Here is a 1144307-nt window from a genome sequence, read left to right on the forward strand (position 1 = left end):
ATTTGAAAGCTGTAGGATAGTTGCACTGCTGTTCAGCCCTATGTCTAGGTATTACAGTTGAAATTACTATGCTTTTAAAAGGGACTAGGCACAGGGGGTAGAAGTTTCCAACCAAATGTTAGAAAATTGGGATTACTGTGAGGGAAAATCTGCAAGTTCTCAGAAACACTGTGTGCAGAGAAGCTTCTAGGGCAGGATGGAGAAGGCAGAAGGCATGTTTCATATGCTTAGACACAAATGCTCACATATATGCCAAAGATGATTCCTGCACACTTTAGACAGCACATGCATATCAAGGTTGGCTTTGCAGCACCCACATAAATGTTTACACACATGTGTTAGCTCTACCCTTTGCTCAGATGTGGAACAGCTGTATGGGTAGGCATAGAGCAAATTCTAATCCCATGCCAAAGTCCTTGTCCCAGCATCACCCCTGCTATTGTTATTCTCCCCATCTGGATCAAAGCTGAAGTGGGAATGTCTACTCAGCTGCCATCTAGTTGCTTTTCCACACTTTACATTAGTTCAGATTTCCCCAGACTTGGACAGGAAGCTGAGCAATAATCATGCCTCTTCAGAAACACCACCCCACACAGCAGAAAGTGATCTCAATTAGCAAGATAATTGAAAAAATTAGAGTAGTTTCATCACTGTGGCAATGCACAGGTTTGCCAGCATCAGCAAACAGACAAATGTGCCTCTTCCATAGGATACAGAACAGCATTTGCCACTCTGGCCACAGAAGCTTAAACTGAATTAGCACCAAGCAGATCAGCTGATGCATCCAAGATACAGGTCTTTCTCTAAGTTCACAGATACGAATCTGAAAACATTGATAGTGACTGAAAACCCTTTTTTCTCAAGTAACTATTTGGATACATGTTTTGAAGAAGTTGCTAGTGCTAATGAATCACAGATACTGTTAACTAATGAAAATTATTAAAAAAAAATCTAATCACAGAGGTTGTATCCCTCATCCAGGCTCTGTTTGCTACAGCAGGGTAGAAAACAGAAGCTTGGGCTGGCCAAGTCTATGCTGTGCTTATACCTACATGAAGAACATCAGTCTTAAGCACTTGTTAAGGTGGAACATTTTATTCTAAGTTTTCTGCAAACATTTAATCCTGATTCTGCAATTTTGCCAGATTCTTAGCAATGCTGAGCAGTACTTACTTACCACAAGCTCCTAAACTACATACAACCTTGCAGACAAGTTCTGCCCAGTGCAGAGTTACAGAACCAGACCAGAAAAAAGGAAGTATTGTTTTGGTTAAGAATGCAGATGTACATAGTAGCTATTCAGAAAACTAATTTTAAGATGAAGCATGCATTAAAAATAAACAGTGACTACTACTTTATTACCCCAAGCATTCATTTCAGTGCTCTTCTAGGTTACTAATTTCACACACAGTTGGACATAAATGCTAACCTGTTTTCCGTTTCACCAGTATGAATTAGTGAGAAGTATTTCACCAGTATGAATTAGTGAGAAGTATTTCACCAGTATGAATTAGTGAGAAGCATTTTACCAGTGTGAATTAGAAAGAAGTGTATTCCTGGGATAAAAGAAAAGTAGCAATGTTGTACGCAAAAACAAGAGCAATGTGAGCTCAGGTGGCTTAATAGGGTTTGGTTAGTTGGTTGGTTGATTTTTTGTTTAATAAAAAGTCAGAAAACTAAATGATTGGGTCTCTAAATTTGTTAAAGTGTTTTTTGGATTCTCCTAATCTTAGTAAACCCAAAATTAATCAGCTAACACATTAAAAGAATACTTAGGACATCAAATGATTACTGTATTCTGATTGAATCAGGTGGTGTCATCTTTGACAACCTTTTAAAATCCCCCAGACCTCCCTACTACTCTATACAGTTCTCATAAAACCTGCCAGCAGTCTTTAGAGACCCTGTACCTGGCACCTGTTTACCCTGCTTAGTGCTTTACAGTATCTGTAACACTGAAAATGTACATTGTGATGTTCACACCAGACTCCACCCAGTAACTGGAATGCCTTCCCAAATTACCCAGATGAGTAAGGTTGAACAAATAAATTTTGTTTTGTTTTTAAGTGAACATCACAGTATCACTCATGTAAGAAATTTGGATAAGCTTACCTGCAGAGCCTCACATGAGGAAGTGGCACAAGATGCCCCTCAGTTGTGTTTTTGTGGCATTTGCATCTTGTACTTTTTTGAAAATAGAATTACTGCTGCTGAAGGCAGCAATCAGCAATCTCCTGAGGCCAAAGCTGGTGCCACCAGGGTCATTCAGTGACTTAAGAGTTTTCACTTGCACCCCTGCAACCACACACAGCTGTTTCTTCCACTAGATCATAGGGGCAGTCATAACTCTTCCTGACACCAGGAGCAGGGGTGGGTCAGTCAGCATCTCCCTGCTTTCCTGTAACTACTTCTCTCCAGAGGGCTTTAAGAGTCTTGCTGAGCAGATAGAGTCTTCTGCCATCTTCCCCAAATATCTTTTCAGCCTGGCTTACAGCTACGGCTGGAGAGTTTCCAGAGATTCTTCTTCATTTATTGTCCTTTCGGCTTTCTCTTTTCCATCTAATAGGTTCACAAGAACAGGGAGTAGCTCCAGCTTCTTTAGGGGGGGACTTTGCTTGCTAAAGGCAGGTGTGAAGGAGTGAAGGTACTGGGATACTGGGAGTATAAGAGAAGCACGTGGGACTGCAACCAAATACTAGTAACTAGACAAGGAGGAAGATGTGTTCAGGCAGTAACACCCTTGTGCTTCCTGCCCCCCTGGGCTGAAGGGCAGCCCACCACCCCACTCCACAACAGTTACAGGCCTAGTGCTTAGCTGCCTCTAGTGGTACTTTATATCTTGCACAGCTCAAAGCCCAGCTTAGCTCTGAACTTTAAAAGTAGGTCTCTACTGCCACCACACCTTGCTCGAAGTATCTTACACTTTCCATGCATGGTCCACAAGGAGACTTAGATAGGGATGATAATGAGCATATGATACACTGGAGATTCCTGATGAGGTTTGTGCCAGCTCCGATGACTGCAGATACGAGTATTTTTGACTCTGCCAGAGATGCTTTAGTGGCAGAACATTGAAGGAAGAACCTCAGTACCACAGAGAGGCCCAAAAGCCTCCATATAATTTTGGTTTTCAGTAAAAATTGCTACTTTGATATTTGTATTTTTAGTTTCAGTGCTGATGGGACCAAGATTCATGCAGATGTGCAGATCTGATGTGTCAGAGCTTAGAAAGAGATAAAATTAGGAACCAGATGGGATGATACTGTTCTGCAGAAGGGGAAAAACAGTGTCTGAAGATACTATTTTCAAAACAATATTGTTCCAGTGTGATACTTGCTCTGAGATGGAGGTTATTTAAATGACTCAGGTAAGGCTGACATATTTGATGCAGTAGAAGGGCTGTCTTTGAGGTAGGTATTTCTACAGCCCTATCTGTCAGTCTGATAGAGACTAGTGTCAAAATTGCCATTCAGAGAAGTTGTGCTATAAATTCTTAAGGACCACACATGAGTCTGAGGATCTTTGAAAACATAATGCCTCACAGCTGCTGGAGCTCCATTGCTTCAAAGTGCGAACATTCAGTGGTAATCTGGATTTATTTAGAAACACTGATATCTGCTAAAAGCAAGCTCTCTGTATCCTTGTGTCTGATACAATAATCTAGAAACTGTACACAAGTACTGACCATCTTCCTTTATTTCACTATGCCATTTCAGCCATCCTCTATACTCTGGTGAACATCTGGAAGAGACCAAACCCATGCTCTGTTATGTTAGCACACTTTATTTCATAGACAGCACTACACAGCTCATGCTCCAGAACTGTGAGAAGTCTGAGCCACAGGTTCTGGCTATCAAGATCCAGCATCTTTGGACCAAGCCTCTTTGGTCCTGGTAGAACAGGGGGGTTTACCAGCAGCCCTGCATGTAACACAGACAGAAGTCTACAAAGGCATTCATACAGTAGTTAGTGATTAGAGAAAGCATAACTCATTTCATCAGTACTTCATTTCTTTGGTACAGCTCTTTGGGGCAGCAACAGGGAGCTCAGGATACCAAACAAATACCCAGAAAAAGAAGGCTAGGCAACATTTTTTCTTTTAGTGCAAGGCAGAGCTGGGATAATACCAGTTTTTAACAGCTAATAAATTTTCTGTAACACACAGCTCTGTTAAAACTGACTGAAACAATTCTGCTAAAAATAGCAAGAAAGAATTCAGAATGTTTTTCTTTCAAAATTTGCCATTTTGACTCTTAGATTCTGAAAATATTTGTTTGGTTTTTTTTTTTTTTTGTTTCAAAGACTTTTGTTTAAAATGGTTGGTGCTTAAAGACAAGCCAAGTATCCTGAAAGTGAAACAAATACATAGTGTCAGTGCACCTTCAAGCAGTTATGGCTACTGGAAAAACTCTGAAGCTATGTATATGTAGTGCATGCTCAGCAATACTCAGTGTGGTAAGTAGCCAAAATAAAAATACTTTTATTCCAGAACAGCAAATATATATTAGGTGGAAACAAATATTGGGAGTAAGGATTCCTAGATTCAAATCCAATGTTTCTTTGTTCTGTGAACTGTGACGTTCCAGAGACCGATTATAACTCTAAATAATAATTAACCTATCTGCAACAGGACTATAGGGTATTCTTATCTTCGGGGAAAGGCTAAATTCATTATGGTTCAGTGAAATATTCATAGATCTACAGCTGATTGACACACTACTTCAGGGTGAATTTTACTCCTATGAGAAGTCTTGGTGGATCCTTTGAACAGAGATGAATTCCACGTTCCCCTTTACAGTGGGTGGTATAGAGCTACAGAAGGATATTCTGGTACCCAAAAGACACACATTCCCCTCCCAGCTTCTGTTTACTCCTCCCAGCCGGCACTGCAGGCACAGTCTGGGCCAGAACTGCATTGGTCCCCATTTGCTCACAAGAGCAACCAAAACATACCCACCCCCACTCCAAGTCTGATGTTCTGAAAGCACTAAATAATATCTGACTGGAAATTCTGCCAGGGAAGCTTTTATCTCAAAGATAAGTCTCTTTATCAGTTATAAAATGGAACAGCACAACATGACAAATGAATTTAAGATTCAAATGTCAATACTGTAAACATATGCAGCTTTCCTAGGCAACAGAAGTAAACACTGCAGTCATTATTATCATTCACACAGTCAAATATAATTTGAAATCCATGAATTCATATTTGTTTATATGTAATGGCATTTTATTCATTTAATTTTAATCTCTTGCCAAGGCCATCTTTCCTGTTCCCTTTATATACATGTTACATATGTTATATAATATGTATATTTGGGTCTATTCTCCCCCACCAATGATAAAGAGTTTCACACACATTTCTTTTTATATGTATATATATTTTAAAGAAGTGTGGGGAACCAATTAAAAACCAAATTTGCAATGAAGAGAAAAATTCTCTACTAAATGTTTTTCTTTATTTACCAATGGCTATTATCTAACTTTTTAGACTATAAAGGTTTTCTATGCCTTGTATGTGCAACACTGGCACAACAGCATTTAATTGTAGTCAGTAGTGTACATAAAAGTTATAAATATGCTATTGAATTCAACTATGGAACTGGCGTAAAATCTCAGGCCCATTGAAATGAAAAGCAAAAGTCCCTCTAACTTCAAGGAGACCAGATTTTATCCAAATGCTTTTCAGTCTGATCAGCATAAGATGTTTTTATTGCTGAAAATCCCAGGTTCAAATACCATTCATTATCAACACAGCTCATTATCCATTTAGGTGATGAAACTGGAACTAATCTTAGGAAGTTTAGTCAGGATCAATTTTTCTTACTTGAATTAAATTCAACATTTGTTTCATTCTCTATGTTTTCAGTTAAATGGTATTGTTCAGAAAATTATCCTTCCACCCTGTACTAATGTGCTCCGGGATCTCCTCCACTACTTTCTTCTGCATCAGTTATCAGACCCTGCACTACTCACAATAACACCAAATTCTTTCACTTGAGAAGTTGCAGCTAATTCAGAATTCATTAGTGCACATGAGCACTTAAATTATTTCCCTCAATGCATTATCATGTGTTTATCTTCACTGAATTTTATTTGCTACCATATTGCCCAATCATCCAGTTTTATTAAACCCTTCTGGACATCCTTCCAGTACTCCATACTTTCTTGCTTATTTTCACCACCTCATAAAATCATAGGATCATAGAAGGGTTAGGGTTGGAAAGGACCTTAAGATCATCAAGTTCCAACCCCCCTGCCATGGGCAGGGACACCTCACTCTAAACCATATCACCCAAGGCCTCGTCCAACCTGGCCTTGAACACTGCCAGGGATGGAGCATTCACAACCTCCTTGGGCAACCTATTCCACTGCCTCACCACCCTAACAGGAAAGAATTTCCTCCTTATATCCAATCTAAACTTCCCCTGTTTAAGTTTGAACCCATTACCCCTTGTACTGTCACTACAGTCCCTAATGAAGAGTCCATCCCCAGCATCCCTATATGCCCCCTTCAGATACTGGAAGGCTATTCAATTAATCTTCTAGATCATTATGAATTGCATTGAAAAGTATATTTGTTACACTACAAAGTGATTATTCTTAAGATTGAATTGGATTTTGTTGTGATACATTTAGCACAACCATGAAAGCATTAGAAAAATACTCCAACATATGTCCCAAAAGAAAATGAAAGCGAGATGGAATTCCCATCCTCACCAGGGGTGCAGTGGTTTGTTATTCCAGTCCCAATAATATTTCATGTGGTTTATAGCACGCTAGCAAACAGTACACACTTAAAATAGAGCTTGATGCATCCAAACACTCCCATGCAAAGTAGTTGAGTATCACTGCTGCATCAGTGGTGCCTGCATTTGCCTTAGTATTCCTTGTACCTAGGAAGAGCACTGTAAGCCTGACACTGCTTGATGACATGTTCTCCTTCCTCCAAGGAGCTCTTGCCACCTTTCTTCTGCAGACCCAGGTGGGGAGAGAGATAAGTGAGAAGGAAAAGAGGAGGGAAGGAAAGCATCACCACTATAGGATTATGCCAACAGCCTGGCAGACTTAGGCACTCCACTCCCATTACAGTTATGTAGAAGTTAAGTGCCAAAGACCATAAAAATAATTCTAAAAATCCCTAGAGAAATGACTGTATCTGCCACACTTTGCCAAGGCGTGGAGCTGCCTTCTTGCTATGTTATACTTTTGTCCATAACAGTGTGGGTGGACATTTTTAGACACTAACATCAGGCAGAGGAGCTACTGACTCAGAATCTGCTGTGAACTTCCAACTAACAGGAGTCAACTCCAAAGTCTCCCTCTGGAAAAGAGGTTTCCGTGGCCTCTGAGAAACTGATCCGTGAAAATATTTGAGAAACCTCCTGTTGAACCTATACAACAGACCTCACCTTCTGTCCACCCCCTAGTCAAAGACACACACTTCTCCAGAGCTGAGTATAATTTTCATAGAAGTCAACAGAAAGACAGTTCAAGCTCTGGAGCTGTCACTTCCTTATTAATTTTGGAAATACTCTCAGTTAAGACAAAATTGCCATTGGCCTTCTTCCAGATTTCAAACAGAGAAGAACTGCAGGGTTTGACCATTATTTGTAGTTTCTGATTCGTTAGGGCAATGCTTTCTCTTTCCCTGCAACTGGCAGTTTTCTACCCATGTTTTTAGAAATCTTATTTTCCTGTCTTCTTTTCTATTATCTTACTGATAGACAAAGTATCTAAACAAAAAATGGAATTGGGCATGATCAGTAAAACTCAACAACTGTGCACTTTCTCTGCCTTCCAGTTACACTGACCAAAGGGGAGAAACAAAGTAGGTGTGGGCAGGAGGAACTCACTGAACATGAGCACAAAGATTTGGATTTTTTTTTTTTTTTTTTTTTTTTTTGCCTTAAAGGTATTCTGCTATTTGTAAGATTTAAAATATTACCTTATTTTCCCACATAAAGCCTCTGGGTGACTTGCATGTGTATAAGTGACTGCGTGTGTGTGCACACACACAGATTCTTATACATGCACAGGAATCTGCATCTTGTAACAATCCCATGATGGATTTGCAAAATGACCTCAAGCAATTCACAGTTCTATGCCTCTTTTTTATACTTCTGTAAAATGGCTATAGTGATACTTGCTTGCCTAACTAGAGTGTCAAGGAGCCCACATTCCAGTTTATAGTGTTCCAAGATGCTCAAGGAGTGCTAAAGAAAAGTGGAGAGTTAATTGGTTCATAAATTGTCAACCTTGTGGTCATCCTCTAGGTTAAAAATAGCTTTAAATAAGTCAGTTCTTTTTGAGTTAACACAGAAAAAGGCAATTACTTCTGACAAGGTAGGAAGGTTTTTGTTGGTGGTTTTGGGTTTTTTTTGTTTTGTTTTATTTTCAGAAATATACCCAAACACTAATTAGTGTGTAAATATTTATTACAAACTACCCCTCTTTGGAGGCCTGCAAACAAACTTCATACAGTCCTAACAAATGCTACAGCACAGACTACTATGCACACATCATGTATACTTTTTGTAACATATTATGGTAATACTAATTGCTTCAAGACATTATGATGTAATTATAACACAGTTATGGAGACAAAACAATGTTTCCATGGTTCTAACAAGATGTTATGGTACCAGAATGAAACAATGTCAGTACGCACATATGGAGGCAATGCTGGACTGTCAAAGTGAAAGGACAATGCTGTGAATCATTGATAAGCAAACTTTAACAAGAAAATGGAAGTCCCAACAACACAATTCTGCAAAGATGTCCAAATTCAAAAAATATCAGAGACATTCCATTTAATCCATGTTATGAACGAAAGCCATTTATGCATTTGTGATTTGACTTTTTCAATGAGTCAGTTACAATAAGGAACGGTACGGCCCAGCACAAGCAATCCAGGAGGTTCCTCAGTTGTGCGGAAGACAACTTCTGTCTGCAAGTAATAGAGGAGCCGACAAGGAGAGGTGCCATGCCTGACCTCGTGCTCACCAACAAGGAAGGGCTCGTTCGAAATGTGACACTCCAGGGCAGCCTGGGTTGCAGCGACCACGAGATGGTCGAATTTGAGATCCTCAGGACAGTGAGAAGAGCATGAAGCAAGCTCAGTGCTCTGGATTTCAAGAGAACAGAATTTGGCCTCTTCAGGAACCTGCTTAGCAAGGTTCCATGGGATATAGCCCTAGAAGGCAGGGGGCCCCAAGACTCTTGGTTGGTCTTCAAGGATCAACTGCTACAAGCTCAGGAGTGTTGCATGCCAACTAGAAGGAAGTGCAGCAGGAGGGCCAGGAGACTTCCTTGGATGGATAAGGAGCTGCTGAGGAAACTTAGAGGGGAAAAAAGAGGCTTATAAAAGGTGGGAGCAAGGACAGGTAGCCTGGGAAGAATACAGGGATGTTGTCCGGGAAGCTAGGGACCAGGTTAGGAAAGCTAAGGCCCAGTTAGAATTAAACTTGGCTAGGGATGTGAAAGAGAATAGGAAGGGATTCTATAGGTACACTGCAAATAAAAGACAGACTAGGGACACTGTGGGCCCTCTCTGGAAGCTATCGGGAGATCTAGCTACCCTGGATTTGGAGAAGGCTGAGGTTCTTAATGACTTCTTTGCCTCGGTCTTCTCTAGCAAAGGCTCTGACCGCACCACCCAAGTCTTGGAAGGCAGACGCAGGGACTGTGAGAATGAAGACCTTGGGCCCACTGTAGGAGAGGATCTGGTTCAAGACCATCTTAAAAACCTGAATGTGCACAAGTCCATGGGACCTGATGAAATCCATCTGCGGGTCCTGAAGGAGCTGGCAAATGATGTTGCTAAGCCACTGTCCATCATATTTGAGAAATCATGGCAGTCAGGTGAAGTTCCCGACGACTGGAAAAAGGGAAATATAACCCCCATTTTCAAGAAGGGGAAAATGGATGACCCAGGCAATTACAGAGCAGTCAGTCTCACCTCTGTGCCTGGCAAAATCTTGGAGCAGATTCTCCTGGAACGCATGCTAAGGCACATGAAAAACAACAAGGTGCTTGGTGACAGCCAGCATGGCTTCACTAAGGGGAAATCCTGCCTGACCAATTTGGTGGCCTTCTATGATGGGGCTATGGAACTGATGGACAGGGATAGAGCAGCTGATGTCATCTACCTGGACTGTGAAAAGCGTTCAACACTGCCCCACACGACATCCTTGTCTCTAAATTGGAGAGACATCAGTTTGATGAATGGACCACTCGGTGGATAAAGAACTGGCTGGATGGCCGCACACAAAGAGTTGTGGTCAATGACTCAATGTCCAGCTGGAGACCAGTAACGAGTGGTGTCCCTCAGGGATCGGTGTTGGGACCGGTCTTGTTCAACATCTTTGTCGCTGACATGGACAGTGGGATTGAGTGCGCCCTCAGCAAGTTTGCCGATGACACCAAGCTGTGTGGTTCGGTTGATACGCTGGAGGGAAGGAATGCCATCCAGAGGGACCTTGACACGCTTGTGAGGTGGGCTGATGCCAACCTCATGAAGTTTAACCATGCCAAGTGCAAGGTTCTGCACCTGGGTCAGAGAAATCCCAGGCACAGTTACAGGTCTGGAAGACATTCAGAGCAGCCCTGCGGAGAAGGACTTGGGGGTGTTGGTCGATGAGAAAATGAACATGAGCCAGCTTCAGTGTGCGCTCGCAGCCCAGAAAGCCAACCGTATCCTGGGCTGCATCAAAAGGAGCGTGACCAGCAGGTCGAAGGAGGTGATCCTGCCCCTCTACTCTGCTCTTGTGAGACCTCACTTGGAGTACTGTGTACAGTTCTGGTGTCCTCAACATAAAAAGGACATGGAACTGTTGGAACAAGTCCAGAGGAGGGCAACGAGGATGATCAGGGGACTGGAGCACCTCCCATATGAAGATAGGCTGAGAAAGTTGGGGCTGTTCAGCCTGGAGAAGAGAAGGCTGCATGGAGACCTCATAGCAGCCTTCCAGTATCTGAAGGGGGCCTATAGGGATGCTGGGGAGGGACTCTTCATTAGGGACTGTAGTGATAGGACAAGGGGTAATGGGTTAAAACTTAAACAGGGGAAGTTTAGATTGGATATACAGAATAAGTTCTTTACTGTAAGGGTGGTGAGGCACTGGAATGGGTTGCCCAGGGAAGCTGTGAATGCTCCATCACTGGCAGTGTTCAAGGCCAGGTTGGACAGAGCCTTGGGTGAGATGGTTTAGTGTGAGGTGTCCCTGCCCATGGCAGGGGGGTTGGAACTCGATCATCTTAAGGTCCTTTCCAACCCTAACTATTCTATGATTCTATAAATGACAAGGTTGTGACAGTTCATGTTGAATGGCAAGAGGATCATCTGAACCATGAGCTTTTTTGTGTGTTTGTTTCCTCCAATCAAATTCCAATTTCCTGTAAGAAGAGTGGTTTCATAAAGACAGCACTCTGGAGATCTATATTTATTCATTATAAGTGACCACCAGAGAAAAACTCTATGCCTACATTTTTTTGGCTATAATGTCTCATTTTCACTGCAATATCTAGAGACTGTGCTAAGATCAGTGTTGTATCTTGCCATGTACTATCTTGACTGTATGTCCAGACAGTTCTTGCTTTAGAATAGTGTGCAGCTTGAAGAGCAGAACTCACAGGGAAGTTTCAGTCTAATATTACATTTTAAGGAAAAACAGTCTTCCAAAATTCAAAATTTCCCCATAGGAAAATTCTGGATTTGATGACTTTCTTTTCTTTTTTTTTTCTTTCATTGTATGAAAAATATAATTTTGTTTCTTTTTTTCTTTCAGGTCAAATTCCTTACTGCTTCATTTTCACCTAAGATTAATCCTCTGGCCCGAACTTCTTCCCATTATGTGTCACACCTCTTCCCTAAATAAGCCATCATATGTTGCAGGAGCCAATCTGTTCAGAAATCCCAGTCCATATAAAAGAAACATCTTTCCTGTAATTGCATTGAAGTGAAGATGCTGCAGAAGCTGCAATTCAAACCAGCATTTAGGCGCATTTCTGTTCTCAGCTGTATTGTCCAGACCTGTTCATCTGGAGAGGCACCAGCTTGAATCTTACGCTGGTGTTCAGCCAGTGCAGCCTCTCACAAAAACTTCAGCTGACAGTGCCAAAACCATCTTCCTCTTCCTTTTTAAGAGGCTCTTCCACATAAGGAAATATAATGTACTATACAGAAATCTGTCTCAAGTGACCACCCAAAGGATTAGTGAAATGGGTTGGCCAGTAATGGCATTGATTTTTATTTGACCTGCAGTTAAAATCCAATCTGGGAAGGCTGATGTATATATTACAAATAGCCTGTAAGGCACATTGCACTGAATAGAAGTCTTAAGACACATCCTGTGTTAAGATGCCTTTTCCCATATAATTTCCTATTTTTTCTGACTGCCTCCTGCTTAAAGGACATGTGGTTGAACAAAGAGATGCTGAACCACCATCACCTCTCCCAGTCCCATTGAGCATGCAGAGGATCCAGTGTGTGCATACTGTAACCTCACAATTTCCATAGCAACACCACAAGGGTCTTGTTAACCACAGGTAGCACAACAGTCACAAGGGTTTTAAACCATTCTGCAAGCCCCAAAAGGAAGGTGCCAAATACACTGATCATAATTTAAAATTTATGATAAGAGCATAATTTTAAGGTAGCAATTGAAAAAGGAAATCTCTCTCAGGTGGAAACAGTATTGCTGTTCAGCTCACCCAGCTGCATTACAATACAACTCCCTAAGCAAAATTTTCTGTTTTTTTTATAAAATAGTCTTTCAATAATTACTATGAATCATGAGGGAAGCTTCACCACAGAAAATGCCACATCATTTCATCTAGATAATTGTTGTTTTTCTGTATATCTGCTGTATAAAGCTATAACACAACTGATAGATAGCCAAAGAGAAATAGAGCAGTAATGGTGCTATTGCTCCCTCTACTGTAAACATTTATCTTTTGTTATTACAGGTGAAACAATACAAGTCATTTAAAATGATTCAACTAATCAAAAAACAGCAACACAGCAACAAAAAAAAAAAATCATGTTTTCAGAATGGCATAACCAAATTATTAAATTCCCTAGTAATACAGTTGAATATTCAGTGAAATAAGATGCCTTTTTTAAATTTATAAAACCCTGACAAGGTATCCATTGATTTAATTCTAGCTGTAGTCATAGGTAAACATTAAATAGATAGTTGAATCCATCACCTTAATAAAATAAACACATGAGCAAACCTCTGCTGCTGATGACGCTCTTGCTTGCTAGAGGCAAAGGAAAAACAGAAATAATAAGGGCCTAGTGAGAGGTATTTTGACCTTCTGAACAGCCTCCCATTACAAACATCGGCACTGAGGAATTCACAGAATTAATCAGGGAGAGTGGAAATAAACAAGAAGGTGATTCATGAGGAGATTTACAGGGCTGAACTCTATGCACATGGGAAAGCAGATTATTGAAGAACACACAGCCTTTCGTTACCAGAACTGTCTGATTTCTCAGTTCAGCAACCAAATGCGCTCATTGCTGAGGTGCCGGGCTTACACAGGAAGTCTTAGAACAAGCTCTGATCCTCTGTCAAAGACCAAAGAGGAATGTAATTTTATCCAAACCACCTAAAATTAAATCGCTATTGAGCAGAGGACAGAATGAAGTTGCCTCAGCACCAAATTGCTCTCTTCAGGGGCTTTATTCCATTACAACTACAGATTTGTAATTTAAAAGCCTCTTCCATCTTTACTGCAATATTACAGTAATAGAGAATGACAATGTAGCTGCTAGATTTTTGTACAAAATTCCTGCTGGGAGGCAATTTAAAACTGTCTTCCCTCTTTTGTGGTCCCTGCTATGGTTCAAGGCAATAAGCAGCAAGGGTAGTCCAGAGAAGGAGGGGCCAAGGGCTGGCATGCGCATGAACATCATCCCTGGACCTGGCTGGCATTTGCACAGGCAGCACCCTCTTTGACAGAGATCTCCAAGAGCCACAGAACAGAGAAGATTCATACACCTCTAAATTTCCCAGCTATTTAAAGAGTAATTTGAAAGTTAATCGCCCTTTTACCCTTTCTCTAAAATATTTCTTTACAGGAAGGAATGAGATAACTTTCATTTTCTACCGATTTTAATTTTGCAGGATAAGGCTCCTCAGCCAATTTGTTTTAACACATTCTCTACTCTTCGGTTTGGACAAAGCTCCTCTTCTTTTACCACCAATTGAAATAAACAGAAAAATCCTTACTAATTTAACTGAGCTATAGATCAGATCTTTGCACTCTGCAGCCTTTAAGGATCTGAAATAGCAACTGTTTATTTTAACATACAGATTTCTTTTCCTTTGTGCAAGAAAGCATGTATCAGGCACTTCAGGGGGTGTGTTTCAAGCATCTCATTCAGCCCGTGCTCTGCTGCTTGAGGAAGCATATGGCTCCTTGTGTTTGAAGTCCCATAAATCTGCATTAGTTTAAAATATATGAATGTGAATCATTAGCCTAAGCTTTCAGAGATAGTAAAAGAGAACACAAGTTCAATATCAGTTTTAAGCATTACTGAATTTGACAGTATCATGACTGAGAATAGGAAACACCATAACTGTATATTTAAAGTGTGTCACCATCCACTCTTAGGACAGCTTTTCCTAGGGATAGAAACCTCTTTCAAAGTTAAAAAACTTTTTTTTTTTCTTTTGAAACTGCACAAATAGCTTGTGAAAATTACATACCCAAAATAGCAGCACCATCACTTGAATATAATCAAAACCATTTGTTAGAAAGGTATTTTAAAACTCAATGAGACCTGTACAGCCAGCTTTGACTTCAAACTACAATTATCCTGCCCTGTGTATAATTAGAATCACAGGGATTAATGAGCACATGCAATTACTCATGCTTTTTCTCCACCCAGGTTTTTAATTTTACAGGGGGAAGGAAATAAATCATTGAGGAAGAAAGTAAAAAATAAAATAAAAGGAAAAATCATGTATTTCAAACCACACTAAAATGAAAAGCATCCGCAGAGACCAATGAGGATTTTGGTGTGAAAGTAAGACTAGGCAATGTTTGGAATTATTTCCAGAACTTTTACTTCTAAACTGTATTTGTGACATGGCCAGAAAGATTTGGAATTCAGGTGTGCTTCTCTTCAGACACAAGGATTATTGTCTAAAATTAGCCTCGAAAGTTTTAGTTATTTAACCACTGAAAGCCATTTATTTCAAGTAAAGAGAAAATACTTATTAAAATACAGAGAGGCAATATAAAATTCCTTCTTTACATGCACATCCTTTCCACTTTCTTTCCAAGAAAAAACGAAAGTGAGATGCAATGCCAAAGTGGCTTTTACTACCTTAAAGCTTCTCTTGCTTTAGGCTTTTACCAAAACCTCACAACTATTCCAGCCCTTGCTCTATGTTGTGTCACAAGGGACAGAACAGCTAGAAAACAGTGAGCTTCCACTGAATATTTTTCATTCGTTCAGCAGATATAATTGGGAAAAACCAGGTATGCTTTTGGGTGCAGAAGTCTTTCTTCAGGCTTTTGCAATACTTTTCCCTAAAAAGAGGTTTATGCAGTAATGCCATCTGTTTTGATAAAATGTAGCACTTTTTTGCTATACCATTTGCCTTGTTTATGCATTTAGGTTGGATCATCACAGCTACAACACTGTAATGCCATGGAAGATTGAATTCCTTATTTGTTCTTTGCTTAGCAAGAGGTTATGCGGGCAATGGCATTCTTTCATCACTCAGAAATAGTTATCAAGTAATGATCTTAAAAGATTTCCAGACACAAAGAAGCTTGGTGGTTATAAGGAAAGAAGCCTCCTTGCCAGGTGTACGTCCAAAGCTCAGGACTCTGATTTAGTTGTTATGACTGCTGTTCTAATTCAGAGGTGCTATGACTTATCAAGGTGATGCCTTTTCATGGCTTCATATACCTTCTCTTAACCTGATCCAAAGCTTGCCTTTTCATATGCTTGTCAGGGGCTCTGACAGCATTCTAGTTGGGCACAACTAAATTAATTAATCTGATTCAGTCAATAAAGAATTTTGCTTTCATTGGCATCACACAACTAGCATCATTTGCTTTTCTCTGAGGAGATGGCTTCTTTAAAGTCTTGATGAGGACTGAATTCACAGTACATAAAGCATTTCCTTATGTACATAAATGCAGATTCCTTATGCTTCCATAGCTTTCCCCCAGATATATAATAGATGGTGCTTGCAAGGTGTGGGCAGAGCTATGCTTCTAAAAACTTGTCTTTACAACAAATGCCTATATTTGCTGTAAGAAGTCCAAGCTATTTTTGAAAAGGAAAAGGTGGAAAAAACAGACTTTGGCTGAATGTAGGCTAAATACTCCGAAGAACAGTGTCATTTTGGGGTTTTTTTTTAGTTCAGTTAAGGGTAGTTTCCTTCCAATTTTAACTGCCAGGTCATTTCATGCTGTGGTCATTATCCTATTTGTACAGCAACAGCTGCTTTACAGGAGAAGTAGAAGACACTTCTCTTTCCACCAGTGTCAACAGACAATGGGAGGACCACATCTCAGACCTGTGAGGATGGACTCACATGAAGGGGCTTTCCAGTGCCAGAAAAGAAATCAGGCTCTCATTTTCAAATGAACCAAAAGAGAAAAGTGATAGATAAAATCAGCAGACAAAACAAGGGCTGAGATCTGTAATGACATGATTACATGATTCTCTAGTTTCACTGTATGTTCAAATACATCAGCTCTTTTTCTAAATTAAAGCCTTACTGACTAGCAAACAATTTCTGTACGGAAAGATTTGTCTGTTATTTACCCATATTAAACTCTATCCTTTTCTCTTGTTAGCAATTGAAGGCAATAGCTAAAATTTCTGGGTCCTTGCTTTTAAGCAGAAGTTGTTTTTGTAATGCTTCTCTACCAGTAGGCATCACCCAAGGCAGGACTGCAGCTGTGCCCTTTTGACAACTTCATCTTTGAAGTGAAGGACGTGCCCCAGTGGGGTGGTCTTTCTCTCCCCTGCCACATGGCTCTGTACCAAGGCATCTCAGGGTTTCTCTCTCAGTGCTCCCCCCACCTCCCGCTGGCCCTGCAGCAACCTGCTGCACCCTAGGCACCACCTTGGTCTGCTTCTAGCTCTGTGCCCCATATCAAAACCTAATTTTTATTCAAGGGAATTGTAATTTAGGTTTAATGCAAAATTTTAAAAAGAGCCTTATTTGATTTCATCTTGTTTAGGCAAAGGTAGGAGACAAGCAGTCTGGATTTATAGGATTTATTATGGTAAGTACCTGAGTTGGTAAGGAATTTCATTGCAATACTCTTCAAGGGCATGAAGAGGCAAGGTTTTATTTTGTGTTCACTAAAAGTTTGCAGTCATCTTGCATTTCTTCTTGCTTATCAAAGAGAAGCTCCAGGGTCTTTCTGAACCTTAATTACATTAAAATAACATGGTAAAAATGAAGCAATTCTAATTTGATCATTTAAAATGCCATTTACTGAAATGAGTCCTGTGCCTAATTTGTGAAATAAACAAAGCAGCCCTTTACCCTCAGTCGTATTCTCTACTGTCCCAGAACATCTTTCCTCCCCCATCATGGCACAGCAAGAAACTCCTGTCTTGGCTGCATAGCCCTAAGAGTTTTGAAACTGGGCAACAAAGAGTCATACTGGGCAAAATGTAGGACAGTAGGGACACCTGAACTTCATAAAAACATGTTGTAGAGCAGGGAGTTGAAAACACAATATCCTACTTACAGGTTGTCATGAACAGGTTACAAAACCCGTGGGTAAGGTCCCAAGTTTAAGCCCTGATCACAAGAAGATGGCAGCAACAAAGGGGTCATTGATGCCTACAGCAGCAGGATTGAACCCCAGATCACTCTTACAGAGCACTTCCATTTGGGAAGCCCTTGCTAAAACTCTCCAGCTGCTGCTTCCTCTTGAGCAGAAGGTGGCTGGAAGCCTTGGGTTTTTCATTCTCAGCCTCAGTTGCCACATGCCCATCTCAGCATGTTAATAGGAACTTGCTACAGCATGCAATAGCTCACTAGGACATGTGACAGGTTTCTGTGTACTTTTTCTTAATGCTGTTTAAGCAGGACCTATTTAAGAGTTCTTGTATATTCATGCATCTGCACAGGAGACCTCATGATCCGGGACAGGCTCACAACAACTGGAGGTGAACACAAAAAGGGGTCAAAAGGAGAAAATTAGCAGGCTCTTTCCAAGGCAATGGTCTTTTCTTTTTCAGCCTGCCACTGAATATCCATTAAATATTTTGTCTACTTATTTTTTTTGTGACAGCAAATAACCAGTTCTGATATTGAGTTTTGTGAAATTGTTCCTTTTTGTTATATGCACACATGTCCTCTACAAATTCCCAGGATGTCCACCAGGTAAATAAGGGAATAACACCTCCTGTACATGCACATAAATTTCTCAATTTTATTGCCCATATTTACCATCAGAATAGTATGAAGGTTTTTAGAAGCACAAGGACTAAGAATATTATTTCTATCTCATTTTTAGGATGCATGATTCTCCACCAGTTTTTTTTCTGCTTCAAGCAATTTTCTTTTAAGTATCTGAAGCAACAAAGTTTTCCCACAAAGTGCACTCTGCTGACATTTCACTACTTTGGATTATGTTCAAAACTGAGTCACACCCTTACAAGAAAGTCCTGTGGAGATGCTAAAGGATCTAGTTCAGAATTGAACAATACTACTGACTTTTTTTACTACCTCTGAGGCCTTCCTGCAGCCTGCATGACAGATAATTTATTCCATCAAATTTTCACTATTTTGTGACTGAGGCTGATTATTGTATTTCTCTGCTGATGTATCAACCCTTACATATTTCCCTTGCCAGAGGACAAAACACTGTGAGGAGGGAGTGTGAACTGGAGGTCTTCAGCCATTTACAGTAGTAGCACTAAAACTGCAAATACTAATATTGTTATTCAGTTCACTGAAAACAGGCTGGAATCTCATCAGTAATTACCATATAGTGAACAGAGCCTATTTTAAAACCGTATATTTTTCTCTCTTGTCATCCTCTTTCCTTTCTCCAGAGAAAACACCATGTCTATGCCTAATTTTTCTGGAATTTTTTCTTACTTTCATCATAGAAATTAGAGGGAGGACAACCCTATTTTGCTCTGCCATGTTCTTACTTTAGAATAAATCTAGAATAGATGCTAAATATCTTGATCATTAGTTGAAACAATATGGGGAGAAAACCCTCATGAAAGATTGTCACATAGTAGAGAATAAAGAAGTAACTGCAAAATACAGTAGGAAAAAATACTTGTAAGCAAAAGAAAACTTATGCATAGAAAGTGGATTTGCTTCTCACTTTCAGCTTAATTATGCAAGGAATCTAAGGACATTATGGATTCTGCTACAGGATCCCATCCTAAGGAGCCCAAATCTCTCTAATACCTACAGAAAAAGACTGCAACAAAACCTGATAGAGAAAAGACTGCAACAAGACCTGATACAGAAAAGGACTGCAATAAAACCTGATACAGAAAAAGCCAGAGTCAGAAAACGAGAAAAGTCACACTGACTCTCTCCCATTCCCACTGATGACCTTCCTGAAGATCAACAGGTTCTCACCTGAAGATCATAATTCAGCCCTTGCCACCAACCTCAACTCTGCTTAAAAGGAGGGTCATATTTACCAGGAGTTTCTCATTAATTTCCCAATTTATAACTTAATGGCTTGAAAGAAATATTTGTAAATATCATATGTTAGGCAAAAATAGGTCCAGCAGACCAGTATTCAAAGGATAAACTGATCAGCTGTGCTAATTGTTCCCACCAGTTTGCTGAAGACGCTCAGCTGAACATAATATCGATAGTATATTTTAATTTTCACCGCTGCAACAGGATCCCCAACACCTCTCACAGAACAGCTGAAGTCAAAGCTATGACTATTTTTATACCACCATCCCTCGATACAAATGACAGCATGCCTCCTCATTTAGCAACCACTTTTCTCTCCTCCTCTCTGCTGTTTCTTGAAGAAGTTCTGTTTTACCATCATTTTTTGATTTAGTACCTTTCAGTTTCCTTTTCCAACTGTGCACCATAAAGGCTGCTCTATTCAAGTCTTCTCCCCAGCTGCTCAAAACTATAATTGCTCCTTCTTCATTCTTGGTTTCCTACCCTTTGATTCTTTTTTTTTGCCTTCCGAGTAAACCACCTGACCTTTTCATACTTTCTCCATCTCTTTTTCTTTCATTCACCTCCTCCTCTCTTTCTCAACTGCTTTAATCTTTCTTCATCTTTGTGCTCTGACTTCCCAGTTTCTCTTCAGCTGAAAATGTAAATTTTTTCCTGAGCCTGATAAATCTCAGAACTCAAAAATATCATCTTTAATCTTATTTTCCAGTTTTCGGTACGGATTCTATTGAAATGCAGTTGGGGTTTTCCACTTCACTGTATACTGATGCAGCAATATCAAAGCTCGAGTTACATGGTAAAGGATTGAAGGAATTGAAAGGAATTAAAAGCCAGAGCAAGTTTAAATCCTTTATAAATTTTGCAAATTTGATATTGTCCTGGGTTCAGCAGTAGCAGTCAATTTTTCTCCATCTCAGTAGCTGGTGCAGCACTCTGTTTTGACTCTCAGCCTAGGAACAGTGCTGATAACATCGATGTTTTTAGTTGTTGCTCAGTAATGTCTACTCTGACCAAAGACTTTGTGAGTCTCATGCTCTGCCAGGGAGGAGGGGAAGCCGGGAGGAACCAAAGACAGGACACCTGGCCCAAGCTAGTCAAGGAGGTATTCCATACCACAGCATGTCATGCCTGGGGAGGGTAACTGGGAGTTACCCGGAAGGACACAGGGGTCTTCTGGGTCGGATTCGTTTCGGCGGGTGGTATCATGTTCTTTTCCCTTGTTATTTTCTCTTATCGTTGTTGTCGTTGATGGTAGCAGTGGTGATTTGTGTTGTACATTGGTTGCTGGACTGTTCTTGTCTCAACCCGTGGGAGTTGCATTCTTTTGATTCTCCTCCCCATCCCTCCGGGAGCAGGGGGGAGGAAAGAAAGAGGGAGGAAAAGGAGGGAAGTGAGTGAACGAGCTGGCTGGCTGGGTTTAAACCACGACAGTTATTTTTAGCTAAAATTATGTATAGATGTAGATGTACACAAGGGTGCACACAGATACATAATCTGCCATTATGTACTGTTCTTTGTAACTCTCTGGTTTCTTTATATTAGTGACCAGGAGATGGTTATCCAAACTGGCAGATCTCTGTTGGTGGGCAGTGGACTGACCAATCTGCACAATGGGAGAATAAGTGTCACGAATGTAACATTTGCCAATGGCCTTTATCACACAACACAGGAGGGGCAGATGCTGCATTTAGCTCAGAGGTTCAGCAGTGTGGGCCGTCCAAACCACTCAGTGCAATCCCTCAGAGGATCTACATCTACAAAGGCAGAAGAGGAATTTACCTCATCCTCATGTTTCATTCAAGTTTGAGTAGAGTAAGTAAAAAAATAGCTGAAAGCTTTTCCTACTAAAGAAGGAAAGCAGACTGAGTTCTCCTACTGGTAACAAAGCACTAACAAAACTATCCTGTTAGTCTTAAAGATTCCACCAGCCAGCAAGTTCCAGTTAAAACTCAAGAAATCATGGTTAGAACAGGTAAATTAGCTTTACCAAAGCCACAGCAAGGGAGAAAAAAGAACTCTAAAACTTTTGGCAAAGAAAATGTAGCTGTGCTCCCATCCTCCCTGCCTTGTTTTTACCCCTGTTTAACCTCCTTTTGCTGACTTCAGTTGCATGAAGACATCTGCCTGTGTGCGATTCCTGGCACAGCACAAGTACTTTGCTGGGCCAGTTTCAGGGTGCACTTTGCAGTGAGGTCTCTGCAAAAGCCAGTGCTCAGATATGCCTCATCACAAGCCAAGGTCCAACCCAATGTCAGGGCATCAGCTGCATGCTTGGGCCTTACAAGGCTTACACAAAGGCTTAGATACATGTGAAAAACATTTTTAGGTTTCCAAAAAGCAGAAAGCCCTCTAAGGTAATTGTAGCAGCAAGCCTAAGCTGGTGGAGATGTTTCATAGAAGCTCTGTTGCTGAACTGAGTCAAGGCACAGCCTCAATGAATTCACATGCTCCCCATTCCTTGCTGTTTGAGCTAGTCTCTGAGCACAGGTTTTCTGGCTCATACTGTGTGTCTAAGTCAAGATACCAGTCTCAGAAAGGTTATGTGCTCAGCAACACTTAAAACAGCCTCTTCTTCTTTTTTGTAATGGAGTGGCAGTTCTGCTGGCAGTTTCTTTTTGTTATTAGATTACTGACCATGGATACGACTGGTTGCTCTAAAACCTACTGTCAACACCACCTGGAAATACATCACCATCTGCCTTAAGATTTGTGACCAAATTGCTCTGGTTTAGTAAGTTGTAGCACAACAACCACACCAAAGCCATTCTTCCTGTTTGCACATAACCTGTGAAAAACGTGAGAGAAATCATGTTAGCTTAAACCTCTGTGAAGGGAAAACACAGATGGATATCTGAGTTCTACTTAAAATATTGAGGCCTCGTGTTGTACTTGCTGAATTTCTGACACCACAGAATCAACAATTCCTTGGCACTACTGTAATGATGTCAGTAAATAATCTTTTAATGTGAGCTGTGATGAGGGAAGAGGAATGGGGCGGGGGGGGGGGTGGGGAGGGCCCTGAACAAATGCATCCAGACTGATACCACATGGGCACACAGCTGATTTTTGAAAGCCAATCTGTTTTCACCTGCTGTAGCTCAAGGCATGGCAGTACTCTTACCAGTCATATCAGTAGATACAGAGGCTTCACTGTGCTCTGGTTTGGGCTCTTCCACCTCCTGATCATGTGCCAAGTAGCCCAAGAAGAAATTATAGCAGAGACCTTGGTGGCAAAGTCTCTGTGGATTCTTTGATGGGGTGATATATGGTCCACAGATGTCTTCAAAGTAAATCTCCTCCCAGGAATGTACTCTCCCAGGCTGCCGTATAACCTTGTAACTGTGCAATCACCATCAACATCACACACAGACCCTTCTGTGGAAAAATTTTCCAGTGGGCTGTTTTGCTTTTTCTTATGCCCAGGAACACCTGGGCAGGTGCAGTAAGACATTGCAGTCTCCACCTTGAAAAAGAGAGGTACAGATAAGGGGAGGGAAGACTCCACAGTGGGGAGGAGAGACTGAAATGCAGGGAGCAGTTGTGAGTGTGAAGTGGGCACACAGAACTTGTGTGAAGATCCCAAATGCCATCTTTTATCCACAGTTTATCCACTGAATCTCCTTCCTCCATCTCGTGTTGACCTCCATTCTTTGGTTTCCAACTTTTGAAGCCAAGGCCAGAAAGGAAATGTGTCTGCACACCAGCATGTCAGAGGTGCTGTGCCTTCACCTTGCTGTTGACTTGTAGTTCCTGTGGTGCTGATTTGACTTAAAAAAAAATGATTATGTGATGAGGAGTTGAAAATATGGAAACTTTCAATAGGATCAGTCATTATCACTGTAGCTGGCAACTTGTCACAAAATACCTCTTCTGCCTACTCCCCAGCTAAGCTGGGAAGTAGCTGTAGGGTATACCTGAGGATGTCAGAGCCAACATCCCTTCCCTTCTGCAGGTAAATAGCAACTTCTCTACTGAATGCTGCCTGGGTCATGGACAGGGATGAGAGGAAGCTACTTATTCTGTCTGCTTTATTACCTGTTTCTCTTTGAAGCATGGAGTTTTCAGGAGGGTGGGAAGGACTAACAGGATCCAAATGAACTGTAATAGTCTCCCTCCTGCCACCCAGGTAAGCCTAGGGGCCATGAAATAAGAAAACCTAGCAACCAGGCCATAACTGTAATTTTTTAGTTTTCCTGCCAAGTGTCAGAGCAGCCAGTGTTGCAGTAGGTGGCTACAAAGGCTCAGGGGTCATTCAGGTGGAGTGAGAGCACTCTTGGGTCTATCCATGGCCATGTGCCATCCCTGTGTCATCCCACCTGCACCAGAGAATTAGGGAATGAAAAATGCACAGCCTGAGGGAGATGCCCTAGTGAATTGTGCTGTGCTTGGGTTGTCAGATTGGATGGCAAAAAAACAAGATCAAGGAGGGAACTTATAGTAAATAATTGATTTAGATCTCACAGGCTTGCTGAAAGATATATCCTCAGGGTGAAAATGGTAATATCTGAGTTTCAAAAATGTATTCAGTATTCAAACCCCTCCACCTACATACATACTGCACCCTGATAAGGTCCAACAGCAGACAATATATGCAAGGCTGTATCTGCAAGACTGTTGTTTCCTTTGGCTATGGCCAAATAATAATAATCATTCAAGTCTCATCTCTCTATTTTAAGGATATAGTGATACAAAACCAGCAAGCTCCTCTGCATTGTCTTTCTCCTGTATTTCTGACAGACTGTTTGTTCTATCTGAAAGACAGGATACCAGCACAGTATGCCTCCACTGCCCACGCAGTTTGCTTTTGTTTTGTTTCAGTCAAATGATCCCAGTGTTCCAAACCATGAAGTGATTAGCCTCTCTCCTCTGCTCACTTTCTTACCAAAACATGCATTAAAGAAGGGTGAACCATGAGGAAAAAACTGGGGGGAGGAAGAAGCATCAGCAGAGTTTTCTTAATGCTAGCAGCATGTACGTCCCTCGCAACTTCCTGCTGACTTACTTACCTCCATTAGTGGTAATGTGGTTACTTCACAGCAGCTGAGAGACACTTCCTTTGCACACCTTGATCCACTCACCATTATTAAGATTTTTGTAATCATATTACTGTGCTACGCTAAATCAAGATACAATTTGTTTCTCTGTAAATACATTCCTATTAAATAAGGTTTATTAACTGTTCTGCATAGTAAGAAATGATGGCAAAGAATAATAAAGATAAGAATCATAACAAATATCACATGGATTATTTAATCAAACCCCAAGAAAAGTTGTTGTTCTGGGGTTTTTTTTCAAGAAATAAGTATCGATATTTGCAGTTTCTCAGACTGATTTAATTCATTATTGGCAAGTTTCTGCTCTTACCAGCTCACAGAAAAAAAGTTACTGTGCCTATGTTCTAGCAGTTTTACCCTCTCATCAGTAATATAAATGCTGTTAAGCTTTAAACTCCTCAACAGTATGTCCAATACTTACAGATTATTGCTGTATTTTTTGTCAACCCTGGGGTTATGCTGTATCACAAAATGTCTTAAAGGGAAAACAGAATGAAATGTCTTTGTCATTAAATTCTGCTTTATTACAGCACACAAAACATGATTTAAAATCACCTGCCTGTTAAAGCTAGCTTAAATAACAGTAAATTTAAAAATAAGTATGTATACCTAGATTAAAATAAGTATGTACAGGCAGTCAGGGTGAGTATTTTCAGACGACTCAAATGGTTTCTGAGAATCCTGAAGGTGTGGAAGCCCAGAGACAGCTGTTCATTTCCCAGGTGCTATGGGGAGTCTACAAAGAAGATAAAACCAGTCTTCTCGTTTTAATTTCTACCAAGGTCCTATGACCTTTTATTTAAGCAGCACTTCACCAACCTGAAGACAATGAAGTCCAACTGCTGCTGAGGCCTGTGTCACTTGCAGACTTGTTTACAATTGTTAGAGATGGGGGTCCCAGCACCTCCTGTGCAGGGGGAAGAAGAAGCTGGCCTTCTACTATTCCTTTTATGATCAAGGAATCTCACTCACTTTTGTATTCCTCCCACAGTTTCCTTCAAGGCAGCAAGATCCAGCCCTCAGTAATTAAGATGCCTATCCCCTTCCCACGACATTTGAGTACAAAAGCCTACTTTGACATCAATAGGAAAGAGAAAGTAATATTATTGGTGCTAACTGGTTAGCAGCATATCTCTTTGGGACATGTAAAACCTATTCAGAAGTTGAAACAGTTACACAGGGGAACATATACCTGAGCATAAGAACTCCATCAAGTATCCTCACTGAGCCGGCAACTAGTTCAGCACAGACTTCAGCCAGCTAAACCCAGCAGTACGCTTCAGTGAATGACAATTTAGCAATGTTATTTAGCTTCTTATATCTGTGAAAAAAAAAAACCCAACCCTGCTTGAAAGAAGAGTTGTACATTCACATTGTTTCACTTCCATAAGCAGCAGGCTATCTCCCCTGAACTTCCTGACCTTCAAAGATATGCCAAGATGTAATTTTAGACAAAAGCACCAGGAAGGGAGAAAAAACCTTGGATATAGAAATAAAATGACCATTTCTATTTCATTTTCAGACTAAAACCACATAAAGAAGTATTACCAAGTTCCACTGGAAGTTATTTAGGATTCACCTCTGGATCAGTCTCATTCTAGCCTATGTGCCTCACAGCTCCTCTCATCTGAACACAGGCTCCAGCCTTCCATAAACTTGAAGGAAGACTGCAGGAATGATAATATTCTGATAGAAAAGCCTTCTAGTTTTTCTACTGCAATAATTACAAAAATGTACAATTTCTGAATTTTTTTACGTTTCAGAGGTCAGATGACCTCCTGGAGTTACTGCTTTTAGGCTGTCTGCCTAAAATCATTCCACTTGAATCATGATTTTAAACAGGGGATTTGGGGGATACACAAACACTGGGAATATATATATCCTAACATAAACCAGGCCCTAATTTAAATACACAATTCTAAAAGCTGACAACCCAGTTAGACATTTGAATCATGTTGTGCTGCTGTCCCCTCAGAAAGTCACACATAGGTTCATACCTTTGTGGAGAAATACATCTGCAGTCTGTTCTCACTTTTTTTCCCACCCCACTTGGTCCCAATGGAGCTCTGGTCTCCTGGGCACAGAGCTCCATGAACCACAAGCCACTCTATTTGCATGAATGTGTTTCTAAGTTCCCTGCAAAACTGTACATGGTGTCCCCGGCACCCCACTACTTTTACACACCTCATGTACTTGTAGGCATTCTGCAGTGAAGACTACGTATAACCAGCACCTTGTCTATCCCCGGAGTCACAATATTTCGAGGTGACCAACCTTAGGCATTCAAATACTCTCTTCTCTGCTGATGCCTAGCATGATTACAAACAGCTTCCTTCTGGAGCCCCAGTGACCTATCCAAGATCCCCAGCTTCATCTTTCCTTGGGCAACACACAGCTGATGGGATCAGGGTGTTTGTGATTCACACAGGGATGCAGGGAAAGAGAAGCCTCAGTCCTGCCAGTAGACTACAGCACAGAGATGCTTCTAGAACCAGGTTCGATGTAATTTTTCAAGTGCAAAAATATATATGTTCAAGGCCTGGAGGAGCTCAAGCTTTTGGGATATCATCTTTTGTAATTTTTGAGTGTGGCTTACAAATCGTCATGAAGTTAATACCATTTTCTTAGCATGATTTCTTGATCCACCAGTTTCATTAGCATTCTGCAAAGCAGGAATTCAACTTCAGAAGTGGTTTTTTTCACAGAATGGCTAGGGTTGGAAGAATCACGGAATCATTAGTGTTGGAAGGGACCTCTGGGCATCATGCAGTCCAGCCTCCCTGTCAAGGCAGGGCCACCTAGAGCAGATTATACAGGAACGCATACAGGCAGGTTTTGAATGCCTCCAGAGAGGGAGAATCCACAACCTCCCTGGGCAGCTTGTTCCAGTGCTCTGTCACCCTCAACATAAATAAGCTCTTGCTCACATTGAGGCAAAACTTCTCGTGTTTCAGTTTATGGCCATCGCTCCTCATCCTTTCATTTTTGAGCTAACACTTTCCACGTCCAATTTTGTCTGTTAGTAACCAGTTGGGAGAGTATCATAACATTTTCTTTTTCATTCATTTCACTTTTTATCACATTCAACAGCAAAAGTAGATGAGGATGTTCCAAGACTATAAACAGTTGTTTTCAGTTTCATCCTCTGGTTGTCATGCAGAAATATAATCCATATGCTAGATCAAGTATCTAAAATAGTTCTACCTTCTTGACTTTGTTCTTAAGGAAAATGTATCTTTAATATCAGGCTCTGGAAATCCTACCTTTTGAGCCTAAGGTAATGAATATGAATTGAGGCGCATTAAGAAGCCAGATTTTTTTAAAGGTCTATCCCTATACATACTGCACTGCTCACTAAGTGTACAGCATGACAGTGTAGGTCGCACTCATCTCCGGAGGAGAACAAATGGGTCAGGAAGCAAGAAGACAGCCTTGTAAAGCCAAGACAGCCTTTGTAAAGCCAAGACAGCCTTTGTAAAGCCAGGACAGCCTTGAACCTTGTAAAGGTAGGTTCACCATAACAAAAGGGCTGACACTTTTAGTGCAAGAAAAAGGAAACAAAAAAAACAAACAAACCAAGAAATAAACTGAGGTGACAACTTCTGAATTCAGACTGGGCTTAGCATTGTGAGTGAAAATGAGGGATTCACCAGGAGACCCTGAGCACAGAAACAGCTTATTTTAGGTCAGCAAGCATCTTTCATGTGTCCTGACACAGGTGATCAGACTGAGGCCACCACTTCCATCTCTAAGAATGAAACTGCAAATGGAATTCAATAAAAAGAGAAGGAAAGGATAAAATCAACATCTTTACAGAAGCCACTAGGGCTAACACAAAAAAATGCAGTAGATTTTACTCAAACTCCAGTCATCCTGTGTCTGACCAAGATAGCAGGTCATCTTTGCCTAATAAAAAAGGAAACCCTTGTTCCCCTGAGGCAGGACTGACAGAGCTCATAACACAGCCAGTTCTATGATATAACAAGTGTTACAGCATATCTGAGTTTAAAGTTGATATTGGCAATTAAACTGTTGCAGAAGGAATAAGGATGTGTTAGAGAAATTCTTCTATATAGCTCCTTTATGGGTCTTCATATGGAGAAGCACCGACACCAAGAGTTCAATCTTCCCTGGCCTAAGCCAGGCGATGTCGCTCAGCAGAAATATGACATGACTTATATTAGTAAACGAAAAATCTGTTCTCAAGTCTTTGTATTTTCAGCCTTCTCTACTGTGGGAGTCATAAATTATACTAACATATTCACTAGAAAGCAGAGTGAGATCACTAAATTCATTTCTCATAAGACAACAAATAATAAAATAGTCATGAAATAGGAAAAGATCTCTAATCACTATTGTTATCATGCTGGGCAAAACTGAACGTAGTGATTTTTAGGTGATTTGCTTGGGTTTTTTTTTCATACAGATACAATACAGATCCTCAGAAAGGTTTTGTTAAGTATTTGCCCAAATTTCTAAACAGGATAATGAGGAGGATGTCACTGAAGGATTTATATGCTCCATAAGTGTAAGCAAAAATGACTGCTTGAGAACTTTAGCTGAGAAATATTGAAATTAAATGGAAGATCAAAGCAGACTTTACAAGTAAAGACTGTGTTGGAGCTAGATGAGACAAAGTGAAGCATATTTACCATTCTATAAAACAGGTTAGGAAAACCCTGTTTTAGACAATAGATACTTTTCTGTGACTAAGGTCTACTTTACATCCATTTTTTTAATATTTTTTTTTCAGGTAAGATAATTAAGGCCATGATGACAATATTGATGATTTAATGCTCTTTACTTCTACTGAATAATTCGAGATGACATTTTACCTTAAAGCTGTTACTTACATTCTTTGATGTATTCCCTGCCTGAAGTGACAGATCTAGACACACTTATTTTCAGTCATTTTCTGTATTCAAGAAGCAGATAATGATACATTTTCAACACTATTATTTGTTTTTTAAAGGGAATCATCCCAAGCCTGCTATTAAATAAATAACAAGTTTCCTAATTATTTCAAATGCTGTAGGTTAAGGTCTAAAAACAGCAAAAAATACTTAGACCTCTGATAAAATCAGATTCAGAAGGTTCCCAGTGGCTACACAGAGAACACTGGGCAGCGTCCTCGCTAGGCTAAATGGATTTGTACTGATACACATCAATCGTGTATCTGGCTGAGCTGAGATACCATTTTAAATGGACTGAAGCATCAGGCCCATGTTTACCTGATTAATCAGAAAGATAACAAAGCTCATCATTTTCACAGGCAGAAGACTGGCATTTTTTACAATATCAGTTAATTCCACAAATTGACAAAAATAATATTCGATAATAATATACGTAAAAGTTACAGAACACGGTATGTATGAGGTTTGTTGTGAACCTGTTTCTCCATTACTCCACTGCCAAGTTCTGAAGCCAATCCACTGCAGCAGCAACCCTAAACTGAACAGTCAAAGAGGAGACCAGATGATGCAAGACCCTGAAGTTTCATGACAAAGTCTTCTGACAAAATTTATTCATCATACTATGCTGTTAACATTGAATCAAAATGATAATTGAATTCATGTGTTATTAATTATTTCACTGAGAGGAAGGGGAAATATTTGATACAAGAAGTGTGGAGAGGCAGGTACATATGGGTAGAGTAAAGGGAGCAGACTGTATTCTCAAGGATGTAGAGGATGGAATCTAGATTAAAAACTCCTTTAACATATTTTAACAAATTAGAGAAATCTTGTGCCAAACAGATAGCTGCCCATTTCAGGGGGGTTGGAACTAGATGATCTTAAGGTCCTTTCCAACCCTAACTATTCTGTGATTCAGTAAGAAAATATGCAAAATTCTACAGTAAATCACGACTCAGCAACAATATACACAACATATGGAATAACTGGATACCTCATACTGTTGCAGAAAGTTTTGAGAACTATTGTGAAATTCAAGTTCAACATCAGTTAACAATACTGTGGTCCTTCAAAAGAGAAAAATATTGTACTGAGAAATATAAACAGGGTATAATTTATAGACAGATGATGTAATCCTTCTGTTATTCTTAGCACTGGTAGAATCTCAGCTGGAGTGTTTTGTCCAGCTTTGGGCATCATATTTCAAGAAAGATGTGTATCAGCTGAAGACTCCAGATGAGAGTAAATAAAATTTTATGAAACAAAATACGCAGGCAGGATTGAGCAATTTCAAGTTGTTTACCATAGGAAACAATATCAAAGGTGACATAGTAATTGTCTTCAAATCTTTAAAACACTGCTGCAAAGTAAGGGAAGTGAAGCTCCCACAAGTTCAAGAACACAAAATATAGGAGTAGGTTAAAATACAGCAGGGATGATTTAATCTGTGAGTAAGACACTGTTTTTTTGCAGTGAGGTACTGCAACAGACTGTTCAGAGGGATGGCAGCTCTGAGTGCAGTGGGGGCCAGCTGCTCCCTCAGGGGTGGGAATCCAGGATCCAAGTGCAATGCACACAGCCCTGCCAGCCAGGGCCTGTCCCACTGGAAAGGCTGAAGTCTTCAAAAGCAGGCTAGATAAATTCCTTGCAGGATGGACACAGACATCTCTGATCCATCCTTGGGGCAGAAGGAAAGACCAGATGACCTCTGACCTCTAAGCTTGGCTTCTTTAGACATCTTAGTTTGATGCCATAGATCTGTGCATCTTATTGTACATCTGCTGTGATGATGTTCCCCCAGACATCAGGAAAGGTGCCTAGGACAGAATGGAGAGGTATCACACCAGAGCTCTTAAAGGTCCTGAATCAAAGAGCAAGAAATATCTTCCCTGCTTCTGGACAGATATATAAAATATTGATAAAATATTGACATTCATAGCTTTTTTATTATATCATCTATTATTCAATAATAGTGTTACACTGACTGTATTTTCAGTTTGGATATCCTGCTTTCACCCCTAAGTCCATAAATATTCTATATGGTTAATATGAATACACTGGATGGAGAATACTAATATATTAGCTGTTTCTATATAGCAGAAAGTACATTATTTCTTTGGCTGTGCTTCCTTTGGCCCTAAAGGTTTATGGTTTTCATACTCAGATCACTTGCTCACCCAAGTCATACCACTGTTGCCAAAGAAAGAATATTGTAGTCAGGTTACACTTTTGTAAAATTAACATCCTTCCAGATGTTACAGAAGTAATTCTTTCCTGTAGTCACACTGTTAATTTTACCTGTATTTTTGTAACTTGTAATTATTATGTGCTTCCACTTTCTCCTTCCATTTTACTTATTAAGTGTTTTTGCTATAATCTTTCTTAACTGCATCCACAAAACTTGTGCTTCAGGCATCCAGTTAGTCTCTAGTAACACTGATGCTCTCTATTTGTCTAGCCCCCCATCACCACAGCATACTTCAAAAAGAAAAGCCTAGATCAAGCCCAATTCAAGTGTTTTGGGTGTGATACTGGGTTACAGAAACCTTTGTCTTTCTCTGAATGAAAGCAAAATAGTATGCACTGTTCTGTGATGCTTTTTTAATGTGCTTGTCTCCGAGTGGAAGGAGAACTATAATGCATGTAAGTGGACTGGCTCACATATGGGAGGCACTGAATCTCCCACAAAACTTATTTGCAAGTGTAATGAATGTTGGACGTTTTACTGAAGAAATTGAGTGGCTGAAGTTTTTAGCTCTGGCATGTGAAATGATTGGAGTTGTAAGTTTATTCATAGTTTCATGTTGTCCTGGACAAATATGCTGTATATTCTGATTTTGAGTTAATGTTTATGTTGAAAAAGCAGACCAAGTAATCACGTTTTAGCCAGCTAACCACTAATCCAGCTGTTGTTTTTCAAGTCAGGAGGAAATCTTTCTTAGGAATAAGGGAATTACTTTATTCTTTCAGGGATCAATGGAGCAAGAATATTTGCAGTAGGCTCTTTTCCAGCTTCTTCCTTTCCACACAATTCACAACATATAAAGTGCTGGGACAGACAGCTGGAAAGACAGGGACAAAGGAATGTTGTAAAATTAATCTAACAATTTGCTAAAGCGGTTTCTACAGTGCTATGCTGTAGCTGTGAGGATAAGCCCTGAAAAGTTCCTTTGTTTCCAGCATCACTCAGCAGATACAACTGATTAAAAGTATCCTGGTTCTGTCTTGCTATTCCTCACTTATGCTGATTTTGTACAGTTAATGTAGAAGACTGGATCAAACTTCTTGTGTCAGAGGAAACAGATCAGCATCTTTTCACACTACATAATATTCAGACAATCTCTGTAAAGAAACCCAAGAACATGAGGGAAACCTTGTACCATAACATGTTTTTTCAGTTACAAAGCAAACCAAATGGCAGGTAGTGGTTTTGGACCTAATGGCAACTGATAGATTGCAGTCTTCTCACATAACCTCAAGAAACTGGAACGTAAAAGCCCGTCAGTTAATGCTGAGAACACAGCAAATAAAGTCACAGATTTCACTATGGATTCATAAAATTACCTACATACTTCTCACAGCACTTAAATGTGTTGTTTCTTCAATTCTTTTAGCCATTTAATACAGAAAGGAAAATGGATTTGTGATTTTCTATTGTCAGTGGATGACAACCAGGTTACTGAGCTGATGTGACTAGTTAGATGAATAGGTATGATTGCTTCGCTTGCAGATCTTAGGAGAGGACTTCTTTCTCTCATCCTAAATACCAGTGCTGGGCAAATGTTTACATACTGAAGACTGTATAGTTCCACAATTCATATGTGGGGCCGTCTGGAGGGTTACCAGAGCATTGGCAGGTTATAACACTGTTATTGTATTGGTGTAATCAACTATTTTCTAGCTGAAAGCTTTGATGCAGATGTGATTACGCCCTGAATGTGAGTGAGGCAATAGATTACACTGGGGTAATCAAGAATGGACTTGAAGAAAAAAGAAGTAAAAAAAAAAAGTTCCAAATCACAATCACATAATTGCTTAGCTTTATTAAAGGGACCTTCTGGAATCATCTGATCTGGCACAGCTCAAATGAAACTTCAAACTTCAAGCAGAAATTTGTGGATAAAGCTCTACTGGCTGTTTGCAGATGTTATATCTTGCTTATCTATGAATCTACTCCTAAAACAACAAGAGATACATGATTTAACCTTGGTGGGACAAACTTCGTTGAACCCTTGTCCTTCAATACCCTCACTGCTAGTACTAATTGCAAAACCTACCTCATGAGAAATCTGGACAAACACTCTAATTAGAGACAATTATCTTAAATATGTTATTTTCTGTTATTCTCATGATTAATTTACTTTTCTAACTTAGAATAAAAATGAGAAATGTTTTGAGAAATTCATCTGTTGTTAGAGTTTGCTCTTCCCCTAAAGCCATCAGATTCTAGATCTACTATTAAGCTTGCATACTGTGAAAATAGTATTTGTGTTTTTAAAGTTCATTTTAATATTACAGTAGAGTTTATACTTACTAGAGCAATAAACAGTGTCATGAAGATTTAGCAAAAAAAATCTATTTTCACACACTTTCACCAATAAAACATTAATTGCATCAGTAGGATTGCTTGAAAGACGTTTTGTCAAAGATTCTATGAAATAGCAACGGTATTATCCTAATGTTACTTAAGCAAATATACTCATCCATTTACCTTACGGAAATAACGAGTCACTTTTTTTTTTTTTAAGGTTTTATTATTTTACGTTCATGTGGCGCCATCTTGTGGGAGTCAAGGCTCAGGCGCAAGTACGTTGCGCAGCGTAACGTCACCAGCTTTCTGAAAACTCCGGATTGCTATTTAAACTGCCATCAGTTCAGAAAGGTCAAAACAACTTGAATCTTAGTGATGTTTCCTACAAGGCATAATTCAATACCCTCACAGTCTCGTCCTTGTGAGAGCTTCTCAAGGTAAAGAGCATTTAATGTGCTCTGCATAAATTCTCCACTTAAATGTGGACAGACAAAACATAGCTGTGGTTTTGAATTTTTGATTATATTTATGTATTAGGAATAAGAAATTAATGACTTATACACCTATACATTCTGAATACATCAAAAAATCAAAATTTGATGGCAAGCCGCCTGAACCACACAGAACACAGGTCTTCCATGCAGCGTAGTCCTGCTGTAGCTTTCAATACATATGAACCTTTATAAAGCCTATCTATGACTGAGACATTGAAAATCTAGTAGAACACCGTGTACATTCTTTTCAAATACATTTTATAAGTGCATCAGAGTTCTAGGGCCCATAGTATCCAGTTTAATCTCCTCATTATATCTTTGCTTATCCAACTGAAAAGTTCTCTACTAAATTTCTGCTTCCTCTAATAGTATTTTTACTGTGATCAAGACATCCCTTAAGCCTGTCTTTGACAAATGAAGTATGTGGTTTCTGTAGGTTGTATTCTTAAGTACATCATCAGTGCTATTCATCTCCCCTTTCTGTTTGTTATACATAGACTGAAGGATAGGTAGGTAGATTAAAAAGCTGTTCATTCCCTTTCCATCAGCTAAGTTGTAGCTTTTTTCCTTAACTATACATTTATGGGGGTCTGGGCATCTACCAAAAGAGTCAATTATCATTGATATTCTTGGCCTACTTGTCTCACAAAAAGAGCCTTATTTTGTGAAATACTCCCTTGTTAAGAGAACACAAATTTTTGCTTATAACTCATTCAGAGGAAAGCTTAATATTATTTTGTGCTAGTGCTTGATCATGCTTAGTACTTACTTAAAACAGTAGACCTTTTAGTACTGGTAGCAGAAGACTTTCAGAACTTACACTGAATGAGAACATGACTTGATTTTCCTAAGTAGGCACTGAAAAAGCCCCATTTTCTGATGAAACTGGATTGTTTGGCAAATGTCTTCTCTTGCTTTTATTAGTCTCCTTTTGTTTGTTTTCTTTCCTTCCTGAAAAAAAAGACCTTTTTTTACTTCAACTGAGAATCATCCCCACAGAAATCTTTGGTCCTCAAAAGCTATGTTCCAAGTATATTTATTCCTTTGTCATTATTAAGCATATCAGCCTTGTATAAAGTTTTCTGTATCACCCTGGTATTTTAATTTAAACTGGAAATTACCAAGGGTAAGAATAAGCTTTTTGTTATTTTCAGTGACACTTCATGCAACACAGACAGATCCTCAAGCCCTAAGACTGCTAATACAACTACATACATGTTTTAATTATTCATCATTCAGGCAGTTTTTTCCTGGTTATTGATTTGAGCCTTTTCCTCCACGTGTTTTTTTGTCCTGCATTGCACTGGTCCTGTCTTTATTGTCTAAATTATGTCCAATTTTTTAACCACTTTCTGGTAGGGAGAGCATGTTCTGTCACAGTTAATATTCAGTTAGCTTGTAATATGCTCTTTCTGCATAGCTGGTCCAATGCATGATGACTTGTGTTAAGGTATCATATCCCACTTCACACTTTGTTATGTTCCACTACTTGGACATCATTGTACAGTAGTTGTAAAAATAACTTATTATTCTTCATCCCTAACAGCAGTGTAATGCTTATTTCTTTACATAAACCAATTCTTTAGATATAGCACAACATCAAATTTGACATAAATCATGGAAATACAATAACTTCCCTTCATATATTCAGTACAATTTGCTTATTACGAAACTTCTACTTATGTTCCATTTGCCAGCCTTTTTGGTTGGTTGGTTGGCTTGTTTTGGGTTTCTTTTGCCTTTAGCATTATTTCTACACCAAATAATGTTGGAACCCACAGTTTGCTTTCCCAAAGGCAGAGCAAACCTGGCCTCAGACACATCCAAAACCATGTCCCTGGAAATATTTGGGGAATGTTAGTTGTCTGTCAAACAGAAAGAAAAGATGAAAATATTTTAACAAAATGGAATGAAATTAAATGGAATTTAATTTTCCCTCTGAAACAAGCTTGATCATGAATATGAATAACAATGTAATAATATGTATGAATACAGCACATGGCATTGAAGCATTTCAGTTTGTAAGACAAAGAATAAGCTTTTTTTAATCACAATTTTACCATAACAACCAGACAGTTCCAGAGATAATCAGTAACTTCCCACACTGTTTCAATGAAGAATGCCAGCGTCAGAAAAAATACCTAGCTCTCTGATAGCTGTTTTATCTCTTGACAGCTTGTACTTTTCTTGAAAGACTGACCATTTGAAGGTCAGTGACCTCATGAGAATTTCAATTATTTATGCATTTTTTTGTCTTTAAAGTTGCATTTTCTTGATTTATTTATAAGGCAATCTTGCTCTTTCACTTATAATTTCAATATGGTACAGTTGACAAGAATGGAACTTGATGGCTTTCTCTATTTTCCTTTTGATGAAAAAATGAAGTGTTGCTCTACTGTGTCCTCAAATATGTTAAATGAAAGGATGGGATTGTGTTTTGGGAGGGACTGTATTTTTTATATTTGCCACTTGTTGCTAAACAACTTGGCATAATTCTTCCTTAACTATTTAAATTACTGCACTTACATCTGTTGCACTTACATCTATGAGTTCAATTTACCCATAAACTTCCATAAACCCCCTTCAGGAAAAAGTCTATCAATGGTTCTGACACTGGTTTGATAGTTGCCACATATCTTTCTGAGCTCTTTTCATCTTGTTCCATTTTTCTAGTTTATATTCCAGCCTTCCGGAAGGGTTCAAACTTAAACATGGCAGATTTAGGTTAGATATAAAGAAGAGGCTCTTTACTGTGAAAGTGGTGAGACACTGGAACAGGTTGCCCACAGAATCTGTGAATGCACCATCCCTGGCACTGTTCAAGGCCAGGCTAGACAAGGCCTGAGCAATCTGGTCTAGTGGAAGGTGTCCCTGCTCATGACAGAGGTGTTGGAAGTAGATGATCTTTAAGATCATTCTAAAGAACTAGATGTTCTTCAAGGAACAGAATTCAGCTGTTCCTCTACTATAGTGATCTTATTTAAAATTTTTCAAAGAGAAAAAATGAAGCAGTCTCCAAATTCTTGCCAGAAAACCCTTCTGTTGTTTGAGGCTTTTTTTTTTGTTGTTGTTGTTGATTTGGTTTGGTGGCTTTTTTCCCAAACCAGTATCTTCATAATATAATTTAAATTCAAGTTGAGCATAGTTTTAATGCAAATGTTAACACAGCAATACCTAATAACAATACAATTTACACACTGGGAGAGCACAGATGTTGAATATTTATAGGCACTTCTGCTATAGCACTCTTAATAACATAGTAATGTAACCACAATTTCAGCCTGAGTAAATGTAATTGCTTTCAGTGATATGTTTTCAGAAGGTCTGTTTATTCAGCTAATAAAAATTAAGGTACACAGAATACTAATATGCCACTCTGTGTGTGTGTGAAACCTGAGGCACCATCCTTTATGATCCATGTACAATGGTGTTTTGAGGGATTGCCAGAGAACATTTAACAGTAGCTGAAAGCCAGAGTGGAGAATAAAGGGCTGCCAGGTTTAGCCGATACACAAAGTCATCAAGTTCCCTTTGACTTGCTACCAGCCTGCTTTTAGCTTTTGTGTCCCTGAGGACTTGCATGACATGGACTGTACAAGCAAGCAGAGTCCCTGAGGTAGTTTTATCAGCCGTATCCCTTGTGATGCCCTACTTTCTTTCAGGGCAGCCACCCATCTGCACGTCCCACTTTTCCATGTATTTTATTTTATGAGTGCACAGAACCTCTGCCCCACAGGCCCTGTTGCTCACAAGAGCCATAATGCACCAGACAGTATGCCTTGGGAGGACAGCATTGGAAGGGGAAGACCCAGCAATGGGAGGTGACTTTTTCCCTTATGGAGGGGCAGGTGAGGGGCTGCTCAGCGAGGACAAGGCAGGAAAGCCAAGTCCTGAATCCCACTGTAGCTGGCACTTGTGGGGCTATACTTAGAATCCTGCATTCAGTTCTGGGCCTCTCACTACAAGAGATACACTGAGGTGCTGGAGCAGGTCCAGAAAAGGTCAATAAAACTGGTGAAGGGTCTGGAGAGTAAGTCTTATGAGGGACAGCTGAGGGACTTTGGGGTGTTCAGTCTGGAAAAGAGAAGGCTCAGGGGGTACCTTATTGCTCTCTACAGCTACCTCAAGGGAGGATGTAGTGAGGTGGGGTTGGTCTCTTCTCCCAAGTATCAAATCATAGGTGTGGGGGTTGGAATGTATCGAAACTGTCAAGAGACTGTGGGAAGGAAGAACCAGAGCAGGCAATTAAGAGTGACCCGTCCCTGACTGGTACTTGGAAGATGTTGGAACTGGCAAGGAACAAGGACGTCGGAACTGGGAAGATGTCGGTAAGAAAATCTGATAGACCTTTCACCTGATGTAACCACAAAGCAAACACAGATGTGCTTGGCTAATTGCTTGGAAGCATATAAATATCGTGTGATCTTTGCAATAAATGATCCAGCTTTCAGTCTACCTCTGGGTCCGTGCCTTCATCCTCACACATAGGACAAGAGGTAATGGCCTCAATCTGCACCAGGGGAGGTTTAGATTGGATATTAGGAAATATTTCTTCAAAGAAAGCATAATCAGGTATTGGAACAGGCTGCCCAGAACAGTGGCAGAATCACCATCCCTGAAAGTGTTCAGACACCGTGTAGATGAGGCCCTCAGTGGTATGGTTTAGTGATCTTCAATGTCTTTTCCAACCTAGGCGTTTCTCTGATTCTGCGAGACAAACCGGCCGCCCGAAACACACCACAGGCCACAATGGCTGACGTCCACACAGCGAGCCTTACCCCCGCCCACTCCTTATTCTCTCCTCCGATTGGCTCCTCGAAGCTCACTCTTCACCAATCCCCGACCGCTCTCCTTACCGGCGCTCCATCCCCTTCCCGCGCCAGGGGCCGCCGGCGCGCAGGGAGGAGCCGCTGAGCGCGACAGGCCAGGGAGGTGATAGCCCCGCCCCTCTGTAACGGCCGTCACGTCCGTCAGCCAGGCAGGCTCGGGATTGGCCGGCGTGGACGGGGCAGAGCGCGGCGGTGAGTGGTCCCGCCCCTGCATCGGTCGGTGCTGAGATTATGGCGAGCGAGTTGAGGTCTTGTAAGGTGTGTGCGTGTGGCTGGGTTGGGGTCAGCCTGCGAGCGCGGTCTGCTTGTACTCCTGGTTCGCTCGGAGCAGGGAGAGACGTGTCCCCGCCGACTGCGGGGCTCGCAGTGAGCTTAAAGACTGCTGAGGGGGCAGTGGGGCCTCCGGCACTGGCTTTGCTTTCCTGGGCTGAACCCAACAGCCTTTCCTCAGAGCTCAGTGGGTTTGTGTGCGTCGCAGCGAGCTCACCGCTCTGGGGTTCTTCGGACTTGGGTGTGCCCGAGGTTTGTGCTGGGACCGTAGTTCATGCTTAAATTCCCCAGAGTTCATAGGTATATTTATCGAGCTCAGTTTCAGTCCGGAATGGAATGTATGTTTGTATGCCAGCCCTCAGCCTTGTAGTTAAGTGATTAGCGTGTCTGTAGAATGCTGTGGTAATTATTAAATCTTCATGCTGTAAATGTATGTTTTGTGAAAAGAAAACTACAAGATTCAGTCTGTAACTCCATCAGCGGGCTCCCTCCTTGGTCTGAGAGGATTAAGTTGTGTTTATCTGTTCTGCCTCGGTAAAAATTCTTGGGAGTTGGTGGGTAGTGGTAGTCTTCAGTTATTCTGTGAAAGTGCCTTATGAAAATCAGAGTATGTTTCTATAATCAACAGGTACTGTCTTCTGGAAGGCTAACAGGAGCAGCTAAATTAGCAAATGGAAGAAAACAGTAAGAACTTAATCATGAATGCTAAGACAGCGTACGTTTGGGTGTTTGGGAACCTTACAGCTCACAACTAGCCAGAAATTCTTTGTATATGTCAGAATATGTTTTCAGTGGCAAGGCAGTACGGCCGGCTTCTAAGCAGCTCATGAGAAGAGAAACTGAGTAGAGATTTTGTCTATAGAAACACAGGGTTGACTTTCTCTGCATGTTTTATTTATAAAACTGAATATTTATACTTATGTGTGTTAGACTGTTAGTAAAGGCTGAATTCCCATTTGACATAAGCTGTTAATATCTGCTAAATGTTTTTTTCAGCAATGCAGAGTGTTCAGAGAGAGAAAGCTTTGTTTTTAGATAAAATTAATTTACTTTAGCTTTTATTATTGAATAAAGTAATTTTTTTTTACTTTGCTGCATATCAGGGAGGTGATATAAACAGTGAATTTGACTTTTTCAGGTGTGGCTTAAGAAAAGGAAGTTATTCTCATGTGGATTCTGGATACTCTCTCTATTCCACTGACTTTGGCAATCAGGTAATTAGATGACTTTTTAATACAGTCATCTCTGTTATTCAAAGAGAAGAGAAATCAGAATATTTTGAACAACAGAAAATGGGTTAATTTAGATACTAGTGCATCTGTACTAGAAATAGTTCCTGCAGATACAAGCAAGTTAGCTTTGTGTGCAGTGAGTTTGGCTCTGACAAATCTCATTAAGGCACAGGATATATTTTGCAAACACACTGTTTACAGGCAAGGGCTGGCCCTGGCAGAAATATAACCATATTTCTTAGGTTTTGTGCTGAAAAGAGTGAGTTGTATGGAGTAAGTGCTGCAGTACTGTTTTTTGTGTGGTGTTAAGTCAGTTATCTCCCAGATAGAAAGAGGCTGTAGATAATAGCTTAACTGTACATGGAAATTAGAATAAAACCATATACAATCAATTACCAAAGCATGAAATCCAGCAAATAGTCATGTGTGCAGCAACGCAATTCAGTTATTTTCAAAATTTGCATGTTCGTAAACTTGCTTGTAATTAAAAAATAACCCATGGAACATGACACATTTTTGCTGGTTATCGGTTGTTCTTTTTCAGGTGGCAGTGTGGGGAGCACTCCTCTCTAAAATAGTATCTTAGTTTACTGATAGAAAACAGTGGTACTTCTTTTCTGACTGCAGTATTGTTTGTGCAGGTTGATACTATTCATAATGGACTGGATCATTGTGCAGCCTTACTGAAGAATATCTTACAAAACGAGGCTACAGGTTGTACCTATTGAAAATTTGTTATGTTTTTATTTTTTATAAGACTGTTTTGATTTGCTGACTAGTTTTCTTTAATACTAGGAACGGAGACTATGCATAAACAAGCTGGGAAAAGAACTTCCATGAAAATTACTTCCAAGCCTTTGCTAACTAAAGGAAATACTTCCAAGAAGAAAGGGTTGAAAAAACCCATTACTTCTGCACACATCCGAAAAGACATTGGTAAGTGGGCTTTCTTGGGCTTGCTTTTTTCTCAAACAACATTGAGAGACTTCTCAACTTACATGTCAAGACTAAGGCTTCAGGTGATTGTAATTTGTTATAGGATGATCCATGGCTGAACCTACAAAAGGATGTAATATTACTCATTGCCTTTTAGAAACCTTAAATGTTTACTAAATAGTTACTGAAATTCACAAATGTTTGATCTTCATGTACAGGGAAGAAAATTGAGTGTGTTTACAAACACCAGCATCATCAAGTTTAGCTGTTAGAAGTGTAGAGGAGAATGATAATACCCACGTCCTTTTTCTTTTGGACAGTGAAGCGTTAAAGTGCTTAGTCTCTGTTTGGGATACACAGCTATAAACTGTCCTGGAGTTAGGTGTCCAGCAGGCTTTTCTCAAAGATCAGTTTCTGGAAGCAGGGAAGTGTTACAATAAGCAGTAAGAACTCAAATGGTTTAGTGGCCAGAGTATTTAAATAGAAAGGTAGATGGAGTGCTGCAGGTCAAGTTGCTCTCAGTTGAAATATTTCAGTTTTTCTTAGCATTTTGCTCTCTCTCCACCCCATTTGTTTTGTGTAATTTCTATTCCTGTAGACAGGAGGGGTGTGTAGACTACATGTGTAGCAGAATGTCCATTTTGTGAATTGTGGAAGGTGAGTGTGTGGCTGGTATCTTTCCAGCACTAAAAATAGTTTTAATTATACCCAACATTAAAAAAAAAATACTTTTGGAAAGTGCTTTGGCATGGGCTGTTCCCAATTGTTGAAAAGCTAGGATGCAGCTAAGCAGAGTTTTTTAAAATTGCGTTTTAGAACCAACCTTTTTTGTAGGATTAAGTCTCTGTGCTTCCTTCAAAGACAGCTGTTTGTCCAGCTGGTTTAGGTTGTTCTGTCTGAAAATAAGAAATGATGGGTTAATTTGCTGGTGAGTAAAAATCTGACTGGAATCTTAGGCTGTAGAATCTTCTGGTTTACTTTTTCAAAGGAACCTGCCAGAGTCTGCCTGCCAACACAGTGGTTTTATATAGATCAAGAAGATGGCCAGCTTCAGCTGGGTTTTTTGTTCTTTCTTTTTCTATAGTGCCAATATCAAATAGAAAACTTGCCTCATCCACCACACCTTCTACTGAGAGTGAACTTCCCAGTGCAGCAAAGAACCAGGTGATTCAACCAGTTCACTCACCTTGCAGTCAGTACTCTCCTGTGTTGCATCAGAAACTGTGTGAGCATGTGCAAACTCAGATGTCTCTGATAACTGGCCAACCACCACACAACAGTAACAAAACTCCTCCTGTAACTCCTTTTCCTACCTCAAATCACGGTTAGTAGAAGTATGAATGTAGAACCCTCTGTTTTACTGTATAAATTTTGCCCAAAATTGCCCTGATAGATGAGTGTCATTTTCTTTTAGGATGTCAAAATGCAACAGCTTTTAATTATCAATTACCTACTTGCACATCAGCTCTGACCCTTCAGCATTCAGCTCATCCCTTATCTACTCAGTCAGTAAGTAAAAGCTTGATTCTGACTATTAATAAGCATTTAAAATTAGCAGTGCGTATTGATTTATGCATGCAGTGAAGTGCATGGGTTTTCTTGGGTGTATGTAATAATTTTCCTTAAAGAAAATATTTGCGTATTTCAACCTCTAGTGATGAACTGAATAAATAATGAGAGAAAATACTGCTATTTAAAATCATTTTATATAGACACCAAAAAATGAAAGTAGGGGCATTTCAAGTGGCTGATTGTTTCTTCGTGGTGAATTCTGTAATGGACAGCAAATATGGAAGATGCAGGCAATAATTCATTACTGTTAATAATTCTCAGTAATGCACGTTTAGTAGTATTAACCAAATCCTGATAAAAGAAATCATGTTTCATGTGTAGCTTTTCCCTGCCAGTAATCAAGTTGATTATTTCTTCAGACACTGTACTATCTTGGAGTATCATTTTAAAATACTTGTACCTTTCATGGTGTAGCATAGAACTAATGGAGAGTACCAGCTACCACCTTGGGAAATGTGGTAAAGGGCTTGCACTTTGAAACTGTAAGACTGTAGACTTCCCTTCCATCTGCAGGCAGTCCATGTATAGCTAGCGCTGTTCTTGACTTTTAAGAAGTTCATCTAATTAAAATATTGAAAGGTAACAGTGTTGTCTTTTATTTCTTCTGTGTTTTGCTTTGATTCAAGAAATCAGTGTCCATAATGAAAAAAAAATCAACAAAGCACTGCTGAGGCTTTGTCTTTACAGAACAGCTGTAAAAGAGTTGTGCTTTAATGTTGCCAATAATATTTAAGATAAAGGTTATTAAACTAGATTTGCAATTTAATTACTCAATATACTGGGAAATTATGCAATGAATGAGTTGTAGTTGCTTTTATAATTTGCAGAGAATTGATCCAAGGCTATGTAGAGTCAAAGGTAGTGTTTTGTTTGGTTTTTATTTTTAAGTTTTGAAAAAGAATCATGTTAATTTTTTTAATAGAAATGTTCTTTATGTATGTAGGATGTTCCTATAGACAGTGGCAATGAATGTATTCCAAAGATGGGAAGACCTGTGGTTTGCCCAGTAGTTTCTGCTGCTTCTACTACTGCTGTGCAAATACAGTCTGCTACTGCTCATCCTAGTGTGATCCCTTGTATAGCATCAGGTGTATCAAGTAACTCTACAGTGCCAGCACTGATCCCATCATCTTCTGATGGAGAGATGATCCCAAACCACAAACAACACATAAAAGAAGTAGATTTGATCCGATGCATACAAGCTCACCTGGCCCTTTTACAATCACATGAAGCGAGGAACGGCAGGACTGAACAGAAGTGCCATTGTCATTGTCCAGCAAAACATAATGCTTCAAGTAACGAGGAGGAGGATACTTCTGAAGAACACAGTGAGGATATGGTCAACAAAGAAGATGAGTTGAATGTACTTGATGTAGCCCCAGTGAGAGATGCAAGCTGCAAGACAAGTTCTGTGAATGAAGTTCCAAAATGTAGAGAAGAAAGTCCAGAAGAAACAGCCCATCAAGTTAAGACTGTAAAATATCTCCTGGGAGAGCTTAGAGCACTGATAACAGATCAAGGTGAGGACACTGTCATGTAGTAGATTGATTACATACAAATAACACAAGAGCTGTGTTGAATGAGCCCGTCAGTTTTTGGAAATGGTACGTGTCTGAATGTGACATCTTACAGTGGTTTTCCACAACTGCTATAGCTTTGTATTTCACTCTGGATAAGTATGAAATTATTTTTGGAGTATTTTAACATTTTCATAACATCTAGAGTAAAAAACGTTTTCACTTCGTATACACTGTTTTTCCCTGAGAAAGGGAGCAATGTAGATTGCAACAGCTGTCCCACCAAGTTGGTCAGAGAGATGGTGGGCTGTGATTTATCCGGAACTTAAAGCATAGTTTTCGTAGTCAGGCTTAACCATTCTACATAAACAAATATAGTTAAAATAAAGAGGAGGTATTCATGGAAAAAAGTTGATACTGCTATATCACTTTGTAAACTGCTTAGTCTTATATAAAATATTACTGTCATATTACAGGTTTGTCTTTTGTTTCCCCTCACGTCTTGCAGATGATTTGGAAATGTTAAGGTTGATGAGTGAAATTGAGGACTCTGTATCATTGCTCCCAGCTGTAGTGGGAAGTACAAATGTGCAAGCTGAAATAGCACTAACTTTACAGCCTCTCAGGAGTGAAAATGCACAGCTGCGTAGGTTAGTAACTTGTCAAGGATTCTGTATTCACTGCAAATGCACCTTAAGTGTCTCGCTGCTATTCTAAATTGAGTATTTTATTGTGTGTGTTAACAGCGCTTTCATTCTTGTCTGTGCAGTATTTATATATTAGAAAGTGTGTTGATAAGGTTGTATTGTTTAAATAATTCACACATATCAAGACTTTGGTTAATACTGATGTTTTAGTAGCATCAGTTACATTGTTATTGGGCCTTTGTCTGGGTGGGATCAATGTATCATTCTCTCTGAAAACTGCAGTAGCAAGATAGTTAGCCTGCTTATATTCTTTTTGTAGTGGATTCTCAAAGGCAAAAATGTCTGTCAGAGGAGCTCTCAAATACATAATTGGGTAGCATTTTGTTTAAGAACAGAAAGACATTTACCAGAACTTTTAAAGGATTTTTTTTGTTGAAGAAATATAGGAATGTAAGAAAAATGGACTTTTTTCTCAATCTCAATAGCAACTTCTTACCAAACTGATTTAAAATGCAGCAGTTCTGAACTTATTCTGAACTCTCTAAATTTGTGCTTTTTCACAATTCATATATAGGAGACTCAGAATATTAAACCAGCAACTTCGGGAACAAGAAAGAAGTGAGAAGACATCTGGACAGAGCTGCAACTATGAATGTAAGGTACTAATAGAAGATGATGCTTGTTGGGGCATTTTTGTTAAAGTTTTGTTTATATATATGTATATAACATAAGGATATATATATATATATATAAATAAAAAAATAACAGTATGTATTGTGCCCTTTAGTGGTAACCGAACTAAGCGTTCTGGTTCTAATCAGGTGACTGCACTTGCATGTATTGTTGTACCTCTTTAGACTCCACATAGTGAGACTCAGCTCTGCAGCTGCTGAGCAGAGTATCTTTCCTTTTGTTCCTCTTAAAATCAATATGACAGATAATTAAGAAGAAAGCTTTACTTTTATCCTGCTGCCTCAAAACCCCCTTCTATCTATAAGCAAAATTCATATTACCAAAATTATTTTAAAACTCGGATTTAGAAATTCAAACTGTACTGCACAAAACAAACTTTGTTTTATTTTTGGTAGTAGTTTCTTTGCAGTCCTTGAATATGATGCTCCAGAGTCAATTGAAAGAATCACTGAAAGGCCTTGAGTCACTGCAAGCTAAAAATGAAGAACTATTTAAAATAATAGAAAGTCAGAAAGAGGAAAACAAACGTCTTGCAAAAAATATTCAAGATAAAGAAGTAGAGTTGCTTGAAAATAAACAGCATTATGACATTCATTCTACCAGGCTCAAGATTGGTACGTGTTTTGAATTTGTTTATTCTTCATTTAGTGTTTTAAAACTTAACTAATATGGAAAATTTTCCTTGGTATTTTAGAACTGGAAGAGGCACTAGCAAATGTGAAGAGCTTTCAGTTTAAGCTAGAAGCTTCAGAGAAAGAAAATAAGATTTTGGGTATAACATTACGTCAGCGTGATGCAGAAGTTGACAGACTGCGTGAATTAACCAGGTATTGACATCTCATGTGTTTTGTTTCCCTTTCTTCCCCCGCCCGCCCCCCACATCATGTTTGGACCTGATGTGCACAGGAAGTGAAACTGGTTCTCTGTCTTTTTTTGTTGTTGGTGCTGATTGGAATGGCAGAATATTTTTTAATCAACACGAAATCCTGTAGAACTTCAGACACATCACACACTTCTGTGGTTACTACACTGACCACCAGATGGTAGCATAGCGATGTCTTAATATGTGTATATGTATATACTATATACATAAGCATTTAAGCATTCATTTCTTTTGATGTACGAAGCAGAAAATTAGAAGAATTTATTTATTAATTTAGGTGTAGTGGGAAGAATAATTCAGAAAAACATTCTTACTGATTTTGATAACTGTTTGTATGTGCTCTGTAACAGTTTATTGACACCAGTTTGTTTCATTTTGTAGTACCAAGAGCATCATTGGGTTGTGCTGGTTTAGGTTACTTTATAGGCACATTGAGCTGAGCTGCAGAAAAAAAATGAAGAAACTTTAAATTTGGTCACGCACTGCATTTATGCTACTTTTTATAATGTGTAGCAACAGAATTTTAGCTTTGCTGCAGTCTCATAAATCTAAACTTCTGGTGTTGTATAAAAGCTTTTAAATTTATTAATTTTTTTCTTTTAGTGACTATCTTTAAATTTGATTAATTGATCTTAACAGAACCTTGCAGGGCAGTATGGCCAAACTTCTCTCTGACCTTACAGCAGACAACACTAGACCCAAACCTGAAAAAGGTCTCTCACAGTCCCTTTTGGAAGAGTATGAAAAGCAGGCGCAACCTGATCAATTTCCTGGGAGTACTTCAGTAATCACTTACCTTAAGAAACTAGAAAAGGATCATATTTTGACAGATACAGAACCTCAATTGTCAAATAAAATTGGAGAATTAGAAATGCAAAATCTAGCCTGTGAAAAGTTTGCTGTGGAAGGAAGTAAAATAAACAGTGCATTCTCAGAAGAAGGAGCATCAGCTCCCAGAATACAACAAACCTCACTGAAGCAAGATGCAGAAACAGCCAGTGATTCTGGGACTTTACTAGATGACCAGAACAAGTTGGATGAGACTGTTTATATTGCACTGACTAGCAGTGCCTTTAAAAAACAGCAGCCAACCTCTGAAAGAACTGGTGTGCAACCTCGGAGTAGAGGGTCTTCTAAGATGTTGGACTACCACTGTGAGGTTTCTAACTCTGCGCCGCAGAATGGATGTGAGATCTCAAAGGATCTAACTGTTCTGCATAAATTAAGTGCTGGGTATAACGTGAAAAAGACTATGGAAAACTCGTTTGAAGTTACTGGGGATAAAGGGAAGCCAGAAGGAGAAAAAGTCCAGATGAGGCCAGCAGGCATTCCAAATGGAGCTATGAAGAACTTCACAGATAAACCAGACCAACCTCAGCCTGGTAGATACCCTTGCATGCCAATGCTATTTCCAAAAGAAATTTCTCAGAAAAAAGGCAGTGAAATACCTGATTTCAGTTCCATTTCATTTGATGATATATCTGGGAAGTCAGAGTGGAGTGCATCTTCTTACTCAACTTTTACTTCTCGAGATGAAGAGGACTTTAAGAACAGCTTAGCAGCTTTGGATGCCAACATAGCTAAGTTACAAAGAACTCTTCAAAATAGCATGATTGGGCAATGAGTCTGAGCAAACAAAATGGGGTGCACTTGATTGGATTATTTAGGTTTTTCTGAAGTGTATTAATAAGCATGGTACTGCTACAAGTATTTGTATTTTTGATATTAAATGACTGGCTCCTAGTTGTTTAAATTATGGATGGGATTTGTTCCCCATTAAGGTGTGGTGCTGCTTCTTTTGATGTGTACATCGTGAGATAACTAGATATAATTAAATTATGACTTGGTTTTATACTCTTTCATTGCAAAATTAATTCTTAGACCTACACTCTGGCTTGAGTGTGTAGAAAAATGCCTTTTCATAAATGATGACTTAGGTTTGTACTCCTTAATTGCAAAATTCATTCTTAGAATAACACTTTATAGCTGTTTAGGAAACCAGTGTACTGTTGGCAGTACAGTTGTTCTATGAAATGATAAAGTACACTTGCATGCTTTTTCCATGTGCTTTTTCAAAGTAATAAGAACAGCATTAGGAGAGATTTGAAGTTAGTTGTGATAAAGAGAAATCTTAATTTCATTATCATTTGACTATTACAAAGTTGGAAACATGCTTATTTTCCATGGCTGTGACTGTGTGTTTCAAGAAACTAGCTCCTTCCTCTGGTTCACAATGAACAGTAGTGTCTGCATCAAAGAAACAGGTGAACATGACTGTTTTATTCAGCTGCCAAATTGGGTTTTATCACAAAAAAATATTTTTGACGCAAAATTGAGCGGCTTAGGATCGCTCGAAGAAACACTGTCAAAGGTGAATGATTTTACAGTAGTTATAATATGAATAGAGTAGTTTTAATATGAATTTATAAAAGCATGACTTGATGTTTGATGGCAAGGTTCACTCTGTTACTTACTGCATGGATGAAACATACAAAGGAAAATGGAAGTAAAATCAAGCTAAAACAATTCATACAGAAACCAAAGGCACAAAAGGGTAAGGGAGACCCGCCCATTGGGTCATGCGTTTTGGAGTAGATCCCCTAAATTTCTAAGCTCCTGAATGGAGCCTGGGTTCTGCTGGGTCTAGTCTTGGTCTCAGACTTGAACATACATGTGAAGGGTTGCAGGAGTACCGGTCTAGTACAGACAGGATTTTTACAGTTTTCACCTTGCAGCAGTCTGTTGTTTTAGGGTAGATCAGTGTGAGTCAATGTCTTGAATGTTAAGTGTCCTGCCTTGACAAGATAGGTCTCTCAAGAGTTGTTTGGTTTTTCTTTTTGAAGAGGAAGGTGGGTGCAGAATGTTAAATTGAATGTCCGTAGTTACTGGTTTAGTTCCTTATTTTTTTTCTCTTTTCCCCAAAGAACAATTTGAACATACCATACATGGGCAAGAGGTTCCACAGGTGGGGGTCAGGGAAGAGCTAGCTACAGAGTAGCTCTGCAGGAACATTGAGAGCTCCAGGTGCTAAGTCAAGACCATGCTGTTCCACCAGAAAAATGCAGCCACCATACAGGGTTTGCAGTATATGGTAGATCCCATAACATACACGAAGTAATCCTTTTTCACTTAACCCTGGTGAAACTTAAGTTTCAGTTTCGAGCATTGTTCTTGAAGAAAGAAGTTGATTAAATGGAGAGTCCAGATGAGGGCAAGGAAGAAACAATCAATGATCTGTTCCTTTCTACAATTCTGGTTTAGGTCATAGATTTTACAAATGTTTGATTTTATCTGAATTAAGAGAACATGGTGCCCGTGGATGAGCACAGAACAGACTGATGCTGAGCAACAGAAGCAGTAACAGGCTTCAGCTGACACAAAAGAGACAAATTAGGCATTAGTGAAAGCTGGCAAACCAGTACATTTAGCAGTGTTAGAATATACAGTGTGAGGAAGCCATGGAAATTCCACAGTTGTTGAGGTGTCAGACATTTGTTAGGCATAAATACAGAAAGTCTGGACTGAGCCACTCAAACTGGCTCCTGCAGAAACAGGAGGTGAGGGGGGAATTAATGCAGTCTGTTGTTCGTGTCAGGGCTTTCCTTATCTTGATGTCAAGAATATGTGTCTTGCAAGCTTTTAAGTTAGAGGTGTGGGAAGGTGGTGTTATTGCTATCATTCTTTCCTCTTGCACCCTTGCATCACTTAAAAGCTGGTTTTTGTGTCTCATGTTTTTTCAGGGTAAACATCAGTATAAGGACCTGAATTTAAGACTGCTTTTTCTGTGGTGTTGCTTATTTGTTTTCCTAGAAAACAGTGTGCTTCCTGGTGCTGGCCTTTTATGTTTCCATGCAAGACAAAAGTTTTACTACTTCGAAGAATTTTATTTTCTTCCATGGTTACTTGCTTGAATTAACACATTTTAAAGATAGGGCACTGTCTATGCATTGTGCTGTGAAGCAGTTCTGTGATTATTTTAGTTACTGGTAACTGAGCAATAAAAAGGTATGAAGACAACACATATTGCAAAAGATGCCAACTGGCACTCCTGCTTCGAAAAAGGAAAGTTAGACTAAATACTGACTTCAGTGATTTAGAATGCTTTTAGGCTTGGCCTGGATTTCTTCGTACTCTTCCACTACTCATGCTCAAATTCAAAAGAAGGTTGATGGTGTGAAAGTGAACAGGTTTTAATTACTTACAATCAGTTTCAGTGTAGAAGAATTCATGATTCTGGTATGGGTTAAAGATAAGCTACAATAAATCCTAGGATTTAAAACTCACAAGAAGGCTGAGGAAAGATTGGAAGGATAGTCAGTAGTAGATACACTAATTCAGTTTTCTTCTTGCAGATAGGACTTATTCCATTTGAATGAAGGTATTTGTGATAGCCAAAGCTAGTTGCAATCTGTTCAAAGCAGCTGTGGTGTCAAGATGTCCAAGCATATTCTCAGTGAGAGCGTTTGCATTCACTTTTATCTCAATGTGGGAAGATGTTACACCATCTTACTTGTGTCCTATTCACCACTGCAAAGTTCAAAGAGTGAGATGACTACTGGAAAACCTTTTTGGGATAATGGGATAGGAAGAGGTTTGTAATATTTAGCCTTCTCTTGGAGAAGTAAAAAAGGAAACAGGAAAAGGGAGTCTTTAATATGGTTCTGTTGTAAGTAATTATAAGTTACAGTGTATTTTCAGTATTTACAGTTGAACTTGATGAGGCCAAGCTGAGGAAGCACAACTAGTTGGGCTGTGGAGTCCGTATTACGGGAAGCTAATTGCTCGTACAGACAAACAAGTGTTCAGAAGAACTTTCCAGCTTGGCCAGCAAAGCTGGTGTAAGGTTCTGTTCTTCTCTGTATTAGTCTCCAAATATGAGGGCTATAGGAAATTTGTATATTGAATATAAAATCATGGTTCTATGCTCCGTAATAGCTGCTGTGAAACCTGTCTCCTGTTCCAAGGATTAACTCACAAGGAACAGCCCAGCTGCTGTAACTTGAATTCTCATGTAGTCTTTTCTAGGTTTTTCTTTTAGCCACAAAGAGAGAAGATACAGGAGTTTCATTTTTGCAAAGCATATTCTGTGAAGCTGACATGTGCACTTTCCAGTGATATGGAAGGGAACTCTTAAAACACATCTCTTCAAGCTCTTAACAGTAATTTTCCTTTTATGAACCCTTTTCCTTATGGAATAGGGAAAAGTTTGGCACTACTCCAGAATCCAGGGTACCTGAGTTTAACCCGTGTAATTCCTTGCTCTGACTTCTTGAGCAATGATTGTCTGTAGTCAAGTGTCTCGTTCAAATATTGGGGAGTATTTATATGAAGGATTGCTGCCTTACAGCTGTGTCCCAAGTTGATCAAAGACATCATAAGGAGCAAAGAAGCCTTATTTGCTGAAGTGAAGCCAGTGCTGCATCTGTGTGTGTAAATCAGCTACCTGGGACACCTTATGTTGACAAATGGCAACATTTATCTCTGTATAGAAGGAAGGTTTGACAGCTCTTGCTGCATTTTACAAAATAACAGTAATTGCTACTGGTGCCTCAAGTTGGAGCAGGTCCAGAGAAGGGCAACAGAGCTGGTGAAGGGTCTGGAGCACAAGTTTTATGGGAATGGCTGAGGGAACTGGGGTTGTTTAGACTGGAGAAGAAAAGGCCCAAGGGGGGACCTTATTGCTCTCTACAGCTGTCTGAAAGGAGGATGGAGAGAGGAGGTGACCAGTCTCTTCTCCCAAGTAACGAGTGATAGGACAAGAGGTAAGAGCCTCAGGCTGTACCAGGGGAGGTTTAGGCTGAATACTGGGAAAAACATCTTCACTGAGAGGATGATCGGTCATCGGAACACGCTGCTCAGGGCAATGGTGGAATTGCCATCCTTGGAAGTGTTCAGAAACTATAGATGAAGCCCTTAGTGACATGGTTTAGTGGTGGACTTGGCAGTCCTGGGGTGATGGTTGGACTTGATGATCTTAAGGGTCTTTTCCAACTAAATGAATCTATGATTCTATGCAGTTTGAAGACCAAACACCAAACTGAGTGGAAAACCAAATACTTCTGCAAATGTATTCTGTTTATCAGGACACAGAGTGGAGAGAATATTCCGTTAAGTTCTCCAGTTGTACTCTTAAATGTCCTGGCCACACACAAGACTTGTCGTGGTGCACAGCCATGGAATAACCCCCAGTCATGAAGTGACACCAATAGTATTGCAAGTTCACCAGCAATGACGCTGAAAGTCTCCTTTTGCATGCATGTGAGCAACCATTACTGAAGTTCTTACACTCTCCTCCAAAGACAGTGTTAAAACATTGCTTTACTGACTGGAAAAAGAGCAGCTTAAACTAGTTAAACTGTAGTGACCATCTGTGCTACAGTTGATATTATGTGGTTTATAGGCTCTTTAAGCATCTGCATGTCTAAAGACTACTTAGAAGTATTGCTTCTTTTAAGACTCCTGATTTTGTCCAAGCCCGTGATGAATTCTGGCTACTTGTCTGCTGCAATCAAACAGCCAAAACATATATTTTCTTACTGTCTCCTCCCAGATTCTGTTCTGTATTTAGAAACTTGTAGTGATGGTTTTGGACTTGCAATTACATTATTAAGCGAAGTGTAAAATATTTTTCTTGGCATAATCTAGAATATAAATAGCTTTATCATCAGTTTCAGGTTCTCTGTTCCTCTAGGGAATGCCAGTTCTCTTTCATAGTTAGAACTAAGATCATCCCAACATCACCCTTGTCCTAATGCCCCCTTTCCAAGAAACACAAGCAAAGGAGGGCCAAGAACCCTGCTCTGCCCCCCCCAAGACTTCACACAGACAACACAGAATTATTGCTCTGTGTAGATGTTCCCATACATTTCTTCAACCTTCATCCCCTTTCCCTCCCAATCTGCAGGATGCAACAGTTCACCATGATGTTGAGCTCTCTCTAGCACCAGCGTTGTCTTCAACCAAAGTTTGCATTTCTGTTCAAGGAATTTTCCACCATGGCATTTTTATCTCCCACACTGGTCCCTGGGCCAGGGCTTGAAATTTAAAAGCTACTAATTTTCACCTTCCCTCTGTAACACAAAGCACATAGGAATGTTCCCAGTCCAGCTTTCAGACCATGACCTGTGTGTGAGAGCCATGGAGTCTCCCTGTAGGTAATTAAGCTAGAGTCTAAGTGATTACTTTCATAGCAGCCATTGACTAAGGAATGACAAGCTCATATCAGATTTTGAAGTGAGTTCTTTCAAAAGCACTATTTTTTAAAAAAACCTGTTCATCAACAATCCCGTTTGCCCAGTGTAACATATATTGAGCAAATGTAGGCATTTGCCTGTTCAAGCTCCTTAGTTCTTCCCAGGAGATTCCTGAACAGGGTCCTGCAACAACTGCTGTGCTGTTGAGAAGCCTCTGAGATGTCCCACTTGAAGGAGTCACAGATACCTACCTTCCCTCTGCAAGCATAGCCAGCAATGCCAACAGCAATGCCAGCCAAAACAATAGCCAGCAGCATGTTTAGTCGATGAGGAATGGGTTAGAGACCAGTTGAGCACATCTGGACATCCATAAATCCATGGGTCCAGATGGGATGCACCCGCGGGTGCTGAGGGAACTGGCGGAGGTCATTGCTAGACCACTCTCCATCATCTTTACCAAGTCTTGGGAAATGGGAGAGGTGCCTGAGGACTGGAGGAAAGCAAATGTCACTCCTGTCTTCAAAAAGGGCAAGAAGGAGGACCCAGGTAACTACAGACCAGTCAGCCTCACCTCCATTCCTGGGAAAGTTATGGAACACCTTATCCTTGGTGCCATCTTAAGGCATATCAAGGATAAGAGGGTTATGAGGGGCAGTCAACATGGCTTCACCAAGGGGAAGTCATGCTTGCCCAATCTCATAGCCTTTTATGAGGAAATAACACGGTGGATGGATGATGGCAGAGCGGTGGATGTGGTCTACCTTGACTTCAGCAAAGCATTTGACACAGTCTCCCACACCATCTTCACAGCTAAATTGAGGAAGTGTGGTCTGGATGATCGGGTAGTGAGGTGGACTGTGAACTGGCTGAAGGAGAGAAGCCAGAGAGTTGTAGTCTATGGGGCGGAGTCTAGTTGGAGGCCTGTATCTAGTGGAGTGCCTCAAGGGTCGGTACTGGGACCAGTATTATTTAATATATTCATCAATGATTTAGATGAGGGAATTGAGTGTACTGTCAGCAAGTTTGCTGATGACACTAAGCTGGGAGGAGTGGCCGACACGCCAGAAGGCTGTGCTGCCATCCAGAGAGACCTGGACAGGCTGGAGAGTTGGGCGGGGAATAACTTGATGAAATATAACAAGGGAAAGTGTAGAGTCCTGCATCTGGGCAGGAACAACCCCAGGTTCCAGTATAGGCTGGGGAACGACCTGTTAGAGAGCAGTGTAGGGGAGAGGGACCTGGGGGTCCTAGTGGACGACAGGATGACCATGAGCCGACACTGTGCCCTTGTGGCCAAGAAGGCCAATGGCATCCTGGGGTGTATTAGAAGGGGGGTGGTTAGTAGGTCGAGAGAGGTCCTCCTTCCCCTCTACTCTGCCCTGGTGAGACCTCATCTGGAATATTGTGTCCAGTTCTGGGCCCCTCAGTTCAAGAAGGACAGGGACCTGCTGGAGAGAGTCCAGCGCAGGGCAACTAAGATGATTAAGGGAGTGGAGCATCTCCCTTATGAGGAAAGACTGAGGGAGCTGGGTCTCTATAGTTTGGAGGAGACTGAGGGGTGACCTTATTAGTGTATATAAATATATAAAGGGGGAGTGTTACGAGGATGGAGCCAGGCTCTTCTCAGTGGCAAACAATGAAAGGACAAGGGGCAAGGGGTACAAACTGGAACACAAGAGATTCCACTTAAACTTGAGAAGAAACTTCTTCTCAGTGAGGGTGACGGAACACTGGAACAGGCTGCCCAGGGAGGTTGTGGAGTCTCCTTCTCTGGAGACATTTAAAACCCGCCTGGACACGTTCCTGTGTAACCTTATCTAGGTGTTCCTGCTCCGGCAGGGGGATTGCTCTAGATGACCTTTTGAGGCCCCTTCCAATCTCTAGCATACTGTGATGTGTATGGACTGAGGAATGGCCCAGCTCCATTAATTTACTGTGTTTGACGAATGCATGGAGAACACCCCCTTGCAGTCTAGCACTGTCTTCACTTCTGTCCCTGCCATCTCATAACGCACCCCAACACCAAAGGGTTAAGATCATCCCCTGAGAAAGCATCACTTCAAGCACCAGGCTCACAGCACATTTGCTACAGCAGAGCCTCTCTCCTAGCAGCTGGCTATGGAAATGAGCAGGAATCATCACCACAAACCCACGGACACCATTCATGCAGACTGTCTCAGGCCTTGTATGGAAGAGCTGCTATTGTTAGTGCCACTCAGGAAATATTCTGGGGAGTGTGTAATTGTTTACGCTCAGCTTCTTTTATCAACGCTTAATTAATTGCAGTTACACCACATGTTCACCATTAATATTTCAAATTACTGAGATGTTTGTTAAGTCTATTCTGTTGGTCTTCTCAGCAACTTCCACCAAAGGTTCCAAAAGTGACAGGACATAGTCCTTGCAGTACTAGCCCCTTCCTGCTTAAGGGTGTTCAATTATGATCTTGCATGACTTCTACATTTTGTGACAATACAAAACGAACCATTTCTAAAAGTTATCTGATGCTGATTTAATTTTATTCCTTTGTAAACAGCTCTGGGCATTTCTAAACACTGTTTTGCCCAGCTACAACAAAAGCTGTTGTTATCCAGCCATGCTGCAGAAAATGGTTACTTTGGATTTGGCCACATCTTCCAAATACACTGTTTCATCAGTCATTTCATCCCACAGAAGCCACAATGAGAAACATTTTGCTTCTAAAATCCAGAGACCACTTCTAAAAGTCTGGAAATCTTCCCCCATTTGGCTTCTTTGGCTGATCTTCTCTGCTGAAGTAACTAAGCAGCAGCTTCTTTACCTTTTAAATAGGAACATACCTAGCCTAAATTTACTGAAAGACTGGTTTTCCTTGTACAGAGACCTGGGAGGACAGCAAATGGAAGTCATTTTACAGTGCCTGGGTTTTGTTCAAAAATCAGTCAGGGTTCCAAAAAACAGAAAAAACCCCACCCTTTTCTTTTTGAAGATTACTTTACAGGCTTGCAAGAAGATTCATTACTTGGGTCACAAGGCTTGAAGTTGATCATTCTCAGCCTATGCGCTAGACAGTCTGGCTGTGTAGTATGCCTAGTCATTAAAGATTTAATGACTGTGGTTTTGCAGGATTTTAAAGAAGTTATTCTGACAGTTTAAGGGGACATTAACTAGTCTTGTTCCCATCCACCTCTTGCAAATACTGACAATTAAATCAAGATTACAGTTAGTACACTCCTTCTATGCATTATTGCAGTTACGTTTGATGATACCAGCAGACATCATTCTGTTAACACTGAGAAGACTGCATGGTTTTTTTCTGGAACAGTTGTGCATTTCTTGATCTAATCTTTGTGGCTTTATGCTTATATATTAAAGCCTCTCCCTTTCCTTCCTGCTGAACTTCTTCCTTTGAAAATACCATGTTGTACATGGTTCTGCTCCCACCTTTCTTCCAATGAAACCCTTACTGGGATAAAAGTCTTCCTCAGTTATGCATCAGAGGAAACAAACTCTTACTATAATGGCATCTGAATGTCTGTGGGTAGTTCATTATAAATCACATTTCTAACTTCCAGGGTCACTCTTATTTCCAAGCCAAGTTCCCCAAAGAATGCTCATAGAGGTTTCTGTGCTTTAAATCAGTGTGTGTCCTGGTTCCAAGCATGCAAAGGCAACTCTGCATCTCAGTTTTAGCATCAGGACCTGTATTTATTAGGTTATTCAGTGCTTACGCTATTTAATAGAGAAACTAATAGCTCAAGGGATGCTTTAACTAAATTTGCAGTTACTCTGTTCTTCCTACTCCGCCCATAATTGATACATTGCAATATTTTCATGCTTCAGCCCCAATGTGTTCAGTGAAGGCTTCCATTAATCTAGATAGTATTGGGACTATGACTAGAGGGGTAACCAGATTTTACTGAAAAGTGGTGTTTTTTTTCCAGAGGCATGGGGACTTAAAAGGGTCCTCCCAAAATAGATAAGGAGAAAGATTTAACTTCGTAGTCCTTAGCTTCCTTTGCTGAGAGCAGCAGGTATTTTATCTACAGATAGAGCACAACTAGCAATAATCACCACACTGAAATCTGTGCAGCCATTAGATGTGTGACCTGTGTGTTAATTCAGAATCACTGTGTTATTATTTTATCATCATATTCTTTCCTCCGAGGGATCAGTACCAGGATGATGTCTCCTGGTCCATTTCTTACAAGAGAGAGCTTTCCTATGTACAGAAAAGGTTAACAGAAATGAACAAAGGTTTGAGACTTTGTGATAAATGCAGGTTTGTGTGTAGTGCTCCTGGAACAAAGAAAGCAGTTTGCCAGTCAGACACATACTCAGATCAGTCATTTATTGTAACACTGAAGGGCTGCCTTTGCACAAATATTCTGAATCTGCATCCAGTCAGATCAAGGACTGATACTTCCTAGTGAAGCTACTCGCAATCCAAAAAGATATGAAACTGAGGCATGATTTTTAAATTTAAGAAACCCCAACCCGTTCTCCCCCTTTTCAGTTATGCACCAGCTGCAACCTGTGTCCAGTAACAGGAAATCAGTTTTAGAGAAATGCTGTAAAAATCATCCCAGCAATGTGGCATCAATACTATGAGCTATAAAATTTGCTTTGGATTATTTGAAGATGAAAGCTTTGCTTTCCTAGCCACTTTTTCTGTCACTACGTAAAGACAAACACAAATCACTAGCTTAGCCCTGATCACAGACATAAGCTCTATATAAAGCTGAATATACTTAACAGTGAGAGCAAAATGAACAGTTTCCTCTTATGCATTTCAAAATGAAGCCATTGCAATTTATCACTATACCTCTAAAAAGGCTTCATATATAATGTAAGAAAATAAACAACTTTTCACTGGAGTTATCATTACATTATATATTTTCAATGAAGTAAAGGCTTTGGAGATTAGACAAAGACCTAAGGAATACAGAACAGTAATTGAAAGAATTCTAAAATTCTACCCATAAAACAAGTCAGAAAATCATAAGCAAGCTTTAACTGTAGCAACCACTTTCTGGACACTGTACCTTCATCTTTTTGCTAACCATTAAACCACACCTACAAACTAATACATAAAACAAAGCTTAGGTTTGTTTGTTGATACAGGTATAAATCAAAACACTTTCACTCCACCACATTCTATTTTGACTGGCAGATGGCAATACAGCTATAGGGTCCCAGGAGTTAGCATTCAGGAACAGCTCCTGGTAGCTTTAGATTACTTGTTCCAAGGAGTTCCTTGAACACTCTCCTTTTTTCTAATTAGGCTGAGCAAGGAATTATGGTTAAACATCCTGCTAAACTCGTTTTCAGCAGTAATTTTAATAAGCATTTTTCCTTATGTGATTGTATTGTTTGTCCAATAGTGGGACTCTGGCAGCAGTCTTTTACCTGAGCATTGGATGTACCAAACGTATTTTTAGGAAATCATGCTTTTGTCCTATTTATTGTCTTTAACACTAATAAATATTTTTTGGAGAAAGATAAGCTTAAAAAGATGCTCTAGACTTCTGGAGAATGTGCGAGTTGATGACTGTGATGGTCCTGGTCTCTCAAGAGAAATTCCTATGTAGAGCTGAAGCTGCCTGGGAAAGGTCTTCCTCCTGCAGTGCTGAGCTCTGATGCTGGACCTGTTGCCTGCATCATTTCATCTGATATGCAATTTTCCTGAAAAGCTCAAAACAAAGTGAAGATGGTATGTTTTATAAGACATACATACAGTAAAACCTTGCTACGTGATGTGACTTTACATGCTTTGACTATTTTTTTCTAGGACTTTTGAAGCTTTGTTGCTTTCCTGGTATCATTCTGATCATCTGAAAACTCATATAAGCATGAATGAATGCTCTAAAGATTGCAAGGTAAGATAGTACTGCCTGTTTTATTAGAAAGATATGTATCTAGGAATACCATCTCTTCCCTCATGGCTCAAGGAAAGGGCATGGGCCCAACTTATTACAGTCACAGTGAATGGAAGTGAAAGTCAGGCTGGGATTAGAAACAGATAAAAGAGAATGAGAGGTGAGATAGAGAGAAAATTTCATTCTTAGATAAAGGAGGAAAAAGCATTCTGCACAACCCACAGCAGCAAACAAGTGACTGGTTAGATTGTCTGTCTTTCCATTTCCAGGATGTTTGAGTCACTGAAACACCTGAGGGACAACTTCACAGTTAGGTGTCATCACAATTTATATGCTATTACTTTTAGGCTTCTCATTGGCAGTTACATTTTCAAAGAACTGTTGCTAGAATGCCTTTTTTTTGTTTGTTTGTTTAAGCATGCCTGGCCCTATGAAGGATTCCAGTTAGCTTTAGCAGGCAAGAGGTATGCTGTTTCTTTGGAAATGTCAAATCTAATTAAAACAGTAGTGCAGATATAATGCCCTTGGGTACCTGCAGTCTAAGGCATATGTGGGATGCTAGGAGATGGGATAATTTCTCATCAATCTGTGAAGGTCACTTTGGGGACTAGTGGCATCACCTTCCAAGACACAGAGAAGCCAGGTGTTAATAATGCCCTCAGGCAAGGGTCAGAAAGTGAAAAGAGAACCAGTGACATGAGGAAGCCCTAGGCTGTCATCCTCTAACACTATTTAAATGTTGCTAGTGACTGACTGCTCCAGTAGGCATCATTTACCCAGACTGTTGAGTAACTTACTACCTTTGCTCATGAGTCAGTTTCCAGCCCCTACACAATCTTCTCTGATACACTTTCAAGATTTCAGCTCTGTAGCAGTGATCAAAGTGCCCAGACCTGAATGCAGAACTCCAGAGACAGCCATCCCCAAGGCATCTAGGGAACCAGCCCTCCCTTGGCAGTGACACTACCCACATGTGCTAGTTTTGGCTGGGTTAATTTCCTTCATAGCAGCTAGTAGAGGGCTGTGTTTTGGATTTGTGCTGCAAACAGTGCTGATAATACAGGGATGTTTTTGTTATTGCTGAGCAGTGCTTACAGAGAGCCAGGGCCTTTTCTGCTCCTCACCCAACCAGCGATAGGTTGGGGGATGTACAAGGAGTTGGGAGGGGACACATCCAGGACAGCTGACCAAAGGGATACCCCATACTATATAATGACATGCTCAGCATATAAAGCTGGGGGAAGAAGAAGGAAGGGGGAACATTTCGAGTGATGGTGCTTTGTCTTCCCAAGTCACTGTTATATGTGATGGAGCCCTGCTTTCCTGGAGATGGCTGATTACCTGCCGGATGAAGAAAGAAGCAGTGGATGAATGCCTTGTTTTCTTTGCTTGTGTGCCTTGCTTTACCTGTTAAACTGTCTTTATCTCAGCTCACAGTTCTCTCCCCCATCCTTTCCAGACTACTCATTTTATTTTGCATTTTATTTTCTCATATTTATTTAAGTTTAACAAAACTTTTAAGTTTGATTTGTTATTTTTTTTTTACTAGGGAAGCTTCCCAAGGTCCTTCCTACCTCTTGACAACATTATTTTCTCTTAGATCTATCAATTTATATCTTCCAAAACTACATTTTCCTTCTTTCATTGTTTTTAGGCCTGCTTGTAGTTGCTTTGCAACAATTCCCTATGTACCATCAATGTAAGCTTAATTATTTTTCTGTTTTCTCTCCCTCTATATATTTTTTTAAAGTTGAGCTTGGCTCTGCATCACAGCATCTTTGTTTCCTGACTTTTAAAGAAATTTCAGCCTGACTATAGTGCTCCTATGCAATTAGTGGGAAATCCTGAGCTGTGCGTTTATATCCTGTGAGCACTCACACACTATCTGTAACAAAACTAAAGAAATTCTTAACACCCAAACAGGTGGTGGGGGAGGGTGTTATACTTTTAGCCTTTTGGCTTCAATGAAATGAGACAGAACACTTTGGAAGCTATTTGTATTCTGACATAATAAGTGGTATCTTGTTGAGCTGTAAATATATTGCCTTGAACTTTCAGTTGATATTCCATAGTCCTTTATTGGTAGGCAAGATAATGGGAGAGCTTGACATGCTTTCTTTAGTACCATATGCAATTTCACGGTTCTACTGTCCCTTCTTAATGATCTTAGACTGCACACATGCATAGCCACATTAAATGCAGATTATGTTACTTGCATAAAAATACTAAAATTTGTTATTCAGCTTTATTGAAGCCAAATGAGCTCTGGACAAAGTTTATGCCTGGGGTAAAGATTGTGTGTAAAGAGGAAATAGGCTTTTCAACAGCTGCTTTAGAGCCTAAAGCTTCAGGTAAAGGTGTATTAACAACAGTCAATCTGTTAGTACTTAGGTGCTTTTCAATATATAATGAGAGCATGTAGTTTTTTTGCTTAGCATGTGGTTTTGGATCTATTTGACTACTTTCTGCTTTCAGCCTATCGTTACATTTGCCTTAATGCGATTAACTTATTAAAAGCCATAGTTCCATGCACAAAGTCACTCAAATGCTCAGTTCTTTAGATATATAATAAATTACCTTGAAATGTTCTCGAAGAAAAAAAATCTATTGCACAAGAGGAATGGTTAAAGCTTTAAAGAAAAGATTTGTTACAAATCTTTTAGCACTTGAATGCCTCTACTGATGAATAGGAGTCCAGTGTGAGTGTGGTCAACATAATTACATGTATTGTTATGAGGCTGAAAGACTGCAAACTAGATTCTTTGATTTAGATGATGAGGGATATGAGTAGAGGAAAAGACAGTGTAAATCTTGTAATCCTGAAAATCTAGTACAAATGGGCAAACAACATATGTAATTAATATTAGAACCTCCACTTGAAAGCAGGGAAGCTGAGATATAGAAAGCAGCCCAAATCAAATTATATTGTAAGTCTGCAGTAAAAAAATTTAAGTGTTTCTTGAGTTGCATAGATGTGGTCAAAACATTTTACTTTGATGTGACTAGGCTACCTCTAATTTCCAATTTTTCAGCTAACATGAGAGACACATTTATGTCACTAATAAACTCGTACTCCAGGATAAAACAATATGTGCAACAGATAAACATGTCAAACAGTTCCAGTTGAAAAATGAAACTCTGGCAGCAAAACATATATGCCAAGAGGTTTTTTTCAGCAGTTTTTTTTGGGGGGTTGATTTTGGAGTCTTTTTTTGGATTGTTTCTAAGATCAGCCTTTTGGATGCTTCAGAATGAAACGAATGCAGTGTGTCAACTGAAGAGAGCACGTTTTCTGGTTTATCTGTATTCAGAGAAAGACAGCTGGTAGAAAACCTCTTTTATTAAGAGGTAAAATTACAATTGGTTTTGTTTAATGTCTATGAAAGGATTGGGAATTGGCAAACCTGAAGCCCAACGCTTTCTGTTGATGTATGGAAATGTTCGTTCTTTTTCCATGCTTCTCACCCCTACCTAGAAACTATAGTAATTTGGCAAGGTTGTTCCCTCTATTGACACACTCATCATTTCTGAGAAGGCGGACCATGAGGTTGCTAAACCAGTACTACCAATGAGATTAGTAGTCTGAGCAATAATCTGCTTTAGGAATTATTAGCATGTACCAGAAATACTTCTAGATCTTAAAAAAAACCCCACCCTACTTCATAAAACTATCAAGGTATCTTTAATGGCACACTTTCTGTGTAGAAGTAAGTTTCTGAGTGTGGGAAAAAACACTGAATCTCACTTGCTTGAGCAAGCATACTGATAAACAGCCATAGATTGCCGTAATTCACCTTTACTATTGTCTTTTTGGGGGACTGTTTTTATTTCTTTATCTTTATGGTAGACATTTTGAAACACTCCAGTAGAAACAGCCATCCTGATGAAATGACACCAGAGGTCTGGGCTGTAAGTAAGCTGTGGTTAGTGCATATCTGAAAATTTGCAAAAAGCTTGAAAATAGAAGAATTTGCTGGTTCTGATATTTCTGCTCCACTCTTTTATTTCTGTAGTTCACCAAAAACATATTTAGCCCTTTGAGCTGTCCCAGTCATCAATCTTCAAATACTTCAAGCTCATTCAAAGGAATTGGTTTTGAAAATAATAATCATAGTTGACATCTGCATTGCAGTGACATTTTAGTCTGTTTTGGAGGTCAGAGAGGCAAACTAGCAGTCTTTTTCCAGATTAAGGCTTGAAAAGATCTCAGCCTTCTGCTTAACAACTAAATACCACCTTAGTGCTAAATACGACCACAAAGAAAAACATATGTATATTTACATGCACATCTTAAGGCAAAAAAAAAAAATAATCCTACAGCCACAACATTGTTTTTAAAAGACTAACACTTTGGTCATCCTGATAGTGGAATAATAGTTTTTTTATCAGAAGCACTTCCAGAAACAAAAAACACAGAGTACATACTTTTACCAGAGTTGAATTCTGGCTTCTCCAGCTGGGATATCTACTAAATGTCTTAATGAATGCCAGGTACAAAATACCTATCCACAGCTGCGTTTCTTCCCCAGCTAACAACTTCTGTTGGAGCAGCATCAAAGCTCACTACAGGCATAGCAAATGTATGCACCTGCATAGAGTAATGACCGAAGCTAATGCCAGTATATATTAGCTTCAGTGCTCTTGTGAAAAAGGTATGGATTAACTCACAGCATTCAGCTTGTTATAGCTGTCTCACTGCACATCCATTTTTTATGAGCACTTATAAAGCAATATCCATCCATGTTCCTTTTTGATTTCTGTTGATTGCATCCTTCAGCTGTGACACTGGAGAGTACTTCAAAGCTACTCCTTTGCCTGCATTTCTCCCACTTCTCCCCTTCCCCCCATTTCAAACTTAGTTTACAGGTTGCTGCTCGTGTCCTCCTGCCACCACGCATACCCCTATATGCTGATTTGCAACTTTTATATAATATTTACTTTTTAATGTCTTAATACAGGTTTCTTCCTCATCACCTGTACCCATTGGGAAGGTTGGTTAGCCCCAAAAGACAATTTAGAGATAGCTTCTAAGAATCAGAATGGCTTTGCAGTGTTGTCTGCAGTGGGAATCCATCCAATGAGACCTACATTTAGACACTCCTGGCTTTTTATCAGTATTGTCCTATGCTGGAATAAATCTGGAAACACAGAAATGAAAAGCTGCTACTTCTGTAACTGTTCTATTCAGCTGTCTCCAAAACCATTTAAAGTTATTTTTATTGTGAAGTTACAATTTCTCTTCTGTGAAAATGGAGTAAAGATAAAAATAAATTTCAGCTCTAATACACTGCTTGCTTTGTGGATGCCTGTTTTGTCTAGACTGCGAGCAATGAGAACCAGACACCATCTGAAATGTTAATTTAGTTTACTAAGGAAATGAGGCTTAGATGATCCCGGTATCTGTCTGTGTCCCCTTAATGACTTTTGAACTTGTTGTCTGATTTCAAGCTAATGTGACAGAAGTGGGAGAACAACAGGATCACTAAGTTACTACAAGTTTTGTGAAAATTAGGAGTTGGATGGGAGAGATGCCCTGAAAGCCTGATGATTAGTCTGAGATTAAAGAATCCATACAGTAAAGATCCCTTAAAAATTTGCTCTCTGCCGGAAACAGACCAAAGCAAAACAACCAAACCCTAGAACCTGAAATTGCGTTTGGTCAAGAAATAAAGATAGACAGCAAACTAAACATTATTAATCTAATGCCCAGGGAATTAATCTGCTTATCTGCTGAAAATCAGCAGTGCATCCTGCGATGCACAGGTGGGACACCACAGTGTGACAGGGATCAGATTGTCCTGATGCTGGGCTGGCGCTCAGCCCCAGCAGTTGGGGTTGGCAGCCTGCAGAGCTGGCACAGCTTGGAACAGACAGCAAGCTGCAGAAATGGTATGTGAAAACAGTGTTCACTAGAAGTGTACTCACTTGGATTTGGCTGCCAAAAATTTAGGAACTGCAAGGGCATAAAGCAGCTCATGACAGAAGTAGTTCTTTTGATCAGAGGTGACTTGAATACCCAATGTTTCACTGCAGGCTGCAGAGAAAAGAGATGCCAACTTTGATGTCTGCAGCAGATTCTCTACTGCAAGGAAGACAGTTAAGATATTTTTAAAAGACTTTTCCTAGCATGGGTGAAAGGAAAAGCATAACTGGTATCAAGAAGCTGCCCCTGGAACTGTAATTTACAGTGACACTGTACTAGAAGAGCAGTGCTGAGAGCGAGTGCAAGCAGAAATGGTGTATTTTGTCAAAGCATGTGGGATGGGACCAGGAAGATGAATGAAGAAAGATCTTAGACAAAAGTAGTTGTATTTCTTTTTGCTACTAGGAATACCTCTGGGCTGTTACTCATTTTGTGCTCAGTCTCTCCCCATTTTCAGCCCCAAATTCTGAGACACTCTTGAAGTCATTCTGCAGTTAGCTTAAGGGTGAACACGTGGCAGAGTTAGCTGCTTTTCATCTTTCCTTCTCCTTGGAGAGCCCTGTTCCAATTCTAGTGGAAAAGGGAGCCCTTCCTCTGAAGATGGGGAGAAGATCTAACTCTAGGAATGAAAATTCAGCTGTGCATATGCCGACAGTAGTGTGTCAGACTTGCAGACTTGCAGGCATGCAAAGTAGATCATTAACCCCGAAAATGTTTCCTAGTTGTCTCATTAAAAATGCAACTGTCCTTTACAGCTGGTAACAGTATAATAAAAACTGTCATGTAGCGAGCAGTGATCATTGTTATTTTCTGGTAGATGGAACGCACTGATATATTCTGTCAGCCAGTTGCTGCTTTGGAAGTTGTCTAAACAGGGAATGACTTTATTTATAGTGTAGTTAATTCATTTTCTACCGATAATGAAAAATAGCTCACCTGTCCCTGTCCTACATCTTCTCTGCCGACGCAGCACACCGCATCTCACAGACCACCGGGTTTGTAACTGGGCTTTTTGTTCCGTCAGTCACGAGAGGGCACTGTTAAACATGGTCTGTCTCTACACGAGGAGCTGTAGTATCTTAATGACTTGGAGCTATGGCAAACTTACATTTTGAAGTTATCCTTTAGACCTGCCTTCGTTGGCAATGTAAGATGCAGATAGCAGAAGGATGCATTAATCGTGTATTTACTAATAAGGAACATGATGACTGTAATTTACTCATTGCTTTGCCCTGACAAAAAAAGGAGTCAGAACTTGACTCTGGTAGTTCTCAGCCCTGCACCCAGATTGCAGGCATCCCTTACCTTCCCTGGGGAAGGGATGCAAGAAAAAGGTAAGTGGTTTTGTAAGGAACAAAGTTTAAGCTAGTATAATTTGCTCTTCTGTTTCTTTTTCTTATAAGCTGTATTAGACAGGCAGTAGCCAATATTTATTTAAAATACATTTTCTCAGCACAAGGCTAGATTATGGAACTCCCTGCCATGGGACAAGTTGGGATCAAAGAATTAGCATGACTTGAAAGAATCTGAATGTCCATGGGAAGTACCAGATAGGCAGCACATTGCTGTGCTAACATGGCTGTACCATCATCAGTGCTTATCTCCACTGGCAGTCTCTCTATCCAGCTCTTTCTTCACAGTGCGGCATAGGCAAACCCTATAATAGCTCTCTGTCAAAGCTTGTACCTGGACCATTACCCCAAAGGCTGTGAGGGTATCAAACACTGATTTGGCACCCCCAGGTATCTAAGAGGTAATAGATATATTTCCTAATTGATAAGATTTCCCTTGGGCTGACTAAGCTTCTTGTTACGCAATGTAAGATCAAGTGAGTTCTAGATTTCAAGGAAAAAGAAGCAGGGACCAGAATGTTCTCTGTTGCTTTTACTTCTTTTTATTACTGTTCCTCTTTTTGAGCACCTGAAATGCCATTTATATCACTGCTCATGTGTCAAAGGTCTTAAATAGCTGCTTCTTTGTCTTGTGAGTAAATGGAAGCCTTCACACTCAGTTCTCCAAGTACTTTCTCCTCCCTCATTCCCAGTAGGTTAAGATGTGTATGAATAAAATACAGAAATATGTAACACAAAAATGCTTTGGAGAAGGTTGTGTTTAGTAAGACAAATGGCTTGACTTTGGGCAATCACTTATCTGTACTGTGAATCCCCACTGGGTGTGGTATTTTCATAGGTCTATAAAATAAAAGACTGCTTTGGCAGAAGATGGGGAACACCTTCTGTCCTTGTTATAGCCTAGAAATGGAGTTTGACTGTGAATTGCCTCTTTTATCTGAAGTCAATGAACTCAAATAAGTGGCCAGACTGTAATTTTCCCCAAACTTTCCTGTAGTTATTTCCTTACTTAATTTCTCCAAATACTATATTGACACAAATATGATTAATTCCTGGCTTCTGCTGGTTGCTGGTAGAGGTGAGAATTGTATATACCACCTTTAGGTCGCCTTTAGGTGATGATCTTACTGTTTCTATGAACAATACTGTTATAGTGTTAGGACAGGTGAGTGCCCTTCCCTGTATAAGGAACGGTACAGTAAGAATACAGTAAGAAGGTAGATCTTGGTTTAAAATAAAGGAAGCTTCATCTTCTAGCTATAGAAAGAAAAGCTGAAAATGTTTTTAAAGGTCTTTTAAAGAAAAACTTGCTCCTTCAAAAGGAAGCTGGAGTCCAAAATAGAAAGGCATTGGGAATTTTGCAGGGAGGTGAGTCTCCCTGTGGACTCCAGGAAAGTTCCAACCTGCTTTCTGGGCTTGAGAACTTACTATGTCTATGGTACGTATTTGATCACTGACTACAAGGTTTTAAATGCTGTGGTGGGAGAAGTGGATTTGAAGCAAACATGTGAAATGTTCATGGTCTTGTGTAATTCTTGGTATGTTGACAGAGCAGTAATGAAAGGCTGTTTCAGCTGACCAGTTGGAATATAGATAGAGAATGTGCATGTGGTAAGGAGATCTGCATTCAATTACTATCCTACCACAGACTGGCTGCAGACAGGACAATTATTCTGTGCCTCAGTTCCCTAATTCTAAAATAATGATATTCCTTTGTCTGGCTTTTCTACTTAGATGTCTCTGCAAATGCTTTTTGTTTTACCAGTTAACACAAAGCAGCTCTGAGTGCTACTGGAATTCTATTGCTCCTAATCAGAAGAAGTGGTTAATTAGTCATTTGTTATCACTGAGTTTCAGTTTTGTTTTCCTTACCTAATCTTGGCAAAAATGCTTTATTCTTGGATAACAAAATTGCATGGTACTTTTGGAAAAATGTCTCACATGATGTCTTTACTTCTCTTTAATCCCATGCCATCAAAATTTAAGAATGTCAGCAATGGTAGTCCAAATTCCCATACTAGACCATGCAGACACATTTTTTTCATAGAATAACAAGTTTTGTTAAAAACAAACACATATGATTACTATTGCAGACCTGTCTCATTGCCAGTTAGCCCGCTGTGCATAAAGATAGGTTGATGTTTTCAGATTTAATCTGAGATGCCAAAATGTCACTAACCTAGGTGAATTTTAATGCAGTCTTTTGTGCATGTGTGTTATTCACATTAAAAATATCACTTTGGCACAGAAGCAGCTTGGGCTGACTTAAAAATATTTGACCAGATAACCAGGAGACGTAACAGTCACTGGAAGGATTTCCAACTTGGGATGTTTAATTAGACCTTATGACTGAAAATTCTTCTGATCATCAGTAGAGCAACATTCCAACATACTCCTGGTTATGTTTATTAAATATTCCCTTTTTTGGTTGTAAGTGTGAATGTTTGGAAAAATGTTAAGTTAATGCAACCCACTTGACTTCACTGGCACATTTTACAAAAGTAGGAGGAAAAAATGTAGAAGCCACTGAAAACTGAAGGGTTCTTGCTTTGGAGAAAAACAAAGTTCAAGCCAATGCTACAGACTGGCTGGAAGCCTTCCACAGTTTTATAAGGAAAAGACCCTATTCAAGACTCTTTTCACAAAACTCCTTTTCTTACATTGAATAAAAGAGGAACCAAGCACATGTAACACTGTGTAAAACACATTTCTTTCAGAGAAGCCAGCTTTACCTTCAAGTTCCAGCTAGTTAATCTGTTCAAACTCATTTTTAACTTAAACTCTTAGAAATTTGACACACCTCGGGGACTTAAAGTTTTTAGTCTAGCTGGAATTTGCTGACAATACTCTCAACTAGGGCACAGCTATAGCAGGATTAGTTTCTCTTATTACGTTTGGTAAGAAAAACTATTTCTATCTCTGAGGAAAAAAAAAAAAGGAAGGGGACAAACAAAGAACTCATTTTTTCTCTCCCAAGATCTGTAAACTGTGCCAGCTACATCTATATGGTATCTTCAAACATTGTGCTGTGTATGAATGATGTGCAAATACAGTTATTTTGGAACTATTTGGGACTACTGTGTAAAGCTTTCCCCCTCCACAAGTTGCATGTTTTCACCTTCTCTGCAACAGAGGTCTGGCTCTAAAACCAGAAGCCTATATATATGTATCTACAGTGTAATTTGGGTTAGCTTCTAAAATATAGATGGTGAACTATTTGTGTGGAACTCCTGCTGTGGGTGGCTGAAAATCCCAAATGTATACTGGAGCATGATCAGGCATGTGTTGCATTTCCAGGTAACTATAATATCTACTTACTTTTCCACTGTTTGAGTACTATTTGATAATTGCAACAGAATTTCCTGGCAAAAACATTTACTTACAAGTGCTATGTTACTCTTTATAACTGTTGAATTTACATAATGTGACCTTCATCTAATGACAACTTTATTGCCATGAATATACCTTCTCAATTTATCATGTTCGCTTCTTCAGGGTAACAAATCTGTATTATATAAGACTTACAGAAATTGTTTCCATCACACTGCTCTTACCTTTCATTCACAAGGGTTAGACTATTTGCATGGCATTCTAAGGCTTTGGGGTTTTTGGTTGGTTGTTTTTTGGTGTTTTTTTTTAAGGAAAAAAGAAAAAAGAAAGGGAAAAAAAGCAACCATATTGTGTGTCTCTGTAATCATGCTGTAGCCATATAGCCATTACCAGTACTTCTTTCTTTAGGCTAAAAATTGAGATTAGAGACTGAAGGTTGTAAAAAAAAAGTAAATTATACTCTGTAGCTTACTTGGCTGGTGTTTGGACAGAACAGGAACAGGCACTAACAGCATATATAATGGAAGCTCTCTAGTTCTCAACTATTATTTGAGCAGATCATAGCTATGATTTGGTAGAAATGGTTAATAAGCATATTTGCTGAAATTTTCCAGGCTCTGATTCATCTTACCCTCCATCCCCTCCCCACATCAACTGGGACTTAGTTCTGCTGAAGTGAGACATTAGGACAAAAAGCTATGTCTTCCCCATGTGTGCAGGCACTATCTGTTTCCATTTCATGAAGAAAAAGATAAAGCTAACTATGTGATACAGGGGACAATATTGTATTTGTCTTTATAGTGACCCACTCATTTGTAGGCTCAATCCTGCCATAGTAGGCACCTGTTTCTCAATGCCTTTTTGCATAATTTCAAGTAACCACTCCCTTTATCCATCACTTGCATGAAAACCAATAGTATTCTGCTGATTACTTTCATTCAACAAAGATACAAATAATTAATGTTTTTAATGTCTGAATGTATGAAAACGGAGGTTCTCTGCCATTGCCAGTGGCTCTAGAAGCATGACGATGCAGAATTTTTGCAGTCCAACCAAATATTTGATCTGCTAATCTGAACAGTTTGTCTGTTTGAAACAAAAGCTGTCCATTTTTAGCTGGTATCAGCAACTGCTAGCTTTTTCTTGGTTTTGCCACTAGCTTATACATTATTCCAACCTCTAAATACAAGAGGATAAAACAGCTGAGTTTCCAAAGCCGTTATTTCCCCACCAACCAAATGCTTATAGCCCCGCTCCCCTTTTCCAATAAACCTCAAAGTGTAAAGACTCAGATACCTGCACGTGTTACCAGATATGCATAGACTGCATATGTGGTCTTTTGCAGACACACCTAATTCATTTTTCTTGCTTCTGAGCTGAGTGAACCAGTGGTGTCAACATTAGTACCACACAGTGTCTGACCTCTTGGCTCCCTCCCTCCTCAAGTACTTAATCTCTATTTCCAGTATGAAACTCACAGGCTTCTCAATGCTATGTTCATGGGTAGCAAAGACTCAAGCAGGATTGAGGATGATAATTTAGCCTGCCTGCAGATTTGGGAAGATATTACAGTGGCTCACTTTTAGAAGATTATCTCCTAATCTTAAGAGGCTAGAAACTGCTTTGCTTTTTAAAATGAATGCTTATATTCTGCAGAAACAGGCACTAGCATGCCAGAAAAATAAAGCTTTGGCAAACAGATGAATGTGTCCCTTGCCAACAAATTTACTTCCTAAGCATCTGATTCTACCAGTTTCCCCACTTAATAAGGGGTCATAATAGGGAACAAACCCTATACTTAAGCAATTTCTGGAGCAGAAGTTTAAGTGAGAAGGAAACACATATAAAAATGCAATTGTGGTTAGGCAGCTTCTGAACTTTATCCTGAAAGGATCCTAAAAGATTTTACAGAATATTTCCAGTGAGAGAATGAATCAGAAAGAAAGAACAAGGCAAAAGGAGAGGTTATCTTTACACCATTTATACGAATCTGCTTCTTTTGTTCCTAATAACCTGATAATCATCTGAACCCTATAGTTTAACTTCAGTAACTCACATTTCCAGACACTTCAGCTGGGTAACTTTATCCTGCATTTGTTTCCTGTGCCTTGCTGTACAGAAGCTATATAAACTCTCTGAGGGTTTTGCTGGTTACAGTCCACAGCTTGTAAGCTACAAAACTCTAAATGTAGGTCAAGATGAGTTGAAATCTTTTAAACACAGCCAGCCGCTGTTTCCTAAACATACTGCTGGAGCAGCTGCATGAAGGATGTTTACAATTAAAAATCCCCTTCAAGCAGCCGGTTAAGAATATACAGAATTATTCTAGCCAACAGCATTCATTAAATGTCATATCTCATATCTGAAAATTTGTTATCTTGAGCTTGATCTGATTTAGAATGAGCATCTAAAGAAGAGGCACTATTGACTTCCTGCACCCTAGAGCGCTATCAGGATAAAAGCTCAACTAGAAGATAAACAGTCTTAGCAAGGATTCTGGGGAGAAACTGTGACTGGACACGGAGTGTTATGTCACACTGGCTTCTACTGAGATAGGATGGGAGAGCCCTCACCTTTTTTCTTTTTTTTCTCCCTTCTTGATCTGACTTTTGCAACCAAAAAATAAAATAAATAAAAAAAGAACAAAACACCAACCCAAAAACACAGGAAAAGAGAAATATGTGAGCTCTGCTGAGAATGAGCCAATCTCTTGAAGCCCAGCAGGGGCACCGTCTGCTCTCCTCATGGAGCTCAGTGGCTTTCAGCCCAATTCAAGTGTCTCCTACTCCTCCCTCTCAGCTGAAGGCAGATGTGGGTTCACTGGCAACACTGGGCCTTGTTCTTTGTGAGTGTTCAAGGCCTGAGCAATCATTTTAAATTGAAAGCAGAGGCAGTGATGCTATTAGAAGATTGTCTAGAGCAGCAATCCCCAGCTGGTAAGACATGAGAGCATTTACAAGAAAGGAGTTTTGTGAAGTCGAGGCTAGAAATTAGCAAAGAAAAGCACAAGTGTGATGCAAAGCAGCATCTTGGAATGAATGCTTGCAAATGTTGAGAAGAAAACTTTCCAAAATGGTATTGCCATTACAAGACTTCAGTCAGCTCTGGCATGGAGAAAGTCAAAGCAACCTTGTGCTGGGCTCTGTGTGGCTATCTTAAGATTTCATTTTCTCTCTGTATTCTAATGCCAAATAAAGTTTATCTCAGAAAGAAAATGTTCATATAACAAGCACCTTTCTTTTAACAGCTCATGTGCCATGTGTTGTAGTAACAACCCAGCTGTGTGTAATGAGCATAGCATGTATGTACAGTTGATTGCTAATGCTATGAATTACCAGATTACCTGTGAAGTATACTACGTAATAGCTGTCTTGAAAATGTATTTGTACTAACTCATAGGTTTACTTTATTTTACAGATATTCTTAAAATGTCCTTGAAATTCCACTGTGATTTCACAGAAAAGAAAACCTGCAGAGAGATGTCCAATAGAGTCAGTGAGAACTGAGGTATTCAAACCTCTGAAAATAAAGTAACTTTTCTTTAGGACTCCCATTTAAATGATTCAGTCTTAAATATATACATAAAGTCTCTATTTATCTTTTCTTTCAAAGTCACTGACCCTTTTAAAACAGGAAAAGTGTCTTGTGCTCCTAGCAGATAGTCTATATAAGGGAATTAGAAGTATGTAAAGTATCATTGCCAGCAGACAACTTCCCCTTGAAGAAGTAGCAGCAATTCCTCCTATTTCACTCACTTTGTACGGCACCCGGAAGAGAAAGAGAGAGAACGGATGGCTATAACTTTTCATGAACCCCTACTGGTAACTGCTCCCACCCTTTGCAGAGGCTTGTGCTCAGTTAAGACAAATGATGTATCAGGAAAAGGCAGCATCTTGCACTGCCTCCTCGCAAAGCCTCCTCAGGTTGCAGGACACATTCTCTGTCAAATGGCTGAAAAATTCACCTCAGAACCAAACTGAAGAACATTGAGGTCTCTGCAAATATAAAACTCCTGACATTATTGCAGCAAAGTACAGCTTTGCTGTGACTTAGCTTATCTTGGCCACTTTTGTCTGAGTTGACTGCTGTTGAGTGGAAACAGAGTGAGGGAGAGAAAGAATTAGAGCCCAGACTGTGGTTTGCTCCATCACCCGTAGAAGCATTTTAGAGCCTGTTGAGGAGGCAAGTTCTCAAGTTCTCTGCAGCTTTCACTTTTTGGTACCCTTTTCAGACTCACTTTTTGAGATACCTAGCAGTAATTTGATCACAGCACAGACAAAGCAAGATGACAGAAAGGAAAGGCTTTATTCATAGAACCTGGGTTTTTGGGGCATCTGTTCCTGTGTATGCTATAAATCTATTAAGATAAAAAGGCTGTTGTGTTGGGGGTTTTTTGTTGCTTGTTTTCAAATGTGCAAATAAAAGCTTTTTAAAGTACTAGAATAAAAAAGCTCTAAGTCTACAATTTACCAGGATTTCCCTAGCCTTCCCCTTCAGGGTCTCTAGTTCTATATTATAAAATAGCAGTTCAAAGGTTACAGTATTGAAGAGGATCCAGTTTGTCCCCATCTATCTTTTGCTCTTCCTTTTACACTACTTTAGCGCTTAACACAATTAGCTGTAAAGGGTTTATTAAACTAAATCCCTTGCCCCAGATTTGGTCTCCCTGGGCAGATGCACCACAGCACCAGACATAGGCAGGTTCAAGGGTGCTGGGGGAGACAAAGGGCTGTCCTGAGCTCCCATGTGTCCCAGAGAGTGCCCTGAAATCGAGGAAGTGTGCAGCAGACCTGCAACTCCATACAGACTCCTACACACTCCATACATACTCCTATGCAAACCCCTGTAAATACCCCCCCATAATCATCCTATCCAAGTCCCATACAAACCTTTACATTCATCCTCTATGCACTCCCCCTATATGCAAACCATACACTGAGCCCAGAAAACTATATGTACATCCCACACACATTTCATGGACACCCCATGCAAACCTATAAACACACCCCTGCTATGCTTCCCCACTCATGCACCCCATATAGTCTCTACACACACTGTCTACACCCCAAACACACCTTACACAGCCACCACATCCCTATACACTCTTCTGTACACATTTCTATCATAGAATCACAGCATAGTTTGGGTTGGAAGGGACCTTTAAAATCAAGCAGTTCCAACCCCCTGCCATGGGCAGGGACACCTTCCACTAGACCAGGTTTCTCAAAGCTCCATCCAGCCTGGCTCCCAATAGCACCGATGTGCGCACCTATGCAGTCCTTCCGCCCATTCTGTACACGGGTGTATACCGCTCATGCAGGTCCCCATAGCAGCGGCCCCACCTGTGCGAGCCGCACTCCACAGATGCTAGCCCCGCCGCTCTCAGTGGCTAATCCGAGGCTCCCCCAGCCCCGCAGCAGCTGCCGAATAAGGCTCCGAGGCAGCCGGCAGCCCGCGCTGGCGGGGCAGGGAAGGAGTTAAAGGGAGCCGCGCTGGCCGCAGCACGTATCGCTGCCGGGCACCACTTCCCCCGCGTCCCCGGCTCCCGGAGCAGCGGCTACGAGCCGAGCCGAGCCGAGCGGCAGGTGGGCTGAGGCCGGGGGAGCTGCGGCAGCACTGCCCACCCCTGCGGGGCTCTCTGTGCCGGATACGCTCCGGGACTCGGCGGGAAGCCTGGGGGCGGGCACGGGGGCATCCTCTGCACGGGGAGGTGGAGGTGGAGTAGGCGGGGAAGGAGGAGGGAAACCTGCTCCTCCGGAGGGACGAGACAGCCGCCTGCAGTGGGCCAGCCCAGCCCAGCCCAGCGGAGCGGGCTGCGGGCATATGCCGGGTTTGGAGCATCGGAGCCGCGGGTTCCCAGAGGGTGTCTCAGCCCAGCTCTCACCCAGTCCCCGGCAAAGAGCGGCTGCTGGGTTTCTTCTAGGAGAAGAGCTCATCTCCTGCTTCCCTCCCAGAGCGCGTCAGCCCGAGAGCAAGTAAACCTCGTAGTAAGTATTTGTCATCTTTTATGTGTAATTTGTTAGAGTCTTACTGTTCTCTGTTGGCAGGTAGCTCATGTTAGTTAAGAACAAACACTTATAAGTTAGACTGAAATGATTGTCTCTTTAGCTTTCCCTTGGATTTTCAAACATAAGGTTGTGTATGTGGAGGCACATGTAGAAATGTTATAGCGCTGCATGTCTACATCTCTCATGTTTCAGACAAAATGTAGGAAAATGTAGGTGTTGTTTGTTGGTTTGAGGGTTTTGTTTGGGTTTTGGTGTTTTTTTTGTTTTTTTTTTTTTTTGTTGTTGTGTTGTTGGGGGGGTTGTTTTTTTTTAACTTCTGCAGTTCTTAAAGTAATTTGTACTGCGTTGCACAATGTGTTTAGGGTCTCAAAGGATAAATCCTGGTGACACCACTTCAACATCCTACATAAGGATGGAGAAAGGAGGTGACTGCTTAAAATCATTAACTTGTGGGAGTGGGAGAGGAAGTGAAATCACTCCTCTGCATGCTGTTTTCAGGCTATGGAGCAATATGCTTTTGGGGATTCTTTGCCATATAATCCTCTTTCCTATATGTGCACATCTGGAACTCTGGCCTGGCACCACTCCCTGCCCTCAAGCTGGAAGGAGTGGCATAGCAGATGAGCAGGGACTGGAGACCAGGAATGAGAAGTGATGGAAAAGATTCTTTGTCTTACAGCTTATAGATACTTTGTATCCCCACTCTTTTTTTCTGCAGAGTAAATCCATAGGGATACTTCATCCCGAGTCAGAAATAAAATTTAAAGAGTTTAGAAGCTTGATTATGCTCTCTACAAAGGGAACAGCTGAGAGGATAAATGCAAATATGACTTCCACACATCCTGCTTCTGAGGGTTTCTGAGCCCTGAACTCTATGAAGGGTGAGCATGGATTTACAAGGTGTGCTCCTCCCTAAGACTATCCAAAATGATGCCACCTCTTAGTGGAGTGCTGGAAATGCCATTTCTGTCAGTGAAGCTGTACGGGGAGGAGTAATTCCTCTCACATTTCAAATCCCAAACAGAATGACTGTCTCCCTCCCCCTATTTCCTACATGTCTTTATTTTTTTTTCCTAATGACTTGCATTATTACCTGCCAAATATGGGATGTGTCTTCCTGTGCGACTTTACATTTGCTGAGATGTTCCTGGAACTAGGCTATAAGAGCACATTTTAGGAGCCTTCTGTTTTTAAACCAGAATTAAATTTACTAATAATAACTGTCAGATAGCACAAATAGTTAATTTTCATCTGGCACATACCCACAATATTTTCTGTTTCCTCAAATGATAGTGCTCATCTGTAGCTAATCACTATATGGTGTAGTTCCTAGCATAGTGCTCATATAAAACATTTCCATGATACACTTCTCCTTAGCATTTTGCATTCTAACACTACAAGAAAAGTGTTCTAACTTCAGCAGGAACTGGACTTTGTTGGTTGTAGTAGATGAATACTTGCTACCAGAGGACCATCCATTAGAAGTGGAGGCAGCAGGTCCTAGGCTGGTGTGTGTTATATTAATGGTGTTTAACCTTTTTAGAGAGACATAAGCAGAAAGAAAATGCCTGGTTTAACACGTATCACAGCTAGGATTTTGTATAAATGTGGGAGCCTCACAGTTGTTAACATCACTGACCCAATTTTTATTGGTCTTGTAGGGAAATATTACAAGGTCTGCTGCAAAGAAAGTTAGAAATCTGATACTTCAGTGTTGCAAGCATCTCTTCATAGCTCTAGTTTGCTTTGCTACATGGTGCAAAGGAGGATGAAGGAAATAAATCAGTGAAGTTCTGTTGGTTCACTTGTATAATGCTGAAAGGGAATTTATAAAGTCTGAAATAAGCAGTGATTACATATTGTTATTGGCTGAAGTTAAATCTAACAGATGCATGATTTTTCACCAGTTTTTTGTCTGGTTTGAGTTCTCCCTGACTCCTCCTTTAAGATCATTAGGACTTCCTCTGGGCGATGATCCGATTTTTACAGTCAATCAAAATCCATACCAATATCCTTACGCAGGCCAAACACACCGTATTAGAAAAGCTATAAACCAACAGCTACAAATTGTTTTCAGAGCACTCCTAAAACAAAATGCAGATGTAAATAGAGTTCAGAACTGCTCCAAATGCTGGGTCTTAAAATTGTGGATGTCTAAATCCAGAAAGTGTGCTCAGAATCTTTGTTTGAGAGCCATGTAGGGGGAGGTTTAATGGTTTTGGTTAGACTCTGGAGAACTGGGAACCACAGTCTATGGTTGTTGGACTCTTCTAGGTAGTTTGGGTTCAGGCCTGAGGATGGGCTGGAAGGGATCCTGGACTGCTTCATCCTGTGTTTGCAGAAAGGCTCATCTCCTCTCCTTCATAAACTTGTCAAACATACTGCAGTTGTTTGCTTTTGCTGTGTTTAGAACTGTGCTCAAAAGCTTTTCCAAACTTTATTCCACAGGTATGAGTTAGGGGGTAACAAAGGTAGTTTCTGGTTGTTTTTTTTTTGTTTGCTTATTTGTTTTTGTTTGTTTGTTTGTTTGTTTGTTTGTTTTTCCTTGACTGGTTAATACCCTCTTTTATGTGAAATTGATTATTTTTAACCCTCCATTGGAAGGTTGGATATCCTTTCTCTCGTTGCTCTCAAAACATGTTGCTTATCTGTTGCAATGGACTTTTAAAACTTTTTCTGATCCTGAATGACGACAGTGGCTTCCACTGTTCCAGAAAGCATCTTAGCAAGTCTTGTACAGCTGCCTTCATTCCCTTAACTGATGGAAATGCTTCCACGATGTATATTAGGATTACATATGCTGTTTGGATTTCAGCACTGCACACAGAGAAGATATGATTAATCTATAATGTTGGAAAGAATTCATTAGTAAAGCCAGATGGTTCCATGTAGGATCTGGACTTCTTAAAAATTTATCACAGCTTTAAATATCACCTATGTTGTCTGTGGTTATCGTATTGGTTTTGCTAAAATCTGGGTCTTTGCTGAGCAATTGTAAAAGGTCTGTTGAATGTGCTTCAGTAAGGTCTGTCTCTAATAATGTCTTCATTAAGCCTCACTGCAAACAGAAGAGTATGCTAATTGCCAGACTAACAGGTCATTTGCCTCTGTGAACAAGCTACTGAACACTAACTTATGAATGAAAACTTTAAAGGCTCATTTGCAACCTGCTCCATGAAAGAAATACCAAAATGAAATGAAAATACTTTTGTACCTCTGTTGTTGCCATTGCTATTAAAGGAATACAGAATTTCAGTTTAATTTTCCTGTGATCTTGACCAATTTCATAAACTTTTTTCATCTCTGAATTTTCAGCAGCTGCTCCCTACATAAAAGCTAGAAATGACTGGTTCTCCTTTAGCAGGAATGAAAGGAGAATTGAGCTTTATAGAAATGAGGAGATTAGAGCTCCATGAGGCATATACCTATTTAATGCTTCTGGAAACCAAACCTGCTAAAATAATCTTAACTCTCACTTCTGGTGAAGAGAAATTCTAGGGGGGGTGGGAGAAATCTCTTAGTGACTTATTAACAAAGGCTTTTTAGATTTACTGGGATTTATCATGTGAGCCTAATCTACCTTTTGTTCATCCAGTTGGCAGGCTTTAAGATTTAAAAGGGTCTGCAGAAAACTCCTCCCCCAAACTCCTTATTTAATTAAAGAGGCTTGGTGCATTATTTACCTTTGAATTTTCCATTTATGTGGGAACAATGGGTTGGGATTAACATATTGTAAAATATTTGGGAATGTTGCATTATAAGCAGACAGAGAAAAGAAGCAAACTCTGGACGTACCTTCAAATTTATACTGGTCTATAGGGACTCACTCAATGTAGGAGGCCACTCCTACATAAATACTGAAGTATAAATACAGGTGTGTAATTCAACAACAAATTTCCCTGCCTCTGTAGGTGCTTAAAGAACCTGGATGTGAGTCAGTCTCCGTTTGCTTCTATGGGAGTTTTCCAGAGCCATCAGATGTGTAGATCAAGCGTTGCACGTACCAATACTTTATATATCAGACAGACTGATAACTTTAGTTCTCTCACTGGTTCCCCCAGTTTCTTTTCCTCCCCCACTCCATTCATTGCTGTAGCTCTGAGCATCAAGTTGCAGATAAAATTACTTTTATTGAGAAGGCAATGGGATGTAGCACTTGCCAAAGGCAATTAAGTTCTTAGGATTACAGTTCTTTACAAAGTGTGTTCTTGTTGAATCCCTTTCCTCTTCTACTTGCTGGTGCAAAGCAGTTTTTTGGCACTTACCTCTGTTATAACAAGTCTGAGCATTGCAAACTTCACTATGGTGTCTCAACTCTCCAAATAAGTCTAGCAAGCTGCAATGTCTTATGTTTTGAGGAGATTCTTGCTGATGACTCTTCAGTAAGAGTCAGCTTGACTTCATCACCTCTGCTATAATTGGATTAAATTAGTTCGCATGGCCAGCTGATGGCATATTAAATAGTCAGACTGAAGGACTGTTTTGTACGCACAGGATTCTTGGTACCAAAAGCATTTTTAGGGCTTGCGATACAGCAGATGTGCCATAAAATACGGAATTGTCACCAAGGGTTGTTTTCAGTTGTTTTCTTCATCAAGAAAGGCTTAAAGCACACTGCACATTCTGTTTGAAAGTAGAAGATACAATATGTGGGAGAAGGAAGAGATGGTCTAGTTGCCAGACGTGCATCACTTGCTGCTTCTCCTTGAGAAATGTGATAATTGCTGAGAGTCCACAGGTGGTTTTAAGCTGCAGACTTCCTGGCTGAGGAAAGTGAGTGATGGCATGTGCCATTTTACATGCCTACTGCAGTTTATTTTTAATTGCTGTACAGCAGGTTAATACTATTTTTCTGAGTTGCCTTGTACTGCTGCTTCTGCTATTTTTCAGCTGTCTTGTGATCTGGGGTATTTGCAGAATGGCAGGACAATGTCTGTACAGAAAGATGTGCCTAAAATGACACTGGAACTGTGTAGTGAAGGATAATCTGACTGCCAAGCCTGTAGTTCCATTCCAAGACCTTTTATAAACTATTTAAACCAGTGTAATCCAGCTTTCAGTGGGAAATGCTACTAAGTAACAAAAAAATCACTATCCTGATTGTTAAACTCCGTAAAATATCAAGGGGCGAGTGGGTAATGGGGAGACCAAGGACTGAGTTGCAAATATTCTTACAAAGAGGATCAGGATTTGAATGGCTGGAGGGACACAGTGGTGCCTGCTCTGGCATGAACATGCTCTGAGCTGTTCCAATAATGAAAGGATCCCTGGTTTTGTGAGTTAGCTGTTCTTATCTGCCTGGAAGTATGGCAAGTTTCCTGTTTGTTTTATGGCTTTTGAGAGTTGTGTTTTGCAGGCAGTATGAGTTAAAGGAACTATAGCTAGCAGATTTTAGTTCTGCTTAGGATGTTGCACTTGGTTTCAAGCTGGCGTGGTTTTCATATGTGCTATAAACTTATAAATATTCATGGTGTAAAACAGTAGATAAACAAGGTAAGATGGGGACGTGAGATTTTTCCACATCTACTTAGTGACAGTCACATTTCATTTACTACGTAAATGTGCAGTGCAAATAATAAGGATGCCTGCTTTAATACTCCATTATAAAATGTACATGGCTATGTAATCATAGTTTCTGCATTAACTCTTACGAAGATGTCTCTTAACAGAATAAATATATCATTCTATTATTTCCTTATGGTGCAGGCAGTTTGTTAAAACTTAAAGGATTTTTCATTCACATCTCCTATCTTATGCCATATATTTGGAAGCAGTGTTATTTAAAAACAATAAAAGAAATCACTGATGATGCTTCCTGAACAAGGTTTAACAGTCTGACAGGATAAAAAAAGTGTGAGGGCATGTTCTAAGTCAGGAAACAGCTATCTGTATAACCTTATAGTGTTGCTTATATCAAAAGGAAAGTTACAAAACAGAAGCAATAAGCAGGCTGCATTTAAAATACACTGGAAAGATAAATTGATTAAAAATGGCCTGATTTACTCAGGTTATTTACCTTAGATCTTTTATGATCATAAGCATCCCTTTCCTTTTGTGGAAGAAGAGGAAGGTATTAAGTCAACTCTTCATGTCTGAAACTGTTACTAGCACTCTGAACCACTCATTCAAGCCCAGCCTAGTTTTGGAGGCAATAAACCTTTACTGTTTTGTGCAGTGCAAGTTTCTTCTAGTGCTGTTGTGGGTTAGATTGGTGGGATCTGCCTGTACACATGCTGCTGTTGTTTAAGCACTGAGATTCAGGCATTGGTGGCCTCAGGGGGTGCATTTCAGGCAGAGCCTGTGAGACCGTGGCAGAGGGAGACCTGGCTTTGAAATGTAACAGCTGGTGCATGGGTGTCTCACCCCCAGCATCAGAGCAGTGCAATTCCTCTGACCTCAAGAGTTGCAGCATTTGTGGTTTTCAGTAATGTGGGAGCGAAACTGGGCCTATATTCTTTTAACTGGTCTATTTAGCAGCTCTTTTCCATATGCAGTATCCATGCCAGTGACAGGAGCTTCCTGCAACTGACAGGAGACACAAAAGACCCTCTTCTCTAAATCACTGGACCTTAAGAATATTGAAAGGATGTTACAACAAGCCTCATAATACACCATTGTCAGGCTCTCTCTGAAGATGCCTGCGGTGGTATCACACCTCTAAGCTTTCCAGAGGGGGTGTGATGACCCCACATGGAAGAAAATAGAAGAGTAATGGTTTGGGTGGCTGTGAGGAATGTTATGGTACTGCTTCCCCTGGCTGTAACTTGAAACCATCTGGAGGTATTTCACACTGACTGAACTCCTATCGGTAAGAGGCAAGCAAATATCTGAGCACGTATTTGCAGGTTTTTTTAGGAAGAGATCCCGGCTGTGTGTCTATGCATGTTTGGATGCATCTTTCTCACAGAGAGGGGAGTGGTGAAAGAGCATTTGTTTCATTTTCTTATTTCCCTTTCTTCTTCCTACTCACTTTCCTGTTCTTTGCAGTATAGCAGTTTTTCATGTTGCTGTGAAAATGTCTGTGCTTGTGAGTGGAGTGAGCATATTTGAATGGAAGAGGCTGTCTGGTTTTTAAGTCTGAATTAAGTCAGCATTCCCACGGGAGTTGCAGAGTTTGCATTCTGTGCTTCCTTCAGCCCTTCTCAGGGATGTGCCTTAACAGCATGCAGTACTGGTGCAGGAAGGCTTGTGGCAAGCTACCTCTGTGTTGCTGGCAAAACAGGCTTGAATCAGATAATTTAATTTTTTATTCTTGGCAATCAGTACAGACTTTTGATCACTAACTCAGATACTGAGGAACAAGACCACCAGAAGCGATTAGCGAAGTAACTTACATAAATACTTATTCATCCTTTTCCCTCATCATCAACACTGCAGGATATAGAATAGCAGTGCTAAGACAGACTGTCCCTTGGGGGTGTCCCTGCCCCTTTGCCATGGAGGACCCCACAGAGTGTCTCCACCCCTCAGCAGCACCATATTCTTGTATCCAGGCACTTCTCTGGCTGACTGATGTTTTGGTGCCATGACCAGGCCCTAGTGTGTGGGGCCCCCCTCAGTGCCAGAGCCGGTGGGAACCAGATGAGACCAGCTTGGGGTGGCTCATGGCCTCCTGACAGGCTGCGCCACTGTGCAACCCGTGGCTCACACCAGTTACAGCGTCGTTTTGTGGGTTGTGAATAAAGGTGTGGCTGTGGGATGGTAGTGAGTATCCGTGTGGGAATCCCCTTATATTGAGGTGCAGGTAAGAGGCAGGAGGTCTGCTGTGACTGCAGGCATGGCTGGCCTGAATGCCTCCAAGGCAGGCTCAACAGCACTCCCTCCATTTTTGCCTCAGCCCTGACCTGTGGGACTGAAGCATTATTGTAACGGATGGGGCGTTTTGCTCACATTACATGTTTAAGTCAAGCTGAACATAGGTACTGGGCTACTTACTGATCAATTAAGGACATCTCAAAAAGAGTAAAAGTCACTGTGGCTGTTTAAAAGGCTGTTTTATATTGGTGTTCTTGAAATGCTTCTTAACTTAGCAGAAGTATTGCTCCTTCCTTTTACCTGAAATTGTGCCATTATCTAGTTTGTCTGAGGTGGCTAAGTATTTAGTTCTCATTCAGTCTATTTAGCTTTATCTGATAGGAAACTCAAAGTTATATTCAAGCTATATTTGAAGTTATATTCCTTCCCCAAGCTATTTCCATTCTGTAGCTCTGAATGTTGAGGTATGGAGGCTAAATTGGTAGTTCTGGTTAGCATGAACAGAAATAGGGTTTCGGTTCCTGACTGGCCTGTGATGACACCCAGAAAATGAGGTTGCAAAGGTTTCAAACTCACATGGCGTCTCAACAGCAAGGACTAAGTCAGAGATGTTCAAATCATTTTCCAGGTAAAATAGTGTGGACCTTACTCCTTTCTCCACCTGCATGCTCTTGACCTTAGACTTACTGTAGTATCCTGTAACTGCAAACTCTACCACTTTATCCTTTTTGCTTTGTCTAAGATGGCAAAAGTAAACATAAATGTGTAAATACATTTTAGTACTTGATGTCATATTGTTTGGGGGGGGGGTTCTTAGATAATTTGTACTTTGTCTGACAACTAACGTAGCCTGCTTTTAACTTGTTGTGACTGCTCCTCAGTGTGTGAGCACCGTGCAGCGTCCTGTATGTGTGACAGATACCTGTATACTATTTTAGTGCAATGTATGGTTATTAGTAGTGCAGTATAGAGCTGTAGTAACACAGCCTGCTTTTCACCAAATTAAGGAGAAAAATGTGTGGTATTTTGTGTCTGTTCATGCCTGTTATCTGTTCTGTGGTGAACAGAATTCATTATATAGCTTTCCAGTGCTAGTTCCTTTCTAGCTTGTTTTATTACAAGCGTAGCTTATGAGACAGGCTATCAAAAGCAGTCATGAGAGTTAACTTTGCTGAACTTTGTTAGTTTTTATTCTGTGTAACAGAATTATTTTTTTCCCCAGGAACCAAACAAAAGTATTTTCTTTAAAGCTGTAAGAGTTATAAGGTAATGAATGAAATTGAGCCTCCAAACAAAGGATTAATTGTCTGGAAGACAAACTCACTACATTTCTTGTGAGTTTTTTCTTAATTCTGTCTGAGTTTACGTTTCACTTACAAGACAGGAAATACAGCATTGCTGATTAAATTTTTTTGAGGTATGAACAACTTACTGTCTTCAAAGATGGTGTTATAAAATGAAGGTTTGTGATGAATTAAAAACTAAATTAAAATCTTGGTTTACCTGGATTGATAAAATAATTACTTATGGATGTCCATACCATACCTAGAGACATAAAAGGTGCTTTCAGGGGAAGAAGTGTAAAAAGAGCTCTGACATCTGTAACTAAATTGGTTTATATCCTTTTCTTTGCTGTTCATATATGTTCCTGTCCCACTCCCACCACTGCTATGAGAGATAATGAATGTTTGTTTTCTATCAGCTTGCTCCTTTGCTGGTGTTAGAATAGAGAAATAAAAAAGTTAATCCAGAAGCTGTGTAGGAGAAAGAATACCAGCCATATGTATATTTTATTTTATTGCATTGTTTATAGAATCATAGAATAGTTAGGGTTGGAAAGGACCTTAAGATCATCTACTTCCAACCCCCCTGCCATGGGCAGGGACACTGCACCAAACCATATCACCCAAGGCTTTGTCCAACCTGGCCTTGAACACTGCCAGGGATGGAGCATTCACAACCTTCCTGGGCAACCCATTCCAGTGCCTCACCACCCTAACAGGAAAGAATTTCTTCCTTATATTCAATTTAAACTTCCCCTGTTTAAGTTTTAACCCATTACCCTTTGTCCTGTCACTACAGTCCCTAATGAGGAGTCCATCCCCAGCATCCCTATAGGCCCCCTTCAGATACTGGAAGGCTGCTATGAGGTCTCCATGCAGCCTTCTCTTCTCCAGGCTGAACAGCCCCAACTTTCTCAGCCTATCTTCATACGGGAGGTGCTCCAGTCCCCTGATCATCCTTGTGGCCCTCCTCTGGACTTGTTCCAACAGTTTTGTGTCCTTTTTATGTTGAGGACACCAGAACTGCACACAGTACACCAAGTGAGGTCTCACGAGAGCAGACTAGAGGGGCAGGATCACCTCTTTCGACCTGCTGGTCACGCTCCTTTTGATGCAGCCCAGGATACGGCTGGCTTTCTGGGCTGCGAGCGCACACTGAAGCTGGCTCATGTTCATTTTCTCATCGATTAACACCCCAAGTCCTTCTCCACAGGACGGCTCTGAATCTCTTCTCTGCCCAGCTTGTAGCTGTGTCTGGGATTGCTCCAACCCAGGTGTAGGACATTGCACTTGTCATGGTTAAACTTAATGAGCTTGGCATCATCCCACCTCATAAGCATGTCTAGGTCCCTCTGGATGGCATTCCTTCCCTCCAGCATATCAACTGAACCACACAGCTTGGTATTGTCATTCAGTACTAAGAGACAGTGGTCAGCATACTGGGAGAAAGCAGATCTCTAAGACAATATTCCTGTATAAAAACATGCAATGGATTCTAGACTGGTTGTCACAGTGGCAGGAGGTCCTTTTCTGAAGGAGTGATGGATCTTGGTCATTGCTTATCCTCAGGAAGTGGTGCAGCTTGTGGGAATGCTGAGTCTATCTAAAAAATGAATAGCATCCAAACTGCCTCACTGTTTCAGTTAGCCCAGCATTGTGTCTGACAAGTTAACAGTTATAATAATAACTTATAATAACTGGTATAATAAGTTAACAGGAGATTTTTCAACAGCTGGTTTTGAGATCTACTTCCCTCCCTACCTCTCCAGTTTCCACAGCCCTTTGTTAAGAATATTAAACAGGTATGTGTTTAGTCCTTTAAGTGTCTATTTATGGACCTGTTGTCCAGGAGTTTAATACTGTGTTGAACCTATGGAAACCCTTTGTCTTTACAGTCTTGTGTGACATCAAGTTCCAGAAGCTTGGAACCTGCTGGGTAAACAATTTTTTTCTATTTAAACGGCTTTATTGCTCGTTTCAGCAAGTACTGCCTTGCTCTAAGTGTTGTAGAATTCGGCAATAGCAGTTCTGCATTGAGTAGTTGGTAGGTTTTGTGTTATACCTGGCCATATGCACCCTCAGCTGCCTTCTCTTCAAGCTGAGGTGTCCCAGCCTTTTTAGTCTCTCTGTGTAAAGTATCTGTTCCATTTCCATTTTGTTGCCTGTTTCTGCATCCCTCTACCATTACTATGTCTTTCTTGGTATGTAGAAAGCAGATCACAGCACTCAAGTTGTGGCGGAAATGACCTGTCTTTCTTTCTTTCTGATGATGCACCATATTTTGCTGACTTTTTTGACTGCTGTTGAACACTGAACCGGTGACTTCAGAGAACTGTCAAGGATGGCTCCATCTTCTGAGTAGGAATGGTTAGAGCTGGTATTGCTTGGATGAATTACTTGTAATTTATCTACGCTAAAGCCTACCTGCCAACTTTTTTCCCAGTTAGTGTTGTAATTAATGAGCATGCTGTATAACACCAGTCCCAGCACTAATCCCCAAGTACTGAACTGCTGATTCCTCTTCATCTTAAAAAGTGTCTGTTAATCTCTATCCTTTTTCTTATTTTTTCTAATGTGCTCACTCTTTCTGGGAGTCAAGTCAGACTTGCCATAATGTGGTCACCAGGTCCCCCTGTACAGCCCTTTCTGTAGCTGAGAGTTACTCAAGCAGGATCTGTGAGTCCTTCAGTACAGAGGCTCTCTCACACCTTGCTTAGTGTTCCTTCAAATTCATGTTTTGAGTTTCTTCAGAACTTGTGTGAACATTGTTCTCCCCAGTGATTTATTAACATCTAACTTCCTTGTTTGGTCTAGTATTTCCTGAATTTACTTCAGATTGACCTGGCTTCTCTGCCAGATTTGCAAGAGAATGCAATAGATGTGGAAATCTCACTAAAGATTTCAGCAGTAAAGTCTGATGTAAAGAATTCACTGAGCTTCTCTACAGCTCAGTGCCCATCTGTCCCTTTTACACCTTTGACATGCAGCAGTTTGACTGCTTTCCTAACTGGCTTCCTGTTATTGATGTATTTAAAAAGCTGTTTACTAGCACAGTGATCTTCATTTACAGGCACTTTTTGAATTGTCTCTTAGCCCTCTGAATTTCCTGCTTACATTTGACTTGCCATGTCTTATGGGTGTCCTGGGTTAAACAGTAGCAGTCATTTTTCTCCTTCTTAGTAGCTGGTGCAGTGCTGTGTTTTTTGACTTTCGGCCTGAGAACAACGCTGATAACATCAATGTTTTTAGTTGCTGCTCAGTAATGTTTACTCTGACCGAGGACTGAGTCTCCCTGCTCTGCCAGGGAGGAAGGGAAGCCGTGAGGAAGCAGAGACAGGACACCTGACCCAAACTAGACAAATAGGAATTCCATACCACAGGATGCCATGCCCATTATATAAACTGGAGGTAGTTACCCGGAAGGGCTAGATCACAGCTTGGTTCAGGCTGGGTATCAGTTGGCAGGTGATGAGCAGTTATATTCTCTTCCCTTGTTATTTCCCTTATCATTATTATTATTGGTGGTAGCAGCAGTGGTTTGTGTTATACCTTAGTTACTGGACTGCTCTTATCTCAACCCATGGGAGTTACATTCTTTTGATTCTCCTTCCCACCCCTCTGGGCGTGGGGGGGGGGGTGGGGGGGAGGGGGGAGAGTGAGAGAGAGTCTGCGTGGTTCTGAGTTGCGGCTGGGCTTAAACCATGACAATAGACTTGCCTTGTCTTTCCTTAAGCAATCCATTTTTGAAGAGCTGACCTCTGCCCTGCAGTACTCTCTTAACTCTCCCTAAGGCTTCTTGCTTTTTTAACTGCTCCTTTTTAGTATCCTCTTTTGTTTCTTGCCATATCCTTGTATAAGTCCCTTTCTTAAAACTGAATATCTCTACAGTTGGTGGCCCTTAGTGTCAGTACCATTCTTTGTGTTACCTTTATAGATTTCTCAGTTTTGGATTGTGCTCTATACTTAGAAGTCTCGTTTCCACTGGAGAACTGTGTACAGATCTAAAATAATGACTGACACTGTACTGTGCCTTTCTTTCCGCATGGGCAAATTCTGAGTATTTCTGAATGTCCTTGTGTGTTGTTGATACATGGCAGCTATTAATGTTGTAATACTCTGGAAGCCATTTGATAAAATTGAGAAGCACAAGCTGGATGTGAAACTGTTCTGGATTCTAATGGAGCTACGTGTATTACCTTTTGCATACATACAGTATATGCAGTGATGATTAAAACTTTGCACTTACACATATTTAACTTCATAAAATTCAAAATCTCTGCACTTAAAGCACCCAGGAGGAAGATGGCCTCACTTTTCCAGTTTTGCAGACATGGAAAAAACTGAAGAATACTCTGCGGTTGTATGAGAGGTCCCTGTGGACATGTTTACAAGAGCTGAAGCATATTTATATTAATTTCTGTGAAGTTACTGGAAGATTGTCCTTCTTCCATAAAGCATGTGCATGCATTTGAAGGAGCAGTACAGAATTTTATTCTCTGGAAATGCACTTTGAAGGGCTGCTTTCATAGGTGCAATCCAGCATTGAAACTAGATATACAAAGAAGTCATTGTTGATTAATATTGCTTAGTTAGTCAAAGCTTATATTAACCAACAACACTTAGATAGCTGCATAAATCTAGTACTGTTCTCTTTGCACAGTATCAGTAAAGTCACATGTATTCTTTTTATTAGGAGCACAGGACTGGAGTATTTGGTTTGTTTTGTGTTTTGTTTGCTTTTTTTCTGGACCACATCAAATCCCCTGTAATAGAAGTCACACTGCACTCTATAAATAGAAACACCTAAATATGCAGAGTTTTTCTGTTTGAGCCTTTACTCACCCTGCAAGTGCTAGACCAATCTTGCTTCAAATCTAGCTATGTGTGTATGCTTTGTTGTTGAAGGTCTTGGATTCAAGCCTTCTACATACCTGTCTGGACCAGAAAGCTGTCAGAAATGTATATGCTGTCTCTGTGTGATGACTTTGTTGAACATTTGCAGGAGCTCCCAATCACATGAGGAGCTAAATAATGAACTAAAGTTGTATGCTTTAATAGTAACTAAAAAAAAAAAAGCTAAATTATCCAGAGCAATTTCTTCATCGAAGATGACAGGGCTAACATCTGTGCTGAAAACCCACACACTTTGTTATAATATGTGCAAGGGAAACTATGTTAAGTGGAACAGTTGTGTGCCATAAAGAGGAACTGAACTTCATGGTACAGAAAACTTCTTTCAGTCCTGTGTCCAACTAATCAATTCTCTTGAGTGATTGCTTATCATTTGAAACTTCAGTGGATGTCAGGATTTTTTGTAATCATTGGCTTCTGTGGAGGTATGTAACTGCAGAATTGTTCTCAGTGACAGGTTTCAGAAGGATTTTGCTCATTATATCTAGATATAATTTTCTACTTTACAGTTGGACTGCTGGGTTCTGTAACTACTCCAGCCAGGCTTCACTTGTTTGATATTTAGGTATCAATAATTTCAACAGCATATTAATTTTTCTCTAACTGTAAAATACATGCATTAATATGAATAATTTTCAGGATTTCTAATAGAATGTTCATTTTTCAAATGGTATGGCCAAATATGTAATTCTTACTACTTTCATCACTGCGTTTCAAAACACTTTATAAAGAAATATCAAAGGGAAAAGCAATTGAAAGGACTTCTCTAAATCCTGAAAAGAAGCAAGCAAGATGAATCTTCTGATTCTATGTCTGAATGCAAAGTTGTCTTATCCTAACTAAAATCAGTTTAGGAGTTCACAGAATAAAGCTTTTGTGTATACACTTGCATTACCTATACTGTAGGCTTAGTCTTGATTTTGCTTAATGTGCTGGGAAAAAATAAAAGGCAAACAGGAAAGTCACTTATAAATGCAAGTGAACCTAGAAGAGTTTCTAGGTGTTATCAAATGTTTAAGTTGTCAGCTTTAAATTGCATGCTTTATATGCAGAATTACTGGATCTCATTGGAGAATTATTTTTAGGTGAATTGTCTTAGTCCAGTTCTCTGGGAGGCTTGTATAAGATTTTTGCCCTGTACTTGCATTAATATTAGATCTGATGACTCAGATGCATTAATTACCTCAACTTATTTAATTAATTTAGTAGCAAGCCAAAAATATTAATTTCTTGCACCATGAGAGAACTGTCAAGTTTTCAGAGGTTAATTCTGACTTCTTATTCTCCATAGCTATTCCACCCTATCTGCAGACAAAGAAGACTTCTAAATGCTTATAAACTGGACATGAAGCTATTAACTGCTTCCTTTTGGAAATATGTAGTCTAAAAAATAAGATTTTTAATCACCCTTAAACTTATTCCAGGGATCACCAGTACTTTCCCCATTCCAGATCATAAAGTTATTCACTTACTCTCCCTCATTTTTTTTTTTTTTACTTTTTCCTCCAGAAAAATAAAAAGCTTTGGACTGCTTGACAGATACAGAGTCTCAACTACTGAAAACAAAACCTGAGTTTAAGTTTGGTATCAGGACTTGATGCTGATATTTAGAACAGTTCTTGTTATCTCAAATTCAAAACGAGCTGATTGTTCCCTTTAGTATTATACAGTTACGTGGTACAACAATTAACTTGGAGTTGTGTTATGCCAGCTGCTGTGCAAACACTTGTCACTGCCCCCAAAGGGTTTGTCCAAGGTAATGAACAGCTGCTTCCAGTGCAGTGATTTATATACTTTTTCTTTTCTGGAGAGCTTTATTGAACTGATAGAACTGAATAGGTTTGGTTTGTTTCTTTAGTCTTGGGGGATTTGCTGTGCTTCTGCTTTTACCCCCTGCTTTTCCAGAAGTGTGTGTCCTTCATTGATCTTACGGTTTAACAACACAAGTTATTGAGTATATGTCCTAGAAAACCACCTGTTTTATCACTTGAGAAAAAGATGGGAGGCCAAAATCTTCTTCCTGGTTTGCTACCTTTTCTCATGCTTTAGAAGAAATGCACTCTCAAATTTAGATTTCAGCAGCTTCAGCTTCCAGCCACTGGGTTTTGGTATGTCTTTCTCTGAGATAAAACCTGCTCTGCATGCTAAGAAACATTGTAACCAGGTTTAACTGAACTTTGTACTTTTTTTTTTTTTTTTTTGCTGCAATTAACATATATGTCTATATATTTAATATATTTATATATATGTTAACATATTTTTCTCATTCTCCAAATCATTGTCAGCCCCATTTTATTCTCTCTAGAATTATTCAATGCCCTTTTAAGTGTTTATATTAATATCTATGCTGTCAAGGCAGAAGCCTGTGACTCTTTCTGGCTTGTGTATTAGAAGACTTGCATTTGATTTGGTGAGGCGGTAAACATTTTTCATTTTGTGTGAGTATGTGTGTCAAACTGAGAGGCCTTGCTTACACTTCGAAGTTCTCTGAAATAGTAAATCCAAATCCAAACAATGTTGGGGAGAAAAATGCTAATGGTGTATGCCCTTTAAAGAAAACAGGAGAAAAACAACAAAGGAGAAGAAGAACTAGCTAGGCCCTGGGGAATGATCTTGACTGTGCCTTATTACTACAGCTTTATCCTTTCTAGTTCTTAAAGATGCTGTCAGTTATTGAACTCTGACCTGATTAATCTATTGGAGGGATGCCTATAGATTGTGGTCTTGGTATTGTTTCCAGATGGTTTCCTGGCAGGCCAATTGGGTACAAGATGTCATCTTTGAGGGGAAATAGTGTGGACTTCACCCCATACCCCCCCTCCCCCTTTTTTTTTTTTTTTTTTAACAGAGCTTGTCTCAGCAAATAAATACCAGTCACTGGGTCAGTCGCTCTGAAAAACAGTAATCTTCTGGTAAACTGCATTCTGTAGGTTTATTGGCATCTATAGAGCAATACAGTAAAAGGGTATGATATCTATATTGCTTGCAGCAATATAGAAGCCCTGTAATACCTGCTCCTCCTTCAGCCAGGAGGGAGCTGTCTTTTGAAGATGCATGTATCCTGTGCATGTGGAATCCATGGGATAATCTCAGACATGTTTCTTGGGACAAATACTGTATTTTACAGGGCATAATTCAGAGACTTAAGTTTAGTCAATGCAGCAGGCAGCAGCTGTTAGAAGTTCTTGAGATACCACTGTTTAAGAATTGTCTTCCTGTTTTAGTTTGATGTATCCCTCTGCCCATGGCAAGGGGGTTGGAACTAGATGATCTTGGGTTCCTTTCCAACCCTAACTATTCTATGATTCAATTTTGTGCTTTACCCAGGTAGTCTTGATATGGGTGTGAAGGGGTTAAACTGAATTGCTGACAGTATCCTGTGGGTCAGAATTAATGACTGAACTGTCTCTTCTAATATTCTTCCCTGCCCTTTTGTGACAACACTGTAGTGTCCTATCCACTTTTCTGTGCTGCCAAGAAATAGCTCTTTTTAATTGACACACTGTTTTGTTTTCATAATGGCCATATGTACAGCTGGTTCCATTTAACCCATGAGACTGAAATGGTTTTTGAAGTGGCTTCTTATTTTTATTGTTAAAGCAAAGATTAATCTCTAACCTCTTTTTCTTTACAAGGGGATTTCTTCAGTATATTTCTTCAATATATGAAGTAAAGACTTTTAGGGCAAAAGAATCATCTGCAGTTCTTCTTTTGGATCTGTTTTTTTGCTCCTAGGAAAATGTTTCTTTTCTCTGAAGGGAAAGGGTCTGGATTCAGTGGGAAGTCCCTATCCTAATAAACTGAAAAGTAGCTCACTTTCTTGGCAGAATTTGCAACCTATGCTGTTCCACTGTCACTAACTCATTTTAAAACCAGTTCAACTGTATCTAGATGAGCTGTTATCTGTGCAAACAGTAGTGTAAAAATGTTTTGTGCATCATAACTTAGAAGGTATGAGATGGAAAATTGCCTGGATTTCTTCCACCTTTGCTGTGTTGCTATTTCATACCACACCCACACAGATGTGTTATTCTACCTACGGATATGCTTTTCTTATCTCTTGATCTCTTTTAATGTCAGAAGATACCAAGATGGAACGAGGTGATGTGTTTTGCTGACCTTGGGACTTCACATGCCCCCAGTGGCCTGTGCAGAAAGTACTTTATTGGAAGGTGGATGCACACATTTTAACCTATAACTCAGGGATACCATTGTACTGTTGGACTTTTGGCACTAGAAGAGAAGGATATAATAAACTGCTATAGGAATAAAAGTCCCAGACAGAATTTCAAACTTTAATAGCAGCTTTTGTTGTGAGGAAGCTCTGAAATTGCAGTGGTTCTGAGCCAGGCCATGCTATAAATCTGAGACGTTACAGACAACTTGCTAGTAATGTTCTCTGAGATTTCTTACAGAAAATGTGGTTTTTATTGCAGTATGCCTCCTCATTCCAAGAGGACTGGCAGCTGATTCTGCTACTGTTTATGCCAACAAGGCCGTAATTCTGTTTTTTCTCTTAATCCCCAAATTAATTTTCTTCTAGAACATGAAACAGTGGCTTCCTTTTAGATACAAGTTTCAGGTGGGTTTAAACTTGCTATGACCTCTAGTTTGGTAGTGTGCGGTATAGCAGAGCAAGGCTCATGTTTTTGGCAAAGCTCTGCTTATCTCCCTCACTTAAATTCAGTTTGTAGCCTGTCCTCTATTAGCTTCAGTACTGAGTCCTCTCTGTTTCTGTCTACAGCCAGGCCAGTAAAAATGCCATAGGGATTTGAAATGATGCATGCAACAAATAGTGGGAGAAAGCCAACTTCTGCCATAGTTCTAAACCAAATAAATCCCAAATGCATAATTTGTCTTGTCTATATCTGGCCAAATGTTCCCATGCAGTAATTAATGGCAACTGTCTGGTGAGCAATCTCTAATGCAAGGATCACTAAAGCTTTCTGTGAGAAAACTTTTGAGGAAAACCAGTGCTCCAAAATCATTTCACCACTTTTGTTGTCTTCTGAGGACCCACAGCAGCCTGAAGAATACAGAAACAACCAAAGTCTTTTGCTAGTTTTACAAAATTAAACAAAAACATTTACAAAATTTGCTAGTATTACAAAATTAAACTAATGTGAAGAGAAAATACATATCAATGTCATTGACTAGCGTCTTTCATAGAAGAAGAAATTACCAAAATGGGTTCATTGCTATAGATGTTTGACTGGGGCAGGGATTATCTTGACTTTGTCTAAACTGAAGAAATATGGCACAGAGGTTTATGTTCCCAGCTTAATTCTTTAAATTGTGGGCAGGGAGGGAGGAAGGGAGGTGTATTCAGTGGAATGAGGCTAGAGGCAAATTGCCCAGATCTGCCCTCAGAATTGTAAGCACAACTTAATTTCAGAAGGAGCTGCACGAAATAATGAAAGGATATTGTGGTACACAGAAGAATCCAGCACCAGTACTGTCCTTGCAGGAAATGAGTCACAGTGGTCCAAGTGGGCTTGTCCAGCCTTATATGGAGTAGCTCTGCCATACAACTTCTTTCATACTCTGACCTTTAAGTGGAATTAGGCTTGCTTCTTTAGTTAGTGGGAAGCTGCTCCTCTGCCATATTGGAAGCTTTTTCTGATTTCTAATTTAAATATATTTGCTGTTCATTTTTCACCCCTGACTTCTATATCTCTGGTTATTCCAGCCCCTTGTGAGTCAGAATTGTTTTATTTAAGTATTTTTCTGTTTGATTTTGTTAGCTTATCTGTTAGCAGTATGCTATTGAGTGGGGATAAAACCCAGCAGATGGATGTTTATAGTGAGCAAATGAGCCAAGAAGGTATGTAGACATGGAAGTTAACCCAATTATGTTGCAAAACTCTAGCTTTGCGTGTAGAGTTGTTGCCCTCCAAAGGTGCAGCTGACCTCTTGCTATGCTCCTTTGCCATCTGTTGCAAGAGGAGGTTGGAGGGCACTGATGGTCTTATGCTCACAGTCCCTAGAAATGCCCTCATATTACATAGAGAAAGGTGGCAAGAAATTGGCATGGTACTTCCCAGTTCCTCATTTTATATCATGACTTAAGTCACTGAAAATCAGCAGTGTGTTTAGTCTTTCAATGGCAAGATAAGGTGGTGCAGAGTATTAGCTGCCTCACTTTGATGAGCAAACACCGCCCATCACACTTACCAAGTTTGATCAGTCTGAGAATATGAGGGGTAACACAAAATAACACTTCATTTTGTGCTAATTCTAGTAGTTCCTAAAAATAAATAAAAAAAGATGTTTTGTTTTTATTTTTCCATTAGTGCACTAGGGATGAAGCTGGAATGGGTGTTATTTGTTCTCTAACTTCTTTGCTTTCTGTTGGTAGCATTTTTCAGAAGTATCTATGTTCCATTGAACATCAGTAGAATTTAGCACAGGGTATCTGAGTAACCCTCTAAAAAATAAGCTCTCTATGAGCTAAGTTGCTTCTGTCACAACTCTAGGGAGGCAACACCAATAAGTTTGGAGCAGGGACATTACCTGCTTTGCCATGATTCTCTTGGGTATGGGCTGAAATAGAATGGCAAGTTCCCGATCTGTGTGGAAATATGAAACAAGGTGGTTGTTCCATGGTTAGATGCATAGAAAAAATGTGAGTGGTTAGCTTTTTTGGGTTGAAGGACTTAACACAAAGCTTGTTTAAGTATTCAGGTCCTCTACCTGGCTATCTCCTTTGCCTGTCTCAAACTTGTTCCTCAGTAAACGAAAATAAGATGTGCAAGGATCAGGGGAAATATAACTTGAAACATGGTACATTTTACTGATGGAGTTTACATGTCAGGAAAAGCTGGTAGGTTGTATATTATGACAGGAGTAAAGAAAATAAAAATTTGCAGTAGCAGCAACATGAAAAACTGGTTTGCGGTGAGGTTCCTAAGAGTCCTTATTTTTATTTGGAATAGTAGGTGAACCCCAGAGAGTACTGCTTGCAGATTGCATTGCTCCTGCCTCTATCTGACCACTTGCTTGATAAAAGCCTTGAAATAGTGCAGTTAAATGTATAAAGTTTGAGTTGTATAAAGGTTTGAGAGGAATGTTTTGAGTTGTAGGCTTTCTTCCAATTTCACCTTTGCTTAAAGCATTAACATGCATATAGTTGCTTTGTCCCAGTGAAAGTCATAAGGAGGTTTTGATATAGCTCTACATCGTAAAGCACATTTGAATAGTTAATTGCAATTTATATCAGTCCAGCTTGGGAACTCAGAGCAACAGCCTGTCTTAGGCTACTGTGTTGCCATATCTTCTACTTCTTCAGCTGACCCATAGTATTGAAGGTAGTAGGCAAATACAATAAAATTGTTTTATAACTCGCATCCTCCTCTTCACAAAGCTCTCTTGTGAACTGGTAAGACTCCACCTCCCCCCACACTGGATAGTACCAGAAAATTCCCTTAAAGATGTCTCTTGTAGCCTTGTTTTAAATTACAGTTATGGCATTACTACAAAAAACTCAAAGGTTAAAGAATGTTTGGCTTGTATCTACTTAGATGGAGGACTATAATGTGTATTTCACTTACTACTGTAGAGTCTGTAGCATTTGCAAACCCAGATTTGCCCTCTTTCATTTGCATAAAACAATGTTGAAGCTACCCAGCTCCCCTCCTGTTCTGTGTTCCCCAAAAGTATTCTAATATTTGGAATTTGTAAACACAGGATTTGGGATTCCATGTGCATCTGGAACTGATAAACCATTGGTATTACAAAGATGTAACCCTTTACACCTCTAACCTAGGAATTCTCTAGTGAAAACTTACAGGCATGTCTGATGTAGATGCAGGCAGATTCTTAGCAGCTAAAACCAAAATGAAAAAGTTGCTGTTGAATGAGTGGAATTTTCATTGAAAACTATGTCACTTGGGGAGGGGTGTATAAAGACTATAGAATCTCTTTGGCAACAAATACAGCCATAATATTTTGAGCTAGGGACCGAGGAGATGCAAATCAAACAAAACTTGTCAGATTGTATTAGTGGGGGAAAGAACCTTCTGGAAGAGACAGGGTAATGAAAGAAAAAAACCCAAACCCACAACCAAATGTAAACCTCACCCCTGACAGAATCTTGCATTAGTTGAGGTTCAGTGAATGGCTTTGTTGAAAACACAAGAAAAGGATTTAAATAGAGAAGGGCTGATAAGGTGCAGGGCATCACCGATCTGTTTCCATAGTGATATTGCTCAAATAGAGGCTTAAAGGAACATGAATACCATTGCAGCTGAACTCTATAGAAGATACCAGTCTTCCAGTGGTGATACTGGCTTTTTATTGTTTGATGTTTTTGCCTATTAGTTGGATTTGGGAAATTGGTGGCAAGGAGAAAAACAAGGGTTTGCACAAATAATTGGCTTGACAGACTTCTGCTTCCTTCCAGCTCCTGCTTTCTGGGTTTTACATGCCCTCTCCACTCATTTTCACTTTGACAGTCACAGTTGTTAAAAACCGCATTCAGGTGTTCTTAGAAAAAGAAATAGGCACCCCTTGCTTGTCTATATTGAAGCAAACACAGCTTTATACCAGTGTGGGATTTAAGTATGCGTGTTTTCATTGTCTATGCAACTGAACCATTTACTTGAAAGTGAGCTCAGTGTAAGTGTAGCATCATACATTAGGTATTTCATGTTGCCCACTGTCCTAATCATCCTATATCCATTGAGAAATTCACTAAGCATCACCTTTTTCATAACTGATGCTTTTCCCTTTGAAAAGCAGGGTCAAGCCCTGGTTAGAAAAAAGCCTGTCTCATGTTACAAATACTGTGGTGTTGGAGTTCTTCCATTTTTCTTTTCAAAATTGCCATTCTGCAGATTTTTCTTAGCTAAGTGTACTCTGAAAATAAGAAGCCCCTTAAGTTATAGCTGTAAAGAACATATTCTAAGATGAAAAGCATACCAGTCATGTGTCTGCCTAAATTATGGTAAATCTTCTTTTTTAAAAAAGTAATCTTTATTTAAATAAAACTGCAGCAGTTCTTGAACCTGAATTTTTTCAATACAAGCGAATAAGCAACCTAGTAATAAAAAATTACACAGAAAGACAGTAGAAAAGTTCTTTGTGCTTCTTTAGCAGCTTAAGTTCAATACATAGAAGACTGAGGCAGTATGGAAATACTGATTTCTCTGAGAATGGCCATTTTTAGACAACTCTCAGACATGACCATTTTCATGTTATAGATGGATTAGCTGGCACTTACCATTACCATGACTATTCTTCTCAAGATGTTTGAGACCATATAGAGTCTTTGGAATTGCACCCAGTCTGGATCTGATCATTAGCCTGTTACCCTTTAAGAACACAAGTGGTTTGAACTGAAATATTATGTAAGCATTGAATCCATTGACCTTTGGCGTTAGGGAGAATTGCCTAGGGAAGAATTTTGGCTTCAGTACGGTAAATGGATTGTTTTTTTCCCCTAAATTGATTAGTTGGCCCGAATTTTACCTTTAAAGTAATTTAAAGTAATTTGAATGCATAGGGCAAAATATTAATTTTCTGTGTGTTGATTCAATAGCTGTTTTATGAAGACATGTCCCAAAGGTGCTCAGAAGCAGAGGGGGAAAAAAGGCAAATAACTGTGAAAGTGCAATGTCTTGGCATGACCCCGCTAACTTTTAACATACTATTCTAGTTAGAATGTGTGTTTGTTTTCGTTAAGGAAACAGGCTGCTACAAATGTCCTGTAATAGCATAAATTTGGGTATCTAACTTAGACCATGATGATTGCAACAAACTTGGAAGGGAATACATTTTAAAATGGATGTTTCTGCAGCAACTGTATTTTGTGTTTAAATCAGTTTTTACATATCCCATGGCTTTGGGGTTTTTTTGTTTTTTTCTCTTTTTTTTTTTGTTTGTTTGTTTGTTTGGTTTTTTTGTTGTTGTTTTGGTTTTGGTTTTTTTTCCCCTCTCGGTCTGAACCCTTCTGAGTGCCAACATAGCAGATAATACTCATTAAATTCTTCCCCTTTCCCACCCCTATCTTAAGGACAAAAATAAGTTTACATTGAAATTTCTTATGTTACTTCTTGGGACAAGTTGGAACGATCCAGGAATCGCAGATGCTACGGCAAAAGGTTTCTCTCTAAGTAGGATGGAAGAAAAATGTGACTTCTAACTAAACTCTGCTTTTAATGAAAGATGCTGTTCTCTACTGTACTATTGTATTTTATATTAAATTCTGTAAATTAGTGGGACACTGAAGATCCAGTCTCACTTTCTGTTCCAAAGAGATTTCTCTGGAGTCTCCTACTCCAGTGGGAGATTTTTCAGAGATTTCATATATAGTCTTGCTACTGAGCTGTCAATCAAATATCAACCTACAGTTAAGTGAAGGGAGTTACAAAGATGAAACAGACTAGCTTTTCTTAATAGTGGCAGGTGGAAAAATGAAGGGTGGTGTCCACAACTTGTAACTTGAGTGGTTCACATGGAATCTTAGGATGGTAATGTAGTACTTGGGTTGGTTACTCCGAAATATTGTGACACCTCTGTTTATGGAGGTGTTTAAGGCTTGTCTGAACAAAACCACAGCTGATTTGATTGGTGTTTGACAGCAGTTCTGCTTCAAGTGGGATATTGGGTTACTGATATGGAAAGATCCTTTCCAGCTAACATTTCTGGGACTCTGCCACAATGCTATCAGTTTATTAGCTTTCAGTCTTTCACCCTCATCCCTTAGTAAAATGAAGACCTCACAGCCTCTCCCAAAACTGGTGACCTCTCAGTCTGCCTGTGGTACTGGTTCACAGCTTATACATTTGGATGTTGCATTCAAACTTAAAGTTTACGAAGCTGTCTCTGTCATCCTGATTCTGAACTTCCCAAGTTCTCAGCAAGCAATGCTACATTTTTATCACATTTTCATTTGTGTGTGTGACTTTTTTCTGGTGTGAAAATCTCTGTTTGTTGATCTTTCCTGGAATTCAAAATGTCCTACATCTCTGCTATATTCTGTGAGCCTAAAGATGCATGTTCTGAAAACTCCACATGGTATCTATAGAGTATTTGCCTAATTGTTTGGAGTATAAAAGACCAGTGTTCCCAACTTTAAAGACTGTGAAATCATGTACTTTTAAAAGTAGTAATATCATTCAATGTTGTGTTCCTCATTGTGGCATATCTTTTTTCTTGAAAGTCCTATAGTAGCAGGAATATAGTTGCATTTGAAATTTCTGCATGCCTTGTACAGCTTCTGCAACAGTTTGCGTCTATAATATCCGGGTAATTTCTGTTTGAATATGAAAGGAGCATTACATGTTTGGCTGGAGTCAAAAGTAGTATAAGCCTAGTTTTTGCTCTGGAGCTTGCCTTTGTGTTTTGTTTATGTCAGTTTGGCTCTCTGCACCCAAATGCTTGCCTATGAAGAAAATACATATTAAATCATCTAATTACACCTATAGTCTATGAAAGTCTGTTACAAAATGGGTAATGACAGAAATAATCCACATGCTGGTTTGGGTTAGCTTCCTGTAGAGTTAGAATCTCAGAATTTCCTAGTCTGAGCAGACTTACTGTCACAATCTCTATAGCTGGGCTTTGTTGTCCTCCACACCAGGAAAGCTCTTTGACATGACCCTTGTTTTGATACTTTACTTAGGTATGTGTGGACATCTCCATTATCAGTGCAATTCACTAAAGGTGTCTCTTGTATCTTTTGGATATTAGATAAATGTATTATAAAGCTGGATGACAAGTGCATTGTCATGCTCATGCTTGTTTTAAGGCCGATTGCTGCTTCCATAAGAATGGGGTGCCTTTTACCTTTAATCTTTGCTACTTTAAATTCAGTTTCAGTGAATACAAATATTGTTTTTTAAAACCCATAATAGGTAATACTATTAGAAAGATTTTTATAAAGACATGGGTGAAAAAGCTGAGAAAAATCATACTTACCTGTCAGATAAAATTTTCTCTAACAAACAGGAAATGAATGTTACACTCTTATTCTGACAATCCAGTTGTCTAACGTATATCAATGCAGAAGGAACTTGGTTTGTTGTAGCTTGTGAGTTTTATCTGTCATGTCGGGGATTTCTTTGAGAATGGAAGGTTGCCTGACAGTCCAGAAGGAGGTAATGTTGTCTCCCCTTTCCGGTACATGGGCATTTTCTACCTCTTTGTACATCCCGTTGTCACTTTGGTAGACAAGGTGCAGCCATCTAAATTTTACCATTCTTTGACCAAATTATTACCGCATTGTGTGTTAGGATGTTCTATCTATCCTGATATTGCAGAAAACATCATTCATACTAGCGCATTAACTGACTGCTGAACTGCACACAAAGATAGGTTTGGCTTAGTCAGTGAAGCATGCTACCAGCTTTTAGTTGAGATTAGCCATTAATTTGGCATAGTGGACCCATTTCCACACTGTCCACACTGTCATCTTCTTAAATAATGAAGGAATATGGTGATGTTAACCTAGAATGTATACCTCAATAAGGAGGGACCTTCGAAATGTTGCATCTTGGAATAGAATCAGATACTCAAACTGCAAATTCTGGTCCTTTTCAGTGTAATGTGATTTTTATTTCCAGTCCTGATCCAGTTCCCACCGTGCTTGGGTGAATGCTAGAGTTAGAAAGGGAAGGGTAAGAATATGAGAACAGGGAGTAGGGGAATGGGAAGGAGGAGGTGAATGTGGTTGTTTGGTAGGAGTTGATACTTCAAGTGCTGGTCCAACTTCTCTCTAGACTGAAGATTAGAAACCTTTTCATGTTGCTGTACAAGCAGTAACAGACACAGCTCCTGGGCTAAGGAGTTTCCACTAAAAAATGCAAAGGTGCCATCCTTACACAAGCAACTCTGTCCTGGAAAGATGAAGTACCTTGACAAAGGTCATTGTAGTTACACCTTCCCACAGAAACAGATAGTGGCTCACTAATGCCTTCTGAGTTCAGGGCATTACTGCCAAGCCAAGCTTTTCTTTCCCTAATGTTTTCTAGCAGTCTAGTCAACAAAACAGTCAGTTACCAAGGAGCTGGCAGAGACCTTAGCTGGGCTGTGGAAGGAGTATATGTGCATATTCTATGCCCAGGATAAAACTACAGTTCTGCCTTCCAAAGGCTTTTGGTAATAATTTTCTCTCACTTGCAGGCAAGCAGTAGTCTACCTGTGGATTTGGTATCTTAGAAGTGTTCTGAGCCAGTTGTGGTTTTGGAAGCCAGTGTTGCATGCACAGAACCTGGAAGCTCTCAGTGGGTGAGAAAAAAACGGTCTTTTCCAAGTATCTTTTGAGGTATATACTGAATGATTATTTGTTTCTTAAGAGTTTATTAATACTGGTCAATCTTTGTCTTGGTTAACTTTAAAGAACTAGTGAATTAGGAGCTTTCTTCTACTTCCAAAGGAATCTGTATTAGTTTTTCTTGTTCTGGTTGTTCAAAATGAGAAAATGACTTAGTCATATTGCAAGGGGAAAAAAATCATTAAAGACAATGAGCAATCTTTCAAAGGAAGTGCCCCACTGTGAAACCTGACACCAGTGGTTTGGGGTTTTTCTCCTTTTTTTGTGGGGGTTATATTTATGTTTGTCCCTCCCATCCTTAGTCACCCCTCTTCTTCTGAGTGATGTGGAAAATGTGGGTGCCAAAAAATAGCTAGATGAAATATTGATAAATGTGGGAATCCCTTTCTTAAAACAGAGGCAAATTAGAAGGCAGCTGGTTTTCATCTTTTCTGTTAACTTGGGAGGGGGGTGTGTGAAGAATTGAGGCCACTGATTTATGTACCCATATCATGCTCTTGGAAGAGGGGAGAAAGCAAGAGTGCTGAGGGTGAGAATCAAGCACACAGTATTTCTTCAGGCTTCTATTCATTATAAGTTGACTTTCAAGAAATTGAGTGAATGTTTTGGGGTTTTTGTTTTTGGGTTTTTTTTAAATCTTTTTGTCTCTGCTCTTTGTCAAGTGTTGTAAGTGCTAGGGATGACATGAGACTAAATCATAGTATATTTTATTCCCAAAACAACTTTCTACTTGAAAACTTTATTGAAGTGGAATGAGCATTTTCCTATGTTTACAGCATTAGGGAGAGGTTGTGGTGTGAAGCATGGCGTCTGTGTAAATTCTAGATTGACTCAGAAATGTATTGTGTTAATAAATACAACTGAGGATTTGAGAATCCCCATGCAGTATATTAATGGAGAATGTAATTTAAATTCTTATGTAGAACAAGTGGCTTTGGCATTACTATGGATAGTAATTCTTTCAAGTTGTAGTTCTGGGGTAGGCAAATAACAAAGGATTTATAATACAAGAATAAACCAGAAACATTTATTCTAGCATTTTCAGACATTGCACCTACAGCTCTGAGTGTAACTTGGAAAGGGTCGATAGAACTGAGAAGGTTTCAGAGATAAGCAGAAAGATCAGAGGTAGAGAATGATATCCACAGATCCAGAGAATAAAGTAAGGCTCTTCAGCTCAGAAGAAATCTTGGTTGATGGCTGAGGGTGTTGTAAAACTAAAAACGGTGTGGAGAAGGTATCAAAGAATAATTGGTCACAGCTTCCTTTGCATAAAGGGAGAACTCAGTAAAACTCAGACAAAAAGCTTAAAACAATTCTTAATTTTCTGTTTGTTTCAGTATGAGACATGTGCTGTTGATTGTGGAACTCACTGCGATAAAGTGTCACAAAGGCCAAAATGGGTTCAGGAAGAGGTTAAATTCATAGAGATTAAACTTGAGGAGTATGAAACACCAGTGGTCTGGCTTCTTAAGTCCTTAAACTACTGATTGCCAGAAGTCAGGATGGTGTATCTGGGAAAGAATTGCTGTAAGCTTACCCTGGCTTTGTTTTATTTCTCAAGGCGAGTGCTACTGATGGTCACTGGAGATAGGATATGCATGAGAATGAGACAGTGGGGCGTTTTTATGGCTTGCTTTCCAACATCTCTGGCTGCCTGACTCCATTTACAGACATGATACTTTGATAATGTTCCACTTAATGATCAGACTACAATCTTATATTTATTGTGTACTCCTGTCTTCATACATAAAGGTATACAGTATCTCTGCCAGAGCAACATCCAGGAACTTCTCTGTGTTACCTATTCATTGTGGTTCCATGAATTTTGTGAGTTACTGCTTTGTGAGGTCCTGGTTCTAATTCTGTACTGTATCGCTTGCAGCATCTATTACACTCCAGCTTCACTTGCTGTCACTTTAATCATCTTGGAAGGTTTTTCCACTTCTACTTATTGAAGTTATTTACTGTTGTTTTCTAGGTGATGTAGCTATTGCTTTCTTAGTTAGGACCCATGCTTCTTTCCAGCCACTAGCCTGTTTGTCCACTTAAAGTTTTAAGTATTCCTACCTTGAAATAATGTGGGGGGGGAATTTCCTGCTTTTGTCATGGAAAGGGTAGAAGTGTGGAGCTCTGGTTCATGTTTGTGAATTTGAAGGAAGCAATACTGTAAACTTTTAGTGCTGTAAGGCTCCTTTGACAAGTGACAGACAATTGCATTTCACATGGGCAAAAGGGAAGTGAGAATTTGTTGTTCTAGATTTTGGTTGTTGAATCCTGTAACTGCCATGAGTGAATTCCAGGTCAATGCCAGTGTCACATTCACTGTTAGCCAGTGCAGTGAAGCTGCAGGGGTGCACTGGTTTGTTGGCCTCTGTAGTGGTATGCTCAGAAAGTGTGTGTATTTTTGGTGTTGTCCTAGAGACTGGGAGTAGGAACTTGGAAATTTCCCACTACAATCAATAGGAAATCACAAAGTTCTTACCAGAAAGAGTTCTCATTCCTTTCTGGCTCACTGCATATTGTTGTGGTCTCTGTAATATTCCAGCTTTCACACTCCTCTGGGGTGCAGAGGTAACTGCTTTCTTCCCTGGCCATGCATATTAAAATACAGCCTGCATGCAATGTGAATGTATGCAACTCTAGGCAAGCCATCTTCAGGGAGCTGAGGAAATTGTTGTGCCTTCCAAAGAAGGATGTCACACTGAAAAATGTTGTCCTCAGAAAATGAAAGAACTGTGGATTAAACACAGGACTTCTAAGCCAGTGAGCCAGGATTTCTTAAAAAGGACTAGCTAAAGTCTGGGGGCTAGACAGGTACCATTTATATTCTACTATTATGAAGTTTTCAAGCTAACTTTCTAGGTTTTGTAGTTGTGAAGAAACTGTTCAAAGACAGCAGTACCTGGTGCAGCAATAGTCACCTGAGTTGGCTGGCAGCCTGAAACAATAAGCCTTGAGGTCCAAATTCCTCTCATGCATTCAATGGATGGCTAATTCTAGTGGCATTGATACAGCTTTAAAGGTGAACATTAACTGTTTCATTGTGCATCAAAGCAGCAGGGAAAACGGGAGGGGATGTAATGAAGGTGAGTAGTATTGTCTTGGGCAGTCTTAGCACAAGGTGAGCTAAACACTTGGCTTCTGAGTACCTGTGCAGCCCAAATCTGCTAAATTAAAGAAATATTAGCTATAGCTGAGCAGCAGTAAACAATGGAAAGTATGAAGTAAATAAAGAGAAAGGGAAAATGGACCTTTGGCATAACATTTCAACTGGAGTTAGTCATGTATTTGCCTGCTGACAATCTCATGCTCACTGAATTCTTTGACACTCTTGACATGTAAAAAGGTTTGCTTACTTGCTGGATTTGGTTTGTTACCTATGTAGCCTGAAGGAGGAAAGGCTAAGTATGCTTCCTAACTGATAAGTAGAAGGTTATGAGATATGGAATTTCATGCTGTGTTTTGTTGCTGACAAAAGAATAATTTCTACTTTTCATTTAGAACAAAATGGTTTGTTTGAGAGGGGAGAGTACTGGTGCTATGTAGTCTGGCTCAGGAGGAATTGGTGTGCCATTTAAAAGTGGGCTTGTGCTCATCTGAGTTAGAGATCATGGAAGAAATTTCCTGTATGGGCTTTTATTTTAAGGCAGTTCCAGCTGCTAAAAAAACCATTCTAAAAGGCATCTAAAAATCTCCTTTCTCTGTATCACACTCATTGACATAATTGCTTTAATTACAGGTAGTTTTTGATATTTTTCAAATTTCTCTTACGCTAAAAGAATTTGGTATCATGATTTGGGGAAAAGACTGCTAGCTGGAATGAGTTCAAAGTCTGGAATGAAGTCAAGTGGTATGAAAGTAAGAAAAGGAAAGTAGTAAAGCTTTCCAAGATTTTCTGCATGGATACATTATCCAGTAAGAAGAACTCTTAGATTCACATGGAAGTCAATTCTCCAAAAGTCGAAAGCAGATAGACATTGGAAACTATACATAATACAGGAATATTAATATGAATATTTATAATTAGTTATAGCAAAATCTTCTTAGACTGTTCTCTCCCTTTGCAGATTCTCCTTGTCCAAATCCATATGGACATTAATGCTGTTGCAGTGTTTTGCTGATAGGCCTGGAAGGTCAAAGAGCAGATTTAGTCCAGAATATGTTTCTGGACAAAATTGTCTTAGCTCTATTCATTACACCTTGAACAGGAAGTTCCCCAGGAAGTATGAATCATTTTTGGGTTTGAGTTGCTCTCGGTGCCCATTGCCAAGCACAGGCCTTCAAAAATGGTGCTATAGGTTTTTCCATTCCAGATCCATGGGTCTCTTAACACATACCCTACCTTTTGTTTAGATATTCAAAACCACAGTGAAGTGGGCAGTAGGGCTTTCATGTGTGCATGCAAAACTATGTCAGGGCCCACTTTAAATCTGTTTAGTTTAACACTGCCTTGAGTTATTACTTTCCCTGATGCATCACCTACTTTCCTAAAGAAGGGGCCAAATGGCTGTGAAACTTTTTGGAAAGGTTTAAAATCTTGACTTGTTCTCTGTTCCACTTGTCCTGTTTTTCTCAAACTCTTCACAATTGGTAACTCCACTGTCTGTCCCATGTTATTCTAATTATAGAATCAACTAGGTTGGAAAAGACCCATAAGATCATCAGGTCCAACCTTTATCCCAGGACTGCCAAGTTCACCACTAAACCATGCCCTAACACTAAGCCCTGAGGGGCACCACTAGGGACCTATCACCAACTACACGTGACACCATTTACCACCACTCTTTGGGTTCTGCCATCCAGTCAGTTTTTTACCCACTGTAGACCTATCCAGGCCATGAGCAGGTCATTTCTCCCTCCTAGATATTTTTCCATTTTTCTGATCTTGTTGCCATAAACTCCTAAACTGGCTCATTTTCATGACTTGTAACTGTTACAAAAATTTTTAAGGGTGGCCAGTATCTCCCAACTCTCCATTCATTTTCCAGTGTCTGAATCTGACAAGTCTCTCAGTCTTTTTAAGCTGATGCTGCTACTGCCCTAACTGATCTTGCTGACCTTCTGACCTTTCACAGCATATAAAACTCTAATACCTGGAAAGCAGTTGACATGAATGTGTCAGATATTAATGTTAGTGTTCCTGGAAGCCTTGCTGTTTCCCCAGTAAAACAGGACCAGAGATTGTCTTTGTTTCCCTGGGACTGAATTCAGCCAAGATCCATTCCTACCCAACTTCTTAAGTGACTTGAAAACACTGAAATGAATTGCCTTAAACCCTAATAAGTAATTTCTATTACTGAGAAGGATGTATTCACTGCCAGCATGGTACTGGTGCTGAAAGTGGATTACATTAGCCTTTTGTTTGAAATCAATTGAGTTTACAATTCCACTTCAAAGTCTTTAGAGCTTTAAAATAGATCCAGCAGAAACTGTTTAACAAGTCAATGCTGTCCTGGGATTTGTATTGTTCTATCTTCAGTTGTGAGGAGGAAAGACTTCATTTTTCTGTACTTTCACTTCACCAAAGGGTAGTAGTGTAGAACAATAAGCAGCCTATTCAGTTTTGCCTTACCACTGGTTTGCTAGGTTTTACCTAGGTGCAGATGCCTCCCTACATAATGAATTGCAATTCCTTCACAGTTTGAGTGCTCCCCTTTTAAAGCTGGATTTATTGTTACATCGCAATGTCCTTTTAGATTGTTTCAATTTTCAGAAGTTCAGTTGTGACAATGAACCCCTTAAAAAGATTTTATGGAAGCTTGGAGCCTTTTAGCCTTCACATGTTAATTTCTTATTCCTGCTGTACAAAGGACAGCACATTGTTTCAGTGACCCAAGCAAAACGAAGCATTGGTTTAAGGCATGGATGATACCCTACCATGTCAAATTCATAGATTTCTCATCCACTGTATGTATTCTAGTGAAACTAACAAACCAGGAAGCCTTAGTTTAAACACCAACTGCTGCTTCTGAGCTGCAGAAGCATTTTCCATAAAATAAAGGGCTTTCTTTAACCCCCACACAATGAATAGACTATTTTCTGCATAAGTATGCAGAAGGGGAAGCAGAGAGTGAGTGGGTGAGTACCATTGTTTCACCAAACATTTGTCTTGGCTCTCTCATTTGTGGCTGAAGCAGCAAGGAAGCTGACGCAAGCAACAAGGTGTGCTTTACCTTTGTGAAAGGCTGCATCTTGTCCCACTTTTCAAACCTTCTCACTCAGGAGCTTTCAAACCAACTCAGGAGTAAAACTTCCATATTTTCAAGGGCCACTGATTTGGAAGATGAAATGAATCATAAACTGTCAATAAGGTATCAACTCTCAATAAAAGTTATAGCTGTTTCCTTTTAAGAAGTAATTTAATCTCTACTTGGAGGAGAAAGTGTAGGGACTGAGTTATTCACAGGGTCTGTCAAAAATGAAATAGGTAGTGAAGAGCAGTGTGCACTCAAATCAAGCCTGACTCCTAGTGTGTTGAGCATGCAGATTTTTCTGTGGTTCTGCACAGAAGGAACCCCAGATAGCTCTGGATCTCCCCTATCTCTATTACTCTTAAGGACAGGAGAAAGACTCATTACAGTCTTACAATTTAAAGACTTTTTAAATGCATTGAGACACTTCCCATGCACTTCTCATACATTAAGTCATGTTGAAGACATGAAGTTCACAGCTAGTGTGTGATTCTGGCAGTGTCTGAAGCAGAGTTTCCCACAGGCTTTGAATACCTGGGGACACCTGGGTCCTGATTCCTTCGGAGTAAATTACATCTGGTTTTGCACTTTTTTTTCTTTGAGAAATTACTTCCTTCGGACTAGCTTTTATCTTTTCATGAAATGCTTTAGCTGTGACCAAGGTACCATTTTCTTAAATAGTTTTGCCAGAAAAGTCCTTGTTCATCCTACCGCAGCCCCTTAATGGCCTGTCTATTTCAGAGGAACTTAAAGAGAATTCTGTTGTCCGGTTCTTACATGTGGCATTTCTGACACCTAACACAAGGCTCTGCCTTGTTGCACAAATAGAAGCAAAGTTAGAGTAGTCTAGCAGCATGAAGTGCTAAAGTTTTGGACTGTCCATAGCATATGCTGTTCAGAGTTTCCTTGTTCATGTAGCAAATGCACAAAATACTAGCACTGGAACCAAACAGATCTTGGTGTGATAATGAATTGATAAAGCAGCATGATTGCCTCTGTAGCTGTTGTTTTATAAAGCATGACTATAGATTTGTTTTGCAGTACTAGCAAAGACAAAGAGATTTAAGTATCAAGTGAGCAAAGCTTGAACTGGATTTTACACTTTGAACTTTTATCTCACAATGTTTACTATCTCTGCATTCTAGGGTACATAAAACTGATGATAAGACTGGAGATTTTGAGCAAAGGAGACTTATTTTTGCCTTTTCCCAAAGGCTTGTGCTAGGGATAAGGGAGAATGTAGTAAATCCAGACCTTGTGTTTAGATCTTGGAAAAACATGCCAATATCACAAAAAGGCTTTGAATGAACAATAACTGATATTTATAAATAGTTTCCTCTGTTTGGGTGCAATCTGCATCCTAGCACAAGCTCTTCATTATAGGCACTGGTTTCCCTGTGCTGGTACAGGCGACACATCAGTGCCTCATGCTACCCAGCACTGTGGTTTCTCAGAAGGAAGAAAAAGGCTTAATGTTATTTGTTCAACCCAGCCAGTGATCTACTGTTTATAATCTGAAATATCATAAAATGTGTTTTCAATTACCTTGTGCATATTTTTAAAGAATTAAATTTCCATCAAAGGATTTTGCGAGCTGTTTGATCTCCCTGTGTCTAAAGAGCCCAATCTGACTGGAGATAGTTTTGTCTGAACGCACAGAGCACAGTTGTAACAAATGTGCCCTTTGAGTGTGTGTGACTTTAAGGGAAATCAGTCAACTTAATCATGAGAGAAGAGATGGTGGGGGGCTAATTTCCAGTGTTAGCTGTGAAATGATTAGCTAAAGGCTGGATGTGTGAAGACACTATGGCTCTTTTGTGCTATATGGCTGACTTAAGCTTTTGTTTTCTTCTCCGTTAATCTGGATATAGTATTTAATTTTCCAGACATCTTTACGTGTGAGGCACAGCCCTACCCCACTGTGAGAACCTGGAAACAAAAGATGTAGTATTTTTTTGTTGCACTGAAAAAGACTGCTTGTGATGCTATTGTGCGGGGCTCTGTACAAGCACACAGATTCTTTGCACTGAATTTCAATACATAAGCCAAAGATAAAAAGAAGAAAATAGTAAAGAAAAACAAAATGGTTTTATACAGATATAGTGTCAGATGTTTGAATTCCTACTACTTGATTGTTCTGCCTGCTAGGCCATATTGTCGTTCCAGTGTCAGGCTCTAAACAGTATAATGATGGAATTCAGATTCCTGCCGCTCCTGTATAGAAACTGCATTTCCCAACCTAGAAAAGTAAGGGGGGGGGGAAGTCCACAGTTTTGCTTTCTGTCCTGATACATCTTATACAAGAAACACCTGAAAAAATTGGCTTAGGTCTCAAGAGTGATAATTAGTTCAGTGGATTAGCATGTTTGTGCTGCTATTTTAGCTTTGGAACTGGCCTGGATATGTCTGTAGAATACTGTACTGCCCTGATTAAGCTTACCTGAGATGTAAGAACACTTTTCCTGTTCTGTTAAAGTAGCTGTTACGTTTCCTTTGTCAGCACAGCTATTTAGAAATAATTCTCTTACTGCAGTCAAGCACATATGATGGCTTTTGATTTCTTTTCCTGTCATCTATTTCTGGGGAATCCTAACATGCAAGCAGAGGGGTTTTTTTATTCATCTTGCTTCTTCCCGAACTTTACAGCTCATCTTAAATCCAGGTCTTGTTTTGGTTTAATTGAAAGTTGGGTAGCTATTGATATTGCTTGTAATACATATTAATTTTGAGTCCTCTTCTAGAAAGCCAGACGTATCTGCATTTAACCATAATGGAAATATATGCTATACCAAGTTAAACTGAAATTAAGTCAGGAACACTTAATTACATGTATCTGTATAGTGGCATTTGATCCATCCTTTGCAGACATTATAATCATTATTTAGAAAATGCCTATGATACCACAAATAGATGTCAGGTAGGAAATAAGCAGCAGTAGGTAAAGCCTTAAAAAGACAGAGCCTTTCTATGCAGATGTCATCCGTCTTAAGAAAGAAGGAAAGAGAAAGCTAGACACACTGTACAGCAACAGCATGGCTGTATCTAAACAGAAAAGGGCCTGTTTTCTCCAGAGTTTCCAGTTAGTGATAGTAGAGGCAGTAATGAGATACAGAGCTGGTTTCCATCCTACTCTGCCAATTCAGCTCCGACAAAGGTGCCAAATAATTTTCCATTTATGAGCTTTTCAGTAGAAAACAGCTTTAGCAAAATCCCTCCTCTTTTTCTCTGCTGAAATTTTCTTTCCCAGTTTGTGATATTTGCTACCTGTCTGACTGTCATTAGGATGGAGCAATAGAAGATTTGTATAAATTATGTGTTTGGAAAATCCCTTAATCATTCACTAGCTGTTTCTTAGGATTTCTGGAAGGGAAAGTAGTGACATCTCTAGGGATGGTTTTTATATCAGCTAGGCCTGATGTGTTTAGCAGGCTAAATGCTCCAAATAAATCCATCACTGGCATCAACTGCATCAGAGCTGAATTTTCTTCATTTATTAATACATCAGTAAAAACACAGCATCCATTTCCAAGAGTCAGTGGAAATGGATCAAAATCAGTATTTATTTTTATCCACACTGTGTTTCAAATCAGTGTTTCTATACAGCATGTACAAATCCATTAATGTCTCCTGACCTTTGCTTCTACTAAAATCTGAGGGGAAACTGCCTTATATCAAAAGTACCCTGACTGCAGTACACGATGCTCTGCTTCTACGTGAATGGTTAAGTCTAAGTATTTATTTACACCATGCAAGACATAGTGAGCCATACCATGTAGGTTGGTTGGTTGGTTGGTTTTTCCTTGTTTGGTTTTGTATTTGTTTTTTTAACCAATACTGTAAGGAGGACATATTACATGTGCTAATTTGGATCTTATTGCAAGGCAAACTCATGTTTAACAGTCATGTGTTAGATCATGTGTATGGGAGCAGAATGCGAGTCACAGAAAATGGGATGCTGCATCTGAGAAAGCAGCTTTGGAAACATTTTGGGCTAGTACTAGAAAAGCAAGGAAATCAGGACTGTCATTGGGATGTTGTAGGCTAGAGATGTGATTAAGCCCTTACTGAGACACAGAGAAGGTAAAGAAGCATCAGGGGGGAGAGAGGTGGGGATGTTGCTTCGTGGTAACACTGCAGAAACAGTTACACACCACATCCAATTCTAGTAGCCACACTTTATGAAAGAGGCTGAAATCAGAAAAGATTCAGCAAAGACATGAGTGATCAGTTGTCTGTAAAAATGCCTTGAAGACAAAGATTAAAAAATCTGTCTGTTAAAAATGTGACTCTGATCATAATTGTACCTACCTGGACGGGAGGTTACTGATGGTATAAATAGACCCAAAGGTTGGAATCTGAAGGAGAGTTTTATTCTCACTAGAACCGAGATGCCAAAATATTTAATGATCTGAAAAACAAAAAAATAAATATGGCTTTAGAGACATTTTAGGGTGTCTGATGTCTTCTCTAAAGGATCTTAAATAAGTGGAGGAATTCTCGCGTGATTTCTTTGGGCTGTGTCCCACCAAACTCAGACCAAATGATTGGAATAATCTCTTCTAACTCTGAACTTGGTACAAGTTCTCAGTTCCTAGTTTGAATTAATTTCAAACTTCCAGTTCATGGTCCTGTTATAGTCTATTTGAAGACCTATGAAGAAGCTAATAAGTGTAGTCTGATTTTTGGAGGACAGATATGTTATAAAGCATCCTTCTAACTGGTGCCAAGGCAAAACCTCATTAAGAGCCTGTGTGACTTTGATAGTTAACTTCTCTATTGTTACCATATTGCTTTAATTCTGGAGTTAAAGCAGGCTGTCTTCCTGTAAATCATATTGAAAGAGTCATGGACCAAATGAAGACTAGAATCCCTGTACTGTAGCGCAAGTAACCCAGGAGAAAATGGGAGTGTAAAGCCAGCCTTAGAGCACAGGGCAGAGACAAACTTTTGAGCTTTAATCCCACTTCAGCAGTATTTGAGAACTGACTTTGGTCAAAAATATTAACAGTAAGCAAGCAGAAGCGTGTCTGCCTAGAATGAATATGCTGAAGTATGAGATTTGTGTAGAAGCAGCAAGGGACACTTCTGTTAGTTTGGTTTTTTTTTTGAGTGAAACAGAGAAACTTAGGGAAAACTGAAGCTTAATGAGGGTGACTTGGTGTTTTGTTTTGTTTGGGTTTTTTTTTTTTTTGTCCATTGTAGCCACGACCTTTAAAAAGAATAATAGTAATTTGACTGAAGAGAGCCACAAAGAGCAGCTGGGTAGTATTACTGTTAGGTGTGTCAGCCACAGGAAGGCCTGCTGTCTCTTTCTGTCAGGGCTCTGGGAAAACTGGTGGTGTTTTAAAATGCCTCACTCCTCAGCTCATACTCAAATTGAAACACAGAAGAAGAATAAGCTCTCTTTATCCTCAGTCTGTTTCAGGAGTCAGCTACTGATAATGAAAACATGTATGGTATTGTGCAAAAAGGACTTATTTTAGGAGTAATTTTCAGTCTTTTAAAGGCAGTTGCCCCTATATCAGCTGCAGGTAAGCCTATATAACATCTAGTTAAGAACATATTAATCCAAGCTTGAAGGGGAAAAAGGCTGAAAAGCAATCAGGCTTTATTATGCAAAATTTTCAAGAGTAACAGTACGGTATTTCCACCATTGAATGAAAACTTGGCCTGTGTAGTGCTCTTCATGTAAACACATTCTTTTTTTTCAAGTAACCATATTTCAGAAGACTGTGTTTATTTCAAACTATGCAAATCATCCTGAGTGAAAGCTATGAACTTTACCTTATTTGCTTTGTTTGCAAATGGCCTTGGTCTCTCTCAGACCCATAGGAATTGAATAGTATGACTGCCACAGTGGAGAAGAATTTAGGCTTATAAATTGCAGTTAGCAATATATGTAGAAGGCTTCTTGCTTTCTTGGGCATTCTAAGGAGCAAATAATCTTCAGGAAGGTGGCAAATTCTTTTCTATGTATGCTGTCAGTCTCTATACCTCTTCTTTCAGACTTTTAGTATGTCTCTTGGAAATATCCAGAGAGAAGGGGGATGGTCAACATGTTTTCAAACAGTTTTTGGCTTCATCTGTGTTCACAAAGCTCAGGCATACAAGCAGTAACCCTGAAAATTTTGTTGAGTTCCAATTTAAGAGATGGGTACCCATAATTAAAATTCTGTGCTCAATGCATCTTAGGGTGAATTGTAATCATTATTAGAGGGCATCATAAACCGAACACCACCAAGCTTGACTGAAACAGTGACTAATCTGTAGGGATTTCTTTACATGTGAATCTGCTGTCTAACATTCCTACCTTCTCTATTTGCAGATTCCTTGGTAATACATACAGAATAATCTGCTTCTGGCCAAGGTGCTTACTTTTTTACCAAGCATGTTGTCTCATGACACTTTCTGTATATTTTCTTAAGTTCTATGTGTAGCAGCCACTTCTGCATCTTAACCTGTGTTAGCTCTTACAAAGGAAAAGAGGAAGCTGGATTGTACCTTTTTTTCCGTACCTGTTAGCTCTGAATGGCACATGATACTGCACTAGACTAATCACAAGTCTCAACTCATTAGCAAGGCACCAAACCAAGTCTAGGTCTGAGCTAGAGCTAAAGAGAATGGCTAAAGAACTAAGATAAAGCAGTGGCACATTATCTGTGGATATGAAAATGCACTGTATACTTGCATGTCTGGGAATTTTGAGACAATGGGGAGGGAGGAAAGGCTCTCCTGTGGGCAGGCTTGCTGTTAGAAGTGGGAAACAATTTTTCTCACTGTTCTTCAGGGAAGAAATAAAACAGTTGTTTGGGGAACTCACTGTAAAAGGCAATATTTTTCTAGTTATTAAAAATCTCATAGGGCCAAGCAGTGGTTCAGATTTGTTTCTATACAGGGAGTGACATATATTTTTACCAGACATGGCTCAGCTCTGATTAATTTAAATCCTGATTAAAGGAAAGTGCTATGTTTTGTGATTTGACTTCCCTTCCCTGTGCCCTCCCTACAGAGCAATAAAAAGAATACAGGCTTCCTTTAAGAGGCTATATTAAAGGAATTGTACCTCTTCAAAAAACTGATGCAAATCATAGTAATCCTTCCAGTCCCCCCTCGTGAATAGCTGCTGTTCAAATGGATTCAGAAATCCCCAAAGACCAGTAGATGAACAGTATTATTTTATGTAGTCAATAAAAGGAAAAGCAGTGAATTACTATGAGCAATAAACATGAAAATTCTAGATTAAAACATTTTTGCAAATTATGGTCTTATCAGTTTTCAAACTACTAAAAGATCTGATGTTCTTTTTCTTCCTTTTAAGGTTCAAACTTTAATATGGTATAGCCTTCTTCTGGTTAAGGGGATGCAAATGATTATGTTTTCAGTTACTGTGTTTTCTGCTGTTCATGTGTGTCTGGACCTGTAAATAATGTGTATAAAACTCATGAAGATACCAGCCCCATTCCTGTAAATTTATTAATTCAGTGCAGTTTCGATAATGTGTCCTTTAAAGGACTGTGAATTAAGCTTGCAATGAATTTCCATTTTCCCTGTTACTGGGTGATGTCATTGCAGGCATAAAGAAAGAATATGAATACAGAGAGAACAGCCAAAATTCACAAGAGCAGAAAAAGGATTTTTGCTGTTTTTTTTTTTTTTTGTATTAGAGGTTCATTCCAGAGAAGTAAGTACATTTTTCCAACATCTGAAGCCACTGAGGTTTTCTTTAGTATTGTCTTTTTCCAAGTTATGACATTAAAGCATTTGCTTTCCTCAACATTTACTTAATTCGGATGCAACAATATTGCAAAGGATTTGTTTCATAGAATCATAGATTAGTTAGGGTTGGAAAGGACCTGAAGATCATCTAGTTCCAACCCCCCTGCCATGGGCGGGGACACCTCACACTAAACCATGTCACCCAAGGCTCTCTGCAGCCTGGCCTTGAACACTGCCAGGGATGGAGCATTCGCAGCCTTCCTGGACAACCCATTCCAGTGCCTCACCACCCTAACAGGAAAGAATTTCTTCCTTATATCCAATCTAAACTTCCCCTGTTTAAGTTGAACCCATTACCCCTTGTCCTATCACTACAGTCCCTAATGAGTAGTCCATCCCTAACGAAGAGTCCATCCCCAGCATCCCTATAGGCCCCCTTTAGATACTGGAAGGCTGCTATGAGGTCTCCATGCAGCCTTCTCTTCTCCAGGCTGAACAGCCCCAACTTTCTCAGCCTATCTTCATACGGGAGGTGCTCCAGTCCCCTGATCATCCTTGTCTCCCTCTTCTGGACTTGTTCCAACAGTTCCATGTCCTTTTTATGTTGAGGACACTAGAACTGCACCCAGTACACCAAGTGAGGTCTCATGAGAGCAGAAGGGCAGGATCACCTCCTTCAACCTGCTGGTCACACTCCTTTTGATGCAGCCCAGGATATGGTTGGCTTTCTGGGCTGCGAGCGCACACTGAAGCCGGCTCATGTTCGTTTTCTCATTGATCAAAACTCCCAAGTCCTTCTCCTCAGGGCTGCTCTGAATCTCTTCTCTGCCCAACCTGTAGCTGTGCCTGGGATTGCTCCAATCCAGGTGTAGGACCTTGCACCTGTCATGGTTAAACTTCATGAAGTTGGCATCATCCCACCTCACAAGCGTGTCAAGGTCCCTCTGGATGGCATTCCTTCCCTCCAGCATATTGACCGAACCACACAGCTTGGTGTCATCGGGAAACTTGCTGAGGGTGCACTCAATCCCACTGTCCATGTCAGCCACAAAGATGTGAACAAGACCGGTCCCATCACCGATCCCTGAGGGACACCACTCGTTACTGGTCTCCAGGCAGTCAGGTGCAAATAACAGTGTATCTGAAGACTTCACAGGACCATGTTTCTTCTGACTTAAAGCTGTACTATGATTTTGTATCCTTGTTCCATGGCTGTTGCTCGATTTTTGTTTCCGTCTAAGTGTGCATAATTAATATTACTTATCTAATTGCACTCAGCAAATTCATACAGAGCTTTATGAATAAGCAAGTCTGTGCAGCAAGCAACAAAGCTTGCAACAAAGTCCTTAAGGAGACACTAGCATTAACTAGGATTCACACTTATGGAAAAGTGGCTGGTTATTTTCAGACTAGAAGGCATAGTGGTATGCTTTATGTGCTTTGCATTTACCTGTTCCATTTATTTAACAATAAAAATCTCCAACTGATTTTTTCCATGATTTAAAATTATTTAAAAAAAACCTACCATAGATTACACTTCAAAATCAGCTTGGTGGTCTCCAAAGAATGGGAATAAAAGTAACTTTTTAACAGCACAGACATCTTGAAGAGGTTGGAGACGTCCAAGTAGTCATGTTTCTTTTTTTTTTTTTTAGCATTCACCTATTTTCTTGAAGCTACCTGTCTTTGAGGAGCTTGTTGTTAGTTTATTTTGCACAATTAAAATCCTTATATTGGTGGAACAGTAAGTATATCTAACAGTTATTTAAATGACATGTAAGTGTTTTGCCTCTAACAGCATTTTGGGCTCTGGTGATCCCAACCCTCCGTGCAGAAGATACAGCAGCTCTGCATAAGAGGGGTTAAAACATAGGCAGCAATTCAGTCTAAAGAAAGTAGCAGTTAAAATACACATAGCATGGAGAAATCTGGCTAAAAGAAAGCCCACAAAAATAAGGTACCGCAGGGCCTTCCCAAAGTAAATTTAAAATATTTAAAAAATGCAGCAAGACATCAGAAAAGTTATCAGTACCACTTTTTGAAAACTTAGGGCATAAAGGCAAAGAATTTAAACATTTAAAACCAACAAAACCTAAATCCTGTAGTCCTCCAAAACAATTGCTACTTTAAAACAAAATGAACAGTTCTGGGAGGAGTGTTGCATTAAATACTCTTCCAACAAGCTCCAGTTACTGCAAGAATACTTTCTGCTTCTCTGGGTGGATGTCTTGCGCACAAAAATCTGAGAGAGTGTAGCTGATGAAGTTTGCCAAAAGGCATGATCAAAAGTCTGTTAAGTTAGGGGAACCTTGCCATTCAGTTTAAGACTTGAATGCAAGTTATTATCCCAATTTTAAATTGAGGCAGGTTAAATGCTAAAGCTAAGTATGAAGTTATTCATTACATGGCCAGTTTTGACTATTAGTGTTGAACTTGCAGCACATAATGATATTAGGTCTATTCCTTGACAGAATTAAGGCCTGGCATATAATTATTAAAATAGTAATATCCCAGCCTTCAGCTGGTCTGTCTTTTTACAAGAATGTAGAGAACAATTTAGGCCCTGTGTGAAAACCTACTTTCATGATTAGCTTGATTCAGAAGTGCAATCATATTGAACTTGGCTAAAACTTTTCCTGTGTAAGCTTTGTTCTTGTTTACTGTTATTCATAATGATGTACAGGAAAATTTCCAACAAATCCTAGCAACCTGAGCACATCATGATCAGGACTGGCAGAGAAGTGGCCTGTGGATGAAATTTTTACTTTGATTCCTTCTATCTATGAAGAAATTTGCTTCCTCCTCAAATATAAGAATATTTGTTTGCCTTTTGACCTTTAAGGAACCACCATCGTGCAGCTCTGCTCTGTCAGGAAGCTGGTCAGCCCTTTGGAAGAGATGTTTAGAGGTCCAAAATCTCTACTTTAGGTTTGTTGTCTGTCTTGCCCAACTATATCATATTCCTACATGAAGCCATCAGCACTTAAATCCCTGCAGCAAGTAGAAAACACTGAAGCATACAGAATCATAAAATTAGATATGTTGGAAAAGGCCTGTAAGATCACCAAGTCCATGTGTTACCCCAGGACTGCCAAGTCCACCGCTAAGCATGTCACTAAGAGTCTCATCTACACGGTTTTTGAACATTTCCAGGGACATCAATTCCACCACTACCCTGGGAAGCCTTTTCCAGTGCCTGGCTAGCCTTTTGGTGAAGACTATCTCCTGCAAGACAGCTACTATAGAACCCTCATATTTTATACAACTGTATAGAAAACCTGTATTCTCTAATTCTGAGGAGCAAGCACCCCAAGATACTTGTCAGTGAGTCCATGTGTGAGATCTTACATTATGTCGGTGGCAAGCAAAGCAAGGAATAAAATCTGTGACACTCTTCAATCGTTTGCCAGCAAGTCACTTCAAGACTAGCAGTCTCAGCTTCTACTTTGTATAAAAATAAATAAAATGGGCAATTATGTCTGTCCTAAATCCTCTTAGTCTTCCAATTGTGTAGTCACTTACCTGTCTTAATTTAATCCCTGTAGGTAGCACCTTCTATTTACAAGGGATTTATGTTCTTTCCTAGAATGTTTTCCTGTGATCTTCCTACCCCCCACATACATAGCAGAAATATAGGTCAGGAAGAAAGCAATAACACACGTATAAACCTGATTAGTTATGATTTGGTTATAGTGTTACAGATCTAGATTAATTCTATCAATACCAATGGAGTTACTTCACTTTCTCTTGGGGAAAACAGCTAGCAGAGTAACATGCAATAAGAATAACTGAAGATTTCTTGTGTGCTAGTGGAGGAACTTTCTGGAAAAAGTTCGTCTAAATCTTTGTATTTTTATCATTATTGGTAGTTTGTTTAAATCAGCTAGTATTTCTTGTTTAGGTTATTATTGTTTCTGGATAATATGAAATACATATACTGGATCTGGGAAAGCTTTTTTTAAACAGCTTAAAGATTTGCTGTCCTGTGGCAAAGTGTTTTTTCTCAAATAAGCTCTTGCTTACTCAACAAGTTTGTTTCTGATCTCTTCAAAGGCTTGTCTGGTAATTTTTGGTCACTACCATGGTGTTTTCATGTTCTTTCATTTCTTCAAAGTCATGTTAAAAGGAATTAGCCATCACTAGTAGTGCTTTATATAGAAAGCTTCTAAGTTTATAAAGCAGAAGGGTAGAAGAGCAATTGCCACCTTTTCATAACAGCATCTTGAAGGTTTGAGGTTGTTGGATGAAAATCCAGTGTGACTATAGTTCCTGTCTCCTTTCAATCTTAAGAGGAGATAGCCCTGCTGCTCTCCTGACATCTGTTACTGTACTGTGCTGCCCTGAGGCAGCAGAATATTGCTGGGTGTTGATATTTCCATTATTCCCTTCTTGCTTCTAAATCCCTTTGATCATTGGATCCACATGGTTGAATGCAAGTGGAATTAATATCACTTTAAGCCTGCAGGCTCATTCAATTTAGCATGTCTCTTCCTTCATATGTATTCAATATTAGAACCTCCTATTGAACTGAAAACAAATACATTGTAGTTGTCTGCTTAATTCATTTTACAAGCTTCTAAGATTCTGTGCTGCTGTGTCCTTGCTAACATACATTAAAAAAAAACTAACAGAAGGCAAACTTCACTTTTCTGTGGCTATGTGTGGTGCAGGAGCAAAACAATCACTTGCTGAACTGGACCAGTAGTTTTCCAGCTGAAAAATTATTATTGTGACTAAAGCAGCAAGAAACTCTGCAGCTTTATCCGTACGGACTCAGCATGGATCTGTTTTGTCCCATTTCTGCTTGATGTGGGTTTGCATTAAGCTTGGGTTTCAAATTCAGAGAAAAGCCAATAGTGGAAGGAAAAACTTGCGTGATTAGGGATGGCAATGATAACCTAATGTTTGCCAATCTCAGATAATTGGCCTAACTTTACACATAGAAGAAACCATTTCAAATTGGGCAATTTTCTTCTTTATTCAAGTTTTGTTCTAAGGATTTCCAACTGTGATATCCAAAACATGTAAAAATTGGTTTACTTCATGTTTTCTCCCAGATCTCTCTTCATGCATAGCACCAATATATGCAGAGAGAGTCTGTCTTTTCCAGCACAGAACTACCTCCTTGTAGTAAGCTGTTAAAAATTGTTTCAGCTATCTCATGGGCTTAGATAGTTGTGCTGGGAAAAGTTTCTCTTGTCAGTTAAACCAATAAATCAATTCTTATTTGGAATTCCGCTGCATCCTTTTATTTGTCCTTGCTGTTATTCTACATCAGAAATGTAAAAATAGGAAATAGGGCAGTAAAAATAGGAAATAGGGCAGTAGCAAGTCTACTGCCTGACTATATCTGCCAAGCTGCAGGAATCATGTGTTTGTCCTGATTGTAGGAACTGCCCTTACTTTTCTTTCTTTCTTTTTTTAACTCCTAAAGAAGAGGAGTATTTTTCCTCTTTGTGTTTCTGACTCTGTGTGTTAGAAATAATGATGCTTTGCTGAGCATACTGTGTAATATCATCATCTACAACCCTAGAAAAGCTGTTTTCTTTGTCACTTACTGGATGAATCATTCAGCTGTATGTTGCAGAACCACACATGAGCAGCACTGCTGCCTCTGATTGCTTGGACTGAAATGTCCTTACAACAAAGCTGCTTCTGGCCATGCACTTTAAAGTGGATGTGGTGTCTGCTTTAATGACCAAGCTTCAGTAGACACCGTATGACAACTTGTGTAGTTTCTATTATCAATTTTACAGCAAATCAAATGCTTAAACAGCTGCTTCCTAAGGGCTTTTTATGTAGAAATTGTTTGGTTGTTATTAGTGCTCACGCAAAGTTGACATGAATGGAACTTACTGTGCAAATAGTAAAGATCGTTAAAACCCAGAGACTCAGGCCCTACCTATTTCTTGCAGCAGGGTTTTCATCCAGAGTTGTCACATGGTCTTTTTAAAAAAAACAATTCTTATCCTTTTCTGAGATGAATAGCATTCTTGTACCAACTAGGAGATGTACTGAGGGAATGGAGGCAGCGAAAGATCACGAACTGAGAGGGAATCGAGATCAGAAACAGCATCTGGAATCTGGGTTCCCTGTCATCTCTTTAAATTACTAGGTCTTATGTGGAATTTGCCTGGATTACTCTGCTAAAGATTCTTTATTAAAGCAATGAAAAAGATGCTTTGAAATATCTCCACTATTCGAAAACAGGAACATGCTATTTAATTAAAGAAGAAAACTCTTGCTAGCTGCACTACCTCTGGTTTCAGATAACCTATTCATTCTAAATATGAGGTTGTTGTCTCAGCGGCAGAAACCATCTATTGTCCTGTACCTCACCAGGCAGATTCCTGGAGTTTAGTTTTTCCTGCAGATAAGAAATAGCATAAATAAGGCAGGGTCACAGTGATTACAGATCTCAAAGAGCTGTAGCACTGTAGTTCATGATTAATGGCTTTACATTGAGCTGCCAAAACATTTACAAAAAGATGTGCTAGCAGATTTCTAGCCAGTCAGTGTAAACTGGCTCACTTTTCTGACCCTGTGAAAATAGACTGATTTATACCAACTTAAAAGTTAGCTTCTTTACCGTAAGACATTCCTCTGAAAACATGATAATAGTAATCACAACAGTATTATTTACCTGCGCTTGTCTGGCCTCTAGGCTTTACCTTTGATTTTTAAGTAGTCTAGGGCATCAAAATCCATCATATTTATTGTTTCAGTCATCATTATTAGTGTTCACAGAGTACATCACTGTATTTCCAAGCAGCTAAAATGCACCCAATAGTGATGTAATTGGAACACTGTGTCACTGATGTGGTAGGACAAAGGGGGCATGAAGAAGTAGTAAACAATCTCAGCAGTGATGTGGGAGATCAAGGAAGTATTGAGCATATTAAAAAAATCGAGGGACCCCAACATAAGAAAGATGTGGACCTGTTGGAGCAAGTCCAGAGGAGGGTCATGAAGATGATGAGGACTGGAGCTCCTCTCCTATGGAGACTGGGTCAGAAAGTTGGGGTTGTTTAGGCTAGAGAAGAGAAGGCTCTGAAGATACCTTATAGTGGCCTTCCAGTATCTACAGGGCCCTGCAAGAAAGCTGGAGAGGGACTTCCTAGAAGGACATGTACTGACAGGACAAGGGAGAATGGGTTTAAACTGACATAAAGGAGATTCAGAATAGATATAAGGAAGAAGTTATTTAATGCAAGAGTGATGAGGAACTGGCAGAGGTCACCTCAAGAATTTGTGGCTGCCCCATCCCTGGAAATGTTCAAGGCCAGGTTGGATGGGGCTTTGAGCAACCTGGTCTAGTAGAAGGTGTCCCTGCCCATGGCAGAGGGGCTTGAACTAGATAATCTTTATGTCCTTTCCAACCCAAACCGTTCTATAACTATGAAAAAATCTTCTAAGCTGAAAATGAATATTTGCACCCTCAAAAAAACCCATAAGCAAACCAAACCAGAGCCTCAGGAAGCAGGAAATGAGCCTTTCAACAGAGTCCAATAGATTGAATACTGCCATGAAGATGCACTGTGAAAGAAGATAATAAACATGGAGACTCGGAACTTCCCAAATCACTTCACAATCTGCTGCTTAAGAACTGAGGAAGGACATCATTTCACAGAGACCAAGAACAGCAATAGTACTGGGTCCTGCTTCTTACATGGAGTTGCTGTATGTCTTCACTAAAGTCATTCAGAGCTCAGGTTTGAAGCTGGCTTGGTAAAGATGCATGGGAGAGATTTAGCTGATGAAATAAACAAACTACAAAAAAAAAACCCCACAACCCGCACAAAATCCCAAAACAAACTGTGGCTTTAACAGAACTGTGGCTTCATTATAGTAGCCAGCAGCATAATACTGTGAAAAACTGGCTAAGCAGCAGCACATGGGCATGTGTGATTCAATTAAGAAGTAAATATTTTGCAGCACTTGTTTTAGCTGGGGAATGTGGAGACATGTTCACAGAGAAGGGATACATGGTCAGTGGAAATAGTAGCGAAATGACTGTGGTTACTTGAAAAGTAGGAATGGTATTTGAGAAGTAGGGGAAGTCTTTCAGTGTTGTAACCTCTAACATGTAACATCCTTATGCTATTATGCTGTTGTACGGCACTGCTGGGTCTGGGTGATATGAACTCTGATGCTGTGGCACAGTAGGAGTTCCACTACAGAGCTCTCACTTGCTAAGCTTGCTAAGGTCTTTGTGCTTTTACTGCTATCTTAGCTTCCTGTGCTATTGATCCTAGAGGTAGTTACTGAGGGGTTAGGATTTGCAGATACTTGTCAAAATATTGCTATGTTGATTTGGAGCTGTTTAGCAATACACACATCTAGTCTATACTATATGTTCATATGGTCTTATTTTTTTTTTAAGTTACATAATTTTTATTCCTCCATCTTCACAACTAGATTCCTTAGAAACTATAACTGATGTTAAAAGAAACCGTAACAAATCCTCATTCGGATGCCTTGAGATGTCATTTTGTTCTTGTTGAAATAGTTGGGTATGTACCTGCTTGGTTTCTCTTCATGAGTGTTTATGCTCAAAAAACTTTTTCAATGATCAATTATTTTGCATGTGATTTTTGAGGCGTCTTTTAAAATTGAAGCCTAAGCATTTCATGATCAGCAGACCTGGATATGTATCACATGAGGTGCAAATATTCCAGGAATTTCCTCAGGAAGACTGATGAACTTGTTTGTGTGTACCTTTTCAATTTTCAGTGCAATGATTTCTATTCCCCATTTATTGGTTGTGGATATAGGTTATTCTTATAATTGTCTTTTACTGTAAAAACACCATTTTAATAATCTCCATGAGAAAATAAAATCTTATGCAAGTGGCCAAATTGCCCTTTGCTAGAGCTGTGTTTATGCTACATCAGTTGGTCCCCTGGGAAAAGCAGTTCTCTATCCTTCTCTCTTACCCCCTCAGCGCTGGCTTCTAACTTCATGATGTGGAGATATTTTGTCTAGAAGGAGATTTTTGTGGTTTGCAGAACTCTCGTTCCAATTTGACACTTCCTCTGATGATTTCATATGGTAACTTTCTGGTTACTCCTTGTACAGGAAAAAGGACTCTGCTTAAGTGGAAAATGGTATGGATTTTATTGGTATTTTACCAAACCCCTTCCCTAAGCTTTATGCAAGTCTTTGAACTTTTTAATCTCATTTATACTAATCAAATATCAGGTTTCCCATTTCTCTTGTTATTTCCAAGTTAATTATGAACCTTTGATTCATGGACACCTCCTAGGACTGAGGCATATTGTTGCTTTTTTAATTTACAGGTAACATCCCAAGGCACATTTGGTTTAGAGCTTCTCCACAGTTTAAAAGTGCACCCAGTTCTAAACTGGTTTTCATAGCCTTCAGAGCTCTATATTGACTACACAGAAGCCTCCTGGCAATTGCTTGTAAATGAAGAGCTTGCCTTGAACCTGGTTTGCCATTCAGGTCTCACTAAACAGACTGGCAGTCTTCCTACTACTTCAGCAAAATTGAAGTGAGGCAACATTATTTTATGTCGCCCACCTCAGAGATACTGCTTGTGGAATGGAATGTGTGACTGGAAACAAACCACAGAAAGTGTCTGGATTCTGCCTTCTGTCCTCCATGGCTGAAATCGCTTGTCAGAATAAATTTGACAAAGAAATCGAATTTTAATCTCAATCATGATTTTGATATGCTGGCCCCTAAGGTGTATATGTATCTTTGTGGTAGTGGGAGCTATTTTAAGGGGAGGAGAAGGATCATTTGTTTAATCTATCATTAAAGAAGAAATCTGTTAGGAACTGCATGCAAAAGGAACTGAAAAGAGAATAGAGACAGCATGAACAATTTTTGTATATTCTAGAGATATAAAAGTAGAGGTAATGGGATGTGAAATGTGAGCAGCATTTGTAGAAGTAGCTTTTATCTTATGTTTTTTTAAATCTTCAATGCTTTATCTTAAAGTGGTGGGAAGAAAAAAAGGCAGAGAATGCGTGTCTCTGTTTCTAATATCAGCGTCACACATTTTTATTCACATCTGTGTAAACACTTAAATAACTGGCTTCTTTCTGACCTACTCACTTTCAGTATTGGCATACAGAGCAGTTGCTGGGATCCCATATAAAGAAGAATTGCCCTACACTGGCAACTAGACAGGTTGAGGCACTTGTGTGGGGAAAAATATAAAACACTTTTCAAACAAAGCTTAAAAAATGGAAACGGCACTGCTGGGAGGAATGAGTCTTCAACATTCAACTTTGCGGGTGCAAGTCAGTTGAAAGTAGTCAGCTATTCTTGCATTATTTGTCTGTTCTTATATGAGGTGGAGGAGGTAGGGTGTCAAAGAAAATATCCTGAAGTTCATTCAATTAAAGCTGTAAAATTCTATGATGAAGCCATCATGATTCTCAACCATACTACCAGTACAGCTGAATATTGGTTGGCCTTTGACAGCCTTCATCATATGATGACCATTATATTCTCTATGCCTGTGTGACCATACTCTTGTTTCTCAGTGCCTTCCTGCACTTCAGAGTTGTCTTTTTATTCTCCTGGTGGTTCTCTTTCCTTCTTATTCTTTTTTATTAATTTTTAATCTCAATTCATTTTTTTTTTCCTCTGTTCTTCCATTGTCAGGGATCATCTCTGCCTAGAAGTGGCATGAAATGGTATTCACCTTCCATCTTTCACTGCCTGTGAGTAACCCTAGGCCAGTTGCTCTCATTGTGATAGACAAGTTGATGTGACGGACAGGATCAATCCCTTAGAGAACATCTTCACAAGGTGCCTTGCTATGCCTTGCACAATTCCGGCTTTTTAGAAGGGGATAGGAAAACTTTTGCTTTGTGGACATGGTGGCAAGATTTTATTATTCCTACCACTTTTTCCCTCCTGATAAAGTAAATACTGATATGTTCATTGAACATATATACTGTGAAAATAGGGGATGAGGATTAGATGAGGCCCAAATTTCATGAGAAGAGCCAGTCTAACAAATTTCCATGTAGAAGTAAAATGGGTCCTTCTTGGGTTTGTCTCCCAGCTGGAAACAGGGCAGTCAGGACAGACTTGGATCTCAGACTGAGTCCAACTATTCTTCTGTTCATGCTAGCCCCACTGGAATGGGAAGAGGCTCCAAAACATAGTTTCATATTTGAATCTTTTTACACGCAATTCAAGGCTTGGAGAATGTGCATTGTGTGCTTGTGTAGAACATATCTGAACAAATGTGATGTGACCCAAGTAACTTACTGCAACTCAAATTTACAAACCCAGTAAAAAGTATGTACAAACTTTTTTATGCAGTAAGGTGTTTGAATGTAACAGGCCAATTTATGTTTGAAAATGAAAATGTCTTTAAAGGTATTGATTTCTTTGCCTGTATGACCTACTGTCTACAGTCTCAAGTTATCAGAAATGGACATTTGGCTGAGATTTGCAAACTGGTGCTTAAGTAAGATTAAACCAGATTCCTTCTGTCTGCTGCCTCCTCAGTAAGCTCTGTAACATTAATGATTTATATATCAATATTGTTGTCATTTTCATAGGCTGATGTTTTTTGCCTTGTAACAGTTGTTTCTTTTCAGATTTTAGTGCTCTCTACAGAGTAAGAGTTGCCTTGCTGGCCCATATCCAGCATGTGAAAGTCCTATATTGAGGTCCAAATTTGACATCAATTGTCAGATGAATCATGCAGCCTTGTTTTGGAAGAGACTTCAAAAGGCAATTCAGTCTTTCCCATGTCCAAGGCTAAATCAACTGTAGATGTCATTCCTGACATACATTTGTATGGCTTCCAGCACTCAAGATTGCACAAACTTGGGGCAATCTCTTCCAGGACTATTTCAATTCTTATTTATGAAACTTCTCCTCTAATGTCTAAATTGTCCATGGTACAATTAAAGGCTTATACCTTCACATCTCATTTTCCGTGTACATTGAAAAAAAATTTGTCATCACTTTCTTTGCAAGATAAGTGTTTGAATATAGTTACCACCTTAACTTCTCCACCTAATGGGGCCCATTTGGGGAATTATTCAGTTCAAGAATTTATAAAAATGCTACCACTTTTTGTTTGCTTATTTCCAAAGTCTACAGCTGGTTCAGGCTTGGAGTGCAGCATACAGCACTGGTTGTGAAACCTTGCTAGCTGTGAGAGAAGTAGACAGATGGCTTCAGTGTTAGTTGATCTTGTTTGGTTACATCATTGCCAAAACCTATGCAGTAGGGGTAAAGTAGAAAAGATATCTCCAGCTCAAAGGATGCATGTAGGGGTTCACATTTCATCATGTGAAGGCTACTTTAACTTCTTGAAGATCTCTGGTACAGTTCTTCTGGATGGATGACACTGTTAAAACTTCCACTTCTTTCTTTCTATACATAAAGACAGGAAGAAGGTCACAGGAAGCTGCCCTGTGTTAGCAGATAATGTGGTGTTGAGGGTGCTGTGGACCAACCATAAGCTCATTCTCTCTAGTAGACCCTTGCTTTATCCTGAAGTTTTGAGAGCTGTAGAAAAATTTCTTCTGCAATCTAATTGTAGATGTTCTTGTCAATGCTGTAACTGCCTCACTGGAGCATCTTGCAGCAGTAAGTTTTACATGTAATCTAGTGCTCTTATGAAAAACAACAAACTCCTTGTTAATGAAGAAAAAAGGTACTGTCGTTGTATTTCCTCATATTGGATCTAGGTTATAACTTTCTCAGCAAGGTAGTGTTTGTTTGCTTTACAGTGCCAAATACAGTGTTAAGGCCTGATGTATAATCAATGACTCTTGGAGTTTGCTGGCTTGCATACATGAACAGACTGCTGTTTCCAGAAAAAATAAACTTGTAGGAGAACTTATGGGCTATGTTTTCTGCTGACAGTTAATGGGACCTTTTAGAATGGAAGGCAGCGCAGAATTTGGCCATGTGCAGAGTACCTCAGCAAGAAGAATCAGTGGCTCTTTCAAACAAATAACCTAATTCCTTTAGTATTAAGTATTTGCAGTATAATTTGAAACTTAGTGATATTTATCCATGGCCCAGTCTATCTCTGGCTGAAGTCAATAGGTCTCTTTCCAACCTTACCCCAGGGTTCATACACCTCAGCCAGCAGAGTGCATGTGTTCATTTTCCCAAATGGCATAGAACTTGGCAGACTTGGGTCTGTCTTTGTTTTTTGAATTCTGGCTGTATTTGAAACTAAAGCACAAAGCAAAATTTAGAGGCTAAAGATTCTGTGGTTTATGAACCACAAATCTTCCATGAGTCACCTTTCATGCAATTTTATGGCCCTACTGGCTTGGAAATGGGCAATATCAATTGGCCACCTGCAACATCAAGAAAAGTTAATGTTGTAGTTAGTCTCTGAAATGTGGAACCCAAAAAGAAGAGGAAAAAAAACAACCCCAAAACAACCAAAGCCCCACCAGACAACTTCACTATAAACTGCTGATTTAGCATAATGTTCTACCGCCACTGAGACATAGTAAAAATAGGATTTTTCCATAAAAGTTTTTACTCAAATCAAAAGGTAGCAGGCAAACTGTTCAAAACTTGCCCTATGCTATCTTTCTGCAGAAGTAAACTTGTTAGCTCTGCTAGAAACCTTGCTGAAACCTGTACTCAGATAAAAGGAATTCCCTTACAAAAAAAAATACAAAATAAGATTTTTTTTTAACTTTTTTGTCTGTTATTGGATCTCTGACATCTTGATTTTACTTTTTGTTGTTGTTTTTTTTTTTAATTGTCTCCGAGCTCTATACTTATACTAAATCACTGAAGCACTGAATCTTTCTTCTTCCTCAATAGTGGGAGAGTAAATACATACAAATAACCTTTGAGGTGCTTGGATGGAAGATAGTGTGTAAGTGTTAAGTGTGGCTGTTATCAAAGCATTATTATTGGGTTCGTGTATGTTGAGTATTAAGGTCTGAAGCCAAAGCTGCAGCTGCAAAGGTGTGCTTGAATACCTGAAACTTCATGCTATTCTCAGCTTATACTGACATGCTTCACCTCCACATGATTGCCACTGGCACTGAAAGTTATTCTAGAGTTGCAAGTTACGTTTCAAGAAAATTTCAAGAGTCTATTCCAAATGTTTCACCCAGGTTCTCTAAGATCTATGGTGTCGTGATTTAAACCCTGTTGGCAAGTCAGCCACGCAGTCTCTCTCTCACCCCGTCCCTTCTTCTCCTCCCCCTGCTCCCAGAGGGATGGGGAGGAGAATCAAAAGAATGCAACTCCCCCGGGTTGAGATAAGAACAGTTTGGTAACTAAGGTATAACACAAATCACTGCTGCTACCACCAATAATAATAATGACAAATGAAATAACAAGGGAAGAGAATACAATACCTCACCACCCGCCAACTGATAACTCACCCCCCCAGCCCGACCAAGCACCAACTGATATCTAGTCCAACCCCACAGTGCATTAGCCCTTCCGGGTAACTCTCCGTTATATCCTGGGCATGACGTGCTGTGGTACGGAATACCTCTTTGGTCAGTTTGGATCAAGTCTCTGCTTCCTCCCTGCTCTCCCTCCTCCCTGGCAGAGCATGAGACTCAGAAAGTCCTTGCTCAGAGTAAACATTTGAGCAGTAACTAAAAACATTGGTGTTACCAGAACTGTTCCCAGGCTGAAAGTCAAAAACACAGTGCTGCACCAGCTGCTAAGAAGGAGAAAAAATGACTGCTACAGCCGAACCTAGGACACATAGTCAGCTGGTATTCCCAGTTAAACCTCAGGTATTCTATGGTGTTCAGTTACTGATGCCACATGCTTATGAGTTGGAGGGAGGAAATAGGGTGGAAATTCTCATCTGCTGTGTGAAGATGACCTGAAACAAATGCCTTCCCACAGATTTTTCCGCTATTGGCATCAGTATATGTCCTGCAAGCAGCACACCACTGGGAAAATCACTTTCCTTCCTGTAAAAATAGGAGCCCAGGTCCTGCTGTTCAGCAATAAAGGTCATCCCACACCCGGAAATCTCCCTAAATTTGGATGAACTTTGACACGTGCATGTTTATTATAAACAGCAACTTCTACCAGTTATTTCCTATACTTGTAAAGCATAAGATATAAGGTGTAAATTAAGTGCACGTGTTTTTTGGCAAGTGGGATGTCTCTTCAGATAGTATAAGAACATGGTCTACATGTCCTGAAAATCCTTCTTTAAGGACTAGAAAATGTATCATTAGAAGTTTGCTCTTTTATGAGGCCAGCTATCAAAGATGAAATTCAGATTGGGATTTTAGTCAAAATCTTCCCAAGAATAGGTGTTTGGATTTTGGTTTATATTGAGCACTAGAAATGGTCCTTTAAAGAAAAGTCAGTAGAATTTTATTGCTAGGACCTGCTGCTTTGTGCACTGAGAGGCTTTCTGTAGATCTTAGGGGTTTGTTTGGTTTGGTTTGGTTGTTTTTTTTTGTTTGGTGGTTTGGGGTGGTTTTTTTTGTTTGTTTTTTTTTTGTTGTTATTTTCGTTTGGGTTCTTTGTGGGGGTGGGGGTGTAATGTTGCTTGTAAACTAGAATTGTAACAGGTTTTGAAGTCAGATTGAATTACCCTCCCCAGCGTGCTTCTATAAGGAAGCCACTTTGGAATCAGCAGGAACAACTCCAGCTTGCATCCTATTTGCCATCTGGGTTTCCCTCTGGTTTCAATTCGCTGCTATAACATAATTCTTAGGTATAGAGGCTGTACTGAACCTGCCCAATGCATGTCACATTTAGTTACTCATATTTCTTCTAAGATAACAGCTGCAAAGAAGCTGTGTTTCTTGTGGTCTCTTCTGGTTTATTGCTGCTTAATCTGATGTTTCAAATTAAACATGCATGGTTTTGAGCCTTAAAATGTCATTGCATTCTTTTAAGATATATGCCCTGGTGCTTTGTAATGGGCTTGCTTTTTCTCAAAGTTTAACACTCAGTGATTATGTAATAATTGAACAATGTAGCATGTCTGCTTATAATGAAGATGAGTATATGTTATAAGGTATACATCCAGTTCTCTCTTTTTATATGTTTTTCTACATTCTTTCTTGTAACTGATATACCTTTTTCAGCTAATTTAATGTACCAATAAACCTTGAAGGTGCAACTGTGCAAGGACACATATCAGGACTCATGCTACAGGTGTTCTGTTGCAGCAAAATGACTACTGAGAGTAGGTGAAGTTAAGGCATCCATACGAATCAAATAGGCCTGGTATCTTCAGTACCCTAAACAGCGCTATTAAACCTAAGTAAATTAGAGGATGTTTACAACTGTCTGTATCTGCAAGAAAGTCACATCCTTGCTAGTGAATTATTTGGTAGGCAGCACAGAGGGCTAGGGACGGCATATTTTTCTTTTTCCTTCATAAGAACATTTGGGTTTTTTTTTTTTGTCTTATGTAATTTATAAAAATAAAGGGCTTTCTTCTTTATCAGAGCCCACTATCTTCAAATGTAGGTCACTTAACATCATCTTGAGTTATTCTTTTGTAGAAGATCAGGATGAAAATCCTTACCCAGTTATGTGATTGTACAAAGGAAACAATTTCAGGTTAAAGCCCATGCTGCATTAGTTAAGCAAATATAATAAAAGCACCAAATGTATTGATTGAACAAATAGATTGCCTTCTTACCTCTCTCTGACATGCTAAAAAGAATTAAGGTGTTTATCACACAAGCTGTATGATAATATCTTTTTGTCTTTTTTTGTCAGCTGAATATTAATTGTAAAGTTTGTTCTTAGTCACATTAGATTAGCCACTTCTACTTATGAACAGTAGCCACCGTCATGATTTGCATATTCAGCACATATGAACTCAGCATCACAGAATCCCTGAGAGAATATGTAGAAAGTGGCCTTTTTCTTGCAAGGATGCTAAAGGAAATCTGCCACAAAACACTTCCATTCTCCTCTTATCTCAAACAATGTAACCCGGACTCACTGAAGATATTGCACAGTGCTACATGAGAAAATTACCTAGCTTCATTTCAGAAATCTTCTCTTGCATAATAACTCCAACTCAGTATCACAGTCTTGCGTGTATCTCCTTAGGAGTTTGATGCTATTTCAGTTTTGAAAACAGCCTGAAGAACATAATTGTATCAGATTAAAACTTAGAGGCTGCAATGGTATTTTGTTAAAATCATAGAATTATAGAATAGTTAGGGTTGGAAAGGACCTTAAGATAATCAAGTTCCAACTCCCCTGCCATGGGCAGGGACACCTTGCACTAAACCATATCACCCAAGGCCTCGTCCAACCTGGCCTTGAACACTGCCAGGGATGGAGCATTCACAAAATGAGCACCTTGAGAGAGTTTGAACCTGTTCTTTCCTTTTTCTGTGTACAAGCAAGATTCCTGCTAATGCAAAGCCTTGTGTTTGCCTTGCTGAGTGTAAAATCAAAGCACTGAAACTATGGGATTTGAAGAACTTGCTTACTTCTGGGAAAATCTCTGATGTGATGGTCCCAGACGAAATTGTAATTTAGTTTGGAACGTGTTTTGCTGTCACTTTAATGATCCTAAGCTTTAGCACAAATTGCAAGTTGACCTGTAATTCCCATCTGTGTGGGACAGTTCTGCAAATACATATTGTGGGAACTTACCCAGGGATTTTACATGCATGGTATTGCCAAAACTTAAGCTTGCAAAATTTCTGGATCATGGACTTGTGTGTGAAGATTTGGCATCTGATCCTGTTCCTACTGCCATGTGTAATAGTCACTAGCAAATTTTACTGGGAATTGGACATTTAGGGGTCTGGAGTGAAAATGTCTTGAAAACTCTTATAATGAAAGGGCTTTTCTAGAAACAAGGTATGCAGAGAACAAGTGAGAGGATGATGGTCATGATGTCAGAGGAAGAAACCCTAGTTGAGTCAGGACTGATACAAAATCTCACTTTGTCCCCTAGTGTCAGGACACATTTGGGGACTCTGCTTGACCACAACACTTAGCAAGACCTACATATAGCAGAGTACAGGCACAAGATCGGTACATCATGAAAAAATGATTTGTGGACAGTATCGTATTGTTTCATTAGAAAAATTAAAGAGCTATTTCCCTTGTATTAATAGCCTGTCCAGTTCAAATTTGTCCTACTTGCAACAGTATAATCTTGTTTCTATTCTTTTACCAGAGGCCAATATCTGTTATAATTTCTGAGTCTGAAGGGTAAGCTACCTGGAATAATGTGACTATGATTGGTGGGGTTACAAGTCCCTCGCTTCCTGTTCTCATCTGCTAAATCTACAGATGACTTCATCACCTCTGCTGATCCTTTACTGTTCTCCCCACATAGCGCTTCTTGGATACCAGTAGCTGACAGGAGGCAGGATACTTCCTTGTGTGGTCTTGTAGGGCAAGATTTAAAAGGTAGCCACAAGACATTAGGGCTGCAAAAATCCATTTCTGTAGCTCTGTGGAGAATGTGTTCATCTACAGATTTGTATAGAAGGATGTTAACTGTTTGCGAGTGCTTGTGGTAAAGAAAGAAGCTGTAGGAAAGAAAATAAGGCATGTGAAAAAGGGAAGCTGTCAAGCAGGTTTAGAAATCAAAGAAACTTTTTAAGTACTGAAGGTTTTGAAGCAAAATGGATAGTATTTAGTGCCTAGGGAAACTGTGCTGAATTCAGGGATCTCTGTAACAGAATAAATTGTACCTAGTGCTTTAAAATGTGTGCTGTTTGAAAACACCCCTTTCTCCCTCCCCCCCCCGATGTTTTATTAAAAATGAAAGCTATAATGAGATACAGCTTCCTGTAAGCTCATGATGATTTTGTGCTTTTTGTTAGTTATTCTGTTTGTGTGGTCCTATTACTGTAGCCTGACTCCCACCATCTAATATAGTTATCTTCACTACACTTCTTTGTGGTAAGGAAGAACAATAATCCCCATTTTACAAATGGGGAGCCATGGCAAAGAGAGGCTTAGTACCTTGCCTGAAGTCATGCAGGCAGCCCAGTTAAGGAGCAGGGAATTCAACCAGGACTCTAAACAGCAGGCAAATGCTCCAGCCCCTGGGCTGTCTGTCCTTTTTTCTCCTACATTTAAAAGAGCTCAAAAGGTTCTATCCAGACTCCAGAGATGGTTCAGAGGTTATTGAAAGCAGTCTGGTTAAAATGACAGAATAGCTGGACTAGGTAAAAATGTGCCACTTAGGTGCAGAGTTGCAGTATTACTGAGTCAAATAAAGGTTTTTTTAGCTGACAGCTCTGGTTTCCTCTCAGTTGTGTGAGCTTGCTCTCTCATATGGGCACACATGCTCTCTCTGCAACTCGTCTTAATTCTGCCTCGGAGGAAGGACTTGGTAATAGGAAATTAGTATAATTAAATGGTTATGTAGGAAGCTGGTGGTAAGTATTTATATAAAATAAGTGGAGGAGAAAAAACTGTGAGGTGGATTTCTTAGTGTTTGCTTTTTGGGTTTATTTTTGTGAGGAGAGTATTGAGTGACAGAGATTTGTTCTCAGTAGAAAATGCTTGAGAAGCATTACTCTGCTTTGGTATCAGAAGGATTAGAGGGCACACTGTGAGAATTTGTAAGGATTTATGTGCTTTCTAGAAAGGATTAAGAATAAAAAAAGTCCAGATTAGAAATGCTGTCTAACCACATCACTACCCTGCATGCCAACATTTGGACGGGGGTTTGCTTTTATGTTTAATACCACAATGTTTGTATTGCAACTTCAGTTACGGTTGGCTTTGTTTAAGGACCATGGGTTTAGGTGCACACAGCGTGTGAAATTGAATGGTATGAGTTCAGGTAGCATTCTTGAAATCTTACTCAGCAGCAAGTCTGATATACCTAAGAAAAAGATTTTAAGGATAGGCCCATTCAAAAAAGTTGCTTAAATAAAAAAAACAACAAACCAATTCAGATACATTCCATTACTTCTAAGTGTCTGCTTTCTCCTTTTTTACCAGATTTTAAGCTTGGACAAGATTTGTTCTCTGAGACAAATATTTCTTTAAAATATTTGGATGTGGAGCTTCCAGAGTAACCTCAGACTGCACAACATGGAATTATTTATTTGTTTAGGAACATAATTGCTAAACATCCTCTAGGCTGAAAAATATACTTCCTAATTATTTACTAGAAACATCTTCAGCACACATAGCTAATTAAAGTAAGATTACTAAATGGGGGAGATTAGAGGCTTGTGTTGCTAGAAAACTGCTTGTGCTGATTTGAACTAATATTCATTTGTAAATTCAATCCCATTTAGACATAGAATCATAGAATGGTTAGGGTTGGAAAGGACCTTGAGATCATCAAGTTTCAACCCCTCTGCCATGGGCAGGGACACCTTGCTCTAAACCATATCACCCAAGGCCTCGTCCAACCTGGCCTTGAACACTGCCAGGGATGGAGCATTCGCAGCCTTCCTGGGCAACCTATTCCACTGCCTCACCACCCTAACAGGAAAGAATTTCTTCCTTATATCCAATCTAAACTTCCCCTGTTTAAGTTTTAACCCATTACCCTTTGTCCTGTCACTACAGCCCCTAATGAAGAGTCCATCCCCAGCATCCCTATATGCCCCCTTCAGATACTGGAAGGCTGCTATGAGGTCTCCACGCAGCCTTTTCTTCTCCAGGCTGAACAGCCCCAACTTTCTCAGCCGATCTTCATATGGGAGGTGCTTCAGTCCCCTTTTCATTCTCGTGGCCCTCCTCTGGACTTGTTCCAACACTTCCATGTCCTTCTTATGATGAGGACACCAGAACTGTACACAGTACTCCAAGTGAGGTCTCACAAGAGCAGAGTAGAGGGGCAGGATCACCTCCTTTGACCTGCTGGTCACACTCCTTTTGATGCAGCCCAGGATATGGTTGGCTTTCTGGGCTGCAAGAGCACAATGCCGGCTCATGTTCATTTTCTCATCCACCAGCACCCCCAAGTCCTTCTCCGCAGGGCTGCTCTGAATCTCTTCTCTGCCCATCCTGTAGCTGTGCCTGAGATTGCCCCAACCCAGGTGTAGGACCTTGCCCTTGACATGGTTAAACTTCATGAGGTTTACATCAGCCCACCTCACAAGCATGTCAAGGTCCCTCTGGATGGCATTCCTTCCCTCCAGCATATCAACTGAACCACAGAGCTTGGTGTCATCGGCAAACTTGCTGAGGGCGCACTCAATCCCGCTGTCAGCGACGAAGATGTTAAACAAGACCGGTCCCAACACCGATCCCTGAGGGACACCACTCGTTACTGGTCTCCAGCCAGACATTGAGCCATTGACCACAACTTTTTGCATGTGGCCATCAAGCCAGTTTTTTTTCCAGTGAGTGGTCCATTCATCAAATTGATGTCTCTCCAATTTAGAGACAAGGATGTCGTGTGGAACAGTGTCAAACACTTTACAAAAATCCAGGTAGATGACATCAACTGCTCTACCGCTGTCACAGAATCACAGAATCCCAAGGGTTGGAAGGGACCTCAAGAGATCATCTGGTCCAACCCCCCTGCAAGAGCAGGGTAACCTAGAGTACATCACACAGGAACTTGCCCAGGTGGGCCTTGAATATCTCCAATGTGGGAGACTCCACAACCCCCCTGGGCAACCTGTTCCAGTGCTCTGTCACTCTCACAGTAAAGAAGTTCTTCCTGATGTTAACGTGGAACTTTCTATGCTCCAGTTTACACCCATTGCCCCTTGTCCTATCACTGGATATCACTGAAAAAAGCCTAGCTCCATCATCCTGACACCCACCCATTACATATTTGTAAACACTGATGAGGTCACCCCTCAGTCTCCTCCAAGCTGAAGAGACCCAGCTCCTTCAGCCTCTCCTCATAAGGGAGGTGTTCCACTCCCTTAATCATCTTTGTGGCTCTGCGCTGGACTCTTTCAAGCAGTTCCCTGTCCTTCTTGAACTGAGGGGCCCAGAACTGGATGCAATATTCCAGATGCGGCCTAACCAAGGCAGAATAGAGGGGGAGGAGAACCTCTCTTGACCTACTAACCACACCCTTTCTAATGCACCCAGGATGCCATTTGCCTTCTTGGCCACAAGGGCACATTGCTGGCTCATGTTCATCCTCCTATCCACCAGGACCCCCAGGGCCCTTTCCCCTTTGCTACTTTCCAGCAGGTCAGTCCCCAACCTGTACTGGTACATGGGGTTGTTCTCCCGCAGATGCAAGATTCTACACTTGCCCTTGTTGAATTTCATCAAATTTCTCCCCACCCAACTCTCCAACCTGTCCAGGTCTTGCTAAATGGCAACACAGCCTTTTGGTATGTCAGCCATTCCTCCCAGTTTAGTGTCCATCAGTTCTGTAGCCCCATCATAAAAGGCCGTCAAATTGGTCAGGCAGGATTTCCCCTTAGTGAAGCCATGCTAGCTGTCACCAAGCACCTTATTGTTTTTCATGTGCCTTAGCATGCCTTCCAGGATTCTATTTAGAAAAACAAACCTGTGAAAGATGTACCTATGGAACAGACTAGCTATTTGTTTTCTACTTTACAGTCTCAGTGGCATCAATTTGTTGACAGGTTCTGGCATCTTACCAACATGAAGCAGAATTGGAACCTGACCTGAAAGAGGGGCTTGGTCATTATGAATATGTTTTTTCTTTCTATCCCCGCATTCTTTTTTTCTTTTTTTTTAATTTTTACAAAATTTATATTATTTTTTCTTTTTTCCTCTTATTCTTCCTCCTCCCCAATCTTTTTCTTGTTTTTTTTTTTGTTTCCTGTTTCCCATTTTTCTTTTTCCCCCTTTTTTCCTTTAATCCTTTCTTTTCTTTTTTCCTCCTTTTTCTCTTTTTCATTTATCTTTCTTCCCCCTTCTCCCTCCTCTCATTTGTCTTTCTTCTCCCCTACCATTTCCCCTCTTCCCTCCACAGCCACAGGACTTTTCATTCAATGCTCTCTAGATATACCTGAGCCTAGTGATTCTTGGAGGATGAGTGTATGTTGAACAGTGTCTCTTCTAGGGATGTGCCGGTGGCTTTGTTTCATGTAATTGGTGAATGTGGTCTTGTAGCGTCCTCAGTGTGGAGATTTCTGTGGGTAAGCAGCTGTTATGCCAAGTATGTTCCTTAAAGCCACCGTGGAGAAGCAGTGCATTGTCCCTAAGCACAGATGCCTGAGGATTTTGTCCCTACAGAATATTCCTGTGAGCATCTGTAGAGTTATATTTAATTTTCTCTTGTTGTTTCAGGCATTGTAAAAGCAGTGACCAAAACTGAGTTCCATTTGCATCGGTGAATATCAAATTTGAATTGGATTCTGGATGTTGATTGTTTTGTTTATAATTTTACTACTCTTACAGTATCGTTTTTAAAACGAAATTTAGGTGGTATGTACTTTTTTTGATGTTGTTTTGGTTTTGTACATTCTTTGTAAAGTTGATACTGATGTATGTGGAAGGACAGGTTTTGTCACTGGCTTCTCACAGAATCAAATGCATTGCAGTGTCTTCAGACTAAAGATGATTTTCTTAGCACCTGTATTTATACCTGGCATGTTATTGTCACTACTGTTTGTCTGAAGAATTTATTGTTGGCTTGTATTGGCAGACTGACTTGTTAGTTAAAAGTTTCATAGCTAGAGAGACATCGCAGATTTTGGCATTTATAGGCTATGGAAGCGTGTACTTTAGTAGAGGAGAACATTTTGTGGGAAATCTGTCATTATCTCAACCCTTCATGCCCCACATTGGGTGCCAAAAAGAGCTGTCATGGTTTAAGCCCAGCCAGCAACCCAGAACCACACAGCTGCTCGCTCACTCCCCCCTACCTCCCTCCCCCTGCTCCCAGAGGAGTGGGGAAGAGAATCAAAAGAGTGTAACTCCCATGGGTTGAGATAAGAGCAGTCCAGTAACTAAGGTATAACACAAACCACTGCTGCCACCACCAATAATAATAATTATAAGGGAAATAACAAGGGAAGAGAATACAACTGCTCACCACTTGCAGACTGATACCCAGCCTGACCCAAGCTGTGATCTAGCCCTTCCGGGTGACTGCCCCCAGTTTATATAGTGAACATGATGTCTTGTGGTATGGAATACCTCTTTGTCTAGTTTGGGTCAGGTGTCTTTGCTTCCTCCCAACTTCCCCTCCTCCCTGGCAGAGCATGAGACTCAGAAAGTCCTTGGTCAGAGTAAACATTATTGAGCAGCAACTAAAAACGTTGATGTTATCAGCACTGTTCCCAGGCTGAAAGTCAAAAACACAGCGCTGCACCAGCTAATAAGGAGAAAATGACTGCTACTGCTGAACCCAGGACAGAAATAAAACTGACGATTGAGCAGCTAGTTGAGCATGTCAAAAAGTGAAGATGATCTGTGAAAAAGAAAAATTCAAGGAAGCACTTTAAGAATTAGGACAGAAATTCCTTAATGAGCAAACACTTAATTGATAGAATGATTCTCTCACTTTTTCAGGCAAATGGTTGCTATTTGCAGTGACGATAGCTGTGTGCATCCAGAATGTAACTGATATCTTGGAAGGATTTGCCTTCTAAATCATAGTTTAATTGAGTTTTTTTCTTGTGCAAATTGAAGTTTCACTGTTTACTCAAGTATTATTTATTTTAACCAGATGAATAAATACAGAGTCTATCATGGATTTGGTGTGTATGGCAGAGGTTTCAGACTGAAAACTCAGTGTTCTTCATTGGTACAACATGACCCAGTGATGGGTGAAGCCATTTCTTAGGTTCTTTTCTTTGTCAGACTTGTCTATTAAATAGACATTTTACAGTGGGTCTTCTAATGTTTGTAGATGATTTAAGGAATTAGTGTTAGGGTCAGCTACTACTTTCTTCACTGGAAAACCTGAAATTTTGCTTTTTGAAAATACAATAATGTTTTCCTGGGGAAACATAAAACATGTAGCGAAAGAATCACCTCTGAAGGGGAGATATCCGTAATTAGGTCTCTGTGCTATTTTACAGGTCTATGTGCTGTAAAAGGATTTGCAGTAGAGACTTGAAATTTCTGCAGAAGTATTTGTTATGTACTAGAAGTGCTTTGGAGTGAGAGATCCAGATATTTCTTAAGATCTCGAAAGCATGGCATGAAAAATCAGATTTTCCACATTCCCGCTTGCAACTTAAATCCAGTGCAAACAGAGGCCTCTTTATTTCATAAGTACTTGTGTAATGCTGGCTCTGCTTTTGTGACTTACTGATTTTGGTGTATTTGAAGCCAGGAAAATCGAAGTCACATTGTGAAAATATCCTCCTGAAATATGTTATTACCTTTCAATACAATTGTAAAGGATGCCTTTATGGTTAAGGCTCTGGTCTGGGACTTGAAAGTTCAAACTGAGTTCAGCTGAAGGTTGTGACCCTGATGGCAACTGCAGGCACACCAGACATTCTCCCTTGGTCTTAGTTCTCCACCCAGAAGATAGCACTTGTCACCTTATGCCAAAGGCTCATATTATGTGTACAAATATAGTGAACGTATAGAACAGTCTGCTCCTGATCTGTTTCTTAGCTGTTACTGTAATGTACATAACTATTCTTCATAACTTCTATATTACCACTGCCTTCTCTTTTACAGTCCACATGATGGGGGATGTGAAACTGGTGACATCTACTAGAGTCTCCAAAACCTCTCTGACACTCAGTCCCCCTGTTCCTGTTGAAGCACCCGCATTTACTCTTCCTCCTCGAAATATCCGAGTGCAGCCGGGAGCCACTGCAAGATTTGAGGGGAAGGTAAGAAACACAGATGATGGAGCACTTCTCCATTTATTTTTGCTCGCTCTTAAAGGTGCCTAGTAGGCTGCAAAGTTAATGAAGTTGCCTCTATGATACAGGACCTTTATTCAAGCAGAATACACCCATCATTACCCTTCTGAGGAGGCAGGAGGATTACAGGTCTGTTTCTGAGAGAAGAGTGCTGCAAAACCTGAGCACGTGCTAAGTGTAACCTAGTTGAGTATGCCAGGCACTGAGCTTAGTATCAGTGAAAAACTGCTTCAAGAGCTATCTCTAATCAGAGAGTACCTGTTCTACCTGGTCATGAATCTTCCTGTGTAACACAAATCTAACCCAGCTATGGCATGTTCATCCTTGTAGTCAAGCTAGGAATCTGTAGAGAATTTTCAGAGGAAAGATTGATCTGTTCAAGGAAACTTGTTAACCCAAAGGGTTTTAAAGGGTATGTAGTATAGTGTATTGTGGATTCCAGGTTCTCCCCTTCCAATCATACTTGAGACATTGAACTGTGTTTACTGGCATCCATATTTCTTTCATGCTTCAATTATGGTATGATCCCTTCCTTGTTCTAGCTATCTTCCTTTCTCCACCCTTGACACAAGTCTTTTTCCTGGAGTTGCCAGTTTTCCTTCTGAGCCCCTTCAGCTTCTCTCTGTCCATGTAATGCTCTTGCTGTATGCTGACAGTTATATCACCAATCTTTTCAACTGATGGGACTTGTTTGACAGAGGCAGGAAGCTGCAAATTTACTGTAACAAAAGTAAGGGCTATAAGAATTTGGGAAATTCATAACTTCTGAAACTCAAACAGGGGGTTGGTAGAGGGCATCTGATATTTATATTATTTGTTTACACAAGAGCAGGCCAGGAACTGGGCAGACAACCAATTTTTAGAGTATATAAATTTTTAAGTGTAAACTCGGAAGTAGTTCCTGGATTTGACTTTTTTTGAAGAAAAGTTGGCATTTTTCATAAATAGCAGTTAAAATCATAGAATCGTAGAATAGTTAGGGTTGGAAAGGACCTTAAGATCATCTAGTTCCAACCCCCCTGCCATGGGCAGGGATGTCTCGCACTTGACCATGTCGCCCAAGACTCTGTCCAACCTGGGCTTGAACACTGCCAGCGATGGAGCATTTACAGCTTCCTTGGGCAACCTGTTCCAGTGCCTCACCACCCTCACAGTAAAGAACTTCTTCCTTATATATAACCTGGACTTCCTCTATTCAAGTTTTATCCCATTACTCCATGTCCTATTGCTACAGTCCCTGATGAAGAGTCCCTCTCCAGCATCCTTGTAGGCACCCTTCAGATACCAGATGTCAGATTACCATGCAGCCTTTTTTTTCTCCAGGCTGAACAACCCCAACTTTCTCAGCCTGTCTTCATATGGGAGGTGCTCCAGTCCCCTGATCGTCCTTCTCTCCCTCCTCTGGACTTGTTCCAACAGTTCTATGTCCTTTTTATGTTGAGGACACCAGAACTGCACACAATACTCCAAGTGAGGTCTCACGAGAGCAGAATAAAGAGGCAGGATCACCTCCTTCAACCTGATGGTCACAATCCTTTTGATGCAGCCCAGGATACAGTTGGCTTTCTGGGCTATGAGTGCACACTGAAGCTGGCTCATGTTCATTTTCTCATCCAGCAACACCTCCAAGTCCTTCTCTGCAGGGCTGCTCTGAATCCCAGCTGTGCCTGGGATTGCCCTGACCCAGGTATAGGATCTTGCACTTGGCTTGGTTGAACTTCATGGGGCTGGCATTGGCCCATCTCTCAAGCATGTCTAGGTCCCTCTGGATGGCATTCCTTCCCTCCAGCATTATCAACCAAATCACAGCCTAGTGTGATTTTAAGGCACCAGCCTGAAACCCTCTGTCTGTATGACACTGGCCAGGCGCAGTGAGCATTCCCTCTCATACTGTTTTTATCCTTTCCCTCCATCTCTTTATTTCACCCTGCTTTTTTTCAGACACAGCGGAAAATGTCAGCGTGTTGCTGCTTGAGGCATGTGACACCTATGTACAATATTGTCCTAAGGAACTCTGGTTCCTCCAGACACCACTGCAACTGGCAGTAAAAATACAGCGAGATCAAAGTTGAAGCATGTGATGTTGCTGTGATTTGGTTTTGCATTTCTCATGTTTCCTAATTCAAAACTCAAGTGGTGTATTTCCCATTTTAAGTGCCTTCTGCAGACTTTCAATTATTAGTCAAATGGAAGCAATTGTAATGACCAACAAGCTAGAGTGCCATCAGTGCTTTGCATTTTTTTCAGATTTGGTTTTAATTTTTCAGGGATACCTATCCCCTTTTTATAGTTGGTTTGGAAGCTGCAAGGGTAAAGTCTGAGGTTTGTGGTCTTTTTAGTAGCTTGGAAAAAATAAGCAAATTCAATACTAAATAAACTGACAGGCTGAAGTTCATTGAAGGAGCAAAGCTTTGATTGAAGTCCTGGATTGAACCTACTTGATGAAAATCTAAATCCTAGTTCTGATATATGAGCATGGCTGAAGTATTTAATTTTCCATCTTAAAATGGGGATGATAATATACTAGTTGCACGCATGTCATATATCTGAATTAAACTTTTAATGCTCAAAGTGCTTTTGCAAATGCCAAATATTAGAGCACAATGCTGAAATACATGTGAGATATGCAATTACTTTGTAGCAAGTAGCCTGCCTTAATGGTTTGGCAAACCAAGATGATGCAATTGCAGCCGTTGGCTTTGGCACTTCAGCCTCTTGCTATGCATGGAGCATTGCCTGTGTTTTGCTCAGTCCAGTTTGCTGCCCTGGAAGAGTTTTGTTTTACCTCTCTCAGGTAACAGGGGTGTGAAGAAACATGTAACACAGCCGAAGAGATAAACAGACAGTCTTCATTGTTGTGAATTGGTTCAAAGTTCCTGGAATTCATCCTAGCTGGAGGCCCAGATAAAAACTTGCCATTATTTTAAGGGTTTTTTTTGAGAGGGAACAAGCTACATTGAAATAATTGGACATAGAGAGTAATGGAGCACATCATGTTCTCATTGTCTTATGCAGGAAAAAATAGGTTAGTAATTACAATCCCAACTATTAAAATTGAGGGTATGATCTGCTCTAATGTAAGACGGTGGGTGAGATCGTGTTTGGTTCTGTTGTTTATAACTGGTAGGTTCAAATTAGTATCTTGTTTGTGCTCTTAGTCTAACAGCGTGGGCAGGGTGGGGGGGAGCACAACACTACAATTTGCAACGATACCGTCACTTAAAGCTGCAGCAGCCTGCACAGCTCATGTCATCTGGGTCTATCTTCAGCTGGTTAGTGCAATGTCGCTTCTTGTGTTGCTTTAATGTTCCAGAGGCCCAGAAGGATAATATATCTGTTCAGAAGGACAATCTTAACGAAAAAAAAAACACATTAAGACTTAGTAATAGAAGTAGCTGCTGAACATACTTGGGATTTTCTATCCTGGAAAAGAGGCTACAGATGTTATGATTGGTTGTTGCTGATACTCTGCTTCATCACATAGCACAAATATTAAACTAGACTCGAGCTAAAGAAAAGTAAAAAGTTTTTAAAATGGCTAGACAGGAGATTTTCTTCAAAGAGTTCCTCTGCAGTGGGATTTATCTTATCAGAAAGAACAAGCACTTTGAGAAACTAAGACAGGATATAAAGCTGATATTTTGATGATCCTGTACACTCATTAAGCGACCAAGGAAGAGAGGGCCCCAGAGTCAAACTTGTGGCTTTTCTTTCCAGTGGCACATAACTTGTGTGAAATAGCAGTTCAAGATTCAGGAGAGTGCAGAAATTGAGAAATAGCCCATAAACATTAAAAATTAGAGAAAGAAAGGAACTGGCGTTGCCATTAAAAAGAGTGAGTTTATTTTTTTCTGTTGCTCCTACTGCCACCCTGGTTTTCTTACTGAAATCTCAGCAAGTTTACCTATATCTGACTGCAGATTCAGTTTCCCAATGTGAACTCAGAATAAAAGGTTAGCTCATTGGCCTGGACCACTGACTGAGGGGTGGAACCACTTAGTAAGGCAAAGGCTAGGTTACCTTCCCTGCACGTTCCCCAAACATCTCCTGAGTGGACGTGTGAGTTGTTCAGCAACCAGTTGCTGATGTGATTCTTCAGGAAACCATCCCAGATTTTTATGAAATTGCATTGCAAGTTCCCAGCTTGTAGGACTTGACTGATAAGCTGTTCTTCAATTTCACATCAAGTGTGAGGTGAGCAGCTCAGGGTAATAATCTGCTTCCTTGTGCTAAGGCATTGTAGCTTGTCCATCACAGCCTTTAACATACTCTTGGAAAACAAGAGCAAGCCAAAATATTACCAGGCTTCGTTTTAAGCCATTTCTTTCTGTTGTATTAATCACTGGAATATTTATCAGGGCTTTGCAACATGAAATTGTGTTTTCATATCGTCATCTTTCTAACTCATCTGAACATCACTGGGTGTTATAATGCTGAATGACATGCTAATCAAGGAGATATCTTTCTTTGTAGCAAATATCATGGGGATTTCTGTGGCAAGTGTCACGTGAGAGGACAGGGAAATTCTTTTCAGCTCTAGCACCTGAATAAGCATTTGTAAGTTATCAGGCAGGTGGTATTTTGTTGCTGATAACATTTGATCAATTCATAAGCCAAGAATAGTATCCTATCAAATATTTTCAGACTTTGGCTATTCCTAAATTTTACTTTCTGAAACTGCAGTATACTTTAATTACAACATGGAGCATATTGCATACTGACCAATAAGTACAAGATCATTAGCCATACATCTAGTTTAAAATGTAAATTTTTTCAGTCTCACTAACTCTCCAAAACTCAGCCCTAGAAGTTCACAACATTATGGTAGGCAAGTACGAATGCAAATAACATGATTTTCCATACAAGCAAATGAAATAAAGCTTTTCAACATTTCCAATAATTTTGCTAGCTTGATTTTTCAGCGGAATTTGCAAATCTGTACAAGTTTTCTTTTCTTGTGATGGGCAGAGGGTGGCTACAGATTTCAACAACTTTGAGTGGTTTTGTGCCTATCTGGTTTTTAAGTATCCTGCTTACTGGTCTTTCAGAGACTACAGGCTCAGTGAATTAAGACTGAAGCCTGTATTTGTCTCAAACTCCATTGTTTTTGAGAAGACCTCCTCCTTTGCATTTAGAAATTTGACAAGTTTATCCAGGTCTGAGTTTCTACTTCAGCTGTCTCAAGGGGAAGGCAGGTCTCCACTGTAGAACCTAGCAGTAATTTTAACATTTAAATTTAACATTTTAGATGTTGACCTGACTCCATTTCACAGCTACCTATACCCACAGCTTAGTATTGTGCTCAGCCTGAATTGCCCCATCCGACTGTTAAGGCCCAGGCTCAGCTTTTGCTTGGGTTTGTGATCATTGCCATGTGTGTATTAGGATGGCAAGCTAACCCTCTGGTTTCCTTTTTGTGTTTAGAAGCACTGAAAAGGTTTCATGACTGTTTGAGGAAGTTTTAGAAAGGAGATTAGTTTTCTGTGGCAGAAAAAAAATAATACCAGGATGCTGGTGGTGTGTGCTGGTGAATAGAGCAGCAGGATGGACTGACCCTGTCAGAGCTCTGTGCTGTGACTGTCCACATAAGGAGTCAGTGAATGTCAGTGTTGTCACTCAGGTTTCCCTAGTCCATGTTAACTTCTGTACTTCAAGGCATGGAGAGGTTTAGTTAAATTTCTGCAGCAAACTGATGGTGAAGCTTAGAACAAAAAATTAAAGATTTTACTGTTCTATAACCATTGAACTGCATTCTCTTGATCTTTCCCTCCCTGTTTTAAGCTTTGGGTTCTGAGACCAATATAATAGTCTTCAGCAGGGTTGTTGCTTATAAAAAATAAAAAAAAAAAGCCCCAAACAAGCATTTTTAACTGATAATTATGTGATTAGCTGCCCACACATGATTTTGTTGAACTTAAATAACAATAGATTCATTACATCAAAAATATAACATGAACACTTGTGGTTCTTTATTGTAATGTCACTGATTGTCAAGCAGTAAAAAATGTCAAGTTAAAGAATTACCAGTTTCCAACAAACCCTTCCCTGTCCAGAGTGATATTAACCTCTGCATTTTATTGTGGCAATCAGTTAAGTCAGCTTGCTTTGGCAGCACATACATAATTTTTAAGAGTAGTATTGACAGTCATTAATTTTATGAACCTAAAGAATACTTGTGCTATAGCTCTGTTTGAAAGGAACAGCCAAATTTCATATTACAGACCACAGACTGATTGCCTAAGGGTCAGGAAAGAATTTTTCTCCTTGGATAAGGCTTTTGCACAGTTGGCAACAGTGCAGTATGGGTTGTTTTTCTGCTTCATGTGAACCATCATATATGGTCCATTGCCAGAACCAACATATCAAACTATTAAATCTAGCCTGGTATTCTAATCCCAGGGAGATAGAGTTCAGGTACTGGCATGTAGTTCATAGTTTCAGTAGATGTTGGGGTACTTAGTTCAGTCTGCTGCCTATTACGTAGTTACTGTTCTGCTCTTCACTTTCCATCTCCCTCTAGGTAAGGGATATGGATGGTAAATTTTAAGGCAAGCTAGGTCAATGTCAAATCCTGCCCCTTTTTAATGTGCTTTCTGGTTGTCTTTCTACCATCTTGTTATTGTAATACCATATCTGTATGTGTTCAAATCAGTTAAGTCCAACGATGTGCATTCGTTTGCCAACTTCATGGCCACTTTTCTGCTGCTGGTTGCACAGGTACCGTTTGAAACATTGTGCCTGAGAAAATAAACTGAGATCAGGCAATGAGAAACAAGAGGCAATGGGAAGATTGATGGTGATTCTGCCATCTGTTCTGAAACGGGGGAGACCCATTTATGTAATATGTTAAGAGATAGGGAAGTATTAAAAGAAGCATTGGAGGGAAACACTCCTACAGCATTTGTAAATCCTTTCAACTACCTATTAATGAAAAAAACTGAGATCTAACCAATTTGTCTTAGTGTGGCTGCTGCACCAGCTTTGCATAGCAACATCCTTGTTATCTTCCCTTTGGTTTGGACTTGAAGCAGCCACTTCCAAGCCTTAGTCAGCAGGCATGCCCCAAGTATGCCTTAACTGTATTGTATGTCTAGGTTTAAAATGGCAGGATATGAAATAAGAGAAGCTCATATAATGACAGAGGATGATGACATGGGACAAAATCCTTTGTTACTGGTATGAGATGTTTGCTGCTACAGTGGCTCAAAAGAGATTCAGTTTTAGACAAGGGCAACATGGGAGTGGCTGCTCTGCTGGGAAGTGACTAAGGTGGGATTCGGTCAAAATTGCTTCCCCACACAGTGTCATCTACACCCAGAATTATTCAAAGACACTTCCCTTCATTAACTGCTACAGTGTGTTGACACCCATTTACCCTGTCTTGCATATGATATGTCTTTTAGGAAAAACAGCCAGGGTGCAAGTAGATGCTCAAGAAATTTGTAGGTTTTAGACAGGAGTAGTGGTCTGTGAGCTCCTGTCTGGGTATTTTTAATTCATACATTCACTTTGTATCTGTCTCTTTCACCTATGCCCATCATAGGTGTACTTGTGACTTTCCAGGTAGACATATTTAAGTGTTCCTTGTGTAGCCTGTGTGCAGTGTGTGTAATGATTCTCAAAACTGCTGGACTTAGAACACTGTCACATGCAACTGATCTGTGCATCCGTGGAGGCAACAGCCAATATTTTTGAATGTTTGGCAGCAAAGTTCAGTCCGACCTTTTGCAGAGTTGCTCCAATCTGCCAGACACTCAGAAATCTAGACAAGGCTAAATATCCTTAAATTCCACCCAGACAAAATTTCTAAGCAGGAAAGAGGCCATGACTGGGGAAGACTGGACATACAGTATCTCTATTCCCAGTTCCCATTTAACAATGTTGATTTTTTTTGTAAAATTGAGCCTGTTTTCAGTAACCCACCTACCCCCAAACTGTGGAAGAAATGCGCTATTTGCTACTGTCACATTTAATATTATGTTTGCTTTCTATCTCCTTTCCTATCTTAATGGCTTATCTATAGCCAGTTGGGGACAGGAGTTCTCTGCTCCTCTGTACAATGGCAGAAAGACTGGCTCCCTATAGAATAGGTTTCATGCTAACTACTGCAATAAAATGAAAACCTCAAACCTTTTTTTTTTTAATAATCATAGAATCATAGAAAAGTTAGGGTTGGGAAGGACCTTAAGATCATCAAGTTTCAAACCCCCTGCTATGGGCAGGGACACCTTGCTCTAAACCATATCACCCAAGGCCTCGTCCAACCTGGCCTCGAACACTGCAAGGGATGGAGCATTCACAACGTCCTTGGGCAACCTATTCCAGTGCCTCACCACCCAAACAGGAGCTAATTTCCTCCTTATATCTAATCTAAACTTCCCCTGTTTAAGTTTGAAGCCATTACCCCTTGTCCTACCACTACAGTCCCTAATGAAGAGTCCATCCCCAGCATCCCTCTATGCCCCCTTCAGATACTGGAAGGCTGCTATGAGGTCTCCATGCAGCCTTCTCTTCTCCAAGCTGAACAGTCCCAACTTTCTCAGATGGGTGATAATGGTGGTAATATGGTAATGGTGGTAATAATGATAGACAGTTTTTAGAACACTTCAGCTAACGTACATACTGAGCTAAAGACTATCTTGTATTATTGTGTGTATAGTATATACCCAAACCAGCATTGTTGTAGCTGGAGCCAGGCCATGACTTTGTGCTGATTTTGGTCACCATTTTTATTTTTTACTTTACTTTTTCTTCAGCATGTTTCCAGTTATTTTGGATTTTGAGATGGAAACAATTAAAATCACATGAGGAACCTGACCATAAAATTGTATGATTTAATTGCATCTACCTGCTCCTAGGTTGAGTTAGGGAAGCCAAGAAACTGTTGACTCTGAAAAGTTTACTGTAGTTATCTGTTTGTAATCATCCGTTGCTGTGATTTATCACTATAAAGCGTGGCTTTGTGTTAGCTAAAGGAGTCAAGTGTGTTTGTTTAAGGATTTGTCCATAGGGGTTGATTTCAAAGAAAATTTATCTCATAAGTAGTTCTGGGCTCGTTATTTTTCTATAGTCCTTATAGAAAACAGAGAAAAAAAATTCTTACATTATGTGTTGACAAATTTGCAGAAGAAAAGGAGATATAAAATACATTGTGGTGTAAAGGAGAGTCAGTCTTTCACTAAAGTAATAATAGAATAAATTCCATGACTAATCATAAAGTCCACCATTTAGGGATGATAAGATAAAAATGTCTGGAAAAGGAATAAAAGAAAATCTAGCTATTTCCCAAGAGAAAACCAGCTATTGTTGAGTTGTGTAACTCAGGATTGAAGTGGTCAGTCTAATTCAGTTTTTTTTGTTTGGTTTTTTGTTTGTTTGGTTTTGTCCCATGATGGTTAATAATGAATCTCTCAAATTTCAACAAAGTCTTATTAGATTCTTCAGTTCTGCTTTTAATTTGAAAAATATCATCATCCTTTCCAGGCTAATCTCCTTTGCTCTCTGGGCCAGTGCGTAAGTCTTTGTTGTGGTCAGTTCAACTGGCAATAAAACTCAATGTGTAGCATTATTTATTATTTAAACAAATGTTCCTATTACTACATGAAACATGACTCCAATTTATCATTATGATGTTCTAAATTTGCTTTTTTGGGAAATTGTGCTTTTGGCTCCCTTCACAGTCGTAACAGGTTTAGAAGTTAAAGAAGACCTAGTAACTGCAACCGTGTGTGAAATTAACTTTCTTTTCCTTGTGCTGCAATAGTCTATAGTGGTGTGAGAGGGATGAAAAGGGGAAGAATCTATTTGTTATTTATTGGTTTGAGTTGTGGATTGGTTTTATTTTCAGAAGTATGTCCCTAACTGAAAAAAAATTCAAATTTCCTTTTTCTAGCTGAATCAAAAGGTAGGATAGAATACTTAGACATCAGACATGCATTTAGGTAACTGGTAATAATATAATTGCCTTTTTCCATCATAAACAAGGCTTAAACTTTACTTCAGCACTGTGCCTTCATCTAGCTGATGAAATCACAAAGGTTAGGGAGGGGTTCAGTGCCAGATGTAAGTATGAAAGCATGTAAGATAGTGAAGTATGCATTTGACTGTTTATATAACCTTGAGTGTTTGACCTAAATTACACTAAATGACACCAAATCATACTTTTTGGTATAATTCTGCTTTTCTCTTGTAGGAAAAGAAAGTACTCATTAGCAGACAGCGAGCATGATGCATTCAGAAAGCCACATGCAGAGAAGGTTTATAATCAAAATACATCATTACTCATTGAGGTTTTACTCAGTCCACACTCACCGTAGCACCTAAAGTCCAAAGCTAAAAATTTCTGCTTTTGACATGTTACTTGATTCTGTTCAATCATGGATATGTTATGAAGTTCGGAAACCTACTGGGCAAAACCAGGCAACATATTTTTTTTTGCATATGTAACATCTGGACTCCCTAGCATATACATGCATGCTGAACAGAAAATAACATTGCTGTGAATCATATACAATTCAACCCACTCACAAAGGAGAGAAACCAGTCTGTCTGATGGGGAGCAGCAAGGGCTGGCTGCTCCTCAATGGAAGGCAAGCCAGGAGCTGGGTGTGAGCCATGCATGGGTTGTGCCATCACCAGTGGGCTGCAGTCCCATGAGCTCTTAACACAGCAGGCAGTGCTATGTGTTCTAACAGGGTCTATTGATGGTTGCAGACATGGCATGCAATAAACCAGGTTATAGATCCAACCAGAAGGTACAGCCAGGAGCAAAAGCAGGCAAGGGCAGATTGTTCTTCCGTAAGTTCATCTTTTAATGCTCAGTCTATAAGACATTATCACTAAGTTACTTGTGGTTACTGAATCACTAGCGGGTGCCTGAAACAGTATGTATTTCTGTGCCTAAGCTGACAGAGTTCAGTTTAGTATTTGGGAATAAATCTGCCTTTGTCGTGATTTTAAAGCCAAGTCACCCAAGTTTGTAGTTCAGCATCACATGTGAATACACCTCTCTTATGTGGGGGAAATAACCTTTGGAAGAGGAGAGACATTGGTGTGTTGAGGTAGTGCTTGATGAGGGAGACACTGCTACTCCTATTTCTGTCTCAAAGCCCTCTGCACTAGCAGGAGCCAGAAAATCAAGGCACCCACTAACTGGTCGCTCCTGATATAACTAGTCCAGTATAAAGGCCTTGAATTCCCTACCTAAATATGTTGAATTTATTCTTCTAGGAAACTTAACAATCAGGCTATTGGTTGAGAAACAAATCCTGTTTGTTGACTCACAAGTTAGTAACCTAACATCTGGACTAATCTTCCCACATTAAAATATTTTGTAGTGAGATTCTGAAGATAAATTAAGCTCTGATGGCTTTCTTCTTCAGATTAGTTTTAGGAATATGCACCATCCTGCATGAGAGAATTAAAACCTTCATATTTTGGATGGAAACGTTACATGTTTCCATCCAAATGGAAATGTTACATTAAAAAATCAGTGCATTGCTGTAACCTGCAACCAGCCAGAACAAAGCAATTCTTGTCTTCAGAAAATACCGTGGCTAAAACTGGTACAAATCCTGAGTCAATTTTGCATGTTCTTGTTGCTTACATACCTTTGTATTTCATATGCAGAATGAGGTAAAAAAGAGAAAGAAATTATTTCCTTTCTAAATTTTCCTTGCTTTTCTGCACCTTTTCAAAATACTAAAGTAAATGTTAGTCTATGGAATATACTGGTTTTTTTTATAAATGCAACAGGTGATCTTACTAAAATACTTATTAAAAGTCATATAGTATGCCAATGTGTCATGTACACAAGAACTCTTCATTTAAATACGACAGCAATCTGATCATGTACCCCAAAGAAAATGCAGAAGCAGAGACTGACAAATGAGATAATTCTGTTCATGGTTAATTCGCCTTTGGCGACAGACTATGGAGCTTATTTCATCCATCCCTGTACTTGAGTCATGTTGAATCAGAATGGTAATTTTCCTCTAGCTGCACAGTAGAATCGAATTGTAGCTGTGTGGCTTGAGAGATTGCCATTCTTTCCATGTGCCTCATAATAAATAAGCAAGCCTATAGTTATGGTGCATGTATTACTTACATTGTTTTTGCAAAGCTTGACATATTAGTGTAATTCACACTATTTTATAAAAGCACCCACACACACGGTAGTGTCTAGTATCTCATAGCTGAAATCTAGCTCATTTAGGTCACATTTCCATACTCATCAAAGAATTTTTCTGTTCTGTGAACACCCTGGAGCTAGAGTTCAATATATGTCAGCTTGATTCTTTTGCCTATATAAATTATTTATAAAAGAATAACTCAGAAGTTCATCTCTACAGAGAGGCAAATAAATACATTTCAAAATGAAGTTATGTTAAAAGCCAGGGCACTAGTAGAAAAATTATGATAAAATCTTGCAAAAACAGATGGAAGAGCTATGGTAAGTGGTATTGCTTTTTGCTTATTTCATGGTGCCCCTTAAACAGCCTAATTCAACTGAAGTCCTAGTGTATGTTTGCTGGTAGTATTTAACATATTCACAGGCTGGACAAGAGTTGATCCTTCTCTAATAACATTCCTAGCTAAAACAACAGAGGAAATAGCCATTGTGACACCCCTCGACATTCATGTGGAGTAGTGAGACACAATGAGATTTATTGGTTTGTACAAGATCGCACAGAAATATGTCTGGTTTCAGAACTGAACTGTTGTCTTCCACAAGTTCAATTCTCATCCAGCACCTTAGACATGAACCTCTCCTTATTGGAGATATATAGCTTTGAATTTTGGAAGGGAAAATTAATATTTGCAATGGGTTCAAATACCACCAAAATCTAGGTGGTTGCTGTTGGATTAAGAGCATCACTCACTAAAAACACAATGCCAGAATTAGTTCCTCAATGCCTTGATGCAACTGCTCGTTCGTTGGCCTGTTTGGATATGCTAATGGACAGAAGTGTAGACAAAGATTTTTTTCTGCTCAAGAGACTATTACTTGCTTATGGGTTTAATGGAAAACATTATGTTGGATTTGTTCAGATCTTCCTATAGGAATGCCTGCAGCTACAGCTAAGTGGAGCTCTATTGAAAGCATATGCAGAATAAGCACTTTTTCCACAATCTAAACAAATGTAGCTACTTTTGAGGGTGCATGTGTGTTGCTTTTACCAAGATCACAGCAATTTCAGTTTTGAGAGAAAGCATTAGAAAGAAGAGGTGAGCCCACAAAATCTCTCTTGAACTCAGCATGTCTATAAATATTTATTCTGAACTGTTGAACTAGAAATTTATGACCACATGAATTTATACTTAATATTTCAGTTAGTGTTTTGAGGGCTTTTTCTTTTAAACAGTTGTTGCTCAGCCCTTGATTTTTATTTTTATTTTAAAAACAACAGTTTTCATATTGTACTATATGAATTATCTCTGTTCAGCTGTCATTAAAAAGTATATGTGTGAAGCCTGGAAAGTTGATAGGTTTTAAAGATTATTACATGATACAAGCATCACTGACAGCTGCTAGTGAACACTTGAAGCTTGCAGTAGCCTTATGTATGGAAGTCTTCATTTAATGCATAGAAGCAAGTTGCAAACAGCAGAATAAACAATGGAATGAGAAAAGCTAGATGTTTAGGCCTTTTAATGTATTCATATCTTCTATATCAACCCACCTTTACATTTTATACCTCTTTGTAATCACATCAGTTCTACTATTTAACAAAATGTAGAACATTGAATTTCATGCCCAGTGTGCTTGCTAGCCCTACCAAGTCGCATTAACAAGGAAGTGATACACATAGCTGAGAATTCTTATAACCAATGCAGAGCACTGCCTTTGCCAGCAGCATTCTTCACTATCAGCAGTCTTTAAATGAACATACAATTGTGCAGTCAGCTCAGCAACAAATTCCAGTTTTACCATATTCTGTGGTCACTGCCAGACTCCTAAATTGCAGGAAATAAATCTTGTCTGGCTGGAAACTGATAAAGTACAGGCATGTTCATCCAGAGCAGTGTTTTTCGTTACCACCTTACATTCCAGATGTGGATTGTTGCCCTTAATTATGAATTTCATAGCTCCAAACCTATTTTCCAGTAGCTATGTGTTTTGGGCACAAAGTATGTATTTTCTTTTTTTATTAATTTTTCACAGTAGGTCATCCATACTCTCTACTCATGTAAACTTTTAGAGATTCCTTACCTGTTGATAGCATGCATAGATATTGAAGTCCTAGAAACAGCATCCCCAAGCTTGGAAACTATAAAGCTCTTGGTCAGTGGCACAAATCCTGCAAGAAGATAAGGCCACTAGTATTTAATGACATTTAAAATAAATTCACAACCTATTAAGACAGAAGCTTCGCATCAGTAAGGAAAAACACCCAACAAACCAACTTTCAGTCATCCAGGAACAATATGCAATGGAGAAATCAGTTTTTGCAAGTGTTACTACAGTGAATGATTATCATTTTCTTGAGAAAGGAAAGAAACAGAGTGTACTGTCATCTTTAAAAAGTGACTGCCAATTCAAACCCTAAATATTATTGTTATGAAGAGATTGTTGCTCTGAAAATAATGGGTGCTGTGCATTTTTTCTTTTCTTTAATGGTATCAGCAGAGGGTTTTGGCCTGATGCTGTCACAGTCTCAAGCTGTGGCTTAGAGTGTCTGGATTCTATGATCAGTTCTGTGAGACAGCTAAATGTTTACTTTTTTCCTTCTAAATGGATATATATACACATTTTGCTAATGGCAGAGCAAAATGTTGGTCTTAATTTCATCCCGTACTTGCCAGGGGGCTTCCTAGTGCTTGTGCTTGCTCTAAACAATCTTTATCCACCTTTCTGAATTGTTACTGAATGAAGGATTCACATCTGAAAGTAAAAATCTTTGTCAAGTGTTAAAAACTAAGCCTTTTGTGGTGTGAAGAGAGGTGACTGTTTCCCAACAATTTATTTTGATTGCATTAAACTTTCAAGTTTCAGCCTTTCTTCCACTGCTGCCAAATATAATTTATGAAAAAAGTAGCATCAAACACAGTAAATGTTCCTGTTCTGACAGATCTCAAAACACAGTAAAAGCCTGGTCTGATTTTTCAAAATCTTGTTTTCTGTAGCAAAGATTACTGCTGCTCTGAGCACTGGTCCTATCAGGAAACTTCTAACATGCTCCTAAACTCATTGCTACTGACTTAAAACAGTTGCTTCGTTTAGTAACGTTTGATAGACATTGATTCAGAATCATCAAAGATTGGGAGGAAGAGAAGGATAGGGAAAGAGCACATTTTAGGGGCTTGTGGGCTATGTGAAACAATTAGCAAGAGCCTTATTTCTGTTCAGCAGCCACAGTTTTTTCCATTTGAACTCATTTACATTCTTACTATATAATCTTAAATGACCCATAACCACGCACATAAATCATCTTGTTTTTGCAATTTTTTCTTCTATTTTAAGCTATTTATAGCACATCTTAAAAGGCCTTAACATCAGTTGGTCCAAGGGAAGAAAGCCTTTTCCTTGCTGTTTGCTATTTTCTTTTTCTTTAAGGAGAGACTCAGAAGCTGAGAAAATTCTCATTAAAATTGATGAGAGTTTCACCCAAGAGAGGGCTAAAAAAGTTTATCTTCCCTTTTTTGTTGAGAGCTCTTGTGGTTGTCCTTGCCTTTGAAATCTTTTTGGCCCCTTCCTCAAACTCTTCTATTCTGAGAGCAGTATAGTCTGAAGTTACAGAGAGCTGACAGAGTTGTATTTTATTATGTTGCTTACATTCTCCTATGATGGTGAGTTAACATCTTCTTATTTGTAACACTGATTTACATGCTTCTCATTTTTGCTGCCAAGTCTCTGGACCCATTCTGTCTGGACTCTCTTTACTGCTACTTGATAATGTGCCCTTTGATACCTGTATACAAACAGGCTGATGGTTTCAGTCATTATTCAGGGTAAGAAAACCAGCTGCCCTCCCATGCTGCAGCTTCATTTCAGTCTTTGCATGGATTGCTGCAATAGCGAATTTATTGGCAAGGATGAAATGCAGTCAGATTATTTGATCTAACATTCCTAAATAAGGAAAGCTAATTTCCTTTTAGTGTGAGTTTGGCAAAGTCTCTGGGTGTCTCCACATCTCAGTTCCTCAGCTATGAGGACAGAGTGACACTTTCCCACATGAGAGCTACCTATTTTAAAACTGAAATTGTCCTCAGTTTTGTACATACCTCAACATCCTGCCCACTCCTCTTTTGACAAAGTGTCATAATTTCTTCAGTATGGGAAAGACCTTGTCAACTTTATGTGCCAGAGCATCTCATAAAAATGTGTCAGAACTTCAAAGGAGTAGGAGGGAAGATAGGATGGCATCTGTGTGGCAATGGGGGAAATAGCTTTGGCATTCTCCTAGACTTTATCCAAAGCTTATGACTTTTGAACCATCAGCCCAGAAAAACTTCTTTAAAAAGGGGAAAAATCAGACAATGACTAAGTATAAATATAGATGTAAAGATAGACAGAGATTCCCTTAGTATATAACCCCATTTTCAATTCAGAAAACCTGCATTCACAAAAAAAAAAAAAAAAAAAGGTCCAGGTGAGCTATATGGGTGGTTTAAATAAAACTTCCTCATGCATTTAATGGCTACAGGTCAGCTGGCTGCAATGTGGGGAAAGTAAAAAGGCAGATGTTGCTGTTACTAGACTGATTTATTAGGTTTCATCAAAAGGACGCTGCCACTCTGAGACTCCAACACCTGTGTGAAAATGCCCTCATTAGTGTAAAAGATGTTTGCAATCTCAGATTTACTTGCTGATTGACATTATAGCTGCACAGAAAACTGTTTCTTTATACAGTGTGTTCCCCTCATGTCTGCTACACTGGGAAGAGTAGAGTTCACCTTGGCAGTAGTCTGTATTTCATCTGAGTTATGTTTTAGGTTATTTTGGGGATGTCTGAGAACTACTATAACAATATTTCTTTAAATACAATAAATTTAAACTTTAAATAAAATAAAATCTAATTTAAGAAAAGCACCTATGCATATGATCAATTCCAAAAGGTGTTAAGTAGGACTTAAGCATTCTCTGAAGAGCTGCATTAGTTGAGGCTAGTGTTTGAGCTTAGAAATGAAATAAACTCAAAGCAGCTTGACACCCAGTGCTGCTCTAAACTTTTTCTTGAGTCCTTCAGGAATAATTTAGAACAAACAGATTTGTAGATGTTATGGTACCTGGGAAAGCAATACTTCATTCAAACAGCTATACCCTGATAACTGAGCACAAAGCCAATACTCCATGCACCTCTGGGAGCTCTTCACACCAAGTTTTACAAAAAGATATGATTAAATGTAGAAGACTGAAGAAGAAATGATCTGCAGCTGCTGTCTGCTTTTCAGTTAGCAGACCATATCTTTCATGGGTAGGTCATAAATTCTTCCCTGCTGGGAGTGCCATAAATGCTGATACCCCTGAAGAACTGTGGTAGTATGTGTAGTGTTCAGCACCTTTGCAATCTGCAAAAAGGGATTGACTAGTGAGATAACAAAATTTTGCAGATAATGCAGAACTACTTTAAAGAATCAAAACTAAAACTGGTGGGGTGCCATCTGCAAAAGGTTCTCATTCTGTTTAGTGCCTGGACTATAAAACATCAAATGCCATTTGGCATTGACAAGTACAAAGTTGAAACATAAAAAATACTTAGTTCAATTTTTATTAGCTACTATTATTCAAGAGAGAGATCATGCCCAGAACAGCTCTCTGGTTAATCAGCTGAAGGTGGGAAAAATAGCAAAAAGTGTTACAAAACATTTGGGACAAAAAAAAACCCCAAAAAAACAACACAACCAAAAAAAAACCCCAAAACTAAAACAAAAAAATAATAATTAAAATAAACCAAAACAAACACCCCCCCCCCCCCCAACAAAGCAAAACAAAAAATGAGTCTGTTGTCTTGATCTAGAAATCTGTGGGTTCCCACGTTTTGGATGCTACATGCAGTTCTGCTCTGTCTTTATCTCGGACTAGAAAAGAGACAGAAAATTTGACAAGGATCATTGGAGGTATTTATTTCCTGGCTCCTGGTACAAGCACAGATTAAAAAACAATAGCTCTTCAGTTTGAAGCATACAAGCAGGCAAGGATTTGAAATAGGTTTATACAGTCACGGATAACATAAGTGAATAAAGACTGTTTATTCGCTCTTTTCCAAAATACAAAAAAGTAGGAAAGCACAGTAAAATGTCAAACAGCAGAGTTAAAACAGTGCCTTGCTTGCAGTCTGGGAGGCCTTCCTAAAGCTGCCTTAAGGTTGTATTAAGATACCACACTTGCTAAGGCTTGTATGCTTGAGTGTGACTCCTGGCGGTTCCCTGAATTTCCACTATGCGCATGAAGTAAATCTGGTTTTGTGACCATCTTGGAACTTCACATTTTCAGATGGAGTGCACAAACCAGATTTATTTGTATCATTCCTGTAAAGCTTCAAACAAATGTAGGCTTCAAAGTAATTTTACAAAGAAGCTTGCTGTTTTTCATGAATCCTCCAGTACATTACCATTTTGGGCACCTTTCCTTTCTTGTAATATCTTTTGCTCATGACCACTGTAAGGACTGTGTTTATGTGTGCATTTTCTCTGTGTGTTTCTTTATGCAATTTTAAGATGGAAGTTTTGTCCTTGGGTACCTGAATCCTTACTTAGACAATTAAAATTGTTAAGTGCACTAGTAGTTCACTGGACCCAGTTATGTATGTTTCTTCTAGATTATCTAAGTAGTGTGCATATAATGCCAGTATTGGTTTATCATCTTAGGAACTGAAAGCATGCTTCCAGCCAAATGGAAGGTTGTAGAGTTAATGAAGCAAGATCCAATGGGTTTTAATCAGAGTCAAAACATTTTTTATAAGATAAACTTGCACCTTTTTGCTGCAGAATTCTAGATTGTCAGTACTGGTGTCAGGAACGGAATAAGCACAGAAGCATGGCAGAAATTTATTCTTCCATGTGATCAAATAATTCCACACTTTCTAGCATAAATGGACTTTTTGCCAATCTCCTACAGAAACCCTTGTATATTTCCAGACAGCAAAGTGAGACTTTATGAAAAGGGTCCCCCATGTGAAAATTTTGAGAACTCTTTAACTCTTTACTTTTCCCTAGCTTCTGCTCACCCGAATTCTGTAATTTTAATCTACAGATTAGATCCAGGATGCATAATGTGAACTCAATCCATGTAGGTTTATGATATTGTGGGGGGTTTAGTAGACTTCTAAAAATAAACTGAATTAAACATTCATATCCTGCTAGTTGGGTACAGCAGGGAAAGTGAGCCAGAAGTGTGCTGCACTGTTATACTTTAAGTTGGTGAAAACTACACGTTACTCAACATCTTCTGAAATTACGTCATAGGATTTTCTATGGGACTAGGAAGAGGTAAACCTTGTATGCCACATTAAGAGTTTCATTGAAACAGTAATTTTAAAGGAATGGCTTTTAGTAAGTAAAAAGTGATAGGTCATTTTAGCTTCTGGGTCTCCTTACACTTGCACTGAGTTCTGTTAATTGCACCTCAGGGTAATTCTTCCATCTCTCTCATCAGGGTAAACAGGACAATGAAAAATCTTTCAGCCATTCCGTGTTGGTGCCGTGGCATATCATCTTTCTACTTGAGACTAAAAGAATAAGAGATTTCCATCACTCACAATGTTAACATTAGCTATATCAAGAAGTTTAATTTAGAAATTTTTTCTTTTCAATGCCACATATGAGAATCAAGCAAAATGTGTTTGGTTTGAAATGTTTATAGGTGAAAACTTGAGAAGACACTCAGCGTAATTATGCATGGTTTGAGGTTGCCTAAGAACAGAATGCAGTGATTTCCATGGTTGGGTGCCTAAAGGATGAGTTGTAGTATTTGGTGGTGCTTTGCAGATGTTTGATTCTACTTTCTGCTTTCGATTCTGCTTTTTATTGGTTTTGGTTGGAGTCTTTTTGGTTTTGTTTTCGGTTGTTTTTTGTGTTTGCTTTTTTGTTGTTGTTTGTTTTTGTAAGACGATGGTCTGTTCGAAGGCCTGTGTTGACATTTTTTTTCTCCCTTCTTCCTACCATTTGGGAGAAGAAATAGATAATTGCACACACCAGTTGTGAAGACTTATGTCTTCAGAGTTGAGTTCCAGTTATGGTTATGCCCAAAGAACTAATTTATGAGGACTGTGTGCCTGTGGAACAAGAAACCTAAACACCAGATGTAGTGTACCAGAGTTCAGCACTTAAACAAAGACAATAAAGCCCAAGGTTTACAGAAAGACTATTATTTGGTCTTGTAAGTGCAATAGGTAATGCTTTGAAGTGAGCTATGTTCAGTCCTAGTATGTATTTTGCTTTTGTTTTAAATGAGGTAACTGTAGATTCTAGACTGCTCTATGGAAGAGGCAGGTTATTTACTTTGTTTGCAAAGTCATAGCTCAGTCTCCAAATATTTAACATTTCCATGTTTAACCTTGCCATCCACATTCTCTGTTTTAGGAGCAAAGTTTTAAAATGGATAAACTATTCTTGAGATGTGGTTTGTATGTCTTTAAAGTCTCAGAAGGATTTTAACAATGTATCATGTCCACTTTCCTTTATCAAGGACATCTGCTGTTCATTTATTAAAGCAAACTGCAGCTTGATCCCAACAGAAGCTTTGTTGCAAGACTTATGAAAGAGCTGTACTGCCCAGAGCCATGTTTCCTACCTGCACTAACAAAAAAAAAGTAAATTAAACTAAAATAGAAATATCCCACCTACTAAGTGGGGCTGCATTCATGATGTTCATGTTGTAGTCTCCACATTTTTGTTTTTCCTCAGACTGACATTAAGATTTCACATCAGTATGAACTATTACAAGAGGAAGTAGGGTTTTTTTTCTGGTTAGCAAAGCTCCATCCACATAGACAGAGACATAGACAAATCTCCATCCACATAGACATCCACATATTACGGTGTATCTGGTTCTTAGCATCCTTTGCTAATGTTGCTCTCAGGTATTTCATTCTTCTCACCAGTCCAGATTCAAAAACTATTGGCTCTTGATTCAAGGAAGACAGAGGACACTGACTAGAGTCTGATGGCTATGGGAGACACCCCTTTTTTTGCAGGACCTAAGATGACCCAAACCCACAGCTGTTACTGTTTGAATTGAATCTCTTGGGGCTGCATGAAAGCCTTCAACTCTGCGACCTGCAGATAAGGCCATCTAACACATAACTTGCAATAAAGTAGTATTCCATTTTTGCTGATACCTAGATATAAAAAAAAGAGGTACGCTATGAAGTCTCTACCACATTTCAAGTGTAAGTGCAATATGCTGTTCTTTTCTGAGCCTTAACTTCAAGTAGAATTACGCTTGCAAAATGTCATGCTGCGTAATTGTATTTCTGCTGCTGCTTTCGTGATACAACCTGATGGATCAATACTCCATGTTTTGCAAAAGGTGCAAGCAGTTTACACCATGCTAATAATGAGCATTTGATAGGCCACGTCCTTTGTTTTTCTCTGTCAGGGTTTTGTTTGCAGGCATGAGAATAAAGCTCAAAGTTTATCAGATATTCTGACTGGTTTTCCACATCCCCTTGGTGTCTCCTGTTGGTGCAACTTCTAACGATCTGCCCAAAGCATGCACTTGAGAGCTTAATGATAACACCTGGCAAATATAACTGAATCTATCCTCTTTTTATCCCTTTGCAACAACTTCTAATCTCTGTGGCCTATTCTGAGATGTAGTTCCAGAAATGACCAGTTTCTAGATGAAGGTGAGCATGGAACAGAGAAGAGGCTACAAACCCTTCTCAGAAAGTTACCTTGCTCTCTGGCATCCCTTAATGTTAAGATAGGCAGGCAGTAAAACAAGCAAAACACCCACTGTTCTTCTAAAGGAAGTCACTGCCATAAGACATCATCTACAAAGCCACTGGCCAATTTCTTTTACAAGCGCATTTCTTGTCTTATCCACTGTGGGTGTTGGAGTTTATTCTTTTCTGCTTTGCAGGTACCTTTATGCATTTGGAAACATTTCCTGGTACTGCCATTCAGCTCACCCTAATTTTGTTTTCAAGTTGTTGTAATGCTTCCAGACACTACAGTCTGGAAATAGGCTAGCTACACTACTAACCAATGCATTGTTTCTCTGTGTTGCAGTGAATGAGATACAGGCTAAAAGCATCACTTTTAATAGGGCCACATATCCCTAAGAGTCTCAGGACAAGTGGAAAAGTCTATTTTTACATAACCCTTTATTAGTATACATGTTAATTAAAGCAAAAAAATTCCATACATTTTCTCTAATAAGTATATTTTTCTGTATTTTTCCATCTCAAACATAAATGGCCGGTTATGATATGAAGTTCCCACTGAGAATCAGGTGTCAAAAGGCATTGTCACTTCACTGCAGGACCAGCAAACCATCTTATTTTAGTGTGTTAAATGCTACCTGCTATACCCTGTTATTCTTTAGCATCCTACAAAGAGAAAAAACTTCCCCAAAAGCAGCAAGGTATGTGCAAATTGGGTTGAAAGGTGCATTTTAAATAGCATGTGAAGTATAAAAATTTGAATAGGGAATATTTCTGTCTTTCAAAAGTAAATTCAAAATCTAAGTTTTCTTTAAATGAATTGAGCCACCCAAATACATCTGATTAATCTATTCAATGGTTGTATACTTTACATAGATGGGTCTTAATAGATATGTCTGAATTCTGGCTTTAGTGGAAGGAAAGCAGTCTACAGAAATAGCTGCACAATTGAGCACACTATGTGCTGACAGAATCTGGATGTTTTAAAATTCTGACTTCATGGGGGAAGGATTGTCTTTTGAGAAAAGTCTTAGTCATTAGTGGCATTCATATTGCAGCACATAAAATCATCTCTGTGAGAGAGCTGTTTTGAACAGCAGCTTCATAATAGTTGTATCATTGCCAGCCTTAGGATAACTTTTGATGTGCCTGTCTATGTATGTTGGAAATGGGGGGGATTGTGCAAACCAAGAGACCCTTTCGGTAGCTCTTTTCTTCCTGGTCTCATTGCTTGTGTGGTGATGTTACCTTAAGTGGCAACATGGGACGCTTATCTAGTCCTTAACGTCAAGCGCTGAACACCTCAGCCAGCATAATGAAGGTAACGCTAGACTATGTAATGTTTGCCATCATTTACAATGGTCTTAAGGTGTTACTGAGTAACACTCAGAACACACCCTATCAGTGTTTTACAGTTGCTTACCCTTTGGTTTATTGTTGCTTCTGGCTGACTCTTTTTGAGTGCTGTGGGTTTGCATTCATTGTTAACCTCACTGGAGCCGGGAATAGTTATTACAAAGCAGGATATGACTTTGAAGTTGAAAGCATGAACCAAAACAGTGCATCTAATTGCCCTAAACTGCTACTGCAACTCTGATGCATATAAGTAGGAAAAAGAGGTTTGTTGGTTGGTTGGTTGCTTTTTTCTTTGTGGTTTGTTGGGGTTTTTTTGGTTTTTTTTTTTTTTTTTTTTTTAAATTGGTGTATGTCTTGATTTAGGCTGGGATAGAGCTAATTTTCATTCCATGCTGCTGTGCTGTATTTTGGCTTTAGTCTGAGAATAATGCTGATACCACACTGATGTTTTGGTTGCTGCTCAGTACTGCTTACACTGATCAAGAACTTTTCAGTCTCTCGTGCTCTGCCAGTGAGGAGGAGTACAAGAAGCCAGAAGGAAGCAGAGACAGGACACCTGATGCAAACTAGGTGAGGGGATGCCTGGTATATAAACTAGGTGGAGTTGGCTGGGAGGTGCCTATCGCTGCTCAAAGACAGGTGGGCATTGGTCAGCAGGTGGTGAACAATTGTATTGTGCCGCATTTGTCTCTCTTGGGTTTTATGTCTTTGCCTCTCACACACTTTCTTCTCATATTATTATAATATTTTATGTTGTTGTTATTATTTCTTAATTTTAATTGTTAAAACATTCTTATCTCAGCCTATAAGTTTTACCTTTTTCTGATTGTCCTCATCTCACGTGAGTGGGGAGGAAAGAGGGGAGTGAGCAGCTGTGTAGTACTTAGCTGCCTGCTGGGGCATATATGGCAGTACGTAAATAGCACCTTCACAGAGCACAGGTATATGCCAACTTTTAGAAAGTCTTTCCTGTGCTTTTGAACAAAAAAAGGGGGTCACAGAATATACTTGGCATTGGTGGTCACTGAATGCCTTTTGGTTTGTGACAATAGTTTGTAGCAGCACATTTTTTAATAAGAATGTGCTTTATTGTACAGTTTCAATAAATTTGGGCAATAGATTTTGTTTTGGGTGGGGATTTTTGTTTTGGTTTGGTATTTTGTTTGGTTTTTTTGCTGGTGGGAAGGAAGTAAATACTATGGGAAAGTGCATAGTCCTTTTCCATAGCACTGAAGGGGGCCTATAGGGATGCTGGAGAGGGACTCTTCATTAGGGACTGTAGTGACAGTACAAGGGGTAATGGGTTCAAACTTAAACAGGGGAAGTTTAGATTGGATATAAGGAAGAAATTCCTTCCTGTTAGGGTGGTGAGGCACTGGAATAGGTTGCCCAGGGAGTTTGTGAATGCTCCATCCCTGGCGGTGTTCAAGGCCAGGTTGGACAGAGCCTTGGGTGATATGGTTTAGAGCGAGGTGTCCCTGCCCATGGCAGGGGGGTTAAAACTTGATGATCTTAAGGTCCTTTCCAACCCTAACTATTCTATGATTCTATGATTCATATAGACATAGATGCAGAACTGAATCCTAACTCTGGCATTTTCACAGGCAACAGGTTTTCTCTTAGCTCTTTCCACTTGTTCTGTTCATGCATGGAACTGAAAGGCTGTTTTACTTTAGCAGACTTTTCCAGGAACTCTCTAAGCACTTGACAAGTCCAGACAAAAACTCAGAAGTCATGTTTGTGGTAATGCAATGGTTATTTGCTGCTTGCTGTCAATTTTCCACTTGTTAGTGTTGTAGAGCAAGTAAAGAAAAGCTGTAGCCTCACTGGGACTGGCAATACTCACACAGGCCAAGCTGTAAATAAAGGTTATAGCGTTATGCTGCTGGGCATTAAATAAGCAGATAAATTCCCTTTTGCTGTGGATTTATTCAAGGCAGATGTTTTTAAGTGAGCTCTGGGAAGGTTAGGGAGGAATATAAAACCTGCTGCAGTTCTGGAATTGATCCATCAGGATCAAAACCTACTAACCAGTGATTCGTTTAAGGGTCCCTGACACTTTTATGGCAAGCCTAAGTATTTCAGACAGGGCTGGCTCTGTTTGAAACACATTCCAAACCTAAACCTGAAATTAATCCTTGCAACAGACCAATTCTGTAAACTTCTGCTTTCTCATCATATAATTTTTGACACAAAATTAAAGAAAAATATATGGACTTTAGGAAGGAAACAACACAACCTTTTGAAAAGAAATGGCATGCTGATCACCTGTATTTGTAGTTTTCTGTGTGGCATTTCCTCGGTATAGAGGTGTGGATGAACAAAACAGTACAGACATAGCAAACATAAAATAAACACACATGGAAGAAATGGGGAAATGTAGGCTCAGCATGTGGTACTGGAAGGGCATGTATAATGGTCTACCAGAGCTTAAAAGGTTGAACAAAAATGGCCTTGCGTGGTCCAAGAGGGACATAAGAATATGATAAAATGAAAAGTGGGAGAAAGGTGTTTCCCACTGCTTCAACCTTAATCATTCCCTGGGATAAACGATGGAAGGTTTATGTTTGGGAGCTTTGAAGCTGGATTGAGCAATACATAGAAGTAAACACCAGAAGGAATGATTGTGAGCTGGAAAAAATAGTAAAAACATTAGGTGACGTTTGATTGATTACTTGAATTCACGGGCCAGAATTTAAACAGCTGTAAACAGATATAGCCAGACTAATGATAGTAAAAAGGTTGTGATGTAATGCACTGAAAAGGTGGTTCTTTCTTCCCGCCAATTCTGCTACTCTGTCATTTTAGTGTATTTTATTACTTGAAATACTAATTTCAAAGCCATTTTGCCTCAAATATTTCAAATTCAAGGAAATCTTAATATCCAGTGAAGTAAATGAGAGGTAGAAACTCCATTCAAATATAGTCTCTGGCTTCGGGTAAGTCATTTAATCTTTCCATTGATTTCTTAATCTAAAATGAAAGGATAGGTAGGAGGGCATTGACAAATTAATAGTACAAAAAAGGTTCTTTGGTACAAGTCACTTTCTGTACCAGTGAGCACATCACCAATTAACCAGTTACACTACCATAAAAATCTCATACACAATCCCTTTTTCTGAATATGAGATGTGCTCAGAGAGATATTCCTGGGCACCTGACCTCTGAGTAAGAATTAGACCAATATGCTGGAATAATCTTAGGGGGCATGATGGAGTGAGAGCTGCAGTTGTTCACAAAGCACAGGAAAGAAAAGGTATGGCTACCAAGCGCTTTAGAAAGATGCTGTGGTCTTTTAAAATAGCAGTTGACTCCCCATTGTATGAGATCCCACAATGTATTCTTCATAGAACGTGGCTCTTACTTATGTAAAGATAGACTCAGAAAGAACTTGCAAAGTTTGTACCAGGAAGGGGAAGTTTCTCCAGCTTATTCAGCATATTAATGCTCTTGGCAAACATTAATGTCCTCTCTCTATATATATTGAGTAAGTAGTGCCAGGAAGAAGGGGTAGCCACATCACTGATGAAATTAATTTGTCTGGACTGATACCCAAGGAATTAAAAGAAAGAGAAAAATATCTGACAGCTGTAGGTTAAGTTTTAACAAACAGATGAGAAACCCAGCTGGAGTGAGGTGGGGTTGGATTAAAAATGAAAGGATTTGAAATAAGAGAACCTAAGAATGGGTAAGGTTGTTTGGCTTAAAGACTGTAATTTGGAAAGTAAGTGCTGTGCAGTCAGGAGAAAGCAGAGCTGAAATGTGGATTGGAAACTGAGAGGAAAATGGTGGGAGGAATTTGCACAAGCTACAACCAAGCTTGCCTCAAATCAGGACAGATCATCAATATTCTGCCCACCTGGAGGTTGAAGGGACTTCCTGTTTTGATAATGTAGTTCAAAATGCAACATTGCTCCTTTCCCACTGAGCAAACACAGCCACAACTATTACTCATCCTAGCTCATCTTGATCCACTCAGTTACTTCATGATGTGTAGGCAAAGGATAAAAGAGTCAGAAGATGGAAAGCTAACGTATCAGAGGGAGAGAACAGAAATAAAGGGGGAAGCACTGTAACCAGGAGTTTTTATGACTGGGGAAGTGTGATAACAGTTAACACATACTAAAGTGATCCTCAAAAAGGATGGCATCTCATCTCATAAAACAGAGGAAGAATCTGTGTCTGAGGAGTTGTTTCTTTGGTGGAACTGGTGTAAGTTTTCCCCATTTTTTTATGAAAGAAACGCACATATCCTCATCAGGTTTCAACAGCTCCTCTGAAATACCAACTGAGAACCCGCACACAAATCTAAAGGTATCATTAATGCCATAGCAAGCAAGGATGTATTAATATGATTGCTATTTAATGAGCACAGGACTGGTTCGTTTTGTTGAAGACTCTTCTTTGGGCTACCAGTAGACCACAAAACTCTTTCAGGAGTGTGTTTGTGTGACTACATCGAGGTCTTTATAGTCCCCCTACCACTGTAACATGAGAATGACCACTAATGACACTTTCTCAAATTGCAAATCCTTGTCTTCTGCTTTTAAAACTCAAGACAGATTTTGGTATGTGTCTGCAGTTCTTACCTGTATATTGTCAGGAGCTACTGTATCTCAGCACATCTGAAAACTAGATGGCTCCATACAAATTTACAATATAAGCCTAGTCTTTGGCAACAGTGCTTGAAATTTTTGGTCTAGACACCTTGCAATCTTGCACACTTTGCGGTACAGTAGCACTACCACCCTTGAGTTGCAGAACAACGGGGATGAGGTGTCAGCATTCTTCATTGGCACTGTCACAGTGCTTCTGCAGATAAACCGTTCTAGTGGGAAACCTTTCTGTGTAGGTATCTATCTGCCTGATAGATAATAATAATCATAAGACTGTCCCTAGTCTTATGATTTTAACAAGAGTTTATGATTTATCCAAGAGTTTTTTCATTTCATTATGTTTTGCCATTTGGCTTGCAGAGCATATGTGTTTAACAGCTCCTGTGTCAAGAACTTTCCACTGCCTTGCTAAATGTCCAACATTTCTTCTTAGTATCATCATCTGTTATATCTTTCTTCTTTCTCCACTCTCTCTCACATCTTTCCAGGTCAGAGGCTACCCTGAGCCTCGGATCACGTGGTACAGAAATGGGCATCCTGTCACAGAGGGAGACCATTACGTTGTGGACCACAGCATTCGGGGGATATTCAGCTTGGTAATCGAAGGTGTACAGGAAGGTGATGGTGGTAAATACACCTGTGAGGCTGCAAATGATGGTGGGGTTCGTCAGGTAACTGTGGAACTGACAGTGGAAGGTAAGAGGATACTTACACTGTAGTTGGGATGATTATAGAGTTCAATTAATGAACAAGCAGTGTTAAAGTGTCTGGTTAAAATCACAACTGTACACACAGGCTTTCTCACTAGTACAAGAGTAAGATTCATTAGTTGCATTTCACTGTTTAAGGAACTGTGCAGGGAACTGCATGTCCCCTACATACATACAGGTAGTATAGATACTACATATCTGTAGCTAGATAAGGTGTGTGTTAGGTTTCAGATGTGTATATTGATGGCCAGGTAACAAAAGAGGTAGTTTTAAAGACTGCTACAAACCTTGTAATTTTCATGAAAGCCACCACTAAGGACAGAAATAAAAGCCTGGAAAGTTAGAATTTTCTCTCATGCTTTAAAACCTGTGGTGATCTTGGTTGTTTCACAGCCTATCAGATAAGCACACTGAGGCAATAGGTTTTTGGAGTTCTCCACGCATACTTGTATTTGCTAAGCTGAAAGCCTGGTTGTAATTGCATGCTTAATGTCACACAGGAAACAGCCAAGATCAAACCCAGGAATTTTTAAGAGAACATCTGCATATTAGATAGTTGCAGACTGCCAAATCTGAAATTTACCGAGTGACACAAAGGCAGAGATGGATGGAAATAAGTTGTACATCTTCTCCCTATGCAATTTGGTCATGTCGGAGGTCTGCTGAATATCAAAGCTCCTCAAGTCACAACGTTGTGTTGAATTTTTGAAGCAAAGTAAAAATCTACAGTGGTCTTGAAACAATCAGCATTTAGATTTGTTCAGAGTCAAAATCTCTAACAGATACCCTTGAAGTACATACTGAAATATGCAATAGATCTGGCATGATTGTTACTGTCTTCTGTTCTAAAAATTATGCAAAATCTTTTCCCCCCCCCCTCATTTTAAGTTGTGATAACATTTATGAGTGACAACTTGCATGGAGGTGTCAGATTTTTTAAAGCTGTTTTTATACCAGTTTTTCTAACCTGGGCTTTGCTGCAGTTTAAAAGCAATTTCATGGCAATAACCAATGACCAAATTTCTCAGAGTTTAAGAATTACATGGCCTTTATTCTAAAAGTCCCGTTATGTCTCAAAATAGTAAAGCACGGATTTTTTCTGTTCTCAGCAAAGCGATCTATGTGGGGCTGACTGCTACTGGAAAAAATGAGTGATGGAAACACAATATAATCTTTCCATCCTGCATGGCTGTCCTAGCTGACAGTAATGCAGATTTTTATAAGGCTCTCAAACAGGGCTTTTTCTTTTCACAGCTCAGAGCTGGTTGTTCCATACTGCCACTCTGCCATCTCTCCCGGGTCACAACCCGTTTTTAATGTACCGAAGCTATTATGAATTCTGTGTGCAGTAGATGGCGCTGGGCCTACACGACTTGGTAAACATCAACTTGTTGCTCACATCAGCAAGCATGATGAACTGCTGCGCTTCAAAAAGAATGATTTTACAGAAAAGGTGGTCTAGGCTAGCACAGGACTCTAAAACAAATAAAGGAAGAGCTCTTTCAAAGCCCAAAACCTTTTTCTTTTTTTTTATTTTTGCCATCTTAATCTGACTTAGTGCTGCACTGTACAAACCAGACACTGTTTCACTTGTTTAAAAATGCTTTCGCATGACTAATCTGCAGTGTTGTTACTGCTGAGGCCAAGGGTTAGATGGTAAATCTGCTAAAACTTGTTTTTGGAGAGCCTAATTTTGGATTACAGATGACATAACCTGATACTGCAGGTGTTGCATTCCTTCTTTACGTTTAAAACTTGGAGAAAAGCATATTTTACATAGTTTTTAGTATCTGTAATTCCCAGTGGTCTTGAGAAGATTTCTGACTTCCTTGTCTTTTTGTCCTGTGTTTACAGGAAATTCCATGAAGAAATACAGCCTGCCATCCAGTGCCAAAACCCCAGGGTAAGAAGTCCACTGTTTTTTGATACTGTTTAACAGACACCTAAATATTTTTTGGTAGGAAAACAAGTGAAATGACTCTTTATAGAGAAGAACCACTTTTCCCCATTTTAAGTGCCTCTTGCATTTGCCTTTAGCTCTCATTGAATTTGAAGGCCTCTCAAAAAGGGTTGAATTCTTGTCCAGTTCTCAGTAATTCCTCACTGGAAACGTATCCCCAAGGCTCCCTTACCTATGCAAAAATCTGAGGCAATGGAGGAAAGCAAAGCCTAGTGGTTGATGACTCAGTTCTGCACAGCATTGCATTGAAATAGAGTAACTGCTTGGAGTGATTTCTCACACGTGTGAAATGGGGATAGCAAGTATGGGTGGCCTCTCAGAGGCATGGCAGTTCCAGCTACAGCACCGTCAGAAAACAAATATTTTGATATTTGTGAACTCAAATGCTTTCCAACTTCCCATTTATCCCAAGAAGATTAGCTACTATGAGAGCTACTGAAGTAAAATGGAGCAGTTCGGTACAGCTATTGCTCCCTCATACTGACAGGAGTTAATCTGGCTGAAAACAGAACATTCTGCCGATAACTTCAGTGTTACACCCTCCCCTGCTGCAACATTGCAACTGCTTTTCTCTGCTTCTTGATATTCAGAAATGCTTCTGCACATCTTCCATGACCCGACAGTCTCCTTACAAAGCCAGAGCAAATACTGTTTCAAACGTCATCAGTAAGAAATAAAAACAACTGAAATTAGCATTCTCTCACACATAGCTGAAGTATTTCTGGCAATACAGTGGGTAAACTGCAATCTGGAAGAAAGAATTGTTCCATTTTGGAGTAACTGTTAGCAAGAATGAGTTGATGGGGAGCTCTGCGTTGGCACACAGAACCTTCTTGCTGCATTCTGCACTTCAGTAAGCATTTACAATTAAGTAAATGGCACTGTTTTAAAAGCCCCAGGCCTAATTCTTCCAACAGCTGAATTCATTTCTTTATAAGTAGCTTGAATTTAAGCAGAATTATTTCTGATTTATATCCCTGGAACTGAGTTACCGTGGATATAGACAAAAATACATGTTTCTGATTATGTCAGTGATAGCATGTAGATAGTTAAAACTCAAGATTTTGTCATTGATACGGATATTGTTTATGTATGGTTTGAATTTTAAAATTAATTGAGATTAAAGCAGTGAAAACAGTAAGTGAAATGGATTCATCAGGAAGGCTTTTACGTGATAGTCTGTATTGCAAATGTGCTACAGAAACACACACATGCTAAATAATCAAAGCAAGAAAGGACAGTTGAGGTTGCTGTTAGGTTTTGTTACACCATCAAACTTTTTGAAGCACTATCCTAATCAATTGCTTTGCATGAATTTAGAGGGATTGTCCTCATTTTTCATTCTCATGCAGCTTACTCCTATTCAGTATTAATAATATCATGGCATGGAAGTTTATGACTTACCTAAACAGGGAGGAGGAAAAAGAAAAATAAAAAATACACATTTAATTTTTTGTGTTTCTAGGAAACAGCCATAAAGCTGCAGGATAGCTAGTAGTAGATGTTCTTTTAATGTGTTAGTATATGCGTATAGAATCATAGAAACACCACCTAAAGATGGTCACTAAAAGACTTCTTTAATACACATTTATGCTCTTCTTTAATGTTAACATGAGGAATATGACATTAAAAACTATCAGGTATTTAATTGTATTATGAAGTATTTTCCATTTTAGTGTATTTCAGTCATCCTTCCTTCCCAAGACTTTCTGCTGGTCCTCTTGTCCATGTAAATGCTTTCATTATGGTATCATCTCTTACTTAGAAACCTCGAGCTGCCTCTATGGCAACCATTGGTTCTTGGCAGCACCTTGGACTATGGCGAGGCGGTCTGTTAGTGTCTGACACCTGGTAGAAATGGTGAGGTATTGGCACATCTTACTTGCATGTGGTAAAAGGCCATCTGGAAAAGAAGGTCTTGAAAATGGTTCAGTTTGCTTGAAATTAAAAGTGAAAAAAAAAAATAAAATAAAGAAATCACCATCTGCCATCTGCTAATGTGTGTCTGTTGTTGTAGTAGGGCTTCAGAGCAAAGAGCATTTCCTTTGACATTACATACCTGAAGTTGCACCTCTTTTTTTTCTTCTTATAATGCTGCTTGATGTTATATGTTTTATGGCTTTTTAACTGAGAGGTTTGGACTGCAGTCACCGATGTCACTCTGGTTTCATTCCCCATGTCGGTTCTCAGCTGTGCCATCCATGTAAGTAGAGCTGGGCATTTACACTTAACAGACATTCACCTAGGATGGGTGTACTTTGGTCCTGTGCTTTTTTCATATTTGCTGTGAAAAGAGCGCAGTGAATGAGACTCCAAACAGAAGCCTCCTCCAAACTAAAAATCTTTACCAGAACATGTCAGAAATGTTGCAAAAGCAAGTTGCTGATTCATAAATCAGAAATTAAGGTGTCATTGCACCCTAGGTCAAAAGAAATTACATGACAAAGAACAGTCAACAGTGAACAAATATGCACAAATAATCTAGTAGGAGGTAACTAAGAAACAGGAAAAAAAACCCAGAAATGCACTGCTTCAGTGTTTCCTATCATTTGGTTTCCCCAGCTCTGCTTATAAGCAGCTGAAAGTGTCCCCAAGATTGTTATGTGAGTCATGTGTATGCTGGATGAGGGTGCATGAGGAATCAAGATCAGTCATCACCAGCATTTCCATTTCTTCCAGTGGCCAAAAAACATACTGTATAACCACAATCTTGATTACCACCAATTATATACCCTTATTGGCAGACTGACTGGTCTGAAATGCTTCTTGAATTGTGCTCTAACCACAACAGCTTCCAATTCTTCTGTAAAACCAGGATGTCAATTGCCTTTCTAGGGGAAGACTTACTGTTCCATCTGTGGAGCATAGGCCAAGCATCTGGGGAGAGAGTCCACCCAAGTTTGCTACAAAACCCAATAGAGTTGTTGTGCGCGAAGGCCAAACAGGCAAATTCTCATGTAAAATAACAGGACGACCTCAACCTCAAGTAACTTGGTTTAAGGTATGATTTCCCCCCAAAGTAGTGTTTTCTTTCTCATTTGAAACGTTGTGACTTGAAAGGATCAAATGCACTTGCCACTGCAACTTATCATGGTGAGAATTTGTATGCAAGGAGAGCCATATTCTTCCTAACTTTTATGCTGAATGAACACATAAAAGTAATAGTGTTCCTTTTCAGTATAAACTTCACCCTTGTCTGTGTCACTGCTGAACATATTTGTACCAAAAAAAAAAAAAAAAAAAAAAAAAATCATCTGAAAGCATCAAACAAGATCGAGGTTCCATTATAAGAAATAGCAGGTATGGCACATACCTGCCCAAAGATCTTACTAACTAGATAAGAGGAATAGGCAAAGGATGGGAAATGTGAATATTATCATCCTCTCTGTTTTATGGAGGTCTGTGGGAATTTAATGCTTTGACTGTGGTTACAGAGGGGTATCTGACAGCTGTGAAAGTTACAGCTGTATTTCCCAAGATCCATGTCAGTGTCCCATCATAAAATGCTTTTTCTGTATCATTCACAATGTGTTTTACCTCTACATTAGAATGAAGATGATGTTTGTGAAGAAGTTAAATTTAAATAAAAGAAAATCATTAAAAATTAACAGATTTTGACATGCATTTTTTTTCAAAGTAAAAAAAGCAAACAATGAAACAACAAAAAGCAAATTTTAGTCAACTTTTCAACTACTTTAGTCTGACCTCTGCTAAAACAGTGAGAGTAGGAAAGCATTTGGCATAAAATAAAGGAGATCTGAGCTGTCAGCTTCAGATCTGCATTAAAATTGGGAATTGTGAGCATCTCTCATTTACAAAAAGACTTTATAATAAGCAATATTTATTATTCATTAGGCTATTGAAAAACCCCTAGTAGCCCCTTTGGGCATACACAAGATCTCCAACCACGTTTTTTTGTTGTTGTTAGTAAGGAGTTTTCAGGTGATAATTAAATATTACACTGATTAGGCCATTTTTACTGAAATTATTAGTGCTTTAGAGAATTACAATTGCTTCCTTTAATTTGGAAGAGTAAATACATGATTGCTCTGTTGGCATCATGCTCCCTTTCAGCCTTCAACAGACAGTAGCTTTATGGACAGTTAAAAAAATAAAGCTTCTCAGAGCTTTTATTTTCCTCTGGTGCCTCCAGTTTTTACGAGGGCAGGGGGTAAGAAATAATAATAACAATAATAAACAAACAAACAAAAACCCCACCAACCTACGCCCCCAAAACCAAACCAAACCAAAAAAACCCTTTAAAACTGCTCCTAGAGCAGAGAAAAGTTTTCAAGTCGTTGTCTGGTTTATTTGAGACTTACCCTTGTTGTCTGTAATACAAAAATGCCAGGGTACATCTCAGGAAACAAGCAGCTGCTTGATGTGTAAGCACTTACTACACATATCCTGCAGTTGGCGGCTCTACCTAGAGTCTGCTTCTCCCTCCCTTCATCAACCTGGACTGCAGCTGCTCCCCAAGGGCAGACTTCTAGTCCCACTAGACAGGCTGAGGTTTTCCAGCCATGCAACTCGGTGCAAAATAAGTTTTATCAATCGGTTCTCTTTGAGCAGGGCTGTGCTGTAGACAGCAAGTAGCAGCTAGCAACCTATCAGCTTGGATCTACACTTTGATAATACACCTACATTTGATAATTTTTCATACATGTTTTTGCAGTTTGTTAAAGGTTATGTTGTATATGTTGCTATCGATTGTCAGCTTCTATATGATGTCAGTCTATAATCAGTCAATCTATAATCACTGTCAAACTATAATCGCTGTCTGATCAAATGAATGAATTATGCAAAGTTCTTGTTATCAGGAGCTCCTTGAGTTCTCTTCATGTTTATGTCCTTAAAGACCGTATTTCAACACTTTCAGGTCTGCATTTTTATTCTGTAAAATACCACAGGTGTGTTGTTCAGAGGTTCAGTAGTTGATTGCTGGCCTGCAGGCACCCAGTCTGCACTCTTCAACCTATCCTCAATCCATCACTTTTGGTTAAATTGGTCTTCTCTAGCCTTTTACAATATTATTTTAGCATGTATTTTGAGGACCATGAAGCTGTCTTTCCATAATTCACATGCTCTGTAAAGTGCAATACTGTTGCTGTTTATGCTCTTTATCAGAGTTTTATTGGCAGGCTGTTGTGAAGCATGTGTTTGCATCCCAGTTTGTAAGGCAGTGATTAACAGGTAATCATGCATGTGCTTTGGCTAGCTGCAAACAAGGTGGGGCCCACAATGCTTCTGGCCATGTCAGGATGGCACTGCAGGGTGGTGAGTATTTCAGCTCTGCCCCAGCACTGTGGAAATGAACTTACATGGCTGCTGGACCACATCTGGCTAGTGCCAACACATGACCACCTTCCATACAGCATGGAAGCTTTATAAACAGTTAAGTTTGCACTTTTCAGAACTAATCGATAAGCTTTTGTGTAAATGTCTTACTCTGATTCTTGTTTTCTTTCCCTTTAGGTTAAGTTGAAAAGGACAGAAAAAAAAAAAAAAAAAACAAAAACCCTGATATGAACTAGCTTTTTAAATTCAAGTAGGACTTCTAGCACCCTAATAGCAATAAGCTGATAGACTTCAGGAGTTATAGTCTCTGAAAACACTGCCATGTTTCCCAAATGTTTACTAACCAAATCTCAACAAATCATAGATTTGTATGCTTTCCCTTCCTAAATTTAGGATAAAAGCTGTGGTGTCTGATAGCAAGAAAATCCTCCTTAGTGGCTGGTGCTGAAGCAGAATCACTGATTTGCTCACAAATGAGGCCCTGGTCAATTCTTTTGTAGAATTTAAAGGCAAAAATTGTTGTTCTGATCGTCTAATCTATGTAGCAGAGAGCATAGAACTATCATAGAATCATAGAATAGTTAGGGTTGGAAAGTGTCTTAAGATCATCTAATTCTAACTGCTATGAGCAGGGACACTTCGCACTAAACCGTGTCACCCAAGGCTTTATCCAACCTGGCCTTCAACACTGCCAGGGATGGAGCATTCACAACTTCCTTGGGCAACCCATTCCAGTGCCTCACCACCCTTACATTAAGGAACTTCTTCCTTATATCTAATCTAAACTTCCCCTGTTTAAGTTTTAACCCATTACTCCCTGTCCTACCACTACAGTCCCTAATGAAGAGTCCCTCCCCAGCATCCCTATAACCCCCCTTCAGATACTGGAAGGCTGCTATGAGGTCTCCATGCAGCCTTCTCTTCTCCAGGCTGAACAGCCCCAACTTTCTCAGCCTATCTTCATACAGGAGGTGCTCCAGTCCCCTGATCATCCTCGTGGCCCTCCTCTGGACTTGTTCCAACAGTTCCATGTCCTTTTTATGTTGAGGACACCAAAACTGCACACAATACTCCAAGTGAGGTCTCATGAGAGGAGAGTAGAAGGGCAGGATCACCTCCTTTGACCACGCTCCTTTTGATGCAGCCCAGGATATGGTTGGCTTTCTGGGCTACAAGCGCACACTATAAGCATTTCTTTCTGCTTCAAAGCCATACCTTTTGGTTTAACCCCTGTGTGGCAATGCAAAAGAACAGCGATGCCTCTCTATGCCTAGTGCCTTCTGCCACCCTCACCTGGCCACTGAAGAGGGCCTTTATGCAGAATTCTGATGCAGAATTCTGTTGAGTTTCTGAAGTGATATAGCATAAAGGAGCTATAGAGGGATAGAGAATTATTCCCCAGCTTGGGAGTTTTTGCTTAAAAGTGTGGTTTGATTTCCTGGAGCAAACATGAAAAACTGGTTTGAGCCCATATATGGTGAAAAGATTTTTTTCTAGGAATATAGATATAGAAGATAATGAAAAGCCAAAATGAAACTGAAATCATTGGGTGGCAAAATGCATGAGAAAATAACCTTCTACAGATACGAATGACAGAAATTTTGGACTCAAGTTTTTTTGTTTGCACCATCTGAGTATTATTCATACAAGGGATTTGGCTAAAAGATAGAAGAAAGGCATTTTGACCTAATGTTTTACCAAAAAAATTTCTTGCTCCCTTTCTCTTACAATAGCTAGCTGTCTCATGGTGTCTTGTGACATTTGCAGGGTGATCTTCAGTTGCAGCAAAATGAGCGTTTCAACATGTTTGAGAAAACAGGCATCCAGATCCTGGAAATTCAAAATGCTCAGCTTACTGATTCAGGAATTTACACGTGCACAGTGGTAAACAGTGCTGGGAAGGCATCTGTGTCTGCAGAGCTCACCGTTCAAGGTACAGCAAAGAGTTTATGGGAAAGAAAACAAGTAAACCACAGGCATTCCTTCAAAATCTCTCTGGCTGTGTTCTCTATAAGCTTTCACTTTTTCCTGTTATCTCTGTCTCCATTAAATGATACTGTAACAGCTGCTGAAAACATTATGTTGGTTCAGTGGGGAATATGCTGCCCAAATGCTTTGGAACAACTCTCTTTAAAATCAGCTTTTCTCTTTTACTGTGATTTTGACCTTAATATGCTTTTAACATAGATTTTAATTTCAGTGCATGGAAACCTTGCACTTGTCATTATAATCAGTAACTAATTTTGTATTTGCTGAGTACGAACACCAGGTGCACATTTATACCAGCTCCCTTTTGGGCAACAAAATTGTATCTTTGTAGAACCAGTAAAGGAAAAGAACATAATTCTAAACTGTAAGAAAGGAAAAACAGCCTAATAAGATTAAAATTCAGGCTTCTCAACTCCCAACCCTGCCTATTTCACTGCTCTTAAAGGAAATAAATGTCTGCATAAATAATTTAGGGTGTTCTATTCCATATACGCATTACCATATACAGTTCATTTTGCAGTTTGGTGCTTCTTAGGGTGACCTTTGCATCAGCCTCAAAACCACACAGCCTTCAGCAACCACCCTAAAAAGGAATTTCATCAGTCAGTGGGTAAGCAGTCACTGGACCCAATTAAATGATTAAACCAACAGCTGCTGGCTTCAGCTGCAGTCATAAGATTAGGGGTTTACATGGGCACCCAGCAGAGAATTTTCTGATGCAAGATTTCTAGGTTTGCATCAGTGTTGTCACTGTAAGATACCAAGAATATAAATAAAAAGAGAATTTACATCTGGGATCTTCGGAACCGCAACTAGCCTTTATCACTTAAAGCTGTACTTCTTATTTGTAAATGAAAATTGTAATGAAAACAAATGAAGCCATTTTAGAAGGAGCTTCTACAGGTTGCTTGTTCAACTCATGTTTCATAGAAAGGGCCATTTTGTTCAGTAAGCTTTTTTTTTTACATGAAACTTGATCCTTACTTGCTCTCTCTGAAGTGGTGAGCTTTCTGTTGTGCAATGGGTACATCTGCCTCGAGAGATGGTGCAGAACTGGGGTCACAAAGTCAGTTGAGGTATATGTTTGCTTCAGATGATGACCACATCCCTGAATAATGTGGGCATTCTTTCTTAGATTAGTACAGGTCAGTAAAAAGGGCACTCTTTTGCAATGTACTTGACTAATCGGATGATTCCACTTCCCTAGCCACAGTGTATAATACCTAATTCTTTCATTATCAATTAATCAGATCATAGGAGTTGCTGCAAGATGCTAGCAGACAATCAAGTGGCTCAGAATTACTGCCTTTTGTTAAAAACCATGCAGTCTCATATATAGGTACTTGTGTTTCAAAAGCTACATTTTTTTACCCAAGTTCCTGTAGTGGAAAGTGGAAAGGGAGGAGGAAACTATTCTTTTAATTGATAAGGTAGCATAATGTCTTGTCTGCAACCAGTAGTTATTAAGTTTCCTCTTTTTGCATTTATTCAGTCTCTTCTCAGCTTTATTTTTTACATAAAGAATTTCTGTTACTCTTTATTGACAAGTTTATTGAAGTCGGGTCAGTGGGTCATTTCCTTCTCTCACAGTAACTTTTGTGTGTGTATAAATAGATTCTTTTGGTCACTCTGGATGGCGTGGCAAGTCCAAGCATTTAGATGTGGATTTTTGCTTGCAAAACACAGTGGAAATCAGGGTATCATCCATCACGTTTTTGTCTTTTCCTGGAGGCAAAGACCATGAAAGCATTTTTATGGAGTATTTCTTGATGACTTGCAAGATTCCTTATCTTGCAAATTCATTATTACATGTCTTTCTACTGCAGTTTCTAGTCTCACAGTTGACAACAGTTTAGATGTAACTTTGATCTGACCAGGAGGAAACAAGATGCATTCTGTAGTGTTAACTAGGGAAAAATGGAGAGATGCAGTTGATACTTGATCTGGAGTGGCATTTTTCTCCTCCCAACTATTTGTTTCATGCTGTCCCCAAGAGAAACAAATACTGTCAAACTTTCGGAGAATGCATAGAGAATTACATACATATGAACTAAATGACTGACTGCGGGCAAATATGTGCTGAGTTATGTTGATGCAGCTGATGATGTACTTTGGCAAATCAGTACAGCTGAGCCATCTTCCCAGATTTCCTAGTGGTGTTGCAAAGTAAAGAAATATGATACATTAGCTTTTGTGTTATTCATGTTAAAGATGACAGTACTTTCTATGCAGCAGATGAATTGGTAAGAGTTTGAAGGTGAGCTCTGGTTTTGGGAAATTTTACTGCTGTTAATTTGATTTTGTATTTTAGCCAGAGGACAGCTGCTGTTTCACTGTGGGCATGCTCAGGTGTAGTACTAATGGTTTGTTTTTCTTCACTTCTACAAGCTCTGTGGAGTTCTCATAAGATTTGATGAGCTGCCTCCAAGTTGGAAACTCTTCCTTACTTCTCTTCCCCAACAAATAGCCTTTGAGGCTCACAGAACCTTTAGCTCTCGAAGGACTTGTGAACTCAACTCAGCAAAGTCTCAGAATGGACCAAGACCTCTTTGGGCTTCAACTGAGCAGCTTGCTGTTGTCCATACCAAATTTCAGATGTGATAGTCAATTGCAAATTCAGTGTATTGAAAATATGAAGAGTGAACGTTCTTAAGTGTATTCTTTGCTTAAAATCTTTCAGATTTGTGGAATTCTGTACAGTATTGTAGATATAAGTTACCTGGTTTTGTTTCTTTTTTTTATTTCAGGTCCAGATAAGACTGGCACATATGCTCAGGCACCATGGTATGTTTTAACAGGAATACGTTCTCAGAATATTTAATTGCAGTGCAATAATTTTGACATCTACTGCATGAGTCTTCCTCACAGTGATAAATATTTTGGGGTCAGTCTGTATTTGGAAGTTATAAAATGTTTACTTGGAATGAGACTCTTTCTTACTGCCAAATCCAGCTATCCTGATAGAGTCCTATGAAATTAGCTGGTAGAACTGGTGGCAACACAGAATTCTGCTCTGGTTCAGGAAAGCAAAATTTAGATGGCTTATGTTCACTGTTCCCATGTAGCCAAACAGTTAGACAGTCTGAATGAAAACTGCGTGAGGAAAAATCATATTCTGCACAAATTGGTCAAAGTTCATTTTTTGGAGTAAAAAAATGGCAAGCACTTTGTCAGTAGTGAGCTGATTGTTCTTTGCTATCTTAAGCAACATGTGGCATGGCCATGGTCTTTGCTAGTGTATGAATATGCAAACAAAATTTATAAAAAAATGATGTATTTTGTAAAATGTAAAAATCTTACAGTTGTAGCTGCAAATCCCACAGGCATTATTTCTCTAGTGCATTTAACTGGGGCTGAAAAAAGTACCACAACAAATGCCCCAAATGTCCTGAGAGAATAAGTTGATGGGACTAAATATTGCGAAACAGAGCTGGGCTAGAAACTACTTCCCATTTTTCAAATATGTTCCAGTTCTGCCTTGCAGTAATGCTTTGGAAATGTGAGACAGACACAGTGCTCTATGGGTAATAGCTTAATGGTCAGGGTAGTCAACTTCAATGAGGGAAACTTAGATTAAAATCCACAATTAATCAGTTATTCCTGTTCGCCTAAAATACAGAGCAGCAGATCCATCATAATTCCAAGAAACTCTTCCTAATAAAACCATAGTTGATGTTATGTCCAGTGAATTGAATTTTTCTTTTTTTTGACAACACACCCTCTTCCTTCTCTGGTTTTCAGTCAAGTTTCCTGATCAGCCCTCTTCTGAAATCACCTAAATTACAAGACATCATAATTAAAAAGAGTAAATTCACTGATGTCATGGTTTAGCTGCTGTACTTGTCACTGGGGTTGGTGTAGCTGCTGTACTTCAAGTTGGAGTAGCTGCACTGTCGGTTGCTTTGACATCAGATCCAGAGACATCTTTTTTCCCTTTGAAGGTGCTGGATGATGTTGAAGAGGTCTCTGTAAGCATAGGCCAAGCCCCAGCACATTGCCATGATTTGTCCATCTCTGGTATGGCCAGAATGACCACACACCTCATTTAAGTGTTTTACTAATTTTTCTGGATTTTGCACTTGCTCAGTGGTGAAGTTCCAAAGCACTGGAGGGGCCCACTGGCCTAGATACTTGCCCATACTATCCCACACACCCTGCCACTCATGACTATCCAGCCTCAGGGAAAATCTCTTAGTCCTCCTGTATCATCGTCTAACCCTTGACAAGACCCAAACCCGACTCTTTCGAGATCAGACAAAATGATCATGGGTAAAACACACTCTGTATGTGTGCCAGCATGGTGATCCCCATCACAATCAGCAGGCAGGTCTCAAGGGTATTCAAAGGCCATTCAAAACCTTCAGAACTCTGAAATGTTGCTGCAAATAGTCTGGTGGGGGGGCTGGGAAGGTAAGTGAATGTCTTCATCATAGGTTGACCACCCCAGGAGGGAAAAAAAGAGGTTTAATTGTTAAACACTTCTATTATATACCTCCCAAAGTATATAGGTGATAACCACGCTGGAAACACAAGCCAGGCCAGTTTCACGATCAATGAGTCTATTGTATTACAAGTAATTACCATAAAGTACAGTGAAACAAGAACCTTAGCTCAGGCCCTCCAGCTAATAAACACTAAAACAGCAAATACCAGATGTAAGTAAGGTACAGCATGCTGAAACTCTGAGATCAAGAGCAACAACTTTGAAAGCCAATAAATCAGCATTGTGATGAGTAACTATTAATCTGAAATAATGAATGCTTGTGACAAATCTGATTAGACACACTCCAGTCAGATCTGTCATTATCTCAATCCTCCATGCCCCACACTGGGCACCACAAAGAACTGTCATGGTTTAAGCCCAGACAGTAACTCGGAGACACACAGCACTTGCTCACTCCCCCCCACCTTCTTCCCCCTCCTCCCAGAGGGATGGGGAGGAGAATCGAAAGAATGTAACTCCCATGGGTTGAGATAAGAACAGTTTGGTAACTAAGGTATAACATAAACCACTGCTGATACCACCAAAAATAATAATGATACAGGAAATAACAAGGGAAGAGAATACAACTGCTCACCACCTGTCGATCAATACCCAGCCTGACCTGAGCAGCGATCTAGCCCTTCTGGGTAGCTCCCCACAGTTTATATAGTGGGCATGACGTGCTGTGGTATGGAATACCTCTTTTGCTAGTTTGGATTGGGTGTCCTGTCTCTGCTTCTTCCCGACTTTCCCTCCTCCCTGGCAGAGCATGAGACTCACAAAGTCTTTGGTCAGCGTAAACATTACTGAGCAACAACTAAAAACATTGGTGTTACCAGCACTGTTCCCAGGCTGAAAGTCAAAATCACAGCACTGCACCAGCTACTAAGAAGGAGAAAAATGACTCCTACTGCTGAACCCAGGACAACTGCACAATTTACATTTTACTTTCCCTGTAGGGAGCTTTTTTATGTGGCATTTTGAGCTATAATTATACATGGCCTCAATTTATTAAAGCATGAAGTAGTGTTACATCATAGTTATTCCAGGGTCTCAATTTGTTACTACCTATCTAAAGCAGTGTACGCAAGGTTAGCATCTGACTCATAAAAAATGTTCAAACCTGAGCAGTGGATTTATATCCAGAAACTCCTCAGCTGAGACAGTATCTAAGTGCTGATCACATTTTATGAAGCTTTTCACTTCACCTCTTTTACCCGTGTTCTTAATCTCTGCAAAGGAAACTAAAGACTAATTAGTTCACCTTCTTACTAAGGGCTTGTGCATTTATGTCATTGCTGATATTTTAATTAGTCTTTATACAGTGTTATATCTGTAAACTTATCATATTGCTGATAATAATAATTAGTCTTTATATAGTGTCATATCCATAAACTTATTATTTTCCTCCAGGATGCCATCAAAACCAGCAACACTTGCTGTTAAAGCTGTTGAAAATTCAGAATTCAAACAGGCAACTAGCAATGGGATTGCTAAAGAGCTGAAATCCAGCAGCGCTGAACTCATGGTTGAAACCAAAGACAGGGTGGCAGCGAAGAAAGAGCCCTTTTACGTTGCTAGAGAAGCCAAAGACAGTAGGCAGGGACAGCACCAAGAAGCCAATGCAGTATCTTCTCAAGAAACTAAAGAACGAAGAAATGGATCTCAGGTCTTGCAGAAAACTTCAAGCACCATCACACTACAGGCTGTCAAACTGCAACCAGAACCAAAGGCAGAACCCCAGGCCACTTTCATCAGACAGGGTGAAGAAAGGAAAAGGGCTATGCAGCCCCTGATGTCAGCTCAACAAACTCCGTCTCTGATGGGGCAAGTCAGTCCAAGGAGTAGAGAAACAGAAAACAGACCTGGAGCATGGAAAGCTGTAATGGAGGAGAAAAGGGAGCCTCTGGGAATGCCCCCTCAGTTTGTGAGCCATCCACAAAGCCTGGAAGCATCAGAAGGCCAGGAGATTAAATTCAAGAGCAGAGGTAAAGGGGTGAAAGTTATCAGAGCTGTGGGGTTAGTCAGGTTCCTATTCTCTATGTGGAGGTGGGGAAGCAATTCCTCCCTAATTGCGAGTTCTCCTCGTAAAGCATTTTGGAAATAAAATCAGAGCCTCATGCTAATTCCACAATACTCTTCTCAGTGAAATTTTCAAATTGTTCCATGCCATAGTGTCCATCCCTTCTTTCATCTGTCACTTCCCCAGATGTAATCAATGCCACTCTTTCCAGGAGGTAGTTTTAGGGCAACATCACCTAAAGTAGGTTTATGTCAAGGTGGTTTTTGATATCTCAAGGGAGGGAGACTCCACAGCCTCTGTGGGCAGGCTGTGCCACTGATTAATAACCTTCACAGAAAAAAGTGTTTATGTTTAGACCAAATCTCCTGTCTTCAGTTTGTATTCAGTGCCTATAGTTCTATTAGTGGACACCACTGAAAAGAGCCTGGCTTCATCTTCTTTACACCCTGCCTTCCTATATTTATATAAACTAATGAGATCCCCCTTCAGCTTTCTCTTCTCCAGGCTGAACAGTCACAGAATAAACAGCCTCAGTGGCAGGTACGATGGATTGTAAAGTTCTGCTGGGTGGTCAGAGAAACTGGTTTAGCAGGGTAGGAAGGAATGGGGACAAATTTCTTTCTGCTCTAATATTTCATCACATCTATTTGTCTGTGACTTTCAGAGGAACTACTTTTAGATAGAAGTGCTTGGGTTTTTTCAAGTTATCAATTACTTGTTATTTTAAAAGATGGACCGGCCTAGAGGTTTTGGAAAATTGGAAATATCAAACCATTTTTTTAAAGAAAGTTCTGTGTATCATTTGCTCATTAAGGTTATATAATTATATATGTGTAAATCATACCTAATTTATACTAAAGCAAACAATGGAATTACACTAAGGGGAATACCTGTTCCTAAAAATTCAAATACCTGATTGCCTAGTTTCAGGGAAACCAAAACCGGATGTGGAGTGGTTCAAAGAGGGTGAAACTATTAAAGCTGGACAAAATGTCCAAATATATGAAGAAGATGGAATTCATTGCCTATGGCTAAAGAAAGCCTGTTTGGGGGACAGTGGATCATACAGTTGTACAGCTTTCAGCCCCAAAGGCCAGACTTCCACCAGCTGGTTGTTAACTGTCAGAAGTAAGTAAACTCTCTGTAAGCCCATCTGCACTTTGAAAACCGTGGCTGGGCTTTTCTAAGCTGTCAGGAGGTGGTGACTACATAATTTCTATTACAACTTCTCAATGCAGGTTAATTCTGATTCTTAGCTCTATGAATAATGTGGGATGTAATAGCTGGCAAGACATTTTCTACATCAGTTTCCCTTCTGACCTTTTGGTTTTGTTGGTTTTATAGATAAAACCACCTCATGGAATACTTTGTACACAGGGAGGCCTGTTCTCCACTGAGGTTTTCTATTAATGCTTGTATTTAATAGAGGTTGCCAAAGTTTTGATTGTTAATTTTCTGTATTTAGTTCTTTTGGAGTTGCTTAGCATTTCTATAGGATACTGTGTATCTGAAGTGTTTTGTAAGCACAAACCAATCCTTGCAGTAAAGTGGGAAAGAAGAAAAGTGAAGGAATGAGAATTGCATTCTGCCAAATTTAACACACCTCCCAGAGACAAATTATTTTGAGCTTGAAGTCACTGTCTTACTGGTCTGGCTAAAGAATTTGTTTGCCTCATAGCAAATCTTGGCTTCAATTCTAATCTTTACACCTGGCTTTAGGTTTTGTCCTGGAGCTATGATCATGTTTTTGCGGTGTTTTTCTATATGCTGTGCCTGAGGTTAAACCAGAATACCCAAGATACTTCCTGTGTCTCATGAGAGACCTGTAAACTGCATCCTTAAGCCACCCTATTTCACTGCCAGCCAAGGGAATTTTGGGAGAGGGACTGTGAGAAGACAGACAAGAGGAGAGAGGAATTATCCTTTCTGTTCTTTGCACTTGAGCTCTCTGGTAATATGTTGCATGCACTTCTAGTGATTGGCTGCAAATGGTGGATTCTGGTGTAGAAAATGACTGCTTAAGATAGATGCTGATGGCTGTCAGCGCCTTCCTTGTAGTTTATAGAAGAACCCCTTCCATTGCTTAGAAAGATTTCTAATTTGCTTACCCAGTCTATTGCTTAGAATTTCTATTCCCCAACAAAGCACTTCACCATGGTTAGCCCAGTCAAGTCACCTAAGCATACCTAGAAATAGTCACTAGGTGGAAAAGATGATTTTGTCAATTTGGGTTAAAGGAACTGTTTTCATTTTGGTTTTAAAGGTCCTAAAGTTCAAGAGTTTGCTCCATGCTTTTCCAGTGTCTTGAAAGGATGCACTGTGAGTGAAGGGCAAGACTTTGTGCTGCAGTGCTGTGTAGGAGGTGTACCTGTGCCTCAGATCACATGGCTTCTCAATGGTAAGGAATCCCCTGGTCTGCAATACTTGCATGCACGCCCTTAACTTACACCCGGAGTCTGAAATGTCACGCTCGTCGACATATAGCAAGGCTGTGGATACTGCAGAAAAAGCACTCTAAATCACCGTAGTATAATGCACGAGAATATTGGAAGAAACTCAGTTTATATGCAAATAATATGAACGAAAAGTGGTTTTCTTGAGCAGTTTCCTGTCTTGTTGCAATTTTCCAGGAGGTCCAGCAGGGGACTCTGGTGACGAGATTGTACGAGGCTGGGTCTCCCGGGTTTTATTAAATGCAGCTCTCTCCACGCCGCTGCAGCAAAGCCTGTGCTGCTACTGTATGCTGAATCCTGTGCTACCCCCACTCCTTTGGCACTAGGTTCGGCTTTAAGAGTAACGGGTCGGCATCATGATCCTGTAGGGGTAAAAAGTTCTAAGCAAAATAAGTGCGGTATATCACTCTCTATGGCAGGAAGGAAATTCACACCCAATTCCATCCTTCCATTAGCTGGGCAGGTCATTGGTATTAGCAGCTATGTCCCGAAGATCTTAAAATCACAGCTTTTCTGGTTGCTTATCTACTAGAAATATGTTTCTTAAGATTCTAAAACTTGATCAAAGCTTACAAAAAGAAAAGAAAAAGTAAAATATGTTTTACTTTTATCAAGCTGCATAATGTCCTACCCTGGCCTGTTTTACACAACTGAACATGCAGGTTTCCTTAACAGTCCCCCATCAGTATCAGAGCTGGGCCAATTATCAGCATTCTGCTAAGATTTCAAGCATCAGCATTCTGCTTAGATTCCAAATTATTTCAGAGATCCATGGACTACATGCTTTGACTGAGGACTTTTTTCTATTTAAAGCCATATATCTTAAACACTAGACAGATTTATTCAGCTTAACCTGTGATCACCTCTGCTACTCCTGAAGTGCAATTAATTTTTTCATGGACTCTCCCAGGCTATCTGTCTGTGTGTCTGTATGATTTGAAGACAAAGAATAGCATGCTTTGCCATAAAGATATTTCTTCCAGGGTTGCTTTGAAATTAAGTATTTGTACATGATCTCAGATTTTCTTTAGCTACTCAGAGTAAATGAAGTAATTGAAAAACGTGCCAGGGTAAATGAACTGTAACCTTGAGATCGGTATGTTCCCACAGGCTGCTCTGTTCCCCTTCCCAATAGTCCCATGTCTAGAATAGAAAGGCCACTGATTTATTTACAACATGAAACGTGAGTAAAGGCTCTGACACTCTCCCATTGGAAGTAATTTGGTTTTCTCTCTGAAGGCTAGTCTGCAGTTTCTCCTTTGCAGACATGAGTAGAATCACTGTTTTGCTATGCAAGAATTGTGTCTTGCTGCCCAGAAGGAGCCAATCTGACCCATAGGGTCAGTCATTTTATCTGCATGTTCCAAGGGTATCCCCTGCTCACAGAGGATACCCTGGAAGAGGGTTCCCTTATTGAATGATGTAGTTATACTCAGTTGTCTGTCTCAAATGACTATATTACAGTTCATCAGGCATAGACACAGTGTCACCTTACAGATCAATAAGCAGCATGTAGGCCTCAAGTAAGCACTGTGCTCCCTACCTTTTTCCAGCATGGTAGTTCTGTATTGACCTTTCTTTTCATTAGTCTCAAATAAGTCTGCCCCTATTCAGGTATAGCCATGTTTATACTGTATCTATCTAAGCTTCTAACTGTAGTTGGATCAATATCACAAGGAGGTAAAAGCAGGTGGTTTGTTTGTTGGGTTGGTTTTGGTTGGGTTTTTTGTTGTTTTTTTTTTGTGTTGGGTTTTTTTTTCAGATAAGCTGGATTTCCAACCATTAGGGTTCTGTATGTGAAAGGCAGTGCATTAACTCTGCTCTGAAATCAAAAGGCAGTCATGAGTTTAACAGAAGCGTAAGAAACTATAATAAAGATCAGGGACATCATATACTACTCTAAGGAAATAAACACACTGCTTTTATTTCAGACTCCTAAAACATACCACTTTAATTTAATGCTTTTCTGTCTTGCATCTGATTGTGATACATAACCGTTTATATACCATTTTGATACAAACTTGAATGGATTATAAACAGTTATTTAATGCTGATAATTCCAAGTACACTCCTAGGGTTATTATTTTACCTAAGGATCAAACTGGCTATTGTAATATTCTTTTGAATGCAAACATTTCCTTCCTGTCTACCAGCTAGCTAGATACTACAAACTTCTCATATTTATATCCCGTGCCAAATAAAAGAGAAAGCTGTGTTTCTGGTCCTGAAATATTACTTCAACTAGACATAACAATGCTGTTGGCAAAATTACATGATTGAGTGAGTCTTTCATCAACTGGCCATATGAAGAAAGCAGTATATTCACAGTATATAATTTTAGGCAGGCAGAGAGATTTTGTTTTAAAAAGGTGTGTCACAATCTGCAGTCCATGTTTGGAACACAAAGCTTTTTATGTTCACAACTGATAAGCTACAGCATAGAAAAAAACAATTTGCTGAGAGCAATCATACTACTGTTCAAAGTATAGCAGTTTTGTAAAACTCCACAGAAATAAAAATCATATTGGACCAGATATGTAAAGTTCAAAAGAGAATGTCAAATGTAAATTGTCTTCCAAGCACGACAATGATAACAAGTTAGAATCCATTTTTTTTTAAGGAATAATGAGAAAAGTATCTATTTCCCAGTGAAATAACAAATGTCAAGACCAAGTTATCAAATCATATGAAACATGAACAGAAGGCTGTTTTGAGAAACAAAAAAAAAAAAAAAACAGAAAAAAAGCAGATCAGTCCCACTCCTTGGCTACCCAGCACTTGCTACCGAACAGTATATTGTCCAGTCTGCTTTCCCACAGTCTCCAAGGATCCACACTGTCTGAAAACTAAAAGAGTTGCAGTAACTTTTTCTACAATGTTACAAACAAGTACTACTTTAAATGCCGAGCATTTTTACTAGCTATGACTGCATGTAAATTTAAAACATCTTCCAAGCCATTATATAGATTGACCTCTCTTTCAGGTCAACCAAGACAGAAAACAGCATCCATGGTTTTATACATATTCAAAGACACTGCACAAATAAGAGCTACCTAACTGAACTATGAATTTTAGTTGAACTCTTGCTGTTCTTTGGAGCTCTACCATCTTCAGTTTCTTTCTTATACTTTTTGTCTATTTTAACGATTTAAAGCTTTTTCCCAACTTTTCCAAGATGGTTTGTTTGTCCTGTTGCTCTCAATCAGCCTTTTATTTTAACTTTCTTTCTGAATTTTCACTGATTTACCATCAAATTCCTTGAAAGTAAACTTCTTCTATTTTAGTTGTGGCCTCACCAAAGCCTTATCAAAAAGTTATACATGCTCTCTGTGGCAATACTTCAACATTTAACTTCAACTTACTTTAGCTTCTTTAATTGCCTTTTTGGTAACTTCTTTTTAAATTGCAGGAAAAAGGCCTATATGACTTTACTTTAAATATCTTTCTTTTCATATTGCTTTCTTTGTGTTTTCTTCGTTGTTTTGTTTTGTTTTGTTTTGTTTTTTCCCTGAGTTGAATTGAACCTCTTTCTGCTGAGTTTAAAAAGGGTATGACTGTGACTTTAACATAACAATTCTCTGAATTGTGTTTGGTTTTAGGATAGCTTTCTGATCTGCCCAGAGAGCTTTTAATAAATGGGCCAGGGGAAAGTTTTTTTTCTTCTGGTATACTGTAGCAGCAGAAAGGTAGTTTTTGTTATTGTTCCTGCTGCCAAGCTGTCATGGGCATTTGACTGTTCTGCTTCTGGAGAAGGGAACATTTCACTACTGTGAGGGTTGTTTCTATTAGATCAAAATAAACGTATAATGGGCATAACTTAGAATCTTGCTGCAGGTTATTCCTCAGGGCTGATATATTTGTTTTCTGAGGTCTCATGAAATGGCTATTCTGTGAATTCACTATCTGTTAGTAGTGCTAAAAAAATAGTCACCGTTTTATTTGGAGCTGGAGGGAAAAATAGGATGCCCTGACAAAATTTGCAGGCACAGTGAAGGAGATCACATTTCCTTTTCCCACACAGAACACTTAGACTATTCATTTTCTCATTTAAAACAGAAATAAAAAGGCATCATTCTGGTTTTGATGATACGGCTTTTATTCTGAGTGTATTTCTGATATGGTTATCATCACAGCATCATTAGGCACCATCAGTAATTTCAATGTCAGAATCCCAGACAGGATCCCTCTCAGGTTCTATACAGTCAGACCAGGAAAGCAGTCCATTGCCTGATGTCCTCTTACAGAAAGCTTTGTCTGCTTTAGCTCTACATGTATATATTTGAGTGTAATGTAATTCACACAACTAAAAAATATGTGATTAGACCTAATAGTTACAACAGTCTGTGTGTAACTGAGTGAAAGGGAGCTCAAAGGAACCAGTAATAAGAATATGTGACCTCTGAAGAAGGTGGAGAGAGTTTATCATGAAATTGGAGTCATCCAGACACTCAAATTAGTCAGTCCAGTTTTTCATGTGGTAGAAAATTTGCTATTTTAACAAATAGATGAACTTTAAATAAAGGAAAAATAACATCTATTGTATTTTTTAATGTATTGTATAATGATTTTGTCACATTTGTATTTCAGAATTAAACTTCATATGCAGATAGATAGTGATTGCCTTCTGAGTTTCTCAGTGTTGAAAATCTGGGATATGAGGAAATTGGTCCCATCATTTAATTTATCCTAATCATAGTGCAAATCTGGTTCTCAGAAACCATGGAGCTTTTGTCCTAATCCTTTAAATGATTTTGTAAATGAAACAAAATTTTGATCTTTTCTTTTGACCAAGATTTTGGAAGTGGCAGATGTCTTTGATTCAGTCCTACACAATTTCTCTGCAGTTTCACCTTCTTCTTTTAGATGACCTTAATTTCTTTTTTCCATCATGGTGTTTATACACAGATAGCAGGCCTTCTTAAGCATTCCATACACTGGGAGAGCAACAAATGATGAGTCAGTAGTGGAAACTATTTAATATTGGGAAAACAGATTGAAGAAGCATTTCAGAAACTAAGGTTGAGATTGAAAACAGTTCCTGAAAGAATAGCAAGGCAACTTTAATCATCTACACTAGCCTTTAAGCCTGTTCCAAAGCAGTTCAAGGAACCAGTTTCTTAAAATGAACTTCTTTAATAGACATGTAACCATCAATCAGATTGTATCTGTCTGTTACCAGACTGTAAGTACCGTAGTGTAGATTGACTGCTTGTGTAAATCATCCTATCGGCCTTTGACTCCATTGTGGATTTTGCTGTCTCTCTTGGAATGTATTGCACTAAGAACTATTTAATGGACAAATTCAAGTGCTTCTCCATGCCAACAGGTTTTGCACATCTAGACAATAATGCTGATATCTAGTTTCAGGCCAAGTACAAGATGGATACAATTTCTGAAACAAGCACACTAGATATTTCTTATCCACCTGAAAGGGAATCTATTCAAAATACAAAGATAAAATTTTCTCCTGTTGCTGCTACTCAAGCTAGCACCCAGTGAACCTAATGGCAATTTTTTTCTGAAGATCATATTCTGCTTTGTGCTTGGAATGCTGCTGTTTGTAGTCACTAGAGAGCAGTGGCTGTGCACCACAGAATGGGATTTGGCTCTGCACTTCAATATACTAGCTAGGGTTAGACACCCAGATTTCACTGAAGTGTTTTGAAATTTAAGTCTAATGTATTAAGACAATTCTCTTCCTTTCTGTCTTCAGACCAGCCAATTCAGTATGCCCATTCCACTTTTGAAGATGGAGTTGCAAAATTGACTGTCCAAGATGCCCTACCAGAAGACGATGGCATTTATACCTGTCTGGCTGAAAATAACACAGGACAGGCATCTTGCAGTGCTCAGGTCACAGTCAAAGGTAAATGTCTCAGGCTGTTGTTATTACTGCAAAGATATCAGCCACAATATTTCTTTTTTTTTTTTTTTTAGTCTTGGATCCTTAACAAAGGTGATTATAAGAGGATTCTAAGTTTTTTCTGTTGTTATTTGGGCACCTTTTCTTCCCTTGGAGGTGTCTGCAACTTAAATGTTTTAGTACTGTAAAATGAAAAGTGATAATGCATCTTTCAGAAAATGGTATTAATGCTTGGACCTTACCAAGAAGGGCTTAGTGTGGTACAACGCAATAAGGTTAAGTTTTGGAAGAGGCGTTCCACTGTAGGAAAGGATCTTACTGCTCAAAGTAAATCCATGAAAGCCATAATTCTCACTAGGATCTGAACAAACACAGTCTAGAAGACCAGAGATTGCAATGAAGACAAGAGATGGCAGAATCCCACGGATAAATTGAAAAGTGAGGTAGTATCAATCAGTATTATGGTCTTCATTCTTAAAAATCTCACCTGGCATCAGCTTATACAGGCATTTTGTTATAGCCTGGAGATGATCAGTTCCCTCCTTCTACAGTCCCCCTCCCTCAGACTCCCCGTCTCTCTGCAATGCAGCCTGTATTTGGTATTTGACATCTGCATATGATTTTTTTCCTGGATTTATAATAGTTTGGCACTGCCTGTCCAACAGACTGCTGAGTGACAGCTGCCAAGGGAACTATTCCATTTGTCTATGACCAAATAATATCTGCCCCAAATTTACACATGTAGCTTCATGAGAAACACACCCTGATGCCTGGGATCCTAAGATTGTCTCCATTTGCCAATGTTCTGTGCTATTTGTCTACTGCACTTGAGTGATATGCCTGCCCTTATTCTGTCTGTATGAATCCACTTGAAACCCTAGACAAGCTTAAAGTGAAAACAAAGCAGTTCTGGTAAACCTATGAGTTAATTCCTTGATTACCAAATTGGAAATGAAGTCATACCTTCATTGCTCTCCTCTTCCACCTCTGAAAAAAAAAGGCATAAAGTAGGAAAGCATTGATTTAAAATAAGCCTGAAACTAATCTGTTCTCAAAGCTGTCATTTATAATTTTGCTGAAGCATTTCATCCGAATTAGCTAAGGGCCAATTGAGAGTACTCCACCTCAAGGGAGCTGTCTTTGACATGGGACCTGCTGATTCTTCACTGCGACACAGAAACCAAAAAGACAGCCCCTGTCTTACTAACAATTTCTGAGTTATTTTAGGGTTGACACACAATGTTAATGTGGGAGCAATGGTGACCTAGTCTTTTCCGGGGCATGTGCACTCTGCTGAGCTATTTAAGGCTATGTAGTGGCTGTTGTGAGTCGGATTCCTCCTGTACTTTGGCTAGTCTGGGGCTAGGAAGCTGCATTGCCACTATTATGCAGAGTTAGCTCCTTTATTTTGCATCCCATTCTATTTTCTGGGAGTTATGGAGTGTGCAGGGAAGAACAAAACCAATTAAGAGCATGCATGATCAGCTGTAAAAGCATGTGTTCATTTTTACAGGTTTAGCTGTCCCCTCCACTTCCCTAAAACTCATTATATCCCTGTCACCATGAGGATTGCAGTAACTTTCTCCAAGACTCAGATCAATATGGATTTGCCTTCATGATTTCCAAATTCCTTCTCTATTCATACATCTTTTCCATCAGACCAATAATGCAAACACTTATTGCATTAAAGTTTTCTGAGTCTCTGAATGATGCTGCTAAGGCTTCTCTGAATGCTCAGCTTCTGAACACAGATTACAGCAGGAAATCAATATATGGGCAGAAAAAGAGAAAGCTTCAAAAATCCTCTCTTAACCAGACATTGATGTTTGGAATGAAGTTTTTAAAATCTGATTCTGAATTGTAACCCATCTCTTTGCAGTTCCTTTTTGTCTCCAAGATTATTTAAGGTTTTCAGGTTCCATGCAGTGCTCAGTTTGTTCATTCATTGCTAGAGAAATATTTTCCTTTTTTATGTGAAAAGTCATTTGTATTTAAGAAGGAACGGATGTTCTTGGCACATCATCAGTATCAGACTAGTGCCAGCTTTTCCTTAACTTGTTACTGTGGTCCTTGGACACACCTCTTAGTCTGTCTGGGTCAACATTTCACTTCATATTGTCATTTTTGGCTTTGCTATCCTAACGCAGAAAGTGTCTCATGGAGGCGCATCTCTGCTGTGATCGTTGGGGAAACTTTACATGAAGTAAATTGTCTGTCTTAACAGAAAAACTCAATTTTATTTTTAAAGGCAAAAGGCTTCACCTTCTGAGTTAAATCAAGCTCACGGATAACTCAGAAAAGTCCCATACATCCTGGCAGCAAGACAGTAAGAAACTGTTCAAAGAAAAAGAACACGATCATAACATAAGCCACATGTTATGAATCATAGTACAAGACGATACTTAAACCTGCTACTAGATTACAGGTGCTATCTGCCCTCGTTATGTTTTCTGATCATCTTTTGTGCTTTCTTTGCCCTTTAGAAGATTTATTGCTTTGTTTTTGTCAAGGGAAATTTCCTTTTGTAGGATTATTGTAGGAAGCAACATTTTAGAGGCTCTTTGCCCCATAAAGAACTACTGTTCCAAATCCTGCTAAACACAAGGAGGGGGATTTTTTCAAGTACTTTCAGTACTCTTTGCATTGGTCCCTGCATACTCTCTAGGCTTACTGTGGCATAGCATTCCTTCTAACCCATCAGTCTCAGATTAATTTATGGTTGTCTTTTGCTTCCTTGTTATTAATTCTGCCTAGCACTGAGCAACCTCAGTCCATCCTTTGGTTTGCATGAAAAACACTGAAGGTATTTAGCTGTTTGTAGGAGGTTTTTGGCACTGTGTCAAAAAAAGTCCTACACTTCATATGGAATGGGGCATAAGAAATGTAATGGTATTAAAACAAATCAAAATAAACAGTCTTCTGTTTTTTTGAGACAAGAAAATAATACCTTCAGGTCACTTAAATGATCTGATAGCTGCTTAAATTGGGATGGATCCATTAGGTAGTCCATGGAGAATCTTAAGTTAGTCAAGGTGAAGCTAAATTTGGCTTGTAAAAGACTAAGAAGACTAAATTGAATCCTCACAGCTACCTTCCTGTGACAGCAGTTTCTTACAGATGATATACAGGTAGAGATGAACTACAGAGAATGAGCAGTACTTCTTTGAAAATCCAACTTAATAAATGTCTTCACTGCTTTTTTGAATAGAGGCCTAATACTGCCTCCCTTGGTGAGCAAATATTATTCAACAAATACTGCTACTCCAGTTCATTGTCTTTTGACCTCGTTTCTCCCTCCCTGCCAGCAGGGCACTTTTCTGACTTCACATCTGTTCCCCTTTCTCTCATCCCCTACTTTCTGCTCACACTTTTTTTTTTGTTTGTTTTAGTGCAGCCTCCCCAGCATAAGTGTCTATGTTGGGAAGCCTGTATTCCTTCCAATCCGATTACTGTAGGCACTCATTGATCGTTGGACGAGCAGATTAGAGTCACCTGAAAGCCTGTCAGAGTCCCTGCTGTAACCAGTTTATCAGAGCAGTGAAGGAAGATGTTTTCTGGAAAACCAGTTAATTTTGCTCCTGTCATTCTTCCTTCTGGTGTGTGTGGGACCATAAAATATAACCAGGTGGAAGAAAGGCTTTCAGGTAGGAGTCTTTTCTTCCAGTCATGAGAGATGCTGTCTTTAGGTTGTGTGTTGTTTTTCTTTCTATCTGAGAATGACCTCCCTTAGACATTAATCTTTCAAAGAAGGTTATCTCTGCAATAAGCAACCTCTCTTTCAAGACTTAATTAAGAGGCTACAGCTTTGTTTCTCTGATACATATATTTCTGCCTAAGGTAAATGAAGTATGACATCTTATTGCCTACAGTGATTAAATATTTGTAACAGCTTTTAAAAGTCACTATTTATTTGAAAGTATTTTGCTGTATTTCAAGCATTACATAAATTGAAAGGACTATAGAAGACTTTCAAAAATATACAAGTCTATCCTTTTCAAATGTCCAAATGGCATTTCGAACCAATAACCTGGTGGAATTTCTTGGCTATGTAAGAATTGACTTCAGAGCATTAAGTGAAAGGAAGGAAGGTTTTTTTTATTATGGTATTGAAAGGTCAGAGGTAAGCTGTCATGAGCATCAAAGAAACTCTGTTCCAGTGTTTCCATAATGTCCCAAAGTTCTTAGTTCAGACCACTCCCTATGGGTTGCTAACACCTTGTAAGATTAAGGTGGGGGTTTTTGTTTGGGTTTGTTTTTTTTTTAATTGTTTTCTTTCAGCACCTCAGCACTAAACATGAACCACAGTGCCACTAGAGACCCAAAATGAAGGGCAAAAGCAAAACATGCGTGGGAGCTTTTAATTATATAGGATTTGTGCCATCAATATAAATTATGTTCTCTATAGACAGCTTCTTGATATAAATAATTTCCAGTAAAAGGGGAACAAATTTTGGGTGCATATGACAGATGAGTGCTTGCAGAATGACGCAGAAGTTAAATGAGATGCTGACAGAAAAAAAAAACATGTTTAATTTAAAAAGAAAGAAAAAACCCCTCCACCTTACATATTATGGTCTTCTCAACTGTGAAGCAATCAAGTGCCATGAACAGATGTACCAGAATGACAGAAACCAGATGGTTATTGTAATAGCCTTCAGAATGGCCCTGCATTGGCCAAGGGGAAAACTGAGTTTGGATTACCAAATTCTATAATGCTCTTAAGTTTCAGCTGAAAAGGGGAAGTCATCAAAATACATATAAAAACTGTTAATATATGCCTGAGTAATTTTGAACGCATGGGCATGATGTTGCCCCAAAGAATGTTTCCCAGAGCAGCTGATGTGGATTAGCTAATGGGAACTCAAACCATCAGCCATCAAGCTATCTCATAGGATTAGCTAAATTTATAAAACTCTCCAGAAATGACTGTTGTGCAGGTGGGTTTGAGGTAGGCAAGCTGGCGGATGGGACGAAGCCCTAATTAGAGTTAATCACTGAAAATTGGTCCCAAAGCATCTGAGAGTCAGATGTAGTATTTGTTTCCTGGAGGAAAATTGACTCAGTTTCTGACACTAAATATCATTTCTGTCTGCATTCATTTTCTCATGTAGCTATGAATTCTTCCAGCTCATGTGACTTCTGTGAATTGACTTCCAAGCTAGCTTCACTGATGTTCTTTCCCATGGCTACTAGGTTAACTTAAATTTATCAAAGCCCAGCCCTGGTGTGCAAATATTGTGAAACAATAAAGGGCAAATGCACATTTTAGTTATTTGTGTACTGTCAGTTATGATGATACATCAGTCCAATGATACATCAGAGGGATTTACCAGAAAAGAGAAATTTAGTCAGTGGAATGATTATACAACAATTAAAAACCCACATCACAGGTAAAATGGCTAAGTACTAGAAGTGTCCTGTTTTAACATCTAAGCTTTTTGTCTCTAGTGCCTCATACTTAGGCAGAGCAAGAGTCACAAATGGTAAAGTACCTGTAGGATTGATTTTGACTTCAAACTACAAATCAAAGGGTGACATACATTTTTAAGCAAGTTGTTTCCCAATGTTAGAATTAAAATTATAGAGGCCATAAGACAGACTCTAAGGATATAGCTGTGTCTACTTTTTTTTTCTTTTTTAAAAAGGTAATTAGCACTCCTGTTAGTGCGAGTTTTGTTTCTTTCTCTTAATTTCTCTTGGATTTAGGAGCAGACATGTGGACAGTGTTTTTGGTTTCTTCAGATTAGTCTTAAAAACTTCAGAGTGTTGATCAGGCATCTAACTGGGTTGCAACATAGAGTGCTGAAGTTAGTATGGCCAACCAAATGGAAAACAAAGCTGATAAGAAAAGCCCAGGGTCCCCATGCTGGAATTTACCAGTTTGGGGGGGGGGGGGTTGGGAAGGTCTTTTGGGGTGGGTTTAGTTTTGGAGGGGAGGGGTGGTTCAGGATAATGTCTTATTTTGAGATATTTTTAATATAAATTCATCAAGAAGAGACAATTGACCACAAACAGTGCCGTACTAGAAGTACTGTATCTTTTCTGGACATCAATGCCAAACACGTCTTGCTTTACAATTCCATTTTGACACCAACTTTACCCAGAAATACAGTATTGCTGCATTTTTTTTTCTTTTTTCTTTATACTAGTCTAACTTCAAATGTATCCGTGCTCTCAAACTGAGTCTTATTTGTCCGTTTTGAGGGGTTCCTTACCAGCATGCTTAGTACAGCATCCTTTTCATTACTCACTCAACAGAGTTAGCAGAACTATTTTGGTATTACCACAGGTAACTATTCTGTTGCCAATGTGGATTTGCCAGAGGAAGAAAGGAAGGACTGTAGGAGCTGTAACTTTTTATATCAGTGGCATCCTCAGCAAACACTTGCGCTTTATGTGATTGCCCATTCCTATTGTGCCGCCGCAGCTCATGCACAGCCCAGTTTTTTTCCTAATGGAAGTGGTATCTCTATACATCGTGATACACTGCAATTAAGTCAAATTATACCTGGGCAGCCACACAAAACATTGAGACTGTACGTGTGAAAGTGAAATTCTGCCTCAGCACTATGTACATTTTCACTGCAGAGCTAACCTGGCTTGATCTATCATAAAATGAAGCACCTTTTTTGCAGTTCTCCATGTCAGACTAGTATCTAATGCTGGTGAATGCGTTAGCTGTGGGCCAGCTGAGCTGCCTTACAAATGCATTTAGCAGGTGTATGTGCTCAGACTTCCCATGTAGTTGCTGTCAGTGGTAGTGACAAAAGAGCAATTACTTGATGCAAATAACAGAGGTAGTCATTAATAAGGCAGACAGTTCTGAAGGCAAATGCAAGCACCAGTTCTGCTGCAAAAAATTGCAGTTAGGCTGTCACTGTTTGGCCAGCCAACTGCCAATGATCTGCTGTGAACTCAGCTACCTACTTTGTGTCTCTGTCGCCTGCTCTCTACATGGAGATTTTTTACAGCTAAGTGCAAAGGAAGGCGCTGATCCCGTCTCCCTGGTATCCACTAATAGGATATGTGGGAATGGTTCACAGCTGTGCCCAGTGGAGGTTTAGACTGGACATTAGGAAGAATATCTTTACCAAGAGGGTGGTTAACACTGGAACAAGTTTCCTAGAGGTAGTTGATGCCCCAAGCCTGTCAGTGTTTAAGAGGCATTTGGACAATGCTCTTAAGAAGATGCTTTAACTTCTGGTCAGTCCTGAACTGGTCAGGCAGCTGGATTAGGCGATCACTGTAAGTCCCTGCCAGCTGTTCTGACTGTTTCTCCCAAATCATGATTCTAACTGGTGTAGCCAACCTTCTGATAGTGGGATTTCTGGGGTGGCATCTCTTTTAAATGCTATGGTTTGAAGAACAAGCTAAAGCAGACAAAACAGAGGTTAAAATGCTGATGACCTGGTGATACCCCATACAGAGGGAAAGACTCGGGAAAGAAAGAGTCTACATGGAGCTGCACGATAGGGCTGGAAGACTACCCTGCAGTAACATAAATAGAGTGCCAGATTGGGGAAAGTGGAACTCAGCCTCCTTTGCATATCTCTAACCATCCTGACTAGAATAGGCTTAAATAATTGTCTGTCTTACGTTAACAGTTTTTCTGTGTAATGCGAGGCATATAATGGATGTACTGCATCCAGACTTCTTCCTGCTTTTCAGTGACAGCATCTCCTCAGGATAACTAAAACATGCCTACCATTTACAAAATACAGGTTATAACTGCAGAAATAAATGATGGGAGGTAGATGTATAAAAAACACTGATAGGCTATTAAGCATCTAGTTCTCATGACCTAAGTTTGCAAAATGGCATACAAACCTGAGACCCTTAATAAAGCAGAAATATCCCTACATGTCTCAAGAACATACAGGTCTCATATTTTTTATGCCAGTATGAATCAAGCTTGTAATTCTTGGAAAACTTGTAGAAAATATTGTGACAGTATTACTTCAGGACTGAGACAGAAAAATACCTTACAGGAAGAAAGACAGATGAGACAAGTGCCCTAATATCAATTTTCTGCTCTATAAAATCTGTTATTTTTTTGAGTTGGTATCATTGTTACTGTGAGCTCTGGTAAAAGCTGGATTTATTTACAATGAAAATATATGGAGATGTGAAACTCTTTTCAAGCTCAAGAATTGTGTGTGAACCTGAGTCTTGCTTTGAGAAATTTTAGTGGAATATGCTGCTTCTCTCTCTGGGCTTGCTCACACAAACAGCTTTTTAGTTAAGCATTCTCCTCAGCTCACTTGACTTATTAGCCTCTGAGCCAAAATGATATTTAAATACCATAAATGGTAAATGTTGCTGAGGCAGCCCTTTCGCAGTGCTCAGAGTAGGCATTATTTGGCAGTTAACCACATGATTCTGGCAAACAGATTCCTTGAGTATAATTAAATCTCTTACAAGACTAAACACTGCAAGTTGTTTGCAGAGTTCTGAACGTAAGGCAGCAGATTTTCTGTTCTTTGCATATTCTTGGGTTGTAACCACTTGTAACTCTGATCTTGTGCAGCTGAGTTATTGCATTGAAAGTGTGTATATGCAGTGCTGCAGCTGACCCTTCTTGAGCCAGGGGCTGGACTAGATGATCTCCAGAGGTCCCTTCTGAACTCAGTTATTGATTGATTCTGTGCAGTGTTGAGCATGCTGAAGTCATGATATTTCAACAGATGTCAGCATTCTGCAGCTCACGTTTAAAAAGCCTTCAGTTCATCTGGGTAGGCAAATGAACAAAAAAATTTACTGGCATATATAATGTCCATAAAATGTCTACTGTTTGACTGCAGGCCAGGTAAAACCCAGGTTAGTCTTTGGAAACCTTCTTAAAGTTGCATCCTGATTTGGATGTTCTTCTTCACTCTAATTTTAACATCATATCTGGGAATGTAAATGCCACAGTGAGGTTATTGATCCTTTTTTCCTTCTGTCTGCGTGTATAGGTTTACCTTACATCTTCCACCTTAGAAGGCAAATGGTTGGTTGTATACTTGCAGTTAAGCTGGTACATGTGTATTGCACAATTGGTTTGTAGTAGGTTAACTGTTCAGCATGAATTTTCCACTTTTTCCTTTACATATACATCCTCAACACAATCCCTTGCTTATCAATATAAAGATGTTTACAATTGTCTTCAAGCACTGCGTTCCAATCCACATCTAGGTTTAAAAAAATTCAAGTGTATTTTGGCTTAGGCCGACAGCTAACATTAAGACTTCTCTTGCAATAATTTCCAGTCTGCAGATACGTGATGGTTAAATGTAAGTAAGGAATCTATAAATCCTGGATTGAAAAAAGTCATTTTTATCACCTTAAATTTCCATTAGTACAGGTTAATAGAAAAACAAGTGTGTGATATGGTCACTGTAGATAGATTAACTTACTGTTGGTTACACAAAGCAGGAAGACAGAATGGAAGATTAATAGAAATAGTTGTCTATCAGAGGCAATATATCTCTTTTCACATTGGCATCAAAATATGCTGAAAATCTGTATTTTTGTAAGAAACTGGAAGAGTTTAAATTCTCCTTAATCTCTGGGGATTTAATGCACTAAGTGGCTTTTTTAAACATAGATATGGATACTTATTAGAGTGTCTTTCTAACAAAAAAAAATGAACCCTTAGGGGTAAGGCAATGCTGTGGGAAAAGTCTACATTCCTTTTGCTTTGTTGAAACTATATGTGGGCATATAAGGTACCCTTCAAATGCTTTGTTTACTATTTCTGCTGTCCCAGACTGTGTTTCCCACTGAGCTGTGCATATTATTACTTGCTGTTTCCCAACATTCATGCATACTAAAGCCTGAGGAAAGGCAAAAAAATCGTAGGAACTATGTAAGTGGGATCATTGTGGTGGACTTTTAAATCCATCACCCTGTGTAGCACCTTATTGAAAGCCTGTTGAAATGACAGATACCACTGGCTATGAGCTAATGCCCAGCTGGGCTTATCATAGAATCGTTATGTATTATGCCAGGCCACAGATCTCTGCAAAAAATGTTAAACTTCTTGATCTCATAATTTTACAAGAGCCTTTGAGAATTCAGCGCTCTGTAAGCCGCCTTTGTGAAAGTCATGGTATCTTCTGTATTATCTTGCACGATTTAACCTGCATGAAACCAACATCTGTGGTTTAAAAAGTTCTGGCAGCTTTTATAGGCTACTGTAAAATACACTAGTTGCATAGTCTGAAAACAAGTTATTGTTCTGTACCTGTGTTTTATCAAGCCCACCCTATGTAGTGCTTTCTGATGTTACTCATGGATTGCTTTGACGTGATCCACCTGTGTGGAACTCACTGCAGTAGCAGAAGTTGACTGGGAAAAGGAAAGGAAGGGAGAAAATGAACTGCCTGGGGTGCAAGTTTTTTTTAGTCACTGTGGCTGTGTGTTAACTCTTGCATTCTTTTTCGTTCTTAGAGGTGAACCAACTCCTACTTGAAAGTAACAAGTAGTAATAAGTAGTAGTGGTGAGGCAGAGGTTAAATGGCTGTAGGTGATTAGAGCACATTAGAATATTAGGAAGAGATCAGATCTCCTCTTTTTCACATCCAATTGATTAAGCTTGGGGATACATAGATATATAACTGAATAACGCCCTTATGCTGATGTCAAGACAAAATTTTCTTTAGGTTCCAGATTTCCTTTCTGGTGACAGATGTGCCATATTTTTGTTGTCTGAAGTTTTGGCAGCAAAAATACCCTGCAGTGTTATGAAAGAGATTGTTTCAGCAATTGTACCAGCACTATATTCTTTCTCTTCCTTCCCCCTGCTTTAGGCTGTGAAGCCAGATGTCAGTGAAAAGCACACAGATTTTGAACTCCAGAGGAGATTGTGGGATGAAAGGGGCTTTGGAGGAATGAAGGAAGAGCAAGCTCTTAACACTGGCCTTTTGTTGTGTGCAGCTTCCTTATTTGTGTTGTGTTTTATTTGTCTCCTTGCCCTTCATGTTCTTGGTGGCAGTCACAGATTTTGTTCCAGATGTATGAAACTAGCCAGCATCTAGCTGTAGCCAGGGAATGTGAACTTTTATTATTGTTACCCTTTCTGAAGCTACCCTTTTGCAAAAAGTGCCGGGGTTTGGTTTTGGGTTTTTTTGTGTATGTATTCCCTTGTACTACTTTCATGGCAAAATAATCATCCAAGTGTTTTCAAAAGGAAATAAAATCACACAGTATCTTTTCGCCATGAATGGGAATTACGGGAATTATTCGCTTAATCTTGAATGAGCAGGGTTTTCCCAAGTACCCTCCAAAATCAAACTGATTGCTATGTTTCCAAACAAGAGCTGTAAAGGGTAAAATTGAAGAAGCCCTTAGATACCTTAAAATAAGCTGTGAAAGTGTACAGTGTATCTGTCTGAAAGTAAATTTGTGAAATGTTAAAGCCTTCACCAGAGGAGCACTGGGTCATGCAATAAATAAACAACTAAAACCATTTGCAAGCTTTAGAAGAATTTGAAAATAGTTAACATTCAGTCATTGTAATTTAGCCTCTGCATAATTCTATCAGTCCCTTCTGAGAAAATGCAGTGATTTTAGACTAAGACTAAATAAAACTATCTAAAACTGCCTGTGTTGTCTGTGTAAAATATCTGTAAGAAACTGAAGTTGTCAGTAGGTCAATTTATTATTTTTTTTCTAAGTTAGAAGTCTACAATATAAAATTTTAAGTAAAGGAAGAAATATTACATGAAACAAGCCTCTATAATTTCTTAATGAACAAATAGCATTTATGGATTAGAACCCAAGATTTTTTACTTGTTGCTGCAAAGTCAGGAAACATCAGAAAATTTTTGTGATACTCTAAGTCTCTCCATGCAAGAAGTCAGCATAAACCTATGTAGTGCTTAAATTCAGTGTAAACTCTGTTTTGAAGATTTGTGCGATGCTGAGGTAGCTTCTGCCCCCCTTCATTTTAATTTGACATTTTCACTCACAAATAATGAGTACTGATCAGTAACAAGTTGTTCGTCATTCCTTAATCCTGCAGGTCACTCTTTTGGGATAGGGGCCTGCACCCCCACTATATCTTCTCAGTGTCACTCATGTTAGTAGGTCTCACCAGCACAGGATATATCTGAGATAGCTTCAGAAACTGAGGCCTAACTTTTCTGTAATCTTGTTGGGTTTATGATTCATACATGCAATTACTGTGAATTATATGCTTGCTTCCTTTTAATGTTTATGCAGCTCTTTGCAAAAAGGTGGCTTTATTCCAGTACATGAAACTTATTTCTTCAGCTCATATTTTGGAGGAGTTAGCATTGCTGAAAAATCCCTTTGGGAAAATTATTTTGCTCTATTTCCTCTGTAGCTGCTCACCCATTTCTTGTTAATAAGCTGAGGCTGTTACACCGTGTTGTCTTCCTTGATTACAGAAATCCGTTTATTTAGACTAAGTGGAACAGGCACGCCAGTTTAATAAAGCAAAAAGTCAGTTGCAAGGGATGTGGAGTACTTAATGCTGTTTGTACCAGGGCTCTGCTGGAGGCAGCTCGGTCTGTTCTGGGAGAACTGCTGTTAGAACAGCTACTAGCAAATTTGTTTCCTGATCACCATTAACTCTCTCATGGGAGCTGTTTCAGCTTATTTTTCTGTTATCTGTCCTCTCTGAAGGCTTGTACTTCTTCAGTCATACCCCAAATCTGGTTCTCTGTTGGTCTAAAACCACAGTTCTGCTTTTATTTTCCTTTCCCTTCTCTCCTTTTATTGCATATCTGCCTTCTTGTTTTGCAATTATATGAATTATTTCAATAAAAGGGATCAGAAAAAAACATATTATTTGTCTTTTAATTTTTTTTCCTATGCTTCCTTCCTGTCTTGTTTTTTTTTTTCCTTTTCTTCTTTTCTTCTTTTTTTCCTCTCTTTTGACATTATATAGATTTCTGCTTTCTTTCCTGAGTCTGTTTCGATTTGAGGAACAAAGGGATTTTCTGCAAGGCATTAGAGTAGTGAAGGAGCATGTACTGATACTTCTTAGTACAGTGGTTGTTTGAAGCTGTATCCTTGAGTATTTTCTATGCAGCATTAGTTGCTTAGGAACAGGTGCTATAGGAAGCCCTGAAACTGATCAGTGTGGCCTGATGGTAAATCAGGCATTTCAGAGTATTAAGTCCATAACACCAAACTGAGTCGGTCTCAGACAGGTCCCATATTTCCATTCTCACATTCATCAATATCTTGCTGCTCAGTGCCAAGAAAAGACCTATGATATAAGCCAGCAAGACAAGATTTTGGCTAGAAAAACCTTTGCTGGAGAAGAGGGAAAACTTCCTCTTCAGGCATCTTCCAAATTTACATTGAGCTCAAATAACCCTGGGACAAGCTTAGCTTCTTGCATCCTAGAGGTTCGGTAGATTTGCTTACTGAGATGCTTACAGTTTTTCTAATCACTGTCCTTTTATGAATGGTGTTTTTGTTCCAGCCTGGCACTTCATGTTGATGTAATACTATTTTGGATGATCTTGATATATCTTTGAAATTTTTGAAGGTGGGAATAAGTAAAATGAAGCTATTTTCATGTATGGACAGAAAGTTGGGTGGCATTTTAAAGGCAAGACGTAAGAGGTCTGAACTCAAGCTAAGCAAAACAAAAAGTGTATCCAAGTGACTGATAAATATTTATGACCTCTTATATTTGGTCATGATCACCACTTCGGCTTCAGAAGTGTCTTTGCTCAGGCTTTTAGAGCAGAAATATCTTTCCTGCTCTACTGTACTGTTTAAGTCACAGATCAATGACGTTGCTTCATAGCTTCTGAATCCAAGATGGAGGAGACCACTGCTGGTACTGGAAGCTACATACCTATTACAGATAGATTTGCTTTTTAAAAGTGATCAGTTTAACTCCAACACTCACAGTTTGGTTGTAGAGCCTTAAAAAAAAAAAAAAGGCTTCAAACCAACAGTTTGTTTTGTGATACACGTTGATACCCTCAGGTTTCGATCTTTCCCATCATCAGTCAGTAATACAAGAGAGGAGTATGTTGAACTCAAATCCATTTGATATTGAGCATCTAATAATCTAAATGGTTTGTAGTTTCATACAGTGGCAAACCTTATATTATTGTGAGTTTACATTTCTAATTAATCAATCATGAGAATAGCAATTTATAACACATCTTAATATTTTTATGTGAATTTAGAAGTCATTAAAGGCATTGAATTGTTGGTAACAAGTTGTTGGGGGTGTTTTTGCACCTAAGCACATGTACTTGGGGAAAATTAGTGTAAACTTCTGTGTGATACTCTAAGATATCTCTTTAACCATGATATAAGAGGATCCCTGGAGGAAGAATAGTTCCATTCCCATTTCTTGCTTTTCTGGTTGGACTACTGGCAATGCAAACCAGCTATATTGGGTGGTTTCAGTGATTTTTGCCTTCTGAGAGCTGAAACAAAGCCACTGACTCAAAATTGGTTTGAAGCTAAGGTCACTTAAATTTTGTCATGGGAATTCCAGTACGAGACCCCTTTTGTTCTCTTCTTGACTTCACAGAAAAGAAGAGCAGCAAGAATACAGAAAGTTCACAGGCTGTCAAGTTAAACAAGAATTTTGCACCCATCTTCCATAAAGGCCTGACTGACCTCAAAGTAATGGATGGAAGTCAAGTGATAATGACGGTAGAGGTATCAGGTGCGTAGCTACAGAACAATATTATTTAAAAATTTTAAGTCCTGCCACAAAGAATTTGGTTTTTCCCACTGTCTTTTTCTTTTAGCAGGTGCCCTAGCATTTTGAAATAATACTTCCAGGAACCAGTATTTTGAAACTAAAAGCTAGGTTTGTCTAATGTGATCTTCAGAGTGTTTGAACATTGTCCAGTGTTAATGTGTTCAGAGCAGTACAGGTGTTTCTTTATCATAACAACAACAACAAAAATAATGCTATTATTGGGTCCTGCTGTTGAACTGAAACAAAGTCTGAGTGGACTTGTAAGAGCTTTTGTTGTAAACCAAACAAGACTGAATTCATGTCAGCAAGGATAAGATACTTTATGAAGATCAACAAAGACAAGTTTAAGGTCTTGCACCTAAGCAAGTACAATCCAAGAGTGTAGCACAGGCTGGGATCTACTTTGCTGGGAAGCAGCTCTCTGGAAAGGGACCTGAGTGTCCTGGTGGATAGCAAACTTAATGTGGGTAAACAGTGTGCAGCTGTGTCAAAGAAAGCCATCAGGATGGTGAGTTACATGAGCAAGGGCATCACTAGCAGAAATAAAGATGTCACTGTCCCACTCAGTGCTTGTCAAACCAAGCCTGGAACTAAACAGTGTTGAGTTTTAGTCCCTCTTATAAAAAAAAGAGATGTGAACAGGCTGGAGAGGATGCAGAGAAGGGCCACAAAAATGACCAAAGTACTGGAAAGCCTGCTGAATGAGGAAAGGCTGAGAGAGCTGAGCTTGTTCAGCCTAGAAAAAAGATGGCTCAGGGGAGAGCTTATCACCATATTGCAGCATTTAAAGGGTGGCTACAAGGAAGATGAAAACTCCCTTTTTGCAAGGAGACACATGGAAAATGTGGGGGGTAATGTGTACAAGTTACTGCAGAGGAGATTCTTACTGGACACAAGAAGGACATTTTTCATAAAGAGAACAGTGAGCCATTGCAATAACCTCCCCAGCAGAGTGGTAGATTCCCCAACACTGAACACTTTTAAGATTCAGTTGGACAGGGTGCTGGGACATCTAGTCTATGTCATGCTTTCCCTAGAAAGGTTGGCCCAGATGATCCTTGAATCCCCTCCAACCTGGTATTCTGTCACTCTGTAAGATTAGTGATGCAGAAAAGGGCAGTCCTGGTATGAATGTTGTTAATAATCAACTTTATGGGATCTAGAACTCATTCTCCCTTTCTGTTGTACAAATGCTTCCCTTATTCATGCGTATTTTAGCTGTAATAAGACAGACTTATAACTATTCCACATTACACATCATCAGCAGTTAATGAAATTCCTGAATATTTTGAATGGAATTGCAAAATCAATGGCAGATAGCAGCCAAACTTGTTCATTTGGTAAATCAATACATGGTGGTGTTTTGTGAGTGTCTGATTTTCATTGTTTCCTTTTTTTTTCAGCTAATCCCCCTCCTGAAATCATCTGGCTGCACAATGGGAAAGAAATCCAAGAGACAGAAGATTTCCACTTTGAGAAGAAAGGCAATGAGTACAGTCTGTACATCCAGGAAGTATTTCCTGAAGACACTGGCAAATACACCTGTGAAGCCTGGAATGAATTAGGAGAAACTCAAACACAGGCTACATTAACAGTACAAGGTATAAAGTTCTTCTCCGCCTTAGGAAATGCTAAAGGAAAATTATTCAAATGTGCAGAAGTGTCTACTTAAGTACATGAGTGTTTATAAGGTCTGTTGTGAAGGATGCTAGGAGTATTCATTCTCTGCATCTGAATTAAAAAGGGTGTTGAGCAGAAGCAACTTTAAAAAGAAATCTTTTTACTGTGGAACATTCTGTTACTATTTCAAAAATGCATTCCTGAGTCCAGTTCCGAGGGACAGTGCGAAACTTCTGCTAAATGCTGCTTCAGATTATAACTATAAAGCTTGCTTAGTTATGGATTTAATATAAACAATTTAATAATGTTATTCTTTCTAATTAAAACCCTGAGGTTTTGGAAAAGCTGTCTAGGAGCCAGGTATTCTTGCTTCAATATTAGCATTGTAGTGGTAGCAAGTGAGGAACACATGATTTCTGCAATTTGAGAACTGTCTGCAAAATATTGGTTTTGAATCTCCACATATGATATAAATCCCACCATAAACACTGAATTGCCTACAAGCTTCCAGCTATTGGGCATTCACTACATACATAACAGGGGACTTCATCTAATCTTACTGTATGCCAACATTTTCCCATCACCATTACTGAGAATTCTCATAAATCAGTGGGAGACTTGTAGTATTTTTTATGTTTAAGGATCTTAACCCCAGGATTTCAGAGAGCTGTGCCTCCTGGGGTGGGTCTGTAGTCTGTTGTCGCTGTCTGTTCCCCTGAAATCTAGTCTCAGTGTCAATCTTCCATATTAAATGCAATTGTATAAATTGTTAATCATGATTTATTACATAAGTTCTCAGCAGCACATCTGTCGTAGTACCATCACTTGTCCTTAAGGCTATTCGTATGCATATTCTCTGTATTCTATATAAGGAAAAATCTTCAAGATTCCTTTTAGGGGAGCTTTAAAGTCCCTTTGTTTTTCTCTTAATATAAGCCTGGATAGAGCCAGTAAACTGCCAAATAAATGATTAATTTTAGTACCAACACAAGTCACTTCCAAAATTAAAGCCTGACTTATTTTTGATTATAAACTTACACCCTGCATGTTCAAAATAACTTTGCTTGTCTGTGATTGTTTTCCCTGAAATTAGTTAGCTTACCAGTTACATTCAAGCTTGCCATTTTCTCCTGATTTGCAAACTGTGTTTGTAAACTACAGAACCTCAGGATGGTATTCAGCCCTGGTTCATTAGCAAACCACGATCAGTGACAGCAGTTCCTGGGCAAAATGTCCTTATATCCTGTGCCATTGCTGGAGATCCTTTCCCCACTGTTCACTGGTTTAAAGATGGACAAGAAATAATGCCGGGAACAGCATGTGAAATCCTGCAAAATGAAGACATCTTCACACTGGTTTTGAGGAATGTGCAGTCTCGCCATGCAGGGCAATACGAAATTCAGCTCAGGTATGTTTGCTATGAAAACAGCTTGTTCCCCTGGAACAATTAGTTGTATTTATCCTCAAGTTGAAATTCCCACCTGAAGAAGACAAGAGTTCCATCCCATTCTCATAAATCAGTAGAGTACTAAAGGAGCAAAATATTTCTGAGGGACGTAAAGAACCAATAAAGAGGAAAGAAGAAACACAAGAAAAGTCAGAAAGAAGGGCAAAGCAGTACAGTTTCCTTTTGGGATCCTGAGAAACAAAGTCTTGTGGCAGCAATATGGGTAAAAAAAAGGGGGGGGGGGGGTCCAAGCAAGGGAAACCACAATCAGTGTCATGATTTTGGAGCTATTTTTTATCGAGCTTGACATCTCTCCAGATATTTTAAAGGATCCATGCTTTCCATGGGAACAACCTAACCAAGAAGGGCTGTTCCACAAGATTATAATCCATACCACTGGGGAAAGAAAGGATTTCCTGGCCATGTTTGAATTTTATATGGAAGTTGTAGTTGTCTTTTTCTGATGAAATGAGATACGCTTATGCTTTAAACCTATTGCCATTCCTGCAGAATTTGGAAGAGCTATTTTGAATTTTATTGAATTTATTTTGTTTATTTATTTTCTGGTAAAATAACTGTTCTTTAAACGATTGTCATGGTTTAAGCCCAGCCCGGTAACTCAGAACCACGCAGCCACTTGCTCACTCCCTGTTTCCCCCACCCCCACTTCTGGAAAGATGGGGAGGAGAATCAAAAGACTGTAACTCCCACAGGTTGAGATACAGGCAGTCCAGTAGCTAAGGTATAACACACACCACTGCTGCTACCACCAATAATAATAATGACAAGGGAAATAACAAGGGGAGAGAACATAAAACTGAAAGGTGAAAAGAAAAAAGAAAAAAATGAACACAAGTGATGCACAATACAACTGCTCACCACCCACTGACTGATACCCAGCCTGACCCAAGCAGTGATCTGGGACTTCTGGGTAACTGCCCCCGGTTTATATACTCGGCATGATGTGCTGTGGTATGGAATACCCCTTTGGATAGTTTGGGTCATGTGTCCTGTCTCTGCTTCCTCCCAGCTTCTTGTGCCCTTCCTCTCTGACAGAGCATGACACTGAAAAAGTCCTTGATCCGGAGTAAGCATTACTTAACAAAACCTAAAAGCATTGGTGTTTTATCAGCATTGTTCTCAGACTAAAGTGGAAAACACAGCACTGCACCAGCTGCTAAGAAGGAGAAAAATAACTGTTACAGCTGAGCCCAGGATAATGATGAATCAGATTTGCTGGTTCTTTACCTTGTAGAAAGTACCACAACATTCTCCACCTCCAGTGGTGAAGATTGGCCTTAATTAAATATCTCCTATGTGGTCATAGAAAACCTAGTATACAGCTTTAAATTGATGTTATCATTTTTTCTATGCTATTTACTGTGCGTGTAAATGTACATGTAGATTTATTGCCTTACTTGGCTAATATTTGTGACTTTCTTAGAATTTATTTAACCATCATGGACATTTGAATCCATTACAGTGGAAGAAAATTATCTGTTCTGCTCCACATGCTAGTTTTTTAGTCCAGACAGACTAGTCTGGCAGGCAATTTAGACAGATACTGCCGAATAGTGTTAGCATTGCAGTTCTGCATTGCTTGCACTTGCCTGGTTTATGGTGGGTTTTGTCTTTTTTCATGCTATAAACAAGTTACTTTAATTTCATATACTTCAGTCTAGGACAAGAATTAAAACTGAATTCCCCTTTGATTGACTGCAAACAAATTACTCATGTCTTCCTAATCCAAGGAAGGAGGGCATATTTTAATAGATTTTACCCATTTAACCTCTAAACAGTGAGTTTATTTTTATAGTTCTAGTTTATTTTCCAGTCAGCATTGCCTGAATGATGGAGATGTCACTGTGTAGATGCCTATCTCTAAGGTATGTTTCCACAGACTAGCACAGGCAGCCAGAAACTAGCATCAGTATATTTTAGTATTTAAAATCAGACTAGGCATTCAATTTTCACTAGGAAAGGGTGCTTCAGAAAAGTGTAACTGTTTATATCAAGATTTCCTATAACGAAGTTTTTCTGCACTGAATTTCAAGTCTTATTACTAACATCTATGTAAGTAGAGCTATATGTGCCATAACCTTTTTGCAAATAAGCTCCTCAGTAGATTTAGATCCTTTGTGCTCTGCAATAAATTGTGAAATGACTTAGAACAATTGGCTTGTTTGCTATCGCCCAGGTCATCTACGGCATTCATAATGCTGATTTGTACAGGTCATGTCTACATACGTCCTTGCATCTAAGAAAAGCGTTTTTGGGGATCAGTGGCATGTCAGACACTCGACTTCTGGCAGAATTAGAAACACCAGTTCAATTTTATTAAGGTCTCTAGCTTTTACATAACAGAGGAGGCCAAACTGTGAGAATTGTTACCTTTCAATAGTATGTTTCCACACTTCCGTTTGTGTGCCTGGACATGCTGATGGTGTCACTTGAACTGAAAGAGAATGAGATACTTCAGCAAAACTTCAGTGGTGGAAGTAGGAAAGAGGAAGAGCAAAGGAGAGCCAAGAAGGTTTTGTGGAGGACTTTGTTGTGGCTGACTTAAGTCAGCCTTAATGATCAGGTGTAGCTGGTGATTACCCAGGCCAAATTCATCACTGAAGACATTTGTCAGTGTCTGACAGTATCATAACTCTAGAACATACAGAATGTACACTTGAAAAATAAATCATTTCAGAAAATTAGCAGAGAACAATTGGGGGGGGGGAGGGGGATTGGTAAGTAGAAGTAAATTTGTAGCTAGAGAACAACATGCTTGTTTCAGTTATTCCCTAATCGTTTTACTGTAGAAATAGCCAGGGATCATGTTGGCTTTTTCTGATCCATAATAAGCAAAGATATGCTTCATTCTGAGCAAGGAGAATACTGATTCCTCTTTTTACCCTGCTGTCATTTCTAAAATTACAGGTACTTTTGGGGGAAGAGAAAGCCATATGCTTTTAGACAATTGCTTATATACTATTGTATGACAGAGAAGTAGCTGCCTCAGGAATACCCAAGGAATCAAATGTCAGCTGTATTACTTCAAGCTTGCAATAGAGCTTAGATAATTTTCAGCAGCAACTAGTCTTGTCTAAATAGGTGTTGAACTGCCTGTAGTTGTCTTGAATACTCGATATAAAATTGTTTATATATTTAGAAACAGTTTTAACAGTACCTTAGAGGAGGAGAGCTGTGTTTAGTGTCTTTCTGTCAAAAACTCCTACAAAGTCCATTTAAAATAGGGAATAACTGAAAAACCACGAGTCAATTCACTGAAGAGTTTATAGAAAAGTTGACAGTGGGCTATTTTTAAACATAATCATTTTATTTTGAAATAAATGTGCAACTCCTTTTCATGTGTTAATTTTAGAAGCATGCTGCATAGCTGCCTTTAGGGAGTCATTCTTTCTCCAACTCCTTTAATTTAGTTTGGCCATGGTTTCCTACCAGTGTTATATATGTTCCAATTTTCTTCTGCATTATTCTTGAGCTCTAAATTCTATCCTACTGCCACCACAATTTTACTTTGTGTTGGCTGATCAGAATTTAAAACTCTGATCTTAAAAATTTGGGTTTGACAAAAGAAATACTTGCCTCTTCTTAGTTCTGTCTCCTTTCATCAGAGTGAGCTGACAAGTCTGGGTAGCCTAGGGTGATCCTAGTGTGATCCATCAATGATTGCTGGTCGGCTTTATGTCTTAACCATCCCTCAGCATTATTTAGAATACGTGTTTGCTTTGCCTTTTACTACATAGCAGACTACTAAGTGTGAATTATACAAAGATGATCATTGTAGCCTTCTCTGGTCTTTGTTTCAGACACAGAACTCTGATTCTTCCACATTTGCATTCTTCATTTTAATTATCCTGATAATGCTTCACTGAGGCTGTTATTGCTCAGGCCTCAAGGAATGGTGCTGCATAAGTATAAAAAGAACAACAGATTCACCCACTACTGTAGTTCATCTATTGACGTTTGAACAATTTGCAGTCTGCAAAATTCCAGCCCATGCAGTTGAGGGATAACAAATCAGTCAGAATCTCCGTGAAACCATTGGGGTTGAAATGATAAATAACGATCCTTTCTTGACTCAGAAAACCAGACATTTTTTATCCCTCCTGTCCTTCACATCCTTCCAGTAATGCAAGCACTAGTATCTTTTTATCCCAGTATGACTTTCCCACATTGTTTCAGTCAGTGTGTACATCATAAATGAAGAAGTAAGCAAAGAAATTGGGAGTACCGGACAGAGACTGTGTTTATTGAGCAAAGCCTTTATTTTTATAACATCACAGCCAACATGAAAGTCCTCAGAAATCTCCCTGCAGTTCCTTAAAATAATTATCTGCTTTGCTAACCTTTGTCTTCTCAGATGCTGAGTATTTCTCTTCTCCCCCACTCCATCTTCCATAAAAGTTTAGTTAGTGTTAATTATTTAAAGATTTTTATAATCTGATTAAAATCTGAGGTAAACATTCATCTTATAAATCAATCTTACCTTGAATACTTTGTAATTCAGGTTATATAAAAAGCAGTTGTAAGTTTACATTGCATTACACCAGAAAGTAAATATAGTTCCATCTTTCCATAAAATACGGTTTGCAAACCTTGTTTTCTGCTATGAACACAGTGTCTATTTGTAGGAAAGATAACCATGACTCCTTCCTGTTTCATTCTCCCACTTAGTGCTATAAAATGAAAATGTTTGGCTTTTCAGGTATAAAAACCTTTTGGCCAAACCCTTAAGTGAGGTAAATCAGTGCATCCTTTTTGAAGCCAGTGGAGCTGCTCTGCTTTGTGTCAGCTAAAGTTGTGATCCAGCAGATCAGTTGCATCCTTTGGAGTTAAAGCTTCATGGACTCTGTACGTTCTCTTAACTAATACACACAAGAGTCTCAAAACCTCATTCTGAGTCTTTGCAGTTACATGCACTGAAGCACCAGCTATAGCTAAGGATCAACTGCTTTGCCCCTTTCAGTTCATTCTTAAGAAAGGATGTAATTTACTTGTTTCACACTTGGTAGGCCAGTAGGAGTTTTTTGTGTGCCCCACACTATAATTAACAGCGCTTTTTACCTCTTCCTCCAGAGATGCTTCCTAGGGACATGAAGACAATAAGTCTCATCTAAGGTTCAGTGAAAGTATTTGAGGAGATTCTGCCAAGAAACTAGTATTTCAAGATATTTTGAACATAAAAGCCATTTCAGGGAAAACTGATCCCACAATAGGACAGAGAGCTATTTTTAAAATTGCTTCAGGCTTTGCAGCTGGGGTTTTATTTGGTTTTAGGATGTGTGTGGGTACTATTCCTTAACATTTTAAAGATAAGTCCGGTGTATGGGCATTCTACAGAACAATCCTGCAGAAGTCAACAATTCCAGACATTACTTTATAGCATAGCTACTAAGCATAGGTGTTATCTATTTCTATCATTATTCTACAATAACAGAGCCACTAAGACCTGTCTTTGTCTGTGGTTTTGTTGATAAAATGCCAACATGGAGAACATCAAGTTTCAGAAGTAATATTGTTATTGCTAAGAGTCAAAACAGCAGAGATATGAAAGACTTGAAGTAGTGCTTGGGTATTACAAAGCTCTTTTTTTTTTTTTCTAACTGCTCTTATGTATCTTGTCTAGGTTCTGAAATTGTGTAAATGTAAAAATATTTACAAAGTTTCCAGTATTAATCTTGATTGAATTTAGCATCTAAACCATCCATAGAATCATAGAATCATAGAATAGTTAGGGTTGGAAAGGACCTTAAGATCATCAAGTTCCAACCCCCCTGCCATGGGCAGGGACATCTTGCTCTAAACCATATTACCCAAGGCCTCGTCCAACCTAGTCTTGAACACTGCCAGGGATGAAGCATTCACAACCTCCCTGGACAACCTATTCCAGTGCCTCTCTACCCTAACAGGAAAGAATTTCCTCCTTATATCCAATCTAAACTTACTCTGTTTAAGTTTTAACCCGTTACCCCTTGTCCTGTCACTACAGTCCCTAATGAAGAGTCCCTCTCCAGCATCCCTGTAGGCCCCCTTCAGATACTGGAAGGCTGCTATGAGGTCTCCACACAGCCTTCTCTTCTCCAGGCTGAGCAGCCCCAACTTTCTCAGCCAATCTTCATATGGGAGGTGCTCCAGTCCCCTGATCATTCTCGTGGCCCTCCTCTGGACTTGTTCCAACAGATCCAGTCCTTCTTAATTTTTCTTGGCTTGTTTCTCTTTTTCCATCTAGTGAACTCCAAGGTGGGTCAATGCTATTAACTTTACCTTTTTAGTCTCTGCAACTTCATCCAGAGAAAAAATTATGTTCTCCCTGCTCCTCAAATCAGTAACTTGCCTTGATTTCACTGGGAGCAGGACTTGCCCTGAGAAGGCTACACTTTTGAACAGGGATATAATGAATTAGACACAGACTCAAGGTTTGTATCCAGTGTTCACTTGAAGCAGAAATCATAATTAAGATTAAAAAACTAACTTCTGAATCATTTTTCCATTTAGGTACTTCTATGTCCCACTGTTGCCATAATTTGTAAGTGCTTCCCAAGGTTTTAAAAATAGAAAGAACAAAATGCTCTCCTGTTTTCTTACCCCTCCTTTACTTTCCAAACCCTGTGAAAAATAGCTTAGTTTAGGGAGGTTTACTTTGCTTTCCTTATTTGCTCTCTGCATATGTGAAGAATTTGCAGAGGGAAAGATACATTGCAGAAATGGGTCCTGAAGAAACGCTATTATTCTTCACAGTGGTCAGGACCACATTCAGTATCCCTAGATCCCTCTCCTGGGAGAGTGCTGTCTCTGTTACTTTAACCTCTCCCACTGGTGACACAATTCTTGTCGGCAAATATTTTTGCCATATGGTCATGACAGATGCTGAGCAGTGGTGCCTTCTAATTTGATGTGTGCTCTAAATTGTCTATACTTTAACCTGCATGGCTTCTACTTTGTCGGCTCTGGATTGGTTTTAAGATCTTCTGGTAAACCAAAAGCCTGCTAACAGCCCTGTAGCTCTGGTGAATAAGAAAGTGCTTGATCTGTTTGATAGTGAGTCTGTTTTTTCTCAAAAGCTTCTGAGAAGTGTGAAAAAAATTACCAAGTCTCAATGGTGGCAAAAGGGGCCAGCTTCAAATGCACTGTTGGAAGACAACAGTTTTTCAGCAGTGTTGGTACCCTATCATCATTTGATGGTATGAGGTGAAGTGCAATTCTTTCTTTTCCACTTAAATGGAAATTTGTCTTTCCATTTGTCTTTTCTTCTTTCTGTATCTCTTTCTTCCAAATGGGGGTCACGCACAAGAGAAAGTAAGAATGGCAGGTCTCCAGTGCAGGACTGAGTTAAAGACTCTGCATTAACTGTCTGGTTCTCTCCTGCCATTTAGAGTTTCTCTTTGGTACTCAGATGTTCTCTAGTATTTTGATTGAAGGAAATGAGGATTGTAGCTCAGTGCTTGGATTGCTCTCAGTGGCAGTTTCTAGTGTACATATTCAGATTCGTTGCATATAGTGTGTTGAAAACATATCTCTGGCTTCTTGTTAATCATCTTAAGGTCAAATAAGAGGTCTTCTACCAGCAGGGCCTTTACTTCGCAATTCAGTTACTTCGGTCAACCCCACCATTTCTTCTTGGTGTTAAAGGCTTCATTTTTGTACATTTTCTAAAGCAAAAGAAAGCGAAGGAAATTTGTCTGGAAAGGTGATGGCACTAGTTTCTTTTATAAAGACATAACTTAGGGATGTATCTGTGTTAATGATCTTGCCTGCTGTGACTTCATTGCCAGTTGCAGATGGGTAAAATCATATTTATTCACCCAAACAAGATCGTATCTAGGAATGTATTTCCATACACTATATATAAAAAAAGGCCAGACAATATGTTTATGGCAATCTAACAGAAAGGAACTGCCGAGTTTGTTTTAAATTTCAGGAAAAGGGGTACTTGAAGATGCTCTTACCCAGCAAGTCTTTTCAAAGCAAAACACAGCTAGAAAAACCGGCCTTTCTTTTCTTCATCCCTGCAATGCACATGTGTTTTGGTCATGTCCAGGAAATGTTTTCAGTAGCAAAAACTATTTTTGTTTGAAAAAGAAAAATCATCCAGGAGTTTCTAGTCCATTTACAAGTTTATACTTAAACTGGGAAGGATGAAAGTGTTTTCACTAATAAAAGATATCTCTTGTCCCTAATCAGTTCAAGTCTGTTTTTTTAACAGCAGTTCAAGGGAGCGGTCACAACAGTTACACAACTGCTGCCCTGGGGGAGTTAGATTTTGCTTTTGGCATCTCCTGTGTTAAGTGGAGAAAAGACATTTGGGGCTAGAAGAATGATATATATCTGCAGGAGGGAGGGAGCAGCAGGGGTGAGGGGAGCACTTTAAATGAATTCTTTAATGGGAGCCCTTTCCAGAAGGCATCCATGGTATTCCTCTGCAAAAGGAAGAATAAGTACTCAGCACCATATATGGTGACACTTTTATGTTTTTTAATATAAACATGTACAGGCTGGAGCAATCCATGTAGATGGGTTTTGCTGATTGGCTGGGCCAGGGGGGAGGGAAGGAAATGAGACCCTGCTTTTAATATCTTAACATTAGAAAACTTATGAGCTTGGGTTTGAATAAATAAACAGTAGGCAGAGCTGGAAAGATATTCAACTTTGCAAAATAGCCCCTTCCTCTGCCTTGATTTTCCAGCTTTTTTATTTGTTTTCCTTTAGTTTGTTTGTTTGCAGCTGTTTCATTCTGTAAATTGCTTTGATTTTTGTTCAGGGAGTATATTCATCCTAGTGTAGATAGCAACAGAACAGTAAAAGCTAATTGAGATAGTTTGGCTCCAAACATAAGAGAACCAATCCGTTCAGTCAACCACCACAATGCTGGGCATAGGAAAGGAAGATGCCACACTGGGTTTGAACTCTTTAGCGCAAAACACAATCACTTAGCACAGGAAAGTTATGATTCTGGAGGGAGAAACCTCTGCTTTTCTGATTTTACTTAAACGTTTCAGGAACCAAGTTGGAGAATGCAGCTGCCAGGTGTCTCTGATGCTGCGGGAGAGTTCAGCTTCCACAGCAGAAATGCTCAGAGAGTGAGTATTTTTCCCAGGGACTTGCATGGGTGGGTTCTATTTTTTGCTCCGTTAATTCCCTGCCCTTACAGACCCAGGCTGGCTGCTGTTCAACCTAATCCCCAAATGTGACCCAACAAATTGTTTTCATCATACAGGCTAAGCATGTTGTACCAAGCCAGAGTAGAGAAATCTTTTTTCTTTGTGCCCTTATATGGCTCCTGAAGTCATCATTGATGCAATAAACTAATGGAGTGTGCTCCTCTAATCAACCTTCCCTTCTATAAACACATTTTGTTGCTGCTCTGAGATAGTTCTCTGACATTTTTAAACCAGCCCCTTTCCTGGCTCTCTTTCTTTTCTTTTTCGGATCATAGTGGGAGGGAATCAGCCAGCTCTGGAGAGCGAAGAGATGGTGGAGATCATGGTAAACTAACATTTGGTAGAACAAGTGGCTTCAAAAAGATCAGCAGTGAAACCAGAGCAGCTGAGGAAGAGCAGGAAGACGTCCGAGGTGTGCTGAAGAGGCGAGTGGAAACTCGGGAACACACAGAGGAGAGCCTGAGGCAGCAGGAAGCTGAGCAACTTGATTTCCGTGACATTTTAGGCAAGAAAGTCAGCACCAAGAGTTTTTCTGAGGAGGAACTGAAAGAAATCCCAGCCGAGCAAATGGACTTCCGAGCAAACCTGCAGCGGCAGGTCAAACCCAAGACCTTGTCAGAGGAGGAAAGGAAGGTTCATGCTCCTCAGCAGGTGGACTTTCGCTCTGTGCTGGCCAAGAAAGGCACCCCAAAAACCCCATTGCCAGAGAAGGCGCCACCTCCTAAACCAGCAGTTACAGATTTCAGATCTGTGCTGGGCTCAAAGAAAAAGCCACCTGCAGAGAATGGTAGTGCTAACACCCCAGCACCAAATGCCCGCACCAATTCTGAAGCCCAGAATACGACCCCTAATTCTCAAGCCCCTGTTGCCAAACCAGCAGTGAAAAAAGAAGAGAAGAATGACAGAAACTGTGAACATGGGTGCTCAGTAGTGGATGGCAGAATAATTGGGCAAAAAGCTGAAAATAAAGCACCAGCAAGCAAACCACCAGCAAGCAAAGGAACAGCACCCTCCTTTACAGAGAAGCTTCAGGATGCTCAAGTAGTAGATGGTGAAAAACTGGTCTTACAATGTCGGATTTCCTCTGATCCCCCTGCAGCTGTCACTTGGACTGTCGACAACAAAACCATCAAATCATCGAAGTCCATTGTCATCTCCCAAGAAGGTAAATTGATCAAATTACAAGCCAGCTGGATGGCACATTTATATCCAGCTCTTGATTAATAATATTTGGTTCTTTAAAGGTAATGCAATACTTTATTTAAGTCTCCTGCCAGTAACTGTTTCCAGATGCATCTTTCTTGTTATTTCAGTGGAGTACACAAGGTACAGTATTGTTTGACATTTCTTGCAGATTCTCCTTTAACAGCCTGCAGATGTAATTTTTATAAAGTTGAACTTCTTGCATTTTTAAACGCTGTTTACATAGCTAATGCTGTTTAAGGAGCTGGTACATGACGTTTATTTAAGCTGAACTTCAAGGATTTAGAACATTGAAAACAGAATAATGTTACTGCTGGTTTACAAATTCTAATTTAATTCTTCTGTATGTTTAATATTTCAGGCTTTTTATTGCAGTAATGAACACAGAAGCAAAGAGGGGTTGAGTTATAGAAAGAAAGTACTACAACTTCAAGTTGTACAATTAAGATCAAAGTTGGGAATTGATTTACAGTGTATTTAAATGCCCCCACCACAGTTGCTTTTGCTGCCTTTACAGACACTGAAATATTTGAACCCCATTGGCCAGATGACTGTTAACTAATTTCAAAACAGTACAGAGTTTAGTAAAAGTCCTCTGAAAGAATACTTACTGTTGTCAAATTGAATGATTTCCTCATGTGCCACATTCTGTGTAACCAAACCCTACTATACCAGTTTTGTATGAAAGTTACCTTTGTATCTAAACAAAACATATTTTCCTTGGGACAAAAATAGGGAGGGTAACTAATAATACAGGAAAACTTCTTTGCTTCATATCTGTTTCATAAAACACTGAGGGCATTATATGTAGAAAGACACTGTCTTGCATGTTGTAGTAGAAAAGTTACTGTTCACAGTAAGAATCATAGTTTGACAAAGGGGTCTGAACTGTTAATTATGAATATTTTTTCATTTAATCTAGACTATTTTCAGTGTTATTAAATGAGAACCAAATGAATGCACACAATGGTTCACCACAACCAGTGAGTCCTCGTGCAGTGTTCCAGGAACTGAAACATGAGTATTCTTTTAAAGCGAATGTAGTCAGAAACAATATTGCCTTCAGATAGGGTGTGGAAAAAAAGGGTGCCTGAGAACTACATTAAGGGGATGTCAAAGTAAGTAAATGGAGAGAAGGAACTGGTAGCAGGTGTATTGTGTCTGGCATGTATCTGAAGTAGCATAAAAAATGTATTTATGCATATATGATGATTTTAACCAGGGGGGACTTTACAGAATAGGGATAATAACTGTCATGTATGTGAGGAGAGACTGACCAATGGAAATGCCATCCTTGTAAAAAAGGACTGATAGGATCAGGAAGGTGGGAGACTGCAATTTTATCAGCCTTATAACTGGAAGCATAATGTCAAGGGTTTTCTTGGAGCTGCATAGATTAAAAAGAAATTGTGCATCTCCAAGTTTCATGTCTCCAATCAAAGTACATCAAATAGATAGCATCACTTCATGAAAGCTTCTCAGCTATGGTGGAGCCTCCTAAATTCCTGAAGCTTTAGTGTTGTGGTGCTGCAGAAAGTTGTCTTCTTGATGGAAATAATCTGAATAATTGGCTGTTACAATCCCCCAATTTACATTCACTTTATAAAATGGTACTTGGAGGTGAAAATCCATTGTGTTTGTGTTTACAGTGAAGTGATCCTCATGTATATAAATGCTCTACCACCTGTCTGAGGGGGGGATGTGACTCACCCCATCCTGTTTGTCTGGGCTAGGTGACAGTCATAACACCCCAGAGCTGGCATTTTGTCAGGATGTCACACTTTAGCAGTGCTTTCCATTGAGGTAAAGAATGAAAGTCACCAAGGGATAAGGAATCCACTGTTTCAGGAAAGCTTGTGCAAGGAGGAAAGAGACTGTCTTTATGTTTGAGTTGTACCTGCATTATTGCAGTAGGCATCATGCTTAGGTAGTCAGTATTACCAGTACTTCAAAGTTAGGTTTCTTTAGCAAGTATTTGCAGAAGATCTTAGAAAGAAATACTACACAGGAAAGTAAACCCTACATTTTTCTCCTTTAATGGAAAGAAATGGAATGAGGATTAGAATTTTTTTTTTTTTTTTTTTTTTTTAAACTTACTGCATCCCCTCTGGTACACTGAGGGGATGCAATGCATGATGGTCAACATAGGGTTTTCCTAACAATACCTGCTAGCTTTGGCACTTGAAGAACAATGTGTTGTTGCTCTCCCACTGAGAGATGCTTTCATGCCAACTGTTAAGTAATTAACTAGGTATGCATTATACTTAGTTTAACTAAGGTTCTAGTTAGAGATTGATTTTTCTCTTTTCCCTTAATTAGGAATACATGAATAGTTCATAGAATCATAAAATAGTTCGGGTTGGAAAGGACCTTCAAAGGTCATCTAGTCCAGCTCCCCTAAAATGATCAGGGACATCTTCAACCAGATCAGGTTGCCCAGAACCATGTCCATCCTGGCCTTGAATGTCTCCAGGGATGAGGCAGCCACCACCTCTTTGAGCAACCTGTTCCAGTGTTTCACCATCCTCATTATAAAAGCCTTTTTTCCTCATGTCCAGCCTGAGTCTTCCTTCTTTTAGTTTAAAACTGTACTTCTGAGTTGAAACCATTACCTATCACAACAGGCCCCACTAAAAAATCTTCTCCCATCTTTCTTATAGGCCCCTTCTAAGAACTGAAAGGTCACAATAAGGTCTCCCCAGAGTCTTCTCAAGGCTGAAAATCCCCAACTCTCTCAGCCCTTCCTCATAGGGGAGGTGGTCCAGCCCTCTGATCATATCTGTGGCCCTCCTCTGGGCCTTCTCCAGCAGGTCCATACCTGTCATGTACTGAAGACTCCAGAGGTGGACACAGTACTCTAGGTGGGATCTCATCAGAGCAGAGTAGAGGGGCAGAATCAGCCTACCTTGAACTGCTGGCCATGTTTCTGTGGATGCAGCAATGATACAACTGGCTTTCTGGGCTGCAAACACACATTGTTTGCTTATCCACCAGTACTCCCAAGTCTTTCTCCTCAGGTATTCTCAATCCCTTCATCACCCAGCCTTTACTGATACTGGGGATTGCCCCTACCCATGTGCAGGACCCTGCACTTGGCCCCATTGAACCACATGAGGTTCACATGGGTCCACCTCTCAAGTTGAAGTAACCAAGGGAGGAAAAGGAATAATTTCAGCTACAGACTAGAACTGAGAAATAACAAATTCGGATGAATATCAGGAAATGCTGTTCAGTAGAGAAACTGTATGGACTAGTCTCATAGAAAGTATTTGGAGCAGCTTTAAACATAGAGAACATCACTAAAACTAGATGCAGTACTCAGCAGCTCAATGCCAAAATCCCAGATTCCCTCTTTTACACCAAATACTGAAAACAGAGGTTCATCATACCACAGGTGTCACATCCTTCAGTAGCAGTGCTTTTGGCCAACCTTCGAGCAGTATTTAATGGGCTCTGCAGATAATCCCCTAGAGTCATCCTCAGCTGAAAGAAGGTTGATTCTGTGGGGAAGGAAGGGAATTCAGAGCAAAGGGACTGAGCTCACAGTTACAGGCTTAGATCTTACGAAGTCGCCTTTTATTTCTTTGTATGACCTTGCTGCTCTTGTGTTCAACAGCAAAATCCACTATGGAAGTGTATAGACTGGGTCTGTTTATAGCTATTTCACCAACTGGTTTTGTGCCACTGTGATGTTCGGGGCTGACCACTGATTCTCACTTAAGGAAAATTTTCCAGATGTATCTCACAGAACAATGACTTACTTCTTCTTAGTGAGCTGGATACTGGGAAATCCTCTATCAAGGGTGAATCACACCTATCTGCTTCATATACTACAAGCCCATCTTAATATGGGCCATTGGCCCACAAACTATTCAATGAAGGTAATACATGAACCTGCAGAATGCCGGGTACTTGTCTTTTGGAAATTTATTTCAACCTGTCTGTCATTGCCAGAAAGCAAAAGGAGATAGCAGTTTGCTGATCTCCTCATGCCACATGTATTGTGAAGGTAAATACATAAAATCTGGTTTGGGAGCATGCCCACCTGATAAAACAAGTGGCATATTTCGCCAAGAAGGGCAGGCTTAAAAGGATACTTGTGTGTAACAAGATCACAGGGTAAGTAAAATCACTAGTGCTTTTATGTAGTCACTCACTGAAAGTAACTTTTCCTAGCATATTTGTCCTAGCTTACAGTAAGGCCCTTTACCTGTTAAAAACAACTCTATGCACGTCTCCTCTGTGTCTGAAGAAGCTAACACTACGTTAGTGTGCAACAGAAGGAGGGATGTTAGCTCCACTTCAGTACCATCAGAGAGGCCTGAATTCAAACACCAGGATCAGAATAATTACTGATTAGTGTGGTCTTTGGCAAACGGAAAATTAATTCCTGCTCAAAAAAAGACCTTAATCTTCAGGCATATTCATGAAGTATTTGTGCTGTATTCTAGTACTTAATCTAGAGCTTGCAACATATTGTTTTATTCCAGGGTTAAGTTTAAATTAGCAATTAGAAGTCAGAATCTAGGCAGCATTATACTGAATGCGACAATCACAACATAGCTAAAATCAGTCTCATTCCTTCCATTTTACATTTCAACTATTAATACAGGTTTGTTTCCCTTTGAAATAATAAGCATCAGTCTTTTAATAATTCCCCAAATAGTATCCTGTCAGTTGATGGTATGAGTGATTTGTTCTTAAAGTATCATTTTTATGACAAAGTGATCTCTAACACCATTTTTCTTTTATGAACATGTCTGATCTCGTAGGTGTTTATTAATGTTTTGATTTTGTATTTTTCTTCTTTTAAACACTTGTCAGAGCATGGTTATCTACATTCCTCAGATTGATATTAATGGGGGGTTTGCCTGTGAAATCTCAAACATTAACTAACACAAAAAGACAAAAGAAGGTACAAATTACAGCATTATGCATTTATACAGGCAGGTTAGATGGTGTATGGTTAAGAAGCAGTTAATTTTAATATGAGAGAGTTCAGTGCTTGAAGTTACTGGGGGTTTTTAAGAAGACTAGCAGACATTACAGTGGAGTTAGACATATAAGGATTGAGTAGAACAAGCTTTCTCACACAATGAACTTTTTGAGAGCAGGAACCATTTTGGTTTAGTTTTATATAGAACTCAGCAGTGCACTTTGCTAGTGTCCTCTATGTGACACACTCTTGGATAGAAAATTGATAGAGAATTTTTGCATGGTTACAAAATTTGTTCTAGAAGATGACAGTGAAAGGGGTTCAGAAGCTGGCATCTTTACTAGACTGGAGAATTGAGGGGAATTGACAGCAAATAGAAGTCAGAAACTGCAAACCTGCCATTGTTTAAGTCAGCTTGCTGGTTTTTGGGGGGGTAGACTTAATACCATGTGACTATATAGGTTTCAGAGGAACTTCTTACTATAGGTTCAGGTAGCAGTGGTGGTGTAGCTTAGAAAATGCCCAAAGTTTGTATTGCTTTGTGTAAGACCGCATTTTTTAATTTCCTCAGTATCTTGGCAGCAAAAAGAGTTGGTAATCTTCTTAGCAATAATGCCTTAACAACTTTCTTGTGATTTAACATAACTCCTAAATCTTCCTGTCAGTTCTTCGACTCTGTGTCTGTCAGTCTAATGAGGATCTGCCGTAACTCTTTTGATTTCCTTCTAATTGACTTTGAGCATTTGGTATTTAATTGACATAACTGCTGAAAGCAGGTGGATTCTGCAGCTTCAAAAGGCTTCTTCAGAAAGTTTAAGGCTAGAGAGATTGTCTGACCATCAGTTCTGACACAATTCCATGTTTGTCACATGCCACAAAATTTCCCTCTGTACTGCCACTTTTTGTCTAAATCGTCCTTCTTCCAGAAATGCATGTAGTATAAGTTTAAATATAGAAAAAAAGAGATGTTTATTATTAATAATCACTAGTAATTTCTTGTAGCGTCTAATTGTTCTTATAAGTGTTCTGGTTTTAAATCACGAAAAAATACCAGTATCTAATGTCAATTATTGATTTTCTTCTTCCATATACTTGTTACCTTTCTCTGCTAAACTAAAGAGTCCAAAAATTGACAAGTAAAACTGTCACTAACTTTCTCTCCGTGCTTTACTCAGCCCTTGAAGGCTTGGGCTTGTTTTGTTTTGTTTTCTTTTTAATACCTCTTCTTCAGTTGCCATTTGTTGGTTTATTATCTTACTTAGAAAACAGGCAGCAGAAACATATGTTGGTATCACCATCAGTGAGACAGAGGTCACCTTCTTATCACTGTGCTTACTGGAGGTCCTCCTTCAACCTCACGACAGTGAAGCTCATGTTTGTTACTTCTGTATTAAACCCATAAAGCTTCTGAAAACAGACCACCCCTTTGCTGCCCATGGATGCTTGTCATTTCGCTATCTTAAGCCCAATTTTGTTTGAGTGAATAGGACTCAGCTTAACAAGTAAATGAGATGGTTTACGAGGGATGCCCTCTTTTCTTTCTCTTTATGTCTTTTAACTTTTCCAATACTGTTTCTATCATCTGTAAGTTTATAAAAATTAATTTATGAATACCTCTACATCACAGATTAAAATGATAAATAACTTTGGTCCTAGTCTGATCACAGAGGAAATCCACCAGCAATATACCAAGTGATGATTTCCTACTGTGAGATTCTTCATGAGATGTTTATTTTGGCAGCTTGAAGTCTTCCTAAATAAATGTAATTAATATACTGATATAGCATTAATTACAAGCATAATAATGTGAGATAACACAAAGACTTCAGTAAAGACAATTTACACAGATACATTTGCCAATTAAATCTGTAATCTCATGAATAATGAAAGTAAGTTTCTTAAATTGTTTTCCTTAAAACTTAAAACCCTTGCCAAGAATTGGATTTGACATTTTTTCTTCTCTGAAACTCACCTGAGTTTTTTCACTGCTTTGCCTGTTGTTGTTGTAACTGTAGCCAGTATTTTCCAGGTCAGTCCACTTACCACTTTTAAACAAGACTGTAACACTAGAACATACTTGCATTTCCCCAGACAATTTGTGATTTCTTAGAAAATTAATCCTGTGGCCCAACAAGTTCCTTAACAAATTTGTTATGGCTCCTAGGCACAATTCCTCACAGCCTAGTATTTATTAATATTGCCTAAACACTCCATACTACTTTATCCCATGGGATAAAGATGAGCAAGACATGAATGTCAGTCTGGACCATAGATACGAGTCAGGAGGTTGGCCAGCTAGATGACAGTGCAGAGAATTAGACTTAGGAGCTGCTTTTTGTTAGTTTGTGTATTAGTTTTATATCTGAAGTTGACTTTCTGTAGAGTTTCATGGAAAGAATGCAGAAGCCTAGAGATATTTTAAACTGGCTTGAACTATTTGTGACTAAGTCCAAAAATCCTTTAATAGCTTAAAATGCAAGGGAAAGGTTTTGTGTATCTAAACCAGAGCCTTCAGTAATCTGTCAGTTTCTGTGGCTGTTAAGGTCTTTTCTAGAGCTGCACCAGTTCAAATGTCTAAGTGGAAGATCCCAGTATTCATTTTTACTCCAATTCTGCACTTTGTGACAGTGTTTCAAAGACTCTCTGTGGACTGGTTCCTAAAAAACAGTTAGAGGGATGAGGGGGAAAACTGCATAGCAGATTCTTTTAGCTGACTTGGATTTGTGAAGGGGCAGGATTCAGAATACCCAACTTGAGTAACCAGGCTGGGCTTTCTTGTAATTGTGAGAAAATAAGATTTTTCAGGTCATGAAGGGGTTCTTCAAAGGAAATACGAAATACTTCATTGAAAGACATTTGGACTTCAAGCCCCGGGAATTGACTGTAGGTCTAGATCACAGAACGTGGGCCTACTGGGGAGTTTCCTGTCCTTATGAAATCTCATTACATTTTGCCTGTTTGGTTTGGGGTTCTTTTCTGGCTTTCTAAGAAAATGAGGTTTCTGCAGACATGTACTCCCTCATTCTGCCATTATACTTCTGGCCCAGCCTGGTTCATACTCTTTAAGCCATTGTCCAATTTCATCGTAAGTCCTAACAGTCAAAGGTTGCATGAAAACTAGTGGCTAAATAAAGGAGAATGACCCAAGTTATCTCATTTCCCCTTCACTCCACTGAGGACAGAATACCACCATTGCACTGGGTAGTAGCAACAAGCCCAGCAATCCCCATTTACTTTTCTCTGCTGTTCCAGTGTAGTTGCTGGGGAGTATGAATAAGTGGAGGGAAATAAGATACAGACTATTGCTGTAGGGGGGTGGAAGTTAGGAGGAAAATGATGCAACCAATAAAATAAAACAGATTTCCTTTATCCTCACAAAATAACTAAAATTCAACATATATAAACATTCTTTTGGAAGGAGTAAGACTGGCATTATTTTGTGAAGACTGATTCCAGTGGACTAAGCAAATGGGGCTTCGGTCGGACCTCTGGCATGCAACCTGGTCAGGACTAGATACCAAAAGCAAAACTAACAGCACTGAGTGCATATGGCAAGTCAAGGATCATCATGAGAAAACCCTAGGATTTGCTTCTAAATTGTAGTATAACTGTAGGGAATGACTTACACTGGGGTGGATGTTTCTGTTTGTATATACAAAGTGTTTCTAATAAGATGTTAACTTACATTGCTGCAGTATGCTGTATAGACAACACTGGAACAGTGAGTGATGATGTATAGCCTTATGCCACCTTAGTCTTTAATGAGCTGAGGAAGAGCTTTCGAGCAGGTAGAAAACTCCAGCAGAAACTAAAGTAAATGCTTTGTTCCAGTCCTTTAACAGTCCATTTATCCTTACAAGCCAGACTCCTTCCTGCAGTGAGGTGGCCAGTGATCTTCTTCATATGTATCTGTCTTTGTTCCATAGTTTATGTTCCTTTGCAATAGTATTTTTAGGTTCTAATGTGTGATCTTTCTTAACCATCTTACATAGCTTTATCCAAATTCTTAGACTGAAAGTTATCTTTGGCTTGCTTTCCATTTGTCTCTCTAAACAGCAGAGACATGTGAATTTATATTTGCTAGATGCCTGCAAGAATACTTTTCTAGTGTCCCTCCTCCATTTGGAATGGAATAGCAGCTCGTGACTTTTTTGGCTCTAGCCTGACACAGGGAGAAGAGTTGCCTCAGGAAAGGCATGTGGCTTTTCTTTTTACCCTGTGGTTGGCTGAGCACAGCACATGTGAGTGAGGGGTCAGTGCTCCTCTTCTGAGATAGTTTTCACATAATTTCTCAGGAGGAAAATAGTCATTATTTAGAGCTTCTTGAATTTGTGGAGGACAAGGAGGAGGGAAAAATCATTTTCTTCTAACCCTTGTGTGTGCCTGGCAAACCAAATTTTTTGGGAACCTCTGGAATGGTTTTTATAAGATTTGTCTCGAATTTTTAACACCCAGGTTTACAATGAGAAAAAGAGAGCAAGTGAATTCCCGAAGTTCTGTTCTCTTCAAGGATCTTTCAATGTCCTTTTCAAAGACCAGTGTCACCTGTGCCGTCTTCACATCACAAGGGACTTATTTGATGAGGAGCCTGGGATCAGGCACTCTGGAAGACAGAAGGCAGCCTCTAGTTACCATAAGGAAAAATGTGGCAAATAGCAAGAGATGCTGGGAAACTCTTATGTCTCGGGACATGGGGGAAATGTGTAAAAAAGGATCAACTATCCAATCTTGTCATTAATTAGGAGAAACAATGAGAAAAGTAAGGGTGTAGAGTGTATTACTGTGGCAGAAACATGTAAAGGGTGGAAAACTTCTGGACAATCTAACAGCACTGGGTGGAAGTGCAGTGTCTGAGGCTGTGTCTGTGGGACAGGTGACACTCTCCAGTGAGGAAAAAGCAAGCCCACACTTCACCCTCACCATGGTTGAGGGATATTTTTGAAGGGAAAAGTCTGGAGTATTTTAATTGGGGTTCTCCCTGGGGAGCAAAGTACTTTGTTGTTCCAAGCAATGCAAGTAAACCTAAGGGATTAGATTTTGCTTCCTCATCCTCTAGCTACTGGGAACAGCTTCTGTTTTGGTTCACAGAGTTATAGTTTTTAAGAGGAAATGTATTTCCCTTGGGTCATACCAAGCTTCCCTTGGTAACTGCAGAGCTTATGTCACATCCTGTTTCTCCAAACCCAATTAAGTCAAATTTTGCTGTTCTGTTAGAAAAGAAATTGATTTGTTGCAGTGACAAATTTGATTGTCACTGATATATTGAACTTTCTAATGGATGTTTTACAATACCAGACACTTGTTTCTTTAAGTATTTCAAGCAAGAAAATGTCTCTCAGTGCCATTTTTAAACTTGGGCACTAAGCTTGTGAAGTCTGCTTTCACGTGTAGATGCTCATGGGAGTGTTAGAGATAAGGCTGACTCAAAATATTGCAGACGGCCCCTTGAAAGAAGCCCCAGTAGTCCTACACTACTAGCACTTTTGATAAAAAAAATCATCTGAGTGAGGACATCTTTACCCTGCTATAAGACAAAGAGCAGCAGCAGAGATTCTGCTCTGGGTCTTCTCTGTCCTCATCCGTTAACCAGTTTAGAGCTAAGGGGACAGCTTTAAGTATCCTAGGGAACAGCAATAAGATTCCATTTATCTTTCAATGTGGTTTTATGTTATTTAGCATTAATAAGGTTCCAGTTCTGATGCTGAGTTTTTAAAGAAAAAAAAATTTTCTAGCAGTGACTATCACCTGTAGTAAAGGATTGGATCATTTGATGCATTTTGTCCTTACTAGCACTAAGGTTTTTGTGAACTGCAGCATAACATCCTTTTGATCTCTCCTTCCTTTGCATTAGGGACACTCTGTTCACTTACCATTGAGAAGGCTATGCCTGAAGATGCAGGCGAATACAAATGCATAGCTGAGAATGCAGCAGGAAAAGCTGAATGTGCTTGCAAAGTGCTGGTAGAAGGTAAGTACTTTGCTGGATATGGGAAAGCCATTCCTTAAAACTTCCTTCTCCCCCCTTTTATTTCCTAATACCAGCCTTTATGAACCACATACACAGAAAAAGAACTCTGCCCTTTCCTTTCTGCACTCTTCATCAATACATAATTTGATGTCTATTGTAAAGGAGCATGAGCAGAGAGATAGTACATAGCCAAGGGATCTGGCTGCTTTGTGGAATAATGTATGTTCTCCTGCTACCCACTGTACAAGGTTAGCAGAGCAGCAAGCTGAACCCATGAAAAATTTGTTTCTGATCAGTATTCATTCTTTAAGAGCATGTAAGAATTCAACGTGTGAGCCTGGGTACCAGTCTGCCTCAGGACTGTATGGCACAGAGCAAAAATAAACAAAGTAGCAAGTCAACCACCCTTGTATGTCATAAACATGGATAATTTGCTGACTGAGGTACCCATTTTCAGCTTCTGTCATTTTCTTGGCCTTGGGCAAATATTTTGTCATTAGGGTGAGAGCACAGACTTAAAACTGACACGGACTTTAGACTTAAAGTAACCAAATGAGCTTTTATCAGCTCACCTTCTGGTGAGCTCATCCATGAATACTCTGATACTTTCCATTGTGACTGAAAAGAACACAAAAGTAAACAACAAGCCCAATAACATATATCTTGGGTACAACTGTGTTACAGATCTGGTAGGAAGTCTAAAAAAGAAAACTACTGTTTCCTAATGTAGCATGACACAAGGTAAGAGTATAATCCTGTAACTCCATCAGGAAGAGTCAGTCTTCATGTAGCTGGAAAAGGAATTAATTATACATATAATTGTTGCTCATCTAATGTTGGACACCAGAATGACCACATTCCTTATTTTGATATTGGCTACCTCATCAGTCTTTTCCAATTCTTACTGGCATGCTGCTTTGTACAGCTAAGAAGAGTGGCAACACAGCAAACTCCAGCTATTCAGGAGATGTGACATTTGATATCCCATGTCTGTGACTGGCAGAGGGGATGGCTGTTATTTTTAAGTCAGAATTGTGATCTAAAACAACAAATAAAATTGCTCCTTCTACACAGTGTGATGTCAGCACCTTAGAACCTGATTTTCAGACTCAACAAGTAACCATAAATATTATATTCCCTTTGGTCCCATAGGCTTAAATCAGATTAATGTTTGACTTCCATTATCAAATTAGTCCAGGGACAAATCTGTAGAATCTGAGTGTCTGAACTCAGCTCTAGCACAGCCTCTGCTCTGAATTACTTCAGAATTTAGAAGATTCTGTCTTTCCTTGTTAACTTTTTAGGAAACTTAGATGAACTTTCACACTCTGGAAACTAGAAGTAGGTGACTGTAAAATAGGTGGTTACATGACATTTATATTATCTTTTGTCTGAAAGCTGAATATTTGAAAGCTATAAATTAATACAGCTATTGCTGAGATCATAATCCAAATCTGGGAACTTTCTTCCAATGATAAATGTCAGGATCAAATAATCTAACAAGTGGAGCTCATTAGGATTTGCATTATATGACATGCTCAACCTGAGAAAACCTTACTGTAGAAAAAGTAGTACCTTCTAGTTGTATGTGTCTATGTCATATGGGATACAGATGGAAGAGATCTTGTATTGTCTCTTAGATGTCAGGGTGTCTGCAGTACTGAGTAGTTTCTGGATATGAGCTATGCAATCTTGAGAGTAATGAAATCCATTAAACTTGAGTTCTGTGGTGTCCCTTGTGCCATTTTTATTTCAAATGAACCAATGTGTAATGAAATCTTCTTGGAAAGATTTAAACATACAGAGGAAATGCTACTTTTCAAAATTTGTTCATCTATATAGATCATACAGACAATGGAACAGAAGCATGACATGGCAAGAGATTCTTTTGGATGAAACGATGCTTCAAATATGCCTTTGTTTCCCTTTTCCATGCACTGCTTAAAGCAGCTTTGTGCACATTTTACTTTGTTATGTTCACTTAAAATACACCTATCACCTTAGTTGTTGCCTTGTCTAGTTGCTTTCTCAGGTTCTCAGTTCTGCTGCTTTCATAGAGGACTTCTCCATCTCTTCCCTCTCTTCCTTTCAGAATGTGACATTCTCCAGCAAACCTGTGCACAAAATCCATCTTAAAAGGCAAAGGAAAATGATTTCCTCTAACTTTGCAGAAAGACCCCAAACAATCTAATGTTAATAGACAGGGTTTTTTTTGTTATTGATTTTTAAATAAGATTTGCATTGTTATTTGTTTTGATTGCAGATGCCTCATCCACAAAGACCTCAAAGCCTATTGAGAAGAAGACCAAGAAGCCAAAGACCACACTTCCTCCTGTGCTGCCAACAGAGAGTAAGTAACAGTGATTTTGACTGCTTCCTTTTCAGTGGAAACAGAAGAGTGCTCTGGGATTCTGTGGTCATTCCCTTCTGTTTACAGGCATAGTATCAGAAGCTTGTGCTGTTTCTTTGACCCTTGCACATAAGTCATGTGAAATGAGTCTTTGCCTTGTGGGGATTAGAAGGAGTGCTGAAACTGAGTTCACACCTAGCCTCTTCTATTCTCAGCTTTCCATAATGGTGCAATAAACTTATGACACAGATTTATTTTTGGATGCCTCCCAAAGAGCATAGAAATTCTTGAGTAGTTGATTCAAGTCATGTTGTGTTACCTGTAGATAAGATACTGCTTTACCAGTGGTAGGCAAGATATCTTGACTGAAATGTCCAGTATCTTAATCTGTCTTTTTTAACATGACCAAGAAGGGTGGTTTAGTGAATTTTACATTCCTTCTTTTAAATGCTTTACTTGCTTTGCTTTTAATGCTTTCTGAAATAACAAATCAGCTATAAATTCCTGTTTGCTACTCTGCATGCATGCATTTGATTAAGAGAAATCTTTAAATGGTAAAGTCAGCACAATAATGTCGGTTTAGAAATTCCTAATACCACTTTTGAAATTAATTGTCCATGGGATACAAATATCTTTTAAATCAAATAATGGACTTTGATGTTTTCTGTCTAAGATGTGTATCATCTAAGTTCCTAAAAAAGATGTGAAGACATGAAAGGCAATTCTAATGGAATCAAGAAATATTTTATCCAGTTTTCTTAAAAAAAAAAATAACCCCAAAACCAAACAAAACAAAACCACAAGCAAAAAACCACCAGAACCCAAAACCAACCAAACAAAAGACAAACCCAACCATCCCCCCACCCCAAAAGAAAAACAAACAAACAAACACAAAAAAAAACAAACCCAACCTATAATCTGATTTTCCAGCATGGAATATTTTCATCTACTTTCAGCAGGACCAAGTGCAGTTCTGTAGTGATTGATGAGCACAACTAATGATGTATCTAGAACTGTTGACTTACATAGAGCTATGCCCTGGACTACAGCTATTTCTGAGTTGCTGGCTGAATATTATAAGTTTCCCTCCAGCCAATCATTTGGGGGTGTGGAGGGTCACATCATCATACTCCACCTTTGCACCTGAGCTTCAAATGCTGTAAATAATAGCCATTAAGAACAATCACTTTGTTCTTGAACATCAACAGAATGTTATAAAGCCATTTAAAGCTCCTCTGGATAGTGTTTTGAATACTGTTTTCTATGCAGACAAATGCGTATATTTCCTCTGATTCTCCCAGCAGTATTATCAATCCCAGGAGAAACTGTGAGTGGGGAACTAAATCTAAACATATATTACCTGATCCACATCCTTCTGTAATTACTGCTTGCTGTTGATTTTAGTGAAAATCTGATATTGGTAGCAAAACAGAAGCTAGCAGCTCTGGCTTCAGAAATGATTGGGGAAAGAACATTAACTTCATGGTGAATGGTTTTCCTAAGATTGCCTCGTTGCATATTGTATCAGTGTTTAAAGTTCTTTAACTTCTCATAAGTTTTGTTTTCAAAATACCTTTTAAACCTCTTGCATTTTGCACTGAAAACATCAAGGTAAACAGAGAGAAAGTTAGGAATCTGGGCTTTGGAATAGTTTTTTGAAAACTTGGGAAATACATATTTAACTTTAAAAGGATTTAGCTGCAGAGATTCCACAGGCGGTTTTTAACATCTCAGCCTCAGTCTCTGAGGACTGTAGGCATTCCTCTGCCTGAAATGAGTGTTATATTTGTACGCTTGTCAAGGGCAAAATATAAAAAACTGATCAACTTCACAGTTTCAATTTAAACTAAAATCCCTTTCAGATGTAGAGGTTTTTAAGTTCCTTTCCTGAAAGGGAACAGGCTTAACAAGACACAGATTTGTGCATCTTACTGTATTTCTCTCAAAAAGAAGGTTAATAAAGAATAACTACAAATAAAGATGTCTCAATCTAATAAGGAGATGAATTTTTACTTTGATCTCTTCCAGTCTTTGTTGCCCCATTAACTAACCAACAGTCTTAGTGGAAGTAGAGTGTGAGGAATGATGCTGAAGAAATAGATGACAAAAAATTCTATGTAAAAAATTCTATCCCACTGAATAGAGTCTGAATTTTGTATAGTGAATTCAGTTACAACAGGAGGTGCTGTACTGTATGGGGTACTGAAGCTACATATTCTCTGTCATTTTAAGAAATACTTCTCAGGGGAAAAAAAAAATCGTATTTTTCATTCTGTGTAAGAAAGTGCAAGTCAAATTTCATGGTTAGCAGCTATGTCAACCTTGTCTTCCTTCAAATAAATTATAAGTGATACTTGGGGTTTTTTGCTCTAGTAGAAACCTTCAGGAAAGCAATTAACTTTTACTTCCTGAAAGCAAGGATCGATACATTTCTCTTTGTGAAAGAGAATGAATGTTGTCACTATGTTAATCTATAGAATTTGTCTCACTGAGAACAGTTGCTGACCCAGATCATTTGACTTCTCATTTTAACATTTTGCTACTGGAAGCTTGGGGTTTTTAAGCTGCAGAAATACAACAGTAAGTAAAATTTTGAGCATTACCTCTTTTGAAATAAATTACATTCTAGACCCTGGTTTAGAATAAGCAGTTATTCTCAGAAAAACATCTATAAAGACAGCTTTGTAGCATTCAATGATTAACAATATCTCTGAGTGGATGTGTTCAGTGTTTGCATGCAGAAAGATTGCTCCCATGGTAACAAATTAGGAAAATTATGATACTTGTTTTTTGCTTGCAATTAATATTGTGTCACCAGAATTTAGTAATAATTACAGCTCTGTAATGATAAACAGGATAAATAATAAAGTTTCTAAGAATAACAAAAGATCCATCTTTGAATCAGATTGAACTCAATCCTAAGGAAGCATGGAGGAGGGACACCTCTTTATTAAATGTTAGAATTGGTCCATTCTTCACTGACTTTCTTCACTGACTGTACTGACTTTCTTCACTGACTGTACTGACTTAAGCTTTGTCACTCATTTCTTTGCTAAGTGGGTGTGAGATGATACTGAGCTAGAATAGTAAAGTGTTATGTTTCTTCTTCACACATATAAGAGATTAGCAGAGGCAGTGGACAATTAGAACCTTTCGTTATTTACCATACCGCATACTCCATGCTATGCTAGAACAACCAGTGTATAATATAAGGATCTTCTAGTTTGATATAACCCTGCAGGAGAAGTACTAAGCCAAAAATTCTCACCACTTTAACATTTCTCTAGAGAGCTTTGAAAGCATCTGCTGCAAAGGAATTTGGGCACACAATACCCATTAATATTAGAAGTTACTTCAAACTAGGCTTAAAGGGAATTGCTTATTTCAATTACCAAAGCTGAAAAATCTTCAGTGCCTATTAAAAAATCTTTCTCTTAAAACAGAATGAGGAAAAATCAAAGTGCTGCTTGAGATTTTTAAGCGCAAACAATGATTTGAAGGTTTATAAATTAATAATCTCATTTTCAAAACATACATGACTACTCCACAATCCCTAATATTTTGTTCTCGTTAATGTGTCTTAAACTGAGGACCAAAACAGCAGTTATTCATAGCTGGAGGAATTAGCCCAAGATCAGGCACTTTCATTTGCAGATCTAGAACCAAAATTTCTTGATCTTCATTCAGCTTCACTATTACTTTTTATGCAATACCCCAAATACTATTTTTTTAACTGACATCTCAAAAATTTACATAAAACATGACTTTTCCAAAAGAATTTTTTTCCAAAAGTTTTTTTCTTTTTTCAAGATTTGCAGAGGAAAAAGGCATATTACAACAATTATATGCTATTTTTTAAACTTCACCACAGCTGAGCTGTGCAACACAACTTTACTACAGTAGGAAGAAACTGTATCCTCTTCATTGCTACTGAGACGAATTTGCTTTAAGGCTTTAGAAAATAACCCTCTAAATCTAAGCATTGTTTTAAAGGGTTTGGAAAGAAATGCCACTGCTTTTTTGTAGGGCTAATTCACTGCACTACTTCCAGTAAATATTAAGAAATAGCAACTACCACCTATCATAAGTGGTATGAAAACCTAACAGGATATCCTGGATTCCCTTGTCTGAGTAACACTTGTTAAATCCGCTGTTTTCATACCCAAATCACATACATTGAAGGGATGACACAGCACAGAATTTGTTTGCTCAAACAGAAGTTCTTCTGCTCTGTTAAAATTCAGTTACATCAAAGAAAACAACTTCTTCCACACATCTTCAAGTAAAGGAGCCCCAAATGCATTATTAGCAGTATTTGGTAGCTTGCTGATATAAATCTTCTATATCTGCTACTATATAAAATGTTTTATTTCATATCAAACACATCAAGTTAGTAACAATGCATTCTTTTGCTGACAGTGTTAATAAAATGTCACAACGGACGCTTTCCAGATCAAATCCACTGGAAGGCTGCTCTGTTATCTTCCCAGATCTGATTTCTCAACATTATTTGTACTTGAATGCAAGGCTAAGCAGTGGCATCTCTGAACAGTGTGTCATAAAAATGAATATGTCGGACAGAGCTCCTTATCTTGTTATATATTCTTTTCCATGCGGGAGGAAGCGGGAAAATTCCAAGCATTTTAATTACCATGGAAAAATTGTGAGTCAGTGGCCAAATGATTAGCACGCAGTTCTGTTATTTACTCTTAAATAAACAATCTTGTCAGAGGATCCAAGTCTGCAATCACCATTTTAAAAGAAGTCATTAAAACATTAAACTTGATGTATCTAGTTTAGGTAATATGTAACTAAATTAGTAAACACTTATTTTGTTTTCCATTCTACCAATACTATACAAAACATGGCACTGATTAATAAACAATGTTTCAAAATCTTCATTTCATGTCAGATAGTTTTGTCCTCAGTATAAGACTTGCCACTTTCTACAGGAAGAATTCAGTTACTAAGAAAGTAATTGATCAAGTCAGAGATGTTCTTTTAATTGCAGAAATAAGAGCAGTGTGTAGCAACTGTGATCTGGTGACTGTTGTTGTCCCTGGGACTCTTTGATCCCTGGGATACTCTCAGATGCTTTTGAGGGTCAATGAGGCTATTCAAACCAGTTTTCTTAGTCCCATTCATTTCACAGAAGATCCATGCTGCTGTACAGACTGTTGCAAGAAGAGCCAAGACATGTTCTGCACAGTGAGTGCAAGTACTTAGTGTGTTAGAACAATATGAATTACATTGTCAGGGAAGCCCCTGATCAAACTTTTTCAAGGAAAAAGAAAATCTTTTCTAATAGAAACTGAACATTCCTCTCTTAGTATATAGAAATAAAATTGCCACGGGTTATTTTTAAGACCTACAGATGATTTCTCTGTAACTGAATAATGAAAGGTGCTGACTTAATTCCTCAGGATTGGAGTCCAAGGGTAAATAAGTGCGGCACAATGCTTAACAACCAAGTTATGCTAAAGTAAAAAGGCAATATAAGTTTTAACTTGGTGACTCTGAAGGCTGGTTGCCTCCATAGTTTCAGTTACTGTACATATGAAAAGAGCAATGGAGAAACACTAATTTGTTGTGTAAATCACCTCTCCTTAATGCCCAGTTCAGCACTGTTTAGCTAGTGCTGGGTATACATTTTGAATCTCTGCCAAGTTACTTTACAGCTCACACCATACTGACATTTTCTGAGATGCTGCTGGCACAGAACAGTATTTTCCATGTGTTTTTCATACAGTCCATCCTACATATCTCTATGTTGACAGAAGAAGACAGAAATATTTATTGACTGTCTCATGCAGTGAAAAATGAACTCAGGTTTTCCAACATGACTTTGAACTGAAGAAGTGCCATGTACTATTAATTCCTAGGTAAGCTATTGACTAGAAATTGCAAATGGGAGGCATGTAATAGAAGCATTGACCAAAGTTGCTTCTGTATAAATTAGGGACCTAAATCCATTGGCTTAATTAATGCGCAAAAGCACATGACACCTGTTTTTTTTCACTGAAATCATTTGGAGCTCCTGAATGTCCAAATGACCTGACAGTATTATCCTGCAAAACAGACAGGGTAACAGGCTAGTAACCTAGTTTAGATTCCTGTTCCTACACACCCAGGTGCAGCATTTTGGCATCTAATTGTAGATATTCTCACAGGACATGAGAGACATTAAAATTAAATATATATTTAAGAAAATAGCATTGTTGTCTTGCTCCCACCAGAGCTTTTAGTAGAATTCATGTGACCTGAGTTGTTTGTAAGCTCTGTTTGATACCAGATCTCTTCTGCACTGCTCAAATTTTCCTTTAATTGCAGGAATTGCTCAAGTATTGTGCTTCTAAACTGCTGTGGAATTGTTTCTTCCTCCAGCTGAGCTGTTTTCAAATAGTGAGTTACTTTCAGGGTACTATATTGCATTAGTGAAGCTCTGAGTGTGCTAGTATATGCTAGCTCTCTCTTGACTGGAATACGAGAGTGAGCATTTCCTGGATTTTTACATTTATTTTGAGAAGGAGGTAGATGGATTTTTTTTTTTTTTTTTTCAATTAGAAGACAATCTCTGCACGATTTAGAAACTAAATATGGGATGTTGCAACAAAGTAACAGATGTTCTAAGTGAAAAAATAAAAGCTATTAAAAACTGTTCTGAAACACGGAAACTCAAATAACTGACTTGTATGGCATTTAGTTTTCTAATTTCTGCATGTCATCAAATTCAAACCAGAGTTGCTTTCTACTTTATTGTATTTACGTAATAAACAGTTATTTGGAAACAGTAAGAGGAATTTGCTATTTTAGAAGCTGTTTAACCTTTCAAACCTTGATGAAGTTTTCAGAATACTGGTGTGAGTTTATTGTGGCTGTCATTTTAGTCTGTAGCGATTAGCAGAGATTCACAAATGTATGAATATATTGGTAAGTAATGATGTGTTCTCTTTTTCTACTACAATTGTAGCCATTATCTTTCTCCTGCTTCAACTTGTCTGTGCTGAGTAATACTTGTAGTAAGTTTTTGTATCATCAAGAACGTTTGCATCAGAAGGAAGATAGAACTGAATAATTTGTTGCCTTGTCCACAAGGCCAAGTGTTTTGTTTCTTCTGTACTTCAAGGTGTCAGCCATTCCATGCTTCCTAGCATAGCAGTGAGTAGTGAAGCTTTACAGACAACAGTCACCTTTGATTCAGGCCCTGATATTTATCCCCAGAAGGGTCTGAAGGAGGTTATACTGTGATGTGGGAGAAAGAGACCCTATAATGCCACATCCCACACTTCTGAAGCATTCAAGTTGGATGTGGAAGAAGGAGCAGAAGCTTGAACCTGGGGTTTCCATCTCCTGTATAAATAGCCTAGTTACCATATCTGACACAATACAGACACGATCTCTTTTCTTTTTTTTTTTTCAGTTTTTCTTAAAGGAAACTCTGGGGGAAAAAAAAAAAAAAGAAAAAAAACAACCAAAAATCCCCCACAAAACTCCAACAATTTAGTTTCTCTCAGAAGATGAAATCTTGAAAAGACGGGAAAATGGTTTCCTATGTGACCATAGTATTAGAGTATGTCATTAGCCCTTGTCCTATCCTCAGCTAAAATGAGGTTGCTCCCCAACCAGACTATTTACTTGTACTTATTAAAGTAAATAAACAGGTGCTAAAGTCTATCACTAAAGAACACACATACATAATTTTTAGCAAAGATGACAGTAGGAATTATGGACTGTTTGGCAATGCTATCTTGAGTACATGATGGGTTTTTTTCAGCCTGTAAGAGTTTTACTTTATGCTTTATGAAAGCAAGTTGTGCAGACAGCAATTTCAGGGGAGGGCTATGCCTATTTTTAGCAAAATTCCAAAAAAGGGAAGCAAAAAAGAAAGTCCGAGGTTTCTGAACATATCTGCTCTCACAAATTCACCATCAGGGTGAAGAACAGCACAACCAAACGTCCCCCAGCTATCAGCCTGTATGGGATCTTTCCCTTTTTTAGCTTTTATGCCCCATCCAGACATAAGCTCTCTAAGAGGCAAACCTGCCTATAAAGTTATGTAAATACCAGCCTTGTAATGTTTACATTAGGTTGTTTCTAGAAGGCAGATTCATGTAAGGAGAGAATATTATGTCCTTTTTCTTCCAGGCTGGTTTTCAGCTTCACCCTGTTTCACTGTAAATATCAAGAGAGAGACAAACAGTCTTCTTTTTTTAAAAAAAAAAAAAAAAAAAAAAAGCAGCAGAGGCAGACTTGAACCAACATTTCCAAGAGGCTCAAATATTTCAATGAAAACAAACATTTGACCTTGTCAACTTTGGGTAATCTTATTAGACTCTGTTTTTTCACTAGCTGTCTCCAGCAGGCTTTGAAACAAAAGTTGTATTTCAAAAAGATGCATGAGATGAGCTGGTATTCTTAAGAAAGAGGTAAGAGCAGTGGAGTGTACACTTAGCTAAAGAAGTTAGCTTTGTAGACCTTGTCCTCATCCCCTTCATGCTGCCCCTGCCTTTCATTTCTGTTCAGGGCTATTTGTGTCTGCAAAACAGGATATTCAGCCAGACCTTCCAGCAACCCTTTGAAACCTGCATGGTTTGATGAAGTCCAGGGGCAGTCTGGATATACTCAGTTCAGTGAATGTAATGTCCTGTTGGGCAAAAACTAAAAATTAACAAAGATTTTGTATTTACATGTAAAAAGTAGTACCCTTGCTGAATGAGGTGATGGTTCTTTGCTTTCTGCTGTGGCGATCTTTATTGAAGTGAAAGCCTTAACTATCTTAAGCATAGCCCTTAGGGCTAGGAAGGTAAATGTAATAACCTGGCAGTTCACTATACACCCTAGTCTGTACAGAAACCTTGTTCTTTAACAGTGATGAATTGAACATCACCAATTCTAGTTGTGAATGAACAAACTATTTTCTTGGGGTCCCTTCTGCAATGAACTGAGAGTGGCTGATTGTAGGCAGAGAAAAGTGAGAGAGGTATCTGAGTATACAGATATCCATTATGTGCATGTGTTGTGCAAAGGCAGAAAATTACAGTCAGCCAGCAACTAAAAAAAAAAAAATAATCTTGGGATATTTACAGTCACAGAGAAACACAAATACTTCTGAAAAATAGCAATAGTATCTGCAATCCAAGATGGCACTTGACAAATGGTGGGTTTTCCCCATTGTTGATGCTCTTTGTTCATATCAGGCTTACTGCAGTGTGGAAGTAATCAAATTTATGTAATTGCTTTAGCTTGTATTAAAAGCTCTGAGGAGATACCCTGCAGCTAGTTTGCTCTCAGTTTAGAGAAGAGCACAGAATCTGATGTCATATACAACAGGCACACACGCAAAAATGTTTATGTGGTTTTAAATCATATAACTGAGTAACTAATGGATGATTTCCATTAACAGGGATATTTAACAGCAGATGATAGGCCAAACTCTACAGAGCTTCCAGCTGGCATCTGATAAGTAGTTTCATCCACGTAACTGTGACTACAGCTTGAAATAAGAGTTTCTGCTCAAGGCATAACCATACAATGACAAAGAGGAAAGTTGCTTTGGAAACACTACTTACTGCTTTTGCTCATACACGTTGTGCAGGAAAGAGGATCTGGAAGTATATTTGTAGTCACTAACTACACATATCTAGGTACAAGTCAGTCTGTTGGTGGCCTGAAAAGTAATGGGTCCCTTTAATAAGCAGTAGTGCTCATTGAAGGCCTTCATTTAAACAGGGTTAAGCTCACATGGAAAATGTGTCAGGACATAGTTCAGGTCCTGGTGGTCCACTTATACTAGGATAAATACCTTGCAAGTACTGATCTAAACAATTAATTCTGTTACACTGACAGTCATTGAAGAAAGGCTTGCTTGGGAGATATCCAACTGTTCTTTTTTGAGGTGATCCTGCCCCTCTACTCTGCTCTCGTGAGACCTCACTTGGAGTATTGTGTGCAGTTCTGGTCTCCTCAACATAAAAAGGACATGGAACTGTTGGAACAAGTCCAGAGGAGGGCCACAAGGATGAGCAGGGGACTGGAGCACCTCCCGTATGAAGATAGGCTGAGAAAGTTGGGGCTGTTCAGCCTGGAGAAGAGAAGGCTGCGTGGAGACCTCATAGCAGCCTTCCAGTATCTGAAGGGGGCCTATAGGGATGCTGGGGAGGGACTCTTCATTAGGGACTGTAGTGATAGGACAAGGGGTAATGGGTTAAAACTTAAACAGCAGAATTTCAGGTTAGATATAACGACAAGTCCTTCACTGTGAGGGTGGTGAGGCACTGGAATGGGCTGCCCAAGGAAGCTGTGAATACTCCATCCCTGGCAGTGTTTGAAGGTCAGGTTGTACAGAGCTTTGGGTGACATGGTTTAGTGTGAGGTGTCCCTGCCCATGGAAGGGGGTTGGAACTTGATGATCTTAAGGTCCTTTCCAACTCTAACTATTCTATGATTCTATAAGATACTATGACTTAGCTGTAAGTACTGCAAGACTATTCTACCTCTTCATTATCATGATTCTGGTGCCTACAAAATCAGTAAAGATTGAGCATATAAAAGTCAACCACACTTTGAGAAACAATTACTATGAAATGGAAGTGTATAAAAGAGAAAGTGGCAAACCTTTTTTCCATATTCACTGCATAGTGAAACATTCTCTGGAATGAACTGAAGAAACACTGGTGTTGACACCTAAACCATTACATATTTCTTAAAGCATTTGGTCTTTTAACAACCCATAAGCACATTGCTTACTTTCTCCAATTACTCTAAAACTTAAAATCAATCTTCGCATCTGTTTGTTGCTTGAGCTATAACATTAGACTCCCATAATGGCTTCACAATTCATGGCTCTTTATTCATGGGACATCAGCTGATATGTTCCCTGGGCATTACGCACAGCTTGTAGTTTGCTATAGCAAAGGGGGTTAAAATATAAGACTCATTTTATTGGTTTGGTAGATTTTGGAAGGTTTTTTTGTTGCTCAGCGTCTTGCTACTTTGAAATAATTTAAGTAAACAACCAAAAAATTCCAACCTTTTGAGACTGTTATGGTTACCACTAAGCACCTATGTCCCTAGATATTCAAAAGCACTTGGCAGATACTGCTTCAGTTGGAAGCAATAACATCTTAAAAGCCAGACTACTTCAATCAAGCTGCCTACTTGGGCATAAGAAAATAACAAATGTCCTTTCACAGCAGAGGCCGTCCTCTGACAACGATGGTCAGGATAGCAGACAAAAAGAGTGCTCTAAAAGAAATGAGCCCCTCCACTTCTGGAATTCAGTGGTTTGAAGGCATCCAGACTGCTACTTTTAATGGCTACCACTACATTTAACTCCTAAGAATTTCTCCTTTTGAACCTGTTTATGTTTCTGTCTTGCAAAACATTAGTTCTCTGTGAATGTAGATTATTTATGCTATTTTAAAAAACACTTCTTTTGTTTCTTTTATGCTTACTGGCTGGCAATTTAATTGGGTGGCCTCTAGTCCTGTTTTGTGAAAAATAGTTAGTAGCCCTTTTCTACCTACCTGTCTTCTCCACTCTCTGTCCACTTACCATTCACAATTTGTAGAACATTGTCTTCCCAAAATTTATATGCTCAGATTGCAAATTCTGGGCCATATTTTTGATGCCATGACCCTTTCTTTTGTGAAGAAAAAAGTAGGTGAGGCAGAGGAGAGTATTTACTGCCTGTGTATCACTGTTTCTTTGCTAGTTTACAAGTGGTGTAAGAAACAGTGTGTGGCATTAACTAGCCTAGATTTAGCTGATTTCATTCAGCATTGTTTATGCTGGAAATCTGAGCAGAAATTCAGTATGAGATGGATCTCGGCCTAGTGTTTTCACCCCAGTTAAACTGCTGTAAGAAACAGAGTATGCCAGATTATGGGAGATGGGTAGCAGAATTCTTTGGTTCTTTTAAAAACTCCAGCTTCAACTGTGAATATTCTGAGGATCATTAAGGATAATAAAAGTGTTTTCAGAAAGTATTTTTAATCCTTGAGTTTAATATGCTGAAAGAACATATTATATTTTCATGTACCAACAAAACATTGCTATGGATGTAAGCTTTGCAGTTCATCTGGTACCTTCCAAAACTCACCTTTGAATTAACTTCTTTTATTTATTTATTTATTTATTAACTAGGTGAAGCAACAGTGAAGAAGAAACCAGCTCCAAAGACTCCTCCAAAAGCAGGTAATTTGTTGCATGTGTCATTCTATGGGAAAAAGTAATAAACCAATACAGTTTTAAAGAACAGACTCCAAATTTCTAAGTACAGCTGTTTGGCTACTAAATTTGTTTGCATAAGTGATTACATGGTAGATACGCAAAACACCTTTTCCAAACTTGTCGATAAGGTTACACTGTGCTAAGAATTAAATAACGAGCATGCAAAAAAGTTACCATCAAATAAACTACAGCAAGATCCTACCAAATGTCAGCAGTAGTGTTATGACTCACACCCTTTTCTATATCCACAAGACACCTTAGCCTTCTGTGAAAGAGATTTTTCTGCATAACACAGAATGCCACCTCTGCATGAGTAGTTACCATGGAGAAGTTGATAGATTCTACTTTTCATTGTAACTGGCATTATGGTAACGTGTTCATGTGTTTGCACTCTCCTAGGCAAAGCTGTCTGTATTTAAAGTTAACTAGAATGTTCCTCTACGGGAACCTGCTTTTAGTATCTTAAAACTTTGTCAGACTTTTAAAGCTTCTTTAGTTGCATTGAACAGAAAAAGAAAGCACTTTTTTTCTCACCTAGTAGCCCTGTGCTTTGGAGAGAAATGTTACATTTTGCAATGAGGTCATTCTAATATTAAGGGATACATTCAACCATTTCTGTCAATATGTCCTCAAATCTGCACCAATATTTTTTAGCATGCTGCTCTTATTAAGCAACAGAACAGGTTTCACTCTGGAGTTGTGTGGGCTGCAATATTTCTGGCATCTCTCCCTAGCAGCTACCAGGAGTCTGGCACATTTGGCATCACAACCAAGAGTCAGGAAGTAGCACTATTAGCAAAAGAGATGTTCTGCCATCTATTGATTCTTAGGCAGTGAGAGGGAAGAAAAGGAGAAATACCTGATACAGAAATGGAGGAGTATGGTATTGCAAGATTTAAAAGAAGCACTGTAATACACAAACAAAAGGATCTGTCACCACTCACGGGAAAACTGAGTGTGATGGAAAAATACATTAGTTTCCATCTTTGTCTCTCTAACGGATGTCCCACATAATGTTTACCTGGCTACTGAAGCTACAGTCTTCATAGGCAGGTGTTGAGTCTTAAATTCTCTGAATACCATTGATGACATTAAGGAGCAGGTTTGCAGACTGCCTCAGCACACACAAATTGGCTGGAGCCATTCTTCAAAAATACAAAATACAAAAGAAAAAGGTTTTCCTGAAAAACCCAACACAAAATTTCACAAGCTGTATATTTGGAATTAGTGGTAGAGTAGGGCATAACACTTTCGGCTTTTGGATTTCTGTACTTTGGTCTGGCACAAGTAAACTTATGTCAGGTAGCTTGTTACTTGCTTTACTACAGTAAAACTAACAATGTCCACAGAATTGTTTTATTGCAAGCAACAGGTAACTGCTAATCTGGATTTCAAGGGCTACTCTGAAATCGCTGATCTATGTATAAGTTTTGAATTTTATGAAAAATAAAAAATACAGTCACTTAAAGAGAGATTTGGGTTTTTTTGTTTTGTTTTATTTGTTTTCCCCATCAGCTGCTCCTCCTCAGATTACTCAGTTCCCAGAAGACAGAAAAGTCCGTGCAGGTGAATCAGTGGAATTGCTTGCCAAGGTGGTAGGAACAGCACCAATAACTTGCACCTGGATGAAATTCCGTAAACAGGTAAATTGTTTTCTGCCTGTTTTAAGAATCATTGAGAAAGTAGACCTGGAAAGGAACAACAGCCCATCTTGCCCATTTCCCTTCCCTGGGAACTTGCAAGGTCAACGTCATTTCTGCCAGATGTTTTCTGCACCTCTGCTGAAAACATTCCAGTGATAAAAGTTTCACAACCTCCATTAGCAACCTATTGCAGTGCTTAAATATCCGTAGTGTTAGAACTGTTTTCCTAATGCCAAACACAAATCTTTCTTGCTACAGTTTAAACCTACGGCTGCTTGTCCCCCCTTATGACAAATGACTCTTCCTTTGAGAAAAGCCTTAGACCATGTAATTAAAGGATAGATTATGTGAAAGATAGTGGATTTCTGAAAGGTACCTGTCACATGAAACATTCCTTGAAAAATAACCTTTTCTTCATTGTTGTCTGTTCTAAAGTTATGTCAGAGGGGAAAAATGCCATATAAGAAGTTTGAATGAAATGTTTTACAACACAAATGTCACCATGCAAAGCACAACAATTGTGTAGCTGTGGGTACCCTCACTCCCTAAGTTTAGAGTTCCTTCTACTCGAACTAATTTCCTTGAACTGTGTTATATGTGTCTGGAAGGGCAGTTTCTAAAGAGAGTTGCTTTAGTAAATAATGAAATCAAATAGCCCAATATGCAAGTACAAACTAAAAGATGAAGTGCCATGTTAGGATAGAGCAAATATAATTATGTACTGTAGCTGCTATTCTGTTTATTTCATTCTGAACTCATTATGCACTCTGTAGAACATAAATAAAAACATCTCCTCCTCCAAGTTTAGACTCTAAATCCAGATGCATCAGCATTTCATTGAAAGAATTCAAAACAGTTTGCTAGTGCAAAGGGTATTCTGGAGTCCGTCTTTGCTAACCCCAAATAACCCCTTACTCTAGGAGAAAGAATGGTATTTTTTTTTTTAACTCCTACATTTTCTTTAAATTCTGAAGTTTCGAGACTGGAGTTTAAAAGTGGTCAACTCATTTCTAACAAAATTGGTCTCAGAAGCTCCAGAAACATTCAGAGCCTATTTTGCTGAGCTCTGTAGTAATATGTGCGTAAAAATTAACCCCTCAAAAGTGAGTTTCTGGTTTATGCAGAATTCTGCAGGCATTGCTGCATAAAACAATCCTATTTACATAGATTTCAAGGCCATTTTAATATACGGAATCTATGTGATAACAGAAACCAGTACCTCATAATACCCATATCAGATCCATAGTCTGTGATTCTGCACCTTTTTTTCATTTGTAAAATGTTATTTTTACTATCTTTATACTTTCTGCTTTAATGACAATTTTTAAATGGTTCATTATTGCAGGTGAATCAGATAAAAAGAGAAAACTTCAGGAGGGTTCATAAACACTGTACGAGGACAAGTGAGAGCAGTAGTCTTTCATTTATTAAATTACATGGGGAATCAGTTACTATGTACTGTGCTGCGTCATTATTTTGCTTTTTTTTGCACCACATACTGTTTTATTCTTTGATTTTTCTCTTCCATAAATGTGGTTGATTTCAACTTTGTTCCACTCCCAGTCCTAAAAATGAAAATTACCCAAGTGTTTCTACAACTTTCCTGGGGGTCATTTGTAGTTGTTATTTGATCAGATCCATTAAGTGGTGAGTTGTGATTTCAGTCCTGCCACTGTATTCTGCAGCATGCAGGAGGGACTCATCCTCTCCATGTTCCTTCCTCACATTCTCTTAGGTTCAAAAGAGCCACCAGGGCCTCTCACAGGTGTATTCTGGATAAATATATTTTGCTTGAAGAAGGGAATGTTTCAGAGTTGTGACCCATACTGATGTACATGACGGCAGTCTAGTAGAGGGATGATGGAACTGTGCTCAGCTAAAAAGGGGAAAGCCTTCAAAAAATCTCTGTGTTAGTTGAGCAACAAAGTCCATTGTTTAACACTGCCAACTGTCAGAGCTTCCTAACAATGATCAGTGATTTTCTTTTGGGAACACAGCGATCCAAATTCCTGTTCCCCACAACCATTGCAAGCCACTGAGTACCCTTCCAGGGCTTTCTCTGCATAATGTGGATCTAGCTCTGCTAGACTGTTTTGGGCTTTTTTTTACTATTACCTTTGACTAATTCTAATAAAACAAAACATTAAGCCAGTGTAGAATCACAGAAGAACAAAATATGAGGCGGGGGAAACAATTTTCAGTATAATTTAAACTGCAATCCTACATAATCCCATTTACTAGCTTTCTATTCGAGTTACTGTATGAGCATCTTTCTTGGGTTACTTTTGAGCATATAGCAGTGCATGTGTTCTATCTAGGTTGAGAAGAAAGCAGGGAAAGTCCTGCTCTTAGCCTTATAATTTTTTATTCTCTGAATATATGCGACAAGATAAGGCAAACAGCCTTCAATTTTAATGAAATTCTGAGAATGAGTTGGAAGGGTCACTTATCTAAGAAGGAAGTGGTGGGAGGAAGAAGGGCATTGACATTATGTTGTCTGTTTCATAAGAACACAGTGTACAGCTTCTGTAATTGCAGTGTAGCATTATGAGGCTGTTCAATAATCTGTCATGTCTCAAGTTAATACTGATTACAATCTAAGTCTCCTTAACCATTTATGCTAAGATAGCTTTAATTAAAAACTAGTTCATAATATGCCTATGGTATTCAGCTGAGATTTTGATTTTTGCCTTTCCACAAAACAGAAATGTTTTAGGAGAGCTAAATTTGCTCTTTGTATGTCTCTCTGCACAGCTATAGCATTACAGCTCCATTTCAGTCAACATCATCTTCACTCGTTCAAACCCAAGAAACTGTTACCCTGGTTTCTGTGGAAATACAGCATCAGGCTGGTTAAGACAAGAGGATTAAAGTCTCAGCTAGAGAATTTTTGCACATTGGGCCTCTAAAGGGTGAATCGCAAATGAATTAGGGTATTTAGAGCTAAACCTTTGTTCTGCTGTGGTCTCTGTAGATATGCTAGAACAAGCTTTGTTCTTTTGCCAATTACACAGTTTGCACTTCCAGCCTGCCAAAGAGGAGCTAGGAAGTGAAACTCCTGTTCCTTAGTGGAGTCCCAATAACACCAGTATTCCCTTTTGCCTTTGCAGGAATGGAGCCATCATAATATTCCATTGCATTTTTTGATGTTTTGTGTTCATTACCAGCTGCACATATTCCCTGCTGTAATAGACTTATCTGCAGATAACATCCAGTATAATAACCTTGTATTGTAATACGAGCTCTTCCAGATATGAAGACATTTGTCCCATAAATTTATTTTTTTTTAATTTGGCAGATTGAAGAAAATGAATATATCAAAATTGAGAATGCTGAAAACACCAGCAAGCTAACAATATCATCAACAAAGCAGGAACACTGTGGATGTTACACCCTAGTTGTAGAGAACAAACTTGGCAGCAGACAAGCACAAGTCAACCTTACGGTTGTTGGTGAGTCCATAATAATGTTTTAGATATATACTTATTCTTCAGACATCACTCTACATTTGCTTTATATATGATGATATGCAAAAAATTAAATAATCAGATAATTAAAGATTACTAAAATAAAAAATGAGTACTTTAAAAAATATCTGGACTGGACATTGTAATAAGGACTACAAGCAAGTTCAGTAGGGCCATTCTGTGCTTTATTTTGAAAAATTATTCATTACAGATGGAGGAACAAAATAACTCAGACTTAAAAAAAAAACCCCAACAACTCCTGTCTCTTGGGGCTGTTTTTGTTAGGTAGGACTTCTTTCTCCCCTTTAATCTTTGCAGCATCCAGATGTTTGCTAGACTGCAAATTTTAAAACTGTTAGCTGAGAAAGGATTGAGGTGGTTTCTATTAGACTGTAAATTTGAAAACATCCTGTTGCTTGGGGGAGGGAGATTTTATCCTTTTAATTGAAATTCCTACCACTGTCTACTGTTCTATAGTGACAGAAAACAGTGAATAAAGGCACTCTGTTTTAAATATGGAGCCCTTTGTATATGGGCTTTTACACAAATGTGTTTCAAAGCTTCAAACAGCCTTGTCAGATGACACATTCAAGCCACCAAGTTTATTGTAGCAGGCTACGGATAGCTGCAGGTAGCTGTAGACTGGTAGACAGTTGCAGCACGTATGCAGATAAAACTGCATCCTAGATGTAGACCTGCTAGCTGGAGTATCAGACAAAATCTAGAGCTGTGACATTTAGCTCTGCAAGGGACAATGAACCCACCTTGGTGTGGATACACAGCAAATCATTTCCAGGGAAATCTAGGGAAGTTCACAAGCAAACGGAGTGACTTGGTTAAAACATTAGTCTGGTGGATGGGTCTATTTTTAGGCTCTGTTATCTGCAGCCTGCAGAGGGTATTGACACAAGGCAGGGGAGGGCAGAGTTTGCCCAAACATTTCGATGAATTCTAGTTCAACTAGCAAAGCTGTATCCTAAACATTCAAAACTGTACAGGCTCTGCTGTCTTAACAGGTAGGTGGGCTAATGAGCAAGTAAAAAAATGCAGGAATAATTGCATTTATTATTCCTGACTCCAAAGAAATCAATGGCAAAATACCATTAACCCAAGTTGGACTGGTAAGAATAACTTACAAAGTTTAATGAGCAGAATCACACTTTCAAGTACAATATTCACTGCTAAAGAGTAAATATCACTCAGTTGCATACTGCTGTACATATTGTTGATAGAGGCCTCCTCATTATTTAAAGAAATTTCTTCATCTAACCTGTGGCTTTTGTTGCACTTAAAAATAACTGAAAGAATGTGCATAAATATTAAAGAGATTACAGCAATGTGCCAGAAATTCAAGGATAGAAGAAAACAGAATGCGTATTTTTCATGATGCATAGATAAATTTTACTATCCCTTCCAACAGTGACTGTGCAGGTCGGAAGTATAGCTAGGTTTAAAATGAACACCATGAAAAATTGGGCCTTGAGTACTCATCATATACATTGTTTTGGGTGCAGCTTCTGACTCCAAAGCCCCAGCACTGCTGATTAGCAGCTACAGGAATGGCAGGAGATTAATCACTCCTTACATTTCCCTTTTCCCCCTTTTTCCTAGGCAACTGCTTCAGGCTGCTAACTGTAGCAGGTTGTTGGGCAAAATAGATGTTTTTAAGCTGAACTAGGCCAACAATTCCTATTATCTTGTCATTGTGTGAACCTTGACTCATTATTATATAAGTCACTGTTTTATATCCTTTGGAGTTAATTGGTTTGAAAGTCTTTGAATTCTATAACCTTATAAAGCTACATCTCAGCCTTCAGCTTTGCTCTTCCATAAGAAATGTGCCAGAGAACAGTGGGATTCCCAGAGATGCTTTTGGGAGAGTTGGGTGAAGAATCCTTACAATGTACTGGAGTTTGCCATGTGTTTTGGCTGCTGACAAGCTGTCTGTTTCCAATAGAAAAGAATAAATTCCCTCTTGTAAAATTGCCAAGATCTTCAGTGAGACATCTCGCTGACGTCAGCACTGCCAAACGCATGACAAAGCCTCAAGACTCCTCGTTTGCTACACATGCATGTTAAGGCCAGATTCTTCCATCTGGGTACTCAAAAATATGGGAAAAGGGAGAAAAATGTCTTCCTTCCAGGGAGTGGGTTAGAACTCCACCACTGAGATAAAAATCCTTCACCCTGTTTGCACCTTTAAAGGTGTTAAATGTTCATGAGAGTTAGAAAGTACTTTTCTCCAAAGCCTGCTCCAGTCAAATTAGGGAAGCTATGCTACTCTGAATCTGCAAAATGTGAGACTTCTTAGTCTACCAAAGCTCATCCTTAGTCCTGAATTCTCACCTGTCCATCCTCTCTACTCCATTCAAAGTACTGGGAAGAAATTTGCACACACACACCCCACACCCCCCCGACCCCACATTCATAACAAGCATTTGTGGAGAAAGCCCTGGTGCTACAGATCAGCTCTGTTTGTCTCAGCTATTTACAATAAGACTCTAAACTGCGTGAGCTGCCTCTCTGTAAGTTTACCTATAAAAGGCATCTATGTGTATGCTGTGTGCTCAAAACACTGCTGACCACAGTCCACAACTAAGTCTTGAATGTATTGAGGGAAACTACAAATACAGAACATCTGCTTTCTGGAGGAGTGTGTCTGAGCTGACCTAGAGCTATGTTTCTCAAAGGGCTAGCTCATGGAGCTGTCTGCTTTGAATTTTAGCAAATCAAAAACATTTGTTAAAATTAAAACAATATGGAAATAAAGAAGTATTTCTTTATTGTTACCTTTTACAACCATGTGGGTTACAAAGTCTTCATGTTGATGTGCAAGCTTCTCATATGAAAAACTCCAATAAGGATTTCCCAAAATAAACTTGAACTGTAACACATGCCAGGGAGCAGGTTGCCCAGAAAAGTTGTGTAGTCTCTATCCTTGGAGGTATTCAGGTTCACACTGGATAAACATCTGAACAGTCTGACCTTATAGCTGATCCTGCTTCTGGCAGAAGGTCTGAAGACCTTCCTGAGGAGATTCAAGACCATACATTTTGCTTTTATACTTACGGTTGTCAAAGACATAAAAAATGACATTATTGACCTAACCTCCAACCAGACAACAAAGGACTGAGCTTATCAGCCAGGATTTAAATCAGAAATGATCCCACTGTGATTTAAACCCTGAGTCTTAGACTGTAATCTATAGCTGGGGGAAAAAAGCTACCTAAAAAATCCTGCGAATTTAGTTCCTAAAGTCTTACATTTAATTTCTCACACTGTCAGGCTTCAACTGCAAACAACTGAACTGAGCAGGGGTTCTGACAAAGAGTTTGCATATGATACAATTTGATGCAGTTTGGGCCATGGGAAAAGATGCTATTGAAGGAACCCCAATTTTATTCTAAGGACTTTTTTTTCTTTTGCAATTTTAATGAATATCAATGAAAAAAATGTCCATTACACTCAGCCTACAGTGGGAGCTGTTTGCAGTGCACACACCGGATACACCAATACATAGTCAGGTTAGAGGAGACCTGCTAATTGATAGGCAGCGCAGTGTGTTGATGAATACACAGCACTGAGTCACAAGGGCCAAGTCTTGAGTTTAGCATTGATTTATTGTGTACCTTCGTCTGTACAAGCACTAGCACATACTAGGAGACCTGCATAGAAGCAAGACATCCAAGTTAAGCAATGCCATCTTTTAAAGGGTTGACAGATCCCAAAATGTCCACATTGAGCTCTTCTCTACTGTGTTGCAATCAGCTCTCTTAAATAAACAATTTCATTAGTGATCTCTCTAGGGAGATTTTGCAGAATGTTTCTGCTCCAAAACCAAAATGTCTTGATGTGAGACTGAGCTAATGATTTACAGCAGACACTTTGTCAGATTAAAGTGGACTTCTCTTGCTAAAGGTATATTAAATGAGCCAGTGATGAGCATAGGGTAAGATAGGACTGATTTAGGCAAGGCAGTTCCTTCACTCTACAGTGAAAGCAAGGAATGTTCATTATTTTCATGCCATTTATTGGATGTATATCACAGAATCATAGAATAGTTAGGGTTGGAAAGGACCTTAAGATCGTCTAGTTCCAACCCCTCTGCCATGGGGAGGGACACCTCACACTAAACCATGTCACCCAAGGCTTCGTCCAGTCTGGTCTGGAACACTGCCAGGGATGGAGCATTCACAATTTCCCTGGGCAACCCATTCCAGTGCTTCATCACCCTAACAGGAAAGAACTTCGTCCTTATATCCAATCGAAACTTCCCCTGTTTAAGTTTTAACCCATTACCCCTTGTCCTATCACTACAGTCCCTAATGAAGAGTTCATCCCCAGCATCCCTACAAGCCCCCTTCAGATACTGGAAGGCTGCTATGAGGTCTCCATGCAGCCTTCTCTTCTCCAGGCTGAACAGCCCCAACTTCCTCAGCTTGTCTTCATACGCGAGGTTCTCCAGCCCCTTGATCATCCTGGTGGCCCTCCTCTGGACTTTTTCCAACAGTTCCATGTCCTTTTTATGTTGAGGACACCAGAACTGCACACAGTACTCCAAGTGAGGTCTCACAAGAGCAGAGTAGAGGGGCAGGATCACCTCCTTCGACCTGCTGGTCACTCTCCTTTTGATGCAGCCCAGGATATGGTTGGCTTTCTGGGCTGTGAGTGCACACTGAAGCTGGATCACATGTGAGTGCACACTGAAGCTGTCTCAACACCCCCAAGTCCTTCTCCGCAGGGCTGCTCTGAATCTCTTCTCTGCCCAGCCTGTAGCTGTGCCTGGGATTGCTCCAACCCAGGTGTACGACCTTGCACTTGTCATGGTTAAACTTCATGAGGTTGGCATCAGCCCACCTCACAAGCGTGTCAAGGTCCCTCTGGATGGCATTCCTTCCCTCTAGCGTATCAACCGAACCACACAGCTTGGTGTCATCGGCAAACTTGCTGAGGGCGCACTCAATCCCACTGTCCATGTCAGCGACAAAGATGTTGAACAAGACCGGTCCCAACACCGATCCCTGAAGGACACCACTCGTTACTGGTCTCCAGCTGGAAATTGAGCCATTGACCACAAGTCTTTGCGTGCAGCCATCCAGCCAGTTCTTTGTCCACCGAGTGGTCCATTCATCAAATTGATGTCTCTCCAATTTAGAGACAAGGATGTCATGTGGGACAGTGTCGAACGCTTTACACAAATCCAGGTAGATGACATCAACTGCTCTACCTCTGTCCATCAGTTCTGCAGCCCCATCATAGAAGGCCACCAAATTGGTCAGGCAGGATTTCCCCTTAGTGAACCCATGCTGGCTGTCACCAAGCGTCTTGTTGATTTTCATGTGCCTTAGCATGCCTTCCAGGAGAATCTGCTCCAAGATGTTGCCAGGCACAGAGGTGAGACTGACTGCTCTGTAATTCCCCGGGTCATCCATTTTCCCCTTCTTGAAAATGGGGGTTATATTTCCCTTTTTCCAGTCATTGGGAACTTCACCTGACTGCCATGATTTTTCAAATATAATGGCCAGTGGCTTATCAAACTTACAGTTCTGAACATATTAGCTACGTAACAGGATTAGCCCAATCTGTAACCATTTAGAAAAAGGAACTTGGTTTTCATACTGGCTAAAGCTGGGTACTATGACAAAAAGTCAAAAGAATAATGGAGTATTCAACAGGAATTTGGCACTAGAGAATTAGTCTGTTCTGTAGCTATGCTGTGAACTTCCTTCATGATTTTGGGCAAACTGCTTCATGCTAATATGGATGCTTCTGAAACTTCGTTTCTGAGAAGCATCAGATTGTATCTTGCAGTATCCATGTGATTCCCTGTTTACAGTTAGGGTCGAGAATGCAGTGAATCCTCTAAGAATATGTGGGTGGACTCAGTCTCTAACCTTTAGCCTTTAAAATTCCTCTGGATTGCTGGAGGATTTTTATAGTTAAAGGGCAACCAGACTGGTGGTTAAGGAAGAGATGTCTTATACTGCTGTTGCTGCTGCTGCTGTAGTTCAACAGCGTTGTACTCTCCTCAGTCAGCCTCCTTACTAATGCTTGGTGGCAAAACTCTGCAGCTGTATCAGAGCTAAATTTAAACAGCCAGATAACAATGTATAGAGGAAAAACAGTTTATGTTGCGTCAGTGCTGGTACACAGATATTATTCCTTGAAGGGCCATCTAGTTTCAATGTCATTTCTGTTAGAAGAAATTCCATCAGAACTCCCTGCTTAGTTATTTTTCCTGATACTTAACTTTCACCTTTCCTCTGATGAAGAAAAGGAAATATCATGACAATAATTTTTTACAACAAAATTCCTGTATTTCACCTGCTGTTAAATGCTATGAATGGCTTAGTTATTAAAAATGATTTATCATGACTCCAGCTCATAAACTCACCCCAGCGAAGACTTGGAATCTGTTGATAGTCTTAATGGGGAAAGTCCTAAAATTCATTCTGTCTTTCAGTGGACATGTATTGGAGCTCTCATTCAGTCAGTTATCAAACCAGATGCATAACATGTAGCACATGAGTAGTCCAAATAGCTTGTTGATTCAGGCACAGGAGCAGATGGTTTAGAAAAGGGCTCCTGAGGATGCATTATGTATTTGTTTGTTCCATTAGGCCTGTGGCAGAAGGAGATGTTCTTGTGCTGAGGGCATTTGTGTGGGAGTGGTGAGCTCTGGTTTCGTTCCCAGCTCCATTTTCCCGTGTGTCCTTGAGCAAGGTCATTTTATTCTTTTATGCCTCAGTTACCCCAAGTGGCAAAGTAGGAGCAGTGGCATGAAGCAGTGCACTGGGCCTCCAGTGTTTATGAGACACTTTATCTGCAGGAAAAGGGCAGGTTTTACACAGCCTAGTTTTATGTCAGAGTTGTCAGGAAGGGCAATATGGTGAGGGATCACACTTCAAGGAGGCTAGCAGCAGTCTGCAATATGTATTACAGGGAAGGTCTGAATTTCAGACTCTGGACCCCTGAGCTAACTAGCCTTGTCCATGTGGTCCTTATCTATGCTGGGGAGGCTGCTTCTTTAGGAGAAATTTGCTGTTCATTTTAACTCCTATGTTGTTTTGCAGCAAAATAAAGACATAGAAGTTGCATTATGTACTAAAGTATCCTAAACCTATAGTATACTAACATCCAGCAGAGTGTTAATGGTTGTTACAGAGTGTTCAGGGGGTAATAATATCTCTACTTTCAGGACTTCTCTCCCTTGAGAAAAAAGCTGCAGGGCATAGTTTTCCAAGCAAAGCAGAGAGGTCTGCCATGACCCCAAGCCCTGTCAGCAATGATGCCGACTTCAGTTATGACCTTTTATGGTTTCGCTTTTCTCCTGCTGATGAATTTCAAATGGAGGCTTTGCCAGTGCTGTCGGCATGGACAGTGTTCAACTGGCTTTTGCAGTGCATTAAATGCCTTCTCTGGCTAAACAACTTGTGGAATGGAATTAAATTGTTTCGTTCTGTCTGTTCTTTATCTGGCAGACAAATATCACGATAGCTAATAATACTATTATACAGAAATATGATAACGGGATTTAGAAAGAAACCAAACCAGTTTTGAGAACAGATAAAGAAAGCTACTTCAGAGACGTTGCTTCAGTGCTGTCTCTGTTCATAAAAGTAACTTTTTTGCAGATGCTGTACTTGTGCTGCTCTCAGTTTTCAGAGGCTTTCTACTGGAACAACATTGCTGCTTAAGAGCCACTAGGCACCTGCAAGCTCTGAATGTGCAGCAAGCCTTATTGTCTTGCTTTTGCTCAGCCTGACCCTTACATCAAGTAGCAGAGCAATTTCCATTTCCCTGCCCTCTGAGTTAGATAAGGAGATTTCTGTCTTTTTTGGTCTCATGGAATGGTGCTTGTGTTCCGTGCACTCTGTAAACTCAGCAGTGTGGAGAAGACGGTGAGATCTGGCTAGCAACTTCATATTATATGGGTGTCCTGTATGAGTTGTGGGTTTGTCACCTATGCAGAAAGAAAGTCCCTTTCCTTATCAGGAGGAAGACAAGGACCTCAAGTCAAATTTGCCTCATAAACAGCAATGATTTAAAGGCTGAGCATGCTTATGCTTTATGCTTCTTGAGTGTACAAATACAACTTAATTAGAGGTTACTCCAGGCTGTATGTCAAAACCTGTTTACCAAAATATTTATGAACATTTGTCAGAGCAAGGGATGCAGCTGAATTCAATTTGGAAGTAACTAGTAAGTGCATGTTTCAGTCCTGGTATGGTCTTAAATGTGGTTTATACATTTCATGTGAGGCCAGCTTGTGACATTGCCATTTGCCCTACGGAACACATGCAACAAAGAACAAACTGGAATCTGACCTCTTTGGTCTGAGGTAGTGGTAATTTACACCTCCCTTTGTTGGAAAGCAGGGTTTTTTAATCTGAGCCTAGTTTGCTGGAGCACAAAGGGGGGAAAGCAGTAGAGCACTTCTTCACATCACCTCCACTCTCCTCTCCCCTGTGTATGATGCATAACACATATGAGTTGCTACTGATGTTTCCTCAGTGCCACGAGTGTCAGTGACTTTATGCAGTCTCTGTGCTGCTGTGTAGAACAGTCCCTGAGTAAGACTTGAGGCCAAATTAGCTACTTGTCTTTCTCTTTTGCTTGCCTAGGCTTTGGGAGCCAGCTCAGGGCAATCCTACTGATATTCCTAACAATATTACATAGGGAGCTTTGTGCTTGATTCCCCCTTAGGATTTAACTGTCCAGCCTCCAACTTTCTTGTTAGCCTCTACATTCATACTGTTAGGCAAATGAGGTGATAATTCATCCTAGTAAAAGAGGTGTAAGTACTATCTATCTGCTGAAAAGGCAATGGAGTTTATAGGATTTTGACCAAGTTCAACAGGACTGTGTAAAAATAGCCAATTTGACCGGGACAATCTAGACCATCATAAAGTGTAGCTAAGTCTTGATTTTGGTGTTACATGCATGTTGTAAGTTAGCCAAGACTGGAATACCCCTAGTTTCATGCAGTTAAGACATTTTATGGTGGAGAATATTTACATGTTTTCTTTTGTTGCATGTAACAGTAAAACTGAAGTTACAGCTTGCTATTTCAAATTAATTGCTTCCCCTATAGAAATGTTCACAAGCAGCAGTGTATTTTTGGATGGACTCTCCTCCTTCTAGTTCATATGTTGGCTTGTGGTTATGGTTTGGTCCAGAACAGGAAGAACAAAACTGTGGTCTAAAAAGCCTATGTAAAGCCCTCAAAATATACACCTAAGTATGAAGTATGTTTATGTGTGTAAGAGACTGCACATGACATGCTAATGTGCTCAAAGACATTAACAGTATGCTAAATACTAAAACAGAAGGACAAAATAGAGAATTGTGCTTGACTTCCATGCTCCTCTTCAACCCACTGGATATTTTTATTGGAAGCAGCTAATTGTGCTGATAGAGATTTCATATTCCAGAAGGGAATGTAGTTTGGCAAAATATCCTAGCTTTCAATACAGACAGATGAATAAAGGGTAACCTTTAAAATCCTCATGGAATAAACTTCAGAAACAAAACAGACGCATGGAGAGACCATCTGCAAATTCTCTGAATGTGCACAGCTGTAGGATACCATCCAGTCTGATATCAAACAATTTTAGAGCATGGTAAATTGGTACATATACATCTGTCATATTAAGAAAGAGCAAAGATCGAGCTTTCATTCTTGTTTATGATCTCCCATAGCAGCTGCTACCCCAGTATTTATACATTGAGCAGATCTGCAAGCAGCAGCACGTGGTAGACTTCAAACAAAAATATGCATCTTTGTGGCTCAAGAGAGTCCAGCCAGGGTTGCAGGTTTTTGCCTTTGCCTACTGGGAAAAAAATTTATTAGGAATGGAGAAGTATTCTCCTGGCTGGCATATATTAGATTGAAGCCATGTAGCATTTTCTTCAGCACTGATGTCCCCTTGGCTATGACTGTTTTCTCTCCAGTGCTCACATACTTAAGCTTTGCTTCTGTAAACCGTGCTGGCCAAATGGATTGCAGTTATCTAGCGGAGTCATGGAAAGAGAGGTCACTAAGGTAACTGTGGCCTAAGCAACTGATAAATTATGAAGCTGTTTCCAAATGAAACTCTGGGCATGAAAGTCAGCAGAGACGGTATTTTCGTGTCCTGCATGAGAGGACAGTGCTCTGCAAAGCATATGAGTTCTTTCTTCCTTCAATGTAACACTCAGTGCATTAGAGCAAGCTAACACTTTCTTTTTCTTTTTTCTTTTTTTCCTAACAAAAAACCCCTCTAATGCATACCGTCCAGATTTAGCTGTGTGCAGAGCAGATGTCAGAGAATCTGTCCTGTTTTGACAAACCTGAACAGATGCCTCTGTAAAGTGACAGACTACTGGCTTAACTTTTTATTCAAAAGCTGTTTTCCTCTCGCTATCAGCAACTGCTCTGTTCTGTTTGGAGTTAGGATAAATCAGCTGTTACTTATCCAAGTTCTTCTGTCTGTGTCTTGAGTGACGCAGTGATGATTATATAGGAAGAAAACAAGACACAGAGCTAAATATTCTTTTTCTGTACAGATTTTTAAGTGGACAGAGGTAACATCATTCCCTACAAGGTCTGCATGGATAGCAACTTGCAGTGAAAAGGAGATTGCTATCACTGCTGTTAGACTAAACTCATACACAATCCATGTGTGCTATACAACCAGCTCTCTGGTGGCTGCTGTAGCACTGTACAAGGGTTCTGATATTGTGAATGGTGTAAGCATTAAATTCTCACTTCTTGCAACTCCAAGGCAGCTAGGACAGGATAGTACAGGGAAGGCACCAGGAGATCAAGATTTAGTTCTCATCTTTGTTACAGTCTCTCCTTCTAATCTTAGGCAAATCACTAAAATTCTCTGTGACTCATTTCATGATATCTACACTATAAATTCATGCTTGTTAAAAGTCCCTTTTATTCTGCCAGAAAATGAGGTGAGTAAAATGTGACAGCTAAGCATGGCAATAAGCCATTACAGAGGTTAAGGACATCTTGCTCTCTGATACCTGTGTTTAACAAGAGATGTACTATATAATGGTGAATCCTACTGGAATGGTTTTTTAAGTGTTGCCAAAATGAATACAGATAACCAATGTTCTAGCAGGCTCTTTTTCTTCTGCGTGGGCATTCTCATACAGAATGCTGTGGTAAACCTTTGGTGTCCATCTCCTTCCCTCCCAGCCTTTTCCCTCATAGTTAGCAGATTATCTTCTACTACATTTAAGTTATGGAGGAAGATGGATTTTCCATCACAGCTGAGCTAAAAGGAATTACAAAAGCTTTTTTTCAGGAAAATAATTGGTCAGCAGAACTTGCACACTTCCAAATAATGAACTGATACTTAACCATCTTGATCAGATTAGACTACCCCATTTTCCCTCTCTATGAGTAAAACCACAGCAGTAAGAGGAGAAGCCCCTCTGTCCAAGGACTAAAGGCACGTTTGTGGCAAACTGTGGCTATTTCTATCTGCTCAGTTGTTTTCCTAGGGATGATAATTTGAGTATGGTTATATGAGAATTACCAGTGAGTATATAGTCCATCAGAGTAAGGCTTGATCAAAGTCCACAGCAGTTTTCCCCAGCATTTGGATGTTTTTCTTGTTGAGGAGGTGGCTGTATTGTTGGCTGGTTTGCCAGTTTTGCCTTTCTTAAGGAGAAAGTGATAATGTCCATTAGCAGTTTTAACCATCAAAATGGAAAAGGATTTTATCAGTCCATGTCCAGTGTAACCACTGTTTGTAGCATCTTACTCTTATCAGTCTTTTTCTTTTCATCTTCTGTTATTTTATCCTTTGATTTCTCATTCAACCTTTGGCCACTGGTTCAGCCAAATCAACATCATCATTATTTTGTAGGTCTTGCTAGATTACTTCTGAGAGGATTACCCAAGGAAGATATTTCTTCCCTTTAAAGTCTTTTGAAGTACTTAACATCCATAAAGTTTCTTAATCAGTAGTTTTTTTTAAAAAGTCACATTCTTCTGCCCTAGAAAAACATTCATTTCAGTTACTGTGTAATCATTAAACTTGATTTTGAAAAAATCATATGCCTGCATGGGGTTTGTATTGCTTCGATGTTTGCATGGTTGGCTGCTCATCTGCACACCAGGTTCTGGTGATATTGGATCTATTCATGCAAATAAGGACTGCAGGAACAAGCCTCTAACTGGGGATAAACATAAGCTTTGATCTTCCACCTCCCCAGTGATTTCCAAGATGTCTATGAGATTTAAAAAATCTCAGTATTTAAATGATGTAGAATCACAGAATCATAGAATAGTTAGGGTTGGAAAGGACCTTAAGATCATCTGGTTCCAACCCCCCTGCCATGGGCAGGGATACCTCACACTAAACCATGTCACCCAAGGCTCTTTCCAACCTGGCCTTGAACATGGACAGGAATGGAGGATTCCCATTCCAGTACCTCACCACCCTTACAGTAAATATGAAGTCTCCATGCAGCCTTCTGTTCTCCAGAGAAGGCTGCATGGACTGCACTAGGCTTCGAAAAACTGCACATAGGTGAAGTTGTTCACTAAATTGTTAGCAGACAAAGTTGTCACCTTTCAAGATCTGTGTTTCTGTGTCAACAAAGTGGTATTAGTATCTCTGCTACCCAGGTATATTTGGATGAGTGGCACGTTCTGAGGCAATGAATAGTTAGTAGTGGCTCGGAAGTATGGAAGCAGATGAAGGTAGCTCGAGAAAGTGTCACAGCTATGGGGATTGTTACAGGGGTAAACCTCTAAGAAATTTCACCAAGAAGTGGTTTGCACTACTGTGGGAGATTTGGTTTTAGTATCTATAGTTTCTGTAATGACAGCTGTGAAGGGCATTAGGCTTTAGCATGGCTGACCAAGATGCCCAGGGAACTGAACAACCCATGCTGAGGTCCATATAGGATGGGTGTCTATATCAGCTAATTCAGGTATGTCCATCTGTGTTGCAGTTGTTCCTTCTTCCTCTGAAGCAGAGCAATGGCATAGAAAGAAAAAGGCTGTTACCTAGGGCCAATACTATCCTAATGGAAGTCCTGCCTCTTTCCCTCATGAATTCATCCAATCTGCTTTGACATGTTTTTGCAGATAAACCAGATCCACCTGCTGGAACACCTTGCGCATCAGACATACGGAGTTCCTCCCTCACTCTCTCATGGTACGGCTCCTCTTATGATGGTGGAAGTGCAGTGCAGTCCTACACTGTGGAGATCTGGAACTCAGTGGATAACAAATGGACAGATCTCACCACCTGCCGCAGCACCTCTTTCAACGTGCAGGACCTGCAGGCTGACCGAGAGTACAAATTCCGCGTGCGAGCTGCTAACGTGTATGGTATCAGCGAGCCCAGTCAAGAATCTGAGCTGGTAAAAGTTGGAGAGAAACAAGAAGGTTAGTTTTTAAGAGGGAAAGAAATAGATCTAAGTTCAATTAAGCTCCGTCTTAACAGTTCCCCAGCGGGGTCAGGCTGTACACACTCCATGTATGCCTCTGTGCAATGAATGCTCATGCTGACTGTAAGTGTGTTGAAGTCCCCTTGCAGACTTAGTGTGTGTGTCTGAGCATTAAGTTTTGCATGCATCCAGTGTGGAAACTTGGCTTCAGGGATCCAAAACCTCTGCCTGATCCCCTGGTGAAAGTAGTCTATAATTCAGCTACCGCCTTGCTGTGTGAGCGCTGGCTGAAAGACTTCTGTAGTTCAGTGCACAGGTAATGGGAGATGAAACCTTTCACACATATGTTACATATTGAGACCGTGCCCAGCTGGAAAGTGATGTTTGGTGGTTTACCTGAAACTTACTGATAGGTACATTACAATTTATGCTGGACACACCATGGAAAAACACCATAAAGACTACCCCAAATTTGCTTTTGGAAATAGAATAGTTAGGGTTGGAAAGGATCTTAAGATCATCTAGTTCCAAACCCCTGCCACGGGCAGGGATACCTCCCACGGGCAGGGATACCTCCCACTAAATCATCTCACCCAAGACTTCCTTCAACCTGGCCTTGAACACTGCCAGGGATGGAGCATTCACAACTTCCCTGGGCAACCCATTCCAGTGCCTCACCACCCTAACAGGAAAGAACTTCTTCCTTATACCAATCTAAACTTCCCCTATTTATGTTTTAACCCATTACCCCTTGTCCTATCACTACAGTCCCTAATGAAGAGTCCGTCCCCATAATCCCTATAGCCCCCTTTCAGATACTGGAGGGCTGCTATGAGGTCTCCACGCAGCCTTCTCTTCTCCAGGCTGAACAGCCCCGATTTCCTCAGCCTGTCTTCATATGGGAGGTGCTCCAGTCCCCTGATCATCCTCGTGGCCCTCCTCTGGACTTGTTCCAACACTTCCATGTCCTTTCTATGTTGAGGTCACCAGAACTGCACACAGTACTCCAAGTGAGGTCTCACAAGGGCAGAGTAGAGGGGCAGGATCACCTCCTTCGACCTGCTGGTCACGCTCCTTTTGGTGCAGCCCATGATATGGTTGGCTTTCTGGGCTGCGAGTGCACACTGAAGCTGGCTCATGTTCATTTTCTCGTCAACCAACACCCCAAAGTCCTTCTCCACAGGGCTGCTCTGAATCTCTTTGCCCAACCTGTAGCTGTGAAGTAATAAATACACTTGATGTCAGCCAAGCACTGAATATGCAGCAGAAACTGGATTAGCCTCTCACACTTAGTTGTAGTTCCTGTGCTTCAAATCCCAGCATGATAGAGCTCCTCAGTCTTTCTGCCCCTACTACATTAATTTTGTGAGTTCAAGGCATGCTCGTTTTGCAGCATGATGGGTACTACAAATATTTTTAGGGTTTTCAGTTACAGTTGCACATACCTGTAAAAATATTTTCAGTACCTTTTGCCTCTTATTTTTTGCTTAAGATCCTCTCAAAGGACTAGTGGGAAGAGCTGGAGCATTTTAGAAATTATTTGAAACCTAGTACTAAAATTTTAAACACACAAAAATTAACATTATTTTTTAAACCCAGATATTGGATGAATATTTTTTTTGCACCCCTATGTCTACTTACTGTGCAAGGATCACTTTGGTAGTCATACTGTACCAAAAAGCCCAGGCCAGGAATAATGTATTTTGCCATTTGTCTTTGAGGAGTGGACTGTATGTTGTATATCTCTCTCCTTACCTATGTATGCAGGGCTTTGGAGTTTAATTGTCTCACATAGCCCTTGTGATACTATCTTTTATTGCCACAGCAAGACAAAAACGATAGCAAAGTGATGCAGCATCAGACAACTGTGTAAGCCTCTCAAGAGCCATTTCCAAACAAAAGCAAACCGTATTTCTCTTCAAGAGCTAAATTCTGAGAAATCACCTCCCTTTATTTTAAAGAATTTAAATGTGATCTAAATCAAGATGCAATTTCTCTTCAAAGGGAGGAAAATTACATTAAGAGCAGCAATAAAATTGAAAGGAAGCTAGATGGTATTGGATCTTCATAATAAAATTACCTGTGTTTCAGTGACCTCTTTCTTTAGATGGAGGACAAACACCTTCTAGAGTTAAAGACATGACTCTTCCCTACATTTGTTTTTTCCTAGAACAAGCACTAATTTTACTGGACCAAAGCAAACGAGCTATTTTTAAGACTGAGAGTTTAAGACTGGGATACAGTTTTAATACAAAAGGGCTAGAAAGTGTGTGAATCATTGTGATACATACAAAAAAACCCCAAATAAATAAACAAAAAAACAACCAAAGGAAATACTGTTTTGAGTGAAAAGAAAATGTATTCTTTTCATAGGAGGATTGGTTGTCTTGGAGCTCTCAATGCCAGCACTTCTTGACTTCAATTCTTGATACTGCAGCTAGCATTGAGAAAGGGCAAGTCATATAAAACATGATTTTTCAAGTGTGTGAACTGGTGGTTTAATTAAAGGCAATGGAAAATGCATGTGTCCAGCACCTGTCAAAGTCAGGACTTTAAGCTGCTATGTAAATACTTATCTGAGTAACTAGGGATTTTCTGTAGCTGCCAGAAAGACTAATTACTGATTTTCATACTGAGGTAATCAGTGCATATTAGCAATCTTGGTATAACCTTGGTGAAGAAAGGCATGATTAACTTTTCACTGTGCATTTAAAGAAAACAGCTACTCACATAAGGCTCTAAATCACAACAGATTATAATTATTGCCATGTTTGAGGAAAATTCGGTACGTTTGACTCACTTCTGAGAAAGGTTTTAACACAGCTACTCTGCACTTACTAAGCTCAGATATGTTCCAATTATCTAATTTAGGCTTCCACTGTTGGATCAAAATGTTTCTAGTTCATTGCTTCAATACAGTGTCGCTGCAGAACAGGGAACTGACTTCTTTGTCTAATCAGTATTTGGCAGACATTAACTACTGGCAGTGTGGTTGGGATCAGCTCCTTTATGCAGCCCTTAAAAGGGGAGGAAAATGTGATGTGCTCTATGCAAGTGTGGTTTCCAGCTGAGGAAGATCTGAGGACAGTTACCCTTGAGGGGGGAAGGCTAGCTACTCTTCTGGTAAATTGGTGCACACCAACTCGTCTGTGCTGGAACATACAAGGGTTGCAAATGCAGAAAAAAAGAGACAGGCTTTATTAACAGATTATACCTACTTGATTGTCTTTGCTACCAGAATACAGGTGCAGCATTATGTGTTGGATGTGAAAAAAGCCATGCCCATGCATCAGATCAGCTATCTGGTCACCCTGCACCCTTTTTTTCTGCTGTTTTCTTCTCAGCTGCTGCATATAACTCTATAGTCTAATATAGTTAACAGCATCCAGAGTACTGCATTAATGTTTCAAAACATAAATCTGTTGACACAGTGGGGATAAATCACTTCGTTAGGCTTGCACTCTACCGTGGCAAAGTGCACCTTCAGCAGCTATAGGGAGGATTTTACAGGTCACTGCGCAGCTGCCTTTGCAGCTTTTCAAATGACTGGTTATAGCCACAGCTCTTAGGAGCAAGCCTGAGAGGTGCAAGCATATGTAACATCATTCCAGCTGCAACCCGTTTCCTCTCATACTGCAGGCAACATCGGGAACAACACACAAACCAGTGCTAATGACATGTCATGCACATGAAAATTAAAAATTAAAATCAAAGACACTCAGGCCAGTTTTTACTCTGCCTTGTGCCACTGGGCTTGCCAACATTTCTGCCTGTCTTTGAGTATGTCTGCAGAACTGAGGCTCCATTTGGACATCAGGGATTTCAAAATTCAGCCGTGCTCAGGAAAGTGCATGCTGTCCAAAGTTTGTAGCCATCTTGAGCCTGAAAACTTTGTCTGGATGTTTTGCAGGAAAGCTTTTCATGTAAAATCTTGCTTTATTTTTGGCTTTGCAATAAAAAAAAAAATGCATAGAAAAGCTGGAAAAGGATATGCCATTGAACCAGAAGTGTTGTCATTGATTTTACTATTTTGAATTTATTTTCTATTTCACTGAGGCATTCCTAAAGCTACTTATTAAATGACCTTGAACTGATTGAGTATGCTGCTGTTTCTAGTAGGCAAGTATAATAGATAATTACTGCGAAACACGTCAACTTGATTTATCAAGAAATGGTGACCAGACTGTGATTGTGTAGTCAATAACCAAATAGAAGTGTTGAAGAGATTTTAATTATGAAGTTAATGCCCGTGTCATCGTGAATAATTTGACTGTGTTATGTACATACTATAGCCTGCATAGTAAGTTATTCCTGTCTTTTTATTTTCGTCACAGAACTTAAAGAGGATGAAGTGGAGCTATCTGATGATGGTAAGAAATTCATATTTTAATCAGGACAAATGCAAATCTGTGTTTTCATTCATGTTTTATGGAGGTTTTAATCATGGTCCTTAATATTTATTTGTAGAAGGGAAAGAAACTGAGGTTGAGTATCGGACGGTTACTATCAACACTGAACAAAAAGTTTCAGATGTCTATAATATTGAAGAAAGACTGGGATCGTAAGTACTGTGTTGTGCTTTTAAAGACATGGGAGTTTCCAAGGCTACCAGTCAGTTATAAAGATCATGTGCACTCATTCTTTGACAGTGTCTTGCACTTTCAACATTCCAACAGGGCTCCTCTGTTGCAGTAAAAATAGATTTTAACATATGTTGGCCTCAACTCCATAAGCATCCTTTATTCCTATTAATTGATAATTTTAAATAGACACCATGCACATCTCTGGCAAGGCGAATGGAGCCCACAAATGAATAATGCTAGACGATTCATTTGTTTTTCAGTGCTCTAAAAGCTAGCTGAAAAGATGGTACACATTGTGCACTTGAATTTCCATTATATCCATTAGTGGTAATAAGATTATCCTGCCCATGGGCTAGAATCTCTTTTGACAGCGGTCACAATCCCGAGAGCATTAACAGTATTGCTCAGTGAAGGTCAGTGATTAGCCTGGCTGTGTTTCTCAGTGCTCCAACTCGTGGTTATGTGAATTGCATGCCACAATAATCTTTCAGTGATTTGTGCTGCTGGTGGTGCTGAAGGCCAAAGGATCTTCTATGCTGCCGTTAATAAATCTTGATAAATGTATCATAAGAGTAGAATTGTACATATGCAGCATGTGAAATAATAGGATTGAAGCCTCTAGCATTCTGATTCTGATTTCACCTATATCCAGTATCCCGCCCCTGATTTGTCTCCTATCTGCTGCCCCTTCAGAGTGTATAAATCTGTAGAAAACTGTGCAGAAAGACTTGGGTGACATGAACTTTTTCTTTAGGAAATAAGGCTGAACTTCAATGAACTTCAAAGCCAGGTTGGACGAGGCCTTGGGTGATATGGTTTAGAGTGAGGTGTCTCTGCCCATGGCAGGGGGGGTGGAACTTGATGATCTTAAGGTCCTTTCCAACCCTAACTATTCTATGATTCTAGGAGTTAAAGCCTGGTAGAACTCCAATTTTGGACCTTCTTATATAAAACTTGATACTTGGTATAGTGGGGTGTCTCTAAATGTGGCATTCATTCAAAAATTCTTGCAGATTGCTCTGCACAAAAGCAGTACAGAACAGTATTTGATATGAAGACATTTTTATTTCAGAATGGAGTGGTTGTACTGGAATATTTACTAAAATATTGCTATTTATGGTGGCCCATACATTGCAAAAACTTCTAATGGAAATAGTTGTATATTTTCAGGGGGAAATTTGGACAAGTCTTTAGGCTTGTTGAAAAGAAGACTGGAAAAGTTTGGGCAGGAAAATTTTTCAAAGCATATTCTGCTAAGGAAAAAGAAAACATAAGGGATGAAATCAGCATCATGAACTGTCTACATCATCCAAAACTTGTCCAATGTGTAGATGCCTTTGAAGAAAAAGCCAACATCGTTATGGTCTTGGAAATGTAAGTATAAAGCAGATCACATTAACAAAGCAAATAATGTTGAAAATAATTGTGCAAATGTAGCAACTTACCCAGATATGGGACTGTCAAAGGTTTCAGGATCTGCAGGGCCTGGATGGTTTTCACATCTTGTGAGTTTCTCCAGTTACTTATCCAACTTGTTTAAACTGTGTAAGTGAATCTGTGTTGTATCGCTTAAAAATAAGAGAGATGTGTTACAGCCTTTATTGTCTAGTTTGTTTGGTTTTTAAAGTACCTGTGGTGTTTTTCTGCTGCTCACTCTTTTATTGCCAACTAGGGAGGGGAGAGAAAAGAAGTTAGCTGCAATTTGGGCTTTCATTTAGAACCAAATATATGTTTAAGGGAAAAATCTTTCTTTCTTCAGGCAGTTCTGAACATGTATTGTAAAAGCTCATCTCAAACTTTACTTAAACACTGATAAGTTGTCTTGTGCAGAGAACTGAATTCTGGTGTGTAAGAGCTAGTAAGAAAGATATGCTTGGGAGTGCAAACACTTAAGCTACATTCTAACAATATATTTGAATTTCCATGAAAAATTCAGCCAGGCAAATTTATAATGCCCAAGAGGGGTTAGCAACATTTTAGTTTTCATCAAGTTCTATATCCAGTTTTTATGTTCTTAAGAGACTTTGAAGGATTAGTCTGATGTGGTTTTCCTGCAACAGCATAAATACTCCAATTGCAAACCATTTATAATAAAGGAGTGCCGTCTAAAAGATCTCCTCAGATGAACACAGTGAATGTTCTACATCTATACCAGTAGATACAGGAAGATTGGTTACACTGACTGTTTCCCACCAAAAGACCCCTAATTAAACATGAATTGATTTGCCTCTAATGTCAATAAACAGATTCTCCTTGCTGGTCCAGGTGTAGCAGCTGTAGAAGGGAATTTCTCCTTTAGTTGAAAGTCATTGCACTCTTCATCCAAAGCTATACAATTATGTAAAGCTGAATTTGAAGACATCCTGTGGTGTTGTCTTGTTCTTGCTGAGTAAGAGAGCAACACTTGTTTTTTACCTCCCAGAAATCATTTGCCTTGAGCTACTTATTCCACACCACTGTGGGAAGCGGAAAAGCACCACAAAAACAGTTCTGTCAAGCACCTCACAGGCCTGTGAAGGGTATCTTTGTATTTAGAAATGGCAGTTACTTACTTATCAAAACAAAAAGAAGGTTCCGAACATGCTCATGCACCAGAATTCACTATAAGAAAAGCACAGCATGGAATGGAAAGTAATGGTCAGACTTCATAAACAGTAATGACCAACATGACCAATGTTTACCTCATCCATAACGCACCTGCTTGGTATGACTCCTGGAAAGAAAATGAAATCCTGATCCGTGCTGATGCTTTTTTTTCCAAAAAGTTACAACAGTCACTGTTCTGTTGCCACATCTACTTCAAGCGCTGTCTGCTGCAAGCAGCAGCAGCAGGTGTTTTGCTGGCTGAAAGTGCTAAATAAGATATAAATTGTTAGAAGCAAAAGTCTATGTGTCTGTTTTGCTCGTTTGGCAGTTGCCTAGATTATGTGCAAACTCCTATAAGCACATTTCAGAGACTGGATCTCCATTATACAACCTTGGAACTTGTGTGCAAGAAAGTGGTTTTATTTTTAGATTCAGAAGTTGAGCAAGCTGCTGATGGTAAGGGAAGGGAGCCCTACTTAGCTTGGAATTAGGATCTGGCAGACCTAATGGAAAACAAGGAAATGTATAAGGAGTTTTGAATAGCATATGGCTTTACACTCCATTAGTTCCCCCCTCCCAACAAAGGGGTTTTACTTTTAAAAATATAGAAAAATGCAATCTAAAGTGATTTTATTAACCAGTCTAACTAGGGTATGATTTTAGTTCAGGGTAGCCACCTTTTCTGGCTTTTGACCCACACAAAAAGAACTTTGCATAGTGTCGACAGGAGGAGAAATGGTTCTTCAAGCAGCAGGCAGGTAGTAGCAGTCTGTCCCTGCTCTGGAGCAGGTCTGGGCAGTCAGTTGCTTGTGTGACATCTTCGTGTCAGATGACTCTTGGCAGCCTCTATACCTGTTTGACACAGTTCCAGCACAGCCACTGAACCCATATTATTAGACAGCCACAGGTGGATCATTTCTGGTTTTGCTACTAAGCTAATAATTCTTTGAATATCAAAGAAGTTGTGGAAAATACCTTCAAAAATTCTTAGTTTCCAAGCTGTTTTCTTCATTCCCCTCAGAGTCTAAATGCACGGATGTCACATAAATCAAGCTCAATTGCCATCATCCTCCTTTGAAACCACATTTTAGCAGTGACTGGAATGTAGCAGCCCCCCCCTCCACTATTAATGAAAAGCACCTTTCGATTTTTCTTACTTATCCTAAGATTTTATGACCATATATTTCTCAAAGGTTTTTGAACTTCATCCTCTCTTCTTTTAATATTTTTCATGCCACTATTTTATACTGTTTGATTTCATATTTATAATAAATACACAATTTTTCATTATTCCTTTAAAATCAAACACATCAAATTCTTGATGTGCTTTTCCTTGGAAACCACCCCATCTGCCTTTTGCTGGAAATCAGGGACACATCTCAGGCATTTCCGTTTCAAATGCAGCAATATACTGGCTCCACAATGAGCATCTCAGTGGAAAAAGAACATCTGAAAAGTAGCAGGATGTTGTGAATGGCATTCAGCACCAGGAGCTTAGTGCCTCAGAGTTTTTACATACTTCAGAAAGTTAGTTTAATTTGACATAGATTCAAAGTTTATTGTATTGCAAATGAAGATTATTAAAGAAAAGAAATCAGTAGTAAACTCCATTCCTCTGGTGTGATTTAAGCTGGCACAAGTCACTAAGGTTTTTCTCTTTTTTTGAAGCGATGTTTACCAAAATGCAGTTGAGGATTTGCCCTGGGTAACTCCAAGGTAGATTCTTCTCACTGCTCCTTCATGACCAAAACTTCTCATAAAATATTTTTTAAATGTGCATTCTGTGACTCTAGAGATAGGAAAATTTTCCTGTGACCTCATCTAGAGAAAACTGAAGAGAGGAGAACCCAGTAAAGGATGACAGATTTAGATTCTGAACTAGCTGTGACTGTCTGAAGAAAGCTGACTTTTTTTTCTGTATATACGTAGAACCTAATCTGCATTGGTTCATTTCAGCTTCCTAACCGGGCAAAAATTAAACTGGATTTGGCTCAGAATATAAATACAAAACGTGCATTCTAAAAATGCAATTGCAATTTAATCTGTGATGCTACCAGAGGATCTAACCAGCCAAGGATAAAACAATGCATATTCATTAACAGTAGTTAATTTCCAAATAATGTGCTAAAAAGTGGTGCTTGAAACAATGGTACAACTGAAACTTTTTTGCTTTATGGATCTGAAAAGTATGGCACTTTTTACAGTAAAAAATTCATAATTCTCTGTGTTGAACAGTCAAAAAACCTGCTGGTACTTCTTAGTATTATGATGGTTATCATTTGAAATCACAAAGTGCTCCAGATATGTAACCATTTCGCATGCAGATGCTTTCATAAACACCTCCTTACTGCTAATATCTTACTGGAGTAACAAAATTTTAGATCTCCAACTTACTAGAGTTGTTTATTCAACAGCTTTAACCATATTAATGACTTTATATTACATATACGCTATAATTGAATGTAGCCTCTCAGTTTATCAAGCATATACTATTCTTCCTATTTTCATGTCAATAGGAAACTGCAGTACCATTTCTAATTATATATTTTCTGAAATCTTATAACCAAAGCAAGATATGTGTCCAGAACTCCAGATGTTTCAATTTCAGTTTAGCACATGAGGGATATAATCATATACCTGCGAACCTGCAAACACTGCAAGCCCAGTTTGCAGTTGTGTTTTCTTTTTGTAACTGAAATGTGCAATTACATTTGGCAATAAGCATGAATGCTGCAAAATATTAAGCCATATAAAGACCATGAAGCATTTAATTTAGAACAGACTTCTAAAAGCAAAGCTGCTCTTCACCATTTGCTCCTTTTTGTATGGGTCATTCACCTGCTGCATACAAAAAATATTTCCCATCTTTGGACATAATCAGATAAATCAGTTGAGTGATTACTCAGAATTTAAAGAAAACCAAACCAAACCAAAAGCAACCAACCAAACAAAAAGGAACACAAACAAACCCCCACATGCCTTAAATTTTGCTTGATTAAGTCTAGGTTAAAAATGTCCCACTTTAGTTCCACAAACAGTTTAATCCAGGAACTTCTACCCTGGAAAGACCAATTATTTCACATCTTGAATAAGCATAAAAATGGATTTGATCTATAAAGAGTGTAACGATGGCTCAGCTAAAAATACCAGCACTGAAAGAGCTGTGGGTTATATCCTTGCCCTGTCATAGCTAAAGAGGAAATTCCCTCTGAGCTCACTTGGGTCAATATTTACCCTTTAAGGTTTGCATTCCAATTAGCCATATTTTTTTTATATTTCCTTCTTCAGCCTTTCTTTGTCATTCCCAATCTCCCTTCTGCCCAAATTTTTTTGCTCCTCTAATAGAAGTTTTGTCCTCTTTCCCTGGGACCCATCACATGTATTTTAGGTTTTTTTTTAATTATGTTACTTGCTGTCCTGGCTTCAGCACTTCACAGTGACAGAACATCAGGAGAAAGGCAGCAGTGAGTCGAGCAGTGTCTAAACACGTCAGCAGGGTAACAAATCACATGGCACACACTTTACTCCTAACTGCAGGTGACTGAATCCTAAAGGCCAGATGTAAATCTAGCTACATCCCTGCCTGGGATAACAGTGTGTTTCATAGTCCTAATCTGGGAAAGAGATTCAGAATGGAGAAAATCTATTGATTTATACTGCACAAAGGAGGTGATTCTTCATATGTAATCCTTGTGTGTATGGAAAACGCCATTGCAAAACACAGACTGTGTCCTCAAGTGGCTAATGCAAGCTTGAATTATCTGTATTTCTGTAAAGGAAATAGTTTGATTACTCCCAAAATGAAAATGCTACAGAAGTCCTCTTTTTATTCTGCCTTTCATAGGGTTTCTGGAGGAGAACTCTTTGAACGAATCATTGATGAAGACTTTGAACTGACAGAGAGAGAGTGCATTAAATACATGAAGCAGATTTCAGAAGGAGTTCAGTACATCCATAAGCAGGGTATTGTCCACTTGGATTTGAAGCCAGAAAACATTATGTGTGTCAACAAGACTGGTACAAGTATCAAACTCATTGACTTTGGACTTGCAAGAAGATTAGGTAATGACTTTTCTGCCTATTTCAATATGACATGGGAAAAGGGCAGGACAAACAGTAATTAATACTTCCTATTATATTATTTTGTATATAAAGAGTAAATAGTATATTTCCTATAAAGAGTTACATGTTTAGGATAAGAAAAGGGAAAAAGAAGATATTTAAGAATGAGTGTAGGGCATCTCATCTGCAAGAGGAGTTTGAAGTGAAAAGTATACATTTTACTTATTTGTTTCTACAACTAGGGTATCCCTGTACATTACAAGGTGAAATATAGAGTAGTAGTAATGTTAACAAATATTTATAGTTGCTACATGAAACCATAAACTGTAAAAAAACAGAACAAAACCTTGATCTTCATTAATACTACAAATCCTTGAAATTCTGTATCAGTAAGAGTTATGGTGATGTTCTAGAAGCCTTTCAGATAGGGATAACTACATTTAATTTACATTTCCCCATTATTTTTATCATTTCTTATCCTAAATAGAAACGTATTACCCGAGATGTTAAACAAGGGAGGAATTGTATAAAGAGATGTGTTTTGTTCATGCTCAAAATTGTAAAGTAAAATAGTGCTACTTAAAAATAATGCAATGGATTGAGGGGGGAAGTTCTACTTGACAAGCTCCTCCTTCCTAAGCTGTTTTTAGCTGCTTCCTATCATCCATTTTGGACTTTCACCATGCTCTGCAAGTTGAAATCCAAACACCCTGGAGGGTTCTTTTCTTCGTATTGCTCAGCATTAATTCAGCTCTAAAAAGCAGCCCTCCAGTTGTGTTTATTAGTGTTAAATGCTACCAACATCACACGCTGATTTTTTTTTAAATCTTATATTTTCACAGAGAAAAAAAAAAATCATTCCACGAATTCACAGGAACTAAAATACTTCATGAACCTGTCACACTGGGAGAGCCAAGATTTGTGGCTGTTCTCTCATTAAATCGATTGGAACAACTCATATGAATTGCTGCTCTCTACATAAAGGGGCCCACAGCTAAATTCTTAGTTGTAGTCTTTTGCCATCCCTCTTTAAACAAAATAATGCTTATTAAGAAGTAGAACAATGAATGTTTTCTGTAAGAGTGCAGTTTGGAATTACAACCTTCTGGATTTTGTTACTTGCCTGCATGCTGTTCATCCTACTTCTTTTCACACTTAGTAACAGACTACTGCATACCCAAGAATACTATTTACTAAAACGAACCAAAAATGGTACGATGAATGAATAGGGGATTTTTAGATGATGTTCAGCTCCAAAAGTTGCATGAATCTTGGTCTCAGGGACACTGGGAGCTCTGAGATAAGGTGTTTATTTCCTTCATTAAAAAAACAAAACCCACAAAACAAAGAGATTGTTGCCATTTATGTTCCTTCACCAGCATGGAACCAATAGTTTTCTGGGAGCATGAACTGGATGTTGTTCTTGTTGATGAAACAGATGAACTGGTAAGTAAGTTCCAGTGCTGCACCTTTTTTTATCAGAGGTGTGTGAAAGACTTCATCCCATGATGTCCCAGCTGTCAGCCTGAAAACTATGTATTTACTGCTGAACTTAGCGGATTTCAACAAGAGGTACAATGTAACCACAGAATGGCCTTTTTATGGGAATTTATTCAACTACCTTCTCAACTTCAAACCACAGTTCAACACACATTTAGCAAAAGGAAGATCCTGTTCATTTCCATCACCTTTTTGATTTTTCTGTTAATTCTGTGGCACCCGTGTATTGCATGGCTGACACTAGCTGCTGAGCTGCTGCAGTCATGATGTGTAGTAAATCTCTAACCTATAAATAGCTTTTCTTGATGTAGAAGGATGAGAGCTATGGGCACTGCCACTGATTTTGATCATACAATAATTTACATTAATTTGGTTTAATAGGTTGATAATTCTTGCAAAGTTAAATTATAGGCATTTGCCGTTCCTTTCATCAGCCTGCCATTCTGGATAACTTGGTGTGTGTGGCATTTCCATAGGAAGAGAAAGCGTCCTCCCATGCCATGCCCATAAAGGAAAAGCGCTGTGTTAATCATGAAGATGTTTGTAACATTTCAGATCAGTTTTTTTCCAACAGCAGAAAACAATTTTTACTCTTTCATTTACTTACAAAAATTGACAACACACTTCTCACAAAGTACCCTCTTCTTGCCAACTGCCTTATGGGGTGTGCTGAGGGCACATTCCACCACTTGTGTTCCTTCAAGCTTTCTGATATTGAAATTAGCACTTAAATTCACTTTGGCTTTGGTTTCAGTCCCTCAGAGTATGGAGCTGACCCTGACTGAGCAGAAACTGCGCAACCGATGGACTGCTGAAGGGAACGGTGTCTGATTTTGCACTTCTGAGATTTACTTTTTTGTAACTAGTGCAAATTAATGCCTAAAATTTTCAGTGTTTTGATCAGTTTTAAAGGAATTGGAATCAGCTCCTTCTGCAGTCATCTCCTGCAGCTAATTAGTTCTCTTGCACTGTCAGGAAATACCAAAGCTGCAGAGGGATATTTTCCTGACCTTTTTTGGTGTGCTGAGGAACACATGCAGAAAATTGTTTAAGATAAACTTCTTGAGGAGGAAAGGGAATGGGTTTTGAGTACTGTAAAGATTTTTTTTAATCAGTTGATTATACACAGTTTCAGCAACCCTTTCTAGCTAGCTTGTCAGCTTTCTATCTGAACTAAGGGATATCCAAACAGAGATCTTACTTGTATACCAAGCTTCTAAACGGCTGGGTAAAGATTTGACATATTATTGCATTGAAAAGGTCTATTCTTTTATTTTTTTCATTTATAAACAGAAACACTATATCAGTTGTTTCATGCTGTATGCTTGCACTCAAATGCCATGTTTTCAAAAAAATGTTCCTCTGACCTATGGGCAGCACATTTCATACACCAGCCTTTTGCATACACAGCGGCTCATGGTAGTTTACACAGTGCACAGAAAAGCTCCAAACTTGGATGTAAAAATCTGAGCCTGAGATTTGGATGATCATGATGAAGCTTTCAGAAAATAGATTCTTTGTGACAAATTTCAATAATTTTTCATAAGGACAGTTGGGAAAAAATGTAGGTGTTGACCTAAAAAGAAAGCAAATGGGAAGATGGGATCTCAGACTTCCCATCTGTGTTTGGAAAAGGAAGGGTGATCTGTCACTCCCTACTTGCACACTGTGGAGAAGACATTGCTCTTGTTTTAGGCTAAGTCAGTTTAGACTGGATATTAGGAAAAGGATCTTATTTTGGGGTGGGAGGGTAAGAAAATTCCAGTTATGTGAGTGTAAGGATATTGTGGAACAGCTCTTGAATGTACTTTTTAAAGGCTAGTCAAGACATCTGGCAGGAAGGACTTGATGTTGGTGAACTTGCACAGGATGGCCCCAGGGGTTTCCTGGGGCTGATCCCTGGCTTTCTTCTGTCTATATCTCTAGAAATGGGCACTTTCTGCATGGAGGGGTCTCTGAAAGCAGGGATAATGTGTGAAAATGGGGTTTCTGTATTTAATTTATTATCACCATACCTAGGAAGACAAGGATTTCACAGCATTTAAAATGTGAAACTGGCATGACTGTGAGTGAATTACCACTCGTGCTTGAAAGTTGTTTCAAGCATGCTGTATAATTATTAGGCAAGTTATTAATCCCACATAACCTTCAATTATCATCTGGTAGACTGGAGATTTTCATACCTTGAGAGAGTACTAACGTGGGCATATGGTTACATCTTATGAAATGGCTGAACAGCGTTCAGTGTTTCAGTGGAGGTAACTGTAGGTGTGGAGTCAGTACTGGGATCAGCATTTATGTTGCAAAACTTGGGAGAGCAAGAGCTGGTAAATAAAAATATTCTGCAAAGCTTCAGTGTTGTGGACAAGTAGCTTCTACTGTAGTCTTCTCAAAACTTTAATCTGCTGGGTTTTGAGGTGTTTTTAATCTAATCTTTTGATTATAATGCTTCAAATTTCTACACTTGTGGTAACCTTAACAAGAGCAGGATTGGAATCTGTTACATCTGTAATTCTTCCCATTCAGATCTACTTTGGTTAGATTATAATCTCTTAGGTGAAGGGATGTTTTCTCATAATGTGATTCTACTGTGCCTAATCTGGGTGCAACTCTTGCACAAAAGATAAACATAATGTAATTGCTAATTGCATTATCTAAATAATTTCTATCTAAATGATGTTTCGGATTATGACTGCAAGTTAGACATATCATTCATAGTTGCACACTGGCAGCATAAACTGGTAATACCAGGTTATAAAGAGGTTATTCCACCTTCATCACTGTATTTTCCAGTAGAGCAATATTGGTGGGTCAACACAAGAAACAGTCAGCTCATGTGTCCCATGACCTCATTCTTTCAGCTCGTATTACTAGCATTAGCTTCGCTGTAGACCCTTTTAGAAGCATCCACATTGTGTTTAAGCAGAGCTAAATGTAGGGCACCTGTATCACAGGCCAGCTGATAGATGTTTGGAGCGGCAGCTGATGACTAAGCAGTTGTAATACCCCTCCACCACTCTGGAGCTCCACCAGGCAAGCCCAGTGCTGAGAACAGGCTCCAGCCTAGTTTTACTGAGAAGGTAGCGATCTGATAGGTGTGTGTCATCTGCTGCCTTTCTTGTTTCACCACTGACCTGTGCCACTTCCAATTTCAGAGACATGCAACCCAGTACTGATTTTCTTTCCTGTTTAAATTATATAAAAAAAATGTGTTGGTTTAAAATAGTTATAATTTTGTCTCTCCTGTTTCTCTTTACCATATGATCCTTGAGCTTTACCATACAAATCCTTGAGCATTGATAAATCTTAGATAATTTGTGAAAACTTCAGTTTCTTTCTAATACTGGAATCCTGAAGTCCTCGTGTGCAACTGCTAAAGTGATGAAGGGTCAAACACTTTTGTACTTCAGGACGTAACAAATCTGAATTAAACACTAGAAGTTCTCTTCTTTCTTAGATTTGCTCTTGTGGAAACTCCTTAAGTAGGAACCTTCTTATTATGTGCTTTGTACAGTGCTATGTAATAGGATAAATAATTCCTTACTGCTATACATGAACCAGCTAAGAAAATAGTTCCAGCATGATTTATTTTTTCTGATAAGGATCTTTAACAAAGTCACAAATATGAAACGAAACTGGTTCTCATGTCACAGTGGAATAACTGTGGGGTTTTTCTATTTAAAGAAAAACTGTATGTAGCAGTTAATGTTTTCTCTTGAATTCTTCACAGAAAATGCAGGTTCTCTGAAAGTTCTCTTTGGGACACCTGAGTTTGTGGCTCCAGAAGTTATAAACTATGAACCTATTGGATACGAAACGGATATGTGGAGTATAGGAGTTATCTGCTACATCTTGTGAGTATCTTTGATATAAACAGAAATCCTGACAGTTGCTGAACATACAAAATTTCCACCAACTTCTGAATTCCTCTCCAATTTTCACACCTTTTGTATTATAATTAACAGCTCCAGCATGTTTAATAAAAATTCTCTGTTCTCTGAAGGGTGCAACTAGCAAACTGCAGAAGCAGCACTTCTGGAAATCCAGTCATTTAGTGTTGTACATCTTACATCATGAACAGCAATGCTTCGTCTCATTTAAAAAGACAATGTGAGAGTATTTTATGATTAATTTTAAACTATTTTTCCTTCACAGATGCTAAAGACAAATGTTTCTTTTATTCCCAGTGTGAAATTTTTTGTGAAATGTTGGGGTTGTCTTATTCAGATTGTATTCCTTGTGGGACAGACTGAAGTATCCCAGCAGTACCTTCCCTGTTCACAGTGCATTTTAATTTATTACTAAAAACAAACCACAGGATTAATACAGTTTATAAGCAGCATGGATCAGGATCATGGAAATATTTTAGAGGATGGTTAGTTGCAGCTCTTGCACCTGGCAGTGCACAGTTGTTTGCCTCATCTTTACCCAGTTCTTCCATGATTGTGCTTGCCTTGTCAGTTCTCATACTCATTTCCAAACTAAGCAATAAAATTTTCTTTCTTGTCCTGTGTAAAAGCTACATCAACTCTCTTATTCCCAGCAATGACTTTGAATGCTTTTGTTATCTTCTGTTTCTTATGTGAAGTACACTACGCTTTTCAAGGTCACTTCACTCTGCCAGTTTATTTACAGGACCTTTCTTTTCTATTCACTTCCAGCATTTTTTTTCTAGATCTTGAAACCTCGTTTGGGTCACTCTGTAGTTTGAATAATGTAGACCACACAGGCAGTGCTCAGATGGCAAATTCTTTATTTCTCTAGCTTTTGAGGCATCCTGAGTTACAGAGCACTGAAGAGGAGCATGGAGATCCCAGACTGCCTGCGCAGCAACGCAAAACCCAACAGTTACATCAGTGCTGCATTGCCCCCTAGAGGCCTCTCACACGTTAAAGAATAAAACATTAAACCACAGTGTTACACGCACATTAGGGAGTTTAACGTCTTTTGCTGTCATTTGTTATCGAAGTATATGACAGTTTTTGTGCGTTCACAGTATAAGCACTGACATGCCAGACAACCGAGGCAAATAATCGGTGATAGCAGTTGTGGATGCTTCTAGGGTATGCAACCAGGGTTGCTGCTCCATTACGGTACATGCTGGAGAACATTTGATATCATCTCAGTAGACAAGGCAAAGGGAGCAGGCGAAACAGATGGAGAAAAGGTGAAATGTCTTGCCAAAGACCAGTCTGCCAGCTTCTCTATGTCACCAGAAGCAAGATATTTGGATGCTGTAATGTTCAGCTGATGGGGCTGGAGTGTTGTTACCTTTGATTCAGATGACCCAATATGCCTTGTGAAACATATTATGAAATTATTTGTTTGTTTGCTAAAGTGTCTTTAAGCTCATTTAACATCTCAAGATTGGAAAGCTATGTTACCCAAATGCAATTAAAAGTTTATTTTTTATGCACTTTTTATGCATAGCTGTTGCCACAGTAATGATTAGTAGTAATCAGCTTTTCTCTTTCTTGCAGCAAGAATAAAGTAATAGAAGTTAGGAAAGACCCATGAGTCATCACTTGGAATTTCTCTCTCCACCCCAGAGTGACAGGCTCCCAATCTGTCTTCACTTCTTTAAAGCCCAGTTATTTTTGTGGATTCACAACTATGAGCCATTATCCAAAATGGACCATCACATCATCCTTACAGAATGCAAATAGAAGTCATTGAGAACTGCATCTCCTTCTAGTTGTAGCTCTGCTTCCCTGTTCTGGATATATGCTCAGAACTGCCAAATTTCATGCACAAAGTGCAAGAGTCACTTATTTGGCGTCTGTCTCACATACCATCCCTGTGCTTGTAACTTAGCGTTTGCACCCCCTCTCCCCTGACATGGTGAGGCCATGAAGGAAGAGGCAAGCAGTGCAGCAGCACTGGGCTTAAATGCAGGCCTGCTGCATGCAGCTGATGGCCGAAAGCTGCTGTGTCCATCACATGTCCTAAGAGAAGCAGCAGGGAGCATGCTTTGCACGACTTCCTACCTCTTTGAAGGTAGGACTCTAGAGTGCTGAGAGACTTGTAACCTGCCTAGACAGACAGTGTGTTTCCATTATGTGCTGTAAAACAATGAATACAAACCAGGTTTAGCAAGGAGCTGCTGAAGAGATCTCTGTGTTTGAAGGGTTTTCCCTGTAGAAGAATAAATGGGTGGGATGTAATCTCAAGTAGGAAAGAGGATGACAGCAATCCTCCAAAACCCTGCAGCAAAACAGCCTTCTGCTGTGTAGGCACAAGTACAGATACTCTGCTCTCTGTTAGGATGCTGCATCTGTCTCCCTTATGGCATGACTGACTTAATTCCACACTACGGCTCATGGGTTTCCTTTCCACATTTCTAAGCTACACATTAAATCCTCTTCATCTTTGTGGACAACTTATTCAGCCCTGTCTCTTCATCAGTCTTTGTTCTTCCTTAAATTTCTCTATTTGCATTCTCCACTTCATGTTTTTTCCACTTTTATCTTGTTCTCTGTCCTGTTCTGCATCATAGTGCTGACCTAAATACTTAAGTTGATCTTTTGCCTTTGAAGTAACAGGCCACAAATATTATACCTTGTATATATCATCTCCATCTGTGTCTATTTCAGTGCTTCTTTTTGCATTCACAGTAATCTTTATCTAATGAAGCTTAAAAGTCCTGAATTCTTTCCAGCTCTTTCTGTCCCGTTTATTCATCTGGGCTTGAGTTTGGGGTTGGTTTCTTTTCTTCTATTTCTAGTTCTTTTCTGATGATCCATTTGGATAGTCAGTGTTTCAAATATTTAGTAATCTGAAACAATTTCTAAATTCTACTTTTATTTCATGCCAGTTTTCAGTCTATGATTTCAGCCCTGTATGTATGCACACTGAAAGTGGATAACCCTTCTCCTTCTGGCACAGGAGAGTCTGACTTGTTTCAGTGAGGATTTGACTGTGGCTGATTCAAACCTCTGCTTGATTTCCACTAGTTCTTCTTGTTTTATCAGTGCCAGGCAGTGTATATCTTTTCAGAGTAGTTGATCTCTGTCGATTAATATTTTATTACTGTGCTGTATCTTAGGCTGGGTTTTAATATCACATTTGATCTTGCTGTGTACTCTTTTCCTTCAATTCCTTCCTAATAACACACACCCTGATTCTTCAAACATTCCCTTTCCTTTTTATCTATTGGGTTATTTCATCAGGGCTGTTATTCCTCCTTTGTTTGGTAGTTTGGGTTGGTTGCAAGATCTTCAGGCATCATTCATCTTTTGCGTGTGCTGACTTGGGACTTTGATAAGCAAGACACCCACGCTGCTGGCTTACACTTGGCTCAATGTCACATTAAAAATTTAAGCCCCATTAATATGAAGATGAGAGAGCACTCCTTGTTCTTTCAATAAAGCAAGTTAGGAGGGCTTTAATGTCATGACTACACTGCTCAACAGAAAATGAGTTATTTGTTCAGCGGCACTGGCAAATTGTGATTTCTCATTAATCCGCTGGGCACATAAAAAAAGGATGAGAACAGAGTTGCATCCCTTCTTCCAGCAATGAGCTGTCTTCTTTTACCTGAGTTCAGTGGCCTGTTTCTTCCCTGAGACAACCAGTGTGAGAGTCAGCCAGCTCTCAGCTAAGGAAAAGGTGGTTTTGTCCAGTGGATGCGCATCCCCCACAAAGTACCCTGAGACTATTTATTTGGGTTATTTCCCTTGTAAAGTACTGCAATTACTACATAATCTCCAGGGTGCAGGCATTATCATGTGCTTATTTGACATGACCTGCACAGACTTAGAAGCAGATAGTACTCTTCATACTAAGATCTGTTACTTTTTTCACTCCTAATGCAATGCAAATTGTCATCAACCCAAATCAGTTGGTGCTGCAAGCACTGTTTTCAGAGAAATGCTCAGAGTCTGACTTTTTTGGGTATGCAGCAAACTTGTCTTTCCTGGATTAGTAGCAGTCTTAATACAAAGATTTCCAAGTGCTTTTTATATAGGCAATGACACCAGCAATCACACTGAACCCTTTTGATCTTAACATTTCTAAATCTGCACTCACAGCTTTGTTAAAACAGACCAATAAATGGTCTAGGAACTTCTACAGGGTAAAGTAGCTTCTTTATTTAGAAGTGGAAACTGTGTAAGATTTTCTAAACAGATGGTTCTTAACATGCCAGGAAGATGCCTGCTTAAGTAGCTGGAAAAATGTTTTCAGTAAACAACTTGCTGCTTGTCTAAGAGTAACTTTGCAGTGTAAGCTCAATATTAATTTTCTGTAGCAGTAGCTCATCTTTATCACTTAGCTTCAGCATTCCAAAAAGAAATTGTTTCCATAATCTGTCAAAAGAGTTTCTGGGCCATTATTACTTTAAATGGCTAGTAAGAAACGAACAAACAAGATTCAAGTCTGTGAAATGTACACTAAAGATACAAATTCATGCTTATAATCCACAATAGTTGCTGGATTTTGTTTTTTGACTATGGACAAAGATCTAGTTCTCCATTCGAGTATTTCCATGACAAGGCAACTGATCCACAGTGTGGAACTGTGGTAAAGAGAGAAAATTATTTCAGCCCTATACATTTGCAACAGCACATTCAGGAATATAAAAATAGGTTCATTGAAACATTTGAATGGGTACAGTTACACGAGTGTTTGCAACAAAGTGAGTGGAGGCTTAACCTATACTCACGTGGTAATCTACCAAATGCATGGGATGGGTCAATCCTACTATAGTATTTCAGATTTTAGCAAAGAATTCTGTCATGCAATTATTTATCTTCTTTTTTTTTTAAGGCAGCAAAAACAACCACAGTTATTTGTTTGTTTGTTTTCCTCTCTAATCTCTTTTTATTTACGCTCATCCCTCAAAAGCTGTGTGTGACATGCAGTATCTCTTTGTCCAGGGAGATGGATGTCTTTTTAAGGCACTGCCTCTTCTGGCAGTGTGGAGCAGTGGTATTTCCACAAGAAGCAATGTCTCTGTACCTGTAGCAGTCTTTTTAGCATGGAAATGGTTTCTCAGTACTGCAGTTTCAATCTCTGGAAACAGGCCAAAATGTATCTAATGTAGCACATGAGCTGCGCAATGCTATTTGTGGTAATACTATGCAGAGGTTGCCCTTGCCATACTTCAATCAAGTATTGGAGGGAAATGGGATTGGTTTTGTTCTGGCTACCAAAGTGTGTTCTCTGGAAGATTAACTGGATGAAGCGAAGACGTGCATCTCCTATATTGACAGTGAACTAAAGAAATACTTTCACATACCCTTCATTGTACAAGCTAAAAGCAGCTGCTGAATTGCCTGACAGATTAGCATACTTACTTAGATAGTCATAAATGAGACACTTAGCAATCAGTATTTGGAACCCAGACAGAACTCTAAAACTTCACACTGCACTGTGGATGAGATTTTTTTTTCACTTTCTAAAACATTATAGAGAATGATGACATTGTCATAAATAGGAAAATCTTAAATATTGGAGTAGAGCTAGGTTTAAGGCCCTGAAGGAGTACTTCACAGATTCCAGAACAAAGATTTCGCTTTAATGATTCACCTGGCCATGACAGCTGATGTGCATGAGAGCAGAGCAGTCTCTCTGTGCTGCAGCTATGCCAGCTTTCCAGCACTATCAGGCATAAACCTTGTCTCTTCCAGTAAAGTAAGTGTCAAAGAGAACAACCATGATAAAGTTGGTTTATGTGCACATTTTTTGGTAAGTTAATCTTTCAGCTTTCTGTAATTCGCACCTAATACATGCTCATAAATGCCACCTTATACATTTATAAAGTTGTGTTTTCCTGTTGCATTTGAATTCAGCCCATATAATGGAAAGACAGCAAATACCTTCTGTTCTGATTTACCTTTTTCTGGCTGAGAAGAAACAAATCTTTTATCATCATCTCATGTATTATTACTATCACGTTTCTGAAGTAGATACTAATATTCTAGACTGCTGTACTGCACACAACTTCCAGAAATGGTGAAAGATTTAGTATCTGCTTTGTCTGAGGCTTCAAAAAGTGTCTGTTTCTGCTTTGCTTATAGGAATAAAATCCTTAGGAACAAATTCCAAATCAGATTTTGAATGTAATTCGTAACAAAAGAGTAGCAAAATAATTTTGGGGGAGGAGATTATATTATTAATCTAGTAGCCCACTTTGATATTAATATCTTTTTCTACCAGTTTGTTCTGTGATATTCAGTAACATCATGATACTCATATATCATTTTGTCCATATACTATTTACAGAACCCTAATGAGTTCCACTTACTTTTCTGGGTTTTTTTTTAATGTACTACTGTTGAACTGTAACTGGTTGTTTTAACTGGTTAATATGATTGTACAGAGAAAGCAAATAAACTTTGTAAAATTTCATGAAGAATAGGTTATTATAGAAATTGCATGTCAGGAAGAAGACCTGAAAACCTAAGTAATTTGTAGTTCTAAGGAATAAACAATCTTTCACTTCAAAGTTTTTAATGAAAGGATGATATATAAATAAATCAAAAGTATCTGGATGCAGAAAGACACAGTGTCATAAAGGACAGAGCGTGATTGGAGAAAGATGCTCTCCAAAAATGACACCATGATGTTCTGAAATTGCCTTTCAGTGGCAATTTATCAGTTATGTTGAGTAAAAAGCCTTGGAAACTCAACTTAGGTTTTAAGAGAGTATTATTTCCATTTCATGCATTATCATGACAGATTCAGAACATAAAGATCAAATTACTTTTGGATGCATTTGCATAACTCTACAGCCTGCAGTGACGTAGCACTGTTTTATCTGCCTAGATAATTCAAGGTGGTTTTCTTTACAAAATATCCCATGAATTTCATGATTTAATTACGAATCTTTCATCTTGGGCTCTCTCGGCAGGAGTAAATGGAATAAAATGTACAAAAGAACTGGGTTTGACAGTAAAGGCAGCAAAGTCATTCTGAAAGCATCAGGAAAAAAAATAATAACAACCCCAAACCAGAAAAAAAGAGCTATTCAGCTGAATTTGCTGTGAAAATTGTAGTATTAGTTATGCAGAACTAGACAAATCATTTAACAAATTAGTAGGCTCAACTTCCACATAATTCTAGCTCTCACCTAAAAAATTTCTTCCAAAAAAAGAAAGAACCAGCAAAAATTTCCTTTCAGTTTTGCAGTCAAAATTCTGGTTTCCTTCCCATAAAACTATCTGGAGTTAGCGTTGAGTCCTTTTTGTTTGTTTCTTTTTAAAGGAAGCTTTCACTGATAAAGATCTGCAGAGCAGCAGAGATGTCATGCACAACCTTAACTTGCTCCTCTGATAACTTGCAAATTTACATTGTTTGTTTTGTGTCTGTCTGTCTATTCTGTCCCCAGGGTCAGTGGACTTTCTCCTTTCATGGGAGACAACGACAATGAAACCCTAGCCAATGTTACCTCAGCAACGTGGGACTTTGATGATGAGGCTTTTGATGAAATCTCTGATGATGCCAAAGACTTTATCAGCAATCTACTAAAGAAAGATATGAAGTAAAGCTGTCGGACTTCATACACTTTCTATGTTTGCATTTAGTGGAACTTGCCATTCTTGTTTCCCCACTGTGAATCTCCATGTTGATGCAGGCACCTCTAGCGATACTTTATAAGGAGCTCTGTGTGCCCATCTGTCTATGTGTGCAGCTCTCATTTACGTTACACGCGGGGCGCGGGGTCTGAATGCAACACTTCCTTTTAACCGCCTGCTCATTCTGCTTTTCCCTTCCCTCGAGCAAGATGCATGCTGAGGTTTCCTGTGGCTACTATGATCTTCGCTGTTGTGTGACACAGATTCCAGCATGACACATCTTGATCTGAATGGGTTGCAATTTTACCAGATTTATTTCCATGTGTTGCTTTTAAGTGCAGTCCCTGTGAGTAGGCAGCTTTCCTACAAATCTAGTAATTGGGCAAGAAAAAAAAATCAGAGTGGGAAGCCCTCTTTATGGCAGATTCTGAACAAGGAAGGAAAGAATACACAGAATCATAGAATAGTTAGGGTTGGAAAGGACCTTAAGATCATCTAGTTCCAACCCCACTGCCATGGGCAGGGACACCTCCCACTAAACCATGTCATCCAAGGCTCTGTCCAGCCTGGCCTTGAACACCGCCAGGGATGGAGCATCCACAACTTCCTTGGGCAACCTATTCCAGTGCCTCACCACCCTCACAATGAAAAATTTCTTCCTTATATCCAATCTAAGCTTCCCCTGTTTAGGTTTCAACCTGTTATCCCTTGTCCTATCACTACAGTCCCTAATGAAGAGTCCCTTCCCCAGCATCCCTACAGGCCCCCTTCAGATACGGGAAGGCTGCTATGAGGTCTCCACTCAGCCTTCTCTTCTCCAGGCTGAACACCCCTAGCTTTCTCAGACTATCTTCATACGGGAGGTGCTCCAGTCCTCTGCTCATCCTGGTGGCCCTCCTCTGGACTTGTTCCAACAGTTCCATGTCCTTTTTATGTTGAGGACACCAGAACTGCACACAATACTCCAAGTGAGGTCTCACAAAGCAGAGTAAAGCGGCAGGATCACCTCCTTCAACCTGCTGGTCACGCTGCTTTTGATGCAGCCCAGGGTACAGCTGGCTTTCTGGGCTGCGAGCGCACACTTGAAGCTGGCTCATGTTCATTTTCTCATCGAGCAACACCCCAAGTCCTCTGCAGGACTGCTCTGAATCTCGTTTGCCCAACCTGTAGCTGTGCCTGGGATTGCTCCGACAAACATACTTCTTCCAACAAGTTTGCAGTCAGATGGCTGGAGAACATAAGATTATCTGAGTACCATGAACAAAGTGAAGAATAGGTGTGGCTTGAGTAGAGATTTGGACATTACTGTTTTGTTAAATGTTCAAGGCTGCAAGGAAGGAGGGTATCAAGTGAAGGGAAAAGGGAAATCTCTGTAAGTAACGGAGAGGAGATCTGGGACAGGGTTCTGCCAGCATCAGGCAGCTGAATCATTACCACTGTGGCTTTGCTGAATGTGTTCCATGCCTAAAACATATGGCTTTTCGTGCTTTGTTTTATAATGTTTTATTAACACTTAAATTTGCACAGTTTTCTCTCAGAAAAATGTACAGAAATTGTGGAAGTGAGTTTAAGAAATAAGCATGGCTAGGAAAGCAGTACCATGTGATCTATGTTGCTAAATTTAGGAAACAGAAAAAATCAGCTTTTGTAAAAGAGAGAGCAAAATAAAGTTACAGCAGGTAGTTTCAGCTGTGGTTAATGGCAACACTGACCAGTCTTTTTATATAAAAACAGGAGTCGCTTAAATTGTACTCAATGTCTTCAGCACCCTTGGCTGCAAAAAGACACCAAAACCATGGAAGCCAAAAAACTTTCCAAAGATAGGATGAAGAAATATATGGCCAGAAGAAAATGGCAGGTAATGAAGAGGATATAGAATTGGGCTAGTTATCCTAATAAGTCTCTTTATTTCTAATGTTTATGATTCTGAGAAACATGTCATGCCAGGTGGTTTCTGTTGCTGGTGAAAACTCAAAGAGTATGAATGCAGTAAAGCAGGTTTGGTTTCTACAGGCGAGCAGTAGGAGGGTGCATGGCTGCATATATATGACACCTGATGATTCCATTCTGGGCTACTAAGGCACCTGAGTTGAAGTATAGTTTTACCTGTTCTTCTGGGGCCATCTCTTCTCCCTGCCCTCTCCATGCCACTGAGGGCTGGGGGATTAAATTATCTTTAACAAACCTGAACAGCTAGGGAAAAGCTTATCCACCTGGCCTCTTTTAAAGCGACCTCATTTTGTGGTAGTTTCATTCTCCTAAGCCAGTAGTTCTGTCCTGTTGGAGCAGCAAGTCTCTCATGGATTTGGTCAAATCGGTTTTATAATTTTCACTGACGTATTTTGTCTTCGTATCTTCTTTTTTCTTAATGCTGAAACTGTTGCAGCAGGTTCTTCTGTGCCATTCTGATAGCTAGGGGAGTTGACATATAAAATCCTGGATCCAGCCTTTTGAGTAGCCTACAAAACATTAAATTATGTAAATCTACCTTACATTTCCTCTTACATTCTACTGTACATGTTTCTCAGCAGATCATGCAAGCTGTACAAAAATATACGTGTCTGTACTAGAGTCAGTGTAGTGCAAACATACTTTAGTATCCTCGTGGTTGATTCTTGAGCCTGTCAGAGGTCTGCTTCAATCATGCAGATGGTACTTTCTCATTCATTTCATATTAGCTGGTTTCATCCTTGATGAAACTCAGTCCAGCCCATATGGCTGTCGAGAGAGCTGTCCGCCACCAGAGTGAAGTTCCAGTTAAACAGGACATAGCTTTTTTGCTGGCCCTCCTCTCACACACTGCGTTTTATCCACAGCTAATAGAGACATTCATTTAGGTATGAGTTCATCAGAGGAAGTTTATATCTGCAACTAAATTTGGTAATTCAGACCAGCCTGCTCTGTCTCTCCTAAAACAACAGAGCTATATATAAGCAGTTTGTCCAACAATTCCAGCGAGGTTTGCAGAGATCCCAGATAATTTGTCCGAAGCACGATTGTTACAGAAAATCACATGCCTGTTGGACTGGATTGATCAGAAGCCTTTTATGTTATGTCTTAGAAAACAGGCCATGCTGTCCGAGCAATAGGAAGACTTTCGTCCATGGCAATGATTTCTGGTATGAGTGGGAGGAAGGCCTCTGGGAGCTCGCCCACCAGCCCTATAAATGCAGACAAAGTAGAGAATGAAGGTAAGGAATTTTGCTGCACCCTATTTTTACCTCTCTGAATCAGTCTTACTAAAACTTCTAGCAAAATGCTAGAGACCAATCAGCAAGTTAGTTATTCATGCACGCTCTCTCTCGCTCTTTTTCTTCCCCCCCCCATTTCCTTTCTTCCTTTTTTTTTTAAGAAATTATTAAAAAAAATCATTGTTTTCATATCGTTCTGATACTGAAAATGCCCCTGTATAAGTACAGGCAGTAAACTCTTGCCTTTTTAAAGCCAAAGAATTAAGGCAGATTTGTCAGCTGCACATTCTGTCAGTTTGGGAATGCATGTTTATATAAAGATTACAGTGATGTATTGCCTTCTCATGCAAGGGAGCAAGCAATGAAGTATTAACGCTTGCTAAAACCAAGACATGTACTTCGCATTAACCATGCTCCTCACACAGGGGCATTTCAAGAAAAAAACCCAATGTATCTATATTATTCCCTTAGGTCACCATTTGAAATGTGGATTGGTGCTGTGCAACAGTCAGAGGTGCAAATGTGTGACACTTCTGAAAATCAAGCAAGTCACTTTGACACATCCACATAGACTGCGGGCCTGACACAAGCTGAACTCATTGCCCCTGTGACTAGCAAAAGTCCAGATTTGGTTACAAACAAATTCAAGGAAAAAATAAAGATGATTTGTAGCGTGGTGGCCTGCATTTCAATTTCCTTCTATTTATGGCCTGGATCTTCATCCAGCAGCAAAAGTTTGGCACAGAACTAAGCAGCTAATGCCCTCACTATCCCATTAGCCTTACAGAATTAAGTAAAATAAAAGATGCTTTCATTACCAGCTGGTAATTAAAAATTAAAATGCATCTTTTTGAGAACATGCCCTGTAAAATCATTAACTACCTTTTTCCTCTTCTCCAGATACTTTCCTTGAAGAAGTGGCTGAAGAAAAGCCCCATGTAAAGCCATATTTTACTAAAACAATCCTTGACATGGAGGTTGTGGAAGGAAGTGCTGCTAGATTTGACTGCAAAATTGAAGGTACTTTGATTAGCTTATGTTTCTTTTTGTCCTTTCTTGCCAGCTTTCTGCATTGCGCTGCTGTCTAACTTTTTCCATGTTTTTGCTGAATTTTCCATATTATTGCTGAGCTGGTGCCATTTTGCTTTTATCTGCATGTCACAGCATGAAATGTGGTACAGTAACAGAAATTATTCAGAGCTGCAAGGGCTTGTTCTGTGCTTGCCACAGAACAGCAGACTCCAAAAGTCAGTGTGTGAATCACAAATTCAGCATAGGAAGTAAGAACAGTAAGATGATTTTTGAGGGCAGAAACAATAAAACAAGATGCAATGTAGCACCATAAAATTGCAAAAGTATACTCTTAGAGAATGCCAATCAGAAACCAAGAATAAGCAGGAAGACACTTGTCTGAAATGACAGGCAACTTTCGGGTGACCTCAAGATAACTGTAAGCCATACAGACCTTGTATTACAGGCAAAGAGCTCCCTAACAGTGTATTTTCATGAGAAGGAACGACAGTGTCATTGTGCTGGTTACAAAAGTAACGTCTAGAAAATACTGCACTGTTGTTTGGGGTTTTTAACTTAAAATTCAAGAAAGAAAACTCAGACTGGAATATGCAGATAGGAAGAGTAAGCTAATGAGAAGGCAGTTAAGGAGCTTGGGCTTGGTCAGCTGAGCAGTTTGAAGGCCAAGACTGCTAGCGCTTCCCTTGCAATGCAATTGAAGCTACTGTATGGATGCTGTATGGATGGAAGCTAGCAATTAGGAAGAGAAGAGCTGTTAAAATGAATAGTCAGTATCATTCTGCATGTGTTTTAGACAATTTCTGCTCCTAAACTGAGGTTCAGAAACTGCCTCACTGACCTTCTGCTTGTTTGTTTCTGTGCCCCTAATGTCTTTCACTACCTGTGTTTCCCACCTCACAGCGGAGATGTGAGGATGGATTATTGTTGCTGATGGATGCTCAGCGTGAGGGGTATGTGCCTAAGTACCGCATGGAATAAAATATATAGATGTACCATGCTGATGTTCCAAACTTTTCAGTGTATTGCTGTAATCTTCATGGTGTATTAGGGATTATTTCTGCTCTGTGGGGAGTCATCTTCCCATCACAGACTAGAACTTGGCGGAGGCAACAAGCCTTCAGTTCGTTACAGCAGCCAAGAGTACTGTATAAGGGATTGTTCTCCAGCACGTACTGTACAGCCCTGCTCTGGAGGCTTTGAGTACAGCAAACCATTTGCTTCACAAAAGGTTCCAAAACTCCTGTTGAGATGCATAATCAAAATGCTTTCCTTAGACTGCCTTGCTTATCCTGACAAACACAGAAATGGTAGCGCCATGGTCACTGTACAGGACTTTAGGAGGAGGAAGATTCAGAATAGCCACAATAAAGCAACCCGAGAAGGATATTAATTTGTTGTCCAAAACACCTTACCATTGAAATTCTAGACCTTGGTGTTGGGAACTGTGGTTTCCACAAAAGCTGCAATGTCAGGTAAGCCTCAAATATGCTGTCAGGAGTCCCTCACTCGTGGCTGTCCCAGAATAACAAAAAGCTGTCTGCAGCCACTGTTAAGTAGTGGAAAGATGAATCCAGTGAGTACCTCAGTGCTAGCTTTCCATTTTTTTTCATAATAAAATTGTTTCAGGTAAATGTGAAGTAAGAGCACCTCACATTGTCTACATTTATCTTAAATAGAATTCAATGAAATATTTGTGTATAAGCATGATGGCATGTCCATACACAGAACTTAAAGTAACAACCAATTACATCTCACTCATTGTAATTGCTGTTCTCTCTCTGCACTGCTGCAGGCTACCCTGACCCTGAGGTAATGTGGTACAAAGATGACCAGCCTGTCAAGGAATCCCGTCACTTCCAGATAGATTATGATGAGGATGGGAACTGTTCTTTGACTATTTCTGAAGTATGTGGGGACGATGATGCCAAATACACCTGCAAAGCTGTCAACAGCCTTGGGGAAGCAACGTGCACCGCGGAACTCCTCGTGGAAACAATGGCAAAAGAAGGAGAAGATGAAGATGAAGAGGAGGAAGAATGAAACAAGGCTCAAAAAGAAAAAAAAAAAGAATAAAATTATATTTAAAGACTATCCTTATAAGGCTCAGAAAAAAAAAGTTATCAAAAGCACCTTGTGTGATACATAGGTCTTTGGGGGGTGCTTTTTCAGCATGATCAGTTGATACCTGTTTGCTTTCTCTATGGGCATTAATTCAAATCAGCAGGTGATTTAAAGTTGCTAGCATGATTGCATTTACGTTAAGCAAGTCATCAGCTAAGTTGCCCAGTCGATTTTTAAATCAAATGCATGGAAAATAAGTCTACAGTTATATTCTGAACATCTTAAAGAGAAACAGCCTATTTACTGAGCTCGCTGCTCTACGCCATCTCCTCAGCTAAAACTGCAGCTAAGTTGGCTCCCCAAGATCTACTTTATAAGGAATCATCTGCCAGACATACAGGGAATCTACCCAGTCCTAGAAAACAGGTTGCTCCCTGAGCAGTGTCTTCTGTAAGGGAAGGTTTAGCACAGCCTGCACAGCCATTTGTACATGGTAGGGTTCATTTCTCATTTGTTTCAAACAGAATTTCAGAGTCCTAACTTCAACCACATTTGCTGCCCTTTCTCAGTGTGCTGTTAGTGCTGCTGTTAACACTGGCTGAACGTCTAGGTGGTGTCCTGAGACACCACTGATCCTGCTTGTAACCAGCTGATCCCACCTTGTTGCCTTTCCCTCACAGAACCTGTCACTTCAGTGCAGTTACAGCTGCCTACTGAAGGAACAGCCTGAGACCACAAAGACTGCAAATATTTCCTGTTGTTCTGGTCAGTCTAATCATGACTTACGATTCATACATATGCTGCTGTGAAAAAACAGGTTATTGCACAATGTATGACTTCGATGTACATGTGTGCGAATGGAATCCCAGGTTAGTTACAGTTTTACTTGCATTTATTTGGTGATTGCAAAACAGATTTCAACTGATGATAAGCTGGAAACTCCCACAGATTTTTGGAGTAGCCAAAAAGATAGTAGCCTGGATTACAAACTCCTTTATACTTAGCAGTTTCCAAAGAATCTTAACCTATATAGGACCTATTCCTACTTATGAGCTTGACTGTCTTGTTTTTGTCTTGAACCTGCACCAGTAAGGCTGCTGCATTTTTTCAAAATGCAGAAAACCAAAACCAAATGGAAACACCCAAACCCCAGGGTTTTTCTCAGCAATGGTTAATACACTCAGATTTAGTAACTCTGCTTTCCTTTCACAGTATTGGCACTTTTTAATTTTTGCTGTTGTTGTTCAGAGGTAATATCAGAGCCTGCAAAGTGATACGCATAATCCAAACCAGCGTGTCTTGTATCTATGTATCAGTCCCAAAGTGATTTTCTTCTCCACTTTTTGTGTGCAAAGTGCAACCATTTGCATTTCCAAGGTTACCTCTTCTAAAAGAACCATTACCTTAACTCCTCACCAGTAAGTAGTCAATGTACTTTCATACAGGTGTGTACAATATCAACCTTAGCTTGTTTGATATTACCTAGTTGTGTATGTGTCATATGATTTGCTCTTCTACATTCAAAGCTCAACTAATGTGGATGACACGGTGGGTTTTAACTGCTTTAATCTTTGTTGCTAAATTCAGATTGCCAGCATGTCTTTTCTTTTTGACTGATGAAACCCTCATACTAAACACAGTATTGCCACAACTCCTTATACAGAAAGATTTTGAATCTGATTTAGAGCATACAGAGCTTTTCACACTTTTTTTTTATGTTTTACGCAAAAATGGGCTGTATTTTGTACCTTAATAAAAATATGCTAATGTTCTCCCAGTTTGTTAAACCATCAGAATTGCAAAGATGAGAACGCTACGGCTGTAGTTACACGCAGTTCCTAAATAAATAATACCACAAAGCATGCTCCTTGTATACTCTATTGCAGGCGTCACTGTGTTCATGCTGGCTAAGCCTGTAAGTACCCTTGGTCTTCTGTCCTGAGAGCACCTTGGTGCACAAATGGACCTGGTAGTTAAAAGGGAAACCTTCTTGATCTCGGTGTTGCTGCTGAGCTTTCCCTACCCTGACGGCACAGGCAAGCTATGTGCAGAGGCTGCTTGGCCCAAGTGTCATGAGGTCCAACCTGGCTGTAGGCGCTGGTACTGGTTGTAGCCATGTGCTCTGCCACACAGCTCCAGCCTCATCACATTCTTTGCAATGGACAGAAGTGTAAACGTGGACGGGGCATCACGACAGCTGTAGTTTTCTTTTACAGCTAAGAATTCTCTTAAGGCAGGCAAAGGTGTAGTTCGAAAAGCCTGTTAAGAGCAAAAGGGAAAAAAATCAGGGAAGGCTTAATGTAGATGCATACTTATACCAATGCTCCAAAAGATCATAGAAATGAAGATACTTTACATAAATACACTTGTGCTGCATTTATGTGGACTTCCTCTACTGCACAGTTGAAGACACCATGGACCATGCAGGACCACACAGAAACTCTCTAAAGCTAAGCCTGTGAAATACCCTGCATGTAGGAACATCTTTCTTGAGCAAAATGTCAGCCCTTGAGACAGTCATCCTTGCAAGATGTGCCCTGTCCTGTGAATGTACCTACCCTTAACCACTGATTGCTGGTTTCTGGGCAGGTAGGTATGTGCATAATGCAGCAAAGGATGCAGCTCTGAGGACTTGGTCTGTGGGCACATGTTCTAAGTATCATGCCCCACAGACTCAGTATTGATGTTTCTGCACAGGTTTTCCCTTCCCTCCCTTCATTTACTTGTCCTTCCATGTCCCACTGGCTATAAACTCCTGATTTTATTTTGTCACCAAGGATATAATTACCTAAACATCTCCTTGTTGCCTCTTTCTAATCTGCAGGAAACTATGACCTGTAATTGAAAAATGTGATACATAGAATCATAGAATAGTTAGGGCTGGAAAGGACCTTAAGATCATCAAGTTCCAACCCCCCTGCCATGGGCAGGGACACCTTGCTCTAAACTGTATCACCCAAGGCCTCATCCAGCCTGGCCTTGAACACTGCCAGGGATTGTAATTCAACTCTGAACAACTGACTCCAACCTGTATTTGACCTTGAATTTTCTTGTTTGAAAAATAGGATTCTACTTCCACTGAAGAAGGGCCTCCTATACACTTGAAATCCTGCCTCATTCTGCCAGCCACCCTTACTGGTCAAACAAAACGTATTTCTCCTTCCTACAAACCTGGTTATGCTCACATAACGCTTGCAGAAGACCACATCTGGGGTACAGTTGGGTTGAAACACTCCCCAGTAGCAGAGGTCATGCAAGACACTGGTACTGCATGACATGGGCCACTTCATTCTTCTTGCATCTCTTCTGTACAAAATTCGAGTTCTCAAGAGACATGGAAAATTTGGGGCTGGTTGCTGCTTTTCTGTACTCAGGTTTCTAGATTTGCAGAAATTTAACTTGCTTAATCACAGGCCTATCCAACTGCCCAACCCTATTTCCGCATATTTCTGGTTGATGGAGAGGCCTTTGCTAATTGTACGTGTGGTACATGGGGACTTCAGTGTCACCGTTTCTCTCTGCTCACAAGGAAGACAGCACAGCACTTCATGGCTTTTGCCTGCGTAGTGTCGGGCTTTTAAATTGTAGAAAGTACTTTTAGTTGCATACATGAATAATGTATGATCTCTAATTTTTTTTCCATTTCATACGTGTGTTTTATGCATTTTCTCTATTGCATGTTTCTCTGAAATTTCTTGGCATATTTATTGAAACTCTGCACCAAAATATTGCTGTTTGAAAATAAAATTCTTGTAAATCATCTTTGACTTTTGAACCCTTCTGACTGCAAGAGATGTCCATGAACACAACGGATCTATTAGGCCACATAAATACTTCTGTGAAGACAGAACCTGCCGGACAGGGAGGGAGGCTTATGCTGCTACTCTGGCACTGCTCACAAAGGAACTGCACTGTAACCTGCAGGCCAAGCATATTGAGAATTGTTTCTGGACCTTGAGAAGTAACTCCACAAGGTACTTACAATTTCGGGGGGTAGGGAAGAGGAAAGTTAAATAATCTTTTTATGGTGGCTCTTTGGGAAGGGAGTTCTAGTTCTATCTCCCTTGAACAGGTTGCTTGAATTTGTGCTGCTGGGCAAGTAACTCTACCCAGGCTTTTGCCATTACATGGAACTTCATCAGAACACACCTTCAGCAGTTTACTCAACTGTAGAAGTGATGAAAACCTACCGAGCATTCCTAAAATAACTTTAGCCAGCTAACGTTACTCACTTCCATAAGGACGTGACAGCCCTATGCCTGAAGCAGTCAGCACGCCGAGGGGCACTTTCAACCTGCTCTATCGCCGGCCTCCCCGCAGAGCCCTACTGGGCGGGAGCGGAAAGCGACACCGAGCTCCATTCTGCAGGAACCAGAGGACCCGCCTGAGGCCCAGAGAGCCCCGCGGACAACGGCCGGCGGTGAGAATGCGACACTCCCGCCTAAACCGATCCCAATGGCGCAGGTGGCTGGCTGCTGTACCTGCACCGCCCTACGCCCTCTTCCCGATGCCGGGCGGGCGGTCTAAGAGTATCCTGCCCTCCTCCAAGATGGCGGCTGCGGCAGAAACTGGGGAAGCCCCGCCCCGCGGCGCCGCCGTACGCTGAGAGCGGGCGGAGGCCGCAGGAGCACTGTAACATGGCGGCGTCTGGCAGTGGTGGCAGCCGGGCAGATAACGGCTACAGCAGCCAGCAGCCGCGGCGGCGGAAGGGCCCGGGTGCCCTGGCCACGGCCTACCTCGTTATCTACAACGTGGTGATGACGGCGGGGTAAGGACGTGTGCGGGGGCCTCTCGGTGCGGCCGATGGCGGGGGGTCTCTCTGTCAGGGGCGCGCCACCCGCCTGCGCCCTTCTCCGCGCCTCGTCCGTCTCCTGAGGCCGCCGCTGTCCCTTCATTGGGGAAACTTTTCCTGCCTCACGGGGCAGGGAGGCGGCCGGCCGGGGCTCGGCGGGGCCCGTCCCGTCGGAAGTGGGGAGCTGCTCTCCGCGCTGTGGCCGGACGGCTGCCGGAGGGAGCCTGCGGCTCGGGGATCCTGGCTCAGACCGGCTGCGGTTGTGTATGCGTGTACGTGTGTGTGTGTGTGTGTGTACGCGCTGTGGTGCGGGTCGGGCTGGTGGCTGGGGCTGGCTGGGAAAGGAGCCCCGCTGCGGCTTGGGGAGCTGGACTAGCTGGATCAGTTTCTCTGTGGCTTCGCCTCTTTTGTCAGCCCCGTTCTCCCGTACAGTGCGCAGCCCGGGTGCTCCCTCGTGCTGTTACCCGTCACGCCTTACGCTGTCTGTAATTCTCAAAGAGCACGACCTGTCTCCCCCCTTCTCATGTTGTAGGGGAGTGCCTGGTCTCCTCCGGTATGTAAGGCTGCTGTGTTTGCTTTCGCGTTTCTCTCCGTCACACGCTATAACGATACCCCGGAACTGGCAAGGGTCCGGTGTCGGTGAGTTACCCCGGAGCGTGGTCCTGGTGCTGCCCCTGCCCTGTCCATGCTGGGTGTGAGCCCACTCTGCGCTGCGCTGCGCTGGCCGAGCCCGTCTGCGGCATATCCTCCTGCGCCCCTTCCAGGACGCCTTAAGTGGAGCAGGACAAGTGCGTGTTCTCTGGGAACTGCTGCGTTTTATAATCGACACCTTAATTTCCTCTGCAACAGTTTACTCATCTAGGTGATTGTGTAGATCGCTGTTCTGGCCTCACCACCATGTCTGTGGTGTGGATTCCAGCACTTTTCAGTATAGAGGTGGGCCTAAATGTAGAGGTTTGTCCACCGTGGTAGTTCAGAAGGCAGAGCAGTTATCCTTTAGAGGCCTGCGAGATTGCCCCATGAACCCTTCATCTGCCGCATCCTTAGGTTGAAGGTGAAAGCTGCTGCCTGTGACATGTGAACTCCGAGGCCTGTGTGATGCTTTGCTCTTGCCCCGTAGTGAAATGGAGACTTGGGCCCATTGGTGTGTGCTCTGGTGTGTTCATAGGCACAAAAATAAAAAATAACAACAACTGGGGACTCTCAAGATAACGGAAACTTAGGAGACTTTTTTTTTTTTTTGAGGCTGTTTTGGAATCCAGATAAAAATAAAACTATCCGTTGAAAGATTGAGGATATTTGAGAGAAGAGGCTTTAAAGTGGATCACGAATAAGCCTGTTTTCTGCTAGATAAATCCTGGCAGACAAGGAGTCAGGCTAACAGAAGAGGCTCACTATTTTGGGGGAAGAGTAGTAAAGAATTAATATAGATAAAATTTATTTTAATAAGGTAAAATAATGATATCTTTGCTGGTGACAGCTGGTACTATATCAGTTTACAGGATAGTTACACTTAAGTAGAACAAAGGGTAGCTGGGAGGGGAGCTGGGTTTTGGTAATGTGCTCATTATACCTATTGGCCAGTAGGTGTATTCCTGCACAAGGGAACTGCTAAGCAGCTTTCCGGCTTTGTGTGATATTTCAGGGTATTTCACCCGGAGGGGAATGATAATTACCCACCAGTTTGACAAAAATTATGGCCAATTCAAGTATTAGAAACTGAGAAATAAATAGTGTAGATCTGTACTTAGCTTTTTGTTGTCATGTAAAATTTGATCATAATGTTACCTGTTTTTCTGATTTACATCGAATCTCCTAGAAAATTCCAGTCTTGGGTGGGATGTGGATTATGCTGCTTTAATGTGAGTTGTTTTTTTTTCTGGGCATTTGGGGTAGGTCACTGATAATTTATCTTCAAATGGATGAGGATTTTGTGCTTCCCCTGCACACTACTGAAATTCAACAATACACAACATTGAACTTAGTTCTTTTAAAAAAGGCTTCATAGGTAGTTTTTCAGGAGTTGGTTGGCTGAAGCTCCGTTGCCCATATGAAAAGACTGATACACAGCTGGTGTCAGTGATGACTGTCCGTGGGTCAGTCAGAGTGCTCAGACTCAGTTTCTCAGATGGCACTCCCTTGGAAAGAAAACTGTGAAAACACCAAAAAAATTGAAGGTGCCCAAATGGTGAAGTGATGCTTTAAAAGCACACAGGGTTTTCCTTCTTTTAAAGTGGGTTTGTTTCGTATTTTTTTACAAAAAAAGCGGCTTTTAAACTGAAACTCACAACTTTGTCATGCAATAGGTACTAAAGTAGATGCTTTAGAATCGTAGTTGCCTTATCATTTATTTAAAATGGATCAAGTAACAACTGAAAAATCTCAGCATAATTATTTTATTTACTTTGCATTTATCTTGACTTAGCTAAAGAAATACTGATTCTAAAAACACTAGATCTTATTCCTAATTTTATACTGCAGTGGAGGTAGTGTATGGATTCCTAGTAATATGAAGGCTTTTGAAAGAGTAAAAAACGCTGGGAAAAGTATATATACCTGTGGATGCCTAAATGAGGCGGCATGCACTTACTGTTTTGTTCACATGGTGTGTTTTCTTTCAGAAAAGGGACCGCTGATACAGTGGGAGTGACCAGTCCTGTTAGTTCTCAGCTGTACTCGCTCGCGTTTTTTCAACCACGGTTCCAAGCATTAAGCTGGAGAAAGCATTGCAGCTTTCTTCCCTTGCATTCAGACTGTTATTTTCCTGTGACAGCATGAAGTCATGTAGTCATGCGTGCCCTGGCATAGGAAGCTCATTCTGGAGGCATAGCTGCAACATAGAAATTATTACCTAAAAACCATGGTTGACCAAAATCAGTGAATAATGGGGAAGGCAGGGAGGGAGGACATGCTGTTAGCTGAGTGTAATTGTTTTGGTAAGCTGCTTTAGAATGCAATTGTGTTTCTTAGTTTTAGTCAAGGGCTGTAACTGACTAGTACATATGGGTGGAAGTAGCTAATGGTGGTACAAAGAATGAATTTCAGAAGTATTTCTCTTAACAAGATGGATCTTAATGTAATAGCCTTTGAATCTGCAAGGGTTTGTGGTATAAGTGTCGAGCAAAGAGTGTTCTGGGTTTCACTGTCTTCGTCTTCAGTGACTGGTTGTTGAGAGTCACAGTACGTTTTTCCCTTTTCAGGTGTGTTCAGTGCATAGCTTTACTGTATTTTCTTGCATAAATGATGCAGAACCTCAGTAAACTTTGCATAAGAAATCACTTGTAAGAGAAATAAAAGGAATTAAACTTAGGACCTGAGCATGAAGTTTTTTCTATCAAGACTGAGCAATGAAGGAAAAAAAAAATAGTAATTTTTCTTAGTTTGGATTCATTGAGTAAGAGTGTAAGAGTCTAGCTTAAAGTTTACATGGCAATGGTAATTTAATGAAATGCAACTCCAGCTGGTGTATCAGGTAGACTTTAGTTGTGGGATAGAGAAAACTGGAAAAACTAACTTACAGCTGAACTTCCACTTGTCAGTAGTGCCGTTTACTGCCATTTTAAGCTTCTTAACAAGTTTCTTTTTCAGTTGATCTTCCTTGCTGTCACCTACTCCTATTCCATTCTCTCTATTTGTAGATGGTGAAGAACTATTTAAGACTCACCAAAGCAGGACAGAGGTGCTAAAAGCTTCAACACAAATTAGGCATATCTTTTAATTTTGTTCAGATTAATACTTTGATCTGTATTAAATGCTTTTTGAAGGACAGTAAATGGAGCGGGAAGTACAGTCTTTCCAGAGTCAGTGACCCATCAGAGAGAGGGTAGTTGAGCAAGGGGCTGTAGGTCCTCCTGGAGCCACTTTACCAATCCTTTGGTTAAGGTGAGAACAGTTTGCAGGCACAACAGAGAACTGGTATCTTGTGCAATCTGAGAAGTTGCTTAATTCAGCAAAGTTTCTCAACAAACATGGAAGGTTAGGAAAAATAGCTACGAACAGAACAGTGCCAACCTACTGGTTTATTCTATGCTGAAGTCCAAATACAAAATTAATCTCATTCTTTGTAAGCAGCAGTTACTTGGCAAATTATGGTGTTTGGGTTTCACAAGGCAGCTTTAACTGCAATAACTTGTCACTTCTGAAAAAATGAGGGGCTTCTTTCTTGTTCCCTATTTCTCTTTGCCAGTCCCGCTGCTTTTCTTTGGTGCTGTTCTTCTGAGAAGTCCAGGTAAAAATGAAATGATGTTTTTTTCGGTTGTGCTAACATATGTTACAAACACAAATTTGGATGCCAGAGTTATTACTGAAAAAGCTGAATTTCACAGTGTATTTCAAACAATTACTACTTGGGACAATGTTGGTTATACTTCATGATACCTAAGCTAACATGGTACTTGTAAGCATCTAATATGCCAAAAATTAAGGAAGTTCCTTCATCTTCCCTGTTTCAAAACCACAGCTGTGGATTTTTTTTCAGAAATGTAAAAAGTTGCGTAGTTACGGACTTTCTGCATGTATACACACACTTCCACTGAGCTGCACTGTTATTAGCAGAGATGCTCGGTGACTGTTATCACAAGCTTTGTAATACTTCTGGGTTCGGAGGGAGGTGGAGGTAAAGTAGGGTGCCATTAAGAGTAGCTGAGGACAGGACAGCCAGGATGAGCCTATCCGTGAAAATTTGGGAGCTGCTGGTAAGGATTCCTACTTGTTGATCAAATCCTTCTCCCCATATTTCCACTGCCACAAGCAACTGGAAACTAAAGTTGACTGTAGATGCTACATTCAAGTGAAAAAGTGTTTGACCAGGGTGTACTCACCTTAGTTTTGTAGCTTGTCCTAGACTTCACTGAAGAATTCCTGAGGCTGTGGACAGCTGTGGTAGTGAAAGATGTTACTGTATTGCCAGGACTGGAGGAAAAATTTTTAGGATTGCTTCCTAAAGTGCCTGAGGGGAAAATCATTAGGGTTAGCAGGTCACAGGTTTATGGTATAGCTGTGGTTTTATAGGCACTACTTCTGCAGGCTGAGGTATATTTGTTGCTTAACAGGAGAGCTGGGACAGGAATGGCCATTGCTGCCTTCAAGGCTTTAGAGGGCTCAGTTTTCTCAGTTACTTATCCATAAATGTTTCTCATAAAATATATGCTAGCAATTAAGCTGGATGGTCTACCATAAAGTCTGAGGGTTTGAACTGAAACATTAAAATTATTGCCTTCTGGATCTCAATTGTTTATGTCATACTTTTTTAACGTATGGTATCGTAAGAGATCTTTGACTAGCAGCAAATAATTTTCATCTCTAAACTAAACAAAATGTGATGCCCATCTTATTTAAACTTCCATAACTAAATTAAATGCAGCTTATAAAAAAATTAACTTAGACATTAAAGATAATGGTACCGTGTTGGTGCTGAACAATGCTTAAAAAATGTGTAATCTTTAACTTTGATAAATTTGCAGAGAATCCAAATATTTAATGTTTTCTATGTTGTACAGGTCGGCAGAAAGTATCTTTCAGCGCAGTTCTGTGCCTGTTGCTTCCTCCCATATCAAAAGAGGGGTTAAAGCTTTCTTTGTATTTATGCTCTTGCTTAATGTCTCCTTATCTTAAGCTTCTTTCTCTCTTTCAGATGGCTTGTTATTGCAGTTGGTCTAGTTCGAGCATACCTGGCTAAAGGTAGCTACCATAGCCTTTACTATTCAATAGAAAAGCCCCTGAAATTCTTCCAAACTGGAGCTTTGCTTGAGGTAGGTGTAGTCTTCTTCCCTAGCATTACTGATACTTGCATGAGTGTTTTATTTTGTAGAAATAAGGTAGTCTTTGTTGAACAGTGTGTTTATAGAGTGTTTTGAAGGTAAATGTAAGAAAAATGCCTTCACACAACTGCTTGAGTTGTTCCTTTTAACAATCAGTTAGGGAGCTTGCTGCCTGCTGTTTAGCTTCAGCAGCAGAGCTAAATATTAAATTCAATCTTTGAAATACAAATATCGAATCTTAAGCTCCTGTGGTAGAGCTAAGTATGTTTCTGAATTGCTTCATTTGAAATGTTAATGATTTGGCTTTCTTCTTTTTGTTCTAGATTCTGCACTGTGCGTTTGGTAAGCTTACAAATTTTCAGTTTTATTGTTTTTATAGAACACTGCAGTTTTAGCAATGTATTAGCATGAAAAATGTTATGGTCTATGAATTGCCAGATTTCATTCTTGCATAACTTACTAATTTTTTTGCTTGAAGCACATTCCAGTTTTTTCCTAAATAATTTGACAAGTTACATCAGAAAAAGGAAAATAGTGTAGTGGGTTTTCAATTACTTGACATACTATTTTTATCTAGATCCTTCCAGTGCTACAAATCTTAGAGCAGTTTATAAATGTTTTATAGTAGATCATTACTCTCAATCTCTACATCCTATAATCTTCTGTACCGAGCTGTATTTCTAGCTGGAACTAATTTAAAATCCGATAAAAATAACACTTCAAGCAAATAACTTTGCTCACATCTCTAGAGCATAGATGTAAGTTGTAAAATTAGGAAGGGGTAACCGCTCTTTATCCTGGATTTGGCTATGCTTTAATGGAACTGTTTGGGAGAACTTAAGGCTTGACTAGACAGTTCTTGATAGCCTGCACTGTGAGGCTTCTTTGACAGCTTGGTAGTAGGAACTCAATCATGTATGCGTAGCCATGGGTGAATAGCAGTGTTATGGTTCAGTCAGCCTGAAGAGCCTCTGATGTCTGAGTGACAGGTCTGTCTGGTTAGTTGTTGTGAGTAGTGAACGGTTTGGCCATAGCATTTGCATGTTTTATTCACAGAATAGATGTTGTGTCCCAGTTTCTGCAAGATCAAAGCCGGTGTGCTATGAAAGGGAGCAGTGCCTGTCTGCGTACCTTTGCTTAACTCTGATTTTTGTAAACAATTCAGTCTTCACAAAGAGACAGTCTTATGTTTAAGTAGTTGGTATTGTGATTTTAAGTGTGTTTGAGCTCCTACCTGAATGCTTGCTAGCCACCATTTAAAGAGTAAGATGGCATTAAGGTTCCTAAAGCTGCAGCTATAAACTTGCTGTATTGTGCAGATAATTTACATACTGGAGGGTGTAATAGATTGCTGGTTCATACTGAATTTCTGTGCAAAAGATTTTGTTGTTGAACAACCAAATGTGACAGAGCACTGGAACAGGTTGCCCAGGGGGGTTGTGGAGTCTCCCACATTGGAGATATTCAAGGCCCGCCTGGACAAGTTCCTGTGTGATGTACTCTAGTTTACCCTGCTCTTGCAGGGGGGTTGGACCAGATGATCTCTTGAGGTCCCTTCCAACCCTTGGGATTCTGTGATTCTGTGAAATGTGTTAGTTGGAAAACTTAAATTCAAATACATACCTTTGTCAGCAGAGGGCAGTCTAATTCTTTATTTGATGAGTAGTGCTGACCTTCCTGAATAATTGACGCTGAAAATGTTACCTTATAAAGGGTAATCTGTAGACTATTCACAGATCATCTCAAGAAATGAATGATCAACGAATGACCCTTCAAACTGATGAAAAGGCTTCTGAGTAAACTATATTGCCAAGGCAGTCCTTTCTATACCAGTTTATTTTGCTGAATGTTAATCACTGTTTTTTTTTACCAGAATAAACCATACTTACATTAAAAAATTTTCAAAAATCAATAATAACGTGAGAGCTTAGAACTCTTATTTAACAAATGACAAGAAGGACAATTTATCACTTTCAGATAAAATGCTATTTTACCATCCTGTATCTATAATATTCTGCTGCTTTCTTAAGCTAAATTTGTCTGCACATGCCAGTGTTTGCTAATTTTCCAATGAAATCTAAGAAAGAGTGTAAAAATGTTGGCTGAATTATTTTCTTGTCACACATTAGAATATATGTCCACACAAATCAGGGAGAATTCTGTGTTTCACCTTCCAGGCAGGGGCAGAACAGCAGACAAGATGACTGTAGCAGCCTGGCTGTGTGAAAAGCCAGTAATTCTGGCTCACTTGATTTGAGGTGTGGATCCATTTAGCTCTGTTATCCTCAGTTGCACAATTTAGTACTGGTAAAGAGAGCCATTAGTGGAATGTTGCAACATTGCATACCATTATAATTCTTTTTGCTTTCCCTAACCAAGCTTTTTTTTTTTTTTTTACAAAATCCCCACTTATTATAATTGCCCATGGATTTTTTTTTTTTTTCTGTTAATGGAAGCATTTGTTAGCTAAATAAAGTGAGGGGGTTTTTGCACAGCTGGATATGCTGCCACTGCTGTAGTCCTACTGACTCCGGTAAAAGTTTCTGTGCAAGGAGAAACAGGAAATTTGCAGATTCTTTTGCCCCCACTAAACTAATTGCTGTAACTAGAGCTGTAATTCTCTGCGAGTAGAGGAGCTTACATGTGACAGATGGCTGTGTGTATCAGCATAACTTTTCTCTCCACATCTTTTGAGTGGAATCTGAAATGCTAGCATCTGTGAGGCAAGTTCTTCAAAATACAAAGATTGATAGGGGAACGTATCTGTCAAGCACAATTGAGAACAGAACTTTGGCATGTGACAAAGATTTTAAAAATGAAGGAGAGCTCTACAGGAAGAGAGGAGGTAACGTGTAGCCGGAGACCAAGAGGAGACACTGAAAAACAAGCAAATGGAAAGTGACTGTGCAATTCCTTGACTTGTGTAGCAGGCAGAATCCAAGAGTATGCATGGCATGGAAGAGCTTCTCCTTGGAGGAACTTGTTTTGGAAAAAGGTGATAGGAGCTGCCAAAATGTGGAAGCAATAGTAGTAGTACAGCGAAAGTAATAAAGAAAAGCAGGAAGGCGTTGGTGAGTACAGGCCCAGCCTACAGAACTGCTACAGTACCAGCATTCCTCCCATAGCAGTGCTCACCAGTAACCCTCTGGTAAGCCAAAGTCAGCACTAGTGGACTTTGTGTTAGTCTGCTCAGTTAGGAGGATACCAGGGCTCCACCTGTAAGCTATACATGCAGCCTGTTCTCAGCGAGAACCCCATGGAAGAGAGGAAGCACTTGCTGGGAGTTGAAGGATTTCCTCTGGACGGTGTAGTCCAGGGTCTGGGAGAGGTCTGGGTATGGCTTACCTGGTGCTTGTTTCTGGACCTGAACCCTCTGTCAAGTGCTGCTCTAGCATGTGAAGTGTTGTGTAAGTGGTGACAGGCGTTTTTAAAAACGCCAAGCTTAAAATTGACAGTCAGGTAGCTTTTCACTTCAGTGAATAAATAATTAGAGGCAAGTAATATTTATTTAAATTGTAGCTGAGTCACTTATTTTGATATCCTGGTTTTGGCATAGATGAGCATTGTCTTGGCTATAATGAAAACCCCTGTGTGTCTAACCTGTGAGATAATCTTAGATGGTTTATACAGACTCTTTCTGGCTTATTTATAGATTCCTTTGCAAGAACATTAGGTTATCTTGCATAGGGAGCAATGATCTAAACTGTGTAAAAAGAAAGGTCCGTTATATCATAGGAGTGAGCCTTTGTGTACAGATTGTGGGGTCTTAATAGCACCCCTTTTTGCATTATCCAAGTAACAGACGACAGTTCCGCCCTGAGGTTTTACAACACAAATTAGATTATGAACAATTCATGATGAAACTGAAGAGAACTGTGTGTAGCATTTTTCCTGCAGAGTAGCCCTCAGCAAGCTTTAGTGCTACTCTACCTTTTACTCTAAAAGATTAACATAATGACTGTGTGACTAACAATAATGAAACTTGCTTTTAGCTTTTTTTCTTTTCTTCCTCTACTTTCCAATTTTGTCTTTACTTCTTCCTGAGGTTGTTGTGTTGATTGCTGTGATTTGCATTAGTTTTAGAAGCACTTTTACTGTATTTTGGGAGCTTCATTTGCTTTTGTGTTTGACTTCATCATGCTATTACAAGAAACTAAAACTTTGTGCTGTGAATGTTAGAAGACCTGGATGTATAGGATCCTTTTAGTAGCAGTTTAATCAGTACCTCAGAACTTAGAACCACCAGTAAAATCTGCTTCCTTGAGAAAATCTTAAAATTGTTTCTGTGTCTACAACACATTAGCTATTCCTTGGGGTTTGGTTTTGGTTTGGTTTTGTTTGTTTGTTGATTTTTTTTTTCTTAAGTTATATTCCTAAGAAGGAACTGTGAACTTTATCAGGCTATGAGCTGCATCAGTGTTCCTTCAAAATAGTTCTAACTTTTGCTTGCTGTTTTGAGGGTTGTATTGTGCAGAATATCTTTATTATTTTTACTCTTTAAATCATAATAATAACAAATATCTTGGTCAGTTCAATGAAAAAGGGTTTATTTGAAAGTCTGTACAGCAAAGCTGTTTGGTTTTGGTTATCTCATTCATCTGTTTTGTGTATTAAAGAATGCGCTGTGATTGAAGGCCGCTTAGTTTTATTCACATTTTGATGCACAAAGTCTTGTCAGTTACACTACATTAGGGTGTAAAAACATATAACAGGACAGACTTCATACTCTCAAATGGAAAGAAATTAATGCTTTCCTTCCAAAGAAATTAAAATAACTGGACTTTGGCTTACCTGTGGCTTATTTCCCCACCCCAGTAGTCAGAAATACTTACTAATTGCAAAATATCTTCCAGGCATTGTTCCCTCTTCTGTTGTTCTGACTGCTTTCCAAGTGATGTCAAGAGTTTTCCTGACGTGGGCAGTAACACATAGTGTAAAAGAGGTAAGTTAAGCTACAAAATAGATAGAAAAACTAATAACCCATGCTAAAAAGCAAGTGTTGATCTAATTTTCTTTAAAATGACATGTTTTTATCCCAACATGTGAAATTTATGTGACTTTTTGTGGATGAAAAGAAATAGATCTGCCATCATCTTTTATTGACAGTCAAATAGACTGAGGTCTGATGTGCTCACCGTAAGACATCTAGCTCCTGAATAGGTTTTGCAGTGCTTACTGAAAGTTAGAGAAGTTGCAGTGTGTAATATATAACCCAGAATTGAGGACAGTGTTCTAGTATTGATCTCACCAGTGCCATAATTAGTAGTAAAATCTCTTCATTGCCCCTCTCTTTCATGCACAATTAGCTTTCTTTACCATGGCACATGGGAGCTCTCCCTCAGCTGTTTGTGCATGGCAGTGCCTGGATGTTCTCTGTTAATCACTCTCCAGGCAAAACTTCCCCTTGTCCTTCATTCATTTTTCTTGCATTCAAGCACAGGTGGGGTTTTGGGCCTGTGATTTTTTTTCTCATTGCTCTACTTTATACAAACCTTTGCAGAATCTTTTGGAAGCTGTCTTATTTGGAAAGTATTTGTGACAGCTGTTTTAAAATCAGAACATGCTTTAATTGATACAACTCATGCTGAGTCTTTCATGTTATCTGAATACCTTGTAGTAGCCCAGATATGCTGCATGTGTGGTGTTACTTTAGCCGACCAATTTTACTGGTTTTCTTCTTATTAAAGAGGGAAGTCAGTCTTGATGCCAGTGTCAGCGTATCTGACTGAAATAAGAGATGGTCTTCTAGTGTCATATGCATGAGATCTTTTGTGACTTGACATGAAGAATGTCTTAAGGAGCTTGTCTTATTACCAAGTCTTCAAGGAAGATGCTCTATTTTCCTTACTCCTTACTCTGTTATCAGTTTCCATCCACATGTAAAGTAACACTGTAGCTCCTAGTAATTGACAGCCCATTCTGATATCATGATTCTTGTTCTTGTGGAGCCATAGTTCAATACTATTTAAAGTGGAGGAATGTTATTTTTCAAAAAAAAAAAAAAAGAAAAAACCCCAAACCAAAATCTTGGAAATACCTTCCAATGGATTTCACTTTTGCTGCAAATAAATGTACTCCAGCCTCTGTTAATTGACTAGAGAGAAATACTAGATTTTGACAAAAAAAAAAAAAAAAAAGTAATCCCAAACCAGATTTTAGATACATGCATAAACTATTTTTAAAGAGCTATGCCTGTCATTTTGCTTGTTACCTGTATAAAGTTGGGGTACTTCGTGCTTCGTGATGAACAGTGGTAATCTGTTTCTTATGAATTGCCTCCTGCTTTTGAAGTAATCCAGGTGTTCAAGGTTGGATTGCATGGATTAGGATTATTCCCTATATTGTCTGTTAGGCATCAAAGGCGAGTCTGTAAAATTATTGTGGGTTAGGGTTTTCTGAAACTTTATGCCCACACTCTCACTGGAGAAAACCAGCAAAGTGGGAGAAAATGTGAGCAACAAGTTCAGCCCAATATTCAATATTTAACAAGGAAGGATTTTTTTAACAAGGATTCTTTCAACAATATTACACATTGGGTGATTATTTTTTTTCCTCACGTCTGTGTGGTCTTGTAGCTAAAGTCTTGTGATAGACTGTATTACGTGTTATTTTTATTAATGTCTTAGAAAGTGGCCGTTAAGAATGGTAAGGATGAGGAATCCTGTGATGAGTTTTTCACCTGTGACTTAGAAAATAAATTAAGAGGTTGTATTCTAACCTCTCCCCTTCCCCCCCAGCCAGAGAGCATGCAGTCTCACCTTTAGAGTTGTATTGAAAGTGTCACAAGTGTTCTACTTTTTCTAAAGGGCTGTCTGCACAAGTGAGCTCCATGGTGAACTCCAGGATTAAATTCTCACACAGCTTTATGGAACTTGTAAGCTATGCAGTTGCATGATGAGGTTCTTGAAAATTAAACTCAGTTATCCTCTTTTAACTTTTTGAGTGAGACTTGTTCAGTATCTTGCTTTACCAGACTGTTTTCATATATAATACAGTTAAAAGAAGAAATGTGTATTGCATCCCTCCTTTCTGTCAGAACACACTTCTGGATATGTGATGTGATTTGAAGCATGCTTCTTGCTACTAACATGTTTGTGCTTTTTGTTGAATTTAGTGCTGATGTGTTGTTAAATTCAGTACGAAAGTATTTATGATAGATGTTAAAGCATGGCAAATGTTAAAGCACTGCACACTTTGAGTAGCAACAAGATTCCCCTTACCTCCATCATGTGTAGCCATTAGCTTAGTGAAGGAGGGCCTGGCCTGGCATGTAACACAGTACTTGCATTTGTTTTGTCATTACATTGGAAAGGAGTCAGTTTGGTGAGTTTTGCTGTTTCTCCTACGAAGAAGGAAAGAGAATGAGCAGTTTGGTGTGAAGGGCTAGAAGAAAGTAGGCATAGGACAACAGGAGGTGCCCTTTAGTTTGAAGTTGTCTTTCTGAATTTGGGTAAACAATGAGATCATCTGGTGACACTAAGGCAGGCCTTCCTAGAGTTCCATTCTGATAGGTAATTCTGCACCCAGTTCTGATGGGTAATTAAAAATTATGTCGGCAGTGATTTAGTGCTTGTCCACTTGGGTTCAGTTACAGATATATTACAGATAAGTATAGTATGTATTTAGAGGAACCTTTCTAGAACACACAGAGGGAGTGGTGTGAAGATGACATATGCGATATATTGAGCTGGTAATTAAGACTCTAGTATCTGCAGTTGTGAATTGACATCTTCAGTCAGTAACAAAGCATGTTAAAAAGGAAGAACATCTTAAATGACGATAGCTAAGACTAAGTTGTAGTAAGCAAATCCCAAGCTGCAAAGTTCAGAACTCTAAATGGGCAAGTGCAGTTGAAAAGCCTGATTCATCACTGCTTTACCATCTATGTAAAATTTTAGTAATTCTGTGTAACACAAATGTCTGTAAGGGCCTTTGTGCCTTCTGTGAAGCTTTCTCTCTGAAGGGAGACATACCGTTTCATCATTACAGTTGCATAGTGTTGCTGGTTTTACTCTTCTGCACTGGATTGCTTAGTTACTTGCTTAGCTGGAATTTTTTGCAAATAATTTGTCAAACTGTTACTCTTAATGTGGAGAACTCTACAGAATTTCCCTTTCTGTGCATAAGGAGAACAGTAAAAACCTCCTAGGCCGTATTTCATCAATTCCCAATTGTCATCTTTGCATCTTAAAAAGCTATGGGTTCTCTTGTGTTTTAACTAACATTTTGCACTACTCATAATACTGAAGATAAGCTAAACTGTATTTAGAACCCTCCTTGATGATAAACGGGTTTGAAACATAGGCCAAAAAATATGCTCACTGTATGACTGGCATATTAAGACAGTTGGACAAATAAGTTACAGATAAAGCGTAAAATATGTTTTGACTTTGTCCAACACCTCCTTCAAAGACTAGCATGAAAAAGTAGAGGAAGAGAAATTGAGTTCTGAGGGCAGCAGTGGGCTTAGTGGTTTGTTAAGCTGTACTTAGCTGTTTCTAAGCTGTACTATCTCCTTATCCTCAGCTCACAAGAATAATACAAATGCAGCATTGGCAGTGCCTAAATGAATAAGACTCTTGAGAGACTGCTTTGTGTAGGAGTTCCCAGGGGTTTGATAATGTGCATTTTGGACATCTTTATTTGATGTATTGAAAAATTTTCAGTCCTCGAAGAGATATTCTAATAGTGACAGACTTCTGACAGGTCTGTTAGTCCGTAAGAACCATTCTTTTTAATGATGAGCTGTATGTAGAATATAGGTAAAATGTGGTGATAAAATGCACAGTAGTCTTCTGTTCCCTACTGCACAGAATGGAACTATTTGAAAACTGTATAGGAATGAAAACTACCGCTGTTTTCCAGTATCCTTTCTTCCTTTAAATAGGGACACAAGCTATAAAAGCACAATCAATGATCCTTTAAGGGACTTTAACAGAGTTGTAGGTGTTTTATAATGGTGTGAACTGTTCTAATAACTTCTAAACTTGTGATGATAATAACTTCTAAACTTGTGAGGACAGTGTTACAGAAATCCTGTGATAGAACTGGATTCTAACTCCCAGATTTTCTATTTCTGTGGGTATCATTCACTGTTACCTTCACAGTTTTTTGTCCTTGCTTATATCCTTGGGTGCTACTTGAAGCTACAAATTTTTGGTTGTTGGTTTTACTGACTTCGGTAGTTAGGGAAAGTGGGGTTTCAGAGTACAATGAAGTTTGTGACTCATACATTTAGATGAACTGACTAAGCTGCTACTCCTGACTTGACCAGAAGATGCAGCTCTGGAGTGCTTGTGAAGCACTCCTTGGGAACAGTAACATCTGTGAAGTGCTGTTAACTCTTCCAGGTTGAGAATTAAGTCTTGCTTATGAAGCAGACCCCAAACAGGATTAGGGTCCTGTAACAGTGTAAAAATATATTTGTTTTCTTTTTTGAAAGTGTTCAAGTAAGTTTTGGATTTTGTTCTGTTATGATGACACAAGGGAGATCAATATGTAAGCAAATTATCAGAGTTTCCTGTGGAAAAAGGACAAGGTGCATTTGGTGTGAAGTGCAGTGAAAGTGACTTGAAATGCTACACGCAGCAGAATGTAGATTAACAACAGCTGTACAGTCCAGGATATCCCGAGATTTATAAATATGTCTGGATTTTGTAGTTTGTAACAGAAACATTTTTATGGGTAATTCTCAAGAGTGTTTTTACACACAAATACATGGTCAGTTCCTTCCTATTAAAAGGTTTCTGATTGCCCATGTATTTTGTTGTTCCTTTTTTGGTTTGTACATGTACTTTCCCCAAGGTGAATAGAGTGTACCACCCACACCTACTGACTTCCTTTTTTTTTTTTTTTCAAGAGTTGGGGAAAAAAAGTGGGCCCCTGTGGTTGAGCTCTTTTTTTTCCCCCAGTCCTCTGAGTTTGGGCACGAGGTATCTGCACAGTTAGGAATACTGTTGAAAAGGAGGGAAGGAAGCAAAAGGCTGCGTAAGAATCATGTTTGCTCTCAACAGTTTGTAGTGCGTGTATGTGACCCTATAGACTACTTTATCACTGCTATTCCATCTGAAACTTAAACTCATAATTATGCTCCCAAGTCTAATAAATCTAATAATTAATTTCAAAATATTAAGGTTACCCTTCAAAATATGAAGGGAGTAAAAGCCAGTTCAGTGATGTGTGTCTGAAATAAAAGCTCTAAGAGGTGTAAAGCAATGAAACCCACTAACACCTTGAGTGTAACATTAGAGGAAATATGCTGGATATATTCGGAAATATGGATATATGCAGAAAAGGAGCAAGGGATAGTGAAGCAGGTGGTTGCAAAGCTTACCCAAGGTGTGACAGTCTGAACTTCTGCTTTTTGTCTCTTCCTAGCCTTTGTCCTGGTGGTGTTCTGCTGCTGCTCAAAATTAGGACCAGTTTCTCATCTGTAGAGTGCTGCTACTCAGTAGTATGGACTAGGATCAGAATATAGGTATCAAGTGTTAGAGTAATGTGTTAGCATCCTTTCTGCTTGCTGCATTAAGAATCAATCATAGGACTGAACTTAGTACTATACAGTAGTAAGAAGAGGTTTGAGTTGTTCTCAGTATTTCAGGGATTTCTTATACTGACTTAACTTGCACAGAATTGGAGATCTTAAGTTATCTGATCACCAAGCAGAGCTATTAAGCAACTAGAAGAAGATGGAGCATGATAAGGATTTTTAAGTGCTGTTACTAATGTTGCTTTTAAGCTCATTCTTGGAGTCTGTTCTCTAAAATGATGCAGTAAAGCAACCCATGGGAATTGATTTCTTTGAGGTTTTCTTGGGTCTGTTGAGTCATTAGTAATACTTTAATTCGTACTGACCTTTTTTCCTTTTTTACAGGTACAAACTGAAGATAGTGTCCTGTTGTTTGTAGTGGCCTGGACAATCACTGAGATAATCCGTTACTCTTTTTACACGTTTAGCTTATTAAACCATCTCCCTTATCTCATCAAATGGGCCAGGTAGGTGGCATAATGGAAATCATAGTCTTAAAGCACTGATTTGACAGGGTTATTTGTCTTGTAAAATAGTTGCAGTATAAAAATTTGATTCTGCCTTGAGGTAGTTGCCTTGTTTGTGAATGTGACTTCATGGCTTCTTTCCAGCACAAAAAAAAATGTATTGCACTGTAAACTGAAAGAATATACTGTCGGAACTCTGCCCTATTTACAAAGTGATTGTCAAAACTGATATTTAACAGTTAAGGGTAACTGGTAAGTAAACTGACATTTAGCAGTAACCTGTGAATTCAAGGGTTGTACTTGAAACAATCTGTAAGCTCATTGATTAGTATCAACTGTGTTTGGCCTCATTTTAAGCAATATAATGACCTCTACCAAAGAGTTTAAAATTCAGAGTAACAAGGGGAAGGGGGGTAGGGAGGGAGGAGGAGAGGGTAGGTGACAGTAGTTTTGAAGAGATTTTAGATTTACAAAGGTGATCTTTAAGTAATTGACACTAGTTGCTGATTTGAATACTTGTCTTGCAACAACATTCATGCCTTGCCATACTTTAGTCAAACAAAAGCTAGGGGAGATGAATGCTGAGTTGAGAATCTAAAATTTTAATATCCATAATATTTAGCAAATGCTTTGTTAGAATTTGTCGTAACTTCTAATCATTTTCATAAATGTTTTGTTCTAGGTACACTTTGTTTATAGTATTGTATCCAATGGGAGTCTCAGGCGAGTTACTCACAATATATGCTGCATTACCCTTCGTCAGGCAGTCTGGCTTGTATTCCATTAGTTTACCTAACAAGTACAATTTTTCTTTTGACTACTATACATTCCTGATCCTGGTTATGATCTCCTACATTCCAAGTAAGTATGAGTTTGTTAGGGTTTTTAATATTAAGAGCTGTAACAGGAAAAAAATAATAGTTATGGGATTAACATACATGTAACTAATTTCTCAAAATTAATTCTGAAGGATATCTAAAGGAAAAAGGGAAAGTTAAAACTGCAAGGATATTTTCTACCAACACCTGCAAAACAGTAATACGTGTTTTTACTCTTACATTTGGAATATAAAATTAATGTGGTACTTTTTTGGCAGATGTTGACATCATTCGCCCCCCAGACTTTTAGGAGGACAAAGTTCAAACCAGCTTCTTAAAATTCAGTTCTTTTTCAGGAATAGGAACATTGTTTTTCATATTAGTGGGTGGGGAACAGTTTCCGTTGAATTAACTTGAATTGACATGATCGCTGGTTGATGTTTCTATAGATTGAATGAAGTTTTGACTTTACTGCTTTGAAATGGAGAAGAGGAACATGGAAGTCTTTAGCAAATTTAAATGTGCAAATAAAGTCTAACGTGTAGAATAATGTAGTTATGATGTTGCTGCTGTTAGCTATGTCTGTAGCTGTCTTCATATGAACATTGTGAAGAATGATAAATCATATTCAAAGATAAAAATTTGAGTAGGGTGTCTCTGTAACAAACACATTTTCAGTGAACCATACTGTAATTCTGACATCAAGGTTCCTAAGTTTTTCCAGCTGTTCTTGAAAAAGCACTTTTCATACCTTTGTTTCTCCTTGTCCCCCTCCTCCAGAAATGGTGATGTTCTTAACCAGGCAGCCAGAACTTTATTTTAGTCAAAATAACAATGAGTATAAATTACTCTTGTGTGATAGTTACATCACAGGCCATTTGGGGGGGAGCCCACCTTGAACCCAAGTAACAGTTTCATCCTGCTTTCTCCATTACAGTTGCTATGTCTTAAATAAGGTCTTTTCTGTGACCCTTTATAATTTGCTGGATGTGTCATGTTCATTGAATGGTTTTTTTTTTTCTTTTTTTTTTTTTTAATTATTGTGAATTGGTATCTGAACTCCGAGAACCAACTGCTTGGAATTAAGTGATCTCAAGTGCCTTCTCATCTGAAGGTATTCCTGAGATACAAGAAAAGCAAGTGTTCATTGCAGTCATTGATTACACTGTAGTTCAGTTATTCAGTCATAAAAGCTACCGGTACAGGAGTTACATAAAAGCTACCGGTACAGGAGTACAGTTAGAGTTTTACATTTTAGATATTTGCATCTTACCATTTACCTCACTTTAAATCTCTGAATTAGTACTTATTTACCTCTTTGGTGTCTGTCAAAATTGACATTTTTCTAGAAAAGATGTTGTTAAATTATTTGCATATAATGCATCAAAAGTACACAAATTAAATAGAATTTGACTTATGTCATGATTAACACTTTGCATGTGTAACAGAAAATTTAGGGTAATGCTGACCTTGCTTAATTTTTATGTGGTTCACAAAAGTTTAGTGTCTCATGGCAATTTTAGCTTTTGCTGCTTATAAACCTAACTTTTCCATACCCTATTCTGCAAACATATTGTGTCATGTAGTCTTAGAAATAGGAGGAGAAAAAGCTTTGCGTGGAGGGTAAGGAGAGAAGAGATGGACGAGGCACTGGTTTGTATGAAGTTCCTTAAGTCCTGAAAAAATGTCATCAGAATTGCAAGAAATGTAACAAATCTGAAAATTTTATTCATTTGGAAAGTATTTTCTTTCTGTTGTGTGTGTGCAGTACAGGAAACTTTTGTCATCCTGCTTGTATGTGCAGAGTTAAATAACGCATTTTGCATTTAATTCAAAATGCAGTTCCTCTAGCAAAAGTTAAATAGTACCTGAAGCCTAAGGACAATATTACTAACTCTCTTTAAAGAATAAAAGGCAATAGACAGCTTGAGCAGAAAGCAGATAAGCATGTTTTGTTTTGATAGAGAATTGATGACCTTCTGCATGTGACTGCACATGTTACACTGATATATAAGCCTCACTTCATATTTTATTTACTTAAGTGTTTTCTCTTCAGTCTTTCCTCAGCTGTATTTTCATATGCTACATCAGAGGCGAAAGGTACTCTCTCACGCTGAAGAACACAAGAAGTCGGAGTAATTCCAACTCTTTTTCAGAACTTTCCAAACATCAAAATGCTGCAGATTTTCAATACCCAGCACATTTATAAAGAATATACCAAGATAATATAAGTCAGAGGTAAAAGACCAATAATTTAACAAGAATAACCAATAAATCTGAATTCACTGAAATTCCACGATGTAAAACGTTTAAATAATTTTCAGCTTGCAGTGCTTCAGGAAACTTAAACTTTGTGGCTTGGCAGTTAGCCTTTTCCTTTTTTTTTTTTTCCTTTTTTTTCCTTCCTTTTTTTTTTTTAATGATGCGCTAAAGGGTTTCATTTATTACTAAATGCCTCAAGGTTGCAGTATGAGTGATGAAGTTATACCCACTAAATGCTTGAATCGGGATTATATTACTGATACCTCTTTTTTTTTAAGTGCTTGACTGCATGCCAGAAACTGTACGTATTGCTGTGAAAGCAAACAATATGCTCTGGAATACATTATGATTTCTGTCAGAGACTCCAGTGAAGAATGTAATCTGGGCAAAGTGTCTGAATTAAAGGTAGGTTGTGTATTTAAAGGGTGACGGGAGCAAGAACAGGAAAATATTACGGGAAATGAGGGGAATGTGGTTCTTTAGGAATTTAAACAGTAGGGTATCTGACCAGAGTGTATTCTCAGAAGATCTCATTTAAGTTGATTACTTAAATGATAATGTTAATTCAGAGGTTGTAATGCTTATCTGAAACATTAAAACTCCTCTAAGTGCTGCATCCCTGGATAATTTTTTAACTATTAAAAAAAAATATATACTGTAATATTTCTAGTGATATCAGTAATTAATCTAAACAATATTAGGAGGCAAGTCACCCAGAAACAGGTGCAGTTCTCCCCTTTTTTTACTTTAAATTATCATCTCTAATCACTGTCCACTCAGTGGTACTTACCTTTAGTGTTGAGGACTATTTGTTCTACTGTGGAATCATCTGAGGGCCTTGTTCCTCAACCTAACTTGAGATTCTCAAGTGACTGAAGTGTATCACTGGCACATCCAAGCAGGCAGTTCCAGGCACTCAGCTTCTGAAATGTTGCAAAGTTGTAAGCTCCTTCTTTGAAAGCGGATCATCTCATGTGTTACGTGCTGCTTTTGCAGATCAGGCAAACCTTCCCTCATCTGCTCTTTTGGAGGAGCAGAAGGCCATAGAAAGTTAAATTTTCCTAGGTGCTTTCTCTGTTTTCTCAGGCTAAGCCTTCTTTTGGGAAGGTAAAACACAAAATGAAAGACCTGAGAAAACCTTGTAGCCAGGCAGAAAGCACTAATGCTGGGCGAGCAGTGCCCAGTTATAAATGAACTGTCGACAGGGAGTGGAGGGCGGGAAATGGGAAAGATTAAGGGAGGGAGCAGGGTAATGAACAGATATTCAGACAAAGGTGAAAGGAAATGTAAGTTATGGCCTTCGCTCTATCAAGTAGTCCTATCTTCAACCAGTCAGAGCCACTAGACAGCAATACACAGGCTTCTCTGGCTTCCCTCTTGTAACATCATGATTTAGTGCATAAATGAGGTGTGACCAGTACCATGGTACCTGCAGTACTAGCCTAGTACTGTGCATGCCAGCACCTCCCCCTGGATATGGCCCATATCTGTGTCCTAGTTACTTGTTTGATGCATCGCAGCTCTCCTTAAGCATAGCCACTAAGTACTAAGGGCACAGGCTCTCTGTTCTAGCACTTAGGGAGAGCTGGATCTACAGTTATTTTGGTTTATGTTTGACAAAGCTATATTTAAAAACGCCCAACCAAAAAAAAAAAAAAAAATCCAGCAGCCTTTGCATATTTCAGGTGTTTTTTTTGGCTCCATCAAAAATTCTGAGTGAATTTTCCTAGCACTCAGTAACATATGTAGCACCTTAAATGCTCAACACAAACAAGACTACTATAAGCAGGGAGAGGGAAAAGAGACAGTAATGATCTTCGCTTCTATTTTAAAACTTTTAGAGACAGTTATTGGCTGTATTAAAAAACTCTATGGCCATATACTACCTAAAAACGGGTTTGCTTTCAAAGATGCAACAATTTCATTTCTCCGTTAGGTTATGTGGTGCTTTGTTGTGAAGTGAGAAATGTTACATCACACTGTTCAGGTGTAAACTTCCACCTCCGAACAAAACCTCTCCTTTTGCTTGTACTTGCTATCAGGAGCATAATCATAGAGGATATGCTCAGCTCATGAACTTTTCTTGATTTGATTTCTGTGCCCAAATAAAAGATAAGGTTTCAGATGTGTTAATCCAATTTGGAGAAAAATGGCTCTGTAAGATTCATAGCTCTGTTGATGAGAAAGATACAGTACAGATCTTTATTAGATAGCATTGGCACTATGGACAAACAGAGCTGCCAGTAGGGAAAGAGCTTATACAACCCACATCTTTACTGAATAAGCTTTATTAGAGAATATTTACTTTATTGAAAATATTAATTTGTCACACAAATGCAAATAGACTACAGCCTTTTAAAAGGAAATGGAGCTATTTTTTCCTTTTTAGAAGAAAAATAAAATGCTTTGATAATAAGAAATCATAAGCCAAGTTGATTTAAAAATTACACTTTCAAGTATGAACATGCAGTTAGTATGTACAAGAATTCCCTCTCTTCAGCTTGCAGTGGTTTTTCAAGTTTTGCTTCCATGGAAATCACTGGAAGGTGAGCTTGAGAACTGTAGTGCAATGCCATAATACTGTTTGAGTTTTTCCCTAACACCAACTTTGGTCATGTGGGTTTTTTCCTTCTCATAAAGTAAGAACAAATTTTCCCTCATCTGTCACTGAAATTCTCATGTGCTTTATGTGAACTTTATAATAGAAACTTAGATTAGTACTCTGTCACAAATCTAGAGTTGTTTTTCTTTACCCACAGACTAGGCCTGCATGTTTTCTATCAGCATCACCAAACTTCTGCTGCAGCCATGTCTTCTGCTTTAAGTACTCTGTTGTGTGCACTGATGCAGTCAACAGTACTTTCTGTTCTGCCATGCTGGCTCTGAGTTAGTCATTACCCTCTAAAAGACCAAGGTGTATATCAGTGTATAGTTTACAACTGGAATTATAGAAATGTTCATATTGTAAATTACAGTAAGAGATGCAGGCTACAGTGCAGGTAAATTGTAATTTTTCACAATGTGATGTTTCTATCAAAGGTTGGGTTTTATTTTTTTTTTTTAGTTATCAGTATAAAGGTTGGCATTTGTGTGGACCAATCTGCAGTGTCATTTTAAAACTTCAGCATAAAATATCGTAAGTATACATCAAATCATACATTTTGATGTATATTTGTCAGTGAAATTTGGGTGAAAACTATATACAGTCATTTTTGTATTTTTTCTATGTTGTGAAGAATAAAATTGTAATTTTATAAGTCTGATTCACTAAGATTATTATAAGTTAAATGTATTTTTTGTATATTTAGGAATCTAGTATTACCTGGAGCTCTGAAAGATTAAGCATAGACTTTTTATGCATGGTTGGAAGATATTTCTACTTGGTAATTAAGTGAAATGGATTGTATGCTAAAATACTTGTCCATGTTGTTGCCTTGTGAAATTGATTCTGTGCTCTCTGCCTGGATTTGGCCTACTTATCAGTGATACTAATTGCTATAATCCAAATAAAATAATTCTGAACAAAAGACGTTGTATTGTTACTGTTTAAAGAACAAAAGCAGATACTTTATGAATGCCAATTAGGGCTGTGGTTTTATTCATTTGTATATAATGTGTACCTTGCAATTTGCAAGATTTTTGGCATACGTAACTTCTAAGCTGTTACGAATGCTGTGCTTTTCACTTTTAAAAGAGGCATTCATAACAGCATGTGATCTATGTCAACATTCAAACTTAAAACTTCCTGAAGGATCCTCTATAGAATGCAAGCTTTTTATTCTTTTGAGGTTATCTGAACTGTAGATAGTGATGGTTTTCTACGAAAACAAAATCATTTGAGTATTATGTAGTGGAATGTTTAACTAATGCAACAGATACTTCAGAGTTCATTTACTAAATATAATATGTCTGCTACCACAGCAACGTTCTTAGCATTAACACTTCCTTAGAGAGATTTAAATACTGTGTCTAGATGCCATTAATGCTCATAAATAACAAATTATAATCCTCTAATTGGAACTGAGTAGTAATTGCAGAGTGGGTTCTATTACTCTAGGCATATGCTTGTCATAAGATTGAACAGTTGCAGTGATTTATTTTTTTTTTTTGTTTGATTGCAGACAGGATGAAATAATGTCATGCCCAGTTATCTGCACATGTCCTATGCATGACAACTGTGACTTAGCACTACTGTGTAATTAAAAACTCTCTTTGAAATGTTATGCTGTGAAGAGTAGTGCTGAGCTGTGTATGTGCCTTAGAATAACTGTTGCTGATTATTTGTGTTTCCTCTTTGCATTTTGAAAACAGTATGTGTGGAAACAATTTTAGTTACCTAGGGTAAAAAGTCTGAAAAGCATAAGGATTCTGTGTTTGTAAGCAAATCAATTTCACAGTAGTACTTAAGGCTTATCTTAAAGCACTGGCAATTCTTGACATAAGACTTCAAGAAGGGTGGTCTGTGCTGGTGTTCTGAGTTAAAAATAAAATTATGTGAATATCTGTGGTTCAATTCTGTTTGATATGGACTGGGCATTTCTAGAGTTGGTTGGTTGATTCAAGCCACACAACTGCCTGGAACTTCCAGTCAGTATTAAGTGGCTTCTACATTCTGCTTCCTGTCTCCTGTGGAAATATTTTTCCACATGTGTCAGAAGACTTCTCATACTACCTTGAAGCAGTTGGAATTAAAAATGTGAATGGAAAATTCTAACTCATTTAATACTGTTGGTCACTGATTTCCAGAATAATGCTTTCCTTTACAGATACAAAAGATTATAAAGCCCATTTTATGTCTTCAGAAATTAGTTGGACCTTATATTGTCAGAGATGTATTTTTTTTCTCTTTGGTATGCTGATATTGATAATGTGCTACTATTAGGGAAAGAGATGTAACTGTCAATATTCTACCTTAATTTTTCTAGGGGTTTAATACCTAAATGCATATTCCATAATGTCCTGGGTTGAGGACACAACACATGATAAAAGCATAATTAACCATATTTAGAAACATTTCCATGTCTGGTTATACTTCCACAAGCTCTGTCACAACAAGCTGCCTCTCTATAGATAGAATTAATTTTGTATAGTTTGTATATAGAAACATAATTTATATTACCTGGTACTGCATAAGGATGTTGTTATCAGGGTATTCATTAGTGAAAGGTTTTGCATTTTGTCTTGTCTTTGAATTGCAGTTTGTCTTGTCTTTTTGGCTCCTGCTTCAGATGGTTTGCGGAAGATTATGCAGACTGTTAGTACTTACAAGTCTATGTTAAAAACTTTAATAGTGACATTTTCTAGCTTGAACACTTGAACTCACAAAGTCATATTTGCTGTGTCATCTGGGGCACTAGCGTGGGTTTCTAGAGTTCACTGTGGAAACAGTGAGTGATATTCTGAAGAATATGTATACGTATAGGCATTTCAGGTACCTTTTCTAAAATCAGTTTTAAGTTGATGTCAATTAAAAAGTCAGCCCTTTGTTACTCATGTATCTAGCATGCCTACAAAAAATTTTGTGAAGAGGATGTCGAAGTGGAGGGTCTTCCACTCAACGTAACGCTAAATTGCTTTCAGGAAGTCACTTTGCCTTCTAGTTAAAGGTTTCTTCAGGCAAAATACAGCAACTTCACTTCCTGGGTAAGAAAAAGATGCTGACTGCTGGTCTTCTGTACTAAATGACAGTCAATAAAAAGATGTGATTTAAGAAGAGGAGAGGTACTGGATAGTACAGAGCTACCACTGTGCTTCTCAAAGAATATTTGGAGGTTAACAACTTCCTTTCTTCCTTTGGTATCCAGTAGTTGAGTGGTTTTGGAGGGGGAGGGTGGTGGTTGAGTTTGGTTTTTTTGTGGTTTTGGTTTGGGGTGGTGGTTTTGTTTGTTTGTTTGTTTTAAGGCAGAATAACAGTGCTTAATGGAAATGTTACAATGTTTGTCTGGTGTGCTGATGACATGAAGTCCCTCCTACTCTGCCAGGTGCACTGGTTTAGCTGCTGTGTTTTAGCTCTCTGTTCCTGTGCTTAAACTACTCCTGGGAAAGTTACTGGTTTGAGTATTAAATGTATTTCCTTACTCAGCTTTTTGGTGCAATTTAAGTAAACAAAGTACTTTAACTGTTGTGAAGTTAGTAAACTGGAACTGTGGCAAAAGCTTTCTTAACGTCAGGAAGAAAATGGATGTGAAAACATTGCTAGCAAGTTCACTTGGTGGGACTGGAAAAATAACAGTTTATATTGTCCAAGCCCTACCAGAAGTAAGGTGTGCTATCTGAAGGTATTGAATTATTCTTTAAAAAATTTTGTCAAATCAAATATGTGGAAGCATACAGATGCATACAAACATGGGCCAGTTGTAAGCATTTGTGAGCCACTGCGCTCCAGGTTCCTGTTGACAATGTGATTGGGCCATAGCTTGCCAGATTTTGAAAAAGTAAACTACTGATGGAAATACGTGAAACTACTGTATACCACTGGTGTTAAAAATCATGATTATTCTTACTTGTGTTTCAAACTGATATTTGTTTGCATAAGAAACTCTTATTGGAGTCCTAGTATATGAATTCTTGATAATGAATATACAGTATATGGCTGTCGAAGTTGTGTAACTCAATAACTTTTCAATAAAAATGTTTAGTTTTGTGTATTCAAGCCTGGCTTTCTCATTAAAAGAGGGTAGGCAGTATTTTTTTGTTTTGGGGGTTTTCTGTGTGGGGTTTTTTTTTGTTTGGTTGGTTTTGTGTGGTTTTTGTTTTGTATGGGGTTTTGTTGTTTTTCATTTTGGTTTGTATTTTTTTTTTCTCTGGCCGATATAGCTGTTCTTGACTGGGACTATGTTCACTAAAAGATACTAATCAGATTTGAAAGAAGGGTGGAAGTGTCAGAGAAATTCCAACAACTTGTGTCTGTGCTTAGCTTCAGACCATCTACAGCATGTGATACTCTCATGTCAGTGAATGTGGAAGAGCGTTAGACACAGAAAATTGGATGAAAACATTTGAGACCAGGTTTTGCTGCACAGAACAGCACTTTTCTGTGCTTCCTCTTGTGATTCCTTACATAATTAGGACAGTGTCAGTCTGGTTTTTTTTCTGTCTAAATTTGATGGGCAAAGCCACCTGACCCTGGGCTCTGTTTTCAGTTGGCCTGAAGTTAAGTTTCTTGGTAGTGGATGCTGATGGGTTGCTGGTATGCTTAGTGCCTACCAGACAGTTCCATTTCAGGTATGTCTGACCTTAACTGCTGGTGCCCTTTAACTGTTTGTGCTTGTACTGCAGATTAGTAATTTTGTAAGTGTAATTTAAGCCTAATCCTCACTAAAGCTTCTGTACAGTGTTTGATAAACTACCTTAAAACTGTATACTTTATGTGCTGAAAGCATAATTGTTCTGTTTTGAGCTTCATATAGGCTGCAGGAATCCACTTGGGACAATATTTCAGTCATGCTAACATTGCTTTGATGTTATCTGCATGTCAGCTGGCAAGGCTGAATACAGTATATATGGGCTACAGTTAACAGATGAGCTGCTGCATTCGCAGTCTTTGTAAGGAACTGGAATCCCTGGCTACTTTTTTCTTAATGACAGGTTTATGTGAAGTCCTGTGAATGACCAGGTGAATTATTTGTTTTAACGGTGAATTTCATGATGCAATCCTTCTGTACGGTGTGTGTGCATATGATTGTGTTGCAGATATGCATTTCAGCTCTAGCTTGTCCTAAACAGCATCGGAATGCAAATATTTTTAGTTCTGCATTTGGAGTGAATTGTTGTGAAAAAGCTGATAAACCTGATTCAATAAGCACCTTGTCTTGATAGGCTTCTGTGCATGCCTAAAAATCCTAAAAGTCGGTGTGATGAGTCAAGCTGTTTTGGGTTGGGCTTTTTGTTTATTTTTAAAATGGCTGAGGTTTTGTGTTTTCACAGGTTTCTGATCATGTTTGGTTCTATTCCTTGTGAATCATCAGATGAGAGGGGTAGAAAATACGTAATAGCACCTTGTTCGGTTTCATTATTTGATGCCTCCTAGTTGGGATTCTTTTATTAGCTCCGGGTTTAGGAGGGCTGCTTTGGACTATGCGAAAATAGCCAGTGAAAGGACCAAGAGCCTGTTTTATAAAACTTTCACCAATTTAGGGAGTATAGATAGAGTTCTGAATTAAATACTTGCGTGAATCTTGTAGTGCGTAAAGGCCATGAAAAGTGAAATTTGTGATGTGTGTTCTGATGTTGTTTCGTGTTTTAAGTAAATAATGTGAAGAATGCTAATGTTTGTCTACTGCGCCTGTTGTAATAATAGTAAAGTAAAAAATGTTTTGATACAGATTTATGAGGCTAGATCCGAAATCAGAATTTGTGTTGGAGAACTTCAGATTTGTGCTTCAGTTGGCTCTCTGACGCTCATGGCTTCCTGAAGGATCTGGTGGAGTTGATACTCCAGTAATTTTGTGCTAGCATTATCTAATTTTTCCATGTATCTACTTCCATTTAGGTATTATTTTAACCAGATAAATGCTTTTTGAAAAAGAGAAGCCTAAAGAGGCAGGATTCAATTTTTTTATACAGAATTTGATTATGATCAAAGGTATCTAATGGAATTTTGTTCTCTTGACCTCCTCCTGCCTCCCCCTCGCCCCCCACCCCCCAGGAAAAAAAAAAAAAAAAAAGCAGCTTTTATGGTTGGGTGGACTTTGGGAAGGCCAGGCTACAATGGAAGGTGGAACACTAGCATTTCTGGAGAAAGAACTCTAAGTTTCTCTGTTTGACACTAGGTAGTCTTGTGCTTTGTGTTTGATCTCTTGAGCAGAGCAGTTAAGTATTCACATTTTACATATGAAAATGTAAACACTTGTGTTGACTAAGGTTAGAATTTATAAATATAGAAGCTTCTTACTTTTACAGTCACTCTTTAGAAACTAAGTTATGAAAGGAAAAGGTAACTACTATCTGTATAATTTAAGGATAAAAAACATCACATGGTAATAGTACACATGATGCTTACCTTCAAAACATTGTAAATTGTTAACTGGCAGGCTCCTTTCTTCAGAAAGAATGGATCATCTGAAAGAACACTGTATTAATAGTCTGCTGCTTTAAATGTATTGGGAACTGGTAGGGTATCCTCCCAAGCCCCCCGAACCAGCCTATAGCTAACCAAGTTACAGAATCAACCCTCCAGCAAGGCCGTGTGGCAACACTGTCAGCTGCAGGCATGAGCTGTTAAGTGGTTGAAAAAAAAACCACCCAACATCCAAAAGCCTGTATTTGTATTTTAGCCTTAATTGCTGTGTTAGTAGTAGCTCTAGTAGTAGGTACCGAGGGTGGGAGAGGTTTCTTTGGGGCTTTACTTTCCTGTGCTCACCAATGTTTTGACCTCTGCTGCTTGATGTGGACGTTTCTGTCATCCTCAGGAGGCGGTGGTTACCCTTCCCCACCTTCCTCCAGGGAAAACTGCCACACAAGAGCCCACAACAGCCTTGAAAATGAGGCAGAACGTGGAGAGAAACCCTCAGGGCGGGCACAAGCAAAACTCAACCGCTCTCCGGCATGTGGGACGCGCAGCCGGGATGGCCCTTCGGGAAGCGCCTCAGGAGCGCCCTCAGGAGGCGCCAGCAGCTGGCGCTGGGCGCTGAAGGAGTTAATGGCCGCTCCGAGGCCTCCCGCCCCTCGGGCGCGCGCATTGGCGAGCCGCCTGGCAGAGCTCACCAATGGCGAGGGGCGGCGGCAGGGGGCCCGCCAATGGGGGTTGGCGGGGGGCGGTGGCAGGGGCCGGCGCGGCCGGCGCCCGGTTGAATGGGGAGTACAAAGAGGTGCGGGGCCGGGACGGGCCGCTGCTGCCGTCCCTGCGAGAGGTGCGGTCCGGGGCTCTGCCGCCTGTAGCCCAGCGCCGGTGCCGCTATCGCCCCGTTCCTCTCACAGCGAGAGGGAGGGAGCACCGAGCCCCGCCTTTTTATCGCTTTTTTTTTTTCTCCTTCCATTTTTCTATCCTTTCCTGTCAGATTTGCTCGTTTCTCCCGTACCCCGGCACCCGCGGAAGAGGCGCTCCCGCCACCCGAAGGCACTGCGGCGTAGCGGGAACGATAGCTGGAGCGCCGACGGCCGTGTGCATGAGCATCGCAGCTGCCGCCGGCCCTGTCTTGCCGCTGGGGCTCTGCCGCTGGGAGGCGAGGCAGGGGCTCCGCCGGTTGCCGCAGCCCACCCCGCTCCGGGCAACCCCCCCGCCGCGCCTAGGCCCCCCCCCGCAGGGGATGCTCTTGCCGCTGCCTCTGGTTGCCGTGGCCCTGCGAGCCTGATCCTCTGTACCCTCCCTGCCGACCGGCCCACGGTGAAGCCGCCCGCCCGCCCTGCGCCCGGCCCCGAGCGGCGGGTGCCGGGCCGGCGCGGTGCGCTGCGATGCGGCTCCCCCGCGGCACCCGGGGCCGCCGCGGCTCGGCTGAGGACGAGCTGCCGTGAGGTGGGAGCGTCCCGGTCCCGGCGGTGGCGAGCTCGCTCGGGGGTGTCGAAGCACCCGGGGCCGACGATGGCATCTGCCACCAAAGCGCTGCCCTGAGAGTCCCTCCGGGGAGACCCCGGCTCCTTGGGGTGCCGCCGCTCCGGAGGCTTTGGGGGCGTTTGCGGATTTTGTCTTATTTTCTTGATATTTTTTCCCTTTTCTCTCTTTTCTCCTCTCCTTGCTGTCTCTTGGGCTTTTTTTCCCAGCTGCTAGTCCCTTGTGTCTGCCCGGCGGTTGTCCTCTCTCTTGCTGCCCCTTCCCTCAGGGCATGTCCCGGTCGAACAGCATCAGCCCCCCGGGCTTTGGCGGCCCCGCGCCCTGGGCAGGCACAGAGCAGCACCGGTCAGCCTGGGGCGAAGCAGACGCCCGAGCCAATGGCTACTCCTACCCTCCGCCTCCCAACAGGTCCTCGGGCAAGAAGGCCTCCCGCATGTCGGGCAGGTGGAGGAGCGAGGAAGACTACGAGCCCCAGGCAAGCCGGAGCCGCGGGGAGAGCGGCTGCAGGATGATGAGCTTTAGGTCCAAATCTGCCTGGCAGGAGCATGGTGACGACAGCCGACGTCACCGTTCCCGCCACACGCCTGGTAGTGATTCCCCCTCTGCCCCCAACAATGCCAGCCCCCGACAGCTGGGGGAGCAAGGGGAGGTACGGCCCCGATCTGTGGAGCTGGGGCTGGAGGAGAGACGCATCAAGGCCAAGATTGAAGAGTTGGAGGAGGAGGACGGAGACGAGGGGGACTCCGAGGCGGCCTTCTCCATGGGCAGTTGTTGCAGCATCCTGTTGGAAATCTTCAGGTCTAAGAAGTTCCAGTCGGAGAAACTGGAACGTCTCTATCAGCGCTACTTCTTCCGACTGAACCAGAGCAGCCTCACCATGCTCATGGCCGTGCTAGTGCTGGTCTGTATGGTCATGCTGATCTTCCATGCAGCACACGGCCATTATGAGGTATCCTACGTCGTGGTGCTCTCTCTGGCCATCCTGCTGATGGTAGTGCTGTGCATGGTGTGCAACCGCAACAACTTCCACCAGGACCATATGTGGTTGGCGTGCTACTCTGTCATCCTGGTGATCCTGGCAGTGCAAGTGGTAGGGGTTCTGCTGGTGTGGCCCAGGAGTGCCTCAGAGGGCATCTGGTGGACTGTCTTCTTTATCTACAGCATCTACACGTTGCTGCCGGTGCGGATGAGGGCTGCAGTCATCAGTGGGGTGGTTCTCTCTGCCATCCACCTAGCCATTTCCCTCAAGATCAACGCAGAGGATAAGTTCCTCCTGAAGCAGGTATGTGAACCCCAAGCGGTCCGGGTGTGCACTTAGCAGCCCCCACCTGACTGTCATATTAAAGGATGAGGAAAGTGGAGCTGTCTTGGCTTCCACAGGCCTGCCTTATGGTGGAAGGCTGACAGAGCTTTCAGTTGAACCCCTAGGTTACCTGCTACGGGATGTTGTTGGGATGTTGTACAAAGTGGTGCCTAGCCTGTAATCTTGCTTTTTTTTAACAGCTGTGTTGTTTCTTCATTGCTGCTTTCTATTAAGGTTCTACATATTTAAGAAATGTGCCTCACTGGTTTCCCATGACCACTGCTCCAGCGCTGTCAGCTAGCCCTGCTAATGCCCTTCAGTTGTATTTAATATAAACAGCTCTACGCTAAGCACACCTGTGGAATGGTATCCTTGTGTGCTGCCATGTTACTGAGAAATGTGAGGAAAGTCTTGCTATTTTTATTAGCTAGAGGTTATCCTTGTGTGCTGCTTCTGAGTCTGAGTTTGGTGTCAGCACAGTGCTTGCTTAGGTGTCAGAGAGCATACTGCATGGGAATGTGCAGTAAGCTTTTGGTTTAGCAGGAAGGTGTTTTGCTGGAAATATCTACAGTGAAGAAACCCAGAGCTAATATACAGCCAAAAAAAAAAAGGCTTAAAAAAAAGTATTAATGCAGATTATTATTTAGCTGTGATATCATATTTAACTGGAGCAGTTCAGTTCACAGGAACAATAAGACTATTATTGAGTGCATTACAGTGCAATTTTTAATTACCATATCTGTATAAACAGCAGCAATACAAGGCGCCACTCGTCAAGCGAAGCAAGCAGCCTTGGGGATCATGTGCTTTAAGCTTACCAGACACCTTGGGAATCAGGAAACCATTGACTTAAAATGCTGTAGCTATGTGTTAATCATCATCCTTCTGTTGAACAGGACTTGGAACAATTATGAGCCTGCTCCAAAGTCAGCCCTGATGCTTGTCTGTAGCTGGGATGGTTTATTAAAATCAGTCCTATCACTAATACAAAATAAAGTCTTGTGCTTACAGTGCCTGCTATGAGTCTTCTGAGTTGGTTTAAGCTTTACCTAACGCAGGATCAGGAAAAGTTGCAGGGCTTAAATAAAACTTCAGTGGGATGGGGCTGTCACTTCTCTGCTCTACAAAATAGCTCATGAAATTATTCTTTTCTCACCCCTGCCCAGTTAAGCCTGCTTGGATAGTTTCTGGGTTTGTTCTTAGTTCGTTACAGATATTTTTATAAGCAATACATGGCATATTTTTCTTAGGCTTGATATAAATGGCTTTTTATACACTTCCAGCCGAGCATACGCTGTGAGCAGGACAGTTGCTATTTTCTGCCTGACTTGGAAAAGTTTGCTAATGGCCTTAGCTCCTCCTTGTCCTGCAAAGCCTTGTGCGTGCTCTTAACTTTACAAACTGTGACTTGTCCTACTGAATTCAGTGTATTTGAGGATGTTTTCTGTATGAAAGCAAAGCTCATCATGGTTGTGCCCAGAAGACTTATCAATCTGTTACAAGCAAAGTTGGAGGATGCTAGCAAGTGCATAAAATATCGTTATGCTGGAAAGTGTGGTAACTGTATTGTAATGGGAAGGAGCCTAAATCCCAACGGCCAAATGACTGACTCGGTAAAGAGTTTGGGATAGTTACAGTTCACTCTCTTTCCAAATGCAGGGTTATTTGTAGGAGGTTGGACTTGTGTATAAATGTGCAGTTGTCAAAGGTAAAAGCATGGGCAGTAGGTGATGGCACAGTATGCACAAATCCGTGGATTATACGGTTGCTTTCCCTTTCATAGTAGCACTGGGTTTTGCTGTAATTTGACAATAAATGTTCAGTTAATGAGGAGTATCTTAAGAGTATTCTCTCCTATTTTTTCAAAGGCTGAGTATCTCTCCATATTGCCGTTTATTTTTCCTACTAACACCAAATGCTGATCTCTATCTTGCTGTGGTCTACATTGGCGTAGCTCTTGCTGAATTCAGTGGGGTTGTACAAGGCCAAGAACGAGATTCCTTGCACATTTGCGTATGAACATGAGCTGCTATCTCTGGCTGCCTGATAGAAAAATCTATGTCTGCTGAGCACATCCCCTCACAGCTATTCACAGGCCTTCCTCACTGAGGCTGTATCTCGTTGCCGTGGAAATCTGTTGCGTTCAGCTCCGTCCCACTGATGCAATCAAGCCCTGTTTTCCCCCTTTAAACTACTAAGGGTAAAGGCAGATGGAAACCAGATAAATTGAGAAGAGGGGGTTAAGTTGTTTTCAGTGACTTCACACTGGCAGTCACATCAGCCTGGGTTTTGTGGAGCAGGACTGGATGTGAATGTGTTTGTGACTATGTGACCAGATGGTTCGTTATCCACGGCAGTTGCAGAAGAGAGGCTAGTTAGGATGTGTATACCCTTTTCTCAATTTTAATGATATTTTTAACCATAATACTTACACAGGTAGTTCTTTGTGTGGGCTTTCTTCTTTTAATCTTCACCCAGTAGTTTCTAAGTCAGGAAAAATCATACACTCTTGTTATGATGCACTAACATTCAAAGCTGGGTGACTCTTGTGTAGACTTCTGAGTACTTTTATGAGGCTCAGAAGCCTGTTAAAAACTTTGCTGCTTCTCTTTCTCAAGAGACTGAAATTCTTAGTTGTAGGTCCCTTTGGGGAGAAAGGCTGCAGTTAAGGCAGTCCACTCTTTCTGAATCAGTAAGGTGACAGAAGTAAAGGTAGCTATGATTTTCAGTCTTAACTGAGTGTTTGCTATCTGGAGCTTTCTGGAATCTGTCTTTTGAAAGAGTGTCCTGAGTACCCCTAGCAAAAGCAGCAGGTATATTTGGTACTTCTACAAATCTGATCAGGTATAGGCAATGACCTTGGCTTCTTGAATTGATTTTTGATTGGAACAGAAATGCTAATTAATACAAATCACTGCATTATAGTTGTAAGTCATCCAGTGATGAGGGAGGGAAGAAAAAGAAATCATCTGTTTGAGAGTTACCTCACATCCAAAGCTTGCTGTTGGAAACAGAGCACATTTAATGTATAACAGTTTACCAACTACAAATCTTGATTTCTCGAAGGGTTGTTTTGTGTACCTATGATCAGTTAATCCTAGAGGGACTGATTTTGGGTTTATTGGGGAGAAGATGGCTGCATTTGTCTTCAGGTTTGTGTCTTTGTGTTACTCTCGAACAGTTTGGATTGCCGTTATGTTTCAAGGCACACAAGTCTATGTCTTTCTCTCTTTGTGTGTATGTCTCTTTTTAGGCCAGCCTTTTCCATGTGTTGGTTTTGATATACTTTCTGGCTCTGAAAATACATTCAGCTCCAGGATGTGTATAAGAAGCATTTTATGCATGAGTTAGGCTATCTAATACTTAACTGAGAAAGTCATACACCATTTATCAATGAACTGTCTTGCATTCACAATAAAGATGTTACTAAGATGAAACAAACTATTTAGCTAACCCACTAACTTGTACAGATGCATGGCAAGAACTTCCAGCGGGTTGCAGATGCTTAACTGCAGTCATGTGAGTAGACTAGCTGCCCTCAGTGCAGATAGTCTTGAGTAAGCACTGGCATTTTTGTAAGACCAGGGGCTAAGGGACAGGGAGTTTCACAACAGAGTTACTGGGCTCTGAATCAGCCTTTAAAAGGGATGGGGATTGTGTGTGGGAGTGGGTGGAGGACCAGGGGTAGGGGATAAGAATGCCATATACAAACATCAAACAAAACCCTGGACTGAGGTTAGATTTACTCCTGGTTTCCTATCCAAACCTGTTTTATTCTAATTTTCTGAGGTTCCTTGTTCAAGGATACAGCCAAGCCTTTGTAGTTTATTAACTCGGTGTGAGTGGGTGACTTTTAAGGTACCATGAAAACAGAAAATTTGGGAAAATAAATATTTTTTTTTTTTTTTGCCTTGTGTTAATAACCTTATAGAAAGAGAAACTGAAATGCTGTGATCCCTTTCCTCCCCAAATACTGCTGCAGATCTTCTGCAAAGGATCTCTGATAGCACAGTTCTGAACAGCTGTCCCAGCACATGGCTCTTTTTTATGATTCAGGGCTCCTGATGATCCTTGCTTGCTTCCTTTCTATATGGCTCCATCATAACATCCCATTAGTACTCTTATCCTTCACATCTGAGAACTGTGTGAAGATTGGCTTTTCTCCCTGTCAGTCCACATTAATGGTACATGATTGATCTGCACTGTTAGTGCAGATCCACAGTTAGTGCACTGTAGCACTCCCAAAAGTGTAGCATTTCAGTTTAACTATTTCTTGGAAGATGTTGGCATGAAAACCTGGGCAATCTCTTTCTGCTTTCCCTAAATAAGCTATCACTTCAGCAGGGCTAAAACCAACTTATTACTGCAGTAGGATGTCGACTTGAATCTTGTGGATATCATTTAGCAGCTTTTAAAGATGCTTTTTAGATGCAATTTAAATGGCATTCAATGAGAAGTTAGTCATATAGCAGGAGTAGTACTGTATGTTCCATCTCAGCCTCACTGCTTAAGATATGTAGGTGATGAACTGATTTTGAGACTAACAGGTTTTCAGAGACGCATTATTCAAGTCACTGTATTGTGCTTTCATTGTCTTCAAATGGTCTTTATTCATAACAAAATAAAGATGATGTTAGAAATAAAGAAGATTTCACCTGAAATGCAGATAGATCTGTGCATCACTTTTTTCAGGGTTGTTTGTTGCCTATCTTACTTTTGTCCACCTGGAAAATAAATTTAAGTAATGTTCATTTAGGATGTGATTTTGGGGCACTCAGCCACATGGGACCAGATACCATGTGCCTCAAACAGCACTTAATGTTCTGTTCTGCGTAAACATTGATATCTGTAGCGCTCTTGTATAGTAATACGTGCTCCAGCACTGGAAACAACTGAGGAATCTGCCTGAGTAGCAGTTTGACTGAAGTTAATAAAAATTGATGATTTGCAGTCTTGTGTCTGGGGGATGGGGGGCAAATGCCAACCTGAAATATTCAGTAACTGTTGCGTTGATAGTTGCCTCCCTAGCGTAATTCTGTAAAAGAGATAATTAATTAAATCCCTGAGGTATTGTATATCAATTAGTCCTTAGTAGGAATATTGTCTGTATCTCTTGGGAACGCATGTGTTGCTTGAGGTTTAGAGAGGTGCATCTGTTTTTCTTAGCTCCTAAATTATTCTATGAACTGGCCACCTTCTGATTTCCTTTGCTTGCTTTATCCTCCTTCCCACCATCCAGCATTAGTTTGATATTTCACTGTAATATTCCCTGCTATAAAAAAGGTTAGTGTAATAGTGTTTAAGTGCTGTGCATCTGATTTCCTCTCATTCCTGGATTCTTAATAGGTTCATTGTCTCAGTAAACTCACCCATTTGACTAATTTCTCTCAGCCTTGTGGTAGCAATTGCAGTCATATAGCTGGCTTGGAAATCAGTGAATTTAAGATGAAACCTAATGGGGATGATTTAGGTGCATTGCTCTGCCAGATGCACTAATTCTAGCAAAAGGCTTGTCCTTCTATGCATTTTTTATGACACACTTGAAAAGGCAGGGTTGTTAGTTCTGCTCATTTCTGGAGAGGGGCAGGTATTTCAGCAAAAGTTGGGATTCATTGAGATGCGTGAGGCAGAAGGATAGCTTTCCATGCCCTAATCTTACAAAGCACTTGTGACTTGTCCTTCAATGTCCTGGGCTAAATTACTTGGTTTGATATCATTGCGACCCCAGTCCTCTGTTAGAGACCTGTCCAAGGCAGGACATCTTATATTACATAGTCTTCTATGACTAACAGCATTCAGATGATTTATAAACCTGAATGGCACTGAAAACAAAATCTGATTATCCTAGTGCTAAGGGCTCAATGGAACTGGTTGTGTCCTCTCAGAGCCTGAACTGGCTCAGCACTTACTAAATGCCCTTCTGCTCCAAGTTTGCTGTTTCTTGGACAGTGCTGCCAAGGTCCAGGGTGGAAGAGAACTGGGACTCTGCCCAGCTGGAATGTGAACTTTGGGCACCAGGCTGTTCTCCAAATGCATTCAGTTTGTGTTTGATTGGCTAATCTTTCAGTCATGCACCATACTCCCCTCTCTGTCTTTTAAGAAAATTGGAGCAATTGCTAACTTTTTAGCCATTGCGGTAGTTGGAATAGTTACAGTCTTCTGGGAATAGCTGGTTTTGTCTTCATATTTTAGTACTTAGTGGATATTACTTTCCTTTTCTAACCGAACTAAAAGACCTTTCCTTCTGTCTTGGTAGAAGAGGTAATGAAAAATCTCCAGCAGCAGCTGAAACACTGTGAGGTAAAACTTGAGATGATTTTGACAGCAGCTTCCATGTGTGTGGTAAAGTGGTTCACCCTGTAACTGGTGGTAGCTTCTGAGAACCTGTGCTTTGAAAAGTTCGTGTCTTTTTTATTATGATTTGTTTTATTTTATTTTTATTTTTTTCTTTCTTGTGCAGGTGGGTGCGGTTCAGAGAAAATACCCACTTTTGTTTGGGGAGGTAGAAGACAGGGCTCCAGGTTTCACTAGCCTTGGGCAAGCTTTATCTTCCCATCTGTCTTACACTGTAGGATTTACATGGCACCTTGCTCAGGTACCCAGAAAATGCAGTGCAGAGGGAGCTGGAATGCACCAGAGTCTCTCCCGAGCCTTCCAGCTGCTACATGATTTAAAAATGTGCTCCATTTTGGTTTTTTATACAGCCCAGAGGGGTAGGACCCTGGCAAAGTGTGTGAAGGGAATGGCTTCTGGGAAGTGAGTGGGTTCTTGTGTAACTGCTGTGCGACTTTTTCATCTCCTGAGTCCTGTGTTTTGATGTGGGATATACTTGGTGTTAGCTCCTTCCCTCCTTGTGAAGTCTAGCCTGGTAATCTGAACTTGTGATATCTTGCATCCAAAGGATGCTCTTTCTTCTTTTTGTTTTGTTTTGACAGTGATGATACTTAAAAAAAATGTTTGTCTTTACCTGAGATGTATTCTGCTGCTGCCAGAAACTTAATTTGATTCATTACTATGGAGTCCTCAGGCTACATAAAAAAACCAAGGGGAAATCTCATGTGAATGAAAAAACACAACCCCAAAGATATTAAAAAGGATAATTTAGCTATGAGGGGGTGTGAGAAAAAGGCAAGAATTTTAACGTTTGTCTCCTGAGCTCTAAAATGTTCTCACCTTATCATAGGAAAGTTTGAAGTTTCTAGTACTTAATAAGATCACACATAAAATGGCTGTCAGGCCGAGCCAAGAGTCAAAATGCTTTTTAGGACTTGCAACTAAAGTAAACTTGATAGTTTATGATGGTGAAAAGTCTTCCAGCTTCATTGCTGGGGGGTACAGGAATGGCATCATTTAACAGATCTGCAGGAGAATTTAGCATGCAATGGTCATCTTCTGACACTTGGAGAAATGAACTGAACACGATTTAAAGCTCTTGCCTTCTGCTTTCAACCTTCCATTTGAACACGCAGAAAGTCCTTATCCCAGCAGAAGCCTGGTAGTTAGGGAAGCTTGTGAAATGCTTCAGCCAGAGATGGTCATTTTTGCACCACAGTGATGATGAATTTACATGTGGTAACAGACCCCACAGTTTAAGAATTCATGGACAGAGTTGGCATCGCCAACAGTATTGCTTCTAGTGCCAGGCTGGCCTCACTGATACTGAGTAGGATTTTTGTTACAGCATGCATTATAAAAAGTTTCATTGTATTGTCAGGCTTTGTTCTGCAAATAAAATATCTTTATGTACTTTTTTCTTCATATTTATAAGTCACTAATGCAATTGTGCTGTATCCTTACTCTCTTCCCCAGATATCATCAACACAGATCATGTTTATGTGTTTAAGATGTTATCCAGACTGTCTGTAGTAACAGTGTCGAGCAAATTCAGTGTGCACTGCATGGTCATCATTTGTGGCTTCTCCTGCTTCATAGCAGCACAAATATCAGAAAAGGAGTATATTTCAAAGCACCCTCAATCTTACCCTGATTTTGTTTTTAACTCCCCTAGCTAAACTGCTTCTTCTGCAGTTTGAGTGTTGAGTTTTCAAATCAAATATTAAACTTCCTTTACTTTTCATGAAGAGTTTTACACATCCATGCAAGACCCATAAAATTTTTTACTGTGAATTGGGCCTTTGTGGTACTGCTGGGCTTGGCTATCATCTTCCCTTTTCCTGGGAAACTTTGCTTTTGGGAGGTTGAGTTGGGGACTAAAGCTGCTCTGCAAATTTTACATACACATTCCACTAGTATCAGAGTACATCTTTGCAGACAGTAAAAAAAGGACTGTGCTGATGCAACAGGGGAGGAATATAAATGAAGAAAGGTTTGTGTTTCCTTTTTTTTTTTCTCTCCCTGTCCCCCCACCCCCTGTTAGAAATTGATCTCTCAAAGCATCAATTTAGGCAAACTGTTTATTCCTTAGATCTGTTTGCAGCTTGTGTAAAATACTGTTTCATTTCACAGTCAAAAGAAAAGGCTATGACATTGCTTGCAAGAATCTGTCACAAAACATTGCTAATGCAGACAGTTCCCTGGCTGTATTTTCCCTTCCAGAAAAAGCCATGACTTCTTCCCTTTATTCCCTGCTGTAGACTAAATGCTGCAAACACTGATCTCTGTGTCCTTCAGACTCTGAAAACCAAATTCTTAGAACTAGCGATGTGGTAAGGGACTACTCAAATCAGTATTTCTAAAAACAGTAGTTTGCTGGTCAGTCCACAGATGACAAAGCTACTTAGACATGCTTGCTGAGTGATGTACTCTTTCCGTTTGCTAGGAGGTACCCAACGGCAGCTTTGTGTGTATTCTTACTTAATGTGTGGGCATTTATGCACAGAACTGTACAAATGGGTGGCCATAGGATATGTTATTAATGAAGATGTTTCCAACTGAATGGGATATTTTTTTCTTGGGCAGGTCGTTACTAGTAATCTCATAGAGGGCAGGAAGAAATGCTCTGTTGTACTAAGAAAGGAGGGTACTCTACAGTGTGGTGGGTGACTGTGTAATTAAAATGTCAGTCTCACTCATGCTAAAAGCTAACTGCAGGCTTTCAAACCGTTAAACATGAAGTAGGTTACTAGTGTGGGAACTGCTGTTGTGTGGTGAGCTCTGGGTCTTGAGGCCAAGAAAGACGATTGAGCTTGTTTAGCACTACTCGTTCAACAATTCTTCTCTTGATTTCTTCTGTTCTCAGGGTATGGAGGAAAAAAAAAGTTTAAATGCTGAATTGTACGGTATTTGTCAGTTGAAAAAGCAATCTGCAGTGATTTCTGAACTGAAAGTGGGCTGAACCAGTACTTTTTCTCGTTTCCCTTCTTAGTAAGACAGGATTGTAACACCCTGTGATGGAAGATGGTGGGAGCATTTCCTGCTCAAGGTGGCTACATCTACTTAAAACACAACACAAATGGTCCTGTTAGTTTGTGAAGGGGCTCTGACATCATGCCCAGATTTCTGACTGGGTAATTATGCTTTTTCCTTTATAATTGATGTTGAATACGGCATTTTTCTTTGCTCCATTTCTATTTTGGACTTTTTAGCAATACACCACCAAATAACTGCTGTGTATATATGGGGTTTACTATCATGTCTGAGAAATCTGCAAGGCTGTTGACAAGCTAGAAGAATGAGGGAATACAGCTCAGGCTTCTACCTTCTTAGTTGTGTTGGTGTGCTGAAGCAAGCGTCACACCTTTGATATAATAGATGCACTGATAACGTTTGAAAGCTACACAACCAGAAATGGTACAAATGAAGGATACTTCCAGAGGTCAGCTATACCATTCCACCGAAGCAAGACAAGACCATGTCAGCCTAAACAATTTGTGACAGGTACTAATCACAGATCCATCAGAAAATCACCCTCCTTTGTATATGTGCTCTTTGGGGTCACAAAGATACTGATGTGCTTTCTTTGTTTTGTTGTTTGTTTGTTGGGGCTTTTTTTTAACCAAACAAGCAAGTAGAGCCCTAGCTGTACATAAGATAGTAAAATGTTCATGACTACAGCTCCCTTAGCTGAAACTGGCTCCTACTTTTCTTCTCTCACCTATCTCTAGTTCTCACTCAAAGCCTGCACTTCTCTATTTGTCACAAACAGTACATTTGTGTGACAGCTGGGTCTCAGACCTGAATGAGGCCTTCTTGAAAGTGCTGCAGTACAAGCAATAGACTTGGAGGTTGTGTCCTTTCTCAGGTGACTTCCCTTTCAGTGCCTAGTCTTTCTCAACTGTTAGGATAGGTGTACTGAGTGAACTTGTTAGCACTCCAGAGCTGCTCTGGAGGCTCTTTAAAGTGTATGTTTTTTGCAGCTGTGGTCCAAATGACTGTGAACAAATACCTGAGGAAGTATTTCCTGAAAATATTTTCATATCTCATTAGAGAAAGTTAGGAGACTGCACTTTTTTGTTGTTGTTGTTGTTGTTGTTGTTGTTGTTTTCCTTCTTCCATATTGTAGATAATGAGTATCTGGCTGTAGTCATGACTATAAAGATTTGTCCAAGTAATGTTATCTAAGAAAGGTAACCCTGGGTTGATTAGTCAAACCACAATATAGACCCCACTAAGTGAAGACTGTAGTCCATTGCTGAAATCACCTTACTCTTTCATTTTAGATACAAATGGACATGGTTAATTTAATTCACTTCCAGAGGGAATGCAAACTAAATAAAGTCATGCTTGTTAAAAGGAGTGTTCACACACTTCCAAGTTCACACAACTGAAAAAAAAAACCTAAATAATTTACTTCAGTTTGTTTTTATTAACTCTTCTAAGCAAATGGATCTTTATATCTCCAGAGTAAGAGTGTAGCTTGTGTAAGTTAGGAGTACTTCATATTATTAGTGCATTGCCTATATATGCCATTTTCTATTAGAAGAGGTAGTGTCACCTTCTGTGCTATGTGCTTACCCCCTTAGCAAGGGCTTGGGCTGGTTGTGATAGGGACAGAGTCAAGAGGGGAGCTTACCTGTCACATTTAACCAGCCCTTGGCACTGTTAACATAGCTCTTTCTCTGGAGCCTGGTCACAAGTGTCTCCTTGTACAGAGAAGCACTGCTTCTGTGCTAGGGCTTCTGTGCTAGGGACTGCTGCAATGGCTCACAACTCATCCTTTGCAGATAAATCATATGCTTTCAGAGCCTGCCTTCTAATTTGGGCCTGAGAGTAATTTTTTTCGTTGTCAATTCCTTAGCAGCTGTGACTGGGACAATATACTGTAAGAAGATGTAGATCCCAGTCTTGGATCCCAGATTGTTAAATGCAGAAGTGGCAGGTGATTGCCTTCTGTGTTTTCCTTGGGAGAAGCTCCTTTGGTTTCCATCAGCTCTTGTTCTGTTTAAGTCATTTGCAGTGCTGTGTGCGCTATTTAGCCAGTGCATTTCTGCAACACAAGTATATACACTATATGTAAAATTTACTGGGGAAAGGTGCTCACAGCTTCCCACTCACCAGACCTCCTGATTAAGTTTATTGGAGAAATACTGTGCTCCATTCAAATGGGTGGCATTGTAACATTGGTTTGCTGGTAGAAACTTAGTGTTTGCGACTGGGCAGAGTGGGCGAAAGAGTTGATTTCCTCTCAGTAGAGTTAAAAAACCTGAAAGGTGCCTTCTGCACTAACAGCAGCCTTAAGCAGGGCTGCAATTTCATGGACTGTTAACTTTTGACTCCTAGTGGCCAGGATGCCTCTTTCTCCCTCTGCTATTCCTTGTCCTATCCAGATCTAACAGGAATCTTACCTCTGTTCAAACCTTACCCTAAATCCTTGCTGGCTTGTCTAGTTTTTATTTGGCACCACAACAAATGAGTTGGAATCTAAATGTGTTCTGCCTATCACCAAAAATACCTTTTTCCCTATGGCTGCTTGCAAGGTGCCTTTAACATCCTGTAGGGCTTTTCTGTATGAAGGGACAGCTGGTGTAGAACAATAGTGACTTATTTACACTGATCAATCCTCACTTTACTGAAAGGCATCTGTCTTGTACTAGGCACCCTGCAGTGAACATTTTTCAGAGAGATGCTAGTGGAAGATGTCTGCAGTGTCTCCTGTCTCTGCCCAGCTTGACTCCTTTGTAGTCCTGGGGAAAAAAAAAACAAAACAAAAAAACAACAACCCCTTGAGAAGAAATACAGCAAAACATTGTTAGTAAGAGGTGTATTTTCCTTCTCTTACTCAAGTGATAATGGATTGTTAAGGCTTTAGCTTCCCAGACTTTTGGTTGTGTTCTCTAGCAGCAATACCTGCCAAAGAGACTGTCAAACTCAGTAACTGAAATTTATTTTGCTCAGTTCCAGCAAAGTTAGTCCATTTTTGCAGACCAAAATAGTCTGGGAGGTGCACATATGAACCTGAGCTCTCAGATCTGAGGGGTGGGTATGCTCCAAGTAGATGTCAAGGAGCTAGGGGCAAACACAGATTCAGCTCAAGGACGTTAAGGACACCATCCTGATAGGGATGTATGCTGCTTTCAGACTTTGCAGGTGGGAAGGGCATAAAGCTGTTTTTCCAGGAAACTCCTACTATAACAGGAGAGAAGATGGCCAAGTCTTTCCACGTGCCACAGCCTACCTTTCCTCTTTTGTTTCCTTGTTTCCACCTCCTCAATGATATGAACAGCCACAGGAGAAGACTTCAGGCAGTGCACCTCTGTGTTTCTGCTGCCTGCTGGTGCTTATTTTTTGGGTGTGCTTACTGACAAAAGGAGAGAGAGTGCATAAATTACCTGCAGCTGCAGAGATCTCCATTGCTCCAAAGTGACACCAGAGAACAGTGTGTTTTAGTGGCTGTTACCTCCTCTTATCTTCGTAAGAGGCTCCAAACTGTTAATGCCTGGAATGTCTCTAGCAGTCTGGTTAAAAGTTTCTTCTTTGGTCTCTAAATAAACTGTGATGGATAACTTTTTTAATAAAGGACACTGCCCCAATTCTCTGCATTTTGCTTTGGTACAAGTGGAGGTTGTGGTGAGAGCATGATCCAACAAGCATTACTTTGGGAGCCTCACCTGCTGCAATGGGATTCAAGAACTGCCTGCTCCCTTGCACTTCATGTGAGGGCAATTAGTGCACGTGCATGGCAATTAGTGCTGCAAATGAAGTCGACACGGGTGTATTCTGCCTCTTTAATGGCTTACTTTCCTCCTCTGCCAAAAGAGCAACCAAGCAGTCTCAAAGGAACCTGCTGCCTTCTGATATTTAATTTGCTTCAGGCTTACCTTGGCTTTCTGCCTCTTTCTTCTTCTGCCTAGCCTGGCCCACCTGCCTGTTCCTGCTACTAGTGCTGCAGAGGAAACTATACCCATTTCTAACAAATCAGGTCATTACTTGCCCAACATGCTGCAGTTTGGCCTTGCAGATCTCCAGCACCATCTCTCCGTGAAATACTTTTGTCACTTAGTTTCTGACCTCTTTTCAGTAGAACACTGGGCTGACTTCTGATGAAATGTGCTGCAATTGGCATTGCCAGATAAAGGAATATGCTTGTGGGGAATTGCAGAGCAATTCTCCTGCTATCTATCTTTTTGATTTAGGTAGCATGGTGGTGGGGCCCTTAAAATATCTGTGATAGCCAGTGCTAATTTGTGACCAATGATGACTCTCTGGAGTGTATATGCTGGTATAAATATATGTGTGTGTATGTGTACTGGTAGAGATACGGTGTGTGTATAAGCTGCATCTATATGGAGTTACATGATGTGATTCTTAACCGGACTATTAACTGTTCTGGAAGATTTTTTTTAATGAGACTGGATAGCAAAATGAAACTGCAGATGAATAGTCCATGATTGTAGTAAAAGTAAAGGGTTAAAATACTAGAAGAGACCTTTTAAGTCACTGACAGTAGGAGGGGGGCGTGGATGTGTAGGTGGAGTATGTCGATTTGGTCATGAAGTTTTGGTGCAGGCTTCCTTGTATGGCTTTCTTTATTGAAGCAGAGCACCTTGCACTGTGGACCACCCATCTAGGTTTGGTTTTTGAATGCCTGACAAGTAATATCTTTACAGTGTCTCCTAATATGTTTCTCAATAGGAAACTCATAGTTTATGATATGCATTTTTGAGCTGGAAGCTCTGGGTTGTTGTTTGTTTTTTTTTTTTTCATGGGGGAGGATTGCTCTCTAAGGGAGAATCGAGTAACCAGCTTTACTCTGAGTGGATGCAGCAGGCAAGAAGAAAAAGTTCAGCATTAGCCCCTGAGAAAGAGAAATTGCCTTAAGAGAACCCCTCCGAAGAAGATGATACATTGGGTTAATGGTGTTACTTTGCAAGCCTTTTTCTTATGCACCGCTGATTATTGAGACAGTTCAGATGTGGGTCAGTTTTTCTTTCTAAGTAGGGTTTGACAGAGGAACAAGGAAGCTGTTGGCTTCTAGATAATGTGGGTCGAGTGCTGTTTTGCCTAGGAAAAGGGAGGTTTTTACTTAGCTGTCATTAATACTCAAGTGTTCCTTCTTTTTGTGTGCTGAGGTTCTGCATTATTATGCTGCTAAATGCTTTTGTAATAGTAGTGTGCATTGAGCTGTGATTTTGTGTTATCAGGACCACTAGCTTGTTTGATTTAGAGAGGTGGATAGAGGTTACAAAGGTTGTGCGAGCCTCATCATTGCGGCTGCCTTCAAAGCCAGCTCCAAAATTCATTAAAAGCAGCTGCTACAGAAGCACTTCATGACTTTTAGGAGGAGTGGGGACAGGCAGACAGGAGCTGTGTGTGGACAGGACTGTATATTCCTGCTCATGAAGTAATGAGCATATGGAACAGACTGTGGTTGAGGAGGTCTTGAGGGGTGGAATATTAACTGTGGTGAAAACAATCCTGCAGGAGCGCATGTGTCTGTGCTGGCGCTTCGCACGTGTGTCGTCATGGAATTTTCAAAGAGAGTCCTAAACAAAACAGCTTTATGGAAGAACAAAACAGCATTGTCAGCAGCGGCTGAGGAAGCTGCGCCAGCACCTTTTGCCATAACCGTGCTCTGAACTAACTGGTTCTTGTTCGCAGCATTTCTGTGGCTATTGAATGCACAGCTGTATGTTAGCATCTGCCTTAAAGGCTTTTTTGAAACTGTGGTATAGAAAGCAGTGGCTGCGCTTTGTTTGAACTTTTTCACAAACCCAACATTTTTAATATTTTTTCTTCTCTTCCCCTCACCCCCACCTAGAATAACTTGTCCAAATGTAAAAGCATATGGAACAGTGAGATATGTTTTTCCCTCAACAGCTGTGTTCATGGGCATTCCCTTGCTTTGAGTCTGGGAGACTGTGTTTTAGCCCGCTGCAGTGATCATGTGTCTGATCCAAGGTTTTGTTCATTTAACCAGTCCATTAAGATGATGAAGTCCCTCTCTGTACGGAGGTGTTTGAGGAGTGATCTGATCCTCCTGGAAGAGCACACACAGAGCGTGTCTGTCTTGATCATGTAGGAGACATAGTGCCAGATGAAAGTGGGTTTTGGTATGCTGTGCAGCATCCGGGGAGGTTTAGACCGGATATTAGGAAAAATTTCTTCAGCTAAAGGGTTGTCAGGCATTGGAACAGACTGCCAGGGATGTGGTTGAGTTACCATCCTTGGAGTTCTTTAAAACACTTGCAGATGTGTCACTTAGGGACATGGTTTAGTGGTGGACTTGGCAGTGCTAGGTTAATGGGTAGACTCGCTAATCTTAAATGTCTCTTCCAACCTAAATGATTCTGTGATTCTATCCTGTATTTGTCACAGTGAACCTATGGAATAAGTGGTTTGACCCATCTGCCTTGCAGGACAAGCGGAATGGTTATGGATTCCTGAGGTCCTTGGCTTTCCAGCCTCAGTAACAAGGGAGGGGAGGAGAATTCTGAAGGAGTAAGACCTTCTTCTTGCATCATCTAGGTTTGGTTAACCTGTGAAACAGTTTCTAAAGCCACCTTTACCTGTGGTGTCTAGGCATTCAACATTGGACACCTCAGGCTTTTGAAAGCTCCCAAGTGGGTCTTCTGAATTTAAGCATTTAAAATCTTCCTGAAGTGCGTATTTCATTAACTGAACAGTGTGACTGCCTCCTCTTGCCTCTAGTCACTTCTACAGAATAAATAATAAGCTTGTGGGCTTTTGTATTTCCTGCTGTTCAGTCAAGCTTTTGGATGTAGCTGCACTTGAATAGGCATGAGGTGCATGCTACAGCACCCTGATTACTTATGTCATTGGCAGTGGAAATTGGTGTGGTAGATCAGAAAGGAGTCTCACAATGCCTTTGACTAAACTCTGACCAGACTCAGAGATGAGCCTGTCTGTTGCGTGTTAAAGCACAGAAACATTTTAAGTGGGAATACAGCCTTGAATTTGAATGCTGGGAGAGCAAAAGAGGATAGGTTACTATGGAAAATACTTTGTGTGTTGGCCTGAAGAAGAAGGTCAGGGTCTGTGCTGTTGTCGTGGTTTAAGCCCAGCTGGTAACTCAGAACAATGCTGCTGCTCGCAGATGCAGATGAAGGGCAAGCATTTAAGGATGCTGATGGCTGGGGAGCCTGGGGAGGTTCAAACTGGAAATGGGCTGTGAAGGACAGCATGTGTGCAAGGAGACAGTAAGCATGTCGTAAGGGCAGCAGACTGGAAGAGAAACGAGGAAGGTGAGTAGGATGGTGTATGGAGCTGAGGAAAGGCAGCTGTGAGACATCACTTGGGGTTGTTACTTTTCAGAGAAAACTTGTTTCTGTTCTTTTGAAAGCAAGGGTTGCTTTAGCTCTGCAGCAGTATTATAATAGACCAGAACAACCAATTCTTCAATTTTCTTCTCTCCCTCAAACAGAAGAAAACATTACAAATCAGTTGCAACTAAAATGAATTGTGAAGTTTTTCTTAGTGCCTGATGAGAAAATTCTCATGAGCTGGCTGATTTAGCAGTTTACTAGTATGCTGTGCAGGATGCAGTGAAGCACAGAGCTTTGGTTGTGGCAAAGGGATGGGGCACCAAAATGGGCCAACTATGCCCAAAGCCCTGCAGCTGCCTTGGAAGGGAGCAGTGGGTATATAGTAACAGGCTAGCAGGTAAAGACTGCTCAAAATTGTCTGAAGGAGGCTTCAAAGAAGAAGGTGAAGGGAGGAGAAAACAGGGCTGAATGGAAGAAACAAAGACAGACTGGTGCTCTGAAAATGAGACCCAAGGTGTCTCGCCATGAATCTTATGCTGGGAATAACACTGAAGTTTCCTGGCATGCATGTGCTTGTCCTCTTTTTGACGTGTGACTTCTCCATAACAAACATCCCTCAGCTGGGACTGACAATGGAAAAATTGTAGGAAACTTTCACCAAACAAGCTGGTGGTAGGGCTACCTCCTGTTTTGTTCTTGAGCTTTTCTGTTTTAAAGGAACCATCTGCTGTATAACTGTAAACACAGCAGACCGCTAGCAAGGTTTATCATCCCAGGGTCAGTTTCCATCTAATGCAAACTGCTGGCAGGCTTCTGTGCTCTGTGTTTGTGTTGCTGTCATCACCTCTTCTTCCAGGCTGTGATCCTGTGGAATTGGGCAAAGTTAAATTTGCAGATCCCAAGCTAACCACAGTGTGGTGAAGGTGTGCCCTCTTGTCCATGCAAAATTGCCAGGAGCAGGCAGACCATGAATATACAAAGCTGGTGTATTGCTTCAGCCACAGCCACGCTGGATGTTAGTGTGGCTCTGTGAGTGAGCCAGGCTGAACAGCCAACCTGGTGCATTTCGGTTTCTCTGCAGGGTGCTTTGCAGTGTCTAGTCCTGTCAGGAAACCTTCGTCAGCAAATCAGAGAAAGCACTCTGCAGAATCCTTTTTGCTTCTGCATGCCTTGTCTGGTGGCATAGATCAGCAGTTAAGTGAAGAACTGTTACTTGGAGGGAATGGGATCTTGTGCTATAAGCAAGTCCTGATTGTGGGGTCTTGTGACTTTGCACAGGACATGTTGCACACATCTTTCTTCTCATGGTGTTGTTGAAGTTGTGTTTTACCTACTGAGGCTTCTTCCAGAAGGAAGGTGGAAGCTGCCAGGGTTAGGTGGAGGCAGGGAGAGAGAGATGCTGAGGATGAAAGAGTGACAACTTAGTTCATTAAGATGGGGAACTCAGGGGGTTTGTTGGAGGAAGCACTGATTGGAGATGTACAGGTGTGATTTCTCATCAGCAAAAGAGAAATCTGGCTTGGCTTAATGCTCACTATGAAACCGCATAGCCTGACACAGTCACCAAAGAAGTGTTTTCTGTGGCAGCACAAGTGTTTTTGTGGCATGCAGAGACCCAATCTGGGAACTGTCTGGATTTGAAATTACCTGGGGAACATAGAGGAGGAACATAGGAAGGTAGGACATGCGACATACATGTTAGTACTTGTGTAGGTGAAACTATGAATGAATTCAGTATGAGTCAAACTGGCCAGAACACGATTCTTGAGGTAGTTATTTCTGGTTTAATACATCTAACGCATGGGATCTGACCTGAACTGCATCAGCTAATTGAAAGACAGAGCAGTTAACACTTCCACTGTTAACAGACAGGCCAGATCATAGGGCTTGGGAGGGCCCAAGTCCTGAAGCATGTCTTTAAATTAATCTCTGGTCTCTAGCAACTCGTTTTAATTTATCAATCTCATCTTTGATAAACTGAGGAGGAAATTAATGAATGTGTATAGAGACCAGCCACAAGTGATATGAGGAGCAACTAGTTAATGTTTAGCAAAGTTCTTCTGAAGATGAGGGGTGGTATACAAATGCTGTTCTGACTGTATCAAATTACTCTTGAAAGAAAAATGCTATTTTAAAGAATGCTTTTGTCCACTTCAGCTTACAGCAAGAGCTATGATTAAAAGGTAGCCTTATATTCACCCATTGTCCAGCTAACATACAGAATTGCAAAAGCAGAGGTGTATATCCCTACAAGCTAAAGAGAGATGCATGTCAGGTGAATGAAGACAGGAGAAAGCCAAGCTAAAAAGCACACAGAGCAAACTGACTCAGATGGCAGAATGCCCCTAAGGAAACATTCAACAAGGCTGATTCATTAGCAGTCAAACAGTCCTTTTTCTTTTCCTGCCCTGCTATATTTACATTTTGAAACATATGCATATCTCATGGCAATGATCTTCCTAGCTGAAGTGTTCTTCTATATGGGAGAAGGGAAGATTTTGTGATTTATGTTTGATAGACTGTGAAGCTTGAACTACAAATGAAGCTTTCTTCAGTGTGATACTTGTATATAGTCTTTAAGGTGTTGTTAAATCTTGTACTGATGGATAGCATCACAGAGGTTTGGTCTGTGATTTCAACCTGCCTAACAAGAGAACCTGAATTCCAGGCCTGGTGCAAAATGGAGAGACCTCAAATTTGACAGATAATCCCCACACATCCTGGCTTTTTCTGAGTATGCTGAAGCATCATTATACCTATTAATCTTTTTGCATCCAGAAATCCCACTGAAACCAAGGGGTTATACAGAGTTGCGTGAGCCATTTGGACTATTGAGACCCATGCTCTAGTCCTGTGGAACATTGGCTGTCCAGTAGCATCAAATGTGAATCTCTGATTTCTGTGTGGCACTCACAGCAGTGTGCTGTGTCATGCTTGCAGGGCTCATGCTGTTAATGTGCGAATACGTTGAGGTTTCCTGCATCGGTGTTGTGCTAGCAACAGCCACCAGCTCCTGATTCAGTTTAACCCAGGCATGATGTGGGCAGACTGGTAGCTGTGATTTACAGGGCTCTGTTGGAAAGCCTGTTGTCTATCAACACATTGTCCAGGCAGCACAATAGGGCAAGGTAAGCACTGGAAAAGCAAGGTCAAAGAGCTGACAATAGCATATTATATTGCGTGACCCTGAGCAAGTGGTTTACATGCCTTGCTCCTGCTATTCTGAGGGAAACCAGAATAGTGCTTGCTTTTAGAAAAAGTGCTTTACAGTCTGTGGGTGGAAAGCATTCATCTGAGTGTGAAGTATTTCTGCTGTAGAAAGGGTTAGTTTCACTTGCCGTAGTTTCCCATTCCCAGGCCTGGTTTTCAGGGAGATCAGATGCACTGGTTCCTTTTGAAGATGGAAATCTCTTTGTAGGTGTTCTGTATTTCATTCATCGTGATCCATCTGGAAATGCATTTTGGAACAATCAGTTTTGTTTGTGGCTTTGGCTGGATTTACATTCTCCAAGTAGCAGAGTGTGGTTTGGGCTTAATATGGGATATATGACCTCTTTGCCTTGGTTCCAGCACAGTTTGGGAAGGGCTGGAAGGAATTCTCTGGATCTGTAAGGCACTAGCAAAATAGTACGTATCTAGCAGCAGAAGCTACACTGAATAATTAGTTACTGGCCACCTGTGTGGTATAATTTGGTGGTCTAAAGCAGCCAAAAAAAAAAAAAAAATGCAGAGTGACTTTTTCTCGTAGAGGATCCCAACAGATAAAGCTGACTTATTGTGGAAAATCAGTTTCTGGTTGAGGGTGCTCCTTAGAAGTGGTCTCTCCTGCTCGGTATTTGTACAGTGGATTGTCAGCTTTCATGGCATTGTTTGCTTGCTCTTACTACTCCATGACCTTTCTCCGAATTCAGAAGCTATTGCCGGGTCGGCCAGTCTGTAAGGGAATGGTACGCGTACCTGCCAGGTGAGCCAGCACCTTTCTAGGCAATGTGGTGCCTAGAAGAATTGCAAGAATTTAAGCCTGTTAAGCCACAAACTCTCTTAGAAGTTGGGGTTTTTTTTGCTCTTCAGTGGGACAGGACCAGATATTATAATTAACCTCTCCCCCTACCTCCCAGCAAGCTTTCCGTTGAGTGTCTGCATTTTTAGATTCCGTCTGTCTGCGGTCCAGCCCCAAGACAGTTAATTTTAATAAATAAATAATGATAAAAATAGTCTCCGAGGACTTGGCAGGCAGCAGGCCAGGGAATCTGGGCAAGTCGCCAGCAGCTCTTCCACTTGAAATCTAAAGTTAACTCAGCCTATGGCGCTCATGTCATCCTGTACAGATTATTTCTTTTAAAAGTGCCTTTCTCTTCCCCACCTCAGAGAGTGCCCTTTGCCTGCCACCCTCTGGTGTGTGCCCCAGGGCTTCCGTGGGAACATGGGACTCAGCCCAGCACTGTGGGGGAGCACCCAGTCAGAAGCAAAAGGCTGCAGTGTCAATGATCCCATCAGTGAAGGTGGGGGCATCAGCTCAAGCAAAAACTCTGAAAGTGCCAAAACCACAGAAAAGCTTCAGCTGGAGCAAGTGGGCTGCCCACAAGATGCAAGGGTGGGGGAAACCAGTGAGTCCTGGCATTTGCAGTGCTAACTGCATGGTCTGTTCTGTCCGATTTTTCTGCCAGTGCTACATGGGTTCCAATTTTATCCCTGGGGTCACTTTCTCGTTGTGTGATGTGCCACCCCACTCTCCCAAGTTATCTCTGGGTAGGAGCTGACACACCACATTCTACGTTCTTTTGCCTTCATACTCCCATTTCCTGTCATGCCATATATTTACAGCATATGGTTCTAGGAGCTGAAAGAAATCCATCTGAATCCTAGGCAGGCAGCTACCACTATCAAGAATATCTGGAAAATTACGTACCCAAGAAAATGCATGCCCTCTGGTAGAAACAGCCTGCCAGCAGGTGGGAAGGTTTAGAGTAAAAGAGTTGAGATTTCCCCTTTTTGGAGAATCAAAGGGGCCCATAAGACCAAAGCTGTCTGGACTTACCCACACACAAAGATCAGGAAGGTTCCTGCTGAGAAGTCAGAAGTACAAATGGAGACCCATACTTTCTCACCCAGCCCTGCCAGGAACACTCCACAAACAAGCCCTGCTTCGCTCAAGCTGGTCGATAGCTATTTTAAACCCACCAAAAGGGTCAGATTTGCTTTGCTGTAGGTATGTTGCTAAAAGAGTGCTCACACAGGAACTAGTGGTGATGGGGTTTAACTCTAGCTCCCACAGGCTTTAAAAATCTTTAGCACAGGATAAGCAAACGTTCCCAGATTAGGTACACACCTGGTGCAGGCATGGAAATTCCAGCAAAGGCTGGTTTGGGGCATGGTACCTTTGTTTCACTGGCAAGGCTGGGCATGGTATCTCTTTTCCCCCCATTTAGCTTTATCATCTGTGTTAGTAGTGCATGGCCTAGAGAACTGGCAAGGTAACAAAGATAAATGCGCTTTTCAGATTTCCTACCATGCAAACCAGTCCCTGGGGCTGTGTCTGTCAGTAATCTCACCTGGTGCTCAGAATGTAAAACAAGCTGTTCACAGCTGGGGGGGCAGTTGGCCGACAAGCTAGTGAAAAGGAGGTACCCAAAGTACTTATGTCCCCAACTCCAGGGACAGTCTCAGGTGATACAGGATAATGAGGGAGAGGAAATCCCCTTGAATGTCCAAGATGTTTGCCTCACTTCACACCATCTAGGAATGTACATTTTTTCTGAAGGAGGCAGGGTAGTGAACTGGGGAGCTACACCCTAACACCAACGCACTCTGGCTTCAGGAACGCAGGATGTGAGCTTCCACTGCCTACAATAGGCCAAAGAACCTTCAGAGTAAGGGTGCTGAGAACATCCAAGGAAGATCTGTGATTTGGCACAGACTAGAATTACAGTTCTCTTTATCTGTTTGGGGTTATCTCTTTTGGGTTTTTTTTATCTGTTTTAACCATGTATTTAGAATCCCACCACGTTCTCTTTCATCAGTTTGTACACTGTTCTTATATAAGCATCACAATCCATGGATGAGGCTAAAGTGAACCCTGGGTGAAACTTTAGTGCTTAATCTTTCTGAGGGAAATGAATCAGCCTAAAGCAGCCGTAAAGAGTCAGCAATCTCAGATGTGTGGGGGAAGTCACTAAGGGCATCAGCTACCAAATTTAGGGAGGGAATTTATTCTGGCAGGAGCAAACTAGCACCACTCCTGTGAAGGGCTGATGCAGAGGGAAAATCAATGTCCTTAGCTGCATCCCTGGAGCCTCGCGGTACTTGGGAACTCCATACCCTTTTCAGGGTGACAAAAAACCAAGTGTTAATTTTGAGCACTTTGTAAACGTTCTCCTAGTGGGAGAGTCCTTAGTTTCTATTACAAAGCTGAAGTGGCAGGGCAATACACTCTTTTCCCTTGGCACCAGATGCACATACTACATCAGTGGAAAAGTGAGACGTCTTTCAGATCTTCAGTGGGGTAATGATGGGAGTGTGTAAATTGCAAGGGCTGCTTTCTAGCTGGAACAAATCCATTTCACACAGAGCTTTGAGTGGGTCTCATCTCAGGGAGTCTTTGTCCACAGTAAAAGTTCCTACTTGGCCTGGAGCATTATTGGACTGATTTATCTGACCTACTGTGGAAATACATTAAGTTGGACAATTCTAGTTACGACCCTGCATAACCTGGAAGGTAACGGATTTCCTTTGGTTCAGCAGCTATTGTAGAGGAAATAGTTAAATAGAAATTCTCAGAAGACTAAAGTGCTTTGTGTAAGGGACTCTTACTCTATGAGTTGCAGCAGCTCCCCTGGTATTAACACAGACACAGGGCAACCATGCATTAAAAGAGTTGGTGCATTTCAGTTAGTTAATAGTTAAGTACTTGGTTACTGCTGCAGTGACTGCTTAACTTTAATAGTTCTTTGACTTCTGAGGGTCTGGGATAATGCTGATAATATGTACTTACAGTTTCTATTCCCTGCCTAGCTGGAACAAAATCCTTTGTGTAGGTGTGGGAAGAAGGGCTGAGTGGATTTTATATCCAAATATAAGGTAGTATAGAAGAAGGAATCATAGACTTCACTGAATCAGCAAAGCTACCCATATCTAGTCTATGAGGGCTTTAAATAAAAATACCCCTATGCCAGGGACGGAGAGGAGCTCCTGCCAGGTCAGCATGCAGGGTGGTAACTGTGAGGTCAGCAGGCTGTCAAGCAGAAGCCGAAGCAGGCAAACAAATTACATCTTGGCAAAAAAGTGTAATTAGGAAAGAAAGGCTATTGCTTAGCTGGCTGAACACCCTTCCCCGTGCCATGTATCCCAGCCCTCTTGGATGGCTCTTCTTGGAGATTCCTGCAGTGCAGCCCCCACTTGAGTTATCTTTACCAGGAGACATTTGCAAGTAGACAAAACCAGAACAGCTTGTTCTGACCAGCTCAGGGAGGCACAGCCTGCAGCTCACAGCAATGACAGAGGGCCGGTTAACCCCTGGGATAACCCCATCAAAACCAGTGTCACATTCTGGAGTCCCTTGCTGTTTAAAGAACAGTGGTGGACAGCCTTTTGAGCTGCCATCTTCACCAAGGTGGGTCATCACAGCAGAGAAATAAACTTCATAGCCTTTGGCAAAAGCTTTTCAACTGCAACCAACAGCGACTGTCTACATTTCTGGTGACAGATCCCATGTTGTTTCCTTGACAGAGTTGCCACCACTTTCTCTGTTGTTTAAGTTTTTTGCCATGTTTCTCTGCTGTTTTAACCGCCCCTCCATCCAAGAGACTGATCTGCTCTTTCAGTTTCTGTCTCTTCACCAAGCTGTTGCTGCATACAGGAGGAGGAAGTGTCATTGCTGTGTCCCATGGCTATTACTTGTTGTTGCTTTCAGTAGCTCTAACTCATTCCCTGTAACTAGATGTTTTTATTTAGTGGTCATCACCTTTTCTATTGTCAGTTTTCCCCAGTTCTGTCATTCCTGCCCTATTGAGTCTTTGTGATACCTCTAGCCACCATCTCTTTTTGTGTTAATGGATTCACCTCTCTTGACCATTAGAAGGTAGGTAGAGTCCATAGGAGTAGGGGAGATGCTGGAAGTTTTATTTAAATAGTTGTGGTTTACAGACCTGGAGGGAGGAACTGTGGCTTACAGTGGACAGGGATGTGGGAGGAGACCATGGTTCTTGTACTGGCTATCACTAACCTGCTGGTTTAGATTGGGTGTACCATTGCTCATTGCCCTATCTGTAAAATGAGAAAAATTGCAAACACTTTTTCCCTGCTGAGGCCTCCTATATCTGGGAAAAGAGTCTATTTTACCTTACTGTACACTGGCAGAGGTGGTAATGGTCCTGGTAAGCTTAGAAAAGTATGAATTTTGAAGAACATAAAACTTTGATTTTGTGTGGAAGGCAGCTAGACTGCTGCAGCAGCTGGTGCTAGATACTAGCATTGGGTTCTTCAGTTAATGACTTTGTACTAATGAAATATCAGGGAGTCAATGAGAATCTCTAAACATGTGTTTGAAAGCTGCAATTGGAAGTGTTTACCTTTCATTAACTTGTTTAGCTTTTATAAGTCATGTGAAACATGAAACTGTCTGGAGAGCAATACTTTTAGATATGGGGTAATATTTGAGTGTTTAAAAAATAAAGTAGCTTTTAAAAGTATTTATGTTGAGGTAAACAAAAAATGTTCTTGTCATCTGTTGCTGCTTTCTCTGTGTGTCAGATTTGCCTTTGTTTTGTATTAGACTTGGCTGCTTTTACTCCAAAATTCTTGTCCCCCCTTATTTTTTCTCTGTTAAATATTTCCTCCTTCAGTTAATCTTCCCACTGTGGAGGAAGTTGCTAAGTCCATGCTACAAGTTGCTAAGTCCACTTTATTTTCCAATTTTTTTTTCTCTGTTTGTAATCAAAGAACAATATTGACTGAGACACTGTTAATTTATCTCAATGTATAAATTAATTGAAAAGTATCCTCAGATGCTTTGATAAGAGGTGGACCGGTCATTTGCATTTAATTTCTTTGCTGTTAGTGGCTTCTATACCCGGTTATGTTACCATTCTGCTGTCAGTTGTTTGTGTATCACCACCAACAGCATCATTGCATCGAATGATCAGGAGGTAATAGTGTTCCAAAGGCCTAACTGAGAACTAAATTTTGGCTGGCAGCACTTCACTGCGGTCAGTGGAGACGTAGGGAAGTACCTATGATTGCTTCTGGCTTATAGAATGGCTTGTTCACTCTTAGCTTTGTAGGCAAAAGACAATAACAAGCTAATTAGTAAAGTCTGTACTACTCAGAGTCTCCTTTCTAACATTCCTTATTTCCTGTGTCAAAAAATGAAATTTATCCAAATTGTTCTGTGGCTCAGTGAGCTTTGTTATAGTTAACTGAAACTGATAAACTTGCAGAAAGCCTTACACAGAAAGGGCATTTGAAGATGCTGCGCAACTTCTCCTAAGCCAGTGTGCATCTTGCATAGGCTCAGGAAGTAAACATCCACAGAGTTATTTCAGATTTGCACAGATGCATCATGCAAATGTGATCTAGTTCCATTTTGAAACCATTAGGAATCTTTCCATTGCCTTTGTTGGAATTTGGTCTAGTCTGCAAAGCAGAATAGTTCCCGTTGACAGTTCCCACCCTTAACTATTTCTGAGCTTCATTAGTTCACCCCAAGGAGCAGTATGCTGGAATGGAGATGGAAATTTGGAAATGTGCTGAATAGCATAGGTGCCATTTCCTAATTTAGAGCTCATGGGTTTGGCACTCTCTGTTCATGGTTGCACATGGGTGTAAGTCTACCTTAACTGTCCCTCTATAATCTCTGCCAAAGTAGGTTGACCTTTGGGACCTTCACCTAAACCTACCTATATAGTAAGGGCTTTTTCAGAAGAACAGAGCATCTTCTATTAGGAGCAAAGGACTGTCTATACAATTGAATTAACAGGCTTTGAACAGGGTCTAGTGTATTTTATTGCTTTTGTGGTATAACTGACAAATGCTGTTGTTGTGAATTGTGACATTTTAATTACTATGGTTCTTAAGACCATGAATAGGAATATTATAAAACCAAATTCTGTAAAATAAATGAGGAAATACTGGAATAACAGAAGTACTCTTTATGTTAATTCCTTAAATAGCAGAATCTGACCTAACAGCATTTTAATAAAGTTGCATTTTTTTCAGGAAAAAAAAATATGCAAAAGTGAAAGCTGGTCCAATGCCTCAGGATTCAATTGGAGGAAAGTCTTGGGTACTTACCTATTTGCTCCCCAGAATGCAGTCAGAAGCCCAGATGTAGGTGTCATGGACTCCTTGTACAAGGAAAGCTTCAGGAAGATGCAAACAAGAAATAACATGCTGAGAAAAAGCTTGCATAGTTTTCTATGTTTAAATTTCTAAATAAGGGGATGAATTTTCCCAGAGCACAGAAATATTCCTGAATGGGCACCTATATGTACTCTTTAAAGCATAGTTAAGGAGAAGGTAATAGTTTGAGGCAGTGGTCGTCCATTTTTCTCAGGGCTTTGAGAAAGTTCCTTGCTTCCAAGGGAACTGTGGAAGGATTTTAAACCTCCTAACAGCAGGCTTGCATTTCCTAGATGTCTTTTCCATAGCTCCTCAAGGTAAGACTGCTAAGAGCCAGAGCAACATCAAATTTCTTAAAATAATGAAATCTCCTTTCCAATGGCTTCTTAAAAGTCTTTCAAAATAGCTTCGTGTTTGTGCAAATGGTTTTGTACGAGGCACTGTTCCTCAGCTGTGGTTGTGTTTAGGTATTTCTAGTTACCAGGAAAACCAGCCAGGTTTCCTTAAGGTTTCTATGTGAGCCCAGGATAACATGTTACAAAACAACTCATATTTTCATCTTCTCCTAATTCTACCCCTAGGAATAACTCACAAATGGATGTACAGAACTTCGTGAACCCTATGAGATAAATATTTTTAAACTTCCTCTGCTGAAGGAGGAGGATTTCCTAAATATTATAGTTGGCAAATTGCTGTTCTTCTAACATCAAGATTAGGTGTGAATTTTCTACAAATACCTGGCTGTGATTGGTTTGAGAAGTTTTATTTTGTTCTTTTATAGACATGAAGTTGGACACAGAATGTGTATATCTATTTTAAATGGAAGTGTTAAGAAAATTGTGGGAGTCTATGGTCACAGTTAAAAGAAAAAGTAATCCACCTAAACAAATAATTTAAATGTTGCTTTTGGCTGTGAGGCTTTGATAGTCTTGGCTTATACCTGGATTTCTAGCAGCTGAGTGGTTATTTGGAAGTATGATGATGGTTTATATCAACACGGCTCTTAGGTTGTATTCAGTCGTGTGACAGTATGCAGGACCTTTTACAGAGAGACTTGTGGTTTTGTACATAAATAAAATTCTTGCAGTATACTCATAGTAACATAGTTTCATCCATGCTGGGGAGGTTGCGCTGCTTTGCATGAGAGTGGTAGAGCTATATACACTGCATGAGGATGTTAACAAGCTTTTTGTTCCAGGCTATTGGATTTTCAGAGTTTTTGCTCCAAGAGCAACCATGTGACCCTGTGTTGCATTCAAACTTTTGGTGACCCTCTCATATGATGACAGAAGAGCTCGATGAAACTACCAGAAAACTGTTTGACATACCCTCAAGTTGACAGTCTGTACACCAGGCATTGGAGCATTGGAGATTCTCTCAGTGTTGGAAGGAGTCATTTTCTTAAAAGCTCAATTTGCTGTCAGGAGAAGGCCTGCTAGAACACTTAAAGAAGTGGCTGAAACCCACTTGTTAATGTACTGGTTATATTTGAGAGGTTATTGAGGTAGTGGAAGAATTGAAAGTATCTAACATAATGTCTACCTTTTAAAAAAGTGGAGGCAGGGAGAAGTGTTAGGGAATTGTAGATCCATCAAGCTTCACTTCAGTTCCTGGAAAAATCCGAAAGAAATAATAGCACAGTGTGCAAGCATCTGGGATGTAACACAGAGATGAGTAATACCCAAAGTGGCTTTGCTGAAAACAAACAGCATCCAACCAGTCACATTTCCTCTGCAACCACAGTAAGAGATATGATAATAACAGTAATAATAATAATAATGTCCTGCATCTCGAAGGTTAGATGTTGACTCTTTCTTATACAACAATCTCAGAAGCAAACAGCATCCAAACTGTGTTTTCCCAACATGGGGTCAAGCAGGATGGAGTGAAATGGTTGTACATCCTAGTGCGGTTCTAAAGGATTCACTGTCAAATGAAAGAACACATTGAGAAACATTTTGTAGGCATATATATATATATTCCCCCCCCCACTTCTGCTCAGCATTTAACAGAGAGAGACCTATCAAATGTGTGATGAAAAATCCCTGGGAAGAAATGTAAACCCATCAGTACTAGCTATGATACAGCAGTGAGACAGCAAGCCTGTCCTTGAACCTGAGCTGTTGCAGGAATGAGCACTTCCTCTGCCTTCTATCTGTAAGGCTAGAAATAAAATCCTAACTGGTTGTAGTTACTGACGAGTATCTGTTTATCTTCTCCCAGGAGAGAATTAGAGATTTGAAGATTAGGTTAACCAGGCCTGCTTTCTGTCAGGAATTGAGGTGGCCTGGAGGTACAGAGCTCTTTGGTCACCCTGATCCTTCCCCATGTCTCCCCACCAAGCTAGTGTCTGGCTGATCAAGCAGACATTCCATCTCATAAGAAAGGAAACATCAAACAAACCACCCCAGTAGACACAGAAATAGAGTCATTATAAACACTTCAGGCACAGATTTGGTCCTTAAATTTTGATATTTTTTGGTTTTAATTTCCAAGTTGTTTCGTTTTGTTAAACAGTTGGAGTTTCCTTTCAGTCTGCAGCTGGTCTGGACAACATGACTTAGTTTAAGTGATATGAGCACCACTGCATGAGCTGTCAGAAACAATTACTGTTTACAGTCAGTGACACTCACCCTTTCTGATAGGTTAATCCTTACAGACATAAATTCAGTAGGGAAAGGAGAAACCAGGCAAATGCCATGTATTTCTTCACACCTTGTATGACAAGCTAGAAATAGCTCCTTGGCATGCTGACTTTGTATTTGTCAATTTTTTCTTTCGGCATTTGGGGAAAGCTTGAACAACAAATATAAATGGGTAAATTAATTTTGTTCTAATTGCTTCCACTCTAATTAACATATTTGAAACAAGATGCTGAAAAAAGCCTTGTATTTCTAGGGCATTCTTAAAGGGTGCTCTTGGAATTAAGAGAACCAGCTTACAGAGCTGGAGAGCTTCTAAAGTATAAAATGTTAATATGAATAGTTTTGTGCTATTTTTGGCCTGGCTTCCAAAGAAAATTAGGCTTAAATGATCTTTTTCTCTTCCATCCTTCCTCATCATAACTTGTGGATTATTTTCAACCAAATAGGACAAAGATAAAGTAGCAATTTCAGACAAAGTCTCATGAATTTAGGCAGATGGATGACAAGAAATCCCATGCTTTGTTCCCTATTGAGACAAATGAAAACCATGCCAGGTGCAAGGTCCTACACCTGAGTCGGAGCAATCCCAGGCACAGCTACAGGTTAGGCAGGGAAGAGATTCAGAGCAGCCCTGTGGAGAAGGACTTTGGGGTGCTGGTAGATGAGAAAACAAACATGAGCCGGCAGTGTGCGCTGGCAGCCCAGAAAGCCAACCGTATCCTGGGCTGCATCAAAAGGAGTGTGACCAGCAGGTCGAAGGAGGTGATCCTGCCCCTCTACTCTGCCCTTGTGAGACCTCACTTGGAGTACTGTGTGCAGTTCTGGTGTCCCCAAGATAAAAAGGACATGGAAGTGTTGGAACAAGTCCAGAGGAGGGCCACAAGGATGATCAGGGGACTGGAGCACCTCCCATATGAAGACAGGCTGAGAAAGTTGGGGCTGTTCAGCCTGGAGAAGAGAAGGCTGCATGGAGACCTCATAGCAGCCTTCCAGTATCTGAAGGGGGCCTATGGGGATGCTGGGGAGGGACTCTTCATTAGGGACTGTAGTTACAAGACAAGGGGTAATGGGTTCAAACTTCAACAGGGGTTAAGAGGTTAAGATCGGATATAAGGAGAAAGTTAGTTACTGTAAGGATGGTGAGGCACTGGAATGGGTTGCCCAGGGAAGCTGTGAATGCTCCATCCCTGGCAGTGTTCAAGGCCAGGTTGAACAGAGCCTTGGGTGACATGGTTTAGTGGGAGGTGTCCCTGCCCATGGCAGGGGTGTTGGAACCAGATGATCTTAAGATCCTTTCCAACCCTAAGTATTCTATGAGTCTGTGATTCTATAACACTGAAAGATTGACCTTTGTGATTTCAGAAGAATCCTCACAGAAGAGAACTGCAAAAAAACCATTAAATCAACAATTTCATTAAATCTCAAAGAATTGAACTGTAAATCTATTGGAAAACATGTTTACTTCCCCTATTCATGTAACTGCTGATTAATTTCTATAGAGCAGGTGGGTACTCAAGAAACAGAAACTGATGGCAAATGTGACTGAGCTTCTGGCAGGTAGTTTCCTGGCTCCAGTTGATTTGCAGAGAACCAGTGTCTGAAACATGTTTATCACCCAGCACTCCTCCTCTTCAGCCATTTGGAAGGATAGAGAAGGAAGTGCAAACTCCATTGTTGATGCTGATCTATGTGTTTAGATGTTTTTAAGCACACTCCCATGCGTTGACATCAGTGAAGAATTCTTAAGCAGTAGCTGTATTTCTCAATGGTTTTAAATATTCTTTGTTTTTTTTCTCTTGAATTTAGTGGTGAAAGTTCAGTAGGTCATGAGCAGCTCAATTCCTGTGTTAAAAATTATATGTAGGCTCATTTGTTTATGTTTCCTTCAGTGTCCAGTACAGTGACTCCATAAACCATGAGTAGGCTCCCAGTCTTGCTGTCAGCTCAGAGTGGCATCACTAGAGACATTGTTAATAATGTCTGTGTTTCAGTGATAAAATTACCTTTGAAGAAGCTGCTATGAAGATATTGAAGGGATTTCTGTTTGGACCCCTTGTTCCTTCAGTGCTTATATCTAGGGTTTTGTGGTTTTTTTTTTTTTTACCCAGACTCTAAAAATTTGAGGACCAGCTGCTGTGGGTAGTTTACAGGTGTTTCTCTGAGCCCTTAATGTACAATACTATACTGTTGTGGTTATAATTCTTTCTATTTTTTTTTTTTGTATGAAGGGGGAAAATGGTATTCCTTTTGTCCTATAGCTTTGTCTGCACCTTAAAAAGCAGTTATATTCAAAAAATCTGTAATACATTCAATCAGAACACTGCTAATCAGTACGGAGTTGCAGTGTAAACTGTTTCAGCTTGGCAGAAGTAGTCTACAGCTGGTAGCAGTTAAACGTGATGTAATGCACCTTTGCTGCTTCTGGCCATCACTGAGCTTAACATGGCTCTCTGCAGCTTAGGGACAACTAGCAGTTTCTGACAAAGCTGAGAACTTTGGCTCTGTGTTCACAGAGGTCAAATTCTGGCACAGGTCAGGTCTTGCAGCACAAGTTTGTTAGGTTTTCTGTGCTGAGGGTCTCTCTCCTCAAACCCACAAAACTTTCCTGCTTTACCTGAAAGATTTTGTTTGCCATATTTTGCCTCTGGAGTAGGCACTGCTAGACAGGGGCAGAAGGACACCGTGGGTGTGCAGTGTATCTCTTATGTTCCCATTGGCCTATCCAAGGAACTTTTACAATTTATTTTGCTTGTGCAATGTAATTATAAGATGCCTTCCCTTCTCCTGGAGAAAAGCTGGGGTGAACTATGCAACGGAGGAAAGGAACTAGCTTTAGGATGCCCCATCTTTCTTCATGCAATTTTAGGCAGTTGAATGTGTTGGAATGACCTAGAAAAAATTTAGCTTTCAGCTTTCTTATCTGTAGTTGTTCAGACTAGATTTGCTGCAGGTGAAGAAGAGGAAAGTTTCTTTTCCTCTGATGGCCACATGTGGGTTTAGACAACTTTATAGCAGGTAGCAATTCACACTGAAGACTGATGGCAATAATGTAACTAAATTGCTCATATTAAGGTCCTAAGAAGTGTAGACCATGATTTTAAGTGATAGAGGGAGAAATCAGAGCATTGGTGAAGTAAATGGAGGAACTTACTAAGATGGTGACTGAACCAGGGGTGAGTTTAAAACAAATCAGTATTTACATATGAACAAGGTGGAGACTGAGTGAGATAGTAAAGAAAATTAATTTTATCCCTATTTCCCCCAAATTTTGCTACATTGCCTTCCTAGCTATTAAAGTTGGGGGTATGTTTCATTTGAACAAAACCAGGTATTTGGTGGGGCTGGAATATGTCATTCTCTTAATCCTGGATGTGGTGTATTCATGCATCTGCTTGGTAATACAGAAAGGATGCATATTGCAGGATTTAAGCTCTGTGTATGAAGTATGGAAAACCAGGTGCCACTTTCTGGGGACCAGAAAGGACCAGCAGGAACACAAGCTAGCATTGTTCGTATTAATCCACAAAGAGATCTTTCCTATGTGTTAAAGCAACAAAAATGGGTAACACACTGATGCTGTCTTAATGATGCTGCCTTCACACTCAGACTTTTACATGCTTCCAGACAGTGGCAGAGCTGGAAATAGTCCATAATTTCTGGATTCACTTGTGTACTCAGCTATTAACGGCTGCTAGCTCCCCTTATTAAGATTTCTATATCTGTTGTGTTAGTGGAGTCTGGATAAAGCATCCTTGAGTTCCAGCTACACCAGTCAAGCTAGAGCTTTTATATATTTACTTTAATATGTTTTCCTGAATGTCTACCTCTTCACCTCAAGTCCCCAGACTCCCGCTGTTTCAGGGGGATTCAGGCTATTTGGAGAGAGTGCAAGGTGAGTCCGCTAGACAAACATCAAGGCTTTAATAGAGGATGAACCTGTTTCCCACTACCATCACCAAGGCATTCAGATTTCTCACACATGGACAAAGCTTCCCATCTCTTAGAATTTTACTTTGGAAATAAATTTAGTTAGCAAATGCTGCTTTTGCCAGGATGCTGCATTTTCATTTAAGTCGTGTTTTTCTCTAGATAAGGAACCCCAGGACCTTCTTATAGGGATTCTTTAAACAGCTTTGACAGAAACAAGAATTGAGCTTTTACATTTTTTATCATTACAGTTCAACTCCATATAAAACCTTTCTGAAGCAGAAACAGCTGGTTTTCAAGCTCGAGTGTAAACTGCACCAGATGGAGAGGGATATTTCTTGATTGATAACTCATTTAGCTGGGGTCAGTGAGCCCCTTGTCTTTAAGGCATACATGTATTTAGCTTTTGAGGTTTCAGTTACTGGGAAATTCATTGTTTCTCCCTGTCTTGCATCCAGAATCAACTAATATGAAGGGGGAAACAAAGTGGCTGAAAGTACCTTATTAAAGACCTGTATCTTCTCACAGATCATGGCAAGGATAACTGTTGAACATCACCGTGCTAAATAGCATTGATTCTATCTAAATCTTATCCAAGGCATTTTGCCTCACAAAAAAGAGGCTGGTGAAGAATGCATGAGTTAGGCAAGGTGGACAGATCTGATCATAAGATTTAATTAGGGCAGGTCATTTCTTTGGCTTTCTTAATTCCAGTATAAGATTGGATTTTATTTCCTAATAATCTGCCATTTTGTAAGGGTAAGGAATGCACTAAATGGAACATCTGAGCTGCCAGCATTCTCAGAGGCCCTTTTCCTGTGCTGCGATGAAGTGAGATAGCTTTTACATGCACAGGTACTTACAGTTTCCTTTGAAATCCATAAAAAGCACCAGCTCTAGTCTTTGCTGCAAGGTCAATGAAAGCATAAGGGATGAATGTTGTTATCCTTAACTGCACCCAGCTTTTCCATTTGTTATTTAACTTTGATGGTAGCTTCAGCAAACTCTGCCTATATAATGACTCTTTTGTTATATAAGCAGATGAAGGACATGTCTGGCACTCATATGGGGAATTAGTGGCAGTCCTCAAGTTATAAACCACTCAACTCTATATAGGGTTTGTTGCTTTGTTCTGTTGCAGACAAAGGCGTATTTTGTGCTTGCTTTGTTTAAAATTCTAGAATTAGATTTGTAATGCAAGACTTCAGCTAAAGACCCTTCCTCATTCTCTTGTGGGATTATCAGATATTATGCTTTTTTATTTTTTTTTTAGGAATTCCTTGCTGTACTCTCAGAATTAAGAGTTTTCTGAACACTTCAAATGAGGACAGAACGACCTCCACCAGTCAGCTAAGCAGCAGTCTTTTTCCAAGGTCCCTTGTAATATCTTCCTGATAACAGCACTTTCTCTTCTTTGTGAGGAAAAGGTCACAGTGGTGGAAATGGTGTGTGTTTGCTCTCTTATTTCTAAGCTATGCTATTATTTCCTTGTTGTTTTGCTTCTGACAAGATGGTTGCCAAGCCACTTTGTCATCACTCCTGCATCTTGACAGAATGCAGGAGCTGTCCTAGATAACAGGAGCATGAGTCCTTTCAGCTAAACCTGAGTGACTTTATCCAATCCTGGATTTAAAGAGACCTGGCATGTTCTGGAGCTGTTTAAAAGCAGGATACTTTAATAGGACCCCACCACAAAAATACCTATGCTTCCCTTGATAGAAAAAAAAAATTCATTTTGGAGAAAACAGAGCACAATGCTGATGGCATTGAATAATGCCGCTGAGGAATGGCGTTGATGGTAATGTATCTTTGTAATGAGTCCATGCTGTTTATTGCTATCTGTCTTAAGCCTCTGATATTGTATTGTGCTGCATGTTGAAAGACAACATACTAAACAGACACTGTCTGCTGGGGCTAGTAAACTAAATTCAGTCGATTATAATTTTACACTGTGTTAGGTGTATAGAGTTGCTCTAATTGTCAGAGGAGAAGGAAGATCAATGAATGAATATAACTACAGTCATCGTTATCTTCTGTCCACATCCCTGTGCTACAGCCATTTACATTAATGCAAATGTTAAGAAACTCCTTGGATGCCCTTATCAGTCTGCCTGCACTTCCTATGCTCTGACAACTCCCAGCAGTCCATCGAAAAGCACACTGCTTGTGTAGGTTATCATTTGGTGAGGTCATGATATTCTTTGCAGTTTCCTTTCTTCATGCACATACATTAGTAAAATATATTGATTTTACTTGCATATGGATCCTGAGATTTGTCTGTTTGGCTTTGGTTAACTTAACGTTCAGTGAAAATGGCATTTCCTAAAGTTCCCGGTGTATCTCAACCAAGGCGACACAACTGAGATGCTGCTTCCATGCTAAATAGCCACACAGCACTACTGATGCTCTACCAGGTGCTGTAAGTGATTTTATGCTTTCTTATTCTCTCAGCCATGCTTTCTCCTTCTGTAAAGGTGCTAATCTGAGAGCTGTAAGGTGATTTTAATGACACACTTGGTCTTAGAAACTCATTTCGCTGAGCAGCTGTGGCAAGATGCATGGCAAATCATCAGTCATAAGTTTTACACCCAACCTTATTTGTCTCTTTGCTTCTGCTGCTATTAACAAGGGAGCAGCTGTCTCTGGGGTAATACTGATGTGCTAAAAAGTCTGAAGAAAATCTAGGCTGTTTTTACAGGGCAAGTCTTTTCAAAATCAAAATATGTGAGACAACCAAATTTTGGATCACTTCTTAAGGATAACTCTTTGTCTCAAAAGCTTGTCAAAATTCAACATCCAGTTGACTCAGGTTTCTAAAATAGTTTCAGAATATTTTAGAGAGATTATCAAATAAGAAGATTTGCACTGGCAAAATGAGAGAAATATAAATTGAAGCTGTGGAGAGGGGAGAAAATAGTATTCAGTAGTGCTTTTGGAGTGTTTTTTATCTTGGCATCTCATTAATGTAAAGATCTGTAGCACTACAGAAGAATGGAGAGAGCTGCCTTTAAAAGATGAAGATTCATCACATGCTAGTTTATTGCCACCATTCATCAGAATTGCATACTTCCATCCTGATTTTTTAACAGCCTGTGCTATTGCAATAACCACATTGCCAGAGAGAGGAGAGCTGGGTGAACCTTGATGTAGTTCAGATGTTTTATGTTTCTAGGAATGAAACCTTGCACTTAGCTTTCCCACTTCATGACAGCATTTTTAACATGGGGCTGTGGTGTTCTCCTTCTGCTCCCATGGTGTTTGCTTTCCAGCTGTACTTAGGGAGTGCCTTTGTCCAGATCAGCCTGATAGTGCAGATAGGTGGGTACAATAAATTTAAATGTTCTTTAACTGAGTAGGGCATACAATAAATTTAAATGTTCTTTAACTGAGTAGGGCATCTTTAATTTTCCTGGCTGAAAACTGTAAACTGTTAATTAAAGCTGTGCAGGGACAGCATGACCTCCTTCTCACTCGATGTACATGCCAAAAAAATCTTGAGAGTGAACCCTACTCGGTCAGGCATCTCTTTGGCAAGGGCCTTGTGTTCCAAGTCCAGCTGCACGAAGACATCCAGTGCTCATTCAACAGCTGTGTGCTAGTGAGAAATGGGGACATAGAGACATTCCTGAACAAAACACCTCCTCTTAGTGGGATATAGGGGAATCCCTGTTATGGCATGAGGATTTGGAGTGCCACCTTTCTGAGATATCTGGTTCCCCTAAGTTACAGTGCCAGGAGCCAGACATATGTTTCTGTTTCCTAAATTGGCTGAGTCGAAGCTAAGGGCTTATCAAACATACAAGTCTGCTTTACTGTCAAAGAGGACAGATAAAGGAAATCCCAGCTAGTGACTGACTTCACTGCTTCATAGACAGAATCCTGAGGGAACTGGAAGTGGTCTGAAATAAGGTAAAGCTCAGCATTAGGAGGGGAGGATCAGAAGTGGCAGGGGCTGACATGGCATTTGGGGATATTCGGGCTTCCAGGTATGAGTGTTCACGTGAGTGAGAGCAAGTGGGCTTTGAGCACTCCAGACCCAGCTGGCAGTATGCAGCCTGAATGGAGGTTTTGTCAGTTCTCTCCTTCTGAATGTTTTAGCACCTTGGCTTGTTTGCACCCATGCTTGGGGGAAAACCTGCTCTGTTGCAGAGCTGAGAGTCCTCTGAAGCAGTGTTGTGGGTGGTGAGAGCTAGTGAGTAAGTGTCACCGTAAAAAGACAACACCTTCCTGTTAGATGACATGGAAGCCAAGGCTTTGTCTCTCAGAATGGGCTGCAGCTAGGGGCTTGTTTGTCTCAAAATCACCCTGGAGAAAAGGAGTTTACTTTTGTTATGATAAATGCACTCTAGAATCAGAACTTGCTTGCCTTCTACATCCAGATGTTTTAAGTGGACAACTATCCTACTTGTCTCCTAGACTGTCCTTACTTTGTATTACCAGTTCTTAGCGGCTGCAGTGGAGAGAATGGCCTTGGCTTACAGATGACTTTTCTGTTACTGGATGACTTGATGGATTGCTCTTAAAAACTGTGTTTTGCTGGACAAAGAAGTAAGGTTTGTGCAGACCATTGTTTTGTCTGACTAGGTGAAAACTTATTGACTAAACCCACAACTTAGTTCCTTGGTAAAATTCTAGAATAAATTGGAAATAGCCAAATGTCTCTACATTTTGACAATGTGGCTGCTTGTAAAAAAGTTTAATCATTAGGGATAGCTGGGTGAGCATGTGAATTACTATTTCTATTGGAAAATAAGACCCTGTGTAGTTTCTTGCCAGTGTTTGTATGTCAGAATGGTGTCCTTTAACTTTCCAGGGGGGAGATTAAGACAGTATCTTGGATGACTGTTGATTGGTGGGTAGGTAGAATACATCTCTCTTTGAAATACAACATAATCTCTAATGAAAAGGAAACTGAAATTATGAAAAAAAATAAAAAAAAACAAATCAAGAAATATTTTTTTTACCAATGACCAAATATTGATCATCGCCTGTCCGTGAAGCCCTCAATAAGGAAGTAGGAGTACTTCCAGCAATGTGGTGCCAGACTTGAATGTAGGGAGGCATCAGTGTTTTCCAGTGGAAATAATTATGCTTGTAACTGAAAGGTATTTGGTGAAGGCGGGAATATAGGAGGATGATGTGGCAGTGCCTAATAGCTTGCTGAAGGAAGGTCATGGTTTCCCTCCTCAGAGTGTGAAGAGCAGTGAGCTTCCTTTCCTTTGTGTGCTGGTAACTGTGTGTTCCTCTTTCAGAGGATTTTGCAACCCTGTTAGAGCACTGAAGGGCAGCTGTTCTTGCACAAAATTTCCTTTGCAACAAAGCAATTCCATGCAGCCTGAAGGTGTTTTTATCTATCTAGTGGCAGATCCCAGAATCTGCTCTCTGGTAGTGTAAGGAAGCCACCAGCAAAGCTGCCTTGTGTTGGGCCCCAGGAAAATGGGCAGTAGATTCTGGTCTCTATCCTGAGCAGATGAGCAGCTAAGTTGTAGATCTGGAAAAGGCAGTTGCTAAGCTGGTGACTTGACTAGAAGAGGACCAAGGATCTCTTAAATACCTTCTGTCATCTGCTGTTAATTTTGCCTAAAAGACTTTTCTTTTAGCTCATATACAAGGTCTTTAAGTGCTTGGTGGTTAGCTTAGTTATCTGCTTGTTGAAGTTACCATATTTCTGTCTGTGGGTAATTTAGATGGCTTCTTGCTGACTCTGAAGAACAGAAATTAAGTTATTGTGCAAAGCTGTCTCCCTAAAAATGAGTTACATGTATTGGATGAATCAGAGCTTAACGTGACTCTAAGAGCAAGTGACTTAGGAGAGGATTGGAAAGTAATTTCTTTCTTCTCACATAGAATGTGTCCAGCTGACTTAAAGAGATACTGGTTCATTTTGAGATTAAAAGAGGAGTCACCCTACAGAGAATAGGGTGGATGCTTGGAAATGCAAGGGCATTTTGAGCTTTTCCTGTGCTTTTCTATCTCCAAGAACTGCACATGTAGCAAATGGCAACACTTGGCAAGTTTAAATATACAGATCTTCATACATTTTCTTTTTACTCTCTCCTTTTGTGTACTATGCATTATTTATATATGGTAACCACATCAGTGAAGAGCAAGCTGTATGACTTCTGCACAGGAGATAAGAAAAAAATCTAGGGCATCCAGTCAGACATCATTAACTTGTCTGGCTCTTTAGCAGTACTTCAGTGATGGGTTGTCTCTGGTAATGGTGTGTTCAAAACCCAGTGACATCTGCTCTCTCACCTTTCTCCCTTCCCCATCACACTACCATAATACAATACAATGTGAAAAGGGATGAGCGCAATTATTACAGAGAATCTTGCTTGAGACAGTGAAGGACAAATACTTTTTACTGCTTGAGGTTTCTCTGTCATCTTAAGCTCTGAAACAGAACTGGCTCTAAACTGAGTGTTCATTTTGTAATGTGTTGGGTTTAGCTTTGTTTCCATAGGAAACAAGCATACAAGATGAAGCTGGTTCTGCATACATTTTTCTTCATTTATTTTTCCCCTCCCTTTTTTAACCCATTGGCCAATCCCAGCCAAATTTTACAGACTGCTCAACTGCCACTACAGATGAGCTTCTTCCTATGGACAATAGAGAATCTGCCCAAGGCAGAGCCCCATGACATGGTTCCAGTTGTGGGAAGAGCTTTACTCAAAGCTTGTGGTGTGAGACATAACTGAGCCCCAAAATGAAGATTTGCAATGAACTACTTCTACTAGTTGGGGAATTACAAGTTTTATATCAACAGTCATCAATATCTGTGTTCATAGCTGTGCCTCACATTGGAATTATATTTATATGCAGTACTCTGTAGGGTGAGGAACTCCTGTTGACGGCTAGACAGGAAACGAGTTAACCCCAAGACTGGGATCTCAGAAGGGCCTCCTGGGTCTGTTTGTGCTGTCTCTGTCTCATTCAAATAAATAAATAAATAAATCCTCCTTCAGTTGTTACTGTTTGCAATCTCTAATTCTTGTTATGACATCTTTATTCTTTGGAAAAGAGAAATACAACTGACAATTTTTCAAAACAGAAGCAATCCTAGTTATACTCCTGGGCTTTACAGACTCATCTCCATGACGCATAGCCTTCAAAAGATGGGCTTTGGCCTGTTTTTGCCCCTCCCCTTTTTTCGTATTTTAAATAATTCCTGTGATCTGCAGATTTTCATCCAGCCTCACTGTCTTCAAGTGTGAGGCATCTGCCTGAAAAAGCAAACCTCACAGCAAAGACAGAAAAAAAGCTGTGGGACATTTTCTCCAGTTTTCCCCCTAGTTTCTATCTACTGAATTATATGTACTTGGAGAAACATTTTCACTATATTGTGCTTCATGCCTAAAATGCTATGTAAAACAGGACTTTGTGAGGAAAAAGCTGTTTTCAGTCAGTGTCTGGTGAGGTTTCCTTTTTAACGGCATTGGTAGCTCACAATGCTGGTGTGAGCAGCTCTGTAAGGCAGTGTTTAGTGTCTTTCAAATACAGTACAGATGGGGTTTTCACTGGAGGTGCTGTTCATATTTACTATGACTATTTATTTCTTTAGCCTTCCTTCCTTTTGTTTGTTTCACTGTCATCACTGTGACACCTGAAAATCATGCGTATCTAAGCCCATCCTTGAGTGGATCCCAGACAGCCTGAGAAGAGTCTTGCCTTCTGGACTGGTAAGGAGAAAACAGCATCTTCCTTCAGTTCATGATATCGCAGTTCTCCTTTTTACTTGATTAGGATCTCTGCTTACAATTACTTCATCCTCACTCCTAGTCCACATCGATGAATTTTCAGCCATTTTTTGCATTCTGACTGCGGTTTCCTTATGTACCAGTTACGTGACCAACACAGCTGCCTTGGGATGACCTAGCTGTGATGGGATTAACAGGTTCTGTAAGAACACAAGCCTCTGTAGTGGGAATGTGAATTTTGAAAGACAAAATTGGGATATCAGAGTTGTCTTAAATTTGAAGTTAGCAAAAGGCTGGTGTTTACTGAGATTGCTCAGCAGGAAGATTCTTCATAGCCTGTTGTGCTGTTGTTAAAAGACATTCTTAATTTTTACCTTTCCCATCAAGAGAAGGAAAGCACTCAGAATATCCGTGACAACTGGTTAAGTGCTATGTTTTGGGTGATTTATGTCTCCACTCCTCCCAGTTGATAATTGAATGGAAGAGAGGAAAATTTCTCAATCCCCCATTACTTAATTGGGGCTGAGACATCATTCTGTTACTGAGCTCAAGATAGATGAAGTTCCCTCAGCCTCACCTTGTAAAAAGTCATCCCTGCATAGCAGTGAATGGGAGACCAGATTCTGTGTAGTTTAAACAGCCTTCCCTCTTCTCTCTGCTTGGACACCGCCAGCCTTGCAAAGCCTTATCCACATCCTGTTTTGTAAGACTATGCTGATCTCTGCTGATGGAGAATCAGTGTTTCAGGTGAGTCATGTGGTGATGCTCTGCTCTTAGTCCTAAGAGGAGGACAGATGGATTTCTCCTTTTGACCTCCCTCTGATGAGCTCCCTAACAAAACTCAGTCTCACTTTCTCTCTGTCCCCAAATTATATTCTTATTCTGTGTGCTTCACCATAACTAAGCAGAGATGTCCTGAAACAAGAGTGAAAGAACTACTCTTTCTGCCCAAGCACATGTAACTGTGCTTGCACATGCTCAGCAAGCTGTGTAAGTTGCTCGGCCTTGCATCACTGGTATAAGCATGAGTCGTTTCTGTCCCACAAAAGAAAAAATCATTCTTGAGATGCTTTTTCTCTAACTTCCATTACCAAGAAGCTGGGACTTGGAGAGATCCTGTGACTTGTTTCTGTGACAGAACAAGAAGCAGGAGAAAGAAAGGCCAAGTCTTCTGAATTTCTCTCCGCTTGTTTGTTTAGCGGTGAGCTCTGCTACATGTTGTCAAGTTGCATGCTCTCACTTGAAGTTTCATTTTGGTAGTAATACCTAGAACAGCCTTACATTAGGGCCTATGTGCAATGTGGTCTTTCTCTCACCTTGTTGGCTGCCTAGTCACTTCTTTGTAACTACTGTCCTCTCCTATTTCACATAAAGGCATTTATTTTCCCTGTGGCTTTGCATCATTCTCCAGCTGTTACAAGCATATGCCTCAGAAAACAGTGCATAGTCTACTGTAGTGAGGGGGTCACCAAATTATATTATTTAGGCATGAGAAATTTTCAGATAAAGTGTTCTGATGCCGAATGAGCTGGCTGTTTTTTCTCTAGAGTTTTTAATGACTATGTCTCTTGAAGTTTTAATGGGGAACTGGTTCTATATAACAATTACACTGACGTTTTCAGAGAGAGAAGGTCATGGTTTACTTAAAATGTCAACATCTAAAAAACATTGGCATTTTGCTTTAGCTTTTGATGAGTATTGCTCTGTGTTTCAGCTTTCAGGGATCTTTTCTTTTAATTTTAGTGTTGCTATGGCTGGCTCTCAGCCAGCTTTTGCAGTTTCAAAGGAGTTATTAAGAAGAGCATCCTGCAGATAATAAAATTTGTTACATAAATTAATAACCATGTGGCATAAAGCTTTTATTGCAGAAAGTTTAAGAGAACTGAATTATTTGCCAGCAGCAAAGAAACTTCAGTGTAGCATATTCTAAATAACTGGTAATAAAAGGAATATGCACCCCACTATGGCATGTTTAGCTTATAGCATGGATATATACGTACAGTTTATCCAGTATTTAGAAATGAGCATAATTTAGGGATACTACAGCTTTTGATATTACTTCTAGAGAAAGCTAGGTTGCCCTAGTTCTGTTATATCTTGTTACTATAAGAAATCAGCTGCACAAGATAAACAAAACCCCAGCTTTGTTCTAAAGCCCAAAGTCTTCAAATCTAGAATTTCTGTTCATATAAAATTGGCATTTTCTGTTTTGCACCCTGATGTAGATTTTAGTTGATAGTATAGAGGTCATAATCTTCACCTTCAGAAACAAGAGACCTCTCCCTTTGACCTTCTGCTAGGTGCCTTGGCCATGCTTAATAAGTGACTGTGGAAAAGAAAAAAAAGTTATGTTAATGTATTAAATGGGAAATGTCTAGAAACCTGTATCAGTTTGTGTTGATAAAATCAAATTGAGCGGTTATGGGTACCACTGCAGGGAAAGAGAACTGAGTGTTATTCGGGGGATAGCAGTGGAGGAGCAGCAAGAACTCCATGCAAGAGGAACTGTGCATCCAGTTCCACCAGCTCTTCTCACAGATTTTGCCTGCATTTGCAGTTCACTGCATTGATATGCACAGGACACTTGTCACTGTTGAGACCCCGAGCACAGACTGGAGAATAGTACATTTACAGGAAAGTTTATATGCATTTTTGTACTGGTCTGCTTTGTTTGGGTTTTTTTTTAAGTGAATTTCATTGCATCTTCTGCACCCCACTTGTGGAAGATGTCACCTGCCTTATCAGTTCAGCATACAAATGTGTGTAATCTTGCTATTTCAGCTGGCTGTGAGTTTCCAGAGAGTACGTTTCTCATCATGATAAAAGGTTGACTAGTGTGCACTGTTGCAACTTGGAGAAGATGTTTGATTTGCTAAGCAGCGTTGTCTCCATGCCATTTTCATGTCAGGTTCTGATTCCCAGATCAAAACTATGCTTGAGACACCTCTTAAAGGCACAGTACTGACCTTGGTGAGTTTCTGGAACTGTTTTATAGTAAGTCTTCCTGTAGCTGTGAGCCCTATTTGAGAGGTTGAGAAAAATCCTCATGAAAAATCTACTTGTTCATAGCTCAGTAGGTTTACTGAGGAATAAAAAGCAATTTAATGTTGGCTTCTAGCATATCATCAGGATTATACAGCTTGGGAAACTTTGTATTAGATTTTTTCTATTCTTTCCCTCCCTACCACCTCCTTTCACCACTCACTGCTGGCAGGTGGTCATTTGCCCTATGGTCTTTATCAAGTATGGAAACGTGTGGGTGACTTAATTTCCAAATGGATTCAGAAGAGAGCTTCCCACTCAGAAATGACAGTCAAATGGTTCTAGTAGTGTTTGAGTTGCATGAACTTGCAATCCTTAGTGGCTAAGGGAATTGGTCTTTGAAACAAAAAGAAAGGCTTTAGGTTGTTTGGCTAAGTAAGTGATTAGAGCAATTGAAGGTGGTTTTGTGTTTCTCCTCTCCCTAAATAAAGGAGATACTTATGCCACAACTATATTTTAGGCTCTTAAAAATCTCTGTGGGGTAATAAGCACCAGTGCTGCCTTTTATGTGTGAAAATAACACAGCAAACAATTGATTCTAAATTAAAGTTTGGAAAAATGAGTCAAATCCCTGTAGAAAAATAGCATGTGGCTGTAAATGCTTCTTTTGTAACAAGGTGATGTCAGAATTCAGAACTGAGTCAACGAAATTGTCATTGAGTCAGCAAGAAAGTGCCAGACAAATACTTTCTTGCCCTGATTTCAATTGAGATGTATTTTTTAAAAGCAAGATATCACCTTCCTCCCTGATGCCTGTATTTCTCCTAAACTAGGTTTATACTCCATTCCAACTAATTGTCATTAATTTTCTGAGGAGCTAATATAATTTTTGAGGATGGTAATATTCAAGAAGAATCTTTAAAAACTCCTGCCAACCCTTTTGCTTATTCCGAGAACCAGGAGAAAGGTTTTTTGGTGTCAAGACTAGGCAAGTAGGATGTTGAACAGATGGTTAATGACAATACATTTTTAACAGTTGTACAAAAGAAGATCTAATCCTGGTTTTATGGGTGAGGGTTGACAGAGACATGGACAAATGAAGCCCTGCAGCAAATCAAGGTTATGTTTGAGATTCTAGATCTGTCCTGCGATGTTGGACTTCCTGACTTCTATTCTTTCAACCCAAGTCTTTCTATGAATAGGTTAATCATCTCCCCTTCTCTCCAGATAAAAGAGCTGCTTAGAAATCAATTTATTACAATGGTTGGGGTTTTATGGTGGCAAAATATGGGAGAAAGCTCCAGGGAAGTTGGATAAGAGTACCCCAGTTCATGGGGCAGCCTCACAGCAGGTGGAGGCTGTGGCTCTTTCAGTCCTATGGAATTTTGCTAGATCTCCAGGCTTTCTCTAATCCATATTTCTGTATTCAGAAAGTGTCAGGACAAAAAATATGTTCCACTGGGAAGAAGAAAAATGAACTTTCTGGCACTGAAATAGCATGTCTTTCGCTGCAAAATCTTTCTGTTCTGAATTTAGAGATTGAAATAAATGTCTTCATAATTGGCAAATAAAAATCTGATCCCTTCTTGCAACATTTTTTAGATATAAAAATACTCCTTTTATGGTAATGTCTCTATTCATCTTGTAACAAAACGCATAAACCTTTCCAGATGTGGCCTTACAGCTCTCAGCTTTGATGAGGGCTGGCCAGCTCTTGCCATCTGTTGTTTCCCGCTTGATGCTGCACCCTTGTAATGAAGAGAGAAGACAAGTTATAGGGTATATGACTGCCCCTTGAAGCCATGGTTGGCATATAGGTGTGTGAGGAGGCCAGACAGTAGAGAAAGTCAGGCAGCAGGTCTGGAGAATTCAGCTGAAACCCCTCCTAAGAGAGACATGCTGGCCTTCCCTGGCAGATCATAGCACTGTGCCTATGCTACGCTGCATGCCTTGTTGCAGTTCTTGTACTGGCAAACAGATTCTCCTGAGGCCCTGACATGGGTAGACTGCCATTCTCTGCCTCCAGCCTGTACCTTCTGAGATAGAAATGGGAGACAGGATGCTGGACAGGCTGCTTTTCTACCTGCTGTTAGCCCATGCTGCCCTTCTCTGCCAGGGCAAATGCAACTTAGCAGTTCTTTGTTCCCATCTGCATTACATGGGTCTTCTGGCTGGCACAAGAAGTCACCAAATCCACGTAGTTAAAGCTGATGAGGAAATCTCTTAAGGAGAGCCAGTCCCAATTGGGTGAAAAGAACTATTTCTTGACCAGGGAACTTAGCAACACAGAGACAAGTTAGCCAAAGGAATGCAGCAAGTCAGGCTGCTGAGGCACTGAAGACAAGTACTACCTTTCTTTTTGTAAAGCTTTTCTAAAGCAGCCCCTTCCAGATTGGCTGTGCTTGCCTCAGCACAGGTCAAAGGATTTGCACAATACTGCATATTGTTTCATGCCTTACCATTCTATGATACTGTACAAATCAATGCCAATCCTTGCATGGTGGCTGCGCACAGAATAAATCCAGTCATGGTAGTATACAGATAGCTGCTGATGCATTTCTTCCCCATCCTTTTTGCTGTCTGTTCAGATGAAAATGTGACACTGAAAAAGGGGCTGATGACTTGAAGAACATGCAGCTGTATGGGAGAAGAGCAAGTGAAGGACTGGACCTTAACATGAGGCTTACAGAGGTGTCAAGGACACTACAATGCCCTTGTGTCAATTTATTAAAGTATTTGCTTTTCCAAAGTTCAGGCAGCTGAAATGAAGATAAATTGTATGAAAGGAGTAGGCTGTATCCTGATGAATAATAAAGCAGTTCTTCTATCTCATTTTTCTTTGAATGATGTATGCCACTGCTTGCAATTGTTAACTAGCAAAGTTCTTCCAAATCACAATGGGAAGAACTGCGATAAAGTTAAAATTATTAGCCATGTTTGTGCAACACATCACTGCTGCTTTGTGATTATATTTTGTATGCATTTCTCTCAGATGACAGTAGAACTTAAATTACACAAATAACTAGTATCCTTAAGCTATAAAGCATGTGTTGCTGGTAATTATGCTTATCAGCAGAGGACAGTTACGACTTGATTTAATTCTTTAACTCAGGTTGTTAGCTAACAATGCGGAAAGGTACTGTACACACTTGCCAAGGCCCCCTAAATTATGAGTATCATAAAAAAATCCTTTCAGCTACTGAGAGGAATAATTGGAAAAAGAAAAGGTCAAAATTATGGTATGAAAAATCGTGAACATATTTTAATAGGTTTCATGTGCTTTTGTGAACAGGTTATCCTTATACTTGCTCATAAGCCATAAAACAGGACTGGTCTTGTTTGGGGAATAATTCAGTATAGTCATTTTTGAAAGTAGCCGGTGTATTTCAGGCTTTTTATATGTTAAAGCTTTAAAGCTATCCAGTGGTGGTTTTCGTACTGGGAACATATGTTTCACTGTAATTCCAAATATAGAGAAGGATGGGTAGGAAGAAAAACACCCTCTGTTATCAAAGAATATGGAATTATATGTCTGATTCTATAGGTTTTGCCACAAGTATATCTTGTTTAAGACCTTTTATGTTGTCCCATCATGTGCTGCTCTTCTAAATTTTCTGCAGAGTGGCCTTAAGCAGAGTAGCTTGTAAAGAATCTTCTAAGGTGCTGTAAGCTCCTGTTATTTCTCTTCAAAAGCTTGGAAATACTGAGTGGTTTTGCAAGAAAGCCTAGATGGTACTGCGTTGGTTGTGATCGAATGCTGTGAAGTGGAATTTCTGGCATACAGTAGAGGAGTTATTTCCACAGGATGAGTCTCAGCTCAGAAGTACTGCAGACTTCCCTGAGCTCATCAGCAGCATATTCTGCTGGAGGTTTTACCTCAGGAATGAGGTTTGCAAGATCAGACCTTTAACTGCTGTGACTGAGATTGTGTCTGAGTGCTCCTCTTACCAATGATGTTGAAATCAAATGGATTTTCTTGGAAATGACTTAAGATTCTGTTACTACTGTACAAACATCAACAGCTTCAGAATGCCAGCAATTCTGGTCATTGAGCCAATGCTGTGGATAATATATCTATTTTTTAGTTTAGTAAACTAGCTGTGAACTATTGGGAGCACACATGCAGGCAGCAAGCAGTATGGCGACAAAATATGTGATGCAGAAAACTGTCAAATACAATCTGCAGTGATCTCTGTTTCATTCTGCTGAACGTTTTGTATGTTATTTTTCCATTTATTTTCCTGTCTTTATCAGGGTTAGAATTGAAGGCTATTTCTAGAGAGGGAAGGTAGAATGCACATTTTTTGTCATCTTTCAGTAAATGTACTGTCTTCCATGCATGGTCAGTCTTAGCTGGTAACTTCTTTCAGGAGCAAAATCAGGCACTAGGATGGAAGGAACTGAAATGATGAAAAGTAGAAGGCAGTCATTTTTGTGTGTATGTCCTCTTTTACCTCAAGAATCAGATAACTAACTCCTACAACTGTACTTCAATAAAGCTGGAGGCATTGCATTTCCCATTAACCTCTCCTATGTACATACAGCTGTAAGCTGAATGTGCCTTCCAAGCACTGATGGAGAATCTGAAAGGACTGAATAAGTCATGGGAGACTCCTTGGACCAGTTGGTCATGGTGTGTAAACACATGCCAGTGTGTAAAGGTGTATTGGACTATTTTTATCAAATTGAGACAGCGAACTTGTTTTCAGAGTGATCAGAACATTCAGTGATTATACTTTGGTAGGTGAAAATGCAAAGGAATACTCTATTCCGCAAGACATTGTAGTTGGTAGCTTTTATGTTGCTATGATAAAGATACATGCTTTGTATCTGCATAAGAGAAATAGATATTTGCATCTTACTCCATGTAACTACATAAGATGTAAGATTCAGAAGATCAAAAATAAATATTCAGCTTTCTCCACTGGTATTTCTTTCAATGTAAAATTCACCTTATCTAGAGAAATATGAGAGTACTGTAATAATACGGAGAAAGTCTTATAATGGATTCCACTGTCACTTGACAATCTAATCAGTGCAGCAATATTTTTTTTGTCCTTGTTTTGTCTTAGTGGGGTTTTTGCCAGCATCTCACTGGGTTTATATCTGGCACTTTTTACCTGGGGAAACGGTCTCACAAACCATTTCTAGCATCATGTTTACAAAGGCTCCCTTGGAGTCACAAGAATGTTGGCAGAAGGAAAACAAGCCAGAAACACAGCTGTACCTGGAAATGTGCTAAACCTGAGAGTCTGCTTAAGACAGAAGAATCCTTAACAAGAGCAAGCTTCCAAGGAGTGGACTGGCACATCATTGCATTGGAAGGCACAAAGTCTTTTGGGAATAAAGTCAGTAGGTTTATGTTCCAAACTGCAGTACCGGACTTGATGATTAAACTCTGTCCTCTTGCAACATTATCCTTTGAAGATTTTGGATGGGAAAAAAAATATAAACTTCCTTTGCAGCTGCCACTTTTTCATTAGGAGCCTCTTGTTTTTACCACCAAAGAAGCTAAGTGGATTTTTATTTTTCTTGTTTACTTCCTTGTGTGGTATTATCTATGCCTGTAGTTTTGGGAATGTAGCTCAGCTGCTTGAGCCTGCATGGGTGAGAGAGAGCATGACATAATCCAATACAAGCTGACAGTCCTGACTGTCCCAGCTTGAAGTCTTTACAGCTTATGGAGTGTGTCTGTGTAGAGAAAAGAGGGTTCCTCAAGCTTTTATCAGATCACTTTTCTGCTTTGGTGCTAAAACTCCTTTCTGAAAGGAGCTTTCCTGGTTTTCAGAGGGAAAAAGTGTGAAGTTTTTGTTGACGTTATTATCAATGCTGAGAGCACGAAGATATTACAGAATCACAGAATCATTAGGGTTGGAAGGGGCCTCAGGAGATCATCCAGTTCAACCCCTCTGCCAAGGCAGGGCCACCTACAGCAGGTTACACAGGAACGTGTCCAGGCGGGTTTTGAATGTCTTCAGAGAGGGAGACTCTACAATCTCCTTTTGCAGCCTGTTCCAGTGCTCTGCCACCCTGAATGTAAAGAAGTTCTTCCTCATGTTAAAGTGAAACTTCTTGTGTTTCAGTTTATAGCCATTGCTCCTCATCCTGTTGGTGGTCACCACTAAAAAGAGTCTGGCATCATTCTCTTGGCACCTGCCTTTGAGGTGTTAAATGCATTAATGATATCCCCTCTCAGTCTTCTCCAGACTAAACAGGCACTGCTACTGCAATATCTCCTCATAAGAGAGATGTTCCAGATTGTAAACATCTTTGTGGCCCTCCATTGGACTCTCTCCAGTAGCTCATTGTATTTCTTATACTGAGGAGCCTGGAACTGGACACAGTACTACTGATGTGGCCTTAGCAGGGTGGAGTAGAGGGGGAGGATGACTCCCCCCCGATCTGCTGCCCACACTGCTCCCAATGCACCTCAAGGTGCTATTGGCCCTCCTGGCCGCAAGAGCACACTACCGGCTTATAGTCAACTTCTCATCCACCAATACTCCCAGGTCGTTCTCAGCTGAACTGCTTTCTAGTAGGTCAGCTCTTAAAGTGCTCAGTTGTGGTTCTCTGTAGTAGTGTGTGGAGAGAAAGAGGTACTGCTAAAGGGCAGTTCTTCCTGCCTGTCTGAGACACCAGTCAGTGTCTAAGATAGTGTTAGAGATGTGCTAGGTTTTTTTTCATACACAGTGTGTAAAATTGGCAAAGGGTGCATTAAGGTCATATTTCGTATTTTTTTTCTGGGGGGCTAATTGGCTTAGAAGACTAAAAATAAAGGATCTTGCATCCACAGGATTGTGGCTCTGCACTGATGTCAGCTCAGACTTCAAGCAACATAATCCCATTCCATTTAAAATCATAATTTGGCTTTGTGAAATAAAACAAGATGGAGGAGAGATGTAAAGCTGCTACAAAAAAAAAAAAAAAAGCATTGTAGAAATGTAATCTTAAAGAATATCGATGGAAGTGGAACACAGCAGGACTGAGCATGGCTCTCCAGGGCTGGATGAATCTGTGGTGGTAGTTCTGCCACGGACTCCTGCCAGTTTGGATAATAATTTGCTTGAAAATCTTCACCTTTTTTGCTTTTACTTATTTAGATAGTGAATTGCCCAGGCCAGGAATGAGCTAATTGTGATGATATGTTGGGTAAGAAAAGTTCCTGATGTTGGTTATGTCTCTTGGTGCAAATATAATATTGATATTTCATAATGATCCACAAGTGACTCCAGGAGCGTGATATTAACAAGGCCAGATTTGCTATTATGGTAATGTTTTTCAGAAACGCTTGGTTTTGTCCCTAAACTGCTCTCACTTGAAATCAATGGGAGCTTTCTCTTTTGCCTAAATATGAACAGAATTAGGCTTAAGGGGAGTGAATTTTAAAATGTTGCCTTCCTTCAAGATAGGAAGAGTCCTGGTGGTTCACCTTATGCCTAGAAATCAGATCGGTATTGATCTACTGATGTGATGGCATCCTTTATATTCTCCCTTAATTTATGTCTTTTTCTTCCTCACCTGTCTAACTAGAACTCAGAGAAATATTCACTAGCTTACTAAAAATAAGGTTTTAAAGAAGCAATGCTAATGCTTTTATTAAAATGCTAATTACACCCCTCCCCAAATAGTAGTTGCATTAAGAATATAACTTCTATGAAAACCATTTTTCCTGTCAGTTCTGAATGTTATTCTACCAGTGGCAAACAATAGGCTGCTTAAATGTATTCAGTTGGTTGCAAGATCTAGTTATAACCTTTATTGATCTTTTATGTTGCAAGCTGGTTCTTCCGCTTACAGTAGATAAGTACAGATGCATCTTCTGTCTGGTGGGTATGATATGAAAACAAACAATCCTAGGTATTCCTGGATGTGTGTATGTGTGTTTAAACACAACAGAGATTACCAGGAAGAAGTACATGTTTCTTTGGAAACCGCAATTTCTTCACACCGTGTAAGACAAAAATGAGGTGGAACAGGATACCTTTATGGGTGTGTGTGACAATCTACTATCTGATACTGTTTTGACAGCATTACACAATTACCAGTTACAGCTCCACAAAGCTTTTTCCAGTACTTGGCTGCTGTGATTGTGATTTATATTAATGACTTTTTCTTAATGTCTGTGGCATGTGTTGGACCAGGCTCCCTGGCAAGTCAAGTTTAACTCTATTGACACAGCACGAATGGCACAGAGAGAAGACCATCTCAGATGTCTGTGACACGACATGTGCTTGCCTTGACCTGGAACGATAAGCCCTGCAACTTCAGTTACCACACCCACTCAAACATTGGCCAGCCTTGCTAATTAGAATGCCAGGGTTTTTTTTTATGGACAAATTGCAAGGGAGAAATTAGGCCACCAGATCAATGTCAGAGATCAGCTCTCAGAGTTGTAGTGCAGCTTGTCTGCATAGGGGAATTGCACAGGGCAATTCGGCTGCATGAGGCAGCCGTAAACCACTTGCTGGGATTTGGTAACCTTTTTCCATGTTGTAGGGTCATTTTCTTCCAGAGGAAAACAGGATAATCATACTTGAAGGAAAGTGCAAGACATTGTTTATATTAAGTGTGTTGCCAGCAGTAATACAAGCCTGTCTCTTGACAAAGTGCAGTCTCTCATGAGTTTAGGGCATTTAAAGAACATTGTGCTTCACAGCGTACTACAGATTTCAATGGAAATATCAAAATGCACGAGACATTTGCTATTTAAAATGGTAGTTTTATGACCTTTGCCTATGAAATTTCAAGATTGGAAAAAGAGGGGAAAGTTAAAAATGGGGATTATTGGAGCTTCTGAAGCTCTCTGTGTTGTTAATTTGCGAGTGTGCACTGTGAATAGCTGCTCACTATATTCAACCCAGATTCCCATTTAATAGAGCTCTGCTCGTGCCCGTAGAGTTCAGCCAAACACATCCTTCATATGTGTTTAGTTAACCTGTGCTAAAAGCATCCTTTTCTGGGGCCTGCGCTGTGTCCTGCTGTGCTATTTCATCCACTACTCGAATGAGTTATTGATCCACAAAATGCTGTTACGTGGTGTAATTCTCCTCAGCTTGTTGACTCAGTCACCATAATGCGAACTGGTGACCCAGTGTTAAGAACATGAGAAGCCCCGGGTAGACTCAGAAATGCTGGTTCAAATCTTCCCATGGCGCAAAAGGTACCCAGCTTGATTTTGAGTAAAGCTTTTAGGCTGCCCTGATGAGCTATGCACCACACAGTGAGAGTGGTCTCTGCACAATTCATCCCTTACTTCCCCACATTCCTCTGCCTTCAGTTTCCTGTACTTGGCAAATGCTTCACCTGAATCTTATTCCTGTACAGTATTAGGATAGTGCAGGGTGGTGACTGCAGGTGGGAAGTGGAGCCAGCTCCCAGGACCGTCATCCAATGTGAGCAAGCTCTCTGTGCTTTGCCATGAATGACTGCAAAATAATGTAGTCATTTGAAATGAAAAACAATTTAGCAAGCTTTAACTTTAGCTTGCTAAGTACTGAAGCTCCCTGTCATTACTTTGATCCCTGTTGCCCATATACCTCTCCTCTATTAGTTGTATAACCATATATATTAAACTATAACTTACTTCACCGAGACACTTGTTATTTTATTATCCTGCGGCATGTAAGTGAGATCCTGGCCTGGCTAATGGCTTGTCTGCAAAACACTGATCCACATATCGTTTGTGGGTGGTATTAAGGATCCCTGAAAATTGGACCATATAACAACTGGCTAAATGCATTATTTGGATATGGTTTTGCATGTTACAAGACCTGCCCCTTAATCTGTCTTATGTCATGATGCTTTATCATCTTATTGCAGAAGTGTTTCTAATTGAAAGTTTGTGTGGGTAGTGTGATGGGTAGATCTCTGCTGATGGCAGGAGAGAAGGCAATCAAATGTATTACGTTACAGATTGCGCAGTAAGAGCAGATGATAATTCACCCATTGTAAAAACTGACCAGCTGTTTGCATCAGCAGTGGCATAACAGCACCTCACAAAGTGTGGGAACAAACAGTCCACTGCCGTGGAAGCACTGGACGGGTGGGGAGTAATTACTGCTGGTTAGAAGCTGTGAGGAGGTCAAAATGAATATGGTGACAAAGCAGTTAATTGTGCCTGGGAAGCTGTCAAAATAATGAACCCAGCAGGAGCAGTTTGGCCTTGCTGTGCAATATGCCATGTGATAAAGAAACTGCCTAACTGCTCCAGGCAGGGATGATACTTTGTCAGAAAGAATGAATACCAGGTCTGCTTCAAACTGATGAGCTATTGGAAGCTTTTTTAGCAGAGACTCCTTTCTAAGCACATGTTTAACTTCACAAGACAGAGCTATCAGAAAATACATTAACAGACAAGAAAAAATGCTCCTCAGAATAACGCTTTACTATTTTTACCAAATGATGAGTTCCAGAAAATGCTTAGGAAAAAATGAACGTTGTCAAACTTCAGGAGCCCAGAATAGTATTTAGCCTCAAAGAAGGATACTATCTAAAGCAGCTCTGTTCATAGCTGCATTTAAAAGCAGTGCTCAGTGGTAGTTGTGACCACTGTGATTTTAAAGAAGGATGAAAGTGGAGGACAAAGGTTAATGATGGATTAAAGCTCCATCATTATTATTCCATCCTTTCCAAGGGAAAGATAGTGGATTAGAACCTACACGCAGCAGTTTGCTCTGCCCATTGTCCAAAACACCGTCCGTATAGAAACACAATGATATTGTGGTTTTCAGCTCCTGTGAGGTTCTCAGGTTCTTGCAGGTTTTCAGTCAGCTGTGCTTCTCAAGCCATGAAAAGGTGTTATGGACTGGGACTGCTGGCTCAGGAAGGTGGCAAAAGTAAGAAAAAGCTATGAGGCAAGGGGAGCCAACTGAGAAAGAACATTTGAAGATGGGGTAAGCAAAAACTAAACTTAGTGCACAGATACGGGAAAGCTAGGAAAAAACATGAGGAGGGGAGAGAGTAATCAGAGCACCAGGTCAAGAGAAGAATCTCACGCCGAGTGCAGGTAGCAATCTTGTATTGTGGTGTTCTTCATTCAAATTCATAAAACAGAGTAGCACCTTTCAAGCTCTTAAGGACATTCAGAGGTAGGTGTGTTTCCTAAATAAATAAAAGAATAATTGACGTATCTCCTTTAAAACCTCAAACCGGCAAACAGGAATTTAACATTGAAGATCCTGTTTTAACAGAAGATAAATCCTGCATGAAAATTAACAGTCCAATCAAGATTTCATATGTCTTCATATGTAAGCCTACCATGTATTTCTGCACAGATTAATCTTCATTTTGATCTCTAATATCTTGAAGCAATTTTTACTTCTGCAAAAACAGTACCAATATTAGTTTGGTGGCCTGCAGGTTTGGCTGGAACTTCTAAAATATGTGAATGGGGCCTCTAGAGGAATGAATATATTTAAGGGATTAACTGCTTGCTGAACCAAGCTGTATTCACATACTTACAATGATTTTTTGGGAGTGAATTTTTTAGACACTGAAACAACCTGGAAGTCACAAGTTCTGAAAACTTTGAAATTCTCAAAAATAAATGCTGTTCAGAAAAATACATTGAAGACTCATTCCTTTTGCACCTTGGTCAGTTTTATATATCTTATCTTTACATTTATGACTTAATGTATTCAGATATTAGGAATGTTGTAGCTGCTTGCCACTTTGAGCATGCAAACTTAACCACATTCTGGACATCAAACAGAAACATCCTACAGCTGAAATTTCTTATGGTTTCTCATGAGTCTATGGTTTTAAAAGAATCCTTTAAAATGTCTTCATTTTTTGATTGATCCACACAGCTAAGGTCAAACATCATCAACATTTGAACACTTAACAAACCCCTTTATCTCTCTCATAAATGTCAGTTTCTCTTTCCAGTGGTGTTTGTGACTTTTGGAGATGAAAGCTGTGGTCTTTTTATTGTTTAGAAAATGCTGTTTGATATCTTTGAGAAATTTGTTTGACTTTCAAAAAGTTGCTGCTCTGGTAATCTAGTTAAGCATATTTATACCAGAGCAGGCAAAACCCAGTGATTTATGTTGCGTGTAAATGTATGTTTATTCTTTAACAAGGGAATTTAAATGGTTAGATAATCAAGGATCACCTATATTTGAAGTTTTAATGAATAATTATTTGTTTTACTAGATGACCTCTAGATAAGAAAAAAATAGTGTTAATTTTATTTAGAAAAGATTCAACAGTATTTGGAGTACACTTATTGAGATCAATTTCTAATTCCAATTAAATCCTTAATACCAATTTCTTTAAGATCAAACCTTTCAGCTGGTTAAGGTAGCAAAGATTCATAGTGAACTGTCTATGAATGTAAAATTACTTGGGGATGGTAGCAACTTTGGACAGGTAAACTTTGGGCATAAGGAAGCCAAGGAAGCCTATTTATGGGCTCCCTAGGGTAGAAACTATCACTGTTGTATTTAAAGGATGATTTCTAAACATCATGCTGTTGTCACTTGAGAGCCACAAGATCCTGAAATCTGAGTTTTGTATCTTCACTGTCAGCAATATCATAGAGAGAAGCTGTGTATGTTCTGTCATGTTTACACTTAAAGAGGAGAGCATAATGGGCAGAGAGTGAAGTGATTGTGCAACCAAAGCTAATTTTAATATTAGGTGTCCAGTGCCTTCTTTGTAAGGGGATTTTTTTAATCCAGTAGTGCTTGTAAGGTTCAGAGTCACCTCAATCCCAGTGGACCTCTGAAAGCTATTTTTATAGTCCATTCCTCCTTTATCAGAGTTGCTTATTGCTGACACAGGAGAGTAGGGCTGTTTGAAGGTTTCACTTTTGTTTCTCTCCAGAAGACAGATGGCAGCCAGTGTTATAACAAAAACCTCAGTAACAGTGAAATGCCTCCAGGTGTGCTAGTTCTGGATGTCTGTCTCCATTTAGCCATACTGGTTTTGGTCTTTTCTTATTTGCTGAAGGTGCAACTTCCACATTCTGGTAATAGCCAGTTGTAGCTTGGTGGACTTGGAAACCTGCTGATTTCAAGGTGCCTAAATTCTATATTGAATCAGAACAAGAACAGAACATCTGCCTAACTCAGCTGACAGGATTTTCTGTGACTGTTCTTATTTTTAACCAAATTAACAATTAATTTTGCTAAGTACATAGCTCAGAAAGGCTATGATTTTATATATGCAGTTTGCATATATGTTGTCAGATTTCCGTGGACAGGTGTGACTGTATTTGCTGATGCAGTTATAAGTTTTTAATTGTAGCATCATTTTGTTCCTTGAGTGGCAATCTGAGCACTCTGCATTATGTTTGTAAGTGCCATTTTGTTAGCTCTTCTGGGTGAAATCCTTGTTCTTTGACACTCCTCCAATCTCGAGCTGCTACCGAGAGCTGTAAATGCCTTAATTCCTTTTGTTGGCTGCAGCAGGATCCCTCCAGTATAAAAGCTTCAGAGGGCAGTGATTTTATAGGCAGGGCTGATGTGATTAAATACATCTGTAATCCATAATGCAGTACAGACTTCAAATTGCTCTGTGGCCCATAGGACATTTCTGCAAGATAACCGTAATTTGGAAAGGCCCAAAGATCAAAATATCCAAAGGAGAGCACAGGCAGGGGTGCCAATAAGTGGCACGAAGTCCCTTTAGTTTGTCCTGTACTCTAGGCCCTGAATTCTGAACCATTCCTCTTCCTGGATGTAGAGTGAAATCTTGCCCTTATTTCATTCCCCGAATAACGCATAATGCTACAAAATTACATCAATTTCTTGCCAGAACTGTTGCAAAAGCCTTATCTGTGATAGGGGCTAGACAGTACATAACCTAAAAAGTTAATCCTGTGCACAGAAAAGGCAGGAGTTCATCTTGTGTTAGCAGCTTTAAAGTGACTTGTATGACTTCCTATTATTTAAATAAATTAGTGTTTAAGTGTATGTGGAAAAAATAAGGTATTTTTCTCTGACACATGCTGGGGTTTTTTCCTCTTAAGAGCTGTAATATTATTTATGTGATAAGCTGTAACAAATCTGTAATGAGAAAGATGAATATAGAACAGTTCATAAGTTTCCTGTAAGAGCACCGATTCTGTAGCTATTTGTTAATTTAGACTGAAAAATGAGTCTTGAGCTCTCTACAGAGAACAACAATGTAATCAGTCTTGTGCTTCTGTGCAGGGCATTCCTTTCAAAGGCAGCAGAGCATAGGCTCCAGCTATTCTGTGTCCATAGCTATATTTTTCCTTCCTCTCAGGTGTCAGTTACATCCCCTGGAAATGCCTCTATTCAGTGCACATGCTGAATGTGCAGCATGTTGCTTCCCAAAAAGACCATTTCAGTTTTTGATGAAAACAATCTTTTCATGTGCAACCAGTGTTCACACTGGGTATCAGGGACAGGTTCAAAGCCCACAAATCTAAACTTCAAACCTGAACAGTGGGTTGTTAATTTTAGACAGCTCAGGAAGGTTTTCCCCCGTAAGAGCCTGCAACAATGCTATTCAATAGCAATTAAAGGATAATGTTAGAGACCTGCAGCTAATCTTGACAAGATGGTATTTCTTTTCTTCACGCTCTGTGAGCAATTTGAATGCTGCTCCTTTCTCCTCTTCAAAAATTGTTTTTATTGCCATTTCCAAAATATACATTATAGAAGACTGTAAACAGTACTGGATACCAATCTAGTTGTGATTTGATACACACTAAAATTACCATCATCAGCAATAAGCCCAGAGACCATAAAAGGGAAACGAAACGAGAGCTGCATATTTGTGTAGGGCCAAGGTCAAGCATGAGAGACGTCCCAGTCTCTCTGCTGAGGAGGTGATTGAAAGGGTGGGATTTTATCAGGCTCCAGTAGATGTTTGGAGGAAAAAAAAAAAAAAAAGGCAAAATCCTACCATGAAGGTGGAATGAACAGCCGCTGCATTATGGCAGGAAAGGTAAATTGATTTATAAAGGAGACAGCGTGACTTAATGTTCCATGGAGAAGCATGTGAGAAACAGAAAAACAGAGTCATGGGTCATCTTTGTTCCTTCCATCCACTGACTTGATATCCTGTGCAGGCGTTCTCATGCTGCTTTGTAGAGCAGGATGCATCCAGTATGCTCTGTGTGTGAAAAGTGCTTTGGGGTAATACCTGATAGCAATGCCTGTACCTGTAGTGCTGCAGCAGGTTGGGAAAAAAAGGGCTGGAGTTTGAGGACAGCACTGCCATGCCCAATCAGTTCATCTGCCTTGGGACTAGGGACTACATCCTCAGTGAAGAGACAGCAGTGGTCCCTGAAGCTCTCTAAGACTGCAAGTTAAGAGTCCTCAAGCTGAGCTGTGTATGCTGCTAGCAGCATGCAAGTTAATTAAAGGCAACATGCAGGTTTTTCCCATATGTGTGCCATGCCACCTTTGCCACAGAGGGTAGGGAGAACATCTGTATAGGCTCCCCACAGACGGAGGGAAGATAAAGATACCCACTGCCACTGCTGTCCTACTGCTCCCACAGGCTCTTCTTCTGAGTTACCTAGGAAGGGCCTGGTGACAAGTGGCTGTAGATTGTGATAATTTCATTGCAGGAAGCAAATTCTAAGAGTCAGTGTTTCTCCACAGCCAAAGTTTTGAGGCAGTTAAATTTGAACTGTTTCAAAGAAATCTATTCTAGCATGGGAAGGGGGTAGATGCTTTCCTTCATCTTGTTTGTTCCTGTATAACCAGAGTAAATTTTCCTGCAAATATGATGAACAAAGTAGTTATTGCAAAACAAACTACTTTGCAATAATACTTTTTTTATTTCATATTCTGAAATAGGTATTGCAGTTTAAAAGTATGCCTCATTCCAGAAGAAAGGTTTTCTATAGATAAACCTTCTGAGGGAGAATAACCCTAGAAATACTGAAATTGGAATAACCAAAAGACTGAGAGGAAAGCTGGGAAAGCAAAGGAAACAGACTGAGACAACAGTCCCTGGTATGAAAAGCCTAAAGTAATGCTCTGTGGACTATATTCCACTGTTCATGCTCGTACTGGTTTGCGCTACAAAGTCTTTCAAGTATCCTGTAATACAATGATGAGGGAGAGCCATAAAAATCGATAGCGTGGTTGTGTCTCAGCCTGTCATAGGAAACTGTGCAATTTCATCTTTGTGTTCAGGTGTACTCGCAGATCTCACTAGCTGGGGGCCCTGCGGGCACATTAACAATGCTGTCTCTTGAATTTGCACTCTATTTGCTCACTGAATAGCTTCATTTTCTTGGGATAGAGGATTTAAACTTTTTCTGAATATGGGGTAATACTGGGAGAGAAGTGTATGTGAAGTGGAATGCAGGTCATCTGTTTACGGCTGGTTGATTTCCACTCCTCTTGAGAAATACGGCTACCTGAAGACCTTTTTTATTTATGGGCAGCCTCATCAATGCTTAGTTTGTGGCTTTATTTTACTGCACCTGTCATCCCTCTGCCCACACCTCCTCCCACATGCAATCATAGATTCAAAATGGTTCTGTTACACAGACCCAGATTGCACTGCAAACAGATAGGCTAAAATTACAGTTCAGCATGGTGCAGATGATTTGTGGCTACAGTGCAGTGGTCTATCATTTCAAGTTACTGTGTGTGTTGCCAGAGGGGATTTTAATTAAGGAGCAGTTAGACACACCTCTGCTGCCCGTGGGGACTCTCTGCGTGCTGAGGGATGTACCACAAACTAAGGGTGCACCTGGTGCCTGCTCTGATACACTCTTAACATCATAGCCAGAGTATGAGAGGACAGAATGGTACCCAAGCAGCTGCATCTACATTAGCGTAACTCACCTTTTATAGTAAGAACTCCACTGTCAGACTCTGCAACCATGGCTTCTTACTCTCAGCAGAGAGCCAGGAATGCTAGGAAATAGGCTGGAGAATGCACAGCAGCCAATCTGGTTTTATGTGTGATATGCTCAAATGGTTGCAGGTGGGAGGATCACACCTGAAGATGCATTCAGAGAAGTTAGAGATTGGGCTTCCCACTCACATATATGTTTCAGATTACTGATGGGTTTCCAAGGTCAATGGATTAACTTGTTTCCCTGAGACCTAGAAGGAATTACATATTTAAAATGTGTTCACTGCCAGTTGCAAGGTTGAGCTAGCCTAGGAGAGACTTTAAAACTGCCACTGCTTGTGGTGGACAAGAGGGCTTTGTTTTGTAGAGCTGTTAATACATTACACTAACTTGTTCTATCACAAACAATACCAACAAAAGATTAAAAAGTAGAACTTTGAGATTTTTGTTAAATATTTGCATATTCTGGGGTTGGGGAATGATTGTTGTTGATTCAAATGGCTTGTTTCAATTTTTTTCCTAGGTTAAACCTGTTTTTTCTGTGCTTGAGTACTGTAATTTAGTAATAATAAACTATCTATACTGACAAGGAAGACAGGTGATTGACACTGCCAACTTCTGTTGGATGTCTTAAAGATCTGCACAAGACTTGTTTGTTGATAGTTTGCTAGTGTGAACAGACTTTTTAAAAACACTATAAAACCTCCTAATTAGCTCGTAAATAGAGCTCTACATTTTGAATAAGCAAAATGTTGATTAAACCATAGTACTTAAACCAGATTTTGTTTCTGGAAATTACTCAGACTATAAAGATAAAAAATCTTTTATTGAATTATAGTGAGGGCCTGTTGTCACTAGTCTTTATGTAAACATATACTTACCTATAATCAAAGAAAAATGGGCAGGAGAGAACAAAACAAGGGTGAGGTGTTGTGTCAAAGGAGGTACGGCTTATAGGGGACTCTTCTGAAAGAGAAGAGTTTCACTTCAATAATAGTAATCCTTGAAGGTTGGTTGAATTGGTACTTTGGACTGAGTTGACCTCACATCATTAGTCATCTTTTGGCATAATTAATTTCCCTTCTTCCCAGATGAAGGTGGCTTTCTAAATAGAATAGCTCAGATAATCCTAATTTTTTCAAACCAGTCTGACAGCCACAGTGTACTGGCACCAGGTTTGCACCTGCTTCTGTCTCGAAGGACAGTCCTTCTATCGGAGAGATGGTAGTACCACTGCTCCCTGCAATTTGTGTAGATCTTGGTCATACTGAAAATAATGGATTGTTAAATGGGAAAGGTGGGACAAAATGTAAAATGTACAGGTGGCTTAGAATACCTCCATTGTCTCCTGCGGAGGAGGAGTCTTCCTCTCTCAGAGGTCAGAAATACTTGAATTGGGAAGAAGTCTAAGTGCACGCTTCAGAGACCCTGTGGAGAAGATCTTGATTTCTTCCCTGCTCCTTAGGGAGGATGAAATGTAAGAATTTGTGGGATGTGGGATTTTTTACAGTTGTATCACATACAAAGTATCAAGTGGGGTCAGGAAGGGAAAGCCTTTGTGCAATAGTGTATTGCCCCTTTTGCAACTTTGATTTCTGAGGAGCAAGTGTACTTGGTCTGCCTCTCCGTGCTTGCACAGACCTATGCGGGTGCACAAGTCTGTGTATAAGTCTGGAGATGCAAATGTGAGGAAGAGGACCTGGCGCTTTTCAGGCTCCATAGGTGCCAAATAATGCCTCCAGAACAACCTGTAGTTTCATTAGAGCTGCTGAGAAGGAAAATGTTGTCCTTAAATATTTACAAACATATTTTGAAGGCATCATATATTTGGAGGATATTATCTGTTTTGTGTAGAGTTAAGGGGTTTCAGCTCATTGCACATAAAAATAGCCTACTGCTCAAATATGACCACACTCTAAAAAAGCAAGATAAAATACCAGAGAATCGAATAAGGCAACTACAAGGAAAACATGAAGAAAATATTTTTCTATTAGAAAATTATGTTCTGGAATCTGGATTGCCACAGGGGAGATGAGGGGAAAAGGGGAAGGGGGAAGGGGGGAGGGGGGGAATTAGGAAACAGAAACTTTCACTGAAATCAATTAAAGTTTGTTTTAAAGTTGCCTTGTCAGAAATGCAGACTAGCTCCTTTCATCAGTTTCTGCCACTTCCCTCCCTCATGTCTCCCCCAAAGAAATGTAAAATTTGGAGAGGTCTGGTGTATTTTTCTTTGTGGTCAGTCTACTGACTATGAAGCATCTGGCAGTATTAATGGAGTGAGTGGGACGTGTTGATGTGAAAGATCTTTTCTATGTAAACTACTTAACCGTTGTCCTGCAAAGTGATACAGGCTGGAGTCTCTCCATACAGCTTCTGCTATATATGTGGACGTAACTGCCAACTACCCCCCACTAGTTTTGCAACTCATTTAAATAAATGCATACTTTGCTGTATCGTATGTGGGCTGAGCCAATGCTTTTTTAGCTGAGCAGTCCCTTCGCAAAATTTTACACATTCACAGCTCAGCACTTCTCACTCTCATAGGTAACGCCTGTCATAGACTTGTATGTCTAAACAGATGATTAATTTTTTAGTGGAGTAAATACTAACTTAATCCCTGTTTCAGACAGCTCTTGTTTACTGTAATGCAGAATAATTTAGGCTTAATATCGCTTGCTTGATTTGAGACAGAAGCAGTTGTTCAAGTTAGGCTGAATAATTCATTTTCAGAGTTCTTCTAAAGGGTAGATGTTAATATTGTGAAGCTGCAGCTGATATTACAAAAGCCATTCATGTTCAGAAAAGAAATTGCCACTTGGCATACTGAAAAATTAACCCAATTTACAGCATGGCTGAAGATGAACTCTCTCTGGTGAAAGCCATGTCTAAACCACCAATGAGATAATTGTATCTTGGTCTAACCAACACATTTTGTGTAGTGCAGATGTGACTGCTGTTTCTCCATAACTGAATTGCAGCTCTAACAACTTCTGAAATTTTGCTTGTGCTTGTTTTTCTAGATTTCACGCATTTTTATCTGGAAAGCCTGGAATATAAATAGATAAACAGTGTAAGACATGAGTACATACTGTGTCTAAGGATTAAGTCACATGATAGGCAAAGCAGAAATAGTGGATGTTGTTTGTACACGAGCAAAACTTTGAGAGAATTAGTGCAGGTCCCATTTCCAAGCACGGCGAGTATCCGTTGTGCATGCAGCTGCTTATGAACATATTGACTGTGCAAATTAATCTAAGGGAAAGCATTACATTTTAATTTCTATTATCTTATATGGGAAAGTCGAGTAGTTGCACATGCAAACTAGGGTCACTTCTCTGTGATGTTAAAAATAAGGCTTATGACCTTTGTGTCTTGCTCCATGTAATTTTCCATGTGGGATTTTCAACTTTATCTGTTTAAATCAGTTGTAGGACCTCACAGCAGTTGCTACTTCTGCAATTGAGATGAGCTTTCCTGAGCAAACAAATTAGCCATCAAAACAATGTCTTTGTGTTTCTAATAGAACTGGACCAAACACATCTCTTTTGTTCCCTTGTTTGTGCATGATCTGTGTAGAAGATGACAGTGCAGAGCAGGGAATGGCTTTCATCTGCTAAAATCCCTGCACCCACCAGATTACAAGAAGATCCTGGAAGCACCCACCACCCAGTGGCTCCCTGCCCTGCCTTTCTCTAATATGAGGCAAATGGCAGCCCAAGTTTGGTGTCTTGCCCCAGTGGGAAGACATTTGAACTTCATGGCATGGTGTCATCAGGCTGTCCTGTCCAGCTCAGCTGAACTGTCACTAGTGATCGTAGAATGAAAAGAGAGTGAGAAAGGGTAGGACAGAGTGGAACATGCCCAAGGGAACTGTTATCTGTTTATTGTCATACGGTTTTCTCTCACCTTTCCTTCCTCAGCTCTTTGGTCTCAGAGCTGCTCTTCCTTGGGTGTTGGTAAGCTGAATGGCTTCCAGGGGCCCCTGAGCTTGTTCTCTTCATCAAGTGGGGCTGTCATATGTTTGTATAAACATTGTGTTCAAGCCTTGCTCCTTTCTGAGACTTTCCTCTTTGGGAGAACCTGGTGGTACTTAGACCATACATTTATACAGTTATTGAGGAGACAAGAAGTAAATACATATTCACTTGCAGAATTTAAGCAGGTTAAATAAACAGATTATTTTCCCATGGCCCTGTTGGCTTAGGCAACCTGGGATGCAATTTCAAGGGGGAAAAAAAAAAAAAGATGTTCTATTCTTATAATAGTATCCAGTCCTCCCTCCAATGTGTCAGTTAAAGAGCACTTTGCATGCTTGGCATATCTGCAAATGTGCCCGAGATCCTGTGTTTAGCCAGTGCTTGCAGGTTGATTGAAGAGGTTTTGTGGCCTATCATGTATTTACAACTACAGAATGTTAGATCTAAAGCTTTCTGGAAAACGTTTGCGTAGCTGTGATGCATTAAAATACTCTTAACCTCCACATGGTGCAGCTACATAGTAGCTCTTATGTCATATACGCCTAATTAGCTGCTGATCTGTTTTCTATGTAGGTAGACACAAAATTGGGTGGAAACTGTTAGTAAACTTCTCAAGCGCAAAAGGATTATGAAAATGCAGGTTTTGAGTAGGAGCTGTTGGACTCATCCACAATTTGTTCATATTTATCTAAGGAGAAAAACAGCATGAGAGGAGATGTAAATTGCATTTTCTGCTTTGTTTTTAAGTGGTGTCTTTAAATCAAACTGAGTCTTAAAAGGGATCTGGAAATCTGAAGATAATAATAAAGCAGTCACTTTGTGAACCACAACAAAAAGAGAAAAATAATGTCTTTGGGTAAGTTTTTATTATGTGATTAGATTCATGCATAATACATAATTGAGTGGCTAAATGTCCAGTGAGCTTATCTCCCAAACTGAAAAGCAGAGAAGGCTGAATTTGGAAAAAGAGCTGTTCTCTCAGTTTTTATTAAAGAAGGAACAAACAGAGGCAAAGCAGCACATGAAAAGTCACACCACAAGTTGTTGACAGAAATGAAAATGTCATGCATTGGTGTCTCTGGATCACTGCTGTCTCTCATCTCTGCAGTAGATAGAAACACCTGTCTGTAGAAGATAGACTGAGCAGAACTTCTCTTCATGTATATGCCATGATTTAGCAGAAGTGTTGCAGTGAGACTCATTTCTCATGCCATGATAACTCTCCGACCTCCTCTCAGCCACAGTGTATTGCAATCATTTACGCAAAACTGAGTTTTGTAGTGTTGTTAGCTGGTTATAATCTCTCTATGTTATTTAGTGGCTGAAGGTTAGGAAGAGGAAGGATACACTATGGTGTTAGGTGTTCTCCATTAAATACTGGTGTTGACTGCAATTACAAGAAAATCAGATTTTGAAGGCTTCCAATGCTAGTTAGTTCTGAGACTTGCCATTCAGTGGGATATTGGTTTAGATTTACACTATGGGGAATGCTTTGCAGTTCTTAGCTATCTACCTGTAGGAAATACCAGGTCCTCTAAACTTCAGTCAGATGGTCCACCCAAGCATGGGAACTAATCTAATAAATAAGGATTAAATATATTACTTGTGGAGTCAGTTGCTGGGCAAATTTGGTGGCTGGGTACCAGAACTCTTCTTTGAACTTGTGAGTGCCATTTAACTGCTCTATGCCCATAAAGTAGGCATAATTGCTTTGTGCCCATAAAATGGGTATCAGAACTATCTCACAAGGTTAATTAATGTTGGTAAAGTGCTAGGAGGCACAGAGATAAAAGGGATTGTAGATTATTGGTGCTAAATACTGACATCTGTTTATTGATAAAGTAACTTCCCTCAGTCACTGTACTCCTGCCTCACTCTCTAGGATCAGACTGTTTCTTGCTTGTGTTTGTAGGTCTGGAGATAGATAGCTCATCAGCTATAAATCACTACAATTAGTGATAGTGAATATTATTTTTTTTGCAAGAATTCTGAAACTGCTTCTTTTTCAGTTTGAATTGTCCATGCACTTAATTGCAATTTGGTGTGATGAAAAAGTTTCATTATGATTAACAACTGGAAGCCTGTGACATCTCTTGCCCCTCACCAATTGCCTTAGTCAAATGTGTGATGTACAGTCCTAAATGAGCTGGATACAGTGTGCTATGGCTAACCTGTCCTTCCCATCTGCAACACACATTTCTAAGCTTCCAGGTGAACCATGCTTGTTTCCAAATAAGATGTGTGTTTAAAGCAGAAGGTTTTATGGATTTAAATACTTCACTGATTCTTGCTGTAATATGTGATCGTCAGAGGATGATTGCTACTCCTAAATGCCATACATTTGCCCTAGTTGTCTACAGATTAAAAAAAAAAAAAAAATCATTTGTATTCTTACAGTGATGATCAGTTGGGGAAGTTACAGGCTCCTTTGCAAGAACAAGGTTGGAGAGCCTATCTTAGATAGCATTTTAACCTTCTTGATTTCCTTTGGAGAATCTCTGTTTGTGGTGTCCTTAATCTGAAGTTAGATGGTTAAAATGTAAACCATTTTCCCTGAGATTTTCCCTCACTTTGTGTGTAGCTCTGGCCCTACTGTACTTGTGCATTCCAGCCAAGCAGCAGCAGCAAAGATCCAGTAATTCAAAGTGCTGCTTATTTTCCAAGGCTATCTTCATCAGCTCTATCAGGTCTCTACATACATTTTTCCCAGCTCCCTGGCTATGCTGTTTCAGGGGATTGCCAGGGGCTCAGAACCTGAAGTCAGATGCATGTCAGTGGTGCCAAAACAAGCAAAAAATTCCCCAGAATCCACAGCCACCAAATGCTGCAGTAGTTTATGCAATAGGATGATGGGCTTTGGCAACTTCCATCTGGGGCTAGGATATGCTATGTTTCCCTTCATGTCATTTGGAAGGGAAAAGCACTGAGTTTGTGTCCTGCACATCTGAGGCACAGAGAGCCTGAAATAACTCACCTGAAGGGAAATACCAGGCAAAGCAAGGAGTCAGCCCCAGCTACTCCAGAGATCTGACTGATTTATCTATCTTCATTTGTCACAAGTCTGAAAAAGATTCAAGCCTGGGAATGTTGAAGAAGGCAGCCTATGTTGCTCATATCTGACCCTGGACAAAAGAGGGAGAGTCAGTTCGTTGTCAGTCTCTGCCTGCATGGGCATGCATGCTTCTGTGTGCCCTTGCAAGAGGAAAGAGTGAACTGTTCAAATCTGGAGTTGTTTCAGGATGCTGGATTATATTTACCATGGTAGATGGGAGATCATGGTACTGCGGGAAGATATGTTCCCACAGTAACTGAAAGCTATTTTACCCAGAGCCAGAGTGGAAGCTGGAGGTGTGCCTTTCCTATGGTCCTTTTTAATCCAACATTAAGGGTTCATTATGTTTGAATCATATTGATACAGATGCAGGGATTTTTCACCATGGAGTAAAGGGGAAAGAATAAACTGGTCTCTCTTAGCTGGGAAGATGCTGCAGGAAACCACATGATGCTTTGTGGGCACTGGGGATTTTAGCAATAGAACCACATCTACCTTGCAGCTGCAGGGCATGCAGCTTATATGTTTCTGATCATTTGCTCAGACTATGAAGCAACAACTCAACCAGTGTCTCATTTAATCTTGGGAACTTTACATCATGACCTCTATCTACTTTAGTACTGTCGTTTCAATATTTTCATGAGTAAAATAATCGTGACACTAGTTTACAGGTCCCATAAGGTATTTCGCACTATGTGCACCTAATGTTTAACAACCTCAGCCCACAGAGGAATTAAGACTTAGATATTGGGCTCACGTTGTGAGGTAACGCTTCAGAGAATGAGCTCTGCATCATCGTCATACTGAGTATGGGACATCCACCTCCTACCTGTAGGAAAAGCTACGGGTATTGTTGTGTCTGAGTATCATCCTCCCTCTGGAGGCTGGGAACTGGCTGCCCAAACACTCCACTTTTCATCCAAGGTCTGCAGCTTGAAGCCCTCTCACGGGCTGTGTAGGAGTGGTGTGTGCAACCTCCCTTTGCAGGCCCTACACTGCAGGTGACAAAAACAAAAAAAGGTGGAGTTGGGGTTAAGCTGCCCCTTTTACATGCAGTGGCTTTCTCAGCCACAGTAGAGTTGCAATAATCTCTAAGCATAAAACAAGGTGTGGTAGGAAACATTTTCATCTTTCTGCTGGAGCGTATCACTTCACAGAAAAGAGAACGAGATGTGGAGTGGCCAAAGAGAGTTATTCTGTCGGACAATGTTGAGAGGACTTACTTAGCCCAGGGAAACATAGGATTTTTACCTCTTTTTTCAGGCTTATATATTTTCAGTTAAAATGGTTGTTCTTTTCTATCATTTTCTTGTCATTTTTCCCTCTCATTGGAGGAAACATGCTGATTACACACCCCAAAGTCATTCCTTTTCTACCAACAAAACACTATGCTTTGTGTGGTGGGATCTGACAGTCACTTAGGAGTACTGAGCTGCAGTTTGCTGTGCAGTGATTTAGCATGTGGGAGTTAAGCTGAATACCCTCCCCCATCAAAGCTGTAGGCCAGTGGGATGACGTCAGTGAGAAGTAGACACCTGGAATGCAGCCTTGGTCAGGTTTATAAGGACTCCTCTGGCATCTTTACAATGAAGATGTTACCCTCTTAGGTATGTTCATTGTAGTGTCCATTTCCCTCCTACCTTCATCTCCCTCAGTCGCTTTGCTGAGAACATGTTTATATAGTGAGAACTTTCAGTATTACACTGGTCAAGATCAATTTTACGTTAAGCTGTCTCATGTATTACAGTTTATTTTAGAGACTTGCTTTTGAAACCAGCCATGCTAATTCTTTTGAGTGTGAATATTGAATTTAAGAGCTATGCTTTCATGGTGATGTTACATTTTGGTTTTTTTGCACGTGTTTTTCCCCCACAAATGTTTTGTGGAATACATCAGAACTGGGTCCTCTCCAATCTGTTTTGGGAGGAGAGTCTGAAAGAAGTTGAGCGGACTCTTTTTACAAACTGAAAACTCTTACGGAGTTGTACAACGTTTAGTGCAAAATGCTCTCACTTCAAATCTGTCCACCTACCTGAATCTCATCTCTCCTGTTCTTTGAAAAAGCAGAGGAGGAACAAATCTCACTTTAATGAAATTGCTTCATCTTGTTCCTTAACCAGCTGAATAGCTCAGTATGCTAAAACTATGCTAGGGGAGTATTAAAGCAGAAACAGAAGAATTCCAGAAGTTGACAGTGATTTGTATAGCTCTGTGCTTATGAATTTGTGCATAGCCTTGAATTATTGATTAGGTATTATTTCAATAACTGATTTCTCTGCAACTTGAGACTTCCCTTAGAGAAATCTGCAGGAATAAAAACATTAATTTGTATTGTTGAAACAATCTAGTATGTCTTCAATGGCTTTTGCGTAGTGATCCTGCCCTTCTATGGCACTGCTGATCTGTGGAAATTCAGTGCAGTTGATTTTTTTTATATATATATATTTGAGAGAAGATGGGCTCTTTCATTGCTTTTATGGATCTTTCTCCCCCCAAATAATAACTGTTGTGCATTTAACTAGATATTTATTTTGTACATGTAAACAAAGAAGCATTATTGTAGTGTTTTGTAAATCTTTTGTCCTGCACGCAAGCTTTCAAGTGGCAGTAGGTTTAGCTGACTGCCTTTTAAGTCATGTAGTAATTTCCAGATAAAGACAATCCAGAAGTGTGAAGCATGGGTAATTACCTTTCTTAAATTGTTGTTTGTAATATTTCTGGTAATTTCTAGTCACCCCCTCATATTTTAGGGAAGGAATTAAATTTGGAGATTAGTAAGCATCGGAACAGCAGCAATATTCCTTCCCAGCTTCTGGCAGTCAGTCTTTTGGGTACTACTTGAACCAGAAGTCATGTCTGCATCATTGTATTTAATAGCCCATGATGGACCTTTCTTCCATGAATTTGTCTAATTGCTTTTCTTTTAATCCATTTATATTTTTGGCTTTCAAAACATCCTTTGGCAATAAGCTCCACAACTTAGTTATATAGAGTATTAAAAAAAAATAATAATTGCTCCCTCTTGTTCTAAGATAACTGTCTAATCATTTCATTTGGTGACCCCTATTTCTAGCATCATGAGAACAGTTGTTCCCACTCACTATCTCTATGCTATTCATGGTACTAAACCATAATCGTATTCTTCTCCACAGTGATCTTTCGTGCGTGTTGAAAAGTCCTCTGCTGGATAATCTCTTCTTGTAAAGAAGCTGGTTTGTACCTTTGCAATTTATGTTTTCTTTCTGCTTGTCTTATTCTAATTATTCAAATCCATTTTAGAACTGTGTAGTATTGAAGATGTGGGCAAAAAGTCACTTTATATGCAGAGAGATGTTCTTTGTTTCTTTTGTGTTCATCCGTGACATTTTTTTTCCCTTCTACCATTCCTGAGTGTTCAATGTCATGCTTTCAGAGAACACCGTGTTATGATTTCAAGATATCCCTCCCGAGTAATAATAGGTAATTTAGATCACGTAACTGTGTATGCACAAACTCTGCGGGTTTTATCCATGTACACAGCCTGTTGTGTTTATTGACACAGTATTTCCCAGCATCCCAAAGCATCTTTCTTCCTTTCTGCTGTTTATAGCATTTATCCTTGCATAATGGGTGAAATTGAGCAAGTGACATATACGACGAATTTTGCCTCAGTTTTTGCCTGCTTCAAAAAATTGCAAATTCTCCAAATTCTGGTTTTGCTACTGCTGTACAAAGTAGTGCCAACTGGTAAATGGAAAATGAGATATTTGCTGAAGCAATGAATGGCACTGATTTGTTTGTACTTTCCCTGGTACCTAAGCTAGCTTAGAACTTTTTACATAGCCCTGCACTGTTCTAGCGTGTCTGTACCTGGACAGAAACAGGTCAGAGAGGAAAGCTGTCTCTCAGTAATGCCTTCCTATCTCAGTGATAAAAATTACATTTAACAATAGATTAAAAATAATAATGACTAAAGCTTATGGCCATGTAAATTCCTTAAACAGATGAAGTCAGTGGAGGCTTCTTCATGCTGTCCCTCACAAAGGCAAGGCAGGAAATACCACCGGGGCAGGAAAAGAAAGCTGCAAGCAGGACAAAGGTGCAACAAGGAGCCCTTCTTTCCTTCAGCTCCTTCCTTGCCTCCTGGTGTGCAGACAGGAGTCTGCTTCAAGATTTGCATTGTTCTTCTCTCCCTTTCTCTCTCCAGTCTCTGTATCAGTGCTAAACCAACGCAAAACTAAATGCAAAGGTGAAAATCCATTTTGCTGGCATTTGAAGTGCTGAAAACGCAGTATATCTGGAAATGGAAAACTTATGTGCTGTCACTGTTTGATGGAAAATGTAAAGGCTGAAAAGCTTGGTAAAAAATCCAAGTCACATATTTTCTCTGAAGCACTGGTTTTCCAAGTAGTGAAGCTGTAACCAAATCTGGTTCCTCAGAGGCTTGCATGGCCATTAGGTATTTAGTATTGAGTAAATATTAGCTTTCATGGTCTAGTGGACTTGTGGTACTGTGTTGATTATAATTTTTTATTAAGAGCTATCTTTAAACAGCTGTGTGATAAATAACTGCAGATTTATGTGAACTTGCATCTGTCATGTGAGCTCAGACACAACCAGAAAGGCAGCCTTTCTTCCATGGCAAATGCACATGGTTTTGATGGGCTTTTTTTCCCCAGAAAAACAAGCAGACTCCTGTGCTCCACAGCTCTGTGGTTTTTGTCCTTCTGCTATTTTATACCAGGGGATGAAAATGGAAAGAATGCCTTTAAAATTATTGTCCTTTTCTATTAATTTTTTTTTCACTTGCCCCATTATGATCCAGAAATAAAAGTTATGACTTCTTGGGTTGGAGTAGAGAGTCCAAGAGAGTCATTAAATGCTGTTGGTAAAAGGTGACAGTGACTGCAGCTGGGTTTGCCCAGGAACCAAACCTAGAACTCGTGAATGCTTAACTAAATCTGAGACAAGCCACGAAGGAAAGCAGGGAAAAAGTCAGTTAATAAATACAGATTAAATATCTGGCAGAGAGCCTTCCCTTTTACCTACCCCTTGTCGTTCCCAGAGCGTCCACTGAAGATAAATTTAGAATCTCTGAATCTATTTATTGTATGATTTTTTTTTTAATATGGAAGTTGATATTGGGGGAAAATGGAACGCTTTTATTTCCAGGTTTGGGGTTGCTAAAGAAGGAAAGGAGGAGCATGGTTAGGCATAACTGCACATGAGAACCAGAGCAGTTTGCTGAACCCAAGAGTCTTTGAATAGCACATGAGCTGCCTAATCCCTTGTGGATATAACTTGTATTGATCTCATTAATGGACCTCTAACAATGAGATTTCCCAGCTGCAGATGGCTTACAGACAAGTGGAGAATGCACAAAAGAGATTGACCTTGCTGACTATATTCCATTATATTCTAATGTATTACTATATATAAACATAAATGGATTGATTTTTTTTAAAAATCATGTACCCCTTGAACGACTAAACTGCACTTGACAAACAGAAGAAATTATTTGTGCAGGAGTTTGTTTGGTTCTTGTTTTGAATCACCAATTTTTTACAGTAAAGATAAGAAACTTTTAAAATCTTCATTTATGAGGGGTGGCACAGCAAATTTGTATGTCAGTCTGATAAATATTGAACGTAGCCTTTTAGAATCCTAATAATGCGAAATGGAAAAGCGTATGTTGAGAACAACTGCAGGGAAAAAATCAGCATCATTTTGTACTTCAACAGGTCTATATTTAGAAGATGAATCATTTCACCCACCTCTGAAAAGGATTGTGGCCACTTACTAGAAGCATATTGCACCACTGTGAGACAGTTCAGGGCAGGTAACGATATATATATTTATATGTATACATGTGAGGCTACAGCTACAAATCACTGTCAAAGACTGATCCTCCTGTATTGCACCTGGTCTGTTAAGGAAAGTTTGCTCTCTGCAAACAGAGCATTAGCTGCACACTTCAAGTTGAGGTTTCCTTTCCATTGCACTGGAAGATCAAAAGCTTTCCAATCTAAAAGTCAGAGTAGATATGCATTTCTTAAAACCCGAAAGATGAAAGGGATTCTTCACCTTTTGTTGACTGCTTTGTCCCTGATTGCTAGGCCAACATTTAATTTTGCATGCTGCACTGACCGTCACGTATTTCCTCTGAGTCAAAGTAAATTACAAAGTAGAGAAAAATGCTACTCTTGCAAAAAAGTAAGATTAAATATGCTCCTGGTCATGCTTATGGAAGCACTAACATGCTCTAATATCTAATTTTTTTTGGTCTAGGCAAGATTGACAGCTCGTCATCATTTTCCCCATATTAGAATGCAGAAAGCCTCTGATAACATCAGAGTTAAGAAGTGGATATGCTCTCTTGAATACAGTACGGGAGAGGGTCCTTAAGAGAGGCTTCAGAAAATCCTTCAGCTGCAAAAGAGGTTGCATTGTATCCAAAGATGATTAGTTGCTGCCCTGAGTCCACCTACTTACACATATTCCTGTGTATTTTTGTAATTCAACACAGAAAAGTGTCACCAGGGCAGCTGTTGGGCACTGAAAGTATAAATTAATGGGATTAAATGTGATTGTAGTACAGTGTGAAAGTAGTGGTCGGTTACTTTGAGCTGCAGATTTGTAGGGAAGATTTCTGCCCAAGTGAATTCTGTGAGATTCACAAAGCTGACAGTTACTAGTAGCAGACCTAACTGGAACATCATGGGAGGACTAGAAATTTTTGCAAAAGTGGCTGAGTGGTTTTGTCAGTTGTATGCCAGTAAAACACATGGAGTTTGGGAATCAGAGATCGAATATGCTTAAACAGCAAGTGAAACCCTTTTAGTGTGGCTGTATTTCAGTAAATAGCCTGTGAACCCCTGAAGCTTCACCCTGTGTTACATTGATTATTTTCTGATACATTTGTGTACTACTGAAACAAATCAGCATTGTGCCTTGTGTGTAGTCCCATCTGGAGTGTGGGTGCAGCAATGCTGGTGGTGGGGACTCACCTGGGCTCTGGGGGTTCCTTCTTCCTTTTTCTGCCAAGAGCGGGAACATGCGAGGAGGATGCAACTTTTCTGGGGGTGGGCTTGAAGGGCTGGGGAAAGCAAAACTGGAAGGTCCCTCTGCGCCTGCTGGATCATGAGGTACTGCTGGGTTTCAGTCTGAATTTCACTTTTAAAAAGGGAAAATGGATTATTTATACATGGGGAGGCGTGGGGAGTGGAAAAAACAAAACAAAAAAAACCCAAGCAAACAAACAAAGAAAACAACAAAAAAACGCATAGAGCACTGGGGGTTTTTTGTCTGAAGGAACATGGGTTTGTACTTCAGGAGGGGCCTGGTCAACTCTCCCTTCCTGTGTCTGCTCATTTTCTAACACAAAGGATCTCCTCTGGGCCACAGAACTCTGTTCTGGGCCAGGCCAAGGGGGACACAGCCTCTGTACTGCTGATGACAGGAGGAGATGCATTTACCTTCAGCTGTAGCCCTGCGTGTGGGATGGGGAAAGGAGCAAGGCCAGCTCCTGGAGCTCCTCCTCACACCCACTACTCTCCTTGAAGTAGATCTTAGAAAACTGGAAAAACTTTGACAAGCTCTTCTGTTTATATTTGGGAATTTCAGCCTGGTTTTCCAAGGAAATGAGGCTGTGTGATCACACTGTCTGTGAATTCACTCTGCTCCCTCACCAGAATAGATTTAAACTGTCTCACTGGTTTTCAACTGCATTTGACATCACAGAAGAGGTCTCAAAGGTTGCAAGACTCCCAGAAGTTGCATAAAGCAGCATCTGGGTAGAGGAAGGTGACCCAAATTCATGTCCTGCTGAGGGTAAGGCAGGCAAAACTCAGGACCAGAAGCAGCAGTTGATTGCCCAGTCTGAAAGCGGGTGGTGGCCATTGCTGTGAGCTAACTCTGGCAGGTCCTTCCTTAACAGGGCAGTGGGGGTGCCACAGTAAGAGAAGGGGACGGGGTTATGTGTGTGTAAATCAACGCTTACTTGTGTACTGAAGTTTGGCTATCTCCTTTCTTCAGCTGACATTGTAAGTGTCTGTGCTTTGCTTTTATACAGAGCTTATAAGGAGCTGAGTTTACTGAAAATCAGGCTTTAGCTCCTGCCTCACAGGAAGCTTGGCCTTATGGGGGAAGGAGATGGTGAGAAATGGGATTTGGGGGTGCTGCTCAGCCACCTCAGAACCTCCCAGTGCATACCTCTCCAGTCACAGTTTAATTCATGTAACAAGAGCTTTGAGGGGACAAATATGTTAGAGTGATGATACCAGCCAGCCTCTAACCAACAAGATAAAAATCCTAGCTGGTGTAATGAGGTCCCTGTGTCACCTCACTACCCAGTTACCCTCTGGCAGTAGGTAAGGGTATTGCAATAACACAGGTACATGAGGCTTCTTTGCACCTAACTTCTGCTGAGTTGAACACAGTGGTATCCTTGCTCTTGACCTGTTCCCATGACATCCACTAGAAGGTAAAAAGTGTTTTTCCCTGAGACATGAGACAGTCATGTAAAAGTCCTGTTTGCAGCACAACTTGAGCAGAGCAAGCATAAACCTTCCTCACACATTCCTGGAAAGCTGAAAGCAAAGTTGTCATTTGTTGTGTTGCCTGTAGCTCCCTTGGTACTGTGAGAGTTCGTCCCTGTTGGGCTACATGCAGATGCAACCTCTGGAAAAAGGATGTGTCCTGGAAATGCTGGGTAATGTTATGAGCTGGGACCAGAGTTTTCTCTTGAGGATCTCAGTGGCTTTCTCTAAGCATTGCGAAACTGCTTTGTTGCAGCACTTTCTCCAGAAGTAACTTGCTCTGCATGAGGGCCGTGGGACTTCTCAGCCAAGTGTCACCATGGGGAAGCCCCCTGCTAGCCTGAGGACAAGTGGCATGGCCCCCAAGAAAGGGTGCAGTAGGACAAAACCAAGTGCTTTTTAACTGCCAGTTTCAGAAACTTTTAGCAGCTGTTTTCCACCAAATTCTCTCCAAATTGCAATGACCTGGCAATTGTTTGAGAGCAAAGCGATGGAGGACCATCCATGAGCAGTGGTGCTAATAAAATCAACTTTTTCAAACTTAAGGGAAGAGGATAGTCCATTAATGCTATACTGTGTACTCTATGAGCCAGAGAGGAATGTCTCTTCTTCATCTTAAGTGTATTTTTTTCAAAACTAGGCAATATGTCTTGTGCATGAGGTACATAAGTGAAAACATCTTTATCTAGATTTGTTTTGTAGCTTCAGTTCTATTTTTTTTCCTGATCTTGGGGAATGCACTGGAAGCTTTCATAAACAATAATTTATTCTGCAAATATAAAGAAAAATAAGTGTTACCACTGAACCTTCACAACTAATTCACTTCTGCATCTCCTGATGTCATGACTCAAAGGTTAAGTTACACCGCTCAAAGCTGACAGATTTGGGGAAACTGTGTTGAATTCTTCACTGGATTATGCTTTTTGATACGCAGTTGTAAAATAGGAATTATATTGACCTAAAGTTTTTAGGACTTCTCTGAGATTAGACATGTGTAAACTATTTGGAAGTCATGTGATGACAGAAAGCATTTACAAAAGTTTGTTATAAATTCAACTTTTTCAGAGATAGTGAGTGATAGTTGAGTAAATCTGGGTTTAATTCTTGTACTACTCTAGTATCAAAGCCACCATGGTGATGCTGATATGATGCATGAACTGTGTGCTGCTTGTTGAAGGAAAGGTGACAGGGACTAGTTCTGCAGTGGCAAACTTTCTAGATTAACTGCTGAGGGATGGCTTCAGTAGGTCCCACAATGATGGTTTTGGAGCCCCAGCCTGAGGTGTAAGGAAACATCTATCATCGTATCCTCCCGAGGGATTTTTAGCACAGGTTTTAAAATACAGAACAGCCTGAAGGTGTGTTGACTGTAGGGTGTCATTTCTCATTGCATTGAACTGCATTTCATGGCTTCTTTCTTTAATGCCTAGCGTGTGCCCCCGTGTTCCTCTTCCAGAATATCTGCAGTTGGGTTTTGTACATTGTGTAAGAATTGTGAAAATTTGCTAGTTCAAGTAACCATAGTTTGAACTGTTATATTTGTGATAGCTGTAGAGCAGCTTAAGTGATCCAAAATGAGATACAGATCTCAAGAACTCAAGCCAGCCTGTAATTCAGTTTTGCTTTCAGTTCATTGTTTCACAATAAGAATAGTCAGAAGAAAGGGAACACTAAGCAGATTTACTTGTAGCTTGATGTTCTATCTGCATACAAACCAAACATGTTAAACTTGGCACACAGTCTGTATTTGCTACACTGTGTTGCAGCTGTGTGGCTTCATAAAAGAGTATTTACAATACATGGTTAACATTAAATTTAACAAAGCCTCAGTCATCTGGAATGTGTTCTTCTTTCCACATTAGCAATCCTGAAGTTAAATTTCCCAAACGAGTTTTGTTTCTATGCCTTATTAATTTCATGAGCAGCAAACTAGCTATTGGAGGACTGGTTTCAATTGCTCACTCAAAAATACCTTTGTATCGGACTCGCAATCTTGCTGCAACAGTTCTTCCTGAGCCAGTTTCACCATATTGCTAAGTCATGTTTCTCCAACATTTTAATGTGTATAACTAGTATAAATGTTAGAGCAGATGAAGACTTCCCCCTGTACTAGGGATTATTTTTTTTAGCTATTATTAGAAACATATACTACTCCTGAGCAGAGCAAAGATGATCCCTGGTTTCTACAAGTAATGCAAGCAGCAGATGGTGGTGTTAGCAGTGTTTTTCTTTACTCATATACAAAAAGCTTTGCTTGTTGCAGGTAATTTTACTGTAATAGCATAAGGTACGTTGTCTCTCATAGATGCACTTCCTCCTGTTACAGGAACCTGCCTTGCAAAAAACATTCATCTGTCTTTATTACATAGAAACCAAGAGAAAAAAAAAAACACCAAACTTCACTGTGGTGACAATATTATTTTGGGAAAGGAAAAATAAGTTTCACTTTAGAGTCCATCCACCAAGGAGTATGTCAATAAATTTTGTTGTCTGGCTGATAATAATAAACAGCACATCTCTGTCCAGATAGCCTTTCCTGTTTCATTGCATCATCTGCCTCCTCTGGGAATGTCATACTGTTAAAAGCTAAAAGGACATTAGCTTCTCAACAGCATGCCTTCTAAATTTTAAAAGCTGAATTTAGGTATAGACTTTCCCTGTTTCCTAGCTTGTATTTCTGTATGCGGGTGCAAGTTTACCTCAGGGCAAGGATACACTGAGAGGCCTGCAGAAACTTCAAATAATGTGACAAGCAAGCTCATGGATATCTGATATATAGTACTTTATTCCTGCAGGTCAAGTTGTTGCATCTAGACCTGGTAGCTGTTTGCCTTGATTTCTATCCCATTTGTCCCTAGTTATATCCAAACAAACAAAGCATCCATGTTCCTCTCTCTCCCCTTTTTTTAAATATCTCTATCAGTTGATTTATCCTCTGGTAAATCACCATGTTTTAGCACTGCACCTTACAAGCTGCACAGTTAATTTTACCTGTCTCTGCCCCTAGTGTGCAAAAAAAAAAAAAGGCAGTCCTTGCTTTCATGGTTATCAACTACAAGAGCTGTTCTGCAAGTGGAGGATAGACTGAAAATCCCTGTGAGGAAAGGCATGCAGTGAATGATCAAAAGCTATCTTGGAGCATATTTTGCAAGTCATTCCTCTCCGTGGCAAAATGAGTTTCTGTTCAGTTATTCTAAAGGCCGCCCCAGCCACGGCACAGAAACTGCTGGTAGCAATCACTGTGCAAATTTTCTTCTTCACTCCAGCGCATGTTACCCCAACAATGTGCAAGCAAAGGAAACCTTTTGCCAGCACCAGTAGCTGATTAAATGTAAGGGTCTATAAGCTGCTGACAACTTAGAGAACTTTAGTTTCGTTTATGCAGTCCATGTCTAACATGGGTGCATATATTATCCTGCATTGCAAGCAGGATTTTGCTTGTTTTTCAAGTGAAGTAGTTAATATTGTTCTAAGATGTCTAGTTGTTATCAGGAGCTGAGACAGTAGTATTCAGAAGGGTTAAGTTAACTGTGAAGGGTGTTTTCTCAGCTTAATGAGCCAAGTGGGAGGTTTTTCTGGGGGCAATTCAGAGCACCTACAGCACAGCTTCAGGTTTGAATCATTGTCCAAAAAAAGCATATTCTTCAGAATCCTTTTGCAAAATAATTTCAGCTTTTCTAAAAGAATAAAATTTGAGAGACTAGCAGCAACCTGGTGGTGGGCTTTGTTTTTTTGGAGGTTTGTTCTTTTATTTTTCCCTTGCCTCCCAATGTCACCTCAAGTTTGTTCCTGAGGCCCTAGGGAATCGCAGAAATGCAACATACCCCTGGAAGGGACTTCAAGAAACTATGTAGCTTAATTTTTCATTACTCCTTTGCTTTTTCTGTGGCACAACTGAGTATCCCAAGGCATTCCTTATAGGTATTTTCTTATTCGTGAGCATCTTCAGTGAAGGCAGTTCCACAAGTATTCCTGGGCACATTTCCATCCTTAACTGTCCATACGCAGGGAAAAATTCCCTAGGGCCTGTCCTAATAAATGTCCTCTTGTGCGAACGGAGCCAGCTACTTGTCTTTCACTCTGTAAATGTGACGAACAGTTAATTGCTGTCTTCTTTATATATCTTTAACATATATTAAGTAACTACACTACACTCTTTTTCCTTTCTCCTAAACTAAACTAATCCAGGTCTTTCTCCCTCTACTTCTAGCAATTATTCCCCAATGTGTTCATTTTCTAGAGAGATTTGCAGCATTTTACTTTCTCACTTTGCTGAGTCTTTAATGTTCAGGAAAGATTCTTGGAGATGATTGGCAGTGATTCAAAGGTTTGTGAGGTTTTGATTTAGAATAGTGTGACCTTTCTGGTCATGGCTAACCTTTTTTTGTGAAGACATGGAACAGTGAAAGCACGGATTACTTTAGTCTCAGTCGTTCATTGTTTTCTCTCCTTCCTTATTAGGCAATAGGGCTGTACCTTTCTTCTGATATATTTATAGAATATTCTCTTTTCATCTTTCCCTCAGTATTTGTGATGCTGCTCTTGTGACGTAGGTTCCGATTTTGTCACAGGAGAGCTTTGCTGTTGTTCCACATTTATTCTTAGCAAAGTAGTTTCTTCTCTGTTGGATTTTTAAACTTCTGACTTTTAAACAGCTGATGCCTTCTTGTCTACTGTCCTGCTTCCAGCTCTTCTCTTGCAGCTTTTCAGTGTTTTCCCAATGAAGTTTCTGTTCCAGGATCCCAGCCAGCTGGTTCTCTGAATTTACTGAAGCCTTTTTAAGCCCATCATCCTCATTCTGTTGCTGTTATTGTTTCCCCCCACACTCAGAGGATAACATCAGTCACCTTCCCCTTCTGAACCCTCAGAGGATTCTTTTCTGTAAATCAGAATTACATCTAAAACAATCACCTCTGTTGTAATTTCCTGCTCTTTTGAGACCAAAGTCCCATTGTGAGTCTCCTTTGAATAAATTGTCAAGAGTTTGAGATTCGTTTTATTTTAATGTGCATACTGAAAAGTAGATACCTAGAGGCTTGTTCAGTCTTGGCAGTGGTTCTGGATGGTCATCTAGGCAACGGTAAAAAAGAGGTACCAAAAGGACAATTCATGTCCTCTCATTAGAGGAAGCAATTTTGCTGGAGGTGGGATGGCCCAAGGGCAGAGACGAGCTTTCAGACGGTTTGAGTGTCTGAAAGCTGTTTTGCCTGCTGTCAGTTTTATGAAACATATTACCTCAATTACAAGCCTTGCTTTGTCTTAGAGGCTGGATTTATTTTATCCCACCTCCGTAGCAACCTATAGTGTTACTTCTGGGTAGACTGTGGGAAGGGGGATGAGAGAGATGTGCCCACTGATGCTGTAGTGCAGCCCTGCAACACCTAAGGAAAAAATTCCTCGTGCACATGGCTGTTCAATTTGAGGAATTATTTAAAGAAAAACAGCTGTTAGCATAAACTGCCAGAGTAAAAATCTGCACAAATCAGCTGCTTCTGCCAGTGTCCTGACTAGGAAAGTGAACAGTGTTTACCAACTGCTTTCACTAAATTTGCCTAAAGTAGGTGCTAAGTGGTGTTTAAAACGTTAGCTAACACCTTTCCTAAACATGCCTCATCTGGTTTGTTTGGACAAGACTGGCCAATATCTTCTTTCTTTGGAAATTATTAGTCACAACCCAGGAAAACGTTTGTCATGGATTTCTCTTAGGTCTGAAAGTGTGGAGACACAAACCTCAGCCCCAGTAGCAGTGGCTGGTGCTCAGAGTCACCCTCTTGGCCTTTCCATGCCAGCTGTGTGGGGTTTGCTTAAGTGCAAATTGTGGTTTTTCATTGCTGGTCTGCCTGCACCTACATCATGCCTCAGGGACACTGACTATGATTTGACCTGTTGAAGAACATTCTCAGAGGGAACTTAAATGTTTCAACATCTGACAGCATGCTCAGAAAACTTCAAGGCAAACCAGCTTGTGCTTATCACCTGCATAACTTAGAGTTTACTGTTTGCTGAAAGGTTGGTTGTTTTGTTTAAGTTTATAGAGCTTCATAGAGCACAGGAAAAATGGGATGTGTCATGTCGAAACATTGTGAGAACATGGGCAGACCACATATGCATGCATAAAGACCTGGCCCAGAGCTGCACATTCAAATGCCCAGCTAAAAATTTGGAGTTTTTCAGAATTGTTCATGGGATTACTTTTAATTATTTTTATTTTTTTTCTGACTTGAAAGCAAAGAAAGAAAACTGACTTAAAACCAGCCAGGAATGTGGAGATTGCTGATTTTGTAATATTTCCTGATTATTTTTATAAGGTTACCACCTTTTTTGCCGTGAGAGTTTTGTACAAGGATTTGGCTTATTCTCGATCCACTTTGCCACCAACCTAATTATCCAGTTACCTGCTTTTCCAGAGTTTCATACAAAAACAAACATACTTTTTTTTAGAACAGCAATAATTTACTCTTTAACTCTGAAAAATTGACAGCACAGCCTTGGCTGCTGACTCAAGACTTACTTCCTCAAAGTATATAATCACTTTATGTCATATGTCGTTAGCAAAGTTTTGGTGTTGTTTTTTTTCTTAATCTTATCATATCTTCTGTAAAACTGGCCTGTTTTGTAAAATGTATCATATTCCAGGACTTTGGCTAAACGTTTGTTGAGTGTTGGACAGAGTTGCATGTTACCAGAGAGAGCAGGCTGGGTGAGTGGAGGATCCCTCCTTGCAGCTTGTTGCTGAAGATTTTCATTTGAAGTAAACCTGAAACCCTAAGACAAAATTCTGTTGAAACTGTAAAGTGTTGCTTATGTTGTGCTCTGATGAGCAGAGGACGATGCTGCGATGCAGCTTACCTGGGCTTTGTTTCTGGTTTTGCTGGTGGCCTGCTGCATCACTGCAAGCACCTCTATTTCCTGATACTCCCCCAGAATGATGTGAAAAGGGAAGCTTTGTAAAGGATAAATTGCTCACAAGCCTTACTTTGGAAGGTCACCATATAAAGAAATCAGTTCCTTACAGCGGTGTTTCTTTCAGTATCAGAAAATTGACTCAAATTTTCTCAGTTCGAAGTCTGCATGTAATGAAGAGCCTACCACCTTTCAGCCACCATTTACAGGACCTAAACCTTTAGTTGACAGCAACAGATACAAAGTTTAGGAGGAGCAGGTGAAGTGGAAATGTTGTTTCCCAGACCCCTACCTTCCCAGTGTATGTGGATGTGTTTGTGTGTCACTGATGAGAATGTTGTAATGATTTGCTGAACATCCCAAACCATGTCAAGTCTGAATGCCTCCCTCAAATTTTTCCCTGCAGCTGCCATAGTGGGATTATGCTTTCTTTTCATCCATCTTTTAGCAAATGTATTGTGCAAGAGGATGTAAATATCTGTACAAAGAGGGCAGCACAAACTGCACACATGGTACTGTTTAGGCAACTCAGACAGATGGTGCGAGTGGAGTTACAATGAAAACAATCCCTTCAACATGGGGGGGGGGGGTTGTTATGTCTCTCTGCTTATGTGAAAGCTCTAGAAGGATCTGTGCCTGGATTCAGAATAAATCCCTCAGGTGAGAGCTCTTGCTGGCAGAAAATTGCATTATGCCATTCCAGGTAGCTTGAATCCTATTATGTTTCTCACCTCAGTGGAGCTACAGGATGAAGGGGTAATGCTGGATTGACTGCTTTTCATTCTAATCCCTTCCTATTGTTTTACTTCCAAGAAGTATTTTTATTTACTCTTCCCAAAACGAAAACATGAAACAATGGTGGGATTGGTTTCTCAGGGCTTCGGATTTAGTTATCTACACTGCTGCAAAACACTTCCCACGCTGCAGACACGTCTTCTGCTTTCTACATTCCTGGCTGCACAGGGGAGGTGATTGGTGAAGACGAAAGAGTAACCAAGAACCACTTTTGGAGCCAACAGCAAAGCTCATCAAGTCAGATTCCCACATATGGTGAAATGTGGGAATTGTGTTGGGTTGTGTTCTCTCCATTCATTTATCCATCCATCCATCCATCCATCCATCCATCCATCCATCCATCCATCCATGCATCCATCCATCCCTGCCTGCCTGCCTGCCTGTCTGCCTGCCTCATCCCCTCTCATTGGTTGGTTACTCACCATTTGGCTGCATTATTTTTAAAATGGGGCTTGGCAATGTGGAAAAAACTAAGGCAAGAGGAAGAGCAGAGAGGGCACACACACAGCAGTGATTGCGGTAGATCTGTGCTCAGCCTTTTACTTGATAACTTTCCTCACCGTTTGTCTTGCTCTGGCAGGGTTCCTTCACTGCCAAATGCTGCTCTGCAGATGCTCCTCCCAGCACTCCTCCAGATTGCAGCTTCCCTGCTTGCCTTCCTGTCTTGGTTTAATAGGAGCACCATTTTTCCTGTCCTCCCAGCTGCTTTCTTACTGGAGCTCCCGAATGACTGCTATGCAGAAATATGCAAGACACAAGACCTTGCTCAGCCTAGCTGCTGTTGCTAGGGAAGGATGTGACATTTAGTGCTAGTATCAAGGGCCAATTAGATAAGAGGCCTAAGGAGAATTTCTGTAATATGGGGTTTGGTGATTTCGAGTGGGGAGACAGCAGTAAGAATTATGCAGCTACTACTAATCTGGTTGAGTTTGGTTTGTTGGCTTTTTTCAGCCTTGCTTCAGAGAGCTCACAGTTTCAACCAGACAGATGTTACCACCTTGAGATATTAAAGACATGCTTAATCTCTATGGAGGCATTTGCTTCACCTAGTGAAATGAGCTGCAGCAGTCAATTTTATTCTGTGCCTATTGATCATGTCTGTTTTAGGGAGACACATACAAGACAATCTTGATTAAGAGGATCTATCTCTTCCTTTAGGAGTGCTTTCCAGCACACACATCTCTCATACTTTTTGATATAAAATCTGTCTTCTATTTGTACCAACATTAAATTGAAATCAAAAGCTTGTATTTCTGTTCCCTGTGCTGATTTTAAAGGAACAAAGTAGTCTGTATTTTTAAGTTACCTTATTCAATTTATTTAGATTTATTGTCCCATAGGAATTAGAAACTCAATAACTTTAGCTGCCAGGTGCACTGTTTATCACTGTTTATTTATATATACCTATATTTAAGGCTGTAAATGTGGATGGTATTTATTTTTTCTGAATTGAGTGGTTTCATTGTAAATAAATAAGCATAGGATTGTTTTTTCTTTGCCATTTAGCTTGAGGATATTCTCTCTTAGTTTCTTTCTTTCTCTTCTTGGACATATTACGCATACAATGCATGCTGTTTTTCAGACTAGTTTGCCTTTGGCATAGTCCTCAAAGAGAGGAGTTTCAGGAAATCAAGCAGCTGTTGTGAGTGTTGTTAAGGGAAAAGTCTGACTCAACAGCAGTCCCATGTATTAAACCAGATACCGGTACCACTAATACAGAACACGCTCCTTTTGTGTGTGACCTCTAAACCTGAGTTAAAATATTGCAGTGCAGTTTCTGAGATAATTGGTGGCTGGATAAAGGTTCTAGAAACCATTTGCAGGCAAACCATAAAGTTTGTGGTTAGTGTGTGGCAGTGAAACATGGGGAGCATCTGGCTTGTTCAACTAATGCTTTGAGCAGCACCCCGTTTTTTTGCAGGAAAGGGGAAAAGTATGTGATTAGTGTGTGATGGTTTTGTAGCAGCAATAGCAGTCTGTATCGTTTCGCTGACAAAGCAAAGGACTCCTCAGTTGTCAGTTGTTTTCTTTGCTCACAAGACAGCTGTGGAACACACAAGAATTATATTTAAGGAAATATTTGCTTTTGTGAAGGCACAAACATGAAAATAGTTAACCAGTGGCATTAGACTGAACATGGTAACTAATCATAGTACTGCATTTCAGTACTGAGCAATGAATGTAGCAAATGCTGTATCAGTAGGGAGTGATTGTAGAGAGCTTTGCCAATAGTGCTTAGTATGTACTGTGCTTCTCACCATCTCAAAGCATGTGTCCTACTCAATGGGAGGTGAAGATTATTCTGTTGATTATTGTGACAAACTCTAGCACATTGAAGTGTCCAAACTGAGCATATAGCAAAATTGGTAAGAACACAAGAAGTAACTCATCCTTCATCCCCTGCACCTCCAAGCGTGAATCAAGGAGCACTTCAGTGTCTTGCATGGTAGCTCAGCACTAATAACTTTCTGCTCATGTTGTTTCAAACTGGTTAAGCTGGCACAATGTAGAAACCTGATCTCGTCTGGCACGTGGGTACAGAATACCAGTAGGGTTAATCAGTCCTGACTCTGTGAGAGGTGCTAAAGCTGCAGTGAATCCCGCTGCTCTGTGGCTTGGAGCCTCTTGGATTCAATAAGGCTCTGTGTGGGTGGTGTTAATCCCAGAGCAGTTTTGCAAGAGCCGTGCTTTCACTCGAGTGCTGTTGGTTGAAAACTCCTCCTTTGCAGCTCAGCTCACTATACCAATGTCCCAGCACTGGGAGATTTTAGGCCTTATCCTGAAATTTGTGCAGCATCTTCCACTCTTTCAGAGTTTTGCTGCAGGTACTGCTAGGGTCAGGGTCAACAAGATTTTTTTTACTTCTGAGCTCAAATTAGCCAAAGTGGTTTCCTTTTATGGGAAAGCTGTGTATGGCAGGTAAGGAAGATGAAAGTTCAGCACGCTGCTCTAAACAAAGTGAATAATTTGGTTCTTCAGTCTTTTAGTCCCCATCTTTTGTAAAGCTGATACCTCTGATTTTAGAGAATAGTGCTTGAAACAAATATATGTAAAAAGCATCTACTCAAAGCAGTAATGGAAGTGTTTTTACTTAACTGACTGAGAACATTTTTGTGAACAATGATGTACTTATGTAAGCTTATCTTTGTTTACACAGAGTTCAATAAAATAAGCTATTTCAATCTATTGATATTTTCTTCTTCCTCCTCCTTCTTCTCCTTTCTAGGACATAAACTTGATTTCACTTGACTTTCCTAGACATTTTTTGTCCCTATAAGGAAGTTCAGCATCTCACAGCAGTATGCTTTGCTCTGTTTTAGATCTCTGCTGGGTCTCTGGGTGAAGTTTAGTATCCTTTAGATGCTGCTCAAGAATTCAACACACCAGTTTGTTTATTTGTAGGAAAACAGTTGTTGCTGGACATCTGCTGCTTGTGGTAAATCACGCTGAAGTTAATACTGTTGCACTGCTCAGCCTGACTTAGTAATAAATACAGTTTGACCTGTGTGACTTTGAGAGGTGGAACCTATCCACGGCCTTATGCAGAGTGGTCTGAAACATTATATGAAGACCTGCATTTGATTTCTGAGTCCTGTGATGATGGATATTGTGCAGCCAGCATGAGATCATTATGCTTCAGAATTCTTACCTTTCTTACTGTTATTTTTCTGCTCAGACACTTGCTTCTCACAAAAACACAAACTTTAATGATTCATTAATTTAATGATTCAGCCAGCCCCCAATGGTTCAATTTAGCATGCACAGATTAAAGGATCGAAAGTAAATATCGTTCACTTGGTCTTGGACTGACAGGCTGCAGAGAAACAAGCCTTGAGGGAAAGGGACTCTCCTGGGCTTTTCTAATGAACTGAGAGCTCTTATAGGGGCCTGTTGGTAAGACAGGAGCCCCTTGTGCTTTTCTGTCTCCTCCCTCTGTCTTCCAGCTCATCATCAGAATACGAGTAAACCAAACAAAAAAGCCATGATTCATAACACCGAAGGTTTAGATGGATGTATTTTACAGCTGAAGAGAGTGTTTTATATCCTTTGGAATATTGATGCTTGGATAGTTTTCCATCTAGCATTTTTCTGTTTGAAAGCTTGTCAGTCATACCAGTACTTTTGAAAGGCCATTTACAGAAGTTTGTGTGGTGTGAGTTTTTTGGTCCCAAGTAACTGTTTTCCAATCTTGAAAGCAGGTAGGATTACTTCCTCTTTGAGTCCATTTAAACACGAGTGCAATATATTCCATAACAGATTGAAAAATGGGAGTTGCGACCAATATATTCCATAACATTGGAAAATTGGATTTCTGGTGCATGTGGAATAGGCATATAATAGCAGATGTTAGATCTCGTTAAGTAGCAGCTTGCATTCAACCTACCTTAATTTCCACTGGAATTTCCCTCTTAGATGATACTTTTCAATTCCTCCTCTCTGCTGTCTCATGTGTGGTTGAGCTGCCTTAGTCTTTTACAACAGGTTCATCTAATAGCACAAGGTTGAGTGTATGTGTACTGCATTTCAGAGAGCAGCAATTCTTGTACTGCTTTCTCTGCAAATCCTTTGGGATAAAGGCATTCTGCTGTTGTGAAATGCTTGCTTGGTTTTATTACTGCAGTGATAACATCTTGCACTGCTTTTTTGGTGGCAGTATTGCACCCAAGAGGGCAAAACATTCTGTGTGTTACGAGTGTTACAAATTAAGACTATTCTTCCCTTCGTCTTTAAAGTAAGGAAGTAGCATCTCTTTTTGATGAACAGGTGATTATGAGGCAGAACTAAAATTTCTGTTGAAGGACAGCCAGAAAAACCTATTCCAATGAGGTTTTAAGAACTCAACCCAGAAGGCGATTTATCATTGTATCTGTTCATTTCCACAGGATGGAAAAACTCCTTTTAAATTAATGAGGGCTGTTAAAATAATATTCACCCATACATAGCCTTAGGTATCAACAAGCCTCAGGTATCGCTGCAGATTCCAGCGAAGTAACACTTGCTTCTTACATGGAAGCAGAAGGCTTGCCTTTCAAAGACCCTTTCTATCACAAAGTGTAGGAATGTGCTGTATGGTCGCAAGGAAGGGAAAAAGCTTTTTCTCCTTACCAATTGAAAATGCAAAAACTTTCTGCAGTTTACTTGCATTATACAGGACAAGTCAATTTGAAATTCATGGGAAGAGTGTGTTTGGAATGCAGCTGAGTATCCACATTGAAATAAGTGGTGAGGTTTTAATAATTTTGAGGTTGGTGGCCAAACGTTGTAACACCACATAGTATGCAGTCACAGAATGGAATGGACAAAGTCATTTGACACATGAACTCTGCTTACAATGCAGATGTTATTCCAACTTCAGCTTTTTAGCTTTCTGTTTAATGGGTCAATAATATGAGTAACATTTGATTATTGTAATGTTGCATTGGTTTTTAACCACAGGCTTACTCAAATGGTAATGATTCAGCTTTCTTTTTGAGGAAACTTAGCATAAAAACTTTCTTCTTTGAGGAAAAATCTAAGTAAGTGGGCATTTTCAGGGTATCTCCAAGGCACTGTTTGTGGAAACAATGCGTAGGAAGAAGCATATGTTATTGCATCTGCAGATGGTTTGACAGTAACCAGTCCCAGGTACTTCAGAGGTCAATTTACAGAACTCAGAAGAAAGCCATTAATCTGCCCAAGGAAGCTGCTTCTCTTAAAGCCAGTGTCTTGAAGGTTAACATAAACTCTGACGTGTTAAATGTGTAACTTCTCCATCACTCACCCAGACTGAGCTGTTTCTGGACACCTCTCTGGTGTCTAGACACCTCTCTGGACTAATGTCCAGAGATTGGTCCAGTTTTTCCTTGGACCTTGATCAGCCTTTGGCTTAAGTAGCATCATTAAAATCTTACAATTATTTAAGCTTTACCAAGGACTTGGTTAACTTTTGAATAACTCATTGAATTTGGTTTATGAGAGAGAATAGAGGATTCTAATATCCAGTAGGCTGGTTATTTGTGACAGTACTATAACTACAGTAGCTTTTTTATTTCAGGTAAGCAGTTCCAGACTTTCCATGTCATTGTGTGAGAAACCCTTCTTCCATGCTTTTGATAATTTGTTATCTGTTTCTGAATCCTTTCTAGTTCCTCAGTGTCTTTTAATGGAGGGAATGCTTTGGCATATAGTCTTCTTGAAGAGAGTGAAACACTGATTTATAGAAGTCTTTGCTATAACTTCATGGAAAAGGAGTATATATCAGTTGGAAGGTAAATGGGTTTCCCTATCCATATGGGAATATCCATTCCCTATCCCTATCCCTGTAGCAGCCCTTAAACCCTGCTGCTATAAAATTCTCATTTTAGATGTTTTGTGATTAAATATAAAGATCCCAGTGAAGCAGAGTCTGGTCAGAACCCAAATGGCAGAACTGAGAATGCTTTAAGCAGATAAATGACTTCTGGCCTGTCAAGGCTTTGGTGTCTGAAGAGATTACATTTTAGCAGTGAACAAAGCCAGTGTTGTAAGTTACGTGCTTAGGAAGATGAGCGTGGTTTTTTGCTATAATGTGAAACTAGCACATGGAAAACAGCCTGAACGTTTAAACTAATAGAGTGCTTCTTTGCATGTATGTCTGTTTCACATCCATTATGTTTGTGTAATTGACTTTTGTGGAAACTCCATAATACAAGCAAATTTTCACCAATAAAGCAGATGGAATGAAACTCCTTTTGAATAATGCAATAAGAAAATAAACATGTTGTAGGAAGAAGCTAGAATGTTGCTCTCTCTCAAAGCAGGAACTCATCATCTATGCCAGCCTCTGCTGGCAAAGCATGAGGGTGCTTTTTCTCTTCCTAAGCAAGAGATTGTTCTGCTTGGTTTTTCTTTTGATTTTGTTTTAAAAAGCCTTATAGAGATGGTGATGTTTGTAATTACTGCTATCTCATTGAAATTGGTGAGAGTTTTGGCCGCTTTTGGAACACTGCTGAATCCTGTAGTTATGCAAGCAAGAGCGCGTTTTCCTCTTAATTAGGAAATAAGTGTTTCTAATAAATAATTTGGGCATTTATTCTGTATGTTTCTTTCTCCCAGCATAAGCCAACTGAAATGTACAATTCTGAGACATGTTAATTGGTGCACCATATTATTAAGAAACTGTGCCATTTTGAAAGTCATGCTTATAAGATAATAATTAAAAAAGTAAGATGGAAGGATTAAGTATCTGGTCGTGTAATTTTTGACCTGCCTGAATGATTATGTAACATCTATGGAGCTTGAGATTTCCCAGCTTCCTTGTGCAACCTATTTCATTGTTTAATTATTTTCATCTCTAGAAAGTTGTGTTTGTTCTGGAAAGGAAAGGAAAGCAAAGGAAGGAAAGGAAAAGGAAGAAAAGGAAAAGGAAGAAAAGAAAAAAAATGATGATGATCTACTTGGGGTTTTTTTTGCAATAAACTTCTTGTCCTGGATAACAGTGACATCAAGAACAGATGATTTACCTGAAGTTTTTACAGTAATGTTTCATATACGGAAGAATATATTTTTGTCAGTCTTGCTTCCCTTTCCTAAGTCAGGCAACTGTAGTACTTCTTACAGGATGTTTTTTCTATCTCTGTGATCATCCTTGTTGTTCTCCTGTTGGAGCAGTGGACAATAAATGCTGGGTAGAATAAAGCACTGCTGTATGTGTTGTGCAGACCATATTCATTTTTATATACTAGTGCCAGATTTTTTGTGGTTTTATTAATATTTGGCTTCATTTAATCTCCTTTAATGTGATGGAACATACATCAACTACATTATATTGTGCTTAAGCAAAGAGATGGAAATACTTGGCTTGGGTATGTAAAGGGGTAATGAATATAATTTTGACTTAAATGCTATTTCTAACGTTACAATTTTACTGTAGTTCTTATAGGGAACACTGGTAAATACATTTTTATCATTTTGGCCTTCTCTTCTTTAAATCATAGTTGCTTGTGGCCACTGAGGTAAATCAAAGAAACTGCTCATAACTTTGCAAATGGTTGATTTATCTTGTCTTCAGTAAAAAGGCTTTAATACAAGGCTTAGCAGTCTCATTCAATGTAGATGAGATGACGGTGGAAGTAGACTTGGGACAATGAAGCAATACAAAGCTGGAGTAGGAGAAAGCTAGTAAAAATTGTAGCAACTGTGTTGTTTATCATTTATGCTGTGCTTTATTAGTTCTGAATTTATTACTGATTATAAATGACTGTCTCACAAGGTCTTATACTATTGTGGTTTTGTTTATTCTTAATGAGGTGAAGTGATTCGTTCAACAGTAGTCTCTGAATTATTTTCATCACATTTTTAATCTTGGCCTAAAAATCTGGACCCTGATTATGTTGAAAATCAGAACATTTTTGCAATGTCATTTAGTATTATTCAGAACAGCCCTGCGGAGAAGGACTTTAGGGTGTTGGTCAATGAGAAACTTAATATAAGCCGGCTGTGTGTGCTCACAGCCCAGAAAGCCAACCGTATCCTGGGCTGCATCAAAAGGCGTGTGACCAGCAGGTCAAAGGAGGTGATCCTGCCCCTCTACTCTGCTCACGTGAGACCTCACTTGGAGTATTGTGTGCAGTTCTGGTGTCCTCAACATAAAAAGGACATGGAACTGTTGGAACAAGTGCAGAGGAGGGCCATAAGGATGTTCAGGGGATTGGATCACCTCCCGTATGAAGACAGGCTGAGAAAGTTGGGGCTGTTCAGCCTGGAGAAAAGAAGGCTGCGTGGAAACCTCGTAGCAGCCTTCCAGTATTTGAAGGGGGCCTATAGGGATGCTGGGGATGGACTCTTCATTAGGGACTGTAGTGACAGGACAAGGGGTAACGGATTAAAACTTAAACGGGAAGTTCAGATTGCACATAAGGAAGAAGTTCTCTACTGTGAGGGTGGTGAGACACTGGAATGGACTGCCCAGGGAAGTTGTGAATTCTCCATCCCTGGCAGCGTTGAAGGCCAGGTTAGACAGAGCCTTGGGTGACATGGTTTAGTGTGAGGTGTCCTTGCCCATGGCAGGGAAGTTGGAACTAGATGATCTTAAGGTCCTTTCCAACCCTAACTATTCTATGGTTCTATGATTCTATTATGATAGCTCAGTGTTTCTCATGTTCTTGAGATATGTTAAACTGGAATATATAAACCCACCACAGGCACTGAAGCCTCAGTTGACTGATTTCATTGAATGATAAAAACCTAAGCTTAAAACCTTCTAGTTGAAAGAGAGAACAATTATAAAGCTGCCTATGACTGCTGCCACTGAAGACATGAGCAAATGTCATTTCCACCCTTCCAGCAACCTGCATCTCTCTTTGTGGCCAGCTTCCAACGTCTACCATATTCTACTCCACAGCTTAATTTAAACTATTAATATAATTTTACAGAAATCTGCAAACTGTTGGATGCTGTGTTCATACACCACTGTCCAAGCAGATGTAGAAAACTTTACAGTTTGCTTCTGCTGAGCACCAGGGCTTTGTTAGTTGGAGGAACTGTCATATAGGCAAGTGTTTTATTCCTTTGTTTAGTCTTGGGAGTTACACAGTTAAGTTCAGCTGATGTTCAAAGGTCCAAACTTCAGAAAGGAATAGTTAATTACCCATCAGCCATGTGTTCAGAGTAACTGAAATGTCTTAGGTAAGTTATTTTTATAACATGACTAAGAAATATGAATGTCAGTTATAGTCCTGATCTTTTTATGGATTTATGGCTTAAGACGCTGAAGATAACTCCTGAGTGTCACTGTTGTCGTGATGAGATTAATTAATTCTAGATGATGCATAAGAAAATTGCACAGTTTGTGCATAAAAGAGAACTAGAGCTGGTATTTTCTCTGTGTGTGACGCCAACAAATTATTCCATGTTCATAAAAAGCTGAAAAATACAGAGGTTTAATGAATAGCTAATGCACGCTCACCTAGTAAGCTGTGTATGTATCTTTACATTTTTTAAAGTGATGATAAATGTCAGGGAGTCAGAGGTCTAGAATTTAAGGGATACAGTACTCATCATCTTTCCGTGGAAGCTGAAGGGAGAGTTTCACCTAGCTTTATTTCCTTCATGCCTCTCATTATTCCTGCCCAAAGGGTGTCAGTGTGGAAGAGCTGAAAAGTGTTGCTCTGGTAGAACAGTTGAACTGGGCATCAGGAGTTTATTTTTAATCCTTACTCAGGCACTGAAGAGCATTGTAACCTCGAGATGCTTGTGCAGATGGAACAGGAGAAGCCTGACATGGAAGAGAAGCTGATGTTTTTTGTGTGCTGTATAGTGAATGTGACCATTTTGCTCTATTACTAGTGATAAACTCTAGTAGTTCTTTGGCCATCAGGGAGCCCAAATTGCAATTGTTAAGCCTGACATGGAGATAAAGCTGAAGATCCCAGCAGGCAGTCTAGCTGCATAGATGAAACTCTAAACAGCAGCGTTTGCAAACTCACCCAAGCATACTTTGTCTCTGTTGACCTCTGTTTGACCTCTGTTGACACTTGACCTGGCTGGTTGCAGTCAGGTTGAATGTCACTTACCTACTGTACCTTAAACAAGAGTTATTAAGACTTACATAGCTCTGAACTATGCCATTCCAGACACACTGTCTGATAGCTTCAGTTTCAGGTATAAAAATTGCATAGAAAAATAGATTAATAATGAGAAACAAATTTAGAAGTTCAGATTAATGAAGTTCTTGCATGTTATCTTACTAATATTCACAAACCATGCTTCTATGTCAGCTCTCACTGAAAAATTACCATAATGCAAATTGTCCTCAATTCTAAAAAATGCAAGAGAAAGAAAACATAGATAGCTATAGATAGTTCTTAAAAATAGAGCAAACCTCACATTTCCTATTAAAGTATTCCTTTAAATTTTTATTAATTCGTTTTCCTATACGAAATCCCTCTGAATAAAACTACTTCGGCACATCTAATTTAATATTCTTTTCCTAATGAAAAAGTCTGCAAATTGAAGTATGCAGTAATGAGCATGTAGATCTCATGATCTAAACTGAAAGCAACTGAAAAAGGTTTTCTCTTCTGTTGGACCACAGGCAACAGGAAGAGTATTGAAACAGGACAGGTTATGTAGATATAATAGATTAATTATTAATTATAGATTAAAACCAGAATTTGAACAGAGTTGGGCATGTGTTAGAACTTCATAGAATTACTTAGTTTCAGAGTTATTTCCAAATTATGATCTGTACTGGGTACTGGTAAAAAAAAGTCAAAGAAAAGGGTGTTCAGATCATCTTTCATCTGAGACCAAAACACTTACCAAGATCTGAACCTCACAAAGCACAGATCCAGGACTGAAGGCTGTCATGGTTTCTTAAGAGATGTAAAGCTCTGGGATGTGTGCAGAACACACTGCGATCAAGAACCAGGCTCAGAAGCCGAAGTAATGTAACGTACCATCAGTTTGTAAGGAAAAGGCTTTTAAAACCCATCAATCCAGTGTAGTTTGAAATATGTTACCATTTAAGCAGCAAAGCAAAAGCAGACAGGCACCTGCTGTCCTTATTGTTGAATCCATCTCTGAAATAAAAAGCTTCGGAGTATAACTGAAGATTTATTGGGGGGAAAATCGTACTGGCGTGTGAGTTTAAAAGAGATGAGGGAAATAACATGGCTAAAAACTTTGTCTCATCCTAGGGAGGAATAGCAGCTGTCATTTGTATTGCAATGAGAATTTTAAGGAGATGTTCACTTTCATCGCTGCTGCTATTTAGTGGTATTTGCTGATGAAGTGACCAGGAGGTGACTGGGCACACATAGTGCTGGCTTACCCAAAGCCATCACTTGGGAATAAAAAGGATGAAAGGCCAGAATAAGCTTGTGAAATTACTCACTACCATTATTATCCTCTGAGTTGCTGCTGTTCCAAATGGTGGGATTAATTTGACCATAGAATCATAGAATGGTTTGAGTTGGAAGGGACCTGAAAGATAACATGGTTCCACCCCCCCTGCCATGAGCAGGGACACCTTCTGCTAGACCAGGTTGCTTAAATCCATGCCCAAACTGGCCTTGAATACTCCCAGGGATGGGACATCTGCAATTTCTCTGGGCAACCATCCTGCCAAGCAACAAGAAACAAAGGTTTAGGAATACTCACTTTCGTACAAAGTCAATAGTTGGAATTTCAGTACAATGTTTCATGTTGTGATCCGTGGGTACTATGAATATCATTGGGAAAATGTGATGAAGGAGAGGTAGTAGTTGAATATCACAGAGAGCTGTAGAGGTCAATGAAGATTAAGGAAGACTAGGGCAAAATGAGGCGAATGGACATGATGGCACATGAAATGTGGTTTTGTCACAAGCTAGGCACAGAACAAAGAGTAACAAGACTGATTTGTGTGTGTTGCAGGATTTTAAATCAACCATTGTTTGTGGGTAGAAAAATATTTTGGGGAATAAAAATATTTATTCCCACAGCTTCCACTGTGGGAAGCTGAATGCATGTCTGCTCAGTGTGTCGTGGTGATCTAATAGAACATATGTCAGAATTACAAGGAAAAGTATAGCAAATAATACTTATTATTATTAGCAGGCACTTTCTGTCACAGATCCTGTTTTACTTCAGCTGCATCCCTTTTTAGACAAGTGATGAGAACTGAACAAAATACTGCCTACCTAAGGTTTGGAACATGTCCACTGGTAGGTTCCACTTTTTTCTTTATAGAGAAAACCTTCTATGCTTTAGACCATAAATTATGGTGAGTGGTGGAGGTTAGGAAGAAGCTTCCTCCTGTGTGCAGTTTATCACCTAATTTTACTTTTAAGAGTTTCTTGCACCTTTTATTGTATCTGTTACCATCCATGATAAATTACTGAATACTGATCAGACTTGCATTGATTTTTGTGTTGATTATGTATGCTTCTATTACAAGTATTTTCATATCTGATAAAACACAAAATCAAGCTGCCTTTCATTGGCAGTCAGTTCTGTATAGGCTTTAACTCTCAAGTTGGACAAACTTGAATAATAAGGAGGAAACTAAACAAGAAAAAATTAAAAATGGATGCTATTTTGCATGTATTCTTTAAGCAAGAGTAAAAAACTATTAAGTTCTGCAAATTCTTTTGGCAATAAAAGGCATTCTTACATCTGTGAGAATATTGAAGACCCTAACAATTTTAGAAAGAGAAACTGGAAACAAGATCAAAAGTCGATTAAAATAACTTACTAATTAAAAGGTCATTTTTTAGACGATTTCTGTAGATAAATTGTAAAAGTAACACCAGAAGTTGACTGTAAGAATAACTGATGTTATGAAACAATCTTATGCCCACTAAATATATGTTTGTGTTAGGTGGGGACTGAGATAGATAACTACTAATTAGTTTGCTACAGTCCTTATTTTTCTACTACGCTATAAGTATGCAGTTAGGGATCAGGACCTTAATGTACTGAGTGCTGTGCAAACTCCTAACAAAAGATGTTATCTAGCCTATAGGAAGAGAAGAGATGGCTAGTAAGTAACATTAATGATCTATTTGTTCTCACATTCTGAACATGCCCTTGAGAGCTACTGAATTCATCTTTGTGTCAGATTTTTCACATTTAGTGTGTTTTAGCAGGAACTCACAGAACTGAGAGAAGTGCTTCAAAACTGAAAGTACAAATTATTACCATTAAAAGTTAGCTATAGAAATAGGAACTGGCTCCTGAACACTTCAGGTTCATTTTGTAGCATCCCACATTATACAGATTGGGACTTAGGCATGGAGGTAAGGGCTTTTAACTTTCAAATTTTCAGCCCCTTTGTGCAGTACTTAAATTGAGATACAGTTTACCTGAAAGTCCCATGGACTGCAGGGTTCCAGCAGGAACAAACTGCCCCAGATGACTTCACGTGGAAAAATAAGATTAAGTAAAAATAAAATGGAGTTCCTTCCTGACATTTGTTTGTAAGCGTCACTTGCTAACTCCCACTGAAACCCATCCAAGCTTGCATTGCATAGGACAGAGTAGAATCTCTCAGAAAAGGTACTAAATGATGCAGAAATTGGCTCAATTTCTCCCCATCTCTATTATAAAAAAAAACCATTCCTCAGTGAGAGATAAAACGTGGAGTTTCTTAATGAGCTTAGTCTGTTTGTAAAGATTCTTTCCTGCCCTTCAACATAAAGTAACCCCTTTCTACATACATAGAGTTTTTTCCTTGAGGAATAGTAGTTAAACGGCATGTCCATTTTCCACTTACATAGATATATATTTCATCTTGCTGTGGTGCTTGGCCATCTAGTTTTAACTTTTTATCCTCTGAAAGCAAGGCACATTACTCACTCTCTGGTTTTCTATGTAGCTAGACTTTTTTCCTGTTATTATACAGGTTTGCACTGCACTATGCTCTCCTGACTCTAAGGGCAGTCTGCCATCCTTTCTCTTTGGTCTTGATGTCTTCTGTGGCCCATGAAAATTTTCACTTCACATGCCTTATTGTTTTTTTTGTGAAGCAACCCGATTTATTTGGGACATCTCTCTCTTTGATACTCAGCTTTTTAAATCTTCATCCATTAATTATTTGTGTTTAATTCAAATATTTGTTTCTACTTGTTTTCCCAGCCTACCTCAGATCTAATATTTCATTAAATTTTTGCTTCAGTTTTGGGGATGGATTTATGTGAAATAAATATTGACAATATTTTGACATGTTGGCGTATTATATTTCATGTGTAAACATGATTATAATAATCTGTGGCCTGTTTTAAACCAGTGTTTGGAGCTCAAGGGCTGTAACTGAAAGTGACTCATGGTGGTCTATTGTGTGTAAACATAATGGGAGTTTGATTGATTTCCAAGATCAGTTAGCATTACTTGATTGGAAAGGGTTGCTATGGGAGAAGGAAGGTGATAACAAAAGTAAGCAGCTGATTTCAGAGCATGATGGCAATCACAAGCTCTCATCACATGTAGAGTAAAATCTTCAATAAGGTATTTTTAAACCTTACCTTAATCATGCAGTAATGTAAACATTTGCTGGAGTTCTGCTTCAGCAGAGCAAGCAGTGTTTGCTTGAGAAAAAGGAGCAAGGGGCAGGGTCAAATCAGCTATTCCTTGGCACACCACAGCTGAGATGGCTGTCTGATGTGCCTCCCAGCCTGCCAGTCCACTCTTGTTTTTCCTTTCAGATGAACGATCTCTGAGGCAGCCAGGTTCCTGTGATCTCTCAGTAGGGGATGTGTGGCATTATATGTGTGAGGTTTTATGCTTGCTTTGGAAAAGGCTGGCTTTACATGCCTTCTGTCTCCTTCTGGCAAAGTCCCTGGAATAGAAATGTGTCCAGTAAATATTTAATTCCAAAGATGCTGCCAATAGATTCCATGCTCTGTGATTGCTTCGCGGTTCATTAGTGTGAATCAGTTTTTATTATTTCTTAGAACTGACCTTACTGAAGAAAAAAAAAATAAAAATAAAAATCTGAGCAATAATCAAAAACATGAGGTGAACTGAAAGCTGGTTATTTCTAACTGCACATGATAGAAACACACTACCTGTGTCTCATTATTTCCTAGGAATGATACCACACTCGTGCAGAACTGTGAGCCATACCTCACCTGTCATTGGCTCAGCATTTCTGTCCCTTGTTCAGTTTTATGCTGGCTTACAGTAGATGAGGCTCTCAAGTGTTACAAACTTTGACTTTCTTCATCACACCATGTCATTTAACTACCCACCTAATTGCAACACTTCTTCTTATTTTGCCTGCCTGAACATATTTACAGAGATAAAAATAGAGCAAGGAAACAGTAGCAGCTGCCAAGTTGGATTGAAGTTAAAGACCACCTAGGAATGGATTAAAGGTGAATAATTGCTTTGCCTGGGGACAGTACTGCAGATCAGCATGGGAGAGGGAGAGAAAAGGTGAAAGGAGCACTGCTAAGAGATACGGAGAAGTGATGATGCAGTTGTCACATCTAAATGTAAGTTTTAAGCATGTTCAAATGGAGGGAGGGGTGAAAATGGGTAAAGAAATTGTAAACCAGGCAAACAGTGGTATATTGAACTGCAAGGAGTTTTAATGAATGCATCATATTGGAGAGGATGCCATAGGTCTGAAGGATATTGAGATATAGATGTATATTTGAGAAAAATTCATCTAAGTGAACTGTCAGGATGCTTTTCTGGATGATTTTTAGTTGTGATGTCAGTTGACAGAAAACTTGGGCTTAAATCTTGTTTTATGGTTGTGCACTCTTTCTTCTTGGAAGCAGGGTCTTACAAGTTGATAGTTGTTAAATCATGTTAGATTTCATTTCAGCTCTGCACTCAGCCTTCAACAGTTGGAAATGACAGAAGAGGAGAAAGACCACAGTGCATGAGTCAGACCAAGAATGACTAAGCTGCTATAGTGATGCAGCTGTGAAAGACAAGTATGGGATGCATTCAGTGAAGTGCTCCCAATACAAGAGGAGATTAGTACCTCTGTCAGACAGCAAGCAAGACTTTGCAGTGATGGGAATACTGCATATAGGTCTGGTTAGCCACTCTTGGGAATTAACTCAAACTGGATGTGTAAGAAGAAGGGGTTAGTAGAGGAATGGAGGGTTTCTCTCACAAAGGGAAGTTAAAAGAAAGTATCTTCTCCTTATTTACAAAAAAGCTAATGCTGAGTGTTTTAAAATACATTTGTATACCCTTTTTTATATATAAACGAGACAGCTGAGAAAGGGAGAAGACAAAGTTAAACCAGAGGACAGTGTTCAAATAAAATAAAAAAAACCCTGGCTGTGAGTAATTTTGAGGTGAAGATTTGAGTGTTCTTTCTACCTCTTCAGAACAATGTAATTTTAAGGTAGTCTATGCTGGCCCCTCCTCAAAGATCTGCCCTTTAGTCACAAACGAAAATTTATACCAAGGTTGTCACTCAGTGGCACCCAGCTAGCCTGCAGCTAGAATTCTAGGAATATTAGTGGGGATTAGATTAGTGTAGAGCACATGCTACAATATGTTTCCAGCTGCTTCTTGCTTGCATGTATTCACTGCACAAATGCATCATCTGTCAGCCTCAGGACAGCATGCTTGCTTGCACATGTACCCAGCATATTTAGGGCTCCTGCAGTTTTGGAACAATCTTTTCAGTTAGTGCATGCAATTAAATCCAAGTGTAACTTGGATTATTTTAATATACAGCATTTACTCCTGTTTGTCTCCCTATATGAGCATTACAACAGCTAGAACAGACACCCAAGAGGAGCTGTTTCTCTGCTAGTTTGATGCATAGTATTTACGATCAGTGAGAGATCTGCGTAGTACAGACAAGAAAAGATAATTAGATTCAAGAGTCACCTACATAAATCTGTGAAAGACTGCCTGCGATACCAGGGTCCCAGTTTCTAACTATCTATTTTACATTCTCACAGTGCTTGAGTAGCAGGGTGGCTGTCGCACTAGCTTATCTGGCCAGTTTTAAAGGGAACACATGCTCCATAAAAACAGTAGTATTGCGTTGAGTGTTGGCAGCAATTCTTTTTCCTCCTACCCATTTCCTTCAGTTATATTCATTCTGATTTGATACGTTGATGTTCTTTTAAAAAAAAAAAAGAACCCGAGATGTCTCAGTCAGGTCAAGTCTGATATGTACTGTCAGAGCAACAGCTTTTTCTTTTTTTTTCCCAGCTTTGTCTTTTAAGTGCTGTTTTAGGTCAATTCCTGTCATTTTACACCTGTCCAACCTTGTGAAAGGCTTCACTGGGGTTGTACAAGGACATACGCGGGTGGAACTCAGTGTTCAAAACCTTGTATGGCTGTTGACAATGTGTGAGAAGGGAAGAGCCCTCTGCTTCCCAGACCCCAAATTAAGCCTTCAGGGCTGACAGCAAAGCAGTTCTTGTAATGGTACATAGAGCTAATTTGTTATGAAATCAGAGAAGCATAAATCTGGAAAAACCCCCATTCCAAGTTTAGAGTAGTCTGGAGGGAAATTACGCTGTGAGCTCTTTACTGTGCTGCTGCTAACTTGCTGTCTTCTAGATTTGGGCAATGATAGAGTACAGTAGGTTCATCCCTTCACATTTTCCCTTCCCTGATCTGGGGAAATGCAGATTTCTCTATTATAGCTTAAAACTAAATGAACTCTTGTGGGGTTTTCCCCACCATAGAATCATAGAATAGTTAGGGTTGGAAAGGACCTTAAGATCTAGTTCCAACCCCCCTGCCATGGGCAGGGACACCTCACACTAAACCATGTCACTCAAGGCTCTGTCCAACCTGGCATGTTCTCAGGTGTGCCATTCACTCGTCATCCAGGGCTGCCAGTCAGTGTGAAATTGCACTGACTTTCAGAGAAGGTGAGGCTCAGCTGGTTAGACCCTGACATTTCGTGTTCCTGCTGTTTAGAGTGCCCTGCTCAGGGCCAGCTGTTAACAGACAGCAGTGGAGGAACTCTCTGACCTCAGCGGAGAGAACTAGGCTGCATCTGAAAGATGTGTTGCAGGCAGATGTGAGCCTGTCCGGGCCAGCTAGCATTCATGTGGCTGCATTAACAAGGTCCTGAGCTCCATTTAGGAGGGTCACTATTGTCATCGGGACATCTGCTTGGCTTTCTGCCTGTCTGCATCGTCCGTGGCGCTCACTTGTTCTACCTGTTAATACCCTCTAGACATACTCAACACACTCCACACCCTTTGCAGACGAAGGGTAGTAAGGAAAATTTGAGACTGGTGATAAGGTTGGGTTCAGGGCATTACAATTTTTGTGTGACTTCTGAATAGTAAGTACTTATATTTTTAAGGCATCTCCCACGCCAAGCTTTTTCTGTATAGGCACCAGCCAGGAAGCCCTGATCAAATACAGGATTTCTACATTCTGCTATTCGTCAAGGCGCCTGATTTTATTCAGCTTTTTCATTGTTTCTGAATTCATGACCAGAAAGAAACAGAGGCCATGCAGATAGCGTAGGCTATGGGAAATTGCAGCACTGCTGTGATAACATAGTTGGTACCAGTACGTCCTGCTCTCATGCTTTCTGAATTACTTTTGTTAAAATAAACAAATAAACCAAGAAAATTCTGCTGGCCTGGAAACGCGTGCTTTCCTATTTTATGTTGGAAAGATTTAAGGGAAAAGGCATTGTCTGTTTGTTATTTATTTTCACTGTTTCTATTTTACAGATTGCTTTAAAACAAAGCACAAACTAGGTTTATTCATTGTCATAGGAAAATACGTCTCTGGGGAAGACAAGGCTGTCCTGGAAAGAAGAAGTAATACTTGAAGTTGCTATTTGAAGGTAGCCTTCATGGCTGTACATTGCAACTTAGCAAGTTGGTTGGAGTTTGGTGTGGTAGAGTGGCCTCAACAGCTTGAAATCTTAGGGGCAGATGAGAAGAAACAGCTTTCTTTATGCTGCTGCAATTGCATTGATTTTTTTTTTCTTAGAAATGAAGGGTTTACTCTTACTGAGCTCCCGGTGAAGGCACCAAGACAGCCTTTGCCCAAGGAAAAGGACCACAGAGTTAAATCATGAAGAGTAATTGAACTATGTATACTTTGCCTTTCACCAGCCTTTCCGTGCTACCACTGGTGGGCCATGCTGTTTGTAATGAATTGCTGTTAAGGTATTCTCCCTAAGACTAAGACTGGAGCTACATTGTGCAGGATGTTGTGATATACTTTGTTGCATAGTTACAAACTGTAAGCGGGGCTGAAGTATTCTGTGCTGTCGTTATGTGCTAAAAAAAAAAAAAATAAATCAATCTTATTATTTTTAGTCTCAATTAACTGCTCAATATATTCCATCAGCTCTTGGTCAGATAATGGTGTAGATGCGTGTGCAAGTGTGGCTGGATTACAGCCTTGTTCCTCAAGGTTGCTCTTTGTCCTCTACTGTCCCAATTACTATCACTGAAAGATTGCAAGATGTCTGAGTATTGCACTGACAGGACTGGGAAGCATCGTCGAGTGTTTCTTTTGAAGTTAAGCTTTTGTGATTAGCATCTGCCTTTACAAGAGTTACTTTTATATGCAGACTTGCATTTGGTCTGGTTTGATTTAAAGAATAGTTACTTGGTCATTTTAAATGCTCACTTTGAAGGCATGAGTATGCTCAGATGTTTGGTCCTCAGATTCTTTCATGTCCCTACATTCCTATTTGTTTGATAGAGAATTGGAAAGGAAGGAGAGGCTGGTGTCTGGATTGATCCTTCTCTCCACAGACCCAGCTGTGGCCAAGGAGGTTCGGTGTGGCTTCTTTGATTTCAAATGCACAGAGACAAGAAAGCCTGAAAAGGAACTTTTATATTTGTGCTTTTCAGGAGCACCATAATAAATTAAAAGCCTTGTTCATGTGCAGTCTGTATCAAAACATCATCAGCATAAGCAAGGAATCAATCTTTCATCCAAGTACATGATAGCCACGGGGCTCAGTCCCTTTTCTGGTACTATTTTTTCCTTCCGTCTCTGTTTCGTCTAGCTATTAGTTTTCTGTAGCTGAGAACATGGATGTGGCAGTAGCTCTTAGGCTAGGCTGGGGGACTTGTGCTCTGGCTGATTTTCAAAGGTAAAAGAGCGGGCAGTATTGACACATTACAGTGCAATGTGGTGGGTGCTCTTGTCAGCCCTTGCCTTTAATCGCCTAAACTTACCAGCTTACCTGGACAGAAGGGGTTTCATGAGGCTAAATTAGGGATAAGGGCAAGTGTCTGTAGCTGAATTCAGAGAGTCCCCAGGTCTGTGTGTGTGATGTGGATGCAGAAACTCAGTTTCTGTTGATGTGCAAAGCTCACTGGCCTGTGATGTGCAAAGCTCACTGGGCTGTGATGTGCATGTTGGAGGAGCTACTATAAAAGGGGTTTCTGTGGGTTCTGAATTTGATCAAGACTGGTAGCGTAAACTAATAAAAGAGGCTACAGGGACGTAAGAAATAGCGTGTGATAAGCCTTGCAGTGGTGGGGAGTGATGGTCCTCACAGGAGGGTATCAGAAGTATTTGTAAGATCATGTTCTGTAAACAGCAGCTCTTGTCATACCTGCAGGCATTCAGACAGCCATGTTGGAAACTACATCCCATCTTATTTTTCTTATTTCTTTGTATTGTTTTAATTCATTTGAAGGTAAAGAATCAAAACAAAATTTGGGACCTTAAAAGCTCTGTGACTGTAGGAGTCTGTACTTAAGGGCAGCTTTGCCTCTTGTCCTGGCATCAAGTTACTTTTGAAGCCTTTGAAGTCAACAGGGCTGGAGGGGGAAAGCCTTGTGTTGCTTCTTTAAAAAGAAACATGCTTCAGTTATATTTACAGCTGGGGTTTTAATGGCTGTGAATTAAATCATGTTTTATTTGGCCTTTGGTTTTAGTACACTTTTACCCCTTAGCAGGACTCAAAGCTGAGACACAGCTTGAGATGTAGTGGGCTGCAGCATCCTAACATAGCCATCATCAGCCTCATCGCCTGTTTCTCTGTGGAGCTCACACTCACAATTTGTGTCCCCCATGACACAAGTGTCCCGACCTTCCTGGTTTACTTGCCTGGCATCTCTATGCATGCACTGGGTCTCTGCTCACACAGCAGCAAGTAGCTTATGGCTGGCTTTGTGGCTTCAAGTGAACTGAAGTAAACTTCGTGTGTTGGCCCTGCAGACCTTCATTTCTAATCAGCTTCTACTAAATTACTATGAATCTGATAAAGGGAAAGGAGCTCAGGTTAAAAAGGTGCAGATAGGCACTTAATGTGATTTAATGTATGTCTAAATAGTTTAGCTGCTTATCTGCACATCTGGCCTAAATACTTGTGCAAATCTGACCCGTACTTTTTTTTTTTAACCATACTGGCATTGGAAGGAGAGAAGGTAGATTATGCAGTTAATAGGTTACAGCTTGTTTCCCTGTTAATCCTGGGAGTATCAGCTGTTCCGCTTATGATGCCAGGCAGAGGAAAAGGTGCTTGGAGGACAGTGATGGCAGCAGCTAAGCAAAGTGCACTGTGCTGCAGGTTTTTCCAGGAGGATTTAGTCCCTGCCCTGCTGTGTTTCTGCAGAAACTACTGCTGCCACAGGTACAAGTCTCCTGGGTAAATGTTTTTAATCAGCCTTTTGCCTTGGCCTTACTGTTGTGGAAAACTTGCACTTGTGCCCTGTTAGGATGGGCTTAAGAGTACTTTGATGTGAGAAAATGTAGTAGCCTTTCCAGTTGTACATTTCATAGGCCCTGTGTGGTGGAATCTACAGCAAACCACATCACATTGGTGGCACAAGTAACAATAAATACTGAGCAGCACCTTATTTTGCCCTTGTTTTGTACTCCCTGCCTGATTATCAGTGTTGCTATGTTTTGTGATTAGTAGACCATAAAGGCCAACTCAAGTCAATTCACTCAAGCGACAAAAAAGTTAAGTTAGATTTTATTTCTTTATTTATATGATAGAAAGTAGTGTTTTGCAGTACAAACTTTTTAAAGTAGGGAAAAAAGGGGCAAAATTTTATTACTAGAACAGATGTCTTAAGAGGTTTGAGTTGTTTGTCAGATCAGCTGATAAGATTCTCTTTCTGGAGGCTGAAACAGGGCCAGTGAGGTTCCTGCATGTCCTCCTCATACTTGCAGATGAAAGCTCTGTCTCATGCAGAACAGAAATAATTCTCTGGTTCTTTTCATGAAGCTGTTTTGCTTTAGATCACAATGGCTTTATTTCACATTATCTGAGATTTTTACAGCTGTCAAGTGTTTCCATCCCATTATGAGTTATGGACCTGGAATCACTTTCCCTTCTCAGAGTTCATACACTACTGACTTCACGTGATGTAGCAAGAGTATTTTGCTTGATTCTTCCTGTATAGCTGTTCTCACAGAGATTGAGACAGAGAAGCAGCTGGTGAATGCTTTTGTTAAAGTGTTGGGCAATCTGGTGCTTGGGAAATCTGTAGGCAAATCTTGGGTTTGCCTCTGTTTTCTTGTGACTTTGGACAAGTTCTTTGCTTGCTCTGTACATATGAGACATGAGGGTAACATCTCTCTCGTTTTTCTGGGTGGTATAAGAACAGACCTGTAAGTACATGAGGAGTCATGGAGGCAGGAAATGTGATCAAATGTATGCCATTTTATCACCACACTTGTTGACTGCTGTAAAGAAAGTAAAGAGAAAGGCTTTTTTTTATGTCTTACAGAATTCTGAAAACCCACTATCACCCATTTGACTGCCCAGCTTCTTGTACTGGGTACCTGGGTAGAATGGTACTCTTTTGATGGCTGGGTTTAGTTTTGGTTTTGCTGGGTTGTTTTAATTGCCAGTATACAGGTGGGAAAACTTGCAGTGTTCATTTTGTCTGAATGTTGCCATGCCTTCTGCATGTGTTTGGCCTTATTAGTATTTTTTCCTGTTTGTCAGTTTTCCATTAAGAGTAGTAGGGGGTAGTAGAAGATTTCTGTTTTGTAAGGTATTTCCCATCCCTCTTGTTTCTGTGTCTGAGAAGATAGTGGCCTGCAGCAGATTCCCTGGAGCGTCTGTGCTGTTGTATACACATGCTTGTGACACTTTAATAGTAGCTGTCAGATGATGTTAACATATATATATTTGCTACTGCAAATAAATCAAGTAGTGTACAAGCGAAGAAGTGAGTGAACAAGATAGACAGTCTTATCCATCACTATCAGACAAGGCCACCTAAATATTGTCTGCTCGCTTCACTAGTGAACTTGTTGGCTGTATAAACATGTGTTTAGTGGGGATACCCAGCCCATTGCCAAAAGACCTCCTTTCTATGAATACCCAAAGGGCTTAGTTTATCCTTTTTTCAGAATGAGGAAAAGAGGAAGCCTTCTGAGATATATTTGAAAACTCTCTCAAGTCCTGACCTTTTTGTGTAATGGATGTCATTCTCTTGAGAAAGGTTATATTGAACATGCACTGATTGCCTGGTTTGGATGCAGGGCCAAGTAGACCCTGAAGCCTGCAAGCGCTGGCTGATCTCCTGGCCCTCTTTCTAGGAAAGCTATAACTAGTGGAGCTATCCACCAGAAGAAACAGTTGGTGAAGAAAAAAAAGTTACAGTGAAATTCCTCCCACAAAATTATAGCCCTCACTTGTCAGTGTGCTGCCTCTTAAGGATCTCTGCTCTGTGGCTCTCTTTACACTTTGGAGAAATTCATTAACTTGGTACTGCTTATAGAAGGCTCTTTATCTGATTGTGCAGATGTTTCCAAACTCAGGAGTGCAAACTGCACCTGGAATACTGTCCTCCTACTGCTTGTAGAGATCCTGGCATTATCTCTTGCATTTGAATGCTCTATTAGAAAATTGGCCAGCAGTAACTTGCTTACAGTTTAGACTGCAATATACTCAGGCTCTGCAGATACACTGGTAGTAGAAGCTTGGCATTTAAGAGATGGCATTATGTGGATGGAAAATGACTGTGTTAGTTCTGCCTCCTTACCACTTCTTGATATTGTTTTATTAGGTTGTGATAAACAAAGAAATATAGATCGTAACTTAATATTTATCAGACCATTGCCTGGTTCCTGAAAAGCATCGAATTGTCACTTTGAGTAACTCTATGATTCAGCTGAGTTCTTTGCAAGACTGAAAGCTCAGAAAGTTTCAAGAAATTAAAAAAAAAAATGGAGAAAACTTCTTGAAGAAGCAGTTGCTTCTACTGTGTGAAGGTGGAAAATTAGTTCTTGTAGATCCAGCTGTAGAAAGTAGCATCACTACTTTTTTCTCAATTTATACATGATTGTCGTGTTCTTAAAGTTATCTCTGTGACAAGCCTTTTGTATTTTCTTAAACTGGTGAAGGGTTTATTATGCTGAATTTGACACGTTAATGATCAAGTAGGAAATCATGTAACACTTGTTAGTGCAATTTCTTATGATACAAAATTAACTCCATCCTTTCTACAGCTAGAAGCAGAAACTAAATCTAGAGTTTGAAGCTAGGGAAAAGATTGTAACAAATGAGTACCAAGAAGACTGCCTAAAATCAGTGCTCCCTCCTCCCCTGCTTACATGTTGCATTTATTACAGCAAAGGATAGTTAATTAACATTAACCATCATACTGAAGAATCAATACCAAAGTAATGTGATTTCTGAGGTATGTTGCATTATTCTAGTTATGGATTGGCCTAATGCAGGATTTCTTGAAGTACCTTTCTCTGAAGTCTAAGGACTGGAGTTTTGCCTGTTTAGCAGAGGTAGCAATACATGGTGGTTTGTGTGCTGATTTGAAAGACTGATCCAGTTTGAAGTGGACTGCCACACCCTTTATTTACTCAGTCATTAGCTTCCTTTTTGGAACCACTATGAAGGTTTAGTTTGAGTGGAAACGTCTGAGATATGGGCAGTCTGTAATAGTATGATGAGGGAAGCAGCATGGCCAGCAATACTGACACACCACTGCTAATAATAATATCAAGGAGCTGTAAAGCAGTAAGAAGAGTAAAGACATTTGCTTTGGCCCACACTGGTCTAGAATTATGCTTGTGATTTTGAGAACACCTCACAGCCTGTTTTCAGTCCTTGTGCTGTGTATGTATTTTAATAACTTCTGTTTTTCCTGTTTGAACAGAGCAAAACCTGGAGAACAAGCTGTTCTTCTGGAATCCTGTAGTTCATTTATTCCCACTAGATTCCAGTGGGAAATAAAATCAACAGCCTCTTCACTTCTGAACAGTGACCCTCACTGTGTTTGCTAATACCTCTCTTAGAATCATAGAATCATAGAACAGTTAGGGTTGGAAAGGACCTTAAGATCAAGTTCCAACCCCCCTGCCATGGGCAGGGACACCTCACTCTAAACCATATCACCCAAGGCCTCGTCCAGCCTGGCCTTGAACACTGCCAGGGATGGAGCATTCACAGCCTCTTATGTCTGTCTCCACCAAAACTCGGGTTATAATTGCTTGGCCAGAACATGCAGGGGAACAAGAAGTAAGCTTTTCTGTGAGATAAAAAAGTGCACAAATTACATTTGATTTTGGATGCCCAAAGACTAAGCTTTACTATAGGAGCAGCTCATTTGTTTAAAGTGCTTTGAGAAATTTAACTTTTTATACAGATACAGAATTTCAGCTCCTAAAACCATCTCATCTAAGCATCTGAATAAACTGGTGACAGTTATATGCCTGAAAATCCTTGAGTGTGTGGGCACAAATGCCAAAAATCTATTTCCCTCTGGGGCCAGGAGAAAAAAGCAACCTTTTTTTTAGCTCCTGCTTGAATTTGAATTTGACTTCCTTATCACTTCATGCTGCTTAAATGGATTAATGACTGAGTCCTGCAGCACAGGATCTGGAGAGTGTTTCCAATGTGCATACCTTGAAAATGCACAAAATGGTTTTAAATCAGGTGCTGTAGAGTAACTAAAAGTAGGTTTTGTTACCACGGTGAGAAAGGGAGATAGCAGCCAAATGATAGACAGGAAGGACTGATTTACCAAAATATAAATGAAAGAGGACCTTGTCTAATAGTATCTGGTGAATATAAGGTATCCTAGTAGTGCTAAAATCATGGTTGATCTTAATCCTAGAGGTCTGGACTATAACTTCATTTTCTGTATGCCTTGTTCAAATAGATATGGACTAGAATTATATTCAAGTGGGCAGAAAAAATGTGTACTTCGGGCCTACAGATTAGAGCAGGCTGTGGTGGAAGGGGGAGTATATGAAAAAAAAGTTCTTTTCAGAAACATATTGTTTTCTGTGAAAAAAAAAAAAAGAAACAGCGATAGTTGTAAAAATTAGTGGGGATAGCTTCAATGATTAAATAAATTCTGTTCTGTGTTAATAAAGTGCTTGTGTTAGTGTCAATATTTTATGAATCTTACCACAAACTTCTTGACTACATGAGGTAAAAAGGTAGGAAGAGAATTAATCAAATATTTGTTGTTTCTCTGAAGACCCGTATAGCAGTTATACTGAGGGGAAAATCATAGAATCATAGAATAGCTAGGGTTGGCAAGGACCTTAAGATCATCAGGTTCCAACCTCCCTGCCATGGGCAGGGACACCTCACACTAAACCATGTCAACCAAGGCTGTGTCCAACCTGGCCTTGAACACTGCCAGGGGTGGAGCATTTACAACTTCCTTGGGCAACCCATTCCAGTGCCTCACCACCCTCACAGTAAAGAATTATATCCAATATAAGGAATTATATCCAACCTAAACTTCCCCTGTTTAAGTTTTAACCCATTACCCCTTGTCCTATCACTACAATCCCTAATGAAGAGTCCCTCCCCAATGTCCTTATAGGCCCCCTTCAGGTACTGGAATGCTGCTAGGATGTATCCGCCTTTTGATACTGAAGCAATAAAAAAGCCTCTGTCCCAGAAGTATGGGACTCTGGAGGAGGGAAATGAAAGACATTAAGATCATTTCCAGGTTAAAGAAAGTATTAGAAATGAAGTTTTAAAAATCCTGAAAGAATACTATACTGAGAATATGTATCTGACAATCACTTAGAAAGGCATTCCTGCAACAAACAATAGCAATTTCTGAGCATAAGAGAACACATTTTTACTGTAAGGTGGCTGAACAGTGGATTAAATTGACCAGACAGGTTCTAGACTCTCCATCCCTGGAGATACTCAAAATCCAACTGGCCAAAGTCCTAGACAACCTGCTCTAACTTGCTTGAGAGGAGGTTGGACTAAGCAACCCTTCACAGTTCACTTCCAATCTCAACTAGTCTGTGATTCTGTAAACTTCACAGAAGAGTACAAAAGTGAATAGTCATTAAAATCTTTAAGACATCCATCTTAAGTAACAAACTTGCATCCATTTGTGGTTTTTACTCCTTAGTGCCTTAACCAGCATGTACTGGTAGCACATCTGTTAATTATAAGCTACTCAATGATAATCTTTTGCCCTGTTTTGAGAACATAATAGTCTTGTGGACCTCACCAGTGTCTCAAATAAGAACAGCAAGAGGGGTGTCTCCCTTAAGTAATGGAGTATGCTCCCTTACTGTACTTACTTGAGCTGTGCAGACTCAGCAGCAGCAGAATTTAGCCTTTTTTAAAAGCCGGTATAGGTTTAGGATGTAATTAATGAGCTGAAACAAGACTGTTCTTGGCTCAGCAGGGAGCTTCTGGAAATCAGAGCTACTCTGCATGGGAGGACGGGCATCCAGCCTCCCTTGGGTAGGCAGTTGCAAGGGTTCAACCTTAGAGCTGGAGAATTCAGCCTCCTTCCTTGAAGGAGAAGAAAGGACTTTCCTGTAAATTCTTCAATCTGCCCCTTCTGGTAACAGAGGAGCTCTGGCAATACCTTGCATCTTTGGGATCTCCTCAGACCAGCCTGGCTTCAAGTGACAGCACAGTACAGAAACAGCATTAGTTCCTTGATCACTAGGTGACACTCTGCAGGTGTCAAGTGTGGTTGTTTAAAAATACTATGGACATGCCCATGGTATGTATTAAGGACAGAGGTGAAGGTCTGGGACCACTGTCCACTTGCCTAAAACCTTTCCCATGAGCAGAGTAAATTCCCATCTTGTCCTTCTTGCTCTGCTTCCTGTGTTGTGTTCTCGATCAAGTCTTCAGAAGTTTGGAATGATGAAACTGGGAATAGTTTAGAAGGACAAAAAGTATTTAATTGCCTAGTGCCTGCTGGTGATGGATTACTATTTAAGCTATGTCAAAGAATACTGGAGCACAGAAATAGAAACCTTTCATACTTAGATGAGCAGAGATGTAGACTACCTGTCTTTAATCATAAGATAGCTTGAAGAAATATGTGTTTTCTCTTTGATACAACTGTTACAGCCCGAGTAGCTAAATAGAGGCTTGATCGAACACCTGCTGAGTGAAATTTAACTGTAGTTTGACTGAGGCAGTTCTGCAGAGCTGGAAAAAAAATGAGATGCTATGGCATAGGGTTATTCACCTCCCCTGAGGGAGTCGCAGCTGCTGTTAATAAGACAATTTTCGATGTCGGGGATCTTTGACTGCTTCCAGACACTTCAGGAGTCAGTGTACTTGAGCACATTTCTATCTGCATTCAGATCAAGGGCTGACCTTTTTCTCCCTGAAGTGGAAGCTGTTATTGCCAAGTGCCTTTTTTGTTCCTTTGATGCTGGAGCTGATGTTAGGCACTCAAACTGAGAAGCAGGAGCAGAGCTGAGAAGGCGTCCTTGCAAAGAGGCTCCTCATGATCAACCAAGTTTCTTTATTATTCAGTGTCAGCTACATTGACTTCCACTACTACTGGCTTTTATGATAGTATGCAGGATGGTAGACTTAGGACAATGTACTCTTTAGGTCTTTATTTCTTTACACTTCCCCTCAAAAATCACCCTGCTCACATCGCTTGAACTAAACAAAGGCATGGGAAGAAACCCAAACTTTTTTTCTTGATTCTGGTGTTTTCTATCTCCAATTTTCTCCCTTAATTATTGTAGATAACCTATTTTAATTCCTGTTGTTTAGACCTGATGTATACATAGCTGGGTGAAATCTTGATTAGATGCTAGCATCTGACCTGTCTGTAGTGGTAGGAAATGGTGAGGAAGCTAAATGTGCTTCATGAAGTCAGAGTCCTGGATATTCGCTTATATCAAATACTTATTGAAAGTCCAATAAACTTCTTGTCGATTTCCTAAATTGTTTCTCTTTGAAAGGAACACAGTTTGCTCTGAACTAATTGAACAACCATTTTTAAGATAGTTCTTCCTGATCTGTTCAGTGCTGATAATCAGATATAGGAATATTATACTGTGAAAGTGGTATTTTAAAGGCAAATTGAATCTGTGAATTTGGCCACTCATGTTAGGAAATGTGACACATTGCCTACTGAGCCTTGTTTGATAAAAACTCGCTTGTGAGCTGATGAGCACTATTCAGCATTTAGGTGGCTTCTGGAGCCTCAATTCACTTTCTGTGTTTAAGGGAGTCCCAGGACAAGCACAGTGTTTAATACTTACAGCAAGGTGCAGCAATAGGTACTACTGGTTTATTTGCAGACCCGCCAGGTGAGAGGACTGTGCATGTAGTTTGTTATTGAGCAGAATATTTTTGAAGGCAAAAGAAAACAATGGAGAAAAAAAATTGTGGTTTGATTTCAGGTTCTATAAGAAAGAAATGTGTAATCATTCCAGGAAAAGTGAAGCTGTTTCTGCTTCTCTGTCTATAACTTACTAGTCCGGGCCCTCTGTTCTGATCTCTGCTTCTCCATCTCCATTTTGCTCTTCTGGCCCTTTTGGTTTGGAGTCTGCCTCTTCTGAGGTTCCACCACACTCACCCTTCTCTCTCCCCCTCCCGCCTTTTTTTATTTTTTGGTGTTTTTCAAAACTTGCATAGATATTTTGAACTTTTTAGTTAAACATGAATGTTGCAAACAAACTGAGAGATAACCACATGAGAAATTTCTGCCCAGGTTCTGGTCATAACAATTGCTAGGCAAATCTAGCTGTGTTTGGTACTCTTGGTGATGCCTATGTGATGCCTGGCATTATGTCAATGGATTAGCATCAGACTGTGGAAATAATTGGTTTTATCAGTTGATTTCTGCTATGAATTTCTGAAATAGTTTCTTGAAAAGGAGAAGGGTTTGGAGGGGTTTTATTCAAAAGCAAACAAGATATATCTGAGCCAGTGTATTCTATGGTTTGGCTATTTTCTAGAAGTTCTAACAACTATTTTCAGAAACTTTTCTAAGTTTTGTGTAGGAAAGGTATTTGACATTCTCAAAAAAGCTGATTACTTTTAAAGATTGTCTTGGTGATCTCAGTGGATGAAGGAATTCAATGGCAGATAAGACCCATTTAAGTCTTTCATTCTAGTCTGTTCTGTTTCTGTATTCCCCTGGCTTTGCATTGCATATCTAGAATTAAACTTTTGCCATCCTTTCACTTCTACTTCTGTTTACTGCTCTTTTACCGGCTCTGAAGCAGGATATGTATTAGAGTACTTGGGCCTTCTGTGCACCAGATGATGTATCAGTTATCACTGCTACCTGCCAAGGACCACCTGCTTTGCCTTTGAAGAGATATCTCATATTTGCTTATGACTGATTATCAGAAAGCACTAAGAAATGTTTGATGAGATGAGATCTTAGAGATATAATTTATTTTTTTTTTCTAGTTCTATCTGTCATAAGTTGATATAGTTAAACTGATAAGAATAGAGAACTGGATTTAGTATCTTTATCATATCAAAAGTGGCTTAGGAGCTCCCTACTGGATTTAGACCAACAAATGCTATCACATTACAGTACTGTGGCAAAGAACCAATCTATGACTTCAAACCACAGTTGTGGATCTGATCACATTCTGTAAGATTTTAAACCACTTTGTACCATTTATTATTATTATTATTCTCCCTTGATAAATTCTTTGGTTTTATGTGGCTCTCATTTCCCAGACGAAAAGGCAGTAATTCTACCTAGTTTTCAGTAGATAGCAAAACCTCTCTCAGCTATTTTTTTCCTTTTTAAGCAATTATTTATCCAGTCATCTTTCACGTTTGAAGTATTTTTCATGAATGCATTTTGTTTAGAAGTGTACTAATGAATCCCCACATAATACAAGTGCTGATTTGTGAAGGGCTTACTAGGCAAGGCCAAGTGCACAGGTTTGTGTTCTTGGAAATGAAAAACCTAATGCCACGACTATTTAGCAGTGATGCAACGGGTGATGATGGTAGGGACAATAGATTGCTAATTTGTTCATAATCAATATTGTCCACTCCAGGAAATGTGTCTCTTTGGCATATGTTAAGAGAAATACTGTATAAAACATTACAAAAGCAAGTACTGCTATTCAATGCCTTTTAAACATCAATAGAATTGTCATATCAATTATTGGATACAACAGTTTTTTACCAGGCAAGTAGCAATGAACTACATAGTCCATGAGGTCTCCTAGGTCTTTTGCTGTCTTCTTGTCATATTACAAAAAGTTCTGAAAATAAGGACTCCCTATTTTCTTCTGTCTGTCTTTTTCAGATTAGGTTACTTTAAATGTTTGTCATTCACTGTTTTTCAAAGTCCAGTTCTGTGGTGTACAGTATTCTCTTGGGGAGGTTAGTATGATATTAGGTCTATTTTAAGTTCACCTCAGAAAACCTATTCAGCTGCATAATCTCTAGTAATGATCTTTATGAGAATAAGTGTACATGCTCAATTATAGGCTCAAAATTTTCCACTAGCTACAGAAATTTGAATTTATTTTCTTTATATGCTGCCCAATTCTCAGCAGACCCAGCTTATTTCAATTGTCAGAAATAAAACACTCTTCCAAACTGTGCCTGTCCAGCAAAGTGAGGTTGATTTGATTGTTTCTGTTAAACATTTGAATTTTTACAACATTATAACACAAATATTTTCAGTATATTCATTTTACACATTTGACAGCGAGAAAAAGCAGGTTTAACATCCTAGCAAAAATAACCTTAAGCTATAGCATAACCTGATTCAGGAATCCGGCTTCCTGCCATTTCATAATGCTTACAGAAATTAATGATGCAGGATTTGGATAATATTTTCAATACATATGCCTCAAAATTATACCTTGAATTCTTTTCCTTCAAGTACAGCATCTTCAGATACTGTGCCCTGTAACATAAGCTGTGAAAAGCTCATGTAATAGCAGTGTAACCAAATTGTTGGAGCTATAGGAAAAGAGTAAGGTTCATCATGGCTAATTTAAAAATAGTAGTTTGGTTTGATCCTGGAATCGTGAGGCTGTGTGTTTGTGTGTGCGTTAGGGGGAAGACAGGACTGGAAAGCTGATAAGAAAGACGGGAGTGGGTAAAAACAAGAGTATAAAGAAGGCAGAATGAAGGACGCATGAAGACTGAAGTAGTGCAAGTTCAAAGGCAGAGAGAAGATGGGTTGCATATAATGAAATAAATGCAAGCTAAATTGTGTTTTGTAATTTGTATTATAAACAAAGGCAGTTGTAACCGTTGTTAGGTTGTCTTACACTTGCCTTTGTAAACAATTCTGAAGAGTCTTTTAGAGCTTCTCTAAAATCTTGATTGTATTGCTGTAGACCTCTGAAATTCAGTATGACAAAGATGAAGGGCAAGGAATGTGCCTTCAGGCTGTCCGTTGTGCTCAGTTAAAATTTGGTTGGGAATTCGCCTTCTGATGGGTTTTGTGTTGTTGAAACCAAATCTTCTTAGAGATCAGTATGCTTAACTACTCAAGCAGCCAGACAATAAGATACAAAAACGTGGATTTCTCTGCAACCTTTCTCATTCAAAAGTAACCTTAGTTTACTGTAACAGCTGGCAAAACTGCACATCAGCTTTTAAGGGAGAGTATTCAGTTGTGATCCAGACAGATCCCTTATAGATTGACTTGTATATTAGTGGTGGCTGTGTGCAATCATAGAATCATAGAATAGTTAGGGTTGGAAAGGACCTTAAGATCATCTAGTTCCAACCCCCCTGCCATGGGCAGGGACATCTCACACTGAACTAATCTTTGCTGTCAGCTACAAATACTGCTCCTTCGCCTCATCTGGTACAAGCCACTGCTTTAGTTCAAGAGTTCAGACTTTGCTGGTAGTGCTTGGCAAGTTTTGTTTATTAAAAATATATGTTGGGATGGGGATGTTAATAGGAAGGAGAATAGTTTGTGGGCAAGCTGCCTGGCTTTATTTGAAATCCAATGAAAAAAAAAAAAAGGTCTTCTTTAAATCAAAACCAAAATATCTGTATGTATTCCATTCTTTCTCCAATTTTACATTTCTTCCCACACAAACAAACATAACCAGCCTAACTCACCACCCCTCAAAAACACACATTCTAACTGCTTGGGAAATAATGATTTTTATATCTCACAGACCATATTAAGGGCACTCATTTCTGCCTGCTGAGCAATTGGAGAACATTCTTTTTTTCCCAGATAAATAGGACTTTCATGTAACTAGATAAATATTTTTGTTTTCCCAGTGACCTGGAGGTGACGCCTGTGCTTAAATGACTATGAGAGATAAGGGGTGATGCACTGCCAGTATCTGAGTCCAAGGCTCCCAGAAATATTCCCAGGAACACTAAGGACCAGGGTGTGCTGTGATGGGGTGGGGGGGACAGAGGGGCATTGATCTTCATAGTTTTGCTTATTTGGTATGGATGTTTTTTCTCATAGCCATTGAAAGCAACCACAATGTACTGCTCTGTGGAGTGTGTTTGCTGGGAGCATGTAGGCTGTTGGGAAAGGCAGAGGACCCCTCGACAAAGAGAATGGAGACAACAGGTAGTAGCAACTGTAGAGGTGACTGTGAAGAACTGGGATCCTGCAGGATGGGCTACAGTGGTCTCTTCTGCTTAGATCTTGTATGGCTGCTAGGCACAATGGGATCCAAACAAACAAAAAGTATGCAGGAAAGCAAAGTAAAAAAAATCCTCTCCCATCATGGGTCAAATCAGCATATGCATCTGCTTGTTGAGTTAGTCAGCATATATTAAATGGAATTTCATGTGTGTTTCAATGTAGTGGACTAATTTTAAAATGGCATGATAGAAAAGCTAAGCATTTGGCTTCCTTCCATCACATCCCTTCCACCAGATAGGGAAGGAAACAGAATAAGAAAGATTAATTAAGCTCATTTCTCAACCTTTCTCCTCATTGATTACAGCTTCCTTTAGTTTCAGAGGCATTGTGGAATATCTGGAAAACATAACCAGGCTTCTTAATCCAACTTCTATTCAATTACAATGGTTTCTACTAACACCTTTTAAATTAAAACCTATTGTGTCTTATCTGAACAGCTCTTCCCATCTTGTGAGCACATGGGCAGATGGGACTGGCATCACAGTTGGATGTTTTTATTGACTGTAATTCTTGAACAGGGACATTCACAAGTGTTATAAGGGGGTTTTAGTGTTTTCAGCAAAAACGCCACTGCTTCAGTCTCAGAAAGTAACTTTATACCAAATACAGAATCTAGCTGAAAGATTAAAATAGATGGCTTTTTCTCCTTGTAGGTGTCCCAAATAGAAGGAATATGCAAAAAAGTTTCAGAAGTATTTTTGCAAAGAAATCTTTTGTTCTCAATGTCAGCGAAAGAGATCTATTGCATATCTAGAGCATCGCTCTCTAATAAATTCTGCTACTTTGGTATAGTTAAATTGTACTGTGCCTTAGGGAAGCATTTAAACTTTCAGAGCTGCAGCACTACTTGTGTGCAGTTAGAGAACTCTTCAGAATTCTCTGGCAGATAGTGGCTGTAACCAGTTTCCTGTTCCGTTCAAGAGCCAAGTAAAGGGTTGCTGCACAGAAGCAGCAGACAGAGAGGAAAGGCACCATGTAGGAACTTCCAAAAATTTGCTCTTAGACTGGTGTATTGATGTAATCTTCTGTTGCTGCAGTTATTTCTCAATACTTGGTGAAAGTACTTGTCACATTTAAAATAAAATACACCTTCTAATTTCTTCACTAGTACTTACTCTGTTCTTTACTGGCCAAATACTGGGAGAAGACCATATGACTCTAACTGTTCAGTTATCTGTCTCGCATAATCCAGAAGTTTTCTCTATCTTAGTACTCTGCTAGTTGTAGCTGTGGGAAATGAAAGATGTTGTTGTATATACAGCACAAATACGTGAGTAATTTCATCTTGGAGCCAGTTGATGTTGTCTTTTGTTTTGGTTTTCATTTTGCCTTTGGCTCTGTGGCTGCTCCAGTTTTTTTATTAGATAGTATATAAAGAGTCAATAGAGGGTTAAGTGCTATTCAGGGAAGGTGTTTAAAAACACATCACCATCTATGCCTTATAACAACAGTTATTTTCATAATGTTTGTGATTTTATCATTAGAATATGTCTGTACTTGCAATTCAGGATTGCATGAATAGGTGCTGTAGAAATATCTTGGTAGTCGGTCACATTTTTGTTCTTACATCGTTGCAGATAAGTACTGAGGATTTTATAATTATTTTTCATGGCTAAAAAAGGAACTCTCAAAAGTAAAGCTAATTTCAGTGTTTGTCATTGCAATTAATAATTGGACCAATCTGCAATTCAGTATACAACCACTGTCAAATGTAGTCTCAGTTGCTACTTGCTTTTAACCTCGCTATTGCATGGATAATCACTTTAACAAAAAGTTACTATTGAATCATGAGAGCTGGAAAGCAGAGGAAGAGCAGTGGCACACTCTGGAAAGAAGGGATACATAGTTTGTTCGCTCTAGATTGTTCTGTGTGACTTTTTAATCTCCATACACATGCTTTCCTTCTCCTTGTGACATTTTTACTGCCCCACAGTAAAAGCTTAGAACATGATATTTTTCAAAAACAGGACTTTCTGAAAATATCAAACCATTATTTTGATTTAAATAAAAACTAAATAGAAAAACAAAATACTGATTAGTGGTGCTGGAAACTAACATGCGATAGCCTAGTACTGTGATGTCAAAACAGAAATTATCCTGAACCTCTGCAAGCAAGGTGGGCCAAAGCAGAGTAACTTGGCAGAAAACAGAAGCTTTGATTTTTATACATGATATTCTGAGGAATATGGCCTACCTTCCATGTCAGTAGCCAGCCTTGTTTGCTCTGGCAGAGGTAGGGAGCTAACAATTTACCACAGCACTATCCCTCTTAAGCATGTTGTTGTCTCTTAATTACATTTTGAATAGCATCTGCTGTTTGAAGAATAATTGAATAGAAACATAGCAGAGAGAAGCATGGCAATATTGGTGCAAGCTGAGACTTCTGCTTGTGGTGGTCTGGAGGCTCGACCCTGGTCACTGAACCATTCCAGTTCTTCCTAGGCCTGGCCTGAAATGCCCAAAACATCAATTTTGTAACAACAGGAAATTTAGCTCTCGATTTTGATTTTGTAATACCAGGTTTTCATAACTCCTAGAACATGTGGAATTATTTCCATATCTCTCTTTATTCCCTACTGAAAACAGTTTCCTGCAGGAGATTCAACAGAAATATTGCAGTGTTCTGTTTGTGCGATGAAAACAAAGTAACTAGAAACTGTCTGGTCTGTTTTGTTGTGTGAGATTAAGTGATCTACTATTTCGGTAGGACTATGAAGTGGTTTTTGAAAACTGCTCATAGTGTGTAGCTTTCCTTAGGTACTGAATCACCTTTAAAGAACTCTGCCTTGTAACACCAGGATAATAGTAGTTCTCTGCCAAATGCAGATGCTGTCAAAATAAATGTGTTAGTTTATGAAATACTCAAACATGGCAATACTGCAGGCACATTTAATAGCATATCTAGGAGTTACATGTAAGTGAAATAGTTTTCTGTAAGCTATTATTTTCCAAAATCAGAAGGGTAGGGGTCTTCTTAGCTAAATCTCTAGCTAGGCAGGGGAAGGAAATCAGCTACAAAATAAACAACTATATTTTCCCATTGCTATTAACAGTTCTTCAAGCATAGATTGTCTGAAATAGTTGCCATAATATGTTTTTACCTTTCAGGCCATGGAGCTTAGGGAATCAGTTTTTAATACCTACTTCATCTCTTTCCTCATGGGACTGAGGCTGGTTGCCATAGCAAAATGGCAAGGAAGCTGATAAGCAAGGAGTACCTTTTGGCAAATAGGATATAAATTTTGTTTTATTAAGACAGAGGACTGTGAAAAAATTAATGAGATTACAATGATTTTTTTTTTTTTTGCTTAGTTCCATTTTTTAGTACACGTGAAGAAATAGATATTGAACAAAATGCTCTTGCTCACATGTTCACATAACAAGTGTTATTGCAAATAATAGGATTTTCAGTTTTAAATCTCTGCAAATCTTTGATATTTTCAATATTGCACTGTAATTTCTTCCCTTATGTTTCTGGGTATTGCAAAGATGCCATACTGTGAATTAAACCAGTTTCTGCTTAACAGAATGTGTATGGTTGTCTTTCCCCTGCTACTTAGGGATTACATAGCAATATACTTTTCATTCCTCCTTGATGAAACATGGTCATGTGAGTCCATCTTGTAAATCAGTCTGCAAAGTTCCTTGGGCTTATGTCAAGTGACGACAGTGAGTGTCAAGTGACATCAGTGAGTGCTGAAAAGTTGAATTGCTTTGCATTCCACAAATGTTACCAGTAATGTCAAGTCTGATGGTGTTTTTTTGTACTCCCCTTTGACAATGTCGGTCTCTGTGCACCATATGAATTGTGGCCCTGGAACTTTGTAGCTTGGCTATTTAAGGTATCATCATGACAACAGTATCTTCGTGGGTGGGCCCCACTGGGGGGACCTTTTGTTGGCACCAAGATATACCCAAAAGGAGGTTGGTTTCAGGACTGAGGTGTTCCTCTTCTCTGCTTGGTTAAGTTGGCCTGCTATCTAAACCCCATGCTGTCTCCTGTTCTTGGTGCCAGAGTTCAGTTGCTGTTTTGGGGAGTTTGTTTTGGGTTTGTGCTACTGATGGAAAGTGAAATGAGGTCTCAGAGTCCTGTGGTTAAATTGTAAAGCTGCATATTTTCTTACAATCTTCTGTGCCCTCAGTTTTATCCACTCCAGATATACGATGCATGCTTGTGCTGTTTTGTATGCCCAAACTTTCCACTTTCTGTGCAACTGAATAGCTCCAATAGAGAGAATCTGTGAGTCTTGCTTTAATCCAGCCATGCAAAAGATGCTGTTTAGTGTTAACTCCTTTGAGCCTATATTGTCCATGTTTAACTTGTAGATGTGTTGTTTACAGGCTGTGAGTTGCAATCAGTGCATCTGTAGAGCAGAAATCAGAGTAACTCCAAAGAAAAACCTATTGCAGCTCCCTTTCTCAGCTGTTTCTTCAATATAAGAACTAATAGTTTTAATATAATGGATACATTTTTCACCCTTAAAAATTATCATTATCAGCAAAAAATACCATCAAATGCCTATTAGATGAAGCCGTGGGTTAGGGTAACTGGGAAGGATCTGGATGGAAGTTGGCTGGTGTATGATCAGGTCGGGGGGAAAGATGGAGGACCTCAAATCTGGCAGAATCCAGCCAGCTTTAGAAAGAGCAGAGAGAGACTATAATTGTGAAGGGAATGTGTAATTTTAGGATTAGGGCTTATTTCATATTCATGTGAAATTAATGTGAAGGCATGAACCTGCACCTTCAATAACCCTATCTCTTGTGTGAAGGGGTGGACACTTTGAAAGGGAAATCATTTCCTTGTTAGAAACCAGTTATCTACAAATGCATATAGCTGGCAGTGATGATGATCACCAGTGGGTAGCTGTAACCTGTAGGTTATTGTACTGTAGTATGATATCTTTAAGTGTGGGAACTCACTTAAGGATAATAGCCCAAAATGCAGCACTTCAGTGCAGGAGCTTGGGAAGTTGGAGCGTTGCCATCTACTGGCAGCTGTCCACAGAGAGAAGTCCGGCAGCTGGCTGTAGCTTAAGGTGTTGCTTATTTTGAGCTGAAAGATGAGTTTTTTCTGCCTAAATCCTGTTTCAAGGCAGAGCTGTTAATAAAATAATTGTTGCTGTCCTTAGCATGTGGATATAACCAAAGAGTTAAGAGTAATCCTAGTGGGATTCCTCAGAGAGGCTCTTGGGGGGGGGGGGGGGAGGGGGGGAGAGAGAAAGGAGAGGGAGTAGCTTCGCTTTTCTGCATAGTGACCAAGTTTGTCTAGGGGAGTCCTGAGCATCCCTGGTGAGCTCAAGGGTTGAGGGGTGCCCTGTACCGCTCCTGCCCTTCAGAGCCTGGCCCTTCTTTTCAGGGAATGGATTGGTCTGGAAAACTTTATTCTGCAGTAAAAAGTAATAAAGACAAAGGGTATATTTGGACTCATTGGGAATACACCAAAGATCCCTATTTTTAAAATCTTTTAGGTCTGACAGTCTTTTCCTCCAGAAGAGATGAGAGGGATTTCAAATAAGTCTGTCCTCAAGGGAAGTCCAGCATAGCTTGTGCAACTCTCAAAAAATTATACAGTGACTAACCTCCATCAAGGGAAATGTTTACATGATACTGTCAGAATCGGTTTTGAACATTTTGCATGAACCAAATGCCACCAGTGGGCATGGATATATTTTATTCCTTTTTAATAAAAAAAATAGTTGTGAAACAGAAGATTGCGACATTAGTTTTCAGCAGAATTTATGTGATTGGTTCATTACAAAATATAACCCAAGTGAGAGCAGAAGAGTGATGCAGCTTTTCCTTTCTGTTTGTCCAGTATAAATATCCTTTAGACTTACCGAAGTGATGGTTTAATGTGTCTTTGATATGTTTTCAAGCCAGATATATAGGTACACAAACATGGAAATATTTGCATTCTTCTGCCAGATCTGTCTGCACAAGTTTTTGCTGACTCTCAGCTGACAGAGCAATGATGCATTTTTAGATAACTATTTGTCACAATAGTTCCAAGATACTGGATTACCAGAAGCAAGATTACAGAATTACCAGTAAAACTGTATTTTTACCAATGAAGTAATATGCAGTGTTAAGAACATATATTTGAGACCAAATATGGAAATTTTATATTTTAAAGATCAGAGAGGTAAAATACACTGGAATTAAAAAGCATGAGGTTTAAACATGGCTTAGATTAGGGATTCATGGACGGGGCTGGGTTCTGGCTGGTGCTTTGTTACTGATGGCAGGTTTCCAAAGTGTAACCAAGCATTTTTCTTTTTTGTTTCTTTTGTTTCAGCTGGTCTCCAATGTTCTCATCTTCTCCTGTACAAACATTGTAGGCGTGTGTACCCACTACCCAGCAGAGGTGTCCCAAAGACAAGCTTTCCAGGAGACCAGGGAATGTATACAAGCGAGGCTGCATTCTCAAAGGGAAAACCAGCAGCAGGTAAGAGCAGCAGTGGGAAATAAGAAATAAAGTTGTTGCAGCAAAAATAGCATGCAAATTGGATGGGATTTGCAGGCCTCTTATTTCTTGACTAATTCAAGTAAGAATATGCTGATGGTAAAGGGTAGGACTTTTAAAGGTGGGAAAGACTGTTCAGGGGAGTATTTCTTCCCTAATAGCCTGATGGACTCCTCCACAGACATCAACAAATCCTGTGATCTGTGCTCTTCAGACTAAAATTGCACAGAATGCAGGTAGCTGTAAGACAAGTTTCAGAAGTGAAAGGGAAAAAAATCATTGACAGGACATTCTGTCTCTAGATGCTTCCAAAATGGTCCTCTTCCTGCCTTTCCCAAAGTTCCTACCTGCTTACACACTTCTGTATACCTCATGAACCTCAAGAGAATTATATTTGTAAAAAAAGTAAGATTCATTACCAACTTCAATATTTTTTGCTGAAAAAAGACCTGTTGGTGCAAGCATACAGACTAGTTATCAAGGGTACCAAGCATATCAACTCCCGTAATTTATTTGTGGGTTCTCTTGCAATGAATCTCTTGTGTCCTCAGAATTAGATACAAAAGACCTTTAGGGGCAGCTTGACTATTCCCTTGCTAACACACATCTCTGCCCTGCAGCACAATTCATGGTGGTTTGTCTAGTCCAATTTGAAATTAAACATAAAATGGGGCTTCCACTCTTCCCTTGGGAGATATTTCATAGCTTGCTGTGGCTTTGGAGAAGAGGTCAGGGGAATGAATCAGCTGTAGTGTCTTTGCATCTCTGTGGCAACACAGCTTAATTTTCCTCATGTCTCAGCCCATCTGCATCTATGGATTTGTCTTTTGGCAGTGTTTCATGAGGTACTTCTGGTTGGCGTACTTGCTATTTAACCCTTACTATGAAATAACTTGTACATGTTTTATTTTGCTCGTATGTGTAGTTTGTAGTAACTAGTATGTAAAGATTCATGCTCAAGGCTGCTTTTTCCTTCAAAATGAATGTAGTCTCAGAAAGATGAGATGAGCAGCTGTCTCCTCTTTCCACACCTTGAAATGGAGGAAAGGATTGAGCCAAGAGAATACCCCATTTTACTCACTGATTACAGCTCTGTCCTCCCTGCTGAGAGACTGCCTTAGCAGCATGGCTCAAATGCTTGTGCTGTTCTGTATTTAGGTGCTTCTGTGTTAGAAGTAGTTAATGAAAAAAGCCATGACAAATGCCCTAGCTTTATGCCTTTTTCTTCTCCCCCTCTCCAGAAAGTACTATACCATACAGAAGAAAACAAGGACATCAGAAAACAGGGGTCAAAGCCAGTCACTTAAAGTACCCTCCAGTACTTCCAGCAGTAACAATGCATCCTCACAACAGGAGGACTCCTAATAAGATGATTTGCTGCTACAACTTGCACTGACCTTGATCTCCAGGTTCAGTTCAGTTGTATCCTTATGCATAACGTATTGAGAAAATCTTGAGGTGACAGCAGACACAAATAAGGGCAGCTCAGCCCGCATCTGGGAGAGCCAGTCTTCAAATGGGGGGAGGGAAACAACTGCACAGCCCAACAGTGTTACTGCTGTTATTGGAGATCTGATGGTGCTCCTGTGTTCTGTTCTCTGTTAATGACAGGCAAATTCTCTCAGGCAAAGGAATGTGTAGTTTCCTTTATTAAGCATCTATCAGCACCCAAAATTAGCATGAAAGTTAATAAAACTCCAGAATGTCCAATGCAGAAGAGAGTTTTCTTGTGATTTCATTATTCAAGATAACGTGTGCCACAGCCATAACAGGAATCGATGTTGCTTGAAGTTCTCCACAATCTGTAGTGTGGAAATACGTAAGATTTTAGTATGATTCTATGAAGATACCAGTTATAGGTTCTGCAGTTTTTACTTCTAGCATTGCTTGTCTTTTGTCTCTGAAAAGTTGCTCTCTCCTTTCTCTTTTTGATGTCTACATCACATCACTTGTAGTGAAAAATGTGTTATTAAACCTGAGGACAAATAGACAGTCATAAGACGTTAAATATTTATGGTGCTTTGAGATCATCTTGGGAGGTTATGACGTAAATGATTGAAATTATTATCTAGTACAGAGTCATCATAGGGATGTGTGTGCCCACGTGTACACGTAACTGTGTATATATGTAAACAGATTAAATCTGTATTGTACTCTTTCATCTGTGCCTATTCTAGAGGCTAGTGCTTCCTGGGTTGCATTTTTTGATGTATAATTCAGTGGAACTATACTTGCATCTTATTTTGAAGTGAGAATTATATATGAATTTGCTCTTGCTTTTTTTATCAGGTCAGAATGCTGCCTTGTTATACTTGTAAAACAGCAGTGCTAGTCACCTCGCTAGTGCATAGTAAATGATTTTACAATGAGGGCTCTAGTACTTTCTAGTCATTTCAACAAAATGAAAATTGTACTCTAGTGCAGACTTTCATTTATGTGTTTCGTTCGAAATAAAAAACAGGAATTTTGTTAGTTTGGAGGTCTTTTAACATGGCTTGTGCTTTACAAAGGCATTTGCTACAGGCTCCTCCTGTTAGCTTAGAGATTATTTTCAGTGATTGTGATGATCCCAGCAGAATAAAGATAATGCATGTAACATGGCTCAACTTCCAAAATAGTTGCTACATGAAGGGTTGTGCTATATGCATTTGTTTCACTTCACAGAATCATAGAATGATTTGGGTTGGAAAGGACCTTAAAGATCATCCAGTTCCAAAATCCCCGCCATGGTCAAGAGCACCTTTCACTAGGCCAGGTTGCTCAAGCTGGCCTTAAACATTTCCAGAGTAGGGGCATCTACCAACTTCTCTGAGCGACTTGTGCCAGTGTCTCACCAAACTCGTAGTAAAGTATTTCTTCCTAATGTCCAGTCTAAATCTACCCTCTTTCAGTTCAAAGCCATTCCCTCTTGTCCTATCACTACAGGCCATTGTAAAAAATTGTTCTTCAGTTTTCTTAGCCACCTTTAGGTACTGGAAGACTGCTCTAAGGTCTTTCCTAAATTGTCTCTTCTCCAGGCTGAACAACCCCAACTTTTGTAACCTGTACCCATGGGAGAGGTGCTCCAGCCCTCTGATCATCTTCGTGGCCTGCTCTGGACTCTCTGCAGCAGGTCCACATCCTTTTAATGTTTGGGATCCAGAGCTGAATGCAGTACTGCAAGTGGCATCTCATGAGAGCAGAGGAGAGGGGGCAAATCACCTCCCTTGACCTGCTGGCCATGCTTCTTTTGATGCAGCCCAGGATATGATTGGCTTTCTGGGCTGTGAGTGCACATTCCCAGGTCACATTGAGCTTCTCATCAATCAACACCCTCAAATCCTTCTCCTTAGTGCTGTTCTTAATCCATTCTCTGCCCAGGCTGTATTTGTGCTTGGGATTGCCCTGACCCAGGTGCAGGACCTTGCACTTGGCCTTGTTGAACTTCATGAGGTTCTTACAGGCCCACATCTCAAACATGTCAAGGTCCCTCTGGATGGCATCCCTTCGCTCCAGGATGTCAACCAAATCACACAGCTTGGTGTCATCAGCAAACTTGCTGAGGTAGCACTCAGTCTCACTGTCCATGTCACCAACAAAGATGTTGAACAAGAGCGGTCTCAATACTGACTCCTAAGGAATGCCACTTGTCACTGATATTTACTTGAACATCAAGCTATCGGCCACAGCTCTCAGTGTGACCATCAAGCCAATTCCTTACCCACCGAGTGCTCCATCTGTCAGTTTAGAGGTAAGGTTGGCTTGATAAGCCCATCTTATTCCCTGATAGGTGAAATTTCAGAGCAGTGTTAGTTCATGTCCTGGAGATCTCAAGTGTCTTGAAAATATTGGTAATTTCATCTGGCAAGTGCCTATGGAGGCAGGAAGAGTAGGGGTGGGGGCCTCTCAAGAAAATGTCACCCAGAAATGTATGTGAAAATCTCTTGTGAGTACTACTAAGAGAAACTCAGTCACCTGAATTTGTCCTTATTTTGAAAGCTAGTAAAAAAACTCCCTCCATGCTCATGCGCCCACAGGGAATGTTCCAAACCTGTGGGTGCCCCTGAACCTCCCATAAAGCTCCAAGTTATTTAGAGGATGTGTAAAATCACACATAAAATAGCAGCTTTCACACATTTGAGGATGCCTATTATAATATGCAAATGACAACAGCATATACAGCAGTTACTCTGAAAAGCATACAAATGTGTTGTGCTTTTGCACTCAGGGAGTGTACTAATAGATGACAGAAGCCTGAGGACATGTACTTGATTCATAGGGTTTTTTTTAATGTGGATATGTAACTGCTAGCACCTACAGTATGGTAGTGAAGGTGAGAGTACTTTAAAAAACAAAAACAATCTTGTCAGGACTGCTGTAGTTTTGAGCAGAAAAGATGTAAATCCCTCCAACACATCATATTCTGTGTTACTACTACCTCTTCAGTGACTAGCGGCAAGGATCTCTTTAAGATACACATTGAAGGGGAGGGGGGGGGAAATGAAATACTGGGCAGTGTCAGACTATAAAAGGTCTCAGTGCATAGTAAGCACATTTCCAGTGAATACATCTTCCACTGGTTCCCCCAAAGTTCCTCTGTCTCCTTAAAGAAATAGATGGTGAAGTTTAAGTTAAAACTAGAAATCAGAAACCAGGAATGTGTCTGTAACTGTAGTATAGGCAACAGGTTTGGTCACATGAGTGACTAGTGCAGGATTGCCGATCCCTCTGAGTCAGGACTCTGCCTGAGCCCCGCTGTTCCCTGTTTGGTTGAGAAGTAGCGAGCTGTTAGATAAGGTTAGGGACCTTATTTTACGGTACGTTGTGTCTGTGTTGCCAGGAAGGAAGGCCCTTTTCTTCCTTCTGCTCACTGTAGCTAAAGAAAAATAATGACAAGAGCAGCATAAGGTTTTGGGATTCTTCAACTATTTCAGATCATTGCCTGCAGCTTGAACCACAGTGGAGCTGCTCCCAAAGGAGACGCTGCCCACCTTCTTCAGCCACAGCAAAACTTCTTTTGAACTGTGAGGGACGTGACTGGGAATAAAATGAAGCTCTAGGCAGAATTTCTCATGTCTGATTCCTGAAATACATGAATGCATACCTAGGGCACATATTACCTGTGGATTTCAATTCTATATCTTCTGCATGAAATTACCACCAAGTTTAGAATAATAGCAAGCATAGGCTTTTGCGTGAGTTTTTGGGAAAATTACGAGAAAGTCATCATTTTGCCATGTAAATAGATTTTGCCTAGCATGCAGAACTATATGTGAAACAGCTTCCAAAATAATGTTATGAAAGTCACACTAAGCTATTATCAGTAAATAGAAGTGCCAAATGAGAGTGGAGAGCCGTGAACTGTTGATGGCAGAGATGGTTCTTGAAAATACTCTTGTAGTTGAGCGCGTGGGTTTACAGGTCTTAATGCAATTGGGCCCTAATAGTGATATTAAGTGTAGAAGTATAATTTGGGCTAAATTTTCATTCTAGTTTTATTGGGGCATTCCTATTGACTCTTTAGGTGCTATGAACAGGTTTGTGCCTGCTGGGGGAATGTGCTCAGATGATTAGATAGGAGAGGAAGGAATTTTAAATGGTGCCTAAGGGCTTTGGGGCTATCAAACCTCTGGTGTTATGTGAAGGAGGACTTCATGGTGGTGAGGAGAAGCTGTGTGGGAGGTCAGGCAGTGTAATTTATCAGAGTCCTTCCAATAATGGTGCATGGGCACTTTCTGTGTTGCATGTAGTCTTTATTTGCAAGAACTGGCAACCATGAATCACAAGCCCAGTGCAGATAGGATGAAAATAGTATTTTTTCTTCCAAAAACATTGAATTCTTATTATAGGGTTGGAACAGAATTGCATATAACTTGTTAGGGGATCAACTTCTGGGTTTCTGGAGACCATTTTGCTTGGTGGTACTCATCTCTCACCAAACTGATGACTCATTGCTCCCCAGTAAGGAACAAAGTGTGTTTGTTAACTGGGCAGCAGGTGTTTTAATTGGTTCATCTGTCTGACTCCACAGGAACGTCTCCTGCTCTCTGTACTTCCTCGACATGTTGCCATGGAGATGAAAGCTGACATTAATGCCAAACAGGAAGATATGATGTTTCATAAGATCTACATCCAGAAGCATGACAATGTCAGGTAAGAAGAGCAGGCTGTCTCCCAGCTGCCTGGGAGGGAGGGACCCTCCCAGTGCTTGGTACTTAATACACAAGGACAAAGATGACAGCAACACGTAATCCAAAGTAAGTGTAAAGACTCTAAAGTGTCACCATTTGACTTTTGAAAGTTGATTTATAGGACAGGAGGAGGATTGCCACATTCCTGCAACATCTTTGTTTGAGAAGCAGCTTTAACTGATCTCTTTCCTTAGATTTTTTTGGGGTTTTTTGTTTTCCTTCTTTTCTTGGAATGAGTCTTGGTGGTTTTGGTAAGGTGGTATATTTCAACTCAGTTATTTTTTGATAATATACAAGCACCCTTCTGCTAAGCAAGTTAAAGACTGGGAGCACTTTCCATAGGGTGAATTGCAGAGTCCAGTTGAAGTTAAGCTCACCGGGAATTATAAGCAAGGGATCCATTAAAATTACAGGCAGCCCTTGGTACCTGCTCAGTCACCCAGCAATGTGTTGCTCTTTGGTCTTCCTGGGTGAGCAGAAGAAACTAATATCCACTCTCTGGCAAGTCATACAAAATCAAACCCAGTCAGTGTTGCTGGAGTAGTCCAGCCCCATGAAATTCTGCACATCACCTGGTTCCCACTGTCCACTTCCCAGGGAAGAGGCAAAATAAAGTAGTGCATTTGTTGTTTGATAGCTTTATGGGCTACATATACAAAATTAATCTTAACTTAATCTCAGTGTGGTTTACTTCTGCTGTTGTACCTGACCTCTTTGGAGAATAATTATGTCACTGCTAAGATAGGTGCAGGAGCTATCTAACAGCTCTGCCAGTCTGTAAATACTTCTACTGAGGCACAAGGACTGGGGACAGATAGCTTCCCTTCTTCCCCTCTCTATTGCCTCTTCAACAACAGGTTTTTCTGTAAACTGCTTGTGTAGCCTTCTCCCTTATATAGGTTTAAGTATGTTGGGGAATTATATTTTCTGGTAGTTACTGCTCAGCAAAACAAAGTGGATTTCTTACCTCTTTAATATACTGCAGCCTACATAATCTCCAATAGTTGATGAGGGAAATCCACATTAAATTCTGAAGCACTTGAAGACTTTTTCTTAGCATTAAAGGTCATGGTGAAAGGTAATATACAAGCAGAAACTGGGAGCAGGTTGCTCATTATTGAATGCAGAGTCTTATATAAAACTCACTGATACTAGGGCAAGTCCATGTGCTGGCATGGGTGGACTTCAATTCAGCTTTTATTTTTTTGGTTGTGACTCAGTAAATAGGTAAAGAACCACTAGCAATACTGAAGACAAAGATATTATCAGATATCAAAGACAAAAATGGTTCAGTGATGAAAAATAAAGAATATATATATGGTGATGGACAGGGGAAGATGCTGTCCAAAGTGCCCTCAGCAGAGTATGTGCCACAGTAGATTAGATTAAGTTTTGTGTATTTACATTAATTTTTTCCTTAATGGCACTGAGCTTGTTTGAGAAGGTGTGTAAATTTCTTGTTATAGATGCCATTTGTGAATTAATTTGTTCCACTACACAAAGGTCAGCCTGACATTCAAACTGAATGCAATTTGTTAGATATGACATGAGACTAGTCAGTGTAGTATTATAGTCTTTCACAACAATTTGTGTATGTCATTATTTGCAGATTCGAAAGTTGTTTAGTACAATGAAATCTCAGTAAAGGTGATTATCACTTTAGGATGATACTTACTTGAAATTTTAAGTGTATCCTAAGTAAACAAAAACTAAATAAACAATAATAAGCTAAATTCAAAGGGAGAGGGGAATCTGATGAAATGATTATGATCAGAGAAAACAGCCCAAAGATAATGGCTGGTGTGGAGAAATGGTTACCTCAAGAGATACAACAAAAAATAACATATGACCCAGAGTATAGGAAAAGAGTTTGCTATGACTTTCAGTTGTGGCTGTTAAGAAAAATGAAAGGTTAAACATGTGTACATAAATGGGTAAATGCGTCAATCATTTACTTGGACTGTCTTGATGGGTAGCTAGCACATAGCTTGCAAACACGTAATTTTCACATCTTGCTTGTTTATCAAATAATACAAATCTTTCCGTAATAGATTATATTCTGCAGCCTAAAAGTAATTTTAACTTTGTCCCTTATGCTAATGAGTGTCAGGAATCCTTTGCACATGCTGACTGTCTCCAGTGCAAACAAGGCCAAGGTCTCAAAATATCTTGCAAGGGGGAAGAACTTACATGGTATCTTCCTCAAAGAATGGATTTTATGCCTGTGCCTGTGAGCTCCTAAATCAAAGCCCACAGAGATCATGGAAAAGGCTGGAAAAGGGAGATAAGAAATAGGGATAAAACAGTGTATGTACTGAGAGCAAACAGAAACTTAGGAACATCTCATCTTCATGTACTTCAGGGAAATGAATAAGTATGAATATTGAGAAAAGGAAACATGATTTGGAACAAATGACTCATTTCACACTACGAGTTCAGCATGGAGCCTTTGCTCTTGCCTCGGTGCACTGAAACCACCTCTAGTGGGAATGACTGCAGATGATTTTGAAGCATTTGCATGCACACAGGAGCACACTGGTGAGGAGGGTTAGCATCTCAGTGGTGTGGACTAATGAACTGACTGAATAAAAGCAAGCATGCTCTTTACTTTTCATGGGAAAATGCTCAAGGGGAGGCTTTTGAGATGAGAACGCTCCAAGCAATTTTGATTTGGTTTTGTCACTATTCAAAAATGTCATAAGATCCAAGTTTGTATGAGCTAAAGGTTATTGTCTCAAGGCAATTGAGAAGTATGTGAAGTCTGTGCGAGGGTGCTGTACCCAGCCATTGAGTCTGACTTCCTGTTGATGATTTATGAGCAGAAGCATTTCCTCCGCAGTTCATAGAAGCGGGAAGGTCTGTGTGTCTGCATAGTGATGCAGGTTTCCCTCCTTCATCAGCTGTATCCAGCCATTCTCTTTTCTCACTTTCCCAGATTAGTTAAAAAGGTAGATTATAAAAAAAAAAGCGTAATGGATGAGAATTTTAATTAGCTATTGATTTAAAAGTTTGATTGCCATTGTAATGCCTGCAACCTGAGATCTTAATTTTTACTGGGTATTCAGGGTGAGGTTGCTTACTGATTTCACAGTCAACGTGGAAATAATGAGCTGAAGGTTTCCATCCAGCTGGGTTTAACTTTGGCCCTTTGAACTTGGAAGATGAAGTAGCACAGCCTCGTGCACTTAGCTTGGTTTGATATTTTGTATGGGAGAAGTGGCTTACTAAATCCTGTTCCAGACAAGATTAAATATTCACATTTTCAGGGATGATTGGGTCTGGGCTTTTGGGGCCACCTCTGGTTTTAATTAAAAAAAACAAACCCAAACCACACTGCCAGCAGAAATTGTAAATCTAAAATTATGTGAAGTTACTGAGAAGTTGTGTTTTTTGTTTCTATTTTAAAATGAGGAGTCTTTGAATGACCAGTTCTTCTGTGATACGCTTAGATTTAGACAGTAGTTTGCAGACTTCTTGTTTCCTTTTTAAGAAGGTCACACACTTCTTATTTAAGAAAAAAGAAGTCAGTTCAAAACCTATGTAGAAAAGACATCTTCAGGTGCCAGTTGTAGGTCCATAAAACAGAGCCATGATCCTTTAATAAGGGGCAGCTCTACCATGGTATTGCCTACTGTGTTACACTTCTATTAGAAGGGTGGGCTATCTCTCAATTTGGGGAAAAATGGTATTTTTATGCAAAATACAGTGGTCTTTCTGACCTGAATGGGTAAAGCAAATCAGTTTTGAGTCTTATCAGGACTTCCTGTGAATGAGTTCATAATCTCCTGCTTATTGTTATGGAAAGTAAAGTTCAGAGACTAATTTATCCACAATGAAAATATAATTTCCTGTCATTTTTGGAAGCAAAATTTGTTTCAGGATTATGTTCTTCTGAAGAATTTAGGGTGATGACAGAAGTAAGATGAAGAGGTTTGAGGTTAATACACTCTTTTTTTATGCAAATGAACAGAACCTTCTAACAGAGAATGAAACTGTTTCCCGTCCTGATTTACTGAATGAGAATCAACTTTGACAAATCCAGAACCTCAGAGCGTGATTTGACCTTTCCCACATATGTGTGTGTTAAATATAAAGCCTATTGTCAAATGCAATCAGGAAAGGAGTTTCCAAGACTATGCAAGTAATTTTGGGTAAACAAGGTGAATTATGTAACTAAATCAGTTCACATTATCATGAATGAGATTATTTCTGATAGACAAACCCTAAAATACACATAGATAATATTGTTTATCTATCATGCTTTCCAGGCAGAATTTTAAATGTTTCACATTACTCTTTCTATTTATATTATCCCACTGCAGTGATAGTGGCTTTATCTAGGTTTGGCCAAATACAGTAATCTCTGTGCTATAAAAGGAGGTTTGAAGTCCTCTGTGAAGGGATAAAGGTTGGCTTTGTCACTGAAATTCCTTTGATGAACTGTTTCAAGAAGCTTATTTTAGGGCTGGCATCCAAGTGCGGTGAAAGTGAGTTTCCTCTCTTCTCCCTTTCACATAATTCTTATGAGTCATGTACTCTACAACATTAACCTGATGTCAGAGCTTTTTAAACATCTTGACAACTTGAACTAAACCATTTGCAGAAGTGAAACAGTCCATTTGCTTCCAACTTTGTAAATAAAAACAATTTTCAACTAGTTTTCTGATTTAGTGGTGTTCTAACACCAAAATTTTTCCCCTTAAAAATTACCAAATTGTTGCATTTTAGCTGAGCGTCAGGATATTCAGACCAGCCATGTAAACTTAACTTCTTTGTTTTGTAACCGTTGTGATACCTATCATCAGTTGCTTATGAAGTGTCTTAAATTCTTAGATTGCAAGGTGCTATGTAATTTTGTGTTATGAAATTTGTGAAAATTTCAGCTAAGCAAACATTGTTTCCCCCTCTCCTACCACCATCCTTGTACACAGGACATCTAGCCTTAATATTTCTTGGTGTTAGAGGACTTACAAATACAAATATAGTACAAAGCTGAGCTCTGATCGTGGCTAGCAGGAGGGTTCCCAGGATACAGCTGTAACTACATATATAAGTTCTGTGGCTTGAAAAGTGATGTGCTTCTTAGTGGTATATTCTTGTTGGTGCGTACAGGCATGAGGCTGGGTTTTCTGGGGCTTGTTAACAGTGCTTTTGAAATACTAAATGGGTTTATAACGAGGTGTATCCTACTAAGCCTAGGTCAGACAGCGGCTTGCATTTGGGGGTAGTTTCACCAGTGGGATGGTTTAGTTCAGGAGCTTCATCCTGATTCTATTTTCATGCTTTTTCATGAGAGCTTATTGAAGAAGAAACCAGTTTAATTTTACCATCTTTAATAAATAAAACTGTGGTATGGCGTGTGTACATTTCTGACAGTTTTTCCATGGACATTTTCAAAGATTCTCCAAATTTCTCAGCCAGCGTTTGTGTAGCTTTCATTTCTATGGAAGGCCTCATTGTCAGGAAAGGGCACGAGCAGTAACTGGTTTTAATATTTACTGTATAATTCATCTCCCTCCTTGACTGACTCCCTTTTGGGGGCGAGGCAGAAAGCAAATTAATGGGTTATGTTTGAAGATGAGGAAAAGCAGCATTAAGCAGGAAGAAGCCCAAGAGCAGGTTTTATCCGTGTCTTGCTGCCTGGTACTGCTCTCCCTCCCAGTCCATGAAGTTTGATCTCTTCGCAAAATGTGGGCATAGTTGGTTGGTTGTTTCCCAGCATCAAGTTTTAGCAAGACCTCTACCTACTTTCACTCATTTGAGGCACATGCCCAAAAGCAGTAGAAAGTTACTTTTCCTGCTTTCTACTTTTTCTGCTTTCAGGTGGGGAAAACCGTGGGTTTCATGTGGGTGCAGGGACCTCCTGCATTTAATTGCCATAACTTCTGATTGAGGCTCTAGGCTGGGAAAAGTGAGTAGGAGGGAAACGATCAGCACTCCTACACCTTTCCCCAAATGACAACAGTGAATTTTACCTACATAGAAACTTTTCTGTTTCCCTCTGAAGACCCAGCTCTCGGGAACTTCACCCATGTCTTCCTGGCATGAATCTCAGCTTTTTAATTTTCCGTAAAATGTAATTTTATTTTTCTTTTTTTTTTTTAGGTCACCAATAGTTTTTAGGAAGTGTGGAAGTAAGTTTCACCCATGGGTGAAACCCATACTCTGCTTTTACTATCACTAATCACTTGACTCTTCTTAGACAATTTGTTCACTTTGAGAGTAAAAATCAGTGTCTTTTAGAGAAAGGCATTCAAGCTAAAATCCACATGTAAAGGAATTTGCTTATTTTGCAGCCATGGTTACTCCTGAACTTGACATCAAAGCTGTGCAGTAAGTCTGGCTGTTAATATTAAATGGGGTGTTTCAATCCAGGAGCAGTCCCTCTTTACAATATATTTTTGTCAAAGGTTCAGTCTTGAAAACTTTTAAGCTAAAAAATAGAGCATGTTTATACATTTTATCAAATCTACCTCTCTATGCATGTGCACAGCACCCTTTAAAAATAACAAATACATCGTAACGTGTATCAATATTAATCTGTCTGCAGATCTTACTTTTTGAACTGGGAGTATATTTTGATCTTGGTCCCTACTGGGAACTCCTGGTGTCTTCAGGGCCATAAGAGAGTCTTGTACCCTCTGAAGAGCAAAACATATTAAATAACTGGCTGCAAGGCACCCTGCTGGATGCATTGCTTAAAATGTGTGTTGTAATAAAGATAACATCCCAGAAGTGCAGCATGCCAGGTGACAGCAGATCTGCAGCCACCAGCAAGCCATCAGCAATTAGGAAAGGCCTGTGATGTATAATTCACACCCTGCTATTCTGAGTTTACACAAGGGTTTGTGAAGTTCACAGGGTGATGGATTGAAGTGTTAGATGATTTAATGATGAAATACTGTGAATGGTAATTTGGAGAGAATAATGAAGGTGCCTGCAGAAGTTTACAGAGCAGTATTTTAACTCATCAAGGTGATTTGGATTCTCTTTTTTTTTTTCAATAGTACTAAAAATAAATTATTTTTTTAATAAATGTAAGTCTGATGATTGGTCTGATAGTAAAACCAAATGGATCAAACTTACAGTAAAAAATACATCAAATTCTGTTTAGCAGACTAATCCACCTCCAGTCTTCTCTGTTCTGGAGTAACCTTGACAAGAAAAATTAAGTCTTCCCTGACCAAAACTTCACTTTTGTAAAGATGTGCTTGTACAGACTTGCTTTCTTCTTGTAATGACTTGGTTAAATTTCAGGTAATGAACTACTTTGTCATGTAGTTAACATGAAAAGTGGTTTTAAGAACACTGAGTTTATATAACGTTTGAAGAGGTTCTTAAAATCATCCCACCTTTTTTTTTCCCTCCTTAGACTATAATGACTGAAAAGCAAAGAATCAATTAGACTTTTTATTCTGTAGTGCACTGAACTTTGCGAAACTATTTAACGCCTTTTTACAGAAGCTGTGAAACAAGCACAGTGTTGGATGTTATGGATTAACTTCTCTTGTCTTATGCTATATTTATATCCCTCAACAATTGTTGCTAATTTGTGCATCTGTTCTCACTGGTTTATATATAATTTTGACACTGGATGAATGGTAAAGAGGAATCAAAAGCTGAAACCAGTTATTGGAGAAGAACTCTTAAGTGGTCTGGTATCCTGTGGATCAAGTTGGTGCATTGCTAACTTGAGTCTATGTCCTCCAGTAATTGAAAGTCATAGTATATTTTTTAAACTCTTTTCTTATTAATTTTGCTTGAAACTAAGTAGTTAAAAAGTTAGGAAGTGGCTGGTACTGGCTGTGCAGACTGCATAATTCCCTAAATGGTGTTTCTGTAAGAAAATGGGCTACAAACAGATTGCTTCAGAAACAGAGCTAATAGAAATGAGAAGCAACAGAAGACTGCACAAAACAGTAAAGGAAGCAAAAGACCAAAGAGATTAAATGAATTTCAGCACACATCCACCATGGGTAGGGCATTGGGTGTGTGGAATGGTAGAAGTGCTTTTTTTAAAAAATGGAACTTTTTCTATGTCCATTTGTTTTTCTGTTACCCAGTCCTAGAAAGATAAACATACTTTTAAATGGAGGGAACAAGAATTTGTAAGACCGTGTAGGTTCTGAGAACATGGAAGTTTGCAAATAGTCTTCAGAAGCGGGAAAGAGTCTATGTGTGACACACTTTAAAAGCAAACAAAATACAGGATTAGCATAGAGTCATAGGGTTGTTTGGGTTGGAAGGAACATTAAAGATCATCTAGTTCCAACCCCCTGCCATGGGCAGGGACACCTTCCACTAGACCAAGCTCCTAAAAGCTCCATCCAGCCTGGCTTTAAACACTTCCAGGAATGGGGCATCCAAAACTTCTGAGCAATCTGTTTCACTGTCTCACCACACTCACAATGAAGAATTTCCTCCTAATATGTAATCTAAATCTACCTTATTTCAGCTTGAAGCTCTTCCCCCTTGTTCTGTCACTACAAGTCCTTGTAAAAATTCTCTTTCCAGCTCCTGGAAGCTGCTCTAAGGTCTCCCTGTAGCTTTTTCTTTTCCAGGACGAGCAACCCTGGCTCTCATAGCCTGTATCCATAGAAGAGGTGCTCCAGGCCCTGATCATCTTTGTGGCCCCTCTTCTGGACTTGCTCCAACAGCTCCATGTCCTTCTTACATTGGGGGCCCCAGAATCTAGTACTAAAGGTGGGGTCTCATAAGAGCAGAGTAGAGGTGCACGATCACCTTCCTTGAACTGCTGGTCACATTTTTTTTTGATGCAGCCTACGATATGGTTGGCTTTCTGGGCTGCAAGAGCACACTGCCAGCTCACGTTGAGCTTACATATTATCTTCCATATCTTCCCTGATGCCACAGCCAGCAGGGATCTTTGTCTGTGGTTGCTATATGTGTGTTTTGCAAGTATCAGAGGTTCTCAAAGGCACTGAGAATTCTAAGGATGTTTTTGAACAGTAATGATGTCCCTGTTTGAGGAAAACTCCTAAATGAACCCCTTAAATATATAGGAAGATCATCAGGGTTTGTAATCATCTCCCTTAACTCCAGTTCTACAAAGCTGATCCCCTAGTCCAAAAGCCTACTGTAGTGACTGCTTATGAAACTTGAATCTGGGTGGCTACAAGCAAAATATTGTCTCCTACCCTCCCGTTGCAGAGATCTCCCAGTAAGTAGCATGCAGAAAGCTGGATGACCATGGATTTGTTCAGTTGTGAGGTCATCTGTAAATGCCTGTTTGTCCCTATCAGTAGCTGTGCAGAGCATCTGGAAGCACAACTTGCCCTGTCATATGAAGAGGAAGGTTGAATGTGTGAGGCAGTGATATACTAGTGACAGTTTGTTGATTTACCATGTTGGCTTACTTGTTTGGAATAGTTGTGGTGGTGGTTTTGGGTGGGTTTTTTTAACTTTAAGCACGATTCTTTGCGGAGTCTGATAATACTGCATTTCCTACTCATTGTGGGGAATGTATTGCTAATAGGAGGTTATTAGGACAACCCTTCTTTTGACAGCTATTTAATTTCTGTTATCTCCAAGGCCTGTCAAACCCATACATCAGTGCTGAATGCAGCAGCAGTTTGAGGAAATGCTTTATAACATTCTGGACCATGAAGGAGACAAGAGACCTAAGTTGCATAGCTGATGAGATACTTGTAGGGTGGGAGGTAGGTGAAAAAGATGGGAAGGAACAAAAAACCTTCAGAAGTAAGGAGAAAATGTATCAATTGCTCATAATGACTGGAGGAAAGGGGATGACAGAATGGAAAAAAGATGCATGAAGTTTTAGATAGCGGACAGCTATGTGCCATAGTAGTTCTGGTAGAGAGCCTCCAACCTTGGGAGCATGCACACCAATGCACTGCTGCTTTTTACTGTTGCTGTTTCCAAAGAATGAGCTAATAAGACTCAATTTGTAGAACAAAGCAAACAAAAGTTTGGCTTTTGCTCAGAGGAACTTGAGCAATTGTAGTTACAGATCAGGCTTCAACAGAAGCCAAATGCTGATCCATAAAAATATTATTATTCTTTTTCCTTTGGAACCTTTTGTTCTGGATTGCATTCTGAACTACTATAAGCCCCTTTTGAGATTATTCTTCTTTCCAGGGCAGAGAAAAAAAGAGACCTTTTGATTTAATAGTTCAACTTTGTTTCAATTAAAAAGGAGAAAATGCCTACATAGTCCTTGTCTTTCTTCCTTAAGAATCTGCAGAATAGCATCCAGCAGGTCACAGTTCAGGATGACAGCTCTAATGTAGAGACAAAGTTGCGTTACAGAATATAAATGGCAAGTGATACTCTGCTTTTAAGATCCAGTACTCTTTGCCATTGTCAGCTGCAAACTGAATAAAGTTTTGTAATTGAAATCAGAAGTGATTACAAATCTCTTGCAAAGCCCAGAAACCTTGGAATTGCAGATGTGACTTGCCTGTTGAGATTTTCCTTGGAAGTATGTAAAGATGGAAGGAGTAAATTGAAAATAAGATGTCTCCTGAAAGCTCAAAAACAAGTTGGGGGGGAGGAGGGTCGGTTAAGAAGGGAGTGGCGGGGGAGAGAGGATGAAATGTGTGACTTTTGGGGGACTTCTGATTCTGAGAGTATCATAGGAGTATTCATCTGCTATAAAATGGCATGCCTACTGAAATTCATCCAGGACTACACTGTTGTAATGCAGAAGTCCGATATGGACTTCATTAGCATTTATTAAATCAGTGTTATTTCACTTAAATACATACATATACTGGCTTACTAAAATGCATTTTGTGTATTTTTTTTAGGTTATTTTTCCTGCAGATTGATTTCTAGTGGAGGACATAAAAGCTGTATTTTGTTGGTCTCTCATGTCCCACAGCTTTTTATTTTTACATTACATATATCAGATACAGAATTTATTGTATTACTAATAACTGAACAAATACAAGTCATCTTACTGGATAATGCGTGCTGCCTAGAAACACCTCCTTGTACTTTTAATGCCTTACACTCAAACTCTTGTGTAAGTACCCCCTGCTACCAGTCGGCCTCACAACAAAGGTATGGGCTAGGGAATGGAGAAGCTGAGATTGGAAGCAATTTTTTTAATTGTACTTAGTAGTGAGGCTGATTAGAGCTCAGAAATGCCTGGCTTCTGTTACAGAAATGTTGTAATGACTAGACTTTGAAGGCTCTGCCCTGCCTGCGCTGCGAAGGAATTATGAAGAAAGAGCAAGCAGGGATAGTACATGAACACGCGCTCTTTGTGCTCGGGACTTCTCGTGACTGCTGGCTGTGTCTGCAAGGGGAATTAGTGCTACATTTCGGCTGGGCTGACATGCCACATGGGCATCTTTCTGTCCCTCACTAATGTGACAGCCCAGAGAAATTAATTAATTTGGTTGACATTCCAGGTAGCAGAGAGTAAAACAGAGAGGTAGTGAAGATCTGAGGAGACAACAGTGATGAAGTATGCCATGCTCATCTGGGAGCATAGAGGCTCAACCCACATGCAGTATAGGTTATCCAGATTTGTTTTTCCTGTGTGCTAGAGGGCATTCGAGGCCACATCTTTTAGGAGAGGCCCTAACCAAAGAAGGCATCCTCATTCTCTTTTGTTAACTCTGTTTCATTTTTTTTATATGAAAGAATAGAACCCTGGAGCAGTGGCTTGAATCCCCGTGTCCTATGTCATGGAGCACGCTGCAATCAGCAGGGCAGAGAGAGGTGCTTGTTGTCTCTGCTTCTAATTTTTCTGGGTATTGTATATGTAATGAGCAGCTGCAGCATGAGGTCCTGAGGGCACCCCCATTCCCAAACCAAAACGGCCTGTCAGCCACTTCAGGCTGGATTCAGACAGAGATAAAATCAGATCCACATTTTCTCACTTCTCAGGCGAAGGGTCTTAAGAGACAGTTTTGTCACTTCCATTCTCACTTTATAACATGCACTTGCAGAACACTAAGGAATCAAGGATACAGACTTCTATGTAGGTTTCTGTTCCTTAACAATGTGACAGTCTGTTGTGACAGGCCATTGGTATTTTATCTGGCAGGACTATAGGCTCCCAGCAAAGTTTTGGCTACAGTCATGAAGCAGGCAGCATGGATGTGGTAGGGATATTCTTAAATGCTGGACACATATCCTTTCTTATTGTAGCTGTTGACTTAGTCTGAGGCCTGTTCGTATTTCTTAATTTAAAAAAAAAAAAGAAAAGAAAGAAAAGAAAAGAGAAAAGAAAATAAAAGAAAAAGAAAAAGAAAAAGAAAAAAGAAAAGAGAAAAGAAAAAAGAAAAGAAAGGAAAGGAAAGAAGAGAGAAGAGAAGGGAAGGGAAGGGAAGGGAAGGGAAGGGAAGGGAAGGGAAGGGAAGGGAAGGGAAGGGAAGGGAAGGGAAGGGAAGGGAAGGGAAGGGAAGGGAGGGGAAGGGAAGGGAAGGGAAGGGAAGGGAAGGGAAGGGAAGGGAAGGGAAGGGAAGGGAAGGGAAGGGAAGGGAAGGGAAGGGAAGGGAAAGGAAGGGAAAGGAAAGGAAAGGAAAGGAAAGGAAAGGAAAGGAAAGGAAAGGAAAGGAAGGAAAGGAAAGGAAAGGAAGGAAAGGAAAGGAAAGGAAAGGAAAGGAAAGGAAAGGAAAGGAAAGGAAAGGAAAGGAAAGGAAAGGAAAGGAAAGGAAAGGGAAAGGAAAGGAAAGGAAAGGAAAGGAAAGGAAAGGAAAGGAAAGGAAAGGAAAGGAAAGGAAAGGAAAGGAAAGGAAAGGAAAGGAAAGGGAAAGGAAAGGAAAGGAAAGGGAAAGGAAAGGGAAAGGAAAGGGAAAGGAAAGGGAAAGGAAAGGGAAAGGAAAGGAAAGGAAAGGAAAGGAAAGGAAAGGAAAGGAAAGGAAAGGAAAGGAAAGGGAAGGAAGGGAAAGGAAAGGGAAAGGAAAGGGAAAGGAAAGGAAAGGGAAAGGAAAGGAAAGGAAGGGAAAGGAAAGGGAAAGGAAAGGGAAAGGAAAGGAAAGGGAAAGGAAAGGAAAGGAAAGGGAAAGGAAAGGAAAGGAAAGGGAAAGGAAAGGGGGCAAGCAAGGCAAACTGAAACCAAACCCCTCAAAACCCAGTCAGACATTCCTGTAAGATGCTACCATGAGGCTCAAACTGAATTGGAAATTTATCTGCTGAGCTCTCTAGCCTCAGTGATCCTTGATTAACCACAGCATGTCTGAAGCAACCAGGAGGGGCAGAGGGTAGTGGGTTCCTGAGGGTGATTTGCTTTCTCCTTTGTTTGCTGTTAACTTTTTTTCTGCTTCTGTTTATGAGGATTCTGGTGACTGAGTGTTGTCAGCAGGATTTTTTTCAGTTGCATAAGAACTGAGAGAACAGTATCTGTCTGACTCTTTCCCAGTGAATGGCTTTCAAGTTAAGCCATGGCTGTGGTTATTGTGCTCTAGCTGTGACACTATAAATAAAGTTATTAAGAGCAATATGTAAATGGGTTTCTATTTTTGTTCTCTGTATTGTTTGCAGAATCTGGGGCAGTTATTCAGTAAGAATCATCTGCTGTTTAGCACTGAGCCTGGCAGCATTTGGTGCTGTGTGGGCTGCTGCTGTTTTTCCCTTCCTTTCTTTCTTTGCACTGGCTTTTAGAATCCAGCTCCTTTGCAAGTTTGTTTGTTGTGGTATATAAGAAATAGAGTAGCTGTGCTAAGCATTTTCAGACTTCCGGAGAGTGACTTGGTACTTAAGAACAGAGACTCATCTCTTCATATCTGAACTATAGGAGCATTAAAACCAGCTATACAAACATCAAATACGACAGCTGCTATTTGCCTCAGTGCTTATCTTGCAAATTCCAGTTTGTTCAAAGATCTTTACGGTTTGTGTTTTGTTTGTTGCTCCCCTTTCCATCGCTGTGGATCTGCCTAACAGCCCTGGGCCCTGCTCATGCTGGAAACTTGTACCGCATTGATTCGTGCAGTTACAGTACAGCCCCCTAAGGGAGAGCACAGATATGTTGGTTTAGAAACACTTTATGACGGTTGTGGCTATTCCTACCTGGAAGAGCAAATTATTATAATCCAAGGTATCTGTTTAGAAACATGAATGCGTCTGTTCTAGGGACAGAAGCAGTGTTGCTGTTAACATACATACTCTATAAAACATTTCACATGAGACATTTTTTTTCAAACTTCTTTCAGCTCTGCAAGTGAATTTAATTCTGGCTTTCCCGAACCCCCTACAGGGAAAGTCCCAAACTGTTTGTTCTGTGACTCATTAGCCACAATTTTGTGTTAGCCTTCAGATTGGCACATGGCTTCCATGGTACTTTAATTGCATTTCGTGGGGCTTCCTGACAGGCCACCATAATGTTGGGACACCAGCAAGTTGTGTCTCCAGTTTCACTCCTTGCTGGAAGTAGTGGTTTTGTGGTATACATAATGGATAAATATGCAGAAATGTTTTGAAGCTGGGACAGCCGCTGTTCTGAGCTGAACTGAACTCATCCTTTCAAATGATAGGCATTTTACTTCATTTTCTTGTTTTTAGTCTTCAAGCCAAAATTGCTGCTACTGTAGTGGCATAGAAGGTAAACAGAGATTAGCTAGACTGGTTTTGCATAGCTGTAGAGAGATCTGACAGAGTAACCTTCCTCTTACCATAATACATATTTTAGATGGTCTCTAAGGTGCCTTTCTATGCTATAGAAAAGACCTGGTCAGACTCTATTGATTTTATTGGCATTAGTTCATTGGTAAGCTAATAACTATTTACAAGAACTGCATTTAGAGATGATATTTTGCAAATATTGAGAGTAGCAAACAAATGGCTTAGTGAAATATCTTAATGCATTAACACAGAAATTATATTTTCCAATGGAAAATGAAAGAGAGAAGCCATTTCTTTCTATGCAGATCTATTATTCTGGTGGCAGCAATTACAGTAATTCTCTTGAAATCAAGTTAAAATGTTATGCCTGCTTCATTATGAGAAGAAACCATTGATTAGAGTTTCAGTGGAAAGTTAAAAAGTCTTAATATGTGCAGTGGGCAGACCTGTCTCATCACGCTCCTGCTCCAGCATCTCAGCAATAGGTTTTATGTGGATCTTCTCTGGACTCATAAGGCCAGGATTCACAATCCTGCTTTGCCATGTTTTTCCCCCGTGACCTTGAGCTCCTTTATGTCTTTTCTTTATATACTGTACTGCTGTCTTTGCAAAATGGCATTGCTTTTCTAGCACCAGTTATAACATTCCGACAGTTGCTTAATGCCAGTTTGAAAACTTCATATTCAAAGAGATGCAGTGGTCCATTTTATTTTATAAAGAAATAAATTTGAGATAGAACCAGCCATGTAACTGGTCACAGAATCAAATGATGGGCTTCCAAATATTAGACTCGAGGTGTCTTGATAGCTAGTATCTTGACCAACATAATAAAAGTGGTGTAAATGTTTTCTTATAATATATAATCTGAATGCCATAAAGTAGATATAACAGTGCTTACTGCCTGTAAAATAATGGACATATGTAAAGTATTTGGAATATGAGGTATGTCAGTCCCTAGCATACTTCAAGTGCATAGAATTTAATATTTCCTGCTCAACGATGATCTTTGCATAGAACTGCTCATTTAGGGAGCTCACCTATACTGTATTCTGAGGTGGAATGTTTCTATTGCTGATACTGATTGTACGGGATTTCATTATATTTACATTGTTTCTCCATGGCAGCTGGAGTTTTCTGTGTCACCAAAGGCAATCAAAGATAGGTTCAAGTGCCATTGATCAATTGCGATGTGATGGTAGATCACATCTTATAAAGGAAACAAATCCCTTAAATTGTAGCCCTCATGAAGCTGGGAGAATTTTACTGATGAATTGAAGATAACTATAAATTACTGGTTCTTATCAGGTAAGGATTATTAGTGTAGTGTACAATAACCAGATAACTAGTTCAATTGCTTGCAGGATTTTTTCCTTTTCATTTAATTCTGACTTTACGGCCAATCTCCCTTCTTACTGAAAGCATCATGTGTTTTCTTATGAAATTTATTATCAGATTTCTTAATTAATAACAAGTTGGTCCCTCAGTTAATGAGCTGTTCTGTTTTCTTTGACCAGCCACTTTACCTCACAGAATAACTAACACAGGATTATATCTTCATTTTAAAGTTCTTTTTCACTGATGTCACACTGGTGTTTCTCAGCAAAGAGGCCATCATGAAGTAAGCATTGAAAGTTACATTTCTCTGAATGCTTTGGGTCCATTTCTCTTTACAGTTCCATCGATGTAATTTTGAAAACACAATTGCTCGATTACGTTTGAAAGTATAGAAATGAGAAAGCAATGAGTCAGCTCACATTGGCTGCTCCAAAAAGGGTGATAAGACTCATGTTCCTATTCTGCAGCAATCAGTTTTCCCAGCAAATGGCCACTTTAAGTATTATTGATCTAGTAAGCTCCCAAACATGGATGGTAATTGTGTACACGGATGGACATCACTTGTCCATTCTCAGCTTACCCATGAAACAGTCTATATATTTTGGTACCTACTTTCCTTGGGAAAATGAGATAACTGTAGGAAAGATGCAGTTGTTCTTTAATATTTTAAATTATTTATATGACATTTATATGCTAATGTAATGTTTTCATTCCGTAGTGACTTTCCAGAGGGAAGACCCTGGCTTACGAAAATTGCAGAGCAAATAAATCACAAAAGAACAGGACCCTGGATAAGCTAATTTAGAGAGTGAGGAAGAAATAGGGTTAGGAAATGACCACTGCATGCAGAGTTACTGCAGCAGTACAAAAGCATTGTTTGAATATCCATGATACCAGAAAAGAACAGGCTGAATGCAATTTGCACAGCTATGTAGAGCTCATTGTTTCATCATCAAAGACAAACTCCTGAGCAATACATAACAGAAAGCATCCCAAACCTGGCTAGATGCAATTTACTCAATATCTATCCCATGTGTGTTTCCCAGGATATACATGTGAAACTGTTATGTGTTTATGCCAAAATTAATATACCCTGTTGTCTTCACTGATAACTGATTGGTTCCTGTCACACAGCCTCTATGCAGCAGGTTGTCTTTTGGTTTAATACGTAAGTTTTTTGTTGTTTCTCTTTCCTATTTTGCTGCTTTTATGGCTTCTGTCACTTTTGCAAGCTGTTGTCTGGAGGAGGGGCAGGGAGGAATAGTGCCAGACTCCTACACCTGTAGTGGTAATAGGTAGTCCCTTCTTAAAGAATTCTCTTAACTCTGTATTTTTCTTCTTCATTTTTGGCAGGATTTTGACATCAGAGATTGCTCTAATGCCAGAAAACAGTCTGCAAGAATGCTAACACCAAAAAGCATGCTTGAAGTTTGAAAGCCAGAAAATAATATGGGGGGTTTTTTTGTTTGTTTTATATGCAGTTTTAAATCCAGACAGCCCGGATTTCAGGCTGTCTTGTGGGGCAAATAAATTTGATTTATTTTGGTGCGGGCTGGATCTAGCTCCAGTTTGGACAGACCTGCCAACTCTTTTGCATTGGTCAGGCAGACAAGGGTGAGTCTGGGCTTGCTTGGAGCCAAAGCAAAGACATATGGTCAGGGTCGGCAGTATGCATGGTTCCTTTGTGCCTTTCTGCAAAAGACCATGCATGTCCTTCAGTTTGACTTCCTAAACTTCCTTGGAGTTGGAATGGATTTGGCATATTTATCATTTACATAGTTTTCCCCCTGACCAGAATGATTGGAAAAAATTTCACATTCCCACCAGTCTTCTTAGACACATGAAAAAGGTCTGAAGTCCCTCCTCCTTAATAACCCGAAATCTCATTTAGGCCACTTGGATTTATTTTTTATGCTCAACAGCCAGAGGCATCTAAGTTGGCTTGCAATGATGGAGTAATAATATTGCTTCCACTTATCTGAAAGACATCTATAATGTGTTCACCACATCTATAATGTTCCACCTATAGTTTGGCTAGTAGCCACTGAATATCTGTTTGTTTTGCTTTCCCCAACTAGTTTTTCTTCCCAAAAAGCTATTTAATACTCCTGTTTCCAGTGAAGAATTAATCTGGTTACATACAGCCTGATGAAATAGGAAAATGTTTTGACTCAAGATGTTTTGAAGAAGAGGGTAGCAAGTTTTTCATGTTTAAAATAAAAAAAATGAGTCCTGAGCTTACAGCTGAGTTCCAATAACTGGGGTTGCCACTCATGCTTGTGAACTGCAAATCTAGAAAGCTCATAGAAAAAACTTTTCCCTGTATGACTGGTGCAGTCTTCCATTTCTCTTGGTGATTTCAGAATCTTAATTTCTTCTCATTTCCTGTATTGACAGTGAAGAAGAGACTGCAGGACCAATGTGAAGCTCACTGAGTATGATGGAAAGTATGGTGCCATTTTTCTCAGCAGACCCTGAGTGCCAGCAGGGTCAGACACTCTCAGTGGGGCATTCCCAGGAGCACATTGCTAACACAAAGTTGCAACCGCAAATGTTGAGAGTATGTGATGGAGATGTGCATCTCCCAGCTGAGTCCCCCAGGCAGTTCTAACCTCTGGTAACACTCATTTGAGAACAAACATGGGAAAATCAAGTAAAGGCAGGGTTCTGCAGTTTATATCTTTGCAATGAGCCTTTCTGTCATCATGCAGTGGCTCTGAGGATGGCAGTCTGCACGTTGACACCAGTGTCTCCATGAGCCATCTGGTCTCTTGCTTCTTTGTCGGTTTTAACTCTTACCAGTTTCACTTGATACGGTTTTGCAGAGTGAACTTCTCAAATATGGATGCAGGCTTGTTTTACATTTTTTGGCTACTTTGGAAGAGGGACAGAAGGCTTTCTGCCTTTTGCTGTAAAGAAACAAGTGAAAAGGCTCACATTTTTTCTGGACTTTTGGTTTCGTAGGGATTTTGTGTTCATTTCATTTGATTATTTTATTTTTTTTTGTTATTATCACATCATTTAAGTACATACATGACTTCTCACTTTCTTGAGCAAGTGGGAGCCAGCATGACTGATCTTAAGATGGAGCACTATCAAGGTGAACAAGAGAATCCCATTTCCCAAGGGAGAGCTGTGCCAGCTGATGTGTCACAGAAGTGCCATGGCTCATTTGAAACAATAGGTGATTTCCAGTATAAAACGGATCTTCTCTGAAAACACCATATAAGTTTAGGAAAGAGTGTATCATTTTACCATTGGGGTTGTGTTTTTTCCATGACTGTAGGAAAAGGAAATATTTTAACCTCTGGTCTGTCTGATGTCCTGCTGTTCTGGAGAACGTTTTTTGCATCACTAAGGCTAAGACTTTAGCCTGTTGCCATGGTCATCCCCAGAGAGCAAGAGTGACGTCCTGTTGAGACCTGAATTAGTCTGGAAGCAGCTTGCAGCCATTTCTGGACTAGTCGCTGGGCTGTCACTCAACACAATGATCTGTGTGGGCCACTTCACCCTCCTTAGGTTGGCTTTGCTGCCCTTGCTCACATTTGTGCTGCTTTACCTAGACATGCTGCCTGACTGTGGTCACTGTGCCACTGCTGCATACTTGTCCTCACTTTGCTTTGGTTTGTCCTTTTGTTGTTGCTGCTATTAAACTCAGTAGGGAACGAGCATTGTGAGATCTCCTCTGGAAGCTGAAATCCTGTGTATACATAGGGTAAGTAGACGAGAAAGCACATAGAGGACCTTCTTGTCATCCCATCCCCAAGTAGCTATAGCTGGGAAAGAGAGACTGGGGGTATCTTGATACCATGTCTATTTTAAAAACTTCTAGATGAACTTAATACTAGGTTTATGCCACTGGAGCTGGAAAGTAACTTTTGACCTCACAGTGCTGTCAGGGAACTGACTTCTGAACAGATGTCCAAGTGCAAAAATTGGTTAATCTACCAAACTGCTTGAGAGAAGCTTCCACCCTAAATATACTCAAACAACATCTGAACATAGTTTGGGCAACCAGCTCTGGATCGTCCTGTTTGAGCAGGGGGTTGGACAAGATGACATCCAGAGGTCCCTTCCAGCCTCAACCATTGTATGATTCTGAAACACATAGTTCGCTGTTCAGGGCTCAGCCCAGCTCTTCAAGTGAGGATTTTGCCATCTTCATTACAATCTATCCTTTTTCTTCTTTCCTTGTTCACAGCATGACTTAATGACATGTGACATCAATAGCGGTATTGGTATGGTATTGTAAAACAACAGTAGCACCCTGAGACACTGTCTTTACTGATTAGCTTAGTGAAATCCATGACAAAGGTAAACTGTCTATAGCAAATGGCTTTCGCTTGTTACACCTTTACTTGTGAATGCTTGTATTTAGTGAACAATGATTATTTTATTATGGTACATTAACTTTTTCTTCTCTTATAGGTAGCATTCGTTTCAGTAAAATACCATGCTTTGACTCACACGCAGTTAGATGCACTTTCTGTTTTTTCTAAGTCATTAAAAGCTCACTGAGTCTGGGGTGTCGTGGTTTAACCCACAGCCAGACAGCTTGTTACCCACTCCCCCCCCTTCTTGCCCTCCCCCTACTCCTGGGGGAACGGAGAGGAGAATCAAAAAGAAATGCAACTCCCACGGCTTGAGATAAGAACAGTTTAGTAACTAAGGTACAATACGAATCACCACTGCTACCACCAACAACAACAATGATAAGAGAAAACAGCAAAGGAAAGGAGTACAATACCACGCGCCGAACCGCCAGTCCGACCCGGCCGACCCCCTCTCCTTCCGGGTTCCCCCCTCGGCATGACGTGCTGTGGTATGGAATACCTCTTTGGTCAGTTTGGGTCAGGTGTCCTGTCTCTGCTTCCTCCCGGCCTCCCCTCCTCCCTGGCAGAGCATGAGACTCACAAAGTCCTTGGCCAAACCAAAACACCATTTTTATTAGCTTTGTTCCGAGCCCGAAAGTCAAAACACAGCACTGCACCAGCTACCAAGAAGGAGAAAAAATGACTGCTGCTGCTAAACCCAGGACATGGGGTTTGCTCTGTTTCTCATGCAGTGCCTGTGGTGTTCAGTTTCCAGTAACACATGGTGTTTATATTCATGACTGGCATTACCGTTGTGATGGTGATAGGGTTTGTGTTTCTTGAAATTACTTGATTTATGTTGTGGCTGGCGTGCATAGCACGCACATGTCTTGAAATAGAACACAACTGTTTTTTTGCTTTTACATTAGAAGCACTGATGATTTAATTTAGCATTTTGTATAATCCTGCATTTGCAGGGGAACCTGGCTGCGTCGTGTCACTCCTTTGATAACTCTATTAGCTTCAGACATTTAAGGCTGCACTTCAGAATCATTCTCTGTAAGTGTGTGTGGTTTCAGATGTCTCATGTGGGTTTCCTGCTTCCCTCCTGGTTCTTAGCTCTTCCTACTCCTTACATTGTTCTTTGCTTTCTGCCGAGATTTCTTCCCTTCCTGCACTCTTGCTAAGAACCTTCTCCTTTGCCGTCCAAAAGATCCTTCTGCCCCAGGGTATGTTAACAGTGTAGTCACATCACCTGAATTACAGGAGCTAGTTTCAAGTGACCCGCAGTGGGATGGACCTGAGCAGAGACTGTGAAAGAAGCCCAAGCTGGGCGGGCTAAAGCTGAGGTGTTGCACTGAGGCTATTACTGGTACCTGAGATGCCTGTCCATGTGTATCTTAACTATTCTGTGAATGCATTACAGACCAAAAAAATGGGAAGGCTGAGCACAACATTTGGGGAATTTCTGCTTCATGGCTCTGCATCTTAGTTGCTCCTCTCTCCATTTCACCTCACTCTGCCTTTGCAGCTATGTGAAGCACTGTGCAGAAAGCATCCAGACATCCATCTCATGGAGGTCTCACAGTCTACAGTTGTGGTGCTGGTTATGCTAAGAGCCAAGTTCAGGCAGAAACTGGCATCCCAGTGGTAGCAGCAGCTAGAGCTGCATGCCCAGAATACCCTCTGCTGCCCATCTGCCCCTGGGTCTTGGAATCAGAAGGAGCCAGTGGCATAGGGATACTCCAGTCTGTGTATTCATCTTTCCTGCTCCCCTGTGTGGGGCTTGAGTGAGAGCAGGCAGGTATCAGACTGGTCCTAAGCAGAGGGGAGGATGGCAGATTCTGGAAGCTATTCAAGCTCTCTTTCATCTTTCTTCCCTGTCAGTGTCATGAGCCATGTAGGACAACAGCCACAAAACTGAACTTGCCTTGTACAGATATGAAATCTTGAGCCAGACCTTGCTGGAAATAGGAGTTGAAATAGGAGCTTAGGAAAGTATTCACTTCTACTGTACAATACAGTCGGTGGTACTTTTCAACCAAAAATAAACAGAAATAATAATAAAAACCATATTAAATTAATAACTCTCCTTTTCTTGTCTGTCTTTCCCAGAAATAAACATTTTTTTTGCCTTTTTTGAGGTCATACCCTGGTTACTGCTGGACAAAACCCAATCAGATGGTAAATCTGAAGGCAGTGACAGAGTGGAAAATATATCAAGATCTCTGAAGCCATTACAACATTTTGATGACATGCTAAACTTGTTTTTCCACAAAGCAGTAGCCTTCCAGATGAAGTTACTGGGACACAGGACTGATAATAGTTGCTGATGCCCAGGCTCCAGATTGTGTGGTCAGTCCCTTCCAGTCAGCTTCAGCTAACAGTACTTCTAAACCACTGCCTTAGTTATCTCATGACATTTTATAGCTATAATAATTATTTCATTTGACCTTTGGTTGACCACTATCATTTAGTGCACATTTTGGCACAAGGAAGGCCTATTGCTGGTATTGTGCTCCCACCAGCAAGGAAATGCCTTGCCCTGTGAAGACTGACAGATAGTTGGCTTGAGTTGTGCCTTTACTCACAATCATCTATCACCATTGTCCTTTAATGAAATATTTTCATTGCTGAGGGTAGTCTGACATGAAAGACTGAAGTGTGAAGCAAGGACTTTAGGGTAGTGGTGAAGCTGTATGTTTAAACTCTAAGGCTCCTGGCATAGACAAGATGCACAGGCAGGACTGGGAGATGCTCCTGCAACCTCACTGTATGCATGTTATGTGTGTAAGTAGTTATAGTGGGCTGTATTTTTAAAGAAAACCTCTGACTAAACACAAGATGAAGGTCTTGTCTGTTGCCTGATGTCTGTTGTATGAGAAATCTACTTTTTCCTAGCTGCTTCTGAGGTGTTGGGTATTTTACAGGGAGAAGGGTGAATTTAAGGGTTACTAGGCCTAATAACAAAAGGAACAGAAGTGGCATAGCACAACACCATGTATACGAGTCCCCATTTCTCCTTTGTGGGTCATTAGCAGGGTTGGGAATGATTAGCCTGGTTGTTGGCTCTGCTGCTGGAACTGTTGTGCCAGCAGGACTGGGTGGAGGGAACAGATCAGACAGGAGGAGTAAAATGATTTAGTGGCCTTCAGAGTTCTCTACTCAGAGCAGAGGACAGAGGTTCAGGCTGAGCCCCTGCTTGCAAGAGCCCTTTTCTCTGACATTCATGTGCTATTCTTTCTCCAGTCTCCCGCTGCATGTGTCTTTTCAACTCTCTGTCTTCAGTTCCCAAATCACTGCTCTGTCCTCTGCCATCTCCCACATGGTCTTTTCTGTACCCTGATGAGGTTTTCCATTCCCTCCAGCCCATGTGTCCCAGGCAGTGTCTTCTGATAGCTTGTTTAATATTGTTGCTATCTGGTTGCAAAGCAGGTCACACAGCTGTCTGAAGCCTGTAATGGAATATGCTCAGGTGCTTCAAGAGGTTCATGCATTACTGTTAGTTGACATGGAAGAAGGGTGAGGGAATGAACCATGCAGGTAGATACCTTCATGTAAATCACAGACTGTCCAAAAACTGAGTCATGCAAAGGACTTAACATGTGGTCAATTCTAGGTAGATTTTCATATAAAGAGGAAAAGGCATGCCAGGTGAAGCTCTTCCCCTTATCGCCAAGTGTTATGTCTGTGTTCAAAAGTGAGAAGACTTGCAGCATCTAAGAAAATACTTGCAGTTTATTGATTTGCTTTAGATAAAATCAAACTTCTTTTTTCCTTGACTTCACTCCCAGAAGTTATCAAAATGGCTTTGCTGAAATTGGTTCATGCATTCCTCTTTCCTCAAACAAAATGCTTGTTCTGAGCATATCATGTAGTAAATGTTGGCTTCCTAATAGGGGCATCAGTGTTAATTTCCCAGTATTGTTACTGGCTCATGTGCAGTGCATTTCAGATTCCCATCATGCAACCTTTCCAAGTTTTATTCTCATAATAAACCCTTTTGAAGTGCTTATAATTGTAGATATCTAGAAATCAGCCAGAGAGCTACATGAGGAGCTGCAACCATGCAGTCCTTGGAAGTGCAAGACAAGGATCAAGACGGAGACAGCTGCTGAATTTGAGCAAAGAGCAATGTGCTGGCCACCCATCAAAAGTTACAAGTTTGAGAAAATGTTTTAATCAAGTAGTTTCAATTTGAAAAGGCATAAATCTGTGAGTAGGATAGCTCCATCGGACTTTGCTGATTATTTCATTTGCCTGGTTGAAAATATTGCTGTGATTTAACTTCTACGAATGTACGATCTATTTATCTAGCATGGTATTAATGGGAATGTTTAATCGGATGCTATGCTAACACTAGTTTTTCTGATTCAGGCATAAGGAGGAAGTTTAGGGCATCCCTGTGTAGTATTTTCAGATATACCTATTACTATCTGGATGTCAGAGCAGCAATTGCTCTTTATTTCTCCTGTTAGAACACATGGCTATGGGGAATCTGCAATTTGTTGTATGCTGGAAGAGGAACATTCTTGCAACAGGAATTTTGTTACTGCCACAAGAGCTGGAGACATTTCCTATTTGAACATTATATATTAACACATACTTAAGTTGCTTAGCAAACAATACAGACATCTCTTAAGATTTAAGGTGATTTCAAGTGTATTTCTTTTGGAGGTTTACTTTTATTTGTAAATAGGTGAAATTTTGATTTATTTTTTGTGCATTTTCTCAAGTGTTTAAAAAATGGGAAAGTATATTTTGATTCAGACATCACTGTATTCCTATCTTGCTTTTTTTTTGCACATTTTAGCTTCTGTCTTGCTTACAAAGAAACATTTAATATGGTATGTTAGGTTGATGATTTATTGGAGTTGAAATGCAGAAGGAAAATAAGAAAAGCATGCCAGAATTAAAATGTGTTTCAGGATTTTTGGAAAAAAAAAAAAAGCTTGTGAAAATATTTTTGTTGTCTTTGCTTTCTTTCTGAAGACATTGAAGGGGATTCCAACTGGAAACAGCCTCTGCAAGTTGCCTAAAATATGTTGGAGTTTTATTTAAAAATAAAGAAACTAATCCAAAGTGCTTGTTATTTACACTTCTAATTTCTCTTCCTATTCAAGTACATCTTGATGCAATAATCAACTTCAAAGAAGAAATCAACTACTTGATAAACATTCCAATATACAAGTATAGCTTATTAATTTTATATTTATATAAATGTATGTGCATATATACACTTTATCTTAAATCTACATAGGCATAGTCTGGTGCTTGTTTTACTGAACTGTTTTAAATTCAGCATAATGGCTGTGTGCAATTCAGATCAATGTTTTCCATGTTCTAGTTGTCAGTGAGACAGAATCTTTTTCCAGTTTTGAACAAAAAATAATTTTTGCAGAACAACATTAAAATTGATTAATCGAAATCAAAGAATCATTACTAATACTTGTGTTTCAAATAATTGTGCTTTCAAAACAGTCCACGCTGCTTTCAGAGGGCTTTCCCAATCCATCCTGGGTGGATGGGAGTGATTCCATATCTCTGTTGCAATAGCAGGGGTTTGCCTCCTCTGGCAAGGACTGTTACTTGTTGTTTGGCAGAAGGTTGGGTTATGCCTGCTTGCAGACTTGCTGAGTGGAGTTCCTGAGCACTATAGCGTTTCAGGGGCTAAGCCAGCTGGAAGGTATGGTACAAATGGAAGGTTTAATTTCTCTAGTTCTTTAGAAGCCAATGAGAAAAAAATAAGCAATGAGCAAGAAGCATGTACCTGGGTAGAGTAAGTCAGAGTAGATATCCTTCTCCAGAGAGTGAAAGCCTGATGGTAAGTCTTCCCTAGGACAGTGAGTGTGTTAGGGCATGGCGAGCCAGCCCTGCTGCACCCAAGCCTTCGCCCTGGTAGCACTCAGTGCCATTGTGCCTGGCTTTGTGCATTTATAACATTGCAGGCACATAGTACCAGGCAGGGTGCTGCCAGTCATGGGGTTGGGCTGTGTGCATGGAAGCTGAACACCAAAGCTGAGGTAGGCAAGTTAAGAATATTCACTAGAGAGCAGCTTTATTTTGTGGCTGTACTTTGACATCGGGGAAGCAGACAAAGGAGTGTGGTTTTCTGCAGCAGAGTTAAGACACAGGTGATGTTATTGAGCCGAGAGGCTGAGGAATGTGAACAAAATGGGTAAGTGTTGATTTTACAGCTGGGCTAATCCAGTCATTGTGTAGGAGTGCTTTGTTGTTTACGATGGCTGATAGCATTATTATGGGAGTTATACCAGCTCCCAGTGTTCTGTAAATTTTTTGGACATGGGGCAGGGATAGGGGGATGAAAGTACTGTGGGATTTTCTTGCCCTTTCTAATCTTTGGAGTGGATGAGGTTGTGCCCCTCAGGGCTTTACATGTGATAGAGGCGGTATCATAAGGTGGGATTAGGGGTGCTACTCTCCTTTCTTCTTTAGGTCTGGGACACCCCTACCTGCCTCCGCATACCCCAGAACTTGCAGAAATATCAGCAACAAATTTTGTGACACTTTCTTCTTCTTTTTTTTTTTTCTCTCTCTCTTTTTTCCCAAGCATCCTTTTTGCAGACATAGAGGGTTTCACAAGTCTGGCCTCCCAGTGCACTGCTCAGGAGCTGGTCATGACGCTGAATGAGCTCTTTGCCAGATTTGATAAACTAGCAGCTGTAAGTTTTCTACTGTAATTCTGATTTTTTTTCCTTGTCCTGTTGCAAGAATGACATACTGTGCTGGTTCACTGTGTTTCTGTAAATATTCACTGCCCTAAAAGGCAAGCTATTGCAAGCATGAATATAGACTGACTACTTCTCTCTCCTTCACTATTATTACTTTCTTAATTTATTTATATTTTAGGAGAACCACTGTTTACGTATCAAGATCCTGGGTGATTGCTATTACTGTGTGTCCGGGTTGCCAGAAGCAAGAGCTGACCATGCACACTGCTGTGTTGAAATGGGAATGGATATGATAGAGGCTATCTCGTAAGTACCATATTCCCCATGGAGTGTTTTGGAACACATAGCAAACAGGTTCTCTTTCCCATTAGGTCTTCCTTACATTAGTATCAAGGTAGCCAAACCAGGGACTGATGCCAGCAAAAAAGGGAGACCAGCTGGAACAACAAAACAAAATAAGTAAAGGTTTGATGGCAGAAAGACAGACAATTGGGTCCATTACAGCCACAGCGATATAAAAGCTCAATCTCCTGATGAGAAAGGCAAAGGTTATTGTAATTACTGGAAGTCTCATTCCCAAATGAGGATTCCAGTGAATTACAGAAATATGAAATCAGAGGATTAATAATAGCTCCATTAAATTTCAGTCACTCTTCATTTATTTTTCTTTAAACTAACTTTTTGCTCACCCTACAATTCCTCTGCTAAGGTCTGCCTTGTCTGGATTCAGAATCTTGTCTGGTACATCTGCCACAGCCTTCTCCATGTGTCCCTAGGCCAAAATTTTCAGGTTGAAGGCTTTCTTATTTTAGCTAAATTAATTATTGAATAAACCCATAAAGTTGGTCTGGCACAGACTGGGAGAGAACTGTGATGCTTTTTTCTTTATTTCCACTTACTTCCTCATCTTTACTTTTTTCTTTTAAAATCTGTTCTGAATCTTTGCCTGCCCCTGAGGTCAGGTTAGCAGTCCTGTGTTTGTCCAGACTACACCTGTCTTTACAGACTAGCAAATATGAGACTCATATCTTAGTTATATTACTTGGGGAATTGTGGACAATAATGAATATTGTTTGCATAAAACATGAGCTCTCACAGGCCAATTCTGTCAGAATTCAGGGAGGAAAGAATTATTTGGTTATCTTGAGTGTAGGCAAGCTTAAGCACAAAATTCAGTCAGTTTTGGGTGGTAAGTGGGGTGACCTTAGTATCTACATCATCCCTGCTGCGTGGAGACTCTGCTTCTTTTTCCCTTCTCTTCTATTTTTTTGTTTGTGAAAGCATCTTCTAAAGTGTCAGTGGTATCAACAAAGAAGTAGAAGATCTCTATGCAGTTCTCTCATTCTATTCAGTAACTTGGGAGTGTCTACTTCATTGTGATAAAAACTAGAGCTACCTATTTGCTGAGGTTGATACAGTATATCCTGTAAATGAATACACCCCCACACTTTGCAGCCCCATTTTTATAACACAGATAGTTTGAAAACCAGTGTTTTCACCCAGAAGACCCCATTGAGCAACATTCCCTTGCTTTGTATACAGTGTACACTATCGGACTTCCTATCATTACTTTCCTGGTTTTAAACTCTGTTATTTTGCAACAGTTTCCTTTTGGGGGTTGTATGCAAAATGCAAAACAAAAGGAGTTTCAAGTAACTTGTTTTCAGTAGCCCTTGAAAGGATGCTAGTAAGTGGCAGGTGACAGAGTGTCTTGTCAAACACGTGAAGCAGCAAATCTTAGCCACCAGCCCTATAAAAAATGTACTGTGTACATTGCCCAGAAGTTTCACTTTCTGCGGTAGTTGACCTGATGAAATCTGGAGACCTTGACACATTGCTCTGTAATCCCCCACAAGGCTGAGTAACACCAGGATGTCGAGACTTCATTGATTAACTGCAGCCCACCTTTCCTTGAAATTAACATGGAGTTGAAGTGCACTCAGCATTTGTTTACAAATAGCTCTTCAGCAGCCTTTAAAACTTGTTTCCCACTTGATGAATGATGAATGCATTTGACAGTCTCATCTCTTTAATAAGTTTGGAAGGTGACTCTGTTCTCACTACCTCTGCTTCCCCTCTACCTTCTCCTCCCCTAAGGATCAAGATAAGAGGTTTCATAATTAAGGTAACCGATAGCTACTGAACATTTGATTGCAGGCTTCACCAGCACTGGGTCCTCCCGGCAGGCTGATTTCATCTGTGTACAATAACAGCAGGGAGTGTTACCCCAGATCAGAAAGATAGAATTATATTCACTGTACTGCTGGTATAAATGAGCTAAAAAAAAAAAAAAGGAAGGTAACAAGGGATATTTCATTTGTCTATGAAGGATAACCAAACTCATTTGTTTGCTGCAAAGTCTAAGGGAAGTCACCTTCTCATCAAGAACTCTGCTGGGAGAAGTTCTCTGATCTTGTGTCACTAACTTGTCAGTGGCTTGGCAGAGGATGCAGTAGGGTTTATAGCACTCATGCAACATGTTTTTCCTTCCTGCCCAGTGTTATACCCACACTGCAGCTGCTGCTGCCCTTGCAAGGTTTATGGCTGCAGCTGCATTTTTATTACCCCAGTTCTTATTACTTTCCTAAGTGTCATGATTAGAACTCTTTCAGTTTGTAAGCCTGTGGCATCTTACCCATATGCAGCTTCCCTTCCCTGTTAGAGAATCTGCTGCTTGTTAATAAAAATGATGAATGTCATTTAAGTGAGTAGGTAATAAAATGTAAGATAGAGATTGTAAGGAAAAAGAACTGTAAGAGGGCAAGAGCTGTTTCAGAAGGAGTCATCTTGAACAGTCTTTTAAAGGGCCTATTACATTGTGAAGAGTGAACTAGAGTCCAGAATTGGTCTATCATTAATCCATTAATCTTTCTTTTCATTAATAACCAAAGTATAAATATTAGGTCTGTGTTCATGTCAGGAAGTTGGGAGGACTTACCCATCCACAAGATGTTATCTAGAAAGGACCAGATGAACCTGAAAACCAAAGAGGTTGAAATCTGATAGATTTGTACTGCAAGGAACTAATAAAGGAAAGGACTGTACTATGTGATGTAGGTGAATTTGCCTGTGAAACATGGACATTCTGGGAATGATGTGATCAGCAGTAACGAGAAGCAGAGTTGTTCCAATGGTCTCATCAAGACTTTCCCCTACCCACATTCCTAAATATATTTTTCATGTGAACAGCTCTTGAAGTTAACTTTTGCCCTAAAAGGGCAAAACCCACAAAGTATTTCAGCAGTCATTTTGGGAGTAAGCAGAGCATCCAAAACCTCATTAAAATCAGAGCTGGGAGTATCTGTAGCTGCCTGTTTGGACTGACTCTAATAGATGTGGTTCTCTGGTTTTGCTGCTCTGACTGCAGCTGTAAGCCCTATTCAAGCTTTCCAGCTGCAGTGGGGTATTTCACATACATATCATATTTCATCCATGGAAGAGCTGATGCTTGGTGCCATACACATAAATTAAGATCCCTGAAATAATTTCCTTTTTTGCTTTGCAGCATGCACCTCCTAATGAGGCTAAATGCTGGCAGGTTATGTCCAGCTTTGGTATGGAAATCAGAGGCCAGCACTTTATTCCCTGTGCTGCCTGAAAGATTTTTTTTTCATAAGTTAACTTGACTGTGAGTTCAGAGTACATGGATTAAGTCCAAGGGCTCCCCTTTCTAACTGGGTCTCTTCTTGACCAGCCGGGCCAACCAAGAGTAGTACACCTGGTCCGGTTTTGTTTGGTTATCCTCTTGATGTGGATGAGAAGCACCATGTGTATGTGTGAATAATTTACGGGTTATTTTGGATTTTGGTGTTCTGGATGCAAGTTTGTGCCACCAACTACAACCATGGTTCTTAGGGATGTCCTTTTTTCACATATTTCTTTTCAGACTAGTCCGGGAAGTGACAGGAGTAAATGTTAACATGAGAGTTGGAATCCACAGTGGGAGAGTTCATTGTGGGGTCTTGGGCCTTAGGAAGTGGCAGTTTGATGTGTGGTCCAACGACGTTACGCTAGCCAACCACATGGAAGCAGGGGGCAAAGCTGGGTAAGTTTCTTCATCAAAGCTTTCTTGTTAATCCACATGTTGTTTTGTGTCTGACATGTCACAGTGAGGAGGTGAAGTGGAAGACAGAGGTAAAATGAATTGCAGATATAGTGTTTTAAGCATGTACAAATGTTACCAAGGTTATTCTGTTCCATGTGTATATGTCACTGGTTACAGAAAGTCTACAAAATCCCAAATTGGGCATATTCTTCTGTGGTAAGAACTGAATTCCTTCTCTGGGAAACAAAATTGATAGATGCAACAGAAATCAGCAGTTCTGTGCAAATATTAGAAGAGCTGGTCATGGTTACAAAGAGGTGTGACTATGTTAACAGTGTTTGCTGGACAGCATCCCAGCTATCTATGGATATTAGAATCATAGAATAGAATAGAATAGAATCACATTGTATGAATATCCATATGTATGAATATGTATTGTCTGAAGTGTTGTTTCAGACCAGCTTTTTGTTTTGAATCATTCCTGTGAGGGAGCAGAATTGGTCCTTGTTTCACCACTTTATGGACCATCTGAGTTGCTGCCAAGTTGACTCTGTAAGATAATTTTTCTATGTGCCTTTCCATCTTTTCTCTGCTTTGGAAGAAAGCATAAAACTGTGATACTTGATGGGATACCTTTACAAGGTACTCTTGTGCCACAGTGATTAATGTGATGCAACAAAAAAGATAAATACTTCAGTATATACATTTGTCCGCTGAGTTGACAAGTCCTTGTGAAGGACCTGTCTTTGCCAAAAATATGTATCTGCTGTATGTTAGAGCAAAATGAATGAGTGCTTTATATCTAAGGAGGTGCTTATAAATCTATGTGTAAGATGTTTAATATGAACACCTCTCTCTCTAAGAAGATAGCTCCTGGCCTGCTTTCTTTGAAATAAATGAAACTCCCATACTACATACTTAAGTGGCATGGCTAAATAAATGGGGATTTATTGCTTGTTTGTTCCAGTACATTGAACCTGTCACTGAGAGAAACTGACTTTTTAGGTGACAACTTTTCAGAGCCTACAAAACTGGCTTGTCTCTTGTCTCATTCAAGGCGCATCCACATAACAAAAGCAACCCTGAACTATCTCAATGGAGACTATGAGGTGGAGCTGGGCTTTGGAGGAGAACGCAACGCTTATCTCAAAGAGCACAGCATTGAGACCTTCTTGATTGTACGGTGCAGCCAGAAACGGGTAAGACCAAACAGACTAATGCAGTTTTAGACATGTTTAATAACTAGATAGTCTTCAACTCACCAAAGAAGAGTGAACACCAGCCTTTTTAGGTGTGTGGGTTGACTGCATGACAAAAATTCCTGTTTCTCTCTCCTCTTCCTGAACTTTTGATTGCATAGAAGAGAGTGTAGGCACCTTCTGCATAAGGTTTCTGCAATAAGTACTTTCTAATTTTATCAAAGAAACTCTCCTGAGTTTTCAAATCATGTTGAAGAATGTTTTTAGTATAAATATGTATTTGTCAATTAAATTTGATACTTGTACAAGTTCCTAAAGCAATAGATTAAAGTCACAAAGATTTCTGTCAGATTACAGTCAGAGGTGGTTTTGTCCACCTGCTCACCATTATTGCCATGACCATAAAGATTAGAGCAGTTCTTAGCATTACTTTTCAGCCTCTGTTTCTGAAGATGGGAAAATCTGGCCCACTGTAATGATGAATGTGTCAGTGGGATGAGATCATACTTACTACTGTGACACAGGTCAGGCTGCACAAAATAAGGCTATCTGGGCATTACTGACTTGAACGTGAGTCAATCAAACTCAAGTGGACTTTAGCCCATACATCATCTTTATGTGATACTGCCAATAAAATAAAATAGGTTGGCATTATCACTAGTTTGTATTCTTTTAAATAATGGTAGACTGTAATATTAGAAAATTATCTTTTGAATCATCTAGTTGAGTCTATCCAATAATATTTCTCTAAGTAATTTCTGTACTATAGACACTACTTTCCTAGGGCCTGAGTTGAAAATAATTTCAAATCTAATTGAAATTCATTTCTAAGTCTAAAACCAACTAAACCTTCCCACAGCAGTAAATATGACTACCATAAGATAAAATGAATTAGTGTTAGTGACATGTTCCAGTAGCATGGTTGATTTAAATAACACTAACACCTATACAGATGAGTGTTGCCTCATTTCCTGAGAGAATGGATGCCTTGAATCTCCTTAATGGATATTATGTAAAAAATCTCTAAGAAAATCCTGTATCATCTGCTAAAGAGAGATGATGTTTTGGTTTCTATTTGCTCATAAGATAAATCTCATTAACAATTGTCAATCTTCAAAAGAGGATTAGAGCTTGCAGTGCAAGTTTATTGTTTTCTAAGCTGGTCTGTCAGTGGGCCAGCTGATGTTTATACCTAAACCACTTTTTGCTGGGAAGATTTAAGAACATAAACCAAAATACTCTTACGGCCAGGTCCCATCTCCTGGGGTAGAGAAGCTATACCAGCTTCTTAAATCATGCACTCACCAAGCTGTATGCATGGAGAGCTGAAGATTTCACTGGAGTGAAGAAGAAAAACCAAGATCAGGGTTCTGATCCTTGCCGGTTTAGACAAAAACTCAAAAACAGAGACACAGAGCACTTGGGACTTGGTTTTCACTTTTGAGCACAAACCTGTCTTTTGACTAGGAGACTGGACATAGACTCAGGAGAGATGTGGATTCCATTCTAGACATAGATCTTGAGGAACTTGCATCTCTGTGCTTTCATTTGCCATGGTAAACTAAAATGGGGTTTTCCTCCTCATTCTTTCACTGCTTTATATGTATTTATTGCAGCTCTGTTACACAGTGTAGCTCTTAGCCCAAGTCTCTAGGCACTACTATAATGCTGCTCTAACATGATACATCCCACAGTAGCTAACAGTTGGGATACGCACCTGCTCTCTGTAGTTATTGTGCTAAATTGAAACGTAAAGAAACTGCTAGCCAAAGTTAAGGATATTAGTGTTTAGAGTTGAGGGGCTCCTGCTTTGCCCATACTGCTGTAAGTTGCTTGTTCCCATAGTCACTTTCTATTCCTTTGTGAACAAAGTTCTGTCCCTCTTTAAAAAATCATTTTCACTTAATATGAAGATCAGAAGTGAGAAAAACTTTCTGCCATACTCAGTCAGTCTTGAGTATTTTGCCTGATGATAGGCAAAGTTCTAGCGCTTCACTTTTTCCTTCCATTTCTGCTTGATTTTAATTACTTCCTGTGAGGTATTTAGCCAGGTTTTCACTTCTGTCTGTTCCAGTAAGGCCATAAAATGTGCACCTAACTTAGTAATGCGTTCCTGTGAATCGTGTCTGGGTTCCTGCTACCCTCACATAAGGCACAGGATTTGCACTGACCCAAGAGCAGAGGCATAGTTGATCCAAGTAGCTGTTTGCCTGAGCTATTCCTCGTTTCACACAGGCAGACTTGAATTATCTGAATACCTGGTCCATTAGTCCCATAGCCATCAAAATCAAACAATACCGGGAGTTATGATGAATGCATGAAATGTGACGGCATCTGTTCCATACCCTTTCTGCTTAGTCTTGCCATGGGGAGCTATAACTTTGAATTTCCTGTCTTTTTTTGTTTATTTGACTTTTTCAACGTATTTATGTCATTTCTTTGGCACAGAGTAAATGGGAGGAATATTTATATAGTAGTTTTGTTCCAGGAACTCCAACTTGCTCTCCCTTGAAAATAGTTTTTTTTCTTTCTTAAGGATGCTGTTAACTGGAATATATTTAGTTGAGTTTCAGGGGGGGGAAAAAAGCTATATTCTGATCAGTCAGCCTTTAAATAACTCCACTAGAGCTGAAAATGTAAGTCAGTTTTCTGTCTGGCACACAGAGAGTTGCTTTGTATTGAAAGAGTGTAAACTGTGAGGTTTTAAAATACAGTCTGTTTAGGTTTCTCTCTCCTCATCTTTACCTCCAGATCCACTTCCACCTTTCTGTTTGCTCTGTCCTGTGATGATGCTGCTCTTGTGGGTGAGCACTTGCTTGTGAAGAAGGCAGTGCTCAGATACCCCACAGAGCAGTACAGGAGTGATTTTATTATCACAGGGTTGTGTTCCCCTAGATAAATTTTTTTGTGGGTTTTTTTTTAAAGCATAGATCCAAAGTTCCAAATTTGTTTTCCTTGTGTTTGTTTTCAATTCCTTAAGCCAGGATTTTGATAATTAAAATACAAACCAGTTTAAACTCTGTGAGATACAAAGGGTGCCATGCATTTCATTGTAGTGTGGATGTGTGTGTGTGTGTGTGTATATATATATGTATACATACGTATATACTTATGTACACATACATATGTAAGTATATATGCATATATAAAGTCATCCTTGACATAAAATTACCATGCTCCACCATAAAGGTCTGTTGAATCTTTTGCTGTGGTATGTTTTCTCCCATTAGAGCTAACAGTGAGCTGCTCTAAAACTTGGTTGCTCTGGATGTCTGGTGTCTGCTGTCAGCAATTGTATCCCCTCTCTCCCTCTCAACCTTTTTTTCTCCTAAGACAAACTCTTCTAATGTCTGCTCACAATGAAGAAAAGACAAGTGCAAGCTCTTACAGCAAGCTTTTAATTTTTGTGATCACCAAAGGAAACATTTACTTTTGGCACAGTTGCATTATCTTGGTGTTTGATACTTATTCTGTGATGAACTAATGTGATTCCCGATAATGAATTTAATCTCTAAGTGGACGATCATGCATTTTGTGCACTCGAATCTCTCAGGTCCCATTACTACTATGTTAACCCTCAAGCACTGGGTGCTAGTGCTCCTTTTTTAATTACCTATCGAATACTACCTCTGCTTCTCTCATTAGCAAAGTCTGTCACTGCTACACTTGGTGCCAGTTGTGGTAAGAAAAAAATAAAATAAAATCAACCCTGAGACTAATCATTGAGTAACTCCACTAATAACTTCCATCCAGCCTAATACCTCTTCTTTCAAAACCATCTCTTGCCATTTTGCTGGAAAACCAGCTCTTTGCCCAGCTTCATATTCCTCATCTGTTTTAGACATTGATCTCCAGCACAGTACTCTGTCAAATGCTCTATGGGAAAAAAACAAGCTACAGTGAGGGCTACTGTATTTTTTTTCTTGTTTAGAATAACTTGGATACTGTCAAAGCTCTTAATCCAAGCCCAGCATTTGCTACTCTACAAGTTCTGTCATGATCCCTGACTAAATAGTTATTAAAGTATCTGTTACCAGAACTGAAATTGCAGTTGGCAGTTTTGCACTGATGTGGGTTAGAGGTTGTCCTTCTGACTTCAGCACATCACACTTAATTTTTGCTTCCAGCTTAGTCATTTTTTCCATTTATAAACCTATGCTTATGATCCCTCTTTCCTTTTGCCTCTACTGTGGCAGCAGTGATTATCTAAAGGGAAGTAATCTGTTCTTTCAGTTATTCCTTCTAGTTCCCTCTAGAGTAATGTAGATTTTTAAGGTTTTATTATCCCTCTATGACACAGGGTGACTTACACTTGCTGACTTCTGTGCTCATCAGCTATTTTTCACATTCAGTTGTTTCTAATGGACTTAATACCTTAGCATGAAAGAAATTAATCTATATTAGTGTAGAGAAATGAATCTATATTAGTCTAGAGAACAGGTGACTGAGAGGGGATCTTATTAGTGCATATAAATATCTCAAAGGCATGTGCCAGGAGGATGGTGCCAGACTCTTTTCAGTGGTGCCCAGTGACAGGACAGGGAGCAATGCCATAAACCGAAACACAAGAAGTTTCACTTTAACGTGAAGAAGAACTTCTTTACATTGAGGTTGGCAGAGCACTGGAACAGGCTGCCAGGGAGCTTGTGGAGTCTCTCTCTCTGGAGACATTCAAAACCCACCTGGATATCTTCCTGTGTAACCTGCTGTAGGTGGCCCTGCCTTGGCTGTGGGGTTGGACTGGATGATCTCTAGAGACCCATCCCCACCCTAATGATTCTGTGATTCTGTGAAATACAGGATTTCTCTGAGGAGATCTTTGCCTTTCATCCATTAGTGGTTTTGCATCTTCATTCATTATCTGAAAGTCTGTGTTTCCAGATAAACAGTGAAATACTAGCTAGAATTACTGATATTATTACCCAAATCCTTACTGATTCTCAAACTTAACTCTGAAGCATTGTAGTGAACTACCCAGCATTACTCAGTACAATGTCTCTATCCTTCTGCAGTGTTGTTTTATTCTTGTTATACTTCTTTTTAAGTTTACCCTGCAGTCTGTACACAGCCCTGTACCTCCACCTCCACAGCTTTTATATCTGTCCTCCTGCATTTTATTCAAAACATCTGTCGTGGTTGTTACTGCTGTCCTATCACATCCCTGCTATTTTTACAATACTCAGTTTAATTATTGTAGTATCCAGTAGACCCAGCTCTTGTGCTGCCCAGGTTTCTGGAGTTTGTACAGGAGCATATCGTTTGGTGGTTATTGGCAACTTTTTGCTCTTCTTTGAGATCAGGTGCTGCCCTGATTTGCAGAACCATCACAGCTACTCTTCTCACCACTTCTAATCATTGGTAAAAGCCTCACTCTGAGAAGGGTAGAAAAGTATGTGTTTGGAAGGGTGGGAAGCAGACCTAAATGTCTATAAACCTATAGGAAGTAGGTTTTCAGCTAATTTTAATGTCCTCAACATTGTGAAAAGTGTGGGAAAATGCTTTGCTTTGAACGCAAATAGAAATAAAATGTGACTGTCAACAGATGAGCAATAATGATGACAGAACACAGTGCAGAGTGCACAAAGTTGGTAAATTGAACAAATGTTAATATTTTTTTCTAATGTCTTTCAATTGCAATAGACATGGGTGTTTCTTTTAACAACAGCAGGTACACAACTGTTTCAGAAAGGATTGTTGATAGTGGCCTTAAAACAGCTCAATAAAACATTGGCTGCAACTCCTAGAAAAACAATTCTCATTCTTTTCAAAATAGTGTCCTGGAACTCCATCCAGCTGAAGAAACAAAATGGTCCTTTAAATATTGTGCATGTGATCACCCTAAAACACAATCGGTCTGATGTGACAATTCCTCAATTTAACAAATTTAATAACAGCTCAGCAGGGTTCCACTACTGTAGATTTATGAAGGCAATGGTTTGGAGCAAGTAACACTGCAAGAACCATTATTCACATGTCAGTAAGACTTGAAGACTATTTAAAGAATAATATGTAGCTAAATCTGTAATGGCTGATCCATGCTAGATTTCCCTGCTTTCTTGCACTGATAGTGATCAATATGTTGGAAAATTCTATCGCACACTAACCAGGCATTCTTGATACAATTGATAAGTACAAGAAAACCCCAGCAATTTCTGCAGTTTTGCCGTAGCATTGCTTTAGCTCAGTGTGTGGGAACTGGTGGTGGGAACACTATTGTGTTTTATTAAACCCCTGGGAATAAGATTTACAGTCTCTTTGTGAGTTTGGATTTGAAAAGTTCCCACAACAGCTTTCTGGAGTTTAACCACTTTAAATCTGAAAATCTCAGTGCTGTCAGAACCTTTTGCACCTGCTCCTGTTGTTGGTAATACCTGTAATAAGTAGGGCTGAAAGGTACTATCATCTGCTTTTCTTCAGTCTTCTTTCCAGTTTTATTATGTCTTAGGTAGCCCTGTGTGCAAGCGTTCTTCATGTTGTCATTTAGTCAAGAAGAAACAGAGGAGAGATGCTCATAAATTTCCTCAGAGGAGCTGTGATCATTCTAATTCTTCATTTTTAGGGTTTGTTATTGTTATTACCTACCAAACGTGATTTTTCAGAAAATAAATTAGCTCAACTTTTTAAAGTATCAGGTTTAAAACAATGTTTTTGAATAAGTATTGATGTTAACAACAAAGCCCTATTGTTCAAGATAATATAGTGCGATGTGGGAAACCAAAAATCCACTATGCTTTGTGTATATGTGTTTTAATCTGATCGGAAACATTGTTCACAATCCAGTGGAAAAGTTCTACAGGGAGTGGGGGGAATACTGCCAGAATTCATGTAGCCATGAAAATTTATGGTGCCTGACATCATGGTTAGAAATGATCTCAGAAGTATGCACTTATTTACCCATTTGTCCCACCCTTACCTCAACCCAGATGTGTCAGTAAACATGTATGAGGTCTTTTCTTCCCTTGAAATTAATGAAGTGATGCTTCAGAGTCACCAGCGCTAACAGCAGGTAGAAGAATCACTCACTGGCCAAAAAGGGTTAGTATGTCTGCTTGGATTTTTGGTATTAAGGCTTTTCTCAAATTCTAACCAAATTTACTAACTCATGGGGGGAAACCTGTTCTATGTATTTTTTGCCATCTGTTAATGTTAAAGGCATTTGTAATGTAATCAAATAGCTTTTCTTTATAGGTCCCTAGACTAGCTTCAGCGTCTGGGGTTTTTTTGCCTTTGGTTGAAAACTCTTCACTAAGTTGTAATAAAACGTTCTGACAGTGTCACTTCTATTATTGAAAACAATATATATTTCCTTGGAGATGATGAAACTGTATTTCCTACCAGTTTTCTGGCATCACATCACAGAAGAAAGAAGCATAACTATGAAAAAGATTGCATAACTGAAAAAAAACCCACCCAGAAAACACAAGAAATTTCTACAAGTGATGGCAGAGAACGTAAAGAGCAGTGACTTAAAAAAACGGAAACCTCAAACCAACTCAAATCTGGACATCAGTGTTGCATCGCATTGGTGTATTTTTAGAAACATTTAAAACGCAGCTCCCTGAGGTTATCCAGGGGCTCTGTCATGATTGCTCATGTGAAATTCAACTGGTGCCAAGTTGCAGAGTTTTCAGCTCTTGCAGATGAAAGGTGTTGGGTTCAGTGAAGGGAAGAGGCAATGTGGGAGGCATTTACTGGTCCTGGAGGAGTGCAATGTGGGGGCACACACTGTTCTCCCCAGAAAATATCCCGGGGAGCTGACAGCTCCCTTAGGTTTGCTCCCACTGAGTTTCCTTGAGATCCTACACTTGTCATCCCAGTGGAGTGGCGAAAGATCTTTGCCCCTGGCGCAGAGCTGTGGTGATCACTGCTCCTTACTGTCACAGGGCCAGTCAGGTGTCCAGCACAGGGCTTCTGTTGCAAGTGGTGCTACAAGTCTCCCCAAAAAGTAGCCATGGAGCCTGCAGCATTACATTCCCAGCAATGTTTGGTGCCTGCGTGGTAAGCTCATGGTCTCATGGGAAATGTTGTCATCATAGCTGTCTCTTTTTTTGCAAGACAAGAGATGATGGTTTCCCATGCTTGTCAATCAGGCAGCTTTCCCAGCACTGAATCTTAGCAAGCTTTTTTAAAATTCTTTAGAAAAATAATTTAAGGCAACATTGCACTTGACATTTAACTCTCTGGTTACCATGGAAATAACACCAGCTATTGTGCAAACCCCTGACAGGCACAATTTACAGTGAATAGTGAGGAATCTAAATAAATAGGTAGGGAAAACAAACTCCAGGCAATAAAAGATGCGGACCTACCTGTGTAGTCATGAAAGATTTGAACCAAGGTTCTGGAGTTTGAAACAACTGGTGCTTTCTTTTTAAATTATTCAGTTCTCTGAATACTTTCTGAAGTATAAAATTTATGTCTAATTTTTTTTAGTAATCTCCTGTAAGCAGCAACTTTCTTGAAAAAAGTTAATCTCCAGTAATAACCAACCAAGTTGCAGCTATTTCTACTGTCTGAATTTCCAGCCTTGCCAGAGTTTCTCTTCTAAGCAAGGATGTAATAATTGCCACACCTCTGCCTTCCCAGTCAGTACAGATAAATCTCACAGTCCTCACTGAGCATGTCTTCGCTGCAGTCCTTGCTGAAGAAGATTTTAAAGGGTTTGATCTTGTGCAATAAACTCCTGTCTTTCCGTAGAACACATTCCACATGGAAACCTGCCTGTCTTTTTAGCTAGAGAATATATTCAAAATCGGGCACTAACCAGCCTGTTGTTTAACCTAGCTACATGCTGCTTTTCTGTGCTCTTGTAACTGGCATTGAGTTAGGATTAAATCTTTCCAACAGATCCTGTGCAAGTTTGCGGTAAGCTCCAGTTACAACCAAGATTCAAAACCAGCTCTAATAACAAAGCCAAGGACTTTGTCCTAACTTCAGGAAAGTTCGTGGCAATGAAAATTTGCAGCTAGCATTAGGGTACAGGAGACCATTTTCTCACACTCTGCAACACCACTACCCTTAACAAATGCACAGTTAAGTTGTTTGCAAGATTTACATGCTTTTCTTAGCATGCCTGCGAAGGTGCTCTTGCAAGTGTTGAAAATCATTTGCCTGTACTCATGGGGAAAGGTTTCCTTCATTCCCATAGCTTCAAGGATCTCCAAGGCTCCTGTTCTTCAACCAGATCACTCTGTGCAACGTTTCTCTTGCAGACACACCAGCCTGCTGGGTTGTTTTTTTGAAGACCCTCTAGTTAGTACCTCAACTTGGAACTGCTGTTTCCTATCAGAAATTATTCAGTTGGATCCAGTTTACTGAAAAAGAAAACAGATGTCTCCATTTTGGAATGCTTCTTGTGTTTGCGCAGCTTATGGTAGTTATTCAGAACAAGCAAAGAAGTAAAATGGTGGGACACCACTTAGGGGCAAGTATTCCAAAAAACTGGAAGAAAAAGAAGTGGTTGATAGGGACTGCTTCTGATCAGCAGCCACTTCATAAGGTTCAAGGCACAGAGCCAGCTTCTGGAGTGAGAGATCAGAGGTGAGAGATGGTTGGAGAATGACTGCCATGTAAACACTTCCAAATTTATTCTGCATTTCTCTCTTGTTTGTATTTCAGAAAGATGAGAAAGCCACGATAGCCAAGATGAACCGTCAGCGTGCTAATTCCATCAGCCACAACCCACCACACTGGGGTGTTGACCGGCCTTTTTATAACCACCTTGGACCTCACCAGGTCTCCAAGGAGATGAAGAGAATGGTAATGGCTTGTTTTATGGACATTAATTTATTTTCTATTTGGTACATCATTATATATCTCTCCCTACTTTGTCTGATAGGTTTTGCAGCCCTGAGGGTGTTTTCCAAATGGGGGTGGTAAATTCTAATTTGACTCCAGAAATAATAATAATAATTGGTACATCTGGAGGTGAGTGATCACGAGATGAGGTGCAGAGCTGTTTGAGAGAAGGGAGGCTGAATGGCACAAAGAAGGCTCTTTTGTCTGATTTGCCCCACGTTCTGAAAACTTGTCCAGGCTGTGTGAGAAAACGTGATTAGCTGCAAAAATTGCTCAGTAACCCAAGCGTTCAAACAGCAGCTGACATACATTTGTACTAGATCATTACAGATTTCAGCACCTGCAAAGTTTTCTTGCTTGCAAGAACAGCTTGCCAGATGCTGTTCACCTTCTATGAGCTACGTGCCTATACATACTGATGGATTGCCAGGAATCACACCACTGTGTTTAACTCTTGAGAATACATTTTCATGTATATGGTTTAACAGGCCTAAGGTAGCAGGCATCTTAATTTCTTGCTATACCTTTCAGTCTTCCTAAATTAAAATGAAAAAAAGCTAGTTACTAATAGAATTGGATGAAGAGGCTTATATTACTTGAAGTTGTAGATGATATCTTTGTTTCCTGCAATGAAGAAGCAGCAAAGACAGTTTCTATTATACTCGGTATTTGTAATAATAAAAATATTTAGCATCTCTACAGCTGCATGCATAATCAGTTTGTTCTATGACCTTACTAATGCTCTTTTGACCCTTCATGCACAGTCAGAAGTGTATATTTGTTACCCGCTTTGCTGCCCATAGTCAAAGCTCTACTCCTGGTCACCAAAGCCTTAAAGTATTCAAAGAACTTTTTAACATGAGATTCACTCCCACAGCTTAAAAATTTTGGCATAACTATAAGCAACTGCATATGGTACCTTCTAATGGGAAATGCCGGCACATTTATTAACAGTTGGAGCTAATATCATTCAATCATAATATTATTTCACAGTGCTAAACCAGATTTCTTAATCTCCGTAGTAATGTTTCTTTCATTTTTCAGATCTCCAAATGAGGGCTTCTGACATAAGAGTACAGATCAGTGGAACTGTGCATTTTTTATGTAGGCTTTTCAATAGAGTGCACTCAATAGGCATGACATTATTAGAAGAGCCTAATCACACTAGCACATAATTATAATTATAAGTTTCTTTGAATAGCTTTTAAGGGGTTCTTGCAGCCTCCTGTTCAGAAACAAGGTGTAAGCATGCCAAATGATATTATGCTTCTTGGTGTTAATTACAGTTTGCCATGTCTAGCTGGTTGTTCAGTTGGAAAAACATAATTATTTATTGAAATACCAAGCTGAGTCCTAAAAACTTCACTGCCCCTCACTTGTAGGAGGAAAAGCTTCTCTCCTGTTGTGTTTTTTTTTTGTTGGTTTGGTTTTTTTTTCTCTCCTTATCTTGAACTTTTCTTGTAATGGAATTTATCTTTTATAAATCCAGCAGCTCAGAAAAATCTTTTCCACTCAATAGGCTTCTGTACTGCCTCTTGTATTAAGCTGTTTTTTGAGAGGCTGATGTTGCATGCATCAGCCTCTTCCTTGAAAGCCAATTTAAACCTGATTCAGAGGTACTACTTTCAACTAGACTTTTTGTTGTTCTTGGGACTGTTTTTTAAAATCTGATACATACACTATTTCTCACTGGTTTATGTTTGAGCCACATTAGTCAAAATGAAAACCTGCTGCTCTCTGTGACCTCAGTCTCCATTTTACCGTCTCCTAGATGGACATTTTATTGATTAGATCATAGGAACAATTTCTTCATCTCCTGTCTCAACTCCTTCTCTCTGTGTTAACTTCTAATTTAAATATTAATTTCTTTGTTCATCTGGCTTTGCACAGTACTTTATTTGCCTGTGATCTCTAACATTGTGTTATATGGATGCTGTGTGTGTTTAAATGCACACACAGTGTGTGTTGGCTACATGCACATGCACACTGTTTGCAGACTGCCTGCTTAGAAATACAGAACACAGAAGGGGAGCAGAACTACAAAGGCTTTTTTCAGTGCTCCTCTGGGATGACATGTCATTGATCTTGGTAAGCTGCACTAGCTTTCAAAGCTCCTGAAAATGTACTCTTTGTTCCACATCACCCACCTTTCCCCGAGACCTCCTGCACGTAATTATATGAAGCCTTTTTGTTGGAAACTAGGAACATGTAAGGTTGGATTAATCAAAGTAGGATGCCAAAGGCAGGCATTGCAACATTGCCTTTCCTGTTAAAACCTGAAGCAACTTAGCCTTATAATTTCAAAGCAAGTGTTAAGGGTAGTTGTTAGATAGCCCTCATGCAGGACCCAGATAATGTTGCAGTGATGTGCAGTTACATTATATTGATATGTAGATATGAATACATTTGTGGGCAGGGAGTAAGATGGATGTTTATAAAGGACACAGTTTTTTGTCATAAACTTAGAACATTTTACATTATGAAGACAACAATATTTCCAGAAAATAAAAGAAGGACTTTTTTTTGTTGTTGTTGTTGTGGTGCTGCTTAAATTCCCCCAAAGAGAATATTAAAGTTCCCTGAATTGCATTTTTGGAAGGGAACTGTTATAGAAAAAGAATTTGGGCCATTTCTCTTTCCTTTGAATGCTGGTTCTTGTAGCTGTCTCTGTTCTTAGATATATGAGCAGTAGTCCTGGATGACATGGATTAATATCAAAAGTAGCCATGTACTCTTTTCCCCCATCCCCCTCTTTTCTAATGGCATTTCAACATGCTGCTGTATCTGAGCACGTCAGCAGGGTATTTGGCAGCATTTGTGTAGGAGGGCAGCCTGGAACGCAGCATAGAGAGGTCTTTGGTCCTTGTTCCTCCTCGCTGTGGCTTGGGGCTTAACCTCTGCTGGGTCCAGCTACCTTTCCATGATGCTACTAGTCTAAGTTGGTCCCCTGGGCACACAGCTTTTTTTTTCAGGCACTTGCACTTACATGTAAATCACAGAATCACAGAATCCCAAGGGTTGGAAGGGACCTCAAGAGAAAATCTAGTCCAACCCCCAAAAGTTTTTGTCCTATAAATAGGACAAAACTTACATGTGTCCATGCAGCAGTAATCTGAAATGTCCTGGAAAACTGGAGTTATTTTCCTGCTCCTTCCCTAGCTAACTGGGTCCCCTAGCTGGGATTTCAACTGTTCCAGCTCATCCCATCCTGCCAACACCCACTCCATCTCCCTCATACACCAGTTTGCCTTCCAGACCATCCCCAATCCTTGTTTTTCCCCTCCCATTGCTTTGCAGTGGCCTTTCTTGCCATGCACAGCCTCACGGAGGCAGCAACCAGGAGACACTGAGGTTGCTCATTGCTGACTCTGAACTCCATTAGCTGGTGGAGCTGCTGCCCAGAGAAAGCCAGTCCTGGGGACGGTATTGAGTTGGGCTGCTGGGTTAGTGGATGCCCCTAAAAAGCTGGTAAATTTTCAGGTACGAGTGGACTGGGAGAGCAAAGAGCCTTGCTGTGAGCTGGCGGCTCTGCTTGGAGCCCTGGCCCTGGGAGCCAGCCTTGTTGGACTGGGTGATGCTGCCAGCATGGAATCAGGTGGAATGTTGCCTTGCCCACTCAAGGCAAGCAGGGAATCCTAGACAGGATCAGGTCTGTGGCTGTATATAGGGTCTGAAAAGAGCAGCAGCACAGCTGCTTTCTGGTTTCATTGCTTTTTACAGCAGGTTTTCTTGTTTCTTGAACAAAAGTGGTCAGTCTAGGACCATTAACTATATCTCTTTGGAAATGCAGACTTTTGTACTGCTCAAAGGAGTAGCATCCACCAAATCTCCATATGCCAACTTTGTCTTCCCCACTGTCTCTCTGGTCCAGTTCTTAATTGCAATAAGAATTGAAGAATTAAAAAATAAATGGACTTGAAAGCATTTGAGAGTACAGGTATATTTATAGCTATAAAAATATTTATACACCACTAAAAAATACTTTGCTTTTCCCAGTATAGATTTCAGAGTGCTTTTATAAATATTGATGAATTTTAGACTTCTGGAAATAATACTCATGTGCCAGTTTTTATTTGCAAAACAAAACTACTATTAAGAAACACAATTTGGAGTTTGTAGTTGACTGCAAACTGAAAGAGGTTTGCTATAAACAGCAATAAAAAGGCAAATGTTGATACCATCCAAGCTCTCATGAGACCTCACTTGGAGTACTGTGTACAGTTCAGGTGTCCTCAACACAAAAAAGACATGGAACTGTTGGAACAAGTCCAGAGGAGGGCCATGAGGACGATCAGGGGACTGGAGCACCTCCTGTATGAAGACAGGCTGAGAAAGTTGGGGCTGTTCAGCCTGGAGAAGAGAAGGCTGCGTGGAGACCTCATAGCAGCCTTCCAGTATCTGAAGGGGACCTATAGGGATGCTGGGGAGGGACTCTTCATTAGGGACTGTATTGATGGGACAAGGGGTAACGGGGTCAAACTTAAACAGGGGAAGTTTAGATTGGATATAAGGAGGAAATTCTTTCCTGTTAGGGTGGTGAGGCACTGGAATGGGTTGCCCAGGGAAGCTGTGAATTCTTCATCCCTGGTGGTGTTCAAGGCCAGGTTGGATGAAGCCTTGGGTGAGATCACAGTATCACAGTATCACAGTATGTTAGAGATTGGAAGGGACCTCAAAAGATCATCTAGTCCAATCCCCCTGCCGGAGCAGGAACACCTAGATAAGGTTACACAGGAACGTGTCCAGGCGGGTCTTGAATGTCTCCAAAGAAGGAGATTCCACAACCTCCCTGGGCAGCCTGTTCCAGTGTTCCTTCACCCTCACTTAGAAGTTTCTTCTCAGGTTTAAGTGGAACCTCTTGTGTTCCAATTTGTACCCATTTCCCCTTGTCCTATCATTGTTTGCCACTGAGAAGAGCCTGGCTCCATCCTCGTGACACTCCCCCTTTATATATTTATATACACTAATAAGGTCACCCCTCAGTCTCCTCTTCTCCAAACTATAGAGACCCAGAGGTGTCCCTGCCCATGACAGGGGGGTTGGAAGTAGATGATCTTGAGGTCCTTTCCAACCCTAACTATTCTATGATTCTATGAAAATTACAGATCTGTTCTCGATGACAAATGATTCTCTTGCATCTTTCACCCTGCTCAGAATTATTGAGGTTGTAGTGGGAAAACCACATACAGTTTGTAAATACAATCCTTCAGGAGAATGTGAATGAATTGAACATAGTCCAGTGGGGAAAATTAGAAATTAGGGGAGTTTCAGCAGTGTGACCTGTGAAAAAGTGTTGAAATATTTGGTTTATTTAGTCTAGAAGGGAGATGACTGATTAGAAACAAAAGTCTTCAAAGACATGAAGGCTTGTAGGGACAGAAAATAGTAGTAAATCATCCTCCATGGCAGCAAATGGCAGGATTAAAAATAATCGTCTTAATTTGCTGCAAGGAAGATTAAAGTGAAGAAAAAGCTCAGATGCAAGGATAGGCTGTATAAGCAGCTTGTGAAATTCCTTATTTTCCTGAAAACATTTTATTTATTCTGTTCAGAGCTTTACAGTCTGGAGAGGCATCACGAAATCCTTTGCAAATATAGAAACAGTAATGTAAAAAAGTCTGCATTAGGAGAATTTATAGGAAATTAAGAATATCATAATATGAGATAGATGAAAAGATTTCGCGAAGTTTTCAATCTAGGTTGCACAGAACTTTGAAGCATCTATCTCACTGTTGTAAGGGAGCCAGCTATACCTTCATTTACCCTTGTTTAAAGAACTCAGAGGCTGGAAATCCCACAGTCTTGCTGGGCATCCTTTTCAGCAGTTTATTTTTGTTGATGTTTCACTTCACATTCCCTCACTTCAGTTTTAAAACACAGTGAAGCATGAGCTATTCACAGTAGAGGACAGTTTAATTTTCTCTTCTTTACAGTTATCTTCTCTGTATTTGAAGACTATTACCATGTCTCTGCAAAGGTCTGATTCCCTCATCAAGTTTGTTCCCTAGTTGGTGCTTTCAAGCCCAGTGGTTATTCTTGTTCCCCTCTGAGCACTTGCCATTTCATCAGTAAGATGATGAAATCTTATCTTTCATCATCAGTGCCCACACCAAACCCAGGACTCCTACTGGGGCTTTATTAGTGCTGCTCAGAAGATGGTTGTCGGCACAGCCTAATGCTGCCCAGCAAAAAAACCCAGCATTAGTTGTGTCATGAGACCTACTCAGCTGTGGAAAGCCCTGCTGTTGCATCTTAAGGCTGCCATACGCTATCATATTTATTTTACACTGGGTAGTGGGACTGAGCAACTTTGCTTGTTGCAGAGATACGTACTTGGGGGAAGGTTTAGATGGTCAGAAGCAGGTACTTCTGAGTCTTTATAATCAAATGTGAGCAGAGTGGCTAACGTAACTGCTGAGCCCAGTTGTAGATGGCTGGCAGATTTCCTTTTATTTTTTCAGCTGCTGGAAAGGTTTAACATTAGGAAGTTTAGGAACAGAAAGAGGAAACCCTGAAGATCTGTAATACTGATTTCAGTCTGACCATGCTTCCTTCTGTCATGAGTCTGAGTACAACTAATGAAGCATTTAATTTGCAGTGAAATTGCGTATGAAGTCCATGTTATTTACAAAGTAAAAATCAAAATGAAATCAAATAGGATTATACATGTGTAGGCAATATGACTGCATGCAGATGTTAAAAATGAGAGAAAAGGTTTAAAAAAATGCATCTAGGATATGGCTACTGCTATAAAGAACAAGCTCTTTTTTCAGGTGGAATCACTGCCTGATTCCTTGTGGAGCTGCTCAGAGCTCTGCAGAGTCTTCTACATCATATTTATTGCTTGGTGTTTGCTTTCTAATGAAAAAACACTCATCTACAAATCTGGTCATTCAACGATAGAATATAATTCTTTATCCTATTCACCTTGTCCTAAATCAAGCAATTCTCTTCATGTTGCATCGCAAATACAGCTCACTTCCTCCCTTTGTCTCCAAGTTGCACTTACAATAGATGTTCTTGTTACTCTAAAATCAGTGTCAGGGAACAGGTGCAACAGAGGAATGCACACTATAGCTGGTTCTGTGCCAACTCTGATGCTTAAACATTAGAAGTGATTAAAAAGTTAAAGTAAAACTCAGTACAGCAGGTTTTCATCAGTCAATAGTGCAGCCCCATCAGAGAGGAGTGAATTTGAGGCCATGGATGAGGCACCAAGGGTCTGCCTTCCTTCTAAAGGTTTCATTTAACTTAAGGTCATTGTTATCCTCTTTTCCAGCAATCATCTGCTAAATCTGGTAACGGCAACACTGACGTCAGCAGAGCTGGACAGGGGCACCCAATGGAGAAGAATTTGACCCACTATTTTTTTGCTGCTATTGTAATATGCAGAATGCCCTGAACTCGTAATCAAGCAGGGAGAAACCCTTGAGCAATCTTTTCTGCTGTAATCTCCACATATTGCTATAGACCTGGGAGGAAATTGTTAGTCTAGTCTGGGATTTATATAGCCAATTTGGTTTAGATAGCTCACAAACAGCAAGGGGAGGAATCCTATCCTACAGTTATGCTATATAATTGCTTTGGTGCTTCTGAAAAGAGGATTTGCCTGATTCACATGTTCCGTGTGATCTCATATAAGAGTGTGGGAGCCATATAAAACACTATGCATTGCTCCAATTGTCAGAGGCTTCATACAGCTTTTTATTCTTATGTGCAAACTTTAATTCTAGTTGATCAGGGCTTGCAGTCATTCTTGATTAAATTCTTTAAAAGAAGGATAAGAGCCAGCAAGATGCAACAGCTAATCTGCAGATGCTTTGTGAAACTGAAGTGGAGTTTAATATTTCCATGGAAGCCTTGCACTGATCATTTTTCCACCAAAAAAAAAAATTCAAAAAGTTAAGCTTGAATAAATAAAAATACCAATTCCCCTTTATTCACAGAAACATTTCCTCTCATGTTCATGGCAGTGTTGCACTGGTGGGGTTGTGGCACTGACTGGAACGATTTCCAAAGCTTCCTAAACCAGACATAAAGCTTTAATGACAAAAGGATGCAGTCAGCAGGTTTGGGCCTTGTTTTCAGAGAGGGTGAGTAGCTCTGGTCAGCACCAGTGGGTGATTTCAGTTAAGGCTGGTTAGGCCTGCATCTGATTAGAAGTCTATTTGACAGTAGTTTCTGTACAAGTTTGTGAATGTCATCATTCAGAGTGTAGAGATGAAAGGACAGAGATTAGGAAGCCAGGAACCAAATCTGAGTATTTCTAGAACTACTTATTTGTATGTCTTTTTCTGTTTTGTATGTTCTGATAACTGTTCATGCGTGAGGAGCAGAACCATGTGCCATGTACCAAGGACAGAGCCTTGAATGTCATGGTTTAGTGTGATGTGTCCCTGCCCATGGCAGGGGGGTTGGAACTAGATGATCTTAAGGTCCTTTCCAACCCAAACTATTCTATGATTCTACGATTTTATGATTTCACTTGAAAACATGACATTTGAACTGAAGTAATTTAAATTCAGAGTTAACAGAAAACAGGGAAATGTGAGTAACCTGCACTTCTCAGAGGTGTGAGTTCAGAGCCAGAAGTTAATTAAAAGTAATGGGGAAAACTTATTTCAAAATCAACCACTTATGTTCCATAGATATAAATCTGATGGGCCAAATAAATTAATGTGTTTGGCCAGGTCCAGTATACCAGCTGGGGGCTGTGTACGAAATCATTCTGAGTAGAACAAAGTAGAGGGTTTCACCATCTGTGAGCAGTGCAGAGGAATGAAAGTGTATTTATCAAGTGCGGTGGGCTGCAGAAAGGAAGCACTTCAGCTTTCCTTTTTGGAGCTTATTAGTCTGTGCTCCAGCTATAGCAGGCACACTCATCATATAATCTGTTTCATAAAGTGTTTTTCTGCCAATTTGTTGTTCTGCACTTATATGCTTGTTAAATATCTTTCCTATCAGGCTTAGTATTTTCTGTGCCAGTTCTTTCTGGACAGTGGTATAAAAATAACATTATTTGTGGCTTGAGTGTTTTGAAGTCCTGCAGTTCTGTTCCGGCTTTTACACCTGACAGTATCTATCTTTGTAGCCTTGTCTCATTGACCACAGGGACAAAGGCAGAATGTATAACACTGCTGGAAACAGATGTGAATAATTAGTTTTGTGGTAGGGCCAAACCAGGTTTGTTTTTAACTGCACCTACAGTCAGCCTGTCACTCTCCTTTTCTGTTTCCCATGGGCACTGTCTCTGTGAAGCACTTTCGCTTTTCAAGCTGGCCTGACCTCTTACAAAGCTCATTTTCTCCCTAAGTCTAAAGTTCTTTCAATTTCTGCTTTAACACGATGTAAGTCTGATTTCAGCCTTCTTCTACAGATGGAAAAAGGGCAAAAAAAATTAGTTTCCCTATGATTTTTGCTCTTATAAGTCTTTGCCGGAGTTACCAGTGAAGTTTTTAAGGTGGAATCCATGCTTCCAGCCGTGTTGCCATTAAGAAGGTCACAGAGTTCATCAGCTCCTCTCCTGTCTTATTTTTGGAACTAAATTAAAAGTTAAAAGGATGTAAAATCTATTCCACTTTTCTTTGCATATTTACAATATGTTAATAATTGCAGCTAATGTTCTCAAAGTTAGAATTATTATTTCTAATGGTTCTTGATTTGAAGCATTATGGTATAACAGTCAGCTTGTCATGGCTTTGACAAACACTTTATCATTCTATTTAAGGAATCAGTTTTAATCTTCAAAGAAAAGAGCTTAGTTAATTTAGAAGTCAAGCAGAGAGATGGCAGTCATATGAGCTTTTAGCACAATAGATATTCATAAAATATCCCCCATAAAATAGTAAGCCTTAGGGACAGATGCAGTAATATAAAATTCCCTCTTTTTTCCTCCTGCACATGTCTACTCCCACTGAGGATAGTCATTAAAAGTAAATGCTTGTAAATTCAGAACCACCTGATGTGTCATAAAAATTATGGGGTTTTAAGAATCTTATGTAGAAAAGAAAAAAAGAGTAGGACTGTTCTTTGGTATTAGTGCCATTAAGGGAGTTGATTCAGCTAAGTTTGGGTTAATATTCCTGAAATCAGAGAGGGAACTGTCTTAGTCTCAGAGCAATTATTAAACGCTATTACCTTTACATTTGCAATCTGATGGCAGAATAATGCAGCCTCCTGAGGGAAGGGGAAAAACTCCAGTATCAGGGGTATTTAAAATGAGACTGAATAAAAATTGCAGGACGTCGTATATGCAGCAGTCCATTAGAACTGCACTGCCATAAGACCTATCTCAAGCTTTACATTCCCTTCTACAGAAAAGGAATTTTGGCCTTAACAAGAGCTACTTCATTATCATGATTATGGAGCTATTCTTGAACTCCTGTGATTCTGTATGATTCTGGTAGCCATCACCACTTTTGCCATTTTCATCCCTGATGACAATTCCTAGCCTTTTCTTTATAACACCCTAGCACCCTAGAAAGCCATTGGTACTGCTTCAGTCTGCTGGACACAAATCCATAAATAATCAAAAGGGATTTGTATACTTAACTCCAGGAACTGGCTGTTTTCTCTTCCTACCCTCTTCATCCCCCTCTCCTAAAAAACAGTCACCTCATTTTTATCAGCTGCTTTTTTCTGTCATTTCTTTGGATATGTGTGCAGAAATACCAGTCTTGACATATCTTTGTACAGCAATAAGTCTTTTTTATACGCAAACAGGCTGGGTACAGCCCCAGCCCAGCTACCCAGGGATGCTGGAGAGTGGCTTTATAGACACACTCTCAGCACCTGTCTCTGTTATTTCACTTTCCTGCTTGAGCTTGGATGTCTATAACAACATGAGTGTGTTAGTGCTTTAGGAATGAAGGCAAAACCATGTAGATCACATTCCTGCAGGATTGACTGTGTTTAATGTTTACCCTGTGTGTAACACAAACCATTGCAATTCATGCGAGCAGCTTATGCTGACCCAAAAGGCTTGAATTGGAGCAAAGCATCTGGGTCCTAAAGGAACTTAACTGTTTGCCAGCTGTGAGGAAGAAAAAAGACCCACATGTCTTTAGTGCCCAAGCCTCATGCAAAGGGAAGGACATCACTGAAGTGCAAATTTTTCAGTGGACCAAGCGTGTCCACAAAGTCGGACAAAGTAGGAGGTGAGAACACATTAACTAAAACCCAGGGGAAAAAAATCCCTCCAAACTCAAAATAGGGTGGGCTGCATGGCCCTGTGTGTGCAGTCATCTCCTTCATTTAAAAGGCTTCTTGGTATGTGATTGAAACATGGATGATTCAGTAGATAGGGAAGAAAATCTCTGGTCACGGTCAGATCCTAGAGGTATATTTGCTCTGTATCCTGGCAAAGATGGTGCAAATAAGAAAGATCTCCTGTAATAAATGACCAGCATTTAAGAAGCTGTGTTTGAGGTTTGTTGTTTTTTTTTTTTTTCCTAAAATAATCCTGCAAACCATTCTCCATAACAACTCCATTTTTGGCAATTGTGCTTGAAGAACCTTTCATATTAAATAGGAGCATTTGAAGTGAATCATTTAATTTGCTTAACTTAAACAGGTTCCTACTACATTTAATTTTAAGCTGATCCTCTCTAATTAAAGTTCAAGTCACTCTTAAATATTTAGCCTTGTTAAGTGAAGATCCAGGAAAGAAAATGTAATCATCTTTTCCTTTTTTGCTTTACCTGAAATGTGCCCTTTTTTGTGTTTTAGCTTTGAAACACCAATTCAATTCGAGCTACAAGCATTAATTATTTCCAGGGTTTCAAGCACAAATTAGAATTTTAAATCGAACAGCTAGGTCAATTAATTCTGTATTATTTTAGAAACTTTCCTTATAACAGTTTTGCTGGGGGAGAGAAGGAGGGGAGAATCAAATTCCATGTTAATCGAGGAATGCCCATATAAATGACCAGTGAAATATGCAGCCTATGTATTTTTCCACGCTTGAATATTGGGGAATTTGTTTCAGGATATGCTTGCTAAAGTGTTTTGGTAACTTGACCTGGTTGACATCTATCTTCAAACTTGTGCACCTGGAAGGCAGGAGTATGAGATCTGTGTCTAGTTCAGGGTTTCAATGGGATGAATGCTGTCCATGAAAACCAGACTATTTTAGGGAATTTTCCCTCTGCAGTCAGTCATCCAGTTCCCATGTGGCTATGCTTGAAAATGTGAACTTGATGTCTAATAAGCAAGTACTGGCTCTTTTCTCATCCATTCCTTCCCCTTATTTTTTGGCTGGTACCTATTTATGTTCAGCTGGCTATCTTTTTTTCTCAGCCTGACTATGACACCAGACAGATTAGTGAGAATTTTGCCTCCATGATTAATCAGTGAGCTCTCAGTTTTGGCACTGTGTTGTAGGATTGCTTAGAGGATAAATAAATAAATCAATCAGATATTCCTGACAACTGTAAAATGACTAAGAGTAAAAAAAAAAAAACTAAAACACTAAAACGCAAAGCCACACAACAAAAGTTGAATGATTGCTTCATCACCCCTTAATGTGAAATCAAAAAGTACATGGGGTTTCTTGGCTTGGATAACTGAGAATGCTAACTTTGAAATCAACATTCCATTTCCTTCTTCCCACTGGATCTGCTGGTGGTTGTTACATGGGACTGAGAGATTTCCTTTATCTTTATTTCTGGTGGGTAAAGTTGGATGTGCAATTTCTATTTAGAACTGTGGTTTTAGTCTGAAACAGAGTATGTAAGAATGGAAGTTGCTCTGTCAGTGAGTCACAGTCCTGGCTCTTGGCCTGAGTAACAAAACCCGCTTTTTCCCTCTTGCAAAGCTGATGCTGTTCAGGGAGACTTTGTTGGCTTTACCTCTGCTTCTCATCGTATTACCAACATTGCTAACTAGTTGCAAGGGGAAAATCTGTTCTTGTTTAGTATTTGGTCAATATTCATGTTTCTGGTGGCGTTGGACAGTGCAGCTGTAGAAGACATTTGCCCAAAGATTTTTGCTCTCTTACAATCAGGATAGATCTCAGTTTGCTGCCCCCAGCCTGGTAGCAGCTGCAGATCCAGCAGCTGGAATATCCTCAAACTGCTCTGAGCAGTTTTGGATTGAGGTCCCTGGGAGAAAAACAAAAGGAACTCTTCCTATCTCCCGGCTACTTTTGTTTTATGTTTTGTAATACAGGGTACAAACTCCATGCTTGAGTATTTGACCCTACTTGTCAAACATACAACTTTTCTGACAGTTAAATTTAAGCCAAGGTGTCAGAGAGCAGATTTTGTCTCAGCCCACGCCAAATGGCCGTTTTGATGCAGTTTGGTCTAGTAGGTATGTTAATGCTGAACATATAAAATGTGCCTCTGTATGTATTTTTCTCTGAGGCCTTCTAGCCACTTAAACTACGGATGACCCATAGATACACAGACTTACTCAGTTCAATGGCCCTGAAGGGACTGTGAACATTTGGGTATTACAAATATTATAAATAATTTCTGAAATCTTACTCAAGGAAACATGTTTCGTGTGTGCATGCAGTGAAGGGAGAAAGGAGACCCCTTGAGGTTCCACCTGAAAAGATGAAAACCAAAATGCATCCAGCTTCCTTAGCCAGGTTCTGGCATAGAAGTGCAACCTTGGGGACTAAAATAAGTGACCTCTGTAATCATTCCGAGTTTCACTGCAAGTAAAATACAACCTCGGTTATATCAGCATAATTTCTACTGTATCATTTGTAATGAAGACTGCAAGAAAGAAGACACCTGAAATACAGTGTGCCAGCAGTCAGCTGAACCATTTCCCTTATCTTCACTTTGACAAATTTATATCTGAAAGCACGTGTTTTTCTGAAGCTGCTCCATCTGCCTGATGACATGGCAGCACAAAGCATTGCTGTGGGTGGATAAGGCTATGCATCCACACCTAACAGACGAGTGCCCTGAAAAGTCCTCTGTGAAATGCCGTTCTCAGGATACTTGTGTTCTCAAGGTCAGCCTGTTTCCTAACCCTTGTGTCCTTCTCCTTTCTTTCAGGGCTTTGAGGACCCCAAGGACAAGTAAGCAAATTTACTTCTGTCATACACTGTTATGCTTGCACATTTGGGGTTTTTTTCTCATATCAAAAAAAGACAAAAATTAATGCCCAGCAGCCAAGAATAATGCCTGGACTCCCTAGAGGTTTCTTCAGGAGGAACAGCCAGTTGAGGGCACGGGATTGAGTGATTTGTGCTCAGAACTGCCACTGTCCTCAACACTTGTATTTAGCTTTTGTAATTAACTTACTTTTGCTGCTCTTCCCCTTGCCCCCAGTATTCTTTGCTATTTGCTGCTTTGAAAATATCCCAAGAACAAAATCTTCCTGTAAAGTATGTCTAAGATTTGAACATCTCTGATAAGTATGTATTCAAATAGATAGAGTTTCTGAGTTTATTTGTATGTATTTTATATTAATCATTGTTACATATTGCTTATTTCTATATATAAAAATGAACTCAGAAATTACAGCTTATTTGAAAATGTCAGTTCAAACTTTCATGCTCTAAAATGCAGCCACATTAAAGTAGCATTTTCTTTTTTTTTTATATAGCCCTTTAAAAAATGTCTAAAATAACAATTTAACAAGAGTGATATTTTGAAAAATTGCTTTTGGAGGAAAAGCCCAAACTGTGTTCACTTTTTAACTTCTACTGCTGGAAACAGCAAAAACGTTTCCTGTACTGAAGGTGTTTAGAATAATTTCACATTCAGCCTTACTGAATGGCATTAATTGTAAGCTTGCTTAGAACAAGATAGGTGATAGTAGAGGAGACTGATACGTAAACTATGTTGCTGTTGCTTCTTACCAGCTACTTTCTCGGGCTGTTGGTCAGGACAAAGTGGACTTTTGTGAGCTGGGACAGCTAAATGCTTCTGTGAACCCTAAGTATCCAGCTTTGGGAAAATCCACATTACGGTGATTGAGCATTGAGAACAACTCCCTGAAAGTAAAGGGAAATGATAAGTTTGAACATGGCAATATTAAGACTCCTTCTCTTCTTCCCCTGCCCTTTAATGCAAACACCACTTTGTTAACATTTAGCTCTGTGCATCCTGGGATGTTTCTCGTGAAGAGCAAGGTGTCTAGGGAGAATCACCAGGGTTTCCTGTTGCATCCATGGCTGCTGGGAACTCAGTTGATGATAGTTATACTTTGAACAGAAGAGAGCTAACAGATTACAACAAAATAATTCTTAGAAATACATAAATTGTGGGTATCCCTCATGAAACAGCATCCCTCCTCATAGTTCGTGGAAGAAAACATAATTTCAACTGCCTTAGTACTGGTCCATAAGAAGAAAACATAATTTCAACTGCCTTAGTACTGGTCCATAACAGTTACCCAGCTGTCAAGGGACTGCATCTCCACTGTTGCTCCAAGGACTGTAATCATAGAATCATAGAAGGTCATCCAGTTCCAACCCCCCTTCAATGAGCAAGGGCACCTCATACTAAACCATGTCACCCAAGGCTCTGTCCATCCTGGCCTTGAACACTGCCAAGGATGGAGCATTCAAAGTTTCCCTGGGCAACCTGTTCCACTGCCTCACCACCCTCACAGTGAAGAACTTCCTTATATCCAATCTAAACTTCCCCTGTGTAAGTTTAATTGTCTCTTCTTTGTCCTGCAGTTTGAGCTGTTAAGGCCAATAGCTAAAAGCTGTGTATTTACAGTGCTGATTCAGTGTGATGCTATCTTATTATACAGCTTGCAGAATTTTTGGATATCTGTTCAGCACCAAAAGAAGCTGCTACTTGCCTCAGCTTCCCTTGATCCAGAAATCTGTTTAACTTAAGAACAAAGATTTGGCAAAAAAAAAAAAAACACGATGTCTCTGGCAGAAAATGTTCATGTTGATATTGCTTAAAATCAGATACCTAAATCATGTCAAGTGCTCAACCCAGTGCCTTCACATCCAGAAACACTGAGCATCAATACTCCTTTCAAAGGAAGACGTAGGCACCACACACATCTGGAAAGAAGACCTGACACTTAGGTGCCTAAATGCAAATTTAGCTATCGAATCTAGGCACGAAGTGTTTAAAATTATGGCATACATGTAGTTTTGGCAGTGGTCACACTCTTCATTTGTAGAAAGTAATTAAATCAGCAGAACATTTTTGGATTACTCTGAAGCCAGCATCGCTGGGTTAGCTGCTAGATTTCACATTTGCATGCAGAGTGCTAAAGTTGCTCCAAGCTTTCTTCACGATGTTCCTGTCCCTTACAACAGTCTTGTGTGGCTGCATTTGGAGAAATCTCAGCAGTGCTTTTAAGAGGTGTTTTTGGAATTTCAGGGTGTCCTGAAATCCTTGCTCTGACTTACAGGCAGGGGGAAATTTTGTATTTCAATTTAAAATCATACTTATGCAAATGTACCTAAACTGACAAATTACAAAAATAAATTACTACAGTACTTCAGATTGGGTACAGCTGACTGCAAAAGTCACCTGAGCAGCTATGTATATGCAAGGTGACTAAGCTTTCGTGCAGTCTACGTGAAGGTGGACGCCTCACTGCAAATACCCAGCAAAGCAATTTAAAACCTGCAGGGGTATTTCTACATAATCTGCAATCACAGAAGTTGTTGTAGTATTAGAGATACCCTTAGCAGTATAATGACCTATTATAAAACTGGAGACATCCAAGGCCAAAGCCTGAGCAGGCAGTCTCCTCTCTGTCTTCCTGGGTGACACTTTTAGACTGGAACTTGGAATTTAACTGAGGTTCACCAAGATGCTAGGCCAACTCTTCCTTCACTTCTACGGGAAAACATATTGCATCTCTCGTACATGGTATGTAATGACTAAATGTGAATGACCCAAATGTGAAAATAACTCACAGGATCTTGGAAGACATTCTGTAAATAGGAAGCCTAATGATTTCCTTGCTCATTTTTATGAGTCCAGAAAACATTATGAGGACTGAATGAAAATAAGCAGCAGCATCTTGAATGCTCAAGCAGATGTGCTTCCTCTAAGGAATTATCTAGAACTAAATTGAATGTCCTGTCCTTTTTGGGACAAAACCACTTTCAATTTCAAAGTGAAATACTGAAGTTGAAGAAATTAAATAATTCTAGAGCCCCAAAATAAAAAAATCTTTTGTCCAACCCCACTGAAATATTAAGATTGGCTAAAATAGAGATAAGAACTTGAGACAAACTAGGTTTGCCATTGCCATAGGGTCACTAAATAGATACTGCTGTTGTGTCATCATGACCCAGTTGAGATATAGACACATTCAGCTCACTGGGACAAAGGGAGGTGGAATGGAAATGCGTAGATGGACCTGATTTATTTTTCCTTTGGCAAGAGGTGCACGGTAGCTTTGGGGTACAGAGGGCTCCTCAAAATCTGGTGCAGTTTTGCAGAAAGCTTTGGAAGAGCCTTTCTTTTGGAAATGGACCTTTAACTTTTCAGAGTCACATTCTGGTTTGTAAGCTGTATTGAGCAATCTCTGCTTGCAGCACAGTCATACTTGTAAGGGCCCGCTGGCTGCAAGACAGTGTGCATTATGCACTGTTACGCAGTACAGATAAAACCAAGAAACTAAAGCAGTGTAGCTTTTCATCCTGCTTGTCAGACCTTGGGATTTTTTCACCAGAGTGCCTAAGGTGAAGGCCACAGAGCATGAGCCATATGTTGCTCTGCCGTCATGAGGTTAGCGCATAGAAATAGTTATTCACTGGCATATGCCGCAAGTGAGGGCTGTATTCCAGTGGATAACTATTGGCATATCCTGTGGATAACCTTGGCAATCATGCAAGCAAAGCAGAAAAACAGCACTTCAAGATTAGCTTTTAATTTCTGCCTATAGCTAGTTGTAAGGCAGGCCATTAAAGTAACAGCATCAAGTCACAAAAACCCTGTTAGATTTTAAAACAGCTAAAGAGTCTGGGGAGGTGCTTCAGGTTTCCTCATCCTCAGTGCAAAATACCTCAGGGTGATTAAGTTTTCAGTGTCATTTTTTTCAACAGTTTTTGAAAATGAGCCTCATTTTCCTGAAGCTGTAGCTGAGCATCAGAAACACACTGATACTAAAGCTGTTAAGCAGTATAGAAATCTTGTTCCACAGTTTTAGAAAGCAGAATCTAATTTGGTTTTTGGTGTTTTTTTTTTTTTTTTATTTTGCTACCTTTTTCAACCTTTCCTTGAGTTAAGTAAATATAAATATCTTGTAAACAGAAATTTTTGCCTGGTTTATGCCTTATACTCATACATAACTGCATGAAAGGGAGGCAGTGGGGAGTCAGGCCACATTTTTTTCCTAGAGGTTTGTTCTGTAAGATTTTTTTCTCAAAAATGGGTCGTTGCTCAAGTTCAGAAATTTTCACAGGAAATGCTATTGGGAAGCAAGAAATATGACTGGTTGCGTAAATCATTTTGCCAGTCCAGGTACTAACGGCTATAACAGCAGAGCAGGTGTGGAGAAGAATAAGTTAGAGGACTCATAGAAGGAGACTATGGTTTTAGAGCATGGACAGCAAAGAGACCACAAGGAAAGAAAAAGGATGTAGTACAGAAGAAGGGCAAGTAAATCAAATCCTTTTCACTACTGGTCTCAGGACTGGCAATGAGCTGTAGAGCAGATAGTTTTCCCCTTAGCTCATAATCTGTTTTCTAACTTGAAGCTGTCATGAGCAAAATGCCACTAACATCCAGCTTGTTATACAGTGAAATGATAACATATGGTGAAGAGGGGGAAATTATCTTGTCCTCTTATGCTCCCTTTTTGTGACATCTTCAGGAATACGCAGGAAAGTATGAACCCAGAAGATGAAGTGGATGAGTTTCTGGGCCGTGCCATTGATGCCAGAAGTATTGATCGGTTACGCTCTGAGCATGTGCGCAAGTTCCTCTTAACATTCAGGGAGCCTGACTTGGAGAAAAAGGTAATGTTGTCTAAAACTCATTGCAGTGCATCACTCAGTCTTGTTACGAGTTTTTGTTCTCCTGCGTAAGGTCGTGATTATATATCTATAGGTAAAGCTAGGTTTTAAGTGTTGGAGATGGGCTTGTGGTCTTAGAAAATCTATGCATCTTCAAGGGAACCTTGACGTAAATGTCCCTAGAAAGTCAAAGTCATTGGAAGGAAGCACTGGTCAGGAAACCCAAGCCATTTCTGTCAGATGCACATGAATATGCAGTGATGAGCTGTAAAGAGAATCCAGAATAAACCAGATTTGTTTCTCTGACTTTGAGGCATCTGAAATTGAGATTGCAGTCACCCCTTATTTCCCTCAAATAACTGGAGAAACCTGCTTCAGCTTACTGAGCTCCAAATCACCTCTGGAGGGGCTTTTCCCTGCCCTTTGTCCCCCAGGTACTCCTAGGGCTCATTAGGGTGCAATTTGTACTCTGGTCATTTTTGGGAGACCATTTTAAGCAATAAGGTGTCTGGATAAAAGCTGAAGCATGTAATTTCCCCCCACTCCTTCCCTTCAATTTTATAGCTGAAAACTGCTAGGGAAATTAGTGGTTCACCTGTTCTAATCACCTTTTATTTTGTGGTTCAAACATTGAGACCATCTGTACTGAGAACCATGCTTCAGGCTAAATAAAGCATCTTTGGGAATCGGATGCAGCTCCCATGTGACCAATATGTTGACAAGTAGTTGGAAGCAGTAACTGCGTGAAAACCGCAGCATCCTCGCACTATCATTAGAACAAGCCAAGCTGTCTGCACAACTACAAGGTTTTCTCATTAGCAATATTCATCCCTGCTGGAGGAAACTTCCCATGGAAGAAGTTTAGGTCTGAGAGTGGTGACCTAGAATGCTGTTGGCAGCTAATACATTTCTGTTCCTCTCGTGCGAGTGGCACATAGTGACTCCTTTCACCACCCAGCTGTGTGGGTTTGTTCCCTGGTCTTTGGGTCTGTTCAAGCAAGCCATTATAGCCTGCCCAGGGAGAAGGGGAGTTTGTAATGTTAGCTGTTTCTTACCAGCACTGCTTTCCAAGGACCTAAACAGAAGCCAAGCAAGAAGTCTTTGTGAAGAAAAAGCAGCCAGACAAATTTCCCACTAACATAACCCTGTTTGCATCTTTTGCAGTACTCCAAGCAGGTGGATGACAGGTTTGGAGCCTACGTGGCTTGTGCCTCCCTCGTCTTCCTCTTCATCTGCTTTGTTCAAATCATAATTGTGCCACAGTGAGTACCTTTTCATCCCTTTGCTCCCATCTGCTCTCCTCTATTCTGGCCTACTTTGTTGGGGTTTTTTTCTTGAGAATTTAGAGCACCAAGGGGAAGAGAAAAACCCTTCAATAATTCATGGTCAAGTGATGCGTGGTGCTTATTGTTTTCACTTGCTTCTAGTGCAGATTAAAACCTCCTCACTAGTATGTGAGGATTTCTCTTTTCCCAGTGCGATTTCTCTTACCATTCACCTCCATCTTAGGAAATTCAGTTCAGCCCATTTATAAGCCTGTAGAAAACGAATATCCCTAAGTAGGAAGGATTGCCTACTAAAGCATAGTAGGTGTCCACAACATGAGGCTAGGCTGCTCTCTTATCTGTATGCAGTGGGACAGGGAGGTGTAAAACCCATCACAGCCTTGCTGTTCAGAGTACTGAGGTCTCAGAATCTGCTTAACAAATGAGGCATAACCATTCATACATTCACTCTTCTGGACTCAGAGCATCAATGCAAGAAAAAAGGTAGAGAGGGAGTCAAGCTACACATGCCTAAGCTTCGAGTAGCTCACTCCAGGTTTAAGGGTTGCAATCGTTTCTTTCCCCAGGCAAGAGTAGTGTAAGCTCCTCAGGACTGTTGGGCACAGTGCTCTTGGACCACTCCAGTGAAATCCTTTGTTTGAAAGGCAGAAAGTAACCCACTAGATCTCTTCCAGCAGTGAGCTATGCAGATGTAGTATTTCTTCTCAAAAAGTTTATAAAAAATCCCTTAAAATTAAAGCATGTTGGTATTTCCTGTGCTCTGCTTCAGTAGCAATAATACATCATTCACTAAGCACTGCTGTGCTGGAAATAAATACAGAGTTAGTAATTTTAAATCTGGAGAAAAAGATCACAGAAGCTCTGAAAATGCTCCAAATTCATCTTCATTACAAGAAGAGAAAGAATGTTTAAAGAGAGCTCCAACACTATTTTATGCCATTACAACTGCTTTCTACTTCTGTTCACACCACAGATCTTTTCAGAATAGAGATTGATTTGTAGTGTTGAGATCAGATATTCAGAAGGTCACAGAAACAACTCATAGTCTGATGTTTGAGGTTATTCACTATCCTAGGTAAGAGGTCATTCACTTCTGCTCACAGAAAGATTGAATCAACAAAATAACACCAGTACAAATGCACTGTGTAAACAGACAGATCCACTTTGGGAAACTAACCAAAGCTGAAAGAGGCTCAGAGTTGAAACTATATCAGTCACAACAATTAATGCATTGTTAATTACATCCAAAAATGTTCTTTAAGAGTAATTGTTTTAGCAAGAGCTTACACTTTGGATCTCTGGATACTGCTGTTGTGACTTTGCATGTGCAGAGGCCCTCTACCAGCCTTTATGTTGCTCATCAAACTCCCTAAGCAGCCACTAAGCTGTCTGTATAAAACCCAGTTTAACATTTAAATGACAACTTGACGATTTCTGATCTCTGGCAACCATATGGCTGACTCCTTTGTATTACGCAGGAGTCAATCACTTAAGGCAGTGTGGTATAAATGTCATGCTGCTGTCTCTTTCCACACCACCCATAAGGGTGGGGTTTTGGTAACTTCTGAAGTGCCCTTAGACAGCCTGGCCTATCTGAAAGGTGATTTGGTTCAAGAGTAAATAAAATTCTATGTTTTAACTTCAGGTCAGGTATACTTTCCTTCACCTTTTGGTTTGTTTTTCATTATATTTCAGTTGCATCATTTGGGTCTTTTATTGAAGGTATCAGTAAAGCAGCAACTGAAACCACAGGTGAATGCGTGTCACCGTCACAGCTTCATGAAAAACACACCGTGGAAATCGAATCTGAACCTAAAGACAAAATGGCAGTGATAATTTATGATGATAAAGAGGAATAGCTTCAATGAATTACAAAGGCTCAAATAGTGAATTAGCAAGTACAATTATCTTAGTAGTCATGAGAGAACACAAGACCAGCTGGCTTTGGTGTGATTGGCTTCTATGTCATCTTGCAGGAATACTTCCTTTAAATTATGGACAAGGCTAACTCCTGGGAGGGGGCCTGTCCTGTCACACTGAGACCAGTCACTGGGAAATTGTTGTTGAGTATCTTCATGATCAAAACAGTTGAAAATGCTTAATACAGAGTTGGCCCTGGCATCCTGTTCGTACTTCAAAGTCAGGAGGAACAGGAGCTGGCCATGCTAAGTCTATTTTCCCTGACTGTCCTTATGCCATGCTTATTCCTATCCCATGTGCAAGACAGAGAACAGAGGATGGGGCAGCACAGACATTTCCTGTGCATGGCAAGGACAGGTAGCTATTCCCATTCAGACTATTCCCACTTGGCTACACTGCAACATTCATCACACTTTGCTTCCCAGGGGTCTCCTGCCCATAGCCTGCCCACAGCCAGCCAGTGGCTGACCTGCCATAACAAGTTGGTCTATCAGCTCCTCGAGCACATTAAATATTTCTCAGTCCCTCTGCTGTCAGCTCGGCAGGAAGTTGATTGCTATAAAAGATGCAGTATTCTCTGCTCTGCAGCCTGCGTGAGTAATTCTAAATAGGACAGAGTATCTGTTGGTATTCAAGGCACCTTGCGTCTCCTACTGCTGTCCTAATTGGAAAGCCCATACGGTGTGTCATGTCTTGTACAAATGTCATGTTCTGGAGAGCAGAGCTGTAGCTATTCTATGTGATGTGCATTTACTAAAAAATATCATAATAATAATCCCCTTGATTTCAGCTCTACATTTATGCTGGGTTTTTACCTGACCTGTTTCCTGATCCTGACCACAGTGGTGTTTGTTTCAGTCATTTACTCCTGTGTAAAGGTAAGTACTGTGGCTTCTTTGCCTAAGATAACTCGATCAGCAATGTGTTTCTTCAACTAACAGAGCATGTTTTGTTATCCATCCTTTCCACACTATGTGATAAGGGTTACAGAAAAAGCCTTTGATAAGACAGAATGAACTGCAAACAGATGTTAGGGTTGACATCTTTTTAGCTCAGTGAGAAGTAATCATTCTGTGGATCTGCATGTCTAATAAGTCCCCTGCAGGCACTTTCATATTGATATAATAAGAACACATTTTCCAATGTGGAATGAAACACTGACCGTTCGTTTCCTCCATGTGAGCTTCCTGTGGAGCTGCCTCTGTACTGGCCCCTGCTGCATATGCATGTTTGGGTAGGCAGATAATCAGAAGCAGAATATCATTGAGGCAAGATGTCCTGGGGAGGAAGTAAAAGCCATGAATATATAGAATTTTATCAGCCTTTCTCAGATGAGTGTACAGAGCTTCCAACATTCGGTGAGCTCTTTATTGTAACTGGTTTTGATCGGCAAAGAAATACATTGTGTGAAACCCAAAGACATTAATTCTTCTTGGCAGTCTGCAGTAAACTGGCAGTCAGCGCTTTGGGAAAGGTGATGTGCTCATCTTTTTCACTCACAGGTATTCCTATTAAAATGTTGATGCTAGTTGATTGTATTTGTAGTTTCGGGGATCTTTCCAGTCTAGCAGTGTCTGATTGCAGAGTATGTTCAGATTCAGGCTCCTAAGCCCAAACACAACTTTGTTCCTCAGAGCCTGGAATGAAATACCTCAGTAACATTATGTTCCCTGCAGAAGAAACAGTGGGGTAATGGATTATGTCAGGCAGATGATTTGCTTCACCTTAATTGTCTTTTCTGTACCATTTTCAACAGTTGAATGTGGGTGCTCTTGACAGACTTGCACCTTTCATGTCTTTTTGAGTTTTGAAAGTGAAGCTTGGAAAATTAAGCTTTAATAAGAGTAACAAACTGTTCCCAGTGAAAGAAGCTTGAGGTTATATTTGAACAACTCAATCACAGGGCTTCCCTTGGGCTTATGACAATTTCAGAGGGAGCTTAGTTCATAAGCACAGCATCCCGTTGGTCTGGCTTGATTACCAGCAACGAGAGTTACAAGCCAGAAATAACAGTACTAATAGGAAGGCTTGAGTTCCTTGAGCAGGGAAATGATACTCAGAGGTGCCTGGTTGTACTTGGTGTGTCTATTGCATGTGAGAATGCTTCTGAGTGTCATTAGTTTGTAAACTGGTATCAGCAGTTAATGCGATTGGCAGTTAATTAACAGCAAATGGTGAAAGCTTTTGATCATAGCCATAAAGGTCTTGGTAATGTGGTGAAGAGCTGTCCTGGAGCCTGTTTATGCTGCTTGGCCACCAGCAACAGCATCTCAGTGCACTGCCAGCTGTGCAGAGTCCCACCAACACACCAGCTCTGCTGGTGCTAAGCAAACACTGGGGCAAGCGCTGTGGCAGACCCAGACCTCTGAAGTATTTGAGCTGGCTGGCCTGCAGCCAGACAGATTTCAAGGCACATAGCTGTTTGTCACCCACTGCCTTTTACAGGTTTAGGTTGCTTCCACATACGGACAGCAGCTCCAGTACCTTTCTGATTACCCCTTTTTTTGACGTTCCAAATTAGCCTCTGCTGACAACATCTAGTTATGAGATGGGCTGTTTAGGGGACAGGTACTTCTTTCTTGTAAGCTACCTGTTTGATGCCAGCAGCTCCCAGTAACTGCAGCCTACTTCTGTCATTGAAGATTTTGGTGTTTCAAGTCAGAGTTTTTTAAGCAATGGGTTTACCCAGCCCGTGGTTAATGGTTGTTACCTTATTTCTGTATACACTTCGCTCCAGGAAGCACTTTTACACATATGCACAAGCAAGGCACTTTTGCAGATCCTTTAGATGATATTTTAAGACACAGGGATGTCAGCATTGTTCGTTTTGTTTCCCACTTGGATGTGGGCTAGGAAAGCACGTGTTTTACATACCAGTGGTTCATTACACACAAAGTTTGAAAGCAGGTGTTCACCCCAGGATATCAGTATAAACATGACTTTTGCTCATTTGCTGTGCTGTTACATGATAAGTGACTCTTTTTTCTTCCTTTTTTTCATGTGAGATTTTCCTTCCCTGTTTTGGCCTCTCCATCTCCGGCTTTGACAGTGGCCAGCAGGCTCTTTCTGAGCAGCTTGATCGTGTTTTATTTTCTTTTGCTGTCATTATTATCTTCCACAATAAAATTCTCCACGGACCAGAAGTTGATCCTGGAACTGCCAATGCAGCCAGCTTGGCTTTCCAAGTTTCTTCAGCTGTAATAAACAAGAGTTCCAATTCTTCACTTTGATGCTCCATGAAGACTTGGCCAGTGTGAGATGGTGTTCCTTCCCAATAGAATCTAAGGTCATGGGAACCAGGGTCCCTTCGCAAGTACTCTACTGACAGACATCTGTTTTGCTACTAACTTATCAAGTTTATGTTTCTTCTTAAAATCCTTAACTTCTGGTATCTGCACTGCTGTGTGGAATTCAACCTCTTGCAGGTTCCTGAGAGAACATATGAGAGAAATCTCAAGTTATTTTTATGAAGAAGAGAAGTTTTTCTGCAGCTCTACATATGTGCAGCTTGCTTACCTGTTTCTTAGCCTTCTTCAAAACTGATCTAGATGCTCCTAAGTGTTTGGATTTTTTCTCAAGCAGGGGAAAAATTACCTCTGGAAACTGTACTTTTTTAATAGACTAATAAATCACTGAAATGTTACATAAATGGGCTCGCAACATAAAGTTGCCTGAAGATGTTGTCTTTTACTTCAGAAGCATCTTAATGTACTTCAAAATGATACAAAGGCTTTTATTACAAATTGAAAAATCAGAACTTTAAGACCTCATAGGTTTTTTCATCTCACAACACAACAGCAATTATCTATGCAATTTTCCATGTCCCTAATATACAGTAAGAAGACAAAAACGAGAAATATTACTCTTCTGTCTGTGATAAGCTCTTATTGCAAAGTAGAGGTTTTATTTACTGTATTTTTGTCATGCAAATCACTGGAGGTTGTTCATTATTTTCAGTATAACATTAGTACTTGTTGAATCACTTTTTAAATTAGGACTTTCACCTGTACAGCAGTGCCCTACCTTCCTCTTCAATATTCATTAGTACCTGCATGCTTTCAGAGTCTCTCTGTTCTGAGAGATAACGTCTTCCAGCAGCATTTTCACATTTCAATGTGGAATGAACTGGAATTGACTGTACAATCCAATTTCCCTTCCCCTATTGTGGTTATTTCTCTTTATATGAGTGACCTCAAGCTTGTGTGGCAATCCAAAATTGAATCTCAGCTGCCCAAATGGATCACATCCTTTCTTTCGGCTCCTGTTCTCAGTAGTGCATATGCAGGCTTAGAGTTGCCATTTCATCAGACCTTCCCTTGTCCAGTTCTTCACTCAGGCAAGATTTTAGTTCTATTAAGAGGGGTAGATTGTGTTTGACAGCACAAACCAGTGGGCTAACCAGCAACAGTGCATGGCTTTTCGCTGTACCATAACGCCCTGGTGTTCTGCTCCTTTTCCTAGGACTGATGGGATTTTATTTTATTGGAGAACAGGAGGGGAAATTGTCTGCTTTTCTTTTTCTTTCTTTTTTGTTATATCCCTGACTTCTGGATATTTTTTTATGGAGGGAAAATTGCTAGAGTGGAGCTGAATTATCAGAGCTGAGACAGGCTCCCAATTTCAAGCATCAAAGTCCTCCAAGCTGCAAGTATTCCTGGCTCCTATCTGCCACTGTCCTATGGTGAGAGCATTACTTATGTTACAGAGCCTCCGTGAATGTCATTCACAAGGCAGAGGTTCCTCAGATGAGCATCATGGCTGTGCCATTGTACAATCTATTGTGAACCTGACCTCCTATGGTTTTTGGCATTTGTTTCCTCTTCAGGACTTTCTACGGCTGTACTTGTTTACTGACCTAAAATTTTCCCTAGTTTGCAAAGTAATGAGAACCTAGATTAATGCAAAGAAAACCTGTTTTCGTTAGAATTAAAGTGTCTTTCACTGATGGCTTTGCTTGATGCAAAGTCAGGCTTTTTTGGGATCACTGGCAGGAGGGGCTTGAGCCAAGATCCACAACTAAGCACTCCCAAGTTTTATGTAGGTACCTGATTTTCCAGAGATTACAAAAGGAGGTTAGGTCCATGAATACTGTTGTGGAGCTTGGCTTTCAGGCTTAAACAAATGGGTGGCAGGAAAACTTGTCATGCTTTTAATCTAGTGAGAAAACTAAATGCAATACAAGTCTTCCTTCTCCCTCCAAATCCTGTAAAGGTTAGGGCGAAAGAAAGCCCAGTGGCATTTCCCACATCCCTCTGCTGGCAGGGATTTGCTAGCTGATGTCTGTGTGGATGTACCTGGACATGGTAGGGCAAGGAGATAGCTTGGTTAATGGCTCATCAACAGAGGATTTCTGCATTATCAAGGTTTGTTTCTGAGAGGGGTGTTTTGATTTGTTTTACAGTGGCTGCATGAGCCTGAAGGATAGCATGGGTTTTCACTGAATTTCAATCAATCCTCAGCACAAATAAGCCATGCATTTCTCCTTTCCTCGCATGCCCCACAGAGCCTTGCCCTCTCCTATTGCCTGGAGTGAGCTGGTTTGTGTGTGTGTTCTGGTAGCAGGTGAAAGCAGCTCTTTAAAAACTCTTGCCACAACCTCTCTCTCCCTTTTATAAAAGTCACCAGCTAATCAGTGCTTTGGCCGCTCAAACACTTTGTAATTACATTGTAGGACTGCTGTGTGGGAAGCTAGGCACTGACAAAATGTTGCATCTCTGAAGATGTAAGAGTGAAGGATAAAAGGGAAAAGCAAGACTTTTAATAGCAACATTAGTCATAGTTAAATTGCAGTGCCGTGCCGCTGCACTGCTAGCTTCTTTGTGTCTAAAAATACCCTCTAGTGGCTTAGTTATTCGTGCAACATGGTGGGAGGGAAAGGGGAGTTGGGTTCTGAAAAACACTTTGTCAGTGTTCAACAGAGCCCCCCTGCCCCGGCATGATGGTGTGGACAGGAGGGGCACCCTGGGACCAATGCTCTCCAGAGAGAATGGGTCGGTGCGCAGCAGCTGCCTGGCCTCCATCCCCTGTTGCTTCAGCCCTGAGCTTGTGCTGGAGCAGCGGTGACGTGTGAAGGGAAAGCGATGGTTTCATTGTCTTCTGGACTTCTCTTGTAGCTAATGCAATGGAAAGAGGCCTCATGTGGTGCTGAGGGGTGACCCTTGCCACAAGGGGTGCCTGATTAGTCTCTGCTTTAACACAGAGGCTGTTTCTACCCAGAATACAATGCAGCACCTAAAGCAAAGCACACTGATGGCCTGCAGTCAGAAAGCAATTAGAAGGCTACCAGCTCTGGTAGTAGTGAATCACTGGGACCGTCTGTCTAGGGAGCTCAGTGATTGTCCTTACCAGCGGTTATTTTTAGTCTCATGTGTCTGTGGTGCTGAATGCCATAGACCAGACAAGGCCAGCTGGTTTCTCCAGCGCCTTTACTGAGGGTCTGACAGATCACAGGACTAGCCTGGCTTTTTAGCAGCCTGCTTCTGCGATGGCACCAGAAAGTGCTATGATATGCTCCTGTGATCAAAAGGATATGACATGGATTTGTTCATTGCTGCTTTTTTTAATTTTCAATCCAGAAATTCACAGGCTCTGGCTCCTGGCTGTTTCAGTTGCAGATGGCTTGTGGTTTGCTTCTCACGACAGGATGAGCACAGCCCTGCGAGACATGCTATCTTGGCTCAGGAGCCATCATTCCCATTAGGAAGGACTGAGCAGACTTGGTGAGCCAGCTGGGCCTGCTGCCATGAGGTGGTCATGTTCCTGCTCACCCTTGTCCCGGAGCTGCCATCCACCATCAACATTTTCCAACTCCTGTGCAGCATCCACTCAGACACTGCGCTGAAGGATGTGGGCAGCTCAAATGCAGGTTGCAATCTACAAAACAAGCAATGATTCTTCACGTGTATTTAGTCGTTGTTTTTTTTTTTTCCTCACATGCAGCTTTTCCCAGCTCCTCTCCAGACTCTTTCTAAGAAAATTGTACAGTCCAGGACCAATAGTACCTTAGTTGGAGTCTTTGCCATTATCCTGGTTTTCCTATCTGCCTTTGTCAACATGGTATGTGCATTATTTCTGTTTGGTTCTGCATGGTTTTCTTATTGATGCTCAGCAGCATGGTTACTTATTACAACCCCTGGGTTTAATGTAATCCTGCCTAATGCTTACAGCATCTGAGATCAGTTGCCTTTTGCTTTTTGGGCATAGAACAGAAATCGGAGCCCAAAAGCCACATCCCTATAGCTTATTATACACCTAGCACCAACTTGTGCCCATATTGGTTTTTTTAAATCCTTCTGCTCTGAGTACATAAGCCAAACCTGGAGTGTACCCCTGCATGAAGGGCCAGCATGAGGCTGATGTGTCATTTAACACCCACGATATTGAGTGGCACTTTAGTGTTGCACGGGCTTTGTGCCAGCCTTCTGCGCAGTGCTGTGTCCTGCTCTGAGCATAGTAAACACCTAACAGGGACTGTTAAGACTTTGCTTTGAGTTGGACTTTCAGGACTTTGCATTCAAACACTGCTGCTGATTTCAGACTTGGAGAGAGATGGGCTGTTCTCTAAAACCCTGCAGCTGCTGGTTTCTGACTTGTACCAATGGCTTGAAGGTGGAATGTCTTTTAAAGAAACCAATATTCTCTGCCTTGCACACATCTTTTTGATTTTTTTACTGGAAGCAGAGAGGGAGAGATATGGGCCTGGGGTTAAAGCCCTGAGCTTGGAGGTAACTACAAAGACTTCACATGGCCTGCTCCTCAGCTACGGCCTCAGCTGAGGCAGCACTGACTTGCACTAGCATGGAGAGGCCCAAACATCTGAAAGTCATAGAATGATAGAATAGTTAGGGTTGGAAAGGACCTTAAGATCATCTAATTCCAACCCTCCTGCCATGGGCAGGGACACCTCAACTAAACCATGTCACTCAAGGTTTCGTCCAACCTGGCCTTGAACACTGCCAGGGATGGAGCATTCACAACCTCCCTTGGCAACCCATTCCAGTGCCTCACCACACTTACAGTAAAGAACTTCTTCCTTATATCCAAACTTCCCCTGTTTAAGTTTTAATCCATTACCCCTTATCCTGTCACTACAGTCCCTAATGAAGAGTCCATCCCCAGCATCCCTATAGGCCCCCTTCAGATACTGGAAGGCTGCTATGAGGTCTCCACGCAGCCTTCTCTTCTCCAGGCTGAACAGCCCCAACTTTCTCAGCCTATCTTCATACAGGAGGTGCTCCAGTCCCCTGATCATCCTCGTGGCCCTCCTCTGGACTTGTTCCAACAGTTCCATGTCTTTTTTATGTTGAGGACACCAGAACTGCACACAATACTCCAAATCAGACTGCAACTTGCTCTTGCCTCAGCTCACTTGTACACATAGTAAAGACTTAGGAAACAACGAAGTACTTGAATGTGAGGAACTAGCTCAGTGGCATTGACACCCCATCACCTTCGCCCATAGTCACCTGCAAAGAGCTGGTGTGGGTTGCTGAGCACCATGCAGAAATTAGAGCTTTGTTTTTCTGCATAATGTATGATTCTTTGCAGTCATGAACTACTTAGTGTAAAAATTAGCAGAATGGACAAATGGAGCAGCATGTGGAGGAGATCAGAATGGGCCTCTGCTGCTTCCTCAGCATAACACAGCACATCAGCCTTCCAGCCTTGCTGCTAAAGTCTTCCCCATAGAAGGACCCACAGCAGAAACTTCAGTGATGGCAGGGGAAAGTTATCAGCTCAGAAATTCCCATTATCAGAAACAGCAACTCCAGGACCCTATCACACACAGAAAGATATACTTACATGTATACCTACAGCACCTCTCCCTGTGAAGTTGTACGTGAAGTTGAGCTCAAAACTAACTTTCTAGAGTGCACTGCCTGGATTTCATTAATTAATATTCTGGTGTATAAATCCATTGCCATTGCACATGCAGTAAAACAGAAGCTGGTGATTAAATTTTGCATATTTTGCACTGTGCTGCAGCTGTTTTCCAAGGGGCTTTTAAGTTGATGTGAACTATTTTGTTTTCTTCTCTTTGTCTGTGCCTTTGAGTTTAATACAATCTTTTTCTTCAGTTCATGTGTAGTACTGTGGATCTTGCCAGCTGCATGGCTGCAGAATACAACATCACTCCAGACCAGGTGGACATATGCCTTATCAGCAACCTGACCTCCAATTACAGCCTGGGCACCTTGCAGGGATTCTGTGACAGTCCTTTGCCCAACTGCAACTTTCCAGAGGTATGGCTTGAAAAAGATGAATTGTAGAGCTTGATATGAGAAGGGGCTATAAAACCTGTGTGACAAATCTCAGTGAGTCAGAGGAAAGCAAGGTTGCTCCTGACTGATGTTATAGAACAACACAGGCTACTGCACACAAACTTAAGTGTCTGAAGTTATTATCATGAGACCACATTAATGTTTAAGTTCCTTCAGGGCTGAATAATCAGTAGGCTTTATAATTGCTGGATCCTGCCTGCAGCAGGAGAAATAGCCTTTCTCCATGAAGTCCTTAATGGCATGCAGAGCTGCAAGTCATTTCAAAGGAGTTTGTGGGTGCTTAGTGTTACTTGAAAATCACTTCACTAAAAACCAGTGTCTAGTCATAGATTTAACCCTTCCCTCCATTGTTTTACATCCTGATTAAAAACTTCACTTGTTTTTTCTATGAGTATAGTAGGTTCTGTTGTCAGGCAGGTTAGCAGCCCTGATAGTGGTCTGCTTCAATTCACAAATACAAATCTTGCCTCTTCAGAGCAAATTGTTCATAAAAACAAGTTGTTACATAGCTATTCAAGACATTTCTCTGAGTAGACGCTATGTGTTGTCTACTGGAAGCTGAAAAGCTAAAAAGCCCGTCTAGATTGGAAGCAGAACTTATGTCAAGGTCATCTGGGTTTATGGGGACCTGACAGATTTATGGCTGATCTGTTATCCAGACGTTGAAGGTGCTGCTGGAAGTCCTGGTATCCCACTGAACCCATTTCCATTTAGCCTAACAGGAATATGATCCCTATCTGATTCAGTGAGGTTTCTGAGAACACCATTACTTTGACTTTCAATACTGCAAAGACAAAGTATGTCTGCAGAAACACCCAGGACCAAAAACTGGAACAATAGAGAACTAGAAACAGTCTATGCCCATCACAAGATTGTCAGGAATGCTGGTTCAGGGCGGAGGGATTTTAAGCAATAAGGAACAACCATTCTGCACGATGAGGGTGCTATGGCAGCCTTGAACCACGTCCTGCTGGTCAGTGGGTTAAGTGGGAAGTCCCTCCCTTGCACTCTGCAGGGTAGATATTGGACCTGGTACAGGCATTGTCTGTTGTTCCCAAATGGTGGGATGCTACCCCTCAGCCACAGGGAACATCCACTCATTTTCTAGAAACTGAAGAATCAAGTTACAAACTGCACAAGTTATTTTCTCTGGTTTAATATATCTGCGATGAACTATTAATAAATGAGCTCAGAACATAATCGTATTTCTACTTCAGCTGGGACTTGCATTTAAGTGAAAGGATGGATTGCCTCAGGCACCTGCTTTTTTTGCCAGAAATAGGTCTGTCCAGACAGAGTAGAAGCTTAAATCATCACAGATTTGACAGCAGGAAGGTGATGAGCTGAATAACATGCCTCTGCTCATTTTGCATCCATGCTAGGTTTCGCAGGAGCCATAAATGGCACATGCAGTCTCATTTGAAAGCACTGTCAAGCTAAGCATGCAGCTCTCAGATTGGCAGAAGCTGCTGCCACAGCTCCACTGCCACATGTGCACCTGCTGGCAGAAAAACAGTTGTGGTGTTGGGCATTGGTAGAAGTTTGTCCAGCTTATGTCCTGCCGACCAGCAGGGTCAGTACTTTCCAATTGGCCTCAGGCGGGTATCTGTCCTGGTGGTGTGAGTTGCTGATGCCCATAGTCATGTATATTGTGCAGATATTTGAATTCAGGTCTAGAATTGGACAAATTATTCCAGCATCACTAGATGATGCTTTCTGCTAATTCAGTATCTATGTCAAGGACAAACCTATATCACACCATTGGGTATACATTGTGAACCCTATGCCTCTTAAGCAGATAACACCTCATGAAGAATGCAAGTCTTCCTCTCCATCAGTTCAGTTTTAACACTTAAATCTTTTGTAATGTGGGAGAATTCCCCAGGCAGCTCCGGGTTTACATGTTCAGTCAGCTCAACTACGTAAATCCCAATCCCTTTCTATCCCTCTGTTTAGTTTCCTTTGTTTTCAGTTTGATTTATCCTGTTGACATTCATCTCTCTTCTGTTTGTTTTTTTTCCCTTTTTGTCTTTATGCAGTACTTTACCTACAGTGTCTTATTGAGTCTCCTGGCCTGCTCTGTGTTCCTTCAGATCAGCTGTATTGGAAAACTGATCCTTATGTTAATCATTGAATTTATATATGTTCTCATTGTGGAAGTGCCAGGGGTCAACCTTTTTGACAATGCAGATCTCCTGGTTACAGCTAACACCTAGTAAGTGCTGCTTCCAAAATCTTTACATCATTTCTTTCACCCAATGATTTCAGTGTGCCATTAGATGGATAGGAATGCTGAGGCAGTGGTGCAAGAATGGGAAGTGCGTGATACCAGAGAAGGCATGGCTGTAAACTGAAGTCTTTGTGCTGCTCTCCACCTCTGAAGAGTGGCAAAACACCATTCCCTTTAAGGTCTCTTTAATGTGGAACTCTACTAATGAGCTATCTACTAACAAGAAAATATAACTGGCATCCAAGTGGATCTGTATTCCTTTTTATTCCAGAAATGGGGAGCTGTTAGTCATTCTCCTGCTATTACACTCCCAATATAGAAACAACATTTCTCATAAAATTAAAAAAAAAAAAAAAAGAAAAAGGCAAAACCCAACAAACCTCTAGCAAACCTGAGCTGGCTCAGGGATGTGATAATGAACCACTGAGATGTTCAGACATCTGGTATAGCAAACCAGATGGGGTGGTAGAATGGTCGTGTTTGTTGCTTGGCTAGTGATCACCTGACACTTGCTGTTGGACCCATGTCCACATTTGAAAAGTCAGTATCATAGCTGGTCTCAGCACAATTCCCAACAGAAGGGCCTGGGCTAACCGGGAGTTGACAGTTGCCCTTTTACTTACAAAAGGTAGTTTGTCATCACCAGATCACACATTAATCATGCTGGCAACCTTCTTCCACTGACACGATTACCCCACTCCTGAAGGTCACGCCAGGGAGGGAAAGTTGGCACATCCACAAACCCACCCTCTTCCACAAGTTTCATTTCTCACTGGGAGTTGCATTGTTGTGCTAAGTACTTGTTTTGATGATTTCCTCTTGTAGGTAACAATTGTACTTGAACATGAGTCAGTAGAATCATGGTGTTGTCTAAAGATGAACATAGTGCTAAGATATATAATAAGGAGAGCTGCTGGTAAGGGACAAGTAGGCCATTGTTTTACTTGGGAGTGGGAAGGTCTAACCTGGAATACGTTTTCCAGTTGAGCAAGAAGGCAGTTCACAATAATGGAGAGTCCAGAGCAGCAAAGAACCATCAGAGATCTAGAAAGCACCAATTTAGATGAAATAATTTGTCAAGGATGATGGCTGTGGGTGCTCCTATCTTAGACAGGAGGGTGGCTGAGCAGATTCCCATGCTTCTTCCCAGGACTCTTGTATGTCATGAAATAGCTTTTATAATTGCTCAAATTTTTTGATGGCCATTGACACATTCAAGCCAGATGTACCTGGTCACTTCTGTCCTTCTAGTAAGTATTCCATGATGTTAGCATTCCTGTGTGCCCATTAGTAATTAATGGAGGTGTGGCAGTAATCACCTGAATCATTTTGTTAACTCAAGTGAATTAAATTACATAGGAAACCCCACAGAGCTTCCTGAGGAGGTATGAGGAGAATGAGGTTTCCTTACTTTTATTTGTAGATGTTATGTATTCCAAGAGCAGAAGCTATTTAGCATTTTCTAACACAATTAGTGAAATAAAAGCATTTTATATCCCAAATATCATTTCATTCTTGTAAGTGAGGCACTAAGCGAAATTACAGCACTTAGAAGTATAATTTACGTCACTGCACAATCCAAATGTCAGTAATAAAGTGCAGAAGGTTAGCATGTTTTCCCAGAAATAGCTTTCTGTGTTACTATATTATCTCTCACAAATTACATTTGTGTCATGATTTAACCCCAACCAGCAACTAAGCCCCACGCAGCTTCTCGCTCACTCCCCCAGCCCCAGTGGGATGAGGGAGAGTAAAAGAGAGAAAACTCCTGGATTAAGGTAAAGACAGTGTAATGGGGCAGAAAATGAAGAAAATAATGATAGTGTTAATAGTAATACTAGAACACACAAAACAAGTGACGCACAATGCAATTGCTCACTGGCTCGTCAAACAATGCCCAGCCAGTCCCTGAGCAGTGCCTCCCAGCCAGGTTTCCCCACAGCATGACATCATATGGCATGGAATACCCCTCTGGTCAGTTGGGGTCAGCTGTCCTGGCTGTGTCCCCTCCCAACTTCTTGTGCCCCTCCAGCCTTCTCACTGGCAAGGCACAAGAAGCTGAAAAGTCCTTGCCTTCCTATGTTACATAGCAACAAATGGTAACTAAAAACATCAGTGTGTTATCGACATTATTCCCACACTAAATCCTAAACACAGCACTACCAGCTACTAGGAAGAAAGTTAGCCCTATCCCGTCTGAAAGCAGGACAATTTGTTTTGTCTGGAGAGCTCCACGGACAGCTATTTATTGTCCCGATGTCTGGCAGTCCGTTTGTGTGTTGTGGGAAATGGGAGCTCAGCATGTACGACATAGTTCAAAGTTGTACTTTATTGTCCAGCTGATATTAAAAAAATCCCAAACAAACCAACCAACATATCCTCATACTACTTTAATTTGGTGCCCATTGCAGCTACGTAATTACTGTCTGCTCTGCAGCCATTATGGTACACTGACTAATTAGAAGCAATGCAGATGTCACTTCACACTTCTGTATACAAACCAGCCCAATATGCAAGCAACTGAGAAGCTGCGTATAGTACGTTGGGAGTTGCTAGATTTCACTGCAGCTACACAGCAGCGTGGTGACACACAAAGTATAACTAGATGCACAGAGCTACCATACTGCCTTTTCTCTATGCAGAACATAGAACTAATGAGTTGGGTTTAATGATGTGATGGACCAATGTGATCTTCCAAGTTGAGCTCCTGCAAAACCCAAAGAGCTTTGCCCAGCGATTTGTAATTTAGAGGGCTGTCCCCTGGCATTGTGGCTGTAAGAAGGGAGATGCTCTGTCCTATGGGAGCTGTCCCCAAAATCAATCACTTTCCTGCTAAAAACATGCACTTAAGGAGCAGTAGTGTATTTGCTGAGCTTGTCTCTGGGTTGCCTTCCAGTAATTAAAGAGCCATCTGCTGCTGGAAATGTCTGTCCCATGGGGGAGCAACCAATGTAACACCATTACTGCTTGCATTGGGCATTTTCACTTACCAAAGCATTACTGTAAATACTGGGTTCGATGCACTCCATAATTTCTACTGAAGATTTTAGAGCATGTAACACCCACAGTGAGCAGCAGCCCCAGTGCAGAGGGTGAGATCTGCCAAGCTCTCATCATAAGACAGAGTGATTTTGGGGCACTGTCAGTTGTTCTTGCCCAGGTAATGATATAAGGGAGCAGGTGAATCATGCTGCACGTGGGAAGCATCTCCAACTAGATCCAGCCTCTAGGGTGGGAGTCACTGTCTCCAGGGTTCCCAAACTGGGTCCAAGTCCAAGCTCACATGTTCTGTGCTGGAGCTGGCCAAGAGACCATGCACAAGATTGTATGCAAGACAATGGTGGGTTGCAAAATCCGTGTCAAAAGAAATTCCATGCTTGGAGCTGTAGAAAATGTCTCGGAACAAACAAGGTTAGAGAGTCACTGTGCTTTTACTTCTTAATTTTATGCCCAGTTAGGCTCCCTCAGCTATTTCAATTTTGATGATTTGTATCTTTGATTCTATAGCAAGAGGTTCCTTCAGCCCCAGAAAACTATGGCCTGAAGCTCTCGAGACAGCTGTGAGATTCTTGGGCTAAAGATGTATCACGTTAGTAGCCTGCAAAGCTGTAATTGCATCAATGACACTACAGGAATTTTACCACTGATCTCTTTCTTTCCACTTAACCAGTATTTTGTGAGATCCATGTACATGGTTCTCAGCCACCCACACTTCAGAAGAAACTCACCAGCATTAAGCAATCAGTGAGGAACTCAAACAGCTACTACGTACCAGAAAGCTCTTTTCCATCCTCTCACTGTAAGAAAAGCACACCCTCCATCTTCTCCAGCAGCTCTGCTTCATACAAGTACTTTACAGTATTGTAAGTGGTAATAGCAAGCCACATAAGGGTTTTCTTCAGTGCACTCACGTGTGATGATACCACAGCTAGGCACAAAACTGGAGATGAATAACTTGCAGAAGAAGGAGTAGTGCTAGTTAAAGGAATTAAACATATCTCCCTGCTACAATAAATGGGGCAGAGAGGAGCTATCCCCCAATAAGGTATTAGCCCAAAGCTTCCTTCTTTAGGTCAAATTTTCCAGCTTGACCTAATGAAGTAGTGAGAGGTGCCCAAGCATCCTCCTAACTGCTACTACATCCTGCACTGACATTAAAATCCCAACTGATTCTCTGACTCTTAATGCTTCTCAGATATTCTAGCCACATTAACCATGTTGCACTGCCACTGTGGGTTTTTGAGGGTAGCTCAGACCTTTTTTCTCTCCAACCCTATCTCCGCAATTTCTGCTTCTAAAGGACTATAGCCCCACATAGTGTTAGAGGTGGCACATTGCAAAGGTGCTGTTACATGACGAGTGCTGGAGGGAGCCGAACACTTTTCTAACCTTGTGTTTGTGTGTTTTTTTTCAGCGTGTCTGCAAACGGAACGCTGTGGTGAGTCACTTCGGCATGAAATATTTTTACGGGATTTTGTTGGTAGGCATTTTCTGTTCACAAGGTGCAATACCAGCATGCTGGCTCACCAGCAGTGTCTGGTATTCGACTATGCATGGCTGTGACCTGGTGCAACAGCGCAAATGCTGTGAGTGGACCGTGTACTGCCCTTTTGTACGTATAGTTACTTTCAGAGCTTCCTCTTTCCTGTGGGACAACTTGCTTTACAACCTCATACAGCTTACTTGTAATTACAAGTCAAAGGTTTTATCAAAACTGTATTTTCATCCCGTAGAACTGTAATTCAGACTTAACAGGTTTTATTTCCCTGCTTCTCAGAAGAAATGGAAATGTGTCTTAATGGTTTTTTGAACCTACTTACAGAATACTTACAAAACAAAGGCCATTAAGAAGTGACTAATTACAGAAACACTAAGTGTAAAACAGTTCTAGACTTAGGAGGCTGCAGCAGTCAGTGCAGGAGACACACTGACTACAGTGCAAAGAGCTGTCAGCATTTTGGTTTTGCCAAGCATGGTGGTGGCTGAGCATGTATGGCCATTTTCTAAAAAATGGCTTTTATATTGCTGCTAACCCTTCTAAAGAATTTGGGTTAAATTTACACTTTCGAAGACCTCCTTTAGAAATAAGCACCTATGAGCCAAGCCATCAGCTTTTTGCAGGTATTGTTTGTCCCTTTACCAAACACATGCTTGGAGGGGAAAGAAAAACAGACGTTTCTTAGAGGTTGGTTAGCCTTGAAGTGGGAACTGCGGAGCATGCCTAAGCTGTGCTCCTCCACTCTAACCGGGAGATTCTGCTGTTCTGTTGGCTGCAGCTCTCCAGCAGTGACACGAGTCGCGCTGAAGATTGTGACCCCTGTCATCATTACCGTCTTTGTCCTGGCACTGTACCTGCATGCCCAGCAAGTGGAATCCACTGCAAGGCTCGATTTCCTTTGGAAACTCCAGGTTAGTGGTGTTTGCTGTGCTGGGGGAAACACTGGTGTTAATACAAAACTACCAAGCTATTCTATCAAGTTGAGGAGCATTATAAAGAGCCTTTGAATTTAATCTGGACCTGGCATATACCTGGGCTCTCTTCTTCTGTGGTCCTTTGCATACTCAGTGCTTCTTATCCTGGTTATTTACTTTAACCCCTTGTTTGTTGTAAATGTACTTTCAATGGTCCCCACAGTAATGGGTTATAGATCTGAAGATCGAAGGTAATTACTTTGGGCAACAGAGCCTGTCACTGTTGCAAGAACCCATAATATAACACAATCTGTAAATGTAAGAGGCTCGTATTCACTGCTGAATTGTTTCCCAGAGTTCAGTGAGCTTTAGTTTGCTGTGTTCAGGGCTGTGAAAGGTTCACATTTGCATTTTCATTCACTTTCTTGTTAAGCAGTGGGAACTGGCCTGATATCCAGCCTTCATTAGCCCCTAGGCAGCAGCACTGGATAACCAGCACACTACAGATAATGCCACACTGTGCTCCTGTTCCTGGGTGCAGTGTTGATGTTTTCACTACTTGTGTTCACAGGTGATACTGGGACATTGTATGTGATTCCCAAGCAAGCAGCACAGGTCTCAGCTTTGTCCAGGACTCACAGCTGGGCAACTGCAGGATTGCAGGTTTTATATAGATTATTTTACCTTCTGGATGGCAGGACATCATTCTAATAACAGGTCTCTGAGGTTTGAGTAGGAGGCACTGAGGAAACACCAATTAATTAAAGCTCCTTGGGAAGCAGATAAACATAGTTATCCTCATTTACAATTGGAGGGATGAGCCTACTTGCCTGATCCAAGTCTGGGCTCAGTTGGCCAAAGCATTTGTGTCCCTAGGCAGAGGCAAACATTTTCCTTCTTCTGTCCAGACATACCACTTTCTAAATGGTCCTTTCCCACTTATTTCCAGTTTCAGATGTCCTGTTTCAGAAACCAGCACCCACAAGCAAAGTCACAAGCACAAAGTCACTATTAGTTATGCCAACATGTAGTTAAGAGATGTGGGGAGGTTATCCCTTCTCCCTTCATCAGGTGAGGCTTGGAGAGTACAGCTACATGAGCATTTAGGGGGTGCAGGGAGAGGATTGTAATTTAATGCCACTCATGCAATTGGATTTTAGCAATGGTCTTTTTCCTCCTGAAACCTGTTGTGCTTGACTGGGAAAGCCAAGTGTGTGTTTTTCTGAACAGCAGGATGGCAGTGGACTTCCCCAAAAAGAACAGACCTTGCAGAGGTTACCCAATTCAGAGCCCAGAAATACAATAACACTGGATTTCGGTGTTATTCTGTGCCCGCTTTTACATACATGTGTGCACACAGAGATGGACCCTCTTCCGCTGCAAAACACAAGTTCTGCGTATCTCTGGCTCTGCCCTCCTTTGCAGTTTCCCCCTTTCTTCTGTTTCTGCACTCCCTGCAAATTCATTCTCAGCTTTTTCCTCCCCAGAGCAGTTACCAAAAGAGTAAGCACATCACTGTCTCTCCCTCCTAAACTAGGCCACTGAAGAGAAAGAAGAAATGGAGGAGCTGCAGGCCTATAACAGACGCCTCCTCCACAACATTTTGCCGAAGGACGTGGCAGCCCATTTCTTGGCTCAGGAGCGGCGAAATGATGAACTGTACTACCAGTCCTGCGAGTGCGTGGCTGTCATGTTCGCCTCCATAAGCAACTTCTCAGAGTTTTACGTGGAGCTGGAGGCCAACAACGAAGGAGTGGAGTGTCTGAGACTGCTCAATGAGATCATTGCTGATTTTGATGAAGTAAGTCACAGAAAACCTGGGTGGACAGGGTGAACCGAATCAATGAGTTTAGCTGGGCTTTGCTGAGCTCCTGGAGGAAGGCGGCTTGTTGAAATCCTTGTGCCACGGTTCACTTCTCCTCAGTCTAGAAGTCTTTAATACTACTTTTTTTCTTTTTTCACATAAAATCCCTTCCATTCCCTTGTTGCTCTTTTGAATATCTAAGTCCTTTTCTTCCTATATTTTGAGTAGTGGAGGCTCTGCCCAGTACTCTGTACTACTTGTACCAAGGAATGACACGTGGCGAGGATATTACCAGGATGTATGTGTTTATCAAGGTATATTCACTTCTTTTGCTCTTGTGAAACAGATAATAAGTGAAGACCAATTCCGGCAGCTGGAAAAGATCAAGACCATTGGCAGTACATATATGGCTGCATCAGGCCTCAATGATTCCACATACGACAAGGAAGGGAAGACGCACATCAAAGCTCTGGCTGATTTTGCCATGAGGTTAATGGACCAAATGAAATACATTAATGAACATTCATTCAACAACTTCCAGATGAAGATAGGTAATGTCACTGTGTTTAAGGGATGAAGTATAGGTAGCGGTCACTCTGAGCTGGGGATTTTATGGAGGTAAAAACTGTAGATGTTACCTTAGCTGTACAGTGATGCTAATTGTCTTGTGTTTGGTGACCACTTTGTCTTCTATGAAACACCATAGCAGCTTTGTTAGGATAGCAGCGTTATTACTGAGGCTCTCTGGAGAATTAGGAGCAGTTGGGGAATGAACCCACAGCATGGTCTCAAATGGCATCTGAACCTGTGCTCTTTCCACAGCATGGTCTCAAATGGTAGCTGAACTTGGGCTCGTTTGCCTGTGATGTGCTTCCTCTGTGGTCCTCAGCTCTGCCATTCTTGGACATTAAATTGTCTTGCCAGTCAGGGAATGAAAAGAGACAGGAGAAGGAGAAGAAATGTGATGATGTTGAGCGTGGTATTTGTTCTGGAAAGCTGCTGGGCTGCTGTGTCACAGGCGCCCAGCATCGCAGCAGCTGTGTGCTGACTTCCAAGTTTGCACTTTGCTTGACAGGCAGACGGCAAATAAACCTTATCCTGTTATCTGGTACTGGAGAGTAGCTTTGGATTGAGCAGATCCAGCCCATTCTGCCAGTCAGACAGGCATAGTGGATCAAAGAAGCTTCTTAAAGAAACCTAGAAGTTTCTTTCCACACATTCTGGCTATAGCTTTACATGCCAGGTAAAACACAGAACAAATGGACCTTAGGTTGTTATTTTCTTGTCTGAAAAATAACTTGCCTCAAGCTTCATGTGGATCTCAGAGCTGTGGGATTTCTCCTCTCCTTCTAGGCCTCAATATTGGTCCTGTTGTAGCTGGGGTGATAGGAGCACGCAAACCCCAGTATGACATATGGGGCAACACAGTGAATGTAGCCAGCCGAATGGACAGTACAGGTGTGCCTGACAGGATTCAGGTAAGAAATTCACTGGATAACTTACATTGCCAGCCCTGTGTCACTTACTTACAGGCTTTGAAACATGATCTGAATTGGAATTTTGGTTTCATTTTATTCCTCTATGCCATACAGTTAACTTACATACATAGTACCGAAGGAAAAGCCAGCTGAGGAATGCCAGTGGTACCATCATGTTTTGCTTTTTAGTCTTGACTAACTTTGCAACCTTTAGTGAAAAACTTGCAGTTTTGTGGTGGAAGTGTTGAGCTGAGCTTCCTTCCCCACATGCCTCATTGGCCCTATGAGAACAGTCCTGCTGTGATGCTTACTCACTCATGCTGCCACATTTGCTGTTCAGCTGCATGCAGCTGTAGGCTGCTTTATTTTTCAAGGACTTGACTCATATATGTGTTTCTGTAATTCACTTCTCTGCTCATAATCCTGTATGTGTTCTGAGGCTAGCAAGGATCCAGGCATCAGTGGGATGGGGATATGTAACTAGAGAAAGAGGATGGTTTTGGGGATTAATGGAAACTATCTTGTAATCAAGTATCTCCTTGGCCTTCTGACAGTGACCTTTCCAGCGATTCAATTCCACTGTTCCACATTGGCTAAGCCAGTGTTCACAGTAAAAGACTGTCATTCGTTGGGAAAGTACTGAAAGGATATAAAAACAGTTAAACTGATGTAAAACCTAAGAGGGGAAGCCATGCTTCTTTTCAATTAAGCTGTCAGTTAACTGGATCAATATTTATCCAACACTCTTTAAACTTTCCTACGAGATAGTCTGTGAACAATTTTTGTTCCAGTTAAGCAAATCAGCACAGTGTTACAGCCACAGGAAGCCAGAAGTGGAAATACTTAAAGCCACCTGAAAAGGGATGAGAAAATACACTGCAATAAATAAATAATCTTAGGCAATCTGGTCTTCAAACTTCTGTTACACTGCAGCATAAGCGATTAGTTTCGAGTGGCGCCTGCAGACAGAATTTGGATGCTGGCTAGGTTATCTATATCTCATTTGTTCAGTCTTTCTCATTGCCTGCTACCTTCTCCTTCATAAAAAAAAAGAACACCCTCTGAATGACCCCTTCTAAACTGCACATCCACTGTGTAATTTCTAAGTAATTTTTGATGGTTTTTAATATAAGTTTACCCTGGTTTCCTACTACCACTCCAGCAATATAATGAATGCATCTCAGTCAACTGAACTGCCAGCTGTGTTTTTAAAAATGTGACTCATTTGTTTCTTTTTATCCTTTGACTGCCTCAAAAAATGTATTCCTCCCCCCCTTTACCTCCCCAGTTGTGTATCATGTGTGACTTATGTAGCTTCTGTTTCCAAAGGTTGCATTTGTTCTGCAGTTTGTGCCAACCTTTTAGTTTCTGATTGATCTGGAAAAGTCTACTGACTTAGAAACAAAATAGTTGATCCTACTTTAATTTTGTGCATGGATTACTCCAAAAGCAAATGAAAACACTGTGTGGAAGGCATGACAAGCATCTGCTTACTCTTGTTTCTTCTGCAGGTAACCACAGACATGTACCAGGTTTTAGTAGCCAACAACTATCAGCTGGAATATCGAGGGGTCATTAAGGTCAAAGGCAAAGGAGAAATGACCACCTACTTTCTAAACGAAGGGCCTCCAATTAGTTAGCACTGATTGAAGCATCACTCAAAGATGGAATCTGCATTACACGAGATTGTGAATTGGAGAAGAATCAACTTTTTGGCAGTGAAGCTGAAAACGCACCACAGTTGAAATTTCACACCATGACTCTAGAGCTGATATCAGCAAACTCTTTGGCCACCCATCACAAAAGGCAATTGAAAGAAACCACCTTGGAGTTGTTCCTGGCTGAGTGCTAAGTCGACCAAAGATGTGTACTACAGAATTCACAGATAAGACATAAATTTGGAGTTTTTTAAAAAGGCTGCTACCACAGAATGATCTAAGAAGCTATTTAAGTATTTATTGATGCAACACAACATTTACTTGGTTGAAGGAATGTATGATTCACTGCAAAGCATTATTTTGGAATGGATTTGCACTCCCATAATGTTTCCATCCCATACTGCCAGCTATTTGAAGTGTACCACTGTGCTTTTATTAGCTGTTTTGAATGGCTTTCAAAACTGACACCCACTGTTGCAGCACACAAAAAGGCCTTTTAAAAGGGTATCAGTAATGGTTTAGTGTGAAAAGATATCCTAGCCCTGGCCCCCTCTTTTCCCTTCTTTTACATGGCTAAATGACTGCTCTTCTGAGTCAGCCTGGCACATCCGATGAAGGGGAAGATCAAGATAAAGAACGATGGCTCTACAACCATATTTATTAAAAAGTCTTCTGTGCTCTTCTTTGGTATATATCAGTTTACATGGGAAAGACTAGATGTAAACAAGAGACACTTTGTGGGGGGGAACTCCCCTGAAATTTGTTGTGGGTTTTTTTGTATTTTTTATTTTGTAATATTGAAAACATGGAGCTCTAACAGATATACCAAATTCTATATTTTGTAAATTATATATAAATTAGCAGGCAGGCCGGCCACACCAAGGTGTGGTGGGAGGTGTATATAACCTGTAGACTCTTGTGTAATTTTTTTCTGCATAATACTCTGAACACAGACTTGGCAGTTTTCAGATTATCACTATACAATCAACCAACAACAAACAGGTGAGTTTCCAGCCTGAATCAGACGCATTTTAAAATGAAAATCCAGAAAACTCTACAACCCCAAAGAAGAGGAAAAACCCAAACGTGGTAGTCACACAGTTGTTCCATGCAGCGTTCAAGCAGAAGGCGGCATCTTAACAAATGGAAACAGGACCTTTGAGTTTTAGCTACCGAGGCGGTAACATGTCAAATATGTCAGAAAGAGCTCTAAGCAAATCTTCTAACTAATGCTAACGTGAGCTCTCATGAGAAGAAAAACAAATTAGCTCATTTGAACTTTTTGTTTAAAAAATGATTTTTCATAGATGGTCTTAATAGAATCCTGCTGATACAAGAGTTGTCTGATATTGTAACTGCCATTTGACATTACAAGGAACTATGTCCTGCAGCATCCAGTTGACTTTCTTGTAGTAGGCACTTATTTAAACTGAGTCACAGATTTTCAATTTTCAGGAATTAGGTGATCTTCAAAAAAGGTTATGATGGCAAGTGTATATATATGAGGTGGTCAACCTTAAAATGCAGTGCCATTGATATTGTATTGGACATCTTTATCACTAGTAGGGGCTTTATGAATAGTTCACTGTTATCATTTATGTACCTTTTTTAACTATTAAAGAAAAATCCCTTGATATTTTATTAAAAAAAAGAATTTTAAAAAATGCTATATTTTTTATATTCTATGATGGGAGAGTTTTGATATTGAATTTGGCTAGCACTAAAAATTACTCCAATCTTTTGACATTTAATAAAGTTCTTTTCCACTCTTCTCAGGGCAGAATTACTGTAGTACTAATAGCTTACTGATTGCACTATGGTGGTGGTGATTTATTTTTTCCTACTCAACAAGAATAAGTGAAAATCCATGGGCCTGTCTTGATTAATTTGCTATACTGCTGAGCATAACCTAAGCATTAAGCCATTTAAACATGAGCTTAAATGGCATCGCCCCTTTCCTTCTCCCTTCCACTAGGAAACATCTCTGAAAAGTATAGTATATTGACTTCTGTAAAACTGCCAAGTCTGCCCTTGTACTATACTTTTGCTCCTTTACATCTTCCCTGGTTTGCAAAATATTTGTTGCATCACGCTGTTATACCTTTCTTCCCCTCTCCACTTTCCATCCCTTTTTTGCCCCCTCACTCAGATTCATTACCTTCATGCCATAAACTTGGTTTTAGGTTTGCTTTCTGCTTTATGAAAGTCTGCGGTCTTCTTAACTTTTGATTCATCTTATGAAGTTGTGTTGTCAATGAAATTTCAAGTCCCCCGTATCTCTAGCTGTGATTGTTGACAGTGTGTCATGATCATTTCAAGGGGTATTCACACACTCTTTACTCTGGATCTTGCAAAAATGGATACAGTTATGATTTCCCATGGAAATTGAAATCTATTTAAGTAATTTAACTATATTAAACACTGTTTCACTGGTAAAGCGTCTCTGTTTTGTTTTAGCTGCACCCGGCTAGTGAAGAGGTCATATGTAAGCTGTGTAGGAGATGATACTGAATCTGCAAACAGAAACATCCCTTTCTTTCTTGACCAGCATCAACAGGTGGCTGCTTGGCCACACTGCTGCTACTCAGTACCCAGTACAGAGAGCAGCAAGGTCTTGGCTGCACCCTGAACATTCCCCGGGTCCCTCTTGTGCACCCACCTGCCCTGGAAGGGTAGCCTCAGCAGAGCTGACAAAGCCTCGTGGCACCGTGGGTAAACATACTGGCATAACTGAACAGCTGAAATTATCCTGTGTCTATGTCCTATTAAAAAAAAAAAATTAAAAATTGTGTGTAGTTTATAAAGCACACCACCTTTGCCAGAAAGTTCCCCAGGTACCTCGGTACTTGTCCTCTCAAGGGCACCTGGAAGGCGGCAGCTCTGCTTGCCACGCAACATTTCCAGTCTTTACAGGTAAAAGTAAATGCTACACGTAATGCTATCTATTAACAGAAGCCTGAATTATAACTGACAAACAATAAGCTGCAGCTGTCAACTGACTTACTTGGTTGAGAAGACTTTACACAGGCAACTAAGAAGCAAATTACTTACCTGCAAGCTACTGTCTGCTAGGAGAGGTTTTACAAGTAAGTGTACTGAGAAAATAACTGTTAACAAAAAGCCATGAAATACTTCAAGTATCAGGCTAAGAAAGATGGTGAAGAACTATTTAATACTTTATATATTACCTCATGCAATTTAGGACATTATCTGATACAAGCAATTTTTGAAACTATCTGGAGATGGGTATTAGCAGGGGAAGGAAGCCAGTAGCCTCCAGTGCTCTGCTCACCCATTTAAGTTGCTGCACACACTGATAGGCTGAACGATTTTCCCTAGATGCATTTTTTCCTGTCCAGAAAGCATTCAGGTGAATTTTATGGTGTTCAGCCACTTCTCTCCAACACAAAGCTGGCTGCTTCAAGTATCTGCCTGCACATAATAAAATGATACATTTGGGACGCACCAGATTTCTTACACATGTTCCCTGCACTGCCAGTATCCTCAGCCTTGCTGTCTGTGCTTTACACAACACACATGGGCACCAACATCTGGCCAGAAACTATGCCATGGAGCAAGTATTTTCATTCCGTTAACCTTTCTGACCCCTCCTCAGGGCAGCATCACTTCAAGTGTGAAGTTTGGGAGAGAAAGGTTGGGATGCAGCCTGAAAAAGGGCAGATCAGCTGTTTTAAGCTGAAACCCCTCAGATTACACTCTCTTGATCCATTTCGTCCCAGGATTTTCAATTGACAAAGCCAGAGCACCTGGGCGGGCTGGGGCAGAACTGAGAGCACTGAACTGATGGGAGACAGCAGCAGCACTGTTTTCCTGCCCTGTGACAGCCAGGCAGCTTGTCTATAAAGCAAGGTTCTGTTTTCCAGTTTCTGCCCCTGAGCAGTCCACAGTCCCCACTCGGCCTGCTCTGCCCTGGCATTTGGTTTGCAGTGGTGACAACAAGGTTGCACTGCTGGTACCAACCCCATTCTCCACAGCTCCCACTGAAAGCCAGCGCCAAGAAGAGCAGATAAGGAAGCGGTGGGTGCTAGGTGAGAATTACAGCATGGTGAGAACCCAGTGCTGACAAGCTCAGAGGCAATGCTGGCACAGCACAGGTGCCATCTGAATAAAAAGCTCCACAGGAGAACAGTCAGAGCAAGTGAACTTCCCCTGTAAGCAGCTGGGCTCAGAGATCTTTTCTTTAAACACAGAATTTCACCTGCAAATAACTATTGCCATCTACTGGAACAGACTTGTGCGGTTTTAGCAGAGCTACCATGATTGCTGAGCAGTGCCACAAGCTCAGGCTGAGACAACAAAACCCCTTCCATTACAGGGGAAAGGGAGAGCATATCTCCACTTAAGGGCAGCCACTCTTTCCAAAGTAATTGATGATACACAAACCATCAAACCCAACTATAGATAAGCAAAAAATAATCACCCCAGGCTGTGTGTGCCACCATCTAATGGCCACCACCCTCCCCAGCAGCACAGCAGTTAACAGCACCAACAACACAGGACCCTACCCTACATGCTGCTGCTCCTCCTAGCTACAAGGGTGCCCTCAAAAGGCTCCAGACAAGGCCTCCCCACCTAATGGCAAATCCCTTCTTGCATGCTGCAGCCCAAGTTCCAACAGGAGCCATAAAGGCCAAAGCTGGCGTTGTGAACCTTGAGTTCAAAACAACCTTGTGCTGGTCACACAACCCTGAGTTCACAACAGCCAAAGCCCAGACAAAACCATTACCAGCAACCCTGCTGTGCCACCAAGAGCTATAGTTCCCACTCCAGCCTTCACTGAGGGGCTAAGAACAGGAGTCTCCTCCTCTCACCACTCAGGTATGCTTGGACCTCTCCTGTCCTTCAAGTAACTGTTGCAATTCAGTCTGAAATGAAATACAGGCTAATGGACATCCTACTTTCCTTTTCAGCTGCTCAGTAAGAGGCACAGCACAGCATCCCAGCTTAGCTGTGCCTGGCTAAGGGCACAGGGAGAGAACACCAGGAGAGCTATGGAGTGTCATCTTGTTGCTACACACCTCTTTCTTGCTAGGAAACAGGGCTCACTCACCTCAGGTTGCCTGTAGAACTATACAGTTTGTGTCCTGAAAAGGGCAAGAGGAAGACAGATTAGAGCTGGGTCTGGAATTATTTAATGTCATGTTTGATGTGGGAAGCAGGCACACCACCACCCCCAACTAGGTGAGCACAGAAACACCCAGCTGATAATGTCCTTCTCCCTTGCTCTTTCTTCTCACGGTATTTCCAGAGCAGCTTCAGTACAAGAGATGGAGCACATGCTCATTTGCTCTCAAGCTTTGTGTGGTGCTTGGTACCTAGGGCATGTTCTCAAACTCTGCTCAGTGTACAGGTTAGCAGGATAATCCCACAGCATCTCTCACATGTCCCTGATGCAAGCTGAGCAGGACACCCAGGTTGGAGCTCTGCATGCCGTATCAGAGGCAGGTAGCTGCACAGCACCTATGCAGCCCCTGCTAAGTGTACCTTAAAACCTTCTGAACTTGTCATCTACCTGTCTCAGGAGGCTTTGCCTCTGAGGAAGAAAGGTTATCTGGGAAAACAAAGACTCTGTAAATGCTCTAAAAAGTCAGAATAACTTTTTGATAGCTCTGTGAAGTCAAAATAGCAAATGTGGGTGAAGCAACTGCCAAAAGTGCTCCATCAAATTTATTAGCAACCAATCTGATCAATACAACTGATGAACCACAATTTTGTTAAGTGAAAGAAGCTGGTATAGACACTGAGAGACAATTTGACCTTACTAAAATAAACAGTACCTGGAATATCAGACCAGCTTTGACGAGAACTGCACACATAGCCAGATTCTCCAGGGTTCCTCTGACCCCCATTAAGACATCAGCTGGACTCTCAACACAGGGCTGCAACTGCCATTGAAGCAGTCCCCTTGCTGCTACCCTTCTCATCACTTACCCACCTGGGAAAACCCCTCCTGTAAGACATCCCTTTATACTAACAACATGCAGAATGTGTGGATTTCTGGAAGCCGTAACACTTCTCTAGAATGCTACTTATTCTGACAAGAAGCTGATTCAAAATAGCATGTGTTTAGTCTTTGCAAATGTTGATGGGTTGCTTTTTTTCAATACAAACCATGAAGGCAAAAACCAGTCATACCATAGCAGCTGCAGTGGAAATGAGGAATGAAAGGAGGAGGCTGAAAGGTAATCTCCCTAAACAGATGTTCCTCAATCCTTTGATAAAGAGACTACCAGTATATTGACGAATCCACAGTGAATGTTAAGCAATCACAATGCCTGTAAAGGAAACCATCATTACCTAGTTCTCTGCCAGCTTTAATATAGCTAAAAATCAATCCAAGTAACACACACATACATTCCCTTGGAGAAGGCTGCATTTTTTTCTACACCTCACTCCTCACCTTTCTTTCTCTGTTCTTATATATCTCATATACGTGTCAGTATTCCATGAAGCAGTGTGAAAGGGGTCTATACGTTTTCCAGGGGCTGAAAAGTTACTTCCTAGCAAAACCTGACAATTCACGAACAAGACTAGTTCTTTTCCCTAGCTATTACCCCAGACACTGAATACGAAAGAGCAGGCCACTAAGAAAAATCTCAGATATTAAACAAAAACACACCAAGAAGAACGTGATGAAGTCTCTAGGACCTCAAATAGGGGACTGTGAAGTAATCAAACCTCAGACAGCACTACATATATCTTGTGGAAGTCAGTCAAACTTTTGGCTATCTCTTCCTGACAGTGACTGTAAATAGTGACACCATTCAAAGAAAAATATGGTATTGTGGGTGTTGGGTGGACTCATTCCAACTTCAAAGAGAGCTTACTTTATAAATATAGCAGGAAGTGAGCTCTGCTTCTACAAAGTCCCACAGAAAAGAAATCGAGCAACTATGAATGGCCTTGTGAAATTCAAATGAAAATAATGAAAATAAAGCATGTTGCTCAAGAGAGCAGTCATTTTGTGCAAGTTCATCTTCCTAAGTCTACTAACTCAAGATTCTGGTAAAATCAGTAGGGAAGCACCTCAATTTCTCCAAATGCTGAGTCTGTATAAGCAAATGGGAAATATTGCGAATTTTCAGGAAATTTTCACCTCTAAAATGGCCTGGTGTACCTTGTTTCCCATCTCACACAAAATTTCAGCAAGTTTGATACTATAGTCAAACTACCATGTTCAACAGCCACGCTTTTAGCACCTAGTAATATCAGGTAATGAAGAACAGTCATGCTCATTAACTTTTCATCCTGACATGGGATTTTTATCAGTGCTGTAAAAACAAGCAGACAAAACTTCAACTGTCTTCCATTCCTCTGGCAGTTGCATTTGTTCATTATATGTGCTAATCAGCAATTAGTTTAACACCAGCATAACTGGAATGGAATAATGGCTCCAGATGCTACGACAAAGAAAGTTTTCATTCCTTAAAAATGTATCTTTAGGAACAGCAGGAAGGGAAGGTATCTCAGAGAAAACAAGATTCTCTGCCAACATATAAACTGAACAAATGATGCAACAGAAGATTCTTGTGCACAACAACCTGAATTAAAAACTAAGCAGGACTTCAGGCATTCATAACAGCTTCCTTGCCTATCAGCAATGGTGAAGTGAAAAGATAGGTATAAGGACTCTTCCAGACTTCATGAGCAAGATAAAATCTGGTTTTATACCTAAAACATTCAATCATTGATTTAAAATGGTAAAGGACTGATTTTCAGCATTTCTGATGTCCAGAGTTCAGAAGGAAGCACTGAATGCCAACACAAGCAAACCTCTGTGTGCTAAAAACACAGCCTGCTGTTCTGGATTTTTGAAACATTTATGGTGTAAACGTTTCCTAAAATTCTTGTCCTCCTTTTTATCTTTTCCTCATCTTCTGGATTCCCAAAACAAAAGCAGACCATGCTCATGAACATATTCTTCTTCTCTTCTGTCTCAAAGGGGGGGAGAGAATTAGCTCTGCAAAGCACATCACCTCCAACACCAACCTTTGAGGCAGCACACCAAGGTTATCTTCAAGGTCTTGATCTCAGATATCAGAGACACGCATTATGAAAAATATATTACATATTGCTCCTCTTCACTTTGAATTACAATTTCATTCTCTAATTCTTATTGGTTGTATTCTGCATCATTTTCTTGACTAATACCACTTACTTTAAAACAGAATAAAAGATCTAGCCCCTTTCTTCTAGGTCAATCCCCAAATCAAACACCACAAACAGCATATCAAAGCTTGCTTTTTTTTCTCCAATGTTTCAGCACACCCTTTTATTATTCCAGGCCACATATAAAAACCTACTTATATATATTTGCATATTATGAAACATCATAAATAACTTCCATATAATTGCAAAACAGCAACAACAACAAAAACCACATTTAACTGATGGTGGTACTATATGGTTGCTATTCTATTTTCTAAGCATTTGGGGTTTGCTGATTGATTCACCAACTTCAGAAGCACACAATGGTCTCTCAAACAGAACTCTAGATCAAGGAGGTTCTATCCCAGCACAAATCCTCCGACCCATAAAAACAATTAAAATCCCTGGTCTTTTCTTGTTTAACTAATCAGACTGATTTATTATGTTCCTGTCAGCAGTTATTTATCTCACCTTTGAGCAAATTATTCATCCAGTTCTAAAAATATATAAAAAGAAGAACAACAGTCCAAACAAGTACCAGTCACTCCATTTACTCACCAATCCATTTCCTTTTAACCTTCTCAGAGTTCAAACACAGGAAGCGTGCAAAAATCTTCGGTTAAGTGGCAGAACTTTCTGAATAATTGCTAAAAAGAAACTGCGTCCACACAGACCACTTTCAAAGATAATTAAAAGGACATCATAAATGGAAAAACATTAAAGTATTTGTAACAGTAAACAGAGGTCCACAGGTGCCATAAAGGTGAACCCCAGAACCAGTTTCCAGGTTACATTTTAATTAAGAAAACATTCACATATATGTCAATGTGAAACAAAACATTCTGAAATTTAGTATCTGACATATTCCAAATCTAGTTTGCCAATACGCTATAGCATTATTATTATTATTATTTAGTTAGCCTACCCCCTACTGCCTCACAAAGGCAAAATTGATTTTGGAAGCAAAGAGCTTGCATGATATGCTGAACATATACTCTCTACATTCCTTCCATTAATGTACTTGTGAATTAAGCTTTTTTTATGCCACCAATCAAATTCACCAAACTTAGCATCCCTACATACATTTCAGTGTATGGATATAACCTATTTTCCTCCTCTAGTCCCATATTATTTTGTGTCCTTCATAAAAGAAAAAGTTTAACCATCAAGTGAAAAATGTCCACAGGCATCTTCCATTGCTTTATTTAAAAAAATGATAATAATAAAGAAAAACCCATCCAGACAGCTTCTTTTGGAGAACAGCTTTACATTCCTGAGAGTGAGTAACTGTTGGAACAAGACTGCCTCTAAATGTTCCAGGACTTGTCAGACATTGTAATCGGGGGACTTTCCCTGTGGCTGTCGCAGTCGAATTTGTAAGGTAGAAAACGCTCCCACAGTCACATGAAAGAACAGCTGCCACAGGTTGCGCAGTTCGTACAGATACATGTTACACAGGCAAATTAACCCAAAAGTCAGGAAGGATTTGGCATTCCTCCAGCCTGTGTAGTATACAAACAGGTAACACTGTCGGGAAATAAAAAAGAAATCTGATTACCACATGTAAGGTAACTTCCACTGAGAAACACTATCTTGTCACTGAGAAATTACAAACCCAAACCAAGTAAAAGTATAAATCAAACATGTAAGAACAGTATTAATGTAGCAGTCATGGAAGGGTGAAAAGTACCTGACATCAATACAAGGTTACATTTTACTTCCATTAAAAACTCTTTAAGAACATAACAATTTATTACAACCTGCAATAATGAGTGGCCCGTGACAAATGAAAGTGGGTGTTCCTGGCAATGTCTGGTCAAAATACACTCTGTTCCATTCAAGGAATGGAGAAGAACAAGGAGCCAGGGTTCAGTCTTCTTCAGACAAAACAGTGGGAAGGACAAGGAAAATACCAGGGCCCTGCAGCTGGGAACACTCAGCAAGAGGCAAGGCCCCAGATACCAACACAGTGTCCTGCCAGGGTTAATGCAGAGAATTAACTGATAGATGTCCAGAGTCTACAAATACCCACTGTCCTTCTTCGGCTGGTACAAGATGGATCACGTGTGGAGAGAAATATGCAACAACTCTACTATAATTCCCCTACATTTTAAGGGTCAGTTCCTGTACCTCATGGTGTAACACAGAATGTCAGGACTGCCTGCAGTTCCCTACTTTACCTTCTTCCTACTGCAACTAGAAATCTGTTCAAGTCTCTTGCCTTTAGAGTTTTCATCTCTAAAGGGACGTGGCTTTTACATAAACATTATTTTTACTTCTGCTGTTGTTCAAACTTCTTCCTTGACTTCTGCAAAAAACCTGTTTGCCTCCCACTCTGGATTCTAGCCACTTCTGTCAACTGAAGAAAGCTTTTACTGTGCTTCAAGGCAGGCAACAGCATCACTTGAGCTTACTTTGTATTCCAAATCTGTTCGCAGTGGATATATAACCATGCTCACACAAATTGTGTAAGAGCACCATCACTGGACTATCTAAGTATCATTTTCTGTTCTTCTTGGGTATTTGCCATGTTTTATCAGTCAGAGAAGCTAATTTATTTTTTTTTTCAATTTTCATGTTCCTCAAAAAGAGCCAAAGCATTGTACATTTCCAACTGAACAATGCAATTTATTGAGATTACTTTATATTCTATCCAAAACTCGACCACTTTCTTACAAAGCATGTACTTCCACTGTAAGTGTGACTGAGGTTAACAAAACTACCTGTAATTTTGGGATACCTAAGTATCTTCAGACATATGAATACTGCCAGTATCAGCAAGATTTGCACATCCTTCCTCCAAAGCAAAGTAAAACTAGAGAAAAGTAATCCACGTGCTTCAGAATCTATATGGAATTTTTCTGAACTTGCCTGGCCACTTCAAGCAGAGCAAATGCAACCTACTTGTGCCGACAGTTTTATAAATCATATATGAAAGAGCAATTAGCTGGCATAGTATCTCAGCAGTAAGAGTTCAGATAATCTTCTAGCAGTGTCACCTCCACTGACAACATATGAAAAAGTGTAGCTAATACCAAGATTAAAATAAGAGTCAGGATATGCTTCATCAAAATCATTAATAAATATGAAGAGTTTAAAATGGTAAAAATATTACAGAAGTTTAAAAATGTTACTGGAACATGATGTTGAATGACTCCAAATTTTACTGAAGATCTGTTTTAAATTAATTCAGTGGCTTTTCGTTAGTCTAGGTTTGAAATGCTAGATTTGCCAGTTACAGAACAGAGCACCACTCAAAAGGCCAAAACATCTCACTGTAACAAGTGCTATTATGAAATTCCTGAGGTTGGTTTTTTTATTTCTATTAAAGGGAAGTGTTAGTATGGCAGTTACTGAGCACGTTTTTACGTAGAAGACTCCTCTGTGCTACTTCAGAGAAGAACTTAATTTGGGGGAGGGGGAAGTTATTTGGTGTGAGGTTTTCTTAATAAATGTTAAGAAGTGACTGAAGGCTCAGCTCCTGATACTTCACACTTCAGGTACAACTGAGATAGTTATTTTTGTACATTTTCTTCTTCAGAGGAGACCAGAAACCATTGCGGAACACCAGACATGACAGGAAGCCTAAAACATCACACTCCCTTCAGTCCCATTTTTTGCCTGAACACCCAGGATGCAAACATTTTCTCAGAAACCATAAAGGGTAACACACTGATATGTTGTTACTGACTCAACAAGACAATACAGCATTATGGACATATGGGGGAATGACAATAAAATGTGCTGTCACACAACACATGAAATTAATCTCCCAAACTCTTAACGTGGCAAAACAACATCAGAATATGCCAGAGAACTAAGAGCCCTCTTAGTTCTGAAAACTGACCAATTACATATGGTAGGAATGACACCAGAGGGTGCAGAACAGGAGTATCAACAGATATATTCTGAGTATTAAAGAAAAAGCCTATATTGCAAGCTGCATGAATTGTTTCTTAAAAACATCTCTATTCAAGTCAGTGGAGAAAAGTCCTTTCTTATATTAAGAATAAGTTTTCTATTTTGGGAGGGGAAGGAAGAATATGTATTTTTCCCCACAAAAAAAAGAATATGGTGGAACTCCTCCATGTGACATGGAGCAGATTGTTGGCATGGAAAATTAACACCAATTTGAAGAATTATTTAAGGCAGCAGCTGACAAAAGTCAACAAGTGGTGAAGAACACAAGTTGTACTTGTGTCCTGCACCTGGGTTGGGGCAATCCCAAGCACAACTACAGGGTGAGCAGAGAATGGATTAAGAGCAGCACTGAGAAGAAGAACTCTGAGTGTTAGTTGATCAGAAGCTAAACACGACCTGGCACTGTTCACCTGCAGCCCAGAAAGCCAACTGCATCCTGGGCTGCATCAAAAGGAGTGTGACCAGCAGGTCAAGGGAGGCAATTCTCCCTCTCTACTCTGCTCTCATGAGACACCCCACCTGTAGTACTACATCCAGCTCAAGACCTACACCAACAGAAGGAGATAGACCTGTTGGAGCAAGCCCAGAGGAGGACCATGAAGATTTTATCAGAGGCCTAGCGCACTTCTCCTATGAAGACAGGCTGAGAGAATTGAGGTTGTTCAGCCTGGAAAAGAAAAAGCTCTAGGAAGACCTAAGAGCAGCCTTCCAATAGCTGGAAAGGGACTTTTTGCAAGGGCATATAGTGACAGAACAAGGGGGGATGGCTTTAAACTGACAGAAGGCAGACTGAGACTAGATATTAGGAAGAACGTCTTCACTGTGAGGGTAGTGAGACACTGGAACAGGCTGCCCAGAGTTGTGGCTGCCCCATCCCTGGAAGTGTTCAAGGCCAGGTTGGATGGGGCTTTGACCAACCTGGTCTAGTGAAGAGTGTCTATGCCCATGGCAGGGGGGGTTGGAACTAGATGATCTTCAAAGGTCCTTTCCAACCCAAACCATTCTGTGATTCTATGATTCTATGAGTACATTTTGCTAATAGAGAATGGAGATTACAGGTAACCTGGACAAAAGGCTGACTGATAGAAAGGCTGATGTGAAAGGAAAATCCTGAGGCATTTTATTTTAGGACAAGGGGTAACAGGTTAAAACTTAAACAGGGGAAGTTTAGATTGGATATAAGGAGGAAGTTCTTTACTGTAAGGGTGGTGAGGCACTGGAATGGGTTGCCCAGGGAAGTTGTGAATGCTCCATTCCTGGCAGTGTTCAAGGCCAGGTTGGACAGAGCCTTGGGTGACATGGTTTAGTGTGAGGTGTCCCTGCCCGTGGCAGGGGGGTTGGAATTAGATGATCTTAAGGTCCTTTCCATAATTATTCTATGATTCTATGATCTGACACTGTATTAAACATTGGCATAAAGAAATAAGTAGAAACCACATACTCCACAAATGCAAGAGATTAAAAGTCAGAAGAGTTATAGTAACAGCAATTGAACATGACAGACATTATAGTCATAGCTAAATGTAACAGCAGTGTTACTGAATGACAAATGCCAATGGGTACCAGAATACCATGCTACAAATTAGATAGGAAGGTCAAATTCAAATGCAGAAATGGAAAACCTACTGATACAAAATATCGGATAGGAGAAAGAAAACATAGTGGAAAGAGACTGAAAGCTTTGAAAAGGGAGGAGATGCACTATAGTGTACAAAGAGATGAAAATTCTGGAGTGTAGCATCTAGGTGTTACTGTATTTATTTCAAATTTTCCCAAAGGAAAGAAGTAGCACACTATTTGTTCAGATGGTTAAGCTTACTCGAACTATGAAACTACTGCTCTAAGGAAATGATATAACCTCCACTGTTTGCAACTTTAGAGATAAACTGTAAGCTCCAGACAGAAAAGTACACCAAATCTCTTAATCAACTAACTGGAGAAAAATTCCAGCAAACAGAAGCTCTTTGTATCAAACTAATGGAAAAAAAAAAAAAAAAACAGAGCAGAAATTATTTTTATAATCACCCTTTCCAAGTATCTGTGACATTTAAGAAAACATGATGACATTTATGCATGACTGGGTAAAGTTTCTAAACTCTACAGTGAATTATGCAAGTAGAAGAACACACCTGGTACAAACAGGCTGCTGTTCCAAGAAAAAATGCAATAACATAGCTGAAATCTTCACCTTCATTCTGTGAAAATAAAATAAAATAGATGTTTCAGTGAAATACCAGATATTTACAGTATGAAAGTTATTAATTATTGCCTTTAAAATAGTCTCACATAAAGATTTATAATAATTTCTGTATTATACTAAACCAAAAGACTTAGCGCTAATTGCTGTTTACATTTATGTCTGGAAAAAAAAACAAGACAGTGATCTGCAATCTGACCAGAATGCTTATTCACAACAAACAACTTAGGCTAAGATTTTCAAAAGCCTTAAGGGAAGTCCAGATCTAGCACCGGATACTTACCTTCTATAGATGCCTTTGAAAATTCAAGTCTGAACACTGTACCTACCTTAAAACTTTGTAGAATTATGCCTTCCTCCAGCTTCACAAGATGGAAAAGAGATAAAAGGAGAAAACAAACTGGCCACTAGGGTGTGGTAAAATTCTACACAGAAAGTAGAGCAGGCAGCTTTGTGTTCATGGCAGTGAGAGCTAACAAAAGCACACGAATTTATCAGAAAGATTATTGGAAAATTACGTTTTCTTGAAGGAAAAGATGGAAAAATTTACTTTAAGAGCTTTCTATTCTGTGTTTAGAAACCAAAAAAGAATTCCTTCTAATTTATTCAAAGGGGTTGTTATAGTTTCTATAGAGCTGAGCAGAATAAATTTGCATGCTCAGTGATTATTCTAACCACAATTCAAACAAACATCTGCAACAATCGGAAATTTTCCCAGGAAAACAATGGGTACTCATGCAAATGTTCTTCCTTGAAAGGCGAGTATCATTTTGATAAGATGATGGTCCATTCAGAACTACATGTTTCTGCTCAGAGTATGTTCATTGTGAAGCATTTCCATCTCCATTGTTGACTAGGAAAAAGTTTGCATTTCTGCACATAAAACTTACCTACACAATGCAGTACACTCCTAAACTGTACGCAAGTCTACCTTGATGACACCACATATTTGCTGGAGTATAGCTAGAGATTTTAACAGTTTTGCTAACACCCAAATAAAAACACTGATTACAAAGGAACCACTAATGCAGAGACAAGCTTTTGAATGACATCTCAGAATTTCCATTAATCATATTTTGGATTATTTCTCACTCAACCTTGTGGATTTTTCCATAATAAAATAAATTAAGAGAAATTTTAATGGATTTTTAGTGCCCTTGTTTTTCAGAAACTGAAAAACCATCTTTCATCTGTACTGCCTTCTTTTACCTCCAGATGCAATAACATATAGAGTAACATTAATGAGCTGCCTTAGTATCATTTAAATAGCTTTATCTAACATTGGCATTCCTTTACAAAAAATCAGGCTCAGAAAGGTAATAAAACAAGTTCTAGAAATATTAAACTAAGTGGTAGAAATCTGTTCAGTACTATTTGTACTACAGTGTACTTTAAATTCATTTCTATTTATAAACTGAGAGAATTGTGCATAGCAGAAATATCTAATTAGTGATAAAGTAGAGCTGTATGTTCATTAATTCATTCTTGGTTCTTCTTTAAGAAACAACTCCAAATTAGGACCTAGTACGAAACACTTTCATTAATCCTGTTCATTGTTCATTAGCCTTCAGGAAATGCTAAGGCCTCAAATATTACCACTTTATTAAATCTTTACATGTATCAATAATTATATCGGATAACTGGAATACATCTTCTTTACCTTACTTCCCTAAAAAAAATCCTTTATGTATCTAAAGCACTGCAGTTATAAAGTCCAGATAAATGTTTGAATAAAAATATTATCTATTAGTCGTTCAGAAGAATTCTCATTTTCTTTCAGAAAAGTTTGACAGGGATTTTAGTTTCTACTTCCATCACCACAACAGCAGAACCACTTAATGTTAAGTCAGTCTTTTTTTGTGGTAACACACATGCTTGCCAGCACTACCAGCATATTCACTTGAATTGCTTGAAATCATTAACCACTGTTAGAGACCTTGTAGCAATAAGAATACAATTCCCTAGAAACTGGATAAAAAATTGAACAGAAAGAAACTGAAAGTCTATAGCAAGGGACAGAGCAGAGTGCTCACATGAACAAACGTTTGTGGAGAAGGTTGTCTGGTGAGGGGGTAGGTGTTTGGGGGGAACAGGAGTTAGAAGAAATCACTTCACACTTTCCCTTACGTTGATCATTTCAGCACACAAAAAGAAATGCTATCCTACCTAAAAAGGTTTATTCAAAACAAAGAAAAACAAAAAAAAAGGTTCCTAAAAACAGTTTTACAAAACCTGTTTAAGGGTCCCTGCTCTGGGGACCTTCCAAAAAAAAAAAAAAAAAAAAAAATAATCAGATTTTCAAAGCTGTTCACCATTTCTCTCAGGTGTTTTTAAATAACATCTCTGAAAATTAGATGTCTCATATCCCACCACAGATTTAGAAAACAGAACATTATGTTCTCATACTGCTACAGAGGTTCCTACGGAAAGGGTCAGCCACCCACCTCCTACTGCTTTTTAAACTCACAGCCTCAATGAATGATGCATCACACTCAAGAAGGATGCACAGATCACAATCAACATAGGTTTCATTAACAGAGGTCTAACCTCACAAGCAGTATTTCTAAAGACAAAACTGGCAAGATTTAGTTCATATAGTAAGCATATTCTAAGGTGATATTATGATTGCTATGATGCATAACACTTCAACTCATAAACACATACAATACCTGGAGAAGACTTTCTATGGCATGAAAGCCACGAATTAAATTCAAAGCTCCACATAACAGGCTAAGCACAAATGAGACAATCCCTGGCAGAGTCACTGGCTCCAGACGCTGATGAGGAGCTGCAAAGCAGAAGATCAAAACAAGGTATCAAAGGTCAAAGTAATGTCTTGAGAAATTTAGTAAATCAGTAATCTCCCTATTCAGTGGCTTCTACCTCTAAAAGAGATCACTGAAGCAAACCACAGAATGTTAATCTTTTTTTTTTTTTTTTAAAGAAGAAACATTCTGAGTATTCAACACAAGGTTTAACAAAACATAGTTTCCTTCAATTCAAATATATAATTGTCTTATTATATTTAGTCTTTAACTCAATACATTCAGTTTATTCAGTATGACACTGAAAGCTGCTCAAACACGCCAGGAAATCAATGGCAACTGATGCACTTGCTACTGAAATTTGTCCACAATTAGCATCCAGCTCTTAAATCAAGTAAGAGCTCCCCTCAACAGCCTCCACTTTTCTTTAACACTTACACGTTAGCAAAGCTAGCCAGACTGATTCAGTATGTTTACTGAACAGAACACTATGAAGCAAAACTATTACAGTCCCCTCCCTTAAAAGGTAGAGTTACCCAAGACACAAATAAAAAGACAGTTCTGAAACTACTAGTATCTATATTACAACCTTACACACACCTTTCGGGTAGTGATAGTACTTAGAAGACTCTTACAAAACACATTAAAATTAAAACACGCTTTCTCTCCATGCACACCCACTCTTTCCGGCTCATATAGGGTCACAAGTGTATGTTCCTCATTACTGTCCCTTCCATAATTAATAACAGAACACAAATATGAAAAAACAATGAACAATCTCTTAACAGTCCAGGCAACACTGGGAAAACAACAGGACCACTGAGCCATACTTAAATCCTTCTGTTCAAGTAAATGAACTGTAAAGATGTGACAATGAGGTTAATGAACTGTAACATTAATAGGGAGAGTGGTGTCAATTCTGGTTGTTTGCATTGCAGAGATCCAGGAAAAAAAGCTTTCCAAACAGTTTATGAAGTTACAGAACCTAAGGAAAAAATGACAAAAGCTATTTTACACTGATAAGCAGACTGGGCTGTCTTAATTATAAGTGTGTGATAAATTAAAAATAAAACATGAAATTAATTCAGTTAGCTCATTTGTGCTGAATTTAAGTGTAATTGGGATTTTTTAAACAAAAGCATAACCCATGTTTAACTTTCAGAGCTTATTTCTTTTGTAACTGTAGTGCATATTAGAGGAATACAACCAGCAATTGCACACTTAAGGTAGATAGGCTATTCGCATACCAAACCATCCATTTTCAGTGACTCAGAGCCAGTTGTTTCGTTTCGGGTTTTTTTAAATCATCTCATCTAGAGAGCGGCAAAAAGCTGAAGGTGCATGTAACTGTTTTTAGCCAAAGGTAATTGCATTTCATTAACTGGTGGGTAAAATTAGTTTGTTGCTCTTCACTCACAGCTCTCCAGACAATCTCATTTTCCCCACGTTATCAGGGTAACTCTAAAACATCATGAGTTAAATCAGCATTTAAAACACCTCTTTGAGAACCATGGGAGGAAAAGAGTCTTGTCAGTCGAATCAAGACAGTCTATGAAGAACCATAAAATACTAAATTTTCTCTCTTATTAAAATAGGAAAACAAATCCAAAAACTTTTAAGGACACTGTATACCACTATCGATGGCATTAAGCTCTTCAGGGCTTAATAAATTTCAGTGTTACAATCAAAGCAACAAGAGCCATCTATATAGTAAAAAAAAAAAAAGCCAAAATGAGAAGAATGAAGGAGGTGTCAGAGAGGGCAGGGTAAGGAACAGCTGGCCTTCAGTCAATACATACAGAAATTTTAGAAATATAACTGTCATATCAAAAACTTCTCTAATGCAAGCCAAGGATCAAACAAAGCACAAATTCTGAATTAAAATGTCGATGCTTAAATAACAATTTAGGACATTTACTCAAAGTGTGAAATTGCAGTACTTGTAAGGCCATTTATTTAAAAACAAAATGTAAACAACAACAACAAAAAAAAAAAAATCAAACACCAAAAAAACCTCTAAACCAGCACCAAGTTCTTGTGTGACAAACGATGGTGTCATCAGGCAAAAAGTAACCTTGATTTGGCAACTGCTCTTTCATTGAAAAAAAGTTCAGAAAATAGTAAATTTATCCTAACCTAGAACATCACACATCAGCTGTCTCCCTGCTTCTAATGCCTGCCAACACCTACATTTATTTGAAGCAAAACTGTATCCATAAGCTGCACACTTTATGCTTCACACATTAATAACTACCCCTGTTCCTCACTACATAGCACAACTTTGCTAAGGGAAAAGAACTGCTATTTAAAATTGCTTTAACAAAGATGCCTAGACACTAGCACTTGGATACATATCCAATTATAAGCAGCTAACAGACAATGCCCCGTCAGCATAGCCAAAACTAACACATCATATTCTGCTATTCCATATAACTAAACCAAGATTTGCATCTACCTATCTTCCTCCCTCTGCATGCTACTCAACTTGATTTAACATACTTAATTCAGTTGCAGCAAGTCATATTTTTTAACAGGACGGCATACTCAGAAATTTACACTAGGCAAACCGTATCTTTTCATGAGAATTTTCCTTCAAAAGGAAAAACTTTGAAGTCTAGCCAACTGAGGGGGTAGGAAACAATGAGAGAAAGTTATTTCCAATGGTGGAGAGAAACAATGAATTTAAAGAATTACAAAACTATTAGCAGACTTGCTAGAAAAGACTCTGATACTCAATAGCATCTAATATTTGAAAAGCTGAAGGAAGAGCACAGTGGAAACGTCTCATAAGGTACAGTACTTTGATGGTGAGTTTCTACATCAATTCAAGGAAGTAAGCAGGTGACTGATCAGAGAGATCTACGGAATTCAGAGGAAGAAGGAAGTTAAAAGTAACTGAAAGAGAAACAGAAGAAAATTGACATGGAAATAAAAGAAGAGAGCAGAAATGCTTCTGTAAGTCAAGTTGTGGAAAGGTAGGGGAAAAAACTGGAAGATCATCTGGTAATTATTGTTTCATTTCACTTCACAGTAAAAAAGGTCCTTATATATGGCTTTCTCTACACTGTCTTATAGCACCTAGAATCCTCACGCGCAAGGCCTCAGCAGTACACATAAGGCAGACTAGGACCAAGTAGTTTTTAATTTTCTAGAGGAATCCTTATAAGTAAAGCAATTAGGATAATATACTGACAAAGTGATTCTATTTTTAATGTACATGTATACACATATACATGCATATATATAAACTGCATAAAATTAAGCTGAGCTCTTATATTACAAAACTGTAGGAAGTGTTTAGATTTATGATTGCAATTTTCATCCCAACACTATAAAGTGAGCAGCATCCATGTATGTTTGCCCAGGATAACTAGCCTTATAGAAAAGAGGTACTTCAGAAAAAAAAGGGGAAAATATTAACAAATTAAAATCAACCCTTCATTTTATTCTATTTATTATTCTGCTTCACTAAACTTGGAAGGCTGAAATCAGACTATGTGAAGTAAACTCCAGAGTTTCACAAGTGGATTCCACATATTACTGCAAGGACTTGGTGAGTTTTAATGGATCTGTCCTGCTGGGAAATGCCTTAAAGATAGCCCTCAAACAGATTCAGAGCAGTCACTTAACAGCACAAACCACAGAATCCCATTATTTACCTCCTACATGAAGTAAATTAAAGTTAAAAAAAATTAATAACTACTTACATGCATGTGGCAAGTATATACAAAATTGTTATTATTAACACTGTACACAAGGCATTTATTTTTTGAGAGTATATCCTTTAGACAGCATAGTTCTTGGGATTTTCACAGTCACAGATACTTCCTGAAGTGTTGCTTCTCCCTCCAGGTGCTCTAAGTCCTGAAACTATGCTCTCGCTTACGTAATCATTGGGTCTTACTGGGCAAGAATAATAAACATTTTCATAAATCTTAAAAGGTCAGAAAAAGAAAAATCATCTTGTTAAGTGTTCACCCCCATTTGCTTATCTTCATGTAGGCTTTTTGTTTCCCTTCAATAAAGCAGTCCATTAGATAGACCCATTTCTCCCTCTGCATGCCTTGGAAATATATGCACTTCGAGCAGAGGACAAAACTTTAGACATCTAAGGTAAAACACATGTAAGGTCATGGCAGCTTTCTGCTTTAAGAACACCATGGTGAAAAAGTTTTTTGTAAAGAAAAAAGTATCAAAGATTAATTCTACTACCCTGCACCTGTCTCACTTAAGGATACAAAACCAAAGGCTGAAACTTACCTGCAGATATCTTACCAGTACCCTTATATTCAGCCACAGATAAATGTGCAAATCCATTAGCTGAACCAAGTTCTGACAAGGAAATTTGGTAAGGTGGTCTCAGTTTGATCTCTGTCTGCATGTCAGCGAGATTCATCTTTGTTGACAAAGAACGTGTGTTGTTATATCTCTGTTTGGTCCTCTGAATGAAATTATCTGTGCAAAGTTTTAAATAAAAAGGTATATATTCATAGACTTTTGTTAATTAAATAATCCAAGACCATGCAGCTTTATGTATGACACGCTTCACAAATTGAAATGTGCTGTCTAAAATGCTTGGTTTTATTTTGGTTGTTTTTTAATACTATTTCTGGTTTGTATTATTCTGCTATTTAATTCTGCACTAAAAAAATAAACTGAGCTCTAGAAATCTAATTACATAATGACTGAATAAACTAATGACTTTTCTCTGCACGAGACTAAATCCATTGCAAATACAATTATTTTACTGCACTAATTCGCTTTTCCATTAGTTTGGTAAATATCCTTCAGGAAAATATGAATTCCTGCATTCAAGTATAAATTTACTTGAGTATGAAACGTGTGCAAAATATTCAGGTGGAGAAAATTATTATCATATTATACAGATCTAATGACTGTAACAGATCTACATTCTAACTGAACAACTAGTAGAACAAAGAAGGCGCTGGGGAAAATATAAAGTATTCACAGAAATCTTCCTAAGTAAGACAACAGTATTATACAGAAACTGTTAGAAATTGCCTGACTGAATTATAGACAGGAATTGACCAACTGGAATATCTTCCCCCAAATTTCTAAAATCGCCATCCTTTGTGCTCTAATGTATTTTATAGGAATGTTTAAAATACCTGCCTAACATTTAGTATTAAAGCTACAGATATTAATGGAATCCATTAACACCTGTTATCTGATATACATGAGATTAGTTGTATTTGGAGCTTGCATGACAAGATTTAATGCTTCACTATATCATAAAACAAACAAAAATCTGTCCGTTCATGTACTGAACAAAAATTACTCCACAGCTAAGAGCAAATATGAAATTGCAGTCTTTCACTTGATAAATTTATTAAGCTAAATGCCTTTACAGGCATTAATTATTTCAACAGGTCTGAAGCCAAACAACTTCTAGTATAATTAACTAAAACATGAACTCCAGATTTAGTCACATAAGGCTTAAACCAAAACCTGCTGGAAAGAACAGAAAGATTAAAAACAAGTTTGGATAAAACTCTAGTAGCCTAATTTAATGACCACAGAAGTATTTCTTTATTGATTCTAAGGGGAGGTAAATCAGATTCTAAATCCACTGAAATACAGCTATAAACTGCCTTGGACATTTTTGTTTTGTGTATGTTAAATTGCACGTCTATTTAAATACTCATTTGTCCTAGTGTGAGAATCAAGAAAAAGAAGTCAGATCCTTACCAAATTCTATAAAACAGTATGGTCTGACAGCAGTATTTGTCTTCATCATATTGTAGGTAGTGATGAATTCTTTCTGAAGCTCATCCAGGAAGCAGAAAGCCAGGACACTGGGATAATTTTCAGTGCACAACATCATATAGCTTACTCCCAGAGAACTTATAAAGCTGTAATTGAGACAACAAATTGAAAATTTCAAATTTGAATTCAGGTAATTTGCTGCTTCGCTACTCTGATTTCATATTCTATAAGCAGAAGAGCAAAAACTGCCCTGGGGTATTAAGGAAACTAATGTTTACCGAGAAGTGCAACATTATTGTAGAAGGAAAACAATTTACTTTTAGGTAATGTTTTAATTTAACACCACCTTGTATGGTCATATGAGAAGCTGTGTTATACACATCTATGTATGAATGTGCGTATGTGTGCGTATGCGTATGTACACACTCTTACATATATGGAAAAGAAAATAACATAAAACTTTCAGGATAAAAACAGTAGGTTTGTCCCATAATAGCTTTTCATTCATCTCAAATGCAGAATACACTAATTTGGCACATCCCAAAGATGCAAAAACTTATCTTCAGATTGGGGCTGGCGCAGGGAAGTGTGGCAGTTGCTTCCTTCTAAAATATGTAATAAAATAAAATTGCTCTGTAGAATACAGGATTCATCATTCTCCAAAGACAGGCGGAAGGGTGACCAGAGATGACAAATACGAAATCAGAAAAGGACAGTTTTCAATATACATATATCTATTGCATTTAAGCAATTCATTAAACCATTTAATAAGACATTCAAATTTCCTCATAATCTATATTATTAGAAGTAATCAAAGCCAAAACTAATAAAAAAAACTTCCTGACTAAATCTTATGCCTCAGTCTTAAAAGTTTCTTTGAAACTGACCAGTTTACAAGCCAACTACAGCTGAGGTTTTAAAAGACACATCAACTAGAAAAAATTAAGTCTGTGCTGGGCCTGATCCTGAGAAATGCTGGAAACGCACATCTACCAATGGGACATGAAGAAGGTGGAGCACTCTACAGGATCATTTAGGTGGTATACTTTTCACCACTGTAACTTCTACATGTTTGCTAGGGGTTAGGATGAAATTACTCACCTCATTTAAAATAACATATCTAAATTAGAATCAGAATTCAGCTCAGCTAAAGAGCAACCTGATTACTGACTACACACAGGAACACCTAGGTACCAATACTAAGGAGTAACTTCACACACAAACAAAATCAGATTCAAAGAGTTATTTCACAACAATGCAAATCTCACACTGCAAATGGAAAAAAAAAAAGAGCATCTTTTGAATTGGTAATTAATCAGTATTGTCATGCAGGTACACTATGGAACTGACATGCTAAAGAAATTAGAAAGTTATTAGAACAAAAAGTCAAAACATAAAAGTGTGAAAACAAAAAGCATTGCTGTGAAAGTGCTGAACGAAGCAACAGGATTGGTAGGTTCCATTCTACCATTCACCACTTGACTACATACTGCCTTCCCACTACCACACTCCCTTTTGTGCCATTTCAAAAAATTATTGAGTTATTCTGGGGTTTAGGGCATATTTTCCTCTCAAGACAACCAAAATCCTGTAAATACAATGAAAGGGCCTAATTCCATGCTGGGTTATGAAAGTATCTGGGTACTTTCTAAAATGCGTGCAGACTAAAAAGAGAAAAAGCAATGAACACTAGTTGAAGTAGCATGATGAAGTACAAGTCTGGTCGCTTTCGTATAAGAAACAACCTTGAAATTTAAAGAAATTATTTCTAGTAGGTCAAGGGCTTAAATATTTATAAACATACTGTCTATTTCAAACTAGAATTTCCACTAAAGTTTGAGTACATTTCAGATCTTTCTGTAATTTCTCAATCAAGTTCTGATACATAAGTACAGCCAAGAATCAATCTTCTAATGTGAACTGTTAACTTTTTAACTTAGCCAGACACAACCTGAAATGTTGCAAATATAGAAAAAGAAAAACTTACTTTATATTATACTGCCCGGTTTTCAGAGTACATCTATCAGGAAGCTGAGAAAGTTTCTTTGAGAGCATTTTAAAGTATTTTCTACATTCCTGCATTCCCATGCTCTGGTCATAATCAGTAGATGCAGACAGTGGGAGTCCATCCCTCACACGGACCACAGAGGCAGATAAAATCATAGACATTGCCAATACAGTTAACAACAACCTACAACAAAACACAGATCAGGAGGAATCAGAATTAAAACAAAAACAAAGGAGTCAACTGCAATTATTCAAACATCCCAAGCTATATACTGGGCTCAAAATTAACATAGGGCACAGGGAAGGTTTTCAACTGCAAGTCAGATTAGAGTCCGAACTGCATAGGACCTATTAGTCTAAGCAAACCACAAAGCAGTAACACATCTGACATTAATGTCACATTTTCAAATATTGTTATCTGAACTGCCATAATCCTCACCTAGATACCTATGGAGACTGAAAAACTATTATAACTCAGTTTTAGTACTACTGTAGCACTTGTAGCCCTGAAGCTGTGAGTCTTTTTGTTTAGTGAGATGATTATAGCTTAAACAAAGAAGAATAGCTGGAGAGGAAAACCATGTACTGTAAGGATATGCCAGATGCAAAATGATCCAGGAGTTGATCAAGCAATAATATTAATGTGCTTTCATGAAACTGTGTTACTGAGTACATGCTTAAGTGCCCTGACTGAGACTTAAGTAACTTACATACCATCAAATAGGAAATCTAGGATGAGGACAGCAAGGAATGTAATCTCTCTCTCACAACTCATACTGGAATTTCTTTAACATGAAACACATTTTTAGTTATATGTGTCTCCACTTTCTTTAAATCTGCAAATGCATCTATAAGTATCACACAAACACTGAGCAGGCTGAAATGGTGCTTGCAAAGCCTACCTGTTATCACAGTATTTAATTTTCAAAGCATAATAATTAAAGTTTTGTGTAATAAAGTCACTTAAAAAAGAAAAAATTGTGTATTTAAGCATTTCTTGATCACAAGGAGAAAATTTATAGCAGGTATTTAACAGTATAAACACATATCCTGCAGACAGTCTTTCAAGACTAAAGACATTTTTAAAACCTTCAATTTCTTCAAATCTTACATTAAATCAAAACATCCAAAAGTTTAGCAAGACAAACATTAAAAGAAGGAATACATATCTGTTAAGTTTCAGTACACAAATTTGTCCTCTTACAAGTGGGCGAGCTGCTAGAATTTATATGAAGCCAAAAGCAAACACTTCCTCAACTCTTAACACTACTCTGCAGACTCCTGCCATGTACACCTATCACTTCAGAGACTATGAAAAAAAGAAAAACAGATTTTCGCCTTCCTCAGATGATGCTACTCAAGTTCCATAGAGTCACAAACTGCAAAGGAAAACAGATTTCTGAATACAGCTGAAATATGGTTTCATGTGCAATACTGACATGTTTACAGCACCTTTCAAACCATGACATTAAGGTGCTTTCAAGCCTTGGCAACTGAAGGACTTTTCACGTATTCTGAAAAATTAGGAATCCAAGTTTTCCCAAAATAGAACTGCCTCTCCATAAAAGAGAGGAAACAGCTATTTTTTTAAACCGGAAATGTCACCTCCCCTATTTGACACTACTCAAAGGTTACATATACATCAGGGTACTTACTGAATAGTAATCAGTATTCAGTTTTTTCAAGGGTATTTACTCCTCAGAGAGGCATACAATAATGAAATTATTGCAAATACCTTGTAATTTTCAATTTAAGAAATTCAGCTATATTAGCAGTCAAACTGCTTCAAGTCAAACTTCAACTTGCTTTCAGATGCATGACATGACCTAAAAAATTCCACATTAATACCTTTGTAATTACTTCTAGAGCATATCAGACTTTCACCAGTCATAGCTGTAGCAGAAGTCACTGTTGCCTGCACTCTGCTGAACAACTCTGGGCTTTTACCAGGTACGCTTATTATTTCAGTACTATAGAATTCCCTATTGTACAAAATGACTTGATCAGTTAGAAAATCAGAAAACAAGACAACGTTAGGGCTTGCTCTAAATTAGCTTTCTGCATGGAAGCATTCTAGAAGTTAAACACAGAAACTAGTTCTAGAAACTTTATTCTATCTTGACTTCATGCATGTGCTCCCAGCAGGGCAATTCAAATGTATGCACTTGGCACCCCTCTTCTTAACTATGCTGCTAACCACATAACCACAGCAGCAGCTCAAGAGCATAAAAAAATTGCAGAGAAGCTTTACATTGTAATGGCTCTCCATCAATAGCCTCCTGTACCATTTGGAACTCAAGGCTAAAATGGACTTTCGGGAGCTACATCAACATACTGTAGTGATAGGACAAGGGGTAATGGGTTAAAACTTAAACAGGGGAAGTTCAAATTGGATATAAGGAGGAAATTCTTTCCTGTTAGGTTGGTGAGGCACTGGAATAGGTTGCCCAGGGAGGCTGTGAATGCTCCATCCCTGGCAGTGTTCAAGGCCAGGTTGGATGAGGCCTTGGGTGATACGGTTTAGAGCAAGGTGTCCCTGCCCATGGCAGGGGGGTTGGAACTTGATGATCTTAAGGTCCTTTCCAACTCTAACTATTCTATGATTCTATTCTATGATTCTATGAACATAAACAAACAACAATGACGTGATAGCAAAGTTTAACATTTCCCTCATTAACTTACTTGCACAAAATGTAATTTCATGGATCTGCATTTCCACTGACGAAGCACGTAACTTCATTAGTACCTAACATGAAGAACGCAACATAGCTCCATGACCTGGTTTAGGAAATGGTAGTGAATAGGACAGTACTGCAGGAGAAACTCAGAATCCCGCAGCCAGCTCTCAGAAGGAAAAATACTGCTCTCTTCACTTTTAAAATGATCTTGACAGTTGAAGTTCATGTTGAGCTATCTGGTGAGAAAAGAACCAACAGAAAAAAGTTAATAAATGTATTTACTGGCTAACAAGATTCTTCAGCTCTTTTTGTGACACCATGCTTATTGGAAAGACACATCCCAGGGAGATTACTCAAGATGAATTCAAGTAAAAAGAAGAGTAGAATAAGAGAAGTATTAAAATGTTTCTACTTTTTAAGTTAATTCCTATTCTTTAAGTGAATTTGAAGAAGTCCGATCATTTCTGCCATTTAAAATGGGAAAATATGTTACCTGTCTGCCCAGTCATGAGTAACTCAGGGTAAAGCAACCTTTGACTCTGAATGTCATCATCTACCTCATACACTAACTTTAATTAATCTATAATCTCCTCTGATCAGAAACTTGAACACTTCAGGAACAGAACAGAACACAACTACCACTGTATTTTCAAAGCATTAAGATTTTCAACAGTCAATCTAACAATAGTTGCTTTACTCCTACAACTAAGGACAAAGAATGCAAATATCACCGATAACAGCATGTATGCATGGACAACAGACAAAGCAAAGGATAAAGACCTCTTCAGAGTATTCTTTCAATTTTTATGTCTACTCTATAGGTAAATGAATATTCACACAAATATAGAACAAAAAAAGAGTTACTTGATTCAAGACTCCTACTTATATGTAGAGAAATTAGTCTCTGTAACAGAAGACAAGCCTCCATTAAAACCCTCCAATTCTCTCAATGTACCATAAAATCACACAAGGTAAAAATGGTGGTTAGATGAACAGTCTTATGATCACCAGTCACCCACGCTTGATTACCATCACCTTAAAAACCCACCCAGTGAAAATATGCAGTTTTTCCTCAGCTTCCTAACAGTGAAATCAGCAAGCTATCTAAAAAATGCAGCCAATAAAAGAAAATCACTTTGGCTGCAAGATCACACATATGTAAAGAGATGTGTAATACACGTACTGCAAGAGAACATTCAGCCTTACTTGAAAATGTATTAATATAGAGAAAAAGTTTACTAAATCTTCAAAATGAAAGAACTATTGTAATTGTCTCTCAAAACAATAAAGCTCTACAGAAGGAGCCAAGTGATAAATTTGATCTAGACTTATGGATATAGAAATTGAAGAAAGTACATTAAAGATACAGTAGTAGGTTTAGAACTGTCATTAAATGTCTTTTATATACATCTATACAGAGCCGCACACAGTAATTCACCACACTATCACAAATTTCATAGGTCTTTCTCCAAAAAAATCTATATTCATCAAACACCTGAAGATGACAAAAGACTGCACTTTCACCAAAAATGGTGTATGAATCCATTACGGGTGCAAAGAAATGAACAGGGATTGGGTTCACTATCTCATTCTATGACAGAACTGAAGAGCACCATACCCAACCAGCAGGTGTTCAGCTCAAGGTTACCACAGATCGTTCTTCACAAAATATGCAATTTTGTGAATGTGCCAGTGGAATTGCTTGTCACAGGATGTGCTGATGCTAAGATGTTATGTGAATTCAAAAGGCAATTGGAACAATTCACAGAAAAACTACAGGGGTGATTAAAACTGAAACACTACCATTTGCTCATCAAGATTCTGCCCTCAAACAGTCACCAACAGGGACAGTACACCACAGAAGCATCACTCCATGCTTGTGCTATTCTTAGTTTCCCTGTGTGTGCTTAATTCTGACTCATCTTTATTGATTTCCCCTTACCCCTACATTTTACAGCCCTCTCAGCAAATAAGAACTGGGAGAGCTCCTGGAAAAGAGGAACATGAGGAAAGCTGGCCGCAGCTTTGATAACTGTCAACCAAAATGGTCATCCCTCCCTGAAGCTGCTAACTTACCATACATGTCAACCTCCCCTGCTTTTGAAAATAAGAATTGTCATATGTGGCTTCAGTTTGATTTCCTCCCATGAGTGGGAAATCTCAGATGATGGAAACCAGAGTCTGGTTTACTGTACTTTTTTTAATACATATTCAATTATCAGCTTGTTTATTTTCATGTTATTATGGTATTTGATCCTAAGGCAGCATCTACTAAAGTCCTAGAAAGTGGAATGTGTTCCACTCCTTTGTAATAAATTGGTCTTCCAACTTGCGATCTTACAGTAATTGTTTTATACCCCTCTGACATCTTCTTGTAACTTTTTTGACAAGTGTTTGAAAGTGACCTGAGAACACTGTTTACTCAGGACACTACAATTTTTTAAAAAGGATCTAGCTTCACAAAATATGAAAGATTCTAAGCAGATCTAGTGCAATGGCAAGCCTACCCTAGTGTACCTGCCTAGCCTTCAGCACCAACTTAATCAAGGCACTTCCTGCCAGGATATGTGCCTCTTATGGTAACCTTCCATAAAATATAAAACTGGGAAGTGGGTGCAAGGCGCACACCTGCATGACACAGAAGGAAGATACAGTTTCTGTGTTTACTTCAAGCGTACATAGTAGTATTGGATCATTTTCTGTCCCACTTTTGAGAGTTGTGACAGCTGCATTATGCAGGCAGGAGTCTTAATTCTTCCACTCTACAGCATACTTCAGAAATCCATATTACAAACTAAAGTGCTACAGAAGGACATAACGAATAAAGCCACTTTGACATCATCAGCTATGATCAGATAAGGAAATAATCTTAAACCACTAGCCCACATAATCCTTCCCATAAGGCACAGGAAAAAGAGAGGGAGACGGAGTCAAGATTATGAAAAACTAAGGGAACAGAACAAGCCACATGCCCAAGTTTGGGAACCAGACCCTTTCATCTATCATCTATTTATATGGTAGCTTTGACACTATTATTCACAGAGCAGGAAGAAGCAATGTGGTTACTGACTCAAATGGGTTCATACTGCCTGAGACTGAAAAACTTCATACAAAACCGCTGTTGCCTAACCCCGCAAACCGGGACAGCAACAGATCCCTGCTACAAGAGGCTTCTAATAGGAAACGAAACGGCTTTTACGAAGTGGCCTGAGGTGCCGCGGTGGCCCCCCGCACCTGCCCTGCCGGCTGCACCCAGCCAGGAGCAAATTCCGAGACCCGCGGCTGAAGGCCGCCGGTGCCGGGCCCCTCCCTCACCCTGCAGCTCCAGCGGCCAGGCTGCCACCCTAGGGCACAGTAACCCCGGCGGACGGCGGCCGCAAGGCGGAACAACCGGTGACAAGTCGCTTCGCCTCGCAGGAGCAGACCCGCGCCCGCACCGGCACATCAACAGCGCTGCAGCAGCCCGGCACTCCCGGGACTGGAGCTGAAGGAAGAACGCAGGCGGCAACCGAGACCGCGGCCCGGGGTAGAGCGGGCAGACGTAGAGCCCTGTAGCAGCATCTTCCAGCACAGTCCCGTCCCTCGGCCTCCCTCCTTTCCTCCTGTCCCCCCTGCCGCCGGCGGGCCCCGGGCGGCGGGCACGCTGTGTAGCCTGGCAACGGCCCCGCGGGGGAGGGGCTCGAGGTACTTGCCTCACCGAAGCGGATCGGCAGCAGCACCGGGAAGCGCCACGCATTGTGGGTACTGTCCACGTCTGCACGCATCCAGCCGCCGACGGGGGAACGGCTCTCACATGACGCGGAAGCGGACGCACTATTGCTCCGCAGGCGGCGCGGGGCGGGGCTGCGGCGTCGCAGTGGCGGCGGGGCGGGGCGGGGCCAGCCTGGCCGTGAGGGCGGGGTTGAGGGGTGGTTCGCGTAGCTAGGGGTTGTTTCCTGCGGCGTGGGCTCTGTGAGGCGGGGGTCTGAACCAATGTTTTCTGGTGGTAGAGCTTGGTGCAGGCGTTTCCGCCGCTCGGAACAGGGCTGCCCGGCTGGGACGTTGGGTTGGTGGCCGTTGGTCAAATGACGTGAAGTGTCCTAGCACCACTCGTGTTGCAAAGAGCCCCCAGTGTGTCAGGACGGTGGTGCTTGTTTTTTGCTTCACACCTCTTTGGCTAACTCTAATTAGCCTCATTTTCGAAAGAACTGTGGTTTAGTAATTGTGCTCCTTGGGTTCTCCTGTGTAATCGTGTTCAACTGTAGTTGCCTAATTTCCACCAGGGTCAATGGGCACATACACACCTCGGCATGTGCTGTATATGTCACAAGACCCACCCTGGCTGTTTTCTGATGCAGCAAATACAGCTGCTGATGGGGAGGAGGCAGGGTTGATGGTGTCATAGTTGTCACTAGAAGAACTGCACAGAGATAACACCAGCTGCTAGACTAATTCATTTCCAGACAAACCAACTGGGCATGTTTTGGCAATAAATGGCAATACTAAAAATAAAATTCGCAAATCTCATTACTAATCCCAAAGTGACATTCCTATTTTACAATAGTTTCTTTACTGATACAAGAATATTTTTCTCCCTGTATTGCCCTTCAACATTACTGTTTCCCTTCCGTATCATACAATTTTAGTCTGTTGGCTCAAATCTGAAATGAAAGCAGCTTACTTCCTTGCTAACGCCTTCTAATTTCTCCTTCCATCTGTTACTACTTCAGTATCCAAGTGCTTGTAGTATTGCAAACAGTGTCAGGGTAAAGGTAATTGAGACAAAGAGGCACAAATGCACAAAATGTAATCAGTTCTAGGTAACGTTAAGTTTGGTGGCTTTGCAATGGAAAATAACTGTGGTGCTTGAAGGTAGTTGACATAGGTTTAGGTCCTTAGGACCTTAGTACAAAAAGTGTAGGAAAAACAGAATAGAAAAACAGGACCTGGGGATGGGGAGTATCTGGGACTAGCAGATGTCCAGGGTTGGAGCAGTTAAACTAACTGATAGGTAGAAGCACAGGATGATTGCTATGTCTGTAATGTTAATTAAGCTGGTGCTTCAAAGACTGCCAGAAGTCATGAAGATTGTTGGGAGACGTAAACGACCCTCAAAGACCACCATCACATTTTTGTACACATGCAGGAAACTTTCTGGAAAATGATGTAATTCACGTGTAGCCTCACGAATATGTATGTATAATCAGTAACTACATAAGGACATCTTGTGTAGCAATATGGTGATACATGTTAGGAGAAGCTATCCCCTGTGTCTCCCGGCACCGCAATAAAGAATACCTCCTTGTCAACTTGAAAACTTCGTTGGTGAGTTTGTCCCTGGAGTTTTCTCTGGATCATAATGTAGCTTGCACTCTGGACTTATGGGCTCTACTGGGCTTCACTTAGGAGCATGACAAGCAGGAGGACAGCACTGAAGCATATTAACACTCTCCAACCTTAAGTCTGCTTTCTCTAAGCAGCATAGACTATTTTTAAGTGGACACCTATGGCAACCCTGGATACCTGTGAGACATCACCTCACTCCCTGCCCCTGAGGATGCTGGTGATCCAGGTGTGATAAAATGGTCTCTTGGACTTTACTAAGTTGCTATTGCTGGAGATTAACTTTGCCCTGTCAACCTCCAGGGTTTCTCCCCTGTGCTTCAAGCAAAGCTCAGCCAAGCTGAGGAATCAAACTGTGTCAAACAAGGCTGCAGCAGGGGGTATGAGGTTGACTATGGCTCTGGAGTTGAGCAACAGAAGTGGAGGGAAGTTGGCAACAAGAGAAAGATTGTTTTCAGAGGAAGAGACAGGGAAGCCGTGAGGCAGGGAGTCAGGAGATGCAGGTGGCATGGAGATGTAGGAGAGGAAGGCAGGCACAGGTGAGCAGAGAGGCCACTGCAGGAGAGGTCACCTGAAGGTGCTTAGTGGAGTAGTTTTTCTCTGAACATAAAAGCTCAAGGAAAAAAAAAAAAACGGATATCCTGGAGACCACAGGAGAAGGCTCTTTTCTGAGTATCCTTCTTGTAGTATCCCTCCTTCTTGGGGGGAAACTGCCAAAGATGTGCACCACAAAAAGCCTTGTTTCAGCCAGGCAAGGGATGGAGGGTCTGCCTGTTTGAATAAGCAACTTTGTGTCTCTGAGTTAGTGTCTTGTCAGGAAGAAATAGCGTTCCCTAACAGGTTTTTGTAGAGTTGAGAATGGGAACATCTCAATCCTGACTGAGTAGGCACAACTACAGCATACATTCAGATGATACATTATTCTGAATGATTTCCAGAAAGTCCTTATCCTGTATAAACAGAGTGCACAGTATTACAAGCTGCTACACAATTTAACGGCATATGATAGCATCTACTGTAATGCTGAGAAGGAGTGATTACTTAATTAGAGGCTGCTAAAGGTTTGTGATAAGTGCATACATGTGTAATTTTAATTTTTCTAGTTCTGAACTCCTTATGTTTCCACCCTAAAATTCTCTTGACCTTTGTAAATGTTTTGAAGGGTTTTGCATTTACATAAACAGGACTTCAAAAACTATACACACGTATACTAATTAAGACTTACACATTTCTAGGGGAAGAATGCAGTATTCTTTATTTTCAGGTAGACCTGGCCCCAAGAGGTTACAGAAATCGCATGAGGTCACTGACAGAGATAGTGGCAGAATCAGGTTAAAGCTCCAGCACTCAGCTCTCACAGTGAACACTAAATCATACCTGTTATTCAAGAATTTGCATGGCTAACCAGCCAGTTACACTTAAAATAGTCTTGTCCCATTGACTCCCCAAATACACAAAAGCCATAAAACATTGTTAGAGGGGCATTGTGCACTGAATAAATCAGTAAAAGCTGCAGCCAGAGATAAAACTGATATTTGTAAGAAGTAAATCCAGTCAGTGCAAAGGGAAACCAAATAGTGGAGAGGAATGTAGGTGTTTTGAAAGAAGAAGAGGGGAAGAGGTGAAGAGGTAAGAGACAGAGTATGGACAGCATCATAAATTGACAAGAGAGGAGGACAGGGAGGACCCTGTGGTGTCAAATCCCTCAGAGATGGCAGCATGTTACTTGGTACAACAAAACAATGAAGCCATGTGCTTGCTTAATGTGTTATCAGCCAGCTGAAAGCAAAACCCAGCAGTGAACACTCAGAGACAAGTTAGGATGGGATTTATCTCACCAAAGTTTAATGATCTGGAAATAGCCCACTGTGAAGCTCTTTGTTGCTATTTCTCCTCAGTCACTGCAGGGGGAGCAGACATGTCCAGCCGCACTTTCACACCTTGCTTTTAGATGACTCAAAGTAGGGAAGACGACCTTTAGGCTTTGTCCATTGGATTTAAACAGGACTTTTAAATCAGGTTTCCCCAAGGAAAAATATCCAGCCTGAGAGGCTGGCAGCAGTTGTGCTTGTCGATGATGGAGTCACAGGAGAAGCACAGAGGTCAGAAGGGGCCCTCAGAAGGTCATTCAGAAAATTCAACTTCAGTTTTCTCTACAGCAAATTAAACTGTGGAATGTATCGGATTGCTGATCCACTTTGTAACCCTGTTTTATGGGGAAAATAAAAGCTTTCTTTGATTTAGGCTAATTAAACCCAGAGCCTTTCATCTTACTAAAAACAAAAACCAACCAAACAAACAAAACCACCACAAACCCCTTATGTCTACTGAACATCTTTATAATTCTATTGCTCCTTTCTCTAGATTTTTTTTTATCTTTCTTAAAGTGTGGTGCTTGAAGCTGGAGTTATTATTCATGCTGGAGCTTTAGCTGAAAATCAGGCTAATAATCCATTAGTGTGCTTCCTGCTTCTTGGATGGTAATGGCAATTCCCATGAAAATAATGGTATGCTGAATCCATGAATGTGTTGACTGCTGCCCAGCATCATCACAAGTGCTTTAAACTCTCAACCAGGCTCCTGAAGTCATGGTGCTGGCTAAAAACCCAGCTGTTTGTGACGTTCTAACAATTCTGCACTCTGAAAAAAAAAAAAAAAATTGCATCAAATTTTAGAGAAACCTGTGTCCATAATCACAAGAGCTAAGATTATATTCACTGGAATGAACTGTTCTTGCTAACACAGCATCAGCAGAAGTGTGAGCAAGGTCAGAAAAATCATCAGCAGAATACCCAGTTTATTTCCTTGTTTCTCTTTCAAAAGCCCTCTGCACTGGGGCCTGTGATGGGCAGAAGCATTTCTTTTATGGAACAATAGTGTTAAATTCTCAAGGGCTTTGTGAGTCTGAAGCCACCTCATAATATCACATAAAGTATCTCACTGGTAATAAATGCAGATGTTAGAACAAAATAGAGCATCATTATCCCAATGGCTCTTGTTGCAGCAGGGCCCAGCATGATCTCCTGCATAAAGAACATCATATTTCTGAAAAGTAATCTTCACACTGCATCTCAATTAGTTTGAAAAGCAACGTGTTACTAATGCAGTTTTATTTACAGGTCCATCAGCTTTGTGGGCTTATGGAAGTAACACAAGTGAGCTTTTCTGGTGATCCTGTCCCAAGCCATCCCAACAGTAATGGTCTCTCTTTGGGGCTGTTCCACTTACTTCATTCCCTCTCTGGTAGAAGCAGCTGATCTGGAAAGCCACATGAATACACTCCTACTACACATAATCCCTTTAGTTCCCTACATGACTGTAATTGAACACATTGGCAGACTTTGTTTGTATTTAAATATTTTCATAGAAAGGAAAGTCATTCCAAGCTGATCACTTCATGAGGCCAAAAATTTCATTAGGAGCCATTTAAACAATTACAATAAATAAGGAAATCATTATTTGTTGGTACAGTTGTGCCATAAACACTATAATGTATATTCAGATCTTGGTCCCTTAAGGAATTTGTTTATGATAATAGCCACAACAATCTTACTTGAGTAAGAAAAATAAAACACATATGGCTTTGTAATCCACAGTTAGGATGTTCTATTTGAAATTTAATTTAGAAAGATAAAATGGTTTCTTAGGACTGAAGGGATTATTAGGTACTATAATATCTAATAAGATTATGAGATGGAGGTGATAGCTCACTACAATAGAAACCTGCTAAGACACAGGGATATGCTAATACGTAGGACTGGCAGGACTTTCTGGGTTATCAAATCCAGCCCCCAGGTACTTCAGACAACTGGATTACATAATGCATTTAACACGTTCTATGAGCATCATGTTGGAGCTAGGTGTGGTTTTATCCCCCTAATTTTTACACCCTCACTATGCAGGTGGATAAAGAACACTTAGTAGGGAATCAAAATTATTCATTCACAATTTATACCTGTTTGCTATGTGCCAAGATTGCCTTTCATATTTACTACACCTGATGTATTTACAAAGAGTAATAAAACCATACTTCGGTGTGCAGCTGCTAGGCTAAATGAGCTGCATACGCACACTTTCCTTTAATGAAAGGTTCTCCAATCTCCTCCACATCTGAGCAGCCCTTTTCTTTACCTGTTCCATTAAGAATTCAGCTTTCCTTAACGTGACTGATGAGAATAATGCATCTAATTCCAAACAAAATCTCGTTGGGGCCTTCTACAATGACATTCATGCTTTCCTTGCACTTCTGGAAATGTCTCTGCTACTGCATTTTACAGTTTCAGTTGCTTTTGCCATGTCCACATGCACTGGGGCAAATGGTTAAAAACCTTTCAGTGTTGTTGCTGGTTTCTGGCAGATATTTTTCTGCTGCTAGCTCACTACTTCTGTGGCCTTACTCTTCAAGGACATTCAGTTCTTGCTGTGGGATATTATGAACTTTCTTTACACTGATAATACCTCCTAATTTTGTGACTTTGATACATTTTAATGATCAGGAACTTCTGTTTTCTCAAGGGGTCATTAATGAAAATAATAATAATCAACACTGAGGCTTATTTTTTATGACTTCTGAATAATTCCCTTTCTACACATCTTCTCTAATTCTAACACCACATACACCTTGCAGTACCTCTATAAATCTCAGACTTCTCCATGTAGGACACACGATTTTATGCACGTCTTCTCGTCAGCTACTTTATTGAAGTCCAGACGGTTAGATTTCCCTTCTTTGTTGAGCTAATTGCTTACTGTATCAGAGAAAGCTATTGAATTAGTCTGGTATTAGTCAGCCTTAGTAAATGCCAATTCAATTTTACTCTGTTTTCCAGTGACTGTGATGACTTCTGTAATTTTCTCCTCCCACATTCTTTCCTAAAGCCTGATATAAAATCTTGATGTACACAAAGCAAAATATATTGTGCCTCTTGAGTGAAATCTGTGTTTTATTTGTCTTTGGTATAGATTAGGTAGTTACAGCAATATGTATTTTTGACTAGCAGGCAGGGTTGAGCAGCAGTTATAAATATACTGGATGCCTTGCTACATTCACTGTCAGAAATGTATATGTGTCCTTTTTTTTATCCTAAATATTGGTAATACCAGTTTTTAAAAGGATTGTGATATAAATTCAGCAGGCTGCTGTGACTTGAGGCATGACCCCACACAGGATCCCCCCATGTTTGGGAAAAGACCCCCAGACTGGGTCTTTTCCCAAACAGGTTTGTAATCCTACTCAAACATGACCTACCTTGCAGAAAATTAGAGGACAACATGTACTGTGACTTGACTTGCAGGGTGATCACAAGCATTGGACATGATAAAAATACAGCTTTTGAAGAAACAGAGAAGAGTTGGGGAGGATTTGGCTGAGAGACACTGGGTGATTGTTCTAGATAGAGACAAATTACACATGGTATTGTCTTCTTTGTGCTTAATTTTTAATGATGTTGTGGGCACTACACAAATTGTTAGAAAAGCTGGTAAGAAACTAAATCAAGATTTGACTTTCAAGTGCACCACTGACCCACAGACTTTGCGTGTCCTTGGGCAAAATGCTGTCTCCTTTTTTTTCTTCCTCTCACTGCTTCATCTGTAAAACCGAGATAACACTACTTCTTTTATCACAACCTATTTACATAATAAAAGCCTTTCCATGCATGACAGTCTCTTATATATTTGTAGAGCATCTAGCATAATGAGGACCTGGATCTTGGGACTACAGTACAAACAGTACACAACAATTAAGATTATACATCAGTCAAAAATATACCTAATGCACCTAATACTGTGGAACTTCACTGGAGACATGACCTTATTACAAAGTGAACTGTTTCTGTGACTTATGCAGTCCTTTCTTTTGTTCAGCTCTCTTGCCCAAGTCAGGCTTGGACACAGAGGTGGGTTTTAGGAAAATTAGGAGTCGTGTGGTATCCTTCTAGGGTCTGCTGCAGGTAGAAGGAGTTGTGCACCCCCGAGGCCTAAGGGACCTGCAAGGAGCTGGCCAGCATCACACCAAGGCTTTGCCTTTCTGCAGTAGGTTTCTTGTGGGCCTGTTCTCCTCCCACTGTATGGAGGAAGGTCTGCTTTGAAGACAGCCTCTTCCTCTTTTAAAAGAGGGGGAAGAAAAGGCCTCAACCCACAGTTTCTTTTCTATATTGTCCCTGGGGAGGACTGCATATCCACTGCAGGCCAGCCTCAGCATAGAGCTGTCCTTTCCCTCTCAGTAAGCAAATCCTACCCTCGTGGAGAGGTTTCAATCAATGCTGGGGACGCAACAGAAAACACTGGACATAATCACCCTGTTCCATGTTCATAGGAGGGGCTACAGGAATAAGTGTCCCATTACCAGCAATCTAAAAGCTACTATTTGTTATTATGCTGCACATTTTCTAGGAAATGTTGTCTAGGGAGTTTATGATCCACTTAGAAAAAGCCAGCTTCCCACAGCAGAATTTTTGGGAAGTAAAAAGCTCTTTTCCCACAACCTGTATGGCCAGAAGATAATGCCAAAATGTTGCTCTTGTTCGAGATCAATCTGGGTCTGCGCTACAATTGCCCTGTACACTGAGAGAAAGCAAAATGGAGGGTGCTGGGCTGGCCTGCACTGGTGCGTCCAGGCCTTGAGGCTGAGTTGGCTCTGCAGCTACTTGGCATGAAAAGAAATAAAATCATGCATAAATCAGGAGCTCTAAAGGCCCATTTCCTTGTTTGGTCCCAGAGTAGCTGACTCAGGGCACTTAATGTTTGCAGCAGCAGACCAGCCCCTCCCCATGGGCAGGTGCCATTTTTAGTGCTTACCTTGTGCTGGCAGCTACGCTGTTCCATTTAACCGTGCAGCACTGCCCTGGCAAAAAAAAAAAAAAAGAAAAAAAAGAAAAAGAGACATTTATAAACTTAATTTCATTCTCCCTGCTTCTTTCTCAAGTTTTTTTACAAGCAAAAGAATAACAAGAAAGGTGATGGTGGCTCGGTTATTAATTATACATAGTTAGTAAGTGGTTAATTTGCTTTCACCACGTACTGTGTAAGGAAGATTGCATTGTGTTGTGGCTATTGTTATTTTATGGGAACTGAGACTAGATATCAGGCATCTGCTACAAATGTTAGGCACAAAATTGAACACCCACACATACTGAAAGGGCCATCAACACGACAGGAAGAATTACTCGTTTCGCAAGCAGAAAAATGACAAAGCAGAGGAGTGACAAATGCTAGATAAATCCAGGGCTCCAATTTAATGCATGGGGTAAGGACCTCTTCTTCCAAGAAAAGACTTCCTACTCTTGCAGTTTCGTACTTCTCCATAATTTAGCTGTGCACATATTTGGCATTTGGAGTGTGACGGATTTACACATTTGCTACCAAATGAACTGCAAGAGCTAATCAGCTCACGCAGAATTGCACATATTAATGAAGAAGGCTCTTCTGCATGCCTGCGATGTAGCCACCCACTTAACTGGGGCACCAGAGACTAATTTGAAAAGATTTTGTTCATGTAGCTTTTTTCCTATGATGAATGCTTGCAGGGAATGGTGTTGCAGAGAAGGAGGGAGGAAGCAGTATCTGCAAGATCTCACTAAATGGCTCTCATTACTGAGTGATGGAAGAGCAATAGGAAGGATAATTTATTAGTGGCTCAAAGCTAATGAGAATAATTAGCCTTTCTGAGCAAACACAGAATAACTGTTCCTTAAGGAGCACCATCTCCCCACAAGAATGATGAGTGCTCTGGGCAGGAGGACACAGGATTTCTGCGGCCAGGAATCTTACAAACTAAGGACCAGGTCTGACAGCGAGGTGGGAACACGCGGACATCCTCCTGCCTGTAACTATGGGCCAGCATCAGAGCTGAGATTCCCTAAATTTGGGGCTAACAGACCATCTTTTTTCTGACCTCAAAACCAGCTACACTGGGCTGATGAATTCACAGTTTACTGTTCAGCTTAACTCCTCAGAAACCACAGTCTGCAAATCGCTGCGTTAGATACTCAGATTTTTTTACAACTGTGTCATGCAGTGCCTGCCAAAACCTCAGCAAAAGCTGAGCCAGTCGAAGGTGCTTCTCAAGGAGTATTTCAGCAGTGCTGCTCAGTCAGGCAGTTCCAGGAGTCCTGGTTGACAGCAGATAAAATAAATGGTAGTTGGAGTTATTACCTTTATAGAAACACCCAGGTACTCTCCTTCCTTAATTGGTAAATACAAGCAGGATGCACAGAGAAAGCAGAACATCTTCTCATGAGCAGCCAAAGAAAATAATGAGGGAAAATTTGGTTTCCAATCAGTTCCAGCACAAGCAGTTATGTATATAACCGGGTTAGCCAAAGGGCTGCACACCCGCAGTTCCAGCAGAGCCATGGAATGCTCAGTGATGCTGGCCTGCCAAAAGCAAAGGAAATGCCAGTGTTTGGCCCCGACACTCAGCACCTGCTGATAAAAGCTGATTTCCCTTTGCCTCAGCTTTCAGAATTTACTCCTGCAATCCCAGGATAGCATTACAGACCCAATCACACTAAAGTAAGCCTATTAAATTAAAATGAAGTGCACGTGGACAACAGTCCGTACCCCCCCTGAGTGTCATTTTGAGTGAATGGCTTGTTTCATGCTTTGTAAAATGCAGCTGGCAGGGGTTTAGTATTATTCTAGGAAATTCATATAGGCAACATTTTTTTTCTCATAATATAGCACTATCAAGAATCTGGAGAGGGATTTTGCTTTTTTTTTATATTATTTTTTAAAAAGGAAAAGAGACAGAAAACACCTGTGGGCTAAGTCACCAGCTCTTAACTTTTTCTTTGAAAAACAGCATCTAAAATCAAAATCACCCATGAAGCAATTCCATCTGAAATGGAACTCTGACTGAAACATTCCCTTTAAGCTTACTCATGAGAGTTGCATCTACTTTTATACTCCAAAAGTAAGTGCTGTAAGAACAGAAACCTTACCCACTCTTACTTTTTTTTCCACCATTAATATCAATCCATCTTTGTGGATGACTGCTGAATTTTAAGTCAGCAAGATTTGGGGAGCTAATTTGGTCTGGGTGGGAGTTCAGAAAAATTCCCAAGACTGTTTCACCAACTGCAACCAGTTAGGAGGGGTTTGGGGGCCAACAGAGATAATCAGATCCAGAATGCAATTTTACGGGGGGAGGAAAGATAGAATGCAGATTTGCAAGGTTGCCTTTCCTGATTCAGATTGGAAAGCAAGTCTCTTCCAGTCTCTCCTGCAGGAGTTGCTCTAGTTTGAACAAGGACATAGTTTTTGGGTCACAGACTGGCAATTCCTTTACAACAGAAACTAAATTGTTCTCTTGGGTTCCAGGTGCCTGAGATACAAGCTTATGCTCCTCTTCGGACTCCAGCCTGTGTCTCTGATATCCCAGAGATCTTGTCCAGGCTCCCCTTTCCCTCGTTTTGGCAGGTGAAACAAATCCAACATCTCAGGCTCTTTCATTAGATGGGAAAATCATTTCCTATCCAGTCTCCACAAAATGCTTCATCCTGCTACATGTTGTCTCTTAGTCCAGATATACAATGGGACTAACATAGACCTGTTGTTTATTTATATCTTGTTTAAGCCAACACTGAAGAACAAAGTGATATGCAATCCTTGCTCAGCCTCTCCGCTGTGTACATGTTTTAGTCTTCCTCAACAACATGTAATCTTCTTAGGGTTAACTGTGTAGCAGATGTCCAAGACCTTTGGATCACATCTTAAAATAGATGAAAGACCAAACTCATAATGGCAAGAGCAGAATCTCTGATTCACTCCAGAACACTTCTTATGAGCAATTAAGTTTCTTGCTGATAAGCGATTCATTATTTGAAAGGCCAGATTACTCACTTTTAACCATGGCAGAAATTCGTATGTGATTATAAACACCTGGACTATGCATCTATCACAACATGCTGGAAAGTCTGAACGTGTGAAATGACCAACTGTTTAATTACACAAAATAAGAGCTCTTACAATAGGATACTTTTCACTCAGAGCTTGTAGGAAAAAAAAGGATGTATTTAAATTTCAACTTGACTGATGCAGATAGGAACCTAAACTGACTTCAGTAGCAAATACAAGCACAAATTTTGCTTTATTGGAAGCAACAGAATTACAAGAGTGTAATTGGAATCCAGACCTGGTCTACTAATTAAAAGGGCTTGGAAGCAAAGCTCCAAGCTCATGGTACACTCTTGTTCACAGTAACTAAGGCTTGTGTCAGCCATTTCATGTAATTGTTTACGGTGTTCAAATCTGTATTTGCAAAAACCATTCAGACCATAAACCAGATGACCCTGTAACAAAAGCCAAATTATTCTAAAATATTTTATATTTGTGCATTAACACATGATTAGCCAAGAAAAAATGAATGCCCAAGTCCAAGAAGTAACTGACAAAAGACTGAAGGGAAAGCTAGAATCCTTAATTTTAATTTTATTACGGTGTAACCAGCTGTAAGGAATTACTGGTCTGAAGCACAGTGTGCAATTGTCCTATCCTAAACATTTACTAAAGCCTATAATTCAGAATCAGCCTGAGTAGTGATGTCACCATTGGCAAGCTATGATTTGTTTTTATTCTTTTCCTTTTTTTTTCTTTTCCGAAGAAGTCTACATTTCTCAGCAATTAGCACAACCATGGGCTCAGCCCATGCACAGAAATGCTCAAGCATTACTGGAGACTGCACTTCTTTAATGCCAGCTGCTTTGACTCTCAGATTAGAAGAAAAAAAAAGGGCAGTAAGTTCTGGAGTGATCATACTTGATTGTTGGTAAGCAAAAGAATTCCTGTTTGAAACCAAATGGCATCAATATGTATTATTTCCTAAATGCAGGGCAGAATGCTTGCCGCTAATGTGAGGATGGCTTGAAAGAAAGAATTACCGAGATCTTATGCAAAAGTACTAAACCCAACATGAGGTAACTATGTTAACAGGAAAAAAAACCCAACAAACCCACAGTAAGAGACTTAATAAATTAAGCCACTTTCACACTAGGGTATTATGTACTACCAGGCAGCTGGTTTTTGAGTGAAGAGACTCATCAGGTGCCTAATAAGAGAAAATACTTGGCACAGCTCCATCACTGTCCAAATTGATGTCATGGTTAACAAGCTGGCTACCATACAAGGCCAATCAGGCTACTGGTATTCCAGATTACACACTAATGGCTTCAGCATCTTAATAAGTGCCAAACATACAGTGCCATTAATTGGGTGAGAGAAAAAGAGGAAAAAATATCCAGGAAGCAGGTAAGATGCCATTCACCTCCTCAGCAACACAGCACTGAGTTTCCATTAACACAGCCTTCACCGAGGATCCAAACTAGCAAAACAAAATGAGATGGGCAGACTGAGGAGGAAGAGGAAGATTTCAGACCCCCGGCACAGTAATTCACTGTAAAAAGCTGTTCCGTCTGCCCACTGAGTTCCAAGGCACTGCCAAGCACCCCACCATAGTGCCCCACACTCCTGGTCACTGGCTGTCCCCATCAAAGGGATGCTGGGTGCCCATCCTGCACATGTGCTGGCTCTTCCTAAACCACCACCAGCTATGGTCACTCACAGTGGGGAAGAAGCTGAACAAGGCTGATTAATGATAAAAATACTTGTCTTTTTTTAAATTTATTTTTAGTTCAAAGTGAATCACAACTTCCTGCCCCTCCCTTTCCCCTCCTATGAAGACATAAGTACCTCCAGATCAATCTTTTCTTTTTAAAGCATCAGGAGTGAAACAGATTTCAGCTGCTGCTAATACAGCTTTTACAGCGATGATTTTGTCAGAGATTGTTTATGCAATTTCTTAAAGAGCAAAATGGAAAAATCCCACATACAACTGCAGATAAACCTTTGAAATGTAAACACGTAAAATATACATTACTGCATTATCAGAAGCATTATGCATTTATCAAGACAGTTGAACGTAACACTTTCCAACACATATTTTATATGGCCCAATGTGACAGAAGACTGCATACCCTATAAGGGTAACTGTATACCCCTGTAAGATAATCACTCCTGCCATAACTTACAGATGCATTTGACAATGTTGATGCCAAAAAAAGGAGGGTTTACTTTAATTTTACCCATGCTCTGCTGTTTTTTGATACTTGGCTTAATTTACTCAATACATTCGATAAAGTTATGTAAACAGTCCTGATTCAAAGACCAGAGAGATTTAAATGAAATCAGCAGATCTGGACTCATCCATGTTAATGTCTTCATTAACTCAGATACCTTATTTATCCCTGAGCACCTCAAAATTGTTTCCCCAAATCTCACTGAAGAACATGTAACTATTTCAGAAGAATGTAAAACTGCATTTTGATAAATCTGTGTCTTACAAGTCCCATTTTCCTTCACTGGTTTAAAAAACACCTGCCCCCTGCCCCAAACCCCAAAGAACAACCCAAACAAAAAACAAAAACCATGACCCTTCCCTTTGTTTTCCACATGTACAGCAATACCTTTAAAAAAAGATTCACCCTATCAAACAACATCACCTACAGACACACTACAGACTACAAAAATATTGCATAGGAGTGTCAGTGGGCATAGTCTCCCAAAAATGAGAGAAAATGCCAAGTTTTCTTTAAAACATTATGGCAACATTCTAATTTATTTTTCTTTCAAAAATCAAGTGGTTTCACTTTATTTCAAAATTGTACAAAATGGCCATGGCTGTTTATAAAAAAAAGTCTCTGTCTTGAGAATATGTGACGTCTCAGGTGCATTAACAAAAGACCTGGAACCATTCACAGTGCAGCGGAAAGCTTCTTTTGAGGCAGAAACTACAATTCATCCTTCTTCTTTCCTACTCTTTCATGGTCTCTTTCTCTCAGGGTTCGCATGAAAGTGGTGAATCCAGACTCCTGGTTTTGAAGAAAGAAAAACAGGGGTCATATTTTTATAAACGAACCAAAATAATATGTCAAGAACACTTTCAGATTCTGTATCCCATGACAGAATATAAACTAAGGAGCAGTTACTGCTTTTGCATTGCCTCAGCACGCAGTGCTCTGGTCCAGGGCTGCTCCACTGCAATGCAAGGGGAAAATATCCACAGATTCCACATGTCAAACTTTGAAGAGATGGTGCACAAACAAAAAGGCCCTAAAACTCACAGGACAAGGTGAAATCTGTTCCTTTTTTATTGAAAAAACTCAAAGACATTTTTCAAGCTACATTTGTATGCTACATGTATCATTCTGAAAGCAGCTGGTGATCATTTGTTGGCTATACACACACATTTGCCACTGTTCCTCATCCCTTAACAGTTTTGCTTATGATCTTTGTCCTTTTCCACATGTTCAGATGATGGGAGTTCCATTTTTTGAAGTCACTATCAGCACTACTGCCAAGCAATTTCAAACCTGGATGCCTAGATGCCAGCCTCTGTACTTCAACAACTTACAATTTCTTATTATCTAAGGCTGTTGGGTGCCAGCAATTTCCTTTTCCAAGGAAAGTTCTAAACACAACTCATAGGCGTTTCAAAAGGCTCAGATAGGTAGAGATGTGACACCTGTTTTAACACACTGTCTACTAGCACACCAACACTATAGTTGTCTGGGCAAGTAACACTTGACCATTTTTACTTTTAAGCCATCCCAAAAGACACCACTCGAAACTGGTGATAAAAAGGAAAAATACAAATAGGTGGAGAACAACTAACAGAAAAAGTTTAAGTTGGGGAACAATAAAGTTGGGGAACAATAAAAGTAAACCAAAATAAAACATCAAAGCTGGGAGGCTTTTGAGAAGGCTGAACAACAAAACACTTTCCTAAAACTATTCACTACTTTTTCACTGAGAAAAAAATAATGAAGTGACAAGTTTGGGCTATACCTCATTTGGAGATATCTGGCAATCAATGGTGCCTATGAAAGGACCACAGTTTCCAAAGCTGTGTGCCTGGAAGGCAATTCAAGTCAGAGAATGTCCTAACTCTTCCTTGCTTGAACTGCTTGGGGCGAAATGCCCTAAAATCTCTACTCTGGAACTGCAATCCCCTTGGAGGTGTAGAAGACCCCTTACAGGCCAACAGTGGGGATCATGCTCTTCCCCACAGCCAGTCCTCCAGCGTGAGGTGGCAAGAAGCTGAGAGATCCTGCTCTACTGGCCATGGTTCCTGCTGTCATGTTACTGCTATGGCAGCTGACACTGCTTTTCTTCCCTCCCATTGTGAAATGACAATTCTCCAGCTGGACCACAGTGAACAAAATGCTCATTGGTGTCAGAATCAGGAACAGAAAGCAAGTCCCCTGTCTCTCACTGCTGTCTCCTGAGATTTCTTTGGCAGCGCAGGAGGTGGTTGGCCATGGTGATTCAAAAGGTGTTGTTATGCTGCGCGAAGTCCTTTAGTACTGCAGTCCCGTTACTGAAACAGATTTGTGAACAAACATGGAATCTCCGTGGAAGGCACTGTGCTAAGAACCGCCTCCAGCATTAACATGATATAAGAACCTGCATCAAGCTGCACAAGCAGAAGACCTTAGGGCGCAGGAGAAGTGAAGGGGGAACACAGTTGCCAGTAGCAGAGAGATTGTGATGTTCCTGTTGGGTAATTTAATTCTATCCAAGAAAGGCTGCACATAGGGAATGAGTCAGTCTGCTTTACAGCATAGAAGTAATCATCTCCCAACTGCTGTGGCCTCAGAGCACTCTGATCTTGCTAAATTCTTTTTATCAGCCACCACAGATCCTTCGTCTCATACTAATGTCTACAAGTATGGGTTAGAAATACGAAAACTGACATTGAATTTTCACTTAATTGTTGACTAAGGCACCCATCTTTGCTTCTAAGAAAAAATCCACAATCAGAACTAAACATAGTGTCCATAACAATGCCTCGATCAACACCATAAAATGGTAATCACTGGGGTCGTAATGCTGGAGAAAACTGGGAGATGACGCTCCATTAAGACTTCTCTAAGATTCTGCCTTACAAAGAACCTCAGAATTTGGCTTTTTTCTTCATGCTTCTCTATAATTTGGTGAGCTGTAATAGCAGCAATATCTTTCAGGCAAGGCTCTTTTATCAAAATGACTGGATGGCTTGAAGACCCAAGTTTTTCTTGCAGATCCTACATTCTCCAGGCAATCAATCACTGCTGAGGAGTAACCTCCCTCTAGGAGGTTATGACAAAACCCACACACAAATAATTGGATTGCTCCCTTATTTTCAGGCACTTTACAACCACAGAAGGCATTATGCCATTTTTGTCCCTTTTACTCAGAGCATATAATCAGCTGGCCACAGCAGGAGAAAAGAATGAAACTTCAGCCCATGGGCTAGATGGCACAATTTCTCTTGCCATCCTGAGCTCCAGGAGTGAAATCTGATTCAGGGCAAATGAGACATTTAGTTTCCCTCAATCTCCAAAGGACAGCTTTGTTCCTGCTATAAAACCAATGGTCTGTCACCATTTGGCAGCCTGGTGGATCCGTAACACGTCTGCAGTATATGTGCAATACAGATCCAGCACTGACAGGAGAAAGTTCTGTATTTACTGGCATTTCTGTACCTAGCAGCAGCCCTTGCAATAAACCCTTCACTTTCACTCAGTCCAAATTCACTTGCAGACTTCAGCTTAAAGAATAAAATATACAACAAAGCATTAGCAAATCTATTCCTCCTTCCTCTTCTCATGTCCCTAAAAATAGACCAAGTATGTTCCTAATGCAGAGATGTACAGGGGTGTGGTAAACAATGATTCATTCATGTAAGACTGCAACAGGAGCAGTTAAACATCCTTCCAGCATGGTAAAAAGTCACTCCGCAGTTTTCATTTGCAAGGCAGTACAGGCAGAGGAGGCCTTCCTCCCTGTATCAGCTGATGACCCTTGCTTTCACTTACCCCTCTTTCTCCAGTATATTTTTCCACAAATTTCCCGTAGTTGTAGTAGTTGAAGGTGGGATAGCCATCAACCCCCTCCTGCTTACACAGGTCATGATTCTGTCCTTTGGCACAGTCCACTGCAGCATAGGCGATCTGAAATGCAAGAAATCAGCATGAGGCAGGAGAAGATAAAGCAAGATTCTACTTCATAGTTATGCTGCTCCAGCTCGGACTTAACACTACAAGAGACCCAAGTCTTCTGCTGTTCTGTAACAGCTCAGCTCTGGAGGAAGGTCAGAGTGTGGTCATCAGGTCAAGCCACACAAATGGTAGAGCAGAACCTGCTCCCTCCCAGAGAAATTCTGTGCCACTTGCAAAGCACCTGGTCCACATGGCTGCAAGATGTGTTCAGCTCAGAGCAGAAAATCACCTTCCCAGCCTCCCCGTGGACTCCAAAGGGGAAATCCAGAGGCTGTGTTAGTAAAACCAAATCCAAGCACGGCAGTCACAGCTCTGTTGTACTGCAGTATTTTTTCTGCACTTTGGTTTTAAGTGGTGAACAGCGTCAGGGTGACTTTGATAATGCTAATGACCCACCTAACCCAACCTCCTTCCTGTGGCATAACTAATGCTTCGAAAAGTTACCTCTTCTGTTCTTGGACAAACGTGGCTGGTCACTTACACAAGCTATTAACAGATTACTGACTTCCACCCAAATAGCTTTTGTAAACTCCATTCAGTTCTTCCAAGGTCAAAAGGGGATGGGTGAGAGGCCAGAGCATTGTCCATCAAGTAATGCAAATAAAGGAGGCTGCTTGCTTGCAGTTTCAGTTTCCTTTCCTGTCTTTTTTCAGTCTATGCTTTAAGGTAGGGAATGTATGTTATATGCAGCCATTAGCAAAGTGGGCTTTAATTCCTTTTAAAACCTCTAGATGCTACTGTCACACAAACAAGCCCCGAGCAGGAAACAGCCTGCTGTGCTCTCAGCCTGTTCGGCAACAGCAACACCCTGTGTCCCTGTCCGCCTCAGCATAGGCAGAGCGAGGAAGCGCAACCTCATAGCCTTAGAGCATTAGCTCAGGCTAACCCTAGTTTAGAGCATTTGACATTTGAAACCTGAATCTGTGAAGTACTGGGGAGGAGCCCCACTTAACATTTCAGATGTTGAAACAAAATGCAACTCATAAGCTTCTACTTAAAGTAACCAAGCCCTGTTATGTGATTTCACACTGACTGTTCCTGCGAGCGGCAGTTCTGGCTCTGAACGTACACTGCTCACACAGGCTTGCCTTCACACTGAAGAGCAAGAAGGCTGAAGTACAAGCTATGTAAAACGCAAACCAATTAGAGGAACGATTTATTTTTTTTCTGCAATTGTGAGTTACAATGTATCAAGTGCTAATTTTGTAACAGACATGTCTTAACTTGAAATTTCCCTTCCAGGAGCCTCCTTCAAACAATCTGATCAAAATACCTTTTGCTTGCATGACTTTAGAGTTGCAGTTAAACTGCTCTTCCATAATTAAAAGATCACTTAATATTCCATAATGCCCTCCAGTTTCATGGTGACACGATCAAAACGAGAAAAACTGATCACGTTATCGTAGCAGTAATTAAAGAGACTGGCAAAGCCAACTTCTGCTAATTTACTTGCTATGTTTGGGCTTTGAAAGTCTGACAATACTCAGTAAGATCTTGCTTAGGTCTGTCTTCAGATGGAAAGCACTACATAAAGTAAGCAGTGTTCTTACCTGAAACATTTGGTTTCTCTGTTCCCATTTTAAACATTAATAAGGCTATAACAGGAACAGGACTCTCAAGAGCTGCAGAAAACATGCATGATCACAATTGTTTTTTTCCTTTCTGTAAACATAAAGACTCCTACTCATTCAGGGCCAGTTAAAATGAAAGGTGAGGGGTAATACACTGCAAAAGAGTTTCATCTAAGTATTTATGCCTTCCTGACCTTAGCAGCCAGCCAAAATTTAGAACCCTGTTGTCTACCTTCTGTGTAAAGGAAAGTTTACAATGGAGAGAATTATTTCATGTCACAGTACTAATGTGGAAAGAGTACTTGAAGTCCTGGTTCCCTGAAAACAGGAAGAATAAATAAAACTGTTTCTCACTGCTTTAAATATCACACAGGGAGAGATCACAGCCAGAAAAAGGGGAAGGTGTATGTGCACTCATCCAGATCTTAGTAGCTGGTCTGAGGCATGAAACTGTTGTGGCTGATGACCCATCTGTTCTTAGACAGCATCTTGGGTATTAAGAAAATTAGAACGTTGGAAGGAAGAGAAGCCTTTTTTATCTGTACCACTCTGGAAACATCTAGACTGGCTTTGATGGGAGTAAAGAACCTTATTTCATTTACAAAAGGCTTCTGTGGGAATAGACCCCAGTAAGGAGAAGGTGCAGTGGAGGAATGAAATGCTGTAAGCCTCTGTTAATGTTGTTTAGCTCATCTTTACTTCTTGACTCAAAACAGATGACTGATGAACTATAGGGAGGTGGCTTCTGAAAAAAATGTTCAGTAGTCTGCCTGAGATACAGCTCTCCTCTAGAGCACATGAAAATCTAAGCTGGTCCATCTGTGCATTTGTTGTACACTGAAGTAATGCACAAAGATCCCAGTCTAAGTCTGGCCACAACAGTCACATTAGCCTAATGCTACTCCTAATCTAATAGGTCAATGGTGAGGGACATGTGCAACTGGAGTAGTGTTTGGAGGATGTGTCCATGGTCCGTCATTCTCTGAAATGCTCCCGCATGCAAGCTCCCACACAGCACCATGGACATGCCACCCACTGCTCCTGCAAATGTCGTTTTTGAGCCCAGTTCTTCAGAACTTAGATTCTTACAGCCAGTAAGAGAAAAGGAACAGCAGTTTTCAAAAGCCTTGTTACTCATACAGACGTGAGCAAAATTTCACAGAGAGACATCTAACTCCCAAGACTGTATCTGAAGCTGTATTTCAAATGCCTGCTGCCAACAGTAGCTGAGTAAGAGTACTTAGGAGAGCTTGAGTGATTACTTTAGAGTGGAAATGTTAAGGCAGCCTAAATATAGAGGTTGCTACCATCTCTATGCACTCATTACCATGGTCCTAATTGTCTTGCCTGTCTCACAGCAGAAGATCAAATACAGTGCACTGCAAGATGAGAAAAGTAATGCTGAAAAACACTTGTAGCAAAATGCACTTCTGGACTGAGGACCAATTCTAATCTCAATTCTATCAACTTCAGATAGCTGAACTCCAAGAAATACCAGAATTTCAATAAACAGCTCCAGTGCCCTTTTCTTTATCCTGTTTGCATTTTCATGGACCACAAATGTTAAAATAAATTTCTGGTAGAGGAGTGTCCCCCAGCAGTTTTCAGTTAGGGTGGATTAATTCATGACTATACTGAAAGGATGCACATAAAAAGATGTAGCCCACAAGAAGACTGGTTTCGCTTGAGTCTTGGCTTAGGTGAGCAGTGATACATTGCAGGGAGGTTTTCCTCTCATTCTCGATCTTCTTTGCAATGATCACCCTTTCTGCATCACTAAAGAAGGAAATCAAGTCAGAAAAAATAACAACCAAAAAAAACCTCTACCAAAATGTAGTTAAAGACTTGTGGAGAATATAACTCTCAGAAATCATATTCAACTATCAGTATTCCAAGTTACATGGAAGTTCATGGGAAGGCATAGGTTAGCAAGACCTATATGCTTTGTCTTGTAAAAACACTATTTTTATTCAAGCAGAGTTAAACATAAAACAGATTAAACATATTAAATATAAAACATCCCTGATATATATCCCGAAGCCAAGACATTTGGCATCACCTTCATGAATTCCCCTCATCAAAAGGGAAACAATCATAGAATCAACTATGTTGGAAAAGACCTTTAAGATCACGATGTCCAACCATTACCACCTTTAAAAATCTGTGAGAACAAAAAACTTTCCTAAGGCTAGGCTAAAATGTGTGTGTGTATATACACTATGGAAGACCCCAGCATGGCAGCTTTCAGAAGGCAAGACTGATTTATAGAGATTTTGATCGTTAGGGCCAAAATGTCATTTCTTCAGTTTTCCAAACTTTCCTCTAACCAGAGGGAAAAACCCACTGAAAAAAACAATTCAGGAAGAAAAAAAAAATGTGCTGTATCTGAAACATTCAGAAAACTCCATAGGGTTATGGATTCTCCATAACACAAATCAGCACTCCCTTAGATATTGACAATACATCATTATATACAAGTTCTCTCTCCAGAGGCTGTTCAGGTTTTTTATCACCATCCTGTTCAGTAGCTGTACCAGGAATAGAATAGTTATCAAATGAAAAGACAGTCAATCAGAGACTGTGGACTCCAGAGAAAGTTACCTGGAGTACATCCAGCTTTCTAACTGTATTGGTAGCTCTTCATAACTGGTATGCAGCTGATAATAATACCAGGTTAGTATACATAACAAGTATACATTAGAATAATAAAAATTTAAAAAAATTACCAGATTAGTACTCATTTCTCCATAGTTGGTATAGTTTATCACAACTACCAACATCTGGAACTGGAAAATACCTTTATCTGAAAAGGGAAATCTCACACCGACATTTCATGGTTTTACCAAAGAAGAGGGAGCTTAACTATGGAGTTGCAAACTTCACTCTGCACGCATTAGAACATGATCAATGCATGACCAGCTCTGAAGAGCTCTTAAGAAAGGAAATAGCGCATGGCATATTGTTCAGATGAAGTGGTCTGATTAAAAACAACAAGCTGTTGCAAAAATCAGAACTTTTCATTTAGATGCTTAAATAGAAGTGGAGCTATGCGGAAAATATGACCACTGATCTCTGTGTGCCTCAACTGTAACAGACAGATGATGCCTAAATTTTTTTGCTGTGAAAATGTGAGACGGAGAAAGAACAACTTGCAGTGTCATCTAATCATACATCAGGAATCACAGTTATGTTCCAACAGAATTATGAAACAACTTTTTGTTCTGGAGGGATCTTTCAGGTAAGAAACACAATTACATGCAGTGGTTCAAATAGATGTGCAGAAAATTGAAAGTGGGATCCCTTGACCTTCCAAGGTAACTCCTCTTTTCCATTCTTAAACCTTCTTCATGTTAACAGTTTCTCTCCCAGTCACCATATGATGATATAGTAAAAATTCCCCCTGTGATCCTAGTTACTCTCCTGTTAAAATATGTACTGCACACACTGGTTTATTGATTCAAGGAAATAAATCTCTGCTGAAGCTAACATTGACTTTTGTTATGAAAATGGAAGTGAATAACTAACTGAATATTGATTTGAAAAGAATGATACATGATCAGCTTAAAAAAGTTAAAATCGCAGCACAGAAAAGAATGCTTTCAAGCAACATTTTTACAGTATAGTCAATTCCAGATGACAAGTACCTGATTATTAGGAAAAAAAAAAGCCCACTGTTGCCAAATGTCTTAAAAGTACCTATGAATAAGACAAATGCACATTCTTCTCCATGATTACTCCATAGGTTTCTATTTATATTACTTGTTCTGGACCCTAATGCACTTATGAGCTGGCTTGCTAAAGCTTGTTGCAATGCAGCTACCGTTCTCCATGTGAAAGGCCTTGCAAATGGAAGATCCATTATTAGATGCTCTGATGTGCCACAGCAGCATTATCATAGCTGCAATTCATCAACTGTTCTCAAAGCAGTCCTATTTGCAAAGGGAAGATTCATTAGTAGGCACCATAATGTACAGTGCTAGCATCACCACATTTAATGACCCTAATTAAAAGAAACTCAACACGTGCTTTTTTTTTAAGCAATTAGGGATCAAATTTTTGGCCAAACTAAAATTTTAACTCATTTGGATAACTGTACACCGATTTGCTTGGTATGATGATTTTCAACCACAGTTCAACCCGTGTTTTGCAATACACATTGAGGACTCGCCAGTTTCACTGCTGTCTTGCAGCTCCCCAACTCACCCCATCAGCTGCACCCTTTCCAGCAATCTCTGCCACAGCTGTTTCTGTACAAACTCACTAGAACCCAGTTGCAGTGCTCTGATTTGGGTCATTGCATTTGTACAGGAACAGTCTTCTGAGGAAACAGAGAAGATTGGTCAAACAGCAGCCTCTCTGGGGGGAGTTCCAGAGATTTGTTTCTGAGAGGCCTTGAGAAGTCAAGAGTTCTCCCTCAGCAAATCCAAGCTGGAGCATCACAAATTAGTTCTTTCAAGCTGAACTTTAGGATCAGCCAAAAGGCAGAATGCAGGGTTTTTTTTTAAGACTTAGCTGGTTCCCTTTCAAGAGTCTCTGAAGCAGTCAGTGAACATACCTTCCTGCTCTTCAATCTGTTCAGCAGAGTGACGATCCTCACATTAGCATTTTCTGACATACACTGGTCATTGCCAAAACTTGAGCTGTGGAGCACAGGCCAAAGGCTTTCCTCTGGCAGCTGTGTGCAAAGACCACAGTGCTCCAAGGCAAGGATGTTCCAGATGGGTCTTTCTTCCCTTGTTCTTTTTTTCTTTTTAAGTAACCGAAAGCAATATCCTAACTGCTTCACTGGACTAGTTTCTCCAATGATCTGGTCTTACTTATTTCTCCAGGCACATGAAAAGACACAGGGGCTCTGGTTTCTGGGTTACACCCAGAGCCATGTTTTGCTATAGCCACACGACTGCCCTAGGCAAGCAAGCAGCCTTGGGATTTCTGCTAAAACAACCAGCAGTGATACGGCCAACAAGAACTGACATTTGGGACCAATGTTCTGAGCACTGTGTTTCTAAACTCCAACTCCAGCTGTGCAGATGATGAAAAAGTGCACAGCATTACACACAGCCCAAGGCGGGAGGGGGCTTCTGTGCCAAAACCACCCCCTTGCAGTGAACCTGTAGAGTCAAAGACACGTATTTAACAGCTTCAAGCTCTGCTCATCTTCAAAATTTCCATGTAAAGACTCAAAAGTCTCCTAAAGAATACCTTTCAAGATACCATTTATAACCAGCTCCAGGCTGGAAGCTTTTTGCTTGTTCTTCGGACTCTGCAGAATTGAATGCTTAATTAAAGGACCACCCCTACTGAAAAGAAGATACAGTATAAATGCTACCATACTGTGTTAAAGTGAACAAACCTTTTTTTCAGAGGAAAAAAAAAGCGAACACCCAAACCATCATGACTAAAAATAAAAATTAGTAACCTTTCCCTGGTTTTGGAAGAAGAAATATCTCTTTCCTCTTAAGCAGTAATTTTATTGAAGTTTGAAACTCTTCAGAACTATGAATTAGTCTGAAGGGTCAGTCCAGTTTGAAATATGGGAATATGCCCAGTGCTGCTTGCAAGAACAGCCATGTGCTCTTCTGCAGTCTTAAACAGGTTTATTTTCTTTCCACAATGGCACAAACTGCCAGCAAGAAGCACCTTGGCAGGTTATGGCTGTACACAATTAAAATAGTGCTCCCCAGATAATCAATCCCTGGCACTTTCATAAGTCACTGGGGTGGAATAACACCATTTTCCGTAACTGCACACACCTCTTTAAAACTGTACCAGCCTTAATATTCCCTGCTGGCTCTCCTGTTCCAACTCATTACATTTTATATCTCCTTACTTCGGCCTTAAACTGAAGTCAAGAGATGCAACTGTCAATCACTGCTCTGCTCTTGGGAGTCCCTTCATAACCTGAACTGAAAGCTTCACAACCTGAACTGAAAGCTTTGCAAGCCTTTGTTTACCACCACCACCATGTCCAATAAACTGTGTCATGATTCAGATTGCTTGTTAATACATCCTGGGGCTCTAATAAGCAAGTTGCACATTGTTTGGTACATTTGCTTCGCCTCCTCTGACTGAAATATTAATGAGTTTAGGAAAGAGAGGCTTCATTGGCAACGAAGTGGGAAAACAAGGACACTTTCTCAAAGATCTTGGAAACAAACAAGTAACTCAAAGGCATCTGAGCACACAAATTTATAGCAGTAAGAGAACCAAGAGCTGAATACCTCTGAATCTTTTATGTGCCAGAGGGCATAAGTGATAGACTTCCAATTTTATGCAGTCAATGATAAAAGAATTATTTCTTTATAATCTGATGCATCTTCGACAACTTACAGAAAAGATAATAGGAAAAAGAAAAAACCAAACAAACATGACACATTCTTCTGTTACAGTAGCAGGCAGATTAATAGGGGTGTAACTGTTACAGAATTATCTCTTCATTTAAAACAGAATGTAGAATAGAACACTGTTTCAGTTGGAAGGAATCTACAACAATCATCTAGTCCAGCTGCCTGACTAATTCAGGGCTGACCAAAAGTTAAAGAGTGTTGTTAGTGGCATTGTCCAAATACCTCTTAAGCACTGACAGCCTTGGGGCATCAACCACCTCTCCAGGAAGCCTGTTCCAGCGTTTGACCACACTTTCAGTAAGGAAATGCTTCCTAAACTTCCCCTGGTGCAGCTTTAAACCCTTCCCATTCGTCCTGCCACTGGATACCAGGGTTGCACAGAAGAGCTCAGCAACTCCCTCTCCACTTCCCCTGCTGAGTAAGCTGTAGAGAGCGATTTTCCTATTAAGTTGCCATTTTTTTTCCATGTCACATTCAAACACAAACCAATCGTGAAGCTGGAACAAATCTCGAGACCAGGATGAAATACAGTTCACTCCAAGACAATAAGCAGGTCTGTAGTTCATTATCTGGTTAAATCCAGTGGCTGAGGTGTTGGGATTTTTATTTTTTAACCCCAGATACGCATGCACTCGGTTAAAATAGTTCAGCTGATGCAAGGAAAGTAACTGGTGAGCTTCAGCCATCATATGTATTTTCAGGACAGAAGCACAAGGGTCCTAGAAGGGCCCAACATCGTGGACTCAAGTCAGCCAACTTATAGAAACATATCATACTTATGCTACGCAAGCAAAGATTAATTGTATGATTGAGTTCTTCAGGACTGTCACACAACCTATGGTTTTTCCACATGCACCCCAACAGCTGGCAAAAGTTGAAGGGGAATGGAGACGATGTAAATTATCTTTTATTAACCTTTCAATAACAAAGAATGTGTTTCACTTCATAGAAAAAGATTCTTACACAAAGAATTACATAGAAAAGACAATAAATTAAAGAAAGCAGAATAGGTTAAAAGTGTAACCCAGCAATCCCTAAGCTGCACATACATTTCTATTAGTGTAACAGCAATTTTATGTGCAAACCTACCACCTTATCAATAAGCAAAGCCTATAAAGTACAAATGCTGGAAAACATTCTTAAGTATCTCAGAAATAATGAACAGCAAGTACCTTTCGATCTTCTTTAAAGACTTCAGCAGCAGTTGTAAAATGTGGAATGGCATTTTTACAGTGGGGACACCCTGTTTGACACAGGAAGAAAAAACAGCATAAACATTAGTTGTGAATAAGATACTGGGACAAACTCAAAACACAAGGTGAACTAGTGGAAAATTTGTATTAAGAATAATTCTAGACAAAAGTTCTCCAGTTATGGGAAGAGTGGGACAAGGCATCTGTAGATCATGTGTCAGCTACATGAATTTAAGCACGTGTTTAAAATCCCTCTGACTTCAAGCAGTTTAAGTATACACTTACAGTTACATGACAAACGGTACAGGGACCACAGTGCAGGGAGCTCTTCTCTATTGCCAGTCCCTGAAGAGCATTTTAAGATCGCTAGCCAAAAGATGGACAAACTATTTCCCTGTTGCTGTACCTCCTCATGGGTATTACCACGTAGGTTATTACTGCTGTTGCCACAGATACAAGCTACATTTGGACGCAGGAATAAAGACAGCACAGTTGTGAACAGGAGGAGGTTGGAAGTTGGAAAGTAAGTTGCTGGGAGCATTTAGAAGTGATTGGGAATTGCCTGTGTTACAGCCAAGCCATCAAGGGAGGGGAAGAGAAGCAAGTCCAACTAGCTATACATTTTCCACTGTGAAGAACAGAGGTCCAGTCCAAGGTTAGGCTGAATGCTGATGGCCTTCCTGGAGACCTTCCTCCTGTTCACCACAAATGGGCAATCCCAGAAAAGCTTTAAAGACACAGCACACAAGAACCCCACAGTACACAAGAACCCCACAACTTTGTGTGTGAAGGGGAACAGAATGCTTTCTTGATTCAGGGCTCAGATGTGAGTGCTCTCAGCAATGTCTACTGTCTATGATTAATCTAAACTACTCTCAAATATCTTTCCTTTGAAAAGGAAAGTGCCTGCATATGTGTAACAAACTGTTTTTTCCAAACACAGCATAAGGAGGTTGCTCTGAAGTAGGAACTCGGTACACTATTTTTTTGCTGATATCCAGGTTAAAAAGGAATGGACACGCTTCAGTCAAGCCTGTATAACACTAGCAAAGGCAATAAAGCTCATTCTATTATTTCTGGATAGGAACAAAACAGAACACAGATGAGTTGCTCCAATTACAGATCATGCTACTGTTGTTTACCAGTATTTTACAATGATGAACAAGTGGTTGTGTTACTTTTAAGTCAGTATTGAACAAATGCCCTCTTAGGAGGCTTAGAGTCACACTCTCATAAACTGCTCTCACTCTTTCAGTTGACAAGGAAAACAGTATCTGTGCATAAACACTGCACACCCCTTTCATCTTCACTAAAATGCTGTTTCATTGCTTACATGCAGTGCTTTGAATTTTAGAGCATTCTTTTCTTCAGAATAGGATTTTGAAAGCACTGCAATGACACATGTATATAAATAAACTGAGAATCTATGCAGTAACTAAGAATACCGGAAAGTCAAAGGGACATTTCCTGGGAAACCGAGGCACTTCTGCAAATCCATCTTACCGGCTTTAAACTCTTTACACAGTAAAATGGCAGTCTATCCTGATGGCAGCTGTGTTTCAGTGGGAGATAGTGCACGTCCTCTACAACTTGCACACTATTGACTTGGTTGATTTGTTCAGCATTTGCCTGGGAGAAAATGGTCAAGAAAGAAAAGGAGGAAGAGGAAGAAGAGATGGGTAGGATTCCAGGCTGCTGCCATATGGGTAGCCATCCAGGCTGATCAGCCCATTTCAGTGACCCCTTTTCTCTCCTGCCACTTGCCTGTCCAACCTGCCTGATACTGAAAAGCCTTCAGATTTCAAGCCTGCTTCTTGACTCAACTTGGATAATCTCCTATACCGTGGGGTGACTGCCTTGGTTGATTTGTTAACACTGCTCTACACTAATAAATCAGAACTGGTGACGACATCTAAAAAGAATTCCAAAGACACACACACACACAAAAAAAAAAATCAGGCACCCCTAAAACAAGAACACTTGTTCTAATCTACATGCTGTAGACTGGAAAGCACTTCAAACTGTTACACTAAAACATAAAGGCTCCTAAAAACTTAAACCTTTGAGGTTCCCCTTTCTGCTTATGATCTTGAGCTTGAATTTTAGATTTTACAAAATGGTGACTTTTGAACCCTCAATAAAAGACATTTCAACAGAAACTTGAGACTTCAGTCTTCTTATTCCTCCCTAATACCTTCATGATACACCAGTTGATGTATTTCCCACCTTACGGGTGCTGGATGTGCCAAGGATGGGGGAATTCAGTAAAGCCTCTCTCCAAGCCCTCACTAACACTGCAGCAGGTAAGATCTCTCCATGAATCACACTCTTCAAGAAAATCAGAACATGATTTGACAAACAGCAAGCATATTCTTTCAGACACAGAGAAGCCCAATGGCTATTAAAAATGCAAACTGCCATTTTACAGGGGCCAGCAGATGACTGGTAAGAAACCAGCGCAGAGAAGCATCGGCAGCTGCTCAACATCCCTTCCACCCTAGCAAGTCACCACTGCACACTGCTGTATGCTGTTCAATAGGCAGCATCGAGAAAGGCTTTGAGCATGGTTCTCAGCAAAGAGGCACATTTTGTAAGGCCAAAGGAAGCATCCAGATATCTAGACTATTAATGCATTTTGGAAAAGGTAGGCAAAACCAAAGGTGCTTTGAGGTTGTAGTCAATACCACCACACAGAGGAGAGGAATACCATGTAGTTCAAAAACAATGGATAAAGTAATTTATGCTCAAAGCTTTTCTTTCCTCTTCTCTGTGATCTTTTCATCTTCCTACTCTAAATCAAAATGACAAAAAGTTACCTTAATTTACTGATCTGAGGTTCATCCCTCCTCCCCTCACTTCTCCCTTGGCCCAACCTCCTTTCTTTACTGCACTGTGCTTGCAAAACTAAAACACAACCCATATGGCTTTTGGCAGAGCTGACTCCAAGTCCAGTAGGCATTTTGTTAGCCTTGGACATCCATTCATGGAACAGATGTGGATGCTAAGCTGAATTCCCAAGGAGTTTCAAGGAGTCACCGGGAAAGGGGGAAGCAGCACATCATATGGAATAGCAGAACTTCATCTGTTACAACTTAGAAGGGTTGCCAAATGCAGCAAACACTTGGAAATCACCCAACGCAGTCATTCTATTTAAAGCACACATGCCAAAAAAAATAAAAGCAGAGGTTGATGTCTTCATTTTGACAGACGGGAAACTTGTTCTCCCCATTCCCTCTTCTCACCCACTATCACACATTTATTTTAAGTGTTAACACTATCTTCCAGATTTGAAGGTGCAAGGAAAGGAAATGTACCAAGCACTGTACATGAGGATAGGAAGTGCAGGCTCATTATAAATGGTTTTCCAGATAGGCTGCAACGGAGGGAGATTAAACTGGTGGCATGAAGGTGTGGTAAGGTGTCAAGAATCCAAGGGTCCTGCCTCTTCTCACTAGTATTTATAGGGCAGTATGTCACTAAGGACTAAAAAAGGCAGAGGATGTATCCCATTTAATTTAGTTGAATAATTTGGGTGCTATGGTAGCACACAAGCCTCCGACAGGGCCAAGAGGTAGACTTCCAATTGAGCAGGAATGGAAGTAGTACATCTGGGAGCAGAGCCTTCTAATGTAGGTTCAGGGCTTTGCTTTACCCATTTTCTTTCTTTGTTTTTACATCATAGTCAAATTTGATCTCAACAGAGTTAGCAGCAGATGTGAACAGTAACTTCCTGTGCCTGACCTGAGAAATCTGAAAGAACCTGCTCCTGGAACATCCAGCCTTTCCACAGCAACCCAGCACTGGCACTTAAGACCTCTAATCACCTCCTCAAATTTCAAGCTAACTTCAGTTTCTAATGCAGAAACACTCTTGCATCAACTAGCAGAGAATCAAGAGAGCTTGACATATAATGCACATGCAGTAGCACGTGTTAAGGCCATTCTCCATTCCCAATCAGCAAACAGTACGGCTTTATTACAGCTCTGGCCAGACATTCTTGTCTCTCTGCTCAAAATCTTGCACTCTGGAGGTGCTCCCATGCAGCTCATGGTGGCATCTGCTCTGCCCAACCACTGAGACCTGCTGGAGGATGAGATCTGCCTGCCTAACCCGCAGGTCCATGGAACCCTATGAGTACACCTGCACTAGAGGCATTCTAAGCCCTCTTTGCCTTTGCACTACAAATTTAAAATTCACCTGAACCCAGTATTTTCTAGAGGGCTTTTTTTTTTTTTAATTTTCTTTTTTGCAGCACTCATGCTGTGAGGCTGGGAAGGGCGGGGAAGGCACAGTGCAGTACCAGCGCATTCCTCACCCTGAAAATCAAGTAGCTTTTGACTGATCCAGTACATGAAAAATATGGTTCCTGGGGGTAAAAATTCAAGAGGAAGGGCTGCTGAACAGCAGGTAAGAAAGCAAGAAAGCGGGCTTCATTTAGACCTGTTATCACTGACGGGGGGAAGGCAATCAGATTAAATCTCTTCTAATTAGAGAAGCATTTAAAGGAAAGATGGTGGGTCTTTTGGGAGATGAACTGATGGGAAAGACGTAGCCCCACTTATTTTCTGTGGACTGAATTTACTGATAGCAAGAAAAATCACACAATGCAGCATCTTCTCTGGGTGTCTTTGAGGAAAGAACCAATGAGCCAGCATTGGTTTGGGCACAGGAAGGTGCTGGAGAGGCCAGTACAGAAGCTGGCTTTATACCTCATGGGAACACTGGTTTGACAGCTGTAAATATTTCATAAAGAACTGCAGGGCTGAGCTGGATGTGGTTTCCAAAATGATGCCACAAACCATTTGTATACATGATGGAAATCAAAGACATTGCATGGGGAAACAGAAAAACTTAAGTGCTCACATCTCCTCATAAACTAGTGAAAAAAACCAAAACCAAACAGACTGAGGGAAAAACAGAGTAAACCCATTTGTCAGGTAAGGTAAGACAGACATGGAGCTGGTATTAAAAACCAAGTGCACATTGCCCCTAAGATAAGAGTAATCAAGCATATGCTGTGATAACCATTCAATAAATCCACAGAAATAATACCCTGTACTCAGAATTGTAAACGCTTCTCATAATTGCAGGGTCCCATGGGATGCCAAAGGGATGCAAAGAGGATTTCAAAGCAATGGAACAATCAGGTGAATAACCTACATATCTTTTTACAATCAAATGGAGAAATTTTGATTGGACAGGGTTCCTTTTTTTTAACCAAGTGAATTGTTTAGCAATGATAGTGAGTCAAACCAAAAACATACAGACTCTTAAAATTTCAGTGTACAAAAGTATTAGGAACAGATGGCAATTATAAAGGTGCCTCCAGAGTAGTGCATGAAAGAGATGCACCATGTTTGGACAACCATCACCTTATTACATTTAAAACAAAATTGTATGAAATTTTCAGAATTGCCTAAAGGAATCAACTTCTCTTTCCAACAAACACAGGTTTCTACTTGCTTACATATGAAAAACGTCCTTTAAGTTACTTCATTCTTTGTTTAATTTGAAACTAGAAAGTCCAATGACATAATATAACCTCTCTACAGCTGAACAGTACAAGGTTAATTCAGTTTCGTTAGAAAAGTGGAAGCTGTATTAGCACAGCACATAGAAGAAAGGTGAAGCTGTTTTTAATGAATATAAATCAAAAGCGAACAACTTGTACAAAATAGATAAAGAAAGCAAAATGGGCATCAAAGCAGTACCTACAGTCAGCAGAGGTAATAATGATGTTTTAAGTATATAACGGGCTTTAAATGTATTAGAAGCAAAAGAAAACCACACAATACTAGAAATATAGCCTTGAAAGAAAATGATGGAGCTGTCAAAAGGAACTTCACTGAATATATAAATGAAAAGATGAGGTAGGTATGGCTATAGGCTATAAGGATGCTGGGGATGGACTCTTCATTAGGGACTATAGCGGTAGGACAAGGGGTAATGGGTTAAAACTCGAACAGAGGAAGTTTAGATTGGATATAAGGAAGAAATTCTTTCCTGTTAGAGTGGTGAGGCAATGGAATGGGTTGCCCAGGAAGGTTGTGAATGCTCCATCCCTGGTGGTGTTCAAGGCCAGGTTGGACAGAGCCTTGGGTGACATGGTGTAGTGTGAGGTGTCCCTGCCCATGGCATGGGGGTTGGAACTTGATGATCTTAAGGTCCTCTCCAACCCTAACTATTCTATGATTCTACGGTTCTACGGAGAGAGCCTCTGCATGGCACTTCCAAATGCTGTCTGCAGTTCTTGTTCCACAAATCAAGAATGAATTCAAACTGCAGTGTGCTCAAAAGGCCTTTCAGAAAAGTAACAGGACTGGTAGGGGCGTTTCATGCAGGAAGCTCAGTGTGTCAGTAGCTTAAATCCAAAGATTAGGAAGTGATAGTGAGAAAAGTCTACTTTTTATTAAAACAAGCTATTTAAGCTGGGTGCCAAAGGCTAAGTAACCTCCCAAGCTACTTGCTTGCTGAAGCCAGTCAAATTCAGGCAGGAAATTCGCATTCTCCATCACCAGGGATTTTTAGTATGAAAGGAAATGGTTTTCTAAAAAAGGTGCTTTTATGCAGTGGTTCTCCATCTGATCAGAGCAACCTGTCCTTGACTCACATTGCTGAGCTGAAACTGCTACACAGGTGATATGGTTTGCTGTTATTGTATCACCATCTCCTGAGGAACTGGGAGCTGCAGCATGCCAGCACTGCCCCACAGGTCAAGCAAGGATGACAGCCCCTGCTGACCCTAACCAGAGCATTCCAACTAAAATGGCTCTAAGCCATTTCAGATCAGGCATTTTGACTTCACAAATCACTACCTTATACTTTCTGCCCAGCATTAATATGCAACGATGTATAACCCCACCAATGTTGTTTCTGTGCATACTTTTAGCATCTTGTACATAATAAAATCAGGTAAGTGAAGTAACAAAGCAGTGTACATGTTTAAACATGCATATTTTAATGTTGCAGACTGTTTCCACACCAAATACGCTAACTTGAACTGTCACTATTTTCAGAGCAAAGTTGCAGCCAACCCTGTGAAGGAGATCAGAAAGCCCAGTGATTTGTGAGACTGTGGTATTTGCGCCGTCTGTGGTCTATGTCAGCATGAGGAAGAGCTCTGCTCCCCCTTCAGCCCCCAGCTTCCTTTAGTACCTCTCAACGGGTGATCTCAAATGCTTTAACTAATACCAGTTAATTGCACTTCAAATTGCCCCTAAGAGACACAGAAGTGATTATCCCCCTCTGTCATTACCCACAAGGTTAAATGGAGCCAGGAAGAGGTTAAGTGACTCTCAGGGCTCACAATCCTGCTTGACAAGGAGCAGGGCTGCAAGGTGCTGACTCCACTCACTCTACTGCAAACCCATCAGGGCCCTAGAGGGCTCAGCACATGTCAGGATGGAGCCTTCAGCATGCGAAGTGTAGAGCAGGGAATGACTTTCCTGATTCCCCATCTCTGCTTGAAATCATCACCATCTAAATAACAGGGGTAGATACTGCCCTCCGTTATTGGTTTTTAAATTACTGCAATTCTAAGCATGTGAAAGCAGTACATTGCACAGCTATCAAAGCAAAGCCAGGAGCTCGTAGATTGCACAGTAAAGAAAAGCCTGTTTCTACTTCAAGAGTTTCAAGTGATTAACTAGAATTAAAACACGAATATTACTTGGTCAATCAAGGAAAGACAGGCCACAGACAGTAACTGCACAGATCAGAGCTGAAAATGGGTATACTGCTTAAACCAACAGAACTTGTGTAGCTACAGAAGTTACTGAATCCACAGGCAGATCTGAGAAAGGCATTCAGAGATGCTACTGAAAGGTTAATTTGCTTTTGTTCTATCAGTAGAGAATTGGAGGGCCTTTTAATTGAATATCTGGAACCAAAGCTCATTTTATGACATGACCTGACACACAGGGTAATCATAATTCCAAGACACAAGATACTAGTAATTGAAAGGAGGGGGATTTGTCTTTTGATTTGAAAAAGGTCATGAGGTTTTCAGTTAAGCATCAGGTCAGCCAGGGCTTGCCTCGCAAGCTGTTACTGTCAATTTCACAGCCTGCTGGTGGGATTTGCTGCAGTTTTTCCCAAGCTATCTGAACTCTTCCTTTTGTAGCACTTTGGGGATAGGCAGAGGAGATGAGGGATACAAAAAACCCAAACCTTTGGAAACCACAGGCTTAAACGCAAACAATTGCTATAGCAGCAACAAAGTCATCTGAACAAGAGGGGCTGGATCACTCCGACAAATTTTAGTTTAATGCCACTGCTCCATGACAGCCACCTTCGAACACTTCTGTCACAGCTATGTGCAGTCCTCTGAAGTGCCTCAACTTCCAAGCTGAGAGCACTTTTAACTGCTCCCCTGGTGCTAATTAATATTCTTGGCGCTAACACTGGGGCTAAGAGCAGTTCTGCTAGCCCGACTGCAGAGACCACTCTAGAAATTCATTCTTTGTCATAAGCAGCATGTTAAGGGGCTCTGTGGCATCAGCACTATTTACAGCAACAGGAATGCACCTTGCTAATACAAGCCTGTAGCAACAGCATCACTAATGCAGGAGAGAAACCAGTTAGCAGAAGAGCTAACATATCAAGATTCTGCAGTGCCAGCCCACGCAGGATTTAAAGCCTCATTATCAGAGGGTCCAGACCTCACTTCTGCCTCAGTCAACAACCAGAAAATCCTTCCTGCAAGGGTTTCTGCCTTGAAACCCATTCTTCCTGTTCAGCATGGTTTTAATAACTTTTTGATAGCTTAAGCTTCATTTACAAACATACACATTTTGTTCAGGCTCTCTGATACAGCCTCCTAATGAAAAGACACACTTGCAAGCAACAGGAAAGCCTCTTGCTGGAAACCAGTACAAGGCCATCATGGGACACTGAATTCACCTGAGCTGTTGCTTTCTCTGAGCAGCTGGACCCATTAACTCAACTGAGGACTCTCAGCCCACTTTGTGCATCCTTCATACAGAGCAATGCAACCCAGGTGTGCTCAGCACTGACAGCCAGACTGGTCATCGCAGGCCCAGCAGCTGTGGGCTGAGGCCTCACAGTCAGCCAAAATCACTGTGTTTTGTTACAGCCGTCTGGCTTAGCCAGAACACAGCATTATCTCACCAAAACTTCCTGCGCAAAGGCTGAGACATGGTGCAACCAGCTTTGTCCCAGCTTCCCGCAAAAATGGGAGACATGAAAAGGAAACATTACCCCTTTCTTAAGAACAGCTTTTTGATGACAGCTTGGGTCCCACAAGTAAGCTAGCAGGGCTGGAGGAGCACACTGGCCCCTCTGGCTCTTAGCATTAATTGCCAAAATGCCATCTGCACCCACTGTGCAAACAGTGAAACCCACTCTGACAAGGACACTCAGCTAAGTGCTTCTTTGTCATTGTATATTCCTCAATGCGTAACTTGGAGAGAAAAAACTGAGCATTTTTTTATTGTGAAAAGACAGAAGGAGCATACCAGAATACAGAATGATTAATACTTTGAGCAAAGCCTGTGGATGAAATTAATGCAGGTTTAATTTAGCTCCCAGCATTTTATGCACTGCTGCTGAAACACACAAGGATGGGCAGGACTGATTTAGTCAGAACTGAAGAAACATGACCCCTACCTGGTTTTTTACTGCTGAAGAAATTCCCATCTGATTTCTTTCTTACTGCCTACTGATGGCCAGGAGAGGACCCACTAGACAGTGATGATGTCAAGATCCCTGATGGACTTGGAAGCCAAAGAACTCTCTGTTTTCCACAAGAACAATAGCCAGGTACCATGTCCCACTAACAACTTAGAACAACACACAGCCTTTTAACAGCTCAAACACCATCTCAAAAATCTTCTGTGATTTTATCAGGTGTAGCACAGATTAAGTACCCTCATTTGCTTCTTTCAGACCTGAAAGAAAAAACCCACCAAAAAACCCTGAAGAGCCAAGGAGGCTGATGCCTCCTAATTGCACATCCGCTTGCTGCAGTACAGCCACTTACTCAATACCAAAATACCTCATTAAAATAATGCTCAGGACGGTTTATTTCTGAGTGTTCTTTGGGTAACCCCTGTGGGTCAGGCTTCACCAGAAAATAACCTTTTCCAGCTGACAAAAATAATTTCCAGAGACGTGAAAGTTCCACTGCTGAACGGAGAACCAGAAATCAGCTCCCAGCAAAGTATTTATTAAAAATACCCATTCTGCAAACCTTGTTCAGTCCCACGAATTGAGGCCATTTAGCAAGTTAATAACATTGTCAAATGCCACCCTTATGAACCATTAAAAAGGAGCATTTTGCCCCTATTATTTCTCATTGCTGTTGAAAGTCTATTTTTAACAGCGCTTATTATCTTGTGTTTTTACAAAAGTAGGAACTGACGGCTAGGCCCTTCCACCACAAGTGACTGATCTAAAAAGTAAGTGCCCCCTCCCCACCATTTGGACCTGCTAATGACTGTTCCATTATATATAACTCCTGTTCCTGACACAGTTGATTCATTTGTAGTCTCTTCATAGGGTGTATTATTAAGCCTTTCCTATTTAAAGAAATTCAGAAGTTGATGGGAAAGGTAAAAAACCCCAAACTAAAGCCAACAAAATGAAAACAAATACCAAAACAAAACCACTGTGTATTTCGAACTCCAGTATTACTGTTCCTAGAAACACAGCACTGCTGTGGCTGGAAGGCACTTCTGGAGATCATCTAGTTCAACTTTGCTGCTCAAAACTGGGTCAGTTAGGCTTGCCCAGCAGCGTGTGCAGTTGGGTTTTGAATATATCCAAAGATGGAGACTCCATGCCCCCTCTGGTCAACCTGTTCCAGTGTTCAACCACCACCACAGTCAAAACAGAATAAAACACTTCCTTTTTATGTTTAAGCAAAATTTTCTGCATTTCAATTTGTGCCCACTGTCTCTTGTCTTGTCCTGGGTGCTGCAGAGAACAGTCTGGCTCCATCTTCTTTACTCCCACATTAGGCACTTACACATAAGATCCTCCTGAGCCTCCTCCAGGCTGAACAGTCCCAGCCCTCTCAGTCTCTCCTCGTTTATCAGATGCTCCAGACCTTTAACCATCATCATGGCCCTTCACTGGGGTCACCTGAGCATGTCAATGTGCTTTCTGTACTGGGGAGCCCATGACTGGACACAGCAATCCAGCTGTGTCTCACCACTGCTGAGGGATCAGCTCCCTTGACCTGCTGGTGATGCTCTGTCTAATGCAATTAAGGATGCCCACTTATGGAGCCTGTGTCCCGTTCTGAATTGTTTCTGTAAGAGCAGAAAAGACCTAGCATAAGTTTGAGGGAGCGTCACCCAAGAACAGCTAAAACTTAACAGTCTCATCACCAAATTCTGACACCAGGAAGACATATTAAATCCTACGGATGAACAAGTCAGAAGAGGGAACCATGTGAGTTTTAGTTAGAGAATGTGACAGTCACTAATTTCATATAGTCTTTGCATTGGCTCAACAAGAAATTTCATGTAAAATTCCAAGGGCTTCTCCAGGCAGAAGTTTGGGTTAAAACCACAGTACACTCCTGAAGAACTATTTGCACCTCCCTATTTCATTGAAAAATGCTCACCCAGCTCCAACCGCATTTTTTTCCCCTTATTTCAGTTCGAGTAATGCAGCAAAACCATCTCCAACTGAGAAGACATGTTATTTACTGGAACTTTGTTACCCTTTGTGATTCAGAGAACTATTCAACTGCTTCTATTTTCCAGTTTTCAGTGCTGTAGTAGTAGGAGGTTAAAATTTAATGCACTCGCAAAGTCAAATCTCAATTATCTGTGATAACAGAGTGGAGAGAGCACATAAAAGTAAAAATGCAGATAAAACACATTCAGATAAGCTATATGAACAGTGAGGACATAAGAGAAAGAAGAAAGAAAAGTCAGTGTGTGCTGAGCCCAGAAACGGCACTGAGGCAAACTAGGCATTTAATGCTGCAAGTCTCGAAACAAGCTCTGGCTGCACATGTCAGATGTGCAGCTAGTGTACTTCTAGCCATAGCTGGTAAAGCACTACTGTCTAACTGGGCTATGCTGGATCTATTCTTGTCCATTTGGCTTACTTCCTGATTTGGTTCACAGCCCCCCAAATCCTAATCACCCACATACCAGGTTATGTGTGTTCACCAAACACACTCAGACTAGTTCTATCCTCTCCCCATTTCTGGATGAAGCCAAGCAGTTAGGAAAGGAAACCTGAAGCAGTTAACGGTATCCAGTATTCCAAGGATTGGCCTACGGAAATAATACAGACACTGATCCCATAAACCCTCCCAAAACACCTCTCCAGTGCTGCAATAAGACTACTGCTTTCAAATGCTCCTCAAACCCCTTCATTGGAGTCCCCAGGAAACGACACACACCTGTGACATCATGCTTCACTTCAGCAGACTCTGTCATTGTACTCCTCCTACTTTAGGCATTTTGAACTCAGAGGTAAGGAAGTGGGATGACAATTACATTTGCAGACCATAAGAGTCCCACAGGGTCCAGAGAAGAGCTGTGCAGGTGCTGTGCACGATGCCAGCAGCCTGCTCCAAATGCTATCCCTGAGAAGCAGCGGCAAGTGCCAGCCTACACCACAAGCATGGTGGCCACAAAGGGTACAGACTTGCACAATGGACATCTGGATGAAGATCAGGTCCAACGCAGTTATTGGCCCAAGCAGCATTAGCTGTTCTAGAGCTGGCACTTTTGTCTAAGTCAGTACTGGAGACCTGCCCCTACTGCTGCCTCCTGCCCCAAATCAGTCATTACAGTGCACAGAGATAGCACCAGGAAGCAATGGGAATGTGAGATCAAGAGCATCACTCTCTGTGGGTGTCAAGTCCATGGGAATGGATTTTTCTTCCCAGTAATTTCAAGAGTTCATTTTGACCTTAAAATATTCCACAGGCACCAGGAATAACCTTTATGCTTCACCCACATTCAGGGTGATAGAATAATGAGTTCCCCATCTTTTCCATGTGGATATAGCAGTCTTCTCTTCCAGACCTAAATCACCATGAAGCACTGTTCAGTACCATCAAAGCACTGCTCACCTCAGTCCAGAGTTATCAGCATAGCAGCAGATTGATGATTCTCCTATACATATTAAGTGATTTGGACTGGAAACTGCCACTGAAAAGCCAGATCTCATTTTAATTTGTATGTGAGATATATATCTGTGCCCTTTGCCTAAAGGTTTGTCACTCTAGTTGAAAGCTTTACAAAGGTCAGAATATTCAACTTGCTGCTTTAAATTCTAATGACAGATAAGAGATACATTTCTTAGCATAAATATTTATACATAAACATACTTTATATATGCATGTATACACACACGCCCAATCTTAAAATATCTCAGCATATGTGTAAGTATAACAAATACTGCCATAGAGTCACAAGTGAATGGAACACCATACTGTGATTCTGCACTGACCTAAGATGTGAAACTGAATAAAAGAAGAAAATTATTTGAGATAATAGGGCCTGGAAATTTTAGCAGTGTTCCTTCTGCACTAAAATAAGCAAGTTAAGACTAATTGGCAACGTAAGCTCCAAAAGGTCTCAAGATTGACAAAATGATAAACAAGAGATAATCTATCAAATTTAGCAGGAGGCACATTATCACTGCAGAAGAGCTGAAAAATAGAATGATTTGTACCATTCTATTGCATTAATGATCATTTCACAGAAAACAGAGATTTAAAATATTCATCTGCTGCTTTCCCCTACACCCAACAAAGGGCAGGCTCATTGCACTCCCTCTGTGTGCTTGCTTTCTGCTCTGCAGACACTTCCACACTTCGAGAGAACAAATCTGACAAATCAGAAACTGCCTGACCCACATACTGACAACACAACAGCAATGCTGACTGTCTTAGGAGTCACAGGGTGGCCAAAAGAGATTCCACCTCTCTGTCCTGTAAATCGGCAGTCATATGCAGCACTGTGCAAGAAGAACATGTCTGAAGGGCAGCCTCAAAGGACCCAACAGTCTTATATCATGCAACCCTTACTTTTACAGCCCTTTTCTACAAACAGGGCCAGGCTGATGTTTATTCACCCTTCCTGGAGTAAGGGCAGAAGTCAACCAGCAAACAATGGCATCACAATTAAACCATCCTGCTTTCAACCCTGAGAACTACATACTCACTGCACATAGTGTCTTTGCTTTAAAGGTGGCCTTTAAAAAAAGCAAGAACTTAAGTGTCTTAAAAAGATGCAGCTAAAAACTGAGCGGGAAATAAATCTCTCTTCCACAGAAGGTCACTCATCAAGTAAAGAGAATTCAAGAAGTGCTGAACTCCTAAATCTTATAATTTTGTATGCAATCATTTGATTCTAAAGTTACAGCTTGCACTTAATCAGTTACAGTCCATGAATCAAAAATTCCTGTCACATGGGCAATTTTTAGTCAATATGTGGTGGGAACTGGAGTTGAAAAGGGATTAAGCCCTCTTTCCTTTCCTTTTACAACCTTCCAGAAATCTCCCTTCTGAATTGCACCCCCTCTTTTCTCCCACATCCAGCAGTTCTACATGGGAGCCCAAAAGCCTTCATGTTTAATTCTCTAACAGAAAAGCAAAATAAGGAGCTCCCTGATTAAACATACCATTAAGGACCTAAGCTTTTTCACCCCTTCTGGAAAATACCTTCAGTTTAATAGGAAAAGGTTACTAACTGCTTATCTGAAGATTATCCATTAACCTCAGGGCTGGCCATGTGACAGGGAAGAATTTTTCCTGCATCTGAGGGGGGCTGAGTCATGTTGCTATTAGAACAAGTTAACATCACCTAATATTAAGTGCCAGGATTATCTTCTCCCTTTGACACACCCCTCAAATGTTAAGAACCTGTACCAAGACTGCCCATCTCTGCGATAACATGGGAAAACAGGAAAAAATCCCTCCCATTCACTTATTTTATAAAAAGGCCCCATTCAAAATTCCAGAAATATTCTCAGGAGCTTCAAAAGAAAGTGTGCGTGTGATGCACGCAAAACAATCTGGGAGGAGGAAGGTGTGCCTCTATTTCCAGTGGAGATTTAAATGTAGATTTATTACAGACAAAACTTGTTCTATCAAAATTTGTTCTCAGCCTCCAGGGACTGACTCCTCCACCACTATATCGACTTTACTACTGAAGTGCAGCACTAACGATGCAGGCTCTCCATGTCCATTGTGCTACTATAAAGGATCATTTTGTTATATAGACCATAAAATGCAGTGGAGGAAAAAAAAAAATGGTTTGGTTTTGTGCCTCTGCCTGCTTTCATGCCTGCATTAATGCAGTAACTCTTTAAATAAACACTGTATACTGTTTTATTGCCATTTATAAAGATACAAATGATGGTGCAAATGATGGTTGTATTCAGAATCAGCTCTTAACCTTTAAAAGTCTGCGGACCACGACGGAATTAAGTCAGGATTCCATAAACTGGAGGGTTAGAAAACCCATCCACATAAAGAGATAAATTTACTTACAAGGTGCATAGAACATGACAAGGGTGTGCTTCTTCTTCTTCAAGGACTCCCTGAAGTCTTCGCCAGCAAGGTGCATAACGCTAGTCTGTTTTTCTTCCCATGCAGGCTCAGGTGGAGGTGGTGCTTCAGGACTAGAAAAGGAAATGAGATTGGTTTGAAAATGTTTTTGGAAGCAGGCAAAGGGCATCATATCCTAGTCATAACTACTGTGAGGGAACTGGGGTCAAGCAATGCTTTAGGGTGCCTGTGCAGTAGAAAAATGTGCTTAATATTTCCAATACCAGATAACAACAAAAACGATGCAAGTTAATTTCTGGAACTCAATAAAAATATAATTTAAGTGATTGTACTCAGGCATATGAACTTGAATGCAGAATAAAGATTTCCTAAATTGCATCCAACATCTTGGTGGAAAACACATTGCTCTTGTATCACTCAATTCATAGGCATGAATTGAGAACAGCAAGCAGATGGAATCAAAAGGCAACTGATACAGAACAGCATCTTCAATTCATTCTTTTTGTACTCTTTACCTCTATCATGCAAACTTCTATAAAGAATTTCATGACCTCTTCTTCGATTCAGATATTAAAGCCAGGATGCAATAATCGGAAGACTGGGGGGGACTGAACTGGAATATTTTACCTTGATAATGAGAATGTCAGGTTTCAATTATGACTGCACATACTGACTAGATCAGAGCAATCCCGCACATCTAGAGCGCCTCTAACAAAACTTCTGCTGTTCACTAGCTCCCAGACTTCTCTCAGACTCATTAAATTCATTCCTGCTGTATCTTAAATAGTGACTACTTATATAAAATCATCAGAATGGTGCCATTGTATAAAGACCTTCATATGTCACCTTAGTAATAAATTAGCTTTTCAGGCTTTCCTGTCACTTTGAATGACACTATTTTAAGATACATCAGGTACATAAAAAACAGGTGGAGAAAAACTCAATTTTTAAAGTCCTACTCAAGGTCACCTCATGGATATCCATCGTATTTCCATCAATACTGATTTACCAGTTGTTAGCAAAAGAATTAGGACAGCTGGTCCGAATTTTCACATCAACATAGTCAGTGTGAGCTGTCATCGATTACAGTTACAGTCAGAGGCGTGACTTCATCTCACACAGACCTTCCCATGCTGACCAGAAACAAGCTACCCAGAGACTGGTAACAACCAGTGTAGCAGTACATACTACAGTCACCACAGAGAGAATTAACTGCAACCTGCATGGCTGTGACTAGACCGCTCTTTGGGATAGGTTTACACAAGCTGTACTTTTATTTCCAGCCTGTACCCCAGATGCATCCCTATTTCCACCAACTTCAGTGCAGCTATGATAATTTTATCCCTGGTCAGCAAACAAGGACTTTCAAGTACTCTATTGTGTCTCTAGTTGGGAGAACATCCAGCAGCCAAGAGCAGGAGACAAGCTGTCTGGATTTCCCAGGTTGCTGACTACCTGAGGCTGCAGACATAAGTGTTACGGAGGCAAAGCAGGATCCAGAAAGGATTAAAACCCCTTCCCACTTCCTCACTGCTTATTCATCTTTCAATATGTACAGGCAGCACCAACCCAAATGTAACTCAATACAAATTGCATAGCACTCCAAATACTCCAGCAAACTGATGAAATTAGGACAGCAACTAATACTAATCCAGTATTGACACAGCAGCCCGGAGCCTGAGTATATATATATATAGGGAAGCCAAGGGAATACTGGGTCTAAAAGTGAAATACGGATAAAACTTCCCAACATGCTACAAAGATGTTGCCAGACTGTATCTACTACCTGGTTTGAAGCACTCTGAGATGTAGGTTTTAAAAGAAAAGAAAAGAAAAAATACAGAACCAAAAAGCCCCCATTAAACCCGCTTCCCCCTCCCACATAAGAGGGTAAGAATTAAGAATACATTCCTCACACCAACTGCACTTAACGCTTAAATGATTTAAAAACTTCACCAAAAAAAATGGATTTTTTTTTCCCATTTAATAATGCAGAAAACACATTAGGCTTCCAGTACCTAAAGGAAATGCCTATTTTATTCCAGAATACTTAGAGAGAATTGTACCAGCAATTTACTTCTTTGAAATTAAATTCTTTTCATCATGTATCAAACTTAATTCTATTTATTTCAGCATGCCACCCAAGAAAAGTTGGTTAGTGCAGACAAAGCTGCTGGTTTTGTTGGTCTCATTGGCTTTCCTTCAGCCCCATGTAGAAAAATACAACTGCAGAAATTCAGTTATTAATAGTGAAATCTGCTGCTTAGTATAAAGAGGGAACAATAAATGTTCTATTTATTTTTGAGAGACATTGTTATTCCTTCTCTGGTGAGAGGCTTAGGGTATATCTGAAAAACATTTATTTTGGGAAAGAAGTACTGTGACAACGATGAAAAACCCTGCAGCAAATAAAGGATTTGGTGTGTTAGAGACCATAATTAAAATACATGTTTGTATGGCTTTGAATACTGGAATTCAGATCAGTTTTGCTAGCAAGGCAAGGTTTAAGGTTTACTTCCTCACCAAAGCAGTCCTCAGGAGCCAGTAACCTGGAACCTGAACACTATCTCAGATCCACAAAACTTACTTTTGCAGCCAGTCGATGATCTTCTTCTTTGTTCTGAGGTGTGGCAGAGTGTATTTCTCCTCTCCATCTTTAAAATATTTCAAAGTAGGAAACCCTGAGATGTGGTATCTTTCTGCCAGCGCCTTGTTGACGGTAGCATCAACTGCTGCAAGGACACCTGGACTCTAGAACAGAGACCACCAACTGTAAATCCCAGCAACATAAACACACTCCCCTAGCAGGACATGGTGGACTTTGGGGTGATCACTCATGATGTAGGTAAGTAATTCACTTTCTCAAAGTTCTCAGCACAGAGACAGAAAGACACAGAGGACTGATGCATGACCAGGCAGGGACATCTTACGGACTAAATGTAACCAGAGTGTTACGTGTTCTCCTCCCATTTCTGACAAGACTCCCTTTACATAATTCATTTTACAATGCTCACGAACTGTTCCCAGTAATGGCATTTTCTCCCACAAATCCTAATTTCTCACAGAATAAATGAGTATTGTTAAAGACAAGTTTACTTGAAGGTAAATTCATCTTTCATTAACTGGCAGGCATCTTTACATGGACCACCTTTAGAATCAGAGGAGAGCAGACGCTTGTGTGATTGATCTAACCTTTGTTTTTCCTCCTTCTCCAACAGCTATGTCTCCACTGAAGATGCCTAAAGCATGGGAGAGACTAATACTACTTCTCCTCTTGCATGGCATACACAGTGACAGACTGAATCAATAACACTAATATTATTGGATCTTTTTTCTCTGGCCATGCTGATGGAGCACTTAAGATGAAGCTAATGGAGTGATGCAACCATAAAACAGAGTATCTGAAAGAGGGATCAACCCCTTTTGTTTTTCTCCAAATTTAATTCATAAATAAAAGCCTGTATTTTTCACATTCAATATCTTTAAGTAAAGTGGGAAAAAAAAAGTCCATTTTGGATTTGATCATATTATGTATAAGGCCTACAGCAGAATACATAAACATTCTTCGATTTTGTTTTCGTTCAAGACAGAATGTTCTTTCTCAGAGTTTGGCAGGGCTCATGCATTAGCGATGAGACTGTACTTTGGAAGCACATTTTGAAGGGTCCTGTGGGAGGATGAGAACAGCTGAATTTGTTGTAGGGAAAAAAGTCAATTTTATTACTCCAGTTATTTATTACTGATTATTTGAAGAATACAATAAAGGAAATTAGCTTACATCACTTGCTACATGGAGAAACTCTGCAGCCTTCTCATATTCTGGCTTCATTTTCTTACAGTGCCCACACCCTGCCAAAAAAGAAAAAAAGGTCCAATTAAGTTGTACACGCTATGGTTATTCACTGACCCATTGAGCCATTATCAAAATCCAAGACCATGTGGTACAGGCTTACTAGAATTTAGTGTGGATTTTACTTAATTTATTTGTAAAGCTTTAGTATGATTTTGGGTCTTTCCAAAGTAGTCACTATGGTTTAAAAAAGATTTTAATCTATTAAAAATTAATAATAAACCCCATGAATTTATACCCACACACCCTTCCTCGCAGAAAGCACTATGAACACTCTTCAAGTGCGTTGCTTCTAAGCATGTTCTTGAGGGTGAGGTACTAAGGAACTAAAGTGAGTACTAAGGAAACTAAAAACTAAGTATTTTAGTTTCCAACTCTTTATCTGCTTTAAAAAGAAACACAGGCCCTCACGTGACTTCCTGAGTTTAAACACAAGCTTATGCTAGCACAGCTTAATCAAGTAATGTAATTTGAATTAAACTACACTGATAGTAAGACCTGCTTTACAGCAGTGCAGTATGTCCCTCTAGCAAGGATTTGCACAGATTTAATCACATCAGTGTAATTACACCACCACATATGCTCTCAACATAAGCAGGGCCTGTAAAACCAAGATAATGGTGCTTTCTTGCTTGCGTGAAGTTCTCCAGAGATCTGCCATTACTTCAGTGCTAAGTATTGACATTAGAATAAAGTAACATGAATGCATGAGTGAGAAAAGCAGATTTGAAAAAAATTATCTGGCTGTAAATTAAACTGCTTTCAGCTGGTGCGATTGCTTCCAGGCAAGCTGAACTTCCAGGACCAGGTGAGGTTCCTGCTGCAACATGAAGTTACACTTCAGCACCTCCAGTGTGACACTGGGCCTCCGGGACAGCCCCGTCCTCACCCCCACTATTGCTCCCTAAGGACCTGAAGGGTCAGCGCAAAGGGATGGAGCGGCTGAGACTGACACGTGGCCATGGTGAGGGATGGCTCCTGTGAGCAGACCAGAGACGTGCAGAGGTGTTACAAGGTGCATGGCATGACCCAGACACGCTGCACTCCCCTGCCCCAGTGAAATGTAATCCAGTGCAATCCCCTGCCGACCTTTTTCCTCTTGTTTGCAGCAGCAGCCAGCTTTTCTTTCTTCAGCTGTTATTGTTGGAAGGGGCACCTGAAAGCCCAGGCTTTGCTGAGCTTTCGGAAGTCATATCCGAATATACAGCTAGAAATCTGTTTCACTGCAGCTTCAGCAAAAGCCGTTTCTGAGGTGTTTGGGTAACAGGGCTGGGGTTATTTCTGCAACACTGTCCAAAAGAAAATAAACTGAGAACTGTGATTCTTAGTGCTGCTTTGATTTCCTCTAATGGGATGACTGCTGAAGCCAGCAGATGCAAACCTAAGCCTGAACTGAACCAGACAACCATGGTTTATACAGCACAAGTCAAAGAGTATTCGCAGCCAGGAAGCTGTAAGACATCCAGGTGTAACTTCACCACAGCAAACAGGGACTTCAGCAGAGCTCCAACCACAACAGCACACCACGAAACACTTTCAGGGCATGTTTATCTACAGGGTGGATACATTTGAACAAAGGCTGCAAATCCCACCTGAGAATTACAGCAAATACCCAAATGGTTGATTGCAGACCAAACTCCAGTTCCAACACCAGCTAAGGTTCAAAGCACTTAGTCATTCACATAGCAACCACAGCATTAAAAAGCCTCGTGTCCTCCATGAGCAAAACCCCAATGCTTTATCATGGTAGGCACGGCAGAACGAGAGGATCTCAGGTAGAAAAGGAAGCTTTGCTTTGGTTTTACATGGCGGTGGGAGCACGTGCCACCAAGCTAAGAACCTGATCCAACAGCTTCAGAGGTGAATTCAGGAAGAAACTGGAAAAGGCTGAGGAAGAGCTACTTTCTCAACACTGCTTGTCTTGGTTAAGAGCACAAAAGAGGCTGGCAAAATGATTTATTTGCCACCCACAGAAAACTTACAGGCATATGGCTTTGTAGAAGGGGCTGACAGTTCCCTTTGACATCTGCTTCAGTTGATTTATTTCTTCTTTAGGAGAAGGGAACTTTATTCACATTCATTCACTTCATGCTCTTCCTCAGTTCTAAACAAAGGGCATTTTGAGTCCCCAGTTCAGATACCTGGATACCTGGGAAACTCTCTGAATTAGCTAGTTCAAATTTGCACAAAAAGTTATTTTTCTGAAGGGGTGGCTTCACCTTGTGGGCTTTACACAGCACGTCCTCCAGCCAGAGCAAGCTTCATACTGCAGTCTAGAGTATCCACACAATCTCTGCTATATTCCACGATTACTAATATTAGATCTGACCAGCCAACAGCATCAAACAAGCTGAGTTTTCACAAAACTATGCAGAGGGGAAAAGAAAAAAGCCCAACATAAATCAAACAAGTTAGGCATACTTTGCGCAGGAAATACAAAATAATCCAAAGCCTCTGAAATCCATGTAAGTAATATTTTGGAGAAAGATATCCAGACTGCGAAATGTGACTCTTCTGGGTTCTTTTATGAACATCACACAGACACAGCACTACCAACGGCTCCACAAAGCCAACTCACTCATGCTTAAAATAAAGGGGAACCAGGATCAGATCTTTAAAAGCTCTTAAATGCAAAGTGAAACCCTCAAATCCTTATTATGCAATGCTTGTTCTACCCCTGGCAGAGGACAGCACAATATGCCAGCCTGGAAAAAAAGCCACCACATTAAACTGAATCTGAAAAAGGGACAACAAATCTTAAGAGCTTCTCCCACTCTAAACGAAGCTTCTTCTCTGCCCATCTTTATAATAATTCTGCTATTGCATGCTACAGCCTGCTTCTACCTACCATTGCAGAAAAGGGGAGATATGAATTAGCAGTCAGACCTACACACTGCAAATCAATTCATCTCTCCTATGATTATTTATCCTACCTTTCAATAATCCTGTGAGGATCGCCATTAGACTCTCAAGACCAATGAAAAAGTCATTTAAATGAATTCCAAGGTCACTGCCTCTCCTTTGATCGCTACATTGGCTCATCCAGCAGCAGCTGTATCTCTCTGTGCTGAGCTCCTCTAGTTTTAGACATTTTCTGTTCATAAAATGAATGGGAAAATACCAATAACCTTATAGGCCCTTAGTCCAGATGATCAAATGTACTGCATATAGTCTTCTGGGAGAGTGGAAGGAAGCCTGCAGGTCTTTAGTGAGCATCTGTGATAGATGGGCTCTTAGAAGATGCACTGTCATGTCAAGCGTACACTGACATTAAAACTAGAAGACTAAGCAAGTGAAGTGACTTGTTCAATCCCAGGTGAGAAGAGAAAGGTCGGAGTCAACTCAAGGATGCCCTGCAGCCTACTCCAAGCACTGACATCCTCTGAGCCTCTTTGTGTTACGGCAGGTGGAAGCATCAAGGGACTTACAGGTGTCTACAGAAGAGAACTCCAGGAGTCTTGGTCTTTTCTTGCACAAGACAAGTAGCTCTCCTGGAGGTGCAAGTTACCCTCCATCCAGCAGCTCAAGTTACCCTCATAGTTACCCTCCATCTAGCCGCAGAAACTAACTGGAGTTCAGAGCATGGCTTTGGTGAACAGCTCTGAACTGGTCAACTTCTTTGACCTCTCAATGACTTACCTTGCTCCTCTTGCACAAAAGAAGCCCCAGGCTGCCAAAGCCATGGCTCGAATGGATAACAGCACACAGAGTAAATGGAAAGGAGTGTTACAAGACCGGAAAAAAAGTCAAAATTTCGAAAAATCAGTGCCATAACATCTGGCACAAGACAGGCCCTTGCTAACCTTTTTTAAAACAGATGTCTAAATGAAGCAAGTATTCTGTTTTCACAGTTTATTTATAATCGATCTTCTCATTTGCACTGCACAGCCAGGCAGATAAACAGCTCCTCTGTCAGTGCAGTTGTTGTCTCACAGCTTAGCTCAGCTGCACCCCAAGAACTATGGCAATCAAAGGTCTCCACATCACCCCAGTGCAGACCCCAGTGCACCCCTCTAGAATATACACCACAGGGCAGAGGACAATGCTCGCTTAGCAGTTCACCGTTCTCAGAGTGTGACCGTATGCAAGTGCAGAGGCAAAGGCCAAGTGCAGACAGAACAATTCTAACGTGCAAGGGAGAGCACAAGGGGAAGGTTAACAAATGTACCAAACAACTTTTTTTACAAGTAAATAGCTACGCTTGGCACCATAGCAAAGGCTCACAGTACAAAGCACAATTGCTCAAACGTTTTCAATGCAAACCTTTCTACTGTTAAAACCAAGTTTTGCCCACAGAATACAGGCAGAAAACCAGACAAGCAGCTCTAGCTAAGCTCTTGTGTATGCTGTCTTAGTGCTGTCCCCAGCACATAAATCTCTTTCTCACTGTCATTCACTGTTTGCATCTTTCAGGTTATTAACAGCAATATAAATAAACACAGTGCTTTTGGTCATGTCTGCTCATTTCAAGACAACATTGAGGATCTGAAGTGTACATGACAAGCAAGAGATAAAAGCCAACACCCAGGCACTTGTGGACAAGGGATTTCTGACATGGAGAACCCTCGAGATAAATTAAATTGCAAATAAAGATTTTAAAGAATCACTGCATTCTGTCATCGACATTCTGCTTCAGTACTATTATCATGTACCAGTTATTTTATGTATTATGCCATCCCTACATCTATCTACAGCAGCATACCAAAAATACTTCCATTAGCCTGATGAGAAAACAAATTTGGAGCACAAAGCATGTCCTGCCTTCAGCAACTGCAACTGGCAGCTCAGACTACACTCAGAGCATTTACAGACAACTTCAAGAAAAGGCAAATAAAAACTCTCAAAAAGTTCAGATGCACCTTTGCTCTCTAAATGTTCAACACTTGGGAATACGCCTTTGCTTTCTCCATTCCTAATCCCAGAGGAGCAGTGACCTCTTAACACAGCAGAATAGCCAGCCCTTACGTGTGCCCTGTTGTTAAGTTCCAACATACACCTGCATATAAAAAAAAAGGAGTATGTACATGGAGGGGAGACACAATCCTTGGAGCTGGAGCAAGGGTATACACAAGTCTCATCCCTCTCATCATGTATGCAAGTACGCAAATGTATTCTCTTCTGCCATGGAAGTCTAACACGCAAAGACTTCAAACACATCATGTAAAAGAGCAACTCTAAGGTCTGACACAAGGCAGCTTACAGTTCTTTCAGAGGTGTAGGAGAGCATAAACTACAACAGCTGCAGATCCCCTTGTATAATTTAGCCATCTGCATTGCAGACATCTGATGGGAAATCACAAATTTGGCAGGAAGGAAGAATGACAAAAGCAGATGTTTCTCCCCATAATCACAGGTATGAATTTGCAAGTGTACTGGCTGCATGTTCACTTAACAGTCATAAAAGTCATAGCTATCAGGTCATGCCCTGATACCCAGGTTTCTGCTTTTTAAAGAAATAATCACCTTATGAAGGATCAGGAGCTCAAGAAATGTTATTCATTCTTTTCTTTCTGGGTATTTCCTCCCACAAAACCATCCATCTCCTCACAAGCAGCATTGTCCATCTAGGCAAAATTCCAGATACTTAAAGACAAAGATCTTTTAAGGCTTGATGCTTTCTTGTAAGATCAGGAGGAGCAGCTTCAACCTCTTTAACATGATACTGATTTTGAACCGCTATAAATGTGCCCACATGTACACAAATTCAGACCCCACACCTCACTACTGTACTTTTAAAGGCAGGTTTGATCTGAGCAAGTCTGACATTGCTTAGGGATCAGTGACAAGCAAACAGCTTTATGGCTTCACCAAGGACAAAGCCTGTGAAAGGTCATCATAGAAAAGACTCTGAGGAACTAGAAGGAAAATTCTTCAGCAGTTTGGATTGTTGCAGTCATGCTACATTTATGCGGTTGCAGCGTAACGCCTCAGCTGTGTGGGCTGCTCAGATCATCCAAGTGACAGCAGAGCAGTACAGCACCTCGTCCCTGCCATTATCACCACCTCACTGGCATTACCACAAACTCACAGCGCAGTCAATCTGTGCACCCAATGATCTGTGCAAATCCAATCCCAGCTTGTGCACATATAAGAAAGCCCCTGCCTGCTTCCACCATCTCCTCAGTGGAAAGTCAAGGCATGAAATGACTACAAATCGGTCACCCCTTCTCCTGTCTGTATCACTTGCTGAGGCAGTAGTGACCCCACACCAGCCACCGTCTCTCTTGGGAGCACCTCGTGCATGTGCTGCAAAGCACACATGGCAGGCACAGACGTCTCTGGGGGAAAGCCTTGTGGTACTGAGAATAACAGAATAGCACAGCATAGGTCACTACCAAATGATTCAGACACCAACAAACTCCTGATCAGGCCACAGGAGGAGGCCAACATCACATGAACTACCTGACACCTGCCTGGTACATGAGGATGCATGCTGAACAAGCCAAGCCTTGCACCCCTACCTGATCACCATTGCTGTAGAGGTGAAAGCATCTGAAATCCTGTTGTTAATCGTGTTTCCCACGCTGGCATAGCTGTTTTCTCCCCAGCATCACTGAAACTGCTCAGCAGAAGATTTGTAACAGATTTATGTTATAGTTACAGTACAAGTTCAGATTATTTATTTTTTTAAAAAGATAGTCAGATCACTGCATTACATAGATCAAACTCAGAAGACAGCTTAACCAAATGTATCCTCCGGGAACCCTGTCTGCATCCATGTCAGCTCCAGCAGAAGGGATACCCTGAGCCAGCAACAGACTTCAGCAGGCGAAGGCTCAGCACAGAGGGGGAGAAACCCAGAGCAGGTCCTGCTGGCTGCCTGCACAGGATTTAAGACAACAGCTTTGATAAATTGCGTAACACGTGGTTTTGCCTTCATTTCTGGTCACGCTGAAGCATATCTTCTTTTGATGTAAAGGCTCGGGGGAAAGGGTGAATATTCTCCAAGGCTAACCTCAGTCACAGGCTGCTACCTCCCAGGGATGCCAGAGTTAAGCAGAGAGAGGTATTTCTGCTCTATCTTGCCCTCAGGGTGCTCTCTCTGCTTTTAACCTCATAGGGAGCCCTGGCTGAGCCAGGCTCCTGAAATTAGACTTTGAAAAATATACCCCCATCTGCAACGGCAGAGACTCCAGCATGCATCTAGGAATGATCTTTAAGCTAGCCACCATCTTTATTCAAAAGAAACTAACAACAAAAATCACATGGTTCCTTATTTCCATTCCAAATCTAGCTTCAGCTTCCAACTACTGCAGATTATGCTGCATGTATATACCCTCTTGGTCAAAACTATACGGTGTGACTGGCAGAAATCAGTGCTGGGAGATGATGGTGCCTCCTACTATCCTTTTGGGTGGGCAAAAAAGTGAAGGAAGGTGGATCAGCTGGCATCAGGAGATATGAATTACACTTCCTACACCAGATTAGAGGAACAGGGCCCTGAGTAGGTGTTGAAATTAATCTTCCCCTATTGAAATGTGAAAGAGACAACAACAGCATGACTGCCTTAAGGTGGAGTTGTTGAGAGTTTATGAAAAATACCTCCAGAAGGTTTCCTTCTCAATTAAACCATAATTATTCCACATCCAGAAAGATCTCTTCTCTCTCCCCTCAACCCCCTCCATTGCCACATGATCAACATAATTTTGCCTTGGGGAAGGAATAGGAGTTGCACGGCTTTCACTCACACTCTTACCCTTTGGAAGGCTTTAGACTATATACTTTGGATTTAGCAATGAAAAAACAACAGAGAACAGAGGTTAGATGAGATAGCTTTGAATGTTCAGCTCAGGAAAACAGCATAGCAAGCAAATGATTTCCTAGGATGCAATCTGTATAAAACATAAGAAAAATGGATGCAATGCAAAGAGATCTTCCTAAGAAAGGTACATTGCAAAGCACTTGAGTTCATAGGGCAAGGGTGTTGGAAGCAATGATGACATTGGCTGTTACTGTGAAGATACCTATAAAGGTATCAGCAAGGATACTACACAGAACACAAGCTTTTTGTCCAAAATCAGAGCAGAAGTGGTTAGCAGCTGAGATGCATTCAGCCAGTTAGAAGTTTGATGGGATGCTCACTCATCACAAGCAGTCAGGACCCCAGAAGACACCTCCATCATCAGCACAATACCTCAGTATCAAAGCAATTATCAATATCAAAGCATTTATCAAAGTATCAAAGCATTTATCAGTAACTCTGAAAGACAGCATCACTTGCAAAGTCACCATCTGAAAGGGCACAAGGAGCAGACAGGGAGGCAAGCAATCTTTCACTGTCAGTTTCTCTGTCCATTATTTGCCCTTTAAGTAAGTCCTCTACCTTCTACAGGATAATAAAAAAATGAGGGCATATTTAAGAAGATAAACTTGATAATGAAAACTCTGTTGGTAATGATTCAAGTAGCAGAGATACTGTAAAGCATTTTCCAAATGAGAGCCCTGCATTGCATATTAAGCTTATCCAGGCAAGAAACTTAATTTCAGAAGAAATAAACCCGGTGCACTAATTCTTAGAGCTAATTCCTACTGTTAACCTATCATTAGAGGCAAGTGAAGTAAACTTATAAAATAAGTTATGCTTCACTCCTATTACCACAAGAGCATTAATGGTTTAAACATACACTAGAGTCAAGCTTGCAGGACAATCACTCGATTGCCACTCTCAAATGTGGACTTTCACAGCTAAAATTCCAGAAGTCCTTCAAAAGACCACTATGAATAGCTAAATGGTCTACAACAGATCCAGAGAAGGGGAGAATGGGGTACATCTCTCTTCAGCTGCCACCTCTTAGCTGCCCCTTTCCCCCACAGCAGCGGTAGCTAATCCTTTGCAACAGTCTGTTTAGTCGGTAAGGACTTGTTAGAGGAGAGGGAAGGCAACAGTATTGTGAGAAATGAGGCAGCAAATCCCCAAAGAAACTGATGTTCCCTTCACACCACCCGCCACACATTCATGGAAAGATTTTTTTTTTCCTGGTTGGAACAGCCTTCACAAATGTCTTTTTTAATAGAGAAGCTAACTGCTCCCTATGGGAGGTAAGCACACAGCGATGCATTTTTAACATTTCCCACAGATTTCACAAAATCCCACAAATTTCACAAAACCCAAGTAGTTACAGTTCAGCTCCTTTCTTTCCTGCTTTACTACTGTCCTACATATTGCTCTCAATACCCACAACTGCTAGCAAGTAAGTTATCAGGAGCACACACTGTGTCCCCAGAACAGCACCATGGTACAGAGCAAGTCAAGAAGCAGCCTGAAGGAAAAGTAGCCATGAACACTGCAAAAGTCTGGGTTTGCCACTCTTTCTGTTACGAAGCTGGACCAGAGCAAGGCAAGGCTCCCCCCTTCAAGTCCTGGTGCAGGCTGTAAGTCAATTATCTATAGCTATGATAATCTTGTCTGAGCTCTGTGCTCATCCAGTGGCAGATGGGGTTTCCTAAACTTGGCGGTCAAAAACCTGTCTGCCACAAGCCAGGGAATGCCAAAGGTAGAATGCTACTTTCATCTTGCAGTCTGGAAAAGGCTTGCTAGATAAAACTCCTATAAGTGAAATGTTACCTCAACTTCACAGACTGAAAACAAAGACGAATATTTAGGAACTTGGGTCACGACTGAATAAACCAAAGCAAGGCAAGGAACTAGACTTTTACACCTCCAGGCCAAGGCTATCACTTTTATCACTGGATCATCCTTTTTTATTACTTGACCCTGCTCAAGGAGCACAATCTGTTTCACAAACTGCTTCAAAAAGACAATAATCTTGTATGAACTGTGTGCTCTAGAACCAAAAGACCAACATAAAAGAGACAATGGACTCAGTCATTACTGTCTTCACCTTTTTTGTTAGGTATCCAATTAAGTTTTACTGCACAAGCTAGTTATAAGGATTTTTACACTCTCAATGTTCCCATTTATATTAAGTACCACTAAAAAAAACCTTACTATTTTTTTTGTTTTTAAACCCTCAAGAAATGTAAGTGGGATTGTCATTAAGGGAAAAATCCGTGTGAGGGTCTTCCGTTTTCCCGGTTTGCTGCATTTTCAAGAGCTCCTGTTTTAATGTGTGGTTAAATCTCCACTGAAACCATTGTGTGATTAAGTCTCCACTGAAACCATTGCTATAATTAATTAAGCAGGTCACTGCACTGGCAGGTCACTGCACTGTACTGCTTACAGTCCCTGATTATTTCTGGTGATATGCCAATATATGTAATATCAAGCAGCATCCTGTTGTAGACTTACATGCTTTTAAATATTGATGAACCTAGTCTGAGTTGTCCCAGTCAGCCTCCCACTGATATCAACAGTCAGAACTTGCTCACTTCAGTGGAAGCAGATTCGGGAGCCTAAAAGTTTACCTGTTTCTAACTGGTTTATGTGAAGAACAGATCTGTTCTAGTAGCCTGCCAGTGACATACAGCTAAAAAGTACACACATACAAGGAACAGAAAGTTGGCACAATTTACACATGTCCAGGGAAGTATGTTATTATACATTCCATTAAAAATGCACTAAAGCAATATTAAAGTAAGGCACCTACAGGATATAAAAAGCCAGGAACAATGCTGAAACTGAAGATTTCTTGTCTTCACCTACCTGTCTTAAACAGCAACATTCATGATCTGCGTGCGTTTGCACAACAATTCAATCTTTCAGTGACCAGGGCATTGTAACAACCCATCCTGGTATCTGCACTGCTTCACCAAGAAATCCAGAGCTCGGTACTGCCTACAACCCACGTAACAGTCCAGGGAGTCTGCCTCATTCAAAACTTCCTCTAATTACTCTGAGAGCAAGAACATTTTTGCAGGGTCTGATAGGAACAGGATCAAGCCCAGAGCAAGCAGTTTCACGCATATGTGTCTCCATGTGTATCACCTCACAGATTAGCATACACGGCTACATCACATGGATATAGCATCTGCCAAGCTTCCAAATACACAAATACATGACCTGCCCAACACACTACAAAATTCCAGTAATCCTTTCAGACTGCAGCCAAGGTGCACAGAACTGTTTGCCTTTTTCTCCTTCACACCACTGAATGGCAAGCACAACTGTTTCTAAAGCACTGCCCAGAAAGTCCCATTTCAAAAGCAGAGTTCATTCACGAGGCTGAATTGTCAAACCTCATAAAGGTCTTTCAGGAAACTGAAGCAAACCCTTGACTGAGGGCTACATCCTGCCAAAGTTCTGGCTTCCAGCTCCCTGTGCTAAAGTGCATTTTGAAAACATGGCTCCTCTTTTCAGCTTCTGCTGTTCAATAAGCGCTTCTCACACACAGTTATCTTTGATCAAGGACTGATCAACATTATACAACTGGAAGCAACAGCAGAGTGCAGATGTGGAAGAATGCCAAAAGCTGCTGATGTTCCTCCTGGGAAGCTACCTCAGCAAGGACACCAGGCAGACGTACAGCTTTTCTCTGAAACACCTGATTTGGCTGGTGCCAAGGCAGAGGCCCAAAGGCAGACCTTTGGTGATGAAAGAGTACTTTTCTTCGAAACCAAACTGATACCATCAATAGAGATAAGCAGAAGTTTCTTATGAAAAGCTACTGCTAGATGATATCAGATAAGTTAAGGGGGCTCCTAGCACAGGTCTAACAGCTTCCCAGCTACCTACTCATCCTAGAGGAAGTACATCTGAAGCAGATGCCAAAAGCTGTCTATGTAGCCACTGAACATAGCCAGATATGACAGGGACAAACAAAAATTAAGAGCTATCTCCATCCTTTCCACATTTGGTGTCGCTTGTTGTTTGGATAACCCACAAACCTCTAACCTCCACTCGTGCAGCTATGTTGGTTTACATTTTGAAGAGCAATACCCTTCACTTAATCATGAATTAGAATGCAAAAACTTAAGTTTTCATTTATTTATTTATTTATCACAGACTGCCAATGTTGGGCTGCTGCTGACCTGTGCTAGAAAGGCTATTTTTTCAGGCTGCACAGTAAATTAATTCTTCAGCCTTTTCAACTCATGGCCTTTCTGTTGAGGCTGCCAGCAGACATACCAATTAGTGCTCACTGCAATGGTAGCTTGCTTTCATAAGGAGCTTTCATAAGGAACCAGTGGGGGTCTGAAGGGGAGACTTATTTACTTATAGTTGTAAAACACAGTTTGAAAAAACAGATTTGATTCTGTGTGCACATTTTGGGTTTGCTTTACTTTATATTGAAAGCAAGCAATGGATTCCTACTTCTAATCTCACCACATGCAGCAATAACAAAAACAAGCCCACTGAAACCAATGATGGTGTGCTGGAAGGGAGAGATCCAAGTCAGCAGCTTGGTTAGAAGCTGGAGGCCTTCATCTTGTACTGGGCTAATTGGTTGGCATTCTTAATGCGTCAACAAAGTGGCTTAAAACCTTGGGCTTTAACAGAGCAGAGGGAGGACGGAAAGAGTGAAGGGTGTGAAAAGATGTTTTTCAAAGCTAAATTGATAAAACAGCTCCCTATGCAATTAAAAACCTGCACAGCTGAATAGCTGGCTTTGGAAAGCACCAACCTCGTAATTTATCAGGTTGATTTATAAACAGAGAGAAAATATCTGAGGACAGGAAAGGAATTTCATGGACATTTCAACAACATATCAAAACTACAGTGCATTTTATCATCTCCAGATTGAGTTTTGTGCTCATTTCCATTGGGGGGGAGGAAGGGAGGAAGAAAAGCTGTACCATGGCTGCCTTTCCAAAGCAGTTTCCAAGAACAAATTAAGGAGTGAAAGGAGGGAAAAAAAAAAAATAAAATAAAGCCACACTTTCCCTGCCTTCCCTTATGAAGGGAGGAAAGCCAGGATCTCACTAAAGGTACTACTTTCTAACCTAAAGTCCTACAACTGCAGCTTACATAGTCTCTGAAGAGTCCCATGAAGAGGGCTGGAAAAAAAACAGGTTTAATGTGAACTTCAGATACAAGGAAGGAGTGTTGCAGGAAAAACACTTGGCTAGTTTAACCCTTTAAAAAAGCAAATATGTGCTCACACTAACAGGATAGCCAAAGTGCCTTTCCCCCATGTTACCTCTGGCACCAGTACTGGACCACAGACTTTGCTATGGCTGATAGGGTACAACAGAGGGGAAAAAGCAACCCAAGCAACCAACCAAGGTGACTGACGACCACTACTAATCAGAAACTATTTAGAACTGTGCTTGCTGAACATACATGAGGAGGCCACAGCTCCCGGTGGCACCAGGGCACTATTGTGCATGAGGCTGCAAGAACAGGTACACTTTAAAACGTTAGCAGTATCATTTTTGTTAACAGAACATAATGAAAAGTAACTCCTGTGCATGAAAAGCAGACACTTTTAGAACCCATTTCTGAATTTAATTTCAATCCTAGACTTCAGACACTTCAGTAGCATTTGAATTGACTTATCAGCAATCTGGTTAGGTTTATTTTGTGCAAGACTCTGAGATGTGCTTTGGAGAAAAATGCTGCAAAGATGTAGAAAGAGAAGTTTGTGGGGTTTTGGATCTTTGACAAGATCCAAGTCAGAAATGCTGCGACCTGCACTAATTTGGCAAATATTTTAGACAGAATTATTTCTAAAATTTCATTAGACTCAGCAGAAAGATGGGGAAATCAGAAACACAAACAGGACTTTCTTGTGCTCAAGTGACTCAGGAGCATTTTCAATCCCATGCCACTAAAGCATTTAACAACACTTGACTGGCAGCATAACCCGTATTTAGAGACATTCAGAACTCAGCTGTCATCTTGGGCAACTAAATAAATTGATCAGCTGTAGGCACAGATATCAAACAGCACATACATGCACAACAGTCTTCATTCTCACTGCTAACAGAAGACTTATCATAAGCAGCAAAGGTGCATTTACGTTATGGTACAGAATTAGCTTTAGTTGGTGCAATACAATTTCTGTTACAGTCTCAGATGTAGGCCCGCTAACATAACTGTGCTAGCTCATGTTAGCAAATGTGATTAATCCAAGCAAAAACTCCAAATCTTTTTTGGGAAAGGGCCATTTATTTGTTCTTCTGTGTAATGCAGAAGATCTTAGCCCATAACTGAAGTTTTTTAGTTCAACAGCAATACACAGAATAAACACTTTGGATGTCTGCAAGACTTCAGTCTGGATATATCCAGGATAACACTATTCTTGCCACCAGCAACTATGACATTTCAGCAAAATGCTTGGTAAGGAACACAACACTGCATACCCATCACAGATGGCTGGAGAGGGAGAGTGTCTTCAGACTGCTGGCTAGTTGGGTTGCTGTTTACCTATGCTAAATATTCAGGTTTATTGAACATCCTCTTAAAGGCTTTTCAAAGGAGTTTCAGAAGGTTAAAAATCCTGCTTTGTGTCCCTACTGACCTTCAGAATGAAAGCAGGATGAACTCCTCCTGCCCACTCACACTCACCCACATTCCTCAGGGCCAGCAGTAGCAGCACATCCTCTCTTCAACAATTGTGCTAAATTATTGCAGAAAAGGTCTGGCATCTCTGACAGCAAGAGGTTCAAGTTGCACACTGCAGACCTCCTTGATGCGTTTAAATCCCACGTACTTGCTCTAGTTGAGCCTATGCTAGGCTGCTCTTAACCCAAAATGCCATGACATTAATTGGTCTAGTAAGTGGTACTGATAGTAAATAATTATAGGGTGGTCCCCAGGGCTGATCATTAGTAGCCACAGGCATGGAGATCCAATTGGTCACATCCATCACAGTGCCTAATTCTGCAGTTCACAGCCATTTACGAGGGATGCGTTTGTTTCAGCTGCACCTTCAGCAATTGGAGATTGTGGGGTGCTGGAGGGGAATAAAAGCTTCCAATTCCCCACACATCTTTTAATACTACACTCTGTTAGTGCACTGGCCATCTGACTGTGCAATTAAAGAATCACTGAAATAATTCTCCCTCTAGTAAAAGAACGCCTCACAAACGCAAAACTGATATTATCCTAGAAATACTCCAAGTCACATGTATGCTGCATGGTGACACAGGGTTTTAAGTAGTTGCTAATTTCAGGCCAGTGTTGAAAATCCCTTGCTTATTCTTAGTTACACAGACATATATCCTACATTCTGGGCCTATTCTGTACATCTGTGTCAACATTTTTTTATTAATACAAAATTTTTAGGAAAAAAACCCAAACTTTCTCATCCTAAGCTACCAAGACTAAAACAAGTAATATGTCCTCTATTTTTACCACTTGTTTTACTGGAGTAATTTATGTCCTAATATTCATAAGGTGATTCCATTAGCACGTTTAAGAAGTGCTAAGAGAAAATCTTTTAATCATGGAGATAATTGTTTATTACAGTTGTCTGTTGCTAATTAGTTTGCAAGCCATATACTCTCTGCTGACGATGCCCAGACAGAGTTCTTACAAACACAGATCTTTTTACATATGTACAAGCTGGATTCTGCACAGGCATACCACTACCACCTGAATGTAAATAAAATGCCCCAAATATTCAAGTTGCATTTAAAGTTGAATTGCTCTACCAAGGAACATTCTTTATCCCAATTCTGAGCAGGTGGAACATGTTATCAGGAGATTGCAACAGCCTGATTCAGGCATTTGATTTACTTTTAAAGCATTTGCCAAAGTACTGCTGTACCATAGCACAGAATGCCCCTTAATACAAAACATACCTACCTGGAAGTGCTCCTTCTCTCCAAACAGGTCATGCAGTATAATTACCCCTAAAACTGTACTATTCATGTTTTAGAAAATATTTATAAAAACCCGAACTATAGAAAGCACTGTTCAGATTTATAACTAACTTAAATTTACTACAAAATCTGACTGTAGCTGTGTGTATTCATCTATTTTTAATCTGACTTCCAAAAGAAATAACATTTGCAAGGCCAACTGTCGATTTCTTCCCTTTCTTCCTCCTCCCAGATACATGACTGGACTTCATTGCCCATTTACAAACTCTCAAAATGGCAAGGCTTTTCAATACAACTAAACCTCTGTAAAACCCTGAAATCTGGGGGTAGACAGAGAACACATCCCAAGCCACTGTGCACAGACAGGGAAAAAAGGAAAATTCAGCAGCTACATTTCTTGTTGGCAGCAGTTGTTCAGCCAAACCAGCAATCATACAGCTCCTGAGGAGCAGCAGCCCATGCTGTCACTTGCACACTGGGGTACATGGAAATCTAGGGAAGGAAGGATTTGGGTAACGAAGGATAACTCCTGAGCAAACCAAGCTTCATCAGTTCTGCTACTTCTGCTTTGGTTTTCAGACAAGGCGTTAATCTCCGTTCCCACTTTCATTAGTACAAATAATCCAGAGAACACAGTGACAACACAGCAGTCAAGTCACGTGCTTCAGCGGATCAAATCCCTAGACATTTCATCAGGCAAAGCAAATTCATTATGGTGTGTTTTTCAAATGAGTCTTATGAGCTGACCCAGGAAAAAAAGATAAAAAGAGAATTTTGGAGCTAGCTCCTATTAGCTTAAAAGGAAGCAGGATTTCAGCCTCTGTGCCATGACCCCTCCGTTGTTCAGCTGTGAGCACACAGCCTGCCTCCAGAGCCACAGCCTTCAAATCTATGCCCATGAAAACAAACATCTCACCCAAGTGCAACTGCCAGTGCAGCAGCAAGGGGAAACAGAAGCTGTGTATCACTAAGCATAGCAGATCTGAACCTTCTATCACAGACAAAAAGAACAGGTAGAGCCAGCTACATAGCTGGAACAAGTTCCATCCTAAGTGAACAAAGCACACCCTTCCATGCAACAGTGTACAGGAGGACAGCATGGCTGGAACAGCTTTCTGAAAGCAACCCATTGCCATTTCATTGCTCAAACTAAAATCACAAGTCATGAAAATAATCAGTCCAATGCATTCTCAGCCAAACAATAAGTAGCATCACTACCACCTCAGCTCTGCACTAGTTTTCAAAAGCCCTGCGGACTTTCTGAACTTAGACCCAGTTTTGGCATAGTTCAGCACAGTATGTACTGACAACCACCCCTCTATCACTCCTTCTTACATTGCCAGAGACAAAAATGCAGCAGAATAGTGAAAAATACTCAAAATGACATGTCAGCAGCCATGAACAAGGACTCAGGCGCTCACAGTTATCAAATTGAGTTGCTCCATCAACCAGAGCTCTGGTTTGAAAGCAGACAACACAGAAGATGAGCTGAAAATGGGAAATCATGCTGTAAAATGATGAGTCCTCAGACTATTTAAGCATCATTACACTTTTCAGTTATGTTTTGACTCAGCTTACAAAGCATCACTTCCAGCAGCACATCTCCATCCTAAACTTGAAGTCAGCAACTTCACAAACATTTCATGCCTTGTGTATTTAACAATCATCACAAACAAAAGAAGCCTGGACTTTGAGTTCTGTGAAACCTCAGAAAATCATTAGCGGTTTTGCTAGCAAGGATTTGACTCAGGGTACAGAAAATAAACTCACATGGTGCATGGAACATCACTAGCACAGATGAATGATCTTTTATAAACTTGTCGAAGTCCTCATCAGTCAGGTGATAAACTACATTTTCTTCATCTGCCCAGGGAGTCTCTGGGGCCTGTGGCTGAGGTGCCTGTGGGCTACAAGAAAAACAGACACAGCTTAAAAACAGCTCTGGTGCTAAGCTATCATTTTGGCAAGTCAGACTGCAAGGAACCACTTTGTGCAGACGTCCAGATATGTATGACCCACTAACCTTACTGAACAGCTTCCATAATTTTACTCACCCAGAACTCGTAAGTGCTGAAACACAGATAAAACCAGAGGAATAAAAAAATTCCACAAGAAGCTCAAGAGGACAGATCAGCAATGGAAGGGATGGAGCGAGCTGATAACCAGACTGCCTGGTTATTACATTATAGAAATCAGATGCATTTTCTGTTACTATTTCACCCTCCTCAGCAGGATGCTCCCTTTCTCACTTTGTAGCTCACAGGAATCATGGCCAATGACAGAAAAAAGTAGTGAGCAGAAACAGCCAATCTAACCAGTCACCCTTAATACAGACAGCATGATTACAGCTGGCAGGGAAAAGAAGGAATTGCAGTGCTGGGACCATGAGCTAGCTACACAGACTGTTTCCCCAGGGGTATATGGTTTTACCCTAAAACAACCCTGTGACCTGGGGAAGCATCATTATATCCTCATTGCAGTGGGCTTGTAGGCCTAATTCTGCAAAGCCACTGAAACGCATTCTTAACTTAAAAGTGACATGTCCTACCAATTTCATTATGATTATACATGAATTTAACCATCTTTGATGGATTAGAGTCAGAGAGACTGCTCAAAGACATGGCGCAAATCTGGAAACTGAATCTAAGCTTCTGTGGGCCAGTTCAGTGCTCATCATCCCACTAAACAATTGCTCTTGGCTTTTATTAATGTATATTAAAAAGAGAATTCGGCAGACATGAACTAAACTATGTTGACATTTATTTATTAAAGCAGTGTTCATGTAAATGACACCCAAACACGCAAACATTTGGAGACAGACTCTGAAGCTATTACTACAAGTGGCAAGGATAAAATGAGTTCCAAATACCCTCCCAAAATTCTCCAAATTCTTTGGCAAAGTACAGATCTGGATGTGACCCCATCTCTGGTGAAAGCACATTTACTATTTTTGATTAAAATGTATTATTGTGTTAGCTGCCTGGAACAAAGAATGGCAAATGGATGAGAACTCTTTTATCCTGCCTTGCTCATTTCTAGGCTGAAAGCCTACTTTGACAAAAAAAGCAGTAGAGAGATATACAGATTCAGATAGCGAATTCTGTTGATGTAAGCAGTGGGTATGATCCAAGAATATTAAGCAATCCATGCAAAACTGTGATGAACACCTCTGCTGCTGATAAATGAACCAAGAAACAAACATCAAAGCGAAGATCAGAGCTGCACTCAGCCAAGCAGCTGGGAAAGAAAAAGAGGCAGGTCCCCATCCACAAGAGTTTACTTTCTAAAGGATCAGCAAATTATCAATTGGGTTGTTGCCAAGCTTATAAGAGAGCAATAACCTGCAGATATGCTGGCAGAGTGAAGGCTTTCCAGAAAACACCATGACATTTAAGGAATCTGGAAGGGGAGTTGAGTTGAGTAGGCAGAGCATGATGAAAATGGACACAGTGGCTACAAAGCACTTGAAGAACACTGGAACACTGGCATGACCTATTTCAGTAAGGAATTAATAAAGCACAGCACAGGATATTTATTCAAATGGCCCAATGTACAATGCTATTCATGCTATTAAGCCTGCACAAGAGTTCATAAGAAGCACCTCAAGGCCTGGATGCAGCAACAAGCAAAATCTAAACCATCATTTAAAACTGAGACAAGGTAGACCCAATGCCTAAAGACCAAAAACAGGATGACAGAAGACTGGAAGAGTTATCAAGAGCTAATTCAGTTAAGAACAGCGAACAAGTTCTTGATTTAACTGAGTAGCTGGTTCTAAGGAAGGGCCTGACAGAAGTCCGCAAGATAAGACAAACTCAGCAGCTAACTGAAGGCAGCAAGAAGCTGTCTGGCTTGCCTACCATTCAGGTTGATACAGCTGTGTATCAGATTTTTTAAGAAGAAAGAAAAAAAGAATTGAGGTATGTACAAGATAGCATCTCTCATGTTAATGCTGTGCTGGAGTTAGGCTGTTTCCCTCTATCATCTCATGAAAACACCATAAAATAGTAGCCAGTGCCTATTAGGAAGATAAGAGAGGTGAAGTACCTGTAAGGCTGATGCATTAGCACACTTCAGCATAAGAAGCACCTTCAGCAAGTAGCAAAAGAAAAGGTGTTGGAGGCCTCCACACTAGCAGCTCTTGTTCTGAGAACATCATGAAAACCATCTATTCAATAATTTAAATAATTCTAACCTTTATTAAGTTATATCATGTCCTCCCCCCAAAAAAACACTTTCAGCACTTCACCGGTAACATTTAAAGGAGAAAAATCAGATAAGGGGGAGAGGAAAGAGAAAACAATTGCTTTTCTGCAGTGTGTACCTAGTGTCCAAAAAAAATAGATCATTTAGTAAGGCTCAATGTCTGCTGGATTCTCTTTCTAGAATCTATGATGACAGCACATGCATGCAGAGTATAAAAACGCACCGGCTCACCTCACCATGTACGCTCTGGCACTGCCGTGCCCCTGCTCTACAGAGCAATGCCCTGCATCAGAGTCACTTCCTAAAACAATTTTAATATTATACTGTTCTGAAATATAGCCTATCCCTGATATAGCTATCTAATTACACTCTGACTTCCCTAAAGCCCTTGCCACACCATTTGACTACTTGTACTGTAGATTCCTCAGAGTAATACAGTATTATGCACATAGCACATTTACCCCATATACGGTTTAACTGCAACATAAATTACTGGCAAAATTCAAGTATGCAGAATTTCTCAATGTGGTTTTCTTAAAAGTTCTATTTAATTTAAAAAACAGGGGCAAGAAGGCTACTGCTCAGATCATCTTTTGGGAAACTAAGAACCATGCACAAACACTAGTGAAGACACACAGCTGTCTTTACCTCTGGACTACTGAAATATCAACCAAAGCCCACAGTGGCTTATTAGCAGAGATTATCATTGGAAAGAGCTTGCAGCTGTTCTGCTTTGCCTCCAGTAGCTGTGCTCACTTGCTGTCACAGCACTGATACAAAGGCACTGCATGTTACAGGGATTATCAGGATATTATGTGGGCAGGCAGGAGGGAAAAAAACCCACCCCAAACATCTAACGTTTCACATATGGTAGCCAAGAGATAACCACATCCTTGCAAAACTGAAAAGCATAATAAAGTTCAGGTGATGAAGTCATATCCTTGCTCCAAGGGCTGATCATCATCTCAGCACTGCCTGAGTTACCATCTTGATTAATCCATATCTGAAGGCTTAATGGACTAAATGAGCCTTAAACACTACAGCTAAATTCCTCCTCTTTGATCCACTGGGCAGTACTTGCCTGCAGTGCTTGTACCTCCTGATGCTAACAGGAACACTGATGTAGCTTCACCCAAGGTTTCCCAGTCCTGAAGCACCTAGTCTACCACTGCTGAAGACCTTGCACCACCTGCAGCTGTATGTATAACCACAGCACAGCCCCACCGGTACAGTAAAACAGATTTATTCTGAGCCAGTTTTGCTAAGCCACATTACGACAACAGTTTGTAACTGTCTGTTCCTTCCCACGCATTTGTTTCCTTTTATTAGTTTAATCGCAAGATTATTTCTGTGGCTGTGGCAAACAAAGGAGGGTTACAAAGATGATAATGCCCAAGAGCTAGGGCTAACTGCTAACAGTACTTCTCCATCAACAGACTATCTCAGCTCTCTCCAGGTGCTCTGTCAGCTTCACTGGCATTGTGCTGATTTGCACCAGCTGAAGAACAGCTATACATGCACACGCTTTTTCTGTTTCTTTCTCTCAACTGCCAACCCCATAAGATCATTCAGCCCCCAAAATATTTATGACTGCAAATACTCTCTTTAGGTGGAACAAGATGCTTTCAACACCACTTCATGTCATGACAGGAAACACAGACATGGTAAAAATGACTAGCAATCCAGAGTGCCTTGATCTATGGTTTGTCTCTGCAAGACACTTTAAAGGCTCCAGCTAAGAACCAATGAGAACTGCATACTTAGTATACACATTTTTAATAAAACAAGAGTCAGATCTTTTGCAGGTTATCAAGTTCAGACACTCAAGATCACTGGAAATTTAAGCTGGCATTTTAGATGAAGCTGAGATCTGTGTATCTGCATCTATATTGGTCCAGAGTCCCCTATTACAGAAAAAATACAATTGTGAAATGCAAGGCGTGCATGCTAAAAAACAAACATTAGGCAACGTCTCTGTACCAGTTTAGCCAATCTCAGCAGGGCAGTTTTATTTGCTCTTCTGAGCAGAGGGAACGTGGGAGAGATGGGCTCCTAAACCATTACATTCTGTAAATAATGAAGAGTACATAAAAGGGTGGAGTGCATGAAGTTCAATGCCTTACTTTTTTAGCCACTCTGCTATATCTGCTGCAGTAGCACCATAGTTCTCGAAGTGGAACAGGAACTTTCCTTTCCTGTTAAAACAACAAAATAAGGTTTAGTCCTTGCCCTGGAAGATAAGAATGTGCAATTATAGTTGAGTTGTATGAATTCTGAAGTAGTAGCAAACCATAACTGACTCAAAATAGCAGATTGTAGGATATCCCCGGACATTGTATTCTTCCTTTATCCTTTCAAATTCTGCAGAGTAAACATTCATCCCAGCAAGAACCTGAAAAAACAGCACAATCACATTCAGTCTTACAACAGGAACATGACCGCTGTCTGAAAGAGTTAAGTAAAAACAACTAAGCTCTGGGCAGATTCTAATTTCAATCATACAGCAGTAAAGCAAAGGGATCTCTGTAAAAGGCAGTGAAGTTTTTCTGATTTTGTTCAAAGGGGAACAGAACAGTATTTGAGTCTAGTCCACAGAAAGTACACATCAATCAGATTGTGATCTCCTTGCTCTGGAAGTGTCTCTTTTAATTCACTCACTAACAGAAATACCTTAAGGGAATTCTCTTAATCCTTCTATTTGTGGTCTTCTTTGTGCATTTGGATGTTAAGCTACAAGCCTAACTAGATTTTTTTTTCCTGCTTCTGCAAGTACATGGCTTAGTTTGTAGCCAAATATTAGCTAGGACACAAGAAGTTCCACCCTCATCTCTCTGGTTTCTACTCCAGCAATGAATTTACAATCCCAGCTAATGTCCAGAAGCTCTAGCCAACGAAGCACTGGTGTTGCTCCAATTCAAAAATGCACTTACTGAATGGCAAGGGGAAATCAGCATTACTTTGATGTTAAAGTAAAACATGACCTATCTCCATGAGCCCAGGAAATATGCTTTAAATATGTTAACTTACCTGACTGGTATGATATAATGAGAGTTAAGAATTAACCTTATCCTACAGATATCAAAAGAGGGGCACAGAAGCATAGTAGCTTTTCAAACAAGCAAGCAAAACAAAAAGCCTCTCCTTCCCTTTTCTTACCTCTATCCCAGATCATCCTCCACAAGAGCCCATGAACCTGAGCTTGAGGCCCAGGGCTCCTGTGACTTATCCTGTGCTTTGTCCAATTGTCTTCCAAAAATTTCTGACCAAAAAGTTGAAGATGGGACTGATTCTGAATTTTTGTGGGTGTGGGATTCACTCAGAGGTCACTCTGCTGTCAAATCTGCAACCAGTGAGCTGCTGAGATACCACTTCATGATTAACTTACATTTAATGGCATTGACAGCTTAAATCATTTCAGCAGCAGAGGTCTTAATCCAAACCCCTCCTCCTTCCCCCTCTAAAATCAGGATTTTCTCCTTCCAGCTGAAATACTGCATCAGAATTTAATACCACCTTCCTGACTGCAGCAAACTGCACAGACCAACCAAATGTGCTCAAAGCCAGCATGAAATAAATCTTAAAGCAGAAAATCCTCGTTTGGAGGTCAACCTTTTCTAAGAACGTACTGCAGTCACAAAAAGGTACTTTGTTTTCTCTCCCCTATCCTAAGAAAGGATAAAAGAAAGGTAATTGAGAAAATTACAGAAATAAGGTTTATACTGGCTGGCCAAGTCTCTTACTTTGAGTCTTCCTTGTAGTTCCAACAACCAGATTGACTTAATTCATATAAAGAAATTAGCTAGACCCAATTCTCCCCTTCCCTTATCCTCTATGTCACCACTTACAAGTAGGTAAATTCAACAGGATCAAGACACAGTGGTTGCTTTATAAGGAACGAGCCAGGTTTGTTAATTAATTCCCTCATAAACACCGCTCTCCCAGATTTCACATTTGCCACGATCTCTCAGAGATTTCCTAGATCCTAAATGGGCATTCCCAGGCATTTCAGATATTCTGCTACAATTTCACTGTGCCCATCCAGCTTGTGGTGATTGATATAAAGTCAGTGACTTGGATTCATAATGGTGTTCATACACCATATAAAGCATAATTAGCAAAAAGCCTATTAGATTGGGATTTGTTTTTAATGGCGAAAGTAACAGCTTTAGCTGGCCTATAATCATAAAATTACCTACTATCAGGCTGCCTGGGATGATCAAAATACACCTACTACCCAGAGCCAGGATCCTCCCTCTATACCTAAGCTGCTCCTGCCAGATGTTTAGCTAATGTGCTTTTAGCAAATGAATGAATAACTCTGACTTCAATTTAAGTCCACTACCTTTTGTAATATCCACAGCAGACACGAAGACCAGTTTATTCCTTTCAGCTCCATAGGGATGTTTGACATATTTCAACACTTATCTGCTCTCCCCCAAGCTACCTGTAACCTGAATCAACTCTGAACCTTTCCTAGCTGGCCATGTCTCTGGGCTTCTCACCATCCCTGTTCTACTATGACCACTCCCTTTTGAGTCTTCATGACAGGACTGCTCCAAAATTGGTATATCACACAACCACTTGAAGCCTTCCTAGAGCTAAACTTAATGAACAGATTAAACAAAGTCTTTCTTTATTTGACATCTGAAGTTGTGTAGGAATTTTATGCTTCTGAAGTCTCATGGTTTTACCAGAGAAAAGATAAGCACCAAAGGAAAGCACTTAAGCATGCGCTCAAGCCAGTCCTTACTGAGCAAAGCATTCAGGCACACCCATGAAGTCCATGGGCATTAAAAAGATGCTGAAGTGCTTTGCTGACCACCATTTTCTCCCTGTACTGGGGGCACAGTGCATCACTGACAGTCACTTGCCGGTGCCCACCCTATCCACAAACCACAGGAATCTCTTGTGTCAAGGACAAAACAAACTACCTTATTCTGTTTTGGAGCCCCTTTTTTCCTTCTGCACTGGGTGTAATAGAACTGCAAGATCTAAAGTGAACATAACACTGAAAATGCCCCCCTGTCTTCCTCTCAGTAACAGTACTGGGACAAGAAACAACTAGTCCCAAGAGAACACAGCTACCAGCAACAGGTACTATTCACCTTTTCATTTTTATGACCTATTAAACGGGCAATACCATACTTCATTTTCCTGATATATAATAGCAGTAATAGCTTTTGAGCTTGGCACATCCTGACAGCTAATGACAGGTCAGATTAAAAGGCCAAACCTTCAGCTCATCCAAACCAATCATAAACTTTCCAGCAAAGTCTGATCTAGAGGTCAACACTGCTGATTTATCATAGGTACAGCACAGTTAGTTTCAGAAACGGCAAACTGTGTACACATTGCACTCAGGAAGCTAATTAGGTCAAATTTAGACAACGAGACTGATTTTTGTGAAAGACACAGGTGGCAGTGGCATAACCAGACTTTCCTCTGAACCGATTCTGCACTAAAAACACTTCTGTGCAAAAAGCACCCTTGATCTGAGCTGCACCAAGCACAGGCACTGCTACTCCCAGAGCAGTGCCACAGCCCTGTCACTCAGCTGTGAAGGATTAGTCTGGATCTACAGAAACCATTTCCAAGTGAGGAAGGAAATAATCAAACTAGAATAGATCTGGAGCTTAAATTCTCTGGTTTGAATTTAATAAAACGAACTGCACATGGACAAGGAAGAGATAACTGCAGAACATAGTGCTCTGCAGCACGCCTTCTCTCTGGCACTACCTCTGTAGGCGACTCTTTAAATTCCAAATTCCCACCCACCCCACGCCTCACAATGTACCCGCTGTCCAAGACAGGAGTGCTTTCCCCAAGACTGCATTGCATGCTCCATCGAGGGGAGATGGCATGAGCGCTGCCTAGCTAGACAAATGCGTTCTTGAAAATACCGTCAAGGGTTGTACCCTGTCCTCAATAAATCTGAACAACTCCCACTCATTTCAGCCTTAAGCAAACAAAGATTTAGAGGAAACGCTTCTGAAAAACTAGTTGGGAGAAAGTGAAGCAGTCTGACAACACTCAATGTTTATAAGCAGCAATGGCCAGAGCTGCCCTAGCAATGTGCTTTATCCTTTCCTCATCACATGTCACCTCTCCCAAGGAAACCTGTAAAACTTGACAGTGAATGATCCAACAGGTAGGATCAGACCAAATCCAGCTAAAGCCATGAAACAATGCTATGTCACTCATGTATTATTGGTATCATATAAAATATACATTAAGCACATTATAAAACCTTGACTATAGAAATGCCTTTGACTTGCTTAGGGAGATCAGCAAGTCTTTTTAGTACAAACAGGTAACTAAATTACTGTGACTGCTGTTGATGGATTTTATTATAGTCAAAACTTACTTTCATTTCAATCCAGTATGAATGTTAGCTTTGTTGACAAAGTAAAACTGTAAGATTTTGTTAATGCTTATACTTAGTGGCTAGGAGGACGATCAGTAACTTACACAGGGAAAGTCCCCTCCCATGACACTGTGATTCTTCACTAAGAAAACTGGATTAATTATTACTGTAAGGGTATCCATCCTTGACCCTGCAGTAAAACATCAGGCCAAAAAGCTGATCAAACATTTCTTTGTTTTTACCAAAATGAGCTCAAAAGGACTACAAACTCACAAACCAGTGACTAAACACACACCTGCATACTGTCAGAGCCCGTTTTTCCATGGCAAGAACTATGCTGGATTAAAAGGCAAGTGAGTTAACACCTCATTCTCCAAAGTTTTAAAAAGAATGAAAACCAAGAGAAAGAATCCTGAAGGGATTGGGACAGGGTCGTTAATTTCTGGTTTTGTTTTGACATACTTAAAAATTGCCCACTTTGTGGTTTAAAATATGCCCCCCCCCAAAAAAAAAAAAAGTGTTGAAAGGGTTTATTTTTAATTTTATGTAAATCTTATCTTCTCACTTACATATTTACCCTTCAGTTCTGTGGCTGCCTGCTGATAAGATGGCATCATTCTCTTACAAACACCACACCCTGATAAGGAAAGAAATCGTGTAAGTAATATGCCACCAATTCAGCCTGTTCTACAGGATCTATGTTCCAGAGCATATGAAATAACACATTTTATATTAGAAAAGAAGCAAACAAAAACCATAAAAATTCATTCTCCATTTCATTATATTAATTCCTAAGGATGTTACTTCTTGTTACATGTTGCATGCTCTTCATGCTATTCGTTTTCAGACTAATTTCTTATCCCAGTTTTGGAAAGAGTAACACCATCCTGTATTCCTCAGACTCTACGAAACTTACATATCAAAAGTCAATGGAAGATGTCATGCTTGTGAACTCAAACAAAAAGCTTTGTGCATTTCTGGTCTTTAAGGGATGGGGAGAACTACTTCAATTCATCCCATCTTAACAAGTCTTTGAAATCAATTTCACAAGCACTTCCTAAACACACTGTACAGACATCAGAAGTTAAAACACTGCTCTGTTAATTGAGAAGACATAACTCAGGAGAAGCAACAATTCTTGTAATAAACAATAATGCATTGAGGAAAAGACAAACAGCAAGTGAGGAAGACCACCAGTGTATAGTTGGAGTGCGCTCTGGAGTGCTAAGCAGATTAGCATTAAATCACCTTGTAAGCTGCAGGTTTCACACCAAATAAATACGTACATGCACATGGGAAGGGGCAGGAATGTAGGCAGCATGAAAGAAAGGAAGCTGTGGCCAAGCACTCCAGATGCTTATTGTGGCAATTCTCGGGTCCACCTTGGGACAACTTTTGTTGTCAACATTTTCGTTCTGGTGAAGAGACAGGAGTTTTGCAAATATCTTCCAGAAAGGAGGAACAGATTTTGTAGCCACTGGTTTAGGATCACATCAGCATGCCTGGGAAGAACATCCTTTAATCAGACAAAAGAGAGCTCTTGTTTCTGTGGTCTTTCCACCTTTGATCTCTTTGCTCAAATTGCCAGTGAGGTTTTTAAATTAGTGCTGATCAAAACAACAATTTCTTGGTGGGCACAGACCACCCACTTGAGGCCCACAGAGGTCTTGCAGCCTCATGCAAACCACCGGACAAGACATCAAAAGATACGAGTTAACAGCATCTTCTGGAAGCTCACTGCTTTTCAGCAGCCTCAGGCCTCAAACTCCTCCAGTTATTGATTTCCCTTTCTTCCCCTCTTCAACCTCTTACTGCTTCCAGGACTCTCTTGTGGAGTGCAGACACATACTAGCCTGTTCCACCCAGCTGTCACTTCTACTGTCCTTCGGCTCCAAGCTCTGCTGCTGCCTCAAACTCGCTGCTCCCAAACCCACTTCAGTACCACCTCTCCTGCCCACATATTTCTCGGTTATATTGTTCAGGATGCTGTAAAGCCACATATATCCCTATGCAGGCATAAAAGGGCAACCTCAAAAAACTGATTTTCTTCTGTCTTCTTGTATTTTGTCTTGGGGATGGGGGGGGGACACGACATAATTAAGCACATATTAGTTTGCTACTTAACACCTCCATTTTTAAAGCCCTGTTTTCAATGATGTTCTGAACAGCTCCTTTTTGTTGCGACATCCAGGCTGTCTCCTCCAGGAGTCTTCTCTGACAGAGTTAACTACAAATAAATCTTGAGTGCCTGTAAGTACATGTAATTTTTCATATTTAGTGCTGTCTGGCTTTAAAATACAGGTCCAAAAGTACAGTGAATGGTCTCCAAATGGCACGTAATATCTTCTAAGGAAAGCATGCCTTTGCTCTGAGTCATTTTACCCAGACCAAGCATACCTGAAATATTAAAGAAACTACATTTAAGTCTGCAGTCGCTTTCATCTCCCTCTGCACCAGTACATAATGAGAGAGCCCCATCTCCTATGAATCTGCCACAATGAATCTAAAATCCCTGCTTCCAACAAAGCAGAGAAATAATGCAGACATCTTCCCTAGAGCTTTCCAAAGTCTGTGATGTCCTCCTGTGCCAAAGACCTCCCTGAGTCACCACTTACAAGAAAAGCAAAATTTCCTTTAGTGACCAGCCTTGATTTGCTGCTCTCAGTTATGAAAGGTAAGACCGGTATGCAACCAGTAACAGCTGCTCAAAGCCAGTACTTCAATGCTGGATGCATTCTGCATTTCTTTTCTATCTTGTTAGATAAGAAAAGAAAAACTGGACAAGAACCAAGTCAAAAGGTCTTGTGTGTTAAATAAAAGATGAGGGAGTTATGAACTGCAAAATCAGAAGGGAGGGGAAAAAAAAACCCTTTACAAGCAGCCTTCCTTCACAGCAGTTTAGAAAACAGCAGAAGTATTACAGCACCGAGAACTAGCAGGTGTTTTGCCACTTCAAAAGAAGAGAAACAGGAAGGAGGAGGGCTTCTGGGGGGGATCAGTTCAAAGAAAACGAAGGGTTAGATAAGGCACATTTCAGGAAGAGGCTTAGTTATGGAAAACCATTATTCCTGATACAGGTAAACGGTAAAAGCACTCTGCAGCTGAACTCTCCCTGAAGGGCTGATTTAAAGGCAGAGCAGGTGTATCATCTCCCGCTGATGCTAAGGTGGCAGCAGTGACTGGGAATGACTGTGAGATGGGCCAGGCCACACAGAACCATCCTGCTGCAGAGTCTGAGGGCACAGACCTGCAAATAATTTAACTAAAGGATAAAACATTCTCTAAGTGATGCATCAAACCAAGTCTTGGGCAATTCTGGCCATCTTGGCAGTACTGAGACTAAAAAGGTAGACTGGTGTTTCAGGCAGTAATTATGAGAGAAAATACTCTGAGAAACACCAGAAAATGCTGCCATGGGACACAGTTTTAAAGATAATCAGCCAGTAAATTGCTAGTGGTGTCTAACATCAATTTTCCTACCAGGGCATACCAAGTGCTAGGAGGCTTTTCTAGCTTAAGTCACAGATTCATTCCTCTCTCATGGCTCCCCTGCTTTCCATCTGAGCAACAACTCCAGTGCAACACTATCTTGTTTTGAAAAGCTGGAAAGTCTCTCACGTAACAGTCACCAGGAAACACAAAAAAAGCAGTTGTAAATCTGCAAAATTAAGAAACAAGCAACCAATGCAATGACAAGATAGCAGCAATACAAGGCCAAAGCCACAAAAGAAATGCAATGACTTCAACATGCTCTTCTCTTTCCTTCCTCTGCCCCCGCAGCCCAAAATCTCACTTGTGTTCATACTCCCAACAGTGTGGGTAGGAACATGCAGGGTGCCTCCTAGATGGAACAGGAAAGATATTCCTGCTCCTGACCACTGCACTGTTCCCTCTGACAGCAGTCAGGAAAGGCTGGGTTTTTCAACTCCACGGTCTCCTCCAAAGATATTCTGCTTGCGTGGAGACAGATGGTCTTATGCTATGGACCAAACTGCAAAAGTAAAAATTGTGTGCAATACCCATTTGCACTTACAACTTTGTACAGGCCAGAGGGCTAGGCACTCCCAGACAGATGTATGAACACTTATGCACTCAGCATACAGTGTTTCCGTCTTATACAACAAAAATCTAGGAAGGACAAAGGGTAAGGAAATCACAGAATCATAGAATAGTTAGGGTTGGAGAGGACCTTAAGATCATCAAGTTCCAACCCCCTTGCCATGGGCAGGGACACCTCAACTAAACCGTATCACCCAAGGCTCTGTCCAACCTGGCCTTGACCACCACCAGGGATGGAGCATTCACAGCTTCCCTGGGCAACCCATTCCAGTGCATCACCACCCTCATGGTAAAGAATTTCTTCCTTATATCTAATCTAAACTTCCCCTGTTGAAGTTTTAACCCATTACCCCTTGTCCTGTCACTACAGTCCCTAATGAAGAGTCCCTCCCCAGCATCCCTATAGGCCCCCTTCAGATACTGGAAGGCTGCTATGAGGTCTCCACGCAGCCTTCTCTTCTCCAGGCTGAACAGCCCCAACTTTCTCAGTCTATCTTCATATGGGAGGTGCTCCAGTCCCCTGCTCATCCTCATGGCCCTCCTCTGGACTTGTTCCAACAGTTCCATGTCCTTTTTATGTTGAGGACACCAGAACTGCACACAATACTCCAAGTGAGGTCTCATGAGAGCAGAATAAAGGGGCAGGATCACCTCCTTCGCCCTGCTGGTCACACTCCTTTTGATGCAGCCCAGGATATGGTTGGCTTTCTGGGCTGTGAGTGCACACTGAAGCTGGCTCATGTTCATTTTCTCATCGACCAGCACCCCCAAGTCCTTCTCCACAGGGCTGCTCTGAATCTCTTCTCTGCCCAGCCTGTAGCTGTGCCTGGGATTGCTCTGACCCAGGTGCAGGACCTTGAACTTGGCATAGTTAAACTTCATAAGGTTGGCATCTGCACACCTCACAAGCGTGTCAAGGTCCCTCTGGATGAAATAAGAGAAAGCAGCTGCTTAAAAGAACAAGGAGCAAGAGTCATGATATTCTACGATGACAAGAGAAAGAGGCAAGACTAGGATACAAGCAATGGACAACTAGGGGAAAACTGAGGACAAACAGGCAGACCACCACCGTAAGTTGAACGAGATGGACAAGATAGTATTAGTGAAGCACAGGTGACATTTCTAGTCAGAATTGGACATCTCAGTGTAAAAGGGAGAGATGACGGGACTTGCTGGGTTACTTACATGGAGCATAGAACATCATTAGAAGAGGTTTGTCTTCCTTCTTCAGAAGCCTTCTCAACTCCTAGTGAATGAATCAAAGAATGTAAAGCCACACCTGTACTCAAGCACACTTTTTATTTGTGTTACAACTTTAAGAGCTAGAGAAGGCTCAGAGGGATATTATCAATGTGTGTAAGTATCTGAAGAATAGATGTCAAGTGGATGGGGCGGGCTCTTCTCAGTGGTGCCAGGTGACAGGATGAGAGGCAATGGGCATAAACTAAAGCACAGGAAGTTCCACCTGAACCTGAGGAAGAACTTCTTTACTGTGAGGATGACTGAGCACTGGAATAGGCTGCCCAGAGAGGTTGTAGATTCTCCTGCCCTGGAGATATTCAGGAGCCATCTGGACACAAGTCTGAGTAATGTGTTCTAGGTGACCCTGTTTGAGCAGGAGGTTGGACTAGATGACCTCCAGTGGTCCCTTCCAGCCTCAGTCATTCTGTGAAAAGTTATTATAGAATTAGTATCTGCTAAATATCCTAGACCAGTATCTTGACTGCTGAGATGTGGAAGTTGCATGGTTTGGTTTAGTCTCACTTCAGAAACTCTTGACTGGAAACTTTTGCTTCCCTGATGTATCCAAAAAGCTATAATCTAATTCAAAAAGTCAGACTCAATAATAAGCAAAACAAATTCATTTTTCACACTATGAATCCTTGTCAAAGCTATGAGAATCCATAAGAAAAGACTTTTCAGTAGCAGCATGATAGAGAAACCAGATGAAATTTTCAAATTGATTGCAGCCCTTGGAAGTCTTATAATAGAGTACAGAGGGTGAACATTAAAAATTAATCTTCCTACAAAAACTGAATGTCAAAATAACTGTTTCTAATATTAAAAATGAAAGCAGGAAAATTGAAAAGCCCTTTACAAAATACCAGCTAGAGTCCAATCAATTAAAGCTTTAAAAATCTATAGACTAGAAAAATAATACAAAAGACCAAGCTGATTATACTAGAGAGAATATAATGGGTAGCTCTCTGGTGACACTGGATTTTTAAAGTAGTTTCATCATATTTGCTGCTTTCCCACTTAACACCAAGAGGACAGTTACTGTGCAAGGTTACATCTCTCAAGATCAGGATCCTGCTCCAGACTTCCTGAGACAACCTCAGGCACATGAGGGAACCCAAGGTTTAACTGCACTGCAGTTGTAAGAGCAGCATTTTACCTCCTACTTGTATCCTGCAGTGACTGCATCTTGGAAGCTATTACACTTGCCTGAGACAAACAGGTCTCTTCTGCCACACCATACACAATGCTTTGATACTTGCCATGCAGCTGGCAGACTAGTGATGCTTTAAATTTCTTTTCCAAAGAAATGAAATAATGGTTCTTCATTAAGAGTTAATGCAAAAAAAACCACATTTCCTTTATCCCATATATTTATAACACACATAGAACATCTATCCAGTTAATGTACCTTTTCACTGTCAACATGTACAACATCTTTGGCTTCCGGATCCTCCTCCCACAGTGGAGCACCTTCTGGATCCTTCAGAAAGGCCACTATAGACTGTAAGATGCAGGGGAAAAAAAAAAATCTTTTGAAGCAAGATGAATGGAAATGATGAGACATCCAATCTCAAATCCATGCTGTCATGCAAATCCCATCTATTCAGTCCCTTTGCTTTTCTGCTCATATTCTCATCTGCTTTAATGCCAATAAACACAAATCTCCAGTTGCAGCACCAAGTCATACATCGGTATGTAACTTCCTGGTAACCGATATCCCAACTTACCAGTTCCTACATCCACCATAAAACTGGGGAAAACAGTGTGAAAGTATAGAGCAGAGTATATACTAACACATGCCAAGAATATCCATCCACATGCCAGGAATACCCATCCACATGCCAAGGCTTGTACTCCACCTTCTCAAGATCAGGTTAACAGCATATCTGGTGACACATGCCACCGAAACAGTCTCAGAGACACTTTTGCCACCTCTCTGCCTTTGGCAGGGTTGTTCTGGTACAACATCCCAACAGCTTATCAACAAAGGAGTTCAGCTCATTTTCCTGCATCTCAGGTAGTAGAGTAAGGCTCCTGCTTATGGCAGGATCCACTTATTGCACTTATGTTCCTGTCTGCTTTCACAAGTAATATTGAAGAGATTTCTCTTATCACAAGAGGCAGCATATATTGCATATGTACACAGTAAGAAAACCTAAGGGGTAAGGTAGTAGTTTTGGGATTACAAACATTTAAAGGAAATCTGTTTTAACATGGCATTAGCAGAGAAAAGAGCCAGCTAGGAAAAAAAAGTCAAGTAATGTACAACGGAGTTACAGTTACCAAAAGCTCTCAAATGAGAAGCATTAAGAAAATAATATACGGGGAAAGGAGAGAAGAGGATAAAACAGCAGAGATGATTTACATTTAGGAGAGCTACATCAAGTTCTGCTCACTCTCAGTCTGCATAGACTGCAAACATACACTGGAGGGAACAAGACAGGGGTCAACATTTTAAACAGCTAATGACTGTAAGAACTCCTCTCTGCCAAGTTCATTCATGTAGAAACTGAGGTGGTTAGTGGACAGGGATTAAAGAGATTTAATTCATCCAGCCTCTCCCCTTCAGCCAAGACAGAAAAAAATCAGAAGTGCAATGTATTCTGACAGAGCAGGCAGTACGTTGCCTTGCATTCATTGCTCCATGCGGTGAAGAGAACTTCCTGTATGCCTTTAAATAGCTGCTCCCAGCAGCACCAACAACCTACAGCACTTCCTAGTCACAGAAAAGCAATGGTCCCCAAGTGGCTGGGTTACAAGAGCAGAGAAAGGCCCAGGCCACAGCAACCCCCAGGCTGAAGAATCAGATATGCTCCTGTCTTGCTATGACATGGTCAGGACCTGCTTTGACTTAATGGCACTGAGAGAGCCATGAAGGGCTGTAACCTGCTGCCCAAACTTCTTCAAGACCTTTGAACCTTAAACATTGACTCAGCAAAATACAGGACATGGCTTTATCCAACCTATGCTGCTAAAAGCAAGCTAGTTTTAACAGCATAATAGCTGGATAAAACATATGGACCTTAGGTTTAAACTTGGGGGGAAATAAATGTATCTCTCTCCATATATAGGCATTCCCTGTAATTTTCACTCCTTTGTAGTAGAGATGCTAATAAAAATATCTTTCTTCATTTCACACACCTGCTCCTTACAACAGCAAACTTGAAAAGGATTCAGTGCTTAGAGCAGTACCAATTTACTGGATTAGTCTATTCCCCTTGCTAGTACTGAGCAGATTTGTACTTTAATGAGTGTTTCCTCCATTTCAGAAGCAGAGTAAAACTCTCCCTCTGTATTACCCTCCAGAAAAGACTTCATGATGTAATAAACACAGCCTGGATACTAGCCTTATAGCACTATCAAGGATAAGGACACGGTGTGGCTAAAGCAACATATGAACAGACATATCAGTTAAGATCAAAGACTGATCTAAGCTTCAGTCTTCAACAGCAGCTTCAACGCTTATGGGAAAATTATACCAGTACAATTCTTACATAACATACACTGATATATGCTCTCAATTTCTGGCAAAAAGTAATTAAGTTTATGGACCCTGCACCAGCTGTTGTATTTGAACCTCTGTACTTGCTAACTATCAATGGATCTCTCCTTTATGACTACATAAAACTGTTTTAAAGATTCCTAAATTCTTGGCTTTCAAAACATGTAGCTATGAGTTTTACAACATTTTTTTTTTATACACTACGGTTACTTGTTTCAAATCAGCCATCCCAAAATGCCAGTGTTTGCACCCAAGTTTGGAGAAAAAAAATAGGTAATCATTCCCTTTTTCAAGCTACAACAGTTATAATCTCATTTTTTTTCCAAGCCCAAGAATCTTCATGCAGATATTCAGGCCATCCATGCCTCTGACCATACTCACTGTCCTTCTGCAGTACTGCTACACCTTTCACTTGATGGCACAATCACAATTACATACAAGACACAAAATGAAGGATCCCAGTGGACTCAGATGGTGAAATAACATTTCCTCTCCCATTCTCTGTTCCTTCCCTAATAATCTGACTTTGAAATACTGAAGCACAGACCCAACCCTGTAGACTAGTAATTCAAAATCCATTACAATAGTCTGCATTACTCTAGCATAGCTGGAGCTGTGTCCTTCCCTCTCATGCTCATTACCCCACAAGCACCTCCTTTCATACTGACAAGCCACTTGGCATTGTGAGAACCTAAACCCTTCTGCAAAGAGTTGGAAATGTTTTTTAATTAATCCTAATCATTTTGCATCACCAAACTTTGCTATCTTGGAGCCCACCTCCCTTTACCAGGTAGCTCAAACAACTCTGATCCTAACACAGGTCCCAGCAGCAAGAGGTTCTGACCCTTAACTTCCCCCCATCTTGCACACCAAGTCATCCTTTATTCCTCATTTTTCTCACACTAAACCCACAAGGGCACCTCTGTTAATTACATAAGGATTTAGTTACTGTAAGAAATGAAAAGCTTTCCATAAAACCCCAAGTACAGTATCTGCTGGATCAGCCACATCTACGAAATTGCCGATTACTTCAGAAGAATCCTTTTATAGCTCTTCAGACCTGTGTCCATCATCCTCCAAAATGTCATACATATATTAATATGTCTACTGGATGCCTGGAAAGAAGATCCAAGTTTTATTGCCACAAGCTTGCTGAATGATGTGAAACAAATCCTTTAATCTCCCTGTTCTTCAGTATGTCCACCTGTCCGTAAAATGAATGATACCCTATGTAATTGTGTTGCTCTGCTGCTTGCTGTTTGTAATGTACTGGGAGATGCCTGACAATCACAGCTGAGAGAGAAAAAGAAAGGTCACTGCCTCAACAGAAGAAAACGGGGAGAAGAGGTTAGAAGGAGAAATACAGAAAACATGCAGGCAGCTGTGAGCAGCAGAACAAGTAAACACTCCACTGAGTTATCTGACCACTGCCCAGCAATGTACAACCTATAAATCATTAGCACCTGGTTTCACAAGGGCAGTTATACTAACAAAGACTAGAGCTCCTAGAGTGAGGGAACTTCAAAACTCTCCTTCCACTTGCACTGGAATCCTACAGCCCCTTCCACTGGATGCTGCTTCCTTCTCCCCAGCAGGCAAGGCAAAAGGGAAGAGGGAAGTGCTGATCACAAAGCAGCAACTGAAGGAATAGATGGTATGGTTCTTGTTGTGCTATGGTTGCCTCTCAGGTTAACACTCCCTAGGACTCTGCAGGTGCTTTCCTTTTGATCCCATCTGTTAGGGAGGAGTCCTAGCACTAATTCCTGGTTGAAGGACTTTATATAAGGCAGGAAAGATATGTCATGCATTGTTTAAACCACCCATATCTAGGCAACTAACAAGTCTCCCTTACTCCACCATCCACCAAGAAGGAAAAGAATTTACTGGGTACCTTTCCTCACTAAATACCGAAGGAGCTTCAGGCACCCGCTGGCTAGGCTGAGTATCTAACACTGCTCCTGCAGGCAAGATTTCTACTGCAGGAGATGGGAAGGTACACAGCCATACTCTCCCACCACAGGTAAATCCTGCATGACAACCCCAAGTGCAGGCTGAATGGATGATTCAAGCCAGGGCATGCTTCCCCCACTCAGGTATCCCAGAACTCTGGCTGTAAAAGGAGCACATGCGCTTACAAACAGCCACTCTGACAGACTGAGGTTCAGCATCTCACACAGGCCTTCCTCCATTCCAGACCAAACATCTGAACAAGCCAGAAAGTAAATGTAATAATGTCAGTCCGGAGTAGTGTCAACAAGCCTCCACAAAAGACCAATGGTGAAGCAGGGCACGAGTTTGCTGGAGGAGGAAAAGAACTGGGAACTGGGCATTGGAGACAGAGTAATTTGTGGAAGCCAAGCCATCACAGGACTGCAGCCTCAGGTGAGAATACTTCCAGGGCTTCACCAGAGCTTCACAGAGGAAGGCTGCACACTTTCAGCCTGTTTACTGTGCTTTCAGTTCACCCTTTCTACAGTCACCAAGATTACAAACACATTTCAGGTTTCACGTCTTCAAAATTGCTTTCTGTTGCTGTGTGTCAAGGTTTGCAGAAGGAAGGCTGTTTTATCCCTGCTGCACTCAGGAACTGCAGTTCCATAGTATGATAGAAGATAAGGCCACCTAGCTCTCTTTAAAGAAACCTCACAGAACTCCTTATCAAAATGCAGTATCAGCTAATACTTTAAGTTATACTGCCATTAATAGCACCTTGTAGACAAAGCAAGAAAATCCCTATTTGTCACCAGCCTGTACATTAACTCACAATTTACATTACTGTTCAACACGGGTTCAATCTTTTTAACTAATCTGCGGTTGGCAGACTTGTACACACACAAAAACCTTTAGGTCATTCTGACAGCTGTTTATGAAGATTAACCCCTTCCCTTTCACCTGGTTTTAATCCACAAATGTACCCATATATTTAGCAGAAAAGAAATAATAATAATTAAATATTTAAATTTACCTTCAGAGTTACCGCTCTGTTATATTCAGTATGAAATGCACCATCCCTGTTGAACAAGCAGTGGGGAACAGTGTTAACTTCCAGTAACATTGCCAGAAATCATGTAGGTGCTCTCACTCCTCACTAACCAGAATAATGTTTTCTTGCTGAAGCCACAAAACTAAATAGAATTTACAGAAGAGTAATCTCGGGGCAGGGGTAAGAGTAAGAAAAAAAGGAGGGTGCAAAACAGAGTGTAAAGCAAGCAGGTTTCTAGGAAATAATTTCCTTCCTTAAACTTTAACAAGAATATTTAGTAAAGCATGATCTTTGGAGATGGAGATGCAGCCGCTTGGTGTCTCTTACACTTAACAGTACTCCCATTCGTATTACTTCCAGGAAAAAAAACCTCTTGCAGTCTCACTACACTTGCCTTTCTCCACTTACTTTATGAAGTACTATCTCAAGTCAGAAAAGCAAGTACAGAGAGGTGGAGCAACTTTGCCCAAGGCACATGCTAGCAGGCATGTGACAGAGAAGGTAAGACAGCTCAAATCTCACTCATCAGCCTTGTGCACTGGGCAGCTTTAGTCCATTGGACATGTCTTCCAGGCCCCACTTATGCTTTTAGTGTACTCTGTTCAACAGTAGAATAAATTTATCTCAACTTCTGTCACAACACATGCATGCAAACTGAAGAAATGGCAGTCAATTTCTCATGCTAAAGGATGAAAAATAAGAAGTCTTCATGCTACAGCAGTATGGAGCTGCAAGTAGAATGAATGGTCCTAACAGGGGCATTAGCAATTAGGAATTACAAATCCCAGCCCAGCACTCACTTATAATGGAGTAATTCCACTCCTTTCTCCTTTGAATTAGGATCTACTTTCATCTTCTTGCATAATTTTCGGCTTTCAGTATCACTGCAAAAAACACATATTGAAAGAAAAATGGTTACAAGAAAGGAAATCAAATGCATTTAGTTGTGAAAACTTATTGCTGTGCTTCCTCATCAGTAATTAGTTGCAAGTAACAGTAATTTGGAAGCTGCTCAGCTAAGTTTGTGGGACAAGCACTGTGGAAAGCTGCATTAGCCAATTTAACTTCTCCTTTTGCTTGGTCAGGACACAATGTGTTAAAATCACATTTCAAAGCCAGGCCTCAACCAGCAGAAAAGTAGCCCATTCTAGCATGTGTGAATACCTCAGCAGACCTTCTGTCCATGGGATTAACATTAAATTTAGGAAGTCAAGATTTTAAAAAGACACTGCTACTGTTAGGGTGGTGGTCAAAGAGCGCTGCTTGTGAAAAGATTCCAAGAGAAAGAGCAGCTCAGCTTTCACATCGGCAGAAAGGAACTCTGAAACAAAAAGAAACACCTTCGTGGTATCTCAAAGCCCAGGCGCCAAGCAGCCAGCCTTAAACAGGTTCTCCTGCAAAAAACAAACATCAACTCGAACCTTGGAGCCCCAAGCCCAGCAACCCGATTTATGCTAGGTATGTCCTGCAGCCACACCTGGCCAGTGGACATAAAGACTATCTGCCACAGCTCTTGAAGAAGGAGGCATGTAACAGCAGCCAGACCTGCTGGGGGTGTTTTTTAAATGGAACAAGAGTGAATTGCTTCCAGCACCTGATCAGCCTGAGCTGAAGAAGAAAGAAGGGTCACAGGAGAAAACTGCATAAACATTTGCTTATGTAAAGGTCTTCATGGCCTAACTGCTGTCCTAAACAATGCAGAAATGATGCTATAAGGACACTTCAAAACTGAAGTAAATGTGAAGTCAGTCAAAGACCTGGAAAAATGAGTGAAACAGTACAACTACAAAGAAAGGAGGATGATTCACATTGACAAGACTATTCTTTGCATTGACAAACAGCAAGATTAAAAAGCTTGAAAACTTGCTCCCAGCAGAGGACAACTTGTACCTTGTACACAGATAAATCAATTTAGAAAATGAAAACACTGAAAACCCATCAAGTTTAAACTGATTAGAGACACATTAGAAAAACCAAGATGCAAGGGTTACAAGAGCCCCACCAAATTAAGTGCTGCTGCCAGCACTAGTGCTAATACTCCCAATGGTTTCCAGCTGCCTTTCTGCAAATGTGAGGAACAATAACAGCAAATTTGCAGAGTGCTACAGATGAGAGCATGGCTTTATGGAAACTTCCCAAATGCTCCCTGTAGATAGAAATGAGGAGAAGTGTGCTATGGACACATGTATCAAAATCAGGATATTATGCTGAAGATGGAAAGAAGCATTTTAAGGAACTAACAAGACATGCAACTACTTCACCAGGAAGGATCACCTGTAATCCCAATTGTGTAGAAGCACGCTTATCTGCAGAGTCTCACTGAATTCATGTCAGTTCTGCATTCTCAGCTCAGAGCTACAGCTAGACACTGTAACCTGCAAACACTTTTTCTGCTTCTCCAGAAGGCTGGAGATCTGAGCCTGAGAAGACAGCTCCCTGTTGCCTGCTTCATCTTTGTTTTCCCCAGATGGCAGTGGAAGGTGGAGCTAAAAGATGTAATCTGTTCACTGAGTAGCATGAACATATCTCCTTGTAACAAAACTAGATTACAAAACGAATAGCCTGGATTTGGAGCTTTGCTGAAAAGCTGGTTTGCGGAGTAGAGCTTGCTACAGAAAGCCTGCAGCAACATCAAGCCCCCAGGCCAGAAGCATCCTGTGTTCTCTCACCTGCAGTCTTCCAATAGTCCCATGGGCTATGCCTAAGCAACCTGAAAGCCAGAGAACCTCAGGAGGAGGTAGGTACCAGTTTCAGACCATCCTCCTCTTACCCTAGACAGATCTAGAGGTGGAGAGAAGCTCTTGTGGCCCTGCTGGAGCTGACTGTCAGTTGACTAAAGTCAGGCTGCACAACAGTCAGTATTTCTAATGCTCTTCTAGGAATTCCAGAATGTTTCCAGGATACATGTATATCTGTGCCCATCTCAGCCTTGCCAAGACAAATGTTGGGTGACCGACATGATCAAGTGCAATGCTGAAACCTACCTCCAGCAACAGGGGTCTGTCAAACACCACGATATGCAGACAACTGTTCTGCAGAGGACCAAAAGGAGTATCAAGACAGGTCTGTGGCCACTTCTACCACCAATCCGGCGTTAACTTCAAACCATGTGAGGAAAAATAAAAGTGCAATTTTCCCGTATGTGTCATTTAGAGATCCAGATACTCATCTTGGAAAAGTTCTGCAAGGTTTATAATGGAAAAAGGCTACAAAAAATTACTAATGAGATGTACTTGTGAGCAAGCAACTAGCAATTCCTACTATTTCAGTTCCTACCAATTTATTTTCTGTTTGCATGAGTTTCTATTAAAAAAAAAAAGAAAAATAAGAACATCTGTTTCATTGGAAGGAAACAGGATCTAAGCCTGCCCTGCTTTCAGGATTGCTCCTGTAGCTGCCTGAATGCACATCCATTATCACAGGAAACAAAGCAGCAGTTTCGTCCAGTATGTCTCTTACCATTTAGTGGGCAGATTCTCTGCACCGCTGCATTGGGAGTTTAGTCTGTTTATGCAAGCTATCTGCACTGATGCAAGGGACTGAATAGGAGCAAATTCCCAGAATAAAAAGTGTCTAAATATGTATCAGTAATTTTTGCATGCATCACTGCAGATTTTTGCACATGCCAGACCCACCAGCTCAGTTGCTATACTAACAGTTCTTTAGGAAAAGCAGAAAAGGACACGTACAGAAACGGCAGAGATGGACCTGGTCTGATTTTCCTTCTTCTTTCACTTACAGACAGAAAAAAATAATCTGCAAAGAGCAACCTGCTCTGATACCACTTGGTAATGACCATTATCCTTAATAAGAGCAAATATCAACACAGATGGAGTCTCTGCACTGAGATTTGTCTCTTTTGGATCTCAGCCAACAGCCTCTCTGAAGATGAGCTCCTCAACTCTCACATGGGAGAGGGTAATTAGGACTCCAGTTCTTGCAATTTGATTATACCACTTGAAGAGGCAGCGTGTTGTTATAAAAACTAACAGAAAAACAGGGGGGTGGGGGGGAGGATTAAGAGGAGGAAGAGGAAAAAAGCCCAACCCTAAATCTAAAAAGCCAGAACCCACCCCCAGAATCAGCACTCTACCACTGAGGCCAAGACACTCCAGACGAGGCATCAGGCTCAGGAGATACTGGTCTGAGGATGAGGTCAGTAATGTCCCTCAGTAACTGTCCTTGGTTGCCTCATGGCATTTCTGACCAAAGCAATTTGAACCCCTGCAGGTCTCTGCTATGCTACTGCTGAAGGGACCCCTGCTTTACCTGCAAGCAGTCATACAAACCGCCCAGATGTAGCCCTGTGGAAAATCATCCAAAACATCAACCTATACGCAACATCACCAACAACCTAACCAGCAGCTGTCCATGTGGTAATAAGGTCAAACCAGTAGAGGCATGATGGCATGGCATGCTCCCCCCATGCTCCCTCCCCCTTCCCACAAAACCAAACTGGGGCTCCAAAACACTCCTTTGCTGGAGAGGCAACGACATATGGCAGCTTGGTAAAAGGAGCGATAAAACGAAAGATCCAAATTAACCTAACTAAGCAAGAAGTCTAAATAAGAATAAAGACAGGGTGCATCACAAGAATACTTCACCCCTTTCCATTCACATCCCCATGTCCTCTAATGGGAGACACTTCTGTTGTTTGGGGTTACAACGGAGCTGGCAGGAAGCCTGACTAGAGCACTCCCTGTAAACCTCTGGAGTCCCTTGTCAGCATTAGTATGCATGAATAATCACTTTGCACAGGCAGCCAGCTGCTACCAGGGCAGGAGGAGGGTGAGGGGCTTGTGAAGGAGACCTGACCTCCTTTAGCTCACCACCAGTGAAACTAGCACCTAAAGGGGACGTGCCACAAGCATTCCTCAGGAGCAGCGCAGGGTGCTCTGCTCTGCAAGGCTGCCCACAGACCCGGGAGCTCAAGGTCATAAGGATGGAGAGGCAGTGAGAGATACTGATGGCAGTCCCCAGTGGCAGGAGCAACACAGCTAGACAGGAGGAACACAAAGTAAGATACAGGAGTCTGGCTGCAGGAAGTCTAAGCTGGTTTCTAAAAACAAGTCCAAGCTGTATGGGTCCTGAATAAGAAATGGAGGTGGCAGTGCAAAACATCCTCCTTGGGGCGAATTCAAATATTGTCCTGGCAGGTCCTCAAGGCAGCAGAGTAAGACCGAACATCCTCAGCACCATCCTCTCTCATGAGCACAAATAAGATCTTCTGCAGCTCCTTAATTATTTCTTTTATCACATAATGCTGCCCACTGGCTTCTCATCAAGAAGTGAAAACAGCCTTACAACCACATCAGCTTCCGGGGAGGAAGGATCTGGAATGACTGTCAAATCCCCTCTTAGGAAATGACAAAAATGCCATCCAAAAAAACTTCATGCCTCCAGTTGCCAGTATAACAGCAGCATGTGCATGTGCTGTGTGGCCACACCACTTCAATGCCACAGTGCTGGAATCTACGAACACTTTCTAATACTGGGCCCAGCCTTCTTTTTCATCCATACCTACAGTATTTCCAGGCACAAGAGAAGTAATTAATAAAAAATCTGACAGCTGGTTTAGAAATATGTAAGTAACCAGGTCAGTAAATCTGCCTGCACAAAAACAATCTCACTCCTCTCATTGGCATACCATGCAACCACATGTGAACCACAGACCTCACAATCTGTAAATAGATTTTATCTCTTTGTACATCCGAAAAAGGGCTGAACAACCCACATGAATTACATTTCAGCAGTCCCTTTTATCACAGTTGCACATGTAGACCCAACACAGTGGAGACTCTGTTATATCAGTGGCTGTACAAACACTGTCACTGTCCCAACAGATGGAAGACACAAGACTGAAGGTAAGGAGGAGAAACAGGCTCTGAAAGCAGGGTGATACGGCAAAGCAAAAACAGGGCTGCCTACAAAGCAAGGCCCCCAACACAGGAAAACCCTTCAGAAGGTACCAGTCAAAGCTGTCATCTTGTTACCAGCATGTTCTCTCATCATTGTCTCTGTTGTTTAATTGCTTTTGTTCTTTTATGTTATGGTGAAAACCACTGTACAAGAGAACAACTCTAGTTATAACTTCAGGGAAGCACAACTGCAATTTCTGAGCAGTCCTCAGAAGTGGATTATCAAACAGGGTTTTCCAGCCCAATGTTCAGCCTCTGCAATACCCGCTGGCTACCTTCCACAGAATACCCCCTCCAAACAGACTGATGAACATCCTGAGAAAGCAAGGGGCTGAGATCCTGCCCATGACCCAAAAAAGCAGCAAAAGGGGTGCCAGTGCCAGAAATTTCCTCAAGCCATGTAAAAATAAAAACCACACTTGCACTTGTAAAACTAATCTGAAAGAGGAAGTCATCTGTAGTTAGATGTGCTCCTACAAGGTTTCAAAAATCAAAAAATGCAATCCATTAGCCACTGTTGGAGATAACATGGGATTTTGACTATGCTCCTTAAAGTCATCAACTCCACCCTCCAACGCAGACTGCGATCCATTTACGCTACAGCAGTTTGTGTGCTCTGCTGACCAAACAAAACCAGACCAACTCCTGCAAAACTCTCCTCCACTGAGACAGAAGGCATTGCCCCCATTGTCCTCACTTCTCCCTCCCAGTATGGGGTGGAAACTGCCACAGCTGCTGTTGCTGACAGTATGTCACATTTGTAAGGCTCCCCATATTCTCTAATGATCCCAGGCATTTCACTATCACTCTCTCAAGACAGAGCTGAAATAAAATTAAAATAAATAAATAAATAAATGAAATTCACTTCTCAAAGCATCAGCCTAGCTTGCAAGAACACTTCTCTAAAGAGCTGTGCTAAGCAGCCACGGGATGGTAATGGCTTACATCTAACATCTACTCAAACAGAAAGCCCATACACAGCTCTCTGTGTAGAAAAGCAATTTGATGTGATGCTCCTGAGTGGGGTTTAAGAACCTGCAGACACCAAAATAAGAACAGGACCCAGAAGAGACGGAAACAGCACAGAAAGCTTAAAACACAAGATTTGCCTTTGAGAACAAAGCAACATTTTACCACTGTTCTAGGTTCTTGATGGAAATTACAGAAGAAGCAACAATAGCAACAGGTTTCCATAGCAGAGAACAAATGAGCTGCTCTAACAATGCGGCAGATTAAAAGCCTGAATCTTTTAAGGGATAGAGGAGCATCAGAAAATGTGCTGCTGGAAATAATTAAAGATTAGGATTAGCAGACTGACAAGACAGAGTCTCATCTGAATTTAGGGCCTGATTTTCCTCCCTAGATCACAGCAAAAAGCCTCCCTATGACCCACAAGGCAAGCACAGCCTTCTGCTCCAAATGCTCCCCTTGGAACATGCCAGGAACGCAAACAGAATAATCCATGTGCTACAGGGACCCAGCACCACTCGTCACAAAATACAAATGACTCCCTGTGCCCAGGAGGCAATTAGCGAGGCCAGGAATGTATAGGAACGAGATTAAAAATAACTATTTTCCAAAAATTAAAACCCATGAGATTAATCCTCACTGCAATCAAGAGCAAGTCAAGGAGCAGACAGAAAACCAAACCAAAAAGGTAACAGGTATTGTCAAGCAAAAACAATTAAGGGAGAAAGTGTAAGTTCCAGCCCTGCAGAAAGTCAAGAAGTTATAATGAACAGTACTTTCCATGGAAATATAAATTAGTAAGAAGCACCTGGCAGCCCACATGCCTGCACAGAAATAAGATGAATACATTCACAGGAGCTACCAAAGGCTTTGCAGGAACTCCTAGAAATGCTGAACACTAGAATTCTCTTTGCAGCTTTCCTTAGACTCATCCAGACCTCCCCCAACTCACACAACCTACTGTGGGGGAACACTGTACTAACCTGGGATACAAGGAGACTACTACTCTGTCTTTGAGTTCACTCTAACCTAATATCCCTGCAAAAGCAGGTTTTGAATGTATCACTCACAGGCACACAGATGCTGCAGCACTTTGTACTATTCTCTTGAAGCCTGTTTTCTGACCTCTAGATGTACTATGGGCCTAGAGAGGATCATAGAATGGGTTCAGTTGGAAGGGACTTTAAAGATCATCTAGTTCCAACTCCCCTACCATGGGCAGGGATACCTTCTACTAGACCAGGTTGCTCAAAGCCCCACTAAACCCGGCCCTCAACACTTTCAGGGATAAGGCAGCCACAACTTCTCTGGGCAATCTGTGCCAGTGTCTCACCACCCTCACAGTGATTTTTTTTTTCCTAATACCTAATCTAAACCTGCACACTTTCAGTTTAAAGCCACTCTCCCTTGTGCTATCCCTACAAAAAGTCCCTCTCCAGATTTCTTGTAGGCCCTGGAAGTAGCTGCCTTGTAGGTACTGGAAGCTGCTCTAAGGTCTTCCCAGAGCTTTTTTTTCCCCAGGCTGAACAAGCCCAGCTCTCTCAGCCTGTCTCCACAGGGGAAGTGCCCCAGCCCTCTGGTCATCCTCATGGTCCTCCTCTGGACTTACTCCACCAGGTCGACGTACATTACACAAGAGCCCCAGAGCTGGACACAGGACTTGAGGTGGGGTCTCACAGGAGCAGGGTAGAGGGACAGGATCACCTCCTTCGACCAGATACGGTTGGCTTTCTGGGCTGCAAGCACACACTGCCAGCTCATGTTCAGTTTCTCATTGACCAACTAGAGGATGTTTTAAATGAAACACTGAATTCAGGTAGATAAAGGTAACTTTACATTAACTCTTAATTTCAGTCTGAAAAGCAGCAACATTGAAGATTCACAGCTAATGAGCAATTCTACACAAAACACATGGAATATATACATGGTTAGGACAAAACAGACATGAACCCAGACTCATAGACACAGGCACTACAGTGGATTTTAGTTAAATGCTCTGCATTTCTGAATTAATGCAATACACCAGACTAAATGGGTTTATGTTAAGAACTGAGAGCTTACTTAAAAAAGGAATTTTTTTTCAGACTGACACAGCACTTCCTGCATGGTCACTCAGACAGGAATAAAAAAGGGCTTTAATGCGAATTAGCATTAACCACACAGACAGGTCATCACAAAGACAGGAGGAAGGCATTGAAAAATCTATGCTGCAAATGCACAAATTGCCCACACAAATTACAGCCACACAAGGACCATGTTGGCAGTATAACTGCACCTGCAAACTGTTCCTGATGGACGCGTTACTTTCCCTGGAGCAGCCACCAGCATCCTGCCACCTTCTCCAGGCTGTACCTAAGGTGATGTGCGCGCCATCCACCCCTGAGCTGCCACTGCCCTTTGCCTTCAAGGCAACTGTAGAAAAAAGCAGAAATTCAGACACTGCAAATCTACTTGGATGGAAGTGGTCACATCAGCGCAAGATCATCACTCCTTCCTTCCTTTTTTCTCTCTCCATTAGATCTGGTCCTTTTCATTTGCAATTTCAAAGCTTTTCATCAGCCTTAAAATTCAACTGTAAGGAATGAAGATGAGTAGACTTATTCTTTTAAATAAATCCTACTTCTGATCGGCTTTATAGCAGTGAGGTAAAAACTAAAGACTAAAATGACACTTAATGCCAGCAGCCTTATTTCTGAAATTCCTCCCTGCTATTTCAAAGCATTAAATAAATTAATTTGTGACTGTGTGTAAAGCCTTTCTGTATCAAGGCATTAGGAAATTAGAAATTTGTGAAGGAAGATTTCATCTAAAAGGCAGATAAACACGGAAATTGGGGGAAATCCCAGAAAATACAACTACTCATTAGATTTGGCTCTCATGAACCAGCATATGTTTAGATACACAGCCCTAAAGTACTGCTTTATCAGCCAAATTATGGGCTTACATTTATGCTAAGTGTCATGGGATTGCAACAATAACAAGTAATTACTGGGGATGAAGACAAGAATGACACACAGGACACATGAAAGGGACTACAAGAATGACACACAAAAGCTGAAAAAGTGGAATTAAAACCAACCAAAAATTAGTGAGACATTTTAACCAGATGGTATTTCCTCTTCCTAGCAGTCTGATGTGTTAAAGCCAAGCACATGCGCTATGACAGCAGATGGAAATCACACAGCTTTGTTTATGTTTGGGACCTACAGTAGTAAAGGGAACCATTCAAATTTGAACAGAAAATAATTACCCACAGCCAAATAAATGGGTGAGGTTTTGAGAATACCAGTCCACAACTGGGCAGGAGTTATAGTCAGTAAAAAACTCAGGACAATTCAGCAATAGGAAAACCTTGGAGGGTTCACTAAATCACACTCATGATGGAAAGAACTGCTTTGAAACTCTTCTGCCTTCTACCTCCTCTCCTCAAGGCTGCATCTGACCGCAATGCATTTTTTAACCTGCCAAACACATTTTAGCAAAGCCATTTTGTTTTCTTTCCACTTCACCCAAGTTAGTCATACTCTTCCTAATAATGGCAATCTTTGGCCACCCCATGATCTATCACAAAACCTACTCAAGGCAGCTAGAGGATAACTTTAAAATTATTAGTCTTCAAAGCATCTCTCGTGCTGCTGTAGCATTTCTCCTTTTAAAGTTCTCCAAACTCTTTGCAAATACTGATTAATGAATCATGCAATATTTACCCAGTTGCCTGGAAAACAGGTACACCTTTCTTAACAGCCCAAACTAACAAGAAGCAAATCACTTGCAGAGCCAGGAACATAAGCTGGGACTCTCAGCTCAATTATTAACATGGTATGTCCCCAGGCATTAGTCCCAAACTCAGGATTTACCAATCTACAACTTTGTGCTCTATTCCTGATACCATGCACCTTACCAGGCATGATTAATTCAATATTCCACCATTCATTCAACATCAAATGCCTCAGCAAGAAATTCCTAATTAAAACACAGAAAGGCTAGAATAAAACATATTTTTGTCACACTGTTTGTGGATCTTCTATTTACAAATCAAATAGCTCCACGTTTAATTGTGTACAGAGCCACATATGCTATCTCAGCACACAAGAACCAACAGTAATCACTTCAATGCCACATGCAATTCTTGTGCTGCCCCTTCATCTCTAGAAGGAGGCATCTATTTGCCTGTTCAAATTGACTGAAATCTCTCAGGAACAAGGGCCTTATCTGCAATACTGCACACAGAGGCATCCCTGGGTGTGTTGCATGGCCCTGCTTCAGGATGGCACTTAACTCCAGTGAGCCTAACTGCACAGGGAAGACAGGTACCTGGCACTTCCCAGCCCTGCATGTTGTAAGCCCAGGCACTCTGGAAAGCCCTGCTATTCTGCTGCAAACTGACAAATTAAATGGCAACCTCCTCTACTCCACACTAATAGTCTCAGCAAGAAACCAAGCATTTAGCCACATTATGCTGAAAAACCTTCCTGGTGTTCCCAAGAGCAATAAACCTAGCACTGAAAGCTCAAGTCTAGCTTCTGCCCCATACCACAGACCTAACAAAAACCGAGGCCAAGGAGCACAGTTTCCATGTAAGCAACTCAGGCTGCCCACCTCCAGCTACACACCTTCAGAGTCTCTTCTGCTGTACAAAACACAGAACATACTGCCAAGACTTAGCAATCCATAATGATCTCCACCAGTGAAGCAGTATGTTCTTGCTTTCTCCTGAAAATGAAGGGAAGGAGAAGAATGACTAGAAACAAACAAAAAAAAAAAATAAAAGTACACCACCAATAAAGAAAAAGGCAAGAAGACGACTGCTGTCATCGCCACAGGGAAGCAGAGCCACAAACCACAACTCTGCATGCATGCCAGTCGTGCCAATGCCTGGATCTGAAAGCAAAGAAGTCCATTACAGCAGGATGTGAAGAGCAAAGCCAAAATTCCCTGCTAAATATTGCTGCCAAACAAGCCATTTCTTGTCAGTATTTGTAAAACAAATTGAGCCTGTGCTGTAAATATCCCTGCATCTGTGTGCTGTTTGTTTCGGCATGAAGACTTGCAAATAAGCCTCACAGCATACTTGCAGTGGGAGAATGGCTTGAGCAACTCTGGAAGGACTGAGCTGTTCAGGCCTTACAGCTGGCCCTTTGTGACCAGTGACAGCACTACTGCAGCCTCTCATCCTATCACTGCAGTGAGTGATACACACACAAAAATCAATAGAAAAAATAAAGGTGGCAATAAGCAAACGAAAGAAAAAAATCTTTAGAGGAAAAAAACTGTTTAAAAGTTATCTCAACATTACGAGATTAAGCTGAGAATGCTTTAAAGGTTTAACAAAGTAACCACAAAACTTGGTTCACGCTCAACCTATTTGTAGAGGGTTTTTTGCATGCATCAAGACCTTCTCTGACACAAGCCAGTCTTCCTTTTTCCTTGCCCCATAAGGCAAGTTCACAAACTCTGTTAGGACATCCCTCTGCAGGTGGAAGAGACGGAAGAGACATCTCTGACAAACTGCCAGCTACAGCTGGACAGATCATCTGTTTTTTTCCAGGTTCTTCACAAATAAGTGATCTGAAAGGAAGCACTGCTCAACCCTTGAAGACAGAATTACAGCTATTGCTATCTTACAGCACACTCCCACTGCCTGTCACTCTGCAAATAGCAATTTTATTGTGATATTACTGGCATCAAAGCAAGTTTTGGGAACCTACAAATCTATTCCCAGGTCTCCCTACCTCTTAGAGCATAACCTTCACCAGGTTGCTTCCCTCTTCGGCAATAACTCACCTTTCATTACAAATAGGAAGCTTAACTTATTTCTCCACCGTGGTCAGAGGAAAGACTCTGCAAGTACCAAGCTTCCTATGAAACGTATTAAAGTACTACCTGCAGCAGACTTTAAAATACATATCTTGCAAGTAAGTTTGTTATGAAAGTTTGATTTAGATGACAACATTTTGAAAAGGAGAGCATATTAGGGTCTGACAAATTGAAGCTTACTTTGCAGCAAAACCAAACAACACATTTCCCTCCTCATCACCATCACTTAAAATCTCAGGAGCAGAGACTGACCTGTTGAACTAAGAGACAAAACTTCCCTGAATTTCAAACTGAAGTCCTAAACATTGAATCTTTCCTTGTTCAGTCCGTAGATGGTTATTGCCTAGTTGTATTATAGTAGCATTTTGAAGGGCCAGATGAAAAGCCTCATCAAGTTATATGCACATGCCACATGCATACATATATGGTTAAGCAGTAAGTCTCCCAACACAGAACTAGCCTGAACCAAAATGGAAACCAAAGACACAAAAAGGCAGTGACCACTCCATCGTGACAAAGGGGGCCAATTAGAAACTAAAGCCAAGAAGCTGGCCCAGTATCCTATTTACTAGCCCTCATTACTGACAACCAAAAACTGTTCATCAGTGCTTTCATTAGAAAAGGAGACTGGACATCAGAGGTATGCCAGATCTCCACTCAACCTTCTCATCAGTGTCAATACAATTTATTTGCTGGCTTTTCAGCAGGTGGGAAGTGGTACAGTCTTCACTGACCTCTGAGGAAGGAGCTGCTTTCTGCCAGCGGATGACTTTGAACACAGACCTCATTATCTGCTGGGCAGAACTTAAAGTGTCTGTGTATTGGATGAGCCCAGCAGAATGCAAACAGAAGGCAGAAGCAGAGGACTCCATGGGAGAGATACCTGCTTGATGGCAGGGGGAGCACAAGATACCTTAACCAACAACAAAAACTTCTGGATCACTGCTTGATGGATGGAGGTTGATTTTAAAAGTGCAGTTTTAAGAGAGCCACATGATTTTCAGAGCTGACTTAGATTTGTGCACAGTGTACAATTTGCTCATACCATGGCAATTCACCTAAACACACAGATAGGCAGCAAGCTGCTCCTCTACAGCACAGCAAGGAGATTTGCCAGCTGCAGGCAAAGCTCTGAAAGCTGCAGAGGCAGACAGGCAGTACAATACACAAGCTAAAACCACAGGCAATGTGTTACTGACCAGAACCACAGTGGAGGCTTTAACATCTGCAAACCAGAAACTACACATCTCTTCATTCCTCCGCACACAATCAACCACTTAGAGAAACAAGTTCCCCTGCCCTCACATTAAAAACTGCCATGAACCTATACAAGCACAGAGGAAGTTCATTTGATTGAGAAATACAAATGGGTGGACACTTCAAAGCCAGGCAAGCAGCCCTACTGCTTGTGCAATGTTTGCTATCAGAGCAGAACTGCACTGACCTCCAGCTGATGGAATTTCTCCTCCCCCGGCTTGTGGGAAATCAGAGCAGTCAGAATTTCCATGCTACGTGCCCCCCCGAATGGCAATGCTAGCTGGGGTCCCCAGCTTCAGGCTGAAAAGCATGCTGTCAGAGAAGTGACAACAGCCATAAGGAAACAATTATTCCCCGCCACTGGTCTGAAGGAAGAGAGGATGGTAAGATATAGGCACCCTACAGCTATGAAGACACTGAACAGAGCAACGCTTGCTCAGTTAGGGGCAAAAGTTTCAGAGCTGCTAAAAAAAGCCACGTCAGCAATAAAAGCCAAAAGGGAAGAGGGAAAAAAAGAAGGAAAAGTGTGACACATACCCACAGTCTATCCAGCTTATAGTGCCTCGTCCTTTCACCTCCTGGGCTACGCTGGACAGCAACCTGAGTGAGCTTTCCGCAGCAGCAGCTGCAAGACAAAATAAAATAGTATCAAAAATTAATCAACAACAGCATTATCACTCCACACAGAAAAACACAATGGTGCATTCCTTTGTTCTGAAGCACTGGAAGAACATTTTGTCTAATTTGAAGAAACCAGTATGTGAGGGATCAGTAAAATCTTCTGTAAACTAGAAGAAATGCTGGCTGCGGCTAATGTTGGGTGGCTTCTTCCCTCCATCCCCCTTAAACAACACACTGAAATTCATACCTCCAGGCATGCTCCCTGACCTACATTCATGGAATTATACTATGTCCTCTCCTGCAAACTGGCTTTCATCCCAACACTGCCTTCTTTCTGTGGCTGGGCACTAACCAGTTTGTATCACTGCCTGCTAATTAAAGTCACTTCATTTAGGACCATCAGCTGCAAGGGCAAACCATTCAGCATCTCTGCCTGCTTCAATTGCCCTGTCATACACAGAAAATAACACAGTTATTCTCATAATAACTCTGGAGATACCCAAATTAACAGTTGTGAGGAGCTCAAAACTATTAGCAGAGAGCACCCACAAAAGGTCCTTCCAAGAGCTGTCTGTACTAGAAATATCCAACTGAGATTTTTATAATGCCATGCCACATGAAGCGCTTTGCAAAATCCACACCATTCCAGAAGAGTCTTATAAATGGCATTAAAAATAAACACAGAAGAATCTAACATCAAAACTAGATCTAACAGAAACTGTTTCCTGCCTCAATAAACATAAAACAGAAACACAGAGCCTCTTCCAGATCTGTTTAAACTGCTGCTGCTCCAACTACTTCAACTGAGTATAGGAACAGCTATATTGGGTCAAACCAAATGCTCTTATAATAAACCACTATCTGTCTCCAACATTTGAGAAAGTGAAGGCCTACATAGGTCAGAGCAGGCAACTAGAAACAGTGGGCAGTGATAGCCTCCTCAGTGTCTAAACTGCCGCAATTTTTGTCTCAACAATCTCTTGAGTCAGAAACAGCTTCTTTTTCTTTGACAGCCTTTGCATGGGCCTGATGCCATCAGAGATGCCAGCCCACACATTAGCTCTCAAGAAACTATCCTACCCCAATACAGATAACATGCAACTGCCACCTCTCTGTAACACAGGGATGTAGACACATGGGGGAATTCTTCACACAAAGTGGGATAGTTTGACAAACACCTTTTAAAAAATAAGCATTCAGGATAGGACAGACTTGTCCCAGAAGACTCGCTAGTTGAGCAGCCCTGGCAGGATACCCTGCTGGTAAGGTGAACTCAACATCTCCTACAAATGAGGACATCTCCTAAACCAAATGAATCTTCTACGCGAGACAGAAAAGCTCATCTAGTTCTGCTCAGTTGAGAAGCAAAGCCTTTGTTCCAGCAGTATGATCAGATGCTGACCAACATCTCATTACAGCTGGGGGTATGTACCTGTTTTAGAACTGCACCTCGAAATTCCTACCTCTTTTTTCCCCTTCCCTCTTTCTGGATGACAGCCAAGAGACTTCTAACTTTGCAAGGACCACTGTTCTAGGAAGAAACATTAATCCCACAGTCAGCTCCATATGCAATCCTTTAGACTGCTAAAACTAATCAATTAAGTAACAAAAACAGAAAAAAAGAAATTTCCACAACACAGCTTCTGAACAGTGCCCATAGGGCAACATTTATTTGATGAGTGTCAGAGCTGAAGTGTTCTGATTGTGCCGCTAAAAATGAAAGCAACCACCGCTTAAAACATTAAGTGTAAAAAGAAAATTTTCCCTTTCAAAAGCTGAATAATAGAGATCTCTTTTTTATCTGAAGTGTTCCTTTCAAAATCAAAAGGCATTAGAAACTCTTTTATGACTTTTACTTTGAACCTGTTACTACGAAACCATTTAGCCAAGTTCACACACTCAGTCTCCCACTATGGCAAAACACAAATGTCTTAACAAAAATTAAGTCAGATGTACCATTTTAACTGTTTCAGAATATCTTTAGGAAATAAAAGTTAATTATCCCAGCATCTGCACATTTTTGTCTGGCTAGTTCTCTGATACTGGGGGGGTGGGGGAGGATATTGTGTCATCACATACTGTTCCAATTTGCCACATTATAAACCCAAAACAATCACCAATGTCACTAAGTTTGAGATAAGACCTTTGCAACAGGTCAGAAAACGAGAACACAACCCACAAACAAAGTCTTATCTTGTACTGCTTGCCTGGAGGAGCAAAAAAGAAGCAACAACAAAAACAATGCAGCACTAAGGAAAAAATCATCTTAGTGATGTATTTTAATTCTTGCTCTCCAATGACTTCCACATCCACAACAGCATTCTGCACTTGCGTTTGGAGCTTACAGATTGTTTCTTCATTTTACATGGTGTCACACAAAACAACAAACAAAAACAAACAAGGCAACAACGGAGACAAGGTATAGCAAAAGCAGAATAAAGCAAAAGGAAGAGCAAACAGGCAGGTAAGGAAGAGTGAACAGCCAGGAAAGATCCTGAAAGACAGAGGACTGTAGCATGACAGTAGCGTCACATGAAATGAGCCGTTTCTCCCTCCTACACAAGCAGCTCATTTTTTATTTTTATATTTTGTTAATTAAAGTTGAAATACAACCATGGGACACTCAAAGCTGTCAGAAGCAATGATGGATTGATTTTAGTACTATAACTCTTCATTAAGTCTTTCAGTGTCACCAGGAAATTGAAACTTGCAAACTACTGTGATAAACACACCAGAAAACTCTGGCTGAGAGCTGTTACGAGCTGCCGGTTTTGGACACAAAGCCAGAATAAAGTGTATTTTTGCCAATGTCACAGAGCAATTAGAAGATCAGATCAAGACACCGCCAACCTTGAAACATTTGGAGACTCTGACCTAGAACAAAGACACCAGTCCTGAAGAAGCCCTTGTAGTCACACAGAAGCACCCTGAAGTCACATAAGGCAATACTGAACACAGAGCAAGTAAGGGCTTAAGTCATCTAAGCATGTACACAGATGTTCAAATGCACACACCCTGCTGGGCACACAGAGCTGTGACACACAAAAGAGGACTTACCAGATCTGGAATACAGCACCAGTATGTTATTCCGTGTCCTGAGAAGCTTCTTAAAATCCTTGTGGTCACTTATTTTTTCTATGAGTGGAGACACCTTCAATGAGTACACGAACACTGGCAAAAATGCCTACAGAAACACAAAGCCAGAAATATCAATAACAGGTTCCATGCTGAGAAAATACAAAGACAAACTGCTTTTGAAATTGCCTTGACCTTTTTCCATAATCTTGAGACACGCTGCCTTAAATAAACTATCATATCAATTTCATCAGCAAAAGCCAAAGAAATAAAAAAGCTATACACATGACTTACTGAAACTGGAACAATACCACTCCCAACAAGCATCCTTAAGTGGAAAGATGAGATAAACACAACAGCAAGAAATATGGTTTTAGTTAAGAAGCCTCCCCCTTTAAACGTTTGTTCCCTAGGCAGATAATCAGACAAAAATTCTTATGTACATTTAATATACTGTAATAAAAGCAGCAGATTGCCACTTGGAGAGCACTCTTATCCCTAGATCTCAGAATACACTGAAAACTCAATCGAGTACTTTGGCATCCCACAGAAGACAGCAAGAGCCATGAAGTTAAAATAACTAACCCACACTGACACAGAGCAGATGAAGGAAATGAAAACACAATTTGTAGGTAATCTAGCACCCACACTACAGCACTAACCACAACCCTCTCCCACTCACCTTTCTGAAGTGGAACAGGGCTTATGTTTCCCAGAGGTGATACTGTACTACACACACATGCACAAGTGCCTTTGCCACAAGATCAAATTTAGCTTCCACTGGCCACACAGAAGGCACAGCATTTAATCTCTTTGCATCTCAGTTCTGTACCTATGCAAAGGCAATTTTTTTGCTGTTGCATCTTTCAGTCTATTTAAATCGTGACCGCTCCAGAGAGGTCTTTTATCCTACCATGAATTAAAACCACCAAAATATGACCATAACCTTGTCTGAAGCCTCTATTGCTAATTTGTACTGCAATAATCCTCAATAATAATAATAATAATCTTAACCATCAAGCTATGCTGTCTCCCTTCTGCACTGTACTGAATTCATACTAATGGAATGATTATGGGAAGCTTAGCTGGAGAAATTATCTAGTTTACATTCACCTTACAGTAAAACCTTAACACTTAATTGCTTGGCTAAAAGCTTTAGCTCATTTGCCTAACACACACATGAGATTCAATGTTTTCTTAATTACAGAACTAATTTTGATCATGACTCACTCCAACTGGGCTGGAAAATGTGTCCAGAGTGAATGTGAAGAAGTAAGAGACTGTTGTTCTTGCATCCCATGCATTACAGACTGCAGCATACAAAACAAGGCACTAAGTCAATCAAAGTCAGAACATGCAGCCCCAGGCACTACACGTCATTACAAATTCAGCTATCTGCAAACACAGAAAGAAAACCTGCACTTCCAAAATATACTTCGTAAGTGCTACGAGTTTTTACATGTGGAAAAGGGAAAGGGAGTTTTGGGACACATGAGGTAAAGGAAGAAGCTGAGCTGAAACAGAGGTCATCCTCAAAACAACCCCAGGACATGTTCAGGAATTTAAAGTTGCTACAAGATACACCTATAACATCAAATATAAAAGCATGACAGGCTGCACAGGCACAGAATGAAGAAATTATCCCACTCTGCAGGCAGGATTCTCACCGCTGAGCCCCGCTGACCAGATGGTCTAACTGTGAGAAGGGAAAAAGCACATTTGCAAGTCAGTCCCTACCTTCAGCATAAATGTCCTTGATGCTTTAATTCAACCAACAGACTTGCACTCTTCTAAATCCAGGTGTCCACAGCTCAGCCTTCCTACTTCAGGCTGATGTATGTGAATCATTCATGTATTTCCTGAGATGAATACACAGTGTTGCCAATCAAAGTAGACGAATACAGTTGTGCTAAGTGAGGTGACACAGACATGCAAATTCCTGCTCAACACTCAACGCAATCAGAAGCTGGCAGAGGAAGGATTAATCTAACACTGACTTATGAGCAGATCTCTTTAAACCTGGGTTTTGGGGGTTTGCTCTTTTTTTTTTTTTTTTTCCAAAACATTTCCCTTCACCTCAACTTTTTGTAACCCTCCAAGTGTCTTAAAGGCTTATTTATGTCTCAAGTTACAAAAGACTAAAACTATTCTGAAACTAAGGTTGAACACAGATGGGGAAAATGAAATTATAGGTTACTTCTTTAGTTTAGAAAACTGGACTCAATTAAAGATATTCCAGTCTACGAAATCACTGGCAAAAATAAATAATTGGACTAAAAATGCCACAAAGGCCACTTTCAACCTGACACCAAATGGCATTATGAATATTGCTTAAAATACTGATAGCTCTGAAGTACATGTACTTCATGCCATTTCCAGATAGAAAGGCTGCTTAGCCATTTTCAGTGAATTTTCCTCCCTCTCCTCCCCCCCCCCCCTTTTTCCTCTTTATAATGGCAGAGCTATAAACCTCTTGAAAAATTGGATTCTGGAAATGGTGACAGCTTTAACTACTGGCTTGTCAGTATTGCCACTAAAGAAAACTCACTGTGCTGGTGGAAGAGCAGGTGTTTGGAGGGAGAGGCACATCACATTGCATATAACCACTGCTACTTTGTCCAATTCCTTCCCAGGTATCAAATCAATACATGTTACTCATTTTCCTGCTGTTTTACTACAGCAGCTCCCTTTGATCCTACGGTTTAAACCAAAACCCACTGGGAAAGGCATTGTGCATACAAGTGCACCAGTCAGCCCTGCTGAATAAATCATCACCTCCCTTTAATTAAGATTAATGTTGCAGCCTTTTCTGGTTGTAACACCCTAAAGGTCCAAGCTGAAAGCATTGAGTTAGACAGAAACACCCTGCCTGCACATCTAAGGCAGCCGTAGCAGTACTGGTAGATTATCAGCTGAGCAGAAACGTTCACCACCTCCCAACGTGCATTTATGCTACATGATGTTTCCAACTGGTAAGAACTAAATAATTTCACTCTCTCCAGCTTTTTCCTGCTGAAATTAACGAAGACCCTACCCAGGAACAAATGAGAGGCCGATTTACCCTTAAACCTCTCAAAGAACCTCTATCTTTGCTACCAGCTGCACTGAAGGCAAGTGATGGCAAGCAGTCATTTTCACCCAATGCCAGTCCCAGCCATGGGGCTGCTTTGCCCTGCACTAGAGACAATGCTATGATGACTGTGCCAGCAGCTACAGTTCTGGCAACAGCATGAAATTAAGGGGATGGGGAAAGAGAATCCTATGAAAACAGTTACACGCTCTTCTTCATGGAAAACCAGGCTCATATTTCTGCACAGCCCACAGGCATAGTGGCAGCAAAGATGAGGCTCATTTGCATGTACTGTGCTATATGACTTTAATTGTGAGATATGACTCAGGTAGATTTATTCCAGACATTTTACAGGAGAGCTCATCAGCGAGGCACTGGCCAATCAAGCAGGCTGCTTCTTGTTTAAATCCAGGGCAGAAGAGGAGATAAGCTCATATTAAAAAAAGAAGAGGTCAAGAAAGGTGACAGTCCCTCCTGGGCAGGAAGCCTCTTTTCATATGCATCAGGAAGTGCTACATTCACACATATGGAACGCTATAAATAAGAAACAGGCTAAACTCTCTTGTCACTTGAGCATGCCGAAGCTTTAAAATCTATTCACAACCACTGCTGAAAAGTCAAGAAATACTCCAAACATTTTTCTGAAGAAGCCGCCTACCTTGGTACCTGTTAAACTTAGAAGGCATTAGGACCAACACATGCAACATCTGTGCCCCTCCTGCCATGTGACAGTTATTCCGACCAGAAAGTTCAGTAAAACTGAGGGAAGGTCTATTTTATTGCAGGCTGTGTATGTATGGTGCCCAGCACAACGGGTCTTCATCCATGGCTGGCTCAGTGAGCTGGAACCAACATAAGAATCACCTGGTGCTCTCAGACACAGGAAACTTTGGCGAAGACCTTCGGAAAAAGGCAGACTACAAGTGGCAGACTACGAAATGCAAATCTGGTAGCACTTCTAGTCTGCAGATTTTCCGCAGCTCAAGATCTCAATCTGAATTTATTTTCACAGAATTTTTTATGGCGTAGGTCGCACATCAGTCATGTGATTGTAGCGTCTGATCTAGATGCATGAAGGATTCTCAAGTAAAACACAAGTGAGCCCAAACCCTCAAGACAGTCAATTCGAAACTGCTGACAGTCACTGTTACTCAAGTACAAGGTAGGAAACCGCATGTTCTCTAGCTCTGCTTCTGCTCTTTAAATCAAAGGATGTATTTAAATATATAACCTTGCAAGCTAGGTGGAAGAAATGTGATCAGTCAGAAAGGTTTAATTTTCCTTTCTCTTCCCCACTTTCCAGCAATTCCTTGCAGAGCTCCAAGGATCTTTAACATACAAAAGTGTTAAAGAGCAGTGACACACTCCACAAGCCCACTCCCTTAGAACTGGTACCCAAGAAACATCTGAGCTCTCAGAAACCCAGACGGAGTTACAGGCAAATAACTATTTGCTAATTATACTTCCAGTACTGACACTATTGAAAAATGTGGTCACCCCGCAGGCCGCGTTTTCTCAAAATCATCAAGTATCTGAGAGAGCAGAGTTTATTTCTCAAGATTTTACTATTTTCTGAATCTCATTTCAGAATGAAAAACAGGAATATCTTTCAAGAAGCCACATGCATGTATTTTCATATTTTACATTTATTATTCAAATTAAACGTGATAAATGCTTAACTGCTGTTCTCACAGAACCCAGTTCAATTTATGAGTTGCTCCCCACAAAAGCTTCATGACAGCATGGTCTTTTGCTAAGGATAAGCAGCATGTGTGGAGAATTATTTATTTATTTTAAATCAAAGGCAATGAAAACACATAGCTTAAAAAGAAAAAAATACAAATCAAAATTAAATAAGGGGGAACTATCAAAATGCACTGAACAGAAAAACTATTTCCTATTTCTCCTATTTCCAGCTCAAGAGCATATAAAATATATTTCCCTGGACACAAGTTATGCATTAAAAAAAATGGAAATGGACACGTGGCTGAAACAGTGCTTAGATGCCTGAATCTATATGTCAACATACATTTTTTATGCACACACGAAGACTTACATGTATAATTAGGCAGACATTTTGCACACTTCTTCAAGAATAGCTGGGGCTGACGCGAACAACGAATTCTAGCACAACTGCTGCTTGGCAAGGATACAGTCTTACACCCGACCACAATTTCAAAAGCCCATTTTTCAGCAAGACATTGATTTGTGTCCTAGCTTAACCACCCACTGATGTCATTCTCATTTTGGGACAACAGCATTCAACCCACTATAAATATGATCAATGAGCGACCCTGTACATATGAAACAGATTGTGTCTGACAAGACATTTTATGGGAAGTTAGCTGAAGAGCAAACCTGCCTCAAAATACCAAGCAGTAATGGAGATGACTGCATTTAATTTCATAATTAATTTCTTCAGGAGGGGAGTAGTTCACATTTTAAAAAGAGGTCTCTTACATTAAAATGGGGGGCAGGGGAGAGGGAACAGGCAAGAAATCCCAAGAACAAGACCAGATCTCACCTTCCCTTTTCTACTCAAGTTCCCAAAATTAACCCTGTGGTGGAGCATGCACTTAACTTCAGAAGGTGGATTTGAAGCAACATCTCTTTGCTGCACTGATGGAGGTTTGTAAACCTGCAGATCAGCCAGTGGCACTGCCAGGTCCTGTGGTGCAGACAGTGTGCACATACCGAAAATGCCAGGTCTAAGTCATCTCCAGGCAAGCGCAAATGTGCAGATCCCTTTCCCCCATTTGTTCTCACTTAAAAATACAGTATGTTCAAATCCAAAGCCCCCTTGTTTACAAGAATCACAGTTTGACTGCAGATGTTTTATCTTCCTTGTTCATCACACAAACAGCGCTTGACCTTGTGAAATAATTGCTCGCTTTTCATTCACAAGCCCTCCCCTCTGCTGCTATTTACATTCAGGGTTGTGCTGCTTTGATCACTGAGCCATTTGTAACAAATGCCTTCTAAGGTGGATAGTGATAAGTAGGACAGTCCCCTGTTTTCATTCATGATTAATACCCAAAATAGCTGTAGAAACATTTTAATCAAATCAGATGAGGGGAGACAGGTTACTTCTGTTACCCAAATGTACCTCAAGGAAGCCTGCCAAGAATTTATTTCAATGAGAGAAGGAAGCGTAAAGGTAGCACTTGGGTCTCAAATTTTCAAGCTACAACTGAAGTAGCTCCTGCAATCCTACTGAGAGCACAGAATCATCTTCTCCCAACCACATCTGCAGGGGTTCCCAAACTGCAATCTGCTCAGGGCCCCCAGCACAGAGGCTGCAGCACATTATCTGCGATCGATTTGAAAGGATCTATAGGGTCACTGTGGAGTGGTGACTCCTGTGCTTACAGCAGCATGGGATGGCCAGGTGAGTAGTGCTCCTGCAGAGACACCTGAAAAGCAACAACTACTGTACCAGAAAACTGACAGCAGTAGAAAATCATGGCTTTGCCTTACAGATTTACTTTTGCAGACACTTCCACTAGACACATCTTGAGTTTTCTCCATTCCTCATGAGGTCCATGGAACTGCATTCTTACACTGTATATAATTCAGATCAATTAATTCTCAACTCAAGCCATTCAAAAGGGAAGGGGAAGGAAGTACTGCTGACATTTTATTGTGGTGGGTCACATCTGCAAGAGGTAAGTGTCATATCTTCTTCTGTTCACAAAGGAAGGCAAATTAAAATCCTACCGCGGAGTGTCTTGGTATTATCTTAGACTGAAGAACGCTACAAATAAGGCATTCCACTTAACGCAGTGCTTGCTATGCTCACTTTCCAAATATAGAAGATAGCAAAAAATACCATGGAGACGTCAAAATTTGACTAGACTCTACTGTTCATATTGTTCTTAAACACTGTTTTTTAAGGAACACAAGCTACAGGTATAACAGTCTATACTAAGGGTTGTTCTTAAAGGCTCTGTAGCCAATTAATTGTACTGGGTTTTCAAATGCTTCGTGAAAGAAAACCTGTGCAACAATTTACTAATTAACAACTGACTATGATAGGGTCAATTACTAATGCTGACAAAGAACTTTCTCCTTACTATGAATGTTAAGCTTGTTCTCTCTTGAAGCCAGGCATTGGTGCAATATATATTAAACAAGCTGTTGATGAAATATTTCAGATATCAATTCTCAACTAACATACCTGGATGACTTCAAAAGCATAAGCAAAGCATACACCACATAATCCCCCACTAAGAACTGGGTTTTGAAGAAGTTTAAAGAACTATCACCTACTCAAGAAGCATGCAGGAGATGCTATAAAAAGACAAAAAAAACTATTAATGGGACTTATAAAGAAGAGACGGTGAAAAATGACACCTGAAAATCCTTAGCACTTTATATGGCACTTGTTATCTTCAAAGCATTGCACAAAAATTAACTAATTAATCCTTACAGTTTTCTGCAGGTGATAGGAGGCAAAGCTTAATTTAAATAGTTGGAGTAAGATTCACACAGGAAGGAAGCAACCTGAACAGGCAAAAGGGAGGCAGCATCAGAGCAAGCCAGCATGCAGCTGATGCTAGGGCAGCACACCAACACACATTCATGGTGTGCCATCCCCTGAAAAGAGAGGAGGGGGAAAGCAAGAGTCCATGTGCAGTCAACCAGCATATATGGTACAGGACTACAGACCCAAAGACATCAGACAGGACATCATCAAGGCAGCCACAGATGAGATCACTTCTGTTCTGCTAGCACACAAATCACAGCATTGTCTTTCAATGCTACCAGCTACTCACAGTTAGCAAAGTGCCAAAACTTAAGACCTGCTTTACTATCACAATTTTTTGCCATTCACATCCTTGAAATGGTGGTAGGATCAAGGTAAACCATAACTTACTTCTAAAGTGACTCTGTCCACATCAAGAAATTTAAGGCAATGCTACTTTGTGATTCTGGTTGTAAATTGGACTGATGTTTTTATGTTCACAGACCTCCAAACACAACTCTGAAGAAAGGTGGGTCTCATCTCTATTTTATTGAAATGAAGGAACTTAAGGAACTGTCTCACCAAAAAGCAGAAGAAATGGTCAAGAACAGAACAAGCACCTCTACCATCACCAATTGCTCAGAACACACAAACACCATTTCTGATGACCACACCACACTTGTGGCAACATTCCAGGCTCTGTGAAATAAATGGGCACCTTGGCACCAAAGCAAACGATTCAAAACATCACTCCATCTCCATAAGGTACTGAGTTGAGTAACAAAACCGTCTTAAAAGCCAAGGTTTAATTTGGAAAGGGCATCCGAAGAGACAGAGCATAGCCCACGTCACAATTTTTACAAATCTGTATTTTGAAGAGAAAATGGACAAAGTAGGAATGGGATGCAGGGGACAGCAAGTAAGAGATTTGCCTCTGCAATACCCTTCCTCTGACTGCAGCAAAACACTTTCCAAAGCAGCTCCTGTAGTACAAACAGTAGCTTGATAGGAAGAGGCACTCCCGAATTCAAGCCCAAATGCCACCCCAAGAAATCGCGCTGCAGAGGAGCAGCGCTTGAACCCTGCCTGCAAACTCACCAGAGGCAAAGCCAGTGCTGCCCGCTGCAGGGCTACCTACAACACAGTGAGCCACATCCAAGCTCTCCCCACATGCCTGGATTCACAGCTCCGTGTCAGTGCTCACTGGTGCATTCCTGTGACACTACTGGGACTTGAGGTGGAAGCCTCAAGTGTTCCTTTCAAGCCTTTCTTTGAAGGCACTGGTCTGAATGGCACCAGGTCAAAAAGTCTGTTTCCCAGTGGCTGTATGTCAGACTCAATATTGACTCACTTTCTCTGTCATTGAGCAAACACTCAAAAGATGAACTGACCTTTGCCATGTTGGCCTGAGATAACATTCGTCAGTGTTTGCAAAGCAAATGGATCCCAGATGTGAAATCCTGCTGGGAGCAGTGGCTGGGCTCTGCTAGGAAACGGACAGTACCCAGCACATCAGAAGAAATGCAAATCCAGCTCTGTGTGAAACTCCTTCCCATTGCCTTTAACAGTAAATTCAGTCCTTCGAAAGTGAAATATAGTTAACCACTTGACACACCAAAGAGGGAAGTGTCTCTAAAGTTAAACCACAGCTTCCCTATGACTTCAACTCATTCCAGAAATGAAACTTTACAGCAAGCAGAGATCACTGCAGCATCTTCCTCACGTGCATGTAACATTCATAGTAATACAGAAGATAACAACATCTTCTATTAGAAGATAATGAAGTGTTTTCTTCATCCAGCTTTGAAGTTTTCCTCTTACAAATGCAGGAAGCCTTATAGAGATACGGATTTCACTTCTCAGAAGCCACCTCCAATATTGGGTCCTACTTTAAAAATGAGCCCTATTTTTCAGGAGCATCAAGCATGCACACCACTAGCTGCTGCCTCAGGTGCACTGTCAGCACTCAGCACTTCAGGAAAAAAAAAAAAACAGAAAGAAAAGAAGTCTCTTTTGGGTACATAAAAAAGGACAGGTTGGAAGGAAAGACAATGTTCTCATTAACCTCTGTCCTAGCAAGCAGCTGGCATTACCTTACACACTGAGCATTAACTTTACACACTGAGAATGTCCTGATTTAACAGGCTCGCCAACTTTGCAAACACTGACTCAATAAAATAAAAGCAGGTTTTACAGTGTCACAGCTGTAGGCTAGTTTTTGAATCCTGGCATACTTGAGCTACATATTTCAAGATGAAAAATCGCACCTTCAAGTGCAAGATAATGCAAATTGGAAGAAATAATTTAAACTACTTGTACACAGCAAAGGGGAAAGAATTAGCTGAATCAACAGCTCAATGAAGACATCTGCTCAGCGTGCAGCATCACAGAGCAAATAAAATACTGGGGCACATTAAGAACAGTAAGACAATAATGTCAATAAATTATAATAGCTTCATATAATTTTACTGACAACAGCAGGCCCACTCTGCTCATCTGAAATATACCAGCTCTGCAACACAAAAGGTCCAAAGATGGGCAACTAGAATAGTTGGAAACAAGAGATTCACATGAAGAAAGATGGAAGAAAAAAATATTCTAGTCTACCAAAAGAAATCATAGCAAAATACTGACATTAACATAAAATGAATGTTACAGTGAGATAAGGTCTGACAGTCACAGTGGATATAGAAGGAAACACCACAAATAACTTCATGTGTTTAGTTATTTTAAATGAAGTGAAAATTCAGTCCACTGTAACTACACTTAGTCCACAGTGTATACTCAGTCCCAAGAATACACTACCACAAGTATTGCTAAATACAGCATGTATTAAAGATGAGCCATAGGGATAAAAACAAAAACCACAGTAAGACCTCTTTTTTTCTTTTTAGGAAGAGTTCAGCCTGACTTGTTTCAGTAGAAAACCATAAATAAATTGCAGATAGCAGAGGACTGCACTTCTAGACCAAGCTTAGGACTAAAAAATCACGAGGGCTGCACAGCATTTTTTTTTCTTTCCCAGGCAATGGCTAGGCCCTGTCAGGGGCAAAGGGCTTCATCAGACAGGACCAATGCTTTCTGTCTGTCCCATAATGAAAATTCTAACATTAGCACAGGAGCAGAGTAGGGCAATTAAGAACTCCACACCTGATTTGTATGAATTAGATGAGCACACTTAGATCACACATTTCCAAATACATTTCAGATCATCACACGTGCACAAAAACATTAAGATAGATTTTCATTAATTATTTACTCTATTTGTCCAGGCAGAAGGAAGAACTGTAGTTCATGGCAGTAAGTAAATAAAGCATGCTTTAAAGCATGCCTTGGTCAATCTTTTGAGCTTCTAATGCTAAATTCTGTGGAGTAAAAAAAAAAAAAAAAAAAAAAGGGAAAATAAGATTTTTAAATATTTCTGTAAGGCTCACAGCCTCCTTGAGGCGAGGAGTGCTTCACTTCGTGTAATTTCAATGAAACATACCCAGATCCTCCGGAATGCACAAAGACACAGCACGCCAAACTGGAGGGACGCCCCGGTAGGCACTGCCCACGGGCGGCCGTGCCCGCGCACAGGTGCACAAAGCCAAGCGGGTCAGCGCTGCTCAGCAGAGCCACGCCGAGGGGAACCCCATCTCACACGAAACTTAGGAACGAGGCGTCCGTCGGTCGGAGCCGCCGGGGCCGAGGCGGGAGCTGCAGCTCGCAGCCACTCGAGGAGACAACGCCGCCCGCCGGGGCGGGTTTTCTCTGGGTGATTTTGAGAAGCAGACAGAGGGAAGGAGGCAGGAAAGCAGCACACGGGCTGATGGCTGGGGAAACACCCAAGAGGGGTGCTGCCGGAGCCCAACCATGCCGTGCCGTGCGGAGCCGAGCCCGCCCGGCGCTGCAGTGGGTGCGGACGGCAGGGACAGCCGCAGCGCCCAGCCCGAAGGGCCCGTCCCGCTCCCAACTTTCGCCCAACTCCGCCGGCCGCGCCGCGCTCCCCCGCCCCGGGAAAGGGACACCCCGCGCCCGTCCCCGCCGCCCCAGGGCGCGGCCGCCGCCGCAGCCACTCACCGCCAGGCCGAGCAGCAGCAGCGGCAGCAGGAGCCGCTCGCGGCGCCGCGCAGCCCCCGCGCCCTGCCCGGGCACAGCCATCGCCGCAGCGCCGGACCCGCGTCGGACCCGCCACCGCCGCTGCGGGTGCTGCCACGTCTGGCGGCGCAAGCGCGCTCCGCCGCTACCGCCCTCCTGCGCGACGGCATGACGGGGCTTGTAGTTCGCCCCAAGGCAAGGCAAGGCAAGGTAGGGCTAGGAGGATGAGTGTTCGCACCCGAGCTTGTGCGTACTGCGGCGCAGGGCAGCAGAAACCTCAAAGCCACCCGACATCCCTCTCCGCCCAGATTGCCGCCAGCAATGACAGTTGAAAAGCCATTTCCTTCCAATTTGCTTCAACAGACAGTAGAAAGTAAAAAGTTCCAGCTCCTCTCCAGAGCCCCGCTGGCCTCCCCTCAGGGATTAGTTTTTGTGCCTCAACCATCTTTCCAATATGTACCTCACTCTAGAGAGCAGATAGCCTCCTTCCCAATGCTTTTTGTCAGGGTCTTTAAAGCTTCTGTTGGTCTTAGATCTGGAGTAAGAATCATAGAATGGCTTGGGTTGGAAGGGACCTTTTAAGATCATCTAGTTCCAATCACCTGCCGTAGGCAGGGACTCCTTCCACTAGACCAGATTGCTCAAAGCCCTGTCCAACTTGGCCTTCAACGCTTAACAGGGATGGAGCAGCTGCACCTTTTCTGGGCAACCTGTGCCACTGCCTCACCATCCTCACAGTAAAGAACTTACTCCTTATGTCTAACCTAAATCTACTCTCTTTCAGTTTAAAGCCATTTTCCCTTGTCCTGTCACTATATGCCCTTGTAAAAAGTCCCTCTCCAGATTTCTTGTAGGCCCCCTTTAAGTATTGAAAGGCTTCTCTAAGGTCTCCCAGAAACCTTTTCTTTTTGCAAGGCTGAACATGCCTAACTCTCTTAGCCTGTCTTCATAGGAGAGGTGCTCCCGCATCCTGCTTATCAGCATGGTTCTCCTCTGAACTCTCTGTAACAGGTCCACATCCTTTTTATGCTGGGGGAGGTGAATAAGGGAACAAAACGAAAGGGGGGAGAAAGCTAACTGGGTGAGAGGCTTAGAAATTAGGACCTGTTCTCCTTGTAAATTGTTCCCGGTTGTTATCATTAAATCCTAAAGGAGAGCCCTGCTTTATCCTCACAACTGTTGGCAATGATGCCAAAGTGCAAGCAAATAAATACACTGAGTCTGCCCAGGATCAATTTGTGCAGCCTCCATTATAATCACACTATTGGAATGATTGCTGCATCCAGATGAACAAACCGGTCTGAGCTTCTGCCTCACGAGGGCAGCCCAGATGTCCTGACCCTAATCTTAAGGTCAAAGCAGGTCAGCCACGTCATAATTGGCTTCCCACAAACCGAAGTGATCTTCACCTACTGCCCAGTGGCCATGTGAAATTCTTCCTTGGCTCAGAAACATCAAAGGAAAATCAAAGACGCCTTTTCAAGTCTGATCCTTATGTCTGACTGTCACCTGAGCATTAGGCTAAGAGGCTGGCTGCAAGGGAGCAATTTGTAGATCCATACAGCTGACTGATCACTTCAAGCAGTGATCATGAAAACTGAATGCCGTTGACATTAACAAGTCCCCTGGTGGAGATGTAATTTTGCAAAGCAGAAACGCTCCTAGAGAAAGTTATTATGATTAACATTTACACTTTTGTGGCATCTTTTGCAGCAGAACCAGAGTGCACTTTTCTCAGTCACAGCTGGATAACCTTCAGCAAATCATTTCCCAGTGCTATGCCTCACTTCCCATTCGGAGGCAGCTTCAGTTAGCCTGCCTTTAAATGGGGTTAGCAATCCTTAGCTCATTCTAAAGTGCCAGTGGATGTCCACATGAGGCGCAGCACTGGAGCCACCAGAAGGAGTTTGAGACGAAGAAGGACTCACAGCCAGAGAGAGATGTAGGGAAGGGAAAATTAAAAATCTTTTCACCCTTCAGTGGAAGGACCCAAACCAAAACATCCTCTGTGTCAAATACCTATACCCCTGAAGTATATGCTACCTGCACTGTTTCTCCTCACCTGCACTGGAATAGATGGAGGGGTGCACTGTACTGGCCACAACTACCCTTGGTGCCAGTTTCCCAATTGGTAATAACCAGCCTGCTAGCAAAAGGTTACAGATCCCCAGCCAAAGCCCATTTGAAATAACCTGTCAAGACCTGCAGGAGTAAGTAACCTCTTCTAGATGCTGCTCACCTTCAGATAGTTGTGTGCGGAAGCCTTTCAGCTTCCGCACACAATTAACTACCCTGACTCATCCAGGCCCCTAATCTCAGCTGGATATCCAGAGTGTTCGAATCCTGCTGTGACTCTTTTGTGTAGAAACTGTTATATCTCCTGATGCTTCACATCCCAGTTACCAGTATCAGGCAATGAAAAAATAACCTCAATGTGGTGAAATTTCTGTGCTGTATCATCACCATACAGGATGTGCTGCCATTGTGGTGGGAAAGATAAAATCCTGGAACATGGTGGTTTTGTCACAGGAGTACATTTTTATCATGATAGCTAGAGGAAACATTCTCAGGAAGGAATTAAAAAAGAAGACAAGCTATTTCAAACTGTGCTTCATAAAGGTTATATAAAAAATCCAGTTTGGGAAGCTGCAGTTCTTATATATGGAAGAATATAAAAAGGGTATCTGTGTGGCAACTACAGCTTCTTTCTTACGGCTCAATAATTTGTGTTGACATGACAGGCACTGCCAAAACTTAAGAGACAAGATCATTGAGCATCTGTCTCGGGTCAAAATAGTATATCAATATCAGCTCTAGACAAGGCTCTGCATAGTGGCAACTACTTAATCAATCCAGTCGTGCATTACTAATGAACTCATTACAGCTGTATCTGAGTGTGCCACTTTCCAGCATCCCAAGTTCTACCCTGTATCTGTTTGGCATTAATATCATATGCTCCTTGATTCTCTGTAATTGTAGTATTTGTACATGGCACCACAAAATACTGGAAGAGCATTCATTAATTAATCACTGAGAAGCAAGAAAGAATTACTGCATTTGGATTATAGATCAGAAAACAGTAGCAGAGAGATTATATGATTTGCCCAAGGCTATAAAACCAGACAGTTTCAGATCATGTTAGTTTCCAAAGTCTGCACTGGGTCTGCTAATCCTTACTTATCTATCTATATTCAAACCCCTCTTTTACCAAGAATAAAGTACAAAACCAGACTGACAGCAAGTATGTCTGTAAGGAATTACACCTTCCACATTTCCTGTGTGTCACTGCTTTATTTGACAAGCTTTATACTTTGTTCTCTTTTTAACCTGAACAAGTCTCTGGTGGCTTCTCACAAAAGGTGAAATCAGTCACCTTTACCACAGAAAATGACAGCAGAGCAGACAGAAAAAGATACAAGCACTCTGAAAGCCATAGTGAATCCAGGGGCAATATGGTCTACACTGGGACCCCAAACTACATAGCATTTGCCCAAAATGAAAGCAGGGTTCGTTTAGCTGCCTTAACTACATCAAGTTCTCCTCCTTCCTTCCAGCAACATCTTTTCTTTCTTCAGTTTAACTTCAGCCAACTGATTTTGATCTGTGGGCTTACCTCCTGTAAGTTTTGTGACATCTGTGTCATGGCACTGATTGCATCAGCTGAAAAGAGATGTACGAGCTGGTTGCCATCAACAGATTGATGGTATTGCAGCCCTCGGCTCCTCATGACCTTTCCTACAGCTCTTCAGCACATGATGAAAAGTAAAAGAGACAGGACCAGCCCCTGTAGAACTTCACATGGGAGTGGCCTCAGAGTAGAGGCACAGCTGTACATTGCTTTTCTCCAGCTGACATCTGACAAGAGAGGAGAGCCTGAAGGCAACTTTCCACTCTTGCTGCCTCCTCAGCACCTGACAGCAGGGGCTGCAGATGCCGCACATCCATACACATCAGCTAACAAGTTCCGTGGAAGATCATTAGCACAGCAAAATCAGGGATGTGAAGATGCAACTATTATATAAAGGATTATTTCTTAGGTCAAACGTTCCAGTTTCATACTTTTTCATGAACTCTTTATTTGTTAATGACAGAAATACATCATGAATCTCAAGGGACTGCTCTCTGTTATTCAGCTATGACATGTGTGTACTTTTTACTTGGTTCACTCACTGTGGTCAATGGGTATGGCAGGGAGGCAAGTTGGGTTGGAGTTTAGTCTGAATCCTTTTAGCTCATTGCTCTGCAAGAATGCTATACGCAGCCATATAAGTCAGTGCCTCCATTTTCTGCATCATACCCGTTTACATTTCTGAGATCTAGAAGGTCTGTGGACTTTTTCTACAGACCTTGCACAGCACAAAGGAGAGATGCAAACATGCTGTGTGCTTTCATGGGAATTTTACTTTAGTACTTTATTATTGTTGTTTCCTTCATTCTAGGATAAAAGTACTTTTGGACCGCAGGTAGACATATGTTCTTTATATATGAGAGGAAAAAAAAATCCAGTAGGTACTGCAGGAGTCAGTTAAAAGCTGGGTATAGATATTTTCCAATAATTTCTTCCTAGAAAATTTCCACTACAGTATTTATTGCTTTCTTTAAGTCTGAAATCTGCATGCCCCTTTACATTGAAGTGGCCCTACTGTTAAGAACACTGTCATTTCTTTTACTGAATCTCCAAAGCTGGATGTAATGTGTTCCTGAGTAACATAAAAACCTTTACAGTACAGGCACCTTGCTGGCAGGTAGTAGATAATTTATATCTCTCAGTTACCTGCTGAGAGAATAGTTTAAACAAGATTAAAACAACCAACCACTGGAGTCTAGCTGTTGTGCACTGACTGCAGCACTACTGTATGTTTCTGAAGTACTGCAGGCAAGTTGCAGAAGCTTCATAAAATATTTGCAGGCTGTTTTACCTTTACTGCATCATCAGAAGTGTTAAACAATGAGCTTGTGAAGAGGGCTGTGATCTGAATCTGAATGCATCACCCAAACACAGGTTTCCTGCATGAGGATTTACATGTCATATGCCCTAGCAGGGGCTGACATTTCTACCTGTAAATCAGAAATAGGTGCATTAGTGGAATTTAGCTAATACCCCTTGGATTGTGGTGGCATCTACATACCCTAGTAACAGGAGTCCAGCTGGTCATTTTAGGATAATATAGGTCTCTCCTCTGCTGGCAAAATGTTCAACTTTAACATGCAAGTTCACATACTGAGACTAATTCTGCCATGCTGTTCTGGAGTAGCCTCACACTAACAGCTAGCAACAGAGAAGAAGATGGGGCTTCTCCTGTGAGCAGAGTTATTATGCCTCTGGTCTGGGTATGGAAAATATTCATCCATACAAAGAGCTGAATATAAAGACATGACTATAAATACACAATCAGAATATCATTCAGAATAAACAATGTTTGCTATTGGCCTCAATCTTCAATGGAGCTGTATCCATGCACAGTAGCTGAGCATCTGTCTCCATATTATATCAAAAAATGTATTAGCATTCAATCATTGGCATATATTTGCTGCAGACAATGTTCTACTAAGATAGTTTTTGCACATCTATGAGGATATATCCAATACATCCAATATATACATATTCAGTACTTTTCCCTCTCCATATTTTATATCTCCATAATTTTATATCTACTTTTTTTACATGTGTATACACATATGCCACATGTGCACACATATGGATTGCATATACTAAACAGATGCTTTGTGTGGTTTTATATGGTTTTATATAATATTAGTAAATATCAAGATTTTCCCCACTTTTCAGCTTTACTGGAATTCGTTTCTATGATTAAGTACTGCCTGTTTGAGCTCAGGATCAGCAGCAACAATTAAGTGTATGACTATGCAGTCACTAGCTACCTGCATGAAATAAGGCAAAGTTTAATGAGAGGGATTTTCCTCTTGAAAAACCTTGTCTTTTCAAGGATCACTACTCACAGCCAAATGAAAAAAGCTGCCCTGTGATGAAGCTAGTGTAAAAAAACCCCAACCTTATGACCAAATCCCTTGGCTTTCTGCAATTGTGCTGTCAGAGTAGCAATTTAGAGATTCAGTAGGTCCTTAGGATTTTCTCTCTCTGAACCTCCTTCCTTCCCTGCATATTGCAGTAACCCATCTTTTAGTAGGGAAACACCACAGACAATACTGCATGGGAAAAGAAATTCTAGAAGAAGCAGAGAAGCAAGCAGGAATAAGACCTTGATCCTAAACTCTTCAAAGGTTATGGATTGACTTCAGTGGGCTTTGGCTCAAACCCTAGCTGTCAGAGAGAAGAATCAGTAAAGAAAGGAAGAAAACCAGCTGAAAAACATATGGAAATAAAGGAGGCAGGAAAAAAACCCAACCCCAACCTAAAGATTAAAGAAAGAAATCAGAAAAGGTAAAAGGTAGAGTGCCAAGGGAGGAAAGGCAGAGGAAACGAGTAGCAGACACCACTAAAACATAGAGAAGAGTGAGAAAAAACAGCAGCTAACAATCCATGAAATATTGTGCTGGAAGCCTATTTGCTCTTGGTTTTTAAGCTCATTGTCCACATAGCACAACCTCAATGTTGCCATAACTGAGGCTGCAACTACATTTTCCTTTTGATGTGCTTTATGGAATGCCCTGTGTCCCAGCTGTTCCACCAGCCAGGCCAGCACTTCTTTAGAAAACACTTTGCCAACTCCTGTATGTGCCTAGGTTTCCTATACAAGGAGAAGTCTGATGTACATCTGGGTCTCACCTAGAGTATGGAGTTGAACTCCTGCGGAAGTCAACAGGAATGCAAGGAGCTCAGCGTCAGAGAAATACAGTCTTGCCTCTTGCTTCCACCATACCAATGGATAGGGTCTTAAAAGAACAAGATTTTTTGGGGGACCAAGAGCAGGAGTTAGGAGACCAAAATTCTGTTTCAAAGGCCTGTCACAAGGCTCTGGCAACTTTTAATAACTCTATAAAGTATTACTTTTCTCACTTTTCTCACTTTTCTCACTTTTTCATCTTTAAATATGCATAGGCCTGGTGACACATGGTTACTCAGCTGCTACTTGTGGAACAGTGAGATTTGCAAACAGGTTCCACTGTAAAACCTTCTGGCAAGGTCTGTGTTGAGAATGGACCATCGCGGTAAGATTCAGTTGTTCTCCCAATCTGCCTTTAAGAATACACTCTTTTTTTTTAAAGATACTTAGCAATACCTCTGCATGGCTCTAGGTACTGTAACACAATAGTGAAATCCTTGTAGCATTATAACAACTTTGGGAGAGAACTCTGACAGCCAGGTGAATTCCTGTCTATATCTTCATTATCAAGGGTGCCCTCATGCCTCCCTTCTCAAAAATCTATATCAGACAGATGTTTGCTGAAGCTGAAGAATACTTCTCTCAGATTTCATCCTAAGTCTCTGGCATTGCACTATTGTCCTGGGTCAGCCAAACAACACAGTTCGCTAAGATCCAGAAGTGTAATCAGGAGCTCCAGAAAACACCTCTCGTCCCCCTGCCTCCCTGTGCCTTTGCAAACCGTTGAGCAAGGAGGTAGCCTGAGACTCCAGCAAGATGCTGTGAAAGCCAGGATCTGTGCACATGCAGATAACGGATTTTGGACAGTAGCATCTTTGCTTTGACTTTAGTTTTGGCATATGCTACTCCCAAGATAAGATAAGAACTAGAGTGAATCTGTGGGACAGCAGGCTGAGCAAGGAAACAAACCAGTGTGAAGGGCAGATCTTAAAGAGTCTGTGTAGAGATATTGCTAGGGATGGTGTGTAAAAGTCATGGGTGGATGAGGAGTCTGCAACTGCATGAGGACACTGGGGACAAGAGTGTAGAGTTGAATGATGAGTTGAATGAGGAAAGTTCAACTGAATTTTCAAAACTAGTGGATGAAACTTAAGATAACAAGACAGCAGCTAGCAGGACAGAAAAAACTGTAGACACATAGAGCCATTAGATAACCAGATTTCTTCTCTCAGTAAGTATGTGCCTCAACACACTGTGATCTACAGATGGCCATTTGCTATTTCTATGAGTTAACTCTGGTGCTTCAACTACTAGGATAAGAATGTAGAATTTTACTGATGTCAAAGTCATAATACAATCTACAAACCAGAAATCTTTGTCTGAATTGCTTTTTTAAAAAACCTAGGAAATCACATGCACACAAACTGTTCAGAGGGAACAAAGTCACTCACTCCAAAGTTAGGAGATGCTAGATTGAGAACGCTTGAAAAACTGTATTAGCCTCTATGAACAGAGTTTGTGAAATGTAGTTTTTAAGTACATAATTATTTTTTCCCCACAAATTACCTAACCTGTTTGTTGCAGTAGCTGGGAGATGTAGAATTAAAGGCAGGAGGTAGCAGGAAGGAAAAAGATGATCTTATCATTAATGCAGTGTGACCTCTATGACATTGGGCAACCTGCTTAAATGAAAAATTTTCCACATTATCTCTAAGTGTTCATATCTCTGTTTCTGAGTATTCAACTTGGTATCTGATCAGATTTGCAGAAATGCTGAGCACTCATAAGAGAAACTGAATTCAATAGGGGCAGTGCAGTGGAAACTTAACATTGCACAGCTGACTGTTCTGAAATAAGAGATCTTAGACAGGCTGTACACTCAGAATAGGAAACTCAACATTGTATTTCCTGCTTATGAAGCGGAAGGGTATCCTCTTTTGTCCTACTATGTATTGGAAAGACAAACTTGTCAACAGGCATGAAGCATTCAGGCTCTTTAATGATAAACAACATGCAAAAGACCCTGTGATAAAGGATATAACATCAAAGAAAAGTCTGAGTAACATACATTAAGGAGTCAAAGAACATATATGGACCATGGAGGTTAAATCAAAATAGGAAGAGCTACACAAGTACTGAGCACCATTTATCTTGTGCACTGAAAGAGGAAGGGAATTGTGGTAAAAAAACATATCGTCAAATATTAACATATGCCTGCTTATCTAAGAAAACAGTTCTGGAGGAAACAAGCAGTGACAGGACAAGAATGTGTTCAAAAAAGTTCTGTCAAGCCTATGCAAAAATGTGTTAAGGACCTATAAAATGGAGATAATTATACTTTTCCTTGCTTTTCAGTGCTTTGAGAACTGCTGGTGAAATGTGCTAGAAGACTTCATGCATTTTTATTTTCACAGGATTTATAAGATCTTACTCAGTGACTCCAGGACAGCTCAAAGGATGGATCTGAAGACAATTGCAGTCAGTGGGAAGTTAGTTAATTTCAGGGCTTTTGGAGAAAAATCCATGAGCCATCAAGCCCAGTTTCATTTTATGAAGTGACTTGATGTCATGAGCTGTAGACCCCAGAGACAAAAGCACAGAGCTGAGGTTATTAGGGTGACATAAGCCAGGATCTGGGTTTGGTTGATTTTTTAAACAAGTTGTGTCTTGGCAGCAACCCAGAAAAAAGCAAAAGGAAAATCATGACTCTCAAATCTGCTGGAATTACAAAACCACAACTTTAATCAAAATCTTTTGGTTATATGCTATATTAATACTTAAATACTACAATGCAGGCAGGCAAGATTACATAATGAGACTCCTCAAAATAAGTTCATTGTTCTGCAGTGTCAACTGCTATTGCTTGGTTGAAGCGTGTTGTGCGAAAAAAGCACATCTGACTTCTGATAAATTTTTTCTATTGCAATTGTACAATTTACATACTGTAGTAAGATGCCCTTTTAAATTTCTTTTTAAAGCTGTTTATTGCTTTTCTCTTATCATGGAGACAATACTACCACAAGGTCTATTTTATTTATAGATGCATTTTGGCAGATTAATTTGTTAATATAAATATCAGATTTATTTACCCACATTGCTAGCAATATATTTAAATAATTTAAAAATCCATTTGACTTTTCACTTTTGATGTGTTGCTGAGTTCTGAGTTTACCTATACACTTCACTAAGCATATAACAGCTTCCTTCCTTTGGAGTAATTTGGTCTGTGCAATAACCAATGCAGAGAAAAAAAAAGTTCTGTGTTTTCAAACAATAGAGTTCCATTCAAGTGTTAAACAACTGTTATTATTAATCATTTACATTGTGATAGCTCTACAGAGACACCATCATGGAGCATGGCTCTATTATGTTAGCTGCTATACAAACATAGATGAAAAAGATGATTGTTATTATTCCTTATGGCAAATAAGCTAAGTTGCCCAAGGTAAAAATGATTTGTTCATAAAAAGCAGCAAAAGGGTCTGGATTAATCCAAACAAAAAGCCTAATTGTACTACTAAAATTATTTGTGATGAGGAAGGAAGAAACAAAACTGGAAAAGAATGTGCTAGGTTAACCTCACACCTGTTTGCTGTTAAATTAAGAGGGGGACCAGCTATTTAACTCCTCAGAAGGGCCATTAAAAAGAAGACTGGTGAGGAGTGAAGATAGTTGTGAAAGGAAATATGCTAAAGGGAGTGAGGCATTTTTTAATGGCTGCTTCCTACATCACTTTTTGCTGCAGTACTGGAGCATCAAAGTCTGAGCAGGCCAGGCTGTAGAGGAATATCTAGATGATTCATTACTCTTGCCAGCTTTAGCTACAACCCAAACATGAACTTCCTGTTGCTGCTCTTTCTCCTGGATATTTTTTTCTTTCCTATATATTTCTTATATATCTTTCTCTTTTTAGCTTTTTTTTTTTAGTAAGGATTTTTCTTAGTTGGCCAAGATCACAGGCCTTGTTGCTATGACATTAAATAGGCTGAGACCCTGGCATTCAAAATCCTGAACCCTGTTTAACTTTTTGAGACTGGTCATGAACACTCTTTTGATTCACTCATCCCCTCAAATTTAATGTAACAGTGATGCAGCAAGCTTAAAATCTAGAAGCATTACGCTAATCTAAATTTACAAAAATACTAGTATCCATTCTAATTTTGGACCCAGAACTATTTGAATGTGTTTGTGTTATTAATAAAACCAGCATCAGTAGGTGTTAGATCCCTTAGAAGATCGAGGTTTAAGAGACTAATGCAGGAAGTCTGTGGCATATTAGGATACTGAAGTCTGTAAATCTACAGGCTAGAATTCTAATTACCAGATTACCTTTCTCCCAGAACATTGGTGTTTCTAGCAGATTTGATTCGTTATCATTGCTTCATTTCCAGTATTATGCCAGTTTCCAGGGCAGCTGACACAGTATACCGTGTTCCTCTGAATCCTCCAGAACGAACAGCTTCCCACAAACCCCCACTCCCTTCAGAGTGCCTATTTAAGCATGGATTTTTATGTCAGGAAAGCAGTCAGGCATGCCTTTTTCTGTATGCTTGCTAAATGATACTTAACCTACTGTGCCAGAACCCAGAGAAGATTTTTTTCTCCTCTGAACTTTTTGTGAGAAAAAAAAAATGTTTCTTTTCTCTCTAAGAGGGTCTTTTCCATTAAGCTTTTGGGGTAGCAATCTCTGCTAAAAGGCATGATCATGTTCATAAATGCGTCTCAGCACTGCAATTCATGTATGAGAGGGAGCAGCTCCTGTCATTTAATCTGATCCACAGGGGGCTGAGAAATAAGCAGGTAGAAGCAGTGTCTGCTCAATTTATCAACAGCAATCTGACAAAAAAAAAAAAAATACAGTTCTAGTCTGGTTTTGGTGGAGAGCTGAGCTTTTGACAGAACTACTTTAATTAAAAGTGTTTCTGGTCAATGGTACTTGCTTTCTTCAAAAAATTGCGGCTGAAGCAGTGATTGTAACCATAGCTGTTATAATTTTGCAACATTCTTTCATATATTTACTTTGATCATCTTATGCTCTTTTTTTTTTTTAGGCTGTGTTATCCTCCTTGATGTGTTGTGGCCATATGACTGCTGCGATGCACCATTTCCACGTACAAATAAAACGAAAGAGGAGGGCATGTTGATCCCCTTACTTATGACAGGGCACCCAACGTACAAAGAATACTGTTTTGCAACACCTGGACTACAGCTCCCAAGAGGCAGCATGGCTATGTTTAGGAATTAAAATATTTTCCTTTTTCACTGCCATTTCAGACTATTCTACCTAAAATAATTCTCACTAACTGCCCATTTTCCAGGCAGCTCTAACCAAGAATCCTCAAAGAGACAATAGGGGAAATAAGAGAAGAGAGACCTAGTTAAGGGGAAAAGAGAAACCTAGGCTTCCAATTTTCAGATGTCATCATCTTCTAATGAGTTTATTTTCTATTATGTGAGGTACTTAGGCTGATTCTTCAGGAAAAAATTGAAGTTAATAATGATCAATCTACATTTACTCCGCACATAACCATAGAGGTTATGATGCATGGCGTAATTGCAGTGTACTGAATGTTTCCCTTTTATGGCTGGCTGCAGAGACTGTAACAGCCTATTACTCATTTCTAGGTAAAGGAGCTCCTCCTTTAGTTTAGGTGGCAGGAATTTGTACTTCTGCTGCTGAGATTTTCCCACTTCATTCTGGCAGATGTAGACAGATATATTTAATTGTCATACAAACCACACTGGTTTGTCATTCTCCTTTCAAGATGACCCAATGCACCTGACAACAATACTGTCTAAAAAAACCCCAAAGGTGCTCTTGGAAAGGATCTTTTCTAAATGTTCTTAGTTTCAGGGAAGAATTTATCATGTGCTTTAAATGTTCTTGTTTCTTTGTTTCATTTCTCTTTTCCTCAAAGATGATAAAGGAATAGAGAAGACTCAAGGTTAGATCTGGCATAATTCCAACACCCGTCCGTCTCTTATTCACCAAGTATTTATTTATTTGTTTTCCTGAGAATGACAATCAACATGCAAACAAAATCAGGATGTATTACGTGTATTTACAAGCAAGTGAAACACAACAGAAAAAAAGAGAAAGAATTGTAAATTTAAAATATTCTTGAAGATAAGGCACCAGAGATAAAGTGAAATTTCATTAATGCGTTCAAGTACATTGGCCCAAGTCCATGCTGGCTATTAATCCATAGCTCACAGATGACTTTGTTTCACTGTTACTTAAAACCAGAACAAAATCTGACTCGGGAGCAGCTGCAATGAGCTACCAACCTCAGCAGAGAGCACAGTGTACTGGATTAGACTAGAGAAAACACATTTAGTTAGATAGCAGCCACCAAAGGGAAAAGATGAGGTTGTAGCTATGGCTTTAGTGAATGAGAAGAGCTGAATTCACTTTTGTGAAAATCATCCCCTCTTTGTGGGTCTATTCCCTTAGTAAAATAAATTTATTTTTACCTTTCTGCATTGTGAAAACCTTCGGTGAAGACATGCTGTGCTGGCATTTCAGATGAAACCTAGGCTTTGAAGAGCAAAAGTCATGTACCTTTCCTGCCTGAAGGACAACTCATGTGGAGCCCAGCCCCATTCACATTTACCTAGGTGACAGCTCAGGCCATTTCAGCCAGAACATGGCTAGATTTTGAAGGGAAGAGTGCAGTGATATTGTTATCTGTGCTGACTGACAAAAAGGATGAGCAGACTTTGTTGTAGGTTCCTTGTACAAGTGTACATGTGAGCTGCCAGAGCTGCCTGGCCCTGCTGAGGAGCTGCTGGACAGCAGAAGCCACAGGGTGCCTGCTCTGAGGTAGGACTCACCTCAGCCTGGCGGGCTGCACATGGGATGTCTTTTCCACTGAAAACTGTGAGCTGGGTAGCTTCCCTCAGCCCCCCCCACATTGCCTTTCCCTCAGGACTCAGTGTGGCACCCTTACAGCACCAGGTGGTGGTGATGGGAGTATGACCATCAAAGGGCCCCATGAAGCTGTGCAAACATGTACATTTATAACTGATTCAGAGCACCTATGAAAGCGTTTCCTGGGTTTTTTGGGGGGCAAACTTGAGACTGTCGCTTCTGAGGGTGACAGGAACTATCTGGGTGAGTGCTGGGTCCCTGTCACTGCTCACCAGACCCAGAGGCAGTTTCATCAGTTGCAAAGGGACAGAAAGATGTACAGGCACTGCTGAAAGGTCCAAAGCGAACAGCACTGAACACAGCCCCTGGAGTTCAGAGGTCCTGAGGGGATGGTTCTTGCTCAGCAGAGTGGCAACTGGAAATGCCCCACTTGGGGCAGCAGTCAGCACTGGTGGAGCTGACAGCTGGCAGAGGGGCAAGGGGTGGTTATCTGTAGGAGGTTTCTGTATGTGTTTCATAAAAAAGACTTGGGAACGGAAAGAAAAGCAAACTTTGTGGTGTTGCTTCAGAAGGAAGGGGTGCTAGCGAGCCGTAAGAGCTAGCAGCTCCCTTGATTCCTGGGGTCAGCAGGGTCTGTCAGCGGTGGCAGGACATAGCCTCCATGACAGGGACCTGAACGGGGATGAGATGAGACACAGAGGGGGGCAGCTCCAGCCCCAGGCATTGGGCACCTCCTTGGGGAAAGGCATCCAGCTTGGTGAGACCCATGAGTAGATCTGTGGGGAGCTTGAGATTGCCAATGCTGCAGCATCACTGGGGCAGGAACTGAGGGCCTTGGGCTGGGCTGGAGTTGGGGGAGGCTCTGGGGCTGGCCAGGGCATTTAGGCCTAAAAATGCACTCAGGGCCCTGGCAGTACAGAGCTACTGCAGTAACTGTATGAAAAATGGAGTTAGGTATCAGAGAATTCCATAAAAAGGAGCATCTGATAAAAATAAGTATTTTTACTGAGTGTGTACTTCACCCGTGGGACATATTGCCGGAGGAAACCACTGAGGCCAAGAACTTAAAGAGATTGAAGAAGACGGGTTTGGTCAGTTATGTCATAGCAAGAATGCCCAGATATGGTATAATTTATGCCAGATTTCAGAGAGATTTTAAAGCATGCGTTACAGGGAAGAACTGAGTCTCTCAAGGGATTAATTTGAGATTTAAAACAGAGAAAACAGTATACATACCAGGAGTGTTGCATCCCAACTAGAAGTAGAGCAGGAGGGCAAGGAGACCTCCTTGGATGGATAAGGAGCTGCTGAGGAAACTTTGAAGGAAAAAAGAGGCTTATAAAAGGTGGAAGAAAGGACAGGCGGCCTGGGAAGAATACAGGGATGTTGCCTGGGAAGCTAGGGACCAGGTTAGGAAAACTAAGTCCCAGTTAGAATTAAATTTGGCTAGGGATGTGAAAGAGAATAAGAAGGGATTCTATAGGTATGTAGTCAATAAAAGACAGACTAGGGACAACGTGGGCCCCCTACACAAGCTCTTGGGAGAACTGGCTACCCTGGATTTGGAGAAGGCTGAGGTTCTTAATGACTTCTTTGCCTCAGTCTTCACCGGCAAATGCTCTGACCGCACCACCCAAGTCTTGGAAGGCTGGGACTTTGAGAATGAAGACCTTGGGCCCACTGTCGGAGACGATCTGGTTCAAGACCATCTTAAGTACCTGAATGTACATAAGTCCATGGGACCCGACGAAATCAATCTGTGGGTCCTGAAGCAGCTGGCGAATGAAGTTGCTAAGCCACTGTCCATCATATTTGAAAAATCATGGCAGTCAGGTGAAGTTCCCAATGACTGGAAAAAGGGAAATATAACCCCCATTTTCAAGAAGGGGAAATGGATGACCCAGGGAGCTACGGAGCAGTCTCACCTCTGTGCCTGGCAAAATCTTGGAGCACATTCTCCTGGAAGGCATGCTAAGGCACATGAAAAACAACAAGGTGCTTGGTGACAGCCAGCATGGCTTCACTAAGGAGAAATCCTGCCTGACCAATTTGATGGCCTTCTATAGGTCTACAGAACTGATGGACAGGGGTAGAGCAGTTGACGTCATCTACCTGTACTTGTGCAAAGCGTTCGACACTGTCCCACACGACATCCTTGTCTCTAAATTGGAGAGACATCAATTTGATGAATGGACCACTCGGTGGATAAAGAACTGGCTGGATGGCCGCACACAAAGAGCTGTGGTCAATGGTTCAATGTCCAGCTGGAGACCAGTAACAAGTGGTGTCCCTCAGGGATTGGTGTTGGGACCGGTCTTGTTAGACATCTTTGTTGGTGACATGGACAGTGGGATTGAGTGTGCCCTCAGCAGATTTGCCAATGACACCAAGCTGTGTGGTTCGGTTGATACGCTGGAGGGAAGGAATGCCATCCAGAGGGACCTTGACACACTTGTGAGGTGGGCTGATGCCAACCTCATGAAGTTTAACCATGCCAAGTGCAAGGTCCTACACCTGCGTTGGAGCAATCCGAAAGCACAGCTACAGGTTGGGCAGAGAAGAGATTCAGAGCAGCCCTGTGGAGAAGGACTTGGGGGTTTTGGTCAGTGAGAAACTTAACATGAGCCGGCTTCCCTGTGCACTCACAGCCCAGAAACCAACCGTATCCTGGGCTGCATCAAAAGGAGCGTGACCAGCAGGTCAAAGGAGGTGATCCTGCCCTCTACTCTGCTCTCGTGAGACCTCACTTGGAGTATTGTGTGCAGTTCTGGTGTCCTCAACATAAAAAAGATATAGAACTGTTGGAACAAGTCCGGAGGATGATCAGGGGGCTGGAGCACCTCCCGTGTGAAGACAGGCTGAGAAAGTTGGGGCTGTTCAGCCTGGAGAAGAGAAGGCTGCATGGAGACCTCATAGCAGCCTTCCAGTATCTGAAGGGGGCCTATGGGGATGCTGGGGATGGACTCTTCATTAGGGACTGTAGTGATAGGACAAGCGGTAATGGGTTAAAACTTAAACAGGGGAAGTTTAGATTTGATATAAGGAAGAAGTTCTTTACTGTAAGGGTGATGAGGTACTGGAATGGGTTGCCCAGGGAAGTTGTGAATGCTCCATCCCTGGCGGTGTTGAAGGCTAGGTTGGACAGAGCCTTGGGTGGCACAGTTTAGTGTGAGGTGTCCCTGCCCATGGCAGGGGGGTTGGAACTTGATGATCTTAAGGTCCTTTCCAACCCTAACTATTTCACGATTCTGTGATTCTATGATTATGGGACTGCCCTTTTAATATACTTTTAAAGAGGATAGTGATCTGAAGAGATTGCCAGGATGATAATATATGACAATTCCTATGCCCTAGATGGAGTGCAGCCATGAAAAAAAAAGTTTGTGTGAAGGGCATGTGATACTAGATTTTACAAGGGCCACACCAACTTAACTGCTGACAAATGAAAGCATATCTGACCTGAGCATCTTTCAATCAGTGAGGTTCCATCCTTCAGGAAAGGGGAATAACTGACAAAAATGTTACTGCTTCCACAAATTAATTCAGGTCTCCTGCTCTTTTACCCGGTACATAGTCTTTTGTTCTCTGTCTCCCCTGCCCTCCCTTTTTATTCTTGCATGCATAGGAGACAGGAATCCTCCATCACTTAGGTAGTCGCTTGTACTTATAAAACCAATCCAGTGTTACTACATTTATGATTACATGTGGAAAATCACCTCTAGATGTGCCAGTGTATCAGCACAACAGTAAGCAGGGCATGAAATCCCATGGCAACTTAGATATGAGTTTAGACAACACTGGTACAAAAGTTACAGTATGTGAGCATGGAAAGAAAGCTGCCATTTGTACCACCTGACCCACTGCCATTTCCAATTTGAACAGCAGTTCTTCAAAGTACACAGACTGCAATTTGTGACCTTAAAGAATTTCTGCTTAAGCCTTAAAGAGAAGGTTGCATTAGTTGTATCATGCCTTTTCCGTAAAGTACACGTTTGTGTAAAAGGTAATAAACCAGAAACATATTTCTTTATATACTTTTAACTCCTTCTACTTAGTAAAATGTCCAAGCACTTCAGGAGCTATTGGGATCCCTTTGCCTACTACTGAAGTTAGTCTGGGCTGCAACCCAGCAGCTGCTGCATGATCCACTATTGAACACTTCGAACATTGTGTGTGAAGAATACTCTCTCTTGCTGAAACCACATGGCAAGTATAACCAGTTATGTATTAATTGGTGATTTTTAAATACTATATCACCACAATCTGTACCTCAGATCTTTCCCAGATTCTGTTTTTCCTTACAATGTCCCAGTCCTTTTTTCACTGTTTTTCCAACATGCATTGGAGAGTACCATAAAAACAGTTGAGAAAAAGTAGTGACTAGAGGAAACAATGTGAAACTGAGCTTCCTTCAGCAGGAGGTGTGTATCTGCTTTGCTGCACCCCACCATTCAGCATTCTCTTGGCAGAAGTGTTGGGACTTTACAGTTGTTGTGAACTCTCTATTGCATGCAGACATTTCATTTTCTGTCCAGATCACTCTTTATTGGTTCTCCCTTCTCACTTGTTTGTTGCCCTCTTGTTTTTAGCCTTGGCTAAAAATTTGCTTTTAGTTGGATTTTCATCAGATACCTGACACAGAAAGACATCAAAGAAATATCCTTATTTTGGAGTGTAGCTGCTCAAAAAAAAAAGAAAAAAAAGAAAAAGAAGAAAAAGCATTTGGAAATCTTAAATGAATCTTGAGCTCCAAGCAGCATCAAGACACGAGAGCTCTGAGACTGCCAGATGCTTTACCACTGTAACAGCAGCAGTTTTAGCAGATTATAGTTTGACAACTGCTGCATTTCCTGAATCTGCAAAACTGACTGCCTGGAAACTGAACTGCTAAATGCTTGGATGCCTATGCAAAGATCTTGCCTGGTTTCCTCCTGCCATTTGGAGGAAGAGTTAGGGTTGGATTACAGATGAAAGTCTGGATTAAAGTGAACCTGAAATTTCATAAAATGATGACCTTCAGTGCTCTACACATATGGCTCTATCAAAAGATGTTATTATTCAGACTTAGCTTTCAAACATTCACAGATTTTGGGAGTTGAATCCAAATTCTAACATTGTTATTCAGGCTCATCAACTGAATACCTTTGAGTAAATCGAAGTGGGTATAATGCGAGATATGCAGTGAGATAGAGGATGTGTTTCAGTGCTGACCACTGAATTTTGTGTACCGTCAGTACCAACATTTGTAGCAACGTGGCACCAATCTCATGTTTTGAATTGTTCAGTGAAAAATGATTGGAGCTTATGTTGCATAATCTTCTCCCTTGTTATGTCAGGAGCAAATGACAGTTTGAAGTAAATACTGCTATTTCAGCTCAGCATTTGAGATGTTTTCTTACCTGATACAGTGTTCTTAGGTGGTGATTAATGAGAGGTCTTGAGTCAGAACCTATAACCATGATGAGCTTTAACAGGTAAACCTACAGACAATAAAGGATAAAGCTCCTGAGTGAGGAAAAGGTACTGAGTGGTATCTCAGTCTGACTGCTTATATATTGGTGCCAATCAGGTTGTTCAGAGGTTGTTACATTTTAACCCAAGCCTCTTAAGGCTCCAAATAAATTTATTCATGAGAATACATGTTTATAGCCCAATCTGACCCCACGGAAACTGGTAGCTAGCTTCTCTGATTTAATCAGACCCAGGCAGACAATTCATATTGGAATGCTCATTTTCTTCTGTGGCAAAATCAAAACTGTCAGCAGTATGCTTCTGTGTAAAAACAAGGAGATTCAGAAATGCCTGCAGGATTAACAAACCTGGTGGTAGCTCCCTGTTCGTTACATAGCGGTATACAAATAAAAACATCCCAGTTCATCAGTGCATTTAAGCACATTCCTACCTTTAAGCAAGTGCTTGAGTATCACTGTCCTTCCTTGAACTTTAAAGGGACTCGGGGTCACTGTTCAAGGATAAATTGATATTTATGTTCCTTGAACACCCAAGATGGGCTTTCTCATGACTTTTTTTGCTTTGCTGGATCAGGGTTTATAAACCTGCAGGTTGATTTCTGTCCTGGTCTGTTTAAATATTTCTAACACATACACAAAAATAAACCTAATCTTCTGCCAATATTCCACCTTTCTGGTCTCATGACAGCCGGGATACAAGCCACTGATCTTTCCAATGATCTGACTTACAAATCTAGTTTTAGAAGGCACTGGCAGCTAATCACTCCAGCAGTTGGAACACCTACATTACTGCATCTCTGTTGCATGTGACTAGCTTGGAAAATGGAGTTAAACTTGTACAATAGAAGCAATTTAATACATGATTTAGAACTGTAACCATCTTACTACAAGTGAATTTGCATGCAAACTTTTACTTGTATGAGTAACCCTATGTGTTTTGACGAGGAAGGAATATTAGTGAGGTTGGGCCTGCTGTAGAAATTATTGGATCATAGACCTGTGGTAATATTTACGTGAAATGTAGCAGTTCCACTCATTCGGGGAAAAGAGTTTCACTTTTTCTGACTTTTTTACTTCCCTATGATTGTTGAATCTGAAGGAGAGGAGAATCAAGCCTTGTGTATCTCAACCTGCTATGACAATCTGAATATAATACATAGGCAATCAAAGAATTGATTGTGCTTAACCTGATTACTTACGGAATGAAATCATACCTGAGATTTAGATAGGTCACTGCTCTAATGAGCCAGTTCTGTTGACCCCCCAAAAACCTTCAAGCACCTTTACAGCTGATGGGAGGGATACTTACTATCTTACAAAACTGGATTTTATGTTGTATGTTCATAGAAAAAATTAGGTTGGAAGGAACATCTGGAGGTCTGTAGTCCATCCTCCTGCTCAAAGCAGGACTAGCTTCAAAATCAGATCAAATTGCTCCAAGCCTTGAAAAGTTTTGAAAATCTCTGAAGGTGGAGATTGAGCAGCACCTTTAGTGATGCACTAGTCCCACTGAGATTACTTTTTTTTCATGTTTCCTATCAGTATTTCTCTTGTTGCAGCTTGTGACTGTTGTCTTTTGTTCTTTTGCTGTGTACTTCAGAAAAGTCTGTGCCTGCCTTGTTCAATGGGTTAAGGTAGTGGAAGACTGCAATTATATCCCCTCTTGGCCTTCTTATGCTTAGGCTAAACAACCCAGTTGCCTCAGCCTCTCCTATACCTCAGGTGCTCTGGTCTTCTAAGCGTCTTAGCAGCCCTTCTCTGGAGCCTCTCCAGGTTCTCAACAGCTGTCGTTCTGTGAGCCCCAAACTCCAGCTGCAGGGTTGTTCACTCAGCCCTCAGCCTGACCTGGTGCATAGGGTACTTTTTCCCCCGATGCATGACTTTGTCCTTGTGGAACTTCATGAGGTTCTTGCTGGCTTGTTCATCCAGCTTGTAGAGGTCCTTCTGAATGGAAACCCCACTCTCCAGTGTATCAACTACTCCTCCAGTTTGGGTGTCACTTGAGGTGGTGTTTTGTCTCAGCATCCAGGGCCATATGGCATACCAACAGGGTAACATATTGGCTTAGCCAGCAAGTGATAATTTTCAGTTTATCTGGCAGGAATTGAATTATTGATAATTGTTGACCACAATTCATGGAATATTTTTTGCCACTAGACTAGACTGAATACACAGTATACTTTGCCGTACATGTTATGCTAATTAGAAAGATATGTAGTAATTGTATTTTGATTATACATATTGAAATATATTTTTATTTAGTAAAGATTTCTGATGGACAACTTTACATGGAAAAGAAATTAAAAATAGATAATCAGTAATATATAATTATATACATATATAGGAAGTGGTTGGGATTATCTGAGTAGAATTATTATACAGTGCACTGCTCAATACCTGTGATTCAATATCTGACTCAATACCTGGCCCTGCCCAGTCCAACCACCCTGATCTGTGCTGCTGCACTGCATGCCTTCAGAAGTCACTACAAAGCTCTTGCTTGCTTTGCTGTTGTGCCTTATATTTGACATGCCACCACTATATGTTGTGATGCCCAAACTGAAGGAAGGATGTGACGCTTTGGAGAAGCTATAGGGTTTTTAATTGCTAAAAATGCAAACCAGAAAGCTGCTCTCTCAGTGCACTAGCCCACTCTGCTGCAATCATTTTTCTTTATTGACATCCCCAGCTGTGCTGGTGAAGGGAAGCAGACAGTCTCTGTTAGGAAGCAGTGCAGTGTATGATGCAACAGTGTTCTTAGATTTCTGTTAATGCAATGTTTGCTGTATCCCACAACTTCTTTGCTGAGGTACTGCAAGAAAAAAGGTGGTCTTTCACAAATTTTTCTTTAACAAAACCCAGCCATACATTGTAGTAACATCCAACCCAACCTTTTTCTGGTGTTTAGCTTTACCAGTGATAAAATAACAATGAATATTCATATTCCACATGCTACTAGCTCTCTCAGGACAGCTCAGCCTAGGCCCAAGATTCTCCTTCATCACAGAACTGCTTCCACCACCCTTCTTTTTTTGTGTGAGAGAGGAAGCCACCTTGCCTCAGTGATTCTGGCAGTGAAGAAAGCAGAGAGGGTTCTCTGTGGGAGACCTCCATTTCTTTATACTTCACAAGGTTTCCCTGATGTGGGGCCTTCCATTGTATTGCCAAGTCACAAACCGGTACATCACAGTTCAAGAGGGAACATGTCTATAATGTAAAGATCTAAGCCACATGTCCCTAAAGTAGCAGGCAGAGCTGTTGGGTTTAGGGTTACAATTCAGGCTTGTTGTTGAGAAATGTCTCAACCTGTGAAATGGTACCTACCCAGGAATTCGAAACCATGATTTCCTAAAGATCACAGATCTGTCTGCATCAGTTCCAATGGGCCTCTTTCTTCAGAGAGGAAAAGCTTTGTGATTCAGTCACAACCATCATAGGTGAAGCTACAAAACTGTTTCTTTTCTAAGCCTTTATTTGCTACACATGTCTGAAAATCTGCAGAATGGAGGCTTGTAATTTAAACTGATTGGCCTCTGCTTAAAGATGAAGATATGCTGTTTAAAGAAGTTCATATTTTGACTGAGAAGACTAAAGTTTCTTTTTTTTTTTTTTCCTCCTGACCTTTTAGTTTAAACAGCCCTGCAGCCAAAATGGGTGAGATTTGAAAGTCAGTTGGTTTTGATTTGAATTCAAGCACCTGAATATCACAAACCGAGTAGCTACAGTATGGGTTTTAGTTAAGTTCATTAAAAACACACAAGTAGGAAAGGACACTGTATTAATTGAGTGCTATGAACTTCTTGAGTCCTCAATAAGGCTTTAAACGTCATGAGTTTCAAATACTACCAGAAAATGACAACCTGGTATACAGATATTCGGTTTTACCAGCATGTTCACCTTCCCACTACACTGGGGCTTGCATTTTCCAAACCAAATAAAGCAAGTTGCATTGTCAAAACATTGGTCATCACCTAAGCAGTGGAGGAAGGAATGCTAACACGTTCAAAACCTGCTCACATTTGGACCCAGACTTTTCAGTAGAGGACAGCTCAGTGAACATAATGGTTTGTTGTATAATTGGGTACCTGTAATATTTTTTAATGTAGCTGTTTAAAGAAAAATTAGAACAGGGCAAGGTACTCCAAGGGTTGTAATGAGAACTTTCAGAACTGAGCTCATCTTTCAGCTGAATTGCCTAAGGTTGTGTATGAATTCAGTAGAGAAGCTGTACCCAGTACTTAATTCACCTTCCATTCAAATCTGGTTCTTGCACAGAGCCTTCAGTGAGACGTCTGATGTGCTAAACATCATGTCTTTAAATTAAAGATTAAGTCTAATTGTAGAGGTACCTACAAGTAAGAGGTACTCCCCAGGAAAAAGAATACCACTTGTATTTACCAAACAAGTTTTCAGTCCCTTGTTTAACATGTGTCTAGGAGCACCATAAGGGTGTTCAGCACTAGGTTTTATACTTGCAGTCTCAAGACAGAAGCAATTTCCAATAAGCACAGCCTTTAGGCTCAGAGCTTGAGTTGGAGGAAAAGGGAAAGCAGTTTCTGATTTAGTATCAGACTTCCTAATGGTGTTGTTAAAAACTGTTTTTTTTCACTACTCCTTTTATTTGCCAACAAGCAGGTGACTGCTAGGTGCTGTATGACTTCAGTGTAGATGCTTACTGGCTAATGATGACAAGTGTCTCAACATTCCCTCCCTCCTGGTATATCAGACAGTTAATACAACTTTTATGCTTCATAAGTCTTTGTCTGCAAACAGGGAACTTTCTACGTATATAAGACTTAGTGGGAATACTCAGGCCTGCCTCTATTCAGCATGGTGACATTTGCTGATTCCGTCATGTCGAGTGACATATGAAAATTGGCAATTAATAGTACCTCATTTCAGGGGGAGAAACAACTATGTATCACTTGTCTGTAGGCAGCAGAGACTTCAGATGTAATTCTCTGAAAATAAAGCAGTTGTCCCAATTTAAGCTAGTTTCATTTCCTTCAAAAGAAGTGAAATACAGTCACTCCAGTGATAAGTGTCAAGTCATCCCTCTGTATTATTCTATTTGTTTCATTGCAGCCTCTTCTCTCCAGGGAGCTAATTTGTATTCTCTTGCTTTCAGGTGATTTGACTCTTAGTTCATGTCATGGATTTAACTTTGCCTTCTCTTTAGTATAAATTAAAATGTTACTGTCGCCACCAGACTGAGCCTGGAAACTGCAACTGTGACTATTTAGCAACCTATTTTAAATTCAAGTGAAACGCCATGTACCTAAATATTTTATGGCTAATTGCCACTTGGCTTCAGATCTAGATGTTGGTATTCAGGATAATGCTTACTATCATTATTGATGGATGCCATTGCTTTTGAGTATTTGCTGATGTCATATTCAGAAATGCATTTTTTCCCCTTTTGAGAAAACATTGTACCATCTAGAAGGACAGTTTGGGCTCCACTTGGGTCATCACTTACCTCAGATGAAAATGTTCTGCTGCTTATATTTTGGCTGTTTTCCTCATGGCAACACTTCTCCCCTTGCAGTGCTACAGAGAAATAAAAACTTGTGGTAGGCTAGTGTAGTGACTGGCTGAACCTATGTGCTCAGCTCTAATTTTTGGCATAATTTAAAATTTTTGCCACTGCCATGTGCACTCTTCCCTTCCCTTAGTCTATGTGAAAAGGTCTGGACATCTACTGCAAAATCGCTTTTCTGAATGAGACTGCTACTACTGTGGAATCATGCTCCAGAGATCACATGGGGGTCCATCTTGTCACCTGGCCTCCAGACGATGAGGCCGGAGTCAAGGTTTTCCTCCAGATCTTCTCCTAAAGCATCTACCAGTCATCATCATGACTTACTTCACGAACGAAGATTTGGGAAGGGCTTTACCCACGCTTACTACAAGTGCGCTGATGACTAAAAAGGCCAATGTGGGATAGGCAAATCCGGCTACAAAAAGCACAGCAGAAGGTCTTCTTGGGTGGAACAGGTGGGGCGCGATTCTTCCTGCATTGTCTTTTCTCCTCGAGACTAGTTCTTCGTGAGCTCTCAAAGGAGTCAGCGGCATTATGTATGGTGTGCCTCCAAGTCTCCCGATTGGAGGCCAAGGTGGACCACTGATGGTAGTCAATATGGCCAAGGCTAAGGTATTGTTTCAGGGAGTCCTTATATCTCTTCTTTGGGGCACCTCTCTTGCGGCTACCAGTGGCAAGTTCACCATAAAACACGATCTTGGGGAGGCGGTGATCCTTCATTCTAGAGACGTGCCCTGCCCAGCGCAGCTGCAATTTCAGCAATATGGCCTCGATGCTGGTGACCCCTGCCTGTTCGAGGACAGTGACATTAGACACATAGTCAGTCCAATGGATGTTTAGAATTGTACGGAGGCAGCGCTGATGAAAGCGTTCCAGGAGTCGCAGGTGATGACGGTAGATGACCCATGATTCAGACCCATATAAAAGAGTAGACAATACAATGGATCTATAGACACTGATCTTTGTACTTTTCTTCAGGTGTTTATTGCACCAGACTCTTTTATGGAGTTTTCTGAAGGCTCTATATGCCTTTGCTATTCTGCTGTCTATCTCTTTGTCGGTTGTGGCATCTGAGGAAATGATGCTTCCCAGATAGCTGAACTGCTGAACTGTCTTAAGCTCTGACTCGCCTATGGTAAAGCTTACCTAAATGCCTATAGCAGCTGAAGTTCAAGCAGGCCTGCACGGCCAGCTCAGCCATCACCACATCGATTTGATGTGTGCAAATGCAGGCTAATACTGTCTGCTCGAGTTACGCTGCAAAATGCAATTCTAGCTGTAGCTCAGGTACTGTCTTCAGATGACCTGACTCACAGATAGCCTGGTTTAGATCTCTCCTTACCTCCCAAAGCTCTGCACTACACTTGCAGGTTCTTGTTCTCAACAGTACCTGTTATCCTGCTGCCTTATGCCTACAGCCCGAAGTCCTTCCATCCCTAAGTTTTGCTCCTCTTCCCTGCAGCTTGTGTCTCCTGTTTTACTCTCCCGTTTCTCTCACTGCTCTGCACCGCTGTGTTTGAAGGCAGCAAAGGTGGCCTATTTTCTCTACAGACAGCTGCATTCCCACTCGTAGGGAGCAGGAGGGGTGGGGTTTATACTTACTCACTCCAGCCTTCACCCCTCCAGCCAGCCCCCGGTGCCAGAGAGACCTCCTCTTGCCCTAGCCTCCGCGGGTCTCGCAGCCTGCCCACCCTGTGCGCTACACAGACCCACACAGTGTGCGGGAACCCAGCTAAGGGGGTGCCTCCTTCTTCCCAAGACGGGTAAACCCCCAGGCAGGGCGGCTCGTCGCCGCCGTGCGCCCGTCCTCCGCTCTGTCCGGCCGTTACGGCGCACCGGGAGGCACTAGCAGCACCTAGTGGTAAAAGCCGGCCTCAGCGGCAGGACGGGCTCCGCCGAGACAGGAACCCGGTCCATCCTCTCCCTGGCGGAGCTTAGGATCTGGAAATTGAAAACGAATTGTTTTATATAGATCACTTAACATGCAATACCCTGAATTTTCCTGCGGCATTCCTCTCTTTTTTAAAGAATTTGAACTGTACTGCTTTGCATCATAAGCCCTTTACTGAAAGGATTTGAGTAGTGTCCCTGTCCAGACAGAGGTTTTGCAGACATCGTGCTGTGTAATGGCATTGAGGTGTCAGGACCTGAGTCTACAAGGGAACATTACAGGACTTTAATTTATACACACCTTTATCTGTGGGTCTCCAAGCAATGCATGTATGCCCATGACCAGCAGAAGTACTGCCAGCTTGGGGGGCGGGGGGGGTTGGGGGGTTGGAACAGCAAAGTAGTAGCAGGAAAATGCTAATAGAAGATTTTAGGGCAAACAATCTTCTCTTTAATTGAAAGTACTATCCATTAGATCTTTAAATTATGACAGACATAAGCTAAGTTTCTATGGTCTCATGCTACCACTGTTAAATGCTCAGTGCCTCATCAAGTCTTAGGAGAAAGAAAGGTTGAGCTGAGTCTTCTGGAAATTACATGTGCAGTTGTGGCATTTGGTGAGGTGCTTTATCCCTGAGGCTAGATAACCAAACCACCCCCTCTACAGTAAAACTGAAAAAGCAGCTCAACACTGTCCCAGCTGAGATACCCCACGGTATGTTCTGCTCCAATCACCCAGGCTGCTGTACATTGTTATTTAAAAATGAATTTACTAAACTGAAAGATACCCTGAATACTAGGGAAATGGAGGACTCTGAAAGGCATTTACTATTCACATGTAAATTAAGACAGTACTCGAAGAAGATGCTATTACCAAAAACTCAGCTGGAGTTTTTTTCAGTTTGTTGTTGGTCTTTGGGATGATGAGAGTGGAAAAAGAGGGACAGACACATGCCACTGTGTGCATGGGACAGTTTTCTTAGTTCTTTCCAGACTATGCCTGATTTAAGGCTTAGCCAAGAGTTTGAGTTTTGAGCAGAACACATAGCCACATTGCAATTATTTTGTACTCATTGCCTGTCCTACACTTTCCAGGGCAAGTTTTAAAGTGGAAAGCAGATATAAATAATGTATTGACTGTTTTGTACAAGCGGTATCCAAAAGAGCGTTGCATGAGCAGATTTAGTGATATCGTTACTTGATTAAGCAAAAACTGAGAAATTATGAATAATTATGTATTTTATAATGATCGTGTTAGTGGATCTGTGCTGCTACTGCTCCAAGATGGGAATTGGAAGAACACCCACTGCCACTACAATTGGCTGTCATAGCACTGATGAGCCATCATACAACTACACTGTTCTATAGCCACCACATACTGTCAACAGGAACAACTGGATCAGTTAACAGATGGAAAAAATCCCAGTATCATTATATATGTACACACATATATGCAGTGGCATCAGTGCAGTCCATTCAATCTGGGGGATTCAGCTGATAAATAAGTGAGGCTCTTATCTTGCGATCTGTAAATGTCCATAACCAGCCCAGACGTTCTTCATCCTTTCACTGCCCAGCTGCTTGTCCATCAGCAGAGCCTTCAGGAGGTCGCCGGTAACGGTGCGCGGGCACTGTGCAGTAGCGGGGGAACATCTCGGCATATCAGCCACTTGCAAAACCACGTTGGATGCAGCCTCCCCAACACCCCCAGGGGTTCCCCGCGGGCGGCCTCAGGCTCAGCGAGTGGAGGTGGGAAGCGCAGCGGTGCCGCCGGGCAGCGGCACAGCGGCGCTGCCTCTCCCTTTGCGCCCCGCGTCGCGTACTCGACTCGCCGCGGATTTTCCGCCGCCGTCTCCGCTTCGGCATGAGAAAACTTTGCGGCTTCACTGCCCTGGCTCACTTCGAACCAGTTCGCACACGGCGAGCAGGGAGACATCGCGACAAGGAGACGCAGCCGTAGCCGCGAGCCCCTGGAGACGGGAGCAGCGCTCCACTCTCTGCTGGCTGCAGGCCCTGCCGGGGGCCTCTCCAGGGTCCGCTGCCGTGGGGTCTGCATGTCGGGCCCGAGGCTTCCCCCGAAGCCGCAGCCCCTCTTCTCTATGCGCTCCGCTCCCATTCCAAACACAGCAACGTAGCCGGCCCTTCCCCTTCCAGGAGGCACGGAAAGGGGTGGGTTTAAATACAAGCATTGCGCCGCCGCTGGCTTTCATCCTCACTCTGGGCCAGTGCCTCTCTTCCACCCTCCCCACTCCGGCGGGTCTTGAACCTGCCCGCCCGAAAAGTGTGCCACCCCCTCTATCCCCGACCCCTCCCCCCCGGGCCAGCCCCTCTTGCCCCCTCTGCAGGGGCTCCGCGGAACCCCCTGCCGGCCCGGGGCGGCAGGCTGCGAGCAGCGGGGAGGGCGGCTAGAGCTATTCGCCTGCGAAGAAATGCCCTGTTGAACTTTGAATATATTAGTTGACATCAGTGCGAATTGGGGCTGCCAGCCCCTAGCTCCCTCCTCCTTCCCTACCTCCTCCTTCTCCGCCTCCTCCTCCTCCCCCCGGTCTCTGATGGAAAGAGTTGAAGCCGTGCTGATAGGAGCCGCCTGGAAGACACAGCTGAGCTCAGGGCAGGACTTGGATCCCAACTCCGGCCGCGCCGCGAGGATGCTGCCCGCAGCCGCTCGCATGGCCCGGGGAGGCGCTCCCTAAGCGCCGGGCTGGGCAGAGCTGCTACTCCGCACCCTCACTCGCCCCGCCGAGCCGAGCCGAGCTGAGCTGAGCCGAGCCGAGCCGAGCCGAGCCGAGCCGAACCGCGGCGAGCCGAGTCGCGCCGAGGCTATCCCCGCTCCTGCGGCCGCCGGAGCGCGATGCGCCGGTAAACTCCACACCGAGAGCCCGGCGGCCACCCCGTAAGCGAGGCGAGGCAGCGGGCTGGGGGGCGGACGGTGGGCCCAGCCCCGGGGCGGGGGGCACGCAAACTTCCCAACTTGGCGGGGGGACGGGGCGAGCGGGTGGCCCTGGGATGGGATCTCGGGGAGGTGGGGAGTCTTGGGCTGCCGTGGGGTGATGGAAGGGTCGGGCGCCGTGCGGCGCTTGGGGATGTGTTTGGGTATGGCGTTCGGTGCCCCCCGTCCTCCTTCCCCCTCGGGCTGCAGAGCGAAAGGGGCTTTTTTGGTCGCTGGTTTTGCAGTCCGGCAGCGCTAGAGAGGACGTTAGCTTGGAGGTGGCAGCGGAGGTGGTTTCTGCCCTCTTTCTCTCCTGCTACCTTTCCAGCTCTTCCTAATCAGCCGAGCGGGGCTGTGGCGAGAGGGAAGAGGGTGCAGCGGTGGGGAGCCGGATAGCCTAGACAGAGGGATAGTAATGATTTTTTTTTTTTCAGATGGTAATTTGTCTTTGTGGTAGGGGTGGCCCATTAAATTTCAGCTCACGTCCTGATGGAGATCAAAAGCAAAGGGGAGAGGGAGAGGGAAGTAGAGAGCCTTGTGCAGCTCCTTAGCTCTGTGTATTGTTAGAAACTTGGGGGTGAGGGGGGATGCCAGAAACAACCTTTCTCTATCCAGCTCTAAGACCAGCACCAAAAGTTGAAGATCCGTATTTTCCAACACTACCATCTGCTCCCCGGTGCTGCCCGGGAGCACGCTTACTGTTACGCCTCAGAGGAAACAAACAAAAGGTGTGCTTGGCAAGTCGGTACTGAACCTGTCTGTTCATGGGCTTTTAGGTGGAGCCCATGTATAGAGCAGGTATAGAGGTATCTGTGTCCTAAGGGTTCAGTCCTCTGTTGGTTCAGTTTAGACTCTTAGATAATTTCCTGCCCTTAAAAAAGGTCTCCAAACGTGGTAGATGCCAAGTCCTAGTTTTCTTGTTTTGTTTTTAAGTTAGGTTTTGATCCCCTCTCCTCTCTTCCCCCCTCCCCCCCTATCCCCCCCCCCATTTATATATGGATAGATCAGTTTGGGATCATAGTTAAGTTTCATTTTTTGTTATGCAAGTGTTCCCTCTCATTACAGAAAATACTTTTCCTAAATTATAGCCTGAGCAGCAAGAGGTTTGCTCTCTTTGCCTCTGGATGGGTTCAGTGGTAGGCTGAGACCCCAAGCCGACTGCACTGCAAACAAAATAGAAACCCGCTAAGCTAAAAGTTATAATGGGCTTTGATTCTGACTGCTCTTTGAGATCAGTGAGATCCTGGGTGAGTGAAGTCAAGGAGGAGGAGTGAGAGTAGTTGGAACAAGCTACTCATACAGAAAAGTGCTCTCTTGGTTGTATGTGTGATTTGTAAGCACCCAGGGGAGAAAACTGGTCATAAACTGCAGAGAAGAAAGCAATGGGAAAAAGAAAAATCCTGGTGATACTTAACTTTTTTTTTTTTTAACAGAGATTTCATTTTTATACAACTACTTGAATCATTAATATGTTTTTAAATTTTTTATCCCTTTTGGACTAAACTTTTTTGTTCAGTTTGGATTGGATGACAAACAGACTTTGCACTAGGCAGGCTACAGTAGGGGATCTTCGCATTTTATGTTACACCTCTTAGATTTTCAGTGAAGTGGAGGCACTTTCTCCTTTTTTTCCTCTCTTTCTTTCTTTCTTTCCTCAGAGGTTATGTTTTTGTCCTCCTCTGTCAGGGCCATGTTAATCCTGAAATCATGGTGGGGAGAGAGATTGTGCCATTCAAAATATAGGTATTTGCTTTGTTCGTGCCACCAGCCCATTAGGCTGATAGAATTGGCGGTGGCTGCCCTCTGTGACCTCCCTCCCTTCCCTCAAAGAGCTGAGGCAACTGGGGAGGAGAAAATGTGCAAACTCCAGAAAGTGAAAAAGCACAACCAAGGAAGACAAAAGGCTTGAACTGAGAGACGTAGGGGATGAGGGCCTGTGTGAGGAATGACTTTTAACAGGGTGGATCTGGTCAGTTCATACAGACTTGAAAAGATGGCTTGGGGATGGGTTCAGCAGGAATATGTGTAGCCTGATAGAAACTCAGTACAAGTGGTGCTGTAGGATTTTAGTTGCTTTGCAGTAAGATGAAAGAAGAGCCCAAATAAGATGGCTTTGGTTGTCCAGTATGATTGCCCAGGCAGACAGCTGACTTGGGGGAGGATACATCTGCACCTTACAGTTTTTGCTTCTTACTCTGTAGTCAGTTGCAATAGTCCTGCAGGGCTTGGGCTGAGACTTGATGGGTCCTTGTTAGAGGAAATGTTCCTGGAGAGCAGTGTCACTCTGTCATATTTACCATGGCTAGAACAATGTATTTCTATTGTAGTCAGGATTAATAACCGTGTAAGCAGTTATGCTAGGGTTAAATAAGGCCATCTGCATGAATATGTTTTCCTGAAAAAAATACATGACATGCAAAGTTTTGTGGTGAAGTCTAGGCTGTTAACTTGCTGTTTGGCAAAAGGGGGCAGTATCAAACAATACCACAAAGCAATCCACTGTGCATCAGATTTCTTATGTGTGCTGTATTTACTGGGATCTGTGAGTTTAGGGTGTTATCCAGTAGCCCTTATTCAGGTAATTCTTCTAAAGACATCAGGGAGGTTAACTGACTGCGTAAAAGATGCAAGATTAAAGCTGTCACTGTTTTACTTTGTGGTTGCATCACTTCCATACGCGGTTTGATCAGTGAAAGCTTGGAAGTACAATGCTGTCAGTTAAGGACAATGATAGCAAAGCTACTTTTGTTCACAATAAGTAGGCTGACAACAGTAACCTTTTCTTACTCCACTGATTTTAGGGAGTGCATGATGAAGCCCAAGCTTTGCATTATTGTTCGTATAAAACACCCTTGAAGGAGTTGTCATCGCTGTTTTCCATAGTAAGAAAACCAAACATTTTCTCCTCTAAATATAACTTTTTTTGAGAGCTCATTTGTTTCCAGCCTAGAGAAATATATTGATTCGTCTTATAAAATACTGGTTTAGAATGCATTTAAAAGCCTTTTCAGATTTTTTTTTTTTTTATATGCCTGGAATCATTAGATTAGCATTTCTTGGTTCATTTTTTACTGGGAGCCATGGGTAATTTTATCAAGGGTCTGTCATCCGAAAGCCATGCCATGCATTGGACTCCATCTTTCTCAGTGATGCTCACTGCCTCCATGGCAAGAGCTGCAGTGGCAAGTGCAGACCAGCCCTAAGAGAGGGGAAAGTGGTGAGAAATAAGGAGTCTGTCATAGTAAGGTGAAGGTGTTCCACTGCCGGGGCAGTGGCAAGAACCAGAGTTTAGGTGCAGTCCAGTGTGAAGTCTGCAACTGGATTTGCCCCACTTCAGATCATGGCTAACCAGATAATTTATGGTGTAGAACTGAAAAAGAGAAATTTAATCATCTGCAGATAGTGGGGGAGGCAATTCAGAATGGGTTTCTGGGGGTGAAGTTCATTTGTGTTTGTTGTGCAGCAGATACATAGTTTCAAGTCCTGCTGAGATTGCAAAATCAGTCTTAAGTGATGGATTTATCTTTTACAGACTGAATACTGTGAAGGTGAACTGTCCCTATTTTAGGTTGGATCCTTGTGATTTAGTCCAGGAGACAAACCGTGGAGTATTGCGGTGCTGTCTCTGCTGTGCTGTGAAATGGATTGTGTCTGAATATAGGTGGTGTTGACTTTGAGGATCAAGTCAACACTTCTTTGTTATCCTTCTGTTGCCTTTTTTCTTTTTCTTTCTGAGAAGGAAAAAGACTCAGTTCACTGAAGGGAGTATGTCAGCTAGTCCTATTGCGAGTATTGTTTCTCTTCCTTTTACACTGGATTGCTGACTCTGCCAGCATGCCCAGTAATGGGACTCATTCTATCTCTGTCCATGGTGGCAATTTTTGCTAGCTTCAGTGGGAGCTCTTTGAATATGAGATACAAGACTGAGACAGGTATTTGAGCCTGCAACTTATGTGGACAGTGTTTGCTTGCTAGAGATAATTCTTCAAGCGCAGTATTTATTTCACCTCCGTTCTCACTGCTGTCCAAAGAAAAAAAAAAAAAAAGAAAAAAAAAGAAAAATACTGCATGACAGCAGTTATTCCTTACCCCAGGGTCAAACCATGTGAGCAAAGTGCAGCAGAGCTCCGACAGCAGAACTATGACTTTTGGTATGCAAGGTCTCCTTGACTACAGCGCTGAGACTCCCAAAGTTACCTCTGCCTCAGCACTCACATAAAGCACAAATTTTTAAGGTCCACACAAAATCGCTCAAAGTGATTTTCTGATGATAAGTGTATAAGTAGTGATAACTCTAGAAGTGTTACTGTTATCTATAAGCCAGAAAGCTTTGTTTTGTTTCAGAATGTAGTAAGTCTGGGAGGTAATTTACATGTGAAGGATGTTTCCTGTTTTCCTGGTGACAGGGCTATTCATGTGCTTATAATTAAGCATAGACCAAAGCACTGTGCTGGTTAAGGACTAATGTGTCTTTATTTATGTTTTAGTGAGCTTTAAATGAGACCATAACTACACATGATGGTTACTAGTCTTAATCCCCAAATCAATTGCAAACACCTTGGGAGTTTATAAATCATTTGTGTAATTTCATTGTTTTTCAGTAAGGGGTCATTTGTTGAGTGGAGACAGCACAGGATAGTTTCTTCCCAGAAGCTGCTGTGAAGGAGCTTGATCTTACAAGGTTAACATATCTCTGGGAAACAGCATCCTACATGATCAGGTCTGGACAAACACAAACCATAGCAGTGTCTGACCTCTGTGGGTCTCTTGCTTTGTTGAGCAGGCTAAATGCTTATGGGCTTTCTAGTTTCAAGATATAACATACTCCCTATTAGGCTGTTGCCGAAAGCCAAATAAACTGCAGCGTGCCAGTTTCAGAGGTTTGACTTTGTCCACTCTGCAGCAACATGTTACCAGCTGAGACGAAGCAACCTGCAGAGAAGAACCATAGTCATCAGTTTTATGTCTGCCAAATATTGCACTGCACTCAAAAGCTTAATCATAACTTCAAATCTGTGAAGCAGCCTCCCTAACTGGGAATACCATGTGAGGAGCTGCTGATGTGAAATGGATCCTCCAGCAGTCTTGAACCCTTCGTGCTATGGAGGACACATTCGGATGCTGGAGATGCTTAGATGTTAAGCAGAGATGCTGTCTCATAGTCCTGCAGAACAGCCAGTCGAAATCCTATGTACATGATCTATATGCTATTTGCAGTTTAAGAGTTTGGGCTTCTGAAGTTTATATACTTTGCAGATTGCTTGTGCCATAGTCTTCAAAAACTGTTAGCTTTTAAGACAAGCAGATGGCTTTAACAAAACATATTTGCTGGCACCTGAAACAGGTGGATCTGGAATCAATTTATGCAGTGTAATTTTTTCACACCCCTTTTGGAATAATTTTACACTCAGGAGCCACCTAAGGTGCTTATTATATAGCCAATAGGGAACAGCTTCTGTCTGACTACATAAGATTTTATGCATCTTTTATAGCAAATGCCTAGATTGAAATGCAAAATTTAGTGTTGGAGTGCATGTGAATTTGTGAAACTCCCCAGAGAAAATGTGGGTGTGTGTATCAGTGAATGAATTATGCTCCTCCATAGACAGAGAGGTCTTTTTTTAGTGGTAACAAATGTCCTGTGTTCAGTGTTTGTCATTTTGAAAGGAGTATTTTTCATTTCGAGTGCAAACCTTGTGCAGGTTACTGATGTGGAAGAAAAAATGAAAAAACAGTTTTAACTTTATTTGAAAGGATAACAGAATGAGAATTTCTTACATGGTATGCAAAGTGTCCTGACTCAGAGACCAAATTGGTGTTTCCAAACTATGGCTGTCACAGTTATGACTATTTAGAATCATAGAGTCAACTGGGCTGGAAAAGATATTTAAGATAATAAAGCCCAACCTTCAGTCCATGACTGCTATGACCACCACTAAACAATGTCACTAATGGCCTTATCTACATGTTTTTTTGAACACTTTAACCTATCTTTAACAGGTGAGTTATGTGAGAAAGGAGAAGATCCTGCCTGTCTTTTTGAGGGGCTGGGAAAAAAATTCCAGTGAAACCTTGGCCACATTCGCATTCTTGCAACAGAATCAGGGCCAACAAGCTTACCAGGCTGAGTACATTCGTAGTAAGTTCAAAGAGGTTTTGAGTGGGTGCTGGGAGCATCTGCACAACTCAGAGGTAGGATTAAGAACTAAATCTGGGAATACTTTAGGGTCAGCCTCTTAAGGGAAGAGGGTGCTGACTACAGATGGCCTATGCACAGGTGTAATTACTTTGTTGTGTTGCCTGGCCACGTGGAAGTTGTTTAGCCTGATGGTTTAGCTAAAGGTTGCTTATTTATCTCCTATGATGCTGATTTATAATAGATCAAAGATTAGCAGAAAAAAAAAAAAGAAGGCAATGAAGGAAAGGGTAGGAAGTTCACTGTGGATAACCCAGTTTGACAGTATAATATAGTAAATTCAAGAACATAAAAAAGATGCTTTTTGGAGCCTGTGTATATAATGCAGGGAAGAAAAAATTGGCTGTGTCTCAAAAGTTTGTTAGAGTGATTACAGATCCCCCTGCCCTGCCTCATATTCCTTTCTCTGCTCTTTCTTCCTGATTGAAGATGATTGTCTGCCAGATGGAGGTTTTCAAACACATGGTTTGGACAGGACAATCAGTCTATATTTATAAATCACTTAATATTTCACTCTCTGACCTTTTTTGGGGTCTGCTCCACATATGAAGGGCATTTTCATTAATAATACAGAGCTGAGCCCCAGTTTCTGCCTGGGTGCCAGGTGCTCCTCCAGTCCAAGAGAACTTAGCTTTAGTTGTAATTGCAGCTAGTAACCACCTATTTTAAAAGAAAAGACAACAGGGAAAATAATATCGTTAGCAGCTTGTGGTAGCTTAAAGATACACACTTTATTCAACATGAGCAGCTGTGCGCTGAAACTATGTGCTGTTCAATACTAGTGAAGGATGATGTCAACTAACACATAGTACAAATTCTGAAGAATTACACAGTTCCTGCTTTGTGAAGATAGTTAAGTGATATAAAAGTACAACTTAATGCTTGTTTCCATTTTGACAACCATGCTTAGCAGTCAGAATTAATAAACATCAGGGAGAGAAACTGAGACATAAAAGGACTATGGCCTGGACAATTTTGAGCTCATCTGTTAAAGATAAGAAAAATAATGCTTGCAGAGAGGCACCAAGTAGGATTGCCAGTGACTGAAATCAGTATGAATTTAATTTCGAGGTCTCTGAATCTGGTTTTACATGACTTGCTCAAGGTCGGAGTGCATTAGTGGCAGGGGCAAAGTCATAACCCCTGAAAACACTTATTCACACACTTAATTCTAGATATGTAGTTAAACCCTATGAATAAAATGTTTCTTCTCATTGCTTTTCCTCATCAGAGGCATAGATTTGCACCTTACAAGGCTGTGCAATTATATCCTTGCTAAACTTTTCCAGTAGGTAACTTGATGGTGCAAATCCTTTACTCACCTAAGCAGTTCGGTTCAAGTTAGTGTGACTACAGTTTGAGGAAAAAAGTACCCTGATCATAGGTGCACAACATTTTGAAAATAAATATTTTGAAGATCATTCCTGTATTTTATATGTTTATATGCACACTGGACATGCATCTGTGCAGACTGAATAAAACAAAGCAAGTGATTAACATCTTTAAAATTTAACATTTCCCCCTGTTAAGCAACAGAAATTGTTCCCAAGAGAGTAATTTACTAGATACCTTCTGTATTTGTCTAGGACTGTTCATCAGGAATACAAACCATGATGTTGCTAATGCTATGTGTTCTCTCTAATGGGTCTTTGAAATATTAGACCAACTTATATTTGGAATGAGCTTTGCACACCTCCTTCTCTGTGACTGCTTTGCAAATCCAGGCTTCAGTGTTTGCTTTGGAGAATTATGATTTTATTATACTCCTGGAATGCTAATAGCACTTTGTTTTTTTTCTGTAATTTTCTTCTTTGTATTTATTTATTGATTTTTCATTTGAGCACAGTTTTGCAGATAATGATGGTACTACTGAGAATAACTGGTGTGAGTTAATTTCACAAAGGCTGAAGTTACAATGCCATCCTTCTCTGCCAGAAATCTCTCTATAAATTTCATAAACTAAGGCATCCAAAATGCTGAATTAGTTAAGACGACTGGGTAAGATTACTCCCAATGTTGTATTTCATTTGTAGTTTCATAAAGACAAAGTGTATCAAGGCTGAAAAACCTAAATTTGATTTTTCGTTGAAAACTCATTGGCAGGTTTGCAGATGACAGACTTTACAGAAAGTCTTTTCTATGGTCACTTTCTCAAATGAAGAATATTGAGTTGTGAGAGAATGAAGATGAACTGAGGTTTTAGCATTTCACCCTTTAGTTTACATTTTACTTTTGATCTCTGGGATTCTTCCCCATCTAGTCCCTCCTCCTACAGTGATGGATGGTAGCTCCAGAAAGGTGCTTTCAGTCATTCTGTCTCTCTTCCCTGAAGGCACAGAATTTCCCTGAGCTGATTCGAGTTCAAGTTGGTTGACTATTCTAAACAAGCATCCAATTTACATTTAAATTTTTCTGAAGGAAGAGAACATCTTGCAATTCTTGGTTAAACATTTAAAATTCAGCAGCCCTTGTGATTATGTTGCAACTTAGTTCCTAAGCTGCTAGGTTCTTGGTCCTGTTATGCTCTCATGTGGAGATCAGAGCATCACATTTTCTTGCTGTAGAAATACTTGTGAACTATAGTCAGCTCATCTCTTAATATCTCTGTGATATTTTAGTATGATACTGGATTCTATGTTTTTTTTTCCAATCCCTATTACCTGACAGCTCTTCTCTGAATGCTTTCTAAGGATGCTACAGCCCAAAGAAGATGGCGGGTAGAAGATGCTACTGCCAGACAGTAGAACACAAAGAAGATGCTACTGGCAGCTGCAAAGGTTTGGGAGAACTGGAAGAGCAGAGACTGCAGAGCAGAGCTGAGCAGGGAGATAGCTGGAGATAAGGACTATGAAGTTAGAATGCAGAAAATAGGGATAGTGATACAGGATGTTCTTGGTATGAGGAGCTTGGTGTGGTATATGCCTGATGAAAAACCAGAGTAGCTGTAATGGTAAAAAGCAGCATCAGTTTTTTACTGGCAGAGGAGAATGGCTGTGAGGTGTATAGGGACTGCAGCAGCAGCAGAGCTTGTAAATGAGAACAGCATTTTATTAGAGGAGCTTTCTGCAGGGAAATGCCAAAACATCTGTCTGCACTTTGCCTAGGCATAACCAGATTTCTTCTTTCACTCGGGAGCTCTGTGATGTAGTCAAAGAGGAAAGAGACACTTTAACTGAGGGCAGAGTTCAGGTGGTGTTTCTAGTGAGGAAGCCATTCTGTTCTTGCCAGTGTAAGATGTGAGCCTGAAGAATAAAACTCACTTTTGCAATCTGTACAAATGCATGAAGTAGTACTCATTTCAGTGAAATGATCTGGATGAGAATTTACTGGCCTGAGTTCTTGATTGCTAATGCAAGGCAAACACTCTTAAACTATTTCTGAAAGTGTACAGTTGGGCTGCATGGACCTTAACTGTGATACTTATGGTCTGAGAGGACTAGAACGCTCCCATAAGTAGTACAGTTTCTGTTTTTAGTTTAGAAAGATGTTATCATTTAATGAAAACCCTTTGTTTTCTGGCAGCGTACTCTGCTATCTATTTACAAAGCTCTCACAGGACCTGGATGTCCATGAAAAGTGCAAGAGCCCAATTCTGCTCGCAGACACACTAGTGCAGCCTCCTTGAAGACCTGTGACTGTGCTTGACTTGAGGACTGGTAGTATAAGCCCAAAACCTCAAAGACAAATTTGTACCTGTGGTAAAGAATTGCATAAGGATGGTACTGGTCCAGAGGTACTCTCCAAAACTAGGTCTGCAAGATTATGCTGTTGCAAAACCCAGCACCAAGAGAAGCATTTCCAGCTTTAATTAAAACAGAATCCAAAACATCAAGAACTTTATTTCCACTGAATTTTAAGTTTCCCAAATGTTTGAGCATGAGATGCAGAAGTAATTGATTAGAAACAGAAGTAAAATAATGAGGCTTGGGTTGTTTGGTTGTTTTGTTTTTTTCCTTTCCTGTGCTGATTCGACTGAAGAAGGAAAATAAAAACCCTCTGAAGTTTTTACTTGGGTTGAGTAAGACTTCTCTCCACAAACAGACCAAATGAGCTATTGAAGTGCTTCAGTGCAGTTATCACGAAGACCTGAGCCAGCTGGATTATTTACACGGCAGATTTGTACCTGGTAGAATAAGGCCTTTAAATTAATCATATAAAGAATTGTAAATAATCTGGTGCCTGCAGTTCTAATGGTCTAAGATGTTTGTAGAAGAGATAAGGGCCTGATCCTGCACCAAGGGACATCAGTAGCAAAAATTCCATTTATGTAAGTTGCAGTTCTTATCCAAGTATATTTGCTTTTGAAATTGGCATACTACCTGAGTCAGGACTGCAGGAGTTGGCCCCAGGTTTTCAACCTGACAGTACCTCTTTAAAATTCAGCAGTATAATTTAGGCATCTCTTATTTGTTTTGAATAGCAGAGCTAACATGTCTGTCAGTTACAATGACTTGATAGACATGATTAAAAGGCAGGAGATCGGGAAAAATGCGAGTTTATCACAGCCAACCCTCCCTGATGAAAAAGTAAGGAAGTGACTCAGTGGCATATTTGCAATTGAGGTGTAACTGAAAGCATTTTTAGATATGTGTTTTGCAGACTGCTTTGTAATGGTGTTTTCTATTATGACCAGTTTCTGGAACAGATTATCATGATTGTAGGAAGCACTTCAAAGCAGATTGATGTAGGAAGATCTTTCATCGAAAACTTTGGCTTCTTTATAAGACAGAAAGCTACAAATGTGTCTGCAATCTGTGTTGTTTCAGCTACAACAGCATTTATTTGGTAAAAATGGGCTGCTCTTAATTTCCAAAATGCTACAAATCTCTTTATACTTTGCTGGCCCCTGTTTCACAGAGGGTTTCAAAGGTTGTGTTTCCTTTCTCCCATATCCTTCTAAATTTCTGGTTTGTATTTTTTTAAAGACTGAGATTTAAACATTGTAATGAAATGTTGAGCTGCATCTGATAAACAGCCAGACACTAATTTAATATATCAGTGGCCAGCCTTTCATAGAACAGATCTTGACACATCATCTAGTCCATTTCCCATCCTCAGACAACATCAACTGTACCTCCACCATTTAGCTGAACACTGACTCAGCTGAACTCAGCAGTAGCTAAACTTTGGTAGGAACTGGAGATGTGCTTAAAATACATTAATCTCTGACTTGTCACCCACAAGACTAGCTATATTACATTTAATCAGGACTCCTAAAAACTTTCCTTTTAGGCTAGAGTCTGTATCTTTGAGAATTGAAGTCTTCTACATACTTGCAAACTCAGGAGCAAACAGGAAAAGCCAACTTTCTGACTGGTACGAAACTAGGTGGTAACAGTACACTGAAGTGTGGTGGGATGCCAGTGAATTCTTCTTGGTTTTCAAGAATATTGAAAAGGGAAGAAGCTTGTGCAGATAATGCAAGGCAGCAGTAAGAAGAAAGAGAAGAATCAGCTAGAACAGTCATGCTCTGTGATATTTAGTAGCACATGTAGAGGACAGGAAGAAGAATTTACAAAAAGGTTGTCATGTTATTTTGTGCCTTAGCCAGATACCATATATTAAATCCATTGCATTGTCCTTTATGATTCTTAAGTGAACAAATTTCCTTTTTACCAGGGAATAAGCTGAGGCAAAGAGAAGTTGAGCCACTTGTCTAAGCTCTCAGAGGGAAGCAGTGAATGAGAGTCCTGCAGTCACAGTCATTTTTTCTTGTTTGACAGCAGAAATATGATGAATTCTTTACATTAAAGCAGAAGGACCTTGAAATAGTCCCTGCCCTTCCTGGAAATTGTTTTTTGCTATAAAGCAAGGCCAAATGGATACCTTATGAATACTTACAGTAACTGTTAAAAATACTTTTTTTTTTTTTTTTTAATTCACAGTGTTGTCAAACGTGCAATTCTGACATATTAGTTTGATACCCAAACACTGTTGTTGTTTTTCTCTACCACCTCTTTCTGTAACTAAACTAAACCATGTTGATGTGTGTTGATGTGTTGCCATGTCGATGTGTGAAGCCCCAGCAAGATCTTCTCTTTACTTTTCTGCTCAGGTGTTTGTGATGTGGCAAAGGCTGGTGGTCCCTCTTGTTTATTGAAGAAAATATTTGTTGACAGAGAGACTATTCCACATAACTCATCTTACAGGTTGCCTCTCGCTTTCCTATAACCACATTGCCTGGTGTTCACTATAGAAAGTGGGAATGGAGGGGCTGAATATACTGCAGGTTCATGTATCACCAGACATTCTTAAACACTGGCCTGCTCTGCCTTCACCCCTATAAGGGCTCTTTTTGCAACTACGTTATGTGGTACTTCTTCAACCTGTTCATCCCCCATCATGGTTTAAAAAGCCTGCTTTGTTCCTTGCTGAAGGTGCTTCACTTCTTTCTTGCTTTGTTACTTAATTCCATAAAAACATATTCTTTTAGCCTGGAATGCAATGCAATTATAAAATGTGGTGAGTAAATGAAATTATCTTATGCAAAGAACTTATGATTCTTTCTGAAAAACTCTCAGATCACTTTTAAATAAGCTTCCAAAGCAGACAACTCTATGAACCTTTTCCTACCCTTTCTTTTCTCCAACATAGAAAGTCAATAGCTAAGCACCAATTTTGCCTGTATTTTTAGCAAGCATAAATTAATCTACTTACTGTATAGTATGCTTCTTGCATCTACACATAATTAAATCATATTTGTTCTTAGAAACTATTCATCTAGTGTAAACCTGCTTCCTGAGTAAATATTCCTTTAATTAGTAGAACAAATAGATTGCGGGATTTGGAATTGATTATCACAGCATTCCTTTCCCTGATGTCTGCTTCAGATCTGCACAGTGGAGAGGTCTGCTAAATACAGCCAGGGAGCACAGCGGCAAGCTTTTTTGCAGTTTGAAAATAAATGCATCTTATGAATACTTCACACCTACAGAGCCCTTTGTTTGGAGATTAGAAAGTGCTTTGCCATCCTATGTGGGTTTTGTTTATTTCAATTTTAGGGGAGGAGAAATTGAAACAGAGAGAGATGAGGGTCAACATAGAACATCCCCATGTTATTAATAGGCATAGCTATTATATATACATATATATACACACACATACATACTAAGATGCAGAGGGGTGTACACTATTTGTGTAGAACAGCAGTGGACATGGCTTTTCATACAGGTCAGTGAAGTATAGCCTCCATTTTTGGATATCTGGTTGTGTATTTCTGGTCTCAGGCACCCTGAAAGCTCAAAGCAGACAGAAGATATGGAGAGTTAAAGACCCTGAGCATCTCAGAACTATGCCTCTCCAGCACGACACTTCATCTTCAGGTTTGGCTGCTGGTAATTCAGTGCTTAGGACTGCTTAAGTCCTATGCCAGTGGCAGAGCTGAGAAAGGAGTGCAGGTGTTCTGCTGCCAGGCCTTACTGTGCCACAGTAGGGCAATTTAGGCACAGTACTTGTGCATATCCTTGTCTTCATTGTGCAACCTCTAGGAGGTTGGAAACTCTCTGAACAAGCAGGATAGCCATGCCGTGTGCATGTCCTTAGTGTTTCTGCGCTTGCCTCTGGGAATGTGTGTGTATATGTGGGTGTCACTGTTTGCTAGTGATGTTGAGACTGTATAGAAGTAATTCCCCAGAAGTTATAGGAGAAATAAATTTCCTGTGGGAGGAGTGTTTAAGTGTTGTCAGCAGCTTCATGTTTCCTAACTGCATGGTAAGGACTTTTGATGGGAAAGGGTAGATTTTTGAGCTCTGACTTTCTCCTGTGGAGTTAATTATCTGGAGTTTAAAGCACTTCCTCTTCTGAGCTGGAGTTTCTTATGTGTGAAAAAGAGGTAAGAGGCCATAGCCGAATGAGAGCCCCAATTAAGGATGCAGGTGAACAAGGCGTGTAAATGGCTGTCTTGAGTCTGAGCAAAAGACCGTGTCTGCCAGCAAAATACTGTTTGGACATATCCTTAATGAAAAGAAAGGGTTTACTGTGGAGTCAGCAGCCAAAACATCCTTTCTGCTGTTTGAGTGCAGCATGCCACATGTGTTGCACTTCCTCCTGGCTTTGTTCAGGATTGTTGGCAACAAAGGTGGCATTTGGAGGAGACTCGGGGATGTCATAGTTGACAGCAGCAATTGGATGCTGTGTGGTATCATGCTAATAGGGACAGGTCTTTGTGCCTGCATGTCTTTGGAAGGGTTAAATTAAGAAAGGCATCCCTACTCCCACACATGCAGACTTAAAAAATCCTTTCTTCTTACAGTGCTGTTTTCTTTTTTTCCTCACTGGAGCTATTAGATGTAGCTGAACGTGGTCAGATAATGGACTGTGAAAGAATGAATATGTCACTTAAAAACATCTTTAGCAGCTAACAGGCTTACAGTTCTATTTCTCTACACACTTAACTCTGAAAGCTCAGAGGCTGTTCCTTCATATTTCTGAGGGTTTTATTTTAAAAGCAAAGGCATCAACTGTCCAGGCAAGTCTATGATGCTGGTAGTGCTAATACAGCCTGTGCTTTGTCAGCTAGCACAGGTATGCCTACCTGGGTAGCAGTTGTATCTTTTGCCTGTGGCAGTATGCTAACTAGAGAGTGCCTTTTTGTGGTTTGGTGTAATCCTTTTAACTACATGAAGATGTCCCAACTGTGTAATACAGTGCCTGCTCAGGAAGTTAACAGGAAATAGCTATTGCAATCTAGATTTACATCCTGGGTTATTGGTCATTAATTTTATTTTTGTAGGAAGTTCTAACTCATGCAGAGGTCAGAGGGTGCAGGGAACAGGAAGCTTAAGCCAACTCCAAGAGGATGTCAGATGAGCGCTCTTTGCCTCAGCTTTCCACTGTGAATGAGTATGAGAGTACATATAATCTGTTTTGTTCATTGAGAACAAAAGTTCTTTTGGGATGAGGAATTATTCCATGGATAGCAACTTGTGCTGTGCCACTTATGTGGAACCTCTACATGTCTCTGTAACAATAGAGTTAACTCTGTAACAAATAGAGTGAGAATCCATCCAAAGTCCAAGCACCTTGTGGTTTAAATGCTTTCTTTTTGTTTTCAGATAAAAATCTCTTTAGGTCTTCTATGCATTTAATGAAAATTGCTTTAGCAGGAATGCAGTATCTTAGAGAGCACTCTGTGTGTTTTCAAGTAGTTAGGAGTTGAAACCATTCAGTACAGTTGGAGCCTGAGCATTTTACAGTACGGTGACATGTAGCATTGATTTTACAGTTAGATGAGACTGATTTCAAATGTTCCCTTATTGAGTTTATTGGCACCTAAAACTAACACTGTTAGCTTAAAGGTTTGAATGGTTTAAAAGGTTAAATGGTATGCACATTGTACTACACACAGCTCAAAAATTTTGTTTAGAGAACCGAAGCAGTGAAATCTCTTGCAACTGGTCCTTTCAGCCTACAAAATTTCTGTGGGTGTCTAGCCTTGATGAGGTTTTTCAAGATCACTGGATAGGGTCTTCTTATATTTTTTTTTGTGCCTCTTGTGGAGAATATTTCTGGATGAAAACTGAATTGAAGGGAGAGTGGGGTCTTGTGTTGGATGTTCAACATTGCATTGACTCAGGTCATTCTTGAAGTATCTGGAAATACCTGGCATCCCTGGCTAGCATCAAGTTGTCTTAGAGGCTTACTGTGTGAGCATGTCCCACTAGCACTCCATGCTTTGTTACTCAGCCCCTTTACAAGGCAAATAATACTTTAATACTTCATAGAAATGCTGTGAGGCTTTGGTGACCAGGGTTTTTAAAGCTCTGGGGATACTTAGTCTGGGCCAGCTACAGAATTATAAGTATTATTATTGCTTGGAGTCAAGTAATCCTGTATAAATGTCACCTGCTTTGGTCAGTGTTAACAAGCAGAAAGGGTCAAGAATTGCCTGAGAAAGACAGACATGTGCTGTGATTGCTTAAATACTAACCTGGGAATTGGTAGATTTAAACTTCTAAACTCATCCCTATCAGCAGCTCACTCATTGCCTTGGGCAAACAATGGGAAGTCATTACTGTTGAAGTAATAATGCATAATAAGGAAAAAAGGTGACAGACAACATTTTCTAGAGTTGTGAGAATTAATTAGAGATTGTTCTAAAGGATTGCTTGAAAAGGGCTATTTATTTTAAATGGTTTGTCATCTCTGCATGTTAGTTGTATGCATAGGAAAAAATCAGTCTGAAGCATGGCTCCCATTTGGTGATGTCCGTTTGAAATGACCCTTTCTTTCATCAAAACAGCAGGAAGGACAGATGTGCGCTATTAAAACCAAGATGTTCTTGTTCAAACTGGCAGCATTATCTCTGAAACCCACCCTGCTGGGGAAGTGCTTGCAGAAAAACTAGATTCCCACCAATTCGCTGCTGCTAACTCTTCCATTCCATTTCCCAAATTACTTGCAGAACAGCTGGCATTAGCCACCCTGATTTCCTTTGATGCAAGAAGTTTGCATTTCCTGTTCTTAGATTCCTCCACACCTGTGCTCCCAGTAACAAGCAGTGATCAGCAATGAGTCACTTGACACACTGTGTGTCTAGTGTTGGCTTTGCTCCTGGTGACATGTGCCAGCCTGGGCAGAAAAAAAAGAAATTAAAAAACATAGACCCCAAAGGCATGATAACTTGAATTATTTCACTTCACCCCTTCCTGGAGTAGAAATCCAGCTTGCATATGGAGTTCATGAACTGGAAACAAGCTGCTGACTCTGTGGCTGCTGTTGGCTATGATCCTCGAAACCTCAGCATTCATACTGAAAGCCAGACCTCTCCGGTGAGTTAAGGCTTGCACACTAACTTTAATTGTTGAGCTTCCTTACAGGACTAAGAGATTACGTAAGAGTTGCCAAGGATCTCATCAGTGGTCTATGTTCCTAGCTAACTTGACTTTGAAGTGGGCTGCAAATGAAGATGCTCTCCATTAACTCCTCTACAACTGCACATTGCAAAGGTCCAACTGCCACTAAGTTCCTGTCATCTTGATTAGCTTTGGTGTGGACTGAAATGCCAAGAGCAAATTGTCTCTTTAGAGCTACCCCTCTAAAAGTTACTCAAGAAGTTACTGTGTTTTTTCCTCCTAAAATTAAAGCCTGTGAGTTGGATACAAGTCTCCTGCTATGGACCTGATTCGAATACTGCTGAAATAAAAGGGGAAGGGTGTCTTATATTCCTTCCATCAGCTTTGAATCAGCCTATGTTTTAAAGATACTTGTCCTCTCTTCTAGTCTGAACCAAGTATTCTTGAGGACTGTGCATATCTCTTTTGTTTCCAGAATTCGTACATTTAACTCGTACTGACATGGCCAGTTCACGGTTCCTCTCATTTAGTATGACTTGTGGTCCATAGAAGCAGGTTGGTTTTCATTACTGCATCAGACATGGATAGCTACCAGCAGAATTTTAACAGAAGGTGGAATATATCAATGTTGTACAACTGAAGTTAGAGCCAATAGCACATTTTACCTTTAAACTAGTGAGTCTTCCAAAGCCAGTATTTTTTTAAGCTGAATGGGGACTGTACATCTGTTGCTGTACAGCTGGAATACACATTGTTAAGGGCAGGGTGCCCTCTCCAGGGGCTGGGTGTAGTGCTTTATATGCTGTCCACCTGCAGTGGACTGTTTTCACTTGCCTGTGCTGAACTGTGGTCATGGTTGAATCTAAGCAGATTTGTTATTTAATACCACTGGCAGTCTGACAGGGAGTTATAGTAAAAATTCTAGAGTGCACTTGGTTGGCATCCTGTTCCTATCAGGAATTCCTCATGTAATGACAGATTCCTGTAGCCCTTTTCTGCTAGGAGCGTTATACCTGTTGTACAGAGAAAACCTCTAAGATGGTGCTGTTTATTGACACCAGTCTGCAAAGGGTAATCATAGTACCACTGCTTCTCAGAAAGAGCTTTTTGGCCTTGGCTGTCCTCTTTGGTGAGGTGGATTAAGATAGTGCTTAGCAGCCTGGTGTTCATGAGCTCCTGATGCAGGGAGGTGCTGCTGTGTTGGGTTGTCCGCAGAGGTCATGGATCTGCTGTGCTGAATGCAGAAGGGCAAGTCTCTTCTGTTTTTCTGTTAGAAATCTCTCCAAAAGCAAGAACAAACTTCAGTTGAATTGCTTCTCTTGCAGGCTGGTAAATTATGTGGCTCTTTTGCTTGGAAATGGGCTGAGCTCCAACCTTTCTCATGCTGCTTGCCCTGTGACCTCTGTTCCTTTCCCAGTTCCCATCTTCATTGTCAGAAATGGGCAAGCTCCTGTCTGCCGGCTGCCGAGCTGCTGTCGACCAGGCTGCTGCCCTCCCGTCAGAGCAGAGCTCTCCCTACCCCGCACAAGATGCTGGCAGCTCCCTTCCTTCCTTCTGCCCAGTCCCTGCAGGCTCTAGCGCTTGGATGTTGTCCTTTGCTTTCATCCTCCTAACCATACCTAATCCAGTGATTACAGCTGCTTGTGATTCACCAGAAAACCTCTGCATCTGTCTGACTGGCTGGTTAGTGTGGTAAGGCAACAAGGAGTCTTCAGCTACTCCAACCTTGGGCTGAAATACACAGACTTTTATTGACATTTTGAACTGAATGCTAACGGTAGCTGTTTATGAAGCCAAGAATGTGTCTCTTCCTGCCACCTGAACACTTTACTGAGGGTGAGGGCACGATTAGTCATTCAGCAGGCAAACATCTGGTGCTTTTGTGAGCCCTGCAGCTCTTCCTAGTTAGCAGGTCTCACCTCAGCCCTGGCTAAGCTTGGAATGTGTTACTGCAGGCATTTTAATTTTGTGTTTTTAGCCACCACCATAAGTGAACAGGAGTTAAACTTGGCTGCTTATGTGGTCTTTTCCAGTTCTGTATCCTTGTATTTCTAGATCCCAGCTCATTCTAGACAACCAATTTTCTCTCTAGGGGTGTGATAGATAAGGATTTCTTAGAGGATTTCTAAGCCATTAACTCTGTGCTTTCAGGCAGGATAAGAGTCAGAAAACCAGGGAGAATAAAAAATGCCTTTATGCAATCTCTGCTCCTTTCTTCCCCATGCTTGGCTTCTCTTTGGAATCAGAGAGTTACCCTTTGAACCTGGCAATTCGTGGCTGATAGCTGAATCATTGCAGATGTTCTTCCTTTTGATCCTTTTCCCTGCTCTTGTTTCTGTCATCTCAGGCAGCCCACCTAGGCTTTTAATTCTAGAATGATAACAAGTTTCTTTGTTTTCCACAACTGGAGAAATGCCCTTTTCCAAATGCCTCTCCTTGTAGCCCACGTGCAGTAACTGTCTTCTTCCAACTCTTCCAATTCTAAGCACATCTCTTATCCTGTCTGAACATAGAACTGCTCACTTTGTCTTTTGTTTGTCTCATGTCTTCTTCCAGAAGCAGTGAGATATTTGATGAGCTCCTGGTCCACCTAGTCTATGGCTGATGCACGGTGTCTTGAAGTTTGGAGCCTGAGCTGAAAGTGCATTCAGTTGTTATGAATGCAAACTGTTTGTAGACTCAGCCCAAAATTGCTCCAGATACCTTTGTAGATCTTAATCACAACCTTTTTTCTTCATCCAGACATAGCTTCCAGGCGCACTCAGTCTCAGAGAAACATGGTGCAACTGCTCTGTTGTTTTGAAAGCTGCAAGGAGAAGGGCCAGTTAAAGTGACCCTCACTATCATTTAGAAAGTAAAATCTCTGTGGTGAAAAGGCTTCACTGCACAATGTTTCAGTAGTTGCAAGGTGACAGATACAGCTTACCGTGATACAAGGGAAAACTTGTGCTCTTTTTCTGTGGTGTAACGTGTTTATATGTAGAGACTAGTAAGCAGACTGGTGGGTGTCTTTTGACTTTCTGACACAAATAAGAATTATTAGTAAATCATAAGCTAATTAGAATTGGAAAAGAGCTGGCGGCCTATTCAGTTCATCCCTTGCTAATATGGGATTGTTCCCTACAATATGTTTTCTCTCGTTGATTTCAAAGAACTAAGCATCTATGTGCTCTCTTGGGAAGCATACCATTCACCAATAGTGAACTCTGTCTAACAACCAGCCTAAGCTTCTCTTAATTTCCTTTCCCTTCCCACAATTAAATCTTTTTAGATTTTTGCATTTCTCCAGTAGTTGCAGATAGCTCTGTTGTAACCACGTCATGTCAGTGATCAATGATCAGTGTAAACTTCATTCTTATAAATTGCTGTTTATGCTGCTTCAAGCTTCACTCTGGAGATGTGTATCTTCTGGTGCCACTAATAAATGCTCAGCCCAAACTCCAGCATGTCCTTTGATAAAGCCACTTGTGCATCTTATGTGCTCTGAATACCTTATGTGTACTGGATACCAGTGGCACCACAGTCTTGAAGCTAAATGTGTCCAAATGAGTCTGTACAGTGGGAAGCCACTAACCTCTTTTTTTAAAGTGCATGTTAATACCTGTTCGTGTGATGGCCCTAGGAAAGTGATTTTGCTTGTCAGGATAAGTCAGGAGAGCTTCTGAATGAAGGCTTGTACATGAGACATCGTTTTTCCCAAAGTGTGTATGAGTGTGTGTGAGTGGGGGAATATATTGTAGCTGAGATGCATCAGTCTTCCCGGCTGTAAGTTAGGGGTAATATCACTTGCAGGTGTGATTGCTGTAACCTTCAGAAACCAAATGCTAAGCACTGCTGTGTCAAATCGTGCTTTATCTTTAAAGTAGGCTCATCTACCACCAAATCCTAGAGGAGCCTTCCTTTTGGCTGTGTCATATCTGAATCTGGACATAGAGTAAAAGGGTGTCAGAGGAAACTACTCCTTTTTAGACTATCATTGCCATCACTCAGTTTGACGATTAGGCTGCCATTTTCTTTTATTTCAGCAGCAATCTGGAATTGTACATCAACCACTGTTTCATATATTTTATGATTCATTGTAAATTAAGAAGAATCCTTTTTTGGAAGCCTGAAATTTTACCAGTGGCTGAAGATCCAGAGAATCCATTAGAGAAACAATACTAGTAAAAGCCAGAAAGGATAAAAAGCATCATTGGCTGTGTCTTTCGGTGTAAATCACATTCATTTCATAAAAGTCTTGAACACATCCCTTAAACTTTAATACCTGAATTTCAAGCTCAGCAGTCAGTGGAGTTTTTAGCACCAGCCAGAGAGTACTCATAGTTGGCAGGCAGATGGTCCTTTCCCCTCTTTTACATTCTTTTAACGCACTAACACTGCCAGTTGGGCGTTTGAAAGCCTCATTAATTTTCCTTGCTGTTTGGCAATAAGACCTTGCTTGTTCCTTGCTGTCTTCCGTTGCTGAAACCTGTGTGGCTTTCAGATTGCTCCTACTTGTTGTTTTGACATGGGGCTGGATTTTTTGCCTTGCTCAGGATCTGAGTGGTGGAGACGTTGAGTGATGTAGAAACACACTGGAATATGATGTCAAAAGCAAAGTGGTTACAGCATGGAGAGGTGAAATTTGGTGTGTGGGTGCAAGGATGGAATTAGAAATGAGAGAGAAAGGGTCGTGTCAAGACAACATTGATGTTAGATCCAGCAAACTCAGAGGATACTGTAACTTCCTCTGGTGAACTTATATGTGTTTTGATCTTGTGGAGTACCCAGTTAAGTTTCTCTGTATGTTCTGGAGAAGTCTCTTACTGTGGAGCTCTGGCAGTACGTGATGCAAATGGAAATGTCCCACCCCCAAAACCAACCAACTAACGAACAAAAAAACCCAACACCCCAATCCCCAAAACCGAACCAAAACAAAGTAACAACAACAAAAGGGAGAAATGCTTTACAATGTAACCAGCCTTTAATAAAGTGAATCTGCAGAAGTGGCAGCATGGAGCTTCATGTTGAGTGGTTTTGAATGGCTCCATATCTCATTAGCCAAGTTACAGGATGGATTTTTTTTATTGCCTGCCCTGCAAGCTCATTTTGAGACAGGTGTGTTAAAAATGCATGTGTCCTTGGTTACCTGGAGAGAGCAGAGGTGCTTTGTAGCTGAGTTGAGTTAAACGAATAAAGCCTGTATTATTCATCAAGACAAAATCATTTTCTGAATCTGAAAAAAAGAAGCTGTCTTGTCTTTGAAAATCATTTATCTGGCCCTGATTTTCCTGAGGGCAGCAAGTAGAAATTAAACTTAAGACAGAGAATGAAACTGCTTTTCTGTAGGATCAAGAAAAGTAAATTGCCAGCAGAACCACTTTTGATCAAATGAGCGTCTGCTGAAGGAATTGACTTTGCTGCCCATGCAGCACAATGTTAAAGTGTTCGTCTGTTCTCTAGTCAGTTAGTATTGCTTCACGTTCTTCCTCGTGGTGTTCCTGGCAAATTGAAGAAGATGGATGTGTAAAAAGTTTTGTCTTTCTTATGTGCCCTTGATGGTGAAGAGCTCACTGATAGATCAACAGTAGCTGCATCTGTCAGCATGTGTACAGAGAAAACACTGGTGCTAGGAATTCATGGTAACGGCACCTCTGCTGATGGCGTGGAAAAGCATTGCTTGTTATGTCATGGCTTGGACGTGAATAACATCCTACAGACCTTGACCCAGGGCATGATTGTCTGGGTTCTCACAAACTGAGAAGAATCAGATAGGACCAGATCTTCAATACAGAATTGAGGGTGATAATCATGATTCATGTCCTAAGTTCCTTTGCCAAAGGGTAGGATGTTGCTAGAGTCATTGTCTTTAAGGTAAGTTGTAATACTTATATCCAGACTCTCTTATCATTGTCAGTATCCATCCATTTCATACCTCACTGCTCTTTGCTTTTGAGCCCCTGAATCTTAAGACAGATTGCAAATTGGAGCAATTTGTATTCTTGCTGCCATGGTGAGTTAGAGAGTAGAATAAATCTCCGGAGGAAGGTATGTTGGACTTGTGTGAGAGTAGGCACTAAGCAACATCACCAAGGGGACCAAGGCAGCCACAGCTGGCGGGTGTGTTTGTGTGGCAAATAACAAAAGTAGTATATTGATTGATTTTCCTGAGCTTTTACACCAAGAGAGAAGATCTGTGGAGAAATTTCTCCATACAAAGAATTAGGATTGATGAGTTTGAAGAATATGGATCTGTATTCCTTTTGGCACATCAACCAACTCCTGTCTTCTAAATTACCCTCCTCAGACTTGTAACAAGCTCACCAAGTAACCAGTAAGGCTCAGCAAAAGATAATATATATTTTTTTGCCCTGAAAAGTCAGTTGATCCATTTTAGTCCTTGACGCAAACAGTATTGTTATTTTTTTCACTGATTCTCTCCTACCGTAGTGGTAGATGGTAAAGTAAAACCCAAACGATATACAAGGATTATTTAACCTCCTCTCCAGAAGGGAGAGTTCCAGATGTTCCCTATGAAGGAATGCTCAAGACATCCTGTATTTGTGTCTGCATGTAATTCTCCATAGCATTTCAATCAGTTATAGTATTTTTTATCTTCTCTTCTGAAACATTTGTACATCTCTATGATATGCTCTTAAACAGGTACTGTTTTCAACTCCTGACATGACTATGTTGCTGGACAGGGTAGAATATCTCCTAAGAATGGTTCACAAAATACTTGATCACTCTGAGCATAAGATAATTCAAACAATAATAACACATATCTTGCCTCCTTAATAAGTCTCAGACTTATTTTCTTTAAAGGTTTAAAGAAAATCTGCCATGTTTCTTATTCTTTTGTAAACTGTATTAGTTGTCACACATATCCTTAGAAAATCATTTTGTCTGGTTATTTTCTCCTCTTCATTATACAGCAGAACTTAATTGAACTGAATGAACAATACATGAACATGAAGTGGTGATTACTCAGACCTGCTTGGGTTAGTTCACAAATGTAATTTAACAATTTAAAAAGCCTTAAGTTCACTCAGTAGTTTTAGAGCATCAATCACGGAAATAATTAGAGCTTTCTAATTATGTCATGCAAATTATGCATTACACCCCCAAATACATATACCATATAGAATTATAAGTGTTGGGGAAGGCTTATTACTGCAGCTGTCTGCAGTATGCTGATGTGACTACTTACATTGCGGGATTGCAGTGTAATGAGTTACTCTTTGCTGGCTGATTCTCTGTGCAGTGCAGGCTGCCATCAAATGTGTTGTTTTAGTTGGAGTTGAGCTGGAGTAAGATGTTATCATGCCAGCTGCTCATCTCCAAAATCTTTTGTGAGATTGTTTTATTTAGGTTAACATACTTCACTTCTCATTTGAGGGCTAGGAGCACTCACAGGGTTAATTTTTACGTTCATCTGACAAGTGGTAACATGCGACCACAAGGCATACTGTTGTGTTTTTAATGGCTTAATCATAGCTATTGCTTATAGTTTTTGTACTTTTTTAGTTGCCCCACACTCCTGTTTTTGAAGTCTTTTTTTTCCTCAGCTGCTCCTCCCCTGTAGTCCTTCTCTCCTCAAATCTTGTAGTGATGTCTTAAATTTTGTCCAGATTGTTTTATTAAGTTTCAAGTAAGATGTCCTTTGAATCTATCAGGTAAGACAAGACATGGAAAAGCCACAATATAGTAGAAGTCCATCATTTTGTGATAAGACCATGGATATCGCCAAGCACAGTGGGACCCTGGTTCCTCACCAGCGCTATGGAACCTGAAGGACTATATAGGAAGACCCATTTGTAAATTATGCAGGTGTCTTGTCCCCACTATTCTCATTGGAAAACTGTTAAAGAAACTGAGTCCTTTTATAGTCAAAAATATTGTTTAAGATGTATGCTAATTCTATTCAGAGATAGCTTATATAATTTATTTTCTAGTACAAACACTTCCTTTTAACCTAAATAGCTCTTTTATACCTGATCTATTTATCATCAGTAATGTCAGTAATCGTCTCCCCCGTCAGCTTTAGTTTCGCTAGGCTAAACAGTCAAAGCTCATGAGATTCATAAAGTGTCTGATAGCATGAGTGGCTTTTCTCTGGACCTACTCAAGTTTGAATTCCTCTTCACTGAGTACAGGGTAGAACTGTACTGTACAACTCCATTAATGCTTTCCCACCTCTGCTAGAAAAAATGTGATTTAATACAATGATGTGGTTTCATTTGTCCTTTTAATGACTATGCTCTGTTAATGCCTCAGGTGCTCATGAATACAGTTATAAACCCAGGTCTTTATCTTCGTCTTTCTAGCCAGTGATATCCACAATATTGTTGCTGGTTTTTTAATACATGATCTTGCCCTTTGCATTATTAAATCTCTTGTTCCACACCTCTTATGCCATGTATGATATCACTGTTCTTTTCTGTATCACCAGGGTTCTTTTAACTGTGAATCAGCACCATCTTTCATTAGAACATGCCAATGAATTACAAGTGTGTGAAATGTAGAACTCAGGCTGCAAGTTGCTTGTGTAGCTCTTGCTGAGTGTCTGCTTCATCTGCAGGGACTTAGGCTGTAATGAAGCTACAGAAGTTGCAGTCGGAAAGTTTTCATCTTTTGGCTCATGGTAGCAGACCATACATTTAACTCTGAATGTCTTTATTGAAATCCCTGATGTACCTGTCATATTGGTTTCCACAGTGTTGCAAGATCTTGTGCTGTGCTGAGCTCTTTCAGTACGTGCACACTTCAAGGTACTCAGCGTTTGCTAAGATAAAGCTGCTTTGCTTAGGACAGCTTTTCAAGAAATGTTTCAAAAGATATATTTCTAAATGTGTCATGCAGAATTCTTTGCAGGACTGTTGCCTGAATCGCTTTTGATTTGATTATGATACTGATGCAGTCTGTGTTAGGCTGCATATGAGTATTTACACTTCCCTGTGTGTGCAAGATTCAAAGGTTGCCTGCTGTGACCCACTGTCATTCTGTTAATGAAATTGGAGCAAGCATATTTACTACAAAGCAGTAGGACTTCATATGGACAAAATTTATGCTTATGTGGATCTCTTCACTGGAGCAGGATTTTATGCAATATTACTGAATCTAGTAATCTAGACATAGATTGGAAATCCCACTTATTGGCAAAACCTGAAGTTGGTCAAATTCCACATTAAAATTGTCTATTGCAGTATTCCACTGTCTTACTCAGTGATTCAAGTGAGGTTACACCAGGGGATGAGTCTGGCCAGTTAATTTATCCTTGATGACAGCAGTTGTACTGTTGATCTACACAATCGGATTGTGTTTTGGCATTTGAGGGACTCTGGGGAATCTCATGTAATCTGTGCTGTGAAATTAATTTGATAATGCACCATTGTTTTCCCTGAGCTTGATCATTCCTTCCCTGTTGAAGCTATGGCCCTCAGGATTGGATTCGTCACGTTCAGAAACCAGCTCCAGCTTTCCATTTACAGGATGTTGGAATCTCTGTGTGGTCCTAAAAACAACCCCAAAGCATAGCGCTGTGTGCAAGAAGAGAGCTGACGGAGATACATCTTTATGTATCTATGTATTTATACAGTGAGGGATACATTATTGTCCCTCAAGCTTTACGGCTTACTAGGAGCACTTGTAATCCATAATCACTGTCCTGTGAAAAGCTGGCATTGAGTTTCTTTAGAGCTGATTATGGGTGAATCTTCAGGTGATCATTCATGAAGGAACTGATGCAATCCATTCTGATGAACATGAATCCCAACAAGTTCAGGGAGAAGCATCCAGTCCCTCCAGACTCGTCTTTCTGCCTGCAGGTTTTAGCTGTGCCACCTAGAGGTATTGGCCCAACTCTAGCCTTAGTGTAAGTCCATTAGCATCACATCCATACACAAGGCAAACTTTGGCCCACTGTGGTTAAACTTCTGTCAGTATTTCCACTAAGCCCTTTCCTTTATTCATGCCTTTAGAAGATGGCTGTACAAATGTGCTCCATGCTGGCATTTGGCGTACAGCATCTTCTCATTTGGGAGAATGGATTGCCTTCCTCTGTAAAACAAACAAACCAAATAGAAAACCCAAACCCCAGTGAGGAATTTTAGTCTGATTTCCTGGATTACAAGTAAGTAGGAGTTTGTTTCAGATTCTTTTCTATTCAACTGTGTCTCTGGGGTGGATTTGTATTAAAGATTATCATATGCCTCTGTATGTGCATACAGAGAATTTGTTCTCATGTGTGATATAAGTGCATACTGCCTGCTTTGATAGTCAGGGTAAGATGACCCTTTTAGGAAATACAATTCATTACTCAGGCCACTGTGTCCATAAATCAGTGGCTTGTGCAGAACAGATAGCTCTTCAGCGTAGTTCTGTACCCCTTATCTAAATCACAGCAACTGTCTTCAGCAAATAGAGCTCTGCTTTTGTCTTCACACAAGAATTTGGGTCTTGATACATTTGTTTGTTACTTAAAGTAAGAGTTCACGTAGGCTTTTATACAGACAACTTTCAGGTTTAGAGCTGCTTGAGAGTAATTCACTGTGGTTGTGCATGGCTATAGTCTGTTGGGAGCCAGTGTTGTAGTGTAGACAAGTTACATGTGACAGTCTGAGTGAACGGCAGAAGTGTTCATTAAACAAGGGGGGGCCTTGCATGAGTCACTTTTTCAGACACCCATGCCAAAATACATTTAGATGATCGTTCATGAAACTGGTATAGCTTCCTCTTCCTTCTTTGCCTTAGGTTTTTATTTTGGTGTTTCATTTTGGTTTTGTTTCATTGTTGTTGTTATTTTGTTTTTGTTGTTTTTGTTTTTTTTTTGCAGTTACTGTATGGACAACAATAAAATCAGCCTCACAGCTGTTTGTAAACAAAATTGCATTTGCAGTGCTTGTCAAGAGGAGCCTGCTAGAGGGAGTTCAGATAAAAAAGGAACCTGCTTGGTGCTACTGCAGGAGTAGCATTCAAGGGTAAGGTCAGCTGAGAAGTGGGTGCAGTAAGGGAAGAGTCTGGTTTCTGCTCTTAGGTCTGTCCTGGATCCCATATGGATGTGGCAAACCACACAAGGGTAACTGGGAAATGTGGGTGTGGGAGGGGTGTGTCTATTAGCATATTATCTATTTCAAGAGGACGTGGCAAATTTTGGAAGATAGTCATGCCCATGCCTTTTAAACAGCTGTACTGATGTAGGTTGTTACTATCGCTCAGCTGTTCATTATCTGCTGTTCAGCTGACTGATCGTGTAAGTATTCCTAATTTGTTTCAGTACAAAGTGAAACAGTTCATTTAATGAAGCTTTTAATTAGGTTGATAGCAAGAAGGGATGGCCAGATCCTAAAGCACCATTGTTTTCAGAAATGAAGATAGGATGATGGCTGAAATATTTGCAAAAGTCTATGGAGGTGTAGAGGTAGAGGTGATGGTTCAGTTCATATCTTTAAGATATTTCTTACCCTAATCCATAGAATACACTGTTTCTAAACTTCATGGACTGTTTTCTTTCCTCTGTGTCAAAATACAAAGGCCAAGAAAATGGAGCCAAAGAAAACTGGAAAAAATGTTCTTGCATAGTGCAGGCTTACTGGAAATTAAATCCAGGCATCACACGAAAGCTGCAGATTCACATTTAGGAATACTTGTGTTTTTTACTGCAGTGTTTACATGGTCAGTGATAGAAGAATCGCATTCTTCGCAGATCCTCTTTTTTAAATTATAACACCTTGCCACTTTTAGCTCACAAAACATCAGTCCTGGGGAAGCATATGTTCATGTACCTGTGAGGAGTAAGACCTTGTCTGGTTCTTTGTAATGAAAATATCACAGACCATCTGCTTTTCCAATTGTAGAGCTGTCCTGGTTGGTGTCTCACTGGCAGACTAGCTGCAGGGAACACTAGATAGATACACATTTAGTATTAATTTAATCTACACTATGCAATCTATCTAGTACATTTTCACACACTTTTTATAACCCTTATGCTTTAGTTTTCAGTGCTTCTGGGGCTGGGAAGAAATCAGGCCCTGAGGGCTGGCTCTTTTGAAGACTGAGTGTCAGAGACAGTTAATGGAATCTGTGGGTGCTCAGGACCTCTTAATGCTAAGCCACAGGTTGTGCTGTATTTGCTCATACAAAATTATTATCTACAAATAGATCCACTTGCTTCAAAGCAATCACGAATTGAGGAAGGCACTTCACAATAGGAGTGAGCCTTAGAGCCACGTGGATGGAGTCTTCAGAATAAAGGACTGTGAGCCACTCAGCTCTTTTTGAAAGGGTTGGTCTGAGTGCATCTCAGATCTTGATAGAACATTTCTGCCTGCTGCTGACCGGTACCAGCTGAAGATCTACTGGCCAAGCTGATGAACATACTCTGTTTTGTAAGGACCTATTGTTACGTTATGTTATTGTTTACAAAACAGAATGTAAACCCCAATATTGCCATTAGATTTTCCATATATTTTTTGTCTCGAACCAAAACCTCAAGCTAGTTTTACTGCTATCTTTACTCAATTTCCCTGTCCAGCTCTTTGTTTTCTTCTTTATTGTCTTCCCTCTCATTCCTGGAATGATTTTAAAATATTTGTACAGATGCAAAAATAAGCGGAATAGTTTCTAGGAGTCTTTCTTGTAAAAAAAAGCTTGATATCATTATAAATGTTGGATGAATAACACATTTATACTTTAACTTTGAAAGCACTTTGTGACGCTCACCATGTCATAGAACATGTATTTGTTAGAGTAATGCAGCATTTTTCATGGTCTTTGGTTTTTACTGCTCTATCCTCTGTATGTCCTTTACTGAGTCTCTAATCATTTTGATACCTGAACACAACTGGGGCTTAATGCATTAGGGTATTATGGATTTGTTTCTCTGCTGCCTATTAAATATGAGCCCTAGTTCAACCTGAAATTATGGCCAAAATGCAGGAATTACAAGTGGTATTCTGTACCCAGGCTAATGCAGGAAGTCATCATGGCCTAATCTTGCTGTATAATATAGTAATTTGCCTAAAGCTTTACAAGTACTTTAAAATACTTCAAGGAGCAAAATACTCTAAGCAGAAGAGCCATCATTAGGGAAGAAATGAAAATAGCCTGGCTTGCTTAGCCCAGCAGAGCTGAGGTGGAAAGGGGATGTGTCCATATCTGTATCCATATCGCAGGTGTTAATACCGAAGAGGAAAAAAATATTTAAGCTACAGGACTAGGCTGACACAGGATTAGATATATAAACATTGGTTGTGAGTAGGTTCAGGCTGGAAACTGTGATGCTCTGGCCACTAGCGAAGTGTGGGTCAGGCTTCTGTCACAGCTTCTGAAAGGGAGAATGTAGATCATGGTTGTTTATGAAACGGACCAATGATGCAGTTGTGTAAGAGCGAGAGACTGGATGACCCAGCAGAGTTCAATAAAAGAGCACAAAACAGCCAAACTTTTGTTATATGCTGTTAAGTGTCCAATTCAAATCCATGTCAGCAAACCCCAGCAGTGTTACAGTTAAAATCTTCCTTAGTTTATCCCATTGCACATATTTTCATTACTTTGCTGGGGGTGAGATCTGGATGTTAAGTGTAAGATCTTACCTTGTGTAAAGTAAAACTTGACATTCTCATGATGGCCAGCAGACTGCACGGTAGGAAAAGAAGTATGTTCGCCTGCTTGTCATTACTCTCTTTAGATATGACTGGGTAGAATAAATCTCTTGAGTTATGTTCCATGTGCAGTATCCTGTATCTTATGAATCCCTTGAGTGAAGTTTAATGAGAAAGCAAGGTCACAGAACAATAAGGGAAAATTGCCATGTTCCAGCTATGAAGACAAAAAGATTAATCCAGTCAATAGCCATTTAAGTCAGAGGAGACGTTTACATTGATTTCAGTGAAAACTGGATCAGAGCCTTAGTGAGTAAATTGCTGTCTGGTCTCAGCACTGTGTCTGTCTAGTATCGTGATATAACACAATTATATCAGTGAAGACATTTTACTCTGTGTCTGTAAGGTGTAAGAAATAAAAGGAGAAGTGATCCCAGTTGTCATATTCTCCACATTGCAGAGGTAACTAATTTTTATCTTGAACTGTGAAATATAGTTCAGAATTCTGTAGCATATGCACAGTGGCATTTGTGATCTTTAGGAACAGTCTTCTTTTTCAAAGAAGAGCAGACAATCACTTTTCTTCGATCAGTAAGGACAACTCAGTGTATCAGTGGTTTCAATCAAGTGCTGATTTTTTTTTCCTAGATGATTTAAACTAAAGATGACTTCAAGCTGAAATGTTGGATCCTAAACCCAAGACTGTGGCAGGTTTCTGGATCTGCAGCTAGGTTACTCTGCCAGTGGAGTGGCTGTCTCAGCTGGCATGTTATTCTTGCTAGTGTAGCAAAAACGTTGAATGCAGAACAAGAGCTAAAGGGTGGTATTCTTACAGTTGCCCTAAATTATCACCACTCTCTTGACCTAGCTGTAGCAGATGGACAAATCACGTTGCTGAAGGGCTGCTATGAACTCCATTTTTGAAATCTATTTTTAAGATGATGATGGGGACTCAGAGGGTGAGGGACTGAGCAGGTATCAGTGACAGAGCTGGTATCAAACCTGGGTTGTTTATGTTGCAGCATTTGACCACTGGTACCATCACTTAGGTCACTGAGCTGCATATTGAAATTTTCAGCATGCTATAACCTCAAAGGGCTCCCATGTCTTCTGAGTTACATGTGTGTTGAAAATGGCATTTTTTAGGGAAGCCTTCTTTTCCTTCAATAACCTGACTGTTTTTAGCATATGGTATATGTTGGGGGCTGCCAACAGAAATTTCTTTTTCACCTCTTGTATTATCAGACAACAGACCAAAGCCAAACAAACGAAAAAGACATGGAAAACTGCACGGCAACTGAAACCATACTGCAATTCTGAACATTTGAGGCATGCTGGCTTATTCTCCAATTGTGCAGACAAGACTGCCCCTGTTTCTTCTGCTATATAAATTGAACTACCAGGTCTTCAGGGATGGGACCCTCTCATTAAAACACTTTAGTGTGTTAGCATTTTGTTTCAGATCTGTCCACAGAGAATAATTGAATGGGACTATTGTGTTTGTCTGTGCAAACAGACATCTTCTATGTTCTCTTCAGTAGCACTGCAAAGCCTCCACTTAGTATGCACACACAGCAATGGTGGCTTAGCCTGCCCTCCCCTGCATGGAATATGTACGTATCCTGGATGTATTTTCATGCACTAACATCAAGCAGTGCTGGCAGTTTTTTATTTTGCACCATCACTGTGAGCTTTCCAGGCCACAGAGAAATGGCTCTGTGGGAGAGGGGAAGCTGATAACTCTCTTTGATTATAGGAGGTGCTTGGATGTAAGTAACCATTGCTGAGTTGGAGATGTAAAAAATCGAGTTGAGAAAACACTTGGACCAGTAAGGCACATTGTCTGTATTGGTCCCACCTGTACTGACTGGGCATCTACAGAGAGCTCAGTTAATCCCCATGTGCCATCCCCTTGTTATGGAGTGCTCTGACCTCTGTACAGCCCATTCAGTGAGGCCATATTAAAGGAGCAGCTTGTCAGTGGATCCTTCAGATCACCAAAGGGCCATGCCTGGAGGACGGGATCAATGCAGAGTTGCACCCAAACATGGCTCCGTGCTTCCCAAAGAGGTCCAGAGCTTTTTCCTATTGTGTGATCCAGTGTGTCAGGCACATCTCCTGTGTTAATTGCAGGTGCAGAGGAAACAAGAAGTCTTCAAGTGCCAAAGTTAGAAGTACAGTCTCTTGCTCAGAAGCATAGAGGATGTTCCCACGGTACTGCTGCTTCCCATCTTCCACCCTCCTGAGACACTTTAGAACATACAAAGCTGTCTTCACCATTTTCACAGTCTTCTCTCCAGACTGTAAATGTCAGACCTCTGTTCCCATATTCTTTTTGGGCTTCATCTGCGTTGGGGTTACTGCCCTGTTAGGTCAGCTGCTCATTAGGTGGTGCGAATGTTCTCTGCTGTTTTAGTGCAGAGGAGGTAGGTTAGGGTATATACTATTTCAACTCAAGTTAAATGACGTTTCTGCTTCAGCTCTCCGTTTGTTCTTGATGTATGAATTTGCTGGTCTCATTGCACTGGGAACTCCTGTTGAGTTCCTTGTTTGCTCTGACCCCCTAATTCCTTTCCTGGAAAGCAGTGCTCTGCAAGCAGTTCTTTAGCCTTCAAGGGATGGACTGCATTCTTGTTTCTAGATGAATGATCCCTGTTTTTGATTCAATTAACTGTGGTGGGTTTTGGTTTTCATTTGAGTGGAACCAGAATATAAAGAATTCTGGAACACATTCTACACTTGACTAGACTGTGGAAACCAACTGAATACATCTCTTCTTAAAAGCTTCTTAAAGGCAGCTTATACTCTCATCATATTCCTTAGCTAGGTTCCTTTTTCGGCTTTGGTCGCAATTTGTTCCTCAAGAACTGAGAATATTATCAAATTCAAACAGTTAAAATCTATGAACCTAAGTGTTACTATTCCAGGTAAGGGCCCAGCTTCATGTTCCAGAGTCCTTTTTGGCGTATCTTATCTCTGCATATGTTCTCTCTTGTTGCTCTTTGTCAGATGTCACTTGTCACCCTGATCATCTCTGTGCCACTGAGGTCAGACAGCTCACATGCTATGAGGAGAACAGAGCTCAAATGCTGCAGTGGTCAAAAGTACATCTTTGAGATGGACTGAATCAAAACTGTAAGGGAAAAAGGGACTGATGAGTGCAGAATTGAAAGGTGCCTGTCTTCTCTCTCCGTGTTGACAAGTTTAGCTCTAAACTCTGTAGCTTTGACGTATCTCTGGCCTTTTCAGCAGCCTCACAACAATGTTGGTAAGGTAGGAGCTTCTTTAGGAGTTGGAGATGAATAGCTTTCCATTCCCTTAACCAGCATTGAGCATACCCAGCAGAGATAACTCACGGGAACCTTGTTATTAATGTGACCAGAACTGGAACAGATAGGACATATTTGCCAATCAGTTCCCAGCTTCCCCGTGCATGTCTTTATCCTCTGACATTTCAGCAGTGTGGTGGAAGCAGATAGTACCCTGAAGCTTTTTTTCTCTTTCTTTAGCCTAAAACATGCAGGATACTACAGACATCAAATCATAAATACATATTAGCTCTTTTTCTTTCCCCACGTAGGAGATACTTAAAATAAACCCAGAACATTCAGAAGCACTCATGCAGCAGTTAAAGGGTGCTTTTAAAGCATAAAGCCACCATAGTGGCTTCCTGAAAGTAGTATGAGTATAGCCTGGTGTATTTGCTGCTGGCCTGGGGAGCTGAGGTAGTATTTCTGGCTCTTCTATCAGTTTTTCCTGTGCACAGTTTACCTGTTTGTAGATACAGACTCTTATCTTCTTCAGGAAAGCTTTAGGACAAATTGAGAAAGTCATGGAGAGCTGTATGAATAAAGAACATGCACGGTGCTGGAAAAATCTGTAATTTTAATTTTTTGTACTAATATCTAAGCAAGGTCCTGTTCTGCCTTGCCTGAGAGGCCTCTGTTAGGAGTGGGGCTTCAGCATATGAGATGTTTTTCAAACACACAATGTAAGTCAGACCCAGCCCTGAGCAGATGGCAGAGTGCTCTGTACAGCCAGACCTCATGCCCTGTTGCAGTGAATGGGACACTGCTATTATAAACAGCTTGTGGGATGGATGTCTAATTAAAGAGAAGAGGCAGTAAGTGAACACTGCAGTAGCAGGGAAATGGGGAGTTAACCGGAATAAGTGGGAGTGGTTGGGCAGTCCAGATTGCACACAACTGGATTTCAAATTCTGGTTTCACTTAGAAAAATTCAGCTCTCTATGCCTTCACTGCTGCTTCCATTTAAAACTAAAGCTATTTTTTAAACCTCTGTTTATCCTCAGAAACCCGTTTCAGCCTGTTTTCATTTTGATTTTTGAAATTACTAGTTTAACCCAGTAAGACTTACTATGGATTTTTGTAAGGGGAAGAAATGGATTCTGCAGTTTCAAGCCAATAATGATCTGTCCATGTATAACATGAAAGAAAAGAATTGAAGGATTTTGACAAGGAACAGACGTCTCCCTAAACTAATCTTTTCTAAGCCAGCTGTGGAGAGGTTTAGCTTTCGGTGTTTCCTGTGAACACATATATAAATCAGTGCTGTTCAGCAGTTTCAGGTCACTTGATGGATGTAATTAGCATTCTGTAATGAGCTGGCGGGCCCACTGATGGTCTTGCCAGGGAAATGTTTAGGAGTCTGCAAAATGTACTTTGTACATTACACACAATTATTCAATCCATTAAGACATTGCTCCTCAGCTCACAAAGGTGTATTTGATGCATATGTATAGATGTGGTATGTGTATGGGGTATGGTGTGTCTGCTTAGAAGAAGGTGGTGATATCAAAATTGGTGGTTCACTAGCAGTTTGGGGTTTGTGAGCTGTAAGTACTATTGCCCTTGATGGCCTAGAAAGCAGAAGCTGACAGTGTACAATGGGGAGGACAGAACCTACTGTATGGAAGACTTGTGTGTGTGTAAGGCATAAAGCCTGAGATAAGAGATGTAAAAGCCCACTGTGTGTATGCAAGGAATGCCTGATTCCTGCCCGTTGTTAAAGGGAGATGCTCCATGGGAGAGCAGATGTTTTCTTCAGAGCTAATCACTGGAGTTTTGAAATTATATTGGGAAAATCCGCTTTAAACTTGGAGAGCAATACATAGCACATGTTTTCTGAAATACTTTCTGACTGTGCATGTTCAGCACTAGCAATAATTTAGGCCCCAATCCAATACCCACAGAAGCTAATGGGTGTCTTTCCGTTAACTTCTTTTTAATAGACCAAGCCCATAAAGAGAAGACAAGTGCATTTTTAAGAGCCTGTTAATCTGTGGAGCATGTGTGACTTTGAGTGAAATCCCCTAGCATATTGTGAATGGAACATTTAAAAAAAAAGGGGGGGGGGGAATTTGTGAAAGCTAAGAAACTGTAACAGATGAAAAAGGAAAGGTCAGCTGCATTCCAGGCTAAAGACTGAAGGTGTTCATGGTTATGAAAGTGCTTTTTCTATGTGTGGGAGTTTAGAAGATGCCTCAATATTGATTATATAGGGGAGATATTAATAATAACATGAAATGCACCCAAACAAAGTCCAAACCTCCTCACTTTGCTTCAAAATAAATTGCATGAGTGTAAGGAGCGAGGGAGCCAATTTCCTTACAGACAAAGGAAAAAAGGTTTTCCCTGCTGTTTCATAATCAACACAGCTTTTGTTGCAAAAATATATTCAAATGACAAAAAATGTTGATAAGTGACGTTATTACATTGCATGTTAGGATAACTATTTCCTATTGTTTGTATAAATCTGTTTCATATTTATTTTTATTTTTAAAACCAGAATGGCCTACAAGCATCTAGCCTGATTTTCTGTTAAACTACAGAACATGGAATTCCACCTGCTAATCCCAGCATTAAATCCAATAATTTATGACTGTGCTAGAACTTACCTATAATACAAAGAAATTCAAACTTAGAGCAGGCAACAAATGGACAATCTATGACATCCCTGGTTGAAGGGCTAGGTAAAAAGTCTGCTGTTTCCAGTTTGTTTGTCTATTTCACCTTCTAGCACTTTGATCTGCCAGATTAAAGAACTGCTTAGGATCAGATACAAGATATTGTGTAGGTACTTACAGACTGTGATCAAATCTCCTCTTAACCTGCTCTTTGATAAGCTAACAAGATTGAATTCTCTAAATCTCCCATCGAAAAGCATGTTTTCCAGACCATGAATCATTCTTGGCCATTTGTTTGATACTATTGCACTGGTGTGAAATTAGAGGTGCCCACTGGAGCGTCAAGCTCTGTTGCTTTATTTATTTTGTAGAGGCTCTTGTTTTTTTGAAAAATATTAGGCTTTAAATGCCTTCCAAAATGTGACCAGGTCTATATTTCTGCCAAAGAAAAACTGATAGTAGTCTAGAAGCACCTCACCTTCTTGTGTAAATCCACAATTGTAAGTACTTGCATACTGGTAAATATATCTTTAGTATTTCAGAGAGGCAGTGATGTTTCAGTAATGCTCACTGAGCCCCAAATGGTGTTGAAAGAATCAGGAAATCTTATAGTTGGGATCAATGTGATAGCAATGTCAGTATCATGTTTTTATCAGCTGGGTAACTGAATTGTCTATCTTAATGACCTGTTGCTACTGAAATCTGTAGGGAGTCCTCCACAAACTCCTGTGGAAGCAAGAAGAGTACCTAAACACTGTCATCTCCTTGGAGGCTGTACCTGCTTGATCCAGTCATCTCGTTTCTGTTGCCACTGCATTTCTTGGGAAATCTGAGCATTACAGGAATACTGTTATAAGCAAGTAGTGGCTTTCAGCTGAGATCTGGCTGCAGATTTTGATGACCCAGACAGAAGAGGGTCCTCACATGTTTGTTCATTGTGCCAATACAGAAAGTTGGCTGTTGGCTGCAGTGACACAGGGTCAAAACTGGCAGCCATCAAAGCCATCAGAGTTTAGCATTTCCCCTCTGTGTCATTCACTAGACCCTAAAGCCCCATTTCTGCTGGTGTCTGCCTTTGACAGCAAGCAGCTGCAGATGCTTAGGGCAGAACATATGCATGCAGTGCATTAGTATATAGAGAATTCGTCCCTGGAAAGCTGTCGCTACATCTAGGGCTGATACCATCTTTAATGTTCCTAACTTAGCTCTTTTCAATTTACATGATTTCAGCTTATCTTCACCAGAAGATAAATCCAAATTTCCTACTTCAAGCCTATGTTAGATTTCAGAATACAGGTCTCCACAAACCAACTGTTGAGAAGTAGGTTAAAATTTTAACTGTTTGTCTAAACTCAGTTCCATTTGGTGTGTGGTTTGGAAGTTTATACATTCTGAATGGGAAAGGAATTAATGGCTTATGGTTTAGCCAAAGAAACATAGTATGTGTGCTCCCAAATGTGTTAGGTCAGGTTGGACAGAGCCTTGGGTGACATGGTTTAGTGTGAGGTGTCCCTGTCATAGAATCATAGAATAGTTAGGGTTGGAAAGGACCTTAAGATCATCTAGTTCCAACCCCTCTGCCATGAGCAGGAACACCCTGCTCTAAACCATATCACCCAAGGCCTCGTCCAACCTGGCCTTGAACACTGCCAGGGATGCAGCATTCACAACCTCCCTGGGCAACCTATTCCAGTGCCTCACAACCCTCGCAGGAAAGAATTTCCTCCTTATATCTAATCTAAACTTCCCCTGTTTAAGTTTTAACCCATTACCCCTTGTCCTATCACTACAGTCCCTAATGAAGAGTCCCTCCCCAGCATCCCTATAGGCCCCCTTCAGATACTGGAAGGCTGCTATGAGGTCTCCACGCAGCCTTCTCTGTCCATGGCAGGGAGGTTGGAACTAGATGATCTTAAGGTCCTTTCCAACCCTAACTATTCTGTGATTCTGTTCTAGGTGGAAAATAGCTTCTGAAAGGAAACTCAGATCCCTTTTCTGACTTGAATGAAGTTAAAGTGCAATGTACAAATTTGTGCTTTTGATTTCCTGTTGTGAAAAGGAATAATTCAGCTGATGTTGGGGACGTTATACCTTGTTGATAACCAAAGAAATGAGAGCAAAAGCTAGCAGTGAGCCTACTTATTCTGTGGACCTGTTCTCCAGAGACTGTTCTTAAAGAGCTTCCTGGAACTACAAGAAGTCAGTGAGAGCTGAACACTTAAAACATGTTAAGCTGAACACGTTAAAATTTCAGTTACACAAGCATGACGAGTTTGGTCAAGGTCTTAAGGTAAAATTATCTATGGTAAAAAAAGTTGAAATTTTCTCCCTGTAGGCAGGAACCTGTGATGCATAACATGTGCATGAACATTGTCAAATTCCAGCTGTTGGAATTAATACAACTGTAGTTGAAGTGGTATTGATCCTGAATGAAGAATATCTGTTTATGGCTGCCAGAGGCAGCTTGACTGCAGGATTCACTGGGGGTGGCACGTTAAGCGCTGTTCAGCCTAAATGCATGAACTTCAGCCTCCTTTGCACCGCTTAGGTCTGCTTATATTTCAGATAAGCCACCAGCAGTTTGATGTTTACAGTGGAATGCAATCTGAAAATCAATGTTCCCTTGTCTGCTTTCGCCATTGTGCTCCATTGCTCTTTGTGGTCTTATGTTATTAAAATTACATCAGGTGTGTAGCTGTATTGTATGATTTGGTAGTTGAAACACAGATAACACTTGGATTATTGGGTCAGATGTATTTATTATCCATTTGGAGAAGGTGGATATCTGATGTGAATTTCTGGAAGTGTCTGAGTCGATTTTGTAAGCTGAGAACAGCTTCCCCATCATTGGCTGCTGTGTGCAGACAGTCCTCTGGCTGCCGCTTACCTTTATTGTATGCTCCACTGGAGCGTAATGAGCATGTATATTGGAAATTGCTCTGTGTGTGTGGTGAGAGTTGAAAACTGTAGATGGAATCCAGTGTCTGCCAGTTTCCTGGCAAAGGAAGAGGGGAATGGGTGTTTCTCGATCCTTTGTACATATTCTGTGGGGCTAGAACTTGGCTTTGGAGTCAGGCACTTCTCTACTGCTAGCACTGATTGAGAGTCAAGGACCAAGGAGAAGCATGTGCAGACAGAGGAGAATATTTCCAGTAAGCAAGACAATCATGAGCACTGAGCAATTGGGTGTGTTATAATGATCTCCTCCTACATCTGTCTTACTGTTACCTTTTTGCTGTCTCTGAGTTGTACACACTCAGTGTCTCTGAATGCTGCCTGTGTTCTCGCTGGGTGTGTGTAGTGGGGTGGGTGAGACAGCATGTACGTCTCCACCTGTGCTTCAGGTAGGAGGTTTCAGCTCTGGCAGCAGCAGATGATATATGCTATTGTAGGCAGCTTATGTGGTGCAGAGCACCGCGTAAACCCAGGGTGAGCCCTGGAGGTGCCTGTTTAGCAATCCAGAGCCAGGTGATGACACTAGTTTGATGCCTTTCTGGGTTAATTAGTCTTCCTTGGAAGCAGGTTGTATTAGCTTGGCAAAGTGGTTACTTTCCTCCCAAGCGCCAAACAAAAAGTGGGTATGTTGCTCTCAAGGCTCAGCCTAGCTTGTTGAGAGCTGTCTTGGGGTTCTGCCCAGCAGTGCAGTCCAGACACCTACTCCTGGGGATGGAGGCAGGTTTAAACAGACTTGTCCTTGCATGGTTAAAAGAAAGGGAATCATCCAAACCATCTCTGTGGCTCATGGCTGGACTTGTGCAAAGGAGTCAAAGACAGGACAATGTGGGCCTTTCTTGGAAGCTGAGTGATGGAGAAGTACTTCTGTATACAGTGGCCCAGAACACTGCAAGCCAGCACATCAAAAATCTCCAGCCCCTTCCCTCCTTGCAATCCTCTGTTCACAGACAGAACCCCACAGGTTTGGTTCAGAGAGACTGCAAGTGAGTGAATCCCCTGCAAACTTACATTCAATTACCTTCCTGTTCCTGAGAGCCCGCTCCCTGGCCAGCCTTTTCTTGCAGAAAGATGCAGGGTTGTCATATACCTCAGCTTCTTCACTCAGGTGCCTGCAAGTTGAAGAGGGGAGGTACAGTGCCTTCCAAGAGAGGGGATGTGCTTAGCCAGCAGCAGCTGAGCTTCCCTATCAGGAGCTGAAACTCATAGATGTAAAACATCAAACCTGGGTTCATCTGAAGTCTTGAGAATATTTTACAAAGATATATGCATATTACTCCATAAAACAGATTGCACCTGGCCAGCCCTTGCAGCTGTACATCAAAGGGATGCACACAGAGAGAAGGGGAGGGAGGTGGGGAGAGATTTCTCATTAGATTGTTATCTAGGAGATGATGCTTGGCACAGCAAGCTTGTTGCTTCCAAGGTTGTAGTTGAGATGTTTTGGGGTTTTTTTTTGCTGCCATAAATAGCTTCTGGCTTCTGAGTCTGACTTGTCAGATCTTTTCCCTAGGATCAAGTATGATCTTTGTCATATACCTACCTGGCTTTTCTCTGGCAGGGTCCAATTTGCAAAGAAGCTCTTTTTGTCCCAGTCAATTCATCAGGAGGGACCAAGCTTCCTAAGGGTCTTGTTTGTAGAGAGCTGTCAAAATCAGCTGGACTCAGTCTACACTTCAGTATCTAGCCTGCCTTGGGCTTTGTGGTCCTTCTTATGCTTCCTTCAAGATTTTGTTTCTTTTCTAATCAATCCCACCTTTGGGCCTGCATACAAATCTTTACTGATTCTTTCACTCTCTAGTAGCTCAGTTTTGTTCTCCTCAAAACCAGTTTGGTAAAACCACCAAGCTCTCGTTGCCCTGTAGTGTTAGCACTTGTCTCCAGGCAGCTGCAGTGCTGGCTGCCTGTGGGAGCTCTCAGTGTTGGGGAAGAAGCTGGGGCTGCCACATCCCTGTCTGCAAGCATCAGTGGTACTAAATAAAAAGAGGCTCACACATGCCTGTGGAGTCCAGATGTTGCAGAAGGGGATTACTGGCACTATCAGCCCAGGGTCTATTAGTGTGCCACACACCTCAGTGGATATTTCTGCAAGCAGCAGTGCCTAAATGCATTTGATCTACCTTGGTTCTGGATTAAGCTTTTGCAGAGTTCCAATTTTCTTCTTTCTCTTCATCTGAATTTCCAAAGCAAAGGGAACACCTGGAGTGGAAGATACTGCAGATGTCAGAGATTTAGGGTATAAAATTATAGGCTATCTTATTTTTTTCAGCATGGGGTTCAGCACAGCCACATATCCCATTATTTAATTTTAAACTATTAACACGTAACATGGATTTGCAGCTCTATTTTCATTGCAAGTATTTTATAAAATATTGAAATTTAACACAGCTCTATATTTCTTCTTACAGGATAGTTAAACCTATAACTGCAGTTTCTTTCTTTATCAAATCCTGTAGAATCCTATTAGCTGTTGAGCTGTAAAATCCAATCGGCCTTTTTTCCAGAAGATCAGCTGAGAATGTGTGATATAAATTCAAAATATTAGCACAGACTTTAGCCTGGGGCGAACACTGTTCCCTGCAAGAATATAGGGCCTTCACTGTCCTTATGCTAATATTTGTGACATACCCTTTACTCGCACATTGAGACTTTGCTTTTCCAATCAACAAACCTGTCTGCTTGAGACTTACTTGAGGAAGCAGTTGATGCATCCTGCTGTGAAAGTAAGTGCAGCATTCAAGGGTCATTTGAAGTCCAGGGTGCCCAAGTCCTTTCTTTAAGAACATTTGAAGGAGGGGGTGAAAAGGGGAATTGGAAGAAAACTCTCTGAAGAGGAACTCTGCATCGAATGAGCAATTTGGATGAGAGCGTTAAGTAGCCACATGAAGCCGTGGGAAGAGATGACCACACAAGATTAATTGCATCTGCCAAGTGTTTCCAGATTTAAAGAAGAAAAACGCTAAATCCTACACATTTTCATGTCTGCCAAGTCCATTAGTACTAGCATGTAGCTCTGTAGATTCTTTCAGGCCATAAGTGTGTTACAGGTGTGAGTAGTGTGGCCCATGAGACACTTGCGTTTCCCACAGACAACAGGAGGACCTATGGTGTAACCACCATGCTGATCATGGGGTCAGCGTTGGCTCTGGCACAGCTGGAACTCATAAAGAAGACTGGGGCTGTGTCCAAACCAGCAGTGCTCTGATTGTGCTGTGACTGTAGCACCCCTGGCCCGCAGGGCCAGAAGGATTTGCTCACACGCAGTGAACGCACAGAACCGGTGTGCTCAGCCTAATGAGAGCTGGGGAGTTGGCTGGGAGCAGAAAGGGCTTTTCAGCCTTGTCTCAGAGCTGGCTTTGCTGGGTCTGTGCTGACTCACAATAGTGAGGTGTCTCTTAACTATTTTCATTATCCTTTTTTTTTTTTTCCTCTTACCTGGCATATTCCAATTTCTCGTTACTTTGGATAGCAGAACATGGATGGTATACGTGATCTGTTTGTTTTTTTTATTTGCCTAAACATAGGAGTATAACACACACCTTATAATTGGCATCTATTATACCAATAAAACCAGCAATTAACCTGTTACCCTTGTCTGAGATTGACAAAACAAGGAAGAAGGTTGCATGTAAATTAACGATGTCCATGCAAATGGGATCTCTTTTTCTCTCTGAGAAATAGGAAAGTTTCAAACGCAGTTCACTGAGAACAAAAGAAAAACTAACCATCCAGGGGGCTTGCACCAAGTAACTTGAAAACACATTGATTGCTTTATTGCTAAAAATATTTTCATTATATTGTGATATAGACTAAATATATAAAAAAAGACTTGAAGTGCTAAGCTTCTGGATAATTTTGTTCAGTAGCATAAACATATGTTTCAGTACCTTATGCTGCAGATGAGGTTTTGGGAATCCTCTGGTTGTATGCACTTTGTCGGAAGCAACTTGAGGATCAGAGCTGGTTCTTGTAAGAGATTGTTATTTCATTGGCAGGATGTGAGTCAGCAACAGGTAATGTCTACAAAGACATGACTGGAGGGGTGAGTTGGGCCATTCCAGGTTACCAGTAGGACAGAAAGCTTCACGTATCAGCAGCATGCAGTCATGGCCTTCGGCATGTTGTGCTCTTGCCAGATCTTGTATAGAAAATGATGTCTGAGCATGTCTAGTCCTAAAGAAAGACTTAGTGTTGGCAAATGGTGACTAGGACAGGAGAGCTGTTCCTGCTCATTCAGTCAGGCATGGTGTCACTAGTCCTCCAGGAAAGATGTTAAATGAAGTTTCTGACGTTTGAATTCATTAATTAACACTTGGCACTTTTCAGAAGTTAAGAGGTCCCAGTTCCATTTTGCATGGTTATTGCTTGGTAGATTTAATAGAAGAAGAAGGCATGTAGGATTTTCTTCTCCATTCCATTAAACAGCAACTGTGTGCATTAAGCAGTGGCCAGGGTGACCTCTAACCCAAATCCTCCTCAAATTCATCCTTGTTTTCATACATGAAACCTGAAAAAATTCAGTGCAGAATTGTGACCATAATGTGTAAGTCAGACACCATTATATCCCCCCAAGAAGAAAAGTAATGTAGAAATTCAAGATCAGTATTTTGGAATGCCCTCCAGGTCTCAACTCCTACCTTAAACTCTATCTGAAAATAAGCAGAAGTGCAAGACACTGCCTGTTTTGCCCTGCTGCTGGCCCCCTTCCTTCAAAGCAGATTGGGAACAAATGTGGAACTCACCAGCTCGCTTAAGCACGCCAATGAATTTAAAAGCAAACATACTGATAAAAACTCAACAGACTCTTTACTGAGTTTTAACTCTTTCTGACTTGTTAGTAACAATAGAGATGTATTACATAAAATAGAAATGTAATATATAATATTTTCTTCATCCTGTTATTGAAATTCTTTGTGTTGTCTCTTTATAGTTCTTGAAACAGCAATGGGGTAATTGAGGGGAGCTATTCACATATTGTTGGAGGAGATGAACAAACTTTTATCCTTATTGCTATTTCCTCCTGTGAGAGAAAACACATTCCTTCTGATGATGTTGTGACTTTTGTCGTGCTCTGTTTCTGAATGTGTTTGTTAATTGGCACCTCTCGGATGAGCCTGTCTGTCAAAATCACATGTAGCACCTGGATGCGTAATGTAACAAAATACTCTCAATATTTGAAAGGATTCAGATTTAATATCATATTCTATAAATACATTCTCCTTGTTGATACAAGATTGATGTGATATGCCTTTAATCATGAAAATGAAAAGTCTTCTGTGCATTTACTTTCTAATGCTGAAGCTTTCAGATCCCAAATCAAGACATAACTTAGGCCCATGAATAAGTGCCACTGAAGTCAATGGCCCCTAGGTGTATGCTTAATTTTAATCACGTGCTTCTTAAATGCTGCACAAAGTCAGGCTCCACTTTCCTTAAAATTAATCAAATTTTCTTTTCTGGCTTTATTGGTGCTCTTATTTCTGTGGATTTGGGAATGTCACTATGAATGGGGGTAGGCTATTTGAGTTCTATAATACTCCTTTGGCCACAGTTCTGCAGCCAGATCCAGAAGAGTGCAAACTATTATCATAGCTGCAGAGGTTTCCTGTATGCTGTGTGAATTTATAATCCCCTTTCTTCACTTGTAGAAAGCTAAACATACATCAAAGAACAAATGATCATGCAGCCAAGTTCATGGAGGAGATCACTGATGTAGAAGGAAGGGATTTTTATTAGCATGTTAAGTTTCCCGAATGGATTACACTGTCTCTTCTCATGTGACATGTTTCACATTAGCAGCTTTGCAGGTTGCAAGGTATGCTCAAGCCTCTTCTTTAGTTATAATAACTGTAAGTAATTGAACACACAGAACCTCAACTAAAGCCTGCTGGGGTCAGTGAAAAGGTCCTTACTGACTGGTTTTGATCATGCTCTTGTTTTCTGTTCAGAACAAAAGCCTCCTGAAGTAGGAGCTGGGTTTAGAGGAAATGTCCAGCACTCCATGTGTTTGGAGTCCTTGTTCTGCGAGGTGGAGATGTATGCATTTTGGAAGAAGTAGTCCACAATGGGGGAAGGCTGGAGAAGCATGTAGCTAAGCATAAAAATGAAGGATAAAGAGCTTTTCTTGCCCTGGCGAGAGTGAACACACAGAACAAGAAATGCACACAAAATGATCCCTTTCATGTGGGGCGTCATGATCTACCAATACGCTGACTGCATACCAAGTGCAGCCATGTGACAGGAGCAAGGCTCTGCCCCTTGTGAGGCTGGGGAGCTGACACCCAAACATCTTGAATCCTGTTTTTCTCTTTATATCAGTATTATTCCACCAACTGCATGAATTTACTGCTGACTTATACCAGCGTGTATGTTAAGATTTAAGCCCTTTCTCGTCTTCTCTTCTCTGTATTTCCAAACTGGTGTAAAAGACAGGGAGTTGATATCAGCAGTTTGCATAGGGAGTGCTGGACTGTCAGCATAATGTGCTTCGTGCAGGTGTGAATGACTATGGTGGCCAAGATATGAGCCTATTTCCTTTAGTACTGATGATCACTTACGTTGCTATAGTCCCCACTGGGTCCCATTCTGCTGGTTATTGCAGTGACTCTGAGGAAGAGGCAATCCCTTTGCCAGATCAAGGGCCTGACTCTGATGTCATGTCCTCTGTGACAAAGTAAATGGGTTGAAGTCAATGGAGCCATGCGGGGCAAGAGGAGAATGGAGCATCGAGTGTGATGGATCTGTCTGCTTAAGGAATTTTTATGGCTCCCAGGGCCGTGATGTTTGAATGCTTCACAAGCTTTAAGACCACTCCTGTGAGAGAGGGAAGCAGTGTCATCCCTGCTTAACAGCTGGGGAGCTGAGATACGGTAAGATGAAATACCTTGGCCAAGGTCGATCTGGAAGTCTGTGACAGAGCAGGGTCTGCCAAATAAAACCTTGCCAAATCTCAAGCTGGTATGTGGGCAGCTGGGCCAGCTTTCCTCCTAGTATGGGGCGAATGGGCTGTCTTCGCCTGCTGGCCCCTTCTGCCCTTGTCTTCCTCTCTTTCTTGTGTTGTGGTGGCAGGAGCTGCTTGCCTGCCAGCTGCTGAAAAGAATCAAGCAAAGCCCAACCTCTGGGCTGCTCTCCCTATCCAGTACAGGCTGACTGTGATCCCCCGGGCTGCCAGCAGAGGATGGATGCCTGTTGCCCAGGAGTGTGGAACACCACTGGGCTGTTCATTACTGGGGTCTGAACTATAGCACCTTCCCCTCTCACCTTTGTATTATTTTGGGTGGCTAATCATAATAACAAATTGATTAAGGTTAACTGGATAAAGTCATCTAAGTCATATTTACTGCTAAACTAACTGCCCAGGGATGTGAATTAATGATCTTTACAGAAACCTTTTATGGTTATTTGGCCACAAGGTGTGATCTGGTTTGATCTTTTATGTAACATAAATCAGTTTAATGGTTAAATCTGTGCAGCTAGCTGTTGAATTTAAATGAGGGCTTTTTAAATGAAGTATGATGCTTTTCCACACACAGAGGGACATTGAGCAGGTGTATATTGCAATTAAATGGGAAAACTTACAATTAGATAATGTTAAGTTTATGACACTGGCTGACAGAATCCTGGAGATTCATGGTGAAGATCCATGATCAATCATTAATCCATGCCATTGTAGAAGGAGTAAAATTGCAAATGCCTTCAGTTGAGGTCAAAGCAGTGTGGGAAGAACAATATAGGTCCTGCAGTGGATGGCTGATACCAGCCATTCATTCCAATAGCCTTCAGTTCAAATCCTCTGTTGAGTCACAGATGGAAATTATTTGGTCATTGGATGCAGCTCTCAGCCTTTCTAGTGCTTATGCTTCCTTTGGCAATACTCGGGAAGGTCTGGCAGAGACCAGAGACCTGTTATAATATACAGGCTACAGGCATGTGCTGGGAGAGGGCTTCAGACAGTTGCAGATTTTCTGGGATGGAAGAAAGCTGAAAAGGCATAAGCAGCTCTTCTGGCCTTCCTGCACTGTGCTCCTAAGTCACCTAATGTAGTTGCAGCCTCTCCTCCCTCATTTAGATAGCATTGATATCTCTCCCAAGAGCTTCCTGTTTCAATGGTGAACGTACTTTGGGAGGTGGAGGCTGACAGGCCTGTGGTGATGCACCCCAGGTCAACAACCCAGATCTGAAAATGAAACTGGTGCTTCTGATATTTTGTCCGAGCCACAAGACCACACTGCCTGCTGGGTCTCATGAATCCTATCTTCACCCAGGAATGGAAAAAGAGAGCAACTATTAAATAGAGCGGCTTAGCCGTGAGCTGCTTCCCAGGGGATTTGCTGAAATTCAGCGCAGTCTGTTAGACACACCTGTTTACTCAGGTGCTTCCTGAAGAAAGGGAGAAGTGTTTGGGACATTGACTGAACACTGGGTAAGTTATTTGTAGTTGGGAAGGCATGGAAAGAAGTGAATGGTTCCTATTTGATTGACTTCTGTTCTGAGCCCTCCTATGTTAATATTTTACTAGAAATTTAAATACAGAATAAGCAAAGAGCTCTGGGGCCAGTGGTAAGTGAAGGTGGGTGAAAGGATTCGTGAGCACTCAGGGAGAGACTGGTTCAGGTATCATAAGACACTTTTTCACATCTGAGTCAAAGTGGCTGATGGGGCATGGTCCTCCTAATCCTGCTCCTTGTTGAGCAGAAGGCACTTGCCTTTTTCCTATAGGGCTCTATCCCATTCAGTAACGGAGCTCAAATGCTCGGTGATTCTTTCAAGGCTTCCTGCATGTTTGAACTTGCTGGTGTGACCCAGGGGAGGCAGCACAGCCTACATGCTCACAGTGTTGAGGTGGGACCTTGGGGACTCGGGTTATCCAGTTACGGTTTTAACTCTTTTGCCCGGATGACTGTGTGCTTTGCGTGTTTCCCATCCATCTCCCATCATGGAAAACAGATCTAGTAATGCAGAGCTCTGGGTAAATATTGCTTGTAAGTATGAGGATAAAAATGTCTGTGTAAGAGTTAGGCCTGCCCATCATGGAGGCACGGTAAGTTTAGTGCTTGAAGTAATGCAGTCTCTGAAGAAGATTCACCTGTGTCCAGGATCAGGGCACGTTGTGGGCGCTTCTTGGCATATGGCTTTTCACAACTGCCAGCCAGTTTGTTTTATTCCTCCCTGTTGGATTGACTGTGCTGAAGTTTTTCCAGCAAAGTCAGTAACTAATGTTTTAATGCTTACAATAATCATTTACATCTTCAAAGCAGTTTGCAAACACAAACCAATTGAAGAATCATCATTAACCAAGAAATCACAGTTTTGTTTTTTTGATTTTTAACTCGCTGTGTTACAAACCCCACCTGAATGTTGTAGTAAGTGCTGATCACAGAGCAAGGAATGGAAAATTTCATGGTTTTCTTTCTCTTTTGTCAAAGCTGTGATTGATGAACTTTTAATACCTTTTTTCTTTATTAACTGACTCAAATCACAAAAGAAAAAGAAATTAGCTACGTTAACTCCAGCCTGCTTCTGCTGTGAATTTTCAGTATTTAAACTGGGGCTGTTAGGATTCTAATGCTTTAAATTTGTATATTACCTTTTTGTGCAGAACAAAATAGAGGGAACATCACAAAAATATGTGATTTTTACATCCTTAAAAACTGAACAGGGGAGTTCAAGATAATGCCTGAAACTACTTAAGACAATCTTTTCATATTGTATTAAAATGCAAGTTGGTACATTGAGTCTGCCACCACTTTGGTGAGGTAAGTAAATATTATGATCCTATTTAACGTATGCCTCAAGCCACGTAAAAAAGCCAAATAGAGACTTGGCATACTTGAATATAAATCATTAAAACTGCAGCTCCTTAAATGAAGGCTGAATTCAGTATAAAGAGCGACTATCAGGACTGGAATTGGACTCAGTCCTCAACTCATCTCCTGTATACCAAACAGTGATTTAGTAACATAGTGACATGTGAAAAACTGCACTGATGACTCTTGATGGCATTTGAGATTTTCATTACCATGATTGTTTCCCTTTTTAAACCAAAGCTCTTTGTTTCTGCTGTCCTTGGGCTTCTATAAAGGGTTCTAACAAGTCTTGGGTCTGGCTGGCTTACACTTGGAGGGGCTGTTGCCTGGAGCCCTGGTATTGTATGAAGCTGGTGTCTCAAAACAAAGTTTGAAAACTTGCTTGGTTTCCAGTTCAGTCTGTACGATGAGCAGTACAGGAGTGCACAAGGCGGCTTGGACTCATGCAGAAATTTTTTTCAGCACAAACTAGGGCTGTTGTGGCAGGCTTGGAAAGTGGTTTTGTTTGGAAACAGTCTGTTTTCTGTAGAAAGACAGTCTGAGGTCGGGTGGAGAATGCAGGATGCCAATTCTTTTGTTTCTTTAGTGAAGTATTGTTCTTTATGACTTCACAGAGAAACTGGCTTATTTACTTTTATTATCAGGACTTGCAGGATTCTGAAAACGGACATTGATATCTGCCTTATTGCCTTATTGATAATTCAGAATAGAAATCAAAGGAAAAATCAGAGAAGCTGTGTTTCATTTCCAGATTATTAGAGTAGGCTTGTTCATGTGATTCTAATATGGGATTTATATTTGAGAAACATCAAGATGTGGCTGCTTAATTCTGTCAGGAGAGACAGTGGTCACCATCTGAAATATCTTGCCCTGACAAAGGTTACTCAGGGATGCATAGGTCAGTCTCTGCTCTGATTCTATGACTTGATTTTCTTGATTTGAAATTTCACTATGAATTTAAGAATAAGGTTTGTACATTGTGCTGGAGGAGAGATGTGGTCACAAATCATCATAGTCTTCTGATTTAAAAAGGTCAACGTCATCTTCTCCTTTTTGTCCCACTGCTCAAGGAGGAAACTGAGAGGTAAGGATTGCATGGGGACTCTCTCAAAACACACACAGAGTCTCAGCAGTTACTTGCTTTGGTTGTGCTTTCAGATTTGCCCAGCAGAGTTATTGAATCAGGAATAAAAAATAGTTTTGGAACCTGACTGTGGTACCCAAAGAAAGAGACAGTTACTGAGCATTCAGCATTGCTCCAAGTTAAAGCTGCTACAAAACATGAAGCAGATGTTCTGTAGTGATGCAGGCATTGGTGAGAAACAAAGCAAGTGAAGGTAAATCAGCTCTGCTAGCCCAAGTGTCCACCTGTCTGTAACTCTGCCAGATATGCTGTGGGGAGGGGATGGGCAAGTGGTCCAAACAGTTCAGGAGGTGGAAGCAGCTCGCAGCTGCTGGGGGACAGGAAATGTCTGGTCTGTAGCACATCTTCATTAATTGCCAAAAAAGATTGCCCACTTGGCACTGCTGTTCCAAGTGCTCTGTCTTCAGTCCCACCAGGCTATGCTGTAATCCTCATTTTCTGCTTGTGCTGTAGGAAGGAAACAAAGCAGCACTGCCATTTTCCTTGCTTTGCCCTTGAAAGGTGAAGACATTCCTTCACAGGCGGAGAGGAAAGGCCTGTAGTAAAGGCACTAGCATGGGATTTGGAGGATTTTGATTTAATTCGTGCCTCGGCCACAGACTGCTTGTGTAACCCGGAGTAAGTTGGTTTATCTCCATGTCCTTTCAGTACTGCAGTTGTAGGATAATTCTCCCCAAGCCTTTTCCTTTCTTTTCTAATGCATGTGCTGTTCAGAGCAATTACAGTCTTGTCTTTTGTGTAATGCAGTAACTGGACAGTGGGACTCCATGGGCTGCAGGAAAACTAGAACAATAACCCAGGCTACCAGCCAGACCTGATTCAGGCCTGGGCCAAATGAAATCAGAGGGTGGAAGGCTGGTGCTCGCTAGATACAGGATCAGGGCTGTGCCTTGTGGGTGCCTGCAGGAGAGGGGTTCTCTGGTTTCCTGGGAGAGCTCTCACAGCTGTGCCAAATGTTTCTGTGCTGATGCATGCTGGAGTTGAGGACTCTGCACGGTGATGTTGCAGTGTCGCGTCAGCCTTGAGGGATAACAAGGTGCTCTGCTGATAGGAGAAACTATGTGCATGCTGTGCAAATTCCAGATAACAGAGTCATTTCAAAGCAATAAAATTCCACTTGAAGTGCTTGTTTCATTTTCCAGATCTGGAACTTGCTGAGGTCCACAGCATCTCTAGTAAAGTTCTGAGGAATCCTTAGGCTGAGATGGGATTTTCAAATCTGTAGATCAGTCACCATTTGAATTTGACCTCATGCTGGACACCACACCAAGAAGCTGCGGGTTCTAAGGTCACAAGTCACCCTCAAGCTGCAACCTGAAATAGTTTGTCACAGATCCCTATGTCCTGCTGTGCCTGAATATTGAATGGTCCATTGATACTAGCGCACCCTTACGTGTTGTTCTACCTGTTACAACATTCTGGGGTTGCCTGTAATTTGCTGCTGAACACTTGGGAAGCAGAAGAAAGCTCTGCAGGGTGGCTGCTTCCCAGCAAGATAAAGCAGAGCACAGAGAGTAGCAGAAAACAAATGACGACACAGAGAGATGGCCAGTGGCCAGGTTTGATGATCCAGTTTTTAGGATATCGTGAGTCTTTAGAGAAGATTTCTGTTTTCCCTGACACCCTAATGATTTTGGTAGCTCTGAGGCATTTGAGTGGAGAGGCACCATGAGAACCACTATTCTGTTCTGTGGGAATAATGGAAACCCTGTACTGCTGTGTGACAGCCCCAGCCCTTCTTCTGCAGGGGAATCTCTATGTCCAAGTAACAAACCAGAAGTGGCCCAAGCATGTGCTGCAAGCTGTGGGACCCAGCCTTCCTGTAAAGCCCTTGTGTGTGTTTTGATGGACCTTGGAAGGGTTTGTGTGTTTGATTCAGATCTGGCATTACTTCTGTCACAGCCTCCATCCTCAATGTCCCTGCAGCAACTGGGGCCCGAGCAGCATGATTTACAAAAGAAGTTGCTATGTTAGATAAAAGTTACATAAGGAACAATTCACCCCCCCTGCAATGCACAATAATGCTGCTGTAATGCCATCAAGCTGCTCTGCTGACATCAGAAACCGCAGTGTGAAGTTTCAGTGTGTTCTTCATCACCCCAGGCCTCATGGAGGGGCTTGCAGCCGCAGCTCATGCTCCTTCATCACCCGCCCTGCCTGCGCAGGCAGCCAGCACTGCAGCGCGGGAGACTCGGGCACTCAGCCTCCTTCCAGCATCCCCCCAAGTCATCCCCCACACGAGCTGGTGTGGTTTGGCAGGGGGAATTACCCCCTTCCCTCCACGCTCCTGGCTGGCTGGGTGCAAGTCAGCTCTAGCCGGGAGGCTGTAACCAGAGCTTTGGCGTGGTGCAGAGCGAAGTGCCTCCTCGGGGCTTATTAAATAACTCCTCTTTGATGCTCTGTGCAAAAACAGTTCTGTGGCTCCTGGTTTACATCCAGCGCACCCAGGGTGCGGGTATATGTAGTGAGAGCGTGTACACCTAACCCGCAGGCATAGTCGTTGGGGTGCCAAAGCAATGGCCTCACAGGCCTGGGGGGCAGCTCTGCTGTGGGCTTGCCAGATCCTGACATCTGGCTGAAAGTCCCACAAAGAGCTGGGAGTGAGAGGTGGGAGCACGTGCGGAGAGCGGGGTGGGAGCTGCTGAGCCTGGAGCCATTTATACCGGGCCCTTGTGCTGCAGCCTTCCTTGGGCCCCTCAGACTGAGTGCTCCTGACCCCCCAGACCCTCTCCAGTGGGACTGTAAGCTATAATGTTTCAAGTGAGAGAACGATGATGGGGGAGACGAAGAGAAGCAAGGGAAAGGCACCTAATACAATCTCAGAGAGCCCTCTGGCAGTCTGTCCGTGGGAGGCTGCCATGTATAATAAGGAAACGAGTTGTCTGGGAGTGATTCAGCATGTAAAACTCTCCCTCCCTGACCTCTTCCTAAGTCCCCAGCATGGGATTGAGGGAGGTTTCTGGTGGAGGAGAGCCGATAAGGCACAATAGTTTTCATATGCTCAGAGGAGAGGTCGAAGTGTGTGTGCTGAGGCAGCACTCTCATGGCCGCATGGAGCTGCATGGAGCTGCATTTCACCTTTACCCCGTGGAGGGAGGTGGATTTTGCCCTGCTTGAAGACAAATTAACCATCAGGGAACTTTCATTTTCTTCCCAGCTGGCTCTTGGGCTTGTGCTTCCCACAGCCTCTCCCCCTGCCCTGGGGACCATGGCTAGCAAAACCCACCGGCAGCTGCATAGTTCCTTTCATGCTGATTTTCACAGGGCTGCCTCCATGCTCTGAGCAGGCCCACTGGTATTTTCCCTGAGGTTTCCACCCTTTTTGTGGGTGCCCACAGGGAGGGCTGGAGGCCTGAGCAGCTGCTCTGCGGGTAGCCTGGTGATGTGACTGGTTTTCAGCAGGGAAATGTGTAAATTTTCTGGAGCTCATTCTAGAACTCCAGTTTCATGAGGGTTGAATCATTTTTGCTCCTCAAGTGATCCGGGAGTACCTCCTGTCCAGCACTGTAAGCCTCTACCTGACCTGCACAAATGATTACAAAACTGATGGGTTTTGGGAATTGACCTGATTTTATAAATTGTCAGGCTCTCCCAGCAAGTGTGGGAACAGAAAAGGAGGGAGAACAACAAAGTGAGCTCAGTGGAATAGTATAATATACTATTTAGAATAGTATAATAGAAATAGTAGCCACCTATGTGTGCTTCTCTGTCCCCTAATACACATCCAGCCATTTTTGCAGCTTTTGTTCATTGGAAAACTTTTTTACCTCTTGGGGTGGGATTTTCTTTTGGTGCTTGCTTTCTGCAATTAGTTATACCAATGGAGAAGGATATGAGGTGTGAGCATATCAAAATGGGCAGGAACTTGTGGGTAGCCTGAGGAGCCTGCAGGTCCCTGCCTGCTGCCACTGTCATGTGGGGAAGGAGCAGCTGTGCTTCTCTGCAGTTCCCTTCCAGAGCAGTGCAGCTGTCTCCAGATCTAGCATCGCTCCTTTCCTTTTCATTAGCTGAATGTAGAAATGGCCAAGATTCCTGACCCTACAAATTCTGGGCAGTCTAAACTCTCCGTGTGGCTGAAGGCCATGGAATACATACAGCGTCCCTTGGGGAGCTGAAAGGGGAACTGAGCCTAACTCAGAGATGGGAGAAGAGACAAGCTGTGCAGTGGAACAACCAATCTGCTGCAAGATGAGTCTGGACTGGGCATGCAATGGAGCTTCAGGGCAAGAAGTTAATGACCTTCATCAGCTCACTTCCACTACAGCAGTGACTTATGCTTATACCTTCAGTACTGCTGGTAATATAACCAGCTTGTCCTTGGGGCTGAGTTTGAACTAGTTACAAGAGTACAGCTGAAAAGTTGCTGGTGGGCTTGGTGAATTCACACAGTGCAAGGCCAAGGTGGATGCGGCACCCAGTGTTAGCCCTCAGTGAGGCTAATGCTCAGCAGTGAAGGGCATGTCAGAAGTTCAAACCAGTACTTAGGGTTTGTGAACTCACCTGCTGACTGTATTGCTCTCCAGGTCCTTCATTAGACCAGTATGGACCGCAAGTGAATTAACTCCTTTCCCTGTTATTAGGTGGTATCTATTAGTAGACAGCTCATTTTCTGTTCTGTTCCTGGTGGGGACATTTTAGCCAGAAACAGTTTCCAATCTGGCAAGCACATCGAAAGTATTACAGGAAGGGAGAGAAGTCAAGATCCATGGAGGAAATATTTTTATTCTCTTTTTCTTGCTGGTTTGAACATAGTCCCTAAGCAGGATATGTCAGCCAGGAACTGAATTGTCTCAAGTTGCCTTTTCATATGTATCAGTCAGTAACAAGTCCACTTTCTCTTTTCTGATTTTGGTGGGAATTGAGGAAAATCAGCATGGATTGGGATTCCTAGCAGGGCTGTGTATCTGCTGGTTCTGACACTAGCCAAAATGTGCTGCTCTGTGTGGGCTGTGTGTCCTTTGTGAATGTCTTGTACTAGCTCCTAGTATCCAAAGATTAGCTATGAAATATGTAGTATTTTGTCAAAAGCTTTTGCCTTTCAGCAGCTAGTTTGCTATCACAATGCTGGATAGACTTGTTACCAATATGAATGCCCAGTCGCAGCTTTGTGTGCTGTACTTTCTCCCCATAGCTGCTGGCATGAATGTATTGCAGTCTGGCAAAACTGATAGAGAAGAAAACAGGGAGTGTGAAGGAAAATCAGCATCTAACTCTGTCAGTCATCATCTTCCTTGCTCTGCTGTTCACTTTTGCTGTGTGGAACAAATCACGTATCCTTTCTGTGTCTCAGTTCCTTCCCCATATAATGAGGACAAATATTAATCTGTCTCCTAGTGACAGAGAGAAGTTGCGTTCATACTTACAAAGTGCTTTGGTAATCACAGGTATTCTGTCAGTGCCATATGTTGTTATCCTGCCATCTGAATGATCAGTGTTTGCCTGATGTCTGGCTGCCTGGAGCTTGGTCTGTGGAGTACGGCACAGCCAGCTTCCTGCTATGCCTGTGTGCTGAACATGAGACAGCCAACGAACTGTGGGTCTGCGTCACTGGTACTGGATGTGACACCTGGGTCTGCACTGTTACTTTTTAGCCTGGTGCACTTGTAGCCCATGGAGCCGTCATGGCAAGGACGGCATGTATCTCGATGAGGAGGGGAGGCTTGGCATCTCAATGCCTCCTCTGAGCAACTTAACGCATCCCTCTTTCTCTCCTCATCACTCAGCCTGAGAGCCTTTTTCATCACCCGCACTATGAGCTCCCTGTTTTTTCTTCTCTTTACCTAAGGCTTGTGATGGGATGGTCAACAAACCCATCTCCTTGGCCTCTGTGATCCTGCACCTTGGTGTGGAAGGGCTAGCTCAGCTGTAATTAACAATGTACACTTCATTAGCACTTCCACCATGACTTTTCTGAGCAGTCTGTAAATGCCACAGTAGCCCTTTCTTCATTACTTTTTTCGCACTTCACTGTTGAATTAGTTCTTTCAGACCTCATCCCAGAGGAGCTACTGCTCGCACACTGATATATAAGAATTTCTTATCCCCTGGTTTTCTCTGGTTTTCATACCAGGAATATTATTTCCCCTTTTGCCCTCCCCTCCCTAGACACTTAACACTTCACATTTCATTTATAGTCCCTGTCTGATATTTCCTCTCTGTATTTTGTTGTCTCAGTCTTGTATTTTTGCTTTCCAAGTCTCACTTTTTTACACAGGAAAAGGGAGTTTGGAGTCTTTCTGTGAATAATTCTGTAAAGCAATGCAGAGCACAAGCCCCCAGCATCATCTAGGGTGCTGGCTAAAAAAATATTCCTAGAAGCCTTTCATTCTTCTTTTACTTCTTAAATACATTTTTTGGGTCCCTTCTGTAGAACATGGTTGCAGTGCTGCAGAAGCCATTGGTTGTGTTTGTGTTGAGAAGCCCAGGACTCTTCCCTGCAGCCAGCTGTGCAGGCACAAGGGAAATACTTTATTTTCTTTCTCCTAAGAGCCTTACACAAGCTGATCTTCACAAGAGCCGCAGGGACTGGGGTCCTGCACAGGTAGGAAAGTGTCACATATACACTTAACCAGGGTCACAGGAGGAAATCAGAATCAGAACTGGGACTAGGATTTTTGCACTGGTGCCTCCAGGCATATACTTGTAATGTCTTTGACAAGTTTAGTGCTCCTGCCACAGTGCATGCACACCACCTACTCTCTACCACACACAGTGGAAATTGCTACGAGGCATGGACAGCTAACAAACTGAGTGGTAGGACTGCAGCATTTCTTTGGGAGAAGCATGGATTTGTTATGATACATGGTACATATTATATATAATACATGACACATAGGATGTATTTTGTGAAATGTCCCTTTTAGTTGACTAGAAAAATCAACTACTTTTATTCAGGGTTCCTGCTTGAAAGCTTTCTGTTTGCAGGCAGCCAAACAGTATAAACGTTAATTGCTCTAATGTCTGCAAGCCATTTGCTCCTGCACCGTCTTGTTGATATGAAGTGTAGTGGCTTTGCACAGAGTGGGAAATACATATGGGTCATTTTGGGGACTCACTTGTCAGGGTGTGTGTAAACCCATCTCAATAGGTTTTCCTGGACTTTGCCTCTCTGGAAATACTACCACAGTGCAGCAGCAAACCCAGACTAGCTCTGCACTCATCTGCAGGCAGTGTGTTACGCTCCCTCCCTGACACTGGCTTGCCTCTCTTCTCTGCTGCATAGGGTCTGTTGGGGGTGTCTCACGTGCTGCAGTGCCATGGCTGAACAAGCATTCCTCCTTGTTCTGGGAGAGACCTGGGACCTGGGCTGGCTTGTTTAAGGTCACCTTGGATATTTCTGATCAATTCTGCGGTGTGTTGCTCTGACCTATCTGTGTGCTGGTGGTCCCAAGCTGCTTGTTTGTAGGCAATAAGCTGGGATGCTGCTGCTTGCTGTATACTGTCTTTTGAATCTTACTGCAGAGGGGTGTCTGGACCCTGGGAGAGACACTGCTTTGGTTTTGGAGCCATTCAAAGCATAGATTCTCTGATCACATGGCAGATGGATTAATACATTTTAATCATAAATGAAACAAAGCACAAAACCTGAGATGTGATGCAGAACATGAACACCCAGCATGTCTGGATGTTTGGTTTTCTCAGCTTAAGCCAGTATCTGCAGAGCATAAAGGGTTAGTTATTCTCTAGCAGTAGCATGATTAGGTGCTATGAACACTAATGGTCAAAAAAGCTCAGTTTTAGCTTACGTGAGAGTTGTATCCAATGTTTTCATGCCTGTTAACTTTACAGACAGCAGGTTTCCTACAGGAGCCAGAGATTCAGGCAACTACAGGAAAACTTACTGCAAATGCACGTAGTGTCTGACTAGAGCTGTGGTGTGTGGTGGGAAGTTAGACAAGGTGAGACTGTAAAAGGCCAGTAATTGTACACTAGAGATGGCTGTGATTGCTTTGAATGTGTAGACATTGTCAGGAACACAGAGGGAAAAGCATAGCCTATTTGAACGCTCTTGTCTCAGACTTGTGGCTAAGTTAAGTCAGGAAATGATTGAGGGGTGCTCTTGTTGTCTGTGCATTTTCACCTCTGGGATTTGTAGAAACTTGGGATTTTGTGCTGCCTTTGGCATAGCTTTGCAACCCTTTGCCAAGTTTCATTAATCAGCAGCCAGGGGTTAAATGGAGGATATGGTGTCTACCTGAGGGGAATTCAAGGACCAAAAGGAGAGGTTTCAATAACTTTGTTTAAAGGCATTTCAAGGTTGGTTTTATATATATATATATTTTATATTTGGCTCCTGAAAAATAACTGCCATCTTTTAGCTATTATCAATGGCATTAGAGCTTCACGTAGTAACAGCACGCTGGGATCCATGAGAGAGTGTCAGACTGGTTTGCTGCTACATGAAAAATGTCAAATCTTGCAGCATCTCAGCTCTTGATTTTTGTCTGGTTTTTAGCACTTTGGAATTTGATGCCATCATCTTATCAGAGAGAAAAATGTCTCAAATTAGAGCTTGCTTTAAACAGATGCTTTACAGTCTCAAATAAGTACTATTTGTAGACATCACTCAGAGGGAATTTAAAATGTTGAGGGTAGCTACATTCAGCAATTGCTGGGATCCAGCTAAACAGATGAATTTTTATGCCAGCTTCCCAGTACCCCTTGAACAAAACTTTTCCTTCCGAGGTACTCTCAATTTGCTCTTTTCCCTGAGACTCTATTTTGCCTTCTGTGCTGAACAGCACTGCTATCCCCTTGTCTCTTGTCTCTCAGGCATTGCTGTTACCAGTTGTGTGATGGTGCTGAACTTCGTACATTGCTCTGTGTGTACAAAAAGCCTTAATTACAGCATGTTAAGTGAAGCAGTATGTGGAGCGTGGGCTAAACTCTGGGATATTTTTAGCCTTTGTTGGCCTTGTCATGGCCCTTACTGTATTTCTCTGGGAAACAGTTGCTGAGTAGCATCATTTAGCTTGTCCCACATAACTCTGGGCTGGAAGGCTGGAGTTTCCCGCCAGGCTTGAGACTTCTGGGACGGCTGTTTTCCCACTGGGAATGTGCCCATTTTAGCATATAAAACCTCATGCCTTATTAATTTTGATGAGTGTTTGGGGTGGAAAGGCAATCTCAGGAGTAGATGTTAAGTGTTGTATTGGGGGGGGATAAACTCCAAAGTTCATGAGTTTAAACTATGACTAGGTTACGTGTGGCAAACATCTGTATCCCTGTGCTCCTTTTGCAGAGCAATTGGAGACACACTGCACCACTGCTGCCAAGGTTGCCTGGTGCACAGATGTTCCTATGAACAGGGACAGAAAGCATTGCTGCCACTGGCAAATGAAGATCCTATGGACGGGAGGAGGACAGAGAGCCAAATCAGTGCCTCCACAGAGAAGCAGTCCCCTTAGTCCTGCAGTGGGTGACTGCTGGCTGGACTGTCAGCACAGTGGAGAGGTGCATTCAGCTTGGCCACTAGTGAGGTTATATGGGGAGAAAGTGAGGGTCCTGGATGGGGCTGTGGGAGAGAGTTTGTGATGGGGGGGATATCAGTACATTTGGAAGAGGGGTGTTGGAAGGCCAGAGTGGGAGTACAGGGGACATAAGAGAACAGGGATTACAGGGGTAGCTGGATAGGGAGGGGCACTCAACCTGGATCCCATGGCAGCATTAGCATTACTGCTTTTAAAACAGCTTGCTTGGAATGCTGGGGTCCAAAATGAGGGCTGATGAACCTGGGGCTGAAGCTATCAGCCCTGCCCTGTCTGCCAGGGGCCCTGTTTCACACTAGAATAGGCAGAGGGGCAGATAAGCCTGTGCTGCCTCCAGCTCCTGTGCAAAACCCATCTTTTAGCTCAGACCAGTGAGGATGACGGGCATGGACTGAACTCTCTGAGTGTAAACTGTTGCATTTAAGCGCAGACACATGTTCTACTCAGTCCGTTACTGAAAGCAGTGGTGACCTCTGGCAAATGGCTGAGGCCTTAAACTGGTGTAACATGAATAGCTAGAGTTCATCTGGTTTTGGACTTAGCGTATTCACCTTTGCAATCTTCTCTTTCCTACCCTGAACACTAAAAGCACTTTTTTTTTCTTTTTGGTGTAATGAGAATGTCATGTAACAACATGGCTCCAGGAACTGCCACTTTATGAAGAATAGAAGTTAGGAAAGACTGTATAAAATCACCATGTTCTATTATATTACTTAAAAATTACATAATACTGTACTTTAGAGACAGAGAGAAGCACTTTTATTAGCTGAGAAAACACATATGAAATTTGAGTTTAACATGCAACAGCACAAAAGCAGGGTTGGGAGCAGCACTGACTTCTTCCATGTCTTAACATAGAGAGGGGAAAAAGAGGGGCTGAAGATTCTGTAGGCAGAATTCTTCCTCTGCTGGGCAAAGTATTACATTAAGAATTAGAGTAATTTATTTTCTGCAGTCGTAATACTTGCTTAAAAGAAGACCTTTACATATTTTAGTTTTAAATTAATTGTTCAGTTTTAGAACTCCAAAGAATCTGAGGAGTGAATCTAAGCATGAGTTTTTAGAAGAAAACACTTCCAATCCCAAACTGAACCAAGAGTCAGATTAATCACAGTCTTCTGTGCAATCGGAGGCTTTTAAGAATCCATCAAGTTCATGGGAAAGTGATCTTGGAAGAGCAACAAATAAATACTGTGACCTTTTGACTCTGCTAACCCTGGAGCTGTGGCAAGTTTGCAGTCAGGCACTTGGTTCCAGACAGGAATTTTCATTGCTGCAGTGAAGTAAATCACCATGAGGAGGAGGCCTCGCTGGGCCTGTCTGCATGAAGAGATTTTCAGAGCTCTTATTCCCTGCGGGTACCCGCTCCATCGGTGACAGCGTAAATGGGAGCTGAGTGATAGATCTGCTCAGGAAGCCTGAAATAACAGCATCTTAAACCACGTTAGCTAACACAGTACCAGAAATGCCAACGTTATCACTGTTGTGGTCTGCAGTGGTGGTTCTGGCAGAATCCCAGCAGTGTGGGATGGATTTGTCCCCAAGGCAGATTTAGTGAGGGGACGGAGAGTGCTGTAGTGCTCTGCAATAGCACCATCTTAATGTGGCACACGTAGGATGTGAGGCTCACCATTCTCATCCACATCTCTTCAGCAGTTCCAGGAAGCTGAATTAATGATGGGAAGTAAAACAGCTTTTGGAAAAATCATTGTTTTTCATGATTATTAATTTAATGGTCCTTAGAAACAGATGCTTTTTAAACGTTATGTTGGGGATGGGAGTTTCTCTGCAATTACATTGGATGATCTGTTTTTTTTGGCTTTGCTTTCTGTACCCTATACAGAGCTGTGTCTACCCCGATTTGCAGTCTTATGTCTAATGTTTTAATTACAGTTAAGCTGCAGACACTGAATCAAGTATCATATTGCCACACTGGTTTTCAGACCTTTTCAAATTAGGCCTGGAGAGATTTGATTTGTCTTACAGAGCCTGAAAACTGAAAAAGTGACTAGAGGTTAATTTTGTTTTTATTTATGTATTTTATGGGAATGGAGGGTAAATCTTTTATTGTTTAGATTTTCAGTTTTCTCTCAGTCTTTAGTTCAAACGAATACTGGAAGAAGTTAAGCCTGGTTTCCTGCAGATTTGTGTCTTGTGGTTGGTTGTGGACCCTGATGAATGTAGTTAAGTCTCATATATAAGGCTATTTCCGATGTGGTTTAGTTTAATAAGTCATGAGTTCACATTTCAGCCTTTTCCTGGAGTTGCTAGATCTATGTCCTCTCCAGAGCTTCTGTTTGTGAAGTCTGTAAGAACTTTATTATCCTGGAAGCCTCCACTTTTTTCTGGTATGCATTAAAAGTAGTTCCTGAGTTCCCAAGTTATTAGGAAGAAGAGACGATCAGACTGCACATTGGTACTCATATCCCAAGGAAACAGGATAGCACTGATTTTTGTGCAGCTATTGGTACTAGTGCTTTAAGGAGATGACCAGCCAGTGCAAGACTTGGGATAAAATTTGGAGTTGAAAATCATGTATTCTCCTGATCGGTCATCATGCACAAGGGAATAAAAGGCCTGATTACCACTGAGACTGCTTGGGGAGACAATGCAACTAGCCTGGATATTGTTCTGTTCTGCTTGATTGCTGCCTTCTCCACGTGAGCTCAGTGTGGCATGTCCAGGATGTCACGTGAGGAGAGTAAGAGGAGTTTGTGCACTGTGCAGTTATTATCGGGTTGTCCATGGAGAATATGGCTAATACAGCTCTTCTCAGCATTGTAGCTCCTGTGGGGTGTGTATGTGTGTGTTCTGCACCAACGCTTCTTGCAGTTGCTCACTGATACATGAGCAGGAGTCTATAGGGGATGCCCTGCCTTTGTCTTTGCAGTCTGTGTGGGCTCTGTCCCTACCCTCAGTAAAAGACTAGGCATGTCAAACATGCTGAGATCCATTAAAACGAGGCCTTTCCCTCTAATGCTGGCAAAATCAGTGCTGCTAAAAGGGGAGTCTTGCCATCATTACGCCTAAAAGGCTGTTACAGAGGAGTGCATGGGACTGCTGTGGAGCAGTAGAAACCTCTCAAATTAAATCACAGGCTTTGCTGTTAGCTGTAGAAACCTCCTCTCCTTCCTCAGCATACATGCTCAGTGTGAACCTGTGAAATGTCCAAGAAACAACAGCTATAAACTCACTTTGAAATACTTTCTTTCCCTCTTTTCACTCTCTCCCATCTGCTCTTTTCTTGTGTTTCTGCTCTTTTGGTGACAATAAAGACCCCCCATATTCATTCTATGGATTCCCTCCGTCTCAGGCAGCCAGGAAAAAACACAAATGGCATTTGATGTAAATCAGAGTAAGATTCAGCTGGGTTTCATACCCCCCCACCTTTTCATGCTCTAGGCATTAGTATAATGAAGCAGAAAGCAGTGATTCTTATTTAATTTACATTCATTAAGGCAGATGCCTTTGGTATGTGTGAGACAGGAAAAGACTGGTCAGTGTGGCAATGTGTGAATGACTAAGTCCGGACTGAAAGCTGATCTTTCATTTATTTAGGCAAAGACAGGAATGTGCCCCTTGACTTCCTTCTCGCCTTCACCTGCTATACCCTCTGTTGTTGCCTCTTTGTGAGCAGTGATTCATGGGCTAGCCAAGAACATAGCAGCTGCAGAGCATCCTGGTTCCAGAAATGGTGACGACAACTGTGATGCTGCTCCACCACCAGCTGAGAGATGCTCCCATAACTGGCCAGAGCAATCACTCAATGACAGGAGTGATGTCTTAGCTGAGAGCTGTGCCAGGGACTTTCTTGTGCTATACAAAAAAAGCCAAAGTAGGAAAGCTGGGTTGGCTTGACCTGTCCCTGTGCAAGGGTGAGTAGAGTAGTAGTCTCTCACTGTGCCCTACACCTGATTCACTCCAGCATGACAGAGCAAGGGGAAGAAACAAGCTTGGTTCTGCCCTTTATTTTCCCTGTAGGATGGCTGCATGCAGCCTGACGATGTTTCATGTTTCTTGCAGTGAAGTGGATACAGCTTTTCTCTGGCAGGACCAAAGGAACTGGAACTGCCTGTGACACAGTTTGTTCCCTAGGTCCTGCTCACTGGTGCCAGCCTTTACTCCCAGCAGATGATGTCTTACAATCAAGATGTAAGTGATTGCACTATTAGGATTTTTTTTTTTTTTTCCAAGTCAAAAATGGCTCTCCAATAATGTAAAATTTTTCATCCCTGATCGTACTGTGATGGGCACATGGTAGTTTTGCTCCCCCAGCAAATCATCCTTCCTGATAGACAAAGGTTCACCGATTCATTTATTTGCCCTGTTTTTCTCTTTTAAAAACTCCTTAAATTTCCATTACTGGGAAATCATTTAACTGCCTTAAGACCGCACCATGGGTTTGAGTCTGATTTGAGGGAGACAAATTTATTAATGGCAGGGAGTTCCTTTTCAGATAAATCCTCCTTTTCAGAGAACATCTCTCCTAAAGAGTTTCACAGATGATTATGGACACAAATAACTCATCAGAAAAAGTTAGTGATACTCAGTGCCTGGCAAGCCCTGAGTTATTATCCAGTTAATGCTGTGGCACTGTGCGTTTCCAGCTGTGTTGCAGTGGCATGCAGACCTCAGCAGCTGTTGCAGAGCTCATCAAATAGCTGTTGAGCATCATCCTTGATTTGTCATAAACCTGAAGGTTCCTCTGGGGAAGAATGTTATCGCCTGCCACAGCCTGGTTACACTACAGCGATGCTCCAGCACTGTCGTTATCACAGGGATGCTGCTTGTTTGAATTTCTCTCTTCTCCCCTTTGCGTTTATTTCCTTTTTTTGGGACGGTTGTGCTCAGATTATTCATTCAGTCCAACTGACTTGTCTGGAAGGGCAGTTGGCTGTACACTTTAGGGCTACCTGGCCTCATTTTTTGCTAACCAGGCAAATTCACATTTAAAAAAATACTTTGATACCTACCAATACCAAAAGGCACAGAACAGAAGTGTTTTGTGAAGAGCTCAGATACATTGTCCCTATAGAGAGGAATGGAGTTTCAGATGTAAGTTATGGGATGGACAAAATCTATATTTTATGTGAGATTTTAGTGTTTGCACTTACTGTGAATAGGAACAAACCCAGGAAACTTCAAAACTAGAAAGGAAATTCTGAGGGGGAGCAGCTTTGTTTGGGGTTCACAGAAAAGCCTGTCTTCAGATATACAATACACAGAACATGCTGAAGCAAAACCTTATTTCAGAATATTTACTTTCCCAGTTTTCTTCCTTTTTTCCTTTCAGACACAATTTCAGCAGAACTGATACGTTTTCCCAAACAGTATTGCCTCAAGGAAAAACAGTGTCCAAAGATTTTTCTGACCACTTCAGTCTTAGTGCTGCTGAAAACCCTATTGGAGTATTCATGTGCTTCCTGGAGACTTGAAAAATCAGCCCACGCTCTAGTGCAGAAGCTTATTTTGCAAGTGCAACAGATCACAGTTAAGTTTCTGATCCTGGTGGCCAGCTCACTTAAACTGTGTGTGCTTCACATGTTTCTTGCAATTATGTGAACAACAATAAAGTTGGGTTTGGGTTCTATGATTGTCTAGGCAGGGTCCAAATTATTGCAGTCCCTAATTTCAGAAGCCAGCTTTTTAACTCGGCCAACACTCCTTCAGGCTTTTAGTTTGGAAACACTTTGTTCAAGTCACTGCTAAGTGGCCATTAAGTTTGCCTGGAAACATTATCAGAAGAGACACGGAAGTCACTCCTGGCCAAATCTGCATTTGACTGCCTTTGAACAACACCCTGACAACAATATTTTTCCTCCCTTAAATTGCATTGTAACTCCAAGAGGTTTGCAATGCTCAGTTCCAGGGACTCTCAAGTACTACTGACAGGTGAAAGTATTTGTGTGTTTTCACACACAATTGCTCCTTTCCCCACTGTGCTTCTTGCAAAACTTGCCAAGTCACCATGATTGGGCTTTGAATGTCCCAGTGACTGTGTTCTATAAATACCCTGGATGGATAGAGATGGTGCAAAAAGCAAACAGCACTTAAGCAGTAAGGACTTTTCTGCTGGGCCTGCTGTGTTTGTGCAAGTTGTCATTGTGACTGTTTGTCACAGGCTGCAAAAAATATTTTCAGCTGCTTGAGATAAAATAGAGGTGGAAGCTTTGTGTTGGTTTGGAACAGTGAGGTGCTTTCAGGCCAGAAATGCTCTTTCTGCTACCAGCCTCCAGAAGACTTTTGGCCTGAGGGCACATGTGTAACAGTTTATATATTACTCTGATAAAAAATACACATGATCTACCTCGTCTCATTATCATTCCATCACCTAAGATGCTGCTGCAGCTCTAATGGTGGCTCATATTTCATTTGTATCTCATGTATTTTAAGGCTGCAGTATCAGCCAGCCAGGATGGATGTCAGTCTCAGTGCTGTCCTCTGCCTGTTATTATATATGTTTGTATTAATGATGAGCTATCCTGTAGTATTAGTCAATTTAAATATTGAAAACAAATGTTTTCCTATATTTCTGCCTTGAGGCTAGGAGTGGTTATTTCAGCCTTTTCAGTGTATATGAATCTGCTTTTGTAGAAGCCTGTATTCTGCAGTGAGCCCAACATATGAACTTGGTCTGCAAATTCATCTGAGAAGTGTTAAAATTGGCACCTGATTCTGCAAGTACTTATATCAACAATGTATCAGATGGCCCAAATACCACATTGCTTTGAAACTGCAGTTTTTTAGACTTAGCCACCTGGGTCAATGTGCTTCTGCCTCTTTATTGTTTACATCTTGATGTTTCAGTGTCACCAGGACACATTATTATGACACTGGGATACAAATAGCCCATCACTGAGGGTTTTTTTTAATAACTTGGCAACGTTATTTAAAGCAAAGCAGACTCTTGAATTTGGGACATATTGCAATACACAGGGGCAATGAGAAGTATTTGTGGTGCAGAGTATTTCTTGCACATTTGAAATCTCTGTTATATCAATCGTAATCAGAAAAGGGGTGGCTGAAGAAAATGTAATTTTTTTTTCTGCTTAATGTTCCTGATAAAATTAGCATTTTCATAAAATACACTTAGAAATAGTATAAGGGTTTCACACAGTAACCTTAACAATGTTTATAGTGCTATTTATAAATATATGTTTAGGGAGATATAAAATTGTGGATCATTGACCTGATAAGCCACAATATAATTTTCAGAGCTATTTAGGTGTGTCAACTGAATGAGTATTTAGAATCCATGCAGCCCATGTAGTAAAAATTTGCATAAAAACCGTATTGATTTCAGGTGCAGAAGAAGGATTTCAATGCAGAATAGATGGACTGCTGGATTTTTTGGTATTCTAAGCTGGGAGCAGACAGAATTTGCACAAGACCCCTCCTAGTTCTAACATGAGGTGGTACAAGGCAGTGGGAGGCATTGTGTAGGAGATGTAATAGAAGGCTGAGATCCTGGGTTCATTCAGCTCCTGGGTCTGTCCTATATACCCCAATGGGACAGTCTGTGAAGGACTCCATCTAATGCTCTCATTTCTAACCCTTGATGTGAGGGAGAGATGCTCCCATGACTGCTAGCAGAGAGGTAGATTTAGGTGCTACTCTTCATGCCGCTATTGACATGAGTCTAGTGATGAATCCCCAGCATTTTTTGGCTGCTGTACACTGCAGCCAAAAAGTTTCAGCATTTGGGGGCTGCAGAGTTGAGCTACCATCAGTATCAGAAGGCTCAGCTCCTCCAGAGAAGTGGGTCAAGGAAGGACCTACATCCCTAGTGAGTAGACAGTGGAGAAGGCAGGAGGAAAACAAGAATGCTTGGAAAACATGGATACGAGTTGCAGAACAATGACAGGAATTTTGCAGAACTGATAATCAGTGCGGTGATGTTCCATGTATGATGAAGTGCCTCAATGTATCCAGATAATTTGAACATTTTGTTTCTTCAAGTCAATGTCAAGATCTTTTTTGTATCCTGCAATCTGGAGCTCATTAAGTGCATGACGCATGGAAAACTGTGTTTGCCTCTTATATGTAATACTGTGGAAAACAAGTTCTTAACCCCATTTTCTGTTGGACACCTTCTGCATTCCAAATTCAATCAATTTTATGTATGTGCACTTCAACATTCAGACATATGTCTTTCTGTGTCTGAGTATGGATTTGAAGTCATGTTCTGTGCAAAAACCTCCACTAGTTACCAATCCTTGGTTGAAGACAGAAGAATAAATGCATAAAGTGCCATACTCCATCCACCTGAGATGGCCTGAGAGATGGAAATGCCCCCTTACTGCCAATGTTACAAACAGGTATTTCTTTAGTGGGAGATATTGAAGGATGCAGTGCATTTGGTAGTTTGTTGTTGTCTGCTTCAAAGTGAGGAGAGAATCAATAATTTGTTAGGCTGTGAGCTGACGGCTTGTCTGAATGCCAGCTCTGGTGCCCTCCAGGATAAGCTGCCAAAGTGACTGAGGGAATAAAGCGGGATGTAAATTCCACAAGTCATTTTCCTGAAGCTCTTACGTGGGAAACCCTTAGAAGCCTCTCAGTAAGGACAAAATCCTTCCAGGCTTAATTCTTGTTTGAGCAAAATTCCTTCTGAGGTCAGTAGACCTAATCTTGAAGTCTTACCATTTGTTTACCTCTACAGGATTTGAGCATGTGTGTGTGAGTAGGGAACAGAAGGAGGGAGGGTCTCAGGACAGGGTGTACTGGAAATGCTTCCTTGTGTGGCTGGAAGAAGCCTGCCAGGCTTAGGCTCTGCAGAAATGGACACATCCGTGAAAGGAAGGCTTGCTTCAGTAAAATCAAACTTTGCTTCTCGCTTTCTCTGTTGTAGTAGGCAGAGCAGGTGAGGATTCCTCTTTTCTGTGGAAGCTCTTTGGTGCCTGGGGTGGCCCAGCCCTGTCTCTCAGGGATGGTGCAGCTCACACTTCCACACATGTGCTTTAGAACCTGTGTGCATCTGAGACCTTCTTTCACATAGAATCATAGAATGGTTTGGGTTGGAAAAGACCTTAAAGATCACCTAGTTCCAACCCCCCTGCCATGGACAGGGACACCTCACACTAAAACCATGTCCCCCAGAGCTCTGTCCAGCCTGGCCTTGAACACCGCCAGGTCCTGGAGGAAAAAAGAATAACCCAGGCTGACAAGCCTCTCTTGTCTTTTTAATTGCATCACAGTCCATCAAAGTGGTAAGTAGCATCAAATATAGAAGCAGATGAGAGTTGGGACATTGATTTCTCTTATCCTCTAGCTGAGAAACAAGCTCTGGGTTTGCCTTGTAGCTCTGGGGAAGGAACCTTGCAGGGGGCTTTGGAGCAAGATGTGGCTCTGCTTGCCCCATGTGCCATCATAGTGAAACCCCATAAAAGGCCCCTTGTCTCTGCTTTGCAAGTTATGTCATGCCAATAGTGCTGTCAGCACTCAGCAGAGATCTGTCCTGCCTGTTTCCACACACACACCTCCTTCTCCCCTGCAAGTTGAAATGTATCATCTCCTTTATGATGGATTCAGCCTTTATTAGTCAAAGATCATGCCTGTTCGTTAACCTTCCAGTAAGGCTACATCAGCTGAGTGAAACCCCATTCAGCCAGGCATATGGTTTCATAAAAGTCATGGCTGGTGTCACACAGCTGTGTACAATTTTGTTTGGTTTGAGACTTTTTGCTCTTTAGTAAAGAGGTGGAAACCGTTCTTCTCTTCTGCTTTCTGGTGAGTGACTTATAAACGACCTGTGTGAAATTGGCTCTGGAAAATATAATCAGAAAAATATATAGGCTGTTGCATTGTTTTTATGAATCCCAGGTCGTGATAGAGGGAAGATCCCGTGGTAAAGTTTCATTAAAAGTAAAGGAGGAACACTAAAAACTCTGCTGCTGAAAGTAAAACTTTGTCAAGCCAAGTAGGCCATCTTGTACTTCATTCCCTGCTGTTTATCTAAAGCACATTTCTTACATTCAGTAGGTTTCTACTTCTGGCAGTTTATATCTCGGTGAGTTTGAGATCCTTTGATTAATTAAGAGCAGAGAGATTTTCACCATGCTGCCACAGCCCCACTGAAAGAAAAATTTCCAAGTGTTTTGCTGTCTGGGGACATATGAAGCCAAAATTATAAGGAAATGTCTGTGTACGTATACCTATGCAGATATTACATATGTTTATTTATATACTGTATGCCATGTACATATACCTATTTAGATATTCAGATTATGTCCATATACATATTTAATTAAAAACCTCAACAACTTAGAAGTGAGCACCTTCAGGGTGCAGAACGTACATCCTGTAACACAGTCTTCTAGGTGATTCTCCAGTGTGTTATTAACAATTTGCAAATTATTCATGGAAGAAATTTAGGAGGCTTGATCCTACCGGTGAAGAAGCGTGTGTGTTTGTGTGAGTGCATGTGCACGCATGCGGAAAGTGACTGTGAGGGATGCCTGTGCTTAAACTGATCAGACAAGTTTTATTACTTCTGTCCATTGATGCTGTTTTGAAATATGGCAGGCTGAGCTGATTAAGGTAGCTCAGAAATGTCTTTTCAAAATGGCTTTTGGGCCCTGGTTCCCACACTAATTTACTTCCTTCTTTCTCTTCAAAATTTGCTCTCCTCAGCATTCGTGGTGCTTATTCACTCAGATGCACTGAAAAATGCATTGTTACCCAGTGGTTTTCTGGCACAAAAGGTGGGGCTTGGTCCAGATCCAAAAACATACAGGAAAAGATCATAACTGAGGGAACAATTGTATCAAACAGTGAGAAAGTAGTATGCATATGAAAGAGTACAGCTGAGTTTAAAAATATACAAATGAAGGGAGAGGCAATTCAGTAGAAACTCACAACTGCATCAACCTTAGTAGCGTTGGACAGTGCCTGACTCCACAGTAAATCCTGTGCACCAAAGTTCAAGATTTAGCATCAGGAAAACATGCGAGTTCTTAACTTTGTCCCTGTTTGGCAGCATGATCCTTGTGTCTCCTGTCGTTGTGAATCTGGTTGCCACCTCTCACAAGGCTTGGGGCAGCACTGAGATCCCACGGATTTTTAATTCCGTGTATTGATGTTTGTGGTGCCACAAAGGGAGAGTCTGGTCTGAACCAGAGCCTTCAGCAAATGTATCCTGAGTATGAGTAATGCAAAATGGAGGCAGTCATGGAAAGAATGAGTTGATCATGAAAATTAACAAAACACTTCTCATTTTAGTGTGGTGTGTTTGAAAAGAACAAAATCACTCATAAGGCCCGAAGGCTGAAAAACAGCTGTGGCAGGATAAGAGAATTTACACATGCCTTATTTTACCGTTGCTAAGATCACACCTGTGGTATCATGCACCAAGATCATGATTTTAACTTCATAAACCGGTCTCCAAAGGAAAACCACAACATTAAAGGAGATGAATGGGAGTGAATTTAGTGAATTTCATCTGAGGAAGTGTTTAATAGCAGGGTGATCATTTTAAGGGTCATTTAATACTGGCAAAAGGAAATGACACGTAACAGAAGTAGTAACACAAAGAACAATGAATTCAATTTAATAAAGGGCAAATTCAAATTGGAAATGAGGCTAAACTTTTTAGATGGTTAAGAGCAGGCAGAAAAGGAAATAATTTGCTTAATGAGGTAGTTATGACAAACTAGGTAGAAATAGTTTGAGTTCTGAATCCAGCAAACGTGGAGTTGAATCTTTCCTGCCTGATACAGTGGGTTCAACCAGGGAGCCCAGTTGTGTTTTGTCAACCTTGTCCATCCTATCCATTAGTTGCATTAATAATCCATATTTGAATAAAAGCACTGCAGTAGCATTGCTACATGTTGAGAATCCTTTTTTCATCTCCAGCAATGAAGAAGGAAATTAGATTTTTGGTGGCTTCACAATATGAAACATAAAATTAAGTGTGCTGTGGTTGTATGAGCTGAGATTTATAGACCATGTGGAGATTTACAGCTTCACAGCATTTGTGTCTGGTCAAAACCATGTTAAAGACAGGCTGGTGGGGATTTTTCCTAGGGTTGCATGGGACTTGGGATTTTGGCTCTTCACTGTGTTGTGGAGACAACTGGGCACCCCAAAGGTAGCTGTTCGAAGTTCCATTTTCATGGTTTCCTTGAAGCAGAGCTGATCTGGTGGCTGTTGTAATGCAGCGGTTGATCTTAATTAACCACTTCCAGGTCTTGCATCTCCAAATGCACTCCTAGTCTCCTGCCTGCTACAGCATTTTTTAGGAGCCTGTCTGTGTTGCCAAGAAGGTTCTATGAAAAAAAGACTATGAATGCATACTGCCACAATCTCACAGCTGAGTAAAAGTGAGTCAAATGTATTTCCAGTGTAAACTTACTGGAAATAGTGAACAATGAAAGAATTGATACTGATATTTAAGTCATTGATTCTAATAGGATGAAGACAAGTGATTAACAAAAAGTTTATCTTTTTGTTGCACGGATAATTTCTTGCTTTGTTTTAAATATACTGACAAGCACAAGGTACCTAATTAAGGAGGTTTCATAGGGATCCCAGGTAACAGCTGATGATCTGATGAGATTATCACTGGGGAGTTTAGCAATATCTGAAGCTGAAATGTTAGCATTCGGTTCATGGAAATGGCTTATGTTATCCAACACAGCTGATGATTACTCTGTTTAAGTAATAGAATTCTCATAAGAATTTGTGCTGCTCAAAAAGTAATGTAATTTTTCCAGGACTTCGATAATGATCAGGAAGTTAATGTAAAACTGTGATCTCATGCCATTTGGAAAGTTTGTGGAATGATCTGGTGGACAAAGCTTGCTAGGGTTGTAACTATACATTATAAAAGAAAAAAAATGTTAAGTCATTGGTCTGTGCCAGCAGCAGTGGAACTAGAGAAGACAATAGATTTTATTCCATAATTACCTGAGATTAAAATGGGTGGTGTCCCAAAGAGAAATAAACAAGTGTTGCTTTTTGTGAAGAAAATCAATCATAGGATCTTGGAATGGTTTGGGTTGGAAGGGACCTTAAAGAAGATCTAGTACCACCCATCTGCCATGAACCGGGACACCTTCCACTAGAGGTCAGCCTAAATACTGGCACTAGTTGCTGCCTACCACTATGGATGGCTATGTTGGAGAGCTGGTTGGAAAACTAATTTATTCCTGTAAAAACACATTGCTTTTATAGCAATCTTTCTTTAAGCTTGAGATTTTAATCAGAAAAATTGAAAATTATCGATTTCCATCTACCAGAGAATTTCAGATGGAAGGCTGGCTTCTGGTCAAGTTTTTTTTCCCAAGTGCAAACACACAAATGCTTGCAGAAGTAGCCATATGTACTGGTGTGGACGTTGTTTCCTCTACAGTAGAAATAAATCAATTTTTGCAATACATTCTGTTTTATTTATTGGTTCTGCAACATTCTGTACTGGATGTATGGGCTACCTAGCTGCTAGCTTCTTATTACAGTTGTGCGTTTCTAAGCTTTTGTTCTAAGTTTCTGTTCCAGTCATAAGTTTATAAGGTGCTTGGAGGGCTTGTGATCCCAGTTGCTCTCAGATCTTCTCTGCTCTTTGCCGATGAGCTGAAAATTAGTAATAGTGTTTGTGGTGGTCAGCGAAAGCAATAGCAGCAGTTGCACTGAATGTCAAAGAAGAAGCTGTAAAGGCTGAGGAAAGTAGATGCAAATCATCAAGAGGGCGTGCAAGACTTTGAAGTAACTCAATGTTTTTGGCTGGGGTCAGAGAACAACAATCACAGATTCAATCCACCCCTCATATGTGAAGTTGTTGAACTCGTACTATTTACACTAGTAGAGTTGTTCCAGGACCCTGGGAAAGGTAATGCTCCCTGGGTGTTTTGTAGGAATATTTTTTGGACCTACATACGCACATTATTAGTGTTCGTCATCTAACATGTAGCACTTACTGGGCTCAACTGTGACTGGGGAAGTTGAGTTGCCAGCAGGAGGTCAGAGAAAATGGTCTGTTGGTTCCTTCTTGCCTTCACTTCTCTGAATAAAGGTCCTACATGTCCCTGTTAATGCCCACAAACCTGTGCATATTTGTACTGAGCGAAGCATGGACCTACAGGAAGCTGTGCGATTAGAGTTAAAGCGTGCCTTCCTGCAGACAGTCCTGTCTTTAAAAGGTGAAAGCACAGGTGTTTCAGAATTTGTTGGGATATCTTGTATAGCTCAGGCAGGCTGGTGTCGTGTTATTAGAAAGAAGCATCGTTTGGGAATGTGCTAGTTTTTGCATGTCACTATTTAAGACACAGATATATGCATCTCTCTGAATAGCCAGTAACTTTGCGGCTTAGACTTTTGGCTGAGAAGTGAAAGACATATGTTACAGGATCTAGTTAAATTAAGCAGCATGGAGATTTAAACTTTGTCTTTAAACTGAAGTCTTTGATGCTGGGGCATCAGGCTGTTCCTTAGAGTGCATATGACACGTGGTCTTTCCTGAGAAGGTCTCATTTTTATCCCCGTGTAAAATGGGAGAAGCTTTGTAGGATGAGAAAACTCTTTCCTGTGGTGTTAAACTAAGGATTTACTTCCAATAGCTTCCCTCCTTTAAGAAGGTGTCATTCACCTTTTCTTGCTTAGATACCATAGACTAATTCTTGTCTCTTCTCTGGGTCTGTAGCTGAACAGAGTAGTTCATCACTAAGGGAAAACAAGTCTGTTTATAACTGTTTCTCTTCATTTTATCTTGGCTTGTCAGTGTCTGGCAGATTCTCCATCCTTTATGCCATTCCTCTTCAGCTCACTAACAGAGCCGTCATTAGCTCTGTATATAGTGCAGGCTCAAGGATTTCGCTACTTCTCTGAAGTTTTGTTCATTCTTTTATGGGTTTTCTTTGAACTTTGTTTTCTTTATAGGTGAAAAAGGCTGGGTTCTGTTATGAATCTGGTCTTTGCTTTGTGTGTTCTTAACACTGGTAATTACTACGGCACTGGACTGACATGAAGTGGTACTGTAACTGTGCCTTGCATTTCTGTTTGGAAAAGCATTTATGATGTTGGCATGTGTATCTCATTTTAAGTTTACTTGTACTGTTTAGAACAATCTGAAGAGATTTATAATTGCTTGTTTTGCAGTACAGCCCTAAAGAATTAAGTAAAGGCTTTATAACTAATCTCTATTTTCCTCTAGCCAAATAAATGCTGTCATGTTTTCATATATCAGCTTATTTAGGGTCAAAGTTTAACTCCTCTCTGCATTTGATAGGCATATATAAGTGCTGCATCTGAGTTGTTTGCAGGGGAATTTGGCATTTTGATTTTTAAATGCGGTGCCAAACGTGGAGAGAACAGCGCTGCTTGATTAGAATGGAGCCCATGCAGCGACGGGAGGTATATTTTCAGCAAAATTACTATGAGAAGGGACAACAACTTAGGAAACCAATAGCAATTAAAATTGTAACTGAGTTGATACTGGAGGTGGATAACTGCTAGCTTTAGATATTTGCTAGCTAGGCAGAAACTCAGAAAGTCGTATTTTCTGAGAACAGAGATACGGAGGAAAGATGGCTTATGTTTAAACACCAAGACTCAGAAATTTGACTTCAGTCCCTTTCCTGGCTGCCTCAGAAGATGCCTCTGTAGTCTTGGGGACGACTACAAACCTTTTAACATATGTTTATGCTGCATCTAACTATCTGGAGTCCTCATTTTAGTGAGGCTTCATGAAATTCTAGCCAACCAACTAATATTTACTCATTAGTCTCTACCAGAAAATAAACAAGTGGTCTTTGGAAAAATTAAACTGAGTCATGTTTATATTGAATAGGGATTCTATGTCCTGGTCAGTGATGCATGAAAAGTGAGGCCTTCAGAAATGATGGCTAAATCAGACTTGATACTCAGATCAGGCATGGGATCATTTAAGTAGTTTAAAAAAAGGTTCCAAGGAGGGACAAGGGAGAAGGGGAGGCAATGCTTACTAGGAAGCCTATGAGCTATTTTCCCAAGATCTTAGTAGCATAACTCAGGAAAGAGGAAGGGCCTGACAGAAGTAGAGAGTGCCCTGCTTAAGTAGAACTTTATAATATCATTGTTATATCAGCCAAATGCAGGCACACTTTTAATGAAGGGGAAAAGAAAAAGGAAAAGTATTTATTTATCTATTTATTCGTTTTCAGATAAATTATCCACAAACAATCTTATGAGAGAAATAATAGGAAGAAGGCCAGAGAGGCATGCCAGAGAAGGAAGTTTGAGAGTCCAGGGGGTTCAGAGAAGACTGCAGTGGGACTGCCTCTGAGAGAAAGCGTTTACTTCACTAATTCTTAACGGGTTCACCTTCTGGGATGCTGACCTTGGGCTGCTGCCAGGACATTCGTCTTGGACTTGGCCTCTAGGCTGGTGAGTTAGTGATGGAATGACACATGTCTCTGTGTCTTCAGATTGCTCAGCGTGAGGGGTTTTGGTCTCTGATCATTGTATTTTTCCTGCCCCAGTGATGTACCGTTAAAGCACAAATCTGGGAGCTGGAAGGCTTGGCCTCTGTTTTCTGAGGCCGTCGCAGCCTATTTGTGAATTTGGGCAAAGCAAAGAAGACGGTCATGGGTTTTTCAAATGGCTTAGGGATTTCTTAATTCTGCTGTCACTGGATGAAATAGGACTTTGACTTTGACTTTGCTGGGAGCAAGGACCTTGTATTTCAGACTGTGTGTGGAGTAGGTGGGTTTCTGTAACTATTTGGATTAAAAAAATGTGTGCCTGCTGCAGTGCAGGGAATTGATGCAACTTTTGCAGATGCTATTTCGTGGGTGGGGAAGCACAGTTTAACTAAAAATGTAATGTAGGTCACATTCAGGCCCTAATTATATCTGTTCAAATCCCTATTAATGTTGCTGGTGTGTTTATCCAGAGTTCGTTGTTACACAAATTCCTGCTACTTCACAGTAACTCTGTATACTTTTGTGCAGGGGAATGGTGAAATAGTTTGGGCAGGGGAATGGTGAAATGGAAACTAGTTTGGTCCTAGAATATATCCCAGACTAAGTAAACAGCATTGCAAGGGGTTAGCTTTGCAGTACTGCTTTTCCACTGTAGCATTACAAGAAGATACTATTTATAGTTTGCACCCAGTTTGTGCTGTCTGAAACTAGGAAAAGTTTCCACTTTGGAAAGGTTGGAGTTTCTGTTTGGAAAATATAAAGGTATTTTTAAGTTCCTTATAGAAACTTATTTTTTTATTTTGACAGAAATAGAAAGTGTTTCTCTCTGATTTTGTGGAATAATGGACCAACATAGAGTTTTCCAGAATAACCCATCTTGTCCCGTCCTGTGGATTAATTTCACTTTGGACTGTTGGCAAACGTGGGTTCACACAAAACAGTTTCAGGGGAAGTGGCAGGCCCTTCAGGCAGCTTCTAGCCTGGGAATCCTCTGAAAAAGAAGATACATGAAGGAGGCTGCAGGAATTTATCAGGTGATGCTATTTGCAGACAACAGTCGGCAGAAAGGTCTTCAGTAAGCCCCAGAAATCCCAGATACAGGATTGAGATTTGCAGGATCTGTTCATCTGCAAGTTGGTATACTGAGCATAGATTTGGTATTCTGACGAGGGAAGACAGGACCATATGACCTAATCCTGCTGCTGGAGAAAGATACATAGCCAAAGGGACAGACTGCCACTGTCCCTAGAGGAAAGAAGTACTTGTGTGTCCCGTATGCTCTGGAGGCTTGCTCAAATAAGTCCCTCCTGTACTGTGGGCAGTCTAAAGGCAGAGGAATGTTACCTTACTAAGAGCTATTTGACTGCTTATTGGGAGTCCTAGAAGCCCTGTGATTTTGATCATAAAATCTGCTTGGACTTTCAGTATTTTAGTTTGTGGTATAGCTGCTGCAAGCTGGCGTTGCTGGCTTGGAGCTGTCAGCACTGTAGCAGACCCTGTTAGATGCTCCCCTGGGGTCCTGCATCGTGAGGCCGCAGGGAGCTGCACAGGGTGCTGACAAGAGATGAAAACAAGCTTGGTCCCCTCACACCTATTTTTTAGTAGGTGTGGCAAAACCAAAAGACTGGATGTGTCATTATTGACAAATCAAGCTTTACGGTCAGAAGAGAGTGGTCTTGGAAATTTCCTGGGCAGATGTACTTACTATATCCTGGGTCTGGTTTAGAAACAATGCAAAGAGTGAACTTTGATCTATGGGTTTTATTTCTCTGATCTTCATCTCCCAGAATGCTGCTCAGCAGCTGTACTCTTTGGAAGAGAAATAGACATTTTCTTTGACTGAAGATGTTTGCAATTATTTTCTGTCTCCACTTGAACTCTTGATATTCATATTTTCAATGCTAATGAGAGTCATGACTATATGCTAAAAAGATTCTCTGTCTCCTAAAACTTCTCTTGCATTAGCCAAAGAAAAAAAAGAGTAATGAACTAATAAAGCTCCCTCTGAATCTTTGACTCATCAAATCACCTAAATTAATCAGTGTTAAAGAAAAGTGTGCGGCTTGGCGTGACCACCCAGGGTGCTCTGTCTGGCTCCATGACTTACATTGCTTTGTCCGGGTATCACATCGTGCATATAGTGCAGGATTATGCTCTGTCCTCAGGTCCCTGCCATACTTATGGTATGTAATCAGTCTGAATTTGGGCTGAACGTCAGCTAGAGCAGAAAACTATTTCCAAGCAACTGTAGGTTTAATTTAGATCTTTTAGGACCAAATTTTTATCACCAATATAAATCCACTGAAGGAAAGAGTTTATTTAGATGCACACCTGTTGAAACTAGAACTTAGATGTAAATGTTGTCTTCAAGCAGTATCCCAGGCCCTGCCTGTGTGACCTTCCATGTCACATACATGCTTTTGGTGACAGACTTAATAGTTGTAGCTGTATGTGGAGTAGGCAGGAATGAAAATAATGGCTCACTTCATGGTGTTCTCAGTAGAAACACTGCAAGCAATGGGGACTAGCATTTGGGGGACACTGGCCCTTAAGTTTGGGTTCCTCCCTTCCCCCGGCCGTGCCACTGAATTGCCGAAAAATCCTGTGCAAATCACTCACCTTCTCTGGAGGTTCAGTTTTGCTTTTGTAAAGCAGGAACAATGATTCTTTTCAGCTGTGCCTCCACAGCAGTGATTGAGCAGGGCTAACAAGCAGTAATGCAGTCTTCTGGGAGCGGCAGCGCTGAACCTACTCTTGCAAGTGTTTTGTACTAGGCGAAGAATGGATCCTTAAAGTATTTAATCAACAATCTCTGTGTATACCTATCCCCATTTCTGCATTAAATACTATTAGTGAGTTAGGGCTTTATTATGTCTTTTCCTCTTTTGTTTATCTCATATTCTCATCAACAGGAGCTTTGCTTTAGACCATGGTAAATCTTTTTGACTGTGCTTTTACTGGCTATAGTTGTTAGGAAATCTTGTGCATACTTTTTATTATTTTTTTTTTTTTAATAGTGGCACCATTCTCCCTTTCTGAACTATCCTGACTTTTTAAAAGGGAAGCAATAATGAATTTCCATATGGGCTATACCTTGTAAAAAGATTATCTCCATTTATTCTTTGTAGAAAGTTTTCAGAAGGGAAGACACTGTCCCAATGCACAGAAGCAATTTTTCTTTTCAGTGGATCCTGTGACTCAAATCTAAACCTTTGCTCTCAGAGGAACACTTTTCAAATGTTTACTTACTCCTTGATTCCTGATAGGCAGTCTGGAAAAAAACAGATGAGGTGTTATTCCTGAAAGTTATACTGCTTTATGTTGTTTGAAAGGCAGAGATTGAACTGATTTGTCTAGCAGCTTGCCTTTTCTCAGCTGGGGGAGAGAGGTCCTTTGTAGCTCAGGCTTTTATCAACAGTCCAGTAAAAGTGTTTTTTATATATACATTAAAAAATCATACAACATTTATATAAAACCCTTTATCTTGATGCCTCTGAAATTTATGAAGTAATTTGTCAACTACATTCGTCAAAAGTTATCTCTTACTCCAGCACAAAAATGGAGATATTTCTATGCTGGGTGAAATTACTCTTGTTACTAATAGCTTTTGAAAGTAACTACCAGATTTGTAATGTATGCATTACAAAATTTTAATCTAAGAAATTTAGAAACTTTTTCCTGGTCATCTGAGGGGATTTCATTAAATATGAAGCCACCTTCTTGTTTGAGTGAGGGGGGACACTGATGCACAAGGTGTGTTGAGCAGGAGAGGATCAGCACTGTGTATGCACTGTGGGTAACTGGGGGAAAAAAAGGTAAATAATCTAACACTGAAGACAAAACCAGGGTCTTAGAGGGAATCCCTTCTGCCAGTCACTTGGTGACAAATTCATGTTCTGTGGCACAGCTGGAACAGATTGTTTCATATGGGCAAAACCTGCATAAACTGATGGGATGCGGGCTTCTCTTTGGTACCCCTGTAGCCAAACCTGGCTTCAAAAGATGCGTCTGTCCAAGAAGGGGCTGTCTTCCCAGGGCTTGTAATATTCCAATTTGCTCTTTACCTCACTGGTAACACCATGACCTTCCATAGCCAGTGTTTCGGTAATAAAAGCCTTATATATGAGCAGCATTTAGCTCTTCTGCAGGGGATCTGCATGCACGTCCCACATACATGCATACTCTGCATCTGTAAGGCTTAATCAGAGGATGTTCTTGGCTCCTGAACCTTTCCCTGTGCAAGTCATTGGCTACCTTGTGAACAAACATGTTGCAAGGTGACCAAGGGTGTCATGATGGGATCCATAGCATGAGTGTGTTAATGGAGTCAAGTGCTGTTTATTGGCTCCAGTGTATTTCACTGCACCCTTGGCTCATTCATGCTTCCTGTATGAAACTTGGCTGAAGGAGTCAGAACTGCAAGACATCATCCCAAATTCCATCTGGGATGCGTAACTTGGCTACATGACACTCTTCCCTCTTTGCCCCCCTTATCCACTTCCCATGTTAAATAGTTTCTCAAGACTCAAAAGGGAAAGGGGAGATAATCTCTAGGCCAGTGATTCTGATAAGTAGAAAAATTGCATAAATAAATAAGCCGTGATTAATAGTAAGAAATAGTCACCGGTATCACTTGGCTGGAAGTTGTAGCTTGCTGAAATGACAGTCCTTGTCTTGCTGCTGGGGGGTTGGGTTGCAGAGGGTGAATGCTGGGGGTAGGGCTTTATTTTACACATATTTTCAAAGTGAAAAAAAAAGAAGTGTGATTTATTTTCTTTTGCTGCAGCCTGCTCCCAATTTTCAGTTTACATTAATAGCTGTGGGAACAGCAGTTCTTATTGCCATATACTTTAGCTATTAACACTGTGTCTGGTTTGACAGTACATCTCTCAATTATTTTTCATTCCCTTGTGATCATGAAATATGTATCAGCCTTCCTTGTTAATCTCCTTCGGCATGTCCAGCTAGTTAATTTGTGTCTTTCCTCCTTTAGAATTGGATTTTTCTAACATCATATACTTAATCAGAAGAAGAAAACCAACTTTCTATTAAAGCATCTTCTTTTTTTTTTAAATTAGAAATTTGTTTGAATTCATATTTAATGGACTGATTTCTCCAGGACCCCCTAACATCTTTCTATCCCAAATGTTTGCTTCATTGATATTTTAATTGCTATAATAATCAGCATTCTGAATAAGAGGTCTTTCCCCTAGCTAAGTAAATCCATACTGGCTGAGTAAAGCATGGCTGTGATTTATGTGCAGATAAACAGCTTTGGATCCTATCCAATCCCTTCATCAGTTTTAATTCAGCTGCCTAATCAGTAGCAAACAGGAGAGTTGTTTTTTGTTGGGTTTTTTTGCTTTGTTTGTTTTGTTTTTAACAGAGTGGGGAGTGTCAATACAGGGTTTGGCATGTTCCCCAGAATGGTAGCGATAGCTCCCCACTTCTCATCATGTTCGTGTCAAAGTCAGTTCTAACTTTCTGAAAGAGTTTATACGAAGGGGATGAGATGCCAAGACCTGCCTTTGGGCTCTCTTCGGTATCTAAGGAACCATACAGATATGCAGTCTGAACAAGAGTCTGCTCTTATGTTTTATGAAGGACATCCTTCCAATGCCTGAGAAAAGTGGAAGGGCTCATATAGAAGCAAATTGTATTTCCTGTGTGTTTCTAGGGGTTGATGCCTTTGAAATTATTTTCAGAGCAATCATGTAGCTGCTGTTGCTGTTTCTAATAGACAAAAAGACTGACAGAGTCCAGGAGGGCGAGGTGACTGCTGCCTGTGGGGTGCAGCCGTGTAGGGGTAGATCTCTCGCTGTGCAGCCCCCTCTTACCTTTGTGACTCCAGCCTGTAGTTTGCTGTTATGTGTCAGCTATGTGCACAGTACTATAAAGGCCAGGATGGTGCAGATGACCCCAGACTGAGGCTCTTCTAACTTAAGGCCCATGACCACAGCCCCTGACCTCATTTTTGTCTACAATAACCCAAGCAAATGCCTGTTAAGGTTAAAACATTAGACCATTTACCTTATTATCTGTTAGCGCCATGTGTCCAGAGGTGAAGTGTTCTCTGATTTATAAGCAGCCTCTAAAGGATTATGAAGAACAGCCCCATTTTGGTCATCAGATCTAGGGCAAGCAATACCATCTGTAATAATAAAGCTTACCTAAAGAGCTTAGCACTGTTTTGAGCAGTAAACCATGGCTGTGGACCTCTGAACCTTGTCAGCTGTCCTGGCTGTCCTTCATTTCAGTGTGTAACTGTGCCTGGCCACTTCCTTTATACTGGGAGACTGCAAGAGATATTAGTAGCTGTTCTTCTGTATCTATTTTTTTTTCTGTTTCATTGCAGCCCTTGCTATGCAAGCAAGCAGCAGGCTTGGGCAAGCTCTGCTGTGCTGGGTGGCCAGCACTGGACTGTTGAGGAGACAGGTTAATTGGGAAGGAGAGAACATTTGCATTGTTACTGTATCTTCTTGGGGGTTTACTTCATAACCCAGACGACACATACCACGTTTTCCATGTCAGGTTAAAACTCCACAGCTCTGTGTTTCACTATTACCAAGAAGAGTCCCAACCAGAGCTGCTGAATTCAAGCTTTTTGGCTCAACCTTAATTCCTTGCACACACCCATAGCTGTAGGGGCTTTAAATAGTGCTTTGAATCATTATGATATTCAGAGAATTAGGCTGGGCTGGAGGGAAGGGCAGTAGGTTGGGTTTGTGGCATTTTGGGATCAGTTTGCAATACAGATGTGCATGTCCTGAGCGACCTTGGGTGAGGTGTCTAACCCATCTGCTGTGTTGGGCTTTTTTATACCTTGGAAAAGGGCAATAACATCTCCCTGCCTTGGACTGGGGACGAGGAGAGGCTAAAACCCATTAATAAAGAGAAGACATTCACATCCTATGGTGATTCTGGTACAGCTCCACCTGCACTATGGCGGTCACAGGGGTTTTCATCTGCAGTTCGTGAAGATTTTTCAAAAGTGGTTGTGAGCATTTTTGTACTCTCCTTGTGCATGCTCAGAGCAAGACAATGTGTCTTGCCCAGGGATGGGGGAGCAGTCAGTGCGAAGGTGGCAGTCATGCCCCTGCCAGCAGATCTCTCTGAGCAGACCTCAGCTGGGAGCTGTGGAGGTGCAAGTGTAACCTTGGGGAGAGTGGAGGTGCCTGCTTGCTTCTGCTCCACAGAGGCTGTGAGCTAGATGGTGTGCTAGGTGTTGCCTGTAGTCCCACAAGCTCTTCGTGTCGGGATAAACAGTTTGTTCTTTTAATTTGGGAATTCCCTGCTTTGGCTAAGATAGCACAGATTTGGAAGCATGTGTGGAGGTGGAAGTTTGACCATTATGCTATGCTACTTACATTACCCTGCTTCTTTTTAAATTGATGGCAGCACTGTGGAGGGACTAGCGAGCTTGGGATTTTCTTGGCTTTGATTGAGCACAGTCTACAGGTCTATTTTTTTTTTACCTCAACAGGAGCTCTCAACGTCCCATTCCTGTTAAAACAAATGTGAAATGAACTTCCAAAATTCTGAAAGATGAAGACTATCCCATCTGTCTATGCTGCTTTAATAGAGAGATAGGAAAGGTTTCATCCTGTAACCTGAGAGAGAATTAAACATCTGAGGAGTAATTTCGGGAGAAGGCTCAGTTTCTTGCAGATCAAAGGGTGAGTTTCAGGAATCCTCTGTTCTCTGGCCAGAAGGGGGCTATTATGTTTAGAGAGTTAGGCAGTTTGCAGACAAGAAGTCCTTCTGGTGATCAAACCGGAGAGTTTGTGCTGACCAGTGGCTTACTTTTTAGAAAAGACTACCAGTCCTGGAGGTTTGAGCTATCAGATGTGTTGTATTTTCTTACAACCTGGTATGCTGAGCTCTGAACTGCCTCCTGGGATATCGGCAAAAATGCATTTCTGCTCTTAACCATTTTAAAGAGCAAGAGTCAACTGGCAGTGAAGGCTGAGTCCTTTTGTGGGGTGCTCTGTCCTTGGGTTTTCCATCTTCATGATTCAGCCCTGGCAGAACAGCTGCAGAAATTTTCACATCTTTGTCCTTTTCCCATGATTTCTTCCACAACAGAAGACTGATAGGGGAAGAAAGGAAATGTGAGAGTTCATATGCATGTGAGTCTTAAAATGTTGAAAGAAGGGACTGTGAGACCATTTTCAGGGTTATGGAAATGTGATGAATGATGCTTCTTCTAGAAAACAATTACTTCAGTCCTCTCAGTGAACTGAGTGACTGGTTCCTCTGTTGCTGCAGCTTGCTTTTTTTCAGATGTTGCAGTATTTATTATGACCTTTTCTTCTTATTTTTACTTTCCTTTTCCTATTTTTCCCCTTTCCCTTGTCCCCTTTCTATCTCTTTATTTTCCTTATTAACACAATTTAGAAGCTAGCGTTCAAGGAAGAATTACCAGGGTGGTGAGAGGTCTGCCTATGATTTAAGTCTGATGGCTGGTCCCTGAGTGCAGCACCTTAACCCACAGGAGCCCTTTGGCATGATACAGGGCTTTGACAGACCGGAAAAAAACATTTGTCTTTTTAGTATCTCTATTCCTTGTCTGTGATGTAGAGTTAACAGCATGTGCTCCTTCTCAGGAGTGTGGTGAGGAAAAAACCATCTGGTTTGTGAATGCTCAGCCATTGCTCTAATGGAAGCCATGTAAATAACTAGATAAATAATTTCAGTGAGATCGGCTGTTGAGCATAATAGGTAGCAGGGTCAGAACCTCTTCATAGTGAGTCATTTCTTACTGGCTGAGTGGGATTTATGCTCACAAACCACTGTGCAGAAGCATCCTCTGATTTTTGCTGTTTCTGTCCTTTCCCTGCCTGCACTTCTAGCTCCTTGGTATCTTGCTGGTAAGCTCCAGGGCGCAGGGACTACCACAGCCAGTGTCTGCACTGTGCTGAGGCACAGGGTAGGTTTTGGTGTGATGCTGTAATACAAAATTAAAGGATAAATCATTAGGGGGAAAAAAAAAAACCTAAAATTTGTTATAATTTATAATATTTTTTTCTCTATGTTCATCAGATTGTGGTGGAATTGGAGATTTTGGGCAAGACAAAATAGTGAAAATGATGAAAATAACCTTTGAGGTGTGGGTTTCTTCATCATGTCTGTTAATTCTGTGTTTTGCTTGGGATCAGTACCGTTTGTCTTTCAAAGAAGGGGAAATATGGGCTCGCAGCTGTCATGCTAGCTGTCTGCCCTGCCAGGCTTGCTGTGAGACCTGGGGCAAATCGTGTAGGCTGTGTTCACCTTCATCTGGCTGCAGCTCCTGGATTGGCTTGAACAGTTCAAATAGGTCTTTACTAACTCGTATCTGGCTGCACTTGTGAGTAGTTCTGCTGACAGAATGGAGGGTACAATGAGCTCTGGCGGGGGTGAATGGTGAGGCAGGGTGGTGGGGACAGGAATGTCCCCAAGCAGAGCACTGCAGTGAGGAATAAGATGTGTGTTCACAGCCTACATTTCTCACTGGTGCAATTTTCCCACTTGGGAGAAAACTGGGACAAAATCAATTCCTTGTCTCTTTCGTGAGAATGAAGCATTCAGGATTGTGAAAAGTTCAGGCAAGGCTGCACAATTTCTGAGTTCGATTGAATGTGTTATTTATTGTTTCTACAAACATTTGCTGCTAGTAAATCTGTAGGCTAGGATTTTTGGAGAAAGCAGATACGAAGAACATGATTGCAACTGCAGCAAGTTTTGAAGCAACCTTTGGATGAGCATTAGGGAGAATTTTCACACTGCTTTGTTGTTAAATAAGATGATTTTCATGTTTATATTTTGTTTCAAAAATAATATCAAAATTTAATGTTAAATTCTCTTTCCCATCAGATAGAAGACTTACTTAGAAATATCCACTGAACACTCTTTTTCTGGTATTTTCACAGGTTACTGAGGATTTTCCCTGGAGCATGACTTCGAATATGACACTTCAGTAATGCAGAGGCTGTAAGTAAATACTATCATGTTTGCAACCTTTATTTAACAGCCATGTTTATACTCTTTTTCAGAGCCTTGCTAGAAGTGATCTTTGCTAGACTCTACCTTGCAACAAGCTTGCAAGGAAGTGACTGGATTATGACATGGTTTTGAAGTTGATCATGACATTTTAGACACTTTGCTTTATCAGCTTCTTGTTCATTGAAGAACTCCAATAATGGTTGCTTAATCTGCAGGAAGAAAGCCCGAGACATCTGTCAGTACTGCAGGAAATGCCACAAGGGGAAATAAAAATACCTCATTAGCTTAGATGAGCACTGAATAAAATGCAGTGATGTATTTACCAAAAGCTGGCATGCAGTCCTCTTCCCAGGCACAGAACAAAGGCCAAGAGCCTTATTTTACTTGTGATACCACTAGTTAAAAAAGCTTACTAGAAGCTGAACAGATTAACCTGAAGGGATGCTCACCTGGTCATGTATTTGTTGGCTTTTGGTAGCTTGTCAGAGTTTGGTATCTGAGAAGTCTTATCACAAAGTCAAGCTTTGATGCAGTTCCCGGTTGTGAATGCTTGAAAAAGATGCCATTTCCTTCTCTTCCTCAACTTTTCCCACATTTTTCTAGAGGTAAATTAGTGAGTTGTTAATTTTGGTGCCTCTTTTCTGAATTCTGCATTGTTTTTCCTAATCAGTTCTCTCAGATCTGCTCAATCTCCATTTAATTCAGTCAGCTACTCAACGTCCAAATCTTTTGTAATAAAGAGAGTGCTAATTTTTCCTTTTATTTCAATTGTAGTTGATGGCTTTTGTCAGGTGTTATCATATAACTCAATAACCTGCCTTTGGAATTTGTAATTTAATCAATAAAGGAAGCCATTTTTCTCAAGGAGATCAAAAGAGAAAGAGCTCAAGGAAAATGCACAGTAAAAGGAAGGTGAAGAACAAAAAAGGGTGATAGGAACTGTGGTTTACACACCCTGGTGGCTATATCTGCCTGGCAAGTAGCAAGCAAAAGAGATATCACTGTTTGAGAATTAATGAGTCTTAATAATTGCACCTACGTACTCATCTTGCAGAATCTAGAGGGGAAATTGTAGATGTTATTTAAGTTGCTATTACAAGTTCCTTGTACAACTCCACCACACCAAATGGTGTTGGCAGTCCTGTACATGAGCAGTACTGTTCACACTCAAGAGAGACACCCAGAGATGAAACCCTGGAACTGTGTACTATGTGAAACTCTGTACCATGTGGAACTAATATGAAACTGTACTCCATCCAGCCTGTCTTTTCACATGCTTCTGCTGCATTGCTGTTGCTTTAGACAAGGGCATAGGAGGGAGTAGCCATGACATCAGGCCACTCTTGATGTGCTCACTGAAATGCTGAAGGCTTTGCAGCACAGGGATCTCCACGGCCTCAGTAAAAGGGCTGCATTGTCCCTTGTCTCTGTGTTTCCTTCCACTGCTTCTGCTGCCCCAAAGGAGGAGTTGGTACTGCCCTGGACTGGCAGAATGAGGAGATGGCTATTCATCTAGCAGTGAGAGTTCTCTTGCTTTTATGCCCTGGCCCATCTGAGATATGCAGTGTCTGGAAGAGCATCTCTTCCATTCCTGCTGCAGAAGTGAATTCTGTCCCAGGGATGAAGGTTTATTTTGCCGTCAGCCTCTGGAAGGCAACATGCTTTTTTCACACAGCCAAGCCACTTTGAGTAATGTCTGGGAGAGAGATTGAATGCCCCACTCAAGAAGCATTTGTGCTGGGTCACAGCTGGGAATCTTTCTTTGGCTTCTTGACTTCAAAGGGAAATTGCCTGGACAGGTCTCAGATATCAGGCCTCTGAAGAGTCAACCATGGCTTTGCTGATAAATTGCTGATAAGTATTATGGTCTCAATTTGGCAAGGTCCACAGAACTCAATATGAAAGGTATCAAAATTATTCATTCAGAAAATGTTAATGTTTAGAATCACAGTAAATCACTTGGTCTTTAAGGGACATCAAAATGCTGATTTTCTTATGTCCCTCCCCAGACCCCATTGCTTAGCAGGGTAGCTACTTTTTCTGCAAAGCAAATGTTGAGCCAGCCATTGAAACATGCATCTTCGGGAATTTTTAGAACATGTTTTTTAACTGAAACAGGCACACTTGTAAAGAAAGGCTTAACAATACAACATTTGGGTGATTTTTTAATATGTGGTATGGCATTTGTCTTGAAGATTTTAGTACTTCCCTTGAGTGCTACTCAAGACTGAGTAAACAAGTATTTAGAGAGTCTTCAGGTGCTTATTTTCAACCTGGGTTGACAAACTTTTCCTGTGGTAAGCACATAATTTCATAAGACAATCAACTGATGAACTCTACAATGAACAGGCTAAAAAAAAAACCACCTCAAAACATCCCAAGCACTCTACAGCAAAAGTTAGTGCTAAACTGTGGTAGAGACTTACCTCAGGGTTTGTTAGATGTTGAACATCAGGAATTAAAGAAAGCCTGGACAAGTGTTGCAGTGAAATGGCTTGTTCCTTATTTTTCAATAATTCTGCCTTCCTGCAGCCCTCTTGAATTCAAATCCTGCTTCTGTTTTGCAAAGCTTTACCAAAAAGTTTTGGACAAGGAATGTCTGGGGTGTGCCAATTGGATGGCTAAAAGATCTATGAAACTGCAACTGTCTGACAAATCACTCCTTTTGCCCTTGGAAAATGTCATAGAATCTTTTTCTTGTATGAGCAATATTGTAAATATTGTTCATCTTTTTTTTTTCGTGAACCAATGTCTGGGTCTGTTTTCCAGCTTTTCAACAGTGCCAAGGGATTACCAAACATGAACCATACGATTGCCTATGATCCCTGGTTCCTTCTCGTGCACACCAAAAACGTCATCAAAGTCAGTGCCGTTCTGCCTGTCTTGTTTGGGGGCAGAATTTCTCCCACTGAGTGTTGCCTTTGAAGATTAACTTTTTGAGGCAACCAGATTTTGACTGGCCAAAGCAATCAGTGTTTTGCCTAGCCAGGCAGCCTGGGGAACCCAACTGTAAGAAATTAAATGCTTCTGATGAGAACTGAAGTTGAAAACATTTCTTGGGGTTGATTTAACATTCAAGAGCTCAGTGTTTTGTGGAATTGGAACATCCTCTGACATAAGCAATGGCATATGCAGACTGCCCCTCTGTCCTTCCTGCGATAATGACTTCCTCCTTTCACCTAAAAGCAGAAAATAAGTAATGATGCTTTAGTCCCACTTTTCAGTAGTATCTTGCACAAAATCTCTCCCACAGAGCAGAATATCTGGGGGTCTGAGAATCATGCATGTGTATAGTATGTCACAAAGCATTTACATATATGTTCGTTTATCCCCCCTCCCTACCCTTACCCCTTGATTTTAAGCTGCAAAAACATTCTGAAACACTTGTATTGTTTTTTTATGTCCTGCTCCCAGCACTAAGTCACCCATTTTAGTGATTCCATACAGATTAGGAATTTAGGAAAAAAAAAACCCCACCAACCGTGCAGCTACTTTTAGATTGTCTCTTAAAGGACATCATTGAGTTTTGCTTCTACTGCTTTTGAATTCAACAGGCTGCGGAAGGACTGGGTGTCACTTAGCTATTAAAGATTTTTGTTTTCCTGATCATTGTGAAGTAGCATCATTAACACAGGCAAATTACCATGCTTCACTGTGCTGTGTCCATGGTACATTAGAGGCCCTTTCCCATTGCTAAAGCTGTGTCTATTCTTCTGTAAAATCAGGGGCCCATTGGCAGTTCTTTGGCAAGTGAGACAGAGAGACTATTTAATGAGAAGAAGAGTGGTCTAATAAGGGGGAAGAAGTTCAACATGACAAGTGCAGGGGAAGATAGCAGAAGGCTGATTTCTAAATCACTGCATAATTGGGCCGAAATACTCTTCCATTTTCACAGGACCAGGGAAGAAGGGAGCTGCAGTTTGGAGGTAAATGAGTATGAGTAACATGATTTTTCCAAAGTGCATTTTCGAAAAGTCAAGCACTCTATTCCATTTCTCTTCCCCATACCAAGTGCTGTGCTTTTAGAGTAATGGAAACTGGTTTGTATTGCTTTTTTTTTTTTCTTTGAAATGGCGTACTGGCTTTCAGTTGAATATGTCTGGATTTTACAAATAGGTTTTAGTTTAATAAGTTGAAAACAATTAACCAGAAAAGTAATTGCCAATGGATTTTACAAGTACATAAAAATATATTGCTTTTTCTTGAAACATTTCATCACCCTTTTAAATGTTCCTTTTTCTTTCCTTTGCCACCAGTGACAAAGCACTGTGATGAATTTGTCCCCTCATGCCTTTTCCTGAAGACATTGATCTCTGGCCCTGATCCTTTGTGTGTATATAGGGGGTTGGTAGGCATGTGCATATACATCTATTTATTTCTGTTTCACTCTGCCCCTGGTGTTGAGTGTGTTTAACTTGTGGCCTGAGGAAAAGCAGAGCACACAAGCTATAAAAAGGTGTTTTTAAAAGGTTACTTAAAGTGGCACAGGACTCCAGGGCGAATGAGCATTCTCTCAAAACCAGGTGTTAATGCAACTGCTGAAGCATTTGGTTCAGCAGAGACACTGGGGAAGGCAGAAGCACCTGGTTGTTACCCCACTGCCCCCCTGGGAGAGGCAAAATTTCCTGGAAACTCTTCTGAGGTCTCTCATTTTGCCAGCTCTACCTTGCAAATGAGTGTGGGAACAGGGACACACCATCTCACAGCAGCAGAAAGGCACAAAGCTCTGTGGAACTGAGGACTGGTCTCTGCCTGCCTGTCTCTGCACTGTATTGCTCATTTAATCAATTCTAGTGATATTTTACTTCCATTCTGAATAATGAAATCTGAGTGAGTTTTAATATGAGGCCCCATCAGCCTCCTCTACCCCTAAATTTCCAACAACTCTGCCTGGGAGAGGGCTGGGTGACACACAGGACATGGGCGCTTGCTGAGGAACTACAGGATTTCTCTTTCCATTACCTCAGCTTTCCCCATTTCCTTATAGCCTTGACTCCTGCTTAAATTGCAAGAATTATTAATTTCTATGAGCATGTGGGGTGGTAACTCAGGCAGACATCGCCTTGGGATGATATGGTTTTCCCTTCTCTGATCAGCTCTATGTAAACTGAATCATAAAAAGTCTGGTTTGATCCCTAATAACTTTTCTAGCTTGCTGTAGTTACTAGCTGACACAGAGATGACTAAAGCATGGTGCTCTGGAATGAAATAGGGTGTCCGTCCAAGTACATAGCATATGACATGCAAAATTAGCTGTTGCAAACAGACATCTCTCTTCACACCAGCTTTGCCCAAGCGTTCAAGAAAACATCTGTATCATCTGAAAGAATAACTAACACTAAATTTTGGTAATAGGAAAGGCTTTAATTCTGTTCTTGAAGCAATGGGAGTGCCTCACAGGGCAGTGCCCTTTTTGCATCCATTTAGTAGTGGTTCTCACATTTTAAAAATAAGTCTAGATATTTTACCAGCAGCCTGACATCATTACCAATGCTCTGTGTATTTACCATATAACTGGTGATCTAGTTGAAGGAAATTACTACATGGAGGGCGTTAAAGGAGGTACCCCTTGCAGTGGGGTGTGAACTTCACCATAAGCCAAAAAGTTGCTTCAAGCCCTCCTGGATTTGTGAAACTCTCCTAATTTGCCACACCAAGTTGTGAATGATGCCGCCCTTTCAAAAAGCCAGGAGAGCCCAACAACAACACCTCCTTCCAATAGCTGTGGTGTGAGCAGCGTGTGCTCATTTATATCCAAGTGCTTCTGCCGCTTTTTCTTGGCCTTTGTTGAATTCCTAGCCTGTCCCTCATATTAAAATGGCCTTGTTCCTCCACGGAAACCTTCCCCCATTCAAACAAATAGTACCAACACCAAATAACCGCTTTGTGGCATCAAGTTTTGTCGCGCATTTGTTTTAAAGCTTCCCAGGAACCCTCGGCTACTTCATGCAAACTGTTAACTTGAGGGTAATAATTTTGTCTGGGTTTTGTCACAGAAATTCAATTAAGGAGGATTATGAACACAGTTGTAGGCCTGTTTCATTTACAGTTGCAAATGAAACCAGGCCACACACTGTTCATTTATATAGGAAAAGAGATGCTGTGTAGTTTTAGGTGGCTGAATTACCTGCATGTTCCTTTGTGTGGCTTCACTTATTGCAAAAGGGAGGGAAAGGAGGCTAGCAAAATGAATAAAGTACTGACAGAAGGGGGGGAAAGAAATCACCAAGGGTAAAACTATCCCCAGTGCTTTTTCCCTAGGAGGCACACTTCCCGTCTACACATAATAAACTCCACAGGGAATTTCTTCCTCCTTAGAAAACATATCCCAAAGGGCAAGAGTGAGTAGTCCTTTATTTATTTATTTCTGGTTAACAAAGAGCAATATTCTGTTTTCTTGGCCTTGGTTTGGTTCCAAATCCCAGAGCCACCAGGGGCAAGGCGTACAGTTTCACTTTTTTTCAGTTCTCATTTCTGGGCAATGCAAACCAACGTTTGTATTCCTTTTTTTTCTCTTTTCAAGTTTTTCTGCAAGCAGCTGAATTCCCCAGGTGGGAAAGAGGAGGAAGGGGGGAGAAGAAGACATTATCAGATTGGAGCAAAATGGTAGTTGCTGCAGAGGCTGGCTCCTGGTTGAGAGTCTTTGGAGATAATGAAAGAATAAGAGTTTTTATTAGTTTTGTGGGATGCCTTCTTTAGTTATGAAGGGCAAAACAAAGGCAAAACTTGCCTTGATGTCATCCGATGAAATGTCCCTGTTTGTAAAGGAGCAATATGTCTGAGCTTTGCCTTGCCACACTAAACTTGGGAATTACTTTGCACCATTCCAGAGATACATGAAAGGTCATTTCTTCTTTATGCAGGCTTTGTCCCACAGCTTTCTGCTCTGTCCTCTAACCTTTTGACTGGGAAATCCCATGCTGATTTCCCTGGGGTATTGCCTGCCTGAAGACATGGAGAATGTGCCTTCCTATTACTAATAAGGCTTAGCTCACATTTACTAAATTTTATTCATAAGGATTTATCACCATTTTGCAGGTGGGGAAGAGACGTACCCATAGGTGCAAACACAGCCCCAGCTGAGTCAAGAACAGGAACAGTCCTACTACCAAGAGCTGGAGTGTCTGCTAAGAGACCTATACCGTGCATCGTTTTTGATTAAGGCTGTCCTCAAACATACTCATTTTCCTCTTGTTTCTTACTTTCTTCCTGATCCTTCAATTCTGGGAAGGGTTTTACTGCCCTTACTGTGGTTTCAACTACCTGCCTAAGAGGCTCACTGGATTCTTCAACAGATAAGGGGAAATAAGCTCTTCTGTTTCTAGCTTTGGATCAGATACTGTTTCCATATGTCTCTCTGTATACAGCCTTGACACTTTTGAAGACTGAAAGAGAAACAGGCAGCTTGCTAGCTTTCAAAAACTTCAGCAAAATGCACTGGAAGTGATGCAGTAAAGTGTGAACATTATCTACTTTTGCTCCACATCCAGAGCAGTTCATCCTGAGGTGAGGGGCTGTTACAGTAATTTGTATTTCTCAGTTGTTTTGTGGTAGAGTTGTCTTGTGTCAGGCTCAACTTTGAGAGTTTGTTGTTGAGGCAAAGCCTGGATGAAAAGGATGAAAGGCCTCATGTAAAGGACGATCTCTGAGTCTCTTGCTTTTTGGACACCTTTCTGAAGAAGTTAGGACAATTTAATTCAGTGCCCTCAACAGCTTTCACTGCAGCCAAACATGACTTTGGAGTGGGTATCATAACTAGATGGATGTGAGTTTGAATAACCTTGCAAAAGTCAGTGGGTTCATACTGGCACAAAACAGTGGGGGAGAAAAGGAGGAGGATCAGGATTTTGCATAGCTATCAGAACATTTTGTTACAACTGGTTGGGACAATCTATTATAATCCAGTTTATGTAGTGGAGGAAGGCGATGAGCGTCTCCAGAGGGTGACTCATCAGACGGGTGTTCCCATAGGCAACAAGAGTGGACCTTTGGGAGTGCTGGTCTCCTGCTGACATAACAAGCACCTCGCTGCATAGCCTAGCCCAGCATTCAGGTGAATAAAGTCAGGTGAAATGAATCTCTGCCTATGTTTAAATCGCATGTTTTATATTTGGTAAAGTATATAAAAATAGCCCTATTTATAATCTTTCAAGCTGTAGATAGTATATGTTAGATCCTTAACCAGCATAAATGTTATATGCATTTATTATATATATTACATTAAATATATATATATGTGTATATAATTATGCATACATAACTTCAGTGCTGAAGAGCTGATCTTCAGTAACTAACTTCTGCTTTGCTCCAGTTAAAGCAGTCAAATTTCCCTGGAATTTTAGGGGATTGTTCTTGTAGTACCCTAAAGTTAGTAGTTAAACCTCATCAAACGGACGAAGGAGGCTGCACAGTATATAAGGTACCCATGACTTCTTTCAATGCCTTATGTTTTTGCAGAAAGTGCTTTTAGATTCATGACATCTGGCAGCATTGCCCTCTTGAAGTGTAGCAGAGAATTAATCCTTTCAAATCAGCTCTGATGGAGGGTGAAATATTTTTCACTAGCCTAGTTTAAAAATCACATCTGAATCTTTCCCTGCAGTGGCTGCTAACTGGTTTAGCACAAACAATGCACACAAGCAGTAGCCATTTCAGTGGTTTCCCTGGAACCTGCTGTACATTTTTAATTCTTTTCTTTTTTTTTTTTTTTAACAAGTTTTTTTTACACAGAAGGAAAATTGTGTAGCTGAATCATAAAGGTAGATGAAGTATTGTGAGCCTGTGTTGGATTGAGGTCCTTTTCAGCCAAATAATGACTTTTATCTGCTTATAATAGAAGAATTGAAAGAGATGTGGGGAAGTAAGATTGAAACACGCTTGGGAGCCTATATTTCAGTAATGAGGAGGAGGCTGACCATTAATATGGGAATTAATAACCCTTCAAAGCCACCTCTTTTGAGCGGCTGCAGTAGGAACAGTGCAGAATACACAGACTAATTCTCTTTCAGAGCAGCTAAAATGAAATGTTTGTTATCGTTTTATGTGCATACACTCTCAGCAGGGGCCGTTTTCCTTCCCTTTAGGTGAGCACAGAAGAGGAAGAACATTTCACAGCCTTGAACCACCCCAGTCTGTGTGCCATATGTATGTGCTACTGAGCCATGCCTGGGTTGTCAGTTCTTAGACTCTTCCTGCAGGGCAGAATCTGGACTAGTTGCTAGCAGTCATGTTGTTAGAGGCACTGGAGCAAAATGTTAATGTTGATCAGAAGGGAAAGGTTTGAAATTGTAAGCAAACAGAGAAGATCCATCATGTCTTTCACAGATGATAAAAGGCTGACAGTGACAGTCTGCTTATCAAATAACTAGACTTATTGAAGTAGCCTGTTCTCTCATTAAATGGTTTGCTTTTTATGTTTTCATTTTATTTCATCTTACCGAAGGTGTCTGGGTTTTTTTTCAAACTTACTGTTACTGCTATGGCAAACTGGCTAATTTAGATAATTTCTTCTGTTAAGGCTTAAAAGCACAGACTGCAGTGTTCTCGCTGATGTAGTGGGACCTTAGTGCAAAGCCAATCCCTGTCATGAAATCTGAGCTTCCTGGAAAATAGATTATAAAATCAATTTTATAATTATAGGTTTGTTCCTTGCAAGGTGATAGTGCTAGTGGAAGTGTGGCTACACACACCCTAGTGCCATCACTTAGGCACAGAAAACAGGGGAGGATTGATCATTTTCAATCACCAGCAAGAGCTTAAATGCAGAAACAAAAACATTGTTAGCATGATATGGTATGATATCCCTGCGCTGAAGATACTGTTCCTTTCATGGCTCAGTGAGGTACGGCATTCTGTGGTTTTGTTCCCAGGGGAACAAGCTGCTGTTTTCCTCCTTTTCTGAAAAAGTTTGTAAGATGAGAAGTGGAATATTAGTGATTGAAAATGCAAAGTGCAGTAATGCCACTTGCATAGGGATGTTTCTTGACCCATGGAGGATATTCACTGTTAGTTGGAGAAAAGATCAGCAGAAGAACTGTGGGAGCCTGATGGATCTGAAAGGCTACCTGGCAATAAACCTGTTTCTCAAATGAATCTTAATTTGGTTCCCAAAACTGGAGTTCTCTATTTATAGCCTGCCCTTTTTCTTGGAGGACCTGAGATGCTATCAGAGAATCAACTCCCCCCCAGTGCTTGGTGTGGTGGCAGTAAATAGACGTGAGCATAGAAAGAGGTTTTTTTTTAACAAAGGAAATGAAGGCAAATCCTTCCTCCTGCAGAATCTGCTTTGTGAAATTTAACAGTCTCAGTGACCTTCACTGAGAAAGTCCTTCCCCAAAGGCATTTTAAGGGTGAACTGCACGGAATTTACCCGTCTGCTGCAGCAGGGGTTAAGACTGAGTTGCCTCCGCTGATGCTTTAACCTGTAGTTTCAGGAATTGTGGTGGTTTTTTTTGTTTGGGTGTTTTGTTTGTTAAGCCAGATACTTACGCTACAGAGCCATCCTTCCATGCTATTTTAAATGTTAGCAGTACCGAAACATTACTCATAAAGTGCACACACTGTTACGATTCCTGACTTTAACTCTTAGCATATTTATAGGCCTCATTTCCATTTTTTGTGGTCTCATTAATGGAACAGCAATAATAAATTGAAATGTTAATGGGGGATCATTCCACCAAGAGCAGAAGGTATTCATGAACTTGATAAGATAGTTGAAAGGAAAATAACTTTTAAGTAGTATAATTTTTTTAACCATAGCCTCTGAGTGTCTCCTACCAAACATGTGTAATTGGGGCAGTTTTGAAATGATGAACATAGTTTCATATGAACAGTTTTTAAATAGGCTTCCTGGATACCTTGTATAGGAGATGGATCATCTGCAGAAAATCCAGTGAGTGCAGCTATTTAGGAAGTTGAAGAATGAGCAGACTTTGCTGTAGTCATGGTGGTAACAATAGAAATGAGAGACTCTGTGCGACCTAAGGACCTTCATTAACATGGTGTGAAGAAGTTGTTCTCCCTGCATGAGTGGGCAGTTCACATCCTGCTATGAAGTACTTGGAGACAGCATTCAGGTATAGTCTCGTATAGGAATTAATTTCCCCAAGAGACGAGGGCATTGTACCTTATAGTTACAGATTTGTGGAAGGACCCTAAGAAGTCTCTTGGCAGCATTGTATCTCACTTTTCCCACTGGTAAAGTGGAGGGCTTGAAGTTAATGGAACACAGTAGGATTTTCAGGTTTGGTCAGTTAATACATGTGTAGAGATAGTATCTTCTGAGGGAGAGGTGGTAAACTGTGGGGCAGTCCTCAGCTGGAAGTAAACAGCACCAGACCCTGTCCAGGATGTTTCCCAGTGCTATATAGATTGTCAAAAAACACTGTTCTGGACTTAGTTACTGCTGTAAGGACATTTCTATATGTATGTTTAGACTCTAAAGGCTAAATTTGTAGTAAATTTGCAGTAAATTTGCATTCTTTCCATGATAGAGAGCACCTGTTTGAGTCTTTTGCTGCTTAGTTCTGGGAGGATTGTTTCCAATGAGTTTTAAGCTCTCTGAGCACATGCATTAAAGCTTTTTGGACTTTGCTTACCCACAAATATAGTAGAAGTTTTGAAGTGGATTGGCAGCTTGTCGCTATCCTTCCCTCTTTCTTTTTGTTAAACAATAAGTTTAAAGTACTAGAGTGGGTCAAGAATTGCAAGTTTGAGCTGGCTGTTTCCTGCAAGAGAGCAGAGACTGGTATTTAAACGTGCCATTCAAGGTAATCAGGAGTCTAGTGACCTAGAAACTTCATGTAGTCTTGTGCATATAAGTATATGCAATTTTTTGAGAAAATATCAAAAAAGCACCTGTTTTCAAACAAGGGATGTCACTGGTCTAATTCTCTTCTTTTGTAGATAATCATTAATTTGAAAATTATTTCTGTGCAGTGCCTTTGTTTCCATGCACGCAAACTGCATGAGCATGGGCCCACTGAGCTAAGCATGGGATGAGCAAGTATATATGGAAGTAGACAGATAAATGCAATGTAGAGGCATTTGAAACAGGAAAGAAAAAAAGAAAAAAAACCCAAGAAAAATGTTTGTCTACTCTTATTAGCAAATAATCAGAAAAATTACTGGAAGTATTATATTGCATTTTTTTTCTTGCTTAGGACTTCATCCGAAACTCACCAAAATGAGTGGAAAACTTTCCACGATGTGCTTGAGTTTGGGCTGGGATGCCTGATCCTCAGTGCATGATCCTCACTCTTTTTCTGTCCTCACTGCAACAAATTGCTAAGTGCCTCTGGCAAATAAAGGTATTTTCAACAGCCAGCACTACCAACATTACCTGGCACTGGCAAAACATCTGCTGTAGCTGTAATGACTCTTCAATACACAGAGAGTAAAACAATTGCTTTGAGTAATATAACATGGATCTGGATCTATATGTGGATAATAACCCAAGGATGTGGCATGGGGTTATGAGTTCAACAAGGTGTAATTTTTCTATAGACAATTAACCTTAAAATGCTTATGCCAGTTTGTTGTTTTCATCTTTTAAACTTCTTATTCTTTAGCTTCTGTTCAGTTGTGGTTAATTTTCTCCCTGATTTTTTGTATCTTACAAAGTTCATTGCGTGCACACTTTTGGTTTGGGGATGGAGATGGAGCACAGCTGGTGGAGTGGAGTAGCAGGGAGGGAACAGATCTTTTTAAACCAGCTAAACTTGTAACCAGAAAAGATACTGCATTTATAATGTTCCCATTCTTCTCAATACTTAACAAGAAAAATGATTGTGTGTGTGTGACGTGAATATTCAGCACAGAGCTTTGGTAGCTGACCGCTCTCTTTTCACAGCCATCCAACCGCACACACATTCCTAGGGGATTACCTCACTGCCAACACTCCTCAAAGTGTGGGATATGCTGAAGCTGACCAACTGCAAAGCTCCTTTCTGCTCATTGCGGTGCTGATTTTAGGCAATGACCTTTAAAACCATAAACCTAACCCTACATCTACCCCCAAAAAGATTTTTCATCTGTTAGCTAAATGGGAGAGACGCTTCAAATGGAAATAGGGTAGAGTCTGTAGGTTACGTGTAGAAATTCCTCTCCAAGCTTTCCACTCCTCTTTGGCTCTAAACACTCAATAACTTTACAGCCAGAGAATGTTTGTCCCTTCCTTCTCTCTCTCCTTTTTGTGTTCTTCCCTTGTTTTGCATATTCTGACAGCACTGTTTACTTCAGCCTGCAGCTCCCACTGCTTTGTGTGCTTTCTCCCCGTCTCACAATTGCACAAATAAATCACTGAGGAAAATTTGCATTTGATGGGAATTTTTAGGTGATATTAAGTTTTATGGGCGGAATATAATGTATGTGAGTTGGCTTAATTAAACTGAATTTTCATTTGTGACATGGAGGTTTTTGTATGTATAAGGCTATTTTTGTCTTTCATCTTTTTTGCTATTAAACATGCCAGTGGATTTGAAAACCCAAGGATGACAGGTCCCAGAAACTATTGTCTCTAATGCATCAAAATATCTGTTTATGCCAAGTGGAGCAAATCGGCATCATCACAGAGCTGAACAGTTAATTTGTGCCAGGAATTTCTGAATGCCAGGCGGTCAGAGACTAAGGCCCATATGTGTTGTAGCACCCTCTAGTCGCTCCGCTGGTAACTTGCCTCACTCCGTAAGAGAGATGCAGTCCAGCAAAAGAATTTAGATAAAATGAAAGTTGATTAGAAGTTTGTCCAGAGTTTCTATGCCCTGACGTAGGTTGCAAGTGGCTTTGTTTCACCTCCTCAAAAGTGGTGTGTGCAGTGGAGCATGGATCTGGCTTTGGCGAGTGCAAGTTTTCTCTTGCTGCTGCCTGTCCTGCTGCCATGGTGAAGTTTGTGGATGGGAGCACTTCGCCACTGAAGGTTGCTGGGGCTGTGAACACAAAGCTACCTATTCTGGCACCTGGGTTGAGGACATATCACCTGCAGAGCAGTGGGGAGCACATGGGGAATCCATCTTATTGGCTGCTATGACTTTGTTTCAGAGAGATGAGGAACCAGCCTCCTAGTTCCTATTTTCACCCTGCTTTTAAATATCTGAAAGAAAAGGGCGGGAATGCCATTATATCTTGGGTCACACACCTAACTAGAACATGTTAAATGCATAGCACTGACCAGGAACATGGTCTGTGATATTTGTGCCTCCATGAACCTCCTGCAGGATCCTCAGGTCTGGCCTACCAGATCACAGGTACCTGGGAGAACTCCACCTCAGTTCTGACTTTTTGACTGTTTCTCTGAAACAAGACTGGCAAGTTAAACTGGAGATTGTCACACTGATTAATACTAATAATGCTGGTGAAGCTCCCCAAAGTGCATGAGGCACTGATGAAATGCTAGTTTCAATTTATATGTTTTTTGTGTCAAAGATTTCCACACTTGCACAACTCCCTTCACTGCCATTTTCCATGCAAAAGGGCTGCATGCCCCTGGGACTGATACCACATCTGCTCCTCTGTGAAGACAAAGATAAACTGGTTCATGGTGTGTTGTTATTTCGCTTGCTCTTCAGCATATGAACAAGCAATAAGAATGCATTTAAGATGTTAATGAAATTAATGAAAGCCAGATCTCGGAAACAGCTGAGATTGTTGACTGTCTCAGGCAGATTTGTACTTAATTTTAATTACAGATGAGCCAGAACCAAAACCCTGATTAGAATTGCTCCAGATTTTGAACCTCATCTCTCTGCTTTGCACTTTGGACTAGTTTCCTTTGTTTAATTCGCCTGTTTTATTTTTCCTTCTGGTTTAACTCCAGGTGTTTTAATGTTCTCATTTCGTGTCTGTGAAATACTGGCCCCAGTGATGAACATGAGACCCACTGCCACAAGTCCCACTGGAGGTGTAGTTTGGTGGCAGGATGTCCTGATAAATGCCAGGCTTTGAGTTAATATACATTTCTGTGCCATGTACACAGGCAGGTAGCTGCCCCTACTGGCATTCTGGCAGCTCAGTAAAATACAGTCCCTAGGAAGTCTTCCTTTAAATGGCAAATATTTTTCTCTCTTGCCTGAAATGGCCACAACTCCTGACCAGTCCCCCAGCCACAAATCTTATTGTTTGTTACCATGCCTTCACCCATAATGCAAACATTGATGGTGCAGTGTTTGCACATATATCAATTCCACCGCAGAACTTATACTTTGATTACAAAGAAAAGCCTCTTAGAGACAGTGTATTAATAATGAACAAATTCCTTTTTATGTCTCCTGGATATAAAGGGACATCGAGACTCTCCCTGGGGAGAGAGAATGGTCTGAACAGCCCTGTTAGAAACCTTGGAGGCAGCAAGTACATGGAAAGGCTGCTTTATTATCTTTGTTCTTTCACTGCTATTCTCAAATCCCAGGAACAGTGTTACTTTTGGCCATAGATATTGTGGTGTGCATTTTAAGATGGGTTGAGAAAAATGCCTGGTCATAATGGCTTTAAAAACAGCGATGAAACAGGGAGAGGAAAAAATATTTTACATTAAATGACACAGTGCTTCATTTACACAATATAATAATAAGCAAGTAATTCTATGATTCAAGTGATCATAGAATCATGGAATGGGTTAGGTTGGAAAAGAACTTTAAGATCAAGTCCAACCATTAACCTAGCACTGCCAAGTCCACCACTGTGATTGCAAGTTGCTAAACTAGGCTTTAAAGACTTTATAAATGAAAGGCTTTTGATAAGTGGTGAACATGGATGATAACGTGCTTGCAAATAGTGAGAATCTTTATTAAGTTAGACACATATGTTCTCCACCCACTTCCCTGCTACTTTACTTGGTCCCTGGACCACTACCACAAAAATGCGCAGTGAGAAACAGCTTTAGCTGGGAAACTACATGGGAAAGCTCCACCTTCTATGGCTGCCAGGGCCTGGAGAGCATGACATTTTGGGGAGAGGTTGTAACACCATGGATTCCCGCTGATTGGAGCAGGGGTTGTGGGACAGCTAACGCAGGTGGGACTCTGCTTCCTGAGCCAAATTCTTCACCAGATGGTTTCTATCTACATGTGTAAGAGATCCTTCCCATGCCAATCGCTGAAAGATTAAGCAGAGAGCTCACTGAGACATGAAAGTTGCTGTCTTCTGAAAACTGGCAGGTGGTGATGCTAGCAGGCATAGGGGCTGGTGGGCAGAGCTGAGCTGTGCTTCATTAGGGCTAGATTCAGAGCATATTGACATCAGTGGGTGTCTTCTTACGGGCCTAGCTTAGGCACTGCTGGAGTGAGAAACTTTGACAAACATTTCACTCTTTATCTTTTCGAGGGTTCATTCTGACTGTCATCAGATTGGGATTTACTGACCTGGAGGGGAGGTGGCAGAGGGAGAGGTAGAACTGTGCTGCTGAGCTGTGCAGCAGATGGCAGAGCCTTCCTTCACTCAACCGATAATAAACTGATGCTGGTATAAAGGAATCAGTTTCCACGGGTACTGCAATTTGATTAGATATCTGAGAGTCATAAAAAACTTCCTGTAATTAGGGTGAGCATAGGAGACAGCCCTGCCCAACGGCAGTTTTGGATAACTTAATTTTACCTGCTCAACTTGCCTCCTCATTTCAGTGGAATATTCTGCTCTATTTTGTCTAAATTATTAAAGACTAGTGAGGTTTCCAACCTAGAAGTGACTGCATTTCAGTGATGGATGAGTTAATTCTGGTGTAGATATAGTAATCAAGGCGTTTTTAAACATCTTTGGCATGAAAGACACAATATAAATGTGAAACATTATTTTGTGGCATGCAGCTGCTCAAATCTGAAATACACATTATGTCTTGGTAATATAGACAGTGCTTAAGACTGTTAAATTAAACTATTAAAGCCTATGGAAAAAAAAAACAGAGATGACAGAGTGCAAATTAAATGTGAATTATCCTTAAATTGCTGTGCCAGTAGTTTTCAAACGCATTCATAGTGACCTGGAAGGGAGCAGAGGGAGTGGAATGACATTCACACCTCCTAATTGGAGTCATTATCTGTACTTTGTTATCATGCTGCCCACAACAAGGGCATCCCTGGGACTGCAGGGACTCAGGTAGGGCAAAAGGATGTCTGCGGACAACAAGGGATACATAGGGATGTAGTGAATGTCCTGCCATCTTTCTCATTTAAAGCCAGGACACGGCCAGGCAGTCACTTTGTCAGATAGATAGCTTTTTAAGGCGATAAATGACTGCAGTCTCTTTTCTGTACAGGATGACTGAGATGGGAAGGGGTGGATGGGGAGGGGGACAGTGCATGTCTGGGTTCTGCTTGTGAGAAATATCAGTGTCTTCAGGACACAGCAGTCCTTCCTCCCCTTTTCTGTCCCAGAACAGCCCAGGAGAAGTAAGGGGGGTCTTGCTGGACCAGGGGCTAGTAACAATTCCAGTGGGCCTTCATGGACTATCAGGTGGAAAAGGAGCTTTTTAGGTCAGGTAAATGATCTGCCTGCCAGAACATGAACACACTTGACAGTATGTTCTCAGGTGCTTTGTCCAGTTTGTTTATATCCAGTTGCAAGTGATGAAATGTTCAGAGCTTACTTTAGAAGTTTATCTCTGTCCCATTCTCTAATAAACACTCCACAATGCACTTTAAGATTTTTGCCATTGTTTTCCCCATGTCATTACTCATGATGGTATTTTCCCCATGTCATTACTCCACGTACCTCTAGAAAGTCATTTTCCATCCTTAATCATTACAAGTGCTTGCAGGCATGTGGGTATCTGTTTATTGTGAGTCAACCTCATGCCAATCCATCAGTTTGCTTCTTGATGCACTTTATGACAGCAGAAAGTGATTAATTTTCAAAGCAGACACAACCTTTAATCTGCAGAAAAGGAAACAAACTTTCCCCTGCTCCTTTGCTGATTGAATCTGGACATGAATGAATGTTACCTGACTCAAATGTGTTTCTAAAATAGTTTTCATTAAATATAATCGGTCAGTACTGATCATCAAAAGTGTCTTGAAGACTGGCCTATATTTGTGTACAGTACTAAAGTCAGAATGAGCTCAGTGATCGATACTCATCCAACTTCTTAATCTGCTTAACAGTATTAAATGGATCTTCCTAATGTCCCTGCAAAGCGGAGAAATAATGTAACTCTTGAGCAAGACTATTAAAGCAGAGAGGATAAATGTGATGTCCAAAGCAATGCTGAGCATCTCCTGACTTGTATCTTTGTACCTGTTATTCTGCTGTTTGTCATCATCAACTGATGCAGTTACAGCTGGGGAAAACTGAGAATGGCCAAGAAAATCCAGGGTCTTGCAAAATTGGAGGAAACATCCCAGTGTGGATTCCCCTATGTGCTTTTGTAGTCCCAGATCTGTCAGCTGCTTGTTGCCAGTGGCTGAATTGAGACTAAACCCAAAGGCATACACAGCCTTAGTTCTTAGTTTAGTTAATTTGTTTTCTGGCTGGTTTATTAGTTGTTGGGCTCCTCTATAAATGATGGGAACACAGATCCCAGTCCTGAAGTCCATCCCTTGCTATACTGCTAAAATACATCTCCTGCTTCCAACAGGTGGCTGAACCTTGGTTCATGAGAAGCAAGTCTTAAATTTGCAAGTTAGATACTGCTGCATTATAAAAATCATACTAATTTTGTATACTTATAAAGTTAGCTCAGTAGTGGCTAGAGATCTGTGTTCCTCCCCAGACTTACTGTAGGAAATCTCTTCAGTTTCCCTGCTGCAGAATAAGAGGGTAACTAACAGTGGATTTAATTTAGTTATTTAAGGCCAAGCCTGCTACAGGACATTTGTCTGTGGCTGTAACTTGTGGAGACATTTGAATGAATGACTGAGAAGCATCTGAATCATCCAGTCATGTAAATTAAGCCATTTCAACAATATGGGGGCTACTTTTCCTGATCCATAGTAATTGATGAGGCTCATTATATGTTAATATCACTCCTTTTTTTTTACTCTTACATGTAATTCACTACAGTGTTTCAATGTGAAGGTATAATTAAGATTCAGATGGCAATTTTATTCTAGGCTGCGCTCTACAGTTGCTTAAATAAAAATTAGCTCTTGGGATGATATTTTCCCTAGAGGCAGAAAGAAAATTCTCTTTTTGATACTTTAGATATCAACCCCTCAGCCACTGCTGAGTTTTAGAATTGTGAAAAAATGCACAAGTGCTACCTCTTCCAGGCAAGCACTGCTGCTCTTCCCCTTCTGTGGTTCCGTGCCCCTGCTGAAGGTCTCCTGTTCAGTACAGCAGCTGGGGCTCTAAGTGCACAAAACCTCTGTCTTTCATGTTTCATAAACCAGTGATCAGTTTCTCCACCCATGTGTTAATTCTCAGTGTGCATGGCACTGGTGGGTACAGGTAGCCAGGCTCTCCAAGATGTGCATGACCAAGTTGTTGGTGCACACATCTTTGCGTGACCCTTAATGAAATGTCACTGAAATTTTGTTACACACATGAAAGGTTTATGCAGGGATTAAGATGGGCAAAAAGCCTTGGCAGTGAAGGCAGGAAAGGCACGTGTGTGTCTGTGTGCTTGCGTGTGTCAATGCTTTGGACTGATCCTCTTCTTTACTACCAGGCTCTGGCTGTATGTGGGATTTGATGACTGCCTACCAGCTGACTACACATATGAGCTTACGATGGGATGCAGCTCACTGTTGACAGAAAAGCTTAGGAACGTAGCGTATGAAAAGAGCAAAACAAAATGTTTCTGTAATACCATGCGAGGAAAGACAAATGTGGGTGTATATGAAAACTTCCATGCAAGCCTGCCGACGCGGGCAGGGGGAGGAGAAGATGGGAGTTTCTGTGCTTTTGTAAAGTGAGGAAAATAGTCACCACCTGGTAGTGGGAATTTCTGAAGTGGATGGCAAAATCTCATCTCTTTTTTACAGCAGCCAGTTTTTTGGAAGTGACTGTTTTGTTGCCTTTTAGTTTAGGCTGACATCAGGTGCTTTATGAACTCTCATTCAAAAACTTTCTTTGCTGGCTGCTGGAAGAGACGGGGGCCACGTGTCTGGAGCACAGACCTTGTGCTGGTGTCAACTGCAGCTGCCTGGCAGCAGTGTTACTTGGCAGGGCAGACCAGGTCTTTTCTCTGCCTGAAGGGAGATGTGCATTTTACAGTGCCTTCACAAAATCATAGAATCATAGGATAGGGTTGGAAAGGGTTGGAAAGGTCCTTAAGATCACCTAGTTCCAACCCCCCTGCCATGGGCAGGGACACCTTGCTCTAAACCGTATCACCCAAGGCCTCGTCCAGCCTGGACTTGAACACTGCCAGGGATGGAGCATTCACAACCTCCTTGGGCAACCTATTCAGTGCGAGGCCTAATAGGGTTCATACATAGAGATCATCCCACCGAAGCAATGCAGCTGCCCTGAGGTTAGAAGAAGAGGAGAAGGGGAGAGTACGCCCATGGCGGGGACTGCAGCCACTGTATAGACAGGTAGGCAAACGCCTGCTGCTGGAGTGGATGGGATGATATGTAAACACCTTTTTCAGTGAGAGGGAGTCCGTAAGAGCCAGAGTGATCATCATCCTGCTCTGCAGTGGGGAGCTCTGTGAAAAATCACTAAACAGGTTTCTGACTCAGTTTCCCCTTCTGTAAATTGGAGCAGATCTATCCCAAAGATGCTATAAAAATGATTACATTACAGCAATGCTGTGGTGTGAGGGCCCGCGTGTGTCCTTCAGAGAGACAGCTTTCTGTCTCACAGCTGCTTTAAAGATGTAGAAAGAAATGCAACGGTTTGGCTTCATTTTGCACCATGTGGAAAAGCAGGATGTGTCCTTCAATATAGGAATCTATCAGAGTTGTAGTTTTGAAGCACTGCAAGTGGTGTGGGTCCTATTCTCCCCTGTTGTGGGTGTAACTATATCTCCTGTGCCTGGCTCACACAATAGCGAGGATTTGGGGTTGCCTGTCTACGCAGGTAGCTGCGGTGAGAGTGTGCTGTCTCTATACCATGTGTTGTACTATAATGTAAGCTTTGGAACCAGGCCTGTGTTTAGTATACTGTACCTTTTCCTGAAGTGCTTTCTTTCCAGATACTGTACACTAACCCGAAAACGAGCAACCGTCACAGCATCTGTCAGTGGATTTTTGTATGTTCTCAGCAAAGACCCTCTGAGGAATTTCCTTATTAAACAGCTGAGCTATCAAAAGCACCTTTTCCTGCCAAAAAGGGCAAAAAACACAGAGAACTGAATGAACGTTCGGTAAACTTCTGTTACAGTTTAACGAAAGCAGGCCTTGGAAGGAGATCTCTGCTGGCTGGTGCCTGCTGCAAAGAGGGTCAAAATAATACACTAGAGTCTTGAGCATAAAACCTTCATCATCTCTGCTTTGACACTTTCAGGGTATACTAGTACTTCTGACACATTCCTGATGGATACTGTCACCCCTGGAGCTGAGCTGAAGGTTGTTTGTGGGGCATCATGTGCAGTGAAGTCTTGGCTATCCTTGGGCGAACTCTAATCTAGGAGACTGGGGAGTGTTGTTTCACCTTTCTGTGAGTTTCAGACTTGATCTTGAGGGAAGCAAGCACTGACCTCATTTGCAAGAAACACAAGTGAATTTTGTCACCAGGTGTGTCTGTAACTTTTGGTGATTTGAGTAGAATGGGCCAGAACTCTCCAGCATGGAAAAGAGATGGACCAAGTGGGCATGTGGTAGAGATCCAGCAGACAGGAGAGGGCATGGAAGCAGGCAAGGAAAGAGGAAGGATGTGGTTTCATACATCTAGAAGTCACTGTTCTGCTTGCTGTGTTGTTTTATGGCTATTTCTAAAGGAGCATTAATTAGATAATTGCTGTTGGATGGAAACCTGTGAGAAGATGAGGGCCTAGGTGGTAGCAGAGAAATTGGCCTAGAAAAGGATTGGGACAAGGTTTGATAGTAGCAGTAGAAAGGCAGAACCTACAGTTTTGCAAAGAAGGAAGCAAAATTATCTGATTTGAAACAGAGGGTAATGTTAAAGAGAAATACCATGTGAGAGAGGCAGATGAACAGATCACATGAATTAAAACTATTCATTTTAGTGGTAGCACAGAAATGTACTGTCTGCTTTTATTCCATTTCAGCCTGGTTCTGGTCATTTTTATTCTGAGTTGCTGCCAGAGGGTGTTCTTTAATGCTGCCCTCCTGTACAGAATTCAGAAGCAGGGCTCTTTTCCGGATCTAAGTCTTTCCATTATCTTACTTCTTTCCTAAGGGAGCAAAATTGATTCCCGATAAAGCAGCTGGTTGATTTTTAAGATTCTAGCACTTGCCTATTCATTTGATCTTTTGTTTTTCTATTTAATGTGTTGCTCACTCTGTCTGTGGCACAGACAGCAGCTCCGCAACCAGGCTATTGTATGCTGCACCCCTTCTCCAGAGATTCCCACCACATGGTCAGATATGAAAGCTAATGAAAAATGTTGTTTCTCCTTTTCCTTCAGTTGATTTGATTTTTATTCATTTTGTCCCTGGCTGTTAGGACTGGATGAGTGGAAAGGAAGTGGGAGTCATTGAAGCTCTTTCATCACAGACCCTTGCACACATTCTGCTTTGCTCTCCCTTTATCCCCCAGAGTACATTACCACTTTTTCTCATATCCTTGCATTTTCTTTATGCTTGCTTTTTTCCCTCCCATCACAGCCTTTTATCCTTGTTGTCTCAACTCCTTTTTTTGGTGCTGAGAGATCCTTAGCTTGCAGACATTTCCTATTTTAGTGAATATGTTTGGCAGTAATAAACACTGGAGCATGGTCCAGGCCAACAGTGCAATGCATACCTTGATATTGCTTATTTATTTCTGATTAATGTTCACACACTCCAGCCAGCCAGTTTTCCAAGTTAGAACATTTTCCCCTCTGTCTCTGACCGCTGCAAACTCGAAAACACATTTCTCTCCTGATTTTTAAAGGGATGCGGTAGCACTAAGCAGGCTGGTAACTTTGCATATTATACACAGGGTTGAATAGGACGAAGTCTATTCCCTGGAGTTACCTGGGCTATGCAGCACTAGTTACCTGGGTTATGCAGCACTAGGCCCTTGTTTGTGAACAATGCAAATACTGTGCAGATGAAAAAGTGAGCATAGCTGTGTCTGATATCCAGCATGATTTTTTAAAACTTTTCTGATGATAATTTTTATTCAGCAGGAATCCGGTTATTTGACACACCATATCCTTCTTGTGGGTAGAACATCTCTACAGGATTCCAGAAGGCCACTGGCAGAGCAATTAAGGGTGCATATTTTAAGCAGTGCTTTGGAGAGATGTTTACAACTCTTGTTACTTGTTAGGAGAATACGAATTGCCATGCCAGATAAGACTAGCAATCATTCTTCTCCGGTATGCTGCCAGTGACAGTATCCAGTGTTGGATGCTTTAGGGAAGATAGAAGAAACTACAATATGCTATGAAGAAGTTTCCTCTGACTCACACCCATCAGAGCTGGCTGGTGCCCTGAAGCATGTTGATGTAGCATAAACAGTGATTTTTAGCTTGTGACTGATGTTAGGAGTGAGTTTTCAATGTTACAGAACAGAGCAGTGATGGGAGCAAAGGTAGCTGGGCAGGTACCACTTTGCCAAGTGTGGAAGGAGGGAAGGTCAGGGTAAATTGAAATAGGTCAGTGGAAATTCTCAATTTTCATTACATTTATCACTTACAATCCATACAGTTCAGTCCTTTCCTTTAACTGAATAAATTAAGTAAATCATTTATGCAAGTCCACAGGCAAATATTACATTAATGTGTGTCTTAATTTGCTCAGAATTAAAATAAGCTTTGATAATGAGGTCTTACGATCTATCATGAAACAGCGAAGACTTGTGAGCCTCTGAATTACCAAAGAACTTGAATGAAAAATAGGTGTGCTTTTTTGCTCATTACTTAACCAGCTTAATTTTGCTTTCATTTTTAACTGCTTTTATATGTTTGAGTGACTGGAATTTTGCTCTTCTTTTCTCATGTATTTGAGCCAGCAGAGCGATGACTCAGGTTTGATCTAATAACCATGTAGGAGATTGGGGCCACTTGACTTCCTGTAATTTCTTGACCCACCACCTATTGAACAGAGAAGTATCACAGAATTGATACAGATGGCTTGGCTATAAGTTCTCAATATATAGGATGTCAGCATCAGCCTGAAATATCCTGCCTGGAGAGTGTCAGATGTGAGCATTGCCAACCCTGACATCACCTGCCTAGGGAGGCTGCGCCGTATCAGTTATTCTGGCAGGTGGTTCCCTGGAACAAAGTGAGATTGAATATCCCAAGGAATTTTACTCAGCTGTGTAAAACATTACTAAAAAGAAGTTTCAAATAAGGTTTGTGTGTTTCTTGCTCTCTGGCTGTGTAATGACAAGATGCCAGACATTGCAGGTTGGTTTCATAGGTGTAGGATGCAGAAGCTGGCTTGATGGAAAAGCTCTGCTTCCAAATTTTTTAGAAGGCATTTGCTGGAGAAAGGACTGTGCAGATTTAGCCATGGTTATGTGGACAAATCCATTTTCATCCAGCACTATCAGCAGAGTGAAACTGGGTAGGACTGCAAATTGTTGAGTGTATTGGCCTGTGGTGTAGCAGGCAATTCCACGCTGCTGCCCTGGGGGGACATGGCAGACCTTGCTGCCCACTGCGAGTCCACCTCTGGTTCTCCTCAGAAAGTAATCAACTTGGCTTTGTGGGTTTGGATTTTTTTCTCTTGTGTTTCAAAGCTTCAGCACATCTCCTGGTTTTGGATACATAATAGTCCCCTGTAGAAAACTGTTAACACAGGCACAATGCTTGTTGCCCTCTACATTGAACTCTTGTATTCTGGTTTTCTGGGAACATTGCTGTTTAGGGGATCACATCAGTAAAGCTGTGATAATGCAAAAGTCAGCTTGTGCTGAGTTGTCTGAATTTGGTGGCTAGCCTGTGCAGATGTCCATCCTTTCTCAGCTTGGCTGCTTTCCTTTCCAGATGTAGCTAGATGAGATCTGGCCTACTTTTGTCTACACTGTGGTGCAAACACTCCGGCAGCAGCACTAGAGTCTGTGATGATGACAACCACTTATTTGGAGTGCAAAATGATGCTTCAAAATTAAAAAGGCAACTTCCAGAAATGGAGAGAAAAAGAACAGTGAAAGAAAATAAAACGAACATTCCTAGATCTGCTGCATGCACTATTTTTCACCATTCTTGGAAAAGAATGGCAAATCTTTCTTTCCTCTGCAATTCCAAGCTCCTGAATTGCCCTGGGATCTCTGATTTATCCAAATATCCTTTCTTGTAATGAAATCAGACTCTTAATGTTGCTTGTGCAGTACTCTTACAGTTGAAAAATCCTAAGTAATTTTAACATTTCATCTACTGTCTTTACTTCTTTGAACAGAAATAATGGAAAAACAATAGAGTAATAAGGAAAAACACCAATGGGAAGTAGAATGAAAATTGAGTCTTAATATTGTTAAGCAACAGGTATTAAGCACTGTTAACTGATTGTCTTATATTCTTCCAAAGGCTCATCTTCCCCAGCTCTCACAGGCTGGATGTGTGTATTGCAAGTCAGTGCTAATCAGAAGCAAACATTTGCCCATAGACTTACAAGGAGCTTTTCAGTTAGGCAGAGGTGGTATAAATGCCAGCCTGATCTGATCTATTAGTGCAATTAAGTCTAACCTCTCTAGCCTTTTAAACATGGAAAACCAGCTCTAAGTGGCTGTGAGGTTTCAATTACATTTGCACCCTGGAGGGACACAGCAGTGACCTGGTGCTGATGGATTTATGAGTATGTTATCTGACAGGAAGGTGGGTTTAAAAACAATTGCTGCAACACATGCTTAGTTATTACACTACTTTTTTTGGCTCGGACGTCTCTATTTTTCTCCCCTTGGTAGACTCGAGTAGTTCAGGGGATTCCTACCATTGATATGAAGATTATTTTCTCATAGTTGTTTCAGAAATCAAAATCAAAAGAAAGTCATTTTAGACATTAAAAAACTGTACCAACATTTGAGTCATCAGCACAGTAAGAAGCCTTTTGCTTCAGATGCTTTTTTTAAAAGCTGAGAAGATAATTTTCTCTGGCTAGTCTGAGTGAGAGTGATCTCAAATGTAAAAGGATGAGTTAGATTTTTGTCAACACTTTCCCATTTAAATCCTTAGGAAAAAAAAAGTTTCATTGATATATTTTCTTGCCCACATTATATCATACAAGAGCTTGGTTTGCTTAGCTGGAAGCTATAGATGATTATTCTTGAAAGTTATGAATTGCTTTCCTTATTCCTCTGGAGCCTTTTATTCTCTTTTGGAGCTAACCATTATCAAGTGAAAAATTTAATAGTGATGGGAAATAATGAAAACATTTTAAATGGGCTGAAAAATATACAATTGTCATGACTATGAAAATGTTCAAATTAAATAGTAATATTTCACTTTTCTCTAGTATGTCACAAACCTACGTGTGTACATTCCAGCTCAAAACAGCTGTCCTGTGTAATGGTTTCAGTTTTACAAATGTATTCTCCATTAGCCTATGTGTGAAGACTACTAAGCAGTTTTTAATTAACTTATGTCAAACATTGCATAGTGGTACATCAAGAAGAACTTACAAGAAGAACAAATCTTCATTCAGCTCAGATCAATACACGTACATAATTCATTACACCTGTACAGAAATATCCTGTGAAGACACCTTAACCCTCTCCCATGAGGCTTTGCAGCTGCCTATTTTAATAATTATTGCAGTAACAGGGATGAATAGGAATATACTCTTAGATGCTTTTGCACATGATAGCACTTAATGGTGCCTATATGTCACCTATCTGCTTGCATTAAAATATACAGCTTACCTCTTGCATAGCTAGGAACTGAACCAGGTGTTCCAGCTGTATTAGCTCCAGTTAACGTCCTCTTTGATCTTGTAATAGCTTGGTGGAAGTGAAATGCATGGACCTGAGCTTTGGATTCATCTGAAGGTGTCTCTTTCTTCAGCAGACTTTAGTTTTGCCTTTTCAGCTTCTCAAAGCCTGTCTACCAGGCAATGTTAATGCATAGCTACATACTGAGTTTGGGTATTTTCAGCAGCGTTATGGCTGGATATTCTCAGACAAGTTGTATAGCTGTGCTCCATTCTGCTGTGTCTGTTACTAACAATACCTGTAGCACATGATTCGAAGATGATGAGTGTATCTGTGTCTGGTGCAGGGATTCCAGAGTAGATCAGCCCTAAAATTTGAGAAGATCCTCACTGGAGCTGTCAAGACAGCAAAACATGATTGGGCTATACAGAAACAGTGGTATTGAAAGTTTAGAAGCTATTATTTTTGTATTCCAGTAAGAAATACACTTCAGGAAGAAAAAAAACACACAAAACAATACTATTCACTGTGTAATGTTTTTGAAAACACTCCTGTTTTGATATGGTTTTGTTTTGGCCATTCATTCACTTTTTCCTCTAGTGGAGGGCAAGTGGTTGAGTCTCTGACAGTCTCAATTGGTTCAGATATCCCTGAGTACTGCCACCAAATTTCTTGCAATAGCATGGGTGCCAGTACTTAGCAAGTGAAGTTCTCTGCAGAGTTTCATGCCTGAACAGGTGACTAATGAGGTCCATGGGTGGGTATCTTTTGATGAAAGCTCACTCTCAGTGCTGCAGTAAGAAGAGGAGAAATGAGAAGGTATCAGAGCACTGTGACAGACAATTATGTGAGCTTTGTCTCCAAGTTGCACAGAAAGTCATCTGACATAGCCAACAACTTTCCTGCACGGCGAAATTTTCCTCTTAGCAGTCTGTGCATGGATCAGTCAGGAGCATGACGTCTGTTTTAATAGGTTTTCCTTATTCCTATTGCCTTTCAAGTGGTCACTGAGGTACAAGGACAAGAAAATTTTAATGTGCAAATGGCCAATAGCAGGCAGCTTTTGCAAAACTCACTACCTTGACAGAGCTCTGCAGTAGCAGCATTTCCAGTCCGTTTTCTCTAGCTGATTCTTGCTGCCAACCCAACTATAGAAAACAAACCAGCTTGGGACAAACAGGAGTGTGTAACTTATTCATCCCTGCACTTTTCCAGCAATAGCCTTTTGCTACATAATTCAATGAACTATTTATCTGATGATGTGGAGAATATGAACTCAAGAGATTTTCACTTCACAGTGTGGTTCTTATTTGAAACTTGTGTGACCTCCCTGTGACTGCCAGGTTAGTGGCAGTAACACATTTTACTGAGAATATTTGGCAAGGAGGGGTTTTATTTTGTGCTTTTCCTGTCTGACAGATGGTTTTTAGTTGAAGCAGGGGTAGAAATTCCCCACAGTAGTTGCAGGGAGACTTGGCCACATCCACTGGTATTAATTATAATAATTGTCCTTTGTAATTAACCACGTGCCAGAGCTGGAGGCACAACATCACGTCTCTGCTGACTCCATCTGATAGTCGGGTCCTTTTGTGGATCGCTCTCCCACAAGTGGGAAACAGATTGTTTGGGCTGGAATTAGAGTTGTAGGTAGGCAGCAGCTGCTTTTGGGTTGGTTGGTTGTTTTTTTTTATGTTCTAGTTGGATGTGTGAGATCAAATTGTTTTTGTTCATTTAACAGCCTGTTCAATGGAGGAGGAAGAACAACATGAGCCCTGTAACTGGTAGGGCTCTGTTCTGATAGAGGCTCTGCTTTAGGCAACACTTAAGTATATTTATGACTATAAATGATCAGGTCCTTTTCCCCTGCAAGTGTAGAAAATAGCCCTACATGTACCTACTCCTGGCAGAGAAACCCTTACTCATTACATGCCTGTGCAGGTGGTATCTGGTTTGACCTGAGCTTGCTGAAGCATTTACTCAGTGAATGCAGCACTACTGAAATTATGCAGGAATTTTCTGCCTTATAATTTAAACCTGGGACTAACCTCCCTGTCAAAACCCTCATATTTAATATGTAAGCCTATGTACAAAAAGGAGGGCTTTCACATTTGAGTCCCGAGTCTTACTAATGGTGAAGAACCCATCTTACATCTTACATCTTTAGCAGGGTCTTTTGCATGCAGGTAGTATAAAGTGTAGCAACTTTTCCTAAAAGGATGTCACATCAGTGGGAATAAAGGAATTATTTGGTACCTGTTATACAGGAGTGATAATCTTCACTATTCATTGTTAAGTATGAATATTGCAGGAGGGTTACTGCAATAACCCACATAAGCTAATACTAGTCATGTGGGTAACAAGTTTGGGATGATGGAACTTACACTTTTTTCTGAAAATTACCTTTTCATATCATGCGTAGCCAGTCATATCAAGCTACAAAAGGCAGAACTCCACTGCCATTCCTACATTAGCAGAACTATAACATCTTCCACAGCATATAGTGCATTCAGTTGCATCTGCAGCAATGCTCTGAATCCCCACAGTTTGTTTCACCCTAAAATGTCAAAGCATTTGACAAACCTAAGTAACCAAGGTGTTTTGATAAAGTGGATAGGCAACATAAGCACCATATTATCAAAGAGCAAGTTAGTGTTTAGAGAGGTTAAAAGAACTGCCCAAACTGTGCTGAAATTCAAATCCAGAGTTCTTGCTGACCATTCCTGCCCCTAAATATCAGGCTTGCTCCAAGTGATCAGCTGATGTGGGTGGTACACTTCTGCTCTTGTTAGTGGACTTGGACTGTTAAAAGTGCATGAATCTGGCTCCTGCAATGTTGTGTGCAAATTGGGGTTTCGTGTTCAGCGTATGGCATCAATGCAGTACTGAAATGCAATCCAATCTGTGTCAAGCAGTCTTGATAATGTAGAAACTGCAGTGATGCTGTAATGGGTGAATAGGTAACCAACCATGCCTTGCCACAAGATGGATGTTTTCCAGAGACACTCCTATGCAATATGTTACGAAGCCTCAATGATAAAATGATTAACTTCTCAAAGTAAAACAAAGATACTCCACTTTATCTGGAGAAGAAATGCAAGGTGGTTGCCAAACCTGAGCTGTGGGAAGAAATTTCTGCTCACTGTGTTCCACTAAGTCTTTTAGAAATGGCAATAAAATCACAGTATCTTTTTTCTTTTTGGCCTCATGCCAAGCCAAGGCTAACACCAGGGATGGATCTGACTCTGCTCTGTTCAGTCTGGGGATGTGGGAGCAGAATGATACAGCTTACTGTGGTGCCTAAACAAAACCTTTCAGAGAAAGCGAGAGAATCTAAATTTCCCTCCTGCATCAAGTGCATCAAATTACTTCAGCTTATGATATTGTATTACATTATTAAAGCTAAACTCCAAGGGAGCAGGTGGTCCAGTGATGTTATTTCACCTCCCAAGTCTGCTGGCAAAGCTGTTATCTTAACCACAACTGAGAATAAATTTTGGTGGCTGCAGTCTAGGGATTTTTCAAAAGCAGAGGGTTATAAATGTTAGTGGCTATTAGTGTTAAATGTTTGCATTTGACTGTGATTTGTACTAGTCACTATAGAGCGGAAAGAGACAGTATTTTATCTGAAGACATTCAATTCCCAAACCATTCTGAGTATTTTAGGGAGTTTGGACTATCTCTTCTCTAAACTGTAGGGGATGTGTCTATGTCCAAGCTTGAAGGGTTATTCCTGAAGGCTTGACTGAAGGAGAAGGCATGAATCAAAGCAGGAAATCCTTACTTGTTGCCTGTCTGTATTATGCATAGTTTAAATCAGCTCCAAATTGACAAGAGAAATTTAAAAAGAAAGAAAACCCATAGCCAGTGTTCTCAGCATTCAAGGGAATTAAAAAAAACCCCACCAAAAACTATGGGAAAGAATCTGCATCTCAATCTCATCGTTGCATTAAAGGAGATGCACTGAATTTGCAGAATGGCTGCAACAAGTTGTGAATAATGTATGAAAGGGAAAAATTGCTTCCCTGTGCACAGAGTGAATGCAAACAACTGTGCTGTTTGCTGTGTGCTGGTTACACAGATACATCGGTATCACCGGGGACCTGTGAAGAAGACTGTGGCAAATCCAGAATTCCTGAGTTTTCCTTCCTTCTCTAGCACCAGTCCTTAAGAAAGTTTAAAATTGCTTTTGTTGCTTATAATTAGTATTTGTTCCTTTTCTCTTCTCCTCTACTGGCAACTGGCCAGTTAAAAGGAGGGAAAGGGAATGAGAAACATACACAAAAGAGGCCAAATAAAGAAACACACATCTAAATACATCATAGCTAATGTTTTTCCTTTCCCCTTTTAATGCTCAACCTTCTCTTTTTCAGTGCTGTTGTTTATTTACTGTAGATGAGAAATTTAGATTAGTAGGCTTGGCAAAAGTCAGTGTCTTCTGATACTAAAAACCAAACCTTGATTTCTATCGCTTCTATGTTTACCCACCACCTTGAGTAGCTAACCTAGAGAACAAGTCTTACAAGGAACAGCTGAGGCAACTGGAATTGTTTAGTATGGAGAAGAGGAAGCTCATGAAGGACCTTACTGCTCTCTACAGCTACCTGAAAGGAGGTTGTAGTGAGGTGGGGGTTGGTCTCTTCTCCCAAGTAACAAGTGATAGGACAAGAGGTAACGGCCTCAAGCTGCGCCAGGGGAGGTTTAGACTGGATATTGGGAAAAATTTCTTCACTGAAAGTGTTGCCAAGCGTTGGAACAGGCTGCTCAGGTAAATGGTTGAGTCATTATACCTGGAGGTATTTAAAAGACTAGCTATCCATCACAAAGTTGGACTTAGTGATCTTAGGTCAACCTTCAAACTATTTTTGTCTTTAATCTCCTGGCCAGAAAATGAGACCCATGCCCACTTAGGTGTCATCTTGATAGTAGTGTTAAGTGAGGTTTACGGCCAGCAGGACACCAGTCTTTTTCAGAAGGTTGTCTCAACTCTGGTCTTTGGAAGAGAAGGGGAACAAGTACAAGCCCGTTACCTACTCAGCTTTCTTTCAAATGAAGTAAGCTTTTAAAAATTTTAAAATAAGCTTTAAATCCTACACTCTAAATTTAAACAGAAGAGTGAATAATGAAACATGGCTCTAAGAGCTGTCCCTCACTGCCAGGAAAATCTTTTGTCTGATGTGGTGAAGAAAACACAGACAATTAGTCATTTTTATGCTTTCAAAGCATTGCTTTGATGGTGCCAAACTTTTTCTGACAGATCTCATCTACTTCAGTTATCTGCCACTCCAACTTATGAGGTTTCTAGGGCAACTGTCATGTTCATAGTGAAAAACCCAGTGTATTCTCAGGATTCACAGAAGGCTGCTCTTAGTGGTTCCTTTTCCTTTAACACTCATAGATTTCAGTAGCTTAATTTCTAAAACCACAACTGCAAAGTATCATTATTATTTATGAGCAAAGGTGAATGTCTTGGATTTTTGCAAAACTGATGGTTAGGAAGGCTTCATCTTTCTCCTCTGTCAAGTGTCCTCATAGGCAAAGGGTCTTGGCCAAGAATAGTGCTTTCGAACTTTGTTGGGGGTACCAGCGTCAGTGCTCTGGAAAAATGTAGCTATCTCAGCCTGAGAGCTAGGCTTCTCATCTGGGGAACAAGAGAGTTGAAGAGAAAGGCAGTGGAAACAAAGAGCTCTGGGCTGGAGCTGCAGAGAGAGAGAACTTCTGCAGAGTGTCTATGAAATTGCTTCTATCACAGACTCAGTGCATCTCAGTAAACTGATACAGGATTATTTATATTGTTAGGACCTGGTCCTAAAAGGAGAGGAGATAGTTTGCTGGCTAAAAGACGGGAACCTTTGGCTCTTTAAGTCCACAGCCTGGGGGGAGTTCAATGGGACACTGTGGTTGCAGAATGCTTGCTCAAATATGTTTATTCTGTGGATCAGGAAAACCATTAACCATGCTACCTGGAAGAAATAAATAATCTGATTAGTCTGGAATTCTAAATTCTGGGAGATAATGTGTATACATGTTACGATAATTAACTATGCTTGGCTCCAGTGTCAAGTGTCTGTTCTCAAAACACTTTCTTGTGAAATATGATGATTTTATCATTCCATGTAAGATGGATGGATAGTAATAAAGAGATTTAAGGAAGCTGCACTACAGGTGGGTGCAGTCAAAACAAGAGGCATGGAGTTGCACTGATGTATTTAGAGAGAATTTCCCCTGTGTATTAATTTTATGTTCCAGTGGTGTCTGAAAGGTCTTTGACAACACTTTTAGGGTGGGTATTGTGTATTTGAAAAACAGCTAGCATGTTGGTGGCAGCTATTTAGGAAGCAGTATTCTTCACTGTCCATTGGTATCATTCTTCCTGCTCTATTGGCTGTGTAGAGGCAGAAGCCGAACAGCATTGATCATTCAGATCTGCTCCTGGTTTCCAGGCCAAAATGTAACAAAGAGGCTTGCTGGCTCATCAGCTAGTGAAGGATAAATGGGTACTATGCTTTTCACCAGACCTTCTCTACAAGATTGTAGAGGGCCAAGGAAATGCAGGGTTAGCTGTTGAAAATGAATGATAAAGCTACTTAGACTTCCAGCTGGAGCCTGTTTGCTAACACCATCCACCCCAGCCACTAATGCTTCTTGCTTCCCTGATGAGTGTCCATTTTCTACTGCTAGCTTGGTGTAAGAATATCATGAATAGGATTTTTTATTTATTAGCTGTGTTAATGTGGCACATAAGAGCTGCATTACGCTGGGCACAGTACAAACACATTTATTTAGACTTGTGTGGAAATTACTAATGAGAAAAGATGGCTGGCCAAAGCTCTAGGCATTCTGACACCTCTGAATAAAACAATGACATCCCAACAGTGTTTAAAGTGATGATTCCAGCAGAAACTCAGCCAGCTGCTTCCAGAAAGTCCTATAGCATACTATTAGCCTTCTCTAAATAGGCTATGGAACAGGAGACTTGACAAGTGTGAGGAGATGGTCTTTACCCTTAAGTGTTTTCAGTCCAAAGCCTCCATCTCCATCAGGCAAGTGTCTACTTACACGATGCTGTCTGGTGAAAAGTTGTGGTTACTGGTCATCTTTAAAATTATGTATGTCTCTGGATGATCAAGACAGAAGGCAAAGGGAGAAGAAATGAAAACTTGTATTTGCTTGAAAAGAAAGAAAAAATGGAGACTTAAAACTGAAAGGAGTTGCCTGAGAGAGTCAGTGGCAGAGCCCAGAATAGATGCCAGATGTTCCAAGTCTGTGACAATATACCCTAACATTAATTTAGCAGAGAGATGTTTTCCTTCAAAGTCTGTTTTCGTCTCTTCCTTCTGAATTATCTTTTGGTTATCTTTTATTTTTTATTTTTTCAGAGCTATCTAAAGAATGGTGTGGGGAGTTTCAAACAAAAACCATACACTGAGGAATCCACGCGTTGGGACATTTGCTTGGGTTCTGATTTACCATGACTGAGAAGAGCTGCTCTGATCCTAATTATTAGGCAGGAACCTCAGAGACTGCAAGAGTCTATAAATATTTGCTTTATTTGCAGTGAAGAGTACAGGAAGTTCTGAGTTAGCCTAATTTAGGCTTCAATATAGGCTATTTATGTACTACCTCCTGGGACCACCTCTGATTACTGAAAGAGTGACCTTATTGGAAACCAACAAGTAGGTCTGCAGTTAATTATAAAGGGTTCAGAGCTCACTGCAGAACCCTAACAAAGGTATTTTTGTGGATGATGTTACAGCTCAAATCAGGAGAGCTAAAACAGATGGTGTACTTGTTACTGCTCTCTGAGAACACCTATAGAAAGACACTGATAATAACTGGAAGAGGCCAAGCCTAATAGGTCAGGAGAAATGGCAAAGATCAGTCTGTCTGGACTCTCTAATTACCATCTGAAAGCAATAAAGAACTGGTCAGTGGGGTCAGGAACAGGTGATGTTGTGTGGAGGGTTTTGTTTGTCTTCTGCTTTTGGAAGTGGCTTAAATATTGTTGCCTCTTTCTGAACTTTATGATAATGGCAGTGACTTAATCTCATCTAAATGTGGCCTTTGGAGAAAATCTGCTCTAGGACTTCTCCAAAATAATTTCCTGAAGGAAGGAAGGAAGAATCTCTCTGAGTAAAGTTCAGAGTGATGTCTAAATAGAGAAATGTAAAAAGCTGACTTACAGGACAGCAAGCTTATACATGGGATGTTGCTCCTCTGGGGCATTACAGAAAATGATTATACCAGATTTTGTTCATCAAGCAAAGTAAGCTAAATCAGATAGAAGGCAAAGCCCTTAGGAGGGGGAGGAACGTATTCACTTTAGTGAGGCAACTGTGGTAGTAATTGAAGCCCAGATGGAAACCTTTGAATGCGTCTGGCGTCTGTGTATCCGCTGTGTTTTTTCTGTTAACTTGACATTATAAAAGGAGCACCCGAAGAATAATGAGATGTTGTTTGAAATTTCATCAGTCAAGCACTGTCCCAAATTTGATTAATTGCAAACAATCTTCAAGAATTGCTTTGGGTGTATAAGATACAGGTAGGGAGTTTTCTCAAGTGGTAATTCACAAAGAGAGAAATTGTACATTGTTTCTAGATTTGTCTTTGCTGAAACGTGGTCAGGATTAACCACACCATTTGCCAGCTCTGACTGTGAAACCCTTGTACTTCGGACATATGGATGGAATTTTATTCTACTATTACATATTCTTTCTGAAGCAGAGGGCTATGCTGTTTACTTTGTGAGCAGATATATGGCAAGGTTTTGAGTAAAAAATCCTATATGATTAAAAAAAAAGATGATGTAAAAATCAAGGATTAAAAAGGGAAACATTGTCCCACTTTTCCCCTCTAATACACAAGCCAAGAGCAAAGGATAGTATTGTATGGAAACACTGTTAAAGGGTTAGAAAAATGTAAATAGTGATTTGCTGTTACTGCAGAATGGAGGGCTGGGGGTGGCTGTAATTCTGCTGGGCTGTTGCACACACTGGGAGCCTCGAGTGTCTCCTGCCTTGTGTTTGAGTCATTACTTTATCTGGAGCAGACAGGCTGCTTCCAGCCCCAAATCCTCCAGCATATGCACTACTTGATGTCTAGTACAGTCACGTGCTGTGCTAAGATTTACTACTAACACTTGAGTAATTGGAGAATGGTAGCACATGCTCACGTTTTTACTGGTTTGATAGGCCATGCTTGGGGTGGCAGAATCACCAACCAGCCTTTCGTGTCAGAGAAGGCAGAGGAGTTAGTAGCTTGGAGCAAGACAAAAGTACAAAAAAAAAGAAAGGGGAAAGGGAAGATATTCCTCTTCAGGTATGTTAGGCTGTTTTTCCCCATACCATCTGTAAATATGTATTTAGGGGCTTTTGAAGAAGTCTGTTACTCCCTAGACAGACTGGTTTATTGGCAATTTTGTGATGCTTCAGTAGCTGGCAAAGCTGTAGTTAAGCATGCGTAATTAGTGGCAGTATTAGTGGTCTCTAACTCCAGGCAGCGGTGTTTTCCCTGGATTTTCATTACTTATATGCTGATAATGGCTTACATCCTTTGTACTAAATCCATGTTGCCAAAATCCTTCTGGTGGTTTTCACTTTAGAAAGCATCTCCATGTAAAGGTATTTTCCCCATATATGCTGTCAGTTGTCATTATCTTTTTTTGTTTGGTTTTTCTTTTTTTTCTTTTTTTTTTCACTGGAGTACATGGGGCCCCTTTTGCAGTCTGGATTCTGAAATAATGACAAAAAAAGCCACTTCTTAAAAATGCTAAGCCTGTTCTTAACGGAGGTTTTTTGAAAGGCTCTGCTCTTAGCCCACCTGCTCTGTGGCTCTGTGGCTACATTTGCTTCTGTGCTCTGGGCAAGTGGTTCAGTGCTCACTGATGAGAACCCAAACCCCTGAGTCCCACGACTTGAGAATTTGAGACAGATTAAATTTTCAGATTTTTTTAAAAATCTTCATTTTACCTCTACATTTACTGTTAGATAGTATAAGAAGTGTATGTGTTTACAGAAGGTGGTTTTTCCATAAGTGAGGTTGCCACCTGTAGCCTTGGAAGTGGAGCTTCAGCGTTTGTGGGCTTTTTGATCAATCCTCTGGAAAGGGATAAGGGACTTGCAAGTCGATAAAAGATTTGAATGTAGTGCAGAGGAGGAGCCTATTCCAAATCACCCTTACAGTCAGCTTTTTACCTGCCATCCTGCGACTGCTGAAAGCAAAACTAATTGTAATAAAAGAAATAATCATTTTTTTTATTCCCTAAAACTAACATCCTGTAAAGTTTGTAAGACCACTGGTTGTATTTATGGCTCTTATATCCCCAGAGGGGGGGGACAGTGCTTTTGCCTACAATTTCATTGCTGCCATGGGACTGAGGTCTGAATCTTTCATCAGTGTACATAACAGGAGACTTGAGAGATTTATAATGGGAAAATGCTGACAGCTCCATAATTTATTGCAGTGCTAACAGGCAGCACTGTAGTTCCTGACAGCTCTAAACCCTTGTTCTCTGGGATAGTTTGATTCTGATCTACTTCCGTTTGCTGGATCTTCCTCTCCTCTACCTCTGCATGAATGGACCTAGGGTGGCGAATATCGGTATTGCTTCATTTTCCCTTCGCATTTTAATAGCATTTCACTTTGAGGACTTCCCATTGTTGAAATTTGGGAGAGATTTCAGGAACTTCACAGCAGAAAGGCTTTTTCATGTAAGCTGCCTTTTTTCTTGTTGTTCCTTCCACAGCCCAGAGTATCTTACGTATTCATTGTCACACTGGATACTCCAGCAGCAGCTTTACATTTGCGAGCCCTGGTACTTTGCTGCATCCAAAAAATGGGTAGACACTGAACAATACCTACTTTTTAACTTATTTGAGGAGAATGCTGTGAATCTGCATAATGATCTCACACAGAAAGTGCTTTATCTTCATGAGTTAGTGAGTCAGTTTAGGGGTATTCTATTGGCAAAAGCTTTCAGAGAAATTATGCATGGTAAATTAATGAAGGCTGTCTGAGGTATTATTGTGTGTGAATGCACATGCCATTAGAATCAATGGCTGGCTGAAAAAAGTTAACGGTCATTAAGGGACTGTTAAAAAGGCCAGTGGACACAGATTTACTCTCTTGCAGGGCTCTGGTTGGGTTAAGTGAAGACAGAGATTGCTATGTGCCTCCAGGCCACAGGACAGCCCAGGCTTTGTGCTTTCCTATCCCCATTTCCCTTGGCTTCTGTTAGTGGCAGATTTACAAGAGCCTCCAAGAAACCGTCTTCTGAGCAGGTAAAGACCTTTGTAACACTTTTTTACTTTACAAGTGGTTTGTAACAGAAAGTCCAAGTGGGCAAGCTTGAAACCTCTGACCATCTCATTTTCATGTGAAATTGAGCTCTTTAATGGAGAAGTTGCAAAAGACAGAAGGGGTACTGTGTGTTTTTGGATGATGCCATGCTATCTGATGGTGAGTCTTTGAAATATTGCTCATCTGAGTAATGGAGTATCGCCTCCAATTTATGTTCAAATAGCAAGAAACCGAACCGAGTGCTGCGACAGATCTAACCATTAGCCAATGGTATGGGAAATAGAGCGCTAAATGCCAACTGAAGATTAGGCAACTGTGTACCATTACTGTCAATTCAGCTGTGAATTTGTCATACACAAAATACTAAGTGACACGAGCTATTTCCTGGGCACCTCTATTCCCCTGGGCTGTGTCTTTTCCCTTGAGCACTGTAGACCTTTTGTTCACATCGTATTTTGAATGCAGTGATTCTGACTGAAATAAAATGCATAGAGAAAATTAATGATTTGATATCTTCTTGCAGCTGCTAAAAGAAATATAAAAGAGTCTTTGATCTGGGGGCTTTAGAAAAGTGAGCTGGACCAATTAATGATACTGACCTAAGTAAGTGATAAAGCGACTGTGTCAAAGTTTAATTAGTCTTGATCAAGATAAGTTTTTAAGATTTAGAGCTAGTGGCCTTTTGAAGAAGTAAGGCTTCTAGTTGTCACTTATGCCACAACATGTTCTTTTATCATACTTCACGTGTCTCCATCAGGAACAGTTTTTGTTTTAGAATAAAAGAGAAATAGCTCATTTGATGGAGATTAGCACAGACAAGCTTACTAATATTTGAAGGCAATTTCCCTGTCTTACCTTTTTTTCTGTTTCTCTATCCCACAGAGATTACCTCAGACTGCTGTTGTTAGTCACTGTTATTTATATAAAGATATGTAATATGTTCGTGCTCGAGGGGTCGTCTGTAACGGGGTATGCAATTTCATATTGTAGAGACTTGCAGGAATTGCTGTGAAGAATTGCCTTCCAGTGACAGCTTTATCCTGCCTGTAATATGTCATTGTGTGTGACTTTCAATTAATCACGCAATAACAAAACATTGCGTCTGGCAACAATGGTGCGTCCATTGAGAAGTCTCAGCTTTATGAACACAAATTCTGTCGCAGTCCCCTGCCCACTTGTGCACTTTAATCAACAAGTCTCAACCCAGAAGGAACATTTCCCTCTTCTCCCCCATCATACTCCATTGTGATCTATTAAGCTGCAATCCATAACGTCTGATGTCTCTGTAATGTTCTGGTGGCGTGTGGTTTTAAATGATTGCATGAATTTGACTTTGTCTCATTCTGCCTTGACCTTGGTGTCTTCAGTGGCTTCCTCTGTCTCTGGTTTCAAATCAGGATTGAGAATGGAAGAGTGACAGAATTGACTTCGGAGATATTTCACAGGAGGTTTAATGTTGTTCTTTGAGGAAATGGGGACACAAGTGGTTAAGAGAAAAGCCATTGCTGGGAGACAAAACACAATGATTTGCAAATTTGCAGGAGAAAAGGCATCATGTTGTCCAGCATAACTGGCTCTGTAGACTGAAGCCTGCTGTGTGCAGGCCCTCATAGGTAAGCATAGTGGAAGCCTTGCAGTAATTCTTCCCCTTGCTCAGTCTCCCATTATAATAAGATTGCTAAGTAATACATCAATTTAAGTAAAATCCCCAAATCTCATTGTATTTTACAGCTGTACCTATATCCCGAATGGAAACATAAAGAGCCATTGGGTGGTCTATGCTTGGGCTACAAAGAAAGAAAGACACACTGGTCCCAGCCACCAAGTATGCATCCCTGTTATATCCAGCTAAATTCAAGAGTAGGTCCTACTTCACTGAAAGCCTTTTACACTTGATTCCTTCTAGGTTAGTATTGAAGTTTTGCACCTCATTGCAACATAAATAGGAAACCTGGTAGTAATTAGTGTTGATGCTTTTCTTTGTTTTCCTTGAAGAAGAACTTAATGTTTAAAAAGTGCTTGGCTGGACAGTGTCAGAAGAATCTCCTGGGAGCTAGTTTACGGCAGAGCAATGGCATGTTACACGAAACAAAGGAAACTAATTTTTGTATCTTTTCCCATGGATTAACACTGTGAATTTGTAACGCATATGACTGGTTGCCTTGAAAAGTGTTCACTGAAAAGGAGGCATTTGTGTTAGTGGTGGATTTTGACAGTGGTGTGTTGGATGGGTTGGAGCACTTTCACTTTTTGTAAATAAAAAGCAAGTGTCTTTGGGATTCTGAGGAATAACAACAAGGTCTGTAGCTCCTTGGGGAAATCTTCATGCTCTGGCTTGCTGAATCTCCCCATTGTCTCTGAATTATCAGCCAGATGATAAAAATGTAGTTAATCAAGAGTTTATCTCAAACATGGTTTTTCTGGGGTAAATGCAGTATTATACCAGCTCCAATCAAGATTTTTACTCCCTCTGGCCAACTTCTGCCAGTTCAGTAAGGGTATTGGTTTTGGTGCTTTAATCAAGGCTAAACCCATCTATCCTGTTGTATGAGCAGTGGGTCTGACAAGATGCTGAACTTGCTAAACTATATAAAACAGAAGCAGCTGCCCTCGCATGGACTTGAGGGCATTCAGTTCCATAGAAGGTGATCTCGGTGATCCCCGGCAGATGCAAACCAGTACAGCTCCAATAGAGCCATTTACTCTCCGGGGAGGGGGGTGTATATGTTTCCATCAGGTGAAGGCTGTTGGTGTGTTAGGATCCAAGCACACACAGGGGAGGCCTTGTAATCAGTTTCTCATTCCCAAATTATTTTTCCAGGATCCCCACAGTATGGTGTTTGAGTAACAGAATAATTTCCTAGCTATTAAGTGCCTGAAAATCAGCAGTAATTAACTTAGTGCGAATTATTCTCTTCCTCTCCCTCCTCTTTGCTCAAAAAAAAACAAACAACCCCCCTTTCTCAGCAGAGGAAATGCAGATGGAAGAAGTGTCTTCTGCCTTAGTGTAGCCATGTACAGACTACATCTTCCTCCCCCCCCCCCAGTTCTGTGAATAACATGATTGCTTTGTTATCCCTCAGGGGATTTGTAATATTAACATTGGTTAATGACATTAATTCTAGTTTTTGCCATTAATAAAATGGCATTGCTTAAAATTAAGCATTACATTTCAATTAGTAGTTCATCGAAGACTTTAACAGTCTGAAGCATTAGTGATATTTTTTTTAATTTCTTATTAATTTTTTATTGTATCATGCTAATTTCCAAAGAGTGATTGAAAGCCCAGCTGATCCAACGAACGACCCTATCTGCCATATTTCTTGAGGGAACTTCTTTCTTTTATGACATTATGCAAAAAGGTCACATTTCCACAAAGCAGGAATCTGTTTCAGTCACCTCCTGAATTCATTATTATCCTTTTTACTTTTTAACATGAGGCACATGATATACAGGCACCCCAGGTGGACATGTTTAAATTAATCTAGTAATAATTGATTCAGAAGAGATTTGGAGGACAGAATTTGCATAAAAGCCATAATGAGAGCAAATCCTCCAAGGCCAGACTGAACAGCTAAGTCCCTGAATAACTTACGTCTCCTAAACTCATTTGGTTATATATGCAGGATAAAGGTGTGGGGGCTGGCATGCCATGTGATTGGAATTCATTGCAAATAATTCATCTTCTCCAGAAAGCCTGGCCTTAGAGTATGTTAAAATGATATTAGCCCCTGAATGCTTGCTCAGGCCTTGCCTCCTGGAAGATGACAACAAGGTTTCTGTTTGAGGACTTGTTTGGGGTTTTTAAAGCACTCCTGACAAGGCAAGCTGGCACCCTGTTGCTGGGGTGTCCACTGGGAGGCTGCTTCTCCTGACTGGAGGTATTCAGATGTCCTTTTGGCAGGACACCTGAATTTGTCAAACACATGAGTGTGGAGGATGATCCCACCTTTTAGTCTCTCCCACCTTTCCCTTCCATTCCAGCATGGAACTGCTTAGATCCTGGGGTTTGCATTAAATCCTGGATCACCTTGGTGTCTTGAAATTTAGAGGAGAGGGACGTTTTATAGGATGAGGACTGTACTGTGAACTGCTTAGGTAAATAAATCTGGACAGTGAAAACTATGACCATTAATTAAAAGAATGCAGGCAAGGGTTTTTTTGGAAGTCATGTGTCCTGCTTCACTTTGCCTAAATACTGTTTTTGAGAAAATCTCTAAAAGGATGTTACTGTCACCCAGCATAGTAATACCTGTATTTTTAGGCTGGTGAGCTTCAGTTAGCAGGTAGCATAGTTCCATGCTCCTGATATCAGAGAATTTACATAGGATGTTTGGAGGAAGAGGAAAATTCAGCTCAGTCTTTTCAGAAGTTATTGATCACCAGTATTTTTTTGGGGGGAAATCGATGCCACTGTAGTTTTCAGCAGATGAGGAATCAGTCCTATTTTGTCTACACACAGCAGTCAGTAGTAACATGCCATTTGTGAGCTGTATAGTTTCTGTACTTCTTCCCTTCAGTGCTATCCTGCAGCCGGGTAGCTCTGGGAAAAGCCACTGTCCTCTACAGTATATCAAGTGGGATGCGAGAGATGGGCAGACCAAAGCAACCCTGTGGTTCCAACGAGAGAAAGAGTTAACAGCCTAACAGGTAACTGCTGTTGCAAGAAATATGAGAAAACTGGGCACAGCAGGGACAAAAGAAGAGTCTGGCTGACAATTGTTATTTTGTCTGTTCAGATTTGTGGTGTATATAGACTGTTTAAATGCCTTTTAGCCAAAGGTTTCCATATGATAAATGGTACTGTGCAGTGCCAAGAAGATGCTGTAGCAAAACATTCTTGTTTCCAAGCAGGCTGAAACTTGGAGTTGCACTACAAGGATGCTTTGTGCTTATTCTCCTATGAATATGTGTTATGTGGCACCAGATAATCACAAATTTTTGACAAAAACAAACCAGTGTGCTTAGTCTCTCCTTTGTGGGTGAGCATTAGAAAAAAAAATTCTTCTCATCCTGTTGTTGCAACGTAGCAGTACAGGAAGATGCTGCTGGGAGGGATGAGGTTGATTTGTGATATACAGCAATTGCCTTTGACCCCAGCACATGGGGTTGCAGGAGTGAAGCAAGAGGATTTGTGGGACAGTGCAGAAGGGGGTGGGTGGCAGGAGCTGTAGTCTTAGAGCTAGTTCTGGTGTGTTTAAACTGGAAAAACAAGACTCTAGGGGAAGTCAAGCCCGTATGTTATGGCTGGCTCTTGAGCCAGAGGTTTGGTGTGGTGATTTCCTGGCTCAGTTTTTGTCTGCTGGAGACTTGAATTCTGAGATTGCTTCAGGTCAAAGGAGAAGTAAGTGGATTTTTATTTTTTTTTTTAATTTTACCTTGTTACCCTTTTCCCAACTGTGTGGTCACACCGTTACCATAGTGGCTGCTGCATAGTTTATCAGGATTGCCTAACTGCCTGGCACAGTCTGAGGACTGCTGTTGCCCCCCGCTTGCCGTAATGGTGTTGAAGAGAGAAACCTTGCAAGTTATCAACCTGTATTAGGTCTCATGCAATTTGGAACCATTGCTACTAACTTCCTTACTAATAATCCCGTGGGATGTCTTCAGTGGACCCTCTAGATAATGCTAAATAAAAAACTAGTATCAGTAAAACAACAATTAGCAGTCTATTAAGTTAAGAATTAAAGAACAGTTTTCATATTAAACCATGAGACAAAAGAAAGCCCTGTACCAAAAGCACTTGGAAGAGTCAGGAGGAGTTTACTTTTCTTTTTGTGTCTACCAAAAACTGGTTGCAGTTACTAGTGGCAGAGTCACAGTCGGGTTATGCCTCGGTTTCCCCAGCTGTAACGTCACAGATGCTGTGGGGAGGAGTGTGAACAGGGACACCACACATCTGGGAATCACTGCAAATAGAGGGGCTTCTCCAGACTACACCAGAGTGTGTTGGAATGACATTGTCTATGCAGTGTGGTGTTACGGGCTGTGGCTCTGCTAATTTGCACATTTACAAACCATTTTCACATTGTGCAGGGGAGCAACTTTAAGAAAAGCTGCTGTGTTAGTGGTTCTGCAACAGCTGTCGGCTTAAGGCATGGGTCTGTGGGATGAGTACCAAACTTAAAGCCAGAAAGAGCCCTTGCAGCCAGGTGACTATTTGCAGTAAGTCTGATGCTGAATCTACTGTACTTGCATTATATAACTCATGTGCATGTTAACAGCATGTCTGGCATCTTGGAATTTAGAGCACATACAGAGGACTCTGCATCATGCATACAGCAAGAAAAGGCAACTGCACTGCAACATATGCTGAGCTCCCCAGCTGCAGGCAGAGCCTCTGGAATAGTTATTACTGTGTTGCTATTGTCAGATAAGCCCTGGGATGTCTCCTCTCTTGGGCTGTGTTACACTCGTTCATCCTCTCCTTTTGATGAAAAATCCAGAGACTTTGACTGGGAGCCAGGAGCTCCTGGTTTCTAAGCTAGGCTGCAGTAAACTTTACCTCTGAATTGCAGTCATGTTAAGTACCATAGCATCCATTGTCTTTTGTTGTGTTCACCTCTGCCTTCATCTCTGTTTCATAGATGGAACACATGAAAAATAATTCCATAGGCAGTCCAAGTCCCAAAATTGCCAAAAATACCTCCACGTTGACATCTTTGTTGACAGTCTCTCAGAGAGGCCATTCTGTGAAGAGCAAATGGGTCTTTCCATCCCCACTGTAGTCTTAGAGAACAGGGGACACACACCACCGGGGAAATAAATGAGTGTAAGCCTTCATTGCCAAGTATGATCTTTGGATAAACAGAAGACTTCAGACTCCAAGGCACCTTTTCACAAGTGCTAAATTCATACCCCAAACAAACACTAACAAAACCTCTCATGTTTTTATATTATGGGTGGCCAGATTAAAAAAAAAAAGATCTAGAGCCCTCTGAGGAGAGCCTCTTGAGGCACTTGGGGACACACTCAATGTGTGGTCAGGTTAGTGCTATTCAAAAGCAGTTCTGAGTGTCAGCAGAACACATATTTATTTATGCCCACCGGGTTTGGCAGGAACTCAGTGATACAGTATGTTTTCCTCCGTTACACAGGCTTTTATTGTCGAATCAGCTTTATTTAATGGGAGCTTTCCACAGTAGGTTCCTGTTCTGCAGTGCTTCCTCTAAAGGTGAGGAAACAGTTTAGTTTCCAGGACCATGTAGCCACTGACTGTGCTGCTGAGGCCAAGTAGCTAAGTGGTGGCTGATGGTTCATTGAGGGCTTATACCAATCCATAAAGAAATGGACTGATACCAACCAATTCATTTTGTACCAAACTGTTATTAAGAGTTTTGTCTCTGTTACCTGACCTAAACAAGAATGTTCCATTGCTTCTGTGGGCTTGGTTTGGAACCTTGACCAGTCCTGGGTGGTTTTGAACAGCAGTCAGAAAGCATTCTAGAAATATAATGCCCCAAAGTGCACTGTAAGTCTTTTGTGGTATGTAGTCCTAAGATCAGACTAGAGACTATTACTATTCAGCTCCACTACAGGTTTCACAAGCCATGAACCAAACAGTATATTAGGTTAAACTGATTTCTTCTTTGCAGAGAGTTACCTGAATTATTTATATAGATCTAGATAACAGAAAGGTTGCAATAAAGTGACCTGTTTTATGAGTTCTCAATTGTTTCATCCCTCATATAAAGCCTACTGTGATACTGCAACCAGTGCCTTGCAGACTGTGAGGCAGGAGCTGTGCGAGTGGTCAGCATGGAGCCCAAGCTTCTGCTTTGCCGCAGGAGAGTCTATTGCTTGCACCCTCCTGCAGTCCACCCTGCTGCTGAATTGTAGGGTTTTTAGAAAGATAACCCTCGGATTATATGTGTGAAAATGTGGTTCTGCCCCCCTGGGGTGTTATGAGAGTGAGTTCAGTGTGGGGCTCAGAGATGATATTGTAGTGGAGGCTGTAGGAAGCCCTGAACACGGTGGGCACATGGCAGCATGGTGAAACCCAACCAGAACAAGAGCTGCAGCATGTAAGCTGTTGTGAATTTAGAAATGAGCTCACTGATTCTTCAGAAGACTGTAGCATGATTTAATTAAAGAAAAACAAGATCTCTTCACAGATTCTTATCTGAACAGTAGTTTGACCGTTCCCATATGTTTGTCTCACAAGTACATAAATGAGAAAAGCTTGCTAGGCAGAAGCCCCCAGTCTAAGGGTGCACGTGATATATGACATCAGGATATGCAAGAGCAGTGTGCCATGTTTTGGCTATAGGACACATCCATCTCCCCAGTGCCGGCTGAGGGCTGAGTGTATGCATGTGGCCAGGGGCAGAGAGAAAAGCTGTGCCTTTTCTTCCATAGTGTGGAAAGGCCCTTGGAGCCAGTCTGGTGGGAGAAATTCCAGCTGGTGAGGGTGGGAGGGGAGGTCAAGGAGCGGTGGATGAATAAAGGACCATGGTTTTGTTGTCCTTGGAGTTCTCTGTTTTCTAGGGCAGAGCTGCCTGTGCCAGCCTGTCATAGTCACATTGCTGAGCTGTCTTGCTTTGTAATGTTTATATTTATTTCCCTTATTCTTCCAGTACTTTTTTGGAATACTTTAATGCCCACCTCTTTCTATTGCTGTTCTTCCCTCTGGTATCCCATTCTAACAAAATCATAACTGTGCAAATCACAAAAGATCCCAAACAGAAGAATTAATGCTTTAACAGGAGGTTCCTTTTAAATCTTTTTTAAAGGCAGCTCTTTTCTTTAAAATGAAAGATGAAGCATTTTCTTTTATCCTTAAACTTTACTGTCACGTTTTATTAAGTCAAAATGATAGTTACAGTCAGAGAAATGCAGGATATGAATTCCTGGTACAGCCATTTTTGAAGTGTGCTTTGTTTTAAAGCCCTGAAGATTGATTGAAGGTATTTTTCTTTTAGACGTGGAGCTTTACTCAAAGGGGGCCTGATCTGAGTTACCCTCTGTAAATCAGGATTAGTTCCTGTGAAATCAATGGAGTTACAATGATACAATACAGGGCGAGTTGGAAAAGACTCATGCCCTGAGAATGAATAAGGAAGGGACTGTGGTTGATCCCCTGAATGCTGTGCTTGTGTTGGGGGCTGAAGCCACGAGGCCAAGCAGAATTATATGCTGGCCCTATTGATTTGCCATGAAACGGCCTGGGTGAGAAATGGGCATGAGGCAGTGGGCTTGTGCTCTCGTGGATGCTGTGGTTGCAAATCTCAGCTCTGGGGATGTATTGTATGTGCAGACCTCATGCTTTACCCAGAAGGAGCAGTTCATTGCCCATCCCCTGCCACCCCCACTACTGTCACGGAGGCCCATGAGCTGAGGGAGCCTATTTAAGAGACAAGAGCATGGTGCCAGCAGTGGTGCTCTACAAAATATCTGCCTCTGGGGGTCCAATGGAGTCTGGATTTGTTGGTCTTTGGCTGAGGGCCAGAGCGGTTCACCGCGCACAGTATGAGAAGGGAGAGAGATGCCCCATTGCTGGGCCTTGGGATGATGCAGAGACACAGAAGACAGGCTTTTGTGAGGGAGATGACAGATAAACTTGGACAGATAATCTTATTGGACATTTTTATCCCTCTTTTTTTTTTTTTTTTTTTTATAACATGTCTGCATTGGGGTCAAACCAGCTAAGGTGGTAGAGATACATCAAGATGAGCAAACACAGAACTGAAGTATGTACTGTCTGAGATTTGAGTTTAACCAGAGATTTGAGCTCTTGTCTCTCATCTGCACTGAAACCTTGACAGCTGATTTCTTGAGCTCTAAGCCGTTTTGAGCAGAAAGTCCTATAAGAAGAGCTCTTTTTACAACATTTAACTGTATCTGCACATCTTAAAGCTAGGGCAAGTTCCAGCAGTGCAAACCACCACTAGCCTGGGATGTGTTTGCGATATGTAATGTTCTTAGCAGTCGGTATGAGGACTGGTCCTAAGCTCTGATCATACTCCTGCCCTCACAGTGAAAATCTGTAGCTTGGGCAAAATGGGAGGCTTGAGTTTGGCTGTCGCCAGCAGAATTGAAACATTTACACTTTATAACTAGCTCTTGGACTCTCCCAGGCAGTTGCTAGTTTGGTCTCGGCATACAATTGCCATGCTCTTGCACATGGCACTGCTTCATATTTGGAGTATGGGGTTTTTTAGACATAAAGTTGTAGCAGCTGAGAATAGCAATTACTGAGTTGGAGTCTTTCTTAAAATATTGAGAAAAAAATGAGCAAGGCATTCAGGGAAGGGGCAGAATCAAGGCATAACCTTTTGCAATGTCATTCAGCTGGTGCTCTATGGCTCTGGATTCTGTTGCTCTTGGTCAAGTTGGCATTTACTCATTGATTCTGAGTCCAGCAGGCTCCAATTCAGGGCTGCATGACACGGATTTTATTGAGCTTCCCAGCACATGAGAGCTCCACACATTTGATGGGTGCAATTAGATGTAGAAGATAGGGGACACAAGAAAGGATACAAGTGTTTCATAATGTTTCTTTTTCATCTTTTGTTGGTTGTATATTACTTTACACATTAAGTTTGAAACCCTTATTTTCGTGCACAATTTGGGTTCCCTTATGACAAGGAAAAATAAGTTGGAACTTTACTCCAAATACTGGTTACAGCTTTCTAAGGAACACTGAAGCCTCTTGGACTGTGGTAAAATCTCCCAGGGAAAGTGGCAGAAATCCAGCTACTTGGCACATTTAACAACTAGTCCAGACAAAACACTAGTAAATGTACTCTGCTTTTGGCACAGAATACACTATGGGATGTTATGAAGCTTTCCTGCATGCAACTTTTTATCATTTCATGACTCTGATGAGTGTGAAACTTGAATTTACTCATGTGCTGATTGCAGACCACATAGGGCCTTAGAGGAGCATGGGACTCTACCATGTGTCTTTTTCACCTAGCTGAAGAGCACTGTTTGGGTGAAAATGACCATACTGGTTCAGACTAAAAGTCTGGATTAAAAAGTAATGGCTGCACTGGGAGGAGCAGAGCATGCATGGGGCAGGATTTCCATGACTGTCTCTTCCACTTTCCAGCAAAGATATCTGACACCAAACAAGTCCTTTTGCCTCTGTGCATTTCCCACAACAGCCATCTCCTCTCAAAGGAAAGTGTGGCTATATCTCTTCTGGAAATCTGAGTGGATGCGAGAGCTATACAAAATGCATCTCCCTGGCATTCACTTCTCTGCTTGTGTTTCACGTCTACATCTGTACTGAAAAAAAATGATCATTTAAGCCAGTGGCTGAAAATATACTCCAATGCTTTATCATCAATAATTTTCATTAGACCGTGACTTGCACAACATCTCCATCATGTGAGATGCCACAGTGCTCAGTTACGCCCTGCAGTATGCTTGGGCTTAATGACTAAACGGTGTGCTGGCCTTAGCTTTGAATGATTTCACATCTCTTACTTCTGCCAGTCCTATTTTTTAATTTAACATGATATTTGCTGTGTTTAAAAAAAACACCCTTCATGGTGTAGAGCCTCCTTTGGAGATCTGGAAGGGGATTTTATATATCCCTGCATAAAATCTGCACGTTATGGGGCTGGAAAAAATGTGAAACGTTGTAATCTCTCACTCACACTGGCTGGGAAACCAGGTCCCTAGAACTACCCCAAATACTGAATGCCAATGATATTTTCAGTCAGTGATATGTAGCTGCTGCTGAAGACACACATAATGGATGCACTGGCAACTCATCTTTATGCCAGTGTTTTAAAATCACAGAGAAATACAGATAAAAATAAAACATAGGATCCATCTTTCAAACCATCTCCCATTGCTGCTGTAAGCATTCCCTTATTGCCTCCGTGACACCCAAAGACCTTTACAAACTTCTTCCAACTTATTGATGTCACATTATTGTCCCATATTTTGGTCTGTGCCATACGCCTGTTATTGTGTATCAGTACCCCATGGTACCAGCCACTAGTCTGATTGCTTCAGCTGACTGAAAGTGTTTTGGAAACTCCAAACAAAAATACAGAGATACCAGTCACAGCAGGTGTTGACTGTTACACTACCTTCATGAGTCACTACATGTGCAGGAATTGAAAATCTCGTTCTGTGAGATTTCAACCAGAATCAGCTTTATCACTAAGTAAGATTTAAAGGTAGGAGACTCCGTCTGTTTGAAAACATATGTTTGTAATAATGGAACAAAGTTACACAGGAAAATACAATGTGCACATTAGAAAGATTAAATTTGCCAATGCAGATTTTCCTAAGCTGCAGCAGCACCTCGGGGAGCCTATGGCATGAGCTAATTAATCCTCCATCCCCTGCCCCAGGCCTCATAGGCCCAGGGAAGTTTTTTAGAGCTATATCTTTCGTGCTGTTGCTGTTAAAAATGCTCATATAGAAAAGGCATTTCCCGTCTCCTAGCCTGAGAGTGAGTGCTCCTCTTGTTTAGCTGTGCCTCAGCTCTTGTGACTGGGAGCTATAGCATTCCATGATAAGGCAGGCAATTGACTCACTTCTCACCATTCTCCCCATTAAGCTCTTTTAATTTTTATGTTACCTTAATTAGCACTTTTCTGGCAACACCTTTAAATTGGCTTCTCTTGTTTTAAAACATTTAAACCAGCAGTGGTAAAATGGACAAATTTCCTATTAGAACAGTATTAATTGCACATGTGTTTTCATGATGACTGATGTTGGCCATTCCTTAGTGATTTCTTGAACACAGCATGACATTTAAACATGGACATGTCATGAAACTGAGGAGTGAGGTGTCCACACTGGGGGACACTTTTACATCTGGAATATTTGAGAATTGAAATTGTCAGCAATGGCCATTGCACACCAGCTGCTGTGTAAGGGCATGTGCCCCAAAGGTGCACAGAGATATATGTTTAGGGAGCTGTACACTTACCTTCTCTTTGAAGTTAGAAGCCCAAATACAGTTGTAAATTGGGTCATTATTTTTAGATGCTGTTTGTGGATTATTATCTTGTGTACTCAGTACAAGTGGGATTGGGATGAAAGGGGAACTTCCACCCTTCTCTGCCCATGTTACACACTCTGAATAAGCATTCATCTTTCTGAAAGTGGAATTATTTGTATTTCAGGTGTCCTCCCTGGGCCTACCTTGGAAGCTAGATCTGCAGTTGCCCTTCAGTCATGGTTGTTTCAAGATTAAAGGCCATTTCCCTGTCATTGCCAAGCCTTTTTCTTCTTGCTTTTCATCTCTCAGCATCACAGAATGTACCTGAGTACTCTGAAGCTGAACATCAGCAGTGTGTCAGGAAAGAACACCCCACAATTGCTTTTGAAGGTAAGAGCTTCTATTCCTGTTTTAAGTTCCACTAGGATGATCCATTTTGAAGTCCTTCCTGGTGCTATGGATGATGGCTCAGTCTGTGCTGTTTTCCTTATACCTGTGATCCACAGGCCAGTGCAAGTAGCCTAATGAATTTTATTCAGTTTGATGCTTTACAGTGTTTTAACTTTGAGGCTTTACAGCAGTCATTTAATTCAGACGGCTTTGCAACTACTGGTCTAGGAATCTCAATTTTCAATTCTGCTACAAACTCCTTGTAATCTTGTGCCAAACTGAAACCGTGTTCCAGTTTCCTTTTCTCTAACTGTATTCAGTGATTCTTATGTACCTTACCTGTCTAGCTGGATCCAGACACTCAGCAAGTGAAAAGTGATAGAGAATTTGGACATACCTGAATGCAAGAAAAGTAAATTGTTTTAAAATGGCAGGGAATGGCATTCTCTTGTCCTTATCCTAGTTGGATTTTCCATGAGTGTGGCAGTACTCCTAAGCTGCTGTCTGTCCAGTTGCCCACTAAACAGATCATTATGTTGGTATCACCATTATTTCTGAATTCACTCCAGACTAGTTTGTTAAGCTCAGCATCATCAGCTGCTGAATGTCCTTGCTAAGAATCATTTCCTCCTAAATGTTGAAATATCGATTTTGGTTCCCATTTAAGGCTGTGCAATGCATCTCCAGTTACATTCTTTGCTAAGGGCAATTAAGTACCTTGCAATGTGTCTTTAGTTAGGTTCTTTGCTAAAGGCAATTTAGTTGTGGGTTTGTGACCTTTGAGGTAGGGTTTCCAGGAAGAAAGTAGTCAAAGGCTTCCTTGCTGACCTTTCAGTGTTCTTCTAGAGAGCTTTACTCTTTGCAGAGGAGGAAACTCTTGTCTCTTAATTTGGAAAGTGTAAGAGTTTACTTGTCTGTTTTCCATTATCTGTGCTTTAAAGGTTTAAGTGGATTAAAGTAAATTAGCAAAATCTTTAAGCCTACATAATATGGCACCGGCTCTAACCTTGCTCCAGTGAAATGGGTAAATAAAACTTGATTTTAATTGCTAAATAAGTCTAACCATCTGTTTAACTGGGGAGGGATGAAAGGAGAAATCCATGCAGTTAAAAATGTGGTGGAACTCATTTGGATATTTAAATAGATTGCACAATAATAATGATGTTATAGGTACAGAAAAGAGAAAAAGTCTGAGCTCTCTCCTTTAACCAGGAGCACCAAATGTGGAGTGTACAGAGGATGTGTTGGCAAGATCCAGCACTGAGATAAATCATTCTGCAGGGAATATTAGAGCTCTGATTCCTGATGTTGAGGAATTGGTGGGCATTTTTTGGCACTCAATATGAGTGCTTTTCTACAGAAGTAATGACTACATAAAACCACTCATAATTTGCCAGTTTGCTCTGCTTTAATCAGGCATGAATTTTTCCCAGAAAAAAAAAAAAAATCTCTCCTCCCCTTTCACTGTTCTTATCCCCTTCCTCTCTTTAATGGTAGAGGGCAAAACCTGGGGAGTTAATTAGAACTTGACAATTATAGAAAAGAAATAGAGATTGAAATTGCAGGCACACCAAGAAAATTACCCAGATTTTCATTCGGGTCTCTTAAACCCAAGCTAGATTCAGAGTTGTTTTTTTCTCAGCACCTGTTTTTTCATGAACGTTCATGACACAGTTTAATCTTGTATTTCCTGCTGCAACGCTTGGCTGGAAAATACACAGGAATAAAATTAAAGGCATCTTCTTTCCACTGCATATGGTATGTAAATTCTATGGAAGAGGTCTTACACCTTCAAAACCACATTCAGTTCATAATATAATTTACCTTAAAGCTATACCTTGTTCTCACGCCAGCACAAGCAGTTTTCAGCTGCAAGGGAAGACAAGCAGGGAAATCTATTTCTTATGTGCTGTTCCAAATTCCTCTGAGGTTGTCTCCACTTAAAAGTGTGGCTCATGGGCTTTCAGTGGGTCTCAAAATGCATTGTCCCATGGATCACAACCTGATATACAACGGGAATGCTGAGACAACAATTGAAAGAGTGACCCTAACAGTAGCTCTGCTGATGCTCCCGCTGCTAGGGGAGGGGATTATATTACACTTCCAATTTTCAGTGGATGGGCGGTAATATTAAGTAAGGTCCCAGGCCATGCAGTCGTACAGGATGCATTAATTTACTGCCAGAAGGAACAGGTTAACAAAGCAGTTTATATTACAAAGGAGTTGAATAGCTTCTATTTTACAGTCTTGCTAGCCTGGCTTCCCATTGCAAGACAAATGGGATGCTGTGTTTTGTGTTCTCCGGTCTTCAGTTCCCACTTTGGTTATGCTCAGCCTTTCTTTTCATCGTACTTTTCCTCCAGATTACAATATTCTTAGCATCCAGTTGTCTGGATAATATCCTTGTCATGGAAGAATCCAAGTAAAACTACTTTCTCTCTACCCTTTAACTTATTTCCAGAGAAATTATGTATTTTTTATGTCTAATCTCTTGCTTATTGTGTCTCATCCACACTCGCCAACCATCTGTTTGAACTGATATCCCTTTTTATTGCATAGGAGGGGTTAAAAAGAGAGGCTACAGTACATAACCTATTTATTTAAGCAGACAGTAGTCTATGTATGCAAAATGCTTTTACTTTAGCTGTGTTTGGACCTGAAGAAATGCCTGTTTCTTTATAGAGCTCTTTCCCCAAACCACCTGCCATTACTTGTGACCTAGGGAAAATGATCTAGACAAATTGAGGGACATAAATTCTGGTCCTTAATATGCTTCTTTTACATGCTTAAGATGAAGTTTGCACTGCCAGGAGAGATGTGGGCTGGGAATGGATTGTAAGTGGAATGATTTATCCCAACAGACTTCAGAGAGATTGTGAGGGACAGGTTAGGAATCTGTGCTGTGAACACTGTCGTGTGTGTTTGCACAGTACCAAACACACACAGTGGTGCCCCAGTTTCCCTGGGGCTTATAAATGATGCTCATTTTATACTTCACCAACAATAATAATGTACCCAGTTTGGGCTTTTCATAATTAATTGTTCTATTCTGTGCTTATAGGAAATCCAGTTAAAGTTTGATTTCCCTTGTTAGATCAATAAGAAAATGATCTTTCACTTCCAGGGAGGCTGTTTCTGTTGTCTTATTACCTATTTGGCTGTGAGTGGGTGGTTGCATTAAGGATCTTGCATGCTTGTCTGTTTTTCAGTGAAATTTGTGAAAAAAAAAAGTGAAACAAGAAATTTGTGAAACAAAATATTTGTGAAACAAAAAATTTGTGAAACAAAAAATTTGTGGAACAAGAAAAGGATAACCTTTTTTATTCCTACATGCATGTACACATGTATCCAAGTCCCATTTCACTAAACAGTATGTCATCCTGACACAGCTACACTGGGGACCATTCTGGTAAGCCAAACACCAGATAAAATGTTTCTAATTCCTGCCAGTCATGCTCTTCTTTCTCATCTTTTCCATATGTATCTGTTAACCAATAGATCAGTCCCTGCATTTCTGCATTTGCAACTGGGCTATGCCCTTGCCATACTGTCTGTTCTTAGCAGTACGCTTCATTGTCATACAGATGTTTCTTGGACATAAAGGATCTTTGCTATTCATTAAAGATATTTGGAGCTCCTTTGTAACATGCCTCCTGGGAAAGCCAGAACCATCTTCTGCCACAGCAGTGCTATATAAGATTTGTTCTTTTGAGAGCCAGAGCCATCACTGACATGCGTATATGTTTGTAGTGGGTGCAGAGTGCTTGGTATCAGCTTGTTTACCAAGGAAGTCTTTGAAAGTTTGCAAACTCATCTGTGTTATGTCATTTGGATGTCTTAATTCATAAAACCACCTCAGCTGATCCCAAACCGAAGCACTGGGGAGAGGTGGACTTGTTTAAATAGCTTGTATCCCACATCTTCTCAGGACAGCAAGTCTCAGTTTTGCAAGCTGCATCATCACGGCTGGTGTGAGTTCTCAGTGCGTAGCATTTGAACCATTGTCTAATTCTCGATCTCTACTGGATGCAGACAAGCTGCTCTGTCTGTTGCTTCAGGTTTTCAAAGTGAATTAGTTTGGGAGTGTTTAAATCTGGAATTTTTATTCAAACTGTCTGTAATTATTACCTCCTACCAGATCAATGTGATTCAGATTGCTTGAATGTAGCTTGCTATATATTTTCTCAATATTTTCTTTCTTTATATAATGTTTTATTGAAACGTGGCCACCTTCAAACACTGAAATCTGTGGGGAGCAGTTAAGTGTTTGCTTATTGTATTGAAAGAAAAATCTGGTTTAAATTTGTGGGCTGAAGGATAATAGGGCATGATTTATTTCTTTTGAAGGTTCTTAGTATTTTATCAAGCACCCCCACTATTGTTGAATCGGTCACTAATACATTATACGCTTCACTGTATATTGACAGAAAAAAGGCATGTTAACATCCATCAACTCCAAAAAGCCAGCTAGGAAATCCTCTTAGGAACTTCTGATAAAGATTTACACTTTTCTTGAGCAAGTGAGATTTTGACAATCCAAACCAAAATTGAAGTAAACAAAGATGAAGACTGTGGGGTGAAGTATGAGAGGCCTATCTGGCTATATGTCAGAGGGAAGGCAAAATATATTATGGGAGAATTGTCTTCTAGCTTGTAGCCTTTTTGCCCTTGATTCTCCAAACAGGGATTCCAAATGTTAACTAATGCTGGATTGTTGACTGGAAACTGGTGGCATCCTGTAGGTGCTACAGAATGTTTGCCCTTCGGTACATTTCAGTATAGACTTTGTTTCCATTAAGAAAGCCTTGTTGCAATTTTCTTTCTAATCTTTAAAAATGGGAACTGTGGCAAATGAAACTGTTATTTCCTTCTTTAGAGTTGACTTAGAATTTGTTTGAAAATTATGGCTGGTAAAACCATAAATATATAGTGGTTATGGAAGTAATTTGCTCTCAGGCAAAACTTCTGAAAATTACACCCAACAGTTCTCAATATATTTTTCATTCTATAGTAATAACAATAATGATGCTAGTTCTTTGACACTTCCCCATTAATGGTGTCCAAGGCACTTCACAAATAATTGCAACGAGATTTGATTGAAAAAAAATTACTCAGTATGCTGTTCCTTGGGGCCTTAAGAAGAAAACAGGTTTTGGAAGACTGCCCTTCCTTCACAAAATGCTTTAGAGAGAGTGAATCATGACAAGCAGGAGAGAGAAAAGGAAGACTTCACAGTGAAGCTTCAGGAAGCAAAGTGGTTGAGTAACTCTTACATATTGGAGTGAAGGAAGGTAAAACTTTGAAGAGGTATGATAGGTCAGGGGAAGGAACAGCCTCTGACCATGAGTGGTGGTGATGATGAGAGGAAGGGCATCCTCAGCAGCAGGACTGAGTTAGGTGGACTCCAGTGTGGAGAAACAGGTACTGGATCACCAGCATAGTATGCCTGGATCAAGGCCATGGAAAACTCTTGTCAGTAGCAGAGTAGCTTGTTTATATTTTCCAGGGGTACCACTGGTGTAGCTGGGGCTAACAGCAGCAGCTAACAGCATCATGTGCATGTCCTTTCTTTGGAACAGTGGCTGGATCTAGGACATAGAAGTGGGTTGCCTCTTCTCAGATCCCAGGCACACCTCAGAGAAAGGAAACAGGGTGGAAAGCAAAGCAAAGTGCTTTTATTTTTTTCTTTTTTCTGTGGTTCAGTGCAAACAAGACATGCCTTACAGACACCTCATTCTCGGTTTTAAAGTTTACTTAGCATAGTTCCCAACTGAGTTAAGTTTGTGAGCCAGTGGTATGGCAGACCTCATTGACTTAGCATATCTGCTTCTGATGACTGTTAATATATCACATTCTCCTAAAGCCGTCCATTCAAGGATGTCATTATGCTTTAATAAAGTTCACTTTAGTACTAGCAATCTCATAAGAAATATTCTTGTTTAATCATGCAGGGTTCACCCTGAAAAGCCATGAACAGTCTCAGCTCAGTCAAGCACTTAATGTGTACTTACCTTGAAGTCAATGGGATTGTGTGCTTGAAACCAAGAGTATGCATACGTCCTGAGCTAGACCACAGTCAAAGTGTATAGCACTGAAACATCATCTATAAATGGAAGATATCATCTATAAATGGAAAACCTAGCATGTAGTTTTGTTTCTGGAGTGTTCTGCTACCATAGGTATCATAGTTGTTCCTCTAACATGGCAGAATCAAGTGGTTAAGAAATACAACATGTTCCTTAGATTAAAATAGTATCGTCTGGATTAAAGTCTGTGATCTGCACTACATAGTAAGACTGGGTTAGACGTTCTAATGGTCATTTCTGGCTTTGGGAAATACAGGTAAAATCCTGAAGACTTTGTCCTTTGGCTTATAAAGCTCTGACTTCATAGATCATCAATCCTTTCCTTTTTATAACATTGGGTGATCCTTAGGATGTATTTTAATGGAATTGCTTGAGCTGCAAAATTCAGATTTGTATTTTTATACATGGGGATTGCTCTGTTTTACAGCACATTAATGAAAGAGGTGGAGGTCATTGGTGAAATGTGGTCTCTGATAATCCTTTACTATTATTAGCCAGCTTCCAATTTAAAACCACTGATCTTTATGAGAACAGGTTAATTTCAAAAGTCTTTTAGGATTTTATAGCCTCTGCTCCAATTCACTGATGTAACTGGCTCATAGTGGGACCTTTGTCAACTGAAGACAGGAGTTCTCATAAGCCTGGCGAGCTAAAAAGTACAAACTATGTTTGAATTGGAAACTCCAGTTCAGTTTCTGGCAAGCCACCAAAGAAGTCAACTTCTGTTTCAGATGTTCACCAAAATCAGACAAATCTGCTTCTGTGATACCTGCAGGTAAAATTCAAGGAGAGTTTAGCAATACTTTCTCTGCCTTCTCCTACGTTCTCACTCATGAAAACACTTGTCCTGAATCTTGCACCGTTTCTGCTGGCAGAAGTGGCTGATGTAGACATGTAACTGTAAGCATAGTGAAAAAAATTTGCCTTCAGATGTGGAGGAGGCAGATTGAATGGTGGTTGAATGATGACAAAGGAGTGTTTTTTCCATCAGACTGCAGTGGCTGCAGGACCAAGATGCAACTTGCTTTCCTATCTGAAAAGAGGAATTATACTTATCAGAATGTCATAGAAAGCTGCAAGTGATGCATGAGCACTCATTTTATCTTTCTCAGTGAGGGGGATTGTGTGACAGCTTCAGGGCTTGTTTCAGTGGACAATAGATCACAATACTTAAACACTCTGCAACACTCTTAAGAAAACCAGAACTCTCTGGGTTTGCTAACAGTGGGGCTGTGTGTGGCACTGGTTAGCTGAATTTCACAAGATGGTGGTGGGACACAGTGCTGTGACTATATGACACCGTACAGCACTGTGTGGGCTAGAAGGCAAGGTTTTCCAGGAGGGCTGTTGAGGAGAGGAGGCAGTGTTAGGATGGTGTTTGCCCTGGTTGAAAGCAAGTTGAAAGAAGTCAAATCCATTCTTTCCATAAAGTTCTGTGCTGTGGAGACACACCCCTTTGATCCTGTCAATCTCAGGCATGGCAAGCAGACATGCTTATGACTCACGGGCATGCACCTGTACCCCACACTCTTACAGCACTGTGACACATCCTCTTGCTCTTTATCATCCATTACTAGTGAGGATCTGCAATGTTGTACGTTGAATCACCATCCCTGGAGGTATTTAAAAGATGTGTAGATGTGGCGCTTAGAGATATGGTTCAGTGGTGGACTTGGCAGTGTTAGGTTTATGGTTGGATTCAATGATTTTAAAGCTTTTACAATCTAAATGATTCTATGTTAGCTAGGGTTTGAGGTTTTGTGGAGGTATGAGCAAGGAGCCTCTCTCATGTTGCATGACTTTTTCCCAATACCCAAGCCGGAGACCTGGGGACTTACATCAGTGGAAGTCTCCTGGCTCTCCCTGGGGCAGGTCTTGATGGATCTTCTGTCTGCCCTTCACTATGTGCAAATAGGAACCCAAGTAAAACACAGAATGGGCCAAAACTGACCTCTCTGATGGAGCAGAAATGCTGAAGTCCTGTAGAAATCTGATGAATTGGGAGTGTGAATTGTAGTCCTCTGATCTCCTTCCTTGGGGGGTTTGGGGCAGGGGAATAGGACAATTTAGCAGCACACTGTCCTATGGTGGAAGTGAGCACTGGTTCATGCTTATTATCTGGTGTTTTCTTTATCTGGGATTGAATCCCTTGGTTCTTCCCGATAGATTGGTTTGTTTTGCCAGCTGCTCCATGTTAAAAACAAAAAAGTAAATAAATAAGCAGTCATAATTGTACTTTTGCAAAAATTAGGTTTGAACTAATTTCTTTTTTATCCATATTGAAACACTTTAGCAACATTTGTTTTGAAGAAATTATTAAAATGTAGGAAACAAAGAGTCAAGATGCTCAGTGTATATTAGGAACAGTTAGTGCCTTCTGTACATTCCATCCTTTACAGATAATTTGGCCCTGGTGCACCAGCCAGTATCCCTAAACCCATTTAACAATTGGAAGCACTGGGACACTAAATAGTTTCACGATTTGCCCAAGACAGAGGACTCCAATATCAGTGAATTGGGCATTGGGGACCATGCCTACATCTCCAGATGTCATTTCTCTCTTGTGATGGAAGAATCTTAACAATGTCATTTTAAAGAGAAGGTGTAGGCAGTGAGGAGAGAGATGCAAAATCATCTAGATTTGACATAACTTTAAATGATAACATGTCTAGGTTATTATGATTATTGTGATTCCTATGACTCAGCGAAGGGCTTTTTCCCTTCAGGGTGGTAAAAAGCAGAGCCTTTTCTTCTGTCTACTTCTATTCTTTGGGAACTGAGAGATGGCATGCCAAGAGACAAAAAGTCTTATTCTTTCTTCTTCCAGTCATGTCCTTTGCACATACTCTTGGACAGGTTGTGGAGGGACATTAGCAACCCTTGGATCTCATTGAAAAGGAATAGATCACTGCAAGCAGCTCTCATAGTGACTCTCAGGCCACTCATGGGTTAGATCATTGCTGTTCTCATCTGAGGAGGAGTTTTGTAGTTCGTCAAGACAGGAAATACTGATTGAGTTGGCAGGAAATGAGGTAGATATGTGTCTGGAAGGTGAAGACTGCTAGAAAAGAAAGCAGGAGTGGGAGGGGAGGTGAATACGGGGCCAGAGGGGTAAACTGAATGAAACCATGATAATGAGACAGCTGAAAGAACATCCGAGTTGGATTTGGGTATTGAGGGGACAGAGAACAAAACTGATGGTTTAGCCCATTTTGTAGAGGGCCATGTATTCTGTCAGCAGCCTTTTGTGTCCTCATAACTGAGTGGAGATCAGAGATTTAAGAAGACAATGAAGCTAGAAATTGCAGCAGTTGGGATAAGGACATATTTAATGTACAATTACGATTTCAATGGATCAGGTTAAAGAAAGAGAGAATACCAGTAAGGAGGTGGAGGTGGTGATGGGAAGACAAGACAGCAGGGTGATATGTATGTGTAGGAGGACTTCTGGGAAAAAGCCAGCTTGAGTTTTTTGGCCTCATGAGTAAAGTTGAGCTCTGAGTGCTGACACATTTTTTGCTCAGCTCTGCCCGCACAACAAAACATTTCTCCTTCCCCTGATAAATTTGCTGAATTGTGGAGTGGTTTTGTGTTGTGGGGGCTACTTTTGTCATCTCAGCATTGGGTAGGAGTGACCGTTATTTTCCAAAGACTATTGCATTAACCTGTGGTGTGACCCACAACGTAAAGCTGAAATTTAAAATGAAGCTGATACTAGAATAGGATTTATTGTCAGTCTAATAAAGACAATGCTGTAATTTGACTTTAACTTCTATGCATTCTTGGAAGTATCCACATTTGCTGTGTTTGAGAAGACAGGTAGTAGCATGGGTAGTCATTAGCCTTCTGATCTTTGGTTACAGCCTTGTTCGTTTTGTCTCTGATGGGTTCTGATCAGTGGCACACACAGAAGGGAAACTCTGGCCTCAGTCTTAGCAGACAACTGCCTACTTTGTGAAAAATATTCTGAACACTGAGGATAACTGAAGCAAAGGGTGGTCTGAGATGGCAGGTCTGATTCTGAAATTGGGACATTTCATCAGTCTATGATAAGAAGACATTACCTTATGTTACAAAGTGTTTTGCATTTGTTGGTCATGGTTGGAATCCAACACTGAGAGTCCTCCAGGTTACTGTTGGTCTGAAAAAGAGCTTAGTGGTTGAGTGCTTGCAAACTGGGGTATCTGCCAGTCACTATCCATGTTGTGCCTTGTGCCAGGGCTGAAGCAAACCAAAAGAGGAGGAGATTGTACAGTTACAGATGTTATGCCTGTCATCTGGGCCTCCTCAGGAATGCTGAAATATTTAGCACAGTAATTAAACATGCCATGAGCTAGTAAGCTAAGTTAAGAGAATTTACAAGAGACCATGATGAGGCAGTAAGGGAAGCACTCAAAGTGTGGTCAAGTTAACGCTGTACAAAAGTGTCTGAATGTCTGCAGAACAGGTATTTTTTTTAATTCTCATTGAGTTTGGCAGGCCCCAAGTGCTATATGTGTGTTCCAATACATTGCACAAACTTTTACAGCTGAATAAGCTTATTTTACGGGGGTTTTTTATAATGTATGTGGTTCCGGTTGTCTTTTCTGGAATGAGGTCACTGAATCTTCCTTCTTGTTCAGCTTCTCTGTCTTCCTTTCTTAAGTTCTTTTAATGATATCTTTGAAGCTTTTATGTGCAATTCTAGGATAGGAGCATGGTCAGACAGGAGCATGGTTTGTATATGCCAGTATACCCTCATTTTGCACAAAGAAACCTTGGTCCTGTTTAGCTTAGCTTCTTTGGCTCCAACTAGGAAATCCATGCTGAGAATTATTCCAGAAGAGATATTGAATAACACAGTGGTTGGCCATGCTCCTAGCTATGGCTTTGCAATAGTCAAGACATGGGCATTTAACCTCTCTGCTCTTGTGTGATGTGTGCTGGATGCACAAAGCTGTTACAGCCTGACGGAGATGGGAGCTACAAGTGGGCTCAAATGAGATGAAGCGGTAAATGCTGTCCTTCAGACACAGAAGTCTCAACTCAGCGTTTACATACTTCTTTCCTCCAAAGTACACAGTGTGAGGTGGGGAGCAGCTGGTTTTGAGGAGATGAAGGCTCAAGTATTACCAGGTTTACCACATCTTTAGAAGCTGATCCAAATCCATCAAGCTCAGTGGAAAACAGCCAATGATTTTGAGAGCCTCTGGATCAGGCCCTTAAACCCAGCTCCTTCAGTTTGGCACACCATCTTTTCCGCAGTTGACTAATCCTCATCCCAGTTCTGTACTCTCAGGAAGCTGGTGCAGAGCAGTGTGCTAGCAGGCTGCAGGGACCACCCTCTGAAGTGGCAGAGGGCCTCTTTTCACCTTGTCTTAAGCATGCATAATAGCCTGAACACAGCTGTGTCTGCAGACTTACATTTCCTGCAAAGCTTTGTCTTTGCAGCTGGATACTTGAACCACCTTGAGCTATGGAGAGACTTGCAGAACTTTAAAGGCTCTGAATCAGATGTCTGGCAATGGACAGTGCTGAAAACTATTAAACTTTTGTTCATTGGTCCTCGTGTGGAGGAAGTGAGAGCATGGATGTTTAACCCCCTGGAAATGATTAGAGATGAGAAGCACAAAGGAGGCCTTGATGAACATTTTGCCCCTGAGCCATGCATTTCCTAGCTTTCCGGCTCCTGCTGCTGACATGCAAAGCCAGGGCTTTGGTTTTTAATTTTTCATACTGTTTTTAAACAGATACTTTTGCAAATGTAAACATGCCCCAGCATTGAAGGTTTCCAGCCAAATTAAAGAGTCAGCACTGGAAAAATCAGCTTTCTGAGAAAGGTCAAATCCTGGTATTCATTGGGTCCATATGTGTAAACTTCAGTTAGTATGGGATAGAACCAGGGCAACATTTACTTTGCAGAACTGAGCTAGTTTCAGAATGAAAATCCGGAACTGTCCTTAGGGATGCCTATGGTGTGAGCAGTAGATTTGAATGTGTCAAATGAAAAAAGACCCATGTCCCGACTCTTGGTTGCATTTCCATTCCACTTTATCCCTTCCCTCTTAATAGGAAGAAAGAAGGTTGAGAAAGAAAATGTGCCATTTGGCATTAATTCTGACAACTCACATTTAGACATTCTTATCTGGGACCATGCTGGGTTTAATAATCTCCAACTACATGCCTATAAAACCTTAATTTTGCTATGAGGATGCATGCCTTGCAGTCTTTAATTTAATAAATGGGAAGGGTTTCTTTATAAGTTGTACCACCTGCAGTAGTAATAGAAATCAAGACTGCCTGTTCTTTCTGGGGCTAGGTTGACATTTCAGCCAACATGGAAAGATTCAAGCTACATACTGCCTTTTTTTTTAATTATTTTTAGCTGTAATTTGTCAGAGCTTGCCATTAAAAGGAAGAACTGAAGAGTTCTGACTCCTGAAGAACTGACTCCTGAAATGACGAGTTTTTGCTTGGAGCAGCAGATGAAGAAATATTCTTCCTGCCACTGCACTGTAATAATGGGTTAGTTAGTAGGAAAAAGTTGGTAGGAGAGGAAGTAAAATGACAAGAGAAATTATGGCCTAAAAGCAGGATCCTCAAAAGGTATCATCCTTATACAGCAATCCCCTATTCCCACTCCCATCAGCCAACAGAAATGCCAGGAGATCTGCAGCACATGTCAGCCAGCTAACCTTCCTGAAAGGTGTTATTGTTGCTGGTTCTGCTGCTTGGCTCAGAAATGTCTCTGCAGCTAAAGAGCTACAGGTAAAGAAGACAGAGTCCCATTAGTTAGGAGAATGCCAGAGGTGAAACTGCAGTTCCTCCCTGGTGCTGGTATATCATTAAGGGTCTCAGAAGAGTGTAGGAGGTGGAGATGCTTGAAGGTTAGACGATGTGAGTTATTCCTTAACTTGTGCCTTTTCATTGAGGAGCAGAGGAGGTACATGGGTTTTGTGTGGTTACGCAGTGTGACTGGAATGCTGAGAAGAGCTGGAAGCCTCCAGCTACTGGCAACAGAGGTTTTAGATTGTAAGAATGGGGGTCTCATTGTTGGAGAGGTGGCAGTGTCCAGTTAAGCAGGGCATGGGACCAGGCCTACCCGTGTCCAGCTCTATGATGAGGGGGCTTAGGAGCTGTTATGAAATATAGTGGTGTTCAGGGCAAAGGCTGAAGCTCCAGGACAAGGTTCTGCTTTGGAAAAAGAGGTGGGTCAAGTGGAGCGTAGGGACATTTATATGTGTTTTCTTAAGGTTTTAATAACTGAAGGGTTTCATTACATTTCATCCATCCCTAGAGGGAGAAGGGACTTGAAATCTCTCAGCAAATATCCCTGCGTCAAAGGTTTTAAACCATTGCACAACTACAAAGCATGCCAAGACGCCAAAGGCCTTAGTGAGATTCCTCATCAGCATTGTCATCTTACCCCTGTGGAAAGGGGAATTAATGCCTACAACAAAACATTTAAACCTGACTGCCTTCAGTAAGACTTCTGAATTTATCTTTGGGGATATAAAATGACAATGGAGCATGTTTTTTCAGGGCTCTTTTGAACTGGTCTGAACTACATCATTATTGTTATGAGTCATCGAGTCATTGGTGTGTGTATTGGTATCCTGTTGGCATGAGGCCAGAAGATATTACCTTTCATGTTAAGTCTCCTGGATCTTTAACATCCAGTCCTTGAAGGAGGCACAGGCCACAGAGGGATTACAGATACACTGATTTAGTCTCATTTGTGCCCTGCTCCCTCAGATATTTGGTATTCTTCATGTATTTAACAGACAGAGTAGTTGACAGTTGGAATAAATTCTCAAGAGAAGTCATCACAGTAAAAGTGGGTGACTTTCTGAAAGTACGCATGAATCTATCCCGTTATTTCATGCAGTAAAGGTATTAAGGTGAGAGGCTGAAATTCTGTGATCTATAATATGAAGGTCAAAGTTGGTAACTGTATGGAAAGCTGGGATTCTTTCAATGCCCCAGCATCATGCCTGAGAGTACCTTAAAAATAGTAATCCATCTTTTTATTTTTAAACAGGTGTACTTTTTATTACATCAAGACTGTCTGTCCTAGGTCTCTCAATTGATATTGTGTTAATGGATGTAGCTTCTGGAAGAGCTTTGTCTTCACGAGCGTAGCATAGCTAAATCTATTGCTTTGCATTTAACCTGTGTGATTGCAGTTTGGACAATTGCCTAGATTGTGAAATCCAAGCTCATTGATAGAGCCAGTCTTAAATTTGTGCAATCCCTCAGCCATATAGATAGTGTGATAGCATTCTGCTCCTCCACCCCCAGTCTAAATTAAGGAGGGTTTAACCGGGTAAAGTGAAACCTAGAAGGGAACCTAAAACCTGAAGGAGAAGGTAAAACCTGTCATTGGAACAGCCAGGTCTTGGGTGCAGATCGCTTCTACTCTAACTTGGTTTTTCAATCAGTTGATGCCAATTTGTTTTTCTGGAGGGCAGCCATTTCCCTTTGCTTAGCACAGAAGGCAAGACTATGGAGGTGTTACAGCAGGCAGCCTAGTCCCATTACACCACACAACTCTGGCGCTGAAGATGGTTCATCAGTTTTAACAGAAGTAAAACCGAGCTGCTGTTATCTCCAAAACCAATGCTGACACTCCATCGTGGATGTGAAAATTATTGCTGAGACAGCTCTGCATGTGTGGGTTTTTGCACACTCTGCAGAGAATTGGAATAAATAGAAACCCCTTAAATAGATTATTAATTAGCCTTTCCGTGACAGATAGCGTGGTAGGAAATCCATTAGTGGATGTCCGGGTGAACTCACTGCTTCTAGAGCAACTTTATTGTTTTGTGCTTTCTCATTTTCCTTGCAGATCTGAAGCCCTGGGTGTCGAATTTCACCTATCCAGGTGTGCATGACTTTTCTCAACTTGCACTGGATGCCAACAGGAACCAGCTCATTGTGGGAGCAAGGTAAAGATTATATCTTAATTAGCCCAGGGCTGCTTCTCAAATTCTTTCCCTTCAGGTTCTGGCTTTCAGAGGAGAGTGTGTTTCCAGCTTATGTGGCTGGTCTACCTCTTCAAAAAGAAAGCTGTAATTTACGTAGAGGGATTTGGACTCCTACTGTAATTGCAAAGAAGAGAAAATTACTAGAATTAAGGAAAAAAAAAAAAAGATGCAAGCAAAATGACTGGTTAATGAAGCCAAATGCTAGCATCTCTGTTTGCATCATGAGTGTTAGAAGAGTTATAGTAAACCACTCTGCACCATTCCTCTGCCAGCACAGAATCTGACTTTATGGTTTATTTGCCATGGCCAGACTTTCCCTCTGTAGCAGGTTTATCTATGCACCTTTGTATACATTGTATTTGCAATGCAGATGATTGCTTTCTTCTCAGAATTCATTCCATAATCTGTTCATTTCAACTTGCTGATATAGCTAGATCCTCACATTTTTGTGTAACTCTGTTCTGGCCCATTGTATATAACTAGCATATATTTTCCTTTATTTTAAAACATAATTTTTATTTAGGATGCCATAAGAGGAGTGTGGAAACACACAAGATGAGCATAGGCAAGCTCTTACAAATTTAGAGCTGTGTTTTTAACACGGAAAAGAACTATGGTTCAGTGAAATAATGTATGCCAGTTGTAGCTGAATCATAAGCCCCAACAGCAACTATTTTTTATTGCATAATAAACAGGTAAGACAATCCAAAAAAGAAAATACTAAGCATGGTCTAACAAATCAGTTTAAGTATAACATTTAAAATCAGATAACATTGTGGTAGCAGTCTCTACTTATTAATGAAAATGAAGGAGGAGAAGTCTGCTTTCTTCCCATGTTATTCTTCATTAAAGGACAGAGAGGTGAGGAGCAGAGCTGGAAGAGCTCAGGAGATGAACAAGAGAAAACAGCAAGACTGTAGCAGAGAGGGAGGGTTTTGCTTCACAGAGACAACTGAAGTGTGATCGAATATATATTTTCTGTGTGCATTTGTGCAGTAAATAATAACACCTTCCTGTAGCTGCTCAAATTGCCAGAGGCCCTCCTGCTTTTCCTACAGAAGCATTTTGCTTTTCAAGCCACGGCTTTACCTGAGCTTGAATCTTTAACCAACAATTATTAATATTTATTACTTCAGAATGGCATTACTTTGGGGATGGCTGTGAACAGTGCCTTCTGCCAGGCATTGCACAAACACAGGCACAATGCTCTGAGGAATTTATGGTTAATATAATTCAGCTGCACAGCAGGTTTCCCCCTGCACAGACCTTGCTAACACAGACATGGTTCACCCCTCCTGCTCAAATCCCAGCAACACGTCCTGGAGGGCATCCCTGTCTCCACCAGAGTCGTACGAGTGTGGTTAGACAACAGGCTACAATATCATTATAAACAGGGGAATGACAGCAAAGTTGAATTCCTGCTGGAAGTACAATATATAGCAGTGTATTGCCTCATGAGGATGCAGTAACAACTATTTATAGAATTTGCTTGGAAAAGTTAGTTTTCATGAAGCATTACCCACATGACTGGGAGACTGAAAGTTTCAGTGGTGCTACACAGCTCTGCTGAGCAATTCTTGATAGAGTTAATGGGCAATATAATTTCCCAGGGTGTTTTTTTTTGAGGGGTTTGGATACAGGCTTGGTATAGGGAAAAGTGGAGAGTGCTGAGCCCTTTCCCTCTTTACCGTCTCATTTCCACCCTGTGTGAGGTGACAGGGAGAGGTGCCTGAACACAGCAGTGTGGATGGGGTCCTCAGCACTGCACAGCTCTGGCACTGAGCTCTTGGAGACATGCCAGAGAAATGGGAAGGGGAAGTGAAGCCTTATCTGTTCCCTCCTTCCTTGATAAATCCACACCTTGTTCTGGACTATTTTTAGGGGTGATTTTTTGAGTCATTAGTTGCTCATGCACCATCTGCTTGAATTTGCAAATGAAACAATACCTCAAAGAGATAGGAGCTGTCTCTATCCATCTCTACAGGGTGTAATTTATGAAACCTAAATTTAAATGTTAACCATGTTTAAATGTGCTACTGTAGATCATATTAGTAGTAACACCAGCTATTCTGGGGTTATGGAAGGAGGTTGACTTGGGGTGGAGTTTATAAGTACTCCCACTTCTCAATTTCCTGGTTAACGTCATTCTCTCAGATGATAGCATTATAAATTATTTCAGACCAGTTCTTTCTGTCTGTATTTAAAAGCAGTATGACCTCACCACAGCATCTCTTTGGCTTAGTTCATCCTGTGTTTCAAAGCTTCACAAAAAATGCTTCCTAGAAGAAAAGAAGATCCTGGGGCTCATGAGTGTTTTTGGTTTCAGGAATTGGACACAGCGTGACTGAAACTGTAAGAGGTATTGAGGGCATGCCATGCAGACAGGAGCTGGAATAACACAAGCCTCAGATTTTTAAGCTTTATCCTTATCTGAGAGCCCTCCCCTAATGGCTGGTGCTGTCTGAGTGCAAACCAGAGGAGTTTGATAACACCGATGCACCAAACACCTGCCAAGTGAAAATCCCAGAAACAAAAGAATTAGTTTCAAAAGCCCACCATGGTTTCTAAGCAACGTATTTACTTGTCACATCATTTGTAAAATCCAAACGCTTGCAAGTAAGGATATGAATAGTTTAGAACACTGAATCTCACACTACTCGTATTATGAACCACATTTCATTAAATATAAAAACACACATTTGAAAAATTCATAACCTTCACTTTGACTCATAGTTTGCGTGTTTTGTTTGTGTTTTAAATGTAGTGTTAGTATTTTCATGTACTGTTTTTGTTCTGTGAATGACTGTTTTGATATATTTGCTGCTTTTCTCAGCTTTTGAACTCATGTGATTACTATTTGAGCTTATTTTAATGGGAGGAAAAACAATTTTCTAGACCTCATTATTACTGAGAAAAAACTTGAAAATATGATCACAGCAGTGATTTCACCTCCCTAGTCCCCAGGGAGGGTGAGTTTTGTGGAGGAACTACATAGTGTAGCTGTGACATCCCACCTCCTCAAGGAGCCTTTCTCCTCAGGACCATCTCGTTACTGACTGGGCAGAGACAAGAGCCAGTAAAGAAGTGATGATATGAAAGACCCTGCTTGGAGTCAAGCCAAAAAGCATGCTTCACAAGAACTCGCTGGCAAGGACAACATAAAAGTTTAAAAGGAGAATGGCTGAGACACCATGTGACAATCTGGCACGACAGCAAGCTGAAGGGAAACAGCTTGGACAACAGGAGGATGATACCCAAACAAATGGCTGCAAGGAGAGTGGCTGGGAAGCCTTAAAGGAAACATTTGACTTTTCCCAGAAGGAAGCTGCAGGGGTGTCAGCTCAGGGCAGTAGCCTGCTGGGGCTGTGGATGTGAGAGGCATGGCTATGAGGGTTGGCCATTCGCAGCAAGTGGAGGTGGTACTGCAGAATACTAGCCAGAAAGCATCATGACCAGAAGTCCTCATAGTTCTGCCTGCCAAGAGGGATGTCAGCTCCATCAGGAGGTGGGAAAGGACAATCTCTCGTGGCTGCCACATGGGGAACCGCAGCTAAGGAGCCCTTGTCACAAGAAGTCGTTCCAAAGAAGAGCCTGGAGGTAGAGAGTAGTGAGCAAAGGCTGCATCAAGGGTCTCAACTGGCAAGTAAAATGCACGTCATTCTGATGATTCAAGTCAGGATGCTTTGATGTGGGTGATTTTCATACTTGATTTAGAACTGAACATGCCTACTAATGCTGAGTAGATATGTGTGAAAAAGGAGATATTAGTTTGGGGAGTAGGGAAGGTGATATATGAACTTTCAGGGGTTGTTTGAGGGTGAGCACAGAAGTGTGGGTACAGCCCTTCCTGGCTGTTACTGCTCCTGGCTGTATAAGATTTAAACCAACTCTGGATCATGCCAGCTTAGAAGATGAAGACTGAATGGAGTGACTGATGTCCTGAAAGAATTGTTTCAAGTTGCAGCTTGCAGAAATATGGCCAATTGTAAATATACACTAGGACCCTGAACCAGCATGTTTGGCACCCTGAGTTCATTGAAAGTCTCTGGTGTGTGATAGATTAGTCTGTCAGAGACCAGGTTTCAAGCAGATTTCTGGCTGAACATGGGCTCTTTCCTGCCTGGTTGGCAGAAAGCTCCAGAGCAGTGCAGTAAAACTCTCAAAACCTGTGTTGCTTGGAAAATATCATTCTTACCCTTGGGCACCTTCAATCCTGTCCAGATCTGGACTGCCACTGAACCCTGAAGAGAATAAGTCTCTGCAGATCATGTTGCTTGGGCAAAAAAAAAACATTTTGAAAATCAGGAAATTCAGTGGCACAAGTTGGGTCAGAGTCAATCCACAATTTAGAGTATCGGCATTCGGTCTAAACTCTGTCAAGAGAACTTTTTGTTGCCAAATGATCAGGGTCCCTCACCAACATTTACCCTCACAGGGCTTCTGTGATGCAGGAAAGTGCTAACAATTGCACGCTAAAGATGGGAATCCAAGGCCCAGAGGGATTAAGAACAAGGCTGCCCTGTGAAAAGGCTGTGATGCTGAGACGTGTGAGTTTATGGTAGATTGGAAAGGTAGCGCAGTGCAGTGTTGCACCTAACTCAGCTATTCCTGCAGCAAGACTGCACTTTCTGAAGGTACCAGTCAAAAGTCTGCACATCCTCAGATGTCTCTGCACTTGACTAAGGTGGACATAGCCAAAGCTCTTCTATGGACTCACAGAAAACCTGTGTCAGAGGTGAGATTTGGACCCTTTACTGTTGTATTTCCACTTGTAGTGGGAACAACAAGTGCTCTCAGCCTTGCATCTCCAAAGAAGATGTAAGTCTTAAAAATTCTTGGAAAGTCTGTGAGTCCCATACACTGAAACGGTGGGGCTTCAGCATGGCTGAAAAAGTTAGCTGTCCTGCAGCGTGGAGAGACTAACATGCAAAGAAGTTAACATTGGCCACAACCACATGGGCATAGCCAAAGGTTAAATAGTCCACCAGCTTGTCCTGTTATCAGCCAGGAATGACATGCCGTTCATCCCTGACTACAGGAGTTGACTCAATACTTTCCTGAGACAAACTGACTGAGCTGAGCTGCTGCCATTTCTGATGGCTTGCACTAGTATCACACTGCCTTACGCCAGCTTTACCCCCTACTAAGTCACGTTTGGCTGAGAAATTACCTTGCTAGTTGAGGTATTAATGAGGACGTGAGCAAGCAAAGAGCATGATAATGTTTTTTTATTATATCCAGATTGTAGGAGGGTAGCTGAAAACACTGCTGCAGAGAAACCTAGAACAACAAATACCATCCTTTCTCACTGTGATTTTTTCCTATCAGACAAAAGAATGCTCTAATTAAAGCTGCATCCTCATATTGAGGTCTGGAGGGGGGCAGATAGCATGGTGATGTGAGAAATAAAAGGGAGAATCAGTCTCTGAAATTAACAGAAACTTTCAAAGGAGCATTGATGTTTTTCAAAGAAGCTGCCTGACCTGCATGGTGAAGAATATGGTGAAGGTGAGAAACCTGTGATTAGGCATTGCAGCTAGTTAAAGCCATAATTGGGGGTGCACATTTTCTTTACACAGGGAACAAAATCACACAAAAGTGTGATTTAAAGTGCAGGTTTTAACCTCTCTGACTGAGCCTGGGATAGTTCACAGGGAGATTTTCCTCTCTGATACTCTGCCAGGTGAGGTCAGCTCAGCCTTGTATAAGGGTGGAGGGGTAAAGCCCCACTGGGATGTCTCTGGTTCTTATCTATAGATTTCGCTTTCCTCCGCTGGTCTACAGAGAATCTGAGTTTGCGATACCCCAAATCTGAGCTGTCCCTGACATTTACTGCTTGGGGAGGAGAGGACAGGAAAGGACAAAAGGACAATTTTTGTAATTATAGGATTCTGGGAACTTTGGAGCCTGGTCTAAATCTTGTTGAAAGTGGACGTTTTGGGTGGGTTTTTTTAGCTAAAATTTGTGCATTTTCTAAAGCAAAGAAATAGAATTTTAATTAACTCACAAGAGATAAATCAAATAAAATGTTACGTTGCAGCAGTGTCAGGTTGCTGGGCTAGACCAATGCACAGAAGAAACTGCAGCTGCAGAAGAGCAAAGAGGCAGCCTTGCCTCGGGTGTTGTACATGGAGAAGAGGGTGAAGCAATGGCAGTCTCTGGTCTGTCATCTTTGCTGGCAGAGAAAACAGTCCTTCAAATCACCTGCAAGGCAGTACCATCTACCTCTCTGCAAATGACCTCACCAGCGTGGCAGTCTGCACATTCACCCATTCTTGGAGGAACCAGGCTTTTGCCTGACTCATGGCCAGTGGCTGCTCAGCCAGTGCTGTTTGAAAGGCAATCTTGATGCAGCAAAGCTGATAGGAAGCATCCTCACACAGCAAATTGCAGGCCTGACTGGAAACATATCTTATAGTCCAGATAAATGAAAATTGGTGATAACCCTATCACAGTAGCAGCCACCCATGAGATGCTCACTTGCTTTAGTAACACACTGAGAATAATTAAGTTTGAAGATTGTATTTCAGAGAGTGGGGTGCAAGCTAACACAAGGTCAGGATACTTCAGCAGAAGTGTTGAGGTCTTGGACCTGATGTGTTATACAGGGTCACAGGATAGGGCTGCAGAGCAGTGTCCTTTTGTGTTACTGAAAATAATCCCTCTAGTTAAATGGGTGAGATGTCAGTTTTATATAGCAAGGCTCACTGCAGTGACTTGCATATCAGTTTATATCCAGATGTTTAGGTGCTAAGCCTACTGTTCTGTGCCACTGCAAAGCTATAAAAACCATGTCAAAGAGAAGGGATTGGTTGGCAATAACTTAAGCTCACCATCCAACTCTATCAGTATTTGCATACAAGTCATGCTGAACTCATCCAGAGTTTGAGAAAAGCCTGACAGAACTGCGCACGTTTGTCAGCCTAAGGAGGCAGGTGGGGTGGCTGCCATGGAATATTTGAACAATAATCAGCGCATCAAAAGAAGAGGCGTTTTACAGTATTACTTACTGAAAGCACAACTAAAAGTGATGGTGCCATGGTTTAAAAACAGCAAATAGGAGATCAAAGGTCCCCATGCAGCTCGGGGCCATATTAAGGTGCTTTAAGTGCTCTTTGACTCTGCCAACTGGATTAGAGGGGGAGAGAAGAGCTGTCAGCCACTTTTCGAGAGAGACTTGAGGTGGCATGTGGGATAAGATGTGATGGTCTGAGAGATGGACTCGCTCTTCCAGGAAAATAGGAACAAACCCACACACAAGTTTTGAAAATTTGTCTCAGTTTCCATCTCTGAGATTTTAAAGAAACTCCTCTAGTGAAACAGAGGGAGGGAAATGTAACAAAGAAAAATAAATTGCACTTGGTCTGCTTTTTATAAATATGTTCAAGCAATATTACAGAATACCCCCACACCATGTTCTCTAAGTGTGCCCATATGGCTACTCTCCAGAAAACAGTGGGCATCTCAGAGCCATGGCAAACTGTCACCCCCAAGGAGGTGGGATCACACTGGGGCAAGGCTTTGCTTCTCCTGCCCTGGGGAAAGAGAAGGGCCAGAGACACCAGAGCCAGCTTGCTGCTCTCCTTGCAAGCTGATGTAAGAGGGGACATGGCTATCAATCCAAGGGCCAATCTCCTTCCTGAATCTCCCTTCCACAGCTGCTGCCATCCATTTAGATTTCTGAATCCTGGTATAGTCTGAGGGGTGCTTCAGCTTTGTCGTTGTCCTAAATGCCCTGCAGCTATAAGTATCTACCTCTTTTGACTCTTCCTAGAGCTGGCCCTGAGTATAGAGTATGTAGCCTGAACAGATCTGTGCCATTAAAGCTGATGGTAGTTTTCCTCCATTGACTGGAATATAGAGGATTTGATTTTTATCCTTGTTTCCACTGAGAAGTACTAAATGGGCCTTTGTGGCAACTCAGAAACAGTAGCTGGGACCCTGGCTTTGTTTGGAAGCTGCTTAATCAGAATGATATGCTGCTTGTATAAGGAGCCTCTTCTAAGAGAATGTTCCTCTAGCTCTAGCTGGATTTATCACTGAGAAATGTTGGTTTGGGAAAAACAATTGCTTATACAGCATCTGCATCATATTACTGTATGCTGTTTAGTATGGTTCTCTGTTAAACATCTATTGATTTTTACGGAAGGATGATGTACCGGACAATTTTTCTTCAATAGAAACAATATTACTGGTGAATAAAGATACAGATCGTAAGGGAGATGCTGGCTCCCCACCTTTTCTCCAGCATGTGTATGTCAGGCCATTCAGGTGAATCACTGAAGTAGCCTTTGCAAACAGATTGTCATATTACACTCTGGATCAGGCGTGTAATTAAACTCCTTCTGAGAGCAAATGCCAGAATCATTCTTCAGGAGCTGGGTTTTTTGGAATGGTTGGCTAGTTCAGAAATATGGATAACCAACTGATAAGTTCAGCCACAGCTGAACCCACATAGAGGTATTGTGCGTTAATGTAGCATGAGATTTGGTAGCCAGGAGCCCTGGAGTCCGATGTCCATTCTATCACTGACTTGCTGTGTGCTTTGGAGGAGGTCATTTAACCTGTCTCTGCCTCATTTTCTCCATTAGTATTAGGGGGAGGGATGATACTAACCAGCTCCCAGGGAGTCATGAAGCACAGCTAAGCTGTGTTTGTCATGCAGCGTGGAAGTATAAAGTATATTTAAGGCATTCAGGAGCAAAGATAGGAAGAGCTGACAGAAATTGCTGGCTCCTAGCCCAAGGCTCTCTCCCAGGACATGGCTTCCAGGAGTGCCAGAAGGGGGCATTTGGTTTGTCACGTGCACAATTCTATGTCTTCTTTTGTATCACCCAAAGGACCCTGTTCTGTTAATTATTTTTCTTATTATCTACACTGTGACAGTTTTGAGTCCCTCTTGCAGACCTGGCTCCACATTGCAGCACAATCCCCACCTCAGGAGGGGAAGTGGAGAGGGAGATGCTGATCTCTTCTCCATGGTATCCAGTAGTAGGATGCATGGGAATGGTTCAAAGCTGTGCCCAGGGGAGGTTTGGACTGGACATTAGGAAGCATTATTTTGCTGAGAGAATGGTCAAACACTTTAACAGGCTTCCTAGAGAGGTGGTTGATGCCCCAAGTGTTTAAGAGGTATTTGAATAGCCCTGAATTGGTCAATCATGGGCAATGTGATTGTTGTAGGTCCCTTCCAGCTGAAATGATATATTGTATTCTGTTCTCCAAGTATAGGGAATGCCTTCTCAGATCACCACCAGTGAGTCTCCAGTACCTCATCTAGGCTGTGCTGGATGCCTGTTTCAGTGCAGTACTAGCCCCAAAAGGGAGAGCAACTCTTCGCTCAGTTCTCTTCAGCTTTTCCTAAACTCTTTCTTTTTTTTTCTTTTTTTTTATTTTATTATCAAACATTATTATCAGCTTCTGTTGACTTTCTTTCTACTTGCAGGGTAAACGTCTGTGTACAAAGATAGCCTGCCCTGTAACGGGGTAGGGGCAAGCTTCTGACTCACTGTAAAGGTGCAGGCATGAAGCAACACACAAGCAGGTGTACATGTCTTATAGTGATACAGACCAGCTGAGATAAAGCAGTGTATTGTTGGTCTCTGCATGTCAAAGTCCTGAGAGCTTCTGGTGGTGGTCAACACTGGGAATCTCATGGCTGCTGATTTGCTAGCAGGGGTTGTCCTGAAGCACAGAGAGGTTATCTTACTTGTTTGGTATGTGTAGAGGGGACAGTTGTGAAACATAAATGAACCTTACTCATTTAAATAGAAAAAAAATTCTGAAACTACAGTAGCCTTTCATTTACACCCATTCAGTCCGCTGACTGCAGGGATGTCCCCCCGATCCACCGCAGCAGAACTGTATAGCATGCTCTCTTTTAATTAGGAGGAAGCACCTTTTAATCAGTCAGCATAGTACTGACAGATGCAGTGCCTGAAAAGAGGCACTGAAAAAGAAGCCTGAACAAGTGACTGAAGCATGTTGCAATCCTTGTAATTTTGGAACTCCTAAGAGGAAGGGTCTCTGCTATTATTCAAGCACTCTTATTATGTGGCTTCCTGTTGAAAGGGTTTAATTTGTCTTGTAGCTCTGTTGCTCAGTGGCATCATAGACGAAGTACTTTGCCTTCCCTGTAAATTGTTTCAAGGCCAGGCAATGTGTGAACAAGTGCATGGGCAGCATGTTACAGAGTTCATCCAAGGTGCACTTGGCTATATGAAATAAACACTTAATAAGCAGCTTTGACTTGGGAATGTCATGGCAAACAGATTTAAGTGGATATATTCTTCCACCCTGTCTTGAAACACATCTCAGCTGCTCTCCTGCTGTTCTGGTACATATGCTTTGTGGTACCAGGCACGGTGAGCACTTAATCATTTTACAAGCCAGCCAAATACAAATTGTGAAGCCAATTAACAAATACTTACATTTGCGGGATTTATACTGCAGCTTGGCTGTGTTCATATGCTGACTAGCACTGAGGGCCCAGTCTGGGAAAGTAATTCAACATCTACCCAATTTCCACAAGTGTAAATGGCACTTCAGCAGGGGTTTACAAGCTGTGCCCCAACTTCAGGGGCAAGTTATGCTTTTAACCAGGGCATAGACTAATGGACCAGGAGATCAGCTCCTGGCTGTGCTGCAAATATACTCTGTGACATCGACTGAATTGGTTGATCTGTGCTTTAAATTTCAGTGGGAACAATGTCTCTTTTTTAATCTTACTGCATATATGTAGATGGTAAATTTTTCAAGACCAGGTTGTATGGAGCATGAGGGTCTTACAGCAGCCAGCTTTGTATATCTGAGCTGGGGATAATATCACCCTGCAATCAGAGGTAACAGAGAGAGGAACCATTCTCTCAGGTTGTTAAAATAGGCATCTGCTGTGATTCAGTCCCCAGAGGAACCACCATCAACCCACTTTGTGTCTAAACACAACAAAAACACAGTCTTGGCTGAGACTTCAGCTTTTTCAGAAATGCACTGATGTTCATAAATAAGAAAGTAGTGACAATAATTAGCAGTTTGAGGCAGCTTTTAATGTGTATAATACCGTTTGTCCCAGAGTACTTAGAGGAGCATAGCCACTTGCTCTGGAGATGCAGCCAGCTCTGGGATGAAACAAAGCTTGTGCTTCAATACTGTGGAGTGAAGTTTCATAGCTTTTAGGACCAAAAGTGAGTGAGAAGGTAATCCTATCCATCCAAGTTTGTGCACCAGCTTTTCATGCAGGAGAAGAAGTTATCAGAATAGCTGGTTGCATCGGGTGATCTTTCTTCTGGCCTACTCCAAATGGGTTTACTTGAAGAGAGGAAGGATTTAGCCAATGTTCACTTACAAGACAAAATGAGAGGAAAAAAAAAAAGAAAAATACCAAGAAGACACCTCATTCATTCATGTAGAGATCTCAGTGTTCTCTCATATTTCTTAATCTTACTCTTTCAGCTACTTTAAATTATAGTTCAGCAAGGTATTAAACAGACATAACTTCGAACACAAGCAGAAAAAAAGGACAAAAATGGGACAATTCAAGGTGCAATAAACCATGCCCATCATTCAGAAACCTTGATCATTCTTGGGCTGAAATTGCAGTTAAAATGCAGTTCATAAAAATGGCACTGTCTTATTCAGCAGATCTTTCCCCTTGGCCTTTTACTCTTGGTATAGCTTTACAGAGGAAGTATGGCTAAAAGAGCATGTTATTAATTAAGGATTAGTCAGTTCTAGCTGAGCAGGTCAACTGGAGTCTGGAGGTGCCTCTGATAGCCTGGTCGGCCTGCCAGTGTTTATATTACTGCTGAAGAGATATGAGAAGGATCAAACAAAAAAGAACTGCCAGTGGCTGTGCACACATTAGGTGAGGCAATCTGATAAAAAATGTAGGGAAGCCCTATTTTCTGTAAGAAACCACAAGGTAAGACTTAGAGAGCTGAGGTTAGCATGATGCCTTTGGAAGATAAGTGTGCTTTTCACATTTTAGTACTGCATTCCTGCTTGGTTTAGGTCTCAGCCACGGGAATGGCTTTGTCCAGGTGCTACACAGCAGTCACTGAGAGGACAGAGACTGGCTTTATTTAAATGGACACTACTCCTGTCTGCATCTGTTTTGGCTGAGTGCAACAAAAATTGTGTCCTTTAGATACATCTGTTCCATTAAGGATATTTAATTGAATTTGCTCTGCAGTGCTATCAGGGAAAAAAAACCCCAAAACCCTAATATTAAAATGTATTACTCAGTCAAACTGTCCAGCTTTTTACCAGACTAAAACAAGGAGCTCAAATCTGCATTAAAAGACTCCCAAAATCAATGCATTTAAATAGCATGCTTAACAACAGGATAGCAACTTCAAGTCCCTAGTTATGAGACCTTTCTCCTTAGGGTGTTATAAGATTGGAGACCAGTGGCACGCTTAACTTCTCCAGGAGAAGGCTTATTCCATGATGTCTCGTGTCCTGGAGTTGCATTAATATTTTGGTGACAGTAGCATGTGCTTTTGTAAGGGAGCTGTCAGATCAGCCACTGGCTGAGAATTTATGTCCGTTTTGACATTTTAGCTGTGTGTTAGCTTAGTGTTTCTGGTCTGTGCCTGCATCTACAGGATGTAATATTTAAGTCTGTAACCAGCGCTGAAGAGTTAATAACAGATTATTTGGGAAAGCATGCAGCCCTTTGAGACACTGTACAGTGGAACTGATGGATCTCCAGTGATAGGAGTAGGAGAGAAGAAGATAGAGGTTGTGTGTGTGTACTTCTCTGCATACTTACATGATGTATAATAATTACTGATACATTTTGTTGATATTACTAATGGGTCTTATTCTTCTCTGGGTAACAAGTCCCAATACAGAATAGGATGGTGCAAATCAGAGCTACAGCAACTGAAGATTTGACTTCCTAAGTTCCCCATCATCCTTGTCCCCATCCTTTATTGACAGTCAGCAGCAGTTGAGACCTTTTGATTTATTCATAAATTGGGTCAAAGTATACATGTGACTCTGATTATGACTTAGGTGAGGTGATATACAAGTGAGAGAATAGAACGAAAAACTGCCCATGCCTTGCAGCATTGTCACCCAATATGAACTTCTTGTATGTTGACGTTTGAATTACTTTCTTTGCTTGGGCAGAATGTGCTACTGGCTACAGACCCTAAACAAGACTATCCAGAAGAGTCTTTAGGACCTTTTCCTCAGTATAGAAGCTTTCCATTGATTTCTCTGACTTCAGTGACCTAAAACTGGAACTTGGCTTTTTTACCAGGTATCAGAATGTCTGTATACTGGCACTTTTACAGCAGATTAAGCTATATCACCAAAGCTGCACTTTCTACAATTTAAATAGAGCTACCTCCAAAAACACAGTTCACCTGGTATAATATAAAAGTGTCTTCTCTGGGAGATTGTGGTGACAGGGATGTTGGAAAAGGATCGCAGCTCTTTCAACCCCTGACAGATGGGATGAAAGGCATGAAGTTAGCCATGGACAAAACCCTCGAGCACAGAATCAATTCCATATGGCTTAATAAATCAGTTTATTCCTGGTAACTGCACTGTCTTAGCAAGCAAAAATGTGAAATAAATCCTGTTAACTAAGCCTCACCCATAGATGTTTATACAAATGTCTGTTCCCTCCTATTTGTGATGTGATATGAACATGCAGAAGAAGGGTTACAGGGGCTGAGTGGATGTGTTGTATCTCATGCTACAGCGAATTGTCAGGAATTCCCTTGCTTTGCCTGTGGAGATGCAATGACAGGAGTATTGGGAGTATCTGCAGTCACTGCCTTGATTTCCCTGCTGGTTTTCTGTGCAGAGAGATTCTGCTGAGAAGTATCTGTCCTCTTCTCCTCCTTTTCCATAAAGTTCTCAATGGGAGTACCCACAAGGACAGGTTTGGAAGGAATGTACTACAGGAGTCAGCTTTGCTCCAGCTGGCTTCTGTCCAACTTCAGTTTTTTCAGAATGCAGAGAAGAACATGAGTGCTGCCCATACACGACTTCATCTAAAGTTTGACCTTTGAGGGTCTGCAAATAGGCCCTGTGTCACTGGGATATCACTGTGGTTCTTCGTTGTGGATTCTGGAATGTTTTATTCCACACCTGCTCTGAGCTTTGTTACAAGGTTCATTAAGATACTGATGAACAAGGAGAATATAACTATTTTTGCATTCTGTGGAGAGGAGCTCAAGAAAGGCTTGTTGTTTGTAGAAATGAATGACCAAAAACTATTACTTGCTTTTATAACTTTTCCCATCCTTCTTCAGTAGCCTAACAGTTTGTAATTTTTCTGCTTGTTCATGCAGGAACTACCTCTTCAGACTTAGCCTACACAACATTTCCCTTATTCAGGTATGTTCACTTTTTACTCTCTTGTTTTATTTGACTTGCTAATGACTGTTCCGTGATATTTGATGTACATTTTCAGAGGGCTGCATAGTTAAATTTACAAAGAGTGGTGGAGCAGGGAGAAGATGAAGTCAGAACCAGATGCTTATTCCTGCTTCAATGATAATGCTGGGGGAAGGGCTCTTCTACACTTCCCCATTTGGACAGCACTCTCAGCTCTTGATTCATGAGTGTTTGGGTGGTAACAAGATCTGCCAAAAAAATCTGGCATCTTAAGGAACAAAGCATGTAGTGTGACTGATACAGGCTTAAGCACAACAATCAATAGAAATCCTCGGAGTTCATTAGAGAGATCAGCAACATGTAGGAGAAGCTTTTACTATTCTTACCCATCCTCATTTTTAGCCATTGTTGACCTTTGTGAACACAGAATGCTGAGGAGCTGTGTTTTCTGAATGCATTACTAAAACCAAGGTTGGACTTGCTAGCATTCCAGAGGCAAAATGGGTTAAAAAATGTATGTTACCTCTGGCAGAATGGAGGCAAAGCAGCTAAGGTCTGAAAATTGCTTGCAAATATCCATCAATATTAGGACTTTCCTCCCACAGCACTGAACCTTGAATTGAAAGATGCAGCAGAAATTGTTAGTGAAAACCCCAGCTGCTTATCTTTAAATAAATACTTATGCTCTGGGATATTTACATCTTTTCAGTTGCTAGAGCACCAAAGATGTATTTAGCACATTTCAGACAGGCTGAAGGGCCTTCATTCTGTATCTGACCATGCAAGGAAACCATCACAGTAGTAGTGCCAGCCGTTCCAATGTGCACAAGCTTTTTGCTGTTAGTAAGAATTACAAATATAGCTGGAAAGAAGAAAAGAGGTTTAACGGTTGTAAAATGCATTGAATCTTCCTTTAAAAGGAAAACAAAGTCCAAAGTTACCAGTGACAACAATAAAGGGTTAGAGAAGCTGATACACCCATTTGGCAATAGTTTCGCTTTGCAGAACCATATTAGTATGGCTGGAATACTTCCAGCAAGCACACAGGAGAGGGAAGTCTCTGCAGTTATGTGAGGTGTCATACCTTCTGGAGTGTCTGTTATCACACTGCCTGACACAGCCTCTTGTGCTTGTCAGACGAGGGATCCCCTTCCATGAAACCCAGCTATAATCTCCCTTATACACTTCTGAAGTCAGTCTTGGCTTGGGCCCTTTCAGCGCAGTGATTTTCCTTTCCTACACTGCAAAACATGGGAAGTCTCCTTCTATAGCACTGGAGGATGCTGTGAGATCTCCGGCTAACATAATAAGCTTAGTTTGCTCCTACTTTCTGGATGTATCCGGTCACTTTGCCAAGACTTTTTGCATGACAAAGAGAGCATGGAATTATGTTGACACACGTGTTGGGAATGATGGAAGTGATTGTTTCCCAACCTAATGGTTGCCTAAGTAGCTGCTTGGCTTCTCTCCATAAAGCACATGATGTGGCTTAGAGAGACCCCCTCCCACCTATCATTCGCTGTGCATCATTTTAAAGATCAGATCTGAAAGCAAGACAAGAAATGCAAAGAATTTGCTGTTAGTTCTGTAGGGAGTGAGAGTGCAGTTTAAGAAGGAATGACAATGCTAATTTGGGTTGGTTTTGTATCTCCCCTTTGCTGGTAAATAAAACATAGTGTGGATGTTGTCAGGCCCGATTTTGGGATAGTTTTTCATCTTGAAGTTGTAGTCTGATTCATTTCTGCTGATGGGACTTACTCTTCAGGTTGCAAAATCAATTAAAATGAGCAAAATTTCTCAATCAACTTCAAGGTTCATTTTGTGAAACTGTGAAGAATATCCTGAAAATATGTTTTAGAAGTCTTCAATTCCAGAAGCTGAAGTTATGGGTACTCCTGAATCTGTGTTGGACTGCCATTAGTATAAACTTAATTTTGTAGTCTCCACAGCAAGAACATACTGCAGTATCATGTAGCCCCTCCATGTAGTTTCAATAGGAAGTTATTGTCTTGGGATAGCAGCAGACTAAAAGACAAAATTTAGCGCATTATATGGGCAAGTTATTGGATAAGAGTTGTGTAAAATGATAGCATTACCCTTTAGAACAGTTGAGATTTCAGGGGAGGGGAAGTAGAGGCAGATTTTAGGATGTGGACCATGTTATAAAGGGCTCGTTTCTTTTCCATTCTTAGCACTCAGCTGCTCTAGCATGTGCTGGTTTCATCTTCGCTTCGAATTTTCTGTTGGTTCCACTGAGGTTGTTTCTCCAAGAGTGTAGCATTGAGCTTTTACATGAGAACTAGTGAGTGGAGTGGAGCAGACGCTGAAGCAGAACAAACTTTTCTGCTCTGAAGAACAAAATGTCCCAGCTTCTGTGAGATTTTCCCCCCTCCCTCTTTGTTTCTTAAATGTGTTTCAGAAATTCCATTTGGGGACCTGAGAATCCCTTCACCAAATGAGTTCTAGTTGCATGACAAACTTTGGTGGTGGTTAACTTTTTCTGTGAGAAACATTTTTGCCTGAATGTCAATATCCAGAAGGAAATTGAAGACAAGGTATTTTGGGATTGCTTGTCTTTCTTGCCAAAATTGTTAAAGAATTTTTGAAAATCAGCATCTTGAGATGCCCCAGGTGGGGTATACAAAAGCACCTGTTAATTTTGGAAACTTTGGCATGTAGCATTCGAGTTCTTGCAGCAGTCAAGGAACAGTTTTAAAATGAATAAATCTCTTAGCATCTCTTAAACAAAATCCCTGCAACGTGTTTCATCTCCATCTTTAACTGGTTGTCAGTTGCAAGCTCTAAGTATTAGCCATTTTATAGAACACATTTTAAAACCGATGTGCACTTGGAGCATATGCTGTGTAATTTATGCATGGGTCTGAAACAAGGTTAGCTCCTAATCTGCAGCTTTCACAGTGAGGCCATAGAAAAGTCAGTTTTATGCAGGAGTTTGTAATTAACAGAGTAGGTGGAAGGGTCATTTAAAGAACATAAGCCTTTGAGCAAATTTTAAAAAATGCATGATGCTGATTAGAACTTCTTTAGTAAGGAATGCTATTCTCTGGTGTGTGGTAAAAGCAGGCTGCTTGGCAGGCATTTCATAAATCCCAGCGCAGTGCCTACCCCCTGTTCACCCTGATTTTACCTGAACTTAGAGTTCTCGAATGAACTGAGTGGGAAATGATTTTCCAACCTTTTTGAGGTGCCAAGACTTCCAACCTTTTTGCACAAGGCTTTTTTTTTGAGGTTTTTGTAAAATCTGAAAGAGGAGATAGAGTCATGGTTACTTGGGATGCAAATATTCTGGGTCAAGTTATTTCTGAAGCATCAGAGAGAGGATTTGAATGTGCATTTCTCTCATGTCAAATAATTGACCTTGTTTGTTTGGGGCGTCTTTTTTCCTTTTCCTTCCTTTGTGTTTCTGACCAGAAATTTCCCTCTGGATCCAAGGTTTCCTTCTGAACGCTTGTCTGGGAAGTTTAATAGAAACTGTTAGAATTTAATAAAATGTTTCTATTTCAATTATTTGTTTTAATGGAAGATTTTTTGTGAAAAAGTTTCTAACTAGCTCTGTGTATGCAGATCAGTTATTATCAGGTTAATAGTACTAAAAATACTTCAAGAGTCTGCATGTATTCCCTTTCTTAAGAATATACTGTATTTTAACAGAATATGAAATAATGAATGGGTGCAGGTATTGCAAAACTAGTCAGAAGACATAAGTGATTTCATCTGTTAAGAAAGACAAAAATCTTTGAGATTAAAATATGCTTTAATTAACAATCTAATATTTTTCTTGAGGACAAGAAAAAAGTGAGGACTAAGTTCAGAGACAGGACATGATAGTTCCCCCACAGTCATAACCCTGAATTCGGTAGGATTGCCTGTGGAGTTACATGCTATCCAGTACCACCTGGGCTGCCAGAATCTCTATCTCCAATTACAACTGCCCCCCCGCAAAACAGGAAAATGCTGCAAAAGACACAACTTTGTTTTCTTTTGCTCCAGACTCATAAATAAGAATACCTACATTCATGTGGGCACTTTGGAGACTATTACCCGGTCACTAGGGCAAAACATGATGAACTTCTCAGTCCCACTGGAGGCATAAGAATTAAACCCAGGCTTAAAGTCAGTAATCTGCTTAGGCAGCATCAGCTTTTAAGGATTGATCTGAAGCTAGTTGAAATAATTTTCTTTCTGCTGATGTTTTTGAGCCTTGGAGTGGGTTTTTTTTTTTAAACCCGAAACAGGGACAAAACATTTCTGTATGGTCCTGTAGCAGATGAACAGTAGCTATGCATCCAGTACCTTTCCAGTAAGGATGGTTTCACCCCAGATGTTCTTCCCTCCATCTAAGGAGCAGAAACATCCCTGCTACAGAGAAGAAGCTCTTAAACTGCACAGCTGCTCTTGAACGCACACCTCCCTCCCGGCTGCTCTCTGGAGGGTTCTTTATCTCTGTGGCATAATCACTAGTAAATCAACAGTATGTATCAACAAAGTATAGTTAATAATAATAAACTTGCCTATCAGTCCTCAGTATGTCACATAGCAACAAATGGGGCAGGTTTCATATTTTGCACTTCGAATCAGAGCATTAAATGCATTATTTTCTACTTATTTAGGGCTCAGTGGTGTCACATTTATGTGTACTGATGAGAAACATGCTCTGCAAGTGTGTAGAAGTGTGAGGAGTGGTGGCAGAGTTTAACTTGGTTTTTCTCTGTGTAGTTGAATAAAATATGATAAACAAACCCAATGGGAAGTAGTGAGTAATATAGTTTACAGCACAAATTGTCACTCAGGTAATCTTTCCTGGTGAAAGTACTTCACTGGGAAATTTTAAGGATTCAGAATATGTTCACAAAGTCCTGGCACTCATCACAGAACTTACAAATAATAGATAAATCTTACATCTCCCAGAGATGCTGGATAGGCACCAGATGGGGCTTGGAGGGCCTGAAATCGTACTGCTGGTTCTGTCCATGGGCTCCTGAGGGAAAGTTAATCTGCCCAGTTTATCTGCCTGGTCTTTGCTTGCATATGAAATAGGAATATAGCACTTCCTTATAAAATGTTGTGATTTTTTTGTCAGCAAAAAAAGATAAAAGTATTGTATTTCAGAATTACTTGCAGAAACATTCTTGAGCCAGAGTCATTCCCAGTTTTCAAAATATCCTTTCAAAAATTGTGAGGAAATTAGGCATCTATATGCAGCACAAACCTATGAGTGCTCAGAAGCTGGCCCCACTTTGCTGAAGATACTTATTTCTTCAATCTATTTGGAGTGTCAAGATTATTATCCAATTTAAAATCCAGATTGGGAAGTAATTTTGGGAAAGAGTGAGAATACTTTGCGTATCTTTATGTACCACTGAGCTGTTTAGCAGGAGCTCCATTTTGAAATGTTCAGGAATAAGCTTCACTTCCCAGAAGACATTTTCTTAAAGCAGTTTATTATTTGTTTCTTGCAGATTCCCAGATACAACTTTGAATTATATGGCACATATTTCTAGATAAAACATTGATTTCTTTATTTTTAAGCCAATGCAGTTCCCTCATTTAAAAACATAATGAAAACCTCTACTAGAGCAGATGCAGTCTTTAATATGTGGCTCATAGCTGAGTTCTGATTGTGACATATTTTATCAGTATGCTACAGTTTTTATTAACAGATTAACATATAAATCTATTCATAGATCACCTTTCAAAGCTACACCTAAAACCTCTCACTCTCAGTCTAGAGGTTTAAAGCTATTCCATAATAAAGCTTATATTGGCTGAACAAACTTTCCGGCAAATTCAGCTTTTTATTCTTATGGTTTTGGATTCCCAAATAAAATCTGCTCCCTGAAATCACCCTTCCTTAAAATGACTGATCAGGAGCTAGACTGCTGCTTTCAGGTTCAGGTCTCCCCTCCCATGATCTATCTGAGAGAGAAATTTCTACCTGGAGTGGGAGATGGGAAAGAAAACCAGGCATGTCAGACTAGAGGTGACCATGTATGAAGGCCATACTTCATCCTCCATGGACACACTTCACCAGTTCCTTGCTATGGGGAACTGTACTTTTTAATAGGCTCCTGCATATTCTGGTGGAAACCAAGCTTGTGCTGATGTTACCCATCAGCTGAAATTCAGAGAGCAGAGAAAGCAAATCTCGCATAGCGTTGAGTGGTTTCTGAACACGACATCCCCTTTGTCTGGGAGAACACAACTTAGGAGTTCATTTAGAGCCAGCAAAGATTTTAATCCCAGGTTTAGCTTTAAATAAATGCCTGTTTTCCTTTGAGAACTGCCTAAGAATATGCTGCATGATCTACTGAGTAAGAATACATTTCAATATGTGCATTCACATATTGAAATTTGCTAAACTGGCTCAGAGTACATTGCCTAGTTGTGATCAGTGTAGTTGCCCTCTAAAGTGAGTATTTGGGTATGGTATAGAAAGTTCTTATATATGTATGTATGCAAGCATGCACAGAAGGATCATATACATAGGGTTGTACAGCCTGTGAAGGAGCTATATCTGTTTGGATTCATACTTGGCATTAAGTAGGGCAGCCTTCTTGGAGTTAGTGAAGGCCACAGAACTGATTTACATCTGGAGGGGAACTACCTTGTTATGCTTACATGCTGAAGTGAGGTTTGCATGATGACTGTCAGCCATGGATTGCCAGCCTGCTTTCCTCAGTAATTTGTTCATTGTCATTCCCTCTTTCCCTGCCTCAACTCACATAAAAGCAAAAATTACTACAGGGGTTTTGGTCTTTGTCAGCAAACATTATGAGCAGGATTCAGAAACTGAGAATTTAATTAGCTGCTGAAGTCACTTACTGATAACAGTAGCATATTGGGCTCTTTATTTGATAAAACCCTGTCAGGCATTTTATGTGTAGAGAATGAAGACTAATGTTCTTATTCCTTGCAAGTTACAGTCAGGGCCATTAAACACCTTCAGAAAGGAGAGGGGGAAAAGTGAAAAAAAAAATAAATCCCTTGGACTTCTCATTTTTTTGTCACCAATGTTGTTTCTTTATCTTTGTGAAATGTAGTTTGGTTTGCTCTGGTTTAGCTCTTTTTCTCTGTCGACTTGCTTCCCATTCCACTAGCTCCAAAAGGCTCTCAGGGATCTGCATGTACTTACGCCCTGGCTGTCCTCTGCCCTGACACACACATTCATCTGTGGCTGCTGTCAACAAATTCAGCTCTGCAGATATTCCTGAGAGGCAAATCAGCCTCTTGTTGTGGCCACACCTCAGCTAAACTGACATTTTTATAAACTGAGATTTATATAAAAATCTGCTGCTTTTTTATCATTGCTACTTTAGGGAAATGGGATATTTTTAGACGTGGGAGAGGTTTGTTCTCTAGTTGCAAATGCTGCCTTACCACAAGGCACAGAAAGCGTTTCTTAGTTGCTTCTGTCCCAGTTAGGAAGCTCTGGTGCGATCATTAGTGAAGGCTCTAAAATAGGATGAGTTTTATGCAGCATCTTTGCTAAGAGTAGTCGAAGTGGCAACAGCGACTTACTGAATTTCACATGCCAAGCAGGGTTCGTGCAACCAGCTTCTGCTTCGTGCTCTCCTGGAAGGATACCTGCCACAGTCTGTCCTGTGTTCAGCAAGCCCAGGTTTGTGGAGGTGGTGAGCTGCCAATCAGGGGAGCCTTGGGAGAGGTCCTGGCACCCTGCTGCAACCAGTGCTGCACTTTGCCACCTCTTGGGGCTGTGCACTCAGTGAAGTGCCCTTCCTGCCTGTGACCCAGCACCCTAACCTGTCCCTGGCATGGGAGCTGAGCTGCACATGCTGGGAAGTCAGAAGCAGGAGAAGAAAACACGAAAGATTGCATCTTACAAGATGAACAACGGAGTATCTGGGCTAATTATTACAAAAAAAAGGAGTAGTTTGGGGTTTAAGGATTTTATTTTTTATTTTTTTTTAAGCCTGAGAATACAGAGAAGTATCTACATTTTATTCTCAAAGCAGCGTTTAAGAGACATCTAAATGATTCATGTCCCTTGCACTGGCTTTCTGCACAGGATTAAGTTTGACCTTGGTAGCATCCAGTCATTTATGAGGAAAGCATTAAAAAATCACCATTTATTGATTTGCATCTCTCTAAAAGGGCCCATGAATGACCTCATGTTTCCTTTAAAACCAACTATTGAGCTCTTAGGAAAAAGGAATTGTTCTATTGTAAATATATATCATGTCAGTGCATGTGTTTTTCCCTAGATAAATAATCCTGCTTTTCTCTGTTAGTAACAGCCTAACTGATGTGTGTTTTACAGCTTATTTTAAATGCAACAGTTCTGAATGACTAATACAAGGGGATCATTGGCGCCTGGAGCTACACAGCACAGTCACTAATGTGGCCTGCACAGCTGTTACCAGAGACCCAGAGCTGGGAAGCAGACATGGGAACAGTTTGTTCATCATTCCCACAGGACATTAATCCTGTCTCAGCCCAGCAGGTGCAGCTTCCCTGAATCCTTTGAAAGCCTCTGAGCTTTGGCCACCGAGGTTTCACCTACCTTCCCCAGGCCGAGCTCAAGGAAAGCAAAACCCATGTGCCAACAGGACAGACAAATAAACAGGCACAAAGTAGGCTATGCCTATGGCATCTCCAACCACCTTGACTGGGGGAAGGTGGTGAGTTTTCAAGCTCAGAAACCTTTCTTCAGGGCTGCAGAAGGGGTAGCAGACCTCCAGCTAAAGAACATCAGACAACAGCTGCTGTGAGTTGCCTGCTAATAGATGGGCAATGAGAGAGGAAGGTTGGGTTATACCACTGGAGGAGGGTGAGGGATGTGGCTGTAAATGAGTTGCTGGGTGTTGCCACAGCTTGAGCAATCAATAGGGACAACAGTCTTACAGGTATTGAAGTGTTTCTGAAATGTTTCTTCCATCTCGGAGTTACCCCACTGTGGTTATAGTTATCTGATACATTTTTATTGGTAGCATGACTGAGTAAAGACTAAGCCATTCTGAGACTGGGGAGACCGAATGTGGGGAGTCAGTGGAAGGAGATATTCATAAATTGCATATTTTTCTCCATTCTCTATAAGGAGAGTTTGGACAGCGGATTAGCTGCCTCACTTGTACACAGCTGCAGGGAGGTAAGGTGGTTTGTAGCCTTCACCAGTCTGAGCTTTCCTTTCTTTACATGTGAAGATGATATAATGATACTTGTCCTTTTGAATTGCCTTGAAATGCATGGCTCTCTGTTTAATACCTAAGTATTATACACAGCGATATGCATGTGTAACCATAGTTAATTTGCCTGAATCATGAGTCTGCAAAGCCACAGTACATGTAACATGCGCACTTCACCTCTACTTTTTAGGTATGCAGTTACGCAACTTCAGCACGGCCACATGTTTAAATTGACTTATTTTTCACTACTTTTTTCTAAACTTCTTAAATTAAATGTAAATTTTAATGTAAAAAAAAGTAGTTGGGTTTCTAGTAGGGGAAAAAGCCAATAAAAATGTATCTCTTCAGATAAAAATACAGATACAAATAATTCTGTAGGTTTATTTAAAAAAGAGAACAGATTGGAAAGAATTTGGGGAGTGTTTAAAAGTATGCTTTCATTGGAAACATTTTTTTTTGTCAGGAATATAGATCAAATTCCGTATATTAGTTATTAATTAATCCCTTCAGACAGAAGACAAAGTATGTTGTGACTTTTTTGAAATAGAGTGGTTTAATTCCTTATAAGTTAAGCAAAAGGAATAACAGGACTGAAGCCATTTGAATAGGCTGCAAGGCTGCTCAAAGTGATTTAAGCTTTATTAAGAATGACAAAAAAGTCCTTAAGTTAGCCTGGGAGTATTAAGAAACAAACTGCAGTTGCCTAAAGGGAGAGGATTTTGTTACACGGGGCAGAAAGAAATGATCAATGGTTCATAAATAAAATAGTGGTGAGCACAGTGACAGCATTAAAAAATGTATGTGGCTAATATAATTGTTACAAATTTAGTAGCTTTTGCTGTGAGATCAGTTACTGTGGATTTAAAGGCAAGGCAGAAAAAAGATTGGGTTTTTTTCCAATACAAGATAAATGTGAGAGCTTTGAAAGCCAATAAAAAAAAGTTAGAAGCAGCACAAAGAAGTATGCTGTATTAATCCGGCTGGAAAATTATTTTGTATTCCCTCTTCTTAATTATAAGATGTAGTCTCAAAACCCATTTGTGGAATCTTTGACCTTGGTAGAGATCAAATGCAAACGTGCTTGAGGGGAGGTGAAGGAAGAGGCAGGTGGCAGGGGGAAGGTAAGGGCAGGACTCAAACTGAAGGAAATTGGAAAATAAATCCTGGGTTGGCAGGAGAGTGCAGACTGGTGAACAGAGCAGAGGAGCTGGGAGGGAGGAATAAAAGGCACCGCATCAGAGTCATCTTTGCAGAAGGAGCAAATAAATTCCTTGTTGAGATGAAGCTTGGCAGAGCTCACTATGGCATCAGGTGCTGACGTCTGGTGTTGGAAAAGAGGAGGCAGAAGCAAGGCAAACTGTGACAGACCAAGCAGGGAGTCTGAAGTCATCTGTTTCCCAGCCTTAGGAGGAAGCTAGGCGGATTGATGCTGTTCACAGTGGTGGAGCTCTGGCTGCTTACAGCGGCAGCAGCCCACAGGGGCTGTGTTCAGCTGGGCTGGGCAGCAAGGGGACAGTGGGGATTAGAAACACTTGAAGTTTTGGTGGTGGGACAGGAGAGGGGCAGAGAGCCATCTTCCCTAATGCTGCAGTCCAGTTCAGATTAAAATTGTTGTGCATTTCCATTTTGCAGCAATAAACATAAGACTTGAGAAATATCTTTTGGATCCTTGATAAATCAACCCCATTGCTTTTTTTCCCAGGCTCCTTGGGCTTCTGAGACAAGTAGTTGATTTACATTTATCAAGTGCTGACTCAACCACTGCATGTATTGCTGGTGATGTGGTGATATTTAAGATGTGAAGCTTTTGATTTAAAGATGTAAAGAGATGGAGAGATTCAGGTCCTTTTGAGTTGTCATTTCCCCACTGACCACTGTGAAGTGTTGCTGCACCTGTAGATAACTGTATCCTCCTCAGATCCTTTCAGTATATTTAGTACTGGATGGATGTTGGCTTCTCACTTAATTGGAAATGCTGGGGAGAGGAGTTGGGGGCATCAGATGGGGAATTCAACACTGTTAGTTCTTTAGTTTCTCTGTATTTAAGTGTTCCTTGCTGATGGCGCACAGATGGTCTTAGATTAAGGAAAAAATGTGCCAGAACTGCAGGCTAGGCTCAGACTGGGGAGTTAAGCTTGACATGAAATAAGCAAGAAGGCTGTAATTAGCTTATCAAGAGCGTTAGGCACCTGGCAGAGGAAAGCATATATGTAATGCACAATGTAGCTATAGAACAATAAAAATCCCCTAAAATCTGTTTTATGAAGCATGGGAGACTTTTCATAGCTGATTTCCTTTTGCAGCCCAGCCTGGTAACATCTGAAAGCTACTACTTATTCTTGGTTATTAGTGATTTATCAGAAATGCTGAGCACCAAACCCCATAGAAGCCAGAGAGTCTAAAGGTCAAAATCTAGGTGTGTTGCCAAAATCTGTCCTGGGAAGCTTGCAGCGCACTTGCCTGTGCACCATGTGTACTCCCTGACTGCAAACATTAGTCATCTCACCACCCACTCTTGTTCTTTCTGCATGTTTTTTTGCAGCCACATGTTGTCTTTCACCTTAACCCCAGGATTCAGGCTCACTGGGGCAAGAACTGCCATTTAATTTTGAGCAGAAATGCCTAGCAGAGTGCAGCTGAGTATTCTGTGTGCTTCCGCAGCACACATCAAAATCCTGGTGTCTAGGAACAGCAGTCTGGATCCTTTCTATAGGTATGTGAAACAAATGGAAAGTCAGATATAAAACTGCTGAATTTAATAGGGAAAGTACAGAGGCTTTTTCAGCTGAGGGTTTAGGATTTTTTTGCCAATATTCTTAAAGCTTGAAAACTATTACTTTAAAATGAGGAAAAGCAGCAGGGAGAGTCTGGTTTCACTTAAGTTCCTGTGGTACAGGCAGGCTCAGGCAGGATCTCTGTTTTCAGCCTGCCTTGCAAAACTTTCCCAGTCTCTCTTGCTTCAATGAAACTGGACTTGGGTAATTAATCTCAAAGACTTCATTTGGTCTCAATAATGCATCTTTCACTTAATTAAAGATTTCCAGTGCCTTTTTTTTTTCTTTTTAGTTGCAGTACACCAAGCTTAAGTGCACAACCAGAAAAAAGTGTTGATAGGATAAATTAATTCACATGCACATTTATTTGTTTAATTGTGCACTGATACCTTTTTTTCAAGCCAAGACAGGACTCAAACCATGTTCAAACTCCACACAATTTTAATGAGAATATATTGCAGTGTTTGTCATCTGAAAGAGTATTAGGCCCCCCCTTAAAGCAATAGATGTGATTTCCCTAAGGAAAAATAGGAGGCAGAGAACAGTGAAATGTCATCTTGAGTTCTTCATTAGTCTCTTTAATACTGCAGGATGTGCTGATTTTGATTCCTGAATTTCAGCCTAATTGTTGGGAGAATCAGATCCAAATTGGGCATTTCCTCGAACTTATTTTAGCTCCTTCTCAAAGCAAACAAATAAATGCTGAACAAGTATACTCAGTGATGTAACCTGGAGAGTAATAAAGAATGCAAGATTTTCCTGCTTTAGAAAGCTGATAATACACAGAGGTTTCACAGGTACTTCAGTGATTACATTTTCAGTTTGAAGCATATATGGGGAAGATTGCTTTTCATAGCTGAACTCTTAATGTGGGTGCACAAAAATGCACTCTGTTGACTGTGCAGAATTTGTCCAATCTGTGTCAGAAGCAGGGGGGAGGGAATACAGAAAAATATATAGTGGAAAACCTTAACATCTGTACATAGCAGTGAGCTTCGAAGAGGCACAATGCTAAGGAAACCCAGAGCAGAAAAGTGAAGTAGAATGAAATCTCCTTGCTTGATGCAGAAATACAAAGGAGACTATAGCCATGGTAAATTGATTTTGTACTGAATATGGGCTGGTCCGTTGGAAGGGTTTCTGAGCCTCCTACCCCAGAAATCATTGTGCAAAACAGTAAGAAGAGGCTGCTTAGAAGTCTTGTCACATCCATCAATGGAGCCCACAAAGAGGAAGGAGGGATTTAGTTCTGAATGGCGACTTTGCCAAAGAGCATAAAGGGGTGGCAGTGGACATATTTTGGCGGTAGAAGAGCCTCGAAGGCAGAATTACCTTCACTTTATCAAGGGCAACCATTGCTGTGACTCTGTTCATTGGCTCACTTCTTAGAAACATGTTATTGAACCTTGTTTGTAGGAACTGAAGAAAAAAAAAAATGAAACAAACAAAAAAAAAAAAAAAACACAACAAAACCTGTTCTTTACAGAAGAAACAGTGCTGATGGGGTGAGAAATAGTACTCTGTGGTGTCCACCTGGCCAGTGCAAACTGCACCTGCACAGGCACTGGCTGTCCTTATTTTTCCAACGTGTGCTTGACTGCAGTTGAATCTTTCTTTAATAATTTTTGTCTCAGTCTATTTTAGCCTCTTGATTTAGTTATTGATTTATCATATAATCTTATGTCTCTGTCATCTCCAGTACATTTAGTAAATGTTTGTTGTCATAAGCTATTAACTGAGTGTGACATGGCAAGAAACCAAATTCCACAGTGGCTGTTAATTACCCAGTATGCTGGAAGTCTTGTCTCAGTTTCTGTATTCTTTTGCTCTTCATTAATAGCTAACACTGTAACTCACCCTTCCTTAACATCCCCTGTGCTATTGTCTAGTTCTGGATGTTGTCATTCATTCTAAACTGGCCAGAGGTGAGAGCTGTAAGGTCTTTTTTTACTAGCATGCCAAACATCCAGTTAATTCAGACTATCTATTTGCATTTGGCCCTGCCCATGCTTTTTCACACTTGATGGATTAAGTTGCTTGCAACTAAATCATTGCAGTGTTAAGCACTTTCAAACAAAATGAAGTAGAATATCAGCAAAATGAAATCATTGTCACATACTGACATTTTCTTCAGAGAGAATGATAAAAACACAAACACTAGACAGTAGAAAGAAAAATCCAGTGCCATCTTCATCTCTTTTCTTCAGAGCTTTATCTTTCTTCCAAAGTGTCATGTTGGCATGTTCATCTAACACTGCTGTATAAATATGTAGCTGTCGAAGCTCAGCATATAGCCACAGAACAGCATGTACTCCTTTCATATACCCTTATGGACAGCACTGCAGTCCAATCTGATGCTAAAATCTGTAATCTGCATATCATTCTTGGCTTCTGCAAGCCTTTCTGTTCAAGTATATTGTCATATCCATAGCTCCTTGTGTTGCTGGATCACCAGTATCTTAGCACCTTTCCTTTAATTCTCCTCTCTTTGGACATATTCTTGTCGCAATACATTAGGAATGGACACTTGTAAGATTCAACTGCGCAGAGTGTTAAGCTATCTAGTCTAGGTTATGCTTTGTCAAAAAAGGTTGGACCAGATAATCCTTGAGGTCCCTTTCACTTCCAACCTGGTATTCTATGATTCGTGCTTGTATTAATTTTAAGGGTCTTTCACAGACTTGCTTATCACTTTCTGTAAGAGGCTCACCCCACTTTGAAGCAGCTCATGAAGCCAGCGTCTCTCTCCCACTTGGTTAATGTGCCTTCTCCTCTTGCTTTCTCCCATGAGTCCCCTTTGTGTCTCAGAGGAATCCTGTCCTTGATAAACTCTTCTGTTTATAAAAACCTCACAGTGAGTTGTGCAGCTGATAAGCCATGACCTTTCCCTGTTTTGTGGCTCTGTTGCCCTTGGTGCTCCACCATCTGCTACCTGATGCCTCCGATATTATTACGCATTGTTTGTAATGCATTTTGGCAAGGCTATACCCTGTAAAAAAAAACTGTAAAAAAAAAATAAAAAGCTCAAATTCTCCTTTGGGTGGAATTCAGCATAAGTTACTAAAATTTTGCATAAGGGTTACTGAAAGTCTGCTGAAAGAACTGGCAAGTTAATCTGCTTGCTCCAAATATGGATTTTAATTTCACAGTACTTCCTCAAGGTTGAGCTGGCTGCTCCACTGTAAGCTGCCCTTTGTACACTAAAATTCCCAAAGAGCTGAAAAAAGTACAGGTTGTAACCTGGATGTAACTATTGTTTATCTTAGAAAACACCATGCTAGTTTTAGTACTTGGTATCAAATGTTCTTTAGTAAAGCTTTAGAGAATTGTCTTTAATAGTAAGACCTTGTACACTGCTTTCTATTTGGGTACACTGCAAAAAGCATGATCTGTTAAGTCTCATACAATGCTCCTTTTAGATAAGGAAATGCATGGTCTGGAGTTGTAAATTCCTACTTGACACTGTAGGGAGAGAGGAGTATCTGATTTACAGACCTTGTGTTGTTTAATGGAGTCTCCTGCAGGACAAATGGAAGTTGGAGGCACCAAAATTCAAATTTGTTCTTGTACATGAGACTGTGGCTTTGCCCCAGAATGCCAGAAAAAGAGAACAGGGTGTGTGGCATCTTGTCCATTGTTCTAATCCTTAAACCTGCTCCCTCTGTCCACCGGTTCAGTGGATGCATTTTGTGATAGTAGCAAATAAATACTAAGAACTCATTTTGTGCTGGACAGGAAAGTTTTTAGTCCTCAGGGGAGTAAAGTTCAGTGCTCATCTCTGCTTCTGACATGCTCAGTGGCTTTTCCTATCCAGTTGACCTATGCTGCTGGTTCTCCTTTCCTCCCATGTGACTGTGTTGTCTGTTTAACTTGTAAGTGCTTTCAGACAGAAATTCTCTCCCCCAGCATGTTTATATATTGCCTAGAGCAATGGGGTCACAATCTCAGTTCATGTCTCTGCGTGCTTCTGTAATACAAGTAAATAACAAGGGATTCTGAAGCTGTGAAAAAGAAAAAATCAGTAGCATTGACCATGCAAGAAGACCTCAAAGTAGCTGAAAACTTTCCCTCAAAAACTAACATACGCAGCTGAAAACAGGTTGTCTCTGTAGGCACAGACACACTTCAGAGGTACAGGAATTTACTCACTTACTGCTTGCAGCAGAGCTTACTGGGATGAGTGTACTCTGTGCAGGAGGAAAACTGCATCTGAGGTAAGAGAGGACCATGAACATAGAGGGTTACCATGACTCAGCTGATGTAGAGTAGTTCATTGGGCTGGGATAACTTGATCAAAGAAAGTAGAGCTCCCATACCTGCAGGCCAAGGCCCTGTTCTGCTGGGATTTGCAGTGATGCTCTGTCTGGGTGTGCATGCATACAGTCTGAAAACAGAAGGTGGAAAGAACGATTCTAAATCAGTGACACTTTAGAATGAAACCAACAAAGAGAATGTATTCAGTCCTCCTGGAAACTCTCCTCCCTGTCTACTGAGTGCAGATGTACACTATTTCTGTGACTTTTTTTGTACAATAGGTGAGCCAGGGCAGAGGAACTTCCCTCAGACTCTTGCATTTCTTTTTGTAAAGATGTGATAAGACAGAGAAATGTGAATATCCAAAGACAGTACTATTTGGAACTTAGTTAAAGATCTGTTCTTAAAATGAGTAAGTTGTTCTTCCTGATGAATAGTTCTGTCTTCACTGTATCTGTATGTAGCATCCACTTCTGCTCTGACATGAAGTGTGAGCAATTGTATTCAGCAGCTGATAAATGCAGGCCAAAATTAGTCCCAGTATAGTAAGATTTTTGTTTATAGAGAGAAGGTCTGATTCAGAGATTAAGACTACGGGGACTGGAACTCAGTGGTGGATTTGTTTTAAATGTTCGTCAACCTCCATCTTCTAAGTGTGACATTTCAAGGTCTTCTCCAGCAGACTTACTGTACAGCAGCTCCAGAAAAGCCATGCAACTGGGCCAGTCTGTGGACAGGCACTATGGGTGCTTCATTTAAATGAAGCAAACAGCTTGAATTTTACCACATCTCAAAGGATCTTTTAAAGGAAATCAATTAATAGTTTGATAACACACAATGCAATTCCCTTCATCCAAGCCCTCTCCTCTCCCCGCAATGAATTGACTGAATCCTGTGATCGTTTCTCAAACCTGTCACTGCACACAGCAGTGATCTGTAATTTGTGTACTGCAGGATGTAGCAGAACTATTTATTGAAGCTTGGAATTATGTTCTTTCAGTATTAGTTATCTGTTTATCAGACATGTTTATCACAGTTTTAATAAATTACCAGTGTTGAAACTTCTGAAATGGCCTCTAGGGTATTAGCTACTGTGCTTTATTATTAAGAAGTTAGATTTCAATGAGATATTATTTATAATATATGTGCCTTGTCCTTGAGAAGAAAGCTGATGCTGGAAAAGGGAATTTAACTTTTCACTTTTAGACTGAGGCAGCAAGTCTTTATGGAGAAGTCCTAGAGGATTTAATAGGGAAGAAATAGCTAGTGTTATAGAAATGTTTTTACAGTACACATCATAGAAGCTGAAGTTAAACAAGAACCTTTTCATGGGCTTTCACACCCAGCCTATAGAACTTCTTTCAAAGATTTTTTTTCTTCTAAGTGCTGTAAGACCCTGCACATATTAATTTCTTTTAAATGCTATAGAATTTGCTCATGGAAAAGTAGATTTACACTAGAGCTGTCTTGTATAGAGACTGCAGAATATATGGAAACATAGAAATAAAATTATAAAATGTATTTTCCATTATCAGCAAGAATCTATGGGTGGTATTTTAGAGGTCTGAAATCTGTTCATCATTATTGATGAAAAGTTGGGGTCTGACATCTTCTGGATAAATGAACTGGCCTCTGAGCAGCCACTGCGTGAAGGATTTGGTCTACACCCCAATTTAGAAAAGTCCTTAAGCATGCGGTTAAACTAAACTGGACAGGTAGGGTATGTAAATATACAGAAGATATCAAATACAGTGCAGAAACATGGTCTCTCCATGGTCCTTTCTCCCTAGGCTTGGAGTAAAGTTTCCATACCTTGCTGTGAAATAAGCTGACAAAAAAATATTCGTAAATACATACAAGAAATGCAGAGATTTGGGGCCCGTATAAAGAATGCAGGAAGCTGCCTTCAAAGCAAGTATATTTTTTTTTTCCAGAAGTTCGTTTCTCTGAACATACTAGTGCCTGGTACAGTCACTTGAAAGGAAGATGTAAATAAACACACAGGCAAAGAAATTACACTGCCAGCTCAGGTCTCTAGTGCACGGTAACTGTCATATCAGAACACCTCCTGTCCTCCTTCCCCGTGCATAACTCAGCAAAGGGGTGATGTGACTGGCACACTCTGCTCAGGGTGTCATGCAGCACACAAGCAGAAAACCAAAATCAGCTCTTACTCTGTGGGCAGATTGAGAAGTCTCCTGTGGGCACTGTGGAAGGTTTATGGAAATGGAAGCTACTGCCTTTAGCAATCCCTGCAGACCCAAGCTGGGGACGTGAAGTACCACTTCTGCTCCTGCTGACGTTAGAGGAAACCTGAGGAACTCAGTACTTTTAGAAAATCCAGAGCATCTCACAAAATCAGTCCCTAGTGGGGTTTTGGGGTTTTTTTTTGCAGTAAGCCTGTACTTGGGGTGTTCTTAAGCTCCTTCCAAACATGCAAAATGTACACATTAATATTCCACTTTTCCTCCCCCTTAATAGGAGAGAACAACATAATTCTAGATCTGCCTTGCATGTATGTAGCTTGCACAAAGTACTTATTTAATGGAAGTGAGATTGGTAACAGATGGATAGGTTTGTAATAAAAAATGGGTTTAATTTACCTGATAAATATGCATATGACCTATTCTCTTCCAGGTTTCACTTTCCAGTTTTAAAGCAATGTTCTCATTTTGCTCAAAAAACCTGCAAACCTCAGTTGTGCAAGTACAGTGCAGGGATTAGTGTATGCTTAATCAATCCATATGTGGTGTTTGAAGTAGTTAGAAATTGCTGGCCTGAATGTAAAAGCTGGTCCGTAGAAGTCAAATAGATTTTCACATCAACATTTGAGGATGCACAAATGCTATGGTATCCTATTGACAATGGGACTTACTAATCACAGGCAGATACTTTGGATGCCAAAATTGGGATGTACAGATGATGAAATAAATGTGCCTAGAAATCTTCTGTCAGCAGTGCGTGCTGTATAACTGATTTGACAGCACATGATGAGCTAGAATTTCTAGAGCATGTTGGTCTGCAAGTCTGAACTGGGAGCAAACTGTGATCATCATTTGTTAGAGGAAACATCAGCTCTTTCTGTCTATGCACTGAGCTTAACCATTGTGGCTCATCTGTTAATTTCTAGTTGGGCAGTGTGGCACCAGGTGCATGTGGCTGTGCACATGACTCTCTTGTGATGGTTCTCCTTCATGTGGCTAAAGATGCATAAATAACACACAAACTCTTTGAGAAACTCTGCCTGTATAGAACTCAAGAACAGAAACAGAGATGGGAAGAACCAGCTGTCCATGAAAATAGGCTGAAGGAAAACATGTTTAATTGCATTTTCAGTTCAGGGACAAAGTTGCCAGTACTCTCATGCCTGGCTGGATAGCTGGCTGGGCAGTCCTGCTTGTGGTTTGCATGGCTCTAGTCTTACAAAGTAGCTGCAGCCCTGAGCTGGTTGTTTCATTCATATGGCATATGAATTTGGTGTTCCTTCATTCTGCACCTAAGCCATGTGGTTGTAGAGGAGGTCTTCAAGTACCTGGGAATACTGTTAGAAACTGCATTTCTTCTGGAAATGAAGCAGGGAAGAGATGGTGGAGAGCTTGTAAGACGGCAGCATGAGGAGCTACCTGGAGTGCTGTTGGTAAGGATGTAAGGGGAGGAACTGCTTATATCTGGACAGCCTGAGTGTTTGCTTGGTTGCTTAAGCACACAGCAAGTAGGAAAGCAGTTAGGAGAAAGTACATACTGTCCTGCGTTTGTATGAAGCCTTGCTCCCAGGTTTGTCACATCTTCATTCAGGCTGGTTTTTATGACTCATGCCATTCCTCCAGAAGAGAGAGATGTTTCTGAAGATTTCTCTGTCAAATGTCCAGGACGTAGTTTGATACTGTGGAAAAATGAACTGAAGGCATAGTAAGAAGGTTTCATCTGGGAAGGAGAGGCTTGCCTTGGACATACCAGTGAGTGGAGCACCAGCATTAACCAGGGAATTTGCACAGAGAAGCCCAAGACAACAGAGATGACAAAAGCAGGATATTTTGATCTGAAAAGACAGCTGGTTAGTCATGTAAAGAAACAAAATAATGCTGGAAATTGCATCTGAAAGCCTGCAGAGATCTGAGCCTGCCAGGACCTCTTACCAGATTCAACACACAGGCCATGACCACAGATGTGTGTGGGCTCCTGGGAGGACTTGAATACACTGTAGCTCGGTGGCGGGTGCCTAGTCATACCCTGCAGGCGGTACAGTTATTCAAACACGTTAGCTCCTTGGCTTTGCAATTACATTTTTATTATTGACAAGATGTTCTGCTGTGCAAGGTTGTAAATATTTTCTTTGAGCCACCAGAGGTCATTTGGGTTACTCAGCAGCCCTCAAAGTAGCTCCTCCCTGTCCTATCAAAGACATGTGTGGGACTTGTAAAACATGTTCTAGATTGCCATATTGCTTAATTATCTTCTTAGCTCTAATGAAGTGCACCCTGACTAGTGGTGCAGTCACAAACAACATGTTGCCATAATTTGGGTCATCACCAAGAGCTTCAGTTACCACTCAACTCATCAAGGTAGCATTTCAGAACGCTGAAGGGCATTGCTACCTAATAAAAAAAACCAACCACTTAGGCATCAAGAACATAGCTGGAGGGGACCAGTGCTCTGACGTGAGCTATGCTTACAGCATGCCCCAAAGGTCTGCAGTGCAGATGTCTGGCAGGAAAGGCTAGGTGTTGCCTAGGAGGATAAATTCTTCTCTGTTGTGTTGCTGCAATCCCAAAAGACCCAGAGTTGTTGCAGGGAAGCAACACTGATTGTGGAAGTAACCAACAATTTTTGTTTTCATTTTGTCCTGTCAAGCACTGTTATAAGGTAAACTGGGCTCTGTAATAGCAGTGCTCTGTCTCTGGTTTTGAAACGGGAAGAGGAGCCGCCTAATAAGATGCCTCTTTTCTGCCTTTTTTTTTTTTTTTTTTGTATTAAGGTTGTCAAAACTTGATGCAAAGTGCAGGGGTACTGTGGTTAGGTGAATATGGGCTAGATTTGAGACTGGGGATCAAAATGCTGCTGCACAGTTTTGCAGATGTCAAGTGCTCCTGGGAGTCTCCAGTCAAAATTCCTTACTCTCCTGTGATGGTTCTCTCATTCAGTGATATATCCCCCCTCAGGATATGGCTAGATGATCCTTTCTAGCAAGGTCTTATCCCAGCTCTCACAAAAACACTTCTGAAGCACAAGCTTTTGGCCTTCAGCCTGAATTGGACTGTAGTACATGGGAGGTATTTCTCAAGCAACTCCCAGGGAAAGATCTGTGCTTTTCTCTTCTCCCACCAGATCTTTTGCCTGTGCTCACGAATTCTTACTTCAAGTCAAATTGAATTGAATGATCAGATAATGGAGAATGTACCTTTTTTTTTTTTTTTTTAATACTTTCTTTTTTTATTTTTGTGTAAATGAGGTAGAAATATCAATTCCCAAATGTTGTATATAAATGCATTTCCTGGGTGGTGGCATTTCTTACTGCTCTGAGTGGATGTCTTCATGGACCTGAGCTCAGGTTATGGGAAAATTCACCCCCTCTTCTTAGTGGTCTCCCATCTCTCTCCTACAAAATTCAGGATTTAGCATGTGTCAAGGGAATAATTTCTATGGAAGCCCAGTGTTTAAAAAAATATGTTGGCTGCAGTGAGAAGGTTCAAGAAGAGTTCAGATCCAGACTGAACTTTGAAGCCATTTCCTGTGCTGGTAATGGACTGGGGAGAAGGAAAAAGAAAAAAAGAAATCCTGGCTCTTCTTGGGGAGCTTTGGATTTGTATCTGAACTTTGTGATCCTGGCCTTTCCCTGTGTAACACAGCTATTTTTCTTGTATTCAGAATGAGGTATCATGTATAGTATGGATGTTTATGTGTATTTTCACCTCCAGCTACCTGCTTGGATTTGTTAAGACTGTTTTATAAAAGGTGCTGAAGGGAGGAAAATTGCAGAGGGCACTGAATGGTTGGGTGTGTTGCTGAATATTTGAAATCTGAAAGTTCTCTCTAAGGCAGCTTTGCTGGTCTTGACTTTTCTTGTGAAGGAAGGGGCCTCTTTGCTCCAAAGCAGTCAGAGACAATAGGGATCCCACATGCTCTCAGCACCCAGTTAATACTGCCCTGAGCCCTAATGCATTTTACTCCATCTCAGGATCTGACCCAACTTGTCTGGTGTCACAAATCACCATCCAGCCTTCTTCCCTGCTTCCTGTCTCTCCAAGTTTCAACTGTCAGCTCCCAGTTGTTTTACCCAGCTTACTTTGCTGCAGGATTACTTGAAAGATGATAATCTTGTGGGTAAATTTAAGGAGACCAGCAGATTTGTGCAGAACTACTGGGCTTTGCTGTAGGGAAGGTTTTAATTTTGGTGATGAAAGCTGGTGGTTTTACACAGCACTGTTCTCTTTGAAAAGAAAGTGTGTGGGGCTTGTCTTGGACCTTCCAGTTGAATAATGATCAGAAGTTGCATTTACATGTAAATTAAAGTCTGTCCTCTGTTAATATTCCAGTTGCTTCTGTCTCTGGACTTCTCATCTATTTATTATTTGTGTGCACTGTGAGCACAGTAGGAGCGAGATACATGTTTACTGTCACAATACTGCTTTTAAATTGGGCTGTATAAATTGGCTGGAGATACTTGCTCTTGTTTTGGGGGTCTCCAGACATGGTGGTTGATGGCAATATCATGTGACTTGTGCATTTTGGTTTCTCAGGCAACAGCATGGGGTTCAGATGAAGACACCAGGAGGTCCTGTCAAAGTAAAGGTAAAACAGAGGTAAGTTTTTCTTTGCTACAATGATGCTAGGGGTAAATTTATTTGCATCATGTGAAATCCACACAGAGGGCATCTAACACCAGCTTGAGCTTGTAAATTTTCAGCAGTTCAGATTTACCAATACAAGTGTATAAGCACCGCTGAGCTAGCCATTTCAAAGGCCCCCTGTCCAAGTTATTAGACTTGCTCTGCATGAAATGTAAACATGATTTTGCTGCTGGAGAAGACACAGTTTGTGACACATCAAGGAGCAAAGTGGTGGCGAGCCAGGGGTAACATCTTGCAGTGGAGTCTGAGATGGGACAGGTTGGCTTAGTCTAGGTACTCAGCAGTCAGCCGCTGGCGTTTGGCCACGTGGGCTTCAATGCCTGTTTGCAGTTAGAGTTCATCTTTATTTAATTCTCTGGAACATGAGAATTGAATCTGTTAGTGCACGGCAGTCTGGTCAAGTGCAATATCAGAGCTCCTTCGGAGGCAGGTGCAATCTCTAAACTCAGATTGAAGTAATAACTGCTTGAATAAATGGATGCTGCCCAGAGGTTCAGAGTTTGCAGGCATTTCTGATCCAAAGTCCTTTCTGCCCCTCTTCTGAGAAGCTAAAGCAAAGCCATCTAAAGCAGGAATTATTTTGATTTTTCAAATGTGATGTTAGTACTGTTAAAAAATCTTCAGGCCTCAACTGAGAGGGTGTCCTATTGTCTTTAATACTTCATCACAAGCAGTTCTCAGCCTAAACCAAAGGAGCTGGACAAAGGATAAGGGATGATAAGCACGATCTTTGCTTAGACATGGACAGCCAAGCAAAGAGTCATTGTGTGGCTGCCCCAGAATGCTGCAATTCTGCCAAGTTCCAGTTCAGTGCTTCAAACACAGGATTATATGATCTTCCGTTGACCACGTTCATTTTATGTAATAACCTTCACATGGTCACTGTATTAACTGGTATATACATAAAAATGCTATCTTGAACTTTGGGGTCAATTTGCTTCATGTATCTGTAGAGCATAGTAGTATAGAACTTGGCCTTGGGTAATATGGTTTAGAGCAAGGTGTCCCTGCCCATGGCAGGGGGGTTGGAACTTGATGATCTTAAGGTCCTTTCCAACCCTAACTATTCTATGATTCTATGATTCTAACATCTGTTAGAGCTTCGTGTAGGATCTACATTATTTGTCACTGACACGGACAGTGGGATTGAGTGCGCCCTCAGCAAGTTTGCCGATGAAACCAAGCTGTGTGGTTCGGTTGATACGCTGGAGGGAAGGAATGCCATCCAGAGGGACCTTGACATGCTTGTGAGGTGGGCTGATGCCAACCTCATGAAGTTTAACCATGCCAAGTGCAAGGTCCTACACCTGGGTCGGAGCAATCCCAGGCACAGCTACAGGCTGGGCAGAGAAGAGATTCAGAGCAGCCCTGCGGAGAAAGACTTGGGGGTTCTGGTCGATGAGAAAATGAACATGAGCCAGCTTCAGTGTGCACTTGCAGCCCAGAAAGCCAACCGTATCCTGGGCTGCATCAAAAGGAGTGTGACCAGCAGGTCGAAGGAGGTGATCCTGCCCCTTTATTCTGCTCTCATGAGACCTCGCTTGGAGTATTGTGTGCAGTTCTGGTGTCCTCAACATAAAAAGGACATGGAACTTTTGGAACAAGTCCAGAAGAGGGCCACGAGAATGATCAGGGGACTGGAACACCTCCCATATGAAGATTGGCTGAGAAAGTTGGGGCTGTTCAGCCTGGAGAAGAGAAGGCTGCGTGGAGACCTCATAGCAGCTTTCCAGTATCTGAAGGGGGCATATAGGGATGCTGGGGGTAGACTTTTCATTAGGGACTGTAGCGGTAGGACAAGGGGTAATGGGTTAAAACTTAAACAGGGGAAGTTTAGATTGGATATAAGGAGGAAATTCTTTCCTGTTAGGGTGGTGAGGAACTGGAATGGGTTGTCCAGGGAGATTGTGAATTCTTCATCCCTGGCAGTGTTCAAGGCTAGGTTGGATGAGGCCTTGGGTAATATGGTTTAGTGTGAGGTGTCCCTGCCCATGGCAGAGGGGTTGGAACTTGATGATCTTAAGGTGCTTTCCAACCCTAACTATTATATGATTCTATGATTCTACATTATGCAGGAAAACACCATGGACACAAAATGGGTTAGTCCCCCAAACAGGGCCTGCCCTGAAAAGAACCCAATAGAATTTGGACAAAACTAAAAAACTCCAAAAAGCAAGATGAGAGGATTTTTGGAATCTGTAGTCTTTATACTTCAAAATATGTAAAGAAAAGATTTTCTCTTTTCTTCCATTATAAAGTTTGTAAGACTTAAATTGTATCCTATTGTTCATGAAAAATTTTAATTTATAACCCAGAATTATTTTGTCAACTCCTGGATAAAGCCATGCATTAAACAGAACAAATTCTAGAATAATTTCAATTTATGATTTTTACTGTCATGCCAGAAGAAAACAATGGACTGAATATCATCTCTGCTGCTGCCTTCTCACACCGCAGAGTTTGCCAAAACTGTCATGAGGATAATGCTTTGAACAGCTGAGTTTATTTTGATTGTGATAGAATCATAGAATAGTTAGAGTTGGAAAGGACCTTAAGATCATCCAGTTCCAACCCACTGCCATGGGCAGGGACACCTCACACTAAACCATGTCACCCAAGGCTATGTCCAACCTGGCTTTGAACACTGCCAGGGATGGAGCATTCACAACTTCCCTGGGCAACCCATTCCAGTGCCTCACCACCCTTACAGTAAAGAATTTCTTCCTTATATCTGATCTAAACTTCCCCTGTTTAAGTGTTAACCCATTAACCCTTGTCCTATCAGTACAGTCCCTAGCAAAAACTCCCTCTCCAGCATTCCTGTAGGCCCCCTTCAGATACTGGAAGGCTGCTATGAGGTCACCACACAGCCTTCTCTTCTCCAGGCTGAACAGCCCCAACTTTCCCAGCCAATCTTCATACAGGAGGTGCTCCAGTCCTCTGATCATCCTCATGGCCCTCCTCTGGACTTGTTCCAACAGTTCCATGTCCTTTTTATGTTGAGGACACCAGAACTGCACACAATACTCCAAGTGAGGTCTCATGAGAACAGAGTAGAGGGGCAGGATCACCTCCTTCGACCTGCTGGTCACGCTCCTTTTGATGCAGCCCAGGATACAGTTGGCTTTCTGGGCTGCAAGCGCACACTGAAGCCGGCTCATGTTCATTTTCTCATCAGCCAACACCCCCAAGTCCTTCTCCACAGGTCTGCTCTGAATCTCTTCTCTGCCCAACCTGTAGCTATGCCTAGGTTTGCTCTGACCCAGGTGTAGGACCTTTCACTTGGCATGATTAAACTTCATGAGGTTGGCATCAGCCCACCTCACAAGCATGTCAAGGTCCCTCTGGATGGCATTCCTTCCCTCCAGTGTATCAGCCGAACCACGCAGTTTGGTGTCATTGGCAAACTTGCTGAGGGTGCACTCAATCCCACTGTCCATGTCACTGACAAAGACGTTGAACAAGACCAGTCCCAACACTGATCCCTGAGGGACACCACTCGTTACTGGTCTCCAGCCGGACATTGAGCCATTGACCACAACTCTTTGCATGCGACCATCCAGCCAGTTCTTTACCAAGCTCCATCTATCAAATTGATGTCTCTCCAATTTAGAGACAAGGATGTCCTGTGGGACAGTGTCGAACGCTTTACACAAGTCCAGGTAGATGACTTCAGCTGCTCTACCCCTGTCCATCAGTTCTGTAGCCCCATCATAGAAGGCCACCAAATTGGTCAGGCAGGATTTCCCCTTAGTGAAGCCATGCTGGCTGTCACCAAGCACCTTGTTGTTTTTCATGTGCCTTAGCATGCCTTCCAGGAGAATCTGCTCCAAGATTTTGCCAGGCACAGAGGTGAGACTGACTGGTCTGTAATTCCCTGGGTCATCCATTTTCCCCTTCTTGAAAATGGGGGTTATATTTCCCTTTTTCCAGTCATTGGGAATTTCACCTGACTGCCATGATTTTTCAAATATGATGGACTGTGGCTTAGCAACTTCATTCGCCAGCTGCTTCAGGACCTGTGGATGGATTTCATCATGTCCCATGGACTTGTATATGTTCAGGTTCTTAAGACAGTTTCAAACCAGATCCTCTCCGACAGTGGGCCCAAGGCCTTCATTCTCACAGTCCCTGCATCTGCCTTCCAAGACTTGGGCAGTGTGGTCCAGAGCTTTAAACTGTTTGGTGGGCACAGTGGTAATGTGTGTGAAGTTCTGAGGAACAATAATTAAGCAGACTGTTCAACACTTCTTGACATAAAATTAATGACAAGCAGAGATACTGACTGAGGAGTCTGACAAAAAGACGTAAAGCTGCAAAGGCCGAAAGATTCTGCTAAGTAAACTCAGATCTCCCAAGTCTGTATCTACACTAACCTGTGTGTCCGTGTTTGAGTCCTTCTTGGGGCAAGTCTGCACATTCATTGCTTTTTACATTCTGAGAAATCACTTGGCACTAGCTCCAAAGATACTGAGGTTAGCCTGGCCACCTGGTGAAGTGCTCTGCTCCAGCTAAGAAATTCAGCTCTGACCCAGCACCTCTGCCCTTGGCCGGGTAAATGCATCAAGTGTGGGCAGTATTAATGTGAACATTTCTCATTCTGCTGTGCAGTGGTGGTGGTACAAAATGTAGAGCTCTGTCTGCCTCAGATCTGCTTTGTCAACACTTGACTAATGGCAGTTTTCTACCTAGCATGGATGATTTGATGATAAATACGTAATGGATTGTCAGGCAGTTAGGTATGTGGTGGTAGAGGCCAGAAATAAGGAGGAGCTTTGACTCTTACATTAATCCACAGCGTAGTTTGCGTAAGTTATATGACTGGTCCATTTTCCTTGCCCATTTAATAATGTATGTATTTTAGAGTGAGGTTTTCCAAGCCACCTAGTGCCTTTTCCAAGCCACCTAGTGCCTTTTTCCCCTTTCATTGCCTCTTGAGTCTCTAAATCAGATTCTTCGTGCTGCTTAGAAAGAACTCAAAAATTCTTAGAGCTTTTACATAAGGAAATTAAGAAGTGCAAGAATAAAAGCCACAAAATGCATATCACAGAAGTATATAATTATGATGGCATGATGTTTACCTCATATTTGAGTACCTATTGCCCAGAGAAGAGGAAGATGAGAAATGCAGATTTAAGGTTAGAAGGTACCATTTCTTCTGACACCTTGTGTAGCTCTGACCACAGATTTCACCTGCCTATTCCAAAACTGAACTCAGTAAGCTGTATTTGGCTGCTGCACCCTTTTAAGGAAGGCAAAAAATTTTGAAGTGAAGGCCTGAAGCAAATGGGCTGATGACATGCTTTGCTGGCTTGTTCTAATGGCAGATCACCTTCTCTGTTAACAATTTGTACTTTAGTTCCCCTTTGGATCTGGCTTTAGTTTTGAGTGGCTGGGTTTCATTTTGCCCTTCTGTGCTAGATTAAAGAGCCCTTTAGTTACCAATATTTATTTTTTACAAAGGCACTTATGTACTTTTGTCGATTCAGTACTTAGGCTTTTTGATAAAGTAAAAAGCTGAGTTCTCCAAGCCTCTTTCTGTAAGTCATTTTTCTACAGCCCTTGAATATTTTTTGTCTGTTTTCTGCACACTCCAATCTTTTACCTGTATTCCGTGTCAATCTCTCTAATGCCTGAGTGTGATTAAAACAGTCCTCCTCTTCTTATTCACCTTCCTCTGTTCATATATGTGGCAGTTTCATAAGCTCTTCTGCCACAGGAGGTGATGCAGCATTGCCTAGCCACTGTGACCACTAAATCCTTTTCACAGTTGCTAGTCTTGGGATGTAATCTTCCAGTCTATGCACAGAGCCCTTTTCCCCTTGTTCTTTAATGCATAAATTCATAAACTCTTACAAAAATGTATTGCACTTGTTGGGTCCAGTTTACCTACCATCCTAGCATGTATCACTATATATAGGGAGGCATTGACCTCACTGGTACTTACTATTTTTATAATCTTTGGATAATCCACAAATATTTGTTAAGAGAACTGTTAATACTGAGCTAGTACCACCCTATCCGGGGCCCTGTTAGAAGAGGAGGTTTTTGAATAATTTCACCCTGAAGACATTTTTCAGCCCAGTAATTTACCAGATTTTAATCTATTAATGTCTAAGTTCTTGAACCTGATTTTAAAATTAACTCTGCAATGTATCATGTGGTATTGAAACAAACACCTCAGCATAGTCTCTCATTTATCTTATTTTTATCAACTAAAACTTGTGGTTTCCTCAAAGAATTGTACATGCTTTACTTGCCATGTCTCTGGAGATGAATGCTGGCTTCCATGAGTAATCATTCTTGTTAGTGCAGCATTTATAAAATGTGTCACGATCAGCACCTTAAAATTGTCCCCTGGAAAGCACCCACATTACTGAGAGACAATGCAGAGAACAAAGTCAGTGCTATGCTGCCTTTGTTTCTGTCTTCCAAATGAAATCACTCAGGGCCTGTAGTTAAAATGAGTGATGGATAGAGCAGAAGGGGAAGAGATGTATTTAATTTCATTAGGAGTTGTTCAGCTTCCAGTTTATCTACCACATCTAAGGAATTGTGCCTGACATGGAAAGCTGTGGCTTTCTAAACTTGAGCACTTTGGTCTTTCTCTTGGCTAAGCACAGAATTATTTATTAACTTTCCAAAGGCTGCACACTATCATTTCAAAACATAAAAAGGGACCATTTGTGAAAATGGCAGCTCTTACGTGCTGTCCTAAGAGCTTTGTGTAGCCAGGAGAAAGATGACGCAGTAATAAAGCTTCTGGAGCAAAACAGAATCAAGAGAAAGGTCTGATAGGTATCCCACTGCTGGTGGTACCACTGCATTGCCAGTAGAGCTTCTTTCTGGTTTTGTATGATGTTCTGATGCTGGGGATGTCTTATGATTCACATCAGGTTACAGGAAAATCCTAGACTTAGGCTTCAGCCCAACTGAACAGCTTTGGTGCAGACATTGCTGTGCTTATGGAGGAATCAGCTGTTTCAGGCCTTCAAGTGGCTCTGTGTCTTAAAGGATGTGAGTTCTGGTTATCTGGTAGAGCTGGGAATCTCCATGCCACTTGTGAACTAGTTGCTTCCAGGTAGGACAAGCAACATATAAATCTCCAGGCAAATAGAAATAACTGGGAAATGGTCAGATATTTTTCCCTTTCTGTAACTGTTCCTAGAGATCTGAACCTACATTCCTAGTACTTCTACTGAGATAGCAATGCAGAATCAGCCCCCAAATTTGATTTGAAGCTCATTTAAAAAAACTTGGCTGGAAAAAATCATTAACAATTCTCTTTGCTGTCTGTTGGACTCAAAGGAGAAGGAACTTGGTCAGGGTATTGGCTTAAACTGATTAATAGAATTGTTTGTCCAAAGGAATAAATATAGGTATCTGAAAGCGCATGAATAACAGTGCTCAAGAACATGTTAGGTCTTGATTGTTTTCTAACAAATTGTGATGAACTGCAACAGATACATTAAATGTTTCCTGCACACTAAAATGTTCTTGAAAGTGTAACATGGCATTCTGCTGGCTGATACTCTGAACTCCAGGTTGCACTCCAGGAGTTTGTGTTTATTTACTGAGGATGGCAGACCATCTGAAACAGTTAATTTTCTCATGCAGCATGTAACTGGTTTTAATCTGTGATTAAAATATATTAGTATGTGATCAAATAGTGTTAGCCTAAAAAAAAAGAATGAAAAAGGAGATCACTGACGACAGGGCTGCGGTGGTTTATTTAAAGTAAAAGGCCAATTAAAGTACTGCCTATATATGGTTATATCTGTACAATGAGATTAAGGGTTTGTAACATTTCAGAGCTCCGGTGTTCAGAAATGACAAAAGAAACGACTCAAGAAGCACCTACAGCTGCCTTATTCACAGCATCCTGAAAACGTCTGTTTGAATTTTACTTCAAACCAAAGCCACAGGAGTTCCGTCCCTCCATTTGCTCATCTGTCCACACGAATGAAGGGACTAACAGGGCACCACTTTTGCTTCTCAGTTTTGAAATGTGCTTTCAAAGCAGCATGACATCTCTCAGAGATAGAAAGAAGCATGGTTCTGTCCGCAGTCATGGACCTTACAGCATTCACAGGCACATTTAAATCTAAATGTTGCAAAAAATGAAATAAATGAAGATAGGCTTAAACTGAGTGGGGTGGGAGGGACAGGCTCCAGGGAAGTTTATCCTCTTAGTGACAGTGAGAACTTATGCCCTGTACGGTTGAGCACTAGAAGTCATGTACTCAGCCTTTCTGGGAAAACAAGGGTCATTAGGCTGAAGAAAAGTGCTACCTGCTCAATTTAAGCTCTTATCTCAAAAAAGGGGACCAGTACCAGGTAATTTTGAGGAAGGAACAAGAACCCCAAGGTGGTTAATATGCAGTTCATAGGAAAATCAGAGATATGCTTCATGCTCTGGTGGTAAGCCACAAGTTTTTATCAGCTCTGCCATATATTTAATAATAATCCCAACTAATATAATTGAGTTATTCTCATTAACCATATAAATACCCAGTCCTCCCCCTTTATTTAATCCTTAAGCTCTTGATCCAGATAATATCTTCTGGTGATGAGATTTGCAAACTGATCATACACAGGTTTAACAGTCTCCTCAACAATGTGAGAGCAGGATCCAAATATTGACTTGTCTGGACAGAGCTGGATTCAAGCTTGACAGATTTTCCAGCTATACTAAAGCCCATCTGAATTTTGCCTCCTATATGCCTAGAGTTTTCCAGCCACACTAAAGAAACTGCATTAAAGAGCTTTTATTTTCTGTAGGGGTTTCTGAGATCATTTTATTAACCAGTTGCCTTGGCTATGAATTGTTGCAGAGAGCAGAGTGTTGAATGACATTTCAAAGCAAATCCAGACTGGTTTAAAGAACACAGAGAGGAGGGTGTTTCTTGCTAGTTATTTGGAGAACAGGGTAGAAAGAGGATCTAATGTGAATCTCACCAACAGTGGTTTGAGAAAAATCCTGCAAGCTGGAGCATTTAAGTGGTTAAGATTCTTCTTTGCTTTTGTTGAAGGTTTTCATAGACTGATGTGACTGGCAGTGAGTACTGCAGTAAGAAATACAAGATGAGCACAGTATTCCTCTTCAGGCCAGGCAGGTTAGAGGGATGTGGTCTCTCATTGCTGTCCTTCAGGATCAATTCTGACTCAGTATGTCACCGTGGCAAGTCCTTTAGCACCTGTGTGTTTGGTTCACCCAGCTGAGAGAACAGGGCACATGATGTACATCTGTTTCAGAACATTAAGTTGAATGACTGTTTTGAGACCAATACGTAAAATGTATATATTATCACTGCTCTTCCTTCGGGAGCATGGAGAGCAGTTACCATCATCAGTGAGGCAGATCCAGGGAAAACACCTATTCAGTTCGTTCATAGGAGCATAGGATATGGCCCACACCAAGTAGCATCATGTTTTAAACAGAGTAGAAAATATCCACTAGTCACCCGAATTTCTGCCTTTTACAGCCAATGACATAATGAGCAAGTTTGGTGCACCTAGTTCTCTTAAAAGTATCAGTTGTCAAATGTTTCTAGTCTAACCACATCCACATGGACTGTGCTTCTGCTCTTTGCAGAACCTTTGGGAGGGGGATGGAAGTTGCAGGTTAAATACTCAGGTGCAGGTTCAAACAGCCGCAGATGTATTTGCTCAGTGTGGTTTCTCCTCTGTTTCAGTAAATAACTTCTGCCTTAGACTGAGTGGGTACAAATAAAACTGTGCTTAATTAGGCTAAAGGACACCATATTTTACCAGCTTCCAGCATCCCTACCAAGCCACGCTACTATGCCTTGGAGTATAGCATACAACAGATGGATCACTGCTGGTAGACTCCAGAAGACCATCCAGCACATTACCTAGCAGAAAAATTCTTCTTTTGTGTGCTATATTCTCAACTGGGAAGTTTTTATAGAAATAGAAGCTTGTTGATCTTTAATATAGTTATGTGCAAACAGTAGAATTCTGCAAATCAGGATTTTGAATTTCTGCAGGATGGGGTTTTGGTTAAGAATATTTTGAATGACCTGGACAGCAAAGGGTCCAGCAATATTAAAGGTATTAGCTGGTTTAGGTCACAAGCTATGTTCAGACTCTGCACAAAGCAGGGAAAGGTAGAAATAGAGGGGGCACAGATGTGTACTCTCTTATTGTGCAAAATTTGGGTAGAGACTTGTATTCTGGGTAGATGCCAAATCAGTCATATTCTGAAAACAAAACACTGATGGGAGAGGAGCCCATACCTTTTTTTAATAGCATCCCCTCAAGAATTTCTAGCACTTTACAGTCAAATATGTAATGGTCCCAATATTACGTGGAATTCAATAACTGTGCTCTACAGCAAAAGGAATTACTTAACCTACCCATGAATGCAGACATCTCTAGGGCAAGGAATAACTAACAGGGCTCACAGCACCACATAACAATGACAGGATTGAGCAGAGGGACTGGCAAGCCCTTCATCTTATTAAAGGAAACAGTGAGACCTCTATTCTCAACAGATGGCAGGTGGGAAAGAGCTTCTCAAGGTCCTATTTGATAGACTGATGCACAGTCACCATGACTGATCTGCTTCTGAAATAAGAAGTGCTGAATTGACCTAGCTATGGATTTAAGCTCTCATTTTAAGGTGCCAGGCATTATGTATCTGATCCCTGATGCCCTGCTGAGTCTCAAGACTGGCAGCACCTGCCCTGTGGCGCTCTGTAGCCTGTTCCCTGGGCTGGGTGAGTGCTCCTGGGCTGGCTCTGAAGTGCAGTCCTAGTGATCTTCTCAGATCCTAAAGCAAGCCTCACATGTCATACCTATGCAGTCACTTGTCTCTGGCTAGCTCTGATGGGTTTCTGCTAAATGCCACCCTTCATTGAGTTGATTTCCATACAGCAAATGAAAGAAGATCCCACGTAATCCAGCTAAGCAAGCCTCTTCCTTCCCATATGACAGGGAGGTTTTTCACACTGCTGAATCTTGCAAGTGAAGTCTTCAGGAAAATGATCAACAGCATGAGACAGGGAAGCTCGCAGAGTGATGGCTGCTTACAGAAGGAGAAGCGGTGTCTGCAGCTGTAGGCTCCGCTGAGTGGCAAATTATGATCTATTGGAGGGAGAAAAGCAATGCAGCCAGGATAACCCAGCTGAGGTTGTTATTTTTTAACAAGTTTCTTTTTCTGTTTATGGTAGCATAGAATAGACTGGAGCCCTGTGGGTGCCAGTCATTAGTGATTGCTCATATCCTTTCCTCTGAGGTGGCCCCAGAGCCCAGGGCAGGCCAGCCTCACTGCATATCTCTCATTCGCAGCTGTTTGGATGAACCTTGGGACAGGCAGCTCTTGAGCTGCTTACACTGCCTGTGGGAGCTGCACGTTAGTCTTACACCTGTTTCTCTGTGTGTACTGTTAGAAAGTCCCTGCCTTATGTGGCATCTTCCTCCCACACTGCTTAACTGACCGGAGATGCTCAGCCTGATCTCCAATCCACAAGTCTCTGGATATGAGGCTATGGGGAGAGAGTGAGACTGTGGCTCTCTCCAACAACATGAAGGAGGCCTTCTGAAAAAAGCCAGCTGCACCCTTGCGCTACCACCCCTACCCCAGGTGGGATGAAATGGGCCCCGCTCCTTTGCGGACTGGTGTGTGAAGGGAGTTTCCTATTTGTACCAGCAAGTGGTTGTGCAGCTGAGAAGAGGGGAATTGCTGTTTCTCACTGCCCTGGTCTGAAAGAAACTCCTTCTATTATGGAAAATCCTTAGCACACAATCCCTGTGGGAGGCAGGAAGCAACAGTGGGTTCAAGCTTCTGCTGACCAGCCTGGTCTATTAAAGAGAAGTTCATGCTGTTTTCCTGCTGGCACTGTTGTGAATTATAGTGCAGACAGACCTGTTGTCCTTCACTGGAGCTTGTGTCTGGGCAACATTTTCAAAGCTGCAGCATTACTGGGAAAAATAGGTCAGAAGTATCATCATGAAAAGAGGGAGGATTCCTCCTCCAGTCTAAGCAGAACACAGAAAGAGGCACTTGTGTAGCTAATAGAGAGTCAGCCTGATGGATAGTATCCTATCCAGGGACTGTGCAGGGCTATGATTATAGAAATAAACAGCAAATTTGGCTTGCTCACTTAGACCACTGCTCCCTACCTCTGTGCACTGCTTAATGCAACAAACCTCAGTCTGAGTTAGAGCAAAGGAAAGTAAGTGTATTGCTGCTGCAGTACAGGTAATTTCTTTTTACTGTAATTACCCTACAGTCCCCTTTTCAAAGCTTCTTTGTCTTTGTCTTGTTTCCCTATAGGAAGAGTGCCAGAACTATGTCCGAGTGCTGATTGTTTATGGCAAGAAAGTTTTTACCTGTGGTACCAATGCCTTTTCACCAGTGTGTTCCAGTCGACAGGTTTGTTTTGCCTCTTTCACAGCTAGAGAGGGCTGGATGCATGCTTTGGGGCAGCATTTGGCAAGGTATCGTGGTTGCAGAGAATACGTTCCAATATGTTTAGCTGATCTAAAATAATTTTGGTTTTCTTCTGTGGGTCCCTTTGGGCTGCTTTGGGGCAGTGGGTGTATCTACAGGTGGGGAGCAAAAAACTTGTGTTATGGGTGAGCAGGATCTGGGCAAGGTGCTACTTATGTAAACCTTGGTATGCTGCTGAAAATGGGCAATATAGAGAAGCTTTGCTGTGAGTACCTCCTGAGCTGAATACGTAAATGTTTCCTTAAAATAAATGGCAAAACTCCCTTTGGCTTCAAGGGAGGCAGGAGCAGGTCCAGAGCACTGTTTATAGTTTTTTAATGCCAGTATGCATTCAGGTGGTGTCTGTGGAGAATTAGAAGCCTGTGCTGGCAGCAGGAGCACCTGATCACACTGAGTGGGTTGGGGCCTACAGATTTTATTGGCTATGGAATTACCCTTCTTACAAAGCAAGGGGATTAGTGAGGCTCAGACTCAACTTCTTATGTTGGCAAACGATGGATGTAAAGATCAATTTACAGTCATCACTGACATTACATTCTTATTACATTGGCAAACGATGGATGTAAAAGATCAATTTACAGTCATCACTGACATAACATTCTCAGAGCTGCCTGCTTTTTTAAAATCAGGGTTTTGCTCGTAGTGCTTATGGATAAACAGAATTCTCTATATGAGTAAGAAAGCCAGATGCTCTTTAAATTCTCTTCTCTCCTTTTAAATACAGGTAGGAAATCTTAGCAAAATCATTGACAGAATTAATGGAGTGGCTCGGTGCCCGTATGACCCTCGGCATAATTCGACAGCTGTGATTACATCACGAGGAGAACTCTATGCTGCAACTGTAATTGATTTCTCTGGTCGGGATCCTGCTATTTACCGCAGTCTTGGAAATGTTCCCCCACTTAGGACAGCACAATACAACTCCAAATGGCTTAATGGTAAAGTCATGTGCATCATATCTAAGCAAGAGGTTTATTAAAGTCAGCTTGACAGGCTTGTAAATCTTTCTCTCTGATTTGATATTGAGATCCAGAGTTACAATGAGGAAGGGTTTCTGGTGCAATAATCAGTGGAGCCCAGAACACATCTAAAAATAGCCTGGAAGTATTTCAGAGAGGTTGATTTAGAATATAGATAGAGTAGGTCTTACAGGCTACTTAACATGTACATGGGTCTCTTGTTTTGTGAGATGACCAAATACATAATTTTAACAAGAAAAATACTCAAAGATTTGAAGATCAAAATTAACTCAAAGCATCACATCATATTGTTGACCTAGTTCTGCACAGTGTTAAGCAGCCTGTAGTCTTCCAGTGCCTCAGCTGAAGATAGTTGGTTTCAGTGCAAAATCAGTCCAAAGATGAGAAATTTCAGAGCACGTTGTGTTCCCTGTGAACCTATGCTGTTGTGGGTTTATAGTTATTAAAATCAGCTGTTACCCCAGTGTGATAATACCCTGCATCAAGCAAGCTATAGAATTTCAACCAGCAATGTCTGCACTGAATTCACACCTTCTGACTGGGGCAAAGCACATCTTGTCTGAGCAGACTGTAGGGATGGAGACCCCAATATCCCCTCTCTGTCCTTTGACCCAGGTAAGTTGACAGGATATTCAGAATCTGTCTACTGGATTTCAGGACCTTTCAATCAAAGATAAGAGCAGTGGGACTGTGTGCTCTCTGCAGCTCAACGAGGCTGAAGTAGGCTTCTGCAGGCATACTGAAGTCAGCATGGAGATCGGAGTTTTAGATGAAGGGCATTGTCAGGCTAGACTGAATTAGGACCAAGAAGCAGCATAACCCATATACACTCATTAGAAATTTGTGCCTCTTGTCTGTGCATGAATGAGGAATTCAGAAGGAATCCACACTGGAACAGGGGAGTAAAAGGAAAGACAAACAGAAATTGAGTTTCTAGTCTGTGACTGGAAAAACTAATGTGACTCTTGGATTTATACCCTTGTGCAGCATTGGTAACATTGGAGTAATTTCATCCTGTTCTGGCCACTTTTCAACAAGAAACAGAAAACTTGAAGATGATTCAGAGAAGAGCCATGCAGTGATTTGAAGCTTGCAAAGCCTGCCTCACAGTGAGAAACTTAAGGAGCTCAAATTATTTATCTTTCTGAAAAGGAGATAAAAGGTGTTTTGCTCATGATGTGGAAGTACTTACCTCAAGAGAAGATTTCTGGCAGGATAAAGTTCTTTAATCTAGCAGACAAGTCATGACAAGAGCCTGTGACTGGAAGCTGAAACCAGATAATGTCAAATGGAAAAAGAAGTACAGGTTGAAGCTGGGGCAGCCTTTAGTCATTTGAACAAGTCACTGAGGAAAGTGATGGATGTAAAGGAATGTGGCATTGTGCAGTTGTATTTAGTTTGAAAGATGTGGTCCAATTCACCTGTTAGTCACAGGATCCGATGGTGGAATTGCAAGGTGAAATTTTCTGGTGTGTGTTAGTAGGTCAGATGGTGATCACAACGGCCCCTTTAAGGTTTACTGTTTGAAGAGGAAAGTTTGATGGGAGATGCTTTGCAGTGCCCTCCCCTCTGTACCATCATCTGCCTCCCAAACCTGCCTTGCAGCAGCACCAGCTTGCCTTCCTCTCCCTCTCCCATGGCTCTGTTCTCCTTTCACTCCTGGGCTGCAGCGTTAAAGGAATTCTGAACTTTCTTTTTTTCTTCTTCCTTTGAACATTTCTCCGAAATGAACATTGAAAAAGTACCCTATAAAACCAACAGGTTTGGTTTTGGTTGGTTGTTTTGTGTGTGTGTGTGTTTAGTCAAATATTATTCATTGGCTGATCTTTTCCTTTTGCCAAAGAAACTGCTGGGATAAAAGACTGTACACTTTAAAGCTTTGTAAAATACCTAATTAAAATATTCACTACAAAACCAATTCCAGGTTCTTTTCAATTCATGTGAAAATAATAACAATAATTCTAGGAGAAAAATAATTAAAGAGAGCTTGTTTTTAATACTGTTGGTCTGTGGCACAGTTTTGTTTTATGGACATAAGATAATCTTTTGTGCCTAGAAGCCGGAAAGGCTTTGTGATAAAAGCCAGATGTGATTTTGCTGGGAGAGCAGGTTGAATGTTTCAGTGAGCAATCTAGGGAATCTAATGGATGTGCACAGCATATTTAACACATCGTAAGGTGCACTTCAGAAGCGAATAGGTGAAGGAACCCAATGGGAAAGCTTAAGCTTTGTGTTGTAAAATGAGTATAGGTATAGAGAATAGTAATGCATATGCAAAGCACTGAACACTGAAATCAGTAACGACTTTGCCAATAAAGCTGGGAAACAATGAAGTCTGTCCAAGATCTGAAGTATGGAACTAGAGCTGTATCACCATACATCATTATTTCCATCTACTGTTTTTATGTCCTCTGCTGACTCCAAGCTCCCTCTGGTCCCAGCTTTGACAGCCTGAATAAAGGGAGCTTGTGGCACAATGCATTGGGCAGGTCAGCGAGCATGGATTGATTTGTGACTGGTATAAATCTTTTCAAATGTTGGGTTTGGTTTTCTTTTTTTCAGAGCCTAACTTTATTGCTGCCTATGACATTGGTTTGTTCACCTACTTCTTCTTCCGTGAGAATGCTGTAGAACATGACTGTGGGAAAACAGTATATTCTCGTGTGGCAAGGGTTTGCAAAAATGATATTGGAGGAAGATTTTTGCTGGAGGACACATGGACAACTTTCATGAAGGCCAGGCTGAACTGCTCCCGTGCTGGAGAAATCCCTTTCTATTACAATGAATTGCAAAGCACCTTCTACCTACCCGAGCAAGATCTGATCTATGGTGTCTTCACTACTAATGTGTAAGTTGCACTTGTTTTACTGCCCTTCTTCTATTCCCAGCAGTCTGAGACTGACAATATCCTGATTTCTTAGATACTCTGAGTAATCATTTTCAAAAGATCCTTTGGTTAACTTGAAGGAATAGATGGGTCTGTGCTATCCATCATGGGAATATAGCCTTTAGAACAATGTTTTTAATCCATGGCTCATAGATTCCTGGAGTCCATAAAAGGTGATTGTGCAGTTCTAGGGTAACTTCATTTGATATAAACCTGGGCTGTGACAGGCTTCTGTTTTTTTGTACTGGCAATGCTGCTTGTGTAGTTCAGAGACATGGTCTAAAAATGACCCAACATAAAAACATAATTACATTTCAGCCAGGCTAACTGTTGGGACAATCTGACACAATAATGTGAACATTGGGACTGGCCATGAGGTGGACAGGTACATATGCTTGAGAGAGAAGGACTGGAGGGAGGAGAATGAGGCAGATGGGATCCCAACAGCCTAGACTGAAATCAGCAAATTGCTGTTGAACAACACTTCACAGTAGCAAGGTCATGTGGGCTACAGCATTTGACATTTCCCAGGGGGACTGTACCTCTGCTATAGATTGTTTCAGGTCCACAAATCAAAAGCAGTGTTAAACTCTGAGAGGAAGGTATGATTTCTGAAACTTCATAATCACATTTTCTTGGCTTGATATTGAAAAAACTTGTAATTGGAATGATTTAGTGTAGCTGTGAAAGCACAAAGGAGGAGTTAATTAAAAAACATATTGAAAAAACTCATATATTTTTTAGTCAGGAAAGCTCAAATAACTTTTTCTCTGAAGCCCAAGGCTAGGATGATAAGTTTCAAGCTATAACTGGTCTGCATGGTATTGAGTTTCAATAATACAAGTTCTCCATGGGGGTGTTACCCCTGAAGTGTAAACTAGCGAATGAAAGTCTGAGCGAGTTACTCCATACGACAAGCACTCTAAGTACCTTCCTTGTGCTGCATAGCCAACTTTTTTTTTTGTTTTTGTGTGCAGTGCAGTACTGTTCAATGTGAATAATAGTCTGTTCCCAAGAAGCCGTCAGCAAACCAAAATGAAGCCCCATTGAAGTACACGGGCCTTCCTGTTTTAATGTGTCACTTGCTGGTGTGACAGGGCTTGAACTTCAGTCCTTGAAGTCACAAAGCATCAGCCCCAACTTCTTGAGCTAAAGCATTGTTGGGAATTTCACTATGAGAGTTAACATAGCCTGAATGTTATTCCCACTCTGTAAACGCTTACCTCCTCTGCCAAGCAGTATGTGTTTGGCCACCCTCATCCATCTTCCATGTTTTGTTTCTGCACTACCATTGCCAGTGTCAGCCAAAAGTGAGTCAGCGGAGAAGCAACTACAAAAAATAAACATGGCTGAGCTGTGCACCTTGACTGTGGACTTTGGGGAAAATCTGTCTTGGGATTGAAAGTAGCATTAATAGTGCTCTAAAAACAGTTAGAGAATGTTAGCCAAATATCCTGAACATTAATAGGGAACCTGGCTACTGCTTTAGGCAGTTGAGATTATACTGGGTTTTGTTTTGGTTTTTATTTTGTTTGTTTGTGAGGTTTTTTTCAATCAAGGAGGACTTCTATGCCCATAGTAATAATGTCTTAACTATCCATTTTTCCATTCATCCAGCCAAGAACAGAAGTTGGAAATGAGAAAATTATTAATAAATTGTATTATTTTTATCAAATCATACAATCAGTTTTTGGACTATGAGTGGGGAGACATAGGCAAGCTCTGATTCTCTTCTGCTGTGTCTGTCTCCCAGGTTTAACATGAGACATGATGAGTGTTACCCATATCCTTTGGGTTACATTTAAGTCACTCTTCATACATTAGGGATGCACATTCTCTCTTGTATCTTCTGAGGACAATATAACATGTAACATTTGTTTAATTGAAGAAATAAGTTATTGATAATAGCTGAAGTTAGATCAAGGAGCATTTTGGGTCTACAACATGATGTTCTTTTGAGAGTTCGAAGAGAAAATGTTCCAATTTGTCATCCGACTGGAGAAATAATGGTAATTATTCTTTTAACTTCCACTGGGACTTATATTCTACTGCATGAGCTCTGCATACCAAGGAGGGTTGCTGTATGCTCCAGTCCGAGTTTCTTTATAATCAAACACCAATGCATTGCAAAACTATGACTTGTTTGTTTGCTTTTTTAAAGGTATTCTTATTTTGGAAAATTAATTAATGTATTTAGGGTCATCTTATAACAAGGGGGTATTAGTGGTTATGTTAAAGCCCACATATAGACTTGTTTCATGTTATGTTATACCCAACTGAATCAGTGGGAAAGAGCATTTTGGGGAAGCTGCTGATGAAATATTTAAGATGTTTTTATTAAAAATTTTCTGGGAGGTAGCAAAGACAACGTTAAAATCTCCTTGAACTTAACTTACTCTTTAAACTACCTAGTTAATCACAGGATGTAGGAGGTGGGAATACAGGAGATTGCACCTCTCGCCAGGACAACAGAGGAGCCAGCTGCACAAGTTGATGTCACTGGTTTGAGACTGGGATCCAGCTTTTCATAGTGAGGGATGGGAAATATGCCAGGCCACAGATGGAAAGGAAAACAGGCCACAGATTTAATGGAAAACCTCTTTCCTTTCTCCAGTCTAGCAAAGGGAAAGGGCTAAACTGTGGAGGCCTTAGCATGGCCCTAAAAATATAATTAAAAAAAATTATTTTTGTTAGACTAGTGGGGTTATAGTCTTCCTCCTTCTTTTTTGTTTTCTTTCTCATTCTCCCTTTTTTTTCCCGTAAGTGCCTCAAGGCATTTACTTGTCATCCATCATTAGCTTTGTCTGTGAGCATGCACTGCATCAGCAGTGTTCAGACAAAAGTGGAGAAAGGTTTGCCTCGTGTTCCTTTGACATGTTCAAAGTGAGCTATTCCATCACTCCAGGGATGTAAGGGAGAGGGGCAGGAGCGGAGAATGGGAAGACAAAGCAGGAGGCTCTTCCTGATGTTGTATTGCTTGGAAGAAATATGCTGTGAGAATCTGTTCTTCTGCTTGCCAGCCTGAGGTTGTGGAGCAAGGCTTTTTTTTTTGCTTTTTTTTTTTTTTGCTTTTTTTGTGCAAGAGAGTGTAATTATTGGTTTAGTTTAAAAAATGTGTTCTTTTTAGAGAATTCAAATTGCTTTAATTAGCAGAAAGATACATACAGCAGAGCTTGGGTTATTTAAAAAGGCACCATGACAAGTCAGTCTCTTGTGCTAGCTCTATTTTTAGTTTTATTCTGATATCTTTTCTTCTGAATGTTGTTCTTTTTTTTTTAAAAAAAAAAGAAAGAAACTAAAAGAAGCAGGGGGAAGGGGAGGGCAGGGAGCAGTTTTGAATTTGGGGTTACCACTTAGCACAGGTCCCTGTTTGGACCAGCTTCCTTGAGGTACCCTCACTACCCGGAAAGTGCCCTCCAACCCTCTTGAGGCAAAAGGAGCTGAGCCTGCTCAGGATCTTCCAGAAATGAGTCTCCATGACTGAAATGGAACAGCAAAGGCCAGCTAACTTGTGTGTGAGTCTGACTGGGCAGCAGAGCATCCTTAAAACAAGTTCCCTTCCGAAGAGTCCTTTCTACAGCATCATTTCCGTAGCCATGCCTCCCCTGGCTGGTGCGTGCATGGTGAATTGTGCGCCTGAGACAGATGCTGTTCCCAGCTGGGAACACAAAGAAGTGAACTGTGATCACTGAAAACACGTATTAGCAAGTCCATTTTGCATGCTGAGCTGCTATAACAAGCAGCCTGGTTCACAGTGTCACCCTTTCCCTTCCCCTTCATGCATGTGCATATTTTATTTATATATTTCATATATATATATGTAAATGTATATATATAAAATATTAGGGGATATATTTTATAGCTGAAGATTTCTGGAGCACAAAACAAAATTTCACCTTGTGAAAACACCAGGAGATTAAAAATGAGGTTGTTTGTAATCAATAAAGATAGATGAGTTGTTAAAAAAAAAAAAAATACAACAGACACAAATAATCCATGCAAATTAAACTGTATTCACCTTTCTTGTCCGAACTGCTTCCGTGGCTCTTAAATCACAGACATTTTTAAACCAAGCTTAAATTTCATTCTCAAAATTGTCACGCAACCCCTCTGCATTTTACAATTTATTTATGTATTTTTGCTCCCTATGAGATTGGTATCACTGTACATCTACCTAGCAATTTACATGTATTTTATTTGAGTGGAGCTTGATGTCTCTTATGATGAAAATGTCAGTGTTCTAATGATTAAATTGATTTTTTTTTTCCTCCCCTTTTCTAGAAACAGCATAGCTGCCTCAGCAGTGTGTGCCTTCAATTTGAGTGCCATTACTCAGGCATTTAATGGCCCTTTCCGTTACCAAGAAAATCCAAGATCAGCCTGGCTGCCAACGTTAAATCCCATCCCTAATTTCCAGGTATTGCTGCTGCCCTTCACCTTACTTCAGTCTCTTTTGTGTTCTGTCACGCCAATGGGTTCATTTATGAACATTTTTCCAGGTAGACCCATGGTGCAGATAAATTTTATTTCTCCACATTTATGAGTGTTTTAGTCTCTGGAAAGCCTTGCCACATGTTATTGAGACTGTGGGATTTGTGGCAAAAATGGAATGGCTTTACCAATAATGAGAATGTTCAGAGTTTTTATAATACTGAATAATTTAAATCTCTGTTACACTCATCACCGACACTTGAACTCCAAGAATGTGATCCTCACAAAAGGACATAGAGACATGTCCTCACCAAAACTGGCAAGGATTGAAAGCCGAAGCTGGACAAAGACAAACTAGAATGGAGATAACCTATATTTTTAAAGAAGAAAGATAATTAAACACTGTGGCTGTGTTTTGAGGTGATGAATTTTCCGTCACTTGATAGGGGCCCTAAGGCTAACAGTGTTTCAGTGCAAGATGGATGTCTTTCCAAGACAGAGTAGCTCAGCCAGAAGTTTTGGACATGTTGCAGCAGTAACTGGTGGAAGAGGACACATGAGGATGCTCACAGGTGTTCTGTCTCACCTTAAAAATCTTCAGTTTTATGAAAGAGCAGCTTTCCAGGATTATCAGTTAAGGCCAATCTGAAAATTATAGAGCAACTTCAGTCACTTTATGTACAGATTCAAGCAGTGAGGTGCAGACTATGCATGTGACAGCCACGGTGAACCCAAGTCTTCTGAAGCGTGAGCTGATTTTACAGCTGAGTCCCTTCCCGTTTTGGAAATCCTAGGGCAGATGAACTTGTCTTTCTGTCCTCACTTCCCCATGGTGAATCCTTTCATACCGACTGTGTGAATCTGGCTCTCCTTTATTATGGCAAAGGTGCTGAGCCTCCCTGAAAATGCCATCTGTCTTCAAGCTGGTAATGCCAGGGACCTTCCAAAAAGGACTCTGCAGTCACCTGAAACCACAGCAAGAGCAGATGGCAGACAGTTCCACAGTGCAAGCAGGGACATGCTTGGGTTCTTGCTGAGGAACCTGATTTCTCCCCCTGAATACCCTCATGGCACCTGAGGTGGGGGGCTTCTGCCTGTATAAGGTGGAACAGGTTTGGGCTCTTGATCACCCCTCAGCTTGGTGCACTCAAAACCAAGAAACAAAGCTTCGCTGAAGGCCCCACCATGCCTAACATGGCCAGGCTTTTCCCTTTCATTTTTATTTTTTAATTTATTTTTTATAATCATTATTTTTTTTCATTCTTATTTTAAAGGGAATATTAAGGTTTACTAAGAACTGAGAATCAAGGTCTTTCTGTCCCTTGCGGGGCTAACACAGGAGGAACAGAAAAGGACTTTGGAAAGCACTTCCATGTCACAAAAAGTATCAGATAAAATGTGGAGTGCAAAGATTGCAGCAGCAACATGAAAGAAAAGGGTCAGAGGAAAATAAGGAAAGGAAAAGGAGGTATGTGGCAGACAAAAGGAAGATTGCAAGAAGAGATTAAGATGTTTTTCAAGTACAGGAGGAACAAGAGGTCAGTGAAGGGCCTTCAGGAGATGACAAGGGTAATTTAGTGACAGAAGTGGCAGGTATTGAAAAAAAATTAAATTAATTTTTTTTGCCTCAGTGTTCACAAAGGAAGATGAGGGAAGAATGCTGAGGTTGGTCTGTTTTTTTTCTTTCAAAGAGGAAGGAGAAATACCAAAGGCTATAGAGGATCAGGGCTATGCAGATAATCAGGATATTAGAACAAAACAAAATAAAACCAAACCAGAGGATGAGGTGTGAGCACACAGGCTGCCAATAGACCAAAAGGATTATCTGTGACTTGATGAGAATGGAAAAAAAAAGCCAACAATGACATTCCTGCTGTTGAGACTGCTCCTTCAGTGACACTCTAGGAATGAGAGTGGAGAGAAGAGCATCCAAAGCAAGACAGTAGTGTAAACCAGAAGTATTGGATACAGCAGGAGAGAGATTTAAAAACTCTTTAGAATGTGGGATGAGTCATGAGCGAAAAAGAACCATTGCAATAGAAAAAAACATTAAAACCTACTTGTGGGCACACCAAAACCCCACTGATGTCTCCGTAGTCTGGCTACTCGGGAAGATGTTTAAATGGATAAAAAAGTGACCATGTTCATAAGTGGTGGGAATTAGTATCACTCTGTTCACCTGGTTAACACAAGTTCCAAAATATTGTAGGGCTTAGTACGCCAACCATTAGGATCCATATTTATTCTGTAAATGCGAGCTGAACTCCTGTCAACTCATTTTAGCACACTGGTAAGAGAAACTTTGGATGGTGCACCTGAGAAAGGTAGCCGCACTGCAGAGCTGCTTCGATGCATATCGAGAGTATGCACATGGGATATTTGTACACTGTAGCTGGAGTGCTGTAAATTAACATCCTAATATGCTGTATACTAACTTCTCTTCCATGGAAAGCCAAAAGACCTGAACCCAAAATGAAGAAAAAGAAATCTGTGGGTTTTTCTGTCTAATGAAATTACTCGAGTATGAGCATCACTTAGTGAGAAATGAAGCTGTCCATGGACTGAGTATGGGATTCGGCAGGATTTCTAATTGTAGCACTGACTCCCATGGCCTAGAGCAAGATAAATAACCAGTCACCCATCTTTCTTCTGGAGTAAAGAATTGTCTGTCCATTATGCAGAGCATGGTGGGGAAGAGTGAAGATCCAGCCCTGGATACTGACATGGATCACAAAACTGCATGGAGAGTTTAATCTTGCATCAGCTTTTGAAAATGCTGAATTCTAGAGATAAATGCGAGGTAGAAACTCAGGCTTTAAAATGCACTATCCACCTGATAAGACTTACGATGGTATTTAAAAGACATGAGATGAGCTCTCTTCTTCCTCCCTGTTCTGGATGGACAAGGTCACTGAGTCCTATTTCAGTACGCTTCCTGGTGCTCAAAGATGTATGGACACGGCTTGATCTGCCATTTGCTATGAGCATAGAAGAGCTGCATGTGGGAAGGGGGGAGCTAGTGGCTAACCTGCCTTGCTTCAGATTAAACCAGAGGGGTCTATTCAGATGCCAGCACATCAGAGAAAAGCATCATGGTGAGTTGATTTCTTTGACACAAAACCAACCCATTTTTCAGGGGTTTTAACCTCCAGGTTTTGTGCATTGTGCAGACTGAGGTGCCAGGTAGACCCTGAAAATTATTTGAAATACTTAGAGGCTTCATCACCACGAAAACTTTCCACTGCTGGCTTTAAATCTTTCTACAGCTAATTTTAATTCTTTTTCTCCTTGGTTCGTTAATGCCTTTTGCCCTTCTGGTTTGCTGGCTGCAGGGTATCCCAGGGGAATGAAACACCACATTGCTGGTCTGTGGACCAGCTGTGAGAAACTTTTTTAAAGAGTGGGCTACAGGCCGAAGCTAAGCTAAGGACCTGTGGTAAGGCTAAGAGCCTGATTCTGTGACCCTCACACAGACCCACCTTCCCAGGAAATCAATAGGACATGGGTTTCCAGAAGAATTTCAGGGTTTGGTCTTGGACTGCTGGAGTGGGGAGAAAATGCAGGTGCTGAAGTTCAATCTTCTGTGTTTAGTGTGGGACGCTGAATGATGACAGCCCTAACGAGAACCTGACAGAGAGAGTTCTGCAGGATGCACAGCGCTTATTCCTGATGAATGATGTCGTGCAGCCAGTGACTGTAGATCCGTACGTGACTCAGGACAGCATTCGATTTTCCAGACTCGTGGTTGATATTGTTCAGGGGAAGGATACTCTCTACCATGTGATGTATATTGGAACAGGTAAGAGCATCAGGGCTTAAGAAAGTTCCCTCCACTTGCTCTTAGACCTAGCAAACCTGGGAGCCCAGTTTTGGCACCGTTATACAGTTGTCATTTGATATCATTTCAACACAAAATTGCGTGGAAGTTAGTTTGCGTAAGTAAATTTAAAAGCAGGGTGGAGGACTTGAGGCATAGTCCCAAGTGAACAGACCTACATTGTGGTTAAAAGCAACAATAGCATTTTCCTCCCTTATATAAAAGCATGTTTCAACTAGCCAGGTTAATACATTACAATGGAGAAGAGCAAAGGTTGCTGCTCTGTGCTTATGTGCATGTAGGTTGCCTCTCTGTGCTATGACATACTCATCTCTAAATAAGCAATAATAATACTGAGATTCAGGCTTGCCCAAGGTTTTAATTATGTCATTCTTTGCACTTCCATGTGCCTACTGGTGTATGACTCCCAGTGCTTTCAGGAATGGGCATGCACTGGGTAATGAAGATGGGGAAGCTGAGGCAAGTTTTTTTTTGTGGTAGCATAGAGAGTCTGTGGTAGAATTAACTAAATGATTTAGTATCTTTATTTCTACCTCCATCCTCTAATTAGCAGGATACATTGCCTCTTCTGAAAAGTGTAGATACCTTGGATAAAGGAAAGATGCTGGAGAAGGACAAAGCGTTATAAATGGTTGTCTTAGCCCATATTCATACTAAGGATAAAGGTTAAATTAAATAGTTTGATTAATCAGAGCATATGGCCAGCCTCATGGGTATAAAGTTGTTACCCTCTATTGCAGAAGCTTTGACTTTAGAGTAAGATGGATTGCCTCCCTAAGTGTTACTTTAATCTCACATCTGAATGCAGAGTCATTGCCTCATAATCATGTTACTACCTTCCAGGACTGTGTCATAATTTATCTAACTTTTACCACCACTTACTTCAAAAGTGATCATCTTGGATGTGTTCTAGTAACGTTCCCACTGTGGGAGCCTCCATGGCCATTGTTTATGATGAGAAGAACATACTTAAATGAAAATACAGCATGGTTCTGTTGTTTTGATATCTTGATATTTTAAGTGAGGAGTCACACCTACAAAGCCTAAGAGAAAGCCAGAATACTTTCTGTCTCATATCATCTGTGTAGAAAGGTCCACTGCCATAACCTTGGCTCCTTATTTGTGTTTCCTTTCTGGCCCTGGTTAGAGGTGACTAAAGAGTAAACTCTGCAGGACCTGAAATATTTAAACCAGTGAACTGCTTCAGAGGAGACAGCCCTCCCTAGGGGCAGCCCCGGACACAGACCTAGTCCTGAAACAAAATGAGCCCAAACTTGGGCCTCAGTCTTGTTGCACACTTAAGTCCCTCCCAAGTGGAGGAGAAGCATCTTATGGCAGCCAACCCCAGCACTATAAATTGCTGAGCCTTGGCACCAATATAGAAGTTACCAGGATAGAAAGATTAAGCTTCAGAAACAGTTGGGGCTGACAGACCTTTTTGGGGTTTTAACAAAAAATAGTGTTTAACAAAAAAGGCTACCTCCTTTTCCCCAGCATAAATCTCCCACAGTTTATCAGATCTTTGAATTGTTTAGGTAAGAGCACTGTGAACACAAACATATATGTTTTGCTGTATGCACTGTTCATGCCATAACATCTTGTCAAGCTGGCAAGACGCCTTCTTCCAGGAAGAGGCTCAATTAGATCCATGACCCATGCAGTCATTACCGAGGCCTCTCTGATTTCCATCAGGGCTTCTGCCTCTCTTGTCATTTGTCATGGCATCATATCACACCATAAACCCAAAGAAATACAAACACAAAGGATCAGAAATGATCCCTGCTATCTCAGGTCACCTTGTTGTATAACTCACTGATGATGGGACCAGACTCTTTTCTGCCTCAGTGCTACAACTGGGAAGTGTTTCCAGGTGTCCACTTTCCAGATGGTTCACACCTTTCTGGGTTCTCATTAAAACACACTCACAGGCAGTTTTTGTAATGTCTGAGAACTCTTGGGGATTGTAAGAATGTAGGAGCTCTCTCTACCAATGGGAGGGGGTGACCAAAACTAAGTTTAAAGCAGCTGTGTAAAAATGACAGTGATATTTTACTCTTTAGGTAAGTATGAAATGAAGTCAATGCCTCCAAGATTTACTTGTGCCTTGTTTCTTGTTCTATTAGAGTATGGCACCATCTTGAAGGCGCTTTCTACCACTAACAGGAGCCTGAGGAGTTGTTATTTAGAGGAAATGCAGATCCTCCCTGATGGACAAAGGGAAGCAATCAAGAGTCTCCAAATCCTGCACAGCGACAGGTCACTCTTTGTGGGTTTAAGTAATGGAGTGCTGAAAATTCCTCTGGAGAGATGCTCCATGCACAGAACAGAAGGGTAAGCAAATCTACAGCTCTGATATATTCCACTTCAGGTTAAAAAGAAAGGCACCAGGGAAACATCTTCCAGTCTGATTCAGTTTAGGAGGCTTATTTTCATTGCTACAAGACAAAAGACACTATTGAAAGTACATCTCCTGATAGATACAATCAAGACAGGAGCATGAGAATGAGCAGTATTTTTTTCTGGTAAAAATTAATTAGTCCTCATCAGAAATTAATTGTACATTTACCCAAGAAGGGCATGCAATACTTCTTTTTTTCTCTTCTTTTTTTTTTTTTTTTTTAACTTGACGTTTCACTGTTGCTTTTATTAATTCCATGCGTTTTGCTGGTGGTTCTTACTGGCAGTATGGCTGCAGGTTTCTGAATTTGGGTTGCAGCCAGCCTATCCTGGCTTATCCGAGTGATCACCTTTCAAATGTCTGATGAGACAGGGCTGAGCTGTGTGGCAACTTGTTAATGTTTTTGGAAACCAATAGCTCATGTCAAGTATGTGTGACACCTCTTACACCTGGGTAGATCCTGTGCCTTGATTGTACCTTTCAAAGGGAGTAGGAAAAAAAAACATTTTTTAAATTGTCAGCGTTGCCTCCAGAGCAGTTTTCACACCCAGAAATGTGTGCAGTAGGTTTTTGCATCCAAATGCTGTTCCTCCACTTAAGCAGGTGAAAGAGTGCAATACCAACTGATTGAGACAAATCAAATAATATCCCTGATTCTGTAGTGTGGTCTGCTGCAGGTAATTTCTTGTGTGCATCTCATAAAAATACTCTTCCTTCTCCTCTCTTGCTTTTACTTTCCTCAGTATGAGTTTTGTCTGAAACTGATGGCCTCTTGTTTTGTTAGCAACATCTAAATGGTTTCCCTCTTTCATGGCCTGCTGCAAGATGTCCCGGTTCTCTTGCCAAAAAAAGAAAACCCTGGTATAGAAAATGTCGCCATCATTTTATTTTCAGAAAGAGTTTATCTGTCAGCTTGTACTAAGTTGATGTTTATCTGAGTATAAAAATGCCATCTCTTTCTATTTTCAGTGAATATCTTAATTGTCCCTCTCAGAAAATATAACTTGGTCATTACTGCAAGTTTGACACAGAATTGTTTAATGTGTAAAGGATTAGTTGCTTATATAGACAGGCTGACACAAAAGTGTTTAGTAAGAGAAAGAGAACCACAGCTGGAAAATGCCAGCCTGTCCTCACAGCCCTTAAAAGTAGAGATTTAAAAAGACAGGACATACAGCTGTCTTCTTCAGGCTACCCTGTAGAGTGTCAGTTATTTATGTGGGTATGCACATCCAGCTTCAAAAGAAGTGAGTCCTTCCTTTTCTTTCTTTTCCTAATCTTGAGTTTGGCTTTCCAGTAATTTATAAATCATGTCCCAGTTTCAACCTGCATAAATCCTTTGTCTGACACCTCCTTTAAAACTCAAACAGTGGAGGTTTGCTCAACTGCCTAAAAATGCGACAAGCAGGGAAAAAGCAGCTGCAGCTGAGAATACCTCACAGGAGCACCATCTATTTAGGACTTCAGAGCTGCAGGGCAGTCCCTTGCTAGTATAAGCTTATGACAGCAAAACAAAAACCCAGCTCCAAAGAGGTTCCCTTGTCTGCTGGTGGCCATAATCAGCCTTTATGCATTGCATGGCACTGAGTCCTGGCTGAAATTACTGGGAAACTTGTGTACCAATGCTGTTTTTCTAAAGCAAACTTGCTAGGGGCATTTTTCAGTGAAATAAGGAAGTGGCCCAGCTCTTTTGGGGATGGAGACTCAACCTCTGCCTCTACTGACTAGTTTCATGATACTTATAAGCAATTTAAGGCAGCCACTGGGCAATACCAAAGTACACAAGATAGGGTCTCCTGTCAATATGGTGAGTGCATATGTTAAGCAATGTGGGAGGTCAGAATTTGCTGAATTCTGGTGCTGGCCAGGTAATGTACATTGCAATGGATCCTTTGCCCTGTGGCTGAATCTTGTGGAAAGAATCTGCATTTGAAAAAAAAGGTGGGAAAAAAGAAGAAAACTGAGGAAAGCAAGAAAGGCCATAATTTATTTATTTGTTTAAAAGGTTGTTTGTGATATTATTTTTTAAGCTTAGCTTTTATTTTGGTAGGAAATCAATCAACTGCAAATTTTTCAGCTGCAAATGTTGGAACCCTTTTCCCCTTAGCATCCTGGCTATGTAGGTGATAAGTCAACTTGGCCTTCTTTGCATTTCTTTCAATACTGAACTGTATCGAGAAGGATGTTTTAATTTCTCTCAGTGCATTCCACCTGGCACTTCTCCTGGGCTGTGATTTATTGCTTATTGTTGTGTCTATGTTTAATACATGCCGATATACAGCCACCATGGAAAGAAGGGCTCCCACCCCTACAACACCCCCTGCTTACCTTTTTGTCATGCTGTGACTTCTTGACTGGCCTCCCTGAAAAGCCCTGGTTTCAGCAGTTTCTATAATGCAATCATTTTGATGGTGGTTCAAGAAGCTTGGAGGTGATGGAGAATTTGCACCTCCCAGGCAGGAATACCACAACATTGTTTTCTTTGGCTCTGCCTTATGTTATCAGGAAACTTTGCAGCTTTTTACACCCTAGGGGCTGATGTGGGTTTGTGATTGCTGACTTAGAGCTCTTGACTTCACCAATGCTTTCTCATGGAGCTCTTGACTTCACCAATGCTTTCTTACGGAGCTCTTGACTTCACCCTGCCTTCTCACTTCTCAGTGGAACAGTCGATCATGTATTGAGAGAAAATTGATGCCAGTGTTGATCCCCTCCAGTGATGTTTTCTGTTCTGTTGCTTTAAAACCTTGGGTACTAAGGCTCAGAAATGGGGCTGAGAAAATAGCAGACAGAAAGGGAAAAGGTTTTCTGCCATCTCCTTTACTGTTTATGACATGGCACCAATTTAGTCTCTTAAATGGCGACCAGTAACTCAGCCCCATGTCTTGATGTACTTTGCTGACCCAATGTATTTCTAGGTGTCTGAACAATGTTTTTTGTGTGCACTGACTTGTCCCAATCTGTCTTTTCAGAACAGCCAGTCTTAGCAACAGGGCAACTGGAAGACATCTGTAATGTCAGCTGCCCAAATTTACAGGCTGGACTTGGTTGCAGGGCCCTTGCTGTGCATGTGTGTTTTCCTGTTGTGCTTCAGTGCTGCTGTTCCCAGCTCCAGCTGTTAGGAAGATGTCCAATGCAAGCAAATCTTACAAGCCCTTTGAACATGCAGTTTGTTTTGAAGGCTGCTTTGCAGGGTGGTAGCTTGGCTATGCTTGCTGCTGGATTTTGCATGGCTTTGAAATCTTTCTAACCTCCCTGTAATTTAAAAATGAGCTTGGATTTTTACCTCAAGTTGCCCCCAGGCTCTGGGGAGAGATATCACAGGAGCCAGCACTGCAGTTTTATCACTGACACCACCATATCTCTAGAATGTGTCTGAACAAAATCCTGAATCTGAATTTTAGAGAGGTGCAGGCTTCAGCTGAGGAGCATTCTTTTCAGGTGTGGTCTGTCTGTAGAGGCAGGTTAGTAATTTTTTCAAAGGGTGGGGTGAGATTATTAATTTTAGGAATTGCAGTCAAACAGGAAGCTGATCTGGTTGTTGCAGGGAACACTCTGATCTCTTTGCATTGAGCCTTTGCAGCATCAGGGCTGTGGACCTCTGAGCAGACAGAAACCCTGAGGCAGAAACACCATTGCAGTCATTTTGTAGCCATTGTTTGATTGCACATTCAAATAAGGAAAAGAAAATGTGTTTGGAAAGGAGACCAGCTCTTGCATATACTCTTGAATACCCACATTTTCTGCTCTCCTGGTCCTGAGCAGTTTATTTTAATGAATTTCATGTTACTATTCTTCCTCCCTCCAGTTTTCTGTATAAAATTCGCAGTTTGTATGATGCAGGTTGCAATTTTGGGATGTATGCTGTGGTTGTGAGAATAGTTTGGCTTGCCTGTCCTCTTCCTTTCCATGCTGTGCTCAAATGTAGTTATCCATCAGGTTGTGTGAGTGCCACCTCAGGTCAGCCTCATGCCAGTGAAGATACTCCTGCTTCCAAGGCTATGTGAAGAGCCAGTTCCTCTTGCATGCAGCTATGCCATGTTCTCATTTGAACTCCGCCTGCTTTGTTGACCCAGTTGCAGGAGGTTTGCTGTTGATTGATGCTGAGTTTTTGCCCTCCTACTTGGACTAAATTCTGCCATACATCCCCTCCAACCATGATGCTTAATGCAAAGCTAGCAGAAATGACTCAGCTGATAAGTACTCTGATTTGCTGACTTGAGATCTGTCTGAGAAACACAATTCACCTCTAAATAGCTCTGGGCCAGTGATCAGTCAACTAAGTACACATAAGTGAGTAGCTCCTGAAATGGCTTCAGGGATGTTTTGGAAGAAAAGGGTCAGCAGCTGCAGTAAAGAAGCAGAGTTTTCTGCCCTCTTTTTCTCTCCAAAGTGCAAACCTGGAGCTTCAAGCATGGTCTGGATATCATGTTTGCACTACACTTTAAGGAGGCTAAGATATCACACAAAGGCTTGCTTTGGTTATTATTATTTTCTTATTTTCTTTACTCCTTATATGGTGCAAAATCCTCTGTAACAAAGGAATGAAACACTTGAATTTAGGATTGCAAAAGCAGAATTACAGGATTACCAGATTTCAGGAGTAAAACTGTTATGGAACTTAATTGGAGGAATAATGAAGTCTGGGTAGAGATATAAACATTTCCTATTTGGGGGGAAAGAGTGAATTTAATATGGGCTGGAAATCATCTGACCTCTTCATCAGAATGACAGAAGGACAAACAAGGAACTGTTGTTGGGTAAAAAGCACAGGAGAGAAAATGTTAGAAGAGGCAGGGAAGGGAACAAAGCAGAGGCTGTTCAGTGGAGCCCAGCATCCAGTAGATTGCTGAGGAAATGCTGAGGAAGCATTGATGGCTAGATTGTTCATCAAAGACTTTGAAGATCCAGGCCCTCCTTCTGAGTTGAGACTGTTTAAAATCTGGCCCAGATTTTGTTTTGAAAATCTTCTCCCAGAGAGTTTTTAAAAATGCCCAGTGTTTGCCTCTTTTTAAAAGTAGAGGCAAAAGCAAAGGTATCAGGCTATGAAAATGTTGTGATAAAGTTTAATAATTAATTTCCATCTGTTTTGGCTGATACGGCCTCTCAAAAATTTAGGGAATTAGTTAATTATTGTACCACTAGTAATGCTGAAAAGCTTTGGAAGACTTCATAGGCAAAAAGGAGAGTGCTCAGCCCAGTGTTTTGTCATCCACAGTATCCGATAATATATCAGAATAAATCACTAAACATCTGGTTTGGCATTCTGGTTGCATTTAAGTAAATAGCGAGACTCCCACTGACAGAGAATGAAGACATCAAAAGGAACCATGCTCTTGGAAAGAATGAAGTTTGGTAGATTAAATGGATCTGTGTTCTTTAAATAGAAGTACAAAATTATACTGTTTTCTATATCCTGAAAACACATTTACATCTGCTGTAGCAGGCAATTACTCCCATTTTCTTTTATGTAGCTGTTTATATGTGTAAAGTTAAGCACATCCACACTATTTACAAGATATGGACTTTTAAAATTCAAGGGTATGGTACAGGTCTAAGAAATCTGGATTTCAGGATAGCAGTTGAAGAGCTTCATTTGAATGGTCTGGGAAAGGGATGTGACCACGTATGTCTGAAATCGGAGAAAAAAGAAGGCAAGGGTAAGTGGTAATGCAGTAGGCATGTTTCCAGTAAGATGCCAGAGAGATTGGTTTTCAGTTTCATCTTATTTGACATTATCTTTAATGGCACGGAAGAAAGAAAATAGCATACTTTGTAGATGGCATTTAAGTATGAAGGAATCACAAATAACAGTGAGGAGAGAAATGCAATGTGGGGCCAGTAGGGAAACCAGCAAGAGGCTGAGTTTGAGAAATAAGCCTGTGCTAAGATTGCTGGTTTTAGAATCACCGAGAGAACGCAGGATGAAAGAGTGGAAAGGGGCTCTGCTCCGAACAAGATGAATTATTAAAGTTTTTCCCATTTCTATCAAATGCTCAAACCACTGACATGCTTTGCATGTATTTCAAGCTGCCTGTACACTTTCAGGCTCCCACTTCTAGCTCCAAACTATGTAAATTGCCCCATGTGAATGGTACTGTGGCAGAAAGAGAATTTAGAAGCAGAGAGTCCAGGTCTATGTGACTCTTGAAACAGATGGTCACTTCAGAAAAAGCCAAACAAAATCAGCTAATTTCAGGGCTCCCTGCCTTTCGTCTCCTTACTATCATGACTATGTAGCCAATTTGTTTGGGGGGCCTTGGATTTCCTAGGAGGGAGGAAGAAGCAGGGAGGTTGAACGTGCTGAGGGCTTTAGTTTGCTCCCTGTTTTTAAAGCATACTGCCAACACGACTTAGCTTGCAAGATTAGGAGCAGTTGAGTGTATGGATCCTTTTACCTCTAGTAGGCTGACTTTAGGCTAACTCAGATCAATGATGTCTAGAAGTCATTACCATCTGATGCCTGCTAGGTTCACTATGTGAAATTAGTTTCAGCACAGTGGTGACTGACGGGAAAGGAGGTAGTTTTCTTGGAATGTGTTATGTTAGGATGACATTGATGCTATTATTATACAAACAAGATTAATAACTAAAGCTACCAGCAAGCCCCAGGGCAGATATCCATTGTATCTGTCAATTCTTGCAATTTGCTGCTATTAGGTCATAAGATTTGTATTCTAGGCAATGGCCATATTAAATGACATGGCTCCTGATGCAGGGTCTACAGCCTTACTGCTGTGATGGCTGGTTTGCTTCATGTCTCAAGCTTCTGGGCAGCATTTGCAGTGTAAAAGTCAAATGGGTCCAGTGTTAATGCTGACTGAATATATTGCTACAGACACATTATCAACTTTTTATGAGATGTGCTGTTTTACCTGTTCGGGGAGGAGGAAGTATCTGGAGCCAGAGCAAACTTGTTATTGTTGGTTAAGTTTAAAATTTAAGTACATGTATGTACATAAAATATTTATTAGTTGTAGAAATACATAATATTGTACTGTCTTGGGTCTTTTACATGTTAAAATACCCAAGTACTGTAGACCTATGGGAACACTCCAGTCTGCAAAGGAGCAGGGCTGGAGTTTAAGCATATTCATTTACATAAGTGATGCCCCTTGTTAAAAAGTGGAATGGACATTTTTTGATGGTGTATTTATCACTACATGGAAGAAAACAGTGGGAAGTATGCTGGCAGGACCATTTTTCCCCTTAAATCAATGCTGAATAGCCCTGTAGTGGACAAGAGATGTGTTAGATCCTCAGGGTGTAGTAGGTGGTCTAATACTTATTTGCCTTTTCCACATACATTAACCTACAAAGGCTCTGTCTAGTTCAATCTATATCTTGTTGAGCAGAAAGTAATCATCCAGAGTTGAACAAAATCCAGCTTGAACAAAGCACCTGATGAATATGGATTATTTTGTGCAGCATGAGTGACAACTGTGGACTGTTTTCAGGTTTCTTCATCATCACTCACATTTCTTTCTTAGTTTTCTGCCTTTGCAGCTTTCTTTCCCTTCCTAAATTCCCATTTTTTGCACAGTTTATGTTCTTAAATCATCAGCATCTTGCAGAAGCTAAACCTGTTTGTGTCTCTTGCAGTGGATTTGCTCTTGCCTACACCACCCTTTCTCATCTATCCACCTACGCCAGCAGACTACAGGAATTTGCCATGTTCACACACAAGTCTCAGATCTGCAGCCACAGAACAGAAACACAGGAGCAGAGCACACCTTAATCTGACAGCTGCCTCCAGACAGTGACTGACACAGGGCAAAGACAGGGAATAAACACTTGAGTGCACTGATTTGCCCTAGCTGCCTTTCCAAAAGGATGTCTATTCCCCTCTGCCTCTTTCCATAGGACAGCCTTGGGAGACATGTGTTCTTAAGGCTCAAAAGCATTGTGCTTTGCAATCCAGACAAACGTGCCCCACATTCAGGAATTCCTTCTGGCCATCCGTTTCATTAGGGCTTTAATAGTGTCTGAGCTTTCATGGGGATGACTGATCCCATCACTCAGAGTCCCTCTGTACTTTTGGTTTTATTAGAGGTCAGTTTTGTTTGGCACGGTGACAAGAGTTTCTAATAGTGTTTGTGGAGGAACACTTACTCATTTTTTTTAATAACATGCTTTAGTGATGTAAACATAAATCTAGATTTAATCAGAATTTTTCTTGGGGTGGCATTAATCTTCATATTTGAATAAATGCAATGTTGTTTTATTTCACAGCTTTAAAAATAAAAATAAACACCTAGCCAATAAAGAAGTCACTGTTGCTAAAAGATGATGGAATGGGATGTCAGAAAGTAAGAAATTGAATAGTTTGTTGTGTAGATTGTGCAAGGCCATAATCTATAAACCACAATTGATTAAAGTGATACTGAAAATGGTAGGGCAGGAGGTGAAAACTACCAAGCCAAGGTCCCTGATTTGGAAAGGAAAATGAGACGAAACAGCCTCTGAAAATCCTCTGTGCCCTGCTTCTTTCAAGTAAGTTGCATGTGTTTGGCTCATAAATGGACTTCAGTTTTAGAGGTCGTTTACACCATGGTTTTAATTTATGCATTCAAAACAAATCATGTGCAGAGCAGCAATCACTGATGCTAAGCATGTGTGGGTGATAAATTACGCACACACACATTTCATCTTCTCTGCCTCTGTGTCCAATATGAAATGCCAAAAAAAACAAACCTTGTCTTGTTTATTGCATCTGTAGCCCGCATTAAGGTGGTACCTGTGAGCTGTAGTATGCTCTTCCTGAGTAGTGCCCTGCTCCACAAATAGCCCCATAAATTGCTTCTGAAGTACATGGCTACTTGTCTTGTAGAAAGGGCAGTAGCATCTGGCACGGAATACATTGTATTCACCAGCTGAGAAATGAAGCTGCTACTTGACCAGCGTCTGACTAAAGCAGCTCAGTTCCACTTGGCTTCTCTTCTCAGTGGGGAAAGATAATGGATTTGTACAGATCACTAACTCATCTCTGCAGTTTGAATTTTTAAAGGTATCAAAATTAGAGGGATTGTTTGAATGTGTGGTGCTTTTTTCCCCTTTCTAATCTTATTTTTTTTAAGCCATGAACATCCTTTTGATTCATATTATACTGTTTTCATGCCATTTGGTTTTAGGGAAGACAGAAGTCTGCTCTTCCTTGCACAGGCTTTTGAGGTTGTCAGTAATTATTATTTGGTTCACTGGAAGCTAATATGATTATTTGTTTTGTTCATCCCCTTTGTAGGTTGATAGCAAGGGGTCAGTAAGCTAACCTTGTCTGCCAAGCACAGCCTCATGATTGCAACTAACAGACACAGCTAAAACCCCCTTATTGCTTGCAAAGTCCTGTTCCCTTAAAGTTAAGTGCTTGAAGAGTGCAACAAAGCTGTGAAATTCTGAGGTCTTATTCCCCAAAAGGTCAAGGTGATCTCCTGTGCTGCCCATGCTCCTGAGATGCTGAGCACAAATGAGTGTTGCTCAGTGCCTTTCAAGATCAAGCTTATAAATGTTTTCACTGCATCAGTTGGTAGTGTTACTATCTCTGTGCCTCTAATGAACTACCTAGTGATGCCCATGGGGGTTTAAAGGGCTAGGTCCTATGGCAGTTATCTCCCTGGCAAACATGATGGTCACTACACTTTCAAACTCACCAGCAAAAATGCAGAACCATCTCCTAGTGCAGTGGCAGGGTTTTGTGGGAGGTTTGGGAACAGAGCTTCTCAGTCTTTGGGGCTAGAGCCCTGCCTCTGCAGATCAGCACATCCTGTCGTTTCTTTCCTGTTTGCTTTTAGTCATCAAAAAGGAGTGAGAAGGGGGTAAATGAAAAGAGAGGGAATGATAACTTTATGTTAGGGATAGGCTGGAGAGTATGGAACTCTGTCTGGGGACTGGTGAGCCGTTAACAGAGAGTTTGTGGGTCAGGGTTAAAGGGAAAACAGCAATGGGAGACATTACTGTGGGGATCTGTTACAGATCGCCTGATCAAGAACCTGTGGGTGAAGCACTCTATAGGCAGATAGGAAAAGCCTCACGCTCACCGACTCTCGTTCTCATGGGTGACTTCAACCACCCTGACATCTGTTGGAATGACGGTACGGCCCGGCACAAGCAATCCAGGAGGTACCTCGATTGTGTGGAAGACAGCTTCCTTCTGCAAGTAATAGAGGAACTGACAAGGAGAGGTGCCATGCTTGACCTTGTGCTCGCCAACAGGGAAGGCTCGTTGGAAATGTGGTGCTTCAGGGCAGCCTTGGTTGCAGCGACCTCGAGATGGTTGAATTTGAGATCCTTAGGACAGTGAGAAGAGCGTGCAGCAAGCTCACTGCCCTAGACTTCAAAAGAGCAGACTTTGGCCTCTTCAGGAACCTGCTTAGTCAGGTTCCATGGGATATAGCCATAGAGGGCAGGGGGGCTCAAGACTCTTGGTTGGTCTTCAAGGATCACCTGCTACAAGCTCAGGAATGTTGCATCCCAACTAGAAGGAAGTGCAGCACAAGGGCCGGGAGACCTCCTTGGATGGATAAGGAGCTCCTGAGGAAAATTCAAATGAAAAAAGAGTTTTACAGAAAGTGGAAGCAAGGACAGGCGGCCTGGGAAGAGTACAGGGATGTTGTCTGGGAAGCTAGGAACCAGGTTGGGAAAGCTAAGGCCCAGTTAGAATTAAACTTGGCTAGGGATATTAAGGATAATAGGAAGGGATTCTACAGGTACATAGCAAATAAAAAACAGATTAGGGAGAACGTAGGCCCTCTCAGGAAGCTCTCGGGTGAACTAGCTACACAGGATTTGGAGAAGGCTGAGGTTCGGAATGACTGCTTTGCCCTGGTCTTCTCTAGCAAAGGCTCTGACCGCACCACCCAAGTCTTGGAAGGCAGATGCAGGGACTGTGAGAATGAAGACCTTGGGCCCACTGTAGGAGAGGAACTGGTTCGAGACCATCTTAAAAATCTGAACGTTCACAAGTCCATGGGTCCTGATGAAATCCATCCGTGGGTCCTGAAGGAGCTGGCAAATGAAGTTGCTAAGCTGCAGGTCATCATATTTGAAAAATCATGGCAGTCAGGTGAAGCTCCCGACGACTGGAAAAAGGGAAATATAACCCCCATTTTCAAGAAGGGGAAAATGGATGACCCAGGGAATTACAGACCAGTCAGTCTCACCTCTGTGCCTGGCAAAATCTTGGAGCAGATTCTCCTGGAAGGCATGCTAAGGCACATGAAAATCAACAAGGTGCTTGGTGACAGCCAGCATGGCTTCACTAAGGGGAAATCCTGCCTGACCAATTTGGTGGCCTTTTATGATGGGGCTACAGAACTGATGGACAGGGGTAGAGCAGTTGATGTCATCTACCTGGACTTGTGTAAAGCGTTTGACACTGTCCCACATGACATCCTTGTCTCTAAATTGGAGAGACATCAATTTGATGAATGGACCACTCGGTGGATAAAGAACTGGCTGGATGGCCGCACACAAAGAGTTGTGGTCAATGGCTCAATGTCCAGCTGGAGACCAGTAACGAGTGGTGTCCCTCAGGGATCAGTGTCGGGACCGGTCTTGTTTAACCTCTTCGTCGCTGACGTGGACAGGGGGATTGAGTGCACCCTCAGCAAGTTTGCTGATGACACCAAGCTGTGTGGTTCGGTTGATACGCTGGAGGGAAGGAATGCCATCCAGAGGGACCTTGACACGCTTGTGAGGTGGGCTGATGCCAACCTCATGAAGTTTAACCATGTCAAGTGCAAGGTCCTACACCTGGGTCGGAGCAATCCCAGACAGAGCTACAGGTTGGGCAGAGAAGAGATTCAGAGCAGCCCTGCAGAGAAGGACTTGGGTTTGCTGGTCGATGAGAAAATGAACATGAGCCGGCAGTGTGCGCTTGCAGCCCAGGAAGCCAACCGTATCCTGGGCTGCATCAAAAGGAGCGTGACCAGCAGGGCAAAGGAGGTGATCCTGCCCCTTTATTCTGCTCTCATGAGACCTCACTTGGAGTACTGTGTGCAGTTCTGGTGTCCTCAACATAAAAAGGACATAGAACTGTTGGAACAAGTCCAGAGGAGGGCCACGAGAATGATCAGGGGGCTGGAACACCTCCTGTATGAAGATCGGCTGAGAAAGTTGGGACTGTTCACCCTGGAGAAGAGAAGGCTGCGTGGAGACCTCATAGCAGCCTTCCAGTATCTGAAAGGGGCCTATAGGGATGCCCCTTCATTAGGGATCCCTTTCATTAGGGATCCCTCTTCGTTAGGGATCCCTCTTCATTAGGGACTGTAGTGTTAGGACAAGGGGTAATGGGTTAAAACTTAAACAGGGGAAGTTTAGATTGGATATAAGGAGGAAATTCTTTCCTGTTAGGGTGGTGAGGCACTGGAATGGGTTGCCCAAGGAGGTTGTGAATGCTTCATCCCTGGCAGTGTTCAAGGCTAGGTTGGACGAGGTGTTTGGTGATACGGTTTAGAGCGAGGTGTCCCTGCCCGTGGCAGGGGGGTTGGAGCTCGATGATCTTAAGGTCCTTTCCAACCCTAACTATTCTATGATTCTATGATTCTGTGATAACTGTGAGAGCAAGCACGTCCTGGCAGGTAAGAGAAGTGGAGTTCTTAAGTGTGCAGTTGTGGCTTTTGGTACAAAAGAGCATTTTTGTATGTATTCTGTCTGATAGTAAGAATGGGAATAAGCTTTAGTAATTATTTCTTTCCTTTGGTCTGTCAAAGCCTAATCTCTTGGGTCTGGTTCTATTGATTTTATGATCCATTTATTACACAGTCTAAAGTTTTAACTCTCAGGGGAAAATGACCAAAAGGTAAAGTTATCCAGACCCAGAACAAATTAAAGTAGGAATGAAAAACTTGTGAACTACAAATGTTTAAGTTTAAATGAAGATTCTGAAAGAAGACATCATTTAGGCTATTACAAAAAAGGACATCTTAGGCAGGACCACAGTCTTGGAAGCAGAAGCCTTTTTACAGCACATGCTATTAATGAAGGCTTAGCACTGCCAGGCTTCAAAGGCCCCATAAAAAACTCTTTTGAGTCATAGGTAAGAGTTTCCATTGACTTCAGTGGGCTGTGGGTAGTGCCCCACTTGGAGTCTTAATACTTTTGTTATTCCAGATCACTGCTGTAGGAATTATTGCAACAGCCAACAACAGGGAGGCTTATAGCTCCCAAACAGCAGGCAGCAGGTGAGCTCTTGAGTAAGATCTTATTTTCATGCAAATGTCCTTGGTAAGTGAGAAAAAGGAACTGGAGAAAAAAATACCTTGAATATAGATAAAACTGGAATTGTTTTTCAATTGAGCATTTTCAGTGTATGTCTTTATGCATCAAAAAACACATTTATTATGAGGTGGTGAATTAAAGTGAATCTCTATTTATAGTAATGCCCTATCATAATAAATCCAACCTCTTAGGTATCTGTCAAGAGGCATTCTCCTGAGTCCTCAACAAATTCACTATGGTTAGTAAGATGGCCAGTGAGGAACAGGGGCACTGGCCATGTGGTATCATCACCACCTTAATTCCAAAAGCATCCCACTTTGTGGGATTTCATTAACTATGTCATTAGTATTAATATAGCCAGTGTTAATCTGCTATGCTTGGGTAGTCATCTGGGATAATGTCTTCCCTCTACCTGTGTGAATTATGATGGGAGACAACAGCATGTCATTAGTTCCTTGAGGCATTTCCAAGCCTGCAAATGGGGAGACCTAAGTGGGATATCCCCTGTATGTATGGTATGAAATCTGCCCCAGTGAGCCAGTGGCATAAGTCCCATTGCCTTTGAAACATCAGAATTTCATTATAGTTTCTAGACTCATTTGTATATTATTTAACAGTGTTTACATATTGCCCTGCAAGACTTTGTATCCTGTGGCCTGTACGACACTTTTCAGTGCTCTTATAATATAAAATGGCATTTACCCATAAACATTTCAATTTATTTGAGTTCTGAGCACAGGAAAATGCTGTGATATCTTTACATTTTCTACGCAGTTGTTCCTGATCTACTGACAGTATTATTTCTGAACTCTTTCTATCAGTACATGCACATGTGCATACATATATTTGTCTTTTGCTGTGTGTTTGCTAGTGTGGTTTTACCTTTTAATGACATAAATAAGGGTATATATTCTGAAGATATTGTGGGGATATAAATTAGGGTGAATTTTGAAGTGTTCACTTAAATTACTTGCCAGAAATGTTCTTCTCTTGCAGTAATGCACATTTTAATGATTTTCTGTCTACAAAAGGAAAAAAAAAATGGAGCAAATTTTGTGTAAGTAAATACATTCCTTGTCACCCTTAAGTGTACCACTGTCAACTGTTATAACAGGTTTTTTACCAGAGTTGAGGCAGATGAGTGGGCTCCTAAGGGAGGCAGACAGCGTATCTATTTTGTTTTTAGATTTCAAATAGTTTGGCAGGCCTGCCATCAGATGGGGAGAAGTTCTGGGCTTTGATGGTTGTTAAATTACGGAGTGCATATTTTGACAATGCAGCAGAGCCCGACCTGGGTAGGAATTCATTACACCCAGGATGCGGAGCACAGGGATGGTGCAGCACAGGATGGCCATACCTCCCCACCAAGTGCTGTACTGGGCTTTTCCTGGGGACCAGCATCATGGCCTTCTGACAGCTCTGCAGCTCAGTTACTGATGGCCCATCAGCTGGGGGTCAGTGGTGGCAGCAGGGGAGCTCAGGCTGTGTGTGATTCATTGAGTGGACTGTTAGGGATCTGTAGCTTGCCGCTCTCAGCCAAGAGCAGTGCATTAGCTACATGACATACATTATGATAGTGCCAGCAAAGTGGTCAGTGACTAACTGGGATATATTGCAGCCTGCGGAGTGGCTGAGGGCTGCAGCACAGAACATATGGAGATTATTTTCTGAATTTATGCAGCACATGTTTTCCTATAAATTAAATTCAGAGAAAATGTGTATCATAATAGGGTGATGCTCACAACAGCCTTCCCTGTTATGAATTACAATGACCTCTCTCAGCTCGCTGGGTGCCCAGCGAAATGGCTTCATGCAGTTGGAAACAATAGCATGTACGTGATGCCATGGTCTGAAAGCCTGACCAAAAGGCACTCCAACTAAAAGCAGGGTTTTTTTCTTCCCCACCCCCTGTTGCTTCTCTTATATTGGCAGTGCTAGGTTAACAGTTGGACTCAATGATCGTAACGGTCTTTTCCAACCTAAATGATTCTATGATTCTGTTATTCTCTCTAGGAACTACCCAGTATCCTACTGAAGTGCTGAGCAGCCAAGAGGATGGATAGATGACCTGCTTCACAATTAACTGGGTGCTGCCCTTGTTGAGGGTCTGTTGGATGGCAAAGGCAGCTCTGGATGCGGCTGCAGCCCCACTTTGTGGGTGAGGGTAGTGTGGGTTGCCAAAACAGCAGGATGGGCGTCCTTAGCCAGAATAATGAGCAGAACAGTATGTGTCCCTTCTGTGTGCTTAGACTGAGGATCCCAAGTCTTTTCTAGACAAATATTTGATGTTCTGTTGCCTGGGGCTAGGACAAAATCATCTTTGCCTTTTCCTTGGATGCACTAAAGCAGCTGAAGGAAAAATGTGATAGAGACAGTCATTTCCTAAAGCATGAAAGTTATGTTCCTTACAGCTCTGTGTGTGAAATCTTTGGTAGAGGAAATGTAGGAGCTGCCATGCAGAAGCAAACTGGAAACTAATAATGTAAATACATTTACATGTATGTGTGTGTCTATATGTGTGTGTGTGTAAAGCAACGGGTACCAGGCAGAAAAGCAGTTTAGGGTTTTCTTTGGGACGAATCACTGTGGAGTCATTACAGATGATAGAGTATTTTCAGCTGTGCTTAAGGGACTTGCTCTTTCATTTGCAGCTGATTACAGGCTAATAGGATTTCAAAGATTTCTGGGAGGGAACAGTTCACATCTCATTGCATTTTGCTTGGTTTTTTTTTTCTTTTTTGATGTTTTATTTATCATACTGATTCTTACCCTTAGAATAAATTTTATTACTCTCCTGTTTAGCTTCTTGAACTGAGTTTTTCCCTCGGTCCCTTGCTGCTGTATAATAGACAGTTTTTAAATAATTTTTGATTTCTGGAAGGATCCTGTCAGCATTTTGTGTGATAGAAGAGAATAGGTCATTGGAATAAAAAATAGTGTTGCCAGTATTTTTAGGTTTAGTCTTCTCTTTTTCAGTTTTCAGTAATACTCGCATGAAATGGCTTGTACTGTTATGGTTTTTAGTGAAAATTGACTATTTGAAAGCAACTGATGGGAACTACCAATACAGCTGAATTTTATCAGTACAAACTAATTCTGTGACTGACCTTCTCTGTTTAGCAGCAGTAATAGCCCTGGTTATTTTTCTTTAGCAGCTCACATGTTGGGAACACACACTTAGCCTGTAAATATGGGTTCAGGAGGAAAATGAATACGGTAGTGTTCAAAGCAGCCAAAAGCTTAGAAATAATGTTCTGCTGTGACTTTTCCAAACTGACATCTTGATGTTGGGATTATAAATGAAACCATTGTTCCAGCAAAGGCCAAGACTAATAGAAAGCCTTTATTACTGGTCCATTGGCTAATTCTGCTTGTCTAACCCCTTTGGATGGACACAGTGTCAGAAAACATACTCACAGAGGTTGCTTTGTGTGAGTTTTGGCTTGCTGAGTGATTACATGGTGGCACAAAGATATCTCAATGACAAGTGTTCTTTGACTGAAATTTGTAAAGTCATTTTCTTTCCCTAGGCCTTGGAGAGGAGTGAAGTGATTTTTAATCTACAGCTTCTATGAGTGATATTTGCTTTGTATCCTATCACCCTTCTATTCAGCTCTTCTCCCCTTCCAAGCAGGTAAACCTCCGCTTAGAAGAAATTGTTTCTTCTGCTGAGCCTTGGTGCAGTTGACAGCTGTCATATACAAGCACTATACTTGAATACGTGTCTTTACAGCTAGATGGTCTTAAAGAGCTTTTATCTTTTCTCTTTGCACATCAGGGAATGCCTAGGAGCCAGAGACCCCTATTGTGGCTGGGATAACAAGCAGAAGCGATGCACCACCATTGAGGACAGCTCCAACATGAGCCTGTGGACTCAAAATATTACTGAGTGCCCAGTAAGTGGAAGGAGTGGAAATATTTTATATATACTGGTGTGTATGTGTTTATGTGTAGAAGTGAGAAGGAAAGTGAGTGTGTGCAGCCTGATGAGGGCTGGGTGTTAGGGAGTATGGTGAGCCCAGTGACACACACTGGTACCTGTGCACTGATACCTGTTTAGAACACAGAAACCCCAAATGTATTTATTTGCTCTAAAAGAGGGATCCAAAGCAAGCATTCAGTCCTCCTCATGCCCATCACGCCTTGAGTGAAGAAGATTGCATCATGTTGTTGGGTACTACCGAGAACCACGTAAGCCCCAGCTGAAACTTGATTTTTCTCAGGGGTGCTCCACTGTATGCACCATTCCCTTGTCTTCCCTGCAGGTCAGGAAAGTCAGAGTAGCTGACTAAAGTCTGCTTGGGCTGCATTCAGTTAATTTCCTTGAGCTGGCCCCAGGGGACAACACTGGTGAGGAAGTGTTGCACAAGCAGGAAGAGGCATCTAGGCAGCAGCAGAGAAATAGGACATGCATAGATGGTTTGCAGAGGGAACAAAAAGATAACAGTGTGTGTACTAGAGAACACAAGGGAAGGGGAGAGTGTAACCAAGAGAGGGAGTATGAGTTGGGTTCTAACCTCACTTTACAACACCAAAGACCACATCTATATGATGTTGCAAGGAGATGCTCTTCTTTCCTTGCCCTGATCTCTACCAGATGCAGCAGATTAAACAAACAAACAAACAATTAAAAACCCAAAGAAGAAAAAAATGAAGTGTCTCTGCTTGTATCAGTTTGACTTGGCTCTCCAATTCCCTTCCAACCCACCTACTATTCTCTCATGACAACATCCAGTTACTGGCTGTGATCCCCAGAAACTGTCTGGCCATATTTAATTCCTGCTGTTTGAACGGTACCTGCAAGGTGGCTGGGGAGGAAAATCAGTCTTGTTAATAAAGTAGGGGGGAATACAGAGAAATTCTCATTAATGTCCATTGTTATTATCTAACATCAATTAGCATGTTAATACTGCTAAGTCTGGTAGATAGAGAAGGCTGGATAGGTTATATCTTCAGTATGTTATTTCTGTCTGGAGGTTCTGGGATGTTTATTCCCCTTATCTTCCTTACTTCTCAGATATTTTCCCAGGAAATATTAGTCATTACTTCAATCCATCCTCAGCTTGGCAGGCTTAAGTTTTTCACTGCTGGATTCAGAGGCTTGTGTGTTTATAACCCTCCTGTGTTGAACTGGGATGCAGTGCTTCTTGACTGCTCATGCTGTTATCTCATCCTGCTTAATGCTTGTGTCTGTTGATAGGTGTGTGAAGTGTTAATCCTCTAGTTTGAACATGTCTGCTGTGGTGCGTGCTAGGGAGCAGGCTACTCCAGATCATTGTTTCAAGGTCATAAAACTCTAGTGCAGAATATTCAAGAGCTTTGGCTGTTCTTGGGTGCTAGTTTTGCATTTGTTTTCAAATTTCTGTTGTAGGTTATTTTCTGGGTAGATGCTTTCATTCTGATGCATACACCAGCCTTATGCTCTTCAAGCTGACATGCTGCCAAGCTCTTTAAAATCCACATGCAAGTGCTTTCTTTTTCTTTATCCTCTGTCCCTCACTGGAATGAATTCACCACTGGCATGGAGTGGGACCGCTCATTTAAGGAGTGGGACCGCTCATTTAAGCACCTACATCAGCAATATCCAAGAATTTCCTTGTGTTCAGTGCAGAATAAAGGTTGTGGTCAACAGAGGCAAGAGTCTAGCATGTGCAAATGACCACTGAAAAGGTAGGGGAATCCAATAATCCAATGCCAAATTTCCCTCCTGAAAAAGACCTCTCTGGAAGTTTAATTGAATGAATTACTGTCTTAGGAAGTCCTGGCTTTTCTCTTCCCACTTTCTTGGGCTGAGCACCAGGCGCTCAGCTGTGCTGGTGCAGCTGTGTGTGAGATCACAGACAAGTGTGACATGGTGTAGTTTAAAAGCACTCCTCCCAAATAAACTTTTCCTAACCCAGATAATGTGAGTGAGTCTTCTGCAGCCTAGCCCACAAACAGATGTCCTGGCACAGCTGAGAAACTGGCATGCAGCAACTTTTGAAGGCAGAACTGGCATATTATTGAATTATACCCTAGAGGGGCCAGGCATTTCTGGGAGTCAACCACAACACTAACACAACTTGACTGCTGCTCTTGTGAAAACATGCTTGTTCAGAGCTAGTCTGAACATCTTTTACAGCACTACATTGTACCACAGATTCCCACTTTCCAGCCTTAATATTAAGGGATCTTAGATAGAGGGTTAATCATATAGTGTTAACATAGTACCTTGGGCGGTGGTTAATCTATCTTATTACTAGGTAACACCCAGCACCTCCCAAAGGTTCATTGCTAAAGTAAGTTGCAATATCAAGCGTTTCAACATTAAGAAATGATAGGACAAAAATTGCACATGCCACTCTTCTTTTCCCTGCGTGTGATGTGTCATATCAGGGAGTCCTGAATACATAGTTGCATGCTGTTTCTTCTTAGGCTCGAGAAAAGGAGTGAGGTGCTTTTTGGTTTTTGGAAAACTGAAAAAAGCCACATCCTACTTGGTAACGTCTTACTGGTGCCAACACAAGCCACCAGCAGGAGAGGAACTTCAGATTTGGCTAACAAAATCCATTAGCCAAGCTCATGGGCTCATTGTTGATGGTGGTTGGCAAGTCAGGAACTGAGTATTCCCAAAGAAATGTACAGTCCTTATCCTGAGCCAAATGATGTTCTTCCTCACAGGTTTTCCTTCCAGTCCCACTCTGTCCAGGAAACCCCTATCTCAGTCATCTGATGTCTGCTTTATTCTACCCCATTTTTTGCTAATCGGTGCCAGTTTCCCCAGTCCTTTTTGTGGGTGTATAACAGACTTGTACCCTGCTCTCAATTTATGTGGGCTCAGCTACTCAGAGCTGCAGTGCCCAGGATAATCCTGCTCTGGCCCACAGTGAGGCATGTCCAGTGCACAGAGAAGATGTGCTAAGATCAAAATCTATGAGTCTCTGAAAACTGAGTATTTTCCTCCCCACCTCCTAGTGATATAAGCTAGACAGATTTGAATGGCTTTTTAGGGGCATTGCAAAAAGGTGTTACAAGGATGTAAAGTTCAGTTCCTTACTCTGAAAACTGGCTTGTTTCAAGGAAAAGGTTGCTAGATATGGACATTCTTTTCCCCTAGATTTGATTTTAAAAATGGTTGAAATATTTTGACAGAAGCTTTGCAAGAATTTTCAGTTTCTATTGAACAGCCAACATGGAAACTTCCAGCTGAAATAATTAAAGCTTGGCAAAGTTATAAGCAGTTGACATCTGAATCCTCGGAGGAAGCATAGAGGAATGAAAAGAACAAGGAATGCTTCTAGTCTTATCTGTAATATGAAAATAAACATTGAAAATATCCTGGTAGTGAGGTTTAGGAATGGTCAGTCTGGACTTTTAGATCCTGCACTTAAGCCTTTAGGTGGTGTTAGGAAGAAATGAAAAAGTGATGCCTTTGGTGGGAGTATGGCACTTTATAAAATACCGGAATTTTGGAATTTGTATTATTGTCAGGTAAGATAAGGATATTTGATCACACGTATTTTTAAATATGTCCTCTTGTCTGATGGGCACTGTGCTGGCTACAATTTGCCTTGTAAGGATATTCCTGAAAAAGACCAGTGCATATGGGGTTTTATCCCACTTCCCAAGTTTGCTCTTTTGAAGGTATTTTTATGAGTTTAAAGATGGAATAATAATCCATATGTAATTTCTTAAGTATAAAAACTTCCCACACTCATAACGTGACATGTTTATAAATCTCAGCATTTTGGTTATGGCTGCTTATTTGTTTAACTTTTGGGTTGCTTCCCAGTATCACTTATGAGCCAATAATTATTTGTCAGCCTTCTTTTTTGTTTAATTGAAGCCACAGGCCATATCGTACCATTGATTTCGGAACAGAACTCCCTGCTGGAATCAGCAAGGCTTTCTGGTTAAAAAATTAAATAGAAATGATCCAATACTTGCATTATGACTTTTGTAAGGCAGGAGGAAAAAGGAGATAAAAATCCAGTATTAAGTATCTCAAAGTATAGTTCTTTTTATCCCCTCCCGACTTTTAGCAATCCAACTGTATTGATTTTTGACTGCATGCATGTTTAAAACAACAAACTGAACAACAATAACAAATCCCAGTGTTCTCTTGTCTGGGCATCTTGCCTTGTAACCTGCAGCCCAGAGCAAATTTGTACAATGATATGATAATCTATTGCAAACAAAAGTTTACAACAGATGCTTGAAACCCCCTGACTGCAGCCTGATGAGTGCAGTAACCGATCTAAATGACTTCCATGCCACTGCTGCACATTTTTGATGCTGCAGTAGATGGGTGAGAGGAGAAGATGACAGCCCACCAGAGGTGCATTGTGAGTGTTTAACATAGTGCCAGACTTGACGAATAATCACAAAGCAGCATGTTTCAGAGGATGAATGTTGGAAAGCACTACTCCCATGGCTGTGGTTGGCTCCCTGCATGGCGCTGGAACAGGCTTGCAGCCTCTCCATGCCTCAGTTTCCTTGTCTTGTAAAGCAGGAGAAACTAATTCCCCTCTGAGGCAGCCCAGAGGACTGATCCTGCTGACTGCAGAGCTTAGTGAAACACGGCACAGTGGGGTTTGTCAGTGGTAGCTGGCTCAGATTTGAGGCCAGGGCTGTTCGCCCAGGGTCCCAGCCTCTTCCTTTTGTCACCCTTAATTGTGCGTGACACTAAGGCTAAGTCCAGTCTTGCTTTTGCAAGTGTTTTCACCAAAGCTGCTGAGCATCCCAGCACCCAATGGGTGACACCAGTGGGGATGAGCTACTTTCAGGAAGCCACCATCAGTGCCACCCTGCCTGCGAGGCACTGCACTTTGGGAAGCCAGGGCAGGAGTGTTCAGGGTAGCTTTCCAGACATGGGCCTAGAGTTGCTGGAATTTTCAGTAGTGCTGGAGTAGGCACAGTAAGGCCGTGTGGCCTGGGAACATTCCTGGGAGGAGCAGGCAGCACTCATCTTCTCAAGTTAACTTAGGCGGCAAGTTTTCTCCACCGTTCCTCAGCTTAGGGCTCAGCTAGCAGCACTGGTTAAAACAAGGCACAGTGGAGCAAGCTCTGACACCTTATCTTCTGAAAGTTCTTCAGTCCTAGTCTGAAATATTTCTGTTTCTCATGCTTTTTGTTTGCCAGGACTACTGTATTTTGTACTACTTCATTATGGTGCATGGAAAGCTCAAGATCCAGCCTGTTCAGGGCTGTATAGACATGAAGCAAAGGGCAGAGGAAACAGATAGCAGTGTAGTCAGTCTGCAAATTGCCTTGAGATTAATTCTTACTCTTAAGCCCACTGTGTGATCCTCAGCATTAATTCTAGTCACCACCATTTCTTTCACTTCCTGTCCTTCACCCATCTTAGCCATTTAGGCTACAGATTAGGGAGGGAGCCAGTTCTTACTGTGTGTTTGAACAGATCCAAACTCAGTGAGGCCCCAGTCAGAGCTGGTCACTATGGTTATCTGAACACTAACTCAGAAACTATTCTGCAGGAGCAGTCCCAAGCACTGGAGAGGCAGGAGCATAATGAAGTGGGGACAGTCGGCACCGGCTGTTGTGTTGCTTGAAAGGCTGAAGCTGTGCAGTGTGCATCAAGGGAGTGTGATGGTTTTGTGGCATGGCAGATGGATGCTTGCTTCTGGTGTGGTGCTGGTGGGGCCGGCTCGGGTGCCTGTGCGCACATGTTAGGTATGCAGGGTGGAATTTGGAGGGTAAATATTGATGCGGCACTGCCTGAAAACAGCCCTCTGTTTTGAATCCTGCTTACAAGCACAGGCAGCTCCCATCTAAACTGCATCCTAATTCCCCCAGCAGCTTTGTTTGGCTTTCCTATTGTGGGGCTGTCTCCAGAAATGTAAACTTGCTACTAATGACCTTTCTTCTTTTAAAATTAGGTGAAAAACCTGACAACAAATGGAAGACTGGGGCCTTGGTCCCCATGGCAACTGTGTGAGCATTCAGATGGGGACAGCACAGGCTCCTGTATGTGTAGGTCACGTTCATGTGACAGCCCTCGTCCACGCTGTGGAGGTCGCAGTTGTGAAGGGGCCAAGATTGAGGTGGCAAATTGTTCAAGGTACCTCAGCATCTTTGTGATTTTTAGGAAAGGAACAAGAGCTGTTGTGCCTGTCCACAGCTTAGCTCCTTCCTTGTGTTTCTGTGCCCCTGTTGTTGCATCCCAGCCAAACTGACGTATGTGAGGTCCAGCCTGAATTCAGTGAAAAATGAAGAGCTCTGAAAAGATGAGCACCACAAATTAGTGTACACATTAACCTTCCCTACCCTATGCCTTGGTTTCCCTCAACCATATAGTGAGTAGTGACTCATCAGGAGGAGGTAAGGCAGAAATAATTGTTAGCCATCCGAACAGAAGTAAGCTAAAAATAAAATCTAAGAAGCTCACAGTCTTTTGGAGTTTGGATTCTGAGATTGCATTGCCAAAAGCAAGCAGAGCTCCTTCAGAGTAATGCTTGTAAAGACAGGGCCTAGCCTTGCTCTGAGCAGAGCTTGTTTGCCTTGTTATGTGAGTCTGTGAACTGTCTGCAGCATGCTGGCTAGGTGAAAGCAACAAATCATCATCTGGCAGTGAGCAGTGCTTAGGAGGCATGCCTGCCGGGGGCAGAACTTAACCAACACATGTCACTCAGCTTGTGTTGAAGTGCTGCCTTTCCAGGGAAGCTTGAAGCTTAAGATTGAGCAGTATGGGAGCTAAATATCCTCTAGTTAGGTGCCCAAACATAGCCACAGGGTTTGTGTCCGTTATTACCGCTCCACCCTCAGACTACATCATGTCATGACTAAAAGAAAGACGATGCAATAGCATAAGCACTACTTCACCAGGGTGGTGCCAGCGAATATTTTGGTAAATATTGGGTCAATATAGTTTTTATCTACTTTATCTTCGCCATAAACATTAATTCCATTAAGGACAGCTGTCTTTTAACTTATCCCTGGAGATCAGTGCTGGTCTTGGCACAAGAAATTCAGCAATACTCATGTTTTAATTGGCATCTCTTCTTCTAGTTGTGGGCTGTGCTGCCCAAAAGGCATACAGTCATTCCTGCCTCTGTGCTGCCACCATGGGCTGAGCAAAGCCTTCCCCAGGCAGACTTTGTATGTCAGTGGCAAACAGAAAGCGTGCCAGTGGTGTTCTCAGCACTGCTCTGATGGCGAAAGAGGCAGGATTCTAAGACGGGGATGAAAAATAGATTATTCAATCTTAAGATGCAGGGAAACAGCATGGTTTGAAAAATAGGGACATCTGGTCATCCTACATCCGCCTCAGTCCTCAAATTTCCTTTAATTGACTTCATATGGCATTGTCATTTCTTTTTGCAAAGAGGGAGCAGAATGTTTAAAGATAAGTTCTATTAGAATGGTGGAGATCTGGAAATGGAAGGTGTCTTTATTTCTGTTAAAAATCCTGAAAAAACAGATTATGAGAATGGTTGGATATCTTTTTTAATTTTTTTAGGAGTTAGATATTTTTTTAGGAATAAAAATTACTCCCCCCCCCTTTTTGTCTTTCTTTCTTTTTTTTTTTTTTTTCTTGGATAACAGCAACCTTCCATTTGATTTTGTTTTTTAAATGATTTTACATATAAACTTTCTTTTGTGTTAAAGAGTGAGGAGGTAGTAGGTGGGTAAAAACATGGCAAAATAAGATAGAGTAATAGGATTTTTATGTAAGTGAGTTTATTGTGCTTTGACCTTGTTTGGGGCCGGAAAGGGGAAGGGAGGGAGGGAGAAGGATGCGAGAACAAGAGGAGGAGGGAAGAAACGTTTAAGAGAGTTCTGAAATAAACCTGCCAAGAACAGGCAAGAGTTGATAACAAATAGAAAAAGTGTGAAGGGCAATGTGGGTTTTAATTTTCATCCTCTGCCCTGATTGGTGCCATGCCAGAAAATATTTCTTGCCAACAGTGTTATTAATTTAGTTCAGTAAATGCTTTGAAAATTAACATCTGTTTTCAAGCTTAGCTTTCAAGAACCAGAGAGCACCTGAGTTGTTTTCCTGACTAGACTTTTTGGAAAGGTTTTTCTTTCTTAAACAAAAAACCAAATGAGATTTTTTTGGCTTAAGGCAGTAAAGTGTGAAGATTAGGCAGTTCTGTAAGAGCATTGCCACTGGCTCCATATGAAATGAAACTTGCAGCACAGAAGAGACGAGATACGGAGTCTCCTCTTCTGCTCCAATGTTCAGTAGTGCTGCCAAGTCAAAGGAAGGTGAGCTTTAATAAGCGCACAGTTTTAAAAATGTAAATGTTGGGCTCTGTGTAAGCATGCAGTTGAGTCACCACATGGCAGCAGTGTCACAGGGGCTTGCTGCCTGCACAGGCTCAGCCTGTTGCAGGAGCAAGACACAGAGCATTTGCCAACATCTCTGCTGAGGTGTGAACTAAGGAGCTTTACATTACATTTGCTTCAGGCTAACTTAGCAGTGCTCAGCAGAGATGTGATCACTCATTAAACCATGAAACTTGATCCTGCCTCTGAGCTCTTAATTGCCTCTGGTTTCTACAGATTTAAGGTCACACTACAGTGACGTCTGCAGGCGGCCATGAAAGCTAGAAGCAATTATTGTTATTTTTAATGAAATTTGGGATTTCCACTTAATAGGATTCAATGCTGAAGGCTTCAGGAAAATAATAAATATTATGAGGTTTGTGATAAAATCACAGGAGCTAGCAGTAGTATTGCTGTAAGAGTTTAAAAAACATGTAGGTGAGGCTAGAAGTGTTCACAAACTGTGAAGATGAGGCCCTCAGTGACATGTTTTAGCGGTGGTCTTGGCAGTCCTGGGGTAATGGCTGGACTTGATCTTAAAGGTCTTTTCCAACCTAGTTGATTCTATGATTCTAAGAGATTTAAAGCATCAGTACCTACAGAATTAGCAGAGAGTTGGGGTTTTACATCCTTTGGCACAACTGGCATTTGTGAGCCTCAAAACCTGAACTCTTTGTGCAGAAGAGTGCAGGCTGTATCAGGAGACACAACTTTGGGATGAGCCATTGGCTCTCAAAAGCAGGATTATGAAATTTGGGAGACATGATGGGGGAGTAGTCAGTGAGAGTTATAGCAACCACACTCTTGGTTAGCAAATGCTGTGCGGCATTTTCAGAATCATTCAGCACTGGCTTCATTCTTTTCCTTTCCAATTATTAGACACTTGAATAGGAGGTAAGTTGGGCCAATGCTGAGCACTTTTGAAACTCTCTTTTCTAAATCTTCACTGACATAAGATCTAATAGAAATGAATAATCTCTTCTCCAATGGTTCCCCCACCAGTGCCTTATGTGTTTTGTTGTTAAGCACAGCATAATGTGAGCAGACCGTTAAGTAACTCCCATGCTCTGCTTTCTCTTGCTCTCTTTGTTAGAAATGGAGCTTGGACACCCTGGTCTTCCTGGGCCCCATGCAGCACCTCCTGTGGGATAGGCTTCCAGGTCCGCCAGCGATCCTGCAGCAACCCTGCTCCACGGTACGGCGGCAGGGTCTGTGTTGGACAGAGTAGGGAAGAAAGGTAAGAGATGTCCACAACACCATGTGTTCATTCTATGGTTATAATGTTGGCAGCTGGAAGTGATGGCTCCTGTGTGAATGCAGATAAAGGCTGTCTGGCTGAATGCACAAAGTGGAAGTAATTCCAGAGCCTAGGAAGGATGAGGCTGCTCATATGCATGGCCACTCTCTTCCAATGAGCCTGTGAACATCAGGTTTCAGAGCTGCCTCCACTCTCAGGGAGGACCTTTCAGACTTTCATAGTTATTTCTGTCCCCCAAACAGAGGGCTGACCTCCTCAGCAAAAGGAGAAGCTGTGTCTACTGTTAGCAGTGTAGTGTTTACACTTACACTGTTCTGATCCATCCCTGAGGAGGCAGTTGAATTTGTGCAGTTTTCATTGTCAATTGCATGATTCCATGCACCATAATAATTGTGCTGATGCTCCAAAACAAGTTCAAGACAAAATATAGCTTAACTCAAAGATTCAGGACTGCAGGGCTTGACATTAGAAAAACATCTTTACCCCCACTCCCTTTAAACTAAGCAATTTCATGTAAAATCGCTAAAAGGCAATACTTTTTGAACCTCAGAGCCATCTGCACTGCTACATTTCTTCAAGCCCAGCCCCACGTTAAACACAGCTTTCAAGGCATCCTAATTTGGTTTCCAGATTTGACATTTCATTAAAGGCCACCTCTGCTTGGCAGTTGGCTGTTGCTTGTCTATTGAGTGGTCACTTAAGACAGATATCTCTGCATTCCTCAGAATACAAAGGGCAATTCATTTAACTTCCTTGATTCAGGACATTTTAATGTTTGGTTTGATTTGTGGCCATTCACAATGCTCCTTTTTGGGTTTCAAAGACTACATCTGAGTCAGTTGCAGTCCTGTGTCACTCAATTTGAGATCAATATTGATTAAAAAACTGAACAAAATTAAAGTTACCCTTTGAAAAGGTAACATGAAATAGCATTAATTTAAGGGCCTGCATTTAAATGCAGATAGTATCTAGTTCAGCTCCAGCTGCAAACACTGGCTTCTTAGGGTCCAGTCAACAGTAGGGGCCAGATTGTGTGAAGAGAAGATTGTCAATGTTTAGCACCTGCCATTGCTGACAAATCACTGTTGATTTGACCTTCCACTAGTAATCCCATTGAAAATATTTACCATGTACTCTATGTGACACATGGGCTCCAGCTTATGAGCTCTTCTGTGAATTCAGTGCATAAAAGTTTGGAGATTAGAGCACTTTCAAAAACCCAATCTGGGTGATTCACCTCAGCGGTCTCACTGATTTCAGCCTGCTTAACCACTCCCTGTTCTGTACAAAGGGTACCGTTCTCTGCTGTGAACAGAAATATTACTAATCTGACGGCTGTGTCAGCCTTCTGCTGGCTTTCTGTGCGTGCATGAATCGCATCCAAATGCAGTGTGCAGTCTTGATCTGTCACGATTTTGTCCCTTGGATGTGCTGACCTGGATATTTTTTTGAGCAATGCTCTTTCTTCTTTCAGATTCTGTAATGAGAACAACCCATGTCCATTGCCGATTTTTTGGTCTTCATGGGGTCCTTGGACTAAATGTAGTGTGAATTGTGGTGGAGGGATTCATTCGAGGCAGAGGTCCTGTGAAAATGGAAATACATGTCCAGGCTGTGCTGTGGTATGTATTGTTTATTGACACTGCACAAGGGACACCTATCGACATCTAGCACCTAGGAACTTGACATTTTACTCCTCTCTCCATCTTGACTTTATTTCTCAGTCTAGAAGAAAATGCTATCCTCAGCTTTTGCTGAAAAGGATGCTGAAATGAACTGGGAAACAGAGAGGTGTCAGATTCACCAAGTCAGTGAAGTTGGTGTGAGAGTGTGTGGCTGTATGTGTGTGTGTGTACAGGAAGGGATGGATAGGTAGGGACAGAGGACTTCCTTAGATCTCTGTAGGCTTAGATATCAAGTCCTTTGCTGGAAAGCACTGTACATTTTCTTCCTTCTGTACTACATCAAAGGATGATCCTATTGAGTCAAGGAGGCCTTACATGCATCAGAAATAAGTCTCACTGTCATACTTGAGTAAACAACAGGTCAAACACCTAATTCACCCATCAGTGAGGTAATGGCTACCCATTTTCTCTCTTTATTTTCCCTTTCCTATTCTGGCAGCTGTTTCATGCAGCTGTTCTAATTAGTTTTATGGAGAGTTTTCTTCAGTGTAAGCAGGTTTGATCTGGAACCTCCCATCTGTTCACAAGCTGTTTGGCATAATACTCTAGAATCATGAAGTCCTGAAGCATTACATTTATTTCCCTCTGCCAGAAAAGACTGGTTTGTTTATTTGTTTTTAAAAAAAGAATGTAATATTTGTCACTGGAATTCCTCCCACTAGTGGCAAGAATGGTAAAGACCCCCAAATCATTCTGTCCCCATCCAGCCAGAATGCTGTCTGTACTCAAGGGATGCTCTACACCGAGGATGGCATATGGTTCATAGCCCTCCTAGGCAGTTCAAAAAGCCAACCAAACAAAACTAGCTGTAAAAGAAGATAATCTAAACCCATCTTAAAAATAAACCAATAAACTTTTAAAGGAAATAAACCTTACTGACATTTTGTCCTCGTAGGTCTTCTCTAGGCTGACCTGAGAGCAGCATCTTAGTATCACAACATAAAACTTGTTTGCTATTATTATGACCTGTTGCCTGAATTATCCTTCTGCCCATAGTGTACCAAGCTTTCAAAGCCCCACAGGACTCTGAGTCAGCAAAGAAACACAAATCTGAGGGAGAGATAAAAATAGCAAATGTAGTTCACCCTGAAGGGTCACCTGAAGCTGTATGTGGTCACCACCACTGCATCTGTAGTCATAGAATCATAGAATAGTATGGGTTGGAAGGGACCTTCAAAGGTCATGTAATCCACCCCCTCTGCAATGAGCAGGAACATGTCCATCTAGGTCAGGTTGCCTAGAGCCACGTCCAGCCTGTGTGCTGTGCCCAGCACTGGTTTGTGTCTATGAGGTCAGATAAGGTGGATGGAGGTTGTTGTATATCAAGAGGGTATCCCTTATTTTCTGGAATGTAAATCTCTGTCAGTTAGGCTGCTGCTATTTAATGAGTAAAGAGAGAATGGTTTTCCTTCCTGGCAGGAATATAAGACGTGCAACCCAGAGAGCTGCCCGGAGGTGCGCAGGAACACACCCTGGACCCCTTGGATGCCTGTCAACATCACCCAGAATGGTGCTCGCCAGGAGCAGCGCTTCCGCTACACATGTCGTGCCCAGCTGTCTGATCCCCATGAGCTGCAGTTTGGGAGAAAGAAAACTGAGAGTCGATTCTGCCCCAACGATGGCTCAGCTGTGTGTGATACTGACTGTACGTCTTGCCAGCTCTGGGGGACTGTAGAGCAAGCTGAGATGGTGGTGGAATGCGAGTCCTCTTAGAACAATAAGAATCTGATCATGGCTACATAAATCCCAACATGTGCAACTAGCGTTACTGCAGAATGGCAGGGATCAAGAGAGAACCCTGTGGCTTAGAGATCAATACCATTGTAGCCTCTGTGCCCATGACAGTGTATAGGTTTGCTTTTGCTACTGCCAGGTTGCCCCAAAGACAACAGGGAAATAATCAGGGTATAAAGTAGAGCCATTCTGTGTGTCTCTCTGGAGGTCCCCTTGTGCACTGCCTCTGGGATTATTCCCTTCAGTACTGCTGTGATGCAAGGCCATGTCCTGAGGATACAGCTCTGACTGCCACAGTTTACCGCCCAGAAAGGTCATTTATCAGCGTTATCGGCAGACTCTGTGCGTACAAATTCGGTTCTGTGTTTAGCTTAGCTGTAACCCTGTGGAACAAAACTTCCCCTAAGGGCTTTCTGCAGAAATTCTTCCCTAAGGGCACATAAATCCTGGTTTAATTCATGAGCTGAAAACCTTTTTAAAAGCCCAACAACTGATCAGTTTGTGATCTCATAGTGTCTTGTTTGTTTTCCTTGAAGCTCTTGTTGATGACCTCCTCAAGACTGGTAAGACCTCTGCACGGATTATCAATGGGGGCTGGTCCTTCTGGGGAGCCTGGTCTTCCTGTTCCAGGGACTGTGAGCTGGGCTTTAGGATCAGGAAGAGAACATGCACAAACCCTGAACCTAAAAATGGTGGCTTGCCCTGTGTGGGGTCAGCGATGGAGTACCAAGACTGCAATCCGCATCCCTGCCCAGGTAACCATGATCATCTTCCTGCATGAAATTCAGAGGTGTTCTTCACCATCTAAATGGTAGAGCCACAGAAAAAATAAAAAAAAAAAAAAATAAAACCAAACAACAAACTGGTATTTCCAAGCTGCTTTTTTTCTTTGGTTTTCCTTTTTTTTTTTTTTTTAATTTGGGGGATTTATTCTTAATTTTTTAAAGCTATTGTAATGACCCATGTATGTGATCTTTAGTGCAGACTGATGTCTCACCACACCTCAGAGGGTAGCACAGCCACAGCCTCTAGTGTAAATAGTATTGTGGCTTGTCTAGCAATGTTTTTCCTCAAGAAGGTTTGATGCTCCATCCAGCGGGGGGCATCACAGTGCATCTGCTACTTGATGAGGAGGCAGACTTGATAAATGTGGCTTAATACTGTGTAGAGATGCTTGATGTGGCGGTTCTTCTTGTGAACACTTGTTTCTTCCCCCTCTCCTGCTTACGTATTGTTCTTGCGATGGGCATCTACTCTTGACATCAGTTACCATTTCCTGCACAGCCAGCAGGGAGTATTCTTGCCTGGTTTCCTGGTTTTCAAGTTTGTCCTCATGTTTATGTTGCACTCCTGGTCCAGAATAGTAATAATAGACCATTGACTACTGTATTCTCCCTCACTTATCCTTATCCTGGCTTTGTAATAGCTATCTAAACTAAATTTAAGTGATCTTACATGAATTACCTTGCCTCTTTGCAGTTCTAGTAATTATCTACCTCTGGCAATATAGTTTGTGGCCTACACTTGAAAATGCTATATTATAATAGTAGTATTATGATTCTAAAATTCAATACAATGATAGAATTCCAATGCAGATACTACCAGAATGTGCAGCAAGAGCATAGTAGGAATGTCAAATATTGCACTCTATGGCCTATAAAAAGAAAATAACTGTAGCACTATAAAGGCATCTATTAGTACTATTCTGGAAGCTCTCAGTGGCTTTTCACTAATGTCTGTGCCCTTCTGTGCTGTTTTCTCCCCTTGGACACTATGATGTTTTACAATCTGTTCTGAGTGCATGATTACTATTTCTCTGTGTCTCCCTTCTTCCCTGCCTCACTCAATGTGTATAAACAAGTACTGGGTTTATCTTGCACCAAGTCATCAGGTTATTATCTTCTGAATTAACGGCATGTGGACCTGCAAATTAAGCAGTCTAGTAGCAGGGTGAGAATCAGGGATCTTAAGTCCCTCTCTAGTTTTATTATTAACCTGTTATAAGTGCACTGTTGTGCTGAGATCATAGAATCATGAAATGGTTTGGGTTGGAAGGGACCTTTAAAGGTCATCTAGTTCAGCCCCATCTGAGCAGGGACAATAAATAAAGATTGAGTTTCTGTTTCCTGCAGGTTGGACCTTGAGGACTCAAGGCCCCCACAGAAAAGTGCCATACAAGCTCCACTTGGGTTGTACAGCACTTTTTTCCCCAAGTAAATCTGCTGTTTCTGTAGATGAAGCATCAAAAGACAATATAATGATAACAGTGCTGATTTATAAAAAGGTGTAGAACAGAATATTTCAGTGACTACCCTAAAGAATAGTTTCTATTTTGGCACTGTATGATGCAGAGTCTTTTTGAGAATAGACTTCATTTTACATCTTCAGACTGCAGCACATTTGTGTCCTCTCTCAATACAAAGTTCTTGTTGTCAGGCCCAAATGTACTGGGGTGCAAGAAACTGATAGCTAGTCTGGGCAGGGTGGATCTGGAAGGTGGGATACTGGGGCTCTCCAGCTTTGTCACTGTGAGAGGAGTAATCATCAGCATCTACCTCTTTCTCCTTGCTTTTCATTGTCGTTCAGTGAAAGGCTCATGGTCTTGCTGGACTCCTTGGTCTCACTGCTCAGCCACCTGTGGAGGAGGACACTACCAACGCACGCGGACTTGCACCAATCCAGCTCCGTCTAGTGGAGAGGATATCTGCATTGGTCTGCACACCGAGGAGGCCCTTTGCAACACGCACCCATGTGAAGGTAGCAGTTCTCATCCCTTCTCCAGGTGGCTTGGGTGGTGGTGGGAGTATGAAACAACTGCAAAATGTTTAAAAAGTAAATCAGAAACCTGACCAGTTAGAAGCTTTTCTGTCCATTCAGCAAATGCCTATTGAGCTGGGAAAAAGGAGACATCCCTGTGTTAAGCCGTAATGCATCACCTTTCTCTTTACTTGTTCACTAACCGATTCCCTGGCATTCTGGTGCCAGACAAGATCTTTTTTAGCTGCTGATCCTTTTAAAGTAATTGGAAAAGCAGGAGTTTTTCAATGTGGAGCTTTTCAATGTGGACACTTACAAGACAAACAAAGGGAGTCATCAATCTGTACAGTTGCTGAAGAAACAGTCTTTCCTTTTTCTTACACAGACAGGCAGATGAGCATGTGCGAGATCTTAGAGGACCGGGTTTAGATCTGTGCTGGTTTTGAACCACCTTTGTATATTTCTGATCCAATGCAAGCTGACTCCTGCCCTTAGGAACACCAGCAAAACTTTTAAATGCTGTAATTTGCTAGGGCTGCTTGAGATATCCCTGGGAGGCCACCTCAAAACTTGGAGATCCTCATGCAACATCCCATCCAGCTCCTTGTATGTCTTTAACCAGAGAGCTGATACACGAGCTTTTAAGACAACTGTGTGCTGTGCAGTGCTCCACCAAGGACTGGTAGAGTATGTATTAAGCAAACCATAACCTGACAAGTAGGATATGATGCTTGCACTGTTATTTGTATTGAGAAAATGAAATCCAACAAAGGCCTCTGGATTAGATGTGTGAGAGAGACCCATGCAAAGAGCTAGATATCCTTCATCATGAGAGAAGATTGGTATCAACAAAGGATCCTTTTCCTTCTTGGTGATGTTGTCTGTGTGTTTTCGCAATCTTGGATTTCAGGTGGGTGGTCAGAATGGTCAGAGTGGAGCCTGTGTAATGAAGAGGGTATCCAATACCGCAGTCGTTACTGCGAGATACACAGCCCAGATTCTTCTCAGTGCGTCGGAAACAGCACACAGTACCAAGACTGCCTGTATAATGAAATTCCTGGTATGTACAGTGTCATAGAGGAGGAACAGGGTGGGTCAATCCAGGAGAGCAACTCATGCCTGAGACTGTCAAATTAGGCTGAGATTTTCTCTATTAAAAATTGGGTTTGAATGCTTCTAGAAAAACAAGCAAATACACAAACATGTTGTAAACTCCCTTGTGGCAGGCCCAGATTAACTGTCATTCCTTTAAGGCAGCTTAACATTTCTTTAGAAGAGAATTACCTAGATCTGTAATAAATAACTAGAATGGCTTCACCTGAATTGCAGCTTTAAACCTTGCATAGTTCGTCTCAGGCTGGCTTATAAAAATTAACTTTGTACTCAGTATGGATATAGTCAACAGAAGTTCCTTGAGTTCAGGTATGAGAAGAAGCATCCTAAAAGAGAGAAAAAATAAGGAGAGGCAGTTGGAGGAAATTGCTGTGTCAGGTGGCAAGATTAATCCACAGTCTTACAGAGCAATACCGTTGATAGACAGATGGTTATCAACATCTTCCACCCTGTGTTTTGTGGAAATTTAATCTCTTGGGCAAATATCTCATATGGGTCTAGGATAAATAGCCCCTTTCCATGTGTTCTTTTCTGGATTGCTGTGCCCTGAGTTAAAAATCTGAGATCACTAGGTAATTATATTCTTCTTTTTCATGGTTTTCTCAGCTATCTTCTTTGCCCTAAATTGCAGAAGCCAGAGAGTCATCAGGTAACAGTACTGGAATTGTCAAGTCTTTTGGCATGTTTTTCACTCTCTGAGCTTACCATTCAATTTAGAGAAACTCTGAACTTGCTGCAGAACACGTGAGCACCTTCTCGTGTCTGGAGCACAGGGGGTTTAATTACTTGAAGAAGTGATGGCAAAATGACAAGTTTCTCCAATCTTCTCTTTGTTTAGTGATCCTGCCAGCCTCCAGCATTGATGAGAGCACAAACTGTGGAGGTAGGTACCACTAAACTATATATATTATTTTTATCTTAACCTGACTTCTTTTCTCTCTGTGCAGTATCAACCAAACCATTAATCTGTACTGCTCATATCCCACTGATAGCCTTAATTCCACTGGAGTCTTCCTGTCTGAGTCAGACTGGAGGAATGTATTGCATGTCCACTTCTCAGTTCCAAGATCTTTATTTATTTTGGGGTTTGGATTGGCCACTGAGGGTCATTAATTACTAGGGAGCACACTGGTTGTCTCTCTCTACCCACAGGGTAAATGGTTCTGGAGAAAGGAAGGGATATTCCTCATTCCACCACTGTAAGCCTCCAGCTGTTCGAAAGCAGGTGTTTTTAAATAACCTATAAATATTTCAGTGAACAAGGCCTCTTGGACAGCTCCTTTGCTGATACAGGATGAGACTAGAGTTTATACTTGTCCTCCAAGCACTTCTTTTCATTCAAGTTGTCACCTCTCATAGAGGTTGTGTCTCCTTTCTGCATGTAGCTTGGAAAGATCCAGTCATTAGTGTCACTTTTCCACTGCCCTAAGAGCCCCTATAGTAAAAATGCAGACGAAAATGGCAGGTTCCTTCGACATTTTAAAATGCTATTTTCACACTAATGACTATGTCAATTCCTGCTAGCATCACATCTGTGCTTTCCTGAAATCTAGATGATCTGCAGGTTGCCAAGATCTCTTCTCCCTGCAGAGATCATGGCAGAAAAAAGCATGCCACATGTGGCACAGAAATGTGGCCTCTTGCTTTGTGACTGTGGGGCAATCAATGGAATTTATCACCTGCAATGTAACAGTTGGCTTTCTGCATTACTCCCTTGGAAGGTACAAGGTGTCTGCTTCACATCCAGGAACTCCTTTCTACAGCTTGCACTATACTCTTAAGTGCTATATCCACATTTCGTTCTTTTACCACCATTGTATTTGCTGTTGCAATCTATTTTACCATAGCTAATATCTATTACTTAGTGTTGTTCAATATTTGTCAAAGAAGTCAATCAATAGAAATTCTGTTGATGCCTCTCAGAAAATCTGTATTTTCAAAAAGATGAACCAGAAACTTCCTCCTCAAGGAACTCTGCTGCAAACAAAATAATTCATTTTTTTCCCTAAGATACAGATAAAAGTCACCTGAAGAATCAGACATGTCTTTCAAATGTAAGAGTGAAATGTATGAGAGCTTTATGTTTTAGAAAGGATTTCCTACTGTAGTCACTTGCAAATGTAGCAATAAAATGAAACATTGACTGCAATATACTCAAAGCTGGGCAAGAGGAGAAGGTGACACAGTGTGATGTGGCTTTCCTGAGCACAGTTGCATATTCTGTGTTTTAGTTCTCCTGAGTGATCTAAAGCAGGTGGAGGTTATTAAAAAGGAAATGTCTCGTTGGAAAAGTCTTGTAACATTTAGTAGAAAATTATCATATTTCTGACAGTGTTTTGGACCATCATCCAAAACACAATAGAAAGTGGTAATCTTGTAATAGAATTTTATAGTGTGGGTTAAAAAATAAATGTAGCTCATCCGTCTAATAAATTCTGTATGTTCCTTTCTATAATTATGATTGAAGTACATTACTTTGCTGTAGAACTCTATTGGTTTTATTCTTTTTAAACTCAGGAGGATATTTTTTAACTAAAGATTAGAGGAGTGCCATAGACTAATGGGCAGAATTCTCTATTTGAAAAGCATATCAGTTAAAATGTAAGATGGCACCAAAAAAATGCACACCGTGATCAGACTAAGAATGAACCTCATTTAAAGCCACTCTCTGAGTAGTCCCTTCTATTTCTCTGCACACAGTCAAGTCAACACAGCAGTCTGTCCAAATGAATTGGCTTTTTAAGTATTATGGGAATTTTACTGCTTCAACTGCCACCAAGCTGATACGGCTGACCCCTGAGACAACTGTCCTGGGGAGTCAGCAGTCTGGGCCCCACCCCAGGCCCTGGGACCATTGGTATTTCTGAAAGATAATGGAGCAAAGGCAGAGGAAAGGCAGTAGCATCTGGAGTCATCATCACTGAATCTTTTTATGTAGGTTCCCACCTGCCCATAGCAAAAGAAAACACAGTCATAAAGTTTTGCTACCCAAGATTGCCTCTGGTTGCTTCATTAATTCAGTGGCTGTAAAGGTTGCTAGTGTTAGTTCTGGTGTCAGTAGAGATCTGTTGGTGGTTGGTTTTACCATGGGATTTAAGATTACCATAGGATTTGCCATGGGATTTTTAACCCCCTCTCTGAGGTGAGAGAAGAATTAGGAAGGAGTATTGTTTGACTTTTTCTTCCTCACACCAGCCAGAGTGGCAAGTTAGGTACCTCCCACCACACAGGAGGCACAACTACAGCTCCTCCCAGAGGTCAGTGCTATCCTTGGAGGGTGCTGCTGCAATCCCACTTGGAAAGATCTCTATTGGAGGCTATTATAGTCCAAGAGCTTGTCTGTTTGAAATTTTTTCACTATAGCTACTCTGCTGGCACCTATCTGCAACTGGCTTCCTATCTTTGCAGTTTGTGGAGAAAGCCAACAAAGAAGTGCTTTTCAAGCAGTTTCCCCTTTTCATTTGTCCACCTTATCTTTCCCATTCCCCTGGGGACCTCTATTTCACTGTACAATGCACCTCAGAGGTAGTGCAGGCATGGCCAAAGCAATGCCACCCTATTGAATAAGCAAGAATGCTGAGCACACTTGGATTACATGAGGGAGGAATGTGTATCTCCACCACCCCACACACAGAGCCATAGGCATTTTGGGCAGCTGACAGAAAGGGCTTTCCCTTCCTTTCCTTTCCCTTCAGAGAAATACTGAGCATTTTTATCCCCTTATTCCCATGACAAGCGCATGCTTTGGAATCCATTAATGTGCATTGTTTGTATGGCTCATTTCTTTAGCTGTCAGCTTAACATAATGTTTAGTTTCAATATCAATAGAGGGGAGAGAGGAGAGACAGGGAGGGAGCTTTGAGAAAACAATGCATGAACCTGTTAAGCTGTACAAGGCATAACTGCAGTGGGGAGACCGATTTGCAGGGAGATTATGTCAGTTTATGTTAGAATGCAAGACTCTGGCTTCAACAGCTTGTTAATGTTGATCCCGAGATGTCATAGCTCTGATTTGCACCTGTGGTCATGTAGTGGGAGGGAAAAAGGCTGTTCGTTAAAGATAGCATCTCTTGTCATTTCTTTTGCAGGTTTTAGTCTCATCCATCTGATTGCCACCGGGATCTCCTGTTTCTTCGGCTCTAGCCTCTTAACGTTTGTGATTTACGTGTACTGCCAGCGCTGTCAGAAGCAGTCCCAGGAGTCGACCGTTATCCACCCAACCACTCCCAATCATCTCCATTACAAGGGCAACACAACCCCCAAGAATGAGAAGTACACCCCTATGGAGTTCAAGGTAGGAGAAATACCATGAATGGATTGATAGTACCTGAGCAAATTCTGTGTTTACGTCATAATTGGAATTGTGTAGGTTTGTGTGTCTGTGCCCAGCTACTGGCATTACACATATGGTTGAAGGGACATTTAGCCATACTGTCACAAAGGGATTAAAAGGTCCCATTGCTGCGATGGGATTTTGTTCTGTTTCACAATCCTGATGAATGCCAGTCTGGCAAGTACCTACTAAGATACTCCAGCCCGTTCTGACTGTTGTATTTATACAGATTGTTCTCTAGGAAATCAGTAAGAGCTCAGTTCAGTGCATTGTTAGTGCATGGTAAGAGGAAATGGAGGGGAGGAAGAATAGAAACTTCATATACCAATAGTTGCAGAAATGCTTATTTGAAGGGTAAGATTCTGGAAATGCTTTGGGAACTGCCAAATTGGAGAGAATGAGAAAACAAAGAGGGTTCTGCCCCCTCTCTCGGTACTGGACAGAACTTACCCCAGTCAGCCATGGTATGAATTCAATGATAGCAGCAGAATTGGGAGCTGAAGCCTTAGAAGAAAATGGGTGTTGAAGTGGAAAACTCTGTTGGCATGTCTGCTTGCTAAAGAGAGCACCACCCATTATCTGAGCAGATAGGGCTAAGAGTACAAGCGACATTATGTGGAGACAGTAGCACATCACTATACGTGATGAGCAGTGGGATGGGTGGAGCGGCTTCATGTCATCATGGGAGGAACAGCCTCCCTGAGGTTACTTGAGCAGTGTAAAGCATTATCTGGGAGATGAACACAAGGCAGAAGGAAACCCTGCAGCTCCTTGTTTCATCATATAGCTATGTGCTGTTGACATTTTGATTGTCTGCTTCTGCTGGTCTGGCCTGGCTTCTAGCTGAGACCCAACAATAAGACCAATGGTGGGATTGCTGCCATAGTCTAAACTCCCTGCGTGTTGGAAACTGTTTTTGTGTAGGGATTGTATAATGCTGGGCACAGGGCAACTCCTGATACACATGGCCACAATTTGCAATGTGAATACACTGGGAACTAAGAGCTTATATCAAACCATTTGAAAAGAGTCAGTGTTGGTTTGATGTTTTAAAGGAAAACAGTTTGAGCTGAAAATACAACAGACCAGTTTGGCAATAAGCATGTGCTGGATTCCTTGTGTTGGTCATTGCAGCCCCTCAGAGGATCCCACCACCTATAAATGCAGTCTCAAAACCATGTTGCCTAGAAGCATAAGGCTACAGTTTAATAAGGGTGCAGCATCATAATGCGAGTCAGCATGGATTTTTTGAAAGTAAATCATGTCAAGCAAATTGGATTCCTTTTTTAAATTAAATAAATATTGATCTAGATAGAGGGAAGCAGCAGACGTATTGGGATTTTCAGAGGCTTTTAACAAAATTCCACAGGATGTATTATTCTACACATTCCACATGCATGGGTAAGGTGATAAATTATTAAGACAGGTAAAGAACTGGAACCTGATCCTGGAAGCGTCAAATGATGAGAGTAATCCTTTCAGTTATGTGAGTAGTTGTGGCCAAGTCAATAGGGAGTCCCAGATGAGAAAGGCTTGCAGGAGTAAAGAGATGATCAAGAGTATTCTCTTGTTTCTTACATAGCAAACAATGAAGAAAAGAGACAAATTTATTTCTGTGACCAAAAGCAGGTAGTTACAGGATTGGCTTTGTGTTAACGTTTCCTTCATTATTTATATTGTGCTATTGTATGTTATCAGATAATGCTGAAATAGGTAGAATGCTTAAAATTAAGAAGGATGAAGTTGTGCAGAGAATGATCTTGATCAATTGAGTAAATGGGTTATTTAATGCAATATGTCTATGTCAAGTGGTGCAGTGGAGTAGAAGTAATAAAGCTAAGAAAAGTTTAAAATATCAGCAGATTAGTTAATGGAGTATCAGGAGGGAGTTGACCTCTGAGATAGATCCATCTCAGAATACTTGATCTAGTGTGTAGTAACAGTGAGCAGCTGTTAGAGGCTTCTTTTGAGGGACATAAAGAGCTTAGGCATTAGATCAAGTTTTGAAAAGTCTAGTTTACTTAAGGGAAAGCATTATCTAATTGGGACTGTATGAGTTAGGCTGTGGGGAGAGGGGACTTGAACACAAGGAGAAATAGACCAGATGGGCTTATTTATAGAATGTTAGGAAGTGAAAGAGTTCAAGTGCATAAATCTGCAGTCATTGGACAGACCAAAACTAAATGTTTAGGAGCAAGGGGCTACTTGGCGAGAAGAACTGGAAGTCATACGCTTGGAGTGGAGAATGAAGCAAAGAGGTATACAGAAAGGATAAAATCTGTTACAAAGTGAAGCTCCTTTTCTCTGTTACTGTTGAATATTTCCTTGTGTTCATCATCTCAATTGACCTGCATTTTTTAAACTCTTTCCTGAAAATGGCTCATTTAATACTACAAATTTGCCACTCCTCAGTGTTCCCTTGAAGCATACAGCATTAGTGCAGTAAGAGGAAGGCTCTGTGTGCTCTGTGTGCTGTGTAATTACTTACAGAACTTGTTATTAGCTAGCTTTATATTTAGGAATAACTGACAGATTTTTCTAAGGGTCAGGAGGGAGTTTTTCATGCCTTCAAGGAGCATGTGTGGTTTTATTGTGATGCTGCACAATTAACATTCAAATGATGGGGGAGCTAAAATTCACCTTCTGGAAAATGAGGGTTGGACTGAGCTTGGATATGGGCCCATCTGAATTTAAAATGTGTATGTATGAAAGAAAGTGGGAACACCTGAAATACCAGATTCTAAACCTAAATAATTATCTATTCAGCATGTACTAAGAAAAGACCCTAGACATGTTTTAGGTAATAAAAGGAAAATAATCATTGTAAGGGAGTGTGTGAAAGAGTTAATAAATCCATGATTAAGGAAATATAAGGTGTGTAGACTACTTTTCAGTAACAGAAAATGTAACATGCAGTGACATGATGGTAGCAGAAGGCTGACCACATGCACAAGTCTATTATTTTCCATTCTTTTATAATAATAAGCTTTCTGCAACCATCTTTAGTTTGTTTTCATCTTGAAATATCTCTGGTCTCCAAACAGCAGGTGAACACAGTAGAAAGTTTGGCAGTATTACATTCAACGCACTGAATGCAAACTCATAAATCATGGTGAATTTTATATGAAGGCAGATTTTGATGAAGGAAGTGCTAGTCAATATGAGTCTTGTTGGACACTTCAGCACAGCAGCACAGTAATGCAGATCAGCTGTAAATATCGTTCATGATGGTGACCTATTGATCATTTATTCAATGCTAACTTGCATAGGCAGTGTTTTGCAGAAGAGTGTTTTATTTTTGCTGTCTCCTTTTCTCTTCCTGTTTTGCTTTCTGAAGAATGCTGTGAGGCTTATTATTAGCTATTTTAGCCATGATGTCTTAAGAGATTTCATGCATATGCATTTACCAGCAGCATGTTGATTTTGATTTGTTATTCACAGATTGTAGGGGAGAGACCTTTTGGGTTACCTAATAAACAGTTCATGTTTCATTAATTGGTTAGAGTTCATACAGCACTCTGATAATATTGAAGCCTGCGCAGAACAAGAGCATAATGAAATAAAAATTATCTGCTCTTCACATTTTGGCATGATGGCTTACAGAACCACCGACAACCCTCCCAGCACTGCCATGCCGATTAGTTAATAACTGGCCATCAAAGCAGAGAGGAGATCCTCTTTTTTAACATCTTGCTTCAGCTGCTGAGTGACTGATGTACTTGAGTTCCTTATTACAGTCATGTTGATGGAAAGCCAGATGATCATGGAGTAGAAGCAGGAGGATGTAGGGTCAAGGCTGAACCTTTGTGAGTTGGGAGTTCTTGGAACAGCCACACATGGAGAAAGGGTTTGGACTGAGCTTCTTCCTATTGCTAAATCCTCTGCCAATAAAGAAAGCCAACATTTTATTCTGCACAGGATTTGGACAGACAAAGGCATCTGCACATTGGTCCAAATCCAAAATCCGATGGCCTTTGGATCAGGCCAGATGGGACTAGTGAGGAATGTAAGTTTGCAGGATGGTTATGATGATGATTCTGCAGATTTTCCTGTCGTTTGTGCTGAACAAACCTCCTTCTGTCCTTCCTTCCTTAAACACAGCTTTAGTCATGAGTCACACAGTCAAATTCTTTGTGTACTTATGCCTCAAATAAGCTGAGTAAGCACCTGAGCATTGCATCTGATCTGGACGTCACCTTTGCTCTCAGAGAAGCTAAGGGCCAAACACTGAAGTTATGCTCAGCAAAACAGTCATTTATGTCAATAAGCAAATTTATTGTTGGGAGAAAGAGGAGGTGAGAACCAAGTGAGATTGCAAGATATAGCGATGAAAGGGAAACTTAATACTTGATGTTTTACCTGATACTTGAAGTTTCTAGGAGGACACTAGAACAATACACATTAATTGCAGTAGGACTGTGAGTCCTGCACTTCCACAAAATTATATAGCAAATGTATATGCAGCTGCATATATGGGGGGATTATTGGGACTCCCTATAAGTTATAATGAATATTTTTTTAATAAAGTGAGAATGATGCTCTTGAGAATCAAACAACAGTGCAGAGCATACACCCCTTGTGAAGCACTCCAGACACTGTAATCCGTACTTCATTACTGATCCCAAATAATTCATGATCATAAAATAGCAACCCCGAGGGTTATGGAAAAGAAACCAATTCTGTCTTTGGATGAAGAATCCTTCTGAATAAAGCAAGAGGCTGAGTGTTTGGTGTGGCATTCAACAACTGAAAAAAAACAATAAAGCTCAGGGTATAGGAAAGTGGATCCCTGTATGTACTGTAAATGTTCCTCTCTGCTGATGGTCATTGCTGCTGCAAATCACACTATTTTTTTATAGTGAGGAGAGAGCAGTGGTTCAAGTTTAAATGAATTTTAACTACTGTCAAGTGCCCTAGAGGAATGTCTAAGTCAGCCTTGGTCTCTGAGGATGTTTGTTTCTCTCTGCTATGGAAAACTTAGGGCTTCAGTGTCCTATCGCTTAATTTGATATGTTGCTGCTTCAAGTAAAATGGCTAATCCATTTATTTGTAGTGATCACAGCACATACACTGATAGCCCTGTGATATATGCATTTTTCATTTCCTGGTGACCCTTTTCCTGTGCATCATCCAAGCCCCAGGAAGTGGCTATAAAATTCAGACATAAGCTAGCAGATGATGATACCCAACATCATCAGTAAGTTATGAACAGCCTCCCTTAAGTATTTGCTTTAGCTGTATGGCATTTTAGAGAGAGATTTAGCTGATGTATTCAGCTGGAAAAAATAAACACATATATATATATAAATATATGGTAAATCAGATTGAAACATAAATTTTGTTTCTAGGGGATTTCATGCTTAACAAAGACTATTTCCCCTGAACAAAGTGGCATTTAAGAGCATTAAGTGCCTGAATGGTAGAGTACATATTTTTAGTACTTACCGTGAGTATAGTATTATCTGAAAAAGAATAGTAGGGGTAGGGGGTTGTATTGGCAATGGAGCATTGTGCCCTTTCTTGTATGATCCTGCAGTTGCAAATATCACTTCAGGGAACTCTCAATTTACATAATGCCTGCTAGGAAGTGAAAGCAAAAGAGCTTACAGATGGGGGAAAAAAGGATTAAGTGGTGCGTCTCAGTCAAAATATATTAGTGTCTTTTCTCCCCTTTATCATTGGGTCAAGTCAAATTGAACAGTCAAGCATGCCTGGAGGTGTGGCTGTCCTAGGATGATTGTGCATATAGAGTGACAGCTCTCTTGGAGGTGTCCTGAGCCCATGACAGCAGTGGCTCAGTGGGTTGCTGTGTGCAAGTCACAGATATCTCCCTCTCATCAATACATTATGTAAGAGTAGAAGAAGCTGCCAATTCAGAACTGAATGTCACTTTGCTCCTGCTCCCTCTGGGATGCTAAGCAGCTGCTCACAATGGTCTCCCAATGGGAAATGGTTCCTGCTCCATCCACTTTTAATAGAAACCCTCCGTTAATTTGCAGGGCTGTTGCTGCTCACCATGGGGTAAGAATCCACATTGTTCCTTTTCCCCCACCATTTTGAGAGAGTCCAACTTTCGGGATGACTTTGTTTTCCTCTTTAAGCCATATTGAGAATCTTTAAGTGACACTGGGAGTACATGCTTCACATTCATCCTGTCTTTTTTTTCTCTGTTGACTCAGCCTTCTCTCCTGCTTGTACAACCAGGTGTATCTCCTCCATGCCTTATCTCCTTACAGGCTGAGCTAGTCATTCTGGATGCTCAGACTAGTCTTCCTTTGAGGTTGTGTTACTACAGCTGTGATAATCTGTGGATACAGCAAGACTGGTTTATAGGCAGACAAGTTTTGTTTTGTTTTTAATTAGATCAATTAATATAGTTGGAAAAATCTGGCAGGTTTTTGAAGTGTGAGCTGCTATTTCAGACTTGAAGATAGAGAGGTGTGTTCAAAAGTTTATCTGATTTTTCCAGCTACACTAATTGATCTAATAATGGATATTATCTTTTTCTTGCAATTTTTGCCTTTCCTGATTTCTCAGAGGTTAACACGTATCTGCCCCTACCCACCTGTGCTGGAAGGAAGAGAATTAAATGAAAAAGAACTGCAGGAATGGGACTAACAAAATCACACTGTACTGACTGCTGTGTATTTACATGACTTCCCTCTACTGGTCTGAAGAAGAATATTCCAAAATACACCCTAGGCTTATTTGCTGAAAGTTAATGGTTCTCCCTTGGTCCAGGTCCTTGAAATGGTTCTTCCCTCCTTGTCTCCTCGAAGCCGTGCCTGGCAGCGTTATGTGCATTAGCTGAGCTGGGAAATCCTCAGCACTGCCAGGATGTGCAGGAAAAATTAATTATGTGTTTACAGAAGAGTTTAAAGGGAGCCATGAAAGAGCCAGGGAGCTGAAGAAAAAGGAGAGGACAATATTAGATAATAAATACCAGAAAATTTGTAACCTTTGTGGTATGCTTGGAGGGGAGCAGTCTCGCTGTTCTCCTAGAATAGCTCCACTAGCAAATAATGGATTTTTTTAGATAGAATTATAAAGAAATTGAGCTGCATGCAGACAAAATAAAGATAGCTGTATCAGTATTCAGAACTAGAGCTCAATGTCCAGAATGAGTTTGACAGTTCTGAGAGAGAACAGCCAAAATACCTTAGCTGTTTCTTTCCTGAACCATGACTGCCCTGTTCTAAAGAGCAGTTTAGAGCTCAGAGCTGCTCAGGATGTACTGGCTGCCACCACAGCACAAGCTGCACCAGCTGCAGCAAAACTTACATCCATTGCCTGATGCATCATTTATATATTCACAATAGGTTCGGCGTAGGGTAAGCAGCAGTAGCTCTGCCTGCATTCCCCTGTATCTGGGGGAATCCTCATTAAGTCAGCTCTACTATCATCCTGAGGTTTGGCACGAAGCATGTGAATAAAGGAAAGAACTGAAAATCTGCGGAAGAAGGAATCTATATGGACCATATCCCACAGTCTCTGAGAACCAGCTAATGAACAACTCCAATTACCTTTATAAATACCATGGATCTTGGGCAAACCCCTAGTGCCATTAAATGCAAAGGTAATACCAAAGCATTTGTAAGGAAGCAGGACAATTTCCTCCCAGCTAATAGAGTCATTATTAAGCTACTGAAGTCCAAAGCACAAAAGTCACACAGGTAGCTCCAGTAAGTCTGTGTGGGAGACACCAGTTGGATTTGGGATAAGACAAAATATCTGTAATCATACAGGCCCACAATTGATAGAGTATGCCTTGACCTTCCCTATTCAGCAAAGCGTATTGAATCCTACTTGGTCTTTAAAATTCGCCAGAGTAAGGGCCATATAAGAGAGTGGAAACAGAAGAAACAAGTTGGATTGACTCAACTATACTTTCAGTTACATCACTGGAAACTCATTGAAACAAATCTGTGTCAGTATTAATATGTAGACAAATTGGAATTAGTATTTGAGTGGCAACATGTCACGTGTTGTGATGAAATGAAAGGTGGTTGGGCTGAACTGACAGCTGAGCCAGGACCTAAAGCTAAGCAGGAATAAATCAAGCACAATCACTTTTTACACAGTTTCAGCGTTAGAGAATTAAGAGAAAGCACAAGGCTGAGCTGCATAAGGGCAGATTCTCAGATGGTTAAAAATGTAGCTTTACTGGTGCATACACCTGAAGAAAAGAGGATAGTATTTGTGTCTTAAATAATCGGAGATGTGTAAATAGTAATTGGCTTGGACTGGAATGCTTCGGTAGAGACTGAGATCTGGCTAATGGACTGTGAACATTGGGCAATCATTAATGGGAACATATGGAGCTACGGGGAGGAGTTGTTTGGGGCACTGCAAGCAGTAATGCAAGGTTTGGCTTTATTTAATATCTTCATTAATGACCTTGGAGAGGGTGCAGTCAGTGTGTTAATTAAACCAGCAGAAGATATTAAACTGGGAGGTGTGTCAAAAAAACAGCCACTGGTATAGAAATAATGGAAAATGACCTGAGGAGGTTATAAATGTAGAGAGGAAATAACAAGGTGAGATGCAACATGGTGAGAAAACAAAGCAATCTTGAGGAAAATAATCAAAAAGCATCTATTTAGAGGGTGGGAGATATTTGGAAAGCAGTAAGACTATAAGAGACTGACTGGAATTAGCAGATGGCAATTTAGGCCCAGGTTTTACTTTTATTTCTAGTTTTACTCTTTTGTTTGTTTTTTTTTTCACCACTGCAGTTCCACCTTTGCAATTCTCGGTCTAAGTGTAGCTCTGTGGGCTGGCACCAGGTTTGCATGATTTACGTTAGTAATCCAGCAGAATAAGCTGCTCTGAGACCATCTGAAAACTCAGGGCTGCCCACTTCAATGTAGCTGCAGTGAGGCAGTCAGAACTACCTTCCACAGACAGACCTAGACGGTCACTGTGACCTTACTAGCTGCCATCAGCTGAAGGCCAGTATAGCCCAGTTGCTCTAGTGGACTATTTATCCCACTCTACTCAGTGCTTGTCAGGCCACACCTGAAATACTGTGCTCAGTTTTAGTCCCCACTATACAAAAAACATGGCTGGAAAGGGTCCAGAGAAGGGCCACAAAAATGACCAAAGTACTGGAAAGCCTGCTGAATGAGGAAAGGCTGAGAGACCTGAGCTTGTCCAGCCTTGAGAAAAGAAGGCTCAGGGGAGACCTTATCACCATATTGCAGTACTTAAAGGGTGGCTACAAAGAAGATGGGGACTCCCTTTTTATAAGGAGACACATGGAAAAGACAAGGGGTAATGTGCACAAGTTACTGCTGGGGAGATTCTGACTGGACACAAGAAGGACATTTTTCATAAAGAGAACAGTGAGCCATTGCAATAATCTCCCCTAGCAGAGTGGTAGATTCCCCAACACTGAACACTTTTAAGATTTGGCTGGGCAGGGTGCTGGGACATCTAGTCTAGGTCATGCCTTCCCTAGAGGTTGGACCAGATGGTCTTTGAGGTCCCTTTCAACCTACTGTTATATGATTCTATGATTCTATTAAACTTAGTTTTAGAAGGTAGTGGTTATACCTTTGGTGAGTTAGTCTGAGTACTAGACTATGTGCAAGGATGGGTGCTGTAGCTCAACTGATGAGCCTCTTTAGTAACACTATTGTATACATGAGGCACCCAGGAAGGGCATACACCAAGGCATAGTAGTGCAGCAGGGAAACAGTTTACATCTTCCCACGCAGCTGAGATCATGTCTGCTATATCCTGTGCACCAGCTATATTGGGAAGCAGATTGAGGCAGCCTTGAATTTCTCTTTTGTGTCTGGAGCTGTGTCACGGGTGTTGCCACCACCAAATTACTGGCAAGCCAGGGATAAATAGCAAACTTTAGGCTAGACACCTGCACTTGCCAGTGGGAAGATTTCCATCAACTCCTTGGACTTCAATTTACAGTTCAGAAAAATACTTAGACTGGGATTTAGCTCTAAGCAGGAACTCACTTCAGTTTGCTTTACTATTATATACAGTTTGTCATCTTATTTATGTGCTTGAAGTCAGAGATGTATGAAAACATCTTTTGACAACGGTCCTTTGTGTTACCAACTCTGAAGGTTTTTATAAGTTAAAAATGGCAGTAATATAACCTCACTCCCTCCTAAGTATAAGGATAAAATATCTATTTTAAAACAGCTATAGAAAACTGTAGCTATTAGTTTTCTTATAATTGAATGTTAGTTCCATTGTCAGCCTGAGCACATCTACAGATGCTGCCGTCATTTGGGGGTTGTTTAATTTATTTACCAATAGCAGTGAACAAAGAATTTCCAGTCTAAAAATATGGTAAGCTTCCATCCAAAAATCACGTGCAGTCATGACTTTAGTGTCCCAGTGGGATATTTTGTTATCTCTTTTTGAGAGCAAAAACGTTCTGTAGAAATTAGGTTCCTCATCTGTACATCTACACTTCACTGTAAATCCTGCAAACAAACACCCTTATTGAATTCATCAGAAAACACTCAATACCTAAACCCTGGCCACTGCTACCTTTGACTTCAGTGTAGGCAGAACTCAAGAGATTTTATAAGAGCATCAGATGAGATAGTTTGTTTGGTGTAAGACACTAAGCAAATCTTTAGGAAAGATCAGAAAGAAGAATCAGTAAATTCTTAAAAATCACTCTTAGCTTGTGGTAAATACATGGGTCTCATAAGGTCTTCCTGGCAACTTTCTGTCTTTCCAGGATCATTTGTAATGCATAGCTTGAGAGGCACAGCAGTGTTGTGGCATCCAGTTGATCAGAAAAAAGAGAGCATGTGGGTGGGCCAGACATCATTTACTTTCTTGGTGTCAGTTATTGCCAAAAGAGGTTATTTTAGTTGTATGGTTTGTTTTGTTGAAATGTAATTATTATGCAAATTATTTCCCAATTTATTGGTTTGTATAATTCTGAAATCTCTGCCTTGGTTCTTCCAGAGATGTACAAGCTGTGGGGAAAGTTTCATAATATTAACATATTTCCACAACCCCAAGTCATTTGGCTAATGTTCCTAGAACACAAAAAGTAGCATCATTTAGCAAGAAGGCATGTCTAACACCATAAAACAGCTGATCTGCATTGAAAAGGCATTTTGCTCCATCTGATTTCGCTGCAAGAAACAAACAACTTAAAAGGAGCACAAAAGAACCTAAGTGTTGGCTCTCAGCTTCATTACATCATTGCGCAGCTCCCTTATTCCTCCATTTTCCTGGGGAATAAGGGGGAGTAATGGCCATCCCACTGTTGCTACAGGAAGTCTGTTAGATGCCGTTCCAAGGAAAATTGGAAAAGCTACCTCAATTCTTTTAGGGCTGATTGTGAGACTGAGTTCAGTGGGAATGTTGGCCTTGATTTGTGCAGAGGCAGGATGTAGGATGCACAGGGGCTTCATTTGGATATTGCTAGGAGGAATGAGCAGAGTTGCTGTCTGCTACCTGGACCCTGATTTTAGACTTTTGCCTGTGTCAACAGTGGATGCCCAGGGTTAGTGGGGATTGGAGTTGTTTCCCTCAGTTCCGTAGTGCCTGTGCTCTATTTGTGATCAAGGAAAGGACAAGTTTTTCTTTGTAGTGCACTGGGACATTACAATCTTACAATCTTGCAAGATGGGAAAGTGCTATTATGCAGTTCTGGCACAGGCGACACATCTCTGATTGAGTCCTGCCCACTGGAAATGTGTGCACTGCATTGTTCAGCCTCTTAGGATGTTAATGTGATGATAACTTGAACAAATGCTAGACAGAGTGGTTTGAAGTTGCCCAGGAAGGTCACCCAATTTTTTTGTTGTTCCTTTTACTTTTTCAAAGAGGCAAGTGTCATGGTAAGAGGTGGTAGAACTGAAATTGCACCTGTTGGCAGAGAAACAGTGGAGAAACTATGAGGTTGGGGGAAGTCATCCCTGCTCACTGACTTCACGGCAACTGTGGTACTGCATAGCTGGTAAAGATTAACCTAAAAAACTCTTGGGAAACTTGCTGACTCTCCCCATGCTAGTGCCAGAATAGAAAAGAAGATCTGGAGCTGAAAGAGAATGCTGAACTCCATAAAGCTGAGTGAGAAGATTAAGAAAATCTTGCCCACTGCATGTCAGCCTGTGCGAACTACTTTATGGCTCTTAGAATCACAGAATAATTAGGGTTGGAAAGAGCCTTAATCCCCCTGCCATGGGCAGGGACACCTCACACTAACCATGTTGCCCAGGGCTCTGTCCAGCCTGGCCTTGAACACTGCCAGGGATGGAGCATTTACCACTTCCTTGCACAACCCATTCCACTGCCTCACCGCCCTTACAGTAAAGAACTTCTTCCTTATATCTAACTTGAACTTTCCCCATTTAAGTTTGAACCCATTGCCCCATGTCTTCTCACTACCGTCCCTAATGAAGAGTCCAACATCCTTGTATGCCCCCTTCAGATACTGGAAGGCTGCTATGAGGTCTCCATGCAGCCTTCTCTTCTCCAGGCTGAATAGCCCCAACTTTCTCAGCCTATCTTCATATGGGAGGTGCTCCAGTCCCCTGATCATTCTCGTGGCCCTCCTCTGGACTTGTTCCAACAGATCCATGTCCTTTTTATGTTGAGGACACCAGAACTGCACACAATACTCCAAGTGAGGTCTCACGAGAGCAGAGTAGAGGGGCAGGATCACCTCCTTCGACCTGCTGGTAATGCTTCTTTTGATGCAGCCCAGGATACGGTTGGCTTTCTGGGCTGCAAGCATACACTAATGGCTCATGTTCGATATCTCATCAGCCAACACCCCCAAGTCCTGCTCCGCAGGACTGCCCTGAATCTCTTCTTTGCCCAACCTGTAGCTGTGCCTGGGATTGCTCCAACCCAGGTGTAGGACCTTGCACTTGACATGGTTAAACTTCATGAGGTTGGCATCAGCCCACCTCACAAGCGTGTCAAGGTCCCTCTGGATGGCATTCCTTCCCTCCAGCGTATCAACCGAACCACACAGCTTGGTGTCATCGGCAAACTTGCTGAGGGCGCGCTCAATCCCATTGTCCATTTCAGAGACAAAGATCAGGCAACTGGAGCACCTCCCATATGAAGACAGGCTGAGAAAGTTGGGGATGTTCAGCCTGGAGAAGAGAAGGCTGTGTGGAGACCTCATAGCAGCCTTCCAGTATCTGAAGGGGGCCTGTAGGGGTGCTGGGGAGGGACTCTTCATTAGGGACTGTAGTGATAGGACAAGGGGTAATGGGTTAAAACTTAAACAGGGGAAGTTTAGATTGGATATAAGGAGGAAATTCTTTCCTGTTAGGGTGGTGAGGCACTGGAATAGGTTGCCCAGGGAGGTTGTGAATGCTCCATCCCTGGCAGTGTTCAAGGCCAGGTTGGATGAGGCCTTGGGTGATATGGTTTAGAGCGAGGTGTCCCTGCCAATGGCAGGGGGGTTGGAGCTTGATGATCTTAAGGTCCTTTCCAACCCTAACAATCCTAGGATTCTATGTTGGACAAGACCGGTCCCAACACTGACCCCTGGGGGATATCACTTGTTACTGGTCTCCAATTGGACATTGAGCCTTTGACCACAACTCTTTGTATGCTGCCATCCAGCCAGTTCTTTATCTGCCGAGTGGTCCACCTATCAAATTGATGTCTCTTCAGTTTTGAGAGAAGGACGTTGTGCAGGACAGTGTCAAATACTTTGCACAAGTCCAGGTAGGTGACATTGATTGCTTTGCCTCTATCCATTAGTTCTGTAGTCCCATCATAGAAGGTCACCAAACTAATCAGGGAGGATTTTCCCTTAGTGAAGCCATGCTGACTGTCACCAGCCCCTTTGTTTTTCATGTGCCTTAGCATGGTTTCCAAGAGAACCTGCTCTGTGACCCTAATGGGCATAGAGGTCAGACTGGCTGGTCTGTAGTACCTCAGATCTTCCATTTTCCCCTTCTTGAAAATGGGGGTTTTATTTCCCTTTTTCCTTTAGTCAGGAACTTCACCTGACTGCCATGACTTTTCAAATATGATCTTTTGGTATTAGTTGTATGTGTATCAGATGCTTTTAAAAGCATACCTTTCACTTTAGCTTCTCAAAAACTATATGGAATTCCTTTTAATCAGGGGTGGTGAGATGCTAATCTTTCTAAATAGATTTTGAATTTTTTGTGGCTGTTGAAAGCTGAAACACTTGAACTGTTTATGTGTGTAAGAAATGTTTATACAGCTTATACATGCAGCTGTAGGATGGGACTAGTTCTGAAAGTCCTACACTGTTATGGATGAAGATGTTTTGATTCATCTGGGAGTATGTAAGCAAGTAGGTCAGTGGATTATGACTTAATGATTTGGAGCAGAGGCAGAATTTGGGGGAGTAGTGGCAAGGCATTGCTGGAGAAAAAGTAACAAATGGAAAATCTGAATGATGACTTAGGCTAAAAATATCAATGGAGAAGGCTGAGCAAAAGTAAATGTATGCACATGGCACAATACAGTCATGTTTAACACATCCAACACTTGGCTCTACCTTGGGAGAAACAGCCTGTGAGTGCATGTCTGTATTTTGCCTCCAGTATGAATGCCAGGGGGCAGAGCAGCACACAAGGGGAAATATCTATACACTTTTTCCTCAGACTCTTCCAGTTCTAACTAATTGCTAATACAATAGTAAGTGTGATAATAAATTGTTTACCTATTTCTGTAAATATTTAGATACTCAGGATCCTGTTGTGTTTGGCATAGACATGCGATTTATCAGCAACAATACTGGACCTTTTAACTATTTGACAGATCACACAAAATGGAGAAAGCTGATCCTGTTTTACATTCTCTTAAAACCATATTCATCTTAGTCCATCTAAAAACACCCCTGCTAGCAAAGCAGAGTTTCTGGGTCAGAGAATTTTTTATTAGTCATATGCCAGCGCAGCATAATAAAGGGTCTTTTTAAAGCAAGCAGTTGAAGGTGTGCCTGCTTTGAGTGATCCACTTGGTTGGGTTAGTGCATGCTCATGGCTTACTTTCAGCGAATAGGTTCTTAAATTGAGGTTAGTAGTGAACAATACAGAAGGAATAAATGATGTCAAATATGCTAGGATGGCATGGCTCATACTGGAAGAGAGGAAGTGGGTAAAACTATTTGATTGATGCATGTTGAGTTTCTAGTTACTGGTTGAATGGAGCACTTCTTCTAAGCAGGTCTTACAGGTTTTCATGTTAGCTCAGGGCCTGACTTCACTTTTTATGAGGAATATTATACATGCACAACTACCAGAAGTTTCTTTCTTCTCAAGGCAGAGGACCAAAATGAGGGCCTGAAATATGTTTCTGTCAGTGTTCGAAATACATCATGGGTAAGGCACAGAGATTATGCACCAAGTGATGTTTCAGCAATAAACGTTGGTCAGGCTTTTGGCTTACTGAGCAATCAGATCTAATCTGATGGCAAGGGGAGGTGTTAGTGTTTGATATGGAAGGGAGAAGGCAGGAAGAAGGGGAAAACACAGGCTGAGTGTCAGGAGAAGTGTAATCAGTAAGGTCTGGTGAGTGCTGAGCTGACTGACATGTCTCCCTGCAGGGTGCAAGATGGTAGTGCAGAAGAGCTCAGGCAGTAAATCAAGTCTTCCTTCTCTGAGTCTTCTAGTGAGGGCAGCCTGAGCTCTAGTGCTCACAGTACTGCTTTAGTCAGCTTAGTTACTGCAGCCATATGTAAGTCTCTACAAAAGCACAGGAAGATTCTCACTTCTGAGAGGACTAATTGGGCATTGTCTTCAGCAACCGTTTCTTGGCCACTGTAATGCTGGGGACTTGGCTCAGAGGTAGCTGAAGAGGCACCTGTAGGAGCTGGTCTGTGTTTTTCTGATCAGCTGTACTTGTGTGGTAGTGATGACTCTCGGTTTCTCCCATTGGGAGTGATAAATATTGGTGGGAATACATATGGGCACAGCATGCTGTTTTCATCCCCACAATAATTCCAGCGCGTTCAAGTTGTCAGGAGGCTCTGACCCTGACAGCATAACCCATGTAGCTCTTGAGGAATGACTTCCAAAGGGAAAGTCATTGACCATCTCTGTCACAGCAAGGAATTGCAGATGAGAGCAAGCATTAAAGAGATGAGTAAAAGAGCACAGTAGACCACCGAAGAGTTTTAACCTCTTCTCCTGCAGTGCATGCATGACTGTGTGTGTACATCTCTAAAATTCACTGCTGCCTCATTTCCCTTCTTCAAAACATCAACCAATTTCTAGTGCCAAAGAACCTAATAATCTATTTATTAAAATGAGACAGGCAGTAAGTTTGTGTGGGGAAATGTTAAGGCAGTGCACATTGATCATGCTGATTTAGGACGGTACTGCCATGGCAGCATATCTGGAGATAAATTCTGTGCAGCTAATTGCATTATAAATTCTGCTAAACCATTTTCATAAGGTCTTTCCCTAAGATATAAACCCTCCATCAAAAATAAAACCAAAAAGAGCAAAGGAGCAGTTGTGGGTTTTTTCTTAATTAAATGTTATATGAAAGTAAGACAAGAGAGAAAGGGAAAAATGCAAATTGTTTTAATTAAATGCTAAGTCTGCTGTAAAGGGCTAGTTTTAAACACCATGGGATATGTTGAAACATACAGATTTTACAATTGAAAGACAAAAAAATGTGCAGTCCTGAGGTCTTTGTCCTCAGATCAAGATGTTCCTAATCCTAGGTCAGGATTTTGATGTTACCAAATTTCAGAGGTTGTAACCCTGGCATTTTATGAATCTTAACTGTTCCAAAAAGTGACCCAGATAAGGCCTGGACACTGGACCACCTTCAACAGAGTCCAAGTACTGCAGCAGTGGGCATCAGCCTTTTTGTCCTGCTGGGCTGGACCATTGCTATGAGGTTACATTGACTGCAGTGGGTATCCTGGGCTAGAGACACTGACAAGAAACAGCAGTCACTGTGGTGTTTGCCAGAGATCCCCAGGTACTCAGTGGCAGCACATAGGAAAGTGCATTTTTACAGAGGATCTCAAATGCTTTTACCAAGCTGGATCAGAAGACACTGGGGCACAGAGCAGCTGATTGGATTTCCCAAGGAAGCATAGCAAACAGCAGAAGCCTGGCTTCCTTGTTTCCCAGCCTCCAGCACAAAGCAGCAGACTGTTGCCCACACTATTTTTATATTTCTTTGGGTGGCTGGGAGCAAAGTATGACATTTCCATTCTTTCTTTCATATCAAAAGGCACAAATTCTCATTCCTTGGAAATATTTGTCACTCTGAGCATGCCTGTACAATTTCCTCCTTGCTTCCTACAAGTAATACACCGTGAGCTTATTTTGGAGACTACAGGCTGAGAGAGATTACGGTGAGAGCAGGAAGAGGCTGGGTCTCCTCCAGTTTTTATGTTTGAGATGTTTCAGGTAGTACCCATATCCAGAAAAGTTATTCAGCAGTTCAGCAATTAGTGAATTTCTTTGCCAGGGTCATTTTGCCACAGGAAAGCCTTTCCTCCTAGCATTTTGCATGAAACTGGGAGTTGCATCTCCCAGGGTAGCAGCAGCTATCAGTCTGCTATCGGATTTGAAGAAAGTGTTTTCTTTTATCCTCCTCCTCTTCCCTTCCCCATGCAGTAAAATTATTCAACTGCAGAGAATTTGGGAGATAAATGTACTGCCTGTGGTATTCTCTTTGAGCCTAGGGATAGCTGTTATTATTTCAGCAGTCAGTAGTCAGTGGCTACACCCTGACTGTGCAAAGGGGACGTACACAGGGTGAGACCCTGCTAATTGCAGTCTCCTGAGAGTTAAGCACCCACTGTTGGCACATTGCCCCAGTGATGCCAGGGCTGGGGGGAAACAGGGACTTCCCCAGAAGGCAATTTTTATCGATGGAGCCACAATGCCTGAAGTGTAGGGGCCTGAAGTTACATGAGTCAGGTAAAGCCAGTGGAGGTGGGTATTTCATGGAGAAGCATTAGTTAATTAATTTTCATCTTGCCCTGAGCTGGGTCAGGTATGAGGTGTTTGTCTCAAGGGGGAACCAAGCTAAAGTGGCTCCCCCAGCAGCATCGGGTTGTGGCAGAAAAACCATTAAGGTGCCAGGGCTAGTTACCTCTTTAGACCTCTCCATCTCTCTGCTCCAGACAGGAGAGATGCTCATATCCTCTTTAAATGTGCTGTGCTCTGATCATGAGGCTGCTGTAACAAACACAGTAGTGTTGACTCCCAGATCAAAGGAGTGAGTTCCCTGCATAACAACCATTAAAAGTGCATGTAGGAGCAGCATAGGCTAGAGATATGTATAAGAAATTTAAGTTAGGGGTTAGTTGAAAAAATGGTCGTAAGAGTTCCTCAGCCAAATTCACAGAAAGCAAATGACTGTAAAGATGCAGGAGAAAGTTCCATCAAATTATTGCACGTACACCCAAATGGGATTTTATCCTTGTACACAGGTAACAGCCGGCATAGCAACGGGCTTTAATCTGATGAAAGGGGACAGACACCTGCTTGCTGGTGGGAAGAGTAATATTAATTCTTGCAAAAAGCAAAGAAGGAGGGTGGAAAAGGGGAGGGAGAAAAAAAAATTCTAAATTTTTATGGTAAAAGGGGCATTTGTGGCTCTCAATTTTATGTTATTATTGCCAACAATTGTTACATGGTTGTTGATTTTTTTAAGTCATTTTAGGTTTTCCAAAAGTGACCATGATTTGTTACTTATACTGTAGCTTACAGAAGTGACACACTTAATATCGGGGGGTCCAAACCTGGATATCTACCAATGGAGATGGAGATCAGGTAAATGCACACCTGCTCTTCCAAAGAGAAAAAGCTGCCATTTGGCAACTGGTTTGAGAGGGAGCTGCAGTCTGTAACATGAGCATTTTGGAAGAGATTAGATTGAGTGCTGCCCTTTGTCACCAACGTTGGTGTAGGCCCAGCATGGTTTTGTGTGACAATGATGTTTAGACAACATGCCATTTACCAGGGTAATCCAGGTCTCTGGAGAAGGCTCTGGGTTCTGGCCCTAGCAGTAGCTAACCACAGGTCCACCAAAGGAGACCTGGCAGGAGCTGTGGTCCCCTGCAGACTAGTCCCATACCGAGTACTATGTACTGTCTTACTCTCCCAGCTGGAGGGAAGGAGGTGGTGGCTGCAACCAAGACCTTGATGGAGAAGGCAGGTGAGAGGGAGGTGTCTGCAGGTAGTAAAGAGTAATTATGTGACACCATTACCATCCCTGTCATGTCCTCTTCTCTTTTACAGACACTTAACAAGAACAATTTGATACCAGATGACAGGACCAACTTCTACCCATTGCAGCAAACCAATGTGTACACAACAACTTATTATCCCAGTACACTGAATAAATATGACTACAGGCCTGAGGCCTCCCCTGGAAGGACCTTTACCAACAGCTGATGATGGACAGATCCTACAGGACTGGATACTTCCTATATGATTTTTTTTTAAATTGATTTTATGGACCAAATACTGGCTCAGCCTCTAGATGTAAATATTGTACAGTAGGGTCTTTTTTTTTTCCTTTGGTTAATTGTATTTCTTGTAAACAGCACATCTCCTTACAAGGACAAAACCACATATGGACCATTCTGCAGTGCTTTTGTGGATATTTGGCTGGAGATGGCTCTTACTACTGCAACTGTTTATGGCTGGAACATCAGTGTTGTTGTCCAAGGCCAACATTGTCACAAGGAGGTGGCTGTGTGCTGGGTCAGTGGCCACCATGCAGCAGCACACAATATGTGGGTGCACTCTAAGCAAGGTAAGAGGTGATCTCCTGGGGCAGGAGTGTGAGGCGCATCCTTCCTGAGACAGGGTAGCAATGGTGCACTGGATGACACACAGCTCATGAGACAGGCTGAGCGGGACTCCATCGTGCCAACAACTTTCTTTCTTTTTCTTTTCCTTTTTTAATTTTTCATTTTTTTATGTTTCTGGGAAAAACAAACAAACAAAAAGAAGCGACTTTCTAGGGCAGTGTTCCCTGTATCTTCAACAGAATCTTTTCATATTACAGGAAATACTTTCCGCAGCCTTCTTTGGTAATATGCAGTTCAGCTGATGAGAAACAACACACAAACAAAGTGCATTACACAAAGAAGCTTTCCAGAATGTTTCCAGTCTTAATTGAAAGAAAATTATACAGGCAGTGAGACACTGAGAGAAGTAAATGTTGGAATAACATCGGAGATGTGAACTTGGAGTGCCTAACAAACAAAGATGTTTATCTCGCTGGAAAAAAAAAAAAGATGTGATGATTGCCATGCAAGAGCCATGGACTTTTTTCTTTCTTCCTTTTTTCTTTTTCCTGAGACAAATGTTAACTCTTTTTGTTCTAGCTTTGATCCTGATTCCGTCTGCCAGGAAAGGCAACTTTCAAGGCCATGCTCTTCTTGTGGGAAGTCACTGTGCTTTGGGCTGGTTATTCTCCTCTTGTTTCGTTGTTGATTTTTAGTTCATTTACTTTCAAAGAGTGAATAATTCTGACTTTTCAGAGGGAGGGTATTTTTGTACGGAATGTTTCCATAGTCTGACATGACCCAGAAAGTCTGCTGCACATTCTTACAGCGTCTTCCAGTCAGTACTCTATGAAATAGTAACACAGCTGAGTAATGTGCGTTGTTTGCCAATATCTCTTTAATTTTTCGGAACAAAAACCAACCCAATGAACAAATGCTGCTGCAGCTATTGATCTGGGGCAGTAGCATTATTAAACAGTATATCCAGCCTTGAAATGTAATTTTGTGTATGTGTGTGACTGTGTCTACAAGAACTGTATTAGTTTGATGCAGAAGCCATGTTGTCTACAACCAGATGTTTGTCTGACATAATTGTTTGTTTGGCAAAAAGGAAACTTATTGCTGGTGCTTAATGTACAATTACATCCAATGTGTTAGCAATGTGGACAAGTTCACCGCTGTTATCATTCAGTGTTTCTAAATATTTATAATGAACTCCTGATGCTAAGGATGTTAGAATGTCGCAATACTGAGCATGAGATAAAAGTACACCCTGAAACACGCATGAGCTCCATGTGGTCCTGAGGTTGGCTTTGTTGTGTGCATCTTACTCGAGCAATTGCCATGCCTGTACGTGGCCATTGATTTGGCCATGTTCCTGGCAGTCCCGTTTGGCTTCGCTTTATTTCAGGTTTCGCTGTAAGCTGGCACCGATCGTTTCTCAGTGCTATTCCTTTGCAGTTGCTTGTTTGGAAGCCCAGCTTGGGCTGTGTACTCAGCTCTTTCATGTAGGCAGCCAGTAGGAAATGAAGAAAGACTGTGACAAGTATATTGCTTTTACTGCAAGGAAAAGCCAACACAGTTCTGTAAGCCTGTGTTATGGTGGTTTGACCAGAAGGCAAGAATAAAGAGGCCTCCCATTTTTAAATTACTTTGTCCAACTTCAGTTTGCAGTGATTGAAGGCTGTAGGGATATTTGTAGTAAAGTGAGGTCATTAGCACTGCCCTGGGGACACCTTAGGCTCAGTGGTGCCCCTCATTTTCAGCAGTTGTTTTTCTAATTTAGCAGCTCATCCTGCTTCTGCTCTATTCACTGGGTGAAATAGGGAGAACAGAGGAATTGAGATAGAGAGAGGTGCCCTTAAATAGATGCACTCACATTTGAAGCAGTGGGGTCAGGAGCTGGTGCAGACCTTGAAGCTCCTGCTGCAGCCTGAAGCAGCCTGTCGCAACCCTCCAAGTACGCACAGTGGCCCTAACTCCTCTGCCAGCATGGCTGCGGTGGGAGCTGTGGGACTGAAGCAGGATTACCAGGGTAGGAGAGCCAAGAGCCAGCACCTGGAGGGAGGCTCTTCCTAGGCTCCTAAATCCCATTTGAGGAGTGATGCCTTTGTGCCTCATGGTGTAATCACCTGCCTTGCTGACCTCCGTGGCCCCTCAGCAACTCAGAAAATCCTGACTTAAAGTAGTTCTAACAAGTATATAGCCCAGGGGTTGAAAATTATTACATTTGACTATCAGGATGGGATTTTCCCAGCTTTAATTTATGTGATTCATAAAAAAACATTGGCTCCCCAGATTACTCTAGCCGTTGTGAAATCAAAGCCATCTCCAAGCTTCCCCCTCAGAAGATTCCTTGTATTGATACATTCTGCAATTACTATGTACATGGCAGAATTGCAGCAGGAGTTTGGGGGGATGGGAGCAAGTCAAACTTTGCAATCATTGTAATTTCCTATTTTCCTTTCTTTTTCTCTCCCCCCTCCTCCTTCAACATTTTTCCATTTTCAGCTTCACAGAATAACATGATGTCAACTGCGTGTTTTTTTTCCCCAATGTGCCGCGTAGCAGCTGAATTTATTTAAATGTTCAGCTCACCAAGATAGGTCATTACTTCCATTGTGCTCAGGAGGGGCATGTTTTGTAGGCTATTGGAGGGCAGATGCTTTGAGAGTGGTGCCTGTGGTTATAGTTTCATCAAGCCATTTCTTCTTACCAGCCATCCGAATGGATTCAGCCCTTTCCGATATAATTGGCAATCACAGCAAGGGTCTGTAGACTCCATTTGAGCAGAAAGTAGAATCCAGGAGAGAGAAGAGAGAGCACAATAAAAAAAAAAACAAAACACATATTACTCACTATTTGCATGAGTGTGAGTTCTTCAAGGACAGTGTCAATGGGATGTGAGGGTTGCATTTTTTATGAGCTGGCTAATGCATGGCAGGTTAATGACACCAGGTACAGTGACATTCTTGCATCCAGGTTAATTCAGCACCTTGATCGTCAGGTCTGTAATATCTGTAGCAGCTTGAATTGCTCCTGCAGCTGGATGTTAAAGTTGCTAAAATTTCCTATTTATAAGGCCATCTGAAAGTGCACTGGAAATGCATTTAGTTCAGGAGCATTGCTTCCAAAAGACTCATCTTGCTCTCTCTCTATTTTTTCTTTCACTTCTAAGACAGAGAAGGGGAACCTGGGCAGTTCCTGTGCTGGTCTAGCGACACTGGTTCTCTGCAAACCCTTTGGATAGGATTCGGACATACATTATGTAAAATACGATCGAGATCTTACAGCCAAGTGTGTAGCGGAAACATCTTTAATTAGGCCATTCTTCCTTTTCCATGGAAGTGGCTGCCTTTCTCCCTCCAGATGGGGTGTGCATTATGGTCTTATCCAGGCTGTGTTGTGCCACTGCTGTTGGGCTTTACTTGATCAGCTGTCACCCACCAGAAATAACTTGTGCCAAACCACCTGATGATGGTACCACAGTGTAAGAGGTGCTGTTGCTCTAAAGGCGCACTTGAATGTTCAGCATATGAGCCAGGCTGCTCTTAAACATATGAACTGTACAGACACTATAGAAGAAATTGTATTGTCTTACCACCACTGTTCCTAATGCCTTACAGTTGGAAAGTGAGATGATTGGTTTGAAATCGACAGAGTAGGAATGGAGTTCATGTCTGATGCAGACAATTGATGCCTCCAGTGTTAATCCTCTGTTAAGCCCACCTGGAGAGAAAATTGCTGTCCACTGAGATTGATTTATTCTTTGTACCAAATATAGTGGGGGAAAGTTATATATATATATAAAAATATATATATAAAAAAAATGTAAATGTAAAGTTTGTGTAACAGCTTACTCTTTTTTTTGTAATAGTGTATACATCTATCAGTGGATAGATACAGTATATATTTATAATATATACACACACAATATATATATTTAACAAAATGCCTGCAGAGGAAACTTAGAATAAGAAAGGCAGTGCTGGTATTCAAATTCACAGGGACAAAATGAAGAAAAAAAAACCCATAAAAATATAGCATCCTTCCCATTAGTTTAAAAAAAAAAAAGCCCCAACACTTTTGAGGTAAATGAAATATAATTTTTTTAATTGAAAAGAAAATTGATTTTTCTAGTTAGAAATGCTGATCCTCCCCTAAATCATTCTGGTTAAGAATGATTAAGAAAAATATTCCCGTTACTGCTTATATTTTCTGAAGAAGCCTCCCATATCTCTCATGTATCATCACTCTATTGTTTTTGTAATTACAAGTAGGGACTAATTGCGCAAAGAAAATTGAAATAGCAAGTAGGAGTAACAAATATTGTACCATTAGCCAAAAGACATCATCCATTAGGACAGAGAAAATGTCAACTTCCATGTTAAAGAAGATAGCAATTGCCTTCTGAGTTATTGATCGGCATAATAAGCCTTGCTTTATAATCGCACTAGAAGGTTTTAGTACCAAATTTAGGGAAAAGGAACCCTGCAAACCCATGGCTTTTTGTTTTCACAGGGGCCCAGAGAAGCCACCAGCCCATGGCAGTCAGGTACCTGGTGCCATGGATGTCTTTGGAGCTTCCAGCATTCATGGCCAAGGCTCTGCATCTATTCCTCGCCCTGTTACCTCCCATGAGCCAGCCTTCACACATGACAGGGCACAGCACCCCTTGGAGCTGTCTGGAGTACAGAGGAATACCTAGTAAATTGGGTTTGAAGGACTTTTTTTCCCACAGATCACTCTAATGCCCTCCTGACCATGGCCCAAACTCGAACAGGTGAATCTTCCCCTTAAGCTTGTTAGGAGGAAACTTCAAGCAGCTTCAAGAATACATTTGGGGTAGGTGGAAAAATCCACAAATTTTGATTGCCAGAGCCTTCAAAACTGGACAGAAGCCCCTCTGGAGCTGGGTGCTTCTGGTACTTGCCCTGTCTCAGCTGGAAATATCTCCTTTGGGCCCTTTGTGAAATGTTAGCATCTGCATTAGCCCTGGCTGGAGGAGCAAAACCAACAACCCTTTATTTAGAGAGCCACAAAATTAAGTAAGTGCTCAATAGCATTTGACACAAGTTTGGGTCTCAAACTTGATTTTTTCCCTGATCTGCCTCCAGCCTCAGCTGTAAATTTCTATGTGAGAAGGTTCAGTGCTGTAAGAGCTGCATTTGGCTTTCTGCAATTCCCAGCTCCCATTTGGTTTTAAACAAATCTGATCATGAAAAGTATTAACACTGCCCTCTAGTTCTGAAACCTCCGTCAGCGGGATGCTGTTCCTTCACATGCCATGGAGTCAAGCAGAGGTCGGCATGGATGGGCCATTAATAACAGAAGCAAAAATGTTTTTTAGTAACGAACGTCAAACAACATAAAAGCCAGCCAGCTGCATGCCAGTGCGGTTTCCATCCACACACCCCTCCCTAGCTGACATCCAAACCTGTGCATACCTAAAAGCAATGCGGTTAATTAGAAGCATTCCCACAGAGAACACTTTAGGGAAGATGAATGGTATGTGTGATGGAAATGACAGGATTTAGCTTGTAGTTGAGGTGGGAGAGTGACAGATGCAATACTGGATCATGGGAAATTGTGATGCAAACACAGAATGCTTGCCCTAAAACAGCAAAACCTGGAGAGTATTACTGAACTCTGTTGTGAAGGCACATCACCCTTCCTATGCAACTGAACTTGATGGTACTTTAGTATAAAGGTGACCTAGACTGTAATCACTGCCTTTAGACACTGTGAATTTTTTGGGGTACTCTGTATTTTTATATATTGTACAATGTAAAGAATAATTCAGAAATAAACCAGACCAACCTGAGAAGCCTGTGAGTTATTTCCCTCTGTGGCTGCTGCATGGTGGTGCTGGGGCTCCTGAGCAGTGCTGGCAGGACAGGTCAGAGGGAACGTGGAGGAGCTTCCTCCTGATGCTGGTGGCCAAGGGCAAGGCAAAATCCACTCAGCTGCTTGTGCAGGGATGGGAAATTGTAGCATACATCCTTCCTTCCTGCCTGCACTCCAGCTGCATCCTGAGGCCTGAGTTTGGATTAAATCTGTCATGAGTTGAAGACTCTGTGGCTACAGAATTGTGTTACTGAGTGAAATGCTGAAGTCTGTTACTGGAATTTGACTCCCTTCTTATGGAAGCCTGCAGGTCAGAGTACAGCTCCACCCCAGACCTGGGGTGCATTTGAAAAACAGTGTTTCTGAGTAAGGTGCCCAGTGAGGTAAGATCAAATCTGTCTGAAATTCGGGGTGCCAAATCCACATGCTGTTCTGCTGTACGTGTCTCCCCTCTGCTCCCAGCTCTCCGCACATGACACCAAGCTCCTTGGCATGGAGATCAGCTTCCACAGGTCCTTTCAGACGTATGTGCTCCGTTCCAATGAAATCCAACTGCTGCTCCTTCGTAAGCCCTACATATTGATGTGAGAAGTTATGAAAAGCTGAGGGACACATTCTGACTGAAGGATGATTGTAGCCTCATATTGAAGAACGTTATAGCTCTTGTTGCATTTATTAATCAAAGTAAAGACCATGAAAAGTGACAGAGTCAGGAACATTTTAGTTTATGTTCCGATACAGCTCAAGACTTATATTGAAGTTTCATACAGAAAATTACACCATAATGTCATAAAAAATAGATTGGATTACTAATAACCTGAAACGTGCTACACCTGCATACATAATACTTTAATCCTAGTAAATCATGAGCTATCATTTGGGTGTTTTCATATTCCCAAGGGTGCGTACAGGAATTTCTTTTCAATGCAGACCATTAAAAAGTAATTGAGAGGCACAAGATGAGTAAAAACAAACTTGCTGTGAGTAAGATGGATTTTTTTCCCAGTTAGCTTGCATGATAACACAGGGAGGTCATTTCTGAAAGGTTTTGTTTTGCATCAAGCCACTTCTGCACTCAATTAGAACCAAAAGTGTCGCATTGGAACCTATCTCCAATTTCCTTAAAATCTGTCTACCACAACAGTTTTTTCTAGTTGCTAATTTGATTCATGAACATTACAGTTTCACTTGCAGCCTCTGTGCGCTTTTGGTCTCTCACCTCCCCTGTACGCTTTTTCTTCTTTAACTCCTAACTGTGGGGTAAACAGTGACAGCTTTGTTATCTTGCAGGTTCCTCACCAGGTTTTTATTAAGCCAAAGCCCCACGGCTGCACAGCCCCCCCCAACCTGCCTTTGGTACCACTCAGGGGTCAGTGTAAGAAATGGAGGAACAGGCAACAGCAGAAGGTCCCTGATGATTCATGTCTGCATGTTTCCTCCAGGACTCTATAATAAATGCTTTAGGGATGCCCTTAGCCAGATGTGGCACTGACAAACCTGTCCTAGCCCTGGCCCTCCATATGAAGCCCTTCTGCTGGTGTTTTCTTTCCCATCAAGACTTGGAAACATCCATGGCTGGTGGGGCACTTGCCTGGGCAAGTGCACAGCCAGCACATGGTGTTATGGAGGACAGGATGGGCAGGGAATTGCAGCCTAGCCCAGTTAATGATGTCAGTGAAAACACTGGAGCAAGGACTTGGATGAGCAAGCTCTAACCACTGCAGAGTGGCTGAGCAGCTGCGTGCTGGCACCAGGGCATTATCAAGAGCACATCATGCCAGATCAAGCTAATTTCCTCCTCTGAACAGGCACCACATCCTGCAGATAGTGCAGAAATAAGAAATAACCAGCAGCCTGATTTTTAGCAAGGCTTCGACCCTCTCATACACAATCCTCACACGCTGCTGGAGAGATCGATGGCTGGGCAGGTCGCCACACAGGCACCCTCAGAAAGCACTCAGGCTGTGGCGAGAAAGAAAAGCCCCGAGTGGGTCTCCTACTGCTATGCCCAGCACCCCTGTTAGTGCCCAGCACCCCCACCAGTGCCCAGCACCCCACCAGTGTCCCCGGTCCCACCACCATGACATGATCAGAAGCCCTGGCTCTGACTCCTGAATCTCCCTCTGCCCATTTCACATCCAGGCATTTCACTGATGTATGAGAGCCCAGGCAGCCCTGCTGCTGTGAGCAGGCAGGGGAGAGTCCCCAAGCTCAGCAACAGCCTCTGAGTCAGCTTAAATCCGGAACAGCCACCCCAGGGCAGAGATCAGCACAGAGCAAGCACCTCCTCAATGTGCTTGACACTCCTATGTAAAAGCATTGCTTCCCATGGGTTCTCCTGTGCTTTTTCCCCTTGAGCGTACAGCCAAGAGACCACACACTCTTCAACACAGAGCTCAATTACCAAAACCTTTGGAGATTCATTAAAAATGCTGTTTTGCTAACAGCTGAAAAGCATTTTGACATGGTTTTGTTCATTCAGAAAAAGCCACTCGTGAAGTCGTCACTGCACTTTCTGTTTAAAAAAGCTGCGGTTTGAATTAACCAAGAAGGTGCCAGAGTTCAGCACTGCACAAGCCTGCTTCCAAAAGAATAAACCCATCACGCCACCACACACACATCATGGGAGGTAAGGACAGACAATTAACTCCTGACATAGTCAGAGATGGAGAAAAGCAGGCCATTAGGGTAAAACATTGGCCCATTTCCTAGGTCACCCCCCCCCCCCTTCCCTCCTCTCCCCTCTTCCCCCCTTTCCTTTCCCCAGCCCATCTTTGGTCACATTTCAATCATTCAATCTACTCATGATAGCTGCAAACCAAACTGTTTTCCTCTGGGGAAAGGACTGAATCAGGCCAAGGTAATTTTGTTTGTTGGGATAGAAATGGCTCTTGGCAGCTGGGAAGACTCTCGCCTTTTCCTGCTTTGCACTGGTGCACTCGTAGGGCAGGTTTGTTTTGTGACCATAGTTTTATGACCTGTTTTTTTGTTGTGACTGGTTCTGTGTTGTCCATCCCATGGCAGAGACTCAAGTGCTCTCCTGGCTGAGGAGCTGTGCTGCAACGCTGTCATGCTTCAAATCAGCTTTTCTGGAGACGTTGAAGGTCAAACTTTACAGTTTATGAACCGGCAATTAGCTGTAACCAAAAGGTAGTCCTGGTTTTCCATCACTCTGGAGACAGCATGGTCCCGCAGAGACCCAGCCTTAGCATCGACCATGGTGAATGGCAACAGACTGTTGAGGCTCGATCCATCTAACCTTCCTGTATTCTTTCATTTTTAAACCTCCCATAATCATTTCCTTGCTGTCATGGAAATAATGGAGCCAGCAATGGATTGCTCCCCTCTCAAGCGCAGGGTAATGAACAGCCATCAGAAACGTTTGCTATTTCCATGATGTGAAGCATCAATGGCCACAGAGAAAACTGTACCCATTTTTGCAGTACTTAATTTACTGTCACAAACAAGCGATCTGTGCGAGAGAGCACACTTAACGCTGATACACTTTTATTACCCTGGCAGGAGCCATGTTATTGTTTTCTATTTTCACATTTCTTAGCAACAACATGTTTTTGTGCATAGGTTTCTGTAGGAGCTCGGCTGTTTCTTGTGTTGTACCCGATTTACATACTGACTTACATCAGCCTGTCCACGGGCGAGAGCCTCGCTTTCCGCCTGAAAGCCTCCTGGCAATTACTCCCATCTTCTGCTGATCCATCACCCTTCTGGCGCTGGAAGAGACAAAGCCGTCTGCCTGGCAGAGGCCGCCCATCGTGGGGAGCAGCTGGTCCCTGGCAGTCCCTACCACGCTGAGTGCTGCAGCAGCCAAGGAGGGTCTGGGGCTAAGAGGTACGGGCTTGTGCTCCCATCACTTCTGCACACCAGCCTGGAGACACACAGTTCTGCCCAGCCAAACAAAAGTCATCTCTGAGGGCCTCATGAGGGTAGGGCAGGCTGTGATGCTTTAGTCTAGGCTGAGACCTACTCTGAAAATCTCTCAAAAAGGTCTCCTCTGCACTTCAGTGGCAGCTGAGGTTATTTTTGTATGAGGTAGTGATGTTCCAGTTCACACTTCTGCTGCTCATCTGCCCACCACAAACCTCAGAGCCGCTCTTTCCTTTGCCCACCAGAGATTTCTTCCAGCATCAAACCTCAACCGCAAAGCCATGCCCACAGTCCCAATCCTCAGCTCTGCCACCAAAGGCAGATTTAGGAGAATCCTGGGCAGAGTTTGGGGTTCAGAACACCGTAGGATCACTTCATCAGCTACCTGTGCTTCCTCTGCCTGTGCTTGCCTGAGCTCAATTATTGGGGTCCAAGCAAGGTGGCATTTTCCTGTATGCTGCCTGTGGGGAGGTTTGCATTCCCTGTCCGCTGCCGTTTAGCACCTAAACCAGGTACTTACTGTAGCTGTAAGTCTGTGACCAAGCAGACAGATGGACAAACGGAGGGACAGGCTTACTCACAGCACAGCCCTTGCAGCTCCAAGGGTATGGGTCCAGCATCCTGGTGGCACCGGAAGAGTGCATCTCCAGAGCACCTCCAGCTCTGGGTGCCTGCAGATACGGAGCAAAGCAGAAAGCTTCCAAAACAAACCTCACTGCAGCCATGGGACCTGCTGCAGAACCTCCTGCTGACAGCCTGGGACAAGCCGGGGCTGCCCCACTGCTGTGTTCCCATGCACCCATGCTCGTTTGGCTCCTGAAGAGTTAGGATGGATTCTGCAGCCCTTAGCCAAGGATGACTTCAGTGGGTGACTGGCCCACACTGGGAGAGGAGAGCGTGCTGGTCCTGGCAGCTTGCATGAGGAGTCCTGGCATGATGCACGCACCGGGCTTCCCCTCTGCCTGCACAAGCCCAAGCTATAGGAAAAAATATGCCCTGGTCGCAAATTTGTGTTCATGTAGCCATGTGTGCAGAGCAGCATCAGCGACATTGTCCGGTGCAGGAGAATGCCTTGATTCCTGACAAAACTCCTAGCTGCAGCCCAAACCGTGCTCCTGGAGCAGGTGAAGCACTGTGACTGCTTCACCCTCATGACCTGCAGCAAGAACTAAAGGCAGGCCCACCTGCATCTGGGTGCTGCTGCTGCTCTTCCCCAGCGTCAGCATCCCCTGGCACTGGCCTGCAGCCCAGAGATGCCAGATCACCCACACCTAGCATTTAAAGTGGCCCTGACTTTTCCCTCAGCCTCTGCTGGCCCCATGGCCATTAGACACGAGGTATCTGAGCAGCTCCTCCACGTCTGGCCACAACACTGAGTGGCTGCACCCAGCCTGGCCCCAGCCCAGCAATCCCACAGGGCCCATCTGCCCACACGTAACTCCAACGTGGTCACACAGGGAGCCACCAGCAAGCACCCAGCCAGGATGTGCTGATCGGGAGAGAGAGAATAAATCGTTTCTGTGCCAGGGAAACAGCAGACTTTGACAACAGCAAAGTAGAAACTGTGTAAAACACCCCCAAAACAACTCTGAGAAGGAATGAGCACAGGGGATTCACCAACACACAGAACTACACTGGGGATCTGAGATGGACCCTTGGCTCTCATCCCCCCAAAGGACAGAGGTTTCCGTTAACACTGCGAAGATAAATACAACCGGGACTGCATCATTAGAGGAGCTTTAAGCTCCCATATATAGCCTGGAAAGAGACTGTTGCTAAGAATAGTGGGGCCCAGTTATTCCATGATATGAGAGTTGACAGATTTCTTCCCAGCACTAATAGGACATGAGGTTATTTTAAACTTGCCCCGGTAAGTAGTCAGGGTGTTACTGAGGAGCTGGTCCTAGAAAATAAACACGGATCAAGAGATCCCGGGTTGGGTCCATTTCCATTAAATGCAGAATAAACACAAGGAAGGTTACTGCGAGGGGTCTCCTTCCCAAAAGCCCAAACAGAGGTGTTAACAGTGGGAACCAGCAAAACCAACCAGGTTACAGCATCCCGAGCTGTGAGCCCTGATGAGGCAACGTGTGAAATCAGTCAGGATGACGCGGTGGGGCAGTGAGGGCTGCCACTGCCACCAGCACCTTCCCCTGCTTGCTGGGGGACCCCTCTGCCCCAGCCCACCCCATGTCCCTCAGTCTGTGGGGACCCTCAGTCCTACAGTAGGGTCAGACTTCCACCAAAAGCCTCATCAGAAGCAATGGAAATCTGCTTGGATGGATAGGGTGTTGGATGAAGTTACATTCATTTTGCCTAAGCAGCCCCCATCTCGTGGCAGTATCTGCTGTGTTTTTTGGCACTATTATAGCAGAAATAAACCATTCCCCTGTATTTTCTAGGAATTAATGAGCAGTGATGGCAGCGCATCTGAGTAACCTCTTTAATGTGCAACAACCAGTACGTAAAGTAACACGCACTTCATGGTCAGATTCCAGTTTTAAAAAGAAATGACACAGTGGATGTGTTACATGACAAGTATATAGTGGTTTCAACATCATTTCCTCAAACATAAAAATACATCACATCAGAATATCGCATACAAAAAGTAGAATTTGCCCTAAAATAAAATTCTATCAAATCATTTAAAAAATTACAAAAGTAAAATGCGTACAAACTCCAGTAAAATTTAACAGTCTTACAGGTCGAGGATAGTTTACAAAGATGCTCTCCAACACGTAAAACCCTCTTCCTTCTCCGCATGTTCACACAGCTCAGAAAACCCCGCTAGGTGCATCACTTAATTAAAAGTTGGGTTTTTGCACCTTATCAAGTACTTTTTTCTCAAATGCACAGCAGAAAACATTAAACTTGATCGGGGAAAAAGAGATTTTAATCTAGCAAATATCACAGGCAGAGAAAATAAATGTACCTGGAAAACACATTGTTGTGCCTGGGGGGAGCAGCAGCCAGTGGCCAGGTGGCTGCCTGCGGGGATGCCTTGTACTTGCTCAGGCCAGGTGCTGGGGGGCAGCAGAAAGGTCGGGACATGGCAGGGGCTGGGGCAAGGCAGCCAGCTCTGAGTTTGCATTGTGGCTTTGACTGCACATCGAGGACAACCAGACATGCCTCCAGCCTGGAGGCATCTCACCCCCTGACTGCCCCCGGCAGACTGTTTCTCCAAGCATCCCTTCCCTAAGCATTACCATTTCCCACCAGTTTGTTAATGTAACCTGTCTTGCAGAGGGCGTTTTTACCCTCACAGTACATACTGTCTATGCCTTATAGATTATGCTGGCCAGGCAGAGAAAACCAGGGTCTGCACTCCACACAGAAGGCTCAAAAGGATGAGGACATGCAGCCCATTAACCAGGGCATTTCCCACCTCCTTCTCCAGCTACCATCCCTCACAGGGTCCCACAGCACTTCCCAGCCCTGACCTCCCCTGTCTGAGGAGGGACATTGGGGCACCCTCTACCCTTTTACAGGTGGGGAGAGCGAGGCACCGTATGTACAAGCATCTCTTCCTCAAGCCTCTGAGTCATTCTGTGACCGAGCAAGCACATCACCTGGGCTCTAGCTACCCACTCCAGCACATACTGTGATACCTGCACATACCCAGGAAAAAAAATATGGGGTTGGGGTAGTTTTGGCTTTTACAAACAGATGGGCTAAGGTCAGAGAAGTGGCCTGAGCCAAAAGGGATAAGCTCCCCATAAAGAAAGCAAGGTTTTACTCATGGTATTTTCCTCATGTAATAACACAAAGCAAGTACAATGAGTCTGACAAGATATAAAAGCAGAGAAACCACATGGGGGAAGCCAGTGAGGAGAGAGACTGTGAAAAAGGAAAAGCTGTTACTGCAGACAGCAAGCCCTACCTGCCTTCTCTGCCGCACCTTGGAAAACTGGTGCCTGTAAGCCATGTGCCCCAGCTGTTCCTGCGGCACAAATTGTGTCACAAACACAAAACAAATGTCAGAACCTCATCCTTGAGGAACCAGAAAATGAGACTCCATTTAAATGAGGTTGTATCAGACATCCCTCCTGCACAAGTAACCTAAAAGTGTCACACTGCTGGGCATCCTGGATGCAGTGCTTCCCTTCTCCCCCTCTGCCTCAGTCACTGCCCCCCCCCCCAGTCCAGGCACAAAGCTTCCCGCAGCACTGTTGCAGCTGGGTAGCAGCAGGATGAATGATAGGGCTGCAAGAGTGGCCCCACACTCCATGAGGGCGTGAACTGCTCCCAACACTCTGCAATCCCAAGTAAAAGGCAGGAGCCAGCAGAACTGCACAAATACTTGCTTTTGCTTGTCAAAACCTTGGACAATTACATTTCTTCCTCTATTTATTAGTTTCACCTGTCTTGAAACACAAACTGCAAAAAATATAAGCAGATTAACATCACCTTCTGTGGCAATGCTCCTCTGCTGCCTGAAATTGGACTCCTGGAGGAAGCAAGGCTTCCTCTGCCACCTACAACCTGCCTTGCAGCAGAATGGCTGCAGGGAGATGAATGAAGCCTGTGTTGACACTGATAATCTCACATGTAAGCCTGGAGGCTCTCCCTCAGTTGGAAGGGAAGCAGCTTTTCCTCTACACATGCTCCTCTTCTCCTCCTCCCAGCCCCACTGGGGGGACCCACAGAAGATGATGAAGTTCTTGTTTGTTTTGGGAGAGTCAGCATCTACATTTGCACGACTGTGCATCCATAAGCACTGCTGCCTCCTCGCACACACCACATCCCTGCTCCTCAAGCCTGGTGCTTCAACAACACTGAGGATGGACATGCCAACATTAAATAGCAAATCAATGCCCAATATTCATGTATGCTTTCATACCACTGTAGTAGTTGTCTTGCTAAGTTATGACAATGACACATACGTAATCTAAAAGACACTCCCCCCAAACGAAATATAAAAGTGTTTTTGTCATGGATACTCATTGATATTTGCAAGTGACCCAATGGAAGAAATGAAGATGAACAATTAGAACCCTGCTGCCATAGCATCAAAGAACAGTTATATCCACTGTGCAATTCCCATTCATATCTCAGTCAATCCACATAACTAAGTATCACTTCCCTTTTTAGGAACAGCCAATATATGAATATCAACCAATTCCACCTCTTTATATTGCAGTGTATGGCTACGCAGTCACCAAGTTTACTATAGAACAAGCGAGGCATTAACATCCCTGTTCAAATTTTATATGGATTTGATCAACTCAATGCAGTATTTCAGTGTGGAAATGCCCTCTGTCAACCTCCACCTTTTACTAAATCCACAAGCTTGGCAAAACCCTGAATAACCAGCACAAACACTTGATGCAGCCTGGGGTTTTCCAGCCTACTCCAAGATTAAAGTTGAACCACTCCCACCCACTTCAGCTTTGTCAGATAGCTGGAAGTAACTCCATGATCCTGTGAACCTGAGTACCTAACATACATGGTGCCTGTCAGATTGGTCTCTCTAGGTGTGGGAGCTAAAATTACAAGCTTCAGGCAAACTGTAGTCTGCTCATAACAGACTATCTGTTCATATATGTGCAAAATCCTTTGGATCTGCACTTTTTCCAGGTTGCATGATTGTCTAAAAATCACTATCTTTATGTGTATTAAGTACACAATTGGCCAATCCATCCGTCTAAAGCTGACTTGGGAGTGCAGCAGCAATTCTCCATTCCTCCAGCTCAGGGGAGCAGGTGGCCCTGCAGGAGGGTGAAGGAATCGAAAGGAAATTAATGGGTAACAGCAGGGATGAGACAGTAAACAGTGCCCTAAGTGGAGCCTACATCTACTAACCCTGCGCTTCCTCATTAGCAGCATGAAAGCTTGCACAGCTCCACAGCTCTCAAAAAGAAAACCCAGCAGCACTGGAAGCTGAACTAAGAGTTGCTACCAAGCCAAGCAGAAACCTGAAGAGCAGCCCATACTGAAAATGAAGAACCATTAAGAGAGAGCAGTCACTGCAGAGCATTCTTCCTAGCATTATCAACATAAAGCATAGCACAACTACTTAGATGTTAGAGGGCTCTGCTCTGCTGGAAAAAAAGTGTTCTTCAGGGCCGTGAACTTACAGGCCATGAAGAGAAACAAATATTGTGACTGCCCAGGGCACCTTGCTCTGCTGGCAGTCACAGCACAAGCAGCAGCCAGTGTCAGCTACTCCACAGCAGTGCAAGGTTAATACCTCATTTAGATAAAACCCCCTGTGGTTACTGACTCAGAAGTTAGAGAGACTTAGAACTTTCACTAATTAATGAGAAATACTGTTCTGCACCTATTCTGTGCTACAGTCAATTGTATCAGCACTGCTTAGGGCTCTCCCTGCAGTCTCAAACTGACTTCCAGTAAAGTGCAGCTATCCTTAACAGCTTGGACCCTTGGTAAATCCAAACAAGAGGAGACCTAGCAGTAGCCCTTATCAAAAAAAAAAATACTCTCACAGGTTGAGTTAGTGACATGGAATAGAATGCTCTTCCACAGAAGGATGCTGCTGCTGGGCACAGATGGGGATAATACGTTTTTCAGAGATGTCAGTAAGCACATTTGCAATCCTCACCTCTGCCCTAAGCCAGACTTGCTAATCTAATAAAATCCTTAAGCCTGAACACTGTGTATGGAATGCAGCAGTGTCCTGCACAACTTCAACTAATTTGGGAGCAATTCTTTGGGTTTCCCTCAGACTTACTGCAAACTCTGGCTGAGCCCTGACTGAAAACTAAGCGTAGGTCTCCAGCAGAGCCCTGCTGCACCGGTCACCTCTGGATAACATCTCCATTTTGGTGCAGACACATGGAGGACTGTAACTAGGACCACACACTGCAGTGCCCATTACAGTATGTTGGTTTTGTGTGGCAAAGTTCTGATAGTGGGGGAGCTACAGGGGTGGCTTCTGTAAGCAGCTGCCAGAGGCTCCCCCCTTGTCCAACAGAACCAATGCCAGCTGGATCTAAGACAAACTGTGACCAAGGAGGCTGTGACCCTATGGGAAGCCAGTGCTGGAGCAGGCTCCTGGCAGGACCTGTGGCCCCATGCAGAGAAGAGTCCACACTGGGGGAAGGTTTGCTGCAGGACTTGTGACTCGGAGGGGACCCACACTGGAGCGGTCTGTCACTGAAGGACTGCACGCCATGGAAATGACCCATGCTGGAGCAGTTTGTGAAGAACTGCAGCCTGTGGGAAGGACTCATGTTGGTGAAGTTCATGGAAGACTGTCTCCTGCGGGAGAGACTCCACACTGGAGCAGGAGAAGAGTGTGAGTAGTAATTCCCTGAGGAGGAAGGAGAAGCAGAAACAACATGTGATGAACTGACCATAACACCCATTCCCCATGCCCCTGCACTGCTGGCAGGGAGGAGAGAAAAACTGGGAGTAAAGTTAGGCTCAGTAAGAAGGGAGGAGTGGGAAGGTGTTTAAAGATTTGGTTTCATTTCTCATTATCCTACTCTGATTTGATTTCCTCAAGTTGAGTCTGCTTGACTGTAAATGGTGAGTGGTTTCTCCATGTCCCTATATCGATGCATGAGGTTTTCCTTATAATTTCTTTCGTCTGTCCTGTTGAGAAGGAAAGTGGTAAGAGTGGCTTTGGTGGGCACCTGGTGTCCAGTCCAGGTCAACCCACCATACACAGAAACTTCTACCAAAGCATCAAAATTCAGGAGAGCAGTGAGCAATTCACACTGAGAAAAACAGTCAGCACAGTTTGAAACAAGGTGTTCACTCTTCTTCCATGGCTGTACAGAGTCTGCATTTGGCAGCAGACAAGTATTTCGAATTGTTCAATGCTTTCTGGAACAGAGGCAAAATAGGTTATAGTCTGAGTACTGCCTGAAGTGCTCCTCCATCTTATAATAGTCAGGACAGCGAAAGGTTCAGACACCTCTGTCAGCAAGGACAGTGCCCGAGCTGTGCAATTTTAATCTTACTATAGCTACAGTGAATTGCAGCAGCAGAGCTCTAAAGAGCCATCAAAGCTTCCAGTTCTGCCATGACAATGCAACTCCAGACTTGGCAAGCAATCCTTGGTTTCAGAAGACAATAAGTGGCAGCAGCTACTAGATACTGAAACTATTTCAGGCACTAAAACATAGTAAAAAAGAAGTTGGACTGTTAATACCATTCATCTGAAAAACAGCAAGAGGATGATGCCAGTAGATCTGAATATGCTGCTTAGATTGATTTAGTTATCCCAATGCAGGTTAGATCCATTTCTACAAAGAGCTTGCTTCAAGACAGAAAAGATCATTTAGCAGCTGATATGGGCAAGGAGCTAAGTCAATTTTCTGTTACTACAGTAAATACATCCATTGCTCTGAAAACATAAAAGAGGGAACAGCTCATTTTATTGTACTGCACAGATACACTCCTGAGTTAAAGGTATTAGTAGCACATTCTCCCTGCAAAAGCAGAGCAGACAGAATGAATGGATCTGTGTCTGAAAGGTAGTGCTCAGTTCAGGGTTTATTTGAGTGAGCTTCTAGGGTTGGTGTCACCCCAGGGTGGCAGAGAAGAGCCCACACAGGAGCAACGGGTGTTTGATTCAGACTTCTACAGAAGCAGAACCCTGCACACCAGCCTCCTCCAACACATGCACACACCCCCTGTGATAAAACTGCTATGATAGGAAATCATTCACCCCCTGAAAAAAAGTCGTGTCACAGACAGTGTATGTATGCATTTCCATTCACAGCAGTTACTAGTTTAGTTACAAACAACAGCATACCACCATCCAGAGACATGATTACTTAAAATAAACCTATGTAAACACATACCCTTATATAACTTATATATAAAATATATATATAAGTTTTATTTGTGCATACATAGATATAAATAGACATGCGCAGACACACACATACACACACACACACACACACACACAAACACACACCCCCTAACACAAAACACAGAACACACACATGGAAATACTGTAAATGATGCTGAACTGAAATCTAAGAATATAATTAAGAAATTATTAGCAGGTTTTAAAATTGAGTTAAAAAACTATTCAAAGTGTCTTTAATATTTTTGTTCAAGGGCCAGAACGACCACAAATTAGTACTGATAAAAAGAGCTGGCATTATATTTCCCATATTATGCCAAAACTCATGAGCTATTTCTCATTGTCATTCCGCCATCAGGGTACCTCATCAACTAGAAATACTTTTTTTTTTAGTAAACAGTGATTTTAAAGACTTGCGTTAACAAACAATATTGTTTAGGCACCCTCAATCATAAACTAATCCTAAAAACCCACACATGCCTTAGAGTATCAGAAGAGAACTAATGGGTCTTGGACATCCACTTCCACAGTATTCAGTGGCACGAACAGGTCTTCACAGTAAAAAAGGCAGTACTGGAGATGAAGGATAAAAAGGTGACACAGTGGTGGCCTTTAAAACCTTAACCTTTATCAACAGTGACTCTCCAGTAAACTTCTGAGACACCACAGATGCTTTGTATTCAGGAGATACACAGCCACAGTGGTATTCCAGAGGCAACTGTGGGTGAAAGCTGGGTTTCAGTGGCAGCTAAAGCTATCATTTACATGTGCTCCAGGGTGATAACAAACACCTCTAAGAACTGCAAGGATTGTTCGGGATATTTAGTATGGCTAAAACCCCTGGTACCAGTGTCTTATATCAGAGATCAGTTTATTAGAATGTAAATGTAGTTTACAAGCACCAAATCATTTTGGCTTAACTGTTTAATGAACATTCATTAGATAAACGACTACTGATTTAAAAGGGAGCTCTTTTAAAAAACAAAACTGGGGTGGGTTTTTTTTGCTTTTTATCTTTTTTCTTTTCCCTTTTGTTAAGATTATTCATTATTTCTATTCTGATAGAAGACTCCAAAGATTACTGGTACCCTTATGTGTGTAACTGTGACTCGGCACACACACACGCACACCCACACACGCAAATTCTACACCTCACTGCTACATCAACAGCCTTTTAAATAGAGAGCCCCAGCTCTGGCACCAGGACCTATACATTAGATATATTCTTTTGTGCATTTTGGCATCATTATCACCACTAAAGTTCCACGTTTATCACAAATCAAGGTGGTCTTGAATGCAGGAATAGCCTGTCCCTCACCCTCTGTAATAAAGTCACAATTAAGTCTTGTAATTTCTCTGTTTTTCTGCTGTTCCACCATGCAAATCCAGGCAGATGGGCAGACTGCAAAGTTAACTTCCAGTCTCTTCCAACCCCTCACCAGTCCAGCATTATCACACAGAGACGACGACATCAAGATAGAGTCTGTCGTAGGACTCACGGAAGCACAGGATGAGGAGCAGGCTGAGCAGACATGATCCTGGCAGGCACCAGTTGAACCAGGAAAACTCTGTAAACCAGGAAACAGACTCAGTTATCAAACATGTTCTGCATTTAAAGCAAAAAAAAGTTTGATTGATGGTGGGTCTGAAGGGAATTGCTGTGTTCTGAACAAAATCCTCACAGTTTTAGATCGATAGATGGTTAACATGGTCTATAAGACTTCTCCATATACACCTTAAAGAGCCATCCATATAAGTTGTGCATATATACCTACATATACATATATATACACACATACATACATAAATACATATATATATATATATAAAAACCAAAACAGTGCCTCCAGCTAATGTTAATCCTCCTTATTCAACCTGTCAATGGAAAGAATGGGGAAAGAAAGAAAAATCTATCACTGCTAATGGAGAATAACCCCCTTCTGAAGACTCTACTCATTAGTTCTTTGATTTCCATGGATTGAAAACTAGAACAAATTAAAAGTGTCAGAAGGAGAAGGGTTTGATTTTGACTCAAACCTGCTATATGGTGTAAGGAGGGAAAACCAATTCTTCAGTTGCGAGTAGTACCATCAATTCAATTTAAAACTAGTTGCAAAAACAGCTCCTTAGACGCCTCTTTTCAGATGTTACACATAATGTTCAGATGTACACATTTAATGTCCTTAAAAGCCTGTGTTCCACATTCAAAAATCCTGTCATCTGACATCTGACTATTAATTAGCACTTCTATTCAGTTTTTCAGCTTTTTTTTTCCAACAAAAGCATAATTTTCTTTTTCTAATCTGTCAATTTACTGAAGAAACATCAATTTTACTGGAGATGATGCTTCATTTCTTTTTGTTTGTTTGTTTCCTTTACTACTATTATTTATTTATTTTTACAGAATCTAAACTCTCCCTCAAGGTCTGAGTTAATCAAAATCAGGACTTCAGCACTGCTACTTTCTTAAATCTGTAATTTATATTGCTAGAAGAAAAGTGCAATTCCTATTACACAATCCAAAGACAGAAGCCTAAAAATCCTCCAACTCTGCAAAACCAGCAACCTTCAACAACATCCTCCCTCATCCACTAAATCACCTTACAGTATTGCTTAGGCAGTAATCTTATTAAAACCTTAAGAAAATTATCCTAAGGCTTGGAGAAAACTGTGTTATGTGATGCCAGAAGTCAATAGGCAAATTCTTTGCTATTATTCTGCTTATAATACTCTTGCTTAATTGAATTAAACAGACTTTAACCCAAATATCCTAAAGACCAAATTTAACTTGTGCATCCTTCACAACTTTGTAATACAGAATCTGTGCAGCACTGGTGATGCACGCTAACACGTTGGTTGGGTGAACCTAAAGGTTGATTTGCATTTTGTTTTTAATCCCTTGGAAGTCCTTGCAGAAAAGGTGAAAGAAACCACACCCAGAGGCTGAGGCTGTGGGTCTCAGGGCACACCACTTGCAGATAGGCTGTGCTTAAGAAAGGTTTACATCTCCACCATGCTACCTGGACTAAAATCTTCAGTGCCCTGGAAAGTGTCCAGGGTTTGGCTCTTTCACAACCTTTGCAGTATCAGAGTACAAGAAGAAAACAAGAGAAATTGGAATTCAAACTACAGAAAGATTATTTGGCCCAAAAAGCAAAACCAAGAGAACATGATAAATTTGAGTTCTGGTTTTATCTGTAAGCTTCTTAAATGCCATCAGAGAATGCATCTGAATCAAATGAAAGACAGTGTTTAAAATTATGTACCTACTAACGGAGTCTTCCTCCTTCTCAAATGAGCCAATAGCACCCACAGGCATCAATCTCCCCCAGTGACTACATGCACTCTTGTATTTAACTGCATCACAGAAAATGGGTTGTAGTAACTACAAATTACTTTTCCTCTTTGAAGAAATGGGGAAAATAACCCAAGTATATGGATACACTAATTCCAAGTTTATCCTTACTTGCATGAACTGATACCTGCTATGGAAAGAAATACTAGAGACAAAAGATGGCCCCAAATACCCTATTTATGAGTGAACAATTTCACTTTATCATAATTCTTCAGTCAGAAGCAAGACACACAATCCCCCTCCTCAGTTATCAAGTAATTCCAAACACTGGACTGTTACTCTGAAAAATGCTGAAAAAATTCTCAGAATATTCTGTGTAATCTTTTCAGCTCAGATGTAAATGTTGGAAATAACAGCACATGTGAACAGAGTTCACACCGATTAATATTAATTCATCATAAAAGCATTCTTCAAAATGTGAAGACCAAATATCACACCATCGAAGGCTAGCAGGGATGGAATTCAGGTTTTACAATAAGGCAGTTCAATGTCAGTACCAAAAAAACCCCAAATAAAAACAAAAACAAAAAACCCCAAACCAAAAAAAAAAACAACAAAACACCACCACCCCTAAACCCATATTCTGCAAGCACATTTAATTCTGAAATTTGTCAGTCTCCTCTTAGTTATAAAAGACACCATCTTAAGAAGGACATGCACTCACAATAATATATAAAACCTCACAATTTCTAATGCTTCCAAAGCAAGAATTAAGTATTGCTTTACAAATCTTGCATCATAAAGCAAACATTTACCACAACAACAGAATACAAATCAAAACCCTGCATCTTTGAAAACCATTAATAAAGATCACTTGTTGAATGCAAGATAGGTTCTTAGTTTACAGCTTAGTGTAATAATATATATTGCAGTCTATTAAATAACAAGTTCAAAGTTACGATTATGAGTCACCAGGAATCAAATAATACTTGAGAGATGAGAAGGTCTGAGGAATTTGATGAAAATACCAAGCACAACACTGTTGTGCCCAATTAGGCCACTGGAACCAGATGACCTTAAGTTCCTTTCCAAACCTAACCGTTCTATGATTCTATGATTACCTAAAGGAATGAATATTTCATCTTTGAGTAGTGGTTGAGAGATGCTCTCTCCTCTGCCATGGCAAGTCCACCAACCCACTGAATGGAGCTGACCACAAATGGGGCATTTCTGCTCTGCCCTTCCTAGACAGTAGAGTTATACCCCAAAGCATGAGATTGGATTCACATTATTATGGTTTTGAACACCCACAGATACAAAGATATAATGGTCACATTGCTCAGGCATTTATAAAAACCATGATGATAGTACCTTCATGTTTCTGGCTACACTAAATTCTACGTAGAATATGAGTATATGCAGCATGCACTAAAACACTTCTTTTTTTTTTTTAGCATGCATATAGAAAAGAACAATTAAAGTTCTTCTCCCGTGCAGTTACACAGAGGGATTCCAACATTTGATTATTAACAGAGATTGTACATGAAAACCCTCCCTTTAGTGACAAGGTTATGGCTTAATATTTGGAGAATTATATTTTCAAAGAAGCTTCTATTTCTTACCTGTATGGTAAAATGTGAGGAAAAACAAAAGCACTCCCATAAACACATTACTCAAAAAGGTGACAACTCCGCAGGTTATTCCTTCTGGAACAGGGTAGACTGTCTCCACAAAGAGCTCAAAGAATATTGGTACGCTGCTGTTGAGGAATATACCCAACAAAATGCAGGACGTGTACAGTGTAGCTGTAATGGAAACAAAACAGTTATTAATTTCATGCTGGCATTTTGTCCCCTTGTTCAGGGCTGCCAAGAATACTAATACTTGAATAACCAAAAAATGCATAAAACGATTTTTATCCTCTGTGTATCACAAAACATATCACATCCCACTTAGTTTTAGGCAGAATGTATGCATTGATTTGGGAGGGGGGGAAGGAGCATCAGAAATTCTGATTTTTAATTTTACTATTATTTTTATTATTTATTTTTTAAACAGAACCCATAAAGACACATTCAGTGATTTTAAATTCACTTGTAAGTAAAAATACAACAAAATTATGAATGCAAAGCATCACCTACATTTTCATTTACCTCTGAAATGAACGCAAACTATTGTCCTGCACACAATTAGGAAAGGGAGCAATTAGTGCAACAAATTGGAAATGGACATGGATTAAACTTTTGACTTAGCTCTAAAGGTCAAAACTAATTTTGCTTCCATTTTACATATAAATACTAATGATCTACCAGATAACAAGACATTAGTATTCAGCACGGACTGAGCTGCAACATGTTGAATCCCTTCTGGCTTCAAAAGGAAATGAAGGGCACCGAGTACCTGGCAGGAACAGGACATATTTGATAATACAGATTATTCACCACTGTACAACAAATTGTTTTTCTTGGACAAATCAACAGAAGAATACAGATATTTCTTCAGTAGCCTCAGGTATTTTGTTGTATCATTTCTGCCACTGCCAAATACTTTACAGCTTAGTATCTTAATATAGCTGCTTTATATGCTATAGCAGTACCTATTTAGAAATGTAAATAATGTGCTATCTTAGTAAGGGAGAGATTTCCTGACCTGCAACTTCACCAACCTGAGATTCCTGACCAAGTAAAAAGGGTAAAGAAACTATACAAAAAAAATTTCAGATATGAAAGTGTTACAAAGTCATAGGGAAATTATTTATAGCATCTTTTCACTGCAATATGGTACAAAATTCTTAGGTTTTTTCACATAGATATGTATGTTTATATAAAACAGAAACTGCATTTTCAGGTTAATTTATGTTCTTCTGTCTTGGGAAGGGGCAAAGTGAAACAGCTCTGCTTCATCTTCTGGTACAAACTGCCCAAACTTTCAACTGAGAAACTCCCAGGAAGCAGAAAATGTCCAGCTTAAAAAAGTATTTTTTTTTTAAAAAACCCCACATTTCTTAAAATATTAAGAATCATGGAAAAGAGATAAAGGCGTTAAGAAGCAGAGAAGTCTGTCTATCAGATCCTCTGTTTGATGTGGTTTGCTTCCAAGGCACAAAGACATATTTATTTCTCTACAGAGGATTTTCCTGGGCAGGAAGAAAAGAGGACAGCAGTCCCAGGCAGAAAGATGACAGAGATGGCGTGACTTCAGGAGGGACTGCTGGCCCCTGCTTTTTGTGATATACCAGAATGTTCTGAATTGTTAAGGAAAAAAAACAACAACCAAAAAAACCAACCAAAAAAACCCCAAAGAAACAACCAAAAAAAAACCCCAGCAAAACAAAGCAAACAAACAAAAAAACCCACAACCTTTTCCAACTCTCAAATTCCCATATTATAAACTGCAGAACAAAAGTCAAAGGAAGTGATGCAAGGTATGCTCAAGAGTTGTCAGAGAGGAAGAAAAAAAAAAAGCCCTAAACAGTACATAGTTGGGATTGTTCAACCTGGAGAAAAGAAGACTCCAGGAAGACCTTATTGTGGCCTTTCAGTTCTTATAAGGGGCCTGTAAGAAAGATGGGAAGAGACTTCTTAGCAGGGCCTGTTGTGACAGGGCGAGGGATGATGGTTTTAAACTGAAAGAGGGGAGGTTCAGGCTGGATGTGGGGAAAAAAATGTTTACTGTGACAGCAGTAAAATATTGGAACAGGTTACCCAGAGAGGTGGTAGATGTGCCATCCCTGGAGACACTCAAGGCTATGCTGGATGTGGTTCTGGGCAACCTGATATAGTTGAACCTGTCCCTGCTCATTGCGGGACAGTTGGACTAGGTAACCTTTGAAAGTCCCTTCCAAAACTGTTCTATGATAAGAACAGTATGCCCTTCCTAACAGGCCCTTCTAGCTAGCGCTGAAAAATTCATTCTCTAGTTACAAGATACAGAGATTTTTGCTACAAGTCCTCACCAGTACTTAAAATCTCATGAACCTCCTTTCGAACTCCTGCTTACTTCCAACATCATTGCGTATTGGTCTGTCTCTAACTGCTATTAGGTGTAGCCAGCAAATGTGAACATATTCAGCTATTTGAAATTTTTGTGTTGGCTTGAGAAATCAACAAGTAAATGAAACAATCTTTTAAGACGAATGAACATCTGTCCCTTGCTACACTCAATTGAATATATCTATACCTGTAACTACTTGTAACTTCTAAAGAACTTTTTCAGAACTTTCCCCAAAGAAAAGAAGGTAGTAGCCAGCTGTAATTCTGTATCAGAAACTCAAACAGTGGAAATAGCTGTGAAGCTGCTGAAAGCCACAACAGCACCATCAAAAGTGGAGCTGCATACAGAGAGTGCCAAAGGCAATACCTCTGCTGGAAGACTGAAATCTCCTCCATTAAGAACAGCCGTGAAAGAAGAATCACATGCCTCTGAATGAGAGAAACTCCAGACATGTAATTTCCAGAAACTTAAGATTCACATCTGATAAAGGCAAAAATGTGCATCTAAAATCCGCAGCCATTTAAAAGACCAAGATTTCATATTTTAGTCAATTCAGTGGGTGCCAAAGTTTTCATAAAACAAACAGAAGCCTTCAAATAAATTTGTTAGTTTAAAATATAGTAGTTGAATTACATCATTGCTCATCACTTACTAAACTGTATTAAGAAGACTAGACCATAAGCAAACAAGCATCGTAACTGTACTTTAGAAACTACAACCTTACATTTCCTTGTTACAACACCTTGTTTCAGTCATGCAAATACACCCACTGACACACACCTCACATTTCCATACTACCATGAGCAAAGCAGCTTTAGCATTGCCTTTTGGTTCTCCCCGAAGTATTACCTGCCTCAAATGTTCATGCCAAAACTGAGACTACAGGTAACACTTATAAAACAAAGTCCACATATATGCACACATATTTGGAATTAATATGCAGAAATGTCAAGGCAAAAGGACAGGCAGAATACAGGGTCTAGTAGCTGCTAAATTAAGTTCAAAGATTAGTGGAAATGACAGCTTTTAACTGGTAAACCAGAAAAAGTTCTGAAAGTCAAGGAGAGGTACACATTTGTAAGCCTCCCTTAATGAGGACATATTGTAGTGATGGAAAAATATTTTTGATTTAATGTTTCTGTAAATTGTCTAGGGTTCTCCTGAGTGCTATACAAATAAGCTTATACCATTAACTTGGCAATTAAGTCACAAATCTAATTGGTCAACTAGATAGAAAATCAAAGTTAAGACACTCGGTTTCAGAAAAAATACATTACAGGAAAAAGTCAAATAAAAAAAGTCAAATAAGAGTTCAAAAGTAGCTTTTGCCTTTTATTTCACCCACTAAGTAGCACATCTCGTATTTCAACTCATGGGCAACAAGATACTGTAGCAGGGAGAATATGACCCATTAACAGAGACCATTTACTTTTCATTACAGCGACCTTGTATTGAACGAACACAAACAATTACTATGATTTTATATTGTAGAAGAACAGCTGCTAAAGTTACAGCAAATGTTTTTTCAATTAAGACTATCTTCATGACAGTCATTGGAAATGAATCTAAGGATATGAAAGCACTGACAAAAAAAAAGAAAACAAAGGAAAAAGAAAAAAAAAGAGATGCTTTACCAAGAAGCTAACATTATGTCCTAAAGCTTAACAAGGACAAACAACCAGCTTGGATAGGCATATACTGGGGAAGCATGTCATGATATTAGTATAAAAGATCACTTTTTCATAAGAAAAGGAATTAACTCCCTATGAAGCTATGCACAAAGCTGTGTACCCAAGATAGTGGCAGCTGTGGACATCAATAAATAATGGAACAGGGCTAGGTTTCTTTGAACTATTTTGATTAATTTAATGTTTTAAAGATGTTTGTGTGACTTAAGCAACTATTTCTCAGCTTGGCCACTGCAAAAAGAACAGGGAAGGCAAAGCACCTGTCCAAAGCACAGCTGCTTGAGAGAACTGGCCTGGAGCTGCCACAGCAGGAGGCTCAAGCTAGGCTTTGTCATGTCATGTTCATGCTTGAGGTGTGAGGCAACCCATGCTATTCCCTCAGCGCCCATTTTTCTGGCCAGGATGGAAGCAAGGACTGAAATGTGCCTTCATAGTAACAGTAGAGATGCTACCAGTTAGATGAAGTGAGATACTAACTGGGGACTGACGATACCAGTGGCTTAGTACAAAAAGAAGAAAAAGCAGTAGGAAGAAAGGTTCCTTCCTGGCTTCTTATACTCTGCAGGTATTCAGCTACCAGTTGGCAAATACATGCCCGTATCCCAGAAAGAAACTTTTCTTTTCTCTCAGCCACAAGCTGTGGCAAAAAGCTTTATGCAAAAAAAAAAAAAAAAAAAAAAAAACAAAAAACCCCAAAAAACCTCGGAATTCAAACAGGGATGTGATTTAAACAACAGCATGCACTTGGTGTCCCCAGATGAGCTCGCAACACAGCAGGAGTCTCAAGTATCTCTGACGACAGCCTAACAGGTTCTCAGAACTGCCCAGGATGTTCTGCAACACGTTTACCAATTTACTCTTAAATTATACCATCACTAAATGTATAACCACAGAGTGCGATCCTAATCCAGATGAAATTTAGTGGAAGGGCCTCCACCAATGTGAACAGTTATCAACCCACTGGCACATACATCTTGGATTATTTTTATAAATAATAAGAAACATTACAATTTCTTTAAAAAAAGGGAAAAAAGTATTTTGCACGTAAATTTACAAAGGAAATGCAGATACTCTAGAGCAGTATCAACTACAAGCAGGTGGTACAGTATCTTCTTCCAAAGTCCTCTGCCAGAAACTCTTGAACTCTGTACATTTTGTAACAGTTCTCTTCTCACACAGACTGAGCCAAGACTCACAGAAATTTCATATGGATAAACAGGAAAGTAAATAAAGCTGAGTATGTTCTCTTGGGTGCAGCATACAATTTAAAGCAAAACCTGCAAAGATCTAGGGCACTTTATTACTGTTATAATAGTATCCCAAATGCCAAAATGAAGGATAATGCCTCATGTGGATGCATGCTTCGTTGACATCAGTATGCCCACAAATGATCTGAACAAATCAAAGTCTGCTTCTACCAAAGTCTGTAATGTCTTAAAGTGAAATTAAACTTCCCTATAATTTAATTATTGCTACATGCCATGATAAGAATAGTCATGGAAGAAGTCCTCCTGTTTTTCCATGAAAAATGTGACTCCCCTCAAGGTAAGACAGTAATTTTTACTGTAATTTGTTTATAGAAGAAGAACCTGAAACCAAGTAAAAAGCATTTACTTTAGAGAACTAAGAAGTGAAGAAACTACTGAGTTGGCATCAAAATATAAAAAAACCAAACCAAACAACAAACAAACCAGAAAAAGTAGGTGGGAGGAGTGGAGCTGGAAATCATACAATATTTGAAGCTTGCTATTGACGGATTTGTGGCCAGATTTATTGATTTTCATCCCTGAAATGCTCCTCCAGATTTCAATCACTGTACACTATTTAACACTGGGTTTTTAAACAAACCTCTTAAATTAGTTCTTCTTTAAGCTCTATCTGTGGATTTACAGAAGCCTTCAGGAAGACAAAGGTCATTATTCCCATCTTATGAGTGGGAAATGAACAACAGGAGTGGGGGTAATGATTTGCCCACAGCCAGAAGCAGGTTAATGCTGAAGCTAGAAAAAAAAAATGTTTTCAGGCTACTGCCTTATCCTCTGGGTCCTCCTGCCTTATACTTACCAAGCACATCTTGTTTATAGTTTAGAAATAAAATCCAGAGAATAAAATAACCAGTATTAAATAATTAACATCTCTCTTTTTCAATACTGTGCTTTACAGATGAGCACAAGGAGACAGATGTTTATACTGTTCAAGATGTTAAACCTGAAAATAAAGGGTAGGCTGCTTAACCTGAATATAGTCATCAACTCAAGACATTGCCACTGTATTCAGAGTTTCTGCCATGCAGCACTACAAAAGATTTTGTAAAGCAAAATTCTGCTGAATGTGCTCATAAATATTAGAGTATTCGTGATATGCTGTGCTGAAAACATTCAATCTGAGCTGCGAGCTGAAAGCGTTGCATATCCATTTTTTGAAAATGCTAGTATTTGTATCCAGAGATACTACCAGCAATACAAAGTGGCAAGAATCTGAAACTGGCATTACAATGCCTTACACAATTATGCTGGGTCAAAGTATACCATTGTACATAAATTCACATAATGAAGTTCAGTACAAAGCAAGCTAACAAAGAACTTGGCACAGGAGAAACAGAGCAGCAGCTGCATTGGGATTTCAATGGAGAAAACTATTTTAATGCGCAAAGTGTACATAAAATTGTCTTTGAAACTTGGTGAAAAATGCAAACAATATACACTAAAATTGAGATTTCTTAAAAGAAAATTCAAGCTTGCTTAAAATATACACTAATTCCAGAATCAAGGGTTTTTAAGAGCTGTGATTAGCTGATGAGTAGACAGTTGATATGGTAGCTATGATAGCACTGTATCATTATTGCCTTTCCTTTTTACCCCCACACTGGCAGTTCTAGTTCATACACATGACTCCAAATACGCTTTTTAAAAAGTCTTTTGGAGATACATTAAGAAGTCATCAAATGACAGAAAACTTGTCTTGCTCTGTGGCAGGAGAAAAAATGGAGCATATTATGATAATGCAGAGCAGTGCAGGCATTACATTACACAATACAAACAATGCTGAACTATCACTGAAAGAAAACACAAAGCAGTCACTGATTTTTAATATCTGCATTAAAGGTCTCTACTCTAAGTAATTACATTTTGAAGGAAATACCTTTAAATGATGTCTTACCTATTTACAAGGAATTAGGAGAATATTATATAAACAAGTGCAGGAAAAACCATTTTGCTGTGGCTATTTCTTCAAATACAGTTCTTCCACCAATATTTAAACCACACATTACTACAGTTGCTACAATGAATACTGATTAAAAGACGGGAGTTGGTTGGTTCGTATTTTAAAAACAAATCTTTACAGAGATTTTCTTCCCTCCCCTTTAGGGTAAATTATTGGCCAAACCTCCTCTTTTTAGCATCTCAAGAGCCTGCTTCTATGCAAATGTACCCACCTGAGTGCTTACTCTGGAGACCAGGTGAAAGGCAGGCAGAGGGTTTTCAGAAGAGGGGAATGAGCATGTATGCCACACAATATCCACATACTAAAGGAGAACATTCTTTTTGGACCTGGAGAAACCACTGACAAGGTCTGCCTGCGGTGGATCATGCAGCTGTCAACGGCCTGCATTTGACCTCCTATATTTATATTCTGATATAATCTGCATCTCAAACTTTTAATTAAAAGAAGAAGAAAAAAAGAAGTTCATCCAAATCAATTCAAATGTACTGTTTCTCCCAGTTACTGTGCGATGCAGAGGTCATCATCATATTGCATCATTACATTGAGGAATAATCTAGCATGAAGTCCTATAAATTAGTTTAAATAGCTTGTGTGTTTTCATCCGTAACAGCATATTTCATAAAAATACACTGCTGCCTTTCTGTGCACAAGGATATAAATTGAATAGGCACATTACATCTATTTTATACAAACTTTAATGAGAAAAGGCTGATATGAACCCCTGCTCTCGTTTCTATGAAGTTTAAATGTTATGCCACAAAAGAAAAAAAGAGATCTGATTTGGTGGCTGCACATCACGCCCTGATGCTTTAGATTGCATTTTTTGAGGAATGCACCATATTGCTGGCACTTCTATGCAAAACAAGCTTGAGTTTTACAGAAAAAGGTTCATCATTTACAATGACATATAAGAACAGTACAAACAGAAAACTATAAAACATAATTTACAACTCAATCTAAGGAACCATCCACTTTAAAAGAAATTTTAACTGCATGAAAAGAACAACCCAATCCCTGGAATTTTATCAAGGGATGCTAGCTTAGGATACTTTATATCAAAACCTGAATACCTTACATACTCTCATGTCCTGACAACAGATCACCTTTCCAAAAACCCCACCATAACGCACCTACATGCTGTGAACGTGTAAGAAGTCTTCTAGAACTCACACTGGTGAGTTCTTTACAAAAAAATAAAATCAAGAGGCAGAGCTCCATCAGTTTTGTTTTGGATCATTGGCAAGTACACACGTAATGACTTTCACCTCTTGAAACCTCTCCGCCTCATTCTTATGCATAGACTTGAAGGGACATTTATGCATTTGGCTTGTTGCATCAATTCAGAGGATAGAGTTACTGTAAAAATTCACATTACTGCAGGCTTGTGGTGATGAAGTAGGCAAACACAAGAAATAACCTTTTATTGCATTTATTTTAGATTTGATGGAAAAGTGTAGTCATTTGGTATGACAATAGCCACCATGAAATTTGATTTGTTTATTGATTTAATTACATTTTTGGTTTTGTGTGGTTTGGTTTGTTTTTTTTAAGTTGAAATTTCAAGATAAATCACAAATTTGACCTATCCATCCAGATGGTGTTTCTCCTGACTTGATCATGTATTCCAATTTGCTGTATCCACTTTAGTTTTTAGTTGTGACATGAGATGCACCAAGGATCTTACTTACTGAAACACAAAGTTAATTTGAGAAAAACAGTATTTTATATTCTATCTCCACACCAGACTCTTTATTTAAAATGGGGGAAAAAAATAGTTTCTCCTAATGCATAAACTCGCTATAACAAAGATGGCACTTTTATTAAAATGGATGCACAGAATTCTTGAATAAATAACTTTTTAAAATCTCAACGGCTTAGTTTTATGGTAATGCATTACTCTGTTCAAGGTCTTGGAATCACAGGGGATGAGTCCTTTGGTGCAGACAGTGAGGTGAAGGACAGATTTTTAAGAACTAAGCAGTGCTAATTTTCAACTAAGGCTACAGCTCGCTGGCAGCTTGCATAGACCTCTGAGCTTTTCCCCCACTCCTGCCAACAGCTTTTTTCCCCATCTTTTTGAGGCACGAGCTGAGTTAATTTTGGGCTGGAAGAGTTCCCTGAACCTTCATGCGGGTGCAAAAAGGACAGCACAGCTCAGGGATAGATTCAGATGGTTGAAAATACTATGGGTCACCTTGGTTTGAACTGCATCACATGTTTCCAATAATTAATGTAAGTTTCAAAACCTTAAATTCCCAGACATCTCACTGTTTCTTACACACAGCACTACTTGCATTCATCTGATTTTTCTTGGTTGATTTCTCACCTCTGTTATTCCAAACCAGTCAAATCAGAAAAACACTCAGTCTTAAAATCAATTTTAAATGTAAGTTCTGGGATTTTATTATTGGGTTTTGTTATTTTTTAATCTTTTTTTTTTTTTTTGTTAAATTACTCAAAGCTGGTAAGGATCTTTCAGCTTCAACAGTCTTGGTAAAATGACAGTATAACTAAAGATACCAAACCAAGTTATAATAAAGTTGATGTAAGACTGCAAATATTTGCCTGATATATTAATTATCAATAACAGGAATTAAAATAATTGTCAATACCTGTGGTTAGAGGCAGATGAGTGACACTAGTTAGACAGGTGAGAGTGAACCAGGTTGATGCTAATGTTGCTCCAGATAAAAGCAGCAGCAGTATAAACTTCAGCATGCCCCTGATAAAATCTGCAAATCTAAAATAAAAGCACAAATCAGACCAGGACAAATGCTGATTTTCATAATATGTGATGCTTGACAACTAATCCACTCTATCCTCATTAAATAGTTTGGAGATTATAAAAACAATTTAAGAATATTTTCTCATTTTCAGAAACAGAAAAACGGCATTTTTATAGAACGGTAGTATTTCTAGCTGTCAAGCTGAAGAGCCTTGGATTTTTTAGCTGCCACAAAATAACAACCAAAGCAGGACAATTCTCAAAACATCAACTGAAAACACTTAGTGCATAGGAAGGATTTTTTTTTTCTTCTGCATTTGTTGGACACAACATCACACCACTACTTACATCGCTGTTTTGTCAGTGTTTGCCAGTCTGCCTTGGCAGACACACTGCTCAATTACCATATGAGGAGGCTGCTGTATTTCATTCAAGACATAGTTAAGATTCACTCCTATGGGAAATGACAAAACTCCAAATACCAGAATCCCTAGAATGAAGGTGACAAGGAACAGCTTCTGAACCTGTGGATGCATTGGCAATGAAGCTCTTGGTGGCTTAGCCAAAACAGCAACTCCATGCAGCGGTCACTCTGCCGGTAGCTATTTTGGGTTGGAATGTTCCAGAAACCTAGAGTTTGGTGCCACTCCACTCCTACATGTTCCCCACTGACAGTCTGGGAGACCACAGCCCCACAAGTCTTGGGCAATCTGGCTGTTACACAGAGGGAAATACAACCTTTGTACCACCTGATGGGACAATTGGGTTTTTTTTATCTTTTTTCCTTTTTCTTTCAAGGAGACAAAATGTATTTGAGCAGCTCTCCTATGGCATAATTATCAGTGCAACTGCTCTTTTCAAGAGGAATTTCCACATAGGTACTAAAAAAGATGCATTCTTAGAAAAGGCAATGTCATTTATCTATTAGTAATTTTCTATAATCTCCTGTTCAGATGTGATTTTGGGCTGGACAGATTAGGAATGCATGTCTAAAGAGTATCTTCTGCCCTCATAGCCTCCTACATTGATTAGGCTAATGGCAGCATAATCCACCTAGGCTGGTCCTTGATGAACTATGTCCATCTGTCAGCTAACTGCCTTCTTAGCCCTGACAAAGATCACTTTACAGGGAGATACCTTATGGCTTACTTGTTAAGAGATAATGCTACTGACATTTTGAGAACTAGGAATTTTAGTGCCACATACACCATAAAAGATGTAGAAGTACTGCAATCAATAAAATAAAATCCAAAAGACCTACTTCTTTCCTCTTATTTTGATTTTCCTGGTGCTTTAATTCCACACTGAATTTAGCAGCAAGTAATTCAATAAGCAGCAACAGAAGATCAATGCTAGACATCATCTTAAAAGTTTATGACTGAAACGTTCAAGTAGCTTATGCATTAATCTCCAATAGTCAGAGGTCAGCTGCTACTGTTGTTTTTTTCTGACAATCCAAATCCAGCAATCAGGATCACCTCTTCTCAGTGGTTTTTCAATTTCTTTAATTATTCTTTAGGATCACTGGGGTCAGAATCAGCTATTTTAAAGAGTCTCAGAAGCATCTCAAAGTGTAAACTTTTGGCTTCCTCCACAGAGACTCCCCGCTTTGCCTGCCTGCAGACAACATCAGTATTCTCTCTCTTTACAGTGAAGAGCAGTTACATATATCCCATCTGGTTTAGTGTGAGCTGTCCCTGTTCGTGGCAGGGGGGTTGGAACTTGCTGATCTTAAGGTCCTTTCCAACCCTAACAATTCCATAATTCTATCTAATGAAACACCGTGTGAGAAATATCAGTCTCCAGGGAAGGATGTTTACATACAACAGGTCTGAAAGGGATCTCTACGGGGTCCTCTATCTCTATCCTACCATCAGGGGTATGTGCGGATGGGATGATGATATGCAATTAAACCATTCAAGACAGTTAAATGAAGCAAGTACTATAGAGTAAGCGCTTTACTGAGTAGCTGCAACCCTTTTTGATACAAAGATCCTGGTTTGGGTATCAGTGGTAGCAGTGTGTGCCAAGGAGCTCACAGATATCACAGGATTCCAGAAGGGTCAAATAGAAACTTACTGGTTTATGTAGCTACCCAATTCAGCCAGTAACTGGTATAACAGGAAAAAACTGACATACCGAACTAGCCTGAATGTGGCTATTGAGGGACTTCCACTTCTTGTCTGGTTACAGGACCATAAAGATGACTGTAAATCTAGTAACTCTTCAATTAAAAAATGAGAGGAATTATTTTTATCCTCAGTCCCCGTATCTTCTTTCAAACCCCCCTGTTCTGTTTAAATCCTTCTTTATTATCTAGCATGTAAGGGGACATATGCAGCTGCTAAAAAAGCAGGCACTCCAGGAGAGAAGGTGTACACTTACCCCCACACAGACCTCTGAAACTACTGCTGGCAAAGTCTCCTGCAAACCACCAAATCCAGTCCTAGGCTGGATAGCAGAGTTAAAATCACAAACCTGTGCTGCTGACAACACTCTCTCTTGCTAAGGAAATTATCACATTTCAGCATTTTAACTACACTGCAAATTAAAAGCAGGAAGAAAAATTGAGCCATGGAGGACAAAAGCTCAGAAATACCTATGAACATTAGAAAATGTGGCAAAAAAAAAAAAAATCTGAGAAAAAGGAATAGATTTATGCTTCAATGCAAGGACATGAATGTCACTCTGACACTGCTTTTCTTTAAACCAGTATCATTTGAAAGCTGCCAGCAAAGGGTACATTTGAAAGCTGCCGAAAATAGCCCAGGCTTTTCAATTATAAAAATGCATCACACAAATTAACTAAACATATCTAAGTTCTCAGCAACTGGGACAGCAGTGGGTGGAGAGCAGGAGGATTTATGTATTGTGCTGAGGAAAACTCGCGCCATTTCAAAAATGAGATAAACAAACTTCAAACTGGGCATTACATCAAATATAGATGATTTAACACCCACTGTGATGTGCAGGAGCTAATGCTCCAGGGCAAGGCTCAGGTTGTTACAGTTCTAAATGTCAGAATCTGCATTGATAAAAATGGAAGGAGCAAATTCCTGAGCTGCACCATTTTTGCTTTCGATAAATTAGCAGGAAAAAAAGTAAAAGGGGAAAAAAACCCCAACCCAAAAGCAACAGCTTCTTGAGAGGTGGTTAAGGGAGAGAGCTGCTTGCTTGGCAAATCATAGTTCCGACACTGAAATACATCAACTTGTCAGCCTTGACAAGAATCATTACTTAATTTTCCTAATTACAACTTTCAGCAGATTACAGTCAGACTCGTCATTGATTCAACCCTACACAGATAAATGCTGAATAAGCCTAGGAAGGAGAGTCATCCATCACAAATGACAAATCACCTCCTCCCTCCCTTTCTGCATGCAAACCTTCCCGTTTGAACTGCGTATCACCCAAGTTAGAAAGACATATTTGGAGACAGCCTACTGGTGTTTTTTTAATTTACTTAAAAATAAAGCTCTGAATGCTACAAAATACTGGTATTCAAACAGGTTTGATGTCAGTTTTGAAGCAATTAAAAAAGACTGTCAGCATTTCCTGAAACTTAACCCAGGCAATATATTAAGTAAATTAATCTACCATGAAGACTGAGATTCACATGTTGGCATTGAGTCAGCAGATTTTGTCCTAACAAAGCCAAGTGAGCTGCTAAGGTTGCCCCTCTACTATTGAAATACTGCAAATATACCAGAGATTAATTTATGATGGAAGAGATTAAACTGGCCAGCTACTTGCTTCAGCATGTAACCTGCTACAGCTTCTGTGCCATTTACAGCAGTTGGTTTTATATCAGCTTCTCTTAGAGAGAAAAACTCAGATATGAGCATAGCTACTCAAAAGCAGCTCATATAGAGGAAATCACAGTATGAACTTTGTTTCAACAGCTTAAGTCCTTTGGCCTGCCTGCAGGGAAGTGCTTGTTTCTTTTCCCTACATCAGGAGTTTTTTCCTCTCCCTCCATCACAGTTGCTAGGCAGCCTGCAAAATGTCAGGACGATAAACCTCACATTTCTTTATGTATTGTGTACTCTGAGGATGAACAGCAAGCAGGGAAAAAACAAAACCAAAACCAAAAAACCAAACAAACAAGAGCGTGCTTCAATTTCTGTCCTAAAAGGTGCCTCTCAGGCTCCACAGACTCAAAATGACTACAATGATGACCAGCTCTGCACTTGTGTAAAGAGTGGACAGAGAGAAGCTAGAATAATGCTTGGCTATCCCAATGCAAGGGGAACATGCAATTGGTATTAATCAGCTTTATAAACTCACTGTGCAAGTACATCCTGAAAGAATTTTTAGGCCATATAAGAATCCAGCAACTGGCCTAAACAGGCCCAGACTAATTTTTCTGTGGAGGAATGTACTGTTATTTTGGGTACAGGAACAGGCTGCCCAGGAAGGTTGTGGAGTCTCCTTCTCTGGAGACATTCAAAACCCGCCTGGACACGTTCCTGTGTAACCTTATCTAGGTGTTCCTGCTCCGGCAGGGGGATTGGACTAGATGATCTTTTGAGGTCCCTTCCAATCTCTAACATACTGTGATACTGTAGGTCAACTGTGCTGTGATCCAAATACCCCTTCAGAAATCAATATGCCCAAAAGTATTGATGGAAGGATGTTGATGTTCATTTCTCTAATAGTTTCAAAATGTACTACAATGGGTTCTCCCTCATACCACGCAGCTGAATTCACAAGAACTGTGTTTAAAAGGAGCACAGAGGAAGCACTTATCAGGAGTAACAGTATGACTTTTTGAGGTATACTCATGTGGACTTCTCAACCCATAGCAACCACTAACATGGAACATACAAATTACTGCTGTACAAGAACACATCATAACCCCAGAAGGCATTTTGAATTTCAAGCCTCCTGAAAATGAGAGAGAAAAAGTTATGTTATTAAGAGGATAAGCTAATGACAATCACAATTGAAGAAATGGAGAAGGACCTGTAATTATTCCTACCTTGCCATTGCTATGCCAACAACACAGCCTCCAACTATAGACCAAAATCCAATCCAGCCTGCATCTACCTGACAGAAAAAAAAAAAGCCACAAACAAATCAAAACAAACAGAGAAATGTGTTAAAGCTAAGAAAATAAGATGATAAAATGTTACTTTCAAAACAAATGGTGTGAGGAGCTGCAAGCTGCTAATATTGCCCAACCATAATCTGAGTAGACTTTTTCAAGCATATTCAAAAGGAAATAAATTCCCTTAAAGAAAGTATGACTAAGTAGCCTGTGCTTGAAATGTGACCTCTCTTCACAGAACCTGAGTAATGATTTCTGCATTTTTATAATACTCCATCAAAAGCTTAGAAATCCTCTTCTCCCCACTTCATCTTTTCTACCTGGTAAACATTATTTTCTTTCACTAAAGGTGCAGCAGCCAACAACACTCCTGTTTGTTTACCCGACTCTTCCTTCCTGTCCGAAGGTTTGTACGATTCTGAAAATACCCACCACTGGTGGAGAGTCAGCAGGGAGAATCGTGACACTCTGGGATGCCAAAGCTATAGTTTATTTTCTTTAAGATTTCAGGAGAAAAGTGATCCAAACAGAAGAACCTGATAAAATTATATGCTAGTGCAAAATAAAAACATGACACTTACAAAACAGCTGCTGAATATCAGTTAGGAGATACTCACTTGGCTTACATGAACTGGCGTTAATATCAAATCCAGAACACCAGACCAGCCAGAGAAAACACCCAGAGGTATAGCATAGGCTAAAGCAATCATCAAGAATCTGAAGTTGCTGTGAAGACAAAACATATGCAATTAGCTGCAGCTTATATTAGAAATTTCACCAAGATTAGCTGCTAGAGTAAATGACACCTTAGAATCTATATTCTGCCCATCACAAAAACCAGCAGAGGTCTGAAGGAGAAGTGAGCCATGATAATCAAGGAAGGTATCTGGCCACGTCACAGAAATTCCAATGGCTGAGATGTTACTGCCTTAACACTGTGACAATAAAAAATGTCAGTCTCTTCATACAGTTCAAAGATTTCTGTAACATGGTGGGCTTGTGTGTTTCTCATTTCCACATGCAGTTCTTCCAAACATCAGCATGGGCAACCTACTTAGCCTAAGTGTATGTTAGGAATAGTAAGCACTAATTTGAAAGATAAAAAACATACTTCAAGAATAAAATCAGAGGATCATGCTTTTTGAGCTGTGCTTTTTCTTCTTTTTAATCTGTTTCAATTCTCTTTATTTTGGTGAAAGGCAGGGAAAGCTCTGGAAACCAAGACAGGTACAGTTGCAAGAGTGGAGAAATTTGACAGTTTGAACTGTCAAAAAACAGAGACAAGTATAATACTCTGCTCTAAATAGTCAGCATGTTTGCTTTTTCCTCCCAATTAAAATTATTCAGCCTTTAGTATTCAGTGGAAGATGAAGCAGTCAAAGCTCTGTCATCATTTACTCAACACTGGTGAGGCCAGACCTCGAGTACTGCATTCAGTTCTAGGCCCCTCACTACAAGAGAAGCATTGAGGTGATGGAAGGGTCGAGAAAATAGCAACAAAGCTAGTGAAGGGTCTGGAGAGTAAGTCTTATGAGGAACAGCTGCGGAAACTAGAGTTGCTTAGTCTGGAGAAGAGAAGGCTTCAGGCAGGGCGGGCAGGATGGATGGGGACAATGACACAACAGCGACCTTATCACTCTCTACAACTACCTGAAAGGCGGTTGTAGTGAGGTGGGGGTCAGTCTCTTCTCCCAAGTAAGACAAGTGACAGGACAAGAGGTAACAGCCTCAGGCTGTGCCAGGGGAAGTTTAGATTGGATATTAGGAAAAATTTCTTCACAGAGAGGGTGCTCAGGCATTGGAACAGGCTGCTCAGGGCAGTGGTGGAATCACCATCCCTGGAACTGTTCAAAAAAAGTGTAGATGAGGCCCTCAGTGATACCATTTAGTGGTGGACTCGGCAGTCCTGGGGTAATGGTTGGACTTGATGATCTTAAAGGTCACTTCCAACCTAGTGGATTCTATGATCATTTTCATCATACAAATCGTAAACAGGAGTTGGCAGACAAATACCATTTTTCCCACCCACTGTAACCAAAAACAAATGTGAAATCTTTGCTAAGAGACATCCAACTTTTCCTCAAAAAGTATTTTGATTTGGGAATAAAAACAGAAAAATATACTTTAAACTCTGCAACAGTGATTATTTTAAAGTGAAGAGATTTTATGGTGATTCCAAGGTTATCCCATGGAGTATCTGTGTAACCATAAAATGTGCTTCCCCCATTTCACAAACAATTTACATAAAATTGATCTTGATCAGCACCAGGTCCTTGGCATGCATCAGCAATCTGACAGCACACAAGTTATGAAAGCCAAGAGGGAGAAAAAGAGCTTTAAAGATTCTTCAAAACATTCAGAGGCTTGCAGCTTGCATGGTTTTACTCTCCTAAAAGATCCATGAACAGCACACCAGCCAGCATTTTTTCTCACTGTTCTTTTTCACACATCCTCTTTTTGAATAACACATTTCTATCACATGAACATATCCTCCTCTTTCAATATAATTTGTGTCAGATTTACTTTTTAATGTAAAGAAAAGCAACTCCCAAGCTTTCATCTCTTCTATACATTGATTGCACTTCTCTGAATACAAAAATGTTTGCCGTCTTCCTGACAATGTTTTTTCTCTCTCTTAAGAATGCCATACTCTTATCCTAGTCTACCTTGTATCATTTTTCACCTCTTAAAGCGGGTTTTTGATGCTATTTAATACTACCTATGTAAAAGCTAATTCAACATCTGTAGAATAAAATAAAAGGCAAGTGCCCATTTAGCATAGACATCATATAGCCATGTCATAGATTGCAAAGAAGTAAACAGTCTGAATTCACTCTTCCAAAACACTTGCTCAGGATTCAAAATCTTTGGCTATCTAAACAGGTACTTTTGAGGGGCTGAGTACTTTGTAAGTTACTTGACTAAGATCTCCAGTGGCGTATCTGTCTTTTGTAACTCTAGCAACAAGACAGACTGGCATGTGGGATAGCTTCTCTGTGCCATGTCCAACCCCTAGTACCAATACCAGAAAAACAGCTCTGCATAATGACATCCTCCAGTGACAGAGGCCGCACAGTGCCTTGTTTCCAGAATAAGGAAGGTAATCAGGAGAAAGGGTGCATGGCAGTGACAAAGCTGCACCAATCACTAGATGTCATTCTGTCCCCCATGTCCAGCAATTGCTAAATGCTGGCTACAGTAAGTGCTAAAGCTATTTGAAACATACATCTTAAGTAGCAGTTCTGCTTTTCATGGTGCCAGTCACTTGTATTTGTTTTGCAATTTTGCAATTGCTCCACTGAAAACAGAAAAATATGCTGTCTGTCACGCCATCAGTTGGTGAAACCACACTGTTTTCCATCGTATCAGCCCTTATGACAGGATATCACCGTTATCCTCTCTCTGTTAAACCATTCTGCTGGAAATACAAATTGGCTTTTTCTTCCGGTGTTTTTTCAGAAACTTACTTAATGCCACTAGAATCTGTGCAACAGGCTGGTCCAGGAGGGAGCCCCATCAAAGTCAGTCACCATTTTCAGAATAACTCTGACAGTGCCTGTTAACATGATGCACATTCTGAACAGCTTCCATCACTGTATGGTGATGTCATATGAAAGTTTCATTAAAGAAATAATGATGCACAAGAACTCTGTTATGAAATTTCAAAATTGCCTACACAGTCCCTTTAAAATATAAAATGTATGCAACTGGCTAAAAACATCTCATTACTTCAAAGCAAAAATCACTACATGTTTACTTGATGCAGATATTAAGACTTGTCAACTTTTTTTTTACTTATATTAAGTTTTCTCCATGGAAATTTGTGGCATATTCTGAAACAGGGGAAAAAAAGAAAAAAAAAAAAGTCTTATTTGCTTCACCCAAGAAACTCAGAAAGGGCACTGTACTTTTTGTAACAGAAATACAAGCTATGCTTGTCACAGTGTGTGACAGACGGTTAAAAGAGTTAGATCTAGGTCCCAAACCATGACTAACCTGTCAACTCCCACTGCAGGCTGAGAGAGTTGGTATCAGGAGATAACCAGAGATCAGCTAATCATTCTGATCTGTCAGAAACAGGAATCCTCCAAATCAGGAAGAATCACCAAGTTCCTAAGCAAGTCCCCCCAAAATGGCCTATAGGGGATGGTTGACCCTAAGAAGATACGTATAAATACAACTCGGCAAAAAGCAGCTCATGAAGATGACTGCTCAAGGGCCTGAAGGCATAAAGGAGTTTGGGAGTTGCAAGGATGGGATGGATCCCTTCAGGATTCAAAGAAAAAGGTCAATGACTTCAATGGTAAAGTTATGCTACGCAGCTTTATTTTGAAGTAATAAAACTGCAGTTTGGGGGAAAGAGAAGAGTAAAATAATGAACATCTCAATAATCATGAGTGGTTTTTGGTGCACGGGTGGGTCAGCCCACTAGCTCACACGCATTCTTAATGCCTTACACAGTTTTATACCAGAGGGTAAGTCTTCAATAAGGGGAAAATATGATTTCCTAGTACTCATCAGCTGATTAACTTCAGTCTACACCAAGTCAAAAGAAAGGCTCTCTGTGCCAAGAACTATGAACCCTAGATTAAGCAGGCAACAGAGCTTAAAATCCTGATGAATCAGATGATGGATTTCTCTTGAAGCACAGCAGATGCCATTTTCTTTTATAAAACCCCCTTGCTTGACGGATTGTTCCTGAAAGGTTCCCCAAGATATGTGGGTTTAATGATGAACTGCTGATTGTTTCATGTACAGAGGAATGAAGAAGTGCCTTTGATAAGAGGTAGCATGGAAGAATGCATAAAGCCCAGAAGGAAGGGAGATGTAATGATCTACCTGACCACACTTTATAAACCCTCTTAGTTCTTGGAGACACTATAAACTATGCTCATTATTTAAGCATCTAGCTTGTTTTCTTCAGGTTCATCGATTGTGAATAGTAAGCCAGCCTTGCTGTTTAACTCCTGACCTTAACAGTATCTCAGGTCCACTGTTTACAACACTTTGAACACGGAAGCTAATGGTTATAAAGCTCCCAAATGGAGTACTGTCAACAAAAATTTTATATTTCAACTTCAGGGTCAGTTGCTGTTCAGATTTCTGTTCAACAGAAACATTTTTACAACAGAACCCTCAGGCATGGTCTCACCACACACCAGCTTGGGTGCGTAACGGCATTACTGTGTGTGCTAAGTGTCCTTATGGAACTGCAATTTCTTAATATCCTGAGTAGGTCACTTTGCTTACTAACTATCCAGCCGTAGTCACACCTCCTTCCAACTGCCAGCCTGTTCAAGGATGAACACACAGGATTAAACATCTTGTCAATTATTTACTTCCCAAAACTGAAATAAAAACCTCAAAAAAAAAAAAATTACAAGAAGGAATTGTTGGTTTTGCTAGCTTTAAATACAGTTTTAGCAAGTACAGCCACAATAGTTTCGTAATAGCTAAATGCCTAAAGCTTCACATTTATTAAGTTTCAAGAAGCCCTTTGTACATAGACTGAGCTCCTAGCATTAAATCACCCAAGAAACAATTACAGCAAGAGTTTGAAGCTCCCCAGTGAAGTCAGCCGTATTCTGCACCATTGGAGTGGTTCTTCTTTGCCCCAGAAATTAGTTTGTGCACTATCGTGTACAGGGCACAGGCCCTCACAATTATTCAGCATTAATATTACAGTTGCTTTACTTGTTCATCTGAGATCAGATTCTCACTACACAAGACATTATACAAACACTGCGGTGGAGTGGGACTATGTCTTACTAAGAGCCCCACTAGGAGAAGTTGCAAAGCTGGAGATGTCACTTTCTTTACAACCTTTTTTAAAAACAAGCAAACAAACAAAATTTCAAGGAAACTAACTTACTTTGGAACCTGTTGAGAAACACATCTAGATAGACTTCTCCTATTCCCACTTCACATTTTAACATACTAGTAATGAGATTTAAAAGATCATACAATGGTTTCAGATAGTTCATTCATTGCTCCCACGGCTGAATGATAGCAGCTGAATTACTCCTCTGAATGACAAGCAAACCCTAAAATCATTCCAATATAACAAGCACAGAAGACAGTAGCTTATCAGTTAGTTATGCCCAGTGTTGTTAATTGTTACCTCACCCTAGCAGTATGCACACTGTTAATCTTGCATAACCAGATACAACAGAAGCACTGCATGAGAAAAGCTGTGCTAACAGCATTACTAAAGCAGTGCTGGTGCTGACGAACTCTGGCATAAAGGCTTGAGATGCAGCCAATGATTTAAAATTTAATGTCTGCTTTTTAGCAGTTAGTATCCTTTTATGTCTTAGCATTAATATTTAATTTTATTTTGTTTAAAAGCACTACAAGCCAACTTGTTTGCTCAATGATTAAAGCACACTTGGTTTTATTTACTTATGCACTGATCTGCTTTGAAGTGGAAACCCAATGAGTACCTACCTTAAGAGTCTGCAGAAACTTCTTCTGTAGCTGAGCCGTTGACTTGCTGCAGCCACACTGGGAGGGAATGGAGGGCGCGAGGGGAAGTAAGCCAACGCGGCGGAAAATATCAGGGAAACCATGCCAAATTCTAAACAAGATGGCAAAGAAAAACAAAACCAAGACCAGATGTTAGCATCTAAAGACCTGTTTTGGTACAGCATTGTTATCAGCCAGCCTCTGACACATAAATTCCACCACAAGTGCTTTACTGCTCCTGACAACAGAACTCCATAACTTGAAGGAGAATTTCTTTTTTCCTCCCCAAACAAGATTTCAGATTGAGATGGGAAATCAATGAGATGGAGAAAAATTGGCAGTCCATTCAAGTGACAGGAGCTGCAGAGAACCAGTCTCACACATTGGGAATTCAGTGAAGCAAAAAGAAAGCTTTTGCTTTTTCTCTTTAGAGAGAACTGCATTATGAAGATTTGGCCACATTTCCACACAATGGAAGTTATGCAGTGCAGGTAACAGCGTGCAAGAGACTTTAAACAGATGGGAATGGGGAAGCCCCAGGGTGTGGAATGATAATTACTTTGTGCACGGGATGATGATGACAAATGAAAGGTCAAGAAAGGCAGTATCTCGGACACACAGTATTATATGGCAAAAGATTTATTAAGAGAAAAGCATAGGAGCAGCTGTGGCTCAAGAATAGATAGAGCATGGGTAATAGGGAGTAAAATGAAAGAATACAGCTGTTTACAGATGATTCTCTTGTTCAGCAGCAGGTATTCTAGATCTCTGAAAAAAATCATAGCAGAAGTTTGGACCTGAACTTACAAAGTGCTGAGCACTTCACAGAAAATACTCAGCAAGCCCTGTCATCAGTCATCTTTTGGAAAAACAACTCTACCTACACTCAGTCTAATTAATTTGTCTTACAGGCCTTTTTACAATGTATACCATGCTCTCCACAGTCCTCGTTCTCAGTATTCCTCCTATCCCCTTTGAAAACAAGATTCTTTGCTGCTGGAGAGAAAAATGTATAGCTCAAGTGTGTTATCTTTAAAGAACCTGTGATCTTATAACAAAGATGTGTTCACTGACACCACAAATAAATTCCATCAGAGCTGGATACTCAATTGCAATTTTCTTTTTTCTTCTCTTTTTTAATAAATCAATATGAATATGGCACTTTGCCAGCTCTTCTGCTAAATCGTAAGAAAATAAATTCAGGAAACTTAAAAGTAAATAACACTTGGAGTCTAAATGCATCAGCTGGAGATGGGGAAGGGAAATTAATGCTTCTATTTGGTACGTGGAAAAAAAGTCTACACTAAATTTCTTTTGAATGCGACAATGCCATTCTTCACAATCAAATCAAAAAGGATTCATTTTGAATTACGCAGCATCTCTTTTTCTGCTATGGTCTAATTGCGTGTTCTGAGGGTCAAGGGCACTTTGACATTTCACTATGTCCTTTCTTCTCCAGAAAACAGATTAACTTCTATCTTTGTATACATTGTTTTTGAGACCATGAGCAGTGAACAAAGAGCTAGCCGTAAGTGATCATCCCAGTTACAAGAAAGGGGCGAGATGCTTTGTCACTACAGGATGATATTAGACAGGAAAGCAAGGCTTGCCAAAAACTTGTTTATCTCCTTCTCCTGCACCTAGGTCTATGCATAGTTATACATATGTATACATGCATGCACATGCTTTAATCAGCTACTAAAGGAAGATTATAGACTGCAGAACATCAGTCTATAACTGATAGACCTTGATAGCCATCAAGGATGTGACCACATAAACCCATAAACTTTGTCCAATGAGCTTATTATTTAATTTCATTATACTGCAATGCCATAAGGGGAAAGGCTAGTTTTTTTTTCTAAAGAATGCAAACCACATTGATTTTTTTTAAAATCACAGTAATATTTTACATAACAGGTGCCCATCTGGGGCTTATTCTATGCGTTACTTCGAGATACCTGCCAAATTGCTGCAGTAGGAGCAGTATAGTAACACTTATTTTTTTATTATTATTATTATTAAATTCAGCATGCAGTCCTTGTAGTTCCTTCCTGCAAGTCTTTTTAATGTTTCCCAGTGTTGTACTTTCCAGGCTAACAAATTTGCCTCGCAAGCACTGCCCTCATGCACAAAAGTGCAGGACTCACTTTGGAAACTAAAGCAGCTCCCTCTATTGAAGAATAAAAGTCTCTAGTGCCATGTTTGCTTTGTGTATCACTTGGCATTCGTATCAAAAGTCCAGGTACTTCCAAATGCATACAGTCTCTTACACGTTGCATTCCTTCCTCATTAGGAAATCCACACTTTTATCTCCATCATTTACCAGACTAGATAAAGAAAAATACAGTCCCAAGACAAGTTTTAAACTGAAAGCAGGGAGCAGAAATAAGCAAAAGAGAAAAGGTAAGAAATAGGTCAATATTGAGTCCAAGGGAGCTGGAGTCACAAAAAAAGGTGCTCTTCGACAGGAGCTATCGGCTTCTGAACAGTGCAATGGATGCAGCAAAGCACTTAGAACTGGGCAAATCAGCATAAGTTAATGTGCAGAAACACAGCTGTGTATAGTTCCTGTTAAGGAGTGAATTTGAAATGCTTCACAAAAGGTAAGTACTGCACTACAGTAACCCATGACTGTCAAAGTGGAGAGACACCTGCATCTTAGCCTAGGAAATAGGCACCCTGAAGCCACAAACAGAAGAAAACACCACTTTTACAGAGACACAAGCCTCCTTCATACAAAGTCTTTCCTTCACACAGGCTACTTGTAACACAAAAATTTACACAAACCAAGAAACCCTCCTCCCCATCTTGTCCTGAAATGTAGAGAGGGAACAAGGGCACTCAAGAGCACACACATGGATTTTTTTTAAACAAATAATATTTTACACTGATATTTAGGGAAGCACATGGCTAAAAGCTCTGGCTGCAGATGAGAATAATTCAAGCTTCCTTATGTGATCCAGGTAATACAATTCAATCCTGATTTTCTTCATCTGCACTATTTCAGCTGGGAAACAGAACGTGCAGCAACACAGAAAACACAGAAAGAGGCTGTGGTAATTCAGCTGAGCTCTTAGTCCATGTTTGAGATAAAGGAACAGCAATTTATTATAACACAGAAGAGACTGGAGTTAACAGAGCAATTTCAGAATGGGTACATAAGCAACTGCCTCATAATCAAGTTTGAGGTTAAGTCACTGGAAAATCTGCACACTCTTGGCATGCTAGTGATCCCAAGTTAACAATTCACATCATTACTGTCCTTTAAAAGTCATCACCTAACTTTTGGAGGCTGCTTATCTAACACTACTTCACACAAAAGCAACAAGGTCCTTCACAAATACTATTCTGTTACGAATGCAGAGTGATCATCCAGTGAAACTGGCTTTTCCATGGCATCTAAAAGGAGAAGTCATAACAAGCCTGACCACACTTAACTGAGAAAATGGGGGAAAGGGACACTTGGGTCCAGTTCCCTGTTCTCCTATATTCTGTAACACATATACCACTATCTGTGAAGTCAATTTGAAATCTGCTTTCTGCCCAGCCGTTTAAGGGGACAAACAGAACCTTACACACCTACCAAGTATTTTTTGCAACACAGGTGAAGGGACCTGTGAAACTGGAATGAGGCAGTCACTCATCAAAAGCCAGCCTTCTTCCCACTTCTGAAGCCTACCTGGCATAGAGCATAAGGGAGGCAAACAGCAGGGACCTTGCTCCCTCAGCTCTCCGGGAAGACAGGAAAAATCCCACGAGGGATTCAAAGCAACCTTCTCTTCATCAGTTCCCATCAATTTTAAATCAGCTGGATATTTTGCTACCATCACCACAATTCACTGTAGTAACATTCATGAACCAGCTCTTTTTCACTGCGTGAACAGCTAAAGGGGGTGTAGCTCCTGAAAAGACATACCCCATATGACACAACCACATGCGCAGCTGCATGAAGAATTCATCTCTGTTCAAAACATTTTCAAATACTAAGAACTGTTGATGCCTCATAAAACACAATTCCTAGGAAGCTGAAGAGCCGCTGTACAATCATCTTCTGTTGGGACCAACAATCCCAGTATGTCTACAAGATGTTCCCAAATCCTAACTGCTCAGAAAGGGCCATGCTGAGACATGGGACAGGCAAGAAACACCTCTGAACAGTTAGGAAAACCTCCCAGAAGAGAAGGTCAATCTAATGGGCTGCTGAAAGCTACATTTCTAGTGCTATCAGACTCAAAAGAGGGGTCTGGGGCACAAAACTGTACTTCCTGTAAGTAGACGAATTATTCTCTCTCCATGGAAAATCTGGAGAGGGAGAGCTAATGCATGTGTCTAATACCTACATTTTTTCTCCCCTTAGCTCCTCATAACAAAGGCCGACTTACGTTCATTTTTCCTTCTTTCACACTGGCTGTTTTCGCCTGTCATGAGATTTTTGGAGTCTAACATATTTACCTCTGAAAAAGGCCTAAGCAACCCCAAATTTCCTTGTTGTTCCAAGACATCTGAGTCCAGTAAAAAGCAGATTACTCAAAAATACTTGCTGAAATAGTGATTCAACTTCTCACACATTCTTTAAAATGAGCATTGAAGTGGCACACCCAGCAGGAATTTCCATGAGAATAATGTCCGGGATCACAATCATGATCACAAACAGGTAACTCAATCCCATAACCCTTCATATCAACTACACAGTACATACACTTTAAGACCTCTGGAACACTTAGGGCTAACTCCTGGCTGCAGTTCAGAAGCTTCAATTCTAAGGGGGGAAAACCCCAAAGAAACATGCAACTGCGATGACATGGTAAAGTTCAGCTGCTCTTAATGCTATACCAATTTATATCCAATAAGAATCAGATCACAGACACTTAAGCCACTTAAGCAACAAAGCTTCCTTAAATCTTTGCTGCTAATTTTTGTAAATGACACAAAGAACCACAGAAGCCAATGCATGAAAAAGAGCAAGGTTTTATGTAATCTGAGTTACATCAGGTGAACTTTGTATCAGTGGTTTTCCACTAAACTGTTACCACTTCATTGAAGTTGCTCACCACATAAGAATGATGAGTTTTCAGTTAAAACCAAAATCTACTGAGTTTTAATTGCAATGTTAGATTTTTAAATACTTGTAATATAATCACATTTGAAAGGCATATGTGAGTTTTAAATTAAGGCTGATTTAATGCAGGAAAGAATATAATGCTGAAAGACTATGGATTTCCATCCTTACACCAAGAAAAGAAAAAAAACCAACAACCTGTAATGGACACATTTTAAATGAAAATTCAAGAAGCAAAAACCTGTTTGAAAGCTCAGGGAAAAGAAGACAATTCCTAGAAGACATTTCTCTTAAGAGCAGCCAATACAGACAACTGAAATATTTCCCCTGGAATCAGTCTATAATAAAGCTATTTTAACATCTTTCCTACACAAGAAGGAAAAACAATTAAAACTTCTGATGGTACAACACTTCACCACCTTCTTATTTCCAACCAGACAGTGTTTTCTGTGCAAACCAACCACTAGAGGGTAGTGCTTCACAAGTCCCAAACACATACAACGGCATATGAATTTTTTATATATATTTTTTTAATTTTATTTTGATTCCTAAACCACACCTGCATACAGCACAGCCTCAATGCGGTCCTTGATGTGCTCAGCGTTGCTCTGCGATGCCAGTGGAAGGTGAGATGTTCCATTAGGAGAGGGCACCACAAGAGGTCCCACTAGAAACGCGCCAGCGGCACCCAGGTAATTGAGCAGCGAGGCAATGGCAGTTGCTGTGGCACGCTCATCCGGAGAAAACCACGTCGTGGAAAGAAACGGTGCCGCGTTCATCACAGTTGGCCCCGCCAAGCCATTCAACAGCTGCCCTCCGTGAATCAGCCTGGAACAGAGACCACAGCCATTTGGATGATAATTGCTTGCTTCTTTGTTTTTTTTAATTCTGAAAACACGTAAGATATGGACTGCTGGTGACAGAGCAACTGCACAGAGAAACGAAGTCCTCTGCAAAAAAAAGGCCACTCCGCATACTAAAAGAAGCCCAATTAGACTCATTTAAAGAATCCAGAGCTACTCTGGTCTCACTACCTCAAATAAATGGAGAAGCAAATGTTCTCTTCAAAGGAGGAAAGGAAGGGAGAATAAAAGGGACTTTCTCTGCCGAAATAATATGATAGAATATAAAGTATAAAAGATGTAGTAGCAGGAAAGCTTTAAATTACAAATGTTATAAACCTGACCCCTTGCCTGCATAAATCTCTACAGAAGATTTAAATTAGTTATAGCAAATCCAAAATTGAAGCACTTCAGCAAAATACTCTGCATATTTTTTCACTGCATTATTTATTTTTATTTACACACTCAGATGAGCTTGATGTGCCTACAGATGAGGAGGCTGAGCTGTTGAGGTTTCCAAGAGAATCGTCTTCTCCAGCAATCTGGTCATTCTCAACATACTGTTGAAACAGCCAAGCGAACCAAAATCTTTCTCATTTTTCACACTCATTGGGATTTAACAGATCAGACTGGTGACAGAAAAGAGATAGTACTTCCAAGCAGTGAAGTCTCTACGAACCTTGGCTAGTGGCTCATTAGTACAATGAGCACATACAGAAAGGACTTTCTGAAGGCTTTCCTACACATGGGAAGTCAGCCAGAAACATTCCACTTTGACTTTTCCAAAAAGCGATTAGCCATGAAAGGCAAAAGCATTTTGGAATTTATATAAAAACTTCATGTATAAAAAAACTTCATGTATAAAAAAGTTCACGTATAAAAAACAGCCAGTCAAACAAAATACTGCAACTCCCCCAAAGCAGATCTATCCATTGTGCAATAAAATGGTGGCAGATGATATTTTTAAATGGGTGGTGTTTTTCTAAGCATAGCAGGAACTTGATGTTATTGCCGCAAGTCTGGGGTTGTCACATAAAGAGCTATGACCTGAAAATGGGGAAACATAAGCTGGCATTTAGGCAGTGTTTCAAGCCACAAATGGCTGAATAATATACAGTGTAACAGGAGTTTTTTAAAGCACACAAAGGAATAAAATATGCAAAAGAAATGTTGACAGACTCTTTATCAAATTAACAAGCTACATTGCAATAAAAAGGAAAAAATGCTACCTATTCTCAGCAGATTAGAAATTACATTTTCAGAGAAGATTTATATAAATATACAGGAAAAGAAAAAGCTATTACATACCATATGAAGGAAACGCTTTCTGAGCTGGGACAGAAGTAACATCCACTCTTAAATATACACAACCAGTTTCTTTTTTTTCTTTCTTAAAGTTCACATAGTGAGGATAGATTTCATTACTATCTGTTCATGATGTACTTCAGAGGGACACCATGAAGGCATCATCAGACCGTTAAACTGGGGGCCCCCAATAAAACAAAATGAAATAGTTTTACATAAATAAAAAGCACTGTCTAAATAATGCTCTGATACAGTTTTCTGGACAACACAGTACATGAATCCTCATGGTTACTCTCCAACCCAGTGTACTTTGGACAAACTAAGGTATCCTTGCGCAGTTCGGTATGTTCATTCTACTTATCTCACTAAAGTAAGTTATTCTCGAACTTATCCTAAACTGTTCCAGGGTATTTGCAAAGCTATGCTACATCCCCAGAAAGAGCTGCATTTCAGTAGCAAGTAAGTTCACTTTTACCACTAAGATATACCTACTCTATAGCAATCCTAATCGCAAATAAAATTCACAAAAATCAGAAGAAAGTACAACTGTTGTTCTGCAGCGTCTATGGGTATGTAGGCGCTTCACCAGGCAAGAAAGTTCTGCCAAAATACCTCCAAACAAACCACCAAACCCCAATTTATACATTGTGAGAATTATACATACTCTTTTCATGTACTTAACACTTCCAATGTATCAAACTCTATCATCTGAATAAAGCTCTGTAACTGACTTCTGTATTTGAGGGAGAAAGAGGTATTAATCTTACTTTGGAGATTCAAAGGAAGAAAGTAGTATCTTAATCCATAATTTTAATTCTATATTAGTTGTCTTTTTCAAATAAAGAAAAACAACAAACCAACATAAGAGACAATTTTTGTCTCTCTGTAGGTCTCTTCCATTGGTGTTCTCCTGGCTGCTTGCTCTCTCTCCTACCTCACCCTGCCTGGTGTGCTCTCTGTTTCCACACATTTGCCTTTCCATCTGTATTTCTGGCATTTACCAAGCCTGACATTATCATTCAGGGCAAAATATCTCTTACCTTCATATTGCTGAACTTTTCAGGTCTAATATGTTGTGGTTAGTAAACACTATTTTCAGACTAAACTGCTACTGATGTACAGGCTACTACCTCAAACAAGAGCTACTGAGTTGCTGGAGCAGGTTCAAAGAAGGGCAACAGAGCTGGTGAAGGGTCTAGAGCACAAATCTTACGTGGAAAGGCCAAGGAAAGGGATGTTTAGTCTGGAGAAGAGAAGGCACAGGGGGGACCTTATTGCTCTCTATAGCTACCTGAAAGGAGGTTGTAGTGAGGTGACGGTCAGTCTCTTGTCCCAAGTAACAAACAGTAGGACAAAAGGTAACAGCTCCAAGCTGCATCAGGGGAGGTTTAGACTGGATATTAGGAACAATTTCTTCACAGAGAACTGAGACTGGTCAGGCATCAGAACAGGCTGCCCAAGGCAGTGGTACAATCACCTTCCCTGAAGCATTCAAAAACCGTGCAGATGAGGCGCTCAGTGACAGGGTTTAGTGGTGGTTTCTGCAGTCCTGGGGTAATGGTTGCACTTTATGGTCTTAAAGGTTATTTCCAACCTAGTGGATTCTACGGAATATCTCTGCATGTGATAAAAGCCTAAACCTTATTTTACCTGATTTTCAGTACAGGCTAGAATTAAGCTACTTTTTCCAGGGGGTGGGAATAAATAAATAAACAAAAGGTAAAAATAAATAAATAAATAAATAAATATATAAATAATAAATAAATAGACGAATAAATAAATAAATAAAGTTATTTGCATTACACCTCTACAGATTCTTAATTCATTTCCCTAGAGAAGCAGAGGCAAGAGATTCAAGACAATTCACTGCATTTACTAAGCTTTTAATCTGGGAGACAAATGTTGCAGCCACTCCATCGGTCAGTGAAATATGAGACCAATAGTATTGGTGGCTTTTTGCTGTTTTTACAATGTATTATCATCACCATACTAGATTTTGGTCTCACAGCATATTGCAGTCTCCTGTGGTACACCATTAGCACTAAGAATTACTTCAACACCAAAAGATGTTAGTTTCTGTTATTCCTCAATTGTCTTCTTGCTTCTGCTACCAAAAAGGTGCAAAGAGCAACTGCATTTTTCCATGTTACTATTTCAGTTTCATTCTGCACATCAAGATTTCTCTTCCCTGAGAAAAGGGCTAAAAAGCTTACATTAGCTCAGAACCCTACCCAGATGAAAAAAATGTATTTCACTCTTATTACACTAACAGGGTAATCTTGATCTGTTATTCATTCAGCTCCACTCTGTTTTCAGATGCATTATTTATCCAATCATCTTCCAATTATTTTCATGTATCAAGAAGTAGAAAGTTATTGAGTTCAAATAATAGATAACAACACAAGAGTAGAAGGCTTTTTAATCCCAACCATGAAAGAGAAAATTGGAAAAAATGACACCAGAAATTCATCCCTGACTTACAAAGTAACTGACAGACTGTCTAGCTTAAGGGAAAAGTGGGGAAGTAAATATCTACTCCAACTGTCTTGTTTCTAACCATTTCAGAAGCCCAGCCAGGGTCTAATTTCAAAACTTCAAAGTTCTTGTCCACCTGACCTCTGCACTAATGAGGCTGTGTGCAAAAAAACTGTTTGAAAGGCAGACACAGGGACTGTGAGAATGAAGACCTTAGGCCCACTGTAAGAGAGGATCTGGTTAGAGACCATCTTAGGAACCTGAACGTGCACAAGTCCATGCGACCTGATGAAATCCACCTGCGGGTCCTGAAGGAGCTGGCAAATGAAGTTGCTAAGCCACTGTCTGTCATACTTGAAAAATCATGGCAGTCAGGTGAAGTTCCCAATGACTGGAAAAAGGGAAATATAACCCCCATTTTCAAGAAGGGGAAACTGGATGACCCGGGGAATTACAGACCAGTCAGTCTCACCTCTGTGCCTGGCAAAATCTTGGAGCAGATTCTCCTGGAAGGCATGCTAAGGCACATGAAAAACAATAAGGTGCTTGGTGACAGCCAGCATGGCTTCACCAAGGGGAAATCCTGCCTGACCAATTTGGTGGCCTTCTATGATGGGACTACAGAACTGATGGACAGGGGTAGAGCAGTTGATGTCATCTACCTGGACTTGTGTAAAGCGTTCGACACTGTCCCACACAACATCCTTGTCTCTAAATTGGAGAGACATCAATTTGATGAATGGACCACTCGGTGGATAAAGAACTGGCTGGATGGCTACATGCAAAGACTTGTGGTCAATGGCTCAATGTCCGGCTGGAGACCAGTAACGAGTGGTGTCCCTCAAGGATCAGTGTTGGGACTGGTCTTGTTCAACATCTTTGTTGGTGACATGGACAGTGGGATTGAGTGCGCCCTCAGCAACTTTGCCAGTGACACCAAGATGTGCGGTTCGGTTGATACGCTGGAGGGAAGGAATGCCATCCAGAGGGACCTCAACACGCTTCTGAGGTGGGCTGATGCCAACCTTATGAAGTTTAACCATGCCAAGTGCAAGGTCCTGCACCTGGGTTGGAGCAATCCCAGGCACAGCTAAAGGCTGGGCAGAGAAGCGATTCAGAGCAGCCCTGAGGAGAAGGACTTCGGGGTGTTGGTTGATGAGAAAATGAATATGAGCTGGCTTCAGTGTGCGCTCACAGCCCAGAAAGCCAACTGTATCCTGGGCTGCATCAAAAGGAGCGTGACCAGCAGGTCAAAGGAGGTGAGCCTGCCCCTCTACTCCGCTCTCGTGAGACCTCACTTGGAGTATTGTGTGCAGTTCTGGTGTCCTCAACATAAAAAGGACATGGAACTGTTGCAACAAGTCCAGAGGAGAGCCATAAGGATGATCAGGGGACTGGAGCACCTCCTGTATAACAATGGGCTGAGAAAGCTGGGGCTGTTCAGCCTGGAGAAGAGAAGGCTGCGTGGAGACCTCATAGCAGCCTTCTGGTATCTGAAGGGGGCCTATAGGGATGCTGGGCAAGGACTCTTCATTACAGACTGTAGTGATAGGAAAAGGGGCAAGGGGTTCAAACTTAAACAAGGGAAGTTTAGATTGGATATAAGGAGGAAGTCCTTTACAGTGAGGGTGGTGAGGCACTGGAATGGGTTCCTCAAGGAAGGTGTTAATGCTCCATCCCTGGCAGTGTTCAAGTCTGGGTTGGATAGAGCCGTGGGTGGCATGGTTAGTGTGAGGTGTCCCTGCACATAGCAGGGGGGTTGGAACTAGATGATCGTGAGGTCCTTTCCAATCCTAACTATACTATGATTCTATAAAAAAGATACTTTTATATATATATGTGTGTGTGTGTGTATATATTAAAATGTAAGGACTAGTAGTAAATGCTAGTGCAAAATATCATGATACAGCATCACAGTAATGAATAACTTACATATTTGAATTATAATATTTACATATATATGCAATATATATAAAAAAGAAAATAAATACACAAACACATATATTTATATACACACACTTCTTTGCACAAAATAAAGATCACATTTATTCCTAAACTGGTCTCTGAATAGCAAAAAGCTGGAACAAGGGATAGTTCAAATACAGCAGAAAAAGTTAGAGAAGACTCTTATTGTGCTATATTGTCATCTCTTTTCCAAATTATTGTCAAGTCATATCACAAATAAATTAAATTACACGATTTTCATAACTTTCCTGAGAGAAGACTTCACATGAGAGAAGTTCATATGAGAAGTAACCTGGTTATACCTGTTTTATTCATCTCTGTTGTCACCATCACAATACCCTAACGGGCAACAACAATAAAAAAAACCCAACTGTAAAGCTATAAATACTGAAATTACAGTATCACTGAGCAAACTGGGTATGAAAGAAAAGTGAGATTATACAGAAAAAAAGATTGTAATGATTGATGATAGTACCACATAGTTAAGATAGGAAAGAGCTTCCATTTACAGTCAGCTATATATATCTTGTGCTCTGTGTATGGGTTGACACATTCCATACACGGTCACAGTCCCATCAGGTATTAGATTTGTTAAGCTATTTAAAAGCTGTGTTGTATAAGCCCTTTTTGTACATAAGAACCCCAGACACTTAGTGTTTCTACCACAGTATGTCTTAGGCCTGGACTTCAATGAAAGAAAATTTCGCTTCCGTACTCAGATGAGGAAACAAAGGTAACAGTATAAGGAAAATTACTTAGCTAAAAAGTAAGTTTTAATACAACAGCTTTAAACCAAAACACTATAATATGCCTGCAAAGCTCAGTTCTAAGATGTGTTAATTGAACTTGGTTGGGAAGGCTAGGGCTGTAGAAGTCATACCTGGATTTTAACACATTTTCACCTTTTCTTTGGCAGGCACCACTGGTAAGAGCAAGGCCATCAGCTCCAGTGCATTGGTCTGACTCTCTTAGCAGGGATTTTCACTACCAGCTTCTGATGAGCCCCTGGTCAACTGGGAAATCAGATTCCTCTGGGTCCTCATGAAGAAGAGGCTTTGATGCCTTTTTAAAATTGAAACATTTACCATGCTGTTCGTATTAGCTGCCAGGTGAATTGGCCACTTAGTCACTATTTAAACTACTACACTCATGCAGGGAAAAAAAATTTGGCAATTCAGTTTTGTTGCTGTTGAGCAAAGTGCAAGGACCAATGAAGTCACTCAGAGTGCTAGCCTGCTGCTGCACTAAGGCATGGCTGTAGCATGTCTCAGTCTGGAAAAGTTTAGTAGATGAATTGCTGTTCCTAACAACACAAAAAGCAGCTGAGGATAAAGAAGCTGCTATTTTACAGAAATGGGTGACTAATTTTTCTTCCACATGCCTGACAATTTCACTCATCGAAAGAAGTGGATTGTTCAACTGCTGCTAATTTGGAAGACAAATATGTTTATATAGCGATTAGCTCATTGTGGGAGCTACTGGAAGCAAATGAAAAAAGACCCTTTCATTGGAGGGCTTCAGAGCACTTTTCAAGAGCTATTGAATTCAGCCTCACTACATGAAAACAAAGCAAGTAAATACCTCCTATTCTAGAGTGCCTACTACTGCTGTATGATGCAAGTTGCTCACACAGGAAACAGAACGCAAAAAGACATGGACTTATCCACATTATACGGTGGCAGATTTATTATACATTGGAGGGAACTGATACCAGTTTTGTAAAGAACCAACTCTGATTTTTCACAATCAAGTTACTACAAGAGGATAAAGCTTTTCCTTTAGACTCACAAAAACAAATCCAATAAAAGAACTTTCTATTAAATAGAACATTTTCAGGTACCTTTTAGGGCAAAGATAGAATTAAAGCAGTCAAATTCATGCTTTATAGCAACTCACTGCTCCAGAGTATGGGGAGAACCTGATACAAATGCTGTTCTGTTCCTAACCTGAAGCAAGTGCAGTAAGGCCCTATACCTGGAAAAAGACTGGAAAGTGAAAAACCTCTGGGTAAAGCAATGGATTCATCTATTAAAACCAACATTCTGATAGATGAATTTCATGGAAATGCACTTCCTTTCAATATTTTCATTAAATTATCTATTTATACTAAAAAAGCTTTATGCCTTCTGGATATTCATGGATTGAGGCCATTAGCAATTCTTAGCTTATTTTTGATGCATGCAACCATTGATATGCGGAGTAACTTCAAGCTGGTTTTCCCCATCAGTAACAAAAATTATTACAAGCATAAGACTGAGTCACTGTGTGGCACATTTTCTCCAGCAATAAAGTGAAAAAGAAAGGAAAATAAAAAAACCTTAAAAATGTGCTTTTGACTGTTTTCATCAGGAACTGGGCTCATGTTTCACCCCCTGTACAAACCATGGCCTCAGCACAGCTGGTGGAGTGGGAGTGGACTTGCAGAGGACCTTAACATCTCCCAGCCTCATGCGTCTTCTCCCACTCTTAAGGCAAACAGCAAACACATTTACAATGGTCTGAAAAACAGTGAGTTTTGGGTTTAAATTTAAAAGGATTGGAAAATCAGAGTTACTCCAAAACTGTCATTACTGAAAGTCAGTGAAGAGAGGGACAAGGACTTGCATCGAGAGAAAGCAGTTACCTCAGGTCAAGACCTGATATCTCTGTTAGATGTCCTGACAGAGGAAAGGGACACAGCGGGCACACAGTAAGATCCCCGGCAGTATGGTGACAAATCCACTCACATCCTTACAGCACCACACCGTGTTATTGTGCAATCATCACAACTGTCACATGTGCAACTATCACAACTGTCACATGGATGAAAAGAGAGTTTCGTGCCCTAAAGCTTTATCCAAGTTTTGAGGATGAAGATACATGAATTCAAAGCTGCTTTTTAGATTTTTGCTTATTTGTTTAGTTAAAATTTGTTGGGTTTTTTTCTTTTAAAGCTAACCCACTTCACAAACCCATTATTAAAAGAAAACATCTTTAAAGCAACACTAATGGAGACACACTCATCAAATATGAACAGCCCCAAAATAAACAGCATTGCTGTAAATACAAAGCAGGCAATTACATTATGGGCTAATGAGGCAAAGCATACTCAAACAAGTTATCAAGGAAGGGCTCACTGACTGGCTGCTATCAGAGCTGCCATTGGAGAAAGCTGATGGAGATTACTTAGCACAAGGCAGGTTCTAAGTAGGATTTTTTTAGTAAAAGAGTAAGAGTGTACAAGAGGTACAGCAAATCAGGGAATGAGATAAACAAGACCTGTTTAAACATTACTGAGCAATTTTTCTTTGGCCAGTGAAAGAGGGTGTTTTGATTATAATGCAGCAACTTTGATACAAATTCAATTAATATGAATTCTTCTTTAAGAACAGATGTTAGCCAGCAGAATGCAAGTCACAAGACTAAGGCAAAGAGTCCAATAGGATTAAAAAAATTAAAAGCTTTCCACAGTTGAGTGTAACATCTGCCATCACAAGATGTGTAGCGTGGGCAGAAGCAGGCAAGACCCCCAGGCAGCCAGAGGGACACTTAAGCACCCCCCGAATCCATCACTACCATTGGCAAATAAGCAAAGCAGGAAAAAATTGTTGCCACTTAGGAACAACTCACAGGACCTCTCATCTGAAACAGCAGCTTTGGAGCAGAGGTTAAAAAATAAAACCTGTGTATAAGATAAAGCTGGTGGAAGTAATAAAAACAAGCTAAACTGTTAAGTTACATGGGTATAAAAATTAAATATTCCCCATGAGAACCTACCTGTGAATGACCTGCTGCCATTTTTCCCCACTTACTACTTTTTCTGATACTAGGGATTAACTCAGCTCAGCTTTCTCCTAGCATTGCAGTCAAAGTACAAACCAGAAACTGCCATCAGTACCAGGCAAGTGCTTCATCTTAATGTCTTCCTCCTACACTCACTGAGCTACACCATACAAATAGGTATGTTTATTCATCTCTTTACTCCCAGTACCACGCTTCATATTAAATGCATATTAAATGCTTTTTTCGTTCCACTTCCCCAATGAGTTAGAGAGCACACAAGTTGCATCACCCTCTGTCTTTATTTCCTAGAGGCAGAGCCTTCTACCACCCTCTTCTAAAAGAGCTTTTTCATCCCCTGGAACACTTTATTCCCTCTTCTTCACAGCTGCTCCAGTCTGCAGTAGGATTTTTGAGCATGTAAATGCATTGAGTATTGCCAGGGAATATAAGAATCCTAGTGTGTCTTGTCTTTACTGGAATTGCCTCTTCTGAGGTGCCCCTTTGCAATTCTTTGTGCAAGAAAATGGTGGATCACGGTCGCTTTAAGATTAGAAAACACAAATAAGAAGATGATCATTGTTCAGGCTTTCAGGGATGAAAAAGACAAACATGGATCTATTAAAGAATAAGTCTAACAAGAATAAAACACAAACTAGGTTGCAACTACCTAACAGAAACAAAATGTACTAAAAATGTGGTAAGAGTGAATTTTCAAATATAATAAATGGAAAAGATAACATCAATATATGGAAAAAAAATCCTAAGAAGTAGCACTATTAAACAACAAAAAGTTGTTTACAGGATCTAAATTATTGGTGTGACCTCCGTAACTGATTCCATAAATAACTGCTCCTGTTTCCATTGTCATTCGCCATGTTATTGTTTTCCTGGCTTCCCACCAAATGTTTTTATGGAATTTATTGCAAAGGAGCACCCTCTCACTACCTGACTCAAGGTCCTCAGTAACTACTTCACTGTTGTGAAATCTAATGTGAAGGCCAAACACTACCTGCTCACTGCATACCACACTGTAGTAAATTGCTTGACATATTCAATACAAATGACAAATTACGTGACATTCTTTACTTCCATGTCTTTAATTATCCTGTCTTTCAAAATATTTTAAGAAGTCTTACATCACACAGTCAGTCTTGAAAGCCACAAATTTATGGCTATGGGCTGATTTCATCATTTATTTCCTTCCTTCTTATAAGTTTCAGCTCATAGAGCTTTTTGCCTAGATTTATTATTTTACAGTCATATGGAAGACCTAAGATGTATGTGCATCTATTTGTAAACACAGAATATGAGATAAATATGAAGTGTTATATGGTAGGGAACCAATCCTGATTTTGCCTATAAAAAAAATGGCTTCCTAGTAATGTTAATGTTGAGGATAAAAAAATGAAATTCTAAAATAGTCCAATGAAAATATTTACTTAGCACCAAGCAACAGTCAAAAAGGAAACGACTGGACAAAACACATCAAAAAGCATTAGAGATGCTGTTGTGACCTTCAGGGAAGGGAAGAAGGTACAAGCTCAGGAACGGTCAAGTTGATAACATGTTTTTTAATGTTCTATATAATTTACATTAACTATGAAAGTCAGAAAGAAAGAAAATTAGAAAGGAATCATAATTTGAGCCTTAACTTTAAAAAATCAAATTCATTGCCTCATATCTGGCACATTTGACAAACCCAGAAGTGCATGGTACGTAAGAAAAACTCTTTTTAACCTCAATGTCTATATGATGTACACAGTAATCTCACAGGTTAGTGGGCTAGAGAGGAAAGCAGGTAGGTAAGCACATTACTACTCCATGTATAGGATGGTTCCTCAATCTCACATGCTAGTCCATACTTCCACATTTTCATCATGCACTCCCACTTCAGCCTTCACTGAATTTATGCAGTTCTGGCACTGATTCCCAGGTACAGTTTTAGGTCACACACTGGCAGAGAACAAAAATTCACTGTAAGGAAGAGCTGCTTCAAAAGACACACTCAAATATGCAGCCTCAATTTTCCCTCATGCAAGTCACGCATATATACAAGCATCAAGTGAACTGAAATGAGAGGTTAAGGTTTGTGTTTAAAACATGACTCAGAGAACTTGAGATAGTTTTAGTCTGCTGCTACACACTAGAACCAAAAGAATAATTACAGACTAGAAAGGAGCTGAAGAATACACTTGGCTATTACAGGTCTGCGTGAGATAAGGTGCATAAAGCAGTCAGGATTAAATGTCAGTCTTAACGGTGATTTCTTTATGTCTGTGATTGCTCTGATAGGCAATGGGCTTTAGTAGCTTTCCTTAATGCTAAATTACAAGAGCTGAGGGAGCAGAGACAGCTACAAAGTAGGGAAAAAAAAACCCAACCAAACCTAAATCTGACAAACTTCATAAACGTTCTTGTAATTTTATGTATCTTAACTCTGACATAACTGCCCCATTGAAATCCTTTGGTATATTACTGCAGATTACCTAGGGACTGAAGTAACATACTACAAAGCATGCAAAAGCATTTGAAGAAATTCCAGTTGCACTGGCTTCCAAAATGCTCCAGTATTAGCCTGTGTATGACCTTGTAAATCTGGTTCTGTAATGTTCAAACTGTTGCAATAACGCATACACACATTCAGAATAAGTGCTCAGCCAGTTGCTGCTAATGCATTAAAATATATCTTTATTTGGTACCATGCTTCAAGTAATTGATAAAAAATGGCCTTCAGCCTTAGCTCTCAAAACAATGGAGGCTACCTGGTACAACATCACACAGTCTGTACAATTATTTACAGTGTCTCAAGAAACATTCATAGAATATTTACAGTGTCTCAAGAACATTCACTGGAAAACATCCTTTTGCTTCACGCAGTTAGCTGTAATTAATTCTCTGTACATTTTTAACCAAACTGTGTAAAAGATCAAACGACTTTCCTCGGGTAGAGCTGCAATTCTTGAAAATTTCTCAAGATGATGCATATTTTCACATGGTGAATAAATGAAATTAACAACCTTTTATATCAGGATTCTGCTCATGCTCTTTTTTCTTGTCCCTATACAGCTTTCAATAAATGTATCATCATATTTTATTTCATCAGACTCTATACAGTCCACAGCCTGTCTTTTTTTCTGAATGTTTCTCCTTAGGCGTTTATTTCATTGTTCTCCTAGGTCTCCTCACTGCAGTTAAACCAGAAAACCTGAAAACCTTGCTTAAAGGTGATCAGAACATGTGGAAATTCTCCTTCCCACTCCCCAAATGACACCTCACATTTGAATCTCATTTGGGAATTTCTTTTTGGATTGTTAACTCTCTCCACCTTTGTTTGGTAAAGCCTAGGGCAGCACAAATACTAAGTGAAAAGCTACATAAGACATCCCATTTCATTCAACTCATCTGGCCCATAAAAAAAAAATTAAATACATATTTAATCAAAGATTGGTCAGAACAGATGACCTGGATGTTGACCAGCCCTTTGATCTTCAGAAAAGGTAAAGTAAAGGCACAATGTGGACAGCTCTTCCTGGCCACCTTAACACCACATTTTTGCCTTTAAAGGGTCACTGTGAATGGCAGCACTCTATGGTTAGTTCAGCTTCCCCTGCTCATGAAGTCCTTGAACATTATATTGAAATGGGCAGCTGGAATCAAGAGCACCTTGGGTGCTTCCTTCTACTTTCTTGTACTTAAGACCCAAAACTGCATCCCCCCTACTTGCCACACTGCTCTTAGTTTTATGAAGTCATTCATAACATGCTCGCTAGTTACTCCTTACTGGGGCTAGTTTTACAATCAATGCATTTATTACATTCTCTTATTCTTCTCTGTGAACTGTTTCCTTTGGCAACCCTTTCTCCATGGTACCCAGTCATCTGCCTTCTACTTCACACCAAACATTTTCTTTCTCAACTTAAAGCCAAAATGATTCTCAGGCTAGGGGTAGACAATACTAAGGGAAAAAATGAACGTTCTGAGATAATACAAGGACTGCCTAGAAACTGATTAGAATTTAGGGAGGGGAACTAAACACAAAAACCTTTTCTAAGCTCTTACTGCTTACATATTATTCAAGGATAACTAGTGAACAGGTAGTGCTAGTACTGTTTTTAAAGAAGCAGAAAAATGTGGCAATGCCTGTACTCCTTCCTCCTTTAGCATGAGGAAAAAGAAAGTTAAGAGAACAAATAGTGATCCATATTCTCTGGCTGTATAAACTGAGTGCAACACCTATACTTACTGATGATTCCCAGGTTCAGGACATGTTGACAGAATTGAATTATATGGATTGTGTGATTTTTAGGAAGGAATCTGTATCACAAACTCTTACATTGCATGTGTATACAAGTCATTCATTTCAACCACAGAGAAGTACAAGGCTGTTTTGGAATACAGACTGAAGAGACTACATGAAAAAGCCCATTTTATGTAAATTCATCTGTCTCACTGCACATTCCCATACAACCGATATGAGAAACATGAACTAATTATATAACATTTGCATAGAAATTACATAGTTTGAGGTTCTGTGGCATGATTCCCTGTGTGATCTCAGGCCAGTTTCTGAACCTCTCCAAATCTCTTCTCCTTGTATGCAAAGCAGATTAAGATTAGTTATGCGGGATGGGGTGAGACTTAATTAACTCAAGTTTATAAAGAGCTTTCTGATCTTCAGATTCTATGTAGAAGAACTAGAAAAATCCATTTAAGAAGCAAAGAAGCATGTAAGCCCATGTCTACACAATAAACATTTGGTGTATCAAACTGATACAGTAAAACTGTACTAATATACCTCTGCAGAAGCAGCAAAAATTGCATTAGCAGACAGCATAAAATATATATATTAAAAATAACTAATTCACTTACTTCTTCCTAATTTCTAGGTCTGAAACTGGAACACATCTCAGGCCAGCTCCCAATACCATGAGGGATGATGTGAGTAACACAGTTACCCTCAGACCTAAAATGAAAAAACAACAGTATGTTAGAAGTTAAGTCAGCAATGTTGCAAAACCAGTATTGCCTAAATATATATATTTACATGCAGTCTCACAGAAGTAATATGTATCTCTTTCATATCAGAAACACTTTGGTGTTGATATTAATTACAAATAAGTTATGGAACCCTGTGTTATTTTCTGTACTTAATACTCCAGAGTTACAAGGGCTTACTTGTAGCATACTATTGCACAGGACTCTACCCAAAATCTTACACAAATTCTTGGAAGTGGAAGGTAGGAATAAAAGTATCATCAAAACGTTAAGTATCCCCTTTATCACTAATGCTATCAGGAATATGCTCCAGTGTGTGATCTGAAATCTAGGACGATTCAATGACAAATCTGTACATTCTTCTCCAACTACTTCATTAACGCAGACACGGCACTGTTATTATTTTCTTCCATAATGCAGGTATCCATTTCATCTTGAAGAAATAACCATTTATTCAGGGTAAAAAAAAGTTCAAGTTATTTTCTTTTTCCAGTCCTTGCAATTAGGCCAGTTTTTTGCTGTGCTCAGCTCAAACATAGTTACGAATACAGTACATCAGAAAAAAGCTACAATTGACTGATGCCTTGAATACGTTTTTTCCTCATACTGCAGTTCTCAGCTGAGAAGCACTTAGATTAGAAACAGCTTTATCTTAGTGCTGCAATTCCTTTGCCAGCAGTTTACTTGCTGCTGCTAAGATGTTTCCATCAGCAGCAAACACAAAGAGAAAGGTGAGAGCTGAGAGGCTTAACCTCAAGAATCTTGTAAAACACCAAAACCATAAATATGCACAATTAAAAACCACTGATACAGCGTATATCTGTGAATTTGGAAAAGGGAAACAATTTCACAGCAACAAACAGAAAATTAAGGGCTTCTGTGTTCTTAGCAGAACATAATAAAAACAATTAAGTGATAACAAACACCCAGCTTCTCTAAGGTTCAGGTGAAACTAGTAACTACCCAAAACACAGAGAGATAAACAAGTTCCTACAATAACTCACTTAACAAAGAAACAGTTTCTATTCTTTCTAAAACTGCCAATTTTCAGAAGTGTTCCTTCTATGTTAATGACTCCAGTAATCAGTACAATTCAACCAGTAGTCACAATTTTTTGTCTCTATGTGAATTTAATGGGAGTTTTAGAGCCTGTATTTTTCTAAAGTGAAATTTTAAAGTACAAGACACCTCTTGCTCTTATTGCAACAGCTCCTAGAGAACTTCACTGATGCTGGACACTGCACAAACCAAACAGAAGAATGCTTCTCTCAAACGACCTAGCCCAAAACAACCCAAATAAAAAGGTTACAGGTTGTCTGAAATGGAAGTATGACTTCCTTTGGTATGGATTAGTCATTAACAAAAGGAATGCTACCTGCAGTCCTGCAACTCTGGACACCTCATCCCTGATGCCCTGGAGAAGTATCATCAGATGAGAATATTTGTCTCCTTGAAGGATTCCCAGCACCCACCCAGACTTACTTGCTTGTCTTTGTGCTCCACCAGCACATGTTGCTGTTAAACTGGTTTTTCAAGTGTGTGTGTGTGTTCAGAGAGACGTAACTAAATGCCCAGCCAACACAGCTGTTCAAAATCTTCATGTTCTCCTTGTTTTCTTGGCCACCACATGAGCCTTCATGCCAGCTTAACCCCATATTACCATGCTGTGTATATTGTGGGCCTAATTATTTGTATCAGGATCGTGTATGTGATGCTCTTGCCTTTTCTCCTGGGAGATAAGTCTCTGTTAGCATTACTTTTGTGCATAATGAGAACTTGTGCAAAATGAGAAATAGAATTTTATTGATGGAAAAAATCCAAACACAAGTCTTTCAACTGAAAAATCTGAAGTTTTCCATTTGGAAATGTTGATACAATGTTACAGGAAAGCTCTAGTAACATACTTATCACCTTATTTTCCAGATAAACCACAGTCTTTTTTAATTACATTTCACAAAGCACAGCACGTCCTGCCTTTCAGAAGACACAAAAGCAGAGACAGCCTGGAAGGTCCTGCTCATGGGGTGCCACAGGAGACACAGGCCAGGTGGAAGCCCAGGGCACAACACTAAGCAGGTATTATAAAGAAATTTAAGTTTAATCACCACAGGAAACATAAGGAATGTTTCCAAATAAAAAAAAAAAAAACTTCTATTTTTAATTTTTAAAAATATCCCCCAAACAAAAAACCACAAAAAAAAAAGGTAAATAAAAAAGTTTTAATTTAAATCTGCAGAAAAGTTTCCTAAGAAAAACAACATGCAGTTCAGTGAAAACCAAACTGGATGTTGAAGCTTTACCTCAGCCCTAAATTTAAGCTTATCTTTAATGTCAGCCTTACACGTCTGGCAATTTCAAAATGTAATTACCAGCTAAAGCCTCACAATCATATGTATCATTTGATCTCTCCAAACATTCTTTGAAGACCTTGTCTTGAACACTTCACACTGTAATGCACCATTTTTAAATGTTTTGATTGCGCATTCTTTCACTTTTTTTTTTACACACCCTAAAAATTCTTTCAGTTAAAGCTCCATGTTGAAAATGATGACACCAAAGTGAAAAAGAAAGACTGTCAGACAAGCAGCGTTAGACATTTTATTTGCTAATTACATGATGTATTTCTACCCTCTAAGCACCTTTCTCTTTGTTTTGCTTCACATTTTAACTCTCTGAATCTCCCCTCCTTTCCACCTTTGTTAGAAACTGGTCTTTAATAGTGTAATTATTTCAGTATTTTTGCTTTGAGCACTTCAGTGGTGCTTATCTGAATTGGACATCTTGTATTACTCTACAAGGTGCACCCGAGTTTGATAGCAGCATACGTCATGGGGACAATAAGTCTAAGTAATCAAATTAGCCTGAAAAAAACGCCCACGAACCCTGCAAGAAATTATCTGTCTATTTTAAAAGATCTCAGCAATTTATACAACCAAGATTCTGAGTAGATGTAGTTAACTTCATTAATTTTACCCTGTAAATGCAAGAGATAAGGAGACAGGGAGTGATGTGCACTACAGTTTATTAAAATCCACAATCCACTCCCCTTCCATCAGAGGATTTCTGACACATGTCTGGAAAGGGAAGAAAGTCTTCTAAATGGATTTTCTGCCAATTGAGGAAGTTTTCTGTTCTCTGGGGCCTTCCTCATCAGCTGCTCATTCCCACCCTGTTCTTGCAGGAGTTCTCTGGGTCCCCCAGGTGGCACTGACTGTTGAGCGAAGTGTGGCCATGTTCAGAATGGCCAAACAGCATTTGACAGCAACAGAAAAGTCTGAGCCAGCCACAGAAATTGAGTCAGCAATAAGAAGACATAAATTACCATTTATGAGTGAAACAGTCGATACTGTTCAACTGCTTAACCCTCCTGTGGCTAATAATAGAGTCTGGTTTACAACTTCAGCAGCCCATGCTGCATTTACTGGGTTTTATTTATTTTTAAAACAACTACCCCCAAATTCCTGCCACTATTAGAGATTTAACACAAACTCTCAACCCACAATCCTCTTAACTCTCCTGAAAAAACACACCTTTTTAATCTTGCCAACACCATATTGTCTTAGTAAGCCTTCATGATTACCTGTATTGGCAGGGTATGTTGATCCGATCTGGTCCCAGGGATGCTTCTAGATGGCCCACTAACTTCCTTTCCCCTCTGCTGTTGAGAAAGCAGCTGCTGCACACATACCATGTGATGAACCCAAGGTTCCCACCTGCACACACACCATGTGATGAACCAAGGTTCCCACACACAGCCCAACACAGAAAGCAAGCAAAACCCAACCATGCTACATGACCTCGTGCAACAGCAGAAGGCAGTGGCTGCCAGTGCACCCAGCACCTCTTCAGCTCTGCCACATCAACATCAAGCAACAGCATCCCATATGTGGGTGTTGCATTCCCCGAAACTCTTCCAGCACACCTTACTTTCAAGATGCATCTCAAAGCACACTAAAGAAAACGCATACCCCCTCCACTGTGTTACTGACTTGGAAACCAGCACGTGATTTATTATGCCTAGTTTAATAAGGAATTTAATAAAAGATGTTGTACAGCTACGATTAACTCCTCATTCCAACTATTTATCAGTCTGTCTTTTAGAAAAAGAACATGATTAAAATGCTTAATGCTTTTGCGAGCTTTTGAGAAGTATGAGCATTCCTTCTCTCACCTGTCACCATTACCATAGAACACGTGACTGACAGACTATAAAAACCTGTAAAACCTAAATCCTTACACAAAACACACATTCAAGTCAAAATTGTTTTCACATCAATAACTGCAAGTTTCTATTTCTGCTATCTAGGGGCAACAAACTCCCTGTGCATTTCCCTGGCTGAGGCCAGCATACAGAAGCAGCCAGGGTACTGCTACACACCCATGGAGCACAACACAGTGCTAGTTCAGAGCATCACAAATGGCAGATATTGTTTGGGCTTGGTTTCCACATCCCTGCAATGATCTTAGGGGGAGAATTCCAGCTGGATGTGCAGAACAGTCAGTTTTCACCTTTTTGCTAAGACTAATGGAAGTCTGGCCAGAGGAAAGGCTGCTGGATTCAGCCCTCTGCCTAACGTGGTGGCAGTGGATTTCCCTTACACAGCTCACACACCCTGCTCTCAGATGCAGTAGCATTTGAGGGGTTTCCTTCCTTCAACTGCAGATTACCAAAATAAGTCCTCACAAATATGGACTACAACAAGGCCCTAATTAGAAATGAGTGACATCAGCCTGCTGTGCATTTTCAGTTTTTAAAGACCAGGCTGGAAGCCAGAGCAGTCCCTCCTGACACAGAACTGAGAGCATTTCCTTAACTACTCTACTATTATTTTGACTAACCCATATCTAGCTAAATATAAAAGATTATAAAATCCTCTTAACCCACACATGCCAGGAAATAAACACCTCCAATTTCAACAGCCATTACAATAATTCACTGTTAAATTGTGTTTTCCCTTCCAATCTAAAGCAAGTTCAGCTTTCAAACAAATTCTTGCTTTGCCTTTCTTGACAAAACAAAGCACAGGTATTTATACTTCTACAAAAAACAATCTTTACCTTCAGTTTCAGTAAGCAAAGCACCAAGCTCCAAGTCTTTTGCAATTTTTCTTTGGTCCTGGAAGTGGTTTTGTGTCTTGTCTAAATACACTCCTTATTGTTCAAGCATCCTTTTTTACATGAATTTCCTGGTTGGATGCCAATTTTCCATTTCATAGGTCTGTTTCTCTTCCTCCTTAATGCATGCCTTTACATTTAGATGTAATAAATAGCTTGATTAAACAATAAATGAAATAAATTAAAATAAATATATAATATTAAAATATAAATGACAAATAAGTAGAAAAAAAAAAAAGCTTGATTAAACAGCTAACTTTGTCAGGGAACCCTGAAAGCTCTGCACAAAACTTTGTCCATCATAATCTAATGCTCCAGAAATCTTTGTATTTTAAATGTAATTCTAGCAAAATTATACTTATAGCTGCACCATTTAACCTCGTAAGATCAGTGATTGTTGTCACCATTAAAATACCAAAAAGAAATGGCTACCTTTCTACTAAACACATTGAATAAAACTTCCATTGTGCCTGTACTTTGCCAAATTGACTACTGTCATTAAGGAGGATAAGCAGCAGAAGAGGCATCCTTGCATCAAGCAATACATTTCTCAAAAGAAAAGATCCTTTTCACTGATGGGAAAAGACTTCATAGCTGAGATGTGGTCCCAATCTTTCAAGTTTATTCTGTGTGTTAGCAGAAAAATGAGTACATCATGTCTGCCTTGGATTCCACAAAGGCACCTGATTGCACAGGAGCATAAATTGTGTTTGGAAACTCAATAGAAAATAAATACATTCTCAAAAATACGAGCAGCTACCCTCAGAAGCAAGGAAAATTAGGAACTAAATGCGAAGACAGCATGCAAGAGAGAACAACTACCAGGTCATATGTAGCTAATCAGAAATTACTCCTAGCTTGATGGCCAGGATATCACGTGGTGCTATTAGGCACAACCTGGATCGCCCTTTCTGTCTGACTACACGAGGCTGATGCTTCTGTTATTACCCTGTCTTCCATAAGATGTATTTTTTAAACAAATTGAAGCCAACTGTTTCCATCCATTCACCCAGCTCTGTGCAGCACTGCCAAAACAGCATCCAACTTTCAACTGAAAAGGTTTAGGACTTGAGTTGCTTTGTTGTGGCATTTTTTGTTGGGTTTGCATTTTTATTTTTTTTGACTGAAAATGAATGCTCTGCTAGACAAGTGACAGCATCCTTCTGGTATCAAATAATAAGAACCCAGCTCTACCATATACAGTCTATCTGAAATCAATCAGACCCAAAGCTACATTTCAATCCCCAGTCTTGTTTAGGATACAAAAACCAGGCCTCTTCCTGTACAAATCCTACAATGCAACCCAGTTTCACATTTCAGTGGAGGATTGCATGGCAAGGGCAGATTCCACTAGACACTGTGCTTCAATTTCTGACATAAATAGTAGACAGACTGAGATCCCCAGTCAAAATATATACTAGAAACCTCTTGAAACATAGATACAGCAGGTAATGATCTTCGAAGGGGCAATTCTTCTTTATATCTTACAGTGGTTGTGACTGAATCTGTCAGCAATAGCTTTCAATTAACACCCAGGCTATCAGGAGGAGCTTGAAATTTCTTATATATTATTTGCACATTTTAAATTTGGGAAAACAAACTTTTTATGCATAACTACAGCCACTTCAAGCAAAATAGTACCTGCTTTTGACAGACTTTTTTATCAGGGCCAGAAATTCAGAAGAACCAATATCCCAGGCGTGTCATCACCAGCAATGTAGGGGAACACACAGTAAAATTCCTGCACCAAACTTAGCCAGCCAAGTGTTTCAGAGAGAACACACTCATTTTGAGGGAAATGACTGAACATGAATAACAACTAAAACAGATATAGAAGCTGCCAGGACATAACTGTGAAAAGCAAAGCTAAATATAACACAATTGATAATTATGACAATCACACAACCATTCTGCAATTCCTGAGCTTCTGCATCTTTCTCTATGTCCATCCTAACTGTAAAGAAACCAAGACACTTAAATATTCACTCTTAACCACACTGCTCACTTCTGATTTGTATTGTAAATGCTATTCCTGTTTTATATGGTTTTTTTTCCTTCTTCTCCATCCCTCTCCCAACAGTCATGAAAACATATTAAAATCCATACTTTTCTGTTTAGATATAAGAATATGACTGCACTTCTTAGAAGGGATAACAAGCTATTACAACCACGTCAAGAGGCTGCAGGGTCTTTTTGTCTCATTTGCATCAATGAGGTCAAGCCAACGTGAGCAGTAGATCCATCCTGTTTTAACATTATCCCAGTATATTAAGAACACAATCAATCTCTAAAAAAAAGATGTCAAGGAAAATACAGCTTAATTCTGCAGCTCTCTACTCCTCTACACTTAGCTGTTACAAACTTAATGACCTAAGTTGTTCTATGGTGTCTTAGAGGTAGCTCCACTACCACTTAACCAGAGGTAGTGGCAGATTATACCTGTAAAGTATTTCAGAGTTTGTGCAGCAATTTAGAAGTTTGATACTGTATATAAAGTAGCCCAGGTTTTAAGAACTGAACAGGCTTACTGTGAGCTTTTGAGTATATGAAAAGGTAGTTCAAAAGTACTAAAGTTTCCTTCCATATGTCAGCAAGGATTCTGAAGCACCCTGTCAGTTTAATATAAACAATGGAAAAACAAATGGCAAAACATGCAGATTAAAAACCTGCACTGCAAATTTCCACAAGCATTGTAAATTGTACTTATCAATCCAGAGACTGACATTTTGCCTGAACAGATAAACAAAGTGCCCAGCTGAACTGTATTTGCCTGGAGATCAAAACACTGATTTTAGAATTAGTTTTATGTGCTTTACTAAAATATCTTCTATTCTTTACTACCATGGGTTTTGGCTTCAAAGAAGACCACTTATTTACTGATAGCATGTATTTTACTGCAGAGAGCGTCCACTTTATCTACAACTAATCCAAGTGCAATGAGCCTTTCTTAATGCTTGCAGAGCTCCTCTGAGAAAGGAGAGCACTGGCCTGGGGCAGCAGGACCTGCATCTCTCAAGATGCCTTACGAAGTTGGGCAGGCCACTTACCTTCTGTTTCACTTCTCACAACCCCCCGCCTGGTTTATTCAGGCTATAAACACATGGAAACAGGAGCCAGTCACACCATGAGTATTAGAAAGGCTAGTAAATCAGGTCTTCACCTGGAGTCAGTGAAGTGCTGGGATAGTAAAGAGCTATTTGCATGCTTACTAAAACTGCAAAATTAATATACAAATACACTTGTATGAGTTGCTCTTTCTTCCTCCACCTCAGGTACCTTCTTTCTACTCTCAGCTCCAACATTTACCAAAACTGAAATATTTACTGAAATACTGAAAATTCAGGTAAGTAATTTAATCCATCTTTGCCATGTGATGAACTGAAAATCTATGTAATGGGGTATGCATGTGCGCATGCATGTGCAGTATATAAATACATATAGAGATGCAGAGCGACTGACAAAATAGCCAATAATGCAGCTGGGGAATAAAGCACTTCATTAATTTTAAAGCTAAATTATGGATGCTCATTAACAAGTCAAGGGAAAGCACAAGACAACAAGCATTCGCTCTAGCTCTCAATGTTGCATTTGTGGACGAACGCTGACAACCCAAGCTCTTTCAGCACTGAACAAGGGGAGGGATGCTTTTTCTTTTCTCTCCCCACTCATTTCAAGGACTCCTGATTGCACAGCAGGCTTAATTACCACACAGCTAACTACAGATCCTTACCTGTAGCGACAGAGAGCAAAAGCAATCTGTCTTGTACACATATAGCAAGGAAGATGTTCTGTCATTATCTTAGTGGTACTTCCCCGCATCACCCAATGGTACATGAAATTCTTCATTTTAAGGAATACAGAGGCATTTTGCTTTGCCAAAACAGAGTATCTAGAAGCAACCATGCAGCAGGGATTGGCAGCTCTACTGCTTAGTGTACCTGTTAAGCAGGACACTAAGTGTGAAGTTTCTCTTCCTTACTATCCCTGCTGCGAGTCAGGGGGGAAAAGAGCCACGAGTCTCATTGACGCAATTTCCATGCAGGTCTTGTGACTTGTAGGAAAGGTCACTGTCATGAGCTTTCAATTTTCCTGTGTGAACAGTTTCAATGCTACATTAACATTAAAATGCATCAGGCACTCTTTAGGGTACATAGTTCATTCTAAAAGACACCCTTTGCAGCACTGTAATGGTTCCTAAACCCATTACATTTTTTAAGGCTTCTGATCAATTCTTTAGGTTCATGTGATTAATTAAAATTATAACAACTCCACCTCTCACAAACAGTCAAAAGGGATGGCGCTCATAAAAAATAACTAAACAAAGAGCTCCTAAATGCAGTTGCAGGTCCTATATTCCAGAAAAACATCAGTAGACTTGAAAAAAGCAGAAGACCTCTCACTTTCAAAACACGTTGCTTCCTCAGGCTGAGTCATACAGATCTCCAGCTTTAAAAAGAGGAAAAATCTAAAAATTCTCTCTACTACAAATCTGCATGAGAAAGCTTAATTTGTAGCTTTTGAGGAAGTTGAGGCACTGATCACAAGCTTCTGCAGCACAATTATAGTTACAGCACAGCTACGGAGCCACAATGGCCCATGCACATGAGAAACATTAAAAAACAAAATTATGGCAGGAAGTGATGGAATAGTTCTGAATGACACCACTGAGAGAAAGGCCACGATTTCCCTTGCCCCAGGATCATAATGAAAACAATTCTTAAAGAAATTTGTACCAGCAAGGGTTTTGGTCTGCTCAGGTGAGGCTACACCAGGTTGCCACTGGGAAAATTCCAACAACATCCTCCAAGAAAATGTTCAAAATATTCCAATGAAGAATTACCAAAATAGCATGTTCCTTAAATTTACTCCTGCTCATCTCAGTACTGACCTTGGGTCTGGGGGGAAGGGGAGTGTTTTTAAACAAATATTTTATATTAACCAAATATTTTTGTTTGGCCATGTCAGACTATAGATTTTCACAACACTGAACATTATTTCACGACCTGTGCTATGCACTGTCTACTTCTTCAGTTCTGAAAAGGCAAGAAAATACCCCTGCTTTACACAGCTCCTTTTCCACAAGCAGGGCATTTCATACCAGGAAAAAAAAAAAAAGGCAGAAAGTGGCAATCCAGAAAATATTTAAAGTTTAGTAACAAGTAATGAACCTCACTCTTGCATTCACTTCAGACTTGTTTTTCACTCCTAAAACATCACGTTAAACTACCTCCTAAAACAAGTATCAACCTAAAATAATGCATAAAATTTGTTTTGTTTAGGCAATTGTAATGCTGTTACTGGGATTTAGAAATCAGTAAAGCTGTGTTAGTTCAGCTTACTAAATTAAATTAGTCTTTCTTAGCTCATACTTACTTTCTTCTCATAGGAAATAAATAAATATCATATTAATTCTCTGAAGGAAACAGACTCATTTTTCTTTAAAGAGATCAGATTCAGCTTTTGCAGGCCAAAACCTGATCTACTCTTTTTTTTCCTCTTCAATGTAGTTATAAACTAGTAGCTAGGAATTACAAACACATGAATTCAATACAACTTTCCTAAGTACTTTACTGTTTCCATAATAAAAATCTATGAGAAAAACCAGGGGCTTGAATAACAGAGGCATTATTGTTGTCATTTATGTTATAGAAGTCAGCACCTGCTACCTTTATGTACCACAGCTGCCACACTGTCAAAAACTTCTAGAAGGAAGAAACTTGGAAACATTTAAATGTTTTTAAAACTGCAAGGCAGTGGACAGTGTAGCAGTATTTCTGTCCCCCTATACAAGGTTTTCCAGATGGGAAGACACACCGGATAGAGCCGCATCCAGCCCAGAATCCCACTCATGCCTCCAACACAAGGCCAGGCACTGGTCACCCCTAAACCCACGCAAGAAGGAACAGCCATCTTCCTCTGCGTCAGCAGAGCCTGGGGAACCCCACAGGGAGCAGGCAGCTGTGGCCCAGGGCACCCTGGGGAAGGGGAAGGTGAAGGAAGGGCCAATACACCCTCTGGGCAGCAAGAGGCACTGCCAGGTGTAGTTCGGAGGTTGTGTTGTATGGATGCAAAAGACCAGAACCTTGTTGGAGGTAAGAAAATATAAAAAAGGTCAACTGCATTCAAAGAGACTTCCCAGCTCCTGGTTTTAAAAGTGCTTCTCAAGCCAGTTCACAAAAGCTGTGTTCGCTGATCCATAGCTCGGGTGCTGTGCAGGCAGCCCAGGAGGGGTGCAGGCACCCACCACCCCCATCATTTGCTTCTGGCTATCTAAGTCAGGTTTACTACCACATCCTGATCGCTTAGCATCCTTTTCCCTTTGCCTCTTACTCATCTTCTCCCTCCACCTTTCCCATCCCTACCACACCCTGTCCTGCAGCTACAGATCCTGCTCTCCCATTCTCTCTCTCCTCTTCCCACCTATCCAAGAGCTTTCTCACATCTGCTCTCACTCCTTAGAGTCCTGAGCTGCTCACATCCAACCTCTTCTACTCCTCCACAAGCAGGAGTTGTGGAGGACAGAGGGAGATAAGAGTAGGACAAGATGTATATTGCACAACAGCAAGGAGACATGGACATGAAGCAGGAGATACAGAAGAGGAAGCAGTCAGAGTAGGAAGAATCTGGGTCAAGAAAATGTTATAAGGGGTAGTAAAAATACTTGAGCATACAACAGGGGAGATATCAGTGCATAGCTGCCCTAGTATTTATACTCTCTGTAGCCAACTTCTAAAAGCTACTGTTGACAAAATATCTTCCTAGCTGGTGCTGTGTCCTGACCCACTTCTGGGATGTTTAAGTGCTTTAACTCTGCTTGTGTTAGCAGCTGCATAATAAAAGTAAGGGATCATACTTCATACTGGTAAATGATTCCCTATTCATCAATTTGTCAACATTAAGGTATAGCACATTACATATTCCACACTCACTGTGCCTGTACGCTCAGTGCACCAAAGCCCCAAGATAACATTATCCTCGGATAACACAGTCATTACTATTCTCACATGAGCTACACAAACATGTTAGGATTTTACTTTCCACCATGAAAAAGTTATTTTAAAACCAGCATGCAGTTTCCTGATGCAGTTTCCTGCAGTTTCTTCAGTACCTGGTGTTTCAAACAGCTGCTCTAGCACCATTGCTGCAGCTGCAAAGAAGTGTGCAGAGTGTGAAGAGCACAGCAGTTGCAAAAAGCATAGCAGTATAAAGCGAGATGTCTTTAGCAATAAAGTAAAAAGCAGGACAGAGGGTGCTACCATCTAACAGAAAGCTAGCTCCAGAAGAAGACATCTGTCTATAGCCATGATTGGCACTTTCAACTCAACCTGGTCCATCGGGAGGTATGGGAAGTGCTGCTAACAATCAAGCTAGTAGTATTGTTATGATAAATCATAGGGGCATCAACGTAATACAACTCATCAGAACCTAATTAAGCCACTCGATGTTGACAATCACTCGGTGTATCGCAAGTGGCCTTTTGCAGCATGCCTGACTTCAGGGAGGGTGGGCCAATCAATTCTCTAATGAGTCGTCACTTCTGCAAGCACGTGCACAAATGCTCTGTGGACTTTCATGTAGCCACAGTATAAAATTACGCAACAACAGCTAAGTTTGGTTCACTCCTCCTTCTTCTTTTCCTCTCGTTACAGAGGAAAAATAGCTCTATACAGACACATACACGAGCAACTCATCAAAATCAGTTCTGTAAAATCAAGCTGATCAAACATCTGCTCCAGTGGGATTTACCTATATTCAGCTCTCTAATCACTTCTTTCATCTTTCCACATGAAAAACAACACTTCATCCCATTTCTTCCAAGATTTGCTAGCTTAGGAAAACTAACCCCTTTCACGGAATTTGATAGGTGTGGATCAGTATCACTTATGAGAGAATGAAACATGCATAGTTTGTAGTATGCAGATGTCCACAGGATGAGAGCACAGCCTGGGGTAAACAGATACCTCCCTTCAAAGTTCTTTCCTGTTTGGTTGAAGTGCATCAATCACTTGTTTTTCACCACATATATACAGCTTTCACTTCATATGTATCGAGACATTCTCTACCAGCCAACCCTCCTCCCCCCCCATTTTATTTTTAACTGAAGCACTAAGTTCACACGTAGCTTTCATTCAATTCAACAGAGCCTTCTGGTGCTCTCACTGGAGTTGACAATACCTTTGTCTTTACATAAATGCTAAGGAGAATCAGTTGTTTATGATGAGACTACTCTCTGCAATTCCAGTAACATTTCAGTCAAAAACCAGAAACATCACACTTTCGCTTCTCCCCGGCTCCTTGGCATTCTGCCTACACCTTACATCTGTAAGTTTTCCTGTAGGGTGTACTAACCTACCAAAACCATAATGTCTGTATATACCTCTTCTACTGTTGAAGTCTGCAAATTCTCTTAGCTTGATCTCACTAAATTAAAGTTTTACAGCCTTACACTGAGTCTTCTCTAAGACATCTTTAGCTGAGGCTCACACTGAACTTGACCTGTGATTTATCAAATTGGTAATATTGAAATATTGGCCACATATCTTGCAGTCATGTATCTGTGATAAGAAAAGTCTGTTTCTGAGATCATGACAAAAAAGAGCTGAAAATGTGTTTCTTTCCCACAAGGTGAAAACTCTCAGACTTCAAAGATTCACAATTCACCTATTTTTGTCCTTCTGTTAACCAAACCCCCATGTGTTTATGATCACCTGGGACACAACAGAGCTAAGAAGAGTTCCATTAAAAACCCTGCATCTTCTTGTCAGTGCCCCCAATTTATATTTACCACGGTGTTGTCTGAGAGCCTGAATGACAGACAAGGACCCTGACATGCCAAGCACAATGCAACCACTTAAGAGAAAGAGTCTAACGCTCCCTAGATGAACATCACGGGGGGAACCAAGTTCACTTGAAGTAGTTTCCCTTCTGTCCCAGTGACTCCAGCTGCAGGTTAAAGGAGTCTGAAGGTCCTCTGAAAGTAAAATCACTGTTTCTATGCTTCCAGAATAAAATGAAAATCTGGGAACTTTAAATATGAAAGCTGCTACGCAGAATTCTCCTTATCCATCATGTGTACATTATTTTGTACAGATAATTGTTATTAAGATAATTTTTATATTAGTGAAGTCCAATTTAGTATCCATACTCAATATTCATGACTATTTTGTCAGACTGTATCAAAGGATTTAACCTCAAAATTCCCAGATGGAAGAGGTAAGACCTACCAAATGTCTTGGAGAAGAAACCAAGAAGCATGACTTAGGAGACAGCAATGAAATCAAGAGTTTGATATTCTGGAAAGGAATAACTGGTCACACAAAAATAATCATGGCTTCAATAGACAAGCCAGTCTCCATTAAAAATCAAAATGTGATTACTGAAGTTTCCTCTCATTTCATAATTTAATCACTAGGATAACAATTGTATGTAAATTTAATTTCAGCAAAATAGTTACTAAGAGTGTCCCATGTGAGCATATATCATTTTACAAAACAGGACCAAAAAATAGATTGCATTTCTCTTTTACAAATAATGTCACATTTCTTCAAACTCAGTATAAAACTGTGTTCATTGTGTTCCAAAAATTAATGAAAAATATCACCATTCTACTCAATTTGTTTAATGTAAATTATCATGAAGTCTTCCATTCCTTGTTGCCTCTTCTTGCTTAAATAGGAACGTAATGAAGACAGCACTATATGCTGCTTCTAGGTCTCACTTTGTAACTATGAGCTTAACTAATAAAAAACCTCAGTGAACCAGACCCACAGAAGTATGTAAGCTTTCGATTTCCAGTGAGAAACAGAAACATCCTAACAGTTCTGTAAGCTTATATTTACAGTTCCCAGGAAATGAAACACTCAAGGCACAAAACATCCATAAACACTCAGGCATCATGTGACAAATTGTAGCTAATTTTAATCGTGTAAACATCAAGGGTCCATGCAATGGCACAATGAAGTAATTTCCCATTTAATTTCAGTCTTATTGAATCTCTAAAGGTAATTATCATTTAAACAAGGACTCTCTAATCCTATTGCTGAAGAAAACACATCAGATAAGACAAATGTGGCTCCCTAGCACACTCCATTTTTTAACCTTTCTTCACTAAGAAACCAATCAACCAAGACAACACCTGGAAAAGGGTCTTCAAACCTACTTGAAAATGGTACATACTCAAAAATTAAACTCACTAACATAATTCCCAAGTTTCAACATGCACCCATCCCTGATGGGAAATGTTACAGATGCCACTGCTGTCCTTATTACAGCACCAAGCCAAGGAGCACAGAAAGTTTCCCCAGGCATCTAAAGAAAAGCACGCTGGCAGAAGTCTCCATTCAGCTAGTGGAAGCTGGGAGGCAGAAACAGGGACAGGGCTTGCTCCCCAAAGAGGAATTTCCAGCTGTGATATCTGAGCCTCGCTATGTAACTGAGAACAAATGTATTTTTGAGAATGACAAGAGCTCAGAAAAAGTAAGAACTAGCTTTCAATTTACACACCTTAGAGAAACACCAGCTAAATCCAGGCTTCCTCCAATGTCTCAAAGACCCTTTAAAATACAGTGTTAACACCCTTCAAAAAAAGTCTGTTCCTTCTGAGTCTGATCAGATATTCTGAGTAAGACCTTTTTACATTTACAGCCTTGTAAAGATCATCACTACCATCCTGATGAAAATTCGCCCTCAATTTCACAAAAAGCAGGAAAACCCTACAGATCCACAGGAACATGGGCTTAAGTCAACCAAGACTGTCATGCTGCTTCTGACACCAACACCAATCAGAGTCCTTGGAGAAGGTGTAGTATCTTCTGCCTGTAGTATCTTCTGCCGAAATTCTCCAGGGACCCAAAAGTGACACCACCTACACACCTTGCTGAACCGATCAATTCCTCCCATTCTCCAATTGCATTGCCTGTGCCAACTGCAAACAGGCCTCCATGAAAAATTCAGGAGACACACTTGGCAGGACAGGAGGGAAAAGATCACAAAGGCCAAGAAACCCTTCAAGGTTAGTAAAAAAAAAACACAAACCAAAAACAAACAAACAAAAAAACACACACAAAAAAAAACCCTGACCAATTTATCCATCCTAGATCTCTTCTATGCAGAACTGAAGAACAAATCATTTAGAGCTTATTTAGCATTCCTGTTACTAATAATAAACACTGCTGCCCTCAGAAGACCCCATGCTTCTCTGAGAACCTGTGATGAAACTGAATCGTGGAACCCAAGAAACACTTCTTCCAAGTAGGATTATGAACATGCCAATTGTTGAATATTTAATCGTTCAACTTCTAACTTGTTAAAAGGTAAATAAATAAATAAATAGAACCAAACCACTGACCAAACCCTTATAAGCAGTACTGTAATAAGAATCAAATGCACAAACAATAAAAAAGAAGTCTGGTATGGAAACAGATTCATGTTTCAAACTATATAAATACTATATGCTACAATGATCATCTGAAAACCAAACAGACAGATGCTTTTGGACTACATTTGAAGCATCGTAACACAAAATCAGACTTAGCTGACATCAGGCAGCTACTCATCAGTTAGATATACCTCTGACTGAAGTATAGGACTATCTAATAACAATTTCCCCTCAAATTCTGACATGCATCGTCTACAGTATTATACATCTGATACATGCCAAGTTCTACATGTTGACACTTCACATTTTTTTCCTGACAGTTGCTTTACTAGCTAACTCCAGTGACAGATGATTGAAGCCAGAGAGTAAATTGTGTCATTTCTCTGTATTTTTCTGGTACAGAAAGTAAATCCAGTGTAACAACAAGATTTGTACTCCAAGCAAGTCAAACACTGCCCCTTGCAAGATCAGACCTACCCAACTTTACAGCATCAAAGCAGTAGTGTTAGGCTCTTCCTGGAGCATGCATACTCCAAAGAGCCGATACCTTCCCACAATGTGCCTCCAGTGGAAATGTGCCTGCCACAGGGGAGAGAGCTGGTTAGCAATAGCTCTCCTCTTTGTTCCATGAGGAACTAAATGCCAGGATTCCACTGTCACTTCCAAAGTGAACAGTACCACATTCACTGTGGAATCATCCAGACTCAGAAACCAGCATGAAATACATCAGGGCCCCCACAAAACCTGCTGCTGTGCGAAGAACATGCTCCACAGCACTTAGGTACTCCTTACACATAAAGCCAATGAGCTGGATGCTTTATTTAGGCTAACAACCAAAATCTTCCCCAACAAGGAAAGCAACAAAGCAAGAGCTAAGGGGTAGCTCAAATCAGTATCTTCAGTGAACACGGAAATTGGAAAACAAAAACAAAAACAAAACCAACCCCAAAACCAAACACAAAAAAAAAATGCCCAAGCAATCAGTTACAGTAATGAGGAAAATCTTGTACACATTCTCATTAATACAAGCCACATGGGAAACCATAAAATCCAGCAACCACATTACTAATCACACTAAAGAAACAACAAAACACCAATGTTTCTTCTCCCATGAGTTACTTTGAAACTTTTCCAGTATATTTTTGCATGGGTTGGGATCAACTTCATAGAAAATAAAGAAATGAAAATGCAGACTTAATTCTACAAGCATAGGTTCAAGTTTAGCTTTATTTCCTTCATACCATGGAAAGAGTCTCTGCAATGTGCAAAACAAAACAACTTACTTTAAGATAGCTAACAACACTATTACACAGCAGTCTAGACTGGCATTGTTGACTTAAGTCTAATTGCTTGAGAGAAGACTGGCTGTATAGCCACCATGACCTCATTTGGAGAATGTATTTTCAGCCCAACAGGCTGTATTCCTCCAACACCTCTTCAGCTTTAGGAACAGCAATTCCAATTTTGAGACACAACCCTTCTCAGCTACAACTGTTTCCCCTGCCTGCCTTAAGCCTCCACCTTCCCCTCCCCACCCCAAATAAGTTATTCATTACTAAATAAATGGAATGAGTAACATTTAACATCAGGAACCACAAGGGTATACAGACTCCTATCTCCTGTTTAGAGGCCTGTTTAAACAGGAATTAAAAGACTAAATGCTTCTATGGGTTTAAGCTGAAACCTGCAGACACAGGTACCTGTCCTCACCAGAGTGATGATAGCCGGGATGACCACAGATGAACTGCACAGGCACTGGGCAAGTTCTCTAGAGACAATCACCATTTTCTGAAGTTTGCGACCGAAACACAACAGCCTGAACACCAATTAGGCAACTCTTGTGATCGCCTTCTGAAATCCTGAAGCGTATCTTCTGCTTTATGTTGTCTTACGTTCTCTGCCTTTGAACTTTCCTAGTGCAATTAAAAGCAAACCACTGACTTTGCGTGCAATCTGCTTTTAAACATGATGTCTTTCAGGACGCAGTGGCTGCCACGAACACTGGCTTTCCTTGGTCCAAACACAGGTGTTTGTTTTACAGCTTTTACAGATTACCAGAAAAACATGACCCACTCCAGGTCGAGCACCCGCGCAGCAATGCCTTGTTCCGAGCAGATCTCCGGATCCACGGCTCAGCCACGAGGTAAAGTGCCAGCATTCCTCTTAACTTTAGGAACAGCTTAAGCACCTTCGAGTGAAAGGCCTTTGATGTGCCTTTGTTTGAGCTGCTTACTGAAAATAGTACTCAAGATGTCTTTAAAGTATTAGTCATCGCCTCTGAAGACCAAGGCCAATAGCCCCGAGAGCAACTTGGTGCCCGGTGCCCCCGAGACGGCGGCGCCCCCTCCCTCGGCATCAGGACCTCGACGACGCCCCTCACCGAGGCGTCGCCAGGACAAGGGCAGGACCACGGCCATGGGCAGGACCACGAGTACGGCCACCGCGTCCCACCCGGCCCGGCGAAAGCTGCGGGAGCGGGGAGTCCCGTGCCCCGGCCCATAAGCCCCCGGCCTCGCTCACCCTTCTTGTCCATGAGCCACATGAAGAAGAAGCAGGGCGCAAACCCGATGGGCCCCCAGAAGACGAGCAGGGCGATGTCCCAGCCGCTAAAGCCGAAGGCCAGGCGGGCCGAGTTCTGGATGGGGCCCCAGCTGTTCCACACCAGGCCCTGCGCGAAGCCCAGCAGCGAGAACAGCAGCAGCACCAGCCACCGCCGCCCGTAGACGCGGCCTGCCAGCGGCGCCACCCGCCGCACTGGCACCGCCGCCGGTACCCCCGCCGGACCCCGCGGCTGCGGCCGCCGCCGTGGCTGCTGCTGCTGTGGCGGCGGTGGCAGGAGGGGCTGCCGCTCCTCCGCGCTGCTCCAGCCTAAGCCCATCTGCGAGGGCGCTGACGGGGGCCCGCCGGGGCCGGGGAAAGGACACCCACACTTCACCCCCCAAACGCGGCGGCGCTGCCCCAGCTCGCCACAGCCGCATGCGCGGTCGGGGAGGGCCGGCGGCCGCCTCCTTCCTCCGCCGGCGAGGGGAGGAGGGAAGCGGCGCCGGGGAGGAGAGGCGAGCCGGGCACCCGTTGGGGGGATCCGTGCCGGCTGGCAGCCGCGGGAGCGTGCGGGGCGCGGAGTCCCCGAGGGATCAGCCGGGCCGTCAGCCCGGTGGGATACGGGGCTCGGGCACCGGGACAGGAGCGCTGGAGCAGCTGCTGAGGGCGAGGGGCCACTCTTGTGTCACCGGGGTTGCTGGGGAAACCCCCGCCTCGGGGCCGCTGTCAGCCCCGCAGTTACGCTGCCACTTCGGCCCCGCCCCGCGCGGCAGGGCTCAACGGGCCGGGCCCGCTTCAGGGCCGGGGAGCGTTAAGGGGGAGGCGGTACCGAGGGGAGTCCGCTCGAGCCGCCCCGAGGAAGAGCCGGAGGAGCATGGCGGAGGCAGAGAGTCGCTGTCCTGCCGCGCCGGGTAGGTGCCCCGAGCCCCTTCGCACACACCTAGCCGCGAAGGACACCGCTCCGCCCTGTCCCGGGCGCGGCATAGCGCGGCCCGGACTCGGCAGCGCGCTGCATGTGCAGGCCGCGGGCCGGCTGGCGGGCGGGAACCGAGGAGCCTGAGCGGGGCCTCCTTCCGTCTCCTTCAGCTCCTCCTCCGAAACGTTCTTCTGTGGCGTGGGCCCGTCACCGTGGTGGTCGCAGAGGGCAGAGTTGGGCTGCCTTTCAGGAGGTGTGGGTGCCTTCCTGAAAGGAACCGCCGAAGGCTTCTGAGGGTATCCGGCCCTTTAAAGGGAGAAGTAAATTGTGTTGGGTGGATACAAATTAGCCATGCTCCTAAAAGGAAAAACCAGTAGGGTTCAGCTACAGCCTGCATTGAAATCCATTTTAAAATAATTCGGATGAATATACCATCATGTGGGTTACACTAAGCTCATTAGAAACTATTATCATTTAAATAGATTGAGGTATATAGTCATTCCATTAGGTTGTGCAAGTATTTATCTGTATATCTACCATCTGCGCTTGCCATAAAATTAATGGTTCGTTTGCTGCACAGTGCTCATCTTCCCTGAAAATAATAGGTATTTCAGTTTGGCTGGCTTAGGCATTCTGTCACAGAGTCTGGAAGGCGGCTTGATAAATGCCTCTGTGCCTAACTGGGGAGAGCTGCACAGCAGGATCCATACAGGCTGGGTTTAGATCCAGCGGCAATGTTGCACTGGATCTAAACCCAGCAGTTGTTGGGTTGTTGCTGTGCTGGGCAGCGAACAACTGAATTTCTCATGTGGTGTCAACCCCACGGTTTTGCAGCCAAACCCATGCACTCCCATAAAATTCTTCCCAAAACATATGGACATTGCATGTTGTTTAGCCCACACAGCTCTGTTTGCTAGACTGAGGTTCAAATTGGAAGTTGCACTAGAGGGGCAAAAAGGAAGTTTGTATCAACTGAAATCAGCAGAACTATAATCAAAAAGAAAATGAGATTTTGTCGAGAAAACTTCAGAAATTCCTCAGGAAAAACAAAATCCATGCATAGTTAAATAACAGATTAATTACAAATGAAAATTCGAGCTTGCTGTGTACAACTGTAGGGATAAAAGTACAGTAAAAATAAAGGATAAGATTTGGATTTGGCCATGACCGAGGCATATTTCAGTAGTACTTTGGAGCTCCAAGTAAAATTAATTCCCTGTTTACTTAGGTCTTTTTCATGCATTACCATCTCAGCACAGTTTAGCCCATGCCAAAATGTTCTTTCAATTTAAAATGGCTATGTTACTACTATAAGTGATTTGGTGGCATTGTGCCAAAGACAAAGTGCTGTCATTTGTAGAAGTAAACAAAGTGAAAAAATACTTCTCTTTGAACATTTTTCAATTAACTGTAGTAACTGGCGGGGGGGGCACAACAGGAAAGGGTTTCTTGGTTGGTCTTGTGGCAGGAAGTAAGTCAGGTAGGGCTTTGCAGTTCCTTTAACTGCAAAACTTGCCTCTTGCCTGCAGAGTAAAATGAAAACATGAACATAAGCAGGATAACCCTGATAACTTACTCAAGCACCTCATCTTATAATGGGTTTAAAGACATTTTGACTCTTACATGGGTCAGCAAGAAAAGTTTATGAGAAACAGTGTCAAAAGAAAGTAGCTGTCAAAATGGGCTCAGAAAATCTAGATGTGTTTATTGTTGACTTGATAATGATTTAAATAACTTATTTTAATTGCTTGATTTGAAATCACTCCATCTTTACATAGCTTCACAACCCATATGTGTATCTTTCAGTCATGGCCTGACCTTTTCTATTCCAGCTATTTAATTAACACAGTGTAATATTCTGCGTGAATTATTCTTGTTTGCAGGGTATGGTACCATTTAAGTTTGTTGATGTAAAGGAGCAGTGCATTGTTGATAAATTGTTGGAAACCAAATTAGCTTTATCTTGCAGCTAGCTGATTGCATTATTTCACTCATGGGTATAATACTTCCCTAAATATGCTAATTTCTCTTTGTGTGGTGACATTTTTACTGTTCTCATTACTGACATTTGTAATATTTGGGGTGGGGAAATCTTTTTTTGCTTTAACCTCATTATAATGGAGCTAAAGGTATTTGAATATTCTCAGAAAAAATGCATATATATTCAGGCAAGTGGAAAGGTTGTTTTGTCTCCTGGCCAGAACTTTCATCCCTATAGCAGGACCTGATCCTAAATGGTGATGCAGAAGCCCATCCAGTTACTAATTGCCCAACCATGATAGCGTATCTGTTAGTAGGTGCCTCCATTTCAAACCTCAGAGTTTTCAAGGCATCTCTGTATTTGTGCCTGTCTGCATGTGTCTGCCCTAAAACTTTCTAGAATTCAGCTGAGGAGGAGTTGGTGGCCTGGAGCTCTGACAGACTAGTAAGGATGGATAAGAATTACATAGCTGAAGCTGTTATTGCTGCCAAATGCTCATCCCTTCCCTGAGGCAGGCCTGGCTGATCCACTTAGGAGTTGGCACCTAGACTGTGCTGATTTAAGCCTGGCTTATTAAGATAAACTGAAAGCTTTGACAGGTTTGTTATAACCTTCAGGCATCTGGAGAGTCTAATGCAGCTTAAACATACCTATCATGTGATGGTGGAGTTGAGCAGTTCAGGAGAGTACCCCCCATGGTGCAACCCCCAGTTCTAGTGTATTAAGAAGTGCCATTTGCTCTCCAGTCAGGTTTTAGAACAAGTTTGCTCTCCATGTGACTTTCTTCAGAGAGATTCAATGAACTTCAGCATCCCCTTGTTTCTTATAATTTGCAATTTGACAAGTAGCAATAGCATACTTTATGAAGGCTAGAAGCATTTTGGCACAAAATGGGCAGGACCTAAAATTCATTCAAAGATCCCAAAGTGACATTTAGCTCTAATTATGAATATTCCTTCTAGCATCCAAAGAGTGGCCTGTTTTCCAGGGATTTCCCTCAACTCCAGACTTCAGCTGGAGTTGTGACAATGTAGTTTCAGAGCTGCCATAAAAAGCACTAGTGTAGCAGGGAGCTGTAATGGTTCTCTACACCCTGTCTTAAACAACATCTTTGAAGGTAAGCCTGTGAGGTGTGAGCAAGTTCCATTCTTCCCTCATCAAGTTTTGACATCCATTTCTTAGTTACTTAGGAACAGGTTACTCAGGATCTGCTGTGTTTTGGGCTTTATTTTTAAAAATGGGCATCTTCCAGTCTCTGCATTCAGTACCTTTCAGCATCTTGCCTTTTTCTACTGAGCGGTAGGCAGACTTCCAGTTCTAACATCAGACAGAAATTTCCTTGAACTTCACCAGGTTTTACAATGCTTCTTTCTCTTTTCTAGTATCACAAGGACCAAAATACAGACACATCTTCAGCTTATGAAAGTTAAACAATTTCATTCTTAAATTCAAGTATCGATGTTATCCAGTGGGCATTCATTTATAGCTTTTGATTGCAGGCTGTGTACAGTCATGTTGCAAAGTGACCCTTGTAGCGGAGATGGTGAAAGGTTTGTGGTAAGTCAGAGCCTGTTGCAAGGTCCTTTTTTAGGGAGATCTGGGGTAGCTCCTTTTTCTTAAGGGGTTTACCTTTGTGGTTGGCCAATGAAAGACATCTCAACAGATTCCCTGTAGACAATGCTGTAGGTTCTCTACTGTAGCTCTCAAAAGGCATATGCAAAACTTACACCTGTCTTGGACTTTGGGTACATTTAAAGCATTTTGTAATCCATTTCTGCCTGTTCTGCTATTCATCACTTGCTTCATGATGAGCAGATTAAGATTGTATTTTCTTTGAGTAGGAGGTGGAAGTTGCATGGTATCTTTCATCCAAACTCGTTTTGATGGCTACTTCCCTATCTCACTTGGACAGCCTTCAGGCTCAATGTCTTAGATATTTTAGGGATATTATGTTGGAGCTCCAAGCTCAGCAGAGCACGGTCCATGTGTTCTTTCATTTTATTTAAAGCCAACATGTTCAAGTAACTGCAAACAATATCAGTGGAGTATTTTGCATCCTAGAGATTGGTTTCCCTGCATTCCTGAAAGCCTGAGGATGGTGAAAATGAACTGAGTCACATGAGGATGTTAGGCTTGAGTTGGGACCATAGGGTGAAACTCTCCAGCTGTCTCCTAGGGCGAACACTGCATCAGCGTAGATCTCATTTTCTCCGATGTCAGCAAGGGCAGCTGGTCATACTGCTTTGGTAATGGTCTGTCTATTGGGTCTCTGGTGAATGTGATTTTTCATTTCTTATCAGACTGTGTCATTGTTCTTCTGTTGTCTTATGTCAAAACAGCAAGGAGTAACTTAATTATTGTTCTGATATAATTAATGGTATAGGCATTAAGGAGTTTGTTTCTGTTGGTCTGGCTAGTCCCACTTGGCTGTCATACTACAGGTATGCTGTGTGCTTTCCAAATGAGTTCTGTAGACCTGATTGTCTGGGTAGACGTTTGAGGTCAGATCTCTACTGAAGATGTAACACTCACAAAATGTTGTTAGTCTGTAACTCTCTACTATGTAATTCTGTATAGAAAGAAGAGGCTAAATTGATTATTTCTGTGTCTGTCTGTGCTTTTCTAAGTGTGGGCATATATGATTTTAAGATTAAATTATCCTATGCTTTGTGATCACAGAAACAAGGTTCTCAGGGGTAGATACAGTAGCACAAGATTTTTATTTCCGTTAGAGTATTTCAACAAGGTAAGGCAGTTTGGATGTCTTGGTATAAAAGTACAGCTTTACTCTTTTGCAATGTTATTGTTTTGCAATAAAAAAAATCAGAAGCTCATTTTAGATTTCTAAGTGCTGGGTGATTTTGAAGACAGGATATAGAAGACATGGCTGCTTCTGATACTAATACTGAGTTAGTAAATGGTTGACAGAGTGACATTAATGTTCAAAAGGAATCTGAAAATACTGAAACTCATCTACTGAGAGGACTTTTCCAGATATACTAATAGGTTGACAAATACTGAGTTCTAGTAAATTTTGCATATTGCAATAAGCTTCCAAAATTCAAAGCAGCAGCCCTACAATGGTTTCTTCTAAAATTAAAGGTCACCTTCAGTCTCCAAAAGAGCGGGTGCAGCTGATTAGAACAAGAGTTCATGCACATCTGAGTGGAGCCTTGGCTCTACATCTTGGGCCTACATCTTTTCTGATATTTAGCTCTTGGTGTTTGTAGATAAAGGAATTTTGCAGGCAGTTGTTACTTGAAAAGAGAAACAAAATCTCTGGAGAAGATGGTAAAGATATCTTGACATCACTAGCAGTAGATTGTTGTATCATAAAGCTGTGAAAGATAAGCTTCTATGTAACAAGTTGTGCTTTTCCAGTAAAATATAAGTTTCTTTTATGTTTTATATTTATATTAAAAGCAGAACTAACATTATGAAATTTTAAGGTTGCAAATTAAATTTGAAGAGCTTGGTAGCTCACATTTTGGTGACCTGTATTAAGTCAAATGTATCTTTAGCTCTACATTATGTCAAAGCAAGATTTTACATTCTTTATATGAACCCCAAGATTCAAAACATACAGTTAACAGTTTTTCACAGACAGATTTCATGTTGCTGCGTGAGAACCTTTATAAAGAGAAATAGCAACTTGAAACAAAGGTTAAACTCACTTGTTTTACCCATGTTGAAAGAAATGAAATTATGTAAACAGATGGAATAATAGCTGTGCTTTTTTGTTCAATATTCATATAATAATGCCAGTCCCATCATCTAATATCCTGATTTTGCACATTGGTTTTTGTGCACTTCAGAAACTGTTCTAAAGGTTTGTATGGTGGGTCCCTCTGTTTTCTTTTAATGCAATAATTTATTTAATTCAAAAGTACTTCTTTTATTCTTTTAATGTATAATTTCATTTTGACAATTATACCTCTGACTCAGCATTAATCATAATTTGTATCTTGTGTATTATAATACTGAACAAAGTGCTGAATACTTCCATCATAACCCCTTTGTCAGTCAAATTCAAAAGGCAGTTGTATTAATGGCTATTTGTTACAGTGGCTTATGGGAAAAAAATACTTTTAGTATACTGTTGACTATTTACTACAATACCTTATGGAAAAAGGGTGCATTTTAGAACATTTCTGGTTTTTTGTTGCTGTCATTTTGAAGTTCTTGTCAGTTAAGTTTGCAGGATAGTGCAACAGTAAAGTCATAAATGGCTAAAGTTTCTGACAGAGAATTTTAGATGGTGCATTCATCAATTTGAGTTGTGCATTCATATTTACTACTAACAAGAAATAGAAAAAGAAATAGAAATAAACTTCACTTACAACTTGAACAAATTCTTTTTTTCTTAGAAATATAGTTGTTAATTCCGTGATGTGCTGGTTGCTTTGCCTTCAACCATAATGCTATATGAGTATTAAGTTTTGTATTAAATTTCCCACCTATTAGGAAATTACAAACCAGTCAGTCTCACCTCTGTGCCTGGCAAAATCTTGGAGCAGATTCTCCTGGAAGGCATGCTAAGGCACATGAAAAACAACAAGGTGCTTGGTGACAAGCCAGCATGGCTTCACTAAGGGGAAATCCTGCCTGACCAATTTGGTGGCCTTCTATGATGGGGCTACGGAACTGATGGACAGGGGTAGAGCAGTTGATGTCATCTACCTGGACTTGTGTAAAGCGTTCGACACTGTCCCACACGACATCCTTGTCTCTAAATTGGAGAGACATCAATTTGATGAATGGACCACTCGGTGGATAAAGAACTGGCTGGCTGGCTGCACACAAAGAGTTGTGGTCAATGGCTCAATGTCCAGCTGGAGACCAGTGACGAGTGGTGTCCCTCAGGGATTGGTGTTGGGACCAGTCTTGTTTAACATCTTCGTTGCTGACATGGACAGTGGGATTGCGTGCGCCCTCAGCAAGTTTGCCGATGAGACCAAGCTGTGTGGTTCGGTTGATACGCTGGAGGGAAGGAATGCCATCCAGAGGGACCTTGACATGCTTGTGAGGTGGGCTGATGCCAACCTTATGAAGTTTAACCATGCCAAGTGCAAGGTCCTACACCTGGGTTGGAGCAATCCCAGACACAGCTACAGGATGGGCAGAGAAGAGATTCAGAGCAGCCCTGCGGAGAAGGACTTGGGGGTGCTGGTCGATGAGAAAATGAACACGAGCCGGCAGTGTGCGCTCGCAGCCCAGGAAGCCAACCGTATCCTGGGCTGCATCAAAAGGAGTGTGACCAGCAGGTCGAAGGAGGTGATCCTGCCCCTCTGCTCTGCTCTCATGAGACCTCACTTGGAGTATTGTGTGCAGTTCTGGTGTCAACATAAAAAGGACTTGGAACTGTTGGAACAAGTCCAGAGGAGGACCACAAGAATGATCAGGGGACTGGAGCACCTCCCGTATGAAGATCGGCTGAGAAAGTTGGGGCTGTTCAGCCTGGAGAAGGCTGCGTGTAGACCTCATAGCAGCCTTTCAATATCTGAAGGGGGCATATAGGGATGCTGGGGATGGACTCTTCATTAGGGACTGTACTGGTAGGACAAGGGGCAATGGGTTAAAACTTAAACAGGGGAAGTTTAGATAGGATATAAGGAGGAAATTCTTTCCTGTTAGGGTGGTGAGGCACTGGAATAGGTTGTCCAGGGAGGTTGTGAATGCTCCATCCCTGGCAGTGTTCAAGGCCAGGTTGGACGAGGCCTTGGGTAATATGATTTAGAGTGAGGTGTCCCTGCCCATGGCAGGGGGGGTTGGAACTTGATGATCTTAAGGTCCTTTCCAACCCTAACTATTCTATGATTCTATGATTCTATGAAATGTTGTGAGAAATATGTATCAGTGCCAGTGGGGTATTGGGAAGAAATGGGTTTGCTACTGAATTTCCTCAGCAGCAGGCGGGTATGATTTACTGCAAACAGACAGAAAGGTGGAATTGTAGCAGCCTAGCTTAAGGAAGAACAGTCTCTCCTTTGGAGAAAGTCTTATATCCTGGTAGAAGGTTTTGGTCGAAAACCATAGTGTTTTCCTTCAAAAGAAAATGAAATGCCATTTATCCAACATGCATTTATCTGCAGTTTCATTGTGTTTCACTTTGCTTTTAGCAATTTTGACAAGAAGATACAAAGTTCACTGGAAATACATTTAGTACGACTTTTGTTGGTTGTACATATCCTAATTTTCCTTGATTTGGGGGAATGGGAGGGAAGGGTTATTTCAGATGGTAGAAGATGCTGGCATGAGCTTTGAGGACAAGGAGGGAAATAAAAACATTTCTACAAGGGAGACTGGAGGAGCTCAGATCATTCTGTATTGTTCAGTAGCTGAAAAGGGACATGACTCACTTCTAAAAGTGCGCTAGGGGACGGAAGGAGAAGAGACAACAGGCAGAAGATGGCCAGTGTTTCAGGAAGAGCTTTCTAGGAAGAGCCCTAGGGGATTTCAGGAGGTATTTCATAAACGTATGCTTGAGATGATACACTGTCATTTAGAGCAGCATTGGGAGGTCCCTCCCAGTGCTGTATTCTGGGCTCGGCCTCTTACTCCACCCCTAAGGAGTCTGTCAGCTATTTCCTTTTCTTTATCAGAAGGACAGTTTGAGGTTTGAGGGCATAGCCCACACTCTTATCTTGCTTCATGTCTTGAGTCACTCAAGTCTTACTAGAAAAACTGTGAGATGCTCAGCCCCGCCACAAGAGCACAGGAAAATGGGTGTAAATAGAGGTTCTTTGTCTGTTCTCTTTTGAAACCCCCCTTCCATGACAGCAGATGCAGAGGGCAAGGAAGAGTTTGTTAACTTGAGGCTACTGAAGTAAGCTTCGGGTGCCAATCTTACCAGTGCAGACTGCTCTGTGCAACTGCTAACTATCTGTCAGTAGCCAAAATATTTATGCAAATCTAGGTTAGATGCCCCCTGGCTTTGCTGCATCTGCAGTATTGACATTTCTGGAGTAAAAAATAATAGTAACATCAATAACTGGTCAGGAAGTGATACCTGGATGTTCATGTGGTATATATCCTGAAAACTACTCCTGTATATTTCAGATGCATTCTGTTTGCTCAGAGTAGGCTGATTATAGTGCATAATACTGTAATCACATGCAGATTATTTAAAGTTATTATTCAATATAGAGAGTTAATGTACTGTGAAATCATTAAGAATGACCTCCAAACCAAGTCACTTGTCTTTGGTTTGGGGAGTTTCCCCATCCTTTCCACTATCTTCTTTTTACCTACTCCTGTTTTTGGTTAGTTAAGATTTTAGAGGTTAGTTGTTTTTTTTTTAATAACCTGGCTGCTCTGTATTAATGTATTCAAAATTCCAAATTTTACTTTTAACTTTTTCGATTTTTTATAAAGAAATAAGGATAATGAAGCATTACAGATTTATAAGAAAAACAATTTCATGATTCTTATACCAAATACGTTGCCAGGATTTCCTTGTACTCCCTCTTTTAGAAAATAATTTTAATACCTCTTAATTAAATCTCATATTTAAGCAGCAGGGTGTTTTGACAGAAGCCAACTACCACGCAATAATGAACTCTTATAATGTGCTAAATTATTTTAAATGAATGACTACACTTAACTTTTTAATGACAGTACATTTAACTTCTGAACAACTTTGATCAAGTTCACTTTTCGTCAGACTGCCTGCTGTACTAAATTCTTTATTCCCAAATCCCACTCAGTTATTCAGAAAAATTGTTAATCAGAAACATTAAATTATTTTCTCTCTTGCAAGCACAAAGTCTACTGGAAAGTACTTAGCCAATTCATTGCTTTTCTTTTACTTGCCCTCAGTGCTGAGTCTGGATGTGTCTTCGTATTTGACAACACATGTAAAGACGACTGGAGACCTTTGTTTTTTTAATTGGAAGATCTCCATTTCGCAATGTGTTACCTTTCTACAGAACACCTACCTTTTTCGCCAATTATATAAGCTGTCATGGTTACAAAACTCAAGCTAAAGCTCCGTTTGGTGTTTCAGTTCCTGGTTGGATTCTATACATGCCTTGTGTAAAGTCAAAACGTGGCAAATTATTCCTGCTTCCTTTTGTACTGTGAAGGCACATCATTTTGTTGAGCCTGATAGAAGGAACTAATTTAAAGTATTCCTTTTCTCTTTTGGGTCAGAGTACAACTGAGAAAATGAAGACTCCTGCAGAGCTTTTCTTTCAAAGGGAATACGCATTTCTGTTCCCTCCTGCTACCTGATCTCGTGTAGGAATTTTATATGTAATGTCCAAGATGTGCCATGGACGTTTTGTTTCTTTGCAACACTTTTTTTTTTTTTTTTTAATATACCTTTTACTGAGAAACATCTGTGTCCAAACTGTTTGCCCTTATATGTGCTATATGACCTCAGGTTTTGCCTATTAATTATATCCATTTCAGGTTAGGAGATACCGAGAAGCAAGAGCCTAGCTTATGAGGTCTCTGTGAAGCTATGATAAAAACCAAGAAAAAGATTATTATGATTTTACATTACACATTTTTCTGCTAATCTGTCTTTCAAGAGATGTCTTCAGATATCTCTTCTAATTACTTTTTACCACTCCTACAGCATATAGTTCAATCAGAAGTCTGTTGGTCTTAAGCAGAGTTCTCCAAATTATCATAGTACCTATTTGATAACAGAATATGGTATTTACCTTTCATTGTGTGCCTTTTCTCTAACGGGCATTTAGATATGCATGACAAATATGGGAAAATAATAATGTCTAGCTGACTGCTGTTCTCACCAAGGAATACATAAAGCTGAATCAAGACACTTAAAGATTCTTCACACAAAGTCAGCAAGAATCCCCATTTGTCTTTGGAGAAAGATACTAATGTTCATTTATCTAATGCTTTACTTTTTCTGAAACATTTTAGACTTCACTGCTGATTTTATCATATGTATTGTATGTGATTATATATATATGTCAGGAAAAGATTACTCATTTAACAGTGATTTTAGTGCTGTTTGAAGATAGGAATGATTAGCATCTTATTTAAACAGACTGTCCTCTTTCATTGTTTCTAATTTTTACGGGGGAATAGGTTTACAACTGAATAAAGCATGATGACATGACAAAAACCTCCAGCAAATGTTCAGTAGGGTAGATAGATAGAATGTACCCTGAGCAAGTTTGCTGATACTGCAAAACTGGGAGGAGCAGACGGTACCCCAGAGTGCTGCCCTGAAGGATCTAGACAGGCTGGAGAGATGGGCAGAGAGGAACATGTTGAAATCCAACAGACAAGTGCAGGGTCCTGCACCTGTGGAGGAGTCACCCCCTGCATCAGTAGAGGCTGAGGGCTGATCTGCTGGAAGGTAGCTCTGCAGAGAGGGATGTGGGGATCCTGGCTGTCTGGTGGACAGCAAGTTGTCCATGAGCCAGCAGTGTGCCTCCGTGGCCAAGAAGGCCAATGGGCTGCATTAGGAATTGTCCAGTTCCAGGCTCCCCAGTACGATAGAGACATGGAGTTCCCGTAAGAGAAGGCTCAGGGGAATCTGATCAATGTATGTAAGTATCTGAAAGGTATGTGTCAAGAGGAGGGTGCCAGGCTCTTCTTGGCGGTGCCAGGAGATAGGACGAGAGGAAACAGGCATAAACTAAAGCACAGGAAGTTCCATCTGAATATGAGAAAGAACTTCTTTACTGTGAGAGTGACTGAGCACTGGAATAGGTTGCCCAGGGAGTCTGTGGAGTCTCCTTCCCTGGAGGTATTCAGGAGCCATCTGGACACAGTCTTGAGTAATGTGCTGTAGGTGACCCTACTTGAACAGGGAGGTTACACTAGATGACCTCCAGTGGTCCCTTCCAGCCTCAACCATTCAGTGATTCTGTCTAATTGTGGTTTTTGTCTGGCATTTGTATGAATTTATACAAACTCTTGAGCTCTGAGCTTCCTACAGTATATTCACTGTGGTTGAAACCACACCTTTTAAAAGCACAATATGCATGTGAAAATCACATTAGAAAGCCACACAGAATCAACGCTTGGTTTCAGTGAGTCTTCTTGTCTCTCGGTAAAAGTTCTGCTTTCAGCAGATTGAACTGTTGACTGAAGTTACAGGATAAACCTGAAGCTTTTGCAATGAAATTCAGCTTTACAAAATCTTACAACAAAAAAAAAAAAAAGGCACCAATTTCTTGCATTTCTTTGGATTTTTATATTCTAAAATAATTAAATGTACTGACGTTAAAACAAAAATGATTGAGTAGTCAAAAAGACAGCCATGTGGTGATGAACTTGGCCTAAACAAGAGAAATTTCATTTTTGAGTTGAAAAATGCGAGAGGAATGTAAGGCCAGCCAGCTCCGTCATCATGAAAGCTGCCTCTGTATGATATTATAATTTTACTGCATAAAGACAGAAGAAATTTTATAAACCCCATAGGAGTGTTCAGATCTGGACTGAGTTTTGCCTTAGTCTTTGAACAGTGTCACTGAAAAAACATGCTGAGCTTTAAACTCTTACCATGCCTACAGCCAGCTCCTGGTATCTTCACTAGCACATGCCATTGTGTCTGCAGATGGTCTTTCTGCCTTACCTGGACTTACTCCCTCTAGGTGTACTGACCTATTGCTCAGAAACCCCTAGAGCCTCCTTCTGGGGATAGAGAAGACCGTATGGTAAGACATATGGTCCCCATGAGGCCTCCTTATGTCCGGGTTGTGCAACTTGCTGGGGCGTGAGACTGAAGGCCAAGAGTCGTAGACATCTCTGTGTCACAGCAACACCATCCTGTCAAGTGTTGCTCTGCACATGAAAAGAAACGTGGAAATGTGGAAAACAAACTCCCTCCTGTCATCTGCCTTAAAGAAGGGAAGCCACTTAAAAATTTTATGTTCCGTGAATCTAAAATAGCAGAGGTGCTTAAAGCTTCAGGATGGAGTTTCATGAGTGAAAGGAGAGAGGGATTCAGTTTCCCTGGAAGTCTGTGAGAAAAGGGACCTCAGCCCTGATACCTCCCACCAAATTCATGTCAAGATAGCAGCTTAATTTAGAAAACTGAAAGTATAGCTATGCTGTAGTATAAGCCCTGTTGAAAGAAGAGGGACTCACAAAAGTCACCAAAGAGATATGGCATGGAGCATTCACAGGGCTCCTCTTATTCCTACCATTTGCACTTCAGCATGCATGTATTTATTTTAAACTCTATGTTTGGAACAATCCTGAAGAGCCCTCATTGGTGCCCTTGTTCCCAGTGAGTCAGTCTTCTGTGTTTCCCCTAGCTGGCACTGCAGGGCTGCCTTTTGTGGGACTGCCTTCTGTGGGACTCCATTACCTGTCCCACCATTCACACACAGGGAAAGCACCCAGCAGTAAATGGGATTTTTTTCTCTTGTACTGATTTAACCCATTGTGCATACCAGACCATGATTTGACTCCTAAATAGAGTGGTTGAATTAGGGTTTTTTTTACCGTAAATGAGCTGCTAGGAGTCATGGGGAACCAGACGTATCAGTTCAGTATGTTAAATCTTAGGTATTATAGGGATACAATTCCTGGTTAACTTCAGTAGAGCTTAAAATAATGAGTGGATATTTTTATGATCCAAAGTTGTAGTGCACTGCTTCAGCTCTGTGGAGCTGTTATGTGTTGAGGTGTTCTGTTTTTTTTTCTTTTAAAATGTTTTCCTTCTCAAAATGTCCCTAAAGAAAAGTTGTCCTGAAAGTGCTGAGTTTTTTCAAGGTTGCCACCTTTTCAGCTTGACCGTTTCCGTGGGGCATGTAAACAGCAAAGAAGTAAATGGCAATCTTGGGTTAGTTTAGGTTTTGGATTGGCACAATAGCCATTTTCTAAAATTCTGTAGACAAAAAGAAATTTTTAAACACTTTTTACATACCTGCTCTCTAGGTTATGCTGCTGTTCCTTGGTTTAAATCCAATGCATAGGAACCTGGTTTTCTGTCTCTGACACTGAGTTACACTTCTTGGAAGGAATCCCATGCAGGAAGACTGTTACTCATAAAATTTATGTTCTCTAAACTCTTGGACATTATTTGTAAGGATTTTTTATTGCTAGCCTAATCCTAAGCAGTTTGGCTGCAGTGCTTTATTACCTAAACTACAAGTGAAAATTCTAAACACATGCCTATTTTTATTTTTTTATTACATTTTATGTGCTAATACACCGCTTTAATTTAGTGTAAGAATGTTCTTTCAGTGTTTGCAGTAGAAATTTAACTTTAAAAATATCTACAAGTGTAAGTAAACAACATGAAGAACATGTTCTTAATGTTTCATGTGCTGTGGTAGGATGGTGGTAGGATGTGGTAGCCTGAATGGTAGGCAACATTTCATGTATCATAAATCATCACTCTAAAGCTGTTTTTTTTTCTTTACATAGGTGAAGACGTCAAGCCATTTACTCCTGAGAAAACCAAGGAAATTGTGATGTCTCTACAGCAACCTGCAGTCTTCTGTAACATGGTTGGTGATTGGCCAGCCCTGCACTGGAATGCAAAATACCTTTCTGCTGTGTTGAATGGAAAGACAATCCAGTTTAGGCTAAGCCTGAAGACCATAGGTTTAGGTGAGACCCAAGTGAACAGTCATTACATGTCACAACTCTTTCTCACTTTCTGCAAGTCTCTGACTCTCCGTTATCATTATTCGCTCTCTTATGTATTGCTTTTCAGCTGCAGGCTTTGATTTTAGGATATGGGATTTGACCAACAGTAGAACACTCTTTTCTCTTTCTTGTGTATTTATTTTTAGTAAGATATGCGGTGGGTAACACTAACATACAAGAATCAAGTATTTCCAATCCTGACCATTCTGTGATCTCAGTGTTCTTTCCTTGTTTTGTAGTGTGTGTATTTGATTCTGGTCTAAAACATGGTTCAGTTGTTCACGTGACCTAAGTTTCCGTATCTGCAAAGTACATTCTGAGTACATTAAAGAATTAGCCAATTAACCAGCCTATCTTGGTTTTTTTTTTTAATCTGTCATATGCTGATAATTTTCACCTTTTTCTCCAGAGATTTTGTAAGGCCGTGATGGTTTTCAATACTTTAAGGTACTGTGATGAAAGATGCTGTAGAAGTATAAAGCATTAAGAAAATCACTTGACACCAGTACAATAATTTCACCTCTAACCCTCCAGATTCACTCAGGTATCTAGGAACGTGCCATTAGAGAAAAACAATGTTTGCACTTGATTTTAAATACTGCAACTAATGTCTGCCTGCAGCCACACAACATTAGTCATAGCCTATCCATGGACAGAGTTTCATAATAGCAAGGGGAGGTACAGGAAACATGCTTCAAGGTGTCAGTCTGCTAGCCGCTTTAGAGGTTATGAATTGGTTTATTTTTGTGCCCTGTACATCCTTTGCCCTCCCAATCACATACCAAAATACGTTTTGCTGTGCACTTTCTCCCTTTTTCCTAAAGTATCTTGTCTCTCTTCAGTCTTTTTTTTCCGCCTAGTCTTCAGAAATGTTCAATAATTCATGTTTTTAGACTCCTACCTATTTATTTGTTCTGTACTCTTCTAATCTTATTTAGTTGGACTACCTCTTTCTTGGAATTCAGGGCCTGCACAAGAGGCATTACCAGTTCATATGGAAGTGGTAGAATTTCATCACATTGTCTTACTTAACAATACTGTGTGAAATTTGCTTTCTTTACAGCATCATGACCATATTCCATGTTCAATTTTTGCAAGAGAAGTGATGAAACACGAAGTATTAGAGGGAAAATATGTGGTATTTAGGATTTCAAAGCATTTTACCATCATGGTTTAATGATTCCTATGCCATTCCTGGGAAAACAGATGTTGTTTATTCATTTTCTACATGCTAACTGAGGTATAGAATTAATGTTGATACACATCTTAACACCAACATCTCTATAGTTTAACAAGGTATCAGACAATTCTTGTACTACATGTAAAAGTCATCCCCTTGCCAATAGGGAAGACTGCATATATGTTACATCTTCCTTGATACCTGTTATCTTGGTTGTAATACACAAAGCTTACCAGGTAAAAGGACAGTTTTGGTCCTACTCTCCATTCATTAGTAGGCACTTTGAGAGTCAAATGCTAATGTCAACTGGGAAAGCTTCTGATGGGATTGTTGGAGTGTTATGTAGCTAAGTGATGGATTGATGTTACCAAGTAGATAAGAGTCATCACAGAACAATAACTTGTGTCTGGAAGTTGCATCTATCTGTATTTTTGCTTTTTTTTGTAAAGACATCAGTCCGTAGGCAGTAATCAGTTTTTCTCCAAGAACCTCCATTATATGCTAATGTGAGCTAGAAATGTCTTCAAGAAGATGGGTAAAGCCTTCAGGGTTTATTTTATAACTGAATGAAACCAGTGATGCTATAAAAAATTTGCATTGGAAGGATATATTAGTCAAGCCATTAGCCAAGCCATCTCGGAGTATGAAATAATGTAATACATTTTATGTGCCACTGTCATTTGGAAGATGGTTGATCTCACTCTTGCATGCTCAACATTGTTTTTTAACGAGGGTCTCCCTTTCTTAACGTTGTTGGTAACTTTCCCAGATGAAACAGAGGCAGTGATGTGGTTAGAGAAAGCAACAGGAGAATACAACTAAAATTGTATTTTATTCTTTATGGGAATATTTATCCCATGTTTACAGTAGATTAATTGCCCTAAGACTAGACAGGACCAGTCCTGCCACTGAGCTGGAAACAGATACAAGAAATAAACTGTTCTGGTTGTAGGTGTATTTTGGCTTGAGAGTTTCTGAGATTATTTAAGCCACAAGGTTCATATGTAAGATCCAAAATTATTTGTGACCTCTTACTATGACAACTTCTTATCTTTCTTTAGTGTCAAATCTGCAGCATGGGTGGGGATTCCCAAAGATTCTTTAATGTAAAAAAGTTGCAAATGGGGCAACTTGGTTGGAGTTGCTTGGATTTTATATTTGCTTTTCTTGATAGTTTAGACGCTCTGGAGGCACACGGAAGGCATATTTGAAACATGAAAAATGTGGGAGGTAGGAGTATTATCTGTGTGAATGATATGTACCTACCTAAGTTTCTGTGTTTGGTAGTTTTCTGTCTGATACACAAGTTAAACAACATGTGTTCATAAGAGGGGAAAAAATACAGAGGATTAAGTGTTGACAGAGATAAGATACCTCCAGAGAGAGTACCAGTGTTCGTTACACAAACAATGAAGGTGCTATTAATCAGGAAATCCCTACCCATCTAGTTCCAACCACACTGAAAGATTTCTTTTTCTGAAGTGAAATAAAGGTACAGAAGGAATAAAGCTACAGAAATAAAACTACAGAAGCAGAGTTTCTGGCTGCATTATAGCCCATCTTAAATTTCTTTTCCAACCTAAACAATTCTTTATGAATCATTATAAACAATGATTTAGAATTTAGATCATTTAGTTCCAACCCTCTGCCATGGGCAGGATTTAGAATTTAGATGATTTAGTCCCAACCATGGGCAGGGACACCTTCCACTAGACCAGGTTGCTCCAAGCCCTGTCCCACCTGGCCTTGGACATCACCAGGGATGAAGCTTTCACAGCTTCTTTCGGCAACCTGTTCCCGTGTCTCACCACCCTCACAGTAAATATTTTTTTCCCTATATCCAACCTAAATCTTCCCTGTTTAAGTTTGAACCCATTAGCCCTTGTCCTATCACTACAGTCTTTAATGAAGAGTCCCTCTCCAGCATCCCTATAGGCCCCCTTCAGATACTGGAAGGCTGCCATGAGGTCTCCATGCAGCCTTCCCTTCTCCAGGCTGGACAGCCCCAACTTTCCTAGCCTGTCTTTATATGGGAGATACTACAGCCCCCTGATGGTCCTCATGGCCCTCCTCTGGACTTGCTCCAACAGCTCCATGTTCTTCTTATGTTGAGGACACCAGAAATGTGCACAGTGATGCAAGTGAGGTCTCAGGAGAAAAGAATAGAGGGGCAGGATCACCTCCTTCAACCTGCTGGTTACACTTCTGATGCAGCCCAGTACACAGTTGGCTTTCTGGGCTGCGAGCGCACACTTGCAGGTCGTGTAGTAAAACAAATGGTGAGTTTACTGTGAGGAAGCTGGAGATAACAAGAAGTGTGATGTTGATCAGTTATAAGTCACAAGATCTCTGGGGGAAATTTAGAGATGCTAGATAGAGCTGATGCTGTCAGAAATGCAGCTGGATACAAAAGGGGTGCAACTTGGAAATTTGCCCAAGAAGTTTTACCACTGGGGATGGCAAAAGAATTCAAGCCCCTGAGGTTTGATATAGAGAAGGACTATAAACATGGCTGTAGACTCAGTAGCTGAATAGGAGGCTGAAAATACAGTACAAATATCATACACTGACAGTTGCATAAAGCCGAAATTTGAGGTGTTCATTGGACTTGGGTGTGGATGGCCGGTTTTCTTGTGTGTTAATGTGTCTGTGCTTTGTTATAGTATTCAGTGGCTATTCCTTTCTTGGACTACTCATTTAAACATTTTTAATTTTCCAGCAGTTGTGAATAGACATTTGGTTTTCTTTCAAACTTAAAAAAATGGAGGAGACATTTCACTTGCGTTCTTACTGGAGCTTTAGAGTACTTCCTAAGGCTGTTATCCTTTCTTCAGTACATTGCATTGCAAACAGTCATTCTGAGTAGAACAGAATTTGGCATCTCTCAGGACCAAACCTTAACTAAGAAGGGGAGCTGCTTCCTCCAAAGAGCACTTCTTCCCTCTCTCCCTTCCTCTCTTTGGTTTGATTCTGTGGCATTAAGTGGGAGAGAGGAGGACTGTCATGTCTTCATATACCATGTCATCAGACATCACTGGTAACTTCAGACTTACGTACATAGATTATTCTACAATTTATCATTTATGAAACACCTTAATCTTTCAGTCATTAAGTATTAGCAAACTGGTTAATAATGTTCTTGCTTTCAGCTGCCCATTGCTAACATTTTCACCCCCGTTATGGTCTACAAATCCATTTAAGCAATCTGTCTAGATTGCCCAAATATGTTTTTTATAGCTATTTCTTCTTCTATAAGCACCCACACCATGGAAATGAACAAATTATAAATTGAACCAAGAATTCTGCCCTGAGAAGATTGCATCCTAGAAGATACTCTTGCTTTTCATAGTTGGATTTATTTATTTTTTTAAAGCTCAGAGTGAAATACCCTGTGAGGTAGAAAGAGCGTATTTCTTGCCTTTAAAACAGTTGCTCCTGAGTTATCTTGGATAAAAGGCAGTGTTCTAAGCATTCTTTGTTCTCAGCAAAATAATACAGATAGTGATTGTATCTTCTACCTAATTTTTCCAGCAGACCAGCTTTTAGAAAAATGATGTGCGTTGCATTAATTACTGGCTATCAGGAGAGGGCATTGAACTGCAATACAGACAGGGAACCAGATATAGGGGGGTTTGGTTATGGCAGGTGATTTATGTGTCTTGTATTCAGTTCTTAGGGAACCCTTTCCACACACAGACCCAGGATACAGGTTGCTGATTAGTAAGGTTTATCTTACATTTTTAGTTAATGAATTTGATAGTGAAGTGAAGGAAACTACGACCTAGGCTACTACAATGGAAAAGGGCAAAGTGATAGTGACGGAGGTCTGTAAAAACTGTTTTTCTACCCAGAGAGAATAAGAACAAATGCATGACTATGGCAATTGCTGCAATAACAAAAAGAGAGAAATGAAGAATGAAGAGCTGCTGCTGCACAACAGTGAAAGGATCCCATTTCTGAGCAGCTCTATGCAAGGTGCACAAGGTTAAATTGCAGTCATTGTCAGTTCATGCAGGCTGCAGTAATTTTTCCTCAGTAGTGGTTACAGTACTACAGTAAAGTAGTATTTTTTATCACTGGATAAGTCTCTTTGAAGCTGACACAATTAGCAGCTGTGGGAAATGAAGATCTGTGATAATCCACAATTAAAGTATGCTGTGATGTGGGTGACATGCGTTATCTTGCAGACTTTCCAAGTGACCTGACCATGAGCTGAAAGCTCTATCAGTAAGCCTGACGAAAGCATGACAGGAACAAAACACTGCTGGTTGATACTTTTATGTCTGCCAAGGAACACCACAATATGCTTTTTTTAGTGTCAAATGAAAAATAAGGACTCACAGCATTTTAGATAGATCATTGGCACACATGTGACTCCATAATTTGCTTCCTCCACATAACTGTGCTGATTTCATTACTGCTTTAGGGAAAGGGGAAAATGAACATGCTTATCTACAAAACTTCATGGAGACAAAGTAAACCATACACAAATACTTGTGTGCACATTTGCAGCTCACGCTTAAGAAGGGAGAGGAAGAAAAGGACAGGTTCTCGGTTGTTTAGGGAACTCGGGCATATTATTGAGTTACTGTGCTGAAGGGTGCCTTGCACATGAACAACAGTAGAATCGTAGAATCATAGAATAGTTAGGGTTGGAAAGGACCTTAAGATCATCAAGTTCCAACCCCCCTGCCATGGTCAGGGACATCTCGCACTAAACCATGCCACCCAAGGCTCTGTCCATCCTTGCCTTGAACACTGCCAGCATTCACAACATCCCTGGGCAACCCATTCCAATGCCTCACCACCCTAACAGGAAAGAATTTCTTCCTTATATCCAATCTAAACTTCCCCTGTTTAAGTTTGAACCCATTACCCCTTGTCCTATCACTACAGTCCCTAATGAAGAGTGCCTCCCCAGCATCTTACAGCAAGTTCAAGGTAACAGCCATTCACTTAAACCTTAATGAAAAAAACAGTAGTCTCAGACTTATGAGTTAGGTGATGAGAACCATGTTACTGACCAGAGTCAAGCCACCTACTCCCACTCAGTATCTCATGTTGCATTATCCAGAGCTGAGAGAGAAACTATGTATTATTTTTACTGATTCTGAGCATGCTTGTGTAATATTTGTCTTTTCATTTGTTGCTCTAGTTCCCCAGTTTGAAACCAGGTGTAGCTATGTGAAGGCTACACTTGAAGAGTTTTTGGCTTGGAGTTGTGGGCAGCCTTCTTGTCTCTCTGGACCATTCAGTTGTTACGAATTCTCTAAATACTGGGCTTATGCTGACTACAAATACATTGCCAGGATATTTGAAGACAAGCCAGAATTTTTCCAGGTAAAACATTAATATTATTTCTTCCTCATTTAATCATTGCAAGTTCTCTAGTGTAGTTTCTGAAATCTCTACTGCTATCCCCTCTCTGCTCCTTTGGCGGTTTATTTTAAAAACATGAAATAAAAACCATTGGCTCTCAGGCTAATGGAGAGCTAGTAGCAAGTGGCAGCCATCTAAGAATCTGGGTCTCCCTTGTATGCTTAAAAACCCCACCACAAGTGACAAAAACAACTACCAGATTGGCAGCATTGTCTTCCCATTTAGCTCAGCATCATTTTGTCACTGGGCAGACATTGGAAGCACAGTCACGTATGTGACCTCTGCAGCTGAACACCTTACCTTCACCTCTGCTGCAGGCAGGAGTGAGATGGGAATAGGGTGTGAAGATGACTGGCAGCCGACAGGCCTGGCATGTTGCAAACTTGACACCCTGATAGCTGCCCCAAATCCACCTTGTACCTGAAAAGGTACCTGAATTAACAGCTCTGCTCAGGAGAGGGGGGATTTAGTGGCATGGATTCACTTGTAGCAGCAAGGCTGCAACACGTGTTTGCTCCATGTTTTGCCTTGTGGCTCATTTTCTCAAGTAGCTCATTTTTTTCCCTTAATATAGTTAGATTAACTGTTTGTAAGGAGGAGAGATTCTGCATCTGTGGGATTACTATGTCTTGATTGCCTGTGGGGGCAGTAAAATACATGAAGTAACCTGTCCATGGAAGTACATAATCTATGGTAATTTCCAAATGTAAGTAAAAGGAAATTAGGAAACCTGGGGTATTTCCTTTTACTTTCTCCGTGTCTGTCTGCTGTTTCAATGTATTGATTCATCTATATTCCCGCTACTTCCTGCAAATTATAAGATGACAGAATTAAGGATTGCAATACAAAAGGTATAGTCTTTCCAAAGATACAAAGAAAGAATAGTAAATGAAGCCTTATTCATTTCTATACTTTCAAATTTGTTTATACTTACTATTCATTTCTATACTTTCAACTATTCATTTTTACACTTTCAAATCATAATTCCATGCAAACACTATCACTGGGATGACAGTATGAACTGATAAGCCCCCTCAAATTAATTACTTCCTTAGAAAGCATTTCCCGTGCTCCTTATATGTATTTTATTCTTTGATACCAGGAAAATTAGTATTGTTAAGCGCTTTGTCTTTTTTCAGACTGTCTCCTTTTCCCTTGTTCTGTAGGTTGGACTGTAAGATTTGGGCACAGAGACCACCTTACCTTTCTTTCTCCCCTCCCTTCCCAAGCACACTGAAACACAACCAGGATGAAGTGAACTTCGGCTGCACAACTGATAATGGGTTGTGTTGTCTGAACTAAATTGGGAGCTTCAGGGGTGTTTTAGGCTTCCCCAGATCTTTGTGTAACTTCCTCTAGCTGTGGTCCTGCTGTGGTTTTCCCTCTGCCTCAACAGACAGCATTTTCCTGTGTTTTATGGAATGAGATAATAGCAAGCTCAGAAGACCTGGATAGTTTCACTGGGTCAATAAAAACACACTTGAAGGAAACAACCATTTTCTTATATTCTTCTTCCCTTTGCCCCATTGAAGAACAAAATTAAGGATCGAGGAACTGCATTTCCGTGCAGGTGTCACACCGCAACCTCATCGCCTGACCTATAACAAGCAACAGATTGTATTCCAATTTTAGAATAGACACATGTAATGGTTATGCCATGGATTATTTTTTTTTAAGCAGAATCAGGGAAGGGAAAAATCAATGGTGTTATGCAAGCAAATATGGTGTATGTCATCTGCCAGTTTCACAGGCATGGGAGTGAAATGCACCCATCAGTTCCTGACTGATAACGGCTTTTGAAACACTGCTGCACAATTTGTATCAGACAAAAGAATTATGGGTAGAAATTCTCTTCCATTCTTGTTTGATTTTGATGATAACACCTTTTTTCTTTTTATATTTTATTTAGATTTACGTAAGGTGATTTGAAGGGGAAAAGAAGGCCAACTGCACTGTTATTTATAGTGATTAATAGGGCCATTTAGAAGTTGTTTGAAATTCAGATTGCACTGTTTATCATTTACAGTTGTGTGGGCTAAGGTAATGATTCCATTATTCTAATCTGTGAGCAGTATCTAGCATCTTACATTTTTTGTTCAGTTGATATTTCATTACAGATTTTGAGATATAAATCAGAAGCAAGATACATGTGTGAAGTTTAAATAGAAATGAGACCTTTTAAAGTGACATACGGGTACAGATTAACTTCATTATAAGCAGCAAATGAAATAAATATAATTCACAAGTAATGTGCCATCTGTTATGGTTGGAACACCTTTTAGTGCATTTCTTCTTACTGTGGCTTTTTATTGTAAGAAGGGAGTGCACTGTGACAAGATTTCAGTAATCCTACCAGTTCCTTTTCAGTTCATTGGTTAAAAACTATTTTACCCACAATCACTTCAACTATTTACTGCAGCCGCAGCATTTTCAAAAAGTTCCTCCAAATCTAATATTGATTATGTGTGCTTTCTTTCCACTTAAATTGTAACAAAATACAAACCTATTTAGGTGTGAGTTTCAAGGGCAGAGACAGTGTTATGCTTAACTTTATCATTGAAATAGTTGTATTGGATTTTAAATTTTATGACTGCTGAAATCTATAGGAGCGACTTTTTGATTTTTTGCTGCCTCTGACAAATGTTTATATTATGCTTCTGAAGTTTTTTTCATATTATGCCTTTAAAATCAATAACTTTGAAATCCAAAATCTCTAGCAATACCTCATTTTTGGGAAGGCTATTGCTCATTTTGAGGGTTTCCTGATGCAGAGTCATGGTGAAGTCATCCTTATAATAACGTCTAGCCGTAGTTTTCCTCATCCATAAATCTTATCAAATGGTAGCCATCCATCTGTCTGGAAGCAGTTAGCTTACATACTTAAATTAGGAGGCTAAACTCCTATTTTCTCTTTATAGATAGCAGAGAGAGGCAGGCTTTTCCAAGGCATGAATGAGAGTGCTTTGACAAGAGCAAGAGCCAAGCTTAAATTAGGCTCCTAAAGTTAGGTGATGTGAATGACCCCAATGTGCTTTTATTGAAACAGAACAAATACTGTTACTTTCTTTTTCGAGATGGGAAAAATAAACCTGAGAGATAAAGTGATTTGCCTGAGGCCATCAGGAAGCCAGGAACTGAATCTCTGTTTCCTAAGGTTCATTCTGCAGCTCCAGCCAAAAGACACCACTATACTTCAAGTGCTTTCCAATAAACAAATGATCAGGCTCTGCAGATAGCAGGATGAGCTATAGAAACATGGGAAGGCTCTATCCAAGCTATATAGAGCCATGCTGCAAACCCCTTGAACTATCTGAAAAGCACCTCTCCCTGCCTTGTTCCAGCTGCCAACCCCAAGGGATTGCTTATGGGAGGATCAATGGACTGGAAAGCTCCAGGATCATGTTTGTAACGCATGCATACCTCTTTTCCCCTTCCTTACCATGTAATCACATTAAGTGCACTGCCTTTGCAACTGTGGAGGCAGGAGGAGAATTTGTTCATGAAATAATAAGAAACTTAAAAAGCAACATATCACTGGGTCAGATGGGGTAAAGTCTTGCATTTCCAGAATACATGAAGAAAGCTGAGACAGGTGAAAAGATAGAGCAAATATGCCGTATGGGTTATGAAATTGGTTTGAAAAGGGAATAGGGGTTCTTTCCTTCCTTCCTTTCATTCATTTTTTAAATGCCATATGTGAGAATTTTTCTGAAAGCAGTCCTCAGCTTGGGTGGATGGTTAAGAGTGGAAAAAGTAAATAAAAGAGTGTTTGAAAAGAAGCCATAGGTACCAAAAGTAATTGGTCAGTCCTTCTGAAGAGCAAATGGGTTAACTTGAGTGATATGAAAGACTGGGATGAGAACTGAAGACAGGGATCTAGGAGGCTATGCCGTCACATAGAAAAAGAAGGATGTCTGCAGAAAAAAATGCTACTAGAGATGAGAATTTTGGAGGAAGGGGTACAGGCCATACATGCAGGAGCTCCACCAAGGAGCAAAAGCTGCTGTGGATAAAGAGCAACTAAGCAGTGGAGAGAGAAAACAACAGACTTGGAGAACTGAAGGTAAGATGTGAATCGGTTCAACAGCTTACATAAATAATCTTCTCATTGCTGTAGGATATAAGGTGGTCTGACTTTGGTTTTCCTGGAAGAAGTGGGAAAGAGAGCACACTGTGGATTGGTTCTGAAGGAGCAAACACCCCTTGCCATTTGGACTCCTACGGTTGCAACTTAGTATTGCAAGTACAAGGAAGGTAACAAGTCCGTATGCCTACATCAAATACAGGAGAAAGTTGTACTGTTCTTTGAAGTTAGTTTTGGACTCAAGTTTTAATTCTAGGTACTGATTATTTTAGTTTTCTGAGCTCTCAATGACTGAAGGGCATCAGAACTGTTTTATAGAAAATGGAAAAACTTGAGGAGGTTGGAGTTTGGGTTGCAGAGGTAATACTTTCTTTAGTTTGAGGAAGATCTTTTCCGATCTGTATGCTGTGTGATCCAATAATAAACATTTTAATCTTCCTAGTAGTTATGAATTTGGGAACTTGGAATTAGGAGATAAAGAGTTAAAAATAAAAAGCCCAGAAGCAAAATGGAAATAAACTACTTGAGACTTTTACGATATTATCTCTGTAAGAGCCTCTAATAGCCTGCTAGAATTAATTTAAAAGGGGAACATCAGGATGGGAGCAGCCAGCTGTGAGCAAAGTTAAAAGGGACGTTTGAGGCTCCAAGCTGATTTTGGAGCTTTGTGGCTTTGTTGCTGTATCTTCCCCCTGTTTGCATTCTGACTTCCCCCCTCTCCCATTCTTTTCTTTCTTTTTTTTCCCTCCTTTTCCTGCATATTGACCTCAGGGTTGTTTGGTGGGTTTTTTTCATCTATTATTGCTACAGTTACAAAACAATTTGCATGTATTTTTTAGGTTTGGTAGTATAGACTGGAGAAAGTCGATTTTAATGTAATTAGGTACTCAGACATTTTATAGAACAGTAAAATCATGGTGGTCTTATGATTAATGGTGCAGGATTGCAAGTCACAGATGCTGGGTTCTGTGCTGGGCAGCACTGCTGGTTGACAGGCTTTAAGGCCTGAGGCAAGTGAATTTTATTCTTATCTGTAAGAGGGGTAACTCCATTTAGCTCTAAACTCTTTAGTTCCTCTCTTTTAGGCAGATTTTCATTCTTGCTTATAAACAGCCTTGACATCCTTGGATAAATGTGCAGCAGAGACACTCTGGAATCCACAGTCAGCACTGTGTTTTGCTGCAGCCAGTCTGTAGACTTCAGATCACATCAGTAAGCATTATGCACTAAAGTCCAGACATTGAAGTGTATTTACGAGCCAGAAATCTCATTGAAAAACATGAGACTTACATGGCTAAATATCATCTAAGGATCCACCTAAATACTGGGTGTACTAAGTAAGTACAGTAATTTAGCAGACTTGGTACCTGCCCTGACGCTTTGATCTCTACCTTCAGATGTTGAACTCAAGCAGCAACACATAGTAATTTTGCCTGCCTTCTCAAGACATTTCCTCCCCCTCTGGTAGAGCAAAATTCTTGTTCCTATCAGGGAAAGAAGCAGCCTAAAGCCTTTGCATGGCCTGAAAAGACAAAGTTGTTTTCCTCTTCACAGCAAAGCCTATAAATAGATTGCAAACTTCCACAAGCTTGCAAATCCTGTGCTTCCTCAGAGCAGAAAGATTCCCTTTTGAGACTCACAAACAAGACAGGCTCTGTAACAGAATATAAGTTTATGCTAAACTTAAATAGATTTGCCTTTGCAGGAAAGCCAGGGATGACTCCTTAGCCCTTTGTTCCTATCTTGAATTTCCTCCTTGCATCCCTCGGGCTTCTTAATTTTTTGCTTCATGATACTGCTTTGTCAAGAGCCTGCAGGATTAACCCATGAGCCTCCTAACCTGGTTACTCTCTGCCGTGTCAGAGGGTCTAGCCTGAGTGGCAAAACAAAGTTGCAGTAGGGCTTCAGTTTCAGGATAACTTTTTTTGTGCTTGCACCCAGCAGTAGCTTTGGTAATTACACAGAAACGTTAGTGTCCTATGGCACTTCCATCTCTGCAGTTCTGCCTCCCCTGCTTCTGTTTTTGTGCCATTTGGTTGCTTTTCTCCCCTTTTCAGATCTCTGACTTACAACTGATAACCAGAAGCAGTAGGCAAAAAGCACAAAGTGAGTACCAAGGAAAGGGGGGGGGAGGGGGGGAAGAAATGAAATTGCTAGAGTCTAAAACAAATAGGAATGCTGAACAAATTGTCCAACTGCACTGTAAAGTGCTGCCTTTACTTTTCCATTGCTTAGTGCATGGGTCACTGTTGTACTGATTGTTTGGCACCTCTTAAATGTAATAAATTCTCTCTGTGTATTCCTTTCTGGTTATTTCCATCACCTAACATACTGCCATATAAAACTTCTATTTCTAAATAACATATGTACCTGCTAAGATATTTCATTTATAGTACCCATAAAACTGGCACCACCAGTTCTGGCATATTTTTTTTTTCTGTCTTTGATCTGGTCCATGTAAGTGAATTAGAGACATGAGCTCCTGAGAACAAAGTCCATGTCTTAGGTCTGCTTGGTCCTGCACTGCAGCGTGTTGACCCACTTCTTTGGGTATACAGAGAGCAACCTGGAACACAAGTGCTCTCAGGAGCAGAATGGCTGTGTCCTGCTCCATCTGAGCATTTAGTCGTGCTAGTAAGTTCTAACACCCAGTGGCCCACACAAGTCACGTTTTCATACTGTGTTACTGATAACACAAAAAAATACAGGTGTTTCAGAATGCTTATGTGTATGGATGTCTTTTTTTATTTACGCCATCTTTGGCATAGGGGCATCAGGGTGAGTTTTACTAAGAATAAAGGTTTTGTGACTGACAGCCAAGTAAGTACTGCAAGTGAAGAATAGGAGACAGAAGATCATGTTGATACCCCTTTATAGTTCCCACCCTCATGGGTGCAGCAACTATTAATTCAGTGAGCAAAAGTACGTTGTCTCTAACAAAACCATTTACTCTGGTTTATAGAGCAATTTTTAATGCTCTGAGCATCTGTAAATGCTGTGTGTGGCTCTGTAAAAGGGAGGAAGGAAGAACCAGATGGGAGAGCTTTTTTTTTTTTCTTTTTACATTTTATTTTATCTTCCTTTTAAAAATAATTGGTGAGAAGCTGTAAATCTTTTCAGTTAAAAAATTAAAGAGTGGAATGTTTTAAAAACACGTTTAGAAGACAGCCTGTAAGTACTGCCTGTGTTCTCACTGCGTAGGAGATTCACGCAGTGAGGCAGATTTATGTTTTATTGAAAACCTTGCTACTGCCTTTAGTTCTTTGCTGTAACTGACATGCACTGAATACATTTTTATCTTCTGTCTATTTTTAGGAAGAGATGGCACCTCTTCCCACCTGGTGACACCAGCTTCCTTTATCCCACCAGGATCCCTTATGAGGAATCCAGTGTATTCAGCAAAGTCAGCGTTACCAATCCTGATCTGAAACGCTTTCCCAAGTTTAGGAACACAACAGCCCATGTTGTTACACTAAGTCCAGGACAGGTACCGTTCACATATGAGCTTTACATTACTTTGTAGTAAATTATTTAAGTGGCAAATTAAGAGCTAGGGGATCTTAACAAATAGACTGTGGAACTTCCCTATCCCTACATTCTGCACTTAGGCTTGATAGATTTCTCTCAGCACGGGAACTTTCTTTGCTCACAGATACTTTGCTAGCCCTTTTTGTACAAAAACTGCAAACATTTGGAGAGTTAGTTCAGTCAGCTGCCCAATTCCATCACACTTCTTGCAGTCACCTCTGATTTGTCTGCTTTAAAACTTTCCTGAACAGTGCTCAACCTGTCTACTCTGAAACCAGTATGCTTCATAAAATGTGTTTGATTAATAAGTGTGTAGAGCCAGCAGAGGAACTCATGTTTTGATAGTGAATAACCTTCACCAGGGAACATTGGCCCAACTTGTTGCTTTAATAATAACACAGTGCTGTAATGATGATACTTGCATTTGCAGTGCACACCATCCAAAGGTTTCATGGTTTGGGGTGCAAATATATTATTAATGCTGTTTTACTGAGAAAGTTCACTTATAAGTGCACTTATAACTGAAGTTATAAGTGTGGCTTATAGCCACAGCAGCCTTATGAGAGTAGGGCTCAGGACTCTTAGTTCCTAGTCTCCAGCTGTAAATAGTGTCGTTCTTTATTTAATCAACATGGTTGGTATTTGGAGTCCGAATTACCCTTTTTCATTTGTTCAGCAGAGCATGTCCTTGCAACACAGTCCTGCACATCTCAAACTGTCAGGCCTTTCCAAAAGGATTTTGCAGTGTTCATTGCTCTGATCACTGAAGACAGTGGAGTTGCCACTTCTAGAGCCTTTTCAGTATTCGCTTACCAGATGTTTTCACCTTTTCTGACCTGCCAGCTCAGAGACTTGTGCAAGTGTTCCCTTGCCCCTAGCTGGCAAACCCAGCTGCCTTTGACAGTTTAAAAAATGGATTTTACTAATCCAGTTAATTTTGAGGAGGCAGAGTGAGGAGCACTCCTGTGAACTGCTGAGATAGCACATTGGAGAAGGATAGTAGTTTTCAACAAGAGGATCATGCCTATCAACTGGGAAGAGTATGCTCTTCTGCTGTTGCAGTGGCAAATAGGAAATCTGTGATCAGCTTTTATTGTTTGCCTTACATTAGCTCCTAGTCATACTTCCTGAAGCAGATGGTTAGTTTCACATTCTGCACTTTGTAAAGTTGCAGTGTTCAATAATTTAAAGCAAAAAGAACAAATTTTTACAACTGATAAAAATGCCACATCCATTAAGCACTGCATTATCCATGATCCCCAACACTATTTCAATTTATAATCTCATTTGGAATGATCAAGTATGCTAGCAAACCTTTAATATTACTTAATTTTAATTAGACTTAAAACAATTACAAATTAATCTTGCTAGGAATAAAAATCTTGAGCCAGCTCTGTAATACAACTTGCCTGCATTGCCATGAAGGAGTCGCTGTGTGGATTTCTAGGGGGAAAGTAATACAGAAGCAACGATGGAGCAGTGATGTATTACCTTCATCCATTTTATCAGTTCCTTTGGGGTTTTCCATCATCTCATCCAGAAACTTACAGGGCAGATGTCTGGGGACTGCTTCCATTTGATGGAGAGGAAAGGAATGGCATAGAACTGCTTTGTTAACAGGGAAAAGGATCCCTAAATAATAACAGTCTTGATATGTGCTTAGCAGTGGGTTTCATGTAGAATTAATACAATCACTACAGAATATGCAGCCAGCCTTATTTTGTAATAATACATAGCATCTCCATTCCTTCCCAGAGGGTATACAAAATATTTTTTTATTAGATATTATAACAACAAGGGATTGAAAAACGAAGACAAAGGTTTTCTTAGGTATTCAGGAGAGTAACTGTGTGTATGGCAAGTGAAGCTTTGAATATCAAAAACTTAATGTGTCTAATGCCACCTTCTGGTCACTGTTTGCTACAAGCCATTTTTCTGTACACATCTAAGGCTTTAAAGCACAATTTCTTCGTATGACACTGTACCAATGCACAACGTGAACTTCAGTTGCATTCTTTGTGCCCTTCACTGTATTGTTCAGAGGTCAGTCACTGCTATGAATTTTGGTAGTTGGCTGAGACTTTAGGTTTTGTAAGATTTTATCCTGTACTTAACCAGTGGCTGCCAGCTGTGTTTCCACAGAAGCCTTAATGCAACTTCTGGTTATACATTAGTGACCTGGTCTCAGTACAAATTATGATAACATTTAGATATCTAACTTACTGAAATAGCTAGCCAAGTAGTTCAAGGGTTTGTGGATATAGTCTTGTTCAGCTGCAAAGTTACAAGCTCAAGTTGTAACACACAAATGTAGGGGCTCCTTATAAAAACTTGTACCTGCTTACCTATGTGGTTATTAGAAGACTGTGTGGTAAGTGTGGAACAGGAGGTGGATTTGCACTCACTGCCTATTTTTAGTAATACCTTGATTGCTCTCACAAATAGAAAAATAAATACTGCTTGAAATGCTGAAAATGGGGCAAAATTTTTCCATTCTAGTGTCTTCCACCCCACACTCTGGGACAAGTGTTAAGAGAGCTTAGGATCTGCCACCTTCAACTTAAACCCTGTCCAGGACAGATGTCCTGTCTGCCATCAGTGGGAGGAACCTGGAACCTCTACATGGCGGTTCATTCTCTCTGTCTTACACAATTGCAGTCCTGCAGGAACATTCCTCCCATCTTGTCTTTCAGCACACGCTATAAAAGGAGCACATAGATGCTTAACTTTTTTGATGATTAAAAGTAGGAAAAATTAGTACCACCTGAAAAGGCTACAAAAAAAAACAACAACCTGAGATGCTATACAAATACAGAATGATTGATCATTCTTTCCTCTGCCCAATGTCTCACCAGCTTCTTGCTTCCTTCCTGCTCGTTAATGTAATTGCTCTTAATCCATCTTCCTCTTAATCCATGTAACTAGACAATGGTAAAAAGACTAGAAAGCACATCCCAGCTTGTATGAAGATGGACAAATAAGGCTCCACACATTTGCCCTCCTAGTGGGGAGCAACCAGCTTGTACACTGAGCTTCCATGAGCAGTGCCATTCACTCTGATGCTGCCCCAGGACCCATGCTGTTACAGGCAGCACTCAGCTGCCCTGCTGCCTGCTCTCTTGCTTCCTGGCCTTGTGTCTCAGGTGCAGCCTGGAGCCAGAGGAGTTGCAGCACAGTCCTATACACCAGAGGTGCAAGGAAAGGCCTAACTGAGCTAGTCCTGGAGGCATACCAAGTGCAAGAAAGATGCACCTTTACAGCCATGAAAAGCATTGTCACCATATGGGGGAGCAAATACTTTTAAAAAAAGATCAACATTACAGTTTGCTTGCTTCTGAAAGTCTATAAACAAATGCATCTCAAACAGTCTGTGCCCTTGACTACAGTTATCACTAAGTTCCTGCATACAGCTGCAAGGTTTCCTCCTCCTGTGCTCCTGCTGTGGTACCTAACATACCGTGGGATCCTGCTCAGCAGCCAAGGCTCTCAATAACTCAGGAAGAGCTCTGACTTCCAACCTGAGCAAGCAGAAATAAATCTTTGTAAGTCAGGGAGGGGTTTCCATATGTGCCACCTTTAAAACAAATGGGTGAGAACTTCAGATTGGGCTTAAAGAGCGGAACAGTGTGAAAAAAACAAGGAAAATATAACTGGTACCGAAAAATGTGTTGTAGTAAATCAGGAAATGTAATAATTCAAACTTTTGAAAAGGCAATGAAATGTTCCATCTACAAGTATACAAAATACTTTTTTAAAGGGTTTGCAGTGAAAAATTACTTTTTTGGAGAAGAGTTTAAGTGATTTGCAGCATCATACACAGTAGATGTTTGATAATTCTGTTTCAGTGAAGAAAGACAGAATAGAGCTCTGTAGTGTTCCATATGAAAATTCCCACATGGCCCCAAGTCACCCCATAGAGAAAGAAGAGAGCCCAGCTCAAGCTCTAGACACCAAAACTATTGTGTCCATCACAGAAGAGGCAGAAAGGTCCAGGAGCTGAATTTACACTAGAGTTGCTGATGAAAACAGCCCTAAGCCTGAAACACACATGGAGAACCCCACAAGTGCCCAAAAATCAAACTGATGGTGAAAGCTTCCAGTTCCCAAGTCTACTTTTCCATCTCTTCCCTAAGCTTCTGTAAGTCCCTCACCTGTGTCCCTATGGACACAGTATGGTAACAGCCACATTCCCTTCCTGCTCACCATGCTTTTCCCCAGCCTGTGCCTGTGTTTCTGATGTCAGTAGCCCTTTGTGCGCTGTTTCAGCACATGGGAAGACACCAGCTCAGGAGGGAGGAGACAGGTAGGGTAAGCAGCAAATTCCTAGCACCAGGGCAGCCAGGCACCAGCTGGGACCTGGCATAGGCTAGGGTGGCAGTACCTTCACAGTCCTCATGTGGTGCTCCCACACAGTTGTCTACACATTTATTTATTTATTTTATTCTTCATTTCCAGGGTTGCAATCAGCTCTGGGACTTGTTTGCATCCCCCCACACCCCCCCATCTTTTTCTTCCCATTACGCTGGCATTCTGCCATCCTTTTCTTCCTGATTTACCCAAATATCTTTTTCTAATGAGCATAAATTTCTTGGTATAGTATTTTACTCCAGGGTATGCTCTCTTTTTGAAGCAATTCCACCTTTGCTCTACCTTTGCACTGTATCGAGTTAATCATGTCCATTGAGAATTTAAACGTGTTCTGTTCTCTGCACTGTACAAATCTTCAGCATTGCTTCACTTGCTCTCCCAACTGTTCTCTTGGTTTCTTTGCTCCCGTTACAGACCAGAATGTTGTTTTATCTTCTCTGAGGTTTCTGTCCTACTTTGACTTCATCTGCTATATTTGCCTATCACAAGCCTAAATATTAAAATTATCTGGTTGGTTGCCATTTAGATCAATATCTTCCCAGCCCACAAAGCCAGATATATTCTGTAGAAAGCAGGCTAACACAAGATTATCTCTTGACGTGGAATACTTCTTGATTTTGCACTTTACATTTTCCCTGTAAAATGTTTGCTACGGTTTTGTGTACCCGTGTGTTATTTCACTGTGGTTTAATTTCACATTTGCTATTGAAATGTAGTTTCAGATGTAGCTAATTCTGTGTCCCATATTCATAAACAAATGGAAGTCTGCTTTATTTTATTGTGGAGATGATAGTTGTTTGTGGATTTTTTTGCTTCTAGTTTGCAAAGCTAGAAGAATACTAGTTCGTAAAGGTGGAATAATCCTACTCCTCTCTTTGCTGGATTTTTTTCTTTTATCTTGTGTTAGTTCTGCTGCTCCCCTTGCCAGCTGGATTTTTTGCTTTTAATTACTTTTTTTTTTCCATTTCTTTGTCTTCCTTAAAGTTTCAGCCCTGAGCATTTTCCAGTATCAGTTCTTTTGCTGCTATTAATCTTTATTTTGTCAAGCATGAGCTTGCCCAAAAATAAAAGAGGGAGAGCAAGGGGAGAGCAAGGGTCTTTATGGTACCCGTTTTGTCTCTTTAAGCCACAGCTGTGTAGCTCTCCTATAAAGTGCATTAGCAAACAGTGCCAGCTGCTGAAATGCACAACTTTGCAGTTATTACCCATAATCTCTTGGCAAGTAAAACCTTATTAGTCTCTGCAAAGGCGAAGTTCCTTCACTTCAGTTTGAAAAGACTGGACTACTTGGGGGGGAACATATTTTCCTCCTAGTTATACCTCCTCTTTCCAAATCAGTCTGTCTCTGCTTTGCATTTGAGTCATGTTGAGCCAGCACATTCCATACCTAATTTCCATCTTGATTTTCCAGGCAGACCCTCTTACTGAACCGTTTATACACTTGCCTTAATTTGCTTCTTGGTTTTGTTCTCTTACTACATACTCCTTCTGCACCATACCCTAATTCACTAGTGCCTTCATCCACTTCTTCAGCATGTTGCAAGCTCACTCTTCCTACACAAGTCTCACAGGAAGCACCTCGTTGTTGTAAACAGCTACTTACTCCAGAAGCTAAGACACCTTCTGCTATATAGCAAGTTTTTCAGGCTTCATCATTACATCCTGTCATTTGGAGGGCACCCAGATTCTTTAACAGTCTAGTGTAAGATCCCCCTATAGAACAGAGGAGTGGGGGGCAGGGGAAGGTTTGTATGATTTGATAGTCAATGAAATGTGGGCAAACGCTAACACTAACAAACTCACTATAACTAATGCAGCTGCACTTGAAAGTGTAGGTTTCTGTGCTAAAAGCACCATTCAGAGTTGTTTAGTGTAGAAAATGTGTTTTGGCTTCAGTGTGTGTAGTGTTTTGTCCACTTTTAGATGTCAGGAATAACCAATTTGTGATATTTTTCAACTAGCGGCCCTCTGCAGACTGACTTCCTTCTCTGCTCTGTATGCTGTACTGGATTAAAGTATGATTTCCAAATGTTTTTGACCTTTAGAGAGCTAATGCAGGTTTTGTTTGACTGAAATTAAAACCTGTGGAGTTTCAATGTGGAATTCAACAAAATGTGGAGAACATTTTGTCCCCTGGCCCAAAAACGACTTTGCTCTGGTTGTCCTATAAGTAACTGTTTACGGGACTAGGCCACAGTTATTGTTCCCTACACAGACATTTTCATTAGTGTTTTGATATAATGAAGCACAGGACTATGTAGGAAGCAGAACATTATTTTAAATAATTTGCGTCTACCAAGAAAAAGAATTGTCTGCAATTCAGATACTGATCATTGCTTTACTTTCCCCATTCTGAAGGGTATATTTTTATCTGTGTCCTACCATTTATATTCCTTGTCAAAAACAATCTTTTATGCTTTACTTGATAGTTCTATGTTAATCTAATGCTCAGTAATCTGTAAAGCTTGTCCTATATCATCAAAACAACATTAATGTCTTTGTACCATAAAAGCCATGGGTTGGAATCAATTTTATGTCACAGCTATCATCCCAATATAGTTGTAAAGCTTTCCTCTAAACTAGATTGTCATGGTTCCTGGGACACGCTCTTTTAAAAGCCTGTCTACTAAAAATGGCAAGTTTAATACTGGTGATTATTTACAGAATTAAAGCTCCATATCATGAGTCACCTAGATGAGCATTAGGATACCTAGTTTTGGGGGAAGCCAGCTGGCAGTCCTTCTACAACTGGGAAGTCTGGTCAATTGGAGAGTCTACAGAATACTGCTTGGCTGAGACTTTCTCTAAAGCCCTGCTCTACTGCTACACCAGCTGCACTCCCTTCACACAGCCAGACCTTGCTTACCTAGAGCAGTTATAAGGTTACAGACCTGCTTCACATGAGAAGGAGTTTAGATCAGAGCTAATTCTGGATCATGTCCACTTCTTACGTAATAGTATTGATACAATGGGAGGAGAAGGAGGGTTGAGAAAAGGCTCTTTAGAGGAAAGAAATAAAGATCACCTCCTACCCCACCCTTATTCCTTGCCTCATTCTGCCTCTGCATCCCACATCACCTTAAACAAATCACCTTATCTTTCTTCAAGCTTCTGCTAGTATCTAATGCAATGTCTCCATTTCCAGGTCTTGTTTGTTCCAAGGCATTGGTGGCACTATGTGGAATCCATTGATCCCATCACTATCAGCATAAACTCTTGGATTGAACTGGTATTTTCCTTTTTGTGTCATGGTGATGTAGCACTTCCATGTCTGCATGGATATTTGTCCCTTGCCTGCCCTATTTTGGGTGTTCTGTATTCAGAGGTTGGGGAAGGAAGTGCCCTTATGGAGACAGCTTTTCCTGAAGAACTATCCAAGGTTCCGAATCTGAAGCCCCAGTTCAGCAGAAATCACATTCAAGTTTACCTCAGTCAGGCAAACAGCTAAACACAAGCTAAACTTTTCATGTCCAATTTCTTACAGGCTAACTAGCTTTGTGCTGAATGGGGGACAACAAAACAGCAACTTCATCTCAAGCATATGCTTACATGCAAAGCTAAATTAGAATTTAAATTGGATTAATGTGATAGGAAGGGGGTGGCAGAGGACTTCTAAATTTTAATTTCTTGGTAATAGTTTTGATTTGCCTGGAGTTGGATTTTCTCAAGTATTTAATTAATTTTCTTTTCTCCAGGCTTTGAGTTTTCTTGCTCATGTTAACCAGTATGTATCGAATGGTTCCAGGGGTACCAGGGTAGTTTGGGTTTGGATGGTACCTTTAAAGGTCATCTAGTCCAAGCCCCCTGCAGGGACATCTCAATGCTCCAGAAAGTGTTCTGATTCATATTACTTTATCATGAATCCTAGCTTAATATAAATGAAAACAAAGACCCTTTGAAATAGACTGTGAAAGCTGCCTCCCTGAAATACATAGTGTTTCCCCCCTTCCCCTTATCTTTTAAAAACCTTTATTAGATTGGAAATCTACATGGAGATGAAGACCCCATAATACATTTCTCATACCAGCATCAAACCAAGCAGTTGCAGAGCAGGGGAGCTTGCTTGGGTGTTTCCCTTATGAAGAAATTTTCCAAATGAGACTATGTACTTAGAAAGATCAGAGGGCCCCAGCCCAAACCAAGCTCTCACATAGCCCTAACTGTAGTCAGGCGGTGCCTAGTGCCAGAGAAACACCTTGATGTCAACACACGCACTTGTACCCTAAGCTGGGCCTCAGGAATTGTCCCCCTCTGGAGGAGCACGTCAGGGTTAGATCAGTTGTGCTAGACTGGTATCTCCCAGGTGGCTGGGTGGTGCTTTAGCTGCAGCATTTCTAGCTGTTCTTATGTGCTGCAAGAAAAAAGAATGAAATAGTGGAGCTAAAACTTCATGGCCTTTCTTGTCATAAAGATCTTGGAGAATTCACTAAGACCCTGTTTGATGACAGCTAAAGCATGTAGTGGTGTGCCAAAAACAGAGGAGCGTTTGCTGGATCTTGCTAGTGAGTGACATGTACACTTGCCTTCCCGAAATATCAAAAGCTGCCATAAGCAAGTGTTGCTTTTGCAACCCAGATGAAAATTACTTATAGAAATTGTCCCTATAGCTGTTGGTGTTCAAACAGCACTCTCTGGTGTTAGGCAACCCATCTATAATAATAAAATCTGACATGGATGCTAAAAGACAATACTGAGAACATTTCCATTACCAAATCAAGCAGTTCTTGCTTGCAGCTGTTACCAGCTGCTTTCACATTGACAGATGTGAATCGTGCCAGCATTTATAGTCCTAGTGAAACCATTAATTATATTGGCAAGACTTTAGAAGTTTAATTTGCTTTCAGCTGGATGTGAGCTACTCAAAGTATTCCTTGCTTCCTAACATACGCTCGTGCAATTACAACCCTGTTATTCAGCAGACCAGGATGAATACCAAGAGTGCAACACCTTAAGTAATTTCCACATGATACCAAACTCAGTTTGGGGAATTTGTTATATGAGGCCATTAACAAGCCAAGCATCCAAAGCGATTAAATGAATGCTAAGAGCATGTCCCCCTGCTTCTACCCCAAATTCTGCTCAGGGTTCCAGGATGAATTACTGCCTTTCAGCACTCATACTAGCAACATGTATGGTGTGCTTGCGGTGTTCCCCAAAGTCACAGTTCAGAGCTGACAGGGTTACATGTTTCCTCCAAAACTCGTATGTCTTAGCATCTTAAAGCAAATTTATGTTTCCACTCCTTGGCACTTGGTACTTTGAAATGGCTAAACCACACATAGAATCCTAGAATAGTTAGAAAGTCTTATTACCTCCTTCCACATACCCTTCCCTTCCACATACAAAAAAAATCGTCAGTTAAGTGGGAAAGAAAGCTAAAAAAAGATCGTAGAAAGTTTTGTCCTGCTATCCCAAGCTAGCTGGTGTCCAGCTGCCTGAGGGAATAATGCAGGAAGTGAATGCCTGAAACAATGACTCAGTTACTTCATTTTCAGTTTTGCTGGAGAGCTTTCATAGAAAACATGTTTTCCTTCTGCTGAACTGCAGCAGTATGTCAGCTGCTGTTACATGATAAAATATTTCCTGAATTTCCTTAAGACTCACTTTTGTGCCTCTATAGCCCCTAGATAGTTGCTGCCTTGCTGTAATACCCTGCATGTTTTAAGTACTTAAATTAGACATAATATGTATATAGATAAAATTTCCTATGTGCTTCCCTGGTTCTTCTAGTCCTGAACAGCTATATAACTGCATACATTAATTGCTAAATTTGCATTGTAATTTCAAGCACCAAATTCAATTAACAGAACACTAATAAAAGGAAAGATTATATACACAACTAGAATCTATTTTTTGCAAATCCTTATTCAGATGAGTAGTTACACCAAAGCCTGTGCTGCTACCCATGCGGGTGCAGTACACAAGTAGGAGCATCACAAATCTGAAGTCTTTCGCTGACTTTGCATACATGAGTAGGGCTTTCAAACCAAGCCTATAATTTACTTTTTCCCAAGATCTTCCCAAGAGCCAGCTCTGTGGAGAGACTCAAGTGCTAACCTGTCTCCAAACACTTTCTCTTCCCTTGAGGCAGGATGCAGATCATGAAGCCCGCGTAGAAGAAGCGATAACTCGAATGCTGGTGTGTGCCCTAAAATCAGCAGAAAATCCCAGTGATGGCGATCCCTGGCTAAATCCCACAGAGGTAAGCCCTCTCTTGCTCCCATTATAGCAGCGATAATAGAGAGTTACTGACATTTTGCTTAGCTTCCCCTGAGTCTTTCTGCTGCTTGAGAAAAAGAGTTTTAAATTCCTTCCCTTCATGTAACAAAAGTAATTCATGGACGATAATCATGCAACACTGAATTGAAACACATCGCCTTTTAACTGAGTATATCCTGGGTGTTTTTTTAGGTTGAGGCAACATCCCATGAAATCAATCTTCAATACCTGAATAAAGCAGTGTCTGCATATTTCAAGTGTCAAAAGGCAAGTGAATCAGAGCAGCCATGTTCCAGCAGCAGTGATGCAGAGCAAAGGACAATTGCCTCGTGCAAGAGGAAGAAAAGGGAAGTTGGCTGTGAACCAGGGGGCTGCAGATTACTAACCCATGAGTTTGGCTTTTCAACATTTAAAGCAGAAAATCTGCAGAAAATACCTTTTGGGCCTCATCTTATTCAAGTTTTACCACAATCTCAAGAAACAAGCTCCATAGGTGCAGTTGCAGTTGAAAGTGACTGTAGAGATCTTCTCCATGAAAATGAAGGAGGACATTTTGGAAAATTACACTGCACAAGGAAGCAACTGGCAATGAGTAATGACTGTGAAACGCCTGCACATCAAATGGGTTCAGACGGCAGTCCAAATGCATCACAGACAGACCTTTCTACCAATGATTTGCTAGACTGTTTAGTTAATCCGCATGTCATCAATTTAGTGGCTCGACTGCTGTTGGAGAGAACAAGAGTTTAATGCTGAAGTGCTTTATCATTTCTGAAATAAAGAAATCAAATGGCAGCCTTATTCTGAGTGTTTAAGGTCTGTAATAATTGAATGCTTCATTTCAAATATCTTTTAAATACAGATACAATTAATGGTTAAGTGGCAGATGAAGTTGTGCTGAAAGAAGAGTAACTGCTTAATGATAGCTGGGAAGAGAAAGATGTGTTTAGTCAGAGAGCTCCCCAGTGTTAGGAGCAAAACAGAACATACACAGTTGTACTCCCCACCATACTATGTGGATGGGATCATTAAAGTGCTCTACAGCTCTGAGTATGGTTTGACAATACAAGAGAGTACTGGAACATGGTTACGTGGCAGAGGGGGACTAAAGAGTAGAAGACATACTGACTTACTTCAGACTGCAGCCCGTGACCACATTTAAAGCAAAACAGTCAATAAGTGATTGGTTGATCATATTAAAAACAAGTTCAAATAAATCCAACCTCAGCCAAGAGACAGTGCACTCACTGACTCATTGACTTCCGCCCCTTCCACGAAATAGCTTCAGCTTTGTCACAAAGCTGCAGGATGGAATGAGACAAAAGATCTTAGCAAGAAAGTGATCTTCAGCTGTGTTCAGAAACACTTGAAGCTGAGATTGGGAAGCCATTGGAAAGTTACTGTTCTGGTTTATTTAAAGCCAAATGAGCACAGTTCCTTGTCTCTAAGGAAAAAAACAAAGCAGTTATGACTTTCTACCCTATGTGCTACTCTTTACCGTAATAATCAATATTTGATGACTTGTATTCTTTTGGTTACAAGTGGTTGCTGTACAAGACCATCCTTTCTTCAAAGTGCAGTAGTCCTTGGATTTATTTTTGAAGGCTAGATGGTCCTTTGATTGAAAGGCCATGGGACTTGAAGCACAGGCAAGACGGTGGTTAACACTGAAGCTACTTATGGAGGCTTGAAAAAACAAAAAGTGAAGGAAAGCAACCTGCTGACATCTGGGATGCTGCCACCTCCTCTGCTTTCTGCTTGTGGTGGCAACAGAGAATGGTGTCTGCCCTGGTCATAGCTTCAGAGGGGTTCTTCTGGGAAAAATCCTGTGAAACCTTTGCTTTCAAAACTTAGCACATCTGCTAGCACCTACAAAACAGTTTCTATCGTTAGCCTGTTTCCACATTCATAAACCTGTGTCACCAGCCCTCTAGCTGGCATTTCCTTTGCCTGGTGTCTATTCCCTGCTAAGTACATGAAGCATGAAGCTAGTGCTGTTTTCACAAAGATCATCTTCCAGAAATTTATGGTTGAAAAATCACGATGGCAAAGATGTTTCTCTCTGCTTTTATACAGCGAGTGTGTTGGCAGGGCCCTGATGGACAATGGTCAAGAGCTATAGATACATATCAAGTAGTCAGAAATTTAACAAACGGTCCCAGTGATTCCATTTAGGTTTGTGTGTTGGCTCTGCTGTGCCAAAAGGATTAAAAGTTTGTTAGGGAACATCTTAGTCACATCTGTTGCCTTTAGCAATTCACCAGGCTCCTAGGGAACAGGTCTGTGGAATAAGGCAGTCCCATTCAACGAGCGCACCTCTGCAGAGCTGGGCTTTAGCAACAACCTGCTTGTGTCCTGCTGCTACACTTGTCTTCTTCCTCAGGATAATCAGAGCAGCCGGGACCAGGCAGAGAGCACGGTTGCCGGGAGCACTTGCACTGGGGAGGAGGGGTGGCAAATGCTTCATTTTAATTCACTGAGCAGAAATAGTCTTGCAATAAAAAAAGCTTTTATAACTAGAACAGATATAGGTGGGGGAGGAAAAGAACACGCATTGAAGTGGAGGAGGATGGCAGCACTGTCTTCCCATCTCCGCAGTGTGAACTTCCTTAGCTTAAACTTTCCTCACAAGGCACAGATCACATTAACATATGCCCCACGATATCTACACTGAACATTTCCTCCCTTTGTGTCCTTGAGAAGGCTTGTTCAATGTTCCTGAGGTCTTTGCAGGACTTGCCACCATGGGCAGAAGCTCTGCTGCCTCAGTCAGAGGACCTGTCTTGGACTTGGCATAGGAGCAGCCATTCTCACAAGGCTGAACTACGTGTGTTTGGAGGCACATCACTCACTGCTTTAAACAAATACCCTCTGTCTGGGGAGAGTCACAGTTTATGCCTGTCCAGGTGCAGCCTGTGATTTAAGGGCCATGCTGTGGCCAGAAGTCATTAGCAAAGAGTATGGGGAAGAGAACGAGCAAGCCTGTTTAAGATGCTAGGCAAAAGCACCAGAAGGAATTCGTGTCTCAGAGGCACAATATAAAAATCTCAGTCATAGACTCGGCGCACAGGGGTATGGAGAGAAACAACCACAAATTCAGAAAGTCACGTATGGCAAATGGCTCACACGCCAGTGAGAGAAATTTATAGCTCTGACCCCATTCACAGGGTACTGAATGCCGTGATTTCTGACGCTGTTTCTAAATTCGTGGCCACTGTGTGGAGAAGCTCAGACAAGTTTCTACATATTCATAGCACTAAAAATAAATGATTTCTGATCTCTCTGGTGACAGCCTGTCTTGATGAAGACCAGGAGCCCAGTGCCTGCCCCTCTGCAACCACCAGCAAAAAACGTCCCGTCCCCCCCCCCCGAAAGAGTATTCCCTACAACCTGTCAGTAGTGGGCATGGCAACAGCTGAAGTCATGGCCTGGAGTTGTCACCAGGGTGGTCACAGTAGTGATGTGCTTGTCATCTCTGCTTTAGCTGAGTGACAGTAAGAGATTGTCATTGCATGGCTCAGTGATGAAGTTAAAAGTATGCCCCAGCTCAGGGGCCAGTCCAAGCAGCGGGGTGGGCCAACATATTCATCTCCCATTTGCACATCCAGGCCATTCCCCTTGCCTGGTGGAAAACCTGGGTCTTCCCTGGCCCAAAACCAGGTTTACAGTGTGGTTTGTGGGCCACCCTGGTTCACCTCCCCTGCTGTCTGACATTGCTACTCACTGTCCCTGAGCACAGCCCTCACATAACGGGATTTGCACTTCGCTCTCAGCACAGGAATAAAACAAACCATACCCAAATCAAACAGTCCCACTTTCAAGAGAGCAGTTATGTGGGAAAAACCCAAATAGTACATCTTCCAGAGTTCCAGGAGCTTAGCCTTTCACCAAAACCCTTCTTCATACGTTTCAGTGGGTACCATTTTATTTCACAGCACTACTTCCCCCCACATTCACATCTCTCAGAATTTCTGCTCTGGCAGTGTTTGTTTGGTGCCACAGAGCAACTCACATGCAGAGCTGTGACATATGTTATAATGTTAACCATAAAGTGAAGTTTTAACTAACAAACGTGGCACATTGAAGAGGCAGAGAGAATCCTTCTACAGTGCTAATTGCCCTTTAAAATAAAGGCAGTGAAATAAATCAGTCCATTTGCCAGCTAGTAAACTCCTTGCCATGTTTCTTGGCTACAAATGTGAACTGCTTAGGTGCATGGCGTGGGCAGGCTTCCTCTCTGGGGGAGTTTCCTGACATTTCTGGTGTTACTACAACAGTGGCTGATGGGGAAAGAGCTCTGTGAATGGGTGGCCTGGTTTTACTGCCTGGTTCATCTGAATGGGTGAGAAGCAAAAGCCTACATCTTCTTCACCATGGTTTTATATCCTCTGGGTGAAGAGGTCCAAACCCACAGCAAGATGGGGACAGGCATCATCACATCAGCTGAAGGGGCATTGGGATGATGGCACCTCTGCCTGAAGAGCCACACATTTCAGAACTGTGTTTCTGGAGACACCCCAGGTGGATTCTCCATTAGACATTAATTTCTCCACCTCATTGGGGTTTATTTGTCTGAACAGGGTGCCTGGGGAAGTTCTGGTCACTCAGGATGGTAAGCTTGGTGGGACTGCAGCATTCAGGGCCCTGGGAAGGATCATGGGGACCAAGGTGGCAGGTGCTGTGCATCAGAGATTAGAGGATTTCTGTGCATGTCTCCCAGAGGCTCTGGGAATAGGATCAGAAAACCAGGAGCTCTCTGACCTCCCAGGGCCCCTGTGCTGAGGCGCCTGGGGAGCCCTGCAGCAGTAAACTCTGTCCCACGAGCCAGAAGTGTTGTTTCACAGCCAGGTCTCATGGGCAGTAGAGCTGTCCTGGTCCTTGCATTGTTGCTTACCTATTTACAGGGCAGCGTGATGGGAAAGACGTGGCTAGCTCCCTGCTCAGTATGGTTATAGTTTCTCAGTAAAATCTAGCTCTAGGTTTTGAGGGCGCAAACTTCGTTACTTACAAAGCTGTGATGAGACTGTTCCAGAACAAGTTCCAGTTCCCTCTGGTGACCCATGAAAACCACTTCCAGAAGGTCTGAAGCTGACACTTCAAGCACCAAAGAACTTTTAAACTCCATTTCCCAGTGGAAGACGTGGGCCTGCATCTTTCAAGGTCAGAAAGATCACTCGCAAAAGGGTTTTCATCTCCTTGGGGGCTATCTGATTTGTGTGGAGCTGTGCTCTGCCCCATCACTGCCACGGGGAGGGTACCTCTGAGTTTCCATGGCAGCCGGAGGGTTAAACTTGTTTCTAAATTCCTCTCTCCTCCCTGCCATGCCCCCTCCTCCCACTCCCCAAAGCCAGACCTACACTGTTCAAAGTGCCAGGCAGTAAAACTCACCCTTGCCATTTAACCAGCATCGGCTTTTTCCCGTGCCCTGGTAGAACACATGAATCCAGTACAATTAGCAGCAGCCCTAACAAAGCTGGCTGAAAACCCTCCATTAAAATGAAAGATGGTGTTGTGAGAAAAGAAGGCAGAGCAAGCAAGGCCATAATACAACTTACTGCCGTTGCCAGGCGAACAGCCTCATAACTTACGAGGAGCTCGACGCCTCGCCTGAATCTGAGCCTGTTTCCCTCCAGGGAGGTAATGCATTACCTCCTCCCGTGCTCTGCATTCACTCAGAGCTTTGGGTTTTTATGGGAAGAGATTAGGATCTGTGCCGTGGTTAAAAACGGAGCTTTCTGCTACACAGCGATAGTTCACTGAAATGTGGTTTAATTCCTTGTTTGCTGCTACCTTGACTGAAAGCAAAAGAATTGCAAAGATTGATGCTGTACACAGATCATTGCTGCTTTAGCCACAACTGTTGTCTTCTGATAGTGCAACAGCTCCATCTTCCACCCAGCAGTGGTCCCCTGGGGACAACCCAGCCTGGGGAAGCCTCCTCTTCCTCCAGTTGGAGCATGATGGGATGACAGAACTCTGAATCACCAACCTATTTGACTCTAAGCATGTGAATAGACCCAATTGCTACCATACACATCCATGAGAAGGAGCCTTGTGGGCAGATCAAGGCCACAGAGCAACAAGGCCAACTCCAGAGTACAGCACATGCCATCAGAAACATCCTCAGCCCTTGACTGCTTTTCTGTGTCTGCCAACCATGTTATTACCATTTCTAACTTCAAATAATGTTTAAAACTACTGGAAGAAGCAGTAGAGCTTGGACTGTGGAAAACAAGCCCGCCCTGGCTAGGGCAGGAGAGAAGGGAAGAAATGACCATGCAGGTCTTTCCCAGCACTGCCTCTTTGGAGAGTTAATTAGCAAGGCATAGTAATGGTATTTGTGCATTTACGGCATGCACTGATTACAATAAATTTTGTGCTGCACGTTAAAGTCAAAAACATCTCGCATCTGCCGAAAAGCAATCAGGACCAATTAATGAAGATGTAATTCCCCCAGATGCTCCTACTAACATAATTCACAGAGTTCACAGCAACACGAATACAGATAACCCTGTTACCCGCGGCTCTCATCTCCTGGGCACTGAGCTGCTGCTGCCAGCAGAGGAGCCTTGCTGAGCCCCGTGCCCAGGGGACATGTCCACAGGGCTGGTCCCAGTTCCCCATCCTCCAGAGGCAGGTTTGGGAGTTGCAGGCTTGGCCCACACACAGTCCAGCAGTGGCTCTTCTCAGAGGCAGGTCAACACAAGAGCCCTGACCCACAAGGTTTATATGACTCAAGTGCACCTCTTCAACAGGATGGGTAGGACCTCAGCAGACCCACGCCAGTCCTCAAAAAGGCACACACTCAGGTCAGTTAAACACATGGCAAAATTAAGACAATCCCTTACCCCAGGGTACCCTCTCTAGCTCTCATTTCCCCTGGTTCATGCCCTGCGTAACAGCATGGGAAGCACAGAACTTTGCCTTCGCCACCATCCAAAGGGCAACAACTTACTGTTAGAGCAGCAGGACAAGCTAGGAGCCAAGGGTGATCCTCACCAGTGGGGTGCAGTCCTATAGGGGCAGGTACCGGAGTCCATTGACATCACCGCACACAGTGAGCCATGAATGAGGTCCAAGGTCCCACCAGCTGGGAGAAAAAGGAGACAGGGCTGGAGAAATAGACCAACATGTTCCAAACAGTTCCTTCTGAAGACAAGGCTCCAGACAGCACTGCTGGCCCAGGACTGATCTGCATGGGGCTGCAGCACCCATGGCTGGGTGTGTGTCCCAGGTGAGCCTGGCCAAGGGCATTAGGGCCTTCAGGTGCTTCTCCTTCCAGTGATAACAGCAGTGAGCAGCCACTAACTGTTTCACATGTTGGTGCTTGCTGTGGGCTGGGATTAGGTGATGGTCCCAGTGCTGATGGGGAAGGGCAGTAGTGGTGTCATTTCCTCCCTAGTCTCTGCTAACTCAGTTCCCCTCTTGCTTTCCAGGCAGGACTTTGTGTGGGGGAGAGGAGGAGATGAAGGTTCAGGTGTACAGACCAAAGTTCAGGGGTTTCCCAGTGCTTTGGTCCTTGCTGAACTGAGGCAAAAGTCTCACTCCATGCCTGTGTCTTGTCTTGCTCTCATCTGATCCTCCCCAAACCCAGGAGGCAGGAGCTGGAGCCACCACTGGTGCAGCATCCCTCTGGCTTGTTTTAGCAGTGAAGCAGGATTACTTCCCACTTTGGGGCTGAGGGGTTTGTGTGGACAAGATGCTTTATGCAGTCCTAACAGCCTGTACAAAGTGATTTCAATTTCCCCTGGTTTGACAGGAGACCTGGCATTTTCATACAGCCAAAATTGGTCAGAAGCATCAGGTTCACCCGTGTGTCCTGCAAGCACCTCTGGGTTGGGTTTGGGCTGGGTTTTACTTAATTCATCTCCACTTTTAATCAAATTTCACATCAAAAGAATAATGGACAGCTAAAAAGCTTGAAATATTTGGAAGGGCTTTTCCCTCCTGAGGAAGGAACCCCTGATTTTCTCAGCCTTTTTTCTGGCGAGAGAGGAAAAAAGAAAGGGGGTGTTTAAAATTAATGACTTTTTTTTTCTCCGCATATGTGGAAAGTTTTCCAACGAATTTAAACTCTTCAGTTCTTTCTTCCGATAGCTTTGGCCAATAGGGAGTTGGTTTCCAGCCAGCTCCGGGTGTACATTGAAACTCCTAAAATCCGGAGAAACACTGACCAAAACTTGCCTTGAGACCACCAGTGCTTTAAATGATTCATCTGGTGTCTTGCACACTGAGTTAACCCAAATCCCCTGAAAACACTAGACTTAAAACCGTGGGTAATCTGCTGGGTCAGAAAACACAGGACATCTTAATGAAAGTACAGACCTCTCTAAACCAATGAGTAGTTTAACAATCACCTGATGTAACAGCACGTAAAAAGATGCTATGGACAAAGGTGAGATCATTCATGTTAATTAAAATGTCTGAGCCACAACACTCCTGCCTTAATAGTGGATTTAAGCTGAGGCATTAGACAGCAATAATGGAACAGCCGTGGTTTTACTGTAATTAAGGAGAATTAATGAGTGCCTTTGTGGAGGGTGGGGGAAATGCTGCCGGCTCCACATGGTCACCAGTGGGTGGTATACGGGGGTTTCCTGGGCACTGGTGGGAAAGTAAAGTGCCAGGGAGGAGATGCTGGGGTGAGGCTGCCCCAGTGTGGTGGCCGCTCCCCCGGCGGGGTCACCTGAACCCAGTACTGAGGCAGGTCAGTGATCCCCCAGTGATCTCGTTGATCCCCCCGGCAGTGGGGGTCACTGCCCAAAACCCCACCAAACCTGAGCGGCGCGGGCTGGCGGGGTGCATCACTGCACTGCCCTGGGGAGACATGAAATATTCATCAGGAAAAGCAGGCAAGAAAGCCAGCGATTGACTCCATGGCGGAGCTGTTAGGTCGGGGGGGGGCTCTCAATTATTCATACCCAGCAGAGTGGTTTCAATAGCAGGGAGAGCAGAGCCTCCCAGCACCCTGATGCCAGTGGTTGGAACCCCCTGCATGCAAGACACCCCTCTCACTGCATCCTCATGTCTCATCCTGCTGGGCTTCCTGCCCCTTTTGTAAGGGATGCAATTTGGTCCCCAGTCCCCAGAGTGGGGCTAAGACTCTGCACCCCCAAAAGAAGGGACCTGAAGGGAGAAAGCCCCAGTGCTGGTCCCACATGGTCCCTCCATCCCTCGTCTGCAAGATGGGGATAATTACCCTGGTGGGGGTGTGGGGATGTGGGGATGTGTGAGGCACCATAGAAAATCCAGCACAGAAATCCAGTCCCTCAGGGGACAATGCCTCCCTCCTCCCTGGGCTGCAGCCCAGTGCAATGCCCACACTTCCCCCACCTGCACAGGGGTCTTCCAGTGGCACAGGGGAAGCATAGCTGCCCCCATAGCATTGTCCTGCACCCATCTGGATGTTGGGCTCTGCCTGTTCCCACTCAAACACACGTCTGCATGGCAGTGCAGGAGGACTGCCTGGGGCTGCAGAGGATTGTCTCCAGCATCACAGAGCACCAGCCCCACTGGCATGCAGCACGTGTCAAGGTGGCTTCTTGAACAAGGTTTTCTTCCTTTTTCCCTTTGCACCATAGTAATTCTTTCATGCCATCAGAAAATCAATGTGTCTTTTCGGTTAGAAGTCCTGGCTTGAACCTTATGGTCCCTTACATCACGTTTACATGATTTAAGGGGAGGCAAAATCCCTCTCTGGTGCCATCTGCTGTGACACCTTCCCAGGAGAAGCCCCACGACAGAATGGAGGCATAGATGGCACAGTGTACAAGAGGGATGAGCCCCCATTTCCTGCCCCTTCCCCCTCCTGACCCCACTGGTCCCCCAGTCACCCCCCAGAGCACCTTCTGCCCCAGTGCATGATGGTGGCTCCGCCAGGGTCAGCTCCTCCTCCTTCCTCGCAACCTGTGCCAGTGGTGGGTATTGGTGCTGGCAGGACAGGTGCAGGAGCAGCCCTGTGCCAGCCCTGTGCCACCGAAACCCCGCAGCATCCTTCAGACTGGCAAATGGGGCATACTTGGTGGGGAAATCACTGGAGTGCAGTGATCTTGGTACGCTGGGAGGCCATTTCCAGCCCTGCTTCTGGGAGCACAGCGGCACCCGCATACTAATCCAGGCAGATGTTATTAAATTGATCAAATTGCACATAGAGAGCTTTTAAGTTCTCCCTTTGGGTTTATGCAGAATAAATTCTTCAGAGAAAGCCAGCTACCTGATGGGTTACTTTTAAAGAATTTTGGCAGCTTGGTGGGTTGGAGCATCAGTGTGAAGGAGGCGCTGCCCCTGTGCCCGGCCAGGGGTGGCTGATGGGATGCGTACAACATCCACGCATTTCCCTAATGCTTTATGGACTTGGCTGAAATATCAGGAGGATGTAGAGAGCCCCAGGAATAATGCTTTAAAATCCTGTGCTGCAGGCTTCCCCCTCCTTCCCACTTTCAGATTCATTTATTTAATTTCCTCCCTTGAAATAAGGACTAATGTCACCGAATCCAGAAGCACAGCTCTTCTGCCTTGCCTTGCAAGGGAAGAAAATAGCCTTGCTCCCCTTTTAACATTAATGCATAAAAATCTCCCAGCAAAGTCTCCCTTTATCAAGCCACATTGAAAGGCACACAACATAGGAGCTTATTGCCTTGCCACCTTTTGCCTTGCACCCCTGTTTGTGTTATCAAGTGGTGTGATTAAGAAGATTGCTTTTATTTTTAGGTGGCAGAAAAATTACAGCAGGGGAAGGCAAGAAAGGACATGGGTGCAGCGTTACAGTGAAATCAGAGTGTCTCCTAACCATTAAGAGACTTTGCAGCACGAAGTCGTTGTCAGCACGACGTGTTGTGTACCCCATGTCACCAAGGGGTGGTGGGAACCTGCTAGGGTTCAGGCTGGGTCCTGGTGATGCCAACAGGTCAGGCACCAGCTGTCCTGACTGTGGGGAAATGCCCCATTGCTTTTATAAACCAGTAACAGAATTATACTGGTGCTTTTCACAGGTCTCGGCACAATCTGTTAAACAGTTATTTTTAGAATTAATAGAGAAGTCAAATAACCCGAAGGAATGATAACTTTTTAAAGGTAATTATTTGCTACAAATGAACACAAATGGTTTCAAGATATAATGCATTAACTCCAGCAGTGGGGAAATTCATCCTAATCAGAGGTGTGCTCAGGCTGTGGCACATCTGTCAGGGTGCTCGGCTCCGGGACCTGCCTGAAACCCTTTGTCAGCTGTAAGCCATATTTTCTTTCCTCCCATATAAACTCCCCTTGGTTTTTACTTTTGGGTAACACACATCCACTTCGTTCCACCTCACCCCGCCGGAGGAGCGGCAGCAGCAGGACACAGCCCAGCCACCAGGCTCGTCTGTTTAAAGTAACTTTTCCTTGCATGTGAAATTTGTATCAGACAATGAGAGCAGTTTGATGCTGGCTCCCCTCTGCCAGCAGCCAAACTCACCACAAAAAGGGGGGATGAGCCCAGCCATCTACAGTGATCCTGATGGCACTGGGAGGGATCTGCTCCTCAGCCCCCCAGCCAAACCCCATCACTTGGCCAAACAAGGACCATGCCTCACATCCATCGTCAGGCAGATGTTCTGTGGGCAGAATGCAGTTTCTTCTACTGAATTCTTGTTTATTTCGGGGACCTAAAATTCTACCCATGCCTCACGCCATGTGGCTGCCGTAGCAGCAGACCTGCCAAAGTCGTCTTTGTGGAGAGCAGGGGTTTAGAAATAACGGGAAGCTTTTATCCAGAGCAAACCCTTTGTCATAAAACTTCAGAAAACAGATTTCTTTTTCAATGGGTCCCCTGGCACCTAAAAAATAAGTGTCTGAGGATTCATGTAGTAGTAAAAGTCAATAAAAATCTTTGAAGCAAATGGGCTATTGAGGAATTATGAGTGGAAATGAATAGATGGATTCTTCTGCAAATCTCTTCTTAGAGGTGCCCTGATATAATGAAGACACAGTAGATGCATTAGTAAAAATCCTCTTTAATAAGTGCTATACCTTATGGTTTTCCTAAGGCGACAGTTTAGCAGATGTTAAATCCACTCCAAGGTTTTTGTCTAGAAATGAGGCTGCAGTTGTTCAGTGGGAAGGAGCTAGTTTAGCTCTCCATCCCTTCCTAGGGTGGGGAATGTCATACCTGCCTGTGTAATAATTGACAGCAGTAAAAGCCTTCCTTTCCCTGGCAACAGGTCCTCACAGCCAAATTTATGGTAGGGATAAAACACAACTTAGGGAAACACAGTGGTTCCTGGGCAGGACAACGCCAGACGTGACCCCCGTGGAAGAGCCAATGGCCAGAAAATGCACCAGACCAACCTCTTGATGTCCCAGAATCTGGGCTTGGTCCGTGGAGGTGTCTGTGCCTTCCCTGGGACCCCGAATACTTGGAACGATGGCTGCACCCTCCCTATCACCCATGTCCAGGTCAACTGCCTAAATAAGGTCCCAATATGTGGCACTTGTTCTGCAGCTTGAAGTGTGTTACCAGCCCTCGCGGAGAGCTTTTCACCCACCCGCTGAAGAACTCAAGCAGCCGAGTTAGTTTTACAGTAGTGCCACAGTGCCGAGCTTTGCTGCGGATACATTGTCCCCTGCTTTAATTACTATTGATTTTCATTTTTCCAAGGAACTGCTGGCCCTCTGTCAGCCCCCCACTGCTGACTCCAGAGACCTCGGAACGATTTTAGCTGAGCAAGCATTTCTCTTGCAAATCTAAATATTTATGCTACAGCTGTATAAACAGCCAGAACTCGAAGGGGGTTTATTTTTAGCATGCTTGAATTGCAGTGAGGGATTAAGATGGACACGTTGTGCAAATGCTGACGTCGTCTTCTGCTGTTTATTGCACCCTGTCGCTAATGGGCTCAGTCCCTCCGACTCCTTTCTAAAGGTATTTTGCTGTGATTATTTATATGGTGAATCCAGATGGGTAGGAATTAGGTGGTTGTTACTTTATGTTGCATTGTCTATCTGGATGCCAAGTGTACATCTGCTTGAATGCAGTGGTTTAAAATCATACAGCATTAAAAAGAAAACCAAAAACAAAAAATAAACAAACAAAAAACCCCACACACAGACAGTTGTTAAACCAAGACAGTCAAGATGGAAAAATGTTATTCCTTAGTGTACATCCAAAGAATATGTTACCGATCTTGGCATGACCCTCCACAGACTCTTCTCACAGATTAGTGATTTACTCAGCTTTGAAGAAGCAGGAGTTTAGTTTATGAGAGCTGACCTAGAGGTTACGTTATCCATAACTTGCTGCTCAAAAGCTGGGTGGGAGTGTGTACATGCCTGCCAAGGTATCGAAACGCTTGTGGAACCCCTCCTTGATTTTGGCTGAGGTCTGTCTGCATGGAAAATCACGGCACATAGAATCACAGATCCAGTTCCAACCCCTCTGCCATGGGCAGGCTCACCTTCCCCTAGACCAAAGCTCCATCCAACTTGGCCTTGATCACTCCCAGGGATGAGGCATTCACAACTTCTCTGGGCAATCTGTGCCAGTGCCTCACCACCCTCACAGTAAAGAATTTCTTCCTGATATCTAACCTGAATATACCCTCTTTCAGTTCAAAGCCATTCCCTCTTCTGCTATCATAGAATCATAGAATAGTTACGGTTGGAAAGGACCTTGAGATCATCAAGTTCCAAACCCCCTGCCACGGGCAGGGACACCTCACACTAAACCATCTCACCCTACCTATCAGCGTTGTTCTCTGGCTAAAGCCAAAACCCAGCACTGTACCAGCTGCTAGCAAAGAGAAAAATAACTGTTACAACTGAACCCAGGAGACTGTCAAATCCATGCCTCTCTGGTTTAGAGACAGGGATGTTGTGCAGGACAGTGTTAAATGCTTTGCACAAGTCCAGGTGGCTGATGTCAGTCACTCTTCCCTTACCCACCAATGCTGTAACCCTGTCGCAGAAAGCCACCAAGTTTGTCAGGCACAATTTCCCTTTAGTGAAGCCATGTTGGCTGTCACCAATCACTTCCTTAGTTTCCATGCGTCTTAGCATAGTTTCCAGGAGGATCTGCTCCATGATCTTGCTGGGCACCAGGGTGACTGACTGGCCTGTAGTTCCCTGGGTCTTCCTTTTTTCCCTTTTTAAAAATGGGGGTTATGTTTCCCCTTTTCCAGTCAGTGGGAACTTCAGACTTCTACAGCTTCTCAAATATGACAGACAGTGGCATAGCCACTTCATCTGCTAGTTCCCTCAGGACCCACGGATGCATCCTGTCAGGTCCCATGAACTTGCGCACCTTCAGGTTCCTTAGATGTTCTCAAACCTGATCCTCTCCCATAGCGCACGGTTCTTTGTTCTCCCAGTCCCTGCCTTTGCTTTCTGCAACTTTGGGTGGTGTGGCTGGAGCTCTTGCTGGTGTAGACCAAGGCAAAACAGTCATTGAGTACCTAAAGAAGGTTTTTAAGTCTGTACGTGTGCAGTGTCTCTCCAGAGTCACTCCCAGCTGTGACCAGCTGCCTGCAGACATCGCTGATGCTGGGACAAAGCGTGAGGAACTGGGAACTGCAGGGATGAACAGTCTGAGTTTAATTAGTTCAAAATAGATGGAGAAGACAAAATAATCGGGGTTTTTCCCTCTGGTCACAGTGAGGAAAGCTGCAGGTTGCTTTCAGAACTGTCACACCTCCCAGGCTGCTCTACAGCCTTGGGCTTGCCTTTGGCATGGTTTTAACTCTTCGGGGCTTCATCTGGGCAGTGAAAACGGCTTGGTCTTTTCTCATGGGAAACAACTGAGACATCCACCCCAAACGAGCCTCAGACACGGGGCAGCAGGGAAGGACCTCAGGGCTGTGTCCCAAACCCCCACACTACTGCTGTACCCCGGGGCGAGCGCCCAGGCCTCACCGGGTTTTTGGTGATACCTGACGGGAGCAGCTCAGCAGGGAGGGGATGCCCAGTGATGCCCAATGAATGGTTCACTCCTGAGCAGCAATGCTGCTGCTGGCACCTAATGATTGATTCCTGTAATTAACAGCACGGTGGCATGTCCAGGAGTAGCATGGCATGGGAGCCCGGGGCCCATTGTGGCAGCAGGGATGCTGCCCTCCTGCTCGTGGGGGTTACCCTGCAAGACCCTATAGGAGCATCCCTGCCCAGCCTTGCATCCAGAGCCTCCATGGGGTCCTGGCACAGGAGCCAGCACTATTCCCTGGGGAACACTTCAGCTGAGGAGGAGCCTGTCACAGTGAAACAGGGGAGCAGCTCCTCTGGAAAACCCTTCACTAGAGGAAAAGCAATGGAAAACCTCCCAGAAAAGCTGCTGTTTCAGGAGGGTAGAATTCACCCAAGCAAAAAAAAACCATAAAGATCAAACCACCAGGTGAGCAGGAGCACTTACATGAGTGCTCAAAAGCAGTTTCTGCCCAGCTTGTGGTGTTTCAGGGCCTCAATCACCTTGAACAGGGGCACCGCATGAGGATACCGCAGCACCAGCCCCATGCACGTGCTCAAGGCTTTTGACCAATTTGATTGAAAGGAGACATGTGCCTTCAGCCCTGCATGGGAACAGAGCCCACGGTTCAAGCCGGGGAGGCCTTGTGCTGTCCGGGGTTTGTCTGACACAGTCAATATTAGGCAAAAAAACTGGAATAGGATAACGTCTCCAGAAAGACAGGATTTAATATTCCAGGTGAAAAAGGAAAGGTGGGGAGTGGGGGCTCCATCTTGTCCTGGTTTTCACCAGGGAGGTTATCACAGTTTGCAAAGTGCTGCTGGGGGAAGAAAGATTGAAACCAGCTCCTTGTGCTCTGCCACTTGATTAATTTTAGCACTTTACAGTAAAACCCAGTTTGGCCCCACTTCTATAAATGAGAAGACAGAGCAGTGGAAATGCCCTGCTCACCCAGCTGTGTTGCACACTCCAAACGGGCTGCAGCCAGACATGGGAGCTTTTCCACCTGAATATTAAACAAGGAATGGAAGGTAATTTAAGCCTCCTAAAATTAAAAGTCTAAATCCATTTACATTTACAAACCCAGTAATTAAGTAATAAACCAAAATATTACAGCTTGTGCTCTAAATGTGAATTCAAGAGCGTATGTCTAAAATTACATTCCAGCCCCTTATTTGTTTAGCCTGCTGCCGTCCCTGCTTGCAGGAAGGAAAAAATTGCATTGAGAGGCAGGAATGAAATCCCCAAGTCCCAGAGCCACAGCGGGTCCCTTCTGCTTTAGTCTGAGCAGGCTCAGCCAGGCTTTTACTCCCAAAGCTCTTGAGGCACCTGCAACAGCACGAGCATCTTCCATCCGCATGAGCAAGTGAGCCAGTACCTAACCCCATCCCGTGCCCAACCTGCTTCTGCCAAAACCCTGTGCCAGAGCCCATCCCCACCCTGTGACCTGTCCTGAGGTGAATTCTTAGGGATTCTCTTTGTGCCCCATCAGACAGGCTCTCACATACCAAAACACGGCAAAGGCCTGGGTGCTCATCGCTTCGGCAATGGCTTCTCTGTGTGGGACCATGCTGGGGCTTGAGGCACCTCAGCTGCTCCCGATGGCCTCTGCCCCGCTGCCTTTGAGCACGGTGACAGCAGCACAGATGCCACACATCTGCTCTTTTATTTGCAGTCTTGGCAAAGAAATGAAGGGAGAGGTAAGTGAAATAAAAGCAGTAGGTAACGCACAGCTGCTGTGCTTTACATTTCCCATGGTGATGAAAACAAATCACCCTGCGTGTAGTGCGGCCATGTTTGGGGGGAGAGAGGAGCTGGGGAGGTTGTTCTGTTAGGGGGCATTTTTTAAAGGACTATCTATTTCCTCTTGGGGTGTCCTGTCTGCTCAGCCCAAAGCACAGCCCCATGCTGGCACTGCCGAGGGTCCCGCCAGTCACTTAGCAAGGGCTTGCAGGAGGGCCAGTGTGCAAATGGCTTCAGGAACCTTTTTGGTTCAGTCTCTCTCACCCATCATGTCAACATCAGTTATTGCTTTATGAATGTTTAAAGGCCTCAAGTACACATGCACAGTCTGCTACAGCACGGTTTTCTCCCAGCATGGCAGGGAGGAGACACCAGTTCATCCCAGTGATATGCTGGGACCCGCAGCACAGCTGTGTCTGATTATGGGTCTGGCGGCAGACGCCATCCCCCATTCCCTCCTCTTCACCCCCAAGGGAAAGACAACGCTCCCAAGACCTTCATCTCCCTGTGCCAGGGGCACCTGCTCTCATCTGTGACTTTCCCCTGTGACTCCTTCCCCTTCTTCTTTTCCCTTTCATCCCACGGTGCCGCTGGAGCAGCAGGGGCAGCCTCTGCTGTTCAGAGCTTCTCCTTCACTTCTCTCTGCGTTTTAAGCTCTGTGAGGCAGAGCCCAGCGCCTTTAAAACTACAGACATCAGTTATCGCCACAGGCTTTTCGTCCCACGCAAGGGCGCAATAGGCAATGCAAACAGCACAAACAAAATGTTTGATATTTAATGATCCTACTCTGGATGGGGAAGATGTGCTCTTGAGCAGGAGTCGCTTTCTCAAGCTGCTGCAATGCAGTAGGACCCCTGTCTTTCATGACTAATTGAGCCCTAATGATTTTCCTTTATCACCCAATATGAAAACAAAAGATTTAAGGGATAGTTCAGTTCACTGCGGTGCTGTGCGTCCTTTTATTCATTTATTATTCCCTGCAAAAGCCATGCTTTGACTCATTCTTCTGAACCCACTTCTCTCTGCTGTTGCTGCTGCTTTTGTATCAGTCTCCTTGCCTCTGACAACCTGAAAACAGCTGCTATGGCTCATGCAGCCTCTGCCAGCAACAAGGGCCCCTGGACCATGCCCATTTGCCACACCATGCTCCAAAAACTTGTGGATTTGGGCATTTCAAACCAAGTGTGAATTCCCAGGGTCACACAGGCAGGCACTGCGCTGGGAGGGAGGCATGGGCACACAGCTGGCTCCAAGGCACAGGGAACGAGCTCACCCCCAGCTTCCATGCCAGAAATGCCCAAAAGGACCAGGGTAGA

At 40.8% G+C, this 1144307-nt stretch overlaps 9 protein-coding genes and 4 long non-coding RNA genes across 33 annotated transcripts; 7 read left to right on the forward strand and 6 right to left on the reverse strand.

Annotated features, from left to right (window-relative positions):
- Positions 1–39695: 39695 nt before the first annotated feature.
- CCDC14 (coiled-coil domain containing 14) lies at positions 39696–49290 on the forward strand. Of its 4 annotated transcripts, XM_061370036.1 has the most exons (13): positions 39696–39752; positions 40393–40448; positions 40903–40978; positions 41638–41710; positions 41792–41932; positions 43017–43256; positions 43347–43441; positions 44448–45024; positions 45530–45671; positions 46243–46322; positions 46757–46975; positions 47056–47188; positions 47884–49290. In XM_061370036.1, the coding sequence occupies exons 1-13, from the start codon at positions 39726–39728 to the stop codon at positions 48866–48868; spliced, it is 2844 nt and encodes a 947-aa protein (XP_061226020.1). In that variant the 5' UTR covers positions 39696–39725; the 3' UTR covers positions 48869–49290. The 4 variants fall into 4 exon arrangements, with proteins under 4 accessions (XP_061226020.1, XP_061226019.1, XP_061226018.1 ...); XM_061370035.1 differs by lacking the exon at positions 39696–39752 and having other exon boundaries at positions 40134–40448; positions 46760–46975; XM_061370034.1 differs by lacking the exon at positions 39696–39752 and having other exon boundaries at positions 40136–40448.
- Positions 49291–76738: 27448 nt separating this feature from the next.
- On the forward strand, positions 76739–300842 carry MYLK (myosin light chain kinase). 5 transcript variants are annotated; one of them, XM_061370055.1, is made up of 33 exons: positions 76743–76887; positions 103980–104121; positions 143547–143704; positions 172028–172235; positions 174104–174152; positions 177045–177210; positions 181275–181440; positions 184244–184280; positions 187393–187967; positions 188927–189130; positions 190266–190400; positions 196169–196321; positions 210831–210968; positions 212411–212608; positions 213789–214035; positions 223086–223166; positions 223523–224412; positions 235238–235354; positions 237618–237704; positions 249849–249899; positions 251451–251578; positions 254877–255030; positions 268145–268447; positions 272784–272819; positions 272917–273010; positions 274203–274406; positions 279463–279680; positions 284911–285034; positions 292510–292662; positions 294431–294554; positions 295758–295887; positions 296788–296907; positions 298712–300842. In XM_061370055.1, exons 3-33 carry the CDS (start codon positions 143552–143554, stop codon positions 298957–298959), a joined length of 5691 nt encoding a protein of 1896 aa, XP_061226039.1. In that variant the 5' UTR covers positions 76743–76887; positions 103980–104121; positions 143547–143551; the 3' UTR covers positions 298960–300842. The 5 variants fall into 5 exon arrangements, with proteins under 5 accessions (XP_061226038.1, XP_061226039.1, XP_061226040.1 ...); XM_061370054.1 differs by lacking the exon at positions 103980–104121 and having other exon boundaries at positions 76739–76887; XM_061370056.1 differs by lacking the exon at positions 223086–223166.
- LOC133221297 (uncharacterized) lies at positions 249677–251092 on the reverse strand. The gene is made up of 2 exons (XR_009727956.1): positions 250957–251092; positions 249677–249921 (listed from the first exon to the last, which is right to left on the reverse strand). It is a non-coding gene; the product is annotated as an uncharacterized LOC133221297 (long non-coding RNA).
- A 2727-nt stretch (positions 300843–303569) lies between the features above and the next one.
- HACD2 (3-hydroxyacyl-CoA dehydratase 2) lies at positions 303570–327133 on the forward strand. Of its 3 annotated transcripts, XR_009727955.1 has the most exons (8): positions 303570–303748; positions 309405–309522; positions 309855–309873; positions 314385–314473; positions 320405–320526; positions 321209–321387; positions 323401–323582; positions 323885–327133. XR_009727955.1 is itself a non-coding variant. In XM_061370060.1 (7 exons), the coding sequence occupies exons 1-7, from the start codon at positions 303618–303620 to the stop codon at positions 323481–323483; spliced, it is 741 nt and encodes a 246-aa protein (XP_061226044.1). In that variant the 5' UTR covers positions 303570–303617; the 3' UTR covers positions 323484–327133. The 3 variants fall into 3 exon arrangements, 2 of the variants coding, with proteins under 2 accessions (XP_061226044.1, XP_061226045.1); XM_061370060.1 differs by having other exon boundaries at positions 323401–327133; XM_061370061.1 differs by lacking the exons at positions 309405–309522; positions 309855–309873 and having other exon boundaries at positions 303613–303748; positions 323401–327133.
- A 7218-nt stretch (positions 327134–334351) lies between these two features.
- Positions 334352–554850, forward strand: ADCY5 (adenylate cyclase 5). The gene is made up of 21 exons (XM_061370062.1): positions 334352–335377; positions 460159–460308; positions 466337–466458; positions 493275–493386; positions 493574–493701; positions 497282–497440; positions 498498–498639; positions 508258–508398; positions 522450–522472; positions 527203–527347; positions 528509–528606; positions 531341–531428; positions 537490–537606; positions 539628–539792; positions 541871–542046; positions 546476–546499; positions 547338–547470; positions 549011–549274; positions 549624–549828; positions 550631–550755; positions 552267–554850. The coding sequence occupies exons 1-21, from the start codon at positions 334367–334369 to the stop codon at positions 552393–552395; spliced, it is 3657 nt and encodes a 1218-aa protein (XP_061226046.1). The 5' UTR covers positions 334352–334366; the 3' UTR covers positions 552396–554850.
- A 6510-nt stretch (positions 554851–561360) lies between these two features.
- Positions 561361–580132, reverse strand: SEC22A (SEC22 homolog A, vesicle trafficking protein). Its single transcript, XM_061370038.1, has 7 exons — positions 579882–580132; positions 577180–577383; positions 575175–575338; positions 573726–573920; positions 569370–569488; positions 566633–566698; positions 561361–562109 (listed from the first exon to the last, which is right to left on the reverse strand). Exons 2-7 carry the CDS (start codon positions 577359–577361, stop codon positions 561909–561911), a joined length of 927 nt encoding a protein of 308 aa, XP_061226022.1. The 5' UTR covers positions 577362–577383; positions 579882–580132; the 3' UTR covers positions 561361–561908.
- A 5087-nt stretch (positions 580133–585219) lies between these two features.
- Positions 585220–590857, forward strand: LOC133221301 (uncharacterized). Its single transcript, XR_009727958.1, has 2 exons — positions 585220–585738; positions 590455–590857. It is a non-coding gene; the product is annotated as an uncharacterized LOC133221301 (long non-coding RNA).
- Positions 590858–596802: 5945 nt separating this feature from the next.
- PDIA5 (protein disulfide isomerase family A member 5) lies at positions 596803–697114 on the reverse strand. Of its 3 annotated transcripts, XM_061370063.1 has the most exons (17): positions 687119–687142; positions 685364–685490; positions 682223–682310; positions 668525–668608; positions 667707–667752; positions 662648–662740; positions 661183–661243; positions 656508–656575; positions 651875–651966; positions 651698–651769; positions 647139–647275; positions 629631–629701; positions 628440–628603; positions 625835–625965; positions 610327–610397; positions 601054–601188; positions 596803–598065 (listed from the first exon to the last, which is right to left on the reverse strand). In XM_061370063.1, exons 1-17 carry the CDS (start codon positions 687125–687127, stop codon positions 597985–597987), a joined length of 1530 nt encoding a protein of 509 aa, XP_061226047.1. In that variant the 5' UTR covers positions 687128–687142; the 3' UTR covers positions 596803–597984. The 3 variants fall into 3 exon arrangements, 2 of the variants coding, with proteins under 2 accessions (XP_061226047.1, XP_061226048.1); XR_009727957.1 differs by lacking the exons at positions 610327–610397; positions 687119–687142 and adding an exon at positions 696979–697114; XM_061370064.1 differs by lacking the exons at positions 682223–682310; positions 685364–685490; positions 687119–687142 and adding an exon at positions 670495–670515.
- A 28793-nt stretch (positions 697115–725907) lies between these two features.
- Positions 725908–1007509, forward strand: SEMA5B (semaphorin 5B). 7 transcript variants are annotated; one of them, XM_061370066.1, is made up of 25 exons: positions 725908–726409; positions 786084–786295; positions 802461–802683; positions 812630–812690; positions 863948–864153; positions 879067–879166; positions 893515–893560; positions 916490–916552; positions 928902–929000; positions 929803–930016; positions 932621–932906; positions 937227–937362; positions 940968–941175; positions 943338–943545; positions 960606–960723; positions 966706–966887; positions 970191–970334; positions 971830–971977; positions 973460–973685; positions 974311–974529; positions 976361–976531; positions 977442–977591; positions 978483–978527; positions 981733–981938; positions 1001186–1007509. In XM_061370066.1, exons 5-25 carry the CDS (start codon positions 864000–864002, stop codon positions 1001339–1001341), a joined length of 3279 nt encoding a protein of 1092 aa, XP_061226050.1. In that variant the 5' UTR covers positions 725908–726409; positions 786084–786295; positions 802461–802683; positions 812630–812690; positions 863948–863999; the 3' UTR covers positions 1001342–1007509. The 7 variants fall into 7 exon arrangements, 6 of the variants coding, with proteins under 6 accessions (XP_061226050.1, XP_061226055.1, XP_061226053.1 ...); XM_061370071.1 differs by lacking the exon at positions 786084–786295 and adding an exon at positions 1000648–1000717 and having other exon boundaries at positions 1001186–1001319; XM_061370069.1 differs by lacking the exon at positions 802461–802683.
- LOC133221249 (uncharacterized) lies at positions 803390–806931 on the reverse strand. Its single transcript, XR_009727944.1, has 3 exons — positions 806786–806931; positions 805815–805992; positions 803390–803712 (listed from the first exon to the last, which is right to left on the reverse strand). It is a non-coding gene; the product is annotated as an uncharacterized LOC133221249 (long non-coding RNA).
- On the reverse strand, positions 915701–931383 carry LOC133221303 (uncharacterized). Its single transcript, XR_009727960.1, has 2 exons — positions 931251–931383; positions 915701–916527 (listed from the first exon to the last, which is right to left on the reverse strand). It is a non-coding gene; the product is annotated as an uncharacterized LOC133221303 (long non-coding RNA).
- Positions 1007510–1019737: 12228 nt separating the features above from the next.
- SLC49A4 (solute carrier family 49 member 4) lies at positions 1019738–1086652 on the reverse strand. The gene is made up of 9 exons (XM_061370072.1): positions 1086056–1086652; positions 1066918–1067011; positions 1052259–1052527; positions 1046623–1046752; positions 1040793–1040901; positions 1040107–1040174; positions 1035013–1035140; positions 1025117–1025299; positions 1019738–1021767 (listed from the first exon to the last, which is right to left on the reverse strand). Exons 1-9 carry the CDS (start codon positions 1086411–1086413, stop codon positions 1021652–1021654), a joined length of 1455 nt encoding a protein of 484 aa, XP_061226056.1. The 5' UTR covers positions 1086414–1086652; the 3' UTR covers positions 1019738–1021651.
- A 274-nt stretch (positions 1086653–1086926) lies between these two features.
- Positions 1086927–1127117, forward strand: HSPBAP1 (HSPB1 associated protein 1). 4 transcript variants are annotated; one of them, XM_061370100.1, is made up of 8 exons: positions 1086927–1086987; positions 1101334–1101519; positions 1107894–1108078; positions 1112235–1112371; positions 1115517–1115688; positions 1123243–1123326; positions 1126189–1126299; positions 1126509–1127117. In XM_061370100.1, the coding sequence occupies exons 1-8, from the start codon at positions 1086951–1086953 to the stop codon at positions 1127064–1127066; spliced, it is 1470 nt and encodes a 489-aa protein (XP_061226084.1). In that variant the 5' UTR covers positions 1086927–1086950; the 3' UTR covers positions 1127067–1127117. The 4 variants fall into 4 exon arrangements, with proteins under 4 accessions (XP_061226084.1, XP_061226085.1, XP_061226086.1 ...); XM_061370101.1 differs by having other exon boundaries at positions 1115571–1115688; XM_061370102.1 differs by lacking the exon at positions 1123243–1123326.
- The last annotated feature ends 17190 nt before the right edge of the window (positions 1127118–1144307 follow it).

The sequence above is a fragment of the Neopsephotus bourkii genome, unplaced genomic scaffold, assembly GCF_033783945.1.
Source record: "Neopsephotus bourkii isolate Nb327-2 ecotype Australia unplaced genomic scaffold, CSIRO-AGI_Nbou_v1 NB_1526, whole genome shotgun sequence".
Taxonomy (NCBI): Eukaryota; Metazoa; Chordata; class Aves; order Psittaciformes; family Psittacidae; genus Neopsephotus; species Neopsephotus bourkii.

Bases quoted from the DNA above. Each gene is read 5' to 3' on its own strand.
- MYLK (XM_061370054.1), top strand. From the start codon at position 143,552: ATGATGGGGGATGTGAAACTGGTGACATCTACTAGAGTCTCCAAAACC. The intron at 177,211-181,274 runs GTATGATTTCCC...TGACATTTGCAG, and splicing joins CTCAAGTAACTTGGTTTAAG to GGTGATCTTCAGTTGCAGCA. The intron at 285,035-292,509 runs GTGAGTATCTTT...TTCTGTCCCCAG, and splicing joins GGAGTTATCTGCTACATCTT to GGTCAGTGGACTTTCTCCTT.
- CCDC14 (XM_061370034.1), top strand. From the start codon at position 40,360: ATGAAAATCAGAGTATGTTTCTATAATCAACAGGTACTGTCTTCTGGA. The intron at 45,025-45,529 runs GTGAGGACACTG...CACGTCTTGCAG, and splicing joins AGCACTGATAACAGATCAAG to ATGATTTGGAAATGTTAAGG. The intron at 45,672-46,242 runs GTTAGTAACTTG...ATTCATATATAG, and splicing joins GAAAATGCACAGCTGCGTAG to GAGACTCAGAATATTAAACC.
- HACD2 (XM_061370060.1), top strand. From the start codon at position 303,618: ATGGCGGCGTCTGGCAGTGGTGGCAGCCGGGCAGATAACGGCTACAGC. The intron at 303,749-309,404 runs GTAAGGACGTGT...TCTCTCTTTCAG, and splicing joins AACGTGGTGATGACGGCGGG to ATGGCTTGTTATTGCAGTTG. The intron at 321,388-323,400 runs GTAAGTATGAGT...TTTTCTCTTCAG, and splicing joins TATGATCTCCTACATTCCAA to TCTTTCCTCAGCTGTATTTT.
- PDIA5 (XM_061370063.1), bottom strand. The intron at 668,609-682,222 runs GTATGTGTCACA...TGTTTTTTGCAG, and splicing joins ATAAGCTGGATAGACTGTGG to TGATACTGAAAGCCGAAAAT. The intron at 651,770-651,874 runs GTCAGTTATGGT...TTGTTTTAACAG, and splicing joins CCTACAATCTGCTATTTTGA to GAAAGGAAAGTTCCTGTTCC.
- SEC22A (XM_061370038.1), bottom strand. From the start codon at position 577,361: ATGTCTATGATTTTATCTGCCTCTGTGGTCCGTGTGAGGGATGGACTC. The intron at 569,489-573,725 runs GTAAGTTTCAGC...TCTGCTTTGCAG, and splicing joins TACTGGTAAGATATCTGCAG to CTCCTCATCAGCGTCTGGAG. The intron at 566,699-569,369 runs GTATTGTATGTG...TTATTTTCACAG, and splicing joins CCATAGAAAGTCTTCTCCAG to AATGAAGGTGAAGATTTCAG.
- ADCY5 (XM_061370062.1), top strand. From the start codon at position 334,367: ATGTCCCGGTCGAACAGCATCAGCCCCCCGGGCTTTGGCGGCCCCGCG. The intron at 522,473-527,202 runs GTAAGCAAATTT...TGACATCTTCAG, and splicing joins TTTGAGGACCCCAAGGACAA to GAATACGCAGGAAAGTATGA. The intron at 539,793-541,870 runs GTATGGCTTGAA...GTCTTTATGCAG, and splicing joins CCAACTGCAACTTTCCAGAG to TACTTTACCTACAGTGTCTT.
- HSPBAP1 (XM_061370100.1), top strand. From the start codon at position 1,086,951: ATGGCGGAGGCAGAGAGTCGCTGTCCTGCCGCGCCGG. The intron at 1,086,988-1,101,333 runs GTAGGTGCCCCG...TTCTTTACATAG, and splicing joins TCGCTGTCCTGCCGCGCCGG to GTGAAGACGTCAAGCCATTT. The intron at 1,123,327-1,126,188 runs GTATTTTCCTTT...CCCTTGAGGCAG, and splicing joins TAAACTCTTGGATTGAACTG to GATGCAGATCATGAAGCCCG.
- SEMA5B (XM_061370066.1), top strand. From the start codon at position 864,000: ATGGTTGTTTCAAGATTAAAGGCCATTTCCCTGTCATTGCCAAGCCTT. The intron at 864,154-879,066 runs GTAAGAGCTTCT...TTTTCCTTGCAG, and splicing joins CCCCACAATTGCTTTTGAAG to ATCTGAAGCCCTGGGTGTCG. The intron at 977,592-978,482 runs GTATGTACAGTG...CTCTTTGTTTAG, and splicing joins CCTGTATAATGAAATTCCTG to TGATCCTGCCAGCCTCCAGC.
- SLC49A4 (XM_061370072.1), bottom strand. From the start codon at position 1,086,413: ATGGGCTTAGGCTGGAGCAGCGCGGAGGAGCGGCAGCCCCTCCTGCCA. The intron at 1,052,528-1,066,917 runs GTAAGTGAATTA...TCTCTGTTCCAG, and splicing joins GACCTAGAAATTAGGAAGAA to GCTGATTCACGGAGGGCAGC. The intron at 1,046,753-1,052,258 runs GTGTGGTTTAGG...CATCTTGTTTAG, and splicing joins TGAGGCTGTGCTGTATGCAG to AATTTGGCATGGTTTCCCTG.